Genomic DNA, 1,153,433 nt, shown 5'->3' with positions numbered 1-1,153,433 from the left:
CCCCTAAAAAGATAGATTGGACTGTTTTAGCGTCTTGTAAGCAAAAGGAAGATTAATCGGTCTCTGATTTCTTTACACGCTTTGAAGAAGCATTTCATGATTTTAGCAGCCAGTTATTGTCAGGTGATACCGGCAGACATTTGTTTGTCGATAAATATGTCGCAAATCTGTTACCAGGAATAGCTAGTTGTCTAAAAGCTAGTGAAAGTTCATGGACTACCTCTACTCAGGTTTCTCTTTTGACTATGGCTCAGTATTATGAACGTCAGGAATTAGAAGCAAAAGGTAGTGAGGATAAAAAGATTAAAGAATTAAAGACGAAGGTTATGTTGGCTCAAGCTTATGGTCCGCCTTTCAGAGGTAGTGACAGAGGTGGACGTGGATCTTATGGTTCTTCTTACACTCGTTCGAATTTGTCTGTTGATCAGTGTGCGTATTGTAAGAAATTTGGGCATTGGGCTGCCGATTGTCCAGCACTACGTGTTCAGCAGTGTTCACGTGGTTGGGGACAAATAAGAAATTGCTCAGGATATTCAGGGCCTAGAAGAAGCACAAATGATCATGATAGGTTTGATGCTAATGTACGAAGACAGGATGGGTTTAACACTTTTGATAGACGGAACCAATACCAGATGTCTAACTATGTGCAGCCTGATTTCCAAGATTCTGCTTATGCATAGGATTGCCTTGGATGGGGTAAGGAATCAGTTGAAGTTCCAGTAGATCAGAGGGGTCCCTATGTTACAGCACATGTTATGAGTTCTACTGATCAGTTTCTGATTGATACAGGAGCTACTCGTAGCGCCTTGTCTAAACAATTGGTTCCAAGGGCTCCGCTGTCTGGCTTAACCATTACATCAATAGGTTTCGATGGAACACCTTCCTCTAGCTCATTGTCACAACCACTTGCATTCCATGTCGATAAATGTACTACTCCATGTCCGTTTTTGCTTTCTCCAAATACACCAGATAATATTATGGGTCTTGATATGCTCAAGTATTTCAGTGCTACAATACGATGCTCTCCTGAAAGGGTGCGTGTTATTTTGAATGATAATCATCCTGTGATGGAAAGAGTTTGTCTTTGCATTAGCTTCACTCCCTAGTACTTTGTGGGCTACTTCAGATACTGATGTGGGAAAAAGGATTATTCCACTGGTACATATTAGTGTCAAGGGGGGAGCTGCATTGCCACGTTTGCCTCAATACAAAATTTCACAGGAGGGCGAAGAAGCACTCACACGAATTGTGCATGATCTTACTGCAGTTGGAGTTGTTGAGGAAGTTATGTATAATGTTTATAACAGTCCGATTCTTCCTATTCTGAAAAAGGATACTGATACTAGGATTTACCGATTCATTATTGATTTACGAGAAGTGAATAAGATTGTGGTACCACAATATCACAACATCACAACACTTCTTACTTTGGTTCCCCCGACAGCAACTACGTTCTCTGTGATAGACTTGAAGAATGCTTTCTTTTCGATCCCTATTCATCCTGACAGCCGATATTTGTTTGGTTTTACTTTGAATAAACGATCATATAGATTTAGGCAGAGATCCTCAAGGCTATACTGAGAGTCCTAGTATTTATAGTCAAGCGTTAAAACGACAACTTGATTCTTTTGTTTTGCCTGAAGGTGTGGCTCTCATACAATATGTCGATGATATTTTGTTGGCAACTGATACCCCTGAGCAATGTGAAAAGTGCACTTTGTCCTTACTTTCTTTTCTTGCTTCACACCATCATAAAGTGTCACGAAAGAAATTGTAATATTGTATACCAAAGGTAACCAATTTAGGTCACCTTTTGTCTAAGGAGGGCCGTGCACTTACATCAGATCGTATTCAAGCAATTTTAGACACACCAGTACCCTCTACTCAGAAAGATGTTCGTGCATTCCTTGGTCTTACTTCTTTTTGTAGGCAATGGATATTAGGGTTTTCACACATTGTCAAACCTTTGCTAGCACTTTTGACTAAAGATACTCCAATGCCCCTCCCATGGACAGATGAATGTGAGACTGCTTTCCGGCAGCTACGACAAGCCCTTTGTTCATACACCAATGTTAGGTACTCCATATTACATGAAGCCTTTTGCACTTTACGTACATGAGAAAGATGGATGTGCATTGTCAGTTTTAGTACAGACACATGGCGATAAGCAGCGTCCCTGTGCATATTTTTCAGCAGTACTTGATCCTGTCGCTCGAGCGTTGCCTGGGTGTTTTCGTTCAGTTGCGGCAACAGCTGTGTCAATACGTCAGAGTGAAGGGATAGTTTTGTCACATAAGCTGTTGGTGTTAGTACCCCATGCGGTTGATGCTCTTTTAAATCAAACAAAGACGCAACATTTAACTAGCGCTTGCCTGACAGGATATGAATTGACATTGCTGGCTCCTCACATTACACTAAAGAGATGTGCAACACTAAATCCAGCCATTTTGTTGCCATATCCGGTGACTCAGCCTCAGTCACAAGAAACACATGATTGTATATTCCTTACCGAAGAACAGACAAAGGGTCGTATTGATTTGCAAGATATGCCCCTTCCAGATGTAGACGGGGAATTGTGGGTTGATGGGTCTTGTTTGAAGTTGCCAGATGGTACGACCTCAGCTGCATATGCATACACCACAATACACACGGTAGTGGAGACAGCTCGTATACCACAGAAGTCAGCTCAAGCAGCTGAACCAATAGCTTTGACACGAGCATGTGAGCTTAGTACTGACTTATGTGTGAATATTTATACAGACAGCCGCTATGCTTTTGGAGTAGCTCATGATTTTGGTTTGCTTTGGAAGGAGAGAGGCTTTCTCACATCCCACGGGATGCAGATGATGCACAGAGAATTAGTGCATAACCTCTTGACTGCATTGACATATCCAAAGAAAATAGCTATTTTGAAATGTAGTGCACACAAGAGAGTGACCGATATGATAGGGCAAGGTAATGCCCTTGCGGACCGCGTAGCACGTGAGTCTGCGATGCAGCGAAGTACTACTTCTATCCATGTAGTGAAGTCACAAGCTGAACGTTGGCATAATGCTAGACAAGACGTATTAGATATACAGAAATCTGCTTCTGTGAAAGAACGTGAGCAATGGTCTGAAGAAGGAGAATTGGATGATGAGGGCTGTTGGCGGAATAAGCAGATGGATAAATGGAAATTGCCTATAGCTTTTGTACAACCTATGGTTCAGATGGCACATGGGCTGGCACATGTTGGAGCTTCAACAATAACGAAGTTGCTTATGCAAGTTTGGGAGCATCCAGAAATTTCCAGTACAGCTAAGAGAGTAGTACAGTCGTGTTTGATCTGTTTACAATACAATCCTGGAAAAGGGACACGAACTCCTGTGGGAGAGTTTGCTACACCAACTGCACCTTTCGAAGTTCTACAAATGGGTTATATTCAGCTTGAACACTGCAAATATTTAAAGTATGTCTTGGTGGTGGTATGTGCCTTCAGTAAATGGATAGAGGCGTACCCCACAAAGAATAATACTGCCATTACCACAGCAAAGGTGCCTTTGAAAGAATATTTTCCTAGGTTTGGTGTTTGCAGACTTTTATGGAATGATAACGGACCTCATTTTGTTGGGGAAGTTATTAAGTATGTCCTGAAAGGATTAGGGATCAAACAGAAGTTCCATGCAGTTTTCCACCCACAATCAGCAGGGTTGGTGAAAAGGTATAATGCTGCTTTGAAGCTGAAGTTAGCGAAGATACAGGCTTCCACATCTTTAATTTGGCCGGATGCATTACCGTTGGCATTATTGTCTATTAGGTCAGTGCCACACTCTCGAACAGGCCTTACCCCCTATGAAATAGTATTTGGAAGGCCAATGAACATTTGGGGAGTTCCTAAGCCAAATTCTGTATATGATGTACCTTGTGTCCTGATGAATGATTATTTGGCACAGTTAACCGACAATTTGGTTTCTATTCATCAACAGGTTCGAGAAGCACTTCCTGACAGATCTACAGGTGAAGGCCATGAACTCCGACCTGGTGACCAGGTGATGATTAAGTCCTTTAAAAGATCAAGCAGCTTGGAACCAAGGTGGCGAGGCCCAGAGCAGGTGCCCCTTGCGACAAGGACAGCAGTTCGAGTGACGAACGGAAAGAATTGGGTCCATAGTACTCACTTCAAGAGAGTGCTCCCTACCTTGGTGGAACCTGCTGTGCTGACTGATCATCGAGAGATATTGACTACGGAGAAAGGCCGTGCTCTATCACCTGATGAATCTGCGGAGTGCTTCCCGGACCATACGATTTCTGGAGTGTCGCAATATAATTTGAGACCGAGGAAGGAATCTGCAGTGCTGAAAAAAACTGGTTGAGCTACCGCCCTGGGTTAGTGAAACGGAGAGCCAATGTGGCAAGGGGGGGGGATCAGCCATGCATTAGAGTAGTGACACCCGTCTTGGCCCATGGTGAAGAAATCAGCAGCTGCCCAGGGATCAGAGCTCCAACGATTGTTTTTAATTAATTTCTGGAAGGGCCGATTATCACTGTTCCTAAAATGAATAACAAAGTGATCATTAGTACTATGGGGTTTGTTGTTGTTTTGGTGGTTATAGCAATAATCACCTGGTTTGTTGAAAAGAAGGCTCCTGCTCGTGAGTTTTTTGTTGCCACTACTCCAGTACCAGAGAATCACTATTACTTTACGCTTCCCTATCAGGAACAGAAGCACCGTCAATCGTACTTCAATAATACTTTCATTCAGACGTTGCATCATACTCATAATGTTACAAATACTACTAACTGTTGGGTATGTGGAATGATACCTGCGCATCAAAAGAAAGGAGGAACACTTTTCATTCCTCTTCCTTTTTCACACAATGGTTATTGGCAAGCTCGGTATTCGCTTTTGTTTGCATCTGGAAAACGTACAGAGGGCGGACTTCTTTTTCGCCATAATAAAGTATGCTACCAAGACAAAGATGGGTATCCTGAAGCCAAAGGAAATAAATGGGAATGGGAAGAGTATCAACCGGACAATGTTTCAATACCGTGGGGGTCATTACAACATTGGTGGTAAAAGCCGCTTACCGCTGTGCAGAAGACCGCCGATACACCGCCGCGGCCACAGAAATCCGCTACAGCTATTATGACACATATCTCCGAATCCGCCGAAATTCAGACACCCACACAAGTCCGCCACACCAAAGGTCAGTGATAAACCGGCGAAAACAAAACCTCCACCGTCACGCCAACAGAAACACGCCCATGCTATCACGACCCACGAATCCACGCGGTGGTCTTTCAACCGCGGTATTCCATTGGCGGTACACACCGCCGCACTCAAAATACACACACATCTCCAAAACACCGCCACATTGGACAATTCGAAATACACACACCTGATACACATACAAACACCACTCCCACACAATCAATACAATATAAAACACACACCCACATCACCCACAAACCCCTACTACCAAAAATGTTGACAAAAGCTAGAGAGACAGCACAGCATAGACAACCCCACCACACAGAGGCACACAACACCATCACCCACACAACATCCACGCACAAAAAACCACACACCACTACATATCACCACACTTATCACCACACACCACCCCAGACATCACCTACACCACCCAATGACACGGCAATGACACCCCAGGTTCTCGGAGGAGGAGCTCAGGGTCATGGTGGAGGAAATCGTACGGGTAGAGCCACAGCTGTTTGGATCACAGGTGCAGCACACCTCCATAGCTAGGAAGAGGGAGCTATGGCGAAGAATAATCGACAGGGTCAACGCAGTGGGACAGCACCCAAGAAATCGGGACGACATCAGGAAGAGGTGGAACGACCTACGGGGAAGGTGCGTTCCATGGTCTCCAGGCACAACATCGCGGTACAGCGGACTGGCGGCGGACCCCCACCTCCTCCCTCACAACTAACAACATGGGAGGAGCAGGTCTTGACCATTATGCATCCTGAGGGCCTCAGGGGAGTCGGTGGAGGAATGGACTCTGGTAAGTAAAATCTTAACTATCATATCCCCCACCCTACCTGCATGCTATCACAGACTCCACCCTCACACCCTTCCTATCACTCCAACTCCTCACATATGTACTACTAACACAAACCACCCATCCCAACCCCAAGCCCTGCATGACACAACAAAGCATGGACACCCATCACTAAAGCATGCCCACTGCACATACCCATAACACCCCCCCAAATATCATCACACAAGTCCCCACAAAGGAATGCTACCACTGGGGTACACAGTCACCCACCCATTGCACACCATGACACACACAGATGCAATAATCATGCTTTTACACCCCTGCAGGACCACTGCCCAACGTCACCAGACAGGAGGGTCCAGACATCAGCACCCCACCAACAGAAGAGGCCCAAAGTGATGACAGCAGCTCTGGCCAACTGGATCTAGATGACCAGCCCGGACCATCGTGGGCCTCGGGACAGTCGGTTCCCCACACCCAGTCACTGGCCACCACAGACCTTCCACCCTCTGGTAACACCAGCACAGCACCCACCCAGCGGGCCCATACCTTCGTACCCAGGACACGTCAATCAGCTGTGTGTCCACCACCACAGGGAAACCAGGATAACCCACCACCCCAACAACAACAGGGACCTGGGGGCAGTGGTAGTGGGCACACGGTCCAGGGGACGGAGGCCCAGGAACACAGGGGAACTGGGAGGGCAACTGTGCATCAGGGGGCAGACAGGCCAAGGGAACCCACTCTCCACGAGGCCCTCTCCTCTATCATGGGAGCCTACCACCACTCCCAGGAGACGATGGCTATGGTCCTGGACCAGTTTCAGGAGACCCAGCGCCTGCAGGAGGAACAGTATTTGGGGATCAGGGAGGAACTCAGAACCATCAGCTCCGCCCTGGGCACCATTGTAGGGGTGCTGAAGGAGATACTGAACACCAGGAGGGACACTGTGGTACTCCAAGGGGCCCCTGACACTAGCATGGACGATGAACTGCTCACCACCTCCGCCGGCGCTAGTGGACAGGACGCCCCGCCACAGGACCAGCACCCCACCCCCTGCAGACGGAGAACCACCCCGCAAGCGGTCCCTGAGATCCAGGAACAGGACATAGCATGATGGCAAGACCCCCGCCAAGAAATGAGACCACCCTGATTGTCATCCCACTTTGTAACCCTGTCCATATTGGAACTGCCCCAGCTCCACTTCCTATGCCCATATGGGCAGTGCACCTGTGAGACTAATAGACTGGACTCTGCCATGGACATTCCTCCACCATCACCCCTCACCATTTTACCACCCCCTCCAATATTTAGCACTGCAATAAACACAGTTGAAGCACAAAACAATCTGGAGTCAGTCTGTGATTTTGAAAATGTGTATTGGCAATGACAGTGACAAAATCCGTTCTCAAATGTAATGTCAAAATACCTCTGTCACACATCTCAAGTCCATGAGGAATCTAAGCAGATAACTGTGATGCTATTCATTGGGTTTGACCAATGACTTTGTGTTTCACCACTGCGCATCTTAGTTGCTCAATGTTCACCAGTAGCACATTGTATATTTTGTTCAGCCTAGCCGCCTATTGGCTTTGACATGGCATTAGCCATTACTTTCTGTATTCAGTTTAGCCGCCTATTGGCTTTGACATTGCATTAGTCATTACATTCTGTATTCTGCCTATTGGCTTTGACATGCTGTATTCAGTTTAGCTGCCTATTGGCTTTGACATGATATTAGACATTACATTTTGTATTCAGCTCAGCTGCCTATTGGCTTTGACATGATATTAGACATTACATTTTGTATTCAGCTCAGCTGTCTATTGGCTTTGACATGATATTAGACACTACATTTTGTATTCAGCTCAGCTGCCTATTGGCTTTGACATGACATTAGACATTACATTTGATATTTAGGTTAGCTGCCTATTGCCTTTAATGTGGAGTTAGACATTGCAACTGAGAAGTACTGTGATATATTTTGTTTTCATTGCTGCGATACTTTTTGTGCTTGAAATCTATTAATTTGTCTCTCACGAACTTGTGGGTGGGGAAGAATTAACAACAATAAAGGTCTTCTTTGAACTCAGAAGTGCATTCTTGATATGTTCTGTAAGCTCTGATATGAGATAAGTAGGAAAGCAGGACAATGATACAAGTTGGTAACCACACCTGTGAAACCGTAAGGGAAATGTACAACTCAGTTACCATATACAGGTTGAAATTGACAGACAGGATAGAGGTAGAAGTGGGAAAGTACTGATAGTAGGCAGGAAGGTGTTCTCACCTGTGTGTCATTGGAAATATTGCTGGATTACTGAGTCCCTGTTGTCAATGTCTTCTTCCTCTGCTTTCTCCTCATCACTGTCCACAGGCTCCACAGCTGCCACAACACCGTCATCTGGATCATCCTCCTGCAGAAAAGGCACCTGGCGTCTCAAAGCCAGATTGTGAAGCATACAGCAGGCGATGATGATCTGGCACACCTTCCTTGGTGAGTAGAATAGGAAACCACCTGTCATATGGAGGCACCTGAACCTGGCCTTCAGGAGCCCAAAGGTGCGTTCAATCACCCTCCTAGTCCGCCCATGGGCCTCATTGTAGCGTTCCTCTGCCCTGGTCCTGGGATTCCTCACTGGGGTCAGTAGCCATGACAGGTTGGGGTAACCAGAGTCCCCTAATAGCCACACCCGGTGCCTCTGGAGTTGACCCATCACATAAGGGATGCTGCTATTCTGCAGGATGTAGGCGTCATGCACAGAGCCAGGGAACATAGCATTTACCTGGGAGATGTACTGGTCTGCCAAACATACCATCTGTACATTCATCGAATGATAACTCTTCCGGTTCCTGTACACCTGTTCACTCCTGTGGGGGGGGGGGGGAGGGACAGAGCTACATGGGTCCCATCAATGGCACCTATGATGTTAGGGATATGTCCAAGGGCATAGAAGTCACCTTTCACTGTAGCCAAATCCTCCACCTGAGGGAAAACGATGTAGCTCCGCATGTGTTTCAGCAGGGCAGACAACACTCTGGACAACACGTTGGAAAACATAGGTTGGGACATCCCTGATGCCATGGCCACTGTTGTTTGAAAAGACCCACTTGCAAGGAAATGGAGCACTGATAGCACCTGCACTTGAGGGGGGATCCCTGTGGGATGGCGGATAGCTGACATCAGGTCAGGCTCCAACTGGGTACACAGTTCCTGGATTGTGGCACGGTCAAACCTGTAGGTGATGATTAAATGTTGCTCCTCCATTGTCAACAGGTCCACCAGCGGTCGGTACACCGGAGGATTCCACCATCTTCTTACATGTCCCAGCTGACGGTGCCTAGGAAGGACAACAGCTACCACAGAGTCAAACAACTCAGAGGTATGTACACACAGTCTACACAGAACACAAAAATTAATCCAAAAAGTTGTCTGTATGTGTGTTGAGTCCAGGCCTAGGTATGTGTGCCGCAGTTGAAAATAAAGCCATGTGGGCCCCTGAAATGGCGGCTGCCTGACCTCTAAACTGGGACAACGGGATGTGAGGTAACTGCGCTGGCGTTGTACACCATCGCGGTAGGCGGACGAAGAGCGCGGCGCAATGCTGCATTGGTTAACATTGGACCCTATGGGTCCCAGGAGCCAATGACGAAGTGCGCCGGCGGTGATGATACGCACCGCCGTGGACGTGACTGCCATTTTCTATCTGTTGAATAACTCGATATCTGATCTTCGACAGGAGAGGACCTACACTGCAAGTGCTGCTGTGACCTCAGTCTGGAAGAGACAATGGCTCGTGCATCTGGGGAAAGGGCCCCTGCCTTCACTGCACAGGAGTTGGAGAAGCTTGTGGACGGGGTCCTCCCCCAGTACACGCTACTCTACGGTCCTCCAGACAAACAGGTGAGTACACAGGGAGCAAGTTTTATGGGGTATGCCTGTGTGGAGAGGGCTGGTTGTAAGAAGGAAGGGGCCACAGTTCTGCGTACATGAAGGACTGTGCATGCATGTGCCACATGGCAAGGGTAGGGATGTGGGCCACTCACTTTGACGGTGCAGTTGGTAATGACTTCTCTTCTTCCCCTGTACATGTCATGTAGGTCAGTGCCCATCAGAAGAAGGATATTTGGCGTGCCATCGCCAAGGACGTCCGGACCCTGGTGGTCCACCAGAGACGGAGCACCCACTGCCACAAAAGATGGGAGGACATTCGCCGCTGGAGCAAGAAGACGGCAGAGGCTCAGCTGCGGATGGCCTCCCAACGTGGGAGGGGTGCCCGTTGCACCATGACCCCCCTGATGTTCAGGATCCTGGCGGTGGCCTACCCTGAGTTGAATGGGCGCTTGAGAGCATCACAGCAGACACAAGGGGGTGAGTACAACATCATTGTGCGGACTTTGTGCGCAGTGAAGGTGTCTGGGTGGGGGAGGAGGGCTGTGGGTTTCCCTAGGCCAGGGCGAGTTCCGTAGGCTAGGCCCCTCCATAATGCAGGCCATGTGACACTCCACCCCATCTCTGTAGAGTGCCAAGTACAGGTATACATGTCCCTGTGTCATCTATGTGTGCTGATGTCCACCATAGTCATGTAGGCCATATCCCAGGAACTGCATCTGTAGAGGCCAACAGCGCGGTGTAGTGCAGGGGGCTGCTGTGTCTGTATTGTCCGCCAATGGTAGCGGTAAGCCATGCACTCAACCTGTCTTTCTTCTGTCGCCCCCCCCCTTTTTGTGCTCTCCCTGTTCTTGTGTGCATCAGCATCATCAGGCGGAGGTACAGTGGTACCGGAGCACTAGGAAGCTGCATCCCACATAGCCATGGAGGGCCACACCACGGACTCTGAATACACCAGTGGGAAGGAGGGCGAGGGGAGCTCCACGGCGGTCACAGGGTCAGTAACCAGCGACACGGACTCGTCCTCCAATGGGAGCTCCCTTGTGGTGGCGGCAAAATCTGTGCCCCCCACTTCTACAGGTACAGCCGCCACCCCCCCCTACCAGCACCGCCCTCCCAGCAGCCCCTCAGCCTTCGCCCCGTGCCCGCTCACCCAGGAGGCTGGGCATCACCTTCGCCCCAGGCACCTCAGCCCCTGCCCCTGTCACCTCTGCTGCCCTCAGTGAGGAGGCCATTGACCTCCTCAGGTCACTCACTGTTGGGCAGTCTACCATTTTGAATGCCATCCAGGGTGTAGAAAGGGAATTGCAACACACAAATGCATTCCTGGAGGGCATTCATTCTGGTCAGGCTGCCCTTCATCGAACCCTGCAATCTCTGGCCTCAGCACTGATGACAGCCATTGTCCCTGTGTCTAGCCTCCCCCTTCCAACTTCCTCCACCCAGACCCAATCCCCTGTACCCCAGCCTATCCCAAGCACACCTTCAGACCAGCCTGCACACACCTCAACACACAAGGGAAGCTCAGGCAAACAAAAGCACCACACATCCCACAGGCACTCACGCAAGCATCACACACATACAGACATACCAACATCCACTGCCTCCACTGTGTCCCCCTCCTCGTCGTCTCCCTCCTCCCTCCCAGTGTTGTCTACACTCTCACCTGCATGCACTACCACTACAGCCACTAGGTCCCGCACCAGCACACCCACCACCACACCCCGCTCACCTGCACTCACCACCCCCACTACTATTTACACGTCCCCTGTGTCCTCTCCCAGTGTCTGTGACGCCCCCTCCCAAAGTACACAAACGCAGGCACACACCCACCCAACAGCCATCCACCTCATGACAGCCTCCAGCGCATGCACCTGCACCCAAAGCCACAAAAGTTACACCTTCTACAACCACTTCCTCTTCCTCCACTCCCAGACCCCCTCCAGCTACCCGTCCCAGTGTTCCTAAGAAACTTTTCCTGAGCAAGCTTGACCTCTTTCCCACCACCCCTCCTCCAATTCATAGGTCCTGTACTAGCACCTCAGCCAAAAAATCGCCGGTACCAGTGGTGCCTGTTAGAGGTATGTGGAGTGCACTGGGCATCAGGGCAGCCAGTGTGACACGGAGCCACAGCACAGCCAGTCCTCCCCCTGTGAAGCACCAGAAGTTGGACAGTGCCCGGCGGGAGTGGGGGAAGGCTCCAGCCAGCAAAGCCGCTCAGCTGTGACTCCTCCCAAGGTGGGGAAGGGGCAGAAGAAATCGCCCAAGTCTGGGAAGAGCAGCACGGCGGAGAAGACCGCCATCATCCCCGCTGCCCAGGAGGCCACTGGCAGCCCCATCGTCACTGGCCAGGAGGCCACCGCCAGAGTCAGTGCCCAGGAGGGCAGCCCCATCGTCACTGGCCAGGAGGCCACCGCCAGAGTCACTGCCCAGGAGGGCAGCCCCATCGTCACTGGCCAGGAGGCCACCGCCAGAGTCGCCAGGTCAGCCCCATCAGCACTGGCCAGGAGGCCACAGCCGGAGTCGGTGCCCAGGAGGGCCCCGGCAGCCACAGCCCCGCTGGGCAATGAAGGACCGCCAGCCCCAGCCCAGCTGGGCAATGAAGGACCGCCATGGCAAGCACCGCTGAACAGGGCAAGCACCGCTGAACAGGTCAGAAACTGCAAACTTAAGCACCGCTGAACAGGGCAAAGACCGCCATGGCAAGCACCGCTGAACAGGGCAAAGACCGCGCTGAACAGGGCAAAGACAGCTGAACAGGGCAAAGACAGCTGAACAGGGCAAAGACCGCTGAACAGGGCAAACACCGCCATGGCAAACACCGCTGAACAGGGCAAAGACCGCTGAACAGGGCAAAGACCGCCATGGCAAGCATCGCTGAACAGGTCAGTCCTGCAAAGTCAAGCACCGCTAGCCCATGTGCGGCAGGGGCAGTGACGGAACTGGGACCGTCACGGGGGGAGTGATGCACTGTGGGCACCAGTCCCCCTCCAACCAGTGGAGAAAAGCATCCACTCCGTCTGTCCTTAACAGGATGAAGCATTCTGGGCACCAGTCCCCCTCTAGAACCAGTGGAGAACAGCATCCACTCCGTCTGTCCTTAACAGGATAAAGCACTCTGGGCACCAGTCCCCCTCCAGAACCAGTGGAGACTGTTATCCACTTGAGAGACTGTGGCTTTGCACTCCCCAGGATTGAACAGTGGGCAAACCAACCACTGTAGAGACTTAAGAGACTGTGGCTTTGCACTCCCCAGGATTGAACAGTGGGCAAACCAACCACTGTAGTGACTTGAGAGACTGTGGCTTTGCACTCCCCAGGATTGAACAGTGGGCAAACCAACCACTGTAGAGACTTGAGAGACTGTGGCTTTGCACTCCCCAGGATTGAACAGTGGGCAAACCAACCACTGTAGAGACTTAAGAGACTGTGGCTTTACACTCCCCAGGATTGAACAGTGGGCAAACCAACCACTGTAGTGACTTGAGAGACTGTGGCTTTGCACTCCCCAGGATTGAACAGTGGGCAAACCAACCACTGTAGAGACTTGAGAGACTGTGGCTTTGCACTCCCCAGGATTGAACAGTGGGCAAACCAACCACTGTAGAGACTTGAGAGACTGTGGCTTTGCACTCCCCAGGATTGAACAGTGGGCAAGCCACCCACTTGTGAGACTTGAGAGACTGTGGCTTTGCACTCCCCAGGATACATCAATGGGCATGGAGCCCCCTCGTGGATCTGGCATGGTGCACTCATCCGGCTGAGGTGCCCCCCTTCCCTTCCCCCTGAGGTGCCTGTTGTATTTCTATCTGATGCCCCAGCAGTGTTCTCTCCGTTTTGATCAGGTATCTGATGTGGGCCTCGCCCATGCATTTTGGGCCCAGTGGTCCACGGACATTGAATGGTGCATTACCTGCACTACTAATCGTGATGTATATTTTGTTGACTATGTATATTTATCTGTATATATTTGGTTACTGTCTTTTGATATATTACAATGGTTGCACTCATTTAGTTTTGTCTTTGCATTCTTCCGGGGGGTTGTTACTGTAATGTTTGGATATGCATTGGTGTGTGTGTTGTAGTGGGTGAGGGTCGGGGTGGGGGTGTTGCATGTGTGTGTCCCTGACTTTTGCCTCCCCCTCCCCTATGTCGTAGGTGCAATACTCACCGTTGTCTTCGGCGCCAGCGTTGATGATGGTCGTACAGGAGCAGGAAGACTATTGCAGGGAGAATTTGGAGTTCTGGTTCCATGGTGTCGTCGTTCCTCGTGGAGTGTGTAGAGGTGAGCGTTTTCCCTTTGAAATGGCTGTTTCCGCCGTGTTTTTATCCGCGGTGAATCCGCCCCGGAAAAGGTGGCGGATTGGTAGGTTGTGATACTGTGGGCTGTACTTTGTCTTCCGCCTGTCTGTTGGCGGTGACCGTCGCGCTGTTTGTCTGTACCGCCGTGGCGGTCGGAGTGTTAAAGTGGCTGTCTTTGTTGGCGGTTTCCGCCACGGTCATAATTCCCATTTTTTTTCCACCGGCCTGTTTGCGGTCTTACCGCCACTCTAACACCATCCGCCAGGGTTGTAATGACCACCCATATGTCTTCACAAAAATAAGAGACTCTGACAAGAAAGAACAATTTGTGATTTCTGTTACAAAAACTAAAGCAGATTTATGTATACGTAGCATTGGGCGAATTCCAGTGGGGACAAGCAATTGTATCTTGATTTTAACTATTGAGGGGGTAAATAATAGTAGTTTTACAGCTTCACATAATACATATTTTGTTTGTGGTAACTATGGATATTACCAACTACCTGTTGGGTGGTTAGGTGTGTGTTATGTATCTTTTCTATTACCCCCTGTGTTTTTGGCACCTGCATCATATCACAGAGATTTTAAACTGTTCAATGATACCATTAAAAATAGATATAAAAGGACAATAAGTCATTTCCATATGACCTTATATGTATATAAGTCTTGCTACTATACTTGTACCACCTTCTTATAGCCCCTGCGTGGGTATAAAAGGACCATGCTCTCTTAGTTCAGTGTGCTACTTCAAACATTACAGAAGGGTGCTGTTTGAACTGTGGTACCACCTCATGAGGTTTAATAAACTATGGGGGTCATTACGACCCTGGCGGTTGACGGAGAAGTGGCGGTTTTACCGCCAACAGGCTGGCGGTAAAAATTTTGGAATTATGAACATGGCGGTTACCGCCATGGTCATCCGCCACTTCTCCGATCAGACCGCCATGGCGGAGACGACCGCTGGGCTCGAGACTTGGGTCTCCAGCCCGGCGGCCATCACAAGACCGCCGGCGGTATCATGACCCGGCTTACCGCCATGGATTTCATGGGGTTTGGAACAGTCATGAAATCCATGGCGGTAAGCACTATCAGTGCCAGGAAATTCCTTCCCTGGCACTGATAGGGGTTTCCGCCACCCCCACCCAAAGGTGGCAGGACCCCCCTCCCCACCCCTACCCCGACATCACAACACAGACACACACCCGACACGCATGCAGACACCACCAACACACATTCCTGCACACACACAAACAAACATGCCAACCGACACGCACACAGTCATACACGCACACCCTCATTCAGACATACATGCACACATCCATACAGACATACAGACAGACACACACACATTTCCATTCACACTACACTCCCGCATGCATACACGCACTCACACACCCCCTCTACATACCCACACGCACACCCCCATGCACCCACACATCACACAACACCCCCCGGCCCCCTCCCCTAATGGACAATCAACTTACCTTGTCCGTTGATCTTCCGGGAGGGGGCGGGATCCATGGGGGCTGCTCTGCCGCCAGCACACCGTCAACAGAACACCCCCACGCCGAATCACAGAACGTGATTCGGTGGGCGGTGTTCTGTTGACGTGGCGGTGGAGGTGGAGCACTTCCCCGCCAGTATGGCTGCTGGCGGCTCTACATCCGGAAAAGGACAGAGGGCTGCCAGCAGTCATAATACGCTGAGCGGAAAACCGCCACCACTGGCGGTCTTCAGCACGGCGGTCCCTCGGCGGTCTTGTGAAAAGACCGCCGATGTCGAAATGACCCCCTTTGTCTTTTATTTCAGTTTCTGTGCCAAATTCTTCCTATATGGTCTGAGGACTTTGAGAAGGGCGAACCCCTTGCACTAGTAGGCCTTGCTGAGGCTTACTTCGACAACCCCTAAGCTGAAGTGAACCCCTCCTTGCAGAATCCTCCATCTTGTTTTGGAGAAGAGGGACCAAAAGGGATAGGAATGTGCCCCCTCCCCAATGGATGTGGGCACGGGATGGGTGTAGCTACCTTCAGGGACAGTAGCCATTTGTGACTGCACTCTGACCCCTGTCACACCCCTAAAAGTAGTATTTAGGGGCACCCCTGAACCTTACTCACCAAATTCCTGATAACCTCTAGAAGAAGGACTGCAAAGCCGACCCTAGCAGTGAAGACTCCAGACGACAACTGACTTGGCCCCAGCCCTACCAGCTGGTCTGTAGCTTCAAGACTTCTGCTCCGAAAATGTGACGCATCCTGCAGGACCAAGCAACCTCGCCGAACCCCCAGGAGACTGCCTGCCCAGCAGAGGACCAAGAACTCCAGAGGACAGTGGCCCTGTCAGAGAAACACTCCAAAAAGGACTCCAGAACCACCCGGGATCCGCAAGCCCTGCCCACTCTGCACCTGACGCCCATGACGTGAGTCCAGGTCCTCCAGTCCAGAGAAGGTCTTCATGTGATTCTGACCTCAAGTCCACCCTGGGTTGAAACCTCCTGGCCAACACAGCAACACCTTCAGTCTGAATCCAGAGGACCCCCCCTGACCGTGACCGGATCCAATGAAGATACCCGATGTCCAAGAGACCACTGCACCCACAACCCCCTGACCTTGGAGCATCCAACTTACGGGCCAGGAGCGTCCAGCAGGAGCCTCGCCTACCTGTCCAGCGTTTGGTTTTCCGGAACTGTCCCCCTGGACTCAGCGTGCAGCATCTTTTGTGAACCCTGTGGACCCACCATCGAAAAGCATTGGGTGCACAGTTCTATGTTTGCACCCTGCACCTGGCTGCCCCGGTGCCGCTGAGGGTGTGTGTTGTGTGTGGACCTCTGGCTCTTCCAGTGCTGACCTAAATGCATCAGGCCTGTGTCCTAGAACCACGGGTACTTACCTCCGATCCGCTTTCTACTGAGCACCCCTAGTCCTCATAGGATTCTTTTGAAATCCTGACGCCAACTTTGACCTTTGCACCCAGCCAGCCCCATGTTGCGGATGGTGCACTTTTGGGGTCAGCCTAAACTTGGACCTGTGGACATCCTAAACCCGAAGACTGGAATCCTAAGTTGTGTATTTACCTGTTAACTGTGTGTAAGGAAATGGCTCCCTGTTGCAGTTACCCCCCCCCCTCCCACTTTTTGCCTGATACTGATGCTGACTTGATTGAGAAGTGTGCTGGGACCCTGCTAACCAGGCCCCAGCACCAGTGTTCTTTCACCTAAAATGTACCATTCTTTCCACAATTGGCACACCCCTGGCACACAGATAAGTCGCTTGTAAAAGGTACCAGTGGTACCAAGGGCCCTGTAACCAGGGAAGATCCCTAAGGGCTGCAGCATATGCTGTGCCACCCTAAGGGACCCCTCACCTAACACATGCACACTGCCATTGCAGATTGTGTGTGTTGGTGGGGAGAAAAAGGCAAAGTCGACATGGCATCCCCCTCAGGATGCCATGCACACAAAATGCTGCCTGTGGCATAGGTAAGTCACCCCTCTAGCCGGCCTTACAGCCCTAAGGCAGGGTGCACTATACCACAGGTGAGAGCATAGCTGCATGAGCAATATGCCCCTACAGTGTCTAAGTCTATTCTTAGACATTGTAAGTACAGTGTGGCCATATTAAGTATATGGTCTGGGAGTTTGTCAAAAACGAATTCCACAGCTCCATAATGGCTACATTGAATAATGGGAAGTTTGGTATCAAACTTCTCAGAATAATTAACCCACACTGATGCCAGTGTTGGATTTATGAGAAATTACACAAAGAGGGCATCTTAGAGATGCCCCCTGTATTTTACCCAATTGTTCAGTGCAGGACTGACTGGTCTGTGCCAGCCTGCTGCTGAGAGATGCGTTTCTGACCCCATGTGGTGAGGGCCTTTGTGCTCTCTGAGGACAGAAACAAAAGCCTGCTCTGGGTGGAGGTGCTTCACACCTCCCCCCTGCAGGACCTGTAACACCTAGCAGTGAGCCTCAAAGGCTCAGGCTTTGTGTTACAATGCCCCAGGGCACTCCAGCTAGTGGAAATGCCCGCCCCCTGGACACAGCCCCTACTTTTGGCGGCAAGTCCAGGCAAGATAATGAGAAAAACAAGGAGGAGTCACCCACCAGTCAGGACAGCCCCTAAGGTGTCCTGAGCTGAGGTGACCCCTGCCTTTAGAAATCCTCCATCTTGATTTTGGAGGATTTCCCCACTAGGAATAGGGATGTGCCCCCCTCCCCTCAGGGAGGAGGCACAAAGAGGGTGTAGCCACCCTCAAGGACAGTAGCCATTGGCTACTGCCCTCCCAGACCTAAACACACCCCTAAATTCAGTATTTAGGGGCTCCCCAGAACCTAGGAAACTAGATTCCTGCAACCTGAAGATGAAGAAGGACTGCTGACCTGAAGCCCTGCAGAGAAGACGGAGACACCAACTGCTTTGGCCCCAGCCCTACCGGCCTGTCTCCCCACTTCAAGAAAAACTGCAACAGAGACGCGTCCCCCAGGGTCCAGCGACCTCTGAAGCCTCAGAGGACTACCCTGCATCTAAAAGGACCAAGAACTCCCGAGGACAGCGGCCCTGTTCCACAAAGACTGCAACTTTGCAACAAAGAAGCAACTTTTAAAGACCACACGTTTCCCGCCAGAAGCGTGAGACTTTTCACTCTGCACCCGACGCCCCCGGCTCGACCTGCTGAGAAACAAAACTACAGGGAGGACTCCCCGGCGACTGCGACCCTGTGAGTAGCCAGAGTTGACCCCCCTGAGCCCCCCCAGCGACGCCTGCAGAGGGAATCCAGAGGCTCCCCCTGACCGCGACTGCATGCTTCTAAGAACCCGACGCCTGGTAAAGACACTGCACCGCAGCCCCCAGGACCTGAAGGATCCGACCTCCAGTGCAGAAGCGACCCCAAGGTGGCCCTCTCCCTTGCCCAGGTGGTGGCTACACCGAGGAGCCCCCCCCCTTGCCTGCCTGCTTCGCTGAAGAGACCTCTGGGTCTCCCATTGAACTCCATTACAAACCAGATGCCTGTTTGTACTCTGCACCCGGCCGCCCCCGTGCCGCTGAGGGTGTACTTTCTGTGCTGACTTGTGTCCCCCCCGGTGCCCTACAAAACCCCCCTGGTCTGCCCTCCGAAGTCGCGGGTACTTACCTGCTGGCAGACTGGAACCGGGGCACCCCCTTCTCCATTGAAGCCTATGCGTTTTGGGCACCACTTTGACCTCTGCACCTGACTGGCCATGACCTGCTGGTGTGGTAACTTTGTTGTTGCCCTGAACCCCCAACGGTGGGCTACCTTGGACCCAACTTTGTACCCTGTAGGTGTTTTACTTACCTGCAAAACTAACCAATACTTACCTCCCCCAGGAACTGTTGAAATTTGCACTGTCTAGTTTTAAAATAGCTTATTGCCATTTTTGCCAAAACTGTACATGCTATTTTTCTGATTCAACATTCCTATGATACCTGAGTGAAGTACCTCTCATTTAAAGTATTGATTGTAAATCTTGAACCTGTGGTTCTTAAAATAAACTAAGAAAATATATTTTTCTATACAAAAACCTATTGGCCTGGAATTGTCTTTGAGTGTGTGTTCCTCATTTATTGCCTGTGTGTGTACAACAAATGCTTAACACTACCCTCTGATAAGCCTACTGCTCGACTACACTACCACAAAATAGAGCATTAGAATTATCTCTTTTTGCCACTATCTTACCTCTAAGGGGAACCCTTGGACTCTGTGCATGCTATTTCTTACTTTGAAATAGTACATACAGTGCCAACTTCCTACACTGTGCTACCACTTTCTCCCCGCAGGACTTTACTGACTCCTATGGAAAATTGCACTGTGTCCACTTTTGAAATTGAAAAGTGTTACTTACTTGGGAACTGTTTTATCTGCAAAAAACAAAGTACTATTGATACATATGCTTGATACCTAATGACAACTGTATTGACCTTCAACAAAGATCTTCTGTTTCTAGTAATAAAGTAACAAAATACATTCTGCTATATAAAAACAATTGGCCCAGAGTTAGTCATTGAGTGTGTGCCTCATTTCTTGACTGTGTGTGCACAACAAATGCTTTGAGAAGCCTAACTGCTTGACCACACTACCACAAAAGAGCACAAGTATTATCTACATTAGCCTCTGTTAAGCCTCTGGGGACCCCTGGACTTTGTGCACACTATACTTCATTTTGGTATAGTATGTACAGAGGCAGATTCCTACACGGGTGATATCCTCCTAAGTGCCTTATAGAACAGTGTAATCAGGTGTCTCCCCTCCCCCCAGCTGATCAGTCCCCCTAGTACCTCCGACCCCCAAGGGGCAGCCGGGAAGTCACACCACACCTCCTTTATAACGCTTTCCAATTTACCATGGTGCATGTAGTGACCTGGGCCTAACCCAAATGCCTCCTGAGCATCTTGTAAGGAGAGAAACAGCTCCCCAGGATACAAATCACCCACTACCATACAGCTCCCTGTTCTCCATTGTTCCATGAACATAGTGTCAATAGCCCGACACAGGGCAAGATCTCATAGTTGCAATTCCGATTTCGAACAGGGCCCAATGAAGCACCCCCTTCACCACCTGTTCCCATATAGCCGCAGTATTTCTGACTGGATTCGGGACCGGGTGCTCCGAGCAGGCCCCCTGCATCAAAAGCTGGGCCAGCATATCCACACCAAGCATGCCACGAAACAGCCGTCTCTCCCACATATCAGCCTCAGACAACCACCTTGCAGCGTGCTGTAGGTGCGCCGCGTAATAGTAAAATTTGATATCAGGGACAGCCAACTTCCCGTCCTCCAGAACCCTGTGGAGTGTGGTCAAAGCCACTCTACTACAGTGCCCTGCCCAAATCAGTGACACCAACAAACTGTCCAGTCTAGAAAATAACCATGGAGTAAATGGAAACAACAAATTCTGAACCAAGAATAGACAACACAGGGGGAACACCATTTTAGTGATTACGGCTCTGCCCATCACCGAAAGAGGCAACCTATTCCAAAACAGGACTGATCGTTCAAGGCCAGACCTCACCCTGTCTACATTGAGGCACCTACGTGCCTTCTCCGTGTGCGGAACCCAGATACCTAAATATCGGAACCCCTCCAGTTCCCAATGGAGGCCCACCTCTAGCAATCTATCCAATGGTCTACCCCTGAGTTCACCGAGAGGGAAAATAAGTGACTTGTGAGCATCCACTTTGAGCCCAGAGACACTCCCAAATATTGTCAGCAGGTCCAACAGCAGTGGGACTGATTCATTTGGCAATCAAAGGTACACCAAAGCATCATCAGCATACAAGGAAACAATGTGTGTGGATTCTCCCACCCAGACTCCCCATCCGTCCATTTCTCAGCAGAGTAACAGAGCCAAGGATTGAATAGCTAACGTGAAAAGAACTGGCGACAGAAGGCACCCTTGCCTGGTCCCCCTGCGACCACACAGGTCTCCAACAACTCCCCGCCTACTTTTATGCGGACAGAGAGGTCATTAGATAGAAGCCTCACCCAAGCACAAACCTTGGGTCTGAACCCCATACTCTGCAGCACAACCTTCAAATATCCCCATTCAACCATATCAAAGACTTTTTCCAGGTCCAAAAATAGCAGCGCCACCTCTTGTTCCAATGTCTCGTGTATGACATGCACTAAGCACCCTAAGTTAAAGCTGCATTGGATCAGAGCACAAACAACCCCACACAGCTTGGTGGTCAGGATTTTACGTAAGATTTTAACATCAGAATTTAGCATTGTGAGCGGTCTGTACAAGGATGGATCCATCGGGTCAACCCCAGGCTTGGGCATGAGAAAATTACACCCTGACGCATTGTTTCCAGCAGTATGCCCCTGTCTCTGATCTCCAGAAAAACCTCCAATAACTTTACTCGGAGAGTAGCAGGATATGTTTGATAAACCCCGATGGGGACTTGCTTAGGGCCTTTATTGCATCCCCCACCTCTTTCAGTGATATATCCAATTCCCCCATTTATTCCTGACCCAGTTGAGGTAGCTCCACTCTTTGGAGAAAGACACTTAGGGCCTGATTACAACTTTGGAGGAGGTGTTAATCCGTCCCAAAAGTGACGGTAAAGTGACGGATATACCACCAGCCGTATTACGAGTCCATTATATCCTATGGAACTCGTAATACGGCTGGTGGTATATCCGTCACTTTACAGTCACTTTTGGGACGGATTAACTCCTCCTCCAAAGTTGTAATCAGGCCCTTAATGCCCCTTCAGGACCTACCGGTCAGCCCGTTAGACGACAGTCAAATGTTCGACCAACACAACCAGGAAATCCCGTTGACTTCAGACCAATACTCTAGTGGCATTCCTGAGGTGCAATATAGGAGGAGACTCCACCTCCCATTCGATTATCCACACTAGTAGCTGATCTGATTTATCTCCCTTCCTGAATAGTCTTTGACAATAAGTCTTAAGTGTCAATTTGTTTAGGGTCTGCCAGCTCCTTCCCACTGCTCTGTTTAACCGGAGGTGTTCCCTGCGTGATTCAGCATTCAGTGTCTCTTGTTTTTGCACATCTGACAGGCACCCTTCAAGTGCCTTATAGTCTGTCTCCAGCCGTCGGCGTATCCCACACACAGTATCTTTACAGGTCCCTCAAACCATAGCCTTCAGTGCTTCCCATTCGACTGTCCTCATGTCCATAGTGCCTCAATTCATCTCCAGGTAGTCAGTCACAGAGTTCATCACTGCTTCCCTTCAAACCGTATCTGTCAAGATGTCAGAAGACATGCACCAGGACCGAACCCCGCCTCCTGCCACCGGGGCATTATCAGACAGGAACCGCCCCAGATGTGTCACCGTTGCCACCAGAGTGTGATCTAGGTCTACAAGCAAGAAGCAATCAAGGTGACTAAATGTATAGTGTGTTTTTGAATGGCATGTGTACGCTTTGTAATCTGGGTGTAGCTCCCTCCAACCATCCCATAGCCCCAGATTTCACATAACCATGACAAGAGAATCCACCATCATTGGTTTGGTTCCTTTTCTCAGTGGGTGATGATCCCTTCCCCATCCATAAAACAGTTGAAATCTCCCGCCCATATAATGGGCGACCCCAGTCTCCAACAAATCCAGCATATTATCATAAAAGTACTGATCCTCATTGTCGGGCGCATATGTATTCAGGATTGTAATTGGTGCACCATCCAGTGTACCCAGGAGAAGAAGGTAGCCCCCCACAACATCTGCTTTGCTGTAAGTGTGTATAAAGGGGACACACATGACTGTGCCACTCGCGCAGGATTAATATAATGCAGTTATTCGGATTCCCCGTCTCTCAAATGCGTTTCCAGTAGACAGGCTATCTGAATACTAGGGTGGTCATTCCAACCCTGGCGGTCCATGACCGCCGGGTTGGAGGACCGCGGGAGCACCGCCGACAGGCCGGCGGTGCTCCAATGGGCATTCCGACCGCGGCGGTAAAGCCGCGGTCGGACCGGCAACACTGGCGGTCTCCCGCCAGTGTACCGCCGCCCATTGGAATCCTCCAAGGTGGCGCAGCTAGCTGCGCTGCCGAGGGGATTCCGACCCCCCCTACCGCCATCCAGTTCCCGGCGGTTCTCCCGCCGGGAACCGGATGGCGGTAGGGGGGTCGCGGGGCCCCTGGGGGCCCCTGCAGTGCCCATGCCACTGGCATGGGCACTGCAGGGGCCCCCGTAAGAGGGCCCCTAAATGTATTTCACTGTCTGCTGCGCAGACAGTGAAATACGCGACGGGTGCAACTGCACCCGTCGCACAGCTTCCACTCCGCCGGCTCGATTCCGAGCCGGCTTCATCGTGGAAGCCTCTTTCCCGCTGGGCTGGCGGGCGGCCTGAAGGCGGCCGCCCGCCAGCCCAGCGGGAAAGTCAGAATTACCGCCGCGGTCTTTCGACCGCGGAACGGTAACCTGACGGCGGGACTTTGGCGGGCGGCCTCCGCCGCCCGCCAAGGTCCGAATGAGGGCCTATGTCGCCGAAGGAAGTACTGTACCTTGTAGCGTGTGGAATAGTTTTTAAGCCCCCTGAAGTTCCATGTTACCATGTTTGTACGTTTATCCATATATCATATGTCCACCCCGTGCCTGTGTGCCTCCACTCGTATCTGCCTATATACAGGCTGAAAACCCTCAAGTGTCACCCCTGGATCCCTCAGATTCTCTCACACTGCAATAAGAACAAAACTGTCCCCAACTTGGAAAGGGAATGGCTGTGGATTTCTTCTAACTCTCCCTTCTCCCACTGGAGAAGAAAGGCAACAAGAACATTTCTCATTCTACAACAACACAGAGCAAAAACAGAGGAGAACCTCCCCTTCTACCCTCCCTACCCCACATAAACAGCATAACAACTGTAACAACACAAACTGCGTATTCATTGTATCCTCACTGCCAGGACTTGCAGCCTAATCCCTAAATCCCCAAAAAACTGTGCCTACCACCAGTGTGGAGGTATCAACCTCCGCCCCGCAGGTGAGATGTGCTGTTTCTGCGAGTGCCAACATTTGTGCAACATGTTAAAATACAGCAGCCCCCACAAGCTCAGCATAGGCAACAACAAAGATGTCAACATCAGGACAGTGTGCGCTCTACGGGCGACTAAAATACAAAAACCCAGTCTTTATGCAAGAGCATAGTTCATGCATTGTGTTTATATGCAGTTTGTTAACCTTTTGCATTGCAGAGTTTTACCTTGAAACCACTATCAATGATGTTTGCAAATAATGTTGATTTGCAAGGTATTGCTGCAGGCTTACAGAGTGTATCAGGGTGTGTTCCCTTTCTAGGACCTTCTAGAAGCTTTCCCTGCAGCATGACTGGGTGTGGTTTGTGGGCTGGGCCAGACTCTATATAATGGAGCCAGCCCAGCTCCACGTGCTCACTATTCAGGGGTCCCGCTGCAGAGCTGCAGCAACAACTTCCTGAGCTCCTGTTCCGGAGGCCTACCTTGATGTTCCAGGCCTGCCCCGCATTATATTGGTGATCCTTGAGAAGGGTGGTAAGGCGGAGGTCGGGCTGGACCCCCAACCCGTTCTTAAAGACTCTCGAGTTTTGGGCCTATTTGTGAAACTTACAGAGTGCGCAATCATTTCATGGCATTTGCACATTCTTGTTTGAATCGGCAGTGTGTGCGATTCATTTCCCGCATGTAAACCTTGGTGTTCAGATCGCTACAGAGTGCGCGATCATTTCATGGCATTTGCACATTCTTGTTCGAATCAGCAGTGTGCGCTATTCACTTCCCGCATGTAAACGTTGGTATTCAGATCGCTAACAGAGTGCGCAATCATTTCATGGCATTTACATATTCTTGTTAGAATTGGCAGTGTGCGCGATTCATTTCCTGCATGTAAACCTTGGTGTTCAGATCGCTAACAGAGTGCGCGATCATTTCATGGAATTTGCACATTCTTGTTCGAATCACCAGTGTACGCGATTCATTTCCCGCTTGTAAAACTTGGTGTTCAGATCGCTAACAGTGTGAGCGGTCATTTCATGGCATTTGCATATTCCTGTTAGAATCGGCAGTGTGCGCGTTTCATTTCCCGCATGTAAAACTTGATGTTCAGATTGGCAAAAGCTTGCGCGATCATTTCATGGCATTTAAAACTTTGGGGTGTTGTGTTTGTTGAGGTGCACACATTTATCCCGAGCTTTTGGATTTTCTGTGAAGATGCTTAATTCAAAATGTGACATTCTTAGTGCATATTAAGTCCCTAGTACAATTCCTATTGTTTTCCAGGGAATGTTTCAGATAGCCTTTTGGCCTCATGTAAATATGCAATGTTTGTTCTGAAACATTATTCTAGAAGGTTCATGCATTTCTAGACTGTATGTGATATTTCATGGAAAGCTCATATGAAACATTGTATTAACCCATTCTTGATTTTTTCCAGTTACCTTGATTTCTTGAGGCCTAGTTAGAGTCTAGTTCTAGGCCATTCATGTTTCTTCAGTCTAAGTGTTATTCCATGCTTTGAGTATCATTGAATACCTAGATTCAACAGTGTTATTTCATGTTCAGAGTATCATTGAACCATAGATTTAACTGAGTGTTATTCAATGTTTAGAGTATAGGATTATTAAGAATATAGATTGTTCCAAACAAAGGGGGTCATTCTGACCTTGGCGGACGGTGGAGGCCGTCCGCCAAGGTACCGCCGTCAGAACACCGCACCGCGGTCGAAAGACCGCGGCGGTGATTCTGACATTTGCCCTGGGCTGGCGGGCGGCCGCCAAAAGACCGCCCGCCAGCCCAGGGCAAATCAACCTTCCCACTAGGATGCCGGCTCAGAATTGAGCCGGCGGAGTGGGAAGGTGCGACGGGTGCAGTTGCACCCGTCGCGAATTTCAGTGTCTGCTGGGCAGACACTGAAATACTTTTTGGGGCCCTCCTACGGGGGCCCCTGCCATGCCCATGCCATTGGCATGGGCACGGCAGGGGCCCCCAGGGGCCCCGCGGCACCCCCTACCGCCATCCTGTTCATGGCGGGAGAGCCGCCATGAACAGGATGGCGGTAGGGGGTGTCAGAATCCCCATGGCGGCGGAGCACGCCACAACGAAGGTGAAAGATCTCAGGGGGCAAAGTCCGACCTCACTCCAGATGAAGACCCTAGCGATCTCGATCTCAAAGTCATGCTACTGGAAATGAAAAACAGTCTTAAAATAATCAATGGCAAACTGGACCTCCTTGCAGCCAGCCTTGACCAAGTCAAACAATGTGTGGACTCGCATGAGAGTAGGCTTGACAACATGGAAACTCAGATCTCCGATATAGATGACCAGCAAACTGACTCTAAAAAACACCTCTTAAAAATGGATAAAATCTTAGACATCATAAAAGCCAAAAACGAAGACCTGGAGGCAAGGTCCCGCCCAGGTAATCTTCCCATTACGGGCATACCGGAATCCACGGCTATAACTGAAATGGAAGACTATGTTGAGGATATGTTGTGCATCCCATTTGGAGAACATCTATCCTCAGTTTTCATAGGAGAGTGAGCCCACAGACTGCTTGGCCCCCGCCCTCCCCCGGGCGTGCCCGCCAGACCTGTTATAGCCAAACTCCTCAATTACAGAGATAGAGATGCCGTTTTTCACCTTGCCTGTGAAAATAGCCCACTGCAGTTCCATGGCAATGCTATCTACTTATATCCGGACTTTACGATAGCTGTGCAAGCCACGCGACAGGAATTTATTCCTACAAAGAAGCTCCTGCAGTAATCGTAAATCCCATACGCAATGCTGTATCCCGCTAAGCTCCGTATCACAGCCGTTGGGAAAGCACGTGCCTTCACTGATGCCAAGCTAGCCTTGAAATTTGCCAAAAGTGTCACCAAAAAACGAGGCCTGCCGGGTGTTATGCCTTTAATTGTGTTTGACCACTGACTCTGCGCATATTAGTTGTTCAATGTTCATCATTAGACATTACATTTTGTATTCAGTTTAGCTGCCTATTGGCTTTAACATGGCATTAGACATTACATTCTGTATTCAGTTTAGCTGCCTATTGGCTTTAACGTGGCATTAGACATTACATTCTGTATTCAGTTTAGCTGCCTATTGGCTTTATCGTGGAGTTTGACATTGCAGATGAGCTGTGTTTTTCCACATGGTAGACCAAGCTGTGTTTTTCGTATTGTGTTCACACCGAATCCTAGCGTGATAAGAGAGCGTATATTTTGTGTTTTTCCCTCTGCTCAGCCCTGGAAACGAGCGAGCTTTGGAGACTTGGCCACTCTCCAACTCTTGTTCTGCTCCCACTCTGATGTACAGTAGCCAGCATGTTTTGACTATTAGAGGAAAGGAGCCTGTTAGCAGGCTTTTTCATTATAAGGGGTGTCCCTGGGCAGCAGCGAGGGGGGAATTTTCCAAGACTTCAGTCAGGAGCGGACGTCAGCTGGCTGACCTCCCGTTTGGGTGGAAAAAATCCTTCTCGCAGTTAAACAGGAGTCATCAACTTGCAGGCATGAGAAAGATGACGAGCAGTGATACGCCCTACGGTGATGAATTTTGACTTTTATTCTTTGCTTTGAAGTTATGCTATAATATAATCACATGTATTTGCTGTGTACATTGCAATTGAGAATTCGTTTCATTGACTACTTTTAAAAGTGTGCTTCCAACCTACTAATCTCGTCTCGCAGGAACCTCGTGGTGAAGTAATAATAATAAATGTCTTCTTTAAACTAAGAAGTGCATTCCAGAGACGTTTTGTCAGCTCGGTCATAAGATAAGGAAAGCAAAACACCGGGGGATGCATCCGGGGCCACAGGAAATGCTGACCTAAGCCATAATGATTAAGCAATTCCGGCGACACATTGTTCTAATAGCTCGCCACCCTCAACTCGTATATGATACTTTTGTGCCGCATGGACTGGAACTCTGGAACCTAACGGCCAGCCACCCAGCCACCTGGCTGGAAGAAACCAGGAGTCATCTCACCCCCAGGGAGGCTTCCCTCTATGGTGCTTTATAGCACTAGCTGGTTATGTCGGGACGGGAGATGGGGTTCTTTTCTCAACCAAGTTTGGGGGTTGGAGGGGGAGGGTAGGGAAGTTTGTTGTTTTGTTGCCACGTGTTGCAAGTTGTTCAAGAACACACAAATGAGGTATGGGCTGAGAGTAATTTCGCTCAGGACATATGACATTGCACTGTATAATCCACACACATGACCCTTGAAAAGATGGCCGAACTTTTCTGTCATGCTATTGCGCCATGACAACCCTAAAGTGCCTAACCTGGAATATCTGGGGCTCAGCGATGCCAGAAAAGCCCGACTGGTGCAGTCTTATCTGTCCAGACATAAGGTGGATGTATGCTTTTTGCAGGAAACACATCTAGCTGACCCCGGCTCCCTGCGCCTCAGGCCAGGGGCTGGGACGCTGCCTACTCATCTGTTTATTCAACATACACTGGGGGGTATCAATCCTGTAAGGTAGGGGTCTTACCTGGCACACAGCACAAACAATATCCGACCCTGAAGGCAGATACGTACTCCTCACCTGTTCTCTAGAGAGACAATCTATATTACTCGCTGCCGTGTACGGCCCCAACACTGATGACCCACATTTCCTCTCAGCATTGTGGTCCAGGATGCAAAGTCTAGGTCCACGGAACATTATTTGGGGGGGGTGGGACTTTAATGTCATACTTGATGATGACATTGTCAGATCAGGGGGAATCTAGGGACCCACATCCGCGTGCGTCTAAAATGTTGCGCAATATAATGACTGATAATTCGCTGCTGGATGTCTGGAGGCTATCCCATCCCCGTGATCTTGAAGGTACCTGTATATCAGCCCACCACGGGTCATGGTTCCACATAGACTTTTGGGTAATTTCGCCGGTACTGTGGACCTAGCCACTCATCTTTCTCATACTCTCAGATCACGCTCCGGTTTTACTGGAGTTCCAGATTCCCCGCAGAAAACCACAGCCTTTCACCTGGCGCCTCCCGCCCGGAGCCCTGCATGACGATGTGTTTTGCAATGAGACTAGCATGGGTGTTGCGCCGCGGCGGCCCATGGCGTCTCCCGGCCAGGGCACGGGGGAAGCCGCGGCCCGTGTCAGCGGTTGCCGGCCCTTTTCTCCGGCCGCGTGCTGTTTTCTGGATGCGGCGAGGCCGGAGGCCCAGAATTGGGCCTCGGTCCTCGCCGTGCACAGCGCGAGTATTGTTGTGGGGTGTCTGCGCCCCCCCCCAGCATCACTTACCGGTTACCCGTTTTCAGGGCCTTCCTTTCCTCCTGCATGGTTCTTGAGCCATGCCTTCTCCTTCCCAGCATGCCTTGCACCTCCCTTTTCCCTGCATGCATCTGTTCCCTTTTTTACTATGGTATATTTTCCTATCTCTTGCTATAGCCCCTTCCCAATGCAAAATGGTGGTGTTACTTCTTCCTGTCCATCACTTCCTGTCTAGGGGTATATAAGGGGAATCATTTCTTCTTCTCATTGCGTTGCAACACTTCTGCTGTGGTGGTCATGCTCCGGCTGGTCTTCGCTTGGACGCCAGTTGTTCCTGTTCTTTCTTCAGCCTTCCAGTATTTCCAGGCTCCTGAGTGCTAATTCCTTGTGTCCTCCTTCTGTTCCAGGGAGTTCCTGTTGGAGGTTTTTTCCCCTGTGGGTTTTTCCTCTGGGACTCCTTCTGGAGGGTACGGACTGTGGTGGCGTACTATTGTCAGCAGCACTGTGGCTACCGGAAGGGGTCGCCCCTACCTCGGTCAGAGCAGGACTTGCAGGAACCGGGGCCGCACACCATCCCTCTCCGATACAGACGGTAAGCCCAGGGTGAATCGTGACACAGGGAGATTTACAGTTTTTTGTACATAATGTGAATTTGTTTGAATCACCCTCAATACTATGGGAGACGTTCAAGGTGGTGATAAGAGGGGCATGCATTGCCAAGCAAGCAGGGATTTTAAAGGCCATCCGCTCTACGTTGGCAGGCATCTAGGGGGAACTCCGAGACCTTGAGACTCGCTTCTTTCACTCGGGGGATATTGATCAACTGGCGGTCAGTAACTCTAAATTACAAGAATTGGAAGAAGGGGCCATTCGAGAGACTCTGTATTTCCATAAAGAAACACAGGCTTGGAGATACGGATAGGGTGACAGACCGGGTAGGACCCTATCAAGGCGAATAAAGCACAATCCCCACTCCTCCCATATAGCTGAAATCAGGGGCGCCACAAACAATTTGGTCACAACCACATGTGAGATAGCACAAGTGTTCTCCAATTTCTATGAGACACTATATCAAGTCACACCGGTGACAGAGGAACCAGACCTCCTCGCATATTTTGACTCGATACAACTGGTGTGGTTAAGTCAGGCTCAGCGTGCCTATTTAGATTCCCCCATCACAACAGAGGAAATAATAACTGTGATTGCTGGGCTCCAGGGCGATAAGGACCCTGGTGCGGATGGTCTCACTGCCCTATTCTATAAAGAATATGCCCAAATACTTGCCCCGCACCTCCTGGCTGTGTACCAGGATTCTCTGTCCCAGGCTCCCTACAAAAAGCTTTGATAATAACCCTTCTCAAGCCGGACAAGCCAGCAAAGAATTGCGAATCGTATCGGCCCCTTTTCCTAATCAACGTAGATAATAAAATCTTTGCCAAAATTCTGGCCAATCGCTTATTGCCCCTCTTGCCCACCATTACCTGCCCCAATCAGGCTAGTTTTATTCTGGGTAGGTCAACGTCTCATAACTTACGTACTATTTTCACCATTATGCACCACTTGGCTCCACATGTCCAGGCCACAGCTGCCCTATTACATGCTACTAAGGCGTTTGACACATTGGAATGGGCATACCAATTCCCCCTACTGGCAAGAATCGGACTAAGTCCTACATTTATAAAACATGTTCGCCTTCTATACATTCTCCCTACGGCCAGGGTGTATATAAATGGCACAATCTCAGAACCCTTTCAGATCACCTGGGGAACCAGACACGGCTTCCCACTGTTGCAGCTGCTATTCGCGTTGGAGATGGAGCCATTGGCAGCATGCCTCCGACAACATCACGTGAACAGGGGAATCAGCCTCACTTCCAGAGCCATAGTCGTTTCCTTTTATGCTGACGAAATAATGCTCTATACTCATGACCCACATACAAACCTATCCTTTATGATACAGGAGGTGATTCATTTCGGCGGGCACTCTGGGATTCAGATAAACTGGGGAAAGTCTACACTTCTCCCCCTAACGGAGGAGACCCTGCCGTTCCACCTTGAATTTCCGCTTCAATGGGCGATGGAACTGGTCCGTTACCTGGGCATCTGGCTGAGTCGTGGGGTCGAGTCTGTGTGGCAGGTGAATTATGGCAGAGCAATGACTTGGCTAGAGGACAGAATTCCGATTTGGTTGCGCCTCCCGCTGTCCCTTATGGGCTGCATCTCTTTGGTTAAGATGGTGGTCCTTCCTATATTTCTCTGTTTGTTTCTCGAACATACCCCTCCCTTCCTCAAATGCTTAAAATCTAATTTGTACTCTCTGGTTTTGGCCGGCGGGCATCCCAGAGCATCTTGGGATCTACTCACTCAGCCCCCGTCTAAGGGAGGTCTGGGGGTGCCAGATATGTCCCTGTATGCCTACTGCGCACAAGCACAATTTCTCCATTTTTGGGTACACTCAACCCCTTACCAACCACATACAGCAATAGAGGCAGATAGGGCTGCACCTTGGCCCCTCCGGTAGGCTTTGTTTATTCCTAAAAAGGCACCCAGGAATGAAATAGATACGGTTCGCTGCGGGCGGTGGGCTTGGGAAGGCATACGTAAGAAAGCTGGTATGCCCCTACTCTATGCACCTTCCATACCTATACTTGAGAATCCATTGCTCCCACCCCTACAGGAGCGCGGGGCCAGGAAGCGTGCCAGCAACCTCAAACTCTTTAACTTTGCACATATATACCCTGAAGGCCACTTCATATTACAGTTACCCGAGATGGAGGGAATACACCATTCACCACTAGATGTTTTGCTATACTACAAGCTCTGAGTAACATGTAGGGATATACACCCTACTTTTCCCACAGCACCACCTACACTGCCACCACTAGAGACTATCCTCACGCCACTGATCCCTAAACAGCTGATCACTCACCTATACACCCCCTACCAGGCTGCTGCCCCGCCCTTGACTCTCGGGCGCGCCTTGGGATGCAGACCTCTCCTCTCCACTAACAGACAAACAATGGGACTACTGCTGTGGCCAACTCACTCACCTAAATACAGACTATGCCTCATCCATTTTAAATACCTGCACCAGCTCTATAAAAGCCCTCTACAACTCTTTAAGATAGGACTGTGTGCTGAGGCGACATGTCCTAGATGTGGCAGTGACCAGGCCTGCTTCCTGCACCTAGCATGGGCGTGACCGCAGGTATTGTCATTCTGGGAAACGGTTTTTGATACTATCCAGTCCATTACGTACCACACCCCACAGAGAACGCCACTAACGGCACTACTGGAATATGTGGAACCGGCGCCGGCCGAATGTAGGTGTCTCATGGGCATGCTACTACTATTGGCCAAAAGAAGAGTGGCCATTCACTGGGGCAGACGCCCGTCTCCCACTAAAGCGGCCTGGGTGCGCGACGCCACATACCTCCAAGAACAATTGGAGGAATACGGAGAATTGTTACCACACGGCTCCCGCCCCAAGGATATATGGGGCCCCTTCCAATTATATTTGTCTACTCAAAGCAGACCTGCCTCCCCCATATCCAGATAAACACCACACCGTCATAACAGTCGGCCATAATTATAGAGACAACTGACACACATTGGCCCCTAATCCGCTACCCTCCAGTTGATTGATGTGGCAACACTCTGTCCCGCACCAGCTGGACTCACTTTACCGTGCATGACCCTCGCTCATATCCTTTATGGGCGACATGGTCTCCCATCGCTGTCATTCATGATTCTCATGTCAGGGCCGGAACAGAATCGTGCATCATGTGTGTGGTAATTGTATAAATGTTCAACAACTGTCTGATATTATGCACTGTGCCTCATGTTGGTTAGTGCTGATGTTTGAACAAGATGGAAAAATGCATAATAAATAAAAAAATACAAAAAAATAAAATGTAATTGAAAAAAAGGTCTTGAGTCCACACAACGTTCAGTGCTGTTCAGTGACTGATTCTTGGAATGTCCAGACTGCTCCAATTATTTGCAGCTATCCAGAGTGATCGATCCCCGAACCTTTAGGATTACATCATGCCCTCCTTGATAGCTGACAAAGTGACACACTGTGGGGAAAGGAAGTAGCCTGCACACGAGGGTTCTGGGGTCTTGGGATCAAACACGTCCCTAACTGCTGTTGTTCTGGACAAGCACTTGGAAGAGGAGATGAAGGATGTACAGGGGGTGCAGCTGGAAGCCCGGATAGTCTAGGGTGCCTCTGGAGTTAAGGAGGGAGTGGGTGCAGGTCAGATAACAATGAGGCATACTCTTCAGACAGCACTGGCCAGGAAGATCCCCAATATCTGTCTCCTCCAAGCTGGTGGCTATACGGCTTCCTCCAGGAATCTTTTGGTGATGAATCTAGTTTGCTTCTGGTTGGATGCACTTGTCCTGCTTGTGAGCACTTCCTTTCATTGCTGTTTGTAGATGGCTGAGTTTTTATTTAAACATTATTGACAATATTTCATTAACTGGGTGACTTAAAAAAATAAATATTTAAAAAATATGGTGGATTGAAAGTAAGGTGAAGGCACACAATGTGAGCATCACAATAACACACCAACAAAATATAAATTTTACATATCCCAGTTGTTAACATTGTATTTTAACTGCTGTGTTGTCACAAAATGTAACATTTGAAATGCATTTCCTTTGTCATGACAAGATGATTAGTAAATCTAACCAAAAATATATTACATGAAAGCCACTGTTAGTAAACTTTCATTCCTTTCATAACACACAAATATTACAAGCTAAATACAATATGGAATGTTATAAAAAATCTCGGACTGCACATATATCTGGACACCACTCTCAAAATTAATGCGCTCTTAAGTATGCAGATAATATGCTTACCACATGTCTGCTACTCAACCCCTTCTAGCTGAGTGTGTAGACTTGGCCAAGCTGCTCCCAGGACCCTCCTGTATAGTGGTGTCATATGCAGGTACTATGAATGTCCCAGGCCTTAATACAAGCCCAGTGACGAATGTCCTTCCAGCACTTCTGGTATTCATTCCCTCGCCAGGTATAGATACTCACTGCACTGTAGTGCATGCCGATGCCCCTCTAAATTTGGACCACGTTGTCCTGCTGATCTGGGTTTCTGGAGCCTCTTAAAGCTGAGGATGCTTGTTCAGGATCCCCTACAAACAACCTCTAATTCTCCTTCAAAGAAAGGAGACCCTCTCATCGTGTCCTCAGCAATGTTTTGTTGGGAGCTTGAATTTCTAAAGGAGCAGCAGGATGGAGGACAATATTTGAGTGAATGGCTAACACCCTATTCCTGTATGTAAATTCCTGTTTGTTGTGGTAGGTTGACATCTCCCTGCATGCAGGGCAGAGATTCTGCATGCGGGAACAAACCCTCTGCACGTGGAGGAGCAACCTCTGCATAAAGAAAGAAGGCACCTCAGGTAGAAAAAACCAAAATATTTTTGAGGATCCCAAAACTTGTAACAGAGTTTGTTTGTGTACAGAATTTATGTATCAAAAGTGTGTTTTTGAGTATGTATATCTTTAAGCATGAGTGTATTATGTGAGTTTGTACTTAAGTGATGTTAAAGAAAAGTAATTGAATAATTCAATGTTAAACTGAAGTGGAAATGTATTTTTAACTAGAGCACACCATGTTCGTTGATTGCATTTTATAAACTAAATGGAGTTGTCTCAATGGTATATGAGGAGAGTGTGATAATCCACCATTTATCATTGACCAGAGACTGTCCAACCACATCAATGCAACAACCAAGGAGGTAGCTCAAGAAAAATACTAGTCAACTAATCAATCCCATACCAGAATACCCTAACCTGTATTCTGTACTCCAGCCTGGAAACCCGTCTCATGGTGATGTTGACCATCACACAGAATTGTAAAAACATCTCACAGACAACTTCTGACAGCACATCAGCACCCCAAGTATGGTTAAAACATCTGAAATGTAATTTAAGGATCCCAAAACTGAATTCAATAACAGTTTGAGTACATATGTGTGCCCTACTGTCCCTCTGTTCGAGGTAGTGTGGTTTGACATTGATATCAACTGCAACAAAGGCATGTGACATTTCCTAAAAAGAGGCTCTATTATAAATGTAATACATCATATCTACATAGATGTATTGCGCCGAGGCGCGCGGCGCGAGCCAAACACTCGGCTCGGGCCGGGGCGTGCGGCGCTGTGACACGCCGCACCCCCAGTCTCTCCTGCTGCTTGCGAGGCCCCAAATTGGGCATGGGGCTTCGTTTCTTTCCGGCACAGCATGTCTCCCTGCACCAGTAACCTCCCCCCACTTACCTGTTTTTGTTGTCCTTTTTCTGTTACCCTCGTTTGTTCTTCCCTTTATGTTTTTCCCTCTTTCCCATTATTCCCCTCTCTTCCCAGCATGCATTGGTCCCCTACTTACTATGGTTCCTTGTCCTTTACTTTCCATGTATTTTTCCCCTATCCAATATGGTGTCTTTACACTTCCTGTTGGTCATTTCCTGTTTTATGGGTATTTAAGGGCTGTGATTCTCTTCCTCCTTGAGCTGCAACACTTTATGTTTGGATGGTGTCATCGCTCCTTTTCCTCTGTGTCAGATACTGGTTGTACTTTTGTTCCAGTGCTTTCCTGTTCATTTTTTTTATCATATATTTTGCATATTGAATTTCGCTCTCGTTCCAGGAATTTCCTGTTTGAGGTTTTTTCCCCTTTTTAGGTTTTTTTTTCCCTCTGGCACTACTTCTGAAGGACATGGACTGCCCTTGGCGTTCCTATCGCCTGCAGCAAAGTTGCTACCAGAAAGAGTCGCCCCTACCTGGGCCAAGGCCGAACATTCACGAACAAGAACCTCGTCACTCGTTCAGCGGACTCCAGGCTCAAGCAACGCGTAAGTCGTGACAATATGTATAAATAGTGTTTGGGTATTGTGTGTGTATTGTGCTATAATGTTTAATGAGAATATCTGAGATGCACATGTAGCCCTAGTGTGAGATATTACCTGTGAGCCACATGTCACTAAAGTCCCCAGCAACCAAGCAATGTGCAAAAGCTGACTGATAGAAGAAGTAGCTGTTCTGCATGATTTTAGGTAAGCCAGCTTTCACAACAGTAGAGCAGCCCCATGGCATCTCAGACAGCTTGCTCAACAATGGAGTGCCAGCGGTGTCTTTTGCTGAACAGGTGTGCTGCATGTTGAAGTGGCTGAAAAATGAGGAGGATGCAGTCAATGTCACCTCCCACATAAGGAATGGGGGTAAAGAAATAAAATTCCCTTGACACCCTTTGCATTGTCCGCTAGTGAGTTTGCCATAGTGATTGACTGGTGCACTCTTCTGTTGATGTCTCTCTGTACCTGATGCATCAAGACTGACTTACCTGTGAGATGCCTACTTTGTCAGAGCTGACACTCTGGAAGAGTCCAGTGGCCATGACATGGAGTGCAGTCAGTATGTTGAAATGGGCAGGTGTAGCCTGCCCTGGTAGCTTCCTGTAGGTGAATCAAGCTTCAAGTCTGCAACAATGTAAAGGATCACTTTAGGTGAGTAGCAGTATTTGGCTATGATTGCTTCCCAAAGATGTTGAACAGATGCCTTAAAATTAGGGACAAAGGAGCAAACATATTTATCAACACAGCAAAAGCAGAAAATGTTGTTTGAGGTGTGAGTTAATTTCTAATTTAATCCACCTGGATGTGACTGGTTGGTGCTGCAATGTCTTTCACCTGCAATGGATGGTGGAATTGAGAGCAATCATTCCTTGTATTACCAAGTGTTTTGCAACTGTTGTAAGCCTTGTTATAAATGTAAAAAGGATTTAATTTAAAGAAAAAATGGTGGGCTTTTAATAAAATTTTAAAATGTTGCATCCTAGAAAAAAAAAGTTCCTTAATCTTCCAATATATTTCTATAATTATTTGGTGGCTCCATTGCTTTCTATGGACATGTCGCAGTACCAGTGGTTGGACGTGTGGTGCTGGACTTACATCAAAGCTGGGTCAGAGTACATTTACTACTGCTTTCAGACCTTTTTGACTGCAGTAACTTTAGGGTGCCTACATGTGAAAAATTACAAGTAGTAACTTTACTCTAATAAATTAGGCTCCAGCTCCTGTTTTCAGTGGGTGGAGACATGTAATCCTACATTTTGTAGTAAATTTGCACTCATAAATGGCGAATAGACAAAAGAAGTAAATTTATTCCAAAGTGAAAGTATAAACTTACACATGTACATTTTCTCACATGTAGGTTTCCTTTGTGAATAGCTCCCTATAAGTGAAGTTTGTGAATAGCAATGGACTTACTTTTTGGTGGGTGGGTGCATCTCCCGCCCCTAAACCTTACCACAGCCCTACCTCTCTTAACCCCTCCTTAGTCCTATTTAGTAGCAAGTAGTCCCCATTATCAGGCACTCACATATTTTCTATAAGAACATATGGGTACATATGCGGAGAGCGCCACATCGAAAAGATAGGAGAGATAAAGACCTCTGCACGTAGGTTTGTGATAGCATTTTTAATTCATGAGTAGTACTATTGTAGTACTACAAAACATACTACAGAGCACAGTTTGTGAATAAGCCCCATACATTTCACTTCTGATGAGGGACTCATGGAAATTTCTACTACTTATGCCAGCCTAGGACACACGAACATGCCAATGATTTATGCCAACGAAGTGGGAGATTGAAACAAAATAAATCAAGTGAACTTAATTTGCCCATTCAGTTGCATTAGATTTGAGAAAGGTTTGGGGAGGAGAAACCAAAAGCATGGTTGCCAAGTTTCCAGTGTCTATTTGTGACTAGCTGCAACAGTCCTTTTATTACTTTGCATTGAAAGATTTAAATTCCTAATTTTATGATGGGATTAGAAAAAGGAGACTACAAGTTCTAAAATACACAGAATAAACCTGGACTTGAGAAGAAAGTCACGCATCTATAGTGTCCTACCTGCTCAAAACATAGCACATATGCTGGGCATGGCCAAAAATACATACAGCTGATGTCTCCCTTCATGATGCATACGTGCATCCTGGCCCAATTTAGGCCATGTGTGTTATCCTTCAAAACATGTATTGCTTGCAGACGTCTCTGAGAAAATCCCGTGTGGTGTCTTCCACAAGCTGTATATTTAAAAGCCCCCTCCTTCTTTGCCTCCCTTTTTCCCTGATTCTGGTGTTTATATTTAAAATGGTGTATGCAAATAAGGCATATTTCTAATTGGCTCTGACAGCCTACCTATATGTCCCTAGTATATGGTAGGGCATATAGGTTTAGGGAACCCAGTGTAGTTAGGGCACCCCTGGGTGCACTTCTGTGGTCTCTGATGTCATTGTAAAAGCAGGCTTAGCAGGCTGCTTTTAAATTAAAGTTAACCCCAAATTTGACTTTGGAATTAAAAGTACTTCCAAAGTCTTAGCCTTGTGTGCCCTAAGCATTGGGTGTGATATAAATATGAGGAGACTTTATAAAAGATGTTCTATAAGCCCTGTTGAAGGGAAAAACAACCACATTTTGTTTCCCATTACGTAGCACATTAGCTCCATAAGCTAACATTGGGAGGCTTTATTTAAAATAATAATATCTCAGTTCCACTAGAAAAGGATAGAATAAATCCAACAACTTGCAAATGTTGGATTTAATATAACAAGTACAGAGAAAGAGTTTTAGAACTCTTAATGAAAATTACCCAAATCAGCCATGTATAGCCCCTTCCTAATTGGTATGTCTCTGGCAGCCTGAGCTAGGATACCTTAATGAGGTGTGAAGTGGCTTGGGCTGAAACAAAGGAAGCATCTGGTGAGAGGAAAACTGCTGTAGCAGATGGCAGAGCAGGATAGGGTAGAGTGGCCAAACTGGTTTTCAAAGAAAGGAACGCCACCTAGGACAGAAACTGGACCTACCCCATTTCCTGCTCCCCCAGCCAGAAGGGGACCCCAATAATCAGATTAGTAGAGGGGCTGTAAGAGGTGTGTTAGGGAAACATAGCCACACCACTGGGTGGGTTCAGCCAGATGTAACTCCAAGGAAAGATTTGCTCACGTTGGATTTTTAAAGAAAGTTGCTTTCTGGGATTGATTTTTGCCACACTTCACAAGACGTGGTCACCCCAGAGGGTGGCACCCTGCATCCCATTGGTCACGGGTGCCCCGCTGCTTTCCAACCCAAGAGCGAGGAAAACATGGCAAAGCTGCCCATCAATTCAGATTCATGCTGGAAGTAGATACTGGAGAAGAAGGACTGCCCTGCTGAACCCCTGTTCTTCATCTGAACGAATGCACCCACAAGGACTGCACCAGCTGCACATTTTGGGCTTCACTAAGAAAAGGACTTTGCCTTGCTTCTACATCTCCAGGAGTAAACTCCCTGTAAGTTACAGGTACATAGGAGCTAACCAGAGTCCCCTGCATCAAGTCCTGCTTGAAGAGCCCAGCTGACCAGCTTCCAGTGGCCATTTGAGGATTCTGACCAGGTGCATTCTGGGAACTGTAGTCCCAACTCCCAAGGAGCAACTCAGAGTTTCTGGAAAGTTGGATCAAATTGTGGACACTTCAAGGACCCAAAAAGGACTTCTGGAAGATGATCCAGAGTTTTGGAGAAATTTGGAGCAACTTTGGAAAAAAGTTACACAAGTGGACCAACCCAACGTTGTGAGTCAAGCCGGCTACCTTCAACCACAACCCAGCCTGAATTTCAGGTTCATCCTGCCGAAAGCTCCAGAATTCCAGACTTCCAGGCTCTCACCAGGGTCTTGTGGAAAGGCAATCCGACGACGTTGCATTGCAATCCACTTGCTGGAGAGTACTGCACGATGTTGAGGGAGAAAAGCACCTGAAAACTTTCTAAGTGCGAAGGTAAAACTATGACCAAGGTCTTCCGCTCAGTGAATTCGAGCAGCGCTCCATCGCGGTCAGCCTCAACTTTGGACTTTGCCCTAGTGAAGCATGACCAGATTATGCCTGTTGGCACTTTTTGTTTTTAGGCACTATAATTTTTTTTTATTTTTACATTTAATCTACAAAAAATCATATCTCTGGGTTCCTACATTGGATGTTTATCATTTTGGTGTCATTTGAAAGATAAAAATATGTTCTATTTTTATAAATTGGTGTTGGATTTTTTTTATTGTGTGTTGTGTTTTACATATTTACTGCTTTACACACGTCTCTTGAGTTAAGCCTAACTGCTCGTGGGCCAAGCTACGAAGGGTTGAGTGAGGACTGTTTTATTGAGACCTTGACTGGATTTAGTGGGGGACTGTGGCCTATTGCTAAGTGTAGGTACCTACCTGTCCTTACCAATAACCCACTTTCCAACACATACTTTATGAGACACACATAAATACATGTCAGGTGGCATGATATAAGAAAGTGACAGAAAATGTGGCTCAGAAATATAAAAAGGACTACAGTTTCACAGGCATTTTACCTTCCTTCCTGACTGCCAATCACTCTAACAGATAATTGCCAAACTTGGTTAGGTACACCAATGCAGATAAGCGCCAAAGGTCAAACATGTATTTTACTGCTTTCAGCCACCCACAACAACACTGTACATCATGCCAGTGTTACCACAGACTGAGATGTCTTTCCTGCACCCAACTCTGCAGCCTCAGTACGATGCCATATTGTGTTTCATGTTCCACGGTTTGGAACTAAGCATGATTTAGGCAGGCTCGGGGTTCCAGGGTCTGATGCTTTTGCCTTGGAGGGGGGGCTGTTGGTAGAAGTAAAGACACGTCTTCTATCATGTCTCTCGAGTGTTTAACATTTTCATTGTGTGCCACCAGTACTTCTGTCCTTCCTGCAATCCTGCTGTATCTGTGTGTCAGTAAGGAACTGTTGTGCCTGTGTGTTGGAAGGGACCGGACGCCGGGACCTGAAAGCTGAATCTAATCCTTATCACCACACTTCTCGTGGGCATTAATTCATCAAAATGCCTGGGGTAACGGATGTGACATCACATAACTTCCCTTTGACCCAATGACATCACGGGATTGACATCATAAGATTTGACACCGAATCCTCCCAGAAAGTGATGTTGCATGACCTTAAACCCAAAGACAGAATAATAACTGACATTGTTGTACATAAGTGTACAATTATATAACAAAAGTCACTAACATAGATAAATTCCATTTTATATATCACCTACGTGGTTTGTAGGATGCTCAAACAATTAATTAATTGCATTAAAATGTTTGTGCTTGTTGGAAGAGGAAAATATATTGCCACTAAAGCACAAAATAACACTGGGAAGGCAAATTATTTATACCTTAAACTCACGAATTGTTTTTTTAAAAAACGTTATTTTTATACGTAAGAAAACATAACAAGTAGTGCAAAGGGCAATCTAGTGCTGTATGTCTCATTAAAAACATTGCAATAGTTATTGTTGATGAGCGCCTCCAAACATTGCAGAATAACATAGCAGGAGGGTACATAATAGGGATTACATTAGAACACTGTCCAAGTCTCCAAGCTAGGAAGGAAATCGATAATTACCAGATTTGGCTGTCATGTCACCTGTTTATAGCAATACACATCACACAGACGTCATACCTCATCTTCCGAGTCAGAATCAAAGCCCGATTCCTCTTCATTTATCAAGGAACAGCTCCCAAACCATCACATCATCTGTAGCCCTGTTGTCAGTACGAGAAAGGCTTTTGCGCTTCCGCCACTCCCCACTCGAGCAGATCCCTAAGCCAGGAGGATGTCTGCAGTGGTTTGGTCCCCAACCACCGAATGGCTTCCCGCCAATTAGCCAGAAGCACTGCAAGCTGGGAGAGTTTCCATGGAATCTTCAGCCCCCTAGGCCTCACCACCATACACAGTAGGCAGGCCCGGGAGCAAGGGGGATTACTCTGCATGTGGTTGCCTCGATCTTAGGCACTACTTCCTTCCAGAACCCCTGAACTGCAACGCAGGCCCAGGCAATATGTAAAAACCCTGGACATCACACATCTCACCGCCTTAGTGGGATCCATCTTAAATTGAGAAGGGGGCACGTACATGCGGTGCAGGTAGTTAAAGTGTAGTAATTTAAACCTATTATTACAGGACACAGTCCTCATAACTTTGCAGGCTTGCACCCAATCCGCATCCACGATGGGTTCTCTGAGCTTCATCTCCCAGGCTCAATGAGCCTTATAGGGAGTTTGTATCATGACCCCTTAAGGGCTTTATAAAAAAGGGTAATTAGGTGTTGTTCCTCACCCCATCGAAGTGATCCACCCAATATCTGAGAGGTCTGAGGTGCCAGTGGGAATTCATTCCACACCTCCTTTGCCTTTTTTGCCGTTCTTTCCAGTTTAGCGTAGTGCTGGAAGTGACTCAGTCCAATGCCAAAAGCCTTCTGTGTATCTGGAAAGGAAATAAATACCTTACCTGGATACAGCTCTCCTACCACATGATAGCAACCCGCCCTCCACTGATCCATGGACAAATCAGCATCAATCGCCCAAAACGGCACGAGATCGCAGACCCTTAGTTCCCTGTCAGAGGGAGCCTTGCGCAGTAACCTCTTGACCACTGGTTCTATTATCACAGCAGTGTGCTGTACGAGGTACGAGACAAGACGCTCTGATCGACCCCCTCACATTAATAATTGTGGCAATGTGTCGTCCCGTAGCATGTCTCTAAACAGTCTTTTTTCCCAATTGTCAGGCTCGGCTGACCATTGTGCAGCATGCTGCAGGTGAGCCGCAGAATAATACATTTCCATGTCTGGGAGTGCCAGGCCACTGTTCTCCGTGTCCTTTTTAAGGATGACAGGGCTACCCTGCTGCGTTGTCCGGCCCAGAAAAACATCAAATTTTGCACTAAGTAGAGACAGCCGGAATGAAAAAATCATTTTGGCTACTGCTGCCCTGCCCATCACTCTAGGGACAATTTATTCCAGATTCCGATTTATCCTGCAAGACCTTCAAGGACCCTGTCCATACTTAGACGCCAGTGAGTGACATCAGTGTGTGTAATCAATATGCTCAGAAAATCCCCAAGTCCAGAAGTCATTCAGGAGATGCCCTCACTAGCCTCCCAAGAGGAAATAACAGCGTCTTACAGACATTAACCTTTAGGCCAGAGACCTCACCAAACTCGGCGAGCAGCCTCATCAGAATTGGCATCGCCCTTCTGGGGGAGAGTGAACGTATATTAACACATTACCATCTGGGACGCAAAGATGCAGAATATGGGGGACTGTAATTCACGTCTGAAGATCCAAGCCAGAAGCCTACTGGACTTTTCATCCTCCCTATGCAATAATTGGTGATATGCCTTGAGAACACATTTGTGCAGAGTATCCTAGAGCCCGTGGATGGCACACTGAGCGTGCATCAACACGGCTCTCACCTCCACTGAGCCCGCCTTGGATCCATGAAGAACTGCCAAGCGTCGCTCCTGCATTTTAATGTCCGCCTCCAACACTTCAGGTGGTCCCTATGCCCCTCTCATGACCGACTTGGCGCCCTCTCAGTAGCTCTGCTGGAGGTGCTCTCCCAATTAGTCTCCAAATAATCAGTGAGTGTGGTCACTAACGATTCCCTACAGACCACATACACCAAGAGCTCGGAAGGCACGCATCAGCTTAGAGCCAGGTGGGTATTGACACCCCACTGCAGTCAAAGAAGCACTGGTGTGCGGTCAGAAAGGAACCTCCTCAGGTGGGTAGTCACACTGTCTCGCAGGGTCCACCCCAGCAACAAACAGGTGTTCCATACTGCTATAAGTATTGTTCGTCAGGTAGGGGCAGGTGTATTCCAGGCCCTATGGGTGGAGCATGCACCACCCATCAAGGAAACCCAGTTTCTGCATGACCGAGGGGAGCGAGGCGGTCATCAGTGGCTCTGTCTTGGTAGGTGGCGATCCTGTTCACCATCCAGGAAACAGTTGAAGTCTCTAGTCCAAATCACAGGGAATCCCATACTGTCCTCCATAAGTCCCCTCATCTCTTCATAGAAATTCCTGCCATCCACACTAGGGGCATAACTGTGATGGCCTTACCATCCAGTGTGCCCTGAAGCAGGAGGTATCACCCCCTCGACCTCCACCTCACTGTACATGTGATGAAATGGGGAGCCCATGTGCAATCCAGATGGCCACCCTTCTGACATATGAGGAGTAAGTTGCCGATAAGAGCTGCCTCTTCCATTTCTTCCCAAGCCTCTGTGGTTCACTCCCCATAAGGTGGGTTTCCTGAAGCCAGATTAGCTTGACCTTATTACGCCTAAGAAATTGGTGAGGTACCTGATACCTCTTGGAGTAACCCTTAAAATCCCAGACATTCCACATGATATTTCTACAATCAGTCATCTGACTTCTTAGCTCCCTCCCCAGCAGTTGGCCCCTCCTCCTTCTGCAGCCCGCACAGCCCATCCAAAGACACCTTGCAACTTGGCACTCCATTCACACTGCAACTGTAAACGCACCTCCGACAACAAACAGAGTGCAAAACAAATGAACAAGCCCAACCCCCCCCCATCTCGGATAAACAGCAAAACCACCATTATCTATACGGTTCATCTGCCCATTTCCATGCTGCCAGGACCCACAGTCTAAACCCTCCACCTACTGCCAGGGCCTACTCGTGGAAAGGAGTCCCTGAAGCAGCGAACACGCTACAATGCCACACCAATTGACACATCATACATGGAACCAGCATATAACAAAAGTAGCTGTCCAATACAGTCCCATACACACCCAGCAGGATGTCTCCACCGTCCCCAGATGTGAAACAAAAGAGAAAATGAAGCAAACAAAGAAGTACAAGATCCCCAGTTAGAAAGCAGAATCCCCCAGCACCACAGCAGCTGCCAGGGTGGGTAAGTCCCTCTCCGGTCTCAATGTACTCTAAGAGGGAGCTAGCAACATAGTATCATCTTCCTGGATTACAATTGTCAAAGGACTTTTGCTGCCGGAGGCCAGAGTCTCACTAGACAAATGCTCCTCGTGCTATCTCCAGTTCGGGCTGGGTGACCCTCTGTTGTTGTTGTTGTTGTTACTGGATCCAGTTCTCCAGAGGCCCGCTTTATCATGTGGGACCTTATCCCACATCTCCAGCCACCTTTAGGCATCCTCCAGTGTGTCGAAGAAATGAGAGCTGCCCTTCAGTTCAGAGTCCCCTGTACTTTGTTAGTGTAGTCCAGGTGGACAGAGATCTTGTGGTTCTCAAATCGGGCATTATCTATCTCCTGAGCTGCACACAGGGTACAGTCCCTGTCTTTATAGTTCAGCACATGCACTATGATGGCCCAATGCACCTTCTCGATGAGAAAGAGGGGGGAAAAGCCAGCTCTGCCTCAGCGTGTCCCGAACCAATGTTCGACAAAGGCCTCCACCTCAGGAGACTGACATTGTTGCAGCAGCACCTCCCTTCTGTGTCCTCTGTTTTTGCCTCCAGGTTCCGTTTTTTGATGTGACTGTAGCTACCAACTTCCTGAGCAAATCCACCTCTGACTGAAGTTCAGCTATGGACCCTTCTTTGACCCCAACCTTATCTAACACCTTTCGAAGATCTGTGCAGAAAAGGTTCACCCCAAGTGCCACTATTTCAATCTTCCCCTCCAGTGCCATGTGGGTGCCCTGGATGGTGGCAAGTCTGGCTCTGGGTCCCCACAGACACCCCCCGACACCACTGTGAGGAGAACGGTGGTGTAGTATACAGTTCACAAAGTATTCCCCTGTGGGGGACCCGGCTGTTTATTCCTTCCCATATGGGTGGCTGGGAGGAACCCATAGTGCATTGCTACCACTCGGCCTGGTGATGTCAGCCCTAAAGCTCCCAACGACACCTGTTCCCACATTGTTCCCCACACAAGGTCCAACACAGGCTTCGGCCACCCCGCGGCCCCTCCAACATTCACCTCCGGTGCTTCTACCCGCAGCTACTTCACAGTTAGGGCCTCTGATTCCTCCAACCACCCATCAAGGCCCAAGCAGGGGTCCAGGAGCCAGGCGAGAGTCCACAACAATGAGGGGCACCCCAAATAGTGGGTGCGTCCCCAAAGGGTAAAGAGGGTCGAAGGGCAGATGTCCATTTAGTGTCTCCCAACACACAGCACAGGCACACAACAGTACCGTACCATGAATGTAGTACCTCCTATAGTCCAAGGGGTTGTAAAAGGAAAGAGGGGGACTGCAAAGAACCAGGCACATGATCCACAACCCCCAAAATGTCACCATGTAGATTCTCCTGGGGCCAGCCATCACCAATGGTTCAAATCACTGCCAGCAACTCAAGCGGGCCTAGGGAATCCCAGATGCAGAGATGGGTGAGCCTCCAAATTCTTGAAGCCTCATCTGCAAGAGGGCCTTGGATAATTGACCCCAGTGGGACCCAGACAGTGTATCACCCGAAAAACTGGCTCTAAATCGAGTTTGCCTCCATGGTACAGCCCCCTCTCTCCTTGCTATCCTTCCAGCTCACAGCTTCATTTGGAGGAGGAAGGGTCTGATCGGCAACTCCCGTCTGCCACATCTAGACGAGGAGGCTCAACTCAGGGGGGCCCCACCATTGCCGCAGTCCGCGGGACAGCCCTAATGTATGGGAGCCCATGCAACACAGTTTGTTCATCCCTGGCGGCTCACCTCAATCCGCGAGGCCAAAGGTGGAAGGGAAAATGTCAGTCATCACTTCCAGCAGTCTGATCACTGGACAGCTGCACCCCAAGGCCGGCGTTAGGGCAATGCGACTGGTGCCGTCACACTGGGTGCTGACCTGAGGGGGGGCACTGTGTTTAGCCACAACATGAGATTTAAAAACTCGTGCTCCGGAGTTCCTTGTCATCCAGCTTTCAGACAGCAATAAAAAGGTCAAGATAACTCTTGTGGTTATTGTTCCTGCTATAAAGAGAGATAAAGTTTTGTCTAGTGGCAGTTTTGACTTGCCACAAAGTAGTACAGAGGGTTAATACGCCTGCTGCAAACATAAGATCTATATTTCATGTTGATAGTGTCGTAGTTGGACTCTTGCTCGAGGCAAGACTGCTGGTTTAAGGATGACAGTACTTATGTCTGTAGGCGACTACGCCAATCCTACAATAAATCGCAACTGTCATCCCAACCCTCTCGGCTCACAAGCAGCACCTCACCAAAAACCCAAACAGTAAAAGGTGATTTGTGGCAGCCTTTATGCATGGACCCAAGAGTGTGACATCTCAGGGAGTGTCGTGGTTAAACGGAAATTACCCCTTTCTCACATAAACACCATGTCTCAGTCACAGGCAATGAAGAAGATACAGTAAAGCTTCAATAGGTTTTATTTAGCAAAATTGAAATCTGCGATAAGTTGCATGGGCTGCAATGATTAGGATAATGAACAGTGCAAGAAACAGAATGGTAAAGGCAAGAGTCATTAATACAAAGACCCCCACCATCTTGCAAAAACAAGTGATGACATGAGATATGAAATATGTCCTAATACCCTAGCATAATGAGCCTAACCTCTAATCTAAAAGAGAGCTAGGTATGTTACACCTAACCTGCCAATGCCATGTCCATGAGAAGAGACCCCCAGCCCTCGTTACCTTGGAATGAGGTCTCTAGCTCAGACTCAGTAGGACACGAAGATTGGGTAAGCGTCACAGTGACGTGTAGCATTGACAGCAGTAATGGCATCTGGTCAGAATCCCTCTGACTATCTGTTTAAGTGAGGAGTGTTTATACAGATCTGCTTGGACCCCTGACGTAGGTCTGTTCCCAAACAATAGATAATAAGACATGCTTAGGACCGTAATTTATATAAACAATTCCCTCAAAAGCGTGAAGAGGGAAAGTACCTAATGTGAACACCTACAGTTTGTTTATCTTTGTAGCTTGATATTGACATCTTAGCTCGGTGGCACTGATAATGCATGACTAAAACATAGGCCTTAACTAAAACAAGGCAGCCATCTTAAAAGATTTAATTAAATAAATGTTCTAAAACAGAGCAAGATAATTAGGGTAAAAGTCACTAGGTGACGGGGGCATGAGTCTGCAAGCCAAAGGCTAAGCTAATTCCTGTATCCCATTAAAACAAACTCGGAATCACTACAATAGCTAAATGAATTAGTGAAGTCATCATTAACCAGCGCTTTAAAACAAATGAAATTTATGTGAGAGAAAGGTTATGGAGAAATGAAAGACAATTTTGCTGAGTTGTAGTGAGGGAATATCAGGGAGGGCGCCAAAAAGAGATTGTTGCACCACTGCTCCTGGTACGTGTTGCACTTTTGGTAATTCTCTTCCCCTGAAGGATTTTGCCGCTGCGTCCCCGTGGTCCCGCCCCCCTCCCTCCTCCACGTCCCTCCAGAGCTTTCCCACTCCTGACTCTTGCTGCCCCGGCCCCACACTCCCATTGGAGGTTCCCTCCCTCCTCCCAGCTGCCACTCCCTCCCACTTCCCCTCTTATGCCGGCCGCAGCACGGGGATAGAAGCGACCTCTGATCCTGCATTCCAACAGGCAAGTCGCATCCTCCTCACCACTGCTCCTGGTACGTGTTGCCACTTGTGGTAATTCTCTTACCCTGAAGGATTTTGCTGCTGCCCCCCCGCGGCCCTGCCCCCCTTCCTCCTCCTTATCTCTGCGGAGCTTTCCCACTCCTGACTCTTGCTCCCCTGCCCCCCGCACTCCCAATGGAGGTTCCCTCCTTCCTCCCAGCTGCCACTCCCTCCCACCTCCCCTCTTATGCCGGCCGCAGTGTGGACGTGCCGCTGGCATGCCAAAGGCAAGCCCGTCTGCGCCCTTCTGTGCCAAGGCCACGCCCAGCGCCACACCCCCTGGCCAACACGCCCCCGCGCCACCAATCACCATTACACTGCCGACGAACGCCACGCCCTCAATCCAGGGCGCTCCTCTGCCTGCTTCCAGTCTACACCGACGTGCACCAAAGGACCCTTCTCCTGCAAAGCCTGCAATTTCACCTGCAACCTAGCCTCCAAACTCCAAATCAAAGCCACAGACAGCCGCCTAAGATGCATCCTGCTTAACACCCGGTCTGTCCACAAACATGCAATTGAACTCTGGGACCTACTGACCACATACTCGCCCGACATCGCATTCCTCACCGAAACCTGGATGGCCTCGGAACCAGACTCAGCCATAGCCATACCAGAAAAATACAAGATCACCAGAAGAGACCCCAGACCAGGAGGAGGAATCACCATAGTCCACAAAAACACCATAAGAGTCTCCACCAACTCCCACAACACCAATCAATCCGCTGAGCACGTCCACTTCAATATCCACATCAACGTCTACAGACCCCCTGCCCCCAGACCGCAGTTCTGCGATGACATCGCCGACGCCATCAGCTCCCAAGCACTCGCCTCAACCGACTACATCCTCCTCGGCGACCTGAACTTCCACCAACACCACCAACCTAATCGACAACCTCGGCCTCAAGCAACTTGTCACTTCACCCACCCACTCCACAGGCCACACACTCGATCCCATCTTCTCAGCCAGCAACCACGTCTCCTTCAGCCACACCACCGAACTCAGCTGGACAGACCACCGCTGCATCTATTTCTCTTACCAAAAAACAGTCACTCACCACCACCGCACACAACCCCCCCACGCAACTGGTGCAAAATATCAACGGAACAACTGATTTCCACTCTTGCCCGGGCCCCACCACCCGGAACCCTGGACCCCAACACAGCCAACACCAACCTCAAAAAAAAAAAATACACCGCCCACAGAATCAAGGCCAGCTGGTTCACCCCAGACCTACAGGAATCCAAACGGCTATGTCGCAGAACGGAAAAAACCTGGCACCTTGACCCTACCAACTCCAACCACATCGCTTTCAAGGATGCCCTACGCAAACATCACTAACTGATCCGCACCACCAAAAGGACCCACTTCCAAAACCGCATTGACACCAATGCTCACAACAGTAAAGAGCTCTTCGCCATCATCAAAGAGCTCTCCACTCCCAGGACCTGCTCCAACGAACCCCCGCCATCACAGGAGTTCTGCAACTCACTCGCAACCCACTTCTGTCGAAAGATAGAAGAAATCCACAACAGTTTCAACCCCCAGACCCACCAGCTGACTACAAACACCCATGAACCCAACGCTCCAAGCAACACCCACTTCCTCCACATCTAGAAGACACCGCCAACACCATGGCCTCCATCCACTCCGGATCACCATCGGACCCCTGCCCACACCATATCTTCAATAAAGCAAACATCATCATCGCTCCCCACCTATGCAACACCATCAACAGCTCCTTTGAGTCAGCCACCTTCCCAAATGATGGAAGCACGCAGAAATCAACGCCACTGAACAAAACAGAGGCAGACCCAGACGACCCCAAGAACTACTGGCCGATCTCCCTCCTCCCCTTCCCAGCCAAGGTCATCGAAAAAATCGTAAACAGCCAACTATCCTGGTTCCTGGAAGAGAGCAAGGTACTCGACACCTCCCAAGCCGGATTCCGCAAAAACCACAGCACCGAGACCGCACTCATTGCTGCCACAAACGACATCAGGACCATGCTCGATGAAGGAGAAACAGCAGCACTCATCCTCCTGGATCTCTCTGCAGCTTTCGACACAGTATGTCATCACACTCTCCACACACCCCTCCACAACACTGGAATGTGCAACAAGGCACTCAACTGGATCTCGTCATTCTTCATAGGCAGAACCCAGCGAGTCCGCCTCCCACCGTTCCTGTCAGAAGCCTCCAGAATCATCTGTGGCGTCCCACAAGGATCTTCGCTCAGCCCCACGCTCTTCAACGTTTACATGGCCTCCCTCGCTAACATCGCACAAACCCACCACATCAACATAGTTTCCTACGCAGACGACACTCAGCTCATCCTCTCCCTCACGAAAGACTCTACAACTGCAAAGTACAACCTCCACAACGGACTTCACGCCATCGCCAGCTGGATGGAATCAAGCCATCTCAAGTTAAACACAGACAAGACAGAAATCCTCATCTTCGGCACCAACCCCTTAGCTTGGAATGACTCCTGGTGGCCCACCTCCCTATGTTCCGCACCCTCACCCACCACCCACGCACGCAACATGGGATTCATCTTGGACTCCACACTCAGCATGACTCAACAGGTCAATGCCATCTCCTCTTCCCGCTACAACACTCTCCGCATGCTCCGCAAAATCTTCAAGTGGATTCCCGTCGAAACCTGGAAAACTGTCACCCATGCCCTGGTCAGCAGCAGATTGGACTACGGAAATGCCCTATATGCAGGAATGACAACCAAACTCCAAACAAAGCTGAAAAGAATCCAGAACGCTTCCGCCCGCCTCATTCTGGATGTCTCATGCCGCAAACACATCTCCCCCCACCTGCGAGACCTACACTGGCTACCAGTACCAAAGAGGATCACCTTCAAACTCCTCATCCACGCACACAAAGCCCTCCACAACACAGGTCCAGCCTACCTCAACGACAGACTCACCTTCCACACATCCACCCGCAATCTTCGCTCCGCCAGCCTCGCCCTCGCCTCCGTCCCCTGCATCCGCCGCACCACTGCCGGAGGAAGATCCTTCTCTCACCTAGCCGCCAAGACCTGGAACTCCCTACAGCTCCACCTTCGCCAGACCCAAGACCTCTTGACATTCAGGAAACGCCTCAAGACATGGCTCTGTGACCAGTAGCTCCCCCCCCCAGCACCTTGAGACCCTAACGGGTGTGTAGTGCCTTCTATAAATCCTTTGATTGATTGATTGATTGCACCGGGTGCCACCAGCGCTAAAGTCGACCCTGCTGCACCCACACGTGTCCCACACACTGCAGGGAGAAATTCAGGACCCTCCGCTCTTGGCCTCGCCTCTCTAGGTCACTGCATGCACCATGAGCCCGAGTGGACATTTTCAACAGGGTACTGTTTGAGGGTGCAGGGAACCTTCAGGGACAGACACCCAAGCCGCTGGTGCTTCACTGAGACTGCAAATGGCAGGATTCTGAAGAATCAGGCTGAGACCATCAAGGAGCTGCCAAGGAATGTGTCCAGTTGGCCATCTTGTGTGGCCAAGCCCCTCAAACTGATGATTTAATTGTTTCCCTAGTATGTATATTAAGTACAAATTAATTGGAACCATACAGAAAGGCACTCAAAGATTTTTTTCCATTTGTCTTTCTTTGTATAGTATTACTTTGTTCCTTAGTATTACTAATGCCTTTTGACTAATATCATTTGTAAGGCATTATTACTCACTACAGCACATAGGTGAAACTTTTATTTGAACATCATTTTTTATATGTTCACAATAATAAAAAATCTGCAACATCAAAATGTGAATTTTTTATTATTTCATTCAGTGATCTACCTCTCGGAAACTCATGAAAAAGACTTCATGCCTTCACAGCCCTTCTCTGAACTGCTGCTCACCCTGTGATGTCTTCATGATGTCACACTGGCATGATCTTCCCTTCTCAGAGCCCCGAGAGCTGTATATTATACCCCTGGCCACTGCGCTGAATGTCATGTAGTGTGGTGCAAGAGTTTTTAAAATATTGAGAAAAAAATAATGTGCAGAATTAACGTGTAGGCTTTAAACAAAATTATTGCGTTTACGTGCAAAAATTGTAGTAGGCAACCATATTCACTCATACTAGGCCTGAATAATGGAAGCAGCATTTTCTGACAAGCTGACCTGACTACACAATGTTAACCCCACACAAACTGTTTATTTCCTGACCATCCCATGGACGTATTTTTCTAATGAATAATAGTTGCATAAGATGTTTTAATTTAACTCTGCAAATGTTTCTTTTTACACAAAGATCGCTGTTAACTAATCAATAGAGATTTGTCATTTAGTGAGTTAATGAAGAAGCTTACATACAGAGATGCAGCTTTTCTAAAGATAAATAAATGGTGTGAAAGCTTAAGAGAATTAATATTGTAGTTGATCTGAAATGTTTCATTCAGCATTGCTCTCTGTGGACTATTGTATTCCTCTTGAGAAGACGAGGAGTGATCCTGCTCCCACGACAGCATCGAAAGCTGATTGATTGGCTGGAGAAAGAAGAAGCAACATGATGCAAATGCTCAGATTGTTATGTATTAAATAGTGTGTGTTCCTAGAGTAGGGTACCTTATTTTCCTCACTTACCCCTTTCATGCACAGTGCGCGCCACTCATGCTGAGACTCTACTGAGTTTCTTGAACCTCTCTTTATGGGAAATTCTGCTTTCATTGATTATTGAAATACTGAGCTGATTTTCTGATGCTTAAGCTTAATGCTTATTGAGCTTTCTCTCTAATTGGAACTCTTTATGGGTTCTAAATGACACCTTTACATCCTCATTCCTAGGATAGGAATTCTTTCCTTTATGGAACGTGCTTAATGCACTTATGATTTATTGATTTCTTATTTTGATCATTGATAATGTATTTGCTGATTACAATAAAGATTAAGGCCCTCATGATGACATTGGCGGTAAATTCCGGTTACTGCTGTGGTGACAGCCGCCAACATACCACCCCGGTAGCGAATATCCGTTTGCCATATTATGACACACACACACCAATCCGACAGAATTCAGCCACATACACAAATCCGCCAGCCCAAAGGTCAGTGATATAGTGGCGGTCCCAACACCCATACCGTTACGCCAACAAAACAACGCCCATCACATTACGACCCACGAATCATCATGGCGGACATTCAACTACGGTAAACCATTGGCGGTACATACCACCCCGCTCAGAATGGACACCCACATACAAAACAACACCAAATTGGCCAATACTAAAAACACACACCTGACACTCATACACACACCATGCCCACACACCCACAGCCCTATAAAACACACACCCACATTACCCACAACCATTTACGAGTACAAATTATCGCCACCAGATTGACACCAAGACCACTGCGACAACTAGGCACACACACCATTTACACCCATACATCCCTCACGTACCCCACATCACACACCCCACCACATTACTCAACACACTCTCACCAACACACACTACACAGCACCTATGGCACCAAAAAGGCACCTCAGTTTCACTAAGGAAAAGTTAAGGGTAATGGTGGAGGAAATCGTTAGGGTAGAGCCACAGCTGTTTGGAGCACAGGTACAGCAGATTTCCATTGCCCGGAAGATGGAGCTATGGCGGAGAATTGTGGACAGGGTGAATGCTGCTGGACAGCATCCATGAACAAGGGACGACAGCAGAAAGAGGTGAAACCACCTAGGAGGGAAGGTACGTTCCATAGCAGCAAGGCACCAGCATGCCATACAGAGGACTGGAGGTGGACCCCCACCTCCTCCCCCACAGCTCACAGTATGGGAGGGGCAAGTCTTGGCAATACTGCATCCTGAGGGACTCACTGGAGTAGTGGGAGGACTGGACACTGGTGAGTCAGCATTTACTACTTATCACCCACCATGCCTGCATGCCATCACTCCACCACATCCACACACCGCACCTACACATATGACTAACCACACTGCTAAGCCCTGCATGCCATACCAATGCATGGACACCCCTCCCAGCCCTGCATGTACATCCATCACCAAAGCATGCACAGCACAGGGAAACTAACAATCACACAATACATCACCATATACAAGCAAAAGGTGGCAGGGCAACACCAGCGATAGAGGGGAAGCCAGAGATGTACAATATGTCACACACATGAAGCATAATACATCACTTACATCCCCACAGGTACCCCAGCCAATGTCGGCGGAGAGGAGGTTCCATGACAATCCAGTCCCCCAACAGAAGATGCCCCCAGTAATGACAGTAACTCTGGACTTCAGGATCTGTATTACCACCCTGGCCCATCAGGGACCACTGGACAGCTGGTCACCCAAGTTCAATCACAGTCCACCACAGAGCGTCTCCCATCAGCATCCAATACCACATCACCCACCCAGCGTACCCACACCTCTGTCCCCAGGACACATCAATCAGCAGTATGCCCACTTATACAGGGACCCCAGGCCATACCTCATACCCAAGACAATCAAGACTGCTGTGTGCCGATGGGAGGACAGGACCAGGGAACCGACTCTCCAGGAGGCACTCTCCGAGATCCTGGGAGCCTACCAACATGGGCCGTATCCTTGACAACGTACAGGAGAACAGGCAGCTGCTGGAGCGACAGTATCAGTGGATCAGGGAGGACTTGCAGGCCATTAACACCACCCTGATCTCAATAGCAGGGGTGCTGGCAGACATGGCCAACATCATGAGGAAGGCAACAGCACAGCAGCGGGCCCCTACCACTAGCCAATCCATTGTCCAGCCCTCCACTTCCACTGCAGCTGGTGGGCAGGAGGCCCCGCCACAAGACCCACAGGCCATCAACCCACCTCCCCCTGCAGAAGGTGAATCACCCCACAAAAGTTCCCTGCAAACTAGACAGAAGCCAGAGACACTTGCCAAGACCATCACCAGGAAATGAGACTCTCCTGATTGTCCCCCTTGTGTCCCACTCAGTCACCTTGTCCACTTTGAACTGCCTTTGCCCCCCTTCCTATGCCCCCTCAGACACTGCACCTGTGCTACAAACAGACTGGAACAATGCCCTAGACGTTCCTCCATCATCACCCTATTCCATTGCACTTTTCCCTCAATTTCTTAGCACTACAATAAACACCCTTGAACACAACTTGAATACTAGTATTTTATGTTTTGAAAATGTGTATTTATGGAAACAGTCACATCTAGTGCAAAGGAACTGTACACTGTGAGAGCATAGAAATAATGACCTGTAACTGTCTATAGTCAGCACATCAATACAAAGTTGTTATATCACCAACATCTGTAAAATGACAAACCATGGGTGACAGTAAGTTGAGATGCCAAGGAAGTTAATGCCATCATGCTACAGCCACACAGAATACACCTATAGTCATAGGATTGTGCAGTTGCACTGTCTCACCTGTGTATCACTGGAAGTACTGACGGATAACTGATGTTCTGTTGTCCTCATCCTCACCCTCTTCATCCTCACTGTCCTCAGGGTCTGCTGCTGCCACAGGGGCATCTCCAGTCTCCTCCTCCTGCAGAAAAGGTAAATGGCATCTGAGGACCAGGTTGTGCAACATACAGCATGCCACTACTATCTGGGAGACCTTCTTGGGTGAATAGCTCAGGGATCCACCAGTCAGATGGAGGTATCTGAACCTGTCCTTCAGAAGCCCAAAGGTCTTCTCGATGATCCGTCTGCTTCGCCCATGAGCCGCATTATAACGTTCTTCAGCCCCTGCCCTGGCATTTCTCACAGGGGTCAGCAGCCACAATAGGTTTGGGTAGCCTTAGTCACCTGCAAGTACTAAGGGACCACATTTAGCCTCACACAATTCAGAAGGCATACACTAACATACAGTGGGTGGGGACCAAGGCTCACCTATTAGCCACACCCTGTGCCTTTGTAGTTGGGCTATCACATTTGGGATGCTGTTATTTCTCAGAACAAAGGCATCATGCATCAACCCAGGATACTTAGCATTGACGTGGGAGATGTACTGGTCCACCAGGCACACCATCTGTACATTCAGCGAGTCACAACTCTTCCTATTCCTGGACACCTGTTCATTCTGGCCAGGGGTGGGGGGACAAACGCAATATGTGTACTGTCAATGGCCCCAATAATATTGGGGATATGACCCATTGCATAGAATCCAGCCTTCACAGTGACCAATTCTTCCACCTGGGGGAAAGAAATGTAGCTGCACATGTGCTTTACCAGGGCAGACAACACTGTTGCCAGCACGATTGAGAACACTGGCTGTAACATTCCTGATGCCAAGCCCACTGTCACTTGGAAAGAACCAGTTGCCAAGAAATGGAGCACTGATAGCACTTGCAGAAGAGGGGAAATCCCAGTCAGATGATGGATAGCTGAGATCAGGTCAGGTTCCAATTGGGCACACAGCTCTGCGATTGTGGCCCTGTCCAGTCTATAGGTGAGGATAATGTGCCTGTCCTTCAGTGTAGCTAAATACACAAGGGGACTGCACACGGGGGTATGTCTCCTCCTACTATTCATCCGCAGCAGTAGGTATCTAAGGGACACAAGAGTGAGTAGGCTGTCACAATTGGAACAATAGAACCACAACTTCAGTAGACTTGGTGCACCTATGTAATGGGACAGTGTTAATGGAGAGGTATGTGCCAATCTAAGCTGTGACGCAGCTAATGTCAATATGACTGTTCCTCCCCCCATGAAATGGCGACCGCCTGTCCTGTATGTAGGGACAGGTGGAAGTGAGGTAATTCCGCCAACGTTGGGTGTCGTGGCGGAAGGTGGTCTTGCACCGCCGTGCAATTCCTCATTGGATAATATAGGGCTCTATGTAGTACAGTGGCCAATGGGGATCTGCACCGGCGGTGACGGTATACACCGCCGTGGACGTGACAGCCATTTTCTATCTGATTCCTCCCTTGTTTCCTGACCTTCAACAGGAAAACACCTACACTGCGTGTGCTGCTGTGACCTGTGTCTGGAACCCACTATGGCCCATGTGACCGGGGAAAGGGCCCCTGCCTTCACTTCGGAGGAGATGGAGCAACTGGTGGATGGACTCCTACCCCAGTACGGACTGCTATATGGACCTCCAGACCAACAGATGATTGCATATTGGGCACGATGCATGTGGGAAAGATGAATGGGGATGTGTGTGTAATCATCGTGTCATTAGGGGGCGTGGGAATGTCTTAGGGTGGTGTACATGGTGTGCGCCTGGCGATGTGTGTATCAATGGTGATGGAAAAGGGTATGGTGGGTCATTTGGGTGACAGGCTGGACTGTTTTTTTAATACTGTTCTCCTGTCTGTATTGCCTCTGCAGGTCAGCACCCATCAAAATAAGGGATTATGGTATGTCATCGCCAGGGACGTGCGGACCCTGGGGGTCTATGGCAGGCATACACCCACTGTCAGAAAGGGTGGTAGGACCCGAGACGCTGGGCACCGTAGACCACGGAGGCGCAGCTGGGGATGGCCTCCCAACGAGGAAGGGGTGCCCGTCGGAACCTGACCCCCCCATGATGGCCCGCATACAGGCAGTGGTCTACCCTGAGCTGGATGGGCACTTGAGGGAATCACAGCAGCCACAAGGAGGTGAGTACAGTGGGTATCATTACAAATTTTGGCAGGTGGGGTGGGATCCAGGTGGTGGATGTGAGTTAGTGGGTGCCCCTAAGGCTAGATCAGACATCGCAGCGTGGGTCAACTCGATGGTAATGGGTGTATATTAAATACAGGTAACCTAGCTTGTTAGCAGTCCATTTCAGGCAGGGCATTGTGGGTCCCAGGAGGGGTTCAGTTGGTGGTGTGTGGCCCTCATCTTGCCTAAGCATCTAGCCATGTCACTGGGAGTGCAATGCATAGTGCTTAAGCCTGTTCCCTGTGTGTGATGGTGCTGTGTATGCCAACTGTGGTGTTGGTGCAGTAACTTGATCCAGTGTTTCCTTTGTCTCTCCCCCCTTTTTTGTTCCGTCATCCTGTCCTTGTGTGCATTAGCATAATCTGGCAAAGGAGCATGGGCACTGGCGACAGAGGGAGCTGCATCCCACAGGACCCAGGAGGCAGAGTCCACCGATGCCGAGGGAACCAGTGTGACGAAGGGCGAGGGGAGCACCATGGCAGAGAAAGGAGGTGACAACACAGACTCAGATACCTCCTCTGATGGAAACTCCCTGGTGGTGGTGGACACCTCTGCGACCACCCCAGCCCCCAAACCCTGTACCAGCACTGCCCTCCCAGTAGCCCCTCAGCGAGTTACCCAGGCCCGCTCACCCAGCAGGGTGGGCATCTCCTTCGCCACAGGGACCTCAGGCCCTGCCCCAGAGAGCCTTGCTGACCTGAGAGAGGAGGATATTGACCTCCTGAGATCCATCTCTGTAGGGCAATCAATCATTGTGAATTCCATCCAGGGCTGGCATCCCAGATGCAGCAATGCAATGCATTCCTGGAGGGCATTCATGGCGGATTGGCGTCCCAAGAGAGATCAATTCAGGCTCTGGTTTCCTCTCTGATGGCAGCCATTGTCCCTGTTTCTACCGTCCCCCCTCCAACTACCACTTCCCAGTCCCATTCTCCTCAACCCCAACCCATCCCAGGCACACATACTGACGAGCATGCCCACAAGACAAGACCCAAGAGTGGCACAGGCAAACACAAGCACCAAACTTCATCCCACAAGCACTCATGGAAACACCAGACAATTGCAGACACAACAAGATCTACTGCCTCCACTGTCTCTGTCTCCCCCTCCTCCTCCTCCTCATCCTCCACCTCCCTCCCAGTAATCCCACACTCACACCTGCATTCACTACATCAACATCCACCACCAGCAGTACACACACCTCACTAGCACACACCTCCACAACATCCATGCACGAGTCCCCTGTGTTCTCTTCCACTCTGTCTGTCCCCCCCAAAGGACACAAACACAAGCACTCACACACCCAACAGCCATCCACCTCACATAAGCATACTGCCCATGCACCTACACCCAAATCCAGCAGACACCTCCTACAACCACTCCCTCAACCTCCACTCCCATCACTCCTCCTGCCCCACTGTCCCTAGGAAGCTTTTCCTTACCCAACTTGACCTCTTCCCTACCCATCCCCCCCTGTCCTGCCCGTAAGAGCAGGGTCCCAATGACCCAGCCCAGCACCTCAGCCAAACAGTCCACGGAGACATTGGTGGCACCACCTAGTCGTGGTGAGAAGGAAACCACACCTCCAGGCAAGAAGGGGAAGGAGCATGCACCTCCAGGCAAGAAGAGGAAGGAGCCTGCACCTCCAGGAAGGAAGGGGAAAGAGCCTGCATCTCAGGCAAGAAGGGGAAGGACCCTGCATCTCCTGCTTTGAAGGGGAAGAAACCCTCGACTCCTGCCCGGAAGGCTAAGGACCACGTACAACCTGTCATGAAGGGGAAGAAGCCATCAACCCCTGCCAGGAAGGGTAAGGAATCCATGACCCATGTCATGGAGAGGATGAAGCCCTCTACTCCAGCGGAGGCTGTCAGAGTAACACCTCCATCACCACCAGCGGTCACAGGGCCCCCACCGCCAGCTGAGGAAGTGCAGCCATCCCCACGTGCAGAGGCTGCCCAGGAGGCACCTCCATCTGCTACCACACTGCAGCCATCTCCACCACCACCAGCGGAAGCCATGTAGGCCAGACTCCAGGGGCTGCTGTATGAGGGGCCTCATCCAGAACCAGTGGGCAAGTCTCCCACTCGAGAGACTGTGGCCTTGCACTCCCCAGGACAGAGCAATGGGCATGGAGCCCCAAGAGCCAGTGGGAAAGTCACCCACTCCAGAGATTGTGGTCTTGCACTCCCCAGGACAGTGAAACTGTCATGGAGCCCCCTCCAGAACCAGTGGGAAAGGCACCCACTCCCATGTGGAAATAGAAAGATTTTAACTTGACATGAGGGCTGCATTTTGTATGCTATTTGATTTCTCCAATGTATGGACTACGTGCAGACCTACATTTTGCTTATGACGGCAGTTGTTCTGTTTGACTATTAGACCTGCTATACTCGGAATTTGTTTGCTCACACTTAGCAGATGGTTTGTACTGCTGCTTCCCCTATTCTGAGATATTTTAGCCTAGAGATGTTATCCGTATCTTGTTTGTTTAAGGCGCTTCAGTGGAGCCGTTGCCTATATCCTGTCAAGTTTGGGAAATGTTTTCCGATAAGCCGATATCTGCATCCTGTCAGTTAAAACCGTTTCTGTTAACAATGCAATCTGCATGCTGTTGATCTTGCTAAAACCAGTTCGGGGAAGGGTTCTGCACATATATGGGATTAACTAAGCACATATGTAGGGGGACGGAGGTGGAAAACACAGTATAAAGGTGACCAGGGAGAAGGGTTGGGGGTTGCTACTGCTTTGCACGAGGAGACGCATGTGCTCCTGTGCTTGTAACCCGCTGCAGCGAATAAACTGATGAAACTGAAGACCAACGCTGACTCTTCATATTCTATTAGGTAAATCTTGGTGCTCTCTCCTACTGGAAGACACATTGGGGAAATTTAGCCCCAACAAATGAAGGCACTGCTGCTGATTCTCATGGCAAGAAATTTGACAGACTAGAAGCCTGTGACAGACGGAGGAGACCGGAGACAGTGGATCGTGGGGGCCCCTGCCATAAGACGAGTTTCTTGCAGCTGCCATCCAACATCCATCCATCTGTAAAAAAATTCTCCCACTGAGAACTAGTAGGAGGGTAGACAAAATTGCGTCTCAAGAATACAAAGACCTGGCCCCTGACTTGACTACGCCACTTGACTGCATTGAATTGGTGAGACTGTTTTATGTCACTTTGTATCTTTTGGGGTGTTTTGACGTCTTGAATACTTAGCTCTGAGATATTGTTGACCTAGGCATTTGGTTTGGTAAGAGACCTTTTCAAGCCCATAATCTGCTTTTAGGATAAGGATGAGTAAGCTCAAGAAATGCATTTCTAAGTGTTGTTGTTGTTGTTTCTTGTCCTTCAGTCTGGATGAGTCAATACCTGTGCCAGATGAGGGAAGCCCGGCTTGGTTTGTGTTAAAGAAATATGGTGCGGGCCCGACCCACTGAGGCCCATTATGGCACAAATACACAAGGAAAGGAGGGGAAAGGCAATGGCCATTAAATGGCTCTTGGGATGATGAAATACTTTATTACCTTGAACAAATGTTGAATAAACAGAAAGTACGGAGAGCTATGTGGGATAGTTATCATACCTGGGAAAAAGAAGCAAGAAAGGTTAGAATGTAAGAAATGAAAGAATGAATAAAAGAACACCACCAGTCCCCAGCCCAGAAACTAGCTGATTATGCTCACTAACAGAGAGCACAGCATATAGAGGAGGAGCACAGGGAATTTAGGATGACTACAAGTAAGATGTATCCCTCAGTGCCCCAAACATTAAAATAAGAACATTCAATACCCCCGATCCATTGTTGCAACATCTCCTTGATAACCCCCCCTCCACCTTACGCTATTATAGTTCAAACCCCCCCATACTCCCAAATGAAAATGACAATGCACCAGTGGAATATGGCGGCCAAAATGTGTCTGTGACGGTTCCCTCCCAGCCACCTCTAACATATAGCGTTACTTCAGCCCATTCCACTCCTTCCACAACCACTACCACTAGTACCCCCTCTTCTTCCACTGGCACCAGTTCCACCCATACTGTCCCGTCAGGGACCAGAGTACGAGCATCATCATGGGGGAGTACTTCACGCCCAATCCTATGCCACGAGAAAACTGACCTTGAAATGGAGTTTCCACGCTTAGACTTAGCAAAGAGGATTTGAACTCAGGGAGGACCTCTAGGTCCAGCACAAACAGCTCACATCTCCCCGCTATTGCAAAAGATTGGATGAATGAGAACAGGGAAAAAGATATAGCAGAAATTCTTCAACAGTTTAAAAATTACACTGACTGGCAACAGGGTATTATACTTTATTGTATGCAGATATTTTTACGACGCAAGTGTGAAGAAGAAGGGTTTGAATTCCCCACAGACATGCCGGTAGATGAATATAGTCTGTAAAGGGATAAAATGGGACCAGAAAAAAAACATACTGCTGTTGAACAGTGTCTTAAGCATGCTCAAACAGTAAAGGCACAAAGTCACCAACTCCCCATGCTTGAACTTCAACCCAACAAGGAGCTAATAGAACATTCACTCGCCAGTATGTCCATACCCCTTGGCAACGTTCAGAACCCCTCAGTATTAGGAAAAGTCTTCCTGACTACAGAAAAAACCCTACTTTGTTTTACGAGGAAAAGGAAGCTGCCAGAAGTATGGCCATTATGACATATAAAGATGTTCTTTGGTAAATTACTACCACTCACTATTTGGCAGCAAATAATGAGAGTGTATGATGCTACTATATTTGGGGGTAGTTGGGCAGAGTTAGAAGACGATGACACCACGCAAGCGCCAGGCGCCCTCCCCAGTGACTGTTTGCTTGCACTACCCACGCTCATTATACAACACCTTCAGCCCATGGTGCCATGCACACATGTAGATTGGGACAAATTAGCCGCCTGCAAAGAGAAGGTAGATTAGGAAGTGTCAGATTTTTTCACTAGATTTGAGGAAATATTCCCCTCCTTTAGTGGGCAGAACATTAATACACAGACAGGACAACAAATATTTGCTGATAAATTCATGTCTAATTTACAGAAGGATGTCTGTGATGCTATTAAAACAACAGAGAGTACGTGGTCAACAAACAATCCTTCTGAATTGTTAGTTATGGCCACCTACTATGAAAATATGTCTAAAGCTAGAAAGGAACATACAGATAAAAAATTAAAGGAATTAAAAACAAAAGCGCTTATGGTGCAGGCATTTCCCCAGTAGTATCAAGGTAATAACATGGGACAAAGAGGAAGAGGACATGGAAGAGGGGTTGGTCGGGGACCCTCAGTGGCCCCGGCGCAACAGGGACAGGGACCAATAGGGCTAAATGCTTGCGCCTATTGTAAAAAGGAGGGACATTGGAAAGATACTTGTCCGGATCTACAGGGGACCACTCAACAAGGTCAGAGAGAAAGTGGACGGGGAAACCAGACAGTGAATAGGGAGGGAGTGACCAGACATGATTTCACAGCACACGCTGAATACCAACAGCCACGACCTAACCACTTTGACAATTCCTACACCGTGGATGACTATATTGACAATATGTCATAGGGGTGCCCAGGAGAGGGTAACGGGAGAGTGGCCATACCTGTAGACCAGCGAGGAACCCATGTACCTGTGAATGTAGAAAATAGGGATCATCCATTTCTATTAGACACTGGCGCTACACGTACTTCAGCCATGCGCAAATCTCTACCTGTGGCGCCCCACTCTTGATCTACAAATATTTCACTTGGGTTCACAGGAACACCAGTACACAGCCCTATTTCCAAGCCACTTGACATCATTATAGGACCTTTTTCCATCCCACACTCTTTAGTCCTAACTCAGGGGTGCCATGAGAATTTGCTTGGTTTAAATCTCCTAAAAAAATAGCAAGCTTGCATATCTTGTTCCCCAGACGGTGTATATGTTACCATAGCCAATTCCAAAACAACACATAACTATTCAGTGCCATCCCTCCTAGACACACATCTAGACCTGCATACCATTAACACTTCCCTATGGGCTGCAGACAAAAATGACGCTGGCACTGTGAAAATGGACCCCATTAAAATACTGGTAAGGGATGGTGCTCCTCTACCTCATATTCCACAATTTAAGTTAACCCCAGAAGTAGAAGAAGGGCTGTTCCAAGTCATTCAACACATGCTGCACCAGGGAATAATTAAGGAAAGTTTTGGTAGCCCCTGCAATAGTCCTCTACTCCCAGTGGTGAAGAAGACGGCACCTGATGCCCCACCCAAATATAGATTAGCTATTGGTCTACGTGCAATTAATACAATTGTAGTACCACAGTTTCCTGTTGTCCCTGATGTCACAACATTATTCATTATGATTCCACCCACAGCCAAAAACCTCTCAGTCATCGATCTTAAGAATGCCTTCTTCAGCATTACTGTTGATGATGAAAGTCAATACTTGTTCTCGTTTACCCTAAGACACAAATGTTACAAATTTTACAGGGCTCCCCAAGGGTATACAGAAAGTCCGTCCGTTTTCTCTCAGATTTTGAAAAGTCAGTTAGATTCCCTCCAGCTCACTGAGGGCACAGTGTTATTGCAGTATATTGATGATATACTAGTGGCAGGTAACACTCTTGACGAATTCAAAGACTCTACACTGCAGGTTTTGACACATTTGTCCACAGTGGACCTCCCAGATTACAATTCTGTCAACAGGAGGTCTCCTACTTAGGGCACCCCCTGTCGAAGGGGGATAAATGACTTGATCCACAAAGAATTTCAGCCATTGGTGCCTTGCAGAGACCCCGTACACAGAAACAGGTGAGAGCCTTAATAGGAATTACCTCATACTGCAGACAATGGATACCAAATTTCCCATTGATAGCCAAACCCTTAGCAGCTCTCACCCTCAAGGATGTACATGTACCCTCACAATGGACACAGAAATGCGAGCAGGCTTTTGAACAATTGAAAAGGGCTCTATGCAATGCACCAGTATTGGCCACCCCAGACTATCAAAAATAATTTACGCTTTTTGTTCATGAAAATGAAGGATGCAGTTTAGCCCTGCTAACAGAGTTACATGGAGAAAAGAACAGACCATGTGCGTACTTCTCATCCATGTTGGACCCGGTGGCCCGAGCAGTGTCTCTATGCTTAAGGGCGGTAGCAGCTGCAGCGGCTGCCCTCAACCAGAGTGAGGGGTATGCATTGGGCCACCGATTGACAGTCATGGTGCCATATGCAGTGGATGATTTATTAAACAAAACACAGACTCAACATCTGACCAATGCTAGATTGACTGGCTATGAGTTGGTGCTATTTGCACCCCATATCACCATCAGAAGATGTAATGTCCTAAATCCAGCCACTGTGTTGCCCCTCCCCGACAAAGATCTCTCTGACAAACACATTCATAACTGCATTATCACCACTGAGGAACTGATGAAAGGGAGAGTTGACCTTACTGATCAATTACTGCAAGATTGGGAGGGGGAACTGTTTGTGGATGGGTCTTGATTCAAATTACCCAGTGGAATGGCTACTGCTGCATATGCCATCACTACACTCAAGACGGTAGTAGAGACTAACAAAATACCTCAAAACTCTGCACAAGCAGCAGAATTGATAGCTCTAACAAGAGCCTCCAAACTGAGCCAGGGGTTAAGAGTAAATGTCTACACAGATAGCCAATATGCTTTCGGGGTGGCGCACTCCTTTGGAAAATGGTGAAAAGAAAGAGGGTTCATGACTTCACATGGAACGAAGATACAACATGGGGATTTGATTACTGACTGCCCTGACACTACCCAGTAAAATTGCAGTGATAAGATGTTCAGCCCACAAAAAAATAGAGAATGATGTAGGAAGAGGCAATGCTTATGCTGATCAAATGGCAAAAGAGACAGCTCAGAGTGAACAGACACCCACGTATGTGTCTAGGGACAGCTAGATGGATACCAGAAGTAGGCATGATGAATCAGACAATAAACAGTGTAAAAGATATCCAGGATGCAGCGACACCGGAGGAACTTGAGTGGTGGCATAGTACTGCCACCTTGGACAGAGAAGGGTGTTGGGTGGATAAAACAAGGAAGAAAAGGTAGATGTAAAGGTAGATGTTACCCGATGCCTATGTAAATGCTATTGTTACTTCAGCTCATGTGCCAGCTCACATCAGTGCACAGGGTATGGTGGACACGCTAGACCAGGTTTGGTGTAACAAGAACATCACTAAATGTGCATGATCACGTGTACAAAGATGCATAATATGCCAGACATACAATGTAGGGAATGGCACCCTTGTCCCTAAACTAAATTTTGCACTCCCAGTCCTTCCGTTTGAAGTACTACAGATGGATTTAGACAATGGAACGAGTGAACATGAAAAGGTACATGCTGGAAGTGGTGTGCACTTTCAGAAAATGGGTGGAGGCCTATCCGTTGACTGACTGCTCCGCTGCCAGTGCAGCCAAGGTACTGATGAAAGAGTATTTTCCTAAGTATGGTCTGCCTCGAACAATTTGGAGTGACAATGGCAGCCATTTCACCAGTCAGGTGATGGATTTGGTCTGTAGGGGTTTGAAAATACAACAGAAGTTTCCTTGTGCCTATCATCCACAAGCAGCAGGCCAAATGGAATGCTACAATGGTATCCTAAAGAGCAAATAGGCAAAGATATGTGCTGAGACAAAGTTGAAGTGGCCAGACGCACTCCCCATAGCACTGTTGTACATTAGAAATACACCACACTCTAGAACTAAGGTGTCGCCCTATGAAGTGATAATGGGACGACCAGCCAATTTGTGGGTGTGCCTAGAAAAACGTTGTTCTCTGAAATTGATTATCCATTATTCTTGGATTATTGTGTGCAACTCACTGAACAATTGCATTCTATTCACGAACAGGTCAAGGAGACACTACCCAGGAGGTTCGAGGGGAACGGCCATTCCTTGCGGAAAGGGGACTGGATATTCGTGAAAAACTTCCAGAAAAAATCCAGCCTTGAGCCCAGGTGGAAGAGGCCATTTCAGATCCTCCTAATGACCCAAACAACTGTGAAGTGTGAAGGTAAACTGAACTAGATTCACGCCTCACATGTGAAAAGGTACCCTTTGCCTTTTCCCTATGATCAATGCGTGCTTAACAACGTGCCGGACTCTGAGACAGAACACATTCCCTACCAGATACCTTTTGGAAACAGAGAAGTGGTTCTTAATGGGGGATAAGGACTCCTGAGGAACACGCAGAAAAGAGCACTTCTCCTTCTGAGTTGTTTGAACAAGAACTAATCGAACCCAGATACTGTCTGAGAAGGAAAGTCTGTGCGAATTATAAAGAGACTTAACAGAAGAAACAGTCCTAGGAAGAACTGCACCCCCTGCCGGTGGTGAAGACCGACAATGACCGGACCTGTATATAAGCTGACCAGTTAGGCTTTCAAACAAAGGACACTGGAGATTATTGTAAATAGTGCCTGATAGAGTAGATAGGGAAATGGATAAGTATAGCAATGTTACGGAGTAGGAAAGGGGGGGGCAAGAGAAAAACGGGTATTGTATTATTTACAACATTCCTTTCCGTATGCTTCCTTGCATTAGTGGCTTTTTTCGTACTTGAATGGCATGCTCCCATGCATAAGATACTACCCACAGCAGCTCCCCCTCCCGAACATCACTTTATTACGTTAGCACCCCACAAGGAAGTCCACAGGGTGGATTATATGAATTCCACTTTCATTAAAATGCTGGTGGCAGTTCAGCAAATTTTTAATAAATCCAATTGCTATGAGAGTAATATGTTGTTTGGTACTCTTCCCTTTTCATTTAATGGTACATGCAGGATAAGTCAGTTCATGGCAATAACAGCACTCCTTCTAAAAAGGTCCATAACAAAGGAAACACCGGGGTTTCTTGACTTCCTGTCAAAACTAAATAACACATATGGAATAGACAGTGGGAGGAGGGGCAACGAACTAGAGGAAAAGGAATATGAAAGTTATAACAGCTCCTACACCACATCACAGATAAGGAAGGGACTACGAACTAGAGTAATAGTGACCAGTGTGAAGGCCCCCTTCTGTTTCTCACGCCTGGGACATAAGTGGATTGGCCAGAGTAAATATAGGACATCAATACAATTGAATGAGACATGCCCTCATGAATTTGCAGCAACACCAGCTACAGTGTTTGTGTGTGGCAAGAATGCCAATATTCACCTCCCACCAGAATGGTCTGGCGCTTGCTATTTAGCCTTTCTTACACCCCCTGTTTATATTGAGCCTCCTAGCTACCACAATAACAATCACCTGCAGAAAAGAGAAGTTGACCAAACAGACACTACAGGTGAGGTAGCCACGGACTTCTTCCTAGCCCTGTTCTATCCAGTAGGAACAGGTCTGGCGAGTAGAGACATTAGGAGACTCACTTGTGTGGTTGAAGCTGTCATAAAGGAGACTGCAGGAGCATTATCCAACATAACTGTTGAGATGCAAGCCAATAGGTTAATGACTTTTCATGACAGGGTCACCTTAGATATAATACGTGCTGACCGTGGTGGTGTATGCCGCATAATTGGGTCTTCTTGCTGCATATATATACCGGATAATGCCCCTTCTGTCCACTTAGCAATAAATAAATTACATAAAATAGCGGAAGAAATACATCAAGATACTGGGACATGGACCTTGTCAGGATGGTTCTGAGGAATTCTTACTACTTGGGGTTGGAAGGTGTCATAGGACTACACTTAAATGCTGGGGTAGTGTTAGGATGTTGCCTCTGTCTGCCTGTCATTTGTACCACATGTATGGGAGATTGTCGTCCACCCCCGGTTAATGTACATGCAACAAATGCTTTGCTTGCTCAAGAAGCAGTGTTTTATGAGATGTGTAACAAAGAAACTTAGATAAAAAAAAATTGCCTCATGGCAAAAAGGGCAGTTTGTGGAAACGGAAAGTTCTTAACTTGACATGAAGGCTCCATTTTGTATGCTATGTGATTTCTCTAATGTACGGACTACGTGCAGAGCTACATTTTGCTTGCAACAGCATTTGTTCTGTTTGACCTTTAGACCTGCTTTACTTGGAATTTGTTTGCTCACACTTAGCAGATGGTTTGTACTGCTGCTTCCCCTATTCTGAGTTATTTTATCCTAGAGATGTTATCCATATCTTGTTAGCATAAGGCGCTTCAGTGGAGAAAATGCCTATATCCTGTCAAGTTTGCAAAATGTTTTCCGATAAGACGTTCTCTGTATCCTGTCAGTTGAAACCGTTTCTGTTTACGATGCAATCTGCATCCTGCTGATCTTACTAAAACCAGTTCGGGAATGGGTTCTGCACATATATGGAATTAACTAAGCACACATGCAGGGGAAGGGAGGTGGAAAACACAGTATGGAGGTGACCAGGGAGAAGGGTTAGGGGTTGCTACTGCTTTGCACGAGGAGTTTCATGTGCTCCTGTGCTTGTAACCCGCTGCAGCGAATAAACTGAGGAAACTGAAGACCAACGCTGACTCTTCGTATTCTATTAAGTAAATCTTGGTGCTCTCTCCTACTGGAAGACACATTGGGGAAATTTAGCTCCAACACCAGAGACTGTGGCCTTGCACTCCCCAGGACAGTGAAATGGGTAATGAGCCCCCTCCAGAACCAGTGGGAATGACACCCACTCCAGAGACTGTGGTCCTTCACACCCCAGGACAGTGAAATGGGCATGGAGCCCCCGCCAGAACCAGTAGGCAAGTCCCCCACTCCAGAGACTGTGGCCTTGCACTCCCCAGGACAGTGAAATGGGCATGGAGCCCCTTTCAGAACTAGTGGGCTTGTTCCCAACTTCAGCTGAGGTACCCCCCAACTCCCTGAGGTGCCTGTCCACATGCAAACTGATGCCACTGCAGAGTTCTATCCAGGTGAAGTCAGGTCTCGAGTTGGGCCATGGACTGTGCCCTGTGGCCATGTGGGCCCTTTGAACATTGGACTGGGCAGTGTCCCTTTGTGTGCATTTGTACATATCTGTTTCATGGACAATTTGATTATTTATTAGCTGTTGTTATTAATACATTGACCTTTGTGCATTACTGTTGTCCTTGCATTATTCTGCTGTGTATCGGGTGCAAATTGTTTTTCGTGTGCAGCTGGTTGTGTGTATGGTGTGTGTGTCGGGTGTGTGTTGTGTGTGTGTGTCACTCTCGTTTGCCTCCCTTGTGTGCTAGGCAGCTGTACTCACCGTTGTCGTCTTTGTTAACGTAGAAGATCATCGAAAAGACTTGCAGTTCAGGTTCCATGGCGGCGTTGTTCTTCCCTGTGTCTCCGATGGTGAGTCTTTTCTCTTCACTGATGTGTTTCCGTCAGGCTTTTGATGGTGTTGGTACAGCCCTGGAAAGCGTGGCAGTGTGCAGTGTCATAATATGGTGTGTGGTACTTTGTCTCCCGCCTGGCTGTTAATAGCGGCGACCGGCGTGCGTGGTGTTTCCGCCCTGGCGGATGGTGTGGTACATTGGCTGTCTATGGGAGTTATCACCGTCTAAAGGAGTTATCACCTGCCATGGTCATGGTTTGGCGGTAATTACTGCCAGCCTGTTGGTGGTATTACAGCCACTTTATCACTCATCACCAGGGTCATAATGAGGGCCTAAATACTAAAAGCTTTGATCAATAAAAGCTTTAAAATCCACATCAACTCTCATTATTGACTGAAAATATAACTGAGATTGTGATGACAATTTAATTTGCTGTACACCTCCTGATTAATCTCTGCCAAAGTCAAAGATCCATCAGCCCAGGGAGACAGCTGGGATTTCTCTTTCAATGCATGGTAAAGCCTACTTGTAAAATGATAACTTAACTGAGATCCCCGCTCCAGCAGTGGTGACGTTTGCTTGCTGGCCTAGTACAGCCAATCCTGACTAATACTGCTCTTTAAAGTACAGAGCATCACACTTCTATTAAAACTGAATGAGAGCGGAATTGGGATTGGCTTGGTCAGAGTAATCCAGTGCTCCATCAAAGACCAGAGACCTTCCGTCTCTGACCCCCAAGGCTCTCTATGACATTGTAGCTGGGCACCGGGACGCCAGGCTATCCCTAGTGGTGACCAGGGGGAGAAAGGGTACCCCGGGGGCACCGCCGGGGATAACCCGGAAGAGGAAGACGGCGGGAACCTGGAAATCCGGGTCCCCTCAGAAACAAAAGATGGACTTCCGAGGCGGCCCACATCGGTAGAAGAGGACACGGAGGAAGAGGAGAGACGGCGACGTACACCAGCAACCTACGGCGGAAGCGAGAGACAATGCAGAGGAGGAGGACATAACGACGAGGGACAAGGAGGCCGAGAACACTCGTTAACCGCCATGCCCCTGGATGGGCGTGGCTCCGGCAGGTATGGTCCGGAATACGAAACGGGTACAAAATATAAAGCACTGGTGGGAAGGGAAGAGGTAGCGGGAGGTGGGGAGGAAAAAGGTGGAAGAGACGGGGAGAGACCTCAATAAAACATAGGGTGGGAGAAGGTGGAAACGCCCTATTTTAAATCCACGTGCATGGTTTGTGGTTGTAGTTCTTTTTCTTTTCTCCCTTTCTTTCCCTTTCTGTTCTTCTCTTTTCTAATAATGGGATTAACTGAACTCTCCTTTTTCAACTGGAGTCACATACCCAAGTATCAATAATTTATTTTCCTCTAACCTCTTATCACGGATATCTAAAGGACGTGGGCAGAGATACAAGCGTTACCTGAGAGCCCAAACCCTGCGTGAAAGGCTACACTACTGGGTGATACGCACTTAGGTTGATGGTATAACCCAGATTTCCTCCCACCTCACCGCACTCCCTTGCCCTTACTAATCCATTCCCCAGAGTCTGCGTTAAAAGACTTACCTTGCCTTTTTCTTTTTCCCAGTTCCTCCACTGGCCCCACCACATCACAAGACTTCCATCTGATCAGAGAGGATCTGCAGAGGAAGAAGAAGAAGAAAGAAGTTATATACCAAACCCACTGGGACTTGGGACTATACAATTGTAAAAAAGAGACTTTTAAATAAATAAATACCCATCTTAAAATCTCTACGAATCCGATTTGTCTTCTCTATCCTTACCCGCTACGCCCACCCGTACAGACGTGCAGGTTTAGTGGCCTTAAAGTTACACCTGCCAGATTGGGATCACCCCAGCTCTTGTCCAGCCTGTCATTCGTACTTTAATTTTCAACAGTCCTTTCATCTATCGGAATTACGCACCACACCTCTTGTAGTAGGAACTTGTAAAATTGCAACATGCTCCCAAAACTTTTAATGAATGTTTTCAATAAAGTGAAGAAAATAGAGAATTGAAGTAAACAGAGCACCTATGTTATTAGGCATTGACCCTGATTCATTCTCTCAGCATTTCATTGATAGGTTTGGTTTTTGGAGACAGCAAATTCCTCATTTGAGTCAGATGTTGGGCCTTTTGCACAAAGTGACAAGAAAGAAGCATGAGTTTGAATGGGGAGAGCAGCAGCAGTGTGCATTTGAATTGGCAAAGGAGGCGATTGAACAGCCTTTATTTATGGCCAGTACAGGAAGGAGACATTGAGTTATATTAAACCGTTCAGGGGCAATATGCAAATTGGAGCATATGGCAAGAACAGAGAAAAAAGTGCATTCCACTGGGTTGCTGGACCAAAAAGTTACCAGATGCTGGAGAGCAATATACTCCCTTTGAGAAACAGTTACTCACATGTTACTGGGCCCTAGTGGTTTCTGAGCAAATGACCCTAGGTCATAATGTGATTCTGAGACCTGAGATTCCAGTAATGCAGTGGGTGATGAGTTCACCTAAAACTCACCAGATAGGACATGCACAAGAAGCCAGTATAATCAAGTGGAAGTGGTACATACAGGACAGGGCCGGTATGTATGTGGGACCAGCATAGACAGCAGCCCTGCATGAACAGGTGGCACAAGCCCCCGTGCAGGATGATGAGAGGGTGCAGGACGTACCAGAGATAAGAGAGTCACCAGTGAGGTGGGGTGCACCATTTGAATCCTTTTGCCCTGAGGGTAGGAAGCATCTATGTTTTACCGATGGTTCAGCCAAGTATGTGGGGCCCATAGATGTTGGAAGGCAGTGTCATATAACCCAGTCACCAAGAAGTTGTTTTCTAGTACAGGAGAAGAGAAGAGTAGTTAATATGCAGAATTGTATGCTGTATATCAGACACTGAAACAAGTATTGCCTGGGACCTGTCACATTTATACTGACTCTTGGTCTACCGCCAATGTGTTAGCCACATGGCTTCCCAAATGGCATGCACATAACTAGCAATACATTCCAAGGAGGTGCGGGGCAAAAGAATTTTGGCAAGAAATTTGATAAATGCTAGAGCAAAGTACTGCTACTGTGTATCATGTAGATGCCCACTGTCCCACCGACTCATTAGAACAATGGTTTAATTCTAATGCAGAAAATAAAGCCAAAATCTCAGAAGCAGAAGTGGCGACACTGGATTCTGACTTGATGAGGATGGCTAAGTGAGCACGCCAAAAATGTGGAAACCTGGAAGAGAAGGCCACTAACAAGTGGGCAGAGATTAAAGGGCTGCACATTCCCCTAGATTTGATAATAACCGTCATTCTTCAATGTCCTATTTGTCAACACATACAACAAAGAGCTGTCCTGCAAACTGTCAGAGGTCAGTTGGGGAGAGGGGGAAGTTGCCGGGGCAGATATGGATGATTGATTAAATTGGGCCACTACGGAATACTTGTGGATGTCAATACGCCGCATAGTGGTGGACAGGTAGGGGCTCATTATGAACCCGGCGGTTTAGCCTGCCATGCCGCCGCCTGCAGTAAATACCGCCACCGGCATAGCGGTCTGAACGGCCATATTATGAACACAGGCAGCCTGACGATGGCGGATATCATTATGCGGCAGGGCAGCGCTGCAAGCAGTGCCCCCATCTGGATAATGAACCATGTTTCCTCCAGCCTTTCCCTGACAGGTTCCCCTGTCAGGGGAAGGCTGGTGGAAGGGGTTCTCGGGGCCCCTGCACTGCCCATGGACTTGGGATGGGCAGTGCAGGGGCCCCGTGTAGTGCCCCGTCATGCAGGTCACTGCCCGATTTACGGCAGTGATCTGCGCGACGGGTGCTGCTGCACCCGCAGCACTGAGGCATTGATGACGGCTCCATGTGGAGCCGTTGTCAATGTCCCGGCCCAGCAGAATATTTGTAATTCGGCCGGCAGGGTCTCAAGGGGGCTGGTGGTTCATGAAAAGACCGCCAGCATGAACACGGCAGGGTTTTCAGCCATGTTCATAATGAGCCCCTTATTATGGCTACTAGATTGCCGTCCCTTGAAAACATGCTGCTCAGTTTAATACTATCATATCTCTGGATCTGTGAATGGTGTATTATGGAGTCCCACTCCGAATCCAGAGTGACAACGGGTCACATTTTAAAGGTAAATTGGCACAATATTATTGTTCGCAACACAATATTGGGTGGATTTATCATATTCCATATTACTCACAAGCTGCAAGGCTGATTTAAAGAATGGACAGCTTACTGAAAGCCCAATAATGAAAATGATCTGATGGATCTTTGAGAAAATGGAGAGAGCATTTAAATGAAGCCCTCCAAATTTTGAATAGTAGACCTTTGACAAATGCAGAGGCCCCTTTAATGCAAATGTTGACCCCCAGCGTTACAGATACAACCCCATGTAGCAACAAATACCATCATGTATTGGGAAATAAATCCAGGAGCCTTAGCTCCTTACTGAGCTACACCAGAATCTGCACGTCTTGGTTTACATGCTTTGAATATGTGCAGATTGAAACCAAGAGACATGGCACTTCTTCAAAGAGGTGTTGGAATACAGATTCCCCCAGAGCACTTTGGATCGATTGCTCATAGATCTGGTTTGGCACGTAAAGATATTCAGTTCCTGGGGTAGTGACCGATGCAGACTACAAAGGAGAACTTAAAGTCATTTTGTTGAACAGTGGAGACGCTGACTTGATGATACAACCTAGAGACAGAATTGCTCAGATTGTCGTTATTCCAGTGTATAGAGGAGTAGTTTAAAAGGGGCCTGCCCCAGTCCTTCTTACAGTGCGTAGGGATGGAGGTTTTGGTTCAACTGAGAAAGATCCTCGTGCTGAGGTATGGGTAGAACCACCAAATCATCCTGTTGAACCAGCAGAAGTTATAGCAAAGGGCAGGGATAACATTTTATTAGTAATGAAGCCAGGACAGGAAAAGTGGGAACATGTACCAGCTGATAAATGTTATTTGCGAGAATGATCATACTTGTCTCTTTTACAGATCATACTGTGAGGTGTCTTTGTGGTAGCTGTTCTACATGGTCTCCCTTTGGGCGTGTCTGAATGGGATCAGGAGGGACCGAAAGCCCCCAGCTCCGAAGTGATTGACTGACGCGCCGATCGACACCTCTACTGCATTTAAATGAGAACATCTGGAGTGTACAATGCTCAACAAATCAGATTTCTGCATGACGAATATGAAAAGTACTGTTGACGTTATTTCAACATGTTTGGTTGCCTAGTTAAAAGGTAAGTTGAAATAAACAACCTTATCACACACATGATAGATTCCTTTCGGCAGTAATAGTAAGTAGTACATTTTTATTGTATTTGATTACTTAAAACTGTTACAAAAGGAATAAAAGGAAACTCATCAGGAATAAACATAGAAATCAAATAATTTTAACTTAAATCTTTCTAAAAAGAGCTAACCACTGTTAGAAAACAGCAATTGCTCATTTGAGAAGCTTGTAAAAGTATTTTTCTGAAAATTGTATACATTTTGCGTAGCAGCAAAGCTCAGAATGATTAGAAACATTCAAAAGTATTTTTTGTTCATATATGTTTAAAGTAGCAAATCTTAAATATTTTATTATATACCATGAATATGATGTTAATTAACGAAATCTCACTATTTAATAATATATAAATATATACTAATATAAACACAATTGCATATATGTGTATATTTATATACATATACATTTATATATAATGTAACACAATTACAAATATATATTGTACATTATATTATTTTTTCGTTTACGGAAATGTACTATTAGAAAAAGCACACATATATTTTTTTACATGAAACTTAAAAATAGTAACAAAAAAATTCCAACATACTACATAAATTATTAAACAAATTAAACAACAAAAAAACAAAAACAAATAAATATTATTAAAATTTGGAAACAAATAAATATATAAACAAATACTATAAAATTACAATTATAAACAAATAATCACGATATTTAAACTATTATGAAATGTATTTGAGTCTGGGAATAATAGATACAATATTTCAACTCCAGTTTATGCAACAGTAGAGAAAGTGTAGAACTTCAGAGAGGTTAAATATATTATTCCCAATCCAAAAAGTGCAATAGCAGGGAAAGAGTTGGACTTCAAAGGGGTTGAATTTATTATTCCCACTCTAGTCAATGCAACAGTAAGAAAAGCGTTAGACTTCACAGAGATCAAATGTATTAAAATGTATTTAAATGTAGGAAAAGTGTTGGACTTTGGAGGTGCTTTTCTAGGGATACATTTATAATTTCCACTTCAGTCTGTGCAACAGTAAGGAAAGCGCTAGACTTTGGAGTGTTTACATGTACTATTCACACTCCAGCCTGAGCAACAGTGAGAAAAGTGTTGGAGTTCAGAGGGGTTAAATTTACTAATCCCACTCCAGCCTGTGCAACAGTGGGGAAAACGTTGGACTTTGGAGGGGCTTTGAATTACTATTCCCCCTCTAATCTATGCAAAAGTAGTAACGCATACAATGAATATATGTACTAAAACACATTCAAATAATTAAAAAATAGAATTCTTTGCAAATGTATTATTGAAAATGATATTAACATCTATATGCTTAATAACAATATTACCTGAAAAAATTGTATTGTTGACAGCAATATTTCTGCATAATGATGTTTTGTATCACAATATTTTTTTCCAATATTGTCTCCCTATATTAGAAACTCCATCTTTGTTCAAATACCAGCAGGATAATCGATGAAGCAGGCAAAAAGAGGGTCACCTTTTTTGTGAAATTGCCTGCTGTGCTAAATATGATACTGTTGCAATGTTATGAATTTTACTACTTCCGGGTCTGACTTGTTTGAAACAAATGGGATAATTAGTTTTTTTTCCAGCCAGGCTTTGATTTCTTTCAGGGACATTCTAGCATAAGCTTTCCTTACTACATCCATTTGTGCTATTAGCCAATAACAGGTTTTATCCAAGTGATTGTATATTTTGAAGATATGGCAGAGGATTGAGCTGCACCATGACTCAGTGACGGAAATAGGGTGACCAACCATCCTTAATTTTCATGGAGTGTCTGTAAACTAGCCCAATTGTTCGTTGTCCATGATTGATGTCTTACCGGACAGCATCTGTCCTTAATTTTAGCCACTCAACTAAACGACAAAAGTTAATTCCCACAACTGAGATTCCCCAACTTAAGTGGAAGGGAGGGAGTCTCCTGTGCTGCATTCCAGAGAGAGGGGCAGACAGCTATAAAGAAATAAGCCTTCTTATTACCGTGTCTGCTTCCCCAAAGAAATGCCAACAGTAAATTGGCAAACGTAAAGACTGCTGGGAGGGGTTAATTGATAGAATCATGTGAAGTTTCCTACTGACAAAACATTTTCTTTTTGAAAGGTACTGTAAGGGTGTTCCAAGCTGAGCCATGGAGTGCATGCTTTTAATATACCGTTATGAAAATGATGCACTAGGAATAATGTGCATCATACCGAAATCTATACTTTAGAAGAACTTTTTATTTTTAACTTAAATTTATATGTGCATTTAGTGGCAGCCTATATTACACTGTGTACAATGCATGCTTAAAATAATAACTTAAATATTCACAGTGGTTTCAGGGACCTCCTTGTTCTAAAAATACACAAGTCACTTTTCCCGGCTGCACCAAACAAGATTAAATTATGTGGGGCTCTGGTTGAGCACTCATTCATCTGTAGTGATGTGTTAACCAATAGAGATTTCACTGCACAAAATAGTGCATTTTCCACTGATTAGCCTAACTTTTATTCATTTTTCAGTTAAGGTGTCATAAAATATTTTATCAGACTCGTTCATTCCTCTCTGTCTAACAGGGTACTATCAGATCAAAACCAAGAGAGCAAGAACTTTGTCCAACTTTCGATGACCGAAGGAAGTGAATCCTTTCAAAGCAGTGTAATATTGTGTTTTGCTAGAAAAGCCAGGTTGAGGAAATTGGTGGCGGGTTTCTCAAACTTAGGGAGGGTGAATATGCCAAATATGACCACTTCTGAGAAATTTGTTAGCACACAGCCCATCATGGTTGACACTAGCTCGAGAACTCTCTGCCAGTATGAAAGGAGTGTGGGGCAAGTCCAAAACATATGAAGCAAATCAGCATCTATTGCATACAAGGACATGCAGCTGCAGCTTCTGGGTATATTTTGTTGATTTGGGCAGGTGTAAGGTAGGCTCAGTTGAGAATATTAAATTGAATGCAAATAGAATATTAAATTGAACATAATTAAAACGGGAGCCGTGGTATACTATGTGGCAATATTTCAATATTTTAGCCCAGTCCACATCATGCAGAGGTTTGGCCATGTAGTCTCCCAGCTAGTATGGATAGAAGACCTGTAATGGTCCCTATGTTGCAGGAAAGCTCTGTACACCCATCTTTCCAGTTTACTGACAGTCACTATGGTGTGAAACATCTGATACACTTCATGTGGGGTTGGTGCTAGGTGGTGGACATCGAATAGGGAATCTCATGATTGTTTAAGGTGTATGTAAGAAAGGAATTGACATGGGTGAAGACTCTGTTCTGCCATTAGGATTTGGAAATCTAGTAGCCGCCATCAAACAATTTTGAGAGGCCTGCAGTATAACACTGATGGACTTGCCCTGACCAGAGCCATTCTGTGTGGTGTGAATGGGGAGGCTTAGCAACGGTATTGCAGGAGCATAGGGTATCTTTGTGTCAGTTAGGTTACAGGTTCTATTAAGGTAAGAGAGATCCGGGTGGAATAACCCTGGGTGGCATTGGGTAGAATGGTCAGATGAGTAGTCCAGTAAGCCAACCTTAAAGTCTTTACAGATAAACACACATTGATGTAGGGAGTAGCCTGACAGCCAGTGAAACTCTCATAGGAGCTATGGAGCTAAATAATGGCATTCTAAGTCTGTCTGGGCTATTCCACCTGCAGTCACTGGTGGCTTTAGAGTGGAACGAGCTACCTGGCAGCCCCCCACCCCCAAATCCGACATGTTGAGATGTCTGAAGAAGGAATGAGGGATGAGCAGGTGGAGGTTTGCAAAATAATACAATCACTAAAGTAGCACCACTATCTTCACGAGTGCTATGTGGCTCATTTCAGTAAGTGGAAGAAAAGACCAAAAAGCAATCTAGACTCAGATGAGTTTGGTAAAAAGATATTAATCCCTTAGCATAAGAACATGTTGTTCCCAATCAGCTGTGCTTACTCCATTTTCGATCTGTGGGTTATGGAAGTTGTCCAGATTATTTATAAAGTTTGAAAACTTTCCTTGCGCTTTGAGGTTAGATATATGGAATGCAATTCGCCATTGATTTCCATTGCTCTTCCTACAATTTCTTCTATGTTCAGTTTGCAGCCTGTCTATTTATACACCAGTAAAGGAATAGTTGACCTTTCTGCAATAACTACGATTTAATTTCCTGTGCTCCTATTTTGTTTCAGTTCTAGTGTGAACCATCTTCTGCTGTATAACCGCGTATTATTGTTGATGTCTGGATTTGTAGTGGGATGAGACATTCTGTCCTGGAGAGATTTGATCACTTCGAGCCATATTGATAATGCATAAGGCACTGTAGCGTTTTGGAACAAATTCTTAGATTTTTTACTTTCTTGACTATTTTGACATTGTTTTGGCTTTGCAGTAGTCTGTGCATTCTGTATTTTTCTCCTAAAGTGTGTTGAACTGGCGATGTTCCTAATTAATGGTAGATGTTCAACAAGTTATTGGAAGACTAAGTAGGATGACTGCAGGATGGTGGTCACTGTCAGGTCTTTCTATGAGTGAGAATTTGGAGCACATGGAAAAGAGAGAACGCAAGATGTCTGTGTAGTCCGTCCAATAAGGCCCATCTACTCAGTGAACTGTGAGTGACGTTCCCCCGCTGAGCTGAATTTGCTACACTGAGTGAGGGGACCTAGCTGGCTGCTGCTACAATAATCATCAAGGGCCACATGTACAAACATTTGGAATTGCAATTTCCTAATTGCGATTCCATGTGAATCGCAATTAGGAAATTGTAGTTCCAAATGTACAAAACTCCATTGAGTTTCTTTAGACCTACTTCATTAATATTAATGAGGTAGGTCACAATTTGTGACTCTCTGGGAATCGCAAAAATCACAGGGATGGGTCTGCTCAAGTCAGCAGACCACCATCTGTGATTGCTTTTCAATAAAGCAATCTTTTTTTTTTAACGTATTCCGGTCCCCTAAGGGAAAATGGGATGCGTTTAAAATTCAAAAAATAAAATGTTTCAGTTTTATTTTTTAAGAGTAGACAGTGGTCTGTGGGAACACTGGCTGATCTTAAAAACGTTTTTGCTACCACTCACAATTTGAAATTGGTGTTAGCTGCAATTGTTTTGCAACCGCGTTCACGGTCACAAAACAATCATACATACCACTGCGACTCGCCCTTCACACGCCCCTTCCTAATTGCGACTTGCAAACCTATTTTGCGATTCGGTAAATAGATTACCAAATTGAAAAATAGCATTTGTACATACCAAAATGCTTTTGTTTGTGCGCAAACGGCCCATGTACACCTGCCCCTAGTATTTCTCCTAATTAATCTTTCTTTGTCAGCTTGGAACCTATGGAGCCGATGTAGTGGTTTTTGTGGTGTGTCATGGCTAGAGCCTTTTGGAATCAGATTGCAGCCCCCGAAATTATCAAATTATACAGTGGTAGAGAGAAAATTAGTTTTTACTCATCTTCGATTAATTCTTTGACTATACCTTATTGATCCTTATTCTGTATGTTCAGATTATTGATACAATTCGGTACTTGTTACAAAAAGATACAGCTTGCACAATGCTGCTAGCTAATTCTATTGGTGTGATTCTCACTTTCAAGACAGTTGTCAGATTTATAGGCAAATCGCTTGTTTTTCATAGGTGCAGCTGAAAGTGACAGTCTTTGTGAATTCCTGATAGCAATTTAAGTGGAAGTTTCTTTGCTCCAAGTTTCTTGCAGGAACATGATGTCCAACTGTGTTACAAGTGTAAGGCTGAGTCCCACGACATTCTGAGAAATTATGGTGAGATCCTTCAAGGTTGAGAGGGACCTTGGCTGGATGGGTTTGTGTTGGGTCCCAGAGCTGATGGTTGCCAACTCCAGCCTCCGCACGTCTCAGAATTCACGGTGCTATGAGTCGGACAGTGATGACCTGACTCTTAAAAGTATCTGAACTGCCACACTGTTTTTGCAGGAAGGATGTGTGGCACCTAAGCTACCTTTTAAAATTGATTGTTTGTGGAGGGGCTTGGTCTAAAGGGAAGGATCGTATGCTGCAAGTCAGGATATGTTTCCCTTTCTTTTGTACTAACCCTGATGCCTCAGTTCCCAAATTCCGTCCTAACATTATATCCCATTTCTGCAATCAAAGGAGATCTCCAGAAGACATGCGTTGCCTCAATCACAGGAAAAGTAGATTGCAGAACAAAGTAAATGCTGGTAATATCTTGTGTGGTTAACACTGGTAAGGCAGGAATGTGTCCTATGTTGCGTGTGCTATGTGTGATATGTTGTTTCTACTTAAGATTTCTTGTCTCCCTCTTGATTTATATTCTGGTGGAAAGATTAGAAGGGATGATATGTTGTTTCTCTTTATTATGTCTTGTCTCCCTCTTGAGTTATATTCTGGTGGGAAGATTAAAGTAGCATCCGATGTGAAATCCCCTCCAGTTTCTACTCTAAGATTCTGCTCTATCTTGTGTTGATATTGTCTAGACTCGCCTGGAGTTACTATATTTGGTTACTGGTTCTCTTGTTGTATTACATTACTGTTGGATGACACCCTTGAAGTTAAAGTATTAAGGAGCTGGTTGGAAAAATATATACTTGGGGAGGGCTCTGTTGAAACATTGACCCTGGCATGTTCTTCTGGACCAACTCTTTTGTTTGAAGCTTGACTTCGATTCCCACCGCAGTTGCTTCCTTCGCCCCCTGTTGCACGCAAGATTTGTCAACAGGGAGGATCATCACAACTAATGTTGGTGTTAAGCAAGGTTATGCTTGTCTCCATTGATGCTTCTATCTGTTGTGTACACGTGAGTGGATTTCCCTTAGTGTTTGCGGTTTGCACAGGAAATGTTGGGATTTCTGTTTTTTTTCTCGCTTAGTAAATTTGAGAAGTTAGGGTAAATTTTGTCCTTGAGGGAGGAGTTTTCCCTTAACTCTAAAGCCTTTTTATGTGAAATTACTAATTTGGGCTGTGTTTGTTTCTTTTGTTTTTCTTTTCCTTTCTGCTTAAGGGCTTGGAGGGTAGATTGGTAGTGGCAATTGATTGCTATTCAACAATAAGTGGCTCATTACTTATTTTATTGGGATTGGAGAGAGACTTGTGTAGACTGCTTGATTTTTTGAAAATACATTGAAATCTTACATACAAGAGAAAACTTGGTACCAATAGCAACTCCTTCTATACATACATAATCACCTTCCGAGAGCCATGTTGGGAAGGTACCCATAGTTCAAACATGTCCTTTGAAATATTTTAAATAGGAAGCACCAGAGAACACACATCCGACCATCCATTTCCGGTACTCAAAATAAGAGTATCCAAGCAATCCTCCAAAACAACAAGCATTTGCAAGGGTCAATCGCATCCTCCAGAGGCTCAAGAATCACCGAATAGAGGAGACCTTTTCCGTGGCCCATCCCGAACAAGCAAAGGACAACGGTCACAAACTACCACAATGTAATAGAAAGAGTAGTATAGGTATATGTGTACATAAGGGGTAGTTCATGGCGGTGCATGTAGTCATTGGCAGTGCACTTAAGATGCTCAAGGGGCATATCCCATGCTTGTGATATGAAATGCTTTCTTAAGCCTACTTGTGGCTCCCTGTGTAGTAAGGTGCTCTCAGCTTGGCACATGCAATCATTGAGCAGGCCCAGGTGGCTATAATATAGGCACTATTGTGTTTCCATTGTATTTTGATGGATCGCGTGGCCAATACCAAAGCTAGGTATAGAAATTTGACTGTGGGTCTTTCTAGGGCAAGGCGAGGGAAAAGACCTAGGAGCAAGTTCATAACAGAGAGGCCAGTCGTGTTCAATATTATTTACCAGATGCTGATCCAGTAATTCTGTAACAAAGGGCAGGACCATAGCGTGAGTAAGAGGTCTGCTTCATAGAGGGAACAACATGAGCAGTGCACAGCAGGCCTTGGAAAGGTCTTAGTGATCCTGGCTGGTGTGAAATGGGCCCCATTAAGGTCATTATATTGTACATATTTAAAACAGGCCCCCCCTGGACACCATTTGGGGTAAGTCCAATATCTTCAGCCAGTACGATTCGTGTACAGTTTGAGCTAAGTCTGTCTCCCAAGCTAGCTTAGTGAGGTGCAGGATTTATCCATTTGTTGCAAAACAGCCCTATAGAACCACTGGATAAGTTTACTCCATGTGCCTGCAATGTGAAGGGTCTGGTAAACATCACGAGTTAATGGTAATTTATGCCATACACAAAATAACTTGTAAAGAAATTGTTTGATGAGTACATAGGTGGGAAATTCCCTGGGCGGAAGATCATGCTCTGCCATCAGTGTGGGGAAGTCCATTACTTCCCCATTAAGGAATAATTCGCCAATTGTGGAGAGGCCAGCTATACACCATGGTGGTAAGTGTCCCAGTCTCAAACGATCTGTAATTGTCAGTAGATCTACTAGTAGGATGGCGGGCGCAAAGGGAGTCTGTGTTGCACTCAACCAGTTTGTTATAGATAGACAGGAAACAGCAGTGTGGAACAAACCCATGGTTTGAGAGTTTAAGCGTGTGGGGAAACAATAAGTAATGTAGCAGTGTTGGAAAATGGGTTATTCGTAAGGGCAGGTAAGTACCTACACTTAGCAATAGGCCACTAACCTCCACTTAGGTCCAGTTCGGTCTCAATAAATTAAACCTAGCTCAACCCTTGGTAGCTTGGCAACGAGCGACAAGGCTTAACTTAGGCGACATATGTTTAAAGCATTTAAAAATCACAAAGCAGTAAATAAATAAAACACAAAACACAATAAAGATCCAACACCAATTTATGAAAAATAGATTATATTTTCATCTTTAAAATGACACCAAATGACACCAAAACGATTAAAATCGGACAAGGGCAACCAGATATATGAACTTTTAAAGAAGTAATGCTTTTTAGCACTTAGAAATTAATAGCGCCAATCTGGTCGCACCTCGACTGGGACAAAGTCAAAGTTTGAGGCCGACCGCGATGGAGCCCTGCTCGGCTACAGCTCGCTGGAGGCCTCAGTCAAAAGTTTACATTTTGGCTTAGTCGTTTTCTTGAAGTTTTTGTTCAGCGGGAACAGGTCGCCAGTCCAATCTGACCTTCTGGAACTCTTCCTTGGACACCCGTCGCGGGAAACTTCGGTGGAGATTTGTACCTTCGGTCTTAGTCACTTTTTCAGAGTTTTTCATCACTGGGATGAACCTGCAAGTCAGGCCGGGTCGCAGTTGAGCCAAGCCGGCTAGACTTGCTGCGGCGGATCGGTCCCTTTATGGAGCTTTTTTCCAAAAGTTTTCCAAACTTCTGGATCTTCTTCCAAATGTTCTTTTATGGTTATTGTGGTGACCACAGCTCACCCCAAGGTTCCCGAAGCTCTGAGATGCTCCTTGAGGATGCAGACTACAACTCACAGAATGCACCTGGTGCAAACTCCAAAACGGCCACTGTACAGTGGTCAGCTGGTCAGTTTCTTCAGGAGTTGGTACAGGGGACTCTGGTTAGCAGTTGTTCACCTGTAGCAAACAGGAAGTCCCTCCTTGAAGCAGTTGAAACCAGGCAAAGTCCTTCTTGTGGTGAAGCCCAAGTGTGCAGCTGGTGCAGTCCTCCAGAGTGCAGTGTCCAGGTGCAGGTCAGGGGTCCAGCAGGGCAGTCCTTCTCCTGTAGTTCTTCCTTGTAGGGATCTGGTAGGGATATGAGGTGTGGGTGCAGCTCTGCCATATTTATCCTTGCTCCTGGGTGAAAAACAGGGGGGTCCTGGTTTTCCAATCAGGTGCATGGTCCTTCCCCCTCTGATGACCACTTCCTGGGAAGTGTGGAAAAAATCAATCCCAGAGGGCAACATTCCTCAAAATTCCATCATGGCTGAAACTGATTTTTGGAGGGTACATCTGGCTGAGCCCACCCACTGACCTAATCTTGAACACACCCTTCTGCTGCCCTCTCCTAATCTAATCAGGGGGGCACCTAATTGTCTAGGTTTGCAGGGTGTGAGGGAGGTGCTGGGTTGCTCCAAATGTCCTTCCTTGCCTTTGAAGGCCAGTTTGGCAGCCCTCCCCCTTCCTGCTTTTCCATCTGTTGAGGGAAGATCTCCTACCCCAGGCACAGCTCTTTGTTTTCAGCCCAGGCCACTTCACACCTCATCAAGGCAGCCTGGCCAGGCTGTCAGAGGTTGGCCAATCAGAGCAGAGCACTCCAGGGCTGAAGTTGGCAACATTTTAGATAGAGTTTAAAACTCTTTACCTGCACAGGTTTTATTAAATCCAACAATTGTATGTTGTGGGAATTATAACAATTAATTTGATACCAAACTTAAGGTATCTGGGCCAGTGATCGCTCAGGCCGTGTTCCTGGACAGAAGTAAGTGCTTCATAACAAAAGAAGTGAATAACCAATATCGTCTAACTGTAAGTGTCCTTTCAGAACTGACAAACAAAACAGTAAGTGAAGGGGTAAAGACAGGAGGGACGGGGCAGGAGTGCAGGTCTTATTCAGAAATGTTCACAAAAGAGGATGGGGGGCCATGGGTACCAGTAGAGTTAGTAAGGGGGTAGTTCGCTGTGGGGAGCTGAAGGACGGGGGAGTTGGGTCCTTTGAGTAGTGCCAGAATTAGGGTGGTTAGGCGAACAGCTATAATGCTCGCAATCTGGGTGGGTTGAAGCAAAAGAACTCCAATCGAGACAGGTATAGATTCAGTGGGCGCCAAATCAGTTGGAACTTTGAATCTGTGTGAGACAGAGTGTGGGAAAGTTGCTCCACGGCTAATATATGCCATAATCATACTAACCACTGTGCGATGGATGGAAGGGTTGTCTGTTTCCATGCCAGAGCACGTATTTGCATGGAGCATGAAGCTAATTAGTGGCCAGTCTGCATGTGTCATGGCAGTCAGTGAAGTCGGGCAAAGGCCCAATATTACTATGCGATATGTGGCTGTGAGGGGGTATCCCACCACCTCTTTGATGTGGCAAAGGACTTATTTCCAAAATGTCACGATCAAGTGCCAAGACCACTAAATATGGCCGAAATTGCCCCGGCCAGATTTAAAGTGTCAGTTTCAGCACAGGGCGGAGGTCCCCAGGTAGATCTGCACAATCCCAGAAGGAGTATAATAACATTGAAACATTAATTGATAAGCAGTTTCACGGAGGGCGAGATGTCTCGCCAAAGCGTCTCCCATTGCTTAAGAGAGTTCTCCTTGTCTGGTTCCGAAGTCTGTGCTATTTAAAGTGGTTGGGGCTCATTAGGGGTAGAGCATTGGAGCACCAGGTAGGTGTTAGAGATAAGCCCTTTCAAGCCCGTTTAAGTGTGCACCTGCATTTCGAACATGGCAAAAGGGTGAATGGTTGCCTGGTAAATAGAGGGGTGAAGCACCCAGTGCATTAATTGTAGATAGTGTAGTTGAGCCGAGTCCTGGAGTTCTTCTCTACATTTGGCAAAGGTCTTCATAGTAGGACCCATAAAGAGATCTTGTATTGTTATGCAGTACTTTTCAGTCTGGTCTTAAAATGCATGTGAGGGGAGGGCCGGGGTAATCTCTGGATTACGTTCTATCAGGGTATTTGGAGAGGGGAAGGAGGTGAGGCTGCTCTTCACTGACACTCTATCCCAAATGTCCAGTACTGTCTTAGTATGCACTTCATAGCATAGCATGTTTTGGGAGCCACGCATAGGGTCCCATAGGATACTGCAGGCTACTGCCCGTCCCATGTGGAATCAGTGGTATTTACTTTCGAGTGCCACCCAGGCAGAGATGTAACGGACATGAGCCGTCCAGTAATAATCTAAGAAGTTTGGGCACGCTAGGCCCCCTCACTTGCGGGGTTGCATCAGAAGTGTAGCTGAGACTCTAGGATTCTTACCATTCCAAATGAAGGAATTAATATCGCGCTGCAGTCTGTTAATATCCTCCTGTGGGATAGGTGTAGGCAGGGTTGGAATATCTAAAGGACCCTCAGCAGTATGTTAATTTTAATTACATTGATCCATTCCAGCCACAACATGTATAGGGACCGACAACGACCGATATCTTCTAGGGAGTGGGGGGGCAATTTGCAGCTGTCCACGTATCAAGGGTAGCCGTAAGGTTAAGGCTTGGTATCGGATTGTGTTCGGCTCCCACTTAAAGGGTGCCAAATTTTGCAAGTGGGATATGTCTTGCTTCGGAATCATAAGGTTTAGGACAGAGGATTTGGACATATCGACTTTGCAGCCAGAAACGGTTGTAAACGAAGGCAGAGCCTGGACAACCACAGAAAGGTAAGCAGTTGGTTGTGTGAGGGGGAGAAGCAGGTCATCCGCTTTGTGGTCTTCCCCACTGAAAGGGATATCCACAAACTCCTTTGTTTGACATAGTGTGATGGCTAGGGGTTCCACGGCTAAAGCAAATAGCAAGGGGGGGGAGAGAGGGCAACCCGGTGGTATAGAGAGTGCAGTGACTAGATGCCGCCTCAGGCCCACAGTCCACAATCCCCAGTAGGTAAGAGGGGATTACTGATCAGACTTGCCACTCCTCGCTTAGGTGCTCAGTGTGGGGCGACGTCCTCCGCTCCTCCCCACCCCCCACAGGACTAGCCAGTCCGCAGGCCATCCTCAGTCAGGTTCCGATGCAACAATGCTCCCAGTCAGATGGTTGAGACAGTGATGGGGTTCTCCTCACCAACCGTTCCACAACCAGTGGCCCGGTTCCTCGGGCAGCGGATCCCTCATTGGACAGAGGGGGGCACAATGATCAGCTTTGCCACCTCCCACCAAGGAACTTGAGGTATGGTGCCGTCTACTGCTCCCCAGCTGGTCCAATCTGCCCGCAGGCCATCTGGGGGCAGGAACTGCTGTTATAGTGCCTCAAGCCATGCCAGGGTGCGATAACAGGAGACCTCTCGACAATCACTCCACAGCCTCAGACAGAGAGGTCCAATCCCGGCAGCGCACTCAGAAGCGCTGCCCTGCAGGCATGAGCAGCTGTGGAACAGCAACTTTCCACCGTCCCCCTGATGTTTTTTATGGCAGTAGCAGGGTTGGGGTGGAGCAGGGCACACCAACAGTCCAAACCACCCGCGTCACTCCCATGTGAGTCGCTGCAACAGGCTTCCTCCGGTCACGGGCAGAGTTCAGTCGGGGCTGTACATGCCAATGGCAGAGGCAATGTGGTGGGGTCGGCCCAATGAGGCAGAATCTTCCACCTCATTCTTCCATTCTGGGAGAGAATCAGGCGATCCCCTGCCACTGGTTCACAAAAGCCAACACTCGGAGGTCCAATTACCTGGTCCCATTCCTCTAGTATGCTTCTAATGGCGCTGGATGGCACATTAGAGGACAGAGAGTTTGAGTTGAGCGTCCTAGGCCGTCTTGAGCATGACCACACCCACACTACTGAGTTTTAAGGACTGTTTTGAATTGACTGTTTTGAATTGGCAGACTTCAGTCTTTTATTTTGTGTAGAGGTTGGAGTCTTACGCTGGTGTTTCGTAAAGCCCTTTTCCGGTGAATAGCAGGATGGAGATTTAATACATGACCGAAAGCTGTCAAACATAAATGAATGAACAGTTGGTTGTTTTATGTTGGGAACAGTTAGAGTCAGTTTAGCAACTGTTAAAAGATATTTGTCAATTTGTTAAGCGAGTGGGAAGACATTGGTCACTTTTCTACTCCCTTTACCTACAGTGCTGACATGGCCACCTTCACCCTCGTGCCTGTACAATTAAATGGTTATTTCTTTTACCACAAACTGTTTGCTTAAGTTCCGTGCAAACGTTCTGGTTCGGGTCTCAGTATTAGTTCTTCGACAACTAGAAAATCACCACTAACATCATAACATCTCTAACATTCACACTCCCCTCTAAACTTATTGGCCTAACATGATGCACCATACGCAATTCATCCTTTCTCTTATGTTCCATTCTCATGCTTGGATGCAGACTCAAAAACCTAAATTCTTCCTCAGCCTTAATCTGCTCCCTGAGTTTCTTCTCATCTTTCTAAACTGTCAAGATTGTCACTGTCCTCTCATTATAATCCCTAACAAATGCATGCTCATCTTTACTGAAATTACACACATTCTTCCTATTAGTCTGTTTAGTGTTATTATTCCTGGTCCCTTGATATACCTCCATAAAATATTGCTGCCCCAAGATTTTCATTTTTGATTTGTGTTTTTGTATCATTAGAGAAGTAATTTAGCTTGGGAAGAATTTTCTAATCTGGGCCGATTTTTCCTGGATTACATTTTTAAAAATGGTGGATGTGTTGCAGTGATGATGTTATATTTCAGGAACCATGAGACCTATATACTTCATTTTGGTGTCAAAACACGGGACTTGGGGGTCAAGTAGTCTTATAGAGACAGAAAATAGCTCCTCAGGGCAACCCTTCTGCCATTTTCAAAAATAATGGAGGCTCTATAATTATGTGTTTTAGCCATCATATTGGTAATTTATTTTATTATTGTTTTTATTTCAGTTTTCCGCTGATTCAAATTCATAAACATGTGTGAAACAGATGGCAGCAGAGAATATTTACCTCTTGACAGAGTGTTGCTAACTACGAAATCTGAGGACTCCTTCAACAAAGAAAAATGTGTCATATGCTAAACTAATCTGAAAGAAAGGCTAACATCAACTGAGGCTGGACAGAAGAGAGTTTGAGATGCTGCAGAAATACGGCAAGACGAAGTTCACAAAAGATTGAAACTGATGGGTGAAGATCAAATATTTTTATCAAAGTACTACAAGTCACATTCATTGGAAAAACACCTAAAAACATTCGGCAAAATATAGCAGGAACCAGTGAATCACAACACGAATCGGAGTCTTCTGAGAAAGCAACGACAATCAAACCCAATGCCCATCCATTTAGAAGATCATGGCTACCCCGCGGCCACCTCCAAGAACTGATAAGAAAGCACAGGATCTTTAATACGTTTTCTGTGGTTCAGCCTGAACAAGGGCCAAATGAAGTTTTAAAGCCACTCGAGTGCTGGCTACATGTTCACACTCAGTGAAATCAGAGAAATAATGGTCAACGTTGATGAAACTGTATTGATCCATAATAATGAAATGAAGACTTTTCTGGTAAGAATTTACAATGATAAAATTTGTTTTTGTTAGTCTAACAGTCTAACAAAAAGAATGAGCGACTTATGGTGTTCTCAGCTGATTTGACTCCTAAAGTTCTTACTGCCAAAAAAAGATCACAGGATGCAATAAAATCAGCAGGAACCATTTTAAGAAACTTCCTAAAGATTTAGATTTTGGATTTAATGTCAAATTTTGTGATTCCCCAGAGTTCAGCAAATCGTTGGAAGTCAACAAGCACGCCTGATGTTGTCCTAACATGTTTTATATCATTTTTTAATAACAGCAAAACAAAGCTGTTACAAACTAACGTTTTTGAGTTCAGAACAGAAGCCTACACCATTGATGATGGCTTTAAAGATATAAGCGAAGAAGTGAAAGACAATCCCAGGAACCGACAGGCTTATGCTGTGCAAGTGCACTATCTTTTCCAAATCATGTTTTATGAATTACATCACGGCAAAATGAAAACACCGCTACATATGAATGACTGCCCACGAAATCTATGGAAAGTGCAAAAGTAAAAAGCTAATCACTTCAATAAATAGGATTGGTGTATTAACAAGTTATAATGACATTGTACAGAGCAGGAACTTGTTAGCAGCACATGCTGTAAAATCTTGTGAATCCGACAGGACACAACTTTCAAGTCACTTTACCAGGAAAGGATTTACAATTACTGCTCTCGATAATTTTGATTTTCAAGACGGCTCTTCTTTGCCTGGAACATCCAGCACACATGATACTGCCATGGTGCTTTTTCAAGACTGTACCAATGAAGTAGCTGCTAGAAAAAAAGCTTTGTCAGCTGCTGGCATAAACAAATGAAGCTGCAAACTTATAACCGAACTGCCTTGCCAATGTGTGCACAATCACTACAAGCCATCAACATGTCCCAGTTTACCAGAAAGTTTTAAAGTGGCTGAGGACATGAATCTTTTCTACCTGATGCTGCGGTCTGCAAAGCTGATTTACCTGAATTTATCATATTGCTCATTCGGTGTGGACTGAAGGATGAAGAAACGCCAGTTCCTCCGTTGGGTGGAATTCATGCTCTGATCTCCCAGAATACCGTCCCACTGAAGGAGTTGGGTTTTTACCAGTAATACCATGTCCGGTCACAAACTACGCAACAGTACACATAGATCTAAAAAAGTTCCAAAAGGTATGTACTCAGTTTGAAGACTAGCCTATCCTGTCAATTTTCTGCGATGAAGGTGTTTTCCATATTGTAACTGACATTTGTATGAGCAATCCAGTAGCATTTGATGATATTTATTCAATGATGGGTGTTTTCCACATGACAAAAGCTGTGTTGCAGTGTGCGAGAGGTTATTTCAGTGGATGTGGCATAGACAATGCACTTATTGAGGCTGAATTCTTTGGAAGCTAAAGTATCCAGTCAGTATTGAGCAGAACTCATTATGTTTGTTTGTTACAAGATAAATTATATCTGAGGCTACAGAAACATTGTGGTGGAATGCTTTCTGGAAAAAGAATGACAAATTAGGTTTTGCATATCTTATCTCAGAAGTGAACAAGGCACAGGGTGCACTTCATTCAAAAGACATAACGCAAAGCCAGGCAATGTTCAATACACTCAGTTCAAAATCAGAAGTACTGGGGAAATGTTTTGCACATTATATCTCTAGAACAAGTGAAAACTTGGTACATGCTGATCAGGAAGGTGTATGGGAGCCACACATGAATACTGTGGAGTTTATTACTGTGTTTTGTGAATTTGTTTGCATAAACTACCTGAGAAATGGGTCCTGGTATTTGAAAAGAGCAAAGAAGCTAGAGGTTCAAAAACATATCTATACAGAAAATTCATCCAAAGACATTTTGTGGTGAAAGACAAAGAGGGAATGCTGTGGTTCCAGATATGAAACTGGAACAGACGATCCAGAGATTACAGAAAAGCTCCAAGGCAATTATTGGTCAGACATGTAAAAGTGAATATGTTGCTCAATGGCAGCTAGTTTACCACAAAGTCCTTTTTATTTGCAATGTTTTCAGAGAGATGAGAAATTCAAAATTAATGGACAATCGTGAAATTGTTTCTCACCACGAACTTGTGGGAAAGAGAGGGGTGCATTTTAAGAAACATGTTGACAGCCTTCTTTATTTCATGCAGCAGCGAGCAAAGCCATTTGAAATGACTGAGCCTGTGTGACTTCACAATTTCTTGGACAAACAATATGTGGATAATGATATAAAGATACCTCATAGATGCCCTGGAACATGGATCGAAGCTATAGACAGAACTGAAGCAGGAGGGATTTGCATTGAAAGAGAAAAAGCTGTTTGACATAATCACTAAAGCTAAACTTCCATGATTAAATTGCCATAGTAAGAGTTTCATCCAACCAGCCACTACAAAACAGGTTACAAAAAAACAACTTTTGCAAGCACATAGAGAGATGGATGTATCAAAAGAAGGGGGTGAATTTATCAAGGACATTCTGTTGCATGATCTTCTTACAACAAACACATTATTTGACGGAGATGCTGCAACCAAACCAGTGAAGCACAAACTTGTACAAGAACTCGAAAAAAAAACTTTCAGCTGAAGAATTTCAATTCAAAAAGGTATTCTTATTGAAAACTGCTGTTGTTGTGGACTGAATGTCACAATTGCGAATGGTCAAGATTTCATCCATGCAAAACTTTGGGGAGGTCATTCACAGTGTTCTACAGATATCAACGTCAGTGTGCACCTTGCAAGAACTGCACATTGTCTTTGACAGTTATCTTGAACTATCTGTGAAAGAATGTGATCGAATCAGATGAATGTCTACAAGCAGAACAACTGACCTTGCCTGCATCAAAAGTTCGACACCTATACCTGTGCAACTTGATAAAGTCTGGTCATTAACATCGATTACGATGAACTTGGAGATGTTAACTCGCCAAAACTTTGCTGATGCTTCTGTGAAGACAAAATTTCCAATTATTGCAAGTAGAATGATTGTCAATGAGGAGCTGGTGCCTGCAGAGAGATATTTAAAAGGCACAGGTCATATTGTTCAAAAACCTAACAGCAAATTGGAGGAAGCTGATCTTCGTGTTGTGCCACACCTGAGTGGGATGTTTGAAATGGTTCCGATCGAATCATCATACTGTCAAATGACACAGATGTTATTATTGTGCTACTTAGATTTGTTGCAATTTTAGTCAAGGATTGTCAGAGTTATGGATACGTTATGGAACAAGCGAGAAAAGACACTTAATCCTGCTTAATAATCTGTACAGGAAGTTTGCCCAGAGATGCTCAGTGTTCTTATCAAGGCACATATTCTATAGTGATGACACTACTAGCAAAATTGGAACAAAGCTTAAAGCTGTAACTACTTAACCTGTGAAGTTTCTAAAAGGATTTGCTGAGACAGAAGAAGGTGACTTTAAAGAAATAGAAAAAAAGCTTTTGTGGTATGGAAAATGAGTTCTGACTGTCACACATTTAATTCTCTTCGGTACAGTGAGTTCAAGAGATCAGTCCCACTAAGTAACCTTCCACCAACATATTCTGTGCGTGGACACATTAAAAGTGTTCTACTTGATGAAGATGTGTAAATGTTTTGGATCATGTGTATGTAGAGAAACAGCCATGTAAATTTGGTTGGGAAGATATTGATGGGGTGCTAAAACCTACAACATTTCTAAAGCCTCTGCCCACAGAACTTGCACGTAAATGTACTTGCAAAACCTATGCTACAAAAATATGTCCCTGTCAATATGGTCTTCTCAAATGTTCAACATTCTGCAAATATACCACAAGCGGTTACTGAAACAAACAAATAAAGTGAACTATAAAAATGTGTCTAAAAAAGGAGTGAAAAACATTATATTTTTTCATATTCAGATCATAAACATGGTTTGGTGTATACATAAAAGGATTAAAACCATTATTATTTGTTTCATTTCTATATATATCTCTCCTTCCTCTATTATAGCTGCCATTTTGGAAAATGACAGAAGGGTTGCTCTGAGGAGCTATTTTCTGTTTCTATAACACTGCTTTGACCCCCAACTCTATATTTTGACACCAAAATTATGTATATAGGTATGATGGTTCCTTAACAAGCCATAGGAAACAGGTAGAAGTAGATAAGTAGCGCCTTCAGCTCCAGAAGAAGGAAGAAAAGTACACACCGTGCAATTCTTAATCCCGATTATGTCAACATAATCACCCAACATTTTGTAGAAATATTATTACTAAATCCACTAAACACTCCCTATGTGTCAGTGTATCAGACTCAACCTTATTATGTACTATGGTTAGTTCAACCTGTGTGGAGACATATCCTATCAGAGAAATAAGGCACAACAGGATTCAACAATTAGTGAATAGAACAAATTTTTTTTTAAACAAAAAAAAAAAAACAATAATTCATCTTCTTTCGTCTCTTTTTTCCAAAAGAATCAAAAACGAAAATCACTTTTTCCGTTTATTAGCTCAGTCCTTCTTCATCTGGATACCTCTACTACGTTTAAAACTTTAAATTCAAATTTTCAGGACCATTCGCATTTGCTACAGCTGAAGGTGGTTCTTCTTCGTCTAGATTGTTTTCAAAGAGAAATCGGCAACAGCTAATTGAATCATAGACTTCTGTATTTGCTCTTATTCAGATGTGAGTCATGCCCATTTGGGTAAGGCATAATTTCTGTTTGAAGTTCTCTTTCATGCTTGTCTTTTAGCAACAGGTAATCCACTCTCTGTTCTCTGGATCGATTTCAATTACTTCTGGTTCTTCTTTCACTGATTCTAACTTTTCATTCTCCCAATGCTTTCTCTTGCAAGTTGTTTTCACTGCTTTGGATGTGACACCCTCGAGCATCTTCATTTGTGACTGTGCTGGGTCTTCCTCACTCAATGATGAACTTGTGCTTCAATCTGCATGAGCAACTCAACTCACTGTGAACTGCTTTCTCCCTTTGGGGGTTCTCAAGACTTGAATTATCAGCTAAAGCTTTTCATTAGCTAGATCGAAGACTACTTCTTCATGCTGCTGATTGTGACTGCAACAGCTATTCCCTCTGATCCTCTTCTTGAAGCTGACAATGGTATTTCAGCAACCAGCTACCAGCAACTTCACCAGTTAAAAAATGTTTTAAATGTTCTTCACTCCCTTCTGGTTCCATGCTGCAAACTTGAGCTTGACTCTCTGAATCAGTGGTCGTTGTCACCACTTCTTCATGTGCCACCTTCACTATCCTTGTGTGAGCAGCGTGGATCCACTGAGTATTCTGGCACACTTCACAGGAGTGTTAGTCATAAGCGCAAGCTTGAAAGGACCTTTCCAACATTTGTCAGAGCAGCTTTTGCAGACTGTGGCAAGGGGTATACGAGGAGACAGAGGAGGACTCAGACGCCAGCGGTGTTAGAACAGGTTGGAGTTTATTCCATGGGAAAAGACCCACGACCACAACAGCAGCGTCCGGCTCCTGGAACAACGTGAAGCTCCAGAACCCAGAGTAAGCCACCAATGAACACATGTTCCATAATAGAATACAGAGGTAAGGTTGGAGGACAATACAAGACTTAACATACCTTGACATTAATAATAAAGCAGATTATTATTATTACATCACCTCCCTCCTTTGGGAAAAAGAAAACGAAAAAAACTAAAACAAAACCACCCAAAAAACAGAATTCTAAACAAGAATAAAATCACAAAATCTGGAAGGTAAGTTGACAGTTATAGAACTGCGAGTAGTTACAGCTTTTGATATGGACTCAGTGCTGTCCGAAGTCACATCGCAAGTTGAATTATGTTGTGGTTCAAATTCACGATCAGTTTGCATTTCACCAGAAGAATTTCCACCAGCAGAATCATTTGCACCACACAAGTTGTCACCTGAATGTTTTGAACCATTAATCGTCAACATAGAAGTGACTGAGCTTTCATTAGAAGGTTCAGGATCATTATCAGTTGCTATGCTTTGCTTATTCTAAAGGCAATACATTACTTAAAACCTCCATGTGCTTTTGCTTTGTTTCTGTGTGAATTAATATGTCATCTTGGAAGGCCTGTACTTGTGGTATGTCATAAAATAACTCATCCATTATTTTTGAAAAACACTTGCCACTGAAGCAAGTCCAAACGGCAAACGTAAGTATTTGAAGGCTCCAAACGGAGTTACAAATGTGGTTATATTCTGAGAATCTTCACTTAAAGGAATTTGGTGGTATGCAAAATGGAGATCAATAGTCAAGAACATTTTTGAACAACCCACGTTTGTGATCATTTCTTGGATATGTGGAAGAGGATGAGAATCCACTAATATATTCTGATTGACAGATCTCAAATTCACACATAATCTTGTGTAGTAAAATCTTTAAATCTGATCTGACACTTAAAGGAACTGGCCTAACTTTGTGCACCACAGGAATCACACCTTTCTTTAATTTAATGCAGTGTTCAAAACCATGCACAGTACCCACTTGGTCTTTAAAAACTTCAGGAAACAAAGTGACCATGCAATCCATAACATTGTTAGGCATAGTTACATTTGCAACATGATCACACAAAAACAAATCCGGCAAATCACCCAAGGCAACAGGAACTTCATGTCCAGGTCGCAGAATAATTCCTAAGCGTGCCAAATTCTTCCATCCTACAATGTCACGCCCTTTAACTGCAACATATATCTTGGTAAAAATGGATCTGCCTAAACATTGCAAATTGGACCAAAAATAACCTAGCAAATCTATGTCATGGTCGCCAAGCGCCTTAGGGCTGATATCCGGAGCCTGTAAATCAATGGTATCTTTTTAAAGAAGATATGATCAGCTAAAATGGTGATGGGAGCCCCGGAATCAGTTAAAACAGAAGTGTTTTTATTACGGATAAGCACACCACATGTGGCACCCTTAATAACCTTCTCAGGTTTACCACAAGATTCATCAGAAAGATCAACAGTTAATAAAACATTTGAAAACTGATTAGAACATTGCACAATTTCATCATTCACATCCACATTGCTGCTATGCACTTTGTTAGAAATGCCTTTGTTAGCACTCTTTATTAGGCACACGCTTTGAAAATGACCCATTTTACGACAAAAGTTGCATTTTTTACCAATTGCAGGACAAGAAAGATCATTTCCCAAATGGAGTTTAGAACCATAACAGAAACACAATTGTGAATGTTTTCCTACCTATCCACGATAGGTTTTACTTAGTTTTCCTTGTTTACTACTCACAGTGCATACTAGCCCCTGGCTAACCACACAATTTAATGTAGTGCTTTGGTTAGCTAAAACCCTAGAAGTAGTTATCGACCTTTCAATTTCCTTCCCTAAGTCAATAACTTCTTCAAGAGTTCGATTACGGCAAGCTAAAAGTCTCTCTTGAATTTGCTTATGAAAACAATAGAAAACAAATTGATCACATACATAAATATCAACGTTAGATCCAAATTCGCACTTAGAAGCTAAAATCCGCAAGTCAGCTACATATTCTTCGACGGTTTCATCACTCAACTGTTTCCACATAGCAAAATTAAATCTTTCTAATAAGACACTGGAGTGATCAGAATATTGCTTCCTCATTCTTTCTTTTCCTTCAAGGTAGTTGTTCCACAACACATCCCCACTTCCAGGTGAAGAAATCACCGGTAAGTTGTCAAACACTTGTTGACCTGCGACACCAAGATGACTAAAAAGCAAGGCCATCTTCCTATTGGGAGAAAAATCATTTGCATCAATAGCTCTAAGGTAATTTTCAAAAATGCGCAGCCAAGCAGTCCATTTAATATCAGGCTTTCCAGCTTTCTGTAAAAATGCTGGCGGTTGAATGATGCCTTGACTGGCTGCCATAAGGGTCAATTAATTAAATGTTGAGCAAAATAAAGTGTTTGACAAAGCGTATCTGTCAAAACTCAAAAACGATCCCAAAATACTTGTTCTCCGCGTGTGTTCATTTTCCACCGATGTAATCCAGCTGTGCAAAAAAAACATTTGCATAAATAGCGTTGTATATGGCATCCAAGGCAACACTTATTATTATCCACCACGGTAATGCTCAGGAAACTCTTCAAAATGTCTGCCGGCAAAACAACAACAAAAAATGTTTCTGGTAACCAGGGACACACTTAATACACAGTGACTTGCCGATGTACACTCCTCAAAATGGCTCCCGGCAAAGCTTCTGGTAACCGGGAAACATTAAATACAGAGGACTGCTGAGTAGCGTTATACTCGGGTAACCAAGACAACGCTATTGAAGAAGTGTACAGGTCACACACGTGTAACACAGCATGAGCGGCGTGCACGAGCGGCCTCAAACAAGCTTGTCTCGCAGCCCCAAAGTAAGGCTGCAGCCACCAGCAGCCCAAAACACGGTTGCAGCCAAAAAAAACAATCCTTCAACAGGACAGCGAGCCCGAAGACACAGACACTCACCAAAATCCAGCCTCCTTGTTTCAATGGATGACACTGAGGTTCCTTTGAGAATGTTGTTGCCAAATTCACCTGATGAGAGAGAGATTTCACCACATCAGCCAGACCTTTGCAGTAATCTAATACTATAGCATTAGTTATTGTTATAAGTAATGCTGAGGGTATGTAGGCTAATATTATAACTATGCCCATTAGCACTTCATGAGACAGGATACAAGTCTTTTCATCTAGGGCTCTTTTAATACTCTTTCAAACAAGAGAAAGAGCATCTGGACATTTCAGACTAGTGGATGCACACACTTTAGCCAGTTTGTTTTTGATAATTCGATTCATCTTCTCTACTATGCCAGATGATTGTGGACAACAGCAACTACACTGGAACCTTCGGTTAACCTATAGAGCTGTACAGATCTGTTGAAGAATATAATTTTTAAAATGAGACCCATGATCTCTCTCAGTAAAGGTTGGCAAGCCAAACCTTGGTATGAATTCCCTAACAAAGATTTGGCAACTGTTATACTTTAATACCCTGGGGATGGTATGCCTCAAAAACATTTAGGAAAACAAGCAGACAATCCTTAGAACATACTTAAGGTCATTGTAAACTAGCCTCTCAATGACGTATGTCTGGATTCTCCCAAATGGCTCCTCTGATTTGCCAATATGACTCATAAGCAATACATTCATCTTTCCACGATAACTTCTCTTACAAATGACACACTACTTCTGCAACATTTCTGAAATCTGTAGTTAACCAATATTTTCTGAAAGCTTTGGCCATCAAATCTCTTCATGCATGAGTCTGGACATGCAAATAGGAGGGTCATTGGATATAGCATACTCTCCGGAAGAATATATTTATATACAGAAGACATCCAAACATCATGACAACCTGCCTGTTACCACTTCTGTCTTTCATTCTCCTAGAGATCCTTTGATGCACTGAATAAAGTATGTATTGGGTTCAGCAAGAACAAATTTACATTTTCTGTAGTTTCATTAAAATTCTGACTTAATTTGTTTTGGTCTGTTTCTTGCATTTCTTACCGCTCATTTTATTTCACAGTTTCATTTTTAAGTGCACAGTATTTTGCTCTGTGGTCCGCTTATTTGTTTCCCAGTGTAACCAAATAATTTCCAGCCTTATTTGCAGAACACTTTACTGCAATTTCTTTTGGCTGTTGTATTGCTTTCAACAAATCAAGAATTCAGGAAACATTTCTGATGGGAGTACTAGAGGATGCCATAAACCCCTTTGTTACCACAATGGTCCAAAATCATGAACCACTCCAAACCATACTGGCTAGCCGTATAAATCTTGATATAATGTTTTTTTTTTTAAGGCAACAAGCTCTTGTCAATGCAATCAACTCTGACATTTGTGCTGAAGTTACATTAGGCAGCAATCTCATAAATGGAGCAAACTGCATAGACAGCTTTAAATACTTCATGATGGCCTCTCAGACAAGAATCATCCAGAAACAAAATAAGATAAGCCATTTCAAGGTTCATTTCTTTGATGTCTGGTCTTGGTTTGGTACATAATTCTGTGAAATCCACACAATTGTGTTCTGGTTTATTATCATCACTGTCATTTCTGTCTTAGTCTTCATTGCTGTCTGAGACAAGAAGGAAGTTGCATGGTTCAGAAAATGCCATCTTCTTATAGAGATGTTCTGAGCTGTCATTATGATTTGCTCATACTGGTAAGGCAGCTGTTTGTCATATGCTGAGACCCAGTCAACAAACTCTCAAATGAATGAGGAACACAATTAGCGTATGAAACATTACAATCTCTTCACTGTGTTCAATTGCAATGCCAACAGCTGCAACTGATTTCAGACAACCAGGTAAGAGGTGCAGCTACTGAATCCAACACAGTAGAGAGGTATGCAACTGACCTCATGATCCCACCATGTTTATGGGGCAATACCGAGAACAAACTGGTAGAACTCCCTATTCTAATCAAGGATTCGAAGGGTGGGTGCATTAATTTCTTTTCTATTAAATCCTCCATACATTTGTTATCAAATAATAACAGATTCTTGATATCACTGTGAGATAGACTTTTTATAGGCTTTACAGCAGTGGTTCCCAACCTGTGATCCGGGGACCCCTGGGGGTCCGCGAAGCCTTCTCGGGGGGTCCGCGAGAGCCCAGAAAATTAAAAAATATTAACAAATATTGACAAATTAGGTCCCCAGCTTCCAGTAATGACTCAGGCGGGGGTCCCCGGATTCTAATGATGATTCATTGGGGGTCCATGGGTTCCATTAATGTTAATGTGGGGGTCCACAGAAATCAAAAGGTTGGGAACCACTGCTTTACAGTCAAGGACAAGTTTGGAATGAACTGACAACAGTAGCAGACAACTCCCAAAAATTGCAGAAACACTTTCCTTTGAGACTTTCCTTGCTCCCTTTACATTATGACCCATATAAATCTCTTATTTTTTACAGTACTGCATTTTTGTGGGTGGAAGGCCTGTCACCATTGTCCGCAAGATGATCCTATTTTAACTGGTATATTTGCCATAACCTTGTTAACAATCTGTTTATTGCTAATGCCTACAACTTGGACTTCTCTTCCCTTGGAGTGCTAGGTCTGGAACCTCCACAGATCTAAACGTATAGCGGGTAACACCAGTGTCCATTAGATTTGATGCAGGGTGCCCATTCATTCCACCATGCACATATGACCACTGTCGGGCTGCACCAAGCATACAGTCCTCCTCCCCCCTTAGGCACCATCGCTGGGAATTAGCTTTTGATAAAAACTGAGGAAAATCATTAATCATAAACAATGGATTGAGCTCATAGCCTGAACTGTAATACATCTTATTTTTAAAGTTTTGCTATATCACTTGATCTACAGGCATATTCATGCCGAACTGTCCTTGATTGTACACATTCTGCACATGAGTTGGTTGGGCTGAAGTCATATACTGGCTCTGTACCTACTGTGCATTTCACTGCATCTGGGGAACAAAATAGTTCTGAATTCAATCTGGATTCTGTTTGAATTCTTGCTTCCAGTGCCCATTTGTACCATAGAAATGGAAATCAGTGCCATTCTGCAGCAAATTATTATCCGTACTCACTCCATTCTTATTCACAACTCCTCTACCACAACCTTCCATGTGCATCATCTCATTTCCCATTTTCACACCTTGCATGGGATACACTAGATTCATTCTGGGATTATCAGGTAGAACAAAATCAAAAGCAGAAATAATCATTTGATTCTTGCCATTTCTCTGAATCCGTTTGGTCTGTACAATCATCAATTTCTCCTTGATCCTTTTCTGCTTTGCATCAAACCAGTCACTGAAATATTTGGCATTTTTCAGGATCTCATTGATACCCTAAATCTGGCACATCATATTCTGCTGAACATGCAAATTAAGTTCAGGACGCAATCCCATAACAAAAGCCAAAAAGAAACTGCTAACATCTTCATTCTTGGGATCTTCTACTCTGCTATGTTTTTATTAATTTACATAAGCCTTCCATAATAAGCATGCACTGACTCCTTCCACTCCTAAGTAGCTCTCACGATCTTTACCCAGTTCACTTCCTTCTCTGGTATCTTTTTTTTCAAATGGTCGATCACTCCTTTATAGCTGTCAGCAACAACGTCTGATAGAGCATTGCTAGGTGCAACTCTAGCTTGTTCCTCAGTAATTCAAGCACCAGCAGCATCACATTCAGTCCATAGATCATTAGGAAAGTAATCTCAAATAATATATAAAAATCAGTCCAGAACATTTTAGAAATCATCACTAATCAATGAACCTTCTTGTACCATTTTTAATTTTTCTCTGGCAGTTTTGGAACATTTATTGTAAATGCATAAAGATCAATTCTGGTCCAAGTACATGCACAGAGAACTCTGACACTGTCTCTATCTCTGAATCACAAGCAGGCCTCTTTGTTATTTTTCTGACAATAAAGCTTTGCTTTTGGGAGTAACTTTATTGTGTCACTTTTCTCAATACTTCCTTAAATCTATCCAGTCTTTAATTTTCTCAACCAGGTCCTTAATGTGTGCCCCTAAAGTAACCAAACATAGTTATTTTATTTCTTCTTTAGTCAAATCAATTTTATAATTTCGCTACTGATGTTCACCTCACATTCTTCAGCTAATTCCTCAAGTTTATCATGTGCTTCATTTGCACACTTTGCTGCTTCTCTTATCAGATATCTAATTTCATTTACATAGCAAGACATTCTGTTTACATCAAATGTACGTTGTAAAATTTCTCCAAATCTATTCTTTAAAAGCCTAATATTAATGTTCCTTTCCTTAGAAGGTCCACCAGGAACAGAATCAGGCATGTCATTAAAACCTGGAGCTGGGACAGCAGCAGTATTTCTGCTGGTACTTGGCAAAGTCATCAATGTATTCTGAGATGAGGTACTCGCTGATGTACTCGCTACGGACAGCGCCGTCAATTCCTGTAACTGTACACTCATACCCTCTCCTGCTGCACTTATATCAAATACTGTGGGAACCTGCTCCTGTCTCTGCATTCTGTTGGTATATGGAGGAGGTCTGGAATTCAAAATTTGATTTATAAAGTTATCCTTCTCATCTGAATCTTGTTGAATCTGCTTTTCTATGTCTCCCTCAACAACTTTATTTTTGTCTGCCATTTTTTGACTATAGCACGGAAAAGTGTCACTCCTTGTACTATATCCTCTCTCCAGCGCCCCATTGGATTACCCCACTTGGTTTCTAACCATTGGCCAAATGAACTTTTCACCTGCTTGTTAATTTTCCTTTCTTCATTCTCTGTGGCTACCTGATCCAACTTATTCAATGCCTCAAAGTATGTAGGTATGTGTGATGGCTTTCTCTCATTCATTGTTTGCCTTAAGAAATATAACATTCTACCCTTTAAATAAAATTGCATGTCCTTGTCACCAGAGGTGTATTCATGCTAATTGTGAATCTAGGTACATGTATAAAGTGCCAACATGTGTCAACATCTCGTGCACAGGCAAACTGTCAGCAGGTATTTTCTGTCCCTCCTTAGCAGGTACAGTAGGGGCTTTAGGCTTTTTCAGCACAGTGCCCGCTATTCTTACTCAAAATAATCAAAAAAACGCACAATACAGTGATCAACCACCAATCCCAGCATGGTTATTTCAAAGGTCAACCAATCACAGCACGACTTTGACAGCCACCAAGGACAGCGCAGTTCTCTGGTGGTGTCTCACCAGTCCCAGCGTAAGTCCTCAACAGACTAGCAAATCACACTGTAGCTTTTCTGTGAAAGGGAAACCAATCACACAGTCTTTCTTAATGAAAACACACACATAAACAAAATAAATCTTGTCTGCTCAACTTAAACAGGAGAAAATCAGTAGGTTAGAATGGAATTAATCTTACTAACAAAGAAATTAGTAACTCTGCTGCACTTGTCAAACTCAGTTTGTAATAAAGCAGTGGCAAACCACCTTTGGCTAGTGCACTTTTGCCCATGTGCCGAAGAGCAAATAACGCCAACCTAATTAGACACACAAACCCTAGAAAGAAAAAACATTAATTCAGAAGAAACCCTATTTATGTGAATGCGGCGCCTCACAAAACACATTACCTTTTCCAACAATATCTCAATAGCTTGGATTTTGAGGAATCCATTTACCAAACCAAGTAATAATAAAAGAAAAACTTCTTTGATGTACATCACAACACCTCAACAACACACCAGAACTCTAGCAATCTCAAGGATTATTCTGCCCTAATGATACTTACAATCCTCTTTGCTCAAAAACAGCTCTGCAAGTCAGGAATTCAGAAAATAATCAACCAGGAAAATACACCAAACTAAGTACAGGGAAAAAGAGAATCCTTAAAGCAGAAAGGAGCTACTGTTATCCCTCAACTATTCTCTGCTACCAAAAATTTGTGGGTGCAGAAAACCCTTAAAAGTGTACACCCCAAAACATTACCTAAACAGTATGCCCATGGGCTGATGAATCAGAGCGAGGGTTAAACCTTAATTTCATGATGCAATGTGTCCCCAAAATAAGGCACCCCAAAACATATCAAAAGACAGTCTATTAAATAAGAACATTCTCAATTGAGTTCTAGAGCAGGAATAACAATTTTAAAGATGTATTTCATAAAGTCCAGAGGTGCGATAGGAAAATTGTAAACAGAAATGTATGAAGTCATTGCCATGAAGTCTATCAGTAAAGAGGGCAATACAGAGTAAGTGAAAAATCAGAAAAAAGTCCCAAGTGAGCAGTAAAGTCAATAAGAAAACGGACAGCATCCCCTGTAGTATCAGAAAGTCTTTTTGCCCCCCCCCCCCCCCAAATTGAGGGTTTATGTAGAGTATTTAGGCAAAGAAAATTATCAAATTCTGGTAAATTATCATGGTGTGAGCAAAATAATTATATTCCCAGCAAATCAGAGGACGGTTTTATGAAAAGTCATAGGCCCTCATTATGTTCCTTGAGGTCTTCTGACTGCCAGAAATAATGTGGCGGTATGACTGCCAACAGGCTGGCGGTACATACCACCACAATATGAGATTGTCGGGTTGGCTGCAGCCAATCTGCCACATCTCCACTTATACCGACATGGCGGTATGAGCCACCAGGCCAGAGGTGTCTATCTCCAGCCCGGCAGCCAGCATAGTACTGCCCTTCGCATTATGAGCCGGCCTACCACCATGGTTTTTGTGTTAGCAATGCCATGAAAACCATTGCAGTAGGCCCTAACGGTGACAGGAATTCCTTCCCTGTCACTGGCAGGCAGCTGCCCCCCCAACACTCACCTGATGCCCCCATCCAAACTCACCCCCTACCCACCAGATACACATACTAACCCCAACCCCCTCTGATCCATTCACTCACCCCCATACACGCGCACCCAACTGACCCCACCCTCCACAGCCACACACGCACACATCACTCCCTCCTCCCACCCCCGCTACAGTCACAGCACCCCTCATCCCACCCCCCCCCTCCCCGCATACACGCACACAGACACCCACACGCACCAGGCATATACCCATTCACTTACACTGACATTTACACATTAATTCATGCACGGACATACATGCATTCATTCACGCATACTTCCAGACATGCTCACACATATTCTTACACACAATCACACTGACATGCAGACACACATTCACTTCACCATTCTTACACGCATTCACTCACACGCATACACCCACGCAAAAAAACACACAGATGCATTGACACACACACTCAGACATTCATGCACACACTCAGACACACACACAACACCTCCCACCCTCCCACACCTCTCCCCTGTTGGAAGCCCGACTTACCTTGGGCGAGAAGGTTTTCCCTTGGGAAGGGGCGCTGCTGGCAGAACACCACCAGGCCATATTACTGATCATACTACGGCTAGCGGATATCTACTGGTGTGGCGGTGCTAATGGCAGCAGCGCCAGCTTACCACCATCCGCCACCATGAGCACTGCTGGATTTCTGCCCTTACTGTGGCGGAAGTCAGGCAGTGCTCTTAATATGGCAGAGGATGATAGCCGCAGTGGCGGTATGTTGGCGGCCGTCATCACAGCAGTAGGTGGTATGTACCATTGATGTTAAAATGAGGGCCATATTATCTTTAGCATCTAACCACTATCTCACTACATGAATATTCATTCTGCCCAGTCTATGTAAATATAATTCAGAGATGGCAGGACATGCTAGCTACATGAACAACAGCAAACTATTGTGAATGAATGGAGTAAAGTGAGCAAGTGAAAGGTCATTGGGACATGCAACATTATTGTGTTTGTGTTTGAAAGCATTCTTAAAGAAAATGTAAATGAAAATGTAAATGTAATTAAACAAACATGACTCTGCTTGACTGTGTGCTGCAGAACAAATGAACAGTAAACATACAGGAGGAGGTATCCATTTCAAACAAGATTGCATCTTGACCTAAATTGAGGCCTAGTTAAAATAAATACTCTTACATGAATCATAGGAAATTTCTTTTAACTGCAAAATCCCCATGATAGTGTAGACATGTAAATCCAAGTGTAAGTCCACATTCTGTATGTTGTTAGTAATGCACAAAATTATAAAGTGCACAAAAAAGCATACCTTCTAGGAAAATTGCAAAGTTTTTAGCACTGCATTGTTTTGAAAAGGAATGGTGTGACACTAGTACACAAAACACACAATAACTTTGCGTGAGACACATGTTGAGATCAAGAGTAGATAAAATATTTTCACTATCTATAATTAAAGCCATTGAAGATTCTGAATGGTTGTCACTTTCAGTGTTGTAACATAAGGCTGCTAAATCGTTTTGGATTATGTGTAGACCTTTGCGATCCTCATCGCCATATCTGGGTGGACCGCCAACTACCACGGAACATTAACAAGATGTTGGCAACCTTAACTGTACCTGTAGTTTCACATCATTTGATGTACCACCAAATAGAGTTACATCAAGACTCAAAACATCTCACCTCATTTGTAACACGAGTAGTTGCATTTAGTTACATTTGAATGCTGTTTTGGCTAGAATCTCTGTACTCCATGTTCCAGATGGTCAAGAATGTTTTTTTAAAGGAATGGTGGTGGTAAAGTGTTTTCAAGATGACGTATTATATATATGGCTATTATGAACATGACTTCAAGGTAAAGAAGGTATTGAAAATCTTGAACTGGGATGACCTTACGGAAAGGGCAGGTGTAAGTGTGCCCAATCTGGGGTTGATTATCTGGGCTTCATTGTGTCTGCTAGTGGTATTCAAATTCAAATGAAAATCTTGAAAGGAATTCAAGATTCAACCTCCCCATGAGACAAAGATGAACTAAGATATTTTGTAGGACTAGTTGAATATTATACTAAATGTGTCCCTCAATTTTCAACAAAAACAGCTGATGCTCTGAGTTGGTGAAGAAAAATGCCAGGCTGTATGGTCTGAGGAGTGTGCAAGAATGTTTGACCACGTCAAAAAGAGTATTACGTCTTCTCAGCCTCTTAAATCGTTTAACCCTATCGATCTTAGCATAATAATGACTAATTCCAGCAATACTGGATTGGGTGCAGTATTAATGCAGGAACATAGTAACGGAAGTGAAGAAATAGTTGCATTTGCTTCAAGAGTTTTATGTGGAGCAGAAATCACTTACTCTACCGTTGAGAAAAAAAAGCCTTGGGGAAGTGCTGGGTTTTCGAGTATTTTACGAACGTTCTTTGGGATAATTAGTTAATTTTATGTACCAAAACCAAACCACTAGAGGATTTGTTTAGCACTCATGGAGGGGGAAAAGCTACACATCGAACTGCTAAGTGGCAATATTGTTTGCAAGAATTTCAATGAAAACTTGAGCATGTTTCGGAAGCAAGGAACTTTGCTGCAGATTGCTTTCCAGATTGCCATTGCATGTTGAAGAAAGCCAGAGTAATGATGACATGGATGCAATGGATATTGTCTGCATAAAATATGTAGTTAATGAAGTATGCATGGTGCATTGTGCAGAGATGAATTTGTACAGTCTACAGAAACTGATGAAACATTCTGTGAGAGTTTGTAGTTCATGAGTTTGAAGGAAGACCTAATTCCATTTTTGAGACTTTCCAAGGAACTTTCAGTGGTTGATCTAATTTTGAGGACTCAGGGACTATTGGTTGTGCCCAAATGAATGCAGGGCTAAATACTTTCTCTCGCACATAGTAATCTTGGGGGGGAGGGGATTAGGGTGCTGAAGCACAGAATAAGAAAAGACTTTTGGTAGCCAGGTGTAAACAAAGGAGCAGAACGTTTTGTGAACGATTGTAATGTGTACATCACTAGCCATAAGGCTCAGATAACTGTAAATTCTCAAGTCATGCCTCTTGAGCCTCCAACTATGCATTGGAGCAAACCTGCTTTAGGTATTTCAGGTCCCTTTGGAGTTTGGGCCCTAGTTCAGCCGGCACTCAGGGAAATTTAACAAACCTGATTTTTTTTTAAAACTAGACACCCGGGGGGCAATCCAGGATGGGGTGACTTGTGTGGATCCTAAGTGGTTTCCCTGCCCAGAAGCTCTCAGAACCTCAGACTTTGATTAAAAACACACATTTTCCTCACATTTCTGTGAGAAAAGGTTCTGGAATTTCTGGGGAGCCACCCAGCATTCCCCCACCGCTGCTAATAAAAATGGCTTCCAAACTTGTGTGGGTGGCTAGTGCCGGCGGCAGGAACGGTCCCAAAAAAAACAACAGGGACACATCACATTTTTCCACTGAAAACTGACCTCTTTTTTGCAATGGACCTTGTTATGGATTTTGGACCCTAGCTTAGCTGGCATCTAGGAAAACCTAGCAAACCTGCACATTTCATTTTTTTTTAAAACCTTGTTTTTATTGGCAAAAAATAAACATTACCACGTTATATACAATTAAAAGACTTCTTTTCGTTTGTATCTTATATTATTATCAAGTTCTATCTGACCTATTAAGGCATAATACAGCATCCAGCATATTGTACTTCAGATATATAACATAACAGTGCTTAATTGTCTGCATCTTGTGGTTTGTGCTGTCGTAGGCCTGCGAGTGCAGAGGATGCAGTGGCCAATAAAAGAAAAGATGAGCTTTTCAATAAATTAACAATAAACTTAAACCAAACTATGGGGGTTATTCCAACTTTGGAGGAGGTGTTAATCCGTCCTAAAAGTGACCGTAAAGTGACGGATATACCACCAGCCGTATTACGAGTCCATTATATCCTATGGAACTCGTAATACGGCTGGTGGTATATCCGTCACTTTTAGGACGGATTAACACCTCCTCCAAAGTTGGAATAACCCCCTATATGTCATCCCGGGGGCCTCTTCGTTATTCTGGGCTACAAGAGCCCAACGCATTCATAACCAGAATATATAGTCTTCTGCAGTGTCCATATCCTCATGGGCAGGGCCAGGGATGGAGGTGGGGGTGGGCCCCAGGGGCACCCTTCCCTGTTTCCTCCCACAGATCAGCATAGGTTTTGGGTTTTGTGGATTTTATTATCATAAGATTCTCATGGGGCGTCTGCCATCAACCCAGGAGGCGAGTTCTCAGTACTCATACTACTCTTCGAGACCGCTCCACAATTCTCCCATTCTGTCAGCATCACCGACCACAGTCCTGCTAGTGGTCATCATCTTATGCCCTGTCCATCTTCCCTAATCAATGCTCTCTCCTCTGCCCTGCCCCACAACGTCACTTCCCGCAACCAGCCAGGCGCTCCCTTTCACTGTCTTGTCATTCAGCACTCGGCCAATACTAATGCTAGATGAATAAATCTAGTCCCCACCATCCTGAGTTTTGGTCTAATAAAAAGACCCAACAAGCACGTCTCCACCTTAGAAGGGAGAGAACGGCCCAAAACGTCAGAGAGTGTCAGTCACAGTTATCCAGAATCCACGGGTTTCTGGGAAGCTCCACATCATAGATCTAAAATCTGCATCTGGGGACGTGCACTTCAGGCATAGCCTGGGACTCCCCCATAGATGGTCTGTAGCCTATGGCGCATCAAGTATGCTGTGTGTGTAATTAAATTGAATACATTTCAATCGGGTATTAGTTATCTGCGTGGATAAGCCAGCACTTTCTGCCACTCAGCGTCAGAGAAATCTCATCCTATCAGTGCCTCCCATCTCTCTCTCTGATCCTTGTCAATGGTTTTCTGACCCCCCTCCCATAATGCATAGTAGAGCCTTCTCACCAAATGTCTGGCAGCCCCTAAAGTCATTAAGCTATGAAGTACCTGATGTGTCTCCGGTTCCCGGTCACTGGTTAGCCATAGTTCACCAAATGTGTGTACCAGCATTTTATAGGTCAGTAATTGCCCAAGTGGTAGAGCATATTTGTCTATCAGTTCTTCCAATGAGAGTAATACTCCCTGTTGGGAGAAATCTCCCACTGTCACCAACCCCATCTTAGACCAGGTCATAAGCTGTCATCTTGTGAAGAACGTAAGTAGGTCCCCTTGTGGTAGCCCCATTAAAAGCAGCACCCGTGTGTAAAGGTTCTTCCCAGTAGTCCGACAGGACATCTCCTCCAGCCACACAAAGCCACCTCCAGAAGCACCCCCTGTCTGGGGAGCACCACTGCTCTGTTAAGCAATGTTGCCAACAGAGCACCCTAGTTACCCTCCAATCCTATGTGTCCCAGTTCCTCTAGGTGTTTTCCATCTAGCCACTGTGTAACCAACTGCAACTGTGCAGCCAGACAGTAAAATTCAAAATCCGGGGCTCCCAATCCTTCATCTGGTGGACGCCTATGTCTAATTAGACCCTGCTGCGTCGACCATCCCAAATTAGTTCCCGGTGGAGTGTATCTAATTGTTTAAACCAGCGGAGGGAACATTGACTGGTAAGTTGACAAAAAAGTAAAGCAATCTGGGCAACATTACCATTTTGGATAAGGAGATACGTGCCATGACCAGACGTCTCAAGGATCTCCAAAAATGTATATATGATTTCAGTGATCTGTGGGCAGTACCTAAGTTGGCACCCTGCAAATTCACTTGGGAGTGGAACACTAAGATGCTGAGGTATTTAAAGAACACTGGGGACCAGACCAGGTCCTGGGGGAGAGTCTGAGGTCGTACAGCTTTCGGTGTCAAGGGGAACAAATACGTTTTAGTTACATTGACATACAGTCCAGAGTAAACTGTGAATTCCCTCACTAGAGACAATGGATTATTCGCTCCCTCATTGCCATCTTTCAGGTAAAGGAGTAGATCATCAGCATAGAAAGATATGATATGTTCTCTCTCTTTTAATGTTAGCCCATATCCCATTCCTTTCGTATGGAAAAGTGCTGCTAAAGGCTCAGTGACCAACACAAACAGGAGGGGTGATAACGGGCACCCCTGTCTAGTTCCCTGATATATCTCATAATGGGCAGAGACCGTGTCACTGTTTTCACTCTTGCTGTAGAGTAGGCATATAGCAACCTGACCCACTTCACCCAATCCTCTCCTAATCCCATCTTGAGCATGATAGCAAACAAAAAGTCCCATTGAATAGAGTTGAAGGACTTTTCAAGGTCCACCAACATCAAGGCCGCATCTAGATGGGAGCGCACCTCCGAGTGAGCTAATATGTAAAACATTTTATGAAGGTAAAGGGAAGTGCTCCTAGACAGGATGAACCGACTTTGGTCTAGATGTATTAAAGTTGGCATATGGGGGAGCAGTGGCAGGGCTAACACTTTGCTAAGGCTTTTGAAGTCAAGGTTTAGCATAGAGAGGGGGCCGAACGCCGATGGAGCAGTGTCCGCAGCTGTGGATTTGGGCAGAGAGATCATTAGCGCGTCTCTGGTGGACTTTGGTCAAATTCCCATTTGCCGTGGTTCTGCATATATCAATTCCAGTTTAGGAGCGAATACATCAGAGAATGTAACATTAAATTCAGTTGGGAGGCCATCTGGACCTTGGGTCTCATGGATGCCATCTCTTTAATGGCTGCTTTAATCTCTAGAGTTGTCACTGGGCCACCAATTGTTCTCAGAGTGTCTGGGTCCAGTTCCATCAGAGGTATATGGGCCAGGAATTTGTTCATCGCTCCGACGGAGAGATGTTCTGGGACACCGTGAAGTTTCACGTAATATTCCCAGGAAACAGTGTTGATGGCCTTAGGAGAATATGTAAGGTCTCTTTCTGTCGTCCTTATCTGCATGATAGGTCTACTCCAGGTGTCTGATCTAATCAACCAAGCCAACAACCTGCCTGCTCTACCTTCTTCTTCATGTGCTTTAGATATGTAGTCTTTGTAATAAAGGCAGTGTAGACGTTCAAGTGCCTTATGATAGTTTTCCCTAGTCTCTCTGTGTAGGTCTTGGTGCCCCTTCTCCATACCCAACTGATCATCAAGCGCATGCAGCCGGGCCTCTAACGTGTTTAGTTCATCAAACTTAACCCCACACCCTCTGTCCAATACAATACCCCCACATTACTACCTGCAGTGTATCCAATTTTATACAAACCTGCACATTTGTAATAACTAAACACCTAGGAAAATCCAGGGTGGGGTGACATGTGTGGCTCCCACCAGGATTTCCTACTGAGAAGCACTTGCAAACCTCAACGTTTGACTAAAACACACAATTTCCTCCCCTTTTTTGTGATGAAAAGTTCTGGAATCTGCAGGGAGCCAAACATTTCCTACCACCTACTATTTCCTCAAGTATACTGGTAAAAATTGTACCTCACTTGTGTGGCTATGCCAACTGCCCTCAACAGGAAAGGCCCCAAAATGCAACGTGGAGAAACCAACATTTTCTGTCACAAAAATGATCTGATTTGGCAATGGGGGCAGCAGCAGTTTTTTAGACGGGGATCAAAGGCCACCAAGGGAAACTTACCAAGCCCAGACATTTCTAAAAACTAGACACCCAGGGGGAGTCCAGGGTGGTATGCCTTGCATGGATCCCACAAATGTTTCTTACCCACAATGCCCTGAAAACCTCACATTTTGCATTGAGTTGCACATTTCCTTGCACTTGTGTGACACAGACTTCCAGAATCTGCAAGAATTCACAAAATTCCTACCACCTAGCGTTCTCTCATTTGTCCTGATAAAAATGCTGCCTCACTTGTGTGGCTGAGCCTAGTGCACATGACAGGCACGCATCAAACTAAGGTCAATGGAAGTCTTGAAAGCAACTCTTATTGACCCTGGTTTGATTTGTGGGTGTTGCAGGCACTAGAGCAAGTCACACAAATGGCATAACATTTTTATCAAGACAAGTGGGGGAACATTGAGTGGTAGGAATATTATGGACCACTGCGGTTTTCAGAAGTTCATGTCACAAAAATGCAAGGAAAATGTGCAACTTTAGTAAAAGTTTGAGATTTGCACTTTATTGCAAGTCACAAAATATTGTGGGATACACCTAAGGCACACCACTCTGGACTTCCCCAAATGCCTAGTTTTCAGAAATGTCTGGGTTTGATAGGATTTCCTATATAGCCGCCATGCCTGGGTCCAAACATTAGTGATTTCTCCACACTGCATTTTGGGGCCTTTTGTAGCATAGACACAAGGCCCAGCCACACCAGCAGGGCAACACTTTTTTTGAGGGGGAAGTTAGAGTGGTAGGAATTTTGTAAATCCCGAGGTTTACGCAATTTTACATCAAAGAAATGAAAGCAAAATGCGCACTTTTAGTCACAGTTCCAGATCTGTATGGCACTCTGGGGGTCATTCTGACCTCGGCGGTAAAAGGCGCTTACCGCCGGTCAGAAGACCGCCATTACACCGCCGCGGCCGCGGTAAACCTCCACGGTCATTCTGACCCACAACTGCCAAACCGCCAAAAACCCGACTTCCACTGAAGCCCGCCACATCAGCGGTCAGCGATAAACTGGAGATGACCAAACCTCCACCGTCACGCCAACACAAACATGCCCATGCCATTCCGACCCACGAATCCACGCGGCGGTCTTTCAACCGCGGTATTCCATTGGCGGTACACACCGCCGCGGTCAAAATACACACACCTTTACAAAACACAGCCACATTGGACAATGTGAAATACACACACCTGATACACATACAAACAACACACCCACACACCCATCACTATATTAAACACACACCCACATCACCCACAAACCCCCACAAATTGAAATTCAGAGACAAGGCGCAATACACAGAGAGAGAGCACAGGGAACGCAAACCACAACACACACAGGAACCCAACCTCATCACCCACACCACATCTACGCACAAAACACCACACACCACCACACTCATCACCACAAACACCACCCCACACCTCATCCACACCACCCCATGGCACCCCAAAGACACCCCAGGTTCTCGGACCAAGAACTCAGGGTCATGGTGGAGGAAATAATTAGGGTAGAGCCCCAGCTCTTCGGCACACAGGTGCAGCACACCACAATAGCCAGGAAGGCGGAGCTATGGCAAAGGATCGTCGACAGGGTCAACGCTGTGGGACAGCATCCCAGAAATCGGGAAGACATCCGAAAGCGCTGGAACGACCTATGGGGGAAGGTGCGGTCGATGGTGTCAAGACACAACATCGCTGTGCAGAAGACTGGCGGCGGACCCACACCCACTCCACCCAAATTCACAGCATGGGAGCAAGAGGTCTTTAACATCCTGCATCCTGAGGGCCTCGCTGGAGTAGGCGGAGGAATGGACTCTGGTAAGTCTAATCTCAACTACTTCACCCCCCCAACCACCAGCATGCCAACCCACACCCCCACCCTCACCCCCAACCCCCCAGCACACATCCTCCCTGCTAATGTCACACCAGCACAACCCACCCAACCCAACACCAACCCCTGAATGCCAACACAAACCATGGACACCCATCACCTAAGCATGACCACTGCACATACCCATCCCCCCCACAAACCACCCTCACAACTCCTCCCACAAGGGACTGCCAGCACTGGGGGACAAGGGCACCCACAAATCGCACGCCATGGCACACACAAAAGCAATAACCATACTCCTTTACCCCTGCAGGGCCCGAACGCCAACACACCCGCCAGGAGGGTCCAGATTTGTCCATCCCACCCCCAGAACAGGCCCCCAGTGATGACAGAAGCTCTGTCGACCTAGAACCTGATGACCAGCCCGGACCATCGGGGACCTCTGGACAGTCGGTTACCCTCAATCAGCCACAGGCCACAGCAGACCTACCCCCCTCTGGAAACACCAGCACAGCACCCACCCAGCGGGCCCATGCCTCTGTCTCCAGGACAGGTCAAGCAGCGGTGTGTCTACCAGTACAGGGCACCCAGGGTAACCCACAACCCCAACAACAGGGACCTGGGGGCAGTGGTAGTGGGCACACAGTCCAGGGGACAGAGGCCCAGGAACACAGGGGAACTGGGAGGGCTGCTGTGCGACAGAGGGAGGACAGGCCTAGGGAACCCACTGCCAAGAGGCCCTCACCACCATCATGGGAGCGTACCACCACTCCCAAGAGACGATGGCGACGGTCCTGGCCAGGTTGCAGGAGATCCTGCTTCTGCATGAGCAACAGAATATGGGGTTCCGGGAAGAACTGCACAGCATCAGTTCCGCAATGGGTACAATGGTGGTGGCACTCAACCAGATTGTCACCAATTTGCGGGACCATGTGGCCCCCCAAAGGGCCCCTGCCACTAGCATGGAGGAAGAACAGCCCACCACCTCCGCCGGCGCTAGTGGTCAGGATGCCCCGACACAACAGCAACGGCCCACCCGGACCCCACCCCCTGCAGAACAAGAACCACCCCGCAAGAAAGGCCTGAGATCTAGGAAGAAGACAGAGTAGGATGTCAAGACCCACCCACAATGCACGGATACCCCCGGATGTCATCCCACTGTCCCACTTGTTCACCCTGTCCAACCTTGAACTGCCCCTGCTCCACGTTCCACAGGCATATGGACAATGGACCTGTAGGAACGACAGTCTGGACTCTGCCATGGACATGCCTCCACCATCACCCATCACCCTTTTTGAACTATACACCTATTTTAAAACTTCAATAAACACAATTATTGCACAAAAACAAACTGGAGTCTGCAATCTATTTATTTAAATCCAAATGTATTCGATATAACCAACAAAACATTTCTATTTACATTGTGATGACAACATACCAGTGTCACACAGCGGTAGTCCATGGGGAAATAAACCAGAGGGCACTCCGTGGGGATCAGATCACTGAAATAGGAAGTGAAATACACAACTAAGTTACCATACATTGGGGTGAAAGGTCAGACAGTAGAGAGCCACTACAGTTACAGATATAATACAATGCAGGAGTAGATTCTTACCTGTGTGTTACTGGAAATACTGCAGTATCACTCTGTCCCTGTTGTCTGTGTCGTCCTCTTCGTCTTCCTCCTCTTCACTCTCCGCAGGCTCCACAGCGGCCACAACACCACCATCTGGACCATCCTCCTGCAGGAAAGGCACCTGGCGTTGCAAAGACAGGTTGTGAAGCATGCAGCAGGCCACGATGATATGACACACCTTCTTTGGTGAGTACATTAGGGATCCACCAGTCATATGCAGGCACCTAAACCTGGCCTTCAGGAGGCCGAAGGTCCGCTCAATCACCCTCCTAGTACGCCCATGGGCCTCATTGTACCGTTCCTCTGCCCTGGTCCTGGGATTCCTCACTGGGGTCAATAGCCAAGGCAGGTTTGGGTAACCAGAGTCACCAATTAGCCACACACGGTGTCTCTGTAGCTGTTCCATCACATAAGGGATGCTGCTATTTCGCATGATGTACGCGTCATGCACTGACCCAGGGAACTTGGCATTTAAATGGGAGATGTACTGGTCAGCCAAACAGACCACCTGGACATTCATCGAATGATAATTTTTTCGGTTCCTGTACACCTGTTCATTGTCTTTTGGGGGAACCAAAGCCACATGGGTACCATCAATGGCACCAATGATATTGGGAATGTGTCCAAGGACATAGAAATCACCCTTCACTGTAGGCAAGTCACCCACCTCAGGGAAAATGATGTAGCTCCGCATGTATTTCATCAAGACAGACAACACTCTGGACAACACCTTTGAAAACATAGGCTGAGACATCCCAGATGAAATGGCCACTGTAGTTTGAAATCATCCACTGGCAAAAAAATGAAGTACTGACAGCACCTGCACTAGAGGCGGAATCCCTGTGGGTTGGCGGATGGGTGACATCAGGTCTGGCTTCAGCTGGGCACACAGTTCCTGTATAGTGGCACGGTTGAGTCTGTAGGTGAGTATGATGTGTCTTTCTTCCATTGTCGACAGGTCCACCAGCGGTCTGTACACGGGAAGATTCCTCCGTCTCCTCGCAAGTCCCAGCGGACGGTGCCTAGGAAGGACAACATGGAGCACAGAGTCAAGCAACCCACAGGTAAGTGCCCACAGCATGCACATAACACGAATCTCTCGGGATTGAATGGCTAGTATGAATGTCGGTGCAAGGCCTAGCCATGTGTGACGTAGTAGGAATCAAGCCATGTGGGCCCTTGAAATGGCGGCTGCCTGACCTGTGAAGTGTGACAATGTGAAGTGAGGTCATTGCGCTGGCGTGGCACACCGTGGCGGTAGACGGTCGCAGTCCGCGGCGCAAAGCCGCATTGGACAACATTGAACCCTATGGGTTTCAGGAGCCAATGGCGATGAGCGCCGGTGGTCGCGGTACGCACCGCCGCGGTACGCACCGCCGCGGCCGTAACCGCCATTTTCTCTATGCTTAATCACACGAGACCTGAGCATCCACAGGAGAGGACCCATACTGCAAGTGCTGCTGTGACCTCGGTCTGGAAGTGACAATGGCTGCTGCGACTGGGGAAAGGGCCCCCGCCTTCAGTTCCGAAGAGTTGGAGAAGCTCGTGGACGGGGTCCTCCCCCAGTATGCGCTACTCTACGGTCCTCCAGACCAACAGGTGAGTACACGGGGGCAATGCATAGTGGGTATGCCTGTGATGAGTGGTGAGGATGTACGATGGAGGGGAGGGCAGCGAATGACGAATGCATGGCACGACAGATGAGAGCATGTGCCACAGGTCAAGTTTGGGGAGGGGGGGGCCACTCACATCGAGCATGCAGAAAAGTGATGATGTTTTTCTTCCCCCCCTGTACATGTCACATAGGTCAGCGCCCATCAGAAGATCGACATTTGGCGTGCCATCGCCAAGGACGTCCGGGCCCTGGGGGTCCACAACAGACGGGGCACCCACTGCCGCAAGAGGTGGGAGGACATCCGCCGCGGGAGCAGGAAGACCGCCGAGGCTCTGCTGGGGATGGCCTCCCAACCTAGGGGGGGTGCCAGTCGTACCTTGACCCCCCTGATGTCCCGGATTCTGGCGGTGGCCTACCCCGATTTAGATGGGCATTTGAGGACATCACAGCAGACACAAGGGGGTGAGTACAAGCACATTCAGCCATTTACCGCGCAGTGGAGGTGCCTGGGTGGGGGAGGAGGGCTGTGGGTATTCCTAGGCCAGGGCGATTTCAGTAGGATAGGCCCCTCCGTGAGGTATGGTCCTGTGCCCCCGCCCCCCATCTCAGTAGGGTGCCTAGTAACGCGATTCATGGACCTGTGTATTCTGTGTGGGCAGTTGTCGCCCATAGGCTTGTAGGGCATGTCCCATGAAATGAATTGTGTACCCCAAGTGTGCAGCGTAGTGCAGGGAGCTTCTGTGTCTGTCCTCTCCGCCAACGGTGTCCCCAATGCATGCACTCAACTTGTCTTTATGTTTTCCACCCCCCCCCATTTTCTTTGTTTTTCTGTGATTGTGTGCATTAGCATCATCAGGCGGAGGAGAAGTGGCATCGGCGCAAGAAGGAGCTGCATCTCACATGGCCCCGGAGGGCCATGCAACGGACTCCGACATGACCAGTGAGACGGAGGGCGAGGGGGGCTCCACCACGGGGACCCGTGCAGACGTCAGTGACACCGACACGTCCTCGGATGGGAGCTCCCTTGCGGTGGCGGCAATATCCGTGCCCACCGATACTACAGGTACAGCCGCCACCCAGCGCACCAGCACCGCCCTCCCAGCAGCCCCTCGGCCTTCGGCCCGCGCCCGCACGGCCAGGAAGCCAGCCATCTCCTTCGCCCCAGGCACCTCAGGCCCTGCCCCAGTCACCCCTGCTGCCCTCAGTGAGGAGGTCATTGACCTCCTGAGGACCATCATTGTTGGGCAGTCTACCCTTTTGAATGCCATCCAGGGTGTGGAGAGGGAGGTGCATCAAAGCAATGCATACCTGGAGGGCCTTCATTCGGGTCAGGCTGCCCAGCAGCGATCGTTCAACGCTCTGGCCTCAGCACTGACGGCAGCAATTGTCCCTGTCTCCAGCCTCCCTCTTCTAACTCCCTCCACCCAGTCCCACTCCCTTGTTCCTCTGCCTATCCCATCCACACCTACAGACCAGCCTGCACACACCTCAACACCCAAGGGAAGCTCATCCAGACATAAGCACCACAGAACACACAAGCATTCACCCAAGCAACATACAGATGCAAACATGCCAACAGCCACTACCTCCTCTGTGTCCCCCACCTCCTCGTCTCCCTCCTCCCTCCCTGTGACGTCTCCACTCACACCTGCAAGCACACCACCATCAGCCATTACACCCATCACCAGCACACCCTCCAGTACAGTCCGCACACGTGCAGTCACCACCCCCACTGCCATGTACACGTCCCCTGTGTCCTCTCCCAGTGTGTCTGTCACCCCCTCTTCCAAACCACACAAACGCAGGCAGGCACCCACCCAACAGCCATCCACTTCACGTCAGCCTCCAGCCCAAGCACCTGCACCCAAAGACAGCACACTTGACTCTCCTACAACCACATCCTCTTCCTCCACTCCCATACCCACTCCAGCTACCCTTCCCATGGCTCCTAAAAAACTTTTCCTCTCTAAAGTGGACCTCTTTTCCTCACCTGACCCACCCCCTCCATCCCGTAAGAGTTCCACAAACACCTCAGCCACCACCAGCCCAGCAACTCCCAAGAACGTTGTGTCTGGTTTTTGGAGTCCGCCCTTTCCTTGGGCTGGGACATCGTCCAGCAGCAAAGGCACAGCCAGCCCCCCCCCCCCTCCTGGGAAGAGGAGCAAAAAACTGAAGGCCAGGCGCGACAGGCCTGATACGCCTGCCCCCAAGGAGGGTAGCCTTGCACCGTCACCTGCCACATCGGGTAGGGGAGCCAAGGGCCACGGAGAGTCTGCCAAGGAGGCCAAGGGCAGCAAAACACAAAAGGCAGGGAGCAGCCGACCTGGCCATGAGGGCCCCACCAGCCCCATTCCGGGGGTATCGGAAGAGACCCAGAGACCCAGGACTCCATCACAGGAGGGCCCTGCAACGGAAAGGTCCGATGCTGACTGAGCGGCAAGTATTGGCCAGGTGTGGTTCACTCGAAACACAAGACAGGCACCGCTGAACAGGGACCGCCGTGAGAAGCACCGCTGAACAGGGGCCCGCCGTGAGAAGCACCGCTGAACAGGGGCCCGCCGTGAGAAGCACCGCTGAACAGGGGCCCGCCGTGAGAAGCACCGCTGAACAGGGGCCGCCGTGAGAAGCACCTCTGAACAGGGCCCTCCTGTCAAGCACCGCTCCGCTGGGCCCTTCCTGTCAAGCACCGCTCCGCTGGGCACCGCCGTCTCAAGCACCGCTCCGCTGGGCCCTTCCTGTCAAGCACCGCTCCGCTGGGCCCTTCCTGTCAAGCACCGCTCCGCTGGGCCCCGCCGTCTCAAGCACCGCTCCGCTGGGTCCTTCCTGTCAAGCACCGCTCCGCTGGGCCCCGCCGTCTCAAGCACCGCTCCGCTGGGCCCTTCCTGTCAAGCACCGCTCCGCTGGGCCCCACCGTCTCAAGCACCGCTCCGCTGGGCCCTTCCTGTCAAGCACCGCTCCGCTGGGCCCTTCCTGTCAAGCACCGCTCCGCTGGGCCCTTCCTGTCAAGCACCGCTCCGCTGGGCCCCGCCGTCTCAAGCTCCGCTCCGCTGGGCCCTTCCTGTCAAGCACCGCTCCGCTGGGCCCTTCCTGTCAAGCACCGCTGGCCCATTGGCAGTCCTGGTTCTGTGTCGGGCAGGGCTTCACGAGGCACTCTGCCCACCATGCCTCCTCCATGACCAGTGGACTCTGTTATCCACCTGATGGACTGTGGCTTTGCACTCCCCAGGATGGCACAGTGGGCAAGCCACCCACTGTAGAGACTTGTGAGACTGTGGCTTTGCACTCCCCAGGATGGCACAGTGGGCATGGAGGCCCTTCGTGGATCTGGCGTCGTGGACTCATGTGGCTCAGGGGCCCCCCCTTCCATTCCCCCTGAGGTGCCTGTTTTTAATTTTTGTGATGCCCCAGCAGTGTTCTCTCCAATGGACTCGATCTCGTGTGTGGGCTTTGCCCATGTGTTGCTGAACATTGGCCCACGGACATTTGAACTTTGCATAACTGTGCCGGACTTTTGCTACTTGTATGGATATGGTTCTAGATGTGTTATAATTCTTTATATATTGCTGAGATCGCTATATTTTATTGTTGCAATAATATAGTTCTAATTTTACAATCATTGCCTTTTGTCTTTGTTTTTTTTTTGTGGGGGTTTGGGGGTGTCACTCTGACTTTTTAATCTGCATTGGTGTGTAGGTATATCGGTGGGGGTGAGGGTGGGGGTGGGTGTGTGGCGTATGTGTGTGCCCGTGACCTTTCCTCCTCCCCCCTTCCCTGTGTCGTAGGTGCAGTACTCACCGTTGTCGTCTGCGGCGGGGTTCGTGATCCTGGAAGAAGAGCAGGAAGGCAATGGCTGGGAGGATGTGGAGTTCCGGTTCCATGCTGTCCCGATTCCGCGTGGAGTGTGTCGAGGTGAGCGTTTTCCATTGGAAATGTCTGTTTTCGCCGTGTTTTTATCGGCGGGGCTCCCGCCCCGGAAAAGGTGGCGGATTGGTGAGTCGTGATAGTGTGGGCGGTACATTGTCTGCCGCCTGCCTGTTGGTGGTGACCGCCACGCTGTTTGTTTGTGCCGCCATGGCGGTCGGAGTGTTAAAGTGGCGGTCTGTGTTGGCGGTTCCCGCCAGGGTCAGAATTCAATTTTTTTGACCGCCTGCCTGTTGGCGGGTTGGCCGCTACTTTAACCACGACCGCCAGGGTCAGAATGACCCCCTCTGTGTGTGTAAGAAAATCTCATGGGATCAACACAAGGCACACCACCTTGGACTGCCCCACGTGTTTAGTTTTCAGAAATGCCTGGCTTTGGTAGGTTTCCCCAGGTGGCAGCTGCCCCAAGCCTGAAAAGTGCAGCCATTCAGTACAAAAGTAGGAAGATATTGGGATTTTGCCAAACTCTGGTACCAATATGTTAAAAAAAAAATCCCTAAAATATCTATGCTCTTTTTAAAGAATTGGAAAGACTTAAAAAGAAGGAACTAAATAATATGGTGGGAGAGTGAATCTCTTCAAAGATACATAGATGCGGACCGAGTACCCAGAGGTTTGAGGATTCTGATTACACCTACGTATGATGATCCAAACCCAGAAATGTTAAAAGAATAGGCTATCCATAATGCTCAAAGTTCAGCTGGGATGATGAAGATTTTGATTAAGTATGCGAAGATGGATAGAGAGAAGATCATTAATGGGACTGAAGTATTATCAACGCAAATTAACATATGTGAAGACATAAAGCTTGTGGAATCTTTAAATAAAGAAATGGAAGAAAGGTTAAGAAAAAAAGAGGAAGAAATATTAAATAAAAAAGCGAGAAAATTCAACAGAGACAAAATAGATTATGAAACAGAACAGATTTATACATTTGCAAGAAAATTTGATTATTTGAGAAAGCAAAAAATAAATGGAGGTGGGAGCAGAATAATTAATCAGACTGCTGGAGGTATTAACAACGATATTAGTGAAAGTTCTGATACAGATGGAGAGGAACTCTCTCGTATGGCAGTGCATACAACGTTACAGGATGAGTTAGATTTTTTGCGGAGAGATCGGAAAACAAATCACAGGCATTGGCAAGGAGGCAACAGATCAAGAGGAAGAGGCATAGGAAGAAGAGAAGAGGAGGCAAGAGAGCCAGTAAATCGTAAAGATATACAAGAGAAGGTGACACGAAGCAACATGTGGTACTGAATGAGAGTAGAAAAATTTGCAATTTATCCAATGTGGAACTAAGTGATGAGGATATTAGTAATTTAAAATTAGGTCTCTCTTATTGTGAAGCTAACAATTTTGATTATGTGCAAGCGATAATTTAACTGTTTTTATTTATTAGAAAGCTAAACTTAAAAAAGATATTTAAGATCAAAAATCAACAATGTCCTTATAAGCCAAGAGAGGGGATAATCAGAGAACAAGGGAATCTGTTGATAGACAATGTCTTTTTGATGAAAGAACTTTGGGAGCTATAAGATGATGCTATGCAAACAATAGATGAAATAGCAGTTGTTGAAAGATTGGAAGCGGAAGGAATATCAATGAGTGAAGAAGGGGGCTCGAAGTTTAAACCCAAATCTACTGTTTTGCCCCCATATTGTGGAGATTTGATAGACCAATTTGCTCAAATGGTAATTCAGGATTTGAAAAACTTAAGAGACACCAAGTCAAGAAATACAGATTATACAAGTAGTAGCAGTAGTCAAGTGAAAAGCTATCGACAAACGATAAAAAAACTGGTAGAAAATCCTGAATTGATAATTAGAAGAACCGATAAAGGAGGCAATACAGTAATTTGGCCTATTGAACAATATATGGAAGAAGCTTACAAACAACTTAATGATGCTAGCTGTTACAAAAGAGTAAATTTAGAATATGTACACAACAATAAACATGGGTTTGGGAAAGAGATACTGTTATGGGAAGAACAAAATTTGATAAATGATCAGGAATACAGATTTATGCAAGTTACTCATCCCAAGTTACCGGTGTTCTACCTCATCCCAAAGATACACAAAGGTGCTCTCAAACCACCAGGGAGACCGATAATAGCGGCACAAGGAAGTTTGGTTGACTTTGTATCTCAATGTATAGACAGCTTTTTGAAACCTTTAGTGAATAATCTACCACCATATTTGAAAGACACCACGTACTTTCTAAAGAGGGTGTTCGACATAAACTGGGAACCTGATTTTCTCCTAATGACACTGGACGTCACCTCTTTATATACTTGTATTCCGCATGAGGATGGCATAAGATCTACCAAACATTTTTTACGAGCAAGACCTATATGTTTCTATAGACACAGTATGATGTTGGTTAATATGATGAAATGGTGTCTTAAACATAACATTTTCTTTTTCAACAATGAAATCTTTGAGCAGATACGAGGGGCAGCAATGGGCATGTGCTTTGCACCGAGTTACGCTAATTTACATATGGGCTGGTGGGAAGAGCAGGTCCTTTACAGTCCACCGTTGGATAGATGGAATGATCATATTATAGTATGGTTACGATTTATCAATGATATATTTGTGATATGGCAAGACAGTGTTTCAAGTGCAGAAGAGTTTGTAAAACAGATAAATGAGAATGATTTGAATCTTAAATTCACTGCGAATATAAATATCAGAGAGATAGAAGTTACAGACTACCTTATATAGGAAACCCACTGCGGGGAACAGTTTATTACATGCAGGGAGTTTTCACCCTTTGCCACTTAAGGAAAACATTCCCTATGGTGAGCTCTTACGAGCCAAACGAATCTGTAGTACGGAGAACAAATTTGGAGAGGTGGAAAGAGACATGGTAATGCGATTAAGAGAGAGAGGGTATTCCAATGATACTATTATAAAGGCCAAGGAGAAAGTAAAGGAGCGTACCAGAGATAGCATAATATAGTGAATGTGGGAGATTTGGAAATTTTAAAATGTTTTAGAATATATTGTTTAGAAAAAATGAGCATGTTGAGAGCATAAAAATAATGAACTAAAATGGTGGCTGGCAGGCCGATGAAGGCAGTAATGCCGAAACGCGTCCCTGTCGTGTCTGAATAAAAATCTCGAATATATGCTCTGGAGTGCTGCCTCCTGATTATAAATTGGCATTTTTCAAAATGATCATGCTCCTGTGGCTAGTTTACACCTTGCACTGTATGTTCCCCAGTCCTGGTTTGATTGCCTAGTTGGGGCAATATGTTATTTTCTGTGGGAGAACAAGACTGCCCTTCAAGAATTGACCTTCAAAATTGTGTCCAATCGCCCAACAACGGTGGCCTAGGGCTATCGGACATTTGCATGTGTTACCAGACCTCGCAGCTTCTTACCATCAACAATTAGGCGTTTTGTGAATCCGAAGACCCTGCTTTTCTTTCACTTCGGGGCCGGCAGCATATCCTGCAATTCCTGTATGGTAGCCCAATTTCCCACACTCTACCAAGGACTATGAGGGCCCTTCTCCTGTGCTGGCGACGGGCCCTCTGACAGATTGATTGGGACCAACGGCTGACCCCACTGTGACAGAGTTGCTGGGTATCTCAGGCCTCCAGCTTGAATGGGTTCGACCACTGGGGACCTCATAGGCATCTACTACCTCAGGGATCTCTGGAGGGATTCACATATCAAGTTCTTCCAGGATCTCCTGGAGGAATTCCACCTCCATAGGACTCTGTTCTACAGGTATCTACAGCTTTGCCATGTACTGGCATAATATCAACCATAAATGCAGGACTTACTGGAAAGTAGTCCCCTTGAGACCTTATTCCTGTCAGCACCACTGAGCTTGGGAGGCATCGTCCAAATATTCTGATCATTGGTCGTGAACTCCCCAGAGTCCTTTGGATCCCTTTGTGCTAAATGGGAGAATCGGATTGGGAAACTTGACAACAGTGACTGGAGAGATGCTAAGATGGTCTCAAGGGAGCTGGTCATCTGTATACCTAATCCAATTAAAATACCTCCACACGTCAAAACATAGCCGGCAGCAGCTCTGGGGAATGAGTACTCTTCCACCTACACATTCCCCCGGTGTGCAGCTGATGTTGGCAACTTCTTTCACATGGTATGGGCCTGCCCAATTAGCATTAACTACTGGTACTCCATTTTTACATTATTCGCTATCCAAGAGAGGCCCATTGACTGTTCCCCTTGTACTGCTCTGTTGAGTATTCTGGGGAATGTCGGGTAACTCAGGGGTGACTGTAAGGGGTTGACATTGGCACCATCATGGCCAAACATGATATTGCTCACCACTGGACGGCTCCCTCGTGGCCTACTACTGTAGAATGGTGGTCTATGATGGACTAGAGTGCTAAAGGCTGAGGGACCCATCTATATAGCCGGGGGATGCCCCTGTAAACAAGGGAAGATTTGGGGGATATAGTGGACACACTATGGCCTTGATATACAACAAATGGTATGGGGGAGTTCCAATGCTTCTATTGCCTGGTGTAACCACCGTGATTTCATTATGCAGGCACTAAATATTGTTTATAACCTTTGTTGTAAAATCAATACAATTTTGCTTATAAAAAAAGAAAAACATTTTTGTACACAAATCATGAAATGAACAAAAAACACAACCAACATGTATTCACAACACTTAACACCTTTTCACAGCTGTACTGAAAAAGAAAAAGAAAATGAGGGCATAATTACTACACTATAAACAAAATGAACATTTCAAAAGGGTTTTCAGTCAAAAAATAGCGCCCTAAAAGTTAATATTTTACTGCTTTCAGTTTCCACAGATTACAAATTTCATTCCAGCATTTTCCCACTGGTTATAGAAATAGTCCTGGAATGTTTTCCATATGAATCATAGAGATTTAAAACCAGATCCTGGGGGGCGTGGCCAAGATGGCGGCGAGCTAGGACATGTTGGTCCGAGCTCCGCCGCCCCGGCCCTCTGAAATGCTGCGAGGTCCGCCAGAGAGGACTTGAGGAGGCCCCCCGGGGTCCCCGAGTGCTGCCGCGATCCGTGCATTGCCACTTAAGGGCTTAAACGCACGTCGGACGGCCGCGGATCGGAGGGCACCGCGGGCGCGCAGGAGTGCGGCCGGAGACGCATTGCGGTTGGAGCGGCCGGTGTGGCTAGGGGGCGGGCCCTCTCTCCCCGGCGCTCCCTTGTCTTTGCGCCTGAGGGGGAAGGCCTGAGGAGGCCCGGCTCCCCCTCTGCTCTGGCCTCTTTGGGGCACTTCGACGCTGCTGGCCCATCGGGGGGCACGGAGATCCTGCGCCCGGGGAGAAACTGGGCTGGGAGCTCAGGTGAATCCTGCCGGGTGCTGGAGCTACGAGGGGCTGGAGACAGACTCCTTGGGGTTGGAGAGCCTTGTGGTGGGACGTGGAGAGGCCTGCCGGACTGGGGGTGCTCGAGGAGGCACCCTGCACCCCCCATACAGAAAGTAAGTGCCGGCCTGTGTGTGCGCTGCGCCCTGGGACGCCGCGGCTTAGGACAAAAAGGGCTGCGCTCGACCGGAGATCCCGACCGGGGTGGGATCCCCGAGCAAGCCGGAAGGATCGAGCCTGGCATGTGTAACCAGAGGACCTGAGGGACACGTGTGGGGAGAAGCGCTTACCGGGCGTTGAACCTAGAGTCTACTGGGCACTTCTGGGTTCATTGTAATCAGCGTCGGTGGTGTGACCACGTGGAAGGCTGATCCGGCAAACGGCCGGGGCCTGCGAAGCTTGGCGGCGGCTAAGACAAAACGAGAGTGGTCAGTGAAAGATATGCTGGCAGGTGCTTGCTTGCCTACGGGTGGCATGACCGAAGACCCACCAGCGACAAGACCTCCTGAAGGACGCTTGGAAGTGGACTCTGACGGCAGTTCGTCGGTCACGAAGGGCTTCTTGACATCCCTTTTTGATTCACTTCGCAGTTATATACAAGATATGCGACGGGATACATCTCAGGAGGTGAAGGAGTTAAGAGGAGAGGTGTCCTCCTTGGGAGAGCGTGTCTCGCAGTTGGAGGATGGAGAGATTCATTGCGGAGAAGAACTGGCGGGCCTACAGCAGGAGGTTATCCCTCTTCGGGAGCAGCAAGACCATCTCCAGCTAACAGTCGAGGATCTGAAAAATCGCTCGAGGAGACAAAACATCCGCATCAGGGGGGCTCCGGTGGGGGCTGAGAAGGAAGACATCGGGGACTATGTGAAGGGCCTATTCCGTGATGTGTTGGGCCCAGACAAGACACAGGAGATAGCCCTGGATAGGGTGCACCGAGTCAGCCGTGCTGGCGCCCCCGGGGACCGTCCCCCGGACATTCTAGCCTGTCTACATGATTTTGCTCTCAAGGAACGGATTTTGCAGCGAGCCCGCACTCTTCAGAAGGTCCACTTAAAAGGACATGATCTCCAACTATTCCATGACCTCTCAGTGCGCACGTTGCAAAGGAGAAGAGAATTTAAACCGATAACAGAGCATCTGCGGGCGCACAACGTTTCCTATTTTTGGGGTCACCCGTTCCGTTTGGTCTTTCGATGGGAGGAACGGCTTCGACAGGTGACATTCACTGTGGAGGCCCCCTGGATCCTGGGCATGGAGGATGGACCTCAGGAAGCGAGTGAGGGGTCAGCCCTGTCGGGGGCGGTCAGCCTCAGTGGCGACGAAAGGAGAGAAAGCAGAGGCCGCAACGACCGTCTCCCTCAGAGCTGAGATTGGAGAGGGAGTCTGTTCTGAGCAGTGTGGCAGCTGGAACTTCGGCGTAGAGAAGAGTGCCTTATGGCGCTCTAACTGCTAGCGGACCTGGATGCGAACGGCATGTCGGCCGTTGGAGGGGGTCGGGGCGGCGGAGGTGACAGAAGAGGACTCTCATATATGGCTGGCTCTACTGCCCTTTGGAGACCTTTCCTCGTGAGAAAGAAAGCGCGAGGACTTATATACTTTTTGCACCTGTTGTGCGTGATGGTTAATTCTTGTTGGTTTTCCCTGTGGGTTTGCATGTGTAAGGAGTCTCTCCCAGGGCCTGTGGTTACAGATGGGGAGGAACTGACCCCGGAGCTTCCTTCCAGCACCCTTCCGCTTCACTGCTTGTAATTCTCAACCTAACCCATGCTTCTTAAATGTATGAGTCTTAATGTCCGTGGGCTTAATAACCCTACCAAGAGATTGGCCGTTCTGTCCACCCTAGAGAGGTCAGGCTGTCACATATGCTTGCTTCAAGAGACACACCTTGTACCGAAGGATGTCTACCGCATGTGATCCAGGTGGTTTCCTAGGCAATTCTGGTCCTCGGTAACAACAAAGCACACGGGGGTGGCGATTCTTCTTGCGTGCTCATTCCCGGGCGACGTGGTGTCCAAGTTCCACGAGATAGCAGGGAGGCTTCTGGCCATACGACTGAGACTGGGGGGCTTTTCCTTCACCATTGCCTCTTTGTATGCACCTAACTCCCAGCAGGAACCTTTCCTGAAAAGAGCCTTGACCCCATTGCTGCAGTTCCCAGACGGCGCTATTCTGATTGGGGGTGACTTCAATCTGGTGATGGATGGGGGGATGGATCGGTCGGACCACAGGTGGGGGCAAACGGGGTCCATAACTGAGGCTGGCAAACATTGGCTGAATGAATGTGGCCTGGTGGATGTGTGGCGCAGGGCTCATCCCACGTTGAGAGACTACTCGTTTTACTCGGCGGCGACTAAGACGTACGCCCGCCTGGATCTCTTCCTGGCCTCACGGGAATTACTGGCCCGGATTGGGGACTCTTCGATCGAGCCTCAGTCTCTTTCAGATCACGCCCTGGTCATAGTGGGTGTTCAGATGTGCATGGAGCGAGTGAATGCGCCGAGCTGGTGATTTAGGGACACAATGCTCCAGAACGATGTAACGGTACAAGAGATTCGCAAGGTTATAATCGACTATCTCGACCGGAATGACGATGGGTCTACGGGTGAAATGACGCTGTGGGAGGCACTGAAGGCCATTGTTAGGGGGGAGGTGATGGCGATTTCGGCTAGAGATAACAGGGCAAGAAAGGTCCTTAGAGCGGACCTGGAACGGCGAGTGGGCGAACTGGAGCGCTCACATAAACGCACTAGGGCCCGAGGATCTGGCGCGAGCTGGAGAAAGAAAGAAAACAGCTGCGAGCGCTGGACTTGGATAGGGCCGAATACGCGGTGGCCCGCCTTAAACATAAGTTCTATGTTGGTAGTAACAGATGCGGGAAATTGCTAGCGCACAGGCTGCGAGCACAGCGAACAGCGTCAATGATACAGATGGTCCGCTCCCCATCAGGGGTTAAGGCGCGAACCAGCGATCAAATAGCGGACGCTTTCACGGAGTTCTATAAGGCCTTATATCAGGCGGAGGAGTCTGACTCCTCCTCTCCCGAAACTTTTCTGGAAGGGATAGCAATTACCCCGATGCCGGAAGGGGACTCAGCCGGTCTGTAGAAACCTATAAGACCGGAGGAGGTTATAGCAGCGATCTCGCGCCTGCAGTCCGGGAAGTCGCCTGGGCCAGACGGCTTCTCAGCGCTCTTCTATAAGAAATTTGCTGTGGAACTCGTTCCGGTCCTGGTGCGACTTTTTAACTCCTTTCGTCATACAGGGTACCTTACGCCAAGACTGCTCGACGCCACCATTGTAGTAATCCCAAAGCCCGGAAAGGACCTCGAGGACTGCGCCTCGTACAGGCCGATCTCGCTCCTCAATATTGACGCTAAGCTGTTCACGGGAGTGTTGGCGCACCGTCTAAACTACTATATGCCTGGCTTGGTGGATCCGGATCAGGCGGGATTCATACCATGCAGACAGTGTGGCGATAATACTAAATGAATGCTTCATCTATTGGACAAAACGGAACGATCGAGACGGGAGGCACTCTTCCTCTCTGTTGACGCTGAGAAGGCGTTTGACAGGGTCCATTGGCCATATTTGTTTAAGACGCTAGAGCGTTTCGGGTTGGGCTCTGGGTTCATGACCTGGATCCGATGCATCTATCAGGCGCCTCGGGCGGCGGTAAGGGTCAACGGGACACTTTCTTTGCCTTTTTCAGTTCAGAGAGGAACTCAGCAGGGGTGCCCCCTCTCGCCCCTCTTGTTCGCTTTATATATGGAACCCCTGGCCCAGCGACACCGCGATGACCCTGAGATTGTGGGCCTTAAATTCGGAGGCGATAGACATCTTATCTCATTGAATGCGGATGATGTGATTCTCACCATGGCGGACCCCACGACATCACTCCCTGCACTAATGCAGGTACTAGCAAAATTTGGACAAGTTTCCGAATCAATATGCTAAAGTCGCAAGCTATGAGTAGGTTTATTAGCGCTGAACACGAAAAGACATTGTGAGACCGTTTTTCCTTTATCTGGTCCTCCTCAAAGCTTGCGTATCTGGGAGTGGAGCTGGGTCCGCCAGCAGCCCGTACGGCGTCGTTGAACTACGAGAAGCTGGCGCGGGAGGTACAGCCTGACCTGGAGAGCTGAGGGAGGCTTAAATTATCCTGGTTGGGTCACGTGGCGGCCGTCAAGATGACTATCTTGCAGAGAGTGTTGTATGTGTTTCAGGCACTCCCAGTAGAACCCCCACCGCGAACATTAGCAGTCCTGCAGACGGCGGTTTTAAGATTCATGTGGGAGGGGAAGGCAGGGAGGCTTCTGCGAAGATTGATCTACCGCCCTAAGCGGGAGCGAGGACTGGCTGTCCCTTGCTTTCAGCGATACCTTCAGGCTACACAACTTCACTTCCTACTGGAGTGGAGCCGCCCGTCCTCCGAGAGACACTGGTGCTTCATGGATCAGGCGGTGGCGGGCTCACATATTTGGAAAGAGCCTTGGTTAAGGCGCCGACATAGAGCACGCGGATTGTATGCGTCCCCGGTCACGGAAGTTTCGATGTGCGTATGGGACCGCGTGGCCTGCCGCGCGGGCCTGACGACCTTTCCATCCCCAATGACACCCTTGGTACGAGGGGGGCTGTAAGAGGGCTGGCTGTTTCTTTGATGAACAGGGTGTGATCCCCTTTGACCAGATGAGGGAGACATATGGCCTGTTGGAGGCAGACAGGATGATGTATTACCAGATGAGACACTGGGTTCTGTCGCCCTCCAATAGACCGTCAATAGATAGGCCCTTAGCGCCATTCGAAAAATGGATTATAACAAAAATGGATGACAAGCGACTAATCTCTGAGTTATATGCTCTCCTGCGAGGGGGGGCCCGACCACCCAAATCTAAGGGTCAGCTAAGATGGGAGAGGGAACTGGAAAGGGAACTCTCAGAGGAGGAGTGGGAGAGCATCTTTTACAGAACACATCACACTGCTTATAATGCGGCCGGAACAGAGTCAGCTTATAAGGTTGCGTCCTATTGGTACTACACCCCGGCAAGGATCCATGTCTGGGATCCGGTTAAGTCAGATTTATGTTGGAGAGGGTGTGGAATGTCCGGTTCGCTTGCCCATCTTCTGTGGCACTGCCCTAAGCTTCACCCTTACTGGGATGGTATTTTAGACACTCTTGACGCAGCCTTCGAAACTCACATACCTAGGTTTCCCGCATGCATCCTCCTGGGTCTTCCCAATGATCTCACCTTCCTCCTGAGAACAATGAAGGGCAGACAGATGGCCTTAGCGCTAAATGCAGCCACACAGTTGTTGCTAGGTATGTGGGGGTCTGACCAAATTGCGTCAATAACATTATGGCTCCATAAGCTATGGTTTATTCTCGCCATGGAGAAGCTCACTCTGTCCTCCTTGCAGAATGGTGAAGACTTTAAGGAATTGTGACAACCATTCTTACGAATATTGTCGACTGAATTTACGGCATTGACATGTCCAGCCTATTTGAGGGTTTTGAGGCTGACCTAGGGTCGGTGGGAAAGACTTGGGCATGCTTGCGCTCAGGTGGGTAAATCTGACGATATTAGTCCTGGGGAGGTATGATTTTTATGCCAGCCTGTGAGCCAACAGTAGGGAAACCTTGATAGTATTTTTTTTTCCTTTTCTTTATTTATGCTAATATCTAGTTTTTCTTTGTTTTACTGTCGTATACAGAACTTAATGTATGATATGGCATCAGTCTCATTCTGTAATGTTACACATGCATTGTTTATACTGAAACTATTAATAAACAGATTTGATCCATAAAACCAGATCCTGAAGTATTGTCGTACATTGATATCTACTTAACCAATGATGACTTGAATCAACACCATACCAGGGTAGGTAGACAAAGTAGTGACTACGTTGACATCACATGGTACAAGATTAATTTAAAAAAATTACAAAATAAACAATCAAATCTCACCTACCTGACGGTGACCTTCCTTGGGTATGAATTATCCAGTGAGGTCAAGGGTCTAGCTCCAGACTTTCTCCAGAAGTGTGCTACCTCCCAGCACACTGAAAAAGTTGCAATCCCTGTTGGGGATTCTTAACTTTGGACATACTTATCTGCCTCACTACCAGAGAGAGTGAAGCCTCTGTATGACCTGATTTCTACCACATTTTCCTTTAAACAGTGGCTGAATGCACATACTGATATCTTGCGAGCTCTACAATCAAGAATGCATGAGACTAAATATGTACAAACTAGAGACAATAAAAGCAGCCTAGTTCACAGAATCATGCCCAGTCACTATGGTTACTCCTACATGAACTACCATGAAGGATAGACCTTCCCCATCGCCCTCAAGTCTCACTTGTATTACATGGCTAAAGCACAATTTACTTCCATTGAAAAAATCCTGACTGCGGTGCGAAGAGCTTTTCCAAAGGAGACCCTTTGGCCAGGGAAAACATATCATTGTTTCTCCTATACCAGCACTAGAGGTGGCCAGAAAGGCAAGCATTTCAAATGTTTGTGCTCTACACCCAAGATGGGGAGAGTGAGCCTCTTCTCTAAGTGTAGTGGATGTAAAGTTTTGGTATGATCCCTCTCGCCATACATAAGCTATTCTTTATTATGAACAGGGTACTGATCCAGCTCCAAACACTTTGGGGGTTATTCCAACTTTGGAGGAAGTGGTAATCCGTCCCAAAAGTGACGGTAAAGTGACGGATATACCACCAGCCGTATTACGAGTCCATTATATCCTATGGAACTCGTAATACGGCTGGTGGTAAATCTGTCACATTTGGGACGGATTACCACCTCCTCCAAAGTTGGAATAACCCCCTTTATCTGTTGAGTCATACTAGACCATCTTTCACACAGATGGCTCTACCCAACCTGCAGAAGGTACTAAATGCCATGTCTAGGTCTTAGTTGGTACCATAACCTGAATGGAGTTCAGATAGCATTTATTAACTTGCCTAGATGAGTACTGGGAGGACGCAATCCATACAAGGGTCTCTTCAGAGTTCCTATGTATGTGCCTGGCTTAGATAATTCTGGGAAGGTGGTGGATAAAAATAAATTTGACTTGGAGAAACATTTAAGTGTTTTATAGTGTATCCAGTGGCAAGGACAAGCGAACACAAACCACTCTGACACTGCGACTTGTGAAAATAAGGTTAGTAATGCTGCTGACTGGACCTAGTTCAGGAGACAAACTAGCACAAACCACTCTGATGCTGCCACTTGTGAAAAGAAGGTTGCTATTGCTGCTGATGGGACCTAGTTCATGAGAAAATCCATGACGAGCAAGCTTTTGAACCTCCTAGAGCCCCACCATCAATATTCTTGGGTAAGAGGCAAAGGAACTGTTATCCTGCCTCCTCTCCTGGATCAAGGAGAAGGAGACAGGCGTCTATTGACCACATTAAAAAACACTTTGTGGCCAGTCCTCTACAGCCGGCCACACCAGACACCAAGAAGGATTCAGAGTAGTGCTTACCACTTAGATCAGGTTTCGTGCCTTCACAACTCCTTAATGAAACAGTTTTATTTGAACCATATATTTTGACACTCACTCAAAAAACAATGGCCAGGAAAGAATCCATATATACTCTATCAAGAATAAAACAAGTTGAAGATGCACCATTTACAGTCAGTGACACACCACTTATTATGTGGTTAATACATGGTATTATTTCCTTACCAATAACTTTCTTTCGCATGATTGTCAAAAATGTAAATCTATTGGTTGGTATGAAACCACGCACAATTCACAACTGTTCCATTAATGGAAATTTCCATTCACCCACATCTGTCTAATGAAAAGGGGGATGACCCTGTGTATATCAGTACTGGGAGTTGCAAAATCCTCTTGGACACTTCCTTCTGTGAGATCCCATATCTCCGCACGGACTGAGTAGAGCTTCGATGCCAGGTATAAGTTGTATCTTATCTGTTTACCCCCTAGCCTTTATTCCTATACACAATAAACTTTTAAATAATGGCTCTTATTTGTTTCTTAACAAATGTTACTTGCTGTGGGTTGGAACATGGCCAGCCCTATCTGATAACAGTTTCAAAAACAATAGTGTTGTGGATGGACCTTGTATCTTCCATCAAGAAATGTTCATAGGAACAACACATGGCCTAGTAAAAGCATGACATCTATTTGTTTTGGTGACTTAAACTATTGTCTATTCTTTTTTACTTCAGCGGTTGAAGTTTATAATCAACAGACAGCCAGGACTGGTTCAGAAATTCAGTGGTTGCTACACAATACCTGACATGTTTTGCAGATATTGAGCAGACGGTGCTTAATGTGTCTGTTACAACTGGTGCTTTGCATCTTTTTAAGAACATTCAATCTTGTCTAGTGATTGGATTTAAAGTATTATTTGGACTGATTCCATCACATAATTTTTTCATTCTCTAATCTCCATCCTTTTTGGAGGATTTCCATTCTGAATACTGCTAGTTGGCTGTGGTATCATCATCTTTCTCCGGTTCCGCCAAAATCAACAATATGGAGTACCCATATCTAACTGCACAAAGTTGCAGAGAAACTCTAGCACGCTAAATCAGACATGCTTGGCTATCTGAACTAAGTGAGCACTGGATGCTCACAGTCTGCAAAGTGAATGCTACACAAATAAAACCTGTGTTCTGGTGCATAAGCTGTCTGACGGACATCATGTTGGACTTACACCTGAGACAGCCCCCAGTGGTTTATCTTGATATGGAAATGTTCCTGCAAACTCTACATGAATGTCAGAAACAATGTCGAGCAGTGTACCTGTCCCTTCTACAGGATGCTATCTTTGACAGAGGTATCCGCCAGAGGCACTTTTTCAACACAGCCCTCATAGAATAGCTTAACTCATTGTGATTCTTCAAGCCCCTTGGAGACAAGCCATAACCAACATTGGATGCCTCAGGCAAGCAAACAATCGTTGGTCCATCTAACATACCAACTAATAACTACAAACATGCTCTGTATGGATTTCACAAAGACCACACGTATGCTGTGTGTGCACCTGATGATGTCGACATGTTTCCTGACAAGAAGTAACAATTAAGTAGACCAATGACAAAAATTCAATATATATGCCACAAAAAACAGAATAAACTATATTCTTTTACAATACTTTTTTTCATCTTTTATACTGCATATTTTTAATTTGGCCTAATTATATAATCACTGTTATGTTTAAATCGCCAACATGCATACAAATGCTCAATATAATACAACATATATTATTTGAAAACGCAAGGCTTGAAAGTATTCCTGCTTCACTATGTTCACTATATGCATTTGCCATTTTTTTTTATGAATGTATTAAATGCCCCGATTTAATGCTTCATTTCTATGTTTTAACATTTGAATGTTTTATTATTATATTGTATACACAGAGTGTGACTAGGTGTAGATTTTATGTAAGGATTTAAACCTCAATAACTTGTGAGCATGGATTTCCCTATACATTAGATAAATCCTTATTTGTTAGACATGCCCCGATGATGTCATATTCAGATGTACAAGTCGCAGATGACCTAAAGTCCCTAAAGTCCGCCTTCATCTTCTACAGGCCCTGACTCAATCTTAGTTTACTGAGGCTGCCATCTTCCTTAACTTAGACAACAAAGTCACCATATTCCCTGATTTATATAGAATCATTGCCATGTCTGCCTTTAAATGCACGTCACCAGATCTTATCTTTCTAGGAACTATGATAGTCAAGTTCTTCGGTTAATGACACAGATACAATATCTAATGCAACATTTCTCTGGGTCAAATGTCTACTTCTCACAATGTCAAGGTCAAATAAGAACATATACAGATATATAAACAAAATAATGTAGTCTGAACTGGCATCCTTTTGCCTTACACATTCACAAGGAAACACCTGGAACGCATATCTTGATGTACATAATCTGTATCAGACATCTCTAAACTTATGCCAGAAATTCATATTTCTGATAAGATTCAGGATGTAAGGAATGCCTTCTGACCACGTGTCAGGAGAGGTCCTTTGGCCAGATTATTGCCCGAGATTCTGCCAGAGACGGTCGCAGCTGATACATCTTCCCTGAAGACTGAAGCTAATAAAGGCAATTCCTGTAGGAAAACTGCAGTAGGTGTTTGCTTTTTGTGGGAAACAATGTCTTCACACCTCTGTTTATAAAGACAGCCTTCCTTGTCAACAAGTTATGTAGTGTGTTTCTCCTCTCTAAGAAACTTTAGATTGAAAGTTGCTCTGCCTTGAATGCTGTCATAGTATACCAAATAGAGGTAGATGTTAGGGGTTCTAGGTTCTTGATGACATTTTTAACATTGCTGTAAATGCTCATTTTATTTTCATTATTTATAACGTGTCTTGTTGTTCCTATAATATTCTGTGTAGTTGTGTTATACATACCGATAAACAGATTGTTCCTTTAGTTATAACTAAAACTTAAAAGTGTTCATTCTTCTTAGTAAATTGTGTATGATACTGTGAATAATGAAATAAGGTTGTTGCTTTGTCTGTGGTGCCCCTGTTCCCCTTATGGGATTGCTAGTAACCCAAAACCAATACTTCTATATAAATGAATAGTGTCTTGCAGGGCTACAATAACCTGTCATTCACATTCATCACTGGTGCATTGAACCAAGTTTACCCACGAAACCCGTGGGAAGGAAAGCACACTTAGTGAGTTATGTCAAAGTCGTAACTTATGCAACAGTACTAAAATGTTTTTGGGATTTATTTTCACAACGGGGTCCAAAATGAGTTTTGTAGACCCTTTGGCACCAAGTACTTAGTCAAAGCACCAAACTGAAACTGAAACCCCAATGTACTGCAACTACATTCCAACCCACTAAGAATTAAGTGAGATGCGTTCTATGTAACAATCAGTCCAATAAGATTTCACAGGGATAGTCAATCAAAACCAAACTCAATTTCATCATTGAAAGGCACACTAAAGAGTACAAGGAAAACAATAACATATTTTCAATATTTATTTAAAATCAAAATCCTTGTCTAGTGCATCAATATTAACACTAACTATTATAAAACAAGCACACTACATGCAACAATACTTATCAGGAGGGTGAATATTAAAAAAATATTTTAACATTGAGAGGCTATCATAAAGCTTCTTTACACGAACATCTTCAGCCCCACCTTTCTGTCAGCTAACCTAGCTAACCTCAGCATAACAATAGGCCTACTTCGAGTTTCAGAGATGGTTCACACCTGCAAAGATATTCTGAACAACAGAACTGATTTTTAGCATCTGCTATTCTCTTCATTGTCTGCAGGCAGAGAAGTCCACTGACTGAAGGCTGGATATGCCTTCTCTGTAGCCTTTAGCAAATGAAGGTGATTATAGTTCACTATGACCCTTAGTCTTGAGCCCCTCGTTCAAGGTTCTTCTTTATCTTATCACACTCAGTTTGTAAATGTAATTTGAGTATTTTTGAAAAATTTCAGAATAAGGAATTAGCAGTAAAGCCCTTGAAGCCTTCCACTTAGACTCTGTGAAACCTTGCCTATTGGTTAGAAAGAATAAGTGAGAAATGAAGTTATCCATTTCTATGAAACTATGGTAATTATTTAAAATCAATAACTGGAAAAGAGAATTCAAGCTATACAGAAAAACATGAATATATTCAAGCTGATCTAATTGGCGCATTGCAATGAATAGTTGTTGTATTTGAAATATACACCTAAACAAATATATAAAATTCAAAAAGGAGGACACTTAGAAAAGAATTATTGTATGATTATAAGATCCCTGAAATAATAATAAACCATTATTATAAAGTCCATGTTATAAAAATATATATATGGGAGTGACTATTTATCTGTCGCCTGTCAAATAGTACATAGTCACCATTATTTATTCAGTAGCCGGCAAAACAGTACACAGTCTTTTCTACTTATGTTGCGATTCCCTAACCTTTATCTGCTTCTTATATTGGGTGTAATAAACTACCACGGGTTGTTAGCTTGATCATGTTCAGTTGGGGTAGTTATGTTAAGGTGTAATGTTTACAGTTATTTGGCTAAAGCTTGTTGCATTTGTAGATTGAAAAGTATGCACACCATGTTTTATCAAGGCTTGTTTAGCCAGTGTTGCTTGATTTTATCAAGGCTTGTTTACTCAACCTCCATGGGGTCCTTTGGAGCATTTACGAGGTTAATTAGAAACACCTGAGCCACTGCACGTTGTTGGACAGCTGCCTTCTCTGATTGTTAGGCAGCACTCCTGTTTTTAAGAGCCATGACTCATGACTCATTCTTGCACAAAGTATAAAAAGCCCCACAGGTATTAGTTAGCACTTGGCTTTGTTCCAGTTCTTCTTGAGGCTGACATCGAGAGCCTGCTGCTGAGAATTCCCTGCAAAGCTTGTGTATCGTTGCTGGGCAACATGAGAGGAATCAACTTCTTCAGCATCTGTGCGCTGGCAGCTGTTTACATAAGCTAAGTGAAGGAAGCACGCTCTGTTGAGCAAATTGTTTTTTGGTTTTTTTTTTTAGGATCAAGATCTGCCTTGTGTAACTGACTTTATTTTCGAGAAAGAACAAAAGTTTTAAGGTTGATTAAGAGTGTGTAGAGAAACGTTTAAAGCTTTGACATTTATTGTGCATCTGTACCCTGCCTTGTTGATTCATTCTAAAATCGGAGAAGACATCAGCACGCACAGAGTGTTGTGAGATGAACAACCTTCATATGTGTGTGACTTTGCTAATTGAGTGTGTGTCACTTGTTATGATAACGATCCCCATTTTGCAGGAACTCTTTTAGTGTTGTCTAGATTTGATATTGTTGATTCCTCAGAAAAATAAGGTTTTCACTTGACTGCATAAATCAATGTACGTTTATTCCTTTTTGGAAAGAGTTTTTGTTGTGTGTTCGTGTGATATAGGTTTCAGTGTGAACAACTACACCAAGAGTGATTATTCTAAGCAGTGTTAGACAAAGAGAAGATCCAGGCAATGACAACGCATTCCTGTAAGCCCAAATGAGTGGAGAGGAAGTCTGAGGAATGTGTTGAGTGACAGGTGATTAGCTTGGATAATAGACTGTGTGCATAAATACTGTACTAGAGTGCCCTCAACACATCACTCATCCCTGTCCTTTCCCTTATACCTCTGGACACTCAACAACTAAAGCTGACAGTGATTACCTGCACCCCAAAGAATCTGGAGCCCGTCTGAATCAGGCAGCAGAGACTTTATCCTTCTTCTCTCTCATCCAATCCCCCCACCCTTTTGGGGACACCTGCTGAGACTCCCATATTATGTCAGCAGTGCTGAGAGGTGTCCTGGAAGAACAGGGGGAGCAGTCATCGCCCTAAGACAACCTGCCTTTCAGGTGAGTGGTCAAGCTCTTAAAACGTAGAGCCAGTGCCTGATTGAATATCTGACACTTCAACTGTTTACTAAATAGCAGAGATTATGTACTATTTGACTGGTGATCACATGCATAGTGTAAAGGACGTCTTTATTTGGCTGGACATGAACAAAAAAAGGAAATCTAAGGAATGGCAGTGCGATGTATTTATACACGTACAACAGTATGTACAACAATAGGTGCACAAATTAAGCTAAGTGTGGTATAAACTTTAAAAAACAAATGTAGAAATCCAACTTGTGGTACAGGAGCTTCAGGTATTTTGATATTTTGTTCCTTAGTCTGAGAATAGTGATTGCAAATCTTATGCAATGTGAATGATATGGTCTCCCACTGCTGAAACTTCCATTATTGATGTGGATTTCTACAATTTGATTCCAATTTTTGTAGTACAAATATTTCCATAAAATGAAAATAATAACATGTTGTTCTTTTGGTACACAGACAACTCTGGCCAGACTAGTCAAGCTATCTTTACTGTAATTCTGAAGACAGTGTTATACCACATCTAGTTTCAAATTTCAGTTGGCTTCCTTCACAACAGACACAGGCTGCTCAACCAAACTACAGCAAAGAGTCCAGGCGATTTGGGCACCCACCTTTCATCACATACTGAGTATTTTCACCCAGTTTTAAAGTGAACACTTTGCAATATAATGCTTGTAAGTCCAACAATCATGGTCAATTTCTAAAAGTCCATAACACAGAGGAACGTTGGTGGCAGCTAAATGAGTCATGGGGTGCAGATGTTTCATCACACTCCAGGATGGTGATTTAGCATACAGGTAAAGCAGTGTAGTCTGTTACGACTGAAACATTTTTTCTGCTAGCGCTGGAAGCACGTGTGTGAGCTGGATGTGGGTCTCGTAAGGGTTCAGGTAGCAGAGACTGGGGCTCCCCATGTGGGTGTGCAGTCCCATGTTTACTGATGATCATTAGATAGTACAAGACTTTGAAGTAGCTGCCTTCCCTGCTTAACCCCAATGTATGTCTCTGTGCAGTTTGTCTCCCCACTTCTGACAAAGGCAATAGCAGCCAAAGTGCTCCGTGTAGAACAGACCAACAAAATCTTCAATGAAATAGAGGTGCACGCTCTTCACATCAATGGATCAAGCTGCTGCTCAAACAGGTCAGCCTTTGTAATTTGAGAAGCAAAACACTGAAATAATGTTGTCAAGATCACAGCAACCGCTATCACACAAATAAATGGCACACTCCCACTTTCGGTGGTCAGCCATGGCTGAAGGCCTGCCTGGCAGCCCCAGGTAGAATAATAAGATGCTTGTCATCACCATGGACACAGACAGTGTAGGTACTTTGGAATGCTCATTACCACAAGACTGAAAAGTACCTTATGGATGATATGTGTTGACTTAAGTGGCACCCTCCAAAAATGTTAAGTGTTCCACCAGTTATAAACGGCTTGGAACCAAGTGGCATCATTTGGAAATATAAGATGGTCCTGTTAGCCAAGGAATGGGTCCACTTTTGATTTTGGCAAATCTCCACACATCACTGCAAGTAAAAGACTAACCAAGAGCTAGAAAACGTAGTTTCTTTCCTTAGAGTCAAGATCAGACGTCAAAACTGTGGGGGAAAAAAGCTTCCTGCAGTTGAGTGAACTTATCAGAAAAACAAGACTCAGCTATTGCAAACACTAATTGAAGACTGCACTCTGAAGAGAAAGGAGTATGCCCAAGATCAAGGTGTGATGCCTTTGCCCACCATCACAAAGATATTTTATCTTAGGGCCTCCCTTCTTGTTTCCAACAAAGACCCTCATTGTGTCAGATCCTGACCACACTGTGCAACTGAGTAGCTGAAGAGCACTGCACATGCCACTTACACTCTTTGTCTCAAATAATAGGTGTCATGTGTCTTCTGTACTTTTCATTGCACTGTCGCCTTCCTCCCCATCGCCTTAGCCTCAAAGGATGCACCAATAACACCCAAAAAAGGTGACTGCACATTCCTGTGTATGTTGCCTGCCACTTGGCGCTGGTTCAATGCAGTGCCCTATGTGTTCTAAGGTAGAAACCATTGTTGCTCATAGTGCACATGGAAATTAGCTAGGTCCACAGCCTTCCCTGGATGTTGAGCACTAAACACAAACTTCAAGGGCTTTGTCCAGAACTGCAGCGTCGCCCAGCACCTGCAACAGTATCCACTTCTCGTATATACCCAAAGTAACACAAAAAGCCATCACACCTGCCCACAAACCAGACTTTCAACACCTAGGCACAAAAAGATTTGTGGAATAGGGGAGCAACAGCTTGCTTCCTGTGCCTAAACCAGAGTATGCAGAACGTAAACCAACGTCCGAGCTTTTGGGATCCCTGTTTGGGTAAGAATACTTCAACTGTAGTACCATCACAATATTACTCAACCATTTAACTTAAATGTAAAAAAAATCTGATTTCTTTGGCAAATGATTGAAAAAAGAAAAGCCTGAAATCACAATTTATGGACTCCTTTTGTATTGTACACTGTACCTTATTCTCTAAATGTCCCTTGCCATCCAACATTATGCCTTGGGAGTACAACCTCTCTACCACTTGAGGGGCAGCCTACCCTTATTTGAAAAGAAAATACTGTGGCAGAATTGACCAAGGGGAGTCTTGCTACTCAGCACTGCAGGTTGCATAGAAGGCCCAATTAATAAGACTAGGCAAGCAAGGTGCATTTCAAAAGCCTCAGAAGTTTATTTGCATTGTACAGTGTGGTGTGATGCCCTCAGCAGAGCTCCGAGAACGTAACATCATGCACTTCTTTGAACATGTTTATACAGTTTCTTACATATTGCATATATGGTAGGGATGTTATAGGAGTGGATATTTCAGATCATAAATTTTACATATTGTGCATACGAGAGTAACAGAGACAGGTTCTGGTACTCTTCGCAAGTTCACAGAGAGTTGATGCCTGCCTTTGCCCGGGGCCCTCTGCCTTACCTTACACAAGTCCAAGCAATCCTTCACCTAAGAAGCCTTTGGCCTTTCTCGTCTATGGCAGACACCAAGAACAGGGCCAGGTGTGCTCATTCTCCCCTTAAATCTGTGCAGTCTTCCTCTGATTAGTTTGCCAAAGTTCCCAGAGTTCAGCGAGCAAAAACAGGAGGCGGATCCTTTTCACTCCTGGGTCAGCACCCTTGGAATAGCCTGCGGCTGAATTACATCAAATAGTCAACAAATGCTGAAAGGTAGTAGTTGCTAGTAGCAAACGTTCAGCATTCCATAGTACAGAGAGTTGAGGACTTCAGGAATTCAAAACTCCAGTGTAGCAGGACACCAAATAGTCAAAAACATTTCATTTGAAAGAGTTCAGCGAATGTTGATTACATTTCCCTTTCAATGCCCCACAAAGGGGCCTATACTTTTAATGACTCATACCTACCTGTTTCTTGCCTTCCTCCTCTCGCAATGTCTGACACACCGGAGCCATCTCATGCTCTGCAGATAACAATATCATAGCGGATGGTGCAGTAAATAACTTTTGTCAACAGAGTTGCTGTAGCAATAAACAACAACATTGCAGAGTACACAGCCCTGTAACGATGGCTACTGTGAGGCCTATAATTGCTAATACCACCTTTGTTTATCCACCTTGTGGGCAGCCAAGATCTTAATCAAGAAAATTCCCATACCTCAAAGTTTGCCTGGTCCCACTTCGTGAGTACTTCCACAGCTCCCTTTATTCCAACTACATTCATTCATTACATCTCCAAATTTATTAAGGTAATAACAACTTTCATTGAATAGGCCACAAATACCACCTTGTTGTGAAGTTAGTAAATCAAGGACAAGCCTCATTTGTACCATCATGGCAGCTACAGAGTTAATCTCCCCTTGCAACCCTTGAAGAGCATCCTGGGCGGCACTAAAGGTAATGGCCAATTCCACTGAGATATTAACAGCAGCCTGTTTTATAACATATAGCCCAAAGGGATGTACATTTACAGAATCCTGACAAAATAATTCTGTCTTGTTTCTAATATCGGTGCGTCTCTCCTGTAGCGTTGTACAAAGCTCCCCAGATTCTGAGTCTCATGGGCAACTATATATGACACCACTGTAATGTTGGGAGTAAGTTAGCCTAGGGAGCATGTTCCCTTCCAATCCTTGGGGATCACCCTATAGCTCCTACTGCCACACACAAAATACATGCCTCCTTGCACTAGAGTGTCCATTGTACAATACTCACCAACACGGAGGCCTAACCCTTTTGGCAAATCATGACCGAAGCTACTACACCATCGGAAGTCTTTCCAGGTAATTTTCAGGCCAATTATACTCACCCAGAGAGTAGCATATGAGCACTGGGCTGCCCAGAGAGAGAATTCCAGGAAACAAATATTTGTAGTGGCATAGCAGTGTAACTTGGCTTCAATCAAGGGATCATACAGGGACCATCAGGAGCCAGCAGCATGGTTTACCCCTCTGTGGTAAGGTTCCAATAATACATTTTGTAGTTATGAGTCTCTGCCCATTAGCACTCCCCCCATCGGGTCCCAGTTCCCTATGACATCAAAGTCAACCAGGTTAAGACATGTATCATCCTCCAAGTCACCCAAGGGATGGCCACTGGCACTCGTCCTAAGGAAGGATGCCAAAAGCACAATCAGAACTTGTTGTGTGTATTCCCTAGGGAAGGGGGACACTTCGTACTGGACCTGCATATTGGTCATGTTGGTACAACGGGCTGCCACTCTCCTAATCCCTCACTACACATCTAGGTGACCTCCATATACTGTCCTACACCCACAGAAGTAGTGTAAAGCCTTATAGGGTCCTCTGGATACCTTGACAGATATCTACAAATCCAGCAGTTCTAAAGGCTGAAAGTCTTAGGAGGCTGCTCATGAATCTTGGTCAAGGGTTGGAATGCAGGACTCTGCAACAAGGGGTTAACACTGACAAATGCAAAATTTATCAGAGCAACACATTCCTGCAAACTCATCTTTGTTTAACTGGGACAAATACACTAAATACTATAATATGTAAAAGCTTAGTTTTCACAGAGTTCGTTATAGATAGGCAAGGCCTATGCTATGTTCAGTTTCACTACACCGAGTATTTTTGATGTAAAATTTGCAAATAATTTGTTGTAATCTGATTCTCATCCTGTCTGCCGTCATCTGACTCTTACAATCTCATCTGTTTCTCATCCTGGTCTGTCTGTTTCTGAGGTGGTTTCCTTGCCTTGTGGAGCCTTTTCATCTGCTTGTGGGGTAGTTTCCCAGACCTGCCCTGTGGTCTCCTCACTGGTATAGCTATTGGTAGGCATAGATCACCACCTTTCTTTGAGCTTTCGCTGTCTATACTTCACTCAGCAGCCGCTGGTGGTGCAGGATATCTTTTAACATGAGTGAGGGGAATACAGGCTGGGCTTGGATCCACTTTGCCCGCAATGTGGGAAGTTAGTAGGACTTCACAGTGTGCATTCCATCTTGGCTTGTAGCGGTCATTCCATTTGAACTCTAACACAGATTTAGGCCTTCATTACAACCCTGGCGGACGGTGTTAAAGCGGCGGTAATAAAAAATGGAATCACGACCGCGGCGGAAACCGCCAACACAGACAGCCACTTTAACACTCCGACCGCCAGTGGGGTAGCAACAAATACCGCAGCGGTAACTGCCAACAGACAGGCGAAAGTCAATGTTCCGCCCACCACATTACAACCCGCCCATCCGCCAGCTTTTCCGGGCGTTACCAACGCCATCAAAAGCACAGCGGAAACAGTACACAGAAGGGAAACCACTCACCTCTCAATAGTCAACGAAGAACCAGGTCGCCATGGAGCCCGAACTACAGGTGTTACAGATGCTGGTTTATCTTCCCATCTACAAGGAGTACAAACAGCGGCGGCGACGACCACGGTGAGTACTGCACCTAGCACACAGGGGAGGGGGGTGGAAAAAGAGAGACGTACACGCAACACCCCCAACACCATATACACAAATACATGCATCAACATTATATATACACCCTGTAACCCTCTGGAATAACGCAAGGACAAAAGGAATGGAGTCAAATGAGTGTCATATTAGAAATAGTCAGATATACGTTACAAATTCAAAAACAGTATTTACAATATATACAATATGTACATAAGGCGGTACATTGTCCACTCAAAATGTCCGTGGGCCACTGGGCCAAAACTCATAGGCCAAGCCCACACTTGACTCCTGCCTCAATACGGAGAGAACACTGCAGGGGCATCCGGTCTAAAACTCACAGGCACCTCAGGGGGACAGGGAAGGGGGGCACCTCAGCCAGAAGATGGGACAATGCCACTGCTCCTGGAGGGGGCTCAATGGAGTAGTATATAGACGCCGCCCTCGCGCAGTGACGTCAGTTTCTTTTAATGACTTTCCACGCCAAAGCACTGAGCCGCTAATAACACTGAGATTGGTGCGCCAGAGCTAAGGACCTGAAAGGGGGAATCCCTGTCCCTAGAAATCAGTATGCAAGCAGGGAGGATGGGTGGGCGGTAAGGAATCTGCAACTAGAATATGTCTCTACCAGATATGTTTTTCGCACCCACATACCCAACGAAGTGTTGATCATCCACCCGGAAATCTTTAGTATGACTGAGGTAAAATGCCAACGCTCTTTTTGGGTCCAGACGGTGGAGTCTCTCCTCCTCATGGGAAGGATGTGGGGGTGCGTAGAAAGTAGGCAGTGTGATGGACTGGCCTACATGAAAGGGTGTAACCACCTTAGGAAGGAAGGAAGCCTTAGTGGGCAATACTACTTTGTCAGGGTGCACAGACAAATATGGAGGTTTTGAGGAAAGGGCCTGAAGCTCGATCACCCTGCGAGCAGAGGTGATAGCAACACGAAAGACAGTTTTGAAGGTGAGGAGCCCCAAGGGACAATTTTGCATTGGCTCAAAGGGAGTACACATCAAATAAGTAAGGACAAGATTGAGGTCCCACTGAGGCATGATAAATGGAGTGGGAGGAAATAAATGGGTGAGTCCTTTTAGGAATCTACTCACAATAGGAGATTTAAAGAGTGAGGGCTGATCAGGTAGACTAAGAAAGGCCGAAATGTCAGGTAAATACTCTTTAAGGGTGCCTAAAGCAGAGCCCTGCTGGGCCAAAGAAAGAATGAACAGAAGAACCTCGGATAGAGGGGCAGAAAGGGGATCAATAGATTTGTTGGTACACCATGCCACAAATTTATTCCAACAACAGGTGTATACAGTTTTGGTTGATGGATGCCTGGCTGCCAAGATAACATCCCAGATTTCGGGTTGAAGTGCAAAAGCCGTCAACTGTTGCCGCTCAATCTCCATGCATGAAGGCGGAGGTTGGACAGGTTCGGGTGAAGAACCGTCCCCTGTTGCTTCAACAGAAGATCTGCCCGAAGAGGCAGTCTGAGTGGAGGATCGATGGACATGCTCAATACCTCTGGATACCATACTCTCCGTGCCCAGTCCGGAGCCACCAAGATGACTTGGGCGCGGTCAGACATGGCTGGAACATCAGGGCATTACCCTGATGGTTCAACATCTGGCGGATTCCGCATCCCCGGCCACACAGAGGCTGAACAGCATGGGTGGCACAGTGGCTGGGTGGAAGACGTGAAAGAGAGCCCCTTCCGTGGCCACGAAAGGGGCAAAAAGCGGACTGTGGTGGGAGAGGGGCAGAGGAAAGAACGAGGGACTGAGCCGTAGCCTGGGAATCCTTGAATCTCTCTAAGGCCGAGTCCGCTTCGAAGAGACGTGAGCCATCAAAGGGCATGTCCATGAGTGACTGTTGGACATCCCCAGAAAAAACAGAATTACGCAACCAGGCGTGACATTGTAAGGCCACCGTCATAGCAACCGATCTGCCCAGAGAGTCGGCCTTGTCCAGCCCACAACGGATTGTGAACTTTGCCGCATCCCTCCCATTGTTCACATCTTGGGAGACGATAGCATGGGCCACCTCCGGTAACTGCGGAAGGACTTGCGCAACCGGGGTCCCATAAAGAGTGGGTATAGGAACCAAAAAAGGATGTGGTGTTCACAGACCGCAGCGCGAGACTGGAGAAAGAAAATATATTCGTGGCAAACTGTTCCAGCCTTTTGGATTCCCTGTCCGGGGATGCGGAAGGGAATGCGCCTTTAGAAGAGGAAGCCTGGATAACAAGACTCTCAGGCGTGGAGTGCTGGGACAGGAATTTAGGGTCGTTCGGAGTGGGCCGATGGCGGCGTGGGATAATCCTATTCACAGAAGCCCATGTTGGGTTTGGACCAGTTACCCAAAAGGACATCAGTGAGGGCTTCATTAAACGGCAAAAGGGGTTCTGAAGTAGAAGCCCCGGGCTGAAGCACCTCAGTCAGGAGATTAGACCTGACCTCAACAGTGGGAAGCTCAAGACCATACCATAAGTGGCTCCCTCTGCCGTAGCCACGGTAGAAGGAGGCAGCATGCCAGCATCAGGAGAAGTATCCAGACTACTGGCTTCTCCCAATTCCTGAGCCCAGTCTATAGAAGGGTCATCCTGGTATTCATAAGGGTCCAGGGACCCCTCCAATCCCTCCCCATATTTGTACCCATAGGAAATAGGGTCTGAATCCGACCTGGGGCGAATAGGCCCTGTAGGAAGTTGGCTCTGTATGCACTATCTCAAAGTAAGAAATAGCATGCTCAGAGTCCAAGGGTTCCCCTTAGAGGTAAGATAGTGGCAAAAAGAGATAATTCTAATGCTCTGTTTTGTGGTAGTGTGGTCGAGCAGTAGGCTTATCAGAGGGTAGTGTTAAGCATTTGTTGTACATACACAGGCAATAAATGAGGAACACACACTCAAAGACAATTCCAGGCCAGTAGGTTTTTACATAGAAAAATATATTTTCTTTAGTTTATTTTAAGAACCACAGGTTCAAGATTTACAAATACTTTAAATGAAAGGTATTTCACTCAGGTATCTTAGGAACTTTGAATCATCACAATAGCATGTACAGTTTTGGCAAAAATAGCAGTAAGCTATCTTAAAAATGGACACAGTGCAAAAATCAACAGTTCCTGGGGGAGGTAGGTATTTGGTAGGTTCACAGGTAAGTAAAGCACTTACAGGGTTCAAAGTTGGGTCCAAGGTAGCACACCGTTGGAGGTTCAAGGCAACCCCAAAGTTACCACACCAGCAGCTCAGGGCCGGTCAGGTGCAGAGGTCAAAGAGGTGCCCAAAACACATAGGCTTCAATGGAAATAGGGGTGCCCCGGTTCCCGTCTGCCAGCAGGTAAGTACCCGTGACTTCGGAGGGCAGACTAGTGGGGTTTTGTAGGGCACCGGGGGGGGGGGGGGGGAAAAAGCAGGCACTGAAAGTACACCCTCAGCGGCACAGGGGCGGCCAGGTGCAGAGTGCAAACAAGCGTCGGGTCTGCAGTTGGTTTCAATGGGAGACCCAGGGGTCTCTTTAGCGATGCAGGCAGGCAAGGGGGGGGGGGGCTCCTCGGGGTAGCCACCACCTGGGCTAGGAAGAGGGCCACCTGGGGGTCGCTCCTGCACTGGAGGTCAGATCCTTCAGGTCCTGGAGGATGCGGTGCAGTGTGTTTCCCAGGCGTCGGGTTCTTTGAAGCAGGCAGTCGCGGTCAGGGGGAGCCTCTGGATTCCCTCTGCAGGCGTCGCTGTGGGGGCCCAGGGGGGTCAACTCTGGTTACTCAGGCCCATGAAATCTATTTGCAGATGTAGGATTGGCCAGGTTGCCTACCACCTAGCTCTTTGCCCCAGCTGCCTCAGTGGCCCTTCCTGGGTTATTTCTCCTACATGTGATGCAGTTACTGGTCACTACCTTCGTTATCAGGTGTATTCCCGGGTGTATTCCAATACTTTCAGTATTCACAGTTCTCCCCTTTGATAAGTATGACATTGAAAGAAACTCATGTGCAAGCCGTCGTTGGAATACAGGCCTGCCATCATGGGAAACATACATTGTGAAGTAGGGTCTAATGTGGAACCTTGTGAAGTCCAGCTCGGGAGTGGCTCCTTGTTGCATTACCAGAAGATCAGAAACAGAATAAGATAAGGATTTCTGCAAATCACCTAGGTAATGGAAAGTGGCGGGATCCCCTTGCAGCACCGCATGTCATGCAGCAGCAGCATAGGCATTGCCATGGGCCACATGTGACTTTCCTTAATGTGAACATGACAGTGAACAACTGCAATATAAGCAGGAAATTGGATGGCCTCAAGCAAAGCCTTAATCAATACAGCGTGAGAAATTTAAGAACCAGAAGATGTGGGAAATCCTCCATCTCCCAGAGCGGACCAGTACCGGGACAAACAGTAAAAGCATAATGGGAGTAAACAGTGACATAAGTTACAGCAGACAACTTGCATTCTTTAGTGAAGGCAACAATTCTGCAACTTGTGGCTGCAAGCTTATGGGAGGGCAGTTGCCTCACTCAATGCAGCCAATGCACAAAGCAGAACCATCAGTGCAAAGGGCTTAATCAGCATTAATCAAGGATTTGTCAATAAGGTATGGATGCAGAGATGCAGAATGGTAGTAAAGGCCACGACTTGGGTCCAGTGGTGAGGTTCACCATCCACCGCAGTGGGGAGAATGGCAGAATTGAGTCATGCACCTATCTATAGTTAGATTTGTGTCTATAAGAAGGGTCTGTTCATAGCGCATTTGGCACTGGACTGAGATGCTGGGTCCTGGAAAGCAGAAGCAGTACTGCCACTTTGCACGGGACTGTGTGAGGCCACTCCTTGATGCTCATGGCAGTACAGTGGGAATGTTTTTTGATAATTGGGGTAACCTAACAAAGGGGCACTGGCCAATGCTTGCTTAAGTGTAGTAAAACCCACCTCCCCTAAAGGTGTCCACTGTAGTGGGACTGGGGCACTGTCAGCAATCAGCACAAGCAGTAGTTTGGAAATGAGCATGAAATTTGACATCAAAAATATCTAGCAGCACTCAAAAACAGACACATTTGCTGCTTTTTAAGCTTAGAAATGAGCATGCGGTCAGGGTTCATAGAGGTAGAAGCAAAGGAATGACTTTGTCAATAAATGTGACCCATGGGAGGCAAAACTGAAACTTGGAGAGTGTTGAGTTTTGTGGCCCCACTTAGCAAGTTCAGTGAGGACAACAGAGGCATAACAAGAGACTTTAGCAGAGGTATAAGGCAACAAAAGAACATCCATGTACCGTGCCAGAACCGAGTCCTCCCCAAGAGCTCAATATCTTGCAAATCTTCCTTCTTGTCTAACAAAGCTGGAGACTCTCAAAACTGAAAGCAAATAAGAACTAGGAATTAGGGTAGACTATGATGGAGAAGACGGCACACCAAAAGTCCACCACAGTAAAGTGGGTAGCACTTCCAGGGATAGTGTTTAGAATAGGAGAAGGATTGGGGCACCACTAAGGTTCGGGGATAGCACATTTGTATAATGCTTTAAGGTCCTGCACAAAACAGTACTGTGGGGTACCATTGGCAAAGGTTTGGGCTTTTTCACAGGAAGTAAAGGCATGTTACATGGTGAAGTGCAAGAAACCAAGACACCTGTTGCAGAAGAGACTCAATAATAGGCTCTATGCCTCTTATGGCATCCATGAGGAGTGGGTACTGCCATCTGCATGGAAATGGTCAGTATGATAAGTGATCTGGACAGCGTGGGTGGACTTTAGCAGTCCAACTTCTTTTGGGTGAGTTGATAAACAAACAGGCACATTGTGCAAGTAGGTTGGTATGTCAAATCCAGCATCTTCAGGTGAGTCTGCGGCCAATAAGAAGCAAAGGCAGTGCACCTTATCTTTTAGGAGAAAAAGGTAGATTCACAATTACAATAAATTGTGGCCCTCATTTTACATAGAAGCTCATAGTCCAAAAGATTATCTAAGGCTTGAGGGCTGACAAGAAACATGTATTTGTCTTTAATTGTGTCAAAAGAGACAGAGGTTGAGATTATAGAAGACTGATGGGGGTGCCAGCAATGCTATGAACAACAGTGTAACGCTCTCATGGCAGTATCTGCCCGTCACCCACGGAGCTGATAGATTCCCTGGTACCGAACAGCATTTAATATGGATGTCCATCAACGATGACGATAACCTGTTGTCACATAGCAAGGCATCATAGTGCTAGGCACGTTGGGGAGTGGAGAAGACCGTCAGAAACTAAAGGGATCCATCACATAGGAGTTACTGGTGTTGGGTACAAGGGGGCCAGCAAACTGGTCACATGAAGACTTGGGTAAAATCTGCTCATCGGGTCTAGGGTCGCTGTTCTTCTTCTTGGGGCAAGATCTCACTCAGTATACCTTCCTGTGACAGTATCTACACATCCTCTGGACGTGGTACCCATTGCCCGGGATCTCTGTCTTTCCTGACCAGCCAGGCCCAAAGGCCTGCACTTCATCCCTGGCTCCTGTCAGATGGGCCCCCATTGCCTGCACTCCATCCATGGCTCCTATACAGGAGCCCACATGTTTTTAAACTGAAGTGCAAGTAGTTTACCCCTGTTTCAGCTTGTCCTTCTGTTTTTTCTGCCACACGAGTCACTATGGCAATGAGCTCCAGGAACCCCAATCCCTGCCACCCACGCTGTGCCACTAAATGAACCCTCTGATGTGAGGGAGTCAATTTCCAACACACTCTGACCACTAAGGGCACAGTCAGCTAAGTCTAGATGTATTCCCCCATGTGCTCAAAGGGTATCTGCCACTCTAGAGACAAAGTCAGCTGGTTGCTCATCTGCTCGCTATATGAATACCTCAACCTTAGACCAATTCACCAGTGCATTTCCCACTTCATCCATAGCCCATACCAGAGCCTTATGGGCAATTCTCAAAACAGTCAAACGGCACTATTTACTGCCTGTATATCCCATTCAGGGTCCTGTACTGGCCACACCTAGGCCACATTAACTGTTTATTGAGCCTTGACTGTTCATGCAACCACTGCTCTCTTCACAGCTGTTTTGAAAGGTACATTATGTGAACATCCACCCACTTTGGAGCATGTGTGTTACAAATAGCCTGAAGTCACCTAATGAAATCATGGGAATCATCTCTAAACTTAGGGAAAGTATGCTGCCAGTGGATGAGGTTTAAAGTGGTCCACGGAACATGGACTAGTGTGGTGCGCTGCCCTTCAGTTGTCAGTGGATATGCCCTTAGGGGTGCTAGTTTAACAGGCTTGACGCCACCCTTTGGTGGGCTTTTCCCTTTTTCCAGCCACTTCTCTGAACTTGATACCATTCTCTCATCCTTGGCAATGGAAGCCTCTCTTACTCCTGTTACCTTCTCCTGCCCATTGAAAAACACCTCCACCTCCAATTGTCCCCTCTCAGCCCCTGAAATGGTTAACAGGGCAGCAGTCAGTTGACCCCAGCCCCCCTCCCACCTGTGGTGCTTCAATTTCGGGAGGAGGTAGGTCAATTTGCGAATGTGAGTCCAATACATCTTATTGCATGAAGTTGGTCCTATTTTACTCTCTTTGACTGGGGCCTTAGGAGCAACTTGTTAAGGTGTGCAAAGGCCTCTTAGGTGAAGGATTGCCTAAAATGGTCTAAGGTAAGGCTGAGGGAACCAGGACCCGAACTTTCTTTTAACATAAGAATGCCAGAATCTTTCTGACACTCTTGTGTGCACCATATATTTGAATTATGGTGTGAACTGTCTGCTTCTCATTCTTGCTTCATATGAAGTCTGTAAGAAAATTTACAAATACCTGTTCAGCAATGTGTGTGATGTGACATTCTCAGAGCTCTGTTGAGGGTGTCACACCATGCTTGAATCCTTAAGTCTCTTGTTTAACGTCCTGCAATTTCTTTTCAAGCTTCTTGCTAGAGTCTTGCAAACTAGGAATAAAAGATTTGTTGTGTCGTCGTGAAGATTCATTATAACACAAGTTGGAGGGCACCCCTACAAAACCCTGCAAATACCTCAATTTATCAAGATCAAAACTACCATCATCAGGAAGCTTCAACCCAGGCTTGTCAACAGTATATCCGTTCCAAACATGACACAATACCAACTTTTTCTGTGGCAATCACTATGTTCCCAAAAATTCAGAAAAATGCTTACACCTATATGCCACTGGAGAGTTGCCAGTGGGACAAGAACATTGTCCTCCCATTTTGTTGCACAGTTACCCATGTCCCTAGCACAACGGTCACACTATTCTCCAGTACAGAGAGAAAAGGCATACAGATAGAAGGTGATCTGGATGTTGAATCACATAGGGATCGCCATCTTTGCTGCTGAAAAAATGGAAGAATAATGAGCAAAGAGACAGTGTCACAGAATTAAACAGAAAGAAAGGATTTGCGTACAAATAAAGTCAGACACCCTGGGTCCTTGTGCTCAACAAACAGTGGGTTATAGCGGGAAGAAACCCCTTGCCACTGCAGTTGGGGCAGCTACCAACCGTATATCTAGGGTTTACGGATAATTTGTCTCTATGGATGTCTCTTTTGCTGGAGCAATCACACACGTCACATACTCCCTCCCCCAGTTACCCACCTTCACAAGTCCAAGCCAATTTGAGGGGGCAGATATCAGGGAGCAACCGTGTGACTTTCAACTGAAGAGGGGCAAAGCGTGTCCCATGAAGGAGAAAATATACATTTTATCTTGCCACTTTTAATGAATTAATTAATTCCAGGTCTGGATGCTTCTTGGCTGCTTATTACTGCTAGCTCCAGCAGGCAAGAAGAGGCCCTGAACCAACTGCGGATTGGTTGGCCTTTGTTTGTTCCCATTGCGGTGGTCCCCGTAGACAACCAGGCCATCCCACACTCTAACACCGTAAAACTGTTGCTGAATTGATCAAGCACTGCCGGTTGCCAACTGCCTGGAATGCCCTAACAATAAGACCATGCAAGATGTACAAAATGGTGTGACACCCTCAACAGAGCTCTGAAAATGTCACATCACACACATTGCTGAACAGGTATTTGTACATTTTCTTACAGACTGCATATGAAGCAAGAATGTTTGAGAAGCGGACAGTTCACACCATAGTTCATGTATATGGTGCACACAAGAGTGTCAGAAAGAAAGATTCTGGCATTATTAAGTTCAAAGAAAGTTCGGGTCCTGGTGCCCTCTGCCTTATCCTACACCATTTCAGGCAATCCTTCACCTAAGAGGCCTTTGCCCTGACCCGGCCCTGGCAGGGAAAAGAAGCAAGACTGCTCACACATGTATTAGCAAAAGGGTTAGCAATTCATAGCAGCAAAGGTTCAGCATGCCACGGTACATAAAGTTAAAGAGTTCAGGAATTCAAGAATCCAGTGTAGCAAGAGTCCAAATAGTGAAAGCGTTCAGCAAAAGTTGATTTGAAAGAGTGCAGCAAGAGTTCATTACATTTTCCTCTCAATAAATGGAGTAAAGTCACTCAAATCTATCTTGACATTTGCAATGTGAGGCATTTGATAGACAATGCATGAGAGAAGAAGGCAGAGAAATACGAGGAAGACGTGTAAGACGAGTTTAGGTATGTAGGTATAAGTAACAATATTGGTCCACAAAAAACAAGACACACCACTAAATCGCCAGACATTAATTGAAAATAGCATAATTTCAATCTCCAGGGCAATTAACCCATTCAGAGCATAAAACTGCTGCATTTCGACTGCCTTTTTTTTCAGGAAAAGCCTCTACGACCAAAACATTCACTGCAGTCCTTTCCCCATTGTAAATTAGGAACCCTGGGAATATACGCAGTTAAAGGGTCAAGAGACACCTGTGTTTCACGCCCAGGATGAGCCACTATAAAATGTGCGTGCTCTGGGATGTCTGTTCATGCATTTGGTATTCTATGTCAGGACCGGAGGTGAGGATTATACTTTTTTTCCCTACATTTCTGCAGAAGCTTCAAAGGATAGAACAGGAAAGAACTGCAGAAAACAACCAATCAACAAGTGCAGCCCATGTACTACAACCTCTTTATCGACTCTTCCTCTTTCTTTCGTGCTCCAGCAGGAAGATAGGTGTCTGCTTTAGATCTTTAAACTGTTAATGTCAGTTTGTTGCATGTTCTGCTTTGTCATCTTTTGCCATGGAAGCATATTCAGCGCTCCATTTGTTGCCTCATTTTGCGACTTTATTCGGGGACCTGCTGAGTGCGGTGAGGCTTGTCGGCTCCTAGGGAGCGGGGAGCTTCTGAGGCGCGTGTCTTGCTACACCGCGAGGAAATCACATCTATTTCAACTGTTACCATAGAGACTCCTTCCCCGTGGTCGATTTCATTCTGCCTCCCCAGGCGCTTTGGAAGCTCATACGCCCCGGTTTGGGGGTCTGTATTTTTGATTGGGCAAGTGGCATGACCGGACTGGGCCGGTAACCAAGTTGAGTTGCTCTAGCCATTCTTTGGTAAAGCGCTTCGCATTTCAGTTGTTTCAGGGGCTGGGCACAGGCGTGCTTTACTGCATTAATGAAGGGAGTTGCCCTGGGGCTTGACCACTTGTTCACTAGTGCCTTCGTCATGCCAAAGTTCTATGTGGGTTTTTTTCCCCAGTTGAATACTGGCCGCTGTGCCTTCTGACAGGGGGTTTGTTTCTGCTTTCCCAGGTGCACCTCTGCTTCGGTGCCTGCTCTTTCTGCACACCCCCTGGGGCTTCCAAAAAGTCCACTTTATAAGTGCTACTGAATGCCCTGCCAGGGGCCTGTACACCTACTGAGAGCTGATAAAGGCCGCATATAGACCTTAAGAGTACGCTCTGCCACCATGCAGCAGCAGAAGAGTATGTTGAAGAGGAAACCATTTGGTCCACCCTATCGACAATTAGTTCTGTGAAGCGATGGACACCTCCATCCACCATGCTGTGGCCTCGGCCATAAAACCTCTTTAGAGGCAACTCCTACAGTTGGCCTATTTCTGCGTGGTACCCCTAAACCTCCCTGGGTCTCAGTCCCACCTAAGGCCACACTAATGGGCTTGGAGCAACAGCTGCTTCACGCCGTTAAGCCCAGAATGGAGTCTGGAATAGATATGACAGCCTTTGACAGGGTAAAGTAAGTGTTTTTAGAGGGCTCCACTACTGGCTGCCTCTGCAGACGCCTTATGCACTCCGGTAGAGGCTTCCCGAGTTCTGCCTTCTGGGGATGCGGATGAAGATTCCCCTGGAGACTCCACTGACAAGGCCGGCCCATCTAGACCATAGCACCTCACTCCACTGGCGGCCTCCTCGGGCACAGATTCCCTGCCGGACAGAGTGAACCTTCGGATATGAAGGATCCTGAGAACCTGATTCACCCCTGTTCTGCCGAATGGTTCCCCTTGGATAAGGTAGGGACATACACGGCTAGCCGGCTCAGGAAGTCTCTAGAGAAAGAGGTCCGAGCAAAGCTCTGGGCAGAATGCCCTTCTCTGTCAGGCAAGGTTGCCTCGACCCACGAAACTGATTTGCGCATAGCCATGTTCCTCAAAAAAATTAGTTTATGACTCCAAGAAGGTAATAGACAGGCCTTGGAAGTCCAGCCAAGACAACCTCTTGGGCGTGGTGGGTCCACCTACCAAAATCCTTGAAATGGCAGAAGTAAATTTTTTACAATTCCAATAGCTTGGGATAATCTACGAGTTCAAAACCTTCTCTTTTGGTTCATCATCAGCGCCTTGGTGCTTCAATAAGGTCCTAAAACCGGTGATGACACACCTGAGAGCTTGAGGTTACCACCTTATAATATATCTCAACATCCTCGTCCTGATGGGTCAATGATGTTTCTGGTTGAGAGGAGAGTTACAGGAAAGTTTACATCCTGGAAAGCTTGTGATTTATCACAAATGTCAAGCAGTCACTGTTGGTACCATCCAAACAGTCAATTTTTCTGGGTTTCATCATAAACTCACTAGAGAGGACTCTCAGCCTTCCTTCCAGGAAGATCTTGAAGATTTGCAGGGAGCTGAGGGAGACTTTGGCCAAGCCTGCAACATCATTAATGCAAGTGGCTCGGATAGTGGGTCTTCTCTCCTCCTCTACCCAAGCAATATTTACGGGTCCACTTCATTACAGGGCCCTCCAAAGTTTAAAAGCTTTTCAATTGCACAAAGGCCTGCAGTACTCCGAACAGGTCCCTTTCACAGAGGACGTACTGTCAGAGTTTAGATGGTGGTTAGCCCACACCGAGTCATAGAATGACCGGGCCATCTTTGGCTCAGATCCAGATTTGGTCATCGAGTCCGACGCCAGCAAGTCAGGTTGGGGTGTGCGTTGCGATGACTCCTTCACAGGTGGGAAGTTATTGGCAGAGTAGCAGGTCCTGCATATCAACTGCCTACAACTCATGGCAGGCTCCTTCGCAGTGCAGTGTTGGACCAAAGAGAAGGCCAATTGTTGTGTGTTTCTGAAGACTGACAATCTCTCAGCAGTCTACTACATAAACCATCTAGGGTGTCACAGCTCCAGAGTTCTCACGGACCTTGCCAAGGAATTCTGGGGCTACTGTTTGAACAATAATATTTCAGTCCTAGCAGAGTGCCTCTCCGAGGCATCCAATCAAATTGCAGATTGTGTTCGAGGGAAAGGTCCGACCCACAAGTTTTTTCGTAACTAAACTCACAATGGGGCCCATTCTTGGTAGATATATTTGCATCCCACTTGTATCATCAGCTCCCAAGGTACTGGAGCTGGATCACCAAGCTGCGGCAACAGATGCCTTCTTTCAGGATTGGAAGAAGGTGCTGGCTACGCGTTCCCCCCGTTTGCCATGATCACAAGATTGTCAGCGCAGGTACAGAAGGCGGATGTGGTTATGATCAACACCCCTTTGGAGGTTCTACTGGAACTATCTTGGGATTTTACAATCTTTCTTCCCCACGTTCCCAATATTCTTCAGAGTCCCCTAGCCCAGAGTCACCTATTAGTCCTCCTGGTCCGTCTTCCGCTGATGGCGGGGTGGATTTCCGGAAAAGATGGAAAGTCCCAGGACTTCCACAAAAAGCTGAAAGACTCTTGGCCACGGCCTAGGCTGACGGCACCTCCAAATGATACACTTCTGCGTGATCCAGGTGGGTATGTTGGTGTCTTCAACATAGTGAGGATCCCATGCGGTGCAACGTTGTTCCGATTATGAATTTGTTGAAGTTCCTGGCATCTCGGGGTCTAGACTACCGGACAATCAAGTCTTATCGCTCTGCTATATCGGCAGGGCATTGGTCAGTTCAACAATCTCGTGTGGGTGAGCATTTGTTAATAGATAAGCTGCCACAAGGAATCCAGTTATCTCTTCCCCTGGAATCTCATTACTCTAAGCTTTGGGATGTCTATGTGATGTTAAATCTTTTTTGCTCTTGGCAGAGGAATGAATATCTTTCCAGTATCTTTCCTGTAAGGCACTGTCGGCTACACTGGCGATACTTTTATGTCTGGTCTCCTGTTGCACGGTCTCGGATGTCACAGCCCTGAATGTTTCAAGTAGGGTTTTTACCCCACAAGGAGTCACCTTTTACATTTCTAGGAGGACTAAAACAGATTATAGAATAGTTCCCTATCCGTTTTTGAGTCACATCCCAAACTTTGTGTGATGAGATGTCTTAAGGTGTACGAACAGATGACAGAGGAGTTTTGACTCCCAGGGGAACTACAGCTTTTGATATCCCTAGTAAATACTTTTAAAGCCGTGTCCTCTCCCACCATTGCTCGCTGGGTCCGTTAGGTAAAGCAAGAAATAGGCACAGATTTGTTGCTTTTCGGTGCCCATTCAGTCAGAGGGGCGATGGCCTCAAAAGCCTTTTCTCTGCGGACGAAACCAGAGGATATTATGAATGCAGCTGACTGGTCCTCGGACTCTATGTACACTGGTCCTATGGACTCTATGGCAACAGTGGTGGTGGACAAGCTTTAAACAAGCATAATCCTCACCTCTGTACCGGACATGGAATGAAAAATTTCCTAGGTATCATAATGGAAAGTTTCAATTCAATTAAGGACACGGAGGAAAGGATTATTCCCACGCTAATACATGGACGGCCAACCCATCACAAAAAATGGTTTGCACTCTTGTTGTCTGTCAGTTCTCCCTATAGATACTTCGTTTTTTCAATCTTCTTTTAGAATTGCTTGTATAACTGTCACAGAATTCCAATATGGTTGGCTGTTGCTTTTTGTGGTGAAATTGACAGTTTACACAAAGTTTAGATGAGAAATTGTTTTCTGAAAGGCTGAAATTATCTTCTTTTTCCCCCCAGGCAATGACTCTACCAAAGACGAAAAGTGTGTGATGGTTCTCCTGTCGTGTCAAGAGAGAGGAAGTGTCGACGGAAAGGGTATGTTATACGGACTGCACTTGTTGATAGGCTGTTTTCTGTAGTTCTTTCCCCTGGTCTCTGGGAAAGATAGTTTGCTTTGAAGCTGTTGGAGAAATAAAGGAAGAAAAAGAAAGCATAATCCTCGATCCGTGTCCTTAATATAATCTAAACTTTCCGTTACGATAGCTAGGACATGTTTCATTTTCCTGCCACCAATAACCTTGATAACTGTGTAAAAATATCGTCTGGGCGCGAAGCAAGCATGATTCCCCTACAAGGGCTCTAAATACTGCGCTTTCAACTGCTAATCCCTTCCTCATCATAATTAAGCATTCCCTCGCTTTTGCGCCAGCATTTCTGTAACTAACACCTCATTCAAGGTGAAACCAAAGTGTCCGGCTCGTGCTGCGTGAACAGAATGTTGTGAGATGAAGTGGCCGCAAGGTTCACAAGAGAGACAGTTGGTGGCTGCGCGAGAGGCATTCCATATGAAATCAACTGAACTACTGTTAGAAGATTTATATTTTCCTGGAATGCTGATTTCTGAGACGGTGTGCTCACATTTGATGCCTTAACATGCCTCTTATGCACAGAGAATGTTGTTTTGAGCCTCTTGTACGTCATCTGCCAACAAGCAACTCTTGATCGATGGTCTCTGTGGATTCCAACCCAGCATGTAAAAGTCTATTTTCTTGTTGTGATTGTTGGCTGGAGCTTTTTGAGAGCAGTTTTCTCTATCTGCTCTTTTAGTCCATCCGCAAAATTAGAAGACCAGTAGGAACCAACATGGGACTTTTGTTTTTGTAAAACCCTGCTGGTGTCACCGAGGGAGTTGTAGAAAACAACGTGGGTGTACTTTTGAGCAGACACCTGTGATAGTGGAGATAAAAATGGACATACGATTGTGAAATCCATTAGAAGCGTTTCTGGAGGTTCTGTGTGCTTTACAGTGAAATGTGCTTTTATCTTTAGGCATTGTTTGGCTGGAGTATACATAGAAAAAGCTTTACTGTTTGTGTTCTTTATTGCTGTATTGGCATGTTCAAATATGATGAAGTATGTACATGTTTAAAAACACCAGTCCAAAAATAAGGAAATAAAAAAATATTTACATAATAAATATCTGGCACATCTGAATTTCATTAGGTCATATGAAATGATTATTTAATGAACAGTCACAGGGTGGTAGTAAAATATTGAATTTATATTACTTTCATAAATTTCACACTGCATTCAGTAAACATTTTGAACTTCGATCTGTATAAAGACAGAGATTATCTTTTCTGTTTTACAAGCATCTCATGCACCATTATGAGCCCACTGACCGATAGAAGGAAAAAGAAACATTGATGTATGCAGAACAACGGCTATTCCATTAGGTAGAAGGGGCCATTAGTACCCAACATAAATGAAAGAAACGGTGTATGGTCTTCATGCCTTTAAACAAAGTTCACAGTTTGCAGGCCAAGATATTTTTTTGCAATTTACCTAACTGTTGTTGGCTGATTCCCATTAGAGAGTAGGAGCCTTTTGTTTCATAGACGTTTCTACTGTATTTGACCGGATCGACAGACCCACTCTTGGGAAGAAATTACCATCTCTTGGCATACCCCAATGTCTACTGAATCTAATAGTCACACCACACACTTTGACTTGGTGTAAAGTGCTGCTGGGAAGCAACCAGGATCTTTCTACAAAAGTAGATACAAATAATGGGCTCAAACAGGGTTAGCTTCCATGTTGTTTTCTTTGTATGTCTATGGTTTATCAGCAACCTTTGCATCAGTTAAAGGGGACAACCCCCCCCCCCCAGTTGGTGGTGAAGAAATATGCGGCTACTAGGCCAGAACAAGCAGCTAGATCAACTCCAACCCGAAGTGGATGAACATTTTCTAAAAATAAATATAACCAATGCAAAATACTGACATTCAAAGGAAGGTATCAATTTAAGAAAATACATTTTAGCTGGTCCTTGGGGAAAGAAAACATGGAAGTGGTCAAAAACTATGTTTACTTGGGAAAGTCATTTAATGCTAATCTACTGGAGAAGGATCATGTTTATTACCGAAGTACCAAAGCGTAGAGTCAACAAATGGCCTCAGAAGGTCCTATAATGCTCACGGGAGGAGACAGTTTGCCACACTCCTCCTCTTGTTTCACTTAAAAACTCTGCCAAGTCTACCGTATGCAATAGTGATTGTGAGAACCAATCATTGGACTTTCAAGAACTCTATTGAGGGCAAAATCCTCCGTAAACGTTGTGAATTGAACTGCTTAGCTCTGTAGGTGCGCTCCGTTTGGAAATGGGTTCAACCTGCACATATATGTGTGGCTATCAAAGCTGTCATCCACTAGGGATACTGTTTACACCATTCAGAGGAGGGCTCTTAATAAAAGTGACTCTGGAGAGAAATATTCATTGAACAGCAATCAGGCAGCATTTTTAGGAAGAACCTCATTACTGCTCAGACCTGTTTAAATTAAAGCAAGACACTCTGAAGGCCATGTCTGCTCTGGATTTAAAAGCTTTCCTTAGTGTCTCAAGCCCCGAGGTAAGCATGGAATTAGATATGGCTCCGTGCTCTCATCAGTCAGGTAAGAATGTGTTCGATCATCATGCACGCTAAAACAAATGCAGCCATATTTGAGTTGAAATATAAAGCATAATGCTTGCTATATGTTTTTACTTATTAGACTTCAAACGCTCCCATTAAGGTGTGAGACTGGGGCTCGGGATAATACTGAGAGAGCATAGCTTAAATATTACATATATTAAATGTGAAATGCTTATATAAATGCCTAACAATGCTGCATATGAAAAACGACCATAAACATTAGTTACTTAGTGTGTATTCTCAATATGATTATAAGTGTGAAGTTACTACTGTGCACATAAACTAATGTCGATTATAAGAAATAATTGCTTGCACCATGATTAATTGAATATATTAACGCTTACGAATATTGCCTTAGTATTAAAACCCATAGGCCTTAAGTTAGCGTGAGTTGAAGACTTTAGCTGTGTAGCTCTCATATTAAAGCATATTTTCTGTTTTTCAGTGTGCTGACTCGTAAAGGGCCATGACCCAGCGTTTGTTCCTTTTCTTTGTTTCATGTTGCTAACTTCATCCTGTTCCCATCCGCATGCTAGCTGCCTTAGTATAAGTTTTATACAGATTTGTAACAAAAAGTATACCAAAGGAATGTGCAAGGCCATTTGACCATGGATAAAGAAGCTCATGACCCGAGAGACGTGCCAAGATGATGACACAACACCCCGGATGTGCCACCTACGAAGACGTCAATTACGAAGACCAATCAAAGTGTTATAAATTGTCGTGGGGTGACAATTTGGATTACCTAATGTATAATTTGATAGGTTAAAGATAGTGGGGTATAGGGAATATCCAACAGAATTTTGGGGGAAGGTATTGCAAAAAAGGGATAAAAGCTCATGACACAGAAGAGTCGAGAGAATTAGGTAGGGAATGCTATCGATTTTATCCAGAAACTCTGTCACTCTGTTTGGTGACTTTGAGACTTAATAAATTATCCTCACCCATAGACTGTCTTTATGCTTCTCCTCCTTAAGAGGGAAGTGTCCCCTCTCCACTAGACTAAGTTAAACTGATGGCGATACGACTGATGTCCTGAAGACGAAGACTGATCCTGTGTGCTGACTCAATCCTTGGAGGGTAATTATGACAATGCTATTGTAATTTGTCTATTTGCTTTTCCTTTCTAGGTACCAATTGCTGTATTTTTGATTAGAGACCATAGTTTAGATGTTTTCCAAATTGGTGTTCTAAATTGTTTTGCATGAAGTCCAACATGCCGATGCTAATTAGAGGCTAGGCTAGGTAAATCACCCTGACTGACACAAACTGACATGACCGACATTATACCATGCTGAACTAAGACTTACATGATATTCTATGTGTTCCGATCTATGTTTACTTTTTTTTTTTTTTTTAATATATCTTTTATTGATTTTATATAGCAGATATACAATACAGGCAGTTGTCACGCAATAATACAGGATCAGATTTATCTGGTTAGTGTTACTTAGAAACAACCAAACCCCCTGATTACACACCTGTCGATACATTTATTGCAATCATTACATTCAGTAATTATTTCCTAATACTTTGCTCATAGTAGTATATTTCTATTGCAGGGACAGGGAGGCCCTGTTTGTGGCTATTGTGGAGTTCCAGTTTCTATTTAGTCTGGCCGCGGGGGTAAGTGAGTGCGTTACCGTGTGTGGACGGGTTGGGTAGGCGGGAGATATATCTAATTCTTGCCCATTGTCCTCCCGTGCTCCAGTAATATTGCCCTTAATCTAATTAGAAGCAGGTTAGGGAGATGGGGGGGAATGCACCCATTGACTGCATACTTGTCCTAGTGGGCTCTTATTTTATTATTCCTAGTAGGGGTCCAATTGTATTCAACTTATGTGTTCTGCAGCCCCCTTCAAGGAGGTTTATTATTGTTTTTTGTCTCAAGCTTAGTTACTAGTGTTTCTCAGATGTCACACCCCGTGTGTGGCTGGCCTTCCCGTGCCAGTTTTTTAAGCACCTGAAGTTCCGTGCGGGCCCAACGAAGTGTGACGGTGTGCCAGGACTTCTGGTCAGGGGCATTTGGCGCTTTCCAGTGCATTGCTATCAATCTTTTATACATCATGTAGGACAAGTCTACAAACTTGTACAGGTGTCTGTGTTTTTTTTCTCCGGACCTCACTCCCAGCAAGCAAGGTCTGGGGTCCGCCAACAGCACAAGCCCGTCCGTTCTGAGGTCTCCTTCACCACCTTTTTCCATTCTGTTTGCACCTGTGGACAGTCCCAGACCATGTGGTAAAAGTGAGCCGATGGCTCCAGGCATCTAGGGCACGTCGGACCCGTGCCTGGATACATCCGCTTCAGTCTGGCCGGTGATAAGTACGTCTGGTGTATAAAATTGAACTGGGTGGTGCGGAATCTAGGGTTCCTTGATACACCATGTGCGTAAGACAGTGCTTTCGACCAGTCTTCTAAAGGGATCGGAACAGGGAGGACGGAGTTCCATCTCTCCCTGGCCCTCTCCAAATAGGGTTCTGGGAGTTTACTGAGTGTCTTGTATAGGCTTGATATTGCTTTGGTTTGTGCGTCGCTTTGCAAAATATGATGTAATATGGGAGAAGTCTCTGGTTCTGTGGTGCCTGCACCCCATATTTTTTTTAATTGTGTGCCATATTGCATAATATGCTAAAAATTGGCCAGAGTTCACTGCAGTGAGGGCCCGGATGTCTTCGAACGTCATTAGTTTACCACCCTCGAAACAGTCTCCCACTATCTGTATCCCTGCCTCTAACCATAGCGACAGTGAATGCGGGTCAATCAAATATCGTCCCGGGAGACAGTCCAGTGGAATTAGCTGGGTGTATGGGAGCGCTCCACATCCCTTCTGGACATATCTCCCCCAGCAAGCATGCGCCACGGCTAGCAATGGGTTGATGGATTCACTTTTGAGATGCTTGTTGGACAACCATGACAACAGTCGAGTTCCTTTTAGCCGAGTCTGCAGCCATACAGACTCGGCTGACGTTGATCTGTGGAACCAAAACTGTATCCACTGTAGCTGTGCCGCAGCATAGTAGAGTTCAAAGTTGGGGGCTCCCATTCCGCCCGATTCCACCGGTCGCTGCAGTGTGGTTAATGCCACACAGGCTCTCCCACCACCCCATATGAGCTGTAACAGTATTGTGTTTAGTTTACTGAAAAAGCTCAGTGGAAGGATGAGTGGCAGAGCCGCGAAATAGTATAACAACCTATGCAGGATCAACATGTTCGCAATCGCCACTCTACCTGGAGGAGAGAGCGGTAGTTTGTTCCAAAAGCACAGAGAGCCATTCATAGAGGCTAATGCTCTCCCCAGATTGCCATCTCTGAGGTCCTCTGTGCTGTGATATATGTGAACACCTAGGTATTTAAATGTTTCGAAGCACCATTTTAGGCGTCCTCTCGGGCCTCTTCTTGTTTCCCTGGGGGCCAACTAATCAGTGGGAACACACACGATTTTTCCCAGTTTACTGCTAAGCCAGATATCGAACCAAACTCGTCTAGTAGTGACATTATGGAAGGCAGTATCTCCGTGCCCTTCCGGGTGTATATTAGAGCGTCATCGGCATATAACGATGTTACGTGGTATGTTCCGTTCCTGGGTATACCCCAGTCATTTGCCACGGATCGTACTTTAGCCGCTAACGGCTCCATGGCTATAGCGAATAATAGTGGGGAGAGGGGGCAGCCCTGCCTCGTGCCCCTAGAGATTGGAAAGCTATCAGAGATCACGCCCCCCGTTTTTACTCTAGCACTTGGATTTGAGTATAGTGTGCGGACCAAACACACATAGTTAGGGCCTATTCCCATCTGTCTCATTATGGCTAAAAGGAAGTCCCATTCCAATGTGTCGAAAGCCTTTTCAATATCCAGTGAGAGCACTATTTCGTCGAATGCATCTGGGGGGGCGTCTCCTATTACGCTCAGAAGCCTGCGGATGTTTAAGAAGGTGTTGCGTTTCGGGATGAATCCGTTTTGATCGTCGTGGATTATGGTATGTATGATGGGGGCGAGTCTATTGGCCAGTATTTTACCCAATATTTTGCAATCTAAATTTAGTAGCGAGAGTGGTCTATAAGATTTGACATCCGTAGGATCCCGCCCCGGCTTGGGGAGTACCACTATCATGGCCTCTCTCTGGGATGGAGGCAGTAGTTCAGTAGCCCACGCCTCTTCAAATACTCTCAGTAGTTGGGGCTTCAGGCGGGCCAAATATGCAGAATAGTATTCTATTGGGAGGCCATCTATGCCCGGCGATTTATTCCTGGGCATTTGCGCTAAAGCTAAATCTATTTCCCCTATTGTAAGAGGGGCTTCCAGTGTGTCCCTGTCTATCTGGGATAGTTGCAGTAAGAGAGAGCCTCCCAGGAAAGACTCAAGTTGTGTAGGTGTGCATGAGGTGCGTTTGGAATATAAATTTCCGTAGTACTCTTTGAACGTTCCATTTATCTCTACTTGTGTAGTAACCGTAGTGCGCTTGTCGATCCTGATAGCACCAATGGGAGAATGTTGTCTATCTTCCCGCAATAGCCATGCCAGCATTTTCCCTGATCTGTCCCCCTCCGATTGCAGACGCGTTAAGTGATAGTTGTAATCATGGCACCGAAGTCTGCTATCTGCATCGTTGTATTTTGTGCGTGCTGTTTTTAGTGCTGTGTATGGGATTTCCCCCCTTGCAACTGCTGTTTCCACTGTTCTTAGTTCCTTTTCTAATTTAGCAATTTCGACATTCAGAGTGCGCCTCACTCCCCAGCTAACGGAGAGACTCTAACCACCGCTTTATGGGCATCCCACTCCACCGGCCGTGAATTTGCAGTGAGGTCATTTGTTTCCCAGTACTGGCGTAGTGTGGTGCTCAATGTGTCTACAAATGCCGGGTCTTGAAGCGCTTCTACTTGTAAGCGCCAAGTGGAGATCCCCTGTTGGCTCCTACCCCAGTTTAGTGTTGCTCTCAGCGGTGAGTGGTCTGACAGTGTCTTCGCTAAGTATTCTGTCTCATTTATCAGGTCGGATATATCCTGCGTGCCCCATATTATGTCTATTCTAGTATATGTTTTATGCGGGTGAGAGTAAAATAAGTATTCCCTCTGATGGGGATGTCTTATGCGCCAAATATCATTTAGTCTCATATCGCCTGCCCAGTGTTGCAGTGGGCTTATGTTGCTCCTCTTCGGGCCCCCTTGAGGGCTATATCTATCCCGGTCAGAGTCCGGTATGCTATTGAAGTTCCCCCCCCCCATATAGCCGGGGCTGATGGGTTTGCTAACAATGACGGCGTGAGTGTGCCCAGAAATCCCGCTGTGCCACCGTTTGGGGTGTATATACCGACCACTGAGAGTTGTTTGCCGTCTAGCTGGCCTTCCACCACTACGAATCTGCCCCCTGAGTCTATTTTATGTGCAGTTTGGTGAAATGGGACCCCTCCTGCGATCCATATCAATACTCCCCTTGCAAACCTCCCCATTTTGAGCGTAACTCCCGCAGTTCTGATTCCGTTAAATGTGTCTCTTGGAGGATAGCGATGTGTATTCCCAGTCGCTTAAGGCGTGCATGAATTCGAGATCTCTTACTCAGTGTGCCCATTCCCCTCACGTTCCATATTATTATGTCATATTGGTTATTGTTGCGTTTAATTTGTGGTGCCATGAGGGGTTATGGGGTGGACCTGACCTCCTGCCTCCGACTTGGTCTGCGAGCTTTATCCTTGCTGCTCCTCTGATAGCACTGACTGTTATATTCACATTTCGCAGTAGTTTCGCATGTTCGTAATGTGACTAAGGTGTGTAAATTAACTAACATAGTTTTACCCTCCCCCCTATTAAATCCCCCACTCTCCTAACAACTAATGTAAAACTACCTAACTCGTATTTATGTAGAAAAACCTGTATCCTTCTGGATAACCGTGGTGGTATTATCAGGACGGTCTGATGCGGCTCATTTATAGGGCTCGCAGCAGACCGCAGGCTTTGTCTGCAATTGTTTGTGTGCACCCCCGAAGCGTGTGGTCCCCCCCCCCATCCCAGTCCAATCCCCCCCCCCCCTTTCAATGAGGCCCCACTGGGGCATCCCTAGTTCTGTTCAAAAGATACATGTTGTTTGAGTGTTCTTGTATCGGGGTCTCGCGTCGTCCCGGGATCCACCGCGTCGACCAGCCATTTAGCCTCCGGGCTCTGAAGCAAATTAAATGCTGTAAGTCAAAGTCAGAGATCATCCGCTGTTCTGGGGGTGAGCCTCGATCCTTTCGGATCCCCCGTAATAGTAGAGTCAGAGCTGGCCGTGTCCGAGTCTATGTTGATCTCGGGTGTCTCCCTTATCAACTCGAAATTATTTTGTGTCAACAGGGGGGTTTCCTTCAGAACTTTTGCTCTTTCCTCAGCAGCTTGTTGAGCAGATGGTTGAACCTTGGTATGCCTCTTGGATCTCTTCCTTGACGTCGAGAGCGACCACACATCTCCCCTACCCTCTTCGTCACACATTTGCGCTAGTCCTTTAGCGTGTAACCATGGCCAGACATCTTCAGGGGAGGTGAATATGTGCGTGCGGTCTTCTGATATCACTCTCAGTTTGGCTGGAAACAGTAAAGCGTATTTAATACCATGTTCGCGCAGTCGTTGTTTAGCCTTTACATAGGAGTTACGTTTTCTTTGCACCTCCTGAGTGAAGTCTGGGTAAGCGTTGATAGTTGATTCTTCGTATTTGTATGGGCCTTTGTTGCGAAACTGTTGTAGGATTGCATCACGGTCCCGGAAATGTAAGAATCTGGCCTGGGGGGTTGCCCCGGTTGCGGGGGCCTGCCCGGGATTCTGTGTACCCTTTCGACTGTGAAGTACTTAAATGGGGCCCGCTTAGCACCTCTTTGATTAGCCATTGTTCTAAAGTTATTTCCATACTTTGTTGCTGCATGTTTTCGGGGAACCCCAAGAAGGGGATGTTGTTTCGGCGCGATCTGCTTTCAGCCTCCTCCGCCCTACTCCAAAGCACCCTCAGCTCCGCGTCCAAGCGTTGAATCTGTTTCTGGTTGTCCTGAGCCGTAGGGGACAATTCGGCCAGCCCCTCCTCCGCCGTTTTGATTCTATCTGACATTTTGCGATGGTCCACCCTGAGAAGGTTCAGGTCTTGCGATACCACATCTATTCTATTTTCCAAGGACGTTTTAGTGTCCATAATCGCCTGTAGTACCTTCTCTAGTTGCGCAGATTGGGTCATGAGTGTACTCTCCAGAGATTGTAGGGTCGGATTTGTTTGTTGGTCAGTGGGCGCTGTTCCATGCACTGCACGGTCTTGGTTCTTAGCCGATTTAAGCCTGCCAGCCATCGTGTACGATCAAGGGAGGGCTAATGGGATGTGGGAGAGCTTATCTGGAGGTTATTTTACAGCTGGCCGCTCTTTAGTCTCTTTGCGCTTAATCAGTGAACCTATCCCTGTTTTCGCAAGTCCGTCGTAGAGGGGGGATGAACCCTCCGATCCTTGTATGTATTCTTGGTTTCCTAGGATTTACTCCCGTCTGCCCACAGAATAATGTAGGGGGTCCCCCAGCCAAACAATCAGCCCCAGTTGATGATTGATGGGGTTATCCCGTGCGGGATAACTTGTACATGTTTAGCGGTAGTCCAGTATTATTGCAGCGCAGCGTGGCGATAGCGGTTCTGATGGGCATTTGGTATCCAGCAGGGGTGTAGATGCCCGGAGGACAGTGTGCCGGTGTGGGTAGTGCTCAAGGATGGGCGCCTGTACGGCAGGTTGCAGGGCCCTCGGTGCAATGGAGAGGGGCGAGCCGCCCGGTGCGGCCTGGGGCAGGCTATACTGCTCCTTATTTCTGCCAGATTCACCTCCGCCTCCTTTAATCTCTCAAGTCTTGTGCTGCCCGGTGGGGGGGGATGCCAGTGTTGACGAGGGTTCTTGCGTTATACCGCTCGAGCAGGATCGAGAGCAAGGAAGAGGAGAGAGGGGAGCGGGAGAAGAGAATGAGGAAGAGGACAGGGGGCGCGGGTCCGGCCACGCTATTTGTTACTCTCTGGGGCCGCAGCACACCTCCCAAGTCGCCTCTTACCGCCATTTATTGTGAGGGCGGGTTGTCCTGAAGTCGGCAAGGGGGACCAGGCCCAATCGCTCCTTCCTGGGCCTCTGGCAGGAAGTCCAGGAGAGGCAGTCCCTCCTGCCCCGGCGCTGTTTCCTCCGGTCCGCGGGGGGCCGAGATGCGCCCTGGTATCCCAGCAAGTACGTTATCAATGACTCCGTAGTCTCCTCCTTTTCGTGTAGTTCAGCGCGTCTGGGCTCCGGGCTAGTAGCCCCGCCCGAACCCCGAGCGAGGTGTCCTGCAGTTTAAATGCGGCGCAGGAGGCCCCGAGATGCCTACCCCACCGGAAATAGCGAGCCCACGCGCCCGGGTGCTCTCGGCGCCTCGCGTGTTCTTTGTGGCCGACGTCCCCAGAACCGGCGTTCGATCTCCGATTTGCAATCTCCTTTTTCGATGGCGCAGGGCTTCAGCAGGACGCGCCGGTGATCTGTGGGTCGTTCCCGCGCCCCCGAACGCTGGTTCCGCTCCGGGGGCGCACTTCAGGATGTTTCGCAGCTGGTCCGGGATGGAGCGCGCTCACTAGCCGTCCATCCCGGTCGCCATCTTGGCCCCGATCTATGTTTACTTTATGTTATGCTCTTATATTTGTGATCTTTGCATTATTAAAGTCTTATTACAGTTACCATATTGTGACTATGCTTATATGCTTCTTGGTTTTGAGATTGACACTTTGATAGTAGATTGTAATCAATAGGGAATAAAACTCATAAAATGCTATCACAAGGTGTGGTTATTCATGGCTGAAAGTTCATGGTTGCGTCGACAATTTGATTAATGTCTTTATCCAAAGTAAAGTGTATTATGGTGATAAATATCAGCTACCTTATTGATAAATTACTTGACATATTGATTAGTTATCTCGTTCTACGGTGTCTCACCACTGGGTCAAAAGATTCATCGGCCTAAAAGGTCCTGATGTGTATAAAATTGACATAGAGGGACGCATTATCAGTTCTGGTAGCAGAGCAACGGTTTGGCCCTTGGGGGCCCTAGGACAGAGATTCATTGTTTAATTTGTTTTTCTGTGATAATGCAAATTGGAGGTATGATGGGTTTCTAAGTTCACCATGACTTTCTCGGGATCTCAGAGCCTGCCTAAGTGAGTTGGGAATGTTCTCGGCGCCATAGTGTATGTGGTTAGGGTTTTTGCGCTTGCTTAGCTTATACATTTTGCAGGTGATTGTGAAGGTTCATGTGTAATTAGGCCAAAATATGTGTTGTTTAGTAGGAGTGGGCGTACTCCACAATATGAGAGTAGGGAAGTCGGCGTACTTCATATGAGTGCGGTGCTTGGTGCTCAAAATTATCCACGTGGTTGGTTGTTTATGTACGGACCTGTTGAGGTCTAAGACTCCAGAGTATGAAGACAAATGTGGTTTATGTTGCAATCTGTGTGGTTTAATAGGTCAATCGGGCGTGGTTGACAAGTCAAGTTTGAGTCATAATGTGTGTATGAAACCTTCGATGGAGATTTGACAAATTCTAAAGTGCACTAGAAGGAGTCATTGACAAGTCGAGAGTAGAATTTGCGGGTCGAATTCTGCTTGCATATGCAGGAACTGATAAGGAGAGAGTAGCGGCCGACGCTTCAAGTGAAATCTCTGTAAAGTTCTAAAGCGAATGTGTTACCCTTCCTGTAGTAAACCGGCAGATTTGTGTTGTCATTTAAGGTGCTCGCAATAATTGCATTAGTTGTATGGGTTTGTATGGGTTCAGTGAGGAGCAGACAAGCCGCAAGACTTTGTCAGCCGCAGTATGTATGTGAGTGTGACGTCAGTGGTGCCGCGCTGAGATAGGTCAGTTGTCGAGAGGGGTCGCGCACGGATTGGCTGCCGTCCGTGAGAGGCAATAGGCTGAGAAAGATGGGTGAAGAGTGTCCTGGGAACTAAGTCACTTCTGATTAAATACAAAACTAACAGAGAATCGCAAAATGAATTTTGTTAAAGCGTTCAAGAGCGCTCTGAAAGGAGATTTCTATAGTGTTGCAACCGATGGGGAACCTACACCACCCGAGGGTACTCCAGCTTATATAGTCATGGAAGAGAAGGGTGTCGCACCTTGTTTATGGATGAAACAGTGGCGCAAATTAACAGAGAAAGAAGGGTGTCTAGCGTTCCCAGAACATGGAACATTCAATCCTAAGGTACTAGAGAATTTGAGGTGGATGTTAAGTACACAGAAACCACCTCCAAGACCAGCTCAGTATGAGGCGTTAGCAATCTGGGACTTGATGGCACTTAAACAAAGACAAGAAAGGTTTCAGAGAAGATTGCGAAGGGCAGAAAAATCCTATGCAGAGGCTAGGTGGGACAATGAGAACAAAATGTGAAGACGGGGAATTGTAGATGGGTTAAAACTGTTCCCAGCAATAGCACAGGGAGAGGAGACGCCAGGAAAGAAGGCTTCTTGCAAAACAGATAAAGACTCGAACAAATCTAAAGAGAATAAAAGATCTTGGGAAGAGGAAGATGATTCAGATGATGAGGAATTTATGGACAGATTATTACATGATCGTCCGCCACCTTATGCAGTGAGCGACAATGCTCCAAGTACTAGCACAGACCCTGGGAACCAGACGCAGGAAAAGGGAGTTACTGATACGGTACAGACTAATGATACTGTCTCGATACAGAATGGTGTCAATGTACCCACTGCACCAGACATGCCGATACAGTTGCAGCCTCCACCGCAGATACAGAGAATCTACCCAGATGTCCCAGTACTTGAAACAACTACAAATTTGATAGTGCCGCCAGACCCGATATATACAAAGCCAAAGCTAATATAGATTGAATCAACTCCGAAGTTGCTTTCGCAACCACAGCCACAGCTGATACCAGGGTATAACCCAGTGGCTGGACCGCCATTAGTACCTGTCCCGGGTACCTTAGAACAGACATATGGAGTTACTGCTCCACGGAGTTTGGTTCCGGGTCAGACACCTGCTACCATATCATTACCAATTACTGTTGGTCCACCAGTACCATTATATGCACAGGACAAAACAGGCATGCGTGATCAGGGAGTGATGACTCAAGATGTGATAAGAGGAGGGTCGATGGGAACTCCCCAGATTATGGCTCCAGGAGAGCAAACATTTGAACAGACAAGGCCTTTAATGGACCTTAGTCCGGTAGGAGCACCCCTCGATGCCATGCGTCAAGCAGGGTTAGGAGTTTTAACTCCACAAACAATGAGTACGAACACCTCACATTCCCCAATGATACATGCAGGGAACATTTAGTTGCAGGGTTTTACAGTCCAACAGTTAAATGAATGGTTAGAAAAGACTTATACCTCACAAAAGACTGCAGCGGTTACAATCGAACCAGAGAAAGAAAAACAAGATGAATACCTGAACTTCGTGAGACTAGGGGCAGAAGCTGCTGAGTTAGTGGAAGGTACAATGGGAGTAAATAGATTGGAGTCATACACAGAGGCAGAATTGAGATACTTATGCCCTAAGATTACCAAAGCAGTGGGCAAGGTACATCAGAGATTAGCAAACTTGGCAGACAAATACAATATCGATACCGGAAACACCAAACATTTGAAAAGAAGTTATAGATTAGATTTCGATTCAAAAGATTTTGAACACATGAGGTCTGCAGGAATGAAAGCACATTTGAGAGAGTTGCTGCAAAGCACACAAATTTGGGGGGCACTGGAAAAATGGGAAGGCAGATGGGCAAAGAAAAGAGACAAGGGAAAGGGAGATAGCCCAGGATCTAATCAAGCCAAGGCTTCACCCGATTTGGAATCCTTAAAAATATTGCCTATGAGAGAAACAGCTGGTGGTGTCCTAATTCATGTGCCATGGACCAGAGGAGACATTCTATCCTTTACTAACGATTACCCCAGACTGAGAGAGAAACCGATCAAGTGGTATCAACAGACAGATAGGTTTGTGAAACTCGCGAAATGTCTCTGGGAAGACTTGAATACTTTGTTTGAGATCATTGTTCCACCTGATTTATGGCTTGAGTGTAAGAGAAGTGTTGATTGGCCGACAAAGGAACCAGCAAGGGATAAGGGGCCAGATGTAGCAAAGGTTTTTACCCATTCTGTGTCTATGGGAAAAAGAGTTCGTACATATGGCCCAAGGTGACTGGGACACCTTCAGATGAGGTGATGAAGTATTATCATAAAGTGATTGAGTTTTTGAAACAAAAGGTGTCGCCGAAAGTGACTGATTGTCAGAAAATCGACCAGACCTCTCAAGAGGTTAAAGAGTCAATACATGCTTATTACATGAGACTGTTAAATGCGTTTAAGCATTATAGTGGTACTGAGACAATCGAACCAAAGGATATGAACCATCTTGTGTTTAGATTTGTTGAAGGGTTGCGACCAGAGGTTAGCCAGATGATTAAGAATCATCTGATCTGTTGGCAAGCTAAGCCGATTGATGAGGTGCTGCAGTATGCTAAATACTGCAGTGACGAGATTGAGTTGAAGCAGAAAAAGTTTAAAGAAAAGGTGATGGTGATGCAGATAAGGGCTGCACAGGCAGGAATACAGGGAAATGGAGTTCAACAGATGATACAGCAACAACCACAAATGAATGGTATGTTTCAGGCACAGCTGAGAGGTCGAGGCAGAGGGTTTGTAAACCGAAGTTCAGATTTGAATACGGTTGTAATTAAAAATGACATCCAAGGGGCGAAAAAGATGTCACCATGTCACGCGTGCAGAGGCGTGGGGCACTGGAAACGGGAGTGCCCGAATATGGTGCAGGATGGTGTTGTTCAGCAAGGTACTAATGTTGGTGCATTACAAAATTCACGAGGTCCGAAAATAAGACATCAGAACCCGAACTTTCAGAACAATCTGGTGCAATTGCAAGGGGTACAGCCCATGCAGCAGATGCAAATGACGCGTTTTCAGTCAATACAATTACAGCCAGTACAGCAGCAGATTCCTATGGTGTCTAGACAGCAAATGCAATTACCAATGGCCCCAATGGGACAGCAACAGGTGATGCTTCCTCAGCAGGCCACAGGCCAGGTAACAAATCAAAACAATATTGTACAACAATTCCCATTACGAGGTGAAAATGGCATGAATGAAGATTGGTCAGATGATAGCTCCGACAGTGAAGAGTGCAGGCTTGCAGCATCCTTAGAGGTGGATCAGAGAGGCCCATATGTCGAGGGAAAGGTGATGGGGTATAAAGTTTCATTTCTGGTTGACACAGGAGCCACACGCTCCACAGTCAGAAGTGCGGAAGTTCCAATATTGCCTCTGTCAGGGCATAAGAGTGGTACCATAAGAGTGGTTGGAGTAGCAAATCAGTATTTGACTAACCCGATTACAGATCCAGTGCAGGTTGAGATCGGCAACTTCCAGGGGCTACATAGGTTCGTAGTCTGTGACTCGAGTCCAGTATCCCTACTGGGAAGAGATTTGTTGTGTAAAACAAAATGTTCGATTACCTGTTCCAATGACGGAATTGAAGTACAAACAAATAGTGACGATGAAGGAGATGAAAGTCCGTTTTTAGAGGAAGAAACGGGAACAAATGAAGACTACCCTCTGATTACTTTATTCCCAATGCATACTGTGATCGATTTACCTGTCGAATTACAAGGGACAGTAACAGAGAAAGTATGGGACTTGACCGGGAAAGTAGTAGGATTGATAAAAGGAGTGGAACCGGTTAAAGTTCAGATAAAACCAAATGCAGTGTTCCCTCAAGTGCCACAATACCACATGACCCAAGATGTTCTTATCGAAGTGTCACAAATGATTGCAGACTTTCTCAGGCAGGGAGTTCTGAAAGAGGTCTTGAGCAGTCCATGTAACTCTCCAATAATGGGTTTAAAGAAGCCGTGTAGAAAAGTTCGAATTGTGCAGGATTTGAGAAAAATAAATGAAATTGTGATACAATGTTGCCCTGTGGTGGCCAACTCAGCAGTAATCATGTTTCAGGTCCCCTGTGATGCTGAATGGTTTACCGTAGTAGACCTATCACAAGCTTTCTTTTCAGTACCTCTTCATGAGGATAGCCAATTTTTGTACAGTTTCAAATTCCTGGATAAAGTGTACAGTTGGTGCAGAATTCCTCAGGGGTTTTCTGAGTCACCGTCCATCTTCAATCAGATATTGAAGAAGGATTTGGAGCCACTGGTGCTGCCTTTTAATTCAACTCTTGTACAGTACATTGACGATTTGCTAATTGCGTCCAAAAAAGGGACAGTTGTAAATATGATACCATTGCATTACTGAATCATCTGGGAAAGAATGGACATAAGGTGTCACCCAGAAAGCTACAATACTGTCAGAAGGAGGTGAAATACTTAGGACATTTGATTGAGAAGGGTTCCAGGAGAATATCAAAAGAAAGAATAACAGCTGTCTTGCAAATGAACCCCCCAACGACAAAAAAAGATGTCAGGATGTTTTTGGGAATGGTGGGCTACTGTCGTCAGTGTATACCCAACTTCTCGATCATTGCAAAGCCATTAATAAAACTGACAGGAAAAGAAATCAAGGATGAGCCATATACTATAACCATGTCAAAAGAAGAGCTTGAGACATTTATGGAATTGAGAGAATGCATGTGCAGGGCACCAGCACTAGGAATGCCAGATTACGAGAAACCATTTCTGTTGTTTTGTCATGAACGTGATGCTTGTTCTTTGTCTGTCTTAACACAGGTCCACGGAGGTGCAAATCGCCCTGTAGCATATTTTTCAGCTACCTTGGATGCTGTCGCAGCAGCCTTACCGGGCTGTTTGCGTACAGTCGCAGCAGTTGGTCAGAGCCTTACACAATGTGAAGGCATAGTCATGGGATACCCTCTAACAGTAATGGTTCCACATTCAGTTGAAATTCTGTTGACTCGAACTAAGACTCAGCACATGACAAATGCACGTCTCACTAGGTATGAGACGATCATACTGGGGTCACCAAATGTAACACTTAAGAGGTGTAGTGTATTGAACCCGGCAACTTTACTTCCTAATGAAAATATTGAAACTAAAAACGAGGAAGAATTTGAACATGATTGTCTTGAGGTAACAGAGCTGTGTACCAAACCCCGTCCAGACACACAGGACACCCAGTTAAAAGAAAATGATTGTATCATGTTCGTTGATGGGTCCTGTCTAAGAGATTCTACTGGAACACTGAGAGCTGGCTATGCGGTATGTACCATAACTGGTATTGTTGAAGCTTCTTGGCTCGAAAAAGTGTTTTCTGAACAAGTGGCAGAATTGATTGCCCTTACTAAGGCATGCCACGCAGCTGTAAATTTGAAAGTCACTATCTATACTGACAGCAGATACGGATTCGGAATTGTACATGATTTTGGCCGACTTTGGTCACAGAGAGGTTTTATGACCTCATCTGGTTCTCCTGTGAAAAATGGTGAACAAATAAAGGATTTGTTACATGCGATTCAGTTACCTCTTGAAATTGCCGTGGTGAAATGCAGTGCTCATATTAGATCACAATACTTTGTGTCCATGGGAAACGGTTATGCAGATCAAGTCGCAAGATTTTGCGCATTGAACTGTATATCGTTCAAGGAACAATGGGAATTGTTACCACAAACTGAAAATGACACACGTTTGAACTTTGCATTGCGGGTGGTTGACACATTAGATGAGTTAAAGACATTACAGAGCCGTGCAAGCAAAGAAGAAAAACGCTCTTGGCAAAGAATGCAATGTGTACAAAGGGCAGATGATCTATGGGTCTCAGAAGAAGGGAAACTAGTTTTGCTAAACAGCCTTTTATCCCAATTCGCCAGGCTCTAACATGGACAGGCTCACCTGGGAAGGGATGCCATGATTAGATCATTCAAAATTGATTGGTTTAACCCGAAATTCAGGCATGCTGCAGAAATTACTTGTCACAGATGCATCATCTGTCAACAGATGAATGCAGGAAAAGGAACCGTGGTAACTTTGAGCCACATTGGGAGAGCTGGAGGTCCATTTAACAAGATGCAAATGGATTTCATTGAAATGCCTGTTTGTGGAGGACTGAAGTATGTGTTGGTGATCGTGTGTGTTTTCAGTCATTGGATCGAGGCATATCCCACACGTAGAAATGACAGTATTACAGTCGCTAAACTACTACTTAGGGAACTGATACCAAGATTCAGGTTTCCGGTTTCTATAGAATCAGATAGGGGTAGACACTTCGACAACGAGGTGATCAAACTCTTGTGTGCTGCACTTGACATCGAGCAAAAGCTGCATTGTAGCTACCGCCCTGAAGCATCAGTACTAGTAGAACAAATGAATGGTACTCTGAAATCGAGAATAGCAAAAATGTGCGCAGCAACTAACATGAAGTGGCCAAATGCCTTGCCTCTAGTGCTGATGTAAATGAGAAACACCCCAGACAAGAAAACGGGACTGTCCCCCCATGAAATCCTCATGGGTAGAGCTATGAGAATACCAGCAGTACCTGCAAATGCGCTAGTGAATATTACAGATGACATGGTGTTGGATTACTGCAAAGGTTTGGCTGATGTGATTCGCTCTTTCTCTCACCAGGTGGAAGCTAACACATTGCCACCGATTGGCGATCCAGGCCATTCTCTACAAGCTGGTGACTGGATGGTTGTCAAGAAAATCGTGTCTAGAACCACGTTGGAAAGGGCCATATCAAGTAATCTTGACGACTACTACTGCTGTAAAGTGTGCTGGAGTTCCCAACTGGATACATGCTAGTCACACAAAAAGGGTAACGTGTCCTGTTGAACAGGAACTTGAAGTTTCCGGCACAACAACTTCAGAAAGAGAAGTCTCAGGGCTAGAAAATAGTCAAGAAGGAACTGAGATTACCGGAGAGCCCACTGAAAACAGCTTTGTCCCTCTACCAGTCAATGAGTTCGAGAGAGGTGACAGAGTGCCTATCTCAGTAGAGGCGGCAGGAGAATTAAATCAAGAAGAAGTTCTCCCAGAAGTAGATAAGTATGGATTAGAACTCAAACCCGGCACAGAAAAAGAAGAAGGAGAAATTGTAGAGAGAGATCAGAACGCATCAGAGTCTCCTGAACCAGCTGCAGGTCCATCAAGAGAAAACACCATATCACAAGAGGAGGGTGTTGTCCAGGGTCCTGAAAGAACACATCAAGAGAAAACACATAAAGGTGACAATTGGCCAGATAAACCACTGTTCAAGATAAGAGACTTATCAAGCGACACAATAATAGAAGAGAACGATACCTCTCGAGTGGAAGAACTGAGTGAAGGAGAACAACAGGATGAACGGAGGCTGAAACGAAAAAGAATCGCAAACAGAAGATATACAGGTCCTGAATGGGCGTATGATACAACATCTGAATGGCAACAAGAATTCCTAGCATTCTGCTTTGACCGAGAAGTACCAGGCCAATACTACGGTACTTGAACGAATCTGAGGGAAGCCTGGTTAAATTCTGGAAGATTTTGAAAACTGAAGAGAGACATTATAAACTACCGAAGGTGACACTAAAACTGGATTGACTTTAAACCTGATTACGACAAGCTGCTAACCTGATTTGACAAAAGAGGGCCTGGAGTGAGTGAAGACGCTGTAAATAAACGCAGAAAGCCAAAGAGTTTGAACTATCCTCTAGTTGATTGTTTCTCTACTGTCTGATTCTATACAAACATGACTTATAATAGAGGTAGTAGCAAGAGAAGTAAAGTGTGTGGTTGGTTAGGACTTATAATAGGTGTTGTGTGCGCAGTGATAATTGTGGGAGTGATTGTAGGAATGCCATGGATAGAGAAAGAAACTATTAACGCTACTTTAAAACCTGAAACTACCACACTAACACCATGGGAAAGATTTGAGCAGGATGCAAGACATATGCATAAGGGAACTAATGCAAAAGGGGAACTTTCTACTAATGTCTTCTATCGCTTACTAAATGAGTATGTGGAAACTATGGATGCGAAAGATTGTTATGTATGTACTAAAATTCCTTCATCTGTACAGGAGGGAGTTACATATCATAGCCTCCCTCTTACTTATGGGATTAATTGTAGCTTGTTATTAAAAAGATTCTATAATCAAGAGCATGTGCAATATTTCTATTCAAACTTGGATGTTGTGTTTTATTTTGTGCCTGTGATTGAATTTTTAAACAAGTTAGCTAAGGAACATGATATAAAAATAGTTAGGGGATTCTTTGAGCCGACGCTTACATTTGGGACTGCTTATGCACATCGTAATAATTTAACTTGCTTACTATCGCCTGTAGAGAAAAGCTTTTTAGATTACATAGATGATAGACGCAAAGCATTAAAAGAAAGATTAGAAAAAGGATTAGAGAAACGCACATACGCAAATGATTATGCTTACACTGCAATCAAGACACAAGGCAAATTAGCTATAGATGCATTACATGTAGGTAGGCTTTGTATATATAGGCCAAAATCTGAACAGGATAATTTGTTTGTGGGGACGAGTGAATGCAGGCATGTGTTTTTATTTCAGAGTAAATGGACCTTTATGCTAAATGGACAAGGATCCAGCAATTCCTGGGATCTATTACATCTGTGGGCTAAATGCTTATTACCGTCTCCCTAAGGGGTGGTATGGGACATGTTATTTGGGAATAGTATTCCCAAAGATTTACCAAATTGATGATTTAAAACAGATACCTAAGACGTCTGAACTACAAGATCCTAGACAAAAACGAGAATCAGTGGCGGCTGTCATTGGTGATATATTTGGAGCTATAATCCCATCAGTAGGGGTTATCTTGAATTCTATGAAGATTCAAAAGTTGTCTACTATAGTGGACAACATGCTGACAAATTTTACAGGGGCTATACTCCTGATGGATACTGAACTTGCTGCAGAAAGAGCTTTGACTCTTCAAAATCGGCTTGCTTTAGACATTCTTTTAGCTAAGAGTGGAGGAGTCTGCAAGATGCTCAATGAGCGTCATTGTTGTTCATTCATTCCAGATAACAGTAAAAAGATTAGAAGTATGCTTACTAACCTTACTAGAGATAGTACAGATTTGAAGGATTTGAAAGAACTTGGTGTTTGGGAGAAATTTGGAAAGGGAATTGCTAGAGTTGGGAGCTGGTTTATCAACATTTGGAATGGGGTACTTGCAAAAATCTTGATGGGTCTATTAATTGTTTTGGTCTGTCTATTAGGATTATGGGGGGCATGCAAAATTAATGACAAAATAAAGAGAAATTGGACTAAAAGAACCAGGTGAAACGAAGAAAGTGAAAGAGAGAAAATGTTCAATTAAATTTGGCAGAGTTCACATAAAGGGCAAGATGTTGAAATGCGTATTATGCGCAAGGTGAAAAATTAAAAGTGAAAGGTCAAAGGGAAAGGTTTGTGTGATGACGAGCGTCATCAGAGGAGGGCCTGAGAGAGCATAGCTTAAATATTACATATATTAAATGTGAAATGCTTATATAAATGCCTAACAATGCTGCATATGAAAAACGACCAAAAACATTAGTTGCTTAGTGTATATTCTCAATATGATTATAAGTGTGAAGTTACTATTGTGCACATAAACTAATGTCGATTATAAGAAATAATTGCTTGCACCATGATTAATTGAATATATTAACGCTTACGAATATTGCATTTGTATTAAAACCCATAGGCCTTAAGTTAGCGCGAGTTGAAGATTTTAGCTGTGTAGCTCTCATATTAAAGCATATTTTCTGTTTTTCAGCGTGCTGACTCGTAAAGGGCCATGACCCAGCATTTGTTCCTTTTCTTTGTTTTATGTTGCTAACTTCATCCTGTTCCCATCCACATGCTAGCTGCCTTAGTATAAGTTTTATATAGATTTGAAACAAAAAGTATACCAAAGGAATGTGCAAGGCCATTTGACCATGGATAAAGAAGCTCATGACTAAACAAAACAAAGAGTTCACTGTTCCAAAAATGATAAATCCAGATAGGACGCCGAATATCGGTACAATGATAGGAGTGCCCTCATGCGTCAATGAAGACGCTAGGCATCATCATTGGGCTAACTCCTCGTCAGACCGGCACTGCAATATCTGACGGGTCACCACACAGATGGTGGTGGCTCTATACCAAAAAATGGTCACGCAGATCCATAGCTATCTGCAGTACGTGCTGACAAAAGAGAAGGAGAGTGCAATGTGGGATTAAAATTGGCTCTGCACATCCAAAGACTAAATTTAATAACTCAAAGTGGCTGTCAGGCCAAGATTAAAATCAGTGGAGGAGTGTCCGGAGGAAATGATGACCACCGTCACTCCTACATACAGGGAAGGAAGAGAAATACTCTAACCTTACACTAAGGGGGTCGACATGTTTCGCGCTCATGCGCTTCATCAGGACCAAGATTCGTCACTTCTCCTACAGAAGAGGGTGCAGTATGTGCTGAAAAGTCACTTACTGTGCGTCGGTTAGTTGTCAAGGTCAGACACCCGATAGGTCGCCCGTCCCAGGTGGAAACCAGGCATCTTAGGGACGCGTAGCCCTCAGACAAACGGAGAATGCATTCATATCTGCCTGTTGTCCAGCCGTTACACCTACCCGGGGACGCGTGCCTGAAAAGTGAAGAAGAAGCTGATGACCCGAGAGACGTGCCAAGATGATGACACAATACCCTGGATGTGCCACCTACGAAGACATCAATTACAGAACCAATCAAAGTGTTATAAATTGTCGTGGGGTGACAATTTGGATTACCTAATGTATAATTTGATAGGTTAAAGATAGTGGGGTATAGCGAATATCCAATAGAATTTGGGGGAAGGTATTGCGAAAAAGGGATAAAAGCTCATGACACAGAAGAGTCGGGAGAATTAGGTAGGGAATGCTATCCAGAAACTCTGTCACTCTGTTTGGTGACTTTGAGACTTAATAAATTATCCTCACCCATAGACTGTCTTTATGCTTCTCCTCCTTAAGAGGGAAGTGTCCCCTCTCCACTAGACTAAGTTAAACTGATGGCGATACGACTGATGTCCTGAAGACGAAGACTGATCCTGTGTGCGGACTCAATCCTTGGAGGGTAATTATGACAATGCTATTGTAATTTGTCTATTTGCTTTTCCTTTCTAGGTACCAACTGCTGTATTTTTGATTAGAGACCATAGTTTAGATGTTTTCCAAATTGGTGTTCTAAATTGTTTTGCATGAAGTCCAACATGCCGATGCTAATTAGAGGCTAGGCTAGGTAAATCACCCTGACTGACACAAACTGACATGACCGACATTATACCATGCTGAACTAAGACTTACATGATATTCTATGTGTTTCGATCTATGTTTACTTTATGTTATGCTCTTATATTTGTGATCTTTGCATTATTAAAGTCTTATTACAGTTACCATTTTGTGACTATGCTTATATGCTTCTTGGTTTTGAGATTGACACTTTGCTAGTAGATTGTAATCAATAGGGAATAAAACTCATAAAATGCTATCACAAGGTGTGGTTATTCATGGCTGAAAGTTCATGGTTGCGTCGACAATTTGATTAATGTCTTTATCCAAAGTAAAGTGTATTATGGTGATAAATATCAGCTACCTTATTGATATATTACTTGACATATTGATTAATTATCTCGTTCTATGGTGTCTCACCACTGGGTCAAAAGATTCATCGGCCTAAAACGAGTCCTGATGTGTATAAAATTGACATAGAGGGACGCGTTATCAGTTCCATGACAAATTAAAGATTATGCCCCCTATGTTTACAAGGAATCCAGGACATAAATCATGCTACTTTCATCTGCCTAGCATTATATTTGCAACAACTAAAGTTTTTTAAACTTTTATTTATACGTACTGATAGTTCTACTATACATGAAGCACGTAGCTTTTTACAAAATCCACCAAATTGTGGGCTACAAATCTTTAGTTGTTTAAATTTGTATTGAATTCCTACGATATGTAGTTTTTATGCCAACTATGTAAGGCTTTTATAGTAATGAATTCAACCAAATGGAATGATAAGTTGTGATGATTGACATTGTATGAGCCTTGTTTTGCAATCTGGTTGGAAGGGTTATCTATTTAGTGACTATGTTATGCTGTGTCTCAGATCTGGGACCAAAATCAATTATATCATTCATTCATTCTAAAATATGATACTGATTTAAAAAAATCTACCACTCTAATTAGCAATAATTTTCAGGTAGTACTTCTGTCTGAGTATTTTTAGCTACCTGTAATTGTGGTAAACAGATTTTCTGCATGACAAATTAACAGATAATATATTAGTTTGTGTTTCCGCAGATTTCTCATTATGCTAACTTACCAATCAGTTTTCCTGCCTGCGAAAATATTACATGCAGGAAACGCTGGTAACTGCAAGGGGTGAAATTAACCCTTGAAACAATATGCAAATTTATCTCTACATGATTTGTAATGAGGGCCACAGAGTGAGCATATACACATGAGGAACACCTGCATATAGGACTTTTTCATAAATGCACAACAATCGAAAAGGAAATATTCATCTAACACTGTGTACATATACTGGTGATCTACAAATGGAACAGTTCAATACAAACAATAAACATTACTATTAAGAGAAAAACTGTTTCAGAACATATCTTAATACATATGCTTTTAATCAACAAAAACGTCAAGTCACGAGGGGCTTTAAAGACCATTAGTTTATTACCTATTCTTCATGTGTTGCCTCAGAAACATTCTAATTATATACAAAATCTGGAATGTTGAATAAATGCTCATCAATAAAATGTTATATAGTGGGTAACAAGGGCATAATTCTAGAAAAAAAAAATCACAGCAAATTAATCATAAAAGGCTTTAATGTTTGTGTTCTTTATTGCTGTGTTGCCGTGTTCAAATACGATTTCAAATATGTACACGTTTTGAAACTCCAGTCCAAAAATAAGGAAATCAAAAAATAAATATTTACATAATAAATATCTGGGACACTTCTGAATTCCATTAGGTATTCTGAACTGATTTTTTAATGAACAGTCACATGGGGGTAGTAAAATATTGAGTTTGTATTACTTTCATCAATTTCACACTACATTCAGCAAACATTTTGAACTTCCTTCTGTACAAAAATAGACATGATGTTTTCTGCTTTACAAGCACCTCATGCACCATTATGAGCCCACTGACTGATAGGAGGAACATACATGTATGTGGACAGAACAACTAATATCCCATTAGGTAGAAGTTGCCATAAGTACCTAACAGAAATGAAAGAAACATAGCATACAGTATTCATGCCTTTAATCAAAGTTCACAGTTTGCAGGCCAAAACTTGTTTTTGCAATGTACTGAACTGTTGTTGGCTGATTACCATTGGAAAGTAGGAATCTCTTGTAAAACAATGCTTTTATATTACTGGAGAAACATATTCCAACAGGAAATAAAACACAGTATTCTCCCTAGGAGAATATGTAAGAAAGTTTACCACTATTGCAAGACAATTCTAAGCAAATGCAGAACATATAGATCTTTATAGTGCAGGTCCTCTGGGGAACTTCAGTGAAGCAGTGTTTGGGTTGAACAAAATTAAACATACGCACACAACTACAAAGTACAGCGTCAATAAAGAATCAGTTCTTTTGGATTCATCCCCCTAACATTCACTGGAATATATGCAATAATGTAACAAAACTCAAATTCAGCAAACAGCCATACAGCTATTCCCTTTACAAGGCAAAGTGTGAAGAAACAAATGTATGATGTGAGAAAAAAAGACATTTTGAAAAGCTGATGTAACAAAATAATGAGTATTGGAAAAGCAAAAGCCTGCACTATACTGCAAAGTTTGCACTCTAGATCTCCAGAGAGTTCAGCACACAGACAGAATGCAAATTGCATTAAAATACAACATTTTGTTTAGATATATTCCAAAATAACAAATTCCTATGTAAATAGCACTTAGTCAACTAAATTGTATATACAAAACAAATCTGATACAGGGTTGCAATCCAAGTTATTAGACTATACAGTACAAGAAGCAACGTATACCATTTTCAGCTAGTATATGTTTGAAACAAGTGCAATCATGTTTGAGTCAATGGTCTGAAATGTACTGCCAAATGGGTAAGTAACCAAGTTCATTTTTCTTTCACATATATTTCATTTAGAACAAAAATATTGACTCATTAAACCAGTTTTGCAAAGCAAACTGGCATTTTTGCTACGCACCCCCCATAAAACATTTGTCAAATAGTTTAAATCAAGGGCACCTTTACTGTACACCATCCAAAGGACCATATAATAAATAACTATTGAAATTGAATTGCAATAAGTTAATATTGCTATCTTGAAAGGTGTTCAAACCATTAGCCCTAAAAACAGTTATTGGTCTTCTATGGCACTTTCCTGGTCCTCCTCAACCATGCATCGATTACCCCCCTACTTGATGCAATCGTTATTCACTCACATGGGAAGGAAAAGGAGCTACAATTAGTAGAACTCTCTTAACATAATTTTTATAAGAACAGCGAAAAAAAGGCAGCCTGTGATAATTTATGATTTTGTCAATACAGTCAGAAACTAACAACTTCTCATTTTTATGACCTGCAGGAACAGCCCTTTAAAAACCCCATAACAATCGATTGGTCCACAAGACCCACGACCCCATTTAAGTTAATTTTTTGGCACAGCAATTTCTCTTATCACTGTGTCACAGTTTCTAAAACACAACTTTGGTTACCTAGCTACAAGCTCATTGTTTCCATTTCAATTTAACAAGACATTGCAAGGCCAAACGAAGTGAAGGTTGATTTATCTAGTGAAATTGACACGCGAGCAGAGTATTAGGCAAAACAAGCTTGAAAACTGGCACTTTCAGTTTCATTATTTGAAATGATGAATAGGTTTAAAATGAAGCACTGATTAAAAAGTAGTTCATAACATAATAAAAACTCATCATTACCACCCAGATGCAGAGAAGAAATGCATGCCCACTTTGCATGTAAAATTAGTAATGTTGCATGTTTAAAATACTTAATAAAAAAAATAAAACCTGAATTTCGCTTAGCAAATTGACAGTCAGTGGAGGGCTAAAGACTTCATCTTGTACGTGTTACAAAAATGTAAATAGTTATATCTTTAAAAAAGTTCCACTTTATTGCAATGTTCTATTAATCAACAGATTATTCTAAATAGGTAAAGGATCCCTACTTGCCTGCACTCAGGCTTTCCTGATAGTGAAGATGGTTTATCTGGATTCTTTACAAACAACCCAGGCACCACATACTTCAACTACTATAGCAAACCCCGACGTTTTGAATCTCGTTCATATAAACAGAAATTGTTTCAGCATAAAATAGTGACATAAGGTCAGTGAAACATGAAGGTATAAATAGCAAAGGACAGACAGCCCTGCCACCTGTCCACTGGATACAACTGCAGCTCTTTATGGTCTTGCGAGGATTTTTTAATGTGTATGATTTATCCAAAAATAAACCTACAATCTGTATGAACACAACAAATGTGTGTTCCTGCAGGCGAGATTCTTGAGTGATATAAAGTTCAACCCTCCACCCCTCGGAAAAATGTTCGAATTGTACAGCTCCTGCAACTGGTGTTCTGCATTATCTTTAGAGTGGTTCTTTCCCTGTCACCACAAAATCAGTATTTCATTGCTTTCCTTAGTTCAGTCAGTCATTTTCACACTGCTTCTTTTGAGTGTGTAAATATATACAGATATGTTTTTACACTGCATCAAGTGTCCTTAGGTTGCTTGCTGTCTCCGACCTGCTTTTCTTCCCACAATACAATTTATGCTGAAGTATCTCGCAAGATGATTAGTTCTACTGAGTTCTGGAACGTCTTCAACAAGGATACAGCTTGTCCATGATCAATATTAATGAAGCTGTACCCATTTGCCTAAAAACAAAAGCAAATCATTATAAACAGTTGTGCATCTGACCAGCATATTTCTAAGTCCTTATTTTTTCAGCTTACATGGTGGACATCATCAACACAATCAATGCCAATGTGCTCAACGTGTCATATGAATAGGCCCCCGCATGCTCACATTTAAAACCGTGTACGGGAATAGACCCAGGAGAAGACTTTTTCTCCCTCTCAGATCAGTCAGAATGGTCAGGCGAGGATGTAGACACCTAGTAGGCACCATAGCGAGAACTCGTTGGGCAGCACTTTAAGTGATGTGAGCAGTATGGAGGAGTTGTGCTTTTCTACCCCCTGAAATATACTCAGGTGTACATGGCACTGTAAGGAGGGGAGTTCCTTCGCAAGAGCGTAGAAAGAAGGCTGTAAAGAAAAGTGAACTGCTATGAGACAACTCAGCGCTACCCCACCTGGAGTGAGCTACTCGGGGTGGAAAGAGGGGATACCCACAAGTACATTGTTGGACTCTTTAATGGGACTTTTCAGGAACTCCGAGTGAAACTGGGATGCTCAGGTTCAGCAAGCCCATAGGTTTCCTTTTAAGCAGAATTCCCTGGCTATGCATGACGAAGGGGAAACCGAGGGCAGTTCTAATATACCTTAGTAATTTTTTGCAGCATCAGGCACTTTTTGACCTCTCTCGCCTGGAAGCAAACATTTGAAGGCTGCACTTTTTTTGTGAGGGCTGACTTCTGTCATTTCTCCGTTGAGGGTGGGTGACGTCTTACACAAATGATTCAGCCATTCCAGGAGAAGGAAACTCAAGCTTATTACATAATCCTGCTAAGCCTTTTTTAAATAGTAGTTTTTCTCTTTCTTTGCAAACAAACAAAAAACAAACATTTGCATGGTGCAGGTACCAATACTGTGATGAACCATTTCAAGTACAAGGTTGCAATACAGTCCACAAAAATAATTTCATATGCATTTCCCCGACAAGTATAAATTAACATCTTTCTGTTTAGTATCAACTATAAGAATGATGAAACCTAAGCAGGGCGAAAAGGAGGATGCAGGGGTGGGGGGTATATGTGATTACCACTGTATACTCTTTACTTTTAGTGGTGCCGGGATTGTCCGCCTCTGAGAGTGCATGTGAGGATAATCGAACTGTAATTCTAGTGTGTAATCCGGGTAAAAGTTGACCTGTGCATGCTCCACTTTCCATGGGCCCGAGCCCAGGTGACCTGTAGGATGTGATCTCTGTCCTTATAGTTGAAAAGAAGGGCCACCACTGGTCGTGGAGGAGATCAGGGAAGAGGAGGATGCCCGGTGACCCTGTGTGCCCATTCCACCGAAAAGAAGGAAGATGTTTGCTCTGAATGATTGTGGTGGAGAACCAATCTTCTAAGTAGAGCTCCATGCTTGGTCCTTTGGTGTGTTCTGGCAGGCCAACTATCCCCACACTGTTCCCGCACTATCTGCCTTCTTGAGCTTCAGCGTGTTAACGGAGGCGGTCCACCTCAGCTTGTAGGGCCTTGAAGTATCTGAGACAGTAAGTCTGATAGAAGCTAAAGTGGATTCCGTAGATTCAACCCGGGCTTTCAGTTTTCTGTGATCATCCCCCAACAGGTTCATTTCTATGCGGATCACAAAGATTTTCGGTTCAAGGGTGGTTTTGATGTCTGCCACCACCGCTGGTAATTTTTTGAATTTACGTGTATGGGACACTAAAGTATGTTCCAGTAGATCCCCTGATTGTTTCCCCACTGTGGCACCCACGGGCTTATCATGTTTTGTACGGCCCATATTGTGCATGGAGCGGAAGGAAAGAGCAGTATCAGATAATCACTTCACTGTGAAGGTTCGGCTGGTGTATACATTGATTCACGGCTACCACATGGTGCCCACGGGGAGGGGTGGTCTTGGATGGGCGCAAGTGGACAGACAAGTGACTGCAGTTGAAGAATGAGCAGGGCCCTAAAAGGTGACTTGCAACAAGACCGACGACAAGCTTAGTAATGATGCCCAGCGCTGGTTAACAGTTGCAGTTTGGGATAAGGGAGCCTATGGTGTCCTACACACTCCCCTGTCCATGCCAAGCATACAGCTCAACGAAAAACAGTCCAAGTAGTTACATCAATTTGTGACAACCAGGAGAAGTAGCACTGCTATAGGCACATTCACTAACCAGTGCGATGAAACAGTAACAAGTCTTTTATGTGCGTAGGATGTTTCACTTTCAAGCTATGGTAAATATGTGGTGGGCCCCCACCCCGTGGCAAAGCGCCTGAGTCAATCTGGTCAATCTGTTCTGGGGATCACTTTTAATTAACAATATACATCCATCACTTGTACAGAACGCACCCGTCACCCTTCGAGGCTATAATCATTGCTTAACCGGGGGCACCTCTTATGTTCCTCTGATGTGCCAGCTGCAAGGCAGAAGGATCTCCTAATGGGCGCGACTCTGTTTAAGATCTGCAGCATTTGTATGGGTGCCATAATCTCCATTGTAGTGATCATGTTCCCCGGCCTGTGCTTGGACGGTGTTTTGAATCGATTCAGAATTGCAGTTATTACACCGTGCTTGTCTGGGTGCGCCCCTCGCCGAGTCCACTGCCAGTATGTTATCTCTCCAAGTATTCGGCCAGTTGTGCTGCTTACCACTCGGCCGTCGGTCGGATCCACTGCCAATGGTATATTAGGCCACAACGCTCCGGATGAGCCTCAGTTGGCAGCCCGCAGCATTCTTGTCTGCACCGCTCATGTGGAGTTAAAGTTTATAGCCTGTACAACGCTCCAACAGGCGCTGTTAAGATTTACACAGTGCAGCGGCTGCCCGCCCCAGGTGTTCATGCAGCTCGAGCTGTACCACATGGACTTTATCGTTAAGCCTTTTGTATTAAATTAGCTGATGGGTATGGGGAGCTGGATGAATTCTAACTTGAAAGAGATGGATTGGTTGGGGATGCAACAAAAGGTCCATGATTAAGATGTCGTATTTTGTGACTACTATAATGTGGTAGAGGAGGGAGAAGCACAATCTATTTTTGACTTTCTATAAGGTTCTATTTAGGGGGCAAGATGGTTTATCTTTGTTTATGTTACTTTGGCTTGGAATGGAGAGACGGCATTCACCATCAACAGACCTGGGTGGTCCAATTGCTTTTAGTAGGTGGGGGGGAAGGGGAGAATGAGAGGGTGGAGTGATGTGGGTGTGATGCAGGGGTGTGTGAGAAGGGTGGCAAGGCTAGAGAGACAGAGGTAAAAGGGGGGTGGCTTATTGGTATATGCTACAGCAGACGTGAACAGCCAATGATGGGGGCTAAAACAACAAAAAGCTGGGTTGGGGTAGAGTGGGGGGGGGGGGGGGGCAGAAGCTGGCAGGTCTCTGGACCGGCAGGGACAGACTTACCTGGTATATTCCTTTTTTTGGTTTGTGATTTCTTCGATTTAAGTTGGTATTTTTCTTTTTGCATTTTTTTGAAGTTGGTGAAGGCCTGCTGGTGATTTTGGGGATAATCATTATTTCTATGTTGCAAGATGGTTGTGTATTTGTAAACTAAATATTTGTGGTTTCAATGGTAAGATTGAGAGGGGAAGGGTTACCTCCTGATTAAGGGTCATGAGGCCAGATCTTGTGCGCATTCAAGAGACCCATATCCCTTGGAATAAACTGGAGTTTTTTAAGAATTTGGGTTTCTCATTCCTGGTCTGCACACAGCAACATTCACCTCTAGAAGGATGGAGGTTCTTGCCAACAAGTCTATCTTTCAGCTGGGTGTACAGCTGTGGACAAGATGGGCGGACAGGCTATTGTAGAAAGCAGTATGGGGAAGCTCGATTTACCTTCTTCTTAGTATATGGTTCTAATATGGATAAGGCTGATGTTTTCGATTTGTGGAATGTGGAGTTGGCCTAATGACCCCGCCCCCCCCCCTTATTCTACGTGGACCTAGCTTTGCGTTTTACTCCGCTCTGCATGGCAAACTGGTCTGGCTAGCTTCCTTTTTTGTTTCCACCCCTTTAGTCAACCAGGTCAAGATAGAAATATTAGGGTGCTTGAATATCATAGTCCACTGGTCCTGAAAGTCTCAGTGATGGGTATTCAGAGACCACGGAGATCCTGGACCTTTGACAGGAAGCTATAGCTATATGTGGATCAAATGTGTGACTGGATAAGGTGACTTTAGGAAAATAATAGACGGACTGGCTCAATTGGCTTTGTGTGGGATGCCTTAAAGGCAGGAATTAGGGAGAGACCCTGAGTTTTACTCTGCATCAACAGACGTTAGGGCAGGTCGAGATACGATGGCTATACAAAGAGCTTTCTCTAGCAGAGGAGAAATTGATGTTGAGGCTGACTAAGTGGAGGGATCTTCAAAAGATTCAGCAGAAAACAGCTATTTTAAAATCAAAGATTTACCAATATATTAGTAGGGTGGTGATTCTAAAATTTAATTATTTTGATCAAAATGTTATGAATATGGGGAGACCACTGGGAGATTGTTAGCAAAACGGATAAGGCAGAAGGAAATGGAGAATGGCATAGCAGCTATATCTAATCAGGAGGGATTAATCTCCCCCTGATATAAGGTTAGGGTCTTTTTGGGATTTTTATCAAGCCCTGTATACGAAAGAATTTGAAACTTCAACAGACTTTTGAGGGGTGTTGTAATAGCTAGATGAGGTGAAGACCAAGGGATTTTTAGATGCCCCAATAACACTAGGTGAGATTTCTGAGGCGATACATTTCTTTGCCACAGGGAAAGCTACAGGACCTGACAATCTCCCGCTAAAATTCTTTAAAACTTTTTTGGGAGAAGTCCAACATGATCTGTTCCAGACAGTTTATGCAGGTGGGACCAATACCATGTTCATGGGAACTAATATAATTGTTTTTAAGAAAAAAAGCAAACCATTTCTCCTCCCTGATTCATAAAGGCCAATCTCTTTAATAAACGAAAACTGGGAAAATCTACGCTAAGGTATTGGCAAATTGGTTAGACAGGGTCCTTTCCCCCGGAAAGGACGCCTTTATTCTTGGGTGGGGCACAGTAGATCACGTAAGAAGGAAGATCGCCCTCTTTAACATGGCTGAAGCATCAAAGGCATCACTGCGTTTAGTTTTACTGGATGCCGAAAATACCTTTGATGGGGTATCATGGGAGTTTTTGTGGGCAGTACTAGAGTGGAATGGGTTTGGTAGAAGTTTTATCAAGGCTATTAAGGCTCTGTACAAGGCCCCAAGGGCTACATTACGAATTATGGGGCTACAGTCGGATCATATATAGATCTCTACGGGTACTCAGCAGGGCTGTCCATGTTCACCTCTGTTATTTGCTTTATATATAGATCCCTTTATAGCAAAGCTGGAGAACAACCCACAATCAAGTTGAGTATAAAGTGCTTGCATACCAAGATGATATTGCAGTGGTCACAACAGATTCCCACTGCTACTCAACCTGAAATTGAAGCTCAAGCCAGGCAGTTTGGTGCATGCTCACGCTATAGACTGAAAGTGGGTAAAACCCAGGTGCTCTGTACTGAAAGAACCAGTTTCAGGAGCCAATGTGTTGTGACTGATGCAGCTTCCCTAAGAGTTAGAATCACTCCAGTTGTGGACAGGCTGGTTGAATTGAATCTGGCACCTTTATTTCAAAATATCCAACAAGATCTTGAGAGAATTGACCATCTCTGTCTTTCGCTATTTGGGAGATGTAATGTACTGAAAATGACTAATCACTTAAAGGTGCTGTACATTTTAGGACTGTTCCGCTTGAAATCAGCACATATTGGTTGGCTAAACTGGAGAGTGCTTGTCTTAGTTTTTTACGGGGGTATTGGAGACCAAATATATGACCTTGCTGTGGTCACGAGCGGGTGGTCTGTCCCGAACTTCACTTTTTATTTTTGGGAGTGTATGATGCAACATATAGGAAACTTGATTGCAGATGGGCCAGCTGATATGAATCTAGCAGAGTCTCCATCTATTTATGAGCTGATTTTTGGGAGCTGAAGCTAGGGCATGCTTGGTCAAAAATATAGAACTGAGTTATTATAAAAAGACAAGGTTTAAGATCTTAAGAGCAGCGTATAAGACTTGGAGTCAGATCAAGTGGCGATTAGGTATTTTTAAGCTCAAGTTTAATACACCATTGTTGGCATCGTACATTTTCCAGGATGTGATCATGGATAGATGGGCACAGAAAGGACTCACAGTTCTAGGGGATTTATGCTGCAACGGTCAAATTCATTCTTTTACAGAATTACAGGAAACTTTTGGATTAGCTGGGGGTGATTTTTTAAAATTTCTCCAGATACAAGATTTTCTTTTCAAAAGGAAACTAGACTTAAACTCAGTGTTAAAGATCCTCCTGATTGAGGCACTGAAGCACGGGATAGAATTGGGACAATATATGTATTGCTGGTACAGAGTCAATGAGTTGACCTGGAAATGCAAAACTCCAGGTGGGAGGCTAGCTTGGCTCAGAGGGTCTCTATCTTCAGGAATCACTGGACCTGGTTAACAAGGTGTAATTAACGGCAAGCCAGAGAAGCCAACATTACAAGATGATCTTTAATCTTTATCACACGCCTGTCAGGGTAGCTAGAAAGGGTGGGAGATTTGGTGGCATGGGTAGTAGATGCAATAGGTGCAGCTTGGAACAGGCTGAAATTATTCATATGTTTTTTTCATACACCAAACTAGAAGCATTGAAACAGGATACTGGCAGGTTCTTGGGCTTGATCATTGGTGGACAGATGCGGATTGCACCAGCAATGATGATTCTGAGTGTGATTGACAGATCGGAAGACAGTGACGTTCTGAGGAGGGAAATATACTTATTATTTATCGCGATAGCGGTTGCCTGTTTGTGCGCTGCATCGGAATGGATAAATTCTGACACCCCCAACTTTTGCAAGTGGACATCAAGACTTTTAGCAGTGTAAAACATGGAAATTACCCTGTATAAATGTAAGGGGCAGAAGAAGCAGAGGTGGGGGGCAGAATTTAGTTTGCAGTTACTAACTGAATGCAAGGGCTGATGCTCCCGGAATAGTCCAGGGGATGGAAATGAAGGTAGTAAATGATGTGCTAACTACATTATGGGAAGCCTCCTCCTTCCTTTTTTTTACTGACTTTATGCTACTAGAAATCTTTAGTCTATTGTCGCAATGTGGCTATGTACCACATTGCTCTGCTACCCACCTCAACAACTATGCACTTCCACTTTTTGGACTAGGGGGTTGGATGGGGGCTTAATATGTTGTTTTTTTGGAAATACCTTAAATGTTATTATTTATCTGTAATCCCTGTTTTATGTGCTTCTGTCTTTAAGGGAAAAAATCTGCTGGTTGCAACAAATAAAAGAAAATTTAAAAAGCAATGTCTGTCACCAAAACTGTAGTACTTTCCACACCTTCTAAATCTGCAACCTGTAACACACATATTGCTCAAGATACAGTGATATGTTAAAAGAGTTTTAACTAATATTTTAATACTTTGTCTAATTATATTTTAGCTGTAAAATTTGAAGTTATATCACCATAAAAATAATGGGTCATCTTATGTTTTCAAAACTATGTGCTGTATACATAAGGAAGGAAACTGCAAAGCCACATGTTATAATACATTCTTTCAAGGCTTTACAATAATGCACCACCTTAAAATACAAAAGTGTATTTTTACCTGGGGCACACAGCTTAAATTACATATTTCTAACTAATCCACTTTGTTATGATTCATGACGCTTATTCCTCTTTAAGTACTGAGCAATGTTGGCCATTGAAGTAAAATTTCTCAACTGAAGTTGAACGGAAGCAAACAAAACATTGGAATGACAATTATTGCATTTCTGTCAGATGGGGATGAAAATGAAAGAAACTGTGTGGTAGCAATGTGCAGAATAAAGTCACTAAATTATAAAATAAAGAGCAATTCAAGGTCCCAAAGTTGCTTGGATAGTCCCTAGTGACCTCTCAAAGGCTTTTCCTCATTTCAGAAATCATGTGACTTTATAAAAAAAAAACTTAGTAAAAATCAGTTCTTGGTCCAGGACACCTCATTCCTCAGGGCAGGGTAACTACCTAGGTGACACCGCATAGCTCTGAAATCTAGATGAATTTCTATCACTTCCAATTAAATGGAAGGGCAGCAGGGATGTCTGATTTGGGAAGTGGAAGTCAGGGAACTTTCAGTGTAACACTCCATTAACATTTCATTTTGGACTTGTCTTTGACTTGCAAGATCTGCAGGTGTCATGCAACTAACAGATGGCTTTTAAGATGGAGAGGCCCAGGTATGGGTAGGCTTCTTTCTTTTAAAACCTTGCTGAAGCATGAGTAAACAAAGCTGACTTGGGAGTTAGGGCTAAAAATACCTCAAAGAACATTGAAGTTAGCCCCTACACAATGAAAAACAACATCTCTAAAGTGTATCAATAGCCACACGTATTATTTTTGCCTAATTCGCAACCCTTCTGTCAAACAGAACAACAGTTTATATCTGCAAATTCCAATGCCATGCCACCCAGTTATGAACAACATTCAAAATGAAAAAAGTAGACATCTTAGGAAATTCTCCATACTTGCCTGAGATTTCCCACTAAGCCCAAAAAAGGAAATGCATGGAATAATTAAAAGGATGAGTATTAATGAAGAGAAAAATGAAGAAAAACAATAACTGAACATAGTTTACTAGAATTACCTGAACTATTTTATCTCCTGGCTGCAAGAGTTTGGAAGCTGGTCCTTCAGGCTGTACTCTGGTAACAAATATACCCTGAAAATGAAAAGAAAAATCTTTACGATCGTGATATTCAAATAATCGCTCACTAGCACTAGTGATTTAAAAAAAATATATATATATATTCTAGAAAGAACACAAGCTCAGGCGCTGGAATATTCTCCCCAGAAAGAAAAATATCAGTATCTTGAGGCCATGCTCTGAAGCGGTTTGTAACAAGTTACCTCTACCAGCTGAAGCACACCTAGAAGGGAAATGGTATTTACAACATAACTACATTTGTGTAGGTTGCAGTGCTGTAGAATCACATGCTGGGAGCAGACGTTTGAAGTTGTTTTCTTCTTAGTATAAGTTTCAGTTACAAGGTACCACTGTGCTAGACAGTAGGCTATTTCAACTTGCAAGGCCCGACTTGGGCGACTTGATTCCCAAATGGGTATCTGCAAATGTAACAAAAAGTTGGTATTTTGCAAATGGATTTACTAAGGCTAAAGTAATTACATCCAGTCTGTGCAATGTTTTCTGTCACTGTGTGAGGGTGTGGAAAGGAAACAGGTAACTCGATGGTCTGACTGATATGGAATGAGAAGACAACCTTTGGCAGGAAACGCGGATTTGTCCTTAGGAAGACCATAGCTTTATGAACCTGGATGAGAGGCACCCTCACCATTAAGGCTTAAAACTCACTAACCCTCTGCAAGTGAGTGAGTGCTACTATGAATGCCACAACTCTTCCCTCCCACTTGAGTAAGACTGCATCTAACATGCATGTAACAGATCAAACTGAGGTCCAATGAGCCTCCTGAAGACCACATTAAGGTTTCAAGTAGGGACATGTGATATGCTTGGGGGAATGGCTCTGAAGCCCATCCACGAAAGGTTTGACCACTGGGATTTTAAAGATCTATGCCATTTTGTAAAAAGCAATTAAGGCTTCCAAATGAAGTCTAACAGATGTGTATGCCAATCCTGGCTTTTGCAGTTGTAATAAGGAGCAGATAATGTTCTCTACCAATGGACGCAGTAGTTGTATAGGTTTACTCATGCAGTAAAGTGCAAATCTTTTCCACACAGTGGCATAGCAAACGTTTGTAGTAGGTCTGCGAGCATCACAAAGAATGTGAAGACGTTCCTCTGGAGGTTGCAGAGTACCAAACTCAGATGTCAAGTGCCAAACTACAAGGTTTATTTTCTTGATATTTGGATGTATCAGCTGAGTTAATAGACCTGCTTTTAAGGGCAACTCTTTGTTGGGGTGGACAGGCATTTCCAGTAGCACTGGGTACTAATACGTCTTTGCCCTCATTGGGGCAATGAGAAAAAGTTATTCATGTTTGTCTCAACTTTCTCATTACTTAAGTGATTAAAGGAGGAAAAGCATATGCAAATAACCCTGAACAGTTCATCCATAGTGCACTGCCTATGTACTGTGGGTGTGAGGACATGGAGGCAAAACATAGGTGTTTTCTCTTGTAGCAGACAGATCAATTGAGTGTGCCCCCCATTTCCATAAGTTATGATAAAATATAAAAAAAATGGGAGTTCATCTGTCACTCATACTCACTGATGTGTACTAGTTAAAAGATTTGCACAGTTACTATACGCCCCTGGTAAGTGCTCCGCAAGGCAAGTACGTGCCTCCTTGTTTTTGGATGTAAAACATGTAAGTGTCTGTTTTCACTAGAAGTGCCTTATTGCAGATGAGCGTGTAAAATACTGTAAGTGCTACTTTTGCAGCTGTCAGCTCTAAAAAAAGTGGTATACATCTTCTGTTATTGCTACGAGCAGGTAGATTAAACAGTCAGGTTATCTAGGTGCTAGATGTACTCTTCATCCGTCAATTGAGGCGTCTGAGGTAATAGTCACCTGCACTTGAGGGTCAACAAACAATTTGCCAAGTAACTAAGTTCTCCATTTGAGACTGTGGTGAATTCTGGACTTTACCAACACTAATTCTTCTCATTGACCCCCTTGCTTGTGACCTTTATTTTGACACACACACACCTGTAGTGGACATGTGCAGACAAGCTTGCGGCACTATTCAAATGCTCCATGCCATACACCCCAACAATTTAAAGTTTGTTTTTGCTATACTGTCTGATCAAGAAGTAGCAGCCTTTGAAACGCCATTACCTTCTCCTGGTTGGGATATGATTTGGCTGTTACCATGTTTACCTCTGCCCCTAAAAAGCGTTACATCTGTTGCTTACCCTGTAACTAACGTTTTGCTTTTAGCTGTGAGGTACCTTGTGATCCCTCCCAGAAATCCACAAAGACCACCTCAGATTGTGACTGTGGGTTACTGCGGGCAGACATGTTCCGGAATGGAGTCCTTCGGGTGGTCATTTTGAACTATTTCGATAGCGTGTACAGCTTAGGGACCTGAGAAGGAGGATAGGCTGCAAAGTGCCATCTTTGTCTCAGATGAGGAAGTATATACCTTGGCCCCTTTTGTGTGGAAGCACAGGTTGTATAGCACTGATTAGAAATATCTAACCTTTCTTTTAATCAGTTCTTGAGTGATGATGAGTGTTAGACCTGTCTGATCTCGGTGTGATTTCCCCTGTACTTTTTGCTAACCTCCTATTTTTGATCCTGTGCTGAATTTCTCTTTTGCTGGCTTTAGGTCTCTGGGCACTTTACCACTGCTAAATTTTATGGGTGAATGGTTTCTCTACTGATTGACACATTTGATTTCCTAGTAAGTCCCTAGAAAAGTGCAGTGTGTGTGTCCAGGGCCTGTAAATCAAGTGCTACTAGTGGTCCTGCAGCACTGATTGCGCCATCCACATGAGTAGCCCTGTAAAAATGTCTCAGACCGGACACTGCAGTGTCTGGGTATGCAGTTTTGTACTGCCAGTTCGGCCTGGCAAGTGTACCCACTTGCCAGGCCCAAACCCTGCCTTTTACTGGATGTATGTCACACCTAAGGTAGGTCCAAGGCAACCCCATGGTCAGGGTGTAGTGTATTTAAAAGGTAGGATATGTACTGGTGTTTTGTACATGTCCTGATGGTGAAATACTGCTAAATTCAGTTTTTACTATTGCAAAGCCTATCTCTCCCATACGATAACATAGGGATTGCCTTGAAATATCTTTTAAGTGCAGTTTCCCATTGGGAGCAGATGGAGATGTGGAGTTTGGGGTCTCTGAACTCACAATTTAAAAATACATCTTTTAGTGAAGTAGTCTGGCTTTTAGATTAGAAGTTCAAAAATGCCACGTTTAGCAAGTGGGCATTTTCTTGCTTAACCATTTGGTGCCTCTGGCTGGCTGCTGAACACACATCTGGATAGACTGACAGTTGAGCTTTTTGTGAATTCACTCTATAGTCTCAGGGGCTGAGATGTGTCCTGCATATCCTGATGGGTCTTCCTGGGCTAGAGTGGTGGGAGGATCTGACACTTGCACCTGAATAGGACTGTGACTGACCTCGTACAAGCAGTCTCCAACCCCCTAGAGTGTGTCTGGGACCAGGATGGGGAGAGGCAGGGTCTTGTGCACTACGAAGCCTTTCCTTTGAAGTCTGCCTACTTCAAAGGCAGACATAGTTATAAGTATTGGACTGCTGACCCCACAACTTGGGAACACTTCTGGACGGAAGAAATTATGCCAGGGAGAAGAGTTGGATGCTTTAGGAGGACCTGCCGTCTTGCTGTGCTGGCCTGCTGCTGCTACTTCTGCCTTGGGAGTGAAAGGAATAGACTTTACTTTCTACATTCTGCTTTCCAAGGTTCTCCAAGGGCTTGAACTGAGCTTGCCTCCTGTTGTGAAGTCTCAGGGACATCAAAGACTTCATCTGCCAGTGCCTGTGCTCTTCTTCTGAGAGTCCTGACCTGCAACATGGTGCCAAATCCATTCCCTGGGCCCCTAGAAGTGGAAGCTGGTAAACCTGAAGAACAATCTATGTACCAAGCCGTTGCGGCAGAAAAATCGACGCAGTGCTTGCACAGCAACTGAAAAATCTGACGCAGCGCCTACGAAATCGGCGCCATGCCTGCTTCAGCACAGATCCATTGTTGCTGTGAATCTGGATTTGTCACGCATCGTCCCTGGGTGTTAAATCTGCAACATCACTGCGAGGAACAGAGGCTCCATATCAGGAAATCGATACATCGTTCTCCTGTGGGGAAAAGAATCGACATCGTCTACACGTTGGGGAAAGAATTAACGCACTGATTCACTTGCGAGTAAGGAATCAACGCACTGCTTGCTTTTCTAATGCATTACCACTCCTGTGGCTTTATTTTTGACGCATACCAGGTACTTTGCGCTAAAACAACACATCCATTGTTTCTATGGATTAAGACTCTTAACTTTGAAAAGTGATATCTTTGTGTATGTTGGATTTTTGTCAGTTTGGTCTTGTTTTACTCAGATCAATATTGGCTATTTTTCTAAACTGGTGTGGAGCACTTTTGTGATGTTTTCACTGTGTTATTGTGCATGTGTACAAACACTTTTCACATTGCCTCTGAGATAAGCCTGACTGTTTGAGCCGAGCTACCAAGTGGGTGAGAGCAGGGGTTATTTTAGGTGACCCCCTTATCCTAACTAGAGTGAGGGTCCCTACTTGAACAGTGGATAAACTGACTGCCAACTAAAGACCTCATTTCTAACAGTGAGATAGGATGTTTGTCAGTGTGGTGTGAAACAACAACTACTATCTTGCTAAATAATGGAAAGGGCTCACTTGTCTAAGGTTATTTCTTCCCACTATGGAAGGAATAACTTGATTGTCCCCCGAAAGGTGGCAGAATGGTAAGCAAGTCTACCCTTTTCTCTGCTGTACCCCCTAAAGCCTCCTTTGGTGTAGTTCTGTTGTGTGCATCCATCCTAAAAGGACTGAATGCTGGTAAAAGCCATACCCTGATTAGTTGATGAAGCATTGGCACTCCCTGCAATTAGTTTATCTCCTACATTGATCTTGCTGCTCTCCTTGTCTGGATAGAGTGCACCTCTAGTTCCTTAGGGTGCCACTTGCTTTCTAAAAGTGAGCACTACTAAGAAGTCAGATAGTACATGATCCCTGATGTAAAGTTGCTCATCGGCTGCCGATATGTATTCTTCTCTTATCTGGGTGTAACCACCCTGGCTTTAACCAGCTACTTGATATTTCCAGCCACATATTTAGTCATGCTCTTAGCTAGGTGTGAGCAGGCACTGGACTGACCTCTTCTTTTTAGACAGTGTCTCTATTAGAAAGTCCTTTTCTTCCTCAATGAAGAGCACTGCGGATATGAATACTTGATTTGCTGCCTGTGATCTGGGGGAGAGGTCTTCACTGGGTAAGGCTCAAATATAATATCATCCTGCCGGTCCACATTATAATTGTAATAAAGATCCTCCCCTTCTCCTACTACGCAGGGTCATAATATGGGACATGTGGGTCAAGCTCAGCATCCTAGTCTGAGTCAATGTGTGTTGCGTACAGCGGTGATAGTGACTGTAATGGTGGTGTTGAAAAAGGGCTAAGTGGAGGATGAGAACAAAGACTAGTGTCCCTCTGTCTGAGTTTCCTTGCCCTAGGGACATGTACATTTCCTCCAAAACAGCCTCTTCAAAGCTGGGCTTTCTCTTTGTCAAAGATGTTGGGTCTGCCTCATACTGAGAGGGCTGAGTAAGAATCTGCCAAGAATGAGGATCAATGTAGATTCCTCTCTGCCTGACATTAAACTGTTCTGGTAGACTGATGGCTGGATTTGCATCAATTGGCATGGAGACTAGTGTCAAAATTGATTTCAATGCAGAATTCTGCCTCTGTGCTGAAGATATCGTATTGGCACCTTAGGCTGAGAAGACAAGGCCCCGCATTGAGGCTTGGTGACCTTCACTCAAGGCTTTTTAGGGGCAGAGACTGGCAGTTGGTACTGAGCTGGCTCAGGAGAAATGACTGAAGCCAACTGTCTTAGCATCCTAGGCATAGCCTTATGTCCTGTCAAGTCTAGTGCCTGCCCTGGCTTCAAGACTCTTCTTGAGGTCCAGCCCCAGCAGGATGATCCTCTAATGGTGTGTGAGATGTCAGTGTCTTCACTGCAGTCTGTGTCTGCTTGAAGGCTTCAGAGTGGAGTCAGTGAAGCTTGTTCTGCCTCAAATTCGTAGTCCACTGATGAGAGGGTGTCAGGACTTCAATCCCCTGAAATATCAGACTGACCCTGCCCTTTCTAGTAGGCTTCCTTGGGTCCTCTAGTTCAAATATCCAAGCTGGCCCGCAGGGCCCTTGCGCTGCATTTTGCATTTGTATCTAATAGTAGTTTTGTTTTTGCTTAATTCTTCATGGTCTCTGGATAATCACACATTGCAAACATGTTGGTGGACTGGGGGCCAAATCCTCTCCTTGTAATCCATTTCAGAAACCCACACTGCACTAGGACAGACTCCTTGGACGGCACCTGTGCCACTGTATCCCATAAAGTATGGGAAAAACGTCCCAATAGGCATGACGTGTTTACAGACCTTGGATTCCCTGTCTGGGAGAGCGGAAGGGAAGGCACCACAGGAAGTGGAGGCTTGGACCACAGTGCTCTCCAGGGTGGGGTGTTGGGTGAGGAAACTAAGTTTAGTAGGAGCTGGTTGATGGCGGCGGCCAACTGTCCTATTTACAAGGAGCCCCTGTGCTGGGTTTGGACCACTTCCCCAGCAGGACATCAGTAAAGGCTTCGTTGAAGGTTAACATCAGCTTCAATGTAGCAACCCCCAGCTGTAATACATCTGTCAGTGTGTTAGTCCTGACCGGCACCGTAGGCAACTCTAGGTCCAAGACCTCAGCTGCTCTAGGCACCACCATGGCATACAACGCTCCGTTCTCCATAGCCACAGAAGGAGGTAAGGGCATACCAGTATCTGGAGAAGTATCCAGTCCACTGGCTTCCCCTAGATTCTCATACTAGTCCTGCTCCTGCTCCAATCCATACTCTAAAGGGTCCCCCGACCCCTCCCATTCCTCACCTGTGCCTGGCTGTTCGAAATAAGCCTCAAGAACTTGATCTGAGCCGTGGCAGCACCGTCGAAGGACGTCGTTGCGGCTCTGGACCATCTAGAATGAGGATGGGGCTCACACCACCGGTAGGTGCCAGCGGTGGGGAGGTGGGGGTTGACTTCGGGAATGACACCGGAGGAGGCCGACTATGTGGAACTGGTGTCAGTCCGGATCTGATATCGGATCCCAGGGTCCCCAAGGGCGCCAAGGCTGAAGCCACCGCCATTGAACCCAAAGGGGCCCCTGCTGACCCCGCATGGTCCGAAGACCCACCAGCGGGGGCAGCTCACTCAAATACGAGACGCATGTCTTCGTAGAAATCTTTAATTTGAGCGGGGGTCGCTCTAGCTCCCAGATAGGGGGGAGACTCGAAGTTGGCCCTGGCATCGGCTCTGCTGAACCATGCTCGGAACACAGATGTTCCTGTGACGCCTCGTCAGCCGTTGGGCTTGCCAAAGTCAAAGTCCGCTTGGACTTCCTCTTCTTTTTGTGCCTCTTCCTGGAGTGTCCGGGGGACCTCGAATGAGAAGAAAAGGACATGGGGCTCCTGTAGCAGTCCCGCGAACTCATCCACGAGCAGGACCGTGACCTCCTAGGACTACCGACGCTGACTGCCGGGCCGCCATGAGCTTCATGGTGGCATGGTGAGCAAAAGAATTGATGGATTAAATTCAGATCTGTTGCTGGGGATGAATGTTTGGTTCCGCATTCCATCCAACCTAAGTACGCCGGGTATGCTGAGACGTGGGTCCCGGGTTCAGTATGCCACTGGATTCAAGCTAGTCTGGCTGATGAAGGGTGATACCCTGAAACCGGTCCCAGGATGCTTGTTTCTGGTCCAGGGAGGACCAGGCCTGGCAGTTCGGGCTGGACTGTTCCCATGCGGAACAGTGTCAAGACTGATTTGTATATGGTTGGATCCAAACTGGGGTGGCATGATGAGCAAAAGAGTTGATGGATTAAACCCATATCTGTGACTGGGGGTGAATGTTTGATTGGTTCCGCATTCTGACCATCATTTGTGTTTCTTCACTTTTTAAAAGTAGCATTACTAAAATAGTAATAATAAATCTGACTTTACCAGTAAAAATAATTTATCATGGCCATTCCAATGATATTAAACATGATGCAGTGCTCCTCTGAGATCAGGAATTACAGCTTAAAAGTATTTTAAGGAAGTCCAAATGCTGGCCTATGAGAGGGGCAGGCCTCACAGTAATGAAAAATTACTTTGGGGGGGTATTTTATTACCAGGTCATGAGAAACTTAAAAGTACATGTTGAGAGGCGTGGTCTGGCCACGAACACGGATGGCTGCTTGAACTGCGAGCTCCGCACACCGGTGGGCCCGCAGTGGAGGCAGTGGCTCCTTTCCAGTTCCTGAGGAACAACGGTGAAGCCCTACCCAACCCTAATGGTAATTGGAGTCACTGGCCCGAACAGGGAGGTGGCAGCTCACCCCGTATCAGTGAGATTACACCAACTACATGCTGGCGCTTGGCCTCAGGCCAGAGCATGGGGCAGTGCCACAGCATGCAGTGAATACCACCACAGCATCAGACCACGCTCCGACCTCCCTGCAGGCACAGCAACACTGCACAACGCAGCTTGAAACTGGGCCATGTAGCCTTTCCCGAGGACGCACACCATCAGCCTGGCCATATAACATGATGCAGGGGGAGTCTGAAAGTACACCCAGAGGGCTGCTCTAGGGCCCCAACCTGCCAGTGGCAAATCCGACAGAAAGATCTACTGAGGGGGCCTTAACACACACCCAGCAGACTGCCCTAGGCCCCCCCAAACCCCTCAGTTACCGATATTTGTGAGCTAACATTGGTTACAGACCAGCACTTGGACTCAGGCCTGATTAGGGGTGGAGCAGCAGCCTGTAGTGAGTGCTGTTGCTGTCCGCTGCAGCATTGGGCCATGCCTCTGACCTCCCTGCGGGCCCAGCGGCCTACAACACAGGGGGAGCATGATATACCTCCAAAGAACTGGCCTAGACTTTATAGCTCCTTATGGGCCTGCCAGCATAATACAACACAGGGGGCCCAGATCAACATCCCGGGGACACCACTAGTGCACAATGATCTCGGAGCATAACACATGGCGGGGGAAACTTGACAAAACACTGTAAGGCTGCCCCAGGGTCACTTCCATTTACCCTCCTCCTAAGAGGATTGTCACCGCTTGAGTCAAGCACCTGATTCCGGTCCCGCAGCACTGCCCACCCTGCCTGACAGAAGACACCAACTACATTGGGCCATCCCACATCCTCCTTGCACCCACAGGGGGGAGCAAGCCATCTGACAACAGAGACATACTGCAGAACTCTCGTCCCTCCCGGACCTTAGGGACCAAAGCACTAAATACAATCTCTGCCTCGCCACTGGCCCACCTGATTCTGAGCACCGACCCGAGGGTCGTACGATGACAAATAAGACTACGTGACCCTCCCCAGCTCCCGCTCACCGGTCCATACCAGAGATGCCCTCTGGCAAGTCCAGCAGCAAACCTCCCAGCAAGCCTGAACGACAACGGCCCTTTATGGAAGCACTCCTCCAGACTCATAGTATGGCCACCGCAAAAGGACTATTGGTGTCTGGCCGGGCTGATGACCCCCCCGGGTTCCACGCCAGACACTACCATGGACTGAATCTTTCAGGAAATCATGGCGGTGGGGCGTAGACTGAAGGGCATGGGCTCCAACATCTCTGCACTCATGGCTGAGACAAAATCCATCTGCATGGACACTGCAGGATTCAAGAATCGTGTGACAGACCTGAAGTATTGTACAGGGAGTGCAGAATTATTAGGCAAGTTGTATTTTTGAGGATTAATTTTATTATTGAACAACAACCATGTTCTCAATGAACCCAAAAAACTCATTAATATCAAAGCTGAATATTTTTGGAAGTAGTTTTTAGTTTGTTTTTAGTTTTAGCTATGTTAGGGGGATATCTGTGTGTGCAGGTGACTATTACTGTGCATAATTATTAGGCAACTTAACAACAAAAAAATATATACCCATTTCAATTATTTATTATTACCAGTGAAACCAATATAACATCTCAACATTCACAAATATACATTTCTGACATTCAAAAACAAAACAAAAACAAATCAGTGACCAATATAGCCACCTTTCTTTGCAAGGACACTCAAAAGCCTGCCATCCATGGATTCTGTCAGTGTTTTGATCTGTTCACCATCAACATTGCGTGCAGCAGCAACCACAGCCTCCCAGACACTGTTCAGAGAGGTGTACTGTTTTCCCTCCTTGTAAATCTCACATTTGATGATGGACCACAGGTTCTCAATGGGGTTCAGATCAGGTGAACAAGGAGGCCATGTCATTAGATTTCCTTCTTTTATACCCTTTCTTGCCAGCCACGCTGTGGAGTACTTGGACGCGTGTGATGGAGCATTGTCCTGCATGAAAATCATGTTTTTCTTGAAGGATGCAGACTTCTTCCTGTACCACTGCTTGAAGAAGGTGTCTTCCAGGAACTGGCAGTAGGACTGGGAGTTGAGCTTGACTCCATCCTCAACCCGAAAAGGCCCCACAAGCTCATCTTTGATGATACCAGCCCAAACCAGTACTCCACCTCCACCTTGCTGGCGTCTGAGTCGGACTGGAGCTCTCTGCCCTTTACCAATCCAGCCATGGGCCCATCCATCTGGCCCATCAAGACTCACTCTCATTTCATCAGTCGATAAAACCTTAGAAAAATCAGTCTTGAGATATTTCTTGGCCCAGTCTTGACGTTTCAGCTTGTGTGTCTTGTTCAGTGGTGGTCGTCTTTCAGCCTTTCTTACCTTGGCCATGTCTCTGAGTATTGCACACCTTGTGCTTTTGGGCACTCCAGTGATGTTGCAGCTCTGAAATATGGCCAAACTGGTGGCAAGTGGCATCTGCACGCTTGACTTTTCTCAGTTCATGGGCAGTTATTTTGCGCCTTGATTTTTCCACACGCTTCTTGCGACCCTGTTGACTATTTTGAATGAAACGCTTGATTGTTCGATGATCACGCTTCAGAAGCTTTGCAATTTTAAGAGTGCTGCATCCCTCTGCAAGATATCTCACTATTTTTGACTTTTCTGAGCCTGTCAAGTCCTTCTTTTGACCCATTTTGCCAAAGGAAAGGAAGTTGCCTAATAATTATGCACACCTGATATAGGGTGTTGATGTCATTAGACCACACCCCTTCTCATTACAGAGATGCACATCACCTAATATGCTTAATTGGTAGTAGGCTTTCGAGCCTATACAGCTTGGAGTAAGACAACATGCATAAAGAGGATGATGTGGTCAAAATACTCATTTGCCTAATAATTCTGCACTCCCTGTATATCGGTGGCAGAGGATCATATCAATACTCTACCAGAAATGGATCAGGAACTCCTCTTCCACTGAAGCAAAGCCATTGACCTGGAAGACAGAAGTCAAATGGACAATGTACGCTTCTTCTGTTTTCCAGAACGTGCGGAGCGATCGGACATCAATACTGCTGCACTCCCAGATAATGCTCCACTCCTACTGTCTGTAGACCTAGGTCTTATCACCCCGGGTAGTAAACCTTGTCGTTTACCAGTACTACGCTACGCTACTATACCCCCCAGGGCAAATCACAGTTGAGAACGCACATCTCTGCCTATCTAGAGGAAAATAATTGTTCGGTTGCATCCCAGAGGGTGCGGTGGGCAGCTGCGGCGGCAATAATATGAAAAGAAATGATGCGAGATGCAGCGCTGGCTAATAAACACAGGATGGCCCATCAAAAAGAATTAGAAACTGATATTGCATCCTTCAACCGTCAAAAAACAGCCCTCCCCACACTACCTGTCTGTCATTGTCTAGAACAGGCCCGAGTAGCTCTCATTGAACTGTTCACATCTATAGCAGGGTATGCATTTCTGCGTCTGAAAGGCTGCCACTGCGAACAAGGGGAAAAAGCTGGAGGTCTACTGGCTGCCCAATTACATCAAACGGAAGTGGCGCAGGGAATCCCTGCCATCCACTCATCGAGCAGCGCGCTCCTCACCCACCCACAAGACATATTTATTGAGTTTTCGGTCTTTTACCGTACGCTTTACACCCCTGAAATGACAGTTGACATTGACCGGGTAGAGGCGTTCCTGGAGAGCACAGTTACCCAGCTTTTCAGAGGAGGGTAGGGCCCTCATTGAGGGTAAGATCAGCAAAACGGAAATAGAACAAGCCATATCCAAACTCCAATACCACAAGGCACCTGGGGATGACGGTTTTACAGCGGAATTCTGTAAGTGGGCTGTCATAGCAGCCCTCCCCAAACTGGGGAAGGACCATCTATTGTGCTGCAGCTACAGCTCCATCTCCATCCTGAATGGAGATATCAAAATCCTTACCAGCGTGCTGGGCGCCTGTCTCCGTAAGCTTATCCTGTCCTTGATTCATCTCCGCACCCTTTCTCATGCCCTCTAGGAAGCCAGAGACCTGCCAAAATAAGATCCAGTACTATCCCTTGATGCCAAAAAGGCATTCAATCGCATAGATTGGGAATACCTATTCGCTACCTTGTGTGCCAATTCGGACTCGGGGAACAATTCAAACCAAATTCCGACCAATATATGTTCACCCTACTGCCTCGGTTAACTGCGGCAGCTTCCTGTCAGATCCTTTTCCAGTTCAGAGGGGAACACAACAAGGCTGTCCGCTCTTGCCACTTTTGGTCTTCCTGGCTCTGGAACCCTTGGCGGCAACTATTTACCAATCGCCCCTCCTCACCGGTATACCAGTCCGGGGTGGGACATCTAAACTTTACCTGTACGAGGATGATATCCTACCTATCCTGCAGAATTTATGCAGCTCCCTGCCGGTGCTCCTGTAACTCAGACAATTTTGCGATCCTGTCCAGATTTTGGGTAAACTGGGACAAAAGTGAAGCCTTGCCCCTCTCAACTGTCACTACGAGGGTGGCCATTCATAGTTATCCTTTCAAATGGACACAGTCCAACCTTAAGTGCTTGGGTATTGTTGTTAACAGAGGGCTGGACTATATGGTGATGGATAACTTGGGCCCCCGATCACTCGCATGAAGCAAGACTTTGCAAAGTGGTCACATCTGGGGTTGTCCATGTCGGGCAGGGTACAGGCAGTATGGATGGTGAAATTACCACGATACACACATGTGCTGAGCATGCTCCTCCTATCGGTGCCTCTCGGGGACCCTCCGACTTAAAGACGCTGAAATTTCCACTCTCATGGGGGCACTGGACTCCCCTCGATAGAACAATACACACTGGCCCTCCACCTCTCGCAGCAGGAATACATCCTTCTTGAACTGCCGGACCCAAGAAAATGGGTCTCCACTGAACAACTGCTACTCGCTGGCCACATTGGTCTTGACCCCCTATACAAGGTTATTCCCCCTCGCCCACGCAGACCCAACCCGGTGCTCCAGGCCATGCATAAAACTTGGGTTAAGGCCCATCCCCTTCTCGTTATACACTGCTATCGTCATTCGCTGGCACTCCTCTAGGGCAAGGACCACCTACACATGGATGGAAGGACCCTTAACTGGACACAATGGCGCACAGAGGGAACCTATAGCCTGGACCAGATCCTTGCTGATGGCGATCTGAAGCCATGCAGAACCCTCCAAGAGGAATTTGGCTTCCCTCCGCAGTGGCATGGTGACACCTTCAACTGTCGCACTGCCTATGGTGCCTGCCGTTGGACCCTCCCTGTCTCACCTGTGGTATTATACCTGAGGACTTAGGCCAGGCCTCTATGAGGTCCTTACATGCCACTTTTTATCGCAACCTCTCACTGACACCCTCTGTGCCAAATGACAATCCCAACTGTGGCTAGAAATCAAGTAACAGGACTGGTCGGATATTATGGAAGCTCTGGACAGGGATACATGGAAAGCCCGCCTGAAGTTCTGCCTCTTCAAAACCCTCACTGAGTGGCACTGGATGCCAGTGAAACTCCATAGGGTGGGCATGTTGCCACATGCAAATTGGTGGCGATGCCCGGCTTACCGTTGTAACCTCAGCTATATCCTCTGCGAATGCCCCTCGGTCTAGCCCTTCTGGACAGCAATTAGTGACACCCTGGGTGCCTCTATGATGCTTAATGAGCCTTTCTCTCCTTCACTGATCCTCCTACATGACACAAAGGATAACCCAGGTTTAACCCACCTACAACCCTCACGACTGCCAAGATTTGAATACTGCAAAGCTGGTGCTCTCCAACGCTGCCATTGCCAAAAGAACGGACAGTAGTGATGGTCCAGACGGAGGCCCATGAACACGTCATTAAGCACCTACAGGACCAATTAGGGTTATTCCAGCAGACATGGTCGTCCTTTCTCCGGAATGGCTGCACGGACACTTGACAGCCTGTACCCCTCCACGAATAAACATCACGGCTGGCATTTTACTCCCCCACCTACCCCAATCCCCCTGAATCCCTCCCCTTAAGCAAAAATCTCCCCCTTCATTGGTTACCGCTCCACTGCATCATTCCCTCCTTCTCCCCCCACCACCAGCCCCTCACTCCCCCCTCCCCCCACTGGACCCACCAGGAGGCCCTGCCTGTATACGACTCACCTACGTTCTGTCCTCAATGCGGAAACAGAGCCCGCTGATCCTCCTCCATCCTCCTGCTTCCATCGCATCATATGGTCTGCTTTCGGGAAACAGACATTAATACGCGCCTGTTTCCCCAACTAGCCTTTACCGATGCGTCATTACAACGAATAGCCTTTACCACACATACCATTACAACGATTGTAATGGTATCCATGGTAAGGACGATGCGTTGTAATGATGGTGAAGGCTATTGGCGTCGTTAGAGGAAAAAGAAAGGTCATTCCATTTCCTCATAACAAGCTGCAACGCGCCTTAGAAGTAAAATAAGGGTGATTGGGTCTGGTGGTGGAGTGGGTACTGTTTTAACCCCTTAAATGCGGGCGACGGCCACTGGCCGACGCCCGCACTACCTCCCTGGTGCGGGTCACGACCAGTGGCCGACACCAGGGAGGGTGTTAATAAATCCTCGGGTGCGCTGACGTTACAAAGTTGTTTTCCCCATTGCGGCCGCTTCCTGCTTCGATGGGGAAAACGGCCTTCCCCACGTTCCGGAAGGCCTCGTAAGAAAGGGGAGAGTCTCCCCTTTCTTACGAGGCCTTCCTGAAAGTGTTTCCTGGCCCCCGATCGCCCAGAAAACACTTTCAGGAAGGCCTTGTAAGAAAGGGGAGACTCTCCCCTTTCTTACGAGGCCTTCCTGCAAGTGTTTACTGGCCCCCGGTCGCAGCTGTGCTGCGATCGGGGGCCAGGAAACACTTTCAGGTTTCCTGGCCCCCCGATCGCAGCACAGCTGCGATCGGGGGGCCAGGAAACAGTTTCAGAAGGCCTCGTAAGAAAGGGGAGAGTCTCCCCTTTCTTACGAGGCCTTCTGAAACTGTTTCCTGGCCCCGCGATCGCAGCACAGCTGCGATCGTGAGCCAGGAAACACCACTAGACGCCAGGGATTTCACTTGGGGGGGCGGCCCCCTCGGAAAACGGGCCGCCCCCCCCGGGGCATATTTTTTATTTAAAAAAAAGGTAGGTGCCCCCTGGGGGGGGCGCGATTGCGCCCCCCCAGAGGAAATTTTTTTTTTCCAAAAATAAAATGACAGGGGGTCGCCTGTGGGCAGGGTGACCCCCTGTGGGGGAAATATTTTTTTTTAGATGTTGTAGGGTTTCCCTGGGGGCCATTTTGGCCCCCAAGGAAACCATACAACAACTAAAAAAAATAGATCTATATATATATATATATCTATGTAGATAGATATATCTATGTACATGGATATATCTATAGATATATCTATGTAGATAGATATATATATATAGAGGTAGATCTATATATATCAAAGAGATTTATAAAGCGCGCTACTCACCCGTGAGGGTCTCAAGGCGCTGGGGGAACAGGGGGGAGGGAGGGAACGGGGGGAGGGAAAGGGGCTGGGAGGTTCACTGTTCGAAAAGCCAGGTTTTGAGGCCCTTCCTGAAAAGAAGTAGGTTTGGGGTCTTGCGAAGGTGGGTTGTGAGGGCGTTCCAGGTTTTGGGTGCAAGGTAGGAGAAGGATCTGACCCCGGTGGTGGTGTGTTTGATGCGGGGGACAGAGGCGAGAGAGAGGTCAGCTGAGCGGACGTTTCGTGTGGGGGAGTGGAAGGTGACTCTCTTTGAGGTAGGCAGGGCCTGTGTTGTGGAGTGATTTGTGTGCGAGGATGAGGATCTTGAAGGTGATCCTTTTGTCAATGGGGAGCCAGTGGAGGGATTTGAGGTGTGGAGAGATGTGTTCGTGTCGGGGGAGGTCAAGGATGAGTCGTGCTGCTGAGTTCTGGATGCGTGTAGTTTTCGCTTGAGTTTCAGAGTGGTGCCGGCGTAGAGGGCGTTTCCGTAATCAAGCCTGCTGCTGATGAGTGCGTGAGTGACAGTTTTTCTGTTCTCTGTGGGGATCCATTTGAATTTTTTTCAGTATACGGAGTGTGTTGAAGCATGAGGAGGTGAGAGCGTTGATTTGTTGGGTCATCGAGAGGGAGGAGTCTAGGATGATGCTGAGGTTGCGTGCGTGGTTGGCGGGGGTGGGTGCAGGGCCTAGCGTGGTGGGCCACCATGAGGGGTCCCAGGTGTTTTTGTGTGGGCCAAAGAGGATTATTTCGGATTTGCTTGAGTTGAGTTTCAGGTGGTTGGCTGTCATATATATATCACTTTTGTCAATATGTGTGTGGTTTCCCTGGGGGGAAAAGGGTCCGACTTGTCTAGTGGCAGTTTTAGTGCAGAAGGTTTATATGCCTACTGCAAAGAGCAAATCTGTATTTTATGTAAATAGCTGAGTACATTAGTAAAGTCAGCCATTACCTGCGCTATAATACCAATGAAATGTATGTGTGGGGTGGAGGGCGGCTATGGAGAGATGAAGGGCACTTTTGCTGGATGGTAATGAGGGAATCCGAGGAGGAGGGAGTGGGAGCACCAATAATGATTGGAGGACTGGACGCAGGAGGTGCTAAAGACTGTGACGAATGGTATGTGACAAGGTGCTTTTTGAGTGTCTTGAAAGTACGTGCTGATTGAGGGAAGAAGCGCAGGTAAGGTGGCCTCTACCGTTGCATGTATCTCACACACACCATCGATTTTGTGACTGTCTACGTAGGCTAGTGTTTTAGAGCAACAGTTTAGCCAATAGCAGAGATGGCATCTTGATGGATGACTGCTGCCTGCACTCGGGTTATAGAGGGCCGCTCTGACATAGGATCAGAGACTGAGACATCAGATACTGAGACAGCATCTGAGGGATAGGACAATGGCGCAGACTCTGGGAGTGATTTTTCAGTCAGAGGAGTCCCATTCGATAACTACTCTTCCAGTACATTATGAGGGAGGTGATGAGGACAGTCCTGCTGTCCCTTCGCAAGCTGTTCGTGCAACTGGGTAATAATGGGTTAGGCCAACCCAGAGAGCAGGTGAAGGCAGCGGCAAGGGGAGAGGGAGAGGGAGAGATATATATATATATATATATATATCTATATATCTCTTGGGAACTCCCCAATTTAGTTCAGCCCCAAATTCCACCACCCAAATCATATTGTGGAGACATCAAAATTATCTATGGCAAAACAAACTGGTTTTGTAAGGCAGGCACCTGTGTTTTTGGATGTGAGGAAAACGTGTTATTTTAGTCACATTTTGAGGTTTGCAAAGGATTCTGGGTAACAGAACCTGGTCAGAGCCCCACAAGTCACCCCATCTTGGATTCCCCTAGGTCTCTAGTTTTCAAAAATGCACAGGTTTGGTAGGTTTCCCTATGTGCCGGCTGAGCTAGAGGCCAAAATCTACAGGTAGGCACTTTGCAAAAAAAACAGCTCTGTATTTGGTCAAAAAATGGGATGTGTCCACATTGTGTTTTGGGGCATTTCCTGTCGCGGGCGCTAGGCCTACCCACACAAGTGAGGTATCATTTTTATCGGGAGACTTGGGGGAACGCTGGGTGGAAGGAAATTTGTGGCTCCTCTCAGATTCCAGAACTTTCGGTCACCGAAATGTGAGGAAAACTTGTTTTTTTAGCCACTTTTTGAGGTTTGCAAAGGATTCTGGGTAACAGAACCTGGTCAGAGCCCCACGAGTCACCCCATCCTGGATTCCCCTAGGTCTCTAGTTTTCAAAAATGCACAGGTTTGGTAGGTTTCCCTATGTGCCGGCTGAGCTAGAGGCCAAAATCTACAGTTAGGCACTTTGCAAAAAACAGCTCTGTATTTTGTCAAACAATGGGATGTGTCCACGTTGTGTTTTGGGGCATTTCCTGTCGCGGGCGCTAGGCCTACCCACACAAGTGAGGTATCATTTTTATTGGGAGACTTGGGGGAACGCTGGGTGGAAGGAAATTTGTGGCTCCTCTCAGATTCCAGAACTTTATGTCACGGAAATGTGAGGAAAACTTGTTTTTTTAGCCACTTTTTGAGGTTTGCAAAGGATTCTGGGTAACAGAACCTGGTCAGAGCCCCACGAGTCACCCCATCTTGGATTCCCCTAGGTCTCTAGTTTTAAAAAATGCACAGGTTTGGTAGGTTTCACTATGTGCCGGCTGAGCTAGAGGCCAAAATCTACAGGTAGGCACTTTGGAAAAAACAGCTGTGTTTTCTATCAAAAAATGGGATGTGTCCATGTTGTGTTTTGGGGCATTTCCTGTCGCGGGCACTAGGCCTACCCACACAAGTGAGGTATCATTTTTATCGGGAGACTTGGGGGAACATAGTATAGCAAAACAAGTGTTATTGCACCTTATCTTTCTCTAAATTTTTTCCTTCCAAATATAAGAGAGTGTGTAAAAAAAGACGTCTATTTGAGAAATGCCCTGCAATTCACATGCTAGTATGGGCATCTCGGAATTTAGAGATGTGCAAATAACCACTGCTCCTCAAAACCTTATCTTGATCCCATTTTGGAAATGCAAAGGTTTTCTTGATACCTCTTTTTCACTCTTCATATTTCAGCAAATGAATTGCTGTATACCCAGTATAGAATGAAAACCAACTGCAGGGTGAAGCTCATTTATTGGCTCTGGGTACCTAGGGTTCTTGATGAACCTACAAGCCCTTTATATCCCCGCAACCAGAAGAGTCCAGCAGACAAAACGGTATATTGCTTTCAGAAATCTGACATCGCAGGAAAAAGTTACAGAATAAAACATAAAGAAAAATGGCTGTTGTTTTCAGCTCAATTTCAATATTTTTTTATTTCAGCTGTTATTTTCTGTAGGAAAACCTTGTAGGATCTACACAAATGACCCCTTGCTGAATTCAGAATTTTGTCTAGTTTTCAGAAATGGTTAGCTTTCCGGGATCCAGCATTGGTTTCACACCCATTCCTGTCACTAACTGGAAGGAGGTTGAAAGCACCACAAATAGTAAAAATGGGGTATGTCCCAGTAAAATGCCAAATTTGTGTGGGAAAATGTGGTTTTCTGATTCAAGTCTGCCCGTTCCTGAAAGGTGGGAAGATAGTGATTTCAGCACCAGAAACCCTTTGTTGATGGCATTTTCAGGGAAAAAACCACAAGCCTTCTTCGGCAGCCCTTTTTTCCATTTTTTTTGGAAAAAACGAAATTTTCACTGTATTTTGGCTATTTTCTTGGTCTCCTCCAGGGGAAACCACAAACTCTGGGTACCATTAGAATCCCTAGGATGTTGGAAAAAAAGGACGGAAATTTGGCGTGGATAGCTTATGTGGACAAAAAGTTATGAAGGCCTAAGTGTGAACTACCCCAAATAGCCAAAAAAGGGCTCAGCACTGGGGGGGAAAAGGCCCAGCAGCTAAGAGGTTAAACACGGGGAGGGCTTGGGGGTGGTGTTTCGGTTTTAGGGCAGGGGTAGGAATAAGGTGAGGGGGATAGGGTCTGAGAGTGGGGGGTACTGTTTTACGGTGGGGGCAGGGGTGGAGGGATAGGTTTTAGGGCGGGGTAGGTTTTCAAGATTAGGGCAGGAGGATTGGGTGTGGGGTACTGTTTTAGGGGGATGGGGTTATGTTTTAGGGTGGGGAGGTTTTCAGGTTAAGTGCATAAAGGGGGTTGGGCTTGGGGGGACTGTTTTAGGGAGAGGGCAAGGGTGGGGTTTATAGGTTTTAGGGTGGGGTTGGTTTTCAGGATTAGGGCTAAGAGTTAGGTCTGGGGGTAGGGGTGCGGTTTTAGGGAGGGGTGGGGTTAGGTTTTAGGGCAGGGGTGGTTTTCAGGCTTGGGGTATATGGAGCCTGGGAGGTTACTGTTTTAGGGTGGGGTTTATGTTTTAGGGCAGGCGTTTTTCAGGTTATGAGCAGAGCGGGCTTTGGGATGGGGGACTGTTTTAGGGAGGGGATGGGGTGTTAATTTTTAGGGCGGGGTAGGTTTTCGGGATTAGGGTGGGGGATTGGGTCTGGGGGCGGCGGGTGGGGGATTGGGTCTGGGGGCGGCGGGCGGGGGTATTGTTTTAGGGAGGTGCGAGGGGTTAAGTTTTAGGGGAGGATGGTGTTTTTTGGGCTTGGGGGTATTGGCCCAGAGGGGAGACGGTTACTACACAAGCTTTTATAACATAATTCATTGTAAAGACATGCGTGGTAAGACATATGCGAAGTAATGGCATTCTGGTAACGTAAGGACTGACAAGTTCAACTCAACCTCTTGAGAACTGACCAAGCTAACAGCAAAGGCCTGGCTTGAAATATGGTAATAAACCACACATCTGTAATGTACAAAAAAAAAAACTTGACAGATTCTCCAGGTTCAGTATCAATTGCCTAAACAATAAGAATGTACACTGTCTGCAAATCAAGCCTGAAGTGGAACCACCAAAGATTTAAATCATGATTTCTACAATGCAAGATCAAAACTGCCCACATTGGCACCTTGCTTCTCCAAAGGGGGTATAGCAAGATTTTTTGTGATTAATTCCAAAATCTCAACATGGTCTCTGTAACTCATAGTTGACATCTAGAGTAGCCTGAAACATGCGCCCATGATCACTCACGGAGCATAAGATACCACTGTCAATGAAGACATTCAAATGAGGAATCCCAAATATCTGATGCACACCTTAGAGAAGGATTTGGGCTTTACCTGTGCTCCATTAGTAATACAAATATCAAATAAGAGAAGGGCATTCTAGACGGGCCCTTATTTGGACTGGGGAGCTTTCAGAGATCACATTGTTCGTCTTCACCACTGCTAGTTGTGCAAGAGCTCAATCATTGTAGGTACTTACCTCTGCACTATATGCTCTCAAAAATAAAAACACATAGTCCCAGTGAAAGTACATTGAAATACAGTATTAAAAAATCTGTAACAGGACAACATAGAGCGCCAACACCCCTTTTCAAACACTAACAAATGTGTTTACTTTGCAGATAGTTTTTAAGATTCCTTTTGAATAGTTCTAAGAGTCAAGCACTGAAGGATAAAATAACGATGACAAAGGCAGAGAACATTTACTTGGTCTTTTGGCACAAAATCCAGCTCATGAAGAAGCATTGCTCTGGTCATGTGCTGGAACAAGGGGTGTTCGCAAAGAGGGGTTGGTGGGGGGGAGCCCACAAATTTAGGTACAGCCTGGTGTGCAGACTCACAGTGCAATTTAATACTGCTTCTGTCGTAGTGTTAAGCTGTCTCAGGAAGGATGACATTAAATTATGCCCTCTCACCCCCTCCCTGCCAAAACAAATTCAGCGGGCACCTATGTGCAGGAAGTTAAAAAAAACTACAACAGATGGGCCTACAAAGGAGCAAATATTCTATATCACTGAAACACCTCTGATTAACTCATGATTTATTCTACAAAACAGAGAAATAAAATGAAGCACAAGCATCCACATTTTCAAGGACAGTTTATTAAATCACATTTCAGAACTTCAGTTATGATTCTGTCACCTTGATAATGCACAACTCAGACAGCTTTTTCAAAAGAGTCTATGAGCTGCACAGAGCCTACCTAACAGCTCAGAGACAGACATTGGCCAGTTGATTAAGAATCCAAATTTGCAAATGTATAGGCAAGTGCTGCATGCAGATGTCAAGAAGCAACATTAAGCAATAATGTTCATATAAACTAGTAGATCGGGTTCAAGTGTTTCTAGGCACCAGGTGTAAGAGGCAACAACCCAAGAAGGAAACACCACTGAAAACGAATGAGATTAAACAGATTTTATTTTGTTACATGTGGCATTCATCTTAAGGTTTAAAACAAATTCCTCATTTATAGTACTTACATCATCGCCAGGTCTAAATGGGTTCCCTCTGCCTCCAACACCACCAGATATACTAAATCCAAGCTCTGGGTCTTTCTCAATTCTCACACGCATCTACAAATGTAAACAAAACAGCATCAAGGGATAATCAGTGGATGTTCAATAAAAGCATATTTCAGTTTGACAAAGGATTTTGAAAATCTCTGAAATGGCAAAGTCAGTTCTTACCTCTTGGCCCTGTCTTGGAGGACCAGATGCCTGTGAATATGGAGGCTGGTGTGCAACTTTTAACATCAGATAATCAATAAGTTGCTCTCGAGAAGGATGTCTTGCCATTGTTGCCTGAGGTGGAGGGGGGTGAACTTGACCATAATTCCCCTGAGGTCTAGGAAGCTGACACATTTGCCCATTAGTTAGCGGTACCTAAACAGATCAAATGGCATATGTAAACATCAAATATATTGAATAAAAGCTGGAGCTGTGTTTTATTGAAACTTATTTAAGATTACATACAGCTTTAGAGAAAAGGATTAGTCAAGTATAGCAGGCTGGCTTAGGTAAAGACGTGAGGGACAATCAGGGGAATCGGTAGAGGAAAGGTTAGCAAAAAGGAAAACACCCTGCTCGTTGTAGAGGTAATTGTTGCAAATGCTTATTTGTCACAACATGCAAATTCAATGTGATGGCATTCTCTGTCACAACAAGGATCCAGATGACAGTAGTACGACCAGTCCCAAATATATCCTGATCCTTCATGTCAAAACAAATAACCCAAACAGTAAACACAGTAAAACCGTAAAAAATATATTAAAAACCTACTTATGTGCTTAGGCATATACTGCGGGATAAAGAACATCTACCACTGTATTTCTCAATTATTAGTCGCTTAATAACTACTATTGAAGGATATCAATACTTGTAGTTGCCCTAAGACCTGCAATGGAGTTTTAGAAAAGGACAATGGGAAACTTAGACTGAGAAGGCTTCAAGGAACCATAGAGTAATAAGGACATGATGAACGTATGGGGGAGAAGCCCCTCCTTTGACTCTGTTGCCTTTAAGGTATTCAATGCTAGTTGTTTGGTGCATTGAGAAAGCATAAATAATTTAATTCAATAAAAACCTCTCAACACTGATGCATTTTCAATTGCCGGGATGCTAAGTTAGCAAATGAAAGAATAAATGAATTGTTTAACTTTTAGCATAAGCTACCCAGAGGCTTCTTGGTGTGGACCACCTATGAAATGTTATGTTATGATATCAGAACGTATAAAACGCACGTTCACCAAACGGCCTCATGGTGTTGAACCCACAGAAATACTTCAGCCAGGGCCTTGGAGCTTAATCACAGGCCAAACTAAATAGCCAGGTCTTCAAGTGTTTCTTGAATTTGACATGACAGGAAGTGAACATAATATCAAGAGGAAGAGAGGTCCAAATGCTGGGTGCAAGGAACGAGAAGCTAGCTCCCCCCACCCCCCCAAGAGACTTCCGTATGAATGGGGGAATAAGGAGAAGCTTCAGATGGGAGGATCTGATATTATGGCCCGGTATGTATTTGTGAATACAGGCTGAAATGAAAGCTGGACTAAGATTCTGAAAAGATTTAAAAACAATGCAACATGTTTTGTAGACTGAGCGCTGTTCAACTGCGAGCCAATGTAGCTCCCGCAATAAGGTAGTATGGCACCTCCAAGGTCACTGGAAGAGCAGCCTACCCGCCTGATTTTGTAATAGTTGAAGCCTACTGACTAACCTCTTAGGGAGATCCAAGTAGAGGGAGTTAGCACTACAAATTCTTGAGAAATGTAGCAGAAAACTGCCTTAAGGATTTTTAAAATAGGAACCAAGTAGGCATTTGTCTAAAATTAATGAGTCAGGGACTTCCATAAATGTAAACCCAGGACTAAAATGGCTCTGTCAACTCTGGTATACATTTTTTGGGGCATCCCCTGCCCTCATATACCAGTTTTTCCAGTGTTGGGCATCTCTGCATTTTTTTTGGTCTAATCATCTACTCATGGCCCATCCTCACTCCCCCATTTCCTCACAATTTCCTTTTTCGCCAAGGGGAATCCTAGGTTGCCTAGGGCCCTCTGTTACGCGAGTGCATCCAAGTTTCCCCATACTCCTAGCAGTGCGAGTGTCGCCAGTCCCCTTATTGGTGTGCCTACTGCAGGCGCCAGTGTAGTCCACACCCCTGCCCAGAATGGCTCCAGTATCAGGCAAGCCAACAGCATATGCACAAAGGACCCCTGTTGGCCACAGGCTCTTAAACAGCTGTTGGTAGCAGTTCTTCTTATTTTATGGATGAGCATGCTAGTATAGTATTCTGTGTAGTGTTTTAATATACATTAGGCAGAAACGTGCCTGTATCGCCACCTCTTGGGGGAACTGTTAGGCGTCCTTCCAGTTATCGTCATCTAGGTTCCCTACATCCGGCTGCCATTGTGCCTTAAGTGGCTCAGGTGCCCCTGTATGTTGTTCATAAGTGTGGCGAATGTGAGGGAGATGTCCTTGGTGGTAATTTGTTCTTCCAACAACCGTCTCTCCAGGGGGAATTCTTCAATAGTCTCCTCCTCTTGGGCATTCTGGGCCTGCAGTGTGTGGGTGACATGATGTATTCTTTTCTCAGAAATTCAAAGGGCACAACGCTGTTCGCGTCCCAAACATTCTCCAGGACCGAGAGGCCTATCAAATCCAATGTCTTACACCCCGGAAGGGTTAGCTGTCCAGCCTGTTGACATTATATGTCAGTAATTTCAGTGCGAGCTGCCATGGTCGTTGATTGGGATCCCGCATGTCATCCCTCGGTTTCCCCCCAGGTCGGCCTTTTCCCCCCCAGGTACTGTGCGATGAGTAAACATTTGAGCCAGGTCCCAACTCCCACCCACCCTACCTTACCATGCCACAGTCTCTGAACATACTGCCACCCCAATTCACTGTGCATATGTCGCCCCACCGTTTTAAGTGTCTGACACTTTTTTGTCTATCTCTTGTACTGTATAGTGTTTCCTCTGCATTTGTGGCCGTGCCCGTGACCTTACCCCAGCCTCCTCTGTTGCTTCTGTCCGGGGCCCCTGTTTATGTCTGGGGAGACTTTAGTAGGAGGCTGTTTATCTTCCTGGTGCCCCAGCTGTAGTCTCATCTTTGGTGGTCTTCTGCTCTTGAATGAGGGCCTGCCATTTATTTGCTGTCTTTGAGGATCTATCTCTCTTGATCTCTGCCACTACTTTTTCTTTTTCCAATTTGGCTTGGTCTTTGGTGGGTGCCACTGTGGTAGGTTTCTGAGCTCTGCTTATCCTCTTCCTTTCCTGCTATTGCTCGGTTGAGTGGGCAGCACTCTGCCATCCTGCAGTGGGTAACCATGATGCTCCAGCCAGTCCCACTCCTCCGCTGCTTTTGTAAAGAAGGAAGCTGTGCCTTTTCCAATGTCTCTTAGCTGTGCCAGGAACATTATGGCACAGGGTAGCCCCAGCTAGCGCAGGTGTTGCTTCACTCCAAGGAATGTTTAGCATGGCCTCTATAATGCTGTAGTGTAGTAGGGGTAAATATGTACCAAGTTCCCAATCACTGTCCAGGTGACGTGCCCTCGCTTTTTGCAGTACTGCAACCTGGTTACAACAGTCTATCCACTGTGGCTCATGGAGGCGCCCCGGGCCGTGGCAGTCAGCGCAGTGCTCTATGAGCTTGTTCCACTGTAAAACAATGGGATGTTTTCCCTTTTAGCACCACCCACTCTAGTAAGTCCTCAAAAAATAACTCTATAGCATGCTCTTCTGCCGTTCAGGTAGGTTGACCAGGAATACGTTATTTCAAAGTGATCATCCTTCTGCGTCGTCCACTCTGTCCCCGAGTAAATTTATTTCCTTCTCTACCGAATGTATGCAGGTGGCCTAAGCATCTATACCTGATTGTGACTGTGCCAGCGCTGACTAACAGTATCATCTTCTCCACTACCTTTGTGTTGTTGGCTCACAGCAGCGCCGCATTCTGCACTACATTTAAAAAAAATATCTAGGGCCATCTTGGTGTGCTGTATAGCCGCTAGTATGATGGCTGTGTGTGCCCCAAGGTCTTGTTCTGCTTGCACCCCTGTCGGTGAGATCTTATCTGGTGTCGGGTGGGGTGTCTCCATCCCTTGGAGCAGTTTGGTTGTTTTTGGTCTCACCATCTTGGGGCCGTTGGTCCTAAGGAGCCAATTGCTGGCCGAATAAGGCAGTTATATATCCCGGTCGAGTCGGGTGTCCAGGGTTGAGTTGGTCACAGTGTTGCCTTGGGTGGTTTCGACGTCAGAAGCCAGTGCTGGTGTCATTGCCCACACCTCCTCTTCCGTCTTCTCTCCAGGTATAGTACACTGGTGGGCCCTTCCCAGTCCGGCTCCACCACCACACCCCAGGCACGGGCATCCTCAACAAGACAAGCTCCCTTCCTCTCCCCTTTCCGTCCTGGGACTCTCCTCCACGCTCTGCATCAGTGAGCAGTGGAGTTCATCTCCTGCGCCGTGGCCAATGCTGCCTCGCTTTGCTGATCTGTTTTCCCCTGTTGTCGCCTGCGGCGCTGTGTGACCCTGCACTGTTCCTCTCGAGGTGCCATGGCTCCCCGCCTTACTGTTGTGTTTCCATCTAGTTGCAGTTTGTGGGAGGCTCATGTGCTAGGGGCCAGCCCATGTTGTGGTGCTGTTTCACCCTTCGCTTCCACCTCTTGGCCCCCTATCTGTTTCGTTTCTACCCTTTCCCTTCAGCTCACTAGGCCAGCGATGTGCCCTCATTGCTTCGCTTTGCCTTTTGAAGGGGGGGGGGGGGGGGAGGGGGAGGTAACGCTCTGGTTGAGCGCTGCATGTCCGTTTGCCGCAGGGAGGTGTCTGGAGTCGGGCTGTTCTAATTGTGCCTTTATCACAGCAGGCTGCCTCATCTCCTCGCCATTGCTTTGCCTGGTCTATTCTGGCTAGTGCTTTGTCTCTTCTCCTGCGCACTGATGAGCACAATTCCAGAGGGAGGGGGGCCCGCACAAGTCTGGGTGGCCACTGTGCAAGGCTTACCAGGCCCCTACAGATATAGCTACTTTATCTGTGACCTGGCAGCCTCCAGCTGCGTGTTGTTTCTGCATCAGTGTCGGGGGTTGTGGAGCATCCATTTGCAGGCACCGGGCTACGTACGATGTCCTTCCAACCCCTGAGGTGTGACTCCACTCTCGGCATGGTTTTCGGGGCAGAAAAGGGGGTGGAAGGATGATGCCTGTTGTGGGCCCGGGGCACCAGAGCTCAGCAATGACACTGCCATATCCAAGCATCCCTGGCCACCCCTCCACCCCCTAAAACGCAGGTAATTTAAATGGTGAAATTTTGCACCTACCAACATGGTGCACCAATAAGCATCACTCTTTTACTTATTAGCAAATCTAACACACCCCTTATTTGAGCTATCAATGTCCAGGCAGGAGTAGGCAAATAGCCTACACATTGTTCTCCTTCACAGATACACCAAAGCTGTCCTTCAATCCTTTATTGTGGCTCCAAGCTAAGACATGCATCAACTTAACAACTCTTTGTATCGCACACAAAGCGCTACATGCCCCGGCCCACTTACCTCTGGAATTTGGCCAGCAGATCCCATGCTACCGACTAGCTATGATCTTCAAACGCCTTGCTCCTTCTAGTTGTACCCAACCCCAAAATGTAATGGCATTGCCCTGGAACTTGAATATCTGGTGCAATGACTTCAAGCCTGGGGAACTTCCTCCCAGCAGAAATAATAAAAACAATATGCCCTTCCTCAAATCTCTGCTGCCGACCATTTCGCCAGTTACTTACTTAACCACCAATAACTCTCTCCTCTATACAACTGATCTTTCATCTAGTTTTGAAAAGGCTTCCAGACTGCAGAAGATTGCATTAAATGTACCCCAAATAAAATGAATACTTTACTTTTGTAAATATTCACCTTTTTCATGTTCTCAGAAGGCCCATCCTTGAGGCTGAGAGTAGCAGTTGAATAGGTCTGCGGTCCTGATAGAAACACATCATCCTGACATGGTTCTCCGGTGTTGCCTGGCTGAGGGTGCTTAAAGAGGGAATTAAAAACAGCATTATACACAAAAATTGATAACTGTATTTAAACAAAAAAAAGCTACTGATCTTAACAAATGACATCTTTAATCAGTTTAGAGAGTTTTGCTACCCTTTTTTCAAATATAATCTTGTTTTGCCAGGTATGTATATGATTTGCTGAACAGATAATGCACATCCTGACTCATTTGGCCTGAAAATCAAGAGTACAAATGTTATACTCAGGAAATCACTTGTAGTGCTACTTAGAATCATCAAAGTAAAAACATAAGGTATGTATGGCTGCTGTGCAAACATTGGCATTATCAGCAAGCACTCTTAATTCTGGGCAAGATTACCTAGTATCTGTATCATGGTTGCTTAATACTGGACTAATGACTCCCAGTGCTTAGTTCCGATCAGCAAGTACGTTTCCGACTGTTAGAAGTTGGCTCCTTAAATAGTGGACAAAAATTAGGTACCCTGTGCAAAGAGGCCAAGCAAACCACAGAGACACAATCACAGAGACACAGAGACACAAATGACATCCCAAATGCTCAGTTTTGTGGTAGTGTGGTCGAGCAGTTTGGCACATCAGAGGGTAATGCTAAGCATGTAAGGCACACACTCATACTTTGATACATACTCAATAAAGAAATCAGACACCAATTTATAAAGATAACACTTACTTTTATGTGAACTTTGATACCAAGATCACCGGAATCAAGTGACTATTTTTCGAGATAATGAGTAATGTTTACAGTTTCTAAAAGTTGACAGTGCATTTTTTGGTGCAGTGATGTTATACTATGGGGGTAAAACATGTACGGCATTCAGACACTTTATTGTGACTTACTGTACTCCAAGACGTAAGGTGAATATGAGGCAGGGTCCAAGGCCACACCAACAGATCACCTTGGGAGGCTTATGGGCATCTGGGTGCAGAGATGAGTTACGACATTGGGTGTTCCATTCCCTTCTATGGGAACCGCTCCAGTTGTGAAGTTTCTGCTTGTTGGGACTGGAAGGTCAGTCCGTGGGAACCCACAAGGGGGCTCAGCCCTTGAGGTCCTCTGGCACATGGGTACACCGTTGGTTCATGTCTCCTTGGGCTGTGGGGCTCCGGTGCATTGGGTGGTGTCTTTTGGCATCGGACCTGGTGCTGGAGATACTCGTGGTTGGAGAGGGCCCACAGAACCAGGCTGCAGGCATAGGCTGGGCATCCAGTCTGCCCAAGCCAACATGTAGGCTCCGATCTCACGAGGCTGGGAGACATGGGGACACCCTTGGTCCTCCTCTTCTCTGTCCGGGGCAGATGGGTGCAGAGGCGTTGGGCCTGTCTTCAGGTCATTCGCGGTTGCAGGAGGACTGCAGAAATAGGCTGCAGGCACTGTTAGAAAGTCCACAGTGGGAGAGCTCAAGGTGGGCTTGGTCTCTGGAGGGCCTGGTAACCACGCTGACGCCGTTGGCCCACTTCAGCTCGGGCTAGGTGGCTCGGATGCAGTGTGATGTCCGACGTCTGGTTTTTGGTGGTCCCAGTCCGCACAGTTCTTTCTTTGGGTGCCTGCGGGTGCAGGGAAGCAGCTCCTCTGCACCAAGGGAGTTCTTCTTGGCGATTTGCGAAGCACTTGCAGCTCTCCCGGTTTCTTGGAGGCGGCAGTGGCAGGACAGGTCAGTTGGTCCTCGAGGGTCAGGTGCGGCAGGCCGGCAGGGTTGGCACCAAGTCAGTCATGCTCCTCAGGTTTAGGGTCGGCAGGCTTCCTATTCACTCCTTCTTTTGTGCCCAGCTAAGATCTGGTGTCCTGGTGTCAGGCGATCCTCTAAAAACTCAATTTAGGGGGCGTTAAGAGTAGTAGCCAATGGCCTACTTACCCTTGGGGTCACTACACCCCCCTAGATGACTTCCTTTGTAGAGTGGGCATCACCCTGTCCCAGAATTCCTAATTCGCAAGATGGTGGAATTCTTAAGGCTGTGTGCATTTAAGGCAGGTTACTATATTGGGGTGTCTGGCCTGAAAAGGCAACGTGCCTCCTTTATAGCTAACTTTTCCACCTGTCCAGGTGCCAGATGGGCCCTGGGGCAGGGGATGCCAACATCTTCTTCTGAGGGAGGCCAGATCAACATACCAGAGGCAGTGGGCTGCTTTGGAGCCTCTTGCCTTGGTATCCAGGTCATCCTGCAGGGAGGAGTGTGCAACACCCCTGAACGAGCAGGCTTTGTTCCAGACCTCTATAGAGCAAAGGGTCTCACCCCTGTGTGTCAGCTTCTCATTTGTTGATGGAAGACTCGCTAGAACTAGTCAGTGAGCTCGCCAGCAGCTGGTAGGTTTTCAGGGGGCACCTTTAAGGTGCCTTCTGGGTGTATGTATTAACAAATCCATCACTTGAATTAGTGAGGGTTTATTAATAAGAGATGTTTGATACTAAACATTCTTATTTTCAGGAAAGTTATCATGTAGCTGGGGAACTCGTATTGAACAGTCTCCAGCACATGTATTTAAAATGGCTTCCCTACACACTTAATATGTCTAAAAATCGACAAAGACATAGTAGAGGCATATCTGCTCTTGCAGATTGTTCCACACATGTAATAAAATGCAGCTGGCCTTAGGGCTGTACGGCCTGCTGTAAGGGTGACTTACAAATATTACATGCAGTGTTTAGGGGACATTGCAGACAGACTGTGTGCTATGTTGTAATTTCACTTTTGGGAGCACCTTGTCATGTAGCCTGCAACGGCAGTCTGCATGAGGCTGGTGCTGGGTCCCTAAGAGTGGCACAAGTTGTGCTACAGCTCTTAGGGGCCCTCTTCAGTACCCAGGGTTTAGGCATCAAGGGTACCATTTACTAGGGACTTACAGAGGTGCTAAAGAGCCTGTGAGTAGGTGTCTTGTTTTGGGGGAAAGAACACTGGCACTGGGGATCTGGTTAGCAGGAACCCAGTGCACTTTCAATCAAAGTTGAATTAAAAACCAAGCAAAAAGTTGGGTTGGGGGGTACTGCAACCAGAACTTAGCTTCCTACACAGGTTGCTTGAACACTTCCAAATACAATTATTTAAGCAGGACACCTACTCTTAATTAGTTGAATTTGAAACCAAGCTGCATTGCGGTCTCTTTAAATTTCCTTACAAAGTGCTATGGAGTCACTTGGATCTGAAGCACTAGAAAAACCTATGTACTAAACGTACTTACAATTCCTCATTATCGCTGTTCTATATTTGGAAGATAAACAACGATCATTGGTTTAGAGGCATTTAAGGGATGGCACACTGCCTGCTTTTGAAACAAACACCAAACTATCATCCTAAAATTTCAAGAGTGGAAATAGTAAACCTGCACTGGCCAAGAATCCCTAGTATAACTTAGGACAGCACATCAAGATCTCATTTTCTTCTTCTTTCGTTGTGGAAGTACACTCACCCCAGATATCATTTAATCAGCTGAATACCTGTACAACAACAGTGTCCCATACAGCTGTGGGTTAGACAGATGCATGCTGGATTCTTAGGCTAATCTCTGGCAATGTAAATGAGTTCCAAGGATATAAAATCGGCTTTTGGGGGCATCATGAAAATTAAAGATGTATTTGAAACCCTGGAGATCCCCTTGGGCTGCCTCATCCAAGTACCAAACAGCAGAAAAAGTCCTATCAGATCTCATAACAACATCTAAGAAAATCATTTAGTCTTTTCTTAGTTCTGTTGTCTTTCTCTGCATTAGTAGGCTCAGTCCATCAATGTAATCTGGTTTGATGCAAACCATGCTACCTGTGTATGAGGCGGAGCTCTGACCAGCCAAGACCTCTTTGATGGAGGTTCTTATTCATTGCCAAACCTCAATGTCAACTAAATACAAATGCTTCCAGGCATGGTGGTCATGCCCAAAGCAACAGGCTATATCACACTCACTCCTGTGACAATCTCTTGTCTGTTTTTAAACCCAGAGTAATATTAAATTCCGTAAAGTGGTTGTTGCTCCCTCTTCCGACCCTAACCACCTTTTGCCTGGGCAAGTGTACTGACCAGCATCTGTGTCCAGGGTGCACCCAGCGGGTACCGAGGTCAGGGTACTAAGCACAGGCTAAGGCCACATGGAGGTACTTGTGTGGCGTTCCGCCACTCCTTTGCTCTTTGCTTGCTGGACATGACTGCAAGAGGACTCTTGTGGACTGAAGGCCTTGCAACTCTAAATGGCTAGCAACCGAAAGAAGTAAAGCCATTAAATAGCTGTATGACTGCATTTGCATCTTACATGCAGTGATCTCTTGTTATATGTATTTAAAAGTCTATTTTTGTACACCACTTGTACACTGCTCCCTCTTGCTTACACGCAATTCTTGTCTTGTGTACAGCTAAACAGCTGACTTTCTAAAACTACATTACAGTTTCTTTGTATTCAAAGCTTGCTCTACCTTTTGGCACAAAACGTTAAAATAAATAATCTTGGATATGTATTTAATACACTCAAAGTGTAAGAAATCATATCAATTCATGAGAAATATTTGAGCCTGGGAATCTTTTCTGCTCTTTATGCATAAATTACCCATAAGGTGGAGGGAAACACTGTAACTATACATTTTCAGATCAATGTCATAGAAAATGTATAACAATGCTAAACCGTCGCCAATTACCTTATCTATATAGTCAGTGACAAAACATTCCATATAGTAATACATCAAAGTGCTATTATGCTGTACCACATGTAGCTAACAGCTGTCATCATATGCACTGTATAGAAGACACACTGCATAACCACGGCCTGAAGAGATTATACAGGCTGAAGTGGTGCCATCATAAAGAATACCTTCAGTGTGAAGCCAGCAATTGTGGTGAATCCATATTTGTTTTTATTGGGAAGCAGGAGATTAGCTTAGTCCTTGCAGGCCAGTGCCCCGTTCACCTACTGACTTTTAACCTACTTAGCTTTCTCTGTCTTAGCCCATTTATTTTGATCATTTCTTTTAAGATGGCTGCTATTGTTTACAGTTAGAGAAATGTTTTGATTTGCGTTCTCAGTGCCACTCTGTGAAGGAGTCACTATCAGCGTCAAAATTAAGTGATGTAAGTCGTGGGTTTTCACATCATGTCCCTTTCCCACTTACGTGTGACAGGAACATAATGTACTTTTGGTGGGAATCATTTACATAATTGCTGCCAAAAGCCTGCCCCTTATCTATTGTTTGGGAACATACCTGTGTCAGGGGTCCTACAAGATCTGTAAAAATACATCTTACTCAGACAAGATTATCAGAGGGATTCCTACCAGATGCCATCTATGCTGCACGTCACCTCGCTGCAGAATTCAGCTTTGTCTGACCACGGTGTCTAACATAGGTAATGAGGGTTGGGGGGCACTTTCTCATGGACATGGTACTGCCATATTAGGTTTATTACACCTGGCTCATTAGGTCAGGGATTAGGATCTCTATGCTAGGGATTTTACATTTCATGTTTATTGTAAGATGGTGGGGGTCATTGCATTCACGACTCTCATCTTTACAATCCTGCTTCTTTTATTACGCATCATCCTAATCATTGCAGCTCTTGCATTTGACCGTAGATTGCAGTCTTTTCAATAAATATATTGAAAATTCTCCTGCATTTCCAGCATTACCTGTGTGAAACTGAGAATTGTTACTAATGTGAGAAAAGGGTAACTTGCGTTCCACCATGATTTCCCTGAGATGTCGCAATTTAGAGTCCTGTTTGGGTTTTTGGTGAGGTATCACTTGTATGCCGGGAGGGTTGGGCCGACAGTTGCAATTTGTTGTAGGATTGGCCTCGTCGACTAGAAACAAAAGTGCTGTCATCCATAAACCAGCACTCTCGCCTAGGAGCAAGAGTCCAACTATGAAACAGTTACCACTAGAAGTAACTTCTTGCCCCTCAAAAATTACAGTGATAACAAAGGCTGATAATTTGTCACTCACAAAAATAGATACCCTTAAATACATACAAATGAGATACAAATCTGCAGGACCACTGTCAGTGGTAACTAGACACCATCACAAGGATTACATAGAGTAAGGCTGCTGTAATTCCACTTACAAGTCATACATACCAATCCGCCTCCATGTGTGATGTTATGAGGAGTACAGTGGAAGGAACTTATTGCCCCATTGTCAATATAATCGAAGAATTTCAACGTTTAATATTTTGGAGCGTAAACATAATAATCCTTCATAGTTGCTGAAAACAAAATTTTAAAGAAGGCAACCGCAGTGCATGTTTCAGACAATCCCAGCAGCTTTCATTTGTCCAATGTGCCTGTCGAACAAGACCCACACCCTGTCATCTGCCCACTCTGCGAAAGCTCAGTCACTGTGCACCCTATATTTTATTGAGTTTATTTCTCCTTCTCCTGAACTTATTAAAAAAAAGAAGTTTTGCACCTATCAGAAATGGTTCACAAATTTTATCTTTCAAATCCACCTTCATCCCAAGGAAAAGGGATTCTTAATCTATTTCCCCATTACATGGTATGATCAATATCCCCCTCCGCCCTCGCCATGTGTCGGATTGTGCTGACTCTACATCAGCCCCCAAGCACATTATTATGCCAGAACGTCATCTTTTACCTAGAAGGGAAAATTCACATTTGAGGACCATAAACTAGGGTTTCTGCTCGTCTTTCTTAACTTGCCTCTAGCAGTTTAAAGTCACTACAATGGCTTAATGTATTTTCATTTCCATCTGTTACAATAAACAGCTCTAACCTCACAATAAAACATTTTTAAAAAAAAGATGATCTGAGGGGTGTGGCCAAGCCGGCAATGGAGTCGGACGCGTAGCCCGGAGTTCCGTTGGTGGTTGCCTTGAAAAAGTGGGGTAAATATCCTGAAACTGGCCCCCTGAGCCCATACATGTGATCTAGGTCCCCCAATAGTTTCCGGGCACCGGCGGAACAGAAGGTGGAGCTGGCTACCAGGGGAAGACGGGGCAGGCGCAGGAGCACGCATAAGGATGCACTGAGGCGGCCGTAGGACACGGTGACTGAGCGGCGCGGCGGCAGAGGATCAGAAGGAGGATGTCTCCCCGGTCAGAGCCCAGGGGGAGCATCGGAGGAGAGTGAATCCGAGGCAGCTTGTGCGACGGGTGGCAGCTTGGCCTTGGTGTGCAGGAAGCAACGGCGCAAGCGGGCGTTGCGAGGCCGTGGCAATCATGTCGGCGAAGCCCAGCAGAGAGATGCTAGGACTGGTCGGAGTCTCCGAGAAAGTCCAGGAGGTAGTGTGTGCGCACCTCCACCCACCCCCTCACCCGCCATTTCAATGGAGGTTACTGATGGATGTCCTCTCTCCTGCGTACCTTCCTAGGACAGCGACAGTGAAGAGCGCACCCCCTCCAAGTCCCACCTGGACCAGTATACAGCGTGCGGGGTGATATTGGCAACTACCCCGCGGGCATAACTGGTGCTAGATAGGGGAACAGGGGAAGAAGGTGACCCAATGGGGGTAGCTGGGACCTTCTTCACCCCCCCATCCCTTGCTGGGAGTGAAAGCCCTGTCCCTGCGAGGTGGTGGGGGCCACTGGGGCCTGGATGAGACTGGCTGGCAGTGAGGAGGCAAAGCTGGTGGACATTGGCACAGGAGACGTGAGGACAGACAGTACAAAGAATTACTGAGGGAAGAACCCCTAGTCTGGGGATCTCCTGACGCTCCCCACTCCACCCCGCCTGGCTGAATTGATAAAGCCTCACTCTCCCGCTGCAGTGCCGGTTAGGGCTCATTGAGAGGTGACATCGGTGTGAGACCATGGAGAAAAAACGGGCTGGTAAGAAAACACCAGCAGAGAGTGCACCCCAGGGTGCTTCATGAGACAATGAAGGAGGGAATGTGTCCCTGGCACAGCATACCACAGCGGCCATACAGGATACCAAGTTGGCCCTAGAGACTCAGACTGTAATACTTGCGGGGGAGGTGGGCCTTCTGTGAGAAGACCATGGCAAGTTAAAGAATCACATCAAAGAAACATAAGATATGTTGGGGACATCGGTCCCACAGGTGAAGGAGCTCACGCAGAAGATGGCACTCATGAATAACAAACTGAAGATGATGGCAAGTAAGCTGGAGGGCGCTGAAAGTAGGTCCCCTAGACAAATTATCCATCTGGTGGGGGTTCTAGAGAGGGTGGAATGTCCATCACTGGACTTATATATAGAGACTTGGCTGAGCGATGTTGTGCTGGGAAGAACGCCCTCCAAATTTTTCTTGGTGGAGCGAGCCCACAGGATCCCAGTGGTCCCTCCACCACCAGGGGCGTATCCGATGCCGATAATAGTGAGGCTAATTAATTTAAGAGATCGAGAAGTGATCCTTCAGATGGCGAGGAAGAGGGGTCTTTGGAAAATTGAAGGAAAGGAGATAAATGTCTATCCAGACTACACGAACCTGGTCCAGAAGCAAAGGGGTGCCGTTGCCCCACTTAATAATGTCTTGCAACAGCTAAACTTAAAATATGCACTTGTGTACCCAGCAACAAATAGGATTTAACACGGTGGAAAACATACTTTCTAATGTCACCACAGGAGGCATGGAATGGCTGGAGATACACTGACTTCACCACAACAACAGACCCGGAGAGGATGGCAACACAAGATGGACAAATCGAAAGGAGAAACGAAGGGTGTCAAAAGCCCAAAAGGGTTCTGCTGCTGCTATGACACAGGAGCAAATCAAGGCGGCACAGGTGAAGACGCTCCAAGAGCTCACGGGGACACACGGGACCTACACATTCAACAGGCGGAGGGGGCTCACCACAGACACGGGCGGAAGTGCCATTGAACAGTCAGGATCGGAGGAGGAACAGCTTCTGCAGGTGTCCCCGATGGGCTGACAAACAGAGGTCTAACAATGCTTGAAACAGAAATGGCCCAACCGGAGGAGGGAGTAGTTTTGGGGGGCGGGGGGATGCCAGGATGGGTTGATTTTTCTAATAAATCTACTGGTTGAAGGGATAACTTACAATGGTACAATGGGGGTCTATGAAGAGAGAACCTTGAACATATAGCAAGACTATTGACGTTTGAATCACTACTATGTCTGCTGAGAGGCTATCTCTCTTGACATGGAATGTGAACAGATTGGGGCAAAAACTCAAACGGGGTGTAGTATACAAGGCACTCTCTAGGTTTCATTCCAACATGATTTACTTACAATAGACCCAACTCATAGATATGCAATATAGGGCCATGGAAAGGGGGAAATATAAGGTAGTGGGACACGTGCAATATACATCGGGATCTAGGGGATTCATGATGCTTATATGAAAATCCCTCCCATTTCACCCTGCCCACACATGGGTTGACCCTGATGGCTGCTACGTAGCAATATTGGAGGAATAAGATAACACCTCTGTATTATAATTCACTGTATACCTACCCCAGGGATTACAGTGTGAGGTGCTCCAAAAAATAGGTGCAATACTTATGGCAACCCCACCAGTTCATATACTAATAGGTGGAGATCTTAACCTAGTAATCGATTTGGGGTTGGATGGAACCAATAAATTGCAGAAAGGGCACCCAGTCACTGATAAACTGGAAGGGTTCACATACTGTGGGCCTTAGTGATGTGTGGAGAATCTTGTATAGACAGGAAAGAGGATATTCATATTATTCAGCTGCTCACAATGTCCACTCAAGAATAGACTACTTGTTCACCAACGCAGATCTATTACATAGAATTAAAGAGGCAGCATACCTGGCCCGAGAAATTAGTGATCATGTTATGTTGCAGATCGCTATATCCTTGGGAGCCTGACCACCGGCAGGTGGGTGGAGGATAGAAACCTGGTGACTCCAACACACAAAAGTGGTGAAAGATCTAGGACAAGTGTCCCAACACTATGTTACAGAGAATACAGGCTCAGTACAGAGTCCAGTGACCTTGCGGGGAGAGTACAAGGCCACCTTTTGAGGGGTGGCCCTAGTGGGGGAGGTGGGTGATAGAAGAATAGACAGAAAAGGCTACTCACATTTGAAAATCAACTCATAGCATTAGAGTATAGATATGCAGTGTCACTGGATCAGGAAACAAAGAAAGAGAAGATGCAAAAAGGGGAGAAATATAACGTAGTGGCTAAAGACGAAGTAAAACACCAATATCTTTTCAAAAGTGAACGCCTCTACAAGGCAGGTTAAAAAATAGGCAAATTATTAAGCTGGATAGGCATGAATGGACAAATTGACTCAATCATCAGAGATTTACGGACAAATAAGGAGGAGATAATTAGAAAGACCAAAAGGTACAATGGAAGAATTGGCTTCCCAATTGGCAGAATTCTATGAATCCCGCATAACCATACAAAAGGAGGAAGTAGACACCTTCATCACTTATTGTCCCATGGCACAATTATCCCCCTTTCAGAGCACTGAGTTAGAGGAGGATATCACTGAAGAAGAATTGACAGAGGCGATGGGGCAACTGCAGATGGGAAAAACCCTGGGACCGAATGGGTTTCCGATTGAGTTCTTTTGAAAACTGCTTAAGTGGACAATACCACATTTGCATGCAGCTTTACTAAAGGCCTTCGAAATTGGGGCACTCCCCAGATATATGAGATCGTCAACGATTGTACTGCTGCCTAAACCTGGCAAGCCCAGGGACAGGAGGGATTCTCATCGCCCGATCTCACTATTAAACAATGATTTCAAAATCCTAGCTAAAGCGCTGGCGATCAGACTCAGGATAGTATTGACTACCCTTGCCCATCTGGGTCAAACTGGGTTTATACCTGGCTGCTCCACAGCACTGAATCATCTCCGGTAGCTTCATAATAATCTGGCTTTGAAAACAAACTCCACCAAAGGGAGAGACATACTTTCCCTGGATGCTAATAAAGCATTTGAATCAGTGAAATGGAGGTACATTTTTGGAATCCTGGGAAAAATGGTCTTTGGCCAGAAATTCCAGAGGTGGATTGGGTTAATATACAACAACCCCATCACAAAAGTGAAAGCCAATGTCTATCTCTTGCGAGAATTTAGACTATTTAGGGGGACAAGACAGGGCTGCCCTCTGTTGATGATGCTCTTTGAGTTGGCGATTGAGGGCCTGGCCAACTGGACTAGGATGGATGCTCTATTATGGGGATGGCTGACTAACAGTTGTAAAGAGGAATGTCTTTCTTTGTACGTGAATAATATCCTGCTATATTTAACACAGATACCCTCTCTGGTCAGACGATTGGGCCATATCTTAAGGTTGTTTGGTGAAGTCTCTGGGTTTGGAATTAACTGGGATAAATCGTTGCTATTTCTGGTGGAAATATGGACACCTGGTCAAGTGCTGGCATTGCCAGTGAGGGTGGAACTAGACAGATTTAAGTCTCTAGGTATTTGGGTCACATGTCGGCCCTCCCACTACTATGATGCAAATCTGTTCCCCCCCTTCCTCAAAAGGTTTGAAACAGAGGTTAAACACTAGCAATCCCTTCAGGTCTCTTTGATGGGAAGGGCTGCACTATTTAAGATGGTGACTCTTACTCCTTTTCTTTACGTTCTGCAGAGCTCCTCTTATCCCATTCCAGACTTGTTCTTTACCAGAGTGGATTCTCTGGTCTGCACACTTCTCTGGTCAGACGGGCAGCCCAGATTTGCTCTTTGCACACTGCAAAGGTCAAAATATAAGGGGGCATAGCCCTTCCCAATATCCGGAAATACTATGAAGCGGTGTTCATGGGAGGACCCGGTGTTCAGGGTAAACAGGAGGTCAATGCACAATAATAGCTACCTACACTGGTTATATGGGGGTAAATTGGGACCCGCATTCAGCGAAGCAACAGCGAAGGTCATTCATGACAGAAACTTACTAAAGAAATGGGGTTGGCCAACTGTCTAATTTCACAGACTTCTATATGGGAGGCACACAACTGCCTAAGGTGAATGCCCTGAGAGGCTTTAGGGGTTGTGACACCAAAGGGATATCGTTCCTGGACGAAATATGGGATGTGAATGGGGTGGTACCATTTCACACCTAAAAACAGAATACAAAATGTCTGATGCACAATGGCCACAATATGCCTGGCTGTGGTTGGCTCCAATCCACAGTATCTCCGTAGAGCTGAAAACACAGGAAGATGCTCTACTGGAGCTATGACTTTTGGAGGGTGAGATATCAAGGAAACTAATTTCTCTGAAATAAGGAACTATAATGAGAAATATGCAACCTTCACTAAACACATTATGGGAGAGGTGAAGAAGGGATTGTGGGAAGCTGGAGGAGGCTGATTGGGTAGAAGAGCTTATGTTCCCAGCAGAAGTAGCCATCTCGGCATTGCTTAAACTAATACAATTTAAAATACTGCACCGGGTGTACTATTCAAGACCTTTGCTTTACAAGATAGGGAAGGCAATTAATGTGAATTCTCTGAGGGGCTGTGGGGACACTGGCACATTTTATCACACCCTATGGAGCTGCCCTAAGATTGCAAGGTTTTGGAGGGAAGTAGGAAAGTCCCTGGAGGATACCATGGGGAACCCTTTGGGAACTGAAACCGGAAAGAGCACTCCTGGGAATATGCGGCCAAACCGATCAAACCAGGTATCAAAAGCTATTGATCAATCTTGGTTTCATGGTAGTTAAAAGAGACGCTGCCAGAACTGGGTATCTGGGACAATACTAGGATAAAATAAATGCTAAAAGAGTATGGACAGATGTCGAATAATGGAAAAGGAAGTATACCAGGACAGAGGTAAAAAAGAAATATGAGATAATACGGGGAGGATGGGAGGTAGGATAGGTACAATATTGGAACCCCAGATGAACTCTATGACTTGGTGCAAGACCCAAGAAATGGAGGGAGAGATGATGGCCAACAAGACACTGAATGGATACTGAAGGGACTACGGAAGTAGAAGTGTAGGAATGCTGATTGTTCACAGTGCTAGACCCCCATAGGTATGACTAAGAGAATGCTATGATAAACAAAGGTACAGAAGGGGAGGGGTGGGGGAGTGGTTCAGTTTTCTTTCATGTTTTTACTCTTCAATGCTCTCAGATATGTATGTATGTATCTTTGATTTTGTTTGAAGTACAACTCAAGTATTTCCAATGACCTGCTGGCCACTGACATCCAGGACCAGTGATGCAGACAAAGAGACCAGCCGTAAGTACCCCAGCCTAGCACACACTGGAGGGAAGGACATTAGTATACACACACACTCACAAACGCACAGTCACCATACAAACATGTGCAAGGGAAGCCAGGACAAGCTATGTAGCACCGACACCAACTGTGCCGTTGTAGAAGAATATGATTGGAAATATCAAATATGTCATGACAATAACTATATACAAAATGCCAGTGCATTAGTGTCCAATGTCCCGGCCAACTTGACTCCTGACTGCAATGTGCAGACCTCCACGGGGCAGGGGCATCAATGGGGCATGCAGGGACCTCAGGGATGGGGGTGATCAGGGTTTGTATGGGGGTCCTTCCTCTTGTTATTAGCCCCCCCCCCCCTTTACTGTCCTGCTTTCGGGAGGACGCCTTAGTCTTGCCCCTCTTTCCTGCCTTCTCAGGTGGGACAGCGGTGGAGGCCACCACAGCAGGGGGCCCAGACAGAGTGCTACCAGGGCTGGAGGTGTGAGGGGCAGGTGTGCCTGTTGTGGCAGCACTGCAGACTGCTAACTGCGGGGCATGGCCCAGCCCAGAGGAGGACAGGGAGGTGGAAGGCAGGGCTCTGGGAAGGCTAGCAGGGCGTTTGGGGGGGAACAGGGACTGGACCAGGAGACAGAAACAGGGAAAACAAATATTTTCTTAGGTGCAGCGGGTAGGTCAGGGGTAAGGCGTTTGGGAGAGAGGATGGTTGACAGGTGTGTACGTGGATGTGGTTTGGGTGCTGGTGCGTGGGTGTATGATATCTGTGTGCTGGGTGTGTGTTGGGTGGATGAGTGTGGGTGTAAAGGTGTACTGGGAGGAGGAGTGGAGGAGACACAGGGAAATGGCAGGGGGATGTGTGAGTGAATGCTGGGGTGGTGTGTGCAGGTAGGGTGGATGTGCTACATGTGGTTGTGTTGCATGAGGATGCGGTGTATGGGGGTCTGCTGTTGTGGTGACGGTGGTAGTGATGGCACATGTGGCTGGACTTGGGACTGATGATGGCGTGTCTTGCAGGTGTGAGTGGCGATGTGACTGCGAGGTGGGAGTCAGGGTAGGTAGTGGATGTTGTTGTGTGTGCATCTGAATGTTGGGTGTGTGCATGGCGGTGGTGGCGTTTGTGGTGCATGTGATTGTCCTTGCTTTCTGGGTCTGTTGGAGAGGATGCATGCTGGCATGTAAGTGTGCTTTGGATGGGAAATGGGAGAGGGATGTGGGTGTGGGAACAGGTAGTTGGAGGGGAGACGGAAGAAGAAGGAACACTGGCTGCCGTCAATGAGGAGGCCAGAGCCTGAAACAATCTCTGAAGGGCAGACAGGGCACCGTGAATGCCTTCCTGGAACGCATTTGAGTGTTGCATCTGGGATGCCAGTCCCTGGATGGCATTCACAATGGTTGTTTGCCCAACAGAGATGGACCTCAGGAGGTCAATAGCCTCCTCATTGAGGGCAGCAGGGCTGACTGGGGCAGGGGTACCTGGGGGGAAGGAGATGCCCACCATCCTGGGTGACCGGCCACAGGCAACTGGGTGGGGAGCTACAGGGAGGGCAGACCAGGATGGTGCAGGCTTAGGGCCTGAATATTCAACTACCACCAGGGAGTCACCATTGGAGGAATAATCAGTTGATGATGTAGATGTTCCTGTCTCCCCCGTGGTGCTCCACTCGCCCTCCGTCCCACTGGTCCCCTCGGCTCCGCTGGTATCAGCCTCCTGGGTTCCACAGGATGCAGCTTCCCTACTCGCCGGTGCCCCTTCTCCTTCACCAGATGATGCTGTTGCACACAAAGACAGAGGAGGAGAGGGAGGGAGGGTGGAACAGTGAGAGACAGGGTGGGAGAAAAAGAAACAGGGAGCAAGTGGTCATTGCCAGCACAACAGCCACACACAAGTCACTACAACCTACTCTAGTGCCATATCATTACATGCCATGCCTTCACACACACACATGCCACTGCTATGACAGCCCATGCGTGCCACCTCAGTCATGCACATGGTTCACTCACGCTGACATACAACGTATCCTGTACAGGATGAAAGCCATACCCTCAACACATGCCTGATCCACCACCGCTCTATAAGATCACTAGACCCAAATTTAATACTCTACGGGTGTTTAGAGGCAAACTTACACAGCCAAATAACCCAAGCACATATAGCTCTATGATGTGAAACCTCAGACTTTGCAGACTACACATACACTACATGCCAGAAGACAGCAGAAAGGGATATGGCCCCAGCAACACTGATTTGATAGTTGTGAGTATAATGTGTGTGAACTCCAGAAGCAAATACCCTGTCCACATCTAAGACCCTGCTATTGTACTACACAGTTGCCCTTTCCTCGATGCCACTGAGCAGTAAAGTTAACCTCAACTCACATCATGCACGGCATATGAACACTGGTATGTAGCACATCTGGCCTCTATGGATCACAAGCCTTGTCTGACAGTTGCTACCTAGCACACATTTCACAGTCTTCACACACTGCAAAGATACTCACCACATAACCTAGGTATGAATGTGAACTCACCCCCTTGTGGCTGCTGTGCTGCTCTCAAGTGCCCATTCACCCCAGGGTACACTTCCGCCAAAATGCGGGACATAAGGGGGGTCAGGGTCCGATGGGCCCCCCTTTCCTCGTTGGGGGGACGTCCCCAGCTGGGCCTCATCAGTCTTCCTCGCCCAGCACCTCAGGTCCTCCCACCACTTCATGCAGTGGGTGCTCCGCCGGATATGGACCCCCAGGGTCCGCACTTGCTTGGCGATGGCACGCCAGATCCCTTTCTTCTGATGGGCGCTCACCTGCATGGATGACACGGAGAGAAGGAGACAGTCATGTAGCAGGGAATCTTAGGGACTGCACTGGACACAACACATCCCCTGAACAGACGCACATTTTAACCTTCCAGTTGTCCTCACAGCCCTCAGCCAGGTCCTTCCACAAGTCACTCACCCTCGTCCCAAGGCCCCCATCCACATTCGAACCACTCATAGACAGTACAATCATAGTGCACTCGCCTGCTCGCCTGGTGCCCCATACAACTGGGTATACAGGGGTAGCACACCCTCCACAAGCTTCTCAAGTTCTTCCTGTGAGAAGGCTGGGGCCCTATCCCTTGCAGCACTTGGCATCTTTGCTACCAGTGACAGAACACCTTCAGCACACGCAGTGGAGGTCTTCTCAGCACGCGTGCTAGAAGTCAAGTGAACATGAGCACATGAAATGGCGGTCACGGCAGCGGCGGACATCACCGTCACAGCCGGCGGTGATCGCCATTGGCTCATATCTCCCATAGGCAACCATGCTAACCAATGAGGAGTTGTACGGCGGTAGTGACCACCTACCGCCATGACGTCTTACGCCGGTGGGATTCACTCACTTCCATCTGTCCTGAGCATGCAGGACAGGCGGCTGCCATTTTATTTCTACAATGAGTACAGAAGGGGTTAATGAGGTACGTCATGGATGTTAAATATGACCTGTGCACAGCTCCACTGCGTCCACACAGTCCTTTATGCACATAATGATTGCCACTCCCTCCTATTCCCAGGAAGGGTGGAAGAATGATGGTGAGGAATGCTCCTGTCTACAGGCCCCTGATCGATCTTGCCACCCTTGAAGAGAGGCACGTCATCCAGTGCTATCGGCTCAACCGTCAGACCATCATGGAGATTGTGAGGCTGTTGGAGCCTGATCTGCGGACTGGTTTTTGTCATCCCGTTGCCATCACACCCACAGTACAGGTGTTGGCAGTCCTCCACTTCCTTGTCTCAGGGTTCTTCCAAATAACAGTGGGCTGGGCTGCCAGAATGTCCCAGTTCATGTTCGGTAATGTCTTGAAGAACGTCCTATGTCCCCTACTCAAACATATTGGGAGCTATATCAGGCTCCCCCAAAGTGACAATCTGCACACTGTGAAAGCAGCCTTCTATGCTTTAGCACATGTGCCACATGTGATTGGGGATATTGATGGGGCCCACATTGCCCTTGTACCGCCTGGGGGGAATGAACAGGTGTTTTAGGAACCGTAAAAACATCTACTCAACCAATGTTCCAGTGGCATGTCTTGCAGACCTCTACACCACTCAAGTGACTACCCAGATCCCAGGGTCAGTGCATGATTCCTACAAACTGCAGAATAGCAGCATCCTACACATGATGGCACCACTGCAAAGGGATCGTGCTTGGCTCTGTATTCTGCACACTCTACACCACCTTCCAGATTTACCTACAGTTTTCAATATGCCTATTACCTCTGTGCACACAGGTGACTTGTTATTCAAACCTGCCTTGGCTACTGACACTTCTTAGGCATCCGACTACAGCAGAAGAAAACTATTTCAATGAGGTCCATGGTAGGTGCCAGATCTTTCTAGCGTGCTGCATGTTACACAATTTGGCTCTCAGACGTCACATCCCATTACTGGATGCTGATGAGGGTGCAGGTGTGCCAGTGGCTGATGAAGGGGAAATGAGGAGTGATAAGGAGGAGGATGACGAGGATGCAGCTGATTCCAGAGCAGAGCTGATACACCAATACTTCCACTGACATACAGGTATGTGTCAAAGCCATGTATGAAACCAGTAGCAGGTTTCCGTGGTTGCCGTGTGCAGGGCTGCTATCAGGGTTGTGTGTTCAATGTGGGCATAGGGTGAACCCATTACTATAGATGTGGTGCTGTTAACTGTATTACAGGACTTCTAAATGATTGCTCCCCCTTCTGGCACTGTCACATAAATTGGTAGGTCAATGGTCTTCCTATTACATATGTCATGGCTGTATATTTTGTACTCATGGTAGATAAAGACGTAGACAGAAACTGTGCTCAAAGGTGTTCATTTTTATAATACAAGAGCAAGGGCTGATGAGTGAGGTTATGGCGTGTAGGATCATCAGAGTACTTAGCCCACCTGTGTGGAGTCGTTGTCCAGTATGATGGCCATGTGAAAAAGGTCTTATGACAGTGGACAGTCAACAGGGTGTCGCTGTGACACACAAGGGGGTATGTTCAAAAGTTGCTCACTTCCTGGCGGTGGTCTTGGTATCAGTGAAGGTTGGATGTCTGGGTGGACATCCTCGCTTGCGTGGGGGCTCCTCAGCTACAGGGGAGAGCGGGCTGGTGTCCTGTGGCGTGGCCTCACTTCCACTGATTGCAGCTGACGTGGAGGGCTCAGATGTGATCTGCCTAATGGTAGGGGCCTGCTGGTGGGAGGTGGACTGACGCAGGTGGTAGGTAAGTTCCATCAGCACCCCTGCTATGGAGGCCATGGTGGCACTGTGGGTCTGCCACTGCAACATGGCCTCCTGATGGTTCTCCCTGTGTAGCCCCTGGGTCTCCTGCAGGGTAGTGAGGATCAGGGCCATGGTGTCCGGGGTTTGGTGGTATGCACCCAGGACGTGGGTGAGGGCCTCCCAGCTAGTCTAATGCTGTTACTGCCCTCTACTTTGGACGAAAGATCGCCTCCCACTAGCCTTGGTGCCCTGCGCCTCTGCCCACTTCCAGTAGCACCAAGGCCTTTATTGTCTGGTGGGGGTGCCCTTGACTCAGGCCCCTGTACTGTGGGGCACACCTCTAATTGAGTGGTCCCTGAGGCACAGGTTTGGGGAGGAGGGGCTAGCTGTGGTGTTATGCCACACAGGAGGGTGAGTCCGGGGTGTCTAGGTTGGAGCTGCTGCGGGTGGACTGGCTAGTCGCCCCAGATAGCGCAGAAATTTGTCGTCCTCCAGACAGCCACTGAAGCCTGCATCCTGGGAGGGCTGTCTGACCCTTGCATCCTCTGCTGGATGACAGTAGCAGTGTTAGCTGTGGATGGAAAGGGTGAAACTTAGTATGTGGAAATGTTGTTGTAGTGTCATGGTGTGCCGCTTCCAGTGGGTGGAATCGTTAATCAGGGATGGCAATGACTTTTGCAGCAATACTGACACTGCATGGTGAATGGCCTTTGGGCCATGCCTGTCCTATTGTAGTTGTGGGTTTGCTGTTTGACATTGCTGTAATTGGCATAGGTAGTGCGGTGGTGTTGGCTAGCAGTCTGGGTGGGCTGTGGGATGAATGTCCATGCAGGTGCATCATTGTGAGGTGTGAGTGTGACTCGGATCCGGCATGCCTAGGGCTGGATTGTGGGAGTGGTAGTTGTAGTTGAGGAGATAGTGAAAGTTTACCGTGCATTGTGCAGGGTGGGTGTGTGGTTGGTGGGAGAGGGTGTTGTGGAATGCAGAGTAGGAAGGTGGGGAGATGGTGGAGGGTTCATTCTTGTGATTTGTGATATGATGGTGAGAGGTAGATGCTTGGGAGGCATGCAGGACTGGAGTGCTTAGTGCTCAGGGGTGGTGTAGGTTCCTTACCAGTATCAATCCCTCCAATGATTCCAGTGAGGCCCTCAGGATGCATGATGCCCAAGACTTTCTCATCCCAGGTTTTCAAGTGAAGGGGAGGAGGTGGGGGTTCACCGCCAGTTTTGTTGAGGGCGATGCTGTGCCTGGACGTCATGGAAAGGACCTTCCCCTTGAGGTCGTTCCACCTCTTTCTGATGTCCTCCTTTGTGCGTGGGTAGCTGCCGACTGCGTTCACACTGTCGACGATCCTCTGCCATAGCTCGGTTTTCCTGGCCACTGATGTCTGCTGGACTTGTGCTCCCATCAGTTGTGGCTCTACTCTGATGATCTCATCCACCATGACCCGCAACTCATTGTTGGTGAAGCGTAGGTGCTTGTGGCGTGACATGTTGTGGGGGTGTGTGCACCGTGTGTATTCAGTGGTCAATGTGCAGTGGTTCGTGGGTTGTGTTTCTCTGCGTTGTGGTAGTATTCACAACAGTTTGAAAGGGTGAGAAGGGGTGTGTTTTATGGTGAAGTGAACAGGTGTGTGTAGTGTGTGTATGTGCTTCAGTTGTGGGGTATTCGAACTGTCCAATCTAGTGTTGCCTTCTATTGGTGGTGATTTTCTAGCCCGCCGCAGTGCACACCGCCAATGGTTTCCCGCCATGCATGTTCCGCTGTGATGTATTTGGACTCATAATATGGCGGTCAGTATGTTGTCGGCGTGGTGGGCCTGGCGGACGGACAGTTGCTATTTCGCTGTCAGTGGCACTGGCGGTGTTGGATTTCTGGCTGTGTTTCGTCGTGCTTGGTGCTTGTAACTCGTAATGCGGCGGTCACTATGCCGCCAACACTGGCAGGATGGTGGCAGGATTTTCTATTGTGGTGTTGCCCGAAGACCGCCAAACTAGTAATGAGGGCCTCAGTCTGCTGGAAGTCCTGAAAAGGCCTTAATACTCCTGCAAGAATGGCTCTGTTCTGAACCCCCTTGTCTGCTACCTGCCCAGGTGTGCTGATTGTGAAAAGTAGGCTTTGGAGTGGGGGGCTGTAAAGCACCCAAGAGAGTTTGCTACATCTGTATCTTTTTTGATTTTCTTAATCATCAGGTCAACCTGCAGGCTGAAAAGATACTTGCATCAAAAGATACATTTAGGAGGTACTGTTGAATCTCTGCCCTAAAACTTGACACCCCAAGCCAGGAAAGCCTGCAAAGGAGGACACTGGTATTCATGCCCATAGCCACTGCATTTGCCGCATCAAGGGCACACTGCTGAAACTCCCACCAAGCAAAAGCAAAGTCCGTTTTCTGACAGCAGGAGCTGTTGATCTATTCCCTGCACGCAAGTATATGTGCAGGGAAACAGATGAAAATATTGCTTCCACAAGCAGGGAGCTGCTATTTAAAGCCCTCAGACCCTCACACTGAAAGTTCAGGAATCTACTCCAGGTGTGTCCGTAGTCATTTTCCTTCTTTAATTGCTTTTAAACTTCAAAAGTTTAAAGTTCATACTGAAAGGTGATCTCACTCTTTGTAATTGACAAATACATTTTCTTTTCAATCTGTCCAGAAATATCTAATTCTAAGTATATCATTCATCAAACCCTAAAAAAACTCTCTCCCTCTCACTCAATTTCTCTTTTTCAATCTTTCTCCCACTCACACACCCACTCAGACCCTTACGCACCCACTCCCAGACCCACTCAGACACTCATGTACCGACTCAGACACTCATACACCCACTCACACCCTCATGCACCCACTCACACCCTCATGCACCCACTCACTCACACACCCACTGACAGACCCATAGAAACCCTCACGCACCCACTCACAGACCCACTCTCACACCCAGACACATTCTCACAGCCACGCTCACCCCCAGATACACCCTCTCACAGCTATTCTCACAGAGAGACAAGCTGCAGCCAAATCCCACCACGCAAAGCCAAAGGGCTGTGCGCAGCATGGGGTTGGATGATTAGGGGGGTTGGCTGTGGCAAACCCTTGCGGGCAACCCCTGCCATACACAGTGAAAGGTTGGGTGCTTATAGGAGACTGGCCGAAGGGCCTTGCCAACCGCCACCCTGTACAGCCAAAAGCCGTGCGCGGAAGTGGTTAGATTAACGTATAGTAATGAAAATTATTATACATTAAGAAACAGAGAAATTAATTGAAAACACCAAAGGTTACAGGGACGTTACAGTTAGGGAACAGAATTTAAACAAGCTTTTGCAATACAATGGGTCTCGCATTTGCTCGAGATAGAGCTATAAGCATTGTAAATTCCTTGCTGGAATTTTCTTGCAACATAAATTGAAAATGAAAAGTAAAACAGTTGACATAAGCGAGTCGATTCAAAGAGCCAAAGCCACCATGAGAACGAGCACGAAGAAGAGACACAAAAGGAAAAAGAAGTTTGCTTGCAGTCACATGCATCAGCAAATGTGCAATTATCCTTGTAACAATGTCGGTATCCGAGGCGGTAACAAAAATGCACAAAGAGGGACAAACGTAAAGCATTTACCAATGTTAACAAAGGATTTTTGAAATGCAAGCCCATGTTTTTGGTGTGCTGTGGGTGTGGTTAAAAGCCCACAGATAGATTACAACAAGTCAGATCGCTTGCGCACTCACCTACAAAGGGTGAATGACATGAACAGAGAGGCCACAGTGAACAGGAACCAAAGTTTAAAAAGGTAATGATGAGAAAGAAAATGATCTGAAGTATAACCGAGTGCTGTGCGCTGCAGGCTAAAATGTTACCAAAATAGCACATGAGAAAAATGCACCTGTTGCAGAGTTCTTTGCATGATCTGTAGGTTATCAGTTTCAATCCTAATGAGACAGTAAAGTGGGTTACCAAACCAACAGTAGAGATCCATGTTGCTTTCAGGTCGCTGATTCTAATAACACTAAGAAAACTGCAGCTAGTGCAGACAGCTATCTGTAGACGACAGACAGACTACAATGTCATATGTCATTCAGAAAGTTCCATAGGCTAATACACCTGCTGCAGAAATGTGTGAATAAACATATGACAAAAATAAAGAGAACCGTTTCCAGTTAGTGAGATAGCTCCCTTTCAGCACAGCTCTAACAGTATAAGCGCTACACATGAGGACAGCCCTACCACAAAAATTTTAAAAAGCTTAGGCTAAGAATTTGAAAGATTTACTCATAAACGTCATCACAGTCGCACCAAAGGTCAACTCAGATGCAGAACATTGTGAGCCCAGTTCCTACTCCGCACCCTGCCCAGAAGCAGGGGCCCTCCACCGAGCTTGCCTACAGTGACGTGTAATCTACCAGTGAATAGGAAGCAGCACAGGTAGATCTGTGATATTATAGTTCTACCTCTAACCTGCATGTGATATAATACAAGACCACTGTGCTGTGCAAAGAGACATGAAGAAGTCTTGCGGCAACCACAAGTTGGGGGCTCCTGGTCAGATGGGAGTGAGTTTTGATTCTGGCTTGTGGGTAATATTTCTGCTTTATAAACTGCACCAATGTGCATTCTCCATAGTTTGTGTCAGAGATTTAAAATACGGAGGCATTACAAAATCTAACCTGAGAATGTGGCTTCAGAAAAAGAGCCTTTGCCAGACCTGTTTGCTTCGCTGCTAGGTTGTGAGGGATGTGATGGTGTTTTTTGATAGTGTCTGACTGCCAGTATGTGAGGGGAGTGAGAGAATTTTACTTGTGTGAGAGTGCTTCCGTTATTTAGGGACTGTCAGTTTGTGAGGCATGTGAGCGTGATGCAAGCTCCCATAGGGATTTTAGACATGACCACAGTCTGATCCGCTGGACGGAATTAACACCAAATTTGTCAGAAAGCTAAGCTAGCTCTTGGTCCAGAAAGAGCCCTTTTTCTAATTTAGTGTAAATCCGTTCAGTAGTTTAGGAGTTATTAAAGCAAAAATAAATGTGCATATTTAGAGACGAGGATCCGCCTCGGACCCTCCACGGATCCGGGTGGATTCACAGATACACTCGCCCACAGCAATGCTGTGATTGGTTGGCTGCAACCTGAGAGGAAAGTTGCAGTTACCATTTTGTTCATCAGGCTCGGTTCCCAGCAGGGAAAATTAATTTAAAAAGTGATAGAGGTGTCAGAGTAGAGGTACCCTGACCCTGTGGGACTAAAGGAGGGGTCTGTGAGAGACTCCTCATTGAGCAAGAAACTGTCCAACAACTTTTTTTAAAGCACGCAAGGATCAACGCATCCGCCCAGTTCCTCCCAGATGCTCACGGATTCGGGTGCATCCATAGATCCAGACCCCAATTAAAAACACATACAGGCATTTATAGACCCACACCTACTCAGACACCCACTTACACACCCACACAACCACTGACACACCCACTCACACCCATACAGCCACTCACTCACCCACAGATCCTCAAAACCACTCACACACAGCACTCACACACCCAGCCTCTCTCTCACCCACACAGCCACACACACCAATTCACACACCCACACAGCTTCTGCCACACCCGCTCACAGACCCTCACAGCCAGCCACACATGCACTCACACACCCACCACACACACACACACACATGCTTACACACCCACACAACCACTCAACACAAATGTTACAGGGACGCCAAAGTTAGGAATTCGAATTTAAAAACCCTTAGAAATTAACTAAAAAAAAAATAAAAAAAAAAATGTTACAGGGACATTACGGTTAGGTTCATAATTTACACGGACAAAACCATAGAAATTCAGCTGTTAGAGTTATTTGAATAACTATAACTCGTGCTCTAAGGTAAATTATAACTTGCTCCCTCATCATGCACTGCTATCTACAACACATATTACATCACTCATGATACCATTGATAATATCACCGTAACATTTCCAGTGAAATTATTGATGAGAAAACCATGCATCGCGGGGTGGAAGTTAGAGTTAACTTAGGGCACGATTTATATTCCCTGTAACAGTTACACATTGACAGGTGATTTTTCAAAGTTTTTATATACCATCGACAGTTATATATGTCCGAAGGTCTTCTTTTTAAAAATCAAGGTCTGTCACCTACTCTGAGACGTGGTCTTTTTTAAATTTATTTTTTACTTCGGCACTCAAAATGTTTTGTAAATCTGACCACCAAATTTTTATTTAGCTGCTCATTCTTCAAAAGAGGTCTGTTTAGTACATAACGGATAACAAGCCTTCTGTTGCCTCATTCAAGTAATCCAGATGCCTTTGTTTCTCACTTTTTTCTCAATTTTCAACACCTTTCAATTGTCCTTATTACCAACAAGCTTCTTTATTTTTTTACGTCCTGCGAGGTAGTCTGAGCAATTACGACACTTTACAAGACATTGTTGTCTTTTATAAAGAATCATGGTCAAAAATGTGTGATGGCCTAAAAAATCTTCATCAATATCCTTACATAGTCTTTTGCTACTAGTGGTGGCTGGCACTGTAGAATGGTATTTCACAAATAGGGAAAAAAAAATCTATATTTATGAGAAATACTATTTATGCAATGAGATGGCCCAAATATGAGACAAAAATGAGAACATGACTCATCCGAAAGATGGCAAAAAAGCTAAGAGAATTGAAAATTGCAAAATAAAAAAATAGAATGAGGTAGGGGAGGGGAAAGGAAAGAACGCAATAGGGATGTAAGGGAGGAGTGCTAACAAACCTGATACACAAGACTAAGAGTGCCCATAAGGGAAAAAAGAAAGGAAATACACGTCAGGGTTACACAATTTGGGAGTAGAGTAAGTGGAAAGAAAATGACATGAAGATGGGCATAAATAGAGGGGTTTGAAGGAGTTGTCCCAGCACAAAATATATAAAAGAAAGCTGGGAGTAAGAGAAGATGGAGGAGAGAGAAGGGGAAGATGAATACTAATAGGGGATGGGAAACACACTTGTGTTTGGGGTAGTATCTTCCCCAAGAGGACGAGAAGGAAAAAAACAAAGGAAATAATGACATTGAGGGGAAGTTCGGAAAAAAGGGAAAATCCGACAATTTGTGTGCTATGAAAACAAAATATGCAAAGGCAATTTATTAGAAAAAGGCTTTCAGTTAATTTGCTTCTGAAAAAGGTGCATGCCATCAATCTTGGATATTTCAATTAAACAGTTTAGGCCAAATGTTTTTTACATACAATCAACAAGTACCAGAACGAAAACAGTTACATTTAAACAGTCTACTTCATTCCTCAATCTTTGTGCGGTTAGCACTTTGCTTGACATACACAGCTACTTTAAGGAAGTCACCAACTTTGAAATTAAAGCTTACTTCAGTGTACCTATAATGGGAGGAAATAGTGTGTCAAGTGTCTATCAGTTGTTTCGTTTCTTTAACCCTAGTAACAATTATCGCAGACCAGATTTCCTAATTCACACAAGTCAAGACTTGAGGGCATTAAAAAGTAGCTAATAAAATTCTGCTCACTTCAGAGCTAGCTGAAGAAATGGGTTTGGATCAAATTGGCAGTATATTATTGAGGGGTCTAATGCTGTATTCCAACATCAATCGATACATTCGTATCTTCAAGGTTCTACAATGCCGAGGAGAAGGCTACTAACAGGATTCAGCTGCTGCGAATCTGCACAGGTGATCCAGAAAGCTTGTCAGTGCTAAATCTGTAAACTTTTTTAATACCCTCCTTACATGGAGAGTTTAGACTCGAACTGCAAACGTTCTTTGTTGGAAAGGCCGCCCCTGAGCACATGTTGCCTTGCAATAGCTCACTACAAGCTGCACATTATTCTTGGATCGCAAAAAAAGTCTGGAGCAGCGTGCCATGCAATTTGCACAGCTAAGGAAACACAATTAGGTTTCATTGTGTGTGAAATGAAAGCATTTCTCATTTCCCCAAAAAATACATTACCATTTCAATACATGTGGGTACAATAGGTCCTTCCGAGGCTGCATTGACATCTCTACCATTATACCAATGCAGTTGAATCCATGCGCATACAAAAGATTTAAACATAAGGGGTAAGAATTGACTGTGATTCGCTTTTCTTTCCCCACCACACAGATCAGAAATACTAGCCTACAGAAGGTACTCACACGGACAATGTGCACACCAGAGCCTCCTCGGTCTGCCATACTCAAGGCAACACTGCCCTGGCTGCCAAACAGATCCCTAGAGCTGCCAGAATGAAAGCTGCTGGCTGCAGAATAATTGGAATTAAAGGACCTAGACAGCATGCTCTGAATAAAGAGGGACAGATTTAACAAAAAGAGGTTAGTTAAGCATGCAAACAACGACAGGACATGTTATGCAGCGAGGCACAGGTGCAAAATATATCAAGTGCATGCTTGACGTCATGCACCCAAGAACACAGTTCAAATACATATAATACTGCAGTGAAATATACTGTGCAACTTGGCAGCATGCAGTGCAAAATTATACATATGTACATTCCATGCAAGAAACTGGTCACCAACAGGTACAACTGTGTTATACTTATGCTTGAGTGATGATGTGTGAGCAGAACATGGTGAATGGCGATTGTGGCATAATTGTGGCTGCAACGGTCAGTTGCTTGTGTGCAACAGAATCCTGTACAATGGCTGTATGCTGTGTGCACAGAACTCACCCCCATGCATGAGTACTAGGAGTGATAGCATGCTCGCACTCGGCTGTGTAATAGGTCTTATGCTGCTGTATACGTGAAGGAGCACGGAACTCGCTGGTGTGCCAGAGTATGCAGTGCAATGTCTTCCTGTGTGTGGTGAAGCCCGAAACTCATGAATGCGGCACTACGAGTGCACTGTTGAGCGTGCGTTGAGGCACAATTTCATGCTGATCCCTGAATTTTCTTGGTATGGTGATTGCCCAGGTTTGGGGTGAGAAATGTCCATTTGCAACATTGCTGCTGTGCTGACTGTAGAGAGGGTTGGTGTTTATGTTCTTGAAGAGTGTGAAATGGATTTTTGAGCGTGTTGTGCACTGCTACCATGGTTTCCTGGATGTGTAAGATGGTGCTCACGTTGCTATATGTAATTCTCATAAACGCTCTACATCTTTGTCCCCATAATACAAGAGGGATCATTTATATCTACACTTATCATAAAGGAATGGGATGTCTCAAATCTAGCGCCTTCATTTTATTTTACTATTCAACCCGACTGGGTGATGTTGCACGTGTGAAATGTTGTCAGTACTGAATGGGGAATGCAAGAGTCACTTGGGTCTGGAAGATGAACAGATTATTACTTGCTTATGGTGAGGGTTTGCCACTGTCCTACTTACAATTTACATACTTCAATACAGATGCATACGAGGAGCAAGCCTTAAAAAGGCAGTACCCTTACACGAACCGCTGGATCCTGCTTGGTCACTTGAAAAGAACATGAATTCTAACAACTAGGTTTCTTTACTATAGAAATGCACTTTAAATTGCGTTATTCAACCCTTTACACAATAGCCATAAAACGCACAGAAGAGAAACATATACAATGTGGGTTCTGAGACAAATGGCAAGTACGGACGTTAGAAATAACTCATGTTGATTTTATTAAGCAAAATAGTTAGCACAGTTGTTTGGCTAGTGAAAACAAGAGCCTTAAGTAGGTGATGCTCTTTAAGTGGTACCAAACAATGAAAAAGACCACCCAAGACACGTTGCTCGGGTGGTTTTCATTCAAGAGCGTGGAATCTTATAATGGGCAAAGATAGGAGCAGATTAATCAGTCTCTACAGATTAATGGAGCACAGATGCAGTGCAAGCGTGGAACAGTAACGTCAACCAAACATGCTATGCAACGATAATGTCTGACTTTACATAAAGAGTATTAAAATCCATGATACAGTTAAGTTTCAATACCCACTACTATCCGAACCTTTTCAAGGACACTTGGGGAAACTGTATAAATATCAATTATGTTAATCATCAAAGTCCAAATGAGGCGTCCTCTGAGGTTACGGAGAAGAGCACTGCTAGAAGCATCATGGGGATCTGCAATTCATTACTAACTTAGGTAGGAATATAGTACATGATTGGTTCCTTGCAAATATTGTGGGGTGCCAAGCCAACAAATGTCTGCACTGTGTCTGTATGTCAAGAACCACAGTGGCACAAAGGGCCACAGACATTTTGCAGCATTTCTTTTTTTATAAATATTTCAGCAGAAAAGAGGAAGCAAAAAATGAGCTGAAACTCCTCCGAATATTACTTTTAAAGTAATTTCCTATAATGACCTACACAAAACTAGATCTGCAATGGCGAGTTTCTATTGAATTCCGAAAAAAACTTTATTTCTATTTATAAAAGTGTGTCCAAAAAGAACGCAGCTCATGCCCTTTGGTGGTCAATCTACAATCCACATTATTTGCCTTGCTATCACTGTATTATACCGCAGCCAGTGATTCTTAAAGAAAAAAAAGAAAAAAACTATTCTCAAATTGCTGCAGGTTAGGTCGCCTTAATGTCACAGTCAGAGACCAAAGAAAATGCCCGATTCAGTCTCTGACTGAATGCATTCAAATACGAATCCCACAGCACAAATCTTACTTGGGTAACATTGACCAACTCACCCATAGCACTATAATCAACCAGTGACCAAAAAACGTTTTTACAGCTTTTGGGCGACTGCCTAGTTCATACGTTTCTTACTGACTTGAATTTCAATGTCTTACCACAGCCTCCCAAGAAACATTTAAGCCACGGGGAGGCAAAATTGACCATTAGAATAGCTCCATACTTGGAACTGAATGTGGGATTTTGGATGCTGAGGTAGGGCTTGTGACAATGTGGCTACAAAGCCACAGGTGCGAACTTGCCAACGGCCCCACAACATCCTGTTTGCATGCACAGATACAACCGGCAATCCAGCGTTCTGAGAGGATTAGTCTCCAGTGACGGGAACTAACCCTCAGTTGTGAGTCTACACCAACTGACTGCTGATCAACAGCTTCTTGAGGTCAGATCTATCTTGGAAGTGCTAAACGAAATCTCCATCCAGAACCCGAAAACTGTTCTAAAGTACATGAAACAAAAAGGATTCCAAGTTTAATTCCAAACTCAAAGAGAGAGGGAGTGTTAAAAAAACATATTCGGTGTATAACAATGTCTTTGATTGGTTGATAATTCCTAGGATGTGAATATTAGGTGGTGGTCATTCAGTCAATCCATCAGGGGGGTTTTGTAAAGCGCAAGCTTGTCACCGTGGGGGTGTCTCCAGGCACTGAAGTGAAGCTGTGGTCTCACTCGGGAGCGTCTTCTGAGGCATTTGTGGCGGATGCAGGGGTTGTGGGTCTGGGCGAGTAAGGGTGAGCGTGTTTTCTGGTTGGTCGGTGGAATGTGAGTCGGTTGTTGATATAGACGTGTCCGGCACTGTGGAGGGCCTTTTGGGCATGCATGAGGAGTTTGAAGAGGCATCTTTCCTGTATGGGGAGTCAGTGGAGGGCCTTGAGGTGGAAAGTAATGCTGGTTCTTCTGGGGAGGTCGAGGATGAGCCTTAAGGCGGCATTCTGGGTGGTCAGGAGGTGATTCAGGAGCTGCTTTGTAGTTCCGGAGTAGAGAACGTTGCATATTCGAGGCGACTGTAGATGAGGGCCTCAGTGACCGTCTTCCTGGTAGAGATGGATATCCATCGGAAAATCTTGCAGAGCATGCCGAGGGTGTGAAAGCAGGCAGAGGAGACAGCGTTGATCTGTTGTGTCATGGTCAGTTGCGTGTCTAGGAAGATCCCTGGGTTGCAGGTGTGGCTGGAGGGCGTTGGACCGAGGGAAGCAGGCCACCATGTGTCGTCCCATGGGGTGGCTTGTTTGTGAAGATGAGGATCTCTGTTTTGTTTGAGTTTAGCTTGAGGTAGATGGTCTTCATCCAGAAGATGATGTCGGTCATGATGTTTTGGAAATTGGTTTGAATATTGGTGGCGTTGTCTGTGAGGGACAAAACAAGCTTGGTGTCGCTGGCATAGGAGATGATGGTGAGTATGTGGGTGTGTGTGACGTCCGCTAGAGGAGCCATGTAAGTGTTGCAGAAGCTAGTGATAAGGGAGGAGCCCTGGGGGACGCCGCAGATGATGTCTTTGGGGCGGAGACAAAGGGTGGGAGGAGGATTCTCTGTGTTCTGCCAGAAAGGAAGGAAAAGAACCAGTTGAGTGCATTGTGTTTGATGCTGAGGAGTCTGGTGATGAGGGTGTGGTGGGAGACGACACTGAACGCAAAAGAGAGGTCAAGGAGGAGGAGAGCCACTGTTCCCCGAGGTCAAGGAGGCATCTGATGTCGTCGGTAGATGCTATTAGCGAGACATCGGTGCTGTGGTTTGGCCAGAAGCCGTATTGTGACGTGTCCAGCAAGTTGCTGTGTTTGAGGTAGTCTGTGAGCTGGTAGTTGATTAGCTTTGCCAAGACTGTGGCGGGGAACGTAAGGAGCGAGATGTGGCAGACGTTTTTGAGTTTGTTGGGGCCAGCAGAGGGTTTCTTCAGGAGGGGCTTGGCTATTGCGTGTTTCCATGCATAACAGAAGGTGGCTGTGGTGATGTAGGTGTTGAGGATTTCTGTGAGGGAAGCTTCGATTACTTATTTTCCTAGGTTATAGAGGTGATGCGGGCAGGGGTCCGCGGGAGACCCGGAGTGGAAGGAGGTCATAATGGCAGTGGTGTTTTCAGTGGAAAGCTGCTTCCATTCAGTGGTGCGGAGGGTATTGCTAGAGTACAGTGGAGGCTGAGGTTTGGGAGCTGAGGATCTAAATTCCTGTAGATATCAGAGATCTTGTGGTGAAAGAAGTCTAATAGTTTGTCGCATAGGTCCTGGGAGGGGTGGATTGTGTTCTCTGTTGCAGAGGTGCAGGAGAGCTCTCTGATAATGCTGAAGAGTTCTCTGGTGTGGCTGGTGCTTGTCTCGATGCAGGAGGTGAGGGTTTCTATCATGGTCTCCCTGAGTCGGTGGTGGTATTTGTTGAGGGTGGACTTGAATTTGAGGTTGGCTGAGGTTTTGTTGGGAGTGCAAGTGTCTATCTAGTTTCCTGCAGTGGCGTATGAGGGTCCGAAGTTCTGGGGTGAATCATGTGGTATGCTTGGTGGGTTTGCAGTTAGAGGTGTTTTTCAGGGGGGCGGCGGTGTTGGCAGCAGATTAGAAACAGTTGGAGAGGTTTTGGAAGCAAGATTGAGGGTGCCTGCAGGGCTATGTCTGGTCTCCTTGAGAGCGGTGATCCAGGGGGTTTCTGTGACTTTGCCCCAGTTGCAGAAGGGGATGTAGGGGAATCCCATAGGGGCATCATGCAGTAGGTCGATGGGGAAGTGTACAATGTTGCGGTCGGTCCATGTTACCTCAGTGGTTTGAGAGAATCTGGCTCCGTTGCTTGTGGAGAAAATGGGGCCCAGTGTGTGTCCTAGGCTGTGTGTGGGGGCAGTGACCAGCTGGGAGAGACCGATGATGCTTAAGTCTTCGAGGAGGGAGGTGGAGTTGCCGTCTTCTAGGTGGAAGTTCAGGTCTCCCAGGAGGTTGTAGTGGCTGGAGTCAATAGCCAAGGGAATGATGAAGTCGGAGATGGAGTTTCAGAAGTTTAGGCGGGGGTCTGTAGACAATGGTTCCTCAGATAGTGGTGTTGGCGTCAGGTTTGATACAGAAGTTGAGGTGTTCCATGATCTGTATTGTGTCGTTGTCTGTGGCGGTGCAGTGGAGGGAGTCCTTGTGGATGATGGCAATGCCTCTGCCGTGTCTGTTGGGGTGGTCCTGGTGAACCATCTTGTATCCAGGGGGGTTAGGTTGGGGGTGGGGTGTAGAGTCGCGGTAGAGATGTCTGGTGCGGATGCTGGGGTGAGCCAGGTTTCCATGGATGAATATTATGTTGGAAGCAAGGGAGGTTATGGTGTTCCATATCTTTATGGCGTGTTTGCAGAGGCATTGGATGCTGAGTAGAGCACAGTGGAGTTGGTTTGTAACCCGGGGACTGCTGTGTGAGGGTTGTGGCAGTACCTACATCGCAGTAGAAGTGGCAGCTGAGGAAGGAGAAGGGTCTTTTTGTGGATCGAGGTGAGGCAGCAGTTTGTGTTCTGGGTCTTTGGTTTTAAGCTTCAAATCTCGATGGAGTATCTGTGTCGAGCAATAGATCCAGAGTTCCTGGATCTGGGCGTTGTCTGGGCACAGATGGGCTTGCCTTTGTTGTGGTTTAGGGGCACCTGCGGTGCTCTCGCTGCACAGCCGCAGAGCAACTGCCATTAAGTAGGTCCGGAGGAGGGCAGGGCGCAATGGGAGGAGGTTGGACAAGAGGCACGGGAAGGAAAAACAGCAGAAAAAAGATGGCAAGGGCCGGAAACAGCTACAGCACGACAATAAAAATAGCTCAAATGTAACAATAACAGCTACAATGCGAAAACACTAATAACAATACAACGAGGACCACAATGACAAACCAAAAAACTGAGAAAATACAATACTGGAGAGCACAAAACCCACAAGCATGAGCACAGTGGATCGCGACACAGACGAGGCAAACAAAGCAATCATGAGCAGGGCAAGAGGAAAGGGACAGCAAGAAAGATCAAAAGGGCAGCTGGAGGCAGTTGAGCAAGAGAAGCTGGCAAAACGCAGCAGTGGGAGCAGGACTCAGGACCTGCTTAGTGGGGTCTTGCTGCGACCGCCATTAAGTAGGTCATGGGGAGGGCGGGCAAAAGCACAGAGGGAAAAACGCAGGAAATGATGGCCGGGGAAAGGTACTGCGCGACAATAACAATAGCTAAACCTTAACAATAACAGCTACAATGCAAAAACCCCAATAACAATCAAATGAGGACCACAATGACAAACTAAAAAACAGAGACAAAACAATATCGGAGATGAAATGTAAAGGACAAATACAACCAACATGGCTGGGCATGTGGCCTAATGCGCTATACTTCACCAGCTGTGCCTATCTGCCTGAAATGGACATTCTTTAGGTCTCACTTTTGCAAGATCTGTAGCTGGTAGGTGCCTTTTATTCCTGACTATCACTACATGCAAGATACAGCCCTGTGCAAGTCATACAGTTCTATCCTTTAGGGTATGACTGCAAAGGGTATCCTGACTCTCCAGAGGTGTACGCATGCTCACTGCTCTACAAGGGTAATGAAGGTACAATATCTAAGGCCACATATGTCTGTGCCCCTCTGCTGTAGAACCACTTAAAACAGTGGTGCGTTTTCGTGAGAGACCGAGGGTGAAAAACAAAGCAGCCAGACAGTGCAGATTTGATCTATTTCAGACTGCTGAGCTTCAAAGTCCCAATGAGAGGACACCTAACTTGTACAATGATATGTAGATAAGGGACAGACAGAGGTGTGTGATGTATATCCTAACGAGAGGCTACTGAGAGCATTACCTCTCCTAATAACCTTGGTGCTGAATAAAACTGGACAAAAAAAGGGTCAATTTCTGACTGTTCTGACAAGGAACAACTCTGAGACAGTGTTGGCTTGCAGCTGTGTTCAATTAACCTGAATCGTCCTTTCCCCACTGAAAACCTTAATGTTACATTTAGTTTCTTCTCCGTAGAGGAGCGAGTGTCTTTGACAGGAAAACAGAATGCACTGAAATATGAACTTAATACAGCTTGTAGTCTTTTTTTCAATTACTCTTATTTTGTATTTGTATTCCAATGCATTTTCAGTATAGGGCAGGGCTACAGCCTTTTATTACCAGTATTCTTAAGTAAATCCACTGTGATGCCCTGGATATTATCCTCCTTTATTGATGGACATTACTGCAATCTGCACTGAAAGTCTGTGCTCTCGCAGAATCCAAGACGTTAGGTTGAACTACTGTGGAGATTCTGGACAAATTGTGCTGTAATACTAGTTTCCATGCCATTATACAGAGGACCCAGCATTTCTCGATCTACATTTTTTAAGTTTCGGTATGAAAAGTGCAAACGTTTGACACCAATAGTCATTTTGACATCAATTACACCTTCTGCAAAACTACAAGATATTTTGCCACACCACACCTCACAACGAACGACAGAAGATACAAATTAAACAAGCAATGGCATAAAAAATAGAGCTCTCCTATGCAGGAGCTTTGTCAATGTGTTTAGCCATGTTGTAGACTAGCGTGGTTGCTGTTCAGCAGGACTAAACATTAGTGGCATGAAGTTCAGCAGCATGCTGAAGAGTGGAGTGACACAGAGAGGAGTAGAGTGGCGCAGAATGCAGTAGCTTAGAGTTTCTCAGGGTGGAGTGGCATAGAGTGTCAGAGTGGAGTAGCACAGAGGGAGAATGTCGTAGAGAGGAGTAGAGTGGCAAAGAGTTGAGTAGAGTGATGAAGAGTGGAGTAAAGTGGCAAAGACTGGAGTAAAGTGGTGTGGGGTGTCGCAGAGTGTTTTGGATTGTTGGAGTGGGGTGGCATACAGGGAAGTGGCAGAGTGCAGTAGAGTGTTGTACAGTGGACTGGCATGGACTAGAGTAAAGTGGCGTGGAGTGGTGTAGAGTGGAGTGCAGAGTGGAGTATGGTGTAGAGCAGAGAGGAGTGGTTAGAGTGAAGGGTCATGGAGTGGGACAGAGTGGAGTGGCATAGAGTGAGTAGTGTTGTAGTGTGGAAAGGCGTGGTGTGGTGTGTCGTGGAATAGTGTGGAATGGCATAAAGTGGAGTATGCATGGTGTGGTAGTACACTGCCATTACAGATAACACATTGTCAATGGCAATTAACAATACATTTGCACAATCATACAGTTTTACTGATAAAGCTATACAGCTCACAAATGATAATGTGTGGTAATCCGCTTCATCTACTACATAGATTCGTATTGATCACATTAAAATATTTGTTTCAACACCCTTCAAAAATACAAAAAATTTGCTTCTTTGTGTTTCCTAATTCTAATATATTCTGAAATATTTGTAGACTTCCTTTACTGGCATTTAAATGTTATTGTGCGCTAGCAAAAAATAACAGCCTACACCCTTTCCATTTACACCCTCAGTACCCAGCAAGACTGTCACATAAATATTCTCACCCTGCAGTCAGAGAAAGAAAAGTAAACAGCAAACTCCCTTGGGAAACACATAGTCTAACATTGGACATCTGTCTGTGACAAGATAAAAACTCAATTTAAAGGCCAGTTTATTGCTCATTCACTTCTAAGTCTAGCATGGGTGTTTTGGGGGAGCTTCAGCACCCTCCACTCCTCCCTATTTCCAGTGCCTATGGCATGAGTGTGAAATTTGAAGAAGCAGATTGTTTATGGTGAGCTTCTAGTAAATAGCATTGACCAAAATTAAGAAGCTCGTAGACAGAAAATTCTTCTTCACAGGCATGACACATTAAGAATTGGTATTGGCAGAGATAAGTAGAATCAAACATGCAGAAAGATAGGAGGCAGGAAATCTTTTCAAAGAAATACAGCACAATTACTTCTGTGAACTAGCAAACAAGGGAGACAACTCAAAACATGTATTCTTGTGGAATGCCTCATGAAAAAGAAAAAAATAGTTCCCAGAAGAATACAAGGAGCTAGTCAGAGAGGTGGTATACAGGCTATGCTCCACAGGAGGGACAAAGACATGGTGGATAGCCTAAAACAAGTAAAGCCAGCAAATAGAAAGAAAGCAAATGTGAGCTACAAAACACAAAGCCAATGGGAAGCTTTCTGCACATCCATAATATGTCTTTGCAACCATATATCTAGTAGCCGTTGCTCTAAAAATGATTGAGTCTTTCTCACATGACCTGACTGCAAACTCCTGAAGCCCACTGATTTTGCAAATGTCACTCTAGGGTCAGACTGACATGCGCTTGCTTATTTGTTCTTCTGATGCAACTTGTGCTTCCAAAAAAGATGGTAAAACAAAAAGATTTGAAGATGTTGTCTTTCTTGTTGTTCATTGTAGGCTTCATGTTGAAGTCACAATGAGCCAAACAGCACAGCTGCTGTTGACATCCACAATTTTAATTTTTCCAGGTAAACAACACTCTACTTTTGAACTGCATGGCGATCTAGAAATGAACACGGCATGCAAATGTGGAAGGCATAACTTTGAAGTCAAAAGGCCACAAGCTCATTTCTTCTTGTAAACCAATGGCCAGACATTATATTGATCACAAACTGGAAAAAGAGTTGCATGTTTCTGAAAAATAGCAGCTAGTTTCAATTTTAGACCATTTGGCTATTGTAAAATAAACATTAGCTTTAGAAAAACAAGCAAATTACCAACGTTCAGTGCTGCAATTATCAGCAGCTCCCATTTCAGACTTGATGAACAGGTAACTTATGTTTGGTAGTACTCTTGCTGGTGGGTACTCTTATCTAAACAGAGATTCCTCACATCTGAATACTTGCCAGGGGCTAGACTGCATCTGGGAAGTTTTTGCCAGCAATGCTCACACGTGCTGGTAGGTGGTGAAGTGCAGCTCCGCTTTGACTCCACACAGTTCCTGAAGTGATGGAGCAGAGCAGCATATAAGTACTACCTTGAGCACTCACGTTGGTTGCATGTCTCCTTCAGCACCTTCAGAGAAGGAGTGTGAACAATTGGTAGAATCAGTATACAGATTATTAACTTGGGACCTTTTTGGATGCTAAAGAGGCCACTCCACACAATGGGAATGTGGTGAGGAATCTATGGTTAGATACAAAATCCACCAGAAAAACATTACTGGAGTAACTTGTTCTTCTGATTGTTATTTCTAACCGTAGATTCCTCACCATAGAATAATTGGCAAAACAGTATCTTCCCAGGTGAAGGGTCCAAGTGGACTGACCAAACAAATCTTTAAGGACCAAGTGGGCGAAATGCTCTTTCAGCCGGACCTGGCTGTCAAGGAAGTAGTGCTTTGTGAATGCATGCACTGACACCCATATTACAGCATGATGCAAAGAACTATCCACCTTGAGAGTGTCCTCTTCTGCACAGCCTTTTCTTCGCTTCAGAGAACCTCACAAACAGCTGAGCATACAAAGAGCTACTCTCACCGAGACCCAAGGAGGAGTCTGAAATATCGGGATCACTGCTTACATATACTGAACTTGTTGTAACTCAGGGAATGCCCGGAACTGCACTAGATCCAGGCCAGCTCCAATGAAAGGAAATCTCTGCAAAGGATCCAGTTGTGACTTCAGCTTGTTGATTTTGAACACTCAACGATGTGAGGAGGTCCGCTGTCATCTGGAGCTGGTATACAACTGGCTGTGGGAAACCTGACTTTAAGAGACAGATGTTGAGGTACAGGGAAACTAGTATCTACCAACCTACAAATATTGGCAGTGACAACCCCATCCCTTTTGTGAACACCTGAGGGGCACTGATGAGGCCAAGTGGGAGCACTCATAGCCTACCTTGAAGTGCAGGTAATGTCTGTGGGACTGCAGGACAGGCATATGAAAATGTTTGTCCTGCAGGTCCAAGGACACCATCCAGTCACTCGGTCTGGCCAGACATTATCTGAGCCAGCATGAGCATTTTGAATCTGTCCTTTCATAGTAAAGCATTTAAAGGTCAAAGATCTAAGATGGGCTGAAGCCTTCCCCGCCCCCCAACCTTTTTCGGCACAAGGAAATAGTGATAGTAGCAAACCTCCCCTATTTTCGAGCACAGAATCCTCTTAATTGCTCGTTTGGAAAGCAAACTCACACCTTTTGCAACAGAATGGGCAGGGGTTCCCCTGAGATTCGCTCTGATGTGAAGAAAAGGGTTTGTGGAGCAGAAGGAAAGGATAGGGCAGAGTCATGCTGACCGATCTGAAGCTTCAACTGTCAGACAAGATGGATCACCACCCTGAGAGGAAATGCTGAAGCCTGTCTTCCTAAGGGTAGATGTCTGCCACTAATGGCAAGCTAAAGCAGCTTGGTGGCGATTGCTGCTTGGAATGGAATTGGAAGAACTTATGTCCTTGTAGACCTGCATGTTGCCTGCAAGATCCACGTCTCCATGATAGAAAATACTGGAGTCATTACAGTGGTAGCCAGGGAGACTGATGGCCAGCCCCCTTCAGTAGCCTCAGAATTTCAAAAGACCCATGAAGCATGCAGTGGCTCCAAGCATACTGGCCGAGTACTACACTAGTGCTAAATCCCTTCACAGACAATCTGTCATTTCAAGGGTTTCACCTTGTGGTTGAAGTGTAAACAACCTACTCTCTAGAGTAGGATGATTAGTGAGAAAATCAGGTCGCCGGGCATTAAGCGGTGACATCTAGTCACCTATCTATTCACAGAAGGGCAAGAACAAGGCCTTGGCCAGGGGCCCATTAAGGTGGCAGTGAGGGCATCAGTGAAAGGGAGCAAAGGCTCAGATGTGACTGCCATCGGCTGTAAGGTTTCCATAAGGACATTTGTCTTAATTTCAATAGAGGGCAGTTACAGGTTCAAGACTTCAGCTGCTAATTAGATTACCACTGCAAGTGATGCAGGAGGTTTGCATGGCAAGTTCAACCCGATATCAGGGGAAGTACCAAACCCACTGGCCTCTTGTAAATCCATGAACAAATTGTCATCACAATGAGGGTGAAGATTCTCCCCAGCCCCAGAATCATCATCATCATCCCTGGGTGGTAGCAAGCTTTGGTCAGAATCAGTTACAATGGCAATGGGGCCTCTGATGGTGCATCCACCGAGTAGAAACATAGGTTCAAAGTCAGGCTGTATGGTGACTGGTTGTGCTTTAGTAAGTTTGTAGTCTGAACCAAATTACTATCATCAAATTATTTTACATACACTATTGTATCTGCATTTCTGTTATTTACATCTACATTTGTCCCTCAATTCTGCTTCTAGGTAAGTGGAAATCTATCCTGTTTTGGTGTGAGTTTTTGAGTTTCTCAAAATGCATGTAGTAGCATTTTCTATGAGCTCATGTATACACAAGTTTTTATGAACTATTTTAGGTTACGAAAATGTGTACTGTTTCATATTGTTTGCACTGGAAGTTGTGCTGATGACTTCATTTTCTGTACCACTCTACCATTTACTTCTTTTCCCTCCCATAGGAAAACCCAACTATAAGTAAGTCACCTTTGACAAACATGTAATGCAGAAAAGGTTTGCTGAAACAGAGTACTACCAAACTCATCACACCACCCAATCACCCAGTCAGTTCACAATAGACAGACCTAACCACATACACAAACATCCATCACACCTGATAATCCAACTATCATCGGAAACCCACCACCAATTTTCATGTAACAATATCCAAAGTACAATACCTTTCCATTTGTCCCAATGAGTTGCCTTTCATAAACATAATGAATAACTTAGCTTTGGTAACGATCTTTCTGATTGACTTGATCTAACTGCAGAATCCTCACCTTTTGGATATTCCCCCAGGCCTCAGACTGGATGTGGAAAATACTAAGAAGTACTCCTGCACGGAGTGATGTAGCTCCACACTTAAGTCGTTTTGCTCTAGAAGTGATGAGTAAAGCCCCATGTAGGTGCCACCCATCGATGATGACATTAGTTGCTTTGTTAACTGTCTGCACCCTCACTCTCAGATGCATCTCATCACCACAACAGTAGCTGGGAAACGTTACATGCACGTAACAGGGAGAATGGTAGGGTCTGTGAGGAATTTGCAATTAGATGGAGCCTTTACCAGGAGAAACTTGTTCTTCTGAAACACTGCTAACCACAGATTTCCATCTTCTAAATAGATACCAAAACAGTAACTCCCAGGTGATGGATCTGTTAAGAGACTGAAACCAAAAAGGCCTTCAGGACTGAGGTGATGTACCACTTCTCAACTGACCTCGCTGTCCTGACATTAGTGTTTTGTGGACAGATGGCAGGACGGCCATGTAGCCTACTGGCACATGTCAGGACATGCACACTGCGTGCCGACGCAGTTGTAGCAGCCTTGGTTTAGGTGGTATGAACAGCCAAAATGGACAGTTGTGCAGAGGTTTAAAGAGAGGAACCACAATTGAGGAATAAAAGACCAATTTTTAAATCCCATTAGGGCACAATGAAAGGAGAAGGGGGAAACATTACTGCAAACCCTTGAGAAAATACATCACTGGAGGTAATTTAAACAATGCGATCCGGTCCATCAACCATATGAAGGCAGAAAGAGCCAACAAATACCCTTTAACATTGCCCAAATCAAGTCCTTGATGGGCGAGGGACAACCCAAACAGCAAAGATATGTCAGCTTAGCATGAAGTGGGTCACTCTGCTTGGTAGTACGCCAAGCCACAAACCTATACCACTCAGCAAATATCCTCAAGATAGGGCTGGACAAACATGTCCCAGCATCACAGCCACCATTACCAGAATCTTTACCAAACCATCCATGTAAGATATGAGCTCTTCAGGAAAACAAGAGCACCATATCGAAACAGAAGGGTGGCCAAAATGCTGCAGCTCAGTCGCTTTGAGTGTGCAGCCTCGTCTTTGCATCAGACAACACTATGGTTCGGCTGTCGTCTTCCAGAGTTGACCGCATTGGTGGATCATGCTACAACACTGGTAGTGGCATCAAGGAGGAAACCACTGAGGTCAATCCTGAACCAGAGGACCCAACTGGTGCCCAGGGTGAACCCAGATGCGGCAATCCAAGTGGGAGGCCTCTTGGCTCCCCGGGACCTGCAGGTGTGCCAATGGAAGTCAGTAGCATGCCCAAAAGCTGCATGGAATTCTTCAATTAGCTGTGCAGTTGCCAATGGCACTGGGAATTCAGGTTGTCGCAGAACAACAGTCAGAATCGGCTCCATAGGGGAACAGCTTCAGAAGTGAGATCGAGAGGCACAGTGATGCCCTCACACCTTCTCAGGACATCGAGAGTCGCGGGACTAGGCCAGGTCCTGCTTGGACTTTTTGTGCTTTTACTTCAACTAAGATTTGGACGGTAATGGGAACATCCTCACGAGGAGGACCGGAACCCTTCCTTTGGATTCAAATGGTCACAAGATGGAATCTTGCAGTGCTTCCCTAGAACATCTTCGCCTCCTGCTCTCAGTTGGCCTTGGGGTGCGGTCACTGTTGAGGTCTGAACTCAGGCACCATGGCCAAACCATGTGCGGGTTAGTCACAGACATTTCTTGTGACATTCCATACAAGGCTTAAAAGTCCTGGAGATTTCGGTAGTGACACTTACATTAGTACTGTAGAAATATGTGAAAAATCAAAGAGTACAGTCTCAAAACAGACAAAGGGTAGCTCCTGATCTGCCTCTGTTGGCACTGAAAGAAATTGACTGATGTCAGCATCAATGGTAACGCTCATAAGGCCCCCACACGTCACCTGTCAGCGCACAGGGTTACTGATGAAGATTTTCTAGATTGAGTCTGATGCATGGGGGGATATTCAAAAGGTGAGGAATCTGAAGTTGGAAGTCTCTATCAGTAAAAAGGAACACTGACAATCTCATTCATGTGCATGACATGGCACTGAAGCCATGTAGATGGCAAAGTACTGCCAACACAACAGCACTTACCTCCCCGACCAACATACATCTTAAAAACTTGCTGCTAACGCTAGCTTAAGCACACCACCCTGATGCTCACATCACATCATGGCTATGTACCTGGGTAGCGAGGCATGTCTAAAAACAAACAAACGGCAAGAGCCAGCTGATAAATTGATCACTCTGCTGAATGAAAAAAGACAAAATTATTTCATCCCCATCTATAAACATAACACACAATCTTTATTTACATCAAACTACTCCTATTTTGGCATTAACCCTTACAACCAATGGTATAGTAGGGATGTAACATACAAATCACCACTTACCATAGATGAAACAACAATTTTAGTGGTAATAACAATAGCAATTGACAGCCAATCAGAGTATACCCTGGAACTTTACAATAAGGGCAACCAGTTTATGTGTTGTGGCGCCATTCTCATAGTTGAAGGCACAGTATTGTATGGATCGCATAAAACTATTTTCTTTGCAGCGATACTGGATTTAATGTTCTTAATGAAAAGTACTTTACAATTTGATTATCAGGTGGAATAGCACTAGACACATTATCTTACACTTCATGTATTATCCCAAAACAGCAGATGAGTGTTCAATAAACTTTAAGATCTTTCTACGTAAAGAGCCCTGAGACATATTTACTTTTTTAAAGATTGTATTTGTGATGTTTGTGCATCAGTATAGATTTCTTACAATTTGGAAGGTCGCAACAGCTCAAAGTCTGAAGGTAGGTGTCAAACGCAACATACATTTGTTTAAAGAAAAATGGCAAATTAATCCAATACAACTAAACTCATTTTCGTACAGACCCTGAGAATGTGCGTATGTGCACCTCGTTGGCTTTGTGATACATAAATTTGGCATTCCTAATTAGATTATGGTAAGTAAAGCTGAGTCTGCAAAAAGAGAATGTATATGAAACCCAGAACGTTTCTAGCAAGCTTAAACGAAAAACGTGCCCGATACCAGAGACTCCAGTATTTGCATACATGTCTGTCTGAAACATCTGGGATCAGCTCATTACTTGAATCTGTAGGCAATCCTCAAAATCAGAAACAAAGTCTAGTGATAAAGCACGTGCTGTTTAAAATACTTGCCTCAGTGGTCCTCTTTGATGCGGATTTTCCATAATATATGTCAAAAAACGAAACTGTATACCCCGAATTATAAGTTTCAAATCTGTCCAAATAAAGTGTAATGTGCCCACCATTTCTGAAATAAGCACTGGCAAAGCCAATAGGTCTGGCTTTGACAAGAGTATAATGGTGCCAGGTGGTGGTGTGAACACAAATTTGGCAAAAACATCAAAATATAAAAAATAAAGATATGCTCAGCAGCCCATGAACTGAAGTTCATTCGTTTCCAGGGGGCTGTGCAAATGCGATCAGGCAAAATGCTGTAATTCTCAAATGGATGAAGGATGCTGACCCAGTGTTCCATAGTAAATCCTGTGTGGAAGCAAAATGCAAAGTACCGCTGAATAGTCAAAAGCATGAAAAAAGCTGACCCTTAGAAATATGTGGCTCGTAAGGTTATCTAAGGCAGGCCTAAAAACAGAAGTATTTGTTATGCATACCTGCAAAGATGTTTGATTTGCATTTGGAACAAAAAGGGTTCAAGTCCAGAGGTTTAAAAGAAAAAAACATAGGGTTGACAGCCTTGCTAATCGGAAATACTTTCTGATGCCTAAAGTTGACTTTTATCATAGAAGATCGTCTTGATTTTATATAAGAACCATGGTCCTGCCTTCAGGCCAAAACAGTGCCCCTTACTGGTAAAGGCCAATCTTGCTCCAGGACTACTACTCTAAGCCTCAGTTAGAGAAGTAAACTCCCTCTGTGAGCATTAGCATGATCAATGTAGGCTGACTATGGAAGCCTGCTTATCACACCCGGTGGGGACATAAAGGCTCGAGGCACCTTGCAAATAGGGTCTGATTTTGAGAAAGCGATGGGTTGCTAAGCCTCCTTAGAATGCTGATAGTGCAATATTATCAACGTTTGAAATGAGTCCTGGATACACTATACAAAACAAAAAAAGAAAAGAAACAGGCAAGCAATACATTTATTATTGTCAGTGTTTCTGCATGCAGTCCTTAGATGGACATTGTAAAAACAGGCTGCAAAAATATTACATTCACTGTAACGATTAGAACTGTAGAGCCGCTGGCATCCCTGGCTGCCAAAGCACGTAGAATCCTTTCCTGAAAACCATTTACAGAAAGGCATTAATTATGCAAATATAGTCAAAAATGGTGCATGGTAACTATGCACGATATATGAGACAGAGAGGGGAATATAAAAGATTTATAAGACGACTTACCTTTTCTAGCTTTTTTGCCTCAATATGTCGCAGTACCTGCTCTCTCCAATCATGAGGGACTTTGTTTTTTCCTTGAGTGTCTAACAGTGAATGCTCTGAATTCACCCTGGCATTCTGCTTTTTAGAGGGACTAGTCCGAGAATAGTTAAAATCGCTAACAGACATAGTTCTTTCTGGTATATCATTCACAGTAGGCCGTGCACTCTGCGGCCTGGGTACATTGGGGCCATCAACGCTGTAGGTCCTCGCAGACATTGGTCTCTGTGGACCAGGCATTGGGGGTGGTGCTCTTCCCATTCGTTGCAATTCTCGGTAGGTCATATAATCTCCTTCGGGCATCTGAGGATGCCTTTGAGGACCCATATCACCCATGGTTACAGATGCCGATGACGATACGCTGCTCTGCCGTTGAAGAGTATGCCTTGTAGCTCCAGGAATAAGCCGATCATTTGGTGGAACAGCCCACATTTCAATGTGCCGGGGTCCCATTCTTTGCTGAATGCCATAAGCAGCAGGGGATCGCACATTATTATGATTTGAGAAATTCATGTTTGCAGAATGTTTTACATAAGTAGGGCTCTCTGTGCTGTCCGACCTCAGAAGGCACGGAAGTGGTAAACTGCCTTGTTCCAAGGGCGCATTTTGCTTCTGCGGCCATAATGATTCCTTTGTTCCGGCGCTACTACTGTACTGGATGTTATACTGAGGCATGCTTGCCATTGGTGCAGCTGCTAGAGCTCGTGCTACATTGGCTCCCTCTGGGTTATGGTTGGAATCAAATCTGTACACCGTTTTTTTGCTACAAGACAATAAATCAGAAGAGGAAGAAGATCCGGGAAACACTTGCAAAGGCTGGTCATAGAGAAGTGTTGCTGACTTGCTGCGCACTATATGTTGTAAATCAACACCAGCGGTAGCTGTTTTCCCCATTGAATTGGGTTGACGATGTTCGCCGTCACTTATGATATCATAAACCCTCATTGCACCAGTTTCCATGTTAGTGATGCTATGAGATTTCACAACAGTCCCTACAGGATCTCCTCTCTCTGGAGAGAGATCATCAGTGCTCTTTGAGATACACATATCAACAGAAGGATCCTCGTTGGAGGTTGCTGCCCTCTCTACATCAGCATTCTTAAGATTGCCTTCTATTCCCTCTGAATGCCCATTGATGTTGCTCCTGGGGTAGGTGATGGTGTGTTTGTTTTCAGGATCTAAATGGTATGTTCTTTCCGCAACATTATTATTAAAAAATCCCGTCCCTGACACCACATCCTTACCACCTCTCTCTGCCATTTCCACTGCATCTGAGTGCAACCCATCAGAACTGATTAAATTGTTGATGTTCCTGTTGATTTGGTCCAACCTTTGCGAGTTGTCCGTCACGTCTGTCAGTTCAATGCCCCTATCTGTTAAAACTAACCTATCCCCAAAGCCTAATTCATAGTTTGTCAACTCAGTAATTTCATTTCCCTGGGCATTATTTAGCTGACTTTCATTTCGTAGAACACGGTTGAAATTTTCATCTTCTTGCCTGAAAGCAAAAAAAAACACTTTTTAAAAACAAAATTATAAAGCAGAGCTAAATCTTTATATATGGGCTAAAAACTCGTTTTAAAGTCACTCAACTTGACAACTAAAATAACCTACTATTATACAGAGTAGGCATTTAGAATCAAGAAAGATTAAATGTTTTTTTTTTTTTAAAGGCAATATGCTTTTCTAGTTATGTAAAACATTGCAGGAGTTCCCCCATCAGACCCTTGGATCTTAAAAAAACTGACCTACAGAAGTTTCTCGAGGCACAGCAACGAACCCATTTAGCACTTTTGCTGTTAGATCGTAGCTTTCTCATCATATACAGCATATACATGATGATATCCCACAGTATCCTTTCGCCTCAATTTAGCCAAAATACAGTCAGGTATTTAAATAAAGCAGACAAAACTGATATAATGAACAGCAGACACATTATCTACAACTAGAGATATTTCCTTTCCCTTGATTGTAAGTTGATGAGAAATACGCCAAAGAAAGGAACATTTACAAAATGCTGCCACAGTGTATGACCATGCCTGACTTAAAGATGCCTCAACCAGCTTGGATCAACAAAAAACTGTAATCAATCGCTTGTTTTAAGAATATGGTGTACAGAATGTATACAGAGGTTGCCTGGATATTAGGTCTTTGATATTTTGTCCATCTCAGCCGAACACGCCAGGAGCTCCACTGTGAAGGCAAACAGAGAGGCAGAAGAGGGCATCTTTGTCTGGGCCCTCTATGAGGATGAATGCTCCCAATAGTTCACTGTCGAATCTGACAGATGCAGCCGGGTCACTGCGTAGCAGGGATATCCACAAAATAAAGTGTGGTCCCATGCCCACTATATTTAGCACCCAGAATATATCTCCATTGCACAAAGTCAAACACCTTTTTGCCATCGAGTGATCACAGTCAGTGGGCTTTCCAGAATTTTGGCAATATCCAGGCAATTAGGGGAATAGCAAAGGTTCATTCTGGTAGCCACGCATGGATGCACGTTATTTTATGAAACGCAATAATTCTTCAACTCTAATGACAAGCTCCCATTCCTTCCTCTGAAAGACAATTATTGAATTTCATACCAACTGGAAGTGGAGATCTTGACGATGCTATTTCTGTCACGAGGATAGCCAAATATCACAAAGCACGAAAAGTTACATCATCCTCTTAACTAAATTATCGGAGAAACTAAGGTGAGTGACCTTCTCATCCATTGTATGAAAGAAATTTCAGTTCTTGAAAGGACAACAGCAGAATCGTGTCCTAGTCAAAGTGAAAATCGTCATTTGTTACGTTAATAATGTTATTTGTATAAATCGTTTCCAAATGTCATTGTGAAATGCCCTTAGCACAAAAAGTACCAAATAAAATAATTAGGTATATGGCATTGAGGTATTCTAAAATGGTTGCCAACTACGTAATTCTTTGATTTTCATCTGTGTTGTGCTAGCAATCAGAAAAAAAGAAAAAGCATATAGTCTAAATAGAAACAAAAAAACGTAATTTAATCAAGTAATTGCATTTTAAAGGGTCTTTTTAGCACTCCTTCACTCTTTGGCAGAAACCACATACACAGGCCCTTAATCACAATGTTCAAATTCTCAAACAATCATTAAAATGAGAGAAAAGCCTTTCTTAGGGTGGAAAGGCTTGCTGCAATCCTATACCAAAGTATATGGGAGCCTCTGCATTGGTGGACGAATGAACTGAGAATGCTTGGAACAAAACCTTAACTGTAAAGGGCATTCACATTGATTGTGGCTACGAAAGGAGGAGGGAGACAGAGGCCTCTAATGAATTCATCATCCAACAAAGAGCATGAATTAAACAGCAGGTGTAGGAAGGTGGCTCTTTATATAGTGGACCAAAAAAAGGTACACTGTGCTAAGAGTCCAGGCAAACCCCAAAGGCATCACAGAGGCACAAATTACATCCCAAATGCTCTCATTTGTGGTAGTGTGGGCAAGCAGTTAGGCATATCAGAGGGTAGTGCTAAGCATGTAAGGCACACACATAGGCAGTAAGTAAGACACACTCAAAGAAATCCAACACCACTATATTAAAGTAGCACATACTTTATATAAATTTAGATACCAAGATAACCGGAAACTGGTGAGTACTTTTCCAGATAGGAATTTTCTCAAGAGTCAACATTGCATTTTTCTGTAGCAGCAATGTTAACCCATAGGAGATAATATACACACAGCAAACAGGTATTTTACTTCACTTTAGAGGACTAGTCTTCTGGCCTTAAGGTGAGTACAGGGAAGGGTCTTAGGCCACACCAACAGGTCACCTCAGGGGGCACTGGGGTGGCTGGGTGCAGCGGTGCAGTTCAGCGTTGAATGTCCTGTGTAAGTCTATGGGGATTGGTCTGGTCACCAAGATGCTGCGGAGGTGGACTGAGAGTCCTACACAGGTAAGCCCTTGAGGCCCTTCAGTTCTTGGGATGCTGTGGGACATAGGAACACCAGTGGTCCTGTGTTCCTCAGTCTGGGACCCCCGTTGCAGAGGTGGTTTGGACCATAGGGTTTACTGTCACCAGTGGTGGTCACGGTGAAAGGGGACACACAGAAACAGGCTGCAGGTGAGGACTGGGAATACAATCCAAATGAACAAAGAGGACACGGGCCTTACGCACCTGGGGGACGTAGGGACGCCAATGGCCCTCTTCTCCTCGGTCCGAGACGTCCAGGTCCAGAGATGCAATGGACCTTCAGGTCTCAGTCACCGGAGGCGGTTGAAGTGAATGGGAAGGGTCTGCAGAAAAAGACTAAAGACACTCTCAGGAAGTCCACAGTGGCCAAACTGAAGGTGGGCTTCCTGCCTGGGGGGGCCTGGGAAGCACGTTGATACCACTGGCCTACTGCGGCTCGGCCTAGGCTGCTCAGGTGCAGTGGTAATGTCTGATATTGGGCTTTTGGCAATCCCAGTTCTCACAGTTCTTTCTTGGGTTGCCTGCAGATGAAGGGAAGCAGCTCCATCTGCTCCAAGTGAGTTTTCTGGTGATTTGCAAAGTACTGGCAGCTTCCCCGTTTTTTTAGATGCTACAGTGACAGAACAGGTCAGCTGATCCTCAAGGGTCGGGTGCAGCTGGAAGAGTTGGAGTCCAGTCTGTCGTGCTCCTCGGTTCTCAGGTCAGCAGGATTCTCGTCCACTCCTCCCTTTGTGTCCAGCGAAGATCTGAGGTCCCAGTATCAGGGGGGCCTCCTAAATACTCAATTTAGGGGGGGAGTGAAAGATGGCAGAATTTCTAAGGCTGTGTTCACTTCACTGGTCACCCTGGGAGTGTGTCCAGCCTGCAAATACAACATGCTTCCTGTATAGCTAATTTCCCACCTGTCCATTTGCCAAATGGACCCTGGGGCAGGGGAGACGGCATCTCCCATTGTGGAGAGCAAGATATGCATACCAAAGGCAGTGGGCTTCTTTGAAGCCTCCTGCCTTGGAATGTAGATTTGCAGTTAATCCTGTTCGGAGGGGTGCTTAACACCCCTGCCAGAGAAGGCTTTGCTTCTGACCTCCAAAGAGCAGAAGCTCTCATCCTTGGGGGTCAAAATCTCATCTGTTGGAAGCAGGCTGGCTAGAACTAGTCAGTTAGCCCACTGGCAGTTGGTAGGATTTCAGGGGGCACCCTTAAGGTGCCGTCTGGATGAATGTATCAATAAATTAATCACTGGCATCAATGAGAGTTTATTGCAACGAGATGTTTGATACCCAACATCCCTATTTCCAGTGAAGCCATCATGTGGTTGGGGAACTCGTATTGACCAGTGTCCAGCACATGTATTCAAAATGGCTTCCCTGCACACTTACTATGTCTAAAGATTGACTAAGACATAGCAGAGGCGTAGCTGCTCTTACGGATTATGTCCACACATTTAATTTAATGCACCTTGTCTTAAGTCTGTAAGAGCTGCTGTATGGGTGACTTACAAATAATACATGCAGTGTTTAGGAGCCATGGCACACAGGCTGTGTGCCTTTTGGGAGAACCTTGTAACGCAGCCTGCCAAGGCAGTCTGCATGATGCTGGTGCTGGGTCCCTTAGAGTGGCACAAGTTATGCTGCAGCTCTTAGGGACCCTCATAAGTATCTAGGCCACAGATACGAGAGGTACCATTTACTAGAGACTTACAGGTTTGTTAAAGGGCCTGGCCACTTGGGGGTTAAGTGACCAGGGGTCTTGTTTTGGGGAAGGAACCCTGGTACTGGGGACGTGGTTAGCAGGAACCCAGTTCATTTCAGTCAAAGTTGCATCAAAAGTAGACAAAACGTGCTGGGCAGGGGGTACTGCAACCAGAACCAAGCTTCATACTGCAGGTAATTTAGCTGAAACCCTTGAAGGACAGTCACAACTAAGTGAAATGAATGTGCTGGGTCAGCCTACACAGGCGTGGAATGCCATGCATGTGCTAGCATTCCAAGTATGCCCAGATATTGGGCAAAGAGCAGATTTCCAAACCATTATAAAATAGAGAAAGAAAATGTAAAACAAATTGCATCCTTCCTCCTGTATTGGACAGAGCTTAACTGCAGTAATAATTCAAAACCAAGGGTGATGCTGAATTTCTGATGATGGCCTAACAAATTTGCTGTAGGCTCAACTAGAAGACAAATGTGGAGTTATTACACAAACTCTGCTATTCTGACTACTTTTAACCTTAATGGTATGTTTACACTCGTGTGTCTTCAATTGCAAGAAAGGCGTTTTAATACTTCTAATAATAAAAATAAAACATGAGCAAGAACGTAGGCAGTAGAAACCTGAAATTGCAATGGCGAGCACTAATGGAGTATTATCATTAAGCAACAGCCTATCAAAATGAGTTCAAGTATTTTATCCAAAAAATACTGGAACTTTTGCTTAATGAGTTGATGATAATCCAAAGATAATTATTAAACTTAAGCCAGCCCTCTTTGACAGTAATAACCAAACAGTGTAGTACAAATACTGTAAGGTGGCTACAGAACCTAGGCTACAAAGTAACGTGACAGATAATCCAAGTTAAATTCCATTGGGTGAATCGGGCCTTTTATGGCCAACGACAGACCTCGATGCCTTGCTCCAAGTCTCTACATCACCACCCACCAGGCTTCAGAAAGTACAAATAAAGCACCTGAAAGTATCGAGAGGAGTACAGAAAGGGTGCTCACTGGTTTCTGAGGATCATCCCTATTCTCTCTGCACACATGGTCCCTGTACGGTAGAGAAAGTGGTTTGAGATAATAATGATAGTAATCATCGCCATCCGTGAGCTAGTGGCCTCTTTTTTATGGAAATACAGAATCAGCACTGATCAACTGACCAGAAGCGCACGTGCAATGGAAGCACATCCATGGATACACCCAGGGTAAGAGACATCTCCACAGAAACACCACAACAACGGAACCTTGTGGGGCACACTCTGGCTCTCACTTCAGATGCTCAAAATGATAGTCAGTTTCTCAGAGGGGGCCATGCAGGAACATGCAACATTGTGCACTCCGCTGCATCGGAATTCACTGGTAGTGTAAGAACGGGAATCAAGACTGAGATGAAAGAGCACTAACCAGGAGGATCTATCGGACTCTAAAAAATACAATCTGGAATGTGGAGGAGCAGCGATGTTTCCTTGAAGAGCAACCTGAAACTGTACTTTTGTAATTCATTGTCCCTCCTAATTATAACATAATATTCACCACTCTGCCATCTCTTTCTAAATAATCAACTAGTCGACCTGATTATGCCAAGAATGTTCTCCTTTCTTCTGTTAAAAAGTAAGTTCACCTTTCCATCACTAGGAGCTTCAAAATGCTCCCCACTCCCTCTTTTTTTTTTTAAGAGGATAGCAAGCAGGCTTTTGGTTGCCATCAACACTTGCCACAGGAGCTGTTCATCGTTGTTTGTCATTTCTTCACGCCTCCCCCCCTCGCCATTAGAGTTATAATTTCTGGGTCACTTTGTATTAAGTATCCAGGCTTTCCTTATCTAATACATTTCTTTCCTAAAGATCTGACGTTTCCGACATGACAACCAGATATAAATGGCCACATCAAATCTTGTAAGCTTCCATGAAAAATACGTGCTCTTTAAGCATTAGGATCACACAGAGACATTGCTCGTCTTTAATTACAAGGTAAACTGCAGTACAGTTTTGAGTGAGCAAACAGCAAGCCCACACTGTAAATACACACGGATATAAAAGATTTAGAAAAATAGCTAAACTTAGGAGAAACAGTGTTCACGATCTCGCTTTATACTTCTTTGAAAAGTGTGACATTTTATGCACCGTTATTATGTATTGAAAAGTAATTCCCTTGAGGGTTTTTATCAACAACCTGCATTCTTCCCCCAGATATTCACTGCTCTTAGATCGCACTTTTCTGTAAAAGAAAGTGCAAATCTTCATTGCAATTACAACTTTGTTGTTACCACCACTTTAATATATTAAGTGACGCTTCTTGCATTGCAAACAGTGCTCAAAATAAATTGGTGGAAAGTTAAATATAAATTATTAGCTATTTGCAAGAACAGAATCCAGTTCCCCCCAAAAAACATAAGAAGATTAAATACAAACACACAAACCAGGCCAACGTTAGTATCTGTAAAATGGCAGTCGAATGATAACATTTTGCATGCAGCTCAGTACTAAAAAGGTAGGGTGAGTTGTGGCATGGCACTAAATGAGAACAACACTATATGCACACGTACACAGACCTGATCTTCGAATTTAAAACAATGTGCGCTTCTTTCTCTGGGGAACATAATGAATGATCGTGGCTGCTGTCAGTATTCAGGGAAACGGAATCAGACATCCTGGATGGAGAGGAACAGTTACTATTGTTCTGGTTGCTGTTGTGGGTGACTTCATCCAGTAGGGAGTCCGCATCCTTATACTCTGAAATACAATTTTCCTTATCAATTATTGAGACATTCGGCATTAGGCAGTAAGTAACACAAGCATGTGCAATAGCTGTATTTGCATCCAGATCCCAGTATCGGGTTGTCCCATCAGTGTCAACAAAGATCCCGGGCACCTGCTCCATGCCAGATTTTCAAGATAATCACTGACTATAAATGAGATACATTTAGATTCACTCTATATAAATCACATTTTTATCGATATCTTGAAAATATGCCCTGGATCTGTGCCTCTTACACTAACATCGGATATCCCAGGAATAGACCATGAAGTACGATTTACTCAATATACTTACTTGTGTACTCTTAGTTCCAGTGATCCCCATGGCACTCTTCGTAGCACTCCATGGTTATGCCAGTGGTGACAGGTGAACTGTCTACCTAATTTTGGAATACAAGACTGGATGAACAGACTTCACCTTTACTTACTCCTACATCCCAAGACCCCATCATCCAGAATTTTATAAAGGAACCACCAAGATGTGGGGGGCACCTATATATAGCATTCCAAAGGGGTAACTGGGAAGCTGTTGTCCACAAATGTACACTTATTAAGTCATGGGGATTCGCCCCAGGAGGTTGCTTTGATGATTAAATCAAGAGGGACGTAAAGTTGCAGGGACGCCGACAATGGCCAAATTCATATTGTGGGACTGCAGAAATGGTTTCTGGGAGAGTGAGCCTGAATGAACAGTGTGTCAACTGCTAGTGGTAGTGCCTCCGGACTGTCAGGAAGTGTTTCTGTCCCGGGCAAACACAAAGTAAGGACACACCTAACAAACTGAATACGCTTTCACCATTAAATGAGATCAGAAAAATGCAGGGAGTAAGAGTTCCTGGTTCATATGGAAGTGTAATAAGTTTTTTGAATAATGAAGTATGACTCCTGAGAACTTTCCTCTGTTTAATAAGGTCTTTTAGCTTCTTAACATCTAAACTTATTTCACTACAGTAAGCAATAGGAACTTTCATTTCATAATTTATACGAATTGGTTACAATGACTTCAAAAGGATTTTGAGCCAAGCAGTCCTAATAAAACAATATTTAAATCTAACCATCCTCCTAACCTGCAGATATAAACAAGGGAGATTATAATTTAAAAACAACATTGTGGAGGTGGTAACAATGTCAGCCCCAAATCCTCTGGGTGTAATTCACGTCCCTGCAGGACCAAAATAACTCAACCTTGCTATCTGAAGGGCTAAACAGAAAACAACAACTTTTTTTTCAACATTATAGTGAAGTGGGACGATAGAATTTTTCACTGCACAGTTTCAAGATATGAGACATTTGTTTCTGTAGCCGGATGATATTACGGCTTCTACACACTTAAAGAAACTTTAGGCTTTTTTGAGACCATCATTGGTGAGCTTGGCAGCTACCCCTAAATATCTAAATTAATGTGGAGAACTAGGACCTTCTATTTCGTCTATCGTGTATCAGCAGTATAATCCTAGCTAGTTCAGGTGATCCCAGAAACACAATTGAATGGTTTAATTGCAATCTAGAATAATTATTGGATAACCCAGAATTTTCTGCAGCATGCACACAGGCTTGGCATGACAGAGACCAGGGCAAAGTGTAGAATAAATGTCTCCTACATGAGCAAAAATATACATCAAAGGCAAAAAGAGGCCCTGTCCCTATGCATGATGTGAGCTCAACAAGCTTTGCAGTGTCTCAGGCGGCATAAAAATATGTTCCAGAATAGTCATGGTGATGGAAGATAATTTCAGTTCTGAGGAGCACGTTCACTGGTAAGGTCTAGCCATAAAGCAGGTATGTGACTGATAACCATCTGCTTATGTGTATAATGTCAATTTCCATGGTTTCACTCTAATCAAATATGTTAAAAGGTTTCAAACCTGTTGACTTAGGACACCATAGCAGTGTTGTCAGCATTGATCAACTCACTTCTGTCAGACACCACTATAAAAAGCACCTTCTGTGCTGAGACAGCCTTTAGAGTTAGGTCACTGCTGTGAATACCAGGTCAAGATGAACTGAATGTTTAGCTACATTTTCAGCCATACTGCTACATACTCTGGAGCGTCTGTTGTTATGGAAATGTATGGATCTGGGTAAATGAAGGAGACTACAAACAGTTGTGCTTCACAGTTTCAGCTATGGAGTCATAAAATGTGTTTCACTCCTCAAAAATGAGGAAAATAAAGCTAAGTAAGTCACAACAAGATCCAAAGATGGAAAACCAGCTGGAAGCAGGAGGAAGAGCTGGAAGCTGGAGGAAGTCATTAAAAGTCAGTACAAGAATCCTCGTGGTTATCTCCTGTTTGAAGGTCATCTGCTTCTATTAATCATAGCAGCAGTGTCAGGAAAAGAAGGATGATGAGTATGTACTCCCTCAGACAGGTACACGGAGATGTAAGAAGTTCTGCAGATGTTTGCTCAGAATTAATGGTTCTGTGAATAAATCATTTGCACACATTACTGAAATTGGATATTTAGTTCAGTTATTGCAGGATTTTTCCTTTGTGGCTCTGAGTAAGCGCTATACCTCAAAAGTGTAATGAGTGGGTGAGTGAGTTGTGAGCAGATCTCAGGACAGCCTAATATTTTATTTCTCACATTAAGGAGCTCTGGCACTCTACAAGCCAGGGTCACATGGCCTCAAATAGGATTTGGATGTCCTTGTCTGCGGAATGCACAGGACACGACATTCACCATGTTTAAAGCCCTCAAAAAGCGGGCTGTGGCAGGGCCGCTTTCATGCTTTGTACCAGTTAAATATAAGAGGATCAATGGTCGTACGAGATTGCAAGAGACATCTTGTGTTTCACCACGTACAGCTTGGTGCACATAGGTTTTTGTTTAGTGAGATAGTTATGGAGACTAAAATAGGGCTGTGAGGGAGCTCTGAAATCTCTGATATGGCCCCACTGACTGCAAGGTTGCTTCCCTACCTGCTCTCATACTAAGGTGGGCATTATGGGGCGATTGTAGGCAGCCTCATTGGGAAGCCATATTGTAACAAATAGGCTAAAAAAGCCAAGTTGCTAGGGGAAAGACATGAGATAAAGATAATTAAATAGATAGAGTTGATTTTGCCCAGGGATATAAAACTCGTTGCACTAAAGCTAGATATTAAATAAACTTCTGATCAACAAAACCTTCTAAATACACTATTAAGTACAACAACCCAACCAATTACCCAATAAAGGTGTTACAGGTGTTTAAAGTAAAATTGATATGTTCCTCTAAATAAGCGTTATCCCATATCATATATCTTAATGCTAAATTTTATTCCAGGAATATTTGTCAAACCCCTTTGTAAATAAATAAATCTCTCATATGTCTACTCCTGTAATAACCACCCTCTCTATTGAGGACCAGGACTACATGCAGTAATGCAACATACAAGGAGCAGGCAAAACTCTGCTTATAGTACACAACTTGATTCAAGTAAATCTTTCTGCGCACAGCTTCTGTGTGCCCCCCCCCCTCTTCCCCCCCAAAGAAAAAAACGGATTCTCTCTCTGGAATCACATAAACCACTATGGAAGGTTATTTGAGTACGTTTAAAAGCTGGTTTATTTCCTTACCTTTTTTGTTATTGCTCAGTGCTACAACTTTGGGTTGATTAATTGAAGTTTCGATCAGCGGAGGCCGCATTTCGGCCATTTTCATTTCTTCATCAGAAGAGAGCTCTTCAGACTCCTGCCAACGAGAACAACATTTTCTTGTACTCTCATCGCAATTTTACTACACTTGAGTTGTAAACAGTTTTTACTCCAATCAGCTCAAATGGCAATAAAGCGTCAATGGCTAAGCTCACCTACCACTGGCACGGCCCTGTTCCCTATCAATTCATTTGAGCATTCCGGTACCATGACACGATACTGCAATTGTTCAACGCCCAACTCAGCGTGAAGCTCAATACAAGATGTTTGACACTTCGTGCACTTCAAGCACATATCATGGGCGTTAGCAAACCTCTCATTTCCTCTAAGTCCGCTTTAGAGAAAGGGGAGTGAGCAACCTCACAATTCGGTTCTTTGTGTGGCGGCCGCTGACCCAGATATCGACAGTCACAAGGTGCTTGAGCTGTGCTCCTTCTTTGTCGACATCCGACCGAGCGAACAGAGCGTCAGACAGTGGTTAAAACTGCACTTTGTGGGATCAGGCACGGCCTGTGAAATCTTTTCAAAACCATGCACAAAAGGAATTAGACCTAGGTTATTTTAGTGCCACTACACACCCCGTGTCCCTGGGAGGAAAACAACACGGATCTTGTTCGGCCTTTGCTGAGCAGCTCTGCCAAGGACTACATTAAATAAAATCAGATTCTGTGGTTAAGTTATGATAGATTCTTGAACTGGCAACTACAACAAAGGGCTCCTTGTAGAATAATATGCTCTATTTTAGTTATTCTTATTTACTGACTGATTAGTCAAGTACATCAACTTTAAACCCATATAGCCCCATTTCAGGCCTTTACCTACCTACCCCCCAACCCAAACACACACACACATACACACACAGTGTCTAAATGGTATAGAATTTTACATACTGCAGGTCTGTTCACTCTCCACTAGATGGCAGCAACTCACTAGGTACTCATAAACGAATAGAGGGGATTTATAACATAACCGCTTGCAGTCTGCTTCCAGTTTCTCTCTCTTCCAACAATCAGGTTTCATTTGCATCCTTTATGCCCCTCGTACACCAGCTCGTGTTCACTTCAAGTTCCCTCTTACAGTCTAGTTCCCTTTCAGATACCAAGGGTCTGATTTAGATCTTGACGGAGGGAATAAGTACCCCGTCACAAAAGTGACAGATATCCCGTCCCGTATTACGATCCCATTATATCCTATGAAGGTCGTAATACAGCAGACGGGATATCCGTCAGGTTTGTGACGAAATATTCCATCAGCCGACATCTAAATCAGGTACTTATTCTTTTGTTCGGAACTCTCAGCATGGCTTATGCACTGACACTGCCAAAGTGAGCTGCCGGCCTCCCGCTCTTCTGTGGTCATCTTTACTCACCAGTTATCAGCTCGGTAAGACGGTCTGCAATACTTTTCTAATTTATCAGTGGAGGCCACCCCACAACTCATGGAAGCTCACCCCTTCAATCTACAGGGCGTTTCTCTTCATACCCTTCATGTTTCAATTAACCATATCAACTGTAGGAGGATGGCCTGGTTTGTAGTGGTACCAAGGGGTACTTACACTCTGCACCAGGTCCAGTTATCCCTTATTAGTGTAGAAGATGTGTCTAGCAGCTTAGGCTGATAGAAAAGGTAGCTTAGCAGAGCAGCTTAGGCTGAACTAGGAGACGTGTAAAGCTCCTACTATACCACTGGTGTCATATGCACAATATCATAAGAAAACACAATACACAGATATACTAAAAATAAAGGTACTTTATTTTTATGACAATATGCCAAAAGTATCTGAGTGAGTACCCTCAGTATGAGGATAGCAAATATACACAAGATATATGTACACAATACCATAAATATGCAGTAATAGCAATAGGAAGCAATGCAAGCAATGTACAGTCACAATAGATTGCAATGAGAGCACATAACCATATACTCTAGAAGTGGAATGTGAACCACGAATGGACCCCAAACCTATGTGAGCTTGTAGAGGGTCGCTGGGACTGTAAGAAAACAGTGAGGGTTAGAAAAATAGCCCAACCCAAGACCCTGAAAAGTGGGTGCAAAGTGCACCTAAGTTCCCAGAGAGCACAGAAGTCGTGATAGGGGAATTCTGCAAGGAAGACGAACACCAGCAATGCAACAGTACCTGTGGAACAAGGGGACCAAGTCCAAGAGTCACGATCAAGTCAGGAGTGGGCAGATGCCCAGGAAATGCCAGCTGTGGGCGCAAAGAAGCTGCCACCGGATGGTAGAAGCTGTGGATTCTGCAAGAACGAAGAGGGCTAGAAACTTCCCCTTTGGAGGATGGATGTCCCACGTCGTGAAGAAGTTTGCAGAGGTGTTTCCGTGCAGAAAGACCGCAAACAAGCCTTGCTAGCTGCAAGGGTCGCAGTTAGGGTTTTTGGATGCTGCTGTGGCCCAGGAGGGACCAGGATGTCGCCAATTGCGTGAGGAGACAGAGGGGGCGTCCAGCAAGACAAAGAGCCCACTCAGAAACAAGCAGCACCCGCAAAAGTGCCGGAACAGGCACTACGAAGAAGAGTGAACCGGAGCTCACCCGAAGTCACAAAAGAAGGTCCCACGACGCCGGAGGACAACTCAGGAGGTCGTGCACTGCAGGTTAGAGTGTTGGGGACCCAGGCTTGGCTGTGCCCAAAGAAAATCATGGAAGAGTGCACAGGAGCCGGAGCAGCTGCAAATCACGCAGTACCCAGCAATGCAGTCTAGCGTGGGGAGGCAAGGACATACCTACACCAAACATGGACTGAAGAGTCACTGGACTGTGGGAATCACTTGGACAGAGTTGCTGAGTTCCAGGGACCACGCTCGTCGTGCTGAGAGGGGACCCAGAGGACCGGTGATGCAGTCTTTTGTTGCCTGCGGTTGCAGGGGGAAGATTCCGTCGACCCACGGGAGATTTCTTCGAAGCTTCTAGTGCATAGAGGAGGCAGACTACCCCCACAGCATGCACCACCAGGAAAACAGTCGAGAAGGCGGCCGGATCAGCGATACAAGGTTGCAGTAGTCGTCTTTGCTACTTTGTTGCGGTTTTGCAGGCGTCCAGAGCAGTCAGCGGTCGATTCCTTGGCAGAAGGTGAAGAGAGAGATGCAGAGGAACTCTGATGAGCTCTTGCATTCGTTATCTAAAGAATTCCCCAAAGTAGAGACCCTAAATAGCCAGAAAAGGAGGTTTGGCTACCTAGGAAGGAGGATAGGCTAGCAACACAGGTAAGAGCCTATCAGAAGGAGTCTCTGACGTCACCTGCTGGCACTGGCCACTCAGAGCAGTCCAGTGTGCCAGCAGCTCCTCTGTTTCCAAGATGGCAGAGGTCTGGAGCACACTGGAGGAGCTCTGGGCACCTCCCAGGGGAGGTGCAGGTCAGGGGAGTGGTCACTCCCCTTTCCTTTGTCCAGTTTCACGCCAGAGCAGGGCTGGGGGATCCCTGAACCGGTGTAGACTGGCTTATGCAGAAATGGGCACCATCTGTGCCCATGAAAGCATTTCCAGAGGCTGGGGGAGGCTACTCCTCCCCAGCCCTGACACCTTTTTCCAAAGGGAGAGGGTGTAACACCCTCACTCTGAGGAAGTCCTTTGTTCTGCCTTCCTAGGCCAAGCCTGGCTGGACCCCAGGAGGGCAGAAACCTGTCTGAGGGGTTGGCAGCAGCAGCAGCAGTGAAACCCCGGGAAAGGTAGTTTGGCAGTACCCGGGTCTGTGCTAGAGACTCAGGGGATCATGGAATTGTCTCCCCAATGCCAGAATGGCATTGGGGTGACAATTCCATGATCTTAGACATGTTACATGGCCATGTTCGGAGTTACCATTGTGACGCTATACATATGTCGTGACATATGTATAGTGCACGCGTGTACTGGTGTCCCCGCACTCACAAAGTCCGGGGAATTTGCCCTGAACAATGTGGGGGCACCCTGGCTAGTGCCAGGGTGCCCACACACTAAGTAACTTAGCACCCAACCTTTACCAGGTAAAGGTTAGACATATAGGTGACTTATAAGTTACTTAAGTGCAGTGGTAAATGGCTGTGAAATAACGTGGACGTTATTTCACTCAGGCTGCAATGGCAGGCCTGTGTAAGAATTGTCAGAGCTCCATATGGGTGGCAAAAGAAATGCTGCAGCCCATAGGGATCTCCTGGAACCTAAATACCCTGGGTACCTCAGTACCATATACTAGGGAATTATAAGGGTGTTCCAGTATGCCAATGTAAATTGGTGAAATTGGTCACTAGCCTGTTAGTGACAATTTGGAAGGAAATGAGAGAGCATAACCACTGAGGTTCTGGTTAGCAGAGCCTCAGTGAGACAGCTAGTCATCACACAGGTAACACATTCAGGGCACACTTATGAGCACTGGGGCCCTGGCTGGCAGGGTCCCAGTGACACATACAACTAAAACAACATATATACAGTGAAATATGGGGGTAACATGCCAGGCAAGATGGTACTTTCCTACATCAACCCATCAATTTATTTTGAACTAATTCTGATCTATAACAAACACTTTCCATCCCACACTATAAGGGTTCCGCATCCAAAGTACTCCTGAGGTCCCAGACAGGTTTAGTCCTCTCCTTGCATAGCCTGGAGCAGGACAATAATATCTATGCTAACGAGCCAAACATTCGGGTCTCTTTTGAAGCCTTGTTCTGCCAGGATCCTAAAATGGCAACCACTGTTTGTGTCTATTGCTAGTCTCGACATCAAGAAAATTCAGCATATGTGTATAATACAAATAAGTAAAAAAGAGAGACAGAAATAACATAGTATTTACCGTCGACAAGCTAATGAAAATGTCCCCCCACCATAACAGAACTCAAGGCACTGTTTGTAGCTTGACTTTCAGGTCTACATTTACCATTAAAAGGTTGTTGAGAGGCAAAGAGATGATACCCTAGTGGACATCATTTTTGCTATACTATTAAGTTCAAAATGACTCTGAAGTTAGCTTTGTGCACTATGTAGACCATAGAATCAACATAATCCTCTCGTCGGTCAACACACAGTGCTCACTTGCTCCAAAATAGAATGCATTTTACTGCAGCTGTTCCAGACACACATCTGGAACAAGCAGACCCTCCTCCAAAAAGGATGGTCTAAGGCTACATGATCGTACAGGATGCAGACTCTGTTTCTGGGTTCACTTTAACATGCCCCACGAATAACAGCTTCACGTGTGTAGGCAGTCACTCTTCTTAGAGGAGCGGGTGTAAATCCATTACACCTTGCTTTTAAATGTCTTAGTAAGAGGACTCTAGATTATTCCAGATCTAGTCTCTCCTCTAAGCAATGTCAATATCTCCCCAAGTGACCCCTATTCTGCAACCCTCCAGCTTTCATGGAGCACATGCTACTTCAACTAAATTATAAATTTACATGGTGTGTAAATGTGAACATCGACTATCAGTGGGGAACGTTCAGGAGACTAAACCAGTCCAGTTCTCTGGTAAGTTGAACCTGAAAAAACATGTGCGGACTTAGGAAATCTTGTTCTAAATCACCATGAAAATAGCAGTCAAGCACCCTGAGGTAAGATTTTAAACAGATCCCAAAGTCAGTGCTCCTTCACCTGATTCCACAACTGAGAATATTCAAATATGTCACTAGAACAGTAAGATTGGCATGTTGTTGAGCTGGTAGTTGACTATGTAAGTTACCCTGAAAAGGACAGCCCTGCTCTACGGACCTCTGTACTTCTTTGATTGAAGTGACAACGCTTGGATAAATGATGCAAACTCCTTGTTTTAGAAAAGAACACTATTAAGATTTGTTAGAACATTGGTCTACACCTTTTCTATATTAAGAACTACTTATGTTCAATGAAAATCATCTGGAACCAAAAATATTATCAGTGTTGCAACAGAGACCACCAGTGGTGGCTGGTGAACTTTCAAAAAGGGAGGGCGGGGGTAAGAACAAATCCTGGATTAGCATGCACTATCAATGATCACCACTGTCACGACATGCGTTTGGGCTTCCACTCCCTAAGAAATGTGTAAATCAAAGTAAAATTGTGCACTGCCAGCACAATTTCTAAAATAAATTTAGCAAAATGGGCTCACAATGCCCTCTCTGTTTGCTGTGGCAACCAAGATCCACAAGCGCAGTGACCCTCAAATGCTGCACCTGCAGTGCTGCTCCATCTGTCATGCCACTCGTGGCTGAAATTGGGGAATAGGTACAAGTGGACATATTGTGTACATGAGGAAAGGAATTCCTCATGAGGACTCCTGTTACTGAATAAATTCCTACTGGCGACCACAGTCCCTGCTTCTTTCTTTTCTTGGATTGCCTCACTTATTTGGTGACGAGCAAGAGTCTGGAGTCAGCGTTCATCCATTGTTGTCACTGCAGGATTTATTACATACTGCCTTGTTGCAGGAGCGGCAACTCAAGTGAGACAGTATTCCTGAAAGGGAGGTGAGGCTGTGTACTTGACTTTGCTGTGTTCGTCGTCCTTCAAGATTCCTCAAATCGAGTGGAAAACTCATCTCCCCCAATGCATTGCGCATAGTATGTCTTTGCGGTGGCCATCTTGGATTGGGCAGAAATTATGGTGGCCATTTTGGATCAAGAACTCTTTCAATAGATTGTGTGGGGGTCTTTTCTCCCACAATTCATTGCACTACCACGTTTTAACGGTGGACATTTTGGATTGAGCAAAATTTACGGCAGCTATTTTGGATTGGGAAAGTTTCAAACTTATTTTGGAAATCCATATTTTTGAAGTATCTATGGCAGCTATTTTGGTTTGGGTGAAATTTTACAGAAATTCTTTCATTTTCTAAAGCTTGCAATAGATATTATTTTGGCAACTATTTTTTTCACTTGACTATTTTGATTGCTTTCCTGATAATTTGGATTGAGTATCTATACTGAAGACAATTAATTGTTTTTTTCAAGATGTCAAACATTGTGGCTCCTATTCTATTTTTGCAAGTTGCAGGTGAACCTCCTATGGAATGGGAACTATGGTTTCCAGTTTTTCAAGCATATGTAGATGTATTAGAAGATGAAGATTGTTCTTCTCAAAGGAAACTCACTTTACTGAAACATTGTTTAGGAGGGATGGGGTTGAAGGAATTTAATAATCTTCCTCGTTCAGAAAACATTGGTGGAATGGATATATTTGAGCAAGCAGTGCAAATGTAAAAAAAAAAATTTGGGAAGAAAATAAATACAGTGATGGAAAGGTTCAAATTTTATTATCATTCTCAAAAATAAGAGTCCACTGAAGACTATGTTTCAGCATTAAGAGTTCTAGCAGTTTTTTGTGAATTTGAGAAGATCAAGTACTTCAAGATCAAATAATGATGAAGATGAAAAGTAAACAAAATCCAGGAAAGGTTGCGGGCTGGTACAGAGACTTCAATGGGTGCTATAATAAATATTGGAAAAATTACTGAACAATCTGAGAAATTTGTAAGTGAGATTAGAGGCCAACATCAAAGGACTTTCAATGTCAGTACAGAAGTTAACACCATTAAAAGCAAGGTTAATGTTAAACAAAGAAAAGACTCAGATTTTAGAAACATAGATAGGAAGATAAATGGCATGTGATCTTACAGATGGGGTAGTCCTTACCGTGTAGGCAAGTTTAAAGGGTGTCCAGCTTAAGACAAAATCTGTTTAAAATGTAAAAAAAAAAAAAAAAGGATATTTTGGAAGAGTGTGCAGGGCTGTTACGTCCAACAAAGTCAACTGTGTGACAAGTAATGAGTTTGATTCAGAAACATTTAGTGGTTATTATGCTCTTTGTGTTTCCGATAAGCAAGCTAAAGGATTTCTTAAATGTACTTTGAAATTGGATGGAAAAAACATTTCTTTGATGGTAGATTCTTGCGCATGGTATAACATAATAGGGAAAACCATAATTTGATGACTTATGGAATGAACGAGAATTATACCCTCCAGGTGGTTACTCTGGGCACAAAATTGATTTGGAAGGATAACTTTTGGGCTGACATTGAATTTAATGGTAGGAGAACAAAAGGAAAGATTTATGTGGCCGAGAATTGTGATTCTATTTTGGGATGGCCGCATCAGCAAGAGTTGGGAATGAAGTTAGATTCCAATGCTTTTCCAGCTGTGTCGGTTATCTCATCGGAGGTAGACAACTCTGGTTTTGTGAATGACTTAAACTGTTTGTTCCCAAACTTGTTTAAAGATGAGTTGGGGACATTCCAAGGATTCAGACATAAGAATATTCTGAAAGAAGGGGCTATTCCTGTTAGACATAAAGTCAGGAAGGTACCTTTGGCGTACAGAGACAAATTAAAGAAGATGTTACAAAACTTATGCCTCAAAAAAGTGATGGAACCAATCGAATCATCTCCTTGGGTATCCCCTGTTGTGATTTTGGTTAAGCGTTCAAATGAGCTACGCTTATGTGTGGACTTGCGTAGTCTAAATAGTGAAATTTGGATTCATAGACATCCTTTGCGTAATTTGCATTAGATGGTTTCTACTCTTAGGGCAAGAAACAAGGGGTAGTAAGGGTGACAGGTGCCGCACCTTCGGGGAGTATACACAGTGTGTATGAGCAACAAATGTCAAGGTCAAGGCTGGTGCCAGTGGTCAGGTGCCTTACTACCCTGTAGACACAGAATTGTGCTTAGAAATACACAAACACAATAAGCAATATGGGACAACAGCACACAGAGGTACAACACAATCAAGAAACACCACATTGGTCACACCAGTCATAGGTTACAAAATAGGTATATATAGAACACAAACAGGCCAGTGTACTTAGTTTTTGCACTTTTTCTAATACTCATCAGTAACTTGTTTTATCAGTAGATGTATACTTTCAGTGATTCCCAGTTTTGTTTTACAGATCTTAACCCAATACTCTTTTTGGAGGCTTACCAGTCCTACCTACCAGACCTGACGGTCTAGGTATAGTTATTATTCTACCATTTCCTAAGTCACCTTATCAACTGTTTTGAACACGCTATACCTTAGATACATTTGTCTGATCACCGTATACTTGGCATGTCAACAGTTTCTGCCATTTCGGGTCCATATCATCAGGTTTGAGCACATTCTTTATTAATTCTTTCTTTGACTCTGGCTTCTCTCCATCTGACTTGAGGCTTTTCACTGAGGGTGTCCCTTTAATTTAATACAATCAGCATTGTCTCTGGACATGTCTACACTACCTTCTTTCTTTTTCGCTCACTTTGGTCGTGCATTTCTGGTGATGCAACTTCACTCTGTTTGTTACTTCATATCTTGTTGACTGATTGTGCTGATGTGGTGCTCATTTATAGGTAAAATTACACACAAGTATGTTATATGTCTGTTTTGCAGCCTTAAAAAAGTCACCTGTGTGACGAAACACGTGTTGGCTGTGTTTGACGAACACTTTGCCTGTATGAAGCCACCTGTGCCTTCAATTAAAGAAACCTTCTTCAATGTACTTGGGATACCTATGCATTTTTATTCAACCTCATCAACTTACCAGGGTTACTAATCCATGTTAATTGATTGTGTTGTACCTGTGTGTGCTGTGGTTCCATATTGCTTATATGGTTTCTACTCTTGCAGGTGCAGCAGTATTTTCAACTATTGATTTAGCAAGTGCGTATCACCAGATTGTGGTGGAGATGGATTCCAAGTATCTTGCCGCTTTTATAACACCGGAGGGAATGTATCAATTTTTGAGAATGCCCTTTGGTTTAGCGAGTGTGGCTTCAGTGTTTCAACGGTTGATGAAGATTACACTGGAAGGGGTCGCTGGTACTGTGGCTTTTCAGGATGATATTCTAGTGTTTGGGAAAACGTATGAAGAACGCAATAAGAATTTACATGTAGTATTAAATATGCTGCAGTAGAAGGGTTTAACTGTAAGATTGAAAAAATGTTGTTTCCAAAGAAAGGTTGTTGAATATTTGGGCAATGAAATCACAGAAGAGGGGATCAAAATACACCATGTAGCTGCAATTGTTAATGTCATTGCACCTACCTCTAAGAAACAACTATTGCCCTTTCTGGGATTGACAGAATTTTATGCAGAATTTGTGCAACACTATGCTACAAAAGTTGATGCTCTCCGAACACTGCTGAAGAAAAACATGAAATATGAGTGGGGTGTGTTACAGCAAGAATCATTCGATCTTTTGAAGAAGGAAATTATTCAGGCTCCTTGTTTAAAACTGTACATTGTTGGTAAAGATTGTGTAGTGGCTGTGGATGCAAGTAGTGTGGGTTTAGGTGCGGTACTCATGCAATAATGGAAAGGAGTGGATTGTAGTATATGCTTAGCATACTCTTCATTCTTCAGAGAGGAATTATGCTGTAATTGTAAATGAGTTATTGGCATGTACGTGGGCTGTTCAACATTTTAGACAATTTTTGTGGGGAACAAAATGTACAATCAAGAATGACCATAAACCTTTAATTAGTATGTGATCAGCTGGTGGTGGGAGAACATTGCCAGCACATCTTGCTCGTTTAGCTGCAAAATTGCAGGAATATCAATGCATTGTAGAGTATGTTCCTGGTAGAGAAAATATTCATGCTGATCGCATGTCACGCTTTCCGTTGAAGGATGATAGGGAACTGGAGGATGTGAATGAATGTGATGTTGTGTATACAATTGAAGATTTGAAGGATGTGTGTGTGGCCGGTGAATCCTTGTGTGCAATTGCTGAAGATATGTGGAAAGAATCTTTACTTAAAGATGAGGTGTTGAAATTGGTAAGTGAATATTTAGTCAAAGGATGGCCAGAAGAGAGGAAATTGAGAGGGGATTTAGCTTCTTTCTGCAAAGTCAATGATGAGCTAATATTTAATAAAGGCATTATTTTAAGAGGTGATAAAGTTGTGCCTCCACAAAATTTGTGCTCATGTGGGACATCCTGGGATGCCATCTCCTAAAAGGAGAGATTTCTACTAGTGGCCAAAAACGGATGACATGATAGACAACTGGGTAAGAGAATGTACCCCTTGTGCAGGCAGTGATAAAACTGCTAAAGCTTATGTGGTGGAAAATGAATGCATTGAAGTACCTTCAGGTCCTTGGAGAAAGATAGGTATCAATATTATGAGTCCATTTTCAGCTATACCAAGGATATCATTCTTTGCTCTTGTTTTAATCGATTATTTCTCAAAATGGCCAGAAGTAAAAATGGTTGAGAGAGTGGATTCTAATGTGGTGAACTAATTTTTTGGATGACCTGTTTTGCAGAGAAGGTTTGCCTGAGGAGATTGTGTCAGACAATGGTCCTCAATTCATCAGTAATTAATTGGAATTGTTTCTATCGAGATGTGGTATTAAGCACAAAACGTATCTAATTACCATCCCCAAGCAAATGGCCAGATAGAAAGGTTCAAAAGAGTAGTGAAGGAATCTATCCAGTTGGCTGTAAAGAGTGGCATGTAATGGAAAAAGACATTACAAGCAACTTTGTTAACATACAGGACATCTCCCAATTTGGTCACTGGGGTTTCACCTTTTGAATTGTTATGAGGTAGAAAACCAGGATGTAAATTTATTCCTTGGTGGTTGAGAGGGAAGAAACAAGACGATGATTTAGTGGATTTTTCTGCTGTTAGGAGGAATATGATGGATCACCATCCATGCATGATGCAATTACTTTTGTACTGTATACTCTTGCTGGAGTTGTTACGGAAAAAATTTAATATTGCGACACAGGTGTTTTCTTCTGTTTATCTCATAATCTGTCTTACAGGGTAGTCACTAGGTCTAAGAACAAAGTTCTACTCATAAATTGTATATAGAATTGTAAGGTTTTGAGTATTGTAACTGCACACAGCTCCCCAACCATGAGTAAAACAATTTCCTTTTTCTACTGGTTATTCAGATAAAATGGAAACCTTCAATCACGTAGGTTGGGCCACAGAAGCCAATGCACGATAAACTGGCATGCACAAATGTTAAAACTACGTACCAAAGCCTTACACCAAAAGCAACTTCAGAGCTGTACTGCGTAGCACCTGGGCCAAGCAGAAAATGGCTCTTCTTTGTGAGCAGTTTACATTGGCTGGTTCTCAGAAACAGATAAATCTGCAGAATACAGTTCCTCACAGGATGCAGTCTTGTACATCAATAAAAAACTAGCCACGCCATATTGACCCATATCATTCTTGCCACTAGCAGCAAATTTAATGTTCCTCTGGCTGGGGAAACTTGCAGCCTTTGCAGGAGGCCCCAAATCAAATGTTACCAACATTCTGTACAACGTTTAGCCAAGCAATACAAATCCACTTGAAAGCCAAAGTACACAGGATGGAAGAAGTCAAATCTAGAGTTGGAAGCACTTTACACACATTATTGTTTCTAACTACTGCTCCAAGAAACCACAGGACCATAGAGATTCCATATCAAAGTGGAATTGACCATACACATGGGAACATTATAACCCATTTTCTCAGTTACAGTTTTCTCTGATCTATGTTTTGTAAGTCATGTAATTAACATAACAGTGTACATTGTTTTTAATACTGATGTTTTTTTATACAAAATATTTTTTTTCACACTGGTAATAAGTGGGGAGCTGAGTGAGCATATTATGAGTCTCTTGTGGGCAGCAGGAGTCTCCTTAGAGCTAAGTGAATACATTTATTTTAGATGTATGCCCAACTGGGCTTGATGCTGTGGGAACTTTGTCTGGGATATATTAAGTTTACTATTGACTTATATGAACAAATATTTGTTTTGGCTGAAATTATGAGTTATACTTTTAAAATGATATGCTCACGGTTTGTCACATAGCTTCAGTTCTATATCACATTGCACTAATTTTCATCACACTTGCAATTTTATATGGAGTGATTGGAGATGGCCAGTGACCATAATCCACTGGGGGAAGCAAGTTGAGCATTTTGGGTTTTAATCATAATTCATTATAAAGTTTCCTGTTGATCAGACTACAATACTTTATATTGAAAAGTTCATACTGGATATTTCTGAGTGATACAGTTCAGTAATCTTGACTTAATGACTGTATGAAACAAATATGCAAAAAATTGCTAGTATGTAATTTAACAAGCTGTACTACTTCAAGACGAAGAGTACTGCCCTCGAGTGTGCTGATGGAGGTAGTGTATGTTTATGAGTATGCATATTATTTATTTGCATTGATTTATGTATGAGTTTTTTTTTTATCTTCAACTATTTTTATAGAGAACCTCCTTAGTATAGTTCGCAAGGATGGGCCATGATTGCATGAATAAGAAGAGATTCATCATATATAATTGAATTGATGTAGCATTCCAAAATGAAGACTACTGCTCTCGGGCACTAGAGACGTTGTTTGTGCCTATGTACTTACTGTTTGCAATAGTCTCCAATCCGTGATCAAGGCTGAGTTGTGTTTGAAATGTGTTGGATTTGTTTGCTCATTAACATTTATCACTGCACTGCAGCATTGGAGCGTGTGTCCCTTTGTGCTGTGTATTAGCAAAATGGGCCTCAGATATATACATAAAAAAGACAAAGGTTAAAGGGAAGTCATATGTTATAGTCAGGTGAAAATGTCAGCTAAAGTATAACATTTTAAACAAACAAACCCACTGAAATTCACCAGTTATCTCAAGTATCTATAACACATGCTTTAAAGTAACTGTAACTCACGCCCCCACCATGCACAATGTTATCAATCATATTGCAGAATATCTTGCATCTATAAAACCAACCACAAGGAGTCCCCGCATTCCCAAGGTGAAGAGCAATAGCTCCAGCTCTGGGAATGCTAAAACATAACTTTTTCCTGTGTTCATATTCACATTCTGTAGACCGCAGGAAACATAGGGTTATTTTTGTAAGCATTTGCGGGGAGCTGCTGCACTACCTGCAGCTCTCTACATCACTTAATAAACATGCTGGTGGTGTCCCTGCCCTGACTGGGGCACCACCATGCAACCAAGTGTATGTAAATTGGTCAATTCAGGGCATTAGGGGGTGCTCCTTGCCACCAGCAATGATTAATAAATGAGCAGCTCCGAATGTACTATTCTTCTCTTTTTTTATGGTTGTCCTGGGTGGGACAAGCTTTCATTTTTGTTCTAGGCGATGGAAGGGAGCCCCGCGAATCCCTGAAAGCAGCCCCATTCGATGAAGTCATGTAGGAAGTCTCAGCGGATCTGCCAATTATTATTATTATTTTTTAAAGCGCGGGCTCCTGCACTTCTTATTGCTGAGAACCCCCGTTGGACCAGTCACGTCAGCTGCTGTCTTCAAAGTTTCGGGGTGATCTGTCAAGCGGGGGCTGAGAAAAAATGGGGATGGGGGCAAAATGCTTTTGTCCTTATGCATTTTCCCATAAGGATTTTGAACAGCTATAGTGCTCGAACCACTGGACAGAATTAAACTAAATTTGGCAGAAAGATAGCTTTTGGTCCAGAAAGCGACCTTTTAAGGTTGAGCCTAAGCAGTGCACTTGCGCTGTCTGCAAGACATGCTGTATTAAATCTATGGGCTTTTTCTACGGCCACTATTGCCATTCATTCTTTGTTGTGCTTATATTAAATGCTTCCTTTTTATTAGTGCATTTGTGCTTAATTCCCTCCCAGGCGATTTCCCTAAGAGAACATTTTTGTTGGCCATCACAATATGTCACAATTCCTCCTGATACAGCGTGCGATGGCCCCTCCTCTCTCCTCCCATCTGGTTTTGATTTTACCTTTAATCCCAGCAGCGAACATTTTTGTTGGCCAGTGTGTGATGGCTCTTCCTCCCGTCTGGTTTCGATTACCTGTGTGCTAATTTCACTGCACTGGAATACTCTTTACTGGTGAGGATCCACTCCACACTGACACAAAAATGTCAGGTAAGCAGGGTCCTTTGACGAGTGTGTTATTCCTGTGCTTGACGATGTATGCAGTGCGAGCATGTCCTCATTAACTTTACCGAACTGACACACCCTTACTGCTGGGGATTCACTTCACACAGACATAAAAAAAAGAAACACTTAAAGCATTCACATTTTAATGCCAATTTGTGAGGACGTTTGAGGACACCTTTGATGAATAGACTCTTTGCTGGGATTCCTAACAAGTGGTGGATCAGCAAAAGTCTGTTTAAGCTGCTGAACCTTTCAGGATCAATTTGTTGTCGGTCATTTATTCCACGAGTGAATTATCTTCTTTATTATTAGTACCAGTTCGGCGGGCGGCAAAGATGAATGATTTAAGCCTCTGACGGTTTTCAGCAATTTACTTCTTTCTGGAACAAAGATTATGATTTTTAGTGTTTTACCAGGAAAGACTTGTTTGTACTGCCTGCACAGTTATGTAATTTTCATACTTTCATCTCGATAATAGTGAGAATACTTTGAAGGTTTAGGAACTTATAGAACAAGCATTGTCATAGCCAACAGGTCTTGCCTTTGGGACCTTATAAATGTTTAACCATGTGCCCATGTGCTGCATGGCTAAACATTTCTAAGGTCCCAAAGGTTAGACCTTACTGGCTATGCCAAAGATTTTTTATTTATTTTTGGCAGAAGTCACAGTGGATCCGCCAAAAATGTAAAACAAAACAAAAAACTAAACGTAGGCTCCGTTGCTTAATATTGCTGAGGACCTTGTTTGGGCCAAACGAGATATAGTAAACTTAGGACACGAGTTGTAGTTAGTTGAGATAGCTCTAACTATAACTGAAGTATTTCTATGGTTTGGCACATTTAAAAAGTGAGCCTAAATATAATGCCTCTGTAACCTTTGTTTTTTTAAGTGAGTTTCTATGTTTAAAAAAAATATATATTTCCTAACTATAACAGCACAGTAACCAGGAGTCACTCGGTCCTGTGACTCGAAAAGACTTATTCGAAGAAAAACAACTTGTAACACTCCGAGCGTAACACTAAATGGCAGGATAATGCATAGCATGTGTATCTGCAGCACTACATGCCACAAACAGATGTACACTGGGTAAGTGACATTTTCCATTCAATGGCATGTGTAGCTGCAGATACACATGCTATACATAGACTACAAAGCACGGGTGGCTAGCCTGTAGGAGATGAAGTTGTTTGAAATAGTGTTCTTAAGACAGCTTGGCCTACAGTGGCTTTTTGCTGTGAAAAAACATCAACACAGTAGTGTTTTGTAAATGTATGTTTTGACCATGTGGTTGCTTTACATATATCAACCATTGGTATGTTTCCTAAAAATGCCATTGACGCACCTTTCTTTCTTGTAGAAGGTGCTCTAGGAGAGATCAAAAGTTGTCTTTTGATGTTGCATGTTTGTATGCATCTAATAATCCATCTTGCTAAACCTTGTTTTGATATAGGATTGCCTTTATGTGGTTGTTGGAAAGCAACAAAAAGTTGTTTTGTTTTTCTAAAATCTTTGGTTCTGTCTATATAGCACCTAAGAGCGCTTTTGAGACCTAGGGTATAAAGAGCTCTTTCTGCCACAGAGTCTGGCTGTGGAAAGAAGACTGGCAATTCCACTGTTTGGTTGATGTGAAAAGGAGATACTACTTTTGGTAGAAATTTTGGATTTGTTCTAAATACAACTTTATGTTTGTGCACTTGGAAAAAAGGTTCTTCAAGAGTGAAGGCTTGTATTTCACTAACTAGAGAAGTAATAGCTACAAGGAAAGCGACCTTCCATGTTGAACATTGAATTTGACAAGAGTGCATGGGTTCAAAAGGTGGTCCCATGAGTCTGGTAAGTATGATATTTATACTCCACGAACAGGTGGTGTTCTAGGTGGAATAATGCGTTTTAATCCTTCCATGAAGGCTTTAATAACAGGAACTCTGAATAGAGAAGTATGTTGAATATTCTGTAAGTATGCAGATATTGCAGTGAGGTGTATATTGATGGATGAATAAGCCAAATGTGATTTTTGTAAATGAAGTAAATAGCATACAATATCGTGTATGGATGCTGTAAGTGGGTCAGTGTTTTTAGATTAACAGTAGTATACAAAGTAGTATACAAATCTATTCCACTTGTTTGCGTAGCATTGTCTAGTAGTAGGTTTACGTGCTTGTTTAATTACTTCCATGCATTCTGGTGGAAGTTTTAGGTAACCAAATTCTATGACTTAAGGAGCCATATCGCTAAATTGAGAGCATTGGGATTTGGATGCCTGATTTGACCTCTGTTCTGGGTTAACAAATCTGGTCTGTTTGGGAGCTTGGAATGGGGTACTAAAGACAGATCTAGGATTGTTGTATACCAATGCTGACGTGCCCATGTCGGTGCTATTAGAATCATGGTAGAGATGTTTGATGTAGTTTTCTGACTAGAAAAAGAAGGAGTGGGAGATGGGTAAAAGCGTAAGCAAATATCCCTCACCAAATGATCCATAGAGCCTTGCCCTTGGATAGAGGATGTGGGTGTCTGGATGCGACATTTAGGCATTTTGCGTTTTTGCTTGTTGCGAATAGATCTATCGCTGGTGTTCCCCACTTTTGAAATACTTGGGAGTGAATCTCCCATTCGTGTGTTTGCTGGTAATTTCTGCTTAGGAGATCTGCCAGCTCATTGTCTATCCCTGGAATGTATTGTGCTATTAGATGAATGTGATTGTGAATTGCCCATTTCCATATTGTTTGGGCTAGCAGGGACAGTTGAGAAGAGTGTGTCCCGTCTGACTCTTTGTTGAGGTAATACATGGTTGTCATGTTGTCTATTTTTATGAGAACAGTCTTCTGTTTGAGAAGAGGTTGAAACGCTTTTAGAGCAAGAAATACAGCTAATAGTTTTAGGTGGTTTATGTGAAGCTGTTTCTGTTTGCCATCCCATTGCCCTTGAATGGTTTGATTACTGAGGTGAGCCCCCCCAACCGATCATTGATGCGTCTGTTGTGATTATGGTCTGAGGTACAGGGTCTTGGAATGACCGCCCCTTTATTAGACTGCTGTGATTCCACCATTGAAGGGAAATGTGTTTGGCGGTCCATCAGCACTAGATCTTGAAGATGACAGTGTGCTTGAGACCATTGTTGTGAGAGGCATTGTTGTAAGGGCCTCATGTTTAGTCTTGCATGTGGAATTATGGCTATGCAAGATGCCATCATTCCTAGAATCTTCATGATAAATCTTACAGCATATTGTTGATTTGGCTGTACGTGTGGTATGATATTTTGGAAAGCTTGTATCCTTTGTGTATTTGGATAAGCTAGGGCTTTTTGAGTATCTAGGATAGCACCTAGGTAAGGTTGTACTTGTGCCGGTTAAAGATGTGATTTTTTGTAACTGAAAGTGAACCCTAGCGTATGCAAGGTTTCTATCACATAATGAGTGTGTTGTTGGCATTGTGTAAAATTGCTTGATTTTATTACCCAATCATCCAGATATGGAAAGACATGGATGTGTTGTCTTCTTAAGTAGGCTGCTACTACTGCTAGACATTTTCTGAACACTCTCTGAGCTGTTGTTATGCCAAATGGCAATACTTTGAACTGGTAATATTTTCCTGCTATGACAAACCTGAGGTATTTTCTGTGAGCTGGATGGATGGGTATGTGGAAATACCCATCTTTAAGGTCTGAAGCAGTCATGTAATGTTTGTGTAATAGTGGAATGACATCTTGCAGAGTTACAATGTGAAAATGTTCTGACAAGATGTATAGATTGATGGGTCTGAGGTCCAAGATGGGCCTTAGGGTGCAGTCTTTTTTGGGAATGAGGAAGTATAGTGAGTATACTCCTGTTCCTTGTTGAGAATGTGGAACCAATTCTATTGCTTGTTTTATAAGTAGAGATTGTACCTCTTTTTGCAGCAGAACACTGTGCTCTGGGGTCAACATGTGGTATTGTGGTGGAATGTTTGGAGGGGTGGAGATTAATTCATGGCAATAGCCATTGTGGGTAATTGATAATACCCAATTGTCTGTGGTGATATTTTGCCAATGAGAATGGAATTGCTATAGTCTTACCCCCACAGGAGAAATGTGGAGTGGAAGGGTGGGAAGGAAGTCACTGCTTAGGTGGTGTAGTGGTTTGCTTTGAGGTTTGGAATGTACATCTGCTCTTGAAATATTGTCCTCTATAGGACCCTCTAGACACCCCTTTGATATTGAGTTTGTTGTCCCTGCTTTGTTTGGGAGCTGGAAGCATCAGAGGACTGTGGCCTAAAACCTCCTCTAAACTGGGGTCTGCGAAAGGAGCCTCTATATGGTGTGGTGTATAAAGCCCCCATTGCTTTCCCAGGATCTGAGTCTTTTCTCAGTTTTTCAATAGTGGTGTCTACTTCTGGGCCGCATAGATGTTTCTTGTCAAACGGCATATTAAGTATTGCCTGTTGAATTTCTGGTTTAAAACCAGAGGCGCGTAGCCATGCATGGCTTTCTAATTGTGATGCCAGTATTGACACTCCTTGCGGCTGTATCAGCAGCATCGAGGGCAGACCTTATCTGATTATTGCTTATAGCTTGTCCCTCTTCCACAACCTGTTGTGCTCTCTTTTGATTCTCCTTTGGGAGGTGCTGTATGATATCTTGCATCTCGTCCCAATGGGCCCGGTCATATCTGGCTAGAAGTGCCAGGGAATTGGCAATTCTCCATTGGTTAGCTGCTTGTGTGGCGGCTCTTTTTCCAGCTGCATAAAATTTCCTGCTTTCTTTATCAGAAGGAGGTGTGTCTCCTGATGGCTGGCTCTTTGCTCTTTTCCTTGCCACACTGACTACCACTGAGTCTGGAGGGACCTGATGTGTGATCTAGTCTGGGTCGGTGGGAGCAGGCTTATATTTTTTTTTTTTAATCAATTCTAGGGGTGATGACTAGCTTTGACAGGCTCATTAAAAATTTGGTCTGCATGTTTAACCATTCCAGGCAACATTGGGAGACACTGGTACCTGGAATGAGTGAAGGACAGTGTGTTAAATAGAAAGTCTTCTTCCAGGGGTTCAGAATGCATAAGCACTCCATGATAAGCTGCTCCCTAGATATTACTTGAGTGTAGGCAGTGGTGTCTTCTTGAGGAGAAGGATTAGATGGGCAGAGGATTGGATAATTGTCCGGAATGGGATTAGGGTCATAAAGATCCCATGGGCCTACTGTATCTCCATGTGAATACAATGAATGTGTTGGAGAAGGCAATGGTTGTGGACTAAGGTGAGGTGAAAAAGAAAGTTGCGGAGAGTGAGGAGGAGAACTAGGGAGAGTTGCTGGTTTCTCCTTTTGTTTCTTCACTTTTGCTGGTGGTTGAACAGAGTCTAACTCCTCTTAAAAAGCCAGCTTTCTTTTTGTCTTTAAAGGAGGTGCAGTGATAATTCATCCAGTCTCCTTATGAGTATGGATTCTAGATTGTCTTTCATCCATAACCTCTAATATTGGCTCAATCGCAGTCTCTTCTTCAGAAGCTTTATGAGATTCCAGCATGGGCTTTGAGATTTGCTTTAGTTTTCTCAAAAGTCTCTGTTCCTCTGTGTATGAGGATTTTTTGGGCTCCAAAGTGTGGATCTTTTTTGGTCCCGAAAAAGTTGTTGGTTGTTTCAGCTCTGAAACCGAGTGGCAAATTTTCGACTCCGAGGAATGAGGCCTTTTACTGGAGTCTGAAGTGGCAGCTTTAGCTGATTTACTTGACTCCGAGGTGGACGGAGGAGTGGCCTTTTTCGGCGCCGACCCCAAAGGTCGGTCGCCAGCAGTCTTTTTACGGGCCGAACCATGGCCTCCCGGCAGTGGTGTACTCAAGGCCTTTGGATGTTTTTTATGTAGGGGCAGATCTACTCACATGCTGGCTAGCTGTGATGGGTCTGTCATCTTCCGATTCTTGTTCGGAATCAGCGTCTTGGATGGAGACTGTCGTCTGGCGCCTGCTCTTCCTCCATGAAGTTGAGATGTTTGTGCTTTTCGACGCCATTCCCAGTCTTCGGGCTCTGCAATCTCTCAGGGCCTTCTTTGATCGAAACAATCGACAGGCCTCACAATCTTCCTCCCAATGGTCTGGAGAAAGGCACAAATTACAAACTAGGTGTTCGTTTCTATATGGGTAATTCGTGTGGCACCGTAGGCAGAATCGGAATGGAGTCCGATCCATCATGCTTTCCACGCACTAGGCCCGAACAGGACCGAGTTGGGCGCGCGCGCCACAAAGGGCGAGATGAAGGTTCCAACGGTACTACCGGTTCGATGCTAGATGGGAAATGCGATCGAAAACACTACCGACGAAAAAGTAGGTTTTCTGAGGTTTTGAAATCTCAGAGCGAGGGGAAACGCGTCCGAACCAGACAGCGAAAAGAAAACAGACTAACAATGGAGTCGATGCCCATGCGCACTGTAACCAAGAGGAGGAGTCACTCGATCCCGTGACTAAGAAAATACTTCTTAGAAGAAAAACAACTTGTAACACTCTGAGCCCAACACTATATGTCGGAAGAGCTATGCATAGCATGTGTATCTGCAGCTACACGCGCTATCGAACATACATATATACATATGTATTTTACAAGTAACTGGTACCATTTCAGAATTTCTGCCAATCGGTTTACTGTGAAATGAGAAAATTATACCATTACCATTCCCTGGTGTGATCAGCACAAGAGGTACACAAGATTCTTGCATTCAAGGACAGACCTGAACCCATGTAAAAGATTTATCAGAATTAGAGTTCCAACATCTAATCAAGGGAGAAAAATAGACACTGGGAATCAGAAGAAACAATGCCATTAAACAGTTTTGTTTCGTCTAATCTGAAACATGAATGTACAGGTGGGCTGTCCACACTAATGTAGACAACTTGCATTTCCTCACTGATTTAATATGCAATAACTATGTTTAACTAAAAGCAAGAGGCATGCATTTAAGCCCTCAAGGACTGGTAAAGCTATTTGTTGGGCTTTCTGCAGGAGAGTCAACAACATATTTCCTGCAGAGTTTCATGGTACCAGATACAGCTGAACAATACGTACGCTCCTTGGTTCCCACACAACTTGCCAACATAACATACCTCAAGAGCATCTTCGTGATTGAGAACTGCTTTTGTGTTTTCTAAGTTTCGAACAAGGGCAGTCATCTGCAACCCTCCAGTGTTGTTTTCATCTTCTGGTTCACTGGGTTTCAGCAAGCAGTTCCCCATTTGTTTTTCCTTCTCTTCTGTAACGTTCTTTACTGGTATAATTTCAGATGTCTACAAATTACAAAGACATGTGTGCATGTAGCATTACTCAATTTTGGTTGGCATAATTCAACAGTGCATAAAAGGATTTTTGTGAATGAAGCACGGTCACTCAATTATGGAAATCAGAGGAAGTGAGTAAGCATACAATATAAAGGGTTGAGAGCCTGGCTTCTGCAGAGAAGTAGTAACCAGATTGGTGGTGATGGGAGCCCATTTAGGGAGACAATAAATGAAGATCTAAGCTGTATCCAAAGTGGAGACAAAAACAAAATAGAAATTCAGAATCCATAATGGAATTTTAAGACTGGGCCACAGTAAAGATTGTTCTAGAAAGTGAATTACCTTTTTGCTTGGATTAAAACAACACAGATCAGAATGTCAGGATATTATCCAAAGACAAGGAAGATGGTCAAGAGCCAATAGAAGCATTTACTGTAGCCACAGCTGGAGATTGCAAAGAGACTTGCTGTAAAGAAGCAATGGCTAACAGTTCTGCAGCAAAAACACCACCAACTCAAACCCTCGCTTAGGCTTTAACAGAGTTGTCACTGGGCTGTGGTTGTGCAAGCACCAAAAGTGAGAGAAAAAAACACGGTTTATCCTACAAAATATGCAAATGATTAGTACAGGACTTACACCCTGGCTCAACGCAGAGTATGCATTAGTCCACTACAATATTGCTTCCTCAAACACAGGGGCAGCTCCTCCACAATGGCTAAGAGCCAGCAGGTGCAGGGATGGAGGCTGGGCCACAAGAGGTGGGAGGGGAGATGAGGAATTGTGTGCACTAAGTGGCATGTGTGTTTGGATGGTCTAAGAAGGCCATCCAAACACGCATGCGCACTTAGGTTTCTCCAGCTCGGCTGTGTACATAGCCGGACTGGAGAAACTGCACAGGCCAATAAACACAAAAGGGTATGGGGTTCACTAATGATACGGAGCTATAACCACGGGAGGTTATCCAGGGGCTCCTAGACCTCACTGGGTGTCAAAACGTGGAGTGTGAGTACTGTGGGGTGGTGATGGATAGGGGGAGGGGGTATTTCCTTTACGGACTAGGTGGTCTCACACACTATATAGTGTCATGCTCCATCATTTGACCACCTAGCCCCACCCAGGTAGGACAGTGCCACCTGGGCGGACTCAACCTCACCGTTAAAGGAACGGGAGGGAGTGCGTAAATTATTATTTTTTTTTATCTGGAGTTAGTGGGATCCAGCTAAGCTAGGGGAAGATATAAAAACAGCTAGTCAGCTACTGGTGTGTAATCTACACTTTCAATAGTGGTGTCTGCTGGTGTATTAAAAACAAGGGTGGGACACCAAGGTGAGAGTAAGGACTCACTGGGTCACCTATCTAAAAAATAGCCGACATGTTTCTGCCCTCTACAATGAGCCAAGGAAGGTCTGGGGCATTCTTCTGGGCCTAGGATCCCTAAACGTCATGCAACGCACAAACAAACATCCACACTCAATAAGAGAGTGGGAAGGAAATAATAATTGAAGGGGCCTACCTGTGGCAAGGAAATACCTAGCGGAGGCCCCAATATCTAAGGCTACTGGCCTCAGATTCCAGGAGGGGGAGTGTCCCCTTATAGTCACACTTACGTCTAAGGAGGCGCTTGCTGTGCACCTAGCCCGACCACTCGCTGGACCGCTAGTCCAGCGAGGGGTCGGCCTTATATGCAGGGAGCTAGTATGGGTCGATTCCTACTAAATACTTAGTTCCAATGCGAATGCTAGGACACCAAAAGAGGAAAGGAGGACGAGCGAGGCGGCAGAAGAGGAAAGCAATGAACAGTACGTTTTTTATTTATTTATTTATTCCCCCCCTCTGTTCCCGTCGTCCTCCCCTTGACACTGCTGCTGAGACACACTCTAGCACTATTATTTTAAAAAACAGTGTGCTTTGTACTGCAACTTTAACCAAAAGTATACTAACTTTCGTTTTTTCAGTTGCTCTTAAAGAGGAGAAACAGCAAATAATTTCAGCATCACTACTCCAAATTCAAATAACTGGTTGAGGAGGACAATGCCTCCCATACTATTTTCTAAAAGGACGTGTGCTTGGTTAGGAGCGGACCCAATGTAGTTCTTTCCCCGTGCCGAATAGATCTGATTATGTAGGTAGCGAAGAGTTCTATTTGACGAAGTCCTCTCAGTAATTAGCCAACACATCTATCTCCAGAGTATGATTTAGAGATGTATCAATGAAGCCTCACAAGGTTCATGACTCTTAAATTGATAGCCCTGTCACACTTACTAACACAGAATCTTTGACTGTCACCTCACAAGTCTAAGTAAGACCAGGTAAGAGACCTTTGTTCTAGCCTTTCAGTCACATAAATTAAATACTAGTACGTCTGGCAAGACACTGTGACATTCTATAACATTCTGTAAGTTATTTTTTCTGTTAGCTGGCACCTTAATTATTCCTACACCAAGAGTACCATTAGTGACTGCCCCTAGATGCGCACTACATAGCTGCCTTCACGAGTTGGTTGCAGTCGCGGCTCGCGGGTGTTAAAGGTGGACTGGGTGGCAATAGTAATACATTAAAAAAAATAAAATAAACTTATCTTGGCTCCGCCGCTGCGTGCCACTCCTCTGCTGGCTGCAGGCACAGGCTCCCAGCCTGCCCTGCGGCCAATCCTGATGTTGCTCAAAGAATCGTCACGATTGGCTAGGAGCACCCCGCCAGGGCGCTCCCAGGCAGACTGGGAACCTGTGCAGGCTCTCAAGCCCAGCAACAGTGTTGCTGGGCTTGAGAGAGCCCTGTGCACGTGTGTTTGGCTGGCCCGAGACACACATGCGCTCTGAGAGGGATTGCTGAGCACTCCCCCCTCAGAGCACGTCACCCATGTGGCCCCCCTCCTTTATAAGGAAACTATAACAAACACTGTTTGTTATCGCTTCCTTGTAAAGTTTGTGCGGTTGCCGCTGCTGGTGGCAGCTCACGCTCCTCTGCCCTCGTGGAGGAGCCGCTCCTGGTTGGTTGACCTAGAAGTCTGAAAATTTAGGAAATGTTGGATACTTTTTCTCTGCTAGTACACTGGCAGGCGCCAAAACTGAAAAAAACACTCCGCCATCAAAAACACTTAAATATGTAAAAACAGACATTCCCTTGTCAGAAAAAACATACTTTAACAAGAGCAATCATTAGGTGAAAAGCCACACAAAGTAATAATATAATCTAAGCGGCAAGAGACAGAGGTGCTGAAGAGAGAACAAGCAAAAAAAAAAGAATACTGCTATAAAAAACAGAAAAGTAACTTAATGACGACTCAGGCCAAGTAATTGTAAATATCATGAATCGGAACAGAACAAAAGCGAATATGAAAATATAGCGCACAGAGACTTTGTCTTCTCACTGAAGTACACCAAATTTGAAGAATACTAAAGGAGACCGAACAAGGTATGTTTGCAGCCTCACCTTAAACCAGAACTAGTAGAACTGCTGAAACTATTAAGTTATTGACTAGGCAACAGGCACCAAAATAGCTTCCGTCCACGTAAGGGTTACTTCATCCCGAAACAAGAAAGCGCCCTTAAAATCCTTGATCATCCAAATTCATCAAACAAAAAGGCTTAATGGATGGCAGCCATGCTTGTCAAATCGACAGCTTATCATAATGAAGGGAAAGTTCAATTACTTAACCATGAATATAAATAGGCCAGAATCTCTTCACCTCTAAGAAAGTAACATAATTAAGTCAGACAACCTCCAGTCCATGCCTGTTTTGAGTGTTTTAACATTGGGATAGCACTAAACCAATCTTACCCTCTTATCCTTTGTATAAAAAGTAGGAGAGGATCAGGGGTACAGTTCATGGTACAGGCTCCGATGTCACTGAAAGTTTTTTGTTCAATGCTTCTAATCAAAAACGCTATTTATTTTATTGCTGCAGTTCACTAGCAGCTAGAATATCAGTGGCACAAATGTCTTACATAAATATGTCAGTTCAAATAGCTACGTTTACTTATGTGATATATGTATTTAATTAAGGATACGTATATCATATATTTTGGTGTTGAAGAATGATGTGAACAGTTTACCATCATGTTTTTTAACACCTTGACGGATAGGGCTCTCTCACCCTCATTTCAGTGTTAAGGCCCCCCACTCGCTTTTTTATTTTTCCACAAAATGTATGCACACCAAATTTGCGTTTTTTCCCCCAACATAATGGGGCTTCTAAATGCTTTGTTATGGTACCACTAAAATATGTCATGTTTGGTATCAAACAACATGCCTTCTCACTCCTGACACGAATCTGGTGACATGCCATGCAACTGTTTACTACAGCTTCACTCTCCTCTGGCTGACCAGCAGCATTTTCCCACGCCTGCTGCTGCCAGGATATGATTCTGACCTCCTGCCAGGCAGTGTGAATACTCTCAGAAATGGGAAACAAAAGCTTGGGTAGGAAGGAGGTAACGCCTCCCTCCTTCCAAGCAGGATAGTGAATGGGCACATCAAGGAGGTGAGCTTCAAAGGCTGCACTGCCTCTGATAAGCATCTGGTCTGACTCCAAAAGGTGGAAACAGCCCCCCATCCCCCACGCACATCTGCTCTTGGACAGGAGGGAAATTAGCTATGTAAGGTGGTGTACACCTCCAGAAGGCTGACCACACTTCCAGGGTGAGCAGCCCAGTCTGCACACTAAATGCAGTTTTCTGTCATCTATAGGAGTGGTAGAATATTGAGTTCTGGGTGGAAAAGAGATCCACCCCACCAGATGTGGTCACCTCCGGGGCAAATTAGCTGCAGAAGCTAGCTGCCCATTTGATTACAAGTCTCCATATCCTTATCTCCCCCAAATATAGAATTTAAGAGAGACCTCTGACACCAGAACATCAGATCTGAACATCTTACTTCAAAGAAAGACTAAGAGGAGAACCGTGTCACCGAAAACATGACTTTGCCCAGAGCACGAAAGCAAAAGACAGATACTCTGTCCCTGTGGCAACAGACCTGGAACTGCATGAACGATCCTTGACCTGGGCTCAAACTTGGCACTCCCAACCAGAGGGATCCCTATGGAAGCCAGAAGCACCCTCAGTTTCCCCTCAACTAGTGGCACTATACCCCTGTAAACTGCAGGTAAAAACACTCAGCGGATCCAAAGAATCGCTGGCCACTGAGCCCACCATGGAAATGGCTAAATGCAGGTGGTCCGGTGCCATTGTGGAAGTTGTAGTCTCGCCTGCTCCGAAGTTTCAGGCTGCTACCTCCCTCCCTCAAGAACAAGCGAAATTCCAGAAGCTTTTCATGCGGATTACCGCTACCAAGGTCACCAGCCCGGTAACTAACCCCCACACTCGACACTGCAACTACAGGGAACACCGTGCAACCTGCATCCGACCTCTGCCACTAGGTCCCTGCTTTGTTTTTTCATCTTGTTTCCTGACTGTTGTGGCCTGGTCCTGGGGTCTGCACAACTAAACCCCTGGAAAAGTTCATTATAACTTGACCTCAAAAGTGACCGATTGTCAGAAGTGTTTTTTCCTGATGACAGCATTGTTATATTTTTAATGTATTATTTTGCAGAGATTTATTATTGCTTCTAAAATCTATAACTACGGTTAGATGTATGCTATTTCTTTTCTTTTGGTGTCTAAAGTACGATAAATACACTATTTTTATAAATTCTTGTCGGATTTCTACTGAGTAGTGTCAATTACTTATCATCCATAATGGTACTCTGAAATGCTTAACACATGTTCCTCCAGTAAAGCTGGACTGCTCTTTGCCACTTTGCCAGGACTGAGCTAAGGATTTACTGGTGTGAATCCAAGGATTGTTATTGGGGTATTCTGCTAATATTACATGGTAAGGCTACCCAGCCATACCACTTAAAATTCCACTTTCCCACACACAGTTTGTAGGCTCGCCAAAAAAACACAATACAAACTATAGAGCGATTCATAAGGCAAAATATAAAGAATGGAAAATGGGCATGAAGGACACATATTTATTTCTGACATGCATAGAAAACACTGAGTTTTGAAGCAGTAGTTTGTACAGCTTTAAAGATGTTGTTACCTATCCTCTCATGTGATTTGGACTGCATTTTGAAAAATGACTTCTATCTTGCACACTGACATACATTTGAAATCCCCAAAAGCAGATAAATCCAAATGGTAATAAGAAATATTCTACTACTTTGTGTTGCCACATGTTTCCTGATACTAATGGTACCACACTTGCAGGGCCTTGTGCCTACGACACAAAGTGCCCCGAAACAAAACCTGGAGCTATCACATTTCACCCAGCAAAATCTAAACTCTTTTTTTTTTTTTTTGCAATGTGAGTTTGCTGTAGAATTTGGACTGTAGCTCAGCCGCCACCCACGAAAACCTACCATATCCAGACATTAAACAAAACTAAACACAGTTTTTTTCTCACATTTCTGAGGGAATGTCCATGATCTGAAGAGATCCACAAACTTTCTACCACTCAGCATTCCCACAAGTCTCCAGATTAAAAAACAGTAGTCTATTTGTGTGGACTGGCCGAGCGCTGCAAAATGAAAAGTCCAAATACACAACGTGGAGACATGAACATTCCCTTTAAAAAAATGACCTGATTTGGTGAGGGGGTAGTTGTGATATTTAGGCCCTGACTGGACGGCCACCCAAGAAAGCCTATCAAACTCAGAAAGTTCTGATCATTAGACAACCGGGAGATTTCAGGGTGGTGTGCCTCATGTCAATCCCACAACGTTTTCTTACTCCCAATGACCCCAAACTCTGCCTAAAACCATGCATCTTTGCATCTCTGTTAAGTAACCTGTTGGAATTTGCAGGAATCCACGAAATTACTACCACCCAGCATTCCACCACTTGTCCTGATAAAAATGATATCACACTTGTGCGGCTGGGCCTACCGTCAATGAGAGGAACATATAAAACTATGGACAATCCAAGTACTACTTGAGAATACCGTTATGATGATGGTATCTCCAGATCTGCACATTCTATTCAATGGACAGTTGATAATATAGTACCAATATATTGAAAATAATTAATTGCTGTGTGCTGGGATTCTACTGTAGCATTGTGCACCAACCCCTTTCTTTACGGAGAGGCTCAAGAATATGAGATTGTTATCACAAAATACCACTGGGTTTATCATCTCCAACGGTGAGTAGACACTGATTCTTACCTTCATGCCTGCATCTTTCACTGCAACTTGTTGAACTTCGTTTTGTTTTGCATCTTTGGCATGATCTGCAGTTGCTTCTTCATCTTTTAATCTGTGCACAATTGTTTGCACCGTTTTGACCATGTTCTTCAGTTCATCTGGATATGGTGTCGGGTATCTCTTCAGATTTCCCTCCTGCACAAATGTAAGAGAGATGGTACTTATTGGTCAGTGCACAGCACATTATATAAACATTACAATATAAAGAATGCAAAGTCAATCATAAGCATTTACTGGGACATAGCCCATTTTTACTATTTTTTGTGCTTTTAGCCTCCTTCCAGTTAGTGATAGAACTGGGTATGAAACCAATTCTGGATCCCGGGAAGCTAAACATTTCTGAAAAGTAGACAAGAAATTCTGAATTAAGCAAGGGGTCATTAGTGTAGATCCTACAAGGTTTTCCTACAGAAAATAACAGCTAAAATAAATAAAAAATTGAAATTGGGGTGAAAAAACAGCCATTTCGCTCCACATTTTACTTAGTAACTTTTTCCTGCCATGTCAGATTTTCAAAAGCAATATACCGTTAGGTCTGCTGGACTGTTCTGGTTGCTGGGATATATAGGGTTTGTAGCTCAGCAGCCATATAGGTAAACCTACCAAACCCAAACATGTTTGAAAAACTAGACACCCGATGGAGGAGTCCAGGGAGGTGTCTTGTGTGGATCCCCCAGTGTTTTCTTACCCAGAATCCTCAGCAAACCTCAAATTTAGCTAAACAATCTCATTTTCCCACATTTCTGTGGGATCACCGCACTGGGACAAATTTCCTACCACCCAACGTGCCCCTCAGTCTCCCGGCAAAAATGATACCTCACTTGTGTAGGTGGGCCAAGTGCCTGTGGCAGGGAAGAGCCAAAAACATGTCGAAATTGAGGGGGAACCAAATCGGGCCCTGAAGGGCAGTTTGAAAAAAAAAATTTAGGCTGACAAGTGGAAATTTTATCGGTATAGATGCGACAATGTTGGGTGGTAGGAATTTTGTGGATTCCTGCAGATTCCAGAAGGTTCCAGAAGGTTCCATCACAAACATGTGGGGAAAATTTGTGATTTCCAGCAAAGTTGGAGGTTTGCAGAGCATTGTGTGTAAGAAAATGGTGCGAGGTGCATGTGAAGCACACCACCCCAGACTGACCAAGGTGTTTCATTTTCAGATGTGTCTAGGTCTTGAGGATTTTTCTACATGGCAGCGTTCCAAAGTCCAAAAAGTGCAGCCCTCACCATTCCAAGAGGAACAATTTTGACAGAAATGGCCTTAAAAGTGATTTCCCTTCCATCCCTGCCCATGGGAGGGGAGTGCTGGGGCCAGTACTAGGACGAGGTGGTTACGTCCCTGGCGCCTGAGGGCCACGGCAGCGGCCGTAACCACCTCGTCCAAGGCACCGAGGGGATTAATACTCATAATGTAATACATAACTTCAAAGGACAACAATGTAGGGCCTAGAGGACAGGCTGAGCCTTATTCACTCGCTGCCCACCTGAGTCCATCCATATGTCCCAACACACAAAGGTCATAGTATAGGACTGACTGCTTCAGATCTAATGTCGATGGGGGAGTGTAGTGGGCGATCTTATGTTTGAGAAAGAACAATGTCACTCTCATAAAGTACCTGTAAAAATTAGTCTGTTTGGTAGACAACATTTTGGGTTTACCTCCCAACCAACAGAAGCAGGGTCACACGTAAATCAAACTTCCCGAATTCTTTTTTCATAGTAACTCGAGACATCTGGCACTTTTCTATTTAAAAGGTATTCGTTTTTATTTTTTTTAAAACAGGAGAAAATGTTAAGAACACTCGATACCCAAGTTGACTGTAGCTTATATACGTATGCATTATTCTGTTGAATTGCAAATTTGATTTTTTAAGCTAGACAAGTGCTTTTATTTCATTAGGTTATTAACCTCGAGGTCTAAGGTCATGCTGCAATCTACAGGAAACCCCAGGAATTTAACTTTGTTAGTGTGATTTATTAACCAATGAAATTAGTAGTGGGGAAACTAAGCACATTTTTTCCGAGGCTGGCATTTTTTTCACTCAGATTATGAGCTAAATTAGCCTTGCCTCCAGGATCAACCAACTTTGACACATTCAGTTTGTAAAGTTCAGTGAGTCGCAGACCGCGTTTTTAGAAGTAGTAGCAAATGTCATGGCAGGTAGAAGCTCTCTCTGAGCTTAAACGACCTCCTGCTTACCAGTGCATTTCTGCCTCTTCAAGCCTCTCTGCTTCCTTTCTGCGCCTCAAAGATGTGGGCTCTCACGCATCGTGGGATGACCTGAGATGTACACCTATGCTGACAACGCCACACATTTGTTTATTTCAGAAACAGGTCCACAGACTACCATACTGATTTGGAGGTCAAGTAACTTGTGGGGTAAACTGGGTGCTGTCAGCATATGACTAAAAGACAGATCATCCTTAACTGAGAACAGGTATGAGAGTTTTAATATAAACATAATGCACGGAAGCCTCCCATAACTAAGACTCCAACTCATCTATAAAAATATGTATCTAATATCTCTATTACAACAATGCCTAACACCCAGTCTTATGAAAATAGCAGATTTACTGACTAAACTCTAAACCAGTGAGGTTTTTTTGCTGGTGGAAAACACGCCTAATCATTTTTTGTCTGTAAGATGCTGCACCTTAACTTTTTTCTTTCCCTAGAATAAAAACTTGCCCTGTGGAGAAACTGGTTGCCCTGCAAACAAGGGTGTTCATTCAGAGAGTCTCACCTTTCCCAGGGGTACCGCCATCAGCCAACCCCAAACTCTATCTTTTAGCGACAGAAATTCCACTATAATTGCATACATTTGTGTTTGTAATATTTCTGGGATTTTTCAGTAGAATGTGGTACTAAGCACATAAAAGCATTTTAGGGGGGCTCGTATTAACTTTGAAGTGGTACAAGATGTGTAAATCATTTCCTCAGATGATCTCTCGCATCACTTAACGGGTGAGGAGAAACTTTGCTTGTTGGGAAATAAAGTAGGTTATTTGACTGACGCAAAATAAAGAAATAAAAATAGGTGATTCCAACTATCATTTTAATTCAAAAGTCGCAGAAACGCCTCAACAAATAAAAAAAACATACCGACAGTGTCAGGAAAGGAAAACAAATGCATACATCTCATTGTTCTAGAATTGTATTTCAAGAGAAGAAAATATTTTAACTTCTCTGCAAGCAGCCTCGCTTGTGCCATAAATGTATAATTATTCTTTTCTCTGGACAATCAACACTTGCGTTCGCCCCACCATCTAAGCAGACATGTAGTTTAATGTCAGTCACCTGGCCTTTGCTCTCATATTTTCCGAAAATACAAGGATGTCTTAAATTATGTAGTATATTATTTTAAAGGATGAGGTCTGGAAGAGGGTAAAGATGGTCCAAGTGAGACAACATTCAAGATATAGATCCACACTCCTTCTTTAAGGTGAACTAAACATGTTCATGCTGCACAGCAGATGTTTGTAAAAGTTTCAGAACATTTTAAGCAATGCAGGGAAAGAAAAAAAGCAGAGTTGGACACTAACCCTGGGTGGCACTTCTCTCTCATCCTTGTCTTCATCGCACTCAAACGCCACCTGAGCACGCTGCTTCCTCTGCTCTTCCCACAAAGATGGATTGAAACTCTCGTTATCTGAGACGAACAAAACTGAAGAAACAAAAATTAGGAACAGTGTTATTGGGTAAAATGAAAAGGACACATACTACATCTCTGTCAGTGTCAAGTACTGAGAATGGGCCATGCACTTGCCTCCAAAGCTCACAAAGTGCTCCTGCGAAAGGAGTGACAAGCAGCAACTGGGATGGCTCAGCATAAGACAAGCACAAAGTACAACCGAGCCAGCCAAACTCCCTTCGCTGCCTCCTCAAAACTACAGCAGGCAACCCCTTCGGGTCTTCTTATGAATACCACCCACCATTGTGCACTACAGCCTATCTTTCACAAGATCTCTAATACGCAAAACACACCATGCAAATATCACATCTCTACTACTCTGCGCTTGCTTAAATCATCAGTACGAAGAGCCACCAAGTAAAGTCTCCTCCTCAGGGTATACACCTAGAACAGCTTTCTACCAGGACGTCCACCCATGGGATTTTAACTGCATCGTTAGTGGTACTGGAAAATAAAAGAGTACACAAAGCTTGGCTCACATGCACCCTTTTTATGAAACGTTTTAAACTTAAGCAGCTGCTTTATGAGTACACCTGTTAAAGGGGCTATGCGCTGAATGATGTCACAAGATGTCCGTAAACCCACCCGAGGTCATCAAAGGAACGTTCCAAAGCGACTACTGCTGGTGATTGTTATTCATGCAGCGCTGCGTAAAAATAAAAAATAAATAAAAACGTGTCCTTTTCTATTCATTGGATGGTCCCCCTTCAAGGGTAGAACATGATGGTACTACGCAGTTTCTATGAAAATCAAAGTCACAGAGAAAGCCAACACTCCGTTACTAGAATACACTGCAATCTACGGCGCACCAAGACAAACCGCTCCATCACATAAGGCAACCTGGTTCTGTCCCATACAGTTAAACGGTTTAACGTACAGCGACAATTCCAGCCTTTCAAGAGAACATCAAGGTTGCAATAAGAAAGCCCAAGTGAGCAACTGTCAGCTTCCGTAAAATAAATATCAAGTTCTATATGCAGGGCTGCTGTAATTATGCAGAGTATCAAGGCAGGGGTTGACTAAATAATGTGGCCTAAGGCAACACTTTTTTAATAATTTTACTTCGTTATTTTGTAATTTTTACACAAAGTAATAACTGATGGGCAAATATTTCTCCTCATTAGTACCAGTGTAAAAACCAAATACAGAAACAAGCAATTAAAAGGAGACCAGTTAACCTTTAAAAATAACCTTCCCATGTCCACAAACACTTCGCTACATATTTAGAATGTTTTGATCCGTTTGAGCTAGAAACTGTTTTTGGCTCCTGCAGATGATGATGTACTATGTAGCAAATGTGGTAAAATCATATTTAAATTGAAAAATCAGTGACCGCAGAATAGCATATTTTCAGTGGCCATGTCTATATGAAAAAACTGTTTGCTTCCGTAATCAAGATTGGTCCACATTTCTTAAGCGGTTAGCTTTGAAAAGTTCTGCGAGTCGGTGCTATCAGAATCCACAAGCAATGCACCCCAGCTATTACATACAGAATGCTACCAGCTATGGGATTTAAAGCACTGCCATACTGAACAAGCATCGCATTCTACAAGTAATGCATTCCTCCAATTAACCCAGCAAGAAGGATAAAAGTTCACCTTCCTTTCCGGGAGCACTGTCGCATAATACCAGTACTCTCTACAGCTTTGATACCTGATAGTCTACCTGCAGTGGGCGGCGACCAGACATAGTGCTCTGAAGCCGCCACCTGCGGCAGATCCGAGCTGGCATCTCATAGCACCGTAGCTCGGGCTCCCAAGGCCATAATGAAGTTTAAGAGGCAAAGGGAACCACCACCCTGAAACCAGCAGCGAAAATCCCATGGCCTACGCCACGTGGCAAGACCGGGAGCTGAAGAACCAGGGCACTAATCTGTGAGCGAACCTTCTGATGGCACTGACTGCATGTCAGCAGCACCAACGTTTCATAATCACAAGTGCAGCAGAAAAAACCTAAACAGACACACTTAAAACCAGGTGCCTTCCAAGGAGCACACACTGTAGATATCACAGAGGGTCTTTACGTGCAGGAGTGTGCCTACCACAGCCTGACCGGATGCCTTAAAAACTCAAGTGAGTTTCTACATTATTCTACGGCAGATCGAAAATAAATGAAAGGGGGCAATCCTTTGAAACGCCAAAAGGCAGCTTCTCCGCAATAGCCAGGCAGGTGGCAGATTTTGAAGTCAATGAGTGTATGGGGGGAGGAAATGTTAATGATGTTAAGGACACACTAGCTGAAGATTAATGACCAGCAGGGGTGGTGGTTGTATAGCATTCAGTTATATGGAGTCAGAGCCTCAATGTCATCTGAAACCAAATGTGCAAGAAAAAGAAAATAGGGGCCGTCAACCAATGATTCGTCCTGAGGAACAGATATAAATTAGATGGTAAGTTTACAACTCATGGCTGTAACCGTAAATACATAATGAGTAAACAACAGTGTGCGCTCTACGGCGGAGTGAAGATAATATGGACAAGAACACCCAAGAGGTTAAGTAATAGCTGAAGTCTTGAAAGGTCTTCTAGAGCTATGATTGTCAGGCAGCTGATACACAAACAGATCATGACCAGGCAACGGATCTGTCCTCAGAAGAGCACGCCGAACAATGGGGACATGCAACAACTGAAGCAGCCGAGAGGAGGAAGTGGACTGAAAGCGATGTCTGGTCAAACGGAAACCGGTCCAACTAAAAACAAAGATGTACGTAAATTGTGAACTGTGTGGTAATTAGGCAGCACAAGTTGGGCACTGAACAACAAAGGTGCATTCCTTGTAACTGTAATTTCTGTGCATGGAATTTGGAAAGGGCTCTTGATTCAGAATGACTGTAGATACAAGTGACTAGGATGCCGGTGGCTGGGATGGAAGTATCTAGCCCACACAACACTCCCCGTGGCATTCCGCTTGCAAGGGCTGTCTCGGACTGCCGTGAGTTTGCGCATCAGGTGTGTTAAGGGTGCTATGAGTTGAGGCCAGTCCCAGCATCTCTCCTGGACTGGTCAACTGCTCTCCTGGTTTCCAAAGCCTGAGAGGACTGCATTGGTGCCTAACTTTAAAGTTACCTCAGACATTTGTGAGAAGCCACTGAGCAGGACATAGACCTAGAATTACTATAATGCCTGTGGAAGTGACAGCACATGCCCTCTGATCTCATGATATAATTGTTAGTGACATTATGTGACCTTAGAACACCCTCGCCCAATGTTACCACAGGAAGTGCAGCGTACGACCTAGGAATTCTGTTAAAAAAAAACAAAAAAACTCCCGCCACATGCATACATGTAAAGATCCAAAAGAACAATACTTGCTGGACGACTGAAGCACGTGAGTAGACGATCATAACTGTGCAGAAAAATAGGCCAAAGCGCTCACCTCTGACATTTGCTCCGATTCGCACGTCACAAGTTAGTACCCCTATGGGGCCAACTCATCCTGCCACCCTTCTGAGTTCGAGCACTATGTACCCTTAAATTGGGCAATCGTAACACCTGCAACATACAGGTCTTAAGAGAAGTCTCAACTGTGATCTGAAGTGCTATTAAAACACGTTACTATGTGTCTACTGCCTATAATGTAGGTGCAAAGTTGAGCACTTAATGCACTCCATAACAGACACACTACACATTCTGCACACTGCACTACTGTCAGTGCGACTGAAGTACCCCTGCTTCTAAAAGTCTTTCATACAGGGAACAAGCACATTAGTTGAGCTCCCTGGGTGGCTCTCTCCTCAGCGCCCGATGAACGTGTTGTCACTGACCCGGCCAGATTTGGTGAGTAGGTCCCATTTACTATTCAATATTGCATCTGACCTTTGTCAGCGAGGTCTGAAGATGGTGGGTTCGTGCTGGCTTATTTTTTTTAAGGTGGCAGCGTAACTGGCAACGTGCATAGATAACATAATTACTCTTTCTTTATTTGGCCTATTCACAATCACAAACTACATAATGAAGTCGATATAGTAGACTGCCTGACTGGTGGTCAGTGATGGGGCAGGAATTTAATTCCATCCATTGACTACAGGGACAAAAGTAAACTAGAGGTAGAACACTGGCAAAGCTGAAAAATGTTGCAGTGAGCGATTAATGCCCTCTCAGTCTGCACATACAAGAAATGGACTGTCCCGACCTATCCGAGCATTAGGAGCTGCTGGGCGCAGGAGCGCGGTCTGCGACGGATAGGGGCGGACGCTTCAAAGGAGACATTTCGTCACAGGCTGGCAGCTGCCAAGCACCACAGCGCTGATGATGTCCCTAGAGCAAGGCGGACCCAGCCCGCGCAGACAAGCAGTCGCTGACAGCATCCGACTGTGCACTTCCAGCTGCTTTAACACACGACTAAGCCTGGCCCCACTTGTATATGTGGAAATGCAGGCAAGTGGCTGCTAGTGCATGTGCGTACACCGGATAGTGCTGGCTTCTGCGCTCTCCCGCCGCCCAGCAGCGCACAACGTTTGTTTCTAACCAACGGGGAAGCCAATCAGCCTTATCTAATCTTATTAGAACGTATCCAAATCTCCTACGATCCACTGCTTTCGTGACACACAATGGGAGTCAGGCTTGTAAGCAAAGTGGCAGAGTTCACAGTCTAGGGGTTGCAGGCATGACTCATGATGACCGCATTTGAGCAGTGCAGGAGTTGCATAGGGGCCGCTGCTCTCGCTGAGTCAGTCTCACCCCCTCGATCAGGTACATGCTTGATTCACTATGCTCATGTACTTCACAGCAGCTGCTGCACCTCGGGATTGGAGTAAGTAAGCAGAAACTGGGAGGGAAGTACGAGCATATATTTTACTAAGAAAAGACAAGTTGGAAGATAAGAGCAGGAAAATTGAGAATGTTATCTTGGCCTGGGGATAGATTTAGCAATTTCTTTGTTTTGGCTGGGATAAGTAGAAACCAAGTGACAAAAGCCTGAAAAAGCCTATGAATAAAAAAAAAAAGTAAATTAAGACATGAAATTCTTCAAGTGACAAAATTTAGATAGCCATTTGCAGTCAAGAAAAAATGCCCTGTATCAAGAAGCACTACCAGTACAGTTGCTACTTACAGTACTTTGTCTTCCAAAACCAAAGGGTCAGCAGTGAAATCCCGGGGCAGGGAAATATGATTAACGGCTAGTAGAGGGTGTTCGTGAGCACTTGCAAAAGGGGACGCTTTCCGCTGGCTAACAAAAGATCCTGCCCAATTTAATCACACATGAAATCCAAAGTAATACAAAACAAGCTTTGGCAATGCCAATAGGTCTCGCATTTGAGAGAGTTAGAGCTACTGGTGTAAATGACAATGTCTTTTACATATGTGCTTTGGGTTGGAGTGGAGAGGATGTATGTGGAGTGGAAGGATGTATGTGGTGTGGAGTGGGAGGATATATGTAGAGTGGAGTGGGAGGATATATGTAGAGTGGAGTGGGAGGATATATGTAGAGTGGAGTGGGAGGATATATGTAGTGTGGAGTGGAAGGATGTATGTAGTGTGGAGTCGAATTATGTGGGTTGGATTGGCATTGCTGGTTGTGGAACTGTGTGTGCTGTGGAGTCGATTTTTGTAGTGGAAAAACATGCCACGGTGGATAGATAGCCCATATCAGGATGTGTAGACACCAATATATACCAACGTCAAGATAAGCAGACATCAAGATACACCAACATTAAGGTATGCTGACGTCAAGGTAGGCTGACATCCAAATACACTTTAGCAACACAGAAGGATGATGGACGGAGTGCTGAACAATGCAAACACTCACCCCCAGTCACAGATCTGGGTTTAATCCATCGTTCTTTTGCTCACCATGCCACCCCAGTTTGGACCCAGCCATATGCAAATCAGTCTTGACCCTGTTCCTCATGGGAACAGTCCAGCCCAAACTGCCAAGCCAGGCCCTCCCTGGACTGGAAAAAAGCATCCTGGGACCGGTTTCAGGGTTTCACCCTTCATCAGCCAGGCTAGCTTGAATCCAGTGGCACAGTGAGCAAGGGACCCACGTCTGGGCATACGGTTCCCACTTAGGGCAACTTTAGCAACACAAAAGGATGATGGACGGAAGATTCAAGCTAGCCTGGCTGATGAAGGGTGATACCCTGAAACCGGTCCCAGGATGCTTGTTTCTGGTCCAGGGAGGAACTGGCCTGGCAGTTCGGGCTGGACTGTTCCCATAGGGAACAGGGTCAAGACTGATTTGCATATGGCTGGGTCTGAGCTAGAATGGCATGGCAAGCAAAAACACTGATGGATTAAACCCAGCTCTGTGACTGGGGGTGAATGTTTGATTTGTTCTGCATTCCGTCCATCTTCTGTTGTTTTCGCATTTGTCGCCCCAAGTGGGAAGGGTATGCCCAGGGGTCCCTTGCTTGCCATGCCACCAGATTCAAGCTAGCCTGGCTGATGAAGGGTGATACCCTGAAACCGGTCCCAGGATGCTTGTTTCTGGTCCAGGGAGAACCTGGCCTGGCAGATCGGGCTGAACTGCTCCCATGGGGAACAAGGTCAAGACTGACTTGCAAATGGCTGGGTCTGAGCTAGAATGGCATGGCAAGCAAAAAAACTGATGGATTAAACCCAGATCTGTAAACGGGGGTGAATGTTTGATCTGTTCTGCATTCCGTCCATCTTCTGTTGTTTTCGCATTTGTCGCCCCAAGTGGGATGGGTATGCCCAGACGTGGGTCCTGTGCTTGCCATGCCACCAGATTCAAGCTAGCCTGGCTGATGAAGGGTGATACCCTGAAACCAGTCCCAGGATGCTTATTTCCGGTCCAGAGAGGACCTGGCCTGGCAGTTCGGGCTGGACTGTTCCCATGGGGAACAGGGTCAAGACTGATTTGCATATGGCTGGGTCTGAGCTAGAATGGCATGGCAAGCAAAAAAACTGATGGATTAAACCCAGATCTGTGACTGGTGGTGAATGTTTGATTTGTTCTGCATTCCGTCCATCTTCAGTTTTTTTTTTTTTTAAATCAAAATACACTGTCAAGATATGCCGACTTCAGCATACAACATCAGAATATGCCGATTTTAAAGCTTGAAAAGGTTGTAATGCTAGTGCATGCATATCACCTATCTTTAATCCCCATTAGGAACATATTTATATTTGCATATTGTACACCTGCATGGGAAACAGATAGACAGGTGAAGGTGGGGGTTGGAAAGGCAATGGGTGGGTAAAGGGAAGGATGGATGTAGATGGTTGTTAGAAGAACAGTGCATGGGTGGACCAATGAGGGAGATGGGTGTTTGAAAGACAGTGGGAAGGTGGATGGACAGATGAACAGAGGTGTTTGTTGGAAGGACAATGAGTGGGCGGACAGACGGGCGAAGGTGGCTTCTGGAAGTTCGGAGGGTGAGAGGATGGATGAACAGGTGAATGGAAGGGTAACAAAGGCTGCAAATTGTAACAAAGTGTGTGTGTCTCTCTCAATATATACAACATTAGAAAGGGGAAAATTCATTTGACACTTTTATTGCACGTCACAGTACGTACTGCCTCTATTTCACATCCATGTGCAAAGGTCAATCCCCAATGTCACACTGTATGTGTTTACATATAGGCCAGACCTGAAAATGGGAAAGTATGTTTTGGACAACAGAACACAAAAAACACACATCTGCAAATGGGCAATTCATTAAAAAAAAAAAACACACCCCGTCCGTACAACTTAACCAGGTTTTCTAGTTCCTCGTCTTAGAAAACATTCAGTTCATAAATAACAAGCATTTGCAATGCAACAGATCTCCCATTTGCACCAGGTTAGAGTTATTAGTGTTGCAAACTCCTAACTGGACTTTTCTTGCCACAAAAAAAGAAAGAAAAAAAATGAACGCGATTGCTCTATGTAATCGCGCTGCGTGGAAAATAAAAAGATAAAGTAGTGCAGAAACCAGGCTGAAAACATGGAGCCTCGTAGGTTTTCAGTAGTTATCAGGTGCGCTTGAGGAGGCATGTGCATGCCTTTCACTAATAAAATCTAGCAGTTTTTTTTTTAAAAGGCAAGCCAACGAACCAATGAAAGTGACAGGTGTAACACAGGCGTGGTTATAAGCCCAAAGAAAGACTACAACAGGGACGGAGCGCTTGTGCGCTCGACCGTAAAAAATTACGCATATCTGGCAGTGTTACAGGAATGCTCACCATGTGTGAACATAAAAACTTGCTTTAAAATGGGAGCACATTTTTGTTTGTAAAAAAACACCATAGTCGTATACACTTCATACAAAAAAAGCACACAACCATACATCTTAGATGTATTTATCCAAAATGACCTGCAACTAAAGAGTGAGACTTTTTTGCTGTTGTGCTATTTGTAAAATTGCTGATAAAATAGCTGTGGAAGCCCGATGTGTTTTCGCCATCACGTTTAACCTCCTGATAACCGACCTGTTGCAGACAACGTGTATTAATGTGCAGTTAATGTCATCAGCTTCAGCAATTATGTAAATAATGTTTGTAATCTAAGGTGTTCCAGGGCCTGTTTTTTTTTCCCTTTCCTAATGCAAACCTCTCTTTAATCAAAGACAAATCTTATTAAACTGTAGTGCTGTTATGTATTTTGAAAACCATTACATTGTGTTTTTACAGGGCCGGCCATTAAAACACTTTACCTTAAGAGGATACAAATAAGATTCTGAGCATATAATGGTGGATTTGTTCCATGCACTACTTATGATGCACCAAAATATTTACAAGAACTGACATCATTGAAGACTGCATGAGGCTTGTTATGCCACTTACAAGAGATGGCTACTCAGGGATCTTCAAAATAGCATATTATTTGACGAGTTGGATTGGTAACTAAAAAGAAACTAAAAATGCCTATATTTATTTTAATTAAGCCAGAGAGTGGGGGAAGCCAATGCAGAGGGTGCAAGTGAGGTGAAGAAACACAAAGGGTAGGGGTAGCAACACAGAGGGCACAGGAAGTAATAGGGACAAGCACATGGACAAGCGCATCATGGATGGGCGAGTGACAGAAGGAGAGAGAATAGAAGGGCACAGTCCATAGCACCAACAGGCATCTGACTAGACCTCGATATCAATGTGAAATAAAGTGTGACACCATGACATGAGAATGGATCAACTAGAACCCATTATGGTAAGTTGAGGGGAACAAGAATGCCATCCATTCCAACTCTTTCTGACGAGCTTGGAAAGCAAAACTCTTGTGTGACCACAGTCCTCCACTGAACCGATCCAAATGCAAATTCGAGCCAACTTTAAATATAATAATTTCTCAATGCTGAACATATGACAGTCCACATTTAGTGTAAAGTAGAGTCAAAATACGAGGTGTACAACGTACACGTGGGGCTGATATTCCTTTCAAACGTCAAAGCATTTAAGATGTAAGTATTATTTGCAAACAAGTCCAAAGATACATTAAAGAGGCCTCGATAGTACACCCACGTGAAACAACTTCGCAACATAGGCATTCCCTGTTTTTGTGTTTTAAGCATACAGGCTGCCACGGAATGCTTACAATTCGATATGCTCGTTTTTTGGACTCCATCACACAACATTCAAACATGCCAATTTCATTTCTTAAGGATATTAAACATGCCTGATTGTATCCGGAGGTTAAAACACGTTTGGAACATTTCTGGTCGCACTGGCCCTTGAAAAAGCTGAAGGTATGAGGGTGCAATGCTATTTCAACCTTTAGCCTTCCGGGTTAGACAAGGGGCCACATGTGGCGATAGTTATCTGCGATTGGTGTGTTACCCTCGAACTGCTCACACTTAAACAGTCTGCTACATTGTCATAATAGCATCAGGCATGATCCCATGGGGAAGCCGTCTACTACAGCGCCAGTGAAGCAACAGTCATAAAACTACGGCCCGCCTTCAAAAGCGCATTGTGCAAATGTTCTCAAGGCCTAGTCAAAACAATTATAAAAAATATAAAACCGTATGCGAAGGGGCTGCTAACCACACAAAAACAACCCCGCGCATCATATTCAAGAAGAGAGGCTTGTGTCTGGTATAGTGTAACCTGTTAGAACCAGTGTCATAAACCCATAAATGGAAGGTTTGAGGCGGACAGGACTGAAGACCTGCAAAACACAAGCACTTTAAAACCCACTGTGCTACCGCAGTTTCCTTTCCATCAGAGGGTTGCAGAAATGCACACACATCCTTTCCCCCGTGTAACCTCCAGAGGCCATAGGAATCTGCACGCTAATAAAGTGTCTCTATACACTGTAATCACACCCCTGCACGAGAGGCAATGGAAAGAACACAGGCGAGCACAACAGGGAGGGGGTGGGCAACAAAAGCAACGCATCGGAAGAGAAGTACAGGAGGGAGAGCGCTCTTAAACACACGGAGAGCTGAACACAGAACACACAGTTTACCTTGCGAATCGAAGGCGAAGATGGGTCCATAGATTAACAAATGTTTGCAGGTGTTTTTTTTGTTTTTTCACATTAAGCTTGTGAGAGCGATTTGGCTGGGAATGATGAGGCAGGTGGGTGGGAGGAGGGAATGAGGCGACAGAGGACCAAGTGAGTAAAAAAACAAAAACGCGAGGACTCTGGAATGTTCAGACAGAAAGGAGCAAGAATCGCTGTCCCTTTGCAGCCTAAGTAAATAAATGCCTACAAAAGATAAGTGCAGTCTTACCTTGTGTAATGCAGTAGGTACTTGTGCAAAACGCTCCAGCGGGCTTGGCCACTTCTCAAAGAATAAGTGATCAAATGCGGCCATACGCGGGGAGGGTTCAAGCAGAAGTAACTAGGGTGACCAGATTTTGAAAAGGAAAAAACCGGGACAGGTTAAAGTAGGACTAAAGCCTTTAGTCGCACTTTTATATCTGGCCAGTCCTGTAAATTTGTGTGAGCGGACACACACACACAGACACACAGATACACACACACACACACACACACACACACACGAGCAGGCAGCAGAAGCACTTAAAACTGTAGAGGTGCATGTGAAAGTAGAGCATACCTTTCACTTCTGATTAGCAGGTTGACCTGACCTTAGTCCCAAAAACCGGAATGGAACCGGGACATTTATTTAAAATTAACAAAAGCGTGGCAGGTTGACCTGACCTTTGCCCCAAAACCCGGGACATTTATGTAAAATGAACAAAAGTGTCCGGGACACCGGGGCAGTCCTCTGAAAACCTGGACTGTCCGGGGAAATCCGGGACGTCTGGTCACCCTAGACTTAACCCTTGTTTAAAACATGCAAGTGTGCTTTTGAATGAGTAGTTAGCACAGATGGCAATGCTGTCTCAGGATGCGAGAACGCAAGTCTTCTCTGCACGAGGAAGAACCATGGGTGTAGAAAGTGTGGAGAGACCCGGGGGGGATAAGGGTGGGGGGACAAGGGGACAAAATAATTTCCCCTCTCACTTCTATCTTGCAGGGCCATTTCGTCCCAATATATTTTGACATTTTCAGAAGCGTCTGCACACGCTCTTTCACTGCTCACCACGCCTCCCCGGCCTGACTCTCTAAGGTCTTGTCTCAACGGCTTATCAGGGCCTATCACACCATTCCTTACCCACGTGCTCAAATACCTAACCACCCTGCTGCTGCTCAGGCAGCCTGACCACTCTGAATTTCCATAATCCTTAAAGATCTTTATCACCTATTCCAGCCCACGGATCTAAATAACATTGATCATTCAGGCCGGACGGCCCAGCCTTGATGAAGTCACTTGTGTGACGAAACACGTGTTGGCTGTTTATCTATGACGTTTATCATGCTCTACAACACCTACGAATGAAGGCTTTTTCTACTAACAAGACTCTGGACATTTTCTTCAACCTCAAACTTTCGCTTACCTTCAACAAACCATCAGGGCTTCTCATCCCTGCAACACTATTGGACACGACATTCTGTGTGCTCTGGCCAATTTTTCTTCACACCTCAGAAGGGCTTTCATTCCTTCTGGGCAGCATGAAAGAGGGCTTTCTGATTGTAAATTTCTGCTGGCCCAGGACAAAAGTTAAAATTAAGGGGCCATCAGGCCTCCTTTTGTTTGATTATTCTAGCTGGAAGTTATTTGGAGCCTCACACCTAGCTGCTATTTAGGGAACAAAAGCACACAGGTTGCTATTACTTCACAGGTATCTCAGAGAGACATGGTTTTCACTTTGTTCAGTCCCTGCATTTAAGAGATAGGTATGCACTGTAAGAATGTCAGATGTGTTGGTTTGCCCCAGTATTTACACAAATAACTTAAATACCACTATTTTGTTTTGTTTCTTTCATGGCACTACTTAATCCAGGGCAGGATGTCCAAGCGCTTTACATCATACACATTATTATTATTCCCTGAGATATACTGGGCACACAAACAGCTCTTCAGCAGATGCCTTAACCCCCCACAAGATATTTTAAAATGCAGAATTTGCACCAATTAAGCAGAACTGATTTACTGCCACATTTCTCCCTTATGCCAATTTCTTGGTGGCAGAGCCTCTATAAAATAAATTTATAAATTGAGGCCCAGATTTTGTGTGAAAGTTGCCTAACTTTTTTGGCACAACCCCAAAGCAAAACCTAATTTGTTGAATAAAGTAAAGAGCTCAAATATGCTCATGATAGACCTGCTAAACATATGTCTTGAGGTGTTAGGATCTGATGCCACCTTCTTTGAGGCCATGGGTTGTGATGCTAAGTGCAATGTCACACACCATGATGTCATGCATTGTGATGTCACTTGCATACTGCCTAACATGGTTAGTCCCCCCACTTTTTTGTCCTGAGTATTTGTAGTTGCCTAGGATGACACCATTTACTGAAACAGGCAAGGCGAGACTTTATCTTTTCACACTATACAATTTAGCTACTAGAAGGGCATCTCTTGCTAACATTTACACGCAACGGAGATCCGCCCCAAGTGCAGACGTAAAGATAATACTTGTAAATGCCCTTTGTGAATTCCCCAAATTTGTAAAATTAGACATTTGGTCTAAATTTAGACCCAATGTCTAAGTTTACCTTTGTGAATCGGGCCAAATGTTTTTTATCGAAGTAATAAAGGGTTGGATTACAGCGTGGCTAACAGGGAGAAGCCACTTTTCATTTTAGGGAGTTTGCCTAGCGTTATTAGTTATGTTGTTGTTATTGTCACATACTTAAGCATATTGAAGTATATTATCTTTTCTGTATTTAGCATTCTTGTTTGACTTGTATTATAATTTTTTGTAAATTAATTTTCATTTTTTATGAGTAGAGAAAGAAAAAATGGCAAATAAAGAATAACATTTATATGAGAATACATTGGTGATAGGGCCACTAGAATTATGCAGCAAGAGAGGGCCAAATTATGTGGCAGGGTTGACTAAGTTATGCAGGCAGAAGAGGCAAATTATTCAACACAATATGACAAATTGTGTGATAATATTTCATTATTTTGTCATTGTTACACTTGTTAACACTCTCTGGGCTTAGGTTGTACCTCATTAGTACCAGCTTAACACCTAAATATAGCAACAAACAACAGAATGGTTAGCAGTCAACATTTGCAAAGGGGCCCTGCACTGTGCTCCAACACGTGTTGCTGCGCTTTTAGTAACTTTTGAACCGTTTTTGTTTAAATCGGCAGATTACGCAGCAGATGTTAGATTTTGTGGCAAATGCAGCAAATCCATAACTGAGAAAAAACACTGCAGCACACACTCACATAATTCCAGTGGCCCTGGTGATAGCCAACCCAGGCATCAGAAATACAGTGTTTGTATTAATGCATTTGTATAAAATCTGCACACATTTCATAATGTGACAGGACAATACAGCAGTCCTGGCCCATAACAGTGTGTGTAAAAGGCCCTAAATAGCAAGACACAGTTTGTCGCAGTCACAGAGGAGTTCAACAAAAATATATAGGGATTAGGCAGAAGGCTGAGTTCCTTAGATCAAAGCTGTCTGGTTTGCTAAAGACATTTAGAGGACATTTGGAAAGCTTCACTGGGAATGTATTCCACCCACTGCTTACCTTTGGCTTTGTAACTTATATTTGCTTGGTTTCCATTTACTAGCTGTATTTGATTTAGGCTGTCCACTTGAGTTTGTCCCTACAGTAGAGCATCTCTTGCATACTGTATTTTCCACCTGTGTTCGATGTCTGTAAACAGGCCTTTAAATATTGTTCCTATCTTGTCTCACCTGCTGTGCATTCAAAGACCAAGGTCAAATTACAGGCTCTGTCTTCCCCTGGAGCTTGGCGTTTATCTTTCTTTCTCTGACTTCATAGCGAGAGAATCTATATGCCAATCATGCTAGCTACTGGGAATGTGGTGGAGTAAGGCTTCAGGATGCTACTTTTATCTACCACACAACAAACTTCAAATGTTTGTGAATGAAATTTGCAGATACATAAGAATATAAGTGTAGAGGAAGCAAATATTTTAAGATGATCAAAACAAATCATTACACTAAGTAATGACATTTCCACACATTAACATTTGTGTGCTGTATGTTTTTATCAGTAAAACTGTATGTCTTTGCAAATGAAATGGTAATTTCAGTTGAAGATGTGTTGCCTGTAATGCAGTGTGCTACTGCACTATGTATACTCCACTTTATGTCACTCCACTCTACTCTGGATCACTCCATGCGGCTGCAATCTACTCTGCACCACTCAATTCTGCACCTCTCTACTCTACTCTGTACCACTCTATTCTATGCCAATGCACTCTCCACCACTCTAGTCTAGGCCACTCCACTCTACACCACTGTAGACTACGTAAATGCACTATACACCACTGTACTATACACCACTGTACTTTACTGCAGCACTATACTCTACGCCATTCTATTCCACTCTGTGCCGCTGCACTCAAAACCACTGCTCTCTACATCACTGCACTCTATGATCCCCTTTGCACTGCCGCACTGCACATTATGCCACTCTATTCTACTCTGCACCACTGTACTCTATGCCAATGCACTCTACCCCACTCTAGTCTAGGCCACTCCACTCTACTTTTCAACACTGTAAACTACGTATATGCACTCTACACCACTCTACTATACATCACTGTACTTTACTGCAGCACTCTACTCTACGCCACTCTATTCCACTCATCACCGCTGCACCCAACACCACTGGTCTCTACATCACTCTGCACCACTGCAGTCTATGCCACTCTATGCGACTGTACTCTACTCTACACCACTGCCCTTTATGACACTCTACTCTGCAACAGCGCACGCTTTGCCACTGAACTCTATACCACTGTACTCTGCACCACTACACTCTACTCGCCACTGCTCAACTCTGTGCCACTCTTCACCAATGCACTCTATGCCACTACTCTTTACACCCATCTATACTGCATCACTGCACTCTAGGCCACTCTATCTTGCAGCACTCCACTCTACCATGCACCACATCACCCTATGACACAGCACTCTGCATCACTGCACTCTGTGCCACTGTAATCTATGCTGTACCTCTCCATTCTGCGGGTCTACTCTTCACCACTACAGTAGTGCACTCTTCACCAGTGCACTCTTCACCACTTTAATAAAAACCAATGCACTCTAAGCCAATCTACTCTGCACCACTTCACTCTAGATCACTCTAGGACACTTCACTCTATGACATTACACTCCATAATATTCCGTTCCAACACTCTACTCCATTAAACTTTACTCCACTCTGTGACTCTATACACAATTGCCTCTACACCACTCCATGCCACTCTATTCTATGACATACTACTCCACTCTATGCCACTCCAGGACATTTTATTCCACTTCAATCTACAATACTCTACTCCACTCTATGACACTCCATGCCACTGCATTGTACCACAATGTACTATGCTCAATGACACCCTATTCAACGCTCTCTATGGCACTCACATTACTTTACTCCACTCTATGCCACTGCACTCTTCTTTATTCCTCTCCACTCTGACACTACTCTACTCACTCCTCGATACTCCATGCCACACCAATCGACAACACTTTATGAAATGTCAATCTCCTTTATGTCATTAACTTATAGCCACGCTGAACAGCAGCCATGCTAGTTTACAACATGGCTCAAACACGCTAGCAAAGCCAATAGCTCTGCATAGGTGAGACGTATTGGCTTTGCCAATGCTTGTTTATAAAGTATGGAACTCCAAGATGACTTGCAGTATTCTTATCATCTATGGCAAGTGGTACAATAGCCCACATAATACCACACCATCAACTTAGCCACAAGCCACTTAAAACCTTAGTGCAGCAGTTCCCAACCTGTGGTCTGAGGCCCCCAAAGGGTCTGTGACAAATTCCCAGGGAATCCGCAGACCTCGGCCAGCAAAAAGGCACTGCCCGAGGTGGGGCATCTAGAAACACATGTGTTTTATATTTATTACGTCCTTTGTGCAGCATTAAAAGCACCTCAAAGTTCCTTGTACATCAGCAGCAGCAGCTTCTCTGCAGAGGGGGAGGAGCGTTCCCCTACTGCTCTGAGCAGTGCATAAAAGGATAAATAAAATTATGATAACACAATGCTATTATCATTTTATTTCTCAGTGCAGAGCCAAGTTAGGGCAGGGTAGGCTGGGCTGTGTCACATGGAGAAGGAGTGGAATGTGCACCATAAGTGCGCATGACGGTTTAGCCGGCCTTCATGGGCTGGCCAAACAGACATGCGCACTTAGTATTTCCCCACCCGGCTGTATTACACAGCTCGGTGGAGAACATGAACAGGCTCCCACTCCCTGTCTGAGTGCTAAACCAGGCTGCTCAGACCAATCACAACGCTGCTGTCATGCTGGTGACAGCAGCATTTTGATTGGCTTAGGGGAGTCTGGGAGCCTGTGTGCTTCCGTGCTGCCAGGACTCAGGAAGAGAAGAGGGCAGAAGAGAGACAGCAGCCATACACAGATTGTGTTTTTTTTTTTTTTCATCCCCCTGCCTCTCCACCCCCCCGTTTCTTAACAGTCACCGGAGTAAATAAAGGCATCAAGATAAATCTTGGGAATAATATACCTGTGGGAGAAAGGTAGGGTTTTTTGTCTAGTGGCAGTTTTGAGTCATCTTTGGTAGTGCAGATGGTTAATATTCCTGCTGCACAGAATGTGTATCAGACAAAGAACAGTATTTTATGTGCTCCAACACCTTACACTGGTATGAGAGGTGCTATTTAACAAATGAGAGGCTATGGAGAGATGTAGGCCCTTATGGTTTACTTCCTTTCCCCAGCACATATTTATGAGAAAAAGCCTTTTCGGATCTTACGTACAGAATCAGACCTGAGGAATCAGCTTTCCTAAATAAGACCAAACATGGATAAGTTAGTCACCTGCGATGCAGCGCCAACCTTACCATTAAAATCTTTTGATTCTTTGATATTTTTTCAATATAAAATAATTAGATCTTTAGTAATTTGAGTATTTGTTTGGTGTGAACTTGCTTGTGTACTTTTAGCAAATTACTGTTTTATTGTTTGAAATCTAAATTATACAAATTGCTTGGGGGTCCCCGGCTTCCAGTGGTGATTCAGTGGAGGTCCTCAGGCGTCAAAGGATTGGGAATCACGGCCTTAGTGTGTAGCTTCTGTAATCTTAAACTATTAAAATAGAGCGGATGAAAGAAAAGCAATGTTCCATTTGTTGCTTTAAACAGCTGCTTTAATTATGTTCCATGTCCTGACCTGCCTTTCACCTTGGCTGCTGGCTCTGGCAGAAGGCAAGTCAAAACTGGATTGTAATAATCTTATAATAGTCGAGTTCTGACGTCTTTTCTTTATAATCAGTAACTTGATTCATCAGAAGTAGCTGATTATATAGAAATTAATAACTGCTGTTTATACAGGGATCACAAAATCCCAGGTATTAAATAGTCTAACACCAAGAGCTTCTTCAGTGTAAATGCTCCCAGTTTTGGCTGATGTGGAGCTGACCTGCCAAAGATCGCACAGAGGAGCAGAAGTGTTATTAGAACTACAGTTTCAGAGCACAGTTTACAATTATAAAATATTTTGAGAGTGCACCACTAGTTACAACGTATCATAAAAGTCCAGAAATCATGTAGTGTCACTTTTGTTCATTTAGTTATCTTCTTTTTATTCAACTTCTCTTTGGAACAAATTCATAAAAACATCAGCCAACGTACTTCGTCCTCAACACAGGACTTCTTCAGGGCTTCTATATGTATAGTTTTCATGCTTGTCATCAAAGATTGAATATCAGAGTAAGTATAGCTGATATGGTGTAAACCGAATGTGGGGCAACCTTCACATCAATACATTTGCAACGATGCACACCGAGTCGAAAATGCCACAGCGGCAAATAAAACTGCCGCTGGACTTTTATGATACGTTGTAACTAGTGGTGCACTGTCAAAATATTTTACATTTATGATCCCTTCGGGGTTGGCACCTTGGCAGCAGGTGCTGTGATGAGTGCACACAAGAAATGATACAAAGATATAATAAAAATAAAAAAAAGTGTTGTTTCGCCTTTATGACAACAGGTGATAGGGGTAGGTGCATTGTTCGTTGAGACCCGCTGCCAAACAGTAAATCACAGTTTACAATTAGTTTACAATTATTGTACCTGATCGCTTTTGATATCTCTAGTGCGTTTCAATTTGCATGAGGTGAGAGGCATGATCGGTGCTGGGCACAAAAGACATGTGCTTCCTTTTCTCCCTCTTACCTTTATTTGCTTGGTGCATGAAGATGCAAGGTTAATCAACATGTTTTTTCACATTTTGGTCTAAATACTTTGTGAATGTAAATAACAAAAAAACATACTTTCAAACTAACAACATGCCTTCTTTTCTCCCTACTTCACGCCCAAACTATATGATTGTGTACATTTATCGGAGCCTGCATTTCGCAAACAACGGGCGATTTGTATAGGGTCAATGGAGAAGTCCCCAAGGCTGTTGCTGTCCTCCAGAAATTTACTGTCTCCTACGCCCCTTGGAAGAACCCCTGAACAGAGGAACTGCCCTTTATAATGTACGCTGCATTCCAGGGGGACGCCCTGGCTTTTGATGTTTGAATTTAAGAGGGAAGACTGCGTTCCATGTCAAATTGTTGCAAGTGGTAAGGACCCCTCCCGCACCCAGATCAAGGTTTCCTTAAATTATCTGCTCTGTAACAAAGGGCAGGTGGGGGCCATTGAGACCACACTGGGGGCTAGAAAATCCAGCACAGCAGCTATTGACACTGCTCACTTTACAAAAGCCAGAGAAAGATGTCCTGTTTCCTGATCCTACATCCTCATGCTGGGGTAGCCAACAGTGGCAGAATAAGCATGGAAAGAGAAGACAAACTACTGCTGGTTTATGCAAGTGAAACAAGCTGAAGGACGAATGTATCCACTTCCTTGTAGGCTATTTTTGCCCTTCCTTTCGCCGTGTAGATAAAAGTTAGGCACACGGCTGAAAGAGCTGCAGCAAGGACTTTAGTGGGAGTGAGGTGGTTGTTAGATTATGTAGAAAGACGGATCTAAAGTGAGGTGCGAGGAGGACACTGAGCATGCACAGTACAGTGAGTTCCAGCTCCGTGAAGAAAATGAAAAAGAAAACCAGGCAGAATTGAAAGCGTAGACAGTGTAAATAAAAGTTAGGCGCATGGCTGAAAAATGAAGTGCAGCGGCCCTGAAGCGGGCGCTGGGCGTGCTGAAAAAATAAAAACTGTGCTGCCTCCATAATCACTCACTTTACCATAAGAATTACAGCCCTGTTTAAAGAAAGTCAGAGCTGTGAGCACTGAAAATATCATAAGATGCAAAGCAGCTAGCACCCGCAGCTGACACAAACAAACAGTACCACAAGCAGGAAACCAAGAAAAAATAGTCCTGCAAAGAACAGATAAACACGACAATGCATAATGATACAGTACTTAGTCCCTACTCCGTGGGAAGGGGAAAGGAGAGACGGGGGGGACAAAGAAGCAGGACTGACCACTAGCAGGCAAGGATTTTTAAAGGACACTGAAAAAAACAAATAAAAAGCAGGGGGTGGCTTTAAACCCACAAGAGAAGTATATCCTAAAGTATATTCAAGGGGTCTGGAATGTTTGACCTAAAAGCAGGCATGAAAATATCTGAATGTGAGCAGGCTACAGCACCCTTAAGTAACTCTGAAAGGAGACATCTGGTGGACTGAAACACTATAGAGATGTTACTGAAATCTTCAAGTTCTGAGGATACAATCACTTCTTGGTAAAAGCAGGAAGATGGTAGTAGAGTCTCGAGAGGCTGGAACTCTTGCCTTTTTATTTGTCTTCATTTACCTATCAGTCCTTAACCTATGTCAGCCCTACTATAGCAGTTAGACAACACACACTATAAAAGACAAACAACTATCCGGAAAAGTCTCTGTGACATCTCCAGATATTTGCATGAGTGCTGTTATACTCCTAATAGTGACCCATACTAAGTTACCTTTACAAGATATATTCACGCATCCGACAAAAGGGAAAAATCTACTGGACAAATGCACGTGGCTCGTAATAAAAGTACCTAAAGATATTTGGAGGCATTAGTTATGAAGGTCGAGTTGAGATTCATAGGCTCAAAAACGAACACCCAAAGGTATGTCATACAAGAAGAATGTCTCCAAGTCCCTCCATTCGGAGGGAAAGGTTGACGAGCCAATCTACGAAGGCTCTACTGACACTGATGACATCGCACAGGAAACTAAAACAACTCGAAATTGCTCCTGGAAAATCCCCTGAGGTAACTTTGTTCTGAAATCCAGGTGTTCACCTGGATTTAATCCAAGTATTCAGCTGGAGTCCGTCTACTGATATCTTTAGCAGTAATGTGATTGCAAGAAGCACATGTACTTTGAATGCTTTAAGCACAAATAACCCCCAAAACCTGCACCGTCACTTGGTTGGATCTTGCACTGTAAACATGAGAGGCTGCTAGAGCAAGATTTGAACTTAGCAAACATGATAAAGGACATGGAAGAACTTGTATTATCCATGTCCTGATAAGGAGTGTGGGAAACACCAAGAAATAAAATATTAGCTTGAATTAAAAAGCAGGGCAGTCAGTAAGCAGGACAAGTGAAGTGAAAAAGTCAACTGGATCCATTTTCTGGAATAGGGCTCATCATACGACTGCATCATCAACGTACAAGTAGAGAATAGGCTACCAGAGTTCCTCACATGCAGGGAAGAGCTGAACAGGGAACTTTTAACCCTGAAAATGAACATGTAATAAACACTCTCCTCCTTGCTAGAAAATCTCTAATAAGCAGGGCTAATTATCCTCTATTGAAAAAGACAATTATAACAAGTCTGTTACTGAAAACTATTGGCCAACACCTTACTGCCTCTTTTATGCAAAGTAACAGAACGAGTAGCTGATAACTGGGAATGGTTCCATGAGTTACAACAAATACATCAAATCCATTCTCTTTAACAGCCCTCTGAACACAGTCAGTCTTGGATACGTTACTGAAACTCCATTGCAGTAATCACGGTCTCCAAATTTACTTCCCCAAAGTTCCAACATACCCCATTAAGTGGGCTGTGTTCTGACACTTTTGTCAATTTCTTGTCCATTCCATCTCGCCTGACACTTAACAGCCATAAATTCGAACCTTCTTAGGAATATTTTATCACCCACTTCTTTTTTTCATTTCATAGTGAAAATCTGCTCTAAATAATAACCCACTACAGTCTTGATGTACTGTTTATTTACCATATTATTTTCCTGGTGCACCAACGGCCAGTGTCCTAAGTGCATTAAAAAAAAAAAAAGTTCAATTGGAGGTTGAAACATTCATAACTCCGTCCATTCACAACACAGGATACCCATATTTGGAAACATGCACCCGGCCAAATATGATGCAAGGCGAGGTCCAGTAGATCATTCTGTCTAGACTTAGTATTAACATCAAGTAGAAGCTCAGCCCGGTTTATCCATTTAATGGCAGAGGTGGCAAGGGATTGTAGAAAGTCTGGCTTATCTGCTCTGAGAAGTTTAGGCGCTGATCCCAGCAGAGGCAGAGTGGTGACCAAACATTGCTACAGGTCCAACAGAACAGATGCCTCCCACAGGCTAATGGATTCCTCAGGAGACGCAACAGGCCCTTCTGGATTAGAACAGGCACAGGATATATACTACAAACGCAATGAATGAGGCTTTATACCAAACACCACTGGAACCATTATAAGACTGGCAGCATCATTAAAGCTGCCATATGACCAAGGAGAAAAGAGTGTGATTAAGATATGCACCACACCCTTCAATGGATAACAAATACCCCAAAAAAAGAAAATAAATAATGCAGAATCCACAGATTCCAAAGTACAATAGGCCCACCCAGTTACAAATTAGGTACTGCTGCTGGCAAAATTTAAACTCAAAATACTAAAGTAACTAGATAAGTAACTAAAGGACTCCCTGAGCCAGGAGCAGTACCCACTTCTGACCCTGCAGCCTTTGTTCTGCTCCCTGGTTCTGACATCACAACTGATGTCACTACTCGCTGTGATTGTTATTGGGTAGTAAATACAGTAATTATCAGCATCCAATGTGCCCCAGTGCCACTGCATCTGTTGCACCAATGATAGCTATGCACCTATTTATGCGACTGTTGTATATTTCTGGGAATACTGGCATGAGTAACCATTTCCTTGTAGTGAAATGTACCACCTGCTGACCAATATTTCCACATACTAAACTAATTCCATCAGGAACAAATCTCTTTTGCAAGACCCAAATTACAACATAGTCTATGAATTACAACTGGGCCTCCCAAATAGGTTTTCTGTGTGTGTTCTTAGTGTGCGCTGGAGAACTTGGGGGGATCAGCATATTTTAAGCATAGTAATAAGGTTAGTTAAGCCTACTGTATTGCAGAATTTATAGACAGTTTACTACACACCCCATGTGGGGTGCTTAGGCATGCTACGCTTGTAGGTAAGCGCCTTAGCACCCCTCACCATGTAGGGTGTGTGGTTGAAAGGATATTGCTTTTTGTTTCGATCCTATGTGGGAAGTGTTTCCATGCCATGCGTGATGATCACCAGCGTGCAGTTATCGTGCTATGGGACTCAGCATTGAGCAGTGTGTTGGATAATGAAGTATAAGAGACGGACGCACAGTCTTATGGTTTTCATTATGCGGAACAGCTCTGAAGGTCCCTTAATGGTATTTCACATGATATAGTTTGCTCTGTAAGTGGCAGATTACTACAACTACACTTTCACATTCTGTGGCAACACCTTCACATTTTCAACAGTTGTCCTCACATCTCTGGGAGTTACATTACATTTGGTACAGTAATAGCAATGACGTTGGGCATTACACATTGACAATATTACACCATAAGGCAAAGTGTATTCATTACATGACCTCTCGTTCAGCACAGTGTGGCTTATGCTATACATAACTAAGTTAGACATACTCATTTCACTGTTACTAACCTATCAAGATGTGTTGGTAACAATATTAACAAACGCGATATAGGTTTATAAACATTGCCTGTGAATAGAACACAGCACCTGAATCATATTGTATATGGCGACTAAGACTCTGGTGTACATGGAAATCTGGACAGCCCAGGGTGCTACGAGGCCATCATACCGGCAGGAGTGCGCCATGAAGTAACGCCTGCCCCTCCACTGTTTCTAGCTACATAAAGCACTTTCACTATGCAGAAAACAAGCAAAATGGTGTGAGACTGTAACACGGCTAGCACTTGATGCTCTGTTTTCAGAAAGTATCAAGCACTTTAAGTTTATTTATAACCAGGCACTTAAGCATTACCGAATGCTACCGTAATAAGCTAAGCGCTTGAGGGTTTGCAAAGCTAAGACCCAGCTACTCCATAGACGTAAACAATAACTTTGTGTTTCCGTACACTGTACCAGCCTAAAGACCCCTCGTTCCAGACAGTATCCAGCTTAACACAAGCTTGTTGCATGGAATCCAAACAGTGCTTTCAATAGCACAAACAAACAAGGAGTCTCACTGAACAGAATTTTCAGCCAATCTCAATAATTTGCCGAATTCTCTCACCAGACGTGTTATAGGCACAAGCAATCCTCAAGCAAAGGCACTTTTCCTCATAAAGCATGAACAAGTGTACGAACACTAGACTGAAGCACCACCGAAAGCGCCAAATCCGCAATACATTCGGAACAAATAGCTGTTGTTCGTGCACTCACTCGTGTACTGAACAGTACCCAAAAGTTGTTTGGTCCCCAAATGTGAAGTACTCTGAAAAGTAATCATCATGCTTTTCCATTCCACAAAATTTTAAAAGCATGCAAGGTACTTTTTATGGATCAAATCTGTTTATTGATTTTTCAATTATAAAACATCGCATATAAACCACATCTCAGTTTGCCAATAGACTCATAGTTAGCTTACTCCATGCGAAACAATAAGAAAGAAAAACAAAAAATATTAAATACAAAATACAACTATGTTTCCCCACGGCTGGCTATTAGTGCAAGAATCAAACAATCTCAGGCTCCTTTACAATATAGTCCTGGTCCTATATGTACCTCTCCTTAAACGTTCGCTCCCCTGCACTCAAGTCAAATTCAGAACCCTCAAATAGGTTGGGCATGTCAGTTCAGAAAACTCCCCGGATAGAATACGCAAGTATGGTTGCCAAAGATCTTTAAAATCCCCGCTCCGCTGCTGAGAAGTCAGGGTGAGCTTTTCCATAGCGAGGATAAACCAGAGCTTGTGTAGCCATGAAATCGTTGTCCGAATCTGTTCAGAACCCCACACGGATAGCAACAATTGTATTGCGGCATTTAAAGCTAAAGCCATCTGCCGTTCCTTCAATGATCTCAAGGGAAAAGTGAGAGGGTTGGGAAGGCCCAGCAAGATGTATGCAGGGAATCTAGGGATCTGAGTGTCAAAAGCCGTGTCTACAGTGTCTATTATATACTTCCAGTACCGGTGTAGTTTGGGACAGTGCCATAATAAATGCACAAGCGACCCCCCTCCCCCACAACCCCTCCAGCAAAGACTAGATTTATCGTTATCCCAAGCGTGGATCCTTGTTGGGGTGTAATACCAGGAGGTGGCCACTTTATAGGCTGTCTCCCTACCAGCTGCGTTATAAGCTGTGTGGTGCGCCCTATAAAAAACACTCTCCCACTCGTCATCCGATAACTCTCTCTCTAGCTCCTTCTCCCATCCCAATTGACCCTTAGTCTTGGGCAGGCGGGCCTCCCATCGCAAGAGGGCATAGAGATCAGAAACCACTCGCTTATCGCCCTTTTTCGTGAGGATCCATTTTTCAAATGGTGTTAACGGCCTGTCTATTAATGCCCTATTGGCTGGGAGCAGGGCCCAATGTCGAATTTGATAGTACATCATCCTATCCCCCTCGGTTAGACCGTATGTCTCCCTAAGCTGGTCAAAGGGGATAAATCCCTGCTCGTCGAATAAATATCCCACCCTTTTACAGCCTCCCTCATACCATTGACGCAATGCTTCAGGCTGTAGTCCCGGACCAAAATCAGGATTCGCACCCAAGGGAGTCATTGGGGACGGAAAGGTCGTCAAGCCCCCTCTGCCGGCCACCCGGTCCCATACCCTCATCGAAACCTCCGTGACCGGGAATATATACAGCCCCCGCGCTCTGTGACGATGCCTAAGCCAGGGTTCCTTCCATATGTGAGAGCCAGCCACTGCCTGATCCATGAAGCACCAATGCTTCTCAGAAGACGGACGGCTCCATTCCAGGAGGAAACGCAATTGTGAAGCTTGGAAGTAACCAGGAGGCAAGGGACCGCCAACCCACCCTGCCGCTTAGGACGATACAGCACCTGTCGTGGTAACCGCGCCGCCTTCCCCTCCCATATGAATCTTAGAACCGCCGTTTGGAGGGTTGCTATCGTTCGCGACGGAGGCTCCAGCGGAAGCGCTTGAAACAAATAAAATATACGTGGTAAGATGGTCATCTTAACTGCCGACACCCTGCCCAGCCAGGACAATTTAAGCCTCCCCCATGTCTCTAAGTCGCGCTGCACCTCCCGGGTTAGTTTCGTGTAGTTTAACGACGCCGTACGGGCGACTGTGGAGCCCAGCTCGATCCCATAGTACGGAAGCCCCGAGGAAGACCATATAAAATGGAATCGGGCCCTCAGGTCCCTTTCATGCTCAGCACTGATAAACTTGCCCATAGCCTGCGATTTTAGCATGTTCATTCGGAACCCCGAGACCCGTCCAAATTCCTCTAAGACATCCATTAGCGCCGGCAATTAGGTCATAGGCTCCGCCAAGGTAAGGATGACATCATCCGCATATAACGATATTAGATGCTCATCCCCCCCAAACCTCACACCCATTATCTGAGGGTCGTCCTGGAGCCTCTGCGCCATGGGCTCCATATAAAGCGCGAACAAGAGGGACGAAAGCGGACACCCCTGCCTGGTCCCCCTTTGGACTGCAAAGGGTAAGGAGAGCGTCCCATTAACTCGCACCGCCGCCCGGGGCACCTGATAAATGCAGCGAATCCATGCCATAAAGCCCGGACCCAGTCCGAAGCGCTCAAGCATCTTGATCAGGTACGGCCAGTAAACCCTATCAAACGCCTTTTCAGCATCGATAGATAGGAAGAGCGCTTCCCTACGAGAGCGTTCTGTTTTATCCAATAGATGGAGCAGTCTCTTGGTGTTATCGCTACACTGCCTGTGCGGTATAAACCCCGCCTGGTCAGGATCCACTAGCCCCGGCATATAATAATTGAGACGGTGTGCCAAGATGCCAGTGAATAGTTTGGCATTGATATTCAGGAGGGAGATCAGCCTGTATGAGACGCACTCCTCGGGGTCCTTCCCCGGTTTCGGGATAACCACGATAGTGGCATCCAACATGCTAGGCGTGAGGGCGCCCGATTGACGAAAGGAATTAAAGAGTCGCACTAGGACGGGTACAAGTTCCACACAGAAGGATTTATAAAAAAAAGCGCAGAAAAACCGTCGGGCCGGGTGACTTCCCAGTCTGCAGCCGTGCGATTGCAGCTATAACCTCCTCTGCCCTTATAGGTTGGTCTAATGAAGTTGCCTCTTTTACAGTCAAGGGAGTAATTGCTATACCCTCTAAGAAGGATTCTGGAGTTGAGGTGCCAGGCTCCTCAGCCCTATATAGGCCTTGATAAAATTCCGCAAAAGCCTCCGCTATTTGGTCGCTCGTATGCGCTTCTGCTCCCGAGGAGGAACGGACCATTTTTAACATTGACGCTGTACTCTCAACCTATGCGCCAGTAGCCTCCCGCACTTGTTACTTCCTAAATAATACTTTTGTTTAAGGCGGACTACTGCATATTCTGCCCTGTCCCAGTCCAGCCTCCTCAGCTGCTTCCTCAGTTTCTCGAGCTCTCGCCATATTCTAGGAGCACCAGTGTGCTTATGTGAACGCTCCAACACCCTCACTCACTGCTCTAGATTCTTCCTGAGTCATCTCCTTGCCTTATTGTCCCTAGAAGAAAGCGACATCACCTCGCCTCTCAAGACAGCCTTCAGTGCCTCCCACAACGTTGCAATGCTTATGGTCCCATCATCATTAAAGCTAAGGTAATCTGTTATTGCCCTTCGGATCGCCTCTAATGTTGCAGCGTTCTGGAGCATCGAGTCCATAAATCGCCACCCCGGTGTGCCTACCTGCTCCATGTCCATATGAATCTCAACTGAAACTGGGGCATGATCCGACAGGGCCCGTGGCTCAATCGCTGAGTCTCTAACCCGGGGGAGAAGCTCCTGAGTTGCCAGAAAAAGGTCCAACCTAGCATGCGTTTTAGTTGCTGATGAGTAACAGGAATAGTCCCTCAACGTGGGGTGCGCCCTCCTCCACACATCCACCAGGCCACACTCACTCATCCACTGCTGACCAGCATCCGACAAAGACCCCGCCTGCCCATACCTATGGCCTGAACGGTCCAGGTCCCCGTCCATCACCAGATTAAAGTCGCCCCCCCAGCAGTACGGCTCCATCCGGGGATTGGAGCAGTGGAGTCAAAGCCTGTCGTAGGAAGGTTTCCTGTTGGGAGTTAGGCGCATATAGGGAAGCGATCGTGAAAGAAAAAAAACCCAGTCTAATACTCATGGCTAAAAGCCTCCCCAGAACCTCGTGCAATTGTGATATCACTTCCCCAGGGAATGAGCGTTATAGAAGTATCGCCACCCCTGCATGCTTTGATGGTAGCGAAGCCCAGAACTGCCTGGGGAACCACTTAGAGCGCATATGGTAAGTGTCTTTGAAGACAAGATGCGTCTCCTGCAGGAGACATATATGACTCCTGGTCTCTCTAAGGCAGACAGGATGGCTAGCCTCTTGGTGGGGTTATTGAGCCCCCTAACATTTAAGCTTATACATTTAATGGTCATAACCTATGTTGAGGGGAGCAAGCAAAAGAGCAGGAGCACCCCAGGGGACCTCCCCCCACATAAAGATCTAGACCATTTAAAACACCCAGGTCCAGGGGTGTCTCTACAGAGAGCCAGTATTGCAGGGAAACCCAACAACAAACAACTAATAAGCACAACAGGTGCCTAGAACACAATAGTCCTTGGTCATCGATCTTCGTGAGGTAAAGTCTCCACGGGGCAATATATCCAACCATGCCAAGTAACTAGGTCCATCACCCGACCCTCTTCGACGATCAGCATGCTGTTAGCAGCTCGGCCAAAAGCAAACCCGGGCACCCCGAGCATCTTCCCTAGGCTGAAGTTCTGGCGGCCACATTGTTCAAAGCGGATTCTCTCTCCGACCTCAGCTCCGAGGCCATTGGGCGCTGCAGCTTCCTTCTCTTTTCTCCGCCAACGAGGAGGACCCCCCGACGGTAGGGTCGCCCCCTCACAAGACTCCCGGCCTATATACTCCAGGCCCAGGACACGGCTGGCCTCCAGGACGGACATTACCTGCCGAAGCTGCTCCTCCAAGCGGAAGACCAAGCGGAACGGATGGCCCCAGGAATAAGACACATTGTGCGCTCTCAAATGATCCGTAATCGGTCTGAATTCTCTCCGCCTCTGCAAGGTCCGCACAGATAGATCGTGGAATAGCTGTAGTTCATTCCCTCGAAAGGTTACGTGCTGAAGATTGCGGGCCCGCTGTAGAATCTTTTCTTTAAGAACAAAGTTATGGAGACAGGCTAGGATGTCTGGGGGGCGGTCTCCGGGTCCCCCAGCACACCCAACCCGATGGACCCGGTCCAGGACCACCTCCTGTGTCTCTTCCGGGCCCAGCAAGGAGCGGAACAAGTCCACCACGTAGCCTCCAATGTCCTCCTTTTCCGCACCAACCGGGGCCCCTCTAATACAAATATTTTGTCGCCTCGAGCGGTTTTCCAAGTCCCCAACCGCCATCTGGAGGAGGTCCTGCTGCTCTCAGAGGCGGACTACCTCCTGCTGCAGTCCCGCCACCTCTTCACCACGAGGGATCTCACTATCTTCTAGCTGTGATACACGTTCACCCAGGGAGGAAACCTCTCCTCGCAGCTCCTTCACCTCCTGTGAGATGTCCCTACGGAGCTCTTGAATATTGCCCCAGAGCGAGTCAAACAAGGAGGTCAAAAAGCCCTTCGTAACAGGAGAGCTCTCCTCTGAGTTAGTCTCCGCCCGGCCCTCCAAGGCCCTCGTCCCAGGCACATCCTCCGACGCAGTCCCCGATGTCAGGCGCGTCCCGGCAAGCAAGTCCCTCACTGAGCGCTCACGTTTTGATTTTGCCATCGCCATAGCGCACAGACCGGGACTCACCAGCTCAGTCCCGCAGGGCCTCCAGAGTCTCCGTCCGATGCCACTCAACAACTGCCTCCCCGTCAGGAATCGCACCTAGGTCCAGCAGCTAGGAGCCACCGCTCACAGAAATCCGCCACTGATGCCGCTTCTACCGTGGGTGCGGGCCCGCACTTGTTAAAAAGTCAAATGATAGCGTGCAGTAATATGGGGCCAGCAACTGGGCCCCCAGCCTCCATCGGGCCCCCGCACTCTGCCAGTCCCCAATCAGCTACGCCACAGCGAAGAACACCGGCCCGGAGCCCCCAGTCCAGAGGCACATGTTGGGGCGCCCCTCTCCTCCAGGGCGCCCAGGCGTCTAGGGGCCAAGGCCCACGGCGCTATCCAGCCGTTCAGGGGCCCAAAGTGAGCCCCCAAGCCCTCTGCTCTTTCGGGGCCAAACTCCGGAGGGCCGCCGGGGGAGAGCCCGTCTCACGGCCCAGGCTGCCTCTCAGGTCGCACCGCGACCACGCCTCAGCTCCGGGGCCGAACTCCGCTCTCCCGCGGGAGCCGCAAAACCCCGCTCTGAGCCACCGCTGAGCGGCAAGGATCCCTCGAGGGTGCTCCGCAACTCGGGGGGAGCCTCCAGGCTTCCCCCAGACGGGCCGCAAGGCACTCTTGTGGATCGAGGCGGCGGAGCGCTAACGGACCCATCCTAGCGCTCCGCCATCTTGGACACGGCCGCAAGGTACTTTTTATTGCAGTTCGATATATATATCTATTATTTATACAATTTTATCAATCATTAGTTGTTCACATCTTTTGAAGAGAAGTGAATTAAAGAAACAGAAGGAGACAGACACAGTTTCTTTGATGGATGTAATAGTGGGAATTTGCAACTACTGAGTGAGATTTGCAGATGTGTCCAAACCCCAAGAGCGGAACTGTGCCTTTGTCTGAAAAGAGGACATATCTCCCAATAGATTCATAATCCAGACATAATTATGACAACTTTAAGAACTTGAACAAAATTAAAAGCCAGTCCATTTTTATTAAAATAAGCTTAGGATGAATCAGAGAGGACCCGTGTTGTGGTCCTTACTGCCAATATAAATGAGGGTGTGTCTCAGCACAGAGGTGCGAGCCCAGATAGCCCTTTTCCTGCTTCTTGCAATTAATTTCTGCCAGCTAAGCGCATAATTCCTCGTCTACAGGCCTCAATGCGTTTCGATCTGTGTATATTTACGGTTTATGGCTGATATCTAAACACAAGTAATATATCAAACTGTAATGAACGTTTCCTTGCATGTTTTGAATATTGTGTGGAAAGATACGGTACTGTGGGGTATAGTATGAGTTTTTTTAAGCAGACAAGGAAGTGAAGTACATCGCCTTCTCTACAGTAATCTTACATTTCCAAGTTTCTAAGGACTCCAAACTGATAGACAACTTCTATATCAAAAGGAGTAGGTGCCTCCTTCCCAGTGCGTGAAACTTGCCTCTGCCAGCCTCTGCCATACATGTCTCCGCCATCTCCGTCCGATGAAGGAGCCGGGTGAGTAATACTCGTTTCTTTACGCACTGAACAGCTAACCGCTCATAATTGTGTAAGATTAAGTCAGTTCCAAATCACAGCTGTCAGCAAGCAGAAACTGATTTTCAGCTGTTAAATGCTTAAGTCCCTTTGTGTAGCAGCAAAATGACCCCTTCTTCATTCTCTGTGAATATAAAGCATTGAAAAACGGAAAAGGCTGTATTACAGATTAGTGTATTATATTTATGTCTATAGGGTGCACCCGGTCTCTCAGCACCATCATCCTGTTTGGTACTTCTTTGCTGCGTTTCTAAGGACTCCATCGCAAGTGTAGTCGTAGACCTCTCAGTCTCGGTTTCTTGTCACTGGTTCCAAGATGAAATACACTGAGACAACCTAACAGTCACTTGGCCAAAACATTTCATCAAAACGTTCAGCTTCCAAGCTTAAGAACCAGTTAGATGTCTCCTACTATTCAATGGGAAAAATTTAGATTTCATTTGAACATTTCAAGTCAGGTATAAACCCGGCATCAAAACACTGAGGGCCCTATTATGAGTTTAGTGGACAGGAAAGCCCATCCACCAAACTCCTCACAGGGTGACCGCCGCCAACGCGGCGACCTCCTGGCCAGAGTAATTAAGAGTTTCCTGCTAGGTAAGCAGAGGAAACTGGAGTTTCTGCCCGTTGGCCTAGCAGGAAACAGGCACCATATTGTCTTTGGCTCGTAATCGGGACAACGGCAATGATGTAGCCTGCAAGGTGCATCAGCATCCTATCAATGTTCTCTGTCTGCAAAGCAAACAGTGAACATTGTGATGATGCTGGCCAGGGGGGGGCCAGCACTGCCCATGCCAAGAGCATGGGCAGTGCAGGGGCCGCCCTGCACCCATTCTCCGCCAGCCTTTTCATGGCGGTGCTACCACCATGAAACCACTGGCGGAGAAGGGTGTCGTAATCCCCATGGCAGCACTGCTCTGGCGGATTAGGACCGCCACCATCCTCCAGACCGCAGGGATCGGAGATACTGGTGGAACTGGCGGTTCATTGTAATGTGGCAGTCAGACCACTGCATTGGAGGCGCTCCAGACCACCACCGCGAGTGTGGCGGTTTATGGACTGCCACACTCGTAATCAGGCCCTAAGTCACTGTCTGACTATGGTCCTCAGTTGCGTAAAGGAGCTGAAATATGAATCCAAGATCACACTGTGCTGAAAAAGTAGGAAAAACTGGTCATGGTTCAGGCGCAAAGGACAAAGCCGTAATACATAGAGGCTGACCTTGTCCAGTGGTGACCCTGATGCAAACTGCGGGAGCCCCGCTTGGCTCCTCCTGGTAACAGTCTACTGATTATATTTCCAGTTCAAGGTTCAAGTTTAGGCGCTTCTCCGTTGCTGGAGCCGGCTCCACGCCCACCATATTAACTCTTAAGTTATGTTGGTTTCCTTTACTGAGCAAAGCAAATTTAATCCTTTAAGAAAGAGGTACTTAGTGTACCCCTAACTGTATCTCAACGCACCGCTTCTTTATCTGTTCGTTCCCTACTGATAGTTCTTGCACATTACTTCACTTGTGCTCATTCGGGTGTCAGAGCAAGGAAGCAGCTGACATCTGTTTTGCAAGGAGTTAAAAGAAACTTAATAAGACCACAGTAAATTCAACGCACAATTAAGATGACACCTCACATGACTGTTTCATTACTGAATTCGTAAATGCAAACTATATTAATTATGAAATGTGTTTTTTCATTATGCAAGACCTTATGTGATTGAGATTACCAGGGGCACCGTAAAAATACTTAATGGCAATAGACCTCGAGAGGAGGAGAAAATGCAAAGCAAATGCTTCAGTGCTCACAATTTCGCTTTTTATCTTACCAGGTCTGGTGATGCTGCTGAGAGGAGGGAGCTTTTAAAAGCTTACAGGGGGTAAAATTATTAAGCAAACAGCAGCGGCAAGGTCTAACTGACAGGTAGCTTTATTCTCAAAACGGATATAGCCTGCAGTCCATCCACAAGTGTCTTATACCCTCAAAATCTATTACAAACTACCCTCTAAAAGAGTTATTTCCAGTGGCAGGGTTTTATCCCGTGAACCAAAGACATGCAACCACTGAGTTGCAAACACAAAACATTTTAGACCCTGAGCAGTCACCAACTACGCTTTTACGTTTCCCTTTAAAAAACTAACCAAATTCTGTTGAAGAAAAAAACAAAAACATTTCTCACATTTCAGAGACGTACATTTTGAATACAAAGACCTTTGAAGTCTAAAATCTATAGAAAGCGAGGTTCTGTCCCTATGCCCATTCTTTAGAGTCTTGCTTCAGCGGTCATCGCTTTGGACGGCCAACGCCACAGTTCAGACATTTTGTCCTTAAACACATTACTCCTACCGTCCTCTGTCCTCGGTTGCTGTGGGAACATGTAGTTTGTGAGCACCGTTTTCTGCGTCTCTGAGTCCACTTCCTTTTGCAGGGGGATGAGTGGCTTTGACTGAAAGCGAAAAGCGAATAATTAAATGTGTGACATGGGAACAGAGATTCATTAAGAAATTACATGAATCATGAGTGCTACTTGGTGTCCTGGGACTACTACTAGCTCATAAGGAAGATTCAATTTCACAGAATTGGGCCCGATTCACAAGCTGCATCCATTCTACAAAAACATTTCTAAATGTATTATCACTATGTACATGTCGCAATTTGCGACTACTGCTAAAAGTCAGCTATGGTAAGTAAGGCGTACAGTTTAACAGAGAGGAACACTGAACTTGGGTGCAATAACAGATTTTTACAAACATACAGAACACCCACCTGATTGTCCGACAACCACATAGCAGTCAGCTGTTGCAGCTTTGTGAAGCTAAAGGGCAAATTCTTCAGCCTGAGAACAACAGAATTGGAGTTTAGAATAAAAAACAAATGCGATCCAAACGTGTGGGAGATACAACTTGCGCTGCACTTACAAACACAAAGCACATCAGTGAATGAGACTGCAAAAGATGCTTACGAGAGTCACGTTTTTAAAACATCAATTGATGGACATAATAATACTCTCAAATCACATTTTTTGTTCCAATTTTCATTTGCTTTATAGTTTTCCAGTGCGTCGTTGAACCGATTGGTACTAACAAACAAATTACTTACCTTCATCACTGCTCTGTCCAGTGGATACTCAAACTAACCCCAGATTTCTCCCCTTTGGACTATTCCCAAAAACCAAACTGGATCCGGAGATTTATTTCAGCTATGCTCCCCGCACACCAGTAGGTCGCGCCACAGGGCTCAGCAGTGACTTCACACAGCCCTAGAAGTGAGAGTGGAGCAGCATGTAAGAGCAATCCCTGCACACCGATGTCTGTTTCACAATCTTTTTCCTTCTGCACCTTCAGACGTGGAGCACTTAGAATAACATGCAAGTGACAATATGTCAAAATCTAACCTGGGGCCGTATTATGAGGCGCAGGTGTTCACTCAAAGGAGGAGGTGAGAGGACAGTGAGTAATCGGGGGCTAGAGAGAGTATCCACCAAAAAGAGCACTAGAAAAGGCAAGAAACGTATTCTCCTGATAGATACTTCTGACTGCAGATTCCTCACTTCAAAAGCGATGCAACAGCATTACCTTTCAGGGGTAGAGGGTCTGACAAGTGGACTCAGATTAGGAATTCTTGCAGCAAACAAGTGGGCAAAATGGCCTTCCCTCTGGGCCTAGTTTCAAAGCAGGTGAAAATGAGTAATGAAGCCCCTGTTAAAACCTGGTAAATATACACCAGTTGCCCCCCCCCTTGCAAATACCATCATAGAGGCCAAGGTGCTGGTTGAATTAGTTTTCAGGCCTTCTGGGGGGTGCCTTGTTAGCCAGCTTATAGATGCAGAGGACTCTCCATTCTTTAGCACCACTTTTTCTTTGTTGATCCTAGTGTACCCCACGCACAGCTGGTCATCTACACAATGTCAAACTGGTGGAACCTTTCCTCCTCTTTCAAGGGATGCGGTAGATTGAAAAAGTTGGCAAGGTGACTGATTAACATTGAAGGGTGAGATACCGCCTTTGGCAGAAATGCAGCCTGATTCCATAGCATTAACTTTGCTGGGAAGAAAGGGGTGTGAGGAGGTTGCATGGATACGCCAGCAGTTCACTCATTGTAATGGTGATAAGAAAGACTGTCCTAATAGTCAGAAGTCAAATTGACCAACTCTGAACAGTCTTGAATGGTGAGCACATAAGAAACATCAGTACTAGACTTAGGTCCCACTGACTCATGACAAATGGTTTAGGAAGTAACATATACGTCAGGGACTTCAGAACATGCATCACAACCAATGATTTAAAGAGAGAGGGTTGGTGAGGCAAACATAAAAAGGCCAATGGTACTGACAAGAAGTCCTTAATTGTGCCGACTGCAAGGCCTTGTTGGGCCAAAGACAAGACAAAAAATACATCAGAGAATTCTGCCTGCAGAGTGTCTAGCTGATGTACCCCACACCAGACCACAAACGTTTCACAGCACCCAGCGTAGAAGGGCCTTGTGGACAGGAGTTTAGCTTCAAGAATGGCTTTAGGTGGCAAGTCAAAATGATTTAGCTGGTGCCGCCCAACCTCCACACACAGAGGTGTAGGATGTAGAGAATAATATAAAGGACCGACACTGTTGCTGAGATAGGACCTCCAAAGGGGTACCCGGATTGGAGAGTAAAGCTAAGGAGCCCTGGGTACCAAACTTTCCTACCTCAGCCCCAGGCTATTAAGATGACTTAGGCCTGCTCAGTCCTCGCTTTCCTACGAACTCGAAGCAGGAGAGGCAATGTGCAGGAGACCAGTGTCCTGTCTCAGTCAGAATGCATCTCTCCATTAACTTTTTAAAGGAAATTTCAGTATGTATGTAAGCTTAAAGTTGGCAAGTAACATTAGAGAAGAGTGAGCTATGAATGGAAAATGCACTGCAATAGAGTGTTCTTTAAAAAGGTGAGTCTTTATCTTTATCCTAAATTGCAGCTATATTGGGGTGGTCCTGGGTGTATAGATGGAAAAGACCTTCTGTCTTGTTTTTTCGGTTTTACATTTCTTAGCCTGCAGTTTGATGGTGTCTTGGCTGCGAAGATGCAGAGAACCACCAGAGATGGAGTTGTTTGTCTGAAAGATAAGCAGGGGTAGTAGTTGTGATGGCTTTGTGAATGATACAGCTGGTTTTGAATATGGTGTGGGCTGGCACAATTATGTTCCATCAGTGTGGTGGTGAAGTGATCCTATTAATGCAGGCTCTGGATGAGATGTGCTACAGCATGTAGAATGCCCATGAGAGGTGCCAGTGTGAAGTTTGGGAGGCCATGGAGTAGGACATTACCAATATTCAAATGTGGAAGCCGAAGGGCTTGAACAGTAGTTTTGAATTTGTTTCCTAGAAGAAACAAGGTGACCTTCATTAAAAGAGAGAGCTGATACCAGGCCATCTTTGTGCTTCTGGCAATGTGATCCTTGAGGAAAGGTTGCCATCCATGGTGAATCCAAGGGATTTGTCATTCGGTGAAAGTTGAGGTTTGAAGCTGTCAAGGTTCATGTAACTGAGCCATGTTTGCACTGTATCATGCTTATTTTTATTGGCATATAATAGGTTTTCTGTCTTGGTTGGTTAAGCCACAGATAGGCACTGGACACAGGCTTGGGTGATGTACAAGTAGTGTTGGATGTTTGAAGCTGAGGAGACTTTCAAATAGAATTATGTATCATTCGCATATTGGTGAATTTTTTGCAGGTTATCTGTGAGTAAAGTACCAAGCGGCTCCATTTAAAGTTTAAAGATGACAGAAGACAGTATGGAATCCTAGGGACTCCATATATTACAGGGATCTTTTGTGACCTAGAGGTGCGCCCATGTAAACAAACTGACATTGGATGGAAAGGTAGTGCACAAAAGCTTTGATTCTGCATTTAACAGTGATGAACACATCTAGCCAGGGCATGTCCCACTGACAGCAGATTCCCTGTGCCACCTCAGAATTGAGACTCCACTCAAGGTCCGCTAGCCAATTTCTGTTCACTTCATAAGCTCTGACACACAGGCACACCACTGGGTGTTTGGCTACAAGAAAAACATTCTGCTCCTACAGCCACCTCCAGGTATGTAAAGCCTGCCAACAAGGGATCCTGGAATCTACTCCAGCTTGCTTGTTGCTCTACCACATGGCAGTCATGTTGTCCATTTGGGACCTGTACCTGTATTCCCTTGATGGCTGGAAGAAGGCTTTCTGGGACAAACAAACCACCCAAAGCTCCAAAAGACTGATGTGGAGGTGGCGCTAAGCTGGAGACCGGACATCTCTGATCTCCACCACCCCAGATGGCTCCCATCACTCTGCTAGTGATGTGTAAATCACAACATTGAAGGCTGGGTGGGGAAGGGAGAGTGACCTACTGCAGGACAGGTTGGTGCTTGTCTGCCACCACAAGAGGTTCTGAATTGTCTATTGTGTCATCTGGAAAGCATCAGAGAGGAACCCCTAATGATGGGCCAACTGAAACTTTAGGTTTGATTGCAGGATCTGCTTATGCCATCTGGCACATGGGACAAGGAGGGTGCATGAGGCCAATAGCCCAACAATGCTCAGAGCCATCCTCACTGAAACCCAGGACTGACCCCAAAGAGTTGATAAACTATGCTGAACGTCATGGGTTAGCTGCAGAGTTAGAAAGGACTAATACACTACTGTGTCCACGACCGCCCTAACAAATGGAATCCTCTCTGTACGGGTCAGGTGAACTTCAGCTCATAGGTGAAAAATCCCAACAGGATCAAGGGGTCAACCATTGTCTGGAGGTGGTCTGTGACTGACTGCAGCGACCCTGCCTTGAGCAGCCAGTTGTTGAGGTACGGGAAAACATGTATTTTCTACCTGCAAAGACAAGTAATAACCACCACCCCTTTCATGAGCACCAGAAGGGCCGTGGTAAGACTGTAGAGCAGCACAACGAATTGAAAATGTTTCAACCTCACCATAAACCACAAGAAACATGAATTAGCCTGCAGGACAGGTATATGAAAATATCTACCCTGCAAGTCCAGGGACACCATTTAGTCCCCAAGATTCTGAGAAGAGAGAATCTGAGTCAGAGTGAGGGTTCCATCTATCCTTGGCCTAGTGAAGCAGCTAGTAAAGCAGCAGGAGTAGCACCTTTCATCCTTCTCCAAATCCAGCACAGACTTTATGGCACCGTTGTCCAGTGAGAGATTGACTTCTTACATCAAGATAGCGGCATGGTCTGCCAAAAATCACTCTAGTTTGGGGGGTGAGCTGGAGATAAAAGTTGGGTTTTTTTTATGGACGATGAGGTATAGCCCTTTAAAATAAATAAATTTAAGACCCAATGGTCTGATGTGATGGCTCTAAAGCTGGGCAGGGTATATTGGATTGGCTGATCATGGGCTTCAGAGGCCAAATCAAAGTAGCTTGGAAGCCACTACTACTCCTAGAAGTTCTGATGATAGCTGAACAAATCACTGAAGAAGGAAATGCTGCACTACTAAGTTTCTGGATTTGGCCTGGCTAGATGATTTCAGCACACACTTGCCACTATGGGCACTATCCTAGCTGAGTGAAAAATGATTACGCTCATCAAAAAGGAATAATTTAACCCTATCTTGTCTTTTCTTCCTCTAGTCCACAATGATGAGGGAGGAAGAGAAAGACCAAGTCGAATAAGTACTGGGCAGCTATGGGATCCCATCCAGAACCCCCTTTGTCTCTCCTTGATCAGGTTAGTCTTTGATGTTAGTAACATGTGGTAAACAGAGGTTATTATAGTCATTGCTGGCTCTTCTGAAAGGGCTACCATCGCTTACGTAGGACCACAGACATAGCTGTATCTATCTCTGTATGAATCACATGAAAGGCAGAATCCACTACTGATCAGATAGAGTCAGGTCATTAAAACCATTTTGCACATTTATTCAGAATTAAATTTCGATATTTAAAACTATAATGTAATCCCCATAGGAATACCCCTGGAGTCCAGATCCACCAGACCTATAGAAACACTGATTGTATTACAGTAGTCGTTCTTGAAGAGCAGTTAGTTGGGCTTCTTGCAATTTGTCATTCATATCTTCAGTAACACTGCACAGTTTATCTTAATCCTAGACGCCCTGTTGACGATCCTTGCGCTTTTGCTGTGTGTGTAGATAGCTATTTACAAGCCACAGAAAGGTGTGGCCAGTGTATCTTTCTGATTTATAAGTATTTCAGGGACACAAAGGCCAAGGAGGTGCCCCTCTGATCTTTGTACAAGATCTGTGCAAACACTGAAAAAAATGCAGAGAGAGGAGTGAACAGACCTTCTGGCTATCAAGGTGGTAATCTGTCAAATGTAGAGGGCAATTCTATGGAATTTCCAGATCCCATTTTCAACCGCTGTGAGCAGAGATCAAGCATTCTCTGCTCCTTCTTCAAAGAAAAAGAAGTGACAGTTGCCTGGTTAGCCTCTTGCTTGAGTTGGCACAATAAGCAATTTTGCAAAGGCTGACCACCAACACCAAAAGAGGGTGTTTTGGCTAGGTTCCTGCAAATTTTTTCTCTGCTTTGAAAGAAAAGCCCTATAATATGAATAGATAGGAAATACCAAGCATAAAAATCTACAGCAGAATAGGCACCGAGGGGACCGTGCAAGTTGTAATAGATTTTCAAGTGGACCTTTACAATATCTACTAAAGAGGAGATTATCATGAATTGCTATAGTGAAAGATAAACAAAATCCTTTTAGGGAACGCGTTCTGTAATCACCCCTACTTTTCAGATGTTGGCCACGTTTTCCGGCTTCCTCTATAATCTCTTCAAGAAGCTCCTAACCATCGGGGGAGCATGGCAGGTAGTACACATCAGCAATGAACATTATCAGTACAGAAGGGTCTGAATGTCACAGAATCCAAGTAAAAGAACGAAGTAGAACCTGCTCTTTGTGAAGATATTAGGTTTTCAAATCTTGTAGCGCAGGCAGCAGCAAAGGTGTTTAGCCTTCAGTGCAGGGCTGCAAAGACAAAGGGTTCCGGATTTTTAAAATAATCACGTATTGGAACAAAGTCTGTATGCAGTGCACATCTCTTTTCCCCTATGTTTAGTTTCTGTAAGTAAGTTTCACTGGAAGCTATAAGAGCTGTTACTAGATGCTAGAGGTGGGTGCGACACCGAAGGGTGAAGTCAGATGGCCGGTCCTGGTTCTGCTCAAGGTCTTCTGGGATACTCGAGCTACAAATAAGCTGAGCTTGGTCTTTTCCTGATACAGCTCATGACGTTTGTGCACCGTATGCCTTGTCTAGCTATGCAGCTCCAACATGGTACCAAGGTTGCCAAAAAATCTGTCCACACCCTGAAATGTCTTTGCGGGCTACATTCATATATAGCTGGGCTCAATCAGCACTCGGAAGGCAGGAGAACGGAGACAGATGGGCGAGGAGCACCCACGGGCAAGTACCAGACAGTGGTGGAAGAGACGAGCCATGTATGTCTAGAAGTCTAGAAAGCAAGAAATGAGGCTAAGGTGTGAGCGAGAGAGAGACAAAGAGCAGGAAAGAGACCTGGTTATGTGTTGAAGGGAGCTAACAAACTGGCTTTGTGTTAACAGGCCACTGTATATAATGGAGAGATGGAGATTTGTTGTATACTGACAAAGACCTGTGGTGCCATTGGTGAATTAGTGCAACATGCTTGCAATAGAGTCTATGGTGACCTATGATCTACTGACGCATGCTTGTGAGCAGTCACTAATTGGTGCTGCTGTGATACGTTGTTGGTAACAGTCTTTGATATAATGATTCACACTTGCGGTACAGTCAATGAATAGTTTTTACTGATACACTATTCTGTCAGTGCCTACTCATAATCTGCACCTAGAAAGGGCTCACTCCATGCCTGGAGCTTTGGGAGTGCCACCGCTCATGTCCCATGCAGGTCTTGGAATGACAGAGCCTGGTATTGGTATTGCTAGCGCTAATCCGATGATGGATGGCATGGAGCCGGGCTGATGAAGGAGCAACTGGCTACATCTGCACTGTTGAACAACCGCCAGCTCTTTGAAGTGGCATAAACATTACGAGAACAGTCTAGAACACAAGACTGCGCAGCGTGGCACAATTTTCTTCTACGGGATGTTCCAGTGGTGGGGATGAACATTTAATGCTAAACATGGAAATGTTTGCAACTGGCTGCAAAAGGGACCCGATTTATCCTGGTTTCATGAAGTGCCGACTACAGACTGCACCAGCTGGGCACCGTGCCATAGTGTAAGCATACTGCATGTCTAGGAGCGAGGCAGGTCACCCTGCTGTACATAAGCATGTGAAAACATATTATAGCAACCCGCAGCCACTCCGATACCAGAAACTGCAGCGTTTCAGAGACTGCTTTGCAATGCCGAGCAATAAAAACAAAAGATATGAACATAAATATGATACATATCTTCTGTGGGTTATGATGGCACCAATGCCTACAGAGTGAGAAGTAGACTCCAAGGGGATTTTTTTTTGTTTTTGCATTGGCACACAATAAGGGCAATTACAAATTGTCTTGGCACTCGTTCCGTTAGGATGGTTTAAGCTAATGTAAGCTTGCACCTTTATCGTTTAGAATTAAAACCTGAATCAGGCTGGTTTGAGGTCGTACCATAAAAACAGGAGCAGGTGAATGTTCAGAATATATTTTTTAAACATGCTTTTTCCATGGTGTTCTTTTCTAGGAAAGGCATTTTGATTACTCCATCCACACTACCACTGCGGACAGGCCTGGAACTCAGCAGAACAAATTAGGTTTATGTAAAGAAGCCAGCAGTTTCATTGCCCCCCTCCACCCACCACTAGCACACTCACTGCTTCTGACTTTCTGCAACTGACTAACTATCAAACAGCGCATCAGGAGTGGGAGGGTGGAGGTCTGGATAAAGGCGATTTGAGGGCTGCACATCTGCCAACTGATTCTAATCCGGGAGGAGAGCAACAGTAGTGTAGCAAGAATGTCGTGGGCCTTAATACAAGGATGAGAAGTGTGACCCTCTTCGGCAATGCTGAGCAGTAAAACATCCATATTTGGGGTGCACACTGGTATTTGCAATTGTATTACAAACAAAACCTTGTCCATGATGGCACTGCCCCTGCTGCACACCACTGAACCCTATGCCAATGGACAACGTTTGCAATATTACACACCAGCAAGAAAAGTCGACCTCAACGTCTTTCCAGCTATTGTCCCTCTTAAGTTATATGACTGCCGTCTAAGTTACGGAGCTGCTGTATGTTAAGTTATGATGCTACTGTCTATATTGTGTGATTTTATGTTGCTGTCTTTAATATGTAGGTGCTCTTTGGGGTGTTCTGCTATGTAGCCTGTTATTTAGTTGCTTTCTGGGTTACGTAGCTGCTGTCTATGTTGTTATATAAGATGAGGTTGCTCTGTTAGATTACATTGCTGCTGTCTATGTAATTTTGTTTCTATGTTATGTAGCTGCTCTCATTCCTTTTATGGTTTATGTAGCTACTGGTTATGTTGCTGCTGTATGATGCTACATAAATGAATATATGTCTTATTTGTACATAGATTGGGTACATCTTAAGTCATTTCTGTGATTTACAAATGAAATTCAGGATTATCACAACAAATTATTTGTGGGCTCGGCTAGTGCTTGGCTCATGAAGCCAAGCTAGACCCTTGGCTCGGCACTATTTAATCTCTGGCTTGCCGGTCTCTCATAAATGTCACATTTAAACAATACCTGCATTGCCCGATCACCTACAACCCTTTAAAAACCCCTGGAAGCTTTAAAGACCAGCATGTAGCCGCCATCAGTCATTACATTAAATGATTACGTGGAAACACATTACGAAATATATGCAGTACGTCCAATTAACATGTCATATTCCATTGACGCTAATAAAAACGAATATTCCGAAAAAGTACATTTACTGCATTCGATGTCAAATAGAATGCACTGTAAGCAAAACATCTTCTGAAAATCTATCAAAACATGAAGCTATGCAATTGTGTTTGCGTGATTAAGAAATATTCTGACATACACAACTTTCAAAATAAATTGGTGTAAAGTTTCACAAACCTATTGTCACTTAGATTGATGACTTTTAATTTCTGCATGTCGCCCATTTCCTCAGGGAGCGTCTCGAGCTTATTGGAATGCAGAAACAGCACTGTTACATATTTCCAGTTTCCGATCTGAAAAAAGAGGAAGATTCTGCTTTAACAAGATTAAACCGGAAACCAAACTGATGACTTTTGTAATAGTTTGTGACACAGTCATTAGACTACAAATTTAACCACTACCATTAGAAACAATTCTTTTACACCCTGAATATTATTGCCTACATGTGCGGATTCTGTAATCAATGCTAGGATAAAGTATTAATAACATGCGTTATTTATTTCTGAATAATACAATAACCATACATCATAACGCGGCATAAGTACACATTTTTGTAAAGTATCATCAATGACGGAAATGCTAATGACAAGAACATGAAGAACAATAACAATATGTATGAGAACAGTAGCCATTTGTAAACCAACATGTAAAGGACCACACTATTTAGAGGTTTCTCTATTACCAGTTTCATCTGAATTCAACTACTTGTATATGCACCGTGAACTCCGAGGAATATTCAATGCCTAACAATAACCAGAAGTTCTAGCCTAATCTTAGTCATTTTGAAGCTTTAAGCATTATATGTGGCTAAAAAGGGTGCTGCAGAAGGAAGCAGGGGCAGGTGGGTCTCATTTTATAGTTGAATGAGCGACTGCATTGTTGTTAGGGTACTTTAATGCTTTAATAGTCTTATCACAGATGGACGACACAGAAAAGATTAATCTTGAATCAAAATCTTGTTGTTTGAGAGGTAAATAGTAATGGAAGTCTGCTGCTTCTTGACTGTAAGGATCTATAACAACTCTAAACCTAAAGGACAGACATGGAGAAGACACTCATGCTTTACTTCTCTGCACTCAGTGATAGCCTCATCTGCAGGACTGGAATCTGAAGGTCCCAACTATTTGTTGTCTGTCTGTTTTAACAGATTAAGCCTTTTATTGACCTCATTTAACGATGATGCCACAGGACAGACTTCCACCTCTTCTATTCGCAAGATTGCTTAACTGTCGCAGAACCCTTAGAGGTGAGTGCCTTTCTCCTCGTTGTGTTAAAAAAGACTCCTTTGTTAGGCTCTTTAAAATGCCACCAATTTGAAATAACTTCTGTTTGCCTGAAGGTTGCTTCTTTGTCTGGTGGAGTTGGGAAGGCCCATTTTTCTTTTATCCTAAAAATGCGCATTGGTAAAGTGTGAATTGATTGCGGAAAAATTACCTTCTGGACTGAATAAAAATACAACAAATGTACATGGGATCTGCAAAGTAATAGACATAGTTTGCTGTTGAAGAGATCTGTAGGCAGCAGAGATGATCAAGGTATTTTCCAAACTCTTTACACAGAAAAAACACAATAGGCTTGAAACAATATTTAGTATCCATCAAGAAAGGGATTAGCCTCTCTTTGTGGAAGTGCGGCTCAGAATTTTGGAAGTGAAGCTTCTCAAATTCATGGGTAATCAGAGAAGACAACATTAGTTTCCCTCTTCCAGCACAGAATATAACACCCCGTAATGGATGCCCGAGCCTTCGAATACCTACTTTAATAATTTAGACAGATTTAGAGCCGATTCACAAAGACATTTTTTAGAATACAAAAATCTACTCTTACCTCCTGCTATCTAAATACAGCAGCTTTTATGAGATTCACATTACATGCTTAAGCATGCACACCTAGATCTACGTTATTTGTAGGAACACATGTGCCTCCATCCAAAAACTCGAACTGACCTATTAATGCAGCTTCCCCCAGGAAAAGTCGATAATATTTTTTGTGGATAAACTCCTGCCACCAGACTCTGGGCCTCATTATGACACTGGTGGCAAATGCCACCTACCGCCAAGGCAACGGCTGCCAACATACCGTCGCCGTGGCTACTGACCCGTCCATCGAATTATGACCGTAGCCGGAATTCCGCCAGCCTTCTGGCGGAATTCCGGCTACGATCATGGGGGCGGACTGCAGTGCTGCTGCCAGCAGCAGTGCCATGCCAGCAAAACACCGCCTACCATATCATGTTCCATGATACGGCCTGGCGGTGCTTTGCTGGCAGACACTGCTGCTGGCAGCAGCGACACGACCTGTCTCCCTACGGAGGACCCCCTGCAAGCAGGTAAGTTGGGTTCTCCAACAAGAGGGGGTGGAGGGTGTTGTGTGCGTATGTGTGACTGTGTTTGAATGTGTGCATGCGTGTGTAATGCGTGTGTGCATGAGTGGGTGTGTGTTTGTACATGCGTGTTGTGTCATGTGATTGCGTGTGTGCTTGGATGTATGTTTGTGAGTGTTGCTGTGAGTCTGTATGAATGTATGCATGCGTGGGTGAAGGTGTGTATGCGTGTGTGTATGGGTGTGTATGTATGTATGTGCGTGTATATGTGGGGAGGGTCAGGAGGGTGAGGACTCAGGGGTTTCCCCCTCACCGCTTCCTCTCCCCAATCAGTGCCAGGGAAGGAACTCCCTGGCACTGATCGTGCCTACCGCCATGGTTTCCGTGGTGGTACAGAAACCACGGAAATCATGGTGATGGGCGGGGTCAAAATGCCATGGGCAGCCTAGTGACGGCCGCCGGGCTGCAAACTGTAGTCTCCAGTCCGGCGGTCATTACCGCCGTGGCAGTCGGTGTGTTAAGTTGGCGGTTTGGCTCTGGCCAAACCGCCAATGTCATAATAGTGGAGGTATGTACCGCCAGCCTGTTGGCAGTAATACCTCCACTATTGCACCTACCGCGGGGGTCATAATGACCCCCTCTGTGTTACTATGGATGCATTCTTCACATCCCATTTTAAAACCCTTCCTAACTTTCCTTTTTGAAATAGTTTTAAGGGTGCCAAAAGAGTGGAAAAAACAATAAAAATGTTAGCAAATAGCTACTTTGTTAGGATTTACAGTATTTCTAATGGACACCCAAAAGCCTCCTCTGGTAACACATATTTTTTCCTCCCTAATCTAAAACAGATTTTATTCTGCCATAAAAGGACTCTGCATTCACAATAATTCCCCTGATCTAAACTGCGGAGTGCATACTTTTTGGAATTGCCATTGCTTCTCACTTTGCAAGACCATCAGTTCTTTCACAGAAACCTGAAATATGGTCAGCCTTGGAATGAGCTCCTCTGAGTGATAAACAACAGGTCGGATCTAGTCATTATAGAACCTGCAAGGACAGAAGACTTGTGTTTGTTTTCCGTGAAACAAATATAATTACGTATAGAAAAGAGTAGACCCACTGGAAGATGCCAACCCGGAGGAAAGAGAGAAGTCAGAGGAAAACTAGGCTCACCAGAATGGAAGAATGAATACGGGATTCAGTATGTTTTTATATGCAGAAGCGTTAATGCTTTGAATAGAAACTTGCTTCACATCTACATCAGTTAGTGCTGCTCTAGGAATTTTAGGAATGAGCAGTAGTTAAGGAACTATCTAAATGGCCTTCTGCATTGACAATTTGAGTTGCATAGAGAACACTCTCAAAGATAGGAACTGGAGACGAGCTGCCATGTACCAGTGTGGTTTACCAGAAATTGAAACAATCTCAGTAGTAATCACAGGACTGGCCTCTTCTTAACTACATGTAAGCTGAAGAACTTAAGCAGCACAACTAGTAACACAGGACACGTAACACCAGTCTTGCATCGCCCCAAGTGACATTAGCTTTAAATATAAAGCTTCATTCTCACAGAGTGAACAGGAGACAAGTGCATGAAAGGGCAAAAAAAGGCCGGCAGGGCCAGGATTAAGCCGTAGAAACAGTACCACACAGCACCATCCAAAAAAAAGCAATCTAACAAAATATAAAATGGAAAAAGACATGATGCCACCAAAACAAATACGATCCTGATGAAAGTAAAACACAAAAGAAAGCAGTCAGGTGACAAAAGTGAAAAATGAACCACAACACAACTTTTAACCTGAAATTTTGAACAAAGGAAGAGGTGCAGGGGTCCGTCCAGGTAACACCAGCACAATGAGGAAGTGATGTATATGACAGGCTCTCTACACTGGAAATCTTTAAGACAGTATTTCCCAAACTGTGTGGGTCATAAGCCGATTTTTTTGTTGGTCAGGAAAGTCTGAGCAATAAATAAAGAATCCTTTAAATTCTATGTTTATCTTGTCAAATTCGCAGTGCTTCCATGATAGCGGTCAAATGTCAGGCTATGTCTTCTGACAAGTTGATGTTTATTCTTTTAACATGGAATTGGTGTTCTCTTTTTCGTACTGCAAAGTTAGTGGAGTGTTTAGTGTAAATTATGTGACTATCTTAGCATGTGATTTTCTTTGCAACACACACAATGTATATACCAGTAAATTATCTGTTTGCATTCAACAGTTAGGGAAGGAAACATGAAGTATGTGTTTTTTGTAATTCTGAAGTGTGCTGGAAACAGAGATTTTAATAGGATCAAAGCAAATAAAGCCAGTTTAATTGGTGATGCACAAATTATAAATATTCACAGGAACCCAATTATCAAACATTTTCATTTGAGTGCTGTATGCTATATAGTGTAAACAGTACAACTGTATGCCTGTGCAAAATTGGTCAATTTCATTGGAAAATGTGCTTTCTGTAAATGACAATGCGCTACCACACAATGCTTTAGTTGCATTTAAAAAAGGCCCCTTCTCATTTTGTAAAACATTTCTGGGACTATTGATTGCTTAGCTAAGTGACTACCATAAACTGAGAATGTAAAACTGCAGAAATAGATCAAAAGCTTTTAGTTAGGTTCATAACTTATCTACACTCATACAATGAAATAAATAAATCAGAAAGCACATACCTCTGGTGGCAATTGTGTTAAGAAGTTGTGATCTGCAGCAAATGTCCGCAGATTAGTAAGCTGTCCAATCGAAGATGGGAAAGCTTCAATCTCATTAAAACTGCAATCCAAATCTTCTGTCGATATGAGCCTACAAATGAGTTATTGCAAATGAAATCTATAAATACATCTCTATACATGTACCACATTATCTTAACAAAAACCTTAATTTCAGTATATTTTCATCTTAACAATTTGTTAACCATGTCTGGTTATTTTTTTCCTATTGAGTGAACGGTGATTTCTCTTGCAAACCGTAAACGTGATGTTTTTCTTAGGTTACACAACCTAAAAAGACATTCCGTTCTTCCCTCAAGAATATAACTGGTGTTTGATATTACTATAGCAAGCAATTTGGCATTTCATCTACAAGAGCTTACATGAGGGCAAACGCATGGTTTTCTTTTTCCACCAAATCCATACTCTTCACAAAAGATCTAAAATACATCCTTTTAGGATAGAAAAGTCTGTAACCAGCTTCTTCAATAGAGGTAAGACCTGCACACTTTTTCAATCATGAGGAACAGAGCCTGAATCCAGTGATTGATTAAACAGCTATTAAATACTGGATTCACCACTGAACCACCATATAAGAATACAGAGGGGGGAAGGATCAAAATGTGACCCAGAACTTGCGTTACAAATAGCTGTTTTGCAATCACCCACAGTAATAGGCTCAAAGGTGGTCAATACTGGGCCATCTCTCACAGACTGACCAAGAGGATCATATTCAGAAATGTCAAACTTCTTCTGACTATCAAAGTGGGAGTAAATATCCTCCACCTTCTTGTGGAACTACTCGGAGAGGTTATCATACAAAGACTGTGAAGCTGGCAATCGGGCTGCAATACTAAATCTCACAATCATACGGTCACTGTATTTTATCCAATGTAACGTCTGCTAGGCCTAAACATCTTTGACAGCTTTAAGTTAACAAATGGGAGCTGCCATTACTCTCCATCCTAGTTATTATCTGGCTCACTCTATGTGGATCAGCGACACATGTTACTTTGTTATTCCAGATGGGGGCATCAGTATTAGTACTTCACATTGCAGTTAACAGGGGACGTGGGGAATCACCAACTCAATTTTCAGATCATTAAGTGTCATGTAAACTGGCGCGTTTTTACTCCTAATCTTCTGTTTGTTCCACCCAGGAGCATTTAGGTCTCATAGTATTATAATCTGGCAATTTGTATCCTCCTACTACTGCCATGCAGGGAACTACTTTTTAGGTTGCGCATAGCAGCGCGCATGTGCTGCTTTTACGACGTGTTGGTATATATCTGGGCTTTTACTAGCGCCCACCTCACGTCCATCAGTATCACTCGTTCATGGGCTTGCCCTTCAAAAATCCTTTGATGACACTGGTAAATGGTTTAAGTTTGTCCCTCCCTGGGGAGCTTTTGTTACGGCCTTGGCTATCGCCCCTGTTACATGGCTCACTGCACTTTTGCTGATAAGTTTGACTGCGAGCGAACTTCTTTTTCCTTTTGTGTCTCTCCTTATTGCTGATGCTCATGGAGGCCGGGTGCTTTGAATCGGCTCACTTATGTGAAAATGTTTAACTTTTGATTTTCAAGTTATGTGACAAGAAAAGACCGGTTAGGAGTTTACAACTCTAATAGCTCTAACTCGAGCAAATGCAAGACCCGCTGCATTGCACAAATGCATGTTTGTTATATTTTCAGCACTCCATGGGAGTGCATGTGTTTTCTTGCTTTCTCTCCGATTAAGTGCAGTCTCATTTCACATATCCTTGACCCTGCCTTTTGTTTAATGTTAATATTTAAAATGAAAAATATATCTCCTGTTTGCACCCCCTTGCCTCACAACCCCACCCACTATTATTCCTGACCTTCCCACCCCTCCCATTTATGTCTGTTTTTTTCTAAATGTATTTAATTTGTTTATTGATTTTTGGAGAGCTTCCGGCTGCTGCAATTTGCTGGTAGGGACTGCTCCTGTTTGAAAATGTACTTTTTATTCATTTTTAATTTACTGCTCCAAGATTGGCATCCAGCATCTTGGAAAGATAAATAGAAATGCACATGTACACATCAAGACGCATGTATCAGGAGGTATATGTGTAATGCACGTATGTGTGCATTTGTGTATAAGCAATCAATGGAAAAGCCAAAAGCTTGGCCATTTAGAACAAAGACCTACTGGCTTTGACATTGCTTGTTTTTTCTGTACTTCAAATCTTAAGAAACCGAAACCGTAAAATGCCTCGTCCACTTTCTAATATTATTCTTCGGTTGTACTACCCGCGTTGGAAAGCCAATGCGTGGTTTCGTCTTCGTGGCAAAGGCCGTTTCCCTATTTTGACAACGGTTGTTTTTTCTGTACTTCGAATCTTAAGAAACAGAAAGGCCTCGTCCACGTTCTAATCTTGTCTTCAGCAGAATGCACTAAAACAGGCAGCACAAAAAATCAGCAGAGTTCAGCATTAGCCACCATCATCCTTCAATTTAATGACGAAAGAAAAATGTCGAAATGCCTGTAACCAGCCAGGGCCACGGGCATCCGGCAGAAAATACACTGCTACTGGCAGCTGATTTTGTAAGGTAGGTGCATCATAAAAACAGTAGATAATGTAACTCACATAACAGTGCAAATAATAAAAGTTGTATAATATTCTAAAAGTAGGGAGACAAGAGAAAATTATGTCAGTGCAAAAGAGTAAGGTGATTATGAACAAAGTTAGAAAACAGCAGCAAGACTATGGCGTGGAAGCCTGAGAAATGAAATATGAATGGAAAACTCCAGCCAACCAAAGCAACAAAGGAATAAACACAACATAGGGCTGTTTTTCTAGAGTTAAACTAAACACTCCTGAAGTTTCAAGATGAAAGTTTGTGCTTGGTACACTATGTTCTTACATGAGGGGCCTCTCCTATTTGTTGTGGCTTGTGGCTCCGACAGTGCGAGTCTCTCGGGTCTCTGGGAAGATATGTTATTAGAGGTGGAAGGCAGCAGGAGCTCTTGGGAAGAGTCAAGGAGATCCCGAGGATTAAATGAAGCCATACTACAGAGAGTCCCATGCAGGAGATCGCATGGGCCACACCCCAGACAAACGGACTGCGGGGTTACCGAGGCCACGTGACCTCAGAGACTTCAGCCCGAGGAGGGGGGATTCAGAATCTTAGCTGAGGAAACCTGGTGTCTGCGTGCTCATTTGAAAGTAAGCCTGGACCATTTCTATTATTCTAGAGGATGTCCGGCCACAACCACATTCTGCAAAGCGGTAATTAATTAGAAGTACGTGCAAAACTAGGTCCGAAAACCAAGAGGCACAATGTTGTCACAGCAGGTGAGGTACACTGATTTCTGGGCCCATGTCCTGATAAATGGTAACTGGTTGGTCTAACCTTCGAATTCCACCAGCTAGGAAGAAAATAACTGTACAGCACATTCAACCCAGTTGGGAAGAAACGGGGCACAACCTACGCGAACACAGAAAGGAGAAGTCTGAGCTGGACAGAGCACAGCGAGGAATACTCAAGCAATGGGGTGGATTAATTGAAACAGAGCTCAAGAAGGGTGAGGAGACTGGTTGTCATCAAAAACTGCAAGTAGCACAAGCATTCTAGGTGCTCTTAAAAAAGGGTATGGAATAGATTCTGAGACAGAGCATCTGTAGGCACCAGTGGTCAAGTAAGGGCCTGGCCTTTGACTGGAGAGACAACAGTGCAGAATATAAAGCAAAAATATCTATCTGTTGTAGGAGTTCAAACATTTTCAATTAGGCTTCATGAACTAACTACCATGCATAGTACAGAATAACGCCTCCTGGAGTTACGATAATGCCTCAGTCTTTACACCAAAATAACTGCGGAGAAGGAAAATAGTATAATTTAGCACTTATCTTTTACTTAATAAAATAGCAGAAGCAACGCAGGTCATCTAGTTATCACAGAACGAAACATAAGAAATGTCTTCATACAAACACTATAGATAAACAAATAGATATATCTGATGAACACCTACCCTCCTATAGAGTCTGGCAGATAGATCAGCTGATTTTCATCTATTTTCAGTGTGGTGAGTTTCTTCAGTGAACCTGTTATGGAATGCACAATATCTTTTAGAAAGACACTTTCATTGTGAATCAGCTCTTTTAAATTAGGACAAGTGAACATATTGCATCCACCCTCATGATCTCATCGGAGCAGGCCATATGTCACACGTCTCTAAACCTGGGGCCTAATGACGACACTCTGCTGAATTATTGCTTTGGAATGATAAGATGTAGACATGTCGGCCTGTAAAGAATCAATCAGCTCACAGCACGATCAAAAACCCCATGCGAAACTACAGAGAAGCAAAATCTGTCAAGCTGAGGGATGCCAAACCTTTAGGTCAAACACATGCACAACCCGAGGACACAGCAGACAAATTAGATGGCTGAGCCAATGTTACCAATGAACGCACATACAGGTAAGATGAAGAACGTAAATGGCTTCCATGGCTCAGATAAATACATTAATTCTACACAACACACTGCAGTTAGCACAGCATGGATCCATCACACAAGTAAGCTGGAGCGCCCCGTTTCCATTGGTTCCTAAACAGAAATGAGTTATTAAGACATCCTAAAGATGCGTTTCTTTTTGTATCAATGACAATGAACTATCACCTCAGTTGGGGTAGTGCTGGGTTAGATTTTGACACCACTAATAAACTGAGATTTGCCTTAAAGGTTCTTTATATAAGCATTTTTCTATAGATACAGAACATATGCATGTTACAGTTACTTTACACGAGAAAACAACTCTTCTAAGAGTGACAGGCCTTTTCAATGTGACTTTACTGTAATGTAATAATTTAACCCCTGGCATCTTGGCCTCTGCAAAATGCTCTTTTTTCCGAACAAATGTACATGAAAACGTGTCATACCTTAAACCAAAAAAATTCAGTCGTGCAGGGTGCAATAAGTTACTATTACTACATGGTGTAATATTGACTTATTTCAAAAATGTATAAAGCGCATGCTGTCACCAAAACTAGCATCGTGACGCTAAAGCTAACTGGAGATTCATCCTGCGGGACAGACAGTGAAACGCAACCATAGGGGCAGGAAAAAAAAATATTACCATGATTGAGGGATGGACCAGTCATGGCCAACTAAAGGCTTCGACATGCCCCTACCACCCTGAACAGTAGCAATAAACAGCATAGCAAACCACAACTCAAACACCTGCAACGCAAACCGTAACTCGCACACCAAATTCACTGCTCATGACCTTACAATATTGAGAGCTACAAATATGAGTATTTCTCATCTTTAAATTACATCATGTAAACAAAGAGATCCTACTGCACTGATAGTTGTTTTATTAATAATGTTAGTATGTAGTTAGGCAATGTTACTAACGAAATTCAAACAACTTACATCCTGGCATCAAAACCAAAATTTGCCTCAAAACGCTCTGCTCATGGCCTCAAACAATGAGGTAGAAGCCAAAAGAAATGATATAAGTTCAATTTCTGGTGACATTGCATATCACTATATTTGTGACATGTAACAGTATAATTTCTGAGCAATGTTTCTGAAAAAAGCTGAAAGCATGTCTCTTTAATGGGCCCTGCCCCTGGCCTGACACCCTTTCTTTTACTTTCCTCTATGTTTCTTCGCTAGGACCATTCCACCTGTTCAGAGTACCACAGCTCTTAAGCAAGGTCTGCAAATACCAACATATACAAACTTACATATATTTGTTATTCCTTAATCTACTTGCTTATTGGCATAAATATTATGAGTTCACAACCAGCTGAGAAACCACTAAAGACAGGTGCAGAAGAGGCTCTAGTGATTGCCTTCTGATATTTGGAAACCAGGCCCTTCAACATATGATGTAGCACAGAGCAGGCGGCCTCAAGCATAGGAAGTCCATAGAAGGTTAGGGTTGAGCTCTTTGGGATCATACACAGGATCAGATGTTTTAACTGACTGGGAGGTAGCCTCGTATCTCCTGGAGCTGTGTGTCACCTGCAGAGTCTCCATAGTGCAAGCCACCACTTGAACCTTTCAACTTAATCCCCAGGCTCCCAATTGAAGTTCACTGAGGTACCGCAATCCTTTGTTAGCTCTTTCCCTAGCCTGGTTGAATTCTGTGGCTTTAAAAGACGAGATTTGTTGATGAGAGGTCCCACTAGTGCACAGGTGGACCTTTGTCAGGTGTGGTGGCCACACTCCCCTTACTGCAGTGGTTGGCAATGTCCTAGTTGGTCTCACTTCAGACATACATATACATGTGTATATTGTCAAGGAGGGAAAATTTGTGTGAGGAAAAAGGTGATTTCACCCTCCAGAAATATGCTTACAACACTGAAAGTCTGGATTTTGCCCACAGTAGTGACCAACCTTCATTAGCACATCAGTATGACCTCTTGCAAGCTGATGAAAAATGTAATGGCTTACATTACTGACAAAGTGTATGGTATGGCCTTGCAAATTACTTGCCTCAAGGTGGAAAAATATGGGTCAAATGACTGAGCAGGGCAGAAAGAGAAGTCAGCGAAGGAAATGGCTAAAGCAATCAATATCACAAACGAGTGACAACATAAAAAATCCCCTGGGTTAATGTAACATTCAAGTTACAGGACACCCAGGAAAAAACAGGGTCATGACGGATTTTATGCTTCAACTTCTTTGGATTGCCCTCTCGATGGAAATTCAGCAGTTTGCATCTATGCGCGATTACTGACTGTACTTACTGAGTTCGTACTGGGCCACCCATACAGGATACACAATTATGCACAGTTCGAAATCCACAGAGAAGATGCTTCAAATTGTAAGAATGAGACAGATATCCTGTACACTAACGACACACTTTCCTTGCACTCTGAACATCTGTACTTTGCTACCATCTATCTTTACGGGGTAGGTGGACTTTAGAGTACAGTTCTTTGAAAACCCTGCTGTGGTGACTACAGAGGATTTTCTGCTGGCTCTTCTCAGTGTGGAATCTTACCAGGTCACGTGGAATAGAACAGTGGGTTTGAAGAGTAACGGAGAAGGTGGGGACTGTGAAGAAACCAGCTGCACAGGCCTGATGCTGTTACTGCTTTTACCTGTCATGCATCTGTTAAAGGATCTTCTAAACAAGGAAACATGTCTCCTGGTACGTTGTGTCTATCACGGCCACAGATCATTACACATTCAGCTTCTTATTCCTTTAAAGATGACACTGGCCCACCGCAAGCTTCAAACATTCCCACCTTCGGATCACCATAGACAGGAATAGAAAATATAAACTCTCACAAGTGAGACTGGTCTACACTCTACCCTATCTCCTTCCTAGAATTGTAGTAAAACTATTTTGTTATTCAGTTCCTACTCAGATAATATATGTGTTGCGTATTTAGAACGGCAGAACTTCAAAAAGTGGCAGACTAGGTCCATCCACATCCATCAGTAACTGTCACCCCAACTCCTGGCTTGCTCACGGTGCCCCACCCAAACCCTTAAACCTACCGGTGTAAAAGGTAATTATAAAACCCTGAACATGACACTGACTTCCCCTGGAAGTAATGTTAACAGATCTTACCCTTTTGTGATATTACTCATGCATGCCAAGGCAAAACACAAAGAGGTGCAAGATAAGTTTTCAATCCATTTATCAAAACACTCGCAAACTGGCATAAAAAGAAGGCGATGTGATAATTAGCCAGATGAAACAAAGGAAAGTAATCAGCATTACAAACATGGTAAAGAAGATAAATAATCCTAACCATGTTGCAAGTGGTTCTAGATGTTCTAGAGATTCCTACCTAACCCTACGTCTACACTAAGAGCATAGCGGGTGTGACCTTCTGTCTGGACCGATGCAAGGGATCAGTCCCAGCCCATACCTTGAGACTGTGCCAGGAGTTGGCCTGTGGTGTAAATGGCAATCCTCACAGCAGTCTGGTAGGTTAGCATCAGTAAACTGCATGTCGCGCAGCATGTGCCCCATGGTGGTAGTGGCCGGAATGCCCTCTGCCCCTTACACGTCAGTGGACCGTTTATATAATAAACCATACTGTATTGGAAGTATAGTTCTGATGCAATGCTGTGTCTAGGTGTTAGAAGCTGTCTCCTGAACCGGCAACACAAGGTTGCATATTGTGTACAGTGTTCTTAGCCTCGAACAGAAGTATTGATTACATTCCATGAAGGCTAACTAAACAAGCAACTCAGGTCCAAAAGGTCCTTAGGCAATTTTGTGTTAATACCTATCAATCTTTACTGCTTTGAAAACGGATGCTGTGACAATTTTGGCCAATGTGTCTTACCTATTTTTAAACTGGATCCAAGTTACAATTTGCTGCTTTTATAGAACTCCTAATGTAAAACGTGGCCATAACTCACAAAAATCTTATTTATAATGTATACAACTGGAGTAGCTTATGGATTTCATTAAATCCAAACAAGCCCAAAATGTATGATTAGAAAGGCAAACACCCCCTTACACTGCTCAGTCTACAGTAACACATACTTCTACAATAAATGCACTTTCTATCATGTGAACCTCATAACAGTATGGAAGTTATAGACTCATCAGGATGATTTATCACTTCCAAGATACTCCTTGCGTATATTGCTTTTATATTTTTTTATCAAGGATTTTTCCACTACAAATCTAAAAAATAAAGCAGAAAGAAGAAACAAAAACTTAACAACACAGAGGTCAAAGTCAACTTCAGGTACACAACAGCTATTGAGATTTCCTAACAAAAATACAATCCACAGCAAACTATGGACAGCACTTAACACATTGTATATACTTAAGCCCCCAAGTAAACAAAACAAATGGTTGCCGATGACTCCTATCCAGCAATTCTGATAAGCCTAGTAGCGCCAAATCTGATGGCTTATTGTTTGCAAGGAATGTTTGCAATACAGTTTAAATATCTTTGGGTATTTTGGCATGGGGGAGTGCAGAGTGGTAGAACTTCAGCTATTCATTATAGTAAATTAGATTTGCTAACTGAGCCTTAACAGTAAGAGACCGGTCCCAACTCCAACCACAATCTTCCTGGCATTTGGCCATCACAAAAGCTATTGCAACCAGAGGTGCATGCTGTATCCCAGGAGGCCTTAATAGGGTATGGAGGAATCTCTATTTCAAGCATGGTTGAGACGCAAGCAAAACAATATAATCAGTATTTCTTAACTTCAAGGCATGTCAAGGATAAGTGTAGAAAGTCCATTAAGAGGGCATGACATAACACAATATAGAATTCTCTGAAAGACCATAGCTTAGTTGAAGTAAGGGAGTACTATGTACACAATATAAAAATTTCAAATTTATCAATGGCACCCTGGTATTAGGTGCAATAGTTCCCATTTGGCCACAAAACATGATTTTTTTCAACTGTAATAGGATCCTGAAAGTCCACCACCCACTTATCCCTAGCTGCCGGGACCCTGATAGGGGCATCCTCCTGCACGGAGCTACATAATTTAGCAATGTTGTGTATGTTTGCTTTGATGGTAAGCTGCAAAAATAATACTGTTTTGCAGCAAGGCGGTTCCCTTATAGACCCCCTGCACGATGTGTGTGGTCATCAAGGTGCATATTGCTCTACAATATTTAAATAGAGAGTACATTGTACAAATATCCAGAAAACACTGATTAGCAAGACTTGGCTGAATGAGTCAAGCTTTCTTTAATACCCACCTATGGACTCGGGCAGCTGCTGCATGGAGTTACTGGACAGGAGGAGATCCTGCAGACTTTCACATTCAGAAAGGCCTTCTTCGATGATTTCAATGTTGTTCTTCGACAGGTCCAAGTAGGTGAGTTGTTTTAACTTGCCCATAAACTACAGATACAAAGGAAGAAAATGTGGTTGCTGTAAAGTGCTGACCATTCCGCAGGAAAATAACTTTTAAAAAAATCTATAAAGCTGACATTTAAACAGAGCTTGTAAAGCGGAAAGCTTGTTATGCATCGTCCTAATATGGAGTGGTTACATGTGCCTTAACAATGTTTATTTGGGGTTTGACTAAGTGCTCAAAGTTTGACAAACTTTGCACACAGAATGGATGGAGTTTGGTGAGTTACCTAACTTTGCTTGCAGAAGACGATTCCCGCAATATGTTTTTCCTAGAGAATTATCAGGCAAAACCTTTTTGCAAGGCAAATGTTCTACTGCAGTCTTTATTTTCTGTGTTTTAGTTCTTTTGAAAACCTCTTTTGAGCATAACATTTAATCTGCTATGTTTTAAACCTTGTCAAACTTTGCAACTGTAAGAAGATACTGTGAATTTTTAAGAATTTTTTTTTCAAACGTAGAGGCCGAGAAATACTCACTTTCGCAAGACCCTATTTAAAACACAGAAATAGTCTTGTATTCTTCTGTGCAGATGGGTGTTACAGTCCCAATTAAATTGCTACATTTAATCTGAATAAAACCTTCACAAGAGCAAGAATGTTGTCAAACTGTATTTGTCAATTACTAGGTTATGATGTTCAACAGGCGTCCTCATCAGAGTCCTCCTCCCAGAATATTCAGAAGCGAAAGTGGGGTGCACGGCAGTGACAACGCTCCAAATGTAGTCTGGACTGGTACCACTGCAGCAAGGGACGCTCTGGCGACAGCGACAGTGTTTGGCCCGCCTTAATGAACTCTTACAAATGTATGGGATAAGGATCCTGTTATGTGGGATCACAGTAAAGAAGGTTAGAAACCATGCAGCAGGCAAGTCTAATGCAACAATCAGAAAATCCCCACACAAATGCATTTGAGCTGCAAATGTAACGTCTAGGAACATAAAATAGATGATGAAAAAAAGGAAGTATAACAGGTAAGCGACCACTCTTCATCTCTGCGCAAGTTACTCGCTGCCACTGAGATCTGTTCTGCGTCCAGCTCTGTCACTGAACCTTCATCTAAGAATAACGGAAGAGGTCGAAGGGCATCAGGAAGATAGATCAAGTCCAAAGAGAGCTTTGATTTCTGCTCCGGTCCATGTGATCCTCCAGGACGGAGACCCGAGCTTCAGACACAATCAGTAGCAGCATCAGAAGCACGGGCCCTACTGCTGCGCGAAAAAACGATCAGGGTTTCCGAGAACTATCACGGATGAAATGAAGTGTGGAATTAGGGATAAGGGCGGCCCAGCGCCTGAGAAGATTTATGCTGACAGGGGGATAGGAGGCAGGCAGTCAACTGTATCAACTAACATTCCCGCAGAGCCCAGAGGCCTCACAGCAACCCACTTTACAATGCTAAATAAGTAGAGACTATGATATGAAAGCAAAAAACACTTACAGCGCATTAGAACGGCATACGGTACGTGTGATGCTTATCATGCATAACACATACCTGAAGCTGTACTGGGTAGCAATCATGCCTGCTGATTTAGGTCTGGCATTAGCCATGATCTTTTTACATTGACTGAAATTAAATATACGCATATTTACTTGCACATAAGGGCCTTTCACCAGCCTTCTTCGTCACGTTTTTTGTGGGTCATTCACATTTTCCTTCTGCCTGCTACGGCATGCAGTGGGAGCCAATGGGTCAGCCCAAGTTTTGTAAAAACCATGACAAATTGAAACAAGCACTGACAAAGTCAGTTGGCTTTGCCAGTGCTTTCTTAATTTGGTTTTTACTTATGGTCAGCTGTGGCTGTCTCACTAGACTCAAGTTTTCCAAACAATTCTAATTAACAAAAATACAGGCATACATAGAGGGGCTTTGAGTCCACCCTCCTCACTCATTGGTCTATTCAAATGTCATTCACATTTTGCTTCCATCCAATACAGCAAACATCATAGGGCAATAGATCAGCTAACTTCATCCATTGGCTGTTTTGCCGTTTGAGCTACATCATTTTGCCTAATAACAAGTGCACAACTGAACTTCAGAGCTATGGCTTCTGTGTCTGAGCTGTTTGGCCACTCCTTTATTCTCAAATGATTGCCAAAATCTTTTCGCATATTGAATTTGAGATTTAAAAAAATTAGTAACTTCCCAACTCAAGACTTATTGGTTTTGCTTGGCTTTAATATCAATTTCCAATATCTATGCCTGTCTACTTTTACGATAAATATTTCCTGTTGTCTTTAGTCTTAGAATGCTTCCTACAAGAATGTTTATTTTCTTACCTGAATGGCTTGTATGTTCAATTATTAGTCTGTCTCAAAAAACATTTGAGCAAGAAACAGAAAATACAATTTTCACTGATGGTGCAGAAACGTTAGATGCATCTCAGCATAAAATAATGCAACTGCATTATGCAAGAAAGGCACAATCACAGTTGGTAAAAATGTTCGAATATAAAAATGGGATTAAATCAGGTACACAACGTTAACTTCAATTTGCAAGCCTTAAAATGTAACACTACCCTACTCTATCAAGAATGTCTGTTTAGTTTACAAGGTACTTCAAGGGTACATGACTGGATACTTCTGCTAGTTTTCCCGAACCCAACAGCTATCAAGAAGTCTACTTTACATTCACCCGAACAGATACAACTTCACGGCTTCGCTCTCTATACACCCATCAGATTCAGTAAGATCGATTAATATTCAGCAAATGACTGAAGAGCTCAAAAATGCTTCTTACGATTTCCTTTTCACTAATCATAGTCATATACAAAGAAGCTTCTCTGGGAGCTGGTGCTGTCCACCAGCACAGATTTACAGAATAGCTAGGCCTGAACATGGCGTGGAGGATTTAGGATGTGTGGGTCTGGCAGAATGCCCAATCCTGGGTCTCTAATATTTAAGTTCTGAGCTGGAATTTAATTTTTTTGTGTCTACTCGTTTAAAATATGATCTGGTACGGGGTTGCAAAGTTTTAGGTGCCTGTACTATGAACCCGATCTTAAGGATAAACAGGGTTAGTCAACACAAAAATCTGAGTCTCTCAGATCCTCGTGCTTCTTAAAATAGCGCCAGCATTGCCTCCTCCACCACTAAAGACTAAACATTTGCATGTCTTATATCACAGCAAGGAAAGACTTGTATCTGAAGATGGCCATGATCTAGTTCTGGCTGTTAAATTATTTTCTACCATGTTCGCGTCTCCTTCCACATCCAGGGCAATGACACTTCAGGTAGGAGAGTAAGTTGATGCTCTGTAGATGGTTGTTTACTCCCTTTTGGGCAGTGACTTGCCTGAAATAGTACTGTGTGTGCCTATGGATCCCTATGACCAGACAAGATGAGCATCTGGTAGAAACACAGTTGCATAAAGCCACTGTGGTGTGTATACTGAGAGGTCACAGCACTGGAGAATGAAAATGTGCCTTCTACGTTTAATCAAAGATAAATATGTAATATTTTCACAACTGAAATCTGGATCTGCTAATTAATACCCGATGCGACACACATACTAAATGTCATTATAGATCGGATGTTTGACAATGAACAAAGGGGGCAGAGATTGTCAAATTGCACAGCTGCACAGAAGGAACACACTACCACACTAATTGATTAAAATTCCACGTTGTTTCTGTGGAAGAGTGGCCAAATCACTCCGTCATCACGCTCACAGTCCACAGTTTACAGCCTCCTACCAATCACTGCTATTAGGCCTGTCAGTCCAATTAGTTAAAGTAACGCAAATCAAGGTAACAACCCAATGCCCAATTAGACCCGTGTCCATGATGATATGGAGTGAGGAGGGCAATTAATTCTGTGATTTAACAAACATGCGATTTCTTTAAATGACTCATTCAGAGTTTCACAGGTTTTGTCCACCTGACTTGCCAACTGCTGAAAAGAGGAATAGAAAGGCTAGTTTCCATTGCTTCCTACCATCCTGTTTGCGATCATTTTGTCCCAAAGGCGAGCCCCTTCTAGAGACCTATAAGAAGTGCCTTCAAAGCTGACTGTAGCATTTAAATACTTCTCGCTTTAGCTAGTGATGAGTAAATATTGTTAGGCCATGCCACTTGTGAATATACGCTACTCAAATGTATTTCTTTATTTCAATGTCAAAATGAAAGGCTAGCCAAATGCTTTTCAATGCGACAAATTCACATTTTCAGTTAAACAAAACATCATATAATAACTTTAATAAATGACGTATGAGCTTTATGAAAGTGAAAGGTTGTGACGTCAGGATATTAATTCAGTGGAAACTGAACTGTGCTGTAAAAATAAAAGGGGATTACCTCACCAATTAATATTTTACTACTAAATGAAAACGGAGAAAGAAAAGTAAAGATGATAGCACTATATTCACCACAATACCATGAGCACAAACCTGTAAAGTGTTGTGTCACTGAGTGCAACTACTGTCTGTGGTTACGACTTTGACATCTGCAGCTTCTGGGATCAGTATTTCATTACCAAATAAGGCTGAACAATTAAATGAAAAATGCAAGGACTACATCTACCAAAATAATGTGGGGTCTTACTGAAGGTGCACATCTGTGGAAGGTCCTTTGCTGCTTTGTGGGAGTGCCATCACAATCTGTGTAAATTATGTCACTAATGACTTAATTAAAGAGTGGCATCTTATCACAGCACCCACCACATCTTTTTGATTCAAATGAAAACAAAAAGTAAAAGTACCACTTCCAGATCTTCCTAAAATCATAGCTCAACACAGCCCGCATTTTAGCACTACTTGCAGTAAAACAAAAAACATCAGTCATCCACTGAGAGTAACCTTGCTTTAGTTCAACATTTTTCAGTAGAAAATTGAGGTTGTTCTAGAATGTCATATTGAGGAACCTCAGGAGAACTTTCAGAAGGGCCTGTCTATGAAAAAGATTCTGCCTCAGCTTGTCCGCCTAAACATTCTGACAACCACAGTGCTCTCTGGCAGGCAATGTAATTTCCCAAAAATGAAGAAAGTTAATAGTGGCTATTGGTCGATACTGCCCAATGTTGTCTGTCATCATCCAGGGCAACCTATATGCATTGGATGATGAATAGAGTTTAAAGAACTTCTTCACAGGTTTCCTTCTTCCGCCACCTAATGTAGGATACACTTCCTACAAGATACAGAGGGTGGTCACACTGGTACCTTTCAACATTCAATGTCATGCATAGGAATTGGGACTTCAAGACGAATTTTGTGCCACACATTAAGCTGAATGGGATTGGGCGGTCTCCACAAAATGCAATTTTTGAAACATTATTCTGGTATGAAGCACGATAACCTCAAAATCAGTACAAGGAATTTAGCAATACAATAAACCAACACAAAAAGAAAGCTCAAAAACAGCTATCAGCAAATTATAAATTGGGGAAATTACAAGTAAAGACGATTGTTCAACAGTGAGGTACATTCTCTGTTGTGATGCTTTTATCAACAATCGTGCATTGCTTTGCCATCTGTAATTCTATTTCTACCCCAGAAATTAAAAAGCATTGAAAGTCACTGTGGTGACCTACTAAAAATTAGAAAAAATGATCAGTTTTAAAAACAAGCTGAAGGAATTCAACACTCACTAACAGGCACATTAAAATGTGGTATTTACAGAGGTTATGGTAAGTCAATTTTACTGCAGAAAAAAGCACGCAGTCACTTTGACAGAAAACACTGGAAATCAAATCTCCTACCCTACTTAGTTATTGTAAAACATATTGAACCCAGTCAGTTTGTCTTATGCAACTATGCTACCTACATACATTTTTATTACAAAATACATCTTTGAAAAAGACAGAATTATTGGTGCTCATAATGGATATTCAGTGCCTAGAAGCAACAGCATATCATTATCCACGATTTAACATGTTAAATCGGTTTCTCAGGCAGGTATCTTGAAAACAGTCCATCTACTAAGCCTGTTGTATTAAATCAAAGAGCTATGTTTACACTTTTGCTAAGACTTGTGAGGATTAACTGGTGGCACTAAAAATCGAAAGAAACATTCTAGAGAAAAATCTCATTTTTGGTAAAGTGTTCCAATCTTTGTCTGTTACCCAACTTAGAGCTCTAAACACAGTGCATCAATTAAAACAGTTAACATTCACTCACAAATCTGAAAACCACCACCTCTAATCCTTCTACAGTGTGCTGCGTTCACAAATCTCAACAGGTAAATTACAAGAGCTAGTAAACAGATTCCTAGGTGCTGACTGGGTCTTGAGCAGCATGGAGGTTACCAGTAAATGTGGCAAGACTGGAGGGTTATATAGGGGACTGTTGGAATTAAAACAGGCACTAAACACTCAACTTATGTTTGTTCCACAAGCAGCTGTACTCAACAAGCATTTGCAATGCAACGGGTCTCGCGTTTGCTCATGTTAGAGCTGATCGCGTTGTAAACTCCTAACCCGACTTTTCACCTATCGGGCAAAAGTGCATTTATAAACGTGACCCGAAAAAGTGCAATTAACTATGTAAAGCGCTCGACTTCTGCCAAGCGAGATCGCGCTCGTAAATTGAAAAAGAAGTCCACGAGCCCGATGGAAAACAGCGAGCCTCGCATGTTTTCTGTACTTGGTTGCTGCGCTCGAGGAGGGCTAGCCACCGGTAAAGGCATGACGTATGCGTGCCTTCGACTAATGAAAGCAAGCAGATTTTATTAGGCAAGCCCACGAACCAATAAAAAACACTGACGTGATGTTGACAGGGCTCCGAGCCCTTTTCTGAACACTAAAGAGTCTCGCTGCGATACGCATGCGCGAGCGCATGCAACGCAGGCTCGACCCTAAAAAAGCCACAATTCAAATCTCAGCAAGGATCTTTAACGGTTCTGCTGCACCTATATATTAACAAATGTCAAATAGAAGGCATCTGTAACTCCTGCTTTTATTTGCACAAAAAGACGAGCATGCCCGTGTTTATGAAACCATCCTTGCTTTTTCTCGGAGACATTTAAAAGGTCATTCACTAGTAGTGAGCACAGGAATAAAAGTGTGACTGTTGTTTTAATCAACGGGTGAACGAAACATTCTTATGGAAAACTATGTTGAAGGGAAAGCAGACGAGCTATTTCCTTCTTGTTGTATTTACAAAATGACAGATTTTGAAGGTCATTTATTTCAAACAGCCTATAAACCAGTTATATTAAAGTTAGATACTTTGCTACTGACATAGAAATCCATTACCAACTGTAAGAAAATTACTGGCAGTAATAGAAGCCATATTATTTCTTCTCCAAAATGCCTATTGTTTGTGTTTTACACAAAATGAAATGAACGCTCAGTTTTCCAACTTAGTATACTTGTGTGCATAAATGATTCACTTAACTTTGCAACAGAGCACAACATGTGTATTTGGAAAACACACATTCACCCCTTGGGGCATCTCTGCACTAGATAGATGGTTACTTAACTCAATGGTTCTTGTTTTACTGACCTCGGAAGGATGAAAGGCTAAGAGAACCAGTCAGGGATCAAACCAGTGACCATGTGGTCAAACACAAATTCAAGGAGTGGGTGCAGTATTTCACCGAGTCACCCGGCCCAGTTTATACACTAATTTACTAGGAGGGGGAAGTATCCTGGAAATGGAAAACATAATTTTCTAAAATCAAGCTCTGTATTCTACTTGGGAATGCACTTGCTATACAAAGGACGTTAGAAAGAAGCAATATTTTAGAAACAAATATGCAACATGCACATAAAAATTGCTACTCAAACAACATACCCCGGGGATAAATGTTAATCTATTGCCGTCAATCCAAAACTCTTTCAATCCACTCAGTTGTTCAAGTACTTCAGGCTGGAAAAAAACACAAAATAAATATATCTGAAAGAAGCAACACACGCTTAAACACATAACAAGAGCAAACAGACACTAATTTTTTAGATACCCATTTTGGATTTAGCTCCACAAAATCCACTTGCTGGCATAGATTTATTCCAAGACCCTTAATCGCAAAATCGGAATCTGTTGATTTTCGACTGCAGATGATACTTAGAACTGAAGAAAATAAACTAGTCAAGTCGATTTTCAGCAAAACTAAGTATAGTGAGAAGAAACGTCTCAGGGGCATACAAGCTCAACAAAACAACCACAGACTCCTATGCCTGTATAGTCACACAAATTGTCACAGCTTGGAAAAATGTTAACCTAGCCTTGAAAACGAAGGGAATGGGGAGAGTTTCCATTGTAGGGCAGACGAGATGAAAAACCCATATTCCATGTGGGAGTACAGTAAGGGAGGGCAAAGTTTAATCTTGGAATTTTGATACCGAAGTTTCTTCAAGATTGCTCGTTGGAAGCCCTGACAAAACACTGAAACGCATTTGGTGGGCATATATGGCAAAGATTCGCTACCAGGTTGTGTGGCTTTTGTTTTTTAATGTTACATGCAACAAAGGCCTCGGTGTATGGTGAACGTCACTATTTGTGCATGGTATGCTAGAAGTACAGGGGCTAGACATCAGGCCTGCTTACATTCTAAAAGGAGTCAATCAATTGGTGAAAAGTAAAAGTGTGTGCTCAGTTGTCATGTTTTCTGAGGCTCACGCTAACAGGTATCAGGAGGCAAGGAGCCGGTACAAGTTGTTGCTTAGTGCTGTCCTTGCGCGGAGAAGCATACCTTTAAAGACTCTCACTCTGACAGCCTTTCAGCAAATTAAAGGCTGGTAGCTATCATAGTGTACTAAAACTTTCTAGATTCAGGCTGTGGATGAGCAAAAGTACCGCTCAGCAGTTTGTGGACAGTGAACGACTGTTCCCAGGAGGCCATAAACTCTTGCTTGTCTAAATAGGAGATGGCCACCTTGGAAATACAGGTATAATGTAGGTAGTGAACTACAATTCCCAGCAGGCCAAAAACTCATGCATGTCTAGAGGTGGCGGTCACAGCTTTCCAGTTATAACTTTCCTTGAGGTTCACTGCATCCTTTGTTAGCCAATTATATTACAATGTCTCCGCATCCGAGACCTCTCAACACCTCGGATTTCAGTTGCCAAGACCTACTCTTTCTTAAACAACTCTTCTAAGGACATACTTGATTACAGAAAAATGTCCTGTTGTTGAAAACAAGATTTTGAACTAATTTATTTTTAATCTTAAGACTGTGGTTCTGTGTTCACCTAGCACTTCCTGTGAAGAAACAGCAAGGGTTCTCAACAGGTCAGCTACACATATATATTTACAAATGTCATGTAGGAAGCATTAGATTTACAGCATATATTCCTAAAATTAGAGAACAACAGGATGTTAGTGGTATTGATTATTGTGCAGTCGTATACAAGTAAGAAACTATACTCTTCTACCACAAAAAAGCAATATTGTGACGAAGATTGTGGTAGATATTCAAAACATAGGGAGAGGCGCAAGTGAAAATGTGTTTTTGAATTACTGATTTTATTTGTGCTTATTTTTCAGGATTTCAGAGTTACCTATTCCAGCACAGACACTAGGTTATACATAGATATTGCTGAGTATATCCATCAACAATTACAGTTATGTTTAGTGTCCTGAATGTCAAGCTGCTTGTTAAGTGAATAACTCGTCAGTTCCCAGATGGTATTAAGTACAATGCAGTCAGGTGTGACACAAACAATTCCTATAAAGATTAATTTGTAAGGTTAGTAAATGACAGTTTCAGGATCTTTAAATTCTGGTCTTTTTGAGAAATACATGGTTATTACATTTGCGATATCCTTACCATTTTCATTAAGGAAAATATTTCTAAAGATGTTGAGGCATCGGATTGTTCCAGTTTAACTTTATGTTTTGTTGAGTTTTTAATGCAAAGGATTTCTCTAGCTTGTTTCAGAAATAATCATGAGAAACTTAATTTTGAAAATCATACAGCTGCCCATTCCTTGAACTCAAATATAAATCCAGGAACATCTTTTTTATCTCTCTAGATATAAAGGACCGTTAACAATAATTTTGGAACAGAAAATTATAGTTTAACCTATTAAAGGAATATATATGTTGAAGAACACACATATCCTTCAAGCATGAGTCTTGTCTGTACCCTGAAGTAAAGACAACCTCTCTTTCAGAAAGAATCTTGAACAGAATCAACTTCTCCACTGTAAGGATTTCATGAAAGCTGTTCAAGTGAAAATAAAAAAAAACGTCTTCCTGTGGTAGGCTTAGGTGCACTCAGATGGAAGTCAAAGTGTCAGAAACTAGGTGAAAGGGTAGGACTAACCATCTCACGCCACTTCCAGGACACAGCAGTCAGTTATCCAAAACTACTGTCACTGGAATCGCACCACCACTGCGGACTTCTGAATGTTCAATGATTATCTATAAATGTATGCCATGAAGGTGAAAATAAAATGTGGTTCAATAACATTGTATTTGGAAAGGGCTTACAAATAAACTCACTTTCACCCATGCATTACTAGAGTCTAAACATCAAATTCTCTATTATTTCTACAGGGCAGTGTGACTTGCGAAAAATGCTTGTTATCTTGCACATTACATTAGACAATCAGTTGACAGAGGAGGGCATCTGGCACTAGACACATAAAGCTTGTTAAGTGTGACTCCATCTCATAGTCAGACTTAAACGTGTGCTTTGCATATGATTATATGCCTTTGTTTATAACTACTGCACATGAAAAGCAGCCTGGCATTAAACACACATGCAGATCAGCCGAGTGTAATATGCTATTTATCACTATTATTGAGAGAGGAGAGGCACATCATGATTCACTTGAGTCTTCGCCTTTTATGATCCGCTCCCCATAGTCAACAACTGTAATAAACAGAATATTACCCTCTTTGCATCCGCAAGCACACTATACATTACATTCTCATTTGGCAGAAATAAATTAGTAGTATTTGAGCACACAAATATGTAAAAAAATTAAAGGTGTATTTTTTTTTACATATTCCCTTAATGTAAATGATATTTTCCCTAGTCCTCAAAATGGAACATGCAGAGATTTAATTAATAGTCTTGCAGGAGATGAAGATAGTTTAAGCAACTAGCAAACTTTGATTTGTAGGACAGCGAATATAGAAAATTCGGCATCCACTTACACACAACAATCCCTGTGAGAAAAATATTCATCGAGCTGTCCCTTTCAAACTTCCACAGCAATTATTTCTCAATAGTCAATTGCCGCTTTTCATACTCCGCTGACAGATGCTATTCAGTTTCAATGATTCGGAGCAGAGTTTGATACAATGATGTTGATTAAAAAAAGATTTAAGGATCAAGAGGTTTAAGAAAGCTGAAAATCCGTTCAATTTACTAAAACTTACCACTTCTGTGAACTCATTACTTCCTAAATCCAGCCTCTCCAGCTGAGTAAGCCTGTTCATGGTTCTGCAGAGAGAGAAGATTAGAGGGAGATTAGGTCAAACACAACAGCAACTGCATCTGGGCTCTTGGTATTCATACTAAATATTTTTAATTTGTATTAATTAATAATGTTTACAGAAAACAATTTAAGAAAATGTTACAATTTGTATTTGAATGTAATATCTACAATTCTGACGAAACTGCAACCATGTGTGGCTTCCAGTTTAGGGTTGACACTAAGAAGTTACACTATATTATTTTCTCCACTATCATGGATCGACTCCTCGTTCCAATGAATGAAACATAAGCAGGCACGATTAAATGGAAGGAAGAGAGAAGGCAAAAAGATTGTATAAGAGACAAAGGTCAAAGGCTGGTAATAGTCAGTCATCTGAAGATTGTGACGCCGTAAAAAAAAAAAAAAACAACATGCAGAGGAAAGAAGGACTAATATATTACACTGTCACCAAAAGCATTAAATTCAAGGCTTGTGATGGCAAACGTATATGTGATCCCACATTGAGCTAGACGTGCACTTTTCTTTCACTGGATTTCCCTTAACCCGTCTCAGTAATGGCATTTTTGTGTGGGTAACAAACACAAAAAAGGACATTTCCAAGTAAAAAAAACAAAAAAACATGTCACTTAGGACTAGATATAGGAAAAATAGGAATAGCCGTTACCTAATTGCGATTTTTTGCGAACCGCAATTAGGAAATCGCTATTCCTAATGTATTAAAATCATGAGTTTCATTAGCGATTCGTAGTGGGTCACAAAGGGACCTACCTCATGAATACGAATGAGGCAGATCGCAATTTGTGACTCACTATAATTCTCTACCATCACAGTGATGGTGACCTGTTGGGGTCAGCATACCACCATGCCTCTGATTGATTTTAAACAAAACAATCTTTCATTTTTTCAACGCAGCCTGCTTTTTAAAGAGTAGGCAGTGATCTGTGGGACCCAGGACCCTGAAACCCCTTCCCATTTGTGAATGGGTTCCTACCAACTTTGAATTGGTAGTACATTGCAAATGTTTCATGACAAAACATTTGTACCGACTTTTCAAATTCATTATCAGGAAGGGATGCCCTCAAACTGACCCTTCCAAATACCAAATCGCTAAACTCAGTTACAGAATTGCAATTTGGGCTTTGTACATCTCAAAAAGCATTTTTGTGATTGCAAATGGCCCAATTTTGCTAATTGGGCTGTTGGCAGCCTCAGACATACCCAAATATGTGCAGATTGAAATTTTTTCTAGCTATTGTTATGGAAAAGTTTAAATTCTATTAAGGACTCGGAGGCGAGGATTATGCTCATCTTTCTCCACTTTATTGAATAGCAGCCGAACAAAAAACAATAACTACAACTCCCATGAGATCTTGGGAAAACGGAGTACAGTCTCAACCAATAAAAACACGTATTTGGAGCCAATCAGGAACAGACAGTCCATATGGCAGTCCTTCGTTTGTGTGTCCTCCTCCTCCTCCTCTTTCGAAGCGCGAGCCAGTCAGAGAATCATCGCTAAGTATCTTGCTTTACTGTGTCAGATCCTAGAAAGAATGAAACAACCTAAAAGAGAAACTAGTTTTTCTTTAAAAAAAACATCTGATAGAAAATAACTTCTTCAAGTAGCGGTCTTCCTCCCCACCTCCTTTTTTTTTTTTTTTTTTTTTAGTAAAACAAACACATTTAAGATAAATGACAACTGAAACATAACTAAAATTACTTACTAAATACGGGGAGGGATCCCTTAAAATTATAGTATTATAAGGTGATCAGGGTGGGATAATCCTCACCTCTGAGTCCTTAATAGAATTGAAACTTTCTGTTAAGATAGCTCAGAAATTTTTCATTGTATGTCAGGACCGGAGGCGAGGATTATGCTAGTTCAAAGCTTCTTCACAACTAAATGAGCGACATTCAAAACTGGTTTAAAATAAAACCTCTTAAAAGTAGAGTCTGAAGACCAGTCTGCTGCATTCATGATATCTTCCAGACGAGCACCTAAGCTGAATGCTTTGAAGGCCATAGCTCCACGAGCAGAGTGAGCACCAAAGAGAGAAAGGCTAATTCCCGCTTCTTGCATGATCCAACAAACCCAACAAGCAATGGTAGAAGAAGTTACAGGTTTGAGTGGTTTATGCAATGCAATAAGGAGTTGTTGTTCCCCTGGAGGTCGGTGCTCTGAGGACATCTCCTCGTATGTTTTGAGCCATCGTACAACACACAGTTTTGGACGTCTGGAAAAGCTGAATAAGAGATTATTCTGGTATGTCTTTGTTCGTCTACTTACGGTAAAAGAGACTCCCGAAGGGGAAAAAGTTCTGTGTGAGATATCTTGGAAAGATACTGGTTATGTTGCCAAGACAAAAAGAGGTTCAAAACTTGATTGACATACCAAAGGGAGGAACAGCGAGGTTCAGGAGGTAAAGAAAGTCTTATGCCCCGGAGAAGACGACACACTAGTTTATGTTCTCCCACAGGAAAACCATCCACCAAAGCATGTCCAGCTGAAATAGCGGATCTGTATGAGTTAATAGATCGATAAGTAAGGCCTTTTGAAGTGAGGTATGCAAGAAAATTAAGAATATGGACTACATCTGTTTCCACGGGATTGAAACTCCTTCGCAAAAAAACACCAACGGCTCCATCTACCCCATGCTGATCTATAGCACTTACAGGCACTAGGGTTCCATGCTTTGGATAGTAGCTCTTCAGCTTGTTGCAAAAGTTCCGAGACTGACCATCGTCCCAGGAAATCCGCCAGGCCATCAAGGATAAGGAGCCCTCTAGAACCATTTGATGAGGTGTACTGTTCGGACTGAGAAGAAGTGAAGGAAACGGGGGGAGTTGGATTGGAGAATCCCAAGAAAGTTCCAGAAGAACTGGAAACCAAACTTGAGAGTTCCAAATTGGAATGATCAGTACTATGGACGCCGACTGTCGACGTGCCTGGGCAGATGTTCGAGAGATCATCGCAAAGGCAGGGAAAGCGTAAGCTTTCTCTTGACTCCAATCCTGTAGAAAAGCATCCGTGGCAGCTGTTAATTGATCTGGTCTCCAACTGAAAAACCTGGGATGTTGGTGATCCAATCTGGATGCAAAAAAATCCAACGAAAATAGAGCCCAAAGGTCGAGTAGACAAGAAAACACTTCTGGATGAAGTTTCCACAAACTGGAGTCCCTTAGATGCCAGGAATGAAAATCCGCAACCAGATTCTGAATTCCCGGAAGGTATTGTGCTGTCACCGGAACTTGATGATCCAGGTAGTATTGCCAGATTGGAAAGTGCCTTAGATCGGGTGCTGTCTAGATGACTGATATAGCGGACCGCAGATATATTGTCCATCTTCAAGAGAACGCTCAAATGGAAGTGTCTTTGGTCCAGCACTTGACTGCAAATGAACCAGCTAGAAGCTCAAGACAATTTATATGTAGTTTCTGTTCCTCCACACCGAGCACCCCAACCTGATCTGCTGGCATCTGATTCTATTATGAAATCTGGAGCGGAACCGAAGATAGCTCTGCTGTTCCAGGCTTCCATATGCGAAAGCCACCAATGAATCTCCTCTATCGCCTCTTGCGAAAGGAGAACTTTTTGAGAATACGCAAAACCTTTGCAAAGATGAGCTGCTTTGAGACGTTGAAGATCTCGATAATGTGGAGGCCCCAGAAATATCGTCTGAATAGAAGAAGAGAGAAGTCCTATGAGGTGGGCAATTTGACAAAGGGAGACCTTTCGTTTGACAAAAGTACGACGCAATTTGTGATGAATTTTCGTCATTTTACGAGATGGAAAGCTTAGAGTTGCCGACACTGAATCGATGAAGAAACCTATAAAGACCGCTCTCTGAGAAGGGGTTGAAAGGGATTTGGATTTGTTTATGATAAAACATAGACTCAGCAGCAAGTTGACTGTGATTTGTAGTTGGGCAGAGAGTTGCTTGGGACATTGGGCCAAAAGTAACATGTGGTAGAGATAGACGATTAGTCAAATCCCTTGAGCTCTGAGATGTTCCACAACAGGTTTGAGTACCTTTGTGAAGCACCAAGATGCCGAGGATAGACCGAATGGAAGGGTAGTGAACTCGAACGTTTGATTTCCCCAAATGAATTGAAGAAAACGTCTGTGAGGTGGGAAGATAGGAATGGTAAAATAAGCGTCTTTTAAGTCGAGACGAACCAACTGATCTACAGGACGCAAAACATCTCGAAGAAGGTGAATCCCTTCCATTTTGAAATGACGGTAAATTAGCCATTCGTTAAACTCCTTTAGATTGATGACAGGTCGCCGACCGCCATCTGCTTTGTCTACCAAGAGGAGATTGCTTATGAAACTTCGAGGATGCGGCACCGCCGGACAAATAGCTCATTTGTCCAGTAAGGCCGCAACCTCCGTGTCCACCAATAAGCCATCTTGTGAGGAAAACACCAGGGGTTTTGAGTGCAAAACCTGCCGGGGAGCCCCTACAAACTCTATCTGGAAGCCTTTTATTGTCTGCAGGACCCATGCATCTTGTGTAATTTGTCTCCATGCCTGGATAAAATTTGCCAAACGACCCCCTACTCTTAGAAGGGAAGAAGGGATATCACTTACCGTAAGAGGATGTTGTTGCAGATCCTCTACCACAGTGACGTCTGAAGCGTCTGCCTCCGATTGGGTAGAAATTGGCAAAGCGGTTCTGGTCTTGAAACTGCCCTTGCCTGGAGCCTTGTCTTCTGAAAGAGTTGAATGATTGCGCACGGCGGGCTGAGCGGCCCCTGCCTCGACTGGCCCCGTGGAAAATCCGAGAAGGAAACACTTTTCTCATAGAAGACTGTGCTTTGTCCAGGGAAGTGAAAGTATTTACAAACTTCCCTAACTCTTTTATAAAGGGTTCTCCAAACAAGCCTCCTTGAGCTACAGCACCCGCCTCAGAATCAGCTAGATCTCCTAGCTTAGGACCCACTTTAATTAACAGTGAACGACGACGTTTAGTGGAAAGAGCACAGTTTGCGTTTCCCAAGAAAATGATAGCACGCTGTGCCCAACCAGAGAGGATTTGGGGAGAAATTAATGCACCGGAAGATTTAGCAACCTCAGCCATAACAAGAATCTTTGCCAAAGGACCTAGGACATCAAATAGTTTATCTTGACATGCCCTCCAAGATCTATCAATTCCTTTTTTAGGATCCTTTATACATTTTTGTAAAAAGGTGGACATCCTGGGGTCCAATTCCGGAGTTATGGCGACCTTGTCAGCCAAGGAAGGTTGGGAGCACTCTGCCCTGAGACAGTTAAAAGAGTCTTTTTCCAGAAGTTTTCGAATGCGCCCATTTGGAAGACCTAGGGTGGACAATTTCATCTGGGTCTAACATATCTGAAACTGCAGGAGCAGACTGAGAACCGGAAGGAAGCCAAGGTCTGGATGGACTGGCATCAATATCTTGATCCCCAGAAGAATCATTTTTATGTAAGGAGAGGGATAGGGGTCTTGAGGAATCCAATGAAAAGGAAGGATAAGAGGGAGAAATTAACGAATTCTTGGCATGATCAAAAAGATCTCTATCAACATCTATTTCGCGAAGACGCTTAGCTGGAGGCGCGTCCACAAATGGATCATTGGAGGCAGGAGGGGCTGAAGGAATAACATTAGAGGCTGAGTATTTTGCGCACTCACGTGCTATTTGTTGAGAAAGTCTGTCCTCAAAAGGACCAATTGCCTCCGAAACAGCCCTGTAGATAGACGTGTCAACAGCATAAAAAAATTCCTCCTCCTCATTAGGATCCATCATTAAAGTATGAGGATTAAGATATGAAAATAAAATAATTCAAATCGGTAGATATGAGGAATATAAAGTTGGGTGTCAGCTTAAATATTTTAAGAGTGTAAATACACTCGGACTAAGAAAAGGCTAGAGCCAGGGACACTGCACCCCGGTGCACAGTACAATTTAAAGGGGTTCAAATGCAATATTTATTGCCTGCCTGGGAGTGTGTCCCATAAAAAAGCCAATAAGGCTAAATAGAGGCCCAAAGGGTTAACTTAGAAAATGAATACGGACCCCTGAGTAGAAAACAGGGCATCCAGGCTTTAGTCAGTGTTACTGACCCTTATTTAATAAGGGCGTCTCTCTCCAGGCAGATAAGAGGAACAAACACGCTCAAGAGATAAGCTGAGCTGAGCACTGAGGAGAAACAAAGACACGTCTGCCTCAGCGCGTCCGTTGCCAAGGGAGCATTCCAAACGAGCACCCTCTGGCGGTCCTTAGGAACCTCCCAGAAGTGCACCAAGAAACATTTGTGATGAGCAAGAACGCTCCCACTAGTGAAGGTACCAACAACGTTCAATTTTAGAGTAAAAAATACAATTACGATAAAAACACAGTAACTACACAATAGATTTGGAAGGAAAGAGAAAATGTCGACTTATCTCGGCTGTGAGCAGCGAAGAAAGAGGAGGAGGAAACACAGGAGAAGGACTACCATATGGACTGCCTATTCCTGATTGGCTCCAAATACGTGTTTTTATTGGTTGAGACTGTACTCCATTTTCCCAAGTTCTCATAGGAGTTGTAGTTATTGTTTGGTGTTCGGCTGCTATTCAATCAAGTGGAGAAAGATAAGCATAATCCTCGCCTCCGGTCCTGACATAGAATTCTATATTTTACCATCACCTTTAATTTACTTGGCCTGAAGAATTAAATTAAATAATATAATTTTAGGTATCTACAATTATGACAGAGTCGATACTAATTAGTACAAAGAATATAGATAGTAATTAGGTATATTTAAAACCAAACGTTCATAGAAATTTTGATACAGCACAAATGCCGCGCCTAATACTGCTCTATTCGCCAACTGCTCCCATTTCTTGATGCACTTATATGTTGGTCTTTTCAGTAGAAAGATATGTCGGGCTAACCAACCAGCAATCGTTATCACAGGACAGCCCTTTGGCCACTGTCATGTGAAGTAGGAAGAGGTCACCTAGAAACAGGAAGCTTCCCCACCCCTTAAATGTTGTAAAAACGCTGAGTACTCTACTACGTTTAGGGGCAGTAGACCATAACACTGTCTTGTTTATTTCTATGGGTCGGAGTAAAACGTCTGGAGGGCTGCAAATAGAGAGAATCCCAGATGAATTGGCCCTATTCTTTTGCTGATAATCGTCATCACACAAATACAAATAACGAGGGCATTCAAGACCAGTCAACCGATCTAAAGTAGCAATTTATGAAAACTATCACTCTGCATGATTGACACATAGTACTCAATGGCATCTGCCATCCATGATAAATATAAATAGGAGGCTACTCGTGCCATTTTTGATAAAAAAGATCCAAGTCAAAAGAGGCCGACCTAGAATTTAGCTATGTGTATTAAAGTTGAGATTCATATAATAAATGTGCATTTGGCAATTTAATAACAGTATGCCCCAAAGAGATATTTAACTCACAAGGCAGCAGAGAACCACAATATGAAGCAGGACTGAAAATTGTGTAGCAATGAAAAGAGAATTATGGAACAAGTAAAAACTATTTTTATTTTACTTTTGAGCACATCGATAAAAGGAATTCATGTGCCATAAAAAGGCAAAGTTTTTTTAAGGAAGAAAAAACTACACACACTCGGCACTCTCCTACTCAAAAATGTTCTACACCAACAAATAACTGTGTTGTAAGGTAGCACAACAACGAAATTCTGTTAGCACTACAGATTCTAATCCCTATAGGAAAAATTATGAAACGATGCACCGAACCCAGCTGCTGTAATAATTGTCATTTTTAAGGCATCTCTATTGTATTCGAAAGCTTGACATCAGTTTCCTGTTTCACTTGTGCTGCCATTACAATGCCTTTGCAAAAAGCCTTTCCCTTCACAAAATGATTGGCAGAGCACCAAAGATTATTTCGTATTTATTGTGTACTCATCTCCCTTGGAGGTACTTTAGGAATCGAGACACCAGACAATAAAAAAAGAGCAATTTGTGCTACATGTTTGTGATTCTTCTAAAGTCTGAACGCCCTCAAGAAATAGCTTCTAAGCCGATAGCGTGGATTTGTGGGAAAAGTGAAGCTCAACTAAACATTTTCATCACAAAGAGTGGAATCATTAAGGCGTTTGTTTCCTTACTGCAGACAAAAGCTCAACCCTTCAGCAATAAACAGCTCAAAGATAAACTAAATTTGCACTCAATTCTTTGTTAAAATGTACAAATTAAGCAGCAGATGTTAGACTGTATGGCAATTCCAACTCGTTCATATTCACATTAAAACGCATTTTTGTCTAGTGGCCTTGTCTATAAGTTGTCCATAACAACAAGTCACTACTCCTTCGGAGGGTAGCCCCGCTCCAAAAAGAACAAGGATTTGCAATGCAATGGGTCTCGCTTTTCTCCGAGTTAGAGCTATTAGCAGAAGTTGTAAACTCCCAATCGGACTTTTCTTGCCTCATTAAATGAAAAAAAAAAAAACGAGCACAATCGCGCTGCTAAACAAGTGAGATCGCGCTGTGAAAAAAGAAAAAAAGTAGTCCACAAACTGGACGGAAAACAGTGAGCCTCGTATGTTTTCAGTACTTGCCCGCTGCACTCGAGGAGGGCTAACCATTGGAAAAGGCATGATGTATGAATGCCTTCCACTAATGAAAGCAAGCAGATTTGAAAAGGCAAGCCCACGAACCAATGAAAGACACTGACGTGACATGGGCGGGGCTCCGAGCCGTTTTCTAACTACTACAGCGTCTTGCAAGGTATACTCATGCGCAAGCACATGCTATGCAGGCTCGACCTTAAAAAACCCAGGTTGTTTGATTCTTGCCACAGTTCCACTGGCAGAAGGGCCTTCCACAGATTTGCTCCAAGTATTGTAAATGATCAGCCGCATATGATGGGTCGTTTACATTTCAGGATAGGTGACCCTGTGAGCTGGATCGAAGCACTCTACTGGGTTCTGGCAAATAAAGAATTTCTTCAAACATGATAGTGCCTTAGATTGGATGCCTTTATGAATCAAAGGGAGAACATTCTGAAGATCTACGTTCTGACGTCTAGCCTACAATACCATTGTTGGTCTAATGGAGTGTGCTGTACAAAGACCTTTTCTTAATTACTGGTTAAGTGTAACTGATACAAATTCTCTCTAAGATTTGCCTGTAAAACCATGCTAGAAATCAAGGCATGATCAGAAAAGTTGGACAGCTCTAAACAGGAGGCTTCAAGGACACGGAAAAGACAACAGTATTCAAACATCATGCCAAAGAAACAATGTAAACAATTGTGTCCTGCTGTATTCTGAGGTGTCGTCAATGGCTCCGGATGAGTACCCAGAGATTTGGATGCCCTTGAGTGTAAGTAACTTTAGCAAGGAATCTGTTAGTGGAGACATTCTTCCTAGGAGGTACCAATTTTAAAGCTGCAAAGAAAAGGCTAACAATCTAGTCCAGATATTAAAGAGGTCTCTCCAATTTGAAGGTCAATAATTCGGAAAAAATAACCAAATTCAAAAGAACATGAAAGTCCCTCTTCATTCTTCTGTCTTTCACAAGCTCACCAATGAATCCGACCAGATCGACTCATGCTACTTTTCCACTTTCTTTCACTAAATTGTCTTGTTGAAGACAGGAACTCAAAGAAACACGTATTTGAGCAGTAAGGGTTAACAGTTTTACATACTTCTAGCAGTGGGTGACTGTTACTATAGAATACTGTCCATCAATTGGTCTAAGATTTTACATTTCTGTACCACCCGAGTTTTGAGACAGAGTGTTTGAGCTGAATTTGAAAATAGCATCTGTGCTTGCTGTGGTGGTGCAACAATCCTCTAATACATTGGATTTTAAATAGGCCTCTTTTGAAATATATATGTTCAATTATTTAGGTGCTCATTTTAAAATGCAAATGCTCAGTTACCAGTGTTGTTGAGGTATTTGATTCATTTTATTGCGATAATTCAACTAGCTCAGATATAATGCTTATTTTTAGTAAGGCTTGATATTTTGATTTCCTAGTTATTATTTCTAAGCAATCAACAAGGTTTCCTAGAATTTGATATATTGATGTTTCAGTTTGTTTTTAAATGGTAAACAGTGACTCACAGAATATAAGTGGGAGATACACTAGGAAAACAAGTTACCCAACTTTGGTAACACTTCACCTGGTAGAGACTTTATCTAGCTGCAGACTACTAACATTAGAATATTCCCATGCACCAGACTGGATCTGGAAATGTTTGAGCAATGCCCCTTGTGCGCGGGTAGGTGCCAGCGTTCAGCTCCATGCGGCTTCGCTGGCATTGCGCGTGCTAGAAATGAAGTGATTGGTGCCCATATAGGCACTGTCCTGGCGCACTGACATCACTTCTTGACTGTTTTGTGCTGCACCAGAAGCACAGAGCCATGTTTAGGAGGAATGACTAGTGTGTCCATGAGGTCCTAAATGATCTCTTCTTAATTGAGAGAAGACAGTTCGAAGAATGGAGAGGATGAGGGAGGAAGAAAGAATCTGCAGCTAGATAAAGTCTCTACCAAATAAGCCTTTACCAAAGGTAAGTAATTTGTTCATTTGCTAGAGACTTCTAGCTGCAGATTCCTTACCTTAAAAACGGCTACCAAAACAATCTCTCCCGGAGGTGGTTCTGCAGAACATCTTATATTAAGAAGTCCTGGAGGACTGAACTGGCAAGATGCCCATCTCGTCGGACTAACTGTTGAGGTAATAGTGTTTAGCAAACGTATGCAGTGATGCCCATATGGCTGTTTGACAAATATCCAGGACTGAGACTCCTCTAGCTATGCAGTGGTTGCAGCAGTTCCTCTGGTGGAGTGAGCTCTTAAGTCCTCAATGGGCTGTTTCTCGGCCATTGCGTAGCAGATTTTAATGCAAAGGAGTATCCATCTAGAGATGGCTCTCTTTTGAACTGCCTTCCCTTTCTTTTTCCCTACAAATCCCACAAAGAATTGATCATCTACCCAGCATTGTTTGGTATAATCAATATAGAAGGAGAACGCTCTTTTTGGATCCAGGAGGTGGAGTCTCTACTCTTCTTTAGAAGGATGACACATGGGAAAAAATGTAGGCAGGTTGATGCTTTTCCCAACATGAAAAGGTGTGATCACCTTTGACAAAAAGGAAGCCATTGTTCTAAGAAAACAATGAGTCTCTGAGCGACAGCCAGCTTGGAAAACTCCATAGAGCAAAAGTGTGGACATTACGCGTTCTCTGCGATGGAAAATAGATCTAAACAAGGCTTTTCCCCCAATCCTGGAACAGACCTTGCACCACACCTCTGAATGAAGACGCCATTCGTGATCAGCTAGGCATGAATGGCTGAGTTTGTCTGCTCTAGTGTTCAGACAGCCTGCCAGATGTTAAACCATCAGGGAAATGCCCTGATGTTCTAGCCATGTCCAGAGGTGCAAGGCCTATTGACAAAGGGTGCATGACTCCACCCCATCTTGTTTGCTGCATGTGATGTTGCCTGTGAACACTTGCACTAGCCTTACCTTGATCACAGGAAGAAAGGCTTTCAATGCCAACCAGTTTGCCCCGGGCTCCAGCAGGTTGATGTGAAGCCTGGACTCTGCCAGGTACCAGAGTCCTCTGAACTCCACCTCTCCCAAATGGCCGCCCCAGCCCACGAGTGACACATTTGTCACCACTGTGAGCTCTGGGTGGGAATAGAGTAGTCTGCCATTGACTCAACTGTGGTCCATCTCTCACCATTACAGGTCTTTTGCAGTTCCCTTTGATATCTGCACCAGGTCTGAGAAGTTTCCCTGATGCTGTGCCCACTGCAACTTCAAGTCCCACTGCAGAGCTTGCATTTGTCAACTGCCAAGTTTTACCAACAGGATGCAAAAGGCGATGAGACTCAGGAGCCTCACTGAAATCCAGGATAGAGGCTGAAACATCAGTATCGTAGCTCGAATATCCTAGACTCGCTGTTCCACAAAATAAGCCCAAAACTGCACTGTATCCAGAACAGCTCAGATGAAAGGCAGCGTCTGAGAGGAAGTCAGTTATGACTTTGCCACGCTGATGAATGGCCTTCAGATTCTTGGTCTTCAACTCCACACATGACGCAGAGTCATAGTTCCTCTCCAGGCACCACAAACATACTAATTGGGGGTTCGTCACTGACATCTGTCGATGATAGTCACTACAAGGTTTGAACCCTGTGGGTTTCTTCAGGGACATCTCAGAAAAAAGTTGGAAAAAGAAGGCACACTAGACTTCGACATAAAGTCGAAAATAGTCAGTCGAAAAATGACTGAGGGGGCTCAATCTGGCTCTGCGATGACGGTGTGGAAAAGAGGGAACTGAGGTCCCAGAATATCATTTCCAGTGCAGACAACTCCAACAACGCCATGCGGAATAGAACTATGCCACCTACCAGCGCACAAAGGGGATTGCTCCAAAATTTCCAGATCCTGTCCCTGAGAATATTCTAAGGTAAACAATCTGCTGCTAGAAGCCTCTATCAGATGGGTTTTTTTAATGAGTTTATTGTAAAAATATTCCTCAATGATCATAAACAGTATGGCAACTGGAACAAAGGATTCCTAGGCAGAGAGAAACCTTGATCCAGGGACTCCAGATTGAGGGATGTGCATTAGCTTTAAACACCCTTCCTTATGGAAGGCGATAGAAAAGGCACATTGAGTCCTCCAATAGGCTTATCTACCTGCTCGAAGACATGATAGTCGCTGAGGCTTACAGATGAAAACAGCAGCTGTCTCCTTATTGAACACTGCTCCCGAGGTTCCGACAAATTATGTGGGTATATGCTATCAATGAAACTCAACTATACCCTTTTTGGTGGTGGGATAAGCTTAACCAACAGAGGTCAGGGAGGGGTTGGGTTTTCAATGTAGAGAAACCTTAAGTACTGTAATAACGTTACAATATCTCCTGTTATTTGTCTAATTGGCAATGATTATTGCCACTACTATTTATAATGCAGTAAGATTAGATTTTAATTTTCTTAAGTTTTGAAAATACAATTCTAGTTTTCTGTGTTTTTGAGTGTGTCTATTCATGATGAAAGACGATTTGGGTTCCACCAACTATTTCTGTGAGTGTCACAGTAATAATTGTCACATAATATGCACCTTACTCATGTAATACACACTCTGTTGTATAAGGCTGCAGTCCACGGGGTTCTCTTGTCTCATGTTGGTGGACTACCAGAGGGTTTAGAGCATCCTCTTAAGACATGTTCTGGAGACAAAAACGTATCAGTTGGAAGATATTCCTTCCATTTGCGACTAGAACAGAACCCATTTTCTGTTGAAAAGATATTGAATATTGGTTAAGCAGAGTTGAAATCCATACAGTATAAGCCCCTTCCATTCTGACAAGATGGCACATTAAGCTGGCAGTGTTTGCTGTAGAGGGTGACAGTTTGAGGTAGGTAGGAACAAAGATGTAGAGTTAGAGTTAGTGAATACCAAAAACAATAAGATTTTTCCACCCCGTTCCATGATTTCTGGACACTGCCATTTGACCGGCTAATGTGTTTCATTCTCCACACAAAATTCAGACCCAAGGGCCTGCCAGCCCTGTTCTTGCTTCCCTCATTTAGGATTCTTTCCTCGGTCCATTTGAGACATGCAAGTCCATTTGTTTCTAAATATTAATCTAGACTAGGCTTTCAATTGCAGTAATAATCACCCCATTTCAATGTTGCTCAAATGTGAATTTACCTTAACAAACAGAAGACAAGAGACGTTTAGCCAAACAGGAATGGTTAATTTAATTAAACAATACGTCCGGGAAAGCAGTTACAGAACTGGGGTCTGAGGACTGTCTCTCAATGTACATCAGTTTGGAGTGGAGTTTTATACATTTTCTCAGTGCCATGAAATAATTAAAACATTCCTTCCTTGGTTAGGAATGCAAACAGTTGTCACAGAATCATAAATAAGGTCCTGATAAGAAATGCAGGTGGGGCTTGACCTTGCGTGGACACAATGTGGGCCACCAAGAGTGTGTCCAGTTGCCTGGCTTGAGGAGCGCGCAGTCACTGAGTGGTGCTGTCCGTGCTGTCTTCCGATTGGTTAAGTGTTAACTACATGTGGCATCTAACTTTATGGTGTTTTGGGAACGTTCACACTCCCTCTGGCCATGTGTGCTTTATTAGAGCCAATCTCCTGGGACCACTGTGGTGTTGCTGCTCCTATCTGTGGGATCTGATCTAAGTTTCCTGTTTACACGTTTGTCTGCCAGCTACACACTACCCCACCTGCGACCTATCAGTCAGTGCGACCTACGTCTCTGAGGTTGCTTAACCAATCTTCGTGCAGGGGTTGATGAGTTCAACAGGGGAATCTAATAGTGGTGATGCGACTTTGTTCTCATATGTGAATGTATTGTTATGAGCATCCATATAGACTATTATACAATATTAACATAATAGCTACACATATGTGCTAAATCTATTTTAAATATACAAATGGAAACAGTATTCCTTGATACTGAAGAGAATCAACAATATAAAGCTGTTCTTCAATGAGCTACAGATATTGAATCCAGATATTTCATAACACCACCTCTCATAATTACTCATTTTGGCATTTAAAACATGCATTCTTAGTAACTTTCCTAAATTCTTCCAACATTTCAAACCCAGCTCTTACCAAAATTCTTCCCGTAACACATCCTGAAAGGAACCAGGTTTCAGACCATTAAGAATAAAAGCCGGTTTATTACATATCAATCACACTTTTAAAGTTACATTTATTCTGTTAATAATTTCTGCACACAGACTTTAAAACTGTTTAAGCATGTGTTCGCATAGGCGCAATGTACTTCACTGCAGCACCATCATACATTACTTTGAAAGAGAGAAGACACAGATTTCATCGTTGCATATAAATGAAGTGGTCGTCAGAGTAAATGGCTACTACATTAGACGTAGGAAAAACGATGTTTATTCAAAACCAGAGGGCTGATGTACGTTTTCAATCTTGCTAAAGTGACAGGCAGCACAGAAATTAAATATTGTTTATTAAAACAAAACCAAGCCTTATTAATGAACGACAGCAGGAGTGGATCCAAGGAAGGCGGGGAGAGTATGTGTTGTGTTACATAAGTTGCCACAGTGGACGTTCATGCAGGTTTTTAGAACAGTTCTAGTTTCCTCAATATGGGTCTCTTTGGGGAAATGATTACTTTGAGGCACACACAACTTATGCAAAATAGGAGTTATTTCATTAGACCTGAAAACAACTGGCAACTTTCCATTTTAGGAATATAAGTAACCAATAACAAAACCCTGGTGACAACAGGCAAGTTTAATTCAACAACAGTTTTTTGCTAAGCCATTTCTTTTCCGAGCTTTATGTTTGTACTTCAGCTGAACAGATTTGTCCGGTTTTCCATGATAATCATTTTCTTATGTTTGGCACTTGCATTGCTTAACTCTGCAAACTACGTTCCACTGAGATTTAATTCTGAAGCCTATGTGGACAGGATTTTTTGTCAACTAATCTGCTCTTGTTCTCGTTCTTCACAGACCGCTCATCTCCTGGAGGATGCGATGCAGTTGCACTTTCACCGATTCGCCAAGACACACATTTACAATTTTCTTTCCTATAGTCCGGCCCGGCTTTCCATTTGACTGCCTTGTATTTGAAATTACGAATTTTATTTTTTCAAAGCCCCAGCGAGTACTGGGAAAAGAAACTGAATTAAGCACTAGCAAAGTCCTACCAAGAACTTCTTGCTATACTTCCTGTATTAAGACTTTTCACTTAGACTCAAGACTTCACTATTTCACTACTACAGCTCACCTGTTACTGTTTCAGGTTCCTCCTTATCTATTTACTGCACTATCCTTTCATTAGTTCTGGACAGGACAACTCTAGCATGGATTACCCTCTGACTTTTTGCCTTTACTGCCCTGTTTTAGCTGAATCCATTTATGTTGGCATTAGGCTTTATGCACTTTGTCCCCGCTAATCAGTAGTAAAGTACTTGTGCACTTGCCTTTAAACACAGTAAAATTGGTATACACTTATTCAGCACCTTTAATTTATCTATAAGCCCCTAGTACATCGTACCACATGTACCCAAGGCCTGTAAATTAAATGCTACAAGTGGGCTACAGCACTCATTATGGCACCCACTAACATGCCTGTAAGTGCAGTTTTAAACTGCCATTTTGACCTGGCAGATAGAGAATACTTCTTCCACTCATTTAACTGTATTTTAAAATCATCTTTAATGCAAAATTTGGATTTTAAGTTACTATTCTGAAAATGCCACTTTTAGAAAGTTGGCATGTTTTGGCTTTAACCAAATGTGTCTTTCTGCCAGTGCCAGGGTCACATTGGCTCTCCTGTGCTCTGATGTGTATTCCTTCCCGACAGGGGAGGAAAGGGCCTTGGGTGTGGGGAAGGGTGTTCTGCCCCTGAGCAGGATTGCGTGGGAGGTTTCACTCAGTCCATCCTGAGCTTTAAAGGGTAGGCTGAGGTTGGCACCCACACTGTTCCTGACTTATAAAGTTGCCTGTCCTGTCACTAGCAAGTACAGCTCACACCCGAGTCTACCTGCCCTTTGTCACTTGAAATAGTTTGGAGCCAAACCCAGGGGGAGGGGAAGAACAGACCAGTACCATTTTAGTGGTAGATAAAGAGAGGCACCCTCAAAACCTCTCATCGGAACACTCGAACTGTGGAAGAGTCAGAAGAAGGTCTGTCCTACTGTCTGAAGAAGGAAGACTGAACCTGTTTGCCTTTAATGTAGGAAACCAGAAGTCACTTGAAGTATCAGTTGGTTGACATCCTGTTTGAGATAGAAGAACACAGCAAGCTTCTAGAGGCCTTCCCTGAAACTGCGCAGCGGTCATTAGACTTGCAGGAGGCCTGATGTAGGTCTCTGCTGAAGTGACTCCTGACCTCCAAGAGGTGCCTCCACAGGTCCCTGATTGCAGTCTACTCTTCCATCCTGCAATCTGCAAGAACTGGATTCCAGGTGAAAATTCAGAAGTTTGGGCTCTTCACAAATGCAACTTCCCACCTGCATCTCCTGCCAACAAATCCAATGGCGTCCTGCTCTTCACCACAGCCACAACTGCTCGCATCTTCCACCAATGTGAAGCTCTGAAAGTGCCCTGCTCTTCATGCTGACAATGATCTCTTTGAGACCCCCACCACTGCAAAGCTCCAGCTGAGGCTCTTCAATTGCAACTCGACTGTGTGAAAAGGTAAACTCTTCACTGAAATGAACATGGTCACTGCATACAACCCGCGCTGCAATGCACTGCAGTCAGCCAGAACTTGTGATTTTGACCTGCTCCAGCAAGACTGATAACCTTAAGTGGTGCTTTTTGACGCTTTCATCTGAAACTTTAATAATTCTGAACTCCATATCTACTGTGTCAGAACCAAGATAGCCCTCCTGTATGCAATATATTGCTATCACTTTATTATTTTCTTGAATTTTGTTTCTTTTCCTGCAAGTAGGAACCGCTTAGCTTTTGTATGATAAACCCTCACCCACCAGGGTTACCCCCTGGTGGCATACTTCATCAATGGGTTTCTTCCCATTCGGGTACGGAACAGGGTGTGCTATTACCAGAGAGTGATACAGGAGAACTTGGTGGTCAAAGCCAAATTATGGTAGATGTCATGTTTAAAGGTGTTGTAGGAGGCTGGCTCAGTTTATGGTGTTCACCTATGGTGGGGCATCCTATACGGAGTCCAAGCAACCCTTAGTGATAGTAAACAGGTGTCCAGGTAGTAAAAGCGCTCTAGGGGTAGCTGAGGCAAGCAGCTAAAGCTTATCCAGGAAGAATGTAAAGCACTTGCAATACCACAGTAGTCAGACAGTAACTCACTAACAAGAGAGAACCACACAAGAGCTGCCAAAATAAAGGATTCTTTATGACAGCATTACTACTAGACTAGCACTGGTATATCTCCCTTTGGAGATATCTACACACAATATATGCACACAACAACCAGCAGAAATAGCATAAAATATGAAGGGCCCCCGAGGGGAGGCGGTGAGGGGGGTAAGTACGGTTTGTGACTATTTCCGTGCCAAAAACACAGCTGTGGCACAATTATTTGTGACTAGTGTGCAGTGTCTAACAGGATGTTTTAGGTAAAGAGCGCAGTTTGCAAAATGTGGAAGATGAAGGGTCAGAGTCTCTACCAGAATAACTGTTACTGAAGGTAAATAACTTTTTCTTTTGAAAAATACTTCTAATTGCAGATTCCTCACTTTAGAATGAACATCAATGTAATACATTCCTAGAGGTGGGTGTGCGAACTGGCTTAAACCAACAAGTCCTGGAGGGCTGAAAGGGGAAAATGGGCTTTTCAACAGACCTGCCTGTCCATGCAGAAGTCTTTTGTGAAGGCGTAGAATAAAGATCCTTATAGCAGCCTCACAGATGTCAAAGACAGGCACTCCACATGGTAAAGCAGTAGTAGCTGCCTTAGCTCTGGTGGAATGAGTCAGCATGCCATCAGGAGACTGCTTATTAGCTAATGCATAGCAAATTTGGATGCAGAATTGCGAGAAGCTAGGTACTGGTTGCAGTACCCCCCACCTTTTGACCTGGTGTTTGATGAAGCTTTGATCAACATGCACTGGCTTCACTAAAACTAGGGATGTTTGGTATCAAATATTTTGTATTAATAAACCCTCACTGATTCCAGAGATGGTTCTATTAACGCATGCACCCAGAGGGCACCTTACAGTCTGCTCTCTGGAGGCCAGAAGACAAAGCCTGCTCTGCGAGAGGTGTTTACACACCCCTCACAACAGGACGACCTGTAAATCTGCATTCCAAGACATGAAGCTTCAAAGAATCCCACAGCCTTTGATATGCAGAACTGCCCTTACTCAGAGAAGGATGCCGACAGCCCTGCCCCTGGTCCCATCCGGCACCTGGACAAGCAGGAAAATTAGCTATGCAGCAGGCATGTTGCATTTTCAGGCTGTACACACCTCTAGGGAGACTAGCCTGAAATAGACACAGCCTCAGAAATGTTGTCATCTTGTGTGGTGGAATTGGGAATTCTGGCACAGGGTGATGACCAATCCCCAAAGGAAGTGGTCCTCTAGGGGTTGTACTGACCCCAAGAGTAAGTAGCCCATTGGCTACTGCCATTCACTCCCCTTAACGCTCCCTAAATTGAGTATTCAGGGGACCCCCTGATACCAAAACCTCAGATCTTCACCTAACAGAAAAGGAGGAGTGCACAAGAATCTTGCTGAACCTGTGGAGCACGACAGACTTGGCGCCAACTATGCCAGCCTGCCTCCTGCACCCGACCGTCGTGGAGCAACTGACCTTTCCTGCTGCTGCACCCTCCAAGAAACTGGACGAGCTGCCAATGCTTCGCAAATTGCCAAGAAAAACTCCCTTGGAGCGGAGGGGGTGCTTTCCTGCATCTACAGGCAAAGCAAGAACGAACTGTGAGGACTGGACCCCACCAAACCCCGATGCTGGATATCATCACTGCACCCGAGCCGCGTAGCCTGAGCTAAAGTGGGCCAACGGTGTGAACGTGGTCCGCAGGCCTTCCAGAGACGAAGCCTACCGTGAGCTGCTCTCTGCAAAATTTCCAACAGCATTTGCAGCCTATTTCTGAAGAACCCCTGCAATTGCAAATGACCAGGAGACAAATACCTGATGCCTCTGGACACCTCTGCACCCATCCACCCCGAACGGAGGAGAAGAGAACCAAGGGTGTCCCCACAGGACCTCAAGCCCCCTGTGGGTTCACCTGGACTGATCTTCCAGTCCATCCCTGCAGCAACTTTGTAATGGGACCGACCCTTATAGACTTACAGGGGGCACCCAACATTGATCTGCACCCAGCTGCACCAATGCTGTCCACGGTGACCCGCTGGTGTGGCCTTGGACCTTGCCTCATACCTACCCTAAGTCCAGGAGATTGTTCTGTTAAGTCGCTGTACTATATCTGTATGCAGTGTTTGTTCTTCGTCCATAGGTTAACATTATCGCATCTGAAAAATGCAATGTGTCAACTGTTAAAAATTCTAAACATTCCTAACTCGAAAAGTGCTCACCTGATTTCTGTGATCTTGGAATCACAATTTATATAAAAGTATGTGTTATTTTTATAAATTGTAAATTTGAATAAAAACATTCTTTATTGAGTGCCTCACTTACTGTATGAGTGTGTGGCTTACTTGCTCAGCACTACCCTCTGACATGCCTAACTGCTCGGCCACATTACTCAAAAAGAGAGCAGGAAGTAATTTGAGTCTCTGTGACACCTCTGGGGATCGCTTGGACTCTTTGCACAGTGTACCTCATCATGGTCAACTATATAAAACGCCAGCTTCCTACATGAGTACATTGCATCAAGAAATTGTTAGTTCCTATGCCACCTTGCCTTTTTTTGTGCCAGCGAACATAATCAAGAGACGATCTAAGAGAGATAGCACTAACTATACACTGCAGCATCCAGTGGAAGAGGGAGGCCAGGCGGTGCCGGATTTTGAGGGCTATTACCTGGCGCCCCAGTTTCAGTGACTTGTCCGCTGGTTGGTCGAGTGACAGGAAACACAGAGGAGGGGAGGGGCTCATTTGTACCAGGGTTGATTGACTTAGCACAAATACTAATAGGTGTCAAGTGCACTTCAGCAACTGATATTGAGGAACCAAGAGTGATAACGAGATGCTGAAGGAGATGCCTACGACAAGCCCGAGTGAGAGTGCCCTACTCGCCAGACCTGCCGGTAACGATGCTGGAAGCCCTTCCTCATGGGGGGAATTAGAAAATCCTGGCCATCTGGGTAGAGGCGGGGGTTTCTACTATAGGGGAACTTCATAGGAATGGGGAATTGCTCTCGTTTGAAGATATTAGAGCGGATTTTAATATCCCTAGGGGGCATTTTCCTTTTGTATAATGCGGTTACCACAGCAATACATCGCCATTGGAGAAATGGTGCTGTTGAGCCCCAGTGATAAGCAGTTGTGGATATATAGCTCTCTCCCCAGGTACTGTGAAAATGGTTTCCAGTCTGTACAAGATTATAGGAGGGGATTGCCTCTAGCCACTTGAAAGGCTGAAGGCTAAGTGGGAGGACGATTTGGGTACCCCGATATCGGAGGCAGCCTGGGGCGTCATACTCAATAGAATGCCTAAGGTTTCACGAAATGCTCGTTTTAAACTGATTCATTTTTACGTGCCACAAAGAGTGTACTTGACTACAGAACATATACAATGGTACTTTTAAGTGGAGGAGGCGAATTGCCCTAGATTTGGGAAGAATGGGGCAGGGCTGCTCCACATGTTATGGAGCTGCTTCAATTTCATCAACACTGGGAAGGGTAACGGAGCAGCTGAACCCTCTGCATGCCGGGACACTGTCTGTTGGGCTGGTTTCCTCACACTTCAAAAAACAGAGTGACAAGTAGGTTTCCGGATTTGGCTTTCCTACTAGCGAAGCATGAACTAACGTGTAACTGGAAAACAGTGGGGAGGGTGGCAACTATCACAATGGCGTAAAGAACAGAAAAAATTGCAGACGATAGAGGGTACAGTATTATTGAGGGAGGCAAAAAGGGGGGCTGGGTGCCTGGAGAGTCCACATGCATGGGAGACCATAGTGACTGGCACCTTGTAGATTGTTTTAACTGGCAATGGTTGATTATTGATAAGGAGTGAACTCGACAGGAGGAGGGCTTCTTCTCCTAATTTCAGCTGAACACTAATTGAACCATTACGAAGGGAACCTGGATACTGAACACAGGAAGTAGCCTGACTGTTTTCATACCTTACATTAGATGCAATTGAGGGGGGAGGCAAGGGTTTGTGAGGAATTGTTGCTGTTGGTTGCTGAAAGCTGGAGGAGAGCATCACTGGTAGTGGATGTATTTATATGAATATGTATGTCACATACAAAATTTATACTCGTGATACTGTTGCCTAATAGTTCAAGCAAAATTAATGATATAAAAATGAGCTTTGCGGACCTTTCTGCTTTATTGAAAACCAATAAAATGTGTTTTTAAAAAAACAAATGAAAGGAGGTCACCACCATTAGCAGGAATAAGGCATCAGTCCAGAGAACTAGTTTGTCTGGGTAGAAGCTGGTGTATGGGTGGTTAACAGAAAGAGCTTGAAGTTCACCAACCCTTCTGGCCAACTTAATGTTCACTAACAAGGCTGTCTTAAGTGTCAGGAGCCTCAAAGGGCAGCTGTGCATGGGTTCAAAGGGAGAACACATAGGGAATGTCAATACCAAATTAAGATCCTACTGGAGCATAACAAAAGGGTTAAGTGGGAACAGATGCCATAAGCCCTTAAGAAAATATGTCACAACGAGGAACTTAAACAGAGAGGGCTGATCCAGCAGCTGCAAAAATTTGAAATGGCAGACAGTTAAATCTTTAACAGTGCCCACAGCAATGCCCTACCGGGCTAAAGACAACAAAAGCATCTTTCACAAAGAGGCAGAAAGTGGGTCAACTTGTTGCAAGGTGCAACAAACCACAAACTTGTCCCAATGGTAGTGGTACACTGTCTTTGCTGAGGGACGTCAGGTTGTCAGAATAACCACAGATAATGTAAAGGAGGTTAAAGGAACTCAAATGTTGCCTCTCAATCTCCAAGCACAAGCATGAAGATGGAGAATGAGCAGGTTTGGGTGCAAGACCCTCCCTAGTTGTTGCGACAGGAGATCCTCCCAAAGCGGCAGCCTGATCGGAGGACAAATGCTCATGCCCAGGAGTTCTGGATACAATCTTCTCCATGCCCAATGCAGAGCCACGAGGATGACTTGGGCTAGGTCAGTTCTGATCTTGAGAACTTGGAGCAGGAACGGTATCAGCAGAAAGGCATACAGGAGTCCTGTGTTTCATTCTAGATGGAATGCATTTCCGAGCAAGAGTCGCTTTGGAAACTCCAGCTTGCAAAACTGCTGGCATTGTGCATTCTCTGCAGCAGCAAACAGACCGAACCAAGGTTCTCCCCATTCACAGAAGAGACCTTGCAGCACTTCCAGATGCAGACGCCATTTGTGATCAGCAAGGCATTGTCATCTGTGTTTTTTCTGTGTTCAGAGATCCGTCAGGTGTTGCATGACCAGGAAAATGTCTTGACATGGGGTCCACAACTGGGCTGGGCTGATGCTGGGCATCCTAACACAGGGTCCACAACTGTACTGTGACTTGTTTGTTGCCATACCACATGTAGGTGGCATCTGTAGACACCTGCACAGCCTTCCCTTAATGGATGGAAGGAAGGCTTTCAATGGCAAGCAGACAGCCGTCAGCTCCAGAAGGCTGACATAAAGCAGAGTCTCCACTGGAGACCAGAGTCCTCTGATTTCCACCTCTCCCAGGTGGCCACCCCAATGGAGAAGTGATGCATCGGTCACTACTGTCGCCTCTGGGTGGGCAAAGGGAGAGGGGGCTGCCACGGACCAATTTGTGACTCATCAAAAACCACTGCAGGTCTTTTACAGTCTCCTCTGAGATGTGGACCAGGTTGGAGAGCTTGCACAGGTACTTTTCAAATTAAGACTTGAGATCCAACTGCAGAGCCTGCATGCGCCGTCTGGCTTGTTTCAAACAGCAGGATTCTATTATACAAAGTATATGCAAACTCAGTCTCACTGACATCCAAGACTGAGGAAGCAACATCAAGATCACAGCCTAAATGTCCCGGTTCTCTGTTGTGAGAGTAAGCATGAATCTTCATCTTGTCCAGAATAGCTCCTATAAAAAGGAGCACCTGAGAAGGAGTTAGGTGTGACTTTGGCATGTTGACAGTGAATTCCAGTAAGTGCAGGAGGTTCACTGTTGTCTGTAGGTGGGTGACTACGGTCTGTGGTGAGCCCGCATTCACCAGCCAGTCATTGATTCAGGAGAAGACTGAGACCCCTGACTTCTAAAGATGTGCTGCAACCACTACCATCATTTTCATGATCGCCTGAGGGGCATGCAGGAAGGGAATGTGGATGTGTGTGCCCTGGAGGTGATATGCGACTATACAAGTTCTGGGATCTAGTGCAGACCAGACCTGTGCCAGGCTAAGCATTTTGAATCTCTCATTTTGTAGGAAAGTACTGAGGTTGAACATCTAGGACAGGGTGGAGACTGCCATCTTTCTAGGCACCAAAAAGTAGTGAGAATAGCAATTGCAGGCTACTTCTCATGCATGTAGCCCCTCGATGGCTGCTTTGGCGCAAAGAGCCAGCACTTCCTGATGAAGGAGAGGTGGTCCTCCATCAGCTTATCTGAAACAAGCGGCAAGGATGGTGGGGTTTCCATTAATGAAAGGGTGTAACCTCCTTGGACAATCTGAAGCACCCACTCGTCTGATGTGATTGATTGCCATTGAGGCTGGTGGTGCCTGATCCTGCTGTCAACAGAATGACTATGCTATGTCAAGGGCATGCTCAAGAGGGTTGGAGGCAGAGGCAGCCAGAAAGGCGAGGGATTGGACATATGCTGACTTTGAATCCCACAACTTCTGTAGAGGCTGCATCTACAGCCACAAACAGACTGACAGGCCTGATGACCTGGGGGTTATAGCTGGTATTGTGAATGCAGTTGAAAGCCCCTACCATCGCCACGGAAGGGACGAAAGGAGGTGTGCGGCTGGCGCGGTGCAAGGGAGGATCTCAATGACCTGCCAGTGACCTGACTCTCCTTAAAGCGGTTGAGCGCTGACTTGGCCTTATCTCCAGTAGGGAAGAGCCATCAAAGGGAATGACAATAAAAGACAATTGGAAATCCCCAAGGAAGCCAGCTGATCTCAGGCAGTTGTGGCGTTGAAGTGTCACCATGGAGGCAATGGCCCTGCCCAGCAAGTCAGTAGAGTCCAAACTACACCAGACTGTGAACTTTGCTGAATCGCAGCCATCAAGAACGGCATGGTTGAGTATGGCTTAGGCCTCCTCTGAGCCCATGGGCAGCACTTGTGTAACCGTTTCCCACAAGGTATGGGTGTATCAGTCCAAGAATCATGCAGTGTTCATCGACCACAATGCTAGGCTGATGGAAAGGAAAATGATCTTCTCAAAAGAGTACAGCCTCTTGGAGTCCGTGAATAGAGGAGTGGTAAAGAACGTGTTGGGATTGATTTTGGCGGCTGAGGCCTCCACCACCAGGCTCTTGGTCTTGGGTGAAGAAAGAAAAACCGCAGGTGCTGGGTGATGGCAGCAAGCAATCATCCTGTGTTCTGGAATACCTGGCACAAACACCCAGGAAGATGTACATGACAGCTTCATTGAAGGAAAGCAGTGGCTCCACAGAGGACAGTCCCAGTTGACGCACCTCTGTCAAGATGTTGGTCTTGACCTGGACAGAAGGAAGCTGCAGGTCAAGGATCTCTGCTGCCCTCCTCACGATCATGGTGAACGATGTACGTTCCTCCTTAGCAGGTCCTGGAGGCGAGACCAGGCCAAAATCTGGAGTCGTGTCTAGTCCACTGGCATCTCCCAACTCCTCATACCAGTTACCCTCATGGTGGGAGTGGGCAAGTTCTTCAGGTAGATCATGAAACTGGCACGACTGGGACAGTCAATGGACAAGGGCAGAGTGTCTGAATCGGATGGCTGATGTAGGCCGGTTGACACCAGAGTTGATGTTGAATGGAGCTGAGGCAGTGACCTCTCAGAATCAGACAGGAGAACGGATCCTGTGTTGTAAGGTGGCAGTGGTGATGTCGAGCATAGCGCTGAGAGGACATGCTCCAACGTAGGTCTCGATCTGTAGGTTTGCTGGGAAATATGACCCTAGCACATTGGGAACAAAAGCTCAAAAAGAGTTGACAAAACGTTTGAAAAGATGGTCAAAAAATGTTGTGGTTGCTCTATAGATCCACGCTGATTGCAGTGACAGAAAGGAACGGATATCAGCACACCAAGTTGGCACCTATAGAGGCACTACGTACATCACTTCCGACACTGACAATGTCAACACAGCCGTGAACACCACCTACTGGCATGCAGCTGTATTGCTCAAGATTTTCCAGATCCAATTTGGAGAATACTCAAAGGAATCTTGCTGTTAGAAATCTTTATCAGAATATTCGATTTTTGTCATTTTGGTGTCATTTTATTTATTAAAACATACTTTATTTTCTAAACTTGTTTGGGATTTTTCTTGTGTTGTGTTTTCACTGTATTACTCTTTGAGTGTTGCATAACTACTTTACACATTGCCTCCAAGTTAAGCCAGACTGCTTCTACGCCAAGCTACCAGAGGTTAAGCACAGGTTTATTTAGTGACTTTTGTAGTTCACCCGGACAAGGATTGTTTTTATTATTTGAGTGAGGCACACACCCCTCTCAACTAATACTTATTTGCTGTTCATTTAGAAGAACTTGCTTACATTAACCTGGAGCATGACATCTTGTTAAAGGAATCCTAACACATCTTGAATTAAGTTTAATTACCTTTAGAGTTACCTAGTATTGTGTTGTATTGTACTGGTATTTACATAACACATTCCTAGCCTTTGAAAGGCATGAAGTTCTTCCCGAGTGGTCTGACTGTATCACTTACATAGCGCTCTACATCCCGTAGCAAGGTTATGGAGCGCTTGAATATAGATCGAGTTCCTGGATGTCATCTGCATGGTATAAAGGGTGGTGTTTGTGGATTAATGTATGTAGGTTATACTAGGTAATGTGCGTGTGGTTTAATAAGCACAATAAAGCCAAACATCTAATTAAAAGATATTTTGAACTTTACAGTAACATTTGTATGAATCACAGCATCACTGCCACAACCGCTCTTAGTTACGAACTCCGATGGGCCCACATCTTTTTAAAGATTTTATCTCTAGAAATGGACGTAATGCTTATGATACCACACTTTGCTAATGATGACTTTATTCTACTTTGGGTTTTTTGTAGTCCCAACAACGGTTCGCTCAGAGTCCAACGTGCATCAAGTGCATAACATCTGCTGAATGTCGTTGCTCATGCACACATGAGCTTATGACCAACTGAATGGAAACCTTCCGCTATGTTTAGAGCGCAGGTCTTCAAACTTTTTTTTTACTCTGAGCCGCCCATTTCCAAAATGTTTTTAAGTCTGGCACCCGTCCAAAACTTTATGGAAAGACTTGGTGGGTTTGGAGGGGCAGGGCGTGGAGTTATAAGTGAGAAACTTATTTTAATAAAAACTGAAATTGACAAAAAAAACACTGCTCCCATTATTTGGGGTCTTGTGAACTGCTCACATTCTTGGCCCTCAATGAAACCACACCGTCTCCACAAATGATAGCTGCAGCCTTGAATAACAGGCTAATTCCCTTCCTCCGCTCACCCCTTTGCCACCAAGCATGACCATCACTCCAATCTTGAAACAGACTCTTGTCCATTTCAGAAGAAATGAGCTGTCCTGTGTTGCCCAACTCTTTGCAGCAAGGGTGTCTCAGCCCTAATGCTATCCACCAGGCCTAGATTCCAAAGCAAGACAATCATAATTGTGATGCAGAGGGCCCTTCACACTCCTGCGCCCAGTGCCACTGCACCTGCCTCACTAATGAGAGCTAGTGCCTTGTGAGGCAGGCAGTCTCCTCTCCTCTTTATTAATCCAGCCCCCATCCTCCTTTCTGCCATCTCTCTGAGGCTCAAACTAAGGTGTCTTCTCTGCTTTAATGTCCTCCTCTTGTGGGCCATTTGTTCAATGCCCAAAGCAAGAATGGCACAACAAAGGTGCACTGAGCCTTAATACAAGAAAAGGAAAATGGTAAAACAGTCAGAATAGGGGTTTTGTTGGACCCTCACAACCCTGGGTTACTGCACTTGCATCACCATTAATACTGACTCCTCTGCCCACGTTACTGGGCCATCACTCCTAGGCCTGAGGCCCAAAGAAGGCTGTCTGCCCCTTTGTGTCAAACAACTGGGAAAAAACATATCTCACCCTCTGTTACTTGGGATCTGTTCCATTTGAAGAAAGGACGACTTGGTCCACAATGCTAACAAGGACAATGATTCACTCCCCTGCTTTCTGCGAACAACTTTTCTTTAATTGGGGTGCAGTGGTCCCTCACACCATAGTCAAAGGACACCTGCTGCACTAATGGTAGTGATGGCACTTTAAAAAAATGAGTCTGCATTTTCCAACACCGTCTTCAGGTCATCTCTTTCAGGAAGTGTGGAAGTTGTCTTTGTCCATATGTAAACTATAAAATTAGATCCCACATAGAGAGTCCTTCTTTAGGCCATCTTTTTGACATTATCCATGGATTTTGCACCGTTCTGCTTTCTTCTGTGCTATTGCTCTGAGACCTCAGGGGTAATGGCATCAGGGTTTTGAAAATGAGTCTTTTGACCTTCGTCCTGTCACCTAATTGAGTCACATGTGAGGACATCTGCATGTAAACAGAGGTCAAAGTCTGCTAGATGTATGGGGACGAAGGTGTTTTTAATTGTACAAAAAACAGTTTCCATACATTTTGTTAAAACCAACAATCTCTGAATTGTTAATGGAGACTTGGGGTACTTGGAGGGTGCTGACAGGGAGGGAGTCTCTAAATTGCTTTAAAGAGTCACTTGAGGTAGCATGATGACAAACATTTATTATCTTTGAGAGTTAATGTAAGGATGCTGAGTTTTGGAAAGTGTCCTATTAACAGACTTGTACAATTGTCTACACTAGGTACAGTCTAGCTACTTATTACTAATATGTATTCTTGGAAAACTCTTGTTTTACCATATACACTAAATCATTGTGTGGCAATCTATCTTATTTTGTGTGCAATGCAATTTTAAAATAATGACAAATATTCATGGTGCCTTCTGTTATTTGCTGAGACCTCATTACACTATCAATAGTCACTATTCTGCAATGCGCAAAGCAAGATTCAATTCTGTGACTCTGGTCTCACAAACATACATCTGCAGTGATTGCACTAATCAACGGATGTTTCATAAAGTAAGAGTCCATTTCCCACCGAATAGTTTTTCTGTGTGTATATTACTTCATATGCAGTTGCCATGAAGGTAAAAGAACAACAGAATACTTGTAGACTAATTTGTAGTTTTTAGCCATGTCTTTGACCCTGCCACTACAGGGCTCGAGATCACACTTTAGATCAAAGCATTTAAAATGCAATTCTACAACTGCCCTAATGACCCCTGACTAATAGGTAAACCCAGAAAAAAACATGTTAAGAATGAATACTGAGGAGTTCATATAAAGTTCTACTAAACATGCCTGGGCCATTGCAGAATCATAAAAAGTAAACAGATGGCCGCCATTTTTGACTGTGAAAGGTGGCAAACCCGACTTTAATTGCTTCATGTAAATGAATGGCCCGGAAACCCCAAAAATAAAGTAATGCTTCCATTTTCATTTACAAGTGTTTATTGGGGCATTAAAGCCCCCTGGCAATACTGCTGCAGGCCCCCAGGGAGGCGCGTCCACAATTTGAAGACCTCTGTTTTAGAGTATGACAGTGCTTTCACATCAATGGCTGCGACTTGGATCCACATAGAGGACTTTCCCACAATGAGCATCAGCTTCTACACAAACACTTTGGTAAAAAAGATGAGGCATAGCACTCTGCAAATCTCCAGAAAGTGCAACGTAGTGCTCCATAATAAAGCCCTCTAGTACACGTCTTAGAGCAGAAGGACTCACACAAGCTGAGCATTTTCCCCACTTACAGGCATGTCAAACGGGTGGACTCCTACTTTCAATGCTCATCAAATTAGCAATGTACCTTTTGTGCACGTAGTATGGAAATATCAACCACACTTAATCATTTTAGGACTGCAAAATCCTGTACACCTATCACCATTTCAGTAGCAACGCACACAAGGGAATTCTGCAATGAACCATTGCCATAGCAGCCCAGTGTCAGAGTTACTAATTCTTCTGTCAAGCCTACTAATAGCACTACACACATCCACTTTCCTTCTCAATGTATGGAGTAGCATTTATGTATACTCCGCACCATGTTTAGGATACAAAATGCTAATATTCTATGGCAGGGGGGCAGGGGTTTTAGTCCCTGCTTAGCACTTTTCATGGCTGCCCTCCTTCCCTCCCTCCAAATACAGCAGTATGGAAGACTCCAACGAGTAGGGAACCCCTAGAAGGGAACTAGCATGAGATATGAATTCTCCCATCTGAATGGATCTCACCCCACTCTTAAGCATTATTCTACAAATGGAGGTACACATTTACCTTCATCATCTGCACCAGATCTAGCAATTGGGATTCTTATACAGGCTCAGCACCAAAACAATGGCTAGACAGATCATCAACAGACTTAGAACCACAGACATGCCAAACGCTTGCCTAGTTGTACAGCATTGACCTGCCTGCATTGTGACACCTCAAACACCTAGGAGTGCTCCGCTCCCTCGCCCTTATAATCAGTCAAAAGGCACTAAAATTGTTCTTTTCATTTGCTACATCAACACAATAACGGCAGAGACCTTCACGCATACACCGTCCACATCCACATGGAAGCCAACCAACTTGGTTATCTGCTCCAGTCTATTCTACAAACATCCAGATGCACAATACATAGCAGGTCTGACGTGGCCTTCACCTTTGTGCAATATACAGCCTACCTCTGAGCAGTAATTTATTTTTGGTTCTGTGCAAACTCAGCTCCCCACTAGGTTGACAAAAATGTGGCTGTATGCTTCACACACAGGACTGTGGGGCTACTGATCTAACATGTAATATTCATCTCGACCTAGCAAGCTCAGCAGCTTTTCTAAAGATGCATCTCTCTCCACTGCTCTCTGCTCCACCTTCCAATGGCTTTTTAATTCTCATAAAAATGGACATGATGAGGACACACCCAAAACGTGTTTTCAGCTGCTGGACGCAGTCTACCCTGAAAAAGAGAAACATCCCACAAACAATTAGAGAACGCTAATATTTAGCCACTCCATAAAGTTGCCTCTGAAAGAGCTGCTGGACACTGGAGAAAGGGCTAGACGCTACAACCATGGATGCTTTCCAATCTTGTCCCTTCATTAAATGTAAATGCATCCATATTCTACGATTTTGAGGCTGAAAGGGTTGCAAAGTGGGTTCCAAAGGGATCTTCCAAGCCAGGCACCAGTTGCACCATGTAGGAGATATACCACTATCCAACGCCTGATATGGTAAAAGCCTGCAGAGCAATCCCAGGGTAATTGGGAACAACTACCCACCCCGTGTGCCAGAGATCTGGGTGGGATGATCGTGGATCACGATCTCCCAAAAAGCCCTGCCTGTAAACCAGTCAGCAGTATTCACTTAACCTCAGCTGCGACACACCACCATTTTATAATGCCTTCTCCAGGTTCAATGGATAAGTTGAATAACTTGAACGCCCTCTTAAATTCAGGACTACCAAAACCAGAGACATGGTGACCATCTTGACCTTTGCTTATTTTTACAAAACACTTTGCTGTTGCTCCGCAAGACAAGGAAGAACAATTTGATCAAGGGTTGGTATCTTCCATAAATCTTTTCGCACACACTCCTATTCCGACCGACATTTGTCAATGACCCAGAGGCAATCCATTTTTTACTTCCAATTACATACAATAAAGCCAGTCTGTATACCACTATCATATAAGTTAAGTTGTTGAATTGGTAGGGGGAGGTCAATCATAGTCTGCAAAATGGAAGAAATGTGTGGAGAGTTGTCACACTGAAAGTTCATCCCAACGGACAGTCTTGGAATGTTGAAGAACGGAATCAGCTCAGACAGTTACAACAAATTAACACTTTGGGAAGTCACCCTTTTGTGCCTTTCTGCTTCCTATAATTTTGCTTACTTTTCAGAAATGTCTGTGCTACGGCCAACTGCAGAAACTCATCACCCTTCCTTTATTCGCCAGTCACAGTCTAGCAGGTTGTTACATGGCTCTCTCTACACTTCACTTCACCAACTTTGTGCACACAATTTTGGATCTCCTGTGTCTCTGGCTCAGATCATAAAGGATTCTGTTTCCTTTGCTCTTTACATCTTCAAGTTATGGTCTTTTTATGCTCGCTCTTTTCCTACTTTCATGATATCCAAGTAACCTAGACACTGGCCTTCTTTCCCACTTCTCTCAAGCAATCTCTATATTGTATTGTACTATTGTATGTATATAGCGCTTCATATCCCTTATCAGGTGGTGAAGTGTATTTGTGGTTGGGCAACAAGCTCGGCTGTGAAAGTGCTTTAGCTTTCCATCACGTGGTCTACTTCTGCAGCACATGATATGGTCTGTAAAGACAGCAGCTGTGCCCTTATCATGCTTTGCCATTACATCTATGCATGAATGTAAAATGAAAAAGAATGAGAGGCAGGTATTAAATGAGAGCATACGGTATATAAACCAAGAAGTCCACCTAACAGCAGCATAGCACAAATGGCCAATATATGACCAACCAGAGAATATACTCTAATGGAGTCATCACAGTGACAGCAGAGGCTCAACCACTCCAAGGCCTACTTTGTTGACCACTGCAGCTATAAAGAGTAGTGACTCCTTCAAGGTTAGTGGTTTCTGAACCTCACCTAGGGTACTCACTCTCCCACATTGCATAGAAGCCTATCATCTAAGGACTGGATTCCCTTTCCACTTCCACATTCCCAAGCCTTTTAATGTAGCCTACAGTCAATAACCAAGGAGTCACAATTCTGAAATTCGCCAATATATATATTTGGTTTCTAGTTTGCTATGGTTGCTTAATTTGGCCAATGGAACCCACCATGGTTTCAGCTTCAATACTCTAGCAGTCCACTCTCTAAGCTTAGCTTCCTCAAGAATAAGTTCTGTATCATTTGCTACCACCATCATTGCAGTTTTCTATACTCTCCTCTGAGAGAAGAGGTACTAGTGCTCAAAATATTACCACAGACGTCTAATTTCTCTTTTATTGAGTTGTCCAGACAACATGATATGAATTCCATTTTCTGAGTACCATTTCTGTTCATGGTATGCAAAATGGCTCAAGCGAATCTTCAGTGAATGCTTCTAAACTGATACTCCTTCACTCGATCAATGACTGTCACCGATCCTGACTGATCAGTACAATTGCTGTAATCTGTGTATCCCTATCTTCTCCCTTATTGTTCATTGCCTCCTTCCTGATCCCCACAATAACATCTGACAGAGTCAGTCAATGCATCTGGCACCAATATGGATACCCTTGTTCTCGGAGGCATAACCTAGCCCACTGCAGGTCCCATGACATTCTCCTCACTACGCACATCGAGCCAGTTTGAAAACTGCCAGTTCCTGCTCAGTGCCTTAACATTGCTCATGACCCACACAAGGCTGAGGGCCGAGTCGCTGATGAAGTGGTGGCTTTTTCAAAGTTTGATAGTCCAAAACCCCTTCATTTGTAAATTAATTTTTATCTCGAATGTCTTTGTCATGTGGTCAGAAGTCTGCCTGAAAACCCTGTCTTGAATTGGATTGATGGCAATGCACTGACTTAAAGAAGGGGAGGGGTGCAGACTAACTTAAATAAGTTGACTTCTGGAACACAGTTAGATTCAGTGAACCTAGAGCATGAGGCAGATACCTAGATCACATAGAAAGTGAATGACTGAGCTGGGCAGTGGTCCATCAGAGTGTGACAGTAAGTAATATAATTCAGTGAACTAGTGGAGAATGTATTTCATAAGGGTGGGTAGCAACATGGTCAACCAGTGGGGGCAAAAAAAGATAAATTCAGGTGGTAAACATAGGGCAAAATAATTTCAGGGGGTTAATCATAGGGCAAAAAGAGTTTATTTTAAACTGCCTCGTGAAGCAGCATTTCAAAGGTGTTTCACAGTAAAGGAGTGGGAGATTTGGGAAAAGACCCGAAAGCTAAAAACATCCTGGGAGCAAAAGTAGGGACGATAAAGGAGTCAAAAGGAGTACTGAGAGCACGAAAATGAAGTCAACCCAATTAACACAATTTCTATGCCATGGAGCGCAAGTGCCACCACTAAATTATTATTATATTTTTAAAAAAAACACTTTTCCTAACACAGTGAAAAAGTATTTATGAACCAGCTTCAATTCACTTTTTGAGAAGATTAGTTTCACTATTTCTATGGATTACAAATACTTAGTTGCGCTCTCTGACACTCGATTATAAATCTCCCTCGTTTCTTTGCTCTTTCTGAAATATGGATCACGTCTTCAATGGAGCTCTCAACATTTCAAAGTTGAAATACCTGATAGCTTCAAAAAGCAGCTCAATAAAGAGAATGTTAAGGAACACTAGACATATTCGTGTGAAACCATGTGATCATGCACAAAAATCACGAAAATTCAGTTGCCAGATTTATGAAAGAGGCCTTGCAGTGTAGAGAAAAATAAAACGTATTTTTCTCGGGATTGCATCTCCAACAATCATCAGCAATATGCATTCTAGAACATATGTTTGTTTGATTATGTCACAAGGGTTTAACGTTCATGGTTCAAAACATATTTTCTTACCATTCAATTTGTTACCCGTAAGTGTATACATTTTGTAAAAATTCAGATTTGTTTGATCAGATTCAATTGGCATGGACAATGGACTAATCAAAGGTTCACTAAGCAGAAGGAGAGGCAGAAAACGAGAAAGACACAGCTTGTCATGTATTATCGACCATACACATTTTTTTGAAAATGTCAAAGATGTGATTAATACACCACACAAAGTAAAAGCAGTGAATACATAACTGGAACAGTCGAAGTACGATCCATACTTACTTTGGCAACATTTTTAATTGATTCTCTCTTAACTCCAGAATCTGAAGTTTAATTAACCTGAGGAAAAAGGATGAGAATTTACGAGTTAATTAACTACCCCAAAAGTGAACGTTTCGAATAACACTATGCTAAAACAAATACAAGCCTATTATCTTTTGAGTCTGTAATATTTTACAAACGTTAGGACAATTCCACTCTCTGGAGATCAACTTTACAATAAGAGTCTAATGTTTTCGGGTCACAAACGTAGTTTATAGCGGAGAATTTGTAATGGAAAAAGTCATTATGATTTAACTGAAGTTCAGTTTGTGAACTCTTGGAAAGCTCTTGCAAATTAAGTTTCTTTTTTTAATGGGATGCAACTGGAGGACATGACTACTAGTAATAATAATTATTCTGCAGCTGTGTCACTGTGCAGTCCTAGTAATAAAAGGCGGTTATTATGACGGACAGTATGCAAACTACAGACCTCAGAAGGATGAAAGAATGAGGTAGCTCTCTAACAGCGCAGGTCACAGCAGATTTGTTCAACTTTGAATTTGCTCTTTTCTATATGTTCTTACACAGAACCAAGCTTGAATGCTTTTTGTTGCTTTGTTGATTTAATCTACTTTGGAGTTTTAGGAATAGGCCTAAACATTTACACACTTACCTATCCACAATATAACACCCACAAATTCAACAAACTCATGCAAGATAATTATAAATAAAAAATGCGGAAAAAAGAAAATACACGGTTGCCTAAATGTGGCAGGCATATGCTTACACTATAAAATTAAATTAAATATGGCACTGGATGATTTATTTGCAATGGTGTTGTACAGTATATAAACATTTCAAAGTTATAATATGGTCACCACATTTAGAACCAACGTGCTGGCCATCCTGATGCAGTAAAAGAATGATATACTAAGTTAACATCACATTGGGCAGCCATCTTGGTATGGTATTGTGCATAGTGTATCATTGTTATATTTATAGAAGATGTCCAGTATAATGCTTCTAAATATGGCCGCCATCTTGCAATGGTAAACAATTGACACACTACAGACCACACCATTCCAAGACGGCCCCTTGGTTTAGAAACAGTGGCTGCACAGGAAGTGAAGCAATGGAGATTCAATAAGCGGTCAGCAAGGACCGACAGCACTGTCTGGTGCTCTAAAAAACAATTTATCAAATTAATGTAATAAATGAAAAGGGTCCTATAAAAGGGGGCAATGGAAAACCTAAAGATTCGGAATACTCATTTTCTGACACTGAACTGGATTATCACAGTGCAAATCATCTACCCCAAAGGTTTATCAAACGGAATAACCAAAATGAAAACTGCTGCATACTAAGGTAATCTTGTGTGACTTCACTTAACTAAACACCTTTCTACAGACTTCACGGGGCACGAGTTATAGTCACCTTAGGGCACGAGTTATAGTTAATTGATGTAACTAACTGTAACTGGTGAATTTCTATGATTTCATTATGTTTAAAATGTGAGCCTTACTATAACGTCTCAGTAACCTTTGTTTTTTTAAGTGAATATATATATATATATACACATATATATATACATACACACATTTTTTGTGTTTAATGTGTACAGTGCTGAAGTGAATATCAGAAATGTCTACACCTTTGCAACATGTGTAAAAGTAGTTATAGGAGATTCAGACAGGATTATTAAACATTGTGAAAAATGGCATTAAGGTACCCACAACAGTCTGCACCATGGATAAAGAAGGGAGAGTTTGACCCAGTGGTACTCAGCCACTTACAGACTTATATTCATGGGGCATAAACAATCCCATTGATTATGTGGCAGGCACTTAAACCAGATCAGGAAGTAAAACCCCCTGGGACACCTTGGTCTCTGCTGCTCACAGCCCCCCCCTCCTCCATATGAACATTCAAATGAAATTAAGAACCCCTATAGAGGAATGAGATGTTTGTTGAAGAGAACTGTGGCAGGCATACACTCACAGGGAGAAGCCCTAATTACCCCACCACCTACATTAAATATTGCATCAGACACAAATGAACCTAGTAGTTCAGATAAGGTGTTTAAAGACATAGCAGGGTGCCACGCACAAGGGTCAGGCACCGAGACAGAGGATGAAAGCCCTAAAAAATATACCAGTCAACTCACTGCCACAGTTACATTGGAGCAGGACAAGGGAGTTGATCAATTCCAACCATAGATGTCAGAACGCACGGACATACAAATATATGCGGCAGGTGGGACCTCGAAGTATTCCTCCGAACACAGACTCTCATTACCTACACTGTTAAGACCCATGTAGGGGGCTCCCAGCAAGAGCGTTGATTCCCCGCTAGATAGTAGATATACACCGATATTGGGAGAACAGTCCGTTTGATGGGACCGGATTTAATATATCCTCATAACTTGTAACAAAGAAGTTGAACAACTCACTGCAAAAAGAGGGGGGGCACCCACATAAGCAAAATCACTGGGAGGGAATGGCAGCAGTTAGAGGCTGAACAGAGAGTACTTGCAGGTTGACCAGAGAGAGGTAGGGTAAGTAAAGAAAAGCAAAAAAAGATAGACCAAGCAGTTAAGACGTTCAGTCGTCACCTAGATAAGGTGTGTTCCTTATCTGATAAGACAGTGGAGTCACTGGAAGACAGAGAAACAGAAGAACAGGGAGATCCATAGGAAAATATGAATGGAGTAATGAAAGGGAAACAGCCAAAGAAAAGAAGACAGAGTGAATTGGATACGTTAGAGTTGGAAGGTACTCATGGGAACCCCACCCACCTAAAAGGTAGCATAAGGATGAAAGGAAACGTTACCTTCCGAGATTAAGACAGTGAGGATGATGAGGAGAATGAAGAAGGGTATTTTGGTCCTAATAATATATGTGTCAACAAGACAGTAAAACAGGACTTTATGACACCTATTATAGTAATATTGGGGAAACAGTCCTCATTCAACGTATTTCCCTTTACTAATGATTTAGCAGATTATACTGAAGACCACCCTGAGAGATTTACTCCCTGGCCTCAGGAGGGGTCCTTTGCCCCAAGAGATTTAGCCACAGCTCAAAATTGTATAATGGGAGGCGCAGAACCTTCAGGATGGGATTATCAATAAATGAGACTCATTACATGTCTGGCAACAGCACGCAGAAAAGTATGATTGAAGACACACCCCAAGGAAACCGTAAAACGGCACTGAAGGTATTTACCACTGATACAACGTGGTGCTGGGCGCAATCCTCCTGTATATGTTCCATGGCAGCACATGGATAAGGAAAACTTACGAAAACAATTACCACCATTACTAGAAGGAGCATTTACATGGATATCCACCTTTGAACAACACACAGCAGGCATTTGGCTATAAGAGATATGAAGAGCCTCCTTTCCAGCATTGTAGGAGACTATGTTAATACTATATTTCACCATATAGTACCAACAGGGAAGCGAAACAATAGGATCACATTAACAAATAATAACAGAGATGGTGACAAACTTAATAGTATACGTGCAGCCGTATGCAATCAGTTGAGAGTAATGTATCCAGATATCCCCGATGTGGAAGGTCTGATGAATAAGACAGTGAGAAAAGAGGAGACACTTTTAGAATACATGGACAGGATGAAAAAGATGTGAACGATGGAGGTGGGTGAACTTCAACCCTTAGAACTGTAGGATTTTTTTCACATAATCAAAAATGGTCTGTCTGAAGATATACAAAATAAATGAGATGCTGCAGTAGCATCTGAAATCAAGAATTAGCCAGAAATACAAAAAAATTATTTGATATTATGCAAAAAAAGAAAGAAGAAACAGAAGAAGGAAAAATACATATTAATTCACTGCTGCTAAGCTGGCAACACAAAAGTTAGAAAAGTTGGTCAAAAAAGAACGGGTAGTGGGAGTGAATATTCTAACTCAAGCAGTTCAAGCTGTGGCCTATCCAATGGTGGCACCACAACCATTATATACATCCTCTGTGGTGCTTGCAGCACAAATAGTGTCATACTGAGCCGGGTCCCCAATTATAAAAACAACAAGGTATGGGTAGTGGAAGGAAACAAATAAGAGGGGGAGATAAAAGAAATATGACATGTTTCTATTGTGAGAGGATAGGACAACTTGTAGCGGAATATCGCTTTAGAAGTCCCAGCAATACAACAATATGCAGTATCAATGTCAACCACAACAAGGCACCTATTATTATGGTCCTCAGGCTTCTTTAGGGCAACAGCACCCAGCTGTGCAGGCGATTCAGCAAGTGGTTGCACAATTACAGCTGCAGACACCGGTGTGCTACTAGCAAATTCCCCAGCAGACCTTGCCTTCTACCTCTGGAGGCAAATGCCTGCACCCCACGTGATGGCCCAACAAGTGATGGGAGGAACGATTGTACAAGGAGGCAAGCCATTTGTAGGTACACAATAACAGTCGGGACCTGAGACCCTAATGTGCCCAGTTATATCTAAGACCTCCAATTACCAACAGGAGCCAACAGCACAAACATGCACACTGGGGAAAAGATATAAGTTTTTGATTGACACAGGGGTCACAAAATCATGCATAAGAGATCCAGGATTGCCGCTTTCAAATAAATCTATGGCTGCAAAGGGGTTCTCAGGTGAAATAATGACAGTAACATATACCTGTGAGAGTCCAAATCGAGGATACAATCATTTCTGAATCATTGTTATGTGTCCCTCAGGCCACTGCACATTTATCGGGTACAGACATGTTACTTAAATGTAATATGACAATACCATTTTGTACCGAAGGATCAATGCTTTGTTTTACTCCTGGGGTACCATTAAAATGCATGAGCCTCAGAACAGCACCAGAGAAATGGGACCGGCAAATAAGAAGGGTCCCACTGAATATATCCCTTATTCAAGGGGGGATAGAGCATTTTATAATGACTGAACCAATACGGACAGGCAAGTGCTTAGAGATAAAACCTAAAATTCTGTTCAGATGAGAATATCCCAAAGCTAAAGTAGGAGAGGTATTACTACTCTCATTGATGTGCCTAAGGATGACAAGCAAATTTGCTGTATTGGAATCAGTACATTAGTGTCACAGAAGATGGCCAGCTATAATATTTACCACACCAGGAACAAGAGTATTAGACATAACAGATGACATTTTTTTTTTAATGACGATTCGAGATCCACAGAGATTGTGTTAGAAGAAGAAGTAGACACAGAAATAGAGGTGGAGACATGGCCCCCAAATTACCAAGAACCACAGAAGGAGGATGTGAATGCCTGTTTTGCTGACGTGCAATCCCCGGTAAGGTCCTGGATCTGAATGATGTAGGACTGATATTAAGAGCAGAACCGTTTGAAATAAAGCTGAAAAATAATGTGCAGTTACCTAGAGTAAGACAGTACTCTATCTCTTGTGAAGCCAAGGAAGGAATAAGCTTAATTATACACGCATTGGTTAGCCTAGGGGTTTTGTATCCCTCTTCACCATGTAATGCACCGATTTTTCCTGTGCACAAAGTTAATGGAAATTCCTGGAGGGCAATAACATAACCGACCGGGTAGGTAAGGAAGCTGGGCAGATGGCTAATACTATAGGTACAGTGCAGACTTGATACAGAGGAATGGTGATGTCCTCTATATGACATTAGCAGCATATCACCTTTAGGACATACAAGAAACAGCTCTTCCTGAGGAAAAGGAGGTTGTGGGAACAGAGAGGATGTCAGATATCCACTGTTTTTGTGTACAGACATAGATATGGGCAAAGAGTGATGCCCCAGAGTCTGCTCCATTATGCACTAATACAATTATACTTAAGAACACATGTCCCTAAAAAGACATTTTTAGACACCATATCAGCAGACATGTTTGTTACAGACTTTCTGAAACTCATTGTTTTATACATCAATGTCTTATATGTAAACAATACAGTTCATCCAAATCACCAGCATTATCACCATAATCCATAGCTAGGCCAGAGGATCCTTTCCAAGAATTACACATTGACTTTAAGATATGATCAACAGATGTAGTACTATGAGGTGCGATAGTGGTAGTTAGTCCTTTCTCTAGGTGGATAGAAGCAAGCCCCATGCAAGGCTGCAGATTAAAGAGAGGCTACGTTAATTCTAAAAGTAGTAACAAGATGGGGCATTCCAAAGGCCATTCGCTCAGACAGTGCCACACACTTTGTTAATAAGATCTTTACCCAAATGCCGGAAATACAGCACACCCTTGTCTCAGCCTAACAACCCAAAAATAATGGGATAGTGGAATGCCTGAATTGCGCCTTAAAAGGTAAAATAAGGAAGACATCAGTAACACTGAACAGAAATTGGCTATACTGTTTGCCCATGGCATCATTCGCCCTTAGGAATGCTCCCTTCTCTTACCATCACCTAAAACCACACAAAGATTGTCATAGGCAGAACAATGCCAATGGGAGCAGTCCCACATACTAAAAATATGGATGGACATAAAACTGTTGATGTAGTATGGCAAGAAATGTCAGCATTTATGTCTGCCTTAAGAAGAGCTGTCAACGTCTTTTCTGGACAGATTAACTGACAACAAGCGAGCTCTATCATACCATCAGTGGTACCACGACAACAAGTTGGCCCGGGCTCTCCAGTAGTTGTCAAGAATTTCATTCGACAATGGAAGGATCCACACTTCTTGGGACCATACACAGCAGTTCAGACTACTTCAACAGCCATAAAGGTCAATGAGCTGAAATACTGGATAAACAAGCCAGATATCAGACCAGCTCAACACAACGGCCTTCCTCCTTACTAGGAGTAAGGAGAAGGGGCTATAGTCTCCCCTTTAACAGACTTAAGACTATTGTCCCAGGCAAGGTGGGATAGGGACAATAAGCCATCTATTCTGAAATATTATTTCTATTTATGTGTATATGTTTTGCCTTTGTGTTGCTGCTAATTATCCTCCTAAAGAATAAAGACCTGTTAGGTAGTCAAATGTTGTGACCCCCTCCTAAAGAGACAAAGGTCTGCCCAGTAGCCTGATGAATTAAATGTTGCTGACCCCTCCTTAAGAGACAAGGGTCTGCCAGGCAGTCTGATAAATGAAACACAGCAAGTACCAGTATCCCCTTGGGTAATTACAGATGAAACTGACAAATGTTTAAGATCAAAAAGAGAAATTTCTCAGCACTCTATGCATTCCTTGTGGCGGCAGAAGATGTAGTACACAAGTTTACATACGACAGTTACAGCACATTTCAAAGCATCATGCTTTGTTTGTACCCTTATACCACACTCTGCTGATAGTCAATAAATAAGAAGGGTTCAAGAACTCCCATTCCCCATATGTTTGATAACCCTGTCATGTTACATCAAAGGGAGAGTGCAAGTTCATGGTTAGAATTTTTCAACACCAAAATGGAATTCCACAGCAATATAAGAAGAAGAACAAGCTCAATCATTGTTTCAGGATTTTAGCCAGGTTGAAAAGGCAGGAATTCTCAGACAACCGACACAAACTTAAAACAGTGGTAGACGCAATGCTGAAGACTAAGAAATGGAACATCGAGAGTGACTTCACCTGTGGACACTGGCCACAGCTAACATTCCAGGCACAGGTTTATGTCAGGGGGCAGTGGCAATAAATATGACAATAGAATTCCCCCTCGAAGATGTTAAAGGAAAGGTATAATGATGATACAGTATATAATCAGATATGTAAGAACTATACCCATATATAGGATTCTGAAGTATTCTTGTATACCTTTTGGATACAGTTCCTCGCCCTACACACATTTTGCCTTCCAAAGAATACTCAGTGTGTTTTAGAGGAAATGGGACACACAGTAGGAATGAATAAGAACTGCAAACGGATAATAGAGATCACATCCCTAAAGGAAGGCCCTGCAGCATTGACGGATACCTATAGGGTATGTGGTATTTTAGCACAGGTCCAATTGCCATATATAGCTTTAAGGGCCTGTGCTCTGTTGCCATACTGGAGGCCGAGATATTGATAGTGCCATTACATGACAATATAAGAGTGGAAGATATCTATGTGCATGCACAGGAGCGACAACATGCGCTAGTACATAGATGTAAGAGGGATGTACAATCAGTGCCGGATGAGTCCAGCCTGTGGAACGGAGCTGAGGTATGGTTGGGTAGCATCTCTCTGGGAGGATTGGTGCCTGCCCCGCAATCCATACTCAATGCCCATTGGTTACAACTGGCCAGATATGGGTTAATACTACTAGTAAACAGCAGAAAATATGGAGTCAATTTCAACAAAGAGGAGCTTTGGGCTATATGCATCACCTTTATGCGAAACAGGATGGTGCTGGACATGCTAACTGCCACAGGAGGTGGATATGTGCCAAAATACGGTCTTCCTGTTGTACATTCATCCCTGGAAATGACACAGAAACTGGAACATTCACTAAGGCTATTCAAGCCCTACATACTTTAAGGGACACCATGGCAGGGGAGCAGAAGGCCACAGGGGATTGGTTTTCTGGCTGGTTCTTATAGCTACCATCCTGGCTATCAGCCCTGTTAAAAGCGTTATTCCCAATAATAATATTCTTATTGTTATTGTTATGCTGCGGCTGCTTCCAAACAATACTGCAATGCTGCCAGAAAGGAGTAACAAAGATAGGCACTGTAGGAAAGAACATCATAGAGGACACAAGAATAGATCAGAAAGATATACGTGTTGAAAATTCAACAAGAGGGGGAATGTGGGGATAGGAAACAGAACCGTAACTCCATTTTGTGTCATTCAACCAAATGAGCATGAAAGCAAACTGATAAAGGGTGTGCTACGCCCTGACTTTCAGCACATAGTCACAAGGTGTAGGCAGAGAAAGAACAAAAACAGTTCTAAGAAACAGAATGGTTTAGATTATCTAGAAGCAGCAGAACAACCCCAGCCAAGGAAGTGTAGGGCATCACTTTAAAAAAACTAGAGGCTGAGAAAAAACTCACATAACTAACAGATGTGCTTGCCGGATTGTAACGTAGGCATCAGCTATTTGTATTTAATGCTTGTTTAAGTGTATCAATATTGGACACAATCAGATTATCTTTCAGACTCTCCCTTGTAGGTGACTTTGCATGCAGCACTACAGTAGGTCTCCTGGCCATGAGATACAGCTTACCTTGAGAACCCAAGACGGAAGGCTGTGATAATTTCTAAGGGCAGAAGGAGGAAAATTGCCCAGAGATGGACAGTTTACAATCAAAGAATTACAAATATGCACAGAACTATGTCTGTCAGGGCATCAGACATAACGTGTCCCAATATAGGAATACGACCTGTAGCCTTAATCATTGGCTTGTCATAATTACCAGTTCAGGTCTACTGTACTCCACACAAGCTTTGTCACAAGTCAAACTGTTGCAATGTAGTTACCTCGTGCTCACATTCAGCTTGTCCTCGCGCTATGACGTTGTATACAATCACAAAATTATAAGTATATGCAAAATATAGAATGTACCCTAATAGTGGCTAAGAAGTGTTATCATTGTGCAAATCTTCTACCCCCAGGGTTTTTCAGGGTGGCTAACGAGCATTGAAAGTCTGGCCTAATATGATAATTTGGGAAATTTTGTAATGAAATGTTATGTAGTCCAATAAAAAGACACCCTTAGGTGCTGACTGGCTTTAACACATGCTTGTCTATGAATATATCAGCGCTTCTGCCTTTGTTGCAATTTTTCATGATAAACAGATCCACAGATCAGACCTAAAGCCTTTATCATTTGTTTGCCACCATGACAGCTCAGTTCTGTTAACAGACCTAAAAATTATTGTTGTTTTTTAAATGCAGCACCTTAAGGATGCAAATTTAACCTGGAAACACAAGAGCAAGGATGGCAATGTACACCACAGGCTTGCTTGCACAACGGTCGATGTAGCGCCTAGTGAAGTCTATCCTGTTCAAAGAAGGAAATACATTGTTAAGACTTATTGGGACACTCAGATCAGTCTACTAAGCTCCCAAAGGAGACGCTTTTGTGGGCTGTGGCAAAGTCTCTGCTTCCTGTGTTCTGATAGTGTATGAGGTCAAGTGTGCCTATGTCTAAAGGGTGCCTTGGGAACTACCTAACAGAGAATCTTTCCAACTTTTTCCGCTACAGTCATAAACAGTTTTAGAATGCTTTCCGCTAAAGCAAGCAAGATGTTTAAAAGTAGAAATTATAATGTAAACTTGAAAAATCTAATGTAAGCCTTTTCACTGAATGTAATAATCTGAAGAGACAATGTACACTATTTACTGTTAAAATCTATTCTTTATACAGGTACACAATGGGGCCACTTGTGACCACCAAACATGTTTAAAGTCAACCCAGCTGAACTGAGTTTCAAGTTCCTCCGAGTCACTAAATTACATGATTTATTGTCCGAGCATTTCTTTCACTGAATAAGGTATGATATGCAAATACTCAAAAAAAAAAAAAAAAACATCCGACCATTTAAAGAAATTATATGTAGCACAAGAAGCTGAGGAGGTGCACGCTCAAGCACTGCAAGCTCCTCTCACAGGTGGGTGACAGCACTGGTGGCTACAACACAAACATAGTGCAGTGTGATCTTCCCTCACACAGCTAGTGAAACAGACCTCGTCTAACGTTTATGGTAACCCAGGTTCTTATCCTGACTTCTTCATATGACGAAACCACGTAATATTCGGTAAATCAGTGCATCTCCCAAAGGAAGATGGTCCCACTTACAAACATTGGGAGCACCTAAAAAGGGTCTAGACACCAGATTCAAAACCATATCTATGCAAACACTGTACTACTTTTTTATTGAGGGATTCTCCCTGCTTGGTACATAATCAGGAAGAGTTACCTGTATGGTGCCCAGGACACAGCTAGAGCTGAGAGGTGGGTGATATGGGCAACCTGGGTATGGAATGAACAGAGTAAGAGAAACAACTAGTTCCCAAGATTAATAGCCGCAAATATTTAACAAGTGAAAAAGAAAAACACCAACATCTATACCAGAGTTCTTTAAACTGAGGGGCCTGAATTGATCCCAAAGGGGGCACTAGGCAGTGGCCAGGAAAAGCATCATGCTAATAACAATGCTTTGTTTTAGTGAGAAAAAAAAGTGCCATTCAGCAAATAGGCCATCCCTATCATCTTTTGTCATTGATATCCTGGCTGAGAGTAAGTGTCAAAGGACGAACTCGTTGTGTAAAGGATCACAATGTGGCTACACTTATACTTTTGAAAATCCTGGCTGTCTCAAATAACACGTTGGCAATCGTGTTTGATTGCATTTTCAAAAAGGAACATTGAACACAACTCCTATGTTTAAACATGTGTAGGCGTTATTTAAACATTGGCAAATTTAGAAAATAATGTAAAAAAATCTGTTAATTCTGTGGCCCAACTAATATTTTTTTTTACATCGGGGGCGCGACCTTATAAAGTTTGAAGACCGCTGATCTATACGTTGTCTTTGCACTGTTTATAATCAGTTTATAATCAAAAAACTATTTGGTGTCATTCTCGGGTCCTTAGAAAACATTTAAGAAAAATATTTTATTGAAGAAAGCTTAACAAAATATACCAAGACATTTACAGATAAACAGTAAAAAGGGAGCAATGCCATCATAAGAAATTAGATCCTTCTGTTGTGCCTTCAAAGCATAGGAGACATTTTTAAATGCATGTGTTGTATAAAAAAATTTACAAAAAATTCGAGGGGTATCCAGAATACTTAGACTTCACCGTAAGTCTACATAACACATTGATTGCCCTTCCCAACCATACTCTAAAGAAACAAACATATATATCACAAGAAAAGTTATACTTTTTTCCCCACAATGTATTTTATCACATCAATCATGAGGAATAGGAGAAAACCGTAGTCACAAATGTCACCAACGATCATGTTTTCTGAAAAGATAAAATAAATATGAACAATGTCTCTCTTAAAATAGTAAGCGTACAATTTGTGCATAAAAATATGTTTCTATGGAGGAGAACGTTGCACATACAACTATCAGAAGAAGAATCGCCTTCAAACTGTTTAGTCCAAAATAAAAAGTATTGCCATAACATGCAGATGATCAACTGTTCTAAGAACTTTAGCACAACAAATCACAAAATACTCTAAAATCAAGCAATGGCTCTCCAGGTATCATACAAAATCACGTATAAGAAACAGTAACTCGTCCCGAGACATTAGCTCTTGTGGTGCTAAGTCTTGGTGTGCCAGCACACCTTTAAATATAGTCTGCCTCTATGGTTGATTCCAAAAAGCTCTCACAACTGAATAGTAGAATAGACGGACGGCCACAAGCACATACAATAATATTGTGTTCCCTCTAGAGAGTCTCTTTCAGTGTTATTTTCTATATTTCTTTTGAATTCAATTACATCTTTCCCTAATAAAATAATTATGTTTTAAAACGCTCTCACATTTTCTATAGAAGACAATTACAAAGTCGTTCCTGGAATACACATGAGTGCAAGTAATCCTCTAGACTGGTGAAGCCATCTATAAATGATAGCATATAGCGCACGTACTGGAGATTCTGGTCCTCATCTACTTGAAATTTTAATTTTGGCAAATATGCTTCTTGTTCATCTAGCCTGGGGAACAGACACGCTTTAAGGATACAAGTGATCAAAATTAATAGCAAATGCACAAACACACATTCACTCCCTTCCCTCCTCAGCTATTCTTGTCCGGTTGTCTCTGCTCACACACTTGGCATAATGAAAAAATATAATGTGGTATGAATCAAGCAGCTGAAGCATGCCATAGCCACCAGAGCTGAGAAGACTGCCACTTAGTTGGGGTCATCACGTTGCAGACAAGGTGGAGGCTGGTCTTGTTCCTCTGCTGCTATCACACAGAGCAATAGCAGGCCTGGCAGTTTGTCGCAATACCTTGGCTGGTCGAGAAGGGAGGGTACTGCGTGGTGTGGAAAGCAGGAAAGGCATGCCGAAGTACTCTACATACAGAAGGGGGCAGCCTGGATACAGATGAGGGGCAGTGGAGGACATGGGTCCTGGGACACAGTTATGACTGCCCTCTTGCTAGCCAGTCATAGCCTGGAAAGCTGCTCAATCTAGATCCAAGGATGCCCACCCCTTCTGGAGGCTCTCTCTACCTTATACCTAAGGAAATGTGTTGTCTTCCACAATCCAGCAGCTAGAGTCCGTTGGAGCTTTTCATCTCGACAGCCAGCATTCTGCTGCTTCAGTGGGCCAAAAAGGGGCAACTCCTGGCACAGTCAGATGTCTGAGACAAATCCCCAGATACATCCGTCTCAGTTCTGTGCCATGCTGTCCTTGCATCAGTCCTACGCAGCATGAAACACAGACTAACAGGTAGGGGGAAGTAAGCAAAATTAACAATTCACGGGGTGCAGCGCAATGTAGAAAGATGGCGCTAAGAATTAGTAAGAAGGGGGGCCGGTGGCTGAGGGGAGGGGTCGGTGGCTGAGGGGAGTATAGGAGGCAAAGCAACATTTCGCTAAGATGAATGGCAGAAGTTTTGCTGCCTGTCTCCGTGTTGGCGCATTTATTTGCATAATTAGAATCACAGCAGAATTGCTTACAGCGAACAAGCACTGTGGCATGTAGCCAAACCAATGCAAAACATTCACCCTCTACTTAGCATCTAAATGTTGAACACTAGAGGAGCCATTACTGCCAAACAGTACTTGTAGGTCAACTGCACGAAACACCACTGCAGAGATATTCTCTCTCTATGCATTGAATCAGACTCCACGGGTACACCTCATAAAGGTTGGCATGCCCCAAACAAGGAGCTATCTTGCTCTCCAAAGATGCGGTTATCACTGTGGAAATACTGCACATATGAGTGACAAAGATGAAGAATAGCTGTGTTACACTGTTAACCTACCAGTGACAGTGGTATGAACTATTTTCAACTTCATACTTCTGATACATTTTGGCAATTAAAAAAATATCTTGCGCTCAACCTATAATAATAATTTTCACAAACCTAAAGCATACATTTTTTGAGAATGTGTTTGAAATATGACAGGTACAGCAGTTATTTAATGTTGGCACCAAAGAGAAGACACAAAGCAAACGAAAATATTGACTTGTACACAGAGCATAGTAATTCGGCCTAGTTACCAGGATGCACATTACAACAACAATAAGAAAGGAGAACAATACTACTCAAGTTTGTTGAGTACACCACAAAGAAAAAGCAGCAATACTACAGGTTTTGTCAACTGCTACTATGTATTTTAACAGCTTTTGACTCTAAGACCCCTAGAGCCATGAAGCCCTCAGGCGTGCACTGCGCTTCACACATTTTCATTCATTTAACACATTAATGAAACAAAGGTTCACCTACACAGTAGTCACGACCTGGTGACAAACTAAGCACAGCAGTGCTCTAGGGGAAGTAAACAATGTAATAAAAAGCAAAGTTCCATCTAAATAAAACTTTTTAAAGTCAACTGCGTTTGCTTCTTCTTGTCAATAATGTGCTACCTAAGACAATAAGAATTAAACAAAACTGTTGCATGACTCTACCACACTGCTATCAAATAGCAGTAACATCAGTCATACACCATGACATCACATTATTACTCGTACATGGCTATGCAAGACGATGGCACATATGCAACCTACTGCCCACTTTTAGGTCTAACATGAGGTATTGTTACCAGTTTTTTAAAAATACACAGGGAGCACTAGGAGTATTACCCTCTCACACCATGTTATTGATCATTGGTTTATCATTCCACCCTGCTTCCATTGGAATGCAAGGAGGTCACATATAATAATAACTAATATAACCATGTTAGTTGCTTTGGATCCTTCATTTACATATGCATCCTATACAGGAAGCAATCCTTTTTTTTTTTTTTTTTTTAACTAGCGTTGGTAAAGTGAATGGCACACGCTTTAATATAATTCAAGACATTTATGTATACAACACATGTGTAAATAACATTTGTAAATGTCTGGGTTTACATGCTTTAGGACACTGAAATAAGACTTACTGGCTTTGCCAATGCTTGTCCGGACAGTGTTCCATCAATGTTCCTACGGATTTCGTTCACTCTACCTTGCCCTGCGTGTCTTCTGATTGGAAATACCATGCTATTCAATCAGGTTGCCTCAATAGTTTTATAATAAGTCAAATTGCACCTTTGGAAAAAAGCAAAGCTCTCGTTCAAGCCTTTGGTCCTCGCTGCTTTCCAGCCCTGATTAGGTAATGTGATTGGAAAACGAGTGGCTCTTGAGTTAGTCAAGGCTGCCTCCTCGTGTGGCTTATTAGGCCTGTAGAAGTGTGGTGGCAGCGCCTCTTCAGCCGAGCTGTTAGTGCCCCATGATACCCTCTGCAGCCTGGACGCCGCTGGGCTCAGGTTCCTCTTGAGAATCTCGAACTGCATTTAATATATATATTCGTGGGACATTCATCCATACATGGACAGCCACTGCGGCCCAGGCCCTTGACCGGTTCAGTTAATCACCACGTCAGCCCATCTGATCTCACGGACCGGGATCGAGGCCCAGGAGCGAGGCCTTGCTCGTCAGCACTACTGAGAGGCGGGATGCTCCGCTTTCACTCATGCTGGTCACATGAGTGTGAAGGGTAAGCTGCTTGGATACCTCAAGTGACTGTGAATTACCTCATCACGCCCATCCAGGAGTGACTCTAAGCACGAACACAGGAAAGGGGTCGAACTGTATTTTTTTCTAATGATAAATGCTGGGCTGAAAGTACATCTGGCAGAAATAAACTGAGGGCTTTGGCTACCTAAGGAATTCTATCAGCATATCAATCTTGCTCCTTGTGTTATCTTGATTCAAACAAATCTAACGCACTCACAAAATCGTTCACAGCTGGCTACTTATATTGACTGCACCTTGATTTGGTTACTTACCTCTTCACTAACAACTCCATCAATGGTGTTATTTACGAGACCTTTATCGTTTACGTTTTTAGTGTTTTCATGTAACACGTTCAGAATTAGAAGAGGTATCACAATTAATTCAACTTATAAATTATTTATTTTGCTGTTTTATATTTACCTTGTACAATACGGTCAAATAGCGTATCGTTTTGCTTTGTACTACACAAAATTGTAAAATAAAACTGGAAAAACTCTCACTGCTTCTGTATTAGGCAGCGTGTGCCAAAGTAACATTTGCAAGTCCCTCAGTCGCACACGCGTGTCAAAACAATAAATGTAAAGCCTCGAATGTGTTACTAAAGGAAGGCAGGAACAAACCTGCATGGGTCAGAAAAATAACTTAGCAGTTGAAACTGCGAACGCCACTACCTTTGGCTGACGGTGGCTCAGTGCCCTGCAGTTTGAGGAGCTCAGTGCAACCAGTGCTGCTCAAGCCTGCTCATACAGTGGCTTTAAATAACCACGGCGTGACTTCTCCAGAAGAACGCAAGCCTGTTAATCGCATGGGTTATGTTATGTACTTAAAATGTATTCAGTGCACAAGAATCACCCACGAAAGGGTCTTTCAGCGCTAGTGCACGCTAAAACAGGTCAAAAAGATCAAAGCAGTTAGAAAAGCCAGGTCTTGAGAGATTTGTTAATAAGGCTCGGTCAGAACAAGAGCGTACATGCATGGGTAGCCTGCTCCAATGATTGGGGGTGGGGCAGATATAAAAATAATCACCCCCACATCTAGTTGATCATATGCGTCGAGAGCGTCATAAAGATTGCTCACTGGACACAAGATATGGCGTCGGCACATAAAGCTGCAGCTCGTTCCACAAATAGCGGGAACCGCTTCCAAATAGGGACTTATGTACTAGGCAGAGGAGTTTAAAGAGGGAACGCTTTTTTATAGGTAGCCAATGAGAGATCTGAGCATGGGCTCCAAAGGGGAGTGGGGTGGCAGGTTACAAACCAGACGGGTTTTGCATCACCTGCAGTTTGGCTAGAAGAACTTAGGGCCAGATGTAGCAAAGGTTTAGCGACTCACAAACGGCGAAAATCGCCGTTTGCGAGTCGCTAAAGCCACTTTGCAATGTAGAAATGCATTTTGCGAGTCGGAACCGACTCGCAAAATGCATTTCCGACTCGCAAATAGGAAGGGGTGTTCCCTTCCTATTTGCGACTCGCAATGCGATGTAATTCCATTTGCGATCGCGAATGCGGTCGCAAATGGACTCGCAGTTACCAACCACTTGAAGTGGATGGTAACCCAGTCGCAAACGGGAAGGGGTCCCCATGGGACCCATTCCCCTTTGTGTCTGGCATTAAAAATAATTTTTCAGAGCAGGCAGTGGTCCAATGGACCACTACCTGCCCTGAAAAATACCGAAACGAAAGGTTTCGGTTTTTTTTTTCAAAGTGCTGCTCGTTTTCCTTTGAGGAAAACGGGTTGCACTTTAAAAAAAAAAAAAAACTGCTTTATTTAAAAGCAGTCACGGACATGGTGGTCTGCTGTTCCCAGCAGGCCACCATCCCCGTGAGTGCCCTGAATCGCTATGGGGTCGCAAATTGCGACCTACCTCATTAATATTAATGAGGTGGGTCTTTGCGACCCCATAGCGACTCGCAGAAGGTGTCTGAGACACCTTTCTGCATCCCAAATTGCGACATGCAATTTGCGAGTCGCAGGGACTCGCAAATTGCAAGTCGCAATTTGGGAATTTGCTACATCTGGCCATTAATTCGCTGCTACCATCAGGGCGCTGCCACAGTCCAGTTGTGGGTTACCATTTATCTATGTCCATTTCCCAAATATTCCGTGCAGCCGAGGAGCCCTGAGGTTATTCTTCCAGATACAGTACATCACTGCCACATATCAAGTTGAAATGTTATTCTGCTTACCATTAGAACAGGGACATGACTGGTTTATTCTGTAGGTGGTCAACCTTTAAAATAAGGCTAGCCAGCAAAAGGAAAATTTGTGCTAAACTCATGTGAGGAAGAGTAGAGGCGGAGTGCAAATTTGTCTCGCTGAACCGTTATCTGCAGCCAAATGCACCCCCCCTTCACAACTACTGACAGAGCCACACAGGCTGACAGTAACCACTGAACGTAACGCACCAGCCATATATGGATTGTCATACTTGGGTGTAACTAATTAATAAACTTAAATCTGATAGCCTAATTTGTGTAAAGAGTGCCAACCATCTTGCAGACAAATGGAAGCTTTATAATCCCCATCGAATGCAGTGCAAGGGGGCAGTCTAGTGACTAGAGGCTACAAACTTAAAATAACCACAAATGCTAAACTAACCCTTAAAACCTCCAGCGCGTTACACTTAGTATCCGCTGCAAACTCAATACTTGGAAGAAAAGATCCCTCTCACTTCTGGGAAAGACAGCTACATACAAAATGATGAGTTTGCCCAAAGTGCTCTATTTTTTCTAGACATTGCCCCTTCGAATACCGAAGGACTACATTGCCGATCTCCAATGTATGTGTGCCACTTTTATCTGGGGAGGTAGAAGGGAGAGGGGGTGGTCGACTATAGAGTTCATACACCAACAGCCAAGAGGTTCCTAATTTGACCTACAATTATGTAGCGCCCCATCTCATTTATCTTGTACACTGGACATGCTGAGCAACGGAAAAAGGTTGGTGCATGATAGACCACACTAGGGCAGCGGAACCTGGCAACCTAGATTGAGAGAACAAAAAGGCTCTACGCTCAACCCCCTCCCCCCCGCCAACCACAAGGGCAACTTTGGAGATCTGGGACAGGGTGTGGTCTTACAACTTTTCACTCCCCTTTATGCCTCTTTGGGGCAACTGCGATTTTACTCCGGATCTGTCCAAGAACCCCATACATCAAGAGGTTGGTGAAAGACTATGCAGGACACACACACACAGTTGCATCAAGTCATTTGAACAGTTGAAGGAAGAGTTCCACCTCCCAGAGTCTGAGAGATATCATTACCTGTAGTTACGCCACTGGTGGTTAAACCCTAGCATTAAAAAGAGGAGAAACGAGAGCCCTCACCCTTTTTGAAAAGTATCTCCTCCACTGCACAGACGATAAGCATTCCATTTCTATTATTCTAGTATATATGCTATGCTCCATGCTGATCCCTGCCCTGACAAATACCCTTATGAGCAAGCATGAAAGAGGGATTTGGGTATTACTTTGGATGGATGGAATTGGCAGGAATCCTAACGCGGGCAACCAACTGTGCCTCACATTCTGGTGGGCAGGAATTCTTAAGATACTATATCGGTTGCATTACACTCCGACTCGTCTAGCTAAAATGAACAGAGATTACAGTGCTCTCTACTGTAGAGAATATGGGGAGGAGGGTACTCCAACTCACAACTTTGGTGTTGCCCCAAGATCCAACCGTTCTAGACTTAGGTCCCCTCTCATGTAGAACATATGATGGGCTCTGATCTGCCTCGGTGTGCGGAGGTGATTCTTTTGGGTCAGTCAGTGTTTGGTTCCCTGGGTAAACTAATATCTCACCGTCCCCTAGTATCTAAACAAACCGTTTTAAGCCTTTGGGCTCAGCCAACCCAACCGTCCCAACATAAATGGATGGAGCATCAGTGGTGGATCCTTAATAGGGAGAAGATGTCGCGAGGGGAGGAGAAAACCTTCAGTAAACAATAGGGTCACCTCTTAAACTATTTCAGTCAGGAATTCAGAGAGCTGTCATGCCTGAAGCACCTCCGTGGGACTCCTTGACTCCTCCAAACTTGAGGACTATTTCACTGAAATTTGTCAACATCACTGGCACCTCCTCGATCCCAATATGGCTGCCACCAACCTCTCAGAGGACTACTTCACTAGTGACATGGTGTGGACATCTCGTGCGGGAGCCCGGGAGGGGTGGCGTATAAGGCAGATGGTTTGTGGGTGGGGTGTTATTAGGGTACTTTTCTGTTGTTCCTTCTTGGACAGCTAAGTCTATTACTCCAGCTTTACAGATGTTCGATTACCATGTCAAAAGGTTAATACAAACGTATTTTAACCTAAAATAACCACAAAGATGAAATTCTACATTAGGTACAGTATGGTGGATAGGTTCTTTTGAAGACTATGAGGTTTTTTTTGCCAGGTGAAGATCCGTCCTGGGAGGGCAAAAAGTACCTCTCTGTGTGCACAGCTCTATAATCTCTTAAAGGTTCCGGAAGAAACCAAGTTACCAAGGACTCAAATCTTGGGTCCTGGGGTTGTATGTTACAGGTCCATGTTTGTGTACTAGGTCTACAGCTCCGAAAATACATTAGATTCTCAAATGAAAGCCCGGGACTAGAGCACATCCTCGTAGGTGGCTTGGAATCATCTCATCTGGTAACCTTACTTGAGCCTCAAACTACAATCTGATTTAAGATGGTGGGTAATTGCTTCTTGGCTCTGGCGAGTGTGAAATGAGCCTCTGGCAGGGAGTCTTGACACTACTTCCAACTGCACTTAAATATATGGTACCTCATAAATATATCTTTTAGCATGGCTAGTCTCTCAGACACAATGTTTTCAGATTGGGTCTCCATAACAGAATCTTGCTCCATAAATTTAACCTAGTTAAATGAACTGCTGCTAAAAGCTCAAAATACTCGTTTTCACTTGAAGTAAACAGATATCTACACTGTCACGCTCATTTCCCAATCAAAAGTGAGTAATATGAAGTTTAAAAAATGCAAGGGAAAAGGAAGTGGTATCAGGTCTTTCGGATACAAGGACACAAATTAAAACGATCAGACCAATAAGGTAAGTGAGGGGCCCAGGGCTCTATAGGAGACGTCGGCCTGAAGTGATGTAGCAAATTTGAGTCTCTAATATATTTTTGCATAAGGTAATATAACACCACCTCCACTTCTTGATTAAATCTGAAAAGTTCATTAGAATAGCTCACATACAGGGTCGGACTGGGACAGAACGAGGGCCCAAGCAAAAAAATAAAAGTGCCCGTGCACCCACCATTAGTGAATCAGATGAATATAAATGTGGCTCATATTTGCAAATTGGGGTAGTTCTGAACTTCTGAACTTGTAAAGAACTGTTTTGCAAGGTATGCAAGACTTCATGGATTTGAGCGTACTGCCAACTGTGTTTGTGGTAATATCTGGAAAACCAACAGTGAAAACCTGCACACCATACCATAAGACCCACAGACAGACAAAAAAACGGCCCACACACTGACCTGCCAGAGCAGCTCATTTGGCACTGCCTGGCTGCTCTAGAGGCCAGTCCGACCCTGCACACGTATAGCCTCGCAGCACTGTGGAGTGGCTGTGATGTGAGTTTCCACAGCAGTACACGTTTCCCCAAACACTAAAGTCCAATCACTGAGTATTTTGGGTATTGTGCTAATCCAAAGGTGCCCAACATGGGTTCAGGAGCACCAGATGCAAACCAGATTTTAAGCATAATCGACAAGATAAATTTACATACAGCTGATGGAATGTAGCATAAATAGTGGTTATCTTGAACATCTGGCATGGATCTGGTCCTCCTGGACTCAACTGAACACCTCACTCTCTATTCCTAGGACTATGTTGAAGCCATTGTGTAATGAGACAGTGCAGCTGTGGGTTTAATATGAAAAAGCAGCTAAAGTAAGTCTGTTAAATGGATCATTTTGTTTCCTCAATGCCTTATTGAGAGACAGGGTTCATATTCTGAGATATGCCCATTAGACAGCATATCCCGTAAGTAAATAATATTATGCTATGAGTAATTGTATTGAACTTGCAGTTGGGGCAGGAGAATGCACTTTCAGGGTTGTGTGGTGTAGTGAGGCAATAGAGCAACAAAGAGTGTCCAGAGATGAGAGCGAGAGGATAGTGGCGAGAAACGGGAAAACCAGAATTTCTGGCACCAGGTGTGGATGGGAACCGACAGGCTTGCCTTTGGAGCACCCAGTGCTTGTGTCTGCTGTGTAACCCTGGTGCGACTGCCATTAAACAGGTCCGGGAGGAGGTGGGCGGGGCTGGGAGGATGCACAAGAGGTAGGAAGTGGGAGAGCAAAAGACTGAAAGGTGAGAAAGAGGTAAGGAACATGCAGGAAGGCAGACAGTGGGGGAATGGGAGGAGAACGAAATGGCAAATATGGAACACACAGAAATGGGAAAAAAGAAAACACAGCAAGAAGTGCCAAAAAGGGGGAGCGAATGAGAAGTAGCAAAATAAGAGCTAAGAATTAAGAAAAAGCTGAGAGATAAGACGAGAAACAGGGATTAAAGAGCGAGAGTCAAGACTGAGGAGGGATAAAAGGCCAACGAGTAAGTGATGAAAACGAGTGAGAGTAAAAACGAGCAAATGGCAGAGAAGCAGAGAGAAGGCAAAAGGAAACATCACAAATAAATAGATAACAGTAATCAAGAACAGTGTGCTAAAACGTTACTGATAATGTGTTTAGGTTTAATAAAATCCTGCAGAATGGGAGCCTACTATACCAATAGATAATACCAAGAGAGCAAGGCTAAGAAACGCTCCCGTGTAACTCGTGTCACAAAATGCACATGACCTGGTAAAAAAAAGTTCACTTTTTGTAAATGGTGAAGTTATGGATGTTTTTATTTAATCACTTCTTTCCATATTGTACAATGTGAGAAATAAGTCCCATTTGTGCCTCAAATCAAGTATATCAAAGTCTAAACTACGGAGAAGTTAGCAGAAGGGTATAGCAGATCTTACACGCTTTAGCTTGCAAGCAATCTATATTAACAATGAATGGATACTCGTCAGAAAATACAATAATTGTAACTGGCTGCAGAGAAAACCAAACGTAAGCGCTCACGTGTCTTTGGAAATAAATGCGCTTTGGTATACAGCGAAGATGCTTATGCAGCACATGCGGTGTGCAAAAAGTGCACTTAAAACCAGAAATTGTTCTAGAAGACCCTCGATCTTGTGCATGAGGAAGCTGCATCGCTAGTCACTTGATTTGCAAAATGAATGTGTTTACATTATTGGGTAAACGTCTAGTTAGCATGCTGAAGAATATAACTGACTGGAAGAATATACACAATCTATTTCAAGTAGAACCTTTTCAGAAGGTTCATAACATAATAATAAAACAATATTTTCAAAGAGACAAAAGTATGGATTATTAAAATCAAGTTTAAACCAATTGGGCAGAAATTGAAAATGGTTTCGCTATCCGTTTCACTTCTTCGATGATTAGGAGTCCAGGCCAAACCATAAGCGTGTGCCGTTGAACCCTGCCAAACACTTATCACTTCGCGAGGCCGCGTGCCCATGTCACAATCTGAACAAGCATGTGGGTTTTGGTGCACATCCCCGCATGCAAATGGAAAATATAGGTCTCTTAAAAGGCTTTTCTGTGGTTTTCGTATAAACATTACTAAGACTGACATGGATTCCTTCCCAGCGGTGTCATCTCGAAAAATGTGTTTGCTCTGTATCTGGGAGAAAGCAGCTGGTTCCTAAAATGGCCCAAGCAGCTCTTTGAAAGCATGCAGATTTGCTAAACTCCTGCAAAATTCAAGTTGTTTTTCTATCATATTTGAACTGGATTCCCTATGCTTAAGAGAAGCAAGAAACAAGCATTTGCAATGTAATAGGTCTCGTGTTTGCTCGAGTTAGAGCTATTAGCGTTGTAAATTCCGAACTGGACTTTTCTTACCACATGAATTAAAAATTAAAAGTAAAACAGTTGACATGAACAAGCCAGTTCAAAGCGCCACGGCTACCGTGAGCGTAAAGGAGAGACACAAAAGGAAAAAGAAGTTTGCCCACAGTTAAACGTATTGGCAAATGTGAGCTATCCATGTAACACAGTCAATGGCCAAGGCAGTAACAAAACTGCCCCAAGGAGGGACAAACGTAAAGCATTTACCAATGATAACAAAGGATTTTTGAAAGGCAAGCCCATGAACGAGTGATAGTGATGGGCGTGCAGCGTGGCTGCACGCTCAACCTAAAAAGACTTTAATTTCTGCTGGATTTTATAAAGAGAAGATAGTATTTCGCTTGCTGTACTTCCAGATAAATATAATTTACCCCAGGCTTTGCCATACAGCATTTCTGTTTGTTCTACTCATAATTCATTCTTAAGTATCAATAACCCATGGTTTTGATTGTGCTTCTTGTGGTTTAGGTCAAGCAATTCTTTATATCTGGGCAGAAAGGTAATTTTACCAATATGTCAGCAAACGAAGTAACAGCACAATACAAACTCTATGTACTCATCTGCTAAATAATGCAAGGTGCTAGTCCACAAGCTGTGCATCAGGCACTGACTAGCTTCCCTAAACTTATATCGAGCCTAGGCAGCGCATGCGTTGTCTCTTCGAGATATGCTGTAATCAGTTCATAGGCTTTCATCCCACCCAGTAGTGTTTTATTTGTTATTTGGTGTGTTCTTTGCTATTGGGTCACTTATCAATTTAGTCCGCCTCGTGCTCACTTGTTTCCTCCCCTGCAGCAGGGACTAACTAGTTGCATTGTTCCACTGTCATTCTATCTGTTGTTTTCATGCACTATTTGTTTTGTTGGTTACTTGTCTGCTTCTTTACTGGTTGTGTTTGAAACTCTCCTGATGAACAGCCCTGCACTGCTTTTGTTTCTTGTTTTATTTGGCATCCCAAAATGGCTATGCTGTTCGGTGGTAGTGATATTAACTTTGTTTGATGAACAGCCTTGTACTACATTTTATTCCAAAAAGTCATACCTTTACCACACCGAGACTCGAACCTGGCTACCCAGCTCCAAAGGCGGTAGGTCTGGCCGTTACGCCACATCCTCTGTCCAGCCCCCTTCTTTTTTATTTTCGGTATTCTTGCTCAGCAATCACGTTCACACAAAGCAGTACCATGGATTTTTCATTTTGCGCATTCAATGGCACTGCCTTCCTTCTGCAATCGGGCTGGGTCACTTCACCGCTCCTCGTAAACTCCCATCAACGCTGCCCCTCGTTCAGCCTACGACTCAGGTTATGACTGCCCCCCTCGCATCCACTGCTGCTGTTACAAATAAACCCTGGTGTATCTTTTGTTGCAGTCTAAAGCTCTCTTATAACTTCATTTTAGCTTGAACACCATACAAAATTGTTAAATAAATATATACATAAATATTAATGCTCATTATGTCTCGTTCTCCTCAGAGGAGGAATAGCCAGCCGCACTGCAGAAACCTCCCTCAGAACGGCTCCACTTGCTTCCCCAATCGTGACTGGGTCACTTTGCTGCCGCTCCTTGAAAACCCCTCTCAGCGCGGCCTCCTTCTCATTCTATGGCTCACGTTCTGCATCCCCCCTCGCATTCGCTGATGTTGTTACAGATAAATCTTATCGTATTTTTTCTTGCAGTCTAAAGTTCTCTTATACGTTAATTTTTGCTTGAATGCCACACAAAATTGTTAAATAAATTTATGCATAAATAAGTATTAAAGTTCACACCTTAATTACTCATTTACATCTTTAATAATTGCTGTATGAGTTCACACATAGCAGTACCATGTCTTTTCATTTTGCAAGTTCAGTGGCACTCTCTTCCTTCTGCAATCACAACTGGGTCATTTAGCTGCCACTCCTCGTAACCCCCCTCAATCCGGCCCCCCTCTAAGTCTACAGCTCATGCTCTGACTGACCTCCTAGCATTAGCTACTGTTGTTACAGATAAATTCGTACTGTATTGTTGCATTCTAAGGCTCTCTTATCAGGGATGTGGAATTCCTATGGTCCGACACCCAGGACATACTGTTTAGGGTCAAGGTCAACAAGTTTTCATCTTTATTTTGTCCTTGGGACAAGTAGGCCCAACCTCCCTGCAGCACAAACCCTTTGATTGACAGTTTAAATTAACACATTAAAAAGCAGGAAAAGGAATTGTCCGCAGTTGAGGTAATATTTGTCTCCCTGTTTATGCTGTTCGAGTTTGTATTTATGGTTCATTAATGCAAAGCCTTTATTATTAGAGTGAGCTATCTAAATACATGCTGTAAGCTAAGACTGCACTTCCTGCCAGTGATAATAAAAGCTTACCTACCTCTATAGCTCTTAGCCTTACACAACCTGATTTATTTTTAGCTCTACACTTGACTGTAATCAGAACTATGAAAGGCACCCTACTTTGCTAACTTAGCCGCTTACCATATGGATAAGAAAAGGAGCCCCTACGAAGAACCCCATCGCAACGTTCTTCTGTAGAGCAAAATACACCTATATAGGCTTCCATAGGTGGGACAATGGTGAAAAACCCCACCTACGGCAGATCTGCAGTAGTATAACATGCTTTTTAGTGCTGTCTCTGGAGCTGAAGGTGGAATTGCATGATTCGGGATAAGTTGGATCAAAATTAGGTTCCCAGGTCTCACACCAAGAGCTTTCAGGTGTGGTCTTCCTGTGTTAGTATAAAAAATGATCTGTATGAGATAAGCCAGAAGTAGATGGGGCTGCTTATGAACTTTTAAAACACGTGTATTACTACAGAGCTGCACTTGTTGCCTATAAATTCACATTGTTTTCACACAAACATTTTAGGGTAGCAGGCTAACACTGTAAGGTGGTTGCAGGTTGTTCTGATTTAAGTAATAACTGCTGTAAAAACTTTGCACAGTTTGCATCTTTGTTCCCAAACAGAAGGAACACCAAGACCCAACATGACTATCTGGTACTGTATAACAGCCGTCAAGGGTGGTTCCAGAAACCACTCTCTTATTTTCTCCCAACCACTGAAACATCCTACCCGAGAAACTCACACTGATCCTCCAGACTTCTGTCGCTATTTATGAGTGAACTACAGGGGCAGAAAGGATTCCCTTTGAAAGGTGTGGAGTCAAGGCTGGACTTCAAAAGAAGACCCCTCCATTTACAGAGATCATCCCACAATGACAGGGAGGAGCCTTTATGAATTTGAGACCCAGATGTGGGGGTGGGGAAAAGGCTTGGTACCTTTTTCCAAAATTCCCTATACAAAACACAGAGTAGATGTGTTGGGGAGGGTGCTGGAAGCCTGGCAAACTGAGGGTAAACTGTGAAATTCAAGGTGCGAGTCAGGAGAAGATGTGTGTCCAATCTGAACTGTAGGCAAACAATAATACTTTACTATTAAGACTTTAAGTTAGTCAACCGCTGGCATTGAGATGGAGCCAACCTTTCCATCACAGCAGCAGATTTCTCAGATTCTGTCTGGATAAAGGGTATAGTATTCTACATTTTCGTCCATATTTGAATGATGGCTAGATTTACTATTAGTCAATTTAAAATGTGTATTTTTTCAATTCGACCCTCCTACGTCTCCTCTAGTTAGGGAGGCAGCTTACACTAGGTTAGATGTATAGACCTCATAATGAGTTGCTCAGCCTGGTACTGAGGGACAGGTGGGATGAGGGGGTATCCTCTAGTGGGAATACTGACCCCAACTTTCTAATTGCCCAGTGTTTTTAAGCCCAGAATTACCTTACCAGGTCTGCAAACTATGGACCGGTAATTCCTGCGCCAGGGACACAGTACCGGTTTGTGGTGCAGCATGGGCTTCTATCAGCTTCTGCACCAGGTCTCCATCCATCCTCTTTCTGTACTACGGCGGACGGGGCTGCAGAAACTCTCCCCTCATTTGCTTATTCCTCTCCCCTCACCGTACCCTCGGCTCTGCCATCCACACGAAGCTAAAACAAAGCCCCCATCTCCATTTACCTCCAAGTAGGCACTAACTAAATGTGGATTTGGGTCCCTTATTTTCCAATGAATGGGGGAAAACACATAGTCTTAGATCTTTATGTCTTAAGTCTTTGGTTGCTTGAGAGCTGATTGGCATATATTTTTGAGATGTTGAGAGTGCTAGCCAGGCATCATCTTCGGAATTAGTGCTTTTAGATTTGTTCTTCCAGCCATCCTGTCAGGTGTGAATACTGGAAAGTCCATGAGTTTACATTTGAGCCTAATAATGAATTGTTCTGTGCTACTTCAGGAAGAGTACAGAGGACTGCAGGTGGTATTTTAGCTGGTGATCTACCTGCTTTGAAGATTTTGACTCCCATGTACTCACAAGAGGACAGAGTATCTACAGGGAAAGAAGTGATATGTAGAAAGTTATGATGAAAGACTACAATCCCACCACACTGCCACTGTGATTGATCTGTCTTTTTATGGTGAAATTCTGGAGTACAAGGATATCCATAAGGGGGGCAGTTGAGTGATTTAACCACATCTTGTCTAGCTTGTGTTATACAGTTGCTTCTGCTATGTCTCTGGCATGTTTCGCCGCAGAACTACAGTAGTGTAACATGCTTTTTAGTGCTATCTCTGGTGCTGGAATTGTATGATTCGGGATAAGTTGGATCAAAATTAGGTTCCAATGTTTCACACCAAGAGCTTTCAGGTGTGGTCTTCCTGTGTTAGTATAAAAAATTATCTGTATGAGTTAAGCCAGAAGTAGATGGGGCTGCATATGAACTTTTAAAACACTTGTATTATTACTACAGAGATGCACTTGTTGTTAAATTCACATTGTTCTCACACAAACATTTTTGGGCTATTATTAATCAAGCTATTTTTAGTAAACAAATGTGCATTAAACATTCAATGTTTCAGCAGTTCAAACACAGCCTGGGCACAGAAAGACAACCACACTTGTGCACCATAGCTTAGCACCTCGTGTCATCATCTATGAAAGATGACATTCTTTTTGGCTACTCGGAAAGGTCATGGCCAATTTATTTATGACAATGCATCAGTAAAATTAATAGGAAGGTCTGGAAAAATGTGCTCTTTCCACTTAACTTCAAACAACAAATACAAGAAGAAGTCAACCAAAAGAGTTTAGAGTGTTTAAAATTATGAATAAATAATAATTATTAAAGAGACACAGAATTGACACGAAAAAAATAATTCAGAAATCTTCACTGAGGGATTAGTGAGTGGGGTGCCCCCAGCCTCTCACGGTAAGTATAGTCTCTGCACCCAGAGGTTTTCACTAAGAGGGCAAGTTGCTGAAAGTGAGGAACGAGTGGTGTCCCTGAAACTACAGTCACTATACCCTGAGGACATCAGGGCAGTGTTTGTATCTTGGAGGAATCAGCAGCCTCCCATAAATGATCAACACTGCACCCTGAGGGTTGAATTGATTTACGTTTTGTGCTTAGCTTGCTTCACAGTTTGGTTCAGAGTTCCCAAGAACGCAGCTTCTAGGAAACCTTGTGGCCTAAGGAGTCCCCTCATAAGTGATCACTTAAGTACCACTGCCTGTTGTCATTTGAGGAACCATTTCATGCTGCCTTCCTCTTGACACTCCCCTCCTGATCCCTCCAGCTGCTTTGTGAGCCTAACACCCTTTGACAGAGTCCAAATCAATATCTTACAGCTCACTCAAAGATATGGTGACTAACACAGGGCTCGCTGGTATGGAGATGACAGTTACTTTTTGCAGCAGTCAAACAAGCTCCAAGGGCAAGCAGGAGCGTGGGGGCAAGCTGAGACTGTCCCTGCAGTGGCTGCTGTGCTGCAGACTCACTCTGCTCAAAGAGCGCACCTTGGCTGGGCTCAGGTTAGAAGGTACTGTAGGGATCCGGATGCTATGTTACAGGTCAGGATGGGCTGGATTCTGGCCCTGGGTGACAGGTGTCATGTCAGTGCAAGCCTCCAAAGCTAGCTGACTCTTGCTGAGGCTGTCCAGTTGAGATTTCTGGCCAACCAAGGGGGACAGGACCAGTCGGATGATGGCAAAGCAGCACAGCACCAGTCTGTCTAGGTGACAGTCATTAAAATGCCCATGAATTTCTGCAACTCTGCACAGTGTAGTCATGAGAATAGGATTACCTCTCCTAGACTCGGGCTCTTGGACTACCTCAGGTTCCAAGCAGCTGCTGCAGAGACATTGCGCTGCTCAGTACAGCCTCTTGGAGCATCTCCAGCAAAATGTCAAACATCTGAACAACCATTAATTAAGCGCAATAGTTAATTTAAGCCGTTAGACGGGGAAGCGGCAGTAAAAGCGTTAGTTCAACCCGTGATGCGTGTCACTTTCTATCAGCCTGACACCACCATTTATCCTAGATTAGTGACCAAAGCATGAGGGGGATGCTCCTGTAACTGAAAGATTAGATCAATTTCTTGTAATCCTCTTTAATTTGACCACTTGTACATTGTGTGCTGTGTTATGCAGTGCAGCCTAACAAAAGTGAAAATTAAGTTTAAAGAGTCGTTGGCATTTTATTTTGCACGTAAATGTTTGTGCTATAAGTACTGAGTTGTTGCGTATTACTTTCACCTTTTTTCGAGGCTCCATAACAAGGACCACCTCGGTGTCATCATAAGTATCCCTGTTTTTTTTGCCTGTGATTCGCCGTCAGTGAAAAGTGAATTTTTCCCCACCAACAAAACACGACTCTTGTGAACCAACTGCCATAGAAAGTAGGGCTAACATTTCACTTTGGTTTGCAAGAGAATAGCAAAACATGACTGGGTGGATTTTTGCATCCCGTGGGCTCTGCGCCTTCTGAAAAGTAAAAGTTATATGTATTTTTTGAAATACAGAAAGTACTTCAAACTCCCATTTTCCCTTTTTCTTGTCACCATGTCCCCTACGACACGTTATGTTATCAAATTTTGATTAGTGTCTTCTGCTTTTTGAATGCCATAGTTGCCAAGTTTCAAACGTCCGCAACCCATGTACTTGTGGACGTCAGGACTACACGTCTCAGAATGCAAAGCAAACCATGGGCTGCAGCAGTTAGGCGTGCACGGATCTGAGAAAACTGGCTAGACTTTTATGACACTGCTTTATAATACACCAATGACTTTCTAAAAGACTAAGCCTTGCATTGTGGAACTTGTGTGGCCATGCAATGTGCTGCTGTTGGTTACAAAGGGCCAAATTGGCTGAATGTGCAGCATTATCAGGTCGGGCATTTGGCAGCTCCGTGGAGCTGGTAACCAGACCCCTGTGTTAAGGGACCATTTGAAGACCGTTATTCCCCAGCCAAAACCATCCAGCATTCTGGGACCTCTCACACTACCCACCTAACAGGGTAAGCGAAACAACGCTCCAAGTCCACGTCTGCTTAGTGTTTTTGGGGCGGATAACCAGGGCCGGCTGAAGGTTACCTCCATGGCACAACTCTGGTGGAAAGCTGTAGATCAGTCGAATAAACGCATTCACTCATCCTCTCGGCTTCTGTTAGCCAGTTTGCTTGTGTTAACTGTTCCTTGTACTTTATCCCAAAACTCAAGTCTCTCTGGCTAAGGAAACCCTTTCGGAAATATTTGCATGTTTGCTCCCAGAAATAAAAGGAAAACAAATTATGTTGAGAGAGAACATGTGATGTTTGGCTGCCGGCTATCAGTGATCATATCCTTCCAATGAGGATCTGACTGACTTACTGGACAGTTATCACTGTACTTCAAACTCCAAAGCAGCATTTCTATGACACTTCGATTCTGCGCGACATGAAATGTTGTGGTTTCAATCAAAATACGGATGACACGCTATGGTTTGCAAAGAAACACTTCACTACTTCCATCTGAAAAACCTAGGTCCTTATTATGACATTGGCGGTAAGTACCGCTTACCACCATGCTGACTGTCGCCAATATACCGCCGCCGCAGCAGATTACCGCTACCCATATTATGACACACACATAGCAATCCGTCACTATACAGCCACACACACAAGTCCGCCAAGCCAAAGGTCAGTGATAAACTTGCGGTACCAAAACCCACACAGTTACGCCAACAGAAATACACCCACAACATTATGGCCCACTAAACACCGCGGAAGACGTTCAATGGCGGAAAACCATTGGAGCTACATACCGCCGCGCTCAAAATACACACACATACAAAACAACACTACAATGGACAATTCAAATAACACACACCTGACACCAATACACACACCACACCCACACCACTATAAACCACACACCCACATTACCCACAACCCTTGACGATTACAAACAAGTGCCACAAGAGAGATAGCAAGACCACAGACAAGACCGCAGTCACACACCATCACCTATACACCATACACGTGCCTTACATCACACACCCCAACACATCATCCGACACACCCTCACCCACACCACACCCATGGCACCACAACGACACCCCAGGTTCTCAGAGGAGGAGCTAAGGGTCATGGTGGAGGAAATCATCCGGGTAGAGCCACAGCTATTCGGATCACAGGTGCAGCAGACATCCATTGCTAGGAAGATGGAGTTATGGCGGAGAATCGTGGACAGGGTCAACAACGTGGGTAGCACCCCAGAACAAGGGATGACATCAGGAAGAGGTGGAACGACCTACGGGGAAGGTACGTTACGTGGCAGCAAGACATCAAATAGCTGTACAGAGGACTGGCGGTGGACCCTCACCTCCTCCTCCACAACTAAGAACATGGGAGGAGCAAGTCTTGGCAATCATGCATCCTGTGGGCCTGGCAGGAGTAGGAGGAGGACTGGACTCTGGTAAGTCAAATCTCTATTACTATCACCCCCCCTACCTGCATACCAACACATACCCTTACCCTCACTCTCATCACCTACCACCTCCCACACACCCCACCATCACAACCCATCCCTCCCAATACCAAGCCCTGCATGCTCTACCAATGCACGTATCCCCATCACAAACCTGCATGGACACCCATCACTAAAGCATGCATACTAGAGGGAAACAGCAAGCCTACCAAATAACTACTTACACAAGGCAAAGCTGCCAGGGCAATAACAACCATAGAGGGCAACACACCCATGCACAAGATGTCACATGCAGAAACAATAACACTGCATTTACATCTCCACAGGTCCCCCAGCCAATGTCACCAGAGGAGGTGCCAGCAACATCCAGTCCCCCCTCCCCCCCCACCCCAGAAGAGGCCCACAGTGATGACAGCAGCTCTGGATGCCTGGATCTGGATGACCAACCTGGCCCATCAGGGATCTCCGGAGATTCGGTTACCAAGGCACAGTCCCATACCACCACATAGCCTCCCCCCTCAGGAAACACCAGCATTGTACGCACCCAGCGGGCCCATACTTCTGTCCCCAGGACACGTCAATCAGCAGTGTGCCCACCACTACAGGGACCCCAGGCGCCCCACAAACACAGGACGATCAGGGACCTGCGGTCATTGGCAGTGGGCACACGTTCAGGGGACAGAGGCACAGGACAACAGGGAAGCTGGGAGGACTGCTGTGCGACAGAGGAAGGACAGGCCCAGGGAACCGACTCTCCAGGAGGCACTCACCAAGATCCTGGGAGCATACCACCATTCACAGGAGACGATGGGCCAGATACTGGACAAGATGCAGGAGAACCAGCGGCTGCAGGAGAGACAGTACCTGGGGATCAGGGAGGACTTGAAGTCCATTAATACCACCCTGGTCACCATTGCAGGGGTGCTGGCAGACATGGCCAACAGTATGAGGGAGGCAGTGGCACACCACCGGGCCCCTACCACTAGCCAAACCGATGAACAGCCCTCCACCTCCGCTGCTGCTAGTGGACAGGAGGCCCTGCCACAGGACCAACAGGCCACCAGCACCCCACCCTCTGCATAAGGAGAACACCCCGCAAACAGTCCCTGCGATCCAGGCAGAAGCCAGATACTATTGCCAAGAACCCCCCAGGAAATAAGACTCTCCTGATTGTCACCCTTGTGTCCTACCCTGTCACCCTGTCCACCCTGAACTGCCATTGCTCCACTTCCTATGCCACCTTGGACAATGCACCCGTGATCCACATAGACTGGACTCTATCCTGGACTTTCCACCATCATCACCCCAACCCATTGCACATCCCCCTCTACTTATTAGCACTTAATTAAACACCATTTGAAAAAATACAAGAATGGAGTCTCTCAAATGACTGAACTATGTATTTGTTTAACAAGCTTTAAACACTGCAATACAACTGTACAGTAATGTATACATATGAATGACCTGTAGTTGGCTGCAGTCAACACACCAGGAGTGATAGTGGGGCACAAATATCTGCAAATAGAGATGCCAAAGGGTACAGTAAGTGGCCATAGAAGTTGGAAAATCAGCCTGCCAGTGACAATGTCAAACACAAAACTGTCAATTAAAAGTGAAGTTACACTGTGTTACCTGTGTGTCATTGGAAGTATTGACAAATTATTGCACTTCTGTTGTCCTCATCCTCAGCCTCCTCATCTTCACTGTCCACAGGTCCACTGCTGTCACACTCCCATCTCCAGCCTCATCCTCCTGCAGAAAAGGCACCTGGTGACGTAAGGCAGGGTTGTGCAACATACAGCATGCCACGACGATCTGGCAGACCTTCTTGGGTGAGTAGCACAGGGATCCACCTGTCAGATGGAAGCAACAAAACCTAGCCTTCAGGAGGCCTAATGTACTCTCTATAAGTCTTCTTGTTTGCCCATGTGCCTCATTGTAACATTCCTCTGCCCTTGCCCTGGGATTCCTCACAGGCGTCAGTAGCTATGAGAGGTTGGGATAACCAGAGTCTCCTGCAAATATCGAGGGACACCTGTTAGCCACACACTAACCCTTAGGGCCCACACCATATCCATACACCAACATCTACCGGGTAGGAACCAGGGCTCACCTATTAGCCACACTCGGTGCCTCTGGAGTTGAGCCATCACATATGGGATGCTGCTATTCCTCAGGATAAAGGCATCATGCACAGACCCAGGATACTTTGCATTGATATGGGAGATGTACTGGTCCGCCAGGCACACTATCTGCACATTCATTGAGTGAAAGCCCTTTCATTTCGGAACACCTGTTCATTTCTCAGGGGTGGGGGGACAAATGCAATATGTGTACCATCAATAGCCCCAATAATGTTGGGGATATGTCCCATTGCATAGAAATCAGCTTTCACTGTGGCCAAATCCTCCTCCTGGGGGAAAACGATGTAGCTGCGCATGTGTTTAATCAGGGCAGACAACACTCTGGTCAGCACTATTGAGAACATTGGCTGTGACATTCCTGCTGCCAAGCCCACTATCACTTGGAAGGAGCCAGTTGCCAGGAAATGGAGCACTAATAGCACTTGAACAAGAGGGGGGATCCCGGTGGGGTGACGGATAGCGGATATCAGGTCAGGCTCCAATTGGGCACACGGCTCTGTGATTGTGGCCCTGTCCAGTCTATAGGTGAGGATAATGTGCCTGGATAATGTGCCTGTCCTCCATTGTTGCCAAGTCCACCAGGGGCCTGTACACGGGGATGTCTCCATCTCTTATTCATCCGCACCAGTTGCAATCTAGGGGGCAAAACAGTGAGCAGCTGGTCAGTATCCCATATTTCCAAACACTACACTTCATTGCATGTTGTGACTGTAACAGTATATTGGTGGATAGGCCCAGATGGTGCTTATGTGTTCTGTGTCACAGTTAGGTGCCATGGCCTGCCCACCCCCCTGAAATGGTGTCCACCTATCCTGTTAGGAGGGATATGTGGAAATTAGGTAATTCCACAGATGTTGGGCGCCGTTGCGGGAGGCGGTCGAAAACTGCTGTGCAACTCCTCCTTGGTTACCATTGGGCCCTACGGGTTACAGTGGCCAATGGTGATGTACGCCGGCGGTGGCGGCATGCACCGCCGCTGACGTGACGTGACTGACATTTTCTATCTGTTCACTCACTTGCTACCTGACCTTCAACAGGAGAGGACCTACACTGCATGTGCTGCTGTGACGTGTCTGGAACTGACCATTGCTGGTGTCACTGGGGAAAGGGTCCCTGCCTTCACCGCAGCGGAGTTGGAGAGACTGGTGGATGAGGTCCTACCCCATTACCGAATGCTGTATGGGCCTCCAGACCAACAGGTAAGTACACTGTGAGCACGATGCATGGGGCATGAATGCATGGAGTGCTGTGTGTGAAGGCCTCGTGTAGGGGGGGTTGGTGGAAGGGCCCTGGGCAGCGTGCTGCATGTATGGCGGGCCATGTCTGTGCGTAAGGGGATGTGAGGGCTATGGTGGGCCATGAGTGTAACAGGCAGGAGGGTCTGACTGATACCTTTTCCTATGTGTATTTCTCTGCAGGTCAGCGCCCATCAGAAAAAGGGTATATGGCGTGCCATCGTTAAGTACATGCAGACACTGGGGGGTCTACGGAAGGCGGAGGACCCACTGTCGGAAACGGTGGGAGGACCTGGGACACTGGGCACAGAGGACAGCGGAGGCCCAGCTGGAGATGGCCTCCCAACGAGGAAGTGGGACGGAGGGCAAGGGGAGCACCACGGTGGAGACTGGAGGGGACAGTTCGGACAGTGATACCTCCTCCGATGGAAGCTCCCTGGAAATATCTCTGTTCCCTCCCCAACTACAGGTACAGCCACCACCCCTGTACCAGCACCGCCCTCCCAGCAGCCCATCAGCGTGTTTCCCGTGCCTGCTCACCCAGGAGGATGGGCATCTCCTTCGCCCCAGGCACCTTAGGACCTGCCCCAGTTAGCCCTGCTGCCCTGAGTGAGGAGGCTATTGACCTCCTGCGATCCACATCTGTTGGGCAGTCAACCATTGTGAATGTCATCCAGGGGCTGGCAGCCCATACGCAACAGACAAATGCATTCCTGGAGGGCATTCACTCTGGCATGGCAGCCAAACAGAAATCAATCCAGGCTCTGGCCTCCTCCCTGATGGCAGCCATTGTCCTTGTTTCTAGCCTCCCCCCTCCAAGTTCCTCTACCCAATCCCATTCCCCTCAACCACAACCTTTCCCAAGCACAAAGGCAGACTAGCATGCAAACAGGACAACACACAGGAGTGGTTCAGGCAAATACAAGCACCACACATCATCCCACAGGCACTCACACAAACACCATCCAGATGCAGACATACCAACATCCACTGCCTCCACTGTGTCCCCCTCCTCGTCCACCTCCCTCGCAGTAGCGTCTGCACTCACACCTGCATGCACTACATCCTCATCCACTACCACCATCACGCCTATCACTACACGCCCCTCACTGGCAGTCACCACCCCCACATCCATGCACACGTCCTGTGTCCTCTGTGTCTGTGCCCCCTCTTCCCAAAGTCCACAAACGCTAGCACTCAGACACCCAACAGCCATCTACCTCACAATAGCATCCAGCCCATGCACCCAAACACAGAAGACACCTCCTACAACCACTTCCTCTTCCTCCACTCCCAAACCTTCACCCTCGTCCCGCCCCAATGTCCCTAAGTAGCTTTTCCTCTCCACCATTGACCTCTTCCCTACCACTCCCCCCCCATCTTTCACGTCGGGCCAGGGTGGTCAGAACCCAGGCAAGCACCTCAGCCACCCAGCCCACGGCCACAGTAGTGTTGACAGCCACTGCAGGTGGGAGAGGATCCCGGGCACCAGGCAGCCACACTGAAAGGGTGCCTGCACCAGGTGCTTCAAAGAAGGGCAAGGAGGCACCACCAGCTGCACCTAGGAGGGGCACGGAGGCACCACCAGCTGCTACAGGGAAGGGCAAGGAGGCACCACCAGCTGTGTCTAGGAAGGGCACGGAGGCACCACCAGCTGCTGCAGGGAAGGGCAAGGAAGCACCACCAGCTGTGTCTAGAAAGGGCAAGGAGGCACCCCCAGCAGCTACAGGGAAGGGCAAGGGGCTCCCCAGCTGATGACAGGAAGGGCAAGGGGCAATCCCCAGCTGCTGACAGGAAGGGCGAGGGGCAATCCCCAGCTGCTGACAGGAAGGGCGAGGGGCAATCCCCGGCTGCTGACAGGAAGGGCAAGGGGCCTGCACCAGCAGGCAGGAAGGACAGGAGGCAGGGTGCTGGGACTCATGCGGATCCTCCATCACCAACTATGGTGATTCAGCTGTCCGAGGTTGCAAGGGAAGGGCTGGAGCCTCCCCCCACACCATTGGCAGCACCGCTGGCAGCACCACCATCAGCAGCAGCAGCAGCCCCAGTGGGCAGCCGTCAGAGGCTGCCGGGGAAGGGCTGGAGCCTCCCCCCACCACCGCCACCAGCAGCAGCAGCCCCAGTGGGCAGCCATCCGAGGCTGCAGGGGAAGGGCTGGAGCCTCCCCCACCACTGCCAGCACCGCCACCAGGACCGCCGCCAGCAGCAGCAGCCCCAGTGGGCAGCCGTCCGAGGCTGCAGGGGAAGGACTGGAGCCTCCCCCCACCACCACCACCAGCAGCAGCAGCAGCCCCAGTGGGCAGCCATCCGAGGCTGCCGGGGAAGGGTTGGAGCCTCCCCCCACCACTGCCAGTACCGCCGCCAGCAGCAGCCCCAGTGGGCAGCCGTCCGAGGCTGCAGGGGAAGGACTGGAGCCTCCCCCCACCACTGCCAGCACCGCCACCAGCGTCGCCACCAGCAGCAGCAGCCCTAGTGGGCAGCTGTCCGAGGCTGCAGGGGAAGGGCTGGAGCCTCCCCCCACCACTGCCGGCACCACCACCAGCAGCAGCCCAAGGCTGCAGGGGAAGGGCTGGAGCCTTCCCCCACCACTGCCAGCACCGACACCTGCACCGCCACTGCCACCACTGAGCAGCCGTCACTGCCGGCGGGCAGTGAGTAGCCCTGCATCCATGGGCTGTTGTGCGGCCTGGGTCCTGCAAAACCTGTGGGTCTAACACCCAGGTGAGAGGCTGTGACCTTGCATTCCCCAAGATATGCATCACAGGGAACAATGCCCCCTCCAGAACCAGTGGAAGAAGCCATCCACTCACCCCATCCTTCCCAGGATTAAGCACACTGGGCACAATGCACCCTTCCAGAACCAGTGGAAGAAGCCATCCACTCACCCCATCCTTCCCAGGATGAAGCACACTGAGCACAATGCCCCCTCCACAACCAGTGGAGAAGCCATCCACTCACCCCATCCTTCCAAGGATGAAGCACACTAGGCACAATGCCCCCTCCATAACCAGTGGAAGTAGCTACCCACTTGAGAGACTGTGGCCTTGCACTCCCCAGGACCAAGCAGTGGGAAAACCACCCACTTGAGAGACAGTGGCCTTGCACTCCCCAGGACCAAGCAGTGGGCAAACCACCTACTTGAGAGCCTGTGGCCTTGCACTCCCCAGGACCAAGCAGTAAGCAAACTACCCACTTGAGAGACTGTGGCCTTGCAATCCCCAGGACCAAGCAGTAAGCAAACCACCCACTTGAGAGACTGTGGCCTTGCACTCCCCAGGACCAAGCAGTAAGCAAAGCACCTACTTGAGAGACTGTGGTCTTGCACTCCCCAGGACCAAGCAGTAAGCAAACCACCCACTTGAGAGACTGTGGCCTTCCACTCCCCAGGACCAAGCACTGGGCATGTAGCCCCATCCAGGACCAGTGGCGTTGTACCATCTTCCGGCTGAGCTGCCTCCCAATTCCACGCCCCCCGGAGGTGCCTGTGTATTTTCGACCTGATCCCCCTGCGGTGTTCTCTCTGTGTTGTTGCAGGAGTGAGGTGGAGCCTTGTCCTAGGTGATGTGGCCCTGTGGCCCACAGACATTGAGGACTGGGCAGTGTCCCTACATTTGTAAATATATATATACGTTTGGATTTTGATGCACTTATTCATAGTATTTTTTCGTATTACACTCACTTTCTTCAAATCATTTTGTCCCTGCATTATTTCTGAGGGGTACGGGGTGAATATGTAATGTTACTGCATCTGATTGTGTGTACGGTGTTGGGGGTGAGGGTGCTGCGTGTGTGTAACTCACTTTTTCCTCCCCCCTCCCTTGTGTGCTAGGCAGCAGTACTCACTGTGGTCATCTTTGCCGGCGTTGATGTTCATAATGCAGCAGAAGGTAGACGAGCATGGGGAATATGTGCAGCTCGGGCTCCATGCCGTCGTGGTTGTTCCCCGAGTCTCCACAGGTGAGTCCTTTTCTGAGATCTGTTTCCACTCGGCTTCTGATGTCGTTGGTACCGCCCCGGAAAAGGTGGTGGATAGGCCGGTCATAATAGTGTGGGCAGTACATTGTCTTCTGCTTAGCTGCTGGTGGTTACCGCTGTGGTGCTTGTTGATTCCGCCGTGGCGGTCGGTGTGTTAAAGTGGCTGTCTGAGCGGTTTCCGCTGTGGTCATAATTCCATTTTTGTTACCACTGGGCTGTTGGCGGTACTACCGCCGCTTTATCACCGACCGCCTGGGTTGTAATGAGGGCCATAGTCTTCTAAAGTTTTGATGTTGTTAGAGTGTTTTGAAAGAAAGCCCTGTTTTCCTTTAAACCTGTTTTTGTGTAGAATGGTCACTTTAATTATTCATGGCTGCAGTAATAACTCGTTTTTTAGCTCAGTAAGATTATTATCACGTTTTCGGTATCCGATTTACCAGCTTCAGAACAGAAATATGGAAGACTGAGTCTTCATGGCTGGGATTCGAAATTGTGACCTTCACAGTATTTAGCACGTGTACACAATAAGCTTTCAACTCACTGAGCCGTCCTTCTGCTTTACAACATTGCCTCAATTTTCTTGATAACAGGCTGGCTCTGGGAATGGCAGATGCAAACACTGGGGGCGCTTAGAAACAAGCTCAATTCAAGCAGTGAACTCTATGAAAATAAACACTGCCAAAACCAAACGGCCTGGCTTTTTTACATCTGTAATTGCTGCTTCACTGACTGGCGAGTTTACATGTGTGAAGATGTGTGAATGGGTTAAGCGAAAATGTGTCGGTGGCGCACGCAACCCTTTCCCTTTCATCCATCCATGCAGTCTATATCCATTGGCTCTGTCATATCATGTTTAATCTGAAATGCTATTTTCTGCGGAGAAATGTTAAGTAGGTTACCACTCGGGAGACTGAAGGCTACTTCATTAACATATGTGTTCTTTCTATAGACTACGTTTGTGTTTCATACATCTCATTATATACAATAAATTAACCATCTACCACCGAGTCTGGTTCCAATTTGTTTTCCCATCAAAAGCCTACAGGGGAAATGCAAAAGCAGGAAAGCAAAGCAGCACAAATGCAGAACGTCCCTGTTCTTACTTCCTATTCACAAGCCTTTCCTAAGCACTGTCAGCATGGGAAGGTTTTTGCACGGGTAGGTACATGTTTACACTCCCACGCTCAAATGCACTCATCTAGAGAAATTCCATTCTTAAATTACAGCTGTTCTCTGGGCTACCAATTAGAATAAGGCTTGGTGGGTGGGAAAGGGACAATTACCCATCAGAACTGGAGAACAGCCATCAAGGTTAAAATCTTTTCATTCTGTGCGAACGCGATTAATTACAAATTGAGTGCAGAAATACGCAGGCATATCATAGGCTTAGGTGATGGTATTGACAAAAGAATCACTTAGTTTCCGAATTCTGGGCATGAAGTGTATAATCACATTGCACAGCCACAGATCACGTCGATTAAGCTCCAGAAGGCGGTATCTCAGGGGTTGAGCACATCATACGATTTAACTTTTAAATGAAGAGTGCTGTGCTGTTTTTTTAAAAAAAATCCAATTCGTTAAAGTTTGCCGTCATAGTACCAAAATTGCGGATCAAATAGCTACAATCCCATACTCTGACTCTTTAAAGGGAAATGTGGTAAATTATGTGAGACGTCTGACAATGACCCACTTTGCAAGCTTTGTGAGACAGGTACTATAAATCAAACCGTAGCTATGAGCATAAACTTAGTGTTGACACTACCTGTTGAAAGTTAGTTGAGAAATTGTTTTGCCTGGCAGGTCCCAGAGCAGCTAAGATGAACGGCACATACCTGACGTAGAAGAGGACTAGAACATGACCAGGTATTCTTCTATTGAGCGTTTTCATATACACCAAGAGCCAAAATTATGAACCCTTTGCACTAGGCAATGGGATCCCACTGACAATTGCTTTCACTTCTGCATGCAAAAAGAATGAGGGCGAGTCCAATCCCCTATATTCTGGTGGCGATGTCTCTCGTCCTAGGCCCTACAACAAGGCCAAAAGTCACTCAATAGCATTATCTCCCCATTACCAACCAGAGTGACTCAGCATGGCTCTGGTCTGAGGCTTGGAACAGAGTGGAACTTCCCAGTCGAGACTGCTCTGAGGATTAAGGTGGCCTCTAGTTCTGATTTTGTCAGACAAGCAGTAGGCTGCTGCCATGGAACATGTCAAGAAGGTATTCAAAAACTCTTAACTAGAATTTAGAGTTTTTTTTGTTTTTGTTTTTTTACACCGGGCATACCTTACCTCGAACTGTGTCACACATGCTCCCAGGTGCCTTTTCAGTTTGTGTCCAATGTGGGCAAGCAGAAGCACACTTCTATCACATGGTAAAGGACTGTGATATCCTAATGGTTGGAAGTGTGGAAAGAAATATTTGAAGTGATAGGTAGTTTCGTGACTCTGGAGCCTCAAATGTGCTTGTTAGGCCTCACACCCAGGGCAAAGAAGAATAGGTATGAGTATTGCTTCGTGGACCTGGCACCCATACTATTTAAAAGACAGATGCAAATGTTACTAAATTCACACTTGGCACCACAGATTAGCTCTTGGATGCCAAACTTGCTTAAGAGGTCAACTGCATAAGCAGACACAATGGGCTTGCAGTTCAGGCAGTGGGGCAGATCGCCAGTGGGATTCTCCTGGGACGTTTTTTATTAAACTGGAAGCAAAATAAGATGACAGGCCATCATGAACAAATGTTTTCTCTTTCAGTCCGCATTATGCATATCATCTCTTATCAAGGTTGATACTGGTCTTACACACACCATTATTCTGGCCGGGCCTACTGCCAGCAGCCGAGGCTGCGCCACTGATGGATCTCCTTTCAGTTTGCAGTTAGCGTTTTTCCCATTATATCACTTGGCTGTTATTTCTATTGTGAAATTAGTATGTGGCATGACGCGTTGCCCCCCAATGACTGAAATTGTTAAACTACAGATGAATGGCATACAGACAGTGGTGGAAGCTGCATAAAGCATAGTATAAAGATGTACAGATACAACGTAATAAAGAAATATACAAAAAAAAAAAAAATCTACCCTTAAATGACCAAATCTAAGACATCACTACTTAACTCTTGCATGTCCACCATAACTAGCAACAGGAAATGAGCCTCAAAAGAAAGGGTTCTAACCCCAGTAATATAATTCACATTGCACGCACCTCAACACCAATCACAACCACCACCATCTTGCCTTTTAAATCCTAACTCCATCACTTTCGCCTAGCAATTCCTAGAAATCGCAGCCCTAATAACTGCCAATGAGCTTGACCTATCGCTCTGTGATACGTTCAACCTGTAAGAGGCCTCGTACTCCCTCTATCAAACAGAAACCGAAAGCTAGGAGATAGTGCTGCTATCATTCACAAAGGGCACTTTCCTGTCTGATACTGAAACGGAACACTTCTCTCAGTATATGTCTTCGGGTTTGAAAACGGAGATCTATAATCACATAAAATGCCACATTATCATCAATCCTCCAGGCAGTAATCTCAAATTCATAGGGCAATTCATGGAGCTCGTTCCGGAAAATATGAATAATATCCTGTAACATTTTCCTGTGAGACTTCAACCTTAACTGGGTTGATCTCTGTCTCAGTATCCTCTCAGCTGTCACTCTGCAAAACAATGACCTTCTTCAATGTTGCTGTTCCACTACACACAAAGGGTGTCATGCTCGACCTAGTGATTGCCAAGGAGGACGGTCTGGAAACAAAAACTCCAATTCTGGTGGGTTGGTCAAAGTGCCTCCTTACACCGTTCTCCATCATAATCTCCAAAACAAAAACCTCTGGTCAACCACAATACAACTAACCGATGTATCTGTGAGTACGGAGGCATTAATGTACCCAATTCGCTTCAAACAAACATTCCCAGCTGAACTTGATTTATACATATTCACAAACTACCACCCCTATCACGATTAAGATCAATGATGACCATGCACTCTTCAAACTAAGAACACAAACAAAACCAAAAAAAACAGATGGCACTCAAAGTACCTGAATGAGGAACTAAATGCATCTGGTGCTACAATACATGACAACAAAAATTCAACGGGTGAGGTACTCATGGACATTACACGTAACAGGTCTCTGAAATTACAGCAACATTCTTCTGAAAAATACTCAATCAAAAACACCCAAGACAGCTATCCGTGATTGCGAACCAGCACACAAACCCTCCTGAGTAACCACATCTTTAAGTTTTACATGACAAATGTAACACTTTATCCAGATTATATGTGAGAAAAATAAACGCTCCTTCTCCCAACCAGAAAAAACCTTGACCCTGAGACTTCTCTCTTGAAATCATCCCCTATGTGGTTAAGCTGAAAAAACACACTGAATCTGACCCGACAGACAAGGTTTCAAAGATCAGACCCTCTTCCCTCTTCCTAAACCCCATCCTCATAAATCACCTCATCACCCCTAATAGCTTCACACCACCCTTAGTGCTAAAGTTATCAATGCCTTCTTTGCATCTGGGGTAGTGCTTGAAAAGTAGTCAGGCCACACCATAGCTGAAAGATACAGGTGCCGACCCAAAGGACCTAAATAACTTCTACCCCATATCTAGCATACATTTTCTTACCAAAGTGCTAGAAAGCTGCTTTGAATCTGAATATGGTCTTCTGAACTAATTCCAATCAGGTGTCACAGCCAGCTGCCGCACAGAGTCTGATTTCCTACCAAGTTGCTGATGATGCACTCCGCCATCCTGGACAAAGGAGATTTTGACCTTTTAAAAATGCTGGATCTGTCAGCTGCCTCTGACAGAGTTGATGAATCCTCACTCCTCTTACTTTAAGCACTGCTTCCAATTGATTAAACTACCCATCCATCTCTCACTCCCACGCCCTTATTCTACAAGGAGTCCTGCAAGGGTCTATCTATCCCCGCCCGCCCTTCACTGCTCCACTCTATTGAACACTGAAATTGAACTACCTAGTTCTCTCCAGAAAAAAAAAAATCTCCCTCTGCACTCAGCTCACGACACCTAAATCTACATGAAAGTCTCCTCCTATGAATGCTCCACCCACCATGTAAAACTAAAGCCTACAAAAAATAATTCATTTTGCTCGCCCCATTCTTGCCCAAACGTGTAATCTTAATCTCAACCTTTTTAATGCAAGCCACCCATCGTACAACGAGCCATATCTCTTAAGATTGTGATGGAGAGTGTTGTAGGTTTGGAGTTTTATCAAACTCCCTACCCAAAAATGCACAGTACCAGCCGAAACTCCTCAGAGCAAACAAACACTTCATTCCTAAAAAAATATCCCAACTCTGTGATGTAATTCCGAGTTCTGTAATCTCCAGAATCCCCCCATGTACTTTCTAGAATTGATGAAACTGGAATCCCCAAGCTCCATCTGGCCCACCCGAAAAATGCTTTCAAGAACCAGTGGACACGAGCAGATCATTTTAGTTCAGTCACCTTCAACAGACTTCCTGTATAAGCCAGAGTCTTCTTTAAACTGGTCTAATAGTACAGACATATTCACATTCTTGAACCACCTCCTCCAAACTCCTCAGGTGACCTGCTTCTAGAGACCCCAACCTTAAAGAAAAAAAAATTCCCAAGTAACCCTTTTAAGGCAGCACACTTATCGTATAAAACACCTCCAAGCTCTCAAAACTAATTCCAAGTATGGTGTTTTCAAGGAGAAGTTGTGGTCCCTTCTGATAAAAAAAATCATTGTCATAGTTACCCGAACACAGTGCTAAACCACTCAGACCATGCCACTGAAACCCAGTGGAAAGAACTTTCACTGATGCACCTGCAGTACACCTAGATTTTACACCACATTACCTTGTTGTTACCCTACATGCTCAATTGACCTAATCTATGTACAGTTTGCACACCTCGCCCAAGTTGTAACAGCTCTGACATTGCTGTTGTGAATTGCTCTGCTACCCATTTCCGGTTCTGGAACACGCTTTATAAAACCACAGACAGACAACTATAAAGATTTGTTAACAATCTAAGAAAATGTATGCTGCTTCAGCATTTATTCCACATATTCTTTACTTCATCATCAAAAGCACCTGATTTATGAAAAGTGTGCCATTTTTCTTTCCAACAAATTTATATTTGCCTTTTGGCTTTTGTGACATTCATAATGCTATTACAGCAAATTATTTTGGTACATATAGATAAAAGGGAGGAGGTAAACAGTGCAGAATTAAATTTTGTTTTGGCAAATCAATTGAGGCTCCAGATATGTATTCAAAATAAACAACTCTCATCACTGCACAAATAAACATATTATGAAATAAGGCAATGTTATATTCAATTGAAAATTGTAACTGGGGCAAGAAGTAGGTAAAAGAAGTGAGTTTAGGGGAGAGGTGGGGCCCCTGGGTGATCTGGAAGGGGCCTATTAAGGAGTATGATGGAGGTAAATGCCCACACCATGCATAGGTTTGTCAATAATATTTTCATTGCAAATGTTGCAGTGATATCAGCAATGTCATAGAAGATGTAACAAGTGATATATGTTGGGTAATTAACAGTGCATGGCAAGCGTGCAAGTTAGTTACCTTAGGGCACAAGTTATAGTTATTAAAGATAACTGTAACTGGTAAATTTCAGTGGTTTTGTAAATTTAAAAAAGCATATTTTAACTGACATTTTTATCTTGCTATAATGTCACTGTAACCTTTGTTTTTTTTCAGTGAATTTATACGGATTTTTTAATGTAACAAAATATTTTATTACCATACGTAAAGCCAACCCTTTGCCAGGCATAGGGGCTGGCTGTAGGACCTGCATCCAACCACTTGCAGAAGCCAACCTCGAGCACATTTGTCTGGCATGTGCAGGTCCTGGCAGAACTCTGTTAGACTAACTGACTTTGCTAAAGAATAACACCACCAAAATATACAAAGTGACCCTACTACCATCTTTCTCCAAAAATCATAGATTTTTTTTAATCTAGTGTAAATTTCAGTAGTTCACACAATTCAAAGTTTAATAACAGTGATTATTAGAAAAATGTTTATTAAAGTTACATTAAAAAATAAACATGTCTGAGTTTTTGTTTTAACAGTTTTTATTACTGCAATTCATAGGATGAAAAATGTAAAAAAAAAAAAAAAAAAGACTCAGACTATATATATTTTTTAAAACAATAAATAAAAGTAAAATGCCTTTGAGTCCTTCTTTTAAAAATTTCCGTCCCACAAAATGCAATCATAAAAATAGTCAAAAGAGGGCCTTGCACTCCAGCTGAAGAGCACAGAGCTCCAGCTAGGAGTAATTTAACAAATATTGTACGATCTCCTCGAATCGTGGTTTCAATGACCAAAGAGACTTACTGTTTTTGTTCTTTTAAATGTTGCTGGGGGGTACTTCACAGCCTACAGGCCCACAAACAATATTACAATTCCTTGGCAGTGCTCTTCCATAATCTATGGGCACCACCAAGCTTAAAAAATGAATAAACAAAAAGTCCTCAAGGGCATTATGGGGCACTCTATGGTAGAGCAGTGACTAATGAAGAGCCGCCCCTACTACTCATGTATTATTCACTTTGATTTCCTGGTACCCACCTGAAAGCAAACCAAAAAATGCATTTCCTAAGGAAAACAGATACACATTTCATAGGGAGTACATAAACCTAAATATTTTCAATTCATCAGCTCATTAATTGCAAAGGCGCAAATAATAATTTGTGTAGGTTTTATGTAGGTTTAAAGTGAGACAAGAGTAGCTTTGTCAGTAAACGGCGTTGTAGCAGATGAAGGTATGATTTTGCAACAAGAGAATGTCTATTTTAAGGGACAGGGGTTAAAGTTTAAAAGTTATATTTTAATTTACACTCATGTTTCCCCTCTCTTTCAGAATGTGCTGGTTTTAGACAAATAACACGGGTCACTTTGATTTATTGGCAAAGGTTTTTGGAGATGTGGAAAGATTGAAAGTGTTGAATGATGTGAAAAGGAAGGTAAGTCTTGGATTGCAATGTGAAGAAGTTTTACAGGGGAAGTGCTTGATAGTTTCAAAGTTTACAAATATGAGGATTCTAACAGAAAGGGCAGAGAACAAGAGAGATATGTGTGGCAATTGTAATTGAAAGGACAGTCCTTTCAGAGTGTGTAGAGTGGGAAAAGGCCTCCCTTGAGTAACACAAGGGAGTTGATTGCGTCTTATTTAATCTTTTTTTGATAAACATGTTTATTGATTTTTGGGCTAGACCATTTGGCAAATATATACAAAAGACACTATCATCCTATTACCAATGAAGAGATTGCTACTAAGCATATCATTAATGTTTAAACACCACTGTTTTGTCACAGTAGTCATCAACCAGTGATCCACCTACATTTTAGTCTTCATTCCCATTGACCCAACCATTTACCCCATACACAGCCGTGTGTGTGGGCACCCTCTGGCTTCAATGACCATGTGCTCTTGACATGCACACCAGTCCACTCCCCTTCGCCGTTCCGACAAAGAGAGAGAGGGGGCCGGAGGACATCCCATGTACTGCAATATCCCGCTTTGCAACCACAAGAGCTATACCCAGGAACGTTCTTTTGGCTCTCATACCCCTGGATCCCTTAAGCACACTAAGCAATATCATTAGGGGGGAGAGAGGTACCTCCCACCACAGTACACTTGCTAATTCATGGGTTACCCCAGTCCAATAGGTCTCAACCACCGGGCACAATCACACCATACGATAGAGGTCAGCAGAGTCATTTCCACATCAGGGCAGGAAGAGCTGGGACGGAGGCCCGCCTTTTGCATTCAGTTCGGTGTAAGGTAGACCATGTGTAAGTAATATGTCTGGATCACCCGTAGTCGTGACGAGATAGTAAGTTCTCGGGGGCCATCAAAGCATCTTGCCAGTCCTCCTCATCTATAGGACCCAGCCATCCCTCCCATCAGATTCTAAGATGATTCGGTGTACATGGAGAATGAACAATTAATGTGCGGTAGATCTGGGAAATTCCGCCACGACTAAAACCTCCCATCAGGAGTTTAGCCTCCAGGGGACTATATTTTGGCAGTGTTGCGGATGGAGGGACAGGAGCTTGAATACTATGTGGTAATTGAAGTTATTTATAGAATTGGATGAGTGTGAAAGTGCAAGTGTTCTGGAGGTCTTGAAAGGACCGAATATGCGCTCCTGCCCAAACGTCTCCAAATTTTGTGATACCAATTAGGTCCCAAGCCCTGAATCCTTGGATTGTTGTGACTTCCTTTAGCCAGGTGTCATGCCAAAGGGGGGGGGGGGGGGGGGGGGCTGTTGTGTGAGTGCGGTTCTCCAAGCCACAAATACCACCACAGTGGCCTGGGGAATAGATTCAGAGATCCATAAAGCATGGTCTGTAAATGGGGAAAGCCCATCTGGGTTAATTCTAGCAGGTAGGCAGGATCAGACCACCCTCTGGTATACCACTCGTTAATGATGAGAAGGTGGGAGGCCAAGTAGTACAGAAAAAGATTGGCTATTCCCAGGCCCCCGTCATATGGCACTCTCTGGCAGTGGCAAGGGGGCCAGATCCACGCCAGAAGAATGTCCTTGCCGTTCCTTCCAGAATACGAAACCACACTTGGGGCAGGTAGAGTGGTATATTTTGGAAGACACATAAAATAGTGGGAGAGTCATCACCCTATATAGGGCTATATGCCCCATCACATTTAAGGGAAGGGACTGACATCTGGTAAGGTATGTTCTTGCCTTCTGGACCAATGGCCAAAGGTTAAGGGCTCATACGAGCTCCAGGTGCAATGTGACCCAGATACAGAAATACTTGAAGCTGAGCCGACGGATGGGAATATTCATCTGCCAGGCAAAACAGTCTTGCGATGGGATAAGGATGACCAATGTGGATTTAGAGGGATTTATCAGGCCAGATGTACATCCAAAACAGTGTAATAGGCGAAGGCAATGGGGGACCCTCAGGAAGGAGTTTGCAAGGTACAGTAGGACATTGTTGGCATATAAAGCCATGCGATCCTCCTGGCCATCACCCCAGTCCCAACCCTTTAGTTGGGCATCTCTTCGGATGAGCTGGGCACAATCGCCAACGCGAAAAGAAGTGGGGACAGAGGTCATCCCTGCTGGGTCCCTCGTCTTAAAAGAAAAGTTGTAGAAATCTGGACACAGGCCTCCGGGTTGGAGTATAGAGTATGTATTATACTGCAAAATGCAGGTCCAAAGCCCGCTTGGGCCAGAACCAATTAAAGGTATGTCCAGTCCACCCTATCGAAGGCCTTCTCAAAATCAATGGAGTGCCCAGTCATGAGGCAGATGGTTCCGGTAGGCTAGGGCCTCATGAACTCGTCAGAGACAGTGTCCAGTACTGCGGGACGGCATGAAGCTAGACTGATCTGGATGGATCTACCAAGCGAGGACGGACTTAAGATGGTTAGCTAGTATAGTTGTGAAAGTTTTAATCTCTCCGTTAAGGAGTGAAATTGGACAGTAGTCCCTACACAGATTTGAGGGGGTTGTGTATTGGCACACTGAAATATAAAACGATAAAACATTAGTCAAGAGGATGTCCTAACTGACAAGAAAGGTCTTCTTGAGGGTGGGATGTAAGCCGTTTCTCCAACCAGAGAGCATGCACTTCTAATTGAATAATATATGTAGACTTATCACATTCCTGGGCTTGAATATGGGCTCTGGCAGAGCCTTGCAGTGTCACCTTGCTAGCAGCCCACAGGGTACCGACCATTGCCACTGACCCTCCAATATAACGGAAGTAAGCTTGGAGTTTTAACGCTTGTGACAATTGTTGTGCATTTAAGAAACCAGGTATTAAGGCGCCACATGGGGCGCTGGCCGGATCTGGGGATTCCAAGACAAAGAAGAAGAAGAGGGGAGTGATCCGAAATCCCCAGTATTTGGAAAAAGGATAGCAGTCAGCAATCCAGTGCCGACACAAGGGCCAGGTCAATCCGTGGGTGGGTGTAATGGGCAGCCAAGATGTGTGTATACTGGCGGGTTCTTGGGTGCCACAGCCTCCAGGCTTCACACAGCCCAACTTAATGAGCCAATCGGTGAGATGATTCACCCCGATGTGCCTGGAGCTAGTAGGGGACCCAGTCATATCGAGGTCTGTATCAGGGACCGCATTAAAGTCTTCCCCCCATTATCATGAGGCCCTGGGGGAGGTTCAGAAGAAGTTCAGACAACTCCTGCAGGCAATCGGCAAGGGTTACAGGTGGAACATAGATGCTTACCAAGTTGACAACCTGTCCCTCTCACGACCGTCACGACCCAGTCAGGGGAATAAAGCAGCCTCACGGGTCTCGCAGTTCATGAGAGACCGTAAGAGGGAAGGAACGCCACAGGAGAATAGCAACCCGTGGGTATACCCCGAATGAAAGACCCTGTCATAACCCCTTTGTGCCAGGAAAGGGCACAGGTCTCCGATAAGGTGGGTCTCCTGGAGTAGCAATACTTTGGGAAGGTGGCGGTGGGCGCAGGTGAGGACCGCTGCCTGTTTCACACAGTCTAATAAACTGTTAACGTCCCATGACAACGTTCAAAAAGTCATTGGGGTTGAATGCAAAGTTGTTTTATGTTCATATGTGTCTTGAAAAGTGAGCAATAGCGTATTTGCCATATTGTTGAAGGTTTGATTCCCATTTTGTATTTTAATTACTGATTTCAGTCCATTTACTGCTGCGAAACATGTGTTGGCTGGGAGTTTTTGGTTTCCTGTGTCTGGAATCAACTATGGTTTTCAAAAATAAGGCTTGAAATACTTGCTGTCAGCGTATGAAAAGAAAGTTATTTATGTGAAATTGTAATTTGTAGAATTGATATGGAATTGGGGAACCTTTTCTATGAAAATAATGTTTTTCATCAATACATGTAATTCTTTGAAAGTTTGGAATAAATGAGTTGTTGAACAAAGTATTATTTGCGCCTTTGTAATTAATGAGCTGATGAATTTGAAAATATTTAGGTGTATGTGCGCTATACGAAATTTGTATCTGTATATATTAACTGGGTGGGCTCCAGTTTACTCGGGTAGCTTGCGCAGAGCAATTTCTGTCTTTGCCCATGTTTTGATGTACAGTCCTAAATATGCGACTGCCACTTGGTAATTAAATAATTTAGCAAGTGGACTTCAGGCAGTATATCACTGAGATAATTTGAAGAAGAAAAAAAGAGCTAGGGACAGTTAATAATAAAATAACTCACAGTTTCTCCTCCACACAAAGTGCCCTTATTAGTGTAAATATGCTGAATGCGGACAGCAGAGCAATGTAAACTAGTAGGAGCACAGATGCGGTGCAAACAGACCCACCGCAATCAAAAGCATTACAAACAAATGTTGAATGTTTTGAGCAAGATTTACAATGCTCTTCAGGCCTGGATCTTAGTTAATGGTTGTATTACTTCCACAGTTAATATAGGTAGGGAGACCAGGCAGGGTTGGCGCCTGTCTCCAATTATTTTCAACCTTTATATTGAACCCCTCGTGCAAAGTTTGAGGTCTAACAGAGGAATCAAACCATTCAAAGTGGGCATCTTTTCTAGAAAGATAGCCTTGTGTGCAGACGATTTGATGTTGTGTAACTCAAACACAGAAGAGGCTCTACTGTGTCTGATGGAGGAGGTGAAATAATGTTTAAAGCTGCCCACCTATGCAATGAATGACTATAAAACTGAGATAATGATTGTGGAATCAAGACCATCAGGCGATTCACGTCTCAAATAAATTGAGGTATTTGGGGCTCGCAATATAACATGCCCTTGAGAAGGTTCCTGCGGTGAAAGTGAAGAGGGTCTTTAAATAGGTAGATATTATTCTAAAAACGTGGCAGAATCTCCCCCTTACTTTGTAAAGCCACGTAAACTTGGTTAAGATGTCTATTTTACCCAGGTTTTCACATTTGCCAACATTCCACTGGAGTCTGGTAAGAGAGTTTTTATGAAAATACAGGAGACAAATAAGGGGGGTCAGACTTTCTTGGAAGAAGCTCAGAAGGAGAACAGGGAGCGGAGGATTGGGGCTACTGGACTTTAAACTGTATTGCTGAACGTACCAACGGAAGAACAGTAGGATGCTTATGATCCACCCAGACTGCTCATTGGTGGGTCTTATGTATACCACAACATTGAATTACCTGCCTGAGATGGGTTTATGTACAAGTTTGGAGCTCCCAAATTATTCAAGAAAGTCTGGTTGAAGTGCTTGAAGGCAGTGGCAAAAATATGGTACAACGGCCAGCAGTCTCTTTTGAGGATACCATAATATAGCAGATGGCCACCAATGTGGGACTCACTTGGGACTTTGAATAGCTTGTTAGGTCGGCTGGCAAGACCCCTGAGGGAGGCAGGTAAAGGATATTGGGGGCAGGTAGTAGAAGGGGGCGAGGTCCTGGCTTGGGATACCTGGCAGGAATTGACTGATGGAAAACTTTCTAGGTGTAAGTTCTACTCTCTATCTGCATGGCTTAAAAACCAGGAGACGATTATTGGTGAGGTAAACTCAAAGGAGAAGGATCTGAAACGAAGAGAGAAGAAGGTCTCATACTGGTATAGATACATGGTGGCTGCACCGGATACTTGACAAGTGCGGAGTTGGAAGAGTTATAGCAAGTATCTATACGCATGCTTTATTCAGTGGTTAAATCTGCTGCTCTATGGAGAAATCACTTCTTCACTTTGCAAAGAGTCTAATGGACCCTGAAGAAGCTGGCCAAGTTAAGAAGTGAAGGGGAATTTAAATATAAGAGGTATGGATCCCATGAGGCGGATGACATTTATATGCTCAGCAGCTGCCCCACCCTGGAAGAACTTTGGAGGACTGTGGGTAAGACAATTTCTGACATCCTGGGACGGGTGGTGGAGTTAGGACCAACTTTGGTCATTTTTGGTGTGGTGCAGCAAGGATCTGTTTCCGGGAGCCTATCAAAACTTCAAAGCCTATTAATATTTTAGTTAATTCTTCTGGCAAGGAGAGAGATATGTAAAGTGTGGTGTCAAACTTTATCCCCAATTGGGTGAGAGTGGTGGAACTCTTTGAGATATGTTAGGGAATTGGATAACAAGGCCAGTTAGAATAGGAGTAAGGCAGAATCTGGGTCACTCTGGAACGTTTTGGAATCGGATGGATGTTTACTATGTCCAATGCTTATACCTCTTGTCAGATCTATGCGGTCAGGCAGTGTCTTGGCTTGGACATTGACTGAAATCCACAAAGGTACAGGAAGGAGTGGTTCCCCCCCCCAAAAAGTGATACAAATTTGATGAACTGGGAGTGGAGGTGATGAAAATTTTAATTCTGACATGCCGTGGAACTCGGGTATTCCGCATACAAATCACTAATAAAAATTTCAAAGGAAATTCTCATTTAATTGGACAAAGCATGTGTCATGACTCACTTGCTTCTTCGTCATTTGAGAACTATCACATCTATTCCGTGTTAATGAAGTTCATGAGTGTTGCTCTCAAGTATCAACCTTATTAGAAAGAGAATTGCTAAAATGAGATTATGACACACATTTGTTTAACTATGTTTAATATTTATATTTGCACACTGCGCCTTGTTTTAAAATGAAGATCACCATCTTTAATGCGAAGTTAATGAAAACATATCGTTAAAGACACTGGGCCCAATTACAACGCTAAGGTGAAAAGTGTGGGATTTGCTCCGACAGTTTTACTCATAGATTTGGAGAACATCTCCAGCATTCGCAAGATGTGCAAATAATCCAAGGAGTATGACTGGAAATCTGTGCCAGGTTCATACTGAGAAATGCTTACATGTGTTCAGTTTCCACAGGTGGAAAGTTCTGAATACGAATATATTTGTGCACCTTAAACACTTTCCTCCACAGGGAGAACTTTTTTGCTGTGGAGAAATCCACATTTCCACCATACTCTGGAAGCACATTTGTGGGACCTTGACAAGAGTGTATGTGCAAACACTATCAGGGGTAACTACCTACAGGGGACATGTGGATGCCCGAAAACTTTTAAGTTTATGTAGTCTTATCTTTACCAGTGGGACCACACAAAAATATGCAGAAAGCCACCATAAACCATACATCTGAGATTACAGAACATACGCCACACTGGTATAATTTCTGTGTTTACAAACGCACTTGCACACACAAAAGCACTCGTCCCGATTTTGTGAATCATGCTTGGAAATTACATATGCAAAACCAATATTTAGTGCAGCCAAATTCAACTTAGGTAACCAAAATGCTTTGGGAATCTGGCCCATTGTATGTCTTTTCTGGTGAGGATTAACAACTGCATGGGCCTACATTTGACTCCCCAGAAGAGAAGCTGAGTTTAGGTGTGCATACTTGCACAATAATGTAAGGCTATCTATCGCCTGGGGTAGGCATTCGTGATACATGTGTTCTGGGGAAAAAGAGGTCAAGTGGGAACTGGCCGCATAGAACTGTATCTATGTCAACCTCACCCACTCAAAATCTATAGAAAACAGAAGAACTCTCAATGAGACTGTCTCTTGAAACTCACAGAGAACATTGACAAAATACTTATTTCAGTGTCTGGCATGCACTCCAACCAATCACATTTCACGTCGCCTTAGGTACACTCCAAATCATCAGCAGGCCAGGCAGTAGGATGGGCCAGACAACGCACCTGGCAGCTGACAGATAAAATAAATTTCCATCAGATTCCTACAACTTTCCCAGTAGTCTGCTGAGCCATCATGCAGTACACAGTGACAGACTGTGCCAACACCAAGGAGGAGTTTTCTGTGGATTTGACAGCAGCATGCAGGAGCGCCATTCCCTCTAGCTAACCAGCAGCAACTGATCAGAGAAGAACCCTCTCTTTAGGAATATACACAGAACGAATATATGTCGGAACAATGCAGGCTGGAACCACGCATGCCTGAACAACGCAGTCGGAACAACGACCGCATTGTTACCACTAACGCCTTTACCACAAATGCCTTAACAACGATTTTTCGTTGTAAATGTATTCCTGGTAAAGGCATGCATGGAATGGCATGCATGGTTCCGGCATGCGAGCCCCCTGACCTCCCACCCCTAAAACTACAGTGCCCCCCACCCAAAACCTAAAACTACCAGGAGACCCCCACCCCGCCCTAAAACCTAAACTACCCCAACCCCGCACCCTGCCCCTAAAACTACCCCAACCCCCCACCACTGCCCCATAAACCTAAAACTACCCCGACCCCCTACCCCTAAAGAATTGTACAATCTGCCTTAAAGGTGTAACACAGTGTTCAAGTCCTTCAAGAGACATAATATGCAAATCACCTCCATGTGGATGGCATTAACACAAACTCAACCAAAACGAGCGCAACTGTGGCCTTCACTCACCCCTGTTTATAGCGTTTGTATTCGACTAGCTTACCCTTTCACAAATAACAGAAGTGCATTGCTTCTAGGTAATTCCTGCTCAGCTCACTTTAAAAGCTGCAGTTACTTATGGTACAATCAAGTGACAACTACAGTAGGGAGATTAGACAAAAAGGTCCAATTGATAAAAGAAACATGGACCGGAAACCAAATACAGACCAACTAAACACCTTACTAACGGGAATGGCTGTAACAAGGACAATGCTAGACATTTAGATAATCGAGAGATAGGCAACACAGACCGCTACAGTATCAGCGACAAAAGGGGGGCAGGTTGCTATCAGGGGTTCACTTCATTAGAGAAGAGGAAAGTGTCCGGTAATCCGATGAAGTCACGTGAGGTCTTTATGGACAAGTTTAAAAGAATCCGAGCACTGGTGATCCATGGAACATATCTTAATTTTTTTATTTTTTTTTTACAAACAACCCTTCATTCATTTAATTCACACATTCGATAAAAAGTGAAAAGGCAAAATTCACATTATTATCTGAGAGAAGCATGACTGAGACATTAGCGCTTTGTCAACTGAGATTATCAGTTTTTTGTGATTTCTGGTACTTGGCACCTCAACATGATGCCGCCAGTGCTCTGATGCCATTCAATCTGTTTACTGACAGCGGGATACTGCTAGAGCACCTCTGCAACATGTATGGCTCCATGATCATACGCAATATACAAATGTGTTGCGGTCTCTGTCGCAGTACTAGCTGCATTAATATTTTAACAGCACTGCTAGTGACAATGGCGGGTAGAGCACACAGTAAACTAAGCAAAAATCCACAACAAGATAGTGTATGTGGAATCATATGAGATAAACCGAAGCTTAACTGCATTATGAGTAGGGGATCACACCTCTTGACCCTGCTTTATGGATTTATTTTGAGTAGATGGTTTACAGTATTAAACTGTAAAAAGGATGTAATCTAATAATTCTTGCAATAAACTAATACACTGCCGGTAAAATAAATGGAATGACACATGAACTAAAAGAAAAACAAGGCTGTGTAAAAAAGACCAAGCGAGAGCAGTGTCTGCATATGTCGAAAGCTAATTAATCACATGTACCATGTTCAATTAATAACATAGGATAATCAGGCAATTGTTTTCTCCATAGTTTGCAACCACGTAAACAAACCGGAGGTACTGCATGGAATACCAAGTCTTGACCCGTGTACGGCAAACTCTGAAGCTCTGTAGGGGTAAACCTATGAATTCCAACTCTCACTGCTGCACTATATGGCTATGTGATCACGTTTTCAAATGAATTACAAAAGCTGAAAAGAAGTGTATTTAACCAGTGACAGAGGTGAAGGGAAGGAGGATGTTAAAAATAAGGAGCAGGTCTATGGACCAGGAGCTAGTCGTCCTGGAGGTAAATGTATCCTGCTGTTACGTAGCCAAGAGTCTCCTGTCACGGTCCAGTAGGCAGATTCCAAAGCCAGAGAAAAGTCAAAGAAAGGAGGAAAGACTGCATGGCAGAGAAGGAGCATATGCAGCCACTGAAAGGCTCTTACTTCAGTTTGTATTTTGAAAAATAATCGAGGGGATGCACTAACGATAAAGGACAACATTTTGAAGTAGTAGTGCTGCTCCACCATGGTACGTCTGACAAGCTGTTTGTCAGCCTGCTAAAAGTATGTCCTGCAGGTTTACACTGTACAAGTTATTGGTCTGAACTTCTAATACCTGGCCAAGTGTCCGTACCTTAAACTCCTATAGTACTAACAACTCTTTTAGTTGAAACAGGAAGTGCAGGAATACAGCTGGTGAAGTAGCCTCTTCCCTTTTCTGGGGGGGCGGGGGGTTGTTACAGCATTTATGGCCTTGGCGAAGGCAAACATCAAATCCCCACTTTTAGCAATGGCTCTTTGTTAATCAACTGAGGCAGCGATAGCCTTGATGGACATTAAGAGTGTTGTCTAACACTGCTGTTGAGAACCTTTACAACGAACCAAGAGACACCCCATGGAGATTTTGGTCTAATGTAGGTACTGGATGGAAGCACGAGGTTGGGCTGCCACTGTAAAGTCACCTGAACTCCCTATCTTGGGTTAAGAGTGAAGGAACGGACTTGGATCCTTGTACCAATGAGTCTCCTCTTGAACCGTGAGGCGGATACAGATGAAGAGGGAGTACTGGATGGCTGCTTGTGGTGAAAGAAGGGAAAAGCTTTAAACTAGAAGGGCAGCTAGAAAGTGCTATGTGGTTTGGTCAATACTGACTGGATGTAACTTAGTGATTTTACTGTGGCCATTCTCTGTCTTGTATTGCTGTAGCAGCTCCTCTGTTTCTGGGACTCCCTTTTGTCCATGTGCGGGCATCAGCATCCGGATAGAAATCAGGGTAGGGTGGCAGACCATAGGAAACAAAAACATAATCTGTATTTGCTTGTCTCTAGTAAGACACCGGCATATTGATATACTATTGTTCTGTAGCACCTGAGAAATTCGGATTTCTTGTCACTGAGGAAGAACGAAGGTTTACTTTTTAGAGGTACCACAAGAGTCTGCCCAGGAGAATTGTGTTATCACTAGAGACTCTGCACCCACACTTAATACACCTGGAGACTGCTAGCCTACAATGGGGTTTCTTACACAGATTTCAAGTCTGCTTGAAGAATTGGGACTGATCTGGAGTAAAAGCTTTGATTTGGGGCTTGAGGCAGCTAGCAATGCGTAAATGAGCGCATTCTCCAGCAACAAAGCTTTTATCTCTTACACTGTTTCAAACGTCTTTGTTTGACTCAAGAAACATTTCTGCTGCAGATTATTTACTACGGGCCACTGGTACCATTAGTGTTTTGAGTCACTACACAGGTCAGGCAACCTCACGTTTTTTCCAAGGAGACGGATTCCCAGGAGGCTTAGGGGCCAATTAGACTTAATGGAATGAGCCAAGAAACTTCGTCCAAGACTGAAGGCACAACGGCTAGCCAATTCTCAATAAGCCTGGGAAGAGACTGGTAGTACTATCTGCTGTGGCACAGGATTGACTGAATTCCGTGCAAAACTATGAGGAAAGGCAACAAGCTAGCAATGTCACTACCTGGGGCAACTGGATCTTGCATTTCAGGACCAGCCTCATACTTTTGATGGTGCTACATGTTAAAACTAATCTGACATCGTTTGTGGAATCAGTATTCTCTGACAGAAACACAATCACTGAGAATCCTTGCACTAATGAACTCCATCAGATGTCAATAGTATTTAAGGGGAGCTAAGCAGAATTTAAAGTAGATCCAATGTATTGTCTACAATGTATAGATTCCTGAAAGAGTGCAGCCAGGAAGAGCCAGCAAAATGGCAATTTGCCCCATGGAAGTTTCTTCACTCTCCTAAGATTCTGCAAGGGGGGTTGTATATTTGTTATAGTAATATCCAGGCACATGGACAGAAACTAAGTAACAACACACTCAGACTGGTGTAGATCGCAGGCAACAGTCGTGCTGTCAGCATGTGCCACTTTCTGTTGCCTTCTGTTCAAGGAATAACTGAAAGATAGTGTTTGTTGCTTGAGACCTGGAAAAACTTTACAATTTTTCACTTCAAAATAGGCTGCAGATATTTCCTCATCTACCTGTTAGCCTTCTACCCCCCTCATCTGCTACATGGCAGTAGTGGAAGCAGGATTTGGTAGCAAAGGAGAAGATGAGTCAAACTGATCTTGTTTATGAGAAGGATGGTGCAACTTTCTGGTATAACTATTAGGCATCACTGGAAGAAACTGGAAAGTATTGATCATGACAAACCATACGCAGGCAGGAAGAAGTACGTGCTCTGTTGTAGCATGTAGCTCAATTCTTGAGTTTGACAGCTGGCTAGGATTTCTTTGCTCAGATGGGGAGGGAGATACAATTCTTTAGTACAATGGTAGTTGAGAAGCTGAGGAAGGTATTATTTCTTCCTCTGGACCAACCTCAATATCTGAATACAGACACAATTAGTCAACAGGTCCCAAGAGAACTGGTGGTGTCAATCTGTTCTTTCATCATTACTGTGCTTACCAGCACACAAGATACTTAGCTAATGAGGATAACCTCTACATAGTGAGGCCTCTGAGTAAAGTGTGTCATTTGCCAGCTAGCAAAAAAGGAGCTCAGTGCTGTGAATGCGTTCTCACCACCTGCACATAATTAAAAACTCCACTTCTCAAAAATAAAGTTGAAGCTCATCTGGAGGACTGATGGTGAACCTTTTCTCTAGATACACACAAGTTTCTTTATAAAGATTCTCATCAAATAAGTGCACTCTGAGCAGAGGCACTGATTCGAGAAAACTGATACGAGTGATGCGGGCTGCTGTTGTAAACTGCTCAAGTACACTGTGTGAAACCAGAGTGAGGAATGCATAGCACTGGCCTCATGAAGCATGGTATTAAACAGCTTGACAAAGCAGTTTCTGGGTTCTATCCCATGTTGGAAAGAGGAGACTCCCCAGATGTTGATTTATAGGCAGGTATACTTTTAGCAAATAAATAGATATGTAAAATTCTCCAGCCATTACCACCAGAAAGTATTGGTGACTGGAAAGATTTTCTTCAGGCTAATCCCACTGATGTGCCAAAAGATTAAACATAATTTTTAAATTTCCCATATCTTTCCTCACCAATAAATAATTTGAGCAGACAGACACTAAAATTGTATGGTTCCCTATGCGTTTTCTCTTACAGCTTGATCAGGAAGGTACGACATAGCAAACGCACAGGGTTGGATGTGAACACTCTCCCTATACTGTATAGAGATGGGTTGTTTCAAGGTCAAAGAAAAAACATTAAACATCAGTTTGATTAAGTAATAATATCTTCTTTATTAACAGATGATCCTTTCTTTAGCAAACAAAAAAATTTGTGTTTTTTATCAAACGAAATGAAACGTGTTTCGCAACTGACATGTGATTCAAATGTTGCTTCCTCAAGGCTAACTCATTAAATATTTGAGACTGCTCGTAAGCTGGTATCTCAATGCTATTTGAGTCTCAGCAACCTAATCAGTGGCCTGTGGATGTACTGTAATAAGCACACAGCCTGATAACTAGGATTCGGGAAACGTCGATGGGAAGAATGCACATTTCTCCCTCTAGTGTCTATATGTAAATTTCCGTTACTAGTGACTTTGTCAATACTAATACTAACATTTTCTCTTGAGTGTGTCATATTCAAAGATAGTCTCCTGATTGATCCCGTTATGTAGTTGTGCTTTTTTTCTTAATCATGGACCAAGCCACTTCCAAGGTGTGCAACCTCTTCTTTGTCAGAGTGCTTATCTTTGGCGGGTGGGACAGTGGTTGGGAAACAGGTATCCACACTATCTCCTTAAAATTTCCTACACAGTTAAATACACTTCTGTTGCTTAGAAGTCATTTGCAACCAACTTCTTCAGACATTTTGTGTCTGCTTTCTAACTTTCCTTTCATCTTTTTTACAAGTGCATGCAATTATTGTACATGAGGGCATAGTTGTGCCTATTTTTGTTCTTTGCTTTCTCTTGATTTCTATAAAGGGCAAAGATGGGCCTTGCTAAAGTGGGTTGCTATACTAGAAGATTGGTGTGAGGTATATAGAGCGTGAGGTTCCACCACATGAAGACATCAGTCAGCGGAGGATAATCCTTCTACAGGACTAAGCGAGAAAGGACAGACAATGCCTGTTATAAATTTTTCTAATACTTAAGACAAAGGTAATCACCATGCCCATCTAAAATCAGAGCGGAGGAAATCGAATTGGACCACAGCATGTTTGCTACGTCATTAACAGTGAGTTCACAGGAGCTCAATTACTCTGATTAAGACAAATGACTCTAGATGTTTTGAAACATGTCTGCTATATTACTACTCCTAATGAAAAAAGGGAGGTCTTAAGTTACCACTCCTCTTCGAGACTGTCCCAAACTGATTTACAAGACGCTTAGTCAGTGTTCGAAATCTTTGTACTAGCAAGCTACAGTCTTAAAAATAATGGTGGTCATCACGTCCCTTTCCAATAAGGTAACAAGTACTATCTCAATTATCCAATGGATAACAAGTTAGCATGGTATTTATTACTATCACATGTGTAATACAGAATTTTCCAACTACACCCAATGTGAAAGTTATAATTCACACATAACTATTATACCAAATAGTAGTCCTAATCCTAAGGAATGAACGCCTTAATGTCACAGAAATTTCTAGTTACATGCCTTATTATGATTGTGTACAGCAGGTCCTTAAAACAAACTGTGCCTCACCATTTCACATCAATAAACATACTTCCCATTCTGTCCCTGTTCAAATTAAAATGAACTTATGTTGCCTTCAATTATGGCAGCTGGTCATAACGGGTGATGCAATGTCACTTTTAAACAATGATATTCCTAAAAGTACTGCAGTAGCTTAGCAGAGGAAAGTTGAGATGTACAATATAGCCAGCAATAGCAGCGCTTACAGAGTTTTACATAGGTAACACTGTCAATCAAGATATGTTACAAGTTAAATCAAACACTAAATAAAAATACATTTAAGGAGTTGCTGTAAAAAAAAAAGATTTATATAGCTCAGGGGTCACCAATCTCTTCTGTAATAGGAGCTACTTTTGATCAACGAAAATCATACTGAACCACTGATGTTATCAGTGACCATATCAGACAAGATTACATTAGTAGCTATCATATGCAAGTTTACTACCAGTGATCACTTCAATTCACTGGGCTGGGTAGCTAGCAGCAATGTAGAAAAGGCTTTATCAATTTTGAATGTCTGCACATCGACAATACATAACAGCCATAACTTCAATGCCCATGGGACCAGGATAATAACATTAGCAATAAGTCTCCCTATCATCACATGATTTATGACTCAAATATAAACTTCAAATATATTTTGGAAATTCAGTCATGTTTTTTCCAAACATCACCATATGAGTTTTTGAAAATATATATATTTTCATCTCAAATACACACTCTCAATTCTGGTATACATTTAATAATATATCCATGCAAAATCTTCTAATGTAGTAGCCTGAGCTGCGCACAGGAGTGCTATTTAAAGGTAGTTGGAGAGATACCAGTAGCCAAAGAGCTACTCAGCGGAGAAGCCTGGTATAATTATTACTAAACTGTATGCAATATCATTATTGAAAGTGGGGTCAGAAACCGAAGTAGTTCAAAAACATAACTTGTACAGCAACTGGAAAAACACTATGGCCCTCATAAGACCGCAACATTTGCGATGGCAGTCAGACCGCCGCAGACAAGGTGGTCCGACCACCCTGTTATGACCGTGGCACACAGTCTGACTGCCAGCACCGCCATGTTACTGCCTGTTGAAAGCCTGGCAGTTTCGGCAGTCGCAATCTGCCAGGCCATCGCTGCACGTAGCACTGTCCTGGGAATTATGAGCCCCCTTTCTGTCAGCCTTTGCATGGCGATCTCACCACCATGCAAAGGCTGGCAGAAAAGGGGTGTATGAGGCCCCATGGGGGCCCCTGCACTTTGCATGGGCAGTGCAGTGGCCCCCATGATAGCCTCATCGGGTATTACACTGCCCGAATTATGGGCAGTGAAATGCACAACGCATGCTGTCACACCCGACGCACCACGACACTGCCGCCGGCTCAATTACGAGCCTGCGTCAATGTTGTGGTGAGTTTTCCGCTCGGCCAGTGGGCAGAAACACTGTTTTCACCCACTGGCCCAGCGGAAAACTCCTAGTAGGTCGGGCAGCATACCGCCAGCACTGGCGGTATGCTGGCTGCAGCGGCTTCGGCAGTCTAGAATAAAGACCGCCGAAGCCGTAATGAGGGCCTATGTTCAGCAAGTTCTTATGGATAAACTCCTACAGTGTGCATACAACATACTGTAACCTCGATGCAGCCTTACAAGACTATTCATGTGCCTCAAAATTCCAAGAATCAACACTCACGAAACATCCAAATAAACAATATCTTTTGCACTCACATGTTTATTTCAATTTAACCAATACAAGTTCAAGAGGCCAATCTTCAAAATCTTATTTGAATATCAACTTACCTGCCAAAATTTGCTGGCAAGAATTCAAGAAAAGCATCATTCAGGTACAGCTGGGTTAAATTTAAAAGTTGAGAGAATCCATCTGGAAGCCTGGATAATGAAAAAAAAAAACATTACAACAGTCATTTTAATTACACGCACATTGCATTAAATGGGACTCACATATACACTGAAAACCTTCAATTAAGAATCTTATTAAAATATTTCAAGCATGGTGATGGGAATATTACTTTGAAAATTAGGAAAAAAGTACCTTCAGAAGCCCCAGTGTAACCTATAAATACTTTGACTGCATCACAATGTTATCAAGTTTGAAACAACAGACATAATAGGAGGAAAAAAATGATTGAACTAAATGCATCCGCTCCCATTTCTCAGACAGTAAGGACATTTGCAGGTTTTCAGCACCAATACTGGTGTATCGATCATACTCTGGCAACAAATTCCTGCAAGACTGCAGGATTTTTAAGTATTATTTTTTTAAGGTGTATGCACACTTCATAAATGCAGTTGTGTACCATTAATATCTGCAACGAGGGCCTGAGGGAAACGTCCCTGGGATCTGTGGACTCAGTTGCATACCCATAGGTACTCCTGGGTTGTTCCACGCACAACCTTTAAAGTAACTGGCAGTATAACAAGGGAAAACTGAATCCAAAATAAAACAATGTTCATTCGGTCTAAAGAAAGGTATAAAATTGCTATAAGACTACACCTGTCCCTTCAACAAATGTAAATGTTGTGCAACTGCTTATAAACGATTGCACCAGTGTGATACATACAGGAAATGTACTTTAGAGTCTTTCCAGTTGTTGTGCTGATCTAGAGAATTAGAACTCAGTGCAAAACATGCAAACAGCCACCCAGCAAATAAATCTATCTAGTCTTAGAGTTCTAGATTTCCCAATTTTATGTAAAAATACGTTTTTTTTCAGGTTGCTTATCATCTGATCTAAACACACAATGAAATATCAAGTCCACAGCAGGATTACCAATCTTCCCTCTCCCCCTGCACCGCACCACCCCCGTAGCCCCCACGAGCCGCGACTACAGGCTTGTGCTTAGTTCTGAAGAAAAAGCCCGCTTCCTGCATCACCATCTGTCAGTGCCACAAAGGCTTTGGTGCGCATGAGGTGTAGTTCGGGCATTCGCACTGACGTCTTTATTTTTAATCAGCCCATTTTCTGAATGTAAGACAATATTAGCTAACAAGTGAGGGCTGAAGCTAGAATAGTAAATCATCCCCACCTCGTCTCCTTTGAGTCTGAAGGGAAGCCTCAAAATACAGATAGTTCTGGGAAGCACGGACAGACGGGGATCTTCGATGGTTAGAACACATGTTTCTCTCTCTTGTCTTTCTCCTTCCCTCTGCCTTACCGGCTTCCCAGCAGGACACTGAATGTGCTCCTTCCTCTGTGGAGGCTGAAGGTCATGGCCTCTAGTGACTGCATCAGTGTTCTCAGCCCGACTTCGAGACTGTAACCCATGGCCCAGCATGCACTATATGTGATAAGCAGACTGCTGGCCATGACCGAGTCTGTGATCCCTTTTACGCAGATGGGTGGGGTGTTGAGGAACTAGGTAGTCAGGTACTATTTAGTGTCGCCACAGTTGTTTCTAAAGCTGAGCTTCACATACAGCACTCTGAGTGATTAAAGGGTGGCACAGTGTGCAAAACTACTCAAAAAATAACCAGCCAACCAAACAACTGGGACAATCTGGAAGATGACATATTGAATACAATGACATCCCACGGGTAAAACAGAGTAATTTCTTTTTGAAGAGAGATAGGGAAATGCTACATTTAGGGATCCAATAAATTGTGGAAGTTTACGAAACAGATCAATTAGTTAAATGTTACAAATGGGATATGAGACAAAACTTACTTTGATATTGGATTTACACTGGCTTCAACAATGGTCAAAACTTTACAGTTTTTGATATTTTCTGGGAACTCCTGAATCCCTGCAGGATAATAAAGAAAAAAAAGCATTTAAATTAATTCATACCTTTGTTAGTCATACGAAAGAAAACAATATTTAGTGGCATAGTATGTTCTTTACCACAAGTTTCTCTCTATAACCGTAATATAAGCACAAGCATTAGCAATATAATGGGTCTCGCGTTTGAGTTAGAGCTATTAGCGTTGTAAATTCCTAACGGGACATTCTTGTCACATAAATTGAAAATGGACCGTAAAACAGCTGACATAAGCGAGCCGATTCAAAGCGCCACTGCCGCCATGAGAGTGAAGGAGAGACACAAAAGGAAAAAGAAGTTTGCTCACAGTCAAACGTATCGGCAATCGAGCAATTATCCATGTAACAGGGTCGATGTCCAAGGCGGTAACAAAACTCTCCTAAGGAGGGACAAACAAAGCTTTTACCAATGATGATAAAGGATTTTTGAAAGGCAAGCCCATGAACGAGAGATAATGATGGGTGTGTCGTGGGTGTGTTTAAAAGCCCACATAGATACCAACACGTCGGAAAAGCAGCACTTCTGCACTGCTATGCTCAACCTACCAACATACCCTTGTGGACTGTACTGCACATTCGGGTTAAAATAACATGTTCTGGAACCAAATAAATATAGCGCTTGCGCTGAGATCTGTGTTGACAAATTCTGCGTGTGCCTCATATATGTCCCTCAACAAAAGCTGACCACTGGAACACTAACTCAACCCCATCTCTCTGCTCATCACGGAAACACAGCAGCACAGTAACCTTCCCATTTTAACTCATATTGCTCAAAACAGGGGTTTATTTGTAAGGCTGACATCTGCGGTGTTAGAGCCTTTGTCACATCAGATCTATTGACAGCTTTTAGCACCGCCTACCAAATTATCCTGTTAAACTGCGTTAGGACTTCTGGGGTCTTTGACTCTGTAATCAACTGGTTCATCACTTTTTTCTTTCACCCAACTGAAAGAGCGTGGACATTCTGGCCCCCTTTTTCTTTAGCCTTCTCTCTCCACCAGTTCAATGTTGTGGCCTCTCACAAATCTCACCTGCTGCTGTGAGTGCTGCCTTTATATGTACGTCAGTGAAACACAGCTTATCATACACCAGAACGTCTTGTTCATCAGATGCCTCTTTTAATAGCTGTTTAAGGCAGGCTGAGGAGTGGAATGGAGCCAATTAGCTTCAACTGACTCACAGCAAGACAAACATCATTCCCCACGGATTGAAAAATACTTGCCTGAAACTAGAAGTCAAATCTAAGGAAGGACTAACCATGTCTGCTAGATATCGGCAGTGATTTTAATATCCTCACTTCATCTATGTGGTCTTTGAAAGCTCATTCCGCTCATTCCCTTCATCAGTGAAGATGGCAGAAGGTCACCTAAAAAGCTGCTAGTGGCTCCCTCCTAATTATTCTAGTTCTCTTTACTTAGGTTTACTCAAATATCTTGTACACAAGCCATAAGTCTGCCAGGTGCAGGCTGCTTGCATAGATACAGGATCTTCTCAGCTCAGCCACGCTAACCTCTCTCCACTGGTTATTGAGAACACAGTTACCTGTAAAGTGCACACCTCTACCATTGCACTAATTAAGGACATTTCTTGGCTTTTATCAAGGGCTGGTTTAATCAATAATATTCTCAGCAACATCAACCGTATTCAAAGGCTTTCTATCTTACTGTTGTTAAATTTAGGAGCCCATGCCGAAGCTTTGTCTTTTTGCCCCCAAACTACAGAATGACATTCATTGAATTTTTCTGTCTATTACTACTCTTGCTGACTACATACATACAAACAGTAATCTGCCTTCTAAAGGCGGCTATCGGTACACAAAGGTAGAGCAGATCTGTTGCCTCACACCCAGCAACAAGAAACGGTACAACTGCACTCTATCAAGAATGCCTTGACATTTCCTTAAGCAGATATTCACAGACATTCTATTCAAGACTCCTGAAAAATCGTTACTACCTCCAATCCAGGCTCATTCCAATGACCAGAATCTGGTGAATTCTCGACCATCTCAGCATCCCAGATTGTCAAAGCTTCTAAAAATAACCGTTTTGGCGCCTGCTTTCTTTAGCCCTTGAGCTAATGGTAAGCGCCCAACTCGCTCTTGTGTCCTTGCCCGGATGCATAGGTTCATTCATTTGGCCACTCACTAACAAGCGAAAAAGCAATATACCTATTCCTTAAGTAGTATGTTCCCTGAAATGATGTAGGGTGAGTGGCTAAGTGGACTAATTAAGCAAAGAATTACACATTCGTATCAATAAAACATTCAAAAGGTAGGTGACTATGAAATCCAGCCTCTTATACAGCAATGATGTAGACCAGCCTACTCATTTTTTGATGCAAAACATACACATATATATTTTTAACTTAAGTTCATTCCATAATCAATTAGTGATAAATTAATCAAGCTCAATACGTTTTCCTTTCAGCAATGTAAGCTTGGGTATACCATTAGAACACAACCACATATATCCTTAATAAAAAAAAGTTCCTAAGACTGAATTCAGATAGTCCGTGAGACACCTGCTTGGAATTTCGCTCAAATTTCCTGTAATGTCTCAAAGAAAGGTTGAAGACGTATGTAATCTGAGCATGCTCAATGTTTCAAACTTCAGGGTGCTAAAACCATGAGATTAAGATCAGGACACTGTGTCATGGGGTACACAGGTAAATCCAAATATGAGACTCTAAGTTAATCAAAGGTAACTGAAGAGAAGTAAATGTAAATCAAACAAGTCCTTTTTAGTAAGCACAAAGAAAGGTTTTTTGCTCCCAGCCTCACGACATAGCCACAAAGCTGTGCCCTGAAAACATCCTCATTCCACAGTCACTTCTGAGCCGAAAATAATCTAGCAACTCAGTCCACACCAGTGAATAATTTGAATATTATGAATGAATGATTCCTTAGGGAACATTTTTGTGTTGACTGTTTTATGCCCAGCTCCATTTAGGAAAACTGGGTTTCCATAATGTTGTACGAAGCTTGGATTACATATGTGTTTGTTTTAAGTAGCATAGCTAAATCCATGAAGGTACCAGCGCTTTTGGAACAATCAAATAAGGAGACCTGGAATGGTTCCCGTCACAGTAAACAGGCAACCATTAGCATAATAGAGAAACTAAGATGCAGGAATGGGGGAAAGGAGGCCTGTGCTAAATAGGCACAGTTGGTATGCTTCGAAAACAGCCTCAATCTTGTAGTAAAATAAAACAGGAAAATCATTACGTTACACATTCATAATGGTTGGAATCTATTCATTTATTTGATTAAGGAGACAAATAAATGGAAATATTTTCCACTGTTGCTGGGGATGGTGTGAGCCGAATCAAGGCTAATACTTCTTACTGCTGACAGAAGAGGACACATAAAAGATCCTTTGTTCACTTGTTGATTTAGGATGCTTGAGACTGCTTCTGTAAACCCCAAATCTATTATCAGCAGTATTCGTTCAGGTTAGAAACCACTTATGTCAGAGATGATGCAATCAATCACTGTCCTGGCATAAACATTTCATCATAGTCGAGATTCAGAATAACATGCACAATACGGCTGTGAGAGTCGCCAAGATCTACCCAGACTGCATTTGTTCATGTATGATCAGGAACTATTGACACTTTCTATTGTTCCACTGCTTCTGGAAACATGTGGAATGTGAAATGTTGGGGGAACATCACTCACATAAAGTTACCATTTTGGTACGTTTCACTGGCAATTACAAGAACTGAATGGTAAGCCCGTGAGGATCATGGCAGAATCAGGAGCATGATATACTTTGGTAGGAGAGGACTTTCTACATCTATACAAGGATGAGAGGTTGATGGCACATGGTAGTACGAACATTGAAGTTACTGGATGTTTTGCGCTAACATTAATTTTAAAGGCCGCAACACTCAATCTAAAATATACGTGGCCCAAGAAAGCTGGATGTTTACTTGGGTGGCCACAACAAAGGAAATTGGCAATTGCATTGGATCCCAATCATCCCGATCAAGTATTATGCGTGGAAAACACATCTGGTGCAGGACAAATAAGTGCTATGGAAGGGAAGATATCCTGAGGTAGGTAGTGACAAACATGGTTTATTGAAGGATTTTAGACACAAAATAAGGTTAAATAAAGATGCCAAAGTGACTGTGCATAAGGTACAACCAGTGTTATTGGCTGTGAGAGGAATTAAGAAGGTAGCTAGTCACATTTTGTGAACCGGGAACTATAGAACCCATTGAGGAATTGCTTGGTGCTAATAGTTTGAGCTTAGAAGGCTGGTGGAGGATTAAGGATGAGTGTGGGTTTGAGGCTTGATCGTGAAGTGGAGAATATAGTTAGGACAATCTGTGAGTTGTGCCTGGAGTGATATATCCCAAAAGACGATGACATATTCTCCTCAATTCATAGACAAGTGTGATGATCCTTGGGGAAAATTGCATTTGATATTATGGGTCCCTTTTCCACAGTGGGATCTAGAACGATGTTTGCACTAGTGTCTACTGATTTGTTCTCGCAACAGCCAAGCATTATGTTTGTAAAACATGTTGGGGCGAAGATTACTACTGTTTTTCTTTTTTTTAAGAGGTTAATCAGTATCTATGGAAATTGTTACAGATAATGGTGTTCAATTGGTGTCAATAGATATGACAGTTCTTAAACAAAGTAGGCATGTGTCACACAAGAACATAGGAATACTATACCCCAAGCTAATGCTGCTGTGGAGAGATGGAACACAGTTTTGAAGGAAGGTCTGCAATTGGGCCTCTGTGAGGGAGGTGTCTGGCGAAGAGACTTGCGTCGGCCTACAGAAAGACTCCTAACACTGACACAAGTTGATGAGGGGTAAAGAATTTTGTTCTGAACTGAGACCCGTATAGGTGTTGAGGTTGAAATCTAGTTGAAATCTAGCATGCGTGAGAAAGAATCTAAAGAAAAGATTAAGGTATCTTTCAGAAATTGTTTTTAGGCAACTGACTGGGTTAGCGTTAAGCTGGGAGGTTTCGTGAGGAAAGACATGCCACCATTTTTTTATCCTTTGCAAACCATGAGAGTTGGGAAGTTTGGTGTTGGAACTGTCAGAATGTAATATGTGGAACATTAAGAAAGTTGTTAAGGTCCCTGAATATTTGGTGATAGTGGAAGGTGACAAGAGGCTAAAAGAAAGAAATTTGCATATGGAGGTGAATGTGCCTAAGAAAAATACACAAGGTAGTGTAACAAGCAGTCAAAGGGTGTGATATCGTCAAAACGAGCTAGAAGATGTACAGGGTGGATGAGACTCTATGGTCTGCTGTAAAAAACCTTTGGGTATACATATTATTTGTTTTTATGCAAAGTTTTACTTTTGGATATGCATATTGTTTTTATTTGATGTTTTATTGTAAGTTTAGAAAAGTTGTAATTCCATATTATTTATATTAAAGGGGGTAGTGATGCAGTGTTCCCCTGCTTTTAGAAAAGTGAGGAACATGGAATGTTGGGAAAACATCACTCGTGAGAGGAGAGAGAGCCGAGAGGAGGCGGTTACAGGTACTGGTACTTACATTAAGAAATAACTAAGGAAACATTTATTAAAAATTTGCCATTTTGCTACGTTTCCCACTTTTTTTGCGATCGGTTATACTGCAGTCACCAAGAGCTATTTATGTGGTAACTTGCCAACGTATTCTGATACATCCAGGCATGCTTTTTGATGACAATCATCCCTCGTTGTATAATATAAGCAGGAGAGAAAAAAAACAGGGAGGATAATGATCTATTAAGGAATTGAAGGGAAACATGCATTTAGGATGCATTTAGTGCAGCAGTATCAAGAACAAATACGATCCTTAATGCTTTCGTAGCCTGACTATAAAAAGAAAATTCATTTTTTCCCAGCCCACATCATATATGGCTGCCTTGTTATGCATACTCCTAAAGACAGCTATAGAAACTGAGTTGAAGTTACATCTACTAACACAACAGATCAATTTTTGGTTCTAACAACTGAGAGCATCTAAAATAAAATGCCCAAAAATTTAAGCTCGGGCTCCTCACATGAAAGGGCAATTTAAGCAATATTTTTAAATTTTAAATTTTGCAAATGCAGATAACTTTCTTTCGAAGTACAGCAGGTCAGCCAAAAGATCCAATCTCTAATCGGTATCTGCAATGCTGAGGTCATTAAAAGCCCATCTACTACCTTCTTTTCCTATCTCACAATTTCCATATTACTACCACCCTCAGCCAGGTGTGCAGAGCTACTGATCTTCCTGTCCACTGCTCCAAACTGCGTCCTGTTTCTGTGCCCTCTGCACTTTGAACTTGGCTATTTACTTTTCTTCCTACCAAAAAACAGTATCTTTATTGACCCTTTCACCATATGTATCCCTCCCTCAGATTCAACTTGTAAGGAACTGGCTTCAGAAGAAGTCTCTAACCTTTTCTGTTAGAAGACCTGCTTATGATCCATAAATATCAAACCAGAGATTTTAACAACTAATATTCATGTTGCAATAGTGGCCACATGAAAATGAATCACAAAAGTGGCCATTGTATACAAAAGAACCAGCAGTGATCACTTCAGTACATCGAGAGGGAAGGGTAGCGCCATCAGTAATGTAAAAACATGGTTACATTAGAATGCTACTACGCAGGTAACACATGAAAGTTGTAGCCAAAAGGACCCTGGCATCAAGTTAATAATATTGGTTATAAGTCTTCCCAAAGCAGCATGATTTATCACTCAAATATCCGATTTAAATATATTTTGGAAAGTCAACCATTTTTCTCCAAACATCAGCTTAAGATTTCTGACTATGCATACACTTTATCCTTGAATACATGCTTTCTAATTTTGGTATACACATATAAATTTAACCAAGCAAAAGCTTTCAATTTAGTAGGGAGGCTGCATGTAGGAGAGCTGCTTATGGCTAGCAAGCGAGGTACCAGTGCCTCACGAGCTACTCATTGGAGAAGCCTGATTTGGTCCATGAGAGACCCCTCTAGGGGCTGTTCAACCCAAGGTCTCTCTTCCCTACCACTAGTGCCCTTCTAAGACCCAGTCTACATGGTCACAAAGATCCAAATAGGAGGGACACCACTCGACATAAGACAACATTCAGTTCAGGTTCAAGGCTTCATCCAAGATACTTAGGCCCTCATTATGATATGGGCGGTGAAAACCGCCTACTGCTGTGGCGAAGGCTGCCACAAGACCGTCGCCGCGGCTACCAGCCGTCTGCCGTATCATGACCACAGCCGGATTTCTGCACAAGCATGGCGGAAATCCGGCTGTGGCCACGCCGGCATATTGTAGTATGGTGGCGCTGCTGCCACCAGCAGCGTCACGCCAGTAGACCGCCGTATTATGACCCATAATACGGCCTGGGGGGTGATCTGCTGGCGGACGCTGCTGGTGGCAGCAGCGCGCCGTCCCGTCTCCTGCCGGAGGACCCCCTGAACACAGGTAAGTGGGTGCTCCGACAGGGGTGGGGGGTGTTGTGGGTGTGTGTGAATGTTTGTGCAGGGGGGTTTGGAGAGGAAGGGGGGTGAGGAGGGTATCTGGAGAGGGGGGTGGGTGGGAAAGACTTCTATCAGTGACAGGGAAGGGATTCCCTGTCACTGATAGTGCCTACCGCCATGGTTTTCATGGCAATAAGGAAGCCACAGAAACCATGGCGGTAGGCAGGGTCATTATCCCACAGGCGGTACAGTGACGGCCGCCGGGCAGGAGATTGATATCTCTAGCCCGGCGGCTGTTACCGCTGTGGCAGTTGGTGTGGTACATTGGCGCTTTGGCTTCAGCCAAACTGCCAATGTCATAATATGGTGGAAAGTACGGCCAGCCTGTTGGCAGTACTTTCCACCATATTACTGCCGACTGCCAGGGTCATAATGACAGCCTTAGTCTCTATCAACCAGACCCCATAGTTTTACCCAATAAACCACCACATTCTCTATGTGGCGGTTCTCGCTCAGGAGGTCATGGTGGTTACTCAAAACAGCTTTCGTTTGGGATTGCCTCCCCAGTGATTCAATGCAATGATTGGTTTGAAAGTGTGATACACCACATTGTTTTGCCTAAGGTTTAGTCATTTTCTCATGAAAAATGAGGTGGCTGTCTGTTACCTGAACAGCTTAAGTAGACCCTTCTTCCCAAGCACAAGCTATTTTGCCAGGAATTTCAGGCACTAATATCTAAACATTTTACACAATTTGCCTGATGAGTGGAACAGAATGACCGCCTTATCCCACTTTCAACCTGAAACCTGCTTACAGTTGTCACCTTCCATAATGTCCAAAAACAGTAAAGGACCTGGAGGTGACCCAATATTTAACACTTTGGCCATTCAGCACTCACTATCTTCAGTGTTTCCAAGTCTTGAACACAGGGAAAATATGTGGAACTCTGGATGCACAGAGACATCCAAGCAAGGTTTAATCAGAAATGAGGAGAAGTGTACATATTGTATTGTAAAGAGGGAAATAGGTTTGTTTCCAGTATCACAGTGCCACAGATCCTGGTTTAGGGATTGTTAATAACCCAAAAAATAATGATTCCACTTCAGCAAAATATTGGGTGGGGTTCTGTGAGGCTACAATAACCTGCCTGTCACCTTTAGAGCGGGTGTATTGAACTAGGTTTACCCTTGTCACCCAGGGGGTGGGAAAGCAAACCTTGTAGAGCTATGCCAGAGTCGTAGTTTACACAACAAGAGCAATCGCCCAACTCGGGGCTGAAAGTTTCTAGCCTCCCCACAGCACGACCCAAAGATAACCCTAACCCTGGTAAACGTTTGAGCGGGACTCCAGGAAAGATATGACAATGGCAATACAGCTGGTCAGGATAGGTTCTTTGATGTCTCCATTGCACTTACCAGGTTTTGAATGTGGTTGAAACATCCTCATCTAACGAAACACTCCTGTATGCTGACGCCTTTCAATTCTCACTCTAGTGTGCTATTTGCCTTTATAGCCGTACCAACAGAGCCCACGCAATGTAAAGAAGGAAAGTGCCAATGAAACGCAGCTGAGTGATCTTGCTTTTGCTGAGTGATCTTGCTTTACAAAAATGGGTGTAAACTCTGGAATCAGATTGTTGGGGATGAGGTACCTCATAGAACTATCCAAGTTGGTGGGCACCTTTACCTCCATCCACAGGGCTCAACCAAAACTGCTTAAGGCGATTCCTGAGTGTTGTTATCCTGGGGTGGAGCATTTAGGGGTCACTTCCAGCTGTGAAGATCAGAAATCTCCAGAAGATTTCCTAGCTCCTTCCCAAACACTTGGCAGAGGTGCACAAGAAGGCCCTCCAATTAATTTGTTTGCAGAGTTCTTCAAAATGTTAGTGTAACATTGTGGTACATTTGACATCAGATCACTGGAAAACAGAATAATAATATTTAGAATAGCATGGGCAGTAGGCATTAAGGAGAAGTTTAAACCCTTTTTGTTGGCCATTCCTAGAGGTAGCTGACCTAAGATCTGTGACTGGGATATCTTTAGGGGGCAGCTTGTATTAGAGCTTCTGGACTTTGCCCCACTAGCTTTGTGGAAGGTGCACAGGAGTTTTAATTCTTTCTTTATCCCACAGGAAGCCAGTGGACTGGTAAATGTAAGGTCTCTTGAAGACCAAACACCTCTCCTATAAAAAAAAAAGGAGCTGGTTTTCAAGTTTTACTCAACGTTAGGCATCGATCACCAAAGAGCAATGGGTTCTGAAGTCAATAAGGGAATACAGCATAGCTCTCGATGGCTTCCTTTTCCGTAACAAGAACCTTCCCCAGATCAATAAACCTAAATTATGAGTTACATAGTAGTTTCAGGATCTCTTGTCTAATGGTTTCCAGAGGTACTCATGACGCATCCAGTGTTTTGAGGTGGTGTGGGGCCTTTAAAGGACCTCTGCTCTCTCAACCAGTGGGTCTCCTACAAACACTTCAAGATGGACAGGGATTGGTTCACTAGGCTCAGAGTCATCACACTGTTTTACAGCGCACCACCAGTGCTGCTTTCTTTCGATAATGAATGGGCTTTATCATCAAAGAGGTGAAACATCATCCCTTCTAAGGATAAGCAATTCCTTTTTTGTAATTTATTCTTCTTGCCAATTGAACCTATTGGTATTATACCATAAAATAAAGTTCTTCCAGAAGTCATCAAATCCCATCCCTGTTCCTTGAGAAAACTCACATTGTAGTGCTCCTCTCTTCCTCAATTCAGCCAACGCTCCAAGGTCGCTTAAAATAAAGAGCCATGCAGCAGCTCTAAGCCTTACACACGCAACAAAGATTTTCCTACACATATCTGTGTTTCATTGTTAATGATGAATATCTTTGGTGGGTGTCCCTTAAGTTGGCATTCCATGGGAGTGCAATCTTTGAAACTTCCTCAAGTCTGGATGCTAAGGCAGAGGGGCCAGGAACAGGATCATCAAAGACAGATTCCATGTTAATCAATGCAGGGTAGCTGCTTGATTGTTTTTATGCTCTCAAATGCCTGGCCCTGAACACATTTCATCGCATCATTATCTTCTCATGGAAAATGAGGTGGATATGTGTTACCTGAACAGCTTAAGTAGACCCCTCTTCTCAAGCACAAACTATTTTGCCAGGGATTTCAGGCACTAATATCTAGATGTTTTACATAGTGTGTCTGATCAGTGACCAGGGGAACTTCATTTGGCCCTTCAAGCTGGTCTTTTGCTAATAGCATGGTGGAATTCTCCTCTTCCTGGTTTTCAGCTACGCATTTTGGCTCCATCCACAAAGCTTGTTACAGATAGATGGGCCCGGGAGCTCTTCGAGGCTATTGATCTGCTTGGACATTTTGGGGTTGTTGATGTATGGCATAGGATGTGGAACCTCTTTCAGCTTTGTGAGTGTGGACAACTTTCTAACAGTTCTCTTCGGGAGGGTAAAGCATACTGCAAAATTAACATTAGAAGGTCTGACATTTTTGCAGGCTGTCTGCCAGCAATATTTGGGCGGTGAAGAGAGCACCCTTAATTAATTACCTCTTAAAAAGCATTTGTCAGAGACTGCTAACTTCCCAATAGACCATCCAATCAGATACGAAACCAGTGCTATTACTTTGCATTAAACTGATAGTCCTCCTGTGTCTCTTCTCTTGTAGGAAGGATAATAACATTTCAGCTTTGAGGTGTCAGCAAGATCCATTATCCACTGAATGGTCTCCTCCAGACACACACAATAGCTCATTTTAATTCAATTTTTTTATCTGACTTTCCCAGAATATACGGATTGCTGTGAGGTTGATTTTCAACAGGCTTAGAATCTAAGGTTCGAGGACATAAGAGCCTCATTCAGACAGCTATTGCCTTTACCACCCCACCTTTGGGTTTGTTTTTGCTGTTTTTCTGGCTTGTTGCATAGGACTGGTACTTCACTTGGATGGTTTCAACACACGAAGGCTTGTCATCCACTCTGCCTAATGTGTAATGGCTCAAACAAATTGTATTTGGGTGGTAGCTGTTAAGATAATTTTAAGTTACGCTCATTGGTCCTGCACCTCCTCCTCTAAGGTCAGACCTACTGAATGTGTAGATGTGCATATTGTTGCCATGCACTGAACCACAATAATATTAGCTTGTATAGCATGAATCAAATTGTAGATTTCCCACTGACTAGGTTAGAAAGCATAAAAAGACACAGGTCCTTTAACTTATTTACCTTGTGCTCTCTTCTCATTCACTAGACTAATATACATGTCTCTGTGTGGTTTGCAGTCATTTTGTTGCCCGATTCTTCATCCAGCATCTTCAATATCTTTTTTTCTGCATCCCACACAGCATGCAAAAATGCAGTCACTCAAAATGTGTCTGTTTCTATTTATTTTTTTATTACTGTACGGCAACATCCCTGCTGCTGCTATTCTGTTATTTGTATTGCCACTGGCTTAACAACAATAAAGATACAATAAAGGTATATACATAATCTGTTTCTTTAATAAAATGAAAATGTCCTCCCCAGTCAAGGTGAAATCTACATCGTCTGACTATGCAGGCTTCAAGGGTTGTGAGAATGAGAGTCTGCTGAACTAAAAAAGCCAAACAAATTTGGGGCTACTTATTCAAGAGAAAGGAGAGGGATAGACTCTGGTGAAAATAACCTGCATTCAAGTAACTACAGAAGATGCCATGGATGGGATGGCATGTGACCTTCGAAGGAAAAGGAGACGAGAGGAACTTGAAACTTTGCAGGACTTGCTGTATGCCACACTTATGTCTAGAGGTAGGTTCTGCACACAGACAAGTCATGACTCATGAGTCACTTAAGTGTAAGGTGGAAAAGTATTCATTACATCAGGTTTACAGCTCACGTCAAGGTTTTATCTTTCTTCCAACTGTCACCATCTCCAGTCTTCTTTCAGCACACACACCAGCATTCCATTACATCAATGGTCACTATCTGCACTCTACACAACATCTCATACACAGGAAAGGGGAGACAGGATATTGCACACATCCCATTCTTACAGAACAACAGAAACAAGAATACTGAATGTGCTAATCTGGCCAAACGAATGACACATAAACTGCTTAAACAACAAATATGCACACAAACCACCAGCAATTGCTCTGCGTAGAACCCCAGCCCATCATTTAATGTCTGCTGTAATACTCTAGACAGAGGCCCTAATTGGGATGGGAATGCCAAGGTGTGCCAAGGTGTGGGTCCTGTGCACACTGAGCCACTGGTTTTAAGATGTACTTCACTGACGAGACCTAGGTAGGTTGAAACCTAGGATACATCTAGACTGCAGTACAATTATGTCCTGGTCCCCTTTACCAAGTAAACAAGTCTTGGAGGATTCTGTGGCAAAGGTGGCTGGGACTCTTGACCTGACTTACGTGAGACAGAAACCATCAGCTAGTTTTCCATTGCCACTTTTGGCCTTGGCACAGTCTTCCTTTACCTGGTGCAGTTACCCGACACCCCAGTCTGCGGAATGAAATTTTAGGGGTGAGAGTGGGATGTAACCCAATCTACTCATCCCACTTCCGTTGTGCCATGTGCCATGATCCAGGTTAATAACGGTCTTTGCGCTTGCCCCCTGAACGTAAAATGCTTTTTGTTACAAATACTTATTGATTGTGATTTTTATATTGCTAATTGGATTAAGTTTTTAATACCTTTGTTTTTTAAATACAGAACAGTACAAAGGGTGAGGGCAATAGAACTGCTGTCAGAAATGCGCTATTTAGATGTTGCAGTAGAACCTGCTCGATTTTTACGTTCTCTCAAACAGCGTTTTGAAGATGGGTTACAGTAGTTTGGGGTGATGGGCAGGTTGGGTGGGTTTTAAGTCTATTTTATAATTGTGAAACTGTTTTTTATTGCCTAGAATGTTTTATGGACTATTGTCCTAATAAACCTGTTTTCTACCTATCTACCTACCTAGTCTGGTTTTTTTTGTGCTTCCATGTGGAGGGTACCTGGCCCAGCTGTTCCGGTCAGACTGTTCCTACTGGGGCAGGACCATGTCTGATTTTCATAAAGTGGGTCTTTATCTAGAGTGGCACAATAGGCAAAATAATATGGTCTGGAATGTGGCTCAACTGAGTGCTTATGGCTGTGATAAACTGAAGCATTCCTTCTACCACCTTGTTTTTGCAGTAGATGCCCTAAGTGTGATGGCTAGCCCAAGCATTAGTAATTTACCAATTATGCCATATGACTCAAGCTAAACCTCACTGAAAAGACCTAAGAAGGTTGAAGCAGGTATGTGGTTGCTTGTATTATCATCAGGGGATGACCTGGCCTAGCCACTTAGGCTGAACTGTTTCTATTAGCACAGGATTTAGATTAATTTCCATTAAGCAGGTCTTTGTCTAGAGTGCCACAAAATTGTGGTCTGGACAGGGATTGCCAGTGCCTGAGATTAATTTAAGTATTCTTTCCATCATCTTGTTGTTTCTGCCAAAGAAAATAATATGAACACTCTAAATCAACACACTCTCAGGTAACCCTTTCAGTCACAGAGCTAATGCATTAGATTCTATAACAAAACCATGGATACAACATAAGGCCAACAAAGCAGCCAATGTAATTCAACAATAATCCATAAAAGACTTGAAAGCCTTTAAGGTAGGGCTCACTATGCAGTTTGTGATCCAATTTTCGCAAACTGTACAAGACCCACAAGCCTCATGACTAGCTTGAATCTGACATAATGGCTTATCCTATCTTATGTTTGCTACGAACATTAATGAAAAACACCCAAAAATAAAATACTCGACTCCCAGTCTTACAATAGCTAAGTCCCTGAGCACTCGGGCCTCTTTAAACATGGGATTTCCCAATCAGCAAAGGGTGCATAGCATTAAACTATGACGACTAATATAACAATATATTATCAGAAACTTACAACGCCTGACTTCAACCCCTAAGTGCTGTCATTATTCACATACAAATTCTATTTAAAGTCTAGAATGAACACATTGTACTCTTGCATGTAATTCCCAGCTCCAAGGTAACCATACGTATCTCAAAGGCAAGGTAAAAAAATAACAGAAAAAAATCTGAAACCGTGTGCAACTTTCAAACACAGACAATACATCGCAAGAAAGGACTATATTCCTTCCAGAACTTGCAACATATCTGCAAGCTAAAACCACATGCATAAAGTGAGGAGAATCTAGACCAATTAGAGCATAAACATCAACTCCATTAAGTCAAACTGAGTTCATCTCCACTCATACACCTCATCTAAGATCACATGTATGGATTGAGTCAGGTGGATCCAAACAGACAAGCATTTAAACCTTAATTATACAAAGAACTCCTAGACAACCATCAAAGGTTTGCTCTTAAGTACTTGTACATATCCTATTGCATCTTGCAAACATAAAAAACAAGAACTGAAGAAGTTCCTGAAACATCTGACCTCAAGGAGAATGTAACTTTTTCAACACTAAATACCATGCATTCCAAGAGAAAACGTTCATCCTCAGCATAAACTATGGCATATTCCTTAGAGATATTAAGGGCCAGATGTAGCAAAGGGTTTTACCCATTCTGTGTGTATGGGAAAATGTGTTTGTACATATGGCCCTAAGTACACAAAATTGGGAAGTGGACAAACAAGATGGCAGTGCATTAACACTTTCTTGAAGCTCCTCACTGGCCTTTTCATAATCACGGCCACCCATCTACGGGATCCCCCAGAAACAGGATAAGTGCAGTGCTGTTCTGCTGACACGCCCCCTGGCAGTGGTGACTGTAGGACACTCCCCCAGAACAACAGAGAGAATTGCTACCACTCACAGCTCGGTGACCTTGCTGAGGAGCTACTAGAGGAGCAGCCCCCTGAATCACTGGATGAGGCACCCCGCGGCTGGCAGCTACAAGATGATGGACGGGTATTAAAATCCGGCCCCCAGCTGTCGCAGATAAGGCAGCCTGGTGGAGAGGTTGTGGGCCGCTGCTGACCGGGTACTGGGGACCTCGCTGAGGAGAGGAAGGCCCTCTGGGGTGGCACGAGTGGATTCCAGGTGCTGTGTGGGGGAGCGGCAGCAGCCCCCAGCACAGTGGAGACTGACGACCACCACGAGCCCTGGTGAGTGCGAACGTCTGACAAGAAGTAGGGCTGCTAGCCGGAGGGCCTAGAGTCAGGCCCTGGACTGACCCCATACCGGCTGGGCCTGCTATTGGGCTGTACTTCTTGAGAGCCTTGGGACTAGATTTAGAGTGCTTGCCAGTAGCTCCTTGCCTGTGGGGTGTCAAGGTAAAGATACCCTTGAGGACTTGCTGCTCTGTAGTGGGGGGTGGTTGTTGGACAGCTTGCTTCTCAACTTTGGGCATCACAGCCCAACTTATTCACTGCGGTGAGTTATGCAACGAGTCGGCCAGGGGCAAGGCGCCATATACAGATCCTCCCTCTTTAGGGTGCCCCAATATCCAGCGGACCTAAAGGGACTTATTTGGGGCACAGGGCTGTTCCATGCTGGGAGCACTGGATGGCAAAAGACAAACCACCAAAAGGGGTCCAGGCCAATAAAATAGATAACTGTACTTTGCCAGTACTACTGGGACGGGGGGTGGGGGGGAGGCAGTGGGGTCCAGAAGAAACAGGCCCCAACAGTGGACACAGCCGACTCGACAAGGGCCAACCTCATGGCAGAGATCAAGGGGTTTTGAGATGAGATGCTAGCCAAGACTGACTTTGTAACACTTGAGGTGGGCCTGCTTCGAGCGTATTTATAGAAGGTCTCTGAGACAGTCACTGAAACAGAAGGCCAGGTCTAGGAGCTCCAACAGAAGGCCAGCACCCTGAAAAAGACAATAACCGAGTTGCAGTCTCTTCTGTTAACCCTAAAAGACCAGGTGGAAGATGGGAAGGGTGTTCCAGAAGGAGCAATCTTCATTTTGTTGGCTTTCTTTCCAGAACAGGCTGAGGGCCAGTCAGCTGAACTATTTCTGGCAGAATGGATAACGACGACACTTCAACCCATGTGACTCTCCAAGGTTTTCACAGTTGAGCTGGCACACTGTGCACTGGCACCGGCACCAAAACCTGAGGCACCACCTAGAGCTACGATTGCCTGTTTATCCAATTTACAGGACAGGGACACTATATTACAAAATGCAAGAGCCTGGTGGGTGCGGGGGCACGATTTGAGAACACCACCATCATGATCTTTCCGGACTTTACATGCAAGGCCCAAACCTTTCGCAAGGACTATATGGCTGTCAAGAAACGCTTACGAGATCAAGATCTTTGTTACAGCCTATTGTTCCCGGCCAAACTGAGGGTGCAATATGAAGGCAAGGCACTTTTTTCCTCCACCCGTGAGGATGCCCACAGGTGGATAGACACTCTAGGAAATGCACCCCCTGGGTCACAGTCCACGGCTAGATTGTGGGGGAACTGGGAATGCTTGGAGGAATACGAGAAGTCGGAAAACCTCATTGGACTCAGTCTGCAGCACTAGCAGTCGCTGTGCGGGAAGAGTACTGGTGTACCCTGGCAGACTCTAATTGTGTCCCAGACACTGCTGAATCCTTCCGGCACACAGAGACAGACTGGAATACCATAGTGAAGGCATAGTGATGCAACGTCCCACTGGGTAGATGTGGACAACCTGTTGTGGGTCACAGTTTGTGATGGGGTCGCCCCTTGGGGGAGAGGGGACATGTTGAATTGACTAGCACCAGTCTGAGGCGGCAGGGGGAGTTTGGACCCTACTATCTATATAGGTTATTTGTGCATTATGCAAAGTGTGTGGACATTACCATATTCTAACATCCACAATTCTCGTTTCCATAGGTTTCTGGGGACAATTATGTAGAATTTGCTGGTGAGGGATTCAATTGGGCTGTGGTCCTATTGCCTGTGGTAAGTGTGGGGGGGATTTCAGTTTTTTCAACTGTTGAGAATTGTTGTAGTTTCATTGTGTATGTATTGACGGACTTAACATGTTGCATCCTGGTCGGCTCCTTGGGTCTTCCAGAGTGAATGTCAGTGTGAATTCAGCTCTCCAAGGAGAGAGATGGGACATTTGACAATAGCAGACCAATGGCTGGAGACTGGAAGATGATGAGCTGGAATGTACGAGGGCTGGCGCATCAAGTGAAATGACGAAGCGTGGACTCCTATATGCGATGCTATGGAGTGGTGGTTGCTTTTCTGCAAGAAATGCATACTTGGGGAGATTGTGTGACCACTGAAGCGTAGATGGAGAGGACAGCTCTTTGCTACATCATTCTCTAGTTACACTGGGGCATCTTAATTTGGGTAGCCCTTGAAATTTAGTTTGCCACCCGAAAAACAATCCTTGACCTGCAGGGGCGATATGTGATTGTCGTGGGAGCATTGGATGCAAGGGAGATGTGCCTGGTCAATGTCTATGGCCCGAATACAGCTGATGGTGACTTCTTTAGCGCAGTGATGAGCTCCATTGCTGAATATATGGATACGGAGATTGTGTTTATGGGTGATCTCAACTGTGTGCTCGATGGGAATCTGGACAACTTTCCCCCTCGAGGGGACACTAAGCTAGGCATGACAAGGGCCCTTAAAGATGTGATGAGTGTGGCAGGCCTGCAGGGTGTGTGGAGAGTGAAAAATCCCCAAACCAAAATACATTCCTGTCATGTGCCTGCGGCTGGGACCTATAGCCACTTGGACTACTGTCTAACAACCGGTTCCTTATTACAATGTGTGGATGAGGTGACGTATCTGGCTCATTACATTTCAGACCATTCCCTACTATTGGTAAGGCTCCAACTGTCTAAGGAGCCCTCCGGTATACCATCATGGCGTGTGCGACACGAGGCCCTTACTCATCCAGGGTTCAATAGGGCGGTGTGGGAAACTGTTGATCATTACTTCATGGAAAACTGGGTTAGCGCATCAATGCGTGGGATTGGGAGGGACGCTTTGAAGGTTGTGCTGCAGGGGGGAGTGTCTGAAAGTAACATACGGGGTGAAACAACACATGTTCATCGCCTTAGACGCAGTAGACCTACGATTGGGATTATTAGAGCGCACGGCTGTGATGCAGCCACGGACATTGGTAGAGTGGAAAGAATGTAAGCGGGAGCCACTAGAAACAAGGGACAGAATAGACAAATTTGTGTGCACTGATTATTGGCAGCAACTCCATATGGAGGGCGATAAGGCGAGCAGGATATCCGCCAATCTCCTCTGCACTGAAGCTCAAATCACCCCACTACTGGCAATTCATGACTGGGAGTCAGGACGTGTACCCAACAAAGCATTACTAAGAACTTTGCTGCACATCCGGAGTCGCTCTACTCCAATCCGCAGCCATGTGCTCTGCGCACAGGTCCACGCTACCTTGAGGGCTTAGGACTCCCCAGCCTGACTGGGGAGGAGGCGGATGGTTTGGGGGCCATTATCTACAAAAAAGAAATAGTTGCGGCTATACATTCATTATACACTGACATGGCCCCAGGTTGCGATGGCCTACCCGTGGAGTTTTATCAGCACGGACGTGACGTCGTGGCTGTGAAACTCCTGTAGGTATATATGAAAGCCTCTGACAAGGGCATACTCCCAGCTTCCATGCAGGAAGCAGTTGTGGTTATGCTTTTGAAAACTTGATAGGGACCCCGAGGAGCTTACATCATACCGCCCCTTTTCCATGTTAAATGTCGATGTCAAGATATTAAGTCACTCTTGCAGAGTGACTCCTGCTCTACTTGCCTCGCTTAATCCATGAGGATCAATGTGGACTTATTCCACGCAGGAACACTACCTGTAACCTGCGGAGCCTAGCAAAGGTTTGGCATACACTAACTAATAAACAGGAACCATACACATTGGCCTTTCTGGATATCGAACAGGCCTTAGACTCCTTGTCTTGAGAATTTTTGTGGGATGTTCTGCACAAGCAGGGTGAGTTGTCTTCCTGAGATGGGTCTGATTGTTTTCAAATTCCCTTCAGCTTGGGTCAGGGTGGGAGGCACAGTGTATAATCAGTTTGCGTCACATCATGGCACTCAGCAGGTGAGCCCTTTGTTGCCCCTGTAGTTAGCTTTAGCTGTGGAACCTATGACTTGTTGACTACATAGGGCCTTACAAGGCTGGGGCATACAAACTGGAGACTGCCCTCATGTGGTAACTCTATATGCTGATAAAATTAATTTACCTGAGACGACCAGAGTATTCCGTTCCCATACTACTGGCATTCCTGACTGAGTTTGGTGAGATATCTGGTCTCAAAATTAATCAAGTTAGATCCGAGAGAAGAGGGTGGGACTCACAGCTTAACATCATATGTATATTGTATGTACGCTGATATTTGCTACACCGAACTGTATCACTATACTGTATTAATATTGTAAAAAAAAAAAAAAAGTCAATAAAAACCTATATTTAAAAAGAAATACACAAAAGACATTACAATTTAACACACCTCTTTAAATGGACAACTTTCCCAACAAGTACAATGATCCCACCCACCAGAACAATACCACAGATTCATCAGATGAAGAAATTGACAACTAGTTATGTATCTTTTACTCGCTATTTTTTTTATTTTATTTCAGCTTCTTTGCTGCCATTGAAATTATCTCACGTCAGGTAAAATAGCAAATTTCTAGTCCCATATATAAAGACAGTCTCCAGATGCATTAAACAACTGAAAGCAGTCCTTCCTTTTGCTTCAGTATCATACAGAACATTCGTACGCAGTGCTTTCTCAAAATCTCTTGATGTTTATTTCTGGTAGTTCTACATTGCTGTCTCCAGCCCTGCCCAAAGGCTATTGGAAAAGCATCCACCACATTCTCTAACCATGAACTGTCACAGGCTCAGGATGTTCCCACACAACTTTCACAATGGATTTGAGTGAGATAAAAGTCCACATAATTCTCCGGAAACAGCATAAATCCAAATATAAGTAAAATCATGGCAAATATCTGGTGGCAGCTTCTAATAAATGGACTCAATCACACACAGAACATTATGCCTATATAGGTAGTGTTAAAATTTTAAAAATGCCTCTGTCAGACACACTTTAATTCCCTTTCATCCACTGACAATTATGCCTATTTTGGACTTACAGCATGATAGTTAAATGTTATATGTGGGCTGCAGTATATATTTGTACCACTCATATGCAACACAAAAGGATCTGCCAGGAGCACCACTGAGTTGTGACTGGGCATCAGCTTATCCACTGTGATGACAAGTGGTAAGGAAAAGTGTCAAGCTATTGGAAATAACCACTTTTGCATGGCATTCCTCCAGATGTTTGCCTCCTGAAACTGGACCTCTTTTTTGTTGGTCACAGGATTGTGCGCACTTTACTCCTGCTAATCAGTAGTAAAGTGCTTGTGTTCTCCCCATTAAATATAGTAAAATGTTACAAGTGGTTTATAACACCTGCTGTGCCACCCACTACAAAACATGTTTCCAGGCCTTCCATTGAAGCCTGTGTGCATCTTTAAACTGAATTTCGACCTGGCAAAAGAATCAGTTTGTCAGGCCTTTTAGTACTTTTAAGTCACCACTAAGGTAGGTCCTAAATGCACATAGAACAAGATGCACAGTACTTGAAAAGTAGAAGAATTTTTCATGTTTTACATGTCCTTGCAGAGGAAAATATATCAAGTTGTTTTTCACTGTGGCAAGGTTGGCTCTCCTTTTGGGCAAAACTGGGTTACACTATAACAATTATAAAGCTTAACTTCAGGTTAGGAGCAGCTAGAACCATGATTCAAGGACTCAGTTTAATAGTAATATAAAATCCAACATAATGGTCAGGTCTGATTTTATACTACTATTTTAGAAATGACACTTTCAGAAAATTGTTATCTCTCTGCCTAAGCTAAATGTGCCTTTCTGCCAGTGTCACTTAACTGCTAACGCCTTGACTAAGGTGTTATATGTAACACTAACAGACAGGGGACAAAAAACGTGTGTGTGGAGAGGTGTTATTTTTTTTGTATTATTATTTTTTTTTTACCTTGAGCAGGTTGGCCCAGGAGTGGGTTTTGGGTGGGGAGGGATAGAGCCTAGCCCCTTGCTGAGCTGTCCTGTCGCTATCAGATGTCGCACACAACTAAGCATGCATTTTTGTTTTCTACATTGACTGGCTCCAAACCCAGTGGAAATTTAGAGCTGCCCCAGAAGTGGTTGCAGTGGCCGCACGAGAAGGTTTTCCCATTAACACAGCCACACTTCTGGGTGGGCACAGGGAGCTCTGATCAGGTAAAGAAGGGTTCTGCCATGATGGCTTTCGGTAGGAAAGAAACCTTTGGGATAATTTACAGTAAAAGGCAGAGGACTTTCTTCAAAGGTGGGTAGGAGAACCCCTGGGGACTTTTAACCCATTAGTTAGGGAGGGGCCAGGAGTTAGCCTCAACCACAGGCTGGCACTGGGCATAAAATTGGCATCCCAAGCCTTGTACTTAGGACCCCAAACAGGACTCCAAGGATCAATTGGCTGATCTCCTAGTTCAGCTACATAGAATCTACAAGCTTCCAGAGGCCTTTTCTGCAACTGCTCAATGGGCCAGTTGCAACTGGACCTGATCTGGACTCTACATGATTGAGACTTGACCCCTAAGTGCTGTCCCCAAGGTCCTGGATCCTTGGCTGGTGGCAAAGCGTACTTCTTCTAATGTTTCCTGAAACCAGGATCTTAAAAACTTTGAAAACCTTTTGCTCTAAGAAACGACAGGGGACAACTCACCAAGCCTATCCAACTAATGTGCATCGGGGCTAGGTCAAAGGTTCAGGTTGCTCCCACTATGTTCTGTTCTTCTCCACTGTAACTAATCTACTCAAGCGGGACGTCACAGAGAAGGTGTCCATTCTTGTGGATCCCCCTTCAATTACAGCCTGCAGCTTTTCTCTGCTGGAAGAATCTAAGCTTCAAAAACGTGACTAGGTCCGAAGGTAGAAATCTTCACCAGGCGAAGGCGCAAAAAGTATCCAGCAGACGAGGGACCTTCTCTGGGCACAAAATTCAAATTTCTCACCCTCGGAGCTGTCTCAACAAAAGTGAACAGCTTCACTGGGACCTCATCCAGTGGCTACCCAATGACAAGAAGTCTTCTTCGGCCAAAGCCTAATTCCTTCCCCTGCTGAGGATTTTTGACTTCCATTCCATGACTAAGTCCAAATGTAAAACTTTTCACTGGGACAAACCTGGTCCCTGTATCTGACCCACACTCCATTGCAGTCTTCCTTAACCTTTCCCTTTGTCCCAGTCAAGTGCAACCAGGTGACTGTGGTTGGAGATTAAGGATTTCTGGCTCTTTTTTAACCTTAGACTTTCATTTTTCATTGCTCTGGTTCTACTTATTTAAATTTCTATCATTTTGATATAATTATTTTCTTTTTTAATAAAATGTACTTTATTTTTCTAAATTGTTTTGGAGTTTTTCTTGTGTTGTGGTTTACCGTTATAACTGTTTGAGTACTGCATGAATATTTAACACATTAAATTAAGCCTGACTGCTTTAGTGCTAAGCCACCAGAGGGTTAAGCACTGGTTTATTTACTGACTTTTGTGGTTAAAGTGATTATTACATGGGGTGGGTTTGCACCCCCAACTAATACTCCAATTCCATACATTTATCCTGTAGGAAAAGCCTATTTTTATACATTAATAAGTTGCCCCAACACGTCTCACTATGTAGGCCTTGCCAGACTTTAGAGTGAACAGGCCTAGATGGGATTAAAATGTTTATTTCCTATCTCCGCTTAGGAAAATGCTAGATAAATGCATGAAAGTTATTGTCTACTTCATTTTAAAAATCTGATTTAATGTTGAAAGCAGTTTTTTTAAACTTACGTACAAAAATAACTTTCTGAAAATATACTTTAGCATACCTCAGTCAGAACTGGCATGAAATTAATTCTACCATGTATCACACTTTCAGGGCTGGAATACACATCCTTGCCTGGTTGAGTTAATGGCTCTGGACTTAGAGGCCAATAGCCTACCTCTGAGCCCACTAAACGCAAATGGGAATTAAATGCTGACCGCTTAGCAGGTATTAACAATCCAGGCATGGATAGCAACAGTTAGCTAACAAATGGCACCGGTAGCAGCAACTCTTCTTGACTTGGAGATGACAAGAAGGGTTTCTCCTATACATTCCCAGGACCCTGCCAGACAGCCATGCTTCAGTGGCAGTTGGAGGGAGAATCAGCCAGTACTTGGTAATTTTACAGTAAGGCGAAGACAAAGTGCTGCAAAAGGAGATGGAGTTACTTCAAGAAAATGGCTAGGATTGGGTGGTAGAATTTCTCTAATCACTAGTTAGTGCATATGATAAAGTCGACCACCGCCACATCACAACATTCCTGTACCCCGGAAGTCACCACCTGAAGAAGAAGGCCCTGCTGGAAGACTCTTAATACTAGAATAACAGGTTTATTAAGTTGGTATGGGTACCCTCTCCCAAAACAGAAGCCCGTTCCCGACATCTACTTTAACAAATCTACACGCACGTATGCTTCAAATACATTCTTACATTGTTGAACGTCGGCTTGCGCAGCAGAAATCTGTCATTTCAATCAACTTTTTTTTTTTTTTTATGAAAAGCATACTCAATTTTGTTTGTGCCTTTAAGACTCAAAGCCAGGGCTGGTGCTAGGCATGGGCAGCTGCCCAGGGTCCTGCCCTCAGCTCACCAACATGGGTCCTCGTACCAGTGCCCCCCATCCTTCTGACCAGGGTCTCACACCTATGCTGCAGCACTTCGAGGCCCAGGGGAGGGGCGTCTCTCTCCTGGGCCTCGCAGGTATGTATAGCACTGTCAGGAGTGGGGGAAGCTGCCCTTTCAAAGGACAAGTAAACTCTCACTCTTTCAGCCCTTGATGAGCTGTGAAAGAGATGCTTGTTGGTGTCTGGAAGGGGAGACCGTTGCAGTCCAGGAAAGGTCCTGCACTATGCAGGTTCAGGATCATCTTCAACTACTGAGATGAAAACAGGGTTGCCACCTTTCCTACCTATCCCCCCCTTCTCTGCTGTAATATTTCCCCCAGGGACACCATACCTTACAAAACTTCTTTGGGAATCCTCCAGTCTTGTTTGTAACCTTTTTGACTGCCAAGTATAAGTCCATCACCGTTTTCCATTCCCTAATGTTAGGCAGCTCTGGGACTCCGCAGTACTTGGCCACATCTCGTTTAGCCACCATTAGGCCCAGTTGGTATACCAAGGAGGACATACTGAGTATCTGTAAAGATATTGTCCCTCAATGCTACTCCTAACTCTTCCTAAATTTCAGACAAGTACAATTGTATGCTGGGACAGACCCAGAGTGTATGAAGGAAAGACCCCCTTTCTGCCCCACATTGTAGACAGTTGAGGGACTCCGCTTTCCCGAATTTGTGTAGGCGAACCCTGTTGTAGCACACTCTGTGTAGGATTTTAAATTGTATCAGCCTAAGCCTGGATTTAATCACCACCTCCATCAGGTGTATCAAGGCCGGACCCCCCACAACCCAGTTCGTGTCAACCAGTGCTCCCATCTCACCTTCCCATCTTTCTCTTAGTTTTTTTAGTGAGGAAGTTGTTGTTATTTATCAGAATGTCCAGGAGACTGTTTTTTTTCTCTACTTCCCCCTGGAGTAGACTCCCCTCCAGAGGTGCGTATTCAGGGATGTCTGCTGTGTCTAATCCCTCCGCCCTCCAGGCGTGCCTGAGCTGTATGTATTTGCAATGTTGTGTTTTGTTAAACTGGTATTCTCGCTGGAGGAAGCTTAAATACATCAGGTCCCTCTCTACCAACAGATCACCCAGCTTGATAATCCCGATCGTGTCCCATGTCCCAAAACCCTTTAGTTTCCCGACTTCTTTCAGGCATGTTCCCTCCCACAGGGGGGTTTCTTGTGTAAGCCCTGTGTCTCATCCCATACACTTCCCCTCCCCTTTCCAGGCAACTATCGTCATCGTGTTGTCATCAGCAGCTTTCTTACCCCCTTTCCTCCGTAGAGATATTTTTATAGGATTTGAACTGGAACTGGCTTCTCTCCAGTGCGTATGTGGGGTGGTCTCTGGGTGCATACCGCCAGTCATTAATCACTATCAAGTGTGCTGTCCAGTACTATGCCTATATGTCTGGGAGGGCTATTTCCACATTATATTGGTTGCGCTGCAGTGCCACTCATGGGTGCACGCCGTTCCACAAACTTTTTCAGAACTCACTCTCTATTCTGGTAAAGATCTTCCGGGGATGTGGAGCACGTATTGTAGTTTTGGCAGGGTTATCATCTTGAACATAGCAGCCTTCCCTAGTAATGTCACTGCTAGACTTCTCCACTGCTCCACATCTCCCCGAAATTCTGGGAGTATTCTTTTTTTGAGGCTGCGTTCCCTGTCTGAGGTCACATATATTCCCAGGTACTGGAACCCCTTCCCTGTCTATAAGTGGGTTACCTGGAAGGTCTAGCAGATCATGGTCTCTCCCTACTGGGTACAGGTGCGATTTGTCGCAATTTATTGGATATCTTGCGTGAGCTCCGTATTAATCGAAGAAGCTGAACACTCCTGGAAGGGTCTCACTCAGACGTGTAACATAGAGGAGGATGTCATCAACGTATAATGAAACTTGCTCGTACTTCATTTCCTCCTCCCTTATGCGGAAGCCTGCAATATCTGGACTATGCATGCCAACAGCTCCAGCGTGAGAGCAAACAGTAGAGGGGGAAGCCCTGTCTCATTCCTCACCTGATGGGGAACTCAGAAGAAGTTTCCCTGTTCACTGACTGCGGCCACTGGATTATTGTATAATAACGCTATCCAGGCCAGGAACTTGTGTCAGAACCCAAATTTCTCCAGGGCCTGCGTCATGAAGGGCCAATGGACGGCATCAAATACCTTTTCAGCATCTAGGGACAGCAACATGTGAGAGTCCTTCCATGGTTGTATGATTTCCAGAAAGTTGTGGAGCCTGCCGAGACAATCTGGTTGACCTCTTCAGCAAAAAGCCTGATTGGTCCTTATGGATCAAGGGAGTTATGACTGCTATCAGTTGCATGGCAAGTATTGTCGCCAGGATCTCAATGTTAAGGAGTAGGATTGGGCAATATGAGCTGCAGTTTGTGTGACATTTCCCTGGCTTGTGGATTACTACTATCGTAGCATGACAGAGGTCTAGAGAAGGGTTCCCCCTTCTCTTGCCTCTGCATACATTTTGAATAAGTATGGGTCCAGAATATCAGCATTTCTCTCCTGGGGTACGACTGAGGCTGGGGTTTTTGCCACGTTTTAATTTGCCAATGACTAAGAAACTCGGAAAGTTACTTCTTCCTCTAAGGTCTTGCGATCCTCCATTGTTAGGAGTGAGACTATCACCCGCTAGGTATTCCTCTATTTGAGAAGTGTTCGACAGTGGAAGCGCCCTGTAGAACTCCCTATAATATTGTGAGAACTTGTTGGCTATCTCTTGATCTGTGTCGTATATTTCATTATTGCCTCCGCCTCTCTCCTCCCCAACCATGCCAGTAATCTTCCAGCCTGGTCATAAAGACAGTGTTGTGTTGCAGGCATCTGGGGTTCTCTTCGTTATATGATAATGACTGATATTTCTTGAGGAGGATCACTACCTTATGTAAGATGGTAGGATCTGATCCCACCCCAGGATGCCCTGCTAGTTCCACTAGAAACCTTTCCTATGACTATGTTTCATATCTCCCTCTTCTTCTTATGGGCTATACTGTTCTGTTCCCGGTCTCTCAATACTGTTTTGTAAGCCTCCCAAAGTGTAAACACCAATGGTACTGAATCCTTATTTTCACTAAAGTACAGCTCGGTAGCTATTCTTAGTTCTTGTAAGACTCCCTCATCTCTCAGCTCTCAGGCATTAAGCCTCTAACCCAAGCCCAGGCTTCAAAGCTGTGTCCTGAGGGTAAGCCAGAGGGGCGAGTGGTCAGAGAGGCCTCTAGTCTTATATGCTGCTTTTCCTAACTTGTCTACACCTCTCCTGTGGGGGTGAAGATGTAGCCAAGCCTGAGAAATAGGAGTATTTTCAGTCTTCTGGATGGTGGAAATACCACAGGTCTGATAGACCCAAGGTTTTCACAAAGGCTGCCAGCGGTGTCTCTCTCAATTATGCTGGAGCTAGGCCTGAATAGTCCAATGCTGGGCTAACTACATCGTTAAAATTATGTGCATGGCAGAGCCTGCTTCTAACAGAATCTCAGTGACTTAGTCTAGGGTTTGTCTTTGCAGTCTTAGAAGAGCATACACACTGACCAGGGTTACATCTCTCCATCCCCTCATCCCCTTGAAAGCCGCGTACTTTCCACTGGGGCTATCTATGATTTCTCAATCTGAAAATGGGAAGCCAGTGTCACATAGGCCCCCCCTACCGAAAAATCTACATTGGAAGCCCTGTAGGTGGGTCTCCTGCAGCAAGACCACATCTGGCTTAAGTCTCCTAACGTATGTGGCCACAAGTCCACGCTTTACTTTGTTGCCTAGCCCATTTACATTCCAAGTCATTATGGAACATCTTTGTCCCCCTTGTGTCCTATCTACTCCCATCTGTATTTTGTGATCTGGTCTGGCGGCCCCTTGCAGCAGCTTCCATGACTGTCCCCTTGTGTGAACCTATTCCACTCCATATGTATTAGCACAATCTACCCCCGACATAACTACTAACTGGTATTTGACACTCCTCCTCCCCACCTCTAATGACCTCTGCGAGTGCATTAATCTAGGGTTGATGTGTAGCATGTCACCTCCCCTTTACCATCAACTAAGAGGTATTAGGTAGCTGAAATGCCTATAAGGGCGTTGTGCATGCAGACTGTAATGAAAATGTCACTTACCCAGTGTACATCTGTTCGTGGCATCAGTCGCTGAGATTCACATGGTATGCATGAGCTCGCCATCTGGTGTTGGGTCGGAGTGTTACAAGTTGTTTTTCTTCGAAGAAGTGTTTTCGAGTCACGGGACCGAGTGACTCCTCCTTCTGTGCTCATTGCGCATGGGCGTCGACTCCATCTTCGATTGTTTTCCCCGCAGAGGGTGAGGTAGGAGTTGTACTATAGTAATAGTGCCCGCGCAATGAAAAATGTAAGTATGTACCTATTAAAGGATTAAGTAATATATATACAAATGTACAAAATTGAAGGTAACTTCTGAACTGCTACAGGCTTCCGGGGAGGTGGGTGGGTCCATGTGAATCTCAGCGACTGATGCCACGAACAGATGTACACTGGGTAAGTGACATTTTCAGTTCGATGGCATCTGTCGCTGTAGATACACATGGTATGCATAGACTAGTAAGCAGTTAGTTCCCCATAAGCGGTGGTTTAGCCTGTAGGAGTAGAAGTTGTCTGAAATAGAGTTCTTAATACAGCTTGACCTACTGTAGCTTGTTGTGCGGATAGCACATCTATACAGTAGTGTTTGGTGAATGTGTGAGGCGTAGACCAAGTGGCTGCCTTACATATTTCCTGCATTGGGATGTTTCCTAAAAAGGCCATTGAAGCACCTTTTTTTCTTGTTGAATGTGCCCTGGGAGTAATGGGCAGTTGTCTTTTTGCTTTAAAGTAGCAGATTTGGATGCATTTAACTATCCATCTGGCTATACCTTGTTTTGATATTGGGTTACCTGCATGAGGTTTTTGGAATGCAATAAATAGCTGTTTAGTTTTTCTGATGTTCTTTGTTCTGTCAATGTAGTACATTAATGCTCTTTTGACATCTAATGTATGTAGTGCTCTTTCAGCCACAGAATCTGGCTGTGGGAAAAAAACTGGTAGTTCTACCGTTTGATTTAGATGGAATGGTGAAATAACTTTTGGTAAAAATTTTTGATTAGGTCGTAGGACGACCTTATTTTTATGTATTTGTATAAAAGGCTCTTGTGTTGTGAACGCTTGAATTTCACTTACTCTTCTTAGAGATGTAATGGCGATGAGAAAGGCAACTTTCCAGGTTAGGAATTGTATTCCGCAAGAGTGCATGGGTTCGAAAGGTGGGCCCATGAGTCTTGTTAGAACCACGTTTAGGTTCCATGAAGGAACAGGTGGTGTTCTTGGTGGTATAATTCTTTTAAGCCCTTCTATGAATGCTTTGATAACTGGTATCCTATACAAGGAAGTTGAATAGGTAGTTTGCAGGTATGCAGATATTGCTGCAAGGTGTATTTTAATAGAAGAGAAGGCTAGCTTTGCTTTTTGTAAATGGAGCAAGTAATTTACTATATGTTTTGGAGTTGCGTCTAGTGGTTGTATCTGATTATGATGGCAGTACCAAACAAATCTTTTCCACTTACTTGCGTAGCAGTGTCTAGTGGATGGCCTTCTGGCCTGCTTTATGACTTCCATACACTCTTGGCTAAGTTGTAAGTGTCCGAATTCTAGGATTTCAGGAGCCAGATTGCTAGATTCAGCGATGCTGGGCCCGGGTGTCTGATCTGTTGGTTGTGTTGCGTTAACAGATCTGGTTTGTTGGGCAGTTTGATGTGTGGTACTACAGACAGATCTAGCAGTGTTGTGTACCAGGGTTGTCTTGCCCACGTTGGTGCTATTAAAATGAGTTTGAGTTTGTTTTGACTCAATTTGTTTACTAGGTAAGGAAGGAGAGGGAGAGGAGGAAAAGCGTAAGCAAATATTCCTGACCAGTTCATCCATCGGGCATTGCCTTGGGATTGCTTGTGTGGGTATCTGGACGCGAAGTTTTGGCATTTTGCGTTCTCTTTTGTTGCAAATAAGTCTATTTGTGGTGTTCCCCAGAGTGTGAAGTAGGTGTTCAGAATCTGTGGGTGGATTTCCCATTCGTGGACTTGCTGGTGATCTCGAGAGAGAGATTGTCTGCCAGCTGATTCTGGATCCCCGGAATAAACTGTGCTATTAGACCAATTTGATGGTGGATTGCCCACTTCCATATTTTTTGAGCTAACAAGCTTAACTGCGTTGAATGTGTTCCTCCTTGTTTGTTTAGATAATACATCGTTGTCATGTTGTCTGTTTTGACAAGGATGTATTTGTGGGTTATGATTGGTTGGAAAGCTTTTAGTGCTTGAAAAACTGCTAATAATTCTAGATGATTTATATGCAGTTTTGTTTGATGTATGTTCCATTGTCCTCTTATGTTGTGTTGATTGAGATGTGCTCCCCACCCTGTCATGGAAGCATCTGTTGTTATTACGTACTGTGGCACTGGGTCTTGGAAAGGCCGCCCTATGTTTAAATTTATACTGTTCCACCATAGAAGCGAGAGGTAAGTTTGGCGGTCTAGCAACACCAGATCTAGAAGGTGACCCTGTGCTTGAGACCACTGTGAGGCTAGGCACTGTTGTAAGGGCCTCATGTGCAGTCTTGCGTTTGGGACAATGGCTATGCATGAGGACATCATGCCTAGGAGCTGTAGTATTGTTCTTGCTTGTATTGTTTGGTTTGGAGACATGTGTTGAATGACTCTGTTGAAATTGTGGATCCTTTGTGGAGTTGGCGTTGCTACTCCTTTTGTCGTGTCTATTATGGCTCCTAGATATTGCTGTACTTTGCTTGGCAGTATGTTTGATTTTGCAAAGTTGACGGTGAACCCTAGTTTGTAGAGGGTTTGTATGACTTGATTTGTGTGGTTTGAGCATTGTGTGAGCGAACTGGTTTTGATTAGCCAGTCGTCTAGATACGGGAACACATGTATTTGCTGCCTTCTGATGTGTGCAGCGACTACTGCTAGGCATTTTGTGAATACTCTTGGAGCGGTTGTTAAACCAAAAGGCAATACTTTGAATTGGTAATGTATTCCTTTGAATACAAACCTTAGATATTTCCTGTGTGATTGATGTATTGGTATATGGAAATATGCGTCCTTGAGGTCTAGGGTTGTCATGTAGTTGTGTTTTTTGAGCAATGGTAACACTTCTTGTAGTGTGACCATGTGAAAGTGGTCTGATTTGATGAATGTGTTTACTACTCTGAGGTCTAGAATTGGTCTCAGTGTTTCGTCCTTTTTTGGTATCAAGAAGTACAGTGAATAAACTGCTGTGTTTATTTGTGTGCTTGGTACTAATTCTATTGCATTTTTTTGCAGTAGTGCTTGAACTTCTATCTCTAGAAGCTGTGAATGGTATTTTGATAAATTTTGTGATTTTGGTGGTATGTCTGGGGGGAATTGCAGGAATTCTATGCAATAACCATGTTGGATAATTGCTAGGACCCATGTGTCTGTAGTTATTTTGTCCCATGCTTCGTAATATTGACGTATCCTCCCCCCCACTGGTGTTGTGTGGGAGGGGTGAGTGACGTGTGAGTCACTGCTTGTTGGTAGTGGTTTTGGGGCTTTGAAATCTTCCTCTATTCCTAGGGAATTGCCCCCCTCTATACTGGCCCCGAAAACCTCCCCTGTACTGTCCCTGGTAGGTGGGCGGTGCGGACTGTGAGGTGCTAGCTTGTGTGGCCTGACCCCGAAACCCTCCTCTAAAAGGTGTTTTGCGGAAGGTGTTATAAGATCCTCTGCTCTGCGGGGAGTAGAGTGCGCCCATGGCCTTGGCAGTGTCAGTGTCCTTCTTGAGCTTTTCTATGGCTGTGTCGACCTCCGGACCGAACAGAAGTTTTTCATTGACTGGCATGTTAAGCACTGCCTGCTGAATTTCTGGCTTGAATCCAGACGTTCTGAGCCATGCGTGCCTACGGATGGTAACCAACGTATTAATGGTCCTTGCGGCTGTGTCTGCTGCATCCATGGAGGAGCGTATTTGATTGTTGGAAATGTTTTGACCCTCCTCAACAACCTGTTTTGCTCTTTTTTGCAGATCTTTTGGGAGATGTTCAATGAGATGCTGCATCTCATCCCAGTGGGCTCTGTCGTATCGCGCTAGCAGCGCTTGTGAATTTGCGATGCGCCACTGGTTTGCTGCTTGGACAGCAACCCTCTTCCCGGCTGCATCGAACTTCCTGCTTTCTTTATCTGGGGGAGGTGCATCCCCAGAAGTGTGTGAATTTGCCCGTTTTCTGGCAGCCCCTACCACCACAGAATCTGGTGGCAGCTGAGAGGTGATGAATACAGGGTCCGTAGGAGGCGCCTTATACTTTTTGTCCACCCTAGGCGTCACTGCCCTACTTTTAACTGGCTCCTTGAAAATGTCCTTTGCATGGCGTAGCATGCCTGGGAGCATCGGCAGGCTTTGGTAGGAGCTGTGGGTTGAAGAGAGGGTGTTAAATAAAAAATCATCCTCTACTTGTTCCGAGTGTAGTTCCACATTATGGAATAGTGCTGCTCTAGCCACCACTTGTGAGTAGGCTGTGCTGTCTTCCGGTGGTGATGGCCTAGTTGGGTATGTGTCTGGGCTGTTATCAGACACTGGTGCGTCGTACAAGTCCCACGCATCCTGATCTTGGTCATCGTGGCTCATGGCGGTGTGAGCTGGCGAATGGGACGGGGTGTAAGTTGGCGAAGCCGGAGTTACAGGTGGAGGCGAGGGAGGAGGTGTTACCTTTTGTGCTGTTTGTTGCTGAGGAGTAAACTGAAGCGTTCTCTTTCGTTTGACAGGTGGAAGGGTACTGATCTTCCCAGTCCCCTGCTGAATAAAGATACGCTTTTGCGTGTGATCCACGTCAGTGGATTGCAGTTCTTGTTCAAATCTATGTTTCTTCATTTGTGAAGACATAGAATGCTCTTCAGTATAGGAGCCTGAAACAGGGTCTGATGTCGCTTTTTTCGGCTCCGAAAACCCTGTTGATTGTTTTTTCGGCTCCGAGGTAACCTTCCTCTTTTTCTGTGCCGAAAATTCTTGGCCTCTATGGTCTTCGGCGCCACTGTCTCGGCGTAGATCCGTGTCGACACCGAACTCTCGGTGTCGATGCTTCTGTTTAGCACTCTCTCGGTCCCGAGGAGGCTGCGTGCCGGTGTCTCGACCGAAGTCGGACGATCTCGACACTGAATGGGCCTTTTTCGGTGCCGATTGTTGGTCACCGAGAATTTGGGTGGAGCCATGGCCGGTTGGCAGTGGCGTCCCCTGGGCCTTCTTTCCTTTTTTAAGTTCTGATCTCGACGTCTTACTCACAGTTTTTGTAGAGTCTAGCTCGTCGGAGTCTGAATCCTGGATGGAAAAGGATTCCTCCTGTTCCTCTTCTGTCTCGAACTGTCGACGCTCCTTTGGCGTGGACGCCATCTGCAGTCTTCTCGCTCGACGGTCGCACAGAGTTTTTCGGGACCGGAACGCCCGACAGGCCTCACAGGATTCTTCGCTGTGCTCGGGTGACAGGCACAGGTTACAGACCGAGTGTAGGTCCGTATAAGGATATTTGTTGTGGCATTCGGGGCAGAATCGAAACGGGGTCCGTTCCATCGGCGTTGTTCTCCACGCGGTCGGGCCGACTAGGCCCCGACGGGGTGCCGAAATCTACCCCGAAGGGCACCGAAGCGCTTCGATGTTCAACGCGTCGTCGTATGTGTCTATCTCGAACCGGATCGCAACGATACCGTCGAAAATCTTCCGTTTTCAGCTATCTTTCCGTTCCGAAACTCGGAGCGACAGGAACACGTCCGAACCCGATGGCGGAAAGAAAACAATCGAAGATGGAGTCGACGCCCATGCGCAATGAGCACAGAAGGAGGAGTCACTCGGTCCCGTGACTCGAAAACACTTCTTCGAAGAAAAACAACTTGTAACACTCCGACCCAACACCAGATGGCGAGCTCATGCATACCATGTGTATCTACAGCGACAGATGCCATCGAACTGTGGTATTGTGGAAAGAACAGACTGGTATATAGTGTCATGTAAATATAACTAATAACTTCTCAACAGAGGGATAAGAAAAGTCTGAAGCCTACCACCTCCATTCTCCAATTCAAACCATTAACTCCATGATGCACAATTTGAGGCTACCGCGCCTGTATGCAGTGGCTCTGTACTTGCTATGGAAATATAGTCCACTCCGACTCGACAAGTCGTTCATGTTGGGGTGAGGAGATTCCCACTCCCAGGCACCAGGTTTGTTGTCAGTCCCATGATTTACAGTGCCCCTGTGCTGGATGTGTGACATCGGAGAGAGGGGGACTTCAGGATCTTGTTTCAAATTGACGATGGCCACCGCCAGAGCGTGGGGAGGTTGGAGGGGGGTCTCTGAGCCTGCCTCCTCGTCATCCCCCATATGTCTGTGTGTGAAGACCCCCTCCAAAGCTGACATTTGATTGTTTTAACAGTCACTGACCGGTCCCCCTCTGAGTGCAATGGTAATGTTGGTCGCCTTTCGTGACCCATATTCCACCACGGTGTTCCTCCTCCTCTCCAAGGATTGGCCTCTCCTCCTGGGTCGCTGTTTATCTTTGGGTTCAAGCACCACCAGCCTCTGCAAGAATTGGCTTCTCCTCCTGGGTCGCTTTTTATCTTTGGGTCAAGCAGCACAAGCCACACATGGGCCAGGCCCCTGTCTCTCACTTCCCTGCAGCCTGGGATGCTCTTCTAACCATTCCCATGACTCCTCAGGAGTCTGGAAGAAGTATGATTTCCCTTGAAATATGACCTGGAACTTGGCAGAAATAGAAGCATATACTGGAGTTGGAGACTATGCAGCTTGGCCTTTACCGAGTCGAAAGTGTGCCGTTGTCACTGAACTTCCCAGCTAAAGTCTGGGAAGATCTGGATCTTGGAATTCTCGTGGTGTACTTCTCCCATTTTCCATGCTTGGGAAGGATCAAGTCCCTGTCTTGAAAGTTCCGAAAGCGTGCTATTACAGGCCTCTGGGGGTCCCCACATGGTGGCCTGCCTCCTGCTGCTTGATGTGCCCATTTTATTATGAAACAGGAAGAAAATTCATCTTGGGGTGGTATTTTTTGCAGCCACTCATCCAAAAAAATGCAGCATACCTGGCCATCAATCTCTTCCGGAAATCCTATGAATCAAGGTTATGCCTCCTGGTGCGGTTTTTGGCCTCTTCCAACCTCCACATCCTGTCTTTATTAAAAGACTGGGCTTCTGTCACTTCTTTTCAGAGGGTCTAGAACATGTCCTCCAGTTCTGAAATTCTGGTTTTGGCTGAAGAGACTCTTTCCACCACATTTCGGAGATGTTAGTGCAGGAGCGCACCTTGCCCACTCACCCATCCAGGGCCCCCCGTGATGACTGGATGTCCAGGACAAGGGCGGCTTTTTCTGGCACTGCCAGTGTTACATTCTCTGTAGGGGGGAGTGACCACTCTTCTTAATCTGTCCATTTTACCCCGGTGAGGGGATTTAGGGTCCTTGTCATGGGCCATGCCTTCAGCCCCAGTCCACCGCCCCACTTTTTCAAGTCAATTCTGCCTGAGGGTCATGGAGAAATATCTCTGGGGGTGACCCACAGGCCTGTGTGTGCGGAACTGGACATTACTATTGCTCCTCAGCACTGCAGGGGAGGTAACCCCCTGTTCCCTTATCCCGAGTTGCTGCCTCTTGGACAGGCAAAGCCAACCTTCATCATTTGATAAGCCTCAACCAGAATGTGGGGGAGCCCCCCCACCCCACTGTCAGGAATTATTGCATGTTTGGCCTCGCAATGCACTTTCTACTCCTTCCACTGGAAACCAGACAGTCCAGTTGTTTTATGTCTCTTCATCTGCCCAGCCAGTGTCAGTATAGCCAGGCCCTAGGCTGGGGGAAGGCCCACTCAGCGCAAACGCGCTGGCAGTTCGGAGGAACCTCCTCTCTTCCTCCCATGCCTTTTCCCAGATGCCGTGGCCTCTAACTTTTCCCCATAAAGTCTTGCAGGCTCTCATTGTCAGCACAAGAGTTAAGGTCCATTTACAAGGCATGTGTGTTGATGGCCTACTGTTGGGAGTACACCTCTTGTGGGGAAGTCAACAGGTCAGACCCTGTTCTTTGTCTCCCAGAACTGGGTTGGTCCACCCACCACTCACTGCGCTGCTCACCCTGTCACCAGCATTGATCTAGAGTGGTTGCAGAGTGGGCAATCGGATCTCTCACCTGATCCAGGGCCCCAGACAGGGCCACCGCCAGTAGGTAGGCACAAGCCTGGCCAGCGGCCTATTCCCCCTCGACCAAAGCTCTATTGCAGCGTGTCCCCTTCCCTTTGCTCCCTCAGCGGCTCTGAGATGGGATACACTGGGTTCATAGATCACGCCCTCAGTGTTTTATCACCGACAGTTGGCGGGGGAGGCAACTTGGGGGAAGGCAGGCACAATCAAGCCTCCCATGCCCTGGGGCCGTCCTTGACACCAGGTTTCATGCTCATTCAACACCGGCTGCCTGTTGGATCTCTCACTGGGCTCGGGCCTGCTCCTCAAAGGGCCACGCAGCTCAGATGGGTATACCAGTCGAGTCGTAGGTCCGCTGCGGAGCCTGCCTCCAGACGGCCCCACACAGGCCCGACCACGCCATGGTCTCTGGGGTTCCGGGGCATCCTGTCACGGCAATGCCATGATTCACGTCACATATTCAGTTTCCTTTAACAGCCGGTCCCTATCGTGCTCTCACTTTACAGTTAACTTAAAATCTTTTATGTAATGTAGAAACTTTTATTGGCGGTTACTTTTTCTTCTGGTATTTTATTTTCCAATTAAGCCTTCATTACCCGGCTTGGGTAATGAAGGTGCAGACTTTAGCGCTACAACCATGGAGCTGACTAGGATTAGAAAGGATTAAAGAGGGGGCCTGATGCGGAACTCACTCCTGAAGTGTGCGACTCCATTGCCATCTTGGCCATGCCCCATATTAATTTTAAGCATTAGTAAGGGATCATTTGAGCAGTGTTTTCTGTTTATATTTGCTGTTTGAAGAATGTACAGATAAGGGCTAAAATGCCAGATTTAGGTGATCTTGCTTATTTTTGTACCGGCCAGACATTAAAATACCTGTGGTGCCAGTAGAAAACCAACCAGGTGGCAACCCTAGATGCAAACAGCCTTAAATGAGTGAATAAAACCCATTTTGCAGTTTTATATAGCACAAACCCGACCCAAAGGTATTGGAGCACTTTACATGAGCATCAGTCACATTACAAAAGGAGAAACTCTTTTTTAGGCACAAGGAGATTAAGTGATTTGCCCAGAATCACAGGATGTTGAGCGGATGCCAAGACTGGAACCTGGTTCCCCAGGTCCAAAGCTGTCAGCTCTAGCCGTAATGCCACGACCTGGTTGGAAGCCACATGAGAAAATTCAGCCCGCACTGAGCCAGAGCCAGGGAGTACACTCTTGGTGTCTATTTCTCACATTAAGCATGTTTAAAAGTGCTGCTGTATTGTCAGATCAGTGGACGAGGCACAGAGAGAGTATTATATGTCCAGGATCTAACAATTTGTTAAACTACTAGACCCAGGACTGCAGTACATTTCTAATTGGTGCAAAGGCTATATATTGACCATTTATGTGACTATATCATGTGACTGGGCACCTCCCTCCTTCCAGGAAAAATTCAGTAATTTTTTTTTTTATCACACCGACCAGCAGGTTTTATATAACCAAAATACTCCCAATTGTGTCAAAAAGGGAGCAGCAGAGCAATTAGCAGGGCCACTGAAATTATGCAGCAGGGGATGGCCAATTTATGCAGCATAGTAAATTATGCGGGAAGAAAAGCCAAATTATGTGGAGTAATGAGGCACATTGTATTATAGTATTAATTCACTATATTGTCATTTTTACACTTGTTAATACTGCCTGAGAATTGACTGCACCTCATTATTACCATTTTAACATCCAAATATAGCAATAAGCAACAGAAAGGGGACCATCTAAGCTTTGCAAAGGGTCTTTGACGATGCAGCAACACGTGTCTCTGCACGTTTAGTAACTTTTGAACAGTTTGAGCTAGAAACCAATTGTTTCTTTAAGCCTACAGATGATGCAGTAGATTGTGTATTATGTGGCACATGCAGCAAATCTATGTGAAAAATGCTGCAGCAGCACAATCACATAATTCCAGTGGCACTCGCAATAAATTCAGAGATGTCATTGCCCAAAAGCACAGTTTAGCCAAGCGGAAGGCCAGGATTTAAAAAACGTGTCTCCTGGGTCCTTATTCCTATCTAATCCACTAGACCACAGCTGGGGTGTCAGTGATTCTGCTGACAATGCAAAGGGGTTGCCCGTTCCAGGGAATTGTCATTCTGTCATGGGCCTTGCCCAGCTTTAGAACATTTGAAAGTTTATTTTGATCATAAAACTGAGATTATATGTCAAATATACTAGTTCCATGGTTAAAAACGTACTGGTCGGGCCAGTTCCTGTGGCAGTGGGTACTTACTGAACAGTTGATCTGGTGTGGTAGATCTTGATATTTACCAATGATGTTTCAAAGTTTAAGACTATTTCATTCTATTTGAATGCAAGAGTTTGTTTTCTAAACTTGTCCCTCAAAATTTGCAAAAGCAAGCATTCAAGGTATACTCCAGGAAGAGGTAAAGGGATTAGAACTCAAATACCCATCCCATTTGGGGAGGGCGACACACTAAAGTAAACAAAAAAGTGATGGATGGAATGCCTGAATTAATCTCAGCCACTACTGAAGATGGTGCCCAGGGGGGTGGGAAGACAGCGGGTGGGTGGGAATGGGTGCTCTATTTACACCATTTGTCTTCATATTCTGTGCACGTCCAATTTGAGAGGTTTTACTTGGTTAATAAGGCAAGGATTTTTTGTTTTATATCATTATATCCCAATTAGTTCTATTGAGATTTTTTGCTCTGGTTTAGACATGAAAGTCCTGTCCATGACAGTAAAATACCGACCAGATACAACCCTAGAGCCTGGTGACCAACTTCAGGGCCTTGCAGCCATGGTGCAGCACAGTGAGGCCCAAGGAAATGGGCCAGTTAGTGGGCCAGACTTTCAACTTTATTTAATTGCATTTGAAATTATGCTTTTCAAGAGTTGTGCAAAACTGGGAAAAATCAAATGAAAGGAGATGTATCTCGAATCTGTTATTTGTATGTGCATAATGCTAAGTTAAAAAATGAAATGCACACTGGAACCATGTAAGTGTATACTAATTACTAGTGTCAGAACTTTTAAAGGATTTAGAGGACTTTGATAGAAGTGTTGTAGCCATGGCTCATGGCACACAACATTAACCCTTTTAGCCCACATATGATTGTATTCTGGTAGTTTCTAGTATTTTACAGTGACTCGCATGATGCCTCCAATACAAGTCAAGCTGTTTTCAACTGTTTTATTTGACTCCTATCTTCTTACACAGACCTTATTTTGCAATGGGTACCTGGGAAACCATATTTAAATCTTAATCCACACTAGCCCTCCTTAAAGGCATTCTGCATGCTGCAGCACACCTCACTGGGGAGTGAAGAAATAGCACCAGATCATTCCACTCCGTTTCCCCTGGCCAGTACAATCTTGAGTCCTAGCTGCATCATCTGTAAAGCCATTACAGTGCATTACTAGTCAATAAACCAACTACCTTTCATGTTACTCCTTGACTTTCGGCTTGTCATTGATCCTGTACAGTGATCTCCTGCCTTTTGGCTAGGTTTGCACTATGCGACTGACACCCCTGCATTCTTGGATGACAAGCTTGCCATCTTCAGTGGCTCTCCATACCCCCACAGCAAGGACACCTTCAGACAGGAGAAGGTGTGCTAAAAACAGAAAAAACAAGCGAACTGCATTTCTCATCTTTGCACCAAGGATCTAGAATGATATCTCACTATCCAACCTGGACAGCTGGAACACAGATCCAATTCAGAAAACAGCTGAATACTGAACTTTTTAAAAAAATCTACATCATGACACAGTCACAGTCCACAAGCCTCCTAGTACTCCAATTACATGTTGACTGTGTCTTTGATCCTGCACAGCTCTTTGCAGGTTTTCATCTAGGTTTGCGATATATAAATACTACATACAAACATATGCATCTAACTGACTAATCTTGAAGCAAATTGTTAACATTTGATTAAATGTATACGTTTTAGAGAGACCAGGAGCAAAACTTTCCATCCAGTGTTACTAATAGAATGTATTTCCAGTTAACTGGAGTTTAAATTATAAGCACTTATTCTATTAGTGTTAATATTTATGTTTTTGTTTTATTGATATTCACATCAAGAAAGTTGTTTCTTGCAAAGGCAAATAGTCAATTAATGGCAGTTCCTGTAATGTCATTTCATGTGATTTCACGCTGTATGCAAATTAGAGGGGCCTTACGCACTTCCTTTCTGTCCTTGGCCCCAAACGTCCTAGAACTGACCCTGATCGAAGTGATAAACCACATTTCTACCAAAAAACTGTAATTCCGAGAAAAGCAGTGGTCAAGAGTCTGTGAAAAAAGAAACCTAGTTTGTTTGCAAAGCTCCATTTTCTTCGCATTCAGCAGCGTTTATTTATTTATTCTTAACCGACCAACAGAGAAAATAAGCGTTCGACACACTGCGCAGGCAGTGTCCTCCACAAAGGGTGGCGGCTCGAACACTCGAAGTTGCTTCCTGTCAAACGTCTTGTTAAGCAGCGAAGGGGAGCGGTGCCAGCAGAGCTCGGAGCTCAGCGCGCGCACTACTCGCCTCAAGGAAACAATCAGGACTTGTGTAAACTTTCCAATGAAGCTTGTTACGTTCGTCCATAAGACAAATAAATCACATATATAGTAACGTTTGCTGTGAAGGAGCACACTTACTGTAAACGTGCTCAGAGGAACAGCCCAGTAAAAAGGCCGGCATCCAAATATGGCAATGTTAATACGCCACGCTTGGTACGTGCGCTGGAGACCCTGCAGCAACCTAGACTGTCCTCGTGCCTGTCGCAAAGAGCATCTTTGGCGGCAAATGTGTCTGCACGTGCTGACCACAGCTGTGCGTCGCATCTGAAGATCGGCTACTCCGTTTAGCGCCTTCAGCTTTACTTTCCACGAAGCAGCGTGTGATGCCAGCGGGAATGTGTTGTTCTTGTCACATGAGTTGGAGTCGCTCACATGCGCGCAGGTCAGCTTCCAAACTGGTTTCCCCGTCTGCGCGGTCCTTTCCCTTTGCCTTCCAGGCACTCCCTGTTTATAGTGGTTAAGCCGATGGCATTCGCTTTTTTTGTAACTGTGGGGTTATATAAAGTTGGGTGTGTTGTGAGACAAAATACCAATGTAGCTAGATCCCTGTGGAAATAGTATAAACAGAGAAACGAGCTGGGAAGTGTACAATAACGAGTTCTAAATGAACTAATGCAGCCACAAAAGTGACAATTTCAATTTATACGACTTCTTATGCTAAACGTTTTTTGGGAAACATGTTTGGTCTCTTTGAATTTGCGTTGCAATAAATGAAATTACTTCTAGGGTGGGCTCAACATCCTCCTTTACAAGGCCACAACATAAAAGTTATCCATCTTTGACTGATCTGCTGCTAAAAATAAAAAATGAGGTAATCAGATATGAGGTCAGATGAGGGAAGTGCTCCCTGAGTCTAGGCTGTCGCCGGGACAGCGGCATGATAATCTAATGGAGGTAAACATAGCAGGTGACACAAACAAAATCTGATCTGGATGACGTTAACAGAAGCCAATGGTACCGCAGAGCAGAGAACTCCCATCGACTGTACAATAACAAAATGAAACCTACTGAAATGGTGAGATGAAACTGAATGTTGAGGTATTTGGGGGAAAATAACAGTGCTCACCCACAGACAAACAAGATAGCCATTAGGATAAACAAACACAATGGGAGGAGTGGTTATGGCTTGCATGCCAACCCTTTTTTTTTTTTTTAACCATCCCGAAAGAGTCAAGTGAGGGAGTTTGAATACAAAAAAACAACAGTAAAAGATACGGATACTGACATTGAGCTGCATACTAGGAAATAACTACTTTCTACTGCTATATACACTGCTGGGCCTTTAGTAAAATATCTCCTGGAAATTCTAGAGCGAGTTCAGGATGCTTATTGGGAAGTGTTCTAAACTTTATAGTGTATTTCCTGCCACTCCTTTGCAGAAGGTAAAAGTTGGTGGAACGAAGAAAGTACAACGTTTCATTTAACCACCCACCATCAGTGCACAATACCTGTACACTGCACACTCCCATTAAGGCAAACAGATGAAAAATGCTGCCTCCGAAGACACAGAACGCTTTCTTCTTTCAAAGTGCGATGGGATGCTGCTCTCAATAATTGCCGACTGCAGTTTTGGTTCCACCATGCCATGCTAAAAATAACTAAGACCGAAGGGCAGCCTATCAGATGCCCCGGTGGGATAATGCCAGCTATAAGCACGCGACTGTGAGCAATCAGTCATTCACTTTCTTATGACAGGACCGCAGCCATTGGGTTATTGCCCTGCCCCTTGTCTCATTCTGCCACGCCGGTGATTCAGAAGTGAAGGTCAAGGTTAGAGAGAGGCAAGTGCTGAGCCACGCGTGAGCTAAATGAATGAATGAATGAATGAATGAATGAAAACCGCAGCCACTCCCTGGTGACTACAATCGTAGACTGCACAAGAACGCTCGCGGGAAATAATGACAACCGTGGCCATAAGGTATAGACTATGAAGATGGACAGTGACCAGGTCACCTGAACTCACCGTTCTTGCTGATGTCCAGCTCCCTGAGGTTAATGAGATTGGCGATGGATGCTGGCAGCGTGGTCAGGTCATTGTCTGGCAAGCTCAGTTTATGCAGAGACTGGCAGTTAAAGAGTTGCTGTTGAAAAACACACAAGAGACTGTTAGCTCCCGTTTCTCCCCGCTGTCACCTACGCACATGTATTAAAACAGTATTTGCTAGCACACAAGGCAGGTGGGAAAATATACTTCAGAGTCAGTGCATGTACTCAAAATACGTGCAAAGCTAAAACTACAGTTATTCTTGAATTTTCATTACGTTTGCTAACGTCTATAAACTATGACAAACAAGTGTAGCTCAGTGGCCAAACTACTAGATGCATATACATTTTCTCCTACACAATGAAGAGCCCTACATTGGGCACTATGTGATCGGCAGGTGTTACACAGCATGGTGTGTACAGTATCTCAAAATGAAGCACTCCTTGCTCTCAGTGAACTTCTACAGTAGGATTCACCATCATATATGAAAGGTATTTTTCTTAGGGACAGGCTAATATTCTGGAAAGGTAACACAAACTATGCTGTTAACCACTGTTAGAGTCCCTTTATGCAAATCATTTACTTTTCAAACTTCCTACTACAGGTATCTTTATTTCTTATATTTCATCTACAGCACAACATTTGTATATTTCACCCTTCAACTATAAATCATTTTATAACATTCAAACTGTATTAAAACATGTTTTTTATCCTTAATATATAAAGTCCTTGCATAATATCCATAAGCAAACACCCTTGCTTTGGTGTTGATTAGGCATAAGAAATAAGTCACCTATAGGAAAACAGAGAGGTAAACAACTGATGTGACAAAACAGTAGCGAAATAGAACTTGCCACCTCCCGAGAATGATAATAATCTGTTCTTAAGAAGAACTTAATTATATTATGTTCTAAGCTCATGCTTTTATAGGGTTACTGAGCACACCCATACATTACTGTAGGAATTTAAACTCTCGGAAATTGACTTATGTGGAGATGATGCGCATGCAGGAGGCACCGCACTTCAGGATGGCCTCTAAGACTGATGTGGTAGACCGTGTTCACTTCCAAAAGGAGATAAAGGCTGGACCTTTATGTGGGAAATTTAAAATATCAACATGACCGCAAAATGGGCACAACAACAATAAAATACTTTTTACCAAAAACAGCGATAAATTAGGACTTTAAAAAAAAATATCTGAATTTGTAGTTTCAAGCCACAGATGCACAGAGTATGCCACCTGTACTTTGGGTCTTGGGTCAAACCCTGCTTGTGGGGCAGTAACTGTAATGTACAATGCCATTTACCATTAATGATTTGGAGGTCACTGTTTACCTCCAAATACCAAGTTACTCACACCAGAGATGGCGACGTCAAGCAGATAAAAACAGCAGTACAATTTACCACAGTAAAAGATACACAAACTCAATGTTCAGTGAAAATAAGACATTAAAAAATATAGATAGGTACAATTTAGCACACAGAAATGCATGCACCTGGAAAAAAGATGCTCAAGTCTTTTGGGGCTAAAGGACCAGCACAAAAAGGTTTGTAGCAATTTATGCTAGTTGTTTTTTTATATTACAAGACTCCTGTGGTTAAATAAAGTTTCAACGGGTTGATTGAGCTTTGAGTCTTTTCAACAGTGTAATTTGCTCAGTTTTCCTAGTGTTTGTTATTACAAGCCAATGAGAAAGTTAGCAGGCTATAAAAATACAAAGTATGTAAGTTGAATGTGTTATGCATACCCACTGCCCTAGATGCCAAAGGCATGTTCTCTCAATAATACAGTGTTGAGTAAACAGGATGTTCCACTGAGTTTGTAATGCATTCTGTGCACACTTCCATTGCTCTCTGCTCAGTCAGTGTGTGATGTCATGGAATGTTGGTGAGTGACTGGAAGACTGAGGCAGTTAGAGAGAGTGGGGTGAGCAGATAGGATGCTACTCCTGGTAGGGTTCACAAGAGGTCCTGTTGTTTTGGGATGAATGTAGGTTGAAAGAGACCCGTTGCTAAATTCATGAGGTTCTCTATTTCCACAGGTTGGATGAGGGTTGAAAGATACACATTGCAAATTTCTAGAATGAGGGTTGAAAGAAACGTTTGTCTACTGCTACAGTGAGGGTTGAAAGATACCCATTGGGTTATGCACACTTTACCCTGTTCTGGGCATGATTGTGGCTTTAAAGACACCTATCTTGTGGTTTCATGTGTCATTTGATTGTTTCTGCCTGGTTGGGTAATAGGTGGCGCGCTATGGGTCCAGTGGGACCTATATGTAGATGTGCTTTTGGTATTGTATAGATGGGGTCGGATGTGACCACTGTGTGAATAATATTATAGGGTTGAATAATTTATAAGACTTATCAAAGCTAGTCTCTTATGTTTACTGCCTGTATTTTATTATTTTCTGTCTTAGGTTTCCTGCTTGCATTGTATTATTTTCTGAAGGAAGGAGATGTGTTATAATCTGCTTTGTTTGTAATGCATTCTGTGCACACCTCCATTGTTCTCAGCTCTGCTCAGCCAGTGTGTGATGTCATGGAATGATGGTGAGTGACTGGAGGAGTGTGACAGAGAGTGTGCTGAGCAGAGAGGATGATGCTCCTGGTGAGGTTTCCTTACTAAATAACTTGTAACTTATCCTGTCAACTTTTAAATACATCTACAACCTGTATCCTATGCGAACTGGCTACCTGACTCCTGTTTGCCAAGCAGGAATCTTTGATTACAACACAGGGTACCTGGCAAACAGAAAATATGGTGGTCTGGGGTATGGAGTACAATCAAAGTGGGAGACGAGTTATAAAACTAACAAGCCTCTTAGATATAAAGTGTGACTGGCAACAGAGATGGAAAAGATGCCTGTGAAATCAGATTGACTGATTGCAGCCAACGAGACAATACTGATAGAGCTTAAAAATTAGTGCTATTCCTCATGCCTCAAAAGTAATCAGGATGTGAAAAGTTTAAGTTTGTGAAAATAAAAGAGAGAAAAAATAACATAGAAAGCTGCACTGACACACATTTTAAATGTGCAATTGATCATTTCAGGGGTCGACTTAGGTGTCTTTTCAATTAAATCACGTCAGAAGGATAAAACTGACAGTAAAATATAGTTTAGACCATAGACTAACAGTGCATATAGAAACAATATTGAATTTCTTGTGATTAATGAAAGATTAACAAGTTTAAAATATTTGCAAAGTAAAAGAAATGCACTTCTCTGTTGTACTTAAAGAAATGCAATAACAAAGCTTCATTTGAAAGGAAATGTAGTACTCATAGTAATGAAATATTATTAGTGTTGCATTTATACATTTGCATATTACACATGTATATTAAAAATATTAATTAAATGCATTTTACATATTTCCTTGTGTTAGCATAAGCTAGGCCTACAGAGCTTGCATTTTGCAGTCATGTAAAAGTGTTCAAGAACAAGTTACTTACCTTCTGTAACAAAGGTACCAAATTTTGTAGTACGGACACATTTGTGGCCAAAGGTAAGTAACTTGTTCATCTATAGAGACTTCTAGTTGCAGATTCCTTACCTTAGAATAGATACCCAAGAAATACCATCCCGAAGGAGGGTCTGTGAACCAAGATCATACTAAGAAGTCCTGCAGGACTGAAGGGGCAAGGTACTCATCCCTTTGGACCAGACTGTCCAGGCATTAGTTTTTGGTAAATGTGTGCAGGGATGCCCACTTTGCTTCCTGGCAGATGGCCAGGACTGGAACTCTGTGTGCTAACACAGTGGTTGTAGCTGTTGCTCTTGTACAGTTAGCGTGCAAACCCTACAAGCGTTGCTTTTTTAGCCAATGCGTGGTACATTTCAATACAGAGGAACAACCCATCTAAAGATAGTTCTCTTCTGCACTGCCCGACCTTTCTTCGCACCCACATAACTCACAAAGATTTGATCACCCAGCTCTTTGGTACAATCAAGACAACCAAGACAGAACGCCAACGCTCTTTTTGGGTCCAGGCGGTGGAGTCTCCCCTCTTCCTCATAAGGATATGGGGTGAGTAAAAAGTAGGCAAAGTGATGTATTGGCCTACGTGAAAGGGCATGCCCACTTCAGGGAGAAAGGAAGCCCTGGTACAAAGCACCCACCTTGTCAGGACAGATGGAGATGAAAGGTGGCTTTGAGGAAAGAGCCTGCAGCTCTCTCACTCTGCGGGCAGAGGTGATTGGCTACAAGAAAGGTTGTCTTTAGAGTAAGAAGCTGAAGTGGGTAGTTCTGAAGTGGCTCAAAAGGAGCATACATCAGAAAACTAAGAACTAAGCTCAAATCCCATTGGGGCATTATCAACAGAGAAGGAGGAAACAGATGGGTAAGAGCCTTTAGAAATCTTCCAACAATAGGATATTTAAACAAGGGGGGTGGGTCAGGCAATCTGAGGAAAGCCGAGATAGCAGACAAATGACCCATGATGGTGCCCAGAGCAGAGCTCTGCTGGGCCAGAGAAAGGGCAAACAAAAGATCCTCAGAAAGAGGGGCAGAGAAGGGGGCCAACAGACTTGTCTGTAAACCAGAGCCACAAATTTGTTCCAACAACAGGCGTATACTGTTTTGGTGGATGGACGCCTGGCTGCCAAGATAACATTACAGACTTCGGCAGAAGGTCAAAAGCTGTCAACTGCTGCCGCTCAATCTCCATGAAAGAAGGCGGAGACTGGACAGGTTCAGGTGGAGAAACGTCCCTTGCTAGAAAAGTGGCAGACTGAATTAAAACACAACTATTGAGGATGCACAATGGACAAGAATCACTTCTCATACTTACTCGGTGTCTAGAAATGCCAGATTCAAATTAATAAATCTATACACTTATCATAGGGCCTATCTAACCCTGTCCTGGCCAAAAGAGAAATCACCTCACACTGGAAAGACTCAGTGGGCCCGCAGGTTAAGAGATGGCAAGAAGCGCTAGAAAAATGGGCAGAAATCGAGGGGACCGTGCTACTAAGAGAAGCGCTTCAGGGACGGAGGTCAAGAGATAGCACAACACAATGGGATTCAATACTGGAGAGTTTGAAAACCCTAGATACCCCGCACCTGAAAATGACCCGACGGCCTCAGACTCCGAATCAGAAACAGTCCCCACACATACAACATAGATCTTTGGGTGCTTATGATGTACTGCTTAGCCCATCAGGAACTGTCAGCTCTGGAACATAATGCGTTGATTTAAGTGCAATGTGGGGGAGGGGGATTTCTTAGCAAAGATTGGGGAATTTACTGTACATGGTTAAAAATCAATAAAAGATATTTAAAAAAAAAAAAAAAAAGAGAGAGAAACGTCCCTTGCTGCTGCGATAATAGATTCTCCAGAAGAGGCAGTTTGAGTGGAGGATCGATGGCCATGCTCAAAAGTTCAGAGCACCAGACTCTTTGTGCCCAGTTCAGAGCCACAAGAATGACTTGGGCCCAGTCATTCTTGATCTTCTTGAGAACTCAGGGCCAAAGTGGTATTGGCGGAAAGGAGGCCTGAACTCTAATCAAGACAAAAAGAGTGCCGCCTTGGAAACTCCGGTATGCAAAACGGCTGAAGTTGCACGTTCTCTGCAGAGGCAAACAGATCTAACCAAGGTTCTTCCCACTGCTGTAAGGGACCTTGCCCCACCTCCGGATGGAGACGCCATTTACAATCGACAAGGCATTGATGGCTGAGTTTGTTGCTCTGAAGTTCAGCGAGCCTACCAGATGCTGAGCCACCAGGGATATGCCCCGGTGTTCCAGCCATGCCCAGAGGCACAGAGCCTCCTGACAAAGGGTCCACAACCCCACCCCTCCCTGCTAGTTGCAGTACCACATGGCGGTGGTGTCGTTTGTGAACACCTCGTCGTTTGTGAACACCTGCACCCCTTTCCCTTGGAGAGAGGGAAGGAATGCTTTCAATGCTAGCCTGATCATCCGGAGACTTCCCCGCAGACCAGACGCCTCTGATCTCCACCTCTCCCATGTGGCCGTCCCATCCCAGGAGTGACGCATTTGTCATTACTGACAGATTTGGTCAGGGAAGGAAAAGGGAGCTACCTCTGACCCAATTGCAGTTCAAAAGCCACCATTGCAGATCTTGTGCAGTCCCCTCCGAGATCTGAACCATTTCTGAGAGATTCCCCTGATGCTGCGCCCACAGGAACTTCAGGTCCCACTGCAGAACCCGCATATGCTACCTGGCATATGTCACCAGCAGGATGCAGGAGGTCATGAAGCACAGCAGCCTCCGTGTCATTCTCACTGAAATCCAGGATAGAGTCTGAAACTTTGGTATCATAGACTGAATATCTCGCTCCAAAGATAGTCCTGAAACTGCACTGTTTCTAGAACAACTCCGGTGAAAGGGCGCATCTGAGAGGGAGTCAAGTGTGACTTAGGCACATTCATAGTGAACCCCAGCAAATGTAGGAGGACCACCGTAGTCAGACAGCCTGGGGTGAGTCCGCTTTCAACAGCCAGTCGTCGAGGTAGAGGAAGACTGAAACACCTAACCTGTGCAGATGAGCTCTGACCACCGTCATCACTTTAGTGAACACCTAATGGACGCTGGATGAGGCCAAAGGGGAGCACAGTAAATTGAAAATGTTCATGACCTACCACAAACCGCAAGTAGCATCTGTGGGCAGGCCGAATGGGCATATGGAAATATTCATCCTGCAAGTCGAATACTACCATTCAGTCTCCTGGGTCCAGGGCAGTGAGCATTTTGAACTTCCTGAGGAAGAGACTGAGGGACTGGAGGACTGGGATAGGGCGGAGGCCCTTGTTCTTCGTGGGCACCAGAAAGTAGCGGGAATAACAACCACAACCTATGTCTGGCACAGGGACCCTCTCTATGGCTCCCTTGGCCAAGAGAGCCATAACCTCCTCGCGAAGAAGTGCCAGATGATCCTCCGGTCATCCGATCGTAGGATGGCAGCATGGATGGAAGGGTAGACTATTTGCAAAACCCACCTGACTGACGGGATGGTGTGCCAATGTGGCACATGATGGTGAATCCTGCCTCCGACTGGTCCCAGGTGGGGAAGCGTCAGAGTAGGAAGGTTTGGAGGTGGTGAACTGGTTAGGCCGCTGGCTCACTGATCCACATGGACATTGGATCCCATGTCCCTGACCATGCAGAGGCTCTGCAGCATGCACGGCACAGTGGCTGGTGGGGAACATATTTGGCTGGGTGCCCTTTCCGCAGCCATGAAAGGGACTTATAGCAGACTGAGGGGGCGAGGGGCAGCTGTGAAGCCTAGGGTCCAGGCCGTAGCCCGGAACTCCTTAAAGCGCTCAAGCGTTGAATCTGCTTTGTCTCCCAAGAGATGGGTGCCTTCAAAGGGCATGTCCATCAGAGTGGATTGGACATCCCCTGAAAAGCCAGATGTCCTCAACCAGGCGTGGCGCCCCAAGGCCACAGTCGAAGTAACCAATCTGGCCAGAGAGTCGGTCGTATCCAGTCCACATTAGATTGTGAACTTAGCTGTGTCTTTCCCATCAGCTTATCCTCACTCAGTCACATACTCAATTCTACAAATGCAAACTTTCATACTGTACCAAAACAATATAAGACTCACAACTCTATTACAAAAATATACAAAACCATTTATTTGGTTGTTAATAATTAGAGTTACTAGAATTTAACATGGTACACAATAAAACATTATTTTGAACCTAACCTATGTAAAAGAACCTCATACATCCACAAAAGAGCTAACGACCCCCCCCTTTTTAATTAATAAAACCAAACTAGCCAGGAGACAAACACACCAAAATATATGCTTTTTGTCACTGATCAGTCCAATTGTTAATAAGCATGTTATTGGAAAAAAAGTTTTTCTATCTACAACAACATGCTACCAAACAATCAAATTGCTCTCAGGGGTGGGGTTGTTGGGTCAGGAACGCCAGGTCGTTAGGCACAGGTCTATGGCGGCGGCTACTGTCCTGTTCACAAGAGTCCTTGTGCTGGGTTTGGACCAGGTTCCCAGCAGGACATAAGTGAGGGCTTCACTGAAGGGCAAACATGGGTTCTGACGTGGAAGCCCCAGGCTGAAGCACCTTAGTCAGGAGGTTAGCCCAGGCAGCCACCGAAGGCACCTCAAGACCCAAGACCTCAGCCGCTCTTCACACTGTAGGGGGAGAAAGCGCCAGGAGAGGTGTGCAGACCACTGGCTTCACCGAGTTACGGAGCCCGTCTATAAGGTATTCAAGTTGGAATTCTAAAGTGTCCAGCAACCCCCCCATACTCCCACCAAACTCATACCCATAAGAATAAGGGTGAGGATCCGACCTAGGGATCAAGGTCCGTGTCGGAGTTGGCAATAAGTATGGGGCTTACGCTGCCCGGTCAGGAGCGTCAATGCCGGAACCGTCACCAGGGAAGGTCGCAATGGTATGACTGGTGCCGGTTCGGATCCAGAAGCGTATTCTGCATTAGGTGAGAGTGAGCGATTGTGTGGGAGACACTTGCGAAGCAATGCAGCTGCTGAGAGAAGTAAACGTGGTATTGGTTGGTTAGTGTGAAGCTGTGCTGGTATTGGTGGACAGTATCACATTGCTATTGATTGAGAACAGCTTGCAAAAATAATTGTGCGATTGAAATTACTTCCTGATTCAATGGAAAATCATTGTAGTTATTTGAATGTGAGCAAAAATAACATTTTTCAAGGCATTAAGATGTGCGCTAAGAGAAGAGGTGTTTATTCCAGTTAAGGAGGGTGCAGAAGCCCCACTCGAAGAAACCCCAGCTTATCATGTGGCATCGCTAAAATGAGTTTCTGCATGTGTATGGTTAGAACTATGGTGTAAAATTACTGAGAAAGAGGGTGCTTTAGCTTTTCCCAGTTATGGAACATTTATTTTGAGAGTATTAGAAAATGTGAGGAGATTAATGTATAAGTCAAAGCCACCTCCAAGACCTGCACAATTTGGTAATTTATCGCAAGCCAGAGAATAGAATGCAAAAAACAATTAAGACATTGGCTGAAGCTAGATGGGATGCAGAACAAAAAATGTGGAGAGCAGACATTTAGATGGAGTGAGAATGTTTCCAGCTGCTACAGAGGAAGGTGATGGGAGCACAAAACCGAAGACTCAAAAGAAACAGACAGAAAAGTCAGAGCAGACAGCAGAAGATAAGGGTTAAAAGAAAGTCACACGAGAGTGTTCCGGAGGATGAGGTTATAAATTAGCTTTTGATGAATCGACCCACAATGTATCATTCCGTTGAGGCAGAAACGTGTAGTGAAGCAGTACAAAAGTGCCAACTGCTCCAGTTGCACAGATCCCGAATGGGCAGTTCCAGGTACACCTGTTAATTCAGTGACACAAGTGCCTGTGGTTTATCCACCAGTTCCGACTGTTAATATAGCACAGTATTGCAAACCCAGTTATGAATCAGGTAATGCCAAGTCCTAATGTGAATCAGACTGTGCAGACACTTAATGAGACTACACCTGTGCAGAATTTTAATCAGAATCAGCCTATGTCTATGTTTACGCAGTGCAGACAATGTCAAATGCTACCTCGAATCAAACAGGACAGACTTTCAGTACTGTTTTAACAGGTCAAAGTGCTGGAATGTCAACTCCACAGAATCAGACAAATTTGATGGGTCACAGTGCACTAACAGTTCCTGTGACTATAGGTTCAGTTGTTTCCTTGTATGCTCCAGGTCATTCTGGAAGTTATACCCATTCAATTAATGTTTCAGCAGTTCCTGATACGCCAGCTATATCTGCTGGGATATCAACAATTGGAATGCAGAGATCAGTTCATTCAAACAACTCCGAGATGGAGAGATCAGCTTCTTCTGGTCCACCTTTGATCCCCACAACCAGATGTTAAATCAGGCAGGACCAGTTCTTGATGCGAGGTTTCCACAGGGAACACTGCTTCCTTACATGCACACACAAGATCAAATTACAAGTGTAGATTGCAGTACCCCACAAGCAGATGTGCCCCAGAGAAATATTATCAGTTTGCAAGGCCTTTCAGCACAACAGTTAATGGATTGGTTACACAGTCTGAGCCCACCTGATACAAAAGGTGCAACAAATAGCAATGTTAGAACAGAAGAGACACAGGAGAGAGACAGGACAGCGAATGTGCCCAGACTGAGACTAGAATTAAACAAATTAATTTTGGGAACATTAGATATGGAGCAATTGGAAATGTACACAGAAAAGGAATAGTGATTCATGTGTAAGGATGTTACTCATCATGCGGGACAGGCTTATAAAAAGTTAGCAGAATTAACTGAGAAATATGAAGTGGATTTAGAAAAATCTAACCCCCCTAAAGAGAAGTTACAGATTAGATTTCAGCACCAAAGACATTATAAACATGAGATCGCCCAGAATGAGAATGCACATTAAGGAATTAATTACATACATACAGACATGGAGAGCACTAGATACATGGGAAGGCAGATGGGCAAAGAAAACAGGTCAGAAGAAAGCAAAGCAGAATTTGAATCCAGCAGGAGCATATCAAGCTGGGGACAATTTTAAAATGATGCTTATGAGAGAAATAACAGGTGGAGGTTATGTGCATGTAGCCTGGAGGAGGAGTGATATACTGTAGTTCACTAATGATTAGTCGAAATTAAGAAAGAAGCCAGTGGAATGGCACAAGCAGAAAGAAAGGTTTGTGAAACGTTCAAAATGCCTTTGGTAAGATTTGAATACGTTGACACTGTGGTTCCAGCTGACTTGTGGACTGAGTGCAAAAGGAGAATTGATTGGTCTGATCATGAAACTCTGAGAGTCTATTCATGCTTGTTATGAGAGATTGCTACTAACCTTCAAACACATTAGTGGTAAAGAGAACATAGAGCTTAAGGATATGGGCCCTTTGTGTTTAGGTTTGTGCAAGGATTGAAGCCAGACATAAGTAAGCTGATTTGTTGGCAGAACAAACCCATTGATGAGATCCTGCAGTACACAAGGTACTATAGCGATAAAACTGAATCGAGGCAGAAAAAGTTGAAGGAAAAGTTGATGGTGATGCAACTGAAGGCTGCACAGAAAGGAAGCAAGAGCCCACAGACAATGGTGAATACAAGTGGAATGCAAGGTGTGCAATAGCAGGCTATCAATGTGGTTCAGTTTAAAGGTAGAGGACTTGGTGTTCAGGTAGATCAGAGTGGAAATGTGGTCGATATTCAGTCATTGAGGAGAATGAATCCTCGTCATGCTTGCGGAAATTTTGGTCATTGGCAAAGGGAATGCCCCTATAATAATGTGAATAGTTTGGTACAGAATGCTTGAGTTGCTCTGACTCAAGGTAATAATCAAGTTCAAATTCATAAAGTCCAAAGACCCCGAATTCTGAATGTACAACTGTCCCCAGGACAACAGATGCAGATACCACAAGCCCTGATGACACAGCATAAGGTGATTTTTCCTCAGCAAAATATGAATCAGACGGCGAATGCAAAAATGAATCAAATGGCAAATACAAACGTGAATGAGATTGCATCACAATGACTCTTAAATGTTTTTTGAGTGATGAGGAATTCTTATAAACGGTTCACAGTGATAGTTCAGATGATGAGGATTTCATGTTAGCCGCATCCTTGGAGAAACATCAGCATGGACCCTATGTAAATGCCAGCGTTATGGGACACAATGTGTCATTTTTGGTTGACAATGGAGATACACGTTCCACTGTCAGAACTGCAGAAGTGCCAAACTTGCCCCTGTCAGAAAGGATAATTCAGGATGTAGGAGTAGCAAATAAGCAGCTGACAAATCCTGTTACAGAACACGATCCAGTAAAAATAGGATCATTTGAAGATAAGCACCAATTTATGGTCTACGATTCAAGTCCAGTAGATCTGTTAGAATGTGACTCGTTGTGTAAGCTAAAGTGTTCCATTAGCTGCACACTCAAAGGAATAGAAATACAAACAAATGAGGAAGCAGATGCCCCTTGAAAAATTGTACAACAGTACCCACTTCACTCGCAGTATCCAGTGATGATGTACCGGTTTGCCTGAAGAATTTCAGGATGCAGATTTTTTCCTGAGGTTTGGGTTTTTTCAGGAAAAGATACAGGACTTAAACAAGCGTTTGCAATGCAACAGGTCTCGCATTTCCTTGAGTTAGAGCTGTTGGCATTGTAAATTCATAACAGGACTTTTCTTGCCACATAAATTGGTCAACCCTGCATCATAACTTCATCTTTTAATGCCATATAATTCTAGTGGCCCTGCATATAACTATAGCACTTCCATTTACCTTCTTCCTCTACCTGCAGCAAAACTGAAAATGTTGCTATTTAGCATCATAATTTAAATCTCCCATGCTATTTCCAATAGAATACCACTTTCAGCATCCCACCATCAGAGTTGCTGGCTGGCTAACCGAATTCCCCCCAAAAAGACATAAGACAGCTACAAAGGAGAAAAAAAACTATAAGGGTCATCCAAACATATCAAGAGTGTTCAAACAGTCACAATGTAATAACGATGTTAAGGTGGCCTGAATCAGTGTCATAACTGTACTAAGGAGAGATTATTAAAATATATACAATTATCATATAAACCTCTATAAACCTCTATCAAAAGTAAATCTTTGGCTTTAGACTGTAGTGCTCAAAACACCATAACAAAAATATCATTTGCAAGAAACACAGTCATGTAACCATATTGCTTGCCCCTAACGGGCATAACCCCATGAAAAAAAACAGGTGAAAGTAATGGAGTGTAACCATATATTTATCCCCAAGAGGACGTAATACATTACACATTTTTAAGGCTAGCAGATCTATTGCAATGATATTACAAACAAGCCCCCTAAAACAGAACTTCTCTCAGCTGTAAAACAAAGATTCCAGCCATGAGAGTAATGTAGTGTAACTATATATTTAGCGCCTAAAGGAAATAGTGCATTACACATTTTTAGGAGTAGCAAGCCTTTAGCAATGATATTACAAACAAGGACTTTAAAGCCCAAACTAATCTCAGCAGTAAAACAAAAGTTCCAGTCATGAAGGCATTTTAAAAAGACACTGAAGTGTGTGTGTGTGTGTGTGGGCATTATTTTGGGGTCCCCACTAACCTAATGTGGGGACCCAGAGATGATGTAGACAGAAAGAGCACGCCCTCCGTGTGCCACACATATTTTAAATATTTTTGTATGTTGATATGACTGTAATGCTTAGAACAGCCCCTAGAGGACACCACAATGAACATAGCATTTGCAAGACACATGATCATGTAACTATATAGTTAACCCCTAGAGGGCATAACCACACAAAAAGAAAATGACTCAAATGTAGTGTAACCATACATTTAGCCTCTAGAGGGCGTAGTGCATTACACATTTTCAGGGGTAACAGGACAATAACAATGATATTACAAACAAGGCCCTTAAAAACACAAACTACTCTCAGCTGTGAAACAAAAGTTCCAGCGACAAGAGCATTTAAGAAAACACTGAATGGTGTGGGGGGTTATTATTTTGGGGTCCCCACTAACCTTGTCTGGGGACCAATGATAATGTAGACATAAAGAGCACATTGTTCTGAAAGTTTTGGTAGTGATCCCATTATCCTAGGACCACCATAGGCTGAGTTATGAGCAAAAATGTTTTGTCAAAGTAATGCCCTGCAAAGCATTATGGGGCAAGTTTCCGTGTGCCACAAATATTTTAGTATGTTGATATCACTGTAATGCTTAGAACAAGCCCCTGGGAAACACCACAATGGAAAAAGCATTTTTAGGAAACAGCGTCATGTAACAATATAATTAACCCCTAGAGAGCACAAACACACAAAAAGAAATTGACATTAAATAATGTAGTGTAACCATACATTTAGCCCCTAGAGAGCGTAGTGCATTACACACATTTTCCGTGTTATCAGGTCTAAAACAAACTACTCTTAGCTGTTAAACGAAAGTTCCAGCCATGAGAGCACTTAAAAAGATACAGAATGGTGGGAGGGGTTATTATTTTGCAGTCCGGACCATTGATGATGTAGACATAAAGAGCATGTTGTGCTAAACACTTTGGTGGTGGTCCCATTGTCCTAGGACCACCATAATATTAAATGTAGGTACTCTTTTGCCAATACCACTTGAAGATGCAAGTGACAGCGAAGATGAGGTTGAGAATGAATGTCTTAATGTGACTGAACTGTGCACCAAACCAAGACCCGATATTCAAGATGTCCCCTTAGACAAAAATGACTATGTTATGTTCCTTGTTGGCACATGTTTAAGAGATCTGCTGGTACCCTGGGAGTTGGTTATGCACTTCGCACAGTCTCAGGTGTGACTGAAGACTCCTGAAGACAAGGAGTCTTTTCTGGCCAAGTAGGGAAACTGATTGCTCTTACCAAAGCAAGCTGTGTTTCTGATCAGCTCAAAGTTAAAATTTTCACTGATAGCCAATATGGGTTTGATGTTGATCATGACTTTGGAAAGTTGTTGTCCCAGAGAGGTTTCATGACCCCTTCTGGATCACCTACCCGAAACGGTGACAACGTCTATGAACTGTTGAAAGCATTACAGTTACCTGTGAAAATTGCAGTTGTAAAATTCAAAATTCAAAAGTCACATGATGATGTGCCCTTGAGCCATACTAAGTAGTCGAAGTAGTGAGGTATTGTGCTCTGTATTGCACAAACTTAAATGAGGAATGGGGCTATGGAAATGACGATGTGTCTTTATGACAGCCTTTGATACTTCTGAAGAAGTTAAAGGATTGCAGGAAGAAGTGACAGAGGAAGAAAAGCAGAGTTGGGTTAGAGCAAGATGTATCCAGAGGAATGAGGGTCAAGGTTGGGTGTTGAGTGATGGTAAAGCAGTGTTACCAAATAACTTATTGTTCCCAGTGGCAAGGTGTTACCATGGACAGACACACATTGGTAGAGATGCAATGATCAGAACATTCAGGCAAACATGGTACAATCCCAGATTTAAATTGGTTCCATAAGCAGTGTATCACAAATGTGTAACATGTCAGCAGATTAATGTAGGGGAAACGCACTGTTGTCAACCTGAGTCACATAGGTAGATCAGGAGGATTAATCAACATAATGCAGCTTGATTTTATTAAACTGCCAGTGTGTAATGGGCTCAGGTATATTTTAGTTGTGATGTGTGTATTCTCCCACTGGGTTGAAGCTTATCCATCTAGAAAGAATGATAGCCTTACAGTTGCAAAGCTGCTATTGAGGGAGTAAGCAACTCAATTCCGTTTTCAGACTTCTCTGAAATGAGACTGACGAACTAATTTTAACAGTGAGGTTCTTAAATTATTGTGTGTTGCATTACACGTTGAGCTACGGTTACATTGTAGTTTCAGGGCTGGTAGAGTAGATAAATGCAACACTGAAGCCTCGACTGGCGAAAGTATGTACATCTACAACACTGAAATAGCCAGATGCATTGCCTCTTGTCCTGATGAGTATGCGCAGCACATCTGAAAGAAAGACAGTCTTGTCACCTCATTAGGTCATCAAGGGACACTATGAGATTGCCAGCAGTGCCTGCAACTGCGATTGTGAATATTACAGATGACTTGGTACAGGATAACTGCACAGGACTGGCTGATGTAGTTTGGTCTTTGTCTCAACAGGTTGGATAAGCAACTGCACAACCGCAACAAGAATTTTGTCACAACCGGAGTCCTGGCACATGAGTGACGGTAAAAACGCATGTAAGAAAGACGTGCTTGGAACCACGTTGGAGGGGGCTTGTTCTAGTGAAAACAACAGCTGGGCAGCGTGCTGGTCTCCCAAACTGGATTCATGCAAGCCACACGCACAAAGTTCCAAGACCTCTTGATGAAACAGCACCTGTTGGTTATAGTGAGAGAGAGAGGGTTCATGTAAGCCAAGCTGTGGGGACTGGACAAGTGGCTAATGCAGAGCATGCACAGACTGGTGAAATTCTGAGTGAGTCAACAGCAGTTGAAGGTACAGAACGGTCCAGACAGAGTCAGGTGACTCCTGCTAGCTCATATAACGTTGAAAGCCCAGTCGTGCCAGAGAAAAGAGCTGCATCCGGAGATCAGTGGCCCGAGAAAAGCCCATAGCCATTGATAAAAGTGCCTTCTACCATTGCTGATGTAACTGAAGAATCAGATCAAAGTGACAGTGAAGCTGAAGGTCATGTAAGGAGGAGGTCAAAGAGAGAGAGTTTTAAGTCGAAGATATTCTGCTCCTGAATGTACTTATTTCACAACTGATGACTTGGACAAGGAGTTTGTTGCATTTTGTGTTAACAATTCAACCCCAGCTGAACATTTTGGAAACTGAAATTGCTTTGGAATTGAACTCAGAAATCTCTTGATGAACAAACATTATTTGCTGGATGTAATTATTAGTGATTATCAGAAGGTTTATTATCAGAGACATTTGAATTTTAGTAGGAGCTTTTGAATCTTTGTAAATAAGACAGACTCAAACTTTTTTTTTTTGGAAGATCAAGGAAACCTTGGGAACAATTGCAACAATTTTTATTTTGAAGAAATTGTTTTTGATTTTGCTTTGCTCAAACAAAGAAAAGACTGAAAATGGATAGTGGAATAATTAAAAGCCGTGAATTTTGAAATACTGATGGACACATGAAGTTTGGTCAGTCTTGAGGAGTCCTAAGCAGCCATGAGCAGCTTGCAGAGAGCTCCTGATGCTTGCAGCTGGCCTTGCTGATGTGAATGTCTTGCTGATGAAGATTCTCTGAATGCTGTAGTCTTGGAGAGGTATCGTCCTCTCTGCCATTTGCCCTTACCCTTGAAATGCCCTTTTTAGATTTAGTAATCTTATTATTTGCCCCTTCAGAAGACTCAAAATTTCTTTTTGTACCTATCTTTTGTCAAACTTAGTGACCTGCAGTTCAAGATTATCTTTTTCCAAATAATTTTTGCCCTTTTTTTGTGCTTTTTATATTTTGCCCGCATGTGTTCATCCCAACACATGTATTTCCCTGATTTGGTTAGTTGTGCCAAGCCCAAGATTATTGACTTCTGAATTGACGAATGATTGTAAATTATGAGCAGAAAGGTATGTCTGTGTCTCAGATATTCTTATTGATGTTATGTCTTATTGTTCTTGAAAGCTTAGTTTTAATAATGTTAGTTCAAGTGAATTTATTCCAACACACTGGGCAACCCTTCGTGATTATGTACCTTTTTAACTTTGTTTTGTGCATTGTCTTCAAGACATTGAGCTTGTGGTTGTAATAAGTCTTTTAATTATTCTCGATTGGAGTTTTCCTTCCTTGGCCACATTGGTCATCATGTCTAAATTGTTTGGGGTGTTGTTGAAATTTTGTTGATGGTTCACCACACCACTTAATAGGTCCAAAAGTCTGTCGCCCTCGGTGAGCATTTGATTCCTATGAAAGATGGAAAATGCGTCCTCAATACCTAAAGACCTAGTGTGAAGAGCAAACATTTGTGACACTTTAGGACTGAATCTGAGCAAATACATCCTGCTCTGGGGTAAGGATAATGCCCCTGACTATTGGCGGCTCCTGCCAGTTTGGATGAAACACCCAACAAGACCAGCCTTGACTATGTAGTCAAATGTGTGGAAAAAACACATGCAGCAGCTCTACATGACTCACTGATTGAGACGAGGGGAAAAGCACAAGCCAGGTAGAAAAAGAGGTCAAGTAATTTCAACAGGAACTCCTGTTCGGTTATCTGGAACTCAAATAATCCATTTGGTCTTTCAGAGACAAACCTACCAAATGTAATGCCTTTTTATTTTGAATAATTTATTCTGCCGCAGAAGAATCCATGGCGCGCTCATTCCACCACAGGAACTGCTGCTTCAACTGCGTTAGCACACGGAGTTCCTGGCCTTGATATCTGCCAGGCAGCTACGTGGGCATCCCTGCACATGCTTGCTAAACACTACTGCCTGGATAGTCAGGTCCGTCGGGACGGCTACTTTGGTCGTTCGGTTCTGCAAGACTTTCCAGTATGATCTTGGTTCGCAGCCCACCTCCGAGTATGGCACTGCTTGGGTATCTATTCTAAGGTAAGGAATCTGCAAATAGAAGTCTTTATCAAATGTACAAGTTACTTACCTTCGGTAACGATATATCTGGCAGAGACATATTCTAGTTGCAGATTCCTTATCGGCCCACCCATCCTCCCAGCTTGCAAACTGAATTCTAGGGACAGGTTTTCCCCATTCAAGGCCTTAGCTCTGGCGCACCAATCTCATTGTTCTTCGCGGCTCTGCCCTTTGGCGTGGAATGTCGTTAAAAGAAACTGACGTCAGTGCGCTGAGGCGGCATCCATGTGCTACTCCCAACGTCATCACAGTGACTGTGACGCCCACGGAGTCGACTGATGCCACCTACCGACGCGCAAGGGTATTGCTCAAGAAAAAATCTCCGGATAGAGTCTGATGCCTGGGGGAAAATTCTAAGGTAAGGAATCTGCAACTAGAAGTCTCTATCAGATATCAGGAGTTCAATATTGCAGCTGCTCTAGAAAGACTGCAGGTGTCAAATGCAAGAGAAGAGTCGGGGAAACCCACATAATCAGGAAATCTTGTTTGTGTTTTTGAGAGCCAAAGGCTGTGCTGGAGGAAGGTTACCCTTATACTGCTGCATCCCTGCAGGTTTATGCTTTCCCCATTTGGGGCTCGTTCTCAAGGACTCTCCTTGGTGCAAGATAGCTTCACAAAACGCTTACACAGATGAAGGTAAAAATATTTCCACTGTTGAAAAGGCTTACTAAAAACCAGCAGAGGAGCAAACGTCCTATTTACTTGCCAGCTGCAGACAACAGGGCTTTGCGTTACACTTTGTGCGATGACAGAGTGAAAGGCTTCAATTACACACTGTGCTGACAAATCTAAGCCTCAATGAGTAATGTTGGGAGCATGTGCTGACCAGCCGAGTGAGTTAGGTGCAGAGCCCTGAAATATATGATGTGTGTCACAAGTTTAAATTCTGAAAAGAGTGATGTGGCCTTTCAAAATTTGAGGTTGGTAAATTGGGTGCCTTTAAATATGATATTAACACCTATTGATTAGGAGCTTAATAAATCATACAGGTAGAGTATGAGATGCATTACATTTACTGCTAAGTTAAAGCAGATGTAATTTAACTTTTATAAAGCAGCACCGATACATTAACCAAAGAGGTTGACCTTTCAGAACTGGAGTATCCTCAGTAGTCAATGCAGTTGCTTATATTTACACTCTTTTTGGGTCCTTGTTACTGATAAAAGAGAAGACAAGAGGCTCCTTTCTTTTTTGGGAATACAGTACGTAAGTTGTCCAAAACTAGAAGGAGATCTGGAATTCTTTGGAAATGGTTTCTGTGAATTACTAGCCCAACAAGATCTTAGTGCAACAAGGCTGGCCCATTATTTTAAACAATAATCAGTTAAAAGTATTGTGTGGCATTTAAATATCTCTCCTCCTCCAACATCAACAACAGAAACTTGGCATTAAACGCTTTTACCCCCACTTGGATCCTGAGACATTGGTTCTACAGCCATCCATTCTGCATTACAGACAGAATCTTTAGGCTTTTGCTAAAGGCAAGCATAAAAACAACATGCAAGGGATGAGGCGTGGTCCCAGTAATGGAGCAAGTTTAGGAAAAGAATGATGTGAACTGCTGTCCAGTATTGAGGAATCAAAATAGTGCTACAGTTGGACAGCAGGACACTTCTTCACAAATCCACCTGCGGTGGCTACTTTCTGTGTCACACACAAATCTAGTAGGGATATATTGCTGTATAATTTCATTATATATGAACTTTTAAGTGGATTGTTATCATGTCTTGATAAACTAGCACTCATTAGGAGAAAATCATTTCAGCCGTACTTGTTTGTATGAATATTATTTGCTGTAAATAGAGTACAGGGCAAGAGGGGTTTTGTTTTTCATATATACTTCCATTCGGAGTGTCATGGATCATACGTTGGATAACATCTTTCTAAATGATAGTCTTGTGTATGCCGAGACAAGGAGATCAAAAATTGACTTGATCCTGTCATTTTACGATAGAATAACAGGACTGGTACATCTTGATTAAATAATGGCGCTGCCAACGTTTGGTCAGGCTCTAATTTTCGGGTCCTCCTGAGTATCTCCATCTCATTATATACAAAGACACCTCAGTACTATATACAGAGACGTCTGTGGTATTTAGGATTTCCTCCTCAACTAAGTAGGACACCCTATCTGATGCTGGAAGTTGTTCAAGCTTGAACTCTAAAAGGAAAATCCCTATTTGGCATGCCTTCTCTAAACAAATTTACCATCTATTATGGCAAATCCACAACAGGTAGCAATTGCAGTCAATATGAGACAACCTCTGACTGCACATGTATTAGCAAACGGCCTAATGGTCCAGGGGGGTCCAGTCACATTTGTGGTGGACGCCCATCCAGCTTATAGAACAGAACTTTTCTATTCCTGGGTCACATTTCCAGCAGTTGATGGGAACACAAACACATTTCATCACTATACACTTGCAAACGTACCTGGACAATAAAGGGCATATGCATATTTAGAAATACCTTTATCTTATCAAGAACATAATTGGCTTGCTGGAGCCCTGCCCCACACGATTTTACCAGTTAGATTAGCTCCTCTAAGTAATGATGGTCCTACCTGGTCTTTATTGGCCGCTTATACACCTCACCCTGCAGTAGCGAATTTAGCAGTAGCTGAAGTTCGTTGTTTATATACTGAACTGAATACAGACGATGAGTATAGCTTGTAGTGCAAACATTGAATACAAACCCAGCACGTGCTGCTCCAGCGCAACCACATGCAGTGACGACAGGTATTAACCCTGCAACTGTACATTCGATCATGGGTAAAGTACCCGCCAAACGAGAGGAGCCTCTGTTTTGGTTAGCACAAAAAATAAATGCACTGGAAGCAGTATTTTCCCATACGGGACCTCAGGATAAATATAGAATTCTAACGATGTGCTTGCCATTTGGGATGGTCCCCACAGAGGATAAGCACGGTATTTGTGCTCTATACTACCCCACACAGTACTCCGACACTTGCCAAAAGTGTTGAAACAAAATCAAGGTGAAATCGGGGCTGCCCCGGCCCTGGACTTGGGGATGCAATTAATGGGCAACTTTGCCATACTATCCTCAATCATTTTAAGTAACCTTAAAGGGGAAGCGGTCGCACGAGAAGTGCGCATGCGGCTCCAGGATGTTCCTCAAAAGGATCAAGAATGCAAGCTGCCAGAGATTATCGCAGAGACATATTCTAGTATTGGTCAAGATAGTCTGGGAGCCAGACCAACTAAACCACAATTTCAGGGTAAATCTAATAAAGATTCTTCCAAGCAAGCTCCTGAGGGTAACAAAAAATGCTGGAATAAAAAACAACAAACTCCCCATGGCCCCAAATAGAGATAATATAAAAACGCCTGATAGCTATCAATACTGATACACGCCAATCTCGTTCCTTTCAGGTCTCGTCGGAAAAACGAAGTAAGAGAGGTGGGCGATCAGAGCGAAGAACAGAGTACGTGAAACCGAGACAGGAATCACAACGCTCATCAGAGGTTTCTATTAAAAATGAAGAGAAACCTCCCTAACAAAAACCCCCAATTTATAAAAGAAAAAGGTGGCAGCAGTTGCAATACGACATGCAGCTCAAGAAGAGGGTCCTCTTGAAGAACAGCAAGTGGGCTCTAGCGCTGCCAGACTGCGTGGCGGAGGTCACAATAGTTCACCGGAGTCTTCTAGAGTATCTGGAGGTGAAAGCAACTGATGACTTTCTTCAAGTAGAAACTGGGGACATGAGAGTCTCCACTCCTGATAGGGTGTATAAAGTAACGCTACAGTTAGAAGGAGACATTGAACGCACAATAGACACAATCTTTTGGGATCGCGTAGTAAATATATATTATATCTTGTTGGCCGAAAAAGATTGGCCACATGAATTTGTCTGCACCTGCCCATATGGGGAAGAAGTTTTTAAACCTACTTTCTCACACCTTGTTCCGGAGGCACTCGCTGAATCCTACGCCATCAATTGGGCATTGGCGCAGGCACCCGTGTTATTTCGCAACCATGTAGGATGGGAAAAAGGATCCCCCTACCACGTAATACCTATTAAAAATTAACCTCAACCTCAGTATCCAATAAAACATGATGTGAAAGCACCCGTGAGATAAATCCTCACACAACTAGAGTACTGGGGCGTAATTGAACCCTGTGTCTCCCCAATGAATAATCCTTTATTCCCAGTAGCTAAACTGGACCATTCATACAGAATAGTCTTAGACTACAGACATTTAAACAGTCATACACGCACATATGCTATACAGAATTCCCATAGCACGGCACTGATGAACAACATCATACGCAAAAAATACAAAACAACACTGGACATTTCCAATGGTTTCTTCTGCCAGAATATAGCGCCTGAGAGTAGAGACTTAACAAGTTTCAGCGCACTAGGCTCTCAGAATAAATTCTGTCGTTTACCTCAGGGGTACAAGAACAGCCCAAGACTGTTTGCAGCTCGTGTGACTGCATTTTTGCACAACATTGACTATAAAGCATCAATCAATCAGGAACTGTAAAGGGCACTACTCACCCGTGAGGGTCTCAAGGTGCTGAGGAGGGGAGGAGGATGAGGTGAGGGGGAGGTACTGCTACTGCTCGAACAGCCAGGTCTTGAGAAGTTTCCTGAAGGTAAGGAGGTCTTTGGTCTGGCTTAGATGTGTGGGAAGTGAAAGATCTCCTGTTCTCCATGACTCGTACCTAGTTTGGAACTTTTCTAAATTGACATGTCTTTTCAATTCGGTTATAAGTCACATGCTCATGTTTTAAATTACCACGTAGTATGCTTGTGTGTCCTTTTAACTTGTCCAAATTGACCTGGTTTTTATATATATTTTAGGTTGAGCTTTTAGCAATGAAATTTTAATTTTGGCTTTGAACCACTTTCAACCGACAAGGGGAGGGTGTTGTGTAGCCATTTTAGTTATAGCTCCATGCACGTTATTTTAACACACTAGGACACTGTGCACTTTAACCTAGATATATTTTATTCGGCTTTGCATTGATATTTTTACAATAACCATTTTTACAGTCTTGTTTTATTTTTAATCTATCGAACTGTTTTGCTTAGCCTAGCACTGTGTTCTCAAACAAGACATTCCTGATCACTCTGTGCTTCATTCAAGGCTACAGTTTGGTACATTGCCGGTGAACGTGTTAGAAGTTTAGTCTCCAACATTCGTAGAAAATACACATCCTTACGTAGGGACATTTTCTCACAACATCAGCTGTATTATTATAAAAATACTTCCTAGTCCCATTACACGTTAAGAGGGAGATTCCAGCCAGGGAACCATGACTGTATGCTGATTGCTTCGCTACAGATGCTAACACAGACTACAGGCCTTTGCTCAGGTATGAGGGTTCATGTCTCCCGGGGGAACCTGAAAGGCAGAATTAGAGCTTAACATGCTGTGCTCAGATTATGACTTAGATATGAAATAATTCATCGACAATAGTGACAATATGATAGCGTTATTCTTATGCTTCACTCTTCTCGTCACCATTTTAATACTGTCATGTTGTGTCGTCCTGGTTATTGCAGCTCACGCTTTGCTATCTAAGATGCAGTCGTTTTATTAAACCAATCATTGAAACATATACTGCTTCTGTTTGTCATTTATGTATGAGACTGAATTGTGAATGAGAGAACCGGATGCGACCTGAGTGTCCACGACTTCCCTGAGAAGCCTAAATATGTCATACGCTTGGCTGCCCAATCATCACTATCCCCTGGTAGAGATGAGGCACTGCTAGCTAGCAGGAGCAAAACCCGGATTTAGAGCGACAGGTGTCATCTCCACAGTGGGTTAGACTCAGTCTCCCACACCGTGGACGATCTTGCTGCTCAAAATCCAGTAGTCTCATTAGAATAATGAGAGCCTACGCAACATTTTGGTGGCGAGGTGTGAAAATGATCTACATCCGGCTGTAGTTCTGCGGATGCGTGGGACGGTTGCGAGGGCGAGGTCAGCGGAGCGGAGATGCTGGGTCGGGGTGTAGAAGGAGAGTTGTCTGTTGAGGTATTCTGGTCCGGTGTTGTGCAGTGCTTTGTGAGCGAGGGTGAAGAGTTTGAACGTGATCTCTTGTTGACTGGGAGCCAGTGCAGGTTTTTCAGGTAGTCTGTGATGTGGCAGTGGCGGGGGATGTCCAGGATGAGGCGTGCAGATGCATTGCAGGTTCTTCTGTTGTTTGGCTGTGGTTCCTGCGTAGACGGCATTGCCGTAGTCCAGTTTGCTGCTTATGAGGGCTTGGGTGACTATTCTTCTGGTTTCGGTGGTTATCCATTTGTAGATCTTTCGGAGCATGCGGAGGGTGTTGAAGCAGGACGAGTAGATGGCGTTGACTTGCTGGGTCATGGATAGTGAGGGGTCCAAGATGAATCCTAGGTTGCGTGCGTGGTCGGCGGGAGTTGGAGCGGTTCCGAGAGTGGCAGGCCACCAGGAGTCATCCCATGCGGAGGGGGTGGAGCCGAAAATAAGGACTTCCGTCTTGTCCGAATTGAGTTTGAGGCAGCTGCTCTTCATCCATTCGTCAATGGCCTTCATTCCTTCGTGGAGGCAGGTCGTGGCGGAGTCCTTGGTGAGGGAGAGGATCAGCTGGGTGTCGTCGGCGTATGAGATGATGTTGAGGTTGCGGGATCGGGCCATGTAGTCGCTGAAGAGGGTCGGGCTGAGGGACGAACCCTGGGGTACGCCGCACATGATTTTGGTGGCCACAAAGCGGAATGGGGGAAGTGGACTCTCTGGGTTCTGGAGGTGAGAAAGGAGGTGACCCACTCCAGGGCTCTGTTGCGGATTCCAGCACTGCTGAGGGGTGAGCGGAGGGTGTGGTGGCAGACGGTGTCGAACGCGGCCGAGAGGTCCAGGAGGATGAGGGCCGCCGTTTCGACGCTGTCCAGTATGGTTCTGATGTTGTCGGCGATGAGGGCAGTTTCCATGCTGTGGTTGCTGCGGAATCCGGATTGGGAAGGGTCCAGGGTGCGATTCTCCTTTAGGAAGTGGGTTATTTGTCTGCTGGCGGCCTTCTCTGTGACTTTTGTCGGGAAGGGGAGCAGAGATATAGGCCAAAAGTTCTTGAGGTCCTTTGGGTCCACCTTGGGTTTTTTGAGGTGGGCATTGATCTCAGAGTGTTTCCAGCACTCCGGGAAGGTGGTGGACTTAAGGAGCTGTTGATGATCTTCCATAGATGGGGTGCGATGATGGAGCTTGCTTTGTTGAGGAAGTGGTGTGGGCAGGGGTCAGATGGAGAGCCGGAGTAGATGGTGTTCATAATTTTGATGGTGTCGATGTCGTTGACAGGAGAGCAGGAGGTTGGTCAGAGGTGAATCTGTGGTGTTGGTGGTTGCCTGGGGGAGGGGGGTCTGGGTGTTGAAGCTGTCATGGATGTATGCAATCTTATGGTGGAAGTAGGAGGCTAGGGAGTCACAGAGGTCTTGGGATGGGACATTAGAGCTGGGTTGGAGAGTTCTTTCACGACTTTGAAGAGCTCCTTGTGGCTGTGTGCGTTGTTGTGGATTCGGTCTTTGAAGGCGGTTCGATGTAGATGATATCTATTTTACGGATGATGAATTACTACAACATAAGACATTTAAGACTGGTACCCCGCATTGTTGTGGGATTTGCTGAATTTGGCAACAAAGTCAACTTTAAAAAAACAAAAATAGCCTTCCTCAGCTATCAAGTGAAGGAAAAAGCCTAGCGCCACAATTCTTAGAAAAGTGCGCACAATTACAACCAAATACGATTAAAAAACTCCAATCTCTAATGGGTTTCCTACATTTTGGCAGAACTTACATTCCAGATTATGCGTGACGCATAAAACCCTTATATGACTTAATACGTCCTAACTTTTCAAGTACATTTTAGACAGACATGCTTGCAGCACATCTACACACAAGGGACAATAAAACACACTTGTTCGTCAGAATAATTGCTGGTGCCATTAGTTTCACTTATGTAACTTTTAATGAGGGTGAGACCATCCCGATTGCAAGCAAATCACATTTGTACTCAGCAGCAGAACAACGCTTTGCCCCGACTGAGAAAATACTCACTGCTGTTCTGATGGATGTCAATAAAGAAAGACCTCTAGCCCAGGGCAAAATGCATTATTGTAATTTCTCCAATCCCAGCCTTCCTAACACAAAAGCATTACATCCATGTTGGATACAATTGGCTACGTCTTTGACAGCCATGAATGTAGACTACATTTTTGTCCCAAAATTACAAACTCAAGAACTTTTGCAATATGAACTAGAATACCCAGTTCCAGCAAATACATTGCATATTGAACAATATCAGAGTCATGTACACCGATGGCTCTGCACAACCTGCGATTGGCACAAAGCATCAATACTCTGCCGCTTGTGCAGTCGTAAGCGGCTATCTGGAGGACAATACATTTTGTCCCCTACATACATTTACGCAAACCCTAGAGGTTTGCACAGCACAACTAGCAGAGCTGAAAGTTCTGGTGATGGCACTGGAACATACGGATCCTGCACAGCACATGCTGATTGTTTGTGATTCGTACTATTGTGTCCAGTCATTCAATGGATATCTGCATTACTGGCGCCAGAATGGGTTCAGAGATTCTAAAGGCAACACCATTAAACACACTCTACTGTGGGGGAAAGTAGTGGATCTGAAGGAAATGCTGCCAAATGTCCATGTTGTACATACACTTGGACACCAGCGCGTTGGAATACACGTGGCTGGGAATACACTGGCTGATGAAACCGCAACGTCAGCAGTTGCTATGGCCACTGTTGCTGCAGTAACCCACTTGTGTGCAAAACCAGACGCAGATATATGGGCTGCCGTGAAAGCTACGGCTGATGGTACGCCCTATCCAAAAGCATTTCCTGCTAAATATTCCTACTGAATGGGAGGCTGCCTAAACACTGAAGTTAAGATACCAGGCGTAGGGGTGTGAGATATTTCCAATAAAGATAAGACCAGAGCTGATTAAAGCAGCACATTAGGGGGTAGCATCTGCCCATGCTGGTGTGGCAGCTACAATATCATTGTTACAAGCTAGTTATTGCTGGCCAGGCCTATACAAAGGGGCCCAGCAGTATGTCCTTTGTTGTGACATCTGTCAACAAATTAAAGTTTCCACTGCTAAACGCCTGCCGCAGACACCCCTCTTAATTTCCAAGTAACCATTACAATGTGTGTACTTGGACCTTTGCAGTCCCCTAACACCAGACAGTGCATAAAAATACATCCTAGTCGCTGTTGACTCCTGCTCCAGATTTCTATGGGTGTGGCCACAGCGCTCACCTGACGCTCAGACTATTATTAAAGATTTGCGAGTCTTCATCAGTACATATGCAGTTGCGGCTTTCTTCTCGGACCAGGGCCATGCTTTCGCCTCAAGGGCTTTCAGGGACGCCATAGTTTCGTTGGGGGTCCAACACCAGTACTCGTCTCCATTTCATTCCAAGGGAAATAGTGTTGTGGAGCAATGAAACCATGATTTAAAGCAATCCTTAACAGCCAGAGTCTTCGGTACAGATCATAGCTGGCTTAATCACCTGTATGGAGTCCAGAGAGCACTTAATCTGCCTAGAAGGTCCCTGGGCGGGGTCGTACTTCATATGAGTGCCTGTTCGGAACTCAAATGTATGTTCCAGATCTTGATGGTCCTGGCGTGGAGGCGGCAGAAACACCTTTTGACATAAATGAACGTGTCACTGTCTTACAGGAATTACAACAGTTCCGTGACGACAACTCTTCTGCCAGTGCTGCCTCCATAGGAATTAAGGATGTACCTGTAACTCCTATCGGCTGGATTCCTAGAGTGGGAGATCTAGTACATGAAAAAGTTGCTGTGAAAAAGAAATTTGGCCCTTTTTATCGTGCAGCAGTCCCAGTCTTGGGAATACACAGTACCAGAACTGTCATTCTACCACCATTGGAAGGGGCCAAAGAAAATCGTTTTGTCTCCATCAACAATGTCAAATTACACCATGTGGCTGATCCTGCACAGCTGACCAAAAGGAACAGCCAGTAGTTCCCGAATCCCTCTCACTACTGGTCAAGAAGTTCCTCTACAAGTTGTAAGCAGCAACACTGACACCTCTCCGAGCTTGGGGAGGGTGGAAAATGATCTTGCATTGGTTGCCCTGACATCAAATAATATGGAAATAACTGATCGATTTGACACAACTTCGACACAGACAGATGGTGCGATTTATTCTGTGCCACAGCGGGAAACACCAACTCCACCAACAAACATGGCTCCAGTTTTTGCGTGAACTGCTTTTGGATATTTTGTTGACATCAAAGATGACGTCTCGGACTCATTCGCCTCTTCGACACCTGAACTGTCAAAAACACGCAAGCTAATAAATTGGCTTAAAGTAACTTACTTCATTCTTCCATGGAAATATCTGTGGCTTTCCTTGACTGTATTAGCTTTCCTGCTTTGGATTGGGTTTGTCATCACATTCCTTTTGCTAATACATGGTCACTTTCTTCCTGAAAAATTAACAGTTGAACTGGTGGATGAGGTCCTAAAACCAAATTTTTCTTCTCACAAGGTCCGCAGAGACTTGTCTTTTATGAACATTTCAGCCATACCAATTCCAGATGGGATTGTTTGGGATAAAGTAACACTCAATATATATAGCCTCACAGAGGTCATCCAAATACTATATGTGTTTTAACTTTCAATAAACAATATAATAATACCCGGAGTTGTGTCTGATGGTTGGGATGTGAAAACGGTTGATTCTATGATGACTGAATTGCAATATTATACTGTATTTGAAAAAGAAGATGTTTATCAATCTAAAGAGAATTATGGTGATATGTTTTGCTATAATTATTATGGGCACCATTTCATCCATAGAGCAAGCGGCCCAAAGACTGTTTTTAATTATACACAATGGGAACGTTGTCCGACTCCAACACAAGGGAGTTCAAAAACATATTCTGAAAAGTTTACATATTTTTGTGGGCACGATGTTAAAAATGCTGAGTCGTATTATTTTAAATTGCCACCTACAGAAAACATATGCATACTATTGACAAATATAAAATTTATATATTCTGATTCCGTTGTTTCCCAGTTGACTATAGAAGCCTATGAACATTGGCTGAAGTCAATTGACATACAAAGTGTGTGGGGAACTAGACATTGGCAAATACGGGGGAAGGAAGCTTTATTTAGAACATGCATGATACCTGTTCAAATAATATTTTTAGATGAAACTGTACAACAAACAAGTTGTTTAGGCTTAGCAAAGATTAAGGAATTGAACACGCCCAGTATACCTGCCCCTGCAACATTTTATAAATGGCAAAAATATATAAATGCAAATGAAGATCAACTCAATGAATGGGTCCAGAATGGCACATTTAATGTTTCACTGACATGTCCTGGCGGGTGGTTATTGTGGCCAATAGATACCAATGGGTGTCATAAACGTTTTATAAACTCCACTGGAGTTTTAGAACAAGCAGGCCGGACCCTCGCTATATATCGTCCGAACATGCAGTATAGTAACAACATACAGTGTATGGAAACTGTCAGCAATGGTTAAAGACTACCTCACTAGACGCGGTTAGAGAACACCTCAGTGTCCTGTCTAATAACGCTGACTTACAGGACTTCCTGTTAGGCCCCAAAAAACAAAGCAGAAAACGCTTCTTATATGAAGTATATAATGAAATCGGGAAGCTTGCACAACAAGAAGCTGATGCCCGGTTAAGGGGAATAGGCCAGGAAAATTTAAAGAAGGCATTAGCTGTTGTAGATAATGGGATTAATACCCTGTCCGACCGGATATACACCTTAAATAACATTGTCTTTTCTGCTTTAGACATTATACAAACAGATATGTCTTCTTTACATCCTGGACAGAGTCAGCTAAGGTCCATTATGCAGTTGGGTTGGACACTTCAAACACTGAAGGCGGGTCGCGTTCCCTGACAACATGTCAGCGCCAGGGAAATATTTTCTTCTTTTAATTTGATGCAACAACAACAACTGATGACTAAGAAAGAAGCGACTTATATCATGCTAAACATCGAGAAATTAGAAAAGTTGCCTTTTACTGTGGCTGAAATACCATCTGCTGAGTGGTTAATACACGGGGTCATTAATCTGCCTATTTCCACACTACAATTCACCTCCTGTTTAAAACACATTCCGGTATGCAGATATGAAAAGCTGGGAGATAGTTACATTTATGAGGTGTGGGAGCTACCCTTTGCATACAAATGTTTTAGTGGCATGAAAGAAGTCTTTCTTAGCTGTAGTGAATGCGAGACTTCTGCCAGCCATTCGATGGTTTGTAAACAGCTGTGTAACACGTCTACAGCAAACTTGGCTTGTTATCTGAAGTTAGTTCCAGTCCCCTTGATTAGACCTACGTTCCAGGTGCTTTCAAACGGCAGCTATGTCCTCCTCAATGGTGAAGACTGTTGTGGGATGCGAGCCGGAATAATTTATGTTGGTCTCTAAGATTGTTACATGCTGCGCGAACTTACTTATTCCTCCCACTAGAATAAAAGAGGTAGCGGACATTTGGCCTCCCATTGCTACTTCTAATGTGAATTTTGACAAGCTGCGCAGACTCAAGGCTTTATTGTTTCAAAAACATGTGGCTCTTACATCTGCACTCAAGACCTAGTCACTTCAGGTGGCAAGGTCATCAGCAGCGAATACAGTCCCTTTTAAGGACTAATTTTCTGAGATGCTTTGGTGAACTCGTGGGACAAATATTTAATGCATCCAGTACTACTGGAATCGCAAATTTCTTTTAGCTGTTGGCTCTGGTTTCGTTCACACCTTCTCCATTTTCGGTTTAATACCATCAGCCATCCACTCAATAGTCTCCAGTATTTTCGGGGGATTTCCAATACCTTTGGCTATAATAGTTGGCGTTTTGCTGTTGCTATTTTTTTATGCGCAATAGCTTTCCCACCGCAAAAAGAAGGGATGAAAGCGCTCCCATCAGCGCATCTGTGTTGTGAACGCATGATGGAGTATTTTGGAGCAACACTCCTGGAGCAATTGGAGTGGGACTGGTCCTTGTCATTCAGACCGGTTTTGCATTGTGTGCAGCCCGTGTTTCGGTGCCTTTCGAACATACACTGGAAGTTTGCCTTTCAACGCAGGGCTTGCTTTCATTGGACACCGATCTGTTGATGTTCTCATTGAGGGCTCATTACCAGACATGCGCATTGAGAGTGCATTTGCTACAGGAAGCTACTTATGAGTTGCCCTTCCTGGAGGATGTGGCTCTTAACTCATCATTGGGTGCACCACGGAAAGCCGCCTTGGCTGAGGCTCAGGCTATGGAGCACAACTGCTCCTTGGTCCTTCTCGGCGATGCCTTTCCAACTTAAACACTTGCCGAAGTGGAAGATTTCCTGTCCTCCATTGTCCTGGAATTGATTGGAAATTCTAAAAATAACTCTGTCTCTTGAAATTCGGTCCTTTCTATGCCACATGTTACCAGTTTTAAATTGTCCTTTTATGCGCTCATGTGTCCTTTTAACTTGTCAATATTTTTTATATATAGGTTGAGACTCCTGAGATCTAAAATTGGTCTTAGTGTTTTGCCTTTTTGGGAATAAGGAAGTACAGGGAATATACTCCTGTTCCTTTTTGTTGATGAGGTACTAGTTCTATGGCTTGTTTTGTCAATAGTGCCTGCACCTCTGTTTGTAACAGTGTTAGATGTTGCGATTACAGTTTGTGCGCTCTTGGGGGAATATCTGGAGGAAGATGTGTGAATTCTATGCAGTAACCATGTTGGATAATTGATAGGACCCATGTGTCCGTAGTTATGTTTGACCATTGATTCTGGAACATTCCCAGTCTTCCTCCTACTGGGGATGTGTGTTGGAGGAAGGGTGATGGGCAAGTCACTGCTTGGTATAAGTGGCCTGCTTTGTGGCTTAGAATTTTCCCCTGGACCTTGGGAATTGTCCCCTGAATGACCAACAAAACCCCCCTCTCATATACTGTGATTGTTAGGAGGATTTTGCTTGAGAGGTAGATGTTTCTGATGACTGTGGTCTAAAACCTCCCCTATATTGCAGTTTTTTTTAATGTCCCTCTGTATTGTGAAGAGTAGAGCGCTCCCATTGCTTTGGCCGTATCCGAGTCCTTCTTCATCTTTTCAATGGCCGTGTCTACTTGTGTGCCAAATAGCTGTTGCTGATTGAATGGCATATTAAGGACAGCCTGTTGAATCTCTGGTTTGAAGCCTGAGGATCTCAGCCAAGCATGGCGTCTAATTGTTACTGCAGTGTTCACTGTTCTTGAGGCAGTGTCGTCAGAATCTAAAGCAGATCGTATCTGATTATTAGATATTGCTTGTCCCTCCTCTACCACTTGCTGGGCTCTTTTCTGGAATTCCTTGGGGAGATGTTGGATGATATCGCTCATCTCGTCCCAATGAGCTTGGTCATATCGTGCAAGAAGGGCCTGAGAGTTTGCTATGCACCAATGATTGGCAGCTTGTGACGCTACTCTCTTTCATGCTGCGTCGAACTTCCTACTCTCCTTATCTGGAGGTGGCACATCTCCAGATGACTGCAAGTTGGCTCTCTTTCTCGCAGCTCCAACCACTACAGAGTCCGGGGGCAGCTGTTGTGTGATGAACACTGGGGCCGACAGTGGTGGCTTGTATTTCTTTTCCACCCGCGGTGTAATGGCTCTCCCTTTCACGGGCTCCTGAAAAATTTGTCGGCATGTTTAAGCATGCCTGGGAGCATAGGAAGACTCTAGTAGGAACCATGCGTTGTGGACAAAGTATTAAAGAGAAAATCGTCCTCCAATGGCCCTGTATGCATGCTCACATTGTGGAATGCGGCAGCCCTAACCAAGACTTGAGTATATGAGGTGCTATCCTCGTGTGGAGAGGGATTCGAAGGATAGCACCTTGGGCTATTGTCCGACACAGGGGGATCGTAGGGGTCCCAGGGGTCTGTATCCTCTTGCGACTACACAGTGTGTGTGGGTGACTGTGCAGTGGGCGTTGCAATAGGTGACACTATTCTTTGCGGAGAATGTGGAGGAGAAAGTTCTGGTGAAAAATGGAGTGACGGAGATTTTTCTCTGGGTACTTTAGCCTTTGGCTGTTCAGTGTCTGTCCGCCCTTGGAAAGCTAGTTTCCTTTTGAATTTGAGAGGAGGTGCAGTTTGGATCTTCCCAGTATCCGTATGGATCTGTATCCTTGCCTGTGTTTCATCAAACTCCTCCATTTGAAGTTCCTCCCCAAATCTGTGTCTCTCTGTTAGTTGTTTTGAAAGTCAATGTTCCTCGGTGTACAAGGCTTTTTTCTGCTCCGAAGCCGTTTTATTCGGCACCGAAATGCCCATGCTGACGGTAGGCCTCGGCTCCGAAAGACTCTTTCGAGGCTTCGTTGACTCGACGAGTCGATGTCGAGTTTTCTCGGCTTGAGTCCGCAGACTTCGGCACGATTTTGGCCTTTTTCGGTGCCGAAGGTGTTTCTTGGTCACCCCTTGATTTTTTATGGGTTGAGCCATGGCCTTCCGGCAGTGGCGTCCCCGAGGCCTTATGTTTCTTAAACTGACTGTGGGCTTGGGTCGGGGCAGGCGTACTCACTTGTTGGCCTGCTGTAGGTGGTCGGTCTGCGTAGGAGTCGTCCGAGTCCGAACCTTGGATGGAGATAGCCATCTCCTCTTCTTCGACGTCGAGGTGCTCTGAACTTTTCAACGCCGTTTGCATCCGCCTCGCCCTCCGATCCCTCAAGGTCTTCTTCGATCGAAAGGACTTGCAGGCCTCGCAAGTATCTTCTCTGTGGTCCGGTGACAAACACAGATTACAGACCCGATGTTGGTCTGTGTATGGATACTTGGCGTGGCACTGTGGGCAGAAACGGAAAGGGGTCCGGTCCATTAGGCTTCAACGTTTTCTGTGGTCAGGCCGACCAGGCCCCGGCTGGGCGCAGAAGCCCCGAAGGGCCACCGAAACTGTGTTTCGCCGGTGTCGATGCAAGATTTTTCCCGATCGAAAACAATACTGACGTTTTTGGGTGATTTTAGTCTTTTTCCGATTCGAATACACAGAGCGAAGAGGACCACGTCCGAACCCGATGGCGGAAAGAAAACAATCTAAGATGGAGTCGATGTCCATGCACAATGGAGCCGAAAGGGAGGAGTCACTCGGTCCAGTGACTCAAAAAGACTTCTAACAACTTGTAACACTCCGAGCCCAACACTAGATGGCAGGAACAGTGCACAGCATGTGTATCTGCAGCTACACATGCCATCGAACATTTTATATATATATATATAGATATATAGATATATATATATATCTATATATCTATATATATATATCTTAGGTTGAGTTTTAGTGGCTTTTATGTATATTGAGGCTTTGAACCACCTGCAACGGACAAGCGGAGAGTGTTGTGTAGCCATTTTAGTTATAGCTCCATGCACAATCTTTTAACATACTAGGCCTGCCGCTGTGCACTTTAACCTATATTTATTTTATTCGGCCTCACTTTATTATTGTTACAGTAGCCACTTTTACGGTCTTGTTTTATTTTCTCTCTATCTGACTGTTTTTGCTTAGGCCAGCACTCTGTTCTCAAACAAGACATTCTTGCTCACTCTGTGCTTCTTCCAAGGCAGCAGTAAGATAGGTTGCCGGTGAAAGTGATATAAGTTTAGTTTCTGACACTCATAGAAAATACACATCCTTACGTAGGGACATTTTCACAGAACATTAGCTGTTTTATTTTAAAAACATTTCCCTGTTGCTTACACATTAGAGGGAGATTCCAGCCTGAGAACCACGACTGTATGCTGATTGCTTCGCAACAGCTGCTAATGCAGACTTCAGGCCTTTGCTCAGGTATGGGGGATGATGTCTTCCTAGGGGAACCTGAAGGGTAGAATTAGAGCTTAACATGCTGTGCTCTATTATAGCCTAGGTAGGAATTGATCTATTGACTTTAGTGACAATATGGTAGCATTATTTCTATGCTTTACTCTCCTTGTCACAATTTTAATCTTCTCATGCTGTATCGTCCTGGTTATTGTAGCCCACGCTTTGCTATCTAAGATGCAGTCGTTTCATTAAAAGCATTATTGAAACATATACTGCCTCTGTTTGTCATTGTGTATGTGAGACTAATGTAAGTGAGAGAAACTGATGAGACCTGGGTGACCACAGCTTCCCTGAGAAACGAGTTATGTCATGCGCTTGGCTGCCCAATCATCCCTGCCCTTGGGTAGAGATAAGGCACTGCTAGCAAGCCGGAGCAGAACCCGCATTGGAGCGACAGGTGTCACTCAGTCTCCCTGCCTTCAGGCGATTCTGCCACTCGAAATCCAGTAGTCTCATTAGAATAATGAGAGCCTACGCGACATGGCAGAATCGCTAGCGGTGTGGGAGACTGAGTCTGAACCACTACAGCTGACACGTGTCGCTCCCACCCGGGTTCTGCTCCGGCTAACTAGCAGTGCCTCATCTCTACCCAAAGCAGGGATGATTGGGCAGCCGAGTGCATGACATAACTGGTTTCTCAGGGAAGTCATTGTGTTGGGGCACTGTGGTGTGCCGACCATGTCTCTCTCGAAATCTCCTTGAGCGAAACCCCAAAGTTCACAGCCCTATAAGCACATGACTAGACAACTCTGTTTATGCGCTCTACAAGACCAGTTGCTTGTATGGAAATCCACAGACCCTTCAGAAATTATGTATTTTTCACTGAAACAAACTGCACTCCATTGTCCATACCTAGGGCTTCAGGAACACACTGGCATGCAAATTTGTCCTTTAAGAAATTAATTACCATGTGGGTGCTCACTACATTCACATACCTTATCACCACCCACTTGGTCATGGTTATCAACTAACAACAACATACAATGCTGCCTCTTGATGTAACAATCCAATTGGGCCCAATATATCCAAATTCAGCTTCACCCGCGGTTCGCAAGGGACAACCACAGGAGATAACGGTGTAGTATGAATTACTGTGCTCTGGTCATTCTTTGCACATTGACAACAAGCTTCGACTACTCTCTCTACCCAACAATCTAGATTAGACCACCAATATACTTTCCCTATGTTTGATTTAGTTAGAATCCTTTCCAGATGCCCCTCATGACACAAATTTACAATCTCTCCTCTTAAGTGCTTCAGTAGAATAATATGTGCAAATCCATCTATCATACTCAATTCCTCCTTCACATTCCTATACCTTCTAAGAGCATCTGGAATGTCCTTAACTATCAAATTACTACATAATTAGGCAATGTACTCAACTTCTCATCACAATGTTTTGCACATTTCCAATCTTTCCTAGAAATCACCTTTTCCTTCACCCATGTCACATGTATAGCAGGATCCTCCTCCTTCCCACTGCAATGAATGTGAAAACTAGATAGGCAATAAGCAGCAAGATTCTCTTCAAACCCCCTCCGCCACCAGGAAAATATTCCACCTGGAAACTTTAATCAGTAAAACCTTCAACCCATTTTCCGATTCTTGGTGACAAAATGGCATTATCTCTAAACACAAATACCTGTACACGAGGACAATGATCATATCTTACCACAAACTGTAAACTGCACAAATAAATTCTGAAAGTTGCCTCACCCAAGCCACGGCTTAAGCTTCCCACTCTATGAAAGAATAGTGTTCCTTTGCTCCCCTCGAGGAATGCGTATCAAACACTAATACTTTCTCGTAGCCATCAACACTCTTGGATTAAATAGCTCCCAAACACATGAAACTAGCATCCGTGGTCAGATATAGTTCTTTTACAGGTGTTACAATTCCCCAAAGGCTGGTAATTTATCAATGGATGATTTAACCAAACAGAAAGCCTCCTCACAATCCTTTGTTCAACTGAAAATTGTCCCCTTGTTACGTCAATTTCTTTATGGTTGAACAACACTGGCAAAATTGGCAATGCATTTTGAGCAAAACTCCGCCAATCCTAAAAATGCTCTCACTTGTTCACAGTCACTAAGAGTGGGCGCATCAATAATACTCTTGGCTACTTCCAGTATTGGAATTCTGCCTTCAGCAGAGGCAGTGTGTACTAAATATGTGACAACCGTAACCTAAATTTGAAACTTTGTCTTCTTTCCAACATACCAGATTACTGCAATTTCTTAAGTACACATTCCAGAATACTGTAATGATCTACCTTGTCCTTTCCAAACACCAATATATCACCTTGGAAGAAAAGAACCTGGAGTATCCCTTTCAAAATCCTTTTCATTATCCTCTGAAAACACACAGCCGCAGAAGCTAGTCCAAACAGCCTTCCAAAAACCTGTAGGCACCGAATGGTGTTACAAACTAGGTGAGACACCTAGATTCAGCATTAAATGGTACATGATGATACGCTCAAGCCAAGTACATGCTACTGAACAACTTAACACCCTGAAGTGCTTCTAGGGTTTTAGTGATGTTGGGGAGCGGTTGGCAATGCACCCAAATATGTTTGTTGAGACCTCTAAGTTCTACACACATTCTTATTTTTTTCCTGCCATCCTTGGATGAAAGATCCACCGGAGCCAACAACTCCGAGGACTCGATCTTATCTAACAACCTCTGGAGTTCAGCCTTGAGTGGGACAATCAGATTTGGGTTTTTTCTTACACACAGTGCACCACATTACTCTTGAGCAAAGGTTTATGGTCAAATCCATGCAGCTACCCTAATTCTTTCTCAAATAATTCTGGAATCTTGTGAACTAATTCAAAATAACTCTCCTTATTAGACACCAACATCATAAGCTTGGGAGAGTTTGGTTTGAGAGTTATGCTTATATTCCCTTGGTGTTGCAATCCAAGTAGACTGTCATCACACTTGGCAATATAGACCTTGCCCACAATTTCTCCTATCTTTATATTGGCTCCTCATACCCAATACAGCAATCCTAGCTCAACTATACCAAATAGGATTGGTAACAGATGGTAATTCCTTAATGTTATGGTATATGTATTATTATAGTGCAGTATCACCTGTGATGGTATCCTAGTGCATAATGTTGTCCCCACCAACAATGTTGTAAGGCAAACCCGAAGCCATCAAGATAGCCAATTTCTTGTCACCAACCATTAATTCATTTTCAGGCATAATCAAACAATCCCTGTCAATCTCTCCAATATCTTTCATAATTCCCATTGCCTTGCTTGATTTATCAGTTAGATTGTCAGACAGATCATCTACTGCATGCATCTCCCACATCTGCACACTATGGCATACTGGCCCCTTTTCCAGCATTTCTCACAGACAGCATTTCTGGCATAAAACCCATGGCTATTAGAGATATGCACAGTGCTACCACATCTATAGCACTTGGAATTGTCCCTCCTAATCATCACCATTCCTCAGAGTAAAAGTCTCATTTTTTTCCTTTCTGACAACCCATTACCCTCCATGCCAGATTTATTTTTCACCCCTTAATATGTTAGGAGATTGACTGTCACAAAATCCCCAAAAGTCACATTGATATGTTCTCCATGGCTTCCACAATGCAAATGCTTCCTTAAGACTAGGAGATCCTTAGCTAAAGCTTTTTCCTGTACCAATTTGTTGCTAGTGCACCTCACTAATTGGACTCTGAGGGGAGAATCAGTAAGTGAGTCAAATTTAGAAGTGTGAGCTAGAATATTTTAAGAAGCAACATAGTTACCAATGTTTTCAGTTTCACCTTGGAATCTAAAGATAAGTGCTGTTCAAACATCACTACTGACATTTCATAAACATCCCTAGGTTCCCCATTTGATAAGCATTGTCAATTCATCCAAACTGTTATATATGTTCTTTCCTTCCAGTCCTAACTTATGTAACAAAACTCCTTTCTAGTTGCAAAAAAAACATGCACCACCCTGAATATGAATCAAATCATTGTGTCCACTGTTTCCATAGAAGCACAGGATCACCTTTTTCTGACAGGAAAACAGATGCCTAATACATATTTGCCATTGCTATTACGGACTGACAACAGAGATAATGTGTGAAGAAAAAAATAGATTAATTGAAGAACAAGTAATGTAGCAAAATTATCCACAGTTTGGTTGAAATCAATAATGTTAATGGTGGTCGCCTTGACAAAATAAGAAAGGTAATGAGGAAGAAAAACAGGATAATAATACGAATAATTTCTTCTGTTAAAGGGAAAAAATTGTCACAGCACCATGAATATTTAACCGTAGAAGTCAATGCTCCTACCAATGTACGCTACTGAGATCAGTAGGTAATCCGTTTAGAGAACAAAATAATCCACAAAGCTGACAAGAGAGGATCCGCAACAATAGTTCCAGTGAACTATCCTGTTTTAGGATGGCGCCCAATGTCCTGACATCCCACATCTCAATGACACAAGATACCAGTGCATGCCAGAACTGGAGCTCCTAATAGGAACCCAATGAAATGACAGGATGTCACCAAACGGCACCCCAGGATGCACTGTTAGAAAATTCAAACGAAAATAACCTTGTTTTCATACATCTGGTAAGCAACTGCAATCCGTGCATTCAGCATATAGCAATCCTAATTTGCAGAAAGTCCTACTTCCAAAGTTAAAAATAGAGATCTGTGCGCGATCTAAATTTCATTCCTTGTACTGATGTGAACCAAGAGAGATACAGCAAACAGTGCTGCGTCCATGCAAAGCCAGCAATCCTGGTAATCCTATATATCCAGCTGCAGCACACTTACTTGTAGATAAGCTCATACATTCCAATATGTGGTCACAATCTGTGCAAACATATCTGCAAGCCACAACAAACATGAAGACAGCTACAGGAGGGGCTGGGGAGCTAAAGACTACTGAGCGGGGGAAACGTTAATGCCTAAGTAGCAACCAGGAGAGGAGGGAAAGGAGGGGGTTGAGGAAAAAAAAAATTTAAAAACAGACCGGTGATGTGGAAGTAGTAATGGATGATATGAGGAAGAGGGACCAACACAGTGCGTTGGAGGCAGGTACTTGAGGGGAAGCAGCACACGGGAACACCAAGAAAACGCATGCACTACCATGGAGTGTTAAAAGATAGTTTCCTGAAAGATAAAAGTGGAAGGATATCATTATCCAGTCAAAAGGAAAGTGACAAAGCTATGCTCCAGGAAATGCACAAACACAAGAAGAGGAATGGGAGTCACTGAATAAGAAGTAATTGAGCCTGACAAGAAAGCCAAGAAATAGTAATCATTAAGATGACCCAAAGCCCACTGTAAATGTTAGTACTGTCAACAGTAGTTCTTCTGACAACAACTGTAGGCAAGATATAAAGAGGCCAACATGGATCACTAAAAGTTGAGCACAATAATAAAGCAGTTAAAAACTGAAGAAAAACACTACACCCCTTTAAACCCCAACTGTGGGTAGTTGGACAACAGCTGTAAAGATGTACTCTGCAATTTTATTGATATATCAAACTAATGAAAGAAGTGTAAGGAAAGGCAAATTCAGAAATCTGTTCACTTGTCTTTACCTTAGTAGTCACACCAGTCAAGATTCAAAGAGTGGGAATCTCCCTAGATAGTATGGTGACATGAATGGAAATTATCTTGAATAAAATGTGTGTAAAAGTGGTCATGAGTATTAGTGCTCACTCTGGAACTGGAGGGTCCGGCTCAGGATCCAAAGTGCATATATTGTCCTGTACACCAGTAAAAGCCATTAACAGAAGTCCTGCAAGGATGGCTAACTTCTTCGGATTGGCCAGGGAATAGCACAAAAGATGGTGGGTCAGTGCCAAATGGAGAGAATGGCATTTCTCCCAGTACCTGGACATTATACTAATTGCTGAGCTGTATTATTTGATGGTTCTGGTGGATGAAGACAATGCTTTCATCGCTGAATGTAGAGTCCAGTTCATCACTGACAGAGAGAAAAAAACTAGTCAAAATCACATCCAGGGGTTGGCAAAATGGGGCACAAGCACAAAGAACAGCCAACTACAATCTATATGATCCTAGGACAGAGGCAGGACGATATCAAGAAGAGAGAAAATGTGAATAGAGGCTATGTTTTAATGTATGCAACAACTCGACAGTGAATTCAAATGTATTAAGTCAAGACTTTGGAGGAACAGTCTTACAAAAAACAAAAACAAAAAAAAACAGATCCTGGCCCGCCTAATCGAGACCAGCACCAACCAAACCAGCTTGTTACTATCGTCAGAGAGTTTGCCCGCCTGCCAGCTGTCGAAAACTCCACCACTCCCATCCCCCATAGGAACTCTGCTAGGCCCTCTCTGACCACTTTCACAACAAGATAGAGACCATATATCGAAACTTCGACTCTCAACCCCCAGAACTCCCCAGCATCTCATCTACCACCACTGACGACAACCTGCTCGCCGCATGGGAACAGGTCAGTGCACTGACCACGGCCACAATCATGAGCTCCATCCACTTGGGAAGCACCCAGCAAACCGTGTCCCTGCAGAATGTTTAACCTTGGAAAAGACTAGATCAGCAGCCAGCTTACTACCTTGCTCACTACAGCTACTTTTCTAGAAGCCTGAGATCGGATCCCTCCTCAAGAAACCCTCTGCAGGCCAAAGCCCATCTCTCTGCTCCCGTTCCTTGCCAAAGTCCTGGAGAAGGCCATCAATCTCTAACTCACTGAGCACCTGTAGAGAAACAACCTTCTAGACCCAACCAAATCAGGCTTCAGAGCCAATCATAGCACTGAGACAGCTCTAATCACCTCAAAGGACGACATCCTTGCTTTACTCAACAGGCGGGACATAGCTGCCTCGATCCCGCTCAACTGCTCCACAGCCTTCAACACCATCTCCCACCACACACTCAACCGACTACCGATTGGGATCACTCAGGACTCGCTCAGGTGGATAGCATCCTTCCTCAGAGGACGCACCCAGAGAGTCTGTCTCCCCCACTTTCACTTTGCAAGCCAAGCACACCATCTGTAGCGTCCCCCAAGGCTCATCACTCAGCCCAACCCTCTTCAACATCTACACAGCACCACTAGCAGACATCATGAGAGCGCACAACTTCAACATCATCTCCTATGCCAACACGCAGCTCGTCCTCTCGCTCTCAACAGACCCCACCCGAACAAAGATCAACTTCCACAACTGTATGAAGAATGTATCCGTCTGGATGAGGGACAACGGTCTTAAAGCTCAACATGGACAAAACTTTGGTGCTTATCTTTGGCAGACACGCAACCCTCTGGAATGACTCCTGGTGGCCATCAGACCCGTCTCAATATCACGCCCGGAACCCCAGCATCATCCTCAACAGTGAACTCTTCATGAGACGAAAGGTCAACACCGTCTCCTCAGCCTGCTTCCACAAGCTCTGCATGCTACACAAGATTTTTAAATGGCTCCCCCTCAACACAAGGAAGACAGTGATGCAGGCCATCATCAACAGCCAACTATACTACGGCAACACACACTATGCAGGCACCACCTCGGAACTCCTGCAGCAACTCGAAACAATCCGAATGCAGCTGCCAGACTGATTCTCAACCTGACTATGAGAACCCACATCACACAGCACTTGAAGGACCTCCACTGGCTCCTGATCCATAAGAGATGTCTTTTCAAGTTCCTAACCTATGCCTACAGAGCCCTCCATAATCTAGAACCAACCTACCTAAACCACCGCCTTCACCCCCACCATGCCCAGGAACCTCTACTCCGCATACCTCACCCTCGCAGAAGTACCACGCATACGCCGATGCCGCACAGGAGGTCGCTCCTTCTTCCACCTCACTGCTAGGGCCTGGAATGCTCTCCCCTCCACTTCTGCACCATAGCTGACCCACTTCAGAAAGGAGCTGAAACATGGCTCTTCAAATAACACCTGTAGCGAGTGCCTTGGTACACTCTGGTGATAAGCTGTGCTAGACAAATACTGACTGACTGATTGATTGATTGAGAAAGAAAAACGGTCAGTAAAAAAAAAATGGAACTGAGTTGGGCATGCAGCAGACAGAGGCAGTAGGCTAGCCTTGCACTGAATGGGCACAACAATAAAGAGGCTAAACTTGATTGAGCTAGATGGGCACGCAACATTCTAATTTAAATCGGCTCTGTTACTTTTCACCAGCTGGCACTAGTCACCCAAGCTAGGAATAGAATAGAGCAGAGTACTTTCACTTTATTGCAACATGCATTGTTTGATATCTTTGGTGGCAAAGGCTAACTTTCAAACATGCAAGAAAATTGTGAAGTGCTGTAATTTATACGAGAAAAAGGAAACTGGACTAACACCATATGTTCACCAAGGGTGCTCACAGTGCATGTACATATCAACTTGTAAGCTACTGTATCAACTTAAGTTACGTTTTTCATGAAGGTGTAGTGGGAATAGAACTAAAATGGACTTCTATTGAGTTCATGGAGAAAAGAATACAGAACAGTTTTAACGGGATGACTCTTCTGATGCTGGCAGAGAATATCTGTAGGGAACATTTTTTAGTAAAAACAAATAAAATGGATCCCAGTTTAGAAATACATACCTTAGGAAGCTCTTCAATCTGATTAGCATCTAAATAGAGTTCTTCCAAGGTCTTCTCAAAAGTAAAAATCTCCTTGGGCACTTGTTCCAAACTACAGTGAGAATAATCAAGTGTTGTAACCGTCTCTTCTTCCCCTCGTAAGCAGCGACATGGCACCAATCGCACAAACAAGTTTCGTTTTGTTGTCATTTTCAGGCACTACGAAGAAAAGAAAACCACAGATGCATTATTATCAACGCAACAGCATGAAGTAGGCATGCAGAGGGTAAACAGGCATGCTTCTGCAGGATTCAAGTTCTTGCACTACCGTTGTGTCTTTGTGATGCTGCTGCCATGAAAGAACAACACACAGGCACCAATGTCCACCAGAGAATCACTTCACAAGTCCGGGAGCATAAGAAAAGGTCACGTGACGTTTTAGAATCCCTTGGAAAAAACACTCAGAATATATAATCAAAGAAAAGTTTACAACAGGAAAGCAAATTCCATCAAGAACACAGACTTGTTTCTGCAGGATGTGCGATTACTATCAGCATGTGTACTATGAGCATGAAACTGAACAGGTCTAAACATTCGGGTGCAGTAAAGCGGGTATGTAAAAAAATAGCAACTATTTCCAGAAATTAAGTGGTTTACCCCAGATTGGCTGAATGTGATGCAACTTTGAGACTGCATTGAACTCCGCTGCACTCTTGACACTGCACTAGTAGATCAAGCAGATTTTAAAAAGGTCACAAGGCAGTTTTAAAACACAGTACTGCAAATATATTGGCTCGATATGTTACATAGCGAGGTCCTATTAGGAACTTTTGAAATAAGGTAATACTTAAAATGAGCCAAAGTCATCAATAGAATTATTCCTTTATAAAGGAAAATAAAAGTATATACAAATCAGAGACTTTCTGCGCAAGGTATAAAGAGTGGGGTACAAATGGGTCACTTTTTTCTCCAACAGAGGAAAGCATGTTACTCAGAAATATGATGCCACCACACAAGTAGTACCCATCATTACTGATGCGTCGCAGTGTCAGACAGAAAGCACCCATCACAAATTCACAGAATATAGAATTAAAAGTAATGTGCCAATGAAAGTGACAGAAAAATTCCACAAAATATTTGTATTCGGATTACTTTGCCACTATTATGACCGTTAAAGTCACAATACCCAACGAAGAGGGTCATCAGTTACCTTGACGAGACAACCTCCCCATCACTTAACTCGCCACACATAATCAGCTTATAGACTAGCGAGTACTGAATCCTGGTTCATCAGTAATTCTGGCTTCTTAGCTACTGTACATAGAAAGCCAACTTATCAATTATGTCCATAGAAAGCCTACACACCGATTGATACCCAAAAAATTCCTGCTAAGGAGTTACATGCTAGTTCTTGTTAAACTGCATCTAAACTCAACTCCTGCTTCAACTAGACTCTAGGAGACCGTCCTTCTGAAACCAACTTGAGAGTGTGACAGTGTAACAGCAGGGAAGAGTTGTAAATATCATGGTGCGTACAGCTTTGGAGAAACAAAGACAGGAACACTGCATGCTAAGAAGAGCATAAGACTCACAACTGTGAATATGGCTTTCCCTAAATCATATCCCTGGAAATGATTTAAGGCAGTGGTACCCAACCTGTGGTCCGGGGATCCCTGGGGGTCCACAAAACCACCTCAGGGCGTCCGCGACTGCTTAAACCAATAAATAATATTACCAGATTAGGTCCCCAGCTTTCAGTAATGACTCAGTGGGGGGACTCCGTATTCCAATAATGATTCATTGGGGGTCACAGGGTTCCAGTAATGATAAAGTGGGGGACCACAGAAGTCAAAAGGGTGGGAACCACTGATTTATGGGGTTTGTTTTTGACATGAAAATGACCTTTTAACAGTTCCCTGTACTCTATGAGACCTTTTTACAATGGTCTGATATTTGTTAAGGAAAATCATTTCTGGAGGTTCACAACAAATACAAAAAATTGTTGTCTACTGTGTGCTGACTTTGTACCATTGTTTCGTCACCTGTGGCAATGTTCAGCTCCCTGACACTTTTCTGGAATGTATAGCTCTGTGATGAAGACAATAGCCAAATGGTCCATGTGTGATCATGCTGAGGAAGCACGGGGAAGATGAATGTCCAAGCAAATAGCAAACAAATATTATAACAGAAGCGGGCAGCGCATTTTTCTGTTCTCCTGACACTTCCTTATTAATGTTCTGCCCCTCCACCCCAAAACACAGTTGCCTTAACAAAATGCCAACAAGTGTGAAGGGAGGCACGCAAAAGATGATTTAGACTTAGCTTCCTATAGGACCGTGGACAGATGATGCACCATGTGATACCTGGGAAAGTTTGCACTTGGACATGTTTCTGTGAAATTTTAATCAAATGTATACCCAAAGGCGGAGAGAGAGTGGTTCACAGGCTTCCAGTACCCGGTTACTCGAACGTTCTCCCGATCACACTACACAGCACAAAAATGCACCAGGACATCAAGCAGAGGACACTACACAGCCTTTAATCTCATTCACCTGCATCTTATTCAACGTATTTCTTGCTCTTCTAGTGCTTGCCCTTTTTCGGCAGCATAACCTCTTTAGCATCCTTTTGCATGGATGACTTGCATTTTTTTCCATTTTGACTAAATCAGGAAACTACGATTTTCAGCACTCCATTGGACTGCATGTGCTTTCTAGGCCTCTCCCTTGTGCTGCTTTCCCTTCACATCCCTGTCTCCCCAGGCTCTTTTTGTAAAACCCCACACTCACCAAGCTTCATCTGTGGCTTCACCTGCTCCTTGCGACCCACGCAGATTTTTTCTAATACCCCACCTTCTATGTTGCATCTTTGACCATGCTTCCTTCAATTGTATCTGCTCTCTCAGATTACCCCATCTGCTCCACCGTTGATCCACTGTTGCCCCCCCACACTCCCCATCGCATTTTTTTAAGTTTATTTTTTTTTCCATGTTTGGTTGGCCTCGCAGCTGCAATCTGCTGCTCATTTCTAAATTAGGCAATTTCGCACACTTTTTTTTATTTATTTATAGTTTATTTACTGCATCAAGTGGAGCATCCGGCATCTTGGAACGGTTAATTAAATAGAATGCCTTTTGCAGCACTGTGATGCATTCATGCACATGCTTTATGTTGCATATACGCATGTATTCCTAGAGGCTTTTTTTCTTTACATATTGTCGAATCCCAATGTCAAGACCCCCTAGCTTTGCCAGTATTTCTTTTGCACAAGACTATGTTCTGCATTGCACTTCGCTAAGACATAGGGCTTCCTAGAGTATTCTAATAAAAACAAGTATAGTGTCTGTAGCTTCCCAAAATAGGCCCCTTTTGCTCAGATCAATAAGACATACATGTGGGCCACATAAATGCATTGTGTGCACACTACTCTTTGGATGACAACTTAAAAGAAGGTGAAAAATGCTGCCAAGTGATCATGTTTCTTCTATTCGGTCTACATTTGATTACCCTCCTTCCAACATTCAAGTGGGGTAATCGGTTTTCTAAAGTCCGGAAGAGATGAGCTAGGAATAAGTACAAATATCACTGGATTTAAGTACCAATAAACCTCCCCCAACCAAGTATGGCTACAGTAAAACGTCCTGCTGACTTCACAGACCTGGGATAGAGCGGTCTAGATGACATGCAGACTTTGTGAGAAGGATAAGGAAAATGGATGTACTCTTTCTGAACTTGATTGCAGATTTCCTAACTGAATCTTTGCATATTGAGAATGCCCTTTTGGGAGGCATGTGCCACCATTAAGTGGTATTGCATTGGTAATATAATAGAGCATGTGAAGTGAAGAGAATTTCCACACTAACTGAACTTCGTATAAAAGCTTCTACTTTACAACCACCCGAGACCACGGTATACTGTGTAACCTGCTTGACTACAAGCCGACATAAACAGTGCTACAAAAAGGATTGGAAGACGCCACAAAAGGATTTGCTACAATACTAAATCCAAGTGGGAAAGTAGATGCTTGAAAGAGGTCCTCCTCCTTTTGAGCCATGATTGAAGCAGTATATTTAGAGCTTGCAGCTGCTTTTGCGGCTTAGAGGAAGAGGTTCATTCATAAAATGTTATATGAAAGTGATGAATGAGGAACATAGGTCAATGTCTCAATGAGGTCATGAGGGAAGATTTTAGCTGGTATTGCAGGCCTTCTCAAAATGTATATTCGGAAGAGGCTTTGCTATTAAATGTGCCAGTAAATCTTGAAAAAAGAATTCCATATATTACTCATTTGAGAGAAATTCAGACTGCGTAAGAAATAAGAAACTTAAGTAGATGCGATCAGTTTAAAAAAAATAGAGTTTGCAATAAAGTATTCTTAAATGTCCACCACAAAACTTATTCTACAACATCTACTCTTAAAAATCAGACTTGGGCTGTCAGTGAGGCAACAATAGTCACACTGGTCAAGTTACAGTGATATTCCCAATTATTGGTACTGTGGTTTAATGGTTCATGATAATATTTTACATTTTTTGCTGGAGTTAGTTTTTTACGGAACACTGAAAAATGCACTATTTTAGCCAAAAGTTTATTGTGGAACGTCTATGAGGCTGTCTCTTAATTTTTCGAGGTGTCCCCGTTATCTTTGACAGCACTGAATTTTTTAAAAGCCAACTTAACATACATGTTCTTTATTATATGCGTTATGTTTGTATATGTTTTAATGTTGGTTGTTTTGATAATTAGAGTATGTACATGGGAGCCTGTTATTCCTTTATAGAAGCCGGGCTCTAATTTCCTTATTTATTACAAGCAACTTGTGACGTCTCTAGTCACCTGTAATGACAAAATGACTTAGGTGCTAAACTGTAATAAGTTATTACGGTTGAATTAGAACAATATGACTGCCGCCACCAGTCAAGATAACGGACATGTCATAGGGCATCGTTACTGCTGCAGTTTAAACAAAGCAAAGAAAACTGGCTTTTCATTCTTCTCAAATTATTTTTAATAAAAGGAACAGCTATGAGCAGAAAGGAGACTGAATGGAATATGTTATTTTTGTTGCATACTCAATGTAATTTGAGGAAAAATAAAAGATTTACATTTAGCTACACAGTGTGTGTTTCATAATTTGTTTATCTGACTCAGAGTATACTGATTTTAATATTTGTTTTGCAACAAATTAATAGCTATTTTGAGGTGTTTAATTTCACACTAGATCCAGCTTTATTCGTCACGCCTGCAACTGTACTTACTCATTTGCATAAAACACCAAGGACTTAAGTGGTGAGAGGGAAGGGTGATGGTGTTGTTATGAATATAAGGAATACAACTGGCACCTCAGAGTTTCATGACCTTCCAAAGGAACTCTTCTTTGGTCTCGTTCCACTATATGATGACGGAACTCCTCAGTGGCTTTCAGTATCCTTAATATACTACAGGGTATCCCATATATCAATCAATCAATCAATCAATCATATTATTTATAAAGCGCGCTATGTACCCGTCAGGGTTTCGAGGCGCTGAGAGGGGGGGGGGAGCGCTGCTGATTTAGCGGTCGAAGAGCCAGGTCTTGAGGAGCCTTCTGAATGCGAGGAGGTCCTGGGTCTGGCGAAGAGATGTGGGGAGAGAGTTCCAGGTCTTGGCGGCGAGGAAGGAGAAGGATCTGCCGCCGGATGTCTTGCGCTGGATTCGGGGTACGATGGCGAGGGCGAGGTTGGCGGATCGGAGTTGACGTGTTGGAGTGTAGAAGTTAAGTCTGGTGTTGAGGTAGGAGGGTCCGGTGTTGTGAAGTGCCTTGTGAGCGTGGGTCAGGAGTTTAAAGGTGATCCTCTTGTCTACCGGGAGCCAGTGGAGTTCCTTTAGGTGAGGGGAGATGTGACTTCGGCGGGGTATGTCGAGGATCAGTCGGGCGGAAGCATTTTGGATGCGTTGGAGTCGTTTGATGTCTTTGGTTGGTATGCCTGTGTAGAGTGCGTTGCCGTAGTCAAGTCTGCTGCTGACGAGGGCCTGGGTCACCGTCTTTCTGGTTTCTGTTGGAATCCACTTGAAGATTCTGCGGAGCATTCGAAGGGTGTTGAAACAGGAGGAGGAGACGACGCTGACCTGTTTGGACATGGTGAGGGCGGAGTCCAGGATGAAGCCGAGGTTTCTTGCGTGGCTGGCAGGGGTGGGCGGGGGTCCGAGGACGGAGGGCCACCATGAGTCGTTCCAGGCCGAGGGAGTGCGCCCGAGGATGAGGACTTCCGTCTTGTCGGAGTTGAGTTTCAGGCGACTGTTGTTCATCCAATCGGCGATGGATTTTAGTCCCTCGTGGAGTTTTGTTTTGGCGGTGACCGGGTCTTTGGTCAGGGAGAGGACGAGCTGGGTGTCGTCGGCGTAGGAGATGATGCTGAGATGATGTTGGCGGGCCAGTTGAGCGAGGGGGGCCATGTAGACGTTGAACAACGTAGGGCTGAGGGAGGATCCTTGGGGGACGCCGCAGATGAGGTTGGTGGCTTTGGAGCGGAAAGGGGAGAGACGGACTCTCTGCGTTCTGTCGGAGAGGAAGGATGAGATCCAGTGGAGGGCTTTGTCTTGGATGCCGGCTTCCTGGAGGCGGGTCAGTAGGGTGCGGTGGCAGACGGTGTCAAAGGCGGCTGATAGGTCGAGGAGGATGAGGGCTGAGGTTTCGCCGTTGTCCATTTGATGTCTGATGTCATCTGTGGCGGCGAGGAGAGCAGTCTCAGTGCTGTGGTTTCGTCTGAATCCGGATTGTGAGGGGTCCAGGATGGAATTGTCTTCGAGGAAGTGGGTGAGCTGAGTGTTGACGATCTTCTCGATGACTTTCGCTGGAAAAGGGAGGAGAGAGATCGGACGGAAGTTTTTGAGATCGTTGGGGTCGGCCTTGGGTTTTTTGAGGAGGGGTTGGATTTCTGCGTGTTTCCAGCTGTCCGGGAAGGTGGCAGAAGTGAAGGAGAGGTTGATGATCTTGTGGAGTTCGGGGGCGATGGTGGCGTTGGCTGAGTTGAAAACATGATGGGGGCAGGGGTCCGTGGGGGAGCCTGAGTGGATGGTGTTCATGGTTGTTATGGTTTCTGCCTCGTCCACGTGGGTCCAGGCGGTGAGGCGGCAGTCGCGGGAGGAGACGTCGGGGGTGGGGTCTGGCGGTGGACCGGTGTTGAAGCTGTCGTGGATGGTAGCGATTTTCTGGTGGAAGAAGGTGGAGAGGTCGTCGCAGAGTTTCTGGGAGGGCGGGATGTCGTTGGAGTTGGCTTTTGGATTGGAGAGTTCCTTCACGATGCTGAAGAGTTCTTTGCAGTCGTGGGCGTTGTTGTTGATGCGTTCGGTGAAGTGGGCGCGCTTGGCGATGCGGATCCGTTGGTGGTGTTCGCGGTTGGCGTTTTTGAGGGCGACGAGGTTGTCGGGTGTGCGTTCTTGGATCCATTTCTTTTTGAGCTTCTGGCAGATGCTTTTGGAGGTGGTTAGATCGTCTGTGAACCAGGCTGGTTTTTTCTTTCCTTGGATGGCGGTGGGTTTCTTGAGAGGGGCAAGGGTGTTGGCGCAGTCGAGGATCCATTGATGGAGGTTGATGGCGGCTGTGCTCGGGTCGGTTGCGTCGGGTGGAAGGTTGTTGATGAGGGTGCTGGTCAGTTGGTCTTGGGTGACTTTGCCCCAGCGGCGGTGGGGAGGTAGCTGGATGCGGTGTTGCTCTGTGGTTTTCTTATAGGTGAAATGGACGCAGTGATGGTCGGTCCAGTGGAGTTCGGAGGTGTGGCTGAAGGAAACGTGGTTGCTTGAGGTGAAGAGGGGGTCAAGGGTGTGTCCGGCGATGTGGGTGGGCGTGTTGACTAGCTGGCGGAGTCCGAGGTTGAGGAGGTTGGAGGTCAGTGATGCGGTGTTGACGTCGTTGGCATTTTCCAGATGGTAGTTCAGATCTCCCAGGAGGATGTAATCCGGGGAAGCGAGGGCGTGGGTGCTTGCAAGGTCGGCGATGGTGTCGCTGAAGGGGGCTCTTGGTCCTGGAGGGCGGTATATGAGGGTTCCTCTGAGGGTCGTGTTGGGGTCCGTGTGGATCTGGAAGTGGAGGTGTTCGGCTGTCTTGAGGGTGTCGTCCGAGTGGGTGTGGATTTTGAGGGTAGCTTTGTGAGCGATGGCTATTCCGCCGCCGATTCCGTTGGTTCGATCTCTTCTGGTGATTTTGTAGCCGTCCGGTATGGCGATGGCGATGTCCGGAGACGAGGAGTCGTTCCACCAGGTTTCGGTCAGGAAAGCCACGTCAGGAGCAGTGGTGTCGAGCAAATCCCAGAGCTCGATGGCGTGTTTTCGTGCGGAGCGGGTGTTGATGAGGATGCAGTTCAGGTGGTTGGGGTTGAATGTTTCAGTAGTTGGATTGGTCGTTCTGATGCAGGAGAAGTTGCAGGTACGGCAGGAAAAAGGTCCTTTAGTGTGCTTCGGGGATGCCCGGCAGCATTCAGTGGAGGGGCCGGGGTTGAAGGTGCGGAGTTCGTTGATCGAGTAGCGGATGCGGGGGGCGCGAGGGCCAGGGGGTGTGGCGCTGGGCGCGGTCGGGCGCAGACGGGCTTGCCTCTGGCGCGCGCCCGAGGGGGGCGGGGCCGCAGGGAGGCAGCAGCAGGGAACGGGGAGCGCACAAGGGGCAAAAAACACTGAAAACGAGCAAAACTACAAGCAGTTACAAAGAGAAAATACAATCAGAAATACAATCAGAAATACAATAATGGCACAATACACGATCGGGGAGACAGCAATCAGGGGGGCACAAAGGGGGCAGAAGCGCCGGCGGCGAGGCGCTGAAAAAACGAAAAAGCCAAAAAACACTTACAGGACGGCGGAAGCGGCACACGGGTCAAGTGAGCCCACTAGCCACCAGGGATGAGGCGCAGGAGGATGCCTGCGGGTGGAGGAGGGCCTCGAACACGCAAACGGCAGCGTGCTCGTGGGACAGAGGCAGAAGGCAGCAGGTTGGTGCTGCGGTCGTGGGGGGCGAGCTCAGGACCTGAAACAGGTCAGAGTTCGCTCACTCGCGACGCGCAGCGCCAGCCATTAAGAAGGGAGGGGGAGGGAGGAGCAGCTGGGAGGCGGGAGGGAGCGGCAAATGGGGGCGCGAGGGGGGCGGGGCCGCAGGGAGGCAGCGGCAGGGAACGGGGAGCGCACAAGGGGCAAAAAACACTGAAAACGAGCAAAACTACAAGCAGTTACAAAGAGAAAATACAATCAGAAATACAATCAGAAATACAATAATGGCACAATACACGATCGGGGAGACAGCAATCAGGGGGGCACAAAGGGGACAGAAGCGCCGGCGGCGAGGCGCTGAAAAAACGAAAAAGCCAAAAAACACTTACAGGACGGCGGAAGCGGCACACGGGTCAAGTGAGCCCACTAGCCACCAGGGATGAGGCGCAGGAGGATGCCTGCGGGTGGAGGAGGGCCTCGAACACGCAAACGGCAGCGTGCTCGTGGGACAGAGGCAGAAGGCAGCAGGTTGGTGCTGCGGTCGTGGGGGGCGAGCTCAGGACCTGAAACTATATAATGTTTATAGGAGGTAGTGGTTAAATAAACTTTAACAAAATTTAATGTAACTATTAACCAATTGCACATTGTTTAAAGTACAAAGATATTATGACACTTTTGGATGTCATACATAAAATGGAGAAAGCAGAAATTGAGATCACCCACCTTGCCTCTATCCTAGGTGCTTGAACACCAGGGGGCAAATATGAAATTACAGTGAGAGCAGGCAATGCCTGAAAAATGTCAGCATAACATCACCAGATTCTATTATAAGGATGGAGATTATTCGCAAAGTAGTTTAAATATAAAGTGGAAAAGCAGCAAATTATTATAGGTTGCTTAAATTGAAAGCACTGGTTGACAATGAAAGGAGGATGTCTGTCATACTATTGTGCAGAAATATTGTCCGACGTAAATATTGTGTCTAAATATTTTTTGTTACAAAAATATCACTCTGGGGTAGATTTTCTATTAACTCCATTGAGAATATCTGCGTGCAGTAATATACATCCAACTGAAAGCTGGTAAATATAAATCTTTTTACAGCATTTGGCTAGACATCCACATTGGATGCCGACATTTATTACACACCATCCTTGCATTCCATCACAGGATTATAACATTAACTGATTCTTCAAAATTCATGCTTTGTCAGTAAGTCAGGACTGGAAAAGTTCCATGCCTAGATAATGCTCGCCAACAAGGTCACGCTTTGCTTCTGAATTATCCATTTACCTACCAGCAGCATTAATAGTCTGTCTTCAGCAAACTAAAGGATGGACAGTTTGAAGAGGCACATTTTTTTGAAAACTGCAGAAAACAAAATTATGTACAGAAAAGCTTTGTTCACCAAAGCATAGATGTTCTAAGGAAACGAAATGCAAAGCACTGATCAGATAATCACACCAATCTCTGGAGGAGCAGACTCACTCTGGCATAACCAAAAGCATAGATATTGTTTGATGAAAGCGGATCACCGACCACAAAAGCATGTTTCAATTCTTCAATTTACACTGAATCAATACCACCGCCTTTCATCTGGAAAGAACAGCCTTTAATGAAAGGGCCTTGTAATAAAAGATGAGAGCTCCCAAACAAGAAGTAATAGAGCATCACCAAAAAGGATTTGTCTTCCACAGAAAAGCTCTGCTCTCCAAGATAGCACTGACTGCACAGCCTTGGGAAATAATGATTTTCGCACATTTCATGAAACCATGGGAGTATTAAATTGATAGTCTTCTGCTTGCCTGTACTGTTATGTGAAATCTCTTGTTTCGGCAACACTGCACCATGCCTATCGCTTAAAAAATGTATGGCTCAACTTTGAAGAGGAGGAGTATCAGTGGTGCTCTAAGGAAACTGCAAATGGGTCTACTCCGGTGGTCATTCAGGATTCTTCATGGATTAGTTTCTTGTGTGTAGATCTTGTATATAAAGATCACGCTGCAAAGGGAAAAACTAGAAAGGAAAATGTTACTTACCGAGTTGACATCTGTTCATGGCATGTAGTGCTATATATTCACATGCTGTACAAACTTCCACCATCTAGTGTCGGGTCTGGAAGTGTGCAAGTTGTTATTCTTTAGGTCACAAGGTTACGTGACTCCTTCTCTTACCGGAAATGCATATCGGCATTGACTCCATCTTTAGAGTGTTTTCTGCAGTAAAGTGGATGAGGATGGAGTGATGTTATGCAGAGATATAGGACAATGTGAAAGAAAAAAGAATAGAAGGCTTACTGAAATGGCCACAGCTGACCAGGGAGGAGAATGGGCGCGTGTGAATCTACAACAATGCATACCACGAAAAGAGGTCTACTGGGTAGTTAACATTTTCCATTGGAAGGCATGTGTGGCTGTAGATACACACGCTGTGCATAAACTGTGATATATATAAGAATTCAAATCAAATTCCAGCCAAAAAGTGAGCTTATGATTTGCTCACTGGCATAATTACTTTACAACAAAATCGTTCACCTAAATTATCTCAAACATGAATAATCCACTTTTTCAATTTCTCAATTTCACAGTTACTTATATTTGGGAAAATGGTGCAAGCTTGTGACACTGCAAATTGATTGCGCAACATTACCACAAATATAGCAAATAAAACAAAAGGACAACATTCAATAAAAAGAGTCGAATATCAGTCTTCCAATTATTTCAAAATGGCTGCGTTCTTGTTATATAATTGCAGTCCTTGCGGGGGCAGTCCTTTGGGACAGTATAACATTGTGGAACAAAAGCGTTCTATGATCATTTCAAAAGTGACTCCCATTATATTTGCTCTCAACGCCGTTTTTAGGTTTAGGTGACTGCTCCGAGGTATGTGTCGATGCGCTTCGGCTCTAAGATTCCAGGCCTCTTCAGAACAAAACGGAAGACGAATGACGCCTTTAAAGGCAATATACATGTAATCAGACCACGTTCTGGCTGGACATATGAGCGTAAAACAATCTACATAAAGAAACACTTCCTCCAAGACCCCTACACTGTGCAGCTACCAAATAAAACCAAGTAGGAGGGAAAGGTGTACAGGTTCTCTGCCAAAGATGTGCAAAAGAAAGAACAAAAGGAACGCACTGCTCTACACATGCAAGACAAGTGTATGATTTGCATACTTTAATACCGAGTTATGCCCATAAACTAGCCATGACATGTGAAACCTGTGTCCTAGTGTGACATACCATACATCATGCAAAGTGCACTGGAAGTGGTGGAAACTTCATGCTCTATAACACAGCCAAAGAATTACCTGGCAGATAATTTTAAAAAAATCCTGAAATCAGTGGATGAGTGTCTCAGAAAGTAATCTCATCACTAAAACAAAGAGAAAAATCTGACTAACCAACCTGATGTCAAAAGGATGGCTACTGTTAGCACCCGTTCTATGCCGCCTTTGCGTTCCTATGCACTTTGAGTTCCTTCTAATTCCTCGTGGAATGGAAGTGGTGAGCTCCGTGGCATGTGTGAAAAGGGATCTCCATGTGAGGAGTGTGGGAAGGTGGTTCCTGCCCTGGCTAGGCTGGTGATGGAGGTGCAGGTAATGGGCTGGTGGCCTCGTCCTCCTCTTTCCTCAGTTTAGGAACTGAAGCCTCATTCAATGCTTCCTGAAAAGAAAGCAGTCTTTCTGGTGGATCTGTGGCAGATTTAGGCGGTTGCGTAATGGTTTTCCCCCTCTGGGATGAATTGTCAAATGTCTTTGTCCAGAGCTGCAGGCGTTACACTCAAGTTTGCTGTGCTCGGGCAAAAGACAAAGATGACCAATCAAGGTCAGTCTGTGGATATTTGGAATGACAAATTCTAAAGGACGTTCATTATATCACCCTGGCGACACTGCATGGAACCTTGTGACTCGAAAGACTACTTAGAAGAAAAACAAACTGCACATATCTGGGACCAACACTAGATGGTGAGAAGTATGCACACTATGTGTAACTACAGCCACATATGCCACGAACAGTATGTTTCCATACCATATTCTAGGACTGGATGTGCCAGCCAGTGGTCACCCTCATATGCCTGAACGCACATTATAATTCTGTAGGAGTTATAAGTCAGGTAAGGTAAAATAGAGCTGAAGGAAGCATCTAGGGAATGAAAAGGTGGTTTATTTCCTTCTATAACACACTAAAGGTAAAGGCATTCAACTCTTTGCTTCATTCAATAACTGCATACTTTGAAATGTGTTTCCTTGCTGTAATGTGTCTTCATTTAAAAGGTAAAAACTGCACAAATTAATTCTAATGAAAATCTTTCACACCAACAATGGACTGTCTTCAGAAAATAGTCTTGATCATGTCCCCACATTTAAAAAGAAGAAAGCAACTCAGAGAATTTCTGGGGACCAGCATGTGCTTCTGAAGTCAGAATTGATTTCCTTCTGAGCAGTGTTAATTCTCAATTTATTTTTTAGTATTTTAGGAACGCACTTTGCAAAAAAGATTTAGTACATAATTTATTTTGGATGTAGTGATCCATAAAACATAAAAGTAAAAAACAAATACAAAAATTCATTGAAAACAATCAAAAATATATAAACATGCAATTTATCAGGTACGCTCTTGTTAAAACGAGCAACAGAATTTGATTTGATATTCTTGCATATTGCTGCAAAGACTATTCCTTTCAGTTTAATGATTGTGGTGCCAACATATTGCCGCCAACACGGGCTCTATTTATACATTCATCACCGCTTTACTTTTACAATTAATGAAATCCTTTACGGGCATTTTTTGTGTTATCATTAGTGATGTAGTATTATGTTCTGTTTCGAAGGCCAAACCCGATGATAAAAAAACAAAAACAAAAATACTGACTGGTGCAGGAGTCAATGTGCTACTGATCTGCTCTATAAGTTCTGAATTCATTCACAATTGATCTGCTGAGACTGTATAATATCTGCTGAAGTCTTTACCTAAAGTCTTTACCTTACCTCAAAATGTTCCAAGAGCCACAAAAGATTGACTTCACACTTTTTGTTTGGGAACCAAATGTTGGCACATTGCACGCACATACTTTAATATTTTCCATGTCACCCCAATGATGTACTTCGTACTGTGCACCATGAGGCAATGCTGTCAATCCAGGTCCTTGGAGTGACGGGATATTTCAGTTGTGGAACTGACAAATATACTACAAAGGCGAGCCATCTATATGGCATGTTCCTGAAAACACTTTACCAATGTAACCAAGATCTTGACAATTAAGCCCAGCTTCTAAATCTGCACCTTTCCAGTTATTTTCTTTGCAAGTGGGTGAATTTTCTGTGTTCAAAATCTGCTATTTTCAGCACTTTTAAATTTAAATTTCCAAATAGGGACTCAGAAATACGTCTAGGCACCACTTCCCTAATAATATGAAGAGGTATGCCTATTACAGCACATTAACCCCATTCCAAAGGAAGTCTACTGTGATGAGTATTAGTGAAAGTTATTGAGGTAACATGCTAAAAGCAACACAAAACCTATATAGAGTGCAGTATATTCCTTCAACTCAGAAAGGGACAAAACATTTTTTTTTAATTAACATATCAATATGTGCATTATATATAAATTTTTGTTTGGGTGTTGAAACACCAAATCCTTAGCCACCTTATGATAAATCCTGGATTGATACCTTGGCCAACATTTGATTTACCTGTCCGCTGTGTAAATAAATCAGGCATTATTATGTTTGACCCATCATTCAGAATAGAAGGGAGAGAAATGTGATCCAATGGCACTGTCCATGCAGAGGAAAAGGCGGTAGCTGTGCAGTGGTAGCAGTCAGCAAACATATTGAGACAGCAAGGAGGAAATACAGTGAATAAAGATCAAAACTTATGAAAAGTACAAGTCTTACATATCAATCTGTTTCTGGGTCGAAAAAAGAGCACAATGCTCTTCATTAGACTTGATTTTTTAATTTATTTGTCTTCATCCAAATTAGCTCCTGTTACCTTTAAAGGTTTTTAAAAGCAGTTGTTAGGACTGCATTTATTTAACCGCATGCATAATTTTTTAACTTTTCAGAATACTTCCAACAAGTATACTTGGATTGTTTTTTAATGATTTGTTACTGCATAAAATGTTTCTATAACACACATTATCTCAGAAAATGTTTGTTGGGGGGGCATAGCTAACCAGGCCAAGATGGTGGACGCTCCTTTCTGAGCTCTCGCCCATGTTGCTGGATCAAATGAAATCATCAGTGCTGGTGGGGACTTCAGGAAGCATACAAGCTTCTCCACACCTTGCAAAGATAACCTTTGCCCTGAATTCTTACTTTGGTCGGCCTGCAGCAACACTCAACACCGATGTTAACGGCAACCTGAAGTGCAGGCCTGAGCCCCTCCACAAGGCCCATGGTGCATTGAGGGCAGCTACCGCGGTGGGCCCCGGGACACTGCAAGGGAGACTACGCCACAGCCAAGGCACTTGGGACGGTTGGTGTGCCTGACTTTGCCAGGCCCCGGAAGAACTTTCACACACAGACGCATGGCTTATCGGCATCCCATGGAGATACACTGTTGCAGCGGGCCCCCGCGATGATTTGGTGACAACACATGGCTTTCCCGGCCCCAGGTGGAGTTTCCCCCTCACATCGGAGGGAATAGATTTGGTCACGCTGGGCACTGCAGGACCTTCACATTGGCATTCACAGCTTGCAGGTCCCAGAGATGGTATGCTACACCCCTACGATAGGAGTTGTGTGGCAGAATCATGTGATGGCCTGCATCGCCGAACTTCCTTCTTCAGGGCTACCGGTCTTGATGGCGCACCAGTGCTGCTCTGCTGATTCCCTCCTGAAGGGGTGCATTCTCCACCTGCCGCTCCCTACTCTCTGTGACTTTGAACTACAACCCTCTCTGGGGGACTACTGCATGCTGCTTTCTCCATCTCTGGGGCTGTCCCACCTTCTCCACCACCCCGGTGACTGTGTCCTGGCTGCTTGTGCTGCTCCCCAGTCCCCATCCACTCGGTTCCTTGGGAGGGAAAAGGGGGTGGGGGGACGGAAAAGGGGGTGAGGGGAGGGCAAGCGGGCCAGGTCGGCGCCAATGATATCCTTCATATCTGCACGAGCTGTCCGGGACCTCAACTCCCTTTACTTGATGCAGCACTTGGCCCAGCAGGTTGGCCATCGACAGAGGAGACCCTCCGCCCGCTGGAGGTCTTCCGTTCAGGCCATCATTGGCCACAACAAACCCTCTACCTCCCAGTTGCACGACAAAAATGACCGCTATGCAGCCCCCCACTACAACTTCCCAGAGATCCTCGGCTCCCCTCCACCTCAAGATATCTTATAGGACTACACCCATGCGTGCTCCACCCCCAGACTAAGGAATACACCTATTCTCACCCTCACAACTCCTTAACCCAGCTTGATTATCTTTTCATACCCTCCATGGACAAGACATTATTGATGCTTCCATCCTACCACGCGTACCGACAGATGATGTCCCCATCACCCTGGCCCTCAGATCCTCAAGATATCAGCAACTAAGCCAGGGGCACCTTAGCACATTGTAGCTGACAGACTCAGACTTCGCACACTTCCTTCGGACCCAAATTTCTTACTACCTAGACACCGCTGGCTCCTGACTCAAGGAGGTTGTATTGCTAGGATATGATTTGTGGTAAGCAAATGGGGTCAATGTTACTAACCCTACTGCTCAGCAGAAATACACAGCGGACCTGAAGAGGCCTGCATTCCACCAGAAACAGTTGGACACTGCAATCTCTGCACATCTTGCCTCACAGGGTCGGGTCTACGAAGTGGGGTGATGAGGCTAGTGAGCAGGGACTCAGCCCTCCGCCTGATTCCTTCCCTGATGAAAAAGATGGGTTAGGAGGTGTCGGACCCACACACACCATTGCGCAAACATTATTCCCTACTTCACCTTCGATTACGTCAATCGGCCAGTAATTGAGGCTGAATGCCTCTACCCTTTCGTGGAGGACTTACTCCTCCCCTGCCTAGCTGACACAAGTAGACCGAGCCTGGAGGAACCCATCATGTGGGCTGAAAATACGTCAGCCACTGGGTCATTCCCCCCATGAGAAAATCGCCAGGTCCTAACGGCTTCCCACTGGAAATACATAAGAAATATATCCTTCCACCTGACCGCTCCCTTGCTTGCAATGTATGAGGGAGGGATGAGGTTGGGCAACCTCTCCAGCTATCTCTGAGCTTCCATTATCTCTATTATTCTCAAACCACTGAAACCCCCAGAGGACTGTGGGTCTTATAGGCCTATTTCCATTCTGAACATGGGATCTGAGATTCTTGCCAAAGTGTTGGCAAATCCACTGGTCAAAGTCATCACTTTCATAATCCACCCAGACCACAACAGATTTATGCTGGGCGCAGCACTCCCCACTGCCTCTGTCAAGCCCTCTTCTCGACTGACTTCAAGGCCTTCAATTCGGTTTGCTGGCACTTCTTGTTCTGCTTGTTGGAGCAGATGAACTTTGGCCCTCTCTTTTGCCCATGGGGCCAAACACTCTAATCAGATTCCTGGGCAAAGATCCGTGTAAATGGAGTAACTTCCCAGACTATCTTGTAGAACAGAGCACAAGGCATGCATGTCCTCTCTCACCCATTTTATTTGTACTTGCCATTGAGCCTCTGGAAGAATGGATCCCAATGGATGCACTGCTCTGTGGCTTCCGTTGCCCGAATGCAGACGACTTGCTTGTGTACATGGGCAGCCCAGAGACTTCAATCCCTCACCCCCTACTCATGTTGCAAATCTACTCTGATGCCTCAGAGTGAACTGATCCAAATCCACCTACATTCCCCTCTGGGTCTCTTATGAAGACATCAAGGCCATAATCCTGTTCCAATGGTCTACCAACCACTTCAGATACTTGGGGACACAGATCGCTTTCTCCCAACAGCAGGCCCAGGACCTTTACAACACACCTCTCGCTGCCAGTGTCATGAGGGACATGGCCCCTTGGGCAACTCTCAATCATAATGTGGCTTGCAGGGGGAGTGCTACTGAAGATGGTCTCTGTTGGAAAATGGGCTATTGGTAAGGGCAGGTAAGTACCTACACTTAGCAATAGGCCACTAACCTCCACTTAGGTCCAGTTAGGTCTCAGTAAATTAAACCCAGCTCAACCCTTGGTAGCTTGGCAACCAGTGACAAGGCTTAACTTAGGAGACAAAGTGTAAAGCATTCAAATATCACAAAACAGTAATTGAATAAAACACAGGTAATAGTTTAAAAATCCAAAATCAACATATGAAAATAGGAAATATTTTTGGCTTTAAAATTACACCAAAATGAATAAACTCGGATAAGGGGAACCAGAGATATGAATTTTTAAAGAATTAATTCTTTCTAGCGCATAGAAACAAAAAGCACCAATCTGGTTGCACCTTGACTGGGGCAAAGTCACAGTTTAAGGCCGACCGCAATGGAGCCCAGCTCGGCTACAGCTCGTGGGAGACCTCGGGTAAAGGTTTACCTTAGGACTTAGTCGTTTTCTGGAGATTTTCTTCAGTGGGACGAACCTGCCAGTCCAATCCGACCTCCTGGAACTCTTCCTCGGATACGCGTCGCAGGAGCCCTTGGTAGAGATTTTTGCCTTCGGACTTAGTTGTTTTTTCGAGGTGAAAATCCTTCGACCGGGTAACCTGAATCTTGATCCGACGTCCTTGGAGCCCTCTTCGGGATACACTGCCTGGGAGGTCCCGGTCAACTGCCTACATTCGGACTTAGTCACTTTATTGGAGATTTTCTTCACCGGAACGAATCTGCAAGTCAGGCTGGGTTGCGGTAGAGGCAAGCCGGCTAGAGTTGCCACGGCGGGTCGGTCCCTCCATGGAGCTTTTTTCCAAAAGTTCTCCAAACTGCTGGATCTTCTTCTCCAGATGTTCTTTTAAGGTTCTTTTAAGGTCTACAGTTCACCCCAAGGTTCCAGAAGCTCTGAGATGCTCCTTGAGGGTGCGGACTACAACTCCCAGAATGCACCTGGCGCAAACTCCTTTTTGGCCACTGGAAAGTGGTCAGCTGGTTGGTTTCTTTAGGAGTTGCTGCAGGGGACTCTGGTTAGCAAGTTTTCACTTGTAGAAAACAGGGAGTCCCTCCTTGAACCAGTTGAAGCCAGGCAAAGTCCTTCTTATGGTGAAGCCCAAGAGTGCAGCTGGTGTAGTCCTCCAGAGTGCAGAGTCCAGGTGCAGGCCAGTGGTCCAGCAGGGCAGTCCTTCTTCTGTAGTTCTTCCTTGTTGGAATCTGATAGGGATTTGAGGTGGGGGTGCAGGACTGCCAGATTTATCCTTGCTCCTGGGTGAAAAACAGGGGGGTCCTGGTTCTCCAATCAGGGGCAGGGTCCTTCCCCCTGTAATGACCCTTCCTGGGAAGTGTGGCAAAAATCAATCCCAGGGAGCAACATTCCTCAAAAATCCATCATGACTGAAAGTGATTTCTGGAGGTTACATCTGGCTGAGCCCACCCACTGGTGTGTCTAAAAATCCTAAACACACCCCTCTCCTGCCCTCACCTAATCTAATCAAGGGGGCACCTAACTGTCTGGGTTTGCAGGATGTGAGGGTGTTGCTGGGTTGCTCCAAATGTCCTTCCCTGCCTTTGAAGACCAGTTTGGCAGCCCTCCCCCTTCCTGCTTCCCCATTCCTGAGGGGAGATCTCCTCCCACAGGCACATCTTTTTGTGTTGAGCCAGGCCACTTCACACCTCATCAAGGCAGCCTGGTTAGGCTGCCAGAGGCTGGCCAGTCAGAGCAAAGCAGCAAAAACACTGAAGGGCTGAAGTTGGCAACGTTTCAGGTAAAGTTTAAAACTCTTTACCTAAACAAGTTATATTAAATCCAACAACTGGAAGTTGTGGGATTTATTATAACAATTAATTTGATACCAAACTTGTGGTATCTGTTACTTAAGGGGACTTTTAAAATTAAAATAAAGGCTCCCCATTCTAGCCTTTGGAGGCCATTCACCACAATGAGGGAGATTTGGCTGTTTTACCTCACCAGGGCTTATAAAACTATTTTTATAAGGTCCCTGCTTATAGTTACATGGTACCCAGCCCTAGGTGCACATAGGGCACACCTCAGGGGTGACTTATATGTAAAAATAAGGTAGTTTAAGCCTTTGGAACTACTTTTAATTCCAAAGTCGAATTTGTGAGTAACTTTAATTTAAAAGCAGCCAGCAAGGCAGGCCAGCCTTTAAAATGACACTGGGTATCTCAGCAGTGCACATATGGGGGCACTACCTAAGCTTACGTCCCTAAACCTCCATGCACTACCATATACTAGGGACTTATAGGTAGGTTAATTTTGCCAATTAAAATTTGCCTAATTTGCATATCCATTTTACACAGAGCACTGGTCCTGGGGCTGGTAAGCAGTACCGAGGGCACAACCAAGAGTCAGTAACCACCAATACCTGCCCAAAAAGTTTGGGGGTGACCAGAGCAAAAAGGAGGACATTCATACAGTCTCACTGTCAAGGTTCCTCTACATCTTTAAAAAACTACCATTAGCCCATCCTCCCTCCTTCTCCTGCACACTACAAGCTGAGGTGACTTGTTTTATTTGGGCCAGAGGCCCGCCACAAATCTCCTTCCACAAATGTGTGCTACACTCATACGACTCAAACGATGGCGAGCTGGGGTTCTCCGACCTCCACTTATATTACTGGACCTGCCACCTTCTCCCTATCACTGATCCCGTCATAGCAGTAGAACATGGTGAACTGGAATGGAATGGCATGGCAACCACAGCCCTCTCCACAGATGCAACATACCCCATGAACCGGGTTCAGGCTACCCATTCAACTCTGCTCACTAGTCATCAATGAGATGGCTCAAGAGGCATGAGGTGCTGACAACAACAGCACAACTTTGGGTTGGGTCTTGGCTTTCCCAAACATCTGCCTTAGAGGGCTTTCTGGTATGGGATTCCATAGGCATCTCAAGAGTGGGGGATGTCTGAATGGGCATGTCTGTGTGTTTCAAGACCTTGCGGACACCAACACTATGCACAAGACACAATTCTTTTAGTTTTTACAGCAATGACACGCCCTGAAAGCGCTCCTTTGCTCCTCAGAACCCCTTCCCCAATTCAACCACCTGGAAGCACACCTGTTGGAATCGCAGCTGGTCAAGAAGGGCGACTCCTGCCTCTACAGCTCACTAGTAAACAATACTCCCTAATCCCTGACTACTCCGAGGGAAAGATGGGAAGGAGACTTAGGCCCCTTGGATGATGAAGACTGGGTGGAGGCCAAAGTGGTCCCTAGATCCTTGGCAATATCAATGAGGCTCTGCCTCATCCAGCTGAAATATCTCTACCACGTATACTAGAGTCCCTCTTTGCTGCACAGGATGGGAAGCGCTCTTCTACCGAGGTGTTGGCGGTGCCGACCCCCAAGGTGCACCATCTTCCATATGGTCTCGGACCGACTAATCAGTCAAACATACTGGTCACGCATCTGCACTACTTTCTCCCAAATCGTGTTCAGGTCAGGCCTACTGGATGCTTGGGGAGGATGTTGCCATGTTTGGGAGCTTGTTGGATTGGGCCTAATTATTGCAAGGAGGGACACTGCCTGATACTGGCAGTCTAGATTGATCCCACCAGTCCTCGAATGGCCTTTACCGCTGCAGCAGAAAAATATGTTCATAAATCCAGGGGATGCCTGGAAAAGCACCACAGAATATGGGGTGAATGGTTGACATATTAGGAATCTTTGTCTTATGTAATGTGACTCCTCTAATATATACTTCTGTACCTTTGTTAGCTGGGTACTGCGGGGTTGGGCTAAACGCAGCACTGTTGATTGTGTTTGTTGTATTTCCTTTGTCAAGGAACCTGAATATCAATAAACAGATTTGTTTTCTAAAAAAAAGAAAAAGATCTATTGGCTACTGTATGAGACGCAGATGGTGCCACTCAGAAATTTTAAGAGGCAGGCTTTGCTCTGTTACCTACAATGTGTTGCAGACAACATAATATGAGCAAAAACAGTTGCATGGACCCGTTCTGAGCCTACACACGAAGGTAGATTGTGTTCACGATAGCTCCTGAATCACCAAATGCAACTTTTATCCTATGCCTGCATGTGCAAATTAAAGCTTAGTTCCATGCTGAAATTAGGCCTGACACTTGCCAAAATCACTACCAGAAACCACACACATTGAGCTGTGCTTGCTCCTTCTCCAAAAATGGGAAAAACACTAAAACGGAGAAAGATGCACAGAAAATAAAAGTAAAGTGCCTTGGGCAACCGTCACTCAAGCCCTGCATGGCCACAGTCCACACACTGCTTTCCAGTAAACAAATACCCACATACACGGAAAAAATGAGTGCTTAGCAGTCTTGACACTATCGTGCAAATAAACACAAATTCAAATAGGCATAGCTCAACAATATACAAAAATCAATCACAGTGTGAAATGGAACGGCAAACAACCCAAGGTAACCAGCAAATCATGAACCTTCCTTACTAACTCAGCTATTACTTTACACTGCAGCACAGTTTGCTGTTAAAAAACAGGTCTGTCGGCTACAGTATAGGTAGAAGACTTCTCCACTGTTATCACACAGAGCTGGAATGCGTCAGTTCAGACAGTAAACCAACATTTATTAGTCCAGTCCTACGTGTATCTCGAAGCAAAGAAGAGGGCAATCACACTGACTAGCAATAATACAGCACAGAACAACATGCAATACATAACACAGATCTTGAGTAGAAAATCTTCAATTACTCTTTGACACTTGTCTGAAGAATAAAGAACAAGGCGTGTGTTAAATGTAGGGGTGGGCGTAACTTGCGTCACTCCCTCTAGCAAGATTACACCAAAAATATTGCAAAAGTATGGGAGATAATGCAAAGAGCTTAATCTAGTACTCAGCTCAATTTTCTTAGCACAAAGTTCGCCCTTAGAGCAAAATGCATTCTCGGCTCCGTTTTTGACACAACTAAAGAGAGTTAAATGCAACAGAACACAAATAGCAGCATTCAGCAGCAGCTCCCGCGTGCTAACTTTGTTGTTCCAGTGTTCCAGTGGTAGGATTTTAATGCCAAATTACTTAGAATTCCACAAACAGATGTAATTGTGCAGTTTTCAGTAATTTCACTCAAAAGAGTAATGCAAAATGACAAAAATTACTCCAGCATAATTAAAATTGCGTCCACATCTAGTTAGATGCTCACCGTTAACCTTCTATTTGCTGCAATCAAATCCTATTGAGAAGTAAGGATACCCCCCTGTGCACAACATGGACATGGGGCGGATAGATCTCCTGGAAAATGGAGTTTAAGGACTGGGAAATGAGACAGGCATGAAGGTAAGGGAAATTATGAAAGGTTACTAGTAAAAGCAAAGATAAGGGACAGACATAGAAGTAGGAAATAGAAATATGAAAGAAGAAATGAAGAATTGACAATAGGAGTGAAGGCAAAAAATGGTAAACACTAAAAAATACTGATTTTAAAACACTCCAAAACAGTGAAAACATCACACGAGAAAAACTGAAAACAATAAAGCCTAAAAATGCAAGACAAAATGACCAAGGGAATGATGGCCTGTAATTGTTCCCTGAGAATTATCACTAAACATAATGCTTGGCAATATTACAACTGGCTCTGAGTGTCGCATGTACTCAACCTGTGAAAATTGTGGCTTCTTGTAAATGGGAACTTGTCGAAAACAGCAATATGTTCCGGTTATGGAAGTAAATAGTAGTGTATTGGGAATTTTTTTATTAGTGTATTGGGAATTTTTTTACAGCACCTTCCTTCCATTTATATGTCACACAAGTGGTGTTAAATCCTTGTCCGATTTGCTGCTAGCTGGAGCTAGTGTGTCTGGGTGGTAGGGGGCATTGTTGATCTTTGACCTGTGTGTAGCATAAAGTCATAGTAAAGCTTGGTGTGTCAGAGAGTAATAAACTCTATTCCAAAGTGTTAGCATAGCCAAATAACAAGTTCTCTCAAGAGGCCTGATTGTCAGACGGGGGAGACAATGAAGGAATGCAGAGTACCAAAGAATTGAGAGGAAAGAGAAACAAGTATTGGCAAAACCAAGAGGTCTCACCTATACAAGAAGCTATTGGCTTTGACAAGTGTTTTTACAATGTTGTACACCATTGTGGCTGAAGTTCAACATGGCTAACAGTTAAGGCCGTGGAGTGAGAGTGTGGCATGGGGAAGTAGAGTGTTGTAGAGTGGCTTTGAGTGTTGTAGAGTGCAGTAGACTTCAGTGGTTCAGTGGCAGAGTGTTGTAGGCTGGAATTGATGGAGTAGGTTGAGGTAGTGGGGTGGACCTGAGTACAGTGGGGTTGATTGGAATGGGGTAGAGTTGTGTGGATTGGTGTGTGTGAGATTGGAGTGGGGTGGATTGAAATGGGGTGAGGTGGATTGGAGCGGATTTGAGTGGGGTGGATTAGACTTAATTGGGGCGGATTGGAGTGATAGAGGTGGGGTGGACTGAATTGGGGAAGGGTGCACTGGGTTCGAGTGGGGTGAATTGGATTGGAGTGGGGTGGGTTTGGCTGGGGTGGATTGGATGGGATTGCATTGGAGTGGGGTGTTGTGAATGGATTGGATTGCAGAAGATTGGAGCAGAGTGTGGTTGGTTGGGGTGGATTGGAGTCGGTGGATTGGATGGGGTGGACTGAAATGGGTGATGTGGATTGGATTGAAGTGTGGTGGACTGCAGTGGGATGGGTTGGATTGGAGTGTGGTCAGGTGGATTTTATTGGGGTGGGTTGGACTGGAATGGGTGGATTGGGACTAGGGTGGATTAGACTGGGGGTGAATGGAGTGGGATGCATTGCAATGAGGTGGATTGGATGGTGTGGGGTGAATTGAATTGAGTGGGGTAAATTGGAGTGGGATGGGCTGATTAGATTGGAATGGGCAGGACTGAACTGGGATAGGGTGGGTAGGTTCACGTGGGGTGGACTGGCCACGGGTGGGTTGGAGTGGGGTGGATTGGGGTAGAGTGGACTGGAGTAGAGAGGGGTGGACTGGAGAAGAGTGGGGTGAACTGGAGTCGAGGAGGTGGATTGGAGTGGGTTGACTGAAATAGGGTGAGATGGATTTGGTGGGATCGATATGGGTGTGATGGCATGGAGGGGTTGGCCTGATTGGAGTGGGGTGGATGGGGGTGGGGTGGACTGCACTGAGGTGGATTGGGCTGGCATGAGGTGGATTGGCATGGCGTAGGGTGGATTGGAATGGCGTGGGGTGGGGTGGATTGGCATGGCGCAGGGTGGATTGGAATGGCGTGGGGTGGATTGGAATGGAATGGCGTGGGGTGGATTGGAATGGAATGGCGTGGGGTGGACTGGAATGGCGTGGGGTGATTTGGATTGGAGTGAGGTGATTTGGACTGGAGGGGGGTGAACTGGATTGGGGTGGGGTGAACTGGATTGGGGTGCCGTGGATTGGAGCAGGGTGGACTGGATTGGGGTGGATCGGATGGCGGTGGAGTGTGCGGATTGGGTTAAGTGAGGTCAGTTGGAATGGGTGGGGTGGATTTGGGTGAGGTGGACTGGACTGAGTGTGGTGGATTGGGGTAGTGTGAGGTGGATTGGTGTGGAGTGAATTGGAGTGGGGTGGAGGGTGAGGTCAATCTGGGTGGGGTGGATTTGGGTGGGATGGATTTGAGTGGGATGGCCTGGAGGGGTTGGAATGGGGTGGGTGGTTTGGAATGGCGTGGGGTGGATTGGATTGGCGTGGGATGATTTGGATTGGAATGAGGTGATTTGGATTGGAGTGGGGTGAACTGGTTTGGGGCGGCGTGGATTTGAGTGGGGTATATGGGATCGCGGTGGAGTGGAGTGGGTGGATTGGGTCAATTGGAATGGGTGGGATGGACTAAACTAAGTGTGGTGGATTAAATTGGGGTAGTGTGAAGTGGATTGGTGTGGAGTGAATTGGAGTGGGGTGGAGGGTGAGGTCAATGTGGGTGGGGTGGATTTGGGTGGGATGGATTTGAGTGGAATGGCCTGGAGGGGTTGGAATGATTGGAATGGGGTGGGGTGGATTGGGGTGGAGTGAACTGGGACGGGATGGATTGAAAGGGGTGGATTGCATTGGGGTGAGGTCGATTGGATTGGCATGGAGTGAACTGGATTGGCGTGCAGTGAATTGGAGTGGAGTGGGGTGAACTGGATTGGCGTGCAGTGAATTGGAGTGGGGTGGGGTGAACTGGATTGGCGTGCAGTGAATTGGAGTGGGGTGGGGTGAACTGGATTGTGTGGGGTGAACTGGATTGTGTGGGGTGAACTGGATTGTGTGAGGTGAACTGGATTGTGTGAGGTGAACTTGATTGGAGTGGGGTGGATTGGAGCAGGATAGACTGGAGAGAGGTGGACTGCAGTGGGGTGGTCTGGATTTGGGTGGGCAGAGTGGGATTGAGTCAGGTAAATTGGGTTGAAAAGGGTGGATTGGATTGAGCGGGGTGGACTGGACTGAGTGGGGTGGATTAGGGTGGGTTGGACTGGATTGAGTGTGGTGGATTGGATTGGGTGGGGTGGATTGTTTTGGACTGACTGGTGTAGGAGGGACTGGATTGGATTGGAGTGGGGTGAATTGGGATAGGGTGGAGTGGGGTGGATTAGATTGGCAAGAGGTGGATTGGACTGGGGTGAGGTGGATTAAATCGGAGTAGGGCATACTGGATTGGAGTGGGCAGATTGTTTTGAATTGGAGTGGGGCAGATTTGAGTGAGACAGATTATTTTGGATTGGAGTGGGGCTGCCTGGAGTAGGATGGATTGAGTGAGGTAGGTTGTTTTGGATGGAGTGGGAATGACTGGAGTGGCGCAGATTATTTTGAATTGGAGAGGGACAGATTTGAGTGGGGCAGATTGTTTTGGATTTGAGGGGGACAGACTGGAGTGAGGCAGATTGGAGTAGGATGGATTGTTTTAGTCCGGAATGGGGCAGATTGTTTTAGATTCCAGTGGGGCAGGTTGTTTTGGATTGGAGTACAGCAGATTGCAGTGGGGCAGATTGTTTTGGATTGGGCAGATTGCAGTGGGGCAGATTTGTTCGGGTGAAGTAAGGCAGATTGAAGTGGGATGGATGGGAGTGGGGCATATTGTTTTTGACTGGAGTGGGGCATATTGTTTTGGATTGGAGTGGGGCAGATTGTTTTGGATAGGAGTGAGGCAGACTGCAGTGGGGCAGATTAGATTGGAAGGGGCTGGGAGGATTGGAGTGGGTTGGAGTAGAGTGGATTGGGGTGAGTAATTTGGATTGGACCGGGATGGATTGGTGTGGGGAGAGGTGAGGTGGGATGGATTGGCATGGATTGCAATGGGGTGGGTTGTAGTGGGGTGAATTGGAGTGTACTGCATGATTACGTGTTAAAGCATAATTTCAGAATTTACACATAATAAAGAAATAATGCGGCTTTGCAATATTTAGAACAAGCTAATTGTCTTTTTTTTAGAACAGCACCCAGGAGCAAAACAAAAGCAAACATGAGTGTGAAATGAGAAAAGACGACTTAGCAAAATAAGAGAATGTTGGCTATACAAAATAAAACTTTGCAATTTTGTTTTTTCCTACTGGACACGTTTTTGCCAGTCACAAGCCTCCTGTCTGCAGGGCACTAGAAGTTGAAAAGAACAAAATGCTACCTCAATAACGTAGTGAGCTGCAAACAGGCACTAATTAAGTTGAATCAATCAATGCTTGTTCCCTGCTCCTCAGAGAGGAATGGAAATGATGCTTGGCCTGCAATGACCAATTACGAGGCTGTAAAGCAGAGTGTCACGCAAGCCAAAAAATGGTAAGCCACTGGCAGGCTTCAAGACCTTTACTGTATACAACAGAATCTGTAAAGCAAGGCTCATACGCTAGCCCATGCACTAGCAGACTTGACCCTAAAAAAGGGTCAGAGCACTTTCTATGAATATAGAAACCTCCCACCTCTAATCTTATGGGGACTATTCCATCTGTGTCAGGCTCGCACAAAAAAACCCTAGGGAGTTTCATGATAAATGTATGATGCACTCAAAGAAGGGCCCATGTTGTCCGTCATTCTGCTGCTCTAAACATCATGTCGGCCCTGCTCTGTAGTCTGTAAGGAAAGGCCACAATAATATTTATGAACCTCCCTGTTCAAGACCCTCAAAGCATATGGCCAATTTTATGATAGTGCTCACCACATGCTGTTGAAAATCTGTCAGACTCCCTTGTGAGGTCTTCGTCACACAAGTATTCATAGAAGCCTATAAATTAATCTACTTCGAGACAGTTCTGCTCCAAATTTGTCACCCAATAAGACAGGACCCCCGTTTTTATCTCTACAGTCTTAATATCTTATTCAATGTTACATCTTGGTGTTAATGTCAGCATATAATGAGCTAATGTATTCCAGGAACATTTGCTGTCCTCTGATAACCTCTTATTCCTCTACAGATTCATCCACCGCCACTCCATTGGGAGTCTCCCCCTGTGTAGCATGTCAGTGCTTAAAAAATGACAACTACTGCAACTCTTCTTGTACATTTGACGATGATAACATTCCTTTAACAAATGTGAGCAGCTCACCTGCCTGATGTTTTAATGGTGGCTACGGGGGGTCAGGTTTCAGGGCTCCAGTTACTATGTCACCATTCCGTGAATGCTATGGGCCAAATTCTAGGCCAGAGTCATATGCCGCCCACAGCAGACGTGTTCCTTCAATCTCTTATTCCTTTGGTGCACCACCTCTGGTCCCCCAGTGGTTTGATGACCTTCTGTATGGCTCCTTTTATACTACATTTAGCACCCAGAGGCCCTGCATCCCTCCTGCGCATCACCCTTTGTGACAGTGATGTCAGTCCCAGGCAATGTGTCCCTAGGGATAAAGGAACTATAGCCCAGAATCTTCCTCTACCAGCAGAGTCGCTGAAGGATTCTCTTCAGGGCAGATGGCACAGATATTGTAAGAGTCCAGCAGAAATCTGCCACCCTTCAAAAAAGATCTTGTGATGGCCCATAGGGTCGCTGTCTGAACAGAGGTTCTCACTGTCCTCTTGTTGCTTTGCTATAACAAATTGCTGCCCATTTATTTATTGTCTTACTTGACTCCGTAATTGATAATTGCACTCTACAGTTCTTCCTTCTCCTCCATACCTTCAGCACTGAATGAATTGCCATATAAAAGAACACTGCCGTCAAGAAGCACCATAAAATAGCTGGTTAAAAGCCACATTTCACGTGAATCGCTAAAAACCCAGTAAACCCGTTATAACATATTTTGCCATCCAATGGAAGCACTAAAATACAAAAAACGCATAACGTCACAGGTGTTTTTTGTGCCAACTCAGGGGACAACTGGCAGACAGTATCTAGCGAGGTGTGTGTCAGTTCTCGTTTAAAGGGCTGATTAAAATACAGGTTGCCCGGTCTGGAGACTGGGTGAAAATAGTACAGTTATGAGTAAGGGCTTTGTCCGTTCTTCATGTGATGGGGGCTGACAGTATTTAATATGGACACGGGCTGATGGCTCGGTCAACTTTCTTGGTTGTTTGACTCCTTCAGTTTAGCTTTCAAGATAAATTTGGCCAAGAATGTCATATATTGAGGTGTCAATCCTTTAAGACAAAACAGAAATGCTTTCTGGCATGATCTAATATCATTAGAGTTTAAAATATTTTTGAGATACAACTTCTGCCAAGGTAAGAGTGCAGGGCATATAAAAAGAATGTGTAGAAAGTCTTCCAGGTGATAAGCACAAAGCCTGCATCTCCCGCTGTTTGGAGGTGTGCGCCATTTTGAAGCTGCGTCCAGTGAAGGGAGTAGTCTGAGTCTTACATGGAGCACCTTCGTTTTTAGCATCTTTTTCAATCTTTCTGCCATGTATGGCTGTACTACCGGGGCCTTATAAGTGTTGTCATCTATGAATGTGATCGCATTTGAAATTTGTCTTTATCCTTGCGCCACAAAAGTCACTTGATTTGTTTATTTAATAATTACTTGAAGAGTTTGTGCGGTAGTGATTTTTGCCACAGGTCTCCTGCATGTAAATACTTTACTGCAGAGACAATTCTCTTAGCACCTGAATTTGTAACTTGCAGCAAGTTCATTCCTAGTTCTTCCCACACCAGTGCTTTTAGTGTATTTGGTTGCGCCTTTCTTAGCATAGAGGCATTTTTGTGGTGTGTCCCATCCTGTACCAATGCTTGGTTTTGTAGTCCGAATTCCAGCCTGATTTGCGCTTGTGAGGAGCTGTGTGGAAGTCGGAAAAGAAGGCGAAACACTTTGCTCCAGGCGATGTTCATGAAGTTGTGAAACTTGTCGGGAAATATTTCCAGATCATATGCCAGGGAAGGCAAAAACTTTGCCTTGATCACCATGAGGAGTGGACTCCATGTGGGACTTTTCAGTTTCATCGACAGGGCTTGTACGGGTACAATTTGGGACTCCATTCTCAATTTCAAGGTATTTAGGTGCAGGCGCTGCGACCAGCGCATTTGCAGCCAGATGCCAAGGTATTTATAGCTGCTACTTCTGCCTACTGGCTGATCTCCACAGAGCCAATGCTTTTTCTTGATTACCTTGCTTGCCAAAGATGACTAGCTTGCTTTTTATCAAATTTACTGACAGCTCATTTGTGTTGCCGTACTCATTGAAGCAATTTAGTACTTTTCGCAGGCCTGTGCCTGAGAGATTCAATAGGACAATATTGTCTGCATATAATAATGATGTTATGGGCTGATTACCCAGTTTGAGAGGATGGGAGTTGGCGGCGTTCAAGTGTGTACACAAGTCTGCCAAGTATAGATTGAAAAGCATCGGGCCAGTATGAAACCTTGCTTGACTCCATCTATTCCTTTTAACAGTTCTGGAGGGATGTTGAGGTACACTAGCTTCCTTCCACAACCTGTGCCGTTTTACTGAATCAAAAGCATTGGATAAGTCAACAAAGCAGGTATACAAGGTCAATTTCTTGTTTGTGTATTTTTCCCCTAACATGGCTAATGCTGTCAGATTGTCTGAGGTACTCGATGAGTGCTGGAAGCCAGTTTGATTCAGGGGTATCAGATTAAGCTTGGTTGCCCATACCTTCAGTTCTTCAAGCAGGAGGCCCGCAAAAATGCTTGCATCAATATCGAGCAGTGCAATCAGTTGATTGCTGTGTGGGTTCCTGTAGGGGCCCTTCTTGTAGAATGGATGAAAAATTGCCTCTTTCCAGGATTCCATAATTTTGTTTTCAATGACGCAGGTGTTAAACATGTCGCAAAGCTGGCCAGACCAGAAAATGCCTGTGGGAAAAACATTTGGACCGGGAGCCCCACTCTGCCTGCAGCATTGAATTTGATACCTTTTATATTTCAAAGGACAACGGGTTCAATTTGCACCTAGAGTTAGAAATTAATTCTGCTGCATCTTTACTGCTGTAGAGCTTCGAGATGTACTCAATCCACTGCTCCTCCAGTATTGCATTGCTTCGGATCCCGGTGGTCCCACGCTACAGTTGATTCACAATTGACCACAAAGAGCGGCTGTTCTTATCTTTGGTTGCCTCCATGATTTTGATCCATTCCTGGTCTACCTGGGCCTGCTTTGCTTCCCATACAGCCTTCCTATATTTCTCTCAGATTGTGAAAGGCGCAGAGGTGGCAGTTGTTCAGTTGTTGTCTTTTTAGGAGTCTGACTGAATTGTTAAGTTGCTGTGTTTGTTGCCTTAATGCTGGCGTAAACCATTGTTTTTTGCTTGGTGGAGGACCGGCCCTCTTCCGGTGATTGGGTTCTAGACAGTTCCTCAATGCGGACAACCTAGCCTCCCACATCGTGATTATATCCGCCTAGATCCCTTGGTTGAAAAATATGTTGGCTTTCCATGCTTCGCATTTCTCAAAACACAGATTGGACCATCTCATGCAATGTAGATGGCTTCCAAGGTCCTATTTTCCTATCTTCTGTAGCAGCGCTGCATAATGATTTCTATTTGCTATTTCCATAATTTGTGGGTGCTGATCGCTTTCACATCTCACCTCTACACTAAAGTCCTGAAAATACTTAAAGAAGGCTGTTGAGGTAAATGTGTACTCTAGAGTAGATGCAGATTTCATAGACTTATGAGTCAGATTCACTAGGCAGTCTTTAGGTAATCAGCCATTTATGGCCCTCAACCCTAGCACCTTAAGGATTCTTACGAGAGGGTAATCGCATTTATCCATATCCCTAAAGGGTGATACTTGTTGCGATATTCCGAGGCTCTGATCCAAAGCGTCTTCTCTGCAACTTCTTTTCTCATGGTTGGCCATATTTAAGTTAAAGTCCTCTGTAATGATCCAGGAGGCATTCTCATACAAGGCTCTTAAGGCTAGCAGTTCATTTTCTATTGTATCCAATAAGTGCTGTTTATGTGGCACATCTGTGTTGATATAAATGTTTATTATTATAATGGCTTAAAAGATTGATCCAGTAACCAGTTTTCGATAACTGCTGTCATATGGCCTGGTTGCAAGTCGATGTTTCTTGCGTTAAAAGATTTGCTTATTGTTATGTGAGCTGAAAGGCCTTCTTTTGGGTGCCCTTTGAGTTTGCTTTTGCAGTCGGCTTTGGGATTGCTGGAACCCAGCTTGCGGATTTTCAGTTTCTTTCCAGGTTTCCTGTAGGCAGATGATGTCAAAGTCACTCTAAAAGGATTCCAACCTAGAATCTCAAACAATTTGATTGGCTCCCGCAAGATTCCAGGATATTACCTTTGTATTCACCTGTTTGCATTTGGACAGAGTTCAAGAGGTTGTGTTTACGTTAACATTGCTGGTTCCGGCTCCATCCTTGTAAAGCCGGGCTGTATCAGGATCAGAAGGTGGGTTTGTTCCTGCTAGCTTCCTCATTTTGCAGGCCCACTACCTGGTAATATCTTGTCCCTGGGTGGCCCCTCAGCACTGAGGAGCCGCTGCTTTATGAATAGTGTGTGTATGAGAGAGAGGTGTATATTTTTCTGTACGATGACAACTGGAAGTACAAAATGTATGTCTGGACTGTGGAAAACTGACACAAAGGTTAAACATCGAGGACAGCTCAACTTTGTGCGTCCAGTCTCTTGTTCACTCACATAAGATAAAGTAGAGACTTGGGGTCGAATGATGACTCTCGCCATGTCAGATTTGCTTTTTCTAGAGAATGATCTAAGAAAGTTAAGGGCACAGTAAGTGACTAAAAAAAACTTGGTCAACAAACAGTCAGCTAAAAACCTGTTCCTCTGCTTTGTTTCTATATATAAACAAAGGTGAACACAGACTCATACCGTCAATGTGTGCACAGCAAGTACTACGGCTGCTTGTTATCACAGATGAAAGACAAAACAAATACCATGAATGCAACCCCAACACCTGTGTCAGCTACAGCAATACCAGAGTGGTACATTATATAGTGCATGTGGGCACCTTCAGCACCTTGCAGCCTTTATGCCAGGAGGATAACCACAGTACTGGATACCCGCTGGGAGGCCCGACCATCCCCCACTGAGATGTGCTTTACTAGGTTATTTAAACAGCACTGTGTGGATCACGCTTCTGCACTGATATGCTCTAATTGAGCTTTCCAAGTCTATATGCCCTTAGATAAAGTTACATGTGTGCACAATACTTATTCTTAGTATGTTTCATATATTTTTGTCAGATGCATGATGTCAAGTTCTGTCTGCGTTCATCATCTATGGGTTTGAGTCCAATTTATGTGCCCCGGCTCCAATTCCTTGAGTGGGATTGAGTTTGTGTTCCCCCTGAAGAGATTCAGGCTTGTGAATGGGTGGTGTCAGAATAGAGGGTCAAGTTCCTGTTTTGGCATCTGCAGCTATGAACAGCTAGTCATCTGTAACTGGAGTAAACCGGGCATCAACGTAACTCCCTGGCTCCACTCATCAGGTTTAATTTCATGGCTTCAGTGTTGCATTAACAGCCAAGAAAACCTATAGGTCTACAGTATGTGGTGAGGGGTCTGTGTTGTGCAGCTACAAGAACCAAACGAGATAAGAAGAAAGAAGATAGAGGAAGGTGATGAATCTAAATGGTTTCATTGACCAAGATCACACCTGGCGAACTGTCCGACGGAAAAACATCAAAGAGCGTTACAAAAACAATATAATGTGAAAATATGTTTTTGGGAACTCAGAAAATTGAAAATGTTGTAATATAAGCCTAATGTTAGTACCATAAGCAAATAAAATGCTACATATTTTATTGACATTGAAAAGAAAGGAGTAATAATGTTGATATTTTCAGATATATGTTAAAATAGGAGCACAGTAGTGAATATGGGTTACATCGGGGTTCGGCATAGCCAAAAGGAACACTGCAAGACTCGGGGGGGGGGGGGGGGGGGGGGGATCAGAAAAGATGCCACAACTATTGGATTGGCAGGGACACATGGACTGGTGTATGCTGGCTGAGAAAGTGGCCATGGCTGCCCCCAGATATGGGCTCAAACTTCGGGATGCTGGAATGAATATTGAGGTTTCGTCTGCTCCAGATGCTTTGGCAAGATCTATGTCTGGTTACCTGGGATCGAACTCAATTATTGTCAATACTGAGGGGTGGGGATGAGAAGTTGTTAATGATAGTGTATGCTGAGATGTAATTCAACTTGCTAATCATGTCGATTCACAACCATGTTTTTTCTGTATTTTTAATATACTGTCATTCAAAAAACTATTAAAACAAAAATAAGAGCACAGATCCTAGAGATTACTAGAATCACATTCTTGCAGGTGAAATTTCATTACACCCAGTACATTTAAGGTTTTAATATTAACATTACCAGGTGTCAAAAACAATTTAGTGCTGTAGAAAGAAACACACATGCAGTTATATTAAACTTTGTAAAATATACACCTTATGACAGTTTATTTCCAGCTTGTGATGGCTACCTTAAAAGCCAGTTTCCACAGGCTGGGTAATTGTATAAAACATCTGGTAGGAATGTTGCTGCTGATTTAGTTCCACAGCGGGGGCAGCAAGGGCCCAAGTTACAAATTAATGATTTTCTAGATCAAATGAGTTTTGTTAGATTTTACCATCACTAAACCGAATTTGAATGACCTTTCTTTAAACGTTTATCTCAAGTTCACTTTTGGTTTAAATATACATATTTGCACTGCAATAATCCATCAACCTATCTCCATAATTGAATTTCATAAGATCTTGTGGTCATCTCTGAAGAATTCTAAAAAAAATTGCAATCCTATACGGATCAATTTCACAGTCATTAATAGTCTGGCTGGGGAGTATTTTGGTATTCTCAGTTTTTGCACTGCACCTGCGGATGGTAGGACACATACACTGTGTGATAAAGCAGAACTACTCAACACCTTTTAGTGCATACCAGTGCAAAGAACTTTCAGATGCAGCTGGCTATCTCTTAGGCCCAAATTACTTTTCCAACCTATCCTCCTCTGTGTCTGAAAGCACTGCGACCCATATCATATGCCTGCTGTATGCACATAACTGGCTGCGAGTCTAAGAGGTGTGATGCTTTCTCAACCAATTCTACTTCAGAGAAGCTAGTCCCAAGTTCTACATATAAATGAGTGGCATTAATAGGAGGATACAACAGAAAACAATTTTGGTACTAGAGCTTAATATATGGTGGTGTTTGGCAGTGCTCGGCACTAGCACTAGCATTTAATTATTAATATAGAGACTTATTTCTGACACTCCACCACATGGTGGTGCTGCCTTTTTATCTGAGGCCACAGCATATCAGCAACAGTATATAACAATTCATTATACATGCCAAATATATTAATACTATTTCAGCCAGGCCATTCCAGCAGCTTTGTGTGACATGAACTCGTCCAAATCTTCAAATTTTTGGAGCACGCTTAAAAATAATATTGTCAGCAGTGTCATTTGGGATTCTGGCGACACAGCCTTGGATAGTGTGGGTGGTACTTTAGGGCCTGGAGCTTCTTTTTATATAACAAATTAAGCTGTGGTTGGTACGCTTGTTACATTTGGCTGAATTATATTATGCTCTTTGTTATATGTTTTGTAGTTAGACAAATGAATAGCTGTTGCAGATGTAGCTATTTTCCTGGTGTTCACAATCTTCAAGAGATTTTATGTAGAACATACATCTTTAAAAAACGGAATATATTGGCATGACAGCATATAACAAGATGAATATTAGATAGGTGTTATTTTAACATCAATTACATTTGGTGAATATTATATGAGGCCTAGAAAGGCGAGAGATTAAGAGCAAGCACTGTTAAAGCCAATTGGTCCGTATTTGGCTGGTGATCCTTCTGCTTTCCCAGTGCTTATTTTGCTGGTGAATGGCTTTTGTCTCTATGAGCACATTGTATGAAAACAAGCATTGTCAAAACTAAGTGTGTGTGTGTATAAATGTGCCTGCGTGTATGTGCATATATATATATATATATATATATATATATATATATACACACACACACACACACATATATATACACACACATACATACATATATATACACACACACAGACACAATACATGTACATATATAGAAATTAAAACAAGGGAGCGGATGAGGGGGCTAATAAGAACCTGGAAAGTCAAGAAGTGAAAACTCAAATGAATCTCTTGCAAATGGTTGAAAATCACCAACCTTAATTACTGGAACTTTTTTTTTTTTTTACTATAGCTCTCAATTTGTTTTCTCATCAACAGTATTTTCTAAATTACCATGAGAAAGCCCTGAGTGTGTTTTATATACAACAGTGTAAAAACAATTTAAAAAAACAATTTGTCTCTTCTCCAAGACACAAGAGCACAAAGATACATATATAATGACACCACATTTCACTATCATATAATCACACATTTCATGTTGCATAATATTAAAAAATGTCACACTGAATGGATATATGAGAGGCTAACCCCCTACTTCTGAGCGTATATGTGCATCTGTGGCTTTTTAAAAAAAATAAGTGTTCAGTCCACAGTAGGAGGTAGTCCAAAAAATGGTGCACACAAGATGCATTTGGCTTCACTCATTTAGTCTGCGTGCAATAGTCTTGGTAAGTAATATCATTCAAATTTCAAAGGCTCCTCTACAGAATATGTAAGTGTTTCGGCCCTATTGGTTATGGGTCTCTTCAGGACAAAAGAAGGAAGAAAGACCTCATAGGTAAATTTGTGCAAAACCAGTTGTCACAATCTCAACCTAAATCCGCAAATTACTTGTTCTATCACACCAATTTTATACTTCACAGAACCACTAAAATGTCGGCTAAACTGCTGTCATCAGAGCCCCTCTGGTAGAACATTTTCAGGAGTGTAATCATGATGAAAAGTACATCCCATGGTCAGTTTTATATGTCTAGCAGGAAAAGCCCAAGAGTGGCTCTACCACTACTTCATTTATTAGTTTGAGGCAGGTTGATTGGGAAACATGGGCCAGCGATTAATGGCTTGAACAACTCTTAAGTGTCCTCGTGTTTTCCTTTCTATTTCCATTGTATATGGCCCAGGGGATGTGGGGTTATTAGGGCAAACCCTATGTATACGTCTACATGTACATATATAAGCACACCTTCAAAAATAATGCCTGTTACTGAAGGGGTTCTACTTATTGTTCGGATGGGCATATTGTGCAAGAGCAGAATGCCCTCACTCAGTGTCAGCTATGCCAATGCCCGAAGGGGGCTGACCCTTTGCCCTATGACAGATGCGACTGAAAGCTTCTGTTAGTATGAATAATCTATATATTTATTAAAAAACAAAAGGCCTAGGCTAATACCAGATCTAACAAGTGCATTGGCTATGCTGAGAAGTCTCGAGCAGATTAAAAATAAGTGGAAGTCTATTTTACAGAGGAGAAGCTGTAAATCTTGAATGTAATATAATGGTTGAAACATGCTTTGTTTCTCAGGCAATAGTCTAAACAGAAGGGATGCCTGCTCATCTAATGCACAGAAGGATGGATATGGTAAAATGTACAGCTTTAGAACTAGAGACATTTCATTACTTCACCCAGCAAAAATCCAAGTCTAACCACACAGTTAATATCTTGAAATAAGACAATGAAGCAGCAAAATTCTCACTTGAACAAAAGTAGGCTTCTCTTATCAGCATATTAGAAATCCCTTTCAGAATTTAGGAAGCAAAACGTTTCAAGTGCTTAAGAAATAAAGATTATGGACTCTTACGGCCCTATTTAGGATACGAATGTTCGCTTTACAGTTCCCAGATTGGACGGTAGAGCAGAAGGTTTCATGATTGCTAGTGCTTAGGAAAGTGTTCTAGCGTATCCCTTAAGTATAAAGAACACATAACTGTGGAAAAGGGACTCACAGTGCATATACAACTCATTTCCAATCATCCTGCAGAAGAACCTAAGGAAAACTGCCACCATGTTTTTGACTGTCCACACCACGTAAATATCTTATTGGGAAAAAAGCTAACTTTCTAAAATAATTGACTTGTACTCCAGACTAAACAATGCTCTCATTACTACATGATGTTCTTACTTGACAGTTCATTTATCAATGAAGTACCTACACAGGCCTTGCTCATTACATAACGTTTCCAACAACTGTGAAATCTGTATGCATGCATGTACTTGGGTTTGCAACAGGGCCCTCAATTATCTAGCAAGTGTTGCAAAAGAGGAGGGGAATGGTAGCTCAGAACCATGTTCCGATGGGGGATCTCTTTGACTTTGGTTGACTAAATATATAGGGCTACTTGCACACTGTTTTCAAAAGAAAGGAAAATATTTATTTAAACCAAAAAGTGGGAATAATTCGACACCATAATGCTTTACATTTCTCATGACACATTCCTCAGTCTTTATTTCTATTGACCAAATCCTGGACCAAACAATGGTATAATCTAACCAACAATTTGTGCCCACATGAGACCTTGTGATTTCCCTGGGATATTTCACCATATTTATTCTACCTCTTCTTAAGATTATCTATATGTAACTTTTCAGGTATCTTGGTTTACAATTAACTGAGATGTAGTACAGAGCATATGCCTCACTTGAGGCAGGCACTAAAACACTAGGTAACAAGTACTGGGAAAGCCAATAGGTCTGATGATTTTGCCAATGCTTGTTTTTTTCCGGTCATGGTTTTAGCAAAACTCTCTAGTTGGGGTAGCAGTGAAGCCCTTGGCAACAAATGAACAATTATTAATTGGCTAAAAGCAAAACAATTTTTGTCCCCAAAAAACACACACACGGCCGTAGTTAGTCCATAGCTCTGAAGGGAATCACGTTGTATATGGATGTGCTCCTGGAGTAATAGCAAAACGCCTCACTCACAGTTGTTTGCCAACGGCTGAAGTGAGCGAACGCACTGTCCCATACGGTACTGGGCGGGAGAGAAATGTGAATGGCACAACAAAAGACCAATGGATGAGGCGGAATGTCTGAAAGCCACAATAAATATTTGATCAATATAATTTAAGTATAATCAAAAGGTCTTTGCTAAGGTCAGACCTACAATTAGAGAAAGAAGAAATAGAGAGTCTTTGCTTCAAGGGCTTGAGATTTTTTTCCTATTCACCCCTCCCCCTTTCCAATTCTTCGTTCGCGATAAAAACAACGGATGCTGTTGCTGATTAAATAATTGAAAAGGTATTCTGTTATAACACAATAAAATATTGCCAAAAAAGAAGTCGCGTACATACATGAAAAATTGCGCTCTCGAAGTTTTATTTTAGTTACATCCAACTAAAAGAAGAAATTCATATCTTCACCTTTTACTGCGAGTACAGAAACAACAGGGGCTAAAAAAAAAAAAAGAAAAAAAACGAAAAGCCAAAGTTCCCACTTCACTTTAATGTTGCGGAATTTGGGTGCGTGCCTGGCACTTACATGAGCATTGATCTGCGGGGGCAGCAGCGCTCCCAGCCCCGGCAGACTACCTCAGACAAGAGAAAAGGCGCGTCACCGTGCATTATGGGCAAACCCCGGACCAAGAAATCACAACTGAACAATGAACATGAACAAAACAAGGCATTATTAACTACCATCAATACCAAGCGCCTTCAGTCAAATGGGTACAGGGTGTACCACATCTGCTTACCGAGTGATTAAATTAAAATATCTACTCCAGCTCTGTCTAGTAGAGTTTACTTTTTAAACATGAGATTGGCAAGCGCTAGTTCCATAAAAAAGATGACGCATGAAGAGCGACCCTGGTAACAGCTAAGAAGCAGGAACGTGACCAAGGCCTGGTACTTAGCAGGAATGAGAACTATTTATTGCTAACAAGGAGACCCTATTAATGCGAACTATCTGAGTTTAGTCCCCACTTAAGCATCCAAAAATAGCCTTTACGAGACAAGATGATTTATTAGTTGTATGAGGCTTTAAGTTCCAACATTCTCAGCACATTTGAACGATTTTTCTCTCAAATTCTCCTTTATAGTTCTAGCCTGTAATAGCTATAAGCATTAAAAGAAGTTAGGTTTTGTTTTTGTGGATTCTGGTACCGCTTCATTTGACTGTCGATTACAATTATGCAGTGAGCACGTTTCCTTTCATAAGCAGAAAAACACCCCAGAAAACAATTATAGCTTTCATGCATTAGTGCCTTTGGCTGCATTGGTGGGCAAGAACAAAGCGCAATAAAATCCATTTATGAAGGTTCCACTTACCCATATAATACGCAGTTCTATGAAAATTAAAAATGTTGCTTATCATACATACTTCTAATGTGCTAAAATGCCAAACATTTTGCGGCGCTTGAATATTACAACAAAAGCCAGACAGAAATGAACATCCAGTCTAGTCATGTCACGTCACAGGATAGCATTTGTCTTGTCCCATGGGGCATCGCACTTTATTAAAAACAGAAACGGAGATATTTATCTTCTAACTGTTAAAAAAAACACATTTGCAGAAAAAACAGCAAAAAAATTATAGTTCACCAACCACAAACACAAAAAGCACTAACATTTGACAGTTATGGTATGCAAAGCCCAACGCACACCATAACTCATGTCACACGTCATTTTGTGCTCTTCGTACCTTGGTAGGTAGACCTTTTATTGTTTATTTTTTTTTATATGCCATCAAAAAAGTGATGTAGTAAGCATAGCTGGTGACATCAGTTATGGCGTGCGTTGCATTAGATTTCACAGGAGATTTTGGGGCTTTTTCGGGTTTATGTTCACTGAACCACCATTAACCCATCTGTGTTTTCTTCAGTGCATTTTATATTTTTTATTTATTTTTTTGTTTTAATAACGTACTGCAGTGACCTGCCATTTACTGATTCAGTGGCGCACACTGCTGCATCCTAGTGCAAGGGCTGGCTGCAAGGCATCGCCCACTCATGTACTCTACCGTAGCCTTCGCCTAACCAGTCTTCACTGTTTTACCTATTTTATTAATTCAAAATACGTTTTAAATTGCAAATTTCTAAATTTCGTGACAGTTTCCAAATAATAAAATGTGGATTGCCTGATCACAATTTTTTGAAAAATTGAAATTTAATGTGGCAAATCCATTTAAATTTGTACCCCTTTATCCTGCACACGAGTGCCCCTTGAACTCCCCATGGGGGTCAGGCACCTTTCGGAGTTCCTACCTATTAGATGTGGATTTTTTTTTTGCAACTTTTAAGACGGTAGAAAAAATGGATCCCCTTCAGCAGCTAATTCCATTCCTTAAAAAAATCAAACATGACTGACAGAACTCTCAAGTTTAAGTGGCCAGGATATTAGCAAAAAAAATGTTAACCCTTTCAAGCCCACAGAGCATCTTTGTAAAACGCCAAGTTCCCAAGAAATACTGAAAGGATTTAAATCAAACCATGAAAAGCACACTTCCTGAGTGAAGTTCAACAATCATTCCAAGTTTGTTGGGGATCTCCTAACCAGTTTTTGCTCTAGCAACAAGTAAAATTTCCTATGGGAGCTAAAATTAGATTTTTTTATTTCCCACCCCTTTTTCCTCCTGGACGGAACTTCAAGAAATTTGGCATGCCAGACCTTACTTTATACGACATACTTTAAGCAATTGCCAAATTTCTAAATTTGGTGCAGATCCATCTATGTAGATTAAAGTTATCTAACATCAAAAACTGCCTTTTCAATAAAAAAAAAGAGCAGCTGAACTGCACATTATTATTATATATATATATTGAACCAAAACAGTCCACAAAGTGGCACTCCACATTGCCGGTGTTCTCGGGAGGTTGGACCACTCCAATTATTTTTAGGGGAAACACTCCGTAGCGGACTATCAGTCGTGAACAAGACCACTGTGTCGAAACGCGTTGACTATTTATGAGTGAATAAACAGATAGTCAGCTACGGAGTCTTTCCCATTTCTTTGAGCTAAATATATATATGTACACACACACACACACATATATATATATATTACATAACCGAGTGACGGTTGCCACTGGTTAGCTATTAGGATGGTGTTTCCATAGAAAAAACATTGTTTGTTTTCCTAAAGTGATCAAGCAGGGGGCAAGAAAGGGGGTAGCGGGGTTGCGGGGAGTGGGTTTCCCATTCATTCTTACATAGGAAAATTGAACAGTGAAACTGCAAATACTGCTGAAAGGAATTACACTACATTTAGAAGAAAGCTAGACTTTGGTCCAGAATGCATACTTTTTGAGATATGTGTATATATTTTCAGCAGTTTTGAGCAATTAAGGCGCAAATAAATTGTATATGTCAAACCACGGAGGCTCCACGGAGCCGACGATCTGACAGACTGCCAGCAAATCAACAAGGATGTGGAGGCAGCCATTTTAGGACTCAGTCACATTACTTCACCTCCTTACACCGAAGAAGCAGAGAGGTCTCAGAAGGAAGTTTCCCAGAGCTGCAGTGAATGGTGGCTTACCTCTGCAATTGCTGAATATTTTTACACCTGCACTTTGGTGCAACAGGAATCTGAGAAATTTAATACTGTATTGCTTGAATTATGCCTCCATGTAACCTTCCTCCGAGTGAACCATTGTTTTGTTGCATAAAAAGTACTACACATTTAATGCAGAATAAGGTCTAGGAGCTCCAATGTGTCGTTGAGTTATTGTACCAGCTTCGCCGCTTATCAGCTCCCATGTCGCCAGCGGGAGAAGGAGAGCAGAGAAAACAAGAAGTCTCTATCAGCAACTGTTTCAGAGACTACCAAACGAGAAATCTGGGCACCTATCCAGCAGAGAATAAATGTGACTGGTGTGACAAACAGGCATGTAGAAGAAATTTGAAAAAAAATGGTATGACCTACGGAGGCGCACAGAGGAAAGACTTTCTGCAAGAAGGTAAGACGCTTCACGTATTGGAGGAGGACTAAGGCTGAACCGCAAGCAACACATCTGGAGCAATTGAATTTATCTACTATCCAGACAAAGGCAGTGAAAGTTGTCAGTAACAATGACACATCTGAAAGCACTCCAAGTACCAACGAGGGATATAGAACAAAGCTATGGCGTCTGTGTCTCTGTGGAAGCCGAGAAGTGAGACCAACTAGATGGTTAGTTGCTAAAACAATTTGAAATTTACAAAAACGGTCAGACATTTTTTGATAATTACTATGAAATACTTATGAAAACCAGTTTTTAAAATCATGAATAATAGGTGCTACCGGCATAAAGAATTTTTCAGTCCTGAAGACGACCCGATATTGATTTGTGCTTTTACATATGGTCGAAACGTTGACTATATTAAATGTGGATTAAATATAGAAGGTGACTTCAAGACACCTGGAATAAAGGGGTCTTTTTGAAGTTGACTGCTTCCTTATGCTTTTTAACCACATTCTGTATATATTGTATATAACACTCTGGCACTTTAATTATCACACTAATCACTTTCATTGCACTGTGATTTTTGGAGCACCTCTGAAGAAAATAATTTGAAATATTGAAGTTTTTTATGAATACATAAACCTATTTTAATAAAATAAATAACAAATACTAATTAATCCAAGGATATTATACCAAGAAGTGCTGTAGAAGTCTGGGCATATACTTCCCCCAAGTGGCCAAGTTTGTACTTATCATTTAATTACCCAGGCCTAAGGGTTATTGGGGTTTGCCTCATTTTCTATTGATTTTGTAGCGGTTTTGTTAGATTTGAGGTGGTTCGGATGAAGATGGACTTAAATTTTCAAACAGATGATTGAACACCTTTTGTCTCACTTGAGCTTCTTTGTTCATTCGAATGTCTACGCAATAGTGTTTTGCGAATGAGTGTTAAGATGACCACATTGCTGACATACATATATCTTGTATTGGAGTGTTTGCTAGAAAAGCAATGGTCGCTCCCTTCTTCCTTGTTAAATGTGCTCTTGGGGTTGAGTTCAGTTTCTCCCCTACACCTGTGTGGCATATTCGTATAGTTTCTGTAATCCATCTAGCAATTGTGCCCTTAGTTACTGGTTTTCGAATATTTGTGTGTGCAAAGGAGACAAATAGTTGTTTTATTTTCCTACATGGATTTATTCTTTTGATGTAGTACGTTATTGCACATCGTGCGTCCAGTGTCTGTAATGCTCTCTCTGCCTGATTCTTTGGGTTTTTGAAACAAAAAAACAGCAGATCTGTTCTCATGACAATTCTGTCCATGTGACTCTTCAGATATTGTTCCTGACTTGTGAGTACTTGTAATTTGCTCTCATTGCGAAGAGATGTTGTGGCCACTAGGAAGGTTCAAAGGGAGCCTTCATTGATTCAGTACCATACTGAGGTTCCATGTGGGTGCAGGTACCTTCCTTGGCGAAGCAATTCTCTTTGCCCCTTCTAACAAAAAGTTCAATTACCGGTGCTGTGAAAAAGATTTTTCCTATGTGACCTCTTGTGTAAACCATTATTGCTGCTAAGTGTACTTTCAACAAAACATATGTTAGGTTGTAGTCTAGTAAATGTCTTAAATATTTCATTAATAAGCCCCTTTTGAGGCACCATGAAGAGTTTCCTTTCCATTTCACAATGTCGTACTTTCTTGTTGCCATTCCTTGCTTTTCTAAGAACAGCCATTATCTTTTCTGTAAGTTTCATATGGCCGAATTCTAAGTCTTCAGGAGCCAGGCTGCCAGACTCAGAGACTCTGGTTCTGGGTGAAGTAACTTTACTTCTTCCATGGCAACAGGTATTGTTGTCATGTTTTTTTTAATGTTTCTCTGTGGCATTTCTATCAGTTCTGAAAACCATATCCACTGAGGGGCAATTAGAATTAGAGTCATTTTGCTTCTCTTGCATTGTTGATCACTTTGTGTAACAGCAGGATCGAGGGAAAAGCATAAGCTAATGTCCCTGACCAGTTTATCGACAAAGTATTCCTGAGGGATTGGTGGTGTGGCTGTCTAGATGCAAAGTGTCGGCACTTTGCGTTCACTGGAGTTACAAAAAAATCTACTGTTGGTGTCACCCACTTCCAAAAGATCCTTTCAAGATCTGATTTAGGTCCCATTCATATGAGCATGACGCCTGTCTGTTCAGCCTATCCGCTTCCGTATTGTCTTTTCCCAGGAGATGCACCGCTGTTAACTCTAGTTTTCTCTGTATGGCCCATTTCAAAGTTCCTGGGCTAATCTTGATAATGAAAGGGATTGCTTGTTGAAGTAAAACTTAGCTGTTGTATTGTTTGTTTGGATCAATATTGTCTCCCCTAACAGCTTAGTTTACCGATAACATTAGGTAATTTGGTAGTACGAAATAGGTGATTTAGCTATAACAGAAAGTAGTTCGGTACTATGAGACAAGTGGTTTAGCTATAATAGTAGGTAATTCAGTATTATGAAACAGGTGGTCTAGCTGTAACAGAAGCTGCTTCAGCACTATCCTTCAGCAACTAGCAGTAGCTTGATGACGCAGCCCATGCACTGCTTCTTTCATCATACCTTTCATCATACCTTACCCCTTAACCTTACCCTCCTTGTCTCCCACTCCATTTGTTATATTACATACCAGAATTTGTACACTGCACTGCTTCCGAGCCCTTGAAAGGCCTTGTTGCACTCTCAGTGACCAAGGTGGCAGTCTGATTGTGAGGTTTATGTAGTGCTTAGTAAGTGATAGCTCCTACTGGATAACGTCTGTTTGGCACCATTGCACTTGAATTTGCACACTGTCTTTGTTGTGTGTTTGTGACTGAGCAAGAGAACTACTGGGCTTTCCTTTAGCATTTATATGTAAAACTCTAAGAGTGAAAACTATACTTTAGGTTATCATTAAATCTTACCCTTGAATCTGGTTGTTGGAAATGGTCCTGTTTGCAAGGTTATCCCGGTCTTTTTGTTTCTGACCTCTTGTTTTTGATCCTGTGTTATATTTCGTTTTTGCTGGCTTTAGGACTCTGGCCACTTTACCACTGCTGACGAGTGCTAAAGTGCAAGCACTCGTTGTCTAAACTGTATTGGTGAGTGGTTTATCCATCTGATTTGCTAGTAAGTCCCCAGTGAAGTGCATTATGTGTCCAGAGCCTGTACATTTAATGCTACTAGTGGGCCTGCAGAACTGATTGTGCCACCCACATGAGTAGACCAGTACACATGTTTCAGACCTGCCACTGTAGTGTCTGTGTGTGCAGTTTTAAACTGCCATTACGACCTGGCAAGTGCACTCAATTGCCAGGCCCAAACCTTCCCTTTTATTACATGTAAGTCATCCCTAAATTAGGCCCAGGGCAGCCCCACGGCCAGAGTGTGCACATGTACCGGTGTGTTTTACATGTCCTGATAGTGAAATACAGCTCAATTAGTTTTTCACTCTTGCAAGGCCTATCTCTCCAATAGGGTCACATGGGGATTCCGTTGAAATACCTTTTAAGTGTAATTTCCCCTTGGAAGCAGATAGAGGTGTGCAGTTTGGGGTCTCTAAACTCACAATTTAAAGGTTTTTAAAAAGTGGGCCTTTTCTTGCTTAACTGTTCTTTGCCTCTGCCTGGCTGTGAAATACACATCTGGGTCAGGATGACAGTTGGGCTGTTTGTGAATTCAACCTAGACGGTCACACAAAGGGAGCAGAAGTGTGCCCGGCATATCCAGATGGGTCTTTTTAAGCTAGAGTGGTGGGGGGAGCTGACACTTGCACTTGAATAGGGCTGTGCCTGTCCTCACACAAAGCAGTCTTCACCCCCTCCCACCCGAGGGTGTCTGGGGCCAGGGCAGGGAAAGGCAGGGTCTTGTGCAATACAAAGACTTCTCTTTGAAGTTTGTCTACTTCAAAGACAGAAATGGGAATAAGTACTGGACCTCTGACACCACAAGGTTAAAATCCTCCTGGACTGAGAACATTCTACCAGTAAGAAGAGCTGGATGCTATATGAGGGACTGCCACTCTGCCTAATGTTTTGTTGTGCTGGCCTACTGTTTGCTGGTTCTGTCCTGGGAGTGAAAGGACTGGACTTTGCTTTCTACATCAATCAATCAATCAATCAATCGGTATTAGTAAAGCGCAGCTACTCACCCGTGAGGGTCTCAAGGCGCTGGGGGGTGTGGGGCCCTCATCCGAACAGCTACATCTTGAGGTGCTTCCTGAAGATGGTGAGCGATGGGCTTTGTCTGAGGTGCAAGGGCAGGTTGTTCAAGCTCTTCTCTGCAGTGTAGGACAAAGATCGTCCTCCGGCGGTGGTTTTGGGGATGTGAGGGATGGTAGCCAGGGCCATCTGGGTGGACCGAAGGGATCTGGCAGGGGTGTGGAAGGAGACGCAGTGGTTCAGGTAGGCTGGTCCTGCGTTCTGTATGGCCCTGTATGTGTAGGTGAGAAGTATGAAGGTGATTCGCTTCTCGACTGGTAGCCAGTGGAGGGTCCTCGTGTGTTGGGAGATGTGTTCTCAGCGAGGGAGGTCCAGAATGAGTCTGGCGGCAGCGTTTTGAATGAGTTGAAGTTTTTTGATGTTCCTAGTTGAGGTGCCAGCGTACAGGGTGTTGCCGTAATCGAGCTTGCTTGTGACTAAGGCGTGGGTGACTGTCCTGCAACAGTTTGCTCGGATCCATCTGAAGATCTTCTGGAGTTTGCAGAGCCAGCAGGATGAGGTGACAGAGTTTACCTGGCGGGTCATGGATAGGGAGGAGTTGAGGATGATTTCTAAGTTGCAGACGTGCTCGGTAGGCGCAGGGGGGTGCTGAGGAATGTGGGCCGCCATGAGTCGTCCCAAGCTGAGGTGGTGGTTCCAAAGATGGTGAGCTCCATCTTGTAGGAGCTGAGCTTGAGGCAGCGTTCTATCATCCAGGTGGCGACGGCTTCCATTCCTGCGTGAAAGTTCCTTTTGGCCGTGTCCGGGTCTTTGGTGAGGGAAATGATGAGTTGTGTGTCACCGGCATATGACACGATGTTCATACCGTGGCTTCTGACGATGGCAGTAAGAGGGGCCATGTATATGTTGAACAGTGTGGGACTCAGTGAGGATCCTTGGCGGACTCTGCAGTTCACTCCTGTGGGTCTGGAGGTGTAGGACGGAAGTCTGACCCACCTGTGTCCTCCCGGAGAGGAAGGAGTGGCTCAATTCCAGGGCTCTTCCGTGGATTCCTATGTTGTGGAGTCTAGTGCGCAGAGTGCTGTGAGCGACCATGACGAAAGCTGCTGAGAGGTCGAGGAGTAGGAGTGCTGCGGTGTGGCAGCGGTCTGGAAGTAATCAGATGTCATTGGTGGCTGCCAGGAGTGCTGTCTCCATGCTGTGATTGCTGCAGAAGCTGGACTGGGAGCTGTCCAGGGAGTTGTTGGCCTCAATGAAATTCCGGAGATGTGCGCGGATTGCTTTCTCTAGTACTTTGGTGGAGTAGGGTAGCAGCGAGATGGGCTGGAAATTCTTTAGTTCTGATGGGTCAGCCAAAGGTTTCTTCATGAGAGGGAGTGTTTTGGCGTGCTTCCAGTCCTCAGGGAAGATGGCCGTGCTGATGGAGCAGTTGATTGTGTTACGAAAATCGTGCTTCCAAAGGTTCTCCAAGGGCTTGGATTGAGCTTGCCTTTTGCTAAATCTGAGGGACATCAAAGACTTCACCTGTCAGCACCTGGGCTCTCTTGCTGAAAGTCCTGGCATGCCAAGTGGTGCCAAATCCAGTTCCTGGACCCTTGGGAGTGAGTTCTGGTGCAACCAAGAAGAAACCAAGCACATCAACTCCAGAGTAACTTCGGAACCGGTGCCGCTGTCCGACTCCGCACCGCTGCCTGCACCGAAGACGCGGACCCTGCTGAGTGCAACAACCATGACCAATGCCACAGGCCCAATGCCGCTGCAGCGCCTCCGAAGTCCTGCTACAATGCGAATCCAGAGGGCTATGTCATCGCCGTCCATGGCACCCTACTCTGTTGCAGCATCTGCGGTCCTGTAGTATAATCACAACACTTCAAAGTCAACGTCTTGACCTCCTGGATTCATAGACCCCGCTTTGTTGTAAGAAACCGCCACCAATGCACATCACCTCCCCTCCAACCGCAAGGAACCAAAGCCTCACCTCCCCTGCCTAGCAATAAGGAACAGAGGTCTCACCTCCCCGGTGGCAGTAAGAAACCTCCGCCGCTCTGACTCCAGCGACGCCTCATCTCCCAGACGCTGTGCCCAGTCTTTGTTTCCTCTTTGCCTTCCAAGGTACTGTACATGGGGTCCGTGCGACTCCATGACCGGCCCGCACTCCCTTGCGAGTGGCGTTGGACTGCTGGAAATCACTCCGTCAAGACGTCGTGATAGCTCCAGTTGTCGTTTTGGTCTTGTTTTCCTCAGAAAATATTGACTATTTTGCTAAACTGGTGTGGTGTACTTTTGTGGTGTCTTCACTGTGCTACTGTGTGCGCATGTGTGTGTACAAATACTTTACACATTGCCTCTGAGATAAGCCTGACTGCATGATTCAAGCTACCAAGGAGTGAGGAGGGTTTATCTTAGCTGTGTGACTCCCTTACCCTGACTAGAGTGAGGGTACCTACTAGGACAGGGTGCAAACCACTGCCAACTAGAGACCCCATTTCTAATAGTGGTGAAGGAAAATAAGCACAGTCATACTGCCTGATTTTCATTATTTTTGGTGTATCTAAATAATATAATAAATGGAAAAAAATTCCACTCTCAGAAACAACCACAAATATGAAGAAAATCACAACGTATATGGAAAAAACACAAAATCTTAAATTAAATTGAAAAGAGTTGTACACGGGCATTAGAAAAAAACAGTTGCTAATATTCTTCTCCCCAGGGATGCATGTGTACTTTAAGTCTACTTTTACTTCAACTATATAGTCTTGAAGGCTCTTCATGAGTCACACATTTTAAACTCCCAATTTCATGCTCCAGAGATGAAAGTTGCTAATGCATTGTTTTTAGCGGTTTCTAATTATCAGAGAGCTCGGTGAAGGCTTTATTTCCAAGAAAAGAGAACAGGAGGTAGCATCTCTTAAACCAGCTTAGAAGTTCACACTGTCTAAGACAGCAATATTAATTACAGGCAATTGAGTTACCAAGTTTCTGGAAAAAAGATGCCTGCATTAACAACGCATTATATCACCTATAATCATGCACAAGAGCCCAAGAACAGAACTTAATCCACAGTCAGAAATATCAAACAGTGGTAAAATGTAAAATATGCTGCAAGTGGGCTGTGTACCTATCCAAGTGCCAGCACAAACGGCTTGAACAAGTCATCTACAACATTCAAGCGCATCAGAGTGAACCTTCGCTCCCGATTCTATTTGTGAAAAGATCTGAATGCTAGAAACAGAAAGGTTCAATTTGAGCAACCAATTAAATCTTTCTATTATCTTGCTTTATTGACAAAGAGAAACAAATTAAGGCTTTGCTCTCCTAGTTTGGTTTTAGGTAGTAGGGGCATCAAAGGTTTTCAACGTGTGAACAGGCGGTGCTGTCCTTTATGTTTTAGAAACATTCCTTAACGGTTTATCAATTCATAAAAACAAAAGTAATAAAAAAATAAAGTTGCAATTAGGGCAAAGCGACAAAGTAAGAAGAGATCAACACAGTTAAAATAAAGATTGCTGGAATAATGGTTTGCCAAGGGAACATTCTTTTCCTTCAAGGAAACCTATGCAAACTGAATAGTAGTATCTACTGAGGAAAAACTGCCGGACGCAGGAAGAGGCTTATTTAGGGACAGGAAAAAATTATGAGCCCCCACCCACTTTTGGAAAACCGCTCAGTTAGCTAATGGGATGCTCTTCCCTAAGAATAGTTAAACATGTTGCCTAGAAACTTGCTGAATTTTGACTAAGGCCTGTAAATTACCAGCCAAAATGGGGAAAAGAAAAATTTGTATACATAAGGGGGAGGATGATTTAGACGCATTAGTTCAACCATCTATCACTTACTACTTATCATCTGTTATAGGAGCCACTGAATATGAACTTGTACAAGTAGAGGAAAAGATTGGGGCATTTCAGATATCAACACAGAGACTGCCTCTGGAGCCTAAAGTATCTATAAAATCTATGCAAGGGGCTCAGGTACATATGAAGGCCACCATCTCCGACACTTCACCCCCTGGAATATGTGCTACACCTGTGCAAGTTCCAACAGTTTTCGAGGCTCAAAATACAGACTGCTCGCAAGTGGACTCACCACCACTGAAAAAGAGGAAAGCAGGAGGAAAGGCTAAAAATACAAAGCGAGTTTCTGGGAATAAAAGGAAAAGTTTTTCCCTTTTTGGGGAAACCTGTTAGTCGTTTGGTAGCTCCTGATATGACAAGCGAGTGTAGAGTGAAGGAAGTTCTCTTGAATGATTCCAGTCATATAATTGATTCTATAGCTTTGGAAGAGAAGCTCATTAGTCTGATAACCAAGAGACTGGGTCTTCTCCGTACTAGTATGTCAAGTATGATACTACTGACTATTAAACGATCACCCAATCTCGGGATGCCTCACAATCAAGATGTGATCCACAGTAATGGAAGTCTACCATCGAACTTCTCACTAAATGATACTGGTTTACCTTTGGTTAAACCCTTAGATGGGCCTGATCTTGTACATATGGAGCCTAAGCCATGCAGAGAAAATCGCAATGGAGCACATTCTGGACGCCGATCTTCGCCCCGTATTTGTTCAAATAAAATCTGTGAGGAGCCATTACAACTACCCCTTGCCTGTGCCCCGTATGTTTTGGTTCTAGTAAAATGTTCCTTCCTTGGACACCAGCCATAACGAAGATACCCAAACTTTAATAAGGAAGTCTGCCCCACTGGTTGAGGACTAAATCAGGTTACCATGGAGATTTACATAACAAGATTCTCATGGCACGCAGAGTGATTTGGGTTGGTACAACAAAGAAAGCATACGAGGGCGACTGTGTTGTGATTAATTTCGCTAATCTGTATTTAGTAAAGCGCTTGCTGGCTGACTTGGCTCACCCTGTTCTGACCAAGAAGGGGATCCAAATTTACCCTTTAAGCCATTTCTATGTTCCCCCAGCAGTGTGGCGCGAATTTAGTTCTGAGCCATCTTTGCGACAAGTCCAGCCCAATGTTCATATTACTCACCGCTGTCCAGCCCCTAACCTCTTAGATGAAAATCATTGACTCATAAGCACCAACAGACTTACGAGGGTCATCTTTACGGGCAAAATGGAAGGAGCCCTGTATGGTACTCTTTTAATAGAGGATGGTCTTGATGACGTGGGTACCTCCCCTGGTGTTTCTGTACCAATTTCTACTAGGAAAGATCAGTCCAGTCCGCAAATCTCGGAGTCTAATTAGTTGGAATGTTGTAGGGCTCTGGTCTCAGTAAAAAAATGCTGATTGGCTGAACTTTATATCTATGTATGACATAATTTGTTTGCAGGAGATCTGGTCAAAGGACCCTTTGTTACTGGACGGTTATGTATCCTTATACCAACCAGCAACCGCCTCCTCAGCTGGAAGGGCAAGTGGGGGACTTTTAGTTCACATTTCTTTACAATTACCAAAAATGGAGGCAACTTTAATTTGGTCTTCCTCCTATTTTATGATTGTTCTACTCCTGATTAAGGAGAGCAAAGGTATGTTGCTAATAAATTTTTATAACTACATACCACGTAGCCTCTTGAAAGGAAGCCTTGAGGAGGTATTAGATTTTTTGGACTCCTCCTCTCGGCTTCAATATAAAGATCTAACCCTGATATGGCTAGGAGACTTCAATATGCCCCTTTGTTATCAGGGAGCCCCACATGTATGCAGCACCCCCATGGAGGGTAGAGAGGTGACAAACCATTTCATTAACTCAAACAAAGGTGCCAACTTAAATTTTTTATGTATAAGTAAGATCTTGTATACGCAAGGGAGAAGGCCCCTGCAAATGTCCCAAAAATGCCTATCTTTACAGGGAATTTTAGAGGGAGCATTATTGATTTTATCCTCATTAACTCTTCAGATTTTCATTCTTGATTTTAAGGTAATCCCATATTGCGCTAGTCACCACAGTCCCATATGCATTAATTTAGCTTACAATTTTAAATCAGAAAATTCAAACAGGGAAGTGAATTGTAAATCTGCATTTAAAAGAAATCTTGGAGTACGAATGAAATGCGAAAAGGTAGACTCTAAGAATTTTAATCAGAAGATTATTAAACAAAAGTCAGATTCCATCAATTTATGTTTGTCGCCCCATCCAATGCATGAACATATAGTATTGGAATATGAGCTCTATGTAAACCAATCTCTGAAGCACTGGTAAGGGATAGGATTTCTCGGGGCCCGGAGGTACATCGCTGGTTTAATTCTACGTGTTCAGCTGCTCAAAATTCTTTTTAAAAAGCCGTTGGATCTGTTCCTGTGATTTTGTAAAACTAGTTAGGGGTCAGTATAAGTCAATACTAGAAGAGAGGAACATGGAAATCAGAACCAAAGCATGGGATAATCTTTTGGAAACTATGGAATTGAGGGACACATCCAAATTTTGGAGGGTGGTAAATCACCCTTTTTTCTCTGGACATGAAATACAGGTTGACGACTGCCTAATTCCAGAATCTGTTTGGGTGAATCACTTTACAAGGGTATTTCAACCCGATAATGCATCGTATTTGGTAGGGGCTGACAGTATCGACTGGAAGCCCGTGGAACCTATTGTGAATACCATAGATTTATCTTTTGAGCATCAGGAAGTTATCACAGCAATTAATCGTCTAAGGTCAGGTAAGGCTCCCAGTCCTGATGGGGTTCCTGTGGACCACTTTAAATCCATCCCAAATTTCTGGGGGCCTTTAATTGCAAATGTTCTAAGAAGCATAGTAAAGAGTAATATTCCTCCCTCATGGAAGTTGGCCATAATAATCCCTATATTTAAAATGGGTAATAGACAAGACCCATCTTGTTATGGGCCAATTTCCCTTATAGATTCAACTGCTAAGATTCTGGGGAGTGTGATTCTGTCACGGTTAGAGGAGTGAGTGACAGAGGCAATGATCCTCTCCCCGATCCAATATGGAAACAGACCTGGCCTAGGCACTGTAGAACAAGCACTTAACTTACATCTCATTCTCAGCAAATATGTTACTGGCAGGAAGGCATCTATTCACATGGCATTCGTTGACCTGTCGAGTGCCTTTGATCTGGTTAATAGAGGCAAACTCTGGCAGATCATGGAAACCATGGGCATTGATCCGAACCTGCTGGAACTAATAAAGCGTTTACACACTGATTTTTTGGTCTCAGAGCAAAATGGTATTCATGGTGAGAGAACTCACCCTTTTCCAACCACGCGAGGAGTACGACAGGATTGCATCCTAGCGCCATTTCTATTTCTGCTATATATAAACGGGCTTTATGATTTTTTTTTGTCAAAAATTAGACGGATTTTCCTAGGATGGGATCGAGACAGCTTCCAGTATTACTGTATGCTGATGACGCGGTTATAATTGTGCGCAAAGCAAACGGTCTCCAAGGTGTGTTGGACCACTTTTTAACTTTCATGCAGGCCCTTGATCTGAAAGTTAATTACTCAAAGACATATGTCATGACTTGTGGTCCTCGAAATACAATGTCGAAACAATTTATTATGGGAGGAAACATCATTAACAAAGTTAAAGACTTTTGTTATTTAGGTATGCACGTAAGTTCCTCTATGCTATGGACCACCCATCTCAGAATAAAGACTCAGCAAATGGTGAGAAATGTCGAAGCAGGTTTCCGATTTGCCCATAAATTGGGACACAGACCGGCATACCAGATTTCTATGCTCTATCATTCTAAATGTGTTTCAGCAACCACATATGGGGCGGGCTTATGGGGCTATACTAAATCAGACCAGCTCCAACGGGTTGAGAATAAATATGACAATAGACTATTGTGGGTACCTTATTTGCCATCAGGAATTGGGCTTAGGATACATAGAGGATCTGTTTGCAGTTGCCCCCCCTCTGACTATGGGTCAGATGCTGGAGTAATTCTGAGGCTATTCTGGTACAAGAATGTTTGTCTGATTGTATTCACTTGGCTAAAAAAAATAGAAACCTTTGTTTTTACACCTGCATGCATCCTTTCGAAATTTTCCTCGAGCCAAGGTCTTTACCTATAAATGCAAAGGAGCTGGTGAAAAACCGGCACACCGAGTACATCTTGAACCTTGGACTACATGGGGCTTTGAAACCGAAAACCTTTGATCCCTATGTTGAAATCTCAACCACGGATACTCTGGAACCTTATTTAACCTGGTTCTCGAGCCCCCAAGTATGCTCTTTGTTATCTTTACTTAGATTGAACCTAATTAATTTCAGAGTGTCTTTTCCTAAACAATGTTTTTGGCAAAAAGAGCTTCCAAATTGCCCCTGAGATGCTAGATCTAAGCAGAGTACATGCCACTTTTTACTATTTTGTACATTATATGCTGCAACTAGACATGTTTTTATTTTGCCCAGTTTACGTAAATTAAAATTTGCATCTCATTAGGACGCTTTGATTCATGTTAAAAAATTGGCAACTATTCAAATTTGCTATTCGGTACTAAGTTTTATCAGGTCTGCAATCATCATTAGGAAGCGATACGAACAGTCCGCTTAGGCTGCATTTTTGCATAATCCAGATATGGACAAGTTCATGAAACTAATCTACGACTTTAGCTTAACTAAGTATACATTATTTTTAATATTTTGCATATTATTATTGACTTTATTCTGTTAGTTTTGTGCTTATGAGTTCAGGATATAACATGATTTTGAACTGCATTGACATGTTCCAAATCTTTTATATATTTTTCGCAACGTGTTTTAGTGCTTTGATTCATTTTCAAAAATTGTCAACCATCCAAACCTGTTACTCTGTACTAAATTTCATCAGGTCCATAATTATTATTAGGAAACAATACGAATTGCCTGATTAGGCTGCATTTTAGCATAACTTAGATATGGTCAAGTTCATGATTTTAACTCAAATAAGTATATGCTACCTTTTATAATTTGCATATTACTGGCTTTAATCCGTCAGTTTTGTGCCCATGACTATAGGAAATAACATGATTTTGAAATGTATTGACATGTTCTTCATTTTTTATATATTTTTGTAAAACGTGTTTTCTGTAATATGTTTATCTTGTTTACAATGGATCTGTACTTTTATGGCAACTTGCCGAATAAAGAACTTTCTGACTGACTAGTTAAATATAACTATGAAAACGTACTGCAGGACAAGGAAAGTCTGAATGGGAGCATTCTGCTGAATAATGGAGTTACATGTTTTACTCACCTTCTGGGGGCACTTTCAATGTATGGATCTTCAAGTGAGTGCAAGTCTATAAACTGCATGCGGTGAAGAGGGCATGGCCACAGCTGCGAGGACTGGGATGCTATGTCCCATAACAGCTTATAAACATAATGTGCCAAGTAACTGTTGAGCTATCTTCTTGGAAATTCATAAAACAAAGCTATCAGCTTATGGCACATAGTAGGGTATTCGGTTTTAGAGTACAGCCTCAGACAATTAAACACTAGACAAGCCCTTGCTATAGAAGCAGAATGAGAAAATACAATAAAAAAATCTGGACCATTCTGTTTAGCCAAGAAGTGATTAGAAGTGCCATGAGGTGATGTACTGTGCACAGTTGTGTTACTTAAGTCTTCTTACTGCTGTATGACCGAGCAAACTGTAGGTGAGCAAAACAAAAGAATATCCATTCAGCATGGTTTTGTTGAGTTTTAAAAAATTACCTACCCATCACTCAATAGAGCAAACAAAGTCAGTGCCGCAGGGTTTGTGCAAATACAACTGTTGCTCTGCAATTCTGGTCTAACACGGCCTGGCCAAACCATAACGGTTTGAGGATTTGACAAAATATTATTGATTGTTCATAAGACAGAGTGGGTGCACTTTGGCCATTGTGCAATGCACTGGTTTGCTTGAACAGCCAGACAAAATGAAGATGGCCGGATCCTTCTAAATCTGAATGGAACACAATGTTTCTCCTTTCTCTTACTGTTATGCTTCTGGCTGTGAATATGTTTGAATTTACCACACTATTTCAAACCCGTTTTAAAGATAGAAATAGTTTCAACTAATAAAACCCTGTTACCACACTCCAAAAAACAACCGACTGCTATTTTATTACATTTTGCGGCTGCTGAATACAAAACGTATGTCTTGTGAGGTAGCGCGATGAAAACTGTTTAATAGCCCAACGTTATTCATTAGCTACACCTAAAATGGTGCCTGGAAGCTGCTGGCAGAAACGTTTGCCTTTGCATCCCAAACTGAGATAGAATGATAACGTGAATAATTAATAAGGCCGTCAGAACAAAAGATAATCAACTAAAAAAGGGGATGGTATGAATGAGCCACAGAAGGAATTGAGAATTCTTACATTAAAGCAAACGTGGAGTGAGACAACTAGGCTGTAGGGAACATTTAAATGAAGAAATTATTTAAAAACCTACCTGCAGTGACATCTAAAGTTAAGATTTCTAAAGGGTTCTAACAGTGGATTCATAGTAAACCCTGCGCAAAGCCTTTAGGGGAGGATCACACATACACCATTAAGTGATTTACAACAGTGCATAACGACAAAAAAACTTCACAGAATACCTGAAGCACGTTTTTATGATTTAAATGAAAAATGAAACAAAAAAATAATGATAATAGGCATAAACCTCCCACTTGATCCAGGCCCAAACCAGTGTCCAGCACGGAGTCTCAGCAGTACCTGCTGTAGAGGCAGTACTTTCATGTCAGCGCTAGACTGTGCAAAATTACAACAGAAGCATGAAAGTATTTTTCTTAATCGATGGGGCTGGTTCCAGAGGCAAAAATGCTGTGTTTGCCTAGAGCACCAAACATCGTTGCACTGGTCCTAATCCAATGAGAAGAATGCTAGTGACACTAAGTGGATCACACTAAAATGGCTCTTTTGGAAACTGCCATCGTTGAGCAGGTGGGGAAAAAACAAACTTAGACCTAGGAAAAATAGATCAAATATCTAACAATACAAGACTCAAAAATGCCTGTTACAAAAACGATGGAACCCATCCTTCCTACTGTACCTGACTCTATTCTAGAATCTTAGTTAAAAATAGTGAATAGCAGTCGGATATCAGTAATATTGCTGGATCTCTCAGCTGTCTTTCACACAGTTAGGCCTCCCATCCTCAAAATGTGATTTACTAGCTATGGCCTTTCATGGTTCTCATCCTACCTTTCCAAACCACACCAGTTTGTTCAAACTGCCACTTCGAGGTCATAAAATATCCCAATCACCGGAAGAGCCCCTCCCCCAGGGTTCCATAATGTCCAAATTGTCTGCTCTCGATTGTCCACATTCTTTCACGAGGCCTGCCACTTTTTTCTCGTCCCCTCCGCACACGAGCCTTTTCCCAATGTGATGATTTCCCTTCCCCCCACTCTATAGTGCGCAACCACGACAACCCCCAACTAGCTCCCACAGCAGACCAATCCCCAGCTCCACTCACTCCAGCTCAACTTGAAGACCATCCATACATGTTCTGAAGGTTACATATGTTACTTTTGTTTATTCGAGGCAGTCCTAATCTATGAGAAGATAAGAATGAGACTACGCAAGGTATATCTTTTACCAGAAGACACAATGTTTTCTTTATTCTTGTCCATTATGATGCTTATAATATATACAGATGGTGCCTGATTTTAGACTTTTTTAAACTGTACCGACTAATTGCTATTCATGTTGATTAACAACCTATCTGTTTTGACAATGTTACAATTAAAGATGTGCCTGCTACTAAATTGTGATTAAAACAATTTGACACATAATGTTTCCTCTCATCTTCAACCTTCACATGGAGCCGCTTGGCGGGGAAGGGGCACGCACTGACAACAGAATCATGATTCACCAATATGCAAATGATAAAGAACTACCTGAAAGCATTATCTGCTTCAGACAACCAATGCCTCAATCACAGGCTTGAGCAAAGCAAAACACAAACGCTGTGGGATAGCGTAACTGGATGGACGGAATGCGGAACCAATCAAACATTCACCCCCAGTCACAGATCTGGGTTTAATCCATCCATTATTTTGCTCACCATGCCACCCCAGTTTGAACCCAGCCATATGCAAATCAGTCTTGACCCTGCTCCTCAAGGGAACAGTCCAGCCCGAACTGCCAGGCCAGGTTCTCCCTGGACCGGAAACAAGCATCCTGGGACCGGTTTCAGGGTTTCGTCCCTCATCAGCCAGGCTAGCTTGAATCCAGTGGCACAGAGAGCCCGGGACCCACGTCTGGGCATACCCGGCGCACTTAGGGCGGCAAAAGCAAAGCAAAACACAAACGCTGTGGGATAGCGTAACTGGATGGACGGAATGCGGAACCAATCAAACATTCACCCCAAGTCACAGATCTGGGTTTAATCCATCCATTATTTTGCTCACCATGCCACCCCAGTTTGAACCCAGCCATATGCAAATCAGTCTTGACCCTGTTTTTGCTTTGTCGCCCTAAGTGGGAAGGGTATGCCCAGACGTGGGTCCCGTGCTTCCCATGCCACTGGATTCAAGCTAGCCTGGCTGATGAGGGGTGAAACCCTGAAACCGGTCCCAAGATGCTTGTTTCCGGTCCAGTGAGGACCTGGCTTGGCAGTTCGGGCTGGACTGTTCCCATAAGGAACAGGGTCAAGACTGATTTGCATATGGCTGGGTCCAAACTGGGGTGGCATGGTGAGCAAAAGAACGATGGATTAAACCCAGATCTGTGACTGGGGGTGAGTGTTTGACAATGTTCAGCATTCCGTCCATCACTTGTTGTTTTTGCTTTGTCGCCCTAAGTGGGAAGGGTATGCCCAGACGTGGGTCCCGTGCTTCCCATGCCACTGGATTCAAGCTAGCCTGGCTGATGAGGGGTGAAACCCTGAAACCGGTCCCAGGATGCTTGTTTCCGGTCCAGTGAGGACCTGGCCTGGCAGTTCTGGCTGGACTGTTCCCATAAGGAACAGGGTCAAGACTGATTTGCATATGGCTGGGTCCAAACTGGGGTGGCATGGTGAGCAAAAGAACGATGGATTAAACCCAGATCTGTGACTGGGGGTGAGTGTTTGACAATGTTCAGCATTCCGTCCATCACTTGTTGTTTTTGCTTTGTCGCCCTAAGTGGGAAGGGTATGCCCAGACGTGGGTCCCGTGCTTCCCATGCCACTGGATTCAAGCTAGCCTGGCTGATGAGGGGTGAAACCCCGAAACCGGTCCCAGGATGCTTGTTTCCGGTCCAGTGAGGACCTGGCTTGGCAGTTCGGGCTGGACTGTTCCCATAAGGAACTGGGTCAAGACTGATTTGCATATGGCTAGGTCCAAACTGGGGTGGCATGGTGAGCAAAAGAACGATGGATTAAACCCAGATCTGTGACTGGGGGTGAGTGTTTGACAATGTTCAGCATTCCGTCCATCACTTGTTGATTTTGCTTTGTCGCCCTAAGTGGGAAGGGTATGCCCAGACGTGGGTCCCGTGCTTCCCATGCCACTGGATTCAAGCTAGCCTGGCTGATGAGGGGTGAAACCCCGAAACCGGTCCCAGGATGCTTGTTTCCGGTCCAGTGAGGACCTGGCTTGGCAGTTCGGGCTGGACTGTTCCCATAAGGAACAGGGTCAAGACTGATTTGCATATGGCTGGGTCCAAACTGGGGTGGCATGGTGAGCAAAAGAACGATGGATTAAACCCAGATCTGTGACTGAGGGTGAGTGTTTGACAATGTTCAGCATTCCGTCCATCACTTGTTGTTTTTGCTCAATCACAAGCTTGCACATCACTCAGACTTGGATGTCTATCGCCTACTTGAACAACAACCCATCCCAGACAGAATTCCTTTTATTTGGCAAAAACAACTAATAGGAAACAGAAGACCTGGCTCAAATAAATGAATCTTGATAGCTTTGAACCCTGACTTTCACCAAATGCAAAGTCACTTGGATTCACCCTTGGCATCAACCTCACCTTCAACGAACATACTGCTAAACAAACAAAGAAAGCCTGGCACTAGTGTTCTCTTCTAAAGAAAATGAAAGCATTTCTTCAGAAAGCAATTTGAGAAATGCTGTTCAAACCCTCACATCCTTGCACCTGGATGGTGGTAATGCACTGATCCATGGCCACCCAGCCTCCACACTGGCAACCCCTAAAGGTTTTCTGCACACCACAGGACAGCTCATCCGGTGTCTGCATAAATATAATCCCCACCCTGACCAAACATATTTGGCTTCCCTTGCCAGCCTGCACCATCTTCAAAACCAGCTACAACATTACAAAGCCATCACAAGCAGCACCCCCACTTATCTTGCAGATAAGGTTTATACCCTCAGCCAGGACATCAGAATACAGACCAAGAAGTGTAAAAAAGAAAAAAAACAAGACAGCAGGACCTTTCCATCTATGTACACAAAACCTGGAACAACAACAGCTAGGTATGCGTTAGGATTGGTCCATCGCTGATACAATTTAGGAAACAGGAGAAATATCACTTCTTTAAAGAACACTATATCACAAGGCATTAACCAGACACAACCCAGCTACCTCTCCTATCACTTGTTGACTTTATGCTTGTCTTTGGCCCTGTACAGTGCTAAGCACGATTTGGGCTAGTTTTGTGCAATAGCATACATACAAAACTATCTCCATGAATTTAGGCAACAGCAGAAGCATGATGCAGAGCAGGGATGTGATATGAGACCATACAAAAGATGACAACCCTTGTCAGAACACAAAAACGCTTAAATCATAATATAGTTAAAAATGTCACAGCCTAATTTGTTCCTCCTGTGTCATACTCAACTTGATGTGCTACTCTTTAACTATGCTATGATTTGATGTTCATTTTTGTGTGCTTATTCTCAACTATCTGTGTGCTTGTTGCACTGTTAAAGAAAAGAACACACCGTATTAGTTAAAAAGCAATACATTTTCAATTAAAATATAACAAAATAGTTTGGAGGAGATTGCGTTAAAACATGAAATCAGTAGAAAGTAAATTCCTAAAATGTCCTAATTCTGCACATGACAGGAGGGGCTAGACTGGCTTCAATAAATTTACAACTATTACAAATTAAAGAGTATGGCCCTGGCAATGGCAGTGGTTAGATAATCATCTCAGCAGACTCATTACCAAAGGTCAAAGATGTCTATGGAATACTGGGCAACAGTGAACTTTCCAAGTTGTCATGCTCTATAAGACGGGTTAGGGGTTTGAGGGATTCACATCTTCCAGTCAAATGCTTATAATTTCCCAGAAACAAAAGCAGAACATCTAAAAAATAAAATAGCCATACAAGGTCCTGTGGCTACTAACCGATAACACACAGAGGATGTGACCAGGTGTCTGAGGCTAACAATATACCAGAACAGCCATCACATCGAGAAGTGAAAATGGATATAATTGTTGCAACACCATTCTGTCTGCCACAATTACCTTATTTACACATAGAACACAACTAGCAAGCATAATCTACAACAGAGAGGGGAGATGAATGAACACAAGGGCTAGTTAACTAAGAATGTATCTAATCCACAGTCAACTATCAATTTATGAACATCAAGGGCAAGAAAGAAAGAAATCCTACACACTTTACATTCCTAAAGTGAGATAATTGTTAACAGAAAATAAGTTCACTGTAGATTACAAGCTAGGTACAGGCAGTTTGAAGAAGGGTGAACAGTGGCAAAGTCCAAAGGTTGACAAATGTCTTTCAAAAACAACACTTATCGTCTTTTTCTAACTAAAAACTGCCATGTTCCTACTACTGGGTTTTCACCCATCAAAAAAAGAGTAATAATTTGCAACTTCTATGTAACCTAACAAAAATATCCACTGAACATTTCAATAAGAACATATTCAGTAATTTGTTTTGTTATAGTTATTGGGTTTTAACCATTTTGTAATACTGCAAATAAAATACAATGATATATTTTTAGTATTTCAGCCAGATAGTTATCTATTTAAATCATCAAAATTGGTGCAAAGGTAAGGAGCCTTAACGCCATCTCATTTACTGATGAGCAGATTAACCCTATCAGTGCGTGTATCGGCCAATGGCCGACGTAAGCACACCCTCCCTGGTGCAGGTCACGACCAGTGGCCGATGCCAGGAAGAGATTTTAAAAATCCTCTGGTGCAAAGCATTAGAGGATTTGTTTTTATTATCCTTTTGGGAGACGCGGAAGCTGCCCCCCTCCTGCCCATCTGTGACGCAGCACGCTAACGTCACAGTTTTCCCCATCGGAGGTTCAGAGGAGCAGGTAAGCTTCCTCTCTCCACTCCGGTGGGAAAAAAAGGCCAAAACGGCCTCCCCAGATGCCAGGGAGGCATTGATGGAAAGGGGATAGTCTCCCCTTTCCACTGGTGCCTTCCTGGCACCGTTTCCTGGCTGTGGATCGTGACACAGCATTGATCCACATCGAGGAAATGGCACTTGGCCCCAGGGATTGCTTTTGAGGGGAGGTGGGGTTGGCCCTTGTGTAAGTGGGCCACCTCCCCCCCACAGGGGCATATTAAAAATAAAAAAGAAGGGTTTCACCCTTGGGGGGGCAATCGCACACCCCAGGGACTAAAAAAGATATAGTAAACAAAATGGTGGCCCGGCCCATATGAGGGCATGATATATATTTTTTTATATGTGTGGTTTCCCAGGGGCCGCGATCTGCCCAAAGGGAAACCACACAAATATAAAACAAGCATTTGCAATGCAGTAGGTCTTGCATATTTCAAACAAGTTATTGTCATCTTTTGACATCAGCGCCCATGAGCAAAAAACAGAAGAAAACGTGAGTTGAAACTGAGAAAAGACGACTTGGCAAAATACAAGTAAGTTAGCTTTAAAAAATAAAACTTTACGATTATGTTTGTCCTGCTGTGCACATTTTTGCCAGCCACAAGCTTTCTGTTTGCAGGGCACTAGAAGTTAAAAAGAACAAATAGCACTTCGATCACATTGGAAGCAGCAGATGGCACTAATTAATTAATTCTAATCAGTGCTTGATCCCTGCTCCACACAGAGGACCAGAAATTATGGCAGGCGTGCCTTGATGAATTACCAGCCTGTAAAGAAGAGTGACTCGCAAACCAGCAAATGGTGAGCGACAGGTGGTCTTCGAACCCTTTACTGAACACAACAGAGCCAGGCTCGACCCTAAAAAAAAAATATATACATATATATATATATAAAGAGAGAGAGAGAGAGAGAGAGAGAGAGAGAGAGAGAGAGAGACTCTATATGTATATAATATAGAGGGGGTATTTTTATGACAGATACACAGATATCTTTCAGCCAGCAATAAAATATCCAGATAACTCTTGTGATTATGATCCTGCTAGAGAACGAGATCAGACTTTTGTCTAGTGGCACTTTCAACGCCATAAAGTAGAGCAGAAGGTTTATATGCCTGCTGCAAAAAACAGATCTGTATTATATAGGAGTAGTTGAGTGGATTAGTAAAGCTAGCTGTTACCAGTGCTTTAAACCAAATGAAATGCATGTGCGAGGGGGCTATGGATAGGTGAAGGGCACTTTTGCTGGGTGGTAGTGAGGGAATACAAGGAGGAGGTCATGGGACGGAAGCGCCAAAAATGATTGTCACACTGGGGGCAACTAGCTCTAAAGGCTGTGATGATGGGTATGTGGCAAGGTGAAGTAATAGTGTGTCTTTTTTGTTTTTTTCACGGTCTTCAGAGAATCTGCTGATTCAGAAAAGAAGCAAAGGTAAGATGAATGACATTTACTGTTGTACACATCACACACACACACACTCTTTTGTGACCCTATCTGCCTTCACCATAGGCTAGTGCTTTAGAGGGACAGATTAGCCAGTAGCAAAGGAGGAGTCTCGTTGGATGACTGCTGCTGAAGTCGCAGGTTATGGTGGACAGCTCTGAGGCAGGATCAGAGACTGAGACAGCATCTGAGTGAGGGAACAATGGCGCAGACTTTGGGAGTGACTTTTCAGTCGAAGGAGTCCCATCCAACAACTCCTCTTCCAGTGATTCTGAGGGAGACTATGAGTACAGTCATGCTGTCCCTTCACAAACACAGTCTGTGCAGCGGGACAACAGCGGGTTAGACCAACCCAGAGAGCAGGTGCATGTGGCAGCAAGCACAGACAGAGTGCTCTCATGGCAGCTCCCCAATTTAGATCAGCCCAAAATTTCACCATTTACTGGTGAAGCTGGATGCAAAGTTGATATTGCCAACTTTTTGCCAGTCAACTATATTTTGGATGTTGACTTTGTGAGAAAACAGGGCTGATTGCAGAGGCCCCATAACTTTTTGCCCCCATTTTCCACTTTTTGCTGGTGTTTTCCTGACTTTAAAGGTGCCCTGGGTACTGCTAACCAGTCCCAGGGCCTGTGCTCTGTGTAAAATGGATATGCAAATTAGGCTAATTATAATTGGCTAAGTTAACCTACCTATAGGTCCCTAGTATATGGTAGGGCATGTAGGTTTAGGGACCACAGCATAGGTGGTGCACACCTAGGTGCACTGCTGAGGTGCCCAGTGTCATTTTAAAAGCAAGCCTGCCTTGCTAGCTGCTTTTAAATTAAAGTTATATGCAAATTCGACTTTGGAATTAAAGGTACTTCCAAAGTCTTAAACTACCTTATTTTTACATATAAGTCACCCCTAAGGTGTGCCCTATGTGCCCCTAGGGCTGGGTGCCATGTAACTATAAGCAGGGACTTTATAAAAATAGATTTATAAGCCCTGGTGAGGTAAAAACAGCCAAATTCGTTTTTCCCTCATTGAAGTAAATGGCCATCATAGGCTAGAATGGGCAGACTTTATTTTAAATTTTAAAGTCTCCTTAAATGTTGCATACCAAGAATTTGGTATCAAATTAATTGTTGTAATAAATCCTACAACTTCCAGTTGTTGGATTTAATATAACTTGTTCAGGTAAAAAGTTGAGACTTTACCTAAAAAGTTGCCAATTTCAGCTCTGCATTGTTTTTGCTGCTGTGCTCTGATTGGCCAGCCTGCAGCAGCTTCTGCCAGGCTACCTTGATGAGGTGTGAAGTGGCCTGACTTCACACAAAGGAATGTGCTTGGGGGAGAGAAATCTCCCCTCAGCAGATGGTGAGGCAGGAAGGGGGAGGGCAGCCAAACTGGTCTTCAAAGGCAGAGAAGGACATTTGGAGCACCCAGCAACACCCCCACATCCTGCAACCCCAGACAATTAGGTGCCCCCTTGATTAGATTAGGAGAGGGCAGGAGAGGGGTGTGTTTATGATTTTTAGCCACACCAGTGGGTGGGCTCAGCCAGATGTAACCTCCAAAAATCAGATTCAGCCATGTTGGATTTTTAGAGACTGTTGCCTTTTGGGATGGATTTTTGCCACACTTCCCAGGAAGTGGTCATCACAGGGGGACGACCCTGTCCCTGATTGGAGAACCAGGGCCCCCCTGCTTTTCACCCAGGAGCAAGGATAAAACTGGCAGACCTGCACCCACACCTCAGATCCCCTCCAGAATTCAACAAGAAAGGAACTAAAGAAGAAGGACTGCCCTGCTGGACCCCTGGCCTGCACCTGGACCCTGCACTCAGAAGGACTGCACCAGCTGCACACTTGGGCTTCACCACAAGAAGGACTTTGCCTGGCTTCAACTGGTTCAAGGAGGGACTCCCTGTTTGCTACAGGTGAAAAATTGCTAAACCAGAGTCCCCTGCACCAACTCCTGAAGAAAGCGACCAGCTAACCACTGTCCAGTGGCCAAAAAGGAGTTTGCGCCAGGTGCATTCTGGGAGTTGAAGTCCGCACCCCCCAAGGACCATCACAGAACTTCTGGACCCTTGGGGTGAGCTGTGGACCCCAAAAGAACCTTAAAAGAACATCTGGGTGAAGCCCCAGAAGTTTGGAAAAGATTTGAGAATTTTTGGAAAAAAGCTCCAGAGAGGGACCGACCCGCCGCGGAAATTCTAGCCGGCTTGCCACAACCGCGACCCGGCCTGACTTCGTGGTTCGTCCCGGTAAAGAAAAACATCCAAAAAAGAGGCTAAGTCCGAACGTAAAAAGTTGACCGGGACCTCCCAGCCATTGTATCCGAGAAGGGCTCCATGGACGTCGGATCAAGATCCAGGTTTACCCCGGTCGAAGGATTTTCATCTCGAAAAAACGACTAAGTCCGAAGGTAAAAGTCTCCACCGAGGAAACCCACATCGCGTATCCGGACAAGGGCTCCAGGAGGTCGGATTCAACTGGCAGGTTCGTCCCGGTGAAGAAAAACTTCAAAATAAAGACTAAGTCAGATGGTAACTTTTTAACCGAGGCCTCCCGCGACCTGTAGCCGAGCAGGGCTCCATCGCGGTCGGCCTGAAAGTTTGACTTTGCCCCGGTCGAGGTGCAACCAGATGACCCGATTGGCGCTTTTTGTTTCTAAGCGCTAGAAAAGTAATAATTCTTTAAAAATTCATATCTCCGGTTCCCCTGAACCGATTTTAATCGTTTTTGTGTCATTTTAAAGATAAAAATATAAACTATTTTTATAAATTGGTTTTGGATTTTTAAACTGTTTCCTGTGTTTTATTTAATTACTGTTTTGTGATATTTGAATGCTTTACACTTTGTCTCCTAAGTTAAGCCTTGACGCTCGTTGCCAAGCTACCAAGGGTTGAGCTGGGATTAATTTACTGAGACCTAACTGTACCTATGTGGAGGTTAGTGGCTTGTTGCTAGGTGTAGGTACCTACCTGCCCTACCAATAACTGCACCAAAGCCACCCTTGCCCTTCTACTTAATAAGAATGCTATTATTCTCCCTGCGAAAGGACTCCCAAGAGGTCCATACCAGTTCAAAATGCTTTGAGCCCCAGCATTCTTCAAAGTATCACACATTTCTCCATATTTAATTTAAAAATCAGAGACAAATACAGCCACATTCCTCTGCTAACATAAGATCTGTTCATGTGTGTGCCCGCATTCTAACTCATGGTGGCATCCATGGGAACTGAAAAGCTGGAGCACGGAGGAACAAACCAACAGGATAGAGGCAGAATTTAGGTAGATAATCGTGGGCAGAGAAACAGCCTTTCTCCTGTTTGTATGTTCAAACATTTACAAATACCTTTACCTTCTATTACTTGTGCCTTTTCAAAACCGACCTCAATCCGAGACAAAGTCTAACCTGCTGACTGCATCAAGTCCGATTTGCACTACTCTGGCCCCACAGGTCTGACAACGCACCACAATATGTAGCTGGATTACCATCTGACATTGCAGTGCTCATACACACAGGTCAATTAAAGCAATACACACTTTGCCAATTTACCATCGGTATGACCTGCTTACAATATACTCTCCCAGTACTATGAACCAAAGACAGTTCTTTAGTGCACCTCAATTCCTTTTTACAGTACTTCTCCTTTTCTCACCTAACACAGTTTACTGCCCCAGAAATAGTAGGTTCATCATTTGTTTTAGTTGTCGCTTGGTTGCCCCAAATACACTGTAACACACTCACTACAGAGAAATTTTTGTGAATATACCTGACGCTAAAACTCAATGAATGGTTCTTTGAGAACCCTTAGAATATCTAATATCTGAAGTGATACAACACTGATTAACAATGCATCCAGGATGAACACATGCAACCAGAAGGTGAATTACCCCGAGCTGCCCCTTCGGTCTAACTCATTTCTAGCTTTCAAGATGTCCGCTTTCAATTGCCTTCATCACTGGCCTCTGCACAGGGGTGGCTCTGCAAGTTCAGGGGCTGTGAAACACTTTAATGTGTTAATGCTGCACCACCCACCCAATGTGTAAAAAAATAATTGGGGCCACCCAAAATTAAAACATTTTTCCTGCTATAAAATTGGAAATTCACGTTGCAGTGATGTTCAGTTATATGTTTCTAAAATTCAACCAAATGCAAGACTGACAACATGCTATGTATGGGTAGCCTGAGATTTCTAAAATGAAAAAGTATTTTGTGTATTTCTTTATCAGAAATTTGTGGGGGACTATTTATAGCTCCATTCTCTTTTGACAACTACTCCCAGGCAGGGTATAAATAACAAATTATGTTACTGATGGCTCGTTACAGAGTGGCTCACGTTCTCTGTTTAAAAAAACAAAAAAACAAATCACAGTTTTTATCACGATGCTACTCTTGGCCAGCCTTCTGATGCCAAAATCACTCCTCCCCCCGCTCAAGATCAAATCAGGGTGCCTGTCTCTCCATACTGAAGATTTATAATTTAGTTAAGGAAAAGCTTACCTAACATTTAGACATGGCCAGACTGGAAACCCAAAGCAGCCCTGGCAATTATGTTAGACCTGACCCCGCATGGAAGCTGGAAACGAGAGTGAGTGGATTATGCTGGCTTCCTGCTTCTGTTATAGGGGGCCGATATTACAGCACCATTTCTAAACTGGCCCCCACCCTTCCAGCTTCCCAGGGAAACACCTGATGCCCGCTATGGCCAGTCCGGCCCTGCATTTAGACTAGACCCTTCATACAGCCGCTGGCAGTGGGTCGCCACACCGTGACACATTCAAACTTTGAATATATAGGCGAGAAATTCAGTACACTGCTAAGGATACTCAGTCAGCAACTACCTGCCAATAAGTGGGGTTGCAGAGAGCGGGGTTCCTTTGGTTTCCATCATTTTATTTCTGTATTGCATTACTGTTATTTCTACAAGGTGTACCTGCACAATCTTTACACCATTAAAGTGCTGCTTTCCAACGTTGATTCTAATTTCGTTCAATTTAAGCGGTCTCTCAGCTTCGTATGAGAACAGCCAAAGTAAGCACATCTAGCGCAGGAGCACGAAGGCATTTCAATTCAATGGAGCTTTGAAGGAAAAGAAACTAAAGCTTAATTGAATACAAGGAGAGTTAGACACGACAAGCCTAGCCTGATAAGAAAATTGCAGATTAACAGGTTGACAGATAAGTGACAACCAGGGTACAGTACAATTAAAAATAATACTGATACAAAAGACAAAATGTAACCTGTAATGCTAAGGAAACTTGAGGACAGATGAGCAAACTGATGTGGGAGGCAAAAAGAACCTAGTAAAGTAGGAGTAAAAAACACAATTAAAGACGGTTACATTAATTGCTAAACTGTAGTCATAAAAGTAAGGGGAAGATGCCTCTGGCCAAGACTACATCGGTAAATCATTCACCGACCTCCTCCCGCCCCTGACTGTAAAGGAGCTAACTGCATTTGGGATGCATGTTAGGATAAGTTAAACTCTACTGGCCCTAGCTTTGAACATAGAAGTGGTGGGGCCTCGGAAGGATGTTGGACAGTGGGCAACAGGCAATCGTTGATGTGGCAATCCAGTGGCAATTGCAGCATCCTCCATCCAATCATGAATTCTGAGTTCAAGACGGAGGCCCTATGCCTGGGGGCCAGCCCATATCCCATCAAGTTTGGGAAATCATGCTGGGCAAAGACAAGAAGATCTCCATACTTCTCTGAACTTGGAGGAGAACCAGGGGGAGCAGCTCTGGAGAGGGCTCCTGTAATAAATATTGAGCTGCAGTTTAACTATTTTCCCGCATTTTAAGGAGTTGAGTGGGACTCGTGAAATGACAACACACAAAGCTCACACTGACTGGTACAGGTAAATAATGTGTTATATTTGCAATAAATGTTGTTGCAGATTACATACTGTGCAACGACTGTAGACCAGTGCCCACCTTCCCCCAAAACCCTGACTGTTGGGCAGTAGTGGAATAAGTAGTACATAAAGTCTTTACAACACTTTGAACTATTTAGGCCTCTTTCCCAGCACACATATCCACACACTAATGTTCTGTGATGGTGTGGGCACAAGTCCAAGTAGCAGCCCTACAGATGCAAGCAAGTGAGATGTTACCTAAAAATGCCATTGTGGGTCCATTTTATGCACGGAGTGAGCTTGTGGTATCCCCTCAATTGTTTAATTAGCCTCTGCCTACCAAATCTTAACACACGCAGCAATGCACATCTTTGAAATTATGTTAGTCACATGGGGCTGTGGGATTGTAATAGAAAATGTTTTGTCTTTCTTATTGTGTAAGATAAATATAATATGTAACAGCTTGTCTAATGCCAGGTGTGTGCAATGATCGCTCCACAATGGTGTGCAGATTGATGTATGTTGGTACATCTTTTGACTTGAGTCAGGATAGCGCCTTTGGAAGAAAGCATGGGTGACTACGTACTACTGCTACTAAGGTCCTTGAATTTAAATGCTTGCAATTCACTACCAGTAGATATTGTGGTTATTACTACAAAAATGCACAAAGCTTTCTTACAGACAGGCATGCCAGCAATGTTGAGAGCTGGAGAACAAGAGATATGGAAAAGTTAGTGGTTTTGCTCTAAAGCGTTTCATTCAAAATGAGCATTATTAATAGTGTGCAGAACAATTAATCTACACTTGAATCAACATGTGACAATTAACTTGAAGCTAACACAGTTGAGATTAATTTTCTGTGACTTGTTATAAAACTTGTGTTTTCCAGGCGTATGCTAACTAGGCCTCAGTTAGAACCAAACGCCATCTTGTCCAAAATAGATGTGACATCATTATGTTTATTCCATGTTTCTAATTCTGCTGCATGTAGTCAAGCAAGATATTGATTTGCGTACTTCCGAATGGCACTGTTCATGAAGAAAGCCTGCTAGAGGGCCTACTGTAACAGTTTTTAAGAACCTTCCGCTTGAACTCATTCACAGTGGTTCATTGTAGTTTATGTAACTAGTATATTCTGAGAACTCCGGATGACATTAGGCTAGAGGGGCTGAATGAATATTCATGTAGTGGGTTGGTGCTAAGGCAGCAGGGGTTAGGTGACGTTTTTAAGTCTGCAATTTTATCTATTGAAAATGTAATTCTATTCAATTCTTTGCACACACTGCAATCAGTTTGCAGTCCTAATGCTTTTCTATGGAGAAAATGGCTATATAAATCCTTAAATTTGGGGGTGATGTAGATCTTTTTGGGTTTCTACTTGGGAAGCTTCCCGATTTCTTACTGATTTTGCTGCACATTTGAGACTTAGCCTATTATTGATTTTGCCTATTATTTTGCATCGTTCACACTACTGAGAGCCTTCATGGCAATTTTTTTCTGCATTCAAATGATATTTGAGGTTTCTGCACTTTACCATTTCTGTATTGTACCCTTTTGAATTTTGTAATAAACCTTCATACTTCTTCTAAATTCTGCTCTAGACCTCAATTTTTGAGTCAGTCCTTTCTTTATTTGACTGTATTTTGGAATGCTTTTTTGAACTTGTCTCTGGGACACATTGTCTTGTGATTCAAAGGTAACGCTGCTCCTGATCGACTCAATCGGACCCGCCACTAAACTGTAAATTGTTTTGCGGTCTGTATTAAAAAAATAAAAATAAACCTAAGTGAGAGAAATGGTTTCCAATCAAGATGATCAATGATGGGGCATCTTAGCAAAGACCAGTACAACATGGTGTGAGCAAAAACAGACGGGCAATTCTAAAAGGCAGGCATGGAGGGGCAAGCATATAATGGAATGGCAGCAAGGAGGCATATTTTGAAGCAGGTCATGGGATAAGTACATACAACACATTTGTGGAATATGCCCAGTGTTTTTATCCAAGAGGGTTTTACTGTATTTCATCCTTAACCGTCTTGATAATAACATTTTCTGATCCTTTTAATTGTTCAGAGTTTTTATCTCACTATAAACACTAAAATGCAACTCAGAGATTATTTTTCTTATTTCAATACACTACCCAGTACACTAGGGAGCAAGACAACGTAATCAATATCACAGAAAGCACAGTCTAGAACTTCTAGCATTCACTCATGATGGTGCATTTCAAATGAAAACCTTTTATGAGTGAAGTTTTCAACCACTTCTATTTTCTTTTCTTTTTTTTAAGTGCACCCTACTAAGGCCTGAAAGCAACCACAATACTTTTTGTGGATGTTGTGGTGTGCAGGTTCTCCCTTCTCAGCAGTTGGAAGAGGTTTATTTTATCATTCTCTCTATTACCCAGTTTCCCCATTACGGCACAACTCAAAGCATGTTTAGGTCTGTCTACATAAAGCATTAGCTGACAGGAAGACAATGTGTCATGAATTCATCACAAAGCACAATAACAAGTACAGAGAGATAGAACTGGTTTGGGGTCAGCCCCTTTTGGCCATTGGCTTCCATGTGTTTTCCAGGGTTTGGTATTGCTTGGATTGGGCTGTTTATCAGAACCATAGCATTTTATGGAAGGTTATACTGTCCCATTTGTGGTCCCGTTAGATTGTGGTGATGGGACATCAAGTAGTCCTTTTGTTTGCTCTCTGATGTGTGTAATTTCCTGACACAACAGTTTAGTTGCTGGTTTCTGGATTTCTTTTTTGCTTATGTGGGCTTTTTGCACCCCTGCCCCTTCCATAACGATGCAGGCCAAATGCTGCTCATTATGGGATTTTCTTTCCAGGACAGCTGGGGCAGTGAATACATGCAAGTCTCATATTTCCAAGATATTCCCCTAACAAACATTGAGAACTATTTGCTTTGCCAATGCTAGTTCTAGATTTACGGAACTAGTGGTTGTGAGAAGTTGGACTGTGTAGTGTGATATGTTTATTGTTTATTTTAATTTGTATTACTCTATGGTTTATATTAGAATGGGGTTGCGTCGTGAGATTCTTTTATGTCATGATGCAAACCCGTTCTATTTCATCATAGAGAATGTTTGTCTTTTGTTGCCGGGTGAGAGGCAGTTGATTTAAGGCATCTCGTCTGGATGGCAATGAAGAGCTGTAGCTCTTATTTTTTGCCTTTCTTCTTGGATAAGTACATTTCCTCGTTATCGCATATCTCGTGGACCTCACCTTCTTTACTGAACACCCCTCACTACAGACTGTTAATGTCCAAGTCATTTGGTCATTTTCTTTCTTAAAGCTTTTTACCTACTGGCCAGAAGCTTCCATCCCTTTTTCAGTCAGGGAAGATGGCAATACGATCTCTCAGGGACAAACCTTTGACTAGAACATCTACGTGCAGGCCTTCGATTCACTACACACCTGAGCACTGCGCGACCTTCACAAAAGAAACCTCAACCTGGCTTTAAGCTTGCATATAACAAAGGCTGGTGCCAGCTATAAACCTGCTATCTCGACCGCTTAAAATAGCACTTTAGCCGACTGTGGAGCTTTGATTCAGAAGATGAAAAATGTTTATGTTTTGCAGTTCTTCAGGCTGCGCTACAACATTTACAGAACACTGGATATTTAAATGAAGCAATACTTCTATGGTATTGCTATAAGCATATGCACAAGCAATCAAATGATAGCACTATGCAGTGAGTTACAAGGATATAAAATAATTCTAACTTGAAGCATACCAAAATATATCACATACTTTTTTTTGCCACTTATTTATTAATTTTCTTCATATTATACAGATACATATCCATGCCCTCTCTTACGGGGGGAATAGAGGCAGCAATGGCGTAATACAATTTGGCAATAACAGTCGCATAAATCAAGACGAATACAACATTGAACATTCTAGCATAAACTAAGGAAACTCAAGCATAATACTGTGTTTGTAGGCCACTGCTAACGGTTATGGATCAGGAGGAACAAGCTGAAACTCTGTATAAGCCACAGTTGCTATATCCCAGATAGAATGCCATCTAGGGTAAGTAAATAATCTTTCAACGGTTGCTAAATAGCTTTGGGTCTGAGGTGGGTGGTTGGAGAGGATACAGTTTGCTAATGTTGTCACAGTAAATAAGACTCTTCAACCACATATTCGTTGTGGGAGGGTGTTACTGCCCCAGGGCAGTACAATCTCTTGTTTGGCCAGGATAAATGCTATAGCAGTGCACTGCCTCACACCTTTAGGAACATCGCCCATATAACCCAGTAGGGCCGAGAGAGGGCTAGGCTGAAGTTCAATGCCCAGCATGAGGGCGAGGCAGACAAACATAACAGTCCAGTAGGGGGCTATACTGCTGCACGTCCAAGTCAAGCGGGAGAAGTCAGCTGCCGGAGCATGGCATTTGGAGATGTGGGTGGGGCTGACCCATGCCAATGCTACAGGCATGACATGGGCCCTGCATAGGAATTTAAAATGTAGGAGCGCGTGACGGTGGTTAAAGGACACTAGTCGGGTCTGAGCACAGCAGGCAAACCAGATTTTGTTGGGTAGAGGACACACAAGGTCTGTTTCCCAGGTGGACATAAGTTTTATATCTAGTGCAGGAAGGAGGCCCACGCAGGTGTGATAAAGTTTGAAGGTGAGTCTGGCACCTGAGTCTTCAGTGATAACCAATGTGAGGGGTGTCAGTTAGAGCTAGTGGATATGACGAGAATTGCACAAGAAAGGCGCTTTACAGGCATCTGAGAACAAAGTGGTCAAGGTAGGTGGCATTGGAGAACCGGTCATCCTCTGTATGGGAAAGATACATGGCCGTCTGCGAACACATTTCCAAATAGTCAAGAGCTGTTAATGTGCATTGGACTAATTTCTCCTGTGCAATGAAGAGCCACAGGTTTTTGGCCAGTGGTATAGCAGGGAAGTAGAGCATGTCTCCATTAAGAAGACGGATAAGCTTGCGCCATGCCCAGAGTGTGGTGGAAAGAGTGAATATCCTTGGGGTGAAGCGGGACGCCCAGCCGGAGGAGCGTCCTTAGTGGTGTCAGGGCAGCTAGGTCTCCTTCAAGAAGGGCATAGTAAGACGTGCATCTGGATGGTACCAGTGATGGACAAATTGACCTTGCGCTGCGAGGTAATACAGATGGAAGTGTGTGACCCCAAATTCACCACATTGATACGGTTGAATTGTCAAGTCCCATCAAATGCTGGGCTCTTTGCCCATATAAGCCATATTAGTAGACCACAGAGGGTAGTGCAAAATGAGTTTCTGAGTGGAATAGGTATATTCATAAATAAATATAGAAATTGGGGCAGTACCACCATTTTAATTATGGAGATATGGCCTGCCATGGAAATGGGGAAGCAGATCCAGTGATTGGCCTCCGTGGTCAGTTTGTCAACTGCTGGACCACAGTTCAAGCGTATGACTTGTTCTTTGTTGTGGTGTATGTGTATGCCTATGCCTAAGTATCTGATGGAGTCGCTACACTATGTTAGGGGGAAGTCAGTCCGCACAGGTGAAGTTGCATCTGATAGGGGGAAAAGCTCAGATTTTTCCCAATTTATGTGCAGTCAATTCGCCAAAGTGAACTATCTCACGGAGCACTGGTGCCAGGTTATCATTAGGATGTTACACGAACAACACTATGTCATCCACATATAGTGAAATTTGTAATGGACCAGTGCTGAACTGCAAGCCCCTGTGCATATGTATTTTTGTAGACGGCGTACCAGGGGGTCCACAGCTGTAATAAAGAATAGGCTTGATAATGGACATTCTTGTCTAGTCCAGATGGTGAAGGGAGGGGAATAACGTTCCATTCGTTCGTATCCTAGATGTCGGATGGGAGTATGAGAGCATGACCAATGAGATTAAGCTGAGTGGAAGCCCTAAATTGTGGAAGGTAGTGTTTAGGAAAGGCCAATCTAAGAAATCAAATGCTTTCTCCACATCCAACAGGGCAACAGCAGTGGGGTGGTTGGAGATATCCTATTCAGTACAGTGAAGACTGTAAGGAAACTCAGGGATGTAGACCAGACAGGGACAAATTCCAATTGGGTTGGAGATATGATTTGGTCGACCTGGAGAGACAAGGGTGTGGCTAATAACTTTGCCAATATCTTATTGTCAAAATTAAGCTGAGAAAAAAAGGCAGAAGGAGCTGCAGAAGTGTGGGTCCTTTCCTGGCTTTGGAAGGAGGATGATGACTGCTTCCAGTAATGTAGGCAGGAGCGCACCAACCTCAAGAGCCTACGAGTACATAGCCAGGACATGTGGCGCCAATATGTGCTTATAAGCTTTATAAAACACTGCTGTGAATGCATCAAGGAGAGGAGCTTTGGAGCCATCAAGTGCATCAATGGCCAGTACTATCTCCTTAGTTGTGAACAATTCACTAATAAATGGTTTCTGAGCTGTGGTCAGCCATAACATTGTTATTTCACCAAGGTAGTGTTCCATCTCATCTGATACTCCCACGGGGCGCAGAGAGTAAAGGTGAGTATAGTAGTTTAGGAGCTCCATTTGCAACTCTTCTATGCCCAAGGCCCGGGTGCCATCAACTCTGTGTAACTCAGGTACTTATGAGGAGGTCCTGGGTGGACGCAGCAGTCTGGCTAGGGTACGGCCAGGTCTTTCACATTGTCCATACCTACGAGCTGTTGCATACTTCTCCATGTAATTCGCCTCATGATCCGCCAGTTAGCGAAGCGCGTCCAAAAGAGTGAAGCATTGGTGTAGCTGGGAGCCTGTGGCATCGCGCATGGTTGCTTTCTCGAGTTCCAACAGTTGAGCCTCAACACAGGCTATGATGCAACATATGTCACGTAGCACCCCAGAGTTTTTGGCTATGCAGACACCCCTAATGTAGGCCTTAATGTCGCCTGAGAACTAACAGAGCTGCTGTTAAGGTCAAAATATTCAGTGAATGCTCTGTATAGCGCAGTACGAAGTTTGCAGTGCAATGCCATTGTTGGGAAGCACCACATTCTTTCTAAGCCTCCCTTTACTTGGATGTGGAGTGTCAGCTGCACTGGGGAGTGACCTAAGAGCATGCATGGGAGGTGCTTTATTGAGGCCAGCCATGGGGCAACTGTGACGGAAATCAACCAATAATCTATCCGGGTCCATGTGCGGTGAGGTGTGGAGTAAAAGGTGTAGGCTGGGGCATCAGCTTTGTGTAGGCGCAAAGGACTGAGTAATGTATAGGTGTCACAGATATCCTGAAGTACGTGCAGGGAGCAAGGTTTGACAGTTGGGAGTCGTGGCCGAGGTGTCAAGCACAGGGTCCAGTATCATATTGAAATTGCCCCCTCGTATTAAATGGTCGGCATCAAAGTGATCCATTTGGGATTGGAGGGTCTGAAAGAACTGCGGAATGTCAGTATTTGGGGCATACACACTGGGAAGGAGAAATTGTTTTGTCCTTCAATTATTCCCCAAACTAAGACATATCTGCCACCATTATCTACATAGTCAGCTTAGGGATGGAATAATAGGTTTTTATGTATCAATGTGCAGACTCCACAAGAGTATGTGCTGTAGCTGGAGAAATAGCAATGTGGGCCCTATGAGGCGGCAAAGGTGTGCGCTACACCTGGAGAGAGGTGTGTTTCCTGTAGAAAGGCCACAAAGGTTCCAGGATAGAAAGGCAATGTCAGCAATTTGCTTCCTATTATGGCTAGTGCTTGTCATCGATAAATGAACGTTATCGAAAATAATCATAGGTATGAGTAGAGCATGTGGCACCGAAACGAATTGGAAAAAAAAAGGCACCCCAACTAGTGACTACCCCCACCCACACCTGACAAGAACCTGCCTGGTGCTATCCAAGTATCCAAGTAGAACAACAACAAAAACCCAACAATCATCAATATGGTATTAAGCATGAGAGTGTGACAATGCAACAGCAGATAACCCCCCTACAGAAGAGCTGTAAACAACAAATGGATTGCGGATGGGCATATATCACAGCACAATGTGAATAAATACGAGTGGACGGACCAAGAAGGTTGGCAAAGCAGTTTGAGGGAACCAAACCATAGGGGGGGCGAGGTGCATCCCAGCGGGAAAAACAACAAGCAAGGGACAGATGATGGACTCAGTCGGGAGGAAATAAATCCATGCTGGTTGTAGCTGCAGGGTCTGGAGGCATACGTTCCGAGGTCACCTGCCTGGGTGGGGTACAGTTCTTGCTATGTTGTTTACAGAACGCCAGTGCATCCACTAGATTGGCACAGAAGTGAGGTCTGCCATTTACATCTACTCGTAACCTGGCAGGGTAGAGCATACCGTAGCAGAGACCCAGTATGCGAAGAGCTTTCTTGGCATCTGAGAATTTACGCCTAGCCTACTGGACCGCCAAGGTGAAGTAGGGTAACAAGGAGATCACAGTACCCTGGTACTGAAGAAGGCCCAACTTCCGTGCAAGTCTAAGCAAACTGCAGAAGAGGTTCTGTGCAGCACTGCTAAAGAGTCTGAAAAGTCCTACCTCTACGGAGTGCCAGAAAGGTGAGGACGGATTCCATGTAGGTAGCGAGAACACCAACAGCCTGATTAGGTCATGGCAGGTTTTCGCAGGCTGCAGTTCAGAGCGTGCAGGCCCATCAGGCCGTACGGAGCAGGTCCTCTACTCTGAGGGGCGTGCCTGCCTGCAGGTCCAGATTGGTACAGGGAGTGGGATGAGGGGAGGCAGGGAGGCTGGTATTTCTCTCGAGCTGCACCGTGCGGCTCAGCACCCATGCGCCTCAAGATCGCACTACAATGTTTAAAGTGTTGCCGCTGCCTCCTTGTGATGTTCAAATGCACTCTGGCCACATCTCAGGCGCCTCGGTCCATCGGTAGGGGCCCATGATCCACATTATGAGGGCGGAGCTTCAGTTCTGTTTAGCCATGATAGCTGTCAGCGTGGCCATGCCCCCAATATATCACATACTTCAGAAAATGTGCCATATTCGTGAAATTACTCAAAAAAGTGGTAGTAGGAACCAGAATAGTAATATACTGTTTCATAAAAATACATCTGGAATGTAAGAATCAATGTGCACATTATTAAAACACTGCCTCTCAACTGGGCAAATCACACAACCTTGCCCAGCTTCAAATCGCACTGAGTTAAACAATTTAAAATACATACCTAGTCGAATTGACAGGGGGGTTTGACTCCAAGGGTTGAGAAGCTGAACAATTTTGAAAGCCAGACATCACTTTGAGATAGTAGAAATGTATAGCTCAAACCACTGACAAGAATAAGTATATAAACAGGAAATATTTGAGGTGATTAAGACTTTATTCAGAAAACAAAAAACACCGAACAAACATAACTGCAAAATCAGGATTCTGAAGGACTTTACTCCAGGCAAACAAATCTCACTTTGTGACTTTACACTGCTCCTTTCTCATTAGTATTAGTAAATATCCATTGTGTATTTCTTAAGCCACTCGTTCCTAACCGCTTGACCTATGTGGACATCCACTTAATCATTACTTTAACACGGGGACCCCCACTGAAACACTGGAATCCAGGGACCCTCATTGAGTTGTTATTGGAAGCCGAGAATTTGATTGCTTGAACATAAAAAATAAAAAAAAATAAAAAAATACAGACACATACATTCAACAAAGAAATACACAAAAATGAAATATTTTATTTAATTTGCAAACAAATATAAAAACAAATCAACATTTTGATGTTAATGGAAAGGTTGGAGCTGTTTACAATTCAATTAAGGTCACTCATCATCCATACTATGTTCTGTTTGATGGACTTGCACTGCTCACACAAATCAATCTGAGGATACTAACTTAATTTTAAACCACCAATTTCAGATTATTTCAAGTTAAGAGAAGGTTTCAATATTTTCAATTTTGCTTCTTTAGTTGCATACACTTTATTAATCTGTTAATTGTATTTAACTTTCGAAACATTTGTCGACATCCTGAGTAGGCTTCATGGACCCCAGGTGTCCCCGGGCCACAGGTAAAGGAACCACTGTCCTAAACTACTACTAAAAATGAGATAGGGACTAGCAAGCATTGCACTGGCTTAAAATTCATCATTCACTGATGTTACATCATACGTGGTAATTTTGGCCAATGATTCAGTCGCATTATGTCATTCCAAGGAATTACACTTTAAAAAAATATTAAGTAGTGAAATTATGGTCTTCTTGGGTTCTTGTTATTTCATAACTATTCATTTTCCACGAATTATAGCATTTCTATGAATTCTGGATTTCAACCAGAGTAAGGTTAGATTCCTTTATCTTTAGCATTAAAATACTGCAGGATAAAAATTATGGTCCAATAAAGGCTTCCTGAGACATTTACAAACATCATCTATTAATCCATTATCTGTTTAGTTGATTTAATTGCATAGTTTAGTTGCTGATTCAACCTCATGTTTCACAGAGATGTTATACCCATGAAATATTTCCATGTTTCCAAAAAATTACATCACTCCTCCGAAATATACACTTCACTCAGTGGTAAGTCTAGTCGCAGCCTGGTTTCCTCTCATCCAGCGAATTAGTCTCTACGCATGACAATACATTTAGATGAACTCCAAACCACTTTGCAGACTGCTGCTGTCTAATCATCGTTGGCTTCATGAAACGTAAACAAAACCGAAAAATTACAATTGCAATCAGAGCCTGTTGTTTTGCAAGCAGCTGGGTCACTCTGCTAAACTTCAACATTATCGGTTTTTATCATTAAAACTAAAATTAAATATCCAAATTCTAACAAGGTTCATTGACAGCTGCACCTTACACGCAACTGCTACAAACATCTGTCCCACTAACAAAGCAAATAGTGTTTACTTTCAAGTCCTACAATATTACCTGCATATTTAAAATTGCTTTCTCTTCCTTTTACATAAGGCAACCAAACTGTACGGTGCAGTCTTTCATTATTTGCAATAAATACTTACCCATTTGAAAAAGGCACCTTTTCATACTAACTTCACCAAAATACATATGTAATATAACAAATACTTAACATGAACGTGTGATATGCTCCTATACCGGTATCTCACAACTTTGGTTATTTGTACACACCACGAGACCGAACCAGTGCTCCCACCTGCAGTACAGAACCCTACGGCATGGTTTCCCGTTAAGTAAAGTACCATCTCGTCCATGCAGATCTGCATTTAAACTCATACTACATAAATGTATATACATATAGACCACATATCGAAGAGAATGCTGAAGCCCAGTTTCAGAATATCAAGCGTTCTAGTCCTCAAATCAGCAGTGGCGCAGCACTCTCAAACAAACGCGTTTCAGCTCTACAATGAGCCTTGATCGCAAGTGAGCGAGTTTTGCATAATCAGATAACTCTGTGTTATATATATATCGAGGCTGCCACATGACTAATAGTTCACAGTCAAACATATCTCAGAATGCACTTAAACTATTTCACCGATCCTTTGTACTACAGTGAAAGTTCCAAATCGAGCAGAAATTGTGTTTACACACGGTAGTTATTCTCCATTCATTTGTGCAGTGCATTATAAATAGTTTTCTCAAGTCCAGTGACGGCGTATAATTAGAGACAGCCTCGAAACTATAGTCTTTAAAAGGTAAGTTAATGTGAGGTCGTAATATTCAATACTTTTAACATCCAATGTGCAAATTACAACAAAGTTCAAAATTCTCCTCCAAAAATGTGTGCTGGACTCCTCATGCGCAATGCCAGTCAAAATATATCTGTGGTACGCCACTGGTCTGAAAAAGTAGAGAAGGTTATCCTTCTCATATCCCTTGCTCACCTTCATGTTAAAATACCAGGATAAGTTCTGCGTGTGGGAGCAATGTTTTCATCTCTCTTCCTGCCTCATGTTAGCAGGGAGGGAAGGAGATGAAAACTCTGCTTTCAGCAAACGGGAGCATTTTTAAAGCTCTTGATTGTTGAAAGTGGTGTGTTTGCTGTTGCTTGGCAGGAGCTGTCAGTGCTTGCCAGGCAAAAGCAAACAGCTACCTCCCAAGGGTGGGCAGGAGCCAGCCCTGAGGGGTGGTAGCCGCCAGGGCCATTAATGGCTCCAAGAGGAGGGGGCCGTGTGGCCCCTCTTCATGTTTTCTATTTTGCCCCGGGGAGGTGATGGTCTCCGGGGGTCAACGCGGACCTTCTCTTGAAATCATTTTGTAGCCACTGGGAGATGGCAGTCCACAGGAGTGCGGGGGCTGTGTAGTCCTGCTCCCCCCTTTTTATACTTTTTATATATAGCCCTGGGAAGGTTGCAGTCCCCGAGACGGGGGTGACCCCCACAGGACCCACCCTATTAATTATATACTATGTTGCTGTAATGATATTTGTATTTTCACCACTGACTTTGTGGCGCACCACTTTGCACTTGGCTTAGCTGTCCACCATCACATTAGTGGCCACCAGTTACAGACTCTATTTTGTATTCAGCTTAGCCTTAGCTTCACAGCCACGTTAAAGATGCGAGTAGTTTTCCGTACAAAACATGTTATGCAACGTGTTTTCTATTCTGCATGTTCTTTTTCTCACCGAAGAGCTAGGACATAAGGTGGAGGAGTCAGCAAGATAAAGATGTACTAGACTGATGTTTATGGTACAGCAGGGAACGGTTCAGTTTTGGGAAAGACACCTCAGGATTTTAGTTAAGTTCTGACGTGTTTCTTTCAAAGCTTACCCAAAACAGCCAGCATTTTTCTTAATACTTCTTGTGCAGCGGGAGGGTTTTTTCCAGAAAGCTCCTTCCTCCTTTATTTAAAATATGAGACCCAGGTCAGGGGCGTGGCTAACCCAGCCAAAATGGCGGGCGTATAATCTAACGGCTCCGTCGGGCCTGACACGAAATCTTGAAATACAACTCTCCCCGGGGACCAGCAGGGGAAATTACACAGACTGGGATGGTCTGATCTGGCGGGAATCGGCAGCGCCGGATTTTGGTCCCTAAGAGCACCTCTGTGCGACGGAGAGGGAGCAGCCTCGGAGCGCGCTTGAGGTCGGCCCTGAAGCCGGAAACACAGGCTGAGCGGCGTCGCCGGAGGCAGTGGTGTGGAGTCGCGGATTGCAGCCGGCGACACGTAGGCGCTGACGAGGCCCGGGGCTGCGCTGAGGAGACACCCGGGGACTCCCCTGGATGCCGGCGGGACTGACTCCCCCTCGCGGTGCGTGGGTGGCGGCTGGAGTTTTGACCCCCCGGCGCACCAAACAAGAAGGCGGCGGTCGGGAGTGGGGTCCTTGACGTGGGACCCGCGCGGCGACCTGCACTAGGCAAGAGAGGGAGCGGCCGCGTAGGCCCTACATGAGACCAGGAAGCACCCATTGGGTGAAGGGAGCCGCTGCTGGGCCCTTCCTACCATTTGGTGGAGCGGGTGTGCCGCGGCCCGGTAGTGGATGTGACCGGTGCTGGCGAGAGATACGACGGCCTCCGGAGCAGAGGAGGGACAGACTGGAGCAATGAGAAGTGGGAAGATTTAAGCTTGGCACTGAGTAGATACCTCGGGACATTGGCCCTCTCACGTGGACCTCTGGCGCACCGCAACGATGCTGCAGTCACGACCTGGTGGGGGTGCTAGCGGTTGGTCCCCAAACAGACTTGAGGTGGCATACTGAGGGGGCAGAGAGCATCCCAACCGGTGGGGGGAGCACCCACCAGACCAGGGAGCGGTCGCTCAGACACAGCGGGACCTGCCGGAATGAGTCACGAACGTGGCCAGCGTGAGTCAGGAACAACAAGGAGAAAGGCCCCATCCCTGTTGGGCACTCAGATCACAGAGTAGCACACCACAGATGTCATCCAGGAACCGGACCAAGGGTAACAAGACGAGCCGCAGGACCCCAGCCAACCGTGGCGGGGAGCACACCGGAGACCTCACCCACCCAACAGTGCAAGCCACACTTGATAAGATACTAGGTGCCATTGAGGGCACCAAAGCAACCCTGCAACACAATATCAACCAAGTGGCAGTAGAGGTGGCTCTTCTGAGGGCAGACCACCAAAAGCTGACAGACAGAGTGCGGGAGGCGGAAACTACATTGACTGAGCCTACACCGAAACCACAGTAATCAATCTAACCGACCGAGTCCGGCACCTAGAACAACGGGCAGAAGATGCGGAAGGGAGAAGCCACAGGAATAACGTAAACTGAGGGTGATTGTCGATGATAAAACTATGTTTTTCCAGAGACCCGAAGAAGTATGGGAATGGCTAGAGACACGCGGAATAGGGGAAGGGCGCCGAGGCGGGAGCGACTAGGCTGGGCGCGGCCACTGTGGGGGACAGAGGAGACAGCGGAACAGACGTCGTCCACGGGTTGAACCGACCAGGGCCCAGAAAGACCTTGCCAAGAGAGCAGCCCTAGAGGCCGCGGCATCCATAAGCAAGGAGGTGTCCTCACAGGACGGCAGTGGAGGAGAATCAGACCGGGACTCTGTGTCCTCGGTGGGGGACTCTGGCTGCTCCAAGCCTGCCCTGAAGGTAACCCCAAAAACGGAAGATGAACTGGGCTGAGCGAATCCATAGTCTGGACCTGAGGTGAGGAGCACAGCACAGGCAGCAGGCCGTGACGGGCATGGTGTCACCACCCCCTACAGGTGTCTCGGCCACTCAGCTTAAGATGGCGAGATCCATACCTAACTTGTTGACTAAGTTGCACTGTTGCACTTTTTTGTGGGCTACCTACAGTTGGAGAGGCGCCCTGGGAAGGGGAGTTGGGAGTCAAAGTTTTACGTTTTGATGATGATGTTGAGGATGAGGGTCACACATATACAGGAAATACCAGCGAGGGGCGGGCACGGGGTCTAGGCGGGTGGAGAGGGCATGGCCCGCTGCAGACACATCAATATGACAGAGTATAACTTACTAACATGGAATATAAGGGGGATGGGGTCACCTGCTAAACGACAGTGGTAACCTACCTAAAAAGGTGGGGTATCCATGTGGCCCTGCCACAGGAAATGCACCTCATTGCGAGTGAAATTGAAAAACTGAGACGTAGATGGAGAGGGCAGGTATTTGCCACCAAATACTCGGCTTATGCTAGAGGAGCACTAGTGTGGGTTAGAGCAGGAGTCCCCTTTGAAGCTATCTCGACTGACATGGAGCAAGAGGGCAGATTTGTAACAGTGAAGGGGAAGCTACATGGAATCCAGATTGTCCTGACTAGTGTATATGCCCCTAACCAGGATCAGATCCCCTTCATGCAGCACCTTTCGAGTCACCTCACCCGCCAACAAGGCGAAGAACTATTGATTGGGGGGATTTTAACAGCCTAATGGACATAGAACTTCACTGTTCCACTCCCCCGCTGGCAGGCGCAGTAACGCACAAAATAGCTAAAAACCTGAGGGAATGGATGAGGGCCTGGGAGCTGGTAGATGTCTGGCGCAACCAACACCCAGGGGAAAAGGATTACTCCTACTACTCAAGCTTGCACCGGGTGCATATCAGGATAGATAGGATAGTATGCTCTGCCTCTGTAGCGCAGGAGAGGACACACTCTGAATATTTAGGACGCACCCTCTCAGACCATAACCCCCTAATGCTTACATTTACATTGACCCCGGCAGCGCTGGAAGACCAGGCATACAGAGAAACGCTCCGCTCTTACCTGGCAGACCACATCGCTATTAATAGGGGATCCGCTTCGGCTAGACATGTGGAGTGGGAAGCACTTAAGGTGGCGACCAGGGGTTACTGCCTGGGACAGACAGTTGGAATTAGACGCACACTGGAGCGGGAATTAATTAGAGAAGATCATACACGAAGGAGAAAGAGGGGGGAGCAGAGAGGCCACTGAACACGACAGGTACGAGGAAACGAGGAGGACCCACTCACAGATCGAGGAGCAGTTGAGATGCCATAGCATGCAGAGACACTTAGCCTCAGTGCAGGCGGAGGAGGGCAGATCAGACAAGATGTTAGCTTTGCTGGTGAGACTGAGGGGGGGTGGGGGGAGACACACCTATCATGAGAGTATGCGATATGAAAGGGGAGAGCAGAAACACACCGGGGGCCATAAACAACGCCTTTAGAAATTATTATACCTTCCGCTACAGGAGCCCAGACGTACCCGAGACAGAGCCACTGGATGCTTATTTGCACCCACTACCCTTGAATAGACTGGAGAATGAGGAGAAGGACAGATTGGGGGGACCAGTGACTCTAGAGGAAGTTCAGGAGGCCATCGCGCAACTACGTCAGGGAAGACCCCGGGCAGGAATGGGTTCCTGATGGATTTCTACAAGAGGTACTCGGCCTTGCTGGCACCCCAACTGGTGGAAATTTACACGGAGGCGTTCCAACAAGGCCTCCTACCAGACTCAACGAGAGAGGCCCTGGTAGTCCCTCTCCCCAAGCTGGATTCGGAAGATGTGTCTGTGACTGACTTCCGTCCACTGTCAATGTTGAACAGTGACTTCAAGATTCTCAGTAAATTTATGGCCAACCGACTGCTCCTACATATATCCAATTTGATCCACGAGGATCAAAACGGGTTTGTACCAGCACGCAATACTTCGCTAAACCTTAGACGCCTTTTTGTCATCTTGCATATGCCATGTGAGGAGAAGCCCCCTGCAGGGATGCTCCTTGCGATCGACTTTGAGAAGGCCTTTGACTCGATCCGATGGGACTATCTGAGGAATGTTATGCTCCAAATGGGACTTGGGGAAGGATGGGTGAGATGGGTGGATCTGCTATACGCAGCTCCCCTGGCAAGAGTACGAACGGGCAGGACGGTATCGGAGGCTTATCCCATATGCAGAGGCACTAGGCAGGGGTGCCCATTATCCCCACTGTTATTTGCTTTGGCTATTGAGCCTTTGGCGGCCCGACTACGGACGGAGGGCAGGGGCAGAGAAGTGGAATGGGGACAGGATGAACATATTATCTCACTCTACACCAATGACATCCTAATCTACCTAAGGGAGGGCTAATCAGGACTGCCGTGGGCTCTGGCTAACTTGGACCACTTTGGAGGCCTGTCGGGCCTGCGCCTTAACAGGGGCAAGACCTTTGTATTCCCCTTGACAGCAGGAGGTCAGCTCCCCTCATCCTGCCCGGTGGACATGGTATGGGCACCACATTCTTTCAAGTATTTGGGCATACAGGTGTTCCATGACCTCAGAGACCTTCGCGAGGGTAACGTAGGGGGGGCACTCCGTTCGCTCTGGGCATCAGTGGGATTTTGGCTGTCTCCTAGGCTATCTATAATGGCCAGAGTTTCATTATCCAAGATGATTATGCTGCCACGCCTCCTTCATTACTTTGCCAACTTACCAGTGTTAATCCCCCTGACGTGGTTTAGAGAGCTGAACAGCCTTCTCAGGGACCTTATTTGGGATGGAGGCCGCAGAAGCACTGAGCTCGCGATCATGTGTAGACCGACTAATGCAGGGGGATTGGGAGCCCCGGATTTCGAATTTTACTATCTGGCATGTCAGCTGCAGTGGATTTCCAGATGGTGCGCTGCTAACAGCGAGAAGAATAAAGAGTGGATCATAGCACAGATGATAGGTCGACAAGCGGAGGCGCAGGAAGGGAGCGCCATGACGAGGGTAGCCCTATCTTGCTGGAAGAGATGCTTGCGCCGCGTGGGAGTAGGACGACCTTACTCTGCAGCACTGCCCCTGTCATGAATAACTCAGGGCACCAAGGAGGGCGTCTTGCTGGGGTCAGGGCTGGGAGTTTGGTCGAAAGCCGGGGTAGAGACTATAGGGGACCTCTTCCGGGATGGGGTATTGAGGTCCTTCACAGACATGATTGATCAAAAGGGAATACCAGCTGGACAATTCTAATTACACCAATACCTGTTACATCACATAAAGGAACACTGGGGCATGGTTAATGCGGAACCTACCACACACTGGGTTTTGCACCTACTGCTAACCTCCGGAGTTGATCGTCATTTGGTATCCGGACTGTACAAGGCCCAAAACGACGACACACTTGACCCACTGCAGACGCTGAGGGAGAGATGGGAAAAGACACTAGGCAGAGAAATGTCAAAGGCAGAGTGGAGGAGGGTTTTGGCATACCCACGGGTGGTCCCACGAAATACACGACATCGAAACATACAGTATTACTATACCCACAGGACGTACCTCACCCCGCACCGGCTGAACCTCATATATGAGGGTGAGCCCAGGGGCTGCCTCTGATGTGGCGGGGTGGACGCGGATCTGGACCACATGATATGGCACTGCCCGAGTTCCTGCGGAGCTGGAAGGCGGTGTTGACTGACCTGGGGGGCCTCTTGGGCGCCGCCCTGGAGCTTACCCCTTCTGTGTGCCTGCTGGGCTTGTACCCGGGGCCAACACTTGGGAAAGTGGGCAACCGATTTCTTGACCTGGCATTGATGTTGTTTAGGAGACGGATTACACTTGGTTGGAGATCGCCAAGGGCCCTCCCCATAGAGGACTGGAGACGGGATCTGTCGAAGTGGGCAAGGGCCGAACTGCAGGTATTGCGGCGTGAGAGGGCTCGGGGAGTGCGCCAAAAGCCCATTGCACAAATTTGGGAGGAGGCATTAACCAAATGGGAGTGTAGGGATTGCGAAGCAGGAACCCCGAAAGGAGAGTTGGGGGCAGACACGGAACAAGAAAAGAAAGAAACCGAAATAGGAGTGACACACTGAACCTTAACACAAAAGGGACGCATCGGACTACCCCCCTCAAGCGGGCTATGAATGAAAGGACTAGAGGGGAAAACAGACAGACTTGGACGGCGGCAGTTGATACTATAAGGGGCGATAGGCGAAGGGAGTACCCCAGGCCCCCTAGTGAAGCCTCCGTTCAGAAAGGAAGTTGTGGAGGCAGCAAATGGATCTGACGCTCCGCCTGATAGGGGACCCCAGGCAAGTACCCATATAACTAGTAGTCAGAACTTACCTTCTCTGCGATACAACATCATGTATATAGTTGGTTTAGATTTAAGCATAAGACTGGTATGTGGCCAAGAGAACGATAGCTAGATGCACGACAAAGGAACATGCACATCCAATACACAGATCAAGCACAGAGCTGGGACCACAAAGAGGCTGGGTATAAGCTTTGAGTAGGAACTCAGCGAATGACATATTAGAGATTACTCCTGAAAGCTGTTTCCGCTTGTAAAAGTGCATGAATAAGTGTATGAATAAGTGTATGTTAATGCCATGAACAGAACTGATTATGTACAACAATAAAAGGTTAATGAAAACAACTTTAAAAAAATATATGAGACCCAGGTCAACAGTGGGGATTCAGAGACCTCAATCAGGATTTTCGACGTCGAATGCCTGATTTACTTCCCGTGAGGGTAGAGTTCTCTCTTTCTTGTTTCAGTCGAACGGGTTCATTGACTTGCTGGCAGGAGAAAGATGAAACACCAGACAGGCCCTACGGTGATGCATTTTTATTAATTATTTGCTTTGCATTGTGTATGAATATATATATATATATATATATATATATATATATGGAAAATGTCACTTACCCAGTGTACATCTGTTCGTGGCATTAGTCGCTGCAGATTCACATGCTGTGCACATCCCGCCATCTGGTGTTGGGCTCGGAGTGTTACAAGTTGTTTTTCTTCGAAGAAGTCTTTTTTCGAGTCACGAGACCGAGGGACTCCTCCCATTTCGACTCCATTGCGCATGGGCGTCGACTCCATCTTAGATTGTTTTACCCGCAGAGGGTGAGGTAGGAGTTGTGTATGCTAGTAATAGTGCCCATGCATTGGAGTGAATACGTATGTACATAATGAAGTTTAAAGTAATATATTTACAAATTTACAAATGTTCAAGATCAACTTCTAAACTGCTACAGGCTCCCGGGGAGGCGGGTGGGCGCATGTGAATCTGCAGCGACTAATGCCACGAACAGATGTACACTGGGTAAGTGACATTTTCCGTTCAATGGCATGTGTAGCTGCAGATACACATGCTGTGCATAGACTAGTAAGCAGTTATCTCCCCAAAAGCGGTGGTTCAGCCTGTAGGAGTTGAAGTTGTTTGAAATAATGTTCGTAGTACAGCTTGACCTACTGTGGCTTGTTGTGCCGTTAACACATCTACACAGTAGTGTTTGGTAAATGTATGAGGCGTAGACCATGTTGCTGCCTTACATATTTCGTTCACTGGAATATTTCCTAGAAAGGCCATGGTAGTCCCTTTTTTTCTGGTTGAGTGTGCCTTTGGTGTAATAGGCAGCTCTCTCTTTGCTTTAAGATAGCAGGTTTGAATACACTTAACTATCCATCTAGCAATGCCTTGTTTAGAAATTGGATTCCCTGTATGAGGTTTTTGGAAAGCAATAAATAGTTGTTTTGTTTTTCTAATTAGTTTTGTTCTGTCAATGTAGTACATTAGTGCTCTTTTGATGTCTAATGTATGCAGTGCTCTTTCAGCTACAGAATCTGGCTGTGGGAAGAACACTGGTAATTCTACCGTTTGATTCAAATGGAACGGTGAGATCACTTTTGGTAAAAATTTTGGATTTGTCCGTAGAACTACTTTATGCTTGTGTATTTGAATAAATGGTTCTTGTATGGTAAATGCTTGAATTTCACTCACTCTTCTTAGAGATGTGATGGCAATCAAAAATGCAACTTTCCATGTTAAATATTGCATTTCACAAGAGTGCATGGGCTCAAAAGGAGGACCCATGAGTCGTTTTAAGACAATGTTGAGGTTCCATTAAGGAACTGGTGGTGTTCGTGGTGGTATAATTCTCTTTAGGCCTTCCATAAATGCTTTTATGACTGGTATCCTAAATAATGAAGTTGAGTGCGTAATTTGCAGGTAGGCTGAAATTGCGTCAAATGTATCTTTATTGAAGAGAAAGCTAGCTTTGACTTTTGCAATTGTAGTAAGTATCCTACTATGGCCCTCATTCTGACCTTGGCGGGCGGCGGAGGCCGCCCGCCAAAGTCCCGCCGTCAGGTTACCGTTCCGCGGTCGAAAGACCGCGGCGGTAATTCTGACTTTCCCGCTGGGCTGGCGGGCGGTCGCCTTCAGACCGCCCGCCAGCCCAGCGGGAAAGAGGCTTCCACGATGAAGCCGGCTCGGAATCGAGCCGGCGGAGTGGAAGCTGTGCGACGGGTGCAGTTGCACCCGTCGCGTATTTCACTGTCTGCGCAGCAGACAGTGAAATACATGTAGGGGCCCTCTTACGGGGGCCCCTGCAATGCCCATGCCAGTGGCATGGGCACTGCAGGGGCCCCCAGGGGCCCCGCGACCCCCCCTACCGCCATCCGGATCCCGGCGGTCGGACCGCCGGGATCTGGATGGCGGTAGGGGGGGTCGGAATCCCTGCGGCGGTGCAGCAAGCTGCGCCGCCGTGGAGGATTCAATGGGGCGGCGGGACACTGGCGGGAGCCCGCCAGTGGTGCCGGTCCGACCGCGGCTTTACCGCCGCGGTCGGAATCCCCATTGGAGCACCGCCGGCCTGTCGGCGGTGCTCCCGCGGTCCTCCGCCCTGGCGGTCTTTGACCGCCAGGGTCAGAATGAGGGCCTATATCTTTGGCAGATGCGTTTAAGGGTTGAATTTGATTATTATGGCAGTAATAAACAAATCTTTTCCACTTATTTGCATAGCAGTGTCTAGTGGTAGGTTTCCTAGCTTGTCTTATGACCTCCATACATTCTTGTGTGAGGTCTAAGTGTCCGAATTCTAGGATTTCAGGAGCCAAATTGCTAGATTCAGCGATGCTGGATTTGGATGTCTGATCTGTTGTTTGTGTTGTGTTAACAGATCTGGTCTGTTTGGTAGTTTGACATGAGGTACTACTGAGAGGTCTAGTAGTGTTGTGTACCAAGGTTGTCTTGCCCATGTTGGTGCTATTAGTATGAGTTTGAGTTTGTTTTGACTCAATTTGTTTACTAGATATGGAAGGAGTGGGAGAGGGGGAAAAGCGTAAGCAAATATCCCTGACCAGCTCATCCATAACGCATTGCCCTGAGACTGATCTTGTGGGTACCTGGATGCGAAGTTTTGGCATTTTGAGTTTTCCTTTGTTGCAAATAGATCTATTTGTGGTGTTCCCCACATTTGGAAGTAAGTGTTTAGTATTTGGGGGTGAATCTCCCATTCGTGGATCTGTTGGTGATCCCGAGAGAGATTGTCTGCTAACTGGTTCTGAATTCCTGGAATAAATTGTGCTATTAGGCGAATGTGGTTGTGAATCGCCCAATGCCATATTTTCTGTGTTAGGAGACACAACTGTGTCGAGTGTGTGCTTCCCTGTTTGTTTAGGTAATACATTGTTGTCATGTTGTCTGTTTTGACAAGAATGTGTTTGTGGCTTATTATGGGTTGAAATGCTTTGAGAGCTAGAAATACCGCTAACAGTTCTAAGTGATTTATGTGAAACTGTTTTTGCTGTATGTCCCATTGTCCTTGGATGCTGTGTTGATTGAGGTGTGCTCCCCACCCTATCATGGAAGCATCTGTTATTACGTATTGTGGCACTGGGTCTTGGAAAGGCCGCCCTTGGTTTAAATTTATACTGTTCCACCATTGAAGCGAGATGTATGTTTGGAGGTCTATCAACACCAGATCTAGAAGCTGACCCTGTGCTTGTGACCATTGTGATGCTAGGCACTGTTGTAAGGGCCGCATGTGCAACCTTGCGTTTGGGACAATGGCTATGCATGAAGACATCATGCCTAGTAGTTTCATCAACAGTTTGACTTGTATCTTTTGATTTGGATACATGGTTTGTATCACATTGTGAAATGTGTGAACTCTTTGTGGACTTGGAGTGGCAATCCCTTTTGCTGTGTTGATTGTTGCTCCTAAGTATTGCTGTGTTTGACACGGCAGAAGGTGTGACTTTGTGTAGTTGATTGAGAAACCTAGTTTGTGGAGGATTTCTATGACATATTTTGTGTGTTGTGAACACCGTCTTAGCGTGTTGGTTTTGATTAACCAATCGTCTAGGTACGGGAACACATGTATTTGCTGCCTTCTGATATGTGCAGCTACTACTGCTAGGCATTTTGTAAAAACTCTTGGTGCAGTTGTTATTCCGAATGGCAACACTTTGAATTGGTAATGTATCCCTTGGAATACAAACCTTAGGTACTTTCTGTGTGAAGGATGTATTGGTATATGGAAATATGCATCCTTTAGGTCTAGTGTTGTCATGTAGTCTTGTTGTTTGAGCAGTGGGATTACGTCTTGTAATGTAACCATGTGAAAGTGATCTGATTTGATGTAGGTATTTAATGTTCTGAGATCTAGTATAGGTCTCAGACTCTTGTCTTTTTTGGGTATCAGAAAGTACAGGGAGTAAACTCCTGTGTTTATTTGTTGTTTTGGTACTAACTCTATTGCTTCTTTTTGTAGCAATGCCTGAACTTCTAGTCCTAGAAGATCTATATGTTGTTTTGACATATTGTGTGTTTTCGGGGGGATGTTTGGAGGGAATTTGAGAAATTCTATGCAATAACCATGCTGGATAATTGCTAAGACCCAAGTGTCTGTTGTTATTTCCTCCCAATGTTTGTAAAACTTGGTTAATCTCCCCCCCACAGGTGTTATGTGTTGGGGATTTGTGACCTTGAAGTCACTGCTTATTTGGAGGAGTTTTGGGACTTTGGAACTTTCCTCTATTCCTTTGAAATTGTCCCCCTCTATATTGTCCCTGAAAACCTCCCCGCTGATACTGGCTCTGGTAAGTGGGCTTTGTTTGTGAGGTTGTGGCTTCTGTGGTTTGCCCTCGAAACCCCCCTCAAAATTGTGTCTTTCGAAATGTGCCTCTGCTCTGTGGGGAGTAGAGTGCGCCCAGGGCTTTGGCCGTGTCAGTGTCTTTCTTAAGTTTTTCGATCGCAGTGTCAACCTCCGGCCCAAACAACTGCTGTCCGTTGAGTGGCATATTCAGCACAGCTTGCTGTATCTCTGGTTTAAATCCTGATGTACACAGCCATGCATGTCTCCTTATTGTTACTGCTGTGTTGACAGTTCTAGCAGCTGTGTCTGCAGCATCCATTGCTGACCATATCTGATTATTGGAGATACCCTGTCCTTCTTCTACTACTTGCTGCGCTCTTTTTTGGAACTCCTTGGGTAAATGTTCAATAAGGTGTTGCATCTCATCCCAATGGGCCCTATCATATCTGGCTAGCAAAGCTTGCGAATTTGCAATACGCCACTGGTTTGCTGCCTGTGCGCCACCCTTTTGCCTGCAGCATCGAATTTTCAACTTTCTTTATCTGGAGGTGGTGCATCTCCTGAAGTATGAGAGTTGGCTCTTTTGCGCGCTGCTCCCACTACAACAGAGTCTGGTGTTAGCTGTTGTGTAATGTACACTGGGTCTGTTGGTGGTGGTTTATATTTTTTATCTACTCTTGGAGTAATGGCTCTCCCTTTAACAGGCTCCTCAAACACTTGTTTGGAGTGTTTTAGCATTCCTGGTAGCATAGGAAGACTCTGATATTGGCTGTGTGTGGACGACAGTGTATTAAAAAGAAAGTCGTCTTCAATGGGCTCTGAATGAAGGCTGACATTATGAAATGCCGCTGCTCTTGACACCACCTGTGCGTAACCTGTACTATCCTCTGGTGGCGATGGTTTAGCTGGATAGCATTCTGGACTATTATCTGACACTGGTGCGTCATAAAGGTCCCATGCGTCAGGGTCATCTTGACTCATTCCTGTATGAGTTGGGGATTGCATCATTGGTGGAGTGGCTACCGGTGATGGTTGCGGAGAGTGATGTGGGGATGGTGGCGGTGTTACTTGTTTAGCCACCTTTGTGTGTGGCTATTTGTCCCTGTCTTGGAAGGCAAGCTTGCGTTTCATTTTGACTGGAGGAAGAGTGCTGATCTTCCCTGTATCTTTTTGAATAAAGAGCCGTCTTTGTGTGTGATCTGGCTCTATTGCCTGTAATTCCTGTCCAAATCTATGTGTCTTCATTTGTGTGGACAGTCCTTGTTCCTCAGTGTAGGAACTTGTTTTCGGTTCCGAGGCCGGATATTTCGGTACCAAAACCTTTTCGGCTGCTTTTTTTGGCTCCGACGAAACCTTTTTTACTTTCGGCGTCGTGCTCTCTCGGTGCCGACCCGTTTCGGTGCCGCTGTCTCGGTGCCGAATCTTCTCTGAGCCACTATCTCGGGCCCGAGATTGCTGTGTGCCGGTATCTCGACCGGAGTCGGATGACTTCGACACCAGCTCGCCCTTTTTCGGTGCCGATGAACGGTCACCTACTTTTCGGGTTAAGCCATGGCCTGTTGGCGGTGGCGTCCCCTGGGCTTTAGCGCTTTTTTCATGAGTTCTTGGTTTCGACGTCTTACTCACGGTTTTAGGCGTTTCCTCGGGATCGATCTCCTCAGAGTCCGACTCCTGGGTGGAGAATGTTTCTTCCTCCTCCTCGAAACGCTCTTGTCCTGTCGGCGACGACGCCATTTGCAGTCTTCTTGCTCTTCGGTCCCTGAGTGTCTTCCTGGACCGAAACGCTCGACAGGCCTCACAAGTATCCTCCTTGTGTTCTGGTGACAAACACAAGTTACATACCAGATGTTGATCTGTATATGGATACTTGTTATGGCATTTTGGACAGAAGCGGAATGGGGTCCGTTCCATCAGCCTTGAAGAGACACGTGGCCGGGCCGACCAGGCCTCGACGGGGATGGAAAAAAAAAAAACCCCGAAGGACCACCGGAGCTTTTCTTAATTCGGTGTCGATCTGTTGTAACTAACCCGATACCGAACGCAAACAATACCGACGATTTTTCCGAGATTCTAACTAACTTTCCGACCCGAAACACGGAGCGAAAAGGAACACGTCCGAACCCGATGGCGGAAAAAAAAACAATCTAAGATGGAGTCGACGCCCATGCGCAATGGAGTCGAAATGGGAGGAGTCCCTCGGTCTCGCGACTCGAAAAAAGACTTCTTCGAAGAAAAACAACTTGTAACACTCCGAGCCCAACACCAGATGGCGGGATGTGCACAGCATGTGTATCTGCAGCTACACATGCCATCGAACATATATATATATATATATATATTATATATATCAATATAAGTGTTTGTATCCTTGCATGTATATATTTGCTGTTTATAGATTGCAGATTCTCTGTACATGGTCTTACTTCATGGTTGCACATTCTAAAAGTACACTTTTGGCTATGCAGGCCTTCCTTCACGAACCTTGCAGAAAGATAAAATTCTCTTCTTCAGATTAAGATGTGCATTCCAGAGAATCTTTTCGACTCCTTTCCGTGTGTGTATTTTGGCTCAGTCAGCAGTAAACCAAAACAGATGCCTCAGGCAGGTGGTGGTCCCCGGGCAATTGTTAGCAAGTGTTAGCAGCCAATGAGATCTCAGCTGGAGATTTGCCTGGAACCGCGCCCCTAGATTTCCAAATTTCTTTTCCCTTTAATATCTCAAAACATACTAAACAGATTTACACAAAAATTTTAAAAAAGGGTAATCTTCGGACCAAAGGCTACCGCTTTGCCAAATTTGATGTCATTCCATCCAGCAGTACGGGCTGCAGGAGTGTCTAAAGAGTCTATGGGAATTAACATGGGAAACACCGTTTTTTGACCCTCTTCTCTTTTTCTCCGGCCCTGCTTGACAGATCATCCCGAAACTTTCCATACAGAAGACCCAACTTGACACTTTTTTGGGGAAATGTTGTGAAAATGCGTCAAACGATGCCAAAGATATAGGCAAGTCAAAAAATGCTTTTTCATGGAAACTATGTCTTAACTGTAATTATCCAATGGCGACTGCCAGTAGGTAATATATATATATATATATATATCACCCCCCCCAACAAAGCTTTCAGTCCCTGAATGGGGCGCGTGGTTAGTTGTGGGGAACCCGATGACTCAAACGGGTATACTTCTAATTGCAGAGGGAAATCATGTGCACTCCTAATTATATATATATATATATATACACACACACTCACACATGTATGTATACACAACCACCCACTATAAGAAATTGGATTATTTGGGATGGGAGATTATCCACCGCCAAGAAATAATCACAACCCTTGTCAGGGTAAACCCAAGTCACTGAATTAACCTGACCTCTCTATAAAAAAAAAAGAAATTGATTTTTTTTTTTTAAAACACCTGCCGCCCCCCCCCCCACCCACCCCCATGCCCCATTAGTTATGGCACAGAGCAGACAGGCTTAGCTTAGGGTAATGTATAAAGCATTTATGCAGTACCAAAATAATCATAAAGTTTAAATGATAAATATTAATAACCCCAAACCGAATTAGAAAACAGAGTATAATTTAATAAAAAAGCAACACTAAAATAAAAAATAAACAATTAGGGGAACCAGAGAGATGATTTTTTCAAAAGTTTTTAGTAGGAATAACACCAAGCAGCATAACGTGCTAATGAAAGATAATGACCGCAGTAGACCAGGACTGAGGCTCAATTTGACACTGATCACAATAAAGCCTAGGTCGGATACACCAACTAGGTACGTCCTGGTCAAATATTTTAATTTCTGACTTTAGTCCTTCAAGTCATAATCCACCATTTGAGTACACTTGCAAGGCTTCCCAGGACCTCAGTAAGGCAGTTAGAGACTCACAGAATATTAGTCAAAGGCCAACAGTAGGGTCCAGCCCAGGTCAAGTGGTACTGGGCAGTTGTAGGAAAGGCCTCTTGTAGATTGTTGTTTCCCAGTAGCTTTAATAGTAGGTTAACATTACGCCCCTTGGAATCCAAGTCTTGGTCCTGAGTACAGGAGGGAGGGAAGTGCCACTCATTTAGGCCTTAAACAGGAGGTTCAGTCCTCTTCTGATATCCCCACAGGTCCAGCAGAGTTCTTAAGTGAGTGTCTTGAGATGCCACATTTATGCCTGGCATGAGCTAGGTGGGCGGGAATGACTCCTGGGCGTGCCCTAACAAATACGGTAAAAGCTCCCAGGGACAACCGTACGCACTTTGGGCATTTTCAAGATGGCAAAAGTCTTTGGAGATGCTAAACTTAGGTTCTGAGGGCTAAGGGGGAAAGGAGGAGTGTAATATGGTAATCCTAGTGTTTTCCATCATCTAACACTAAGGCCCTCATTATGAACACAGCCGCCAAATAATGAAGGTTGTGGGGACCGCCACAGGCAGCCTTCCACCACCGCCAGGCTACCGCCGACAGGTAGGTTGGCGATGGCAGGAATCATTATCCGACAGGGCAGCGCTGCCCTCCGGATAATGATCCCTTTTCCTCCAGCCTTTCCCTAGCCGGTTCCCCCACCAGGCAGAAGGCTGGCGGAAGGGGTGCTCCAGGGCCGCCCTGGGAGCCTCTGGACTGCCCATTCACTTGGCATGGGCAGTGCAGGGGCTCCTGTGCAGTGCCCCGTCGCGGAGGTCACTTCCCGATTTACGGGCAGTGATCTGCGCGACGGGTGCTGCTGCACCCACCGTACAGCGGCTCCATGTGGAGCCGCCAGCAATGTCCCGGCCCAGCAGAATGTTGTTTATGCGGCCGGCAGGGTCTCAAGGGGGCTGGCGGTCAGTGAAATGACCGCCAGCATGAACACGATGGTAAACACCGCTGTGTTCATAATGACCCCCTAAATTCCAGTTCACCCACTGTACCCATAATAAGCTTAGAGACAGAAGCCTAGTACATCAAAGCAGGGTTTTTCAGCAACCAGACAGTGGATACACAATAACAGTTTTGGCATCCTGCTTCCCTTCCTATCTAGTGTGACCACAAAGTAGTATATAAACACCCAGCACACCTGTGAAGCAGAATTTGATATTCAAGCAGGATTTGATACTGCAATATTAAATATAATGCTCACAGGCCCCAACCTACATACTCTGGAGGTTCAGAAGAGTCATCTCTGTGCATTCAGGTCAGTGTATTGTTTTCTCCTTTCGCACCTTTTTCATGCTTATTCCAATGCGGATTCCTAGCTGACAGCAGAGTGAGGGCAAATGCAAATTTAGCCTCCAGGAACTTCAGGCATGGCAAAAGTAACCTTCTAAAACTTACTTTTCCTTAATATATCAACTTCACCATTGAAGTGGATTTTAATACTTATTAAAAATAGTTCCTTCATTATTTTTCTAGGTAGTCCCATTCCAGAGATACATTGTTTGGATTTTCAATCTTTACATTGGTTTTCTACATAGGACAGCTAGGCCTAACATAGCTTTTGGGCCCAAGTCACTGTAAGGTCATTTTAACATTAGGTTCTATATATCCTACATTTAAATACCATGCACCCTGCCTTGTGTGAGACAAGGCCTATGCAGAGTGACTTTTTAAGATTTAAAATGGAGGCTGACCTGTCAAAAGGATTTATTTTGATAGGTTGGTTGTAGATTTTACACTGCATTATGAAGCCATGTTTTACAATAACACTGTAGTGAGTGCCGTAATAGGTTGCTGCAGTCCACTAGTAACATTTAACTTAAATGCTCTGGTACATTTCATACCATACACTAGGGACGTATTGGTAAGTAAAATACACTAATTAGGAATAAGCCAACTCAACTTGATCATGTGTAAAGGGGGAGCACGGGCACTTAAGCATTGGTTAGCAGGGTTAAAGTGCACTGAGTTCTAACACCAGCAAAAGGCGAAAAATACAGGGTGACCATAAAGAAAAGAGTGGAATTCCTATAGCCTGACACCCAGGACATATTGTTTGGTGTCAAGGACAACAAGTTTTCATGTTTATTTTGTCCTTGGGACAAGTAGGCACAACCCCCTGCAGCACAAACCCTTTGGCTGTCAGTTTACATTATGGAGCAGGGGAGGGAATTGTCGGCAGTTGAGGTAATATTTGTGTCCATATGTTAATACTGCTCAAACTTGTATTTATGGTTCATTAATGCAAAGTATTTATTATTAGTGTGAGTGCTGTAAATAAATGTTGTACGCTCGAACCACACTACTGACATGGTTCCAGTAAAAAAGTGTGCACACATGTTTGAAAAAGTTACCACTAAGAGGCTACGTGTAATGCTACCAGAATTTTCTCTGATTAGATGCAAATATTTGCAGAAGCTTGGAGGAAAGATTGATGATTCTTTGCTTTTAAAAACAAAATTCACAAAGAAATACAACTAGTAAAAAAAGGTATTGCAAAATTATTGTGAAATTTTAGGTACCATTTATTTGCAGCATAATTTAGTAAAATGTGTTGATTCGTGCCAATAATTCCCAAAAATATTCAGAATTGAAAATCAGCATAACCAGTTTCAAACGTGAAATTAAAGAAGCATTGGCAAAGCCAATAGGTCTGACATTAGTGGTCAGTCTTATGCCAGGACCACTGGAATTATGCAAATGTGTGGTGATTTTTGCAAGATTATAGATGTGCCGTCCTTGCCACATAATCTATCATATGCCACATAATCTGTAGATTTTGACAAAAAAAATTGTTTCTAGCTCAAACGGTTAAAAAGTTACTCAAAATGCGAACACGTGTATTGCCACTTGATGGAAGGACCTTTGCAAAGCTGGATTGGTCACTTTTCTATTGCTTATTGCTATATCTGGGTGTTAAACTGGTACTACTGAGGTGCAACAAATGCTCAAAGAGTGTTGCTAAATTTAAAAACAACGAAATAATTAAGTAATATTATTACAAAATGTGCTAAGTTATGCAGCATAATTTGCCTTTTCTTGCCACATAATTTACTCAACACTGCTGTATAATTTGACTCTTCTGCCGCATTATTCCAGGGGCCCTGTTTATCGCTTTGTTAATGCATGTCTTATTTTCACATGGCTTTTAAACTTTGCTGTAGGAGCTGCCGGGCTCTCACCATTGTCACAAACACTGGCACAAAGCTGAAGCACATATTGCCACAGTAGTTCCTGCCAATGAACAAAATACTTTGTATGCCAATATGCTACTTGTGAAAGAGCCTGTTATTACTCACAGTTTGAGAGTGATAGAATTTTAATAAAAACAAAAGGTCTTGGTTAATGCCTGACTTAATTAGGGGCCCAATTATTAAAGAAAGTCACAAAAGTGCACTCATGTATATGTCTTCATATTAGTGCAGATTTCTATATTTCATGAATTCACAAGCATTTACAGAAGTAGACCAGGAAATCGTACTCCTAGAAAATATTTGTGAACTGTATTGCAGCACGAGTAAATATGCGTTTGGAGATTTGCGAATGCGAAAATCTGCATTTACAAGTTAATTCTCCCTGTAACCACTTTTCTTCCCAACCCTGGACTAAGTTTTACTTCTGCTTTTGTCACGAGTAAATTTCCAACCTTTCTCAGTATGGGAAAAGATTAGAGAAGACCTGGTGAAAACCCTTAAAACATGCATGTTAGTAGGTTTGCACAGACTCAAAAGGCCATTCCAACCCTCGAACATTTGCTTACCACTACCACCAGCACCAGCACCAGCACCAGAATGTAGATCTCCAGGTGGCAAACTAAGGACACTGCTAGGAATTAAGCCTTAATACAGCATTAGCCCTGGCATAATCAGAGAGGCTAATATCAGAGCTCTTTTATAATGAGATTGCAGCCATAATTTGTTGCTGCACTACATGGCACCAAAGGGACAAGTAGATTTTTTTTTTTTACAGGACAAGTAGATCTATGAAGTAGCCTGTCCTACGGACAAGTATAGTTTTATAGAAAACCGACTTAAAGTACATGAACCGTAGAAATTCAAAGGTTAAAGTTATAACTGAAAGTCATAATTTATGCCCCTCCCAAAACGTACTATAATTTGCGCACCTATGTACAGTGTTGTCAACTTGCTAGCCAAACTAACTTAACTACAACTCACGCCATCCCCATGCACTGCTTATACCCTTCCATATTACATCACGTATAGCCTGTTATATCATAGCATTCATAACACTCATATCACAAACTACATTATTTATAAGACAGCGCATGGTAGGGGGCTGAGTTATAGTTCAATTAGCCTGGCTAGCTGGTTGACAACACTCTGTATAGTGGTGCATGAGTTATAGTAAGTTTTGGGCAGGACATAAATTATACCTTTAAGTTATAACTATAAAGTTATAATCCTAACTTCTGAATTTCTAAGCTTTGTGTAGTTCGAATTGGTTTGCTATAGACATAATAAATTAAGTTTTCTTAACTATAACTAATCTTAAACCTCTTTTATTGAATTTCTATTTTTTAGGGTCGAGCCTGTGTTGCATGCGCTAGCACATGGTTATCGCTAGCGAGACGCTTTAGGTATTAGAAAAGGGCTCGGTGCCCCGTTGACGTCACGTCAGTGTCTTTCATTGGCACGTTGGCTTGCCTGTTAGAATCCGCTTCCTTTGATTAGTGGAAGGCACGCATACGTCATGCCTTTTCCGGTGGTTAGCCTTCCTCGAGCGCAGCAACCAAATACAGAAAACATGCGAGGCTCGCTGTTTCCCGTCAGGTTTGTGGACTACTTTTTCTCTATTTTTGCAGCGCGATCTCGCTGGGCAGAAGTCGAGCGCTTTGCATACTATCGACCTTGTTACACAGTTAATTGCACTTTTGCCGGCTACGTTCATAATGGCACTTTTGCCGATAGGTATTATTACGTGTGAACTGTAGCAGCGCTGTTTTTTTCTTTTAATGCAAGAAAAATCCGGTTGGGAGTTTACAACTGGGAATAGCTGTAACTCCGACAAATGTGAGACCCTAGTGCATTGCAAATGCTTGTTTTATTTGTTTCTAATCATACAGGGTTTTTGACCATGGTATTAATAATTTAATTTGGGTTTTTAGTACTGCTTTGCTTTCACAATAGTTCAAAGTTTATTATTAACGTCAGTGTGGTCTCCATGACTGTTTTGCTTTCAATAGCGGTTCCTCAAAGTACCACAGTACCTCTGTTAAAATTTAAAATTATATTTACAACAAATAATTATTTTGATTTCAAATATGGATTCAGGGTGCCATGGCTAGTTTTGTTTTTAAATGGTACAGTGAGATAGCATTTGTACAGTAATGGCCTCATTATGAGTTCAGCGGTCCCACTATAGAACCGCCAAACTCACAGGGAGAACACCACCGCCATAGCGGCGACATTCCCCCTGAGCGTATTACAATGTTCCCACCGGGCTGACTGGTGGGAACAGTGTTAGGATACTGGTCTCGGCTCCTTTAAGGGAGACGAGGCCAATATCCTAACACTCCAGCACCCTCGGAATGCACACTGTCTGCAAAGCAGGCAGTGCGCATTACAATGTGCTGGGCAGGGAGGCAACTGCACTGCGGCCCCCAGCACTGCCCTTCCGCCAGCCTTTTCACAGCGGGGTCCCCTCCATGAAAAGGCTGGCAGAAAGAGGAGTTGTAATCAGCCAGACGGCGCCGAGTTCAGCGCTGCCCTGGCTGGTTACAAGCCCGTCCGCCGTTATGCCGTCAGAAACCATGTTCTCAGTGGGGACAGCGGTCCCCTTGCGGGTCTGCCCACCAACATTGTAATTGGGCAGTCAGACCAACAAAGCTGTGGCGGTCCGACCGTCAACAAGAGAGAGGCGGTCCTCGGACTGCCACACTCGTAATGAGGCCCTAAATCTGTATAATCTTTTAGTTAAGGATTGCTCAACAGATATTTCTTCCCAAACGTTTCTTCATGTCTGTTTATTTCTGCCTTTATAATTTACGGAGTAAAATAACATGCAACCACTGTTGAGTTATCTGCAACAAACTGTATATCCATGTTAGCATCCCACATATGTAGATTTAAAGTGTTGTGTAACACTGATCCATTGTGAAGCTTGCAGTCTTAAGATTGCAAGTGTTTTTTTGTGATTTGCCAGTAACTGCACATCTTATTGCACCTCTTACAGATTAAATTAAATTGTTGATTCTTCTTTTCTATAAAATTGGTCTTCATAATGCAAAGCAACATTTTGAGCAATATTTACATTTTCTCCAATATTTTCTTAAGCAGTTAATTACCACACTATGAGGCCGAAAACTCAGAACTTGCTCATGTAGTTTCTGGATGTTCTCTTTTTTTGGGATGTGAGAAGTCACGTAGCGTTCGATTACATTTAGAACAGAGTCAACAGAGTCGTAGTCCAATTTAGGTGCATCTTTGATCCAGGGAAACATATGAAAGAGTGGTGCACCTCTTCCTTGATACTCTTTTCACCAAAAATAATCAAGTACTTCCCCCAATGGGATTTTTCTTTTCGTCAGTTAAGTAGTGAAGCAAAGTTTGAAATTTGTGATTGAAATATCTGCAAACACTGTCAGGATCCAAAGAACATATTTCTGCTGGCGTTTTGTAGTTAATTTTCTGGGATATTAGCATTAGTTTCGAGAAGAAATTGATACAAATCTTCACATATTTACTCAGCACAGCTTAACGTATTGAACTAAGTAAGTAGTCCTAAATTTCTGAGCATACATTTCACTTCTCTGTGCCTTCGAAACCAATATTCATTTGTCCCTCGTTGAAAAACCATAAAGTTGAATAAGTTAGATTCTACATTTTTATCTTTTTCATTCAGCTTTTCAACAAAATCCTGTGCTGTTTTATTAGTAAAGCCAGTCCTAGTTTCCATAACATATGCAACAGCATGCCAGAGGATAGGTTAACGTTTCAATGGAAAGGGGCCAACTCGCTTGAACAACTTTCCAACATAGAGTGGTTTCGATACAACTAGATCAGGCATTAGGATCCCATGACCAAACTAGTATACTACTGGTATCACACACAAGATCAAATACAGAGGTGAGATTCGCATTGCTCTGACAAATGCTGAAGGGACTGCAAGAATAGAAGCACACTATTACAAGTAATTTGGGAATTCATCAAAAATATAGGCAATTCTGGTTATATGTCCTAGACGCAAACAACACTATGTTGAAACGGCAATACGCTGATTTCCTACAAATATTTCACTTGGGATTCCTAATACAAAAACATTCCTGCTCCATTCCCAGACAGGCAAGTGGATGACGCAGGCACTGTGTGCAGCACAACAGACAACTACAGCACAGTGGGCGAATCACACATACTAGAGATGGGAGATTGATGACTTACATTGTGGAAAGTAGCAGGAATGGATAAACTAAATGTGATGTTGGTTTTGACACTGGCTGGGCCATCCATACAGCTTTTGGAAAAATGACTACCTCTGGTAATGCCTTACTTTCTCGAGGATCTAGGTCTCGCAAACAGGCCCAGCCGGGCTGGTTTGAACAGACCGGCTCAAGAGCATCAAAAAAGCTATGTCTACCCTTTAATGCATCACCTAGAGATGGTCTTCTGGTAGAGCTTTACAGTAAACAATATAAGGAGGTTCTGTCTGCTAGGAAAAAGGAGCTGGATGAGGAGGTCTGGTCTAAGCAGGAGGAAGCTGCTGCTAACAATAACTATCTTGTTTTGGAAAACTATTAAATTCCTTTTCAGAGAACAAACACAGCCCTGAGCTTGCCTCGTACGTATCAATGTAGTAAAGGGTCAATCATTTTTCAACTGTTATTAGTTCTCCACCCACAGTAGATCCATCCCGCAGCTAAGGATTAAGCCAATCTGGCCCCACTAATTCTGAGTGAAAGCCTATTGCATTAGATTAAGTCACAAGGGACAGTGAGAAGAGTGCTAGTTGGAGAGCTGCAGGACTGGATGGTGTCCCGGTAAACAAGTATAAACATTTGCCTGACTTATGGGCACCAGTCCTGACACAAGTACTGAATGGGGCAGCAAGTGGACATACTCCTACAACCTGGGCAGAGTCACTGGCAATCCCGATTTTAAAAAGGGCTCTAAAGGTGATCCCAAATGCTAATGCCCATTTCCCTCAAAGACTCCTCTGCCAAGACTCTGGGTAGAGTAATCTTGGAAAGGCTAGAAGACTGGGCTGAGGCCAACAGTGTGCTTACAAATATCATTATGGGTTTAGGAGGGGGTTGGGGATGGCTGAACAGTGTGTTAACCTGGACTTCCTCACTGCGAAATAGACGAGGACCAAGCACGGCGATCTGTATTTATGTTTCGTTGACTTGTCAAGTGCTTTTGATTTTGTAAATCACACAGTTTTGTGGCAGACCTCCTCCATGGGTGCACCAACAGAAATTGTGTGCGTATTATCTCAGCTTTACAGGAACCTACTACTAAGGGTGCGCTACGGACCTAAAGTGGAATGTTCCCCACCGTTTATTATTCAGAGAGCAGTTAGGCAGGGGTACGTGTTGGTGCCTTTTATGTTCTCCCTGTGTATAAATGGAGTGAACAGACTGCTCCAGTGCGAGGCCGCTGACCCACCACGAGCTGAAGGAAGAGCAGTCCCAGTTCTCTTTTATGCAGACAAAGCTGTCCTACTGTCTACACCTCTAACGGCCTGCAACGTTTAATAGACAGCTTTTCTGAATTTACAGGCATGAGAAAACCTAAAATAAACCTGAAGAGACTGTGGACAGTATGCGTGTAAATCACAAAGTCACTACATCAATGGCAGACAAATCACGAGGGTTACATCTTTCTCCTATTTGGGCATTCTCTTTACTACTAGCAGATCCTGGATTAAGCACATCGAAAATAACAGTCTAAAGATGGTGCAGGCGGGTGAGGGCATTCTTGGGTTTGCCTCCCAGTTGGGTTGTAAACCAATCAAGGAAATGGTTTCAATATATAGAGCCAAATTTATATCAGTAGCTTCTTACAGCAGTGGGCTCTGGGGCTATACCAAACACACTACTCTATTTTTCTATGGCGAATACTCACTGTTTGCCAATCCACACCGGCGGATATTAATACATAGGGAGTTGGGGCTGCCACACCTGGAAGACCTATTATTGACAAAACCTGTACAGTTGTGGCACTCTATTTGGTGCAAAGAGACCAGGTTCACAAAAACAATCATATTAGATTGTTTAAGACTGGACAAGGACTAATTCTGTGGCTCTCATGCATTTCCAGAGACTTAGTAAGAGGGAACTGAACCTTATGCCACTTAACAAAAAGCCGGTTTTCAGATGTGTCAACGTCTCCCTTAGGCTACTGTGGATGCATATCTCTCTGTGACATTAAACGAGGGCCTACAGTAGTACTAACTAATTACATCTGATCCAACACCCTCTGTTCTGATGCGATTATGCCTGGACACAACTCATTTACTGGTGGCCTTCCCTAAAATGAAATAATGGCCGGAGAAGATAGTAAAATGACCGTGTGGTGGGAGAGTGTCCCAATTCACTCTGCACTTTATTTTATTTTCCAGTTTTTATACCGATATTAGGAAATGTTATCTTAAACGTTTATTTATAGCAAATAACATTAAGCAGATGTTCTGCATAGCCTCCTTTATATGGAGAGCAATTTGCATTAGGAAACACAAGAACTTTTGGTATTCCTGTCCGTCTTTTACTTTTGAGCACAATGGATTCATAGGAAACGCTAATTCGTATATTAACTGTCACATGGAATTTTAAACACCTTGCACTTTATGGGTTCCCTACTAAAAATGAGTCATACACGTATCAAGTCTAGTTGCGTGCCCATGAGTTATCCTTCAGCACAATTCATCCTGCACTTTTGCTACCTTGTATACCATTTCTCAGATATTTTATGATCTCTAAAGTAATTAATTTTTAGGCTATGCAGCAAGCCATGCTAATTTACATCATCGCTTTTAGTTAATATTTGTCCAATAGTAGCTACATTCGCCAACAAATATAGATTGGCTGCATGGCTCCCAGAGAAAATTTCCGGCCTGGTTGACTTGATGTATTTTAGTGCTGAGATTTTATGATGTTTTAACTCATTTTTATTTCTTTTTAACTTAATGTGCTTATTAGTTTCTGTGATATATATTTATTGTTTGATTGTTTTTTTCTTGTTATATTTTGCTAGAAATTGGGTTTCTGGTTGATAGAGGTATGCACCCTGTCCAAACAGGAACCACAATCATAGTCAGGGTAATTCATAAACACACCCTAAATAAACCTGTGCTCACCCCCGGTAGCTAGGCACAGAGCAGTTGAGCTTAACTTTAGAGGCAATGTGTAAATATTTGGGCAACACTTTGAACAGTATAACAGTGAAAATACCGCACAAAAAGATGCTACATCTGTTATAAATTTTTAAAGAATAAACTGTAGAAAAGTGCTTCGAAGCAGAAGGTGCCAAACGGGGCTATCTGGTCGCGCTGGACCGGGATATAGTCAAAGGTTCATGCTGACCACGCTGGACAGCAGGCCCGCTACACGGACCTAGTTGGGCCTGCTGAACCAAAGTACCTTAAAATTCTAGTGCGGGAGTGTTGCTGTGGTTCCGAATCATGCCGTTGAGGAGATGGGTCAGTTTACCCCATGCAGTAGAGGAGATGCCTCAAAGTTGTCTGACCTCTGCCTCATGCACCCCCCCCTCCCCCCGCACCCCTGTCCTAGCCGTGGTGATGTGTCAGAGCATAGATGCAACAGAGTGCAGGTGAAGGAGCCAGCTGAGTCGACGTCGAGGCAATGCTCTGATTCAGAGTACAGCGTTGTTGTAGTCAAGGCAGTCAACGGGAAGCAGGAGCTTTGCATTGAAGGAAACGCCACAGTGCTGTTCCGAAAGTGGTGTCCCAGTTTTATCCACGCATTGGCAGAGATGAATCGGTTCTGTCCAAGCAACAGCAGGGAGGCAGTGGTTCTGCTGAAGCAGTACCTGAATATTTACCTTCAAGGGTCCAGGAGTGGGGTAGCACCACTTGGTTGGGTAGGCTCACAGCTGGCAGAGTCCAGTTAGGACGGCTGGAAGTATTTTATTTCCCGGAGACTTCAGAAAACAGGAGACCAGTCAGCTCGCCTTTGGACTCAATGTGGGTGTTGTGTTCAGGTGAAGTGGTCCAGTCCTTCTCACCCAGGCAAGGCAGCAGGTAAGCACAGCCAGAGATCAGTTCTTCAAAAACAGCAGTCCACAAGTGGCAGTCCTTCAGCAGCACAGCAGTCCTTCTTCCTGGCAGAGTATCCACAGATCCAGATGTGTACTTAGTTGGTAGGGTCTGAAGTCCACTTTGTATACCCTGTAGTACCTTTCAAGTGGGGGAGACTTCAAAGATGGGCTTTGAAGTGCACATAGGTTCTCCCTTCCTGCCCTGGCTGCAGACTCACTACAGGGGGCTAAGCAGTCCTTTGTGTGGGGACAGGACACAACCTATTCAGATATAAATGTGAAGCTGTGTCCAGCACTTCCCTCCCATCATGTCAAAGATGGCCCATCAGGATGTGGAGGGACCCTCAAGCCACACCAAAGCTCCCTTTGTTTGTGGCTGTCTGGGGGGGGGGATGCACAAAGACCAGCTGTCACCTACCCAGATGTGTATTATTTGAGACAGGCTGCAGGCACACAGGGTTGAGAGCAGGAACATGGCAACTTTCTAAAAGTGTTGTTTTCAAAATTGTAATGATAAATTCAACTTTGCCATCAAAGAGGATTTATCATTACAATTCTATAGGTACCATCCCTTCTCAATTAGGAATTACAGCTTACTAAATGTTACAAGGAAAACCAATCTTATCCTATGAGAGGGGTAGGCCTCACAGTAGAGAAAAAACAATTTCAGAGTGTTTCCACTATCAGGACATGTAAAACTTAAAAGTATATGTTCTGCCTTTTTATTACATAGCATCCTGCCCTCTAGGCTACCTAGGGCCTACCTTAGAGTTGACTTACATATAATAAAATGTGATTTTAAGAAAGGGGTCTTAAATGCAAAGTCAGCATGACAGAGTGATACAGCATTCAGGTTGCAGTGGCAGTCATGGGACGTGCTTTAAAATGCTACTTAAGTGGGTGGCACAAGCAATACTGCAGACCTACAAGTAACATTATATTTACAAGCCCTGAGCACATGCATTGCACTTTACTAGGGACTTATGAGTAAAGTAAACATGCCAATTAGGTATATACCAATCAACTCATGTTTTAGGGAGAGAGCACAAGTACTTTAGCACTGGTTAGCAGTGGTAAAGTGCACAGAGTTCTAATGCCAACAAAAACGAGTTCAGCAAAACTGGAGGTAACGAGGCAAATAGCCTGGAGGAAGACCACCATAAGGTTGTCAGGCCTAACCCATGCATTTGCCTATTATGGCCTTTTATGGACGAATAAAGCTGAAGTGACATAGATTGGGCACTGTTCCACACATACGTCACTTTGGGATATAGGGAGATCACATATCTCAAATTTCTAACAGCGCTTAGGATCTACCCCACGGAAAAGTCCAAGTTGAACAGACAGAGCTACAGCTTGATGTGGAGAGAACGAGCACATAAGATTACTTAATGGCTAAAACATGGATTAAGTCGAAAGACTGCAGCAAAAGGGTGTCTCTGGGTGTCAAAATGGGGAAGTGCAAGAGGGATTGTGGTGTTAGACCTAAGTACAGAGCCATGGTAGAAAGCTTTCCTCACCGGCCAATGACTGTAGGTAAGATTACTGTATCCTGAAAACTGCAATAAAAATATTTATCCTAAAAAACTGTGCACGTGTTTGAAACTAAAACTTCACACAATGTTTGGATTCATCTATAATTTAGATTTGTACAGATTTATTGAAGCGTATCTGCAAAATTTGACAATTACTGCTCTCCATATACCCATGCAAATTCGGTCAATATATGAATGTAGCGACGTTAGAGAGCAAAGCTACCACACTGTGTGTGCCTGCACACCTGAACAAACCTCAACCAATGCACTTGTCAATGAAAATCACCATTCGGCAAAGCATGGATATATGACGGATCTAGCTACTTTCTGTCCAGTAGTCAATTTCTTTCAAGAACACACTCCGATAGTTTTTCCTAATGGCTCTTGAGAGACGCTATGAGAAAACACAACAATGAAGAATTTGATTGATGTAAATAAAGTCTGAACCTATAAATAATGTTACAGTGGCATTACAGCAATACTTAATAAAGATGACATCACTAAAGAACTGAAATATATCAGAATAATTAAGCAGGGACAAACTTATACTGGTCCCCATTCAACACATCATAGGAATAGTTTTTGAAAAAAAAAAAAAAAAAATCACTATTTGCAGAGCAAAAACTCACCAAAGTAGACAGATAGTATTTGGTACCATGCGGCACGTCTGCTAGTTTGGTATACTGCATTGCCTTTTCAGAAAGTCCTAACAAGGTAGCTGCAAACGACATGAGGTGGGCGGAGGATAAGCAATTTAAAAAAAGTTGTCATTGTACAGGGACAAGATTAGTGCTCAATCCCAACGAGTTGGAAGGTAGACACAAGAGTAGCAACTAGCCTCTTCTGTGCAATTTGACCTGGGAAACATGGGGGCTGGTGCAGGCACAACACAAAACTTGTCCTTTATAAGGTGAAGCTGGAGTGTAGTGGGTTTTGTTGACACAGGGTCACCCTATGGCCAACCACTACTGTACATGGCTGAAAGGGTTATGCCCTCAAGGGACACTATCGGAGGCCCTCCCTCCAAACTAGGATACTGGGGTGGGCACAGAGACTTGCTGATTCTGGATGAAGGCTGTGCTCAATGGGTTATGCCCACACAGTGCTTGGTAGCATAGCCTGCCTGGGCCAAACCCTGTTGTACACTGCAGAATATGATGATGTTTGATGCCAGGTCATGTGTGATGTCTGCAACATTATGTGTGACATCATGAGTCCTGTGCTGGGGTGAGCTGTAGTTTTGTTGCTCACCATAAGAGGTGAATTTCTGTGGTGTCTTAGTTTTAAATTCAAAACTATGTTACCCTTCCACCGGAGGAAAACAAACTGTTTTAATAATCATTTTCCCTTCGGCGTTCTTAAACAGTAACTCTTCTTTGAGTTTTTTCAGTTGAAATACATTTTGAAGTACCTAAAAACTATGCTCTATCTTCAAACAGATGAACAGATTAGTTTTCCACTTGTACAAACCGCATAGCTTGGCTGACGAGGCAGTGGAATCTACCTATCTTTACTGTGTTGCGTGAGAACACAGTGGAAAACATTAACAGCATGAGGTTTCCTGTTGCACAAGCCACTGAACACAACAATTTGATACCAGAGGGAAAATGAAAGCAGCAGCTACAACATGCACACAGCGCAGACAGTAGGTGCTACAAACTTACCAATAGGTCACGTTTTCCTCCCTGCTGCTTCTCTGAGCTCTCAAAGCCAACATTCTGTTGAAAGAGAAAAATGCAATTTTAGACGACGCTGGAGAAAGGTGGCTGCGCAACACAATGAACGTGGGGGGATGGTATGAAATCTAAGTCCCACTGAGTGACTCCAGCTCACGGATAGCAGCACATAGCGAGTTTTTCGGCATGCCAAACGAAATCAAATGCTAATCTCTTTCCGCCCTTCCTGTATAACCAGGCTGAGTGATTCCGTTCCCGCACACCTCTCAGGCTTGCAGTATGGCACAGCGGGGGCATATTCTGCTAATCCCATAAACCGTCTGCTCATCACCTATTTTACTTACACTATGCAGAGGAATGCTATCCCTTGTTTATCCTGGACCAAGGTTTTCAAAAAAATGAATGCTTGCACGATCTGGCCTTACAATATTTCATCAAACCCCGTGTCTGGTCCGTACTGTGTGAGCTGCTACGTGCAGGCGGTGAGCGGCGAGCAGCGGCGCTGGAGACACGAAGCAGTAAAGCAGCACTGCCACAAATGAAACGGATAGCCGACTGCATCGGCTCTAGTGGGGCGAAAACAGGAGCAAGTGTACAAGTAAACCTATGAAGAGGAAACAGTGCCTCGCTGGCTGCTATAAACACACATTGTATTGAAGCAGCCATCTTGTGTTTTGGAGCGCACACTGCAGCTTTCCCTTCCTCGCTCTCTGACAACAGGAAATGTCTAGAGTGAAGAATGTGAGAGCTCGGTACTCGAGACTGTAAGGCCATCAGGCACAGTTCTTCATTTTAGCAATCTCTCTTTCTCTCTGAAATGTAGTCGTACAGCAATGTCGGCTCGGCGATGTAAGTGCGCCTACTGACATCCGTAAAGTCTGCTACAGTTTAGGAGCTACAGATGTGGCAAGGCGAGCACGAGGGGTTATCTTTCTGGGGTCGATATAGTGCTCCTAAATTTGGTATTAGTCATACTGGTTATTTACACTCCATAGAAACTGATTATTATTATAACTTTTATTCTGTCAGGTTAATGAAATAATGGTCCAATATATTTTCCAGTAAAGAGTAGTAAACTGAATGACAATTTTCAATCTCTGCTCCGGATATCTGTAAGCATTCTCCATTTTCCAAGTTCAAATGGCAGCAAGATGGCTCAGTGGCTTAGAGCACCAGCTTCAGGGGCCTCAAGGCAGCTCGCAGACCTCAACGCCAGAAACAGAATACTGGTATTAAGTGTCTACTGCAAAAGGAAGTGTTTGTGAGTAACAACTAACAGAAAGTTAGGCATGTTGACGAGAAAAAACACCACAGTTTAACACCAAAAAGGCTCTGGCAGCCAACCCTCTCCCTCACAAGAAGCTCAGTGGAGTATTCTTCGCACCAGGGCCCGGGGCAGACATTAGCTGCTCACCAGCAGGAGTCTCCTTTATGAACTTAAAAAAAAAAAAAAAAATCAGCAAAAAGAATGCCTCTGTAGAGGCATGAGACACCGAGCCAACCGCATACCTATGTGTGAAGTGCCAGGATGTGTCCATTTGTTAACTGCACAAAACAGACATTTTATTGATTGATTGAGGAACGCGACAACAGCAGTACTGCACAGTAACCATTCTAAACACTAGGTAACAATGGGCTACATAATTGTGACGGCTTGAGAGGAAGCACAAACGATCATTCCCGGACGCCTTTGGAAGCCCTCAGCATGCCTGGCGTCCAGAAAGAGTCAGACCATCCGATAAGACCGTCACCTGCAGAACTACACAAGCCACAAGACTACCACACGAACATGGCAGAGTTTACAGGTGTTTGCAAAGACGAAGCCTTAACCGTCAAACAAATAACACAATGGGACTTTACTGGCAACTGGGTTCAAGTTGAAGTATGAGAAACCGAAACCGTGATGTTCGTTAATCATGGAGCCAATGATTGTCGTACCAGAGACAACAGTGTTTAGTGAGTCATGAGACTGAGGTAAATAATATTAATAGCCAAAGCCTAACATATTTATAATGTGTCAAACAGCAGAAGCTTACATACATGTGTGCACTTACTTTCAAAACTATGTGAGATTAGAACAGATAAAACCTAACTTCATACCAATTACTACTGGGGGGGGAATAAAATATTGTATAGAGTGTTCTCTGTAACACAAGCATTTGCAATGAAACGGGTCTTGTGTTTAATCGAGTTAAAGCTATTAGCGTTGTAAACTCCTAACCAGACTTTTCTTGCCACATAAACCGAAAAGTAAAACAGTTTCACATAAGCGAGCCAACAGCCACCATCAGCGCAAAGCAAACACACAAAAGGAAACGGAAGTTCGCTCTAAGTGAAACGTATGGGCAAAAGTGCAATTATCCATGTAACTGTCAAAAGTGCAAATATCTATGTAACAGGGTTGATGTCATGCAAAGTGCTCTACTACTGTCCAGCGAGATTGCGTTGCCTATGAAATAAAGAGAACAAATTGTGCAGAAACCATACGGAAAACATGGGGCCTCGTTTGTTTTCAGTAGTTGGCTAGTGCACTTGAGGCAGACTAAACACCAGAAAAGGCATGACGTATGCATGCCTTTCACTAATTAAAATAAGCTAATTTTAAAAGCAAGCCCACAACCCAACCAAACTGATGGGCTTGACATGGGCGTGGTTGAAAGCCCACTGAGAGATTACACCAGGGACTTGACCCAAAAAAGGAACCAACTTCAAAACCAACTGCATCATTTACAAAGCAGTAACGACCAGCAACATCACTTATCTTGAGACAATCGCAGACATGGCACCATCAGACTGCATTCTGAGAAGTGTCTGTAGATCTTTCCATCTATGTACCCAGGACATGGAAAAACAGACACGTATCCATCAGGACAGCTCCAACTCTTCTCCAATTTAGAAAAGAGTTTAAGACTCACTTCTTTCAAGAACACAACATCTCTCTGTATTAATGGTCCACAGCCCAGCTTCCTTTTCTATACATTTTTTACTTTATGCTCGTCTTTGACTATGTACAGTGCTCCGCTGCCTTTTGACTAGGTATGCGCTATGGAAATACTATATACAGAAATACGTTCGACGGATCGGTCATGACTCAGACCTGGATTATCTCTAAAAACTGGTAAACTAACCAATGAGCAATAAAGAAAAACAACAATTATAAGGTAAAGCGAATAGGTATATGCTGCTCTAAATAAACAGATTTTCAATGCTTTTGTCACTGCTGGTTCAACAGGTGCTGCGTAGAAAGTAGTGTTTGGTCGATAGACATGGCAACTACTCTTGGATACCACAATAGTTGACCTCTTTGGTATATCAGGGCTTAATTTGATGTTTGAGGTGTGATGTTAGTGTGTGAAATGTCGTGGTGGAAGAAGCTGTTAACAACAGGATAGCCAAATATGGCATATAGGAGGATAGCCAATCAAGGCATATCTGAGGCCTTAATTGATCAATACTTTATTGAGAGTTTGGATATTTGTTGCTACATCAGCAATAAGATGAATTGCTGCTTGGTTAAAGGCCTTTTTCAAAGGCTTACAATTATCTAGACATCACCAAACTAGGCAGAGGGGCAGAAGAGAGTTGGACGTGTTTACACATAAAGAGCATAATCACAGAAAGTCCACTGATCCAGATGGTAACTTTTTTAGGTCGAAGCCTACCAGACAGCACAGCTGTCCGGTTTGCTAAAGCCATCTCTGGAACATTCTGAAAGCTTCCCACGGAAAGCATTACACCTGTTGTTTACTATTGGTGTTACATACATGGTAGAATTGTGTGTGTGTGTGTGGGGGGGTTTATTTAGAATTTAGAAATGTAATTGAATGGAAGGGTGGAATGTGGTGTACGGAGAGAGACGAGGCAACGGGAGGAGATGAAGTTGGTTGGAGTCAGGGCTGTATCGCTATCTCACCAAATAAAAGTATTCAAAGAAAGCTTTCCGAGTATTTGCTTAACAAACTTGGCGATGAGTTCTCCTGTAAGTAGCCCTGAAGTTGGAACCCAGCAGTTTTTTCTAGTCTGAATGAACTTCCGGGTTTCAGCGGCACCTCGGAGCCCCTCATATCGTACAAACTTTTCATTTCAACTTTCATGGGTACCCCGCCTGTTCTGCTTGCACAGCATAACACCACAAATAAAACTGTACATATTGGATATGTTGAAGTGACTGTTGAACTGAACTTCTCTTGCGCTCAGACTCCGTCATCTGTTATTCTTGTGCGTCTTCATCTACAGCTTGCGCGTTAATGACGTGAGATGTCTTCACGACGTGCAGCCATTTTGAGGGAAAAAAAAACTAGTGTGCAATCTCCTTACGCTTCGCGTTTTAACAATGGGAGGCGTGTTCACAAAGTACTGCCAAACTGCGGACTGGAGAAAACTATATAACATGGCAAGAGTGGAAAGAATATTTTTAAAATTAAATTGCAACATGTGATGAAGAAGATGATTTCACTCTTGCAAAGAAGAAGAAAATTACTTTACATTGTCTAGGTGCTCAAGGTTTAAAAATGTATAATCGTACAGAGAAGAAGCCAAGACCGAAGGGTCACTGAGATGTTTTTACAAATGCAATTGAAGACCTGGATAGATACTATGCACCGACAGTATGCGTTGGGATCGATAGATATCAATTCTATCATAGGAAACAATTAAAGGAAGAATCAATTGAAGATTACGTTTCTGCCTTAAAGAATTTAGCATTGACATGTCGCTTTCGGGCCCTAAATGATGAAATGATTATGAACCAAATTGTAATGCATGCTGCTAATCCTTCTATACAAGACTGTCTGTGGGCTAAAGGAGAGGCATCGTTGTCAGGCGTTGTTGAAGTAGTAAAAAAAAAAAAAAAAAAAAGCAGAACAGGTACATTTGCAAAAGCAGTGCTGCTTGAAAACAGAAAGGAGAGTGAGGATAAGGAACAGATTAACAAAATTAAAGGTGGTATGAAAAATACAAAAAAACTTTACGAGACAATAATACGATACAAGATAGGTCTGGCAAACTACAATAAAAAAAAAATGAGGTATATAAATCCACCATGAAATATTACAGATGTGGATTTACTGGTCACTATGCTAATGACAAGAAGTGCCCTGCACGAAACCAGAAGTGTTCTGAATGTGGAATTGTAGGTCATTTTGCGAAAGTACGCAAAATGAAGAAAGAGAAATCTATAAAAGTTTTGTTGAACAACTTGGACTCCGAGTCATCAATTTTGGATAATGACGACTTGAATATTTGTGTGTTCAACGTAAGAGATCAATGTGATGAGGAGCATTTGCATACTCCAAGGAAAAAAATTAAGTGTGACCTTTCCATAGAAGGAATTGTGGTTACTATTATCCCAGATACTGGTTCTCCATATACTATCATCAGCTAAGCGGTGTGGTTGGATAAACTTGAATATAAACTGGGAAACAAGTAGAAGCCTCCAGACATTTCCCCAAAGAGTTTTACAGGAGAACCTATAGACATTTTAGGGTATAGAAAGGTGTGCTGTGTGTTTAAACCAGAGTGTAAATTATATGTTTCAAAGTTGGGATCATCAGTTTTAGGATGGTGGGACCAAGGTAAACTAGGAATTATTCTGAATCCTAATAGTTCTGAACCTGTTTCTATGGTACATGAAGAAAGATTGGATGAAGAAAATATCAAACTAAGGTATCATATGCTGTTTGCGGGTGGAACTGGTAGACTAACCGGTTTCCAACACGGAATTGTATTGAGAGATGATGCTGTACTGGTCAGACATGAAGCTAGAAATATTCCTATGGGGATTAGAGCCGAAGTAAGCAAGGAGTTAGAGAAACTACTGCAGGCAGGCATTATTGAACAGATTGATTCATCTGATTGGGTTGCTCCTTTGGTGGTGGTGAAGAAAGCCAATGGCAAGTTGAGGCTAAGTGTAGATCTAAGAGATTTAAATAAAAATATCCTGGTGGACCAATTTCCATGAACAAAAGTTAATGAGACGGATGCGCTTACAAAAGGCATGAATTGGTTCACCACGATAGACCTAACCTCAGCTTACCATCAAGTGTCTTTACATCCTTATAGTCACAGGCTTACTGTATTTATTACTCCATTTGGCTGCTACCAATTTGCAAGAGTATCATTTGGATTGGCATCAGCAGCGGCCATGTTTCAAAGACTGATGTTCCAATTATTTAAGGATGTACAAAATGTCATGTTTTTTCAAGACAATATACTTATCATGGGTAAATCAAGAACGGAACATGATGCCAAATTGACAGAAGTTTTGGAAATTCTCAATGTTAAAGGTATCACGGCTGAATATTCCAAATGCAAAATTACGAGAAGCAAGGTTACGTATTTGGGTCATGAGATAAATGTGAAAGGAATTGAACTTAAAACAGAATTGGTGAAGGCTGTAAGAGGTGCACCAGTTCCTACCACTAAGGATGAAATAAGGGCATTTTTAGGTTTGGCAGAATTGTAGGCTCAGTATGTCCAACATTTTTCCAGTAAGACTTATCCCATCAGGCAATTATTAAAAAACAAAATGGTATTTGAGTGGACAGAAGAGAGCCAAGAAGCGTTCACTATGATCAAAGATAGTGTTATAAGAGCACCAGCCCTTCAAGGGTTTGATCCCGATTTACAGAGTATTGTAACGACTGATGCAAGCAACAAAGGGATAGGAGTGGTGCTCACACAAGTCAATTCATATGGAAAGGAGTGTGTGATTGCATTTGCTTCACGTTCACTAACCAAAACTGAAGAAAGATATACCGTTAATGAACAGGAAATTTTGGCATGTGTGTGGGGTTTGGAGCATTTCAGACAGTTCATTTGGGGCGTGAAAGTAATTTTACCAAGTAATCATAAACCTCTCACAACAAGTGGATTGTTTAATGCTTCCCCATGCATAGCACGGCTATCTACAAACCTCTTAAACTATAAGTATGAAATACAATATGTTCCAAGGGTAAAACACATCATTGCAGATAGATGTTTTTTGATTAGGCTACCACTACGGACAAGGGGCTCTACCTGGGATGCGACAGAAGTTGAGTGTGTGGCAGAAATTATGGAAGGTATTCAGGGAATTTCAAATGAAGAATGGTCTACGGCCACAAAGGAACATCACATTTTAATCGAAGGTACATTTTTTGACTGTTGATGGTTGGCCCAACAAAAATGAACTAGAAAGGAATATACGTATATTTTGGGAATTAAAACAAGAATTGTCCTTAGAGAATAATGTGGTACTACACAGGGGCAGACTTGAAATTCTTAGGGACAAATTGTTAGATATTTGCCATGAAGGGCACTTGGGGATTTCTAAAATTAAAAATAGAGTAAAAGAATTATATTGGTGGCATGGGATTGATGCGGCTATTGAGAGGAAAGTGAGAAATTGTATTTTATGCTCTGAATCAAAAAATAATTTGTTAACATTTAAAGAACCTCTGTACCCGTTAACTTGTCCTGATGTGCTGTGGGACAGAGTAGGATTAGATATTACGGGACCACTTTATGAAAGTGGGGATGCTAAGTATATTTTAGTATTAATGGATAATTTTTCAAAATGCCCAGAGATGAAGATCACAACAAGAATGGATTCCTCAACTATTGTGACATTTTTTAATAGAATATTAGTGAGAGAAGGGTTGCCTAAGGTTATTCTGACAGATAATGGACCTCAATTTATGTCTGGAGATTTTAAAATGTTTTTGCAAAGGAATGGGATAAGACACAACACCACATCAATTTGTCACCCATCTGGTAATGGGGTGGTAGAATGCTTTAATGGAGTCCTAAAGAATGCCATTCAGTTAGCCAACAGTGCGGGTTTACCATGGAAAAAAGAGGTGTGGAAGACAGTATGGTCATAAAGAATTACTCCTAGTGATATTACGTGTCGTAGTCCTATTTTCATAGTTTTAGTGTATATAGCTATATGCCAGTAATCATATGTCCCTAGGTAAATGTTTACTGTAATAGTTACGTTTATTAGTAGGCAATGTATCTGTGTTTCTATGAAGGGGGGATGTATTACATATATGGTAGACTTGTGTGTGTGTGGGGGGGAATTTAGAATGTAGAAACGTAATGGAATGGAAGGGTGGAATGTGATGCACGGAGAGAGATGAGGCAACGGGAGGAGACTGAGTTGGTTGGAGTCGGGGATGTATTGCTATTACTCACCAATTAAAAGGATTCAAAGGAAGCTTTCCGAGTATTTACTGAACAATTGGCTTTGTGGTTTGTAACTCACATTGTATGGCTTTTCATTTGCTGGCTCTGCTTTATGATGTTCAGGTTCAATTCCTTACTTCCAAGGAGCAAACCCTTTTAAAACTACCTCTCTTTGTATTCTTCCACAAGCACCCCTTTCTGTAAAGAGGCCTGCAAATCTCGCCCTTATCTTGTCACATTTGCTGTACATTCAAAGACAGAGGTCCAACGTCAAGGCTCAGTCTTTGGAGGGAGTTTGGTGTTTACTTTTCTTTCTCTGACTTCAAAGTGAGAGGACTTATGTGAAGCTTGCTGGATGCTGTTGGTAGGAAATGTTTTTATTTCTAGCACACAACAAAATGTAAATGAACTGTGCAAGTATATCAGAATTAGCAAAGCAAAAATGAAGCATATTTTTTGGTAATTCTTATGTGTGTTGGAAACAAATACCCTAATATGATCAAAACAAATCAATACACTAGGTGGTGCCTTTTCAACACATTATCGTTTTTTTGTGCTCTGCTTATTAGTAAAACTGTATGTGCACGTGTAATGGTAATTTCAACTGAAAATGTGTTGTCTGTAATAGCAGTGTGCTACCACTCCATGCATACTACACTCTATGTCACTCCACGCCACAACACTCTACTCAGCACAACTCCACTGCACTCTGTGCTACTCCAAACTCCTTCACCCCACTGTACTCTACACCACTTCACTCTATGCCTCTCTACTATGCACCACTCTATGCCACTGCACTCTACACCACTGCACTCTACTCTGCATAACTCTGCTCTATGTCACTACACTCTATACCACTCTGCAACACTGCACTATATGCGAATACTCTCTACTCTGTACCAACCCATCCTTGACCCCTGCACTCTATCCCAATCCACTGTACGCCACTCTAAGCTACCCCCTGCACCACTGCACTCTACTCACATTATGCCATTACTCTAAACCACTGCACTCTCCCCTGCACCACTCCACTATGAAACAATCTACTCTACGCCACTGCACTCTACCCCACTGCACTCCACTATACACCACTATACTCTATTCCACAGATGTCTACACCACTCTATCCCACTCTACATCACAGCACTCTACAACACTCTAAGCTGCAACACTGCACTCTACACCTCTGAACTCTATGCCACTCTAGTCTTCACTACTACACTCTATGCAATCGTACTTTGCAGCAATCCACTCTATGCCACTGCACTCTATGCCACTATAATCTACTCTGCATGACTCTATGCCATTGCACTCCATGCCACTCTAATCTGCACCAATGCACACTATGCCACTTTATTCTACACACTGCACTCTATGCCACTCCACTATGCACCACTATAATCTATGCCGTTGGATTCTACGATGCTGCATTGTACATGACTGAATTCTATGCTGATATACTCTACCCCACTGCACTCTATGCCACTTTACTCTGCAACACTCCACACCAATGCACTCTACACCAGTTTATTCTACTGTACGTCACTCCACGGTACACTACTCCACTCTTCGCCATTCCACTCTATGAAACCACGTGCGACTGCTCTATGCTGCTAACTTTTAGCCATGCTGAACAGCGCCAGGTTAGTGTACAACATTGCTAAAACACTTTCATAGGCGAAACCTATTGGCTTTGCCAATGTGTTGAAGCAGTGGCCAAAGTTAGTGGCATAAGCAAGAGCTGTGCAACCATTCAGAGGTAGGCAGTGGCTCTACATTTACTTCAAATATGGACGATAAATCACTGGAAGAATAATTAAAGTTGTCAGCCCAAGAAGGGCCAGATTCTATTTATTCGTCTATGGCCGAATTTCTAGGAAATGCGAGCACCCTGAACCCCTTTTATGCTCGAAAGGCTCAAAGATGTCAAGCTACAGTCGGGTCATGTCTGAAAACCTAGCCTGACTGACACCCTGCACTTGCAAGAATAAGAGTGAAAGTGCTTGGTAGGATGTTACTTTTACTGAACAATACTGATCTAGCATGCCTCCTGTTCCCTTCCTGCCTCCGTCCCTCCGTGCAATAAAACACTATTTTTGAAGACCCCCAAAAGATCTTTACTATTCTTGTCCATGTGAGGTGGCATTTTCCTGCTCTATTTTATGTGTTTTTCAAATAAATACAAGGCTTTAACGAAAAAAGTTAATAAATTCACATAAAGAGAAAGTCTCTTTGGAAACATTAGAACATGTAACATTTCTACTCTAGCTACTGCGGTTTTAGCAGGGCATTCTTGTGTAATGCTTGAAACACTGTGCCAAGAGCACCTACAGCAGTGTTGCCCTTTTACGTCAGTCTCTCTCATAGCCTACTTCTGCTTCGGCCAAAGCTCTGCTTCTTGGTTCACAACAGTGCAGGTCCATGCTGGTGGCATCAGGTAAAAAAACAAAAAACAGATAAGGCAAAGTCAAGGCTCAATCAAAGAAAAGATCATTCAGTCTGAATAGGAAGTCTGCCATCCTGGAACTCGAAAAGCTTCCCCTTAAGCACAATAAATGGTAATGCAGGTGTTTATTTTACCCCGATAAATAATTAGCTATAATCACAGTAGATGCTTTGGATACTTTGTTTTCAGATATGATGGTAAATATTTTTCCATCAAATATGGCTAGCGTAAACCTTAAAATGAACAGGAGTGCTGAGCACATTTGAAAGCGTTCCAAACCGGAGGGTCCAGTTGTTAGAGGACATTGCCCTGGCAAACCTGATCCTAAGTAACACTGGCCTAAAGACAATTAATGTCTGCGCTCTGATTATGCACAGCTCTGTTACATTGTCAGTGATAGGTTCTCAGGCATTCACATTTTGGAATGGTAGGGGGCAGCAAGATAGTGGAACCAACATTGATCTGGGCTGTAAAAAAAAAATGAAAGCTGCTAAGTGCGCCCTATCATGAGCAAAATACAACTCTTTCAAATTACTCTAGACCAGATCAATCAATCTAATACATTACAGATTATGGTGTTGGTTAATCAATGAACAGTGGCAGTATCCAGGCAGGATTCTCCATGGCATTGGCAAGACGCTCTAGAAGAAAACTGGAGCCGGCTACCAGGGGTGCTGAATAAATGCACCCTCCCTCTTAACACTTACAACAAAACCCTAGGCCAACTCAGCTAGGACATTGCAGGTATGGCGAAAAACCTGGACAATCCCTCCTCAAAATGTTTTTTTAACATAGTTATAGCTGTCTTGTAAAAGGCCTGCATGTTTAACAGTTTCTATTACTTGACTTTTTGGTATTCTCTGCTCCAGTCACAAAGGGTCATTAAAAAGAAGGATTAGCAATCTTGTTTGTAAACAAGGAATGGAATATCCGAAGGTCTCTTTCTGCCTCAGCATTGACAAATGCTGCAGAGGTTGGGGAGTCACTGAAGGTCTTCTAGATAAAATTGTACTTACTTTCTGCTTGCAATGGCAAGAAATTGTCGACACCAATAACGCAAACAATGCATGATTGGTCCAAATATATTCATAGCAAAAGGCAATTTAATGCACACAGCACATGATTTGTCTCTGGACTCTGAAATACTGGTAAATGATCAATGTTAGGGGCTCCTAGCACCAACTTATGCAATTTGAAACGTAGTAAGTTGGTGGTGTGGTGGTTGTCAAGACTGAACCGTATACTGATTCATAGGGAAGGATTATGGGTGACTCACCAGGTCAAGCTGCATAGGGAAGAGGGATAGTTTCAGCAACACCATAATACATCTTTGTGCATCTATAGCAGTGGAGTGAAATTAAAAGCATGGCTAACTTGTTCCAAAGAGAGAGTGATCATAACCACCTGCTCTTAAAAACCCAAGTGTCACCCCACCCTCCAAAAACAAAATCACTGATACTAGATCTCAAATTAGTAATCTGGAAATAACCCTAAGAAGAGTGCCCCAAGTACCGCCGTCCCTAAATAGTTGTGTAGAAGGGGTGTTAGAATGGCATATGATTGAATTTTCAATATAGTTTAAGGATATAATATCGAGACTCCGAGTGCTACTAAACTCAGACACAAGGAGTGATGCATCCCAGAATGAGGAAAAAAAAGGTACAACTGTAGACCTTTTGCCTTTGAGAAAATTAAAAAGGAATAAGAATCAACTGCAGTAGGAGGTATCAGTGGCCACCATGGTAAGGCCTGAAAAAGAGGCAACAGCTGTTGGAATGCCATCACCCTCTGTTGGTTGGGGTATGCTTTGCCTGTCTCCACATTAAGAACTGATCCTAGGAAGGGCTGAATTTGCTGGGACTGGAGATTACTCTTTTGCACATTGATGGTAAAGCCTAGTTTCTTCAGTCGAGACACTGCTAGCTGAGTGTGTGCTAGCCATTACTGTTTGCTGCTGCTCTTTATCAGGCAGTCATCTAATTAGGGAAACACATGCATGGCGGCTGGCACAGATGGGTTTGCTAGTATCGCTGGACACTTTGTAAATACCCTTGGGGATGTAGTAACCCCAAAGAACAAAATCTTGAGCTGGTAGTGAATTTCACTATCCCAAAGCAAGGGTATTGGTGGTGCGCTGGGTGCATCAGGATGTGAAAATATGAGTCTTCAAGATTCAGCACAGCCACAAAGTCACCCTTAGCTAGCAAGGGCATGACATCTTGTAACGTGGCCATGTGAAAGTGTTTGGGGGTGAGCAACCGGTTTAATGATCAGGTGTTGAGAATCAGCCAGAGCAATAGGTGCTTTTTGGGGATAAAAAAGTATGGGGTGTACACCACTGCCCCAGTTGGTGTATGGGTACTGGTTCTATGACACACTTTGCTATAAGTGATCAGTAAACCAGATGTACTGCATAGGACTGATTGAGGTCTAGGTAGCCTTTGAGTTCTCATGCATTGCAAATGAGAATTAGGTCTACATCAGGCTCTTTATTTAAAACAGAAGCCAGGAGAAAAGCTACAAAAGTTCAAGGACTTGGCAGCCAGATGAATCCTAAACCAGAGTAGGCTGTACAACATTTCCCAGCATGTAGAAGTTGAGAAGGCAGTACAATATTTTCCCAGCATTACATGTCCTTCATTGGTATTCAGTAGCAAGACAAAGCTCTTACAAAGCAGTGTGCATAGTATAATGGGTGATCCCTGGGGCAGGACCCATCTACTTAAGCCTGACCTACGGTTCTAACTTTGAGATTCCTTGGAACCATCAGGCAGCCATTGCTTGAAGAGCACAGCTCACGTAAAGGCTGACAAATTGAGATCCTGTACAAAAAGGCAGGTACATTGTTGCAGATTACCTTGAAATGAATGCGCAAGCATTTGAATTTACACACAAGTATCAATAATCAGCTAGTGAAGACGTATGAGATAATCTGAAATGTGGGACCATTAAAGGAGTTTCAGAAAAATTCTTGCCACCAAATTTTGAATGATCTGTAGCACGTGCTGTTAATAGTTAGACAGTGTCAAGTACAGAACAATACAATAGTCAAGGTGAAAGCCTATAATTTTTCTCACTACTGGAAAGCAAGTTTCAATAAGGGTTATAAAGAGGATCTTCACAAGAAATCTCAGGTGAGCAAAAAAGGTGGAAATGAGTTTAGTAACCTGAAGGGTGCAGTCCAGTTGTTTATCAAAAATAAAAACAAAATTACATACTTTGTCAATCAGTATTGGGCAATTGACCAGTTCTGGGGGCACCAGTCTTTTTACCAGTCATAACAGAATAAGAGGCTATTGCCCGAGTTCAGTTTTAAAATGTGGTCATGTAGCCAGTCTGTGACCACATCCATACACAACCTAAACCAAGGCTGTGGCACTGTCCAGTCAGTTTAATTTGGGTGTCACCAGAATATGACATCACCTTGAGGCTGAGCGAACAAATTAATTTAACGAGAGGCACCACACAGATGTTAAACAGGATGAGAAGAGCTCTGTGGAACTCCAAAAGTGACGTTCCGGAGTTGGGAAGTAAAAGGTGGCATAGATACCACCTAGCAGCAGCCTTAAAGAAAGGACTTATGCAACTCATGGACTTTACCTGCTATACCTGCCTCATAAAGGCACATAGACAGTCCAGAGTAACACAATATAGCAAATGCTGCTGACAGGTCTAAGAGTATTAGGGCAACAACTCCTTCCTCATCTTGAGTTTTCTGCAATTACTTCAAGACATAAACAAGAGCGGTATGTGTGCCAGTCTAGTTAAATAATTACAAAATGTAGCAACCCCATTCCAGTTATCCCAAACTAGAGAATCAAAGTCACAATTGTAAACAAATTTTTTCATGGAAACTGCAACCCTTTTTCATGAAACAAAGCAAAGTGGAACGCCTCTCAGCATTAACATACAGAGGAGTTAATCAATTTCTTGACCCATGTATGTCTTTACTTCACCTACAGTTTATTTTGTAATTTAAAAACAAAAAGAGTGGAGGACCCAAAGCTTTTCTTAGGAGTATGCAGCTGATGAATGCCGGATTCACTCAATGCAAGAGTGTCCAAATCAAAGCTGGCCAGGCAGGTTCCTACCACCCTCCCTCATTTTTTCCACAACACTTTTATATTACCCTGCCCTGTGGGGTGTTTCCTTTATCACAGTATTATGATGAAAAATAAGCCCCAGCCCCAAAATTGGGTGCCTGTGCCCACCACATGCTGGTGCTAATACAGCACATACTTTCTCACATTTTGCCATGCCTCGTATTCAATAACATCTTAACGTGCATTCTGCCTGGTGGGCTGCTATCCCCTCTGCACCATGCAAGTATCTGCATCCCTCACTATCTGTCGTATGCCAATATCACTGAACCGTCTCCCCGCAGCACTTGACCCTTTCGGGTTTTAATTTCTAGATCTGCCACTGACAACTACCTTTTTATTTTACTAAAATTACATGTAGGATATGCTTACATGAAGGGTTTTTCCAGCCAGCCCCCGTCATTGATTATTCTGTTACTGTGTCATTCCCATTTTGTTTCACCCACTACAGCATAGTGCAATGTGCTAGTCCACTTGTGACATTAGCCAACTTCACTCTGAGTGACGGAATTCTGTCCTTTCACAAGGAGCACAACCACACAAAGTAGTACCATTACGTGCCAGAGATGACTATGTAAAAGTGTGTTTTATTAAAATAAAAATATATTTTTACTTTTAGATTTTTTTTTAGATTGATAAGGGTGTCTGGTAGCTTTCCCAAGAATAAAGTTTTCAATGAACCATGACAAAACAAAATGCAAAATGAGCAACAACATGGTCAAAAGGCTGACTGCCAACGGCAAAACCCGTGGCGTTGCCAATGCTTGTTTTAGCTTATTTTATATAAAGCACTCAACTGCGCATTTAAGCTTTGCCATATAGTAAAAAAAAAAATCAAAAAAGAAGTTTAAAAAGAAATTTGATCTATGCATTACTGTGATCATATGAAAACTTACACCGGCTAGAAAATTTGAGACGGCTTTCAATTGTTCTGCCTTCTGCTCTTCAATAGGGAAGAAAAACTTGTAGTATTTTTACTTATCGTGACGAATAAAATAATACAAAAATAACATGTTCATCCTTCCGGCAACTGCAAGGAAAATTGATTTCAATCTGAAATCTTCCCTATTATACAAGGATAGAAAAGACACAGGTCTTTCAGTTTTGAACAGCTTGAATTTCACATTCGTGTTGCTTGTTTACATTGTCTCGGCCTCGCTTTTTCCAAAAAAGAATAATTTGTCGCTTAAGTAGAAGCCAGTCTTTCTTTCCTGCAAGATGACTCTTTGTGAATAGGTGCCTTTTCCACGACTATCAGACGCCAGCTCGGTGGCACGAATGGTGCATTGGCATATTTCTACTGTACAGCTGAGCAGTTGTGTGGAAACGATTCACTGTGTGGTACACGTTTGGCAGCTGCTCGAGTTAACCTGGTGTGTGACCTTTTGACGAGTTGCTGTCCTTTGACCCTGCACGCATAGAACAGACCACGTTATGGCCGTTGGCAAATAATTCGTACTATACAGCACGAGTGACAGACGACAGCCCGCCCTCACCACACACGACTTCTAGGTAGCGCGTGCTCTTGCAACCAAAGTAAACGTAATGAGCCGGTCTGTGTGACGTACTGTTAACAGGTTCACGGACCCATCCCTACTGCGCTTTGTTAACAGTACAGCTTCGTACAACTCAAAAATCCGTACATATATTCACAACTGTATTCTAAGGCATTTGCTGTCTATTGTGCATTCTGCCAGCTATAATGTGACCCTCTTCGGTTGGATGCAAATTCTCTTGTTATTACTGGTTGACGCTCTCTGGGCTTGTACATTATAAAACCCACTAAACGTTAGTTCTAACCCAGACTTTTTATTGGCTTCTCCCCCAGGGTACTCTTTTTCCAGACTAGACAGGCTAGGGAGGAGAGGGGGTGGGCGTGCAGTTATCTTTAGAAATCATTTTTGCTGTACGCTGGAGGGGCTCAACATCAGCCAGACCATTTGTGAAGGAGCTTTTTTTAAGATTTGCCTCCAGTGTACAATTCTCCTTGAGGGACTACTATTATATAGACCGCCCAGCCCCAAGAAGGATTTTCTTCCGGCCTGGCCCTCTATACTGGCACCCATGATTCTGTCTCCTAAGGCAACTGTCTTAGGCAACTTTAACCTTGTTTTAGAAGATCAGTCCGATGCAGCTATCTGTGAATTTCTGAGTTTGATGCCGAGTCTGGATTGGCTTATCGGGGATCTGACTTCATCACATCGTGTAGGGCATATGCTGGATGGCATTTTCATTCGGCATGGAAATGGCACCAGGTCAGATTATAGGACCCTGGACTGGAGTGACCATCATCTGCTGTCCTTTAAGTTAGTAGGCACAGATATTGCCCCTAAAATTCATCCTTTGATCAAACTTAGGAGACCATGGCATAAGGTACAGGAGACTAACCTCGCCCGGGCTCTTAAGGCAGGCTGGGAACAGGCGAAAGCGTTGGGCCGTTCGAATTTGGAGATCTTTGAAAACGGGAACGAGAGCAGCTATAGATACTCTAGCTCCTCTGGTCCTATTTGATTCTAAACAAGGACGCTCCCTATCTGCCCCATGGTATTCCGAGGTACTTAAAAATTTGCAGAGAATTTATCACAGACAGGAGCGTAAATGGCATATTAATAAAAAGAGGGATAAACCTAGGAGGACCCTTAAGAAGTATAAATTGGCCATTAGATCAGCAAAAACTGAATATTTCTCCCGTATTATTAGAGAGGCTCAGAGCGAACCATAGGAACTGTTTAAAGTAGTTCACTCTCTCACTCTACCACACCCGCCTTCCAGTTTAGAGAATTCATAAACGTTTTGCCAAAAAGCTGCAGATTTCTTTAAAAATAAAATCACGCAACTGCAGGCCAATTTTGCACAAATTACTCCGGCATTAGAGGGGAGCATGCAGGAGAACTCATTTTCTCCTGGCGCTGCCAATAGGCTAAATTGCTTTCAGCCTTTATCGTCCGAAAGAATCTCTGTATCACTATTTGCAGTAAAATCCGGCTCTCCGAATGATCCCTGCCCTCGCGGATTCTCAAGTTAGTTCCCGACTTGATATCTACTGCTTTGGAACCAGTATATGCAGACATCTTGCAGGAAGGATGCTTTCCGGAGACTTGGAAAGAATCCATAGTTATTCCATTAATCATGAAACCAGGCAAGGACGTAACGGATTTGACAAATCTTCGTCCGATTTCTCTGTTACTCCCTTATCCAAGATCCTGGAAAGGCACCTGAATACAGAACTGGCGGACTTTTTACGGGCAAATGGCAGCTTGGATTCATCCCAACACGGATTTCACTGTGCTCATAGCACGGATACCGCGCTGACATCTTCGGCAGATATTATTCGCAGAAGAGTGGATCAGGGGAGGGTACCATTCTTGTCTTGCTTGACTTGTCCACAGCCTTCGATACTATATCTCTACAATTTCTTATCCAGCGTCTGCATCAGGCAGGAGTAAGAGACAAAGCACTTGAGATTCTCACGTTCTTTCTGACCAACAGATCTATTACAGTGTCCTGCAGAGACCACAGGGCAACTCCTTTTCAACTGCCTTGTAGTGTCCCTAAGGGGTCTTCTCTTAGTCCTACCTTATTCAAACTATATGTTGCCCCATTGGCCAGCCTGGTGCGTTCTTTTGGCTTCCACACTGTGTCATACGCAGACGACACGCAGCTGATTATCCCAGTCTCTCGCAACTGGGAAGAAACAAGGGACAGATTTCAGCAATGTATGATTGCGATTAACAGCTGGATGTGCAGCAATTGGCTCAAACTAAACGGAGACAAGACAGAAATCATTCTTTTTGGTCTAGACAGCAAACTTTGGAGTGCTCGCTGGTGACCAGAGTCCTGCAGCGAGTGCCCGGTTCCGCGCACTTCAGCTAGAAATTTGGGGATGGTTTTTGACAGTTCCCTTTCTTTCGAGCAGCAGGTTAACCAGACGGTTAAGGCTGTTATTGGGCTCTGAAAACTCTGAAGAAAATTGTTTCCATTTTTGCATGAAAATCTGAAAGTTTCTGTGGTCTTGGCGCTAGTCATATCTAGACTAGACTATTGTATAGCTCTATTGCTAAACATTAGCAAATCGACCCTCCACAAACTTCAACTTATTCAGAACACAGCGGCTCGCCTGATCCTGAATCTACACAGCTCGTCTTCCGCCAGTAGCTGCCTCAGACAGCTTCACTGGTTACCAGTAGACATAAGGAACAAGTTCAAATCCCTTTGTTTAACATACAAGGCCTACCACTCAGAGGGCTGTGAATATTTGAGTTCAGTTCTACAGCCGTACCAACCGTCTAGGATTCTTAGATCTTCGTCTAGACAACTTATTTCGGTACCCCGCTGTCATAGGGTCAGGTGGGGGGACAGAGCCTTCTCTGTGGAGGCGGCCAGACTTTGGAACTCCCTACCCCGGATGATCAGATAGACAGAGATATACTTTGCCTTTAGAAAGAAATTAAAAACTTGGCTTTTTTCCCCACTAGGCTGGGATTTCTAAGCACCGCTCATTATGGATGGTCTTGGTCTCTCTATATCTCATTAGGACTAGCGCTTCAATGCTATTTGCCGGAATGCGCTCTATAAAAGCCTTACAATACAATACAATTAGTATTTGAGTTGCTCACAGTGCAGACTATTTGTCACTATCCTCTGGGTTTATACAATTACTAACTGTAATCCTCAAACTCCTTCATTGCAGAGGAACCTCAAACCCACCAGATCTCTTGGTCAGCCTATTTCTAAAGTGGGAGCACAGTCAGGCTACCAAATGAGTTTCTCAGGTGGCTATCTGTCAAAGAAAGGTACAAGTTATACATTTCATAATGCCACCAGGTAACACATTTTCCAAGCTTCCCCCTCTACATTCTATACTGTATTCTATACTCAGTTAGGACGACTATGTATTCTATAGTAGCTTATAGCAGTGCCGAGATGTAATATTTTGCTAGAAGGCCATGCTGTTGTTCAGGGGAGATGAGCTGAACCAGTGCAACACACCAGAACTCTCTGATCACTTATCTTACTGCCTGTTGTGGTACAGGCTCAGCAGACTCTTCAAGTCGCCAGGTTAACCTCTTCTGTGCCGGGGACGTAACCTAAGGGAAATTCAGTAGTTATAGTTACCAGCCCTAACTATAACTTAACATTCCTGTAACCTTTGTTTTGGCTTTAGGAATCTGCACATTTTACCACTGATAAGAATTTCTAACGTGCTTGTGCTCTTTCTCCTTAGCACATGGTAGAACTGGCTTATACCCAATTGCCATATTTAAGTAAAGTGGTACTGCGTGTAGCTAGGGCATGTAAACTAAATGCTAGTAGTGGGCCTGCAGCACTCACTGTGCCACCCACTTAAGTAGTCTTTTTAAACAACTCAGGCCTGCTATTGCAGCCTCTGTGTGCGGTTTTGAAACAGCCACTTCAATTTGGCAAAATAAACCTTTTGCCATGGCCAATCCTCTCTTTTAACCTACTAGACTAGGCCCTGGCAGCCCAGGGGGCGGGGTGCAGTGTATTAAAAAAGTTGGACATGTACGTTTATATTTTGCTGGCATGGTAGTGAAGAACTCTTAAATTTGTTTTTCATTACTGCAAGGCCTACCGCTCCCATAGGATAACACTGGAGTTACCTTATTACATTTGATAAGCTGTAACTTCCAAACGGGAACAGGTACCCAGTTCACTTTGGTGTCCTTGAAATTGTAATGAAAATTAGAAACTTTTAGAAAGTTGGCATTTTGCTGCCTTAGCCATTTAGTGCCTGCAGCCTCTCTCTGGGTCACAAGACTGGATGTAGCTGACAGTTGAGCTTTGTGTATTTTCCATAGAGAGCCACACACAACAGAGAGCTTAGCTGTGCCTGGACTGGTCATCACTTACAGGATGGAAAAGTGGAGCTGGGCACAGCCCTACTTACACTAAAATAGGCTGTGTTCTGCCTTAACACAAAGGGCTGTATACTCCCTGTAGTTAGTCCGGAGCCAGGAAAGGTCGGGAAGCCTGTGCACCTTAAAGGGACACCCCTGGAAGCTTCTCCCAATTCAAATACTGAACCTCAGACACCAACTCTTCAGTACACTTCTGGACCTGTGGACACTATGCCAAGAAAGAGGCCTGCTGTGCTGCCACTCTGCTGGACCGCTGCTCTAAGGGACTGCTGCCCTGCTGTGCTGACCTGCTGCCCTCTTGCCTGGGTCGGAAGGACTGGACCTGCATATGTTTAGCACAAGACCCCATAGTGACCCCAAAGGCTAGTTGGCTGGCCTCCTGGATAGAGCTTCATGGACAGAAGACTCCAACAACCCTTAAACCCAGCACCTGAGCTCTGTTATCTGATGCCACCCCAGTCCTGGACCCTTAAAAGTGGGCCAAACGTTGCTCGGCCAGCCTCTCTGTGGATCCAGCAGAACCGAAAGATCTCCTCTGCGGCATGGTACCAAAAGTAAGTGCTAGTAATGTTAAATAAGCGCATGTGGGGCCTATTGAACAGACTGAGTGGTGTACACAGGAATAGATTTTCAATGTGACATATAACACGCAAATTATAACACCAGAATGACATGGGAATTCTGCCTTAAAACTAGTCAACAAGTGCCTTGAAGCCAAGAAAGCACTTGCAATGTTTAGAATGTCTGTCTTGTTTTTTACCTGTATGCAACAATGTGCACCTTCGTTAGTGTTCTGAGAAGTTTTGAATAGTTTTCACTCCTTTGTTGATTTCTTTGTCCTGCAGTTGATGCTACGTGTTGGCCCCTAAGTAATGGAGACGGAAAAAGAACCTCAGTGGGATTTAAGTTGATGAATTAGGGCAGTGGACTAATCCGCTGGTGCATTATGCCACTGTTGATGCTGGAGATGTTCTTCCCTCTTACCAGTGGCCTTATGGCTTTCACATGTCTCTGTTTTCTTTTGGGCACTGACAGCTTGCAAACTGTCTCAAGGTAATTAGTCAACGCCTTGGCACAGACTACAAGCACTTGACAAATAAGCTGATGGGAATCTCTTGTGGACATCCCAATCAGCTAATCTGTTTATGGTCGCGCAGAGGTCAATTTCTAACCTCAAGACAAAGGGAGCTTTACATGCTGTCCAGCCTTGCTGCTGCAAATTGACAAGTCTACCAGTGTTCGGCAAGCAGAGCAGAAGCAGAGTTAGGCAGGCAAAAGTACTGGGATGAGCAGAGGCAAGAGCACCCTTTCTCTGGTGGCTGACACACTTTCAAACACATTAAGAGTGGCAGCTGATTAAATTTGAAATTGGGTGGATATGAATACCAGCACAAACTACACCAAATTCCTCCGCAGAATTTCAGAGCGGGCCCCCAAGAAAAAGCACCAAATATGTGGCCAAAATCTGCAATTTAGAACACAACTGCCAAATATATCACCAAAAAGCCATAGTTTCTGAATGGCCACTGCTAGCTGAAACGAAATACAATACAGGGCATATCTTGCAGTAACTTCAATGTGTGCAAAAGGACCCAATACAACTTGGTGTAAAACATTTTATTTTCAGCACAATTACTACAATAATTAGCTAAAAAGCTGTTTACGTGCTGAGTCTGCAACTTAACAAGGCCTGTGTTCTTCCAAAATGGTTCTAAGCCGTTTCCTCACCAACAAACAAGACACCCCTTACAGCCCCATAAAGCTGTTGTATTATTTTATGGACTGGCGTCTAACTTTACAGGTTGAAACAGCTCACAGCAATATTACAGGGGACAGCCATTCCTTATCTTTGGGTTTTATCACCATTATCTCTCTAAACCTACCACCAAAAACAGCTCTCTGGTGCTTTCAGTCCGCGGCCCACACACTCTGCAACTCCTTAAAATCTCCACTGGAAGCAGTCAGTCCCTGCTTGAATCGGACGCTGTCTTATGTAGCACAACGCTCCCAGTATCTCGGTCTCAGACAACCTGCGCCTCAGTAGAGTTCCTCTGTAAAGAAACACCCTATGTGTAAAATGAACAGTGAGTCCTACTATACAATTCGTCTTCTCATGTCTTGCTCAAATTCACCTTTCACCATATTTCCTAGCCAACGTGCTAGCTAAATCCATGACATATGTTTCTTTAAACCAAGTGTGGTACCCATTTCTATATTCACAAAGTAAAGACCTATAACATTGGCATCAATACTGCTTTTTTTATTTTATTTTTATTTTTTATAAATTCGGACAGCGAAACACTAGAGATCGTGCACGAGAGCTTCATTCTATTCTATGAAGCACAGCGTGAGGTGCAAATGCCTGGATAACCATTGTACAACGCCTCTACACTTTGCCTACTGCCCACATTAAACTCAATAGTATTATATCTGACCCCTTTGCGATCACCAGTGGGACACCTCTATCGCCCATTCTTTTCCCTATATTGATGGAGCCTCCGGCAGATCACCTTCGTCAACATCATGCACATCGCCATCTGTATGTGGACGATGTCACCCTCTATGTTCGAGAGCCCCAAGAAAGGCTCTCTGGTGAGCGGGGCAAGGTTATCTCCTTCGGTGGTTTCTCAAGGATACGAGTCAACTGGTCCAAATCCATTTTGTCACAGATGGCACACAACCATTACCAACAAATTATCCATTCAAGTTCCTCTGTTCTGGTCTGATACTTAGGTATTTGGCTCAGTCGAGGTCCGGAACGAACTTTGGGCAGCCAACTACAGCTGCGCCATCTCATGAATGGAAGATGGCATACAACTTTGGTCTTGGCTCCTGCTGTCCGTTTCCGGACAAATAGTAATAGCAAAAAAGGCCGCCCTAATGGAATTCTTAAACCGCTTGCTCAACGTACCCCTCCCTCTTACAGCCCATTTTCTTGCAGCTTACGATCCAATCTCATGGCGCTGACCTGTACCGGCAAACAGCTCCAAATCAAATGGGAACTTCTCACCCTACCACTTGGCCAGGGCGACCTGGGTTCACCCAATATGTTGCTATACACAGTGTGTGCTAAGGCAATATATCTACACTTCTGGCTATATGCAACACCATTTAATCCCCACGTGGCCACAGAGGTGGATCACATTGAACCATGGCCCTTCACCACAGCTCTCTAACCTGCCTTACAAGGCACCAAGGATGAAGACAGTCATGGTTAAGTGTCTGCGCTGGGGGGTGGGACAGCATACAGAGACGCGCTGGGCTCTACTGTCTTTATGTACCCTCCATCCCGATCTGACACAACCCCTAGCTACCTCCTCCGCGGTAAGCGGGTGCCAGAGCGAGGGCTCGGGTGAGGGCTTACAACCTTCTCTGACTTATACCCAGAGGACCACTTCATATCGCCATTCAAGACCTCCACAACCTCATGCCCCACTGCACTTGAGGCACTACTTTATCACCAACTCTGGGCTGCTTGCCACATGGAGCATAACACCTTCCCTGCTTCTCCCTCTGATGCTGCAGACTCTTGAACACATACTTACAAACCACTTTGCTGCGTAAACTTGTCACTCGCTTGTATAATACCATGCAGTCCTCTGCACAGATTACAACACCAAAACACCCCACAGCCTGGGAAATGAACACAGAGATCCCCCCTCATGGATACTCAATGGTTTTAATGCTGTGGGCTGACTGATCTCCTCCCCCCAAACTACAGACTACACCCAATACATTTCAAATTTCTGCATCGTTTATACCGCTCTCTGCAACAGGTGCTTAAAATGGGGCTTGTGACAGAGTCCTGTTGCTTGAGATGTAATTCACCATATGCCACCTTCCTACATCTGTATTGGGTGTGTCCCTGGATGGCACGGTTCTGGGTGGGAGTATTTTCCACCATACAAACCATTCACTGGTCACGCCCTGCCACGGACCCTCCTTGTGGGCCTATTGGGTTACATTAAGGACACATCAGCCCCTGACTGTCAACTCACTGTAATGCTTCTCCTTCTGGCCAAATGCAGAGTGGCCATACACTGGGGCCGGCAACCCACTCCCGCTAACTGGATGCAAGATTTTGGGAACAGATGCTGACACGCTCTCACCCCAAAGATATTTGGGAGCCCTTCTTATACTTTCTACGACAGAGCGACTCCTCCATGTCCTCTCTGGATAGAGACAACCCTATGCCCACTAAATCTCCATCAACCCCTTTGCTGACAGTCATCTGGTGAACCCTCAATTAACTCTCATGTATGCTGCTACGTACACCCAGAATCTGTTCTTATTGACCACTCCACAGAATGTTTTACTTCACTATTTTGTTGGGTTTATGCACACTTTACCGGACTCAACACTCTGTGCGCTATAAGGATGGGATTATGTTTCATCAGTATCGTTTGCCCTGTGATTATGTGGAACCGTGCATTCCCTCCCCACTTCTTTCCTTATCCATTTGCCTCCCCATCTCCCGCTTTCCCCCATTACATTCCAATTCCCCCACCTCCCCCCAATGATTATGGCTGTATTGTTTTTCCTTGAGTCTTAAATGCCAAAAAACAATTAAAACAAAAAGAAACATTGGAATGAGTTAAAAGACAATGAATTATGAAGTTAATAGACAGTGAATTATGAAGTCATAAGGAAACAATAACACAATTACATGCAGTTGCATGTTCGTGAGTAATTTTAATAACTCACATCATAAACATTGCTGTTTTGTGGCATCCTTTGGTCCTATGGGCTTACCGTAAAAACATAAATATATATATATATACATATATATATATATAGATAGATATTAACACACTATTTAGTCGTCCACCAGTGACTTTGCAGCAGGATGGCAACATTCCTGTCAAAGGCCAATTTGTTCTGAGTCTGTAAACAAGCACTGGCAAAGCCAATAGGTCTAGCCTCCCAGAAGGCTATGCATGGTCACTTGCAATATCCGTATAATGTATGGCATATATATCTATGCCAACAGATTAAGAGTGGGAGAACTGGTGGGCTAATTTGCTTCTTTCTGTGCTCAGCCTTGGTTTCCATGCTTTGGCGTTCCAGTGATAGTCCGTTGCTTTTAGCATGGCGATGGCTAACGCTCTTCTTCAGTAATATGGAAAACAAAGAACACAGAACCAAGCCCATTTCTCAGCACAAGAACGAAAATAGGGTTCTTGTGCCTTGGCTTTAAGACAAGCGGGACTCTGTTAACAATACAAAAAAAATCCTAACTGTACAAAATAATACAGCACAGTGTAAGATTCTTTACTGGCATGACCTGTCAGGTATGTTTTGCGAAGGTTGTTACATGAGATGTTCGATGTAGATAAGGGTGGCTGAAGGTATTTGCTGCTTTGGGCTAAATACACACTCTGAGCTGCACTCTGCTTCCCTACTCCAATTTGTCTGCACCGCGTAGGTTCATCCATGTTCAATGTGTTCATTAGTATTGGCCCCAGCAGGTAACGTCAAGTCATCTACTCCTAGGAATGACTCTGCACGTGTTACGTAAATTCTTGTTTTGCTTAAGCCTTCAAGTGGATTCCTATGATATACTGATTTTTTGGTCTATTCTAGGGATCGCACTAGCCATATGCTTAAAAAAAAATGGAATTGTGAAATTTCTTTTATCAAGCTAATTCTGATATCATATGTGTCGTACAAAAAAGGGCCTCTGCGATCAGAAAAACGCCCCCCAAAACAGGAGTAACAAATTCTTACAAGCATCTACTTGAGGATGGCAACGGCCACTCTATTTAAACTCTCTTCTGTGAAAACTTAAATACATTACTTAAAACCATCTAATTTGATTTTTAAATGCACTGCTAGTGGGATTTTGCTGCTTCACTCCATCCACTACCGATCCTCCCCACCTTCCAAAAAATGAGACAATTGCAAAGTATCTTTTTGTTTTTTACATATTTAACATGTGGACTATGTCTATCTGTGGGTTTTATATACTCAATTTACTAACCCAGAATCCTGAAATCGCCTTTCTGAAGAATGCAGGCTTTAAAAATCACAAATAATAAACTGAGTTCAAATTTTGTTTTAATAGTTTTTTTTATACAAACTGCGGGGTTGCTTTGCTTTTGTCTTGTTTTTTCTCACCACAATCATTACTCATCCATTGAAGTATGTACAAGGAAAGCCACCAGCATCAGAGGAGGCAAATCATTAACCCTATAAGTGTGGGTGTCAACCAATGGCTGACAACCAGACACCCTCCCCGGTGCATTTATCTGCCACTGGCTGACACGGAGGAGGGTTCAAAAGGATCCTCCGGTGCAAGTACCGGGGGATTCCCTTTTTTGTTTTTAAATAGAAAAAGCGGGGGTGATGCAGAATCGTTTACATTTCAGCCCTGTCCCCCCTCCTGACCATCTGTGGTCCCGTAGAGGTAAATGGATTACTCTGGAAAAGCATTACTTTGCACTGTGACATGCACCGCAGCCGTCTAAGGAACCTAGCAGCCAGTTTCACATTGTTGGCTTTGTCTAGGAATGCTCTTGTACGTGTGACCACTTTCCTCACACAATACAAAGGTGTACTTTTCCTGAATAATTTGTTTACACCACCAGAACTGTCTGACTAACCGAGCGGCCTGGTATACATTGTAGATCCTATCATGAAGTATTCTTGCACGTATTGTCTACAGGATTCCTCATTGATGGTCCCAAGGTTTCACAGTTTCTAGGGTATGTTTAGTCAGATGGCTTTTGTTCTGATGAGACTAAATACAGGTCAAATCATCCACATCCCCTCCCTAAGTTACTTTCAAAACATGGTACGGCTCGCCAGGAGATACAATATACGAACAGGCCAGATCTCCTCTTTGTTTGTCTGCTATAACATCCTGTGCAACCTTGGGATCTGTTCAGTGTATTGTTCTATGTTGTTGTATAACTACATGTTCACTGTCTGAGCACTGCGTCATTTGCACTAATTTGGATATATAATGAAATGTACATTGTCCTTATATTAAAGAGGTGAAAACAACCATCATGCAAGATAGTGTCCTGTACCCTTTTTTCCAATAACATTGGTTATGGTACAAGTTACTAATTGAGTTTGCACACACTAAAAGCAAGTAGAAGTGTTGGTGAATGAGTCCCACAGGACATTTGTTTGGCTTATTACTTCAGGGTAGTTAGGCAGTATTCCCCAGCATATTTTCCTTAGTTTCAAAGGTAGATACGCTCACTCAGTTTGCTGAAGGAATGAGGTCTCAGAGGCATACTCCCAGACTCATATCCACAAAATGGAAGGAGCTGGAGTTACCACAGTGAGTGGCCAGATGTTGAATGAAAGATACCTTTTCCTGAGCTTCAAGTCGTTAGTGACAGATGGCGTTAGTAAAGGTTGACTTGGCAAATAAACAGGAATAGTCAGGACTCAGATGAGGACAGAGACATGAACAGGTAAGAAAAGCTTAAGCTAGATGAGCTTTCAAAGGGATACTGCATAGGTAGAAGGCAGATAGTTAAGGTAGTACAGATATAAATGCCATCACTTAATCTTCACCTACAGATTCAAACCCATTGGCACCACACTCTCTCTGATATGGAATTACTCCCTCTCTCAAATAAGCAGATGACTCCAAACCATACAGAAAGCAACCGCCTACCTTAACGACCCAACAAGCACACACACGGCAGCACCTGAAACAGCTTCACTGACTTCCAATCCACAGCTCTTTTCAAACTCCTAAAATACACATTGAAAGTCTTACACAACATTGGTCCAGCATAACTTAATACCACCTTAAATTTCAGAAACCTAGCAGGCACCATTGCTCAGCATAGGCAGCACCAGACAATGAGAATTGACCTCTCCTAATTGTCTCCAAAAGGGCAGAATAACCTCGAACCTCTAAAATGAGTGCATTCTACATGAAGCTGAACACTTGGCTCTTTGACTGATCCATGGATCTGCTCTGACTTCTCTTGCATGGCAACAGGATACTCTCTCAGGTGATAGTTCGTTGTACAAAAACTTCATAACGTTATAGAGAACTCTGCATGCAACACTACTCATATGAGTAAAATGTTTGTCTTGCCTGACATGTTCATCCTCCGTCAGAACTTAGTATAGGTTCAGTTTACTGCAAGACGTGCATTGCAGTCAACAGTACTGCTCTGCACATAACAGTCGACGTGACATGTGCTATGTTCTCAATGACTACCGTGTGTCAAAAACTACTGTTCTTCATAGTTTATGATGTTCTCTTTTGGAAACTTCAGCAATATTCCCCAGGATGTTTGCCTTAGTTTAGGTTGCCTTAGTCTCACTCAGTTCGAAAGAATACTAGAACACTCCAAACTTGTACCCACAAACTGGAAGGGGTTAGATTTATCACAGTGAGCGTGCTAAAGACACATATAAGACATGTCTTCCTGAGACTCATGTGGCTGTCATAGGAGCCATTAGTAAAGGTTTACTAGGCATTTGTTAGTAATGTTTAGCATGGAGGCGGTTACTTGACAGGTGGTAAAAAGCTTGTCAAACTGTGTTTTTCATTTGCAAAGGTTGTGGATCCATTAACTGTCAACGAGTGTGGACATAAAAGGGGATTCCAACCAGTGACCTTTGAATGTGATAGGCCCTTGCATGGCGACGATATATTGATGTGAGTGCACTGATCTGTTGGATGCTATTACCATGAAAGTCTTGTGTGGGGTGCATGAATGGTGTTTGAATTGAGCATAAAGCAGTTGGTGCCATACCGCATCTTTATGGCTCACCTTCAATAGTCCTGGTTTCAATCTTCAGATACTTAGATGAGTGTTTGTGCTTTGCAGCTAGAATTTCTGGAGGTGCTAAAACCAACCATTTTAGGTGGTGGATTAACTTTCAAAAATGTGTACCAGATTTTATCTGTGGTGGTAAGGATACTCCGTCGCCTTGGCAACAGAGTATCCTAACGGTGAAGATAATAGTCTGGCTGTCCGCTATATATGTGAATGGAGCATTGGTGTAACCGTGAGGGAAGACTACTCCATCTGTGTCATGGTGTCACCCCTCCCATGTCCCGACTGAGTAAGATCAATCTGCAGCTGACCTCTGCGTCTGCCCACCTAATTTAGATGTGCAGTCATACAAGTCAGTTTTTACTGCCTGTCACCACCTGGAAAACCATGATGGTAAGTGGTAGTTATTATGGGTAATGCCCCCTTGCCATAGAGGATATCTCCCATGGTGAGACAGGCATTTTTTTGTCACAGAAAGAAAATCCGGCGTCAGGATTTTTTTTTATTTAATGTTTTTTTTAAAATTGATGGGCGGCTCGGTCATGTTGATGGAGTAGTACGTCAAATGTGAAAAACAATTGACAGGAACTGCTGTTTTGTTGGCTCCTGTCAATCTTTTTGAATTGACCGCCAGCTTCGAGGTCATTTCTAAATTTGGTGGGTGGAGGAGTCTCAGCATGGCAGACATTTAAGCCCTTCCCCAGGGCAACAGAGTCTTCTTTGTCAGCCAAAATGTAAATATGGCTCTTACCAAGAACTCCTAGGCAAACCTGCACATTTTTTTAAAACTAGACAACTAGGGAAGCCCAGAGGTGTATGACTTGAGTGACTCATGTCCAGCGCCTAGAGACCCTCACAGGTGAGCAGTGCGCCCCCGGATTGATTGACTCTCAACAGGTCATTTTACCCAGAAGCCCTTGCACATGTCAAACTTTGATAATAAACACACATTTCTGTGACAAAAAGACATGGAAACAGCGGGGAGCCACAGGTTTCCTACCATCCCGAGTTCCTGAACGTCCTCTGATAAAAACGGTACTCGGTTTGTGTGGGTGGACCAACAGAAAACAACACAAAAGGCCCTAAACAGCTATGTTGAGAGATACGCAATAGGGATAGGCACTGTACTTGGGGCCATGCTTCGACGCCACCCAGGCAAACCTACGAACCACAGACCTTTTTAATTAGACAACTAGGTGAGCATGGGGTGGTGTGCCTTGCATGGAAGGTTCTCACCCACACGTTTGCAGAGCTCAAAATCTGCCTGAAATCACACATTCTCATTCCATTTCTGTGATGGAAACTTTCAGAATCCAGAGGAATTCACAAAATTCCTGTCACTTTGCATTACCCCACTTGTGCCGACTTGTGTGGCTGGGCCTAGTGCCCACTACATAAACGTCTCAAACCAAGCTCAATAAGAGTCCTCGATGGGGAGTGGGGTTCTATTTACCTTGGTTTGATCTGTTTCTGTCATGGGAACTAAGCCTAGCCACACAAGTGAGGTACCATTTTTATTCGGAGACTTAGGAGAATGCCGGGGTGGAAGGAAGTTTGTGGCTCTCCACACATTACAGAACTTTCCATCACAGAAATGTGAGGAAAATGTGGGTTTTCAGTTTGAGATATGCAAGGAATTCTGGCTGAAAAAACCTGGCAAGAGCCACACAAGTCATCCCACCCTGGATACCCCTAATTGTAAAGTTTTAAAAAATATACATGTTTTCTAGGTTTTTCTAGGTGCCAGCTGAGCTTTGGTCCAAAATCTACAGCTATCACCATTATTTAAAAAATGACAGATTTCAATGGAAACCTTTAATGCATCAATGTTGTGTTTTGGTCCATTTCTTGTTGTGGGCACTAGGCCTACCCACACAAGTGAAGAACCACTTTTATCGGGAGACTGGAGGAAAGCCAGGTGGATGAAAGTTTGTGGCTTCCCACACATTCCAGAACTTTCCATCAAAGAAATGTGAGGGAAATGTTTTTTTAGCCAAAGTTTGTGATTTGCAAGGAATTCTGGATAAAAAGCTGGTGAAAGCCACGCATGTCAGCCCACTCTGGGTATCCCTAGGTGGCTAGTTTAATTTTTTTTACAGTTTTACTAGATTTCCCAGGATGCCGGCTGAGCTAGGGTCTAAATTCTACAGCTACCCACAATGGAAACAAAAGGGTCAGTTTCCAGTGGAAAAATGTGATGCGTCCATGTTATGTCTTCTTAGTCGAGGAGGGTTCAGATGTTGTCGGTGGCTTCGATGAGGGCAGTTTTGGTACTGTGACTGCTGTGGAAGCCAGACCTGGAGGCATCAAATAGATGGTTCTGCTCCAGGCGAGTTGTGAGTTGTCTTTTCCAGTACCTTGGCCAGGAATGGGAGCAAGGAGATTGGCAGGTACTTTTTGAGTTTGCTGGGGTCAGCAAGAGGGTTTTTTGAGTAGTGGTCTGACTTTGGTGTGTTTCCAGGCATCGAGAAATGTAGCGGTGGTGATTAAGATGATGAGCAGGGTGGTTCCTGGCCGGTCATTTGGTTTCTGAGGTTGAAGATGTGGTGCGGACATGGATCTGTTAGAGCTCATGAGTGGATGAGTGGATGGATTTCATGATAGAGGTGGTGTCCTGTGTAGAAAGGTGGCTCCAGGTCGTCAGTCTGTGGTTTGTGAAGTTGCGGTGGGGATGTGTGTCTGTCAAGGAAGTCTGTGCAAGTAGGCTGAGGTTCAAAGTTTCTGTGTATGGATATGATCTTGTGGTGGAAGAAGTCTGCAAGGTTGTCGCACAGTTCTTGTGAGAGTGTGATTTTGTTTTCACTGGCAGCTGCGTTGGAGAACTCCTTAATTTTGTTAAAAAGTTCCTTGCTGTTGTTGGTGCTGGCTTTGATGCGTGCGGTTACAGCTGCCTTCTTAGTTGCCCTCAGAAGGCGATGGCAGAAGGCGACAGAGGTCTTGAATGCTGCTGTGTCAGAGGTGTTCTTGATGGCACACCATCTCCTCTCCAGCTGTTTGTTATCACGCTTCGCTGTTCTGAGTTCTTGGGTGTACTAGCTGGTCATTTTGGAGGATCTTCTCTGCTTGTTGCTCATGATGGGGCGATGTTGTTGGCAGTTGGTTATCCAGGTGTTGAATTTCTTAATTCCCTGTTCCAGGTTGGTGGCAGCACCTGGGTTGCAGGTGCTGAAGGTGTCTGTCCAGCTGGTCTTTGAAATTCTGCTCCAGCTGGAGGGGGGGGACGCTGCCCATCTTGGAGGTGGTAGTGCAGGGGCTGGAGATACTGAGGTGGATGATGGAGTGATCGGTCCATGTGAGTTCTGTGATATGGCTGGACTTGACGTGGTTGCTGGAGGTGAAAATGGGGTCCAGCGTGGGTCCTGTGTTGGGCGTATGGTCACGGACGATCTGGGTCAGTCCGAGGCTGCTCATACTGATGTTGAGGGTCACGGTGTTGTCGCTGGGGTCACTAATGTAGAAACTGAGGTCGCAGAGGAAGATGTAGTCTTTAGAGTCCAGGGTTAGGGGAGCAATTAAGTCTGCAATGGTGTTGCAGAAACTGGAGCGCTGATCCAGAGGTCGGTATGTTTAGGTGTCTCTGATGCTTTTCTTGTCATCCATCTGGAGCTTGAAGTTGAGGTTTTCTATGGGGTTGGTGGCATCTTCAGTGGTGGTGGTGGTGATGTACTGTATGTCCTCTTTGCGGATGATGGCTATTCCTCCTCCCTGCTTGTTGGTGCAGTCACGGTGAGTGATTTGGTATCCGTTGGGGATCGCTGTTGCGATGTCAGGGGCAGAGGTCGGACTGAGCCAGCTCTCTGTGAGGAAGGATATGTCGGGTGTGAGGGTGGCAATGAGGTACCATAACTCGGTGGAGTGCTTGCACACTGAACGTGTGTTGAGGTGTAGGCCATGGAGTTTGTGGCCCTCTTCTGGGGTGGTGTAGTGACGGGTCGGCATGGTACTTTGCGGTGTGATGGAGGTCGCGCTGGTGCAGTAGAAGATACATACAGGGCAGACAAACCGTCCTAAGCAAGTGGGGAGCGGCATTGCAGCAGTTTTTGTTGGATTGTCCGGTGTTCAGCCTCCATTAAGTAGTCCTGGGAGGAAGGAGGGACGGTGGGAGGCAGTGGGTGGAGCTTGGCGGGAGGTGGGCAAACAGGCAGCACCGATCGGGAGGGGAGCGAAAGGGAAAAAAAAAGCAGCATTCAGGAGACAATCTAAACGGAGAGAAAAACAAGAGAAAAGAGTGTCAGAGGTGAAAGCCCCTAGAGGGGGAAAGCAAACAGCAACTGGAGCACAACGACTGATGGAGAAGAAAGCAGGCAGAGAGGAAAAACAAACAGTAACAGGAGCCTAACGATTGAAGGAGGAGAATGGTCAGGGAGGCACAACAGGGGAAAAAACAAACAGCCACAGGAGAACAATGATCTAAGGAGGCGGAAGGGGAGAAAACGGGGTCAGCAGAAGAAGCATACAGAGAAGAGCAGTCAAGAGCACCACAAGAGAAGAAAAAGTGGCAGCAGATGGCTGGCTGCATGAGGGACAGCTGGGTCTGGGGCATCTAGGAACTACAATGTATCTTAGCGATTGATGTGTAAATATAAATTACATTTTTACAGTAGCTTCTTCGTATTAATGGTTTAGATCACTAGTTCATAGGAGAAACATTTTCTTTGCTAATTACTTTGGCCCGATTTGAGAAATCTCCATGTGACTTGGCAAAAAAGTAGTATCAATGAACTTAAGTTTGATTCTGTAGCGTTTACTACAGATTGTTTTTGCCATTTTGGACGATTTGGCTTTATATTTGGCACCTAGCAGTCAGTACATCCTTGAATTAGTGTACATGCATGTAGCACCTTTTTAAATATTAACAATTATTTGGATGTTCAAATCAAAATTTAACCCTGAATGGGATAGTAGCCCACTACCAGTTAGCTATTCTGCAATTAACGAACCAATTCTCTAGTTCACAAGCTGCATCTACAACTTTCTGGATTCACAAGTCCTGTTGGGAACAAGGAATTGCTGCAGCCATGTAAAGGCGAGCTGAACCAACAGCATGGCAGCAACATACAAGAAACCTTATATGCTCTCACTTTATTCCTGAAACCGATCACTGTAATGGACTGCGCTTGTGGTCAAACTTTGGATAACTATTATAAAAGTTGTAAACCACTCCTCTGGCCCGTTTTGGGAGTGTGTCACAGGGGCCAAAGAGGCTTGGTTGGACAGTTAACTCATAGTCAAAGCGGTCTCCAGTCCAGGTTCTATTGCCGAACCATTGGACCATTGACAATGGTCCTGATGCAGGGATACAAGATGCTGGAGGATGCTGATCTGGTGACAGGGGTCTTCCTGGAGCTAGTTCTTGGTCCAGTCAGGGAGGAACAACTTTGTCCACATGGGTCGTTGTCCCTCGGAGTTTGGTTGAAGTCCAGCCAAAAACCAACTGCTACTGGTCGCTTGTTACAGCAAAACCAGTGGCTCCCTTTAACTGGTAATAACTTCCATCTTGGAACCGACCAAACTGCACTCCAAGGACTCTCCTGGGTCCAGCAGACTCTGGTGTAACTTTTAAGGGTTGGGGCTCAGTCTCCCAGGCTGTATGTTGGCGGTTAGCAGCAGTCAGCTAAATGAGTCTTAGAGTCACCTCTTCTGTCTGAGGCTCGGGGAGTTGTTTCCTCCAGCAGGACACCAGAGGCAGAGTCCTCACTTTGCCAGCCCAGGGAGAAGCAGATCTTGCTGCAGCCTTCTTTGCTGGGTCAAGGGAATAGCAGGACCGTCCTTCAGTCCAATCTTTAGCACAGATGTCATCAGAGGTCCGGGTGCCACTTTTATGCCCAGTTTGTGCTCTTGTGGCAGGTGGCAACTACTAGCCAAAGGCTACCAGGTCCCCACCCACCCAGTGACGGCTTCTTGTAAAATGTGGCACCTAGCTATCCCAGAATCAATTCTGCCCTTTCCCAAGATAGCAGAAGCCTTCTCTTGGTGTGTGGAGTTCTGTAACATACTCCAGAGATGTGGTTTCTTGGAGGCTATATGCCATGCAAAAATCAACCTAGCCACAGCTCCCCCCTCCCTGTACTCAATGTCAACCGTCTGCAAGAACTAAATTTGTGCCTGCCTACCATTTGCCCTTCCCCTTCGAAGCTCACCTTTTGGGCTGACATCATGTTTAGCATACCTGCCAGGAAGAGGTAACACCTTTTCTAATGGCTGATTCTTGGGAAGAAACAGAGAGGATCTTTCACACCTCCTCCCAGGAGGGTAGAAGTCTGTCTTGTGGCCAGTAACCATAAACGGTCACTGAAAAACATTCGGTAACAAAGTGGCTACTTAGTATAAGTTACCATCTGTGCAAAAGTTACATTCAAAAGAACTGGGCAATCAAGTCACATTTAATGCGAAAATATTTTTGATACCTTAAAGTATCAAATGTATTAGTCCTGTTCAGAAGTTAGGACGGCTGTGTTGGCAGTATGTAACTCTGTATTCACTAATGGGACTATGAGCCTTTCCACAGTAAAAGCGACAATGTGGGTTTTTTACTGTCAGGACATGTAAACTTAATATACATGTGTCAAACTTTTTAATATAATGAACCCTGCCTTTCAGGCTCAGTAGGCCTGCCTTAGGGGATGACGTCTAAATATTCAAAAGAAAAGTTTTGTGCTTTGCCATTACTTTAAATGGCAAGTTGAGTTAGCATTCGAAAACTGTTCAGCCAGCCAGCAAAGGCAGGTTGTGAGACACGCTTTACCTGGTCACACTCGTGGTGGCACAATAAGTGCTGCTGTCCATGGCACCCTAGGTACTATATACCAGGGACTTATAAGTACCCTGGTACCCTAGATAGCTCTGGTACCATATACTAGGGCTTATAAGTAAGTTAACCTATACCAAGTGGGCATAAACCAATTAACATACACAGTCAGCAGGGTCCAGTGCATCACAGAGTCATTACTCCAATACCAAATAGTCAACAAGTGCAGCAAAAAGTGGGGGTGATCCTGCAAAGGGCCATTTCCTCATAGTACTTAAGAAATTAACACACTACAATGAAATAACAGCCCTCTTCCTTGCCCAACTAATCACTGCAAGAGTGACTAACAGCATGGCCGGGGTCAACAGAGCAGTGTGCAGTACATCATCTTCACGTTGTTTTATTGCTGGGGTTTTTATGATCATACAAGATGCATTAAACCATATATCTTTTTAGAAATGGAAGATTATCAGATTGCGTGCAAAGGTAACCCTAGCTCCTGTGCAGCCCGTTCATTATGTCAGAAGCTAAATGTGGAATGTTTACACCAGGGATTCAGTTGCTGTGCAGAGCCAACCATCTCACAGCATGTGCCGAAGATATACTATAGGGACAGGATCAGAACAAGCCCAACAAGACGGTGAGAGCAACCTCCGTGACCACAGGCGTATTTACTTCCTGTAAACCACATTTACAAGAAGCAGCATCGGCTTCTCTTTCAGACTTTCCATATTTATAGATGTATCTATAACCTACTGCAGGCCATGTCAAGTTCTCTTCTGTGGCGATAAATACCTCAGTAGGTACAGCGATTTGGATCCCTGCAGTGTACTTGTTAAAACCCATTTTGAAAGGCCATTTCCATCACAAGATACAATCAGTATATCCTTGCCAGATTGTCAAGCAGTTTACAAGAAAAAAGCAAGCTTCAATTTCCAGAGGCTGCTGAAATAAACACTGCATGGGCAAGACATACTTTCATCCAAAAAGAAAATTACAGAAAAAAAATATATTTTATTTTTGCTCATCCGGGTATATGCTGAACACAATTTTCAAAAAGAATATTTTGTAAGAAAATAACACATCTTTGTTCTAGCAGCAGGGTTGCTGAGTCCCGACTTGGCATATGTACTTGCACATGGTCATAACCTCCATAATCCTCACGCACGGCATATGAATTGTTATCTTTCTGCATAGGATTTGAATGTAATGAATAACAAAATGATGCTGGTAGGTTTTAATATTACAGAAGCATGGCTCCCAAAGCTCCAGGGGGTGACAACTGTTATAGACCTGTCTTCTCAATCTTTTCATACTCGCTACTTATATGAAAGCGAGTCCTTTTTCCCCCTCAGAGGAGTAAGATGGCCATATGATAGTCAGGGTGGATGCTCCTTACCTGCAGTTTTGTTGAGCATTAGTAACCAAGCCTTCCCAACTTACTCTTCCGTTCAGATGCTGGAGTATTAAGAGCAGTTCATTGTAATGTTGTATTGTTAACAAATCACTAGGCACAGCACTTACACATCGAGGACTGCCTTGGTGAGCACTGTCAAGGCAGGCAAGATTACTTGTCAGGAATCTTTGTTGATCTAGAAGCCTGGTCCTCTTTGTCAGAGTCCTAAATTCCACCAACCCTCACTTTCTAGCCTTCTCAGACAAGATTCCACACAGTAGTAATTATATGGGCTCTCTAAATGAGGGACTCAGTAAGGATACATTAAGCATGCTTGATTTAATTACAAAACCAAAGGATAGCATCATGCATTAATATCCATTAATGCCACTCCAAGCAGCAGTCCTTTAAAGAACACATAAGAACATTCCAGAATTAGAACTCTTAATACATAAATAAATAGTCCTAGAACAGAATCTTCTTCCACTTTTAATTGATGCTCCTGTAGAGATAAGTAGCAGTTCTTTATGTTCTTTCAATGTGAATATCATTATCTTCATACGAGTTTCCAATTTATGGAAACGTTGTTTTAGTTTTTTTTGAGTTAAGCACTCTGTCTGGTGATTCTGTGTGAGCGAGATAATTTTTAGACCAGTTGTGATTTCGTTGTAGGGTTAATTTAGAATTTAGTTTGTTTACAGGTTTGATATTCTAAAACCATCCTAAATGGTGCGCTATTTGTATACCTAAAAATGTAGTGCAGTCGCGTAAGACCGTTCATGTTTTTCAAAGTTACAGTGAAAGGTAATTGCATACCTTTCAACTTGATCGAGTGCCGTTGTTTTGCCAAACCGAGCGCATCTCTGTTCTTTTGCGCGCGCGTAAAACTGTGTTCCGATGCGTGTGCGCGTCCCGTTTGCTCGACAATGAGGGGGAAAGTTGTTGAAAACAACAAACTCACACCACAAGAGATTTGGGTGTCATTTTGAATTCAACACAAGTGGCAGTTGCTCCAGGTATCTACATGATGGTGGCAGATAACTAGTGATCTGTGGAATGTGGAGGTCTTCTAGTGATTTGGCAGATCTAGTTTTTGATCAGTTCTGTACTTGGCAGATCTAGTTTTTGGTCAGTTCTGTATTGATAGCAGCTATAATATTGTAATGTCTAGTTCGGATTTGGAAGCAGTGGAAATTCCAGAGGGAAAGATAAATGATGAAATTATCAAGAGATTGAGACAGGCTGAGATAAAGAGTTGTAGTCAAGAGACAATTGAGAAAGTTATGGTTCAGAAAAAAAAGAGAGGTGGTTCTGTCAGAAGACGACACTGAGAAATCAGTGAATCAAGTTAAGAAAAGAATGAAAATGAAACATATGAATGAGTCAAAGGGGTCGGACAAGAGCGTTGGTCAAAGCACCAAACATGTGAAAGGTGTCCTTCATGGCACAAGACTGAAAGAAGGTGTCCTTGGTGGTACAAATAGAAAAGGAATCTTAAGGGGCGCAAAGCAGTCACATTCACAGAATGATGAATTTATGGCAGAAGATTTTTCAGGAAAAGATTATGAGAATCTTGATGAGTATGTTTTTGATTTACAAGATGAGGATGGTGATGATTTATTAGATGTTGAGGAGGGTATTTCAACATCTAAGGTTGTATTTAAGAATCCTTTCGGTGAGGAAATGTTTTCACTGTTCGACGTACGACATCCTAGAAGTGCTGACTGGTGGTTTTGGACCATGTAGGGCAATTGTTTAAAACATGGATTAGGACTTTGTTGGATAAAGAGGTGAGAAGTATTGTGAGGGCAAAAAAATTGATGCCTTTAATTATTAAAGATAAAGTATGTTTTACTCCGAACAAAAAATTGCCTTCTTATTTAAGATGTGTGGGCATCCAAGAAAGGGACTGGAAAGTTCCCTAAAGCAAGTACAAGATAAAGTGTTAGGCGTTATAGGGCCTGGATTCTTGATATGGCCGAAGAGGCGTATATAAATGAAACCCCTTTAGATTTGGATTTGATAAGGAGATGGAGTCAAAGAGCCTTGATTTTATTGAGAAATGCTAATCCTCTCCTCCAACAATAAGAGGAACATTGCCTAGTTTGAGCACTTCAGATGTAAAGTTGGACCAGAATTGTGGATCACCTGCTGTTGGACCATAAACACTGAAAAAAGTATAACATTGTATTATCAATTTAGATTTTAACTATAAGGTATTGACCCTCAGTTTCAGAATGCTTAAGTAATACTTGCAGATGAAGTTTTTTAGAGGAAACAATGGCAACTCCATTTTTTCTGTTGGCATCAGGGGAAGAAAGAACATTACCTAGTCATTTCTTATTCATGTACAATAGCATTGTATCATCTATATGAGTTTCTTGAAGCAAACGGATATCAGCTTTATGGCGTGCCAAATAATCCAAAATGTTCATATCTTTGCAGGGGGTCTTAAACTTGAACACTAAACACTAGAAGAAACAATTTTAATTCTATTCATAAATGGCAGAGAACAATATATGCACAGAATAAAGATAATCATGAAAAAAAGAAATAAGTAGCTCTAAGAATAAATGAAAAGAGGAAAAGAAAAGCCACAAACACATAAAAGATAATACAAAAACATTAAGAGATCCCTGGAATCACAAACACACGCACAAACACACAAGAATAGCCAGAGGAAACGATGCCTTGAGGAATAAAATCAGAGAAGAGGCTAGAGAAAAGATGAAAAGGAATAGTAATAACCATAGACTCAAGTGGGAGTCTCATTAGTATCGACAGAGAACGGAGAATGGTGATTCAAAAAGGTCTTCCGGTCAATGAAATGATTTGGAGAAATTATCTTTCCAGATTCTCATAGTGAAAAGGTCAAACAAGCCGTACTTAAAAACAGATCTTCTCAGTCTTGGACGTAACACTGTAAATACTTTGCAAATAGTAACTGTTTGATTGATTGATTGATTGAACTGTTTCCTTGGCGAAGTCCTGATGAATGAAAATGTTGTTTTCATTGACAAGAAGAAGTGGAATATCTCTTGTCGCTTTACCAAAGCATCACCAAATGATGATGGTGCAGTACTTTAAAGATCATTTGAGGAGTTTGCACGTGATTTGGATTGCGATGTAATGGAATTCTATGTGCTTTGTCAATTTCAATTATTTTCTAAAATATGTCAAATGTAGGAGGCCAGGTAGTAGGCTCTCCAGATAACCTCCACAGTTATTGTCTTCAACATCTTCTGGTAGGTTGAAACTGCGCAGATTATATTGTCTATTACGATTTTCTAAGCCAAATAAGAGATTACTCATCTACAGAACCTTGGCCATAATGGGTGCAAGGCTATCCATTTTTGATTTGCTATCTTGAATTTTAATTGCATTGACCGTGACTTTCATAGATAGACTATTCTTATGATTTTTTTTATTTTTCTGAGGCAATATTGTCTGTATTAGAACGGGTAGCTTGTAAATATTCCAATAATGTGCATAAAGAAAGTTCAATAGTATCCACAATTTTTTACTTGACTGGGGGTGAGAAGTGGCTTGCTTGCGCTTACTTTTAATGACATGCATATTTTTCCCTTCCAGTTCTGTAAAATACTGTGAAAAGGCAAGAAAACAGAAAATGAAAGGAATAACACAGAGGTCACCATAGTATCAGAAGGTGCAGCAGCTAAAACCAGCCATGGGAGTGGTTTAGGCTTCAGCCTCGCCCACATCTGAAAGCAGCTCCACCCTCCTGACAGGTACTTCGAGCAGCAGGAAGGAGAACTCGGTGAGCAGCTTAAAAGGCACTCTTTATGAGGAAAACTCGAGATGTATCACCAGTGGCAGAATTCTGGCGGAGCGCTGGTCTAAGGAGTTTATCCATGTTTAAAAAAAAAAAAAAAGGGAAGCTTAACTAGCCTATATTAGCGAAAAACACCGTCGGTAAAAGCAGGCATCATGGAGAGCTAGCAGGAGGCAGCCATCTTGATTCGCACACTCATGCGACTCAAGTCAAAAGTTTTAAGGCCCAGAACATGATATAACCCAACAAAGTTTGTGACCAAGGAATACAAAATTATTGGTTCTATTACTGACCTCCAATTCATTTCCTCTTCATGTAGTCTGAAGGCACTATATTTAGGTTTGCCCTTTTGTCTGTAGAGTTCAGTGTGTAATGTTTAGGTTCTGAGGTGAGCAACTGTTCATTCCGTCACTGACACAATGAATGCCATTGACTTAGGCATTGATTAAACCTAATTTTTAAGCTTCTGAAGACAACTAAATTTTGATTATGTTTCTAGAGACAACTACATTTTGATTATGTGAAAGTAAAATTGCTTACATATTTTTATCATCTAGAAGAGGATCTATCCATCCACACACACATAGCCATATCAATGCCATTTTTTGATAGCTTGGTTATTATTTGGCATGTGGGAAAGCGTCAAGAGAGATTTCACTGGCAAGTTAGATTAGGGCAAGCATTTTTCTATTTTCCCACCTAATCTTCTCGAAGGAGGAATATATTTGCCTGACATTATTTATTTCACAAATCCACAATGGAAAATGTCTGTAAGTCACCTTCTTCCTGGTTCTCCCTGGCAGGTAACAGCTGACAATGGGGTAGTATAATAACGTTTTACCCGCAATCACACAATGGTCTTGAACTGCAAGAAAAAAAGTCTGCAGTGCAGAAAGCAATGATGTATTCAGAGGCAGCATCTGGCTTTTGTAAAGCCTCAGAGGGCTGCTAACAGAACAGCCCTTTAGTATGCTTAGAAGATAATGCATCACTTGACATAAAAAGGATCACAAATGGCAATTGACGATTGTTCCTAATAAAACCAGTTAACTAATCAAACAATTATAGCATACAAAAGAAGAAAGGAGGAGGTTGGGATCCAAAGGCGCAGTATCACAATGGAAAGCAACTAATAATGCACTGACCTTGACAATGTTGCATACAAATAAATCTTGTTATTCAAGTAATTAACAAAGCAAAGCAGAGTATGTATGATTAAAAAACAATATACGGGAAGCAACATACAGTTTGTGGTTTAATTTTATGAAAATAGCATTTAGCTTGTTCTAATAACTATTAACTTTTAAATGGACTCTGAGCTCTATTAAAGGCTGTAGCATAGGGAGATAAGACAGGAACTCTAGTAGGAGTTTTCTAACACTGTCCAACTAACACTACCATTATCAAAAGTGGGGCCATTACCTTTCCTTGGAGTAGGCAGGATTACATCATCTATATACAAAGTTAAACTGTTCTGCTTTGGTCAACTCCGGCCAAGACAGCCAGTGCACCCTTGCCAACTGGCAGTCACCCAAAGCATTATGACAATACTTCACCTTACTCAAGGGGACAGACACAGCAGTCAGGCAATGTGGCAACGGCCACGTAAAGCGTCAGAGAAGCATTTAAGACGACCCTGTAATAATGGTCACTGAATATATGCACCATTTCAAACATAAAATAAAAATGTTAATTGACCTAGACGTGAATCATTTTACTGATGTATTTATTTTGCACTGGGACTTTTTTGTATATAGTGGACCTATAACACAAAAGTCGGCAAACATGAGATAGTCAGGGATGGGAGCATGAAGATTAAAAGTGTGTGGGCCAGCTTCAAATAAAGGTCAGACTGTGCAATACAATCGGGGGAGGTGTAGGAAAGTACCATCTTGCCTGGCATGTTACCCCCATTTTTTACACGTATGTAAGTTTGTTTTTGCCTGTCTCACTGGGATCCTGCTAGCCAGGACCCCAGTGCTCATAGTTTGTGGCCTGAATGTGTGTATCTGTGTAGTGACTAACTGTGTCACGGAGGCTCCCCTAACCAGAACCTCAGTGCTTATGCTCTCTCTGCCATTAAAATTGTCACTATAGACTAGTGACCATTTTCACCAATTCTAATTGGCACACTGGAACACCCTTATAATTCCCTAGTATATGGTACCTAGGTACCCAGGGTATTGGGGTTCCAGGAGATCCCTATGGGCTGCAGCATTTCTTTTGCCACCCAGCCTGAGTGAAATAACGCACACGTTATTTCACAGCCACTTTACACTGCACTTAAGTAACTTATAAGTCACCTATATGTTTAACCTTCACTTAGTGAAGGTTAGGTGCAAAGTTACTAAGTGTGAGGACACCATGGCACTAGCCAAGGTGCCCCCACATAGTTCAGGGCAATTTCCCTGGACTTTGTGAGTGCAGGGACACCATTACACACGTGCACTACATATAGGTCAATACCTATATGTAGCTTCATAATGTTAACTCTGAATATGGCCATGTAACATGTCTAAGATCATGGAATTGTCCCCCCCATGCCAAATCTGGTATTGGGGTGCCAATCCCATGCATCCCCTGGGCTCCACCATGGACCCCGGGTACTGCCAAACCAGCTCTCTGGGGTTTTCACTGCAGCTACCGCTGCTGCCAACCCACAGACAGGGTTCTGCCCTCCTGGGGTCTGGGCAGCCCAGTCCCTTGAAGCAGAACAAATAATTTCCTCTGAGAGAGGGTGTTACACCCTCTCCCTTTGGAAATAGGTGTTAAGGGCTGGGGAGGAGTAGCCTCCCCCAGCCTCTGGAAATGCTTTGAAGGGCACAGTTGGTGCCCTCCTTGCATAAGCCAGTCTACACCTGTTCAGGGAACCCCCAGTCCCTGCTCTGGCACGAAACTGGACAAAGGAAAGGGGAGTGACCACTCCCCTGTCCATCGTCACCCCGGGGTGGTGCCCAGAGCTCCTCCAGTGTGTTCCAGACCTCTGCCATCTTGAATCCAGAGGTGTGAGGGCACAATGGAGGCCTCTGAGTGGCTAGTGCCAGCAGGTGACGTCAGAGATCCCTCCTGATAGGTGCATACCTCACTAGGTGGCCAATCCTCCTCTGAGGGCTATTTAGGGTCTCTCCTGTGGGCTTTTCCTCAGATAACAACTTGCAAGAATTCACCAGAGTTCCTCTGCATCTCCCTCTTCGACTTCTGCCAAGGATCGGCCGCTGACTGCTCCAGGACACCTGCAAAACTGCAACAAAGTAGCAAGAAGACTACCAGTGACATTGTAGCGCCTAATCCTGCCGGCTTTTTTGACTGTTTCCTGGTGGTGCATGCTCTGAGGGCTGTCTGCCTTCACCCTGCACTGGAGGCCACGAAGAAATCTCCTGTGGGTCGACGGAATCTTCCCCCTGCTCCAGCAGGCACAAACTTCAGCGTCACTGGTACTCTGGGACCCCTCTCATCCTGACAAGCGTGGCCCCTGGAACACAGGTGGTGGACCCAAGTGACCCAGTCTGCCCAGTGGTCCAACTGTCAATATGCGGAGGAGGTAAGCCCTTCCCTCCCCTCTTCAGACAGTAATCCTGTGCACCGCGTGAACTGCAGCTGCTAGGGCTTCTGTGCACTTTTGCAAGGAATCCTTCGTGCACAGCCTAGCCCAGGGCCCCAGCACTCCATCCTGCATTGCTCAACTCGCTGAGTTGACCACCAGCTTGGTGGGACCCTCTTTTGTAGTGTTGGGACGACCGCCGTGCACAGTTTTCTTGAACCCGTGTTCAAGTACTTCTGAGGGTGATGCCTTCTTGTCCGTGGGCTCTCTATGTTGCTGAGGGCCCCCTCTGTCTCCTCTCCCAAGTGGTGACATCCTGGTCCTTCCTGTGCCTGGGCAGCACCCTTTTTCTTCAACCGCGACCTTTGCAGCTAGCAAGCCTTGTTTGCGGTCTTTCTCCAAAGAAACAACTCTGCATCCTCCAGCACTCCGTGGGGCATCTTCTGCACAGAGAAGAAGTTCCTAGCACCTTTTGTTGTTGCAGAATCTTCAGCTTCTTCCATCTGGAGGCAGCCATTTTGCACCTTCATCCGGGGTTTATTGGGCTCCTGCCCCCCCCTAGACACTTTCACAACTCTTGGACTTGGTCCCCTTCCTTTGCAGGTCCTCAGGCCCAGGAATCCGTCTCCAGTGCTTTGCAGTCTGTTGTGGTCTTTGCAGAATCCTCTATGACAAGATTTGTGTGTTTCTGGGGAAGTAGTATCACTTTACTCCTACTTTTCAGGGTCTTGGGGTGGGGTATCTTGGACACCCTTAGTGTTTTCTTACACTCCCAGCGACCCCCTACACACTACACTTTTCTTGGTTCGCATTCCACTTTCTTAGTATACGGTTTGTGTTGCCCCTAGGCCTATTTCATCCTATTGTATTCTACAGTGTTTGCACTACTTTCTGACTGTTTTACTTACCTGATTTTGGTTTGTGTATTTTACTTACCTCCCAAGGGAGTATATACTCTGAGATATTTTTGGCACATTGTCACTAAAATAAAGTACCTTTATTTTTAGTAACCCTGAGTATTGTGTTTCTTGTGATATAGTACCTATATGATATAAGTGGGATAGTAGGAGCTTTGCATGTCTCCTAGTTCAGCCTAAGCTGCTCTACTATAGCTACCTCTATCAGCCTAAGCTGCTAGAAGACTACTAATCTACTAATAAGGGATAACTGGACCTGGCACAAGGTTTAAGTACCATCAGGTACCCACTATAAGCCAGGCCAGCCTCCTACAGGAGGCAGGAATGGTGGGCCTTTTTTAATTTTCTTCTTCCTTGCATTGGTCTCTCCAGTTTGCTAGTTTGGATGGTATTGTATGTGACAAAGCCTGAACTGCCTTCATACCCACTGGAAAGGGATTTCAATGAAGACCCTTGGATGTGGTATTTTCGGGGTAGAAGTTGTGCCTTTCACCGGCATGTGAGAGAACAGGCAGCAATGTGAAAGAAGGCTTAAGAGGAGGTTAGGCTGGACAACAGGAGACCAAGGAGCTACCACTGTAAAACAGTTAAGTGGGCAAAGCACCTACACCAGGGTTCCTAACCTGTGGGTCCAGGAACCCCTAAGAGTCGCCGAAGCCTCCTCAGAGGGTTTGTGACTGCTGAGAAAATTAAATACTATTAACAGATTAATAAAGTTTAAATAAATAAAGTGGTTAAATGTACAAATGAAAATGTTAAAACATATTGTTAATGTCAAGGAATGTGAAAATGGAGGCTAAGAATTAAATTAGTATCTTCAGACTGATTTGTGGGAGCAATGCAGGTGCATCAAAGAGAATATAATATGGACAATGTGTGGCTTCAATTGAATTTAGAAAAGCTTCAACCTTACTATTAAAATGTATTTTATTTTGTTTGCAAATTAAATAAAATGCGCTATCATTTGTGTATATATTTGATGGAATGATTGTTTCTGTATTTTGAGTGCATTGTTTTGCGGTTCAAATCATCAACAATGTTTAAGCCTGGGTCTCTGGCTTCTAGTAATAAGACTGCGGGTTGTCCCCGGATTCCAATAATGATTCAGTGGGGGTCCCCGTGTTGAAGCAGTGTTAAAGTGAGGAGTCCACAGAAGACATAAGGTTAAGAATCACTGACCTACATTGTATAGTGGAAGCTATGTGTTGGGGTGGGAGAGGGTTGAACATGCAACATTCGATGAGGAATCCCCAGGACTGTTTGTGTTATAGGGTGAGTGATAGGTCTTCTACCTCCATATTGTTGACAACATCATTAGGTGCATGCCAATTCTAATGAGAATGACTGGAAGATGCCCACATTTCAGTGGCCATCAACACCTTACGTTATACTTGTGTGTCATCAAAATACGGTGCAAGGCATCATGCTCATCCAACAGGTCGCATGGGTTCCATGTACCGACTGAAAGTTGATGTAGCAAGAATAAAATGTGGGGGAGGATGGTGCAATTTAATAGGTAGTATCAGTAATCTGAACAGTGTATTTGGACAAATAACAGCAGCACTATAAGAGTCAGTTAGAAGTATTATATTTCTTTACAGAACCAATACTGACAAAGGTATGCCATTATATGTTGGAGTAAGTATTTTCCCTCCATCCTCAAGAAAGAAGAAGTGTGCTTTTTGACAGTTAGATTATCAAGTACTTGGCTGTGAAAAGACGATAAAACCTACCAAAAAGGTTGTTTGCTTAAACAACAGCTAAAATAATCTGAGAATATTTAGGGTCCGATTCACAAAGGTAAAGTTAGACTTTTAGCCTACGATTAGACCAAAAGTCTAACTTTATGACTTTTCAGTATTCAAAAAGGTAAGATACGTGTCGTACCTTTACGCCCACCTTTGGGGCGGAATCTCTGCACTAGGGCAGATAGTGCAGAGATTCCACCCGAAGGCGGATGCAGAGATACAACTTCTATCTTACCTTTCTGAATACCGAAAAGTCATAAAGTTAGACTTTTGGTCTAAACTTAGACTTTGTGAATCGGGCAGTGGTGGTTTCTGCATGAGGGCGTCGGGGCTCCGCCCTCGTAACAAAAACAAAAAAAGTGAAAACAAACTCCCCTAACTCCCTAAAACAAAAATGCACACACCTCTTGCTTGGGGCTGGGGCCTGGCCCGGGGCTACTCCTGTCACGTGACATGAGACTCGCAGGATGATGACGATGCATTTTCCTCTGGGCAGGGCAGGCCCTCCCCTGACTGAGTCTATGTTTGCCGGGCTGACAAGCTCACAGCCTGAGGCCTGTGAGGTCATCAGCTTGGCAAAGACATAGCTCCAAGGACCAGTCTCCACCCCCTAATGACGTGTGGATAAAGTTAGCCCCGGGCGCTTCAGGCTAAAGCCCTGTAGCGCTAGGGGCTTCACGTCAGTCAGGAAGTGGAGGATGGTCACCCCACCCTTTCCCAATTCGTCACGGAGGGTGGGTCCAGCCCTGTGACAAGTTGGGAAATGGTGGGCGGGGTAGAGGCTGCAGGCAGCAAGCTGAAAATCGAGTCTGCGCAGTTTGTGTTACTAACTGCGCAAACACGAGGTGTCTGCTTCCCGCGCTGCTGTTGGGAGTCGGTCGGAGCCTGTAGACTACCTTCTTCTAAAGAAGTGAAGTTACCAGCTCCAGTCTGTGAGTATATGGCTCTACTAACTAAACAGACCAAATTTATTTTCTAGATCTGAAAATGGTCTTTAAAAAGATACCGTTGTGCAATTTCGACAGCATACCGGTTTTTAATTTTGAGCAGGCACGTTCTAGAGGGAGTTGGGGAACGCACTATAAAACCAGAGAAAACAGTGCGTATAAGCGAGAGAACCCCGCCAACGATGAGTGAAACTGCGAAGAGAGGAGAAAAGGCAGAGTGAGAGTGAGAGTGAGAGTGAGAGTTAGGGGCGGTGAGGGGAAAGAACCCTGAACCATGTGAGAGACTGCGGAAGGAAGTGACAGAGAGAGACAGCAGAGAGGAGAAACTGTGTAATGAGAACTACAGGAGATGTGTGGGACTGTGGGAGACAGAGGAAAGGGGAGAGGGACAGCAGGAGAAGTAAAAGAGCAGTGTCGTGGGGAGAGAACTGCCCCTCACATCACTCCTTCACGAGATCCCAGAGCGACTCTATCAGCACTTTCCGCTGAAAAGAGAAACAGAACAAAATAGCACATCCATAATATAGTTGATAAGGTGATAAATATCACAAAGATGAGAATAAGCACCAACAAAGCACTTTGTGTAATTCAGCACTCTGTCAACAGATTGGGAGCTGTTGAGAAATATAGGTAAGGTTCAATCTACACCCACTCTTGTTAAAAACAAGCTATCTAGAACATATAACAAACAATCAAACACAGTGTTGCACTAAAACAATGGCTCTTACATCAGGACATCTAGCACATACGATCACGCTGTTTTGTAGTTCTCAGTGGTAGGTCCTATATAAGAGCGTCGGGCGCTGCCCCTCTATATTTAGTCCCTCCAGTCCCTGAATTTAATGTAAATAAAATTAAAGTTTGAATATTTTTTTTCCGGCAGCAGGCACTGTGCATATTTTTTTATTGGTCAGGAGCCCTGGGGTTGCTTAGTGATGAGTGGGTGGGGCTTAAAAATACCATACCGGCTCACCTCAACACACACTTGCATTTCAAAGTGAGCATTTCAGGTTGGCCGACTGCCTTTCCACGACCAGCCCGACATGTGCACTAGAGGCCTATCACAATCTGTGCATGGGAGGGGAGGTGAATGGACAGCCACAGATCCCTGCACTCAGAATGAGATACCAAACCGGCATAACCTCAGCAGCTGTCCTAGAATGGCCCAAACGTAACTCCGGAGCAATACTACTATTGGCGGACACTACAAGGGGATCACGCCTTCGTGTACATTATTCTATAAATACCCAGAATAGAACAAGGCCTCCTCCGAAAGTACCTTCAAGGTATACTAGTAAGCTAGTCATCCCAAATTAGCTCTTAATGCAACCAACCTTATGTGGCCATTTTTAGGAGGGGGGGGAGGGTCAAGGATCATCTCACAACCCACCTTACCTCAGCTGCCATCACTAACTGATCTAATTATATCGGAAAAAACAATTCAATAATAAAGACGTTCTATCTCAAACTGCCTTCCCTATGTATTTAAATCAAGAAAAACACGAGGCTTTCCAAATTGTATAGAAAACACCATTGCTATATTACCAGGTGCACCATAATCTTTAATACAAGGAAACTAGAGAACCTAATCACGTGTGACCAATAGAAATAATAGAACTGGGCACACTAATCTGACTAAATGGGTACATATCTACAAAAAGACAAAAAAAGGGAGCGAAAGGTCCAGATGGTAATAACTATCAACATCGTCACATCATTTTTACCATAGACACGCTACTGGAAACCATTAACGGAGGCGAACAAGCTTTTACATATCTGTGGATGAAAATACCATCCTTAGGACACCTGGGACACACCACAGGTGATGTTCAATGAGAACACTTCATTATTTACACCAACCCATTTTAAATAGCATTTTTCAATAGGATCCTTGACATCTTGTTTGTGCGTGCCCAGACTAAAAATCCAGTATACCTCTATATCCCTTTAATGTTTTTCTCTTTTCCAGTATGACCCACGTAAGACTATTTTCTCCGTCGCTATATTTAATGTAATGCTGTACCATAGGGGCCTGTGTTTTTTTATTACAGACTGCTGCTGAATCTATAGCAAAACTCTTGTCCTGTCTCTCCTACATAACCAAGGCCACACCGGCATAACTACAGTTAGTCATATGCCTAAGTGGAATACGTGTTATACGTGTACCCATATAGTTAATATTAATAGTGGTTAATGCTTTATTGCATGCATGTGATTAATTTTTGTACAAAGGTGGTACCATCCAACGTTCTAGATTTGAATAGAATTTCGATTTCTGCAAAAGGCAAAAATGAGTCTTGGTAGTCTGAGTTCTTCATCACATAGCAAATGTGCTGTGCAACTTGATCTGCAGCAAACAGTGATAGAAGACTGTTTAACTTGTAATTTATACAGCTAATATTTAAGATATTGAACAATTGTAATTGATCAAGATGTGGAGCATTTTTATATGTTTCAGTATTGTAAGTCTACACTTTGTCAATTGCTCTATAAACATTCTTGACTTCTGAAATGTGCTTGAAAATGCATAATTTGCCCACTTCTTTTTCAAAATCTTCACAGGGGGACAACACCCCCCCACAAAACCCCTTTACGACTCACTCTCTATGCTCACTCACCACAGGTCACTCATCCTGAACTTTTCTGCCCCACCACCTTCAAATATCACCAGCCGCCACTGGAATCGGGTCCTTAGATTTAAACTATCCTGCTTCAAAATTTAGATAATGGTAGAAAGGTATTCATAAACCTGCCTAAATACAAGAGTCTTATCTCCTGCAGCACAAGAAGTGCATGCAGGTTAAGAAGAGCGGCCTCGTATAAGAACCAAGTAGACCTCTTGTGTCCCATAGACCATTTAGAATGATGCCTGTTCTCCTCTGCACATCCGACCTTATATTTTGTACCACCGGATGATGCATTACGGCCAGAGAACTGTGAAGTAAGAGCTATAACTAGACCTTCATGGTTACACAGCACGTAGCTGTGATGAGCAACACGCAGAATTGCAAGTAGGTCATGATGTTGGTGTGGTACTTACTGGTGGAAACCCTAATTCACCAAGCTGAAGTTTTGACAGCCTCAATAATTGTTTTCGGTTCTAAGATGTTGGTGTGCAGAACCATGCACTCAAAAGCCACTGGTTACAAGGAATCCAAAAGTGACCACCCAATCATACATAAAGAAATGTGTTGTAGTTTTGTATAACAGATAACTCTATTGGGAAGGGACAAGCTGTGATTAGCAAATTCATTTAACAGAGGACTAAACAGAGGTTAGGAGTCAATGGAGGTTACACTACTCCTGTATGGCTGTTGCAGAAGTCAAACAGGGGTCTTCAACCTGGGAGGTGGGTCCTCTAGGGGGGGCTCAAGTGATGCAACGGGGGGGGGGGTGCCAAGCTGTGGCCAAAAGAAGCATTATGCTGCTAACAGGGCTTGGTTTTCAGCTGAATATAATGAGCAGCAGTAAACTACTCTGTAATGGGCCATCACAAACGAGTTTTGTCATTTATATCCATGCTGGGAGTATGTGTCAAAAGGGAAGAGACTCCAAATACTCTTTAAAGCACCCACCCCACATCTAATAATCCAACTGTGAATACGTTTACAGGTTAGCAAGGCCTGCCTTACCAGAATAGTATGTTTGGCATGATGAATTTGATGGCATTGTTGAAACAGTAACAGAACTTAACTGCAATGTTTAAATAAGTCTACACATATTTAAACATTAGCAATTTAATAGAATAGTAGGGGTGACCAATAATTTTATTCCCACAGGGAGGGGGGTGGGAAGCATTAAAAGGTTTGAGGACCACTGAGTTAAGGTAGGCCAGGTAGATGCCCCCTGCGTAAGTAAGAGATTATTTAAAGTAGTTTCAAACCTGAAACTAGAACTGATTAAGAAAGCAGGTTATCTTATGTCTATCTGTGACTAACGGGGGATATGGTAAAGGTTCAGTAAACAACTGCCTACAGATATGACAATAATCGTTAAGTTTGAAACTTATTCTTAAATATTTTAGGTGATCCTTTGCTGCTGGGACCAATGACACACATGTAAAAAATGAAACCTTAGAGGTTTCAGTATAGGATTACATTAATTACATGTTCAAAGGTTTTCCCAATTCATAAAGATTTATAGGCCTTCAAGGGTCATTTTTGGAGCATGGCCAATTCAAGACATGAGGTACAGCTAGTGTCTAGAACATTCAAATGAAAACTAGTCGCTTACTGAATCACGTATAGAACCACTGGTTGCTATACGCAACCCATGCAGACATAGCTTATCCTCGGGAATAATGAAGAGATTATTTAACGGTAGCTGCAAGCCTGGAACTGGACACTGTATAAGAAACTTTATTATTTTATGTCTGTCAACAGTTATCCATCAACAGTCCTAGCTTATCAGGAATCAAGGTTTCACCCAGTGGGCAAGAGACCAGGTTGGCTGAACCTTAAAGCAAATGTCTTACTTTTAAGACTGCATTACCATTCTTGTGCAAGGCAATGTTGCTTTCTTTTAACCCAATGTGGCTGCATAAAAGATGCATATATAATAAACTCAATGGCAAGCTACAGTCAATTTCAGAGACTTAATAGGAGGAGTAATATTAGTCACCCATAATACAATAACTCCCAAAAGGAGAAGCTGGTCCAAAAGCACATATTTAACAGAGCCAAAGAGAAGGTCACTAGCATCAGAGCTTAACACAGTTTGTTAAAAGCTCTTTAGTACCTTGTGGGCTATGGACCCAAGAAGGGATGCATACAACAGGGCACTGAGGTCATCAATAATGTCATTTAACATGCCATGAGTGATACAATATGTGAAGTCGTAAACAGCGCATGCCAGGACACAGCATAGCGTTAGTTCACTAAACTATAACTTTGTGAAGTTCACTGGTGTTTCGTTTTTTCAAACATTAGTTATTATCTCTTTTCAACACCTAACTATAAAACCAATTTAACCCTTTTTTCAGTGATTTTCTTTTTTTAACATGAGCTAAGATCATATTACCGTACCTAATTACAACCCTGCTGCCCTAAGTGGCCTTTGATTTTTTTTTTCAGGGCTCAGTGTCCGAGCTCCTGAGTCCTGAATGGCTATCACAACATGTTGTTGCCAGCCAGTCAGGATTCACCCATGCACTTTGATTGGGTCAACCAGACCCTACCTGGACACCAATGGTGCAGAAATCTCTAAATTTATCCCAACATTAACCCCTTCATGCCCACCCCAACCACCATTTTAAATACTAATTTCTCTTAAACAGGTTTACCCAAAATAACAAAAAGCACACTTTGAGTAAAGACCTAACTTTTTGCCAAATTTGATCATTCAAAATTCAGCCATTTGTTTCTGCATCAGAGAGCGAGCTTTCCTCTGGCAATTAATATGATAATTAATGGGGGAAATCACACTTTTTGGGGATGCCCCCCTTTTCCTTCTGGCCTTCGCTTGACAGATCATTGCACTTGAGTGGATGAACCCATAGATATATATATATATATATATATATATATATATATATATATATATATGGTGTATGTTCCTTGTAGGTTAAGTGTCAGCTCTAGAGGGTATAGGGCATAGAGGTCAAGGGCAAAGGTTAGAATGTAGGGTTAAAGGTACAGGGTTAAGGATCCCCGGCATGTGAGCAAGGGTTTAGGGTTGACACTATGGGGGTCTAGTGGTTAAGAATATAACATTACTTGTATATAGTTAAAGGTACAGGGGTTACAATATAAGGTTATCGTTAAGGGCAAACATGTAATGAAAAAAGATTAAGAGTTTGTATTTGTGTACGCAGCTTATTCACCTCCTCCAGACTATCCAGAATGCAGCAGTGAGGCTTGTCCTAGACCGTCCCAGAAGACCCCATATCACCCCTTAACTCCGAGGTCTACACTGGCTGCCGGTGCACAAGAGATGCAAATTCAAAATTCTCACTAACGCCTACGAAGCACTCCACAACATCGGACCGAAGCTTATCAACCACAGACTCTCCTTCCACCAGTCAACCAGAGAGCTCCACTAGAGAACGCCCGCCATGTCCCCAGATTCCATCTCAGTAGCTGCAGAGGACAATCCTTCTGCTACCTAGCTGACAGGAACTGTAATGCCCCCCATACCATGCACATCCTCACTGATTTCAGTGAAAAGCTCAAAACATGGCTCTTCAAGGAGTAGCTCGGACACACAGCAACATCCTTAAGCGTCTGGATGATCCCCGGGGTGATTAGACGCGCTTTACAAATAAAATGATTGATTGTTTAATTGATTTGTTTAGCAACCCTGCTGAAAATGTGTTTAAGGAATGTTAATGATTGCTACAATTATTTTTAGACTATCAGTTCAAAATTAAGAAACTGTAAGTGTTGCTTTTCACGATAACACTACATTTAATTCATTTCAATAGAATACTCTGCAGTTTCGAGTGATGTAAAGTGAGGCTTTAAACACAAAATGATACTATTTCTAGGTAAAATGTTTGACTTAATAAGGCCAAAGGTCCAAACCTTGATAATCTATGAGCACGCTGTCTAGCAGTCTAGGGATCATGCATTGACATATTTTTGAACCAGAAAATATTGAAGAAAATACCAAAAGCACTTCTGAAATGGCCCAGAGCATGCATGCCCTTGTAATAATATTTTTTCAGAATAGGGCACCTGGGACGCCTTATTGATTTAAGAACCCTGAAACTGTACTGTGTATCAATTGCAATCAGTCTTCTTTTCCATCATGCACTTGATTTGGCAAGATCTATATTTCAGTAAGACACTGTCAGGGACACTCACCAGTCTCACTATCAGGAGGTTAACTATGATCTAGACAGGCAGGGGAAGTGTCCAGAGGTATGGGGGCTAAATTATGTTACACTGGTATACATAAACCTTTAAATGGTCATGATCTGCACATACTGATTCGTCTTGCTTTGGCTAAAGTAATAAAATATTTATGAAGAATTAAGATAAATAACATATTTTAGATGGTCTGCATAATATACTGGAGTTAGAGGCCTTGGCTGGGTTTGCAAGTTACATTCCTTCAAATCCACGTTTTTGAACACAGCTCTTGTAATGACTGATTGGCTGAATAAACCAAGCCAGCAGTCTCATTGATAGGGGCAGGCTAGCTGCTCATCAATGCAGCAATGCCGCAGCCCGTCTTTGTCAGTACATTGTCAAAGAATGCACAACTACAGTTTACAGAGATACAGAGATCATCCCTTGAGGGCCCATTGCCTTGTCAGTAACCAAGGGCGGTACTGAACTGAGAATAAGCATTTAAAGCCAGACATTGGGGGTCATTCTGACCCTGGCGGCCGGTGGCCGCCAGGGCCACCGACCACGGGAGCACCGCCAACAGGCTGGCGGTGCTCCCACGAGCATTCTGACCGCGGCGGTTCAGCCGCGGTCAGAAGCGGAAAGTCAGCGGTCTCCCGCCGACTTTCCGCTGCTCGTTTGAATCCTCCATGGCTGCGGAGCGCGCTCCGCAGCCATGAGGATTCTGACCCCCCCCTACCGCCATCCTGTTCATGGCGGGAAAGCCGCCATGAACAGGATGGCGGTAGGGGGGGTCGCGGGGCCCCTGGGGGCCCCTGCCGTGCCCATGCCAATGGCATGGGCACGGCTGGGGCCCCCGTAAGACTGAAATACTGAAATACGCGACGGGTGCTACTGCACCGGTCGCACCTTCCCACTCTGCCGGCTCGATTACGAGCCGGCATCCTCGTGGGAAGGGAGTTTTTCCCTGGGCTGGCGGGCGGTCTTTTGGAGACCGCCCGCCAGCCCAGGGAAAAACTCATAATACCCTCCGCGGTATTATGGGGGCGGAATTCTGGCGGGCGGCCTCCGCCGCCCGCCAGAATTAGAATCAGCCCCATTGTTTCTTCGAAATGGGAAGTTGCTCTGCAGGGATATAGCGTTAGACATGAAGGAAATGTAAAATAACGCCTGGCAATATTAGAAAATTTTACTATCCAGCTCTTATTTTTATCTCTGGTTCAACAAGTCACTGAATTCAAAAACTACAGATCAGGTTGTGGTCAAGTTGGACTGGATGCCTGCTTTTGGTCAGTATGTGTAAAAATCGCAGACCTCCCTGAGTAGCCAACATGACCAGCGTGATTAATGATATGGCCACAGTGACTGCTTATATTAGATGTTCTTCAACCATCCAATACTTTGGGGGCCCTAACTTTAAACAACATTTGCCGAAGCTAATATACTGATGCAAATGCTAGGTGATATAGTAACATCTTAGAAGACAACAAAACATTGATATTTCTGCTCAGTAGTGTATCATATTGATAGCTTTTGGGCCAGAATTAAGCAGGCAAAACAGTCACTGTTCCCGCATCCAAAATTAAAGTTGCTGTAATTTACACACTTCAAACCCATGACTTTATTTGTCCATTATCAAAGCATGTAATTATAGGTTTTTAAAATATCTTTTTCTCCTATAGCACAGAAGAATAAATTACCTTATGAAAACTAGCAGCATGAATATTAATGTTGCCAAATCAAGCTATGTCTCTCTATAACCTCAATGGAAGACAGGAAGGTTGCACAGTAGTGTGGACCTCAACTAAGGAGAAGCAGTATGGCCTATCGCAGGAACAGAGTACCCTGATGGTCTGAAAGACATCTCCACTCTGCAGGACCAACCATATGGACCTTAAAGTAAGCAGCGTTTTGGTACTTTGTGTTATAACTTGTGCGATATTGCAGTGCAAACAAAACGCCTCCTAGGCACTGCTGATTGTTCAAACCCAACTTTCACTTTAGAAATATAAAAAAAATCATAGATGAACAAGTTACAATTTGAAGTGGCTGGGCTGATTCAGAACAGATAAAATACATATATTAACCATGCCATCTGGGGGAAAATCAGTCTTCCCTGAATCAAGGATATTGACGGTGATACCTTTCTTACATAAAGTTTATGATTTGTGTTAAAACAATACTAGTAAGAACGGGACACTGATTCTTCCTTTGCTTTAATACATTAGCCCAAACGTTCTTTCACAAATCTCCCTTTGGTTTTTTAACACTGAAGTCAGGATTAGCGCTCTACACTTGTCAGTTCGGCATGCCATCACTTCTAGAACTTGGAAACACACTGCACTTCGCCAAATAACCAATACAACTTCAATTATAGTGTACGCAAGTGGCCTAGCCACATTCCCCTCTTAGAAATAAAGTATGTATGATGATACACGTTTTACAGTTTTAGGGCACAGTGCCATAAATGGTAATAAACTGGACGATACATTAACTATAGATTTTTTCTTCAAAAATATCTTTCATTCATATGTGGCATCATTACACAGACATGCTTACTTGAACACACATATACGGCAGCAGGCACACACACCATACCTCTCTAACAATGCAGGCAACGTGACAGGGGAACATTGTGTATCCAGGAAAATGACATTACAATCTCCTCTTCTGTCCTGACCTGTGGCGTTTCGTTCTTTTGTAGACATTCTTGGATATAGTAACCTTTGCAAACAGATTAGCTTTAAAAACCCAGAAATCACATGTTGGCCTAAAAACGTTGACTCGCAAAATACTTCTATCATTAGAAACAAAACGCTGTACTATAATTAGGTCAATATTAAATAACTTGTGCTGCTGGAAATTACCCTCAAAATGATGTGTATGTTGTAGGATGTTATTAACAGTGTGTGTTTTCTTGACAGCCAGGCCACCATAACAAAATTTGCATTGACTAGACGACCTCGTTAGCCTGCGCTTACTTAGAGAGGAACTTATGTTATATGATTAAGTGCTGACCGACAGGAAATGGAAAAGACAGAATCACCTTACATGCCAAACACGTAAAGCTACAATTTATGACAGACTGGAAGCTAATTTGTTTAAACATGTATGACTTGAAAAAGGAGTTACAAAGTCTTGGTTGGACCGACCGACCGACCGACCGACCGACCAACCAATCAGTGTCAGGAAGGCTTAAAATCCACCTTTGTCTGGCTCCCACTTCACACAACCAGTTGTACTTAATAGATCTCTCCCAAAAAATATATTTGTTTAACCCTTTCTCCCCCTCACCCCCCAAGTGCTGAGCCCTTTTTTGGCAATTTGGGATAGTTCACGCTTAGGCCTCCATAACTTTTTGTAAACATAAGCTACCCAGGCCAAACGTATGACCTTTTTTCCTAAACATCCCGGGAATTCAAAAGGTGCCCAGGGTTTGTGAATTCCACTGGAGGGGACTGAGAAAATAGGCAAAATATAGCAAAGTTTTGAGTTTTATTTTTTATTTTTTTTAGAAAAATTGGGGAAAAGTGCTCCAGATAAGTGTGTCTGTTTTTTTTCCTCTATAAATGGTATCCACGAACAGTTGTACTAAAGGCACAATTTTTCCAGTTGTCAGAAACATGCAAAACTGATTTTTTTTTTAAAAATGTACAGCAATTTTAGCATTTTTCTAAGAAGCTACGTAGCCTATTGCCCTACTTTTGTGCTCTCAACCTACTTCCAGTTTGTGGTGGAAACCAGTGTGAAACCCATGGGTGATCCAGAAAAGCTATACATTTCTGAAAAGTATAAAATATTCAGAATTCAGCAAGGGTCAGATGTGTAGAGCCCTCACGGTTTTTCCAAGGAAAATAACTGTTGAAATAAATAAATATAAAAAAGTAGGGGAAAAAACGGGCATTTGTGACAACATTTTCATCTGTATCTTTTTGTCACAATGGCTGATTGACAAAAGCAGCATGCACTTACGTTCATTAAACGCTTCTGGTTGTGGGGATATATAGGGTTTGTAAGTTCTGCAAGAAGCCAAGGTAACCAGAGCCAATAACTGAGCTGCACTGTACAACAGATTATCACTGAGTACCAAGTATAGACCAATTCTTATACCAAAACAGGCTGAATCAAAAATGGATATCAAGGAAACCTATGTATTTCTGAAATCGGCACAAAATATAGAGTTTAGGAGCAAAGGTTATTTCTACATCTCTGAATTTGTGGGTACCCGTACCAGCGTATAATTTGAAGGATATTTTTCTTATACACTGGCTTATATTTGAGAGGCACAAATGCAGCAAAATGCACTTGGTAATAACAAATGCTCTACTATTCTATGTACCCACAAGTCTCCCGCTAAAAATGGTACCTCACTTGTGTAGGTAAACCTAATGCCCACAACAGGAAAAAACTAAAAATACATGTATGCAGTGCATTTGGTCCACCAAAAACTGACCCTCTTTTTCCGATGTAGGTAGCTCTAAATTTTAGACCCTAGCTCAGATGGCACACAGGAAAACCTAGCAAACCTGTACAAAAAAATTTAAAACTACACCCACTGGGGATTCCGGGGGGGGGGGGGGTCTGACTTGCGTTGCTCTCACCGTATTTTTTTTTTTTTTTACCTGAATCCCCTACAAACCTCAAACTTTGACGACAAAAAAAATCACATTTTCCTCCCAATTCTGTGATGGAAAGTTCTGGAAACTGTGTGGAGCCACAAACGTCCTTCCACTCGGCATTCTGCCATGTCTCCAGATAAAAATGGTATCTAACTTGTGTGGGAAGACCTAATGCCCACAGCACGAAACGGTCCAAAACACAACATGAATGCAGCGCATCTCTCTGCCCAAAACAGACCCTCTTTTTCTGATGTATGTAACTCTAGATTTGGACCCTAGCTCAGCCGTCACCTATGGAAACCTAGTCAACCTGTACATTTAAAAAAAAAAAATAGGGGAATCCAGGATGGAATAACTTGCGTAGATTCCATTTTTTTTTTAAAATCCACAATGCCCTGCATACCTTACACTTTTCCTGAAATCACGCATTTTCCTTATATTTCTGTGATGAAAAATTCCGGAATCTGCAGGAATCCACACAATTCTTAACATCCAGCACTGCTTCACCTGTGGCAATAGAAATGCTGCCCCACTTGTGTGGCTGAGCCTAGTACCGCAACAGGAACGGACCAAACCAAGGATAATGGGAGCCCCTCTGTTGAGACTCCTAATGACTATGGCTGGTTCCGTTCCTGCCGCCGGCACTAGGCCCAGCCACACAAGTGGGCAAGGCTTTTATCAGCACTGGTGGGGCAATGCTGGGTGGTAGCAATTTTTTGGATTCCTTTACAATCCGGAATTTTCCATCACACAAATGTAGGGAAAATGTGTGACTTCAGGCAAAGTTGAAGGTTTGCAGGGCATTGTGGGTAAGAAAACGGTGTGGGGTGCATGTGAAGCACATCACCTTGGACTTCCCCAGATGTCTGTTTTTCAGAAGTGACTGGTCTGGTAGGTTTTTCTAGGTAGCAGCGTACCCAAGCCCAAAAATTGCAGCCATTCACTGTTGCTAGGGGGACGGTATAGGCAGTTAGTCAAGCTCTGTTGGCCCATATGTAAAATGAACACCCACAAGAGTCAAATCTCCTTTTGCTTGCCATTGAGATGAGATGCTTTAGTCAGCAGGGGAGGGACCAGAAAGACTGTGCCAATTCTTCAGGGGGAAGGGGAGGTAGCCATGCTTATTCTGGGCAGCCTCCACCCCTAAACGTTTTTTAAAAACCCCCTCCCCACTGTGGCCAAATAAAATATTCCTTGGTGTCCTAGTGGGTTTTCTGCCCCTATATTCCTCCCCCAGGGGCGTGGGGGAAGATCGGGGGCTATTTTCCCCATCGGCCAACAAGGAGGGATTTGGGGGGGGGGGGGGGTGAGTCATTGAATTTCACCAAAATATCACAGGGTGAGCAAAAGCCCTTGCCCAAGGGGCCGCTCCCCCTCCCTGGTGTCTAGTGGAGTGGATCCCTGCTTGGGGATAGCCCTCCTTGGGCGGTCCCCAAGCAGGGATCCACTTGGGAAAGATACTATTGGAAAGGGGGGGGGGGGGGGATTCTCTCCTTTCCAACTATACCACTCTCCTCTCCATCGGTGCTCTGTGGGCTGAGTTAGCCCCATGAGCACCAATGCAGTGAAAGAGACATGAGCCAATCGGCTCATTTCACTTTCGTTTTCAGGGAATTGATGTCAGTGAGTCATGCACACGGATTGTCATTTCCCTGAACAAAAAAAATAACATCCTTGGAAAATGGGGAAGCCGCTATGACAATCATTTATGCCAGGTTTTTGCAACTTATGGCTTTAGAAACTGAGACAGTAGAAAGTAGCCAAGGGGATGCCCATAAAGAATTGTTTAAATGTGGACACCCATTCACTCTGATGAACTAGCTACGCATGTGAGCCAGGTTGTCAATGCAAATTGTAGGTTAGACTGTCCCGCAATACTACCGGTCACTAAAAAACTAATTCCTCCATACCTTATACAAACATCATGGGGGGAGACCCTAAAAACTAACAAAGCAAATTCTATTATACTAGTTGTTTTTCTCACAACACACACTATTTAATCTAAGTACCCATATACAAAGGTGGAAGAAAGTAATATTTTGATAAAGGTAATGCAAATATTCATACCCTTCCAATGACTAAGCTACTATCATATGAAGGAAATAAATCTGATTTTTACCCAAGCTCTTCTGATGAATAACCTAAAACCCAGAATAATAAAGATGAACATTCATACTTCTCTATTTATGCATTCTAGTTACCCTGGTTAGTTCTTCACTTGCTCAAACTTTGGGGCCCATAAAACAGTATCGGGTGATTCATAGTTCACAAATGAGGGTGTTCAACAAATCAATATCTTCAAATAACAAGAAGTACCTTAAGCACTTCAGAATCATCGCGTTTTCAAACCATAAATGTTTAATAAAAGTTTACAGAAGGCAAAATCAACTAGTATCAATCAATAATCAATATTCGAATGCATCATTCAATAAAGGGTTCAAATCAATTAAAACCGTAGAAGGTAAGGATTGAGAAAGATAATTCTCCCACAAAAAGAGTACTCTAAATCTCCTATTGTGCTCTAAACTGCACCAAAAAAGACTACCTCGTGATCTATTCTGCACTAACTCAAATCACACAATTCAAACATTTGCTACACCTACACACTTCCCATGAAACGATCCAATCAGGCAAAAGTCAGAGGATAGAACTGTATCCTTCTTAGCTACACAGAATCTTCCACAATACAACTTTCCTCTGCGTTCTTCAAACTTAAATTATCTGTAACAAGTTGAGATACAAGGACAGTAAAAAGAACACATTTGACATGGGAAAGAAAGCAAAAGAACATTGCATTTGATAATTAAGACTCCAGCTTCACCTACAAATAAAATGTTCACGAGTCAGCAAGCAAGATGCCAAAGAGCATTAACCATTTTAAAATGCAGGCATACATTAGCTGTGGTCAATATAAACGTCAATACAAAATAGTTAATAACATTTGCATGTTTATGTTATAATCAAACACAAAAAACATTTTATATAAGAACCAATTTCCCTTCCTAGACCTGACTTGCCAGCGCAGCTGTTAGGCTTTATGTCATCAACAAATAAAAAGATTTCATAGAATTACTGAACGAGAGACTTAGGTTCCACTCCTTTGTTGGTTTCCATGAATACAGGATTTGATTAGGCCAAGTTGAGTGCTTTCACTGAAATGTTTCCTTGTACCATACTTTTTAGCTTTAGGCAAATCTTATTCTTAATATAGCAGGACTGCGTTGGTTACGGGGACAATCCAATGTTCAAGGCTCTAGCCCCGATCTGTTTACTAAGAAATAAACAAATAAAGGCAGTAGACCTAACATTTATTGTAAAAAGTATGTTAATATCAATCCATTTAAGGCTGTATAAAGCCTGAAAAGAGATTTTTTTAACAAGGCATCTCACAGATTACTGTACTAGCCATGGGTTTTGGAGTTGCACATCTCATGACAAAACCGTGGTTATCAGGGATTTGCTCTATGATAATCTTTGTTAGGCCTTCTTAAGAAAGATAGTATTTTAATTGGCCAAATGTGGTTAAGGTTAAAAGCTGTAGGGATACAAAGCCTACTATTGTAGTGAAGAGTTGTGGCATTGGTTACTATTCAAACAAACCATGGTTGTATTAGATTTGCTCTTCGAGAATACTTCTTAAGCCCTCTTATGAAAGAGATTATTTTGGTTAGCCAGGTGTAATGTTTGTATATCTTTTTATTTTATGACTGTGTCTGACGGCTGCTTTGTGAGAAAGATCACACTCAAAACAGTAGGCCTGAGTTGGTTGAAGTGACAAGCTGCAGCCCTGATGTTTGCACTGACAAAAGGTATGTTCAATGCCTTGGATCTGAACTGTTTACTCTGAAAAATTATGACAAAGGCACAAGCCATTTCTTATTGTTTGGCAGAAGCATTTGTTGAAGTTACAGATTATAGAAAGATGTTTTGTTACATGTAATTTCATAGACTACCATAGTAGACAAGAGATTTGATGTTGCCCACCTGCTCAGACAAACCCTGAAGGTTTTCACTGAGATCATTCTTGTAGGCCATATTGAGAGGGGTTTATATTGTTTTAGAAATTGCATTTTTCTACATACTTGTACTTTTATGACTGTATGCATGATGGTTGCCAATGTCTGTGCACTTGAAGAGGTCTGTATTTGTTATGATGCTATTTCAGTGGTAAAAGTTATAGGTCTTATTGGTTCACTTGGGGAAGCCCAATTCCATAGGCGTGGCCTGTTTGTTAAGATGCATTTTGAAAAAGCCAATAGTCCTGACTTACTTATTGTGAAAAACATGTGTTCAAGGCAATGAGCTTTTAAGGACGGATATTTATAACATTGTGCTACAAGCCTGTAGGTAGGTATTTTGTTACATGTACGCTCACAGATTACCAAAGTAGGCAAGGGTTTTTGTTTTGGAGGCTCACCTAACAAACCCATCAGAATTGAAGACGTGCACTGCGAGTACCCCTATATAATTCTGTTAGAAGGAATTTTACATTATTTCACAATTGTTGTTTTGTCCCTACTCGTAATTTTATTATGGTATGCATATCTACTGATTGTCTTATGGGAAAGATTATATCCAATACAGTAGGTCTGAGTTGGATATGGCCAAAAGCCCATGTTAAAGATAATAGACCTAAATGGTTGTTATAAAAAGATATGATAAAAGTAGTAGGCTTGACATATTGATTCTGCTTCAGTCGAAGGGCGTTAACCAAACTAAAAAGTTAATTGTAATTTTTTTTATTTTTTTCGGTCAGAGTCCTAACAAGTGTGAATTCTTTCATTGCACTTCATGGTTCCAGAGTCATTTCAGGATACTTCAGAAACTTTCATCAAGCTTAGTGCCCTCAGTCAGATTAAGGCAAGAACAACAGAAGATGGACAGAATGCAGAACAAATCAAACATTCACCCCCAGTCACAGATCTGGGTTTAATCCATCAGTTTTTTTGCCTGCCATGCCATTCCAGCTCAGACCCAGCCATATGCAAATCAGTCTTGACCCTGTTCCCCATGGGGGATTAAGGGCTGCTGAAGTATGCCGTCAATGAATAAGTGCCACTCCTGACTTCAATTTTACCTCCAAACACCTAGACATTTAACTTTCAGAGTAATGTCTACCTAATCCTCACAAGGATAGCAGAGTTGTTTAATAATTTCTTCTTACTCAAACAGCATAGCCGTTTCATACTGCCTGGACACTGGAAATTATCAATTATTTAATAGGGTGAGGGTTCACACTAACAGTAACTGGTCATGATGGAGGGAAGCCTAGTTCAAGCATCCACTTTATAGCTCAAACGTGGAGGGGTATGGTCAGCAGCACAAGCTGGTTGTCGTATAGCTGCAGTGCTCTGGTCCAACAGAAACATCCTTCACTTAGCCTGCCGTTGCAGCAACCATCCAACAAAACACCACCCACCCCTGGGCCACTAACATACTAACGGGGACTGCACGCAGGAACACCTTGACTGGGGTGAACTGAGATTAGACAACATGCCGGGCCTGTGCTCAAAGCGGAGTCGTCCAACCGGCCTGAAGGAGGAGGTTGAGATAGTTCCATCAAGCAGTGTGGGGTCGGCCCAACGTTTGTGGGGCTCGACGAATCTTGGTGCCCAGAAGAGGACAAGTGCTGAGGCCCTTTGGCGCAGTCAGGGAGAGAAAGAAATTTGAGATGGCAGAGAGATGTAGCCTGTCCAGGTCACTGGAGTAGGGTGTCTGATCGAGGAGGGTCTGCCACGCGTCCCACGCATTCTCCCCAGTCTTTATGGCAGCATCAGTGATGGACCTTGTGGCAGGACACCGAAGGCAAAAGGCAACTGGAGACCCATGGATACAGATCTCCACAGGGTACTAGGTGGCCCAAATTGCCCCACAAATAAGGACCCAAAACAGCAGACACTTAAATTTGAGGGCTGCATAAACAAGACCCTAGGGCCTGCAACATAAAATTGGATTGCCGGACATTGGATAGGAGGAAAGGGAGGTTGCGGTTTTCCTCTGTCCCCCCTGCGTCACCCCCGTGCTGAGTAAATAATAAGGCAGAAAGTCTATGAAAAATTGCACTGGGTGGCTGACATGTACCCCTGCCCTCTAGCTGTGGCAGGAGAGTGAGGCACTGGCTTCCCCTATGGTGACATGACAGATGGACGATATTGACTTGGGAAGTGGTGACCCCATTGGAAAGATGTACTCTACGAACTGTCTTTAGAATGCAGGGTGAGACATCTGCGGTGAGGCTCAAGAGGCTGGAGTCACACGAGACCGGACTCTCCAAGTCATTCACTTGGAAGGCGCTTGAGACACGACAGATTGGTGACTCTTCAGGTGGTAAAGTTAGCCTGGCTGCCCCACACCCTTTACCCCCTACCCCAGCATCCTGCTCACTCTTTCTGCAGCTCTTGTTCTGGAGTGTCTGGATCGTGGTCAACCTCAGATTTCGTTCGCAATTACCCTGAAATATCCAGCAACATAATACTGCCTTAACCGTGGTCAATGCAAAGATTTCCCCACACGGGAAACTCAATAAATATACCAAAATGATACTAGGGTGGGGAGAGGAATCAACATGCTCAAAACCCACTAGCACAGTACAGGGAGACAGGAGCCAAGGGCGCCAGTTGAAACACGGATACAATCTTACAAGCCTTTCAATCATCATGTCTAGCTCTCAAAACAAAAACTGGAGAGGTGGGTGCAGACTTGACCCTCCTCAGACAAGACCTATGAAACACCACAGGCAATGTCGCAAAGCAGAAGAACGTATAATATTACTGAAGAAATTGAGTCCTGCATCAAAGACGCAGAGGTCAGCTCCAGGGTGCGACGGGACGCAACCTGAAATATCAGTGCTAACTTGGTTAAAAACGTTCTCGCTGGATCATCACATTTCTACATGCTCCCTGACTAAACAAGCCCACCATGCCTTAACTCAGAGACCCTCACCTGGGCCCCCCTCTCCCATCAAGGCTCATCATAGCCAGACTACTGAACTACCACGAGAGGGACCTCATCCTTCGAGCGGCACAGGAAGATGGAAAGGTTAAAAACAACTCCCATAAGATCTTCAACTTTCCTGATTACACACGGCTACTGCAAAGACAAAGGAAGTGCTTTGATCATGTGAAGTAAAACTTCTGCATTATAGAGATCAAATATATGCTCCTCTATCTAGCCAGGCTAAAAATCATTCACAGCAGTAAGTCTCTAATTTTTAATCACCTGGACCAAGTATGGGCTTATGTGGAGGAACCATCTTCACTCCTAATAACAACCATGTGGCGTCAGAATAGCAACAGCGAAGCCCACATAAGACACTTGTACCAGGACAGTACCCTCCAGACATCCAAGGTTTCAGCAGGGAGCAGTGGAACAGACACCTGGGCCCAGAAAACCATGATGTTAGCCACGGGACAGACCTCACAGACAGAAGATGGAAGCCACATGGCCTCCCAAGTCAGTGGGACAAAGGAGGATCATCCCTAGAGGGAATCATGACTGTCTATTTGGCATTGTTCAATAAGACTAATGGCATCTCCCCATGTTGGAAAGTGTGCTAATTTACCTTTTTTTGGTGTTTGCCTGGGTTATGGTTCAAGTTGGGAGACAGATGCTCCTGGGGTGAAAGTATGGGGTGGGTCAGGACAGCGACAGAGGGTCTGGTTTCTAATTCATTTTATATATTATGTCACTAGGCAGAGATACACTTCAGCGATTCACAGACACATCAATCACAACCAAGCAATAGAGGCCCCAACCAGTTTAGAGGTATGTCATGGAACATAAATTTTCTCCTCAAAGGGGGGGAGCAATCGCCTATGTTCGACGGCATTCCACCAAAATTCTTTAGTACTAGAAACTCCTGGGTACTAAATGTCCTTTCCTGGGTAGATATGGTTACTCTGGAGTATACCACTTGAGCTTCAACAGGCGCTCCACAGGCGTGGCAGTGACATTACATAGGTCCTTTCCTTTTACATCCACCAAGGTTCACACTGACAACATGGCCTGCCTTGTAAGTTTAGGAGGAGTTTTAGGGACACCCATACACCTTTTGCAGTGTTTATGCCCCCACATCACATCACCTCAATGGTTGCCAGCACAATACAGGTACTATCAGCCAAACTGCTCCAGACCATGGCCGAAGAACTTGGTAAATGGTGCAACTTTACTCCATTAATGAAAATTGCTTTACACACCAACAGGCTCACTGTCTCACGGCAATCACAGGTCTTGAATAAATAGGTGGCATCCATGGGCTAGTCTATGTATTGTGCACTTTGCATCACAACAACAGAATATTCCTCGTCTCTCACACTCACACTCCAGGATAAACTATTTGTTAGCAGCATTGGGCAGTTTTGACTGGACCCCAGGATAATGGATCCTGTCTGGAGGCCTATAGGATCATAACCCATTAGAAAATTACCTTTAACTGTCCCAAAACGGCTCTTGGAGCATGTGGCATATAAACGCTGGGCACTAGTGGACTACCTCGGTGAGACCCTCCGTTATAAACTAATGGACTTAGCTAAATTGACTTGGACTATGTCCAGATACAGGATTTACAAACAAGGAAACAAAGCAGGTAAACTGCTGTACTGGTTGGCGCAGAAGGAGGAAGGCTTCAGAATTTTCCTATTCATTCACAGGAGTGGAGATCAATTGGTTTTTAGGTCACAGGCGATCGCTGAGGCATTTGCAGAGTATTATACGGAGCTCTACCAAGAGTGACCCACTCTGATTTTGGATCAAATAACCCCGTTGTGCAGGATCTCCCACTGTGAGTACGAAAGTCTAGATGCACACCCGACACTGGTGGAGGTCCAGGCAGCAGTGATGGCCTTACTTTTAGGGATGGCCTAGGCTTAAATAGCTTTTCCACTGAGTTCTTTAAACAGTTTGCTGTGATTGTGACACCTCATCTGCTCGACGTCTTTAATGCCATAGGGGATTCTGGTTTCTTGCCAAATTACATTTGCTGCGCCACAATCTCAGTCATATCAAAACTAAACAAACCTCCAAAAGAATGCGCCTCCTATGATCCTATTTCACTCCTCATTGTTGAGGTTAAGATACTTTCCAAGTTGTTGGCCACAAGGCTGGTGGTGGTTGAGAGGACCTTGGTCCATAAGGTCCAAAACAATTTCATGTCAAATAGGGACGCAAGGCATTGTATATATAGGCTCCAGGTGGCACTGACACAAGTAGATGACTTCAGGGCTCTCAGCATTATTGCTATTGGACTATGAAAAAACATTCAATACCCTGTATGATACTCCCAGAAGCCTTTTGAGAATCAATGAAGTAATCTCCCCCTCTTTTGCCGTTCAGTGGGGCACAAGACATATACCCACTATCCCCCTCCTCTTCACTCTTGCAATAAAGCCTTTGTCAGAGTGGATCAGAGAGTGTGCTCAGCTGAGAGGCTCTCTTTGGCTGGTAGGATCAGAGGACATGGTGTCACTGGCCTCCAACAGCCAGAGAGGATACTACCACGCTTACCACAAAAAAAAACATGGATATATTTGAAAGCTTCGGGATTGCCTTCATTTAGGAGTAGTCCACATATGTACACCTGGTTGGCAACACACCCCAACACCCATCTGGGGCCCAATATCAGCAGGCAGAGTGGGTATTTTTCTACCCGCGCATTCACAGCACCATATCTCCTATCTATTCAGATGTCCCCAGGGGACGTAGAGTCTTGGACACAAGTGCAACTAACTCTTATGGGAAACGTGGCACTTTACAAAAATGATGGCGCCCTCTGCCTCATCTATGTATTTCCAAAACTACCCATTTGTGATCCCTCTGCATTCTTCTCAAAACTACAAACAATGGTGTCCAGATTCCTTTGGATGGGTAGGGTGCAAAGAGTCTCCTTTGCGAAATGCACACTACCTGCTCACACAGCGGGCTGCCTTGACCTCACAGACGTCGGATTATATTATTGGGCTTCACAGATGGTACTGATAGGATCTATCGATGGACAGAGTTTCTATAGATTTATACCATAAATCCCCCCCACCCTGCATACATTCGCTCAAGTCACTTGGCTACCCCTACTTTGTTGGTGCACAGCACTTACCCACATTAAATGTATAAGCAAAAGTACAGCTCAGAAACCCTGTGGGTGGGAACCTGGATAAAACAGGTGGCATAGCTGTCAGGGAGCTCTAATGGTGGGACCTGATCAGTATTTCACGATTCGAGAATGTGTGGGATTATAACCACATCCTCTCTTCTGATTAACTAAAAGAACATTCCAACTTCAAAGATTCCAATTTTTCAAGTACCTCCAGCTGCCCCGTGCGCTAGACACTTACTGCACGAACCTTAGCCAATTACAATTCGCTTGAAGTAAAAATAATCATGGAGCCGCTGGGCGAGCAGTGTATATCGAAACTACAGAGATCTCTCTTGCTACACGGCCCGACCTTCTACAGGAAGGACAAGATGCTTGAGGGGCAGGTAATAAGGGAGTCTGAGTATAACTAATGGTAGGCGGCCAGGAGGGTAGCCTGTGTGCTAGCTTACCCCTCCAATGTATGTTAAATTCAATTCAATGATGTTTATTGAAATTACGTTAGTCCTAGCAGACTATGGAAAATGGCACGGCAGTCTGTCTGGGATGCAGAGGCTGCAGTGTACTAGAAGGAAACCTTTACCACACGACCTGAGCGAGTTCCATCATACAGCAGTAGTGGAGAGAGACCCACACAACTTTTGAAGAAGTCATTTACACTCTTGTAGCTTTAGACATCAGAATGGCTCGCTCTGGAATAACGCAGGGTTGGACAGATTCTTGGAATCAGACGACCCTAGTGGGACCTGGATTTCCTATAGCAAAAAGAGATATTGCCCAGCATTGGCAATCATACAGGAGTGGCCTGACAGTATAGACTACTATGCCAGAGCAAAGAAGGTGGTCTACAAACATAGAGGATGTGACCGTAAGCATGTGAGGGTCTGGGGACCATGTATTTCCAAAAGAGAAGAAAGGGAGGCTGCTGATCTCTGAATCATATTATTGCAATAGAAATGATACACTTTATGAAAGCTTTCTGTGAAATCATGTATAATGAGCGTATTAATTAATCTGCTGTGTTACGTGCCGCAATTTATGATTTGGTATCGAGAACTAGTTTGTATAAACAATAAAAATATTTTATTGAAAAAAATCTCAAGGGTAGACAATAATAATGGTGAACGGTTCAAGTATGCGACTTAAAACCATTAGACACTTATCTGCTTATCCCCTGCTGAAGTAGACCAGGATTTAGACATTTCAATTTGATAAAACTCGTAATGCCAGAAACAAAGTGACTAGGTCTAGAAAGCAACAATGCAAACATGGTCACCTCTGCTGCTTGTCTACCTATATGGAGCAAGAAACAGATGAAAGGGGAGAACAGAACTAGATAAGATGTGGTTAGTGTATTATATTGCTGCATTTGAATAGTCTCCTCTCTGCCATTATGGTTTTGTAGGGCAGCCTGTGTGCTTTAGTGCCTCACCCCATAATTCTGAGGATTCCATGACCAATTGGAGTCTGAGTCATTCTCTGATTATATATTCTGGGCACTGCTAAGTGGGTTTCCTATTGGGTGACGTGTTGGTTCAATGAGCTGTTGGTGAGTGATTTTAACCCTAGAGATCTGCCACCAGGCGTTTACCAATTGCTTAGAAATCATGCCCTTTTCCAGACTCACCTCAAGTGGGACTTCCAAATTTTAGCTGCTATCTCAAACCCATCCACAGGCTCCTCCATGCATCAACATTATGCTCCAAGCCAATGTAGGCGCTTGTGAACTACTAAAGTCCAACTCATCAAAACAAATGCCTCTCATCCTAATGGTTCTGTCTCAAAGCAGAAAGCATGTAAGCTGGACGGAAAAAAATAAATTATGATGATGACTGCTGAGGAAATTACTGAAGGGCCTGAAGATTCTCCAAACAGTATGGGGAACTCATCAATGGAGCTAGGGTTTCCTATTACACCATTATCATCATTGCCGGCTTCAAGAGAAGAGCTATCCTACAGACCATAAAATACTTCATCAGCCCTGCACCAGACATTCATATTTTACACTTCATAGAAAATGTAAAATCTTGAAATGAAATCTTGAAAGCCAAAATTAATCAGATAAGGAAATTCATAGAAAGCACAGAGACACCAACCTACATATTTGCATGCTGCACACAACATTCCAACATGAAGACACTTCAAATCTCACCACTGATGATCTATTAAGACTTCCATTTTGTAAAAACAATAATATATAAAGCTGATATTGTTCCATCATCTACAATTCACTCGGTCTTCAAAGTATCCCTACCAATGCTCAACAGCACCAATCTCACCCTCTTTCAAAGCTTCTTCTTAAAAAGACCAGCCAGAACCTCAACGGCCACACTAACCACTATCTAGTCATTCACCTTCTGCTCTTTAGCAAATCACTGAAAAAAAACAACATCACCCAGTTTTATAAGAAATGTATACCAAACAGCCTACTCTAGTGTACCCAATTAGGCTAAAGGAAACAATGCAGCACGGAGCCAGTAACAGTGTAGGGGGCTCACAATGCCCACCAGCTCACCAACAACCACCACTTGACATGTGTCTACTTATTGTTTTCAATCTATCAGCCATGTTCACCGACATTGATTATCACCTCCCTCAACACATCAGAGCCTCCTCCTCACTTATGGAGTTCCACAAGAAGCTGAAGGCCTGGCTCTTCATATAAGCACCTTAGGAACACACACACACCTACAGACCTTGCCCAAGCACCTGGATACCCTTGTGGGTGATTAGTGAGCTATACAAATCAGCATAACATAACACTGCCATCACAGACAACAACACATTTTCAACTGAAATGACCGTTACATTTGAACAGACATACAGTTTTACTGATAAAACTATACAGCACACAAATGATAAATCTGTGCAAATGGCATCACAGTTATTGATCTGTTTTGATCATATGAATATATTTGTTTCCAGTACACTTCAGAATTACAGAAAATGTGCCTCATTTTTGTTTTTCCTGTTCTGGTATAATCAGAAATATTTCCACAGCCCATTTACAGACATGTCGATGTTGCTGTGTGCAAGAAATGAAAATGTCACTTACCCAGTGTACATCTGTTCGTGGCATCAGTCGCTGAGATTCACATGTTCTGCATTAGCTCGCCATCTGGTGTTGGGTCGGAGTGTTACAAGTTGTTTTTCTTCGAAGAAGTGTTTTCGAGTCACGGGACCGAGTGACTCCTCCTTCTGTGCTCATTGCGCCTGGGCGTCGACTCCATCTTCGATTGTTTTCCCCGCAGAGGGTGAGGTAGGAGTTGTACTATAGTAATAGTGCCCGCGCAATGAAATGTGTAAGTATGTACCTATTAAAGGTTTAAATAATATATATACAAATGTACAAAATTGAAGGTAACTTCTGAACTGCTACAGGCTTCCGGGGAGGTGGGTGGGCACATGTGAATCTCAGCGACTGATGCCACGAACAGATGTACACTGGGTAAGTGACATTTTCAGTTCGATGGCATCTGTCGCTGTAGATACACATGTTCTGCATAGACTAGTAAGCAGTTATTTCCCCATAAGCGGTGGTTTAGCCTGTAGGAGTAGAAGTTGTCTGAAATAGAGTTCTTAATACAGCTTGACCTACTGTAGCTTGTTGTGCGGATAGCACATCTATACAGTAGTGTTTGGTGAATGTGTGAGGCGTAGACCATGTGGCTGCCTTACATATTTCATGCATTGGGATGTTTCCTAAAAAGGCCATTGAAGCACCTTTTTTCCTTGTTGAATGTGCCCTGGGAGTAATGGGCAGTTGTCTTTTTGCTTTAAGGTAGCAGATTTGGATGCATTTAACTATCCATCTGGCTATACCTTGTTTTGATATTGGGTTACCTGCATGAGGTTTTTGGAATGCAATAAATAGCTGTTTAGTTTTTCTGATGTTCTTTGTTCTGTCAATGTAGTACATTAATGCTCTTTTGACATCTAATGTATGTAGTGCTCTTTCAGCCACAGAATCTGGCTGTGGGAAAAAAAACTGGTAGTTCTACCGTTTGATTTAGATGGAACGGTGAAATAACTTTTGGTAAAAATTTTGGATTAGGTCGTAGGACAACCTTATTTTTATGTATTTGTATAAAAGGTTCTTGTGTTGTGAACGCTTGAATTTCACTTACTCTTCTTAGAGATGTAATGGCGATGAGAAAGGCAACTTTCCAGGTTAGGAATTGTATTCCGCAAGAGTGCATGGGTTCGAAAGGTGGGCCCATGAGTCTTGTTAGGACCACGTTTAGGTTCCATGAAGGAACAGGTGGTGTTCTTGGTGGTATAATTCTTTTAAGACCTTCTATGAATGCTTTGATGACTGGTATCCTATACAAGGAAGTTGAATAGGTAGTCTGCAGGTATGCAGATATTGCTGCAAGGTGTATTTTAATAGAAGAGAAGGCTAGCTTTGCTTTTTGTAAATGGAGCAAGTAATTTACTATATGTTTTGGAGTTGCGTGTAGTGGTTGTATCTGATTATGATGGCAGTAACAAACAAATCTTTTCCACTTACTTGCGTAGCAGTGTCTAGTGGATGGCCTTCTGGCTTGCTTTATGACTTCCATACACTCTTGGCTAAGTTGTAAGTGTCCGAATTCTAGGATTTCAGGAGCCAGATTGCTAGATTCAGCGATGCTGGATCTGGGTGTCTGATCTGTTGGTTGTGTTGCGTTAACAGATCTGGTTTGTTGGGCAGTTTGATGTGGGGTACTACAGAGAGATCTAGCAGTGTTGTGTACCAGGGTTGTCTTGCCCACGTTGGTGCTATTAAAATGAGTTTGAGTTTGTTTTGACTCAATTTGTTTACTAGATAAGGAAGGAGAGGGAGAGGAGGAAAAGCGTAAGCAAATATTCCTGACCAGTTCATCCATAGGGCATTGCCTTGGGATTGCTTGTGTGGGTATCTGGACGCGAAGTTTTGGCATTTTGCGTTCTCTTTTGTTGCAAATAAGTCTATTTGAGGTGTTCCCCAGAGTGTGAAGTAGGTGTTTTGAATTTGTGGGTGGATTTCCCATTCGTGGACTTGCTGGTGATCTCGAGAGAGATTGTCTGCCAGTTGATTCTGGATCCCTGGAATAAACTGTGCTATTAGACGAATTTGATGGTGGATTGCCCACTTCCATATGTTTTGAGCTAATAAGCTTAACTGCGTTGAATGTGTTCCTCCTTGTTTGTTTAGATAATACATCGTTGTCATGTTGTCTGTTTTGACAAGGATGTATTTGTGGATTATGATTGGTTGGAAAGCTTTTAGTGCTTGAAAAACTGCTAATAATTCTAGATGATTTATATGCAGTTTTGTTTGATGTATGTTCCATTGTCCTCTTATGTTGTGTTGATTGAGATGTGCTCCCCACCCTGTCATGGAAGCATCTGTTGTTATTACGTACTGTGGCACTGGGTCTTGGAAAGGCCGCCCTTTGTTTAAATTTATACTGTTCCACCATAGAAGCGAGAGGTAAGTTTGGCGGTCTATTAACACCAGATCTAGAAGGTGACCCTGTGCTTGAGACCACTGTGAGGCTAGGCACTGTTGTAAGGGCCTCATGTGCAGTCTTGCGTTTGGGACAATGGCTATGCATGAGGACATCATGCCTAGGAGCTGTAGTATTGTTCTTACTTGTATTGTCTGATTTGGAGACATGTGTTGAATGACTCTGTTGAAATTGTGAATTCTTTGTGGAGTTGGCGTTGCTACTCCTTTTGTCGTGTCTATTATGGCTCCTAGATATTGCTGTACTTTGCTTGGCTGAATGTTGGATTTTGCAAAGTTGACGGTGAACCCTAGTTTGTAGAGGGTTTGTATGACTTGATTTGTGTGGTTTGAGCATTGTGTGAGCGAACTGGTTTTGATTAGCCAGTCGTCTAGATTCGGGAATACATGTATTTGCTGCCTTCTGATGTGTGCAGCGACTACTGCTAGGCATTTTGTGAATACTCTTGGAGCGGTTGTTAAACCAAAAGGCAATACTTTGAATTGGTAATGTATTCCTTCGAATACAAACCTTAGATATTTTCTGTGTGATTGATGTATTGGTATATGGAAATATGCGTCTTTGAGGTCTAGGGTTGTCATGTAGTTGTGTTTTTTGAGCAATGGTAACACTTCTTGTAGTGTGACCATGTGAAAGTGGTCTGATTTGATGAATGTGTTTACTACTCTGAGGTCTAGAATTGGTCTCAGTGTTTTGTCCTTTTTTGGTATCAAGAAGTACAGTGAATAAACTCCTGTGTTTATTTGTGTGCTTGGTACTAATTCTATTGCATTTTTTTGCAGTAGTGCTTGAACTTCTATCTCTAGAAGCTGTGAATGGTGTTTTGATAAATTTTGTGATTTTGGTGGTATGTCTGGAGGGAATTGCAGGAATTCTATGCAATAACCATGTTGGATAATTGCTAGGACCCATGTGTCTGTAGTTATTTCCTCCCATGCTTCGTAATATTGGCCTATCCTTCCCCCCACTGGTGTTGTGTGGGGGGGGTGAGTGACGTGTGAGTCACTGCTTGTTGGTAGTGGTTTTGGGGCTTTGAAATCTTCCTCTATTCCTAGGGAATTGCCCTCCTCTATACTGGCCCCGAAAGCCTCCCCTGTACTGTCCCTGGTAGGTGGACGGTGCGGACTGTGAGGTACTAGCTTGTGTGGCCTGACCCCGAAACCCTCCTCTAAAAGGTGTTTTGCGGAAGGTGGTATAAGATCCTCTGCTCTGCGGGGAGTAGAGTGCGCCCATGGCCTTGGCAGTGTCAGTGTCCTTTTTGAGCTTTTCTATGGCTGTGTCGACCTCCAGACCGAACAGAAGTTTTTCGTTTACTGGCATGTTAAGTACTGCCTGCTGAATTTCTGGCTTGAATCCAGACGTTCTGAGCCATGCGTGCCTACGGATGGTAACCGACGTATTAATGGTCCTTGCGGCTGTGTCTGCTGCATCCATAGAGGAGCGTATTTGATTGTTGGAAATGTTTTGACCTTCCTCAACAACCTGTTTTGCTCTTTTTTGTAGATCTTTTGGGAGATGTTCAATGAGATGCTGCATCTCATCCCAGTGGGCTCTGTCGTATCGCGCTAGCAGCGCTTGTGAGTTTGCGATGCGCCACTGGTTTGCTGCTTGGACAGCGACCCTCTTCCCGGCTGCATCGGAATTTCTGCTTTCTTTATCTGGGGGAGGTGCATCCCCAGAAGTGTGTGAATTTGCCCGTTTTCTGGCAGCCCCTACCACCACAGAATCTGGTGGCAGCTGAGAGGTGATGAATACAGGGTCCGTAGGAGGCGCCTTATACTTTTTGTCCACTCTAGGCGTAACTGCCCTACTTTTAACTGGCTCCTTGAAGATCTCCTTTGCATGGCGTAGCATGCCTGGGAGCATAGGCAGGCTTTGGTAGGAGCTGTGGGTGGAGGAGAGGGTGTTAAATAAAAAGTCATCCTCTACTTGTTCAGAGTGTAGTTCCACATTATGGAACTGTGCTGCTCTAGCCACCACTTGTGAATAGGCTGTGCTGTCCTCAGGTGGTGATGGCCTAGTTGGGTATGTGTCTGGGCTGTTATCAGACACTGGTGCATCGTACAAGTCCCACGCGTCTTGATCTTGGTCATCGTGGCTCATGGCGGTGTGAGCTGGCGAATGTGACGGGGTGTAAGTTGGCGAAGCCGGAGTTACAGGTGGAGGCGAGGGAGGAGGTGTTACCTTCTTTGCTGTTTGTTGCTGAGGAGCCTCTAGTGCTATAAACTGAAGTGTTCTCTTTCTTTTGACAGGTGGAAGGGTACTGATCTTCCCTGTCCCCTGCTGAATAAAGATACGCTTTTGCGTGTGATCCACTTCAGTGGATTGCAGTTCCTGTTCGAATCTGTGTTTTTTCATTTGTGAAGACATAGAATGTTCTTCAGTATATGAGCCTGAGACTGGGTCTGTTGGTGCTTTTTTCGGCTCCGAAAACCCTGTTGTTTGTGTTTTCGGCTCCGAGGTAACCTTCCTCTTTTTTTGTGCCGAAAAATCTTGGCGTCTATGGTCTTCGGCGCCACTGTCTCGGCGTTGATCCGTGTCGACACCGAACTCTCGGTGTCGATGCTTCTCTTTAGCACTCTCTCGGTCCCGAGGAGGCTGCGTGCCGGTGTCTCGACCAGAGTCGGACGATCTCGACACTGAATGGGCCTTTTTCGGTGCCGATTGTTGGTCACCGGGAATTTGGGTTGAGCCATGGCCGGTTGGCAGTGGCGTCCCCTGGGCCTTTTTGCCTTTTTTAAGTTCTGATCTCGACGTCTTACTCACAGTTTTTGTATTGTCGAGTTCGTCGGAGTCTGAATCCTGGATGGAAAAGGCTTCCTCCTGTTCCTCTTCTGTCTCGAACTGTCGATGCTCCTTTGGCGTGGACGCCATCTGCAGTCTTCTCGCTCGACGGTCGCGCAGAGTTTTTCGGGACCGGAACGCCCGACAGGCCTCACAGGATTCTTCGCTGTGCTCGGGTGACAGGCACAGGTTACAGACCGAGTGTTGGTCCGTATAAGGATATTTGTTGTGGCATTCAGGGCAGAATCGAAACGGGGTCCGTTCCATCGGCGTTGTTCTCCACGCGGTCGGGCCGACTAGGCCCCGACGGTGTGCCGAAATCTACCCCGAAGGGCACCGAAGCGCTTCGATGTTCAATGCGTCGTCGTATGTGTTTATCTCGAACCGGATCGCAACGATACCGTCGAAAATCTTCCGTTTTCAGCTATCTTTCCGTTCCGAAACTCGGAGCGACAGGAACACGTCCGAACCCGATGGCGGAAAGAAAACAATCGAAGATGGAGTCGACGCCCATGCGCAATGAGCACAGAAGGAGGAGTCACTCGGTCCCGTGACTCGAAAACACTTCTTCGAAGAAAAACAACTTGTAACACTCCGACCCAACACCAGATGGCGAGCTAATGCAGAACATGTGTATCTACAGCGACAGATGCCATCGAACAAAAAGATTTCCTTTCATACCTCCAGATTGCCAGATAAATCCTCCCACTTTGAAGTCACAGGAAAAAGTAAACAACATGCTCCCTCCGAAGACAGAGCCCGACATTTGACTTCTGTCTTTGAATGCACAGCACATGTGACAAGATAAGTACAACACGTTAAAGGCCTGTTTCTAAAAATGTGAACACTGTTGGAAAAATACAGTGAACAGGCTATGCACCACAGGAGAGACAAAGACATGCGGGACAGCCTAAAAAAACTAAGCCAGCAAATTGAAAGCAAGCAAATGTGAGTTCCAAACCAGAAAGCCAATAGTAAGCTATGAGCGAAATACATTCTTAGTTCAGCTTTCAGAATGTCCCCAAGAAGTCTTTAGCAAGCACACAGCAGCATTCTCTGGTACACTTCAAACTAAAAAGAGGTGAAAATCCTTTAAATATCTCAGGGACCTTGATGCTAATATTGTCTGAATGCAGATGATACACCTTAAGGGGACAGATCAGAAGCCGGTGTAAATCAAGACAAGTTATCCAACTAGACTTTTCCTTACCAAGAGAACAGGGAAGGTTTTTTTTGCTCATTTGTTTTCTATTGTATTGTAGTATTTGTACAGCACCTTCTATGTTGAAGTGCATTATCAGTTAGCTGGAATGCTACACAATGGGGAAGCTTGTAGTTTGCCAAGTGTTAAATCTGTTAGAAATTATGTGGGAACCCTGTATCATGGCCCCTACAAAAGCTAACCAACTCTGGGAGGTTGCTTGCCGGTCACAACCAGCCTGCCACCACAAAGACAAGATTCTGGAACCCTGGAGTGAGAGCCCTTGCTCTCTGGGTCCAGAAAACAACGCCCTTCCTGGGCAGAGGTGTTATGCCTCCTTCCCCAGGAATGTGCACAGCCCTGCCTGCGAGCGTCAAAGGGCTGCCGCCTTTGAAACTCAACACCCCAACCCTGCTGCTAGCAGAAGATGACCACCCCTGTTGTAAACACCCACTTTTGGCAGGAGCAATGACAAGAAAATGCACAAAGGTCAGGAGGAGTTGCCACCCACTGCCTGCCTCACCCCTAAGGTGTTGCATGCAAGTGACCCCTCCATTTCATTTTCCTCCGTCTTGCATGGTAGGAAAATAGTGAATCAGGGACAGGGAAGTGACTTCTGCCCACAGGAAGTGGTCACATAGTGGGTGTAGCCACCCTAAGGAAGATAACCCACTGGTCTCTACAAGGAACTCCCCTAAACACCCAATAAATGCAGCATTTAGTGGGCATCCCTAGACCTGCAGATCAGATTCAATGGACACAAGACGTCCGGCAACAAAGAAGACCCAAGGCTCGAGAACTGAAGTCCTGCTGTACCAAGACAAAGGTGCCAAACTCTGCCTGTGGCACCCAGAACTCAACAATCACCTCTGAGGGGTTGACTGGACACCGGACAGACTCCGGACTCTACAAAACCCTAGAGGACCTCCACCCTTCTGCAAGTCGCCAAAGATCTCCCTCCAGAGAGAAGGCATCACTCCCTGCAAACAAGAAGCAGAAACCAGTGAAGTCCAGTTCACTAGCCGGCCACTGACCAAGGAACCAGACACAGCAGCCAGACCAAAATCCACCCGGTGAACCCAGAGGACAAACCCTGCAAGTGTGCCAGTGGCTGAACCGTGCAATAAGCCCGGGGTACTGGACCCCCAACGTCAGACACCAGGAAGGAAAGTCCACTCTGGACTCTCCGTGGACTGTAAGTAAGCACCAGTCAATGGACTTCAGTAAACATAAACCACCCCCGAGTGGCCCTGCTGACCTGCAATTCACCCACCAAGTGATCTGCCTCCTGCTTCCAAGGGTACCTTTGCGCACAGCTCTTGGCTGACCCCTCTGCTCTGCGCCCGGCCATCTTGGCCCGTGCATCGGAGAACCAGCTGTGCTCTAAGGGTCCCCCACCTCTTGTGACCTCTACACTCAAAGGGGACCCACCAAACTCACCTTGAAGTACACCTGTGCAGTGCTTATTCAAGTGGTCTCCCTCATCTCTCCTGCACCAACTCCAAGATCTTCAGCAGCTGCTCCTGCTCGAACCGGGAATCGCCCAAACTTCTCAGCCTGGCTCACAGGACTCCTAGATAAACTCTACCTAAAAACTGAAGGAGACATTGGTAAACGCATTGCCTGATTTTATATGCATTTTTAAAATTACTCCCATTAATTCAAATGGTGCGTAATTATGCACAAAAGAATATTTGTGCTAAACTTTGGAAATACATAACTTAAAAAGTACTTACCCGATTTTGATGATCTTGGCCTTAAAATTCTTAAAACATCTGAGGTATTTTTTGTAAATTGGTCTCGAGTTATTCTTTCAAGTGTGTCTACATTTATTGATACTGTGAATATGACAAATGCTTAGCACATCTCCAAGATTAGCCTAAATGCTCGACCAAGCTACCATACAAATTAAAGCATTAGGTGGTCTAGCTTTTACCTCTGTAAACCAAGGTGTGGTTGCCCGGACTCTCTGCATAGTATGCACTGTTTTTGACCACTATATAGAGAGCCAGCCTCCAACAGCTGTCTCCGACCCATGTTGAAATAGACCACCGGTGCCATAAAAATTCCCCAGCCCTCAGAGTCTGAGTCCATCATGGTTTCAACCCTTCTGGATTTCCCAACAACGCCTGCAGCCCCTGCACGCAGCCGCTCTCACCGTGACCACTGTGGTTAGAAAAACTTGACACCTGAAGACACCTCTGTACCCATTTCCCCTGAGCCATGGAGATGATGACCCAGGTGCATTGTGAGGCCTGAACTCTGTTGTTGGTTAACCCCAACTGACCTCCTGGCCACAGCCTGCAGCCTCTTTCCGCAGTGACCAATCTCTATTGAAACACATTGGGCACCTGATGCTGTTTTGCACCCTGCACCCGGCCGCCCCTGTGCCGCTGGTGGTGTACTGCTGGTGCTGCCTTGGACCTTGCCCACCACTCACCTTAACTCCTGGAGATTGGTCTTGTAAGTCATTGTACTCTACCTGGTTGCAGAACTTGTTTTTCTTCCCACAGGATAACATTGCAGAACTCAGAAATTGCACTGTGTCCAATTTTTCAAGTGAAAAGAATTCCTAATTAAAAACATACTTACCTAAATGATTTCTCTCTGATGTTTAAACATATATAAAGATACTTGCTATTTTTACAAATTGGTGTGGATCTCCTTTTTAAGTCCTGTGTCCCATTGATTGACTATTGTGTGTATTTGTAGATGTCTTGCAGTCCTCTGTGTTAAGGCTAAGGCTGCTCAACCACAATACCCCTAAGGAGACCACTTTAGAATTGCATAGGAAGCCCTGTCCACTCACTGTGGAACCTCTGGACCTTTTACATGGTATTGATCTACCACATAAAGGGCCAGCTTCCTACATTTATTTATTGATTAATTACTTTAGAAGAGAAAAAATGACTCTCTCCAATGCACAACTCTGTCTCAACCTAGACGTCTCTCAGCCTATCCTCTATCTTCACACTCTGACTCATCCCAAACCTCATTCTACTGTTATGATCTTCAATATAAACCTTCCTCTCTTCTATTCCTCCTGGCTCACCCCAACCCTACTAAATTCTCCCTCATTTATCTCTCCTTAGACTCATCGCAAACCTCATTTTACTACTATGATCTCCCTAATCCCTTTCTACAGACTCTTCCATCCTCCATCTCTCCCTTTATTCATCCTAAACCTCAGCTTACTACTATGATCTCCCAATTAACACTTTCTAGATTTTACCCTTGTATAGCCTTCCATTATTCTAATTAAGCCAACTAACAGATTCATATGTCCACCAATCAAATTAACTTGTATTTCCCTGTACTAATCCATTGCTCATCCTTTTGAGGTCCACAGTACTGTGCTACTGACTGAAAAGAGTTTTGATTCCTCGTCAGGTGCAGTAAGGGCTATATAAATACAGTGAACTCTTACCTTGCACTGGGGGCACAGAGTAAGCCTATACTAATCCCTATATACTCACTTGGCTGATATTCTACTGGACCCCCAAAGTCAAGAACGAAAGTCTAAAACTACAGTTTCAGACTGTAAAATCATTTTTTGTAATCCAACCTTGACAATGACCTCGGTGTTACAAGGGTGGCTGCAAAGGTGCCTTTACAATACTACAGTAAGTATCTTTGGAATTAATACTTTTATGGATTGCTCAACCTTATATAAATAATTTTCCCAGAGCAGACTCATATCTAGAAAAAAATGCACTCATTAAAGAGGAGGAGAAATTCTGGCTTCTAACATCAAAAAGTAACCATTACCAGCACAAGTTAGTTTATTATTGTGTGAATATGGCATTAATTGGATAGGCCCTATCATTACATGGTCGAAAGTGTGCCACGGAAACCATAATGGAGCACTGCTGAGTCACAAAAAAGGATGAAGACATCTACATATGTAAAAACAACCATTCACGATTTAAATGTTTACTTTACAAGTATGTTCCCTATCTTGTGCATTCACATTTGGCAGGTGCCAGTCTGTGTAGAATTACTTCAAGCTTGTTTTCCCCCCAGAGAATGTTACTGATGGGCATAAATGATGCCCCAGCAAAACCAATGCTATTTTATCCTTTTTGGCACTGCTGGATCTGTTACATGTGGCCACACTGGTGATGTTATCGATGATGCTTCCGGCACACAGGGGGTTGCCATTAAATGTTCTCAGGCGAGAAGCTTGATCTCAGTAAAAAGCTAAATATTTGTGTACTTCAGTCAGTCAAGAGACTTCTTTCAACACAACCCTATAATTTGAGCTGTTCATACCAGTGAGATAAAAAAATATTGGCGAGTTAAGTGCTGGGTTATTTCCAGCACAAAAAGAAAAAATCTAGGTGGACTGCAGAATGGCGCTGTCTAATTTGAGGTTTTCAAAATAATTAATGTTGTTTTGCTACACAAAATGGTGTTTTCACTTCTAATTAGCTTTGTGTCAAATCAATAATTCGGAGGAAGGCACTTTATAAACAGACGAAAAATTCATCTTCCCTTAAAATTTTAGTAAACTTTGCCTTGGGGCATCGCCATGGGACCCAGAGCATGTGCTATAGGATGGCAACAGGTATTACTAAACTTTTATATCTGTTAGGTCGAGCCCGCAGGTCTTCTATATCTTATGATTTGGGTTCCATATGGGATGGCACGTTACTAAGTAACCACTTGAAATATTTGCTTTTCTGTCACGTAAACCCAGTTCAAACAGTGATTTAAGGACAAATGTAAGGTACTGATGATCTTTCTAGCAATTACATACTTTCACTAGCTAAAGAGATGTGTCCAACATTTTTATCACCTTAGCATTCAAAATAAGTCTCACATTTTAATTTTCCATCAGCATTTGAATGCTTACTTTCAGATGAGCTGCAAGTGGTTTAAAAAAATCTATAAAGTTCCTCTATCCTCAGACACAGTGATTGCAAACCAAAAAAATAGCACTGGCAATGCCAATAGGTCTGACTTTAAAGGAATTTTGTCTGATAATGTAAAGCATTACAAGTAAATAGCACAGGAATAGATGTGTGGAAGCAAACGACTGTAGAATAATATTGGTGTGGGTTAAAAGGTCTAGTGACAGTTGCACTACCAAGCCAGACCTAAACATCCATGTAGGATAATGACTGGATAATGCGTTGTTAAGTCAAACCATTAAAAGGATATCCTAGCGCTCAATGACGCATGGTAAAGTGCAGTTTATATCTGGCAACCTGCACCGCTGCACGCGCTAAAGATATGACTTGTCCTCAAGCCGCGAACATGTCCAGAAGCTGAGCCAGTGGAAGCGAGTTCCTGGAAGTGAGAGATCTCTGACAAAGAGGCAGAATCCCAGTAAGATACCTGATGCTTCCGTCTGAGTGTGATAGCATTCGCAGCATCGTTTTGTAATGCAGTAAAAACAACTAAAAAACCGAGACAACAGCTCGCTGAAAGCTTGATATCATATAACCCCCATATATTTCCACAGAATTAGAAAGCGTCTTGTATGTTACAACATGCTCACACCGTAAAAAAAAAAAAGAAAAATTAGTCCGATTTCTCTTTCCCTCTGCATACAGTCAGAATGAAAGGATGAGCATCACGTCTGTCACAGTCTCATGCTAAAGAAACACAGGCCGTGTAACGAAGCAGTTAGGAATAGTTGTGCAGCATTTTTACACTATATAAATATTCTGTTCATAAACAAAAATGTCCTACTGATAACTACTGGGAGCTTTGTAGCTATTAAAACAAGGATAGGCCACGCAACTAGGCCTGGAGTTGGCAGCCAGCCGTTTGGCTTTGTCAACGCTTTTTTGTTTTGTTATTATTTTTTGCAAAACGTTATTCTTAGGGACGGTGTCAGGCCCTCAGTAAAACAAAAAGGGAAAAAAAACTGACAAAAAGCAAAATATGTTTTTAGTGTCAAAAAGCACACCTTATCATAGTAGTCCCTGGCAGATAAGGGGACTGCTTCCTGAGTCACTGTGCTTCTGGTGACAGGGAAGAGTGAAATTAGCTGCCTGTGGACTCGCCCACTGTCACATGCCGCGTGCTGTAGTGGGCGACACATGAATGTGTATGAGACAACACACTGGCTGAAAAGAGGTGGCTGAAAGATCATGTAAGTAAGTACATGCTGCTTGTTCTTTTAGTAAAATCCAAAAGTCTTGGCTAATGCCAGACATATAAAACAAATGTTCCAGAGTAGTAGCCCTATTGCGCTCAGTGCATGGGCTATTTAGCTCTGGCCTGACAGCACAGCACAGCTTTCTAATCAATTCTTTAAAATGGACATAAAGTGTAATTTGGCTTTTCCAAGACCAGAGAAGTCTCTCTCTCACCTCATGGTTTTTTAGCTGGTTGGTGTAATTTTCCTCCTTCTATGAAGTGACTGCTTTGTGATGAATTTGGGACTATTCTACATCCCAGAGGGACAGTGAATAATCAGATTACATTGTTCATCACATACATGCACTGCATGCAGACATTTTTTTTTCAACTGCAGCCGAGTTTTTAAAATATTTTAGTCAGGACTCAAAATGCAAGCAGTACCTACTGGCTTTGCTAATGCTTGTTTTTGTTACCTTCTAATGGACACCTCACAGCAACGTGTGGCAGGACAGAAGAAGGCGTTTTAACAGTCACAACAAGCCCTGTTCTGCGAGTTTTAGCTACTCCTCCTAATGTTTCCTTTTCATTCCACTTCCCAGTTTTAAGTATTCTCGGGAAAAATGAAACTTAAGGAAAACAACCCTGTCCTATATCTCCAGCTACAGAAATCTCTAAATATAGGGCCTGATTCCAACTTTGGAGGACGGTGTTAAACCGTCCCAAAAGTGGCGGATATACCACCTACCGTATTACGAGTCCATTATATCCTATGGAACTCGTAATACGGTAGGTGGTATATCCGCCACTTTTGGGACGGTTTAACACCGTCCTCCAAAGTTAGAATCAGGCCCATAGTTTGTTGAGCTCCTAATATCCTAGATGTTAATATTGGAATAGACAGTTTCAAGGTTGAAATGTGAAGCTCTATTTGGTCTAAAATAAGGTTTTAAAAAATTCCGAATGAAGAGACCAGCAGAGGCGGAGCCTGCAGGCAGCAACCCCTTGGAGGACAGCATGCTCCTTGAAGCCATTAACGCTAGTAGACCCATTAGGAATCCAGAGGACAGCATGCTCCTTGAAGCCATTAACACTAGTAGACCCATTAGGAATCCAGAGGACAGCATGCTCCTTGAAGCCATTAACGCTAGTAGACCCATTAGGAATCCAGATCTCATGGATTTCTAACAGGCAGATATCGGTGGTACTTGGGTTCAGTATGAAAACCAATTGTCGGCAAACTTTGTGATCTTCCTAATTTGATACCTCAAAATGTCTATGGACTATATAGTGATTGCAAACAGAAATGTATAGCATCACCGACAACAGTAGCTGAAGAAAGGTGCTGGACCTCAAAGGCAGGTTAGTTCTTTTAGGGGGTAATGGATGCGGTGAACATATTTTACACTAGTTCACAATCCATCAGTAATTGGTGAGAAGATGATGTAATCTGTCTCAAGGACACTGTTCTTTAAGTTCCGGTTAAGGGTCAACGACTTGACAGTGGCACCAGCCTTATTGTTCCCCAACACACACACATGCATTTGCAAATGTCACCACCACAATACATGTTCCACTTTAGACTGCCATTGGTCACCAACATAGAACTGGAATCAAATGCTAGTTTTCCAAGGAATAGGATTGCAATTTTTGATATTTCCTCTTACATATATATATGCAGGGGGGACTTGGATACAATTGGTAGAGCATTCACTTGAAGTGAAGAGCATCCGTGCCAGGGTGCTCATATCAGCACTTTTCATAACTTTAGGCCCCTCACCTGGTAAAATGACGGATGAGTAAGAAAGTCCTTCACCCTTCTCAGGACAAAGAATCCCAACACGGGGGATCCAAGAGATTAGTTCTGGTGCAGAGCATCTCACCCATAAGACATCGTACTTTTGAGATGGACTGTTATTTTCAGAGGTATGGTGCAATCGAAAAACAGGAGATTCTATGGGTAGAATATTTCTGCTGGACCCTAATAAGAAATAAAGCAGGCGGTCTCACCCCAACAGGCCTCAACTAGCATGTCTACTGCTCTGAGAGAAAGTGCAGGGCTATGTAATGAATGAATGAAACCGATTCATAGAGCTTGCAGCTACTCCAGGGTAGCGTCCCCGCACTACTCTGCGCCACTGACAAGAAGTTCAACGAGAAACAATGCAGTTTTAATTCCTTCCCAACATGAGCCTCACACTGAATAGCATGCAAAGAGAATCTTCCCTCCCACTGCCAAAAAGAAATGTCCTCCTGATCTCGCCAAGCATAATTTAGAAATTCTCACGAACAGAGCTGTGGCCGATCCGAAGAGCTCTAGAGGGAGTCTAATGGAGAATCCTCCTGATTTTTTCTAGGGCTTCAATTATAAAAACCTTGATGAATGAAAGTTAAGGCTTTAAACAAGATCATTTTCACAATGTGTGGCCAGTGCAATTTCCACAAGTCTAAGGAGACTGAAACCGTTCTAGATAGGCCCAAAATAAGCCGAGCCGCAGCATTTTGTACTGTCTGAAGATTCCTAGTCTTATAGTTGGGCACACCATTATAAAACAATTGGAGTAGTTTATCCTAGAAGTAATCAAAGCATGGACTACTGTCTTATGGGTCTCAACTACTGACAAGTCTTCCCTAATAGAACAGAGAAGACAAAAACAGGTCCCGGCTACAGACCCAATCAGCTTCTCATCTATTCTGATGCCCACATTTTTGGCTGTTGTGGCCAGAAAGAGGAGAGTGGAAATGTCCAGTGGCCAATTCAAGTATGTCCAGAGATCTCTTGCTTTACCAAAAACCAGAATCTCGGTTTTGGCTTGTTGCATTTGAGAAAGCTCTTCTGCATTCAATGCAAGATATCCTTCAGACAGATGGCAACGTAGGAAAGTACCCTCTTTTTGGCATTGTTACCCCCACTTTTTGCCTGATGTCAGTATGTTTTGACTGTGCTCACTGGGATCCTGCTAATCAGGACCCCAATGACTGTGCTCTCTCCCTCTAAATTTGGTTGATTGGACTTCACACACCCTACATTTGGCATACTGGTGCCCCCATATAAGTCCCTAGTATCTGGTACATAGGTACCCAGGGCATTGGGGCACCAGGGTACCTAGCTTGCAGCATGTATTATGCCACCCATGGGAGCCCATGTAAAATGTGTCTGCAGGCCTGTCTTTGCAGCCTGTGTGAAAAGGTACATGCACCCTTTCACTTCAGGTCACTGCACCAGGTCACTGTAAGTCAGCCCTATGGTAGGCCCTCTGAGCCCATAGGGCAGGGTGCAGGTACCTGTGTGTGAGGGCACCCCTGCATGAGCAGAGGTTCCCCCACGAACTCCAGCTCCATGTTCCTGGACTTCGTGAGTGCAGGGAAGCCATTTTACCTGTTTACTGGACCTATGTCCAGCTACATAATGGTAACTCCGAATCTGGGCATGTTTGGTATCAAACATGTTGGAATCATACCACAATACTGTTGCCAGTATTGGTTGCATGATTCCATGCACTCTGTGGGCTCCTTAGAGGACCCCCAGAATTGCTTCTACAAGCTTTCTGGGGTTTTCTGGGCAGCCCACGCTGCTGCCACCCTCAGACGGGTTTCTGCCCTCCTGCTGCTTGGCCAGATCAAGCCCCGGAAGGCAGAACAAAGGATTTGCTTTGGGAGAGGAAGGTAACATCCTGTCCCTTTGGAAATAGGTGTTACATGGCTTGAGAGGGGTAGCCTCCCCAAGCCACTGGTATGCTTTGAAGGTCACATTTGGTGCCCTCCTTACATAAACCAGTCTGCACCGGTTCAGGAACCTGGTGCAAAACTGGACAATGGAAAGGAGAGTTAACCACTCCCCTGTCCATCACCAACCAGGGGTGGTGCCCAGAGCTCCTCCAGGTGGCCATTTGATTCTTTCATCTTGTATCCAAGGTGGGCAGAGGCCCATGGGAGCATCTGAGTGGCCAGATCAGGCAGGTAACATCACAGCCGCCTCCTGATAGGTGGTCAGAAAATCTACATGGAAACTCCATAATCACCCACCGGACTGGAAGTGTAGGACAGGCAGATAATGTCACTTTACAGCAGCAACACCTGGTATTTAGAGTAGTAGCTGAAACGAATATGGTATGTAATATAAAGGCACATTGCAATACCTTCTCATGAAACGTCCAGAGCTACCTCTAGAGAGCCTGGCTTCTTAGACACTGACTACACCTCACTAATACGGGATACCGGGACCTGGTATAAGGTAATAACACATAGGTGCACACCACACACACCAGGCCAGCTTCCTACAGGCAAGAAAATATCCTTTATCTCTCAAGATGAAACACCATAATATTTAGTCACTGTGGCTACTTTTCTTTATCTTTTACCTCTCTAAGTGTGTTTTGGCAAACGAAAACCATCTTTAGGAAAGCCACCTCCAGACCTTTATCCTATAGGTAACCAATCATGTATTGGGAGATAATCAAGTCCAAAGGGTTATGGTTTTTTTTTTAAACTGCCTCCGTAAATTATAAATGGCGGAAGGCAACTAGGACACATCCCAAATGTCATGTGCCTTTATCAAAGAATGCCAGATATCGATATATATTAACTTGGATGACTAGGTTCCACCAGCATATGGCTACTGCGTTGGGTGAGGACACCTGTGACTGGTGTTTCAACGTCCAATGGCTCCAGTACAACAGGGAAATCCCAATGAAACAAAAAAGCAGTCTGGCCATGATTAAAGGAGAATGGTAACAGAAGACTTTAAAATTACCACTACACAGATAGCTGAGATATTTCCATTTTCCACAATGAAACAACCTGTTAAAGCAAAACACATTTCATCATCCCCATAACCGAAAAAGAACATGGATGAGATTCCCATCCATGCAACACCGAAAACAGCCTCTATAGCACGAAATGTCCAGCTAACTGTACTATATAATAGAAAGGGTGATTAAGTTAAAAAAACAAAACAAAAAAAAAAACAAGGATGAATACAAAAGCGGTATTAGAAAAGTAACAAATAAATTAACAGTAGCAAATAATTTCCTAAAAGCAAAGGACAGTACTATCAAATTTATTTTCAGCTTTTGTAGATATTTGAGAACCCCATGAGGCGATGATAAAGAGAAAAAATTATGTAAACATGAGGGTGATTGGAAGCCACTTTCAAATTCAGTATGCCATGTAAAAAAATCAAGTTTCGTCTGATTCTCTTTGAAGAAATTAGTATGTGAGACATATCGGGGATGCATGTACGAATTATGAAATTGCAAAGATATTGTACATATAAAAAGTTAGAAATGAATTAATTGCTTCATTTTTGTTTTGGAGGCTATAGATCATGATACACAGGTCCTAACCGGAGGGAAAAGTTGTAAATATTGTTCACAGAAGAAAGGACCAGGAATCATAATACAAATCTATCAATCAATAAATTCATAAAAAATATGAAACGTGGACTAAAAATGAGAAATTATGATGTATAAGGATGGGGTTTTTAAAACACGGGCACTTGACTAGATTAGGCCATGGTTTACCTGCTACAGAACATAATTTATGAACTTCCAGGGGTAAGCTGAGAACTGCATAGAAGGCTATGCGAGTGGGTGCTGCAAAGACTGTAGGACAAAATGTGTTGGTTTTTTTTTTTTTTTTTTTTTATAAAGATATTTTTATTGATTTTAGAAGAGAAGGAAACATAGGAATCCCAAATACAAGAAAAAACGAACCGTAATGTTAACAAAAGATAATGTGACATAAATATCCTGACGCTAAATAATATAACATAAAATAAAATGAAATGTTTATTTTAAGATTTTGCTGGTATTCTTCAATCGACAGTGGAGAAAGATATAGTTTGGGAAAGATCACAGATTTGGATTTTGATGGATTAGGTTAGTAGAGAGAATTTGAAAGTATCTACTTTATTAGGTAAGAACAAAGAAACATCAATATCATGTGCTAACATTTTCAAAACTTAATAAAGTTAAAATATTACAATATATTAACAGTGTGAGGTATTTTCTACATCCAGCAACTCCACTTTTGATCTCATTAAGAAGCATGCACTAGGGACCCAGTGAAAAAGCCTGTCAATTAACTAAGATTAAAAAATAAGTGAAATACAAATAAAATAATTAATAGAGCATTCTATTGGACAAGGTTACATATAGTATTTTTTTTATTATTGCATTCTTGATCCTGTCAAGATGATCCTAACTAAGATGAAGCTCACCTGAGGATTCTCTACATTACCCTCCTACAGTGGTCCATTCTAACATGTTTTACAAGCAAATTAAAATCTTGCCCACATTTCTTGCATACCAAAGGTGAAGTGATATTTCTCTTTACCACTTTGCTAAACAGCGTAACTGCTCTATTAGGCTTTTGTGTTGCCCTGTCCCTATAGCTATCATCAATTCCACTAATAACAATTTATACCAACATGGAGACAGTTACAAATACATCCAATAATACTGAAGTTAAATAATGCACTACTACATATTCTCACTAAATATGCAGTGTCATTAAACAAAATGGCTATCTTGTTCAAAAGATTAAGATTACGTAAACCTGGTACGACATGGGTGATGTAGTTGGGGAGAGGAAAATGTAATAAGCTTTATGATCAGAACCATTTAATTCCTGCAGATATTGTACAGGAATTCTTTAAGTATTGTAACCAGCAATATCAGAACTACCAAACTGTAAGGGAAACCATTACCAAATACAGAATTAATTGCTACCCATGCTTTTGTCACTCACCCAGAAAACAGCCTCCTTATCACTCATCAACCTCAGACACTGTTTAATCCTAATGCCTCTCACTTACATGATGCTGTAGAACAACTTAACCTCAAGCCAAATGATGATTCTTGCCATAATGTTTGGTACAGAATATTAAGATGTGTTTCTGCAAATCACTGCTAACCAATCTCTATTTTTCAACACCCACAGAGGTCTTTAGATAGTTGACAGAGATCAGGTAAGAATTGGCCGCCATAGCCCAAAAGGCTGCTGTAAGTGTCTTAACAAAGGAGCCTTCAAGGAACATGGCCAGCTTCAGTGCCAACCCATACACAACATTTGAACTCTCAAAGTAAAACACAAAGTCCTACATGTCCTCAAACCTAAACCCTCCAGTAACCTACAAGAGTTTGTAGCATCAATCTCCACTTTCTAGCTATCAGACCAAATTTGCAGATATGATGCTAATGTATTTCAATGAATAATTGATTAATAAGCATAATAATTAAACTAAACATGTGGATCAAAAACAGCAACATTCTATCACCCTCCCTACAAGGGTCTTCTGATATTGTTTAGATACAACTGACCAACTTTTTGAGCTGCTCCATGTGAAGCACAAGTTACAGAAAATCACTGAACACCTAGGAGGCTTATTTGGATATTCTTTTTGGTTTTCAATTTTGGGAACAGAAATGAGCTGTGGCATAAACTGTCTCTATACTATACTGTAGACCAATTGCACAAAATGAATGTTGCACACCCTTCGATATGCACTAGATTCCCGTTTTCGATAGGCATAGTTCTGCACATGATTTGGGAATGCCCTGGTATGCAGCTATACTAGAGGAGAAAACCAACAAATACTGGTCTCAACCTGGGGCATCTGGTTGACCATACACCCAGGGTGGCCCTGTCGGGGCTTATGAAGGAAATTGTGGGTACCTATGGAAGCTGTGCGCTCCTTGGCTGGCTATTAATTTGCTAAACGTGATATGGCCAGGAGGTGGAGAACCCAACACTCCTCCCCTCCACATTACAAAAAAGAAAACAGGTTATGTACCACTGCTCTTCACCTAAGAAGGCTGTTCCTAAGGGAGAGCCAATATCTAGGATTGCGCGCATCACAGACTGGAATGTTCCTCTAGCCTTACCATTCCATTTCTTCCATGACACACAGTGGACGTTATTGTTAACCATGCAACAAAGCCGTCCCTCTACATTGTTCATGGAGTCTTTGACTGTAAAACTCAGTGTCTGGTTGTATGCTTGTTTCACTTAGGATGTTCTGTGTATTTCGTGCTTGAATCTCATTGCAGTCCTTTGCACCACTCGTGTATGCCAAGTCTGGTCTTTGTTCGCTTCTATTCAGGTATCTACAATAAAAATGGGAAAAAAGACTTTCCACTTTAAATCCGCTAAACCAATTTCTTTCGCTGTTAAAATAAAATCTTCAAGACTGTCGCATTGATAACAACCAGATGTTCAGCCTAAAAATGCCGTGATTTAAATTAAAAATCTACCTGGTTTTGTAGCGAAAACAGTGGTGGATTTTTAAATTTCCATGATTGAAAGCACTACTTAACAGAAGTGCCTGCAAGGTCGAACCTACCGACCACCTGCTGCAAAAGTGCTTCCGAGTTCTATGTAGTAGTCGTAAATGAAAGATGAGTGAGTTGTTCAGTACAGACAGGCAGAGGTAATGTTAATTAGTGTGAAAACTGAATACGAGGCCTGATAGCTGGACGCGAGTGTAAGTGTTCTCCTAAGACTGGATTCCTCGACTGTTCCACCCGAGGTCAGACCCATGCCCTTCTTCTGCCGCATGTCCGCAATGCAATTATTGCTGGCATAATCATATCGTACTTGCAAACACACATTAACAGCCATCGAGCTTGTCCCACTGCCAACCGCATTGTGTAAGGGCAAACCTCAAGGATAAGACTAATTTATTACCAGGCATTTCAGTCGAGCACATGTCATTTGTTTAATGAAAATTTCAATTTACAGTAGAACAAAAAATCGTAACAAAACTCGAGCAATATGTGCGGTGTGCTGGCTCTCGAGTGGAGCCGGGGCTCAACTTGTCCTCAGTGTTTGCTTGTGTTCACGCAGCCGCCATGAGCTCCCGGGGCACAGAAGGGAGTAACCAGATTGAATGATCTTCGGAAAATCTCTTCTGTCACACTATTATAGCTCCATATGTTTGACTGACATTGAAGACCGCTGCGCTGGCATATTTGCAACCCAAGCGTTATCACAGACCAGATCTTTTTCAGCGAGTTTGAAAGAGGAAGCTATGACGTGCGTCAAGTTGTTTTCCCTGTTCTGTGTTAAAAGGGAAAGTTTATTGTACGAGAGAGTTCAGAGTCCAAACACAGCACCTTAGGTTTACTAAGGAATGCCACGTAATCATACTCTATCCTAACAGTACAAAGGCAATCTGTGCTGGGCGGAAGTGGTGCTTGTGGCCAATCACAAGTCAGAGCTTGCTGACGTCCAATGGCAGGCTTTTGCTACCTAGTCATCAAAACACCGCACTATCTAACAGCTCTTAAACCAAGCGCAATGCTTATATAGATGAAAAGTGTTCAGTGGAGCCCCTCCAGCACAAATCACAACTCGTAATAGAACTTTGCTATAATTTCCACGAACGCTATAAACTCAACGTCATCTGGTTAACATTAGTAAGGTAACAATTAAAGAATGCATATTAATCTCCTTTCCTTCCTCCATTGCAATTACGGAGGATTAAATGGGGCACCAGTGTGCGATAGAGAAGCTAACAGCTGTGGTTCTTGACAAACTCTCGAATTGAAAAAATGTGGATTCCTTTCAGACACTTTGAAAATTGAGAGCCTGGCAAGGGAAGATAAGACCGTGGCCATCATTTGTTTCTTACAATCTGTGAGCAGTAGTAAATTCCCTTTGTCAAGACTGTCTTCTCTTGTTGGATTACTTAGGTGTAGCACTATTCTCTCAGTGGCTGACCCATGCTGAACTTCTTATGTCTCTTTCTGTTTTGAGAATGTACTTTGAAGCACTGCACATCTGTGCATTCCTCCTATCTCCCTGCCTTTCTCTGTCTCTTACCTTTCAACCTGAAAAAACATTACAAAAATAAAGTTGTAATAAAACATCTTGCTGGCTACTGTACACATATAAATTACAGATGAGTAACAGTGAACAAGGGAGATTTTTTTTGCATCAAGAGGTTCTGAGTGTAGATACCTAGGGACAAGATTTACCGTAACTCAGATGATTTGAGGGATGGTAACCTGAACAAAGCTCTAAGGGGGATTCGCAAATCTCTGCCTTTTTGGGCCTCTCTCCTGTTGTCCCCTGTAGGGTGACTCGCATTAGCCAACATGCTAGTGCTGCTATATTATTTTGAAGCTTTCCGCTCTACCTGCCTAGAACCTTTTTTAAGGGAGTGCACAGTATCTTAACTGAATTGATTTTGGGCAGGGGCAGAAGACAAGTGACCTTACCAGTGATACAGATGCCACAATTAGAGGAGGGACTGAGTGACCCAAACTATGAATGGTATTACACAGCAGCTCAACTTCAGTGGCCAATGAGGTGGCTGGGATCCACTGATTGTTGAGAGACCTGGGATTCAGAAGCCACTTAATGGCACTCTGCTGTACTCCTAGCTCATGTCTCTGAGATCACGCCATGTTGTAGAATGGAGACAGAAGAAGGTGGCCAGCCAGTGTTGGATGAGTTATGTCGTACAGCGTGCCTTCTGACGGTGGGTGACATATAAGGAAGGTGTACTATTGTTGTTTCAAGACCTCAGAAAGGGCTTTAATATCCCCGTGGGTCATTTCCTGACAAGTTACGTGTTGCAGCAATGGTTACTGTCCATGTGTGGGGAGGGAGGTAAGGAACCTCCTTGGACCCAGATATTAGATACTTTACTCATACAGTGGGGCACCAGACATGCCATAACCAACATCTACCAGGTGCTATAGCACATAGCCTCCATGGAGCTCACACAAGCACGGGCAAGGTGCGATGCGGTAACTGATCGTCACTGGACACTAGTGTTGAGGCAGATAAAAGATGTGTCTCGCAATGCATGCTTCCGCTATACCCAGTTTAACTACCTGCATCAAACATATCTATCACCACAGAAAATAGCCCGCACGTTCCCAGGGGCGACCTCGGCATGCCCCCACTGCACAACCATGGAGGCGAGCTTCTAGCGCATGACTTGGGATTGTCCAGTCCTTCAACATGCATAGGATAAGGTAGTGAAAATCATTAGCAAAATTACTGAACACACCTTGTTACTCACCCGGGAATCCTGCATATTGGGAATCCAAACACGAAATACAAAAGACAGACTCATACACAAATTTATTGACTTGGCCTTGATTTTATTTAAAGGCCAAGTAGCTATGCACTGGAAAGCACAGGTTGCTCCAGATGTGGGGGCGTGGCTGAGAACACTTCTGACATGGGCACGTGCTGAAGCTGCTTATTACTCTACTATGAAGCTGCGTGGTCTACCAGTTAAGGGAGGGGATAGATGGGAGGTTTTTGTGCTGAGAATAGAAGTCAGGAATGACAAGTGCCCACCCTGAAATAAGTTCCAGAAGAGATGTAGCTTGATGTTTAATACTGGCAATACATGTTTGATGAGATATGCAAGTGCCTAGAGACACCTGGTGTGTTTATAAAAGATTGGCAAAGCCTACTGATGTGCATCCATAATTAGACACGTCAAAGTCGGACCCTTGTTTTGATGTCAAAGATACCACCAACGATTAGCAGCAAGAATATCAATGATACCTATATAATGTATGTTGCATTGGGGAGTACGGTTTGTTTCCTTTTTTCTTTTTCTCTCGTTTATTTTTGATGATATCTCCGTTTAAACCATGTGCCACAATCCGGCAAGGGGGGGGTAGTAAATTAGATAGATATGACTAGAAGCTGATATGCTTTGTAGCTTTCTCTACCGAAATATTTTGATGTTACTGTAACGCATGATTTGTTATTTGCTATATGAAAAAAAGATTTTAAAAAAGAGGTTATGAGTGATGTCAAGGAGACCCAGAGGGCAAAGCTCAAGTTCTCTATGATGTCACTCAGAACCTCTACAGTGTAGATTTTGACATACAAAACATTTGTTTCCAGTTCAAACTGTTCAAACATTACTAAAATCACAGCAACAAGTGTTGCCAAGGAGTCAAAGATCCTTTGCAAAGGTTGACTTTTCATCTTTCTATTGCTATGTTTGGGTTTTAAACTGAGGTGCAACCTATTCCAGACAGTGCTAACATGAGTAAAAATTAAAAAATGAAGTAATACTATCAGACAATGAGCCGCATTACACCAGTTTGCCTTTTCGTGCTGCATAATTTAGTCAACCCTGCCACATAATTTGGCATTCTCATGCCACATAATTCCAGTGACCCGGGTCATTATTTTAAATGTGTGTTACACACAGTATGATATAGGCTGCCACAAAATATGTACATTAATTTGCGTTAAAGATAAAAACGTGTTTCTAAAGTATAGATTTCAATAATAAGCAGATGCTACTTAGTGCATACATGTTCTATAAATGTCCATTAAAAACACACACTGCACAGCTCATTTTGGAACACCCTTGGGATACCTTTCAAAAAGAAAATATCTTTGCCGTCAGGAAGCTTCAGGTAACAGCATCAATTAATGACTCGATCTGCTCCCAAGCAGCCTTTACATTTGCAGATTTACCAGTGGTGCACATTTGCACTTCTTTCAGGAGGCAGGCATCCTGACAAGAAGGCCTGTTTATCATCAGTCTGCCCCTCCCTCTGGATCAGAGCACAGGAGACTCCCTCCATTACATTCCAGCTGGGGAAAATGAATTGTCAATTAACTTTTGTCCTTTAGGTAAAAGTCTAAAATTACAGACAACTGCTGTCCATTAAGTCATCCATCACAGACAACAGATGGCAGGGCTAAATCATGGACAGGCTGCGAAAATTATGGACGGGTGGTCACCCTACTTGGCCTCTTCCTGTCGAAATGCACCACTCTCCACCTGTAACCAGAGGGGATTGTCTGATACTCCGCAGATCCCTGTGGCTGCGCGTTCAGCTTACAGTATCGAGTCACCATACGTTTCGCAAGGCTTATAATGCAGGCTGCAAGCTTATTCTTCGGATACACCAAAACAGCCCTAAAATCAGTGGAATACTTTAAAAGAACAGAACAACCCTCAACTACATACCTACAAATCCTGTACACGGCTCTGAATTCTACTTAGGAAAGTGGGTTCTTTAAGCATTCTTATTAGAATTTTAAAAGAGTAATCAGTGACTTCATGCTTTAAAAAGGAAAAAAAAAAACCAAAGGTATTATTTATCATTATGATGGGAAATGACAAAACCGCTATAATTTCTCAGCTCCTAGTAGATTCTAGTGACTGTCAAATAATCGATCTTCTCGCTAAGGAAAGAGCAGAGCTCTACCATTTCACTGCAAAGTATTGGTAATCATTTAAATACGCTATAGTATTCCTGAAACATATCGCAGCTCGGCCCTTCGTAGACCCATGTTGGGCGTGACTGCTCCAGACGATCACATGCTTCCTCTGGACAGGACCTGGGGTCTAAACCCAGAGTAGTGTAGGACACGTCTCGCCAGACTTCCTTAGCTCAAGCTCCTGATGTGAGATGTGCTCAGTGAGAGAAGCCTGAAATATTGTGGACTTTCCAGGACCACTTCCACAATGGCAACACTAGAGCTCTTCAACAAGGGCCTGCGAAATGAATAATAGGACCGAGAGCTCTCTGCAATGCTCAGGGAAAGAGAGGGTCTTGCTGGAGAGCCATGTATAAGGAACGCGAGTTGTTCTGGAGAGGATGAGAGGCTGCAGAGCCTTAGGACAGAAACAACTGAGTGGACAAAGAAACCACAAAACCATTTCCAACCATAATACAGCCTTTCTTCAACAGTAAACTAGAGTCATGCGCGTTGCCTCACTGGCACTCTTCATTTATAAATATATCAAATAAACTGCACTTTAAATATACTTTCTGAGAAGCAGCGCACCTTTTCCACTATAGGCTTGTAGCCTACTGCCGAGGGCCATTGCAGTTGTTAAAGGCCCTAAATCCAAGATATAGGACTGAGCCCCCCTCTCCCCCCCGAGGACAGAATGCTCAAAATTAAAAAGGGAGCAACAGAAAGACAAATATTGGAATGGTACAGCAAAAGGGTTATACCAGCCACTATTAGCCCTGAGCTATTGCCTTCAATAGAGCTCCAAACATTTCAATGTTCGAATGAAAGTTATTTCATCCCAAGGATCAACTATTACACAGCACAGTCTCTACGTCGGGACAGATAAAAGAATATAGATTTCCTTGTTGCAAGGACTTTGGCTTCTATAAGACTACAGTAAAGACACCATGGAAGGAGAAGGCTATGCACAGCTGTAAGCAGTTCTTATGGTATCTCGGTCACAGAACATGTGGGAAAAGATTTAATTGTAATTATGGTATTAACTGGAACTTGCGACCCCAGAGATCAAAGACAGTACTGAACAAAGAGATGCGCGTAATTGGTTGTGCTCACACCTCTGGAGCATTAGCGCCTCACTCATAGATCGATCTGAGATCGAACTGAGAAAGCAGACTGAAAGCAAGAAAGATCAAGACGAGATCTGTGCTCAATAGCAAAAATATAAGGGCACCGGCGAAAGGCCCGATTCTCAATGCCCACACTTCCCAAGTGGGAAATCCTGTGGGACTACCCATTTATGGGATTCATTAAGAATCTCAAAAGAACTCAAAGAATCAAAATACTTCATACATTTGCAGCACCCCTTAAATGCAAAAAATAAAATAAAAAAATAGTTCACTGGAATGCCACCAAGTGGGAAATTCCTCATGAATAAATGATGCTGATATGTGTTCAAGAACATTTTTACAATTCTGGAACAGGTGTGTGGAATTCCTATAGCCCAACATCCAGGACATATTGTTTGGGGCCAAGGACAACAATTTTTCATATTTATTTTGTCCCTGGGAACAAGTAGGCCCAACCCCCTGCAGCCCAAACCCTTTGGCTGTCAGTTTACTGTATCGCATTACTGATCAGGGAAGGGCATTGTCTACAGTAAAGGTAACATTCGTGTACATATTTTAATGTTGTTCAAACTTGTATTCATGGTTCATTGATACAAAGCCTTTCTTATTAGGGTGAGCATGTGCTAAGAAAATGTTGTAAGCTCAGACAGCACTACTGATGAACAAGTTCCTTACCTTCGGTAACAAATTATCTTTTAGAGACATACTCTAGTTGCCGATTCCTTACCTTAGAATTTTCCCCAGGCGTCTGGATCCAGAGATTTTGTTTTCGAGCAGTACCCTTACGCACCATCAGGTGGCATCGGTCAACTCCGTGCCTGTTGTTGGCGTCATGGTCGCTGCGATGATGTCACAGTCATATATAGGTGACCCCCCACCAGCGCTCTGTCAGTTTCTTTTCACGACAGAAGCGTGGAGCAATAAAGACCACTGAATCTGGTACGCCATAACTAGGGCCCTAGAAATTAGTTCGCAGAGCGAGGAGGATGGGTGGGTAAGTAAGGAATCTGCAACTAGAATATATCTCTACCAGATAACTTGTTACCGAAAGTAATTAACATGTTCATATGATAGAGACTTCTAATTGCAGATTCCTTACCTTAGAATAGATACCCAAGCAATACCATCTCCAGAGGGTCTGCGAACTAACGTCACACTATGAAGTCCTGCAGGACCGAACGGCCAAAGTAGTTGTCCCTGCAGACATGACTGTCCAGGCAGTAGTGTTCAGTGAACATATGCAGGGACACCTACATTGCTGCCTGGCAGATGTTCAGGACTGGAACTCCGCATGCCAACGAGGTGGTTGCAGCAGTTGCTCAGGTAGACTGAGCATGCAAACCCTCGGGGGGTTGCTTTTTAGCCACAGCGTGGCACATTTTGATGCAGTGAACAACCCTTCTGGAGATGGTACTTTTCTGCACCGCCCATCCCTTCTTCACACCCACATAACCAACAAAAAGTTGATCGCCCACCTGGAAGTCTTTGGTACGATTAAGGCAGAACACCAATGCTCTCTTTGGATCCAGACAGTGGAGACTCTCCTCTTCACGAGAAGGATGTGTGGGTATGTAAAAAGTAGGCAAGGTGATGGATTGTCCTAAATGAAAGGGCGTGATCACTTTAGGTAGGAAAGAGGCACTGGTACGAAGCACGACTTTGTCAGGATGGGCAGAGATGAAGGGTGGGTTTGAAGAAAAAGCTTGCAGCTCACTCACTCTATGTGCAGAGGTGATGGCTACAAGGAAGGCTGTTTTTAAGTGAGAAGCCTCCGCGGACAATTATGAAGTGGCTCAAAAGGAGCACACATGAGGAAAGTGAGTACCAAGTTCAAATCCCACTTGGGGATTATGAACAGGGTAGGCAGAAACATGTGGGTAAGACCTTTGAGGAATCACCCAACAAATGGGAGATTTAAACAAAGAGGGTTAATCAGGTCTTGGAATGCAGGGATGGCAGGCAAACAACCCTCAAGGGTGCCCAAAGCAGAGCCCTGCTGAGCAAGAGAAAGTACAAACAAAACAATCTTGGACAGAGGTGCAGAAACGGGATCAACAGACTTTTTGGTACACCATGCCACAAATTTAATCCAACAACAGACATATACAGTTTTGGTGGAGTGACACCTGGCTGCCAAGATAACATTACAGACTTCCGGCGAAAGGTCGAAAGCTGTCAACTGTCGCCGTTCAATCGCCACACAATAAGGCATAGACAGGACAGGTTCGGATGGAGAACCATCCCCTGCTGCTGTGACAGAAGACCCTCCTGAGTGGAAGATCAATGGCCGTGCTCAGAAGCCTGGGATACCATATTCTTTGTGCCCAGTCCAGAGCCACAAGAATTACTTGGGCGCCATTCTTGATCTTCTTGAGAACTCTGGGCAGAAGTAGTATTGGCAGAAAGGTATATAGAGGGCCTGAGTTCCACTCAAGATGCAAAACGTCGCTGAGCGAGTGCAGCCTTGGAAACTCTAACTTGCAAAACAGCTGACATTGCGCGTTCTCTGCAGAGTCGAACAGATCTAACCAAGGCTCTCCCCACTGCTGAAAGAGACCTTGTGCCACCTCTGGATGGAGATGCCATTCATTATCGACCATGCATTGATTGCTGAGTTCATCTGCTCTGGCATTCAGAAAGCCCGCCAGATGTTTAACCACCAGGGATATGCCCGGACGTTCCAGCCACGTCCAAAGGTGCGAGGCCTCTTGATAAAAGGATCCACAACGCCACCCAACCCTGCTTGTTGCAGTACTACATGGGCGTGGTGTCAGTGAACACCTGCACCACTATCCCTTTGAGAAAGGGAAGGAATGTTTTCAATGCAAGCCTGATCGCACAGAGCTCAGAAGATTGATGAAGAGCCCGGACTCCGCAGGTGACCAAATGCCTCTGATCTCGGCCTGTGGTTGCCCCATCCCAGGAGTGACACATCCGTCACTAAGGTGATATCTGGTTGGGGAAGGGAGAGGGAGAGGGATCTGCCTCTGACCTAATCGCGGTTCGAAAACCACCACTGCAGATCTTGCAGTCCTCTCAGAGATCTGGACCATGTCTGAGAGATTCCCGATGCTGCGCCCAATGGAATTTCAGGTTCCACTGCAGAGCCCACATATGCCATCTGGCATGTGTCACTAGCAGGATGCAGGAGGCCATGAAGCCCAGCAGCCTCATTGTCATTCTCACCGAAATCCAGGACAGAAGCAGAAACATCAGTATCATAGCACAAATATCCTGGATTAGCCGCTCCGGAGGATAGGCCCAAAACTGCACTGTATCCAGAACAGCTCCGATGAAAGGGAGCATCTGAGAGGGAGTCAGGTGTGACTTCGTCATGTTTATAGTGAACCCCAGCGAATACAGGAGGTTCTCTGTAGTCTGGAGGTGGGAGACAACAGCCTGGGGTGGGCCTACCTTCAACAGCCAGTCATCGAGGTAGGGGAAGACTGAAACCTCTAGCCAACGCAGATGAGCTGCGACCACTGCCATCACTTTTGTGAACACCCGAGGAGCGCTGGGAAGGCCAAAGGGGAGCACGGTAATCTGAAAGCGCTTGTGACCTACCACAAACTGCAAGTAACACCTGTGGGCAGGCAGGACAGGAATGAGAAAATAGGTGCCCTGCACGTCTAACGCTACCATCCAGTCTTCAGGGTCCAGGGCAGACAGGCTCTGACCCAGAGTGAGCATTTTGAATTTTTCCTTTCTGAGGAAGAGACTGCGGGACCGGAGGTCTAGGACAGGGCGGATGCCCTTGTCCTTCTTGGGCATCAGAAAGTAGCAGGAATACCAACCATGACCTACTTCTGGCACAGGGACTCTCTCTATGGCTCCCTTGGCCAAAAGAGCAGTAACTTCCTTACAGACAAGTGCCAAGTGATCGCCGTCATCTGATTGTAGGATAATGGCATGGCCAGAGGGGTAGTTTTGAAGGGGAGAGAGAAGCCTGGCTTCATGATCCACTGCAATGCTGAATTCCGCGTCCTCATCCGAGCAGAGGCTGGGCAGCATGCCGGGCATGGTGAACGGAGGGAAATGGATGTGTTTGGGTGCCCCTTCCATAGCCACGAAAGGGGCGAAAAGCAGATTGAGGGGGACAAGGAACAGTTGCAAGGCCAAGGGACTAAGCCATAGCCCGAGACTCTTTAAAGTGCTTGAGCGCTGAATTTGCTTTGTCTCCAAAGAGACGGGTACCACTGAACGGACTGTCCATAAGCGTTTGCTGGACATCCCCTGAAAAGCCAGATGTCCTCAACCAAACGTGGCCCCTTAAAGCCACGGTTGACGCAACCAATCTGCGTAGTGAGTCAGTTGTGCCCAGCCCTCAATGAATTGTGAACGTGGCTGCATCTCTCCTGTCAGCAACGACTTGGAAGAGACTGGCTCGGGCCTCCTCCGGGACATGTGTCGGCACCTGTGTGACTTATTCTCATGAAGTATGGGAGTAGGGGCCCAAAAAGCATGCGCTGTTCACAGACTGCAATGCTAGAGTGGAGGAAGAGAATAACTTTGTCCCAAGTTTTTTCAGTCATTTTGATTCCCTATCCAGGGATGCCGAAGGGAGTGCGCCAGAAGAGGAAGAAGCCTGGATGACCATACTCTCAGGAGTAGGATGTTTGGTAAGGAATTTAGGGTCGTTAGGTGCAGGCCTATGGTGGCGGGAGATTGTTCTGTTGACAGGTGCCGCTGTGCTGCATTTAGACCACGTCCCCAGCAGGACATCAGTGAGGGCTTCATTGAAGGGCAAAATGGGTTCAGACGCAGAAGTCCCAGGCTGAAACACCTCAGTCAGGAGGCTAGTCCTGACAGCCACCAAAGGCAGCTTGAAGCCCAGGACCTCAGCCGTTCTTGTCACCACGACTGAATATGAGGCTCCCTCCGCCATAGCCACGGCAGGGGGAGAAAGCATGCCAGAGTCAGGGGAGGTGTCAAGACCACTGGCATCACCCAATAACTGAGCTCAGTCCACATCAGCGTCAACTAGCTGGTATTTCAAAGGGTCCAACGACCCCTCCATACAGTCACCACACCCATAGGCATATGGGTTAGGATCCAACCTGGAGAGCAAGGTCTCCTACAAAGTCGGAAGTGACGTAGGGCAGCGTCATTCTGGCTCCATTTTGGAGTCAGGAATCAGTATGGCATCAACGTCAATCATGGGTCTGACCGATGTCTGGAGCATCAACTACTGTACCAGCGCCAGGGAAGGTCGCAATGGCACGACCTGTGTCAGTGCGGATCTGGTAACGGATCCCGGGGTGCCCTCCAGAACTAAGGCCGAAGCCCCCCTTGCAGAATCCAAGGGGGCCCCTGCTGACCCTACTGGGCCCAAAGGGGTCACAGGAGGGTTGGACTTCCCAAATCTGAGACACATGGCCTCGTAAAACTCTCCGAGTTGGGCAGGGGTGGCTCCGGGTCCTGGAAACTTAGGAATGCGTGGACCCGACCCAGGAGCAGGCTCTGAGGATTGAGGCCTACACACAAGTTCTTCTTTGACTTCTTCTTCTTCTGAACCGAGTGTCCGGACAATTTGGAGTGGGACAAGAATAGTGATGGCTCAGTGAGCGGTCTTGTGACTTTTCTATTGAGCGGGACCGGGAGCGATGCGGAGCCAAGCACTGGGCTGCAATGAGCTTTAGAGATCACTCCCTCAAAGCCTTCAGGTTCATGGCCCAGCACTCGGAGCACGACTTTGGGTCATGGTCACACTCCAGACACCACAAGCAGACGAGGTTCAGATCTGTCATCAACGGAGACAGGAGTCATACGGGTTCGACCCGGTCTTCCCGGACAACATGCTGACGCAACAGGTGGTCAAAAAACTTAGACAAAACCTTGAAAAGTCAATCAACAAATGACTGAGGGTATTTATTCTCTGGGTCTGCGCCTAGGTTGGCACAGAAAGAGAAGAACTGATGTAAGTGTGCTGGGGTGGTGCCTATATATGACCGCAACGTCATCACGGAGACCACACCAACGACAGTCATAGAGTCCACTGCTGCCACCTAACAGCGGGCAAGGGTACTGCTCAAAGAAAAATCTCCGGATCCAGTCTGACACCAGGGGAAAATTCTAAGGTAAGGGACCTGCAACTAGAAGTCTCTATAAGACAGTAGTTCCAGCATAAAAAAGTGTGCGCACTTTTGGAAATATGAACAATATGAGGCTATGTATAATGCTCCCAGAATGCTCTGATGAGATGCAAATATTTGCAGAAGCTTGAAAGCAATACTGAGGATTCTTTGATTTAAAAAAAAAAAAAAACGTTCATTAAAAAAGAAAAAGCACTGAGGGAAAAAAAATAGTTTTTCTAAGCTGCTGGGACATTTTAGGTAGCAGATCTTTGAAGCGTCATTCAATAAAATGTCTTGAGGCATCCTGGTATTTCTAAAAAATATATCCATAATGGAAAAATAAGTGTTACCAGTTTCAATGAGATTATGGGAAACATGAAAATAAACAAGCATTGTCTAAGTCAGTAGGTTCGACATTGGTCATCAGCCTTTTGTTTTTATCAATGCTTGTCTTGTTTTCACATGCTTTTTGTAAAACTGTATTGTTGGTTGGAGCTGCTGGGCCCTCAACTATGATAACAAACATTGGCAAAAGCAAAAATATTTTTGGGGCTAAAAAAAACCACATTGCCACAGTAGTTCCTGTCATTGAACAAAACTACTGTGTGCGCTGATATGCTCCTTGTGGAAGAGCACAATGCTGTCACTCATAGTGAAGATATATATATATATATATATATATATATATATATATATATACACACACACATATAACTGTAATAAAAACAAAAGGAAGGTCTTGGTTAACACCAGCCCTAATAATGAACCCAATTCTTAAAGGAAGTCACAAAAGTGCACCCAGGGTGTATGTCCTTGTATTCGTGCAGATTTATGATTCATGAATTACCAAGAATTTACAGACGTAGGCCAGGAAATGGTACTCCTAGAAAATATTTATGAACTACATTTTAGCTCAAGCAATTATGTATGTGTAGATATGCTCATGCGAAAGTCTTTTTGAGCATTTACAAATTCCCTTTTCTTCCAGTTACTTTTTTCCCCTAATGTCAGGAAAAAGTTTCCAAGCTTTCTCAATATGGAAAAACATTAGAGAAGAGCTGGCTAAAACCCCTAAAACATGCAAGTTTATAGGTTTGCACAGACTCAGATGGGCATTCCAAACCTTGAACTACTACTTACTGCCACCTACATCTTCAGTATCTTTGTCTGTGGAAAGATGGAAAAATAAGGCATTTGCTAGTATTCAACCCCTACTATAGTATGAGCCCTAGCATAATCAGAGAGGCTATTATAAGAGTCCTTATATAATAAGATTGGTGCCATAATCTCTCACTGTGCTATATGGACCAAAGGGACAAGTGGATTTTGTTACAGGACAAGTAGATTTATGACGCAACCTGTCCCACGGAAAAGTAGATATTTCACTAAATTCCACACCCCTGTATGGAATATATTTCCAATGGTGAGACCCATTCCACAACACCCCTAAATGGATATGTTTCCGTCTTTCCCACATTGAAATGGTACCTAGTCCTGCCTGTGTACAGAGCAATTTTGCATGCTTTTCCAAGATAGAAAAGTACCAGCAAACTGTCTGCGAATACCCACAAGCCTAAGAATTTTTTTAAGTGTCTGCTGAAATTTCAGTCCATGTTCCAGAACACCACATTAGTACCACTGCTTCTGCAACTATTAATGCAGAAAATCAACCATAGTCCCAGAATTTCCTTAGTCCAAAGTGCAATAAACGAGAGCGAAAATTCAGCAATCCTGATTTTGTGAATCAGGATGTTGAATTTTCTTTTGAAAATTTCTATTTTTGTTCAGTAGGAACTTCAGCTTGCCAAACCTTTTGCGAATCGAGCTATAAAGTAGTTTGTCTCGTCACAGACAAAAATAAGCCTGTGATTCACAAACTCAGGGTTAGTCAATAAAAACTGATTACAACAGTGGAGCTGCAATGATACCTTACAGTTATACTCAAAGTACGGCCCGGGGGCCGCATGTGGCCCTTTTGACCTTTACATGCGGTCCCCAGGGCAGCAGTAGCACTAGGCTGCTGTTTACTAGGCTCAACAGGCAATACTTTATTGAAACACTATTGAAGATAAAGAAAGGAAGTAAAGAATTTGTCCTGAACCGCTTAACTGCAGGAACACTCATTTTTTAAAGAAATCTTGCAGCAAATGTCTGCAACTATGATAAGGGTTCTTAAAAATTCAAAAAGTGTATTTAATTTACACGCAGGTCCATTTCATTTTACTACATCAGATTTTGTTTTGATTTTTTTTTAAGCACAATAGATTTCAAACATAAATTCAGAAACATTCATTCTTACCCCCACCTTGATAACAATGCCAATAGTGAATTAAAAGGCAAGTCAGTTATCTGCACTCTCTGATTGGCCTGATTTGCTATTATACATGAAAAACTTCATTGTTTATTAAATTAAACACAGTAGAAGGGTTCGCACAGCGCACATAGTGAAGTCATGCATTGTGAAGTCCTCCTACATACAATAATGAAGAGAATGAAGGGAACGTGAAATATAACAATTGCCTAGGATCACACATTTTGGTAAAGTGGGGAGGCTGGGATTAATGCCACATTTTCTGGTTTCACATTGAGCGATTCAGCCACTAGATCTATATGCTTTGCTGTCCCCTACACCCACCATAATGCCACAACCCCTCCCCATCCAGAGCCCCCTCCTCCCTTTGATCGCCACGCTGCTAGCATCAGTGCGGCCCTCGGTCACACCACAGACCAAACTTTGTGGCTCCTGGGAAAATGTTTGTGAGTACCCATGCCTTACATCAACCAAGGCCAGAACTCTAGCCGATAGCTTTCCTTCAGCAGCCTTAGTAAAAACAAAGTAATTAACACATCTATGGATAAATGGTTGACATGCCTCTATATCAGCTGCATTACAAACCAATGTTTGCTTCTCATAATAACTTGCATTTATATAGCACATCATACTGCACTTCTGCCACTTCTACTACTATTCAATGTAATGGTGCTCGATTTCAATGATGGCAGGCTGCGTCAGCCCCATAAGTTGGCAGTCATTTCTCTTTTCAGCGACAACCACTCAACTTATTGAACTATTGGGTGTGCAATACAGTGATACAATTTGCTTTAAATAAGATTCAAAAATCACATATCACTACGAGAGAGCCATAGGGTAGATAGAGATTAGAGCTTCTGATCTGTGGTCGATAAGACAAATATTAAATGTCATCAAGACTAAATCAAAGGCCAATATGTACACTTATTCAAAATCTCAAATTCACACAGTTTATTTGTATTTTCGATTTACTATCCCCTGACTTTATCACTTTAAAAATGGCTTATTTTTCTCAAGTTTCTGAGTCCCAATTCTGTTATCCTGTTTCAAAACTCCAATAATACGAGCTGTCTCTGTGCCGGCCCAGGCTGGTGCTCCGTGAAAGGCATTTAGTTAGCGGTGTACTCACTTCTGAGTCACATCTTGCTCTGATCACTGAAGCATGGAGATGTTCTGGATGCAAAACAGAATTCCTTTGTAAATATATTCAGTCCCACACACATTGTCTTTTATCCGGCTTGGAAAAACTGCGAGGTCTTCAGATCATGTGCACAGTAGCAGAAAGCTTTGAAGGTTTAGTTTTAAGCAGAAGACAACTTGGTGAAACACATGGGGTGGGCTCAGGGCCAGATTTCAGGGCTGCACTCGGAAGGGAGGTCCGGTACATGAACAGGAAAACGAAGAGATGCATCGGTCCCTGCCAGCCCACACACTAGAAGCTTCAGACTTGACTTTCACAATTCCCTCTGTTGCCTCTTCACTACAGTCTGACAGTGTTACTATTTCAGAGCAGGGCCTGAATATTCTTGATCAAGTGAAAACCTGCAAGAATAAATTGGATGCCAGAGGCGTAACTCTGCAGCCCCTGCGGTGGGGGCTCAAATCCTTCAAGGGACCCTTAATCGGGTCCTTTTCAGCGTTAAATTCACTTAATATCTGTGGGATACGAGATAATCTGGGACCCATCTTCACAGTGTGCAGAGGGGCCCATCCTTTTGTGTTACCCCTCTGGAGGATGCACGCTGTGCTCTTCAAATGACCGCACTCAGATAAAGACTTGCACATTACAAGGGGTAACTCGGGGCCCGCTTACACTAACATTAGATATAATAAAAAGTGATGTATAGCTAAGCTCACAAAACCTAGTCTGAGACTTTCAATAGGTGACATACTGACACTATACAAAAAAAAAAAAAATAATACAATATTTTCAAACATTGGACTTCAGATGCATGTAAAGATGGGCTAGCATTTTTACCACTAGGCACATATGTTTCTATGTGGTAACATCACACTGGAAGAGAAGCAATATTAGGGTTCAAAGGGCATAAAAAGTATATGCCTGTCCTTTAAGGGCTAATTTTACTGACAGCTCAGTGTGGCCTGAGCAAGAGCAAAACTGATATTTATATAAACATGGAGGTCCTAAATGTATATAGTTTGTGAGCACCCTCAGATGATGCTTACCAGTCCCTTTTGGGTTTTCTATCAATGCTGCATGTGCCTTTTCTGGATGGGGGAGGGTTGGTGCGTTATTTTAACTCTTGTTACTTCCACTCTCCAGTGCCACAGGTAACCACACGAGTTCCACGGTTTGCTGTAGGTTCCGATCCACCTAACCCTGTGCAAAATTAATGACCCGGCTGTGGTCTCAAAGCATTGGCCAGATTGTCTTATAGACAGATATTTGACCAATCAGATTTTTTTTTTTTTTTTTTAACTGCTCTGCTGGTTCTATTCAGAATTAGGTTGAGTCTTTTTGCAAAACAAGGGAGTGGAAAGCGCACGAAATAAAGGCAACGCTCACTGGATAGTCGCATTTTATTGGAAACTTGAAAACGTGCTGAATTTGTCCAAAAGCATTGAGGAAACCAGGAAAGTGAAAAGCTGCTGGCTGTGGAGGAGGAGTGCTACCTCCAGCATGCCAAGTGCATTTCATTAGACATGGTTAAAAAGTACCTAGCATTGCTGAAAGTTACAAAGCTTGTTGGGTGATCTATGAAGATTGTGAAATGTGCAGAACTACTCATTATGGAAACTTATAAAGTGTGCAAACTGGGGTGATGTTGGAGCGCTGTTGAACATTGCACAATGCATTACCTCTGACGCAGCAGTTCAACTATTTATCAATTCCCTTGACATGCACTAGGCCATTTGCACAGGTGACCTCCATATGCTCACCGTTTTAGAAACCTCATGCACTCACGTAAAGCACTGTAAATAATACACCCGTGTTTTTACTCTCTAATGCAGAGGTCTTCAAACTTGGGTGCGGGCCCCCCTAGGGGGGCTTCAAGTGGTCCCAGGGGGGGCGCCAGACTATGGCCAAAAGAAACATTATACAGATAAAAGGCCTTTATTTTAAGGCAGAAACATGTAATTGCCCTTTTAAAAAGGCAACAGTACCTAACTGCAATGTTTAAATAGGTCTAGACATATTTAAACATTGCCATCTTTACAAAAAAATTGTGAAAAATTCTGAGGGGGGCCCAATGATTTTTATTTTTCAACTGGGGGGGTCGCGGCATTAAAAAGTTTGGAGACCACTGCGTCTAATGCCATTGAAGATGTATTTTTAGCAAGGCAACTCCTTGACTACACCCTCTTCATAATTTGATAGTAAATATCGTTTCTGGACTGTGTAGTTTCCTAACAAATGGAAATATATTCCGGTGAGTGAACTATTTTACATTTAGCTCTGATTAAATGGCATTGCAAGTACAACTCATTACTGTTACTTAGCATGTATTGAGTGTGATAGTAATATTTCCACAGTTCACAATTCATTGCACTAATTTTACCAAGAGGCATACTAATACAATCCGCCAAGATTCGGATGTCTCTCAGCATCTGATCTGACTTGCAGTGTTGTTCATAGTCCATGAATGGTTGGGAAGCCCCATGGCGTGTATTCAATTTTTAGTATCATAATGGGCCAATGGGACATTATTCCTTAAAAGAGAGATACCAAAAAGGGTGAACAGCAGTTAAAACAGCCCGGATGAGAGTTTAACTTAGTTCTATATAAGGTTGGCAGGTGCCTGAACATTAAAAGAACTCCAGTGGCTTTTGCAGGACTGCGGTGTTTTACAGCGATGGATGTCAACTTAAAATACATATAAGTATACGTCCACATTTTGTGGAATGTACCATGATGCAGGATTCTCATCTTCATTTTTGTACTTTAATTTGGAATATTCAGAACTTTCGGAAATGTGGAATGTTGGGTCTAGCTTGATAGCGCAGCTGTAAGCAAGACCTAATGTTATCAATCATTCAACATATGTATAGAGAGGGCTTGGTCTTCATCCAGAGGAGTAGTTTGCTCTCATCTCATGCTTTTGCTATTTGTGGAATATTCCGCCTCCTGTTCAGAGCATGCACTGCAATGAAGGAGGAGCTATTTTCCCTTTCAAAAGCACACTTAACCATCACACAAACTTTTTTTTTTTTTCTTTTTTTTCAGTGAGGCAGGCTTTAGCTAATGATGTTTTAGATAGGACTCACATTTTGCCTACTGGAGTATTTTATGTATACTGTTATACTGGCAAAGTTAGCAGCTCTGGCCAACACACATTCAAATGCCGTTTGGCTACGTTTGCATATTAAAGCAGGATCTACTAGCTTTGTCAATTCTTATTTTTATTGTGCTATTGTAGTGATGCGATTTGATGGTTGCAATTAATGTCTATTTTAATTTAAACCAACCTATTTCCCCACCCTCATTCCCTTTCAAAGGTTGAGTCTGCGAGTTGGTTTATAGAGTGGATTTGTTAGAGTAGAATGTCGCTGACTGGAGTAGAGTGCTGTTGAGTAGAGTTCCGTGTCAGCCTGCTAGAGTATGCGTTAGCGCATGTGTCACGCTTGCAAGACTCTGATGGTAACTAAAAAGGGCTTGGAGCACACTCATTTCTTACCATTTGTTGGCTTGTGAAGCGTTCCTATTTAAAGCCTTGTAATTCGTCATTGCGGGTCAAGCATCATTTCCGCTCCGGTCTCTGGAGAAGGGACCAAGCATTAATTGAGTCAACCTAATCAGTGCCTGTCCGCTGCTCCCGAAGTGATTGAGGTATTTCTTTTTAATTTCTATGGGCCTGCAAACAGAAGGCGTGTGACTGGCAAAAAAGTGCCCAACAGGACAAACAAAATTGCAAAGCCTTATTTTTTATAGTTAACTCTTTCCTTTTATTTTGCCAAGTCTTCTTTTCTCACTTTGCACTCATGTTTTGTTTTTGCTTGTGGGTGCTGCTTTCAAAAGATGATGATTATCTTATTCTTAATATTGCAAAGCAACATTGTTTCTTTCCTATGTGTAATTTCCAAAATGATGCTTCAACACATAATTGTGCAGTACACCCCAATACACTCCATTCCACACAACCTCATCCCACAATAATCCACTCCATTCAATCCAACTGACCCCAGACCAACCCAATCCACAGCACTCCAAACCAAACCACTCAGCCGCAATCCACAACACGCCAATCCTCCAAACCTGCCCCACTCCAATGTGCTCAATCTGCCACACTCCAATCTAAAACAACGTGCCCTACTCCAATCTAAAACAATCTGTCCCACTCCAATCAAAAACAATCTGTCCCACTCCAATCAAAAACAATCTGTCCCACTCCAATCAAAAACAATCTGCCCCACTCCATTCAAAAACAAATCTGCCCCGCTCAAATCTGCCCCACTCCAATCCAAAACAATCTGCCCCTCTCCAATCCAAAACAATTAGCCCTGCTCCAATCCAGAACAATCTGTCCCACTCCTATCCAAAATAAATCTGCCCCACCTGAATTTAAAACAATCTTCCCCACTTCAGTCTGCCCCACTCCAATTCAAAACAATCTGTCCCACTCGTCTGTTCCATGCCAATCCAAAACAATCAACCCATTCCAATCTAAAACAAATCTCCCCCACTCCAATCCAAAATAATCTGCCCCACTCCAATCCAAAATAATCTGATCCTCTTGAATTCAAAACAATCTACACCACTTCAATCCACCCCACTCCAATCTAAAGCAATCTGACCCACTCTAATCCAAAACAACCTGCCCCATTGCAATCCCCCAAACTCCATTCCAACCTAACCCAATCCAATTCACTCCACCTACCCCAATCCAATCCACCCCACCCAATCATCCACTCCAACTGAACGCACCACAATACACCCCACTTCAATCGAATTCACCCAACTCCAGTCTAATCCACCCAACACCAATCCAAACCACTCCAATCCAGGCCAACCTAATTCACCCACTTCAACCCATTCCAACCCATTCCACCCCACTCCAATCCAACCACCCTACACCAATCCATTTCAGCCCACTACAGAAATCCACCCCACACTCCAATCCAATCCACCCCACTCCAATCCAGTTCACCTAAATTCAATCCACCCCACTCCAATTCAGTCCACTTCACCACTACCTACTTCACTCAAGTCCAGTCCACTCTGGCCCACTCCAATCTAATGAATCCAATCCACCCAAGTTCAATGTAATCCGCCCACTCCAATTTACCCCACTCAAAACCACCCCATTTCAATTTAAACCACCCACCCAATCCAATCTAACCTAACCTACCCTGCTCCAATCCATCCAACTCCAATCTAATCCATCGCAATTCAATCCACCTCACCCCAGAAGTGTGGCTCAATGGTTAGAGTGGCAGACCCTGATGCAGAAATCTAGCCCGGGACCAGGGTTCAATTCCCACCTTGGCGGGTCTTGGGCTCAATTTCCTCGGACCTGATAATTCTCGCATCGGTGCCTAATCTAATTCATGGGTCCCACTCTGTAACTCTGGGCAATAGCTTGCTTAATCTCCACAAAAGCCCCAACAGCGCTGGGATGCCTGGCTTCACCTTGGAGGTTGCCCAGTAGTGGGCACCTCACAGGGAAAAGCCAGGACGGGTTCCACAGCGGTATGCGTACAGCGCCTTGAGACCCTAACGGGTGAGTAGTGCGCTATACAAGTACAAAGTTTACAGTTTATTTCAATCCACCCCATCCAGTCCACCCACTCTCATCCACCCACTATACCCCAACCTAATCCACCAGACTACCTCAATCTCCTCCAACCCACTAAACCCCACTCCATCGCCACTCTATGACACTGCACTCTATGACACTCTCTGCCACTTATCTCTACTCCCCTCTACTCAACAACACTTTACTCCCCCCTACTCCATTCACTCTGCCACGGTCTAACAAATCCATTCTATGATGCCACACTCCATGCCACTAACCTTTAGCCATGCTGAACAGCAGCCACACTGGTGTGCAACACTGCTAAAACACATTGCCAAGACAATAAATAGCTTTTGTTTAGGTGCGACCCATTAGCTTTGCCAGTGCTTGTTTTTTAACTTTAAGTATTATTCACAGAACATTTATTTATAGTTTAACACATTACATATAAACAATAAAACACATTTTCGTCTCCAGAGATACAATGGTTAAGCGATCGCCACGTGTCTAAACATCTCACTACTGTATGCAGAGCACACACACACCAAAACACTACTCGTTCGATTTACACGATAGCATTTTGCTGATTATGCAAACATGTAGTCCTAGTCAACATACTGATAAACATCTGACATAGCACATAGGTAAGTTTTCTGGGCCAGCCTCACGCCCCGTATGTAAATGATACAGTCAGCAATCACCAAGTTGTCTGCCATTAACGGTTTATTCGATAAAAATACATTTTGAAACGATTACTTCCGCGCGGTTCCTGAAATGTACCTATTAAGGAACAGGTAACGTACTTACACGGTAAAACCTGTAGCTGGGGGTGAAATGCGCCGCCGCTGACAACAGCTGGCGAACATTTACCCATCATTTCAGCAGGCCAGACCGTCATCACCCCTCTGGTCACACCCCGGACGTGAAGCAACATCCCCGAGCTGAGCAGGCTGTGCTCCGGGCGGCCTGGCGCTTGCTGCCATGGGTTGCGGCCGTGCCAAGAGCCCGCAGCGCTCACCCGCTTCTCCTCCCCGTGACTTAAGCGCTTTCCGACCTCGGTGTATACTTGGGCACTTTTTCCACTTTCAGAGGCTCCGGGAGTAGGACATAAGTTGAGAGACAGGAAATAAATAACCCTTGAGTCATCCTTTCCCCGCGGAGCCCTTGCAGCCTGCCTCATTATTACAGCAGTAGGACAATTACTGCATTCGATCCCGAGCTGGAAAGAGGGAGGTTAAGGCTGTGGCGAACGCATTCGGCAATTAACTCACTTAAGCGAACAGGACGTGCACACTGCGGGTGGAGACATCAGGCGCCGCTCCTCAGGGCCCTGCGTCACGCCATGTGACTGCCTGATCTTTCATGGCAATGGGCATCTCCTTTTCGAATCCGCTGCCCTTCGAACTCCACCTTAAACAACTAAAACACCCCGAAACACTGCACTGTAAAACCACGTTTTAAGGCACAGAAGGCCATACACTACCAGTACTTTAAATGGGCTGGTACTATCCGCTACGGAGTACCTGTACTTCTTTAATGGGAAAGAAAGAGTACCTGCACTTCTCAGCTCTTCTGCAATGAAATTAATGGGAGACTAGAGGCACTTCTCAAGAGCAAACAGGTACTCTATATAGTGAGTACCTGCACTTCTATATTTCCATGTAAAGCATTATACGCAAACCCAACAAAACAGACAGAGGATACGTCTTCACCGGAGTGGCAAATCACCACCGTGTATCCATGAAACCCAACTCACAGAAATAACAAGGCTCGTCATCCCGGTAGGAAAGCAGTTGGCAAGTGAATAACAAATCCATCGGTATTCCATCAAAACAGTGGAGTGGACACGAAACTAACAGAGGACTTCATACGAAAATACCCGAACAATGTACAAAAATTGGTCAGTAACATACCAAAAAATAAGACAACACAAGTGCACTTTGTTTCAGCACATCAGTACGTAGAAAAAGAAACATTCTATGGCTGCACAGGCAAGTTTTGTTGAAGGAGTTTTTTTAAATTCCATTGCTATCCCAACCACAGATCTCCGTAAGTCATTATTGTGCCTTAGAGGTGCAATTAATTATACTTATATTTCTTACCACTCTACTCTTTGTTCCAGGTGACCCTTGGCCACAGCAAATACTTGCATTGTCATATGTAATGAGAGAAATCAAGATGAGACATCATGGTAGTCTATAGAGACAATAGGACACATCACAGACATGAATACCCCCCTTCTAACAAGATTACTATTCAGAATTATTACAGGGAACCATCAATACGCAAGCCATCTGTTTAGCTTCAAATAAGCACAACTTTTTAGTCATATGCTCACAAAAAGAAAATGTAGTTAAAATGATTTGTTTCCCTTGGTGCTTCAAAACGAGCATTTGGCAACTAAATCACACAAAATAGGATAATAGAATTGCTCATCTGCCAGAACCGGCCAATTATAATAGCTACTGATTTTTTTCTGCCCATGTCTCAAACATTTTATTAACACAAATTATTGCACATACCCGATATCCCAGGCCGTTCCTTTTCCGTATCCAGGTCTGGGATCTCCCGATCACCAGGTTGTGGACAGTACTTGTTAAAAACCATCCACGTCACTAAAATAAAAGATACAAGAAAGCTTTTATAACATATTTCTAACCTTAATTTTCACAAAGTAATTCCATATTTAAATCAAAAGAGACATTCAAAAGTGTTTTGAGACAAGCATGGGCCTTGAGACAAAAAATCTACCTTAGGAGATTCTTTTCAACAACTCACCATAGAAAAACATTTTTAAAAACGTTATCCGAGTTTGCATCTTTTTCTTTTTACTCGAACACTGGGGCACAGTGGCATCCTGCATATTCATTTGTTGTTGATTAAATGTATGGAGCGCAGGCCTCCCATTTTAAAATGTTAATACAAGCTTTCTTATTGGTGTGAACGGGGCAGGAAAAAGATTCTTCCAACTTGAAACAATTATTATAACTCTAAACATCTTGTTACGAATCACACTGTAGTCAAAAACTATATCCTGGAGACAGAGAGAGTTCTCCATAGAACATGAGTTGCTGGCTTTTCACCTGGGTTGTGTCTTTCACCTCATCAATGGTTATATTTGAGATATTTCAGGTTTTTTCAAATGAGGTCTATTCTAATGGCAATTCCTACTACCCAGCGAGGCGGTTTCCACTACCGGGAAGATAATACATGTGTTCATAAACTGAGCATCTGATAATGAAGCAGGATTTCATGATCACATTGGGGAGATATTGGATTGATAACAAATACAAAAAGATTTGTGGACGATCCAAATACTGAGTCAAAAAAATAAAATACAAAAGTGAAGTTGGGTATATGCAAAACAAACAAAAAAAAAAAAAACAGTTTTCAAAACTGTAAAAAGTTAAGAAGACAACTGCCCTAGAAGCAGGTTACTCATCAAGCGTAGTGTATTATAAAGGGGCCTGGGTTAAATTTTTGAAAGTAAAACCTTTCCGTGAGAAATTCCATCTATCACGATCAAAAAATAACATCTTTGTTTTTTTACAGTTGTTTTGTTCTGACCTATGCGCAGTCTGCAAAACTGGCTTCAGTCATGGCATCCTCTAATTTGGTATGGCTTTTATTTTCAATAGTGATACTGCTGTTGCAACTGTGCTCTTGCAGGAGTTTAAAGCACTAAGCTAAGTTATAGAGGGTATTTAATGTTTAGTAGATATCTTCCCAGGAGTTTGCCTACAAATGTGCTTGCGAGTACAGTTATATGGGTGGATTTCAAGAGGTTGGTGAAAGTATTATTCATTTTCACATACAAGAAGGGTCTCTGTGATTTAGTGAGTCACAAAATAAGCTGTCAGTTTACAGCAGAATTCCATGAGTCAAAAATATAATTAAAATCGTAAACGTCTAGGTTCTTAACGGTGGCCAAGGCGAATTTATTTTCCTCAGCCTCAGAGGCAGAAATGTACAACTTTGCAAACTATCGGAGATTAGCTATTTGACAAGAGATGGAGAAGACTGTCGTTAAATGACCGGTCTCTTTAACAGGACTGCAGATCAAAGAGTACAAGTTAGACGCTACAGAAATAAACAGCGAAAGGGCCAGTTTTTATCACAAGCAAAATCATTAATATTGTTCTTTTGAAGGGAAACTGGATTTTCTCTAGTTATGTTTTATTCTGCAGAGTTTTTTTGCCTTTACCAATTATTTCACAATATGCAATTTTAAGGAAACGTTTGTGGGGGATGCGGATAGTTGGAGAATACAGGCAAAGGCTTTACTTGCATCATTATGTAACAAAAAGAGTGTTATTTAGTGTGGGAAATATTTAATATTGTTAGGGATCCCCAGGTCAATGGCACTAGTGTTTTTTCATAAAAGACAGTGACGTCAATTCTTGTACATTTGTGAATAGTCACCTCAGAAGTTGGGCTTAACTTCCACCCATGATCTTGTTGGAAAGGACTTGCACCTGGGTTCATACCAGTCAGCCTGCGTGAGAAAGTGCCCTTTTTGGAGTGATCACCCCCATTTATTTTGTCTGGACTGATGCTGCTGTTTTGTTTTTCACTGTGAGCACAGACACATTCCATATCAGGCCCAGGCCATGCGCTCTAACCCCTGTATGCTAATAAAACTGGCTAAATCAGAACCGACCGATTTAACCTACCTGTATGGCCTTAACATATAATGCAGAAACACTTTTATGGTATGAAAAGTTAAATATCTTTACTGCAGTACTTATTGTGCCATCCACTAGTGTGAAAAGGCTAACATGATTTCAGGACTACCACTGCAGCATGATTGCTTCAGTTTAAACCTGTAGCCTGAGATGTGAACATAGCCCTGCTGACAGGGAAAACCTTTACATTTAAATATAAAGAACTCATCTGTATGTAGGCGTTGAAGCCCACAAAGAAGAGTGCATGGTATTTAAAAGTGGGAGATGTAGAAATTTAATGTTACCATGTCCCTGCACTGTACTCAGGTTTGGAACAAGCTAGAAAAATAGTTCAACCACTATTTTAAATGCAACTGTGAAGTTGGATGTTTATTAAATATTTTGGAAATGGGACTTTTAAGAAGTTACCTATTGCATGGTTAAATCACCTAGGAACTAATTTGCATTAGCCTGCCAGAAGCTGCCCCATTGCTTAACCCTAATATGGAGTAAAAACTGGTCCCGGTGCATAATAAAAGCTTAGGCCTGGTGATAGGATAGGCTGGGTATGGATCATGTGATCCATATCAGTACAGGAATGACAGCTGGGGAGGTTCCAGGAACTTCATTAACCTGAAAGGGACAGAGGTGAAGCCTACCCATTCATAGTTTAGTGTAAGGAGTGACCTGAGGAAAAGAAAGCCTTTGTTCGCAGAATGCGCACCCTCTCAGTGGAAGGGGGATATGGTGCCAGAACCAGATCAGGGTTCTCTGGGGGGGAAGGGGGCCTTGGGGCAGCTCATTTTCTAAACGTGGCACTGCCTTGCATACAAACTCCCTTCAAGTGCAGAAGGCCTGTGCCTTCTTCGGATTCCCCCAAGAATAGTGCAGTCTGCGCCAGTTTGCAGCACAATAAACAAACAGTGCTGTAAAGCGTTTAGGGTTGACCCTGGGAACTTTTTCCTCATTGGTTAGGGAGTGCCCAGGAGCTGCTGGGTGCTAGTAAAACCTACAAAGCTAGCACCTTGCCCGCAGCTATTCAGAAGTCTTTCTGTACTTGTGGACGAACAGAAGTTGTTCTGCACCTGCTGTTTGAGACCTGAAGGGCTGCACCTGATCCTACTTGTACCCAGGACAGAGTGGACTCCAATGGTCAGTTGGCTCATGATATGTGGGGCTACAGGGACACAACAGGCTGCAAGAGGCTTTTTTCCTGGTGTGATAAGTTGAAACTGAAAGAGGACTGGACCATCTGGTGGCGTCTGCTGGAGTGAATCCAGACCCCCTAAGCACCGTCCACAAGGAAATGGGAGCCTTAGTGGTGTCCAGGAGGACGACTTCTAAATCTCTGAAACATTTGGATTTATAGAAACTTTAGGCCTCCAGAGAACCTGGACCCGCCACCCAATTTAATTCGCCCAAAGCACAACTTCGCAGGCAAAGAAAATCAAGCTTGACCCACAAGCATTTTGCCACTCAAAAAAACCTGTTCAGCTGACCCTGGCGGCAAACCTATCCAACTTCAACTATTTCCTAAGGTAAAATCTTCGACTGTGACAAACCTGCATGGCATAGCCAACCCGTGACTCCATTGTGGTCAGCCGGAAATTGTAACTAGGTCCCAATCACCTACGAACAGTGATTTCTGAGTCACACTTTACTTTTTCTTGGTGCTTTTTCTCTAAAATCTTAAAGTCTTATCTCTGTTTTTTTTAACTGGAATTCTCTCTTTTTGGTGATATTTTGCTAATAAAATTTTACTCTATTTTGATATATTGGAGTGGGAAATGTACTGAGTTGTGTTTTTAACTTTATAACTGTTTTGGTACTTCTAAATGAAGTGGGCATTTTTATTAAGTTAAACCTGTCTTCTCTCTGTCATAGCTGCCAGGGGTTCAGCTAAGATTTGCCTGGACCGAAGAAGTTAATTACTTATTTGCTTCTGCGGTACTACTATTCATCCCAGTTATTAATTCACTTTCTTACACTCAATAACCAGGTTTCCAAGAAATTGAGCTTGGTTCAAATGTAGTAATTCTGTTTGGAACTTGGGACGTTTGCTGTTGGAATACAAAGATAGCAAGTGACATTGTGATATTGTTAGATCCTTAAGTGTTGGAAACCTCAAGATTACTGAATCATTTGTGTGAAGGGCAAACTGAACCCCTGTGGACGTAATATTTGTAGTAGGAGGCGCCTACAAACGGTTCCATGGAATTAAGATATCATACCGTCTCCTTCGGTCGCGAAAAGATTTCTGAGCTCCCTAAGTGTGTGAATGCATAATCCCTCTGTGGGGCAAACCTCATCCTTGCATCCGATCACAAAATCTTGAGATTATTGTTCATTGTGATATTTTAATTATTGGCTGGTCACGCTGATTAAATCCCAGACCACTGGAAGTACGTGGCAGCGGGGGACCAGATCGCGTAGCAAGACTGACTAAATTAAGGAGTTTGAACGAGTTTATGATGCAAGGTTTTGGAGTGGTTGTGCATTCTTTTCTTATTATTTTGCTATTTTAACACTACAAGTGAATTTGATTCCAACACTACCCTTAAGATGCATCTCTATTAGGAACTTGACCTGCAGCATAGAACATTGATGATTTTTTATATATATATATATATATATATATATATGATGTACATATGTATATATGATGTACATATGTTTGGGGAGAAAGGATTGTAAGATTCAAGACACTAAACCTTAAAGAGAGAAACAAACTGTTTTCAGTTGTTTGCTCTCTGTGCGTTTCCTTCACATAAGAGTAGTTTACAAACCAACGACGGTGCTGGGACATGAATTTTCATGAATAACGAAGGTAAACATTTTCTTAAGAAAGCAGCAAGCATCATTTCCACTGTGCGTTACATTAATGTATCCGTATTTTTATGCTACATGCAAAAGCCACTCCCCAGTCCATTAACTGGGGATACTAATACTGTCTGGGCAGAGATTTCGCCTCAGTAGTACCAGTTTAATACCCGAATAGAACTAGAATCAGAAGAAAGGCGAATCGTTAACCGTCGCAAAGTGCAAGCTCTGTATCTGCTATAATTCACGTATCTATTTGAGCTAGAAAAATGTTTTGCTGAAATGGAAAAGAGGGTGAAATATGTGGCAATCTATAAAAAAAGCAGCAAAGCTGCTGCTACATACCTGTGTTTTGTCAATGGCCCTAATTAGAACTATTAATTTTAATTCGTGTGCGTTTTCTTTACGTTTTATTTCTTGACGTTTGCGGTTACTAATATTTAACTAATATATGTCCTTTCTGATTTATTTAGGTTGATTGAATTTCGGTTGGCGTTCGTGTTACACTTTGGACAATTTTTTATCACTAACTTTTTTTTATATTTGAATTGCGATGCCATTTTTTACATTTATGTTACAGATTGCATTTTTTTTCAATTAATTTTGAATGTCTTTTGCACGCACTGGTCACAGCGGTTACTTTTCACTTGCTAGCAACATGGGAAGTTTTAAATATTTTCTTAATGTTTGTAATACTTGTCTCGATGCATTTGAGTAGTTTATTTAAACACCACATGAACGTTAGCTTTTATTGTATTGTTGTGAGGGTTGCTTTGAGATGAAAGGTACCTCCTTGCCCCAACCCCTAAGTACAGTATGATTGTCCAGGCCAAGATTTAAGAGAAAACCCAAGGCTGTTCTCTTTGAAATCAGCGAGTCATTATCAAACTAACCGGTTTCCAATAGAACTGAGCACGAAAAGAGCATATTGCGTTTACTTCTGAGGAGTGACTGAAATTAAAACCTAGGAGTTGGAATTGGACTGAAAGGGCGAAATCCATATACACCAGTTGCTGTGTCTTCTGCTAACAAAGGAAGAAGTAATTAAAAACCTTTGTCATCTATTTGAATGTACAATGTAAAGTATACAGACTATATGGAGGTCCATACGTTATGAGCACTCGGGGCCTTCCGAATCCATGAGAAAAGCGTCATCAAGGCCCTTAAATTTCCAGAGAATGTGGTTACTGGACGGGCAGAGACCTCCTGGAAATACTCCTGCAGCTGCAAGAGTCCTTTGTAAGCAAGGTTGTTCTTTGGGTGGCAGAGGTACGGTACTTCCTACACCAAAAATGATAAAAAATGTGGAGATCAGTTCTGCATTATAAAACTAAAATCTGAATGAGATTTTAAAGACCCACGGTGACCCACTTCTACAGTAGGAATCAGAAACTAATTAGAGCTGCCTTGATGTCCGCCAAGTATCTCACATATATACACACACACAACATAACAAATCTATAATTATGAGGACCGGCCTTTGACCGTAATGAAGTGTGTATTTACTATTCTAACTCCATGCGCGCTTTGATAGTAGGGAAGGTTATAAAGTGGGCCAAGGCAAATATAACTGCACTTTTCATTTTGCGCGAAACTACCTAAACACACTACGGGAACTGGTCCTCATAACACACCGGTCCTCACAAGGATAGTGTTTGTCTTGAACTGACAGTATTTACCCATGCTATTGGGACCAAAACAGTCCTCACAGCGTGGGATATATATATATATATATATATATATATATATATACACACACACACACACACACGTTGTTACTTCAAAAGTTATACTTTTTTGTTAAATATGCTCTCACTTCCCAATCTGCTATTTCCCACAAATAACTTAACCCCAGTGAATCAGGATGTGGATGGAAAGCCCCTGCTGACAGGGCTCAGAATCATAAGGTGTCTTCAGAATGGAGCTTTAAGACACAAAATCTCCACCCATTCGGGACATTATCTGCCACCTAGTATGACAAGAACCTGACCTTTGAAGGAACACCATTAGACCGGTCTGATCTAAACTACAATTCGACATAGGCAAAATTTACATAACTTACTCCACCTAATATATTTTTACATAGAGTTTTAGAAAAATGTAATTGAACAATTTTAAGTATTATAACTACTTCGGGTTGTGCTAAAGTGGCACTGGAGGCAGGCACTCTCTGGTTACACTACTGCAGATTTCAAAATATAATCACAATACTGCAGCGTGGATTGATGGCATCATATTAACTCTATCCTGAGATTTCCTGTATAATGATAAAACATACTTTTAAAAAAATTGGTTCTAAAATTAAAGAGTATTTCTCTCCCTTGGCCTCGTTTTGTTGCTTTTACATACAAAGGCTGGAAGGCTGCAGGGCGTACTATAAACACCATAAACTATTAAGTGTGAATGGACAGCAGGTCTGTTTCTGCAAAATATAATTTATGGCCGCAAATAACCTAAAATGGGGATAGATTTGATTTTTTTTTTCTTTTTTTAATTAAGCACATACATACTACGTGGATAAAACAGCAAGCTACGTGGTATGTCTCAATCAGGATCCATCAGTGTTGATTTTAAATTCAATTTAAAAAGGAAAGACTGCCTATCCTTTATCAAAAGAATCTGGGATGCTTGTGGGGACTGAAGACTGCTGAGTCTAAACAAGCATTGGCAAAACCAATAAATCTCACCTGTGCAAGAACTAATGGCTTTTCTAATGTGTTTTAGCCATGTTGTACACCAGCGTAGCTGCTGTTTAGCATGGCTAAAAGTTAGGAGCATAGAGGAGTGTGATGCAGAGTGTCCTAGAGTGGAATGGCGAACACAGGAGTAGAGTGTTGTTGAGTGAAGTAGCAGAGAGTGTTGTGTACTGGAGTGGCATAGTGTGGAGTTGCGTAGAGAGGCATACACTGGAGTGACAGAGTAGAGTGGACTGGTGTAAAGTGTATTGGGGTAGTGTTGCAGAGTATAGTAGCATAAAGTACAGTGGCAATGAGTACCGTGGCTCTGAAATTAGTGGCGTAAAGTGCAGTGTCAGAATGCAGTGGTGTAGATTACAGTGGTGCATAATAGAGTGCAGTGGTGCGGAATGCAGAGGAAAAGGGTAGAGTGACGCAGAGTGGAACACAGTAGAGTGTCAGAGTGGCGCAAAGTGGCATAAAGTGCAGTGGAATAGAGTAGTGCAAAGTGGAGTGGCGTAGAATTAAGTGCTGCAGAGGGCAGTGGAGCAGAGTAGAGTGGCAGAGTGCAGTGGTGTAGAGTGAAATAGCATAGACTAGAGTAGTGCATAATAAAGCAACGAAGAATTCAGTGGCAGAGAGTGCAGTGTTACAGTGTGGTGCATCAGAATGCAGTGGAGAATAGTGGAATAGAGTAGCATAGAGAGCAGTGGCACAGAGTACAGTGATGCAGATTAGAGTCGGTGGCATAAAGTGCAGTGACATTGACTACAGTTGTGGAGAGTGCATTGGCATAGAGTGCAGTGGTTTAGAGTAGAGTGGCACAGAGTGCAGTCGTGTAGAGGAGACTGTTTCAGAGTAGAGTTAAGTGGAATGGTGCAGGGTATAGGGTGCAGTGGTGCAGAGCAGATTAGAGTGGTGTACAGTGGATTGGCGAAGAGTGAAGGGGCATAGAGTTGAGTGTTTCAAAATAAAGTGCATTGTATAGAGTGTATTAGCATGGAGTGAAGTGGCACAGACTGCAGTGCTGCAGAGTGTTGTAGGGTACAGCGGAGTTGTGCTGAGTACATTGGTGTGGTCCTAGACTGGAGTGGTGTAGAGTGCCTTGGCAAAGAGTGCATTGGCATAGATTAGAGTGGTACAAGATAGAGTAGAGAGGCACAGCATGAAACAACAGTGCAATTGCATAGAGAGGAGAGGTGCAGAATGCAGTGGCGTAGAGTGGTGTAAAGTGGAGTGGTGCAGATTAGAGAGCAGTGATGCCGAATAAAGTTGAATGGCAGAGTGGAGTATTCATGGTGTGGTAGCATACACACCACAATGTAATTACAAACAACACATTTTCAATTGAAAGGACCATTACATTTGCACAGACATACAGTTTTACTAATCTATACAGTGCACAGGCAAAAATGTGTGGAAATTGCATCACAGAGTAATGATTTGTTTTGATAATGTTAAACTATTTGTTTCCAACAATGTACTTCATTGTGTTCCCAATCCTGATATAGTCTGAAATACTTACACAGTTCATTTAAATGCTTTTGGGTGCTGGGGAAAAAAAACTCTTCCTAGCCCAGGTATCCAGCAAGATTGTCACATAAATCCTCTCACTATGAAGTCAGAGAAAGAAAAGTAAACAAACGCCCTCAGCAGATAGCACCAGACATTTGACCTCGGTGTTTGAATGCACAGCAAATGTGACGAGATAAGAACAAGATTTACAGGCCTGTTTACACAAAGACGGAAGCATACTGTAAATAAGGTTTTGGCAAGGGAAGGACGGAACCCAAACTGGACAGCCTAAAAAAAACAAAGCCAGCAAATAGAAAGCAAAAAAATGTGAGTTACCACAAAGCCAATGGGCAAGCAACGGGCAGAATGCATTCATAGGTCAACTTTCTGAATGTCCCCAAGATGTCTTTAGCAAAAAATGACTGTAATGTTTAGTTGCTTTCAAAATGCTATACAGTCAAACATCCGAAGAGAAATCCTATCCTCAAGATTATTCCTTGCAAGAATACAGACCATATGATTGCTGACTGCGCAAACATCCTCTCACTCCTAGTTAAAAGTCTGTATTGGTGGAGCAAAAAATACCTGAAGGAATGAGCCTTGACAAGACCTAGGAAATGTTATCACTGTCATGAGTAGAGTTCAAAAACTGTAAACTACTAAAAACATCAAATGAAAATCAAGTATCAAAAAACGAATCTGCTGATACAGGTCTAAAATCCATCTCATTCTCTGATCTGCCAACTCTCGCAGTGCCACCATGTTATTGGAACTCTTCCCTTGATATCCCAGCAAACAGGCAATATAATTTTGGGAGCACAAGGTGAGCTGAAGAAACCCTACTGAGGTGGATTGCATCTTGTGTTGAGGTTCTGCAGCCTTGAGTCCCAACAGAGGTTTGTAACCTCCCCAAGACACGGGAGGTGGGTTCAAAAGCTTTTTATATCATAATGTGCTCCAAGTCATACCCATTCTCCATAAGCCTGCCCTTCTATGGTTGCTTAGGTAGTAACACAGTGAAAGCCCCTCGACCCCACAAATTTCTGCCCAATGCACAGTAACTTTAAACGTTCTCTCATTTCAAAATAATTCATCTAACAGGCACACCTTTTTAGATCGAACATAGCAACCTGCAAGCCCTGCTCTTTTTGACATGTTGCAATCTATTGTCTGTAGGCTTTAACCACACCCATCTCACACTCATCACTTTCACTCATTCCTGGTCCTGACTTTTAAAAAAACCTTGATTTTGTTGGTAAATGCTTTACATTTGTCCCGCCTTGAGGCTGTTTGGTTACGGTTTGCAAACTGACCCTGTTACATGGATTATTGCACGATCAGCCATATACTTTAGCGTGGGCACACTACTTATTTCTTTTGTCTATTTCCTTCAATCTCCATGGCGGCAATGGCACTGGCACTTTTAAGTTTCATATAGTGCAAACTCGATTGGAGGTATTCTTGGAAGCCTGCCAGTCGTGCCACCCCCTCACCCCTTCCACAACACTGCTTGTTTTTGTAGTTGTTCCAAGTGTTCAAATGAAAAAGACAAGCAAGCGTTTCATTGCCTTGGGTCTGTGCACGTCGCTTGCAACATCTGAAGTGCCATCGGTGCTTTGGGTCAAATTAGCTGAGGTGACCCGGCCAGTCATGTTTCTGATGTTTAGGTTTAATTTGCGATAATAACCTGCTTGTTTTGTCTCTGGCGCTGAGCCGACGCAGGACCAACCGTTGTTTTCGCTCTTCTTTGGGGGTGCAACATGTTACTTCTTCTGTTTGTGCCTCAGTTGGGATTCGCAGTTTTGTGGTAATTACTACACAGCCGTATTTGCTGCCATTCTCCACCCCAACATCTTTCTCCAGGAAAGGTTTGTGAAATTTGCCAGAGGAAAAATGGGCAGAGAGCAGCAAAATGTGCGTTAATAAATGATAACTAGTACGCTTGAACACCTTCTTAGCTCTGCACTTGCTACAGTCCACCAAGATGTATTCACTTTTTCGTTTTTTAAATAATTTATTTATTGATATTAAAGACCTGTCAACATGACTAGTTCTGTGCTGCTGCTGTGATTCACCTGTATGTCCTCTCGCCTCTAAAATAGGGCCTTGTTTTTATATACAATTCGTACAATACATTTGTGATTGCTAAACACTATAAATAAGTCTTTACCAATTCAGTGTTCCACAGTTTATGTACTTGGTCTCGACAGCATGCTGGAAAGCCGAGACAGCCTAGCAGGCATTCAGGCATGTGACGTGAATATCACTGCATGTTTCAGTCACTTGAGTTCAACTCACTAAGCCATATTTAACAATACTCATTCCTGTGTTGCACTGTCTAGGTTTTGGCCATCACATCCAGTCTCTGCGTTCTCTTTCCTAAAGAACCCACCCAGTCTAGTAAAGTGTGTAAAAGAGGCTGTACCCCTATATAATTGCAGAGAAGGGTGATCGTATTTGCCACGTTCCAGTTTCTTAAGAGCATAGAAGCAGAGGGCGTCCAGCCTTTTAATACTATAGCAATTCACAGTTCTCTTTAGTAGTTTGACTATCTTGCAATTTGTACAAGCAAGGTGGAGCTGAAATGCAGCGTTTTTTACTCACGTATCTGCATTGCATTTTATTTTTCTCTGCATTTATGTTTCAATATATTCGTTTTATTGTTCTGAACATGTTGTAATGCATTGTTGATTTATCTTCCGTATGGTGTAACAGTGTTTTTGTACTTGCTTATTTAATTTAAGTTTAAAAAAAACTTCACTAATTTAAAGACTCTATCCCAGGAAGAGTATAAGTACTGCTCTACTGAATTTCTGCAGAGAGGCCATTGAATGAATGAGCGCCATGGCCTTTCGACTTCTCATCTGCCTCTCCGGCATTAGTTACATTGATGTACAGTGTGAGAAGCTTGCTGTTTGAGGATGATGTAAGGCCTTCACAAGTACTCAGACTTCATTTTCCCACATGCCCGGAGGCAAAATAGCTCACACAGAGTACCCTTGGTTAATACAGAGCGCTCTGCCTGACCTGCGGCACCTCTCACTAACTGAATTCAGCTATACAAAAAATAAAACATACTTTTATGGAATCCATCACATAAAGAAACCAACTTCTAAATGTGCTAGAAACACCGGATTAGAACTCTATGCAAAAAATGAAATGGTTACTTTTTTCCTCAGGACTTTTAATGCCATTGAAAAAAAATCTGGATTATACGAAACCCCAGCATTAAAGATGCTAGTACTAATTTGAGTTTTCTCTGGTTCGCTTGTTGAGCATCAAAAAGAAGAGGGGGCAAGTAAGAAAGCTGGTATTATTTTGGCCTTTTGATAACAAGGAGCATTTAGTCACTGGTGGCATGCACAGGTCTGAGGGTAGTAGTTGCCATCTCAGCATGGTGTGCCTTGTATATATACACCAGCCATCAATGGAGAAGGCAGCTTTGGTGTCTTGAGTCAGGGTACAGGTGGAGGACCTATGGCTCAGAAGCAGCATATCAGCATCCTGCTGAAGTTTGGTGCCACCTGTGCATCGCCTGACCATGCCACAAAGCCAGGGCTGACCCCAGCTCATGCATCCTAGATGTGTGACGCAGTGGGCATGCCATCAACAGCACTATGCATCCAGTTTGCGCCTTTCCTTCTACCGTTAAGGATCCAGTGGCCTCATTACATTTTAAATTTTCCCTAACATTTTCCAACTTACAGAAAAGTTAAATAGAAGGTCTGAAGGAAAGTCTGAAAGGTTTGCTGGCAATTAGCACCATAACTCCAAAGTGATTAATTTCAATGGGGAGTACACTGTAGAATGCCAAAGAGGTCCCATAAGGTGCTAAACTCTGAGTGGCAAAATAGAAACAAGTATTTGCAATACAATGGGTCTCGCGTTTGCTCGAGGTAGAGCAATTAGCGTTGTAAATTCCTGTGTTTGCTCGAGGTAGAGCTATTAGCATTGTAACTTCCTAACTGGACTTTTCTTGCCACACAAACTGAAAATAAAAAGTAAAACAGTTTACATAAGCGAGCCAATTCAAAGCGCTGCCATGAGAGCGAAGAGGAACACAAAAGTAAAAAGAAGTTTGCTTGCAGTCAAAGTTATTGGCAAAAGTGCAATTCATTCATTTAACAGGGTCAATGGCCAAGGCGATAACAAAACCGCCCTAAGGAGGGACAAACTTAAAGCAGTTACCTACGAAAAAAAAGGATTTTTGAAAGGCAAGCCCATGAACAAGTGATAGTGGTAGGCATGTGGTGGGTGTGGATAAAAGCCCAGATACATACGAACATGTCGGAAACTCAGCGTTTACGCGCTGATATGCTCAACCTAAAAAAAGTGTGTAGAACAGGCTTCACCAACGAGTAGATTGTGAGTTACTGGTAGCTCTCCAGCTCCCTGTAAGTAGCTCTCCTGTGTGTAGCACAACCTCTAAATACGACATTTTATTATTGAATTTATATGTATATCAAAATTGAAAAACATATGTTTGAGACGAAAATCTCTGTATTATCAGAACTTATAAGAAGACGCTTGGAGAAAAATGTCTGAACTTTCAAAATAAATGTAACGCTTATTTGAGGAATACATTGTACAGTACAGAGAAGACATGTTACTGATTTTATTCTGGTGGCAAAGGCATTGCAGCTACAGCCTTTATGCATTATCTATGTACAGGCATCATCATCTGTCCATAAATTCACTGACCAATGATTAACATCTTAGGAGGTTGCACCCATAGAAGCCCAACTACAATCTATACACTCCAAAAACCAAAAGACAGAGATCAGACCTTTATTTGTCTTGTATTTGTTTTTCATTGAGCCTGGAGTGAACTTATAATACAATGTTTTATAGCCAAAGCAACAAAATATATATGGTATTCATAAATAATAAATATATTCATGATATATCATATCATGATATATATATCATGAATATATACAAATTCTTTGGAAGAGTTAAAGGGTGTTTTTCTCTCAAACTGTTATAAATTAAAATCTGGAGAAGCTTGAACAGTAACTGCTACTGTAAATAGCAATCCAATGTTTATAATGAGAGCAGTCTGGCTAGCGGACCCTACCTACACAAAACAATAAAACTTCAAAAAGAACAGAATATGAAAAAGAAATACGAACATTAAAAGACAAGGGTGGTATCAATATGCAATGCTGGTAATTACATGGATGAAATGAAAACTGTGAATTAGGTTAAAAAGCTGGAAAACCTCAACATTTCTGACAACGCAACCAAAACAAAGCCATGTTTCCCTATCCTGATGCTGCAAAAATTACCAACCAAAAAGACGAAGACTAAGGGCCTAATTATGAAGTTGGCGGTCTGACCTTGGACTGCATGTACAGCAGTGGGGAGGACACTGCTAAGCCAGCAGCTTTTCCACCGCCGTAGTATGATTTTCCTGCGGGGCCAGATGGCAGATACAGTGCGGCACCATTGGCTTCAGCTCTAAGGGAGAGCCGAGGTCAATGCCACTGCTCTGTCTGCACTGCTAGCACAGCTGGAATTCGCACTGTTGCCATTGCATGAGATGTCCAGGGCAGGGGCCCCCCTGTAGCCCCAACCTCTGCCTTTCCGACAGCCTCATGGCAGTGTCTCAGCCATTAAAAGGCAGGCAGAAAGGCATGTTGTGATCAGCACAGTGATGTTGACTTCGGCAATACTGGGCTTGACCCCGGCTTTCCCCAATGCCAACGCATCAGGATCCAAGATCCTGCCGTGGCAGCGGTCTTGTGGCGGTCCGACCGCCAGCATGGGTACGGTGGTCCTAGGGCCGCTGTACTCGTAATCAGGCCCTAAATATGCAATAATGCAGGGAATCAAAGTACCACCAAAAGATGTATTATCACATAGACAAAAGGAAACAGTACAAAATGTGCACGAGTAAACATCAAGCTGGTCACACTCTATGGAGTAGGCCCTCTTAATCATCTAATAATTTTACTTGATTACGTTTAACTTTGGTTTAATGGTACTAAGAAGTTATTATTTCCTTAATGGTTGATATGGAAAAAGACATTAAGAATGTTTTTAAAGTGCTTGCTCGTATAGTCTTCCTGTTATCGTAGAAGATTCTCTGGATTAATAATTTCCCTTAATCATTAAATCTGCCAAAAGTTCATTTCAAAGGACTCGCCAAGATCTCTGGGCGTCTGTTCACAAACAAAGGTTTGTGAACCTTCTCACATGACTCACTTGTAAAGTAGGCATTATCTTTAAACTTTTGCGTTTATTTTGATTTGAAGTAAATCCGTACTTCATGCATTATTGTAATATGGTTTATTTAAGGGTAGTGGTATAATTAAAACGTGTACATATAGGTACATGAAGGAAGAGGGGCAAATACTGGTAAAGACAGGATAAGGGGCGGAGGGCAGAAGAAAGTGTTGATGTTCCTGGATAAAAACAATGTAAGTAAAGGAGAGATAGGAACATGGTAGGTCAGCTAGAAATTGCAGCATTCCTTGTAATCAAAGTGGTGAAGGGGTAGCAGGGGTGTGGAATTTATTAAAATATCTACTTGTCCAGGGGACAGGTTGCTTCTCAAATCTACTTGTCCTGTAAAAAGATCTACTTGTCCCTTTGGTGCCATGTAGTGTGGCGTGAAATTATGCCAGCAATCTCATTATGTAAGAGCTCTGATACTAGCCTCTCTGATTATGCCAGGGCTACTACCACAGTAGGGCTTGAATACTTGCAGTTTCAATCCCTACTGTAGAAATTTCCTTATTTTGCCACCTTTCTGCAGATCTGCATACTGGGGCTGGAGGAAGCAGTAAGCAATAGTTCCAGGGCTGGAATGCCTTTGAGTCTGCAAACCTACTAACCTGCATGTTTTAAAGATTTTCACCTGCTTCTCTCTAATATTTTCCCATAATAAGAAAGGTTGGACATTTGCTCCAGACAATGGCAGAATTAGAACTTCTTCCAGGGTTGGGAAGAAAGTGGCTGGAGGGAAAATGAACTTGCAAATGCTCAATAGATTTTCACATGAGCAAATCTACACATGCGTATTTACCCATGCTAAAATACAGTTCACAAATATTTTATAGGGGTACGACATATACCATGGGTGCACTTTTGTGACTTTCTTTAAGAATTGGAGCCACATGTAGGTAGGTTCAGATTTGCGACTCGCAATTTGCGAGTCGCAAATCCGAATGTAGGATGGTGTCCCTGATACCATCTGTGATTCGCAAGGGCTTCGCAAATGCCCACCTCATGAATAATCATGAAGTGGGTCGCACAGGGATGGTGGCATGCTGGAGACAGCAGACCACCATGTCTGTGACTGCTTTTCAATAAAGCAGTTTTTTGTATTTTTTGTAATGCAGCCCGTTTTCCTTAAAGGAAAACGAGATGCATTACAAAAACGAAAAATGAAACGTTTTTGTTTCATTTTTTCAGAGCAGGCAGTGGTCCGCAGGACCACTGCTTGCTCAGAATTTTTTTTTTACAGTGACATTCACAATGGGGAAGGGGTCCTATTGGGACCCCTTCCCTTTTGTGAAAGTGTTAGCACCCATTTGAAATGGGTGGAAACTGCAATTGCTTTGCGCCCGCGTTCGCAAAACAATCCTACATTGCACTGCGAGTCGCAATTAGGAAGGGAACACCCCTTCCTAATTGCGAGTCGCAAACCCGTCTTGCGATTCGGTAACCAGGTTACCGATTCGCAAAACTGGGTTTGTGCATCGCAATGTGCTTTTTGCACGTCGCAAACAGCGAAAGTCGCTGTTTGCGACATGCAAAAAGCTACCTACATGTGGGTCTTGCTCCCTAATTAGGTCTGGTGTTAACAAAGACATTTTGTTTTTATTAAACTTCTATTTCTCTCTCTTTCGGCAGGCTTTACTGTGAGTGATCGCATTCTGCTCTTCCACAAGGAGCATATTGGCACACAAAGTAGTTTTGTTCAGTGTCAGGAACTACAGTGGCAATCAGTGACGTAACGAAACTGGAGGGTGCCCCTTTGCAAAGAACACGGAGGACCCCCCTCTCCAGACTCACTCAGGGCAGGTGCTGTGCTGAAGGGGCCCCCTGGAGGGCGGCTGCGGGGTCTTGGTTATGCCACTGGTGGCAACGTGTGCTTTTAGAGTTCAAAAACGTTTTGGGTTTTTTTTGCCAGTGTTTGTTACAATGTTGAGGGCCTGGTAGCTCCCACAACAATAAAGTGTTACAAAAGCCATGTCAAAACAAGACACGCATTGATGAAACTAAAAGACTTATAAAAATATGTCAGATCAGTTGGCTTTGTCAGTGTTTGTTTATTTTCATGCTTCCCATAATCGTGTTGAAAATGGTTACACTGATTTTCCATTAGAAATATTTTTGGGAAATACTAGCATGCATCAAAACATTTTACTAAATGACATTTCATTTGCATCTAATCAGAGAGCATTCTGGGAGCATTATACTTAGCATCATAGCCTAAACTTTTCAAACATGTGTATACACGTTTTCTGTTTTTGTTGTACTGGAACCAACGTCAGTAGTGAAGTGTGACCTTAAAACATTTATTTACAGCACTCACCCTAATAATGAAGGCTTTCAAATAATGAACCATAAATACAAGTTCGAACAGCATTATCTTTTGAAAACACATTACCTCAACTGCAGAGAGTTCCACTCTCTGTAAACAGGCAGCCAAAGGGTTTGTGCTGCAGAGGGTTGGGCCTACTTGTCCCAAAGACAAAGTAAACATAAAAACTTGTTGCCCTTGACCCCAAACAAGATGTCCCGGGCGTTGAGGTGCTTTTAAAGGATGCAGCTCCATTTTTTGTTTTAATCATACAAAACTAGAAGATAGGGGTTTCCTTTAATAAGGAAGACATTTGAAGGGAGTCAACTAGTTACACTGGTTACATTTTCATTCAGGTAAGGTCCTTTCTGTGTTCTTGACTCTAAAAAATGACTGTTGGGATTACCTGTCCTTCTAGGACTAGAAAAGCAAAAGAATTATCCCTCATGCAGCCAGTCAGAACGAAAAAGCTCCACGTTCCTAAGGGGCTGTGTAGCTCTCTATGACAACCGGGAAGGAGATAAAAACGAGTAGATAGAAAACCAAGAAATTAAGGCAACGAGAGCATGGCAGACGGTTAACATATCTGCCCAATCCTCCTCTTTGCCAGCATCTTTGGCCACTGATTCTTACCCCATGCACCTCTGATGTCTCAATTGGCCAAATAACGGCCTCGGCGTCTTCCCTCTTGCAGCCTGCGCCCCTGCTTTTCAATGAGAGAAAGAGTTTGTGACTGCAGCATCAGAAAAGGGCTCGCTGTGAGAGTTCGGCTTTGTTCCCCAGCCAACTGCTCACACGGTGCTACTAATTAATTGTTGTTTGTTTACTCTGTTGTCTGCATTTATTTGCTTTAATGTTTTTTTATTGGTAGCATTGTGCACATCTGCCGTTGGTATGTAGCCTGGATGTATTCACGGAGGGGATATCATTCACTGATCTAAAACGGGTCCCTCTTCATCTTCTGCGGCGCTTGGTGCACTCCTCTGCTGCAATTGCTTTAGGGGGTTTTTGTTGCTGAAAAGCAATGGAAAAACCACCCCGATTCCACTCCAGAAAAAACTGGTACAACAATGAAAGGTATACTACGTGCTGTGCGTAGTTACACCCACGCACTTGAAATCGATCAAGCCTGGCCTGCAATGAGGCACTGAATGTGTTAGAAAGAGGCATTTCAGGGGACGTGGGAGTAAAGATGGCTAGCATGAAGGCCAATTTGTAGGGTATTAATAAACAGATATTGGCTACCCTGGCAACTATACGACCAGTAGAGAACACCCATCAAGATGGACTTAAACTTTGATTTGTAACTTAGGACTATTCTGTGCTGTATGTAATATGTGATAATACAGCAGAGAGCATGAAAGCATCATGATGATGGCACCTTTCGCAAAGGAAAAAGGATGCTTACAATGCCAAATGGAAGGTCCTGAAACCAGCAGTTATACTCAGAAAAAAGCATACCGCTCCTCTATTATTGCTCAATTAATAAAGTTAGTGGATTAAGCAATAGAAAATGCCACGACCAGCAACCCCACATTTCTTGTAAGCAAGCCTGCTTAACCCTGGTGGTTGTGGGCACACCGTAGCCTAGACTCCATCAGACTGCAGACTAATAAATCTAAAAAGTACAAACAAGATAACAAGCCATTTCCATCTATGCACTCAGAATCTGGAACAACATCCCTGTCTGCATTAGGTCGGCCCCAACGATGCAATTTCGGAAAGAGTTGAAGACTCACTTCTATAAAGAACACCAAATCACAGAGCATTAACCATTCCTAACTCTGCCAGCTATCCTACCACTTGACCTTAAGATGGACTTTAGCCCTCCACAGCGATCTTTTCGCTAGCTTCGCGCTCATGAAATTCCACATACATATATCACAAAAAATATAAAAATTAGCAGGTGTCGGGGTTGACTTGTAAGTGGTGCTAACCAGAATGTTATGGCTGCAATTATATTTTAAACAAATGAAACAGAAGGTGAAAGGAGTTAATTAAAGCAGAGCTAGGGTTTTTATAAATGATCATGTCTATATCCTACCCATTTGGCTCTTATAAACAAGACACAACCAACAGTCACGGAGTTAGCATTGACACTAAACCCCCCAAAATATTCTGAACATAAAAACTCCAGTTGACAGCGTCGATCTTTCCATTCCCTCCTGTGGGAGCACAGAGTCTGGCAGTGAACTGATACTCCAGCTTTTCACAGGTACTGCGTCATCTGCATATGCGGACGCCCTTTCACCCCGACGTCATACGCCGCGGGCACCCAGTGACGGAAGCATGCGTCGGGAGGCAGGTTTGTTATTCGTGCACGCTGGCCAAGACTGCAACGGGAAACCGCTCCTCGAATTACTCTGGTACCAGGCCAGAGACGAGGCAAACATATGGCCAATTAGACGGTTTAGCTTATCCGCGCCGTCAGGAATCTGCTGGCGGTTTCTTATCCATGGAAGGCAATTTTAGAGCTTCCAGTTACAAACGCACGGACCTCTTCAAAGCCAAACCATTTTTTAATATATCAATTAAGTTCAGAGTCTGTATTTTCGCATTATGTACAGATTCTTCAACTGGCGTTTTTCAAAGAAACGGTTTTGTGAAAGCCAATACAAATGGCGTAGACGATTCTTCCGATCTGCAAGTAAAACATTAATTAGCAATGCAAGGTACCTGGCAAGTGGCCCGTTGCCCGAACATGTTCATAAATATACATCTTGCAGCTAAATTAAGATGAAAATATATAGCCTCAAATGCTCTACATAAAGCAAGACAGGGCACGTGCAGGAACATATTACTTTGTAAGCAGAGTTCACAGGAGCCCTAAAAATCAATACTTTCCCACCTCAGTTGTAAACGTGAAAAAAACTGCCAGAAAAGAGAAGATAGATGCACCGGGCGAGTTTGAAAAAGAGGCAAGGCGTAAGTGGTATTAGACTAGTTAATCATAATCCAATTAAAAATGAGACAGCTCGAGGCAGTCGTTCACTGTGTCTTGGTCGGCACACGGGCGCAAGAAGCAATGAAAAATGAAACTAGGAGAACCAGGATCTAGGCCTGCAACCGTGTTCTTGTGTGTCAATGTAAATGGCTGTGTAAAACGGATTACGTGGAGGTTTAAATCCAAGGTAGTAGCACAGCAAACACGCCAGGCACCTGCTGACTGAAAGGATTCAACGAACAGAGGGACGTCACTTCCTAGTGAATGAAGACCTCTGTTCCTAAGAAAGGGGAATAGAAACAAAGGTATTCTTCAAGGAAGACTCGTCAGAATTGTCATACTTGCGGTGCATGCATTTCTATCCCTAACCAACGCCCAGGCCTTAATTTAGTGTACCAGCGCTTTTTGGAAGCCGTTGTACCATAAGGCGGTGCAGCAAACGGGTCTGTGCTATAGGATCGGTCGATAGGTTACCAGTGAAGACATACACTGGCAGTGCATCTTTATTTGAATAATAGAGACCGATGATGCTGAGGAAGGTCACATGGAAACGCGCGCCCCTTTTGCACAAAAGCGTAAAGGCAGAAATTCAGACGTTATCTACCACGGTGCCTCCCCCCCACTGCCACCTGTGAATTCTCATGTGTGCCTACATTATCACTTGCACTAGCGTACGAGTTTTTTTTTTTAATGAAAATAAAAAGATTCTTAACAAGAATGCCAACAATCCATAAACATTTTATATTTTTAACTTTAAAGATGATTGTGCCTTACGTAGAGATATACCATTTATTTACGGCATCTTCTATAGAGGCTCATGGAAAACTCCTTCAAATACACTCCAAATTCTGAATAGAAAACTGAGCTGACATAGAAGACAGTGACCACATTATGTCTACTTCCCAAAGCAATCATTTACAGGTGCACAGGAATACCATTATTCTCAAATTAAATCACTAAATACCGTCCCGAAGAGCAACTGAATTGCTGCTCAAACCCAAAACGAATGTATTTTCTAGTATTATAGCATTTTTATGATTTGTTCAAATTAAGTCCATTGTAACAGCCTTTTGGTTAGTACCAACCACAAAATACGCAGCTGACCAGAATGACTCCTTCCTCTCAAAGGATCATCCTCAGAATCTTATTAAGAAACTGAAATAGTCCTGGTAGCTCAGATGCCCATTTCACGTGAAGAGCAAATGCTTAATTTACACCACAACTGCAGTCAATCAGTAGTGGCCCACAGATTAAGAGCCTCTGTAAAGTCCCTTGTTCTTTTCCGTAAAGGAAGTCCTGTTTCTGCTGACTCTAGCTTGCATGTCCATTTTAGGCAAGCTGTGATGCTCGCTCCCGTGTCACTTTCACTTCTTTCTAATTTTGCCATAGTCAAATCTGCACCATTGTACATTGTTAAGAGACAGCTAATGGTCTCTTAATAACTTGCAAAAAAGGGGACTCCTCTGGTATTGTTCAAGTACCATTTCTCTTGGTTGGTCCCATAAGGGAATCTTGCTCACACATTTTTCCAAACTGGTGGGGGTATTCCGTTCTCCACTCTTCTAATTCCCCCCAAAAAGTATTTTTATCAGTCTTTAAGAGCACTGATTACTGCTTTACAATCTCTACCTCAACAGAGATAAACACAGAAAACTCAAGATTGCCCTCAAATACACCACCAAATTGTTCAACATGGAACTCACCAATTTGGAATGGTAGTGGTGCAAAGTCACAGACCAAAGAAGACATAATTCATCACCTGGGAAACAGGCTACCATGAAGCCCTCCAAAAAAACAAAAAGGCCTACTCTGTCACACTCATTTAGAAGGCACCAGGCAGAGGAAATACTGAAAATCTACTAGGAGCTTACTTCAAACATCCCACCTGGCCAAAAAGTGACAACTGCCCAGTACACTCCAACAGTATTGTGAAGACATCCTTGAGTTCTTACTGGCCAAGATTGTCAAATTATGAAAATCCATCATCTGTCCAAAAGTGTCTTCCTCTACTCAGAGCAGACGCTTTATCTATATCTTCTAATAAATCAGTGGGCAATGAACTTAATTCAAACAACGAAATACAAAATATAAAACTGTAAATGTACACAATATAAACAAGACCTTGCTAGCACTACATGAACTAAAAATGTATGTCAGAATGCCTCTTTTTGTTAAACAATGAACAGACTTCCTTATAGCATTTGCCAAGGAGTTTACAATAGCAAGCTATTCCTATTTTCTTTTGTTGCTTGAATGAGATTGTACCTTTTAAAAAAACAAGAGACAAGAAGCGCCTGGCTAAAAAGGAAATGACTGGGAGAGCAGTTACAGCGCTGGGACCTGAGGACTGTTTCTCGTACTACGTTGAAATGAAGCATGTTTTATACATTTCTCAAAGAGCCATAACGTTATAAAAACATTCTTTCTCTTGTGAAAAATGGCAACAGTTGACAAGGAGTCGTAGATACAATTTCCAGACAGGGAATGCAGGTGGGCCTCGACCTGACATGGTCCCCTATGTGGGTCAGCGAGTACGTGGTCACTGCATGTGTTGTGTCCTGATTGGCTAAGCGTACCTAACTACATGTGGCATCTAACTTTATTGTGTTTTGGGAGTGCATACGTCCCTCTAGCCATTTGTGCTTTATTGGGGCCCATCTCTAGGGACCATTGTAGTGGTCTAAGCTTGTGTGTTTGCCTATCGGCTAAATGTTACCCCACCTGTGACCTGTCAGCTATTAACCTTTGGGCCTGGGTCGCTGAGCCTGCCTGACCATGTACCTGGTTGCTGGGGTTGATGGAGAGTTCATGATGGGGGAATCTAACACTGGTGATGGGACATTGTCCTTGTATAAAAATGTATGATTTGTGTATAAAGGTGTGTTTTTGTGTGTATCATCATTGGTTAATCCGTATCAACATTGCCCCTCTAATTGAATTATCATCTACACCATCTAATCCATAAGTCATGACAGTCACAGTGTCTGGACTTTGTTGTCCCGCCTCCCTCGCTACTTGTACCCTTCCCAATTTGGAGACTGTGTTTTTACAGCAGAAAACCCCCAAGAGTAGGAAACTACACAAAAACATTAACGCAACCAAAATGACCACCCACGACGTGCAAAAACTTGTCAGCCACCAGGGGAGCAAGGAGAATCAGTTCGTGTCCCACTCCTGCTCAGTGGCACCTCCCTCTTCACGCATATCCTGCTGTAGTCAGTGCAATGCTTTAATAGCAAGTGTCAAAGTTCCATTGTCCAGTCGTTGCTAGGTATAAAAGTACTGCATGATGCACTGATCTTGATGCATACCCCACCCTCCATTGCGGTCATAAAGTCCAAAACATACCGATGTTGCATCACCATGAGGAGGATGGCTCCAACTACTTCCTTTATTGCATTAAGGCTGACCTCAGTACTGTTCATCATTTTGAGCATTTCCCACCATGTCATTTGCAACCAGTGGGCATTTGCTTTTGTCTTCAAGGTGAAGAAGGGTATGGACCCCCCAGCCAATACTTGGGCATCAGTGAACAGTTTAAACTTCTTGGTAATGTCCTTGTATTGACCCAGCCAAAATAATCAGCAGTTATTTTCCTTCAAGCCTGTGCAAGAGTGTGGTTTTCTTCCTCACCAGGTGTTGGTACAGTTCAAATAGATCTGGGGTGCGTATGGTGACAAGGGAGCAGAGGCCACACCATCCAAGGATGAGCTAGGTATAAGGGAACTCGCCTCACTGCCAATAGATGCCCATTAGCATGGCGGTGCCCGTCTGCGTGTCCAGAATGTGCAGTATTGTGCCACAATTCTCGTTCGTGCCCAGTGTACCTCCAAGAATGTTTTCTAGTGAAAAGCTCGGGGTCAAACAGTGTTTTCCCCTCTAACTCCCTTCCTGCGTATCTTGTCTAGCTCTGTTTTGATGTCACTAGGCTTGATAAGAAGGTAAAGTGGTGTAGGATTGGTCTTGTAGTGGGTAAGATTTACAAATACCCTATCGGGTTCCACTCTATTAGGCTGTATCTTGGCCCTAACTCTACACAGGTACAAATGGAGGAGGCATTTCGCTTTTTCAGGGGCCACCTCTTGGGATAAGTACAATATATCTGCACCTACTGCATGTGGTATCAACGAACAGACATAAAATGACCCGGCTGATGTCTTAGAGCCCACGGTGGTCATGTGCTTATACCACATGTTGTGTAAAAAAGCACTCTGTCGTGCATGTGGGATGCTAGTGTTGGGTGTGGTGTAATTAAAGGTGACATGTGAGGTCCCTATACAAATGTGGTGACTGTTCTTTGGAAATACATGGATGCCGGAGCATCCCTAGCAACCTGAGAAGGTATTAATGCATGCAAAGACATAACCTGGGCATCACTATTGATCTTGAGGTGTAAGCCATTTTCTCTGTGACAGAGTTTCTTAGTTGAGAAAAACAGATCGGAAAGTCTTTGGTGCAAGATTTGGTACAGGACCCAGTTGGGGGTATTGATGCAAAAGGGCCTTGGAGTGTGTTGTAGTTCTTGATCTCATTGGATGCGCGACTTCTTTGGAATATTCTGTGGCTCTTGATACAGCTGGGGATTTTGATGCGGCTGCTGAGAAGGTGAAGATCCCCTGTAGAGGTGATGCACTTAATGGGTCGACTGCAGACCTGTTGGGCAAGAGCTATGTTTGGTTGTTATAAAAGAAAGATAAACGTTGCATTTCTGTATGTCGCCAATTAATCTTTACTGTGTTTTCCAATAATTTTGGTGAGGCAGCGGAGCGTAGCTCCCAATCGGGATACCTGGTTGTGGAATAAATAGGTTATTTTTATAAACCCTTTATTTCTACACGTCATCGGGTCTCCGCCCCTCTCCTGCTCAGCCAAGTATACATTTTGAAAGATGTGCTTTATGAGGTGATTCACATGTTTACAGGTAGTTTTTAACTTTTTAATTGGTGCTATGTTGGCGCTGCCAGCCCTTCGGCACCCTGGTGTGTGGTGCATGGGGCAGTGTCATCATTGCGGGCTGTGTTTCTAGCCTACACATACGGGGGATGGAAAAAAGGCAGCGTCTCTCACTGAATGTTGGTCGGCGAACACAACGTGCCATGAGGTCATGTGTGCACCCCTCTGGTCTCTGCACGTGGCGCATCCCGTGATCCTCCCAAGTGGCGCCAGGCATCCTATCTATAACCCTTTCCTTGAGGCTTAATTTAGGCTAGTTTTGGGCTTCTTCGTTTGGCTCTTGGCCGCTTCCCCAGCCTTCTGAATTTATTGTCGTATACTGGTGGGGGTCGGAGTGTGTTTCCGTCGCCCAGTGTCTCCAATTTGTGGAGCTCGATATTGTAATTTCTGCTCCCTCCTAACGGTGCGTATGTGAGGCCTTGAGTGCTGCCCTGTTGCTGTGGCCTGCTGTGGAGTGAGCATGTTCCTGCATTCTGCCCTACTCGGAGTGACAATAGGTGCTCTGCCTTCACTTCCCTGGCACCTCCCTCTCACTCTTTTTGGGCCTACTATTCCCAGCTACTATTGGGAAACTCAGAGGAAAATGAGAAGGGGAAGACATCGAACTGTGGAGCGTTTGTAGAAAGGCCAGGAAAGTAATCAGAGTTTTGCCCGCATTATGGGAATGGACTGGGGTGACTGGATGTCTTGGTGAACCCCCTTTCTAATGTCTCAGCGCTATGCAATGTCCAGTTGTGAACTCAATCTTGTGCTGTGAGCAGTAAGTGGCCTACTCTACCAAGAGCGCACAGGGAGGCCTGGCTCCCCACAATGGAGAAAAGCTTAGTTTTGGAACAGAAATGGGGTTCCCATTAGGGTAGGGGGCCACGAGGGCATTATTGCTGCTGGGGCTATGCAACAAAGACATTTTGGTCCTGGCTAGTGGCCTGAGAATGGGGACCTCTCAACATGGTAATAAGAACCTATTCCATTTGTTTGTGGTTTCGAGGACTTGGTGTGCCTACCTTTGAGTGGTGTGGGCAACTCCCCAATGACCACTTCAGTCAGACTGCCCTCCACCTGGAGTGTGGTCAGCTAGCCCCGCACCGGGGGACCAGCAGCGAAGCAGAGCCCAGGCTCTGGTGGGCACCATAAACGACAAACTCCAATGAGGATTACTGATCGACAGCAATAGCGAGGACACCCGGTCAACAGCCATGCAACAACCCTAAATGTCCCCAAGTCCAGGTAAATGTTGAAATCTTTAATGTTACTCTCATTTGTCTTTTATTTTGAATTCTACTGCAGTGAATTTTTTTAAAGATGTGTTCAATACTTTTGTACCAGGGGTGGTAAGGCTTACAGAACATTTGAGTTTGAGGTCTGTGAGAAAGTATCGCTTCTTGGAACAGCTACCCTTCCCTGCTGCAGCTGTGGCCCCAGTCCACGTTGGGTTCTCCGGTTGCAGCTGCTGATGCCATGCGCTGGTCCAATTACCTGACCCCTGCTGCGGTGGTGCGGCAGTGGACCAATTTCCATGCAGCTGATTTTAATGTGCGGCTAGGTGTCCCTGGGTCTGATTCTGTGGGAGGGAGTTCTACAGGGCCTGGCCTCACTCATTTACTTCTGCACATGGTGTGCATTTAGTCAGCATCTGTCGGCCATGTGGCCCATTCTATGGCAACAGTAGCATTGTATAGGGTTTGGCTTTTGACAACCACCCTGGTTTCCATCACTATAGCCATTGTAGAACCCCCAGGGGTCCTGCAGCAGTGTTCCCTTCATAACTAGTGCCATTTGCACGCTTGCGGACAATATGGCCCCCTCGAGGGCAGTCTTCCTTAGCTTATGTTGGATCAACTTAACATTGTTCCTCTGGGACTCTTCCTGCTTCTCCTTATCCTTTTCTTGTTTCTTCTTATAGAAGTGCAGTATATGCATCTCTTGCCAGGGATTGGTGTCCAGCCTTACCATGCTGTCCAAACTGCTTTGTATTTTGGTGGGCAGCCCCTTCTTGAGGATATTGGAGAAGAAAAGGACTTGAGGGCCCGTATCCATCCATGGCTGCCCTGTCTCCTGTCACCACAGTTTTCTCATTCTGTCTAGGAAGTCTACTATTGTCTCCCCAGGTTTCATGGTTTCTGCCATCAAACCAGTTACATCTGGGCAGTCAGAGAATATTTCCCTCAGGGCTGTCCATATCAGATGCCTGTATGAATTAAATGAAGCCCTGTATCACGCCGAGTTGGTCTGCGTGACCACTGGGATGCGGGCGAACAGAGTGTTGGTCTGCTCACCGATAATGCTACTTGAAGACTCTTGACATCTCCTATTGCGATCCTCGCAGTATTCTTCTCAAAGCATGAGATCCACTTCTCGGCCCCATCCAACAACAGCAGCAGTTTGGCTCTGAGCCCCTCTTTGTCCATCTGAGCCCATGGCATGAAGATGGTTCCTAACATACCCTTCTGTAACAATGGGCATAGCCTTGATTTGGAGGTCTCCACTGGATTTCCCTGTACATAGCACTCCCATCTCCTCAGACACTCTGGCATGTAAGGGAAGGCCCCTTTGGGATCTCTCACTCTCTCTGTGCCGGATGAGGTCTTCGGCAATCACTATGTCCTCTGGTTCGAAGGATCTCTCCTCCGGACAGGGGGTATCGTACTGACCACTTGTCTCGGTCCAGCAGGCTAGCAGGTGGCAAATGGGTCAGGAGAAGATTTCACCTTCCTCTTGAGCTGCTATGTTTCTTGAGGTCGGTTTACCCGTGCTGCATGTTCGGGGGGGGGGGGGGGGGGGTAGCAGACATCCTCCTACCTGCTCTCCTCATAAGCACACAGTGGTACCATTTTGGTCATCCTGTGCCTAAGCTGGGTCCGCACCAGGCTGACTTGGTCCCTAATTTCCTGGTCAACCCCTCTCCATGGCTGGCACTTGGGTGAGGCATGGACCACAGTCCAAAGCTTCCTTTCTGATTCTGTCTCAGGCTCCTCCGTGACTGGGGCTCTGTACCTACTCCCGCTTTCCTCAGGTGGAGGACGTGCTACTCTATTCTCTTGCTGGGCTTCCAGGATGTGAGCTCTCTCTCTCCTCAGTTTGCACCTTTCCTCTGACTCCCATCTAGATCACCTCCTTCGCTCGGTACTATGCGCTGTCCTAGGTCGGGACCTGCTCTCATGCTCACTGTCCAGGATTTCTTCGGCTACCTGAGCGTACCCTGTGGCTCTCTCCTCAATGCCAGACTTTGGAAGACTGGGACCCCTTCCCTCACTTTCACTAGCTGTCTCGCAGGCCCACATCCGCTCCCCGGAACTAGCAAGGCCGCAAGTTCGTCGACCGTGAGTGACAAGGGGGTCATGCTTTGGGGTGCTTTAGTGCTGGACTGGATTGGTGCGGGAGATGTCGGGCCTGTTGGCCTTTCTGTCCTCCGTGCCCAGACCCATCTGCTGTTCAGTAGGGGCCCCTTGAGAACCCTCGACTGGAGGCTTGGTGTATCCTAATATGAGTATAGCAGGCATCGGGAAGAGTACCACCATACCTACATATAGTGAGGGTGATGCGCATGCCTTACTCGGTGATGGTGGGTCAAAGATATAGGCCCGGACTTCCTCACAAATGGCCCAGAGCTCTAGCAGTGCTTCCTTTTTGTCTGTCTTTTGCCCTGTATATTTTGTTAGTATTATGTCCTTGTGTGTGCAATTATATAAGTGTCAAAGGTTCCCTCTTTTGGCCAGGGGAATGTGTCTCTTGGTATGTGCACGTAACTCGTGGCAGAGCTTGCAAAGCTTTTTAACCTGGATGGGGATCTTACCCTGCATGTGCTTTAAAGGTGATTCCATGGTTGTATTTGGTTAGTCTTTTCAAGGAGTAGTTACTCTGCTAGGTTTACGTTCTGTAGGGCATTTTTACGTTGCACAGGTTCTAACTTTCTATTTTTATAGAGTTTTCTTTTTTTTTTAGTTTCTACTTTTCTATTTTTATAGAAATCTAAATTTTTACTCTGGTGAGGGTAAGTATCTACAAGGGAACTACTAGATCACTCCGGTAGTGGGAATATATGTACAAGGGGTATACAGAATCTAATCTGGTTGGGGAGGATATACAGACAGGGAAATGAGGTGAATGTTATTCACAGATTCAAAATAAACATTCAACAAATTCATGAAGATTCACAAACCTAAGAAAAGCGCAATTGTTAGTTCACAGCAGCCTGCAATCTGGCACAAAATAAAGAGCCTTAATTTGGCATCAAACAACAATTTGTGCAAATCAAGAATACCTTCTTTTATACATTATCAAAGAACACATTCAAAATTTAAGACAAACACTGTCACATTGGTCTACCAGCATCATAATATCAAAACAACACCATTTCATCTGGCAGGGAAGATGCTTGACTAGGCCCCAAAAAATCAGGGTAATGTCCTGCATGCAATACCTTAGCCATGCCCACCCTGAACACAGATCATCCTGTGACCAAGGGAAGCTCTGAGCTGTGTGAGACTAGGGGAGCCTGATAATCTGGTCTATACCAGCTCAGGGGAAAAGATTGCAACCATTTATGTAGAGAAAGAAAGGACTTACTTTTATGACCATAGACCCTTCTTGGCAAAACACAGCAATGCCTAATCTCCTGGATCCCAATTGCTCTAGTACCCTAGCGTTTAAATTCCCCCTATGTCACACCCAGGGGTCCTGCGTATCATCTGTGTCACGCCTAGCGGTCCAAGTGAAGCACACTTTTCACTTCTTTCAATTACCACCAGTGTTAAGAATCTGGTGGCACTGAGAAACCAGAATAGCCTAATAAGATCAAGATGTGGGCCCTATATTACAGCCAGAGCCTATGCGTACCAACTGCATTACGCCCAACAGTCCAACCGAAGGCACCTCTTAAAACAGAGACCTGGCCCTATGTTACAACCAGAGCCTTATGCGTACCATTTGTGTCACGCCCAGCAGTCCAAGTGGCCAGCAACCCAAAAACACTGAATTACACCCAAGGGACCGTCTGTGTTACGCCCAGAGGTCCAAGTGATCACCCTTCCCAACACTGACAATCAAGAAGGTGACTTATGCAAAATTTGTGTTTTCCTAGATTACCAAATGCTACGTATTAGGCTCTGATGCAGTCTCCTACCCTTGTGGCAGAGGCTTCAGGACGGACCTCCGTCCCAAGGATTCAGAACTTCCAATCAATTGTGGTGTCTGCTGACCTTTCATGTTGGCGCAAATGTGAATCCGTACTGGCAGGGACCCCGTCCTTTGGTCGCAGTTGAGCTCAAAGAACCAATCAACTCCCATCCGGCTCACCAAAATGTTGCTTGAATGAGAATTTATCTTAAAAAACAAGTGTCAAGAGGCATCTAGCAAAACAGTAAATGGTTCGATAATTAAACATTACGGCTGGGACAGCAGTTATAGCACTGCAGTCTGAGGACTGTCTTATGTAGTACATTGAAATTAAGCACATTTTATACATTTTTCAGGGAGCCATAAAGCTTTCTTTACCTAGTGAAAAATGCGAATAGTTGACAAGGAGTCGTAGATACAATTTCCAGACAGGGAATGCAGGTGTGCCTCGATCTGGCGTGCACACTCTGTGGGCCAGTGAGTACGTGTCCAGATGTCTGGCCTGAAGCGCGCGTGCACACTGCGTGTGCTGTGTCTTGATTGCCTAAGTGTACATAACCCCATGTGGCATCTAACTTTATTGTGTTTTGCATGTGTTCCTCTGGCCATTTGTGCTTTATTGGGGACAATCTTCACGGACAATTACAGTGTTGCTGCATATCTGTGGGATCTGATTCATGCATGTGTGTTTGGCTGTCGGCAAGTGTTACCCCACCTGTGACCTGACAGTCATTAATTATCCTTCAGGCCTGGGTCACAGAGTCTGTCTGACCATGTACCTACTTGCTGGGGTTGATGTAGAGTTCATGCATCTTCGTGTATAAAAATGTATTGTTTGTGTATAAAGGTGTCTTCTTGTGCACATCATTGGTTAATCCAATATCAACACTTTTCCTATTGTGAAGACAGTTCACAATATAGAACTGCTTCCTAATGCATTTTTCAGTGAGCTTACAATGTAAAAACCAGATTCTCAGGGTATGTTCAGGGGTGTGAATTCATATAGATCGACTCCCAGGACATACTGCTTGGGGTCAAAGGCAACAGGTTTTCATGTTTGTTTTGGCCTTGCGACAAGTGGGCCCAAAACCTTTGGCTGCCAGTTTAAAGTACTGCATTATGGATCAGGAAAGGGCATTGTCTGCAGAAAAGGTAATATTTGTGTCCTTATGTTAATGCTGTTCGAACTAGTATTTATGGTTCATTAATGCAAAGCCTTTATTTTTAGGGTGAGCGCTCTAAGGAAATGTAAGCTTGGACTGCACTACTGGCAGTGGTCCCAGTATAAATATGTGTACAAACACTTGCAAAGCTTAAAAATATAAGGCTACGTATAATGCTCCCAGAATGCTCTCTGGTTAGATGCAAATACCTGCAGAAGCTTGAACGAAAATTGATGGGTCTTTGCTTTCAAGTTAAATGTTCACAAAAAATGCAACTAAGATAAAACATTTTGCTAAACTACTGTGAAATTTTCGGTATCATTTCTTTGAAGTATCACCTTATAAAATATGTTGATGCATGCTAGAATTCCCCAAAAATAATCATATTGAATATCAGTGCAACCAGTTTCAATATGATTATGGGAAACATGAAAATAAACAACCATTGCCAAAGCCAACAGTCATGACATTGGTGGTCAGACTTTTGCTTTTGTCAATGCATGTCTTGTTTAGACATGGTTTATGTAAAACTGTATTGTTTTGGGAGCTGACAGCCCTTTACCATTATAACAGATACTGGCAAAAAGCAATAATATTTGTTGATGTCAAAAAGCACACTTTGCCACAGTAGTCTCTGGCACTGAACAAAACTACTTTGTGTACCGATATGCTCCTTATGAAAGGGCAGAATGGTGTCACTCATAGCAAAGCCAGTCTGTAAAGAGAGACACAATTTTAATAGAAACAAAAGGTCTTGGTTAACCCGAGACCTAATTAAAGGTCCAATTCTTAAATAAGGTAATAAAACTGCACCCATGGTATATGCCTTTGCATTGGTGCAGATTTACAGCTTTCATGAATGCAAAGTAATTTACAGAAGTAGGCCAGAAAATCGTACTTAAACATTTGTGAACTACACTTTAGCACATGCTAATATGCATGTGTAGATTTGCACATGTGAAAATCTGATGAGTATTTACAAGTTCACTTGCCCTCTGACCACTTTTTTCCCAACTGTGAAAGAAGTTTTATTTCTACCCTTATCAGGAGTAAATATCCAACCTTTCTCAGTATGGGAAAAGATCAGAGAAGAGCTGGTGATAATCGCTTAAACGTGTAAGGTAGTAGGTTTGCACAGACTCCAAAGCGCATTCCAGCTCTGGAACTATTGCTTAACACTACCTCCAGCCTTAATATGTAGATCTGTGAAAATATCAGAATTGCTAGAATTCAAACCCTACTATAGTAGAAGCCCTGGCATAATTAGAGAGGCTATTATAAAGTAGTTAAACCTTATGATCTTTCAGTGGTCACCTACGCTGACGACACTCAATTGATAGTATCCCTCTCTAATACCAAGGCTTCTTCTCTAACTAATCTTTCCCTATGTCTGGAGGACATCAGTAATTGGATGAACCGGTCTAAATTGAAATTCAACTATGGGAAATCAGAGGTGATGATCGTGGGCAACGGAGCTCCCTCAATCCCTTTGGCACTGTACTCGGAGGCATTTAGGAATCTTCCTACCCCTAAGGAGTATATAAAGAGCCTTGGTTTTTGGCTCGACCCCCGTCTAACTATGGAACAACAGTCAAAATAGATTTCTCCCTACTGCTTTGGTGTCCTGAGAACCCTCAGGAAGATTCTTCATCTTCTAACCCACCCCGGCCAGAAGAATTCCTATTCAGGCTATGATACTTTCTCGGCTTGACTACGGCAACTCCCTTTTTCTCAGCTCCCAAGAATATGTAGTGAAGAAACTCCAGGTCATACAAAATGTGGCAGCCAGGCTCCTTATGAATCTACCAAGACACCACTCTGTGAAGCCAGCTCTAGCTGCGCTTCACTGGCTACCTATAAAACAACGCATTCACTTTAAAGCCCTAGGTATGACTCATAAAGCCCTGCACAATAAAGGTCCTCTTTTTCTCAGGCAAAGCATCTTTTTTCATGTTCCCACTAGAACGCTGAGATCCTCCACCTCCTGGTTAGTACATATAGCGCGGTTTAAGAGGTCCTCATGGGGAGGTAATTCCTTCTCAGTTAAAGCAGCCCGCCTCTGGAATGCTCTTCCCTTAGAGCTTCGGCAAGAACCCATAGAAAGCTTGTTTCGGAAAAAACTAAAAACTGCCCTTTTTCCGAGCTAATTCTCTTCGTTAGCCAATATTTCCGCCTCAGTAGTTGTTATGTCCCTCTAGCACTGGGAGGCCCTAGGGTAGCCATGCGCTCTATAAATCTTTTAAACTAAACTAAACTAATTATCAGAGCTCTTATATAATGCGATTGCTGCTCTAATTTATCGCTGCACCAGGTAGAACTAATGGGAGAAGTGGATTTTTTTGCAGAATTAGTAGGTTTATGAAGCAACCTGTCCCATGGACAAGAAGATATTTTATTAACTTCCACACCCCCCGTGAGGCTGCAGTCCAAAATTGTGGGCTGTAAACTCAGCCCACAACACTCAGAAAATCAATGTCCAACCAATGTTTTTTGTTTTAAAAAAGGCACTGTTCTTTGTCTTTAAAAAAGACACTGTTCTTTAACGCATACATATCTGACCACTGTAATCACAATGAAAAATTCTATATTTCAGGTACAACCCCATTTTTAGGCACCTGACAGGTGAACCAGGGTGAAAATTAATTACAATACAGATAAAACAATGGGGCAACTACCCAGGTAAATGTAGCTTGCTCCTGTTATGTTTGATATCCCACGGCAATTTGCACACCCGCAGGCTTTGATCCTAAAACCAGCAATATTTCTATATGGACCTATTAGGAAACCGGAGGCTTTTCACAATCGTACAGGTTAAACATATAGGCTGTGTCACGTTATTCAAAATGTAAATTTAGAGGCAACTTCTTTTCTCGCCACATGTAACAGTTTTTGTCATGTTAAAGCCATATGCTTGAATTATTAAACAGGACCATGTGGTCTTTGCCTAGAAAGACGCAGGAAATAATTCATGAAAAATGAAAAGTATACATTGACAGGAATCTTAAGTAAAGCATTTTCGGCGCCATACCACTTCTTATTACGTTTGCCAGAGTTAAAAATGTAAACCTCTTCTGAAGAAGTCTGTCCTCTAGCTCACAATGTGAAATCCCTTTCTATTAAACTTGCCAGAGAATCCCCATGTAAAAACACTTTGATGCATTTGTCAGAGTTGGCATTGCAATACCGGTTTCTATGTTGTTTGTCAGTTCAGAGTAAATTGTCTTCCTATTGTACTTGTCAGATAGTTAAAAATGTAAAGCACTTTCCTAAGGTGTTTCTCCTATAGTTCACACTGTAAACCCCCTTCCTATTGCATATATCAGAGTTGACAACCCCTTCTTATTGCCTTTGCCAGAGTTCACAATAAAAAAAAACCCTCCTAACGTATTTATCAGATAGTTCAAAATACAAATCCCCATCCAACTGTATTTGAGAAATCCAGTTCAGGATGTCACAGGACAGTCAATAGGTACTGGGCCCCAAATATGTCAAAGGGGATCTTTTTCCTTTGGTGTCCTGGAGCCTCTATACTGCGGTCTCTAAAACTGGGTTCCAAGTACCTCATTTTAGCACCCGAGCCCTAGGGTAACGAGACAAAGCATTCCAGGGCTGATTCAGAGAGGCGATGTGGGTGACAAAATCAAACTTTGCAACACACAAAAATAACAAGTCAATGTCCCGGCAAGGCTTCTTTTTTAAAATATGTAAAGTACTGCAATGAACACACACATCAATACTATATACAAAGTTACAATACGCAATTTCAAGTGAAATTGCAAATTTAAACTCCATTTAAATAAGTCTTACAGAATCGCAGCCTACAAATCACCCCCAAAGAACGTACACCTAGTCTGTTCCTGCTATCAGTATGTTCAGGTGGCAATGTGCACACCAAAAGGTTCCAGCCCTAAAAAACAGCAATGCCCTCATGGGCCTTCTGCAACACTAAAAACGTTTCTCTCTCAGCACGATTAGGCATACAGGGTTTGTCTAGTAATCATTTACAATGTAAAATGAAAGGTCTTTTGTCCGTTACCACATTTGAACATCAGTAGATTAGGCCTTTTGGCTTTAACATCAACATGAACCAAAAATATGTATCGACAGGAACATACAGTTTCATTTTACACACCAATTATTTACTGTGGCAGGCCCTAAAAAGGGACCTTGGTACTGAACCCTTGACTATTGCAACTGTCAGAGTTCACGATAAAACGCCTTCCTGATGTATTTGTTACATAGTTTGTAAACCCCCGTCCTATGCTGTCTGTCATGGCATTCACAATGTAAAATCCCTTCATACTGCATATGTCAGAAGGCTTGCAATAAAAAACTCCTCAATAAGGTGTTTTGTAAGAAGTTCATAATGTAAAATCCCTTCCTACTGTATTTGAGAAATCCAGTTCAGGCGGCCCTAAGGCAGTCGGAGGTTACTAGCTCCAATTCTGTCAACATGGGACCTCTGGTGTCCCAGGACTCAATACACCAGTCCCTCTAACTAGGGATCAAGTGCCCTTTTTAGAACTCTAAGGATAACTAGGCAGAGCAGTTCAGGGCTGACACAGGGAGGTGCAGTGGGCTACAAACTCAGAACACAATGGCACGCAACATAACACTAAAATAATGCCCAGACAGTGCTTTTGCCTTAAAAAAAAATGCATAGACAACTAATACTATGATCAAAATGACAAATATTTACAAGATTTCATGTGGAAGTGTAATATGGAATCTCTACAATAGGGCCCTTACAAATCGCTCAAAGTGCAAACCACATACCTAATAGGTAGATCATGGGGGACAACTAACCTTTTAAATGCAGTCTGCTCCTCTTATCTGTGCACCAGCAATCTCTAAACATAAGGACTAGCAATCGTCCTATTGAAAAACACAACGCTTTTCACAATCAAAAAGGTTACGTCTACAGGTGTTGTCAAGTTGTTCACTATGTAAAATTAGAGTCCTACTACTTATGCATGCCTGCTGGCTTTCACTTGATGCCCTCAAGCCTTGATCACTGACTTGTCACTGTAACTAAATCATGCCTATTGTTCTGAGCAGCATTTGCGCAAAAACAGATGCTTTTTCAGCAAAGGGACACAACATCTGCCCAATCGCATCCAGTGGGGGGGGGGGAGATCAACAGCAGAGTCAAAGTCCCTCACTCTGCAGTGTTGAATCTCCTTTTCTGTTTATCACAATGTATACCGACAGACTACTGTGCTCTCAAGCCAAACCTAAAAACTACTCACCCAAAAATCATGATCCAGCTACAGACATATCTCCAATTTCCCATTTATCAACAAAATCATGAAGCAGGTGGTGGATAGACAATCTCAAGATGACGTAATTTTTCCACCTTTTCCATGACCAACAGTCCAGTCTGCCTTCCACCAATAAGGGGCACGGAAGGTACTGTTGGCAATATTGGGAAATAGCTACTCCTTTCCTTGGTTTAGGACAGAAAAACTGCACTAATAGCCCTTGACCTTTCAGCTGCTTACCACACCGCACACAAGCATGTTAGAAAGGCTTGAACACTGGGTATATCCTTAACTTCACTGAAATGTGCCCAGATGTGTCTGTCCATTCATTACTTATGAGCAGCAGTAAAAATGCAGTATGGGATTACTCAGATTATTCATATGAGAGGTGGAAGTCAATTTTAAGAAAAAGGAGAAGCCCTTGGAATCGTTTTTTTTTAATGGGTGGATGTCAGTGGACAAGCAGATGAAACATGTAGCTGTCATCTACCATGCTTAGATGAACATGACATCTTCTGTCCTAGGAAGATAGGTCAGTTGCCATCTAGAAAACCAAGGAAAGAATTTAACTTAATTCTCGGTGGGGTTTCACCTTGGGTTTAAATTAGAAAATGATACACGTACCTTGTAACCCATAACCTAACGCAATCACGTGCGCCCCTGCTACGCACCTTCCGGCAAATCTTCCCTTCAAGAGCAAACAGGATAGTCACAGGCGCAGCCACACCACTGAACGCCGCCCGTGCATCCAAGGTGCTTCCTGTTCCTGCAGAAGCCAGCAGTGTGATGGGAAATGCACACTTCAGTGGACAAGTGCCTTCACACTTCTGGCTGGGAAATTATTCTATATCTGTGATCACCATTTCATCTTGTGGTTAAAAAAAAGAATAGGTTATGTATTTAGGGTGGTAGGAGAAAGATATGAGTATTTTCTTGGCAGCCTTATGTACTGCCAAAATTGCATATATGTAAAACTGGCCGTGCCGTCAAATTAAGTTCACTGTACAGAACTATTATTCATATAATTTTGAAGTATATGCCTTCTCATTATGCACCGTAAGACCTAACTTTGATGAGTCAAAATACATATTTAAAACGTGTATCAAGGTTTTTCCCATTTAAGGCAGGTATTCTTATGGCCACGGTTTATCATGACTTTAAAAAGGTCTTTGCCTTTTATTTATTTCTACACTCTCCTCCTATAAGTATGCTGAAAATAAATGTCCTTGGTGCAACCACCTTACTTTTCAGCAAATGCCGCCTAATTCGGACACCGAAGAATCCGTCGATGCTGGACAATCTAGCGTTTGTGCTGGTTTAGCAACGCCAACATTTCATTGTTGTTAAAAATGAGCAGAGGAGGCCTTGTTTCCACCTCACGGAAGCAGGGTAAAGAAAGGCAGCGCTGCAAAATAGCTGCCAATTCTCAGCTGAGGCCTCGACGATAGGCAGCCAAACCCGTTGAAAGACAGACAGGAATAACCCCCAGACACGCCGCGCCGCTTGGCATGTCAAACCGAGGCCAAGAAATACACGGGCTTATTCTTCGAATGAAATGTCTTTTCATGCATGAGTTGAGGAAGAGATTCACGGCATTTAATGATTTAATAGCCCACGACACTTTTGGCACAGAACGTAGCAAGTAGGATTCCAAGGTATGTCCCAGTGAATACTGATGCACATGTAACGAAGACGCTATGTGAGCTGCACAAACATTTCAAATGTTCAGCTCACAACTAGCTATAAGCACTCGGCTGCTGCACATGCCTTGTGAAACTGAAGTAAAGTTTGTCATTTTTAAAGCTGATCTCCTGGTAACCTCAATTTGAAAAGTTTCAGAAAGTTACTGTAAAAGGAGCACTTGCTGCCTCGAGCATGGACTCCTTATGCGTTACTCTAAATGCTCATATTTTATGCAAACTCCGGGGATTATAGTCTGAACCAAAACGTTATGGAAACGTGTAAATGCCTGTGAATACATGGTATCAATTTACCTGTGTGTGAAGCCTATCAGCCAGTCACACGAGGGCCCAGTTACTTCTAGATTCAGAGCCTGATTACGACCTTGGCGGATGAGATACTCCGTCACAAACGTGACGGAAATCCTGTGCACTGTATTACAAGTTCCATTATATCCTATGGAACTTGTAAAACGGCAGACGGGATATCTGTCACATTTGTGACAGAGTATCTCATGCGCCAAGGTATGTAGAGTGAGTGTTGCCTCGAAGTGGCACTGTCAGAGGAGGCTGTTGAACCTTTTCCAGGTCATAGGAAATCGAAAGCAAGCAAGTTAATTCACCTCTAGGCTTTCTGAAGATGAGAACAGAGGGCAGGGCCACACAGAGGACATGAAGCTGCTCCAGAGCTTCCTAGCCACAATACAGAACCTACACTTTGCCACTGGAGGTAAGAAAACAGAACAGGAGAAGGGACTTGATTCTGGGGTTTGTGGGAGGCCTGGAGGATAGAAGTTAGCCTCCGCAGATAAGAGATGCACTTGCAAACAGGAAAGAAAATTCTGGACCTCATTGCAGTTTGAGCAGGCACTCACTGAAGACTTCACCAAACCACACGGAGGGGCTACTTTGGCATGACTTCAGGTAGGCCTGCCAGCAGTGTTTTGTAGTCACTAAAGCCCAGAGTACAAGGTGCTGGTGTAACAAAGGGGGGCTGGATGGGATGATGGTTGCGACGTGTCACTGACATCGGGCAAATCCGAAAAGGAGTCTGAAGTGTCACTCTTTACCTAAGTGAGGCACTGACCAAAAGAGATAGAAAGGTGAAGATGTGAAGAGGGCATCTGATTAAGATATCTGGACCAAGGTCCTTGAATTTTAGAATCATTAGGTTTTCAAACACTTAGGTTTAACCTTCACATGACATGGTAGGAAAAAATATTATGTCTCTACAAAATGGGCCACGCACTAAAAGCAAGTACTATTCCTGTTCAACATGGCTGCACCATGCATTTGTGCAGAGTGTGTTTTTGCAATTATGTAGGCTTTCAGCTTATTTGCAGTTACACTTCAGTATTACATTATAGTAATTTTGCGCATGTGTCTTCTGTCCTTTAACATTTTATATAGTACAACTTCTTCTCCATCCTCCTTTCCGAAAGCCAGGATTTGCTGCACCCTTGAGTCAAGTTGTCCCACGTAAAGCAATTGGTAGTTTAACTGTCTTCTCATCCCTATATCTTGGAAAATGAAGAGCATTTGGAGCATTGTAGATTTCCATGCAATGGTCCTGGCCCCTTGATATACCGCTGTAAAAAAAATTATTGTTCCGGATTTTTCATTTTTGATTTGTGTTTCTGTATCATTAATTTAGCTTGGGTAGCCATTGCTAATCCGGGTTGAAATTTTCTGGACAACATTTTTAAAATTGACGGATGTGTTGCAGTGATAATGTAATATTTCAGGAGCCACAAGACCTATATATTTCATTTTGAGGTCAAGACATAGGTTTTGGAGGTCAAGTTGTCTTTTAGAGACAGAAAATAACTCCTCGGACCAACCCTTCTGCCATTTTCCAAAATCGCAGCTCTATACTAATGTGTTTTAGCCATCATAATGGTCATTTTATTTCAATATAGTTTTTGTTCCAGGTTTTCCACTGATTCAAATTTGTAAACAAGAGCGAAGCAGGTGGTAGCAGAGTATATTTACCTTCTAACAGAGTGTTGCTAACTACAAAATCTGAGGATTCCTTCAGCAAAGAGAAATGTGTCATATTTCAAACTAATTGGAAAAAAAAGATAACATCACCAGTGGGCAGACAGAAGAGAGTTTGAGATGCTGCAGAAATACAGCAAGATGAAGTTCACAAAAGATTGAAACTGATGGGTGAAGAGGATCAAATATTTTATCATTGTAACAACAAGTGCTGCAAGTTGTATACAATGCAAAAAGCCTGGAAAAAAATGCCCAAAGATAGTAGGAACCAGTGAATTACAAGAAGAATCGGAGTCTTCTGAGAAAGCTATAACAATCAAACCAAATGCCCATCCACTTAGAAGATCGATGGCTACCCCTCACCCACCTCCAACAACTGATCACAACGCAGAGGATCTTCAAAGTGTTGTCTGTGGTTTAGCCAGAACAAGGGCTAACAGGATTTATGAAAGAACTAAGTACTGAGTATGTGAGTCTCAAAGGGAAAACATGTCTTTATCTGCAGCTAGTTTCTTCCAAGGTGAAGTATTCAGCCAAGTAGCTTATCTAAAAGGTGAGGTGAACGTATCTGCAGCGGATTTGTATGCCCACCCGAACTGCATGTATGCATACATTCAAAAATATGAATGTACAATGAGCTCCCAGCAGCAAGGTAATCGCCAGCCTTCAGTTAAGTTTGCACTCTTTCAAAAAGTCAATGAAGTTTTAACCTCTTAGCTGCTGGGCCTTTCCCCCCCCAGTGCTGACTCCTTTTTTGGCTATTTGGGGTAGTTGGCGCTTAGGCCTTCATAACGTTTTGTCCACATAAGCTATCCACGCCAAATTTGCGTCCTTTTTTTCCAACATCCTAGGGATTCTAATGGTACCCAGAGTTTGTGGTTTCCCCTGGAGGAGACCAAGAAAATAGCCAAAATACAGTGAAAATTTCGTTTTTTCCAAAAAAATGGGAAAAAAGGGCTGCCGAAGAAGGCTCGTGGATTTTTCCCTGAAAATGCCATCAACAAAGGGTTTCTGGTGCTGAAATCACTATCTTCCCACCTTTCAGGAACGGGCAGACTTGAATCAGAAAACCACATTTTCCAACACAAATTTGGCATTTTACTGGGACATACCCCATTTTTACTATTTTTGGTGCTTTCAACCTCCTTCCAGTTAGTGACAGGAATGGGTGTGAAACCAATGCTGGATCCCAGAAAGCTAAACATTTCTGAAAACTAGACAAAATTCTGAATTCAGCAAGAGGTCATTTGTGTAGATCCTACAAGGTTTTCCTACAGAAAATAACAGCTGAAATAAAAAAATATTGAAATTGAGCTGAAAACAACAGCCATTTTTCTTTATGTTTTACTCTGTAACTTTTTCCTGCGATGTCAGATTTCTGAAAGCAATATACCGTTTTGTCTGCTGGACTCTTCTGGTTGCGGGGATATAAAGGGCTTGTAGGTTCATCAAGAACCCTAGGTACCCAGAGCCAATAAATGAGCTGCACCCTGCAGTTGGTTTTCATTCTATACTGGGTATACAGCAATTCATTTGCTGAAATATGAAGAGTGAAAAAGAGGTATCAAGAAAACCTTTGCATTTCCAAAATGGGATCAAGATAAGGTTTTGAGGAGCAGTGGTTATTTGCACATCTCTGAATTCCGAGGTGCCCATACTAGCATGTGAATTGCAGGGCACTTCTCAAATAGACGTCTTTTTTACACACTCTCTTATATTTGGAAGGAAAAAATGTAGAGAAAGATAAGGGGCAATAACACTTGTTTTGCTATTCTATGTTCCCCCAAGTCTCCTGATAAAAATGATACCTCACTTGTGTGGGTAGGCCTAGTGCCCGCGACAGGAAATGCCCCAAAACACAACATGGACACATCCCATTTTTTTATAGAAAACACAGCTGTTTTTTCCAAAGTGCCTACCTGTAGATTTTGGCCTCTAGCTCAGCCGGCACATAGTGAAACCTACCAAACCTGTGCATTTTTGAAAACTAGAGACCTAGGGGAATCCAAGATGGGGTGACTTGTGGGGCTCTGACCAGGTTCTGTTACCCAGAATCCTTTGCAAACCTCAAAAAGTGGCTAAAAAAACAAGTTTTCCTCACATTTCGGTGACAGAAAGTTCTGGAATCTGAGAGGAGCCACAAATTTCCTTCCACCCAGCGTTCCCCCAAGTCTCCCGATAAAAATGATACCTCACTTGTGTGGGTAGGCCTAGCGCCCGCGACAGGAAATGCCCCAAAACACAATGTGGACACATCCCATTTTTTGACAAAATACAGAGCTGTTTTTTGCAAAGTGCCTACCTGTAGATTTTGGCCTCTAGCTCAGCCGGCACATAGGGAAACCTACCAAACCTGTGCATTTCTGAAAACTAGAGACCCAGGGGAATCCAAGATGGGGTGACTTGTGGGGCTCTGACCAGGTTCTGTAACCCAGAATCCTTTGCAAACCTCAAAAAGTGGCTAAAAAAAACAAGTTTTCCTCACATTTCGGTGACAGAAAGTTCTGGAATCTGAGAGGAGCCACAAATATCCTTCCACCCAGCGTTCCCCCAAGTCTCCCGATAAAAATGATACCTCACTTGTGTGGGTAGGCCTAGCGCCCGCGACAGGAAATGCCCCAAAACACAACGTGGACACATCACATTTTTTCATAGAAAACAGTGCCTACCTGTGGATTTTGGCCTCTAGCTCAGCTGGCACCTGGGGAAACCTAGCAAACCAGCACATTTTTGAAAACTAGAAACCCAGGGGAATCCAAGATGAGGTGACTTGTGGGGCTCTGACCAAGTTCTGTTACCCAGAATTCTTTGCAAACCTCAAAATGTGGCTAAAATAACACGTTTTCCTCACATTTTGGTGACAGAAAGTTCTGGAATCTGAGAGGAGCCACAAATTTCCTTCCACCCAGCGTTCCCCCAAGTCTCCCGATAAATATGATACCTCACTTGTGTGGTTAGGCCTGGTGCCCGCGACAGGAATAGATCACACAACGGTCAATGTTGGTCCTTACATGAGGCAGCTGTTGACCCTGGGGTGATCCATTCCTGACACAGGCACTAGGTGTAGGCATTCAAGTGGGGTAGTGTTTTTATCAGGACAGGTGAGGAGTCACTGGGTGGTAGGAATGTTGTGGATCCCAGCATATTCCTGTAGTTTGTGTGACAGAAATGCGAGAAAAATTGTGTTTTTTTTCAACATTTCAGCTTTGCAGGGTATTCTGGGTAAGAAAACTTTGGGGAATCCACACAAGTCACACCTCTGTGGACTCCCCCGAATGTCTAGTTTCCAGAAATGTTTGGGGTTAGTGTGTTTCTCTATATGGCCGCCAAATCCAGGACCAAAAACACAGGTGCCTGCCTTACAAAACCAGTTTGTTTTACCATAGATAATTTTGATGTCTCCACAATATGATTTGGGTGGTGTAATTTGGGGCTGAACTAAATTGGGGAGCTCCCAAGAGAGCACTCTCTCTCTCTCTGCTTGCCGCCGCATTCACCTGCTCTCTGGGTTGGCCTAACCCACTATTACCCAGTTGCACGAACAGCTTGCAAAGGGACAGCAGGACTGTCCTCATCACCTCCCTCATAATGTACTGGAAGAGGAGTTATCGAATGGGACTCCTCTGACTGAAAAATCACTCCCAGAGTCTGCACCATTGTCCTATCCCTCAGATGCTGTCTCAGTCTCTGATCCTATGTCAGAGCGGTCCTCTATAACCCGAGTGCAGGCAGCAGTCATCCATCAAGATGCCATCTCTGCTATTGGCTAAACTGTTGCTCTAAAACACTAGCCTACGTAGACAGTCACAAAATCGATGGTGTGTGTGAGATACATGCAACAGTAGAGGCCACCTTACCTGCGCTTCTTCCCTCAATCAGCACGTACTTTCAAGACACTCAAAAAACACCTTGTCACATACCATTCGTCACAGTCTTTAGCACCTCCTGCGCCCAGTCCAACAATCATTATTGGTGCTCCCACTCCCTCCTCCTCGGATTCCCTCATTACCACCCAGCAAAAGTGCCCTTCATCTCTCCATAGCCGCCCTCCACACCACATACATTTCATTGGTATTATAGCGCAGGTAATGGCTGACTTTACTAATGTACTCGGCTATTTACATAAAATACAGATTTGCTCTTTGCAGTAGGCATATAAACCTTCTGCGCTTCTTTATGGCACTAAAACTGCCACTAGACAAGTCAGACCCTTTTCCCCCCAGGGAAACCACACACATATTGACAAAAGTGATATATATATGACAGCCAACCACCTGAAACTCAACTCAAGCAAAACCGAAATAATCGTCTTTGGCCCACACAAAAACACCTGGGACCCCTCATGGTGGCCCACCACGCTAGGCCCTGCACCCACCCCCGCCAACCACGCACGCAACCTCAGCATCATCCTAGACTCCTCCCTCTCGATGACCCAACAAATCAACGCTCTCACCTCCTCATGCTTCAACACACTCCGTATACTGAAAAACATTCAAATGGATCCCCACAGAGACCAGAAAAACTGTCACTCATCAGCAGCAGGCTTGATTACGGAAACGCCCTCTACGCAGGCACCACTCTAAAACTCAAGCGCAAACTACACGCATCCAGAACTCAGCAGCACGACTCATCCTCGACCTCCCCCGACACGAACACATCTCTCCACACCTCAAATACCTCCACTGGCTCCCCATTGACAAAAGGATCACCTTCAAGATCCTCATCCTCGCACACAAATCACTCCACAACACAGGCCCTGCCTACCTCAACGAGAGTCACCTTCCACACCCCCACACGAAACGTCCGCTCAGCTGACCTCTCTCGCGCCTCTGTCCCCCGCATCAAACACACCACCACCGGGGGTAGATCCTTCTCCTACCTTGCACCCAAAACCTGGAACGCCCTCACAACCCACCTTCGCAAGACCCAAAACCTACTTCTTTTCAGGAAGGGCCTCAAAACCTGGCTTTTCGAACAATGAACCTCCCAGCCCCTTTCCCTCCCCCCGTCCCCCCCCCAAGGCCTCGAGACCCTCACGGGTGAGTAGCGCTTTATAAATCTCTTTGATTGATATATATAGATCTACCTCTATATATATATATATCTATCTACATAGATATATCTATAGATATATCCATGTACATAGATATATCCATGTACATAGATATATCTATCTACATAGATATATATATATAGATCTATATATAGATCAATTTTTTGTAGTTGTTGTATGGTTTCCTTGGGGGCCAAAATGGCCCCGAGGGAAACCCTACAACATCTAAAAAAAAATATTGCCCTCACAGGGGGTCACCCTGCCCATGGGCGACCCCCTGTCATTTTATTTTATTTTGTATTTTATTTTTTGGGGAAAAAAAAAAATTCCCCTGGGGGAGGCGTGATCGCGCCGCGCCCCCCCCCCCCCCAGGGGGCACCTACCTTTTTTTTAAATAAAAAATATGCCCTGGGGCCTGGGGGGGGGCCAAAGTGTAATCCCTGGCGTCTAGTGGTGTTTCCTGGCCGCGATCGGGGGACAGGAAACACTTCCAGAAGGCCTCGTAAGAAAGGGGAGAGTCTCCTAGAGAGCTGCTATCGGGGGCCAGGAAACACTTTCAGGAAGGCCTCGTAAGAAAGGGGAGACTCTCCCCTTTCTTACGAGGCCTTCCCGAACGTTGGGAAGGCCGTTTTCCCCATCTCCCAGAATACCGTCCCACTGAAGAAGGTTGGGTTTTTACTAGTAATACCATCTCCAGTCACAAACGACAGCTCAAATTTTTTCAAAATGCTTAGTTTGAAGACCAGCCTATTCTGCCAATTTTCTGTGATGAAGGTGTTTTCCGTATTATAGCTGACATTTGTAGGAGCAATCCAGTAGAATGAGATGATCTTTATCCGAGGATGGCCATTGTCCACATGACTAAAGTTGTGTTGAGGTGTCCAGGAAGTTATCTCAGTGGATGTGGCATAGACAATGCACTTATTGAGTCTACATTCTTTGGAAGCAGAGCTGTCCTCTCAGTATTGAGCGGAACTCATTATGTTCATTCATTACAAGGTATACTCATCATATCTGAGACTATAGAAACATTGCATTGGAATGCTTTCTAGAACAAGAATGGCAAATTACATTTTGCACATCTTATCTCAGAAGTCAACAAGGCACAGGGTGCACTTCATTCAAAAGACATGATACAAAGTCAAGCAATGTTCAATACACTCAGATCAAAATCTGAAAATCTGAAAACCAAGTTTTAGAGTTTGTCAAACAATGTGACGAAAAATCAGAACTTTGCAAGTACTGGGGAAATGTTTTACACATGACAGCTCTAGTAAAAAAAACTTGGTACACCCTGATCAGGAAGGTGATTGGGAGCTGCAGGTGAAGACTGTGGAGCCACTGATCACTGAGTTACGTGAATTTGATTGTATAAACTACCTGCCATATGTGTCCTGGTATTTGGAAAGTGTGAAGAAGCTAGAGATGGAAAAACCATACAGAAATTCATCCAAACACATTTTGTGGTAAAAGACAGAGCGGTAAGGTTCAATGCTGTGGGCTTCAAGTATGAAACTGGAACAGATGAACCAGAGATCACAGAAAAGCTCCAGGGGAATTGTTGGTCAGGCACGTATTTGCAATGTTTTCAGAGATGACAAATTCAAAATTAATGGACCATTGTGGAAGTGCTCCTCACCATGGAATTGTGGGAAAGAGAAGGGGATGTTTCAATAAACATGTTGGTAGCTTTCTTTATTACATGCAGAAGCAAGAAAACCCCTTTGAAATGACTGAGCCTGTACAACTACATAACTTCGTGACCAAACAATATGTGGATAATGATATACAGACACATCTACTACATGTCCTGGAACGTGGATCGAAACCATACGCATAATTGAAGCAAGAGAGATTTGAATTGAAAGAGAAAAAGCTGTTTGACCTAATCACTAAAAGCTTAACTTCCACACTTTAATTGCCACAGTTTGAGTTTCGGCCAACCAGCCTCTGCAAAACAGGTTACAAAAAACAACTTTTGCAAGCACATAGAGGGATGGATGTAGCAAAAGAAAGGGGTAAATGTATCAAGGGCATTGTCGCATGATCTTTCAACAAACACATTATTTGATGGAGAGGCTGCAACCAAACCTGTGAATCACAAACTCGTACAAGAGCTTGAAAAAAAACTTTCACATGAAGAATTTCAATTAAAAAGGTGTCCTCGTTGAAACTGCTGTTGTTGTGGACTATATGTCACAATTGCAAATGGTCAAGATTTCATCCATGAAAAACTTAGGAGAAGTTGTTCAGGCTGTTCTACAGCTATCAAAGTCAGTGTGCACCTTGCAAGAACTGCACATTGTCTTTGATAGTTTTCTTGAACTATCTGTCAATGAATGTGAGAGTATCAGATGAATTTCTACAAGTGGAACAACTGACCTTGTCTACATCAAAAATTCAGCACCTATACAGTGGCTGCTCCTCTGCTATGGCAGAGGAGCGTCATTACCCCCTCCCCCCTCGCCAGCTGCAAACCTTTTACAATGAAAGGATAATAACCTATGTTTATTATCCTTTTGTTGTGAAAGGGGCGGGACGTGGGGGTGACTAGCAGTGAGGAGAGTGCACAGAGTACTCGCCTCAGTGTGCATGTATGTTTGGCCGGCACTGTGTTGTCGGATGGAAAGAGCAGGCACAGGCTCCCACTCTGCCTGGGAGCGCACTGGCTGGCTGCTCCCAGCCCATCCAAGCGCTGCTCTGAGCAGCGTCAGGAATGGCTACAGGGCATGCTGCGAGCCTGTGCCTGCAGCCTGCCTTCAGCAGAGAAGCGGCGGAGTGAAGGTAAGTTTTAAAAAAATTATTTTGATTTAGTAATATCCCCACCCCCCCGTGCGCGCCGCCCCCTCCCCCTGTAGCCCTGGCGATCCGCGACTGCACCTACACCTGTGCAACTTGATACATTCTGATCATCAACATCGAACATGATGAACTTAGAGATGTTAGCTCGCCACAACATTGCTGATGCTTCAGTGAACACTGAATTTCCAGTTATTGCAAGTGCAATGATTGTCAATGAGGAGTTGGTGCCTGCAGAGAGATATTCAAAAGGTATGGGTCATATTGTTCAAAACCTTAACAGCAACTTGGAGGAAACGGACCTTCATATTGTGCCACATGTTGAGCGGGTTGTTCGAAATGGTTCCAATCGAGTTATTGTATTGTCAAATGACAAAGATGTTACTATTGTGCTACTTAGATTTGTTGCAATGTCAAGGATTGTCAGAGTTATGGATATGTTATGGAACAGGCAGGAACAGACACTTAATCCCACTTCATATTCTGTACAAGAAACTTGACCCAGTGTTCTTATCAAGGCACCTATTTTTATGGGTGTTGACACTATGAGCAAAACTGGAACAAAGCTTGGAGCTTTAACTGCTGAACCTGTGAATTTTCTAAAAGGATTTGCTGAGAAAGAAAAAGAATGACTTTAAACACATAGAAAAATACATTGTGCCTGTGTGGAAAACGATTTCTGACTGTCACACCTTTAATGATCTTTGGTTCAGTGAGTTCAAGAGATCAGCCCCGATAAGCGACCTTCCAACAGGGTCATAGACTGTGGGTGGACACATTAAAAAAGAGTTCTACTTCATCAGAAGATGTTCAAATGTTTTGGATCCTACGTTATGTAAAGAAAGATCAGTGTGAATTTGGTTGGGAAGATACTGAGGGGGTGCTAAAACCTACGAAATTCCTAAAGCCTCTACCTACAGAAATTACACGCTGATGTACATGCAAAACCTGTGCTACAAAAATATGTCTCTGTTGATATGCTCTTCACAAATGCTCAACATTCTGCAAATGTACCACGAGCGATTGCTGACACAAATAAAGTGAACTACAAAAAATGTGTCTGAAACAGGAGTGATAAACAATTTTTTTCCTATTCAGACCATAAACATTATTTTGTGTATACATAAAAGGACTAAACAATTAATATGTGTTTCATGTATGGGGGAAGGGTTGATCTGAGGAGATCTTCTAACTCTATAAGACTACTTGACCTCCCAAAACCCATGTTTTGATAACAAAATTAAGTAGATCGGTCTTATGGTTCCTAGAATATTACATCATCACTGCAAAACATCCGCCATTTTTAAAAAATGTAATCTATGGACATTCGGCCCAGATCAACTATGCCTACCCATGCTAAATTACTTCTCTAATGATAAAAAAAAAAAATTCAAAAATGAAAATCTCTGGGCAGCAATTTATTTGCAGATGTATATCAGGGACCCGGGATTACAAGAAACATGTGCACGTGAATGAACAAACTAAGAGCATTACCCAGTTTCCAAAAACCCAAGCAGACATTAACTAAACATAATTATGACCCGTGCATGGGTTCCATTTTTATTATAACAATTCTGTTTCTGTGAAAGTTTAGTGGGATGTCACTGCCTTACACACTGCAATTCTGAATTATTAAAGTTCCCCATTTACAGGCAGAAGAAATGTCAAGCGTGCAAATGTGTTTGACTTATTTAGCTGATAGACCATCCTGGATGCTGCCTGCAAACCATCAACCAAAAACTAACTCTGGTGGAACACCTCCTTGATGCTTAGGATAGAGACTTCAAATGTTCGTTGCAATGGATGTCTCCATTTATGAGCTAGTCATTATAAAAGTAATCTTTGGGCTGTAGAGTGATGTGTGTTGCATGCAACAGTGACTCTGTTGCAGTCTATCTGGACAACTCTCATCCTCCTTCCCTGCGGTGATGTGTGACCTCTTGGCCAAGCCACCCAGGAAGGTCAGTCAGGCTTTGGAGGTCCTACTTTCAGCCTCATTCTAGGCACCTAGCGTTCAGGTCCGCAATGAACCAGGGCAGTTCATCCTCCGTACTGCTAAGTGCTCTCAACAACATCTAGGATCATAGATTCAGGCCAACACCCATGTCCCACCTTCAGAAATGGCCCCACCTTCCTTCCTACTCGCCCCAACCCTCTATACTTCCTAGTGGCCATGGTGACATGTTGGTGTATAATAAAGCATATATATAAAAAATGCTAGGTAAAGTTCTGCACCACAGCAAACTAATATTTTTAAATAATAATCATAAAATAAGTTTTGTCTCAAAATTAGAGCTGTAATCTATTTTCAAAAGTAGGGCCAAATTAACTACTATGTTCCATTTTGCACAAGATGCAAAATGATGAAAATTAGATTTTCTCCATACTTAACCCCAGTGAAACCCCTCTGAACATAGCCTTGGCGCCCTCCGAAGTTCACCAAGGAGGACTATGTCAGGCAGTCAAAGGATGCAAGAATTACATTTAGTTTAGGGATACTCGCGTCGCTAGAGCCTGCTTTTTATGAAATTGAAAATGCTTGAAATGAAGTAATGTCGAATGGAATGCATTATTCTGTGTGTTTCAGCATCCCTCTGTAAAATAACAAATGAACGAGGATACATTGGAAGAGACCATCACCTCAAGCACTTTTTTTTAAACTGACCTTTTACCACCCGTGGGCGTCGGTCATAGTAAACGGCTACCGAGATTATTGCTATGACTTTGGAGCTGCTTGTCCAAAATAGAGGGAAAGAATGTCTTTAAAAGTTGGGCTGCAGCTTTGCTGGGCGTTTGCAGCTTGTAGGCAGCACATCAAGGTGACTGTTTATGTAGCACCTTCACCGTGTGCCAGCGGGCAGTGCCTCTGAAGATGAAGGAAGCATCCTTTGTGGGCAGGCGCACAGAAAGACGGGCACTGGTTGCTTACCATGTCGCGTGCACCAGCCTTACCCTCATGATACTGCAATATACATGTAGACGTCCTTGTGCTCCAGCAGGCTGGGGCACAGAGACCCGCGCTGTGTCTCCTGTTACCCAACAAGCGCGGCTCCGTCTTCTTCGCCGCAGTTGGAGGTCATTTATTTTCGAGTCTGCACCGAGTCTGATAGTTTGTTTTCCCAGTAATGATCTTTATCGTCAGATTAGCCAGCGATGTACTTAAGGGAGGCTTTCTATGATTGCATTCACCTGAGCCCATGACATTTATGAAGCCTTTTTGCAAGAAAAAAAAGCAAGCGCTACTATCTTTAATTCATGTTTGCAACTGAGTAATTGGATCCATCAAGCAGCAGTATGAGAGATCAGATGGACAATGCTGTGTGGACAGGGTTTGTTGACATGCTTGGCCGCTGATGCTCCTGCAGTGTAGGGGCGGTGTGTACTCAGAGGTGTGTGTGCAGTAGCACAAGCCGCTGTCATCGTCGGAGGAGGACAGCAGTCAAGGGCGTCCCGAGGACCTCCTTTGTCCCCTCTTATTAGCACAAGGCGTTGCTGTGCCTGGCTGGCTTTCAGTGCTATTTGAAAACACTTATTGTTGTAGCGGGTAGGCAGCACTGGCCTCAGAACCGTGGCTAACTCCTACTCGTGAACAAAGCTGGAGATGTCCACTAGGAGGACGTTACAGCAGTGTAAACACATAATCAAGGTGTGGCACCGAAGTCTGCAAAATACGAAACTCAAAAATCACAAAGCAAAGCTGTGATCAGGAAGATTGAGGGGAGGATGTCCCTCGTGGTCAACAAGACTGAGCAGAGCATCTACTTCCTGGTCAGGAAGAGTGAGCAGAGGCTGTCCCTCCTGGTCCGGAAGAGTGAGCGGAGGATGAAAGTTCCTGGTCCGGAAGAGTGAGCGGAGGATGAAAGTTACTGGTCAGGAAGAGTGAGCGGAGGATGAAAGTTCCTGGTCAGGAAGAGTGAGCGGAGGATGTTCCTCTGAGCACTCCGAGGCCAGCAGGGCAACGCTCTGTAAGGTGTTCCTAAGTAAAAACAATCAAGAGAGCACCTCTTACTAGTCCCTGGCAGCAGTGATGCCAATGGTAAAATAAACAGAGCAGTGAAAATTTCTATTTACGAAGTATTTTACCTGGCCGCACAATAAAGTCACATCAGCTGGAATACCCAAGCTCCTCGGCAGCTACCTTTTACCACCTCAGTTGCTATTTCAACTGTTATTCCTGAGTGTTTTTTTTAATACGAAGCAAACAATGTAAGCTGCAGGACCTTAAGTTGGACTAGCAGCTCTCTGGGACCATTTTACAGCATCTTAGGTGCAGTTTTGTGTTTCCACAGACCCTTCAGTTTGCCTTTTTTTTCAGCACGTGGATTATTTTTGACCTTTGTCATTCTGCAAAAGGTTTCTGGTTGAAATTTCGGTTTATTTATTCATCAAAAATATAACTGGCCCTTCTATTCCTCTCACTTTAATAGGACCTCATTCAAGCTCTTGAGAAGCAAGCATATGCACAATCATTGACTAAGTCAGTGGTTTACACGTCTGCATTCCAAGTCTTTTGATGCCTTCTGCAGGGTCGTGCCTCAGTAAGGTTGCAAACTTCAAATCCATCTGCTGTGAGTATGCAGATCGTGATAGGAAGGCTTAAAACCCGATACAGGTCCTTCATCCAATGAGTTTTTTTCTGCAGATTACCATACCTGTAATGTAAGATCCTACCCTTTCATCTCAACAGCAGGTCTTCAGCATAGTTTGATAGTATCCTCACCAGCAGATCTTTTTGTCTCATGGAGTCAATTCTGCTTCAGCAGAAGTCTGGCTCTCCAAAGCCTCCCTCTCGTCGTCGTAGGTGGTGCCAGCAGATCCTTCTGCAGCTCCCCAGCTTGTGTTAGCGATCCCTTGGCCGCTTTCAGAGCGGAGGTCAAAATCAGACTCACAGTTCAAAGCTCTCCTTATGCAGTGGCTCAATTGCATCTGCATTTTATAGAGAAGACTTTGACTTAACACAGTTGAACTTTGGGCCTGGCCAAGTTCCTTTGGCATAACCTGGGTGGTCCAGAGGTCCTCAGAGAATGAATAAAGCGTCAGCCTGTGCCTCTTGCACTGGAACAGTCTTGGTAGAGGCCACTAGAGTTCATATAGCTGCAGATGGCTCGCTTTACCTTTCCTGAAGGGCAGCGCTCCCTTAGTGCTATTGTGATAATTAAGAAAGGGGAAGATGGAGGCGAGGGAAGGGACTTTAACTCTCCAGTGCTCTTTAGCTTCTTAACATTCACTTTAACATCATGTCTCGAATTATTATTTTGGCATATCCCTGCGGACTCGCTACTGCTTGCCTACCACCAGTCATGGCCTTTCTATGTGAATTCATAGACAGATACACAAAAAGATTCTGCACACACAAATGCTTTTAGGCCTACAGGGGGCCCAGACACCTCTTGTCGTACTATGGTGAGTGAAGGGTTGAGGTTTGTCTCTTTAACAGTGGTAAGTGGCACTCTGAATGACAGTGGCATACCTAAACAGGAAGAATACTTCCAAGAAAACCAGCTGCATGTGGGCAGCTTTTTAGGCGGCAGTCTTTAGTGCTCTACTGAAAATGTGGCCTGGTTACCTACTGATTGATCTTGTGAGAGCTCACACTGGAAACAATACTGTGTGTTTCCTAAAAGACTAAGAGTTAGTATCGCTAGAACACTAGCAATTTCAGTGCGTACGCTTCACCTTGGTGAAGTTTCACAGGTCTAAGTCTAAATTTGAAATCTCTTACCCTTTTGTTGCTAGGGCCATTCTGGATCATACAGATGACTGATTCCTCTGGCCTTCACTCATCTTTAGAATCTTCAGATCAAACATTGGCTGCTGGGAGAGTCACTTGCCTGCTTGGTTAATTTTCTTCTTGGGCTTCCTTGGCTCAGATCATATACTTTCACACTAGGGTGCCATACAGGGCTTGACTTTGGCTTACGGTTTCCCAAGCTTCCGTGGATTCTATACATTTGGTATAAGCGTTGTCTCTCAAAGAAACGGTCCATCCCTCTGCTGTTTGCACAAGTGGCCAGAAATGTTGACATCTGGCCTTCAAAAACGGCCTCAGTTTCTTTAAAAATGGTCAATAACAAACTTTCTCTAGGAGTACTGATGCAAAGTCAGTGCTGGACAAGTTTATCCGTTTGTGAGTGTGCTCATTTCATGGTAATTTGCTCGTCATTACTATTGCCCTGTGATCAGTTCAAGGGGGCGCTCTGTTCTATCACTGTGCTACCTTTTTCACATGACAGTGGGTGGAGTATATGTTGCATGAAATACTTTACAGAACACAAACGAGAACGTTTGCTATGTGGTTTTCTTGATTTCCTTAATGGAAGCTGTGTGATTGCCCTCGCCCTAACTGTGGCCTATTACTACTGTCTAAATTGTAGGCCGCTCAGGAAACCTCCTGCTGTGTCCATTTAGGATTTAGAATTCCACCAGTGAAGTAATCCTTCTGTTGGTTATTGTAATAAGGGCACCATGCCAGAGGGAAATGGTGCGCATGGAACCTTTTCAGCTGCAATAACACTTCAACAGTGATCATGGCTCAGTAATATTTCCACTCGATCTCCAGAGGGGTAAACAATATAAAGGGTAGCCATTATGTTTATTTGTATACCGTCCACGTTTCTTTAAGCTGGAATACGTATACAAAATGAAACTGCCTCTCCTTGCACTGGTAGAGAACTGTTTTTAAAGTTATGAATGAAATGTGAAACCGTGTCTCAGACCAGCAGTCTCAGCTTTCATTCTGATTACTGCCTCTCTGTGGGGGTTCTCACATTGGTTGGAAGGGTATTTTGTTCCCCCGCAGTTCTGGGCGGCCATGTCCACCAAATAATGGTCACCAGCAAAAATCCCCTGGATTGCTTCCAGGCAGAACTGCACCAGTCCTTGAATGAACAGTGCTGCCGCTCTTAATACGGAATAAAACTAATCATCTTGGAGGGGTCAAGACATCAAGGGAAGACAGCACATTATCAGACTGGAGAGGAAGAATTGGAAAAAGACAAAACCGGGATACAAGCCATCTCTATGCCCAGGCTCTGGAGCACTCTCCAACACTTTTAGCTTGGTCTATCACCTCTAAAACTTGGCACAAACATCATTTTATCAACCAACAAGGACTACCATCTTCTCAAAGTAAATTTCCCTTTGGACCACACCTAAAAATAAATCTGCAAACAAGGCATGCCTGCTGGCCTTAAGAATTAAAATGATATGATGGGCCTAGGCACTATCCCTAATATGTTACACATGGCCCCACCATTACACCCCACCTGTTTGCTCAGTGGCCAAGATCCCCTGTTTATGACTACTGAAAGAGGGCTTGTCATCGAGATGACTGCATGCTGCACATCTCTCTTTGAATCTACAAGTCGGCACCTACTCCAAAAATGAATTATATTTAGAAGCTTGTAATAGACTGCGGAAAGGAGAGAGACAGGCTGCTATATTGGATGGCACACATTTACCATACCACATTTACCTCTGAAACAGTGGATATCCAGATTTAAAGTCACTGAGGGTGGGGGGCGTTCAAGGCGAGGCCACCCCGGATGCAGTACTACAGCAAACGGTCAGAATATTGCCGTTCTTTAGTGGGAGCGGAGCACTCCAGAGGTAAAATGTAATTATGCCTCCAGCGCTGCACCCAGCGGTGATGAAGAGCACATGGAGGAAAGCCGCAGTTCCCCTGCTGCAGAATGGTGGAACCCCTAATAAACAACAGCGCCTTCCTATGAGGGGCGGGAGCTGCTGTCCAGCATACCCTCCTGAGCCTGAGCATGCGCGCTGCACTCGGTAAAGGCAGGGCTAGGCAGTCTGGCAGCCAGGACTGAAACCTCTGAAAAAAACAGAATAAACTGCGGTGTAATCAAGGTTCCGCGATCTGAGCAGCATGCCGAAGCCAAACAGCCTTTGTGAAATGGAATTTGAGCTTTGCTGCTGTAATAAGACGATGCAGATGTTGTTTTTAACACTATCAGTGTTAAGGAAACCGGAGTTGGATATTTTGCTGGACTCGTGCGTTTTTAGATCCTGAACTTGAAGTCCGATGGTAATGTAACACAACCTATACAAATGCGTATAAATACATACTTTTTGTCAGTGTTTTGCTAGTACTTGAAAACACGTGCGATCGCACTGTCACCAATGTATACTGATAACTAGTTGCATTTTCTCACACAACCTTTGTTACCTTAGTGAACCAACAGGCCAACAGTGAGAGGGCAGTTCTACAACCCACCCCTAGGCAATGCCAGGGATATCTGGGTCTTCGCGCGTTCACCGGTTACATTTGTGCCCCACTCGCACCCAGTAATGAATGGGCAGCCGTACAGTTTGTCACGTCTGTGCGTCCACACTGAAGTGAGAAACCAAAAACAAGTGGTTCTACCTGATTCAGTAACCGAACAATTACACAAGCGATGATAGGTGCCGATTGCTAGCAAAGTTGACTTGTGTTTATAAACGTGGCCTCAAGTTCCTTCCATCTAACTCGGATAAGAAGCTCTTCACTTTAAAGCACGCTTGCAGAGCCCGATTAAAGCATGGAACCTAATTGCTGCATTTATGTGATTGTGCGACACGTCACACAGCCCAAGTGCCCAGAGGCTTGATGCTGAGCACTCACAGGCCTCGAGTACTCTGCTGAAGTGTCCCTGGAGCCAGGAGGTGACAATATATGAGAAGGGGATTGTAGCGCTATCTAAGACCAACTGGGCCCTGTGGGCTTTTTGGAAGAGGTGTTGCAGATGCCAGGAAGCTGTGGCTCGAGAACCTTCCAATGGTTCTTCTCCCTGCAGGACAGAGGGTGTGTGCAGGGGAGGGGGTGGGACTACTTGGAGACATCATTCAACATCTGTGTTCTCCACCACTCGGGATGGTTGACATTTGCCAACAAACTGACAAAAGTACACCGCAAGGATGACACAATTGCTGCTCTTTTCCATAAACGATCCAACTGCTCCGAGTTTTTATCTCATTACCTCCTGTCCCTCCCTTGCCTTCCTTTTAAACCAATGAGGCCTCCCGCCTTCCCCCTAGACCCTCCCTTCCCCTTTTAAACCCCCCCCCCACCCTTATCTCCTCCTGTTTCTTTTGTCTAGCCCACGCTAGACGTTTTTCTTTTCCCTTACCTGCACGGCGGGGCCTGGAGGTCTACGATGGAGGCACTCCTCGGGACCCGGAGCTCCGCGAGGAGTGCTGCAGCTGGTCGCGTCTGTATCGAGCAGCCGGGCTGCTCAGGAATACACAGACTGAGGGCCGGCTGACGGGGTCGACCGGCCCTCTGTGGCTGGGGCGTCGGTTTCCGGGTTTCCGCGCTGCAGAGCAGCGAGGAACTGCGGGAATGCGATTTTTTGCCTGATCTACAGGTAGGACGGGCGTTCTGCCCGCAGTTTTATGGTTTGGGCAGTTGAGTTTGACCTTTTTGGGGATTGGTGTATTTCTAGGGGGGAGGTCCTGGTCACTATATATGGGGAGTGATTTTAGGTGAAGGGCAGTGTTTATTGGATATTGACATGCCTAAGGTTCCGGCGAAGAGGCGTAGGATTGTCTCATCTTCCTCCTCTGAGGAGGAGGGTGCTGCTGGAGTTTCCACTCCTGGGGACTCACAGTTACAGGATAGGGGTACTCCCCTCATGTCCAGGGAGGAAGTGCAGGAGATGATTGAGGTGGCTGTTACCAGGGCTCTTCAAGCAGGGGTGGCCAGGACTGGTCAGTCTAAGGTTTCTCATACATCGGCTGCTGCAAGGAAGTCCTCGTCAGATCGTGAGGGTGATGAGGCCCCGTCTACGTCATCTGGGGGTAAATATGTATCCAGAGAAGAAATGTGGGAGGTGATGGCTCATGTTCGGGACAATTTAGGTTTCCCAGTGTTTCAACCTTCAAACTCGGATTCTCACTTATTTCCACAATATCAGATGCCTTCCAAGTTTGCCATGCCTTTTCAGGGACCTGTGAAGGATATGGTGTTTCGTGAATGGAAGGATGTGGATAAAGCTCAGGTTCCACGATTCCTGCAGAAACTGTATTTACTTGAGGGTGAGGAGGTATTACCTCCTTCGGTCCGCCTGGATTCGATTTTAGCTACCCTGATTGGCAAAACGGCAGTCAATCCGGAGGATTGTGTGCCTACGGATGCCACGAACCGTAAAGTGGATTCAGGTCTTAAAAGGGCATTTATCGCTGAGAATCTGGCGCTAAGGGCAGGTATATATTCGGCTTATGCGGCCTAGTCATTGGTGCAAGACTTTGATAAGCTGGCGGTAGCTGTTCAGGAAGGGGCAGAATGTTCGGAGCTCCTGGCTGGTATGGAGCAACAGGCCAGATTGTTGGCGGATGTGTCATCGGATGTGGTCCGTACTTCGGCTCTGGCCTCTGGTGCTTTGATTGGGGCTCAGAGGTCCCTCTGGTTACATTCATGGAAAGCTGACCCAGGGGAAAAGGCGGCCTTGCTGAGACTGCCGTTTGAAGGTCGTAGCTTGTTTGGAGAGCAATTGCCATCCATGCTTTCCAAGGCGTTTAAGGAACGGAAGCATGCCTTGCCTTATAAAGGGGGTTCTACTTCGAGTAAAGGGTGGAAGAAGCATTCCCGATCTTCCCCGACTAGGGATGCCAAATCCTTTTCATTTAGGAAACAGCGTTTTCAGTCACGTTTTTCTCCTAAGAAGTCTGCTCCTGCGAACCGGGGTGGGTTCAAGAAGGGGTCCTGACAATCACTGTGGGCCTGGCATAGGGCCAGTTGGGGGAAGGCTGAGTCACTTTCTTTCAGCTTGGGAGGAGAATGTCGACGATCGTTGGGTGCTAGACATTGTGGCCAATGGTTATGTCATCGATTTTGGGATGGTACCTCCAGATTCAGGGGTACGTCCCACCCCTCTACCTTCAGGGGGGTCACGGAGAAGAGCATTATTGGACGGGGTACGGGACTTGCTGGTCAAGGGGGCCATTTCCCGCGTTCCGTTGGAAGAACGGGGTCAGGGCACTTATTCGGTCTTGTTTCTTGTGCAGAAAGTTTCAGGGGGATTTCGACCGGTGCTCAATCTGAAGGAGGTGAATGCTTGGATCAGGACGGTGCATTTCCGCATGCTGTCTATTCAGACTATCTTTCCATTGGTCAGGCAAGGGGACTTTCTAGTGTCGCTGGATCTGCAGGATGCTTACCTGCACGTGCCAGTAGCGAGGTCTTCTCAGAGGTTCCTGAGGTTTGCTGTGGATCAGGAACACTACCAGTTTTGCGTTCTACCTTTCGGTCTCAAATCTTCTCCTCGAATTTTTACAAAGGTGCTGGCCCCACTGGTGGCTTTGCTACATTCGGAGGGGGTGTTTATTCATACATATCTGGACGACATCTTGATTCATGCCCAGTCACGGGTCCTGTTGCAGAGGCAGGTGGCCAAAGTTCTGGGGGTCCTGCAAAACCACGGGTTTTTAATCAACTGGGAGAAATCAGATTTAGTTCCGGCCCAGGATCTGGTTTTTCTGGGGGCTCGGTTTCAGACTCTTCTAGGCTTGGTGACGGTGTCAGAGAAGAGGTTGGGTGCACTCCAGTCCTTGGTAAGGAAGGTTGTATTACTGACTGCACCACGAGCTCTTCTATGGTTACGTCTGCAGGGTCATTTGGCGTCTGTGATATTTCTGGTTCCTTGGGCGCGTTTCCATCTCCTGTGCTTGATGACATGGTTCTTGAGAAGGTGGGCGCCGGGGTCCGGTTCTCTGAGGGGCAGGGTTCCGGGGTCCGGATTGATTCGCAGGGAACTGCAATGGTGGTTGGATGCAGATCATCTTCGGTTAGGGGTTTCTTTGTCACCTCTGAGACCCTTGGTGGTGACTACGGATGCCAGCCTCTCCGGTTGGGGTGCGTGGATGGGGTCGGCTCAGGTTCAGGGGTTTTGGTCCCCTCGGGAGGCGAGTCGGTCGTCGAATTGGCGCGAATTGGGAGCGGTCTTTCTGGCTCTGGTCCATTTCCAGGGGTCCCGGAGGGGGACGGCGGTTCTTATTCGGACAGACAACTTAGTGGCCAAAGCTTATGTCAACCGGCAAGGAGGGACCAGGTCAAGGGCTCTGTTCAGTCTAGCCAGGGAGATTTTTGTGAAGACTCGGGAGTGGGTTCCTTCTCTCAGGGCTACGTACATTCAGGGGGTGGTCAATGTTCGGGCGGATCTACTGAGCAGGGTGATTCCTTCCTCTCAACTTTTCTCCCTCCGGAAGTCTCTGTTTCTGCATCTGGTGCAGCTTTGGGGGCTTCCAGTGATGGATGTGTTTGCGTCTGCAGAGAATGCGAAGTTGGATCGCTTCTGCTCCCGGTTTCGGTGTCCCCAGGCCTGGGAGGTAGACGGGATGTCATGTCCTTGGCCGAGGGGTCTTTTGTATGTATTCCCTCCGTTTCAACTACTCAGGTCTTTTCTGTTGCGGGTGAGGGATCTGGGGTCCAGGGTTATCCTGATTGCGCCACTTTGGCCGCGGGCGAATTGGTTCCCGTTGTTAAGGCTGATGGCGGACGGGAGGATGTGGCCTCTGCCTCTTTGTCCGTCTCCCCTGGAGTTTCCCTGTCTCCCATTGGTGTAGTTGAGGAGGTTGCACTTGACGGCCTGGAAGTTGAACGATGGGGCTTGACGGGTCTGGGGGTACCGGTAGCTTTGAGTTCTACCTTACTGGCTTCCAGGCGGCATTCCACTTTACTTTCCTATGGTAGACAGTGGAAGGTTTTTTCTTCTTGGTGTTTGAGTCATGAGTTGGATCCTACCTGTGCGTCTATCTTTGAGGTGATGCAGTTCCTGCAGGACGGTGCACATTTGGGTTTGTCGGTAGCATCGCTACGGGTACAGTGGGCGGCTATTCAGGCATTCAGAGGGCCGTGGCGTAATCTTCAGGATGAAGGGCGCCTGATGCCTAGATTTTTTCAAGGTTTTGTTAATTTGTTTCCTCGCCCGGGACTTTTCCTTCATGGGATCTTTCTTTGGTTTTGGATGTTTTGACGGAGGCCCCATTTGAACCATTGGGGGACTGTGATTTGCGCCATCTGTCCTTGAAGACGTTCTTTTTGGTAGCCATTACTTCGGCTCGTCGGTTAGGGGAATTGGGGGCCTTCGCCTGTTCCTTTCCTTTTTGTAAGGTTTTTCACGATCGGGTGGTTCTGGTTCCGGTTCCTTCCTTTATTCCGAAGATCAATTCTTTGTTCCATTCTCGTCAGGAGGTCATCCTGTTTTTATTTTGTCCAAATCCCTCCTCAAGGGAGGAGGTCAGTTTGCATTCGTTGGATGTACGCAGGGCTTTATTGGAGTACCTGCGGGTGGTGGCTTCTTTTCGTAAGGGGGATTCGCTTTTTGTTAATTTCGGTCCGTCACGTAAAGGTGAGAAACCTTCCACGGCTTCCTTGAGTAGGTGGGTGAGATCATTGATTCTGTTGGCCTATTCTTTAAAAGGGGTGGTTCCTCCTCAAGGGATTCAGGGTCGGTCTACCAGAGGTATGGCGGCTACGGTGGCAGAGCTTCAGGGCACTTCCGTGGTGGAAATTTGCAGGGCCGCCACTTGGGCTTCGCCTTCGACGTTTGTACGTCATTATAGGCTTTCGGACTTGGGTAGTTTGGAGTCGGTATTAGGTCACCGAGTCTTATCCTCTAGGAGGTAATAGGGGTAGGGTTTTTTGGTGGCCTTGGTGCAGAATATGAATAAAGTTCTTGCAACTCAGTGTCCATCTCCTCGGTTTTTCTTGCTATGTCTCATTGGTTTAAAAGGAAGGCGAGGGAGGGACGGGAGGTAATGCTTCCATTTTCTTGCGATAATGGCATTACTCCTAGTCCTACTCCCTCGCCTTTCTTTTCCGTTCCCTCCCGCCCTCCCGGTACGGACTGTCCGAGTTGCTGCTTGGGCTTGGTTTTTGTACAGGAGGAGATAAGGGTGGGGGGGGGTTTAAAAGGGGAAGGGAGGGTCTAGGGGGGAGGCGGGAGGCCTCATTGGTTTAAAAGGAAGGCGAGGGAGTAGGACTAGGAGTAATGCCATTATCGCAAGAAAATGGAAGCATTATTAACTTGAGCATTTTTCTGTGGTTGTTGACTTCAAATGAAAAAATATGGACTTGCCATTTAATTATCAGCGAGTATAAACGACCAGCAGTATCGCCATTGCAACACTATCCGCATCAAACATGTGTGTGCCACTAAACCCTGAATACCCCACTTCCCATGCAGGGCCTCACGTAAAGCACCACAGCAGGAGTACACTACAGAGAAACGTGGAGGCACGTCCACAGCTGACAGTATGACTGTGGTATCTGTATTCTGGTAATGTACCACATGATACCAGAAGGAAAACACTTGACAAGGAGGGACAGAAAAGAAACACTTGCAGCTAAGCTTGCGGGTCACTGAACAAGGCACACTCTTGAAATGAGCTGCTGTTCTATGCAGAGGGTAATTCCGGTCACTGCCTCCCTGGGGAAGTCGCATGGACATCTTCTGAGATTCGGGGGTATCAAGGATCCGATGTGAGGGCCATCTCTATAAGGAGGTCGGCCATCCTTTCCCCTGGGGCAATAATGCCTTCCGCTACTCCACTACTATGCTGCCCAGAGGCACAAAGAATTTACTACCAAAGTAAGTGGGTATAAAATTCTACTGACTTCCTTTCTCCATCTTCTGGACTGGTCTGTGGCCCGCTATGCATGCTGAATGTTCCTTCCATATGCTGCCCTTCCCCCTTTTTTCAGCTGATACTGGCATGTTTTTTCTTTACTGTCCACCTTCGTCTATTGATTTACATACCTGTATGCTAATGTTATACTATGTAGTTTATTCTATCTCCTGGTTCTTACGGGCGCCCCTTTAATGTCTGTTTTCAGAAGAAAACAATAAAGTAAACACAGTTCCTTGGTTGCAGTTGTTGATCCTTGGCCATTTCTTCTGCTTTAATCCTGGAGAATCGACCAGTTTAAAACAAGTGATCTTAAAGTCTACAGAGAAACCAGGCTTGGTGCCTGAAATCTGTGTCAGATTTTTTAGGTTATGGAATAATTTCTATGACGTCCTAGATTCACATTTTGATTGACAATAACATGATTCCGTTGAAAATACGAAAATAAGTTGAAAATGTTCATAATTGATGTAAATCCTGGGTGGAGGTATATCTTTTTTATACTACAAGGTGTAGGTTTTATTCATCGAGTGGTTTGAGCTTATTTCCTTCGGCACTCCCTTACTCATCCAAGACAGTGAACAAATGTGATGCTCATATATAAAAGCACTTTCAGCGCATAGCTATAAAAATAACATTATTGATCAACTATGGATCTTTTAAGGACTGTACGACACACATCTTTGTTCGCATGTCCCAGTTGGCATTCACTGAGAATTGAGTAATCACTCCCTACTCTGAAGAGGGACGTCAGGCAGATGTGTTAGAGAGACTACCTCTGGGGCCATCCAGAACCCACTGCACACACATTAGGCAGTGGAGAAGAACAGGCAACCAGGGAAGCTGGCTACTAGGCAAAGATGGAGAGGGAGATGCAGGCTGAGGACCTGTGTTACGCCTGAACATCACTTCATTTCCTCTGATACGCTATCATATGGCAGTGATCGACGTTCATCTAATGCTCGGCTGCCAACCGAAGTACTGAGCCTTTGAGATGTCAAAAAGCCAATGTCTGTCTGTGACAACCAATGCCTGATTTCGTCCCGGTGTTGGTTTCGGCTCTATCTAGGGCCCTGACTAATCCTCCGTGTCTGAAGTTCAGGAGCCATCATCACAAAAGCGTTATCTCCCTCATCATGACATTATTTATCCAGAATAGTGTTAAAGTAGATTTTCTCTGGATAATTTTTTGGTAATGCTTGCAAACACACAACATTGATAGCCGTGAGTAAAATGTTAGTATTTATACAGCTGAGTTTTGATACCGAAGGTGAAATTATACTTCTCTGGTGATTGCTTTTCTTGAGTGAATGGTATTTCTACACATATGCAGGAGACTTGTTCCCAGCAATTTGTTTTCCTTGGGGACGGTGTGAGCTGAAAGTTTCTAGCTTGCAGTTGCTTCCATTTGCTATTAAAATTGTTCTGTGTGAATCTTGTGGCCTGCAGTCACTCGTTCTGAGGCCCTATCTGACCCTTGCCACCAGTATGCTTTCACTAAAGCACCAATCAGAGTAGCACTAACACCCATCCCCAACAGCTACCTCGACTCAGCCACATTCAGAGAGACCTGGAAACATGCCGCATCACATCCCATGCTTTCATCTCCCTCCGACCACACCCGCCAAAGGTCTTAGAGAATTTAATCAACCAACACCTCACTGACCACCTCAGCAACTATCAGCTCCTTGATGCCATGCAGTTTGGATTCAGACCCAACCATTATAGAGAAACAGCAATCATCGCCACCATAGAAGATATCTGCTTGTTCCATGACAGAAGAGATAGAGCAGCCTTCATTCTGCTGAACCTCTCTGCAGCATTTGGCAAGGTTTCACACCCCATCCTCATCAGATGCCTGAAAGAGGAGATTGGGATCCACTGATCTGCTCTCTGCTGGATCTGGTTCTTCTTAACAGATACATGACAAGCTATAAGCCGGCAGCTTACTTCTCAGAAGTCTGCAATCTCATCTGCGGAATGCCTTCAATGGATTCCTCTGGCCAGCATCATTCATGCACACATCAACATCTTCTCATACACTAACAACTCACAACTCATACTCTCCCTCTGAGACAAGACCTCCAACACAAGAGACATGTTCTCCATCTTCATAACTGGATGCTAACTGGATGAAAGACAACTGATAAATTCAACACTGATAAGACATAAGTAGTGATCTTCAGCAAGAACACCTCACTATGGGATTCCAATTGGTGGCTGACTGAACTCGGATCCACAACCACACCAACCACCCACGCCAAGAACTTTGGAATCAACATCAACATGAACCTGGACATGAATGCAGAAGTCAATGCCATGTCTCAATCCTGCTGCCACACCCTGAAGATGCTGAGGAAGATCTTCAAATGGCCCCCAAGCAACACTAGAAAAAAAATGTTACTCACTCTACTCACCAGCAAGTTGGACTATGGGAACACACTCTATGCAGGGATCTCTCATCAGATGACCACAAACCATCCAGACCTCAGCAGTCAGACTCCTCCTCAGCCTCTCACACAGAGCGCGCATCACACCACATTTCAGGGAACTCCATTGGCTCTTGAGACACAAACACATTAATTTCAAACTACTCATATCCTCATACACACATTCAAAACACTACACAACCTAGGCCCCACCTCCCTGAACAGATTTAACTCCTTCCACCAACCACCAAGACGCCGCCGCCCTGCAGGACTCCTACTCTCACACAACCCACGCACACATAGAACCAGATCACGAAGACGGGTTTTTTCTTACATCGGTCCTGAAGCGTGGCTCAACCTCCCAGTCCACATTAGAACCTCCTCCTCTTTTTTTTTTTTTTTTTTTTTAGTGCTGCAAGATGTTGAAGACCTGGATTTTCAATTAACCAACCTACCATAGGCAGAGCTAGGCACACCCACCTGCCCAGCGCCAGGATGCCTTCATGGGTGATAGTACATTTTATAAATACACAGAATCTAAAAATCCGATTGGGACCGAATGGACAGTGGAAATTTGCCAATGAGTATTCCACTATTTTTCAAGTAAGAGAATTTACCAGTTTTTGAAACATGTTAGCTATGACAGACATGCTTCGGAAAGACTAGCAAAATGTACTCAGCGACTGAACAACTATAGAGAAAGCTGACTCAGCAATTCATATTTGCGAGGTCAATAAACTGAGTACCACAAAATTGTATAATGCTAATCCAAATGATTTACATCGCTTATGAATGGCACAAAGTGTTATAAATAAAAACTAAGTAAAAAACATATGGCCCTGTCCAGGTACCTTAACCCCTCGGGTGCCTGTGCAAGCTGGTCTCGTACTCGGTTGCTGTGTGCAGAGGACGAGACCAGCTCGTTTTGGACTTTGGGACGCTGCCATGTAGAAAAATCCACAAGACCTAGACACATCTGAAAACTAAACATCTGGGTGAGTCGAGGGTGGTGTGCTTCACATGCACCCCATACCATTTTTTTACCCACAATGCCCTGCAAACCTCTAACTTTGCTGGAAATCACACATTTTCCCCACATTTTTGTGATGGAACCTTCCGGAATCTGCAGAAATCCACAAAATTCCTACCACCCAGCACTGTTGCATCTATACAGATAATAATTCTGCCCCACTTGTCAGCCTAAAAATGTTTTTTTTTTTTTTCAAACTGCCTTTTTGGACTCACTTTCGTTCCCCTTCAATTTCAAAATGTTTTTGGCTCTCCCCTGTCACAGACACTTCGCCCACCTACCCAAGTAAGGTCTAATTTTTACCGGGGGACTGAGGGGAACGCTGGGTGGTAGGAAATTTGTCCCGGTGCGGTGATCCCACACAGAAATGTGGGAACATTTGATTTTTTAAGCTAAATTTAAGGTTTGCGGAGGATTCTGGGTAAGAAAACACTGGGGGATCCACGGAAGTCACACCTCCTTGGACTCCGTTTGCTGTCTAGTTTCCAGAAATATTTGGGTTTGGTAGGTTTGCCTATATGGCTGCTAAGGCCAGGACCAAAAACGCAGGTGCCCCCGCAAAAACAGGTAGTTTTGTATTTGATCATTTTGATGTGTCCATAGTGTTTTGAGGCATTTCCTTTTGCTGGCACTAGGCCTACCCACACAAGTGAGGTACCATTTTTATCGGAAGACTTGGGGGAACGCTGGGTGTCAGGAAATCTGTGGCTCCTCTCAGATTCCAGAACTTTCTGTCACCGAAATAGGTAACAGAACCTAATCAGAGCTTCACAAGTCAGCCCATCTTGGATTCCCCTACGTGTCTAGTTTTAAAAAATGCACAGGGTTGGTAGGTTTCCTTAGGTGCCCGCTGAGCTAGAGGTCAAAATCCACAACTAGGCACTTTCCAAAAAACATGTGTTTTCAATGTAAAAATGTGATGTGTCCATGTTGCATTTCCTGTCGCGGGCATTAGGCCTACCCACACAAGTGAGGTACCATTTTTATCAGGAGACTCGGGGGAACACAGAATAGCAGAACAAGCGTTATTGCCCCTTGTCTTTCTCAAAATGTTTACCTTACAAATGTAAGACAGTGTGTAAAAAAGACATCTATTTGAGAAATGCCCTGTAATTCACATGCTGGTATGGGCACCCCAGAATTCAGAGATGTGCAAATAACCACTGCTTCTCAACACCTTATCTTGTGCCCATTTTGGAATTACACAGGTTTCCTTGATACCTATTTTTCGCTCTTTATATTTCACCAAATGAATTGCTGTATACCAGGTATACAAGGAAAACCCATTGCAAGGGGCAGCTCCTTTACTGGCTTTGAGAACCTAGGGTTCTTGATGAACCTACAAAACCAATATATCCCCGCAACTAGAAAAGTCCAGCAGACATAACGGTATATTACTTTTGAAAATCTGACATCGCAGGAAAAAGTTACAGAGTAAAACGTGGAGAAAAATGGCTTTTTTCACCTCGATTTCAATATTTTTTATTTCAGCTGTTATTTTCTGTAGGAAAACCTTGTAGGATCTACACAAATGACCCCTAGGTGAATTCAGAATTTTGTCTACTTTTCAGAAATGTTTAGCTTTCCAGGATCCAGCATTAGTTTCACACCCATTTCTGTCACTAACTGGAAGGAGGCTAAAAGCCAAAAAAAAGTAAAAACGGGGTATGTCCCAGTAAAATGCCAAAATTGTGTTGAAAATGTGGTTTTCTGATACAAGTCTGCCTTTCTGTCCTGAAAGCTGGGAAGATGGTCATTTTAGCACCACAAACCCTTTGTTGATGCCATTTTCAGGGGGAAAAAAACACAAGCCTTCTTCTGCAGCCCTTTTTTCCCCATTTTTTTTTTTCCCAATGAAATTTTGGCTGTATTTTGGCTAATTTCTTGGTCTCCTCCAGGGGAACCCACAAACTCTGGGTACCTCTAGAATCCCTAGGATGTTGGAAAAAATTACGCAAATTTGGCGTGGGTAGCTTATGTGGACAGAAAGTTATGAGGGCCTAAGAGCGAACTGCCCCAAATAGCCAAAAAAAGGCTTGCCACCTGAGGGGGGAAAAGGCCTGCCAGTGAAGGGGTTAATATAAACCAACTTTCCAAGAATAGTTGCTGTTTTGCTAGTTGATCTGCTGTGATCCTAATTTTAAAACTGCATGCGCTATGCATGAAGATGTCATGGGAACATCTCAAGCCTAAACATCAGCAATCAACAAGCCACTGTCAGACCTTTTCCTAGCGAGCAGGAATACATTGTGCAATCAGTGCAAGGATCATCTATTCTGGGAGTGGAATGTGCCTCGCTCCACTGAAGGCTGGGTGGGTTGGATGCACAGTCCTCAGAAGAAGAAAAGACACCCACGTCTGCGCGGCTGAGAACATAGGTCTGCAGTGGGAACAATGAGGCCTTGGTGAGCCCCGCTGGTGGAGGCTGAAGCAGACAATGCAGCCTTGATGAGAGAATTGCTTCAGCGATGCATCTCCAGACTGGACAGCCAAACGCAGCTTTCAGATGTAAAAAAGATGAACAGAAAATGCCAGGTCTTGCGGGAGCTCACTAAAATGTTAATAATGCAACAGGAGCTTACTCAGGCAGTGGGTTGGAAGGCTGAGCTCCCAAGGGGTCATAAAAATATGGCTCTGTGAGCGAGACGTCCAGTTAAATAGAAGTTATTGGCGCGGAGTGATTTGTGGAAACTGGTCTCTCATGTCTTCTTGTGCAGCGAGTAAATGTCTGCGTAGAAACACAGACCTGTGGGCTTGAAGGAATCCGGCTGGTGTGGCGCGCATGCGCTGTCAGCTACAAAACGCCAGATCCTAGACTTGCCATCTATGCGGGGGAAGAAAGTAAGGTATAGCCTGATGGCTAAAGGTATAGATGGCGGGCAGTTGTCTCTGCGGGTCAGTCGTGCTACAGACAACAACAAATAATCCCTTACAGCGCACCATCTCACCTGTCAGTGGGAAGGGGAAAGAAGGGCGTAGAGAAACAAAGGTTAACCAGCGAAGGGGAGCGGCACGTGTAAACTGTCAAGCGTGTGTTTCCGCCCTGTAAGTACCAGATGCTGCGGGCCAGGCCGGAGAGGTGCTTGGGACGAACACGGCCTAGCACAAGTGTTCACGGCACAGCCCCCTGGATGGGATCAGCTGGTCTACACGGGGGGTGGGGAGTGAGATTTAGCTTGGAAAAAGGGGAGAAAGATACTCCCCGACAAAGAAAGGAGAAGAGATACTAGTAATGGAAACGCAAACGTCCCATGTTTAAATGAGCATCTTCAAATTCAACAAAAAGATTTTTAATGCAATTCTGACATTTTAATTCAGTTTAATATTCCCAGCTTTGAGGTAACAAAATGCCTTATCTTTTACCATCCCCGGCACTGTAGGGCACTCAAGGTCTAGCTCCTCCACGACTTTACCACAGCTTGGTTTTAAGAACATGTGGCCCAAGACGCCTTCTTCCCAGTTGTCTGTTTCCAACTAACCTTTAGATTCTGGGAATTCAAAGTGCTTCTTTGCCGAAGCCTTAAAGCATTAAAGAAGATTTCCTCGAGCACAACCAAGGGTGAATCTAGAACCCAGACCTACTTCAATAAAAAAGCTTATCCGAGGGCCAGATCTGCTGTGGTCTTTCTAGGTACAGTGTGTGTTTGGTCTACCAATGCAGCAGTGGGCTGTTAGGGACTATAACCCCTTTCATCATGAATGACACATTCACCTATATTTCGGAAAGAGTAGTTGAAAGTGTCATCACGCCTTAATAGGCAGCCTCAACAGTACTATAAAACTGGTTTCAAAGGCGTCATAGGCCAGTGCAGAAATCTGAGTTTTAGCACCTGCAGATGCTGCAAGATTGTTGAACCATGACAGAGAGAGGACTAGCCTGAAAAATATACGCGTAACGTTCTTGTTTGTGTGTTTGAGACATTAACACCACACCCACCACCATTAACTTTAATGAGTAAGAGTGAAACGTAAGAGGCAAAGGTGCAATACCACCAAAGAGCTTTTCAGGCAGAAATCAGTTACCTCAGAAACAGTCAAAACAATCTACAACCTCGACCTTCAACTGAGGAGCCTACTAACTGCAGGGAACAAGTCAAACTAATTACGTCAACAACACCACAATCAGAAATCAGCAAGAATAAACAAGGAAAAACTCTACCTTGGGAAGTTAATTACCTTTAGTAAGGCTCTTTTTGGAGGATACCCTATCTAACCACAGATCCTTCACCTTGTGAATATTCCACAGGCATCAGACTAGGAACATTAAAACTGTAAAGCAGTCTTCCTGCATGCTGGTGGGTGGAGTCATGCAGCTCCACACCAGCTTCAGAAATGAAAAACAGGGGCAAATATGAGCACCACCCATGCGAGCTGACGTCCATTTTTTCATAGGCGTGCCCACACTCTCAAACACAGAGCCATCAGCAAATTGGAATGGTCAATGTGCATATCTATAGATTGTAACAGTTTTAGGTAGAAACGAGTCCAGTCAACAGAACAGGGAGCTGTGAGTCTGAGAAATTTGTGGGCAGATATATCTGTATCCACCAAAATGAGCGTAACGATAACTCGTTCTTCTGACAGGTATTTCTAACCACTGATTCCTCACCTTGCAGATATCCAAGCAGTACTTTCCAAGGTGAATGGTCTGTGGAATGGCTCACACCAAAACCTTCTCCAGGGCAGAACGGGCAAAACGCCAAACTCTTTAGGCCTGACCGTCAAGACAGTGGTGTTTGATGAAAGTGTGCACTAATGCCCATGTGGCAGCCTGACAGAACCCAGGACAGGCACTTTGTGTGCCAACATATTAGTTGCAGCCTTAGCTCGAGTGGAATGAGCCTTTAATCCTTCGTATGATTGCTTCTTAGCTGGTGCATAGCAGACTTTAATGCAGAGGACTATCCTTTTTTCCCCCCCAAGAAACCCACCAAGGGTTGATGGGCCACTCAGTGGTCTCCTGTACAATCAATGTAAAAACTAAAGGCTCTTTTGGGATCCAATCACTGTAGTCTTTCCTACACTTTTGAGGGATGAGGCAGGGCAAAGGATATCAAACATGGAAAGGTGTTACTATTTTCGGCAGAAATGAAACTCAAATTCTCAACGCCAGTTTGGCTGGAAAAAATGTTGCAAAAGGCAGCTGGACGGGAGATGCTTCCATGTGGCTTCGTTTATCATTTGGGGAGTGGCAAATAATAGGTGCAGAGCCGCACAACACCATCAAACAGCATGCAGGAGTATTGCTTTAGAGTTTTTCCGGACCCAGTCTGACACCTTGGGGATGAGAAATACGCAGTTAGAAGTAGCCGAGATGTAGGTGGAACTCCCAAGCTCTGAGCCTGCCCGTACAACATCCTGACTTAACCGTTGCCATTGTGCTGCTGATAGCTAAGATACTGTTGCGCTGACTGTGAACCGCCACAGGACACATAGCCAGGGTGTGAGAATTTTGCCCCTTGCCCCGTGGCACCACAGAACCTGAGGAGAGGCAGTCGGGAGATCCTGGGACCTACCGACATACCAGATGCCCCAGCGGGGGATACTCCTGTTGAGAGGAGATCGCTGGCACCGGATGGAGTGCAGTGGAATGACAGATAGAGTGGTCTGGGAGGCGGGTGTCTGCTCCCTCCTGGGGCTCTGCTGACATCGGAGGAACCTGCATCGATGTGCTCGCTCAGCCTCTGGAGCTGGGAGCAGCAGCTGCCAGGGGGACAAGTGAAGGCCTCTCTCCAGCCTGTCGGACTGACGTGGGGCGAGCTGGACAGACTCAAGGGTAAGAGGCTTGGAGGTGGAAGCCTCTACAGGTGCTGCAGCTGGGGAGCATGCTGAGCCCCTCCAGCCCTGAGGTTGTGCTGAGCCGAGTTGCAGTGTGTTGGTGCGCGGGCCTGGACGTGGTGGCCCAGTTAGACCCAGAGTGGTGCCCACTGTAAGACTGCGAGAGGGCACAGCGAGGTTCTCGCTTACTCCTTTGTGCCCCAGCCCCCCCCCCCCCCAACAGATCACAGACGTCGGTGAGCGAGGGGCCCGCTGTTTGAGTGCAAACATGGAAGGACTGGACGTGCGGTGACTTGCTCCAGAGTGAGGGCCTGTGGACCGGGGTACTTAGTTACCCATATTGTGAGCCCTTGGTGTATGGAGAGCCCCTACCTGAGTCCAGACTGTGGGCCTTGAGACTTTGGCAGAGGCCCCAGATGTTGTGCGCCTCATCGGCGTGTTCGTGCCCCCCCCTCCTGACACATCAGGGATACACAGCCCACAGGGGGTGAGGCAGCCCCAGGTCCATGCTGCATTGTGCTCGACACGGATGAAAGGCTGAGAGTGACCCTTTCCCTAATACAACCGAGGCAACGGCATTGGCGGTGGAGAGGCGACGCAGCAAAGACAACCTGGAAAGACCCTGCCTAATTGTAGAGGAGCAATGACACAACAGCTCCATGACCAGCATTCACAGGAGCCTGGGACAACTCTGGAGGAGCCCACAGGAGTGCCTGCACACCCTGTTTAACACCTCATATTGTATACATGTAACTGGGGTGCTACACCCTCTCCGAGATACTGAAGAGGGCCAGGACAGGGCCTCCCCCAGACCGATGCAAGGAGTTCTGAGACCCACTGGGCCGTTTGTCCGTTAGTTGAAATCTCCCCACAGACGGTTTGGCTCACCTCCTCCCGATGGAACTATCCAGACGGTGGGCGGTCTGAGAGATAGTAGGGATGTCTGGGAGCCCTTAGGGCCGGGATTGGTGGACCCCAGGCACTGCCTTGGCTTCTTGTTGCAGGACACGTCCCCCTCTGCTGTGGGGTGACACAGTAGTACTGTGTCAGCATCCTGAAGCCACCCCTGAGCACGCTCAATGGCCAAGGACAAGGATTGCCAATCTTCTCATCAGGGGAGATTAGATTGCTATGCAAGGAAGGTATGTCACCCCCCTCCGCCTAACCTGCCGCACAGTCCATGCCTGATAATGCAACCCTCCTCCCAGTCATACAGGTGTGCGTAGAGGTCACCTTACTGTGTCAGGATTTCTGAAATGTAGCCGAGAGGGTCACCTCAGCGGAGTCAAGGATCTCTGACCTGGAGAACACAGTTGCTACATTTTATAAGGATGTTGTTGAAATCTGAGATGCCAATCAAGGAATGTGGTAGTGATTGGAAGATGCCGAAAACAGCGCTCACCGAAACAACGTTCGCTTCTTGGATTTTCGCAAGGGAGTTGAAGGCTGTGACATGCCACTGTTCCTGAATACCTGGCTGCACTCCATCCTCCCCCAGGACAAATTTTCAAACTGCTTTGTCATAGAAAGAGCACACCACATGTTGGCGAGCAGGCCCCCTCCTGCACCCCAACCCAGATGATAATCACATGATTCCTGAACTTTTGGAACAGAGATATGATCTTGATAGAGGAGCGCATGCTGTGGGAAGTATGTCACGAAAACTCAAACATTTTCATATTCCTAGAGATGTACAAAAGCAGAGGCATACCTTTGATGAGGTCAAGGCGAGATTGCATGGCCTACACATGCAATGCATATTAATGTTCCCGGTCAAGCTCAAAGTATTGTACCAGCGAAAATCCTTCTTCCTGACTCCCAAAGAGGCTGGGACGTGGCTGGAGGAGCATCCCAACCTGCAGCAACACCATGTCGTGTGAAGCAACTCCCGTCCCTATGTGATGGAGGGGTCCGACCCAAGGAATGCCGATGCCCCTGAGGGTGGGGCCCACAACAGTCTATATGAGATACTAACACACCATGGTGGAGACGGGCACCCCGGAGTGATTGCAGGGTTCCTGGTCCTTGGCGAAGGCCTTGATCCCTGCAGAAGACTACCTACCTGACAACACACTGACTGACAACACCTGTGTGAGACCACACACACTGTCCTTATCGCACGACACCGGTCGGGGGGCTCCACCATACATGGGGTCCCCTATCCTACCACACACAAGCAAAATGAGTATCCTTCAAGCTGAAGATAAGGCAATTTCAGTCTTATCGTGGAATGTAATTGGCCTAGACAACAAAGTCAAATGAGGGTTAGTGTCTCATAACATAAAATGCATTCAACCTTCGGTGGTATTCCTACAGGAAACACACCTGCAGGGGGTCACAGTGTAAACCACTGGGCAAAAGAGCATACACCACACTTGCTCATGCGGGGTATACTTCTGGGTCTAGAGGGGTTGTTATTCTTGTCAGAAAAAAATCCACCCTTCACGATTATTAAACAATGAGGAAGATCCACTAGATCGCTTTATGGGTGTAAAAGGGATCTGGGGACACACTGATGTCACCCTGGTTAGCGTGTACGCACACCCTCAAAGCCCCTCCTGACTACAAGCCCCCACACTTGAGAAATTAGCTAACATTCTACTAGAGGTGGAGTCCTCGCTACACATAACAGGAGGGGACTTTAACTATGTGATGAGGTCAGACTGGGACAGGTCGAACCTGTCAGGTGTGTAGATAGGGCTTTTACAAGCACTCTGGAACTCTCCGAGCTATGGAGACAGGCACACCCTAATGACTGGAGCTACTCCTATTTTTCAGGGGCTCATAGTCTTCTTCTGCTTGGACTACATACTGACCCCGGCAGGGGAAGTAGACACGATATTGCAGGCAGACTACCTTGCCCAAAGTCTGCCAGAACATTCACCTTTGTTGATGTGGGTGGGCAGAGGAACCATGAGTAGGCACATCAAAAAGAGTACACAGTTCCTAGACACCAGATATAAAGGCACAGGTTCAGCACCGGCACTTCTCGTATTCAGAAGGACAGGCCTTCACACATCCACTGGATGTCATGGTTCATCATAGGGCCCGCTCCACACCAGACCGGCGCTGCAAATGTCTGACAGGCCCCCTGAGGGGGCACTTTGCCGGAGAGCTTTTAACAGAAGTGTGTGCCAAAGTAAGGGTTTGGAATATACACAAACCTACCCTCAAAAGGATGAAAGACAGAAGAGAGAAAAAAAACAAGTTAAAATTGGCTCAAGGACCTCCTAGGGGAACTTGACGCTATGTTCTCCTCCCCCTCCAGCCCCCAAGCTTCTCCTTTTGGTTATCCCTAACAACACTACCCCGGGTTCAACTGCTGTTCTGTGGCTGTAGCTTAGTAGTGGCCAAAAGAGATATAGCTCGTCACTAGGGGTCGGACAGCAGCCCCATGATGCAGGAGTGAGCAAGAGGCATAGATATGTACATGATGGCCGAAAGGCCACATAGCTCAGTAGAGGTTGCCCCCGGAAAATTTCACATGATATGTAGTAAATGGATATCACATTACTCTCTGGAAGGGATGGTGGGCGAGAGGGAGGGAGATGTGAGTGGATTGGAGCGGCAGTAGTTAGATTCTCACCCAACTTTAGTCTTGTCCGTGGTTTGACATTTCATAACAAACTCTTTGTGGGACTCGTCATTTCCTGGGAAGGGGGGGATTGTAGTTTCGTAATGTTTTTGGCATTTGCATGTAAGTAATGGGCACAGCCCGCGTAATCTTAACTTGACCATGCTTTGTTAATGAAAATGACAATAAAAATATTCCAATAAAAAGGAAAGATACAACACAAGTTGTATAAAATTCGGGTGGTACACGCTACAGTTCAAACAGTAAGGGGGCTCTGTGAACAACGCTGCACTTTGGAAGTCTTTGGTTGGAGCAGCAGTTAAGCTTTAAGTCTTCTGATATTATCCAAGTCTCTAGACAGTTGAAGGTTTGAAGTGGGTGTGTAACAACTGGTTTAAAGGCCAAGGTTCCAGTGCCCAGTTGCTAGGGCCATCAGGCTCTGGTAGATGAAGCATGTGATACTGTGGGACGACGTCCACAGAGAGGTTACTGATGTCTCTCTATTGAGTCTGCTAGCTTGCTCTAGTAACACCAGGTTCTGCTCCATAATTGCCTTACTGCTCCCTGCACCCAAACATCTTACACCAGGAAAGTACTTAATTTGTAATGATAGAAGTGCCAGGGCCCTTGTCTGCAGGCCATTGCAGCTTGCACTGCCTATTGCCCCTGCCAGCACTGCCAATAAATGCACCAACACAACTACTAACCTGGCACTCTGACAAGTGTGACAGTTCAGACTATTCCAGCCTGTCCAAAGCTTTTAGAATGGCTTGAGTGGCTGGAATTAGTGATTTTTAATAGATATAGAAATATTAAACAGCCATTGTTATGCTCATTCCAAAATTAAACAGACAGCGCAACCATGAGGGGGCTGTCATAAGTGCTGGTTCCAACAATTAAGTGCCAGTGTCGGCACCAGAAACCACTGGCTCAAATTAAGCACTGTTTGTGGACATTCCTGCCTCTGCCACTATGCTGAACACCTCCACCTGCTATTTTTTGGGTCTGATTGAGACCAGTGGTAAATGTGGACTTTCTCCCACCTTAAGTTCAACCGTAGTCCTACACCTTTTCTTCATATCTGCACAATGATAAATAAGGTGGCTTGCGACAAGACTTGGATGCTGCAAAAGGGGACTTCTGAGGCAGAATGGAACGTTACAGAGGTTTGGAGGTTACATTTGAACCTGCCTGACTTTTAATAAGTACTAAGAAGCAATTTGAGAGGGACTAGATGCTAATCACCATAAAAATGGCAGCAACTCTTTATTTAAAAAGCTGCAATCATGGAACAATTAAAAAAAACTAAATTTTTCATTATTCTTCATCTTTAAAGCATTTCTCAGCAGTGAAACAAAAACTGAATACAACCACAAATGTACGATTGATGACACACCACAACAATGGCTTTTGCCACATTTGAGAATAGGGCACACAATACTGCCCCAAGATCACACTAATCTAAAAAGTGTCAAAGTAAAACCTCTGGATTGCACTGTAGAACTCTCCACGCAAAGTATCCAATAAGCATGCAGTGCTTCACTCCATTGCTCCTGCATAGGTACCACATTGTCTATGATAACTGAACAATGTGACATTATCGGTGCTCATAAAGAGCTGCATACCACCACAAGGAACCTGAGAATGTTGTTCTGAGGAGGGCTTGTGGTTTATAAATGCACCCCTGAAAGGTCCCTTTTGTCCCCTCCAAGCTGGCACTGAAAAGACCAAAGCAAAGAACAACAATGGACTTGCACTGTGCAAGATCAGTGTCTGGGGCACAGCTAGCGGCTTAGGACAAACACACAGTTTGTGGTGTTTCTATGTACTGACAACTGGCGTATTGGATTTCAACCATAGACATGCCTAAAAAAGCAAGCAGGAGCACATGAACAGATTTAGGCAGCACCAACAAAGAGATCCCAGTTGTGCTAAACAGTCCGGGATTACACTACTTAGAATCGTACTTTGGAAACCACCCCTATCCTGTGTTTTGCGATCAGTCACCACGGAAAATGAGAGCACTCCACAGACAACTTTATCAGAGAACTCCCACTCCTGGATCCTAGTAACTTCCTGCTAACAAGAGCTCAGGCCTCTCATTTGAGCACGTTCACTTCCACTTCAATTTGGAGGTTATTCAACTTGTAATTGGCTCCTACATATACCAACATAGATTTCAAGGTTAGTATTCTTGGAAAACAGGATAAGGAGCCTGAAGTGGCCAAACAGAGATACACAATACGGAATCCAAGCGGTAAATTATGTTATTCTTTATTGTAGTTACGTACCAACAGGAAACAGGTCCATCAGCAATCACACCGAGGCTCAACTGACATGAGTAGGTTCCACACGTCGCAGATGCAATAGAACCCACCAGTCATAATGCCTCAACACTGTACCAAAGCACAAGCACACACAACAGAGCCATGAAAAGCACGAGTACGTCCTGCTACAAAATAGAAGCACTATCGGACAGCCAACAAGTGGGATAAAACCCTCGGCAGCATCAACCACCATGGGTCTGATCCAGTTAGGAAATGTTCCATGTATTTACATAGTGCACATCCCTCGATGAGTATGGCCTTGCAGCACCTATCGGGTTCCGGATCTCCTCACCCTGGATATGCGGATTTGATTGTAGACCGAAGTCTGGTGTTATCTGTGATGTGTAGTAAGTAAAAGACAGTGTGAGGATGTCTGATGTGTGTGGTTGTTATTTAGGTGTATTATAAAAGTTTGCCTGATGTGTTATTTGCCTTTCACCTTCCCCGGTGGGCGTGTACTTTTGTGAATTAACTGGAACGTTTGGGCTGTGTTGTGGGGTCTTAACAGCTATCTGTTGACTTCACTGAACTGTGCTGGGTGGTTGTTGGGGTTTCCATTTAACAGTGCACAGTTGTAGGTCTGCGAGTGCTGTTGTGTGGCTGAGTTCCATGTACTCAGATGCCAAGCACCGCTAGACCACTCAAATGCCTGAAAAGCACAGCCCGATGCCAGATTTTGCACAGCCTGAATCTCAAATATGGGAGTTCCTCCACAGATAAATGAAGTCTCACTTTATTTTTCACACTGTAGATACTTTTCTGCCCAAGAAAAATGTTACATTAACTTATTTGAGAATTCCTGCTATAGTTGCAGTGGGCCTGACTTGCTTTGCCAGTGGCTTAAAAAGTATGTTGCAGGGGGGGCAACAGGCTTCAGTTCCACCACTGTATAAAGGCGATTATCTCTTTAAACAGGTGTTTCGTAGAACGATCATGCTGCAAGCCAGCTCAAGATCTGGAAAGGTGCAAGCGGTGTAGTTTCTGAACACAGACCCAGACTAGAGCTATCCAGAGCTCACACCTGCTCGAAGTACATAGATAGCCAAATAGAGCAGTGGTTCCCAACCTTTTGACTTCTGTGGACCCCCACTTTCTCATTAATGGAACCCAGGGACCACCACTGAATCATCAGTGGAATCCAGAGTGCCCCCACTGAGTCATTACTGGAAGCATGAGACCTAATTTGTCAATATTTGTTCATATTTTTTAATTTTCTAAGCAGTCGGGGACCCCCTGAGAAGGCTTCGCGGACCCCTAGGGGTCCCAAGACCACAGGTTGGGAACCACTGGAATAGAGTCTTGCTTGAGCACAGGTTAGTTGGGGTGTCCCGGGGCAATGCTTGGAGAAGGCCCCACCCGTCTGAATCACAGTGTGCATGAGCAATGACGACGGTAGGCAGAGAAACACACTGCAGGCCTAGCTGGCACCAGGGAGTATGTTTTCATCTAGGGGTTTCCAATGACATTAAAAAGGTACTGAGCCTGAAGTCGCAGACGTCTATGATGCCACTTGGTGACTAGAGGTGGTAAACATTCCCCTTGCAACAACAATAACTATTTTACTATTTTAAGTCACGTGAGTCCCTTTCGTGGCTATTAGCAACACCACGCGTACCTTTTCTGTTAAAGATAAATAATGTATTGTCCAATCCCTTTAGATTAATTAAAGGGGATGTTATGGTTTGTATAGCTTTAAAGATTTAGAATGTTGAATGTACATGGGTGTCATAGGGACATTCTATGGGGACAATTCGGAGGGTCGGTTAGGGCAGTGACGACAGAAAGACCTGTTTCCTGTATGTTCCAGAAGCTTATAAATAAAGAAACAGTTTTATGCATTTAATGACTACTTCGGTACTTGTAAGCGTGGATGAAGCACCCTACAAATTGGTGACAAGCTGTCTAGGAGAACCACGTGTTGTATTTGGATGAACCTTCAAGTGCGGATTACTGGAAACCGTTGTATATGAACAAATTAAATTTTGCCCGGGCTTCAACATAACAAGGAAGCACAACAAAGGTATTTTTTTTAAATTCCTTTTCAACCTGCCTTGCATCTATTTTCTAACTTGGTAAGGCCGGTCAGAGCACGTAGCTACTGTGAGCAAGGGCAGCCCCTCACAATGCACGCAGCAGCAAGACAAGGTGTGAGGTTATCAACAGTGTTGCCAGAACAGAAGAGGCTGATAGAAGGGGTTGGGGAGGGGGCATCACCAAACGTGTGCAGGCTGATGCTCGTGAGTGACTGACGGCCGTGGGCCGCGCACAGAAGAGAAGAGCGAGTGAGGAGGGCCCTCCCACACACACCAGAAACCACAACATGCGCAGTCAATGCAAACTCTCGCCCACACAGCATTTTAAATAGCGCCACGGGGGCAGGCCAATAATTTTTGGCAGGGTGGTCAATTGGTAGCGCTTTCGCACGCTTCTAGATTGACGCCCGCTGCTCCAACAACAAACAATTTCCACCACACACAGAATTACGTGTCTGACGTGGTCACGGTGACACACATGACTCACTCATCGTGAGACTAGTGACATGACCCTACCCACCCCAAAAACTTAACTGCTGACTCACTCGGCAGGGGTGTGGCGCAGCCACAGGCCGCCAGGCACCACAGCTCCGCAGACAGGCTTAGCGCGCTGCGCAAGCGCACTACGTCGACAGAGACTAGTCTTTCGTCACACTCGTCACTCAGTCAGTGCAAGTTCATGAATCATGGACCATGATGAAGCATTAACTTGCACTGACTGTGAGTGACGAGTCAGCAGCGGTGAGGCCCCGCCCCAGGTAAAAGAAATGTGCACAACATGCGTTTAGGACCCCAAAAAATAAGCACCCGCCAGTTTAATTTTTTCTCGCACAAATGGGAAAAATGTTTCCCATCTGTGTGGGAAATAACCCAATCTGGCAACACTGGTTATCAAGTGCACCACAGAACACTGTGACATGTGTTACGCATAAGGGCACATTATGTGACCCGCAGCGGCCATTCTTAGGAGCTGAATATTAAACTTGGGCTTAGTAGTAACTATCAGATGTAAACAACAATCTCTTTCGTCAAGAGGGATTGATGATAGGGATTTATGACAGGGAAAATATATTATATACACACATACATATACAGAAATACAGGAAACAGGTGAGGATTATACAAATATATATTATTAATGGTTCATCCAAGATATCTTTAACATTGCATGTAACCAGAATTTACCTGCACCCTGTTAATCCTCACGAAACACTTAGTGTTGTTGGTGACTTTATTATGGCAGTACAAAATTTCACAATTAGCCCACCTCATGCTTTTTGGGTATCAGGAGTGGAACCTTCCAAGAAGTGGGCAGAGTGGAAGAAAATTTCATAAATTACAATTCTGCTATTGATGAAACAAGATGTAGGCGGTCCAGAAGAAAAGGACTCTGTTGCCTTCTTTGGGTCCTGTGGGATTGAAAACATTTAGTGGCATGCCTAAAGTTAATGTGTCAGTGGATGTTAATGTCTTTGAGATTGCGTCGCAAGATTTAGAGAAATGCTTTGCACCAAAAGTGTGTATAGGCACTGCCAGATTCAAGTTTTTTCCAGTGCAAACAAATCAAAAGTGAATCTGCTGATTATTATGTGGCAGAATTAAAGAAGCTTGCAATTTACTGTAAGTTTGGAGCCATTCATGATTACTTATTAATGGATCAATTAGTTATGCAAGCAAACAACCCAGCTATATCCAGGATTGATTATGGGTAAATGGAAATTCCCTTCTGGAGGACGCACTAGCAATTGTACGGAAAGAAGTAATTTCAGGAAGATGTGCCACAGATTTAAAACATTCTGATATAGAACCTGATTGTGTTTGTAAAGTGGCAACTCATAAAATAAAGAAAGATACAAGAGGTAATTCAAAGGAGAAAAGAGGAGGTAATGGACGAAGATGCTATTGCTGTGACAGCAAGGATCACCTAGCATACTGTAAAACATGTCTTGCACTTAGACAGAAATGCAGTAGTTGTGGCACTGTCAGACATTATGCAAAAGTATGCAGGAAGAACGCAAAGTGTATTTATGAAGGAAAAGGCGCAAGTGAAAGTGATGCGGAAGATGAAACTCCGAAGTTAGAAGCAGTATGAGTTTACCAGAGAAGTTTGCTCTTAACATTTATGAATGAGGTACCGAAGGCAAGCCTGCTATCAGTTGTATTATTTTCTTAGTATTCCCCCCACCCTTTTCCCCCTCGTATAGAGTTCCATCATTATCAATGGAGGGGAAAATGTGTGTGTGGTTGTTTCATTCTAGAGTGTGTTGTTCATTAAAGTGAGGGGATGTGTTAAGGGTTGCATAGCTTTAAAGATTTATAATGTTGATTGCACACAGGTGACCTAGGGACATACTATGGGGACGATTCGGAGGGACGGTTATAGCAGTGAAGACAAAAAGACCTGGTTCCTGTATGTTCCAACTTATCAATGAAGAAGCCGTTTTACATATTTGAGGACCACTTCGGTACTTGTAAGTGAGGATGAAGCACACTATAGGTGATCAATTTTAATTGTTGTGAATTTTAAACTTTTTGTTAATTGCATATGATTCTGTTATGGTGGCTTTTAAATTGTTGTTGTTTTCCTGTGTTTTAAAATCATTTTTTTTATTTCTGTTTGAAATAGACTGGTGCCGGGGAGGTTCAAGCTTGCTGGGTTTCCAAAAGCACATCTTCGTGCAGACACAAGGTACAATAGGTAGTTCGGGAATCAGGAGAAGCAACCAGAGTGACAGACTCAGTAATGTCCTTCTGCACAATACAATAATTTATTGATAGTAAATTGACTGAAGGTGGCTCAGATAGTGTCTACGGATACCTGCTAAGCTGCATATTTATCCACAGTGCTTCTTGGTGCTCCATCGTGCCTTCGGAGGAAGACATACCCCTGGTTTCTTCTTTACACCGTACAGCATGAGGGCAGAAGTACTTCAAGGCTCAATCATTTCACACATGCTTTCCAACATCTATGTGAAATCATTACCAGATCTGATCAATGGTTTTGACTTCACCTGCTATAACTATGCAGAAGGCATGCAGATACTTCTGAAACTGGAAAACCCAAAGAACATTGGAACACCATAAATCTTCAATTGTATCTGGGCTGTTGACCAATGGATGACTTACAGCTGCCTCAAAGTGAATGTCTCAAAAACTGAAACACTTGCCTGCGCTTGGCCTGACGACTTAGGACCATCGCCAAAAATTTATAAAGAAGTAAGAAAAATTGGAATTACACTGGATGCTAGGCTGTCAAAATTCACACTAAACATATCTTCCCACATATAGGATTCCCTCACAAAGTTCAATCTACCTTCTCTCTTGTCCTATCAAACCTGGATTATGCTAATGTTCTGTATCACAGCTCACCTGTCAATTATGAGAAGATTACAGAGAATTCAGAACCCTGCTGCTTGACTACTCTTAAATGGAAAGCCAGAAGCACACATTTCACTTACCTCAAGGACCCTACACTGACTAACAGTGTCCAGAAGATCCACCTTCAAGCTGCTTTGTATCACACACAAAGCAATTCATGGCAAAGGACCAATCTCCATCAGGAAGAAGATTTTTTTTTGACTCTATGCCAAGATGAGGTCACAAAGGGAGGTTATCTTGGCCTACAAAAATTACACAGGCTGTGCCATCACCTCTGTGTTTTCACTGGGCATGAGGGGAAGCACATGTACATTCCTCAGTGAGTGCTCGGATTAGGTGTCTGGTGGTGTCCCACTATCAAGGGGTAAACATCTGGAGATTCTCTTGCTTCAGCTTGCAAATGAACTTGAGGATCCTACAAGAGTTTGTTAAGCACACAAGGTTCCTACCAGGGACCTGGGCATGAGAACTATTTATGTTGGGATTGACATTCTGGAGCTGGGTGGGCCTCTTAATAGGGAGATGGTGACGAGGGCGGCTGCCAAAAGTAAATGTGTGTTCTGGTAATAGTAAAATTACTAGCTTTCTAAAGCTGCACGGCAAAAAGAAGGAAAGAGGAACTGCAAGTGATCAAGAAGGAAATGACGGCTAATAATATAGAGGGAAAAAACGAAAGATGCATTTTCTTTGTCTTTGTTCATCAGAGGAGGTTACGTCCCTGCTCAGACCTCCCTTAGGAAAGAGGTAGCACTGCTAAACATCTAACTGTGCCACCAGTGCTCCAGCACCACTGACGGCAGATGAATCTAGCAGATACAGGTGGTGGCTTCTGGTGATCTGGGTCAGTTAACTCTTCACTCTCACAAAGCACACAACTGTTCTGGATGCCAGCAAGGAAATGTAATGACCGCCAGTGTCACTTAACATGCTTGACTGCAAAGGACCTTGCAGCCAGAGTGCACTTTGAACTGTCGTTCTCCCTAATTTCTAAATGCCCTCACCCTTCAAGAAGAAAAGGTTCTCGTCATGGAACAAGGCTGCTCATTTGTACCTAAGCAAAACTGCTTTAATGTTCGCACAAAACAGCTCTGCTATGATATATAAACTGCGATATAAAACTGCTATTAAATAAGTATATATTAGTAGCCATTCAGAGGCCTCCTTCACTTCTGGGAAACACGATCTTAGTTGGAAGGCTTTTATTTATAGTGAATGTGACATTATAGTCAGGAAAACGGTATTTTTAGTGCAGTGACATCATAGCATTGAATTATTGGAGTTTAAAAAGTGTGTTATAAATGCATCGTTAAGGACTGTGTAACTGGCCCATGTAAAACAGAAAAGTACACGAGTACCTGCGAGAAGTTGTAACAGAGAGGCTATGTGACACATCGTAGGGAACAAGAGCAGGAGAAGCTTGTATTATCTGTGTTGTAGTTCTAAACATCACCATTGGCAACCAAGGACCGGTTCTCCTCTGAGGGCTGCGGAAGCATCTCTTACTTTCACACTGTGCCGCCTCCTTCTCTCTTCATTTGGAAACATGAGCACACGCCGCAGAACAGTACGCATATGTACATAAACATGTCTGTTTGTTTTTTGTTTCTGGGGCTGTTTGGGCATACATGTCCTCTTTTACAAGGAAGTGGAGGGACCGGAACAGAGAGGAAGCAAAGACACGCTTCCTATGAGAGGGCTACAGCAGCAGCTTTCAGAGGGGCACCGAGTCCTGGACTGAGGGAGAGTTGTGGCCAGCAGGCCAGGGCGAACGGATAGACCAGCCACAGAAAGTCCCTTGAGGACCCGCAACAGTTCCTGTAGCCCGCAGGCGAGAGTTCTCATTGCCTGGACAGCTCCCAAAGTTGTGCTCCAAGCGCTAATTAAACATTATTGCCTGAAACTACATACAATAACAACTGTTAAAAAGTCACTGCGCCATTATTCTACAGAAACGCAGCCAAGAAGGCTTAAAGAGGAGGTGGGTAATTAATAGATATTAGTTTTCTACAGGTACGGGCAATAAAACTATTAGACCTCAATGGAAAGAGATGCCTTTAGAGGGTGCAGGGGCAGTGTCTAACTAGGAGCAGGCAAATTTAGCATGTAAAAAAAGTATGCAGGGTGATGGACTGGCCTACATGAAGAAGAGTGAATACTTTTGGCAGAAAGGAAGCTCTAGTGCAACGAACCAGTTCGTCTGGGTAGACGTTCATGGAGGCATGGAGGCATGGATGACATAGCCTGAAGCTCGCTGATCCTCCAGGCAGTTGTTATTGCCACCAGGAAGGCCATCTTGACGGTAATGAGGCTGACAGGACAGTTGTGCAATTGTCCAAAGGGAGCACACATCTGAAAAGTTAGCACAAGATTAATGTCCAACTGAGGCATTGTGAAGGGCAAAGGTGGAAATGTGTTGCAAACCTTTCAAGAAGCTAATTACAATACAGGATTTGAAGAGGGATGGTTAGTCTAGCAATCACAGATAGGCCGTAATGGCAGAAAGATAACCCTTTTAGGTGCCCGAAGCAGAGGCCCGCTGGGCAAGAAAAGGGATAAAGAGAAGAACCTGAGATAGGATAGCAGAAAGAGAGTCAAACTGTTTCTCTGTACATCATGCCACAAACATGCCCTAACGGTAGCCATATACCATCTTGGTGTTATCTGGCTGCCAAGATAACACTTCAGGCGGAAGGGCAAAGGCTGTCACCTGCCGCAGCTCAAGCTCCACGCATGAAGGTAGAGTCTTGATAGGTTTGGATGGAGAACCTTCCCCTGCTGCTGAAAATCCTACCAAAGGAGCAGCCTGATCAGAGGACTGAGGGCCATGCTCAACTGTTTGGGATACCACACTCTCAGAGTCCAGTCCAGAGTCACAAGTATGACTTGGGCCCGGTCGTTCGTGATCTTCTTGAGAATGCTGGGCAGGAGTGGAATGGGCAGAAATGCACACAGGAGGCCTGAGATCCACTCAAGAAGAAAATTGTCTATGAGCGAGAGCTGCCATGAAAATTTCAGTGAGCAGAACAGATGACATTGCACGTTCTCGGCGGTGGCAAAAAGATCTAACCAAGGCTTTCCCCACTGCTTAAAGAGAACTTGCACCACCTCCGGATAGAGATGCCATTAGTGATCCGCTAGGCATATTCGGCTGAGTTTGTCCGCCCTGGTATTTTGAAAGCCTGCCAGATGTTGAATCACCTGAAATATGCACTGACACTCCAGCCAAGTCCAGAAACTCAGAGCCTCTTGACAAACACAGTGGTAGTGTTGTCCATGAACACCTGTACCAGCATTTCCATGATGGACGGTAGAAAGGCTTTTCATGGCAGCCGGATCACCCAGAGCTCCACAAGGTTGATGTGGAGATGGGATTCCGCCGGAGACCAGAGGCTGCTGATTTTCACCTCTCCCAGATGGCCGCCCCATTACAGGAGAAATGCATCTGTTGTCACTGTCAGATCTGGTTGGGGAAGGGAGATGGAATCTGTCGCTGACTCAATTGCAGTTCATCAACCACCACTGCAGATCTTTTGCAGTTCCCTCCAAGATATGGACCATGTGAGACAGGCTCCCCCTGATGCTGGGCCCACTGGAACTTCAGGTCCTTGTTAGAATCCATTTTGAATTGCTTCGTTTCTTTTACACGTGTAAGTTTGAGCTTTTGTTGTCTCTGAACGCACTGTCTATCACATATGTTATCTTATGTATATTTGTTTAGGTAAAATAAGCCTGGTTCCACGCCATAGGCTTGCAGCTGGTTTCTTTCCCTAACTGGGGCACTGTACTCATTATAATTGTGTGTTCAAATAACTAACTGACCTCGGCTGTGGTATTTTGGGGAGGGAAAGGCTGATATCTATACCTTTGAACCACGTAATCCTTTGAAGGGTCTCAAGAATGTGGGGAGTCAGGCAGCTGCAGAAGGGAGGCAAGGACAAAGCTGGGAATGGAACCAGTGTGTGGAAACTGATTAACTCCTTAAAATATCTGTATGACGTATATCATTATTTACACATTTTATGTATCCTTTGATGTATGAGTATAAATATCACTGTTAAACGCTTTATGCTAGCACACTTTACTTCGGGCCTGGGATGCCAGTGGTAAACCTGTCCTCTTTGCTGCAGCAAAAATAAACAGACCTTTGGTCATTGATTTTTCACTCCGGCTCTCCGTGTCAAAAACTCCTTTGTAAATGCATTTGTAAGTATCTGCAAATATGTGCATTTGACAATTTGGCGCCCGAACAGGGACCTTCCAGTGGATATCTTCAGTAGCTCTGTCACGAGACGTGCTGCCAGTGGGGGGACGCCGTTCCGGAGGTGTAGATTCCAGGGGCCCCTGCACAAAGACTTAGTTTCAAAAGCAGCTGCATCTTATCCACCGGGCAGGCCTCTCCCCGCTTTCTCATGATGTCCCAGCGAAGTCCCTGAAACATCGGTGTTTATCTTGACTGATTAGTCTGACACGGGCGGCCGGAGAGAAATCCAGGAAAAAAGCAGATAGTCAGGTAAGACTGTTCCTCGCTGGCTATTTGTCTGCTTTAACTTGCATTTGAGAGAATAATTGTTTTTGGATAACTTATCATTTTTGGGAATGATTAGTTCTTGGTAAATTTGCATTTGTACAAGGTACCATTTGACAATTTGTATTACACGTGTTTTTCTTGTTTGAGTAATTTGCCCAGGCCTGGAGCAATTTGTAAGTTGGTAAATATTTGAAAAAAGGGTTTTTTTTTTCTTCTTCGGTGCACATTTGAAAAAGGTTTTCTTTGGTGCACATTTGAACAAGGGTTTCTTTGGTACATGTTGCATTTTGAAATTTGGTGTGTGTTGTCTTTTGAAAATTTAAAGGGTTAGATATGGGAAATAAGAAATGTTGGCAAGGGTTATGTCTTTGTTTTCGCCGAAATCATGTGCCACGTTTAGATAAAAAGCAACCGATCCCAAAAGAGGGAACACCAGGGTGGGACATGTTAAAGGATTATGGTTTAGAGAACAATTTGTATAATAGTATATGGCGCAGATATACTAGACATTGTCCTGACCTCCAGTGGCCAGAGGATGGGTCTTTTGATTTAAAGAAACTAACCTACCTACAGGAATGTTTGTTTCATAAAAAGGCTAGACAACATATGTTTGAGGTGTACAGAAAATGGGAAATGGAAGCCAATAAAAGAAAAATTAAATCAGATAAACTGATAGAGAGGGAAAATAGGAGAACCATCATGCAAAAGGCCGCCCTTTATCACCAGTCCCAAACCCAGAAAGGGATTGAATCTGAAGATAGAGTCCATAGGGCTCAGGTGGAGGGAAGTTATGTATCAAAGCCAACAGAAACCAAACATGCATTAGAGGAAGATGAGGTAATGCTACAGCTATTAGATAATAGCCCTACTGCACCTCCACCTTACACACCCCCTGCAGTAGCCCAACCTATCATGGGGGCACAGCAACAGCAGCAAGGGCAAGGGCACAATTTGGGAAATCCAGGTGCACCACTACAGCAGCATGTGCCACAACCACCACAGCCTCTAGCCCAAGCTACCCCAATAGCCCAAGTCCTAATCCCTCCGCCACCTGCCCCACCACTACCAGCCAGCACTGCAAGGTTACCAATAATGTCCCCTGCCCCTAATACCCCAAATGGACAACGCCGACAGTGCAGAGCCACACACTCACTTTCACCCATATGGAGCACACCTATTAAGTCGATTTCGCCCCCTAGTACTCGCTCCACTATTGGGGATGGGGAAAAACGGGTTATCAAGAATCAGTCAGAGAACTGGATGTCACATCCTATTTACACCCACACCGATATTATGGACACAATACAACAGATGTCACATTTCGGACAGCAATTAGCACTACAGTATATGATTGAAAAATTGGAGAGGGATTGGAAGTCTTGTATTACAGATTCTACCCCTCTCCCTTATGAACAAGAATTATACCAATTATGGCGGGACAGTGTGGCTTGTATTCTTGATAGTAACAGCATAAATGAGGGAGTACGCATTTGTGTCATAGCCAGGGAAGATGTTCTCAATATATATGACAAGGGGTACCCAATGAGGGAAGTGCACCCTGATATGCCCACTGCAGCTGCAGTTGCAGCAGCAGCTGCCGCCGGACGACCAGCTCCCGGGCCGGTGGCCCAATTTGTCCATATACCATGGAAAAGGGAGGAGGTAATGGCTATAAAGAAAGACTTGCCAGACCCTCGAAAGAATCCAGCTGGATTCTATCGGGACCTTAGAATTGCCATTTCCACCACTACCATGACACTCAAAGACATTGACTATTTTTTTGGTGTTTTATTGGGTCCTGAAGTTTGGCATAAAATTAGAAGAGTAGATGATGCACCTACTTTGGGAAATACATGGGGGGGTTTAGAAGCACGAGAAGCACAAAGGGCACCAGGAACCCTGCCGCATCAGGATATTTTAGATTTACCTAACCGGATATTGACTAAGTTAGAAACTGTTATACCTCTTCAGACTGTGGATTGGGGAAAACTTGCCACTTATAAACAGAAAATAGGTGAAGATGTCCCAGATTATTTTACTAGAATTGAACAAGCTTTCATAGATTTTAGCGGTCAAGACCTCGCCACCGTAACAGGTGTCACACTATTTGTAGAACGCTTTGTTAATGGCCTTCTACCTGAAATATCACAAAAATTAAAAGCAACAGAGAGTTCGTGGATGACGAAGGGACAGGCAGAGATTTTGCAGATGGCACAATACTATGAGAGCAGGTACAAGGAAGAATTAGAAAAGAATGAGAAGTCAGTAAAAGAGTTGAAGAAAAAGGTATTATTACAGCAGGCATACCCTCAGCGGGATACAACCCCTCAGCAAAGGGGTGGCCCACCAAGGGGACGGGGAAGGGGTCGAGGCGCATCTGCACCACCCCAAGACCGCCGATTAAATATCAACCAATGTGCCTACTGTAAGCAGGATGGACATTGGCGTGATACTTGCCCATTACTGGAAGGAAGACAAAGTATGTCACTTCATAGAGGGAACGCGGCAGGTAATGCACGAGGACGAGGAAGAGGTAGAACTGATCAGAATTCGCAGAATGAGAATCAGGTCCCGCGTAACACTAATATTTTTGACAATGCATTTGAACGACAATATTATGCTGATGATTTCTTTTCTGAATCCTACAATTATTAGGACAGCCACAGACAGGGCCAGGGGCGAGTAAGTATTCCTGTAGATCAAAATGGTCCCTACATTGATGTAAAAATCGAAGGAGAGGGCCATAAGTTTCTTCTAGATACTGGTGCCACCAGAACATCTATTGCACATTCTGCAGTCCCCGGGGCTCCCCTGTCTGGGCTTCATACCACATCAATTGGGATTTCTGGAATCCCCGTGGTGAGCCCCATCTCAACACCTATGAGAGTAACTGTAGGCCCATTTACAGTACACACGCCACTCTCTTTAACATCAGGTTGCAATGAAAACTTGTTTGCATTAGATTTGTTAAAGAAATTAAATGCAGTTATTCACTGTTCAATGGATGGTGTCTATGTAACTATGGATAGTGTTTCCCCAACTCGGTGCATGTTTTCACAGGAATACGACTTACCCCCAGAGCTAAAGGAAATAGACCCTCGCTTATGGGCCAAAGGCAAGAATGATGTAGGCATTATGGATGTCGACCCTATTGTAATAAAAATCAAACCAGGTGCCCGGTTACCTCGTGTTCCTCAATACAAATTACCTAAATCAAGCGAAAAAGGGCTCAAGGCAGTCATATCTGATCTTGTGCATGCAGGTGTCATAAAGGAAATAGTGAGCAGCCCATGTAACAGTCCAATCCTTCCTGTTGTAAAGAAACGAAATGATGCTAATAGATTAGATGGTGAGCAATCATTTACTGATAACACAGTATATCGATTAGTTATTGATCTCCGAGAAATTAATAAAATAGTAATTCCCCAGTTTCCCGTGGTCCCAGACATGAATAGTCTTTTCACCATGATTCCACCCTCTGCGTGTTTTTTCACCGTAATCGATTTGAAGAATGCGTTCTTTAGCATTCCAATTGCCGAAGAATCTCAATATTTGTTTAGCTTCGCGATTTTTGGTAGATCATTCGCGATGACAAGAATTCCACAGGGATTTGTTGAGTCCCCGAGCATATATAGTCAATGTCTTAAACGTCAATTAGACCAATTCAATCCACCTTCAGGCTCTGCATTGTTGCAGTACATTGATGATATTTTAATTGCCTCAGATTCCATGACACAATGTAAGACTGATACTGTTGCATTATTACATCATTTAGCACCTCTGGGCCATAAGGTGTCCCTTCCAAAATTGCAGTATTGTAGAGAGGAGGTCACCTATCTAGGACACCTCCTCTCTAAGGAGGGAAGGAGATTACATCCAGACAGAATTAAATTGGTTCATACAATGACTGCACCACGCACCCCTTCTGAAGTCCGAGCATTTTTGGGATTTACATCCTTTTGCAGACAGTGGATTCCAAATTTTTCACTTATAGCAAAACCATTGACTGCTCTGACACTTTCAGATGTGCCCTCTCCTGTACCTTGGACTGACAAATGTGAGGAGGCTTTTCAAGAATTAAAAAAGGCGATGTGCTCTGCTCCTGTATTGGGTAATCCGGATTACAGCAAACCATTTGTTTTATTTGTGCATGAAAAGCATGGCTGTACATTGTCTGTTTTGACACAGGACCAAGGTGGGAGACAACGCCCTTGTGCATACTTCTCTTCCACCTTGGACACTGTGGCGCAAGCTTTGCCTACTTGTCTTAGAGGAGTGGCTTCTGCAGCAGCTGCGGTGAAACAAAGTGAAGGGTTTGTTGGTGGCAATCCGCTCACTGTGATGGTTCCTCATGCCGTTGATATTTTGTTAAACAAGACACAGACGCAGCACCTCACCAGTGCTCGTCTAACGGGTTACGAATTAACATTGTTCAGTCCAAATATTACTTTGAAGCGGTGCAATGTCTTGAACCCAGCTACGTTACTACCCCTCCCTCAGGACAATGTGGAATTTGATCATAATTGCATTTTTGCCACTGAGGAAGAAACCAAGGGACGGGTAGACTTAACAGACACTCCCCTATCTGACCCACAGGGAGAGCTGTTTGTAGATGGGTCTTGCTTCAAGTTACCAGATGGTACGACCACTGCAGCCTATGCCGTCACCACAGTCAAAACAGTGGTTGAATCTCATAGAATCCCGCAAAATTCGGCACAGGCTGCAGAATTAATTGCCCTCACCAGAGCTTGTGAAATAAGTGAACATCTTAGTGTTAACATCTACACTGATAGCCAATATGCGTTTGGAGTAGCTCATAATTTTGGGCGACTCTGGGCGAATAGAGGCTTTATCACGTCACATGGCACTACCATTCAGCATGGCAACTTGATTGTGACACTTTTGACTGCTCTCAGCCTGCCCCGTCAGGTCGCAATCATTAAGTGTAGTGCCCACAAAAAAATTACTGATGATATAGGACGAGGAAATGCTTTTGCAGATGCTACAGCGAAAGCAACAGCACGAGCACCATTTGACAATGCATATGTTGAGAGTAGCATCAAGGGAGAGCCCCAGTACGAAGTATTAGAAAATACCATGCAGTGTGTGAGAGATATTCAAGCAGAAGCAACAGCAGAGGAAAGGGAACAGTGGGAGAAGAACGGTAGACTAGACAGTGAGGGTTGTTACACAGATGACACAGACAGAAGAAGATGGATGTTACCTAATTGTTATGTACACGCTATGGTTACTATGGCCCACAGTCCTGCACACATCAGTGCCCAAGGCATCAAGACAACTTTGGACCATGTTTGGAGTAATCCTCTGATATCCAAAGCTGCTAATAACCTGGTTAAAAGTTGTATGGTGTGTGCAGTGCACAATGCAGGAAAAGGGACCCCTACGCCCCCTGGCCACTTTGCCCCTCCTGATCTCCCCTTTGAAGCTATACAGATGGATTTTATCCACATGGAACCGTGTAACAAACTGAAATACGTGTTAGTGGTAGTATGCATGTTTTCAAAATGGATAGAGGCCTACCCATTAAAAGACAATGGTGCCCTCTCTACCGCCAAAATATTACTAAAAGAATATTTTCCTAGATACGCCTTGCCACGATTAGTCTGGAGTGACAATGGCAGTCATTTTTCTAATGAGGTAATGGAGAAGGTCTGTACCGCCCTTAACATCAAACATCGATTTCATGCTGCAAATCACCCACAATCAGCGGGCCTTGTAGAAAGGTATAATTACACCTTGAAGAGCAAAATAGCTAAGATTTGTGCTGAGACCAACTTAAAATGGCCAGATGCTTTGCCCCTAGCATTAATGTCCATCAGGATGACTGCCAGTAGCAAGTCACGATTATCCCCCTATGAAGTTGTCATGGGAAGGCCAGCCAATATCTGGGGGGTACCACGACCAAAGAAGCTTTCTGAAGTGCAATATCCTTTGTTTGTAGATTACTGTAAACAATTGACTAAAGATTTGCGTTTGATCCACCAACAGGTCAAGGCCAGCCTACCGACTCCTCTTGAAGGCCCTGGTCACCCTTTTAAGCCAGGGGATTGGCTTATGACAAAGAATTTTCAAAGAACCAACAGTCTTCAGCCCAGGTGGCGGGGGGCCAGCCCAGGTACTGCTTGCAACACAGACAGCAGTGAAAGTGGAAGGAAGGAAAAACTGGATACATGCTAGCCACTGTAAGCGTGCACCAATTCCACTACAAAGTACTCCAACAGCAGAATTACCATTGTCTCCTGATTACAGCGAAGTAGGGAGACAGGAAACACCTCCACAGGTTTCAAGTGCTACTTCTGCTCCTGAGGTGACACAGCAGCCCAGTGACGAAGAGTTGCTGTTTGAAGATCAACAAACTCATCGATACAACCTGCGTCCTCGCCCATCCAAATGAACAGAATTTTGAAGGTGCGTAAGGTGGTGACCTCTACGAAAAGCTACATTTACATCACCCTGATAGCTCCTAGCTTGGAACTGCAAACTGAGGTCTCTTCTGAATGGCCAAGGAATCCTCTGCTCAGCAGAATACGGCACGCCTGCCTTCGTGAAATACAGTTCCCCGCTTTCACCGCCACCGGCATTTCCGATGCCATTGATGTACCAGCATTAAAACGAGCTATCCTCACTGTTGTTACGCACACCTTGGGCGACGAGGTTGTAAATGACTGTGATGACTAAATTTCCAGCATGAACACGGGTGACTAGCCTGTGCAACGACACCAGAACATTGGTCAGAACAATTGTCTCAACGAGAACACAAGTATAGTGGGATGCAGCTTGTGCAACGCTATTCAAGCAGTGGGTAAATGGAGTTAACAGTTCTGTGACTGGCGAGAAAGAAAAAAACCAAGTACCAGTTCTACGGAAGCGGCCAGCCATTAGGGTTGGTGCGGTTTGTAGTCCCAGCGGTAAAAAAAAAAGGTGCCCTTTTTCTGTTTAATACCCAAGCACATCACTGATCTGGTTGAAAATTGCTGGCCTCCGCCCTCATTTTTGCTGAGACACTGAACGAAACTGACAAACTATACTGAAGACGAACTTTGAAGTATCGCGACTTACTCACTGGGAGTTGAGACTCACCAGGAGTTAAAACTTGAAAAGGAGAAGATAAGGGACCTAGGATCAAGCCAACATCTATTGTCCTGTATTTGAAAAAAAAAACTTGTTCATGGACCAACCAGTGCAGCCTAACTGCTAGAGTGGAAAGCACGGCGGTGCTGAACCCTAGTGGGTGTGAACATTGAAGGAAAATTCACTTATCTGTATCTATACGTATATGATTATTAGTATAGTGATATCAATATTTTGCATTTACATATTTGGTAATTGTGTGGGTATATTTTTGAACACGCGTAGGCGGTTGAGACGAGTAAAACGGTATCATAGAAAGGTTGTAGGACCAAGGAGGAGAGCACAATAAAATTATGAAAATATATCCATTTGGCAGGACAAATATCCCTCTAGAGAATAGGGAAGAGTGGCCTTATAACTATTTCTACAAAACAATAATGAAGTACCTAGTGACCCTTATGTTAATATGTATAATGTCCAGTGGTGTTGCATCATTGTTGCAAAATCCTACCTTACATCCATTGATAAAGGTTCATGGAAAATTAGCGGAGACATTAAGTCTCACTGACTGCTGGATTTGCCGGCACTTGTCTAGACACCCCGAGGATCCTATAGGCCTTTATGAAGTACCAGTATCACCAAGCGAATATGAAAGAGGGGAAGTGTGTCTTGTACCAAATACCACTTGGAGATGTGACCAACAAGAATATCAATGGTACCCTAGGGGTGCGGTGCTCCCTAATACCCAGGCAGAATACACGCTCTCCCCGATGCCTGGAGAGAATGCCACACTTAAAATGTTTCCCATATGTTTTGGTACCTATTTTTATGGGCAAAACCCAGAGGCAAAATACATGGGAAAGATCCCTCCTGAACAGTGTGTTTACACTTTGTTATTTGATATAAAAACAGGGAATTGGGATCTTGAAGGAGAGGAGAAAATAGACAGAAATTGGACAGCGTTAATTAATGGGACTCATCAAAATTACACTGTGAATTATTGGAACCTGACTGTGGGAGAAAATGAGATTCTAGTAGATCCAGAAGGATTGTTATATGATCCTTCCAGAGAACAAGATAGAAATGGGAAAAATTCACCTGTAATATTGTCCCGGGTTTTCCTTGGCCCCCTCTGGACGGCTAGATGTTCATATGTTGCACCCTGGGCAAATGTATCATTGCTAAATACAATCTGGGAAGATTACAAATATTGCAATAATTCTGAGCATGACACCCCAGAGGGTGTAGGATTGCCCCGAATAAAATACAGCATTATAAATTCACAAATCCAGGGAGGCATGTACTTCGTATGTGGAAGAACTGCATATAAAGTACTACCTCTAAACTGGGAAGGGATATGTTCACTGGCATATTTGGCACCCAACATTACTGTGATATCAAATATATCATCTTCCCAGGCCCTTAACATGGGGAGTTTTGCACATAGGTACAAACGAGGGACACCCATACTGGAGGAGCGAAAGAACTGGGTATTTCAAGTATTACATGTTCTTATTCCCGGATTTGGAATTTTCGATTTACAACTGGCAATGATGAATATGTCAGCTGAATTAGCCATTGCATTTAATGCCACCAGGGAGGCCATAGGAAGTATACAGATAGAGATAAACTCTGCAGCCCAATTGGCGATACAAAATCGGCTTGCCCTAGACTTGATTACAGTACAACAAGGAGGAGTATGTGTTTTAATCCAACATCAGTACCAGCAAAAGTGCTGTTATTTTGTCAACAAGTCATCAGAGATAGAATTGGATATTGGGAAAATAAAAGAAGCAGTACAGGTATTTGAAAAGGGGGGCCAATATGAAGGAGGCGATTGGAGTTTATCATGGTTATGGTCTTGGTTTGGGGGGTGGGGCTGGTTGTTTAAAGACATACTTTTTATAATAATAGCTATTGTATTAAGTTGTTTATTAGTACAGTGCTTACCTGCTCTCTGTTCCTGTTTAAAATTGTGTAAACTTCCGCCAGTGAAAATACTAGAAACCAATCGAGCTATGATGCAGAGAGAAGAGATAAATTCCCTAATGGCTATTGACCCCACTGTCCTCACTACAGATACTGGTTGCTCATACCCATCGGTTGTTTATGTCCCCATGAATGCAAATTTCAATGAAGTAGGAGTAAAATTCAACATATATGAGGAAATTTAGAACTATTCAAACGTTGATTATGTTCAGAAGAAAAAAAACTCAAAAAGGGTCGATTGTTAGAATCCATTTTGAATTGCTTCGTTTCTTTTACACGTGTAAGTTTGAGCTTTTGTTGTCTCTGAACGCACTGTCTATCACATATGTTATCTTATGTATATTTGTTTAGGTAAAATAAGCCTGGTTCCACGCCATAGGCTTGCAGCTGGTTTCTTTCCCTAACTGGGGCACTGTACTCATTATAATTGTGTGTTCAAATAACTAACTGACCTCGGCTGTGGTATTTTGGGGAGGGAAAGGCTGATATCTATACCTTTGAACCACGTAATCCTTTGAAGGGTCTCAAGAATGTGGGGAGTCAGGCAGCTGCAGAAGGGAGGCAAGGACAAAGCTGGGAATGGAACCAGTGTGTGGAAACTGATTAACTCCTTAAAATATCTGTATGACGTATATCATTATTTACACATTTTATGTATCCTTTGATGTATGAGTATAAATATCACTGTTAAACGCTTTATGCTAGCACACTTTACTTCGGGCCTGGGATGCCAGTGGTAAACCTGTCCTCTTTGCTGCAGCAAAAATAAACAGACCTTTGGTCATTGATTTTTCACTCCGGCTCTCCGTGTCAAAAACTCCTTTGTAAATGCATTTGTAAGTATCTGCAAATATGTGCATTTGACATCCTACTGGAGAGCCAGCATATGCCAGCAGACGTGTCACAAGCTTTATGCAGGAGGGCAGGAGGCCCAGCAGCCTCAGAGTCAGTCTCACCGAAATCCAGGATACAGACTAAAACATCGGTATCATAACCTGAATATTCTGGATTCGCTGTTCAGGAGGATACGCCCGAAACTGCGTAGTGTCCAGAACAGCTCTGATGGAAGTGAGCATCTGAGAAGGTGTCAGGTGCAAGTTTGGCACATTGATAGTGAACCCCAGCAAGCGCATGAGGTCTACCGTAGTCTGGAAGTGGGAGACGACAGCCTGGGGAAAGCTCACCTTCAACAGCCAGTCATCGAGATAGGATAAGATTGGCACCTCTGATCTCTACAGATGAGCTGCAACCACTACTATCACCTTGGATAACACCCGAGGGGCAATGGTAAGGCCAAAGTGGAGCCCAGCGAACTGAAAGTGCTTGAGGCCTACCTTGAACCGCAGGTAACGCCTGTGGGCAGGCAGGACGGGAATGAGCAAGTATGCGTCCTGTAAGTTCAACACTAAGATCCTGGCACCTTGGTCCAGAGTAGACAGGACTTGAGCGAGCGTTAGCGTTTTGATGTTCTTAACCTCCAGTGGGGCAGGTGATGGCATATCCTGCAGCCATATGGACGTCTATGATGGTTTAGAGGGCAAACTAAAGGAGAACGGGAGACTGCAGCTGGTGTGGGGCAAGTGCTGGACTGGCCTGACCTTTAGTTGTCTGTCCATGGGGCCTATGGGGATCGTGTCCTCAGCCGCGCAAAGGAAGGGAAGCTTGCACGCGCTGATGGTTAAGCAGGTAAACACGTGGCTGGAAAACTCTTCCGTGGCCATGAAAGGAGGGCAAGGTGGACTGGGGTTGGCAAGAGGCCATGGAAAGGCCAAAGGACCCTGCCATAGCTCTGTTATCCTTGAAGCACTCCAGAGCTGAGTCCACCTTGTCTCCGAAGAGACTGGAGCCATCCATAAGCGAGGATGTCATCCCCTGAAAAGTCAGTCGTTCTCAACCAGGCATGGCACCATAAGGCTATTGAAGCTCTGTCCAGTGAGTCAGTCATATTCGGTCCACATCTGATCGTGAACTTTGCTGAAAAATTCTTCAGTCACCAACAGCTTGGGAAAATATGACACAAGCCTCCTCCTGGACCATTGACATCACGTATACAAACAAATCCCACAGAGCATGGAAACTGCCCAAAAGGCACGCAGTGTTCAGGGACCTCAGTGCCAGGCTGGTGGAAGAAAACTTTTTCTTGCCTAAGGTGTCCAGCATTTTGGATTACCTATCAGGTGGAGTGGCAAGGAATGCACAAGGATTTATATGGGAGGCAGAGGCTTGGACTGCCAAGCTTTCCTTGTTAGGATATTGCATAAGGAAATTGGGGTCCCCTGGAGCAGGACTATGGTGACTGGCAACTGTTGTAGTCACAGGAGCCCCTCAGCTGGGCTTGGACCAGTTCCCAAGCAGGAACTCCCTATTTAGCCCATTAAACATCCCTATAAATCCCTTGTATATCATGTGTGGGCTGCAGTTTGCATTTACACCACCCACATATATGACAACAAAAAATTCTGCCAAGTGCACCACTGTGTTCTGGCTAGGCTTCAGTTTAAATAAGTTGCACAAAAACATGGCAGAGGCAAACACCTTTGCCATGTGGGAAAAATCTATTTTTATATATTGACTTTATCCCTAAAACAGTGCCTTGTAAACCACATGGCAGGTTGCTAATATAGGGCACAGTAAATATTGGGGTTAGCATGCCCTCAGTGAAATAAAACCTAAACGTTATTTAAAGTTGTAGGCCTGGCTTTTCCTTACTAGGCATAGGTGAAATCAAAATCTTTTATTTTCCACCTCTCCTTAGAAAAAGGCTAGAAAAAGCTTCACATGTATTTCCTGCTTAGTTTTCAAAATCTGGTTTAATGGTAAAATCACATTTTTGAAAACGTAAGCAGAAATGTAACTTTGTAAAAATGTACTTTAGGCTGCATGAGACAGAACTGGGTGAAAACCAGTTCTGCTAATCATCACCAATCAAGAACTTGAATGGAAATCCTTGGCTTGGAAACTTAATTATCCTGGATCAGAGACCAATGGCTTCCCTCTGAGCCCAAGAAAGGCAAATGTACTGTTGATCACTTAGTCAGGATTACCTATTTAAGAGTAAACAGGAACAGTCGGCATAACAAAGGGCACCTTTAGCACGGACTCTTGATATGGAGATGTACAAAAGAAGGTTCTTATATTCATACCCAGGACCCCACACACACAGGCTTCACCCACAATAGGACGGGAAAACAAGTTTTGACCACAACAGGAGTGGCCAAGAAGCCTGCCTGGTGTTTTTTTTTGGGTCCCCTTATCTTGAAGCAGGGACTCCTATGTAATTTTAATGTAAGGCAAAAAGAATTCCCCCCAATCGCTTGCTGGCACAGGATAAATCTGGCAACTCTTCCACCACTATCCTTCCCCTAGGAAAACTCCATCTGAAGAAGGCGGCTCGTCTGGAAGAAGAATCGTGACTGCTGACTTCAGGCACCTGCTGTAAAAGGAGGCGGCCAGAGCCTGAAAATGCTCTCTAAGGGTCAAGTGGTTGTCCTCTCATTTATTTGACACAAAGTAGAATAACTCCTGACTCCAATAGGACCCAGCTTACTAAAGGGTACTATGCCCTGCAGAAGACCTGGCTGGACAGTGGCCTGCCTTGAGGAACTAGGGGCCACAGGACTGACCAGAAGTAACTTTTCCTGCAGCTGGAGACTGAATCGGATAGTGAACCTTTTGATGGGGTCAACCCACTGGGGATATCCAAACTCTGCTTCATCGCAGCCGGCCTGAAACTGCTCCTACATTCTTGTCCACCATTAACTGTGGTGTTTTAATAAAGCTTGTTTTCTTTCTAGGCACTGCTTTACTTAAAACCTTAAACATCAATATCCTTGGTTCCCCTTAACCTATTCTGATGATCTTGGTGTTGTTTTGCTCATTACATTTTTCACTTTTTTTTCCAATTGGTTTAGGAATTTTGTTTTGTGCAATTTACTTTACAATTTCGCAAGTGCCTGAACTTAGCACACACTTCTTTGAGAATTGCTTGCTGCTTGTGCAATAGCTGCCATGGGTTGGGCAGAGATTATCTCAGAACTGTGTTTTGACCTAACCAGAGTGGGTTTATTGAGTTGTCAGGATTATCCCTTTCCACAAATTATTAACCCCATTTCTAACAAAAGGATTTTGACGCGTTTTGTTTTGAATCTGTCATACTGGCAGCCATACTTTTGCATTTTTCACTGTCAGGGGGATGGTCACTACAACTAGTTAATCAGAGGCACTCCTTGGGCTTCTGACCTGCTTACTCTAGGACTGTTTGGTAGCCTATTCAATATGGGCATGCAAGCAGGCGGTTCAGGGTGTTGCTCAGCCAGTAAAAGGATGGCTCACCACCACAAGCCTGACAGCGAGCTCTGTAGAATGCAGGAGAATGGGCCTTCATGTAGATGAAAAGAATGTGTTACAGGTGCACCAATCTACTGGCTGTTGATACAGCTAATCGCCACTAAGGGGGTTTCTTTTCAATGCAGAGAGGCAAAGAATCTATTCAGTTCCTGGCTGGAGGTTGAGGATCAACATTTACTAAGTGAGTGTTTCTATGTCACACCAGCAGATAATGAGTTTTGTGTGTTATTATGTCTCAGCAGTGAAAAATTAGTTTTGTTTTTAAACAGTGAATTTGTATTGTTTAAATCATTGTTGAAGAGAGTGAAGGGATAGGAATGTTATGGCACAATCCTACGTTTCCAAAATATGTGTGTACAAATAGAGCACTTGTACCCAAAGGAGGTTATAGATTTGTTGTTTTGTGGCTTGTTCACATGAATGATTTTGCTGCACTAACAAAAGGATTGCAAGTATACTAGAATTTGAGATCTCTGTGTAAACTGCAACCATTCTTATACTCATCTGTTCGCTCCAATACAGGTTTTTTGCAACTTACATAATTTTGCCAGGGACAAATGTAGCAAAGTGGTTTAAAAATACTTTTTTTGTCTTCACAACTTGCACTATTTTCGACTCACAAAACTTAAGTTGAATAGAGGGCTACATTTGCAGGGGAAAAAAAAGTCTTGTCACTAGCATACTGGCATTGGAAATGATTAATGAAAATATATTATAATATAAATATATATATATATATATATATATATATATATACACACACACACACATATACCACATACATACACACCCTTCAAAATGATGTAAGCCTAATATTTAAGAGATGACATTCATTGATTCATTTATAGTACCGCAACTGAAACACTTCTAGTTAATCTTAAAAATGTTATGTAACAGCTGACAACATGGCATCTGTCCAGACATTTCAGTTTGTAGCTGTAGGGCAAAGAAGGGAGCATTTGGTCAAGAATCTTAGGCATTTTTGAGGAGACAAAGCTTTCTGGGCCTCCCAGATATAATCAGGCTTGAAACTAGAATGCAGATACTGTTGGTTGATGTACATCTTTCATTCTTATCACTATAGAAAATACAGAGACGTTTCACATTTTTTTTTACCGATATGCGGCTTTTCAAGGCAAAACAATGTCTAAGAGGTGAGTGTATAAAACAGAAGGCATATAAGTAAACATGAGAAAATATGGAGGCCCTGGAGTCAATATTATAATGACACCTTCTGTAACTGACGAATGACCAATGGTAGCTGCTTACCCAGATGCATAAGGCATACTGGTTACTACTGACCTTATGTGTGAAATCATTATGTATTGCTGCACTGTTAATATGTTTTAAACAATTGAAGTTAATAAAAACTATGTTGAAGAAATCCGTCTCTGAGAGGCCAAAGTAGGAAGAACCCGTTCAAGCTCACGCCTAGGAATACATCTTTCAAGGGTGCATTGGTAATATTTAAGAGTAGAGCCCGTGGTCTTAAGCACGAGTTTACATATTTCAGCAAAATCCAGGTCATTTAGTGGAACCTATTTATGTACACAAATTAAACAATTAAAAGACATCAGCACCGCAAATGCCTTGCAGAGGATTTAGCCCTATTGTAGAAAAAAAACTAAATCAGGATAAGAAGGAACATCAAACATCACCTTTAACTATACACTTAGGGTGCAATACAGTACAATAAAATAAGTCATTACTGAAATGTCTTATTGTTTTCTAGGGATTAAGGGAGCTTCAGGTTTAGCCTAGGAGTTTGTCTCTTATTTTTCAATTTATTTAATGAGATATTTCTAAAGCACACACTTACCTGAAGGTGTCCTGGCGCTGGGGCAGGTAGGGAGTGGACGAGTTCTTGGAATTAGCTGCTGTTTGTCAAACCAAGAAGGTTTTTTAGAGGGCAACGAAAGAGGTGTGAGAAGTAAACGAGAGAATAGTTAGGCGAAGTGCATTCCAGTGTTAAGTAGCTAGATGTGAGAAGGATCGCCCACCAATCCAGATATGTTGCGGTAGAAAGAAATTACAAGACCGGTCGGATAGACCATTACACATGGATCAGGAACTTCGGCGAAAGCGCACCAAGGGACCAATATCAGAATTGTGTGTGAATGTACAGCAGAAAACAAGGATCAAGTAATCGAACACCAACAGATATTGATTAGAAGTATGCATGACAGGGATCAGGGGCTTGTGCAACGACACACCTATGGACAAAAATCAGGGGCTGGCAATAATAGCGCATAATGTCTTCAGAAAGGTTCTTGCATCCACACTCATGTTGGTGTAGATTCCTACGGCTTGAAGCCATTTGAGGGCTACTACGCTGAATGCTGCTCTCAATGCTTTGCATCAAGACAGATCTTTAATTGAACTCTCACAAGTGCTTCTGTGGTTTGTTCAAATCTTAATTTTCACTTTAGTAAACAGTAACAAGAATTCTCCAAGGACAGGCAGCTTTATTTACCAAGTAGGTTCTCCAGCACACAGATACAGCGTGGTGACATCAAGACAGTTACAAACTGTTAGCTAAACCGTCACTGGGCAATAAAAGGCAAAGATAAAACCTCCACTGTGAGTTATTACAAACAAGCATTAGCAAAGTCAATAGGTCTGGCATTCGCAAAAGCAGTTAACATGCATTGCAGGTACAAATGCTATTTATCACGTTAACGCCTGTCCTGTTGGCTTTGTCAATGCTGGGAAAAAGTAGGAAAAACAACTGCTTTCTGTATTAAGTGCATACTGGACGCAAAACATTGACTAAGACAACAGTGTGATGGCTGGGTGCACTTTTCAGGTGTATAGTAGTCCCCTTACACATTCTAATGAAGCGTTTCCTGGAAGTGGTAACCGATACAGCCAAAAGCATGCGGTGTGAGAGTAATGTTCTTCTGGGTGTTGTCAAAGTTCACTCTAATACATTTTAAAGAACTGGAAACAAAAAGCTTGCTACTGCTGTGCTGTTAAGGCAGGCCTAAAACACACACACAAGTGCTGATAAGGTTTAGGGTAATGATTTTACTTGTGAGCAGGGCTCTTTTTCTTGCTTGTGCTCACACATCATGAATTATTTGCTGCAGCTCATTTTCAGTAGGTTAGGATCCAAATCTTCCAAGTTCCAATTACTGAATTTTTCTTGCAGTTACTCTTCCTTTCTGTCCCTCTTCCTTGTCTTTTTGTGCCACTTTTCTGTGTATCTTACATAGAGCAGCATTTTACAAATAAATAGATCTATATAGAGAAAATGTTACCCAATAAGCATCTGTTTGTGGAATGTCGTGCTGTTGATTCACATGGTGTGCATACTCCTTCCATCTAGTGTTGGGTTCAAAAGTGTGCAGGTTATTTTTCTTTGAAAAAGTCTTTTGAGTCTCAAGGTAGAGTGACTCCTCCTCTTAGTGGTAATGTGCATGAGCATCAACTCCATTGTTAGACTGTTTTCCCGCAGGTAGGTGGGAATGGAGTGTAAAGGAAGTGCAAGTAAAGAGATGGCCATGTGTAGGAGGCTGGACTGGCTTGTAGTGAGTACCAAGGGGTACTTGCACCTTGCACCAGGCCCAGTTATCCCTTATTAGTGTATAGGGTGTCTAGCAGTTTAGGCTGATAGATAATGGTAGCTTAGCAGAGCAGCTTAGGCTGAACTAGGAGACGTGTGAAGCTACTACAGTACCACTTAGTGTCATATGCACAATATCATAAGAAAACACAATACACAGTTATACTAAAAATAAAGGTACTTTATTTTTATGACAATATGCCAAAGTATCTTAGAGTGTACCCTCAGTGAGAGGATAGGAAATATACACAAGATATATATACACAATAGCAAAAATATGCAGTATAGTCTTAGAAAACAGTGCAAACAATGTATAGTTACAATAGGATGCAATGGGGACACATAGGGATAGGGGCAACACAAACCATATACTCCAAAAGTGGAATGCGAACCACAAATGGACCCCAAACCTATGTGACCTTGTAGAGGGTCGCTGGGACTATTAGAAAATAGTGAGAGTTAGAAAAATAACCCTCCCCAAGACCCTGAAAAGTGAGTGCAAAGTGCACTAAAGTTCCCCTAAGGACAAAGAAGTTGTGTTAGAGGAATAATGCAGGAAAGACACAAACCAACAATGCAACAACTGTGGATTTCCAATCTAGGGTACCTGTGGAACAAGGGGACCAAGTCCAAAAGTCACAAGCAAGTCGGAGATGGGCAAATGCCCAGGAAATGCCAGCTGCGGGTGCAAAGAAGCTTCTACTGGACAGAAGAAGCTGAGGTTTCTGCAGGAACGAAAAGGGCTAGAGACTTCCCCTTTGGTGGACGGATCCCTCTCGCCGTGGAGAGTCGTGCAGAAGTGTTTTCCCGCCGAAAGAACGCCAACAAGCCTTGCTAGCTGCAAATCGTGCGGTTAGCGTTTTTGGACGCTGCTGTGGCCCTGGAGGGACCAGGAAGTCGCAAATTGGACCAGGAGAGAGAGGGGACGTCGAGCAAGACAAGGAGCCCTCTCAGCAGCAGGTAGCACCCGGAGAAGTGCCAGAAACAGGCACTACGAGGATGCGTGAAACGGTGCTCACCCGAAGTCGCACAAAGGAGTCCCACGTCGCCGGAGACCAACTTAGAAAGTCGTGCAATGCAGGTTAGAGTGCAGTGGACCCAGGCTTGGCTGTGCACAAAGTATTTCCGCCGGAAGTGCACAGGGGCCGGAGTAGCTGCAAAAGTCGCGGTTCCCAGCAATGCAGCCCAGCGAGGTGAGGCAAGGACTTACCTCCACCAAACTTGGACTGAAGAGTCACTGGACTGTGGGGGTCACTTGGACAGAGTCGCTGGATTCGAGGGACCTCGCTCGTCGTGCTGAGAGGAGACCCAAGGGACCGGTAATGCAGCTTTTTGGTGCCTGCGGTTGCAGGGGGAAGATTCCGTCGACCCACGGGAGATTTCTTCGGAGCTTCTGGTGCAGAGAGGAGGCAGACTACCCCCACAGCATGCACAAGCAGGAAAACAGTCGAGAAGGCGGCAGGATCAGCGTTACAGAGTTGCAGTAGTCGTCTTTGCTACTATGTTGCAGGTTTGCAGGCTTCCAGCGCGGTCAGCAGTCGATTCCTTGGCAGAAGGTGAAGAGAGAGATGCAGAGGAACTCGGATGAGCTCTTGCATTCGTTATCTAAAGTTTCCCCAGAGACAGAGACCCTAAATAGCCAGAAAAGAGGGTTTGGCTACCTAGGAGAGAGGATAGGCTACTAACACCTGAAGGAGCCTATCAGAAGGAGTCTCTGACGTCACCTGGTGGCACTGGCCACTCAGAGCAGTCCAGTGTGCCAGCAGCACCTCTGTTTCCAAGATGGCAGAGGTCTGGAGCACACTGGAGGAGCTCTGGACACCTCCCAGGGGAGGTGCAGGTCAGGGGAGTGGTCACTCCCCTTTCCTTTGTCCAGTTTCACGCCAGAGCAGGGCTAAGGGGTCCCCTGAACCGGTGTAGACTGGCTTATGCAGAATTGGGCACATCTTTGCCCAACAAAGCATTTCCAGAGGCTGGGGGAGGCTACTCCTCCCCTGCCTTCACACCATTTTCCAAAGGGAGAGGGTGTAACACCCTCTCTCAGAGGAAGTCCTTTGTTCTGCCATCCTGGGCCAGGCCTGGCTGGACCCCAGGAGGGCAGATGCCTGTCTGAGGGGTTGGCAGCAGCAGCAGCTGCAGTGAAACCCCAGGAAGGGCAGTTTGGCAGTACCAGGGTCTGTGCTACAGACCACTGGGATCATGGGATTGTGCCAACTATGCCAGGATGGCATAGAGGGGGCAATTCCATGATCATAGACATGTTACATGGCCATATTCGGAGTTACCATTGTGAAGCTACATATAGGTAGTGACCTATATGTAGTGCACGCGTGTAATGGTGTCCCCGCACTCACAAAGTTCAGGGTATTGGCTCTGAACAATGTGGGGGCACCTTGGCTAGTGCCAGGGTGCCCTCACACTAAGTAACTTGGCACCTAACCTTTACCAGGTAAAGGTTAGACATATAGGTGACTTATAAGTTACTTAAGTGCAGTGTAAAATGGCTGTGAAATAACGTGGACGTTATTTCACTCAGGCTGCAGTGGCAGGCCTGTGTAAGAATTGTCAGAGCTCCCTATGGGTGGCAAAAGAAATGCTGCAGCCCATAGGGATCTCCTGGAACCCCAATACCCTGGGTACCTCAGTACCATATACTAGGGAATTATAAGGGTGTTCCAGTAAGCCAATGTAAATTGGTAAAAATGGTCACTAGCCTGTTAGTGACAATTTGGAAAGAAATGAGAGAGCATAACCACTGAGGTTCTGATTAGCAGAGCCTCAGTGAGACAGTTAGTCACTACACAGGTAACACATTCAGGCACACTTATGAGCACTGGGGCCCTGGGTTACCAGGGTCCCAGTGACACATACAACTAAAACAACATATATACAGTGAAAAATGGGGGTAACATGCCAGGCAAGATGGTACTTTCCTACACCATGCAAATGAGAATGTAAATGAACTTCAAAGGCCACAGGTGTCCGTGGAGAGGGTTGGGAGCAAGTGAATCTACAGCACTACATGCCACAAACAGATGCTTACTGGGTAAGTAGTGTTTTCCGTTTGATGGCACATGTGGATGTAGATACACATGCTTTGCAAAGACTGTAAAGCAGTGCCCTCCGAAAGCAGTGGCTAATATATGGGTGTTGTAGCTGTCTGGAAAAGTGTTGGCACTCTGAAACATCCACACAATAATGATAAGTAAAGGTGTGTGGTATAGACCATGTACCTGTTTACATTTCAGCTATAGGTATGTTGCCTAGGAAAGACATTGAAGCCCCTATTTTGCAAGTAGTGTGCGCTCTAGGAGGTGAAGACAGTTCTTTTGGCTTTAATGTAGCATGTTTGTATACATCTAACTGTCCACCTAGCAATACCCGATTTAGAAATGGGCCTTCTTTTGTGAGGAGGCGAAAAAGCAACAAAAAGTTGTTTAGTTTTACGAAATTCTTTTGTTCTGTCAATGCAGTACATGAGAGCTCTTGTAACATCTAATGTGTGAAGAGTTCTTTCAGCAACTGATGCTGGGTGGGGGAAGAACACAGGTAATTCCACTGACTGATTAAGGTGGAAGTGGGAAACCACCTTTGGAAGGAATTTTGGATTTGTACAAAGTACTACCCTATCTTTATCCTTCCAAAACAGAAGTTGGATGGGCAATTGTGTAGTGGTTCGAATGTAGGACCCATAAGTCTTGTGAGTACAATGTTGAGATTCCATGTAGGTGCTGGGTGAACTTGCGGTAAGTTTAAGACCTTCCATGAAGGCTTCAATGACTGGTATTTTAAACAAAGACAGATGTCTGTTTCGAAGATAGACAGCAACTGCTGCTAAATGCAAGCGTATGGATGTGGACGCAAGGCCAGGGCACTGTAGATGTAGTAGGTAACAATGTGTTGTGCTGTTGCATTAAATGGATTGATATTGTTGTTATGACAGTAACAGACAAATCTCTTCCACTTAGCTGCATAACATGCTCTAGTAGAGGGCGTGTGTGCTTCTTTAAGGATGTATACACAGACACAAGGCTCCTTTTATGGATTTTCACAGTATATCCCCCTGTAAACATCGTTGGCACACAAATAGTATTACAAGAGGTAATGTAGTGGTTATCTTAAAGCTGTGTTTAAGCCTTACACACAATGAACACCCTTCTCAATCCTCTTATTGTTTATAGTATTTCTTTCCTTTATTTTTATACATTTCTTTTAATACAGACTTATATAATCAAGCACCAAATATTAATATTTCATCCCACATTCATTTTTTTTAAATCCCTAAAACATTTTTTTCATAAAACCATATAGACAACAATTGTATACAATAAAAACTATAACTCTCAGATAATATCTAAAATGTCGACAAAGCGTTTCAGTGGTCTTTCAGATGGTTCACCCCACCTTCTTCAGGACAAAAATTCACAAACTGTTTTTATATATATGTAACAAATAATTATTGTTGTAATATGAGGGCCCTGTATTTCAATTATTCTCTGCCATCCTTGCTGTTTCTTGTTTAATACCCACTCAGTGCATTCCTGGAACAAGCAACATTAAATCGAGGCGAGGAACACCATCGGACAGACTATTAGATAAGTTGAGCTATACAGGATACGAGTAAAACGCACTGAGTGGGTAAACCACAGGAAAGAAGCAAGGGTGTCAGAAGTGTGACTTTGGACCGCATTGGGGACTTTAAGATATGAATATACCCAACAGGAGAGGAGCAAATAGAAGTAAAGACTTGCTAGTTTATTGAACAAGAAACAGCAAGGACGTAGAGAATAACTGAACTACAGGACCATCACATTACAATAATAATTAGTAAATATTGTAAGTATGAAGGATGTTTGCCTGAGATTCCGAACCAGAAATGGAAGAAGAGGGAGAGGCGGAAAAGCATAGGCAAATATGCCTGGCCAATTCATCCATCGAGCATTGCCTTTGGATCTGGGGTGTGGGAACCTGGAGGTGAAGTTTGGGCATTTTGCGTTGTCTGCCATTTTTATCAGATCTATATCCGGAAACCCTTACTTTTGGAAGTAAGGGAATAGGACTTGTGGATGGAGTTCCAACTCGTGGACTTTTGGTGCATTCTGATGAGGAAGTTGGAAAACGTTTTCTGTGTTCCCGGAAGATGTTCCGCTAACAGATGATGTTGTGACAGAGAGACCTACCCCAGATTGTCTGCAATAGGCGGGAAAGCTGTAGAGAGATGTGTTGGCCATGTTTTTGTAAATAAAACATGTTTGCCATGTTGTCTGTTCAGATGAAGACATACCTGCCAATCAGATGATGAGTAAATGCCTTCAACGCTAGGTGAACACCTAGCAGCTCTAGAACGATGATGTTGAGACCCCGGTGTTTGGTATCCCAGAGATCCTGGGCTGCGACATTGTATAAATGAGCATCCCAACCAGTGTGTGATGCGTCCGTTGTTAGTATGGTTTGGGGATCAGGGTCAAGGAAAGGCCACCCTTTTATCAGATAGTTCTTGTTCCACCACTGCAGACAGTGATGAGTGCGACTATCAATCAACAGTAGATTTTCCAACTGACCCTGTGACTGAGACTATTGTTGTGCCAGATATTCTTGCAACAGATGCATGTGTAGTCGTGCATTTAGCATTACGGCTATGAACAAGGCTATCACACAGAGAAGTCTCATGACAGTTCTGACTGTGACTTGGTGATTGGCTTGGAAGCACAGTATTAGAGTCTGAAAGTTGTGTATCTGTGCTATATTGGGATAGGCTAATCCCATCTGTGTGTTTGGAATAGGCCCTAGATACAGCGGAGTTTGAAGAGGCTGAAGGTAAGATTTTTGGAAAGTGATGGTGAAGTCTAGTTGATGTACTAAGTCCATAGTAGTTCAAGTGTGTTAGAGACACAGTGGGAGTGTGCTGGCTTTAAGGAGCCAGTTGTCTAGGTATGGGAAAACATGGATGTTTTGTGTTTGCAAATGTGCTGCTACCACTGCTAAGCATTTTGTGAACACTCGAGGTTCAGTAGTGACTCCGAACTCTAAGTCTAGTGCTGAAAGAAAATTGCCCTGATGGAGAAGTGAATCACGTCTTGGAGGGTGACCATATGGAAATGCTCTGACAGTAAGTAATGATTTAATGGTCGTAGAGCTAAGATTGGCCATAAGGATCTGTCCTTTTTGGGGATTAGGAAGTATAGGGAGTATACTCCTGACTCTGGATGTTCTATAAGGACGGGGTCTATAGATCCTGTGAGTAAAAGAGCTTGAACTTCATGCTTGAGCAGTGTTAGTTGTTCCTGAGAGATTCTAAGTGTGAGATGGAATGTTTGGAGGTGTAGTGATGAACTTTAGGCAGTAAACATGATGGAAAATGTCCAACACCTCCTGATCCGATGTTATGGATTACCAAGGGGGAAGGAACTGTTGCGATCATCCCCAGACAGGTGTGGAATGAATGGGGGGGGGGGAGGAGAAGGAAGTCACAACTTTGTGGCAGGTGCAGCGCCATGTGAGGAAGTACCTTTGTCTCTACCCTTTCTGTTGTTGCCCCTGTGTGTGCCCTTGTTGTATCCTCTGGGAGAGGATTGGTGACTCTACCCTTAGTGGTACGGGACAATGCATCAGAAAAGGTTGTTTTGGACCCTGCCTAATAGAAGGAATGGCAACATGAGCCACAGGGACTTGGTATTTGTAATGCACATATTGGATTTTGCAACCTCATTGTCTTTCTTTGTTTTTTCCAGAGCTTGATCAACCTGAGGGCCAAAGAGGTGTTCCTTTTGAAAAGGGACATTTAAAAGACTCAGTTTTACTTGTGGTTTAAAGCCAGATATACGCTGCCAGGCGGGACGGTGCAACAAATCACTAGTATTAATTCCCCTGGCAGTAGTATCTGCATGGACTAGGACACATCTGATGGAAGTATTGAAAATGAGCTGTCCCTCAGCCTCCTGCCCTCTCTTTCTATGCTCCTCTAGGAGGTACTGGAGGAATTCCTTCATTTCGCCCCAGTGGGCACAATCATACCTGGTTAATAACCCCATTGTGTTACCAATTCACCAGTGATTGGTGGACTGCGTTGCAACTCGCTTGCCAGACGCATCAATAAGCTTGCTTTCCTTATACCGACCTGGAGCGTCACTGGCAAAATGGGAATTAGCCTGTTTACGGGCATTGGAGACAACCAAGGAACCAGGTGAAATTTGCCCTCTGATTTAGGTAGGATCAGATGGTGAAGCCTTACATTTTTTATCTATCTTGGGTGTGATAATGCAGCCTCGTGCAGAATATTTAAAAATATCATCTTCATGTCTTAACATACCCTTAAGCATAGGGAGGTATTGTGTTGACTTATGTGACGTGGAAAGGGTTTCAAACAGAAAATCCTTCTTGATGGGTTCTTTATGGAGAGGTACCCTGCCGATAAGCTCCAGATAAAAAGTGGTGCCATCAGGAGGAGACGGCCTAGCAGGGTACAGGTTGGGATCACTGTCACCCTGTTGGTTGTGGTGCATCAAACGTATCATCCCCTGTCCCATGCCCACCATTGTAAGAATGTGGGGACCCCCTGAGGAGTAATATCTAATGAGTCACCCTGAGAGTGAGGTGGAGAGGCTCGTGGTGGTGGTGGTAGAGGAGAGGCGAGTAGAGGAGGGGACTATTGGCCCTGTTAGTCTGTTTCTTCTTGCTTGGCACCGGTAGATCATTGGCCTCTGAAAAAGAAGGTTGGAGCTTGGATGGAGGTGTTGTAGAAACCACAGTCTGAGCCAAAATATGCCCAGTGTGAGGCTGTATATGAATTTTCTTCTGATGGGCATGGAGTTTCTCCTGCATCTTGTGGAGAATTGGGTCCACTGTAGTACCCAAGTAAGATTTTGGTGCTTGTTGGAAATCTTCTGTGCCGAGATGACTTTCTGTTTCGGTGCCAAAGTGGTTGGTGCCGAAGTGGCTGCTGCCGAAAAGTGGTTGTCTCAAAGGTGGTGCTGGTCGACTAGGAACTGCAGTGGTCAGCTTTGCCCTATGACTCAATGCAAAGCCCAAGGGTAGGGGCATCCAGGTCGGATTATCAGTGCCGACCATGGCCTGTAGGCAGTGATAGCCAGGAAGCCTTATATTTAATAGGAGCCAAATGTTTTTATGTGGCAGGGCAGAAATGTCAGTACTTACAGTACGCTGACCCGGTGGAAGATCCTGCATCTCAAGGTCGATTTCCAATTCAGAGTCAGAGCCCTCGACAGAAAAAGCCTATTCCTTGTTCGCATAGGCCTCATGAAGCTCCTCCTCCTCCTCTTCTTCACCATCCTGGTGGCCCAGGATTACGGGTCTGTCGTCGACCTCTGTTGGATGCCCTCAGGTCTCAAAAGGTCTTCTTGGACCAAAAAGATTGGCAAGTCTTGCAGTCCTCTTTTCTGTGGTCTGGAGATAAACAAGAGGTTGCAAGCCTGATGAAGGTTGGTCCACAGGTACTTAGCGTGGCACCTACGTCAGAAACAGAAAGGCACCCATTCCATCAGCAGGGAATTCTACACTGAAGGGAAAAGGAATATAGCCCGAAAGGGCGAGTCCCAAAGGGCATTTGTTTGAGCACATCAATCCGACGGGTGATGGTTTTCCAATCTTGAAACGCAAAGGTGGTATGGTGTTTGAAAACAATACCGATGAAGTAGGGGGTGGATCACGAATGCAAAGAGTCTGAAAACAGTCTTGACACAGTGCTCATGATACACGACCAGACAGTGGAAGAAAATAATCTAACAATGGAGTCAATGCCCATGAGCATTACCACTAAGAGGATGACTCACTCTACCTCGTGACTTTAAAGATTTTTTTGAAGAAAAACAACTTGCACACTTCCAGACCCAACCTTAGATGGCAGGAGTATGCAAAGCATGTGTATATACAGCTACACATGCCCAGAACAACAGAATATTTTTCTGAAGCCTGGATTCAAACCTGGTTCTCCATATTCCAAGGCTGACAGCTCCAGCCACTAGGCCATATCTTCTCCTTTACATAGGCTATCATTTATTGTTTCATTGCCTTTCCAAAAACCATAACACCACTAACAAAAATATCACTTTCAAAAGTAGCAAAGCGCTCGCTGCCAAGGTGTTATCTGCAGATCACGAGCTTTAATTCTAGCAGGACCAACTCACCCTTTCATTCTTCAGGTCAATACATTGTACTCCAGTGCCAACAGCAACTACTTACAACTCTTAGAAACACAATAAAACGGCGCATCAAAAGCTATAAATAGTATCTATTATTATTATTATTGTTCACAGTATAATTTGCTAACACCAAGCTTAGCAATCCTTTGCCTCTTGATTCACAGCAAAGCAGCAGCCAATACCAGAAAATGTAAATATGTCTGAGCAGACAGGAATATGCAAGACAAACTGCTAACTACTGGCTCTTAACAGAAACATCCCAGTGTTTAATTACTTTTCGGAGAAGCTGCGGCTTTCCTCTTGTAGGCAGCATTCTGCGCAGAGCGTTACCTAGAATCACTGAACATTTCCATCAACTCTTCCCCATGGGAGTCTGCTTGGCAAGAAAGCAGATCTGTTCGACCAGTTTCCCCATGAAGTCTCGATGCTTGCTCTGACAAACAACAATACACCCAGGCTTGCCGAGGAGCTCTCCAGGGATCAGCCACCTCGGTGTTTGTAATGCATCCCATCTCACTAGTCGCAAGTGAGGCAGGAGTCCTCTCGCTCGTGGGGAGCCCACAGACCTGGGGGGTGGGGTGCAGTCATCTGCTATCAGCACATTAGAGAAATCCACCAGTACGGATTCTTCGCAACATAGACAGGTTTCTCCCCAGTTAATAGTTCCAACAGCCCTGGCATACTCGACTAAATCTCTACTAATAGCTCACAGATTTCACAACTCCTCAGGACTGCATCATCGCCCTTCCTGATCCTCTGTCCTGAAACTGCCCTGACCTCCCAATCGGAGAAATCATTCTCTTTCTCTCCAATGAAGCACCTTAATAACTGGCGGGATGGCGAAGCAAGCAACCTGGCAATGGGACATGGAAGGAACATGTACAAACATTATGGCCTGGCATATTCCGAGGCAACAAACAATTCGTTTGACCAAGCACTGATCGACCACTATACCAACTCCAGAAGAAATTTGACAATATTACCTCAACAATGAAGAAAGTTGCTCCCTCTCCAAGTCCACATCTTTTTAAAGACCAACTGCATTGCGCAAAGGTATACCTGGCCAAGAAAATAACCACACTAGAAGCCAAGACACCCATAGACTCAAAATAAAGTATTGGCAAACCCAATCGCTAGCCTTTTAGAAGTTTCTTCTTTGCCATGCTTTCTATAAGGTCGTTCCTCTTCCAACTATCTATTGTGTGCTGGTGCTCTGCCCTTGTGTTGTACTGTCCTCCAATCAGGCACTTTGCCTGCTCCACTTACAGTGGAGGATGAGGACACTCCAGCAAACTCACTCATCAACTGAGACGCTCCCTCCATGGCACAGATTACCAATCTCATCCCTAAACCCTTCAATCCATAGCTGAGTCTACAGGGGTCACAAGGATGCACTCATCCAAACCGATTTCCGAAAACCACAGAAGACAAATATTCTCTTTTTATAAAACAAACTCACCTACATATTTCTATGCGTCATTCTTCATCACTGAATCCTCACCTGGTACAGAAACCAATACCGGGTGGGCTCAACCACATTTAGATGCATGTTTTATACTGTATGCTGGGATCCTGATCAAAGTTAAACATGCATAAGGGAGTGTGCTAGTTGCCGATTTTCTTTTCTCCTCTTGTTTTTTTAAATAGATAAGTATAAATGCATTCTGAGAGATGTCCTCCTGACTGCAGATTCAAGTTACTCCGGGGAAAGTGTGTAAAAAGAGTCACCTCAAACCGTTTCCATTGTTGTGACAGTGCCACACGGATTTCACTATAAGACCGGAGGCTTCCATTTTGCATTATTCCTTTAATGCTACAGCACACACCATTTAAAAGCAAATTACATCGTAAAGAAAACAAAGTGTAGTTAAACTGCTGTGGACACACTATATGCTTTGGTAAAACAACTTTATCCTGCTTTTGATACTGTAGTTTGTCCAATAAACCAAAAGAAGCACAAAAGATTCAGGGACTGAGCCAGTCAGTTGATAAGATCTTTGAACTCCACACAAAGAAGGTTAACTGTGGATTGCTGTAAGGCTGGTCACATAGCCACAGAGAGAGACAAACACACACCCATACCCACACGCCTTTGCGAAGACCAGGTGTTTCAAATTCTATTCCTATGCCGATAATATTTAGGCACTCCTCTAGTTGGATGAAGAGTTGGTGGCCACATCGAGGCAATCTAAAGACTCCTTGTAGCCATCACAGTGTGGATGAGCTAAGGCATAAAAAATTAAGGTTGTGGTTCAAATTACAGACCTATGGACATAAACGTTTAACCCAGATTCTGAGGGACAAAACCCCACCCCTTTATAAATATGAGTAACATAACACTAACATCCTTGCTCCTTTGAGGATGTTTTATTTCAAAACCTGTTCAGAAGATTAGATGTTTATTCACTTGTTCCTTAATTTCCACTTATATAGAACTGTTTGTATTCAGGTAGGGGCACTTCAATTTATGGTTAATCTTAACCACCAAGCCATTCTATATTTAGCAGATTAATAATTCCTAGCCTGTTATGAATACACTAATACACATCCTTCTAACTTCCAGCAATCTTTGAAATAAATTCAGAAACGTTCAAGAAAAGCTCATTTTTCATGAGAATGAACTTTCATTATAGACACATTAACAATGTAAACCCCACATGTATCCTACTTTTCGGAAAACTGACCATAGCATATATCATATCATTAATGGCAGTTCTACATTTCCTCCATCTTTACATGGTATTTATACACTTCTTCCTCTACTCTTTTTGGTTAATGAACCATCTGCTGCTCTCAACAGTTTAGCCTGGCTCTTGTTGCGCCAGTAAAATCTGGCTAAAGGTATCACTAAGCCCACTCTTCCAGCAAAATGCCTTTCCCTCAATGGAACATCTGAATATCAGTTTCCCCAAACCCAGCCTCCCACTCAGTCCTTTGTAGATAAGTAGTGAAAACCCACTAAGAAGTTCAAGTGTACCAAATATATAATTCCTATATTTTATCAAGCTTAGTCAAAACTAATTCTCAATGGACTCTTACTATATCTTGGATAAATTACATCCTCCCCACTAAGTGAGGTCAGCAAAACATGACTTGTGGGAAACAAAGACAAACTTCTACCAAGACATGATCTGCAGAATTATGATCTTTTCCTCAGGATTCTTTTTTGCATTAACAACTTCAATCTCTACATTCTAATTTCAATTTCCAATTTCACTTCCCATGGCTGTAGTCTGCATACCGACGTAAATATACCAATGACACAAATTCCGATAGTGACATTTCTGGCATTAGTTGCAGCTGGCTGTCAAAACACATTCTTGACCACTCTACACAAGACGATTTTTCTTAATCTAAGTGCTCTACGGCAATATTCCAGTTTGCCAACATTACCAATAGTGTGACCATTCACACTAACCACTCCTGCTACCCTCCATTCACATTAAGCACTCTAGCTCTTTCCCATTCATACTAACCACGCCTGCTCTTTCCAAACCTGCGACCTCAAAAATATTAGCTTTTCTCCTTTAAAGTTGTTACCAACATACCATAATTAGGACGGCTGTTGATATTAGTGGTCTTAGCAAACATGCAAGCAAAACACGACAATCCAAGATTCACACCTGTTCCCAAAACCCCAAACAATCAGGTTTCAACTAGAAGGAAACTGCTGACAGACTGCAATGGTGACTTTTGCCAGAGCCTACAGTAAGACTAGACTACTGACTAAAAAACAATATCTCACAAAATGGAGTCAGTCGCACCTTCTAGAGCTTCCAGTTCATCATTCGGGTAAATTAAAACAAAATCCTTAATATCAACAGTTGCCCAATCAAACCCACAAAGCTCGTATTGACAACATTAACAAGATCAAGACTAATGCTAAGCTGAAAATTCTCCTCTCAAGGTGAAAGTTGCTTCACCCAATAAAATTAATTCTACACCAAGTCCTTCCTTACTACTACAAATAAGACATGCAAAAAAAGGATGTTCTTCAGGCAAACCGCCTTTCTTCCTGATATGTGAATGCTATGCATTTGTATTTAGTAAAAATGCATACATATGAACGTTATTTCCAATTTCAACTACCTAAATCATCCTCAAGTATATCTCCACAGTCTTTGATAAAGTAGACCTTCAAATCCTTCCAGACAAGCTTTTCAATACTGCTTGAATTACAATCCTGACATAGCAAAGGCTAGGTTTCTAAAACTCAGAATACTTTAGAGATCAACCTGGTTACCTTTGCTGATGAATGTCTACTTGAGACTACCAGCAGACTTAATCTATCAGGTTCCAAGTTCAAATATCACTGTCACCTTTAACATCATTCACTCTACAATTGCTCAGTTAACCAAGGATGTGACATCTGCCATCAGTCAACTTAATGTTCTCAACAAGATCCCCTCTTTTCATGCTACCATACAAAAATTCTCTATTGTCTTATGTACATACTCTGTTCTGAACAATAGCAATGGTCAGAAACAAATCTCTCCAACTACTTCCTAAACATTATGTTGTTCAATGCACAAGGTACAACAAATGTTTTAATATCTACCCTGATCAATCGACCATCCCCCCCCATCAGCATCTCTCTGCATGTCCTCTACAATTCATTAAGGGTTTCTTTAGTAAATCTTTCTTAAATAAAGTGCCTCACATGGAGTGTGCCTTACACACATTTCTTGCATTTTCACAACAATAAACCTAATTGTGTACTGTCTTCAAAAAGTGAAGTGAACAAACTACTTTGGTAGAAATACACAATTAGACTGAAAAGTATTTAGCATTTTAGTGAATCGGCACAGATAAATGTTATGCACTATTCTGTGGTTGTGTCAGTAAAAAAAAGTAAACCTGAAAGGAATTTTAAATAGAAAAATGTGTTGCTGTAATGTTGCAGTATCTATGTATTCTGAACTCCAGACCAGGCACTGTTTTCTCTATGGGTGCCTCAAACCACAGTCGTATTGTATCTACTGACAGTAGAGGCACATCTCTACACAGCAGTAGGTCCTTAAAGATGGGTATGTTTTTTGTAGAGATGGGTGTTTTAGCACTCTGTACCAGTCGTGGCTTGCAGGGATTCCGGGGGGCGGGGAGGGGCAGCAATAATTAACATTTAAAGAAAAAAAAAAAAAAAAAAAAAAAAAAACTTACTTCAGCTCCCGTGCTGCGCCGCTCCTCCGTCGCGGCGCGCAGCACAGGCTCCCAGCCTGCCCTGAAGCCAATCCTGATGCTGCTTAGAGGAGTGTCAGGATTGGCTGGGAGCGCCCAGCCAGGGCGCTCCAAGGCGGACTGGGAGCCTGTGCATGCTCTCTCTGGGCTGGAGAGAGCCCTGTGCGTATGTGTGTTTGGCCGGCCTCAGACAGCCGGCCAAACACACATGTGCTCTGAGGGGAGTGCACAGTGCACTCCCCTTTGTTCATCACCCCCAATGCCCCGCCCCTTTCACATGGTAGGGATAATAAATATGGTTTATTATCCCTTCTATGTGAAAGGATTTGCAACGGTTGCTGCTGGCAGGGGGGTGACCCTCCTCCGCCCTTATGGAGGAGCCGCCCCTGCTCTGTACATAAGTTAGTAGTACAGTGAATTATTTATTTCTTGCTAAACCCACCTTCTCCAGTCCCAGTGTGTGGGAAGATTACAAAGTAAATGGCAAGATTCCAAAAGTGACCACTGGCGTCAAACAAATATGTTTTTGGGACACACTTTGCATCTGTCTTAGAATTTAGCCAAGAAAGTTGTGATTGGTATGGTATTTGTGGAGCAAAAACAATGGGTAACATTCAGTAACATCAACAGGCCCATGCCTTGGTAATGTTCTTAACCTACATTAGCTTAGCTAAAAGACACACTAAATTCCCTCCAGTTCTTTTACAGCTAACTAGGTAAACGTCTTCCTTATTCACGATGTATGACATAGTCCCAGGCATTTTCAAATGATGATCTATCTTGTGAAGTCTTGACAAGGCCTTCGCCATCTATTATGAATGTGCGATGGGAAAATAGATGAAATTGTTGGAGTAGCCACATGTTGAAGAACCGGTCAACGCCACTGAAATGAGGTACTGGAAGACGAGGTGAAGTAAAACTTGTATTTTTTTAGAAGCCAAGGTGAGCTGGAGACAGCACAATGACCAGCAGCAAGGACCAGCTGCAACTGTCACCAAATCTCATCCTACGCGAGCACATCTGCGTGAATTCTTCCAAGGCAGTGCATGTACGAGGGAGACTGAATACAACAGGCCCTTATGCACAATTCCCATTTATGAGGTTCTGCTTAGGTCTTCCCTTCTATTTTATTTACTCCTATTGGATAGAAGGCAACGACAGTGTCATTGGACAATGTGCCATGCTCCAGGCGTGCAGCTCCAACCACCATAATCAGTTTGACCAACAATCAAAAGCAACGAACAATGAACTGAAGATATTAACGTACAATAGTACTCAGTTAGCTTCCTTAAAAGTGCAGCAGAAGAGACATAAGAAACGCACTGATCGTCAGCATGCTTATGTGAATTAGCTGTTTTAGTGGAAACACAGGTAGTAAAAAAAACTCTGTCAGACACTTCGGATATTCTACGTCCAAGCGCAGGTAAGTTGGAAGTGAGAGAGAACTGCATGTCGAGGGTCCTAAATTGAAGACTGAGTGAAAATGGGCTACCTTATAACCCACTTGGCCACAACTGGAGGAGGGACTGCACTCTTTCGTGCCCTTCAGTTGTGTTTTTGTCTCATGATACCATTGTAGACAAGGTGTGAAAGAAAAATTCTACTTTGGAACCTTATCAGGAGAGCAACTGGAATTCAAGGTGCCACAGAGAACAGGTCTCAATGTGGCACACGGACACTAAAAGTGGAGTACGCTGTAAAGTAGAGCCTACAGCCATTTTGTGCTACATATGCAATACCCATGAAGACTCTACTGCAGTTAAGTAGTGGTTAGAGACAAGAACATTTCGTAGAGAACACTAGCCCTGCAAAGGAAGAGATCAAGGATATGGTTTGTAAAAACAGAGGTGGTGATGATCTCCTGCTAAGTACTTCACAATATCCGGAATAGAGCCTGCCCATGCTGGTAGGATGAGCAGCTTCATTCCAATTGCACCTTGCAATCATTTGTAAGAGTTCTTAGAAATACGTTCCGAGGTTGAAGTAAAACGTCAGGCTAGCACTGTACAAAACATCAAAAGTTAAATAAACAAGAAGCAGGTTGGGTCATCAGATCTTTTTCACCTATGGGAGCGGATCTGTGCAACCCTCTCTCTCCAAATCCCACCTTTTAAATGGCCACCAGTAACCCAAAAATGCAATTTAAACCTAGTTGTGTAGGTTGTGCTTTGCTTTTGTTGCCGGTTCCTAGAGATGGTCTCAGTGTTAAGTAAGCATTCTCTAAACGAATAAATGCGAGGCAGTTCATTAGTTTCTCAGTTTAGGAAAACTTCCTTGCTGCTGGTCTCTGGATGGAATCACAATGTAGGAATATTTGTTCATCTCTTCCCTGCCCTTATCTACAAATCAACTATTAGACTCCGAGGCAAACAATTAAAAAGGCATTTTCAGGATGATCTGAACTTCGTTTAAATCCTCGACACACTAGCAAGATAATGAGACAGTAAATTGCCAGGCTGTCCAGATCTATCAAACCATCCACTGATTAATAAACTAACAGCATTCAAATGAGCAACAAAAAATAAGGGCCCGAAAGAAAGTATGTAACAGCACATCTTGTTTTTTCCTAACTGATTTATATCAGCGAGGATGATGGGATTACACAATAAGGACGCTTTGCGGCAAAAAGCAGCAGTTACACCTCTGTAATTTCCAGTGGGAGGGCGGGAACCCGTAGAGTGGGAGATTGAAATAAAAGTATTTTGTTCCATTTCCATTAAAAAGTTTATTTTAACTTAAAAATAGTGTACACTGGCATTGTGAACTGCCTGTTAACTCTAAAGCTGTTAAGAGGGTTGGCTTAGTTATACAGCGAGATCAAAGCTTCAACCTAACCTTGCTAAGGATCATGGTCCGCGGGTGCAAATTTGAACGCTCGCCACAGCGTTACAAAAAGAAAAAAAATTGTTGTAAGTGTTTGATGGAGCACAAATCTGGATTAAGAGAGTAACTAAGCATTATCTAAACAAACACTGGCAAAGACATTAGGCCTGGCCAGCCAGGCCAGCTTACAACTGAAGATGTAAGTCAGATCTATTGGCCTTGCTAGAGCTCGGAGGCAAGGGACCACAAGGCTTCAGCATTAAGGGGCCTGCACTCTAGCGTGAATTAGTGAGGCACAGCCTAGCAGGGGGAAAAATAACCACTAACCACCAACAACTTAACTTTAGACCTTGTGTGGGCAGCACCACTAAGGGCTACTGTGTTTCTGAACTGCCGCTGCCCGTTTCCGCAGCAGACCCACCAGCGCACTATAGAAGCCCCTGGCCAGCACCAATACTTAACTAGCCGATCATCAAATAACAACACCCAGGAGAGCTGTGTGACTGACAAAAGACGGAATGACACAATGTGTGAAATGCATCAGTGCCTGTCCTGCTGAGGCTAAATTAGAAAGATGCTATGTTGAAAACAAAAAATATATATTGTACACATCAAGTCTACTATGTATACATGTCTGGCCCTTTCTTTAAAGCTGAAGAGAAGGCACCCACTAGCCCAAAGCAAGTAGTCCACACAATACGCAGCACAATCATTAAAGTCTAGGTGTTCGGTGGGGTGTTCAGTACAGACGCGTGTGTAAAGAGTGAGTGCATGAGTGTGAGCGGGCGTGTGAGTGGGCCCATGAGTCTCTGAGTGCATGTGTGAGTGAATGCATTAGTGTATGAATGAGTCTATGAATGTTTTTTAAAATCTTTTTGGGCTATTCAAGAATCCTCAAATATCCTCGATTATTTAAGGATGTTCTCGAATAATCAAGAATATTCTCAATCATTTGAAACCCATATTTGACCCTAAAACACGCATATATTACATCCCTGCAGTTAGGGCACCACCACCCAGACCCCTTATGTCACTTTTACATTTTTTTTTTCAGCCTTAGGGATTGTGTCCCATTACTAAAAATGGACGAATGAACAACTTTCTGGTCAGGTTGTGGCGAGCCAATCACAGCATTCCTGTTGATGCGAGCATTCGCTAAATCACTGCGATCATCGTGATGGATCTGCGGCCCTAGATATACAACTGTATTTTCCTTTTAATTTCTCGTAAACTACTGAAGGGATTTAAACCAAATAGGAAAAAGCACAATCTGGGAACCAAAAGCTAGTTTCCTGCCAAATTTGGGTAATTCCGTCCAGAGGTTCAGGCTGTAGTTGTGTTCAAAGGTCCTATGGGAATTAACATGGTAAACACAACTTTTTTTTTTAACCACACCCCCGCCCCCCCCCTCCCCACCCCCCCACCTTTTTCTCAGCCCCCTACTTCACAGATCACCCTGAAACTTTCTGTGCACAACAAGAAACATCTGCATACTTTTTTTGGAGAATGTCATTAAAATTCGTCAAACTGTGCCAAAGATACAGGCAAATTAAAAAAAAAAACATTTCCTATCTACCAACTGGCAGTACGTAATATATGGGTGGGTGTGTGTGTGTATATATATATATATACACACACACACACACACCCACCCATATATTACGTACTGCCAGTTGCCACATTATTATACATACACACGACAGACCAAGGGAGTGCTCACACCAAGGGCTACTTTTTTTTAACCTGTCGCCAATTTAAATTTTAACAAGCAGCCAAGAAATTCCATGTGCAGGTATCAAAATTTGGCAGGCAACACAGGAAGTTGGTGCTTAAGGGTGCACCTCAACCATTCAAGTCAACATCTGAGAGGGCTCACCAAAGCAGCTTTCTTTGTAAGTTGTGCTGTGTGCTTACTAGAAATGTACCTACACCTAAAGCTCTCTGTGTCTATCCCCAAAAAGTGTTTTGTTTTTAAATATGAGCATTTCAAACAAGTCATGGGTGTGTGGGATGTGGCTGAAAATGCATTGCAGACGAAAACTTATAATGACTTCTAAGTTAGACATAAAAAAGCCTGCATCATCCTGAGGTGTTGCTGAGACAAGAATTAGAGAGGAGTCCTCCTCCAGAACTAGTCATGCCTTACATGAATAGAGTGAACTCTGTATAAAGCTTGACTCTAATCCAGTGATAGAGCTGAAACGAGATCTGGAATCTAAGGATAAATGACTAGAGAGGCCTGCAGCTTAGAAGTAGACACCTCCGGCACATGACGTGGAGTAGGCTGACTTCATCAGGAGTCAGTCAGTGCCCAGGGAGGACCCACTGGCAGAAGGCTGACTGAAGGCCCCGCTGGGTATGTGGGGCTAGGAGCCAGGATAAATGTGAAGATCTGCAGTCTGGCCTCCTTGAGGGCCTCAACCCGCTGCAGAGTGAACCGTGGCCTGGGGAACCTCAGAGACATGACCTCCAGATTCAGAATCCGGTTTGAAGGGGAATGCAAAGCTGGAGTAGGGCTTCTAGAACACCAGCTGAGAATGGGAGTGTCTGGATATCGAGGAGACTCGTTTATTTTTTTCTGAAGTTTGTTTTTATAACTTATTTCTTTCCTCAGCTTCGCTTTTAACTAACCTTAAGGCGACCCAGACAGGGAATAGTCTTGCAATATGAATCAAGAACAGCCTTGCTTTTTGTGTTCGGTTACACAGAATTTGACTTCATGCTCTCAAATTGGGATGTATTAGGGAGCATTTGTCATAGGACTTGGACTCTTGTTTGTATTTCTTTCGCAACTTGGCTCAACGGTGCTAATCCTTTCCTCACCTTTACCATGAATATAGGTGACAATAAACTACCGTTCCTTGACTTACTCATCTACGAACATGAAGGTGGTTTATCCACAGAAGTGTACTACAAACCTACTGATTGCAATAATCTGCTGCAATACCAGAGCTTCCACCCACGAGCTCTGAGAGACAACTTCCCAGTCGGCCAGTTCCTACGCCTAAGACGGAACTGTTCATCCGTGGGGGACTACTATAAACAAGCTGATAAGCTGACCACCAAATTGAGCACAAAGGATTATCCCCCACATTTGATCAAGAGAGCCCGTAAGAGAGCCCGCAATAATAACAGGGATCAGTTATTGCAACCCCGAGCCCCCAAACCAGACCTCGATAAAATCGTGTGTGTCACCACGTTTAACCCTCTATCAAACACAATTCAGAAGATCATAAAAGACAACTGGAAGATCCTTACATCAGGTGGCCTTCCCTTTGAACTGTCACTACATGCATATAAACGGGCAACCAATATACGTGATATCGTGGTTCACACAAAACCTAAAGACAAGCCTCGCATAAAACAGACCACGCTGTGGCAGACAGCACCCCCCACGGGCCACTACCCATGTGGCAACTGCAGCGTTTGTTGCCTCACTCGGAGATCTACCTCCATCGACCTTGACCTAAGAACCCCATGGGTTCAAAATTCACTTACGAATTGCAACAGCAAGAACATAGTTTATCTCATCAAATGCCCTTGCCCACTCAAATATGTGAGTATGACCACTAGAAAGGTCAGCACCAGAATCTGCGAGCATAGAAGCACAATTCGATGCAAACGCGACGCAACAAAACTTACCAGCCATTTCCTTTCAAATAACCATTCTCCAGATGACATGTCATGGACCATCCTCGAACACTTTCCCCTCACAACCCCTAATATATCAAATAAACTGTTCCGGGCCGAACAACGTTGGATTTGGTGGCTTCACACCGATTCGGTGGGCTTGAATGACGAGATACCGTGGTTCTCTCTCCAATACTAATCCCTTGGTCTATGACCTGCATACCTTTTGGCCTCCTTGCCACCTACCCTCCACATCTTCCCCCTGTCCTTCCCGCCTTTCCCTTTCTCCCTTTCACCCGTTCCTTCTTTTCCCTTATTTCTCTCCCCCCCTTTTTTTTCCCCCATCCCCTGTACCCTTTTTGAATCTCTCTGTTTTTATGTTTATTATCTTTATTCTCCATTTTCTTCTTGTTTTCAAGTTTTCCCCTCCTTCCCCTCGTTCTCCCTTCCCCCCCCTTTTCTGCCCCCCTTCCTTTTTTGCCCTCCCTTCTTTCCCCCCTCTTTTTTCCTCCTTCCCCCTTCCCCTTTTCTCCCCCCCTCAACTTCTCTTCCTTTGTCTCCCCCTTTCCCTTACTTTCCTGATTTCTCTTTTATCTCTTTCTCTGCATTTTCATAACTATAATCAGTCTTTGATCCAGTTTCAATACCCTATGCCCATCTTTATTTCTTTTCAGACTGTTTTTCAGTCCCTTCCCCTTTTTTCTCCGGCCCTTCTTCTTTATTCCTTTTAAATCCCTCTTTTCAGTCCCTCCCCCTTCTCTCCACCCAACCCCCCCCAAACAACCCCCCCCTCCCCTTTCCCTTCCCTGTTGCATATCTTGCAATTTCCTTCTCGCCCGTTCTCAGGCGAGAAGGCACTGGGGTTCTTCCCCATACGCCGGAACACTTCAATTACCAGCATCCCCCGCGGGACCGCGCCCATTCTGACACGGCCGCACGCGAGGACGTTTTCCTTCCTGAGCCTTCGGCTGCCCCGAGGGCTTCCGCCTCTGGGGTTACAGTTGAGACTCTTCCGGTCGGACAGCCTCACTACGTTGAGGTGTGCCCTTTCCGGAAAAAGAACTTCCGACATCTAATTAGGGCCCAGACTGCGGGCCGTGGCGGTGAGACATCGACAGCTGAGCCTCATCAACACTTGTCAATGAGACTATTTCTACCCGTCCCCCGCAGGCCACTTCATGCAAGAGGTCCTGTCGAGAGGTCGGTCTAGGCGCAGAGCGAGCGCCTGCCTTTGATGTAGTGAGTGTACCGGCCATCAAAGGACGCACAGATAAGAACTCTCTCCTCTCTGCCTGCCTCGTTTCTTTCCTATTGCTGACTGTTTTTTCTTCACATTTCATTTTTATGTATTTTATTTTAACATCATTATTATTTTTTCATGCTTTTCCTTATGTCAACGTTTTTCTCACTTCGATGTGCATTTTCTTCTCTATGAACTATCGCACTTTCTTCTTCCTTTTCCTTCTTTATTTCTCTGCTCTGCTCTTTTCTTCTCCTCTTGCTTTCTCTTTTTTGTCTTTGCTTTCTTTCAGCGGGTGTTCTCATTTTGACCAGTATTCCTAGGTTTGAACACTCAACTGGGTGTCAGACACTTGATGACCTTGTCCTCAGGTGCTTAGGGGTCTTTGTCCCCTCCTTGCCCCCCCGCGCTTGCTTTTCCTATCCCCTTCCCTCCCCTTTTATTATTATTATTTTTATTTCTTCATTTTTCCTTTCCTCCGGTTACCCTGCCTTAGAGTCTGACTATAAGGGGACGCTCCCTCTCCAGGACACCAGAGGCTAGTAGCCTCTAGTGATAGGGTAAGAATGTCTCCCTTGTCTTTCTTCCTTTATTACACCTCACGCCATGACGTGCCATATGATTATTTATGTGTAATATGCCTTATGCACCCAGTACTACTGAGCCTTGCATGATTTCTTTCACGTTTGTTGTGGATTGCTGTGGTTTGCTTAGTCACTTTATCGCCGACAGTACTGTTCTGACGTGTTTTTTTCCTTCAGGTCCCCCCAGGTATTCCCTTGACCAGGTAGGCCCCCCACCCATTCGGGTGACATTTATTATATTTCTTGATTACTATTAATTACTTAACATGTATAGTAGGGATCCTTCGCCCTGATGAATGCCCCGAGACCCTCCAGCTCCTCGTTGTGGGCAGAAACATGTTGGCCTTTTTCATTTAGATAGGAGACCCAGTGAGTCATTGTTCTCACGTGGTGTCCCAGCCTTCTTTTTAAATCACACCAGACAGAACCTTCAATTAAAATACACATATGGGTATCTGTTTAGGTGTTTTTATTTCTTAGTCTAGCTGGATCCCCTTTTCCAGAATCAGAATTGATTTACGCACTCCCTCCTGTTGTTTTAACAGAGAGGTTGAGTCCGCCCAGGTGGCATTGCCCTACCTGGGTGGGGCTAGGTGGTCATATGATGAAGCATGACACCATTGAGTGTGTGAGACCACCTAGTCCGTAAAGGAAATTCACCTTTTCTCATCCCACACACTAGAATCCACTGCTGTCCCACCTCCAGTCGAGGTTTACGTGGGGCTTAGTGCAACAAATGTTACACTATTGACCTGCCCCCGGTATAACAACCCCGTACTCTCATTTGTGTTTTTGTGTATTTAAGGGACTACAGGCAGATGCTGTGCAGATCATCTGCTTCGAGCGTGTACAAGATGGTTTGAAACCTGTTGTCTTCCGGGGAGACATTCCTGCATACTGCAAAATGAATATGAACTAAAACCGTCTGGACCGGAACTACGGAACCACATAAAAGGGTGCAGAAAGAGAGCAACAGATGTAAGCGTACAGGGGCAGCACCTTTATGCAGCTCTATGCTGTCATGCCCAGGAGTGGGATGGAGTCACGTCAGAGGCACCTACTGCTGTGGAGGAGCTACTGCAACAGTTTTCATATTCAGTCTGCTGCATAAGGAAATTTGCAAGATGAAGCATCTGTGGGAAGAAGTATTCATCAGAGGTAAAGAGATTTTCCCTACGCCACATAATTTTATATTAAAATTTTAAACTAGGATATAGAAACATTGCCTTCAAGTAAGTATCACAGTCAACAAACTTAGCAATCAAGACACGCTTTGAAATGAGGCAGCCAGAGCCACTAGTTCCTGCTAGTTAGCTATCCAGGTCAGTATCAAGCGGGCACTCAATCAGTGCACAAAATGTAGCATATAACCGGCCCTGAGACCATGATCCCAGTTTTAGGCTGAGTCAAATGTAAACTACTGGCATTCATCAAAACCACCACTAGCAAGAAATGACAATGTGCCACACCCAAATGAAAGTGCTTACATGCAGATACGAAGGCAAGTTGTCAATAGCAAAAAAGCAGTTCCTGACGCCCAAGAACATCTATGAATGGTTTTTGATAAATATGAAGCTATAGGGCAGAAAATATATAATCCCGGGCTCCTCGCAATGTACTCATACAAATACAATTTGCAGATAAAAGCACTAATTATGAGACAAAAGAGTGAAAGTACTCCAAAGTACCTCTGGGTTACTGGCAATAGCTATTAACTGAGGGGAGGGGGCGCCATTTACGTGTGTGGTGTGCGAAGCCACAGAGAATTAAGACGATGACGTGATAGCACGGTCAATATTTATTTATATATACCTGCTCACTCATACACTTATGAAAGCCCTTGTCAGCACTAAACGACAATGTTACATCAAGTAAACTCTGTTTGATAGGACAGTGAAAGGTGGAGATGGGTAGCGGCTGTATTTCTTGAAATAAAGAGAGAGTGTAAAACGATTAACCACTGAGAAGAGAGAAACGTGTATTTGGGTGGAAAGCACTACTTGAGTAGTTGATCTGCAACCAGAACTTCCTTCAAGTAATCGAGTCCATTCATGTCCGCGCAGCAGGCGTCAGGCTGACAACACGGTCTCACTGGTGGCGGAGGGAATAAATACCAAGCCGCACATCAAACAGAGCCTGCAGCCATTAGTAGGTACAACAAGGAGTTATTGTGTCTCCAAGCTCTCATCTTACATCAATACGAACATTTCTATCATTCCAAAACTCGTGATATGGTCATGACACACACGCACACGTGGTGGTATACAAAAGAGGAACTTCTGAAGTAACCCCAGCACTGAGGGCCTGCTCCACCAGAAAAATACTGAAAACCACTCCACCGGTGGCTTCAGCCAACAGATACCCCACTGCGTTTGCATAACAAAGCTATGGAAGTCAGGGCTCCAGGTGCATTCCTTCACGTATTCTCCGGCCCGTCCGTCTGCAGGATTGAAAGTGAAGTTAAGCGCATCATGTTTTTAGCATTAAAATACCTGAATCATATAGTCATTTTTTCATAATGGAACTTCTGGCAATGTTTTCCAACAGTCGAGTGTTTCTTGATTCGCGCCATCTTTCACCCTCTTTACTTTTTTATTACACATTTCCAGCGGTAAGACACTTTGCCATTTTATGCAGAATGTAAAAAAAAGCGTTATGCTACTTTTCCACTCGTAATATGAAACCATAACAAAGATGGAGAAAGATTGCACCTGTCAATTCTTAACTTTCACGTATTGAAGTGAGAATGTACCCGTTACCTATGGCAGAAATCTGCACTGCACGTTGAAACTATACCACGAGCAGAAAACCTTCCTACAACAGCCCCTTTAATTATAAGGGCATTTAGGATATTTTCACACTATTATTCCAGAATTTTAGCATTAAAGTGAATAAATCTTTGGAAAATGTATAAATACAAATATATAACTGTTTTTAGGGTCAAGCGCAAAGCCCTCTGTCCCTGGTGTAATCTCTCTGTGGGCTTTTAACCACACCCATGTCAAGCCCATTAGTTTGGTTGGTTTGTGGGCTTACCTTTTAAAATTAGCTTGATTTAATTATGCCTTTTCTGGTTTTTAGCCTGCCTCAAGCACACCGGCCAACTACTGAAAACATACGAGGCTCTATGTTTTCCATATGTTTTCTGGACTATTTTTTTCTCTTTATTTCGTAGATCTCGCTGGGCAGTAGTCAAGTGCTTTCCATGACATCAACCCTGTGACATGGATATTTTCACTTTTGCCGGTTACATGGATAATTGCACTTTTGCCAATACGTTTCACTGCAAGCAAACTTCTGTTTCCTTTTGTGTGACTGCTTTGCGCTGATGGCGGCCGACGGCTTGCTTATGTGAAACGGTTTTATTTTTCAGTTTATGTGGCAAGAAAAGTCTGGTCAGTTATGTGAAACTGTTTTACTTTTCATTTTCAGTTTATGTGACAATAAAAGTCTGGTTAGGAGTTTAAAACGATAATAGCTTTAACTCGAGCAAACACGAGACCCATTGCATTGCAAATGCTTGTTATTTTTATGTGTTCACCAACCTCCTAGCAATCTTCACCCTGCCCCTCCCCTGGAAGCAATTGTCCCACTTTGAACTGATGACAGCAGACCATTCACAATGCTAGTCTTTCTCAAGATCATAATGCAGAAAAATCCTGCGAACTAGAGCATCTAAATCAGGGACTGGGAATTCCAACTGCAAATCAGACTTTCTGAGTCCAAGTCTCTTGGCTATTTGAAAATAGGAGCTACAAAAGATATCAGGCGACAACAGGAAACCATCCCTGTTGTCTGCATGGATTGCTCAAATGCAATTCATATTCACCACTATTTATGATCCACATATTTAAACAAAATGCCTATTGTTTAACACCTAAAATGAGAATGGTCCTGCCCGGGGTGCAAAGCAAGGCACCTGTTACTGTTGATAAAAACAGGCTGCTGTGGATCCAGCTCCAGTTCTGAAAACATTCAAAAACAAGGTTTAGGAAGTAGGAAAAATGTGGATGAGGCAATACATATCAATGAAGATGGCTGGCTGACAGCCTCACAAGTAAATATGCATTTCTAAACTTTCAGCAAAGTGATCGATTGTACACATATGACATTGTGGGTGTCTGTAATTAGTGGGTTCACAGAGTGCCAATATATATTCTGGGAGGATTGCACTCTGGAAATTAGCAATTTTCTAGGGAACCATTGTTTGCAGAACTTACAGTACATGTTGAAACGTCTGGGTCAATTTTTGAGAATCGTATTCTTCCCAAGGCCTTGACATTAGTCGGGGGGATTCGGTTTAGATTACAACAGTTCAATTTTGAATTCCTGCACAAGATCTTTGGCAACCATGCTGTTACAGGTGCTAACCAGACTATGTCTACACTCCTTCCATGTAATCGCCCATGCTATGATTAGTCCAACAGGTGTACAAAACAAGGACACTTAGACATCTATCAAGTCTCAGATTTGTTATTTTGAGAATGATGGGCAGTTTAATTCAGTATGGGGATGACACATTTCATAGGGGTTTGAAGTCTATCATAAAAAGCCAAGGATTAATGTTTCAGGCAATAGCAAAATTATTACTTTTATACATTCAACAGGTTTTTCCAATGATATGCAATTGTGAGAAAGGCAGGTGGCCATAAATGATGCAAACAGTGTATGGTTGGACAAGGAGGCATTTCAGACCCTTAAGTATCTTGCGTGCCCCCATTTTCTTTATGTCTGAGCTGGTGTCTGGAATACTAAGAGTGAATGATGTAATACAACAATGTTTCACAAACTGTGGGCGTGACCCACTGGTAGTTTGCCAGCTGATTGGTGGTGTATCACAAAATTCCAAGCAATAATAAAGATGTCTTTACACTTTTGCTGGCTTCAAGGCAGAGGTCACATATCAAACTGCTCTCACTTCGCAGTCAGAGATAAAAATGTAAAGTGAATTATGTGACAATCTTGTAGAGATTGATTGGAAAGGACATAGGAGCAATTTTTAACACACACCAACACGTAAGTCCCTTTAAATGAACTGTACACATTCAGCAATTAGGAAAGCAAAAATGAAGCACACTTTTTTGTACTTCTGATGTGTGATGGGTACAAAGATTTTAATAGGGTCAAAACAAATCAAGACACTTTACTTGGTGGTGCACAAAAATGTACTGAAATCCGATTTCCACCATTCTCCTTTGTGTGCAATATTGCTTTATCAGTAAAACTATATGTCTGAGCAACGTTAGTGGCAACTTCAATGGAAAACGTGCTCTTTGTAAATGACTGTGCGCTAACACACAACGCTTTTGTCATATTAAGAAAAAAACATTTGCTTCATGTGCATTAAAGCTAGGTGATTTGCAAAACTGTTGTTCTATAAAGTGGATTGTAGTTCTAAAATGTTTGGGAATCAATGTAACTGAATGTTGGTGTGTGGTGTGGAAGCTAGGAAATATTGAAAGACTGAGGGAGGATGAAGCCCTGACAGATCCTACCTGCTGTTGCTGTAACTTAAGGGTATAACATGAAATAAAGAACTTACAACTAGACCAAGCTTCTCCAATGAGTAGCTCTGCAGCTACCTGCCAGTAGCTCTCCTGTGTACAGACCAGCCTTATAAGTTGAAACCTTTTGCTTGGTTGAATTAACATCTGTATGTTTATTGTGAATTCCAAGATGAATATGTGCGTATTTTCAGAACTCACAAAGCTGATGTTTGGAGAAAATGGCTTAGTTTTCAAAAGATATTTAACTGATTTTTGAGCGATAAATCATGTGTAGAGACTTAGGGCCTCATTACGATGGTGGCGGTCAGACCACAACTACGACGGTCGAGAGGCGTCCGCCCTGGGCACCACCATGCTTGATCATGGCTTTCCGCACCGCTGGTACCACAGGATCTCTAAGTCTGGCGGTGTCTGCTGTGCTGTGACGGTCCAACCGCCAGCACTGTAATCTGGTCGTCAGACCACCCAGGATGCGGCTGTCAAACCGCCACCGTGGGTATGGCGGTCCTTTGGACGGTCATACTCGTAATCAGGCCCTTTGTACTAATCTGACGACGTTCATGTAAAGAGCACTGCAGCTGTGGCTGGCATGTATTTCCTACTTACAGACATTCCAGATTGATGAAGCCATTTTTACATTATGGCTGGCATCCCTCTTTATGTACTGAGGTGATCACTGCTGCTAATCTTGGCTATAGTGGCCACTAGTGTAATCTTGTCTGATGTGGTCGCCATTATAACACTAATAATATTAGTAGCTCGCAGTGATTTTCATTGAACATATGTAGCTCTTATTAAACAAAAGGTTGGAGACCCCTTCACTAGACCCTTGTATGACGACCCTGTCTTCCAACTACAACAACCCTCTTTGAAATTTAAGAGTGGGAAGAGGGAGGTTGTATATAGATGTTTGAGTTATGACGTTCCTAAGCAGGAACACTTCTATTGCCTCATACTATTAACAAGCTGCTGCAGCAAGAGACTTACCTCTGCCATGTCTGATCGAAAACGCAGAAAATCTGTTTCACTGCTTCAGCTACAAAACGTGTAGGTGCTGAAGGGAAGAGAATATGTGAGAGGAAAGGTGTTCGTATCACCACTATTATACACCTGACAGCATGGCACCTTTGGGACAACACTCTTCTTCCACTAAGTATGATAATATGGATAGACTTGCAATATTTTTATTGTTAGCAGCCAGTTACGCAGATGTTCAAAAGCTGTGCTGCTCCTGGATTTTGTTTTCGACACTGGAGAAACTACTGAAAGTAAAATAAATGTTTTTGGACTGAAAACTTAGATTCCCCGTCAATAAAACGAACCAACTTTACATGGTCATTCCAAAGTGAGAAACAGAGGTGTGTATCTCAGCAATCAACTGATCATTACCATCACATAAAATATCACTGGATTTGGCTCTGCAAGAACTTTCAATCCTCTCCATGGAGTAACGCAGCTACATCAAGTGTCTATTAAAAACTCCAGGCATTTTGTGCACAAGCCCTACTTGTCCACTTCCTGCAGTACACTCTAGGCTGCATCCTAGCGCTCTACTGATAGTAACAGATACTATTACACATTCATACAGCTGATCCCAACAACTACATTGTTTCGAAACTATTGACTAATATGTGCTATTTTTCCACCAGCTCCACAGCACTCATTTTACCAAACATGGAAGAAGAAAGGCAGTCTTGACTAGTTAGAATTCAGACCGGTGACTTCACAGTAAGACAAATTTAGAGCACCAGGCACTTGTCGAAAACCTAACTCACCACACTACATGTCAGCACACCGCAGTGCGCTGGCGATGACTTCTCACAGGCGGTTTGACAAAAACGGCAGGACAACCTCAAGATACAGAAAAGAAGAACTGAGCAAAAGTTGAGCGCTGGGCGTTAATGACAGTTCTTTGGATGAGGCATCCCACAAAGAACAGTAGACAACAATGGACTAACCCAGGAGCCACCTTGTTCACAGAGATTTGCAAACACTTCCGGATGCAGCACACATTTGTATGTTACTATCACACATATGAATGCAGATACCGCTTATAATGTACCCTATAAAAATCTGAAACCGCTTTACCATAGTTATTTTCTTGGAGCGATGTATCCATTACAGGTCCTGGGACTCAAACAAATGGCCAACTAAATTAACACCTCGTCTGGCTGGTGGGCTCTGCCACGCTGACAACTGTGGCTTTCCTTTCAACATCAGGATTACTAAAGCAGGTCAATGGTTTCGAGTGGGATGGAGAAAGATGTGGTTCAAAAAGTTAGCAAACAACATATACACTGGCCAGCTTGTGTTTTTACAAGTAATTAAAATAACCTATGAACTCTGAAAGACGCAGGCCCAGATTTCTTAATACTGTTATCTACATTGTGCCTAATAAAGTTTTAAATAATACTGAATGCAGGCACTGGCAAAATTCTGATCGTTTTTATCAACCTAATGTTTATTACAACACATTTGCCTTCATTATACAGAGGTTAATATACTTATATTTATAATAATAATCTATAATTGTACTAATGTTTCAATGAAACAGAATATACAGCGAAAATGATTTGTTAAATCTCTACTGACGTGGGTGGGAGTAACATTATCTCAGCAATCACAGGTTCAGATTAGAACAAGGTTGGAGAACCAAGGTAAGGTCTTTTAATCTACCCAATCTAAGACAGGGAGCCACTATTACAGAAAAGAGTCTTATAAGTATCACGAGGCTGCAAAATATACTTCGTCTAGAATCAGCCACAATGGTATTGAGACATTTCATAAACTATGGTTCCTCATACATGCCAAGGATCAGTTAAATGCTAATGGCTCTAAAACAGCGTGTTACCGATGCCTCAAAGCACAAGATAACATTATTGTTACAATGATAAATAACAATAAACATGTTTTTTATTGAGCACTTCATTCATGTAACACTTTTGTCACTTCTAAGATCCGTGAACAGCAGATGTAATCCATGGTACTGAATCTACCGACCTCGGTAGGAGGAGCAGAGTCTGCTATAACAGCATGACCTCCAGAGCACTGCATTTTGACACGTTTTACTTTATAAACAGACCCTAATGTTCAGGAGGATCCGAGATGGAATCCATTTAAGACTAGAACCAGGGAGCAAGTACTTGTGTTTTTCTTACTAAATGCAGAAGGTTGCATTTGTATACCAACGTTTAGAGGAGGCAGAACATGGAAGCACACAACATCTGCCCAATCAAAACATGTACTCCTGGCTCCCACTGTGTGGGTGGAGCCAAAGCCCCTTTTCTGGTGATACTCACATAGTTGCCTGGGGTTAGCTTTGCTTTAAAGCAAGACCTAATAATGGCACTGAGCATCAGAATCAGAGTCAAACGAGGATCATAGGTCTAAGATACGCCATCCCACTCAGATCGAAGCCGGACAGAACTCCGTACAAGTACAGACCGACTTACTCCATATTGAATGGGAGACACCTGAAAAGTTGGGAGTTAGAAGACCATGATACAGTTCGAGGGCTTCCAAGCTCCAGAAAGTTCCTCACAAATCCTGGTAAAGTCACAGGTCATGCAGCAAGGAAAAGTGCATTGATTCTGTACCCACATAACTGCAAAAAAACTAAAACGTGGCTTGGAGAAGGTAGGGTGGGTAGAGAGCTGTCTAGCTTCACTTCTCACACGTGGGCTCGAAAAGTTACCATTCTGATCCAGAGCAACCAGTTTCAGTGTCAAACAGCTTTAAATTATTTAAAGCATTTAACGGACAGAGGTGTTGCTATAAATTCTCAGCCTATCAGGTTGTCTGCTTTACCCTGGCTCAGTGATGTGGGTTGGTTCTTGTACGTCGGCTTTAGAAAGGAAGGTACAAGCTGCACGCATTGCCCTCCAGTTTATTGTCAGCCTTATCCCTGCATCAATGAAATCCACCAGAATAGCACAGCTCTAACTTCAGTCCTACTCAAATGGAGCTCAAGCTAGGATTCTCTTGCTGACCGCACTCTAGATAGGATATCGTTTTTCCTAGTTTGTGTGGCCGGACTGTTAGCCCTGTGATAATATACTATTGGTTCTGTAGTGAGTTCAGCGAGCAGTTGGGCAATCCGCCCAAGCAGCCACGATAAGAAAGCTGCACTTTCCCTTCCGTTCTCTCCAGGGACTGGTGCAAATACTCCACCTTGTAAGGCGATTGTACATTCTGGATGAGAATAATTGTCAAAGAGCAGCACGCAGCCATCACGCTTCCTTCCATTTGTTTTCTTCATCCACTGTGTGCTGGCATAACACTGATGGGGCCCAGTACAAATGGGAGGAAATGTGAAGCAGTCCAGGGGGGGTTAAGCAATGTAACCGAATCCTATGTGCTACAGGTGGCCGACCTGTACACTCAGGCAAGCCTGGACAGCCACGGTGGAATCCAAGACCTGGGACTCCAGCTGCATCGGCTGAATGCGAAAGAGGTTTCAGGTATACATACTTTCTGATGAGAAAGTCCTAGGATTTCCAGAGCTTTCCCCTTCGGAGGGTGGTGATTTCGTCAAATAGCAAGCCAAGATTTTATGCTTGTGTGTTTTTTTAGCTTATTTTTCTAAGATATACATACTTACACACTTATTTATTTATTTTTACAGAAAGTGCATTTTACATAAGCTCACGTTTACAAATCACTGCCTCTGATCCTCACCACTGAGCGAGGTGGCGGGTTCAAGACTTTGGCATGATACCACCCTTGCTGCTTCAGGGCGAAGCATGTGTGTTCTGAGTTCTATGGTTTTCTGAAAACTCATCTTTATGAGGGCTTCAAAAAATATTTTTCCAAAAGGTCACGGTTTCTTATTTTCGTTGTGGGAAAGCAAGCCACATTTATATCACATCTGTTAGAAATAGCAAGAGAAACAAGCGTTTTCAATGCAACAGGTCTTGCATTTGTTCAAGTTAGAGCTATTAGCGTAGTAAACGCAGCGCGATCGCGCTATGTAAAATGCAACGCGACCACGCTGCGTGGAAAATAAACAGTTAAAGTAGTCCGGACTCCAGACTGAAAACATCGAGCCGCGTATGTTTTTGGTACTTTACCGGTGCTGTGTAGGTGGGCTAAACACCGGAAAAGGCATGACGTATGCATGCCTTTCACAAATGAAAGCAAGCAGATTTTAAAAGGCAAGCCCACGAACCAATGTAAGTGACTGACGTGGCATGGGCATGGTTTCAAGCCCAAAAAAAAAGGTTGAAAACTATCTAAACCGGTAATACAACTCAAGTTTTAACAATAATCAGTAAGTTGACTGCAAAGATTAGTATTGGCATAAGCCGATGAAGGAGCACACAGTAGTGGAATTTAAAATTTGAAAAAAGCCAACACTTTCCAGAGATCGCCCAATGTAAGCACAGTGGTAAGCAGACCAATTTTGAATCTGGCCTACAAACAGATGAGCCGTCTGTCTAGCATCATGAATTAAAATATATATAAATAAATGTACATGTATAGTGGGCCTGTGTAGCAGCCATCTTTATCCACTGGCCTATTTTGCTACCTCGCACCCCTGCATATAGCATGATGCAATGCGTCAGTCCGCTTCAGCCATCCGTTGTCTTGTACCGAGTGACAGCATTTTCCCTCATCATGTGTGCCCATCCATGTAACAATTGGTGCAATTCACTGCCATGGATGGATAGTCAATCTCTTCCTTCATTTTTTTAATATATTTATTTTTTAATCATCTTAATTTCTATTCCATGTGCTTGTAAAACATATGTGCTGCATTATCAACATGTAACTATGCTTCTTTACTTTTGTTAATGCCAACAATCGCTTCGTCTATGGAATGTTTAATATTGAGGACAGAGTTAATCGTCCAAAAACGGAATCAGTCCATTATACGTTTATATGCCCAAAGCAGTTACCTTCGTGGTAATCTAAATTCACTTTAATACTGAGGTTAATGGAACTCCGATGCCACCGCCAAAGTACACATCAAACAACCCCATAAATAACCACAGAAAAATACAACCTCCATGTATAGATGCAATATGACCAGAGCCACATAAGGAGAACATATATACAAATTCAACTTTTCAGGGGAAAAAATGGCCTGTAATAATTAGCATATTACGCACATCATTCCCTATCACTGGCTAATGTAAAAAGGCCAAACACTATTCGAGGGCATATACAATTTGATTCCCACATTACGTTTGCACCAGCCATAACTAGACTGTCCAGTGATGTTAACAAGTATTGACTAGCCAGATACAAGGGATTGTGTTTATTCCACCACATTCCCAACTTAAGCGCGTGTACATCTGCATTAAAATACATGCCAGAGACCCTTATACCAGGTTACATTTATTTTATTAAAGCCTTTATTACTGTAGCTGAATTCTTGTTTGGTAATTCTTCGGGCATCTTATACACATGGCATCTCACAATGAGAACCACTGAATAGTAGGCATAAGCAAAACAATATTAAGCAGCAACTCTCTACACACGTGAACCTTAATACACCATAGAAGTGCCAAGCAAGGTCCTTTTCAAAGTTGCATCTTTTCATAGGTAACACCAGTCTATTTTTCAAGAGTCTTGCTATACATATTACTCTGATCCTTTATGCAAGGAAGTGTTATTTTACTGTTTGGCAAAATGTATTTTTATATGTTTCCTCTCTTCTGAAAGATACCAAACACTATACACTCGAGACCACAGGTTAAAAAAAAGATGCAAAATGGTTTTTCAGGCAAGTATTTTTTTTTTTTTTTTTTTTAATGCAGCTGTATATTTAACGTCTTTTGCAGGTGGGGCTAGCGATGCCTACACTTATCTAGACAAGCACAGGCAAACCCCAGCAGTCTGGCTGCCACCCTTTTGACTTTGTCAATGCTTATTTTTTTTTTATTTTATTTTTTAAATAAAACCTCATTGTTGTTGGAGCTGCCAGGCTGTCACTAAAATTATTGTTAAAAAAGATAAAAATAAATAAAAGGCAAAATATGTTCTAAATCTCAAAGATCACACATTGTCATAGTAGTCCCAGGTACCTAAAGGAAATACTTTGCATGTGGATGCACTCCTTGTGAAAGAGCAGAATGCCATCACTGACAGTGAAGTTCGGCAAGAAGTCAGACAACAGCATAAGTGGGTTAACCCCCGCCCTGTGCTGTATATTCTGTAGTGGACGAAATAAAATTCTGAATGACAACAGTGGATCAATGTATGAAGGGAGCAGTCTGAAAGTCTGTGTAAGTATATAGCACATATAACTTTAGTAAAATCAATAGGTCTAAGCTAACACCAGACCTAAAAAGTACATTTTACCTGACAACTAGGTGTCTGCAGAAGAGATTTTCTTTGCAGCGTGTTAACTGATACTGCAAATGTGGGGAACAACAAACAAGGTGCGAAGCAGGATATCCTTTTTCTGTGGTGAGGCTGCACACCAGAAGGTTAAAAGTACTTATTACTGCAGTGAGTTGGTACAACAAAAGGTTCATGGAAAGATCCATCATCAGGGAATACATTTGACATGGCAGTTGCCTTAACTAGACCCATGAATATAGGGTTACAATCACGTTGGTCTCAATATTTGAACTTCGTCAGAAAATGTATAATCACATTATAAAGTTTCTGTCAGACCCAAAGGGATATCCTGTGTTGGCAGTCAAAATGGCAGCAGCTTGCTTGGTAAGAATTATTAGCAATGCTGCTCTTAAAACAAAAGAAGTCTTGAGCATTATTTCATCAGCAAAGTCTTATGTACACAAATTGAGCTGGTCTGCGATTCTTATCCCCATGGATGTTAATGCATGCACTATCTTTGCTAATTCTATAAAGAAACTCATCCTGTAATATCACAAAAATGCAATTTTCGTAGATGCAATGCACATTGAAAGAGAGAATAATTCTTGAAGTGCTACCAACACTGCTGTGGAGATTCAACATTTGGGGACCAGTTTGGTGGTAATTTGTACTAGACAATAGTCAATTTATGGCTACACAATCTAAAACCTTGTGGTTAGGATTCTGCCAGTGGTCGCTGCAGCGTAATGCTGGCAATGCCCCACCTTCCCATTTCCAAAACTACCCATAGGAAAAAACAATCTGCAGCACTTCTGCACTAGCACGGTACATATTTCATAGTTGATTATTTGCATGGTGACTGGCCTCATGAGCTGCTAAAGCCTTAAAGTGGAGCCACCATCAGCACACGGCTGACCGACAGAGGCATCAAGGCACTATCACTATTAAGATGACCTATCTCATCCTTTTAACTCTGGCTGTGAAGCAGTATTTGCAGGGCTCCCACAGACCCCAATTGTACGAGGTCCCCTCATGCTGGGTGAACGGAACTAGGGACCCACTTCAGACTGCACTCCCCAAAAACCGTGGTATTCTGTTTTGCACTGGCCTGTTATTAGGTTGTTGCCACTAGTTGAATTCGTAGCTACCAATACAGCGCGAATGGCTCCATCCGAGCAGACGGGCATTTGATAAATCGTGGTCAATGTCTTAGCACTGTAATATCATTGCCCTATAGGATGGTTTGGAGTGGTAACAAGTGTTTTTTTTTTGTTTGTTTGTTTTTTTAAATCGGACAGTCACATTAAAATAGTTTCAATTTAGATGATCCGCTCTCTCCAAGGCCAATGCATTTCCTCTGAGGACAAAAAGTAGGGACTTAAGTCTGTTTGTTTTTACTATTAAGATCATTCCGGGGTCTAAAAAGCACATTTTCCCCCAGAAAGTAATGTACTACTTAAAAGATACATACACATACAACAGCTAATTCCTTATTACAGAAATGTTTTTCTTAATTTCCCAATTCTTAAAAAGCTCAGTTTCTAGTTACCACCCTCTACTTGCTTATGGCCTTTTACTATAGGTTAAGGACAAAAAACACAATAAAATAGATTTTCAAATGTAAAGTATTTGTGATAAAAGTGAGGTGCAGCCAAAAGGTAAAGCTGAATATTAGTCCCCAAATGTTGTTCAAGCCAACTTTAATAAGAGACAAATACCAGAATAAAGGAAACTTATCAACTATAACCTTGCTGATGGTGTGCACAGCTTCTGGGACTGTAACAGCCAGTAACCTGGATGGATTTTCAGGTTTGGACTGCTAAACCCCAAAAGCAGGAGCTCCTGTCAGCCATACACTGACACTACCAGCTTTTGCTGCAGAACTCTCGCGAGAAGTCCCCCTTCCCGTACGCATACACAAGTTAGGTCTGTGGAACGTCCTTCAACGCTCTGGTGCATCTCCCTGGCACCCGCGACCCGTGCTAGCATATCCTGACCCGTTACTTTCACCACATAAAAATCCTCTTTTAGCCATAAAAAGCTCTCTTTTAAACTGACACTGCTTTTTCCTGCCAGCGCTATGAGGCTGCAGAGGTCAGCGTATCTCAATTTTAACATGTTTCTACAGGTGCACCCCGAATTTCCAACCTTACAGACCTTTTTGGTAATTTTAACCTTCCCAAGCACAAAACCTTATCAAATTTAGTAAAAGGGGATATAATTTAACCCAGGTCACGTCACTGATCGCACTGCCAGTAAAATGAATCATCATTTAGAAAGTGAAACGGTTAAGGGGGGCTCTATGCAGGTAAGTATCTTGCCTCCTAAAAATGAAATGCTGCTAAATTTTCTCAATAATAAAGTGTGGGCTGAGGAGAGCAAAAAACTGTTCCAAACATAGCTTTGCTTGGACAGCGATTTCCAGAAGGTGAAAGTCAGAGGGTGTGTGGGGGGTAAACTTGCCGTGTAGTTAGGGGCTCCTGCCTCCCTGAGCCTCACTTTGAATTTTGATGCCTCTTACCATGAAATATATATGACGCCCAGAAGCACCCTTTAAGCTGCACGAAGTAATGGTTAAGGAGATTACAGTGCATACAAACGATGTTAATGTTAATATCCCGGGTGGCTGCTTTGTGTGGTGTGTTAACAAATAACCGACTAAAATAGAACACTTAAAGCCTAGACACAAACGTTTCTTTCCAGCCCTTGGTCATACCTAAGCAGGTGATACCGCTTCCCACAGAGGACGACAGAAGTTGTAAGCAGGATTTCCATCCACAGTGTAGTTAACAAACAGTAAGAAAGATGACCAGCTGTTCCATCTCCTACAAGGCGACTGACCCGCGTGTCTAGCGTTTAACAATGAATTCAAGGCCGCCATCGCAGTCTCAAGAGCTCAGCGATCCCTCCATCCCCTCGGCACAGGCCTTAATGGTGACAGCTTACTGACATTTTTTTGGAGGCGGGGTGCCAGATTGGGAGGGAGGAGTAGCTCTCCCAGATCAGCTGCCTACTGACCGCCCCGTGTTAATATATTTATGCTGTGTTTATTGTATTTATTTCATTATAAAGCACAGGCTGTCACCCAGAGGTGTCATGGTGCTGGAAGAATCGTACAAGAATAGACAGAGAGACCCTCCACCGCCCCCCACGATGGCCCCTTCTTGGGTGTAATGCCCCCCTGTTCAGCGCTCCAGCAAGGTGTGCGCTCTTCAGATACCAGAAACTTACATACATCTCTTTATTGGACACAAGTGTTCATGTAGATCTGATACATACAATAAATATATCTCCAAGGAAAGATGTACAATGTAAATAACACTGTCTATCGTGCAAAGCACGCTGCCGTGACCCATCTAAGACGCATCCTGGTTTCTGTATGCATGGTTAAGTGAACCCTCAAATCACACTAACCCAAGTGTAGCAGCTAGTGGACGAGACGCTGCTTCAACAATAATCCAAAACGGTCTGTAAAGCAGTCAGTTCCGTGCAAAGGAGACGAGCAAAAGAAAATTATGAACACTTTGAACACTATTTTATGGCACACCAATTTTTTACCTACAACTTCAAAACAGAACAAAAATCTTCCCCCAAAGTCAACACACTTTTTTTCCATCTCAATTCCTCTTCAAAACATCACTAACCTACCGGTCTCACAACTTTTTAACCCAGATACTCATCTTAACTCTTGATCGTGTTCATTGCTAGATCCACGCTTCCTTTCAACACTGAGTAATGAACATTCATAGTTTCTCAAGGTGACAAAGCACAGAGTTAGAGATTCATGATCTCCCTACTCCCATAGCGCATGCTCCTAAATGCTCCTAATCTTCGTATTTCCATTCCTATCATGTGGCCTTGCAGTAATCATAACAAAAGACAGAACTTTAATCACTTACCAAACCTGTGGCGTTCAACCATACACCAACATCTCCACTGACTATGGCTTTTCATTACATAAGTATCCTCAAACACACACCTACAACAGTCCCAATATAGGACTGTTTAACAAAAAATAGCTCAGAAACACTTTCCTGCCTGGGACTCTGTATTATTCTCTGGTACTCACATGCTTTGCCCCTACACCTGGATTTGGGAATACCCTGCTGATCCTGCCATACTCATTCACTCTCCGTCCTTAGCTAAATTCTCGAACCGCATCTTAATCCTCTGGCACTACACTCATCATTCCCACAACCGTGTTCCATGCCACAAGATACGTGTTTACCAAATGCAGGTCATGCAAGTCTCATTCCCTCCCATGACCGAGGCTTGAATTCGAACAATTTGCTGTCCTTCCTTGGAACGCAATCTTGATTTAGAAATGTGTCTGTTTTTTACTCAACCATATAGGCCAAAATTGGTATACAGTGCCCAAAAGTACAGCAAGCTGGTCACTGAGATAGCAAATCTGTACCTGGAATAGATAAAATGCAAGTAGAATTCACACTTTGTCCACAGCACTTGATAAAGCTTTGTATCTATGGTGGTAGTCAACATTTTGTGAAATTTTGGAACATGGGGGTCTACAGTGCAACATATTAATATCTACAAATCTTTGTATGTACCCACATCCCACTGTCGGGTGGTTAGCAGCATTTTATATATCTATAAATCAATAATTAAACTAACTTAAAAAGGCTGCTTTTGTGATTTACCAGAGGCAGTCAGGGAAAGCACCAGCCCGATTGAGTACTGTTGGACCTTTGTTAAGCCAACATGAATTTCTGGGTATCAGTTATCACCAATGCATTGAAAAGGCCAGTGGCAGCAAGCTATCATTTTCCTGGCATACAGCCGTAATAGTCCACGTACGTAAATAAGGAAATCAACAAGCTCCTCACTGCTACAGACCCATTTTCTTGCTGAACTCAATAGTTAAAATTGCCAGGCGCCTAATCTTGCATAGAATAATGGCATAAACTGTTCATTCAAACTTTCCTTCTTAGGCCCAAAATGGCTTTGAAGAAGGGCTTTTTACTTTAGGGCAATGTTTAAATCTTAACTTGCTCATGTGTGAATGGGGGTCTCTTACATCTAGCCTTTATCGACCTAGTAGTGCTGTTGACCGAGTTAATCGGTCAAAGCTCGGCTGCCTTCGCATGAGTATGGACTTGTACGAGACTGGTTGATTTTTTATGTGCACTACATATCGGAGCCTCTGCTTACCTCAGATACGATGAAGTCAGAGAGTGACTGGATCTTTTTTTACTTCACAGGGGTTCCGCAAACATGTGGCCTTGCACCTCTTTTTTTTTTTTAACTATACATCAAAAATCTTTATTCATTCTTGATTACCACCAGCCAGGACATGCCGATGGTAAAGTAAAACCCTAAACCAGCTCTTCTGTATGCAGATGCTGCTGTCTTCGTGTTCCAAATAAGGGTCTAGAAGACAGTTTTGTCCTCTTTATAGACAGTTGTGATCTTAAGACCTTTTATCAAACTTTTTATATGGCTTGTGGTCCAAAGAACGTTAAAACTAGAATTATCAGGATTAAAGGGACAAGTTTAGGAAAGTTAATTATTTTATTTACCTAGGTGTGACTTTCGACTTGGTTAGTTCCTGGTATTATTGCCTGTCCACCAGGTCCCTAAGATTCTACCAATCGATTAGCCTCTTGATTAACGTTTCCCAAAGTCTGGGGTGCAAACTGATCTTTCCTGTGTTGGAAACATATAAACGGAAATGCCTGCCTGCCAATTTGTAACCTATGGGACTGGCATCTGGGGGCTACTGCAGCGATAAACGCCTAGGCTGTAGTTTTGGTTATAAAAGTCCATGGCTTTGCTATATCAAACAGGTAGCAATTGCTCTACACAGGCCAGATCTTTATGGGACCCCATATCTGATTACTCACGGGGATGACACATGGGTCAAATAAAACTTTGGAATGGATAAGAATTACATCAGAGAGGCCGAGGAACTTTAAAAACGATAGTTATACCCACACGCAGTCATGCGAACTTGTATGGAGCCAACCCGTTTTTAATTATGGTTATAACCCCTTGGAAAAAATCTTTGTTGACAAGATTGAGACTGGGTACCATACATAGTCTTCTAAGTTTTCCATTGGGCTAATGAGTCAAAAATCAGTCCTTATTTGTCCGTGAGGAGTCCTCACCACAGACATTGCTGCACTTCTGTCAAACTGAAGTGTTGTTTTTTAATTCCTGTATTGAAGAACTACAGATTAGAGAAATGCAAACCAGCACTCTGTTTTCTTCAAATGTTAAACAATGTAAATGTTTTGTAATCTGTGGGATTCTTTTGAAAATATGGAGTTCCTTTGCGCAAATCAAATTTCTAAATAAGATTTTTTCTATTCAACTACTTTTTTGTCTTATGTCATGTATGTATTTGTATGCTGCTCTCTTATGATTATTTATAATAATATAATAAAGATTGACTTAACTACTTAAATTGGGAACCAGGAGCAAACAACAGTTAAGATAAAGTTGTTCACGCAGTAAACTGCATAAAGTTATCTGCAGGTAGGTGAGCCTCCGGCTCTGCGTGGAACTACAACAAAACCACCATTATCAAGAATGCCAGTTGCATCATGAGTGCCAACCTACATCAAGAGTACCAGCTTGCATCAACTAACGATTAAGGTTGATGGCAGCCAACGCCAAGCGTGTCAACTAGCTGGGTGTGCCACGAAGTGACTAATGCTCAAGCGCTTAGAAACGCTCTTCCTTGCTTGAGTCCAGTTATGTGATGAGCAGCCACGTGAGTTCATCAAGTGACTTAAGCAGTCAGGACTCAGGAGTTAGAAAACAGAAGCAAAGGCCGTGCGGAGGCGGCAGTGAAACGGAAAGCAACTTGTTTTGTTTGCAATTCAAGGCATAAAAAATACACAGATAAGGTTGTTCTCTCAAGCCCTTCAGCACGCATAGCTCCATTTTGGTGCTGTCCTGGGTGCACTCCACTCGGAGACAAGACGTTTATTCGTGCGCCTCCAAAATAAAAAGAAAAACAATAGGTTGCAAGCCTAGCGGTGCCCCTTACTGAGATCCTGTTTAGCAAATTGTTAGAAAGTCACCTAACTCCGTTCACAGTAAAAAAACACAGCGTTCATGTTAGCACACTTTCCCATCTTTGGCTCTTGGCAGCAGGCGGGTGCTAGAAGGAATGGGATGAAAGTAACACCACGAGGAATCAGTCAATCAATAGAGTCCCTGGCTCCCACGAAGATCCACACTACAAATCCAACAAAGGGCCCAAGTGAAGCAAAAACTCGCCATCACCTCTGTTCTGACAGCCGGATGGAACAGGTGGACACACATCCGTAAGCCATCGCGACACGACCGACTGAATATCCTACAGGTGTGTAGCTAGAGGAGGATCACTCAAAGAATGCGAGACAACAGAAATAAATCAACCCGTCAGCTGTAACCTCCACCAGCGACAGTAAACCCCCTTGATTACACAAGTGAGGAAACGGGGCTTAAAATGAAACCCACCTAAATGAAATTCAAAACTCCGGTTCCGCGTGCCTGCTGCGGTTGGGTTCGTTTTCCACTGGGATCTGCAATTCTTGAACCAAACAAGGCTGGGGTGTGCTGGTGGCGGTTTATATATTCAGACTTCAGGCCTGTGCTTTCAATACCAAACCCCGCAGGAGGGGTTCTGACCTCTGCCATGCAAGCCACCACCACCCCCTGCGACACACTCAGGCAACTCACTGAGCCAACTTCCAAGACTATGAGACTTTCCTGACGCATCGCAAGGTGTTGGTGCGTGCGTGGCACTCAAAGAAAGAATCACGTGTGTTCCGAGCAGGAATAGCATTGATTTGATTGAGAAAGTGAACATAAAGGTCGCATGCGAGCCTAGACCACACACTCGCTTTTTCCACAAGCAACAGCGTGTTACAAGGAAATAAAACTGAGCATCACGTGACCAGAAACGAGTGTTTACATTTTCAGCATCATAGAAATTAAGAAAGCAGTTCAGTTCGTAGACTTAGTCTGACAATGAAATAACATTAAGCTTCAGCACTCAACATATCCACTGCTAAACAAAGTAGGTGCCAATAAGCTAATTAAATCTGTACATGTGAATGAGTGTGGCACACAAGTCATTTCTAACCACAACATGCTATAAGAAACACGTACATTGCATGTATATATATTCAAATGTGCACGTCAAAATTAAGCAACTGAAAATATTTAATGCAATAATATCGTATACGGAAGCTGCGAACGTAGTTTGTGTTGGGGGGTAGGGGGGATAAAATGGCACGCGGTGCCCAGACATCTCGCCATGTCGAGGTGTCAAACACTGCTATATGGTGCCTGTCAGCCTGCATCCTTCTGTGAGCCTGCTTCTGTCTGGAGGTGAGGTGTCTGCTCTGCAGCTCTCCCGGCCCACCGTGTGCCCCCCAACACACACACACATCTCTGCTGCAGCAGCGCCGTGTGATGTGAACGATAGCCGGGCACAAGGCCCTCGGGCAAGAGAGCGGTGCCCGCGGGGGCATCAACATGAAGCCGCGAGCTGTGCCGCCTGCGCCAGAGGTGCAACAGTGGGTGCCCACGGGAGAACCGCAGTGGAGGCCACCACTGGGACTGCAGCTCCAGGCTCTCTAACTAAAGACCCCCACCCTCAATCCCTTTTCTTCGTGTTCAAATTAGCCGTCAAAACGGTAGGTCTGTGGAGAGAGCTTCCATCGCCTCACCGACCACTGTCCAGCACCAGTTAACCCCCTCCCCCCCCTACAATGAAGTGATTATGTACTGACATCTGTACCACCCGGAACGGATGTTCACAGCATCCTCAGCAGAAATGCAAAACAGAGAAGTATGTGGCCTTCGAAGGGCACTGCGTACTTCAGGTAAACAATGAACAGCAAATAAATAACGGCACACCTAGAGAGACAGCAGAATCGGGGAAATGCATATAGCTGGCAGTTTTCGGTGGTGAAATGTCACCCAAGCATCCTCGTTTTAAGGTCACCCTTATGCCCAAAACGGACATTGGCCAGTGTTTTCCACTTTGATAAAGTTAAACGTTGTACCATTAAATGAAAGGAAAAGGCATCCGTGACGAAAAGTTTACTCTGTTTTCGGCATTGCGTCGTTGAGGGTTCACACTATACATGCTATCGTTGTTTTAAGTTTAACTGGTATTATGCGCTCCCTTCTGCTCCAACACTTTGGTTAGCAAAGCGAGACCTACAAACGAGAAAGGGAACACAAGAGCACCCCCCTTCCTCCTCCCCCCCCCCCCCCCCCCGGCAAGGGAAGTAAAGGAAAGAAGACAATGCCTACACACTTGCTGCGCCCTCGGTCGGCCTGGGGTGTGGGGACAGCTAAAGCCTGTGGTGAAAGTGCGACAAGCGGGGCCTCTAAGCTGAGCGCCCCTGCCCCGGGACTCTGTGAACAAAGAAGTCTGCACACACGCCTGCATTTCAGCCCCGAAAGGCGCAACCCCCGGGCAGGGAGGCGCAGTAGTCACACAGACATGAAGCCCTAGTGCCAGGCCGGTGACACTCCAGCCAGCCTTACCTCTGGTTTCCGGCTGCAGGGATGCGGCGCAGCCCCTTCATCTGTTGGGCTTCTCTGCCCCAGCAAGTAATCCGTGCCCTGCCCTGCAGTGGGGGCCCGGGCGGCCGCCTGCCCTCCGAGACGATCTCAAGTTACGGGTAGGTTTCAGCTCCGCGGGTCCAGGCCGGGGAAATCCACTTTATTTTTGCACCAAACAAAAGCAGGTCCTCAAAAAAGTTGCCATTCAGAGGCGCCCACTAGAAAGTTACGTGTTTCAGTTCAATGCCACTTCCAGGTCCGAGAAACCCCCCTGAAGCAGGCGGCGCGTGACCGAAACTAACTCATCAGACGGGAGTTAAAATATACGAAAAAGGCAGCAGAGGCCGGAAAACGGGGCTCAGCCGCGGCAGGGTGCTCGGCCCACTCCGACGCGTCCACCACGGAGGCGGGCGGCGGCAGCAGCGCCCTCCCGGGAGATGCTCCCGCTGCTCCTCCTCGGCCCAGCTCACCGGAGACCCTCCTCGCCCCAGGGAGCTCCTGCGCCCGTGACCCGCCGCGCCCAGTGCCCGCCTGCCCGCCTGCCCGCCGCCCTCTGCCGCCGCTGCGCCCTCGCTCGTCCGGCGGAGGCGGGGACTGGAGGCCTCGGCTGCTTCCTCCTCCTCCTCCTCTCGCCTGGCCGCGCTCCCCGCCTCCCCTCTGGACGGGGCTCCCCACACTTCCGCTTCGGGCCTGCGGCCGGGGGTGCCTCCGCCGCTCCCGGGCACAACCAGCGCCCCCTCCACGGCCCGACACACTCCCGACCACCGCACACACGGACAGCCGGCCCACCCCCTCCGGCGGCGGCGCTTGCTCTCGGTGCCGCGGGCTCTGCCGTAGCAGCACAGCCACACACAGCCGGGGCCCGCTCACACGCAGACCCTCCTCCGCTCCGGGTCCCCGCGCAGTGATGTGCTGTCCCGTCCCACAAAGGCAGTGCGTCTGAACACAGCCGCCTCTGTTTGGAGTCCCCCGTGGCTACAGTGTGTGTGTGGTTTCACACCCACGTCCATGCTGATATCTAATACAAGAGCTGATGCACCGTGGTCCAACAACTTGAAGTTACATGTCTTACACAATTAACTGAAACGGACGGCAGCATACATGTTTTAATGGGAGCAGCGCCGCTCCTCGAATTCTTTGCTACCCTAGGCGAAAATGCCCAGCTACACCCTGCCATGCCCCCCTCTAGCACACAGTCACACAGCTACCCACACAACTCACCAAGTGATCATGTGACATATAATTTGCGCCCTAAACGAAGAGCGGTTTAAATAATACACTTTGCAATGTGCGTGTAGACGTCGTCGCTCTTTACAAGTAAACACATCTCTGCATTCAACCAGCGCCCCAGGTATACCTCTCAGGTAGTCATGGGACACATCAATGAATGGAGTGCTTCTTTTACAAGCCGTGTCCTCGTCATATTTATCTAAAAATTGGTTTCCGGGATATATAAAACACACGTGACATGGATATGAGATTTGGGATCATGTTATGTTTTTATTGGTGCTTTGAAGCAGCCTTGTAACAGCTTCAGCACTATGCGAAAGCAGTACGTACTCCAAATAGTATGTGCAAGTGGAGAGCACATATCCCGTTTTCTCCTTCTGTAAGCCACATATGCCTATTACTCTAAAGTAATAATTGAGCTTAGAATTTGCAGGTAGTCCAGGCCAGTCAGCAACGAGATTACCTAAACTGGCAGACTCCTGAGTTGAAACCTTACACCAAGTATTGTGTAGCCTCGAGTGTTGCTTTCAGGCTCCTCCCCTTCTGGACCCTCGCAGCCCAGACATCTGTTGGTCCTTTGTTAGGTAAAGTGTCTCCACACCAGCCCATTCGGCATATGGAGCATTGTCCCTTTCCTCTCAGGACCTCACAGACACCCAGGCAGTGCACGAGTTCGTGTGTGTGACCGGATGTCCACTCCTCTGTATAAACATGCTAAAAAGGGAACCGGCGAAGAGTACTGGGAATGGGTCCCCAGCCTCACTGTGCTTCTCTCTCATTTGATGTTACTTAGAGTGCATATGGCTATCTTCAACTGTCTGTGCACTAAAGTCTATCTCTGCCCAAAGGCCACAGGGGCATCTCTGTTAATACACAGGGCCTCATTTACAGGTCAGCGGCGAGTCACCGATAGACCGCAGCACCATCACTCCATTCGACCTCTGCATCACTACCCCTAATTTAAGCTTTGGTGCACATGGCGGTAGAATAATTGGTGGTAATCATACTTACCGCTACCCTTTCACGGTTATGCACAGATTAGATACTGCTAGTGTTTTCCGGAGCTAAATCACATGTTTTGCTATAATGTAATGCACATTACTTCACTGATGCATAAATATGACCACTGCACATTTATTGCAATTTATGGGCACTCAAAATAAGGCGCAGAATACATTCCTGTTCTACAAAGGCAGTGTGTCTTTTCACACATTATTGATCTTGGCTCCCATACCAGGAACGCTTTTGTGCCTCACACAATCAGTGTAAATGCGTCTACACTCACTCACTCACTCACTCTCCTTCTCTGTTTTTTCTCTCCGTCTCTTGCTGCCCTGTTGGCAATTTTAACTGAGCACTTCCAACTGATTTCTACTGTAATCGACTGTGGATGCAGGACTTTTTCTGCATATAATGAACTTCTACAGACTATCCAAGGGAATTCCAGTTGCATTATTCTTTTTGGTATTCAACGATGTCGTTTGCTTTTTCTTGGTAATTTTATTTAACCAGTAAACTTTCATTTTGTTTGTGCTGAACACATTCCGGCTGAGTAGAATGGGCAGTGGTTGGAATACAGGTGATGGATTGTTGGGGATTTGTAGATTGCAGATGTTTCATGCCTTAAAGACTTCCTACTATGATCACACTTTGTGTTATGAACTACTCCAAGCATCTGCCTTCTACAGAGGCATGAAGGATCCAGAGTCCAAGAGTCTCTCACAGCAAGACTTTTAACAGTACAGGTAATGGTTGCCAATTAGAAAAACATATGTAAATAGTGTTACTTTTTGGGCGCAGAGAAGAACAATTAGCCTTTGTGACGCTTAGGCCCTTATTTCAAGTTACCCAGTAAATTGCAACCCCTCCACAAAAAGGGATTATGGTCACACGCTCGTTTGAAGTTATTGCACAGGCCCTTTTCCGTGTCCTGTTGAAGTGTATTGTAAGAGCAGTTTAACAGATAATTCAATTCTGTAGCTGTGCAGCACTAAAGCGAACCAGTAAGAAAAGCTATGAAAGTAACAGTACAATATTTGGCACAATTATTATTAGAGACATTGCATTATATTTGGTTACAGAATGGGAGGAAATATTCTGTGATAACGACGACATAGCTAGACGCTTTGGACAATGCAAGCACTGCTAGTGTCAGACTTACCCCTATCAAATGTATTTTTTTCTGTTTGGCACCACCGTTCACCTTCACCCACTTCTTCGCAGTTTCTTATGCCCTCGCTGCAGAACACTTCCGCATCCTTTGACGCCCTTGCGTCCCACTCTCTCTGCTCGCTACCATGGCTCACTTCCTCATCTTCTGACGTGGTCGTTTTCCACTCTTTTGCAGTCCTACAGTGCCAGCTTCCCTTGTATCTAAGGCCCTGGTTATGAGTGGGTTGTTGACAAGGTACTATTTACCTCTCCTCAAAAATAACAATACCCCAGGGTAGAGCGTTTTCCGTAGTCCAGCTTTATCCCTTCTACAGAATTGAAATTTCTTCAGTTTACTTCCAGTTTAGTTATGCTAAGTTCCTATCCTGGATTAAAAAGTACGTTTACGAAGTGCCAGGCCTGTAAGGCCTCAAGATGTGTCTTCTTGTGTCTTCATGAAGAGCAGAAAAATATCTTGACTCAAAATAAACCAGATGACACTGAGGATCAGGACATAAGCGAATGCGAGACTGCACTTAAAAAAAAAATTAAAAAAAAAAAAAATTTGCTAGCCTTTACCTGTGTCATCAAGGAACTTCTGCACCTCTCAACATGAGAAACAAGGTGTGTTCAGGGTCGGCTCTGAAAGGTTCTCTGGTCCACACGGTTCCGGTAAACAAGATACTTTTATTAAGATACAATAATCCTTACAGCTTCTTACTCCCGACCTCCTACCACCGATCTCAGGCTCCAACTGCCTGCATGCACACATTCTATTTACACCTTCCACATTCCAGAGTTCCTCACGTCGGTTCCATAACACGAGGAACCAGAGCGACGTGATGAACTCATACACAACACATCTCTTCCCTTACAACAATTATAATAAATAAAACAAAACAGAAAGATTTCAGAAGTAGTTCATAAATACACAACATTTGACAATACAATTTTACATCAATGCATTTATGTTGATATTTCCTAACAAGGAAATTGTGAAATTTAATCATCAAATTTCCTAGGAGGTTTAGCTGTTCTGGACGAACGTCTGAGGGGAAGTACAGAAGAACTGGTGACCTTCCTAGAACCACAACCAGAAGGCATAATGTAATCGTCAAATCTCTTAGGTGTTTTGACAGTTCTCTTAGAATGCTTGACAGATTTTGTTGCAATGGGAGACTGAACTGTTAGACGTTCAATGCGCTCACCACCACTACCTCCATTGACACTCTCCGCTGCAGCTGACTTAGTAAGGGATATCTTATCTTTATTCCACCACTTGCCATCATCAAGCTTAACAGCACTGTTACCTATTTGGACTATAATTTTACTGCTGGAAAACTTGGACAGACCAGTTGATCTCGGACACTTCACCCTTACTATATCACCTACCTTCCAATCAAACTTGCGGAGGTGAGTTCCATGAGAACTCTGCACATACTTTTGTTGCGCTACATGACGTTTCTCCATCACACCATCCACCTTATACCAAGGAACACAAAAGCGACCCATCCATTCTGTAGTTAACTTAGAAGAAGGAACACGTCCCCGTAATAAAACAAAAGGAGACACTTGAGTATCAGAATTGTTGGTGGTGCGCACGGCCCACAACAATTTTTCCAATTCATTTTTACAATGCAAACCACTAGCTTTAGACAATTGAATGTTGTCTTTGATAACTCTGTTAAACCTCTCAACTAAACCGTTACTCCTAGTATGGTACAATGAAGACCTAGAATGTTTGATTTCCCAAAAATTCATAAATTTTGAAAACAGTCCCGAGGTGAATTGAGGACCATTGTCAGTTAAAATTTCATCAGGAATTCCTTCCCTTGCAAAAACCCCTTCTAACCATCGGATCACATTATAGGAGCCAGGAACTTTGACAAATCTTACTTCCGGCCATCTACTATAAAAATGTATCAGTACTAAACCGTATTCTTGGAATCCATTTGATAAATTCAAAGGTCCAATTATATCAATTGCTAACTTGCTCCAGGGTTTTTCAGGAATACTAATCGCTTCAATGGGACTAGGAACTGTAATTTGAGACTTGTCGCTGACCGCACAATAGACACAATCCCTTACAAAGTGTTCAACACATTTATCCATTCCAGGCCAACAGAATCCTTCTCTAACTCTTCTTTTCATGGCACGCATTCCTATGTGACCTTCATGCGCAAGGCTCAAAACCCTTTTCCTCATACTCTTAGGCACAACTAACAAATTTGACCTATATAGTAAACCATTGATAACAGATAACTCGTTAAAAACATGTTTATATTTGTCCTTAAGATCACCATCTGGAGACCACAGCGACCACCCCATTGTGACTCCACGCACTATGGAGTTGATGTCTAGATCACCATTACAAGCCTCTCTCCATTCCGGTTCACTTAACGCCCCATCCAATTGTTCATCCACTACACAAACAACCATCTCATCATCCTCATCCTTGGACTTGAAATGCATTGAAGTCTCTGTTGACGAATCATCGTTCGCCAATCTGGACAAACAGTCAGCTAATATATTTTTCTTGCCAGGCACATACTCTAACTTGAAGTTGAGTTCATATAATTTGTACTGCCATTTAGCTATTCGTGGAGTGAACCACACGGTTCAGTTAAACAAGATACTTTTATTAAGATACAATAATCCTTACAGCTTCTTACTCCCGACCTCCTACCACCGATCTCAGGCTCCAACTGCCTGCATGCACACATTCTATTTACACATTCCAGAGTTCCTCACGTCGGTTCCATAACACGAGGAACCAGAGCGACGCAATGAACTCATACACAACAGGCTCCCCCACTGGAGCTTTGGTCCATTGCCCCCCAATGAGGCGCCAGTGCATAGTTTAAAAGTGAAGTCCTGTCCAGGGACTGTATGATAAAAGGACATGGCCAGTCACTGAGGAGTTAACATAAAGCAACACAGTGATTGGTCAAGTTTCTTTAATGGTAACACAGTGGCAATGGTTTTCCCTTCATGCACAGCACCAGGGATGGCGTTTTGCATGATGGGAGTGGAGAATATAGTCACCTTCTTGTAACTGGCATATTATAATGTACCTTTATATATGTTCCTTTTTGCAAGATGTGTAGAGCGATTTGGGTCTTTCTGGAGCAGTACCCATATGTGGAGTGGCAGGACGCTGATCCCACAATCTTGCTTTCAGTTTTGTTTCATGCCTTCCAAATGGAAGTAGCTGCAAAAGTATACCTATCTTTGTTCCTTTTAGATTTCTTTGGTGAATTACATATGGATCTAGCTGTAATGGTATGGCTTTCGTTGCTACGATTAGGTCTGTTTGTTGCAATACATCTGGTGTGCCTGCCAGGGTTTGATGTTCAATGTTAGTGGTGCTTCTGCGAAGGATTCTCTTTATTGGTGGTTTCAGGGTTTGCACTTGAACTTTCTGAGCTATTTAATACTTGTTTCACTTTAGCCTTTGAATTATTTCCAGTTTAGTTTGGTTGTGGGCTAGCATTTGCAGTGGTTGCGCAGCCCATGTTACTAATTTTGGGTGACGTGTTCAGAGGTACGGTGAAAGTAGTAAGCCAATCATACACGTAGTTGCAAGCCTTATGCTTTCAGAGGGTGACAAGGCTTGTTAAGTTGTAATTACCCTGTGAATGATTGGATTTTTGGGCACTTTCAGGGTGGGTGCTGTAGAGAGCCATCCGGACTCTCCTATACATTGTATCCTGTCCTGCGCGTCCGGGCAGAGCGTGGACAGAAGGTATAAAATAAAGACGGGGCTGCGCTGACACAGTTTCCCCCTTGGCAGCAATCACATCATGTGTGTGTGTCGTTATTGCATATTGATAGGCGCACACCACATTGGCGCCGAGCGGGAGTACGAACGCCCGCAAGGCCTGGCATCGGGCCCCGGAGCACGCTATCGTGAAGCAGGGACAGAAAGAAAACAAATAAGCAAGGATAAACCCTGACGACGAGCGAACCTGTGGTGGGTTCCCCCCCTCCCTCCCTACGCGCCGACCGAGGCACTTCAAGGGAGTGTCTCCCACCACTACCGGCAAGCGGAGGTGCAGTAGTCGCCGCCGTCTCACCTCGACCGGCTGGGCCGCGTGGGGGTTCTGCGGCATGTACACATGGCAGCGGCCGTCATCTGACCGGGACCAGCCGCGCATCGGGGAATCCGGTGACGTCACCTCGACGCGGCGTCCCAAAGAGGCGTGGCTCTCTAGCCTCCGGAGGTGAGCCCGATCCTGTGCGCACAGATGCGCACACACCACGTGAAAAGGGGTGTGTCCCTTCACGGAAGTCAAAGTAAAGTACCCGGTGGTGCTCCCGGAGAGAGAAAAAAAAGGAGCATGGAAAAAAAAAAGATGTAAGAATCTAGAGAGACTGGGGAAAAAAAAAACGCAGACAAACAGTACAATAGAAAAGGAGGAGAAAACACCGTAGTCAATAAAGTAAAACAGTACAATAGAAAAGGAAAAGAAAACACCGCAGTGAGTAAAGTAAAACAACCCGGGGGTGCCCCAGAAAAAAAGGAGCATATAGACAGACAAATAGCAAAAGAAAATAAACCTGAAAAAAAAAACTGCACCCAAAAAGCCACAAGTAACCAGAAAGTGCACACTTAGAGTGACAGGATGAGTTCACCACCACAAGAAAATCCCCAGCTACCCGCACAACTTAACACCAGCACTCACTCCTCAATCACTGTATTACCGCTGTTCAGCCAACTGATTGATCTGGCCACAGCGGCACCAAGATGGCGCCTATAGTTAAATCGTCTAGACAACTATTTCTGTGCCCCAAGAGGAACTGATGGAGCGGTGCGCAGGTTGCTCATGTTGCTGATGGGGTGGGATGAATTGCAAGAATTATTTGATTCGCTCCCAGACGCTTTTGACAAATCTGACTTTGATGCGGCAGTAGTAGCCTTAAACAAACACTTTGACCCCCAGTTGAATTCAGACTATGAAAGATTCAAACTTCGCCAGGCACAACAATCGGGTGTTGAGTCAATGGATATGTTCTACGCGCGACTGAGAAAGCTAGCAAGCTCGTGCGTAGGACTCAACCAACAAGAGGAGATTAGAGCCCAGATTATCCAGGGGTGCCGGTCTAACGCTCTGAGAAAGCTCATCCTACGCCAGCAAGGTATCTCCCTCGACGAAATCCTGATCCTTGCACGCTCTCACGAACTATCAGCGGTCTGGGCAGATGCCATGGCGGCGGTGCGAGGACATTCGTTAGCAGCTGCTTTGCCCACACGTCCAGCCCAGGTGAAAGAAGAGCAAGTAGACGCCATTCAAGCACGCTAAACACCAGGACGCAGCACAAACTCCTCTAGACCCGGCGAACGTGCCTGCGATAGCTGTGGATATGATCCCAAATCAACAATGGGATGCCCGGCAAAAGGAAAGTCATGCAGTCGGTGTGGTAAAAGCAATCATTTTGCAACGGTGTGTAAGTCAGAAAGGAATAGGCAATGAGACCAAAAGGCAAAGGATGCAAAGGTCAGGAGCGTAACCAAAGAGAATGAAGACTCTAGAGAAAATACAGCCCCCGGAGTGCCCATCTTTGAGGAAGATGAGGATGAAGACATCTTTGTAATTTCATTCACCAGCGTGAGGCAACAGAAGAAGCGACCGCCTCCCATGAGTAACGTACAGGTTAATAGCACGTTAGCAACAGTACTCATCGACACGGGGGCGTCAGTCAATGTAATGGATGAGACCCTGTTCCAACAGTTGACTCCTACACCGTCTCTTACCCCAACTACCACCAAGATATACAACTATGGAGGACGAGAGCCCCTTCCTCTGAAGGCCACAGTGGATGTGTCAGTAACCAGTGGAGAACGCTCGACACAAGCAAAGTTTTATGTGGTAATAGGAGATTGAGGCACCCTGTTGGGATGTCACACCGCGGAGGACTTGGAGCTGGTATTTTTTGCGCGACAAGTATATGACTCTCAGGTCGAACGCCTCATAAGTGAGTTTCCACAGCTCTTCGAAGGGTTTGGACGGCTAAAAGGGAAACGCATCAAACCCCACATAGACCCGAGTGTCACTCCGGTCACCCTTAGACACCGCCGTGTGCCATTCCATCTGCGACCAGCGGTGGAAAAAGAACTGCAATTGCTCAAAGACCAGGGAGTCATAAAAAAGGTAGAGGGGCCAACACCCTGGGTTTCGCCTTTGGTGATAGTGCCGAAACCCAAGCAACCCGGAGCCATTCGCATCTGCGTTGATATGCACATACCCAACAAGGCCACCCGGAGAGAAAGACACATAACGCCCACGATGGACGACATCATAGCAGATCTGAACGGGGCGCAGTGGTTCTAAAAACTGGATCTTAACGCTGGTTATCCTCAGCTGGAACTGGACCCCGATAGCAGGAACATCACCACTATTTCAACACATGTGGGGCTCAGACGCTACAGGAGGCTGAGCTTCGGGGTATCCTCGGCAGCAGAAGTGTTCCAGAATGCCATCAGAGGGACCTTGTCAGGGCTGCCGGGGGTGATCAATTTAAGTGATGACATCCTAATACACTCCAGGACAAGGGATGAACACCATTGCCATCTAAGGGCTACGTTGCAAAGACTAGCGGATGCGGGGCTGACACTCCACAAAAAGAAATGTGTGTTTTATCTAACGTCTGTGGAATTCTTTGGTTACATCTTCTCAAAGGATGGTCTGCAAGTGGATCTGCGCAAAGCTGAGGCCGTTCGTCATGCCCCACTTCCCCAAAGTCCCACGGAAGTAAGGAGCTTCTTGGGAATGGTGACGTATTGTGGAAGGTTCATACCACAGCTTGCCACAATGGCAGAGCCTCTTCGACAGCTCACTAAAGGAACACACGCTGGGAGTGGAGCCCGGCTGCGGATAAGGCATTTGCTGACATCAAAGCAGCACTCCTGGACAAGTCAACCATGGCTTACTTTAACCCTCTTAAACGGACGGAGGTGGTGATAGACGCAAGCCCCGACGGGCTTGGGGCCGTTCTTCTTCAGGAGCAAAACCATCAGGAGTGGGTTCCGGTGGCGTATGCCAGCAGGGCGCTATCTGCAGTCGAAACACGACACGCTCAGATTGAGTGGGAAGCATTAGCGATCCGATGGGCATGCAAGCACTTTCATTTGTACATCTAATGGCACGAGTTCCAAGTGGCGACTGACCATAAGCCTTTAGTGTCGCTGTTTGCCGAAGCCCACGTTTGGCACCTCCCGGAATCGAATGATGGACTGTCCTGCTCCAACCCTACCGGTTCACAGTCATCTATCGACCAGGGGTGAACAACCCAGCGGATTACTTATCTCGCCACCTGTCCCCGAAAACATCGGATGAATACCAAGAACAGGACGAAGAGAGCACAGAAGTATTAGCATGGTTGTACAACCCGCCTGTCCCAATGCCCTTGTCATAGCAGACATTGTAAACGCCACCAAGGGTGGTGCGGTGCTGAACCAGGTCAAGGAGGCGTTAAACCACAGGAAATGGAAGCACTTCCTAGAAAAGACGAAGGTATCTAACCAGGAAAACAAGATGGTGATGCAAGGGATGTGGAGGGTGCGCAATGAGCTATCCACGGACAGTGAAGGACTGGTCCTTCGTGGAAGGAGAATTGTACTTCCTCTGTGCTTGTGGACTTGAGTGATAGATTTAGCACACCAGGGGCACCAAGGTGCTGCAAAAACTAAGGCTCGGTTGCGCGCCAAAGTTCGGTTCCCTGGCATGGATAGCCAGGTTGACGAAATGGTGGGGAAGTGTCACTCATGTGTCATCACATCTGGAGAACCACCCAGTTGCCCAATCATCAGCGAATCTGCCAGTCTGAAGCCGTGGGCGAAGGTGAGCATGGATTTCGGGAGCTTCCCGGATGGGTGGCTGACGGTCGTCCTTATAGACTCGTACACAAAATCTCCCGTTGTTGAGGTCATATCATCTACTTCATTTGAAAACGTGCGGCCGGTACTTCAAAAGACATTTGCCATGTTTGGGCTCCCTGACGAGGTCAGGACGGGATTTTCAGGAAGGTGATAGGGTGGTAGTGAAGAGTCGTCGGGCAGGAGGAAAGTTCCAAACACCGTTCGAACCTGAAGTGTGGGAGGTCATTGGCATTAGAGGTGCAATGATAACGGCGGCCCGAGGCAGACAGAGGGTTACGAGGAACACGTCACACTTCAGGAAAGTGGGAGTCTCGGCCCCGTCTGAAGAGGAAGGAGAGATAGACGAATCGACTGGTGTATCACCGAGCAGAGATGAAGAGACAGGAAGTGCCCCTGTGGCGGTGCCTACTACGCAAGACTGGTTGCCTGGTGATTACGGACATGAGGGTTTGCTCACCCGAAGGGGAAAGTATCATCTACGTCCCAACCCCGCACTGAACAGCCAGCTGAAGGATTTTGTCTGTAAAATAGATCAGTCATAAACTTTATTCCAGTATCACCATCCATCTGCTGGACCCTTGTAGCGGAAGGGTGCTGTAGAGAGCCATAGAAGGTATAAAATAAAGACGGGGCTGCGCTGACGCAGTTTCCCCCTTGGCAGCAATCACATTGTGTGTGTGCGTCGTTATTGCATATTGATAGGCCCACACCACAGGTGCTGCTCCTCTTGCACTGCTTGTGTCATACAGTATTTGCTCTTAGCTTTTGTTGTCAATGTCTATTAGTGTTGGATATTTCTGGTGACATGAGTGTTGCGTTCTGTTCATCTGTCTCATCTATTTGGGGTTAGTGATGTGCATATTTTGACCACACTGTTGTGTGTGGTTCTACTTTTGGTTGATACAAGTTTGCAGGCAGTAATATTTTATGTTATTGTTGATACATATGGACCGTGGTGCTGTTATAAAGTTGTTGCTTTGTTTTTTGTCGCATTACACGTTTCTTGTGATATGTAAAGTTATGGACTTTACTGTTGTTAAATTATTTTTGGAAATAGGATGTTCTCTTGTGGTCATGATGTTAATATCTGTGATGTCATGTGAAATGTTTATGTTGAGATTCTACCAATATGTTGTGGTGGCTTGTTTAAAACCTGTAACTTATCTACATCTTACAGATTAAACCTTCTAGATCACACTTGGACATTGTGATATTGCAATAGTAGAGGTGGGTCAGGCACTGAAAGCGCCAGCAATATGCCTGGCTCTCTCTCAGTTCAAGGTCCTCCTGGAACCTAAAGCCCACAACAAGCTGAGCTTTCGCAGTAGGCGATACAGCTTCACAGCTATAGCTGGTGACCATGCATTATGGGAAAATGGGTTCAAGTCCCAACCTCGGCTATCATCCTGTGAATACAAAACTAACTGTGGCAAAATAAATGTGTTTTGCAGTCTGTCTCTTGTGAAAAGCTCTTATGTCCTTGGGCATTGCTCGAACTATGTAAAACTGCTCAAAATAAAACATGGATTCTGCCTATCATATGCACTTTAATCTCATCCTCCAAGAAATACAGACAAAGCATTAACCTTGGATGTCAGAAAGATATAGCCATTTAGTAGCCGAATTGCAGTCTGAAACTGGAAAATCTGTGATCAATCCCAGTTATCTTACTTGCCCAAATTGCATGATCCTAGGCAAATAGTTTATTTCACTGAATCTCCTTTATGTTCATTATCCCATAAGAGAGTACCTTCAAACACATGACTTCAGGATGTCCACTGTACAAAAACCTCTTGTGTTTGATTTACTAGCCTATAATGTTGCTCCAGCTATAATACGGATCTAGGCCACATGTAGGATGCTTACACATGACCCCTGACTTGCCTCTTAGTTCACCAGTACCATTATTATCAGAATTGCTTTATAAACCCTCTGGTTTTTTTTCACAAAATGTGGCACCCCCTCCCTTTTTTACAAAACTTTATTGGGGATAGAACCCATCCAAACTCCTATTATGTCTGCCCGTCTCCCTCGCTTATTACATAAAACTCAACATCAACGCTTATGCCCCACCACTTTGACATGTCACCAGCAGGGTCTTTTATCCTAATAGCAAAATTGGTAGGCAAAATACACTAGCTTATTATATTCTTCTTAACAGGTCATTTTCTTCTTTTGAAGCAATATAACACAAAGTCACATTCTGACTTTAGTGTTTTTTTGCACAAGTCAAGATGTATTTGTAATTATAATGAACTACCCCAGGTTACTCGATGGGGGATCCAGTAATAATTAATAATATATTTTTTCTGTTTTTTAATTCTGCAAGTTCGAATTATTCTGTTGGCACTAGAGCACTAACCTCAAAGCCCATGAACATTACTATAGAACAAATGGCATGCTTATTGGTTATCAGGCATACAAAAGCAAGGCAGGACAGAAAATAACTTTTGAAGACATTTTAATTGAAACAAAAAAGACGTGTTTGATAATCTGTGAATGCATTGAGGTTTTTGACCCACACCTTTTCACTGCAGCCTCCTGAGGATTCCCTACAAACATCTGCTTATTCGCTGAATGTCTCTATATCTGAAATTGATTGGAATGATCATCTCAATACCAGTCATTTAGGCAGAGTGCCCCAATACCGAGGGATCTGGAACAGATCCAGAAAGCAAGGGCAGTGGAGTTTGTATCCAATCAAGTGTACCCCAGTATTATTGCATTAGCCACAGTACATAGTAAAAAAACAACACCCTCGCCTATGGTGATATTTATTCTATACACGATTCAGGATCTTACATATTTATAGTTGGTAACTGCCCGAATGTTATAGTTGAGATAGGAAACACACCAGTTCATACTAACACTCCAGTTGTTATACAGAGGACCTGGCATTGGAGGCCCTAAATTTAGGACTATATTGTACAACACAACTGTTGCACAGTCTAACATTTTCAGGCCCCAAAACAATGGGGAATGACAACCTGGTTGCTGATTGTTTCACCCTTTTAGAACTCGTTTTCTTTCACAAAGTGCACAGGAAGATGATCATTTCTAGTAGGGGGTTTTGAATATAGTCTTTAAAAATTCGAAATTAAATACCTTTGGACATTTTACTAATGGAATAGATGCGGTGCTCCCTACAGCTAATAACCGACGTATCCTGGACCAGAACTTTGTTATACTCAATAATGTTCTAATTTTCTCTCAAAAAAAGAGAAAATACATTTGGAATAGATACTATGCTGAAGAACAGTTGCTAAACTATAAAAAAAACTCCGTTCCTGCCAAAAAAACGTTGTGCCCATTGAGTGCTATCAGTGTTAAAACCAAAAGTGTAATGCCTTTTGAACTGAATATCAGTAAGGGACATGGCAATTAAAAAATACCTAAAAAAAAAAATCAGATTTTTTTTAGCCACTCAAAAAATTTAATTATAAAAGGTGTCATTTTCAATAGGATTTGGTTTGTATGACTGATTTCACACAACTTGTCAAACATATAGTACACCACCGTATACATAACAGAAATGGGAGATTGCTTAAAATGTATTTACATTTTTCATATTTTTGTTTTTCATAAGTATAAGAATGTGTGTCATTTTGAGTGAGGTCAGGATTTGATTTTCTTTACTAGGCTTGCAGGTATTTTGACTTGGTGCATTGTTATTCAGTCTCCCGGTACATGTAGTTTGACGTGGAAACATGGCGTACAATGAGTGATTTAATTTTTGAATAAGGAACAGTAACTTGGCACAGGAAAGATAACAGTGGCATTAAACTTAAATGTCACCTGTGGGCTGCAGTGTACCCTTACACCACCTGCTCGATGACTGCAAAAGGCTGGCTATAGAGGTATTATGGTGGCCAGACGTTCTGTAGTGTAAAACACATTAGCTAAGTCACCCCCAAAATGTGAACAATACACAACGCAAGGCTGGACGCTCAGTATATAAAAGTTGAAAATGATATGTATTAAAATAGTATGTCCCTGCATCGACTAGCTGCCGTGCACTACTTACACTGATTAGGCACTGTGGGATTTTCACTCTGCATAGGCACTGTGAGGATTTCCTATGAAGAAAGCTTGTTTGTGATTAAAAGACCCCCAAACAGGGCACTCTGATATAGTTTACTGGAAAGCAAACAGGAACAGCTGAATCAGGAGGCAAGCTGGGCTGTAGGAATTACTTTGCTATTGAGTTATAAGATATCATTAATCACTGGCAGGCATGAATTATAAAACTGGCCTTGAGCCACAAGCTCTTCAGAACATAACTTGATCTGGTGAAGGAACAGAAAAGGGAAGTTCTGTCTGTATCTACCTGGAGGCAGGCATGAAGTGTGACCTGCATCTCTAGATGGCCCGGAAGCGTTCTCTAATGGCCAAATGGCAGGCCTCCTTTTAGCCACATGGACAAAAATGCTAAAGAAGGTCTGAAGAAGGGCTCTGCATTGAAGAATTCTGCTTAGGTGGCAGTGAACTGCACCATGCTCCATGTAAATAAATAATTCAGCAGTGCCGTTTTGGTGGTCCAATGGTAATCAGCATTATTTCCCAGGAGCTATTTGTAGTTTTAGAGGTGTGCGTCCTAAGCTGAATATGGGTGTAAAGGCAGCAGTGATGTTTTGTCTTTTAGATCCTCAACAAAATATTTATGGCAGTCATTATATATATATATATATATATATATATATATATTCTTCATTGCTATGCTTTGCAAAATTATGAAGACTGAATTGGTCTGTCTGCCCTTGATAGTCAATAGACCCCTCCCCCAAGTTTACACCTATTTGAAAATAATTTCCAGCAGGTTTGTGAAGAGTTTATGCATCGTCCCACATAGTTGCCACTTCACTGTGTCACAGACCTGGTCTTTCGAAACAGAGTTTGGACAGTTCTTAATGTGTAAAAAACAAATAATACCCAGGGCCCTCATCAGGAGGCCACCACCGCTTGCACCACATATTGTCACTGTCGGCGCTGCAGATAGCAGTATCTACACGACTCCCGACCATCACACTGCTACAAGTGTGACAATTCATACTGTTTGAGGCCTCAAAAGCTATAAGAATGGCTTGGGTGGCAGGTATTAGTTGTTTAAAATGTATATTGAGGTAGAAAACAACTGTTGTTCTGCTCATCTTGAAATTACAAAAAACAGCACCACCATGTGGCAGCTGTCAAGTTCCGGTTTTGGCAATTAAGCGCCGAAACCACCGGCTCAAATTAGCACTAGTTTCGGCACTCCCAAAATGTCCAACTTCACTTTAATTACTCATAAATGCAATCCATAAAAATAAAAATAAATGTTTGCATGTGATCATATTATTAATAAAGTAAGTATTCATAATTAGCAGCACATCTGCACATTTGTTACAATTTTTGCGGATAGATGCACTGATGCAGGTTTGGTATTTTTAGGTTGTATGACCAAAGGCGCGATTAACAGTTTGTATTTTCCTCCGTCAAATGATAAATGTCCTTTAATGCTGAAGTAATGCTCCTTTGATTGATTCAAGCATGTTGCATCGTAATCCAAGGACGTCAAGCTAAGCCCTCTTGTGCAGGTGCCAATATTCATCCATGAGAGACAGGCAAGTGCTGGCGCATTTGTTGGAAGTGCACATTACGCTTTCACACTGCCGATGGATGGTCTGTTGGAGCACAACCCGCCAGACATGTCAGAGCTGCCGTGGATATTTCAGCTGCTCTCTCTTTAAAAAAGCAGCCTGTATAATATTGTCTCACTTTAAGCATTACTAGGGCTTGTTCTAGAAGTAACAAGCCTCCCTGAAGCAAAAGCATTGTTTGCTAAATACTGCACCACACAGCTTGAGGTAAATTCATTGGCAAGGTCACTGCGGTCACTAAAGCTATCTTGGTGAAGTTCTTGGAGTTGGTGTAAGACTAGCGCGTCCATCCTAGAATATTGTTAACCTCAAAGTAATACTAATCTGTTCAGAGGAGGCGAGGTATCATTAGCTGGAGATGGCTATTTAATATCGCTGCTTTGTGCTAATAGGTTTTTCGTTGGTTTTCCCTTGTTCTGACTGCGAGGATCGACACTAGGAAGGTGCCAGGTCACATATGCCAACCACTGGGAACTCTTGGCCTCTAATATGAGTTCACCTGCTGTTCTGTAATTCACATTCTGCATGTGAAACCGATTCATGCTGCCAGACATAGAAAGCTTTTTCACAGGTTGGATGGATCCAGGAGTTTTTTCGGGTAGGTCAGGCGATATATGCTGCAGCATCCCGACAAATGTCACACAGAGTCACGGGACACTCTGTATTACTTATGTTCATTCAGCAGGGTAGCAAAAGGGACTTATTAATCCAGCACTGTCTTTGCAGTCTCAAGAAGCACAGACTCTTTGCACCTTGCATTCCTTAGTGGCACAAATTTCACCACTATAGACTCAAGAAACGTGCAGCAGGCCCTTTGTTCCTAGACTCCCCATCTCTGATGCATGAAAAATCGGAATTTACCATATGGGGAATCCAACCGCTCAATACTTCATAATTGTGTTGGCTTGTGACAAAGCGAGCACCATCTTTGATCTCTTGCTGTGAATAATCAGGACAAACTTAACAGATCCAACCAAATTCCTCAGCAGCCTTGTCGTGGATACACTGTTGGTGCTGAACCTCTGGTTCACACTTAGGGCCTCATTACAAGTTTGGTGGTCCCTTGACTGCCATGGCGGCGGCGGTGGTGGTCGGACTTCCGTTGGGGTAGCAACGTATTATGAGTCAAGCTGGTTTATGGATCAAAGACCGAAGCGCTTCCACCAGCACTGCTAGGCAGCACAGATTGCACAAAAAGGCGGGGGAGACTTTGTTTCCGCTAGGCACATTATGAGGTTGCACACTGCCAATGTGACCATGGCGGTGCAACCACCACGTCTCAGCAGGTGGAAATGGACAGTATGAAGGGAGATATTCACCTGCAGACAGCCTCACGTCTGCTGCTGCCATGGAGCTCATCACGCAGGCCCTGCCGCTGCTGCTGGTCATCGAAGGAGCACAAAATCAATGCCACCGACCGTTAGTACACAGAACTACCTGTATCATAAGCCTTAAAAACAGATCGTACGCCATCGTCCACATCATATGGGGGTCATGCCACAGCATCAAGTACATGTCTGATCCTGTACACAGTCCAAATCATACATGAAGACAGACACATTCACAGTCACAATACGCCTTCTTTGGGCAGCTCACTAACTCACACTGCACAGCAACACTACATGAAAACACGAGCCTCACATCTCAGGCACAGGGACAGTGGAGGCTACACAACAGTGTCTCATACGTCACCAACAACACACATATATCACGTCTATAAACACAACTCACACACTCACATTCCACACAGGCCAGGGACTGTCATCACATACAATACACATATTTATCGATGTGGCATGGAACACAAACAACACTCCCAGTAAACAGTCCTGCAATGGACACACACATGTCACACATCACAGCACAATGGAAGGACAATGGCATGCACAATAGACAGAAAGACAAATAGACAAAGATCTCTATGCACGCAATACCTGCACAATAGGAATGGGGGCATCAGGAGCACTCAAGAAAGGAGGCTACACTGAGACACATCACTTTGCACACACCCCTAAAACAACATGTGCACAGGAAATGGCCTTACGTGTGTCTCAGGGGCAAACAATACTAGACCCAAATGACATGCCTATCTGCACAATGTGGAAGACCAAGTAAACAAAGCACTTACAACTCAAACTGCATGGGATATACCTCTACAGGAACTAACTGCAAGGGACACACAGATAAATGGACAAACGCACAGTCAAACGCAAACAAAGCTAGCACAACTGAACACACTCCATGTCTGCACAAACAAAACTCAAGCTGACACAGATCAGATGAATCCATAGCCATATCAGGGGACACTTCTAACACCATACATGCTCACATTGGACAACACAAGATGAAATACTTACCATAACAAACAGTACATAAAGCCATGACACCAAAATTGCATTTGCACCCACATATCCATACACTCAACATATACCTTTCACCTGGGGGACACCAGCACTACCTACAAAGTCAGATACTGCAAACAACAGCAAATTGCACAGGAAGTGGGCTCAATCACACACAACTGTAGCCACTCAACACAAGTCACTCAGGAACAACATGAAGGTAGAAAAGGAATTGCAGGACAAATGTATACCCAAAAAACAACTGTTGGGTTTATTAACCTTGAGATACTTTAAAGTCCTAAGGCCATTGGCCAGTCCATATGTATATATATAGTCCAAAAGTAGCACAGTGTTGTGCCTAAATTTGACTCCCAACTGCCATGGGAGGAGGGTCGGATTTGGGAGAGGGGCTTGGGGGGGGGCTTCTTCTTGGGAGGGAGAAGTATGGGTGCTTGCAGGTGGGGGCTGTGGAGGCCTTTAAGATGGAAGGGAGGAGCTGTGAGCTGGGTGGGGGCCTCTTGGGTTCGGGATGGGGTGGAGGGAACAGGGGTAAAGTCAAGGTCTAACAAAAAAGTTTCTTAGGGACACTGGGACAGTTATCAGAAGAGGGTCAGGATTTCGGGATTTGTGGGTTGAGGGGGTGGTTGTATGCTGTGTCTGTGTGCTTATGGGAGGTATGCTTGTGTGCGGTGGGTGTCTGTTGAGTGGCTGGGCGAGTGGGTGCGTTTGTGAGTCTTGATGGTATGAGAAGTGTAGGTGCTGGGGAGGGAGTGGTGGTTGTGTGTGTGGCTGTTAGAGTGGTGAGTGCAGGTTGGCTGGATGTGGTGATGGCTGTGTCCCCGTAGTTGTGGTGTCTGTGGGTGTGGTGCTTGTGGTGGATGTCTGGGGGTCTGCTGGGGTGGTGTCTGCGGGTAAGAGGGGTGTGGTGGGTGTGTCAGTGACTGCTGGTGTGGTACCTGTGGGTATGCTTGATGTCGTGTGTGTGATGCTGCAGGTGTCCAGGGAAGTAGTGGCTGTTGTGTCTGTGGGTGGATGTTGTTTGCTTGCGTGTCGGTGTGTTTTGTGGTGCTTGTTTTTGTGTGTGCTGCTCTTGGATGTTGAGGCGGATGAGTGCTGATCTGTCTGTGTGCTTTGGATAGGTAGGAGATGTGGGCATCTGGACTGGGAAGAGGGAGTTGGAGGGGGAACGGAAGGTGGGGGGGACTGGCTGCCGTCAGTGTGGAGACCAGAGCCTGGAAAGATCTCTGTAGGCCAGCCATTGCACCATGAATGCCTTCCAGGAATGTATTGGTTTGTTGCAGTTGGGTGACCAATCCCTGGATGGCATTCACAATGGCTGACTAACCCACAGAGATACTTCTGAAGAGGCCAGTAGCCTTCTCACTGAGAGCAGTAGGGTTAACAGGGGCTGGAGCAGAGGTGCGTGCGGCGAAGGAAACACCCACCCTTTTGGGTGAGCAGACCCTGCCAACTAGGTGGGGAGCAACAGGGAGGGCAGGGATAGAATGGGGGGTGGCAAACAAGGAGGGTACTGGGTGATGCAGTGATGGGTCCGCCACCACTGGGGAGTGTCCAATGGAGGAGGAGTCTGAGGATGATGATGAGGATGATGTTCCGGTCTCCCCAGTGGCACTCCCCTCGCCCTTCTGGGCCACTGGGTCCCCCTCTGGCATTTGTGTCTTGACCTGAGGTCCCATGCCCAGATGCTTCCCCACTTGGCTGTGCCCCGTCTCCTTTGCTTGCCGGTGCAGATGCTGATTAGCAAACATCACCATGATGTCAAATAGTCCCTGGCAACAAACTCCACCTAAGTGTCCCATATATGTGCCATACCATATGCATGCATGCCATCTGAACTGTCAACAGCTGCCCAAAGGAAAATCAGGATCTCAGACAATTACAATTGCATGGCAGAAGTTGTGCAACCACAATAACCAGTCAACAAGTAGGAGACCTCATCACCCACAAAGCTTTGCCCCTTGGAGCAGACCTTACAGGCGGTACACAGCAGTTCGTAGTGGAGGTGTTGCTGGCAGCAGTGTCAGGAGTCAAGTGAGGGAATCTGCAGAACATGACGGTCACGTCCTCCACGTGCATGCTTGTCACCATTGGCAGACACAGCCATTGGCTGCCAATGGCAACAATGTTAGCCTATGGCTGTGTCCGCCACGGCTGCAACCGCCTACCGCCATGATAACTTCCACCGGCAGTCACGGGCGGTTCATAATGTCCAGTGGAGTAGCTCAGGCAGCCACCATTTTAGAGGCCTGAAATGCAGTATTGAGCTTCACAAACTGCATGACACCTAAAAAAAAAAATGTTGAACCCAAACATACTTATCCTGTCTTGTCATGTAGGTCCTACAATTCAACCACCAATGTAGTATGTTTCAGGGCATAGATGGCAATGTACAGTGGGTCATAGTCCACCCCATCAAAGGCCATTTGTGCAGTTAGGACATCCAGTCACATTCCAAGGGGCATTTGTGATGCACATTTTTACTTTAGGTCCAGATACATGATGTCTACACATGTCACCCTTGTGTTGTTAGCAGCTGTGATGTGTACTGTTTGTCAGGCCCATCCCTTCTTAATTGTTTTGTCACATGTTATCATTGACATGCATCATGTATGTAGCTGGGGACAACGTGACTAATGTCAGATTTTATTTCTTGTCATATATTGGTACCTAGGGAGAGGGAGGATGCAACAACCACGTGTCTACCATCCACTGCCAGACCTACAGACCATGGAAGAATGCCACATAATCCTCTTTTACCATCTGAATCGGCAAACAGTAGTGGGCTTATGTCATCAGTTGGAGCCAGATCTGATGGCAGTTATTAGCTATCCAACCAGCATACCATCCATTGTACAAGTCATGTCATTGTTGCACTTCCTAGCCACAGGGTCCTCCCAACATACAGTGGCCCTAGCTGCTGGTATGTCACAACCTATGTTCAGTTTGGTGTTGAAGGATTTCCTCTCAGCAGTGTTGAAACACATTGACAGCTAAATCCAGTTTCCCCGACGGGAGGGTTTAGCCCATGTGAAGGCTGACTTTTATGGTTTTCCACTCATCCCACATGAGGAGGGCGGGGGGCATTGATGGCACACATTTTGGTTTGGTCCCACTGCATGCCAATGAACAAGTATACTGCAGCAGAAAGAACTTCCATTCCATCAATGTCCAAGTTGTATGTTTGGAGGATCTCTACAAATCACAGATCTGTGCTTTTTACCTGTGTTCAGTCCATGATTCATACATTATGCGGAATAGCACTATCCCCCAGCTGATGTCACAACTGAATCCAGAGAGGGCCTGGCTGGTTGGTAAGTCACATCTGTCCTGTTTGTGAGTGCACAATGTTTGGTGCCACAATTCTGATAAGAGGGACCCATTGCACATATGTCCTATTCCTTAACAAGAGACTCTGCATATCCTAACCGTCCTTGGTTGTTGAGGCCACTAAGGAATTCAACTACGCCAGGGAAAGTCTTCTTCAATGAGGCCCATGGAATAACAAGGTGGGTAGTGGAGCAGGGTTTTTGGCTCCTGAAGGCCAGATTTAGGTGTTTGGACTTCACTGGTGGAGCCCTCCTTTACTCACCCGGAAAAGTGTGTCAGATCACTGTGGTATGCTGCATGCTCCACAACATTGCCCTGTGGAGAAATATCCCATACGTCCCAGAGGAGGGGGAGCCTGCAGTGCCACCAGGTGAGCCTCCTGAAATGCTAAGTAGGATGACTGTGGTGAAGAAGAAGGAGCTGACTTGCGATAAGATCTCATCAATAGCTACTTTTCTTGAGTGTAAGTATGTCATGTGATGTAATGTCTGTGACTGTACGAAGAACTGTATTTTTCAGAACGTGTGGATTAGAGTGTTTTGACAAAACACTGGGAAGTTAATGCTCTGCAATATTCAGCCAAAATGTACTGTCTCATTGGAATGTAATTTCCTTCCATATGCTTGCTATGTGATGTGTGTAATAGATATGTTCTCAAGTCCATACTCATTGTTTTGTCTTTGTCCAGGTACCTTCACCATGACATCCTGATATGGGCATTTCAGAGTTCTGACATTGGTAGGAATCTAATGCTGTTCCGACACATGAAGTGGACATGGATTGTTCCAGGTAATGTAGGTCAGGCAGCTTGAACAGTGTTTGGGTGGAAGGTCTGAAGTGAACAGTATATTTGTTTTTTGTTTTTTTGTGCTGTATTGGGCCGATTGCATCATGTGTGTGATCATGTGGGCATAAAATATGTTGTCATCAAGTGCAAGCCAGGCATTCACCCTTCACATAGACTAAACACTCTTCTTGTATGACCTGCATGTAGCTGATGTGTTTCATCATTGCTGGTCACAGTGCCTGTGCCACAACATTGACAAATGTTTGTGTCATACCACCAGGTGCATGGTCATTAAATTATGATGGGACTGTTTTACTGCCCTCTGTCTGTACCTTGGTTTATGTGATGTTGGATTTCTTTGATTTGGTATGTGATAAGGCTCAACCTGGTGACTCCACCCACTTCTCTGTTTGCCGATTCTACAGGACTATGTCTGATAAGGCCCCTTCTTATGTGGTCTGGTTGGCTGTACTTTGGGCTATCTACCGTGACAAAATATGAGTCAGCCATTCTTGGCTATGGCAGTCCAGGCATATGGACAGCCTATGTGCTGTACACTGTAATAAAATGTTTGGTGTGGCCAGACACTTGTAGCAATGTGTTGGTTAGTGTTGCTAGTAATCCATAGCTAGCAGGACACTGTACCTGTTACATACACATCCTTGCATTAGTATCTTGTGTCTTCCTCATTTACTTCACATGGTATTACACCTCTACATAGCAAAATGTGGAACAAAAGCAAGCAGACAATGACTTTGTGATAGGTGGATTTATTGAAAAAATGTGTTTTAAAAGTGATCTGGAGCATGGTTGAAACAAAAACAGTGAAGGGTTCAGTCATGGTGGATGAAATCATTGGAGTGGATGCCACACAATTGTCAGTCCAAAGTCCAGTGTATTCCCCCCATAAGAAATGGAAGGTGGTTGAAAACAGTCAACAGAGTGAATATGTGGCACACAAAGGAGTTTATTTAGGAAGAGGTCACTTGCTGGCAGTGGTGGGTGTCTTGCCATCTGCACCTCCTGGATTCTTTGCTGAATGTCTCCGCTTGCATAGGGGGTGATCTGCTGCTTCAGAGGCAGGGGTGTCTGTGGTGGGCTATTCCCCAGACACGCCCTCCCTTTCAGTGGCTGGCACCAATGAAGGGCCTGGCAGTGTTGCACCAAAAGAAGGGTGTAGATTGTTGATGACGATCCCTGATCAGGGTACTGTTATTGTCCCTCAACACCCCTGTTAGGGAGGCCAGGTTAGTATTGGTGGCAGCCTACTGTTGAAGCATATCCCTATGGATGTCCTTCTGCAGCTGCTTGATCTCCCAGAGTTCTGCAAGTACCAGGCCCATCACCCCTTGGGACTCCTGATAGAGCCCCAAGACCTGGCTGATGGTGTTCTGGCATCCCCAGTGGCCTCACCCTGCTAGCCCACAACATGCCCCCCACGCACCCTACCCCCACGGGCCTGTGCCCTTGCCACAGGGTGCCCCCCTACTACTGGTTCCAGGACCATCATTGTCCAAGGTGTTGTGCTGCAACTCAGGATCCTGGAATGGCAGGCACAAGACGGTTGGCACAGGTTGGGGAGCAAATGGGTGCCTGCGATGTTGAGGCAACTGGGCCGGGAGGTGTTGATGTGGCCACAGTAAGACTCACTTTTGGTGTCTGACTAGGTTGTCCAGAGGGACTTGAACCGTCCTCCACATCCAAACGTGCAGGAGTGTCTTCCTCACTGAGGGCTTCATCCATGAGGGTAGTGGCAGTCTCATCTATGGCCTCTGTGTGCCTAATGGCAGCTCGGCCTGTTGATATGAAAGATACAATGTTACAGATTGTATTGTGACATCTACCTCCAAAGGTTTACAGTGACATTTTGCAAAGCCCATGTACATAGTTGATTTGCTGGTTATCCTATTGTGACAGGCACCCATGCTATAGGTTGTATTGACCTGCCATTTGTGAAGTGTGCCAAGTCCATTTAAGTCAAGCAGCTGCTGAACCTGTAATACGGTCAGTGGTTGATCGCTGTGTGCCAGTGCTGGAGTTTGAACCGTCTATTTCTGGCCCTCTGCCCCACTGGCAGTCTGCCTTTTTTGTTTGGCTGTTAGTGGCCCTGCCTGTATAACTCATAATACGACAGTCTGTAAGACCGCCAACATGGCGGTCATGCATCACCAAATTGGCAAGTCATGCATCACCATAGGCATGAGTGTTTTTTTTGCTATGTTGTACTGTGGCTAATGCATTGACCCTCGTTTTGTCATGCTCTGCATAACAGGTGATGAGACACCACCCAGGCTTTAATTAGTGGTTATTTCAAAGGATTAAATGTTTGTGCTTGCAGCCAGAATGATCTACTAAAACGTTTACCAGGAGTGTCATACAGGTCGCTCTTTTTTTTAGGATATGCTCCCATAACATTGTTAAGTGACCTCGGCATCCACAGTCTCGCCATCGATCTTAACTAATACATTGTCAGATATAAGTATAAGAAAATTGAGAGACATTAATTTAATTAAATATAATCAAAACATATTCCATAAATATTTTTTATATAAAAAATAAATATAAAAAAGGTAGATATTATTTATTAAAGATTTTACAATATTATTTGTACGTATTCTTTTTAATTGATACGTATTTAAAACAAATATAGGCAAGGTAGGGGATACTGATGAGGTTAGCCCTGAAATATATTAATTTGTTGTTCATTAGCTGGCTATGTAGTATTCTTTTTCAATGAGTTATTAATTACCTATTGCTATTAACATACACATAAAATGATTAAGGATGTTTATTCAAGTAAACAAAATTGCATACAGTAAGGGGTAGGGTTACTATAACATTTAGTTTTAGAAATAATAATTGAAAGTGAATGTAAATATATTAATGCTAGGGTAAAAGTTAATAACGTTCTGCCAAGAACAAAAAAATAAAATTAATATAGACAAATTAAACGGTTAGAAATTGTGGTCTAGTTAGGATGTGTAAAAAATAAATTGAATACAAATTTGTTATGCTTTTTTATGTTACATCTGTGTCGAGAATTGTGCTGCGCGCTTGCCAGAATTTTGGCATGTCAAGAGAAGGATGCGTGCTGCTCGTGCTCTCTGGCAGCATGTTGGACGCTACACTCAGCACATGGTTGAGTGTCCACACCACCTAGGCGGTAGTGGCGTGTCCACACTTGCAGCCAGGCTAATGGAATAAGTTGTCCTTTCCAAGGGCAATCAAGAAAAGGGCTCAAACGTCCTCAGCATCCAGTATTTTAAGAATTTAATGGTGAGGATTAGCACTAGGAAAAGGACAGATTCGTAGGGCCAAATAATTAAATAAATGAAATGTGATTAAAATATTAGGGTTAAGATAAAGATTAAGCTAATACGTTCATCACAATGATAAGCATACACATGGCTGCTGTGTCATGAGTAGAACTTCTATTGATGTTTCATTCTGTTGCATTTCTGGAATTATTAGATTCCGTCTAGGAATATTGGGGGTTATTCTAACTTTGGAGGAGGTGTTAATCCGTACCAAAAGTGACGGAAAAGTGACGGATTTACCACCAGCCGTATTACGAGTCCATTATATCCTATGGAACTCGTAATACGGCTGGTGGTATATCCGTCACTTTACCGTCACTTTTGGGACGGATTAACACTCCTCCAAAGTTAGAATAACCCCCATTATGTTTTAAGTATTTACAGGTGATGCTGGCTGTCTGAGCAGTTAGGCCAAGCTGGTCTCAGTGAGTTTGGATGAAATAGCATTGATTTCTCTTCAACACTGTGTGATTGTTGACTTAATAACGGCATTTAAATAGGATGCTCTACAAAATTATGAGAAATGTAATTTGAAGTAATAAATCATACAAGCAACTGTGGTTACTCTCCATAAAAACTTGCAGGTAGAGGAATGCCTTTTGAAGAACTCTAGGTCCCTGTTGTTGTACAGTCTCATTTCAGGTCCGACTTTCAGCAGCCAAACAGTGCTTCAAAATGGTCAATTACTCAAGAAATTACTTTTTAAAAATATATATGTGTTGGCTTGAAATACGCCCTCCCCACCTCTGCAATCTCTCTCATGCATTAACAAAAACTTTATTTAAAATATTCATATGCCCACATGCTAAGTATTTCTATATTGCGTTTCTCGTACTTGTTAGTGCAGTTTCTAGAGATCTGGACTTCTGCTGTCATCTCCACATCATTCCTTTTGCAGCATCGGACACTTGGGTTGCAGTATCACAGTAGGCCACGAATTACATTTGAAGCGCCACAATAAAGACATCATAGCACTTGGGCTGTCTAAGTGGCTCCTGGTGACTGGAAAGGACACAAGAGTTACATTCACTCCTGCTACACCATCACCTTTTCTGACCCCTCTGTATTACTGTGGTGAAACTTCCACAGGAGTAACATCACTGGTGTACTAAATTACACCTATTTTATTAAAATGGATGCCCCATTTATTCAGCACATTCTAGTCAAGTTCTACACCTGTCTTCAGTTTCGGATTTTCTATTTTCAGTCTCGACAACCTATTGGAGGCAACTCTTTCTGTTAGGAAATAGCCTAGCAGAACAAAATAGTGCATTAATATCAATGTAGGTATCTCAATGAATAGCTCATTCGGATGCACAGCGTTTGGACCTTCAAATACTCAGATACACATAGGGGTTTTACGAGACAGAGACCAATGCACAGCTGTAGCCACTGCTCTGCTAACAACTGAGACCGGATGGGACATGACAGCTGAATGGGTATAAAACTAAATTGTAATGCTAAGCCGTCGACATCCTCCCAAGCAATTAAACTCTATTAATCCCCTCCCCACACTTGCATCAGCTAAACACGGCACCCGTCAAATCCAGGTGAGAAACCTGGGAGTCACTTAGGATGCTGACGTAAGCCTAAAATTGTCACAGCTGTAGTAAAAACCATATTCTGCTGTCTGTAACTCCTCAAAATGCCCTTCCCTACATTTCCTCATAAAACCATTTCCTCATAAAAACATGTAGGAGGGTTGGTCAACCGCAATGCTTTATGTACTTGTTTCTGAATATATCAGGTCTAAAGACTACTTTCAGCTGACAGTGTAGCTGGCCACCTAAGCATGGGGCTAAAAAGCATCTATCTGTGACACCTCAACTAACAAGCATTGGCAAAGCCAATAGGTTTCGCCTATGGCAAATCTATTGGCTTTGTCAATATTTTTTTACATGATGTACAGCATGGATTAAAGTAAAAAAAGCACTATGATGTGGCCTGCATTGACCACGTCATAGCGTTTTTTTGTTTTTTTGTGTTTTTGGTCTACACGCATCATTAATGCCACAAAAGCTATCGCAGTTATTATTTGAAGGGCATTCGGCTTGCGCCCAGGTTATGGTGTACCTACAGTAAATGGCAGACATTGCTTGGGAACCCTTGAGCCTGCTGTTATTTGGCCTTCACTCCATAGCTCCTTTAGAAAAAAATGTCATGCTGACAGTAAAGTGCTAATGAATCTATATATGAAAATGCTGATAAGTACAATTTATAGAACTCACTCCAGGCTCAGCTATCACTGTAGGGCAGGGAAAAAACGCAATGAACATTGCACCCGTGGCGAGGCGGCTCAGTGGGTGAGTCACAAGCAAATGAGCAAATTACAGAACAAGGAGGATAACACTTTACCAGAGAATAGGGCTTTACCTCAAAATGCCAACTTGGCTCAGTGACGAAGTTTTATTGAAATGTCATGTTTTACTGTATAAGCACATTCTCTTGTCACTGTGAACAGCTTTATAGTGCAGTACAGCGACACGGGGTGGGGGTTAAGCAACACGAGGGAGGAAGGCAAGTGGTAACAAAATGGACAGCAGGAGTTTGAGGGAAAAAGGAGTGCCTGCAAAAGCCTGTAGTGGAGGAGCACTGGCCCCTGAAAGCAGTGCTTGGTCCAGGCTCCACGCAGGATGAATACTCGAAGCAGACTCAAAGCCCAGGAGGAAGACGAAGGTAAGGAAGAGACGCTGACCAATAGGAAGCAAGGAAATGAGAGTGGCATGGGCACCTTTTGGGAGCCAGGCAACTGTAAGTGAAGGTAAGTAACAAGTAGGCTCTAAGCTCCCTTTAAGATGTTTTTTCATACAATAGATTTTGCAAGCACAGCGCAAACCTAAAAATCTAAAAAACTAAACTAAAAAGCCTGTGCCAGCTCCCCATGTCAATAAAAGTGCTTTGCCTCATCTACAAATGCCTGTAAGCAACTGACCCCAAATACCTCCACCAAAATATACAAAAATACCAACTATCACCCACTCCAAGTCACACAAAACAACCAATTGTTCACAACTAGAATGAATCGGAATCAAAAGCAGAGGTAGTAAGCGATTTACAGTAGAGGCATCTTGGCTTTGAAACAACCTGCCTCATATATTTGCAGCGCTCCCTCTCTCATTAAACAGTTACCATGAACATCATTATTTCTATACAGTATAGACCATATTTGCCATTCTGTTGTTCCCCTCCACCATGTCAAGACTGGGCTTGTCCTCAGCCTTCTCGGTGCCCAATATTCCCAAGCCTCGCATGCTTGTGTTCCTGTTGCAGAATCCCACTGGTCATACATTCTTGAAAGAAATGCTGTGTATTGCTGTAGCTGTCATTGCTGCACTGTTTCCTCTATAAATGTGGTGTACAGATTCTCTTTGTGTAACTCGCATGTTCTTGCTTCATATGTCCTTTGCTAATCCGTGTCAGAGCCTGTCAATGTAACTCTGCTGCCCCTTTCCCTGGCTAGCAGCTCTCTGCATAGTCTAGGAGTTTCTTTGCATTGTGCCGTGTGCTCCTTGAAATACTTGCTGCTTTGAGAACAGTCTGTGATGTGAATATGAACTTGTGCGGATATTGGAGAATATTTTTTTCATGACAAAGAAGGAATTAGCATTTCTGCTCAGTGTTTAAGGTTTACTGCTGACAAATGCCATTCTCCCAGTCCATCTATTGGGGATGTTTAAACTATCTTGACAAATGTGTTGCAAGTAAGTTCATATTTACACGGAAAAGGCCACAGGTGTGGAACAACATGTTTTACTGGCCCCAGATATAAATCTGAGTCTCGTGGCAGCTTGTTTTCCTTTGGCAGAGTTTTCTTGCAGGCACATGCCATACACTTTGGCTGCTATTCTTCCTGGTCTTTTCCTGCTGTTCCTTTCATGATGCCACCGTAAGCACTTATTGTAATGTCTAATATTAAACGTCCAAAGGAAAGTCTGAGTCACTGTTTGATGTTAAGTTACAAAAGAATCTATGGTCCAAATTTAGGAGGGAGTCTCAAGTGTCTCTGAAGTATTCACAGTGTTATTTTTATATATTTTTTAAGTGCATCTGCCAGCTGGCGGATAGATTCAGGAAGCAGTGTACGGATTAAGCACAATTTCTTCATTCAAGCCAAATGGGAGTGTATAGACAGGGAAACATACTTGTATAAATTACACAGGTCTATCCAATCCCAAAGGGCAGATATCAGAAAAACTTACCTCCTGTGTCTTTATTTGACCAGCTTAAGAAGAGATGAGACATGCCTACAGGAAATACCTCACAAAAGGCCTACTCTCCTAGCAGCACGGATATTCCCATAGTTGAGCATTCAACACCTCACAACAGCATGCACATCAATAAACAATCTACACCCCACAGTTTATCCTGGTAAAGGGATACCGTCGCCCCAAAGAAGACAGAAGACTCACAATTACTTCACTACATAGTCTGAGCCAACTAATGCACATACCAATATTCCCTAACTGCAAATACCTCGGCTACTCTAACCACTCGGACACATAAGACCAAACATACACACAAAAGCCATGTGTTAAGCACATTCACACTGGTAATGTTACAGGGCAAGCAACCAGAAATCAGATACCAGTCTAAGGCAGAATCCTCCAGACCAGGCTGAAAAACTAAGCTAATTCCAATAGCTCTGTAGCAATAATAATGGAAAAATGTCTGCTCCCCGGTGCTCTGGAACGTAACATAACATGCAATTAGACAATACCAGCTTCGGTTGCAATGCTGGCGATGCCCTCGACAGCTCCCTGCCTTGTGCTATCTGCTTGCACGTGGGGCACAGAAGGGACTGCCATTTTGCACTGCAAGGCCGCTGTGACCAGCATTAATCACGGTGGCCACAGCCGCCTGCCTTATGCTTCATATTTGTAACAAAGCTTCATAGTGGCTGTTCTATAGTTAATCAGTGGTGCGGCCTCCTAGAAAGTCAATATTTGTGTTTCTGTGGATTGCGATACTGAGAATATTGGTCTGTAAATGGAAGGAAGCTGTGAAACGGGAGCAGTGAAACTTGCTCTCGCAATACGACTACTTACCAGGAATTTTCTAGTGCGTTAACCTCACAGCCTTTTCACACTGCACATGGGCAGCAGAACAAATTAGGGCGAGCGCGTGGCGAAGGGGCTGTGTGAGACATGAATAGACTGAAATGTGTGTGGGGGAGAGAAGGCTAAAGAGAGAATGAATATGCAGCTTTTTACCAATACCTCATCGCCTAATTTTGCTGCGCTGCCTCGGCGGATCCATCAATGTGTCCAAAAACATGTCTTCTTTTAAAACCCTCGATACAGGAAACGACTCCGACGTCAAACAAATGCAAACATTTAGCAATGAGAAGGGAAACGACGCCATGCTGCTGACGTGTAACACTATGACGTAAAATTATATTTTACTGTTAGTGCTTCGCCTGTGTCAATAGCTAGCTGTACCAATTAAACACTTTATTGTGGGTCTTGTTTACAGGGAAGCCTACACGCGACATTCTCATTATGACCGGATTGGGCTTTAAAAATAATTTTCTGTGCCCGTTAAAAGTTGCTTGTGTCTCCGATTATATTATAATGTGAAAACAAGCAAGTCAAGAATGCTAGAAGAGGAAAGCAGTGTGGGATTTAGCCAAGTCACGAGGGCCTGTATGAACTGAAGTTCTATCTATCAAGAATCAGCTGGAGATCTTTTTCATGGTGGTAAAAAACAAAAGTAGAGTTGTCCTAAGCTACTTCCAATAACGATCCACCAAAGGAACTTTGGGTGAAGTGGTAGTAATTTCACTTTTAAGATTATATTTTGTTCGAATCCATTTGACTTTGCTAGTTTTAGCAATGTTAATTTCTACAGATGAAATGCTCTCCAGGTGGAACATTAACAGCTGTATGTCAAGACACTGCAGATTGTGGAGCTGTAATTTGTGGTCTGCTCGGCCAAACAAACACGCCCCGTTAAAGTCCTTCCATCCAACTGCAAGGTGGGGGAGGGGTTGATATGCAGTCGCATCCTAGGCAAATCCCATTGAGTCCAGCACATTGACCCAGTTACAAAACTTGGGCCAGGCCGAGATATCCACAGGGTGGCCACTGACGCAGACCATGGGGAGGAGTCCCACATTTTGTGTCCTGACTCGGCTAGGGGGTGACTTTTATGGACAGGAACATTTTCAAGAACCTTCTTAGGCTCTGGCCGCTCCTTAAGCATGACGACGGAAGACCGCTTTGGTGGCGCAAAGCTAGGAAGAAACCAGGCCCATGCAGCCTCGCTCTACAACAGAGAGCCATTTCACCAGACCTTTAGTGGGAGGTCTAGGGGGACCAATGAGGGTGGTGCAGGTAGCCACTGTGCCTAGCTTTATGGAGACCCTCAGACCCCCACTGATGGGGTGAAATGAGAAGTTTACACACCCTGGGTGGCAGGTCAGACTGCAGCACACTCAAGGTGCTGTGGACGAAGAGTGCTGTAGTAGTTTCACACTGATAAGATGTGCACCTATGCAGCTTCCTTGGGGGGGATACGTTGTAATACGGACCTCCATGAATCTATGTAGAAGCAGCAAGCCACCATTTGTGCAATGCTTTACAAAGTATTAATATCAATAAAGTGCAGCTCGTGTTGTTAATTGGAAACACTTCATAAACCCTTCCTTTATCTTAGATATTTTGGAGGAGTCCCAGTTTTTGTTGGTGGGCCCCCTGGGGAGAGGGCTGCAGTAAAGTACAACTTCCCTGTGTTTCATGAGGGGAAGGGCTTGGGCTGCCTTTGAAACAGGGACATCCCCTAGACGGGTTGGCGTCCTTTGCAGCACATGTGGTGCCCCCTGAAACTCTTTGTGCCCGATCCCAAAAGACACCATTGGGGGTCACGTTAACTGTGGCTCACCTCCTGCGTGATGCACTCATAGAGTGTTCCCCAAAGCCCCCCGCAGGCAAGTGGCCTCCATCAGTAATATGGGGCATGCACACGTGGAAAGGTACTCCCATATCTACATATGGCCATCCTTCATACAAATGAGGAACTTTCCTGCGCATACATATTATGGGAAGAGCATCTGTGGCCAATCGTGTAACTCAAAAATGTATTGGGAACGAGAAATCAGACACAAATCACTGCGGTTCTCCTGGAGTCTTTGCATAAAGCCACCCACAAGAGTTATCCTGCCCCACTATGATACTGCTTCCCTTCCTGGTGCTTACATCAGCTCGTTTCTCCAAGTAGAGTTATTACATAGGCAGAGAAATCATGTGATATATCCAAATGCAAATAACGTAACATAACATGTTACACATCATTCAATTAGTTACTGATAGGAGTCCCCTTCTTTCTTTCCGACTCGTGTTTGTTTTCTGTCTGATCACTATTGATTACGACACTTGACGCAACGCATCACAACATTCTTTATGCTTTGTTGGGAAAATCCGAATTTTCCTTGATTTATTTTGGTATTTTTCATGGATTCTGGTAGTGATAGAAGACCTGATTTGTCCACATACACTTTCGGCGATTTTCTCCCATCTTGTTCTAAATGCCAGGAAGCGTTCTGGGAGACTTACAGGGACTCGAGTGTCCACAGAGATTGCAGGTTTCCTTTGCAAGGATATTGGGAATACTAGGGGACTGGGACAGCCAGAAGCATTTTCCTTGTTTTTTTCCTGGCATTTCTTCCCCGTGTCTGCAATGTATTTTGTGGTTCTGTGGGATATGGATAGCCACAGATATCTTCCACAACTTATCTTGCTGTAAAGCATTGCGGCTGCCATTGTTGCAGTTGAGGAGGGCAGTGAGGCCCTACCGACTGAATGCTGCTACAGTTATGCAGAGGCAGTGGGCGTGGTTAACCCACTCCACCTTTGCACCCCAGCTATAAGCTAGCATGTGCCGGCAGACAGCACCAATGCATTTCAGGATCTGGTAACCAGGTGGTAACCTGCATGCAAGTGCTAGGAGGAGAAGGCGATAACCCAAAGATAGGGACTGACAAAGAGACAGGTATTATGATAGAGCAAGGGGGAACTGGTCAAAAGAGGGGTGAAATTAGACCAGAAAATGCTTTTTGAAGAGATGACTCTTTCCTAAATGAAAGCAGATTTGTGTTCATTCTGATGGCATCAGGGACGACCCCAGGGACAAATGGTCAGAAAGATACTGGATCTTAGAATCTAAGAAGGGGTCAATTCTGCAGGCCTGTGGCACTCATCCTCTGCCACAGCTGCAGCAATGGAGTCAAAGGCTGACAGGTTAGTGGCATAGAGCCTTTTCTTCACTTCTTAATGTGTGCACTTTATGGCGTCTGCACTTTTCCACTATTGATATTTTTTTATTTTGCATTATGATGCAGTTCCGCTTTTCCAAAACTTGTTAACATCTTCTATACCTGAAATTATGATCACATTTCTTATAAATAAGTGTAGGAGGGAAACTGTTTCAGGTATTACTTATTTACCCAGAATCCATCCCTACTTCTTTACCTTGTCCTGTTATAGGTACCAGGACTTGTGGAGAAGAATTAGAAGTGCTCTTATTATTTTTAAACTCTGCAAATGTTCCTGCACATGTACCACAAATGCATGTGTTGGCAAGAGTACGTGGGGCATCATGCGTCGGTGCTGTCTTCTCTCAGTTCCCCTATACGTTCAACTCCCATAGCACACTTCAATGTAGCTCCTAACATCTGAGTTGATAGTTGTGATATAACTAACAATGTGTTTCAAACTGCCATCCTCTTACCCCTTCTCCTTCACTAGGTCTTGTCCTTGCGCATTGGCCCACTTGGACCTTCATTAGATCAGGTTATGTGCACACTGTGACGTTGTGAGGGTCAATCCATGTCCTGGTTTTCTATGGGTGCTGCAGTTTCTCATACATGAATTGATGTTTACTACATTTTGGCAACACATTATTGCATGCTGACCGGCTGCTGCATATAGTGTCCTGTGGATTTAGTACTGTGTTGTTAGGTTTTGTGTATTGGTAGTTTGGTTGTTTCTTTTTACCAGGGTGTGTGCTGTGTGAAATGGGTTTGGTAAGTGGCATCCTTTTGGTCCCTCCAACCTGTCTAAATGATAAGCCATGTGCCAAAAAGTATGTTGAGGGGTGGAGGCAGGGGGCGAGTGTGTGTATTAATGGGTTCGTTCCTTGAGTCATGTCACAATGCATCTTGAAGCTCAAGCAGACATCAAACAGAGCATCGTTCTAGAATGCCTATTGATGATTGTCAGCAGTGCAGGAGTGCCCGATGAGAACTATATTATTCCCTATACACTGAATTGCCCCTTTAGGTCATGGTATGGAGTGCTGAATATGATTTCCCCACTGAATACAGCTATCCTGACTAAGTGCTGACCTGGAAATGAGCCAAGAACATCATGCTCCTGTATCCTTCAGTGCTCCCTGCCACAGGTTCCTGCACCATATTTCACCTCTTTAAGACTCCTATGGAATCCCCAGGTGGCTGATTTGTTTAGAGATAACTATCCCCCTTTGATTAGATCCCTTCGAGAGGACTTCAGGAGGTGGTCCCAGCTATGGATATCCTGGCTAGGGCGCATCAATAGTATTAAAATGACGGTGCTCCCCAGACTTCTATATCTCTTTCAGAGCCTCCCCGTCGAGATCCCGCCTGATTTCTTTGCGGAGACTCGAACGCTATACACAAAATTTATTTGGCAGAGTACAAGAGCTAGGGTTTCATACAGAGTACTGACGCGCCCTAGAGAGAGGGGAGGGCTGGCGCTCCCAGGTCTCCTGCTATATTATAGAGCAGCACAATTGCGAGTTTTAGCTGAGTGGTCCCTCTGAGAGTTGGATAAGATTTGGCTGCACATGGACAGAGCAGTGACAGGCAAGACCTTGTGGGATATCCCATGGAAGCCCAAGGGGGCACGACCACCAAAACGCATACATTAGCTCACCCACCGCCACTACCCTAAAAGTGTGGGACAAGGTAACTAAACTCTATGGGTTTGCTTCTTTCCCCTCACCACACACCCCTATACACTTTAACAAGGCGTTCCCACCAGGGGAACTTCCAGGACCCTTTGATAGATGGAGAGAAGGGGGCTGCCTACGCATTGCAGATCTATACCATGGAAATCAAATTAGGACCTTCAATAATTGCTGTAGGGACTTGCAACTCCCACAATCCGAACATTACCATTATACACAGTTAGTGCACTGGGTCACGCAGCCACATATAAAGGAAGCAGCTACAAGGGATCTTCTCCCAATGGAGAGATTTGTGCAAAGGGGAGGAGCAACAAAGGGCAGTATTTCTACGCTATACTCTATACTAACTACGGCACAAACAGCGCAGACCCCTCAACACATCCCCTTTTGGGAGCAAGTCTTGGGTACCTCGGTGGAGGAGGAACAATGGTACTATCTCTATCAAGATATACCCAAGCACAACCGCTCCATGGCAGCTAGGGAGGCTCATTACAAACTACTTTATAATTGGTACCTGTATCCTGAGAAACTTAAGAAACTTTATCCTCAGGTGTCAGATAGATGGTGGAGGGGCTGTGGCATGTTGGGAGACTTTAAACACATATGATGGGACTGTCCAACGATTCGCCCCTATTGGAATGAAATTCTCTCTCATTTGAAAGAGATGCTGGGATATCCCATTCCGATTACGATGGAACATGCCCTCCTGGGCCTTTGAGCCCACGAACTAAAGCACCAAACATACGGGGACCGGGCTATTCTGTGACTGGCCTTAGGAGCGGCGAAGACAACTCCAGCATCCTTCTGGAAAAAAGCGGACTCACCCCCTATAACTTTGTGGCTTACGCGGTTGTGGAAAAACCTCGCCATGGAACGTCTGGTTGATAAAGGGGAGGGTACGCGCAAAAGCTTTGATTACATATGGGATCCCCTAGTTCGGTTCCTTTCCAGGGGGCTTCCCCTCACGCATTGTAGCCCCAGACTAAGGGCCTTGCACCTCTTCCATATCTAGAAACCGAAGTCTGAGAAGGGGGGGAGACTGGAGAGGACCCCCATGGGCACAGGGAGGGGGACCCGCAACCGCCGACTCCTCTTAGCGATTCTTGACATGACCAGGGATGGATGGTTTGTTGTATGTTCACCTGTTTATTGTTATTTTTAAACTGTTTAATTTATTGTACGTGCTGGCTACGCTTACAACTGTTCATGATAATAAGCGTCCCTTAGAGCAGAGTATTCGTAGTGAACAATGTAACACTTACCCCAGCTGAGGACAAACGACAAAGGGAATGGAGTTGTATTGAGTAGTCTATGATGCTTATTGATTGAGTATGCTTGTACTGTTTCACAAAAATGTCAATAAAAAGAAGATTACAAAAGACTCCTATGGAATGCATCAGACACAGTGCTTAATTTGTAAATAAAAAGGTGCCGGTACCCAAAGCCCTCCTCTTAAACACGCGGCTGCTGCAATTAAATGTGTGAACATGGAATACTGATGCAGTGTAATCCTGAAGCAATCTCGGGCCTCCTCAATCCATAGAAAGCCACTCCCTGCACCTTCATCTCACTCTTGCAGCTTTTTACTTTCTCCCTTTGTGATGCTTTTTCGTTTTACCATTCATCCGTCTTTCCCATATGTGTCTTTTGCTCGCAGCAAATGCTTGATGCCGAAGAATGAGCCCCGGCCCTCAAAAATAGGTGCCGGTGCTCAGCACCGGAAACAACAAGCACAAATTAAGCACTGATCAGACATATGCTGTCCCCCTTCCACGCTCCTGCGACACTCCCTACCTTCCTCATAATCCCAGCAGACAGTGCTTCAGCAGCATTCCGTCCTACTACGCTTCTGCAGCATAAGCTTCTTGTGGCTGCTGCGGCACCTCCTGTAAGCCCCAGAAGTGCTCCCTCCCTCAAGACCCCTGCAGCTCCCAATCATTCTGGGCTGCTACAGCATTGCTTCTGTCCTGACATCATCAGGTCTCCCTTAGACACAACCACTTGGCAGCTCCACGTTTCCCACAAGTCCCCCCACTCTTACACATGCTACATCATAAATAGTAATTGAATGTTGCTCCCTGTTCTCAGATGCAATGAATTTTAAATGAGCAAACTTTTTTTATTTACATATATTACTTCCAGGCACTCAAATATTAATGTAATATTCGTGTATCTTACTGTGCAGTAGAACCGCTTCGTGAGAAGACAGGCAAGCGGCTGGCCTGTTAGTCGCCCCAGCATGTGGCATATCAGTCAGTATTGGATTCATTTAGCCAAAAGCTTGTTGCATTTCGAGACTTTTGGTTTCATTTTTCATCATTGGAAGTATGAACTACTGACCAAAAGGCCCGAAATGGCTGAAGATGATAAACATGATAGCTGGTTCACTACATAAATGTTTCCAAAGTCAGCATGAAGCTACTGAATGCTCTTCAGTATTTGAAAGGTTTTAAAAAATGAGGAAACTGTTACTATGAGTTTTGTACCCAAATGCAAAACTTCATTGAAATGCATTCTGTGTTTTCATTACACATAATGGCCCATCCCCCCTTTAGCAGAGTTTCCAGTCAAAGCATGAACTAGAAGACCATTACTGTACCTGAAGTCTGCTGGAATCAGACCGGCAGGTTGTGTGATACATGAACCTGTTGTCTCACCCCTTCTGCTGCTCTCAGCCAAGCCGACTGGTGGGACCTCTAAACCGATGCGGCGCACAGAACGCAAGCCAGATCCATCCCTCCCATCTGCAGCCATTGTACCTTACGAGGTGTTACCAGCAGTGAACGCGCGGTCCACCTGCGCAGACTCTGGAATGATGAGACGTTCAATGCAAGGACCAGATTGGATGAACTCAGTTTGGCACACCTGTTTCTCCAGCTGCAGGGTGGGTGACATCAAGGTCCTCAGCACTGATTGCCCATTAGCTTTGGAGGTGGCTGCACCGCAGCAGACTAGGGATGGTGGGGTCTGCTTACTGCTCAACCGATGGTGCTACCCTGATGAAGTTCCATCCTGTCCCCATGAATGCTGAAAGTGCACAACCCCATTGCCACCGCCCACAACAGGAGTCCCATGTGCTGCTGCTGCAGCGTTCACCACTACCAGGATCTAGTGGTGCATACATGAGTGCCATCCCACAGATTCAGGGGACGTGCTGCGCTACACCTTAAGATCCAATTGGGATCTCAGGCAGTTACCATGGCCTGGAGCTTCCTTGCGGATTATGAATCACACAGACCACAGTTGTGTGAAAAGAAAGAGTGACAGCCTTTGATGAGCTGTTGCATGACAAGCCACGAAGGTTGCAGTGATGCAGGAATGTTCAAAATGCTCTAATCTGACACATGGCGCGTGGTAGATAGCTTGCATGCTTGGTGGTAACCCACCAGTCTGCAGTGTCTCCCCCCAGCAGCACAATGAAAAGTGGCATTACAAGGACATTGGTCGCATTCAAAGTTCGAAATAGAAGGCGGGGGAGACTGAAGAAGAAAAGAATCGAGCAAGAAAGTCATCTGGGCAAAAACTTAAGCGAGTGGAACGTAAGAAGCAGGAAGATGAAAAGGGAGAGAAAAAGAATGGAATCAAAAGATAAGAAATGTGATTTTGCTAATCACAGGATTTGCGACCGTAAAGCTCTTTTTTGTACACCAGGCCCTGTATTTATTAAAAATTGTTTAGATGCAATCTCTTACACAGCAGACGGCGTCTTCTCTGCTTGTTTTTGTTGCATGCATCTTCAGCAGTTAAAAGTTGCACTTTCTTATTTTATATTCCGAGAGGAAGACGTTTTGCGGGCTGCTTGGATGCTTCTCTGCGCAGCTCTGAGGGGTGTTACCTCTTTCCTGGTGAATAAACCGGCTAGCGAGAGAGCTGATAAATTGGCACTCATAAGTCACCTTGTTGATGCTCTGTTCCCAAAGAGGCCGTAACATTTCATCCGGGGCTTCCGAGCTGCCGGTACTCTCTCATCCAGTGAGAAACAATTTAACAATTTAATTCGTCTCCTGCAGCTATTTCCCAGTCAGTTTAGCAGCTGTAAAAGACTGAGGCGATGATGAGCTTTATATGTGAGGTCACACATTCTGTCTGCTTTCCTTCGGTAGACACAGATGTCGTGGTAATTACTATCCCTGGACAGGCATTCAATTTCCGAGCGACAATCATTTAATTTCAGTGAATGGTTTAGAAAAGAGCGACGTGCAACGCTTTTAGTTCGCTGGCATTCTCAGATACTTCAAAGATACGTCCTAAAGAAATATATTTCGAATGATTATTGTTCCATAACATAAGAAGAATATATTACCATTGGGTGACCTTCTTAGTTCTTGGTACTCATTGGTCTCACAATTTGAAGCTTCTTCATTGGGCACACAGAGGCCAAAGCCGCCATTTTCTGTCTGATCCACAGCCTGTCAGCCATCTTCCTGACCGTTAGTTCCGCTTCTATGGGAAGGGAAGCCAGAATGAAAGCAATTCCTCTCTCTGTTGCATGTGGGAGTAGCCAGAGGGCAGGCCACGGCCAAACAGGGACGCTGCAGGTTCTGCATTGTTTGGTGCTTCTGTCAAAACCAATCCGAATGGGGCCTCGGGGGGGGAAGAGGAGGAACGAGGAGTTCCCCCCCCGGGGTTTTTGGGACGGGTGGCACGACCCGGGACGCGTTGGACGTCCGGGGTGCCAATTACAAGGGGGCGGGTTGATTATTTATGAGGCCATTTCGTGGCCACAGGCACCATTTTGGGAAGGTGACCTGGTGGCCAGGGTGTAGGGAGGAGGCTCGGTTGTCTTTCTGTCTTTCTTAGGCGAGGGGCGTGTTTGTTTTCAAACAAGTGTACAAATAATTTGGTATAGCGTATCCTTAGCTGTCAGAAGCGCAATAGCGGCTCAGTACTAGGGTATATTTTGAGAGGATTACCTTAGAGTGTTGGCCGATCGTTGTGGCGGTTGTGGTAGACTGGATGGAGCCGGATACGAAGGTGCTCGAGGCCGTTGCTCTGCTGCGCCAGGCGGGCCGGCTCGATTTGTTGAAAGAAGGAGCCCTGGCTCCGACCCGCCCGGCGCGCAGGGCATCAGCGGGGGCGGCGGCGGCGGTGGCCGCGTGTTCTCCGCCGCGTGGTCCAACGGGCGGCAAGGTAAGGGGGCCGGCCCGAGGGGTGGGGGCGAAGGGCGGTCCAGGGGCGGGAAAAGGGAGCGTCCGTGGGCGGGTCCGGGTTGGGGATTCCCCCAGGGTGTCTCGGGCTCCGGGCCGTGCAGGGAGGCGGCCGCGCCTTATTCCAGCGGCAAATTGGGGGGCGGGGCCGCGCGGCTCGGCGAGCCGGCAGGCTTTCGGGGCAGGCCAGGTTGGGGCGCTCGTGCCGAGCGCAGGAAAAAAAGGAAAGCGTTAAGGTGGCGAGTACGCGCCGGGAGCGGCGGGGCGGAGCCGGGCCTTGTAAAGTGAAGCCGGCTGTCGCGGCTGCTCCTGCTGCAGCCGGGGAATTTCCTGGGCCGGCGTTTCTCCATTCAGGGGGGAGGGGCGAAGGGGCAGCAGTTGGGTCGGTGGATCTGGTCTCCTCCTCGGGGGTGGGGCAGCAAGGGGTTTTTGCGAAGCAGGAGGCAGAAGGGGATCCTAAGATACCCCTGTCTAAAAAATGGCCTACAATGCTCCTGTGGAGCAGTGATGAGGAGGGCGACGACGCAGGGAGCGACAGGTGCGAGATAACTGGTGGTTACCCAGAGGTTGGGTCTGGGGGGGTACAGGGTTTGGCGCTGGGTGCTGGTGGTTGGGAGGGGGAGGCTGAGGGCTTGGATATTGGTGCGCATGAGGAGGGGATTGTGGGGGAAGAGGATTTGGGGTTAGACTATCAATGGGATATTAGTTCTTCCCCTGGCACACCAGACCTTTCTTGGCAGGGGCAGCGAGATGTCGGTGAGGAAGACCCAGGCGAGCAGGACGCGGCTCGCGGGCGCTGGGGAGAAGAGAAGGCGGGCCCTTGGGCGGCCAGCCAGATAGCGTCATCAGGAGTGAGCAGGCGGCGCAGTTTGGCTGCGGACGCTTCTACTGGGCGGTGTGGAGGAGAGGGCGTTGCGCCCCCCGTCGCCGCGGCCCAGAGGGAGCAACGTCCGGGCCCGTCCAGACGGCGGTCAAAGCAGAGAGGGGAGTATTCCAGCTGTGCGAGATGTGGTGGATCGGGTGCGAGTGTGGTTGAGTGGGAGAAAAGGTCTGAGGAGAGTTTGGAGGAGGGCGAGTTGCGAAACAGCGGCAGTGAGTATGAGTGGTGGGAAAGCGGGGGCGGGGTACATCTAACCCTGTCCGTAAGTCATTGCAGGTGCAGCGAGTAGTTACACAGCATGGTGAGCGTCGGGGTCAGAGGAAGGGAGGAGAGGCGCGGACGGTTCAGGAGCGGCCCCCGTTGCTATCTCCAGGTAAGAATTCATCATGCTCAAGGATATCGGTGGCCTCAGAGGCGAGGGAAGAATCAGTGCGTTTAGTCAAGGGAATATATGTGCAGGACACGGGGGTATCAACAGAGAGCGATGTGAAGCCAGGTAAGGAGGCGAAGGGCGTAGGTTCGGAAAAAGGGGATGGGACAGCGGTTGCTGGGGCGGAAAAGGGAGCGAAGGACGACAAGGAGGGGGAGCCGGCGTCCAAAAAGGTGAAATTGCCTTACATGGGTACGGCTAAGCCGCTGGGGGCACATTTGATGCCGGCGACAAAGGAAAAAATTTGGAAAGGAGAGTATGTGGACATCTTGAAACTGCTCCACAGGGAGATCAGGGCTAAGGAGGGCTCCAAGGAGGAGGAGTGGGAGCTTTCTAGACGGCCGAAAGTGCCGGTCACGATAGAGAATTGGACGGCGGCCTTTTTGATTTTTGCGAGCGTTTATTGCGAGCGATTCCCGGACAGGTCGGTATCCTTGTTTAAATACATGGATATCATAAGGAAAGCTCAGCTGAATTATGGGGGATACGCGTGGCGCCAATATGATGAAGAATTTAGAGCGCGTATGGCGGCGGATCCCGAAGTGCAATGGGGGGAAATTGACACAGATTTGTGGCAGCACACCATGGGGCCAGCAAAGTTTGGAAAAACCGTGTTTACGGCCAGTGGGTTGCCTATAATATATCGGCCCTTTCGGGAGCGCCCCACCCAAGGGGTGGGGTCCCGAGCCTCCAGCCCCAGTAGAGCCAGTGGTGCAGGGACAGGAAAGTCGGGAGCCTGTTGGGATTTCAATAAAGGTTTATGTACCAGAGAGTATTGCAAGTTCCGACACAAGTGTACAAAATGCGCGGGTCGTCATCCGGTCACGGCGTGTAATGGACAGCAGGCAGGGGCCGGTGCAGGGGGAGCGGCAAGTGGGGGTCAAGGGGCCAGTACTGGAGGAAAGGATGGACAGCGCCAGCGGCCTGGCGTGGCTGGAAAAGGCTACTACGCCGGTTAGATTGGATAGGTTGCAGTTACGGTTGCAGGGTTATGACAGGCAGCAGGACGCCGAGGTACTGATTCACGGTTTCCGGGAGGGGTTCAGGTTGGGATATCGGGGTCCGCGGGAGCGTCAGTGGGCGGAGAATTTGCGATCCGTGCGCGGGAAGGAGGAACTGGTCCAAGGGAAGCTGATGAAGGAAGTAAAGGAGGGGGGCATGGCGGGCCCGTTCTCCTACTGGCCCTTGGAAAATCTTATAGTATCTCCCATTGGCATAGTGCCTAAGAAAGAGGAAGGCCAATTCCGGCTGATCCATCACTTATCTTGGCCAGAGGGGGCATCAGTGAATGAATTCATCCCGGAGGAATATACAAAGGTGTCGTATGCGTCGGTGGACGTTGCGGTTCAGATGGTGGATCGGTTGGGGCCGGGGGCCTTGTTGGCAAAGACGGACATCAAGTCAGCGTTTCGGCTGCTGCCAGTGCACCCGGAGGATTTTGAATTGTTGGGCATCCAGTTCATGGGGAGCTGGTACGTGGAGAAGGCCCTGCCCATGGGTTGCTCCAGCTCGTGCGCGCTGTTTGAGCGATTTAGCACGGCGCTACAATGGATTTTTGTGCAAAGTACGGGTCACCAAGAGGTAACGCACTACCTGGATGACTTCTTTTTTGCGGCGCCAGCGGACAGCCCGCGCTGTGCGGCGGTGTTGAGCTGGTTTATGGGCATTATGGGAGATCTGGGTGTGCCCCTGGCTCCCGAAAAGACAGTGGGGCCAGCTACGGCGCTGTCGTTTTTGGGGATTGAATTGGACACGGTGGCAGGCATAGCGCAGTTGCCTGCAGGTAAACAGACTGACATGATCAAGCGGATTGATGAAATGCTGCGGAGGCGCAAGGTTACGGTCAAGGAGGTGCAGGTGTTACTAGGACATTTGAATTTTGCGTGCAGGGTGGTGCGTGCGGGCAGGACGTTTTGCAGACGACTTTCACTAGCGCTGGCGGGACAAGCGTTACCCCACCATCACGTGCGTTTAAAGGTGGGAGTTCGAGAGGACTTGCGCATGTGGTCAAAGTTTCTGGAGTCTTTTAATGGTATCCCTCTGAAGGTCTGGAGGGAGTGGGAGGCTCAGATGTTCTCGGATGCTGTTGGTTCGGCGGGCTTTGGGTTGTATTGGGACGGGCGTTGGTGCGCAGAGGAATGGCCAGTGGAGTGGAAGCATGGCGGTCGTAGCATCGCGTTTTTGGAGTTTTTCCCGCTGATCGTAGCGGTGTGCTTATGGGGCACGGAGCTGAGGCATTCGCGGGTGCTGTTTCGGGTCGATAACTTGGCAGTGGTTCAGATGGTTAACCGGCAGTCGGCACGGGAGGCAGGGTTGTTGCAGCTGCTTCGCGTTTTTGTTCTGCAATGTTTGCGCAATGACATTCATTTCAGTGCGCAACACGTTCCGGGGGTGAATAATGACATAGCAGATGCCTTGTCTCGGTCGCAGTGGCAGCGCTTCCATGGATTGACCACAGGCGTGGCGTTGAGAAGAATCCGCATGCCGGAGGTTCTATGGAGAGTAGGCGAGCACGGATGCTTCGACTTGTTATGAACTCCTTGGCGCCGTCCACGAGGCGGGCTTATGCGAAAGCATGGGAGGAGTTCCTGGGATCTGGGGCGCGAAGGCGGGCACGGCAGGAAGAAGTGGTGGAAGATGTGATTCAGTTCATTATGGACTTGATTGGTAAGGGTCAGTCGAGAGTTACGATATCGGGTAAGTTGTCGGCTATCGGTTTTGTGGGTAAACTTTTATGGGGATACCCTCCATCGGCGGGGGAATTAGGAACGAGAATACTGCAAGGTTGGGACAAATCTTGTGAGAAAAGGGGCCTGGACCGACAACCGATATCTTTGGCTATGCTCAAAGGTTTAATAGCGTTGATGGGTAGTTTGTGCTATGACGAGGGTGAGGCCATTCTTTTCGGGACTCTCATGTCGTGGATGTTTTTTGGAGCGTTTCGGGTTTCGGAGTTATTGGGCCGGTTGGGAAATACGGGTATTTTGTGGAGTGAGGTTCGGTGGTGAGAAAAGGGTTGGCTCTCTGGGTTCGTCAATCGAAAACTGATCAAAAAGGCGCCGGGGCTACGGTAGTTCTTCGTCGTTACCCCTGCAAGGACATTTGCCCGGTGAGGCTGGGGGTCATGTTGCGAGCGGGATCAGATGTTTCGGCGGGCCCGGTTTTTTGTCACGCGGGGGTCGCAATGTGACGGCGGCGCAGCTCCTGGCAGTATTGAGGAAAGGAATAGCGGGTTTGGGTTTGGAGGCGGGGAGGTTTGGGACACATTCTTTTCGTATTGGGATGGCTACCGAGGCAGGGGAGAAAGGTTGGGGCAGAGAAGAGATGATGGCGTTGGGTAGATGGAGGTCGGATTGTTTTCGGAGATATGTGCGGGGTAGTGACTGGTAGAAGGGAGATAAGGAGGAGGGAATGAATTCTTTCATCTCTTTTTTCTTTTTCAGGTGTGGTCCTGGGGCCAGAAGCGGCCTACTTGGAGATATGGGTGATTGGGCATTCTTTCGTAAAGTGGGCACACCGACAGGCTCGAAGGACTGCGTCAGGGGCAAATCTGGGCTTTGATATGGATCGGTATCGGGTGACTTGGATTGGAAAAGGGGGTATGCTATGGGGTGAGTTAGTTCCGCGGCTTCAGGCAACGCGAGGGAGGGGGCATTGTCCGGATTTGCTGTGCGTTCATCTCGGGGAAAACGACTTAGTTAGATCTACAGGACTGAACTTGCTCAAGGTCATGAAAAGGGACTTACAGCTAATAAGTGAGCAGTGGAAAGGATGTCATATCGTTTTTACGGCGTTTATGCCACGTCGGGTGTGGAGAGGAGCCAGGAAGCCAGGGGCCATAGAGAGGGCCAGACGAAAAATTAATAAAGAAATGAGGGGTTTTTGTGTGGGGAGAGGTATATCAATCTTAGAGCATGCAGACATACGTTTTGAGGACGTGGAATTTTTTAGGAATGATGGGGTACACCTATCGTTCATGGGGATGGAGCTATACCTATTACAGATGAGAGAGCAGCTTAAGGCCTTACTGCGCGAGACCTAAGTGGGGGGGCAGAAAAAGTCAGGGCCTTTTTTCTGGTGGCGGGGACAGCTGCAGGGCAGCTATTAAAAGCTCGGGGGTAGGACGGAGATGGCAGGGAAAGACAGGTATTAGGACGGGGGGGAACATTAATTAGACAAGGACAGGCAGGAGACTGCTCAGGAGCGGACAGGTTCAGAGAAGTAGGTAGGGCGGGAGAAAGTAAAGGAGACGAGAGGAAGGAAAAGACAGGTCCAGAAGAAGGGGGGAGGGATCGGGGTAGGGGAGGGGGAGGGGCGGGGACAGGTGACTCGATGTATAGTGAGGTTTTAGTTTTGTAAGGCAAAGGCCAAGGGGGGTAGGCTTAGGGGCACCTGTTCCAATAAAGCGGCCTTTTACACACACAAACGGGTCTCGGTGGTCACTCTGTCCCAATGGGGCCTCGGGGGGGAAGAGGAGGAACGAGGAGTCCCCCCCCCCCGGGGTTTTTGGGATGGGTGGCACGACCCGGGACGCGTTGGACGTCCGGGGTGCCAATTACAGGGGGGCGGGTTGATTATTTATGCGGCCATTTCGTGGCCACAGGCACCATTTTGGGAAGGTGACCTGGTGGCCAGGCTGTAGGGAGGAGGCTCGGTTGTCTTTCCCCACCCTCCCTCCCTCATGTTTTGGATGATTTAAGGGTCTTTTCTTGGAGCAGGTGTCCGGGGGGGGGGGTGAGATAAGTAGGTGTCGCTTGGACAGGTGCTTGCCAAGGCGGGGACAGCTACAGGGCAGCTATTAAAAGCTCGGGGGTAGGACGGAGATGGCAGGGAAAGACAGGTATTAGGACGGGGGGAACATTAATTAGACAAGGACAGGCAGGAGACTGCTCAGGAGCGGACAGGTTCAGAGCAGTAGGTAGGGCGGGAGAAAGTAAAGGAGACGAGAGGAAGGAAAAGACAGGTCCAGAAGAAGGGGGGAGGGATCGTGGTAGGGGAGGGGGAGGGGCGGGGACAGGTGACTCGATGTATAGTGAGGTTTTAGTTTTGTAAGGCAAAGGCCAAGGGGGGTAGGCTTAGGGGCACCTGTTCCAATAAAGCGGCCTTTTACACACACAAACGGGTCTCGTGGTCACTCTGTCCCAAAGTAGTTGTGGCGACGGGGATCACGCTGTGACATCCATCCTACTTTGATTTAGCCAAAAGCAGTGCTTAATTTGTGCCTGTTGTTTCCGGTGCTGAGCACCGGCTCTTATTTTTGAGGGCCGAGGCTTATTCTTCTGCCTCAAACGTTTGCTGCGAGCAAAAGGCACATTTGGGAAAGGAGGATGAAGAGAAAAACGAAAAAGCGTCACAAAGGGAGAACATAGAAAGCTGCGAGAGAGCTGAAGTGCCATGGAGTGTCCGAGATGGTTTCAGGATTACGCCGCCTCAGTATTCCGTGGTCACACATCTAATTGCAGCAGCCGCGTGTTTAAGAGGAGGGCTTTGGGCACCGGCACCTTTTTATTTACAAATTAAGCACTGGCCAAAAGGAATAGTCAAATGCATATTTAAGTTATTGAGGGTATTTATAAGGATGAGTTGTTAACATGTCAGTTCAACTGTAAGGTCTATTTTTTCTTTTTTTCTGTTCTAAAGATTTTATTGAGCTTTTAGAGAATTATAATAAAACATACAGCGACAAACTGTTATTGCGTGGTGTTAGGGGTTGCCTGACAAGTACTACAACAATAAAGGCAAAAATGGTATTGGAGAAGATTTTTTTTACTTGGAGTTGGCACAGCACGGCACAGTTGCTGCACCTATCTAACATGCAGTGTGAAATTACATGAGTCACAAGTCGGTCCCTCAGCAAACAGAGCTAGTCAAAGTTTAACACACCCACATATGAGGTTATGAGAGGCATGAGGGACAGAGGTAGAAAAAGCGGGATAGCAGAAAGCGAAGACAAGAAAGGGAGGAGTATAGAGGAAGGAGGAGAGGGAGGTGGAGCGACAAAGGAGAAAAGGATTGAAGAGAAAAGAGAAGAAAGGAAGTGAGGGAAGCCATGTGAATTAACGGGGGCCTGTCATGTTCAGCCCTAAACATGAAAGGTGGAGCGGGATATCAGAACAGGAAGGGACAGTTAAAAATTATTGCGTGTTGTGTATGCAAAGGGGTTCACGGTGCACTTTGGGCAGTGTGCATGCTCGTTGGATAGGCGACCCACGCCCACCACGTGTGATAAAATAGGATAGTGGTCTTCAAATCTAGAGGAATGACCATAAGAGCAATGGTGATCAGTAAGTCGAGAAGAGCGAAGTCCAAGTCTGGGAGCTCAATTGGAAGTACAGATGCATGAGTACCGAGTTGAATCGTTGGAAAATTCATTTCAATAGGGGTGCAGAAAATTTTACGGAGTTGGGAAGTAATATTTTTCTAACAGGAAGTCAAACATGCACATGAAAAAACATGTGTCCTGGGTCGCTGGTTGCTGATTTGCATGACCAGCAGGTGTCAAAATCTGTTAGCTCGAGTGAGATCCCTTTAGCGAGAAATATGATGACCACTTGGTCTGCAAGCTGGGGTGCCGTTGGGAAGCAGTGTTACCGATTCATTTTTAACTCTTGAATGCTTTGTGGTCTCCAGACTGCTTGCGTTTAAGGGAGGAAAAAATAGTTGTTTTTAGAAGGAGGTCTTAATTTGGAAACTTTCACTTTGTTTTTTAAGAAATCATAAAAATCTAATTTAGAGAGCCCATGTTTCACTTGTAGAGCAGCAAAGGGTGAAGGTTTGGAATCTGCGAAGAGGACTTCCCTCTAGGGAGATACCCCTATTAGCCCACTTCGGCCCAGTCGTGGGGGAAGTTGCAGTCTGAAGTTTCTTACTGTTGCATAACGATATGGAACAAGATTTCTTTATATTAGAAGAAATAGCTCTGTTTACTTCAATAAGGCTCTAATTGTGTCTTGAAAAACACTTCTGTGAGAGGCGAAGAGGGAGAATACTAGCCAGGAATTTGATTAATGTGGTCTCTATTAATTTTAGAGTTTCTCGTCTGTCCCACCATGAGACATGTTTCAGTGACCATGTTGTCTATAAAGCTTTAATTTTTTAAAAACATTTTGAATTCTTTCTGTGCTATGGATTCCGAATTTCCAATTGCAAAACCAAATGCCCAAGTACTTCTCTGCGTCTCTGTGTCTTTGTTATCGCGCTTTCCCATTGTTCCTGCACTTTCTGTCTTCCGCTGTGCTCTGCTATTCTCTGCGTCTCTGTGTCTTTATTATTGCGCTTTCCCATTATTCCTGCACTTTCTGTCTTCCGCTGTACTCTGCCACTCTGTGCACTGTGTTGTTGTGACTGTGCCCTCCCACTGTCTCTGACCAGATCCTCTTACCTTCTGTCTCCCGCTGTTCTCGACTACTCGGTGCAGTGTGCTCTCTGATAGTGCCTTCCCACTGTTTCTGACTGTATCCTTTTACCTTCCTGTATCCTTTTACCTTCCGCTGCTCTTTTGTGCATTGTTTTAGTACTTTTGCCTTTTTTTCCACTGTTTTTACCTCTCCGGGCCATCTCGACCCTTGTGCGATCCCCCAGCTCTGTTTACTCCCCACCCCCTCCTGCCCCCATTTGCTCTCCCGTTCCCGCCCGCCTCCCCCTCTTAATGGCGGTCGCTGCGCGGCCACGCCGTTGGCGCGCCAGAGGCGCACCAGAGGCAAGCCCGTCTGCGCCCGTCCACACCCAGACCGCGCCCAGCGCCAGTCCCCCGGCCCTGCCAGCCAAAATCCCCCCAGACTACACTACAACCCCCTCTCTCTCCTCTCCCTCAACCCCGGAGTCCGCCCCAACTGCTTTCAAACCACCTCCACACACACACAAGGCCCCTTCTCCTGCCGCACCTGCCTATTCTCCTGCTCCACCCCCCACGCACCCCACACCGACACCAAACACAACAGCCCCCACACAACAACACCCGCACCCACCAACATACCCCACAACCTACACAAGCCCCACGCCCAGGCCAACTTTACCTTCAACAACACCACAAGCATCCCCGCAAACACTATCACACACCACAACAACCACACCACCCGGAACCACCTCAATTGTCTGCTACTGAACACCCAGTCCCTACACAAACATGCCATAGAACTCTGGGACCTCATCACATCACTCTCACCCGACATCGTCTTCCTCACAGAAACATGGACAAACCCCACATCCGAGCCAGATATAGCCGTAGCCACCCCGGAAGGCTACAAACTCCAACGCAAAGACTGCCTCAAAAAACCAGGAGGCGGCATCGCCATCCTTCACAGAGAAACCATCAAGGTCACCACCAACACCCTCGACACCCTCAACAACGCAGAACACATGCACTTCCTCATCCACATCAACAACACCACCACCCTCAGAGGCACACTCATATACAGACCCCCTGGACTAAGCCCCCCATTCTGTGACACCATCGCTGACACCATCAGCACGCACGCTCTCACCTCCACAGACTACATACTCCTCGGCGACTTCAACTTCCACCTGGAAAACCCTCACGACCACAACTCCTCTTCCCTCCTAGACAACCTCTCCAACCTAGGACTCAAACAACTGGTCACAGCCCCCACCCACTCAGCTGGACACACACTCGACGCAATTTTCACCTCTAGCCAACACGTCACCTACACCCACACCACCAAACTCCAATGGACGGATCACCAATGCGTCCACTTCTCCTACAACAAACCACCCACACACCGTCACACCACCCCCTACCGCATGTGGGACAAGATCCCCACGGAGCGCATGATCTCCCAACTGACACAACCCCCCCCCCCCAACATAACCGACCCCAACACCGCCGCACACAACCTCAACGAATGGATCAGCACCTGTGCTGACAATCTTGCGCCCCTCAGAAAAAACATCACCACCCGCAATATCAAGAACGCCCCATGGTTCACCACTGAACTCCACGAATCCAAACGCAAATGCCGCAAAGCAGAGAAAACCTGGAGACAAGAAACCACCACCACTAACTTCGCCACCCTCAAAACCACCACACGCATCCACCACCAACTCATACGCACCCCCAAAAGAGCACACTACAAGGAACGCATCAACAACAACTCCCAAAGTAGCAAAGAACTCTTTATCATCATCAAAGAGCTCTCCAAACCCAAAGCCAGCAACCGAGACCCCACGCACACACAAACCCACTGCAACTCCCTCTCAGATCACTTCCACCGCAAAATCCTGGACATACACAACAGCTTCACACCACACACATCCTCCACACACACCCCCCACCCAACACTAACCCACCACACACACCCTCCAACTTACTCACCGCCTGGGCCCCCACCACCGACGAAGAAACTGAAATCACTATGAACTCCATCCACTCTGGCTCCCCCTCCGACCCATGCCCTCACCGAATATACAACAGAGCGAGCCCGCCATCGCCCCCATGCTCCGAGCCACAATCAACAGCTCATTCTATGCCGCCACCTTCCCAGACCTCTGGAAACACGCGGAAGTCACTGCGCTCCTAAAAAAAACCAAAGCCGACCCAGACGACCTCTCCAACTACCACCCCATCTCCCTCCTCCCATTCCCAGCCAAGGTCACGGAAAAAATAGTCAACTCCCGCCTATCCCACTTCCTCAAGACAAATCACACACTCGACCCTTCCCAATCTGGGTTCCGCAAGAACCACAGCACAGAAACCGCTCTCATAGCATGCACCAACGAAATCAGATCCAGAGTCGACATGGGCGAGACCGTAGCACTCATACTCCTTGATCTCTCCGCAGCCTTTGACACTGTCTGCCACCATACACTCAGCACACGCCTTCACAACGCTGAAATAAGACACAAAGCCCTGGACTGGCTCACCTCCTTCCTCACCGACAGAACCCAAAAAGTCAGTCTCTCCCCCCTTCCAATCCTCCGCCACCAAAATCACCTGCGGAGTCCCCCAAGGCTCCTCCCTCAGCCCCACACTATTTAACATCTACATGACCCCACTAGCCAACATCATCAAACCCCACAGAATCACCATCCTCTCTTACGCTGATGACACTCAACTCATCTTCTCCCTCACCCGCGACCCCAACACCGCCAAATCCAACCTACACACTGCACTCCTCGACACTGCCGCCTGGATGACAGCCAACCACCTTAAACTCAACTCCAACAAAACCGAAATAATCCTCTTTGGCCCACACAAAAACACTTGGGACCCCTCATGGTGGCCCACCACGCTAGGCCCCACACCCACCCCTGCAAACCACGCACGCAACCTCGGCATCATCCTGGACTCCTCCCTCTCGATGACCCAACAAATCAACGCCCTCACCTCCTCATGTTTCAACACACTACGCATACTGAAAAAAACATTCAAGTGTATCCCCACAGAGACCAGAAAGACAGTCACTCATGCACTCATCAGCAGCAGGCTTGACTACGGCAACGCCCTCTACGCCGGCACCACACTAAAACTCAAGCGCAAACTACAGCGAATCCAGAACTCAGCAGCACGACTCATCCTCGACCTCCCCCGACACGAACACATCTCACCACACCTCAGATCCCTCCACTGGCTCCCCATAGACAAAAGGATCACCTTTAAGATCCTCATCCTCGCACACAAATCGCTCCACAACACCGGCCCTGCCTACCTTAATGAAAGAGTGACCTTCCACACGCCCACACGCCACCTCCGCTCCGCCGACCTCTCTCTCGCCACTGTCCCTCGCATCAAACACACCACCACCGGAGTCAGATCCTTCTCCTACCTAGCCCCCAGGGCCTGGAACTCCCTTCCCACCCACCTCTGCGAGACCCAAGACCTACTACACTTCAGGAAGAACCTCAAGACCTGGCTTTTCGAGCAGTGATCTCCCTTTTCCCTACCCCTTTCCCACCCCCCCCCCCCAGCGCCTTGAGACCCTCACGGGTGAGTAGCGCACTCTATAAATCTCTTTGATTGATTGATTGATTGATGTATTTGGATTACCACTGGAAGTTTTAATTACTAACACAGGAGGGATGGCAATGTGTATTTAAGGGTAAGATTTCAGATTTATCCTTGTTCAAGGGGTAGCCTGAAAAGCTGAAGAACGTATTGATAATATTTATAATAGAAGGTACAGCAATGTCTGTGGCCTCTGTAAAGATTAATATGTTGTCTGCATAAGCAGCCATTTTGAAAACTGAGTTTTCAGTTTTTAGGTCAGTGGATTAGGTTTGCATTAACGACAGAGGATCTATGGCTAGAAGAAATAATAAAGAGGAGAGCGGACAGCCTCGACGTGTGCCTTTTTGTAAAGCCAAAGGAGAAGACAAGGCTCTATTTATTTTCATTATAGCCGAAGGGTTATTGTGCAGGGACATGACCATTTTAGTAAAAAGGCCACTAAGGTTATAGCTAAATAAGGCGGCCTCTAGATATGACCAGGAAACCTTATTGAATGCTTTCTCTGCATCCATCTCTATAGCATGGGAATGCAGGGTAGATAATTGTTTAATGATATGTCAGAGCAAGCAAATGTTGCAGCATGCTGGTGGCCTTTAATAAAGCCTATCTGTGTAACATGGACTAATTTGGTGATCAGGGGTGCAAGCTGTGTAGCAAGTATTTTAGAGTATATTTTGGTCTCAATACTTATTAGTGAGATCGGTCTGAAATTCAGATGGTCTTTCCCCTCCTTTGGTATAACCACAAAAATGGCCTCAGAGGCAGTTCTGGACACTTGTCCAGAGGAGGTAACATGATTCAGGACAGAATCCAACAGGTCTAAAATCGTGGGTGCAAATGTTGTGTAAAAATTGATGGGTAGACTACCTGGACCTGGGTCTTTACCAGATGGGATGAGCTTGATTGCATTCAGAACTTCCCTACTCTCAACTGGTCTGCTTAGATGAAACTGGTAGCAAAGAGAACATGAAATAAGATGAGTGAGAAAAAGGAACAGTTAAACGTGTATTCTGCAGCAAACAGGAAAGAAACCGTGATGGAAACAATAGAATAAAGAAGATGTGAGGAAAAACTTTAAGAAGTAATTTTCATTCCACTGATTACTACTCTTGCTGTTCTCGTTCCTTACATTATGAGGCTGAATCATGTCAAGGCAAGGAGGCATCCACATTAGCCCTTTAAATCTAACAACAATCTTCACCCTTTGTACGCAAAGCATAAATACATGACCTGACAACAAAAATTACTGTTTGCAGTATCCAAGCAGTATCATGGTTCAGTGAAAAAAGATTGCAAAGGAGGGCGAGGGGCCCCTGATGAGGAAGGCTGTAATAAGACGAAGCAATGATCAATATAATGAGAATCGATGACAGGTAATCTGAGCATCACCACTTCAATCTTTCTTCTCGTCAAAGTTCAGATTTTACAAGGTTTTAGCAAGTATTGTTAAGTGCTTCGCTGAACTCCCTTGGCAGCCGCCCATGTGCTAGACTCCATTCTTACACTTTTGGGAGTACTGGTTTCAAAATACCACTCTGACAGACAAGCCATTATTCGATGAACCCTCACGTCAATCGCCATAGAATTCAGTCTTCTTAAGTACGTATACAGGGACCATGAAACCCTCCCCCTAAAAGAGGACAGCATTGCCACACGACAAAATACACAAAAACCAGAATACTCAAACCCACAATCTGCATAGCTATAACGTTCATTATCAGACAGACATGCATCCAACATTCTAGAATACAGATGGTTGAACCATAGCCAAAAGACCAAGAAGGAAGGCCTATTCACCATGGATGGTGAGTGTGACAACCCATAAATGTGCATTAGATTGATTGAGAAGAATATACAAATAAGATAAAAGACAGGGGCAACATTACTTACTTACTTATGCCTACTACACTATGTCGGGTATAGATATTCAACCAGAACACTCCAGCCACCTCTGTCATGGGCTTTTCTTTCAATCTGACTCCAGGTGTAACCCATCTCCTTGCAGCCAGCCTTGAGGCGTCAGCACCGGGTATTTCATGGCCTTCCTCTTTTCCTTTTCCCTTGAGATGTCCAGGTCAGGGCTTGCCTGGTGGTGTTTGATGCGGGCTTGCATAGGGTGTGACTTATCCAGCCCAGCATCTTTTAATGATTTCTTCTGCCATAGGTCATCGTTACTGATGAAGTTCTGGACTTTGTTGGTGGTGGTCCCTATTGTTCTCCAAGTTTCTGCTCCATAGAGAAGTGACAATTTAATGCTGGTGTTAAAAGATCTGATCACGGTTTGCAGTGTTAGGTCCTTGGAGCTCCAGATCTTGTTTATCTGAATGAAGACAGGGCCTGCTATATCTACTCTTTCCTTGACATCAGAGTCTGTGCTACCCTGCTTGTCTATGACACTGCCCAGGTAGGTGAAGACCTCAAACTCTTCTAGTGCATCGTGTGCAAAAGTGAGTGCAGTTCTGCTAGTGTGTTAGCATTCAGGATCTTGTTTTTTTCCCCTGTGAATGTGAGGCCAAGTTGTGAAAATGTGACAGTCACCTTATTGATTTTCTCGTGCATTTGCAGATGGGTATGGGAGAGTAGGACCAGGTTATGTGTAAAGTCCAGGTCGTCAAGCTGTGTCCAAGGTGTTCACTGGATCCCAATTTGTCTCCTTGCTGTGGATGTCTTCATGATCCAATCAATGGTGAGTAGGAAGAGAAAAGGCGAGAGCAAAAAACCCTGGCAGTATATATAGCAACCAATTAACATTAAGGCCGTCATTACAATCCTGGCGGTGGGTGATAAAGTGGCGGTAATACCACCAACTAGCTGGCGGTATGTACTGCCAATGGGTTACCGCCATTGAATGTCTGCCGTGGTGATTCGTTGGTCATAATTTGATGGGCGTTGTTCTGTTGGCGTAAAGGTGTGGGTTTTGATACCGCCAGTGTATCACTGACTTTTAGTCTGGTGGATTTGTGTATGTGGCAGTATTATGTCGGATTGGTGTGTGTGTGTGTCATAATATGGTAAACGGATATCCGCCGCCGCCGCCGCCGCCGCAGTAAGTTGGCAGCCGTCAGCATGGCGGTAAGCGGGATTTACCACTAGGGTCGTAATGAGGGCCTAAATGTGTTATGTTTAGGTACTTTAGACGATTTATTTTATTTTATTTATGTACTCATATTTCAGGAAATCACCTTCAGAAAGAAAGATTGTTACATGATGATCATCATTTTGAACATGTAATTGACTTTTCATGTCAGCTATGAGGAAAGTACCTCTAGGAGATAGGGATCTTTTCATGAAATGGCCCAAGGACCAAACACACTTGGATGGAATTTGAAGCCAACCAACACCCAAATTCCACATACACCAAGCTCTCAATTTCTGTTCAAAATCAAAGCTTACAAGGCCAAACAAGCACACATAATGGCAGCAAAGGGAGCCTTCGCCTCTACACCTCACAGCAAGGTATGAGTATATCTCAGAAGAAAAAGAAACATTTATGAGCAGAAAGGAAAACACAAGGTCTAATGGTCACAGAATGTATATAGATGCAAACATATGCATTAATGCAACTATGCCTTGATGTGCTCTACTACAACAGTGATATAATTTGAAACACCTCTATTAAACATATGCAAGACAGTGTGCAATGGGAATGAAACAGTCACAGAAACCCAACATAACATGATGGTGGCTTGCATAACATTTGAATTATCATATATAATAAAGGAGTGGCAGTACTATCAGCTCTTTACAGATGAGGTTTTGATGTTCAGTATAGTCTGCCCATACAAAATAGGATGCAGCTTCATGAAACGGATATAAAGGAACACATAATAAAAAACCTTACCACATCAACAATCCACACAAAAAGGTAAATTCACTATAAAAAAAGAGACACAACAGTATTCACCAAACAGCTGGTCCAATCACCCGATGCAGGAAAGACTTAGCCACAGAAATAGGAAGCTGAAAGGTGCGCTGCTACAAAGCCACTTATGATGCGCCAATGTGCTGCAAAATAAATAGGACCCTTAAAAAGAGCAGGACAAATATGGAATCTACAAAGAGTGCTGCAGAGGAGGTAAGAGAATGTTCAACCCACAAAATTTAGTATTGGTTCTCATTTTATTTAAAGCAAAAGCACAGATCCCCTGCCTTATTCAATGTAAAAATGGACATGCATAATGAGATTGGGGGTACAAGGGAGGAAAACAGGTGCTGGCTAGAACCTTTGTTGTCCCAGACATATCCCAAAAAGGCGTACTTACGGGAGGGCCTGTGACTAGTGCACAATGCCTATGGGCACAGCATAGCTAGAAGAGTCACAGACCATGTGTATCACAGCATGGACTCCAAAGAAGTATCAGGCCCCCAGGATATCGGTTTACCTTATCCTGAATGTCACAAACAATTAAACCAGATTGGTTTCTAGATGTGAACAATAAACCATTTCAGAAGAACAATCTCTCCACAGGCCAAATGAAAAAAAACATAGGGGGTGATTCCGACTCTACGCCGCCCGCCAGGCTGGAACCGGCATTTGGCCGCCATGCGGCCAAAATACCGCTGCCCCCATTCCAACATTCCCGCTGGCCCGACGGGCGCTAACCATGTTAGCGCCCGCCGGCCCAGCGGGAATGAGGCCGCAACACAGGAGCCGGCTCCGAATGGAGCCGGCGGTGTTGCGGCGGTGCGACGGGTGCAGTTGCACCCGTCGCGCTTTTCACTGTCTGCTAGGCAGACAGTGAAAAGCTGGCCGGGGCCCTGTTAGGGGGCCCCTGCACTACCCATGCCACTGGCATGGGCAGTGCAGGGGCCCCCAGGGGCCCCAGCACACCCCTTACCGCCAGCCTCTTCCTGGCGGTGAAAACCGCCAGAAACAGGCTGGCGGTACGGGGGTCAGAATCCCCAGGGCAGCACTGCTTGCAGCGCTGCCCTGGCGGATTCTCCCAGCCGGGGCAAAAACGGCGGATGACCGCCGGCCCCGGCAATCCGACCGCGGCTTTACTGCCGCGGTCGGAATGGGGATTGAAGCACCGCCAGCCTGTTGGCGGTGCTTCCGTCATTCGTGGCCCTGGCAGTCCAAGACCGCCAGGGTCAGAATAACCCCCATAGTGCCAAAAAAGAAACAGAGAAGAAACCTTTCTAGATACAGTGCAGCAGCCACCAACCAGAGCAGAGTGTGCCTCGTGGGAAAGAGGCTAAAGGGGACATATGTGTAAAAGTCCAGGTATTTATGTCCTCAGTGCAAAAGGAGGGGCTAAAGATGCTGGTTACCTTTAAATGGGCAGTGTGATTGCTTGGTCAAATAAATGAGTTGCCAGCAAAACGTCTGTAGCTTCTTCCCCAGCCCAGGAGCATAAAATGAAAACACCACATGCAGAGCTCTGTAACAGATGTCTTTATTCTTCAACATACTATCGTACTCTGCACGATTTGCGTCATAACTTTCATAACTCTAACTTAACACCTCCACTCAGATTATGTAATTCCTGTCTAGAGTTACCCAGGACTGCAAGGGTCCTAGTGTGCAGGATATCAAAGACACTACATCTCCCCCTTTGTTAAATAAAAAGTACAAACAACATCAGGATCTTATTTCCTCAATGAGTCGCTGAGGCGCTCGCACTAGTCTGCCACATCGGGTGGTATGAGGTAGTTGAGTGGCATAGTCACTACACATCAATGACACAGGCTCAAATGTGTGATCTGAACGTTCAGGCTGGATCACCTTGCTCGTCATCTCAGAAGCTGATGAACATTGAGGTAAGTGTTTAAAGTGTGACGAGTCCCATATGATGAATTTTCTGAGATGATGTGCTGTCATCATGTGTCCATTGTTGTAGATTGGTTCTGATGGCTCTCCCAAATAGCAAGGTGGCAGGGGTCTCACCAGTTGTGGAGTGAGGAGTTGATCGATAGGCACAAAGTGCTGGCAAAGGGCTTGAGTTTGATTGATTCACTCCATCAACGCTTGTTAAATTACCTTCTTGAGAGTGCTCATAAAGTGTTCAAAAACACCATCGGGTTGGGGTCAGAGAACTGTACTCTTTTGATGTTTAACATTGAGTCGACCAAGAAACTTCTTGAATTCTTTGCTATTGAAAGGTGGGCCATTATCAGGTTTGAGAACAGCGGGGATGCCCCACACTGCAAAGATGTTGTCAAGCCGGTCGATGACCTTATCTTGGGTTGTTTATGATTCATCAATGACTATCATGAGTTAATGTCTATTTTTAGAAGCCCAAAGAAATCAACTGCTACTCTCTCCCAGGCATGCACAGGACGGTCAGACATTGTCGATGGATGCTGTGTCACCTTTGGGGATAAACAGTCACAAAGATGGCATTCTTGTAGCTCTCTCTCTCTCTCAACTTGCCAATCTAGGCGAGGGAACCACACCCAGTCTCCGAAGGCTCTTTTGGTGGCTATACTGCCACAGTGTCCTTCATGAGCTAGCTTAATGACTATGGGGGTCATTACGACCCTGGCGGCCGGCGGTATGTTGGCGGTAACACCGCCAACAGGCTGGCGGTGTTCCGCCAGCAATTATGACCGTGGCGGAATTGCCACGGTCATACCGCCGGCCCCTCCACTTTCCCGTCAGGATTCCGCCAGGCGGTCATAATCCCCAGGGCAGCGGTGCCAGCACCGCTGCCCTGGGGATTATGAGTCCCCGACTGCCGGCCTGTCCATGGCGGTACACACCGCCATGGAAAGGCCGGCGGCAAGGGGGCTTGGGGTGCCCCTGGGGGCCCCTGCACTGCCCATGCACTTGGCATGGGCAGTGCAGGGGCCCCCAGGCATAGCCACGTCGCGCATTTCGGCAGTGAAATGTGCGACGGGTGCTACTGCACCCGCTGCACATCAGCATTGTCGCCGGCTCTATTACGAGCCGGCTGCAATGTTGATGTGACATTTCCGCTGGGCCAGCGGATGGTAACACTGTTACCGTCCGCTGGCCCAGCGGAAATGTTATAATAGGGAGACAGAAATACCGCCGGCAATGGTGGTATTCTGTCTCCCGCGGACTCGGTGGTCTTTTGAAAAGACCGCCGAGGTCGTAATGACCACCTTACTGTCTTAGACTGTCAGGTATGACAATTCTCAAGCCTCTCAATATGATACCCTCTTGGATGACGGACAGCTCATTCTGTACATTTAAAATTATTTGGAATTCATCATCATCAATAGAGACTGAATACTTGTTTTCTAAGATTGTGTTGTAATGAGGGCTTTGAGGATGAGCATGTGTAGGAGGATGGCCTGGCTTATAGTGGGTACCTTGTGGTACTTACACCCTGTGCCAGGTCCAGTTGTCCCTTATTAGTAGAATAGAGGTGTTTTTAGCAGCTTAGGCTGATAGAAGGTAGCTATGGCAAAGCAGCTTAGGCTGAACTAGGAGACATGCAAAGCTCCTACTATACCACTTATATCATATAGCACAATATCATAAGAAAACACAATACTCAGAGTTACTAAAAATAAAGGTACTTTATTTTTATGACAATATGCCACAAGTATCTCAGTGAGTACCCTCAGTTAGAAGGTAAGAAATATACACACGTTATATGTACACAAACCCAAAACAGGTAAGCAAAAATAAGAAAAGTAATGCAAACAGTGTAGAATTACAATAGGATGCAATAGGTGAACATGGGTCTAGGAGCAACACAAACCATATACTCCAAAAGTGGAATGCGAATCACGAATGGACCCCAGACCTCTGGGAGCTTGTAGAGGGTCGCTGGGACTGTACGAAAACAGCCAGGGTGTCCAAGATACCCCACCACAAGACCCTTAAAAGTAGGAGTAAAGTACACCTACTACCCCAATAGGACACAATAGTCGTGATAGGGGGATTCTGCAAGAACCACAAATACCAGCAAAGCACTGAAGACAGATTCCTGGACCTGAGAACCTGCAAGGCAAGGGGACCAAGTCCAAGAGTCGCGATAGTGTCCAGGGGGGCAGGAGCCCAGGAAACCCCGGATGAAGGTGCAAGAAGGCTGCCTCTGGGGGGAAGAAACCTAGGATTCTGCAACAACGAAGAGAGCTAGGAACTTCTCCTTTGGAAGGAAGATGCCCCACGGCGTGCTCAAGGTTGCAGAAGTGTTTCCACGCAAAAATACCGCACACAAGTCTTGCTACCTGCAAGGGTTGCAGTAGAGGTTTTTGGGTGCTACTGGTGACCAGGAAGGACCAGGATGTCGCCCCTTGGAGGAGGAGACAGAGGGGGCGCTCAGCAACTCAGAGAGCCCCCACAGAAGCAGGCAGCACCCCAGAAGTACCGGAGCAGGCACTTAGAAGATTTGTGAACCAGAGCTGGCTCAGAGTCACAAAGGAGGGTCCCACGATGTCGGAGTCCAACTCAGAGGGTTGAGCACTGTAGGACGGAGTGCAGGGGACCCAGGCTAGGCTGTGCACAAAGGAATCCTTGGAGAAGTGCACAGAAGCCGGAGCAGCTGCAGATCACGCAGTACACAGGTTTGCAGTCTAGCGTAGGGAGGCAAGGACTTACCTCCACCAAACTTGGACTGAAGGATCACTGGACTATGGGGGTCACTTGGATATAGCTCCTGTGTTCCAGGGACCACTCTCTTCAGGATGAGATGGGACCCAGAGGACCTGTGATGCAGTCTTTTGGTGCCTGCATTAGCAGGGGGAATATTCCGTTGACCCACGGGAGATTTCTTCTTGGCTTCCAGTGCAGGGTGAAGGCAGACAGCCCCCAGAGCATGCACCACCAGGAAACATTCGAGAAGGCTGGCAGGATTAGGCGCTACAATGTTGCTGGTAGTCGTCTTGCTACTTTGTTGCGGTTTTGCAGGCATCCTGGAGCAGTCAGCGGTCGATCCTTGGCAGAAGTTGAAGAGGGAAGTGCAGAGGAACTCTGGTGAGCTCTTGCATTCGTTATCTGAAGAATACCCCAGAGGAGAGACCCTAAATAGCCAGAAAAGGAGGTTTGGCTACCAAGAAAGGAGGATTGGCTACCAAGAAAGGTAAGAGCCTATCAGAGGTGGTCTCTGACGTCACCTACTGGCAGTGGCCACTCAGAGCAGTCCAGTGTGCCCCCAACACCTCTGTTTCCAAGATGGCAGAGGTCTGGTACACACTGGAGGAGCTCTGGGCACCTCCCCTGGGAGGTACTGGTCAGGGGAGTGGTCACTCCCCTTTCCTTTGTCCAGTTTTGTGCCAGAGCAGGGCTGGGGGATCCCTGAACCGGTGTAGACTGGCTTATGCAGAGATGGGCACCATCTGTGCCCATCAAAGCATTTCCAGAGGGTGGGGGAGGCTACTCCTCCCCAGCCCTTCACACCTATTTCCAAAGGGAGAGGGTGTAACACCCTTTCTCAGAGGAAATCTTTTGTTCTGCCTTCCTGGGCCTGGGCTGCCCAGACCCCAGGAGGGCAGAATCCTGTCTGAGGGGTTGGCAGCAGCAGCAGCTGCAGTGGAAACCCTGGAAAGGCAGTTTGGCAGTACCCAGATTCTGTGCTAGAGACCCGGGGGATCATGGAATTGTCCCCTTAATACCAGAATGGTATTGGGGTGAAAATTCCATGATCTTAGACATGTTACATGGCCATGTTCGGAGTTACCATTGTGACACTATACATAGGTAGTGACCTATGTATAGTGAACGTGTGTAATGGTGTCCCCGCACTCACAAAGGGGAATTTGCCCTGAACGATGTGGGGGCACCTTGGCTAGTGCCAGGGTGCCCACACACTAAGTAACTTGGCACCCAACCTTCACTAAGTGAGGGTTAGACATATAGGTGACTTATAAGTTACTTATGTGCAGTGAAAAATGGCTGTGAAATAACGTGGACGTTATTTCACTCAGGCTGCAGTGGCAGGCCTGTGTAAGAATTGTCTGAGCTCCCTATGGGTGACAAAAGAAAGGCTGCAGCCCATAGGGATATCCTGGAACCCCAATACCCTGGGTACCTAAGTACCATATACAAGGGAATTATATGGGTGTACCAGTATGCCAATGAGAATTGGTAAATGTAGTCACTAGCGTGCAGTGACAAATTTAGAAAGCAGAGAGAGCATAAACACTGAGGTTCTGGTTAGGAGAGTGTGACGGGTCGGACCGATCCGACCCGCACCCAATTGCGACCAGTGCTGCCACTGCCTGGGATGACCCGGAAGTGACCCCGAGGTCATCCCTTCCTATTGGCTCTGAACTATACCAGCGGGACCCTGGGGACTTAAAAGGCCAGGTCCCGGAGTTCGAGAAGAGTGCGGATGGTCGGAGAGGAAACTTCCAGGAGGCGTCAGAGGATCCAACCCGAAGGCTCGAGAGGACCCAGGTGGAGAGGAGACTCCTAGCATCGTCGGGAATCCCCGCGGACAGAGCCCGACTGGAACAAAGAATCATCGCGGTCCCAACCTGGGACGAAGACCGTCGGCCCGGGAAGCAAACGCTTAGGACCCGCCACGCTTCAGGAGAAGCGTGGCCAAGCCAGGTACGGGGCTGGGTAGGGTTAGGGAGGACGGGGGGGGGTTGTAAACAAAGATAGAGCACAAGCACGGGCACTGGGCGGGAGGTACAATGAAAGAGGTGGGGGAGCACTGTGAGCATAAAACAGGCAAGGAAACAGGGTTCAGATACCGGCAGAAAGACGAAGATAGAAAAACCCAATTGTAAAGAAGAAGAAGCAAGAGCATAAGGAAAAGAGAAAGAGAAAGGAGTATACAGGATAACAAAGAGAGAAAACGGCCAGAAGAAAAGCCCAAACAGACAGGTCTGAGCAAAGACAGAAGACAGGATAAGAAAGGAAAGAGCAGAACCCAGGGCTAATGAAGAAAGAGAGAAAGAGCGAGTAAGAGAAGAGAAGAAAAGAGCGGAAGACAGGAAAAGGAAAAGAAAGAGCAGAAATAAGGGACTCGGAGAGAGAGAGAGAGAAGAAAGGAAAAGAGAGCGATTGACTCAAAACTTACCGTGCCTATTCTTCTTCTGTCCCCACATGCTTCCCATGAGGCCTATGGAGAATACAGAAAGAAGAAGACGAGATTAGTCCACCAAGACAGGAAGAGACATCTAAAGCCAACTACCACGGACTTACTCACCTTAAAGTGCTCTGTAGAACAAAATAAATCCTACGTACCTATAGACTCAATCAGTCTTGTGTGCTTGATATCGGCCAGCCTACTACACAGAGCCTCAGTGATACAGATAGGCACCACACAGGGAACACATATAGGCCACAAACATATGAGCACTGGGGTCCTGGCTAGCAGGATCCCAGTGACACATATCAAACACACTGACAACATAGGGTTTTCACTATGAGCACTGGGCCCTGGCTAGCAGGATCCCAGTGAGACAGTAAAAACACCCTGACATATACTCACAAACAGGCCAAAAGTGGGGGTAACAAGGCTAGAAATAGGCTATCTTCCTACAGCATGTCTTTTTCTGCTTTGGTAGCTGGAAAAATCTGTTCACCAGTGTTGCTGGTGTGCTGGACCTCACAATGAAGTTGAGATATTGTTCAGCGGTTTTGAATGTCAAACTGTGGCGATGTAGCAGCACTGGTGAAAAGTAATCTGTGGGGTTTTTGTCATTCCCTGTCTTGGGTACATTCATGTAGTCATACTCTTACAGTTGCAACCACCACCTCTCGATGCAAAGTGGCATCTTAGTTTTCAGGTTTCCAAAGATAGTGAGCAATACCTGGTGGTCTGTGATGATAGTAAAACATTTTCTATATAAAAACACATGAAAACGTTTGCTGGCCCACACTATGGCTAGACTCTCCTTCTCTGGCTGAAGGTAGGCATGTTCTATTTCAGACAGGCTTCTACTGGCATAGACCACAGTGTGTCTCTGGACATTTGGATGGCCATTGTGTTGAGCAAGGATTTCCCCAAGCCCCACCGGGCTTGTATCTTCTGTGATCTCAGTATATAACTCAGGGTGAAAAAATAGGCTATTTCAGTTGCTTTCTCAATCACGTTTTATTTCTTTAAAAATGTGATTGCATTAAAGAGACCACTGGAATGGGACATTCTGCTTTGTTAAGTCTCTCAATGGGGCACTCACTGTAACAAAGTCATGAATGTACCTTGAGCAATAACTGGCCATGCCTAAGAAGGATCATAGCATGGTTATATCTTGTAGGGGGCAGGTAGATGACAGTGCTTGTACCTTATCCGGGTCAGGTGTCATTACCTCATCAGAGAATATGTGCCCAAAGAAATTAGGTTTGGTTTTGTGAAACTAACACTTTGCTGCATTCAGAGTGAGACCTGCCTCATCAAGCAATTAGCACACTTGCGTAAGGGCCTTGTCATGCTTCTTTTGTGTTGCCTCAAATATCAATATGTCATCACTGTATCCTGAAATATCTCCGTAGTCTTTTGTATCAGAGCAAACCAGCATGATTAATAAAAGTACTAATGTGCCTACAGTATCTTCCATCTCGAGTTGATGGTATCCTTTGTTCAGGTCATGACAGGATACAATTTTGGTCCCATTCAGCTGCATAATCATGCCTGCTATATTGAGACCAGGATGTCTTTCTTTCTCAGTTGCTTTGTTGGCCTGGCACATATCAACACAAATGCACACTGCACCTCTTCTGTACTTTTTAGGAACCACAACTATGGGCGAAACCCACAGCCTAGGACTGGTGGAGTGTTCAATTGTGTCATGCTTCAACAGTGTTTTTAGCTCTTTGTCAATTGCTGCTAGTAAGTGAAATACAACTCTGCGGTACTGTTGGGCAACAGGGCAAATGTCCTCATTAATATGAAGATGCACTTTCATCCTTTTGAGTCTTCTTAGGCCATGCAATAATGACAGGAACTGACTCGCAATTTCAGCCTGAGCAAGAATGTTGTAGTTGAGAGATATCAGTTCCATGTCAACAGCAGTACCAATGCAAGGTAAGCACGCACTAGATGATGTTGTGTGAAGGACATGAATTGGCACTTGCACTGACGTCGTTTTGTATCACAACGTTGCTGGAAATGACCCTTGACTCTGTAATGGTTGTGAAGCAGCCTACATGTACATCTACGTGTTTGACAGAGTAAGGCGTGGCACAAGAGACAGGGTGTCATACTTTTCGACTTGCATGATGTTAATCGATGCACCAATTTCTATAATGAAGGCTATGGGGCAACCATTCACCTTCAATGGGACTTTAGGACAATGTCCAAATGAATTTTGTTGCATCTTTTGGTGATTCTCTTTTGACTTTTGAAATTCTTTGCAAGCTGCGAACCCTACATGTGCATGTCGTTCCTTAGTTGATACTTTCAACGCACATTCGTCTTCTTCCCGAGTGCTTGATAATGATTTTGAAAAGTCTTTATATGCTGAACATGATGACGATCGAATGTGCTTGGTTTTTACTTCTCGTAACTGATGTTGCATTTTGGCCTTGTGGGCATAGCTAGAATGCTTCTGGAACCTTCTGGGGTCCATTTTCTCTTTTTGATGTGATGCATATGGTTTCTCTTTCACTTTGGAGACTGTCATGGCAGGACATTAGCCTGCATGGGGAAATGAAAACCCACATCAGAAGCATAACTTTTTCTTCTTCAGAGACGTTGACTTGTGTGCATCTATTTTGTGCTTTTGCTTGCTTTTCATGATCAACCCTGATTCATTATTCGCTGTTCCTGCTTCCATATCAGGAGCTTGTCAATCTGCTCGTTCTTATGCCCTTACCGCCATTAGCATTTTCTTCAAACTGAGTGGCTGCCTCATCATGTGTCTTCTGAAGGAGTCTTAAAAGCAGCCATCGATGTCTCTGAGGAACATGGCTTCCTCCTCATTAAAGTCATATACACATGGCTTCCTCCTCATTAAAGTTATATAACTTACATTGTTTGAGAAGTACATCAAGTCTCTCAACAAATGTATCCATGGTTTCACCAGCTTGTTGTTGTGCTTGGTTGAAGATGTACCTCTTGTAGTCGACATTCAACACCGGATTGAACTAGGCATTCAACGCTTCTTTTATCTGTTGGTATGATGTTGCATCAGCTTGTGAGACTTTGTTTAGCACTTCTTTCACTCCATCATCAGCAAGGCTTTTCAAATATTTAATGATTGCCTTATTGTCTTCTTCTCTTAGTGCATCTATGAAGTCATTGAACTTTTCAATCCATGCAATCCAATTTGCACTAAAGTTCTGTTTCTTCTGTCTTGAATCTAATGTGGTGGCTTCTGGAATGTAGCTGCTTTGTACTGTGTGCTCCCTTCTGTTGCCATTGAGAGCACATGCTGTTCAGGCAGCCTTCTTCTTGCAAAGTAGGACTGGCGGCTTCTTCACGCATCACGCTGTTGCCTGAGTCTGGTTGTCTCATCCGATTTGAGGTCGTGTGGCGCTTTAATCACCTGTGAGTAAGTTTCTGTTTTCTGGTTGTCACTACTTTCAGAGTTTGCGTCATATTGATGACAGCTGTGTGTTGTGGCGCAACACAGTATCTCCTCTTTCCGTCTCACCATTGGGTTTTGGGGGGCTTTTTAAATGTGCTCCATTGCAGGGCCTTCAACTTCTTCAATGGCTGTTTATGGGCTGGAGTAGATCTTTGCCTCCACATACACCAATCGCAGACTGCTTTGCATCGATTTGGGGTGCATGTGGCACGCACAAGCAGTTTTCTGCTCTTTTGCAAACTCTCAGAGAGAGCACCTTTGTTTCTTCAGGGCACATATCCCTTATTCATCGCCAGTTGTAGGGTCTTCCCCAGCCCAGAAACATTCAAATGAATACAAAACACACGGAGCGCTGTAACAGATGTCTTTATTCTTCAACATACTATTGCGATCTGCACATCTTGCATCATAACTTTCATAACCATACCTTAACCCATCCCATTAGATTATGTTATTCCTGTCCAGAGTCCACCCAGGACTGTGAGGGTCCTAGCCCACATGATATCGAAGACACTACAATGTCAAGACTGTGACAAGGAAGACACATGAAGAAAAGGAACAGTGAGTACATCTCCAGGCAGGCAGGTGATAGAGCAGCTGGAGAAGCATCTACCTTTTCACAGATCAAGGAGTGAAGATTGGCTGCTGTTTGTTGTGCAGTGTGTATGACATAAGTCTTGTGCCATTTCACTGGGGTGGGACCGATGAAGAATAGAAGGAAGCTATAAATTAAACTAAACATGTGTACACGGCTAATAATTAAGATTAATTACAAATAATTAGCATGGCTCACATCACAGTGAACACACCTGACTACTTTATGAAAATTGTCTGCTGCCTTGCTTGGTCAGAATCAGAATCAAAAACACCGCTGTCTGCTTAAGAAGTCAACAGCACCTTTAATCAGGTAAACATAAAGATAGCTTTGGCACAATTTCAGATGATTAAATTCTTTTGCCTGACTCACAAATTGGCATGTATCCAGGCTCTCACAAACCAAGAAATAGGATGCCAGCAATGGGATGGGCTCTTGCTAACAATAACGTTTCTGGCACATCAATTTGTATAATAAAAGAATTCCATTCCACACTCACACAAATTGCCTTTCTCAATGAAATTTCCGATAGGTCAGGGAAAATGCTGATGTCTACTACCTTCACTCTTTGATATCAGTCAATGAAATGTTATGAAATAAGTAGATACGTTTTATCATTCTTCCCTGTAACTAATACTTATAAATACCATCCTGCTTTGTGTACTAAGCAGGCATTTTAAAACCAAAAATACCGGACACATTTCTTAAAAATCCAGTTACTCTCATCTTCCCACAAGCCAGCAATCTATGTGATGTACAAAGGACAATGCTTGTAGTTTCTAATGTAACCAGTAACTACAGCCCATTTATTTTCAGCTTGCTACTATCAATATTTTGTCTTTCTTTAAAAAAATACACATTGTATCTTTCAAAGTGCCAAGGCACTCTTGGCGTAGCAAAGTCCAGAGCCTGCTCTACAAACCTGTTAGCCTTAATCGAAGAATTATTAGGCAGCCTTTCTGTTAAATCATAAACTAGGCTTTGCAGAGGCTAACATACTCACAATGTATGCCAGCTTTAATGTATGTGAGTTCATGATAAATACAGGGTAAAGGGTTATTTGATTTGGACACTGCAGTCCTGACCATAAAATACCAGGTCATTATTATCTGAAGCACTGTGCTCATCTTGTCATCTGTATCAATTCAAGATTAATGGTCTTGATCATGATTTTTCTAAACAATAAGTAACTTGACGACCAGTGGAAACCACACTGAGCAGCTATAAGTGGTAAAAGTATGAAGAATAATACTAATTCATGGTTAAACCTAGTTGTCTCTGGGAAAACAGCAAATGATGTAACCATTTCTGTTCCATGCACACATTAATGTATTGGTCTTTGAATTTCCCTATTATGTGGCTTTTATTTGTGGGTTATTAGGGACTGTGGATATTGTTTGGTTGGTGTTTTCCTTGAAGTTCTAAGGACATTAGTTGAAGACGCAAGAGAGAGGGCTTGTGCAGTGTTATTTTGCTTAAGGCACTTCTAATATAAAGGTGTGGTTTAAGTTAGTGGACTCATCAAAGTCCGTGATCCCAATACTTGGTTGTTTTGTTGAATTGTCTGCTAGAGCAGTATACTGATACGATCTATCAGTCACATCAAGATAGGGACATAATATCAACTTTGTATTAAGTTAGATCAGTATTTGTTTAATCTTTGATGCACAGGATTGAAGGCACCAGTTAAAAGCGAGAGAGACTTTTTTTACTACGTGATTGTAACTGTAGCAAAAAGCACAATCTATATTTTGAACTATGATTTCCTTTCCACTTAGAAGATGACAACAGTTTATGAAAGTTATTGAGTTTTGTTTATCAAAATTTTTACTGTACACTATGTTGTTGCATCATAAAGTGCCGCGCTGTGATTGGGTTGTTGGTGTCAAGAGCCATGCTGTGATTAGCTGACCTTTGCCCTTGTTGTGCTGGGACTGGCAGAAAGGCTGTGGGGCTGGCATAATGATTAGGTCGTTTGCAAGAGAGGTTTGAGTGATTATTGGGTGATTTGAGTGTTCACTGACGATTAAGGAAACATGGGGAATTTCTCTTTGAAAGTCCCAAATGCTCTGAGTAAGAAAGAGAAATTACCGCCAAAGCACACACCTGCTAGGGAGATGGCAGTGAAGAAATGGTAATATAAGTTTGTATGCTCAAACAATGGCATCACTACACTAAGGAAGATGGGGATATATAATTTCCAAAACATGGCACCTTCTGTATTGGGATACATCAGAATCTAAGAAAGAAAATGTATGACATGAAACCACAACACAGACCCACACTATTTGAGGCACTGAACATTTGGGAACTGGTAACAAACAGGAAGAAACTTGCAAGATATAAGATTCAGACCCATAACAAATTCTGTACGTGGCTAGATTCACAGAATGATGAAAGTCAAAAATTCTGATGCAAGGGCATAATTGAGGCAGTGGGCATTTACCCCAGGTTAGCTAGTGACACCTTAGAACAGGAGTAATTCCCCACCAAGAAAATACACAGGTGTGACACAGAGGCCCAGAGTGAAGAGGATGACTGTTTTCTGGATGAACTGTTAAGGTCAATGCCAACCCTGTAAAATTTAGAACCACCCACAGGCAATCACAACGAAACTCCTCGGAAAGAGTAATAAATACATCTACAAAGGCAATATACACAGACAATTTATAGGTATATAGTATAAGTATAAAATAGCGTATATGAATAAGGAAACTGCAAGGGTAGCACATGAGGTGTATGCAAAGATTAAAGAGTTGGTGGATGAGTGTAGATTTGATTTGCCACAAAGAAAGAAATTATGAAAGAATTATTTCAGAATGATGGTGAAAGACAAGGATTAAGAATGCATGTTAAGGATTTGGTGGATTCTATCAGAGAATGGGGAGATTTGGAGAAATTCAAGGAGAAATGGTCAAAGAAGGAAAGGTCAAGAGTAATAAATGAAAAAGTGGTGACAGAGGATGAGAAGAGTGAGAACACTGATCAGGCAGAAGTAAGGCAATACCCTTTGAGAGAAGGACAGGGAGGAGCAAACATGAAAGTCTTGTGAACCCGAGCCAACCTTTTCCATTTCACAAACAGTCTTCTGAAAATGAGAAAGAACCCAGATAAACAGTGCACCCATGGCATAATTGTGACCACTTCAAAGGTTTTGTGGTAAGATCTAGACATGTTCTTTGAAGTGGTGGTTCCGAGAGATTTCTGAATTGACAAATCCAATCATGATAGATTCCAGTTTTGATCTTGCTTGTGGTGCAAGTGCAAACATGCAGGAAGTTGCCATCCAGTACTTTCGAGGAGGGAATGTAGCTCCGCAAAGGAGAGGCAGAGAAAACGTTGATGGCTTGAAAATCACTGCTTTGAAGACAGTTACCCCGTGCCACATTTGTAACAAGGTTGGCCACTGGAAGAGGGAATGTAGGTACAATCCTGATAGAGTGCAATTCAATGCTTGATTACAGAATGTCATGTCACAAAGATGGGTGATGCAGGTAGAAACCTTGATGCCAAAACCTCCTATGCACAATATGCAGAATCAGGCAGCCAAATGTACTTTAGGCTCCTATGATGCAGAATGGAGGTCTGAACTTCTAACCCTATCACAGAGCCAATCAGAACCTGTTTATGGTTAGCGATCACATGTCTCAGGTCCCCATGATGTTCGAGAATCTGATCTGACTTGACCAATCACGTGAGAATGCCAGAGGGGAGAGAAGGACTGAGTGCTTGGCACAATTCTGGAGGTAGACTAGAGTGGCCCATACATAGAATGGAAGGCAATTGGCCATCCAGTATCATTTCTCATTGATGCCAGAGCTACCCACTCTATTGATGATGGAGGTTACAAATCTATCGCTCTCCCGAAGAGAAATCCAACTTGTAGGCATCACAAATCAGCAGTGTGCTAATAAAGTTTCAGCCCCATTTCCAGTAAGAGTTGATATGATCAGAGACAATCACCAATTTATAATTTGTGATTCAAGTCCTGTGAACTCGCTGGGAAGGGACATGCTTTGCAAACTTAACTGCATGATTTACTGCATGCCGGAAAGTCTGGAAAGGAAAACACAGGTAGCAGCTGCAGAATTCAAAACAAAGTTCCAAGAATCTGTAACCTGGCAGTACCATGTCCTCACAAAAGAAGATTTACTTCATGATTTAAATAAAACAGTGAAGGAAGAGGTGTGGGATTACACAAAGAGAATAATCGGCCTATCAAAAATGAAAGACCTCTTAGGATTACCTTAAGACAGGGCACAGTTTTCCCACAGACACCCCCATACAAACACTCACTAGAAGCAATAGCTGGTATAACACCAATCATTGAAAGTATGTTAGAACAGGGAATTCTGAAATAAGTCATTGGAAGTCCATGCAACTCTCCAATCACGACTCTTCAGAAATCAAATAAAAATAGAAAATAGTGCAGGATTTGAGGAAAATTTATAAAAAAGTTGTTCTTTGCTATCGAGTGGTAGTGAACCCTGGCATAATTTCAAATTCCCTCAGAGGTTGAATGGTTTATGGTCATTGACTTTTGTCAGGAATTGCTATCTACCCAAGACAGCCAATACTCTTTGCCTTCAGAATTCAAGATAAGATTCACATGTGGTGTTGAGCTCCTCAATAGTATACAGGAAGTCCCTCATACTTTAATCACATACTGAATGCAAACCTAGAAATACTACGGTTGCCTTTCAGTTTGACATCGGTGCAATACATCAATGATGTACTTGTGGCATCAGTGACAAAAGAAGCACACAGACAGGACACAATCAATCTGCTCAATCATGTTTTGAGAAAGGCATAAGGTTTCCTCTATCAAATTACAGTATTACCAGAAAGAAGTAGGGTATCTAGGACACTAAATTGAGAAGGGAGCAAGGAGAGTGTCTCATAAGCAAATCTATGCAGTTCTGATGATGAAATACCCTACCACAAAGAGAGAGGTGAGGGTGTTCCTGGAAATGGTGGGCTAGTGTCACCAGTGGATTCATAACTTTTCTCTTGTGGCAACGCCCCTACAGAGACTTACACACAATGATGTCAATGACATTGTACCAGTGGAGGCAGATTGTGTAGAAGCGTTTACAAGAGCTCAAACACTTACTTTGCAGTGCACCCGCTCTTGGAATGTCAGACTACAGAAAGGGGTTTGTATTGTACTGCCACAAACGCAATGGGTATGCTTTGTCTGTATTGACCCAGACATACGGGAGGCATACAGGAGGCAAAGCGGGCAGTGGCTTATTTTTCAGCTACACTTTACACAGTAGTCACCGCTCTTCCTGGTTGCCTCAAAGGGATCCCAACTATCAGTTTGAGCATTCAGCAGATGTGTAGTGTTGGGGCATTTCCTTATTGCCATAGTTTCCCACTAAATTGAAAGCCTCATGACTCACACATGAACACAACACATGACAAATAGCCGCCTCGCTTGCTATAAGCAATCAATTCTGCTTGCTGGGAATGTTTCATTGCGGAGATGCAACACACTGAACCCAGCAACTCTTTTGCCCACTCCTAGAGATAAGTACTATGAGCTCGATCACAATTGCATTAATGTAACAGAATAGAGACCACACTTTCTGGATGTGACTCCTATGGGATCTGATCACACATTATTTGTTACTGGCTCATATTTCAGAGGCAGACACAGGCCCTCATTATGACATTGGCAGTAAATACCGCTTACCGCCATGCTGACTGCCGCCAACATACCGCCACTGCGGCGGATTACCGGTACCCATATTATGACACACACATAGCAATCCGTCACTATACAGCCACACACACAAGTCCGCCGGCCTAAAGGTCGGTGATGAACTGGCGGTATCCAAACCCACATCGTTACGCCAACAGAACTACGCTCACAACATTATGACCCACAAATCACCACAGCAGACATTCAGTGGCGGTAAACCATTGGCGGTACATACCACTGTGCTCAAAATACACACACACACATACAAAACAACACTACATTGGACAATTCAAACTACACACATGTGACACCCATTCACACACCACACCCACACACCCACACCACTATAAAACACACACCGACATCACCCACAACCCTTTACGAATACAAACAAGTGCCACAAGAGAGATAGCAAGACCACAGCCACACACCACCATCACCTATACACCACCCACGCACCTTACATCACACACCCCAACACGTCACCCTACACAACCTCACCCACACCATTCACACTACACCCATTGCGCCACAACGACACCCCAGGTTCTCTGAGGTGGAGCGAAGGGTCGCGGTAGAGGAAATCATCTGGGTAGAGCCACAGCTATTCGGATCACAGGTGCAGCAGACATCCATTGCTAGGAACTTGGAACTATGGCAGAGAATCAAGGACAGGGTCAACGCCGTGGGACAGCACCCAAGAACAAGAGATGACATCAGGAAGAGGTGGAACGACCTACAGGGGAAGGTGCGTTCCGTGGTAGCAAGACACTAAGGGGGTCATTCCAACCCCGGCGGGCGGGGGGCGCCGCCCGCCGGGCGGAAACCGCCCAAACACCGCCCCGCGGTCAAATGACCGCGGGGACCATTCCAACTTTCCCGCTGGCCCAGCGGGAAAGCCCCAGCAAAGATGAAGCCGGCTCCGAATGGAGCCGGCGGATTTGCTGGGGTGCGACAGGTGCAGTTGCACCCGTCGCGATTTTCAGTGTCTGCCAAGCAGCCACTGAAAATCTTAATGGGGCCCTGTTAGGGGGCCCCTGCACTGCACTGCCAGTGGCATGGGCAGTGCAGGGGCCCCCAGGGGCCCCACGACACCCGTTCCCGCCAGCCTCTTTCTGGCGGTGTAAACCGCCAGGAACAGGCTGGCGGGAAGGAGGTCGGAATCCCCATGGCGGCGCTGCATGCAGCGCCGCCATGGAGGATTCCCCCAGCCGGGGGAAATCCGGTGGGAAACCGCCGGACCCGGCTGGGCGACGCAGCTTCACAGCCGCGGTCGGAATCCCTGATGTAGCACCGCCAGCCTGTTGGCGGTGCTACCTCCGGCCTCCACCCTGGCGGTCTATGACCGCCAGGGTCGTAATGAGGCCCTAAATAGCTATACAGAGAACTGGCGGTGAACCCCCACCTCCTCCCCCACAACTAACAACATGGGAGGAGCAAGTCTTGGCAATCATGCATCCTGAGGGCCAGCAGGAGTAGGAGGAGGACTGGACTCTGGTAAGTCAACTCTATACTACTTTCACCCCCTACCTGCATGCCATCACATACCCTCACTCTTACCCTCACTCTTATCACTCCACCACCTCCCACACACCCCACCATCACAACCCACCCATCCCAATACCAAGCCCTGCATGCAACACCAATGCATGGACACCCCTCACAGACCTGCATGGACACCTATCACTAAAGCTTGCACACTAGAGGGAAACAGCAAGCCCACCAAATAACAACTCACACAAACGAAAGCTGCCAGGGCAATAACAACCATAGCGGGCAACACACCCATGCACAAGATGTCACATGCAAAAACAATAACACTGCATTTACATCCCCACAGGTCCCCCAGCCAACATCACCGGAGAGGAGGTGCCAGCAACATCCAGTTCCCCCCCTAGAAGAGGGCCACAGTGATGACAGTAGCTCTGGACGCCTGGATCTGGATGAACAACCTGGCCCATCAGGGATCTCCGGACAGTCGGTTACCCAGGCACAGTCCCATAACACCACAGAGCCACCCCCCTCAGGAAACACCAGCACAGCACCTATCCAGCGGGCCCATACCTCTGCCCCCAGGACACATCAATCAGCAGTGTGTCCACCACTACAGGGCCCCCAGGCCACCCCACAAACACTGGACGATCAGGGACCTGGGGTCAGTGGCGGTGGGCACATGGTTCAGGGGACAGAGGCACAGGACAACCGGGAAGCTGGGTGGACTGCTGTGCGACAGGGGGAGGACAGGCCCAGGGAACCGACTCTCCAGGAGGAACTCACAGCGATCCTGGGAGCATACCACCATTCCCAGGAGATGATTGGCCAAATACTGGACAAGATGTAGGAGAACCAGCGGCTGCAGGAGGGACAGAACCTGGGGATCAGGGAGGACTTGAAGGACATCCACACCACTCTGGTCACCGTTGCAGGGGTGCTGGCAGACATGGCCAGCACTATGAGGGAGGCAGTGGCACACCACTGGGCTCCTACCACTAGCCAAACCGATTAACAGCCCTCCATCTCCGCTAGTGGACAGGAGGCCCCGCCACAGGACCAACAGGCCACCAGCACCCTTCCCCCTGCAGAAGGAAAACCACCCCCCAAACGTTCCCTGCGATCCGGGCAGAAGCCAGAGACTATTACCAAGACCTCCACCAGAAAATGAGACTCTCCTGAATGTCACCCTTGTGTCCTACCCTGTCACCCTGTCCACCTCGAACTGCCATTGCTCCCCTCCCTATGCCCCCCTTGGGCAATGCACCTGTGATCCACATAGACTGGACTCTATACTGGACTTTCCTCCACCATCACCCCAGCCCATTGCACATCCCCCCTCTACTTATTAGCACTTAAATAAACACCCTTTGAGGGTATAGAGTATGTCAAATGATTTAACTATGTATTTGTTTAACAAGGTTTAAACACTGCAATACAACTGTACAGTAATATATACATAGGAATGACCTGTAGTTGGCAGCAGTCAACACACCAGGAACGATAGTGGGGCACAAATATCTGCAAATAGAGATGCCAAAGGGTACAGTGAGTGGCCATAGAAGTGGGAAAATCAGCCTGCCAGTGGCAATGTCAAACACAAAACTGTCAATTAAATGTGAAGTTACACTGTCGTACCTGTGTGTCACTGGAAGTATTGACAAATTATTGCACTTCTGTTGTCCTCATACTCATCCTCTGCCTCCTCATCTTCACTGTCCACAGGGTCCACTGCCTCCTTCTGCAGAAAAGAGAGCGATTTACTCAAACACTTACCGTGCCTATTCTTCTTCTGTCCCCACATGCTTCCCGAGAGGCCTATGGAGAATACAGAAAGAAGAAGACGAGATTAGTCCACCAAGACGGGAAGAGACATCTGAAGCCAACTACCACGGACTTACTCACCTTAAAGTGCTCTGTAGAACAAAATAAATCCTACTTACCTATAGACTCAATCAGTCTTGTGTGCTTGATATCGGCCAGCCTACGACACAGAGCCTCAGTGATACAGATAGGCGCCACACAGGGAACACATATAGGCCACAGACATATGAGCACTGGGGTCCTGGCTAGCAGGATTCCAGTGACACATATCAAACACACTGACAACATAGGGTTTTCACTATGAGCACTGGGCCCCGGCTAGCAGGATCCCAGTGAGACAGTAAAAACAACCTGACATATACTCACAAACAGGCCAAAAGTGGGGGTAACAAGGCTAGAAAGAGGCTATCTTCCTACAGCATGTCTTTTTCTGCTTTGGTAGTAGGTAAAATCTGTTCACCAGCGTTGCTGGTGTGCTGGACCTCACAATGAAGTTGAGATATTGTTCAGCGGTTTTGAATGTCAAACTGTGGCGATGTAGCAGCACTGGTGAAAAGTAATATGTGGGGTTTTTGTCTTTCCCTGTCTTGGGTACATTCATGTAGTCATACTCTTGCAGTTGCAACCACCACTTCTCGATGCGAAGTGGCATCTTAGTTTTCAGGTTTCCAAAGATAGTGAGCAATGCCTGGTGGTCTGTGATGATAGTAAAACATTTCCTATATAAAAACACATGAAAACGTTTGCTGGCCCAAACTATGGCTAGACTCTCCTTCTCTGGCTGAAGGTAGGCATGTTCTATTTCAGACAGGCTTTTACTGGCATAGACCACAGTGTGTCTCTGGGCATTTGGATGGCCATTGTGTTGAGGAAGGATTTCCCCAAGCCCCACCGGGCTTGTATCTTCTGTGATCTCAGTATATAACTCAGGATGAAAAAATAGGCTATTTCAGTTGCTTTCTCAATCACGTTTTATTTCTTTGAAAATGTGATTGCATTAAAGATACCACTGGAATGGGACATTCTGCTTTGTTAAGTCTCTCAATGGGGAAATCACTGTAACAAAGTCATGAATGTACCTTGAGCAATAACCGGCCATGCTTAAGAAGGATCATAGCATGGTTATATCTTGTAGGTGGCAGGTAGATGACAGTGCTTGTACCTTATCCGGGTCAGGTGTCATTACCTCATCAGAGAATATGTGCCCAAAGAAATTAGGTTTGGTTTTGTGAAACTAACACTTTGCTGCATTCAGAGTGAGACCTGCCTCATCAAGTAATTAGCACACTTGCGTAAGGGCCTTGTCATGCTTCTTTTGTGTTGCCTCAAATATCAATATGTCATCACTGTAATTGAAAGCATCCATAACAGGTTGAATAATTCGGCAAATAACATCCTGAAATATCTCCGTAGTCTTTTGTATCAGAGCAAACCAGCATGATTAATAAAAGTACTAATGTACCTACAGTATCTTCCATCTCGAGTTGATGGTATCCTTTGTTCAGGTCAAGACAGGATACGATTTTGGTCCCATTCAGCTGCATAATCATGCCTGCTATATGGAGACCAGGATGTCTTTCTTTCTCAGTTGCTTTGTTGGCCTGGCACATATCAACACAAATGCACACTGCACCTCTTCTGTTTTTTTTAGGAACCACAACTGTGGGCGAAACCCACAGCCTAGGACTGGGGGAGTGTTCAATGATGTCATGCTTCAACAGTGTTTTTAGCTCTTTGTCAATTGCTGCTAGTAAGTGAAATACGACTCCGCGGTACTGTTGGGCAACAGGGCAAATATCTTCATTAATATGAAGATGCACTTTCATCCTTTTGAGTCTTCTTAGGCCATGCAATAATGACAGGAACTAACTCACAATTTCAGCCTGAGCAAGAATGTTGTAGTTGAGAGATATCAGTTCCATGTCAACAGCAGTGCCAATGCTAGGTAAGCACGCACTAGATGAAGTTGTGTGAAGGACATGAATTGGCACTTGAACTGACGTCGTTTTGTGTCACAACGTTGCTGGAAATGACCCTTGACTCTGTAATGGTTGTGAAGCAGCCTACATGTACACCTACGTGTTTGACAGAGTAAGGCGTGGCACAAGAGACAGGGTGTGAAACTTTTCGACTTGCATGATGTTAATCGATGCACCAATTTCTACAATGAAGGCTATGGGGCAACCATTCACCTTCAATGTGACTTTAGAACAATGTCCAAATGAATTTTGTTGCATCTTTTGGTGATTCTCTTTTGACTTTTGAAATTCTTTGCAAGCAGCGAACCCTACATGTGCATGTCGTTCCCTAGTTGATACTTTCAACGCACATTCGTCTTCTTCCGGAGTACTTGATAATGATGTTGAAAAGCCTTTATATGCTGAACATGATTACGATCGACTGTGCTTGTTTTTTACTTCTCGTAACTGATGTTTCATTTTGGCCTTGTGGGCATAGCAAGAATGCTTCTGGACCCTTCTGGGGTCCATTTTCTCTTTTTGCTGTGATGCATATGGTTTCTCTTTCACTTTGGAGACTGTTATGGCAGGATATTAGCCTGCATTGGGAAATTAAAACCCACATCAGAAGCATAACTTTTTCTTCTTCAGAGACGTTGACTTGTGTGCATCTATTTTGTGCTTTTGCTCGCTTTTCATAATCAACCCTGATTCATTACGTGCTGTTCCTGCTTCCATATCAGCAGCTTGTCGATCTGCTCGTTCTTCTGCCCTTACCGCCATTAGCATTTTCTTCAAACTGAGTGGCTCCCTCATCATGTGTCTTCTGAAGGAGTCTTAAAAGCAGCCATCGATGTCTCTGAGGAACATGGCTTCCTCATCATTAAAGTCATATAACTTACATTGTTTGAGAAGTACATCAAGTCTCTCAACAAATGTATCCATGGTTTCACCAGCTTGTTGTTGTGCTTGGTTGAAGATGTACCTCTTGTAGTCGACATTCAACATCGGATTGAACTAGGCATCCAACGTTTCTTTTATCCGTTGGTATGATGTTGCATCAGCTTGTGAGACTTTGTTTAGCACTTCTTTCACTCCATCATCGGCAAGGCTTTTCAAATATTTAATGATTGCCTTATTGTCTTCTTCTCTTAGTGCATCTATGAAGTCATTGAACGTTTCAATCCATGCAGTCCAATTTGCACTAAATGTCTGTTTTTTCTCTGTCTTGAATCTAATGTGGTGGCTTCTGGAATGTAGCTGCTTTGTACTGTGTGCTCCCTTCTGTTGCCATTGAGAGCACATGCTGTTCAGGCAGCATTCTTCTTGCAAAGTAGGACGCAAACACGCTGTTGCTTGAGTCTGGTTGTCTCATCCTATTTGAGGTCGTGTGGCGCTTTAATCACCTGTGAGTAAGTTTCTGTTTTCTGGTTGTCACTACTTTCAGAGTTTGCGTCATATTGATGACAGCTGTGTGTTGTGGCGCAACACAGTATCTCCTCTTTCAGTCTCACCATTGGGTTTTGGGGGGCTTTTTGAATTTGCTCCATTGCAGGGCCTTCAACTTCTTCAATGGCTGTGTATGGGCTGGAGTAGATCTTTGCCTCCACATACACCAATCGCAGACCGCTTTGCATCAATTTGGGGTGCATGTGGCACGCACAAGCAGTTTTCTGCTCTTTTGCAAACTCTCAATCAATCAATCATAGTATTTATAAAGCGTGCTATGTACCCGTCAGGGTTTCGAGGCGCTGAGGGGGGGGGATAGGGGGGGGGGGAGCGCTGCTGATTTAGCGGTCGAAGAGCCAGGTCTTGAGGAGCCTTCTGAATGCGAGGAGGTCCTGGGTCTGGCGAAGAGATGTGGGGAGAGAGTTCCAGGTCTTGGCGGCGAGGAAGGAGAAGGATCTGCCGCCGGATGTCTTGCGCTGGATTCGGGGTACGATGGCGAGGGCGAGGTTGGCGGATCGGAGTTGACGTGTTGGAGTGTAGAAGTTAAGTCTGGTGTTGAAGTAGGAGGGTCCGGTGTTGTGAAGTGCCTTGTGAGCGTGGGTCAGGAGTTTAAAGGTGATCCTCTTGTCTACTGGGAGCCAGTGGAGTTCCTTTAGGTGAGGGGAGATGTGACTTCGGCGGGGTATGTCGAGGATCAGTCGGGCGGAGGCATTTTGGATACGTTGGAGTCGTTTGATGTCTTTGGTTGGGATGCCTGTGTAGAGTGCGTTGCCGTAGTCAAGTCTGCTGCTGACGAGGGCCTGGGTCACCGTCTTTCTGGTTTCTGTTGGAATCCACTTGAAGATTCTGCAGAGCATTCGAAGGGTGTTGAAACAGGAGGAGGAGACGGCGCTGACCTGTTTGGACATGGTGAGGGCGGAGTCCAGGATGAAGCCGAGGTTTCTTGCGTGGCTGGCAGGGGTGGGCGGGGGTCCGAGAACGGAGGGCCACCATGAGTCGTTCCAGGCCGAGAGAGTGCGCCCGAGGATGAGGACTTCCGTCTTGTCGGAGTTGAGTTTCAGGCGACTGTTGTTCATCCAATCGGCGATGGATTTTAGTCCCTCGTGGAGGTTTGTTTTGGCAGTGAGCGGGTCTTTGGTCAGGGAGAGGACGAGCTGGGTGTCGTCGGCGTAGGAGATGATGCTGAGATGATGTTGGCGGGCCAGTTGAGCGAGGGGGGCCATGTAGACGTTGAACAACGTAGGGCTGAGGGAGGATCCTTGGGGGACGCCGCAGATGAGGTTGGTGGCTTTGGAGCGGAAAGGGGAGAGACGGACTCTCTGCGTTCTGTCGGAGAGGAAGGATGAGATCCAGTGGAGGGCTTTATCTTGGATGCCGGCTTCCTGGAGGCGGGTCAGTAGGGTGCGGTGGCAGACGGTGTCAAAGGCGGCTGATAGGTCGAGGAGGATGAGGGCTGAGGTTTCGCCGTTGTCCATTTGGTGTCTGATGTCATCTGTGGCGGCGAGGAGAGCAGTCTCAGTGCTGTGGTTTCGTCTGAATCCGGATTGTGAGGGGTCCAGGATGGAATTGTCTTCGAGGAAGTGGGTGAGCTGAGTGTTGACGATCTTCTCGATGACTTTCGCTGGAAAAGGGAGGAGAGAGATCGGGCGGAAGTTTTTGAGATCGTTGGGGTCGGCCTTGGGTTTTTTGAGGAGGGGTTGGATTTCTGCGTGTTTCCAGCTGTCCGGGAAGGTGGCAGAAGTGAAGGAGAGGTTGATGATCTTGCGGAGTTCGGGGGCGATGGTGGCGTTGGCTGAGTTGAAAACATGATGGGGGCAGGGGTCCGTGGGGGAGCCTGAGTGGATGGTGTTCATGGTTGTTATGGTTTCTGCCTCGTCCACGTGGGTCCAGGCGGTGAGGCGGCAGTCGCGGGAGGAGACGTCGGGGGTGGGGTCTGGCGGTGGACCGGTGTTGAAGCTGTCGTGGATGGTAGCGATTTTCTGGTGGAAGAAGGTGGAGAGGTCGTCGCAGAGTTTCTGGGAGGGCGGGATGTCGTTGGAGTTGGCTTTTGGGTTGGAGAGTTCCTTCACGATGCCGAAGAGTTCTTTGCAGTCGTGGGCGTTGTTGTTGATGCGTTCGGTGAAGTGGGCGCGCTTGGCGATGCGGATCCGTTGGTGGTGTTCGCGGTTGGCGTTTTTGAGGGCGGCGAGGTTGTCGGGTGTGCGTTCTTGGATCCATTTCTTTTTGAGCTTCTGGCAGATGCTTTTGGAGGTGGTTAGATCGTCTGTGAACCAGGCTGGTTTTTTCTTTCCTTGGATGGCGGTGGGTTTCTTGAGTGGGGCAAGGGTGTTGGCGCAGTCGAGGATCCATTGATGGAGGTTGATGGCGGCTGTGCTCGGGTCGGTTGCGTCGGGTGGAAGGTTGTTGATGAGGGTGCTGGTCAGTTGGTCTTGGGTGACTTTGCCCCAGCAGCGGTGGGGAGGTAGCTGGATGCGGTGTTGCTCTGTGGTTTTCTTATAGGTGAAATGGACGCAGTGATGGTCGGTCCAGTGGAGTTCGGAGGTGTGGCTGAAGGAAATGTGGTTGCTTGAGGTGAAGAGGGGGTCGAGGGTGTGTCCGGCGATGTGGGTGGGCGTGTTGACTAGCTGGCGGAGTCCGAGGTTGAGGAGGTTGGAGGTCAGTGATGCGGTGTTGACGTCGTTGGCGTTTTCCAGATGGTAGTTCAGATCTCCCAGGAGGATGTAATCCGGGGAAGCGAGGGCGTGGGTGCTTGCGAGGTCGGCGATGGTGTCGCTGAAGGGGGCTCTTGGTCCTGGAGGGCGGTATATGAGGGTTCCTCTGAGGGTCGTGTTGGGGTCCGTGTGGATCTGGAAGTGGAGGTGTTCAGCTGTCCTGAGGGTGTCGTCCGAGTGGGTGTGGATTTTGAGGGTAGCTTTGTGAGCGATGGCTATTCCGCCGCCGATTCCGTTGGTTCGATCTCTTCTGGTGATTTTGTAGCCGTCCGGTATGGCGATGTCCGGAGACGAGGAGTCGTTCCACCAGGTTTCGGTCAGGAAAGCCACGTCAGGAGCAGTGGTGTCGAGCAAATCCCAGAGCTCGATGGCGTGTTTTCGTGCGGAGCGGGTGTTGATGAGGATGCAGTTCAGGTGGTTGGGGTTGAATGTTTCAGTAGTTGGATTGGTCGTTCTGATGCAGGAGAAGTTGCAGGTACGGCAGGAAAAAGGTCCTTTAGTGTGCTTCGGGGAAGCCCGGCAGCATTCAGTGGAGGGGCCGGGGTTGAAGGCGCGGAGTTAGTTGATCGAGTAACGGATGCGGGGGGCACGAGGGCCAGGGGGTGTGGCGCTGGGCGCGGTCCAGGCGCGGACGTGCGCAGACGGGCTTGCCTCTGGCGCGCCACTGGCGCGCCAGCGGCGCGCCCGCTGCGCGGACGCGCAGCACCAGCCATTAAGAAGGGAGGGGGGAGGGGGGAGGGAGGAGCAGCTGGGAGGCGGGAGGCGGGAGGCGGGAGGGAGCGGCAAATGGGGGCGCGAGGGGGGCGGGGCCGCAGGGAGGCAGCGGCAGGGAACGGGGAGCGCACAAGGGGCAAAAAAACACTGAAAACGAGCAAAACTACAAGCAGATACAATAAGAAAATACAATCAGAAATACAATCAGAAATACAATACTGGCACAATACACGATCGGGGAGACAGCAATCAGGGGGGCACAAAGGGGGCAGAAGCGCCGGCGGCGAGGTGCTGAAAAAACGAAAAAGCCAAAAAAACACTTACAGGACGGCGGAAGCGGCACACGGGTCAAGTGAGCCCACTAGCCACCAGGGATGAGGCGCAGGAGGATGCCTGCGGGTGGAGGAGGGCCTCGAACACGCAAACGGCAGCGTGCTCGTGGGACAGAGGCAGAAGGCAGCAGGTTGGTGCTGCGGTCGTGGGGGGCGAGCTCAGGACCTGAAACAGGTCAGAGTTCGCTCACTCGCGACACGCAGCGCCAGCCATTAAGAAGGGAGGGTGGAGGGAGGAGCAGCTGGGAGGCGGGAGGGAGCGGCAAATGGGGGCGCGAGGGGGGCGGGCCGCAGGGAGGCAGCGGCAGGGAACGGGGAGCGCACAAGGGGCAAAAAACACTGAAAACGAGCAAAACTACAAGCAGATACAATAAGAAAATACAATCAGAAATACAATCAGAAATACAATACTGGCACAATACACGATCGGGGAGACAGCAATCAGGGGGGCACAAAGGGGGCAGAAGCGCCGGCGGCGAGGCGCTGAAAAAACGAAAAAGCCAAAAAAACACTTACAGGACGGCGGAAGCGGCACACGGGTCAAGTGAGCCCACTAGCCACCAGGGATGAGGCGCAGGAGGATGCCTGCGGGTGGAGGAGGGCCTCGAACACGCAAACGGCAGCGTGCTCGTGGGACAGAGGCAGAAGGCAGCAGGTTGGTGCTGCGGTCGTGGGGGGCGAGCTCAGGACCTGAAACAGGTCAGAGTTCGCTCACTCGCGACGCGCAGCGCCAGCCATTAAGAAGGGAGGGGGGAGGGAGGAGCAGCTGGGAGGCGGGAGGCGGGAGGGAGCGGCAAATGGGGGCGCGAGGGGGGCGGGGCCGCAGGGAGGCAGCGGCAGGGAACGGGGAGCGCACAAGGGGCAAAAAACACTGAAAACGAGCAAAACTACAAGCAGATACAATAAGAAAATACAATCAGAAATACAATCAGAAATACAATACTGGCACAATACACGATCGGGGAGACAGCAATCAGGGGGGCACAAAGGGGGCAGAAGCGCCGGCGGCGAGGCGCTGAAAAAACGAAAAAGCCAAAAAAACACTTACAGGACGGCGGAAGCGGCACACGGGTCAAGTGAGCCCACTAGCCACCAGGGATGAGGCGCAGGAGGATGCCTGCGGGTGGAGGAGGGCCTTGAACACGCAAACGGCAGCGTGCTCGTGGGACAGAGGCAGAAGGCAGCAGGTTGGTGCTGCGGTCGTGGGGGGCGAGCTCAGGACCTGAAACAGGTCAGAGTTCGCTCACTCGCGACGCGCAGCGCCAGCCATTAAGAAGGGGGGGGTCAGGGAGGAGCAGCTGGGAGGCGGGAGGTGGGAGGGAGCGGCAAATGGGGGTGCGAGGGGGGCGGGGCCGCAGGGAGGCAGCGGCAGGGAACGGGGAGCGCACAAGGGGCAAAAAACACTGAAAACGAGCAAAACTGCAAGCAGATACAATAAGAAAATACAATCAGAAATACAATCAGAAATACAATACTGGCACAATACACGATCGGGGAGACAGCAATCAGGGGGGCACAAAGGGGGCAGAAGCGCCGGCGGCGAGGTGCTGAAAAAACGAAAAAGCCAAAAAAACACTTACAGGACGGCGGAAGCGGCACACGGGTCAAGTGAGCCCACTAGCCACCAGGGATGAGGCGCAGGAGGATGCCTGCGGGTGGAGGAGGGCCTCGAACACGCAAACGGCAGCGTGCTCGTGGGACAGAGGCAGAAGGCAGCAGGTTGGTGCTGCGGTCGTGGGGGGCGAGCTCAGGACCTGAAACAGGTCAGAGTTCGCTCACTCGCGACACGCAGCGCCAGCCATTAAGAAGGGAGGGTGGAGGGAGGAGCAGCTGGGAGGCGGGAGGCGGGAGGGAGCGGCAAATGGGGGCGCGAGGGGGGCGGGGCCGCAGGGAGGCAGCGGCAGGGAACGGGGAGCGCAAAAGGGGCAAAAAACACTGAAAACGAGCAAAACTACAAGCAGATACAATAAGAAAATACAATCAGAAATACAATCAGAAATACAATACTGGCACAATACACGATCGGGGAGACAGCAATCAGGGGGGCACAAAGGGGGCAGAAGCGCCGGCGGCGAGGCGCTGAAAAAACGAAAAAGCCAAAAAAACACTTACAGGACGGCGGAAGCGGCACACGGGTCAAGTGAGCCCACTAGCCACCAGGGATGAGGCGCAGGAGGATGCCTGCGGGTGGAGGAGGGCCTCGAACATGCAAACGGCAGGGTGCTCGTGGGACAGAGGCAGAAGGCAGCAGGTTGGTGCTGCGGTCGTGGGGGGCGAGCTAAGGACTCTTTTGCAAACTCTCAGAGAGAGCAGCTTTGTTTCTTCAGGGCACATATCCCCTATTCATCGCCAGTTGTAGGGTCTTCCCCAGCACAGAAACATACAGATGAATACACAACACACGGAGCTCTGTAACAGATGTCTTTATTCTTCATCATACTATCGCGATCTGCACACCTTGCGTCATAACTTTCATAACCATACCTTAACCCATCCCATTAGATTATGTTATTCCTGTCCAGAGTCCACCCAGGACTGTGAGGGTCCTAGCCCACATGATATCGAAGACACTACAATGTCAAGACTGTGACAAGGAAGAGACATGAAGAAAAGGAACAGTGAGTACATCTCCAGGCAGGCAGGTGATAGAGCAGCTGGAGAAGCATCTACCTTTTCACAGATCAAGGAGTGAAGATTGGCTGCTGTTTGTTGTGCAGTGTGTATGACATAATTCTTGTGTCATTTCACTGGGGTGGAACCGATGAAGAATAGAAGGAAGCTATAAATTAAACTAAACATGTGTACAAGGCTAATAATTAAGATTAATTACAAATAATTTGCATGGCTCACATCACAGTGAACACACCTGACTACTTTATGGAAACTGTCTGCTGCCTTGCTTGGTCAGAATCAGACTCAAATACGCCGCTGTCTGCTTAAGAAGTCAACAGTACCTTTAATCAGGTAAACATAAAGATAGCTTTTGCACAATTTCAGATGATTAAATTCCTTTGCCTGACTCACAAATTGGCATGTATCCAGGCTCTCACAAACCAAGAAATAGGATGCCAGCAATGGGATGGGCTCTTGCTAACAATAACGTTTCTGGCACATCAATTTGTATAATAAAAGAATTCCATTCCACACTCACACAAATTGCTTTTCTCAATGAAATTTCCGATAGGTCAGGGAAAATGCTGATGTCTACTACCTTCACTCTTTGATATCAGTCAATGAAATATTATGAAATAAGTAGATACGTTGTATCATTCTTCCCTGTAACTAATACTTATAAATACCATCCTGCTTTGTGTACTAAGCAGGCATTTTAAAACTAAAACTACCGGACACATTTCCCAAAAATCCAGTTACTCTCATCTTCCCACAAGCCAGCAATCTATGTGATGTACAAAGGACAATGCTTGTAGTTTCTAATGTAACCAGTAACTACAGCCCATTTATTTTCAGCTTGCTACTATCAATATTTTGTCTTTCTTTAAAAAAATACACATTGGATCTTTCAAAGTGCCAAGGCACTCTTGGCGTAGCAAAGTCCAGAGCCTGCTCTACAAACCTGATATTAGCCTTAATCGCAGAATTATTAGGCAGCCTTTCTGTTAAATCATAAACTAGGCTTTGCAGAGGCAACATACTCACAATATATGCCAGCTTCAATATATGTGAGTTCATGATAAATCCAGGGTGAAGGGTTATTTGATTTGGAAACTGCAGTGCTGACCATAAAATACCAGGTCATTATTATCTGAAGCACTGTGCCCATCTTGTCATCTGTACCAATTCAAGATTAATGGTCTTGGTCATGATTTTTCTAAACAATAAGTAACTTGACGACCAGTGGACACCACACTGAGCAGCTACAAGTTAGTAATGGAATAGTTTTGGCATTGCAGGCCCTAATGAAATGTGTAAGGGCCAGATATATGAATTCTAGGCATTGTGAAACTTAAATAACAAATTTTAAGAAATAAGTATTTAGATACTGCTATTTTGTATTTACAAAGACATACCAATTACAAATACTGATTTTGTAAAATACGCGTTCACAAAAAACAAATCACTATCAAGGAGTTGGTATGATTCACAAATAGCGAATGTCGCAGCCAGGGATTGGTTGATTACCTCACAACAAGGAAGTACACCATAGACATCCTTTATTACAGACTTGTATACATAGCCCTGGAAAGCAGAGAGCAAGAATCCAATCTTGCAATCTGACTACATCTGTGTTTTTTACAAGTCACCCATTACCAAAAGCACATAAACTGGTGAGATTGAAGCTACCATTGATGATGGTGGCATATAAAGGAAGCGCACATTTTCTGACACTGTGGTAAAAGTATGAAGAATAATACTAATTGAGGGTTAAACCTAGTTGTCTCAGGGAAAACAGCACATGATGTAACCATTACTGTTCCATGCACACATGAATGTATTGGTCTTTGAATTTACCTAGTATGTGGCTTTTATTTGTGGGTTAGTAGGGACTGTGGTTATTGTTTTGTTGGTGTTTCCCTTGAAGTTCTAAGGACATTAGCTGAAGACGCAAGAGAGAGGGCTTGTGCAGTGTTATTTTGCTTAAGGCACTTCTAATATAAAGGTGTGGTTTAAGTTAGTGGACTCATCAAAGTCTGTGATCTCAATACTTAGTTGTTTTGTTGAATTGTCTGCTAGAGCTGAGTTGTATACTGATAAGATCTATCAGTCACATCAAGATAGGGACATAATATCAACTTTGTATTAAGTTAGATCAGTATTTGTTTAATCTTTGATGCACAGGATTGAAGGCACCAGTTAAAAGCAAGAGAGACTTCGTTGCTTTGCTTTGTTGTATGCTCAAACAATGGCATCACTACACTAAGAAAGATGGAGATATACAATTTCCAAAACATGGCACCTTCTGTATTGGGATATGTCAGAATTTAAGAAAGAAAATGTATGACATGAAACAACAACACCGACCCACACTATTTGAGGCACTGAACATTTGGGAAATGGTAGCAAACAGGAAGAACCTTGCAACCATTTCTGTTCCATGCACACATGAGGTTCTGAGAAATCCCATGTTGTAGAATTATGAGAGTTTTTCCAAATGTATTCAGTTGCAAATGTTTCTCTTTGCTTATCTTTGATTAGTGTAAAGCTGTTAGAACCAAGCTGAACTGTAGCAAATGTAATGAAATCCACTGTTCAGAACCATATAAAAGAGAGTGTTTACCTAATGTAACAGGAGACCTTTCACCACTTACGTTAAGAGATGAATCCATGCCAGATTTCTCACCCATTTGATATACTCTGTATTTTGATGATTTGAGCTTTACTGAGTTCTTTATTGATTCTGTACTTTAACTGAACTTTTCAACCTGATTTATTGATGAATCGACTGTGATTATGTTAAATTCATTCCTGCATGACTGCATTTCCAAAATAAACCTTTAAGGTTAAGACTTTCCTGTCTGTTTTTTTTTGTAGGACCAAATGGGTTCTTTGCATTTGTCAATTGAAAGTGCTTGTTGAAGTGCTCTAAATTAGACAGGTCCACTGGGAGCACCAAAATCAGTATTAGATTGAGACTGTTCCTGGTCCACGCAGAGGATAAGAGCCATAGCCCTGCACCATCATATCTGGTAGCAGAAGATGGTTCAGAATGGAGCCACCTGGTACTGATTGGACCTGTATAGGTAAATTTCCTTCATAGGCTAAAACTGCACTTTCATGGTTCAGGTGGTCCCCCTGAGATTCAAATTGACCAGACCCAATCTACACCAGATTCCTGGTGACTCTATGGAGATTTGGCAGCTGTTTTGGGGTTCCTGGAGCAGTCTTTGTACCAATAGGGAAAGTGCCTACGATTGAGAGAAAAGGTAAATCAAAACGGTGCATGTTGGGACTTGTAGTTTGAAAGAATTGGTATCAGTGTCACCCAGTAAGTACAACTTAGATGGGGCGGGGAGGGCCCCCCCCCACACACACACACACCAATGTACATTCAATTACACCCATGCATTCACATGGAGACATGCGCACACAACACACACTCACTCAAAAGCACACATACATTCATACATACACACATGCACCAAGCAATCAATAAAAACACAACACTTACCTACTGCAGCTCTCGGGGAGGGAAGCCTCGGAGGTGCCAGAGGGTTGGGACTGCTGCCTTCCCTCACTGGCTGACAGTAGGTTAGGCAGCGCAGTCCCCACCTCGTCACAGAGCATTGGCAGACAGTAGGTCAGCCAATGAGGGGAGGCAGCGCAGTCCCCACCCCGTCATATAGTAGGATGGGGTCAGAGAGACTGCTTACCCCACCCATTCTTTTACGAGGTGTTAGTGATAGACACTCGGCCCTGGGCACTTCAGGGCTTAAAATTGAAGTGCCCAGGTACTAATCTATCACTGACACTGCCCCTCGTCACAAGGAGGGGGGCTCGGGAACCGTTGCCGAGCTGAGGATGTCATGCCCACATGTCTAGCTTCTGGCTGCCTAACCTGAAATAAAGAGTCTATCAGGCTGACCTTTGCTCAGCCTCACATACACTCTTTACGTCCAAATGGTGTGGAGGTGTGGCCACTCCACCCTTAAGGACTGGCCACTGCTTGTGCGTGTCATGAATGCATTGGTCTTTGAATTTACCTATTATGTGGCTTTTATTTGTGGGTTATTAGGGACTGTGGTTATTGTTTTGTTGGTGTTTTCCTTGAAGTTCTAAGGACATTAGCTGAAGACGCAAAAGAGAGGGCTTGTGCAGTGGTATTTTGCTTAAGGCACTTCTAATATAAAGGTGTGGTTTAAGTTAGTGGACTCATCAAAGTCTGTGATCCCAATACTTGGTTGTTTTGTTGAATTGTCTGCTAGAGCAGTATACTGATACGATCTATCAGTCACATCAAGATAGGGACATAATATCAACTTTTTATTAAGTTAGATCAGTATTTGTTTAATCTTTGATGCACAGGATTGAAGGCACCAGTTAAAAGCGAGAGAGACTTTGTTGCTATGTGATTGTAACTGTAGCAAAAAGCACAATCTATATTTTGAACTATGATTTCCTTTCCACTTAGAAGATGATAACAGTTTATGAAAGTTATTGAGTTTTGTTTATTGACTTTTTTACTGTACACTGTGTTGTTGCATCATAAAGTGCTGCGCTGGGATAGGGTTGTTGGTGTTGAGAGCCATGCTGTGATTAGCTGACCTTTGCCCTTGTTGTGCTGGGACTGGCAGAAAGGCTGTGGGGCTGGCATAATGATTAGGTCGTTTGCAAGAGAGGTTTGAGTGATTATTGGGTGATTTGAGTGTTCACTGACGATTAAGGAAACATGGGGAATTTCTCTTTGAAAGTCCCAAATGCTCTGAGTAAGAAAGAGAAAGTACCGCCAAAGGGCACACCTGCAAGGGAGATGGCAGTGAAGAAATGGTAATATAAGTTTGTATGCTCAAACAATGGCATCACTACACTAAGGAAGATGGGGATATATAATTTCCAAAACATGGCACCTTCTGTATTGGGATACATCAGAATCTAAGAAAGAAAATGTATGACATGAAACCACAACACAGACCCACACTATTTGAGGCATTGAACATTTGGGAGCTGGTAGCAAACAGGAAGAAACTTGCAAGATATATGAGACAGACCCATAACAAAATCTGCACATGGCTAGATTCACAGAATGATGAAAGTCAAAAATTCTGATGCTAGGGCATAATTGAGGCAGTGGGCATTTACCCCAGGTTAGCTAGTGAAGCCTTAGAACAGGAGTAATTCCCCACCAAGAAAATACACAGGTGTGACCCAGAGGCCCAGAGTGAAGAGGATGACTATTTTCTGGATGAACTGTTAAGGTCAAGGCCAACCCTGTAAAATTTAGAACCACCCACAGGCAATCACAACGAAACTCCTCGGATAGAGTAATAAATACATCTACAAAGGCAATATACACAGACAATGTATAGGTATATAGTATAAGTATAAAATAGTGTATATGAATAAGGAAACTGCAAGGGTAGCACATGAGGTGTATGCAAAGATGAAAGAGTTGGTGGATGAGTGTACATTTGATTTGCCACAAAGAAAGAAATTATGAAAGAATTTCAGAATGATGGTTAGAGACAAGGATTAAGAATGCATGTTAAGGAGTTGGTGGATTCTATCAGAGAATGGGGAGATTTGGAGAAATTCAAGGAGAAATGGTCAAAGAAGGAAAGGTCAAGAGTAATAAATGAAAAAGTGGTGACAGAGGGTGAGAAGAGTGAGAACACTGATCAGGCAGAAGTAAGGCAATACCCTTTGAGAGAAGGACAGGGAGGAGCATACATGAAAGTCTTGTGAACCCGAGCCAACCTTTTCCATTTCACAAACAGTCTTCTGAAAATGAGAAAGAACCCAGATAAACGGTGCACCCATGGCATAATTGTGACCACTTCAAAGGTTATGTGGTAAGATCTAGACATGTTCTTTGAAGTGGTGGTTCCGAGAGATTTCTGAATTGACAAATCCAATCATGATAGATTCCAGTTTTGATCTTGCTTGTGGTGCAAGTGCAAACATGCAGGAAGTTGCCATCCAGTACTTTCGAGGAGGGAATGTAGCTCCGCAAAGGAGAGGCAGAGAAAACGTTGATGGCTTGAAAATCGCTGCTTTGAAGACAGTTACCCCGTGCCACATTTGTAACAAGGTTGGCCACTGGAAGAGGGAATGTAGGTACAATCCTGATAGAGTGCAATTCAATGCTTGATTACAGAATGTCATGTCACAAAGATGGGTGATGCAGGTAGAAACCTTGATGCCAAAACCTCCTATGCACAATATGCAGAATCAGACAGCCAAATGTACTTTAGGCTCCTATGATGCAGAATGGAGGTCTGAACTTCTAACCCTATCCCAGAGCCAATCAGAACCTGTTTATGGTTAGCGATCACATGTCTCAGGTCCCCATGATGTTCGAGAATCTGATCTGACTTGACCAATCATGTGACAGTGCCAGAGGGGAGAGAAGGACTGAGTGCTTGGCACAATTCTGGAGGCAGACTAGAGTGGCCCATACATAGAAGGTAAGGCGATTGGCCATCCAGTATCATTTCTCATTGATGCCAGAGCTACCCACTCTATTGATGATGGAGGTTACAAATCTATCGCTCTCCCGAAGAGAAATCCAACTTGTAGGCATCACAAATCAGCAGTGTGCTAATAAAGTTTCAGCCCCATTTCCAGTAGGAGTTCATATGATCAGAGACAATCACCAATTTATAATTTGTGATTCAAGTCCTGTGAACTCGCTGGGAAGGGACATGCTTTGCAAACTTAAGTGCATGATTTACTACATGCCTGAAAGTCTGGAAAGGAAAACACAGGTAGCAGCTGCAGAATTCAAAACAAAGTTCCAAGAATCTGTAACCTGGCTGTACCCTGTCCTCACAAAAGAAGATTTACTCCATGATTTAAATAAAACAGTGAAGGAAGAGGTGTGGGATTACACAAAGAGAGAAATTGGCCTATCAAAAATGAAAGACCTCTTAGGATTACCTTAAGACAAGGCGCAGTTTTCCCACAGACACCCCCATACAAACACTCACTAGAAGCAATAGCTGGTATAACACCAATCATTGAAAGTATGTTAGAACAGGAAATTCGGAAATAAGTCATTGGAAGTCCATGCAACTCTCCAATCATGACTCTTCAGAAATCAAATAAAAATAGAAAATAGTGCAAGATTTGAGGAAAATTAATTAAAAAGTTGTTCTTTGCTATCCAGTGGTAGTGAACCCTGGCATAATTTCAAATTCCCAAAGAGGTTGAATGGTTTATGGTCATTGACTTTTGTCAGGAATTGCTATCTACCCAAGACAGCCAATACTCTTTGCCTTCAGATTTCAAGATAAAATTCACATGTGGTGTTGAGCTCCTCAATAGTATACAGGAAGTCCCTCATACTTTAATCACATACTGAATACAAACCTAGAAATGCTACGGTTGCCTTTCAGTTTGACATTGGTGCAATACATCAATGATGTGCTTGTGGCATCAGTGACAAAAGAAGCACACAGACAGGACACAATCACTCTGATCAATCATGTTTTGAGAAAGGCACAAGGTTTCCTCTATCAAATTACAGTATTACCAGAAAGAAGTAGGGTATCTAGGACACTAAATTGAGAAGGGAGCATGGAGAGTGTCTCATAAGCAAATCTATGCAGTTCTGATGATGAAATACCCTACCGCAGACAGAGAGGTGAGGGTGTTCCTGGAAATGGTGGCCTAGTGTCACCAGTGGATTCATAACTTTTCTCTTGTGGCAACGCCCCTACATAGACTTACACACAATGATGTCAATGACATGGTACCAGTGGAGGCAGAATGTGTGGAAGCGTTTACAAGAGCTCAAACACTTACTCTGCAGTGCACCCGCTTTTAGAATGTCAGACTACAGACAGGGGTTTATATTGTACTGCCACAAACGCAATGGGTATGCTTCGTCTGTATTGACCCAGACATACGGGAGGCATACGGGAGGCAAAGCGGGCAGTGGCTTATTTTTCAGCTACACTTTACACAGTAGTCACTGCTCTTCCTGGTTGCCTCAAAGGGATCCCAACTATCAGTTTGAGCATTCAGCAGATGTGTAGTGTTGGGGCATTTCCTTATTGCCATAGTTTCCCACTCAATTGAAAGCCTCATTACTCACACATGAACACAACACATGACAAATAGCCGCCTCCCTTGCTATAAGCAATCAATTCTGCTTGCTGGGATTGTCTCATTGCGGAGATGCAATACACTGAACCCAGCAACTCTTTTGCCCACTCCTAGAGATAAGTACTATGAGCTCGATCACAATTGCATTGATGTAACAGAATAAAGACCACACTTTCTGGATGTGACTCCTATGGGATCTGATCACACATTATTTGTTACTGGCTCATATTTCAGAGGCAGACACAGGCCCTCATTATGACATTGGCGGTAAGTACCGCTTACCGCCATGCTGGCTGCCGCCAACATTCCGCTACTGCGGAGGATTACCGGTACCCATATTATGACACACACATAGCAATCCGTCACTATACAGCCACACACACAAGTCCGCCGGCCCAAAGGTTGGTGATAAACTGGCGGTATCCAAACACACATCGTTACTCCAACAGAACTACGCTCACAACATTATGACCCACATATCACCACAGCAGATATTCAGTGGCGGTAAACCATTGGCGGTACATACCACTGCGCTCAAAATACACACACACATACAAAACAACACTACATTGGACAATTCAAACTACACACACCTGACACCCATTCACACACCACACCACACCCACACCACTATAAAACACACACCCACATTGCACACAACCCTTTACGAATACAAACAAGTGCCACAAGAGAGATAGCAGGACCACAGACAAGACCACAGCCCCACACCACCATCACCTATGCACCACCCACGCACTTTACATCACACACCCCAACACATCACCCTACACAACCTCACCCACACCATTCACACTACACCCATCGCGCCACAACAACACTCCAGGTTCTCTGAGGAGGAGCGAAGGGTCATGGTAGAGGAAATCATCTGGGTAGAGCCACAGCTATTCGGATCACAGATGCAGCAGACATCCATTGCTAGGAAGATGGAACTATGGCGGAGAATCGTGGACAGGATCAACGCCGTGGGACAGCACCCAAGAACAAGGGATGACATCAGGAAGAGGTGGAACGACCTACAGGGGAAGGTGCGTTCCGTGGTAGCAAGACACTAAGGGGGTCATTCTGACCCTGGCGGTCGGTGACGACCGCGGAAGCACCGCCAACAGGCTGGCGGTGCTTCCATGGGCATTCTGACCACAGCGGTACAGCCGCGGTCAGAAACGGGAAACCGGCGGTGTCCTGACGGTTTCCCGCTGCCCCAGGGAATCCTCCACGGCGGCGCTGCTTGCAGCGCAGCCATGGGGATTCTGACCCCCTTACCGCCATCCTGTTCCTGGCGGTTTTCACCGCCAGGAACAGGATGGCGGTAACGGGTGTCGTGGGGCCCCTGGGGGCCCCTGCAGTGCCCATGCCAATGGCATGGGCACTGCAGTGGCCCCCTAACAGGGCCCCACATTGATTTTCAGTGTCTGCCAAGCAGACACTAAAAAACGCGACGGGTGCCACTGCACCCGTCGCACGCCTTCAACTCCGCCGGCTCCATTCGAAGCCGGCTTCCTCATTGAAGGCGCTTTCCCGCTGGGCCGGCGGGCGGCCTTCTGGCGGTCGCCCGCCAGCCCAGCGGGAAAGCCAGAATGGCCGCCGCGCTCATTCGGCGGCTCCTGCCGGGCGTGCGGTTACCGCCGCCGGCGGGAGTCGGAATGACCCCCTAAATAGCTGTACAGAGGACTGGCGGTGAACCCCCACAACTAACAACATGGGAGGAGCAAGTCTTGGCAATCATGCATCCTGAGGGCCAGCAGGAGTAGGAGGAGGACTGGACTCTGGTAAGTCAACTCTATACTACTTTCACCCCCCTACCTGCATGCCATCACATACAATGCAATGCACCTGTGATCCACATAGACTGGATTCTATACTGGACTTTCCTCCACCATCACCCCAGCCCATTGCACATCCCCCCTCTACTTATTAGCACTTAAATAAACACCCTTTGAAAAAATACAAGTATAGAGTATGTCAAATGATTTAACTATGTATTTGTTTAACAAGGTTTAAACACTGCAATACAACTGTACAGTAATATATACATAGGAATGACCTGTAGTTGGCAGCAGTCAACACACCAGGAACGATAGTGGGGCACAAATATCTGCAAATAGAGATGCCAAAGGGTACAGTGAGTGGCCATAGAAGTGGGAAAATCAGCCTGCCAGTGACAATGTCAAACACAAAACTGTCAATTAAATGTGAAGGTACACTGTTGTACCTGTGTGTCATTGGAAGTATTTACAAATTATTGCACTTCTGTTGTCCTCATACTCATCCTCTGCCTCCTCATCTTTACTGTCCACAGGGTCCACTGCTGCCACACAGCCATCTCCAGCCTCCTCCTACTGCAGAAAAGGCAACTGGCGACGTAAGGCAAGGTTGTGCAACATACAGCATGCCACGATGATCTGGAACACCTTCTTGGGTGAGTAGCACAGGGAACCACCTTCAGGAGGCAGAATGTCCTCTCTATAATTCTTCTTGTTCACCCATGTGCCTCATTGTAACGTTTCTCTGCCCTTGTACTTGGATTCCTCACAGGTGTCAGTAGCCATGAGAGGTTGAGGTAACCAGAGCCACCTGCAAATATCGAAGGACACCTGTTAGACACACACTAACCCGCTAGGGCCCACACCATACCCATACACCAACATCCACTGGGTGGAAACCAGGGCTCACCTATGAACCACACCCAGTGCCTCTGGAGTTGAGCCATTACATATGGGATGCTGCTATTCCTCAGGATAAAGGCATCATGCACAGACCCAGGATACTTTGCATTGACATGGGAGATGTACTGGTCCGCCAGGCACATCTGCACATTCATTGAGTGAAAGCTCTTTCGATTTCTGAATACCTGTTCATTTCTCCTGGGGGGACAAATGCAATATGTGTACCATCAATTGCCCCAATAATGTTCGGGATATGTCCCATTGCATAGAAATCAGCTTTCACTGTGGCCAAATCCTCCACCTGGGGGAAAATGATGTAGGTGTGCATGTGTTTAATCAGGGCAGACAACACTCTGGTCAGCACTATTGTGAACATTGACTGTGACATTCCTTCTGCCAAGCCCACTGTCACTTAGAAGGAGCCAGTTGCCAGGAAATGGAGCGCAGATAGGACTTGCACAAGTGGGGGGATCCCAGTGGGGTGATGGATAGCAGATATCAGGTCAGGCTCCAATTGGGCACACAACTCAGTGATTTTGGCCCTGTCAAATCTATAGGTGAGGATAATGTCGAGACAGGGCCACTCTCCTGAAAAGCAGGATGTCTGGAGGGGCGATGGTATACCTCCCAACCTCCTGGAACACCTCTCTGCTCTTCCTGGTGGACACAGAAACCCCGGTGGGTCTCCCAAAAGGAAAGGGGGAGTGGAAGGGAACGAGACAAAACACTGCCACGTCTTGCCGGTCCAGCCAGACACCCTGTATCTTCGGGGCAGCAGGTCATTGTCGACAGAGTGATAGTAGAGTTAGTGCACTCAACTTCCTTGAATCTGAATCTCTCTTTCTGATATGGGCACGGGAGCGGTAGAAGAACACTGGGATGCTCCAGCACTTTTCTTGGATAAAAATAACTGTTGGCACACTTACTAACACTGCATTACCAAAAACCCAAACTGAGTACATAACAATAAGTACTGTGACATTAGGGCTGGCTTCACAGAGCTTCACTGTTGCACACTACAATTAGAACTGTGGTTGCACTTATCATGCACAAGAAAGACAAACAAGGGCATTAATTATATCATGTATAACTTTCCTGCATGCATAGGGTTAAACTAAAAGGAACAAAAACAATCCAAGAAATACAAATGTCCACTCTGGGTTTAAACAGTTAGGGTGGCACAGTTTGGTTTGGTTTCACTATGTATGTGAAAAACCCTTCAAAAGCAAATTCCTCAAACCTGAAACACAGGCATGAATGACACAATTTAAATCCAAGAGTTATGCTATTAGAGAAGGAAAAGTAATGTAAATGCTCTTTTAAAATTGCACTGTCACTTTTTGTAGTACTTGAGCTCAAGCAAATTTCCTGAAGCACATTTAGGCAAGTAACTACAATAATAATGTAGAATGTTCTGAAATGCATTTGTCTCTTCAAGATAAGCACTCTGCCAAAATACGAGGTCTGAAATACACCAGCTGTTTTAGGAAAGCGCAGCGCTCAAAGAACAAACTCCCTGGAGAATATTAGTCACTTAGCTGCAGTCTTTTCCGGAGTGCTGGAGGAATGCCTGGTGTCAGCTGGTACAGGAACAAAGAAAATAATTGCCTCAAAAGTCCTGAATATGAGGATGACAGCAGGGGATGGACTGCCAGATCAGATGCTGAGATCAGGAAGCAAAACAAAGCCAAGCAGGGAGGCATTATTCACTCTGCTATTTATAGCCAATCAGGAAAGCAGTTGAGTTTCCACATGTGGATGATTCACCACACCCAATTAGAAGCACATGTCTACACCATACCCAATTAGAAGCACATGTCTAGACCTGCTCACATTAGCAAACAAGCATTGGTAAAACAATCATTGATAAAACCAATTGTGTAACACAGCACATTATGTTTACTTAGAAACATGAAGGTTTAACCAAGAACAGAGATATGATTGAATCCTAATCCCTGGGGCTGCTGACTGATAACGCAGGGGGCACCTTGGGGATTCCTGACAGATAATGTGCCTGTCCTCCATTGTTGCCAAGTACACCAGGGGTCTGTACACGGGGGGATGTCTCCATCTCCTATTAATCCGCAGCGGTTGCAATCTATGGGGAAAACGGTGAGCAGTGGTCAGTATCTCATAGTTCCAAACACTATATTTCATTGCATGTTGTGATTGTAACAGTATATTGTTGGATAGGTCCAAATGTTGCTTATGTGTACTGTGACGCAGTTTGGTGCCATGGCTTGCCCCCGTTAAATGGCGTCTCTGCCTGTCCTGTAAGGAGGGACATGTGGAAATGAGGTAATTCCGCTGATGTTGTGCGCCGTTGCAGGAAGCGGTCGAGAACCACCATGCAACTCCTCATCGGTTATCACTGGGCCCTATGGGTTACAGTGGCCAATGGTGATGTACGTCGGAGGTGACGGTCCGCACTGCCGCGGATGTGACCGCCATTTTCTATCTCTTCACTCACTTGCTATCTGACCTTCAACAGGAGAGGACCTACACTGCATGTGCTGCTGTGACCTGTGTCTGGAACCGACCATGGCTCCTGTGACTGGAGAAAGGGCCCCTGTCATCACCGCTGTGTCCCCCTCCTTGTCCACCTCCCTCCCAGTTGTGTCTCCACTCACACCTGCATGCACTACATCCTCATCCACTACCACCATCACGCCTATCACTACATGTCCCTCACTGGCAGTCGCCACCCCCACATCCATGCACACATCCCCAGTGTCCTCTCCCACTGTGTCTGTGCCCCCTCCTCCCAAAGCACACAAACGCAAGCACTCAGACACCCACCAGCCACCCGCCTCACAACAGCATCCAGCCCATGCACCTGCACCCAAACACAGCAGACAGGCACCTCCTACAACCACTTCCTCTTCCTCCACTCCCAAACCTTCACCCTCTTCCCGCCCCAATGTCCCCAAGAAGCTTTTCCTCTCCACTGTTGACCTCTTCCCTACCACTCCCCCCACCCATCCTTCACATCGGGCCAGGATGGTCAGAACCCAGGCAAGCACCTCAACCACCCAGTCCACAGCCACAGTAGTGTCTACAGCTACTCCAGGTGGGAGAGAATACTGGGCACCAGGCAGCCACACTGAAAGGGCGCCTGCACCAGGTGCTGCAAGGAAAGTCCAAGGAAGCACCACCAGCTGCGTCAAAGACGGGCAAGGAGGCACCACCAGCTGCGTTAAGGAAGGGCAAGGAGGCACCCTCAGCTGCTTCAAGGAAGGGCAAGGAGGCACCCCCAGCTGCTACAGGGAAGGGCAAGGAGCAATTCCCGGCTGCTGATAGGAAGGGCAAGGGGCCTGCACCAGCAGGCAGGAAGGACAGGAGGGCTGGTGCTGGGACTCATTCAGAGCCCCCACCATCAATCATGGGGGTTCAGCTGTCCGAGGGTGCAGGGGATGGGCTCGAGCCTCCCCCCACCACCAGCATAACTGCCAGCAGAAGCAGCCCCAGTGGGCAGCCGTCCGAGGCTGCAGCGGAAGGGCTGGAGCCTCCCTCCACCACTGCTAGCACCGCCACCAGCACTGCCACCAGCACCACTGCCAGCAGCAGCCCCAGTGGGCAGCAGACCGAGGCTACAGGGGAAGGGCTGGAGCCTTCCCTCCCCACTGCTAGCACCGCCACCAGCACAACTGCCAGCAGCAGCAGCCCCAGTGGGCAGCCGTCCGAGGCTGCAGGGAAAGAGCTGAAGCCTCCCCCCACCACTGCTAGCACCGCCACCAGCACAACTGCCAGCAGCAGCAGCCCCAGTGGGCAGCCGTCCGAGGCTGCAGGGAAAGGGCTGGAGCCTCCCCCCACCACTGCCAGTACCGCCACCAGCACCACTGCCAACAGAAGCAGCCCCAGTGGGCAGCCGTCTGAGGCTTCAGGGAAAGGGCTGGAGCCTCCCCCCACCACTGCCAGCTCCGCCACCAGCACCACTGCCACCACTGAGCAGCAGTCACTGCCGGTGGACAGTGTAGAGTCCTGCATCCATGGGCTGTTGTGTGGCCTTGCCACTGCAAATCCTGTGGGTCTGACACCCAGGTGAGTGACTGTGACCTTGCACTCCCCAAGATCAGCATCACAGGGCACTATGCCCCCTCCAGAACCAGTGGAAGAAGCCATCCACTCACCCCATCCTTCCCAGGATGAAGCACACTGGGCACTATGCCCCCTCCAGAACCAGTGGGCAAGTCACCCACTTGAGAGACTGTGACCTTGCATTCCCCAGGACCAAGCATTGGGCAAACCACCCACTTGAGAGACTGTGGCCTTGCGCTCCCTAAGACCAAGCAGTCGGCGAACCACCCACTTGAGAGACTGTGGCCTTGCACTCCCCAGGACCAAGCAGTGGGAAAACCACCCACATGAAAGAATGTGGCCTTGCACTCCCCAGGACCAAGCAGTGGGCAAACCACCCACTTGAGAGACTGTGGCCTTGCACTCACCAGGACAGCGCACAGGGCATGTAGCCCCCTCCATGACCAGTGGCATTGTACCATCTTCTGGCTGAGGCGCCCCCCGTTCCCCGTGCCCCTGAGGTGCCTGTCTATTTTCGACTTGATGCCCCTGCAGTGTTCTCTCCGTGTTGTTGCAGGAGTGAGGTGGGGCCTTGGCCTATGTGTTGTGTGCCTGTGGCCCACGGACCTTGAGGACTGGGCAGTGTCCCTACATTTGTAAATATGTATATACGTTTGGATTTTGATGCACTTATTCATAGTATTTTATTATATTACACTCTCTTTCTTAAAATCATTTTGTCCTTGCATTATTCCTGAGGGGCACGGGGTTAATATGTTATATTATTGCATCTGGTTGTGTGTATGGTGTTGGGGGTGGGGGTGTTGCGTGTGTGTGTCACTCTCTTTTTCCTCTCCCCTCCCTTGTGTGCTAGGCGGAAGTACTCACTGTGGTCGTCTTTGCCGGCGTTGGTGTTCATAGTGAAGCAGAAGGTAGACGAGCATGGGGAAAACTTGCAGCTCGCGCTCCATGGCGTCGTGGTTGTTACCTGAGTCTCCACGGTTGAGTCCTTTGACTTCTGAGCTCTGTTTCCGTCAGGCTTTTGATGTCGTTGGTAACGCCCTGGAAAAGGTGGCGATAGGCCAGTCATAATAGAGTGGGTGGTACATTGACTTCTGCCTGGCTGTTGGCGGTTACTGCCGTGCTGCCACCCTGGCCATCGGTGTGTTAAAGTGGCTGTGTGTCTGAGCAGTTTCTGCTGTGGTCATGATTCCATTTTTGTTACCTCCGGCCTGTTGGCGGTGTTACCGCCGCTTTATCACCAACCACCAGGGTTGTAATGAGGGCCACAGTGTTTTAAGAGCAGTATATGCTGTTTATACATCAAATGGGGTTGTGGGAGCATCCTACTTGTGTCACATAACTTTTGCATATGTGGCTGAATTGCTAACATTAATGAGGGCATGCTGTACATATGACGCTTTGAGAGTTACCATTTATACTGATATTCAGCATGGATTCAACGTGGTGCACAACTTTAGACAGGTGTAATCCCAGAGAGGGTTCTTGACCTCCTTTGGTTCCCCCATACGCAACAGCCTATATGTCAACAATTTACTGAATATACTCCAGTTTCCCAAAGAAATAGCAGTTGTAAAGTGTGCTGCCCACTTGACAGGTGATGTTTTTGTTACTGCAGGAAATTGATATGCAGACGAGATTGCCAGATATTACGCTCTTGAGTCCAGCACATTTCACTTGGATGAACCATGCAATGAGTAAAACGTGACAGTCTCAAATATGCTATTGAATTTTATGCAGATCTTTGGCGAGTTTGGAGAACTGCAACACAGGGCTCCTGAGAAGGATAAATGCAAAGTGGGAGAAAACAGGGTTGTGTGAAGGATTCCAGTGACATTTGGGTATCAAGTGATAAAAAGCCAGTTCTGGCCAATTCCATGTTGCCAGTGATTGCCTGACACAACGCATAGCTGGTTGAGAGAGGATGCTGGTCCAGAGATAATGGTGCGGATATTCAAACGGTATTGACATAATCCCCATTTCCATGTCATGGCCGAAAGTCTATATCAGCAATGTATTTTATGCTAGAAAATGAATGCAGAATGAAAAACTGCTGTGACAATGAGTCACATATGAAAATCAGATAGGGCCAGATATGCAAAGCTTTTTTCTGTTTGCAAATGGCCCCGTTCTGAGAATCGGGCCATTTGCAACAAGAAACAAAGCATTTCCCAATGTATAAACGCCAATTTTGCTATTCTGTAATCTATTTACCAAATCGCAATAAGGCTTTGTGAATCACAATTAGGAAAGGGCATTCCAAGGGCGTCCCTTCCTAATTGCGAATAGTAGTGGTATGTATGATTGTTTTGTGATCGTGAATGCGGTTGCAAATCAATTCCAGTTAACACCAATTTCAATTGGTGTTAACACATTCACAAACTACAAGCGATCTAAAAGGACCCCTTCCCCTTTGTGAACGGAAGCAAAAATATTTTTTCAGAGGAGGTAGTGGTCACACGGACCACTGCCTACTCTGGAAAAAATGAAAATAAAACTTTTAATTTTTTTGTTTGAAATGCATCCCATTTTTCTTTAAGGAAAACAGGCTGCATTAAAAACAAGCATTTTCAATGCAACCGGTCTCACGTTTGCTTGAGCTAGAGCAATTGGCACTGTAAACTCCTAACCGGACTTTTCTTGCCACATAAATTAAGAATGAAAATAAAACAGTTTCACATAACTAACTGGACTTTTCTTGCCATATAAACTGAAAAGTAAAAGTTTCACATAAGCGAGCAGTGCAAGGCAGACACACAAAGGGAAATAAAAGTTCACTCGTAGTGAAACCTATCGGCAAAAGTGCAATTATCCATGTAACCGGCAAAAGTGAAATTATCTACGCAACCGGCAAAAGTGCAATTAACTATGTAACAGGGTCAAAGTCATGCAAAGCGCTCGACTTCTGCCCAGCGAGATCACACTGCAAAAAAAGAGAAAAAGTAGTCTAGAAACCAGACGGAAAACGTGGAGCCTTGTATGTTTTCAGTACTTGGTCGCTGCGCTCGAGGAGGGCTAAACACCGGAAAAGGCATGACTTATGCATGCCTTTCACTAATGAAAGCAAGCAGATTTTAAAAGGTAAGCTCACAAACCAATGAAAGACACTGACATGACATGGGTGTGGTCTGATGCCCAAAGAGAGATTACAACACAGGACCTTTCAGTCGACTACAGATTGACTATAGATGCAGACTAGAAGCCGGATTCACAAATGTAAACTTAGACGTTTGGTCTAAAAGTTGACCAAAAGTCTGAGTTTATGACTTTTAGTAGTCACAAAGGGCATTTATGAGTGGTATTTTTATGTCTGCACTCAGGTGGAGATTCCACTCCAGGTGCAGAGTGTACTCTCCGCACCCAGAGAGCTCCTAAGTTTAGACCAAGTTTAGACAAAAGTTTAAGTTTACCTTTGCGAATCAGGCCCCAGGTGATGTGATAGTCTGACTGTGGCCAAACTTCACTTGAATTGATGGCAATGTGTGGCATGCCGATATATCCTGTATGAGGTCAGAGCAGTAATTTCAAGAGTGAAGTGATCCAACTATTGTGTACAGCCTTCGATATTCCACTGCAGTTACAGACCAAATATTTGAGTTGTGAGTTGTTGAGAGGGTAAATGGATCAATCAAGGTGAAACTAGCAAAAGCATTTGCCTCCACATCACTTAAACAGCCTGGTGCACTCCTATTGGTACTCATGAGCATTCAAAGTACCCCTTGCTGGAGAATGGGGCTCTCCTCCCCATGAGAAATTGATGAAAGGAGCCATGATAATTGCTTCTGCTCTTGCAACTGCACTTGTGAATATTACAGACTGGCCGATGCGGTTCATTCCATCTCTCACCGTATCAAGTCGGTGACACCAGCTATGAGCTCTGAATAAAAGTATACTAATGCATGGGTAAACCAAGTTGTCTCTGAAAAAATGGTATACAAAGTGGAGCGTGGCTTCGGGCGTCAAGATGGCGGTCGCACTCTAAGAGTGCTCTGGACCCCTCCGTCATCCGCCCTACGAAGCTGCCACTATTCACACTACTGGCGCTGCCCTGGGGGTGCCCATCGGCTCCTGGACCCCAGAGATCCCCCCTGGAACCATCCTCGGCATATTTGAGCCGTAATAGCACCAGCCGCGGCTGGCTCGATAAATTCAAAATGGCGGTCGGGACCGCGGCGCTCGGCTGAACCCGAGGTGGGAGGCTCCCCCGCTGGGGCGACCGCTCGGTGGAGGATGCCAGAGACGCCGGCCCTGCAGTCCGGGACCCGGGCCCCTTGTGGCCCGATGTGACGCGAAACGTGTCTGCGGTGAGGAGGAGGGCTCCTGGCGACCTGGGCCCCGCTGTGCATCTGCGCGGGGGCCCGGGAGAAGTGAAGGATATCCCGAGACGCGAGGAGGTCTCCTCCGTCCAGATTGAACGAGGCCCGGGAATCAAGGAGGGGCCGTGAACGCGACTCCGGCCGCGCTCCTGAGGGGAGCTGGCTCGCCCGGCGGCCGTCCCGAGTGGAGGGACTGGCGCCGGGGACGCCGGCGCTGTGCACCGAGACCCGTGCCCCGGTGGGTCGGGCCGTGAACACACGAGCGGCAGCTGAAGGACTCTCGGGGGGTCGGACCCTCTGTACAGGTATGCGGGGACCCGAGAGATAAAACTGACCTTAACAAAGAGGCTGCCAAGTGGGACATTCCTGCTCCCAGTCACTGACTTTGAGCGCCTGGGGCGGAGTAGGTGGCCCCCCAGAGATCACTGGCGTTGGGCCTTAGAAGGCGAGAGAACTCCGGACCGGGAGGCAGGGAGGCCCCCCTCCCCCCCTCTCGGAGGAAAACAAAGGCACCCCAGCGCGTGCTCGGCGGGGAAGGAACCCCCAATCAATACAATACAATGGGCACTTGAATCCAGGAAAGGACAAACCCCACCATCTTGACTGATACCGAGAGACCTCTCTGGCCCCTAGCCGCACTCTGGGGGCGCAGCGCAGGCAACGCTTCGACCGGCCCCAGACGAGGGGGAGCCGCTGGAGACGTCCTGGACTGTAGGGAGGGCAGGGAGTCCTGCGAGCCCCCGATGACCTGGAGGCACGAGGTGAGACCCGACGATACTCTGGGCAGTCGCCTGACGGTGTGAGTTAACGGTGTGGAGAGGAGCAGTACCTGTTAGACCCCGAGAAGGTGATTGGGCTGGTGCCCACCAGCGTGTGCTCTGATACCCCACTGATAGACCCCCTCTGAGGCGGTCCCCTGTCGAAGCGGCCGGACGCAGAAACCTGGACGAGGTGGATCTGGGTGACGACCGGCCACCCCCAACTCCCTGAGACAGAATGGGAAAGGACAAAGCAAACAAACAACCCCCGACCTCCCAGCAAAAGATCGACCAGTTCACGATGCCAGCGGGCCCCAGAAGAGAAGGGGAAACCGCCAGTGGAGGCCCAGCGCTTGACGGAGTGAGCGCCATCCTCCAAGCAATTCAATCGTCGCAATCGGCTGTGGAGACCAAAATTGGGGAAGTGCGTGAGGACATGGGCCTTATCAGACAGGACCTCAGAAATGCAGTGAGCCGAATTACGGAGGTGGAGGGCCGGGTCTCCCAGACCGAAGACGAGCTGGCTGATCTTAAAACAAAAGTGGCCCAGCTACAAACACGTACCAGCGAGCTGCACCGCCGTGCTGAGGATGCAGAAAATCGATCGAGACGCAACAATCTGCGTTTTATCGGATTCCCGGAGGGCGCGGAGGTGGATAAAGTATCGGAATTTTTGGAGCGCTGGATCAAGACTTGGATACCAGACCAGGCCCTCTCACCCTGGTTTGCAATTGAACGCGCTCACAGAGCCCTTGCACCGCGCCCCCCTCCGGGTGGCCCGAAGCGCCCGATGATCGCACGTTTTTTTAACTTTAAAGATCGAGACAATATCCTTAAAGAGGCGAGACGCTTGGAAGATCTTCAATGGGAGAACCACAAGATCCTGATATTCCCAGACTACACACAGGAGGTTCAGACCCGCCGCCGATCGTACGAGCAAGTCAAACAGAAACTCAGAGCAATGCAACTCTCATACATGCTCCTCTTCCCGGCGCGGCTTAAGGTCATCATGGCTGGTAGGGCGCATTTCTTTGAATCTCCGGAGGAGGCATGGGACTGGCTGACCGAGCAGGGCGTAGAAGCCCGAAAGGGAGCCCCAAAGCAGGGAGGAGAGCCCGCTCGGGATAGACCCCCCCTTCTGGGGGGACCCCGAAGGAGCCGGAGGCGCACCAGATCTCGGAAAGGGATGCAGGATGGTCTGGCCGTTCCTGGAAGTGGAGGAATGGCTGGAGACTCTAGCTCCCGGGTGGAGGGGATCTCCATCGAGTCCCCAGAAGGGCAGGAACAGATACAAACCGAGGATGATAGACGTCTGAGCCAGTCCCCGGTGCTTGGTTGAACTGTTACACGGAGTCTTCGCTGTGACACATGGAGGGGATTGAGGGGAACGAACCGCCCTTCTGGGGCCCCTGGGGCGCGTCGTCGGATGATTCGGCGGCCCCCCGGGGTTCGCCAAACAAGACTTGAAGACTTTTCACTTATGATTGCAGAATGATCCGACTGAATGGAGGGGTCCACCACTCCACTCCCAAGACAGTCTTACTGGCTGTTATGTTCTGGTTGGGGTCAGGGGCGACAGATGCTTCCGGGGTGGGAGTATGGGGCGGGGGGCAATTGGGGGGTGAGAAGTTTGAGTTGGGGTTAGATAGTAGCACTCGGTCATGTATTTACTATAGGTTTAGTACCTCAATGTTATGTTTTAAACGGTCATCCCTATTTCCACTGACAGACACCCAACAAGATATGACACCCACGCAGCCCACGCCTGGTCCTCACTGACACAAATCATCTCCTGGAATGTAAACGGGCTCTTAGATAAGATCAAACGATCTGCAGTTTTCAACACCCTCCGCAGATACTCTCCCTCAGTGGTCCTACTGCAGGAAACTCATCTCCTGGGAACTAAATGCCCTATGCTCACACGGGGAGGATTTGATAGGGTTTACCACGCAGGTTTCTCCAGGGGATCCAGGGGAGTGGCCATTCTACTCAGCCGCTCTCTACCTATGGTGATAACATCTACGCTGTCTGACCCACAGGGCAGATTCGTGATCGCTTCAGGGATGCTTCACGGTACACCGCTGAACCTTGTATGCGCATATGCCCCCCCAGCGGGATTCGACGCCTTCTTACTCTCACTCCGCCAGGTGGTAGCAGGACTCCCCCAGGGAACCACGTTGATAGGAGGGGATTTTAATGCTGTTCTGGACCCCAGACTGGATATATCCGGTGACATTACCACTGGTAGGACCTCTCGGGCTGCGAGTCTTAACGGATGGGTGGAGAGCCTCGGCCTCTGCGAGATATGGAGAACCTGGCACCCTAAAGAACGTCAATACACACACACATCAGCCGCCCACCGGACACATTCCAGAATTGAGTTAATATTTATGCCTGCACTGGATGTCATCGGTGTCACGGGGACCGATATACTGCCACGAGGGGTCTAAGACCACCCACCTGTGCGAGTCCGACTGGGTGGGACAGACCCCACCAGGCGCCCATTGTGGCGCCTGAATGCATGGTGCTTACAAGATAACGAATATACCCTTGAAATAAGAGACCGCCTTGCTCAGTATTTTGAGTTGAACTTGGGAACGGTCCAGTCCCCAGGTATAATATGGGCTGCAGGCAAAGCTACACTAAGAGGGCATGCCAAGTGTCTTCTTCGTGCACGTGAACGTGCTCGAGACTCAAGAGTGTCTGCGCTGGAGGCTGAGGCGCTGAATCTGGAGCGCCAACAAACGACCTTATCCTCGGCCTCTATTCTGAGGCAACTTACTAAGACCCGAGAGGAAATCAGACACTTGGTCCTTGAGTCGGCAAAACACCTTTGGAGAGCATCGGCCGCCCGAATATATGGCTGGGGGGACAAGAATGGAAAACTCCTGCATTGGCTGGCCACCCGCCCCCTGGCCAATAGAATCATACCTGAAATTAGAGACGACTCAGGTGCTCTCGCCAAAGCGCCCATCGAGATAGCTCAGAGCTTCGCCTCTTACTATGCACGCCTGTACGCAGAGCACCCTCGGCCCACCATTGAAAGGGAATCCCCCCTCCTGAACGACATAACTCTTTCCAGAGTCTCCCAGACGGCCAGGAGTAGTATGGATGAGGCAATCAGCCTCACAGAAATAACCAACGCGATTGCCAACCTGGCATCAGGCAAGACCCCAGGTCCTGATGGATTCCCGCCAGAGTTATATAAGAAATGCAGCGATATTCTGGCTCCACATCTGCTCAACATGTACGAGGAGGCTGAGCGGAGGGACCACTTCCCTCCTGGGATTGATCTAGCGACAATAGTAGTGATCCCCAAGACCCAACCCCCGTCGCAACACTGCTCGGCATACACCCATTTCACTCCTGAACACTGAAGTCAAGGTACTAGCCTCAATCCTCGCCTCAAGACTAAGAGATGCAATACCCACACTGGTGCATCCTGACCAATGTGGCTTTATGCCTGCCCGTAGCACTAGACACTGTATTAGGAGATTACACCTAGCGTTGGCGCATCAAAAGACCCTGCCTCGAACCCCTCTGGCTTTGCTTCTACTCGACTTCGAGAAAGCCTTTGACACGGTAGACTGGTCCTACCTCGAAAACGTCCTACAAAGCAACGGCCTTGGGCCCAGATTCCGAGGATTGGTGAAACTACTTTATTCTAATCCCACGGCACATGTCCAAGTAAACGGAGTAATCTCAGACCCATTCCCTATCTGCCGTGGCACCAGGCAGGGATGTCCATTATCCCCCCTGCTTTTTGCATTAACAATAGAGCCTCTGGCGAAAATGCTAAGGGAAGACCCGCTGATAGAGGGCTGGTCCTGGCCCGTCTGCCAAGAGGATCGCGTGGCACTGTACGCAGATGACGTCCTGCTGTACATCTCAAACCCGGCCAAAAGTGGCCCCCGCATTCTACAAATTCTAGATCTCTTCTCGGATGCCTCAGGACTGACCCTGAACCCTAGTAAGTCCCTGCTGGTTCCTCTCCATCACTCTCGAGACTGCATAGACTGGCAGCAAAACATTCCAATACGAAGAAATAGTTTTTAATACCTGGGCGTGCATGTCTCCTTGCTCCCTGAATTAGCATGGGAGCTTAACATTACACCATTAACCAAAAGAATAAAAAACGACCTCCAACGCTGGAGTGACCTCCCCCTTAACTTGTATGGGAGAATCGCTCTTTACAAGATGATGGTTCTCCCCAGACTTCTTTACCTCCTCCAGAACTTCCCTTACCCTATCCCCATGAGATGGTTCAGGGAAATGGACTCACAGGCACGCCAATTTTTATGGAACGGCACCCGTCCTCGATTGGCGCTTAAAACATGCCAGAGGGACGTCTGCGAGGGGGGATTGGGAATGTCCAACATCCATTACTACCACCTAGCAACGCAACTACTAGTGATAAATGATTGGGTAGGGGGTGGATGGACAGATCCGGCGTATCGATTAGAACTTCAGACCATGAGTTATCCAAAGATCTTTGATGCTCTGTATGGAGGCCCGATCTCGCGTGGGACCCCGGAGGTGACCGGGGTGGTACTGCGGGGTTGGCAGACGGCCCAAAAGGTGACAGGGTTGTGGGGACGCCTCACCCATCAGACTCCACTATGGCAGGGAAAACACTTAAGAGAGATAGCGAGATTGGAGGGATTCCAGAAGTGGGACAACATAGGTATTTCTACACTAGGCGACGTATGGGACGGCTCACACATTTTGAAGACCTCCAGAAAATGTTCTCACTAAATAAGACGCAATTCCATAAGTATCTCCAGATCCGCCACGCCTTGCTGACAGAAATCCGGACAGGGGATAACATACCTGAGTATAGCCCTATGGAGGCGAAAGCCCTGATGGGGAGCCTAGGTAGAGGAGGTGTCTCCCAGATATATCGCTCGTTGATTGCCACCACTGGTGCCGCCATGGAGGGACTCCGTCAGAGATGGGAAGGGTGGGTGGGTCCTATGGAAGAGGTAGACTGGAACGAAGCATTAGCAGCCCCACACACTTTAACGATGACGACTCGTCTCCGACTAATACAGACTTATTATCTCCATATTGCTTACCTAACACCCGTCAGGTTGTACAAGGCAGGTCTCCGTGACGCAGCTGACTGTCCACGTTGTAGGGACCCAGACGCTGACTTTTTCCACATGGTATGGTCCTGCCCAATTATTAAAGCTTACTGGGGGGCTGTTACCATGGAGATCTCAACGGCCTTACAGTATGACATCGAGTTGACGCCAATGTTGCTCCTATTGGGGATCATGGGAGACACTGGACTGAGGAGGGCGGAACGGACCTTTCTGGTGGTGGCGTGCTTAGTGGCCAAAAGAGACATAATGACGGACTGGAAAGCCCAAAACGCACCGGCTCTGACTAAATGGAGAAGAGGAGTGGACTGGTATGCTCCACGTGAAAAACTCGTTTACGAGGCCAGAGGGTGCCCGAATAAATATGATAAGGTTTGGGGGAAATGGGGGGCCACTGCACTCAACCCCCCTGCACTGTCGACTGCCTCAGCACCAGAAAGCACCTAAACGGGCTTCCCTCTCCCCCTTTATTGGGTGGTAACAGGCATGGGATACTTTACAGAGAGACGCATAATCTTCACACACAGTGTATTGTCTGAGAATAGGGATTGACCATTGTTTGGTGCCCGTTGGCGCCTAGTTACATGTATGTATTTTGTTTTATCTTTTGCAAAACCAATAAAAATATCTTTATCAAAAAAAAAAAATTGTATACAAAGTAACCATTTCTGTTCCATATACAGGTGGGGTTCGTGAGAAATCCTATGTTGTGGAATTGTGAGTGTTTTGCCAAATGTATTCAGTTGCAAATGTTTCTCTCTGCATAGTTTTGATTGGTTTAATGCTATGTGAGCCATGCTCAACTGTAAAAAATTTATGAAATCCATTATTCAGAAACTTATTAAAAAAGTGTGTTTTCGTGATATAACAGGAGACATTTTTCCACCTACCTTGGGAGGTGAATCCATGCCAGATTGTTCTCCCATTTTCTATTCTTTGTATTTTTGATTTGAGCTTTATTGAGTTCTTTATTGATGCTGTACTTTAACTGAACTTTGTATCCTGACTTATTGACTAATCGATTTTGACTATGCTAAATTGATTCCTATATGACTGAATGTAGGAAAATGGCTCCCTGTTGCAGTTACCCCCCCCTTTTTGCCTGATACTGATGCTGACTTGACTGAGAAGTGTGCTGGGACCCTGCTAATCAGGCCCCAGCACCAGTGTTCTTTCACTAAAAATGTACCATTGTTTCCACAGTTGGCACACCCCTGGCACACAGATAAGTCCCTTGTAAAAGGTACCAGTGGTACCATGGGCCCTGTGACCAGGGAAGGTCTCTAAGGGCTGCAGCATGTGTTGTGCCACCCTTAAGGACCCCTCACCTAACACATGCACTCTGCCATTGCAGATTGTGTGTGTTGGTGGGGAGAAAAAGGCAAAGTCGACATGGCATCCCCCTCAGGGTGCCATGCATACAAAATACTGCCTGTGGCATAGGTAAGTCACCCCTCTAGCAGGCCTTACAGCCCTAAGGCAGGGTGCACTATACCACAGGTGAGGGCATAGCTGCATGAGCAATATGCCCCTACAGTGTCTAAGTCCATTCTTAGGCATTGTAAGTACAGTGTCAAAAACAAACTCCACAGCTCCATAATGGCTACACTGAATACTGGGAAGTTTAGTATCAAACTTCTCAGAATAATAAACCCACACTGATGCCAGTGTTGGATTTATTAAAAAATGCACACAGAGGGCATCTTAGAGATGCCCCCTGTATTTTACCCAATCCTTCAGCGAAGGACTGACTGGTCTGTGCCAGCCTGCTGCTTAGAGACGAGTTTCCGACCTCCTGGGGTGAGAGCCTTTGTGCTCTCTGAGGCCAGAAACAAAGCCTGCTCTGGGTGGAGATGCTTCACAGCTCCCCCTGCAGGAACTGTAACACCTAGCATTGAGCCTCAAAGGCTCAGGCTTCGTGTTACAATGCCCCAGGGCACTCCGGCTAGTTGAGATGCCCGCCCCCTGGACACAGCCCCCTCTTTTGGCGGCAAGTCCAGGGGAGATAATGAGAAAAACAAGGAGGGGTCATCCACTAGTCAGGACAGCCCCTAAGGTGTCCTGAGCTGAGGTGACCCCTGCCTTTAGAAATCCTCCATCTTGATTTTGGAGGATTCCCCCAATAGGAATAGGGATGTGCCCCCCTCCCCTCATGGAGGAGGCACAAGGAGGGTCTCAAGGACAGTAGCCATTGGCTACTGCCCCCCAGACCTAAACACACCCTTAAGTAGAGTATTTAGGGGCACCCCAGAACCCAGGAAATCAGATTCCTGCACCCTGAAGAAAGAAGAAGGACTGCTGACCTACAAGCCTGCAGAGAAGGAGGAAGACGACAACTGATTTGGCCCCAGCCCTACCAGCCTGTCTCCAACTTCGAAAACGTGCTCCAGCGACACATCCGACAGGGACCAGCGACCTCTGAAGCCTCAGAGGACTGCCCTGGACTACAGGGCCAAGAAACTCCAGAGAACAGCGCCCTGTTCAAAACCAGCTACTTCTTTGCAACAAAGAAGCAACTTCCAAAGACTTCATCTTTCCCGCCAGAAGTGTGAGACTCTACACTCTGCACCCGACGCCCCCAGCTCGACCTGCAGAAGACCAACACCTCAGGGAGGACTCCGCGGCGACTGCGAGCCCGTGAGTAACCAGAGATCACCCCCCTGTGCCCCCACAGCGACGCCTGCAGAGAGAATCCAGAGGCTCTCCCTGACCGCGACTGCCTGTAACAAGGGACCCGACGCCTGGAACCAACACTGCACCACAGACCCCAGGACCTGAAGGAACCGAACTTCGACGCAGGAGTGACCCCCAGGCAACCCTCTGCCTTGCCCAGGTGGTGGCTGTCCCGAGAAGCCCCCCCTGTGCCTGCCTGCACCGCTAGAGTGACCCCGGGTCTATTGAGTGTGTGCTCCTCATTTATTGCCTGTGTGTGTACAAAAATGCTTAACTCTACCCTCTGATAAGCCTACTGCTCAACCACACTACCTCAAAATAGAGCATTATAATTATCTACTTTTGACACTATCTTACCTCTAAGGGGAACCCTTGGACTCTGTGCACACTATTTCTTACGTTGAAATAGTATATACAGAGCCAACTTCCTACACTGAATTTTTTAAATGAAACCTTTAAAGTTAGGACTTCTCTGTCATTTCTATAGGGCCAAAAGGGTTCTACGCATTTTTCAACTGAAATTGCCATTTAAAATGCTCTAAATGAGGTAGGTCCGGAGGGGAGCACCAAAATCTGTATCAAGATTATACCACTCCTGGTCCATCAGGAGGGCAGAGAGCAAGAACGGTGGCCCCATTCCATCAAAATCTCTCCCTGTAATTGTCACCAATCCCTCCCTTAATTGTATCAGTGGCTGTTTTAGGCAATTTTGTAGTACTTTGTAGAGGTGTATCACTGGCTTCTTCCCTGTCCCCTGTGTGAGCTTATCAGATGTCACTGTGTGCAAGGGGCTTTGTGTTTCCCTTTTTCCAAATTTCCTGTATTTTGGCCACCATTTTCACCTATGTCATTACTTGGTCATTTTGTGAGGCTGATTCTTCTGCTAACCCTCGAGAAGGACAGAAAGTATCCCTCTCCTATAGATCTCTTGTTATTTTATTCCAGCAGTATTCCATCTGTGAATAACATGTTTCAACCGTGCCTCTGTAAAGGATAGTTTGCCCTTGATGAAGAGCAGTAAAGCTTTCCAAAAAATACTGATCCTTTGATCACACTGATGGCTCGACCGAGGCCACTCTATTTCTCTCAAATATATTATTACATCTCCTGCGTGTAATGAGATAACATGGTTCACCTTGTGTAGACTGTTAGAAATAGGGTCTCTAGTTGGCAGTGGTTTGCACCCTGTCCAAGTAGGGACCCTCACTCTAGTCAGGGTAAGGGAGTCACATAGCTAAGATAACCCCTGCTTACACCCTTGGTAGCTTGGCTGTCTGGCTTTTCTCAGAAGCAATGTGTAAAGTATTTGTTCTTACACACAATAACACAGTGAAAACATCACAAAAGTACTCCACACCAGTTAAAAAAAATAGCCAATATTTATCTGAGTAAAACAAGACCAAAATGACAAAATCCAACATATGAAAGTGAAGATCCAATTTTCAAAGAATAAATCTTAGTAAAGTGCTTATGACATTGTGACTGATTTAAGGACAAGGAATAGTCAGTCGTTTGATGTTTGGGGATGTTTTGCTACCTGGGATAAACCTGTTTTGATCTGGGTGTAGAAGTGTGGCTAATATTTCCAGTATCCTTACTGATTATTTTATAATGAATTTTGAACAATGACAACGAATGATAGGATGCTGTGTCTACGATTTCTTTACCTGTGTTTGAGCATTGTTTTCCTAGTTAATGCCATAGCTGTAGCATTCCTTTCTGAAGTGCATCTGTATACATTAATGTCTGTGAAGGTTGCATATAACTCCACCAGCAGTCCATCAGCTCTCAGGCTTTACCTCCTATGAGCTCAGATATTGCCTTCCTAATAACTTGCATCATATCATCAGGGGAAGTTCTAAAGCTTCTGTTTGTTGGGTGTCAGTGTGGGCAGGCCTGTTTCAGTGATATAGTTCAAGGTCATTGCATCTGGAGCAGGCTTCTCCAACAAGCAGCCCATGAGCTACTGGTAGCTCTCCAGATAACTGTAAGTAACTCTTCTGTATGCAGCCAGGTCCACTAAATTAGAAGCTTTTGCTTGGTTGAATTAATCTGTGTGTACCAAAATGAAAAGCGTGTATTCAAGAGGCAAAAGTTAATATTTTCAGAACTCTTTGTCTGTTGTTTGCAGAAAAATGGTTGCATTTCCAATTGCATTTCAAGTTGGATTTCCATTTCAACCATTCCAACCATTGAGTTGGGTAACAATAACAACGCAGTGGCGTAACATAACTTAAAGGGCCCCCTTTGCAAAGTAGCTGTAAGGGGCCCCCTTCACCTGGACCAAGTCAGGGGCCTGCCACCCGTGCACAGTTGGGGCCCCCCCAGGGGCTACGGGGGGCTTTATTACGCCCCTGTAAACAAGGTGGCAGTATTCTGTGGTCTGACTGGGGGTTCTTACCATGTAATACTAACCCACTACCCAGAAGTGGGCCTCGGGTTCACACCAGTAAACCATAGCTCTTTCCTGGTAGAGTGGCAAAGTGCAGTCATCCTACTTAGTGGAACATGTGTAAAACATTTCACAACACCAACATGGACAATTGACATGACTCAAAAGAAATCCAACACCAATTCAGAAAAATGAAGCAGATTTGTATCTTAATTTAGACACCAACAAGAACTTTGTGTCTTACATACAACCGGAGTTGTGGGCGTTTCAAAGTTGATACACTTTTGGTTATCAAACATACCTTTGGAATCAATGGGGGAAAGCACAGTGTACAATTGGTCACTTGTGGGTGAGTTCCATGGAACCCACCTGGAGTTAAGGTCTGAGGGGTCCCTAGACCAAGCTTCTATAGACAGCAGCTTTTTACCTTGCCCAGGGAGTCTGGGTGGAGAGGTAGCGTTGCTGTCCTTAGAAAAGACAGGGAACTGCGAGTGCTGTCAATCAAAGATGCAGCACTCTGCAAAACCAAACATGGAGATGGAGTTACACTCTACCCTCGGAGAGTAGAGGCCTTTGGGGGTCCCAGGACCTGTATTCCACAGCTGGCGCTCTGCCACCACGTCTGGCGGCTTCGGGTGCAGAGGTGGTCTTGCAGCTGTCGCATTCTACAGGATGCAGTATCTCAGTAGTGGGGTCATGTTTACGCTGGTCACTATTGCTGGGAGTTGCTCTGGAGTTGGTGACATCCAGGGATGGGTCAGTAACCGGGCTGGTGACCAACAAGTCTTGGCAGTGGCAAAAGTAATCCAAGGGTACTTCGTTGGCTGGAGGTCGACAGGAGTGGGGCAGCGGCTTGAAACTTCATGTGAGACTCACTATAACTCCTGGGCTGCGGGTCACTAATTTTCTTTGGCTCACTGAAGAGGAGCCTGATGGGTTGCACTTCTTGTAACACAGAACGAGGATTCTTCTGCAGTTTGCAGGGGAGTCTGCTTCAGTTTCTGGCATCCACTGGAGTCCCTTTTGTTGGGGGCAATGACCTTTTGCCACGGGCACACGTCGAACACACAGTTCCAGTATATGGTCTCCTCAGGGCACTTAACTGTCCTCTCTTTTCGCTGCGGTGGAATCCAAAGTCCTGTTGTCGGTGATGGCATCTTCTCTGTTCCTCTTCTTGGATTCAAAGTCAGAACTGAGGTTCTGGTGCCAGGTGGAGCCCCTTAAATCCTAGTTTAGGTGGAGTTGGAGTGTGAGGGACAGTGGCCAATGGGCTACTATTCCCTGTGACTAGTCTGCTCTTGGGGTGACAACTTCCTGTGGGAGTACATCACTTTTCTACACTGTACCCTCTAATTTCAAGGTTTGCCAACATGGCAGGTTCTTTCCTCGGCTGTATAGAGCTCCTAGCCCACCCTAAAGGTGTGGCCAGTCTTTTGGAGGTGTACACCTCCTGAATAACTAACTTTCCTGGCTGTCACCCTGGATAGGGTGTTAAGGGCTTTGTCCTCAAGTGGGGGGAAAGGGATTACATATCAAGGGCAGTGAAAGCCTTTGAGGCTCACCACCTTGATTACTGTAAGCACTAGCCATCCCTGACCGGGTCATTTGACTCCATCCTGAGGGAAGTGTTAGTACAAGCAGCAGGAGGGCAGACTTGTGTCTTGGTGGCAAATGGCTCACGGGGACCTGCCAAGGCAAAAGAAAGCTAGCAACTTGGTGGGCATCCCATAAGAACGCCACCAGGGAACATGCTAGCTAACCCTGGGCATGAGAATTGTGTTCATGGTTAAAGAGCACAGTGTTTGCACCAATCATAGGGGAATTTGATCGGGCCATCATGGAGCTGGACATCTGGGGTTTGCCCAGGTGCCAGTCCATATTATCCTATGGTCACTTGCGGTAGCATTACGTTTTAAATGCTATTGTAGGGTAATATATAATTGTGTATATATGTTCTCACTCATAACACTGTGCACCCTGCCTTAGGGGTGACTGACCTGTACTATGGGCAGTGAAGGGACTCTGCCTGCACTTGTTGTGGGCAAAGTCAAACTCGGGCAGACAAGCTGAGTGTGCAGGCTGACATGGCAGCACTGCACGCTCTGCTTTTAGTCGGGCCAAGCAGGGTGACACAATCAGTGCTGTAGCCCTGGTGACCCCTTTACTATCCCTGCCCTGGGTACCCCTGGTACCATTTACCAGGGGCTTACAGGGGTGGTAAAGACCTTGCCCGTTGGGTTTACAAACTCACAGTATCCTTTAAGGGAAAGAGCACTGGCACTGAGGTTTGATTAGTAGGTCTCAGTGCACTTTCAAATCAAAAACGACACCATCAGTAGTCTACATGGGAGCAAAAAGTGGGGCAGGGAATCTGAAAAGAGCTCAGTTTCTTACACATGTGTTATTTAAGTAATGAGGTTCTCTTCACAGTGGATGTGCACTTTACCAATACAAATATTATATTATATATAGAGCTGATATGTGAGTGATCAATTATACAGCATTGGGGAGACTTCTTATGACCTTGTTTCCAGGAACACTGCAGATATGGCTGTTATGTATTACCTTTATAGAAGCATTCCAAATTGATAAAGTCTTTTTTTTACTTTAGTGCTGGCAACCTTGCCTGATGTACTGAAGAGATCACTGTTGATATTTTTTTAATACTGTGTTATTGAGCAGTTGCTCAGCATACACTGACAGGTTCAAACAATCAATATCTCGATGTGTACAATTTACCACCCCACGGCCTCTCAGTTAACCACTCTGTCCACAGCATGATCTGGCCGTGCACTGCTGTGCTCACCTCCTGTGCAATGGGGCCCTCAGCCTCCACTCCTAAATCACTGCCCCAGCTAATTCAGTCATGGTTCATTCATGGGAGGGGTATTTCCTTTATATTGTCAAAGAGGGGATCTGCAGCAGGCCCTGTGTGTTCCCAACCCTGGGCAATCAGATCCCCAGTCCCAACCCTCAGGGCTGCATATAGTCTGCAAGCAACCATTCCCCCCAGCCCTGGGACGGCAGTTCAAATACCTGTGCGCAGGTGTATGCGAACAGCGCTGTAGCCACTGAGGAAAGTTCTCACTTGGCATGGCACCCCCAGTTCCTGCAGTGCAACCTATTCTGACCAACTCTCTGCCACCGCTCCGTTTCACCACCGTGCGACTTGTCCTTTTGTAGTCTGGGCCAGGAGGAGCACTCGTCAGGGGCCCCTAGCCTGCTGTTCCAGTGACCGTGACAACAGCCCTTGGGCGGTTTCAGCTGCACATTCAGGATGCCAACTCCTGGTGCCCTCCTTCTGCTGCAGGTTGGCTCCCTGGTTTATGTTGCCTCTCTCTTGCCTATTCGGCACAGGACACTTCTGTCAGAGACAGGGCCTGAGTCACGTTTACAGGCCTCATACTTAGGCCTCTGTGTCTAGGCCAACAGGACGGCGGAGCAGATGGAGCCCACCCACACGGGGAACAAGGGTGTTTTGGGGGTCTGGGGGCCACGCATCCACCTCTGCGGCCTCAAGTTCCTGCAAGGAAGGTGACTCCTCTTATGCGTTGCAAGGCCTCTACTGCCAGGGAATCACTCAGCACTCGGGTCTCGACTACTTCTAATGAAAGCATAAGTAATATATGCTCTGTGATATGGTGAAATTCACCTTACTAATGTGTTGTCATAAGATAATACCTATTGTTTATTGTGTCTGTCATTGATACCTGTGGAAATACATGAGAGGCATAGTTATCATAGCTCCCATTTGTAATGGGCCGCTATATATGTTGTTTGTGGGTGTGGTGCCACCTATTTGCAAACTGCACCCCACTCGAGGGAGACAGCATATTCTTGTTCCAGGACATTAATTCAAAGGAGGGCATTGTGTGCTAAAGTAAGTGTAAATAATGGGCTGAGGGCAAGCCCAGGACAGAGTGTGTGCCCACAATAATGAGGGAAGTTGACTCATAGGACTGAAGGACGCATGCAGAGCAAGGTGTATGTGTGAAGCAAGCAGTGGCATTTGAAACACAAATCAAAAAGAGAACACCACAAACAATAAACCAACACGCAAATCCCACCAACTCCCCCACCCCATACTTCACCCCTGAAGTATCTGTCATCCTAATTGAACCTCAACGGAGGCAAAGAAAACACCAATCAAAAAAGGAAAAGGCAAAAAGGAGAGGATATGGTGGCTGCAGAAAAGCAATATGCTGGAGCAAGGGGAAGAAAAGCGACATATTGTCCGTAAACCGCAAATTCAGCTGCTGTGAAGGATCATTGTCTGTTCACAGACGATCAGGGCCAAGTGGAAGTATCGCACCAGGGAAGTTTGGGAATACACTCTCTCAGGACATGTGCCAGAGAGACTCTGTCCTGTCTGTTTCCCGCCCCCATCGGTCTGGAGGTGGAGGATTCCGACTCTGAGCCAAATGAGTCCCGACCACCATCATCCAGAGTGTGGGTTATGTAGGACCGTGTCCACCGCTTCTTCTGCTGTCCGGGGGGTAGCAGTCACCCCCGGCAGGCACCACCACCACCAGGGCACAGCCCACCCAACGGGGCACAAATGTCCGTCCTTTCTTTGATCCATTCCCAGACCTGTTTAGAGGTCTCAAAGAAAAAGGATTTGGAGTTAGGAAGGACATCAAGCTGGGCGGGGAAGAGAAGCATGTATTGAAGGTTTAGTTCCCGGAGTCTTTGTTTGACCTCCGTAAAGGAGCGATGGCCCGTTGTGTGACCCTTGTATAGTCAGGAAATAACATCATGTGTACATTTTGAACGCACAGGTCAGACCGCCCACGGGCCTCTTTGAGGATTGTGTCTCCATCTCTGAAATTGAGGGTCTGAATAATCAGTGGTTGTGCCACGACCCTGTGGGGGGCACTAGGCAAGGAAACGATGGGCTTGCTCCACAACAAACCAAGGAGACAAGGCTGAGGCAGGGATTCACAAGCGGAACCAATCCTCCAGGAACTCTGTGGCATCGGGACCCTCTGACCGCTCTGAAAAGCCCACAAGGTGCAGATTGTTGCGGCGGGAATGGTTTTCATCATCTTCCGCCCATTCCTCTAGAGCCACTGAGGAGGTCAGGAGGTCTGCCACTTGCCGCTTCAAGATGGATACATCATCTTCCACTGAGGCTGTAGTGTGGTTAGTTTTACGTCTCCTTTGCGCATTAGCTTCAGGCTTTAGGCCTTTGTGCACTTTGCCCTGGATGTATTTTATTCATTGCTTGCAGCTTAGAGCCTCTGTGCACTTTGCTCTAAATGCTTTTTATTAGGCTTCGTACTGTTATTTTTCAAATAGCCAGTTCTACGGTCTTGTTTTATATTCATATCACACTGTTTAGCCTACTTCAGCACTGGAGTTCTCCATAACACATTCTTGTTCACTCTGTGCTTCAGTCAAGGATACAGTCTGGTACATTGCCGATAGACGTGGTAGGAGTTTAGTCTTTGGCATTCCTGCGTAGGGACATTTTGTGATCACGCTGACATGTTAGTTATAAAAACACTTCCTTGTCCCAATACACGCAAGAGGGAGATTCCGACCAGGGAACCACAACTAGACGCTGACTGCCTCGTTGCAGATGCTGAACCAGATCACAGGCCTTTGCTCAGGTATGAGGGTTTATGTCTCCCGAGGGACTCAGCAAGGCAAGTTAGAAGCTTAACATGCTGTGCTCGAAAAAGAACAAGCAGAGGGAGAGTAGAAACTATTAGACACCATGATAGCGTTGTTCTTATGTTTTACTCTCCTGGTGACTATTTAAATCCTACTGTGTTGTATGGTTCTGGTTATTGCGGCTCACGCCTTATTATCTCAAATGCAGTCGTTTTATTAAAACATTATATAAAACTTATACTGCCTTTGTCATTTGTATATGAGATCATACTGTAAATGAGAGAGTTGGTTTGGATCTGAGTGACCACGACTTCCCTGAGAAGTTCCAAAGATGCACTCAGCTACCTAATCATCTCTTCCCCTTGGGAGAAATGAGGCACTGCTAGTTAGCCGGAGCAAAAACCGGATTTAGGGTTCCAGAGTTCATTACACGTGGGTCAGACTCAGTCCCCCACACCGTGATCGATCCTGCTGCCTAGAAATCCAGTAGTCTCATTTAGGATAATGAGAGCCCACGAGACATGGAGCCGCCAACGTTTGGTCTGGCTCTAATTTTTAGGTCCGGCTGACTCTCTCGGTCTCATATATATATTGACTACTCGGTTCCATAAGCGGAGACGTCCGTGGGGCTGAGGATTTCCACCGCCACGGGATAGGTACGTCCTATTACTTAGTGGTTGGTTGTTCAAGCTTGAACTTTGAAAGGAAAAACCCTGTTATTGGTGTGCCTTCTCTACCAAGGTGCTGTTTATTCACTAGATGGCGAATCCTCTAGTGGTGCAAGTAGCGCTTAATATGCGCCAACCGCTCACGGGACATCTGTTAGCACATGGCCTGACAGTCCAGGGGGGTCCAGTCACTTTTGTGGTGGACGCCCATGCAGCCTATAGAACAGAACTTTTTTATTCTTGGGTCGTATTTCCAGCAGTTGATGGGGGGTTCAACCACTTTTCATGAATACACTGTTGCGAATGTCCCTGGATAGTACAGGGCTTATGCATACTTAGAGATACCTTTATCTTATCAAGAACACCATAATTGGCTTGATGGCGCCCTCCCACACACAGTAGCACAAGTAAGGTTAGGTCCACTGAGTAATGATGGTCCAACCTGGCCTTTATTGGCTACTTACACACCATATCCTGCGGTTGCTAATTTGGGAGTGGCTGACGTGCGTCGTTTATATATAGACTTAGCAACTACATACAGAAGACTGGTTCAGTTTGTAATGCAGGCATTAAATACTAATGCAGCGCGTGCTGCTCCGGCGCACCCACAGGCAGTGGTTCCAGGTATCAATCCGGCCACTGTACACTCAGTTATGGGTAAGGTACCGGCTAAACGTGAGGAAACTCCATTTTGGCTGGCGCAAAAAATTAATATGCTGGAAGCAGTATTTCCCCATACGGGACCTCAGGATAAACATAGAATATTGACGATGTGTTTGCCGTATGGAATGGTTCCTCCAGTGGACCTTTGTAATACATGGGGCACGGTGTTTGCCGCGCTCTACACTACAGCACAGGGTACACCGACTTTGGCTAATCTGCCGGAAGTGCTTAAACAAATTCAAGATGAATATGGGGCTGCCCCCGCCTTAGATTTAGGCATGCAGTTGATGGGCAATTTTGCCGCAGTTTCTTCTATTATTTTAGTAATCTCAAGGGGGAGGCAGTAGCACTAGCAGTGCGTATGCGTCTTCGGGACGTTCCGCAGATTAATCAGGAGTGGGAACTCCCGAGAATAATTGCAGAAACATATTCTAGTATTGGTCGCGATAGCCTAGGGGCTAGACCACAAAAACTCCAATTACAGGGTAAAAATAATAAAGACAATGCTAAACAACAGCAACCTGAGGGTACTAAAAAGCGCTGGGAAAAGAAACAGCAAACACCTAAGAAAGATGGGGGACAGTCTCCGCAACCGGAGACCCCGCAGAATAGGTATAATCTCAGGAATAGGGATAATTTGAAGACGCCTGATAGATATCAATATACTGATACACGCCAATCTCGTTCCTTTCAGGACTCCTCGGACAAGAGAAGTGAGAGAGGTGGGCGGTCAGAGCGGAGAACTGAGTACGTGAAACCGAGACAGGAATCACAACGCTCAACGGAGGTTTCTATTAAACAGGAAGAGAAACCACTCCAACAAAAGCAACAATTTAAAAAGGAGAAGGTGGCAGCAGTCTCAGTTAGACATGCCACTCAAGAAGAGAGTTCTCTTGACGAACAAGACATGGGCGTTGGCACTGTTAGACAGCACGGCAGAGGTCACAATAGTTCACCTGAGTCTTCTAGAGCATCTGGAGGTGAAAGCAACTGATGACTTCATACAAGTCGAAACGTCAGATATGCGAGTCTCTGATCCTGATAGAGTATATAGAGTAACTCTGCAATTAGAAGGGGACATTGACCGCATTGTACAGGCTATTTTTTGGGACCATGTGGTAAAATCATATGACGTTCTGCTGGCCGAACAAGATTGGCCACCTGACTTTGTTCGCGACTGTCCGGTTGGGGAGGAGGTTATTACACCTTCATTCTCACCACTTGTTCCGAGAGAACTAGTGGAGTCCTATAGTAAATCATGGGCTCTGGCACAGGCCCCCGCTCTATATAGAAATAACGTGGGGTGGGATAGACAATCACCTTATCATGTAATTCCAATAAAGGGCGTGCCGCAGCCGCAGTATCCTATCAAATTTGAGGCAAGGGCATCGGTTAGGAACATTCTTACACAATTGGAGTACCAGGGTGTAATTGAACCCTGTGTCTCGCCGATGAATTATCCCTTATTTCCAGTTGCTAAACTGGACCATTCATATAGGATAGTGGTGGATTACAGACATTTAAATGGACATACACGCACATATGCAATACAGAATTCACACAGTGCAGCGCTTATGAATAATATAGTGCGTAAAAAATACAAAACAACGTTAGATATCTCAAATGGATTTTTCTGCCAGAATATAGCGCCCGAGAGTCGGGGCTATACCAGTTTCAGTGCGTTTGGCTCTCTAAAAAAGTTTTGTTGTTTGCCTCAGGGGTATAAGAATAGCCCAGGACTATTTTCGGCTCGTGTAACTGAAATTCTGCATGAGTTGGACCCTGAGGCATTATCATATGTTGATGACATATATTTGACAGATGATGAGATTCTGCAACATCTAAGGCGTGTAGCACGCATTGTTGTGGGGTTTGCTGAAATTGGCTATAAGTTTAATTTTAAGAAATCAAAAATTGCCTTCCTCAGCGTCATTTTCCTGGGATGTGAGTTGTCGAATGAGGGAAAGAGCTTAGCGCCACATTTTTAGGAGAAATGTGCTCAATTGCAGCCTCCTAATACGGTTCGGAAGCTCCAGTCATTGTTGGGGTTTCTGAATGTTGGCAGAACTTACATTCCGGATTATGCTACGCGTATAAAACCCTTATACGAGTTAATTTGCCCTAATTTTTCGAGTAGATTTTGGACGATTGAGCATACACATATACTTTGAGATTTGCAGACTGATCTCTTAGCAGTTAAACATTTACACACACGGGACAATACAACGCATTTAGTCATCACGGTAATACCTGGGGCTGTTGGGTTTACATATGTCACCTTTAATGAGGGTGAGACAGTCCCGTTAGCATACAAGTCCCACTTGTATTCTACTGCAGAACAACGATTTGCACAGACTGAGAAAATACTCACTGCTGTACAGATGGCTGTTATTAAAGAAAGACCTCTTGCCCAGGGCCAACGCATTGTAGTCGTTTCCCCGATTCCGGCCTTAGAGGCTGTTACAAAAGCGAGTGTTCCTAATTCGAAAGTTTTATACCCGCGATGTATACAATGGGCTACGTCTTTGACAGCCACTGATGTCGATTACATATTTGACCCTAAACTGCAGACTCAAGAATTTCTTCAATATGAAATGGAGTACCCAGTTCCCGCTGGCACATTGCCTATTGACCAATATCAGGTGGTCATGTATACCGATGGCTCTGCGCAACCAGCGGTTGGGACTAAGCAACAGTATTCTGCTGCATGTGCGGTGGTGAGCGGCACTATGGAGGGGGAAGTGTTCTGCCCCGACATACTTATACACAAACATTGGGAGATTGTACGGCACAGCTGGCTGAGCTCAAAGCTCTATTGTTAGCATTGGAACACGCGGATCCGGCGACTTTAACCTTGCTGGTCTGTGACTCCTACTACTGTGTTCAGTCTTTCAATGAATATTTACACTATTGGAAGTTGAATGGGTTCAGAGAGTCTAAAGGCAACACCATTAAACACAAAATGCTGTGGGGTAAGGTTGCGGATCTGAAGGAAACGCTTCCTAAAGTCCATGTTGTACATACACTTGGACACCAGCGCGTTGGAATACACGTTGCTGGGAATACTTTGGCTGATGAAGCCGCGAAGTCGGCAGTGGCTGTCGCCACTGTAGCCGCAGTAACTCGTTCGAGTTCCAAACCAGACACAGAGATTTCGGCTGCCATAAAGGCTACGGCTGATGGCACGCCCTTTCCTAAGGGATTTCCTTCTAAATATAGTTACTGCTTGAGTAGTGCGCTAAAGGCTGTTGTTAACATTCCAGGCATTGGTGTACGTGAAATACCCAATAAAATTGAGAGACCTCGATTAATTTCTGCAGCACATGAGGGGGTGGCATCTGCACATGCTGGTGTGGCTGCCACGATTTCACTTTTACAGGCTCATTACTGGTGGCCTGGTCTCTATAAGGAGACAAAGCAATATGTCCTTTGTTGTGACGTCTGTCAACAAATTAAAGCTTCGACGGCTAGACGCCCGCAGCAGACTTCATATGAGTGCCTGTTTGGAACACGAATGTATGTTCCTGATCTAGATGGTCCTGGTGTGGAGGCGGCAGATACGCCCTTTGACATAAATGATCGTGTCACTGTTTTGCAGGATTTACAACAATTCTGTGAAGATAACTCTTCTGCAAGTGCTGCCTCCTCAGGAATTAAGGATGAGCCAGTAACGCCTACTGGTTGGATTCCCAGGATTGGGGATCTAGTGCGTGAAAAGGTTGCAGTGAAGAAAGAATTTGGTCCTTCTTATCGAGCCTGTATTAGGGGTTAGCGGCACAAGAACTGTAATATTACCGCTGCTGCACGGGGCCAAAGGAAATCGCTTTGTTTCCATTGATAATGTCAAGTTACAACATGTAGAAGCCAAAGATGGCGCACGCTTGATCCGTCTGCTCCGGAGGGGCCTAAACTTCTCCTGTTATCCTGGGCCTCCCCCCGGGGCAAATTGACGGGGAGCGAGTGCGGGGACCCGTGTGGGCGACCCGAGCACCGGTGGAGCCCAGAGCGAGCCTGGCGGAGCCCGTCGGAGGCCGCTGGCGAGCCCCTCGGCCTTGGGCCTGTCGCCGCGTTAATGTCAGGAGCCGGACTGAGCGAGTGAGCGGATACGCGGCTGGGCGTGGGACCACGCGCCGTTTGAGGGGGAGCCAGCCGACCGCGGCTGGGGAGACGGGGCGGCCCCCCTCCTGCCTGGGGGTTGCTGCAGGGCTGCTCGTGGAAGGCCTTGTGTTCCCGAGACCGCGGAGGACGGTGTGACGGCGACCGGGGGTGCGTGCGGGCCCTCCGGCCCCACCCTCGCAAGTAAGGAGAAACGACCGGAGCCCCTGGCGGGGGGCCCGGCTGCCGGGAGCCTTGCTGTGGGGCCGACCCTGCGTGCGGCACGCTGTGTCTGGCGGAGGGGGCCTCTGGTGTAGCGGACACCCACTTTGAGCACCGGCACACTCCTGCGACCGGTCCGGCCCCTGAAGTGGCGACTACTGTGATCGAACTGGTGTGGTGCCTCGTGTCCTGGTGCAACGTGCCCCGAGTCCACGGAGATCCTGAGCGAGAAAGCACGGGTCTCTGGTGCTGATGGGATTATACCTGGCGGCCCCTGCGGGCCTTGAACTGCGCTTGAGACGGAAGTCCTAGATGGGGGATCCCCTGAGCTAACGCACCGTGGTCGGATTCGCCACTGGGGGGGGGACGATCTCCTACGTAATCGATGTCCCCTAAGAACCGCCACAGGGCTAAAGTCATGGACGGCACAGCGACCCCCGGGCGCGGGGGGGGGACGTGCGGGGTCCATTGCAGGTCGATGTACAGGACACCCTGGACAAAATATTGGGTGCGATAGAAGACACTAAGTTAACACTGCAACACGACATCAATCAGGTCGCGGTTGAACTGGGCCTCTTGAGGGCTGACCATCACAAATTATCGGACAGAGTCAAAGAGACAGAAACCACACTGGCCGACATCGCACCAAAACAAAAAGACCTGCAGGCTGAAATGTCGCATCTCATAGATAGAGTGATGCGACTAGAGCGAAGAGCTGAGGACGCAGAGGGGAGAAGCCGGCGGAATAACGTGCGAGTGGTGGGCCTCCCGGAGGGGGCAGAAGGATCAAATATGGTAGAATTCCTGGAAAAATGGTTGAGCACTGTGGTGGCACCGGGCCGGCTGACTTCATTCTTCACTCTGGAAAGAGCGCACCGCGTGCCTGCGAGGCCCCTGGCGCCGGGCAGGCCCCCCCGAGTGGTGATCGCAAGATTACTACACTATAGAGACAGGGACATCTTGCTACAAAGGGCGCGAGAAGAGGGCCCATTTAAGGTAGCAAATGGCGAAGTCACGCTGTTCCCGGACTTTACAGTAGAGGTACAGAGTAAGCGTGCCTCATACATGGCAGTCAAAAGGGCCCTAAGGGACGAAGGTATACAATATTCGTTGCTGTACCCGGCTAAGCTGAAAGTAATGCTTGACGGTAAAACAACATTTCTTCAATCCCCGGAGGAGGCATGGGAATGGCTGGAAACTCATGGGACCCAGACAGAGCGGCTCGGGAGGGGGGGCCCGACCGGGGGTGGACCGCGCCGGCCCCCCAGGGAAAGACGGACCCGAAGTCGCCCACGCTTGGCACCATCCCGGAACCAAAAAGAAAGTGGCAGAAGAGCAGCACTGGAGGCAGCGGCCCGTGTGAACGGAGAGGGGACCCCCCGGGAGGACTCTGGCGGTGAATCTGACGAGACTGTGATGTCATCGGCGGGGGGCTCGAGCAGCTCGGTGCAGGCCCCGGTAGTGACCCCACAAACTGCAGATGACCTCTGAGGCCCAGAGGCTTACCGGATACCCCGGGGCGGGCGCAAATGGTGCACTAATGGCCCCTCCGTGCAGGGCCACCCCCCTACTGGAATCTCGCCTGTACAGGTGGACTGGCGAGAACCGCAACTAAAAGATGAAACATGCTGCACTGTTGCACGGGTGTTTTTTCTGTTTTTGGGCAGCCTACTGTTTGAGAGGTGCCCTGGGGAGGGGGAGTTGGGATAAGCAGTTACTAGTTAGGATGGCAAGGGGTGGTGAATGGTTGCGTAACAACAGTGCTTCACTAAGGATCAGGGGACAGCAGATGGTAAAAGTAGCAAAGAGTAACCAATGTAAATTTAAAAATCACCAACATGGCAGAATACAATTTCTTAACGTGGAACGTTAGAGGGATGGGGTCACCGGCCAAGCGACACAAAATACTGGCTTATTTAAAAAGGAGGAATATACAGGTAGCAATGCTACAGGAGACCCACCTGGCGGCTGGTGAACCTGAGAGATTGAGACGTAGGTGGAGGGGGCGGGTGTTCGCAACAGAGTACTCAGCGTACGCAAGGGGAGTAATGATCTGGATCCGTGCAGGGGTTCCCCTAGAGATAGAAGCTTCCAACATAGATCGTGAGGGGAGGTTCGTGGTTCTGGAGGGACAGCTATGCGGCACACCGATTGTCCTGTGCTGCGTGTATGCCCCAAATCAGGACCAGATCCCGTTTTTGACGAGGTTATCGAGTCACCTCACCCGCCAGAGGAGAGGAGAGCTTTTGGTTGGAGGGGACTTCAATAGTATATTAGATGTAGACTTGGATAGATCCTCCCCCCCATTACAGGGTGCAATGTCAAGTAAGATAGCTGGGAAACTTAGTGAATGGATGAGCTACTGGGGGCTAGTGGATATATGGCGGGAACAACACTTACACGACAGGGATTACTCATATTATTCGGGCCTTCACCGACTCCACACCAGAATCGACAGGGTGGCGTGTACGGCAGACCTTGCACGTGGGATGGTTCACTCAGAATATCTGGGCCGTACACTGTCCGACCACAGCCCCCTATTGGTAACATGGAGGGCAGCAGAGATTAGGCCCCCCATTCCGACCTGGAGATTGTCCCCTACAGCACTTGAGGACCCAGCATATAGAGACGCCCTGAGACAGCATCTGACTGACCATATTCAATTTAACAGTGGATCCACCACCTCTAGATCTACGGAATGGGAGGCCCTCAAGGTGGTGACAAGGGGTTTTTGTCTTGGACAATCGGCCGGAGTGAGACGCACACTTGAAAGGGAGCTGACTACGCTAGAGAAGATAATACATGAGGGAGAACTTACTCAGGGGACTGGCACACTAGTAAATGAGAAATATACTCAGGCAAAGAGAGACCATTTCCAGATCGAAGAACAACTTAGATGCCACAGCACACAAAAATACTTTGCCTCCCTACAATCTGAAGAGGGTAGGTCTGGGAAAATGTTAGCCTGGTTGGTGAAGCCGGGTGGAGATGCTGAGCCCATCACAAATGTGCTGGACAAGGAAGGGTCATGCAGAAATAGACCAGGCCCTGTAAATGATGCATTCAAGGAATATTACACCTTTTTATATGGAAAACCGGCTGAAATCAGTACGGAGGTCTTTGATAATTACCTACAACATATACCTATAACGAGCCTGATGGCCGGAGACAGGGATAGGCTGGGGGGCCCAGTGACGGTGGCGGAGGTCAGTGAAGCTATAGCTCAATTAGCCTCAGGGAAGACCCCGGGAACAGACGGCCTCCCCATGGACTTTTATAAAAAATTTGAGAAGCAACTGACCCCCCAGTTGGTAGAGATGTATGCAGAATCGCTACAGAATGGGATAATGCCGTGCACCATGAGAGAGGCAATGGTAGTCCCACTCCCTAAGACAAAATCTAGGCAACCCTCGGTGACTGACTTCCGCCCCCTGTCAATGCTAAACAGTGATTTTAAAATACTAAGCAAGATCTTGGCCAACCGTTTACTCCCTCTTGTACCAACTCTGGTACATGTAGACCAGAATGGTTTCGTCCCGAATCGCAGCACCTCCTTAAACCTGAGACGTCTCTTTGCGGTCCTGAATATGCCTAGCGACATGAAACCTGCAGCAGGGGTGTTGCTCGCGGTGGATTTTGAGAAGGCATTTGACTCGATCAGATGGGACTACTTGAGAGCAGTGATGCTCCGTATGGGAATGGGTGAAGATTGGGTCAAATGGGTGGACTTGTTGTACACGTCACTGCTGGCAAGAGTGAGAACAGGTAAAACAGTATCCGGAACTTACCCAATTCACAGGGGAACCAGACAAGGTTGCCCATTGTCCCCACTGTTATTCGCCCTTCGCCCTGGCCATCGAGCCGCTGGCGTCCCAGATGCGGCGGGAGGGCGTGGGTAGAGGAGTGGAATGGGGACACCAAGAACATATCATCTCGCTATATGCTGACGATATACTTGTCTACCTTAGGGACGGAGAGAAGGATCTCCCATGGGCGCTGGGAGTGCTGGAGAACTATGGGAACATATCTGGACTTTGCCTCAACCGTAGCAAGACATGCGTGTTCCCTATGGCTCCGGGCGGCGAACGCCCGACAACATGCCCTGGGGATATGATTTGGGCCCCTCGAACCTTTAAGTACTTGGGCATACAGGTGTTTCACGACAGGGCAGACTTGCGCGAGGGTAACCTGGGCAGAGCTCTACGATCTCTGAAGTCCTCGGTGGGGTTCTGGCGATCGCTGAAATTGACGATAATGGCCAGAGTAGCATTGTCCAAAATGGTAATGCTGCCCCGGCTTCTATACTACTTCGCTAACCTGCCGGCACTGTCCCCCCGTACTCTCCGGCCCTACCCCTGGCGGTACTTACGATTGAGGCTGGTGAGAGGAACCTGGGAGGCATGAGCCTCGGAACCTGGAGGAGAGCAGGAATAGAAACGGTGGGAGACCTGTTTCAGGAGGGAGTGTTGAGGTCCTTTACTAATCTTGTTGACAGTGGAGTCTCCCCGGGTCAGTTCCTTATGTATCATAAACTGATACATGTGCTGAAAACGCACTGGATCACGGTCAACGCGGAACAAGCCACCCACAGGGTGCTGCATCTCCTATTGACATCAGGAGATGAGTCCCATCTGACATCTAAATTATACCGAGTTCAAGTTGAGGATGCACTAGATTCCCTGCGGCCACTGAGAGAGAGATGGGGGAGGACAGTCGGTAGGGAACCGTCAGATGCGGAATGGAACAGAGCTTTAGCTTACCCCCGGTCCGTCGCTCGCAGCACGCGCCTGAGATATATACAATATAATTACCTCCACAGAACGTACCTCACCCCACATCGGCTAACAGTAATCTATGGGGGAGTTCCTAGGGTGTGCCCCAGATGTAAAAATGTAGACGCAAATTTTGACCACATGGTATGGACCTGTCCAGAGATCCAGCTGGGGTGGGAAGAGGTGATGTCCGACCTATCGAGACTCCTTAATATGAACCTGACTCCGACCCCTGACAGATGATTGATGGGCTTTGGGAATGGGTTGCCGCGGGGAAGAGTGGAGACCTGATTTCTGAATCTGGCACTGGTATTATATAGGAGACAGATCACAAAGAACTGGAAGGCACAGTTTCGGCCCCCCCGGGTTGGGTGGAGACAAGACGTTACAACATGGGCTAGAGCCGAACTCCAGGTCCTGAAGAGCGAGGAGGGGAGGGGACTGCGTCGCCACCCTATAGCACAGAAATGGGAAGTAGCAATGACAAGCTGGGACAATATATTGAGAACAGCGGACGCAGACACTCCAACAGGAGTGGAGACTGGATAAACATAGGAAGGGAGGAAATGTTGCCTCGCCCTCTAGGACATGACAAGGGAAGACACGATAAGGCCGAGATTAAACAAAAGGCGGACAACAGGGGACAGAGCCCATGACATTGATTAACAGACAGGCTGGACCCGGTAGACGCCCCACCCACCTGAAACCAGACAAGTCTATGAGTAATGACACCATACATACTGGAAAAGCCAAGAAATGGCATCCCCCTGCATTAGCAGCCTCCACCCACTACTTTGCCATCGTGTTTAAGTTTAAGTTAATTAATGTTTGAAACGAGTTAAAGGTGTTGTATAATAGCTAGAAAAACATGACTCTGCTACACTAGGCCAATTGGGCAACCCATACGAGAAGAAGCGCCACTGATGTTCTACTCTTGCATACGTTTAAAGTATAAAGGTTATCGAATAATTAATGAAGTAGAACATTCAAACAATGTAGACAGTAGTGATATTAACACTGTTATGCACTAACACGAAGCAAACAAGATGGTGCTGTAAACATAATACTGTTTATTGAATGATAAAATGTTAATAAAAAATATTAAAAAAATAAAAATAAAAAAATAAAAGTTACAACATGTGGCCGATTCTGCACAGCAGACCAAGAGGGACACCCAGTAGTTCCGGAAGTTCTCACTACTGGGGAAGAAGTCCCGCTGCAGGTGATTTGCACCGATGCTGTTTCCTCTCCAAGCTTGGGGAGGGTGGAAGCTGATCTTGCGATTGTTCCACAGACGACGATTAATTTGGAATCTTTTGATCAAGTCGCTGTATGTTCTACTGATGTTTCTGAACATCTGGTTTACAGTGTGCCAAGGCGAGAGCCTCCATCTGCTTCTTTGTTCACAATTGCACCTTTTGCAAGAACTGCCTCTGGCTGCTTCAACGACACTGATGATGCCGTATCAGACTCCTCGTCCTCACTATCTTCAATCCGAGGTCCACGTAAGCTGCTGTGTTGGCTTAAACGCACATATTTTGTTTTTTTGTGGTTGGGATTTGTGGTTACTTTTTTTCTAGTAATACATGGTCATTTTCTTCCTGAACGATCTGACATTGAGCACGTGGAGACGGTGTTAAAGCCACATTTTTCGTCTCATATGGTTCGAAGAGACTTGTCCAATGTAAACATTTCTGCAATACCGATTCAGAATGGGATTGTGTGGGATAACGTAATGTTTGATATATATGGTCCTACTGAATTGATTCAAATACCGTATGTTCTCAAATTGTCAATGAATGATATCGTTATACCAGGCATTGTTTCTGATGATTGGGATGTGAAGACAGTAGATTCTATGCTGACAGAATTGCAGTATTATACTGTCTATGACGATGAAGATGCTTACCTATTTAGAGATAATCATGGTGACATGTTTTGCTACAACTATTATGGACACCACTTTATTCATAAAGCAAGTAGCAAGTAGCCCTAAGTCCATATTTGATTATGTGCAATTCGGAACATTGCCCGACTCCTCCACAGGGGAGTTCAAAAACGTATTATGATAAATTTACATATTTTTCTGGGCATAATCAACAAACTGCTAAGTCTTACTATTTTAAGGTTACTCCGTATGCTAATAAGCAAATGTTATTGACCGATACTAAATTACTGTATTCAAATTTGTTTGTATCTAAACTTTCGGTTGAGGGGTATGAATATTGGTTTAAGACTGTTGACTTAAAAAGTGTCTGGGGAACGAAAAATTGGCAAATGAGAGGCAAGGACACATTAGTTAGAGCATGTATTATCCCTGTGCAGATGATTTTCCTCAATGACACGGTACAACAGACTAGCTGTTTGGGCTTAGCAACGATTAGAGAGTTGACTTTGCCTGGTATACCTGTCCCTTCCAAATTGAACAATTGGCAGCGATATGTTAATGCCACGTTTAGTGAGTTTACACACTGGGTCCAGAATGGTACGCTTAACACTTCATTGGTACATCCGGGCGGGTTGTTATTATGGCCTGTAGACACTAATAGGTGTCATCAACGTTTTGTCACCTCTTCAGGGGGGTTCAAGACTAGTAGGGCAGACCCTCGCTACATTTCACCAAAACATGCTGATATCATAACTACATACAGCGTGGGAAAGCTTTGTCAGCAATGGTTGAAATCATCCACGCTGGATGCAGTTAAATCACATCTCACGTTACTGTCTAATGATACTGACTTACAAGATTTTTTGTCAGGACCTAAGGTGCCTCGGAAGAAACGTTTTTTATACGAAGTATATAATGAGATTTGGAAGCTTTCACAACAGGAGGCAGCGGCCCGGCTGAGGCAAATTGATCAGGAACACCTGATACAGGCTTTGTCTGTTGTGGATAATGGCATGCATACCCTTTCTGACCGTGTTTACACAATTGACAGCATTGTTTCCTCTGCTATAGACATTATTAAATCGGATATGTCTTCTTTATATCATGGGCAGAGTCAGACGCGGTCCATCATGCAGCTGGGTTGAACTCTACAGACCTTGAAGGCAGGTCGCGTTCCGTGGCAGCACATTCGTGCCAGAGAGATCTTTGTTTCCTTTAATTTGACTCGTCAACAACAGCTGATGGCTAAAAAGGAAGCGACGTATGTCATGTTAAATATTGAAAAATTGGAGAAACTGCCTTTCACGGTTGCTGAGATTCCGTCAGCTGAGTGGTTGATTCATGGGGTTATTAATTTGCCTATCTCCACTCTGCAATTTACTTCTTGTTTGAAGCACATTCCGGTGGGTAGATACGAACGGTTGGGAGACAGTTACATACACGAGGTGTGGGAGCTTCCCTTTCTATACAGATGTATTAATGGTTTGAGGGAGGTTTTTCTTAGCGGTAGTGAATGCGAAACTTCTGTCAGCCATTCCATGGTTTGTAAACAGCTGTCCTTGCACGGGGCGTGTAACGCTTCGATTGCTAACTTAGCTTGTTATCTGAAGGGAGTTCCAGTCCTGGTTATTAAAAACACTTTCCAGGTGCTTTCTAACTGCAGTTACATTGTTCTTAACAGCGAACACTGCTGTGGCATGCATGCCGGAATAGTTTACGTGGTCGTTGTCACCAAGGCTGTTACGTGCTGCGGGAATGTGTTGTTTCCCCCTACTCAAATTAGGGAGGTAGCAGATATCTGGCCTCATATTGCTACTTCCAAGGTGAATTTCGACAAGTTGAGTCGACTAAAGGCTTTATTGTTTCAAAAGCATGTGGCCCTTACATCTGCTAGCGAGACCTATGCACTTCAGGTGGCGAGGTCGTCGGCGGAAATACAGTCCCTTTTGAATACGAACTTTCCGAGTCACTTTGGTGAACTTGTGGGACGTATATTTAATGCGTCCAGCACTGCTGGAATTGCACATTTTTTCAAAGCCATTGGTGTTGGTTTTGCTCACACCTTCTCGTCCATATTCGGTTTAATACCTTTGGCTATACACTCTATTTTCGGAAGCATTTTTTGGGGTTTCCCGATTACTTTGGCTTTATTGGCTGGAGTTTTGCTATTGCTGCTGTTCTTCCGCAATGGCTGTCCCGCCACGACGAGATCCTATATTGATGCTCCCGTCAGCGCAGCTGTGTCGTGAACGCATGATGCAGCATTTTGGAGCAACACTCCTGAGACATTTGGAGTGTGACTGGTCTCTGTCATTCCGACCAGTTTTGGATTGTGTGCAACCCGTGTTTTGGTGCCTTTGGTGCTCGTTTGAACATGCACTGGCTCTCTGTCTCTCACTGCAGAGCCCTCCAGTGGTCGATACTGATCTGTTGATGTTCCCGATTAGGGCTCATTCCCAGACTTGTGCACTACGGTTGCGTTTGCTTCGTGAGGCAGTTTATGAGATTCTCTTCCTGGAGGAAGATGGTATTGTCTCATTCATAGGCCCTGCACGCGGTGCCGCCCTGGATTGTTTTGGGGCTTTGGAACACACCTGCTCCATGGTACTTTTTGGCGTGGATCTTCCGGTATTGACATATATCGAAGTGGAGGAGCTCCTGCTTTCTATTGCTTCTATCTGACAATTGGATTTTTTTTTTCTCTCCTCAAAAATTGACATTATATTAAATTTGGCTTTATTGTCACATGCTTCACACATTTATGACTTTGTTGTCCTCTGAACTTGTCGAAATATATATTTTTTATGTATTGTTTATATCTGGGGCATACTTTTATATTATTGGAACCACTTGCTACCGACAAGGGGAGGGTGTAGTGTGGTTAGTTTTACGTCTCCTTTGCGGATTAGCTTCAGGCTTTAGGCCTTTGTGCACTTTGCCCGGGATGTATTTTATTCATTGCTTGCAGCTTAGAGCCTCTGTGCACTTTGCTCTAAATGCTTTTTATTAGGCTTTGTACTGTTATTTTTCAAATAGCCAGTTCTACGGTTTTGTTTTATATTCATATCACACTGTTTAGCCTACTTCAGCACTGGAGTTCTCCATAACACATTCTTGTTCACTCTGTGCTTCAGTCAAGGATACAGTCTGGTACATTGCCGATAGACGTGGTAGGAGTTTAGTCTTTGGTATTCCTGCGTAGGGACATTTTGTGATCACGCTGACATGTTAGTTATAAAAACACTTCCTTGTCCCAATACACGCAAGAGGGAGATTCCGACCATGGAACCACAACTAGACGGTGACTGCCTCGTTGCAGATGCTGAACCAGATCACAGGCCTTTGCTCAGGTATGAGGGTTTATGTCTCCCGAGGGACTCAGAAAGGCAAGTTAGAAGCTTAACATGCTGTGCTCGAAAAAGAACAAGCAGAGGGAGAGTAGAAACTATTAGACACCATGATAGCGTTGTTCTTATGTTTTACTCTCCCGGTGACTATTTCAATCCTACTGTGTTGTATGGTTCTGGTTATTGCGGCTCACGCCTTATTATCTAAAATGCAGTTGTTTTATTAAAACATTATATAAAACTTATACTGCCTTTGTCATTTGTATATGAGATCATACTGTAAATGAGAGAGTTGGTTTGGATCTGAGTGACAACGACTTCCCTGAGAAGTTCCAAAGATGTCATGCGCTCGGCTGCCTAATCATCTCTTTCCCTTGGGAGGAATGAGCCACTGCTAGTTAGCCGGAGCAAAAACCGGATTTAGGGTTACAGAGTTCATTACACATGGGTCAGACTCCGTCCCCCACACCGTGATCGATCCTGCTGCCTAGAAATCCGGTAGTCTCATTTAGGATAATGAGAGCCCATGCGACAAGGCCATTCGGGGCTCAGACTCACTGACCGGGGCAGCCACGTTACGGAGATCCTGGTGGAGAAGAGCTACGTCAATCTGGACCTCACTTACTCTTTTTCCTGGTGCCTTTTTTGAGACTTGAATGGCCTTGAGGATCGTGGCTAGGTCAGGCTGGAGAGGTCCTGCAGAATCTGACACTCTTGGGGGACCTCCAGAACGTGCAGCCCTCCCCTGCAAAGTAGTGAAGCAGTCCATTTTGGTCTGAGCTTGGGCATGTGAGGGAGCTTTGTCCTTTCCCATGCTGTGAAAAGCGAGGTCCAGTCCGCAGGATGCCCCTAAAAGGAAGATCTCCGCTAGCCAAAAGGTAGCATAAGCACTCGTGGTGCAGCAGTCAGTAGAACACTGAGGATAGAAGAGCCGGCAAGATAGAGGCAAGGCATATATCTGTCACTCACAGGCCACTTGTCTAATGGCAGCACAAGCAGTCGGGTCACCTCCAGGAACAATGTAAGGGACAGGCAGACCCCAGCCGGGGCCTCAGTCAGGAGGGCCACGTCCCTGGGCAGGGGCTCCAATGAATGAATGAATGGAGTTCCCAAGGTCCAATTCATCATCCCCCCATGTCTCCAAGTAGGCAAAGAGGAAAAGAGGCTACTAAATTGAGGGGGGAATGATGAACCTCGGTCAATTCACTCACAGCCCTCAGTCCATGGTTATAACAGTTAGGGGTGTTTATGGTGTTGAGAAGTAGAAAATCCAGGTAGGGATCCCCCCTCCAAATCTGCAACAAGCACTCGGCCCCAATGTGCGAAACTGCGGAGCACTCCACTGACCCCCAAGAGCAGGAGTCCCCTTCTGTCCACAGGCCCAGGGCCAAGCAGTAGGGCCTTGGCCAGGACCTCCACCATGATGCAGGCACAGGAAGGAGAGAGCAGGAATGTCGCCCACAAAAGTGTTAATATCCAGTGTCCCCCAAGGCCAGGTCCAGCAGAGGAGGGCCCCAGGCATCTATTCCGGCTGTCCGAGATCCACTGTCATGCGGCCCCTCTCATGCCACAGGCAGCCCCCCTTTGCACTATCACTCCAAATCACTGATGTGGGCACACGCCCTGGACACATCACGGGAGAGGGTGATGTGGCTCATGTGGCAGCTGCCTTCGGAATCAGCGGTGTCAAAATGCACAGCAGTCAGTCCCCCAAGGCCAGCGTGTCAAGATCCAAGTGCCTGGACCACCAACTACGATCTAGACCACGATTTGATGGTGGGTTTGGCTGCACGCCAGTCAGGGGTTAAGGGGGCATTCCCAAACCCCTTAAAAGCAAGCAGTGGCCTGGATTCCAGAACTGCCACAGCACAGCTGATACAGTCCAGCCCCACGGCACCATGCTCACACAATGATGACCCACCAACTAAGGCAATCGTGGCCGCACTCCAGGCTGGGCCACGCCATCTGCCCCTCCGCAAGTTTCGTCCTCTCTTCAGACACGGGTCAGTGGCAGAGGCAGGTTCTGACAGGTCAACAGGGAAGGAAAAATGGTCCACTGCAAATCCTGCTCTGGCAGTATTAGGATAGATCACCGAAGGGGGATCGGGAGAGCTTCTAGGTGGTGACGCCATCTTGGCTGCCTTGGCCTCACCACCTGTGATGTTCTTATCACTAGAGAATTAGGTAGGGGTGGGGAGACCTGTCTAGGTTCACACCATGTACACTGCTGAAGTCCCTGCCAACTAACTTTGCCACCTGCAGGTAGTTATCCAATATCTGTCAGGTGTTGCATAAAACAAATTTTTGTTGAATTTGGGACATACTGGTCACCAACAATAAGTCTTCCCTATCTAGCCTCCCGTGGACTATGTGGTTTGTGCTTGTTACTGGTTTCTGAGCTCACCCAAATCAATGCTTCTTTGTAAAATACAGATGATTTCATAGAAAACACTGGTGGTCATTATGAACATGGCGGTCTGGACCGCCATGCTGGCTGTGGTGGTCATTACCGCCAATGGCATAGTGGTCCAGACCCACCGCCAGGCCAGAATCGACCGCCGGGCCGACTGTAGGAACATTTGACCTGGCGGTGGAGGCCGGACCGGTGGTGGGATTATGTTCCCATTTCCACCAGGGTTTTCATGGAGGGTAATCTCTGGCGGAAAGCATACGGGTGACAGGAATACTCATTCCTGTCACCTGTATGTGACACGCCAAGGCCCCCCCTTGCCACTACCTAAATTAACCCACCCCCTCAAGCCCCTAGCACCGTCTCCATCACCCACCCCCAAACCCCCAAAAACCGACCCCCCGAACCTCCCCCTGAAACTCCTTGTGTGCCTCCCAGCTCCACCCTTACCATCCCCCACCCTCCACCCCTACATTCAGGTCCCCCAAAACTCCCACATCCTCATGCATCCATTCACCTACATGCGCACACGCATACATACACTCAGACACACATCTCCCCTACACAAACACTCATGCACACCCCCATGCACTCGCACACTCACACACACACCCTCCCCCCTTCCCTCTCGGGCAGCACTTATCTGTTCCGTTGCACTGCTCCCGGAGAGAACGGGCTCCGTGGATGCTGCTCTGCTGGCATCGCCACGCCTCCATACACTGCCATGCCTGTAACTGCATCATTATAGGTGTGGCGGTGTCTGGACTGATGTGGCGGTGAGGGTGGAGCAGCATCCACCCCCGCCACCGACTGCCACCACAGAAAATACAAATACCAGGAGTGCAGAACAACAAATTGCAGCCCCAGAGTCTGAAAAAGAGAGACCAAGTTAAAGATTTAATTAGAAGAAATAATTTGGGGATGTTTAGATATTGGGCACATAAATCAGTTCCAAGAGAACGAATTAATTTACCTGAGTAAAGAGATTAGAAGGCATGCAACAGCTACCCATGACAGATTAACTGGATTGGCAAGAAAATTTAAGGTTGATCTTTCAAAGAGTGTCCCATAGCAGACACATTACAGAGCACAGTTAGACCATGAAGCAATTGAGAGATTGTGTTGTTCAGGAATGCAATTACACATTATCGAATTGGTTAAATGCTTCTGTAATTAGAGAGCAAATGGGCTAAGAAACAGGAAAAGAAAAAGAGACAATCAGATGCGGCTGAGGCAAATTGTAAGCCACCACCAGGTTCCCCCTGATGAAGAAGAAGCTTTGACTTTCCCAATGAGTGATGTACCAGGTAGAGGGTATGTACATGTACCAAGGAGTAGAGGAGATTTTGCAACATTTACGAGCAATTTTCCGAAGTTGAGGGAGAATCTTACACAGTGGTATACACAGATTTGTGAAAATTTCTAAAGTACTGCAGATTGATTTCAATACATTCTTTGATATTATGGTACTAAGTGATTTGTGGGCTGAATATAAAATTGCTGTATGATGGCCAAGTTCAGAGCCTCCAAGAGATGGAAATACCCATGCACCATGTCCTATTGTAATGACCACGTATGATAAGTTGATTACTTTCTTTAAAGGCAAGGTTCCTTGATTGGTTGAAGATTAATCACACTACACAAGAGGCAAAAGAGTTAGTGCTTGTTTATTATGAGTGATTGTTGCAGGTGGACAAGAAAATCCCAAAAAGAGTGATATGGGGTTCTTTGTGTTGCAGTTTGTTCTTGGGGTGAGGCCAGAGATTAGTATACACATACAGCAGAATGTGATTTGCTGGCAGACAAAAAGTTTAGATGAGATCCTGAGGTATGCAAACTACTGTAGTGATGAACAAGAGATGAACAAAAAAAGGTTTGAGATGAAATTTATGCTTGCCCAAACAAAGTTGCCACAGAAGGGTTTTCAGAATTAGTTGTTTGCAGGGAACTTAAATGGAATGCAAGGAGTTGATTTACAAGCTAGAGTACAAGGTGCCTAAGGAGGAGTTGGTGTTTCACAGGGTAGAGATAGAGGTGTTCCGATTGATTTGAATTCTGGTGTAGACGTTACGATGTAAAAGAAGTTGACTCCCTTGTCATTTCTGTAACAAAATTGGGCATTGGAAGAGGGAGTGTAGGCTGAATCTAAATTTATTAAGTGGAGATGGTCAAATTCAAGGAGGAAATCAAATGCAGATACAGAACATACCCGTTCAGCAAATGCAAGTGCCAATGTCGACACAGGTTCCAACGATGCAGGTTCCGCAAGCACCAATGGTCCCACAAAGCATGAGAACCCTTAGATTTAATGTAAATCAGATGCCCGAGCAAATCCAACTACATCTCAGAATCAGAGACAGAACCCATTTTAACAGTATCCTATGTTGGGCAGTGATAGTTTTGGGACTAACAATTCCCAATGATGGTGCCTCAGTGGGGAGGAAGAATGTGTACTTGGTGCAGTCTTAGAGGCAGGCCAGAGTGGATCATTTGTAGAAGGAGAAGTTAATAGTCACCAAGTGTCATTTCTTATCGACACTGGAGCTACCAGTTCCACTGTTAGAACAGTGGAGGTCCCAGACCTACCCCTCTTGGAAAAGAAGATCCAAGTTGTAGAAATTACAAATAAACCGATTACAAACCCAGTTTCAGTGAAAGTCCCTGTAGAAATAGGTTCATTAAAGGAAAATCATCCTTTTGTTGTTTGCGATGTGAGTCCTGTAAATCTGTTAGGGAGAGATTTGTTATGAAATTTACTGTACACCAGATGGTGTTAAACACCAGACGCATAATGAAAATGTTGAATTTAAAATGGCCTGGCAAGGAACAGCTGTAAGATTGTATCCAGAAAGGACAGAAGAGGATTTACCTCCTGATTTAAAAGAGATTGTGACCCAAGACATACAGGATGTTACAGGCAAGTATATTGGACTAATCAAAGGTGTAGAACCAGTCCGAATCACAGTGAAGCCCAATGCAGTATATCCAAGGACACCACCATATAATTTGACTCCAGAAATAGTGTCAGGAACAACACCAGTAATTGAAGACCTTGCGGAAAGGGACATTAAAATAAATTGTTGGAAGCCCTTCAAACTCTCCAAATATGGGCTCACAGAAGCCTAATGTTAAATATCGGATTGTGAAAGATCTTCAAAAGATTAACAACATTGTTGTTTCATGTTGTCCCCTGGTACCGAATCCAGCTACAATACTTTTTCAAATCCCGTGCACTGCAGAATGGTTTATGGTTGTGGAGCTCTGTCAGACCTTCTTTTCTATCCCCTTGCATGAGGACAGGAAGTTCTGAAGGCTGATGGTAATTATTGCCAAATTATGATGATGGCGGTGAGAACTCCTATCGACAGCCAATGTACCAGATCAACCGCCAGGGCGTTAACACCACTGACCACGGTGGTAGCCGTCAACAGCCAGGTGGAAAACAAAGTACCGCCCACCATATCATGACACAGGAAATCGCCACGATTTCCGGGGCGGTACCAATGCCATCAAAAGTCTGCCGGAAACACATCACAGAAGACCAAAGACTCACCATCGGAGACACACAGAAGGACAAAGCCGCCATGAAACCGGAACTGCAAGTCTTCCCCATGCTCATCTACGCCATGCTCCACCTGGAACACCAACACCAACACCGACGAAGACGATGACGGTGAGTACAGCCACCTAGCACACAAGGGAGGGAGGGAGGAAAAGGAGAGTGACACACAAACACACAACACACACCAGGCATACACACACCATACACACAACCAGGTGCAGATGAAAAAACAATGGCACACGACACACAGCCTAATAATGCAGGGACAAGAAGAATGTAGTAATGAGAATGTATTGATTGTGAACAGCTACCAAATGAACCAATTGTACGAAAAACAGATGTCTATAAATGTACACAAAGGGCCAATGCCCAGTCCAAAGTACTAAGGGCCCACATAGCCACAGAGCACAGTCCAAGGCCCAACTCGAATCCTGATATCATCCGGATAGAACTCTGCAGGGGCACCAGTTTGCAAGTGGGCATGCACCTCAAGAGGATGGGGCTTGGGGGCACCTCAGCCAAATACAGGAACATACCCATTGGTTCTGGAAATGGCTCCATGCCCATTTCTCTCTGCTGGGGAGTGAAAGGTCACAGTCTCTGAGGTGGTGAACATGCCCACTGCTTCTGGAGGGGGTTCCAAGCCCATTTCTCTCTGCTGGGGAATGCAAGGTCACAGTCTCTCAGGTGGGGAACATGCCCACTGCTTCTGGAGGGGGCTCCTTGCCCATTTCTCTCTACTGGGGAGTGCAGGTCACAGTCTCTCAGGTGGGGAACATGCCCGCTGCTGGCTGGCATCAGCGAGGAGGCCAGAGCCTGAATCGATCTCTGTTGGGCCGCCAATCCACCATGGATGCCCTCCAGGAATGCATTACATTGCTGCATCTGAGATGCCAGCCCCTGGATGGAATTCACAATGGTTGACTGCCCTACAGAGATGGATCTCAGGAGGTCAATAGCCTCCTCACTCAGAGCAGCAGGGCTCACTGGGGCAGGGCCTGAGGTGCCTTCGGCGAAGGAGATGCCCACCCTCCTGGGTGAGCGGTCATGGCTAACTTGCTGAGGGGCCACTGGGAGGGCGGTGCTGGTACGGAGGGGTGGTGGTTGTACCTGCAGCTGGGGTGGTCACAGAGGTGTCCGCCACCACCAGGGAGCTTCCATCGGAGGAGGTATCAGAGTCTGTGTTGTCACCTCCTGTCTCAGCCGTGGTGCTCCACTCACCCTCCGTCCCACTGGTTCCCTCGGCATCTGTGGACTCTGCCTTCAGGGTCCTGTGGGTTGCAGCTCCCGCTCCCTCTGTCTCCGGTGCTCCTGCTCCTCCGCCAGATGATGCTAATGCACACATGGACAGGATGGCAGAAGAAAAAAAGGGGGGAGAGAGCGAAAGGAAACATTGGGTCAATTACTGCACCAACACCAGAGTTGGCATACACAGCACCATCACACAAAGGGATCAGGATTGAGCACTATGCATTGCACTGCCAGTGATTTGGCTAGATACCAACGACAAAATGAGGGCCACACACCGCCAACTGCACCCCTCCTGGGAACCACAAAGCCCTGACTGACATGGAATTCTAATAAGCTAGGTTACCTGCATTTGCCATACACCCATTACCCTTGAGCTGGATCACGCTGCAATGTCTGACCTGGCATTAAGGGGTACCCACTAACTCACACCCACCACCCGGATCCCATGCCACCTACCAATTATTGTAGTAATGCCCACTGTACTCACCCCCTTGTGGCTGCTGTGATGCCCTCAAGCGCCCATCCAGCTCTGGGTAGGCCACCGTCCGTATGCGGACCATCAGGGGGGGTCAGGTTCCGACGGGTGGGATTCCTCCTCGTTGGGAGGCCATCCCCAGCTGGGTCTCAGCGGTCTTCCGTGCCCAGCGTCTCAGGTCCTCCCACCATTTCCAACAGTGGGTGTTCCGTCTGCCATAGACCCCCAGGGTCCACACGTCCTTGGCGATGGCACGCCATAATCCCTTCTTTTGATGGGCGCTGACCTGCAGAGGTAATACAGGAGGACACCATTACACATACAATCCAGCCTGTCATGCATATGGCCCACCAATCCCGTTTCCATGACCACTGGCACACATATCGTCCGGCGCACACCATGTACACCACCACAAGACTCCCCCCCCGATGACACGATGCTTGCACACATCTCCATTTATCCTTCACACATGCATGGTGTCCAAGGTGTACTCACTTGTTGGTCTGGAGGCCCATGCAGCAGTCCGTACTGTGGTAGGACCCCATTCACCTATCGCTCCAACTTCTCCGCAGTGAAGGCCGGGGCCCTTTCTCTGGTCACACTGGCTATTGTAGGTTCCAGACACAGTTCACAACAGCACACACAGTGTAGGTGTTCTCCTGTTGAAGGTCAGGAAACAAGTGAGGAATCTGGTGGAAAATGACAGTCATGTCCGCGGTGGTGTACACCGTCACCGCCAACGCTGATCCCCATTGGCCACTGTACTCCATAGAGCCCCATATTATTCAATGAAGAATTGCACGCAGTTCAAGAGCGCCTTCTGCCATGACGCCCAGCGTCGGCGGAGTTACCTCACTTCTACCTGTCCCTACATACAGGACAGGCGGTCGCCATTTCATGGTGGTGAACAACAATCATGGCAACCTTAACTGCGTCACACCCTAGATTAGTACATACCTCACCATTCCCACTGTCCAATCACATAAATGCACCTTGTACACTGAGGTGGTGGTTCCATTGTTCAAATTGTGACAGCCTACTCACTCTTGTGTCCCTTAGATACCTACTGCTGTGGATAAATAGGAGGAGACAAACCCCCATGTACAGACCCCTAGTGGTATTGGCTACACTGGAGGACAGGCACATTATACTCACCTATAGACTGGACAGGGCCACAATCACAGAGCTGTGTGCCCAATTGGAGCCTGACCTGATATCTGGTATCTGTCAACCGACTGGGATCCCCCCTCATGTGCAAGTGCTATCAGTGCTCCATTTCCTGGCAACTGGTTCTTTCCAAGTGACAGTGGGCTTGGCAGCAGGAATGTCACAGCCAATGTTTTTAATCGTGCTGGCAAGAGTTTTGTCTGCCCTGGTGAAACACATGTGCAACTCCATAGCTTTCCACAGGGTGGAAGATTTGGCCACTGTGAAGGTCGGATTCTATGAAATGGGACATATCCCCAATACTGTTGGGGCGATTAACGGGACACATATTGCGTTAATTCCCCCCGCCAGAATGAACAGGTGTTCAGGAATCATAAGAGTTTCCACTCACTGAATGTGAACATGGTGTGCCTGGCGGACCAGCACATCTCCCCCCGTCAATGCCAATTATCCTGGGTCGGTGTATGACGCCTTTGTCCTGAGGAATAAAAGTATCTCAAATGTGATGGCCCAACTACAGACACCTAGGGTGTGACTGATAGGTGAGCCATGGTCCCCACCCACTGTATGTTAGTGTATGCCTTCAGGTGTCATCTCCATAGCATTGTGTGAGGCTAAATGTTGTCCCTCAATACTTGCAGGTGTCTCTGGCTACCCAAACCTATTGTGGCTGCTGATCCCTGTGAGGAATGCCAGGACAGGGGCTGAGGAACGTTATAATGAGGCACATGGGCAAACCAGAAGGATCATCAAGAGGACCTTTGGGCTCCTGAAGGCCAGGTTCAGGTACCTCCATCTGACAGGTGGATCCCTGTGCTACTCACCCGGGAAGGTCTGCCTGATAGTAGTGGCATGCTGCATCACGCACAACCTGGCCTTCAGATGGCATGTACCTTTTCTGCAGGAAGAGGAGACTGGAGATGCCCCTGTGACACCAGTGGACTCTGAGGACAGTGAGCATGAGGCGGCAGAGGATGACGATGAGTACAACCGATCAGCAGTTATACGTCAATACTTCCAATGACACACAGGTGAGACAGTGCAACTGACCATTCCTCTGACTATTGATGTTTTCTGTGTGGCTGTAGCATGATGGCATTAACTTCCTTTGCATCTCGACTTACTGTCACCTATTGCTTGTCATTTTACGGATGTTGGTGAGATAACAACTGTGTACTGATGTGATGACTACAGACAGCTACAGGTCATCATTTCTATGCTGTCACAGTGTTCAGATAATTTGCACTGGATGTGACTGTTTCCATAAATGGACATTTTCAACACATAAAATACCAGTAGTCAAGTTGTGTTCAAGGATATTTATTGTAGTGCTACGAAATTGAGGGTAAAGTGCAATGGAATAGGGAGATGGTGGAGGAAAGTCCAGGGTATTTTTCCAGTCTGTTTGTAGCACAGGTCCAGTGTTCAAGGGGCTATAGGAAGGGGAGCAAAGGCAGTTCAAAGTGAACAAGGTGACAGTGTGGGACACAAAGGGGACAATTAGGAGAGTCTGATTTCCTGGTGGTGGTCTTGGCAAGTGTCTCTGGCTTCTGTCTGGGTTGCAGGGAATGTTTGCCGGGTGGTTCACCTTCTTCAGAGGGAGTGGTGCTGGTGGCCTGTCGGTCCTGTAGTAGGGCCTCCTTCCCACTTGCTACAGCAGGACTGGAGGGCTGGTCAATTGACTGGCTAGTGGTAGGGGCTTGCTGCTGTGCTGTTGCTTCCCTCATGATGTTGGCCATGTCTGCCAGAACCTCTGCTATGGAGATCAAGGTGGGGTTGATGGCTGCAAGTCCTCCCTGATCCCCTGATACGTTCCTCCTGCAGCTGCCTGTTCTCCTGCACGTTGTTAAGGATCTGGCCCATCGTGTCCTGGGAATGTTGGTAGGCTCCCAGGATCTCAGTGAGTGCCTCCTAGAGAGTCAGTTTCCTGGGCTTGTCCCCTCCCCCTGGCACACAGCGGTCCTCCCAATGTCCCTGTTGCCCTGTGCCTGTGACCCCTGAACGGGGTGCCCATTGCCACTGACCCCAGGTTCCTGATTGTCTTGGGGGCGAGGTGTGGACTGGAGTCCCTGTACAGATGGGCACACTGCTGATTGACGTGTCCTGGGGACAGAGGTGTGGGTACGCTGGGTGGGTGCTGTGGGAGGCTCTGTGGTGGACTGTGAGTGGGCTGGGGTGACTGACTGTCCAGTGGTTCCTGATGGGCCAGGTTTTTGGTCCAGATCCTGAAGTCCGGAGTTACTGTCATCATTGGAGGCTTCTTCTGTTGGGGGACTGGATAGTCGCGGCACCTCCTCTCTGCTGGGATTGGCTGGGGCACCTGTGGGGATGTAAGTGATGTATTATGCTTCATGTCTGTGACATATTGTACATCCCTGGCTTCCCCTCTATTGTTGCTGTTGCCCTGCCACCTTTGTTTGTGTATGGTGATGTATTGTGGGCTTGTTAGTTTCCCTATGCTGTGCATGCTTTAGTGATGGGTGTCCATGCAGGGCTGGGAGGGCTGTCTATGCATTGGTATGGAATGCAGGATTTGGGGTTAGTCAGATGTGAGGGTGCAGTGTGTGGGATGGAGTGGAGTGATGGGAGTGAGGGTGTGTGATGGCATGCAGGTATGGGGGGGGTGATAAGTAGTAAATATTGACTCACCAGTGTCCAGTCCTCCAGCTACTCCAACGAGTCCCTCAGGATGCAGTTAATGGCAACACTTGCTCCTTCCATGCTGTGAGCTGTGGGGAAGGAGGTGGGGGTCCACCACCAGTCCTCTGGCTGGCGAGCTGGTGCCTTGCTGCCACGGTAGTAGGTCGTTCCACCTCTTCCTGATGTCGTCCCTTGTTCTTGGATGCTGTCCCACGGCGTTCACCCGGTCCACAATTCTCCGCCATAGCTCCATCTTCCTGGCAGTGGATATTTGCTGTACCTGTGCTCCAAACAGCTGTGGCTCTACCCTGACTATTTCCCCTACCATTACCCTTAACTCCTCATCAGTGAAACGCAGGTGCCTTAGTGGGGACATTGGTGTTTTGTGGTGTGTGTTGGTGAGAGTGTGTTGAGTAATGTGGTGGGGTGTGTGATGTGGGGTGCATGAGTGATCTGTGGGTGTATGTGGTGTGGGTGTCTAGTTGTCTCTGTGCTGTTAGTGTCAATCTCCTGGCAGTAATTGTTGTTCGCAAAGGGTTGTGTGTAATGTGGGTGTGTGTTTTATGGTGCTGTGGGTGGGTGTGTGTATGAGTGTCAGGTGTGTGGCCAATGTAGTGTTGTTTTGTATGAGGGTGTCCATTCTGAGCACAGCGGTATGTACCTCCAATGGTTTACCACCATTGAATGTCTGCCGTAGTGATTCGTGGGTCATGATATGGTGGGTGTTGTTTTGTTGGCGTAACAGTGTGGGTGTTGGTATCACCACTTTAGCACTGACCTTTGGGCTGGCGGATTTGTGTATGTGGCAGTATTCTGTCGGATTGGTGAGTGTGCGTCATAATATGGGGAACGGTTATTCGCCACCGTGGCGGTATGTTGGCGGCCGTCACTGTGGCATAAAGTGGGATTTACTGCCAATATTAAAATGAGGGCCATAGTCTCTGTCGTGTCCCGGCACTAGAAATGCCTGATCACAATAAGATGTTTACATTGTTTTGCAGCAAGAGGGATGGATAGATACACTCTCTCAGTGCTTACTCAGATTCATGGAGATTCAAGACTTGTGGCTTACTTTTTTCGATTACTCTTGACCCTGTAGCTGCAGGACTGCCAGGCTGTCTTAAAGCGGTCACAGCAGTTGGTGTCAGTATTGAGAGGTGTGAAAATATAGTGATGGGACATTAATTAACTGTTATGGTCCCTCACTCTGTTTTTTGACGGGTAGAAAATTATTTTATTAATTAATAAAAACCATAAAAAGAAGGAGTACATTCAGAGGGTACATCAAATACATCCAAAGTTTGCCCTAAAGCAAATGTACAATAAAATATACAAAAGATTAAAAATAAATGCTAAAGCTGGAGTGAGCCCCTTTTGGTAACAACGGGGGTACCCAAGTGCAATTGGGCAGACGAAATGAGCTGAACTAGCACTGGACAAACCCGCCTATTATCAGAGGATGCCCTCAGGGTGGTCCGAGCCCCTACCTCACCGATAGCTGGTAACCACAGGGGGGATTCTAACATTATGGGAGCGGGCAATTGACTTTTACTAAACTGGATTTGCTGGGACCGCCAGGGATGTGAAGATTCTCAGAAACTGGATTAGTCTGGTATTCAGTTTCCCGTTGTTTGGGTCAAGGGCTGTTATAACGGCCGACCTGCATGACCGGACTCCTAAGATGTTGAATTCATTCCTCAGCAGCTCCCTTCTCTGGCATCCCATGACTGGGCAGATGCAAACCACATGAATTAGGGTCTCCCTGGTCTGATGGCATAGTCTGCAAACCTGTGTTTGCCATCCTGCCTCTCTTTTCCATTTCATAAGGAAGTCCAGAGTTGGTAAGTCACCCAACCTCATCCGTAGGAGGGCCAACCTGGTTTCCCGTGGTAATGTGGTGGATAGGATCCGAGGTTCCTTATCCCGCACATATGAATTAAGGACTAACCATCCATGCGATCGGTTTGATAGCGCCTCCATATCTTCTAGTCGTCTTAGGATCTTAGCCAATTTATTGGCTCCTTTTCTGAAGGCTAGTGCTGATACTGTGCTATCCCACAAATCACCCACTTTAAGCCGGGCTATGCTTTTTTCCCAGTGGGCCTTAAAAATATTGTTACCTCTCGCAAGGGTGATTTCATGCCAGACTAGGTTTGCTAAAGACCCCATGGGTGCGGAATAGAGTTTATAGCAGCCGTTTGCAAAAGCTGCTAACCTTGCCAATGATTGCTTTGTTAGGGAAAACTTCAGTCTGACCTGGGCCGGAGATGCCGATCTAGGTAACTGGAAGACTTGCTTATAAGATTTCACTAATAACTTATCCAGTGTGGCTACCTCCGCCCCCCTCATGATTTCCATCCCATATGCAAGGGTTGGCAATATTTGTGCTCACATGATCAGTGCCATTGGTTTTAGGGGCCGCCCAAGGGTGGATTTTGCCAGGGTACCAAAAGCCCGATTCAGAGCTTGTGCCTTCTCTATTATTGCTTCTTTGTGCGCTAAGAATGAACCCCTGGAATCGAACCTGACCCCTAAATATGTATACACCGCTACTTCCTCCATGTACTGCCCATTTAACAGGCACATACGACGTGAGGTCGGTTTGAGATTAAGGGGGATTATTTTAGACTTCCCATAATTTATTTCTAAACCGTTTTTTAATGCATAACCTCCTAGGCAGTTCAGGAGTTTCTGTAAGCCTACCCTAGTATTGCTAAGCAGCAGCAGGTTATCTGCGTAGAGTAGGTTGGACACCTGCCGACCCCCTAGGGTTGGAGGATGGGCTGACTGCTCGTCCAGAGCTGGGGATAGGTCTGATATATACAGATTAAAGAGAAACGGTGCTAATACACAACCCTGTTTCAGGCCAATAGTGGTTTTGATGGGCCTAGATAAAAATGGACCGTCTCCCAGTTTAGTTTTAACCCAGGTGTCAGAGTAGAGCATGATGATATCATTTAATAAATTTGTCGGTATCCCCCAGTTCTGTAGTTTTAAACATAATTTTTCCCTAGGGACGCAATCAAATGCAGCCTTAAAGTCTACAAAGCACATATAAAGGGGTGTCACTGTAGCCCTTGCCCTATTTTTTACCAGGCTTAAAGCCATGAGGTTTGTGAGTGTACCCGTTTTTTTTGTGAAACCTGCTTGATTAATCAGGAGCCTCCCCTTATCCATAGCCCACCGGTCTAAATGCTGCAGGATGCCTATTGAGAAATATTTCAGGTCTACGTCTAGAAGAGCAATTAAGCGGTAGTTGGAAGGTAGGGAGGCCTTCATTCCCTTGTAAATAGGGTGAATTATCGAACCCTTCCAACTAGCTGGTGCAAAACCTGTTGTTAAAATATAATTGAACAGTATGGCAAAAAAGGTCGCCCATTTTGCTGCCTGCTCTTTAAATAGGGCCTGAGGAAGGCCATTGGGTCCAGGCACACCGTCTTGGCATGATTTTTCTATTGTCTTAGCTATTTCCGAAGGGCTAAATGCGATGGGCCCCTCCTGTTCCCTGCTGACCTCGGATTCCTCGAAAAGGGAGGTGTTAGCCTCTGTCGCCGTTTTTCTTTAAAAATGGGTTCTCAAATAATCAACCCATGCCTCTTCCGTCACATTTGCATTGTTCGCGGCTCTGGGACGTTTCTCAATATTATTGATCAGGCTCCAGAACCGGCTCCAGTTGGATGCATAGTGAAGTTTTGCCCATAATGCTTCCTGCTTTGTTTGTCTAAAAAGCCATATGGCCCTCTTTAGCAGTTTCCTTTCTTGCTGCAGGGTTTCTATGATTAGTTCATCGGTTGGGTGTCTCTGTGCCAGTCTCAAGAGCCTTCTTACTTCCGCTTTCCTCCTTCATATTGCCTGTGGCATAAGTATGGTGTTTCTATGCCCCAGGGGAGCCCTCCTTGCCCTCCCCTTCACAGAGGATTGCTTTACAAGGCTTTCAGTGAATGACTCCCATATGGCAACTACTCTTAATGGGTCATTGGCCATCTTTTCCAATTTCACTACAGCATCCTCAGCTTGAGCTGCGATCATTGAAGAACTCCATTTTAACCGTTTTAAATTTTCAGTACAAAAATTCCTGTTAAGGAGTTTTGCTTCTTCTTGGGTAGACCCGAGGCTCCCAATCGTAATTATTTGCAGATTGTGATCGCTTTCTGTATGGGCTTGAATTTTAAAGTCTCTCACCAATCTGAATAGGAGGGAGTTTACCAGGGTATAGTCCAAATATGAGACAGCCCTTTCAGTGGCTCTTGTCCCGGCCGGGGGTATATCAGACGGGAGCCACCCATTTAATACAAAGAGGCCTGCTAGCTCACGCCTTAGGCCCACCTTATCCTGCTTTGTCCTAGAGGGTAATGTCTGATTGGGTAATGGAACCGCTAATTGTACATGGTCCTCGCTTGGTTCATGAAATAGATTAAGGTTTGAATCTCCTGATACTAACCAGTAGGGCGGATTGTATGTGTTTATTATCTGGAGCAGATGTTTTAGCAGTATATCAGCTTCCAACTTTTTCTTTTTCGGGTTAATATACACATTGATCAGGATTAGGGGGTCCTGTATGTTTTTTTGCCCAATTGTCCAAGCGGACCCATAGGAAGGACTGATGACTCGTCTGTCCTCCAGATATTTTTGCCTCTAGCTTGGTGTTGATAGAAATTGACAGCCCTCCTTTTGCTCTTCCAAACGTGTTTTGTTTAATCACCGTAATGTTGTACTCTTTGTAACTAATTAAAGGAAGGTTTGTAAGTGCCCATGTTTCCTGCAACATTATGATATCAAAGGTGCCCAGGAATTTGGTGATCTCTGCATCTTCCAGTTTCGATTGTAGACCCCCTATATTCCATGAGCAGATACTTAAGGATTCTTGTGTCAGGAATGATTGATGGGTTGTTATTCAGGCTTTTTGTGGCACTCTGGGGGCTAGCACTGTTGGAAGCCAGGCCCAATTGTCTTGTAGATGATTATCTCTCAAGAGTTGGGCCACTGCTATCCTTCTCCAGTCCTCACCTTCCCTTATTTCAATCCGTAGATCTAGAGGTGATACTGTTCCTTGAGGTAGTGGTTCCTGGCTAGATTCTCCAATCTGTGAGTACCCAGATACTCCTTGTAGGATGGACCGAGTGGCTGCATGCCCCCTATCCGCATTCGTTCTTTGTGCTAGCGGCTGTGGATATCTTTCTCCTAAATAATAGCATACCTCAATTCCCCAGGCTTTCAGTATGCTTTTTTTTCTATAATTTGCTTTGGTAACTCAAAAGAGGCAAATATTACCACCGTAGGTTCCGTGGACTGGCTCCCCTGTGTTTGAATGAATGTAATGGTGGTGATGTCACCCGAACTCACTGCTGCCAAGTCTGGTAATGCTTTTATTAACTTAAGGGTGGTGGAACGATTGAGCACATCTTGCGGGCCTCTAGATCCAATGGCTCTAGGCATATCCCAGCCGGGTCATATCCCTCTTGGTCCGATGCGTGAGGCTGTGCTGCCAAGGGATTATTTCCCCCTCTGCCCCCTCCTGCACTGTGTGGGATGGGGATCCCAATTCCAGATCCGGATGTCGCCTGGATGTTCTTTCTGCCCTTCCTTGCCTGCTTCCTCTCTCTTTTTGTCAGCCGATGGCCAAACTGCCTTTCCACAACTCTGGGCTCTGTTGTTTCAGAAGAATGTTCCTGTGGCCTTTGTTGAGTGACCACCACTATTTCCCTAGTTGGATTTCCCTCCAGGTTAGATGACCTTAGGGCTAGGGCATCTTGTGGGCTAGGCCAATTATCCTTGGAGGGCGTTGAGGATTTGGGGGCCGCCACCAATGGCAGATGGGACGTTCGGGACAAAGTCTCTTTATTGGTAGGGTGGCGAATCTCTTCCAGGATGTCTTTAAAAATCACTGGTAGTTGGCCTAATCCATCCACTACCTCCTTGCAGGAGCAAAGGGTAAAATCCTCACATTGATTTTGTTGTGCCCTTGTAATTAATGAATTTAGTTCTTGCAGTTTGCTATTGATTCTTGAGAAGAAGACTGACAGAGTGTTTAACAGATCAACCTGGATGTCCATTTTATGGGACTGAAACTGTAAAGCTGTTATTGTGGTCTGCATTTAATTCAATATTGCTGCCCAGATGTCTGTTACGGGTGCCAGGGAGGCTACAGGCGTATTTGAGTCATTCCTTTGTGGTGTCATAGAGGCATGGGTGGGACACCGTCTGTCCCCAATGACCTCCAGCGGTCTGTGTTTCCCGGGCTAATAACCAGAAAGTGGAAGTAATTGAGACTGGTGCTCATTGGAGGGGACTGTTGTCTTGCTCTCCTCACTCCCTGCCGGGCCCTGACCTCCTCATTTATGAAATTGTTTGGGGGGGTAGGATGCTGGATGGTCATACTTTCCCCCACCCGGAGATGGGGTGCTGAATCCTGGCTGCTTATAATGGACCCTGACACTCCTGGAGCGGGGAAACTGGCTCCCGGATTTTTGGAGTCTTTCAGGATTGTAGACCTAGCCCGTATCGTTCAGCCCTCCAGTATACTGATGACTGGGGACAGTGGTAGGGGTGGTGGGATGTTACTTTTACTCTCCTTCTGCTCCCTTCTCTGCTCAGAGACTGGGGCCTGGGGGAGGGGTGAATGAAGCTTCGTAGTCCTGCTTGTTACTCCAAAGTAATCTGTTATTTTGTGGAATACGGCTGCTCCTTGGCCAGGGTTACAGGAGAGACTGCCCTCCTGGCCTGGATATTACGGACCTCACTGCTAGTCATGACCATTGCCATTTGGAGTGCAGGATCCTGCGGTGGCGAAGGCTCCATATATGACGTAGGGGGACTCAAGGGGCTTATGCAGTGGGCCCTTGGTGATCTCTGCTAAATACACCAGCTCTTCTTTTTGTTTGCGTTCCCTCAGCCAATGATTCCTCCTTTCTCTTTCTTTTATTTGTAAGTGAGGGCCTGCCTCATGTTTTGCCTGATATCATCTCTACTGTCCGCAGTTGGGGCCGGTATAGACAGGTAAGGATGATTTTGCTAGATGGCCGGACCGCTTTTGCAACCTAGCTTGCTGTGCTTAGATGTTTGATGCTGGTTGTATGCTGTTTATAACTTGTGAAGTTCTTATGAAGACTTTATAGAGTTCAGTGCTTGCTTGCTTGCTAGCTGCTTGCGTGCTTGCTAGCTCTATAGGACCCTCCTACAGGGCGGGGGTGAGGGATGGGGTGGGATGTGTGCAGGGGCGCAGGGTGAGCGGGGCACGTGAGCCTACCCCACAAGCCGTGAAGACTAACCCACTGCACTCACCACACACACAGACTCACTGCTCCCTGCTCCCAACTCCCTCACTGACCTCACCGTACCCTCCTGGGCTCCTATGCTCCTGGGCTTCCAGGCTCCAGTGACCAGCAACGACCAGCCACCAGCTGCTTGCCTCCAACTATCTGCCTCCAGCCGTGCTCTGAGCGCTCTGTACTCGGCTCTCCACTGTGTCCCCCGGGGTTGCTGTGCTGTATAGGTAGTACAGGTTGCTGTGCAGTACAGGTAGTACGGGCTGCACAGGCTGAGCTCCAATCCCAGCTGGCCCTTCTCCTTTTCAGTGGTCAGAGGGGCTGGGCCCCCCCTTTCACCCCCCTGCAAGCTGTACCCAGGTGGGCCGCTTCTGCAGGGGTCCACAAGGGCGACCTCAAGAGGGACTGCCCACCCTGCCGGTGGAGTGCGCTACTTGCCCTGCCAGACGTGCTGTGCTGTCGTGCGGCGCTCCAGATACTCCAAACGCTCCGGAGCTCCAATGTAAAATGCGTAGATCCCCGGGGCCTCATCAGGGTGCTGGGGGAAAGTTCTGGGCCCTGGGCTCCCGCTGGAAAGTGCGGCACGCCGCTCCGGCTCCTCCTGGTTCCGGCTCCTCCTGCTCTCTCGCGCTCTCTCTCCTGGCAGCACGTTTTTGGTTCCGGGTCAGGATCAGGAAAATCCACGAGGAATCTCACTCTGTTAAGATTCTGCTTACCAGAACCATAACATAGTATATGACAAACAGCAGACTTAAAAAGCACAAACAACAGACACTTGCTGCTGAAAATGTAGAACTAAGGTGTTGTCGTACATTAAATCCGGCCACTTTTTGTCGATAGCTGAGACTGAGAATGATAACGATGATGAGCATGATTGTCTAGATGTCACAGATTTATGCACCAAGCCAAGACCAGACATGAAAGATGAATCTCTGGAAGAGCCTGATTATGTAATGTTTGTGGATGGTTCATGTCTGAGAAACAATGAAGGTAGCCTGAGAGCAGCTTACACTGTACGATTCGAGAAGTTGTGGAAGCCTCATGGCTTCAAGGTGTTACCTCAGCATAAGTGGCAGAACTGTTTGCCCTTTAAAAAGCTTGTAGCCTGTCAGCAAAATTGAGAGTGACTATATTTACAGATGGTCAGTATGGCTTTGGTGTGGTACATTGTATGACTTTGGACAGTTATGGTCACAAAGAAGTTTCATGACCTCATCTGGCTTACCTATTAGAAATGGTGAACTTAAATAAAAACTGCTTGATGTCCTACAAATGCCTACAAAAGTTGTGATACTGAAATGTGCCACTCACCGAAGTAGCAATGACTATGTCACAGTGGGAAACAGATTTGCTAGTGAAGTTGCCCAATATTGCGTGGGGTGTATATACAAATTAATATGAAGAAGATAGTGCTTTTTTTATGTTGTCGGTGGCTGATATTTGGGAAGAACTAAAATGATTACAGGAGAAGGTATCGGAAGCAGAACAGCAGGACTGGATTAGGGAAGGATGTGGCAAAAATACTCATTCCTGCAGATGTAATACCAGTGTTGCCAGACAGTGTACTGTTTTCCCATGACACAACATTTTCATGGTCCTACACACCTTAGGAGAGATGCATTGAAGAGGTTGTTTGGACAAAACTGATTTAACCCCATATTTAGGATGCTTGCAGAAGAATTGTTCGATGACTGTGTGAATTGCCAAAAGATGAATGTAGGGAAAACATCAATTACATAATGTCACAAAGGAAGATCAGGTGGTCCCTTCAACCAAGTGCAGATGGACTTTATCAAGGTGCCTGTTTGTTTTGTGCTGAGATATATCCTGGTATTAGTGTGCATTTCCCATGGAAATGTGGAAGCCTGCCCAACATGGAGAAATGACAGTCTCACTTAGCTAAACTGCTGTTTTGAGAATTAATACCCAGGTTCGGATTACTGGTCTTTCTGCAGTCAGATCATGGGACTCATTTCAACAATGAAGTCCTTAGAAGGATTGGTGCAGCTCTATGGGTGAAACAGAGGTTGCATGGTAGCCATCGACTGAAAGCCTCTGGAACTGTTGAACAGCTAAATGGAACTACAAAGTACTGGCTGGCAAAGGTTTGCGCCTCTACTTCACTGAAATGGCTAGATGTTTTGCCTTGGGTATTGATGAGCCTCCAAAGTCCTCCTGACAAAAGGACAGGATTATCACCACATGAAATACTAATGGAGCATGCAATAAGACTGCCTGATGTACCTGGGAACGAACTTGTGAACATCACAGATGACATGATGTTCGATTACTGAAAATGATTAGCTGATGTGGTGCATTCTGTGTTTCGCCAAGTTGAAGCTGCTACTTAAAATTCACATCAGGAACAGTGTCATGACCTTAGTTCCGGCGACTGGGTGCTTATCAAGAAGCACATGCAAAAGTCTTGCTTGGAATTGAGATGGAAATGGGTTTTCCCAAGTAATCCTGATCACAAACACTGCTGTTAAGTGTGCTTGGATACCGAACTAGGTGCATGCGCCACATACTGAGAAGGTGAGGTGTCCCTATAAAAAGATAGTGTTCTATGAGCCAGAACAAAGGGCACTTGTGACTGCACTATTCCAAGCAACGTCTCTGCAAACAGCAGAAGGAGGTTAAGTATCTGAGACTATTGCACCAGCTGAGATTCTATAATAGTGGAGAGAAAGCTACAGAAGAAGAAACAAGAGCTCAGCGTGAGACAGCAGTTGAGACAACACTGGAACAAGTAGACAACACAGGTGAAGGGACAAGTACTGGAACAAGGAGACTCACACATGATGCTGAATGGCCTCAAAACTATGGTCGAAATAAATTAAAATCCATTTTGTCAGTTGAATGCATACCACCAACAATTACTGAGGACACAGAGTCAAGCAGTATAAGTGACACAGAAAAAAATCAACAGACACCAAGAAGGTCAAAAAGAGTGAGAGTGCCTTGTTGAAGGTATTCTGCACTTGAATGGAATTACAAAGTGAATCAAGTGCTAAATACATTAGTGGAAGATTTGAATGACCTGAGATCAGAACTATTTGAGCCTTCATGATGTCACACTGAACATAGTATTGAATAAAAAGCTGCTGAAAATGAAATTCTGAAAGAAATAAAAAGTTTGAAAGACACTATTGAATTGAAAATAAAGACTGATAAGTTGGTAAATAAAGCAGATTTCCCTAGGCCCAAGGCTGCAGTAGAAGAGTAGGATAATACATTTAGAAGACAGAGTAGGGTTAGGAATGACTATACAAAGACTGCTGTACATAAAGTTAAAAGAACTAAAAGATACATTTAAAAAACTGCTTTGTGTAAAGGTTTGAAATTTAACTATTAACTTTATTTTTGCTGCTATATATGTCATTTAATGATCTGACTACAGACAAACATGCATTCCCTAATCAAAGCTAGATGTAAGATTATTATATGTGTTACATTTGTAGTAGTAGTTATAGTAGTCATAACAATGTTAGTGAGGGTTTATTTCACACCAGAGATAGAGAAACCTATTTCTACATTTGTTCTTGTGACAGGTACACACAATAGACAAGGCAAAATTGAAAGCATCGTTTATGCATTACGTCAAAGAAGACTACACAAAACAGCTTATTCTAGGTTAGTTCAAGAATACACACAAGGTTTAGATGCAAAGGATTGCTACATCTGTGCATGCTTACCTCCGTCAGCTACAGAGGAGGTGACATATCATAACATACCTTTGTCCTATGCAATTACATGTAGTATTTTACTTAGTTTAGTATACAGGCAGGAAAACACTTTCTATACTATTATTCCAATTTCAACATGATTCTTTCAAAGGTTCCTTTACAGAGACACATGCATCTTCATCCACAGGCAAACTAAATGGACACAGCTTGGTAGTATTTAAGACAATCCACACTTATAAATACAGTTAAGCCATATGAGAACAACTTGACCCATTTAATGAGATCATTCGAGAAGAGATTTCTCATGGCATTAGAAGAAAGGAGTGCACACATTTCCCATAGTTAAAACAAAGGGTAAGACATTTTGAAAGATGTCTGGAAAAAGGAAGATGACTACGAAAAGAAAATGTTATATTCTTTAATTTAAATTAGAAGACAGAAAATAAAAATATGTGTTTACAAAAGAAAAAATCAGTTTAGAAAGAGACATGTTAGAATAAGAAGTTGTGAACACACGTTCAAAACTTTGGGAGGTTCATGGCAAACTTTATAGGGAGAGGAAGCAGTTATTCCAGGAGTTTTTTTCGTTTGCGGACAGGATGGTTATTTTCAATTACCACCTGATTGAGAGGGAATTTAGCTTCCTCTTTCCTAAGGTGTATCATGTAAATAGTATATATGCTTTGACAATGATACCATCAGATAGTCACACATGTAATATAAGTGATAGAACACAACTAGTTGGATACATTTTAGGAGCAATCATTTGACCAGTGGGAATTGGTTTAAATGACAAGGAAATTAAAAAAACTTTCCATGGTAGTGGACAAGTTGGTAACCAGTACTTTTCAAACTTAATTAGTTGTTAACACAGAATTGGTGGCTGTTAGGTTAATGGTTTTACAAATTCGCTTTGCTTTACACATTTTACTCGCAGAAAAAGGAGGAGTCTGCAAGATGCTGAAAGTTCAGCATTGCTGTTTTTATATAACTTACGAGAGTAAGAACATTTTAGCATTCACAAATAACATTTCTGACTTAAAACTACTGATTGGAGTTATTAGAAACAACAAGTGTCTTTGAGAATTTAGGTAAGGGAGTTTATGCAATTAGCAACTGGTTTGTTACCACTGGAGGAGGAGCTTTAGAGCTATTCTTGGGCCAGCACTAATAGCTGGGTTTTGCTTATTAATCTTCTTTGCTTTTTATAAGGGTTGTGAATGTTATTTTGATAAGAAAAACAACAGAGAAAGACATAAGCAGATCATAAAATAATTAGAATTAGAAGAAGCTAAAAATAAAGAATGCAAAAGACTGAAACAATCAGGAACTTTAAAAGGAAAGAGAAAAAACTCAACAGGGGATGAGAGTGAACTCTAAAGATTAATATGTAAAGAAAATGTGGTGTTTGATACTCTACAAAGGAAGGATTTAGGGAACTGCGGAGAAAAGACAAAGCAACTATAATGCTGAAATAATGTGCAAAGTTAATTATGCTTAAAAACATGATTAAAGGCAAAATTGTAGTAGGCAATCATACTTAAACATGCTAGGTCTAAAATTATTTTGAGACCGACACGGTATAGTTAACTAAACTAAAGAAATTGTGGAGAAGGCACAAGGCCTGATGTTGGCCTTTTTCATAATAAAAAGATGTTGCGCAAAAAAGTTTTTTTTTCATTTAAACAGATATTTTGACTTCTAAAAAATACCACTTTTAGCTAATGAATAGACTTGTTATTTAGAAGGTTTGATATGAAAGTTCACACACAGGAATGTAGTCGTATGGAATGAATAATTTTGAGAACTCGGGTGAGGTAGTTAGACAATAAGACATAGTTGTGGTCTTAGAAGTTGCTGTCTGAAGATTATTGTGTTCCTGTAAGAAGACGAGGGGTGAATGCATTCCCATGGGCTCTTCGAAAGCTGATTGGTCGACTTAAGAAAGAAGAAACTGCTGGAATTTGCAACATTGATTTTGTCTGTCTATAATAGTGCGTGTTCCTAGAGTAGGTTACCTAACCTCACTTATCCTTATTACACTCTCTATCCCATTTGCCATTTGCGTGAGACTCTACAGAGTTTCTCGAACCTGACTTCAAGAGAAGGTCTGCTTTGATTGATTACTGAATTATTGAACTGACCTTTGCTGCTGAATTTCTCTTGAATGCAGAACTCTTTATGGGTTTCTGGATTGACACCTTTTTCCTCTCATTCCTAGAATAGATATTCATTCCTTTATAGAACTCAATTAATGCATTTACTATGTTTTATGGATTACTTATTTTGATTATTGACCAAACTAATGACAGAATGTATATGATGATTCTAATAAAGCTGGTTTATAAAAGATTTTGATTAATGAAACCCTTCAACTCATAACAAACTCTCATTATTGACCAAAATAGACTAGAGATTGTGATGATAATTTAATGTGATGTACATCTCTGATTAATCTCAGCCAACGTCAAAGATCCATCGACCAGAGGAGGCGGGGGAGGGGTTAGCCCTGATGAGTGGTAAACCAAAACCTTAAATGAAATAATTCCCCACTCCAGCAGAAAAGTTGGTAGCAGGAGGCCGGTTTACATTTTGAGAGAGAGGAACTGTAATTAATTGCCCTAGTTTAGATAAATGCTCATATCCCATAATCCAAAGTCCAAATTCTGAAGATTGAAATAAGCCCTGCTCCAGAGGTTCTGAAGTTACTCAAATGTAGTTACCATGAGCACCAGATTGTGGGATAGTTTCTGCAACTACCAAGGTTTATGGAATAATTGAGCTATCTCAGGCAAAACCTTTGACTTCCAGTTTAGCGCAATCAACATTTTGGCAGCACATAGCATCTGTAACAGAATATGTAATTTGCCCTATTCAAACCCTCCAGATAAGGTGGCCTGATAACCAGTAGAATCAGACTTGGCTCCTCTTGGATCAGGAAGCACTGAACACCTTTAATATGCCCCAGTAGTCCTCCAAAACATCTGCAAATGGGCACCGTCAAATTTACAGAAATGATGAACCAAAAATCCAATGTTAACTCTGTGCTGGCTAAGCTAATTAGGAAAGAGCAAATGTTCTCACAGATGTATTTTATTTTTTGCTGCAAAAATATTGACCAGATTATCAATCAATCAGGATTTATAAAGTGCAGCTAATCACACAATAGGGTTTTCAGTTGCTAGCAGGTCTTGGTGGCTCTTTCGGCCAGCACGTCTTGAGGGTCTTTTGGAATTCCAGATGTGAGGTGATGGTCTGGAGTTGCGTGGGGAGGCTGTACTAGGTCTTTGCTGCGATGTGGGAGAAGAATCATCCTCCACTTCTGTAGATGCGGGGAGTGTGGGCAAGTGATAGGGAGGCAGAGTGTAGTCTTCTCGATGGTTAGTGGAAGCTCAGGCGGTGGTTGATGTAGGCAGGTCTGCAGTTGTGTAGAACCTCGTATCCATGGGTCGGCAGCTTGAACTGGCATCTCTTCTTCACAGTTGCCTGAGGCCCAGTGCGATATTGGTTAATCGGGGAAGGTCGAGGATGAGTCTGGCTGTGGTGTTCTGTATGGTCTGAAGTCTTTGTAGGAGGTGTGCGGCAATTCTGAGGTAGAGAGAGTTGCCATAGTCCCGTTGACTGGTGATGATAGCCTGCGTCATGGTGCACCTTGTGTGCAGTAGTAGCCACTTCATGATCTTGCATAGCATGTGCAGAGTGAGGAAGCAGGTGGAGGAGATCTGTGATGTCATGATGAGCTTGTTGTCAGTGGTGATTCTGAGGTTTCTGGTGTGTTCGGAGGAGCGGGTGTGGGTCTTAGGTCTGAAGGCCACCAGAATTCATTCCATGTGTTGCTGCTGTTGCGAAAGATCAGTACAGTCTTAAACCAGTGCCAAAAGCACCAGGGAGCTTTTTTAACATTGTTAAGAAAGTCTCCAAACCAACTGCCAATGAAAACAACAGCACACCCTCACAGGAAATATGTGACAACTTCGCCGACTTCTTCCATGTCAGGATCGCAACCATATACAGAAGCTTCATATTCCAACCCACACCTACGGACTTCATTGACAGATACGCCACTGTCACAACCAACACGAACCACAGACTGACCACCTGGAACCTCCTCTCCACCCAGGACACCACCTCCACCATGAAATTCATCCACTCAGGAGTCTCCACAGACCCATGCCCACACCACATCTTAAACTTCAGAAACGAAAGGTTTCGGCCAACAACTTACCACCCTGCTCAATACTTGTATCACCACCGCAACATTTCTTGATGCCTGGAAACACGCCATCAGATCAATAAAATAAAAAAAATCCCTCATACTCAAAAACTATCAACCAGTCTCCTTGCTATCATTCCTTCCACAGGTACTGGGAAAGATCATCAACAAACAACTCATGACACATCTGGAGCAGAACCAATTAGTCGACACTTCCCAATCTGACTTCTGCAGCAATTATAGCACGAGCCCACCCTGATCTCAGCCACCAATTACATCCTAACCCGCCTCGACCCACTGCACGGTGGCGTTGCTGCCTTTATTAAGTAATTCCTGGAAGGAGGGAGGGGCAGTGCAGGTGGTGGGGGGACTAGGCATGAGGTAGGAAAGGTGGGAGCAAGGTGCCAAGCAGAGCGGTAAGTGAGGGAAAACAAGGATAAAAGGCACTAAGGAAAATGAGGAAAGAAGGAGAAGTACCAAGAATGTGAAAGTAACAAGGAGAGAAAGCACTAGCAAAACAAGGGTGCAAGGAGAAAGAAGTACTAAAAAAACAAGAAAACAAGGAAAGAGAAGTACTGAGAAAGTGAGGTAAATAAGGAGAAAAAAACACTAAGAAAAGCCAGGGAACATGGAGGAACAGCACTAAGAAGATGAGTGAATGAGGACAGAAATCACTGAACAAGGGAACCAAGTAGAATGCAGAGGCAGGAGCAATGCAGCAGCACGGGGAGATTTGGGCCTGGGATGTCTATCACAAAACTCTTGTGTGTGTTCAACAATCTGAGAGCAGAAGACAAGAGTGGTAAAAGAACAAACAATTAAGAAAACCTCATATGAAGTATTGCATGCTGCAAAAATCTTACATTCCTTTGCAGCATAGGTGCACCTAAAGCAGTGCACACAAGACACCACTACTAACCTACAACCCTCACTGTTTGTTGGAGCCCTCAACATTTGAATACCGCAAGCTTGCCTACCGGTCAAGTGGCCACAACTTGAACTATGCGTCAGCAAGCAAATGGAATGGCTGAGAGCAAAGGGATAAAAGTCCTTTCAAATAAGAAATTATTGCAAGGTAACCCCAAAGAAGGACAAAGATGATCTATCAATTTCTGAAACCGAAGCCTCATCTCTACAGTGCATCAAGACACAAAATGCATTGACATGTCATACATTTTCCTTCCAAACTTCTTGAAAGAGGTCAAATCAGTAGTTGGCATTATCAGAACAGACTTTAAGTAATGCTTTAAGGAATTAAGAATGGGCATTGCTTCCCTTGATCATTGCACAGATTACAAGGAAATGATAAAGGACAAAGAACACTTTGAGGAACACTACCAGATATACCACATAATTCAAACCCTACAAGAACAAAACAAGTCCCTACAGCTTAAACAGAACTTGGAAAATAGGTCCTGGCAAAATAACATCTTTAGAAAGGGAGTCAAGCAGAGTCAAAGAACGAGATAAACATGGATATGTAAGAGGCTTATTACCCTCCAGGGGGGGTCCTCTATTATGCCTAGATGGCAGATATTTGGGTTGGCTTAGGAGGAGCTGGCAATAACGTGCCACCAGATACCCTCATAAGAGTCCACTGTTTTGAAGAAAATGAGGAACTAATGTCATTGATCTACATCAATGACAACCTACCAACCAAGGGTCATCAGTTCCAGCTATGCCAAGACCTTGTACTGTCCACTCTAACTCACAGAAAAGAACTCAGGCCACCACAAAACACCTCTGCAACAAGTGTATTGCCTATCAACTAGGCTAACCTTTATATATCATTTTTATCTGACAAAGTAAAAGGACAATCATTAGGTTGATGAAGGAAGCAACAGAAATACTACATCAGGAAGAAGAGGATAATCAACCTGGTGACCCTGTAGGACACAGAGGGGACCGGCCTACAGAACATAAAAACTAGCACAGAGTGAAAGAACAGAGGTGACAGAAAAGGTGATGCAGGAAGACTTTGCAGCATTGAATGCAAACACACTTCAGAACCTGTAGTGTACTGAAGAATGGGCAGAGAGATCTGATGCAGAGGACAGAGTGGATCAGGTTTAAGATTCCCACAGGGAGAAACAGCATGCGTGATGACCCTGGGCACCAGAGTAATATTTGTCAGTGCCAAAGCCATTTCGAATGCACATGGGGCTTGAAGCCAACTTTGGCTCTTTGTTCAGATCTACATTAATATGTTACACTAGATCTGGGGGGGGATAGAAGACTTTGTTCCAAGAACATCCTTAGGACCATGCCCCAGAGATATGTGTTTCTTCTGCCATGATTGCTATTATTTTTTAGAAACATTACATTGAGCAAACACCAACTTCTGGGGAAGGAAGTTGCTCAATCAGGGACCTCCTGAGTGTGCACACTTGTGGCAGTGACTCACACACTAAAGTTCATTAACTAAAGTGCCCAAGTTCTTAATGTGTGGGCAAAATAATTAACAGTTCTACGCATGCTGCATACCTCCAAATGTGACATTTGCCTCAAAAGAGAGACCCATTGTGGTTTTTGCTGAAATCCAAATAGTTTAAATGCATGTATCTGTACATGTATGTGTTATTTGTATAGCACAACCCTAGTCAAAAAGCAGGGACTGTTGTACAAGGTCAAAGACAAGCATACACTCAACGAGTGAGAGAAGAGGCAGCTGGAGACAGGAAGCAGAAGTGTACAGTTACTGCATTGTGATGTAATGTTCTTGGAAATGTGTGCCTTCAGTGTGAGGTTGGTGCCCAGAGTGAATCCAAGTGACTTGGCATACAGAGAAAATATGAGGTTTGAAATCATCAAGGTTTATGTCATTGAGCCAGGTTTATATGTGGGTTGTTCTTGAGATATCACAGGAATTCTGTCTCGGTGGAGATGAGCTTCAGGTGCCTGCTGGACAGCCAGGTCTAGGTAAGATGCAGGCATTATTTAAGGCATTGGATGTCTGTAGCAGAGAAAACTTTCAACTAGAATTGTGCATTGTCAGCATATTGGTGAATCCTGAAGTCATTCCATGTGTTTAGTGCCCCAAGGGCACACAGGTAGAGGTTAGAGATGATAGGGGACAGAATGGATTTCTGGGACACTTCACATGTGAGAGGAATCTTTTGGGACCTGGAGGTACCCATGTGAACAAACTGGTGTCAACTCAAAATGGTTCTTAAGATAATTTTTGTTCTTGACCTCCGAAAAAGGGTGGGGGGGGGCTATCATCATAGAGCAAGGTAAATTGTACAACGTCTTATACATGACCTCAGATGAGGCCCTTTCTCACTATTACAATCCAAATGGGTGGTATACTTTTTCTTTTTCCTGCATATAGTCCCAACACCACTGAAAAATGCTTCCTCCAAACAATAATTGTACTTATAATGAAAGAGTGTAGGAGGCTGGACAGGCTTATAGTGGGTACCTTGTGGTACTTACACCTTGTGCCAGGTCCAGTTATCCCTTATTAGTAGAACAGAGGTGTTCTAGCAGCTTAGGCTGATAGAGGTAGCTATAGCAGAGCAGCTTAGGCTGAACTTGGAGACATGCAAAGCTCCTACTATACCACTATATCATAAGAAAACACAATACTCAGAGTTACTAAAAATAAAGGTACTTTATTTTAGTGGCAATATGCCAAAAGTATCTCAGAGGATACCCTCCCTTAAGAGGTAAGTAATATACACAAATTATATGCACACGAACCAAAATCAGGTAAGTAACAGTTAGAAAAGTAGTGCAAACAATGTAGAATCACAATAGAATGCAATAGGGAGAAATAGGCCTAGAGGCAACACAAACCATATACTCCAAAAGTGGAATGTGAACCATGAATGGACCCAGGCCTAGTGTAGTGTGTAGAGGGTCACTGGAAGTGTACGAAAACACTAAGGGTGTCCAAGATACCCCACCCCAAGACCCTGAAAAGTAGGAGTAAAGTTACCCTACTACCCCAGAAAGACAGTAAAGTCGAGATAGGGGATTCTGCAAGGACAACAACTGACTGCAAAATACTGAAGATGGATTCCTGGACCTGAGAACCTGTAAAGGAAGGGGACCAAGTCCAAGAGTCACGCAAGTGTCCATGGGGGCCAGGAGCCCACTAAACCCCGGATGAAGGTGCCAAAGGGCTGCCTCTGGGTGGAAGAAGCCAAAGATTCTGCAACAACAGAAGGTGCCAGAAACTTCTCCTTTGGTCAGAAGATGCCCCACTGCGTGCTGGAGGATGCAGAGTTGTTTCCACGCAGAAAGACCGCAAACAAGCCTTGCTAGCTGCAGGAGTTGCTTTTAAGGATTTTGGGTGCTGCTAGGGCCCAGGAAGGACCAGGAGGTCACTTCTTGGAGGAGAAGACAGATGGGGCACTCAGCAACTCAGAGAGCCCATGCAGAAGCAGGCAGTACCCGCAGAAGCACCTGAACAGGCACTTAGAAGATCTGAGGACAGCGATCAACTCAGAGTCACAAAGGGGGGTCACACGATGTCAGAGTCCAACTCAGCGAGTTGGGCAATGCAGGACGGAGTGCTGGGGACCTGGGCTAGGCTGTACATGAAGGACGTCTTGCAAAAGTGCACAGAAGCCCGAGCAGCTGCAGTTCACGCAGTACACAGGATTACTGTCTGGCGTGGGGAGGCAAGGACTTACCTCCACCAAATTTGGACAGAAGGGCCACTGGACTGTCGAAGACACTTGGACCCAGCTCTTGTGTTCCAGGGACCATGCTCGTCAGGATGAGAGGGGACCCAGAGGACTGGTGATGCAGAAGTCTGGTGCCTGAGTTAGCAGGGGGAAGATTCTGTCGACCCACGGGAGGTTTCTTCTTGGCTTCCAGAGCAGGGTGAAGGCAGACAATCCTCAGAGCATGCACCACCAGGAAACGGTCAAGAAAGCCGGCTACTTTGTTGCAGTTATGCAGGCATCCTGGAGCAGTCAGTGGTCGATCATTGGCAGAAGTCGAAGAGGGAAGTGCAGAGGAAGTCTGGTGAGCTCTTGCATTCGTTATCTGAGGGATAGCCCACAGGAGAGACCCTAAATAGCCCACAGAGGAGGATTGGCTACTGAGAAAGGTAAGCACCTATTGGGAGGGGTCTCTGATGTCACCTGCTGGCACTGGCCACTCAGAGCTGTCCATTGTGCCCTCACACCTCAGCATCCAAGATGGCAGAGGTCTGGGACACACTGGAGGAGCTCTGGGCACCTCCCCTGGGAGGTGCTGGTCAGGGGAGTGGTCACTCCCCTTTCCTTTGTCCAGTTTCGCACCATAGCAGGGCTGGGGGGATCCCTGAACCGGTGTAGACTGGCTTATGCAGAGAGGGCACCATCTGTGCCCATCAAAGCATTTCCAGAGGCTGGGGGAGGCTACTCCTCCCCAGCCCTTCACACCTATTTCCAAAGGGAGAGGGTGTAACACCCTCTCTCAGAGGAAATCCTTTGTTCTGCCTTCCTGGGACCAGGCTGCCCAGGCCCGAGGGGGGCAGAAACCTGTCTGAGGGGTTGGCAGCAGCAGTAGCTGCAATGGAGACCCCGGAAAGTTAGTTTGGCGGTACCCAGGCTCTGTGCTGGAGACCCGGGGATGCATGGAATTGTCCCCCCAATACCAGAATGGTATTGGGGTGAAAATTCCATGATCCTAGACATGTTACATGGCCATGTTCGGAGTTCCCATGGTGACGCTACATATAGGTATTGACCTATATGCAGTGCACGCGTGTAATGGTGTCCCCGCACTCACAAAGTCCGGGGAATTTGCCCTGAACAATGTGGGGGCACCTTGGCTAGTGCCAGGGTGCCCACACACTAAGTAACTTTGCACCTAACCTTCACCAAGTGAGGGTTAGATATATAGGTGACTTATAAGTTACTTATGTGCAGTGTAAAAATGGCTGTGAAATAACGTGGACGTTATTTCACTCAGGCTGCAGTGGCAGTCCTATGTAAGAATTGTCTGAGCTCCCTATGGGTGGCAAAAGAAATGCTGCAGCCCATACGGATCTCCTGGAACCCCAATACCCTGGGTACCTAGGTAGAATATACAAAGGAATTATAAGGGTGTTCCAGTGTGCCAATGAGAATTTGTAAAATTAGTCACTAGCATGTAGTGACAATTTTAAAAGCAGAGAGAGCATAAACACTGATGTTCTGGTTAGCAGAGCCTCAGTGATACAGTTAGGCACCACACAGGGAACACATATAGGCCACAAACTTATGAGCATTGGGGTCCTGGTTAGCAGGATCCCAGTGACACATATCAAACACACTGACAACATAGGGTTTTCACTATGAGCACTGGGCCCTGGCTAGCAGGATCCCAGTGAGACAGTAAAAACACCCTGACATATAATCACAAACAGGCCAAAAGTGGGGGTAACAAGGCTAGAAAGAGGCTACCTTCCTACAAAGAGGCAGAATGAACTGTCATTGTAGGCTATTTCTAGGCTAGTTATGGATAGGTATAAAGATAAAAACCTACATGAGATTGACTAACGTGGACACCATATCAAGATAACTTCTACTCAACCACACATAAAATCTATGTGAGACTTGTGCATGTTCTGCTGTCCTCTTCCCTACTCTTTGCTGTGACACATTCCAGCATTGTTCATGTAGCCTTTTTAGATCACATGCTTGTGCTGGTCAGTATTGCCCTGCCAACCGCTCCTGGGAGTGGTGGAAGACGGAGACTCTTTAACAAACTCCTACAGGATAAGCTATTTGTCAACAAGCTGGAGGAGAACATCTGCCTGTATTTGGGGTAGAATGACACTAAAGGGGTGCAAAACATCCTGATAGCTAAATGTCAGAATAGTATTGGTGATTTTGTAGGAGTGAGTGAAAGTTTAGGAGTAGCTAAGCATCTAATCTCCCTGCAGCTGAGGAATGGGGGTCTCGGGACCTGAGCTGTCTAAATTCTATCAGACATCCCACCTCAAGTATATGATTGAATGAATGAGGAAGACAGGAACCTAAGAAGCAATAGATTTTTGTTGGCCAAACCACTGCAGCAATTAACACCTGGAAAATACTGTGGAAAATACTTAGGAAGCACAGTAGTGGGTCTCTATTCCTCCCTAGTCATGAGGCCCACACTTTTAGTGTGGGATTAACTGGCACCTAAACTAGGTCTCACTACAGCCCTGTTGCCCTTCACCCCTGTCATTGCAGGCTTTCCTGATATTTCTTCAGCATTAGACTAAACACAATTCAGAAAATGGGGCAACAGACAGTGTGCATCAGTGGACATCTTTGTGGACACGGGCAGCAAAACATTTGTTGGCACAGAGGAATAATTTTGCCCCTCGAAGACAGTGAACTACAGGTATTTTCAGATCTGACACCGGATCCTCCAGCTGTCCATTAAACTGTATTCCCCAAGGTACATAACAAATGTAGAAAAGTGGCTTTTGATAAAGGAGTAAGAGAAAAAATTGGTATTTAAGCTGTATAAACTATTCTTAGGGATTTCTGTCGGGGGAGGTCCAACACTCAGGGGTGATGGGAGTGGGAACTGGGTTGAAACTGTAGGAGCACAGAGGCGAGGGAGGCAATGCTCAAAAGCAATGCTCTATTGGTCCTACACCCCAGCAAGAATAAATCAATGGGATAGTTGCTGGAGGAGTGATGGTTGATGGATTGCAGGGAAAGTGGAACACTGGTCCAACAATAATGGCACCACATAGATACTGGGCGAAAGTTCTTACAGCCATGCGCAAAACACCTCACTCTGCTGTGCCCAGATTCCTATTGTACAAACTGTTAGGCTTACCTCAGAACCAAAGGTTTCCTTTGCACCCACACAGAGGGAAACACATAACTGAGCCCTCTGTGCAGTCAAACAAGGGATCACAGCTCTCTGATGTTAATTGAGGCCCAGATATTGGAGAGTATTGTCATCAATTTTATTATCTCTTGGCTATGGAAAATATGACAATGTACATTGGAGCAGAAGAAGGTGGAAGGCTTTGAAGAGTTGTGGGTACCCTTCTGTCCTCCTTATCCTCTGAATTTAGGGAGCTGTCCATTCCTGGATACCTAATGGCACTACAAATTGACTGGGATGATAAGACACAATGGTAGTCACGATGATCACATTTGACATAAAGGGAAAGGTCATCTTAGGGACGGATATTAAGATGGAGAGTTCTCTCCTGGCTGGTAGACCAGCTCTCTGGCAAGTGACTGAAGAGGGAGGCGGGAGAGGGGACGTGGAGGGCTGTTTCTATCAGTTGACACCAGAGCATGGTATATGCTGTAGCTCATCAGCTGCTGGATGCAGGGGAGTCCAATGCTTTGTAGATCTTAAAAATCAATAGATAGTTTTACACCAAAAAATTGTGCTGGAATTTACACTGTTTGTGGGACATGATTTACTGTAATGCTGTTTGCACAGTGTTGGATCCGGTTGGTAGCGATTTGATGTAGACACCAAGGACACACCGATGAACGTCAAAGCTGTTTATTGAACAAACAACAAAGCTCCTTATAAAGCCCTTTGCCAACCACAACTCTTCCGCCTCAAACCTCTGCGTCCGTCTCAACATCTCTCTCCACGTGTTCCACACATCCACGTAACTTCACATTCACCACATTCTCCTCGTTCCTCGAATGCCCTCCCGAGGATACCACACCACCTCCCTTATAACGAACTTTAAGCTGAAACATAACTCTACAACCTTTTGCCCTACATAGACTTAACACACAATTTTGTATGGGCGTGACTTTACATAGTTACCAAAAATTGCCCAGCATAAACCCAAGCCCAACATTTTGCAGTAATCACTTCACATAGTCTCTGAGCCAGGACGGTCTTATTATATTTCATTTTAACCGAGTCTCCGCTGGATCTCGCAACTTCGAAGCACATGGAATGGTGCGAGTGTCTTGTGTGACAATTTTTGGCGAGGTGATATGAGAGTCTGGTGCAACCACCCGAGGTCCAACACACTTGGTAATCCTATTCAGGTTCCAAATCCGGTGATCGTCTGTTTTCACAGCATTCTTGAACAGCTTTATGACTTTGAAAGGTCCCTTGAATTTGGACAGTTTCCCTTCCTTTCTTGGAGATTTAATTTTGACATAATCCCCTTCATGCAGCACAGTTTTTTTTACAGCCTTTCGTACATCATATCTTACCTTCCTTCTTTTTTTTTCTTCTCTCTCTCTCTCTCTCTCCAACCATCAATATCATCAACCCGATCATCAAACTCTTTCTGTCTCTCAATTACCCACCTGGGTTCAATCCCACTGCATGGTACCCTCCCTTTGAACAATTGGAATGGAGTCTCCCTTGTAGTGGAATGAGGTGTTAAATGATACTCACAAACTTTCTTCCTCACTTCACCTTCCCACTCAACCTCATTAACATATGCCAACTGCATGCACTCTTTTAGTACTTTTATGAAGCGTTCAACAACTCCATTGGATTCTGGATGATAGAGAGAAGTTCTTTTATGTCTAATGTTCCTTTCCTTTAAAAACAACTCAGTTGATTCAGAGATAAACTGTACCCCATTATCTGTCAATAGAGTAGAGGGAAAACACTCTCTCTCAAACAAGATATCCAGAAAATCAATTATGTCTTTCGACTCAACTGAGTTCACAAATTTAATTTCAGGCCAACGCGAGTACATGTCAATACGGAACAAAATGTATCGATCAATGGACTTATGTCGGATTGGGCCTAAAATGTCCAAAGCTATATCAATCCAGGAACCAGCAGCCTCCTCTCTTATGACCATAGGTTGAGTTCTATTCTTTAACACTTTATCAGAGCGCGCACACATATGGCAATTCCTCACTTCTCTCTCCACCATCATATCTATGGCTGGCCACCAGTAGGCGTTCCTTAGTCTCTCCTTTGTTTTAGAGATGCACATGTGACTCGCGTGGGCTTGATCAACCAGATTCTTTCTTAAGGTTGCTGGCGGTATTAGCTTGCTGCCCCTCATCAGCAGCCCCTCCCCCACTGACAACTCATTCCTGACTTGTCAATAACCCACCAATTCTTCAACTAGACCCTCTCTCACACCCCAGCCACCTTTTACCTTGTTAATTACTTCCTGAAAGATGGCGTCTTTTGACAATTCTTCCTCCCACACAGACTCTGAGATCAACCCTCCAGTAACAACACATACCCTTATATCTTCATCAGTTGCAATGTCTGCAAAACAACCACCGTCAATAGCCTCCTCATCCTTTCCTGTGTCTACACATAGTCTAGAGAGACAATCAGCTTGAACATTTAATGTTCCAGGCATATAGCAAATTACATACTCAAATTCTTGTAGGGCCACTACCCACTTCTTGATCCTATGTGAGATCATGTCAATACCCTTTTTCGTAAATACCTCTACGCGAGGTTTGTGATCAGTTATTATCTGAAACTTGTGCCCCCCAAAAAACTTTCTCAACTTTCTCACAGCCCAGAATACACCAAGAGCCTCTTTTTCGACTACAGAGTAGTTAAATTCTGCCCATTTTAAACACCTCGATGCGAACAGTATTGTCTGAGATTGACCTTGTCTCGTTTGAGAAAGGACCGCTCCTAGCCCTTTGGCGCTGGCATCTGTCATCAGTATTATTTCATCACGTGCATCAAAACTTCCTAAATCTGCTGCCTCATCCAGACTGATCTTGATATCCTGATACTCCTTCTTGCATGCCTGATCCCACTTGAAGTCCGCCCCTTTCTTTAATAACTGTTTCATACTATGGTGGTCATTCTGACCCTGGCGGTCTTTGACCGCCAGGGCGGAGGACCGCGGGAGCACCGCCGACAGGCCGGCGGTGCTCCAATGGGGATTCCGACCGCGGCGGTAAAGCCGCGGTCGGACCGGCACCACTGGCGGGGTCCCGCCAGTGTACCGCGGCCCCATTGAATCCTCCGCGGCGGCGCAGCTTGCTGCACCGCCGCGGGGATTCCGACCCCCCCTACCGCCATCCAGATCCCGGCGGTCGGACCGCCGAGATCCGGATGGCGGTAGGGGGGGTCGCGGGGCCCCTGGGGGCCCCTGCAGTGCCCATGCCACTGGCATGGGCATTGCAGGGGCCCCCGTAAGAGGGCCCCTACATGTATTTCACTGTCTGCTGCGCAGACAGTGAAATACGCGACGGGTGCAACTGCACCCGTCGCACAGCTTCCACTCCGCCGGCTCGATTCCGAGCCGGCTTCACCGTGGAAGCCTCTTTCCCGCTGGGCTGGCTGGCGGTCTGAAGGCGACCGTCCGCCAGCCCAGCGGGAAAGTCAGAATTACCGCCGCGGTCTTTCGACCGCGGAACGGTAACCTGACGGCGGGACTTTGGCGGGCGGCCTCCGCCGCCCGCCAAGGTCAGAATGAGGGCCTATATGTCCTTACAGCAAATCGTGGGACAAATTTATTGTAGAACTCCGCCATCCTGAGAAACTTTACAAGTTCCTCTTTATTATGTGGACTAGGCAGGTTTTTTATTGTGCCAACTAAACTAGCCTTGGGGCGAATCCCTTTTTCTGAAACTTCATGACCCAAATACTCAATGTTAGGAATGTTGATCCTACATTTCTCAGCTTTTAGTGTTAGACCATTGATACTTAATCTTTCTAAAACCAGCCTTAGTCTTTCGTTATGTTCCACTAAGCTGGTCCCCGTGACTAAGAGATCGTCTTGGTACACTTTCACTCCTTCCACGCCTTTTAAAATTCTTTCTATGGCCCTCCGGAACACCGCCGCCGCTGAAATTAATCCAAACGGCATCCTAAGGAACTTAAAGGTGCCAAACGGCGTTATGAAAGTGGTCAAGTCCTGGGAGGAACTATGCAGCTTTATCTGATGGTAGGCGGAAGTCAAATCTAGAGTTGATAAATGCTTTGCCCCACCAAGAGAGCAAAACAACTCCGTTCTATTTGGGAGTGGATAGTGATCTATTATGATAGATTTGTTTAAATCTCTAAGGTCCATACAGAGCCTAGCCTCCCCATTAGCTTTCTTTGCCATGACTACTGGCGCCACCCACTTCGATGCTTCAACTTCTTGAATGATTCCATTCATGACCAGTTTATCAATTTCAGCTTTCATCTTCTCTTTCACCAACAATGGAACGTTCCTCACTTTCGCTGACCTGGGTAGCGCTCCAGGCTTAAGTCTAATCTGATGTACATAATTCTTGAGACAGCCTAATTTCTCACTAAACACATCTGGAAATGCATTCATCCATTCACTCACATTCTCAGAGACAGATTGAACTACTGGGTTGTCTTTAAGCCTAACAGGCGGGTCTCCAATAGGATCTAGCAAAATTCGTAAATCACGTTGGTGAAACCAACTAATTAAGGAATCCCCTTTTATGGAGATGTACACCTTTGCTGGAATGAGACGTCCCTTAAGTTCTATACTTCCCCATAAGTACCCCAGCAATTTGACTGGTTCCCCTCCACAACCTTTAGGTCTCACATCTGGTTTAAATAAGTTAACCGTTCCCCTTAAATACCGGTCATAGAATGTTTTTGGTATTAGAGTTATCTTTGCCCCGGAATCAAAGAGAATTTTGATTGGTTTACCATTGACTAAAATGGATTCCACAGGACCATCAGAGAGGCCAACTTTTGTTTGCAGAACCTGCACGACATTTACGACATCTGCATCACTTGCATCACTTTCACACTATACCTCCCTTATCTTCCCTTTGTTATTTTTTAACCTGCAACACTTAGCAAGATGTCCGGTGTTACCACAGTTTCTACAGACCACTCTCCAAGTAGGACACTCTTTGTTATTGGCCATGTGGCCCATGCCCCCACACCTAAAACATTTCCCAGAAAATGTTTTCTTTGGCTTTACAGATTCAGCGCCATATCTATTGTCACCATGGGTACATTGTATAGATTTCACGATGGCTCCTTCTTCCTTTGTTGTGTCAGATACAGTAGTGTCTTTGCGAAGAACTTCCACACATTTCCTAGAGTGCTCACAGGTTTTAGCTATAACTAAGACTTCATCCAGGGATGGGTTGTCCTTTTGCCACATGCACTCTTTTGCTTTCTCCAGAGAACAGCCCAGCAGGAATTGATCCCTCAAACGTTCCTCATAGGAGTTAGCAAACGCACAAGTAGAAGCAAGTCTTCTGAGTTCTGTGATATATTGTTCCGCCGTTTCTCCTTGACGTTGCATCCTCTTCCCAAACTGATACCGCTCAAGAACCGTGCTTACTTTCGGTAAGTAATGCAAGTCTAATTTCTTCGCACAAATATCAAATTCATTGAGGCCGGTGCAGTCAGTATCCGACAGATCTGGGAGATTTTCAAAGATTTCCTGGCCCTCAGTGCCCAAGCAGTGCATTAATAAAGATGTCTTCCTCTCCGCACTCAACGAATTTACACACACCCTAGCATAAATGTTGAAAACCTTTTTCCATTTTTGCCGTGGAATGGGGGGATCACCAGGAGAGGAAAAATGGTGCAGCTGGTACATTCTGCATGATGCCACAGTGAACTGTACTACCGCTTTGCGAACAATTAAATGTATTAATTAATTGGGAAAAGGTGTGCGATCCTTGAAGAGTCTCTTTTTTTATGACGGACCACCCTGTTAAACTATCCCTTGTGCACACACAAAGAGAAAAAAAGAATGTTCCTGGGCCTTCAAACGTGTTCCTGTTAAACTGTTCCTTGTGCACACTCAAAGGGGAAAGAAGAATGTTTGTGGGCCCTTTAAACGTGTTTCATGGCACCACCATCGCTAAGGAAACACCTGATGAATAAACGCTGAATCAGGTACCAGGCGCGCATTCCCCATGCGCTGAAGGCGTTTTGCTGAATGCCTCTGTTGTCAGGAGACACTCGAGAGAAGGACGAGAGCCATTGTCAGGAAACTCCCAGGAGAGGAACATGGGGGTTATTCTAACTTTGGAGGAGTGTTAATCCGTCCCAAAAGTGACGGTAAAGTGACGGATATACCACCAGCCGTATTACGAGTTCCATAGGATATAATGGACTCGTAATACGGCTGGTGGTAAATCCGTCACTTTTCCGTCACTTTTGGGACGGATTAACACCTCCTCCAAAGTTAGAATAACCCCCCATGTGGCTACTGTTGCCAGGCGCACGCGGAAACACTGCAGAGAGGGACGTGTGGCAACTTTTGCCAAGCGTGCGAGAGTTCCTTTCCGCAATCAATGCCAGTTTTTAACAAGTTGTTTGATCGCACCTTAAAGCTTCTTTAGCCGCGCCCTCTGTAAACAGTACAAATCACTATGGCCCGATCATGTTGTTAGGGCTCAGCAAACCCAAGTCCAATGGTGCCGGCTCAGCAGACTGAAGTCCTACGGTGCGGCCTCCACCGCCCGCACGTCACTCGTCGCCAATGTTGGATCCGGTTGGTAGCGAGTTGACGTAGACACCAAAGACACACCGATGAAGGTCAAAGATGTTTATTGAACAAACAACAAAGCTTCTTATAAAGCCCTTTGCCAACCACGACTCTTCCGCCTCAAACTTCCTCGTCCGTCCCAACGTCTCTCTCCACGCGTTCCACACATCCACGTCACTTCACATTCTCTCACCACATTCTCCTCGTTCCTCGAATGCCCTCACGAGGATACCACACACAGCACAGATTATTACGGTAAATGATGAGAGCTAAAATGGTGAATTTTCTTTCGTTTGGAGCGACATCATTTGGCGTGCATTAGATAGGTGCTCATTTTTACTGAGTTATGAGGTTTACGTTATCATGGCACTGGTGGCCGGGTATATCAACAGGGTTTAGTTTAGCAAAGGGGGGTTTATTTAATAGACAAAAGAGCATGCTAAGATGAGGTGATGACTTGTTCAGTGAGGGAGGAGTTTTGATGAGGGATCAGTCCTACTTCTAAAGCTAATAATGTAGGCAGGATGCTTGCCCTAAGTGCTTTGGCGGCTCGCTCAGTAGGGACACTACCCTTGTGAGAGCAATAAAAGTACATTTATTGAGACGTTCTTGGGTTTGAGAATGTCTGGTGAAATTGGCCTGCAGAATATTACCCGCCAGTTGACTCTGCCTGTGGGAATCTATTGGAAATACCTTCATTGACCTGAGAATGGAATCCGAAGCGTTAGAACCAGGCACTGATAGTTCACTCTGTTACACGCTAGAGCTGATCCATTAACCCCTTCTGTGCCCAGGACGTAATGGTTACGTCCTGAGGCACAGTGCTGCTGTGCCCAGGACGTAACCATTACGTCCTGTGCACAGAGCCCAGAGGGAGCGCTCTCGCTCCCTCTGTGGGGTTCCCCCCCACCCCCCCAAGTCAGGGATGGAAGGGGAAGCCCTTCCCCTCCCACTCCTGACCCCCCCAACCCCCCCTGTGACGTCAGCGCGCGAGCGCGCGCTGATTAGTCACAGGGTCTCCCCCATCGCGCTGGAAGCAGAGCTTCCAGCGCGATTGAAAAAGAAATGCTTTTGCATTTCTTTTTCAATCCCATGGGGGAGGCCCTGAGAGGCTTCAAAGGGAAGGAAATGTATTTCCTTCCCTTTGAAGTCTCTCACAGGTTTCAAAAGCCGGATTGCTTGCAATCCGGCTTTTGAAACCCCACTAGACCCAAGGATTTTTTTTTTTTTTCAGTGAAATTGGCAAAAGGGAGCGACCGGGGGGGCCATTTTTTTAGGAAGGCCTTTTCTGCCCCCCCTGGGGGCAGATTGGCCTATTATTAGGCCGATCTGCCCCCGGGGGGGGCAGTAACCTCTAGGCACCAGGGACCTTTTTTTTATTTTTTTTTGTTTTTTGTGATGATTTCTTTTTTTTTTAGGTGGGGAGCGATCCCTTAGGCAACGGTCGCTCCCCTACGGGGCAATATATATTTAGGCCATTTCTGCCCCCCTTGGGGGCAGATTGGCCTATTTTGATGAGGCCAATCTGCCCCCAAGGGGGGCAGAAACCATTAGACACCAGGGAGTTTGTTTTTGCGTGCGAATTTCACGCAACGGGAGCGACCCCTTTGGCAAGGGTCGCTCCCAGGGGGGGCATTTTTTTGGGAAGGCCTTTTCTGCCCCCCCTGGGGACAGATCGGCCTATTATTAGGCCGATCTGCCCCCAGGGGGGGCAGAAACCTCTAGGCACCAGGGATCTTTTTTTTCTTTTTTTCTTTTTGTTATGTTTTCTTTTTTTTTTCGGTGGGGAGCGACCCCTTAGACAAGGGTCGCTCCCCTAGGGGGCAAATTATATTTAGGCCATTTCTGCCCCCCTTGGGGGCAGATTGGCCTATTTTGATGAGGCCAATCTGCCCCCAAGGGGGGCAGAAACCATTAGACACCAGGGAGTTTTTTTTTGCGTGAATTTCACGCAAGGGGAGCGACCCCTTAGGCAAGGGTCGCTCCCTGGGGGGGGGGGGATTATTTTAGGCCATTTCTGCCCCCCTGGGCGGGGGGTAGATCAGCCTATTTTGATTCGGCTGATCTGCCCCCAAGGGGGGCAGAAACCACTAGGCACCAGGGATTTTTTTGTTTTTCTGTTTTACAGATGGGGAGCGACCCCCTTGGACAAAGGTCGCTCCCCTGGAGGGGCAAAATGTATTTAGGCCATTTCTGCCCGCTTTGGGGGCAGATCGGCCGATTTTAGGTCAATCTGCCCCCAAGGGGGGCAGAAACCACTAGGCACCAGGGATCTTTTTTTTGTGCCGTCACACAAGGGGAGCGACCTTGTAGTCAAGGGTCGCTCCCCGGGGGGTGGGGGGTGGGGGGGGGCAAATTATTTTAGGCCATCTCTGCCCCCCCTGGGGGCAGATCGCCCTATTGGTATTAGGCCGATCTACCCCCAGGGGGGGCAGAAACCTCTAGGCGCCAGGGCAAATATTTTTATTGTGTTTTTTTTTTTTTTTTAGAGATGGGCAGCGACCCATCAGGCAAGGGTCGCTCCCCTGGGGGGCAAATTGTATTTAGACCATTTCTGCCCCCCTTGGGGGCAGATTGGTCGATTTTAGGTCAATCTGCCCCAAGGGGGCAGAAACCACTAGGCACCGGGGATTTGTTTTTTGGCGCCAATGTCACGCAAGGGGAGCGACCCCGTAGGCAAGGGTCGCTCCGGGGGGTGGGTGTTCGGGGGCAAATTTATTTTAGGCCATTTGTGCCCGGGGGGGGGGGCAGAAACCTGTAGGCGCCAGGGCAATTGTTTTTTTTTATTTGTTTGTTTTTTTAGAGATGGGGAGCGACCCATCAGACAAGGGTCGCTCCCCTGGGGGGCAAACTGTGTTTAGACCATTTCTGCCCCCCTTGGGGGCAGATTGGTCGATTTTAGGTCAATCTGCCCCAAGGGGGCAGAAACCACTAGGCACCGGAATTTGTTTTTTGGCGCCAATGTCACGCAGGGGGAGCGACCCCGTAGGCAATGGTCGCTCCGGGGGGGGGGGGGGGGGGTTCAGGGGGCAAATTTATTTTAGGCCATTTCTGCCCCCCCTGGGGGCAGATCGCCTATTATTAGGCCGATCTGCCCCCAGGGGGGGCAGAAACCTCTTGTTGCCAGAGCAAATTTTTTTGTGTGTTTTTTTTTTTTGTGTGTTTGGTTTTTTTTAGAGATGGGGAGCGACCCATCAGGCAAGGGTCGCTCCCCTGGGGGGCAAATTGTGTTTAGACCATTTCTGCCCCCCTTGGGGGCAGATTGGTCGATTTTAGGTCAATCTGCCCCAAGGGGGCAAAAACCACTAGGCACTGGGGATTTGTTTTTTGGCGCCAATGTCACGCAGGGGGAGCGACCCCGTAGGCAAGGGTCGCTCCGGGGGGGGGGGGGAACGGGGGGGGTGTTCGGGGGGGAAATTTATTTTAGGCCATTTCTGCCCCCAGGGGGGGCAGAAACCTGTTGTTGCCAGGGCACATTTTTTTTTTGTGTTTTTTTTTTGTTTGTTTGGTTTTTTTTAGAGATGGGGAGCGACCCATCAGGCAAGGGTCGCTCCCCTGGGGGGCAAACTGTGTTTAGACCATTTCTGCCCCCCTTGGGGGCAGATTGGTCGATTTTAGGTCAATCTGCAACCACTAGGCACCGGGGATTCGTTTTTTGGCGCCAATGTCACGCAGGGGGAGCGACCCAGTAGGCAAGGGTCGCTCCGAGGTGGGGGGGGTGGGGGGGGTTGGGGGGGCAAATTTATTTTAGGCCATTTCTGCCCCCCCCTGGGGGCAGAAACCTCTCGGCGCCAGGGCAAATGTTTTTTTTTTTTGTTTGTTTTTTGTTTGTTTGTTTTTTTAGAGATGGGGAGCGACCCATCAGACAAGGGTCGCTTCCCTGGGGGGCAAACTGTATTTAGAGCATTTCTGCCCCCTTTGGGGGCAGATTGGTCGATTTTAGGTCAATCTGCCCCCAAGGGGGCAGAAACCACTAGGCACCGGGAATTTGTTTTTTGGCGCCAATGTCACGCAGCGGTAGCGACCCCGTAGGCAAGGGTCGCACCTGGGCAGGGGGGGTTTGGGGGGGTGGGGGGTCAAATTTATTTTAGGGCATTTCCCCCCCCTGGGGCCGGCTGAGCTAGAGGCCAAAATCCACATGTAGGCACTTTGCAAAAAACACCTCTGTTTTCTGTGAAAAAATATGTTGTGTCCACGTTGTGTTTTGGGCCATTTCCTTTCGTGGGTGCTAGGCCTACCCACACAAGTGAGGTACCATTTTTATGGAGAGACTTAGGGGAACGCTGGGTGGAAGGAAATTTGTGGCTCCTCTCAGATTCCAGAACTTTCTGTCACCGAAATAAGAGGAAAAGGTGTTTTTTAGCCAGATTTTGATGTTTGCAAAGGATTCTGGGTAACAGAACCTGGTCAGAGCCCCGCAAATCACCCCATCTTGGATTCCCCTAGGTCTCTAGTTTTCAAAAATGCGCTGGTTTGCTAGGTTTCCCCAGGTGCCGGCTGAGCTAGAGGCCAAAATCCACACGTAGGCACTGTTTTCTATGAAAAAATGTGATGTGTCCACGTTGTGTTTTGGGCCATTTCCTGTCGCGAGCGCTAGGCCTACCCACACAAGTGAGGTATCATTTTTATCGGGAGACGTGGGGGAACGCTGGGTGGAAGGAAATTTGTGGCTCCTCTCAGATTCCAGAACTTTCTGCCACAGAAATGTGAGGAACATGTGTTTTTTTAGCCAAATTTTGAGGTTTGCAAAGGATTCTGCGTAACAGAGCCTGGTCCGAGCCACACAAATCACCCCATCTTGGATTCCCCTAGGTCTCTAGTTTTTAAAAATGCACAGGTTTGGTAAGTTTCCCTAGGTGGCGGCTGAGCTAGAGGCCAAAATCTACAGGTAGGCACTTTGCTAAAAACAGGTCTATTTTCTGTGATGTGTCCACGTTGCGCTTTGGGGCGTTTCCTGTCGCGGGCGCTAGGCCTACCCACACAAGTGAGGTATCATTTTTATCGGGAGACATGGGGGAACGCTGGGTGGAAGGAAATTTGTGGCTCCTCTCAGATTGCAGAACTTTCTGCCACAGAAATGTGAGGAACATGTGTTTTTTTAGCCAAATTTTGAGGTTTGCAAAGGATTCTGGGTAACAGAACCTGGTCCGAGCCACACAAGTCACCCCATCTTGGATTCCCCTAGGTCTTTAGTTTTCAGAAATGCACAGGTTTGGTAGGTTTCCCTAGGTGGCGGCTGAGCTACAGGCCAAAATCTACAGGTAGGCACTTTGCAAAAAACACCTCTGTTTTCCTTCAAAAATTTGGTTGTGTCTGCGTTGCGCTTTGGGGCGTTTCCTGTCGTGGGCGCTAGGCCTACCCACACAAGTGAGGTATCATTTTTATCGGGAGACGTGGGGGAACGCTGGGTGGAAGGAAATTTGTGGCTCCTCTCAGATTCCAGAACTTTCTGCCACAGAAATGTGAGGAACATGTGTTTTTTTAGCCAAATTTTGAGGTTTGCAAAGGATTCTGGGTAACAGAACCTGGTCCCAGCCACACAAGTCACCCCATCTTGGATTCCCCTAGGTCTCTAGTTTTCAGAAATGCACAGGTTTGGTAGGTTTCCTTAGGTGGCGGCTGAGCTACAGGCCAAAATCCACAGGTAGGCACTTTGCTAAAAACAGGTCTGTTTTCTGTGATGTGTCCACGTTGCGCTTTGGGGCGTTTCCTGTCGCGGGTGCTAGGCCTACCCACACAAGTGAGGTATCATTTTTATCGGGAGACGTGGGGGAACGCTGGGTGGAAGGAAATTTGTGGCTCCTCTCAGATTCCAGAACTTTCTGCCACAGAAATGTGAGGAACATGTGTTTTTTTAGCCACATTTTGAGGTTTGCAAAGGATTCTGGGTAACAGAACCTGGTCCCAGACACACAAGTCACCCCATCTTGGATTCCCCCAGGTCTCTAGTTTTCAGAAATGCACAGGTTTGGTAGGTTTCCCTAGGTGGCGGCTGAGCTACAGGCCAAAATCTACAGGTAGGCACTTTGCAAAAAACACCTCTGTTTTCCTTCAAAAATTTGGTTGTGTCCACGTTGCGCTTTGGGGCGTTTCCTGTCGTGGGCGCTAGGCCTACCCACACAAGTGAGGTATCATTTTTATCGGGAGACGTGGGGGAACGCTGGGTGGAAGGAAATTTGTGGCTCCTCTCAGATTCCAGAACTTTCTGCCACAGAAATGTGAGGAACATGTGTTTTTTTAGCCAAATTTTGAGGTTTGCAAAGGATTCTGGGTAACAGAACCTGGTCCCAGCCACACAAGTCACCCCATCTTGGATTCCCCTAGTTCTCTAGTTTTCAGAAATGCACAGGTTTGGTAGGTTTCCCTAGGTGGCGGCTGAGCTACAGGCCAAAATCCACAGGTAGGCACTTTGCTAAAAACAGGTCTGTTTTCTGTGATGTGTCCACGTTGCGCTTTGGGGCGTTTCCTGTCGCGGGCGCTAGGACTACCCACACAAGTGAGGTATCATTTTTATCGGGAGACGTGGGGGAACGCTGGGTGGAAGGAAATTTGTGGCTCCTCTCAGATTCCAGAACTTTCTGCCACAGAAATGTGAGGAACATGTGTTTTTTTAGCCACATTTTGAGGTTTGCAAAGGATTCTGGGTAACAGAACCTGGTCCCAGCCACACAAGTCACCCCATCTTGGATTCCCCTAGGTCTCTAGTTTTCAGAAATGCACAGGTTTGGTAGGTTTCCCTAGGTGGCGGCTGAGCTACAGGCCAAAATCTACAGGTAGGCACTTTGCAAAAAACACCTCTGTTTTCCTTCAAAAATTTGGTTGTGTCCATGTTGCGCTTTGGGGCGTTTCCTGTCGTGGGCGCTAGGCCTACCCACACAAGTGAGGTATCATTTTTATCGGGAGACGTGGGGAAACGCTGGGTGGAAGGAAATTTGTGGCTTTTCTCAGATTCCAGAACTTTCTGCCACAGAAATGAGAGGAACATGTGTTTTTTTAGCCAAATTTTGAGGTTTGCAAAGGATTCTGGGTAACAGAACCTGGTCCCAGCCATACAAGTCACCCCATCTTGGATTCCCCTAGGTCTCTAGTTTTCAGAAATGCACAGGTTTGGTAGGTTTCCCTCGGTGGCGGCTGAGCTACAGGCCAAAATCCACAGGTAGGCACTTTGCTAAAAACAGTTCTATTTTCTGTGATGTGTCCACGTTGCGCTTTGGGGCGTTTCCTGTCGCGGGCGCTAGGCCTACCCACACAAGTGAGGTATCATTTTTATCGGGAGACGTGGGGGAACGCTGGGTGGAAGGAAATTTGTGGCTCCTCTTAGATTCCAGAACTTTCTGCCACAGAAATGTGAGGAACATGTGTTTTTTTAGCCACATTTTGAGGTTTGCAAAGGATTCTGGGTAACAGAACCTGGTCCCAGACACACAAGTCACCCCATCTTGGATTCCCCCAGGTCTCTAGTTTTCAGAAATGCACAGGTTTGGTAGGTTTCCCTAGGTGGCGGCTGAGCTACAGGCCAAAATCTACAGGTAGGCACTTTGCAAAAAACACCTCTGATTTCCTTAAAAAATTTGGTTGTGTCCACGTTGCGCTTTGGGGCGTTTCCTGTCGAGGGCGCTAGGCCTACCCACACAAGTGAGGTATCATTTTTATCGGGAGACGTGGGGGAACGCTGGGTGGAAGGAAATTTGTGGCTCCTCTCAGATTCCAGAACTTTCTGCCACAGAAATGTGAGGAACATGTGTTTTTTTAGCCAAATTTTGAGGTTTGCAAAGGATTCTGGGTAACAGAACCTGGTCCCAGCCACACAAGTCACCCCATCTTGGATTCCCCTAGGTCTCTAGTTTTCAGAAATGCACAGGTTTGGTAGGTTTCCCTAGGTAGCGGTTGTGCTACAGGCCAAAATCTACAGGTAGGCACTTTGCTAAAAACAGGTCTGTTTTCTGTGATGTGTCCACGTTGTGTTTTGGGGCGTATCCTGTCGCGGGCGCTAGGCCTACCCACACAAGTGAGGTATCATTTTTATCGGGAGACTTGGGGGAACATAGAATAGCAAAACAAGTGTTATTGCCCCTTGTCTTTCTCTACATTTTTCCCTTCCAAATGTAAGACAGTGTGTAAAAAAGACATCTATTTGAGAAATGCCCTGTAATTCACATGCTAGTATGGGCACTCTGGAATTCAGAGATGTGCAAATAACCACTGCTTCTCAACACCTTATCTTGTGCCCATTTTGGAAATACAAAGGTTTTCTTGATAGCTATTGTTTACTCTTTATATTTCAGCAAATGAATTGCTGTATACCCGGCATAGAATGAAAACCCACTGCAGGGTGCAGGTCATTTATTGGCTCTGGGTACCTACAGTTCTTGATGAACCTACAAGCCCTATATATCCCCGCAACCAGAAGAGTCCAGCAGACGTAACGGTATATTGCTTTCGAAAATCTGACATTGCAGGAAAAAATTACAGAGTAAAACTTAGAGAAAAATGGATGTTTTTTTCACCTCAATTTCAATATTTTTCTTTTTCAGTTGTTATTTTCTGTAGGAAACCCTTGTAGGATCTACACAAATTACCCCTTGCTGAATTCAGAATTTTGTCTACTTTTCAGAAATGTTGCGGTTTCTGGGATCCAGCATTGGTTTCATGCCCATTTCTGTCACTGACTGGAAGGAGGCTGAAAGCACAAAAAATCGTAAAAATGGGGTATGTCCCAGTCAAATGCCAAAATTGTGTTGAAAAATTGGGTTTTCTGATTCAAGTCTGCCTGTTCCTGAAAGCTGGGAAGCTGGTGATTTTATCACCGCAAACCCTTTGTTGATGCCCTTTTCAGGGAAAAAAACACAAGCCTTCTTCTGCAGCCTATTTTTCCAATTTTGTTTAAAAAAACGAAATTTTCACTGTTTTTTGGCTAATTTCTTGGCCTCCTTCTGGGGAACCCACAAAGTCTGGGTACCTCTAGAATCCCTAGGATGTTGGAAAAAAAGGACGCAAATTTGGCGTGGGTAGCTTACGTGAACAAAAAGTTATGAGGGCCTAAGCGCGAACTGCTCCAAATAGCAAAAAAAAGGCTCGGCACAGGAGGGGGAAAAGGTCTGGCAGCGAAGGGGTTAAGCTCTGTTAGTGAGTACTTGTGTCTTACTCATCATGACTTTTGTGTGATTTACTCGTTAATTCCCAGCAGGAAGAAACATTTACCCTCATAAACTTTGAGAAATCACACCCTTTTCTGTTTCCTAAAGTCAGCCTGCCATGTCTTGTGACCAGTTATGTGCACAAGGATCCTCTCATTTCTTCAATAATGCTGTTACTTGTAAAAATGGTGCAACAGTTGCTACAAGATCACTGGCTGCTTATTTTTCTCTTTGTATGGGAAAGCGTGTAACCCACATTTCAATGAAATTGCATTAGTGTGCCACGTTTTCAAGAATACAGGTACAGATAGTCAAGCTGAAAATGCAGCTGAGCGTGGCTGCCCAATCTGCTCAAGGGATGGACTTGACCCGTGCAGGCCCTGGCTGCCTTCCAGCTGCAGTTAACCCCTAAGGTGCTGTAACTCTAAATCATAGAGCACATCGATAGTAAAGCCGAGAAGACCGCAGTCTCGGCGGGAGCACCGCTAGACAGGCCGCTGCTGATAAATAGGCAATATATTAAAGTGCTGCTCGCGGTGGACCGGTGCATCCTTCGCCTCCAGCCGCCCCAGCTGCTGCAATATGACAGGAAGGAGAGGTGATGTCTGCTGCGTGCTAAAGTCACTTGAAGATCAGGCGCCGCCTGGCTCGGAGACTCTTAAAGCGACAGTCTTTGCTTTTAAAACGCCTCGTCTGACCAGATACAAACTGCATTATGAAGAAAAACATCATTGTGTGCTACAAAAAAAGCTAAGCATTTGTGTTGATTCAAGCTTGTTTGTTTGCAAGTAGTACCTTCTTTCACAGAACGGTCGATCCATTGCATCGCACCCAGATTAACCTCATAGGGATTTCAGCTTTAGTGAGACGGAAAGATATTAGACATTTTTTTATTCAATTTTCTCAAAACATACGAAGATGAGTCTACATCAAGCTTCTAGTTCTCTTCTCCTAATTTAGAAAACTATTAGGCTATGTTATTGCTATTTTTACAGCTCACGTTCTGTCATCGGTATGGTTTCGTAATGGGTTCTGCAGTCTAGTGACTTTTCCATGGCCCCAGTCGTTACAGCGCAGGGATGTCACTGCATTACATTCAGATAGTGATGATGTGATCTGACTATTGAGTCATGGTCCTCATCCTTAGCTAAGTGTTTATGTCTTATTCGGTCAGCAGTGAGTGTATGAGTTTGGTCTTTAATAGTTAACGATTCAGCTCTTTGGCGATTATTTATCCATTTTGTGGACTGAAAGACATGCCCCTCGCCTTGTGTGTGTACCATGGTGGCAAGTGCTGTTGGGAAAAAAGTAGAAATAATATTACTTTTTGTTGGTACGCATTTTGCTTTGTCGTTTGCTTCCCGGTATTTACACGTTACAAACCCGGTCTGGAGAAACATTTGAGTGTTGTAAAAGGTTAAAGCAAACATCAAAATCACATAAGCCCACCAATCCAGACAGTAGCAAGAGCAGGACCAAGACAACCTGTTAAAGGCGGAGCGACTCGGTACAGGGCTTTACATTTCAGCCAAACGAGTGAAATAGTGAAATAATAATTGTAACATCAATCAGTTATGCAGATTTTAAATAATTTATTTAAATTATCACTGCAGATATTGCCTCTGAAAAAACAAGCATATTGTCAACATTTTAAATTGTAAACATTTGCTTTGAATAAAGTTGACTTAAATTGCCAATAACAGCTTATCTTTTACTCATTGTACACTCCGAACCCCAACCATTGAGAGAAAAACAGGCGTCAAAATCAGACATCAGTACATGTATATACAAAATAAAAACAGAAAATATTGTAGAAACTTTCAGTATTATTTATGCTAGTAAGCAGGACAACACTGGAGTTTGAGGCCTTTTACTCCTGACTTGGTTATTTCCCGTTCACATAGGTTAGGACCCAGTGGCAGTCTGAGTCTTAGAAGTTCCACTCTGACTCTTGTTAGAAAGTTCAAAAGTGTTCCAGCACTGAAGTGCTATCTGGCAGAGACGTCCCCCCAGGGCCTTCCAACCTGTAGCTCACTCTTACTTGCACCAGCAGGGATTGTCTGACCGAAGTCTCTGAGAGCGTCTTTTTCGCTGGCACAGCAGTTACAGAGGTTGTCTCAGGTGAGTATTACTGGGTGTCCTCGGTGTGCCTCTGATGCAGTGGTAATTTTCCTATGATCTTCCCCACAAAGAGGGTGGGAATTGCGGTGGTTCCTTGCTTTGATCCTCATTCAGGGCATAGGTCCACACAGGTCATCATGGTGGCCTTTCCTCACGGTTGACAGCATATACCAGGCTGCACTCCTTGTCTTCCTCCGGTGGCCCGCTCTGGCACATTTGGTCCCCACACTTGCTCTTCATTGTTATGTTATAGACAAACAACAAACAAGGAAACTCTCCGGCAGAAATGGCACGCCTGAAGGACCTGTTAAAGACAAAGCTGGGAAGACAATCATGGGTAATGAAGGCCAGCAACAAAGATGGGTGTAGCACTTTGAAGAACTGCTGAACAAGCCTGTGCCGCAGTCTCCACCAGACATACAGTCAGCTGACAAAGACTTGCCAATTGACTGCAGCAGATCAACCAACCAAGAAAGAAATACTACAAGCCATCAAACATCTGAGAAATGAGAAGGCAGCAGGACCCAACAACGTTCCTGCAGAGGCACTGAAGGCAGACATTGAAACATCAGTAGACATGCTCTTCCCCTTGTTTGGAAGGATCTGGGAAGAGGAAAACAGGCCGTCAGACTGTAAGGAAGGATAACTCATCAAGATTCCCAAGAAAGGTGACCTGAGTAACTGTGCAAACTACAGAGGGATAACTCTTCTATCAACCCCAGTAAAAGTGTTCAACAAAGTCACCCTGAACAGAATGAAGGAACAAGCCAACACTCAGTTGCAAGATCAGAAAGCTGGCTTCAGCAAAGAAAGAACCTGTACAGACCAGATTGCAACACTGTGTATCATCACTGAGCAGTCGATGGAATGGAACCAGCCCCCCCTCTATGTCAACATAATCGACTATGAGAAGGCATTCAACAGCGTGGACATTGAGACCCTTGAGAAACTCCTCCATCACTATGGTGCACTAGATAAACTCATAAGAATCATCAGGAACTTTTAAGAGGGATTGACCTGCAAGATAGTCCATAGAGGACAACTCATGGAAGCCTTTCAAGTGAAGATCGGAGTCTGCCATGGTTGTTTGCTCTTGCATTTTCTCTTTCTGCTGGCCATAGACTAGATCATGAAGTCATCCACAGCAAGGTAAAAAAAGGGGATCCATTGGACACTTTGGATGCAGCTCGACGACCTGGACTTTGCAGGTGACCTGGTCCTACTCTTCCATACGCTTCTGTAGGTGCAAGAGAAGACCAACACTGTGGCAGCCACATCAGAACAACTTGGCCTCAACATTCACAGGGGAAAATCCAAGATCCTGAAGGCTAACAAGACCAGCACAACAGCAGTCATTCTTGCAGGCAATGCTCTGGAAGAGGTTGAAACCTTCCCCTACCTGAGCAGTGTCAAAGAAAAGCAGGGCAGCACAAACGTCGACATCAAGGCAAGAATTAGCAAAGCAAGGGCTTTCTTCATTTATCTAAAGAAGATATGGTGCTCCAAGGACTTAACGTGCAAACCAAGATCAGGTTTTTTAACACCAAAGTAAAATTGGTCCTTCTGTGTGGAGCAGAAACATGGAGGACAACAGTGATCACCACCAACAAATTCCATAACTTCATCAACACCTGCCTCAGGAAAATCCTACAAATCCACTGGCCAAACACCAATAGCAACAACAACCTATGGCAGCAGACTTTCCAACTCCCTGCTCATAAAGAAATCACGAAAAGACACTGGGGCTGGATAGGTCACATCCTCCACAAGCCTGAATCAAACATCATCAGGCCAAACCTGACCTTACCTGGAACCCTCAAGGGAAAAGGAAAAGAGGGAGGCCTAGAAACACTTACTTCTGAGGCTTCGAAGTGGACTGCAAGGAGATAACTGGACTCAGACTGAGAGAATAGCTCAGGCAGAGGTTGCAGGAGAGTCATTGGAAGGGTAGTAGATATAAGTAAGTACACTTGCTCTTCACTCGCGCAACGGCCCGATTGGCATAGAGCAGGTTCCTCTTCAGGGCAGCCTTCTCTGGTATAAGGGGTCGCCAACTCACATCACACACGGGCGACTACCCCATTGACATGGCAGTCTTCATGGCAGCCCCCTCTGGCATACGTGGTCACCAACTCACACCACTCATGGGCACTAGTCTAATTGCCCGACTTAAATCTGCCTGTTAGGTGCAGTAGCCTTCTACTCACACTTCGCTACAGGGATCCATTTGCCAGTAGCCCCCACTAGAACTGGCTCCCTCCAGCACTCCTCTTCCTTAAAGGGATCACAGGTTTTGGCAAGCAGGCAGACACTTGTGCTCCAGGTTCCAGGGGCAGGTGCTCTTGGATGTCTCTGGATGTTGTACCCTCACCCAGCTGGGGAACTGGCAGGCCTCAGTCTACAGCCTTACTCACAGACAGCAGTCCTGGAGAGCTCCCAGTCCTTCCACAGCCGGTCTGGCTGATTGACACTTGACAATTTTGGGGGCCTTTTGCTCCCCTTCTTATAGTCTGTTTCCAGACACCAAATGTGAAATAGGGTCTGAGTCTTTGAAGTCTGTGTTAGTGGTCTGCTTTCTTTTGAAGTGCCCTCTCCTAAGCCCTGCCCTTCCTCTAGAAAGCAGTCTGTCACAGCAGGACTGACTTTGAATCTGAAAGCCCCACAACACAGGCCATGGGAGTGTCTAGATGTTCAAAGATGGATGTCAGCCACAATGATATGTGTATCAAAATGTTACCCCAGGGCCTTGGCACTACTCATAGGGATTATCTTATTAACCCCATCTCCGTCCTGAGATGTGCCGAAACTGTCTGGGGGTATTCCTCTACCTCCCTAATCTCCTTCAATCAGCCCTGGGCCTCCCAAAATGGAACCCAGAATCTTCCATGTATTGTACCATTCACAGGCACACATACACATAGCACAGCACAACATACTAACTAGATTATAGGCCAAGGATGAGTTAAGCACAGAGCAGTGCAACTTTACATTAGGGAGTCTGTAGGCCTCACTCCAGTGACACAGGTAAAAAGACCTGTTCACCTCTACTTCTTTCTACGCATTATGCTGCCAGCACCACGTTTATGCTATTTAACTCCTGGTAAAGGCAGTAGCCTTCCACCACTATGAGGGTAGTGCTTTGGGTATCCCTTGGTCCAAACAGCCCACAGGCTTATATCATGGTGCACAAACACATGACCCATGTTTGCCCAAGACAACAGTAATCAGCACCAGAGATCCATACATCGTTGCAGTTGGGGCACTCATGGTAAGGCTATAAGTCCATCATGATGCAAGGGACTTTTCCGTCCTGACAGATGCCCAATCAGACCAAAACACCCGGAACCAAGTCCGAACCCTGAGAGGATGGGTGGTCAGATCGATAAAATTGGCAGGAAAGTCCATCATCATTCCTGTGGCTTAATTCGGCTCTTTGCTCTACGAGAAAGTCTAAACATTGCTCTTCAACTTTGTTATGCAGGTGAGTTAACACAGCTCTAAATCTGCTTTCTGTAGAGGTGTAGCGTCTCAAATGCTTTCTGAAACTATTCAGTCCTTATCACTTTCCTGGGTTGCTTCTTGGAGGTCAAAACAGTCAAAGAGACAACATTACTTCCATAGTTTGCCACAAAGTTCCTCTAATACTCAGTGGGAACTGAAAAGGCCCTCAACTCAGCCTGGGCAGTAGGCACCTCCTGCTCCATCTCAGACTGAGCCTTGGCATGCAGTGGCTGAATCTTACCATTCCTGACCTCAGGCCCAAGGTAGACTACAGAGGACTGTCCCACCTGACACTTGGTCACCCTGATTTTTATTTAAACACATTTTATTGAAGGTTTTACATAAGTCATAAAAAAAGACCAAGCAGGGTTATACAGCTGAGTTTCATGGTTTTGAACAGGAAGTGTGTTACAACCATCCATTGAATATTGGGGGTAGAGGATGAACATGAGATCGGCAAGGAAGGTATCAGTTGATTTGTCTCATGATGGAGGGGAAGCAGTGGGGAAGGAAGGATGGGGAGGGTCAATTTGGCATGTGACATGAGAAAAAACGTGGATGGAGTGGGATGCAATGCTGAGGGCTGGATCAGAGGATGTGGGTGCTCAAGCCAGGGTAAACCTGGTTTAAAGGCATTATGCTGTAAGGGTTTCACAGCATTGTGGAGGGAAGGGCCACGCCAGACACGGAGGGGGTAGACAAGGAGTAAGTGCATCAGGTGATGTTTTTGCATTGAAGGTTGACCTCACCTTCTCCAATTTAGTGTTCCAGGTGGAGGTGATGGTGTGCCTACAGAAACCTCTGAACTCCTCCTATGCAGGGCCTTACTCTGTGCCTCAGCCCACTTGAAGAGGGCAGAGTCCAAGGCTGCAACAGATGGAGGGGTTGCTGCTTTCCAGCAGGAGGTATTTGTTTTGCCAGGAGGAGGAAGAAGTTGGTGAAATGGAATGTAACCTTGTCAGTTTTGGAGTGCTTGTAAATACCAAGTGCTATTATTACCCTACCCCGCCTAGGAGAATAGATGTAGTCATTACCTTACCCAGTCTAGGGGAAAAGATGTAATGGTGAGCCCAAAGCGACAACCTTGGTCCAATATGGCATCAGAGTGAGACATGACCACAACATATGTTGGAAGTCAGGCCACTGCAGGGGCAGAGAGAGTTAGCAGAGGGGGAAATCTGTTAATTGCCTGTGGAGAGAGGTTCGCTCTGTGAAGGATGTAATATTAGATGAACTTAAGCTTGTCTTTGCGGGAGACACAGTGGGAAAAAGGCCAGTGCCCATTCTGAGTCGTGGAAGACTGTACTTTTGTCCTCCTACCACTAGGATCCGGAGGCCTCCAGACGGCCCACACTCCCCCCGCCAGGAATGCACGAGACGACAAGCTTTACTCGTTGGAAGAAGTGTCTTTTATTTTCAAAAAGTCATCATATAAAATAACTCATAACTTCAAAAAGCCAAACATCAAATAGCAAGTATAGCAAGGTTAGTCAATAAAGAAAACATTTTTATTTACATGTTACTGAGAAATTACTTGTGACCATAACCAATCTGACAGGATCCCTTCCTGTCCTGAACCACCATTTGGACCACACAGGTGACCCATGTCTCACCTGTATCCGTAGGAGGGGCGGTTACCCTGACTACCCGGTACCTTGTCCTCCAGTTTAGGGTTCCTCCCCCCCTCCAAACACCAATCAGCCCCAGGGTGTAATGGGGGGAGCCAAGAGCTGGAGCCCCATGTTCTCCCCCAGCGATCTGAGGTCTCGTACCCCCTGATCTGGTGTGTACATCCACTGGTTTGCTCAGAACTTCAGGATCCTATCCCAGATGTCCTCCTGGGGCCCCACCTTGGGGACCCCCTCCTATTGTTTCTAGTCACATTTTTTATCTCACTTTCCCAACTTCCTTCCAAACTACTAACATAAAGGAGAGGGTGGGTGGGACAAATGCGGGCCGCACACCAGGTCCCGCCGCCGCACACAGGAAAAGAAGGGTTTATCCCTCTTGGGGGGGCCTTTAAATAGCCCCCCACCAGTGCGCGCGGCCGGAACCGGCGGACGGTGAATGTCGGCCCCACGCCATGCCCCCTGGGCATGACTTCCACCCCAACGCCTCGCGAGGCGTCAGGGCGGAAATCCGTCCGACTCCAGCACCCCCGGCAGAGAGAAAAAAGGAGGGGGACTGCCCCAGGGCCTCGGAGGCCCTGTCCCTTAACGGGCCGCGCCCCCCCACTGCGGGGCGGGCGCTCTTCCCTAAGATCCGGAGGCCTCCAGACGGCCCACACTCCCCCCGCCAGGAATGCACGAGACGACAAGCTTTACTCGTTGGAAGAAGTATCTTTTATTTTCAAAAAGTCATCATATAAAATAACTCATAACTTCAACAAGCCAAACATCAAATAGCAAGTATAGCAAGGTTATTCAATAAAGAAAACATTTTTATTTACATGTTACTGAGAAATTACTTGTGACCATAACCAATCTGACAGGATCCTTTCCTGTCCTAAACCACCATTTGGACCACACAGGTGACCCATGTCTCACCTGTATCCATAGGAGGGGCGGTTACCCTGACTACCCGGTACCTTGTCCTCCAGTTTAGGGTTCCGCCCCCCCTCCAAACACCAATCAGCCCTGGGGTGTAATGGGGGGAGCCAAGAGCTGGAGCCCCATGTTCTCCCCCAGCGATCTGAGGTCTCTTACCCCCTGATCTGGTGTGTACATCCGCTGGTTGGCTCAGAACTTCAGGATCCTATCCCAGATGTCCTCCTGGGGGCCCCACCTTGGGGACCCCCTCCTATTGTTTCTAGTCAAATTTTTTATCTCACTTTCCGCCACAAGGGCGACCAGGGCCCAAAAGGTCCTTCGCCCTCCCCACCCAAAAAGAGGCTGCGGGCAAAAACCCCACATGTCACGGATAAATTGATCGGTTCCCTCGTCAGACAAATGCACCTGGTCGTTGTGAAACATGTGCATGCCTTTCAGCAGTTTGTGGGGGATATTCCATAGGCGCCCAGGGCCTGGGCAGAGTTTTGCTATCTCGGCATTAAGCCGGCGAACTGACACATTGATGGTTCGAGATCTTATCCCTGCCCCCCACTTACGACGTTGAACCATGTGTGACCAGGCGAATGCTGCCCCTGGGAATTGCTTTGCCACTCTTGTGATTTCAAGGAATACCGTTTCCCTAAGGGTTTTTCGGCCTAAACGCACTAAATCATTGCCCCCCAAGTGAATGATGATTAGGTCCGGAGACTGCAGTCCCCCTCGACTTCTCGCCAATTCGACCAAATTTTGCAGCTGGGTGATGCCTCCTCTGCCAATGCCGCACCACCGAAAAGCCACGTTGTGCAAGTCTGCCGGTTTCGACCCACGGAGCTGTTGCAACCGGTATGCCGCCCGACGGACAAATGAATGCCCCAATACCCAGACTACTCGCTGAGGCATTTGACTGAAAGAAAAGAAACATGCACGTGAGACATCACCACCGAGCAACCCAGTCCCTGTTACACCAACTCTGGCCTGATGTAACGTTTGTAACATTCCGAAGACGAACGACCTATATTTTTTACAGCGGACGCTGGAAGGCCTGCTGCCGCTGCTACCGTGGCTGCGCCAATTCTAAAGGAATGGAATGAGTATCCTTGGTGATGCACTCCGATTGATTTCAGGGACAATTTAAAGACTTCCGTGAATTGGTAGCGTGACAGGCAATCTCCACAGGGGTACATAAAGAAGGCCGGAGACTCAGCCATAGGGCGCACTGCCATATAATTGTTTGTGATTAACACAGGGCATAAGGGGGAACCAGGCGCCTCACCGAGTGTGATGCGTGTTCCTTTCTTCAACTGGTCGGTCTTTGATTTACGCAACATAATGTATAGAGCCCCATTGCAAACCATTACGTCTTTCTGCTGTAGGCCCCCCAAGTGGTCACCCTTGGAAGAGCCTACTAACTCGCTGATGCGGAAAGCCCCATAAAAGGCCAAAGTGAAGGCTGCGGCGAAAAGCGCCACCTCAGCGGGTGAAGAGCAGACGGTGTGGAGCGCCCCTAAAATACTTTCTAGCAAAGGAGGGGTGACGTGACATCTGGCATCAGAGCTACCCGGGCATCCCTTGGCCCAACCCCGCAAAGCCTGTTTTATGATAAAACTATTCAGGGGCCTCTCCAATTTAACTATCTTCGCGCAGAAACGTATCGCTGCCAAGTGGGCCTTCGCGCCTGACACAGGCCGACCTAGGCTACGCAGGTGTTTAAGAAATGCCCCCATTGCTGGTTCAGAAAATGTCTCTGCAATATGCCGAGCATGCAAGAATCGCCTGTAAAGTAAAAAACTGTTCTCGTAAGCTGTTTTTGTGCGTGGGGCCAAGGATGATGCTACTAAGTCTGGGAGGGAAGGGCACCAATCTTCCACAGAGATTCTGGGAACTCCGTCATCTTCTCCTTCGCCTGGAGGTGATACCGCAAAAAATCCTGCATTAATGAACGAGACAATGCGTCAGCTGCGTTGTTACGCACCCCAGGTACGTGCTTCGCCTTGAACGTGATGTTGTGCCGAAGACAAGCCAGAATCAGGTGTTTCAAAAGGCGCAAGACCAAGGGGCAGGAAGCCCCTTGGCGGTTAATAACTTCTACCACCGCCATGTTATCGGACCAGAAAATTACCACCCTGTTCCTGAACTCCTTTGCCCAGATGTTCACAGCGACCACAATCAGGAATAATTCTAAGAACGCTATATTCTTGGTCCAACCC

At 44.8% G+C, this 1,153,433-nt stretch overlaps 1 protein-coding gene across 6 annotated transcripts; it reads right to left on the bottom strand.

Annotated features, from left to right (window-relative positions):
• Positions 1–187,511: 187,511 nt before the first annotated feature.
• ERBIN (erbb2 interacting protein) lies at positions 187,512–954,288 on the bottom strand. Of its 6 annotated transcripts, XM_069222872.1 has the most exons (28): positions 953,714–954,288; positions 803,452–803,544; positions 686,013–686,066; positions 573,186–573,383; positions 529,674–529,791; positions 486,684–486,762; positions 484,798–484,887; positions 420,722–420,778; positions 386,032–386,095; positions 382,494–382,568; positions 374,609–374,753; positions 368,931–369,003; positions 364,899–365,028; positions 360,079–360,194; positions 350,801–350,870; positions 350,381–350,480; positions 316,694–316,815; positions 313,115–313,288; positions 305,777–305,956; positions 283,813–283,927; positions 280,048–280,228; positions 271,806–273,339; positions 254,199–254,342; positions 227,620–227,739; positions 221,906–222,100; positions 221,699–221,791; positions 199,421–199,495; positions 187,512–190,740 (listed from the first exon to the last, which is right to left on the bottom strand). In XM_069222872.1, the coding sequence occupies exons 4-28, from the start codon at positions 573,372–573,374 to the stop codon at positions 190,633–190,635; spliced, it is 4,347 nt and encodes a 1,448-aa protein (XP_069078973.1). In that variant the 5' UTR covers positions 573,375–573,383; positions 686,013–686,066; positions 803,452–803,544; positions 953,714–954,288; the 3' UTR covers positions 187,512–190,632. The 6 variants fall into 6 exon arrangements, with proteins under 6 accessions (XP_069078973.1, XP_069079010.1, XP_069079000.1 ...); XM_069222909.1 differs by lacking the exon at positions 254,199–254,342 and having other exon boundaries at positions 953,714–954,286; XM_069222899.1 differs by lacking the exon at positions 686,013–686,066 and having other exon boundaries at positions 953,714–953,849.
• Between the last annotated feature and the right edge of the window lie 199,145 nt (positions 954,289–1,153,433).

The sequence above is a fragment of the Pleurodeles waltl genome, chromosome 1_1 (assembly GCF_031143425.1).
Source record: "Pleurodeles waltl isolate 20211129_DDA chromosome 1_1, aPleWal1.hap1.20221129, whole genome shotgun sequence".
In the NCBI taxonomy this organism is placed as follows: Eukaryota; Metazoa; Chordata; class Amphibia; order Caudata; family Salamandridae; genus Pleurodeles; species Pleurodeles waltl.
The sequence above is the reverse complement of the archived record's forward strand: the minus strand, read 5'-3'. Positions and strand labels throughout refer to the sequence as shown.

Bases quoted from the DNA above. Each gene is read 5' to 3' on its own strand.
- ERBIN (XM_069222872.1), bottom strand. From the start codon at position 573,374: ATGACAACAAAACGAAACTTGTTTGTGCGATTGGTGCCATGTCGCTGC. The intron at 420,779-484,797 runs GTAAGTTGATAT...CTTTTTCCTCAG, and splicing joins TTGCCAGCAAATTTTGGCAG to GTTAATTAAACTTCAGATTC. The intron at 283,928-305,776 runs GTATGTTATGTT...TCTCGTTGGCAG, and splicing joins ATCACGAAGATGCTCTTGAG to GAGTCTGAAGAGCTCTCTTC.